General features: G+C 44.7%; 3 protein-coding genes across 10 annotated transcripts; 2 read left to right on the top strand and 1 right to left on the bottom strand.

The window, feature by feature from the left end:
- Positions 1-50,441: 50,441 nt before the first annotated feature.
- On the bottom strand, positions 50,442-136,004 carry LOC138259345 (uncharacterized). 5 transcript variants are annotated; one of them, XM_069207004.1, is made up of 9 exons: positions 135,793-136,003; positions 129,921-130,085; positions 88,453-88,586; positions 86,251-86,335; positions 83,616-83,900; positions 80,552-80,968; positions 73,741-73,836; positions 51,668-52,066; positions 50,442-51,565 (listed from the first exon to the last, which is right to left on the bottom strand). In XM_069207004.1, the coding sequence occupies exons 4-9, from the start codon at positions 86,297-86,299 to the stop codon at positions 50,979-50,981; spliced, it is 1,833 nt and encodes a 610-aa protein (XP_069063105.1). In that variant the 5' UTR covers positions 86,300-86,335; positions 88,453-88,586; positions 129,921-130,085; positions 135,793-136,003; the 3' UTR covers positions 50,442-50,978. The 5 variants fall into 5 exon arrangements, with proteins under 5 accessions (XP_069063105.1, XP_069063106.1, XP_069063104.1 ...); XM_069207005.1 differs by lacking the exon at positions 88,453-88,586; XM_069207003.1 differs by lacking the exon at positions 129,921-130,085.
- A 9-nt stretch (positions 136,005-136,013) lies between these two features.
- On the top strand, positions 136,014-241,246 carry LOC138259347 (zinc finger protein 551-like). 4 transcript variants are annotated; one of them, XM_069207011.1, is made up of 9 exons: positions 136,169-136,337; positions 155,861-155,987; positions 167,163-167,267; positions 182,254-182,367; positions 194,214-194,330; positions 198,901-199,008; positions 199,232-199,330; positions 228,793-228,843; positions 239,236-241,246. In XM_069207011.1, the coding sequence occupies exons 1-9, from the start codon at positions 136,314-136,316 to the stop codon at positions 239,889-239,891; spliced, it is 1,401 nt and encodes a 466-aa protein (XP_069063112.1). In that variant the 5' UTR covers positions 136,169-136,313; the 3' UTR covers positions 239,892-241,246. The 4 variants fall into 4 exon arrangements, with proteins under 4 accessions (XP_069063114.1, XP_069063113.1, XP_069063115.1 ...); XM_069207013.1 differs by lacking the exons at positions 136,169-136,337; positions 228,793-228,843 and adding an exon at positions 136,014-136,129; XM_069207012.1 differs by lacking the exons at positions 136,169-136,337; positions 228,793-228,843 and adding an exon at positions 136,014-136,129 and having other exon boundaries at positions 239,233-241,246.
- A 257,144-nt stretch (positions 241,247-498,390) lies between these two features.
- On the top strand, positions 498,391-1,037,843 carry MAP4K1 (mitogen-activated protein kinase kinase kinase kinase 1). The gene is made up of 32 exons (XM_069206994.1): positions 498,391-498,581; positions 648,649-648,706; positions 654,968-655,058; positions 667,767-667,831; positions 673,377-673,432; positions 673,686-673,733; positions 680,663-680,705; positions 764,016-764,088; positions 769,109-769,240; positions 779,328-779,390; positions 820,369-820,450; positions 828,456-828,572; positions 834,918-834,999; positions 842,522-842,580; positions 844,291-844,358; positions 856,771-856,821; positions 859,146-859,188; positions 859,357-859,516; positions 868,434-868,513; positions 876,786-876,827; positions 884,465-884,549; positions 896,206-896,282; positions 904,814-904,874; positions 908,017-908,122; positions 923,829-923,887; positions 931,940-932,043; positions 950,060-950,237; positions 963,224-963,292; positions 966,860-966,943; positions 997,079-997,149; positions 1,028,533-1,028,588; positions 1,037,243-1,037,843. Exons 1-32 carry the CDS (start codon positions 498,474-498,476, stop codon positions 1,037,313-1,037,315), a joined length of 2,544 nt encoding a protein of 847 aa, XP_069063095.1. The 5' UTR covers positions 498,391-498,473; the 3' UTR covers positions 1,037,316-1,037,843.
- Positions 1,037,844-1,100,626: the final 62,783 nt, after the last annotated feature.

Below are 1,100,626 nucleotides of genomic sequence, written 5' to 3'. Positions count from 1 at the left end.
GTACAAAAATTCTACAGACAACTAATAGTGAATAAAGCAACATGTACTCATATAATATGCCATAGTAGTTATAACACCAAAGGGACCAGGGTAAGCAGTGTATAGGTCTAAAGCAGTTTAAGATACCATGTAGTGGAAGGGACCTGGAAGGAGGGGGGTGAGTAATGTGTGCCTATAGAAGGATCTTCGAAAGAGAGGTGTTCTGGTGGAAAAATAAAAAAAAACAGTTGAGAAAGTAGTGGATTTCCCATTAGTTAGGCGGACCAGTTCAGAAACGATAAAGTGTGTCCCAAATGGGTTGGGAGGTTGTAGAAAAGCCCCTGGTGGCAGATTGGGTTATACGTGTACTTCTTAAGTAGGTCACCCAGGCCCACCAAGTATGGTATAATACTTTGTTGCTCGATTTCCAGTCAATTAAGATCACTTTGGTGGCAATGGTAGGTAGTAAATCAAGTAATCGAATATCTGAGTCTGGAAGATTGATTGAGGGATTGGCATGGTGAGGGTCGAGAATGATCAGTGGAAAGGACAGTGGAATGGTTATTTTAAAGATCTTTTGTAGTTGTGAGGTGATATCCTTCCAATAGGACTGTTTGGGGTCAGGAAAATAACATATGTTCTTCATTACCAGGTGATGACCCACAAGACCAGCACGAATCTGAGTCTGTTAGTTTGCGGCAAAATAGTTTAAATGGTATCCATTATATGAGGTGTGCTGCAAAGTATTTGGTTTGTGTTAAAGAGGGGATCAGCTTATGTTTCAAAAGGTTTGAGCCTATTTGATTCCAAGAGTCCTTGTCAGAGGAAGATTACTTGCAGAAAAATATGCAACCCATCTCTCTTTTGGGAGTTTGGGGGGTATTTTAGATGAGGTAAGTAATTTGTAATGTTTTGAGGCTATGTGAGCTTGCCAGATTAATGTATGTAATGTTTGTATCAAGGGCGAGTGATGGAGTATTCCTAATTTTGATAACTTGGTCTTGAGTTTAGAAAGTCATAGAAATCAATGTTCATGTTTATGTTGTAGGGTGGCGAAGGAAAGTGGATTAGAGTGATCATATAGGTTGGCAATAGTTGATTTGCCCTTCTTTGCCCAAGCTGGTCAAATGCTCATAGATTTAGGGAATCACAACTTTTTAATTTTCCAAAGGGCAGTAAAGAAGGAAGAGCGGACATTGTTTAGGGGGAGTATGGCCTGGATAGTGTCCTTCAACATCTTCCACGAATGGGGGAAAGAATGTTGTGACATTGTCAGAGAAACTGTTAGTGAGAAGGGGTAACAAACTGAAGACTCGACTGGTAACCATATTGTGTGTTTTTTAACAGGTCTGAAATGAACCAGCGCACACCCTGATTCACAATAAAGGCTGTTTGATACGCAATTCAGTTGGGGAAGCTACAAACTCCTGCCGGTGGAGGTGTCCTCAGTTTTTTAAGTCTGAGTCTGGACTTTTTATTTTCCCAAAGGAAATTGGAGACAGTTTAATCAATTTTAATGAACAAATCAGTTGATAACCGAACCAGAATCATGCTAGATAGTAAGTTTCCCAGTGGAGCGATCATCATCATCACCAAGAGATATGCTTTGGTGACCAGTTACTAAGAAGGCCAATAATCTTACCAGGAGTTTTAGTTTTGTTTAGGGTAACTGATTCAGTGAGATCCCTAGAGAACCAAATTCCCAGATATTTGAGGTTGGTTTTCCATTGGAAGCCAGTTACTGAAGGATGGCAGTTTATTATCAAGTGGAGAATCTCCGTTTTATCTCTGTTGAGAGTGTATCCAGAGAAATAGGATAATTTAATGGTATGTAGGATAGAGGTAATGGCAAGGTTGGGTGAAATGGTAAAACTCAGAATGTCATCAGCATAGGCTGCTGTTTTGTAGGGGGTATTATTCAAAGTGATGCCTGGGATATGTGTGCATTTATTAGGAAAGGATCAATAGCAAGCAAAAACAGTATTGGGGATAGTGGGCAGCCTTGGCAAGTTTTCTGTTGTTGGAAAAAAGATTGGGATAGGGTCCCATTTATTCTAATTTTAGCTATTGGGTTTGATTATAGGTCCATAGCCATCTTGACGAACTCATACCCTAGGTTATTTCTTGAGAGAACTGCCTAGGGCCACAAGACTTTATCGAATGCCTTCTCTGCATCAAGGGCAATGGCGGCTCCTGGGGGCTAGAGTGAGATGGAAGTCTTTTTGATTACATGAGCGAAGAGGCGAAAATTGACGCTGGCAAGGCGGCCTTTGATAAATCCAGATTGTGATGGGTGAACCAGTTTAGGAATCAAGGGGGGCAAGTTGGTTCGCCAGAAGTTTTGCGTATATCTTTGCTTTCATATTGATGAGGGAGATGGGTTGAAAGTTTTTAGGGTCAGAGTGATCCTTTCCCTCTTCAGGGATGACACTGATTGTTGCTTCTGAGGCTGTACCTGTGACTGCTCCGTTGGAGGTGAAGAGAGCAGGGTTGGTAGTAATGTGTTGATAATTGAGGTACTAAAAGCTTTATAAAATTCAATTGGCAAACTATACAGTCCTGGGGCTTTCCCAGAGGGGATATTCTTAATTGTTTGAAAGATCTCTATTCTTCGAGATTGGTTTGGCTAGGATTATGCAATCCTGATCATCTAGTTTTTTGAGTGGGAGAGATTTGAGGAAATCTATGCATTCATTAAAGGGAGTATTAGTTTCTGGTGAGTATAGTTTGGAATAGATGCGCAGAAAGACTAAGAATCATCTCAGTAGAGGTCATGGAGAAAGTGCTGTGGGGTTGATGAGAAGAAGATAAAGTCGCTACCAGTGGGATTGTGAAGTCTCCAGACATCTGCTAGACTATGCGCAGAGCAGAGGGTAAGTAGTTGTTTTTTAGGGACCTAGGTGTTCAATAGCTGAAAGTGGATTGTTGGTTTAGTATAGGATCCATTGGGAGATTTAGATCACTGCCAAAAATAATGCGTGTGTCAGGGGATAGAAGCTCAATTTTTGCTAATAATTTATCCCAGATGTTTAGGTCATCTGTAGTTGGGGCATAAAACATTTAGAGTATGGACTTCTGAGGAGGTATTCTGTAGTCGTGTAATCAACCACCAGCCTTAACGTTCTGGTTTGGCCTGATGCTTTCAAAATCATTGTGATAACTCAATTTTTTGGGGAGATCGGAGGGGAACATGCATTTTCAGCAATCCATCCAGTGCAAAAGGAAAGCCCTTCTTTATATCCATCTTTAGTTTCTTGTAAGAAAACTAAGTCGCTCTTAGGAGACAGGCAGGAATCATAAAATGCCCTTCGTTTCACAGTATGGTTGAGACCTTTGGCATTGAGGGAAATCACTTTGAGAATCAAATACTTCTGATCATTCATTAGGTATGGCTGGGATCATGGGTGGTCTAAGTTTGAGGAAGGCCAAGTATACTAAAGTGGCCAAAAGTAAGACAGAAGTGTCACATGACACAGGAAAGGGGTAAGTGGGAGAGGTATGACTGTGGGATAGGGTAATACAAAAATCTAAGGGAAGGGTCATAGTCCTCTATAAGGGGGGAGTCGGTAGAGACAAGGTGAAGAAGTGGGGCAGTGGATGTCTCTTGCAGGAAGTGAAAACTGGTACAACAATACTGAAGAAGGGCATGTGCACAGTGCGCCATCAAGCAAATAGTAAGATAACAATTGAAACTTTTGGCAAATCGATCCCGGTTTGTGGCGAATGCAAACACAGAATGTTAATAATTATGTGGACTCTACTTTAAAAACAACTTAAACTAGTAAATTAATGGCCCATAAGGAGCCACCTAAAGAGTAATAATTGAAGATAACAACATTGCAGATATCAACATTGCTTACAGAACTTAGGTCAAAAACTGTGCCAACAAGGAAGATATTCATAGGATTTGGGCGCTCACAGTAAGTCCATCAAATAACAACACATTCCGTTCATGGCACGGTGCTTCTGACAAGAGGATCTTCCTTAATACTCCAATGTTTCAAGGGAAACAAAACAGAAAAAGAACAGGTGTCATAGCACTCGTGATATCAAGTTAGAAGTTACTCATATGTTCAGTCTTCTTCGTAAATTGACAACCAACTCGTGTTTGTATCAGAGTCCAATTTTATTCATAGTGTTCCAACGTGATTAACAATGCCCGTACGAGGGTGATGCGTCTTAAGAGATCGGACACACTCTGTCATAAACCTCGACCCAGAGACAACACTATTAGATGTATAGTCAACTATACGAAATCAGCGACGCTCCTTAAGAAATGTATGAACAGACATTGGGGTATTCTCAAAGCCCCAACTTAGAACAGATAGGGACTATATTCAAACCACAAGGAACAAATACCTCACAGAACAAAATGGGGCTACATTCAGGAGCTCTACTCTACTCGGGTGCTCTACAATATTAACTACAATATCACGTGACAGCAATTTCGTTGTATATATGATCGTATGCAATTGTGGCCTATATTATATAGGCAGCACTATCAGACCACTCAGAATCAGGGCGAGTGAACATTTCAGAGCCCTCAGACAGGATGATGGGAGATACCCCATAGTAAATCACATGCGACACTGCCCTGAACGCAATAACTCTTGTGGATTCGAATTCTTTGGGTTTGATCTCATTAATCGAGACCCTAGGGGGGGAAACAGAGAGCTAGCGCTCAGGAGAAGGGAATGTTATTGGATTTTAAAACTTAGAGCTGTGGAAGATGGCCTAAACACCAACTTTGAGATGGAATACTACTTAGGGGATTAACTTACTGTCCTCAACTCATTCTCTAATTTTACTGAAATGCACCTGGCCCTCCTGTGAATTCTCACAACGAATGGTTGTAAATGTTAGTCCATTAGAAATGCACCTTCACTCAATACTTCTTGGTAGATAAGGCACAATTATATTTACAATAACTATGTTTATGGCTGGACTCTCATCTGCGGGTATACTATACGGTGCTCCTATCTATGTGCAGACAACATACTCGTAGTCAATTCGTACGCATGTTTAATTGTATAAACTGTGATTTTATGTTGGATTCTCAGTATTTAATGTAATTACACTAATATTATTTTGGAGGATACACTAACATTGTGACTCTCACTGAATATCGAATTGACATTGTTTTGCCTTATTATATGTTACATATGTTGTCAATGTGACACGTACTATCGTCCCCCTCTTGGCACTGATCCCAACAACGTCACTGGTATTAGGGAGTATATTATCTTCGAGAGCCGGAGATCAATACTAACAATGGGGCTTATAGATTTTTACATGACCAGCAGGATAATTTTAATCAAGTCTTTCACTATTGTCTTTGCTCTCATGACACTAGGTTTATTTCTGCTGGGTAGATTGTTAATTACTTGGAGGGTTGTCTTATTAACATTTCTCCGTATTCATTAGGACCCTCTTTACCTCTCATTTCTACTCATTGGATATTGCCCCACTTTTTCAGACATAGAGACCAGTAAGATGGCTTATCGTAATGTATTTTATCTCCATACTGTATGTGTGAGATATTCCATTATGGCGCCCGTTCTTGGACGTGACCAGATTATCCTAGACTTAGAGACCTGTTAGACGGCTAACAAATATGCAGTTTGTCTCCATGCTGAATAATGGAGACACTCCAATATGGCGTCCGTCTCTATTAGCTTTAGCCCTTTCTCCATTTCTATATTCAACGCGGGCAGGCTTTTATCGACGTCCGTTTTCCGGACGTTCTGATACAATGCTGCTTGAGGATTCGGGAACGCTGCAGGGTGAATTGGACCGCACGGCTGTTTTCCCAAACGTACTTTAAATGATTTTTCGTACAAGAGGTGAGAGATTGGTTATCTAATAATAACTGGATATCCACATGGACTTTGTTTTTCCGACATCTATAAGCATTTTTCAATTAGATATTTGGGAGTCAAGGCGTATGGGTCTGACCACATTATTGTTTTTGTGCTCTTCACTCTATCTTAGATGTAAACGGAGACTACCTCGACATTATGACTATTTTGGATTGTATATATTACATTAAGGTTAGTGGAGGCTTTCTCGCCCCTTTATGTTGTATGTAAGACTTTTTCCTAGATGTTTATTTTTGCTATATTCTTAGACTTTTAATTATAATACTTCACACGAATTGGGGTCCCTTTCTGCTATATTCACATGGATTGTACTTAACTTTGATTTTCGATAGTGACGTGCACATTCTTTTTATAGGATCTTTCGGCACTTTGATCTTTACACATGATATTCTTGCTTTTAGACCAAAACTCTTTTACTGATCAGGGTGTTTCCCTTTGTGTTATACTAATTATGGGTATACTATATTTTAATTGGGTCATTTGTTCTTTCTCTGATGATTATCACACGAGTCACAATAGATCATGTATTTGTGTACCGCACTATTGTCACTTATTGAATTTGGTCCAATTTCTGCTCCAATCATCGTTCTGTAACATATATATAGACACTACTCTATTCTATTTCAGCCCTGATGAAGTCCTTAAGAGACTTACAGAACTTAGGAAATTCAATATTTGGGCTAGGCGGGCACAGAACCAGTAATACAAAGCCATACAATAAGGGTACTCATCCTATGAAATAAGTGTGGGACTTTTAGTATCCTTTGTGAGACATCAACATACAGAGTGATTGACCAGGGAGTCATCCGGGTTGACTGATACTTGATTCAACCATGACCACTCTGGAATTCTTCCATTTGTGATTCAAAAGTGTTGTCCAGGACACGCGAAGCTCATCTGGTTTGGCAAAGTTGTCACTGTAGACTACTTTAAGCATGGCAGAGACCATAAAGGAGTGTTGCAATGATCTGCCTAACAGTGATTTTTTCATTGCCAAGAACCCATTCCTTTTGAGTACAGTATCTCTAGCATAGCCCTGGGAGATGTTGATGTTAGCACCCTGGCAAATTATTGCTTTATACTTCTTCATGTATGACAAAATAAGTTTATACACTGATATCACAATGGACGAAAGATCAGCGCTTGTGGATTGGTTGTATTTTTATGTTTATAGGAGGATACCCTGTGTGCACGTTCAATTTTGAAGTCTTTAGCAAAAGTGATGCCTAGTGTTGCTGGAATCCATGTTTCAAGGAACGTGATAGTGGATGGAGCTTTGTCTTCTGTTCCCTCTGGGACCCCAAAGATTCCAAGATTCCCTCTCCTATTGTGGTTTTCCAAATACATTATTTCACGTTTCAAGATAGGCTATCGTCATTCTTGAGAAGGTGTTTAGATTGAGCAAACAGCCTGTCTTCTGACATGCTAATATGACTTTCAGCTTTGTAGACTCGCAGGTTAAGATCTTTAAGGTCCTTCCTGTTCTGCGCTACTCGATTGGTGTTCCTGCTTGGCCTTGATGGGTGAGTCAGGAGACGGTGTGTCGTGTTCGGTTATTTTTAAGCCAGTTTTATTTTATTTTTCTTTAGTGGGTTTGTGATCTTTCTGATCTGCCATTTTGAAAGTAACACTGCAAGAAATAAGTTAGGATTGCTAGGGCAAAGGCAGACTGAGAATGAGAGAGTTCCTGGCAAAGAACAATTGGTGGGACCAGGTCATTGAGTAATGGTAAACAACGAGAGTTCAAAGCGTAAAGCATACCACAGTAGTTACAACAGAGAGAATGAACAAATGCATCCAAGCGATTCATTCTTTAGTAAAAACATGATGGTGGGACTATCCATAGGTCTAGCAGGGTTTTATACATCTAGAGCTTACCAGAAAGCTGGCCAAAAGCTGACAAAGCTGGCAAATAACATTGGGTCAGCTAGTTAATGAGTCTGTTACACTGGTTCGGTACTAGTAGGGTGGCTCCTCTGGTGTATAGGCTTCCGTTTCTGTTCCTCTTTATGAAAGTAAGTTAATAATATAGGGCACGTAGAAAAGGAACACAAATGAGAGCCAAGCCATGCATATGTAGTATGCAAGGTAGTTTTTTTAGCACGAGGTTGGAGATCTGAGAATTGTCGGATGCCATGCAGCATGTTCGCACTCAGGAGGAGGTACTTGGGACAGGAGCATATTTGCAGAATGGTAAATCGGTAGGCTCTTGAAATTTGGACAGAGCCATATAGCACGCTTACAGGTAAGGGGAGAGTCCCAGAGCTGAAGCCCACTCGACGTGTGACACCCGTAGTAGATCCCGTTGTGTTGGGCCACAGTAGTGATCACGCTGGTGAGGCAGAAATTCGTGGATCGGCACTGTGAGGTGTTCCGTACTTATGACTGCCATTTTGGCTGCAGATAGGGAATGGTGGGCCCACTGGAACAGAGAGCTTCTGCTATTCTAGAGCCACAGTGGGACACAGATTTGCATTCCCTGCAACATTGTGAGTTTGGCGCTACCAGCCATGGGTTGCAGATCCGATTAGGATCAATGAAGGCAGCTCAATGGCGCGGCGGGCACTGCGGAACTCAGCAGACCGCCGCCATCTTGCGTAAATGCTAGTCACGCCCCCCCATGTAACTCGTTCTTTACATGCATTTTTGCTATAAATGACATTTCCTCCATTTACTTCAATGCACCATTTAAATGCCAATTCTGCAGGGATTTTATATTGCTTCTGAAATTGATATCTCCGGTTCTCCCAAACCAATCCAGTTTGTTTTTGTGTCTAAATTTATATGAAAATAAGCTCTATTTGTATAAATTGATGTTGGATTTCTGTTGTCATGTCCATGTTTGTGATGTGAAATGCTTAACACATGTTCCTCTAAGTAAAGCCTCACTGCTATTTGCCGTACAACCAGGACTGAGCTAAGGATAGTGAATCCAGGGACCACCTTTTGGTATTGTAAGAGTATTATATTGTGTGGACTAACCTCCACACCACATAATGCTCCACTTTCCAATACTGGTGTTTTAGTGGGGGGATCTTGAGCCTGTGTTTTACAGTATCACTTGGTCATATGGGTATTGTTCACGAGAAATCCACGAAATTGACTTTAGCATAAAAAATTATTCTTGCTAAATGTTTTAAGTTTTTCTAATTGGCTTGTAGGGCTCCATTATATATTCAAATAGGCTTAGCGAGTAAGGCGTTTTGTTTTCCAAAAGTTCTGTTAATAAGATTGCAATTCTTAGGTTAAAAAGCACAATGGATACCAAGAGTCTCAACTTGTCCACATTGCCAGCCCTGAGGATCAGTGACCTGAGAGCTTTGTGCAAAGCTAGAGGTATTGGTTGTAGACCTACAATCAACAAGGAGGGCCTGGAAAAGGCCCTCAGCCTACCTCTTTGAGGAAGAAAGAGTAGACAGGGAAGCTTCTTCTTCAGAAAATGAACCTAGAGAGGTGGAGGAAGATGCTCTTGCCCCCCTGAAAATGAGGAGGGGGGGGTTGAGGACCATGATTCTCAACCCTTCACCAGTGGGAAGTCACAGGAGTCACTCTAGTGTTTTCCCACTGGTAGGGTGGCTAGGACCCTTGAGGACAAGCTGAGGCAAATCTCTTTGGAGGGGAAAAAGCTTGAACTTAAGGAGAGGAGACTAGTCCTTTGAAAGAAAATGGTTACGCTGATGCCCAAGGATGGTGGCAGTGAAAAGAAAACAAGGGAAAAAATGTGTTCTTTGACTCAAACATTCACAAAGGGGTTGTCCCTAAATTTAGTGAAGGTGATGGCATTGACAAATGGTTTGCAGCCTTTGAGAGGGCCTGTAGAATGAGGAGGTTAGGTCAACACTGGGGCTCTCTAGGTTGGGAGTTATTTCCAGCTAAGGGCATAGATAGACTTCTGACTCTTCCGGAGAAAGTGGCTGCGTCCTACAAACATGTGAAGGAGACAGTCATAGAAGGGTTTGGATTCGCAATTGAGGAATATAGTCTGAAGTTTAGGAACACCCAGAAAGGCCAGGCCCAGACGTGGGTGGACTTTGTAGATTGCTCAGAAAAAACATTAGAGGGCTGAAACAATGGTAACAGGGTGGACACATATGATGGGCTTTATAATTTAATTATGATTATGAAAGAACACATTTGGACACGCTGTACCCTCAGATAAGTTATGACAGCACCTTGTGGATTCATCACTTTCTAGTCCTAGGGAGTTGGCTAAGAAAGCTGATAAATGGATTAGGTCAAGGGTACCCAAAAAGACCCAGGAGGTGACCCTAAGAAGGGGGGGATCAGGGCCACAAACAGCAAAGGAGGGAGGTGGTATGCCCACCAAACAGACCCCCCTTGGGATCCCATATCCCTAAAAAGGAGGAGAGCAAGACCCAACCCAACTCTGACAAACAGAGGCAGGGTGACCCAGGGCTTAAAACTCTTAAAGACAACAGGCTGTGTTTTGATTGTGAAAAACAGGTCATTTTAGAGGGAATGCAGCGTGCCCCAAAAAGATGGTTAGCACCGGACTGTCCAGTCTAGCCATAGGAGAGGAATCCTCAGATGAGGAGGTACTCTTAGCTTTCAACTGGGAGAGCGGTCCAGGAGGTGAGCTGGTGATCCCTGAAGGTGGTAGTAGGCACTTCCATCCCATTCAGGTGAATGGGATCCCTGCCACTGGCCTAAGAGACACATGTTCCAGTCACACCATAGTGGGTGACAGGTTGGTGTCCCCAGATCACTATGTGTTAGGTGAGACAAAGAGGGTATGGGTAATCCTTGGGGATGTCATAGAGAGGCCTGTAGCCACAGTGCCCTTAGAGAAGGAGGGTACCCTTAGTTGGAGTAAGGTGGTGGTCAGTTCCGGCCTCCCCTTAGATTGTATTCTAGGCAATGACCTCCCAGAGGCTGGTGTGATCCCAATGAGAGAAAGGTCCAAAGTGGACATGGGTGAAGCTTCACCTGCCCCAAAAGAAGTCCTGAAAGGTCAGGCAGCTGTCAAGCAGCACGGTGTGCCCCCTGGGCTGACAGAGGGGAGAGTGAAAGAAGGGTATATGCCACAGGATATGGTGAATCCCCACTCTAAACAGCAATATAGGTGTGAAGATCCCACGATTGCCCATAGAGAAGCTCATCCACCTGTCAGTGGAGAGGTTAGTGTGTGTTCTGGGTACTGACAGTTGTCAGTAGCCTCTGCTGGTTGCTGGCCTTCATGGCAGCACTGTGCTTGGCATTGGAAGCAGACCCCATAGCCAAAAGCAAACTGGGCCCCTTGACCCTGTTGATCATGGTGGGGTTGCTCAAATGTTGGGTAACCTCTGTGGGTAGGCTGTCACCTTAGAAAGAGTAGGGCTACGTGTGGTGGGCACCTCACCTTTTAACCTAAAAGGAAAGGAAGAAAAAGACACTGCTGTAGGGTAGGTTCAGTTTAAAACGGGTCCTGTACCTTTTGAGATGGGTCCACTGCCCAGAGGCAGCAAACTAGACCGGAGAGTGTAAGGCAGAGTAGGCCCTGCAATACTACAGCCAGTTTTCTTTACCTTCTTCCTTGCCTGACAGGCCAGGAAGACTCTCCAAGATTTGGGCTGAGTCGTCTGGACATGTTGGCTGGGAGGGGGTTGTGTAAGAAAACTGTGCTCTTTGCAGATGCCCCCCACTTTTTGCCCCCAATCGAACCCCTAGATGCTGGTTTTTCAACTCTGATAGTGCACTGAGACCTGTTAAACAGGCCCCAGTGTATGTGTTCTGTATCCAAATTGTCATGTTGACATAGTTAATTCCTGATTGGCAAAACTTTACCCCTTTGTAAGACACTGGTAAATGTTCCCCAAGATACCCCATGCAAAATTAATAACGGGGTTCCCAGGGCTGCAGCACAATGTTTTGTCACCCCAGAAGACCCAGGCAAAATTCTGATGGCAGTCCTGCCTTGCAGACTGCAAGAGCGGTGCAACCCGCTTGAGTTTGCCTATGCCCTTACCATGACTGGCACAGTCCCATGCATTGCCTTACATATATGTCAGACACCCTTAAGGTAGGCCCTTTGCACCCCAGAAGACAGGGTGCATTATATTGAAGGTATAGACATATAAGCACAAGCTTATATGTCACTATGTCACTATAACGTTCTTTCCATTAAGGTAGAGTATAAGTGCAGGCCGGTCCATAGGATAACATGGGACTTAAGCCCTGGTTGACCAGGGCTGCTGTCTCCATTATGGTACCGCCTAGATATGACAAGTTTAGTGTCAAACAACTTGCCTTTTCTCCCCCAACACAATTCTCATTTCGAGGCATGACTGGCATGCACACAGGTGGCATGTTAGTGCGTGCCCACCTGTTTGCCAAACTCCTGTGTGCTCCGGCTAAGTAGCCTGCACTTTTTCCCCACACTGGCTGCCATCAGGAGAGAGTTCTAACCTCCTGACAGGCAGCTTGGGTGCTTCCAGGGGTCAGAACAAAGGGCTGAGGCGAGCAGGAGGACAGACCATTCGTCCCTCAGCCGGGCTAGTGTATAGGGCCATCAGGACGGTGAGCTTCAAAGGCTGCACTGACCCTGATGGGCATCAGCGCTGTCCTTCAGCGAGGAAGTAACCCTCCCTTTGCCCTAGGCACATTTGCTCATGGTCAGGCAGGACATTAGGTATGCAGCACTGTGCACACACTCAGAAGGCTGACCACACCTCTAGGGTGCTGATATAAAAATGGTATAGAGTAGGGAAAGATACGCATGTATTATACATCACAGTGAAGACATTAATTGCTCACTGGAAAAACATTTTTTTATTCTAGCACTCACACTTTGTGTGCACAAATTTATACTTGTCTCACTTTGTCTTGCTTCTCCTCCTAGGACAACACATAAAATATATAGGGCCTCATTACAACATTGGCGGGCGGCTACCGCCGCCCGCCAAGCTGTAACGGCTGTGTGCGGTGCCCATTTGGACATCCCCGCCGGCCCAGCGGGGATGTGGGCCGCAACATGGGAGCCGGCTCCAAATGGAGCCGGCAGTGTTGCGGCCGTGCGACGGGTGCAGTTGCACCCGTCGCGCTTTTCACTGTCTGCACAGCAGACAGTGAAAAGCAGGATGGGGCCCTGTCAGGGGGCCCCTGCACTGCCCATACCAGTGGCATGGGCAGTGCAGGGGCCCACAGGGGCCCCACGACTCCCCATACCGCCAGCCTTTTCCTGGCGGTTCAGACAGCCAGAAAAAGGCTGGCGGGCGGGGAGTCGTAATCCCCTGGGCAGCGCTACATCCGCCGGGGCCATTGTGGCGGTAAACCGCTGCGGTCATAATACGCTGGGAGGCACCGCCAGCCTGTTGGCGGTGCTCCCGTCGTTTTGGCCCTGCGGTTGTAATACCGCCAGGGTCATAATGACCACCATAGTGTTCACACAATGCACAACACTATTGACTGTTGTGGTCTGGTCCCAGGGCCAGCACTAGCTTAACCCTGCAAGGGTTCCACGCAGCTCTATCCCTCCTCCTCCCCTCCCCCCACATTGTCGTTTTTCATCAGTGGCATTGACTTCAACAAGAGTCACCTTCAGCACCACAGACAGCCAGAACAACTCTGCATCTGGGTTCATGGGCCACGTCAAACTACCCTTACTGTCCTGATCTAGTCCCAGGGACTGCACTAGCTTGACCCCCCCACACCCCCAAAGGTTCTATGCAACTTGTTCTTTAAGTGCATTTTTGCTATATATTGTAATTGTATTTATTTAGCGCTTTCTACCCCTGATAAGGCGTCAAAGCGCTTTTCGGCAAGTAGCACGCTACTCTGGAACCCAAGAGGAATTACTGGTGGATTAGTATAGGGAAATATTAGTACGGTATTGGTATTAGTATGAGTTAATTTGCACGGAGGATATGCAAGTTTGTCAGTTAGATTGACTTGAGCAATGGTTCCCTGTGGTTCGGGCACCCCTGGGGGTCTGAGAAGCCTCCTCAGGGGGTCCGTGACTACTTAGAAAATTAAATAATATTAACAGATTAGGTCCCCAGCTTTAACTAATGACTCTGTGGGGGGTCCCCAGATTCCAATAATGATTCAGTGGGGGTCCCCGGGATCCAGTAATGATAAAGTGGGATTCACAAAAGTGGACCACAGAAGTCAAAAGGTTGAGGAGGGAAGAATCTAGAAGGTTAATTGGGAGTTTATAGTAATAGGATGAGGCTTGGGATGAGTAAAGGAGGGATGGAGGAGGGGGGAGTCTGTGGAAAGGGGTTAGGGAGATCATAGAAGGGGTTTTGGATGAGTCAAAGGTGAGATAAATGCAGGAGAAGTTAGTAGGGTTATTTGGGAGATCATACTAGAAAACTGAGGTTTGGGGTGAGCTAGATGAAATAGAGGAGGGAAGAGCTTAGGCAGGTTTATTTTGGAGATCAAAGTAATATAATTGGTTTGGGATGAGTCAGATTGGGGATGTAGGATAGATTGATAGAGACGTAGGGTGATGGGAAGTCGGTAAAGCTTACAAGAGTACACTTTATTTTATGTTTTATGTTTTTATTTATTTTAAATTTATTTATTTCATTGTATTTCCTTTTCTCTAGTACATTAGGACTAGAGAAATAAATAGATATGAAAATACAAAGTAAGGGAATATATGTGCAAGGAATATAATAATGGGCATAATAATATGAGCAGTTAAGTTGTATTGTATAAACAATAACTTTCAAGATTTGTAATATTTGATGTTAATAAATAAGTGTACTTTTCTAATATTCATTTATGACATTTTTCCATTGGCTTCAATGCAACCTTTAAACCCATTCCTGCAGTGAGTTTATATTGCTTCTGAAACTGATATCTCTGGTTCTCCCGAACCAATCCTGTTTGTTTTGGTGTCTAAATTATAATAAAATACGTTCTATTTTTATAAATTGGTGTCGGATTTCTTTCAAGTCATGACAATTACTTATTGTCCATGTTTGTGCTGTGAAATTCTTAATAGATGATCCTCGCTGAGTAAAGCCTGACTGATCTTTTTCACACTACCAGGAATGAGTTAAGAATTTACTAGTGTGAATCCAAAGATCATCTCTTGGGTATTGTGAGAGTATTACATGATGAGGACTAATCCCCACACCACATAATACTCCACTTTCTTACACTAATAGTATTTGAGAGTGCCTAGGAATCGGGGGAGGGGAGGGGGTTACAGATTTGATGCCTTGCCACTTTTGTGGGTCAGCATTTATCCCGGTGGCTAAAAAATGCATAGCCTTAGAATTTTATATTTTATTTTAAAGAAACCTATTTTTCTTTATGTATGGTAAGTCATTAGGGATTTAGGGGTTATATGGTTACAAAGAGATGCTGATGATGTTCCTGTTTGGTAATGGTATGATGAGGATGCCATCAGTGACGTTGAGCAACCCATGGAGAGCAGCCCGTTCTTTTTGATGGTGTGATTTGATAGATGCAAGTCCACAATACTCTTAGGTTTTCAGATTGCTAGGCATTTGAGCAATTGATTAGACCAGAAAGTGCAGAGCTTTTCTTAATGACTCCCATCTTCTTTCTGTTTATTCTGCTCTTTGTCCTTTTGCCAGCCCATGTACAGGGTAATTCTGTGGTGTGGTGTGGTACAGCAGACAGCTTTAGCGTGGAGTCGGGTACTACATGTTTTTCTGGATGCTTCCCAGCTCTGTGCACTGCAACAAAAAGTGCTCCAGTATACTGACCAATTCACATTGGCTAACAGTGAGTGTGAACAGTATCACCAATAGCTTCTCAGGATTCTTGTTCTTGTAGCAGTAATGAGCACGTGGACATATGCTACATGATGTATCGTTAGGTGCTTTCAAAACAGCCTTTCTATTGGATGGCTGCAACATCTCTATACGCATAAAGCATGTTGATAGTACTTTTCATATTCCATTTTCTAGCAGCAGCGAGTATAGCTTAGCCAAAGTCTGCACAGACCTTACCTACCGACCTAAAGATAAATCCCTAATGTTCAAGAGTTCTTACTGGCTCAGGCCACAGTAATTCCACAAGTTGTAGAACATACACGCTTAAGTTTGAAACAACAATGCTATTTTTTGGGTTTCAAAAATATTTCAAGATAAGACTGCAGACAGCAGAGTTGTTCTTTAGGTAAGAAATTGAACAGCCTGTGTACAGCAGATCAATCTATGGGGCTTCAGATAGCTCAGAGGTGAAGCTTCAGTAAGCAGAGCTTTCAACCAATTTACAAAGATTCCGCCAATAAAACAATCATAGGCCGTCACTGTTTAAAATGTTGCTGCACAAACTATTACATACATATATAACCATTAACACGGCACATAGTACCTGGAATTCAAGGCCTGAAAGGCATGTGTCATATTCTATTTATCTTCAATGCTTCTGCCTCAGTCAGAAGAGCTATGCGTGAATCAGCAACCATTTTAGGGCCTCAGCAGCAACTCACTGTGTCAACATTATACATTAGGGACAGTTTGGAAGCATTAAATATAATGATAGTCTGATCTAGGACCAATATTATGTTCTTGTCTCCAAAGATAATTTTCTCACATTGACTTAATTCCAGTGAAATACTATTTTATTTTGAACTCCAGGAGCGAAGCAGAACAAAAATGATTACCTGTGTGTTCTAATAATAACATCATGTTTGGTGAATCATACTTAGTACAGCTGGAAAATAAGGCAAATTGGATGTTCTTCACAATGTCCCTGCAGTGCTCAGATTGCTGGCTGCCTTCCAGTTCATAACTAGGTTAGGTCAAGGACTTGTAGTTGGCCACTAGGCTATTCAGGGAGGTGGATTATTTTCTGACAAAAATAGTTATGTTCTTTTCCCCCCATTCGAGTAATCGCTTCCTGTTGGAGGTGTCTAGACAGCAGATGTAAACATTAGTAGCCACTCCTTTTCCTGTTCAGGCACCTTCTGTCCATTACTCTTCCACTGAATTTAAGAGGTTAAGCCAAGCACACCTGTTTTTTTAAGAGAATGGAAGCATAGCTTTGTGATTAGCTTGCTGAACGATACCTGACCTTGACTTGGCCAGTTTCTGAGTCTTCATTTTAAAAGACATAAGTTGATCTTCGCACCCCAGGTGATAATGTGCTGTACTCAAATTATAAAATAGAAAAATAAAGGAATGCTCTGCACTGCAGTTTGACCTGAAAATTACTCCAGATAATGCATATCCACCTTTCGTCCACACGAGAGAGAAACACCCTGCTGATTCCATCTTGCAACTATTTGTGAAACAGCCTACCTGAAGAAATGTGGAATATGGTATTTTCTCAGGCGTCCGCAGCCGAAAACCTGCCTATTCGCGTTCGGGTCTATACACTGGCCAAGTGAGGCACAGATATCCTCAGACTGTTGCAGTTCTAAACAGACATCAGGGGAACAGTATGGAAATTGGCTTTTCTGTACCACACTATGACTAGGTTTTGAATTCAACTTCAGTAGAAAGGTCAAGGCTTATATTACAACCCTACAGCAAGAATATGATGTGGTGTGTAAGAAATATACCTGGCAGGCTGTGTGAGTGGTGAGAGCAACCAAAGAAGGCCCACTACTGACTGGCCGGGTGCAAAACCAAGTATCTCTTTAAATATATTTGCCTTGCAGTTGGGTAGCCAGGGAAAATACTGACCCAAGAAAACATATAGTGTAACTACCACAAAAAAATTGAATGTCATTGCTATAGAGGCCTATTAAAACTAATCTTATCCTATAGGAAATTATGAAAAGGATAGAAAGATGTCTGAAGAGCTCCTGTGGGTCTTCCTACGTGATTGGGCAAAAACGTGGCAGACTTCTAGGTGTATGTGATTCACCAGATGTTTGATTTCTCGTAGAGAACAACGTTTATGTAATGTATGTCAATTTCAAAACTTAAGAATACATTCCTTCAAGAGAAATTCATAATTGAGTTGTATAATTTGATCAACTTAACTACTAACCCTAACATACAAATAACTGGCTACTTTAATAAAATGATGATCGTGCTTGAAATTACCGTAATTTATAATAATTTGTGTTTTATCTTAACTGATCTTATATACTGCCAAACTGTTCAACTGGCATCTTAATTATGTACATGGTCTAAAAACATTGGGAAAACAAACTGTAACATCATATGCATAGAAGGAAACCCTGATCTTTACACCATTTGTGTCAATTGACTGTGTACTTGCATTCGGAGAAGGGGTCTAACATAAGGCTTTAAAAAAAATGTAAAGAGCAAACAAAAGATGAGACATCCTTGTTGAGTAACCCGAGGGATACTTATGCAATCCCAAATATGGCCCATGTCTACTATTCTAGCTCTAGGTGTATAAACGACCTGTATTTGCTTAGTATATTTTTTTAGAGAGTCACATTTGATTCATAATATCCCATAAAAATCTCAATGAAATTCGATCAAATGTCTTTTTTGCATCAAGTAAAATCATACTGTCCCGGTGTCCCGTAGTATTGGCCGCATTAAAGGTAGCAGTAGCGTTAATGTGTTCAGTGGTATTGCAGTCAGGACCAATCTCTGCTGGTCATAGCTAATCAGTCTGCTTTTCACTCAGGATAATCTACTTGACAATTTTTTGGAGTATATTTTGGCATCCGCATTAATCAAAGATATGGGTTGATATGAACCACACTCATTCACCTTTTTTTTTCAAGAACACTGTGATATTGACTGAATTCCGTAATGATGGTATCCCCTGCCCATAGTACACTCCTTTAATAATCATCATTAATATGGGGCTAGGATAGAAGAAAAAGTATTACAAATTCAACAGGAATGCAATCATCTCCCCCTGCTTTGCCTGACTGTAAGGGTTGTATTGCAGTAGGATTTCCTGTATTGCTACCCTTACCTCTAGTTTAGTCTTCATAGAATCATCTAAGTCACTTAAGTTATCTTGTATATATTAGTTGGCCGCATTTTGGTTACTAACATTTTCGTCTATGTATAATGTCCCCTAGAACCTCCTCACTTGTGCCAGTATATTTGCTGTGTCTCTGATCAAACAATCTGATTCATCTTTAATTTCTCTTATCACTATTTTATTATTTCTCTTATCTTACATGCAACTGACCAACAGATTCCACACACTTGAATTCCTTTCATTTTCATTCCAGAAAAGAGGGTGTCACCTTCTTCCCTTTTTAATGTCCAATTTCTGTCCTGAATGCAAGCATTTGTGTGAAAATAATATTTTCATTATGTGCTGAAAATTGAATTGATAGAGCATGCTGTTAAGAGACTCTTCAGTCTCTTTGAGTTAATATAATAGTAGTGCCTCTAATATATTTATATTTCCCAAACACTATTTGAATTGCCACTTCCAGAATTAATACCTACAAACAATAAGATGGATCTTGCCGTGTGCACTTGAAACATTATGTCTGACAATAGAGTTCGATGAAAAACCCATCTTGTTTGAGTTGGTATCCCACATTGACTCCCTAATCTAACCTTCATATGAAGCAAATTATGGTCTAAAATGATCATTGAGTCTTGTCTAATTTCTAGTTTGAATTACAATCTTCTTGATATAAAAGTTATATGTATATAGGGGTATTGTTTTTGTACGGAAAATGGAACGTATGGCTAGGATAGTTTGGATTTACTGACCTCCACTCATCTTCCAAGTTCCAAATGCCTGACAAGTCCTGTTGATAACTTTTCTGGATCTGACCATACGCAGCAGTACCCTACTAGTCATAGTACCTGTTTTTGGATCCATAATACAGTTCAAGTCCCCCAGCAAAATAATCTCTTTATCAGCCATGCCGCCAGCTTCAGGGCAAGTTAGTCAAATGCATTAGGATCTTCTACAGTTTGACCATAGACACCACTCAGTTAATAAATTGATCCCTGTGCAAATCTGCACAGTAGCTCACCTTTCTTCATTGAGCACTAGCTTTTGTCCTAAATATTTTGAACCTGGCCCTCTGACACCTGAGTACAGCCTCCGTTACTGAAAAGTCTAAGTGATTAAGGCAAGACCTGTCTTCATAAACGATGTGCATTTCAGTTAAATACATTATATATGCTCTATATGTAGCTACATTGTGGCGTATGTGCTGCATTTATGGGCACCATTGAAACAACACACTTTCCAGTTAACAGTACTTGAAAAATGTCCTACATTATGGCCCTCATTACGACCCTGGCGGGCGGGGGAGAACTGGCGGTAATTCCGCCAACAGGCCGGCAGAAAAAAAATGGAATTATGACCACGGCGGTTACAGCCATGGTCATCCGCCACTTCTCCACTCCGACCGCCAGGGTGGTGACGACCGCTGGGCTGGAGACTTCGGTCTCCAGCCCGGCGGCTGTCACCAGAACGCCGGCGGTATCAGGACCCTGCATACCGCCATGGATTTCGGGTGGTTGGAACCGCCACAAAATCCATGGCGGTAGGCACTATCAGTGCCAGGGAATTCCTTCCCTGGCACCGATAGGGGTCTCCCCCACCCAGGTCCTCCCCCCACACCCCTGACCCCCACCACCACCCTCCAAAGGTGGCAGGACCCCCTCCCCACCCGCAACATCAACAAACACCCCTCCTCCCCACCCCCAACATCAACATCAACATACACCCCCCTACACGCACACATACACTACAACACATACAGACATGCACACAGACCAACCTGCACACATTTCCCATACACACAACACACACACCTGCATGCATACACGCACTCACACACCCCCTCTACATACTCACACGCACACCCCCATGCACGCACACAACACTCAACACCCACCCACCCCGCTCCCCTAACGGACGATCACCTTACCTTGTCCGGTGATCCTCCAGGAGGGGACGGGATCCATGGGGGCTGCTCCGCCGCCAGCTCCCCATCACCAGAACACCGCCACACCGAATCCTGGGTTGGTATTCGGTGGGCGGTGTTCTGATGATGGGGCGGTGGAGGTGGAGCAGCCTCCACTTCCCCATCGACCGCCAGTATGGCGGCTCTCCATCCGAAAAAGGACAGAGGGCTGCCAGCAGCCATGATTCGCTGCGTGGAAAACCGCCTGCACTGGTGGTCTTCAGCACAGCGGTACCTCGGCGGTCTTGGAAAAAGACCGCCGAGGTTGAAATAAGGGCCTATATATCTATGATTATTCTATTGTCTTCTGTATTGTGCTTGGGTATGCAACATTCCTTTGCACTTTTATTTTGTCATTCATACCGAAAGTCAACCAGGAAATCTTTACCTGTCCCTTTCTAAGGATCCCCGTGCACCCATCATCCAATTTACTATTACACATCAGTTCCTTGCTATTCTTTTCCCACCTCTTAAATAAAATTAACCCCTTATAAGTCATCAAAAGTAGAATGGCATTGGAATCACCAGCCCACCCCCCGCACTGGAAATCTTGTACAGGGCAAGTGAGATCTAAAGCTGACAGTATAAAACATAGGGGCATATTTAAAAGCCCCTAGTGCCATTCTAATGCCACATTAGCATAATTTGTAATGCTAATGTGACGTTAGAAGGCCAAAAACGGTGCGCCTTATTTACAAAGTGGTACAATGCATGCACTGCGCTACTTTGTAACCCTTTGCGCTACATTATGCCTCCGCCAGGGATAATGCATGCAAAGGGAGTGTTCCCCCGTTAAGGGGGGGGGGCCTAAAAAAAAAATGGTGTAAAGAAATCAAAGGAGATTTCTATGCGTAATTGTTTCTGCACTCTTAATGCCTGCTGAGAGCAGGCGTTAAAAGGAGGCTTCCATTGGTTACAATGGGTCTATGGGTGCGTTGCAGGGTTGGCATCAAAATTATGGATGCTAATCCTGCAAAGCGCTGGACTAGCGTCAAAAAATTCTGACGGCAGTCCCCTAACTACCCCCAGGGTGCACCCTGTTTTAAATACGACGCACATATGGTGGCGTTACTTTTCTTAAAAATGCCAATATATAAATACAGTTCTTTTCATAGTTTAAGGGCGCTGCTTGAAGGTCACCTCACATGCTGCCTGTGGATGACAAGCTGATGGGCTGGGAGTAAGGCGGTGAAGCAGTGGCAGTGCTTGAACAGTGACGTTCTGAATCTGCATCGCCACTGCAGTCTGGGCATAAACCAGTAATCCTGAAGGCTGCATGTAGGGGGCTGTATGCAGGTCAGTGCTGGAAAAGCCGATGATGCCATGTCGGATCTCGATCTCACTGGTAAGGATATACCTGCACAATGGTCCTCTTTAAACAGCAACAGCTCCTGAGCCATGCATGCAGAGTCAGCAATGTCAGAAATTCAGATGACTCTGCCCAAGAAGAATGTCCATCAGAAACCTAAATACACGTGATGGCCAAGACGAATTGCAATATTGCTGACAGCAAAGATACAACAAGACCTGTTCGAATTATTCTGTCCTCAAGCTCAGCCCACCTTGTTTTCAAGCAAGCCTGGAATACAGAGCAATGACATTAGACTCATCAAAAGAAGTCAATACAATTATTCAACTATTGAATCAAATGACCAGTTTTGCTCTTCTTCTACGGATATCACAGAATCAGGTGAAATAGTGGAAGCAAATGTGAAACTAAAAGATATGTTGAACGAAGTGGCCAATGCTGTAAAAAATGGATTGAATAATGACATAACTGAAACAGCCAAATTGATGCACACTCAACCTGGTCTCCTTCTTGGGAATAGAGGCCAAGAAGCCTACTTGGATACATATAAATGTGGTGCCATAATAACGATAAAGATAGAAATATTACTGCTGGAAAATATAACATGATAATTCCACAGAATTAAATAACTAATGTTGACATTACATCAGCTCAGCATCGATGTTTTCACCTCTGGCAACCAATCAGTACCCAACGTATCGACCACGCAGATTGTAAGACCTAAAACCCACAAGGCAAGTGAACTGGAACAATAGTGTATTATGAGCTATAATCGTAATGCAGAGGTGATGGAAAAGGATGGCATGGCTACTGAAGAGTGACAGCAATCTTCTCAAATACATGAACGCAAATAACCTCCATAGTATCAATGCAGAATTGTCCGAAGCCACTCATTACGACAATATTGTGAATAGGGTTAATATTTCTGTTAACCAATCTCAACACACAAAATCATAGCTGGTGTTACAAGTGCATAGAGTCGTAATGGTCAGCCAGGACAAGCTATACACCCTGATAGTCTTCATCAAGCTAGGGAAACATTGGCAGAAGGAATACCAAATAGTGCACAAACAGGTACTAGTAAAAGACCAGCCGCCAATTGTGAGGCTCCTAAGAACAATTAGCAGAAACCCACTGTCAGAGTTATATCAGTTGATACAAAGGCACATCAAGGAGACAATGACTCATTATACAGAAGTTAAAAAAGAATAGGTAAGCACTCAAAACTTTGTCCCAACGACTTAAGAGAGAATTGGGATATTCTTGATCATATTACGCAGTTAGAAACATGAACAGTGGAAACTAAAGTGTCTGCTACGATAACAGGTCTCTGAACAGAGCACTATGATGCAGGATCTCAAGGATAAAGTGAAGGATTTGAAGAATAGACATAATTTATGTATTCTTGGCATTAAATTACGAATGACAATTTATAGTGAAAATATTTTGTAAGGCATTTGTTGATCTAGCTGACTGGTATTTTGACGCAAAAATGAACCAATCACACAGCTTCCAAAGGAATACTTGTCTGATGGCCAAACCCAGAGCAATAGTGATATTTATGGGCAACTTTATTTTGGGACAAGAAATATTTTCTAACACCAAACCAACTGCCCAGCAACAGTAAGGGACATACCCCTTTTGTAACGCAATTGCTGAGTGCAGCTGGAGTCTCCAAATACTAATAGCCCCTCTGCAAGATTTGGAAGTAGTCGTTTACCTACAGGAAGCATGCAGGCTAAAAACAATAATGAAGAAAGAACTTATTTTTTAAATGAGGAATTTAAGACCCAAGACTTAGTTTTGCAATGGTTAACAGTACTAAAACCAGCAACCGTGAAAGAGACAATGACACAAGATATGGGAAAATAATGGTTTAAGCGATGTTGATAAGCACTGATTAAGGCAAATCTATGCAAACTTATGCCAATTTGGTAGAATAGTGTATTGTTTGGGAACATCTAAGAGGAATAAAAGAGAGGCAAAACCAAAGTAGATTGATGTGTTGCATACTTAAGAAACAAGAAATCTCTCAGATAAATACACGCATGCAAAAAGAGAGTACCAGACCCTTGAGAATGCAAAGTTTGAGTACCCTAAACACTGTAAAGAAAAAAATGCATCACATACTTTAAACCCGGATCCAATATAAGCTCTTAAGAAAGAAGATTAATGCAACATCTTATGTCTAGAAATAAGGATACGAGTCAGGGCTACACAGTTTTGTCTTTTTAAGTGTCAGGATTTCACCTTTAATACAGGAGATATTTCGCTACTCAGAGGTGAGCAGTGCTCCTATTAATAATAAGGTAACAGTACTCTACTGGCATTGGAAAGATGTAAGAACTGTATGAACGAGTCTGCATACTTGTTGAAAAAATATCTGTTTCTGTAATTGTCCTTACCCAGATGGATAATAGAGTGAAGCACAGGGTTACAAGTCTGTAAGAAGGTTCTTGATAGTATCAATGTACCATTCACAGGCAAAGGGGCCTGTTAAAACACTAGTATCAAGGTTGAAATGGCGGGTGCGTGGTTTCTCTTTTGACTGTGCTGGTCTGAGGATCGAGACCTGACAAATTTCCAAGAACACACCATCTTGAAGGAGGAATGCTGTCAGATTGGTGGATGGCACGCTGTTTTTGTCACAATATGATTACGTTTGCTGATGCTACTGTCAAGCAATAAGTTGGAGCTGTCTGCCCACACCCATAAAAAACAAATTCATTAATTTACAGCTGTCAATATGAATTTATTGATGGTACTGGACCAACATTAGGACAGACCACACCCAAAGGGACCACAGCTTTGATCGGACGTACCAGTGGTAGCCAAGTAAACATGGATGTTTTTATCAACTGACAAATTTTACACTGCAGTATGTATTATATGGTTGTGTGTTGGCTTTAGTGACTCCCTATAACGTTCATTAAGCATAGCAGAGAGGCTAAGATCGCAGCATGAGCTGAACCTAAACCTTAATGAGCTTCCTTGATTAAGGTAAATCAGGCAGACTCTTTTGGTATATGGAGGTCATCTACGTCTGGTATTGAGAACTTAGGGAGAGTGTCTGTCCATGCAGTAGACATACTATGTTATGAAACTCTTAGGTGGGATATTGCTGAAGTTACCTCTACTATGATTTTAGTTTGTAACACACGACTGCAGTCTTACAAACCTGAACAGCAGATCAAGAAGGATGATCTGCAGCTGAATGTCTTGTTGGGAAGATTCCCTAAGTTTGGTGTGCTACCATATTTTGGAGGTGTACCTATGGTAGATGGCCCTGGAAAGCAGCTATCCATGCCTAATGCTATGCTTGTTAGCGTTTAACATTTTTCCTCTTGACTCTTTCTAATCGTTAGATTTTCAGTGCTTCAAGATCTACGTTGAAAACTGACACAGAATGTGGAGTCAATGTGAGAACCAAATGATATGTTTCTGTACAGATACAACGGTCAGTATAGAATACTGTGTGGGGTATTAGTGTGAAAGCTGATATGCTGTGCGAGTTAAATAGCCCGTTGATAGTGAAGAAACGTGTGTTCTCGATTTTGAATCATATTGAAAATGAATGTCCGAACTGGTCTGTGTTACAGCCTATGCTCTAGTGCATCTAATGTGCAGGCTCCAGAATCGGATATGCTAACTTTGGTAGCAGCTTCTAGAGCAGGTATTGATAACAGAAATGTGATATAACTACCATGTGTGATAGATCTTCCCTTGATTATAACAGTCTGCACTAGTGAGAATTTTCGCAAGTGAAGCAAAGCGCTCTTCTGCAAATGATACAAACGTGATCTGTGTGCTGTGGACTTGGGTTGACTCATTGTACACTTCGCTTGGGAACCCTGAATTACCCAGAACCACTTTAATTACCAAATCGTGTTTGCTGTCAGGAGTCTACCAGTAGTCTGAGACACCAACACCGTTTTACAGCTGTCTCAGTCTGAAAGTGTGATTGATTATTCAGTCCAACCCTTCCCCACAAAGGCAGGAGTGATCAATTTATCAGTATAGTCTGGTAGGTGTGTCCGACCAAAATCCAAGAACCTGGTTATAGCTTGTGTTTTAAGAAGTGTGTTTGTGGGCTCAAGTGTGGTACAGTTTTCCAGGCATCCAGGAGTGGGTCCCCTTCCCTCGTTAGACAAACCATAGTCTAAAAAAAAAATCACATTTACAAAACTTCAAGAAAGCATTAGAAACCCATCTCGTGCAACTTGAAAGACAGAAGTGATTGCACTGATCCAGCTGCTCACCACCACTGTAACTATATGTAGGAGGCTGGCCTGATTTGTAGTGGGTACCAAAGGTACTTACAACTTAAACCAGGTCCGGTTACCCCTTATTAGTGACCTGCAGTCAGTCTAGCAGCTAGGCTGCCTAGAGGTAGCGTGTAGTAGAGTAGCCAAGGCTGAACTAGGAGACATGCAAAGCTCTTGCAATACCACTGTAGTCACACACATGAAAGAAAATACCCAGTGTTACAAAAATAAAGATACTTTATTTTGGTGACACAAATGCCACAAATACATTAGAGACTATACTCCCTTAGGCGGTAACATACACAATATACACTAGTATCCAAAAACAGGTAAGAACACACTAAAAAAACAGTGCAAATAGTGAAAATCACAATAGGTTGTGATGGGCCTAGGGGGAACACAAACCATATACTAAAATAGTGGAATGCGAAAGTTGGTTTCCCACAAAGGCAAGTGTAGTGTGTAGAGGGGCGCTGGGAGTGTAAGAAAACACCAAAGGTAAGTAATAGAACCCACCCCAGAGCCCAGGAAAACAGGAGTAAATCACAGTAAGTTTCCTGAAACACACAAGAAGTCATGATAGAAGATTATGCAAGAACCAGAAGAGACTGCAAGACACTAATGATGGATTCCTGGATGTTAGAAATGGGGTCTCTAGTTGGCAGTCGGTTTGCACCCTGTCCAAGTAGGGACCCTCAATCTAGTCAGGATAAGGGAGATACCCACTCAGATAACCCCTGCTCACCCCCTTGGTAGCTTGGCAAAAGCAGTCAGGCTTATCGCAGAAGCAATGTGTAAAGCATTTGCACATAACACACATTAATAAGTGAAAACACTACTAAAGGACACCAGACCAGTTTTAGAAAAAAGGCAGATATTTATATATATAAAACAAGACCAAATACGATAAAAATCCAACATACAGTAAGAAAACTATGAATTCTGCAAGATTTACTCAAAACTACAGTTCCTTGAAGTCGATAGCTCCACCTGGGGCTATGCCGGCGTCGTGATCAACAAAACAAACAGTTTAGGCAACCCGCAGCGTTGCGGGCCAGCTACGGTGTCAGGAAGACCCGCAAACATTATCTTTGATTTGCAGGGCGTCGTGATCCTCGCGGTGAGCTCTGGAGAGCGGCGTCACTGACGTTGCGGTGTCAGTTCCGGAGTTGGTGCAGGAGTCATCGGGCCCTTGAGGTCACACGTGTTGCAGATCGAACCACAGGCTGATGAAGTCAGGTGCGCCGGCGTGGATGGCGTCGGGGCTGCGGTCAAAGCAGGACAATGTGAGGTGCGGTGCCCACAGGTCACGGTGCAGGCAGCTGCTCAGTGACGGTGTCCAGCAGCATCGGAGAGACCAGGGCTGTGGTGTGAAGCGGGGCGGTGCGATGTGTGGTGTCCACAGGTCACGGTGCAGGCAGCGGCATTGTCGTTGCTGGAGCACTGTCGTCGGTAAGCTCAAACCAGCGGTGCGGGACGGGACAGTGCTTTGTGACCCTCACGAGCGGTGTCCACAGGCCACAGTGCAGGCAGGATGCCTGGTGACGACACAGGAGTCGGTGGTGCTGGCATCGGTGGACCGGGGCTGCTGTGCGGGATCGGACGGTGCTTCGTGTACCTCACGAGCAGTGTCCACAGGCCACGGTGCAGGCAGCGGCGCTGGTGTCAGCAGGAGCGTAGTCGTCGGGGATGCCCAGGCTGCAGTGTGAGCAGGCGATGACAGAGTGCGGGGCCCACAGGTTGCGGTGCGAGCAGCGGCTCGGTGAAGTCGTCCGATGACAGCGTCGGTGAGACCAGGGTCGCGGTGCAAAGCAGGACAATGCGACTCTGTGTGGCGTCGGCAGGTCACAGTGCAGGCCAGCGCCGTCGTTGGTGCCGTTGCTGTGGTTTCTCCTCTTGAACAGCCCAAAACACAAAGTTCCCAGTACTGCAGGTCGAGGAAACTGAAGTCTTTGGTGTCCCTGAGACGTCCAACATGAGGCAAGCTCTACTCCAAGCCCTTGGAGAATTTTCTCAAGCAGGACACACAGCAAAGTTCACCCTTTGCACTCTTTTCAGGTAGAAGCAGCAACTGCAAGCCAGTCCATCAAAGCAACACAGCAAAGGGACAGTACTCCTCCTTCAGCTCTTCTCCTGGGCAGAGGTTCCTCTTGATTCCAGAAAGATTCTTAAAGTCTGGGGTTTTGGGTCTTCTTCTTATACCCAGTTCTGCCTTTGAAGTTGGCAAACTTCAAAGCAAAGTCTCAAGTGTTTGCAAGATCCTTCCTTGTCCAGGCCAGGCCCCAGACGCACACCAGGGGGTCAGAGACTGCATTGTCTGCATTCAGGTGTGAACGACCACTACTCCCTCCTCTCTAGCTCAGATGGCTCATCAGGATATGCAGGCTACACCCCGCCCCCTTTTGTGTCACTGTCTAGAGAGGTGCAAAACAGCCCAACTGTCAAACTGAGCCAGACAGACGATCCACAAACAGGCACAGAATGGTATTAGCAAGAAAATGCCTACTTTCTAAAAGTGGTATTTTCAAACAGACAATTTAAAAAACAACTTCACTAAAAGATGTATTTTTAAATTGTGAGTTCAGAGACTCTAGACTCCACATTTTTATCTACTCTCAAAGGGAATCTGCGCTTTAAGGATATTTAAAGGCAGACCCCATGTTATCCTATGAGAGAGATAGGCCTTGCACCTTGAAAACCGAATTTGGCAGTATTTCACTGTTAGGAGATATAAAACACACTAGTATATGTCCTACCTTAAACATACACTGCACCCTGCCCATGGGGCTACCTAGGGCCTACCTTAGGGGTGCCTTACATGTAGTAAAAGGGAAGGTTTAGGCCTGGCAAGTGGGTACACTTGCCAAGTCGAATTGGGAGTTTAAAAGTGCAAACACAGACACTGCAGTGGCAGGTCTGAGTCATGTTTACAGGGCTAATAATGTGGGTGGTGGCACAACCAGTTCTGCAGGCCCACTAGTAGCATTTGATTTACAGGCCCTGGGCACCTCTAGTGCACTTTACTAGAGATTTACCAGTACATCAAATATGCCAATCATGGATAAACCAATCAACAGTACACTTTACACAGAGAGCATATGTACTTTAGCACTGGTTAGCAGTGGTAAAGTGCACAGAGTCCTAAAGCCAACAAAAACAGGTAAAGAAAAAAAGAAATAGGAGGAAGGAGGCAAAAAGACTGGGAATGACCCTGCAAAAAGGGCCATTTCCAACACTGGACCTGAAGAACTGTGGAAGAAGGGGACCAAGTCCAAGAAGCACTGAAGAGTCCAGGGAGAACAGGAGCCCCTGCTAATCCGGATGAAGGCGCAAAAGAAGAACTACCAGTGAGAAGACAAAGTCAGTTATGCACCCAAGAAGACCGATGCGGGTTCCTGGTTGGTGCAGAAGATGTTCCATGCTGGATGGATGATTGCAGTCTGGTTTGCGTTGCTGAATTCCGCAAGCAAGCCTTGGCACACGCAAAGCTCGCGGCTGGAGGAAAATGGCAGTGCCTGGGACCAGGAGGGACCTGGTGGCCTCTTCCCAGGAGGGGGATACAGAGGGAGCTCTCAGCAACTCCGAGAGCCCTCAGAAGACCAGGCAGCGCGCACAGAAGTCCCACAACCCAGGGACAAAGAAGGTGCAAATGGAGGCCCATGCAACACAACACAAAGGGTTCCCACGCCTCTGTAGAACCACTCAGGAAGCTGTGCGTCGCAGGATGGAGTTCTGGGGTCTAAGCTGTGCTGTGTACAAAGAATTTGTGGAAGGTCGCACACAAGTCACGTGGTGCACGGGGATACTGTCTTGCGTGGGGAGGCAAGCTCTTACCTCCACCAAAGTTGGACAGCTGGACGTTGGGACTGTCGGGGTCACTCTAGTCCACCACCCTTGCTGCTGGACCCATGCCACGGGCGTCGCTGCAGAGAGGTGCCTGATGAAGTAGGGAAATTACTCTGTCACTCCAAGGGAGATTCCTTTGATTCTTCTGGTGCAGGCTGAAGACAGGCAGTCCTCGGAGAATGCACGACCTGGAAACTGTTGCAGTTGCTGGCAGAAGCTGAAGTTACAATGTTGCCGAAGTCGTCTTTGCTGCAGTTTGTAGAGTTCCTGGAGGGTTCAGCTGCGGTTCTATCGGTAGAAGAGGAAGTAAAGGATGCAGAGGACTCCTGCTGGAGTCTTGCAATCCAAATCTGATGAAACACCCAGAGGAGAGACCCTAAATAGCCCTGAAAGGGGGACTGGTCACCGAACCAGGTAAGCACCTATCAGGGAAGGGCTCTGACGTCACCTGCTGGCACTGGCCACTCAGATGCTCCCAGAGTGCCCCACCACCTTGGAGTCCAAGATGGCAAAACCCAGGTACACTCTGGAGGAGCTTTGGGCAACACCCCTGTGAGAGTGATGGACAGGGGGTAGTGGTCACTCCCCTTTCCTTTGCCCAGTTTCGCGCCAGAGCAGGGAATGGGGGTCCCTGAACCGGTGTAGACTGGATTATGCAAGGAGGGCACCATCTGTGCCCTTCAAAGCATTTCCAGAGGCTCTGTGAAGCTACCCCTCCCATGCCTGTAACTCCTGTCTCCAAAGGGAGAGGGCGTAACACCACTCTCCCAAAGGAAATCCTTGGTTCTGCCATCCTGGATTTGAGCTGCTCAAGCAACAGGAGGGCAGAAACCTGTCTGTAAGGTGTCAGCAACTAGGGCTGCCTGGAAAACCTCAGAAGGCTGGTATGGCAGTACTGGGGGTCCACTGTGGAGCCCCCAGAGTGCACGGGATTGTGCGACCAATTCTGGAATCAGTATTGGGATACAATTTCCAGTTGTTAGACATCTTACATGGCCATGTTCAGGGTTACCATTGTGAAGCTGGACAGAGGTATTGACCTCTGTCCAGTGCACGTGTAAAATGGCATTCCCGCACTCACGAAGTCCGGGAAAATGGTCCGGGACGATGTGGGGGCACCTCTGCTAGTGCAGGGATGCCCTAACACACAGGTACGTTGCATCTAGCCTTCAGGGTTGGAAGACCTGACATATAGGTGACTTATAAGTGACCTTGTGCAGTCAAAATGGCTGTGAAAGGGTGCATGCACCATTTCACGCAGGCTGCAATGGCAGTCCTTCAGAAGCCTTTGCATGGGCTCCCTATGGGTGGCAAAACTAATGCTGCAGCCCATAGGGATCCCCTGGAACCCCAATGCCCTGGGTACCTAAGTACCATATATTAGGGACTTAGAAGGGGTGACCAGTATGCCAATTTGGAGTGAAATACTGGGTTACCAGTATGCAGTGACCAATTTGGAAACAGAGAGAGCATGAGCACTGGGGTCCTGGTTAGCCAGACTCCAGTGACACAGTTGAGCATACTTTCAAAAACAGTAAAACATGCTGACAAGCAGGCCATAATCCATAAGCACTGGGGTCCTGGCTAGCAGGATCCCAGTGACACAGTCAAAACACACTGACACCAGGCAGAAATTGAGCGGAAACATGCCAAAAAGAGGGTACTTTCCTACACTATGACATATACCTGTACTTACCTTACAACTTGCTTCTAAATTAATACAGAAGCATATGACATTTACAGTACGTATGGGTGGACGTTTGTGTTGGGTGTAAGGTGGGGTAACATCTACATGATTGTAGGTTTTTAAACTTTTAAAAATTGCATGCAATTACACACTCTCCTAAAACTAAAATCTTGGCACCGAAATTTTTTAGATCAGTGGTTCCCAACATGTGGTCCGGTGACTCCTGGGTGTCCACGACTGCTTAGAAAATTAAATAATATTAACAGATTAGGGCCCTCATTCCGACATCGGCGGGCGGCGGGTGCCGCCCGCCAAGCGGAAACCGCCATTTGGCCGCTCCACGGTCAAAAGACCGCGGAGGCCATTCTGGCTTTCCGGCTGGGCCGGCGGGCGCCCGCCAAAGGAGCGCCCGCCGGCCCAGCGGGAAAGGCCCTGCAACAATGAAGCCGGCTCCGAATGGAGCCGGCGGAGTTGCAGGGGTGCGACGGGTGCAGTTGCGCCCGTCGCGATTTTCACTGTCTGCAATGCGGACAGTGAAAATCTTTATGGGGCCCTGTTAGGGGGCCCCTGCACTGCCCATGCCAGTGGCATGGGCAGTGCAGGGGCCCCCAGGGGCCCCACGACACCCGTTCCTGCCATCCTGTTCCTGGCGGTAAAAACCGCCAGGAACAGGATGGCGGGAAGGGGGTCGGAATCCCCATGGCGGCGCTGCAAGCAGCGCCGCCATGGAGGATTCCCCCAGCCGGGGGAAATCCGGCGGAAAACCGCCGGACCCGGCTGGGCGACCGCGGCTTCACAGCCGCGGTCGGAATACGAAATGAAGCACCGCCAGCCTGTTGGCGGTGCTTCAGCCGGCCTCCACCCCAGAATGAGGCACTAGGTCTGCAGCTTTCAGTAATGACTCAGTGGTGGGTCCCCGGATTCCAATAATGATTCAGTGGGGGTCCCCGGGTTCCAGTAATGATAAAGTGGGGGTCAAGAGAAAGTCAAAAGGTTGGGAACCACTGGTTTAGTCTGAAGAAATCCAGCAAAACATATGCATCAATGGGCAATTTACTATTTAATTAGTATCTCCACATAAATCAACAGTTTATTTAGAAACAGGAGTGTGCGGGGTTCCATCTTAAATAGATAAGTTGGCTGGTATTGCTTTAAGTTTCTAATAAAATTTATCTGAATGCTTCAAAAAACGACAGATAATCAGACCTAATTCTGGTGCAAATACATTCCTCACCTATAGCATCTTTTAAGAATAGTCCACTCAAGCTCAATGGACAGTCACCAGCACCTTGAGACCCTTAGCGGTGAGTAGTGCGCTCTACAAATTCTGGTTGATTGATTGATTGATCATTGATGTTTTACAAATGGCAGTGTGAAAAAATGAAAGCAAACTGTGGGTCCAACTCACAAAGATTGTCTTGAAATGCTCTACAGACGGCAAGCACACAGACAGATTCTAAAAAATAGGAAGCAAATGCAGAAAGCCCGATTCACAAGTTGCCCCTCGAAATTTCTAAAACACACACACACATATGCAAACACAGAGCAAGACTCACAAAGCTTCACTTAAATAGTTCTGAAAAAAGTAGAAAAAATAGAGACACACAGCACTAAAATATTTGTTTGAAAGGTTCTAAAGGCTAAAGCAACCACAAAGAACGTAATTCATAAATCTTCCTTTGAAAATTTCAAAAACATGGCAGCAAAAAGAGACTGATCACGAAAGCTTCATTAGAAAAATTCATTAAAAAAAGGGCCAGTAAGTGTGGCAGCTTGTGATATTCTTCTGACACTGAAAGGTATTTAGTGAGCTACATATCAAATGCATTTTCTATAGCTTCTCTACTGCAAACAAGTGTAGGTTTTTGCATGATGCTTGCTGTTCTAAGGAGGCTCGTGTGTATGGAGGGTGAGGGCTTTCCGTGAAAAGTTAACCACAGGAAATAAGCTGTGCGTAGTAGAGCCTTCACTACCTATAAGGGTTTGAGATTGTGTAAGTGGGGGGCTCTCTGTGAAATGTTGTCCATAGGAAAATGGTTGTGTTTAGTAGGGGATGTGGCGACTTAATAGGGCTGGTTGTGTGGAAGATGTGAGCTTTCGTGAAGAGATCTTCACACGGCAAAGCCTATGCATAGGTGCCACCTAATGGTATTTGGTTGTCTGGAGGGAGTGGGCGCTCCGTGAAGAGTTTTGAATAGGGTGAAGGTTTGAGAAGTAGGTGCTTGTGCACCTAATGAAGCTTAGGTGTCTGGAGGTACTGCAATCTCTGTGAATATTTGTGCTCATTGCAAAAGATGAGCATAGTAGGGGCTTGGCCACCTAATGGGGCTTGTGTGTCTAGAGGCAATAGACTACAGTGGTACTATTTTATATGCGCACATATAGTTATGTAATTTGTGCTCTACGGAAGTATTTGCCATTTAGTACTTATTTGTATATTTCAGAGGATGTACTTGTTTGTGGAGTAAATTGTATATCAGTATAGTGGATGATGACATCAGTGATGTTATTTGAGAGGTCATCAATGATGTCATTATACTCGTCATGAATGATGTAATGTGTGCGGTCATAAGCAATGCATGGCGGGAAGCAAATTATAGTCGGCTCGTTGAACTATAAATGGTGAATTTCATTTGTTTTTAGTTTAAAATGGTATTTGTACCTGATATTTTCACCTAACAATAACCTCACTTTACCTTTTGGGTTTTTCAGTGAATTTCTAAAGTTGTTTTATAACTTTAAGGAAGATATTATTAACAGACCCAACTACGACATCACTTTAATCTTTAAGCTTTTTTCAGTGAATTTCTAGAGAGTGTTTAATCTAAAAGTAATATGTCCACAATTATCTCCCCACTGTGAATCAAGTACACCACTGTAGCACTTCACTTTCTCAGCATAATGAAGCAGAGCAGTTCAGGGCGGTGTGGAATAGTAATCTTCATTCGCTGCCAGCAACACCCTGACTCAAAAAGTTATTGTCCAGTCAGTGCTTTTTCATTTTAAAAGAAAAGGACACTTAGTACACACACTACTAAATACCGTGCATTAAATTAGAAGCATGTACATTAGGTATATGTAAATACATTGTGACTCCATAAAATCATATTTGACCCCCTAGTAGTTCACGGCCACCATAATAACAACACCCCCACCTCTACCACATGCAGCATCACAGTATAAATGGATGCCATTTTAAATATGGCAGGTCGTCTGGCTTTGCAATGGGGGTCACCATATATACAAGGCATACCTATTGGATTTATTAAGGGGTCACTCCATCAATATATGAAGGCAAGCCTACTGCTGTGTCATGCGATCACTACCTTAATAAAACAGTAATCACATGTTAGGATTCAACATTAAAACCAGTAGAATCCAAAACCATATGCAAAGACATTTATTACTAATAATATGCATTGTAATGTGTGTCTGTACACCTTTATCACCTTAACTGCTAAAGCTTTTCCACCCCAATTTATTTAAGAAATTTAACGCTTAGGCCTTCATAATTTTTTTTCCACATAAGGTATTCATGCCAATTTTGCATCCTCCCCCCGCCCATCATCCTGGGGATTCTAATGGTATCCAGGGTGTGTGAATTCCTTTGGAAAGGACCGAAAAAATAGCCAAAATACAGTAACATGTTCGTTCTTTGGGAAAAAAAGGAAAAAACAACTGCTGCACAAGAAATTGTCTGCTTTTTCCTAACAACGGCACCAACAAAAGGGGTATGCCAAAATCACCATCTTCCCAGCATTCAGGAAAAAGCAGGGTTGAATCAAAAAACTTTTTTTAACCGCAGGTAGCCCATTTTCCTAACTGTTATGCTTTCAACCTCCTTCCAGTTTGTGATGGAAACAGATGTGAAACCCATAGGCGATCCCAAAAAGCTATAGATTTATAATAAGTAGACAACATTCTGAATTCAGCAAGTGGTCATTATTGTAGATCCCTCAAGGTGGTCTAAAAAAAATTAACTATTAAAATAAACAAATATTGTAAATTAGTAGAAAACAAACAGGCATTTGTGGCAAAGTTTTCACGTGCAACTTCTAGTCACAATAGTGGATTTATAAAAGTAATATACTATTACGTCTACTAGACCCTTCTGGTCGTACAGATACATAAAGTACGTAGGTTATCTCAGAACCTGAAGTACTCGGAGACAACAACTGAGCTGCACCTTACAATGGTTTTTCATTGTGTACCGAGTATAAAGCAATCCAAATGGTAAAAAATGAAGAGGGAAGGATGAGTATGAAGGAAACTTACGTAAACACCAGAGTTCTGGAGCAGTGGTTATTTGTACACCTCTGAATTTGTGGTTATTCGGAGAGCATTTAACAAAATCCATTCTTTCTTGCACAGTGGTTTGCAGGGAAATCCAATTGGTAGTAACAAATGTTCAACTATCCTGTGACCCAACACACCTCCCGATAAACACAGTATCTCACTTTGATTGCTGGGCACTTGTGACACAAAACACCCCAAAACCTGACAGTGACACTTCATATCATACCTAACAGAATCTACACCTTTTGTTTACAATGAAGGAAGCTGCAGATTTGGTGCCCTTGCTCACCTAACACCCAGGTAAACCTACCATACCCAAAAATGTCTGAAAACAAAACACCAGAGTGTGGCCAGGGTGGTGTGATTTGTGCGGCTTTCGCCAGGTTTTCTTACTCAGAAGCCCTTGCAAATCTCAAACATTGGCTAAAAACACACATGTCGCTCACATATTTCTGTGAGGAAAAGTTCTGGAATCTACGGGGAGCTACAAATTCCCTACCACCTGCATTCCTTCATGATTCCTGATAAAAATGGTACCTCACTTATGTTGGTGTGCCTAGTGTCTGTGACAAGAAAGGGCCCAAAATGCAAAATAGAAAGGTCACATTGTTCCTCTCAAAACCAACCCTTTTAAAAAATAAATTGGATTGCTGTGGATTTTGGGCCTTACTTTTGACCAAATCCAGGGAAACCTACCAACCCACACATTTCTGAATCTTAAACACCCAGGATAGTCCAGGATGGGATAACGTAGTTCTCACCAGGTGTTCTTACCAAGAAGCCCTTGCAAATCCCAAACTTTGGCTAAAACACGTTCCTCACATTTCAGTGAGAAAAAAGTTCTGGAATCTGTGGGAAGCCACAAATTCCCTACCACTCTTCATTCACCCATGTCTCCATGTCTCACTTGTGTGGGTGGGTGGGTCTAGTGGCTGCATCAGGAAAGGGCCTAAGTCACAACATAGACAGATAAAATGTTTCCTCTCAAAACCAACACTTTTGTTGCCTTTTGAGTAGCTGTGGATTTTGGGCCATTCCTCAGCTGGCACCAAGGAAAACCATCCAAACTCATACATTTCTGAACTAGTCACCTAAAGGAATACATGGTGCGGTAACTTGTGTGGTTCTCACCAGGTTTTCTTCCTGGATGACCTTGCAAACCTCAAACTTTGGCTGAAAACACATTTTCCTCAAATTTGTGCTGGAAAGTTCTGAAATCTGCAGCGAGCCACAAATTTCCAACCATCCAGCGTTCCCCCAAAATTTCCTGATTGCAAATGGTAACACATTGTGCTAGTGGACCTAGTTCCTGCGTCAAGAAAGGCTCCAAAATGCAACACTGGCAACGAGCCACAAATGTCCAACCATCCAGCATTTCCCCATTCTCCCGATGCAAATGGTAACTCATTGTGTGTGTGTGCCTTGTGCCCGTGACAAGAAAGGCTACAAAACACAACATGGGAACAATGTTGAAGCTTATGGGCACATATATCAAAATGTAACCTTTCTGTGCTGCATTGCATGACAGGCAGAAGGCAGGAATGCTCCATATTTAACATTATATGGTGCATTCCTGTCCTGTCCTTGCTCTGATGCACTATGCGCTGCCTAGCACCAACATAGGCACCCTTGCACCATGGTGCAAGGGTGCCCGAGTTGCTGGCAGGATTGTTTTTGTGCACGAAAGGGAACAGGTAGGAGGGGGGGGGGAAATCTAGCAGAAATAAAGATATTTCCTTGTTACTCCCCTGGGAAGGTGTAGCATTTTGATGCATTCCCAGATCTACCATTCAGGGTAAATTTGGGAATACGCCAACATCCTATGGGTGATGCATGGAAACACCCATGCTCCACCCATGGACCGCCTCCCTGAGGCAGGGTAAGACAAAGCTGTGACTTGTGCTGCATTGGGTTACTCAAGATTTATCAAACCACGCAAGGTCACTTTGTCTGGCTTGGTAAATCTCATTCTAATATCAATGTAATACTTGTAGTAACATTTTTGACAAAAAAACGCATGGCGGGGGTGCGAGGTATAGTTACCTTAGGAGACACACACACATGCACACCCACACACAAACACATGCACCAAATATTACAAAAAATAAACTTGCATTCGAAGAATAGGATTGCCGCCTTCCCTAAAAAAAACTGATGGATTAAACCCAGATCTGTGACTGGGGGTGAATGTTTGATTTGTTCTGCATTCCGTCCATCTTCTGTTGTTTTTGCATTTGTCACCCCAAGTGGGAAGGGTATGCCCAGACGTGGGTCCCGTGCTTGCTATGCCACCAGATTCATGCTAGCCTGGCTGATGAAGGGCGATACCCTGAAACCAGTCCCAGGATGCTTGTTTCTGGTTCAGGGAGGACCTGGCCTGGCAGTTCGGGATGGACTGTTCCCATGGGGAACAGCGTCAAGACTGATTTGCATATGGCTGGGTCTGAGCTGGAATGGCATGGCAAGCAAACAAACTGATGGATTAAACCCAGATCTGTGACTGGGGGTGAATGTTTGATTTGTTCTGCATTCCATCCATCTTCTTTTGTTTTTGCCTTCCCTATATTCAGTCAATGAACGGAGCAGCAGTCCCTACTTCGTCAGAGTGGGATGGAGTCAGTGAGACTACCGACCCCACCCCACTCGGTGATGAGGTGTCAGTGATAGACACTCTGCCTTGGGCACTTCAGGGCTTAAAACCTAAACTCTCTGGTCCGAGATTATCCGTGATGCTCCTCCTCATCTTGGGGGAGGAGGGGAAGCACTCAAGGCACTTTGCCAAGCTGAAGAGGTCACACCCATAGGATCTGTGACATCTTCAGCCCGGCAAAGTTCAGCTCAGACCCCCCAGGTGCTTGCCCATTTAGCACATGTCTACTGCCTGGCTGTCTGACCTGAATTTAAACAGTGTCTGTCAGGATGACCTTTGGTCTGCCTGCAGACAACTAAAGATACTGGAACTGTTCCTCCAGGTATTCCTCCCATGTAAGAATCAGCTTGCTATTACCAACTTAAAACACTGAGGGCCTTGTTTGCAACAGACATCTTACTTTTAGTATTTTCTTCTCTTTAAAAACAAATTCTTCCCAGAAGTATCTTACCATGTCTGTTTTGCTTCCTGTGGAATCCATTGTTGTATTACCCAGCAGTAATAGGACCTTCCCTACCTTTCCACTCCATTACATACTGTACTTGTATGCACTTTACCTCTGCTAATCATTGGTAAAGCGCTTCCGCTCCCTCTTTTAGCATTGTAAAATTGGCATACCCCCCCAACTGGCATAATTAACATGCTTTAAATACCTAGTAAATGGTCTAAAGTGTACTCAGGGCCTGTAAGACAAATGTCACAAGTGGACTGCAGCACCCATTCTAGCATTGACAGTGTAAATATGACTGCAGTCCTACCCTCTGTAGCCTTGCTGTGCTGCTTTACACTGCAAATTCAACCTTTGTAAATTACTTCTTTTGACAGGCCTAAGCTTTCCTTTTAAATACTAGAAAACCACCCTTAAATAGTCTTCACTACCTATAAGGCAAGGTGCACGGTATTTAAAAGAAGCACTTGTAAACTTTTAAAGTTAAATATGTTCCTACAATGAAAGTAGCCCAAAAGCTATTTTCACTGTAGCAGGGTTGGGTATTCCATAGGAAAGCATTGGGATATTATATTAAATGTATTAGTGTTATATACAACTAGGACACACCTACAAAATTAATTTTGGACTTTTTGAAATATTTATTACAAGCTCAATTCACTGGTGAAGGCAGTTTCGTAATAACTATTTTGGAAAAGGTACTTTTAGAAAATCGCCTTTTTCCTGCTAAAGCCTCTAGATTTGCAATAGCTCCAACTGTTACCAGGCAGCTGAATCGCCTCCTTGATGAGGTGTGAACTTGCATGCTCCACTCCCTGTTAAAAAAAAAAAAACTGATTGGCCCTGGGGGATGAGGTCTACAGGTCCTTCAGAAGGCTCAGGGAGGAAGGTCGCACATCCCCTCTCCAAATAAATAAAAACAGTGAAAATGAAATTAGCGGAGTAGCCTCTCATTTCATACTCAACACTCCAGCAGGGGGGTGTCCTATAATGCCAGTAAGGTTTTTAAAAAACGATTTGTTGATGTTAGTGGTGCCCCTAGAAGGGGATGGGCACCACCAAACATTTTTTAAATGCTGTTGTGAGCTGCAGAGAGTGCAGTAGCCCCCCAACAACATTAAAAAACACAGTAAGTTTCATGGGTCATTGAATACTTGACACCAGGAGAGTAAACCATAATTTTTTAAGCAGTCAGAGCTGGAGCTATATGCTCTTCAGCTGAAGTGGACAGGGAACTTGTGGATAGTTCTATTGTGGCATTTTGTAACCTGAAAAATGTTTAACAACATTGCAATGTCACCAGTGAGGTCATTTGAGATGTCATCAGTGATGCCATAAATGGTGTCGTAGGACATGTCATGAGTGATGTAGTAAGTGAGGTCATAATCAGTGCATGGTGGGTGTGCAAGTTATAGTTAGTTCTGCTAACTATAACCAATGACTTTCTATGATTTATTGAGTTCCAAACATTAATGTTGTCACTGACATATTCACTCAACTATAACATCACTTTAACCTTTGGTTTTTCAGGAAATTCCTAAGGTTTATTTTAATCAAAAAGAGATCTTGTTAGCAAACCTAACTATACCATTACTTTCACCTTTCTGTTTTCAGTGAATTGCAAGGGTGTTTTTTTTTTAATGCAAAGTAATATTTTCTTACCATATATCAAGCCAACCCCCTGCAGTCGGCCAACCCCTGATGCACACAGCCTTCATTAGGCCCTGTGGCCAACCCACCTAGAGACAGCCAACTCCCCCAGCAGGCAGCCAACCGAAGGCAGGCAACCCCACAACCTGCACAGCCTTTGGCCGTGAGTGGCGTGCGGTTGTCCGTAGCCAGGCCTTGTGTTCAACTCCCTGCAGGCCACCACCCGGCCATCCATGACTTTTGGTTGTGAGTGGCATGGGATTGGCTGCAGTGTTTGGCTTGCAGCCAGGCCCTGCAACCAACTCCCTGCAAACAGCTAATCCCACTCCTTGCCTGACCTTTGGCCAACTCCCCGAAGGCAGCAATATTCATGTGGCACACCGCCTTTGGCCATGCACAGCAGAGTGTTGGCTACAGGTCTTGGCCTGCTGCCAGGCCTTCTGTCAAACCTCCAGCAGGCTGCCCACGCTATGCTGTGCACAGCCTTTGTCATGTGCGGCATAGGGTTGACCTTCATGCCCCTTTCACCCCATCTCCCTGGGACAAAACATATATATATATTTAGGGGAGACAGGCAGGAAGTCCCCACCCAAGCGTTAAGTGGTCCTGGGGACCCCATCCCCTGGGGGCCAAACTTCAATAAAAAGAGGAGAGGGGCTGGGTGGCCTTCCTCCCCAAGCTTTAAAATATTCTAGGGACTCCATCCCAGGCCAATGGAAATTAAACATAGGAGGGGGCGTGTGGCCCCTCTCCCAAATCCTTCTTGGGCTCAAGAGACCCTGTCCCTGGGACCAAATTCTAAAAGGAGAGGGCATGCAGTTCCCCGCCCTGAGCCTTATCAGCCCCAAAGTACCCCATTCCCAGGGCTGCAAGTTATTATGAAGGGGATGGGGCAGTATGCCTCCCCCCCCCTCAAAGTCTTCTCAGCCCTGGGAACCCCATCCCCTGGGTCAAATATATTAAAAAGGGGGGGCACACATCCCCTCCCCAAGCCTTATTAAGCCCCAGGGAACCCATACCTGCTCTTTGTTATAGGTGGGTACCTGGTGCACAACCGGGGCACCCACCAAGAACCGTGTCAGCTGGGTACCCGCATAGTTCAGGAGCCGGCATTGCTCCTGCTTCGAGGGAACAACTGTTTTCTGCATGCTTCTTCCGGGCAGGAGCAATATGTTTTCTGTTTCCCTGCCTGCAGGAGTGATGGCAGGGAAACAGAACCCAAGTCTGCTCCCAGCTAGCGGGACCATGTTTAAAGGTCCCACTGGAGGGCAGCAAACTTCCATGTTTGCTCCCATCTGTCTGGAGATTTAAAAATGCTCCAGCTAAATTGGAGCAAACATGTTTTCCTGCCCGTGCCGGTGCAGGCAGGGAAACTACTGTGTCTTGGGAGTTGGCTCCCTAGGACACAGTAAGTGAGCTGGCCCTAGTGGATGGGGTCCCTGGGGCCTATAAAGGCTCAGGGGGGAAGCTGCGTGTCCCCCCCTTTAAACTTTATTTTAGCTCAGGGGATGGGGCCTACAATGGCTCAGGAAGGGGGGCCACTCAGCCCCTACCCTTTTTTTAAGCATCTGGCCCCAGGAGATGGAGTCCCCTGGTCCCTCAGGAGGGGGGCGGTGCAGAACCCAGTCGCGTTTTCTACAATTTCAGCAGCAGGAGTTGGGGTTCCTAGGGCCTAACAAGGGCCTAGGTGGACAGGGTATCCTTACCCTACTTCCTTATATTACTTATCTTAAACTTAAGGACAGAATACTAAGCTCTGAGTCCTGTGATAGCTGCCTGCAGCATTCTTTTATGTTTCTGGCAGCCCAATCAGAGTGCTGCACGGATGGGAGTCAGATTCCCATGGAAGACAATTGGTCCAAGGGAAAATGTGCTCCCTGGGCTAATCAGAAGGCTCTAGTTTTTAAAATTGGGTCCCTTGAACCTAGCAGCCCAGATAAACAAATATTCTTTACCTGAATATCTCATGAACTACTTAATGGGTTTACCCAAATTCACAAAAAACACAACCTGCGTACCAAGATCTAGTTTTCTGCAGAATTTGGTGTAATTCCATTCAGCAGTTTTTGTGGTAGCGGTGCCTAAAGAAGTCTAGAAAATGCATGGAAATTTTGCTTTTGGAACCTAATTCACTGAAAAAAACAAAGGTTACAGGAACGTTATAGTTAGGAAATAGATGTCACTGACCATGTCATGAGTGATGTAATATGTGAGGTCATAAGCAGTGCATTACGGGGACGCAACTTATAGTTAGCCTAGGTAACTATAACTGCTGCTGAATTTCATTGGTTTTGTAGGAGAGAATGTGAGCCTAACTATAACATCCCTATAACCTTTGTTTTTTTCAATGACTATATATATATATATATATATATATATATATATATATATATATATATATATATATATATTTTACAACTACTGGCAATCGCCAGTAGAAAAATTGCTTTTTGACTTGCCTATATCTTTGGTGCCGTTTGATGAAACTTCACAAAATTTGTATATATCTGGGGGCGAATAAATCACAAAAATCTGCAAATTTTCACAAATGCGCATACAAATAGAAGCACTGTTATTGGCTGCCCACAACCTGACTGAAACCTTGCGGCTGCCATATTATGTTATGGGAGTGGGATCCCGGGGCTGAAAATAGAAATGATAAGTGGTATAAGGGATCAGGGTCGCGGTATCCGGACTCCCAGGGGTGGGATATAGGAGTGTTTGAGGGTTATAGGTTTAAAATGATTTTTCTTCACTATGTGTGATATCCACTAATATCCAAGATTATTCTCGAATGTTTGAGGATTTGCAAATAAAATGTAAAAAAGAAATTCAGACTCATTCATACACTAATTCATTCACTCATACATGTACTCAGACTCATGCGCCCACGCACACACCCACTCAGACACTCATGCAGCCACTCACAGATCCACTTACAGAGATAGGCCATGTGGCCAAAGGCCGTGCGCGGGGTTGGGTGGTTATAAGGGCTTGGAGCAGGCCAGGCCCTGCGGTCAACCGGGCAGTGGTTGGACTAATAAAAATTACTTTTCGTAAAAAAAAAAACATACAAAATCACTGAATAAAGCCAAAGGTTACAGGGACTTTATAGTTAGCTTCTGAATTTACTCGTACAAAACCAGAGAAATTCAGGAGTTATATTTAGAGTTATTTCAAGTAACTATAACTTGCGCCCTAAAGGTAACTATAACACACGCCATCGCCATGCACAGCTAATTATTACACATATTATATCATTGATGACATCTTCTTTGGCATCTTTGATATTATCACTGCAACATTTGCAATAAAATTATTGATAAGAAAACTGTGCATGACGAGGGTGCAAGTTATAGTTACCTTAGGTTGCAAGTTATAGTTACTTGAAATAACTAGCTATGACTGCTGAATTTCTATGATTTTGTATGAGTAAATTCAAAAGTTAACTATAAGGTATACAATCAAAGGAGGGACAGGGAGGTTAGTGGCCAGTGTACAGACTCCCTATTACTATACAATATAAAGGAGTACACTGTTCCAAAGAGAATATGTGTCAAATTCCACTAGGCACTTCTACTTCTAGAAGCAAATACCCTCACACCCCCAATGGATGTCATGCTTCATCATAGGGTTTGCTTCTCATCAGACCGGCGCTGGAATGTCTGACGGGCCCACCGCAAGGGGGCACTTAGCCGGAGATCTTGACTAGAGATCTGTGCTATGGTTTATGAGAAATTGATTCAGTCCTACACACAGATAAGAATAGGAGAGAGAAGAAACAGATAAAATTGGCTCAGGAACCCTCCAAAAACACACTTTATTGATCAGTGAAGGGTCTAGGTCAAGGTTAAAAATGAATAAAGGGGAGTGAGACAGAGATAATGCCCCCAGCCCTCCAGAGACAGAGCTCACCTTGGACTTGCCCACTGTGGACTCTCGATGGCCCCTGCAGCCTCTGCCCAAAGGCCTCTTCAACCGCGAATGTCCCGGTGGAGAAAACTAGATGACTTTGGACACCTTTGCACCTGGCCCAGGGAAAAATGGACTGAAGGTGTCCCCGCGTCCCTGGCCATCTCAAGATTGGAACCCACTTGTTGGTTCCTCCCGACTGGATCACCAGTCCTCACCTGCAGCATCCTTTATTTAGACCAGACAGATCCCCAATGACTAACACTGGGCACCAGGCCGCCCCAGTGCCACCCGGGGTGACCCGTTTGTATGGTCCTGACCCTGGCCCAATACTCAGATAAGTCCAGGAGATTGGTCCCATAAGTCATTGTACTATACCTAAATTCAGTACGAGTTTTTCTCTCTATAGGATAACATTGCTGCTTTTGTAAAATGCACTGTCTACTTTTGAAATCTATAAATATTTTTCTTGCAAAACTACTTACCTGATCGTATTGATTCTGGTACCTAAACATACACAAAGATATATAAAGATGCTTGTTATTTTTGTAAATTGGTGTGGATCTCCTTCGTGAGTTGTGTGTCTCTTTTATTGACTGTGTATTTGCCGATGTACAAGGGGTAGATGTATATAGCTTAAGGTTTGTGATTTCCGAAGTTCTTCAATCACACCTTTTCTCCTTCTTTCTTCAATCCTCCACTCAATTAAATATCACCCCTTTTTCCACTCTACCTACCTAGACACTGTGTTGTACTTGGAGTCCTTCTTTTGAAGAGCTTAAATGGTGATTTTCCAGGAGAAGAATGTGGAGCATGCAATATGCTATGATCCACTCATTTAAGGCCTTCCTCCAATGTGAATTATTCATCCTAGGCAATTCTAAGAGGACCTTCAAAGTAGTGTTCATCCTCTCCACAACTCCATTAGCTTTAGGATGGTAAATAGAGCTTTTCTTGTGTTGCATCCCACAAAATGTCAAATACTCTTCGATTTCACTTGAACAAATTTGGGGGCCGTTATCAGATAACATTTTTGGGGAAACCCTTTTAAAAATGTCTTCTGAAACCTTTAAAACATCTGTGGATGAAATATCTTGCAAACATGTGACCTCCACCCACCCGGAGTAAAGATCCATCAAAACAATCATATAGGAAGTATGATGATCTCCTTTCAAAGGACCAACTATTTCCATTGTTACTTTTTCCCATGGATAGTTTAGTAGCAATCTGCATGCCATAGGCATGTCTCGTAACTGACATCTTGTCACTGTTGTTACATTCTATACAGTCTCTTACTTATCGTTCCACCTCTAAATCCACTCCTAGACCCTAAAGGTTTGATCTTTTTCTTTCCATAACCATTCCCATGTGAATCATGAGCTAAGGGCAATAATTGATTTCTCATACCTTCAGGGTGAATTAATCTTGCTCCCCTTCAGAAAATCATATTACCTATTGACAATTAATCTGTAGCCATGTTCTAGGTCCTGTCTAACCTCTCTAACTTACCAAATTGTGCCATCTCCATTATCTTAGTCAAATCTGAATCCTTTTCTAATTTCTACTCTTCTTCTGATACTATGATGTCCTAAACAGTTCACTTCAGCACAGTGCCTTTGATTTTCTCTTTTTTTTTTTTAAGAGTTAATCCTGCTTCCATCAACCTCCCCAATACCAAACACATCCTGTTCACGCATCTTTCACCCACACATCAAGAGACATTCTTGATAACAATGAACAACGGGTATTCCATTCAATAATTTGCTCATCATACTCTGAAAAACAGAGGCTGCCAGAATCAGCCCTAACAGAATTCTCTTGAATTTAAAGACTCCCCTGGGAGTGATGAAGGTGGTCAACTCTTGTGAGCAAACATTTAATTCCAACTGATGATAGGCTGAAGTTAAACCAAGCACTGCAAAATGCTTGGCCAAAGCAGGTGTGGTGACTATCTCTTAAATGTTGGAACAAGGGTTCCTATCTACTGTCACCTCCCGATTCAAAGCTCTGAGATCCATATATTGACAAATGTAATCATCTGGCATCTTGGTGACCACTATCTGCAGCAACCACCCAGTGGCCTCTACCAGTTCTTTTATCCCCATTTCAGTCAGCCGCTAGAATTCACCACTTACACTCTTGCACGCTCACTGGAACACGCCACACTTTTGCAAACAAGCACAGAATTCTTTTTACATTTTCTATCTTGTGTTTGTAACTAGTAAGGCATCCTAGCTCACTGTGACACACATGCCAAACTCCGTTTCAGAATCAGTACTATGGTACTCAACATCTTGAAACTGCACTTGATTTAAAGAGACCCCCTATAGTGTCTGATGAGGCCATCCTATCCAATCATCACCTTAGTTTGGCACATTTAATTTCCCAATTGTTTATCTACCTCCTAGCTTGAAACTGGCATTAAAATATCCCAACATCTTTATGGTCATGCCACCATACCCACCTAGTCAGACATCTGTCTTATGTAAAGGAACCTCCCTTTTGATGTTCTTATCAAATAATTAGAAAACATCCTTAGATGTGAACAAGAATCAAACCTCATGAGACACTATTTCATACATACCTCATGAGAACAAGCTGCAGTCCTGTGGTGGGGAAGAGTACACTCTAGAACTAGCCAAAGGTCCAGGACCTGAAAGGGATCTCTTAAGGGCTAGGACTTGATTTCTTGAATACACTAGCTTCTCTAGGATAAACTGGTCACGTGGGCAATGTGCAGGTGGAAGGCTTCATATTTTGTGTCTCTGAAGCTTAACAGGAGGGTAGCCAACTAGCCCTTGGAGTCCACTCACTGATCCATGGCACAAGTGGCAGCAGGTCCAGCCCTTGCCTTCCTTCCTGGGATCTACAGGTTCAGCAGGTGCCGGCCTTCTTATGTTCTTTCGGAGTGCAGCAGCGTTCTTAGGTTGGAAGCCAAATGCCACAATTATTCCAATGTCAAGTTTGTGTGTGGGATGACTCACTAGCAAATGGAACTACAAACCCTAACCACTTTTAGATAATTTCTGTGGGTTTGGGAATAAACAATCCCATAGAGCATCTCTCTTCCCAAACCTAAGATGCTGGGACCCTTCTTCCCTAGGAGAGAGCCATGGGCACATCCCCTTAGGTATGTCCAGTATAATGAGGCACCCCACCTGGAAAACTGGTTCTGCAGTGGGTTTTCCCACTCTGAAGGAGATGCCAGCCTGTCTACCTACACAAAGAAGCTGGCAAGCTAAGGCATAACTCACATTTGCCTGTCATCTTAGGCCATCCTGGCAGGAGGAGGTCACACCTTCTCCCTCCAACAGATATGTTTCCCCCTTCCTGGGAGTGCCTCACAATGCCTAGCAAGATGGAAGCAGGCCTTCTTGAGTGACATTTGCTTCAATTAATCACAAGTAGCTAATAGAAGTGTGGGGTGAGAAAGTAGTGACTTTCTAAATTTCACCCCTGTATTAAAGCGTACCTTAAATCCAAATTCAGCACTAAGTTGGGTGTAATGTCACAATCAATTTGATACCTTGGGGTACTAGGTTTGGTGGTACCAAAGATAGTACACAGCACATGGGCTAGTGACACTTTACTTTAGCCAATGGGCCCACTGGTCTTGCTACAGGTAAAAAGGCAACTTTGAGCTTTCACTGTCAAGACATTTAAAGTATGAAAGGAACTTGTCCTTCTTTTTAATATTTAACAGCCTGCCTCATGGGCTACTAAGACAATATTAAAAAGGAAGGTTTTGACTTGGCAAAAGGGTTTATTTTGCCACGTTGGGTTAGCGGTTTAAAAGAAGCCCGACAAGGCTGCTGAGGCAGACCTAGAACCATGTTTTCACTTTGTCACTGCTTTTGGTGCCATGATTAGGCGCTGCAGTCCACTAGTAACATTTAACTTTGTACCATATAATAGGGACTTATAGGTTATTAAATATGTCAGCCTAGTATTAGCCATTTGCCCATACACTTTGCGGGGCCAGAGCACATGAACTGGGACTTAGTCAGCAGGGACCAATGCTCATCAGAGGGGGGTGATCAGAGGGCTTTAAGCAAAAAGAAAATGTAGTTCCCTCAAAGTCGACAGAGGAAAATAGAAGCCAGTCTGTCACTAAGATAGTAAAGTGGCTATGCTTCAGGGGAGGGGGGAAACACAATATAGACAAGCTGGGACAAGGAAAGACATTGAACAAGCAGCAAGAAAATGAGTGACAATAATGCCAAATAATAGCAAATTGTATGGCCTTTACACAACTGTACTTAGAGATCAGATTGTCACACTTTCAAAATTTGTGCAAAAATATGAAACTGCCTTCCTATCATGATGAAGCTAGAAAAGCAGTTATGGCTGTCAAAGCACTTGTTCTCATCATGAACAGGGATTAACTACATGCAGCAAAGCGGCTGTCTGCGTAACCAGAGTAAAAGGAGTATAAGATGAAGACAGATTTCATTTGGATTGAGAAAAGAGGAAAGGAGTGGATTTACAGAAACTGAGTGAACGTATTGAACATGACTCCAGAACAAATTCTGGCTACCGGTCAACTGGATAAGCAATGTGTCCTTGACATGCTTGTTCAAAGATGACAAAATTAGAGCACTTAAGTAATCCACATCTGGACAAGCGATTGTCTGCTATATTTGTGTGCTATAGTTTCCTTCCAAGGGATTACTGCAAAGGCAACAGGTATGCCCCAACCAATTTTTCACATAATATTATAGCAAGTGACTGAAATGCTACATATTTTGTAAAAAATGAACACAGAACCGAGTATGGTAAAAATAGTGTTTTATGAAGTTGCATCTTTCCTAAAATTTCCTGAGTGGGTGAATAGCTATTCATGTATGTACTGTCTCCCCACAAACCCATATCCAAAACTTCCACAATCAGAATGACTTGGGGCCTGATTTAGAGTTTGGCGGACGGATAACTCAGTCACAAATGTGACGGGTATCCTGCCTGCTGTATTACGAATCCTATAATACAGGGGTGTGGGATTCCTATAGCCAGACGCCCAGGACATATTGTTTGGGGTCAAGGACAACTAGGTTTCATGTTTATTTTGTCCTTGGGACAAGCAGACCCAACCCCCTGCACCACAAACTCCTTGGCTGCAATTTTGCAGTACCGCATTATGGATCAGGGAAGGGCACTGTCTGCAATTAAGGTAATGCTTGTGTTCATATGTTAATGCTGATTGAACTTGTATTTATGGATCATTAATGCAAAGCCCTTATTATTATGGTGAGCATTCTAAGAAAATGTTGGAAGCTCTGACTGGACTGCTGACCGCACTCCTAATATAAAAAATGTGTACACAGACTTGCAACGTTAACACTAACAGTATACATTAACGTATAATGGTCCCAGAATGCTCTCTGATCAGATGCAGATATTTGGAGAAGCTTGAAAGCAAGATTTATGATTCTTTGCTTTCAAAATAAAAATGTTCACTAAAAATGCAACTGGGGAAAAAAATGTTTCGCTATACTACTGTGAACGTTTAGGTGCAATTTCTTTGAAGCATCATTTAGTAAAATGTGTTGATGCATGCTAATATTTCCAAATTTATATTCATATTAAGGTCACTAATATGTCAGCTGACTGTGCTTGCCTAGTGAAACTGTGACTGCTAACTCCACTTTTCATCCCCAGATTGGGTAGACACAAGATTCAACAACGATAATCAAGATAAAAAGAACATCAAAAGGAGATTGAGACTCTAGAAAAGCAGATTTTAAGCCTTTAGACATCAGGAAGACCCATAATGTACAGGCACTAAAAAGCTTGTAATATTATTGTCATATGTTACATGTTCCATAATGTGGCTATGATGTTCAAACAAGGAAAAGTTTGCCATATCTTAGACATGCATTCCATGTTACACAATGTGGCTATCCTTTGAAATATACCAATACCTAGAGTTATTGTAAAAAATATAGGGGTTGATTGTGAAAACGATGACACAGGAAGTTCAAAAAGATGTTTTGCCCAGTAACAAAAGAAGAGAAGTCCATTGTGATTTTGCCTACAATTTGTTTATCTAGATGTTGTAATGAATACAAATATTCTTGTTCCTTACCACTGCTACATCACTGATATAAAACAATAAGATATCATTTTGTTTGCAAAGGAAGGTTGCAAGGGTGTGCATATGTAATCTTTCAGCTTTTAAATATGTGCATGCATTACATTAAAAAAAAAATACAAATTATGAAGGCTTGCCAAGTGCGAACATCCCGTCAATCACCTTAGGAATTACTAGAAGATTGTTTTCTGTTTTCACTGAAAGCTTGACTGAGTTGGGGATGTTGGCTATGGTCTGTTTGAGAAATGGAAAATGGTGGCATATTCAATGCAACACCACTGGAAGAAAGTACATAGTTAGCAACCTCTTCTCGTTCACACTGGTTTTTGGATCTTATTATTTCAATAATCCCACCAATAGCTTGGGCATTACTTCTGCATGCCTCAAGTAAAGTATCATGAAGAGCTTCTGTTTTCACAGAGTGTTTTTCCACTGCAGCAGCCATAGCCCCAACAGCATTCGAAAGTCGCCGGACTTCAAGACATAATGCAGCATTTCTTCTCCGTGTCATGGCACTATGTTTACTGATTCTGTGGTTTAAAGACTCCATCAAATCACACTGTCTTTGAGTCATTGTGAGCAGCTGTATCTCAGTGTCTAACAGAGGATCAAGATCATTTCTTGGTGCAGCAGGGCACTCTAAAGGAGTTTCTTCAAAGACATCTGTATCCATCTCTGCCAAGTTGTGCCCTGCACTATGTTCATCAGTGCCTTCATCTTCAAAAAAATCAGCATCCGATTGTTGTTCGTCTGAAAAATGAAGAAGTGTATGTAAATCAAAAAAACATGTATCAATTGCATGTCTATCATATGTAACACTACTGAATGGAAAGATACATGTGCGTAACTCACCTCTGGTTTCACCTGCAGTGTCTACTCCATCAGTGCCTTCAATATTATTTAGATCCATAGTGGACAAGACCTTTTCTTGGATAACACTGAATTCCAGTCCTTGGCCTGGAACACCACATATGCCACTGATATGTTCTTTGGACTGTGTAATTCTGTCCTTTATTCTTCTTTTTAAATCATACCATTTCTTCTTACAGTCCTCTTTATTCCTTCTCACTGCTGCAACCGTGTTTACTTGTGCTAGTATTCTGCTCCATATTTTATTTTTCACAGATATTGGTGTTCGGTGTGACTGTACACCAAAGAGCTGGGACTCATTTGGTATGATAGCATCCACCAGCACTTCCAGCTCTCGTCCAGTAAACTTAGCCTTCCTCTTCCGATCTGCCATATTGACTCCTGTAGGGGAGATAGTAAGACACAGCATTTTGAATACATTATGGATTTTATAGCTTCACGTACCCAGAGATATGCTGCTTACACATATACACAATTGTCATACAGCTATCATTAGCAATACTCTAGATACAATTATGTAAAAGACATTCCATAATCGTTTTATTGACATTAATGTCAATTACCTATCATGCCATACTTAAATTGCAGATCACCTGACACTGGAACCAGTGGAGCAGGTTTTAGAGTGGGGGTGTTCAACAATAATGTCACCTCACCAAAGGCCCAGGGATACTTGACAGCGAGTCTTTAAAAATACAACAAATTCTAACGTTTGAAGTTCCTTGTATTGTTCATTGTGTTTTTTAAACTATTTCAAGTTTTCTGGGGGTGCTGAAGCCTTTCCCATACTTCTATTTCCAGCACCACTGACTGCAACAAGATTCCACTGGGTAATGTTCGAAATAAATGATCACTCAGATCTCGGTCAATCTGCATCAGACGTCAGTTTGTAAGTAATACACACACCGTGTAAGGCACACAAGAACATCCTTTGCATAGTTCACAGATTATTCCCCTCTCATGCGTACGTGTAGGCTGTTAAAGCATTTATTAGAAGACTTACCCAACCATTTCACAACAAAAGTTCAACAATTCAGATGAAAGAAAAAACTATGCAAATTCAAATCTCAAAAGTGAATCGTTTCCCTCCCCCTAAAATACGACCTGCCAAAAACTTCTCTTCAACAATGTTGCGCCTAACCCCAAATTCAGTAAACACATTCTCATTTAGCTGCTTGCATTCCATCTGGAGGTACTGGAGTGGTGGAGGCCACTTCTCCAATGACCAACAGGAGGCCATCCCGCCCCTGACTTCTTTGTGTCAGGGGAGATTTGCCACCAAAAGTGTTTCTGCTGGGAGTACTTTCAGTGGAAATGCGCAAGTTTAATCAATCCATCTTGTCATGGTAACATGGCAGGCTGTTTCCCCTACCCACAAAAAAAAAAAATATATATATATATATATATATATATATATATATATATATATATATATATATATATATCAATCAATGTGCCATTTGTACAATAGGTTTTTATTTAGTACTTTCGGGACACTTTTTTTTTTTTTTAACAGCAGTGGGGACAACCACTGTGTGGTTTCACACAGTTAAACAAACTTAGCAGAAACCCCCAACCTAAATAGGCAGGTCATCCAGTCTCATAGACCAGGTAGTTCTGTGGTGGCTTGGCTGTTGCAAATCGGAAGAGACAGCTGAGCCTCCTCCTAACTGAATGGTTGAAACCCAAAGGGGGGAGCGGGTTGGGTTGGATAGAGTATGGGGTATATGCGGATTTATGTTGCATCTTCCATTACTCCTCAACGCTAAGCAAGGGGCATGCACAAAAAATCTCAGAAGAAGCTAATTATGGTTCAGGCAAACATTACACTCAACCCCAGATCCATACCCCAAAAGTAGGGATAATGAAAACTTAAAATGTATACACAACTGAATATTTTCTGACACAGGAATTCACAACCAGTATTAAAACATGGAGCCATTGCACTTTCTGGTCTTGGTTTGCATGAACTCATGAAAGAAGGCATCTGTATGCACTCCCCATGCTTAAGTAGCTATTTTCCATCCAAAAACCCTTACAGGTCCTAGATTCATTACGTGCCTTGGAATTCCTATCTCTGCTACCTTCATCCTAATGGCCAACCCACCTTTTCTTCTGCTGTGTTCCATAGCCGATGTTGAGGAAATCAAGTGTCTGTTCACTCCCCAAAGATTCTGCCTTTTAGGTTTGTTCTCAATCATTTGGACTTTTAAGTGTAACTCTGACTACATCCATTTTGTTTAACACCTCAGGACATCACTTTGGTTTCTAAAGAGACTCTTGATCTCTGCTGGAGACACAGCAGAGAAGAAAGGGAAGGAAACCCACCTATCAGCAAACAAGCAAATATTTAGGGCCAGATGTAGGAAACTCCCAAATTGCGACTTGCAATTTGCGAGTCCCTGCGACTCGCAAATTGCAAGTCGCAATTTGGGATGCAGAAAAGTGTCTCAGACACCTTCTGCGAGTTGCTATGGGGTCACAAAGACCCACCTCATTAATATTATTATTGAGGTGGGTCGCAATTTGCGACCCCATAGCGACTCAGGGCACTCACGGGGATGGAGGCCTGCTGGGAACAGCAGACCTCCATGTCCGTGACTGCTTTTAAATAAAGCAGTTTTTTTTTTTCAAAGTGCAACCCGTTTTCCTTAAAGGAAAACGAGCTGCACTTTGAAAAATAAACCGAAACCTTTTGTTTCGGTATTTTTCAGGGCAGGTAGTGGTCCATGGGACCACTGCCTGCTCTGAAAAATTATTTTTGGGTCCAGTCACAAAGGGGAAGGGGTCCCATGGGGACCCCTTCCCCTTTGCGAGTGGGTTACCATCCACTTCAAGTGGATGGTAACTGCGAGTCCAAGCAGTCGCAAATGGAATTGCATACCACTGCGACTCGCAAATAGGAAGGGAACACCCCTTCCTATTTGCGACTCGGAAATGCATTTTGCGAGTCGGTTCCGACTCGCAAAATGCATTTCTACATAGCAAAGACGCACTGGCGACTCGCAAACGGCGATTTTTGCCGTTTGCGAGTCGCAAAGTCGTTCCTACATCTGGCCCCTAATGCCTTAATGTAGACTTTGGGTCTCCATCACTTAGTGACTCCAAGCAGTCATACCACAGACTGCAGATATTTTCAAGATGCTCCACTGCAGACTCTTGGGTTTATAGCACATTCTGAAATGTATCTGGATTGTTTCTTAGGTCTTCCTCTTTATCCGTATTTGATTTTCCTCTGCAGTTTCCAAAGTGGCCTCATTCATTGTAAACAGTCGGAGGTAAAGATTCAATTGTTCCTGCAAGTTTTTCCACATTGGTGAGTTTAATGGGACAAATTTGGATTTGGTTGAAAATATGTAAAGATCTGTTTTGTGCATGGCATTTGAGACATTATGTTGCAGCAATTTCCTATGCACAGTGGCTCACTCCCAATAGTATACCGATCCTCCTTGTGGGCCAGTCGCGTATATTTTCAGTTAGTCTCTGACTGAAGAGTGTAGTCAAAGGAGGCAAAGATTCCTGCCTCATTGCTCGACTGTAAGACTGTAATTTCTTATCACAGTGGTGGCCGAGAACAAAGAGATCTACAAGTGTGCTTAGAGATTCTTACTTCTGGCCCACAGTTAAATCAGCACTGGAACAGATGTGCTTGATCGCATTGTTTCCTGCTTCAGCACCTCATAGCTACAGTGTAAGCCCACCACTGTATTCCGATTGCACCACTTTAGTGGGGAAGGGGAAGAGAAGAGAGGTAGTGAGCAGTTAGAGGGCTTGCAGCTCCCTACTGCCCAGCTCCTAGTTGTTCAGTGCTGGTGCTGCTGTTGGGCTTTTTGACTGTACGCAGTGGACACAGCCAGTTTCAAACACCATACAAAAGTGTCTTTATCATGCAGGTCTAAGCCAGCAGCTCCAGCAATTGCAGAAAGTTAAGCTAGCAGCTAACATAATATTGCTGACTGATCTCAGCCCATAGATCACCACCAGTCCCACCTTGGGAAATTGTCAATACTTACTTATAATTCCTACAAAATCCATTTCTGTTACTATTAACACAGTTAAGTTTCAGTTACCTGCATTGCAGAGGAGTCCAAATGCACCACGTAAATGGGGTTACTGGCGAACACCAAGGAAAAGACTGATTCTATGAGTACCCAATTTTATAAAGTCTACCCTAATTTGCCAATAGATTTAAAATTAGTCTCTACATTGATATCCAGTGCGTGCACAGGAGGCCTTAATGGAGCTCGTAGATGTCTCGTTTTTTCTTCTTCCTAAATTGACTTTGAAAGACAAATATTTGACTGCTGCTAAGTCTAGCACTACCTCGTCGACTGGTAGAGACTATAGCTGAACCTTTCAAAGGTACAGAGTACTGCTGATTTTATTTTAATTGGGAAGGATTCAATTTAAGAATTGCAACCAAACGAACTATACATAAATGTTAATAATAATAAACAGGATAAAGCTGCTATTATTCCCAATGCCTCATTCACAGAAGTTGTCCCCAAGGTACTCTATGGCGCTTCCTAGATTTTGTAAGTAGAAAAAAAGGACCTCATAACGATATGATATTGTAGTAAGATGCTGCCATGATAACTCATACGACCCATTCAGAGTTTTTGTTTGATAAGTTTGCACTGGAGGATCCAGATACTCTGACTGATTTTGTCTCACCTTAACGAAATACAAGATGTTGAGCAGGGAGCTCCTGCTTGCAAGTCCAATTATTTCAACCTAAGAATGTTGATTCTACAGTCATGCCCACCGAGATGAAGTGTGAATTTAACAACAAATCCCTCTGATAATGAAGCACATAGTAAACATCGAGACGTGCTGGAAAATCTGATATTTTAACACATTTCAAAACTAGATGAGCAGGGCTCTAGGAAATCAGAACAGGAACTAAAATTATAAGAACACAAATAGAAGTCCTTTTTTCTAGGTGCATTTTAATGTCAGATACTTTCAAGTTAAACAATATGAAGAACTTTTGGCTTTTGGTCTTGAAAGGTGTGATGCATACAAATTCAGATGTAGATTCTATAGCAATAAATCAGGAACCATGAGTGGTACATTTATAGCAATTGTTTAGAGAGGCCTTACGCTTTGAAGTTTCAGTGGGAGGGAATACTGTCTTGTTGACAAAGGCTAATAACGAACAATTAAGAAGAACGGATCAATTTTATGAAAATAGCTCTTTTGCCAGGACTAGATATCTAAACGTAAGCTTTGTTAAAGATATGCAGCGTGTTGGCTGGCATGTCTGGAAATAGTCTGCAGGGTTGCCTTACTGAAACGACCCTTTCAGCTGAAGGTTATTATTAAAGTTTCGCTGTGCAGTAAAATATTGTTTAAGGTCTCTCTCACACCTGACAAACTGGGTTACTGAACAAAATTTGCTACCAGCCCCACACACATGCTTTAGAAAGCGTCATTCTACTTCCCTTGATGTTAACCAGAGTAGCTATGTGGAAGAACTCACTACTGTACTGCGTCTTTATGAATTAGACATCCAGTTTTGAACAGGGCGACAGGCAGATATTTTGAAATAAACTGAGTAACTACAATCTGCTATTGTTCTATCCAAACAATGTACAGGAGAAAAAGAGTGTCTTTCTGACTAAATCCGACATGTGCGTCTCATGTATAACTGTTTTATAAATAGTCAGAGCTTTAGGACAAATTTAATAAGATTTGGCGGTCATATCAAAAGTAGAGGAATAGTCTCTGGGGTGACTCGGTTTTTTATGACCATCAGAAATAAAGAAGAATAGGTATTAGTTAATGGTTTCCGCTGCTTCACATTTACTGTTGGGCGAAATGTATTCCATATGTGAAAATGGATCAATAAAGATCCTGTGGATTTGCAGAAAACCAATAATTGTTTTGCTGGTAATGTTATGTTAACTTCATTTGTTTCTGTGTGGAAATGTTTTTTTTCAGGCTCACACCCACTTTTGGCCCCCATCTGGATTACTAGGTACTGGTGTAGTGGCTGTAAAATGCCCTGAGCCCTGCTAATCAGTACTCCGTACATGTGCTCTAAACCTTAACATGGTGTATGTTTACTTGGCTTACATCCAATTAGCATAGCGTAGCCTACTTGTAAGTCCCTGGTATATTGGACTACTGAAGCTGATACTGTAAGGTATCAAAAGAATCAGTGCATTAAATCCAATGTAATGGTTAAGCCAAATTTAATGTCACTGGTGGGGAAAGTGCAACTTTGGAAGTTGCTACTTTAGTTGCTCAGTCTCCAGTGTACGTTTATGGCTGCCCACAAAGACTGTCCTCACAGATGACCTTTTGCCATCCTGGGGAGACATGTGAATGGCGATCAGCAAAGATAACAATAGAGGCCTGCCACTGGAGGAGTTGTTACCTTCTCCAGGCAGGACACCGCAGGGTGTTAGCCCAAAAGGCACCCTTTAAAGGATAAGTCGCCTTTAGGGAACAAATGGGGAACATTTGGGAGAGAGGCTTCCCTACTGTTTAGACAAGGTGGCACTTGGGCAAGAGAGGGAAAACCAGTAACCGAATCAGTTTTCCAGGGGTGTGTAGCCACACCTCTGGGTTGGGGAGCAATGGACGTCAAGAGGGGGGGTTCTGCCATGTTCGAAGTGGGCAGAATGGTGCATCCTGGGATACTCAGACAACACACTTTGCAAAAAGTGGTCATCGGGAGAGAGGGAACCTGGTAGCCCATTGGCTACCAACTGCATCCTATTCTGAGGGTATTTTTTGAGCATCAGCAGGGCAACCCTGGCACCCAGAACAAAGTTCCCGACTGGACAGGAAGAAGGACCGAAGAAGGACTGCCCTGCTGCACTGAGGAACTGGCAAAGAGCCTGGAAGAGCATGGACCGTACTAGTTGAACTTAGTGGCAAGCAATGGAGAAAGGACAGTGCCTGCTGTGTCTTGCTCGTGGAAATGTCGTCTCTGGAGCCCAGCCGAAGCAAGCAACGCTAAGGATCAATTAGCTGACCTCCTATTCACAGCACAGGGTCACAACAGAGAAGAAGTTTGCTGGGCAATCTGGTAGGTCTGAATCTTCAAAATGAACAAGTTACTTACCTTCGGTGATGCCTTATTTGGTAGCAACAATATCTAGTTACAAATCATTACCTTTAAATTTTCCCCAGGTATCAGACTGGATCATGAGGATTTTCATGAGCAGTACCCCTGTGTGCTGTTAGGTGGCGACGATCGGCTCCGCGTCCGTTGTCATTCACGCTGGATATGACACCATGGCTCACTGACTCAGTTTTTCACAACTTTCCACACCTGAAGTGTAGAGCCATAAAGTTCACCAACTACTGACGCTTCAAAACTAAGGCCCTGAAAGAGGAGTACCTGTCCCTAGGAATCAGTTCACAGAGCGGGGAGGATCGGTAAGGAATCTACAACTAGATATTGTCTCTACCAGATAAGGCGCTACCAAAGGTAAGTAAATTGTTCATCTGATAGAGACTTTGGTTGCAGACCCTTCACCTTTGAATGGATACACAAGCAATACCATCCCCAGACGTCGGTCTGCAAACAGACTACACTAGAAAGTCCTGCAGGACCGAACTGGCACAGCACCTTTCCCTACAGACCTGACTGTCCAGGCAGTAGTGTTTGGTAAATGTGTGCAGTGATGCCCGCATTGACGTGTGACAGATGTCAAGGGCTAGCCCCTCAGGGGGTTGTGTTTTCTCCAGTTTGTAGCAGATCTTAATGCAGAGTATGACCTGTCTGGAGATTTTCCACTTCTGCTCTGCCTGATCTTTCTTCGCACCCACATAACCGTCAAAGAGTTGTTCATCCACCCGGAACTCTTTTGTACGATCAAGGTAGAACGCCAATGTTCTTTCTGGGTCCAGGTGGTGGAGTACATCATCTTCCTTGGAAGGATGTGGCAGTGTGTAAAAAGTAGGCAAGGTGATGGAATGGCCTACATGAAAGTCCATAACCACTTTTGGCAAACAAGCATTTGCAATGCGATGGGTCTGGCGTTTGTTCGAGTTAGAGCTGTTAGCCTTGTAAATTTCTAACTGGACTTTTCTTGCCACAGAAACTGAAAATGAAAAGTAAAACAGCTGACATCAGCAAGCCGATTCAAAGCACCACAGCCGCCATGAGCGTGATCGCGAAGGAGAAACACAAACGGAAAAAGAAGCTTGCTCGCAGTCTAACGTATCAGCAAACATACAATTATATATGTAACAGGATCAAAGGCCAAGGCGGTAACAAAACTACCCCTAGGAGGGACAAACGTAAACCATTTACCAATGATAAAGGATTTTTGAAAGGCAAGCCCATAAACAACTGATAGTGATGGGCATGCGATGGCCGTGGTTAAAAGTAAACAGATAGATTGCAAAACGTCAGAGTGCTTGGGCACTCCATCTAAACAGGAGGGCCTAGTTTAAAGCACCACTTTGTCAGGATAGATGGAAAGGTAGGGCGGCATAGAAGACAAAGCCTGCAGCTCACTCACCCTGCGGGCATATGTAATAGGCACAAGGAAGGCTGTCCTTAAAGTGAGAAGCCTGAGAGGACAATTGTGGAGAAGCTCAGAAGACGCACACATCAGAAATGTCAGAACCAAATCCAGATCCCAGTGGGGCATAACGAATATCGATGGCGGAAAAAGATGTGTAGGAACTTTAAGGACCTTATGTACAATAGGGGACTTAAACAAAGAAGTTAAATCAGACAACCTCAAAAAAGCTGAAATAGCCGACATATAACCTTTAGGAGTGCCCAGAGTCCTGCTGGGCCAGGGAAAAGGATAAACAACAGGACCTCAGAGAGAGGAGCAGAAAGGGGGTCCACAGATTGGTCTTTGCACCATGCCACAAATTTCTTCCATTTGGCTGCCAGGATTTTGTTACAGACTTTTTTTTTGGGGGGGGGTGGGAGGGGGTGGAGAGCAAAAACTGTCAATGACGCTCAATCTCCACGCAAGAAGGCAGAGTAAGGCAGAGTATGGAGGGTGCAGAACCCTCACCTGCTGCTGCAACAAAAGATCCTCCCAAAAGGGCAGGCTGATCGGAGGATCGATGGACATGCTCAGCAGCTCGGGATACCAGACTCTCCGTAGCCAGTCCAGAGACCACAAGGATTACTTGGGCCCAGTCATTCTTGATCTTCTTGAGAACTCTGGGCAGAAGTGGTATGGGCATAAAGGAGACGCGAGTTCTACTCAAAACTAAAATTGGAAACGCTAATGTGCAAAACTGCTGACACTGCACATTCTCAGAGGAGGCATACAGATCTAACCAAGGCTCTCTCCACTGCTGAAAGAGACCTTGCGCCACTTCCAGATGGAGATGCAATTTGTGATCTGCTAGACATCTTTGGCCGAGATTGTCTGCTCTGGCATTCAGAGAGCTCATCAGATATTGAACCACCAGGGATATGCCGTTCTGTTCCAGCCACATCCAGAGGCATAGAGCCTTCTGACAAATGGTACACAACTGTACCCCGCCCAGCTTGTTGCAGTACCACATGGTGGTGGTGTTGTCCATGAACACCTGCACCATCTTTCCCTTGACAGAGGGAAGAAATGCTTTAAATGCTAGCCGGATCGCATGGAGCTCCAACAGGTTGATGTGAAGTCTGGATTCCACCAGAGACCAGATGTGTCTGATCTCCACATCTCCCAGATGGTTTCCCCATCCCAGGAGTGACACATCTGTCTCTACAGTAAGATCTTGTAGGGGAAGGAAGAGGGATCTGCCTCTAACCTAATTGTGATTTGTTAACCACCTCTGCAGATCTTTCACAGTTTCCCCCGAGATCTGGACCTTGTTGGGAGAAATTTCCCGGATGCTGCACCCACTGGAACTTCAGGTCCCACAGTGGAGCCGGCATGTGGCACCTAACGTGTCACCAGCAGGATGCGGAAGGCCATGAGGACCAGAAGCCTCCGAGCCATCTTAACTGAAATCCAGTATAGAGGCAGAAATTTCCGTATCATAGCCTGAATATCCTGGACTCGCACTCAGGAGGATAAGCCCGAAACTGCACTGTGTCCAAAACAGGGAAGATGAAAGGGAGTGTCCGAGAGGGAGTCAGGTGTGACTTCGGGATGTTTATAGTGAACCCCAGCAAATGCAGACGGGCTGCCGTAATCTGGAGGTGGGAGACGACCGCCTGGGTCGAGCCCGTCTTCAATAGTCAGCCAAAGGGTGCTGGTGCAGCCAAAGGGGAAACACTGTAAATTGAAAATGCTTGTGGACTACAGTGAAACGTAAGTAAAGTCTCTGGGCAGGCAGGACAGGAATGTGAAAATAAATGACTTTCAAGTCCAATGCTACCACCCAGTCTCCTGGGTACAGGGCAGATATAACCTGAGACAGAGTGAGCATCTTGAACTTCTTGAGGAAGAGATTGAGGGACCGAAGGTCTAGGATAGGGTGGAGGCCTTTGCCCTTTTTGGGTATCAGGAAGTAGCGGGAATAGCAACCATGATCTACTTCTAGCTCAGGAACCCTTCCCTTGGCCAAGAGAGCCTAACTGCCTCGTGGAGAAGGGACAAGTGATCCTCCAGCATCCGATCGTAGGATGGTGGCATGGATAGAGGGGTAGTCTCGAAGGTGGGGGAGTAGCCCCTTCAGACTATCTGCAGATCTCTCCTGTCTGACGTGATCAATCGCCAGCGAATCGGGTGATGGCGAATTTTGCCGCCAACTGGCCCATGATGGGGGAAGAGTCATACTAGGAAGGTGTAGAGGCTGCTGTGGGGTAGAAGGAAGCGGTTGGGGGGGCAGTGGCAGGGGAGTGTTGGACTGTCCAAACCACTGGCCTATGATGCATGAGGTCGGTGGATCCCACAGCCTTGGCCACGCAGAGGTTGGGCACCAAGCGCAGCATGGTGGCTGGCCGGAAATGGACGCAGTTGGAGGCTCCCTCAGTAGCCACGAAAGGGGCAAAAAGGAGACTGAGGGGGACAAGGGGCCGCTGCAAAACCCCAGAACCTGGCCATAGCTCGAGAATCCTTGAAGCTCTTGAATGCAGAGTCTGCCTTGTCTCAGAAGAGATGGTTGCCATCTAAGGGCATGTCCACCAAAGTAGCTGGAACATCCCCTGAAAAGCAAGACATCCTCAGCCAAGCATGGTGCTTTAGGGCCACTGTTGACAAGACTGCTCTGCCTAGCGAGTCCATTGTGTCCAGCCCGCAACGGATGGTGAACTTTGCTGCGTCTCTTCCACTGACAACAGCATGAGAGAGTACAGCTAGGGCATCCTCCGGTACCTGTGGCAGCATGCGCAGCTGTATCCCACAGTGTATGGGAATAATGTCTGAAAAGGCATGTGGTATTTACAGACTGCAATGAAAGGCTGGTGAAAGAAAAAAAATCTTCTTCCCAAGTGTGTCCTGCCTTTTGGATTCCTATCCAGGGGCGGGGAAGTGAAAACGCCCTGGGAAGTAGAGGCTTGGATAACTAAGCTCTCAGGGGTGGGATGTTGATGTTGCATCAGGAAACCTGGGCCCCATGGAGCGGGGTGATGGAGGCGGGCAATTGTCTTGTTCACAGGACCCCCTGTGCTGGGTTTGGACCAGGTAACCAGTAGGATATCTATGAGGGCCTCATTAAACAGGAACATGGGTTCTGAGGAGAACGTTCCTGGTTTAAGCGCCTATGTCAGGAGGTCAGTCCTGACGGCCACTGGAGGCAACTCAAGCTCCAGGACCTCAGGTGTTCTTCTCACCCCCACAGAATAGGGAGCTCCCTCCTCCATAGCCACAGTAGAGGGATAAAGCACGCCAGGATCTGGAGAAGTATCCAGTCTGCTGGCTTCCACCAAATCTGTACACCAGTCCATAGCTGGTTCTTCCTAGAGCTGGTATTTTAAAGGGACCAGAAACCCCTCACATTCATCACCATAACCTAGCCCATAAGAAAGGGGCTCAGGATCTGACACAGGAGGCAAGTTTCCTGCCAGCGTCGCAATTGCCATCATACGACACCTATCCAGTTCAGAGCCGGATGGGGATGGTGCTGCCTGAGGGTGGGGAAGGTGCCGGGACCGGTGTCGGGGAAGGTCTGAGTGGTACGAACGATGTCGGTCCGGATCCATGATTGTATCCTTGGGCGCCCCTCGGCGCCTAGGCTGAAGCTGCTTGTACAGAACCTGAAGGAGCTCCATCTGACTCTGTGGAGGCCGAAGGCACTCCAGCATTGCCAGGCTGCCCAGAAATGAGGCGAATGGCCTCAGAAAAAAACTCTAAATTAGGCAGAGGTCACTCTGGCTACCAGAAACTCTGGAAAGGGTGGAGTCAGCCCAGGCGCAGGCTCTGCAGAGCAAGGACTAGAATGCCAACGCTCCCTCGTCTCTTCGTCTGACAAGCAGTCAAAGAACGCTCCCGACTTCTTAAGATTTCTTCTTGTGCCTTGATTTACCAGATCGCCGAGGGCTTGGAGTCAGACGGCGATGATGAAGGACTCAGCAACTGATCCCGGGACCTTTTTCTTGACCGAGATCTCATCTTAGGGAGTTGAGCATCAGGCCGCCATCAGCTTCAGGGACCACTCCCTCAAAGTCTTCAAATGTGTGGCCTGACACTCGGAGCATGACTTCAGGTCGTGGTTGCGCTCCAGGCAATCAATCAATCACTTGTAAAGCGCGACTTATCACCTGTGGGGTCCCAAGGTGCTGTTGCAGGTGTGCTGCTCACTTGAAAGGCAGGTCTTGAGATTCTTCCTGAAGTGCTTCAGCGAGGTGGCCGGTCTGAGGTTGAGTGGGAGCGTGTTCCATGTCAGGGCTGCGAGATAAGCGAAGGATCTGCCTCCAGCTGTGCTCTTCCTGTTTTGGGGGATGGCGGAGAGAAGGAGTTGGGAGGATCGGATTTGCCTGGTGGGGCTGTAGACGGGCAGGCGGTGGTTGAGGTAGGCTGGTCCTATGTTGTGCAGTGCCTTGTAGGTGTGTGTCAGTTGCTTGTAAGTGATGCATTTGTCGACCGGGAGCCAGTGCAGGTCTCTGAGGTGGGCGGCAATATGGCTGTGTCGGGGGATGTCCAGGATGGGTCTGGCAGCTGTGTCCTGGAGTCTCTGTAGTCTTGTTTGGAGCTTCTTAGTGATGCTGGCATAGGGTGCGTTGCCGTAGTCTAGTTTGCTACTGACAAGCTCATGGGTGACTGTCCTTCTTGTACTGGTGGGGATCCACTTGAAAATCTTCTGTAATAGGCGCAGTGTGTGTAAGCAAGACGGCGTTGACTTGGCGGGTCAAGGAGAGCATGGCGTCCAGGATGATGGTCGGTGGGGGTGTGGGCATTTCCTAGGTGGTCGGCCACAAGGAGTCGTCCCAGGCAGAGCGAGTGGAGCCGATTACTAGGATCTCTGTCTTGTCCAAGTCGAATTTGAGGCAGCTCTCATTCCGTTGTGAAATTTGTCTTGGCTGTTGAAGGATCGTTGGTCAAAGAGATAATCAGTTGGGTATCGTCGGTGTAGGATACAATGTTTAGGCTGTGCTGTCTGACAATTTTAGCGATCAGGCCATGTAGATGCTGAAGAGGGTCGGGCTTAGGGAGGATCCCAGGGATACTCTGCAGCAAGTTTCTTTGGGTGTCGAGGTGAACAGCAGGAGTGAGCAAGGATCCAATCCACTCCTGTACTTTACCACAGATGCCGGCCCCATGGAGTCTGGTGCAGAGGGTGGAGTGGGGGACTGTGTCGAACGTGGCAGAGAGGTCAAGGAGGACGAGGGTGGCCGTGTCTCCATGGTCCAGTATGGTGTGGATGTCGACGATGGCTGCGAGGAGGGCTGTTTCGGTGCTGGGGTTGCTCCTGAATGCGGACTGCGAGGGATCTGGGACCTGATTTGCTTTGATGAACTCCATGAGTTGCATATTGATGGCCTTTTCATTTATGATGGCATTTTAATTTACCCTGACTGGGAAAGGGAACAGAGAGATGGGTCTGTAATTCTTCAAATCCTTTGGGTCGGTGGAGGGTTTCTTTAGGAGTGGGTTGATTTGTGCATGCTTCCGATCGGAAGGGAAGATTGCTGTTTCGATGGAGTGGTTGACAGTCCAGCAGAGCTTTGGTACAACGGTGGCACCGGCCAGGTTGAAAACGTGATGTGGGCATGGGTCTGATGTTGCCCCTGAGTAGATGGATCTCATGAGTTTCCGGGTGTCTTCTGTGGAGATAGGGGCCCAATGGTTCCTGATCTGGTGCAGTGTGGGGTCCCTGGTGGTGCTGGTGGGCGTGGGTTTTGGTTCTTGAATCCTTTGTATACGTCCTGGATTTTCCAGAGAAAAAAGGTGGCGAGGTCGTCGCAGAGGTCTTGAGGGGGAGGGGGGACGTTTGAGGTGTCAGTTCGGGGTTTGTGAATTCCTTGACTGTGGTGAAGAGCGCCTTGCTGTTGTGTGCGCTGGTACCGATGCATTCTTTCTTAAACAGCAGCTTTCTTGGAGGCTCTGATGAGCTGGTGGTGCATGGGGACTGCAATTTTGTAGGCTGTGTGGCTTTCAGTTGTTTTGACATTTCTCCTATTTTGTTCCAGTCTTCTGCAGATGCGTTTAGACTCTTGGAGTACTGTCCTGAACGAAGCTTGGTTTCTTGCGGTGCTGGTTTCTGGGGTGTTTTCTGAGGGGGCTATGCTGTTGGTGCATTCTGTGAACCAGCGGTGCAGGTTGTGTGCTGAGTCATTTGCGGTGTCCAGTGGGGTGGGGGGTAGTGAGTGAGTGGGTTGGTGAGCTGCATTTTAGTGACTTTGCCCCAGCTTCTGTCAGGGGGATGAGGTGGCGTGCGGTGGACTTCATGAAGGTGAAATGAATGCATTGGGGGTTGGTCCACTGGTGTTCGTAGATGTGAGAGATGGTGATGTTGTTTCCGGACGAGAAAATGGGGTCAACAGTGTGACCTTCTGCGTGAGTGGGGAGGTTGACTAGTTGCTTGAGACAGAGGGGCTCTAGGGTGGTTGGTAGGGTCTATGTTTCAATTGTGGTTGACAGGCGGAGGGTGTTCCTGTATACTATGGCAATGCCTCCTCCTGGTCGACCAGCTTGGTCTTTGTGGATGATTTTGTGGCCGTAGGGAATGGCAGTGGCAATGCCAGGGGATGTGGTTGGTGTGATCCAGGCCTCGGTGAGGAAGGTGACGGCAAGGGTGATCGAGTCAAGGGGGTCTCAAACTTCTACTGCATGTTTGACGAGGGTGCAGGTGTTGAGGAGTATGAACCTGAGGTGTTTGTTTGGGCTTTGTGTGGGATCACGTGGCAGATGGAGGCAGGTGCGGGAACAGAAGCAGCAGGAGAATGGTCCTTGAGAGTTCTTCAGGTTGGCTAGGTGGCAGGCTGAGAATCTTACGGGGTTGAGGGTGTGCAGAGCTTCGGCGTTGTACTGGCAGGTGTGCGGCAACCAGGATCTGTGGCACTGGGTGCGGTCCAGGCACAGACTGGGGCAAACAGGCTTGCCTTTGGTATGCCTGCTTTGCACAGCTATGCAGCGGCCACCATTAAGAAAGGGGGGGTGGAGGAGGAAGGAGCTGGTCAGCAGGGAGGCAGGAAAGTGCTTCACAGGGAGGGGGCACGGCTGCAAGGACAGTCGCAGCAGAGAGGGATCGCAGGGAGTGGCGCACAAGAGTGCAAAAGAGAGAGAAGAAAAACAGACAAGCAGATAAAAGGAGTGAAAAAAAGAGGAAAAAGCAGAAAAGATAGAGACAGACAGAAAGCAGATGGCCACTAGACAACCACGGCTGAGGCGCAGGCAGGTTCATGCGGGTGGAGGCAGGCCTCGATCTCGGAGCTGGCAGGCTCTTGAGGAGATCGGATAGAGAGGAAGCAGCAGGTGGAGCTGGGCAGAAAGGAGCGAACAGATGCTGACCAGAAGATCAGTGGAGTCGCTCTTCACTGCACAGCAGCCACCATTATGAAGGGGAGAGAGGCAGGAGGGGCTGGTCAGCTGGGAGGCAGGAGGATGGGAAAGTGCTTTGCAGGGAGGAATTCGGGGCCGCAGGGGCAGCAGCGGCAGGGAGAGAACACAGGGAATAGCTCAGCACGAGAGTGCAGAAGAGGAGAAAAACAGACAAGCAGACAAAAAGAGTGAAAAAAGAGGAAAAAGCAGAAAAGACAGAGATAGACAGAAGCAGATGGCCACTAGGCCACCAGGGATGAGTCGCAGCTGGGTGCTTGCGGATGGAGGCGTGCTTCAATCTCAGCGCCGGCAGGCTCTTGAGAAGATCGGATGCAGAGGCAGCAGCAGGTGGAGCTGGGCAGGAAGGAGTGAACAGACACTGACCAGAAGGTCAGTGGAGGCACCAAAGACACACGAGGTGCGGAACCGTCAAGGACACTGCCCGATGACCAGACTGCAGGGTTTGAACCCGATCTTCCTCAATGACATACTCGATGCACCAGGAGTTGAAAAATCTTTGACTAAAAGTCAAAATAAGCCAGTCAAAAAATGACTGAGGGGTAGCTCTCTTTGGATTAGCCTTAGCTGGCGCAAAAAGGAAAGCTCCAAAGAAAGAGTGCAAGGGACTTGAGCTGCACTTTGGCTGAAGATCCCCTTGGAGGAGACGCAAACAAGCCTTGGCAGCTGCAAGAGACGCAGTGCACAAGGGTGCTGTCCTGCATGGGAAGGCAAAGGCTTACCTCCACCAAAGTTGGAGAGGGCCAAGAGGACTACTCTGGACCACCACCTGTGATGCAAGATCCATACAGCTCAACAGGAGAGGGGATCCACCCAGCCGGTCGTCGCTTGTTGTAGGAGCTTGCGGATGCAGGGAAGTGACTCCTTCACTCCAAGGGAGATTCCTTTTTTTCTTGTGCAGGATGAAGAGTTGCGATCTTCTGAGGATGCACAGCGAGGAAACTGTTGCAGAGCTGGAAGGAACTCAGGATACAATGTTGCAGAAGAGTCTTCCTCATGGATCTGCAGCTTGTAGGTTCCTGGAGGGTCCAGTCGCAGATCTGGAGGCCAGAAGTCGAAGTAAAGGTTGCAGAGGAGTCCTGCTGGAACCTTGCGAGCCGAATCTAAGGACCCACCCAAGAGAGAGAGACCCTAAATGGCCCTGAAAGTGGGATTGGTCACCTAACCAGGTAAGCACCTACCAGCAAGGGGCTATGATGTCACCTGCCTGGCCACTCAGATGCTCCCAGAGTTCCCTGCCAACCTTAGAATCAAGATGGCAGAACTCAGGGACCCTCTGGAGAAGCTCTGAGCACTACCTCTGGGTGGTGATGGACAGGGGAGTGGTCACTCCCCTTTCCTTTGTCCAGTTTCGCACCAGAGCAGGGACTGGGGGTCCCTGAACCGGTGTGGACTGGTTTATGCATGGAGGGCACCAAATGTGCCCTTTAAAGCAAAACCAGTGGCTTGGGGAGGCGACCCCTCCCAAGCCAGTCACACCTATTTCCAAAGGAGAGGGTGTTACCTCTCTCTCCCAAAGGAAATACTTTGTTCTGATCAAGCTCAGTAAGGCAGATCAAGCAGCAGAAAGGCAGAAACCTGTCTGAGGGGTGGCAGCAGCTGGGCTGCCCAAGAAACCATGGAAGACTGCTGGTAGCAATGCTAGGGGTCCTCTAAGGAGTCCCCAGAGTGCATGGAATCATACTTCCAATATGATTCCGACATGTTTGATACCAAACATGCCCAGGTTCTCAGTTATCATTATGTAGCTGGACATAGATAGTGACCTATGTCCCTAAAATATATAAAATGGCATCCCTGCACTCATGAAGTCCAGTAAAATGGTGCTGGAGTTCGTGGGGGCACCTCCGCTAGTGCAGAGGTGCCCACAGACACAGGTACCTGCACCCTGCCCTCTGGGCTGAGAGGGCCTACCATAGGGGTGACTTACAGTGACCTGGTGCAGTGACCTGTAGTGAAACCAGGTGCATGCAGGCCTGCTGAACCCTTTGCATGGGCTCCTTGTGGGTACTAGAATAACTGATGCAGCCCGTAGGGATCCCCTGGAACCCTAGTGTCCTGGGTACCATATACTAGGGACTTACATGGGGGAGGGCTGGGGGGGGTATGCCCATTGTAGGAAGTAAAAAGGTACAATTTAGAGGAGAGAGCAAAACTACTGGGGTCCTGTTTAGCAGGAATCCAGTAGACACAGTCAAACATACTGACAACAGGCAGAAAATGGGGGTAACCATGCCAAGAAAGAGGGCACTTTCCTATAAGCACTTATTAATTTCCTAACTAATCACAGTCACAACTATGGGAGGTAATATCATGTTTGTTGTGAGAGGAGACAAATAACTGATGTATTCATGGGTAGCATGCCACTACTCAGCATGCCCTTTACAGATAGTCACTTCACAAACATTAAACAATATGATGGGAAAATGTTCAACTAAACTGGAAATATACCTTTTATCACCATGTGTTTCTAGGGGTGACATTACCTCCAACAAACTCAGCGGGGCACCTGTATAAGTGTGTTTGCCAACATCAACACCACTATCATCCCTATACAACAAATCTACAAGCAGTCTTAAATTAAATTCAAGAAGATATTAGGCCCTCCCTTCAATGCAACTTGGGATAGAACTGATGCAATGTATTGGGAGCTATTAATCATGCCATTGTGCCCCTCACAGAAAAGGCAAATAAGTTACCTGTAATAATATTACAAATATTTTCTTCAATTGATAAAAACCTAGAGAAAAAGAAATCTAGGGAAGTTTCGGTCAAGCCAGGTGTGAGTCTCCCCACAGGAAATTTGAACCCCCGATATGACAGAGGGTCATGCAAGGTTTACCAGAGAATGCTCAGTGAAGCATTTAAGTCACTAGAAAACCAGAAGATGCTAATGCTCATACTATGGAGACAGGAGACTTTACAATACAGGATCCTATAGTTCTGAACTAGTCACATTTAGACAAAGGGCAAGCCCAGCAATAGTACCCAGAAACAAATAGTAAATAGTAAGGAAACAGTTCAGATCAGAAGGCCCAATTTAAAATTAATAATGTAAACACACTGGCTGCTAAGGTACACGTGCTTGACACAAAAGAGGGTTCTTCCGACAGAAAGAACATGGTTTGTGGAGCTGAAAGGCAGAGCTACACAAATCACAACAGCCAACAAGGTTTTCTATGCACATCTGAAAATGTCTCCGACTCATGAATTCATTCAAATAGGCACACCAGATGGACATGCAGATACACCAGACCAAATTTACTTCACCTAAATACAAATGGAAAGGTACAATGAATGGTTCATAAAATGTTTTTCTGGTCACATTTATCAGACTATTGCATTACAATGTTAGCCAAGGAGGACTGACCTGTATCCCTCATAATAGAGACACCTATAGACAAGAGAGTTATAAATGCAGCTTTCCTCTGTCCTACAGGACTGGTATGCAAGTACCTGGGCAAGAAAGCTAGCTCTAGCACTTCATAAGAAAATTCCTTATTATAGGTAACTTGTGACTCACCCAGTCACCTATTGAAATAAGAAATGATGTAGATGCCCAACTGTAATACCTTGTTACAGTTAAGTTCTTGCCCCAGACAAGAACAAATTAAGTCAGCTGCTTAAACAAGAAAAATAAAATATTACTATTATTTACTTTGTTTTGTTTTTCTAACCATATAATGACAAGCAGAAAGGAAATAATTAAAGCAGCATGCTTATTCTTTGCACTCCTTGGGTAATCATAGAAAAGTTAGAATCTTTTTGCATGTTTCTCCACATTCTCTGCTATTATGGCTTTTTACCCAAAAAGACTGACTTGTATTAAACTGACTTAATATTGTTTTGCAACCAATATCTAACAGTTTTTTTTATATGTTTAATTTTGCACTTGAGATTTTTTTTTTTTTTTAACTGTTCATGTTTTTAAACATGCTCTCTCTTTCAAAAGAGCTATACACCAAGGATTTAGGTGGTTTGTACGAAAGGTGATAGTGTGATCATGTATTATACAGAATGAGGTACCCCTTACCATACATGATAAGAAGTCGCCCTTTCGAGTTCTATAACCTTTTAAAGAAACCCAGCATTCAGTCTCTTTTCTCTGTAGGGTCCTGAAACTCCTCCGGGACTTGCAATATCCTTATGTGAAGTTGATGTACTTTATCCCATATATCCTGTTAATTCACAGCTAAGCAGGATACAAACACAAATCTGAGTTTCAATACCAAGAGCTGATCATTCCTTGCCACTTCAAGAATTTCACAACATCCATGGTTCTAAACCAGATGGTACTCACAGATCAGAACTGGTTTGCAATCACCTCAATTGTCATACCAGAATACTTGCAGTCTGAAATGTACACAGCACTGATCTCAAGATAAATCTAGTCCATAAAAGATAATCCATATAAAATCTTGAAATGGTTAATTGTACTTTAGGTACCGTGTAGCTCCATACCCTAAATATTTAATGGCATGCTCATTTAAAGGCTCACAATTTGGGTATGCTTGCTTAATAATAGTTGATGTATGTTTGCACTCAGAACTGTGGTGCTCTTTCATGATTATCCATCATATGTTGATGAAATATATATCTCACAACTGAAGACATACCGAAATACCTTTGAAAGGTAGACAAAATTGTCAACACTCATGCTAATCAAGACACCACTTTCAAAAACTGAAAATAGCACACCCAAATATCATATTTTTGGCTATAAATTATGCCGAGGGGAAATTGTTGGTGCTTGAATTTCTAGAAAAATGTTTAACAGAAAAACCTTTAAACATACTTCGTAAGTGTCAAGTCCTAATGGGATTTTTGAGTTTTGGGTGCATGCACATGCAATATTAAGTGCAAAGAACCAGCTAATTACATTACACCCTCCTTCTCAGATAGGGCTTGAGCAGAACAACACACAAAATTATTAAAGGAATTGCAGGTTGACATGCTAGAAGCAAATTATTTGCCTACTAGGAATAACTCCCTATGGTTATATGGGTATCTACTAGTATATTTGGTTTCAGACATCATCCTTTGTAATGAGGAACAACACCCACTTCTTAAGATTCACTATTTTTCAGTACTAGTATTTAGAGTGGGGTTTGGGTAAGCTCATTGCTTATCATTGCTTGCCTTCTTTTGTCAATCTCATTTGCCTGCTTCTTATTAAGTGGTTTTCATAGTCTCTTGCTATTGCCCCTCCCCCCTAGAGCACAGCTTCTTAACATCCTTTTAACATGATGACTTGTATCCTTCCACAGTTGTCAACAGGGAACTATGTTTTTACCTTTTTCCCTCTGTCTCCAGTGTACTGTTTCACCCCTCACATCATCTTCTCTGTTCTCCATGTTGGCTCTCCCAGCTTGCTTGTCAAGCCTCTATCCCCCCTTTTTTAGTTCTACCCTAAGTTAGTCTGCACACACTCCCCCCCCCCCCCCCAAAAACCCCTACCTACTACAGACCATGGGTCCCTGTTCCTCGCAGCACTGAGTTTCTTTTTTTGGATGACCCAGCAGTTGCAATTCACAACAGGCCCACTCCTTTCTCTACAATGTTGTTTAATACACTTTTTATATATTTTTATACTTTTTTAAGTTACTGCTCCAAGAGGTGGCGTTGTCCACCCTGAACACTAAGTTAAAAGAAAATGAGATTCATAAAATTGCTGCTGCTGTGTGATGACGCATACGCAGTAATACTTGTATGAATATACATCATCATGCCAGAAACTGCAGTTTTGCCTTTTTACCTTTGCAGCTGTTTTTCCAATTCAGCAACAAGCAGTGGCAACGCAAAGGATGGTTACAGTTTTCTTTTTGGTTTTCATACCTTGCATGCCATTTTTCAATTTGAGTGTCTCTTGGCCTTATACCATAGGCAACTGGTACAGAAAATGTATAGGCTATTTGGGCCTAACAGCAAAGACAAGAAAAAAACACCAGCAACCTCATTGTGGTCAAATAAAGCACCATGATAAATAAGCATGTCCGCCTGTACACAACACTTCATTAAAATACAAACACTGGAATCTGTTTTGGTGATGCAAAAATGGAAGAACAAACAAGGAATTTAAAAATAAATCTCATTCTATGTAAAAGAGGCATGCTACAAGCCGACAAAGCCAAATAGGTTAGCTCAAATACATTTCACCTTTAACTAAGGTAAATGGCAATAACTAACCTGTGTGTCTCTTCTTACGCCAAGGCTCAGCCAGGAAACTGGTATGTTCTTCATGCCTACCATTTAGGGAAAACATAGAGCTGATAACAGGATCACCTGATATAAAACAATAATGAGAAGCCATAAACTGATTAAAACACACTAATTCAGAAATAAAAAAAGATAAAGGAGCGCTCAAGGGAAATATATAATCTTAACTGAAAACTTATTACGTTTGCAAACATGTTTAGTTCTTTTTTGACAAAACATAATTCCATTCATATTTGACTTTTGTTACACCTGGTTGTTGTTTTTTTAAATTTAAAGAAATACTATGCACAACAGCTCCGTCAATAACTTGAATTTAGAGATAAAATTATAATTGGCCCAGTGAAGACATTTCTGGATTTTGCTTTTTTAAATGAAATATTTAGGAAATGCCTAAAGTCGCAAGCTGCTGGTTATGGCGAGTAAGTAAGCGGGTTGGACAGTCCGGATTCTAAATGTAACTATAAAAAAGTATCAAAGAGGAAATATAGAAAAAGAAAAATATCTGCATGACAGATGACAGTAGAGATGATAATTACATACATACTTTAAATACAAAGGCATCTGCAGCTATGCCCTTAACTTCTCTGCAACTTCCCGTGGTTATTCACAGTAAGGTTACCACAACATCTAAAGCATGTCTTTGACCTTTAGGCACCTCACCTATCACCTCCTATATAGTCAAACTACAACACCCTGTCAAGTATGCATTCTGATTTGTGCCCAGGAAACTGATGCAAAAAAGGAGTGCGTTGTGACCTTGTCATGGTGTGAAGCACTAGATATACTCAACAAATTACAAAAGTTGAGGACATACAATTGTCCTCAGATTCTGACTGGCACTCACTATAGTTTCAGAGTTCCAATGGGAGGGACCTGAATGCACTGTAAAATGTTATAAATACTGCAGGAAGCGCAGTACATCAATATGTACTAGGGATTAGAGGTATGAAAAACTGTTTATACCTGTGGGATATTCACAGTCCAAACACTGACATCTTGGATTTATTTGTGTAATATGGATCAATCATCAGTTAAAACTCTGATCTCTATGAATGAATAGATAATTATCGCCATTGTCATAACTCAAAACACTGTGAAGAGCAAAGAAAATAATTCAGCACTGTTTGTACTGTTCAACACAGTGGAAAGGAAGACAACTGATACACTGACCTCTGCCTGGCAGTGGAATGAGCCTGCAGCTGCACTTTGAAATTGTCTGAAGTGGTGGGTGACCTGCCCAAGAACACTACCATTTTTATTGGACATACCTGAAAGTCAATGTCTGTCATTATATTCTTCATACTTTTTGGGGACAGTGCATGGAATTGTGAGCACCATTTAATTGTATTTCATTTCCTGGTTTGTTTTCTGGTCCTTCTCCGTTTTATTATAATGTTTTGGAAAGAAGGAATGGAGAATGTAGCGATTCAAAAAGCTGGGTAGTGGTGGCTCACTACTGGAGGGTGACACCAGTGTCAGGTTTTGGCACACAAGACTTCCACAAAGCCTTAGCAGCAATGGTACACTGCAGTACGTCTTCAATAAGCACACTAAGTTTCCTTGTCTACCACTGGATAGGGCAACTCCATTGGAAGATTGAGCAAGTGTCATTTGACAAAGACGTGGGCTAGGTGAACAACATTTTTTGGAGGTTAGCACCACTGTCAAGTTGTGGCACATACTGAAGCCCCTTACCACAAACAGCACATTGAAGGACAGATGCTTTGTTTATTTGCTTATCTCTGGTCAGACAACAAACCATGATCTTTGAGTTATCATGTGACAAGATTTCAGGATCAGAAGTTTTGAAATTCTAAACCATGGGCCTGTTAGATTAATACAAATACAGTAATGCTGGCATACCACACAGCAAATACATGATATTTGATTAAGTCTTCCTTGTGTAACAGTGGCTGAGAGAAGAGCTGTGATGTGACCTTTTGAACGTCTGATTACCGCAGCTGTCCCTAGTCATAGGTACAAAGTCACTTCCAAATCCCATCATCCATCCCCCACCCACAAATAGCCTTCAGGGACTGACAAGCATGGTCTCTGAGCTCTATGACCTCAACTGCTCATTAGAAGGAAGGTCTTCGAGAGCCATCACACCCACTTCACTACTTTTTTCTGGTATTCATGGCTAAACACCTGACCTCATCTATCCAATCAAATGGAAAGGTGGTCGAGGGATACCACACATCTGCTTGGAGTATCACTATAAAATGCAAATTCCTACTTGGCAATTGGTAACCTTTCAAGGTCAGATCACAATACAGTGCATTCTATTCAGTGTCCATGGATGAAAGCCTTACAACAAGATGGCCATTTCCCTACCACAAACTGAAGACTGACTACATCGGGAGGCAAGACAGAGAGCAACGTGGAAGCTTTGGAGGTGAGCTCGCTCTAAAACGTCTTTGTAATGGTCTTTTCACAAACTGAAATTTGGCAACTTACCACTATGAGGATTCCTAAGGTGAACACTATGAGGGAGAAGAGTGGATATCTGACCTGTAAGGGACAGGCCACCTGTCAGAGAACTGTTGATGGCCATGTTGGGCTATCCTCAGCCTGGGATAGCAATTCATGTCATAGATGTCACCATGCAAGCAAAGTAACTGCAGAGTCCAGAGCAGAAGGAAGTGAAAATGGCAGAGAAGTGGAATTTGAAAAGATAGTGGGACTGCTGCAACCATGAATACTGTACAACACAGAGAGCCGGCTCTGGCGGTGATGGAGAGCTGGAAGGCCACATGAAGCAGACTAGAGAGATGAGTGCCTTCTGTTTAAGAATTGGAGAGAAGCCCTTATGCAACATTGTTTTAGCATATGTGTGGAACGTCTTCGTTTAGAGAAACTTAAAACTTTGGAACAAGTAGATATATTGAAACTACAGAAGAAAGCTCAGTGGGAAAGGATATTTAGATAAATTGCTTTAGGTCATTTGAGAACGGCTGGGCCACAGATAATCTAAATATAAAGGCACAATGTACATGTTGTTAGTGATTTGCGAGATGGCCAACTCAAGACAACCAAGAGTAGCGCATCATACCATAAATCTGTACCCAGTATTTACTCACAGTAACTATAGAGAAGGCAAGGAAATGTAAAGGCGTCCACTGGAGTGACACATTCACTTAAGAGGAAGCAGATTCACAAACAATCCACTGCAACCCTAAATCTTATAAAGTTAAAGGGAACATGAGGAAAGTACCAAGGGCAACAAGCAAGACGATTGACTATCACAACAAGATAACACAATGGCGTCTATAATGACTGAACTGGCTCCTCTACAAAGAGCATAGTAAAAGTGTCTTTCTGACCTACAAGAGATGGTAGCTATGACAGCTACAATGACAGACATAACTAAAGACGAACAATCAATGGGGGATCACCAGGGTACAAATGAGGCATCTATTTCCACAAAATGGATGACATTTGTTCTGCTGTGGTACACATGCCCGAAGATCTGAAGAACAAATGCAATACTTTAAAGCAGTGGTTCCCAAACTGTGCTCCGCGGCTCCTTGGTGCGCCGTCAAAATTAGCCAGGGGCGCCGCACACAGTCTGGAAACCACTCGGAGGTGCTTTTAATCAGTAGCTTTTCACCGTGGTTTTGGAAACAAAACCCCCTGCATTAATTATTGTGACCAGCGGAGGGCGCCAGAGTACCATTAATAATATCCCTATGACAAAAGAAAAGAAATAGTTTAAAATAAATGGTTTTCAGGAACCTGAACGAGAGAATAAAGAAGTCAAACTGTAAATAGTGTAGGTACAGGTACAGGCTGGGATTACGTTCCCCCACCCGCCAAAAAAAAGTAACATAATGGGGAGCCGTGGCCAACACGGCCAATAGGTCAAAGGAGCCGGGGATCGAAAAAGTTTGGGAACCACTGCTTTAAAGGACAGATCATGTCACAATAATATAAGGTTTAGAGATGTGAATGAAAAAAACAAAGCAGGAGACAAAGAGGACTATTACATGCTTCTATCACATATTAAATGGAAATGAACATCCAAAATTAATATTGTGCATGCCTACAGAGTGGAGGTTCTGTAAATATCTCCTGGAGCCTGTCAGGAGACATACTGGCAAATTGTGATTCATCTACTGTGCAATATTGGGCTATCAATTTCAGTGACTGTAATATTGATATGCATCAGAATTTATCAGAAAACGCACCAAAAAAGAGAAGCGTTCTCCTGGGAAACTAGATACTAAAATGGAACAGAAGAAAAGGCAGATTAATTATAGATGGGCATTCCCTTTTGCGGGGATGTTCCACTGTGATCCTAACAACTACACTATTATCAATCCTTAGAGAAGAGAAAGCAATATTAGGTTACTGACTAGTACATGTTCAGAGGAGGAGACCGATGAAGAAAGGCCATATACAGAACAGAGAAAGATGGGAGCAGATCTAAAACAACAGGGGAGTGGGCAATGGAATGGAACATGATTGATGAATCAGCAGAGGACAGTTGTTCTAGTTTAGCTTATGGGATTGTCAATTCTCTCCTTTGAACTGAACATTAGTCTTCATTCAATCTCACCATCACGTTAGTTGGACATATAGACTGGGGGTGGGAGGGGAATGATAGACACCTTGGGTGATTCTATTTCACACTCTGAAGGGGGAGTTCCCAAAGTTAAACATTATGGTTCTGCCATGTTGTGTTATTGAGTTTGTGATAGAGTCTGACCTGGGGAAAGAACTTTCAAGCATGCCAGAATGTTATGTCCATTGAGGTAAGAAAATAAGCTGGTTTAAATGCAAGCACTCACTTATGCAACGACTGTTCCTAGTACCAAAGGTGGGTTTCTCAATTTGGAGGGTTAGGGGACTAAGGGCTATATGGATCAAGCTTATGTGCATACACAAAAGGTGTGAATTGTTACATTTGGCCGTTTGTGAACATACAAAATAGGTTTTGTTATGTATTTACGGTATTCACTTCACAATTTTTGGGGATTGTCAATTTTAGTGAATCCTTAAAATGGCTACTCTAAATTGGAAATTACATCTAGCAAATTGCTACTGTAATGTATCAAACATTTCACAAAATGCTTGTTTTGCATTTGCAATTTACCACCAACCAAAATCAGGTGGTACTCAGATGCAGTCTTTATAAACAGCTCCAGAATGCATATGCATTTTTCACAATGGCTGCTCTCTACGTCATGGTGAGGAGCATGAGGATACTCGCATGTTTGCAGAAAAGGAGGATACAGGAGTGCATATTTAGAATTTGCATTACTATGTATGATCAAACGGAAAAGGAAAGTACAGATTAACTAGTGCCCTTATGTAATATATAATTGCTAAAATGAATCCTGTGCTAGAGGGAAACACTACATACTAATTCTATTCCCACTCATGTTAGCCTCAGGAAGCTACCAGGCTGAGGCAGGTCGGGTTTCTTAAAGTGCGCTTCCACATTTTTTTCAAGCATCTTTGGATGCAATGTTTAGTAAGATTAATTATTGCATCCAATATAGACAAGAAATCTGTTTCCAAATGGTAGCAACATGTGCTATGCTCGACAACATTGCCACATCTTGGGGAATACCACCTTTTCCTGTCCGATCCAGAGTCGGATGAAAAGGAGCAACCAATCCCACCTCATCAACCTACCGATGGAGCAAGGGCAGGAGAAGGAAAAGTCCGATGTGCAGAGAGTAAAGAAAATTATTTTTAAAGTAGGTTACAAAATAATGACAGTTAGGCTTGTATATTATATTGATATTTTTTATTACCTTTACTTCAGGTAAATTGTTTTAAATTAAATTTTGAACAAAGAATATGAAATGCACATTCTGTGCCAAAGCAAAGTTGTCATCTTTGACATTACAAATGTATTTTGGCAAATATGAACTTTAAACACAAAACCATGGTCAAACTACTTATTTTTTCCTCTCACTGCACTCAACTTTTCAGTGTGCTCAGCAGTTTCTTTTTGGGTGCCCTCTGTAGATGCACTTTGTCTGCGTCTAGAACGCAGACTTGTACCTTTGGGGGCAGTAATTTTACTTAGGCTGGATAAATCTTCACTTTCCCCTCTACCTAAGTCACTGGTTGCGGAGATGTGTCCTGTTACTATGTTTTCAATAGCACTAGTGACTTGTACAGACAGACAGACAGACACTGCCAAACAAAGCTGTATTTTCTACTTCCTCAGATGCCCTTCTAACAACAATTCTATGCCTCCTGATTGCGGTGCATCAGCTTGGAAGAAAGGACTGACACCTTTTTTAGATCTTGTGTAACAATGAGTTGTAGGCATGCCTCTTGTTACGCTCATTTTCTTCCTCAAAATCAGGGAGTAGAGACGCTGTTGCTCTGCGTCTGCGTGATGCAGGTGTTGGGGTGTGGGAGTTGGGATGTTATCATCCTGCATATCTGGCTGATTGTCCTGAATTTCCTCTTGTTCACTCATCAGTAATTGTAGGTAGATCTGTGAGATATATGATAATTACTTTAGTTCACTTAACTTTTGTTAAATAAATTTACTTTATGTATTTATTAAAATAAATTCTTAAATCTGTTATCAAGTTCTTTAATGTAATTTTGTATCTCCTTTAGTTAAGATTACAAAACGTTTCAAATGCTACTTTTTCTATATTGTTAGACCTACAACTACAACTCCCATAATGAATCAGCAAGGTAATATTAATTTGTGGAGGTGCATACTTTTAAGTTTAGAAGTAAATATACTTTTCTAACAGTAAAAGAAATACATAAAACATGATTAAATATTACAATATAAAAGTCTTACCTTTAGAGGTACTCGGTATGGCAGAGGTATCAATATCGGAGACCCCAACGATACTTTCTTGTTGAAACGTAGCCTCAATCATGTCTTCAAGAAAGGTAGGTGGTGGCTGAGTGGATGATTCTCCGCCTGTTTCTTGTGCCTCTGCAAGTCTGCTGGCTACTTTTTCTTTGGTACGTGACCGCACATCATACCAGCGCTTGCGAATTTCTTCAAAAGTGCGTTGCGTCACACCAACTGCACTAATCTTAGCCTGGATGTCCGTCCATATTTTTCTCTTCTCACTTTCTGGAACTTGGAGTGAGCTCTTGCCAAAAAGCTCATTATGGTGTGCAACGCACTCTTCAATGAGGACTTCAAGTTCTTTTTCGCTGAATTTCAGCTTCCTCTTGCGCCCTCCTGCATCCTTAGCATTGCCATCTGTGGATATTTTGAACAGATTGTACAAAAAAAGCTTCCAAACAAGATCACAGTTGCTCTGCAGAGACAGCCTGCCTTTCTCTCTGAACCCAGGTTCTGGAAACAGCATGGGGAGACTCACTTCATCATTGTGATGTCATCATGCTGGTCCAGAAAGCAAAATTCACAAATTTGTGATTAACTGTTTAGAGGAATGTACTTCGGTAACCACAAATTTGTGAATGTGAATTCTAAGGAATTGCGAAATCAAAGACTCTGACTTTGATGCATCAGGAAGTACAATTTCCAAAATACAATTCAGTAAAAATTGCTATTTTGGAAATCACGATGTCTAATCTTGATACAAATGGGCATAAGTTCCCCAAATAAGCACCATAAAATTTGGTGAGCACTTTTGTTGGATTCACAGACAATGATACGACATACTCAGCTTATGGCCCACAGTTTGTATCCCACCCAATTCTATGCATCTTCTAAACAAAAGTTAAGAGGAATAATGATTGTGATTTATCAAGACCAAGCTTTACTAGTAGAAGAAATAATAAAAAGGTAAAGAAACCATGCAGAGAATTAATCTTAGCTTTTTTTAATTTGCTCCAAGTTCTACTGAAGACATTCCTATTCTCACTTATAGAAATAATGAAAAGGAAAAGTAATGGTGGAAGCAGCATGGAGGTGATATTTTAATCCTGCACAATCATCAATCACTCACAGATAAGTACCCAACAGCTAGGTGTCTAAGTGGAGGAATGTCACATTCACTTTGGAAAAGCGTTCTCCCAGATAGGTCTTCTTCATTTTGTAGAAATAGAAAGAATATATTTCCTTTTCAAGAGTCTATAGATTAAACTCTAGAAAAGATATTATGTGGAGCGCGGATGCTCTACTGGAGGTGACAAGTAGGGTAAATGTAGAGCTCATTGTGAATTCAGACAACACTTGAATAACTTCCCAAAGACACAGTATATGAGGGAAAATGAAGAATCAAATCGAGGACTAAATCATAACACAAAAACGTTGACGGATGCATCTAGGGGCACCTTCAAGACAGGTGTTAGAAGAAAATGACTAGCAGCCAAAACACATGAAATAGGTATTTCGAGCTTGACAATAATGCTAGAGGCCAAGCTTAATTTGACAGCACAACACCACATGGACTCGGAGTCTCTTAATTCTCTATGGGAAACAACAACTCTAAGATGGCAAATTGACTTATTACTTAAGGAAAGGTGACAGTATTCTTTTCGAAAAATGATTTTATAAAAAGGAGAACAAAGCACATAAACTCTACTATTTTGCGACTACCTAAGGGTGGAAAGCAGATAACCAATGTTCACTAATGATTTCTGTCAATGAAAGAAGCAGGAGTTTAAAGCTTTTCCAAAGGGAGCAAACAACTGCAATGATGTATCACCCTTTCTAGAAGATCTACAAACATCAGTTCTGGCACAACAAGAATGACAAAGCCTTGAGCATGCCATTATGGAGGAGGAAGAAGAGAAGTTATAAAAAGGGCACCAATTCAATAAGCCCTTGGGCCTGCATGTGCCGAAAGACTATTAAAGTATATAACTCTTTTAAGGAAATGGGATAACCCCTTGTGTGCATGATGTAAACATTTTATGCATAGATTGTGATATTCATCTTCACTGCCAACAATCTTGGAGGGTGGAGGGCAGACTCTCTTTAACATCTAAAAAGTTTCTAGATTCCAGGTTTGTTCTCTTACAAAATACATGTTTGTGGGTAATATGTTGGCACCAGGGAACCCAGAAAAATCCATATCAAAATTACTAGAGAATCTGAGCATGTTACTGTTTGATCTTGAGAAATTGTGAGCATCTGGCTTCAGCCAGGGTCATGGAAGAGGCTTGACAAAATACCCCCATTAGATGGTCAAGAGGGAAAATATCCTGGGACATATATATAATGCCAACATCACAGGGGCAATATAAGAGAAGTTTTCTATCACTACTAGTTGATAGCAAAGGTAACCTCAAGATGCAGCGTCCACTGCTTAGCGCTAGCTTTGGCAGACAGCAGCAGTAAAATGAGCATCCTTCCCGAATACAACATTATTTCAAGCTCTACTAGTGACTATTCCAACGGATGTTATTGGAAATGCAGTTGGCCTGCAATCCATTTATCCATTTAGATGGAGTTATAAGAAACTTAACATCTCAAGATGCGTGTTCCAAACAAGCAGAGGAAAGGATGGACTCCATCTTCTCAGTTCAAACAACTACTGTAGACCCTCCAAGCTACATACTACATTTGAATGTTTAGTAACAGCCTCAGAGAAACACTGACGTCATATGGAACAGGCACCACTTGGACACACAATCTGGGATCTCTTCTACCTACCGAAGATATATTCTATGCCCATTAGTGGATATATGGGAAGGACTATCAAAACACCACAGGACCATCACCTTACTATCTCCCTTAACACCTGTGTATAACGACCGATAAATCACACATTGGTGGGAAAAGCCATTCAATAGACTATCTCTACAATGTGAGAGCCATAGAATAACACTAAAGGTCTGTCCTAATAGAAAGCAGCAAATTAAAGGGCATCAGAAATGTTGTGTCAGAAGTGGGATAAATGAGCTAGGATGTTCACATTCAAATCAGCCCTACTTACCAATGTGGTTACTGATCCTCCTTCTTTTCTCCAAGTGTTGTTGGTCTGCAAAATGTGTCTTATTTTCGTTTATGCTGTATGCAATACCAGTGGAATGGCTGATGCTTTGAAAGTCCTCAGATCCCTGATGGCTTTTGAAACACTGTTCTTCCTCTTTTTTAATGCTGAGTGTAGTATCTATGGGCCAATTGTTGCTGTCTTTGTTCACCATATCCTGATTGGCCATTAAATATTCCTCTTCTTCTTTTATTATAATTTGAATGCCTGTCATGAAATCCAGGTTTTCTGTTGTTGAAAAGAATACAAAATATAAAATAAATATTTATATGGCTCATATAGATTATATTCTGTTATGCACCAATGCACACTTTTGGCAACAGTGGGCATGTTACCCTAAACCCTCCTACAATAAATGTGTAACTTAATTAAGTATAAAGTGGCATATGAAAACTAACCAAAAGATGTCTGAAGTATGCATTACTACAAACTTAAATCATCCTTAATTAACTAAGTAATGTGATTTGGGGAAAAAAGTCGAACATTTGTTCAGGGAAGTGATTTTTAATTCATTATTCAATTATTACTCTGGGGCAGGCACATTTTAACTTAGGGACAGAAAACATAATTAGCATTCCATACATTTAAAAAGGGAGATGAGCCACAAATGTGGATGCCTAGGCTAGGCTCTATACAAAGAAAACAGAGGGTCATTACGCGCAGTGTCGGTCTGGACTGCTGCCAAAGCGGCAGTCCACCCTCCACATTGAAGCCCTGGCAGTCAGACCGCCAGCTCCTCCAGGATCTTGGATCCCAGCAGTCTGGAGGTGGCAGAGATCCTAATCCGCCAGGGCAACGATGCAAGCAGTGCTGCCCTGGAGATTACAACCTTGCTCTCTGCCCGCATTTTCATGGTGGTAACACCGCCTTGAAAAGGCTGGCGGAGCACCGGTGCAGGGGCCACAGGGGGTGCTCTGCACTGCCCATGAATGTGGCATGGGCAGTGCAGGCTCCCCCATGCTCAGCACCATCGCAATGTTCATTGTCTGCTTTGCAGACACTGACCATTGCAAGGGTGCTGGTGCTCCCTGCAGGCTACACCACTTCCACAGGCTCAATTACGAGCCAGTGACAATGCTGTAGCCTGTTTCCCGCTAGGCTGTCGGGCAGAAACCGAGGTTTCTCCCACCAGCTTAGAGGGAAACTCTTAATGGGGCTGGCGGGGAGGTAGCTTGTGTGGCGGCAACCTCCCCGTCGTAAGTTCGGCTGACGGTGAAAACCGTCCACCGAACTCGGAATGACCCCTCATAGACTTAAAAAATACCTTAACACTGATGCAATTTAAAAGAGTAACTATAGACCTAAGTGGTCTACGGAATGACAAACTTGTAAAACAGTAAGGCATTTAAGAAAAAGCTTTGACAGTAACAGACCAGAAAATCCCATACCTTCATCACTGTAGGATCAAATTCTGATTCTTTGAAATCCTTTTAGATGTTACCAAAGTATCATAGGAAAAAGGAGGCCCTTTTATGTGTAGTTCACCTACTGTTTCCTAAAAATAAATGATATATTCAACTGTGGTGCCTGACTTAAAATGAATGGAGAAAATACTGTGAGTCTAGATTGCCCAATGTGGTTGCCTAAGAAACTGTTTTATTTCAGACTATTCTGGCAACATAATTTCCAGCACGCTGCAGTATTAAGATCTGCAACTCCCCAAAACCTAAGCTTTAAATGTTGTCGCCTAATTGACTCATTGTAGTAGGTGGTGGTTACTGGATAGCCTGAATCAACTTTAACAATTGCACTGAAAGATGTACATGGAAGATGGGATGCTCATTTTTATTCTTTTTATTCAGAAATCAGTCCATTAAAACAATAACAAATAAGAACTAAACAAGAAACTGAAATACAAAAAATAATCATTAAATAACGTATTATATTTACAACCTGAGGCACCTCATAAGTACACCAATTGTATTCTTTATCAAGAATCTTCACCCACCCCCCCAATTGTCCAGCACATTTATTTAAACAATCTATTCCTATGACACCATGTGTTCCAAATGTAATTCACCACGCAATATTGCACTAATATAATGCTAGAGTCTCTAGATTAGTAAAATTCCTGAGAACAGGTATTTGGGCTAACACTTCCTCATGCAAAGTATTCTGCAGTTGATCAAACTTGTAATCCTAAAGTTTGTTAATTCTTAACCCTGCTTTTCATCTATTGCCCCTATTTATTTTAAACATGTACAACACTAATGAAAACCTACACATAAGTTAAATAATCTGGCCTGATGTTCATATTTTTCAACTTTGCAGTTAGTTAATACTGATTTCCAATATTTATCAGAGCAGTATTTTTCGTTATAGTCATAAGGAGGTGTGTTTGTTTGAACTATAATCCAAATAGGATCTAATCAATTTAGGATCCTAGCATTATTTTAACATTTCTATGTTGAGGGTTGAGGAAAACCTCTTTTTTTTTTTAGCTCACGACCCACTCCCCTTTCCTCAGAATGCACCATTTAGAAGCTGATGGTTGAGTGCCCTGTACTTTACATGTACAAAAGTAATTATCTATTTGACAAACCTGCATTGTAAACATGTACCTACGTTGCTAACTTACCGGAAGAGGGATCAATCCTGGCTTCTCCTTTTGAAGAGCGATGATCCATCACATTTAAACGTGTGAGATGTCAAAAAAGCATATCCTATAGAATAAAATCCAAGATCGAATAGATGTGTTAGTATTCATAGATTTGGACTTTGAGAAATCAAACCTACGCTTATATTTCCCATATTGTTGGAAATATTTGCAGCAGTGCTATTTCTTTCACATTTTAAAGATCAATATTGAAAGAGTTTTCCGACAACGTTTCAGTTGCTACAACCACCTATGATTGTAAGCTGCTATTAGGTTTATGGATACTACAAAAGCAAAAATTAGCAAAGCCATTAGGTCTGGTTTAATGTGCTAAAGCATACAGCATCAGCACATTAAAGCGAGGGAGGCGGGATACAGTTTGCAGAAAGGACAGAGGGCTATAATGTAAACTAGTCACCCATGCAGTTCAATGCATGCACTTTAGTTGAAATTGAAGTATACTTCCAAATATCCCCTAGCATTAGGTAAGAGATGAATACTTAACTGGTGTGAGTCAAGACATGGTTGACCAATACTCAAGTCAAGTGCTGAATAAGGCTGGTTGACGAAAGCCAATAAATGAAAGGGGCTGATCTAAAGCACACACTGTTGTTAGCAGTAGCTCTCTTTGACAGTTGTGCCGTGCTGTCAAATCTGAGACCTAAAAATCTGGATGGCACTGAAACATAAGTGTATATTATAGGTATGGTTAAAAGTAATATTAAACTTGGAAAAAGTTTGTAATTTTTTTATGTTAAATATTTATGTAAATTAATTTTAGATATTTATTTTAAATGTTGAATGAAAGAAAAACTAAGAAAAACTACTAGAGCAAGATTAACAATTTTTAAATAAATCTTTAATTAATGTAAACAGGGCTTGAAAAATCCACTGGACCACTGGCATTGGGGAGTCTTATTTGATCAGGTCGAGCTATTTTCAGAGCTATTTTTAATACGTACTCATCCCTTCTGGCAAGTTGACACTGAACAGGTGTTCTGTTCAGTTGAAAAGTGGAGGGACAATAAAAGATGCCTTTAAATCTTGTTCTTATGTCATATTTGCTTTGTATTCACAGACAGAGGTCAAAAGTCTATCTTTCTTACAATTAATTTTCCTTTGTGACTGCAGAGTTCCAGGACTTTGTAAGGTGAACTGTGTGACCTGCTGCTTAGAATGTAAAATAAAAGGATATAGGGTGTCAGGTTTTTCCTAACACACAACATTTAAATGACTAAGTCAACTGTGCAAACATTTCAAATTATATTTCAGCAGTTCTGAAAGCCCTTTTTTACTTTGTGTGACTAAAAAAATATTTTAATAGGGTGAAAACAAATCAGAATACTTTAAATGTTGATGTGCAAAGAATATCTTTTCTAAAACCCAATTTTCACAGATCGTTAATACACTATATATTTTTATCAGAAAAGCTGCAAGTTAGTGGATAGGTTTTTGGACATTTCTTGGAAAGTTACTGTGTGTAAATGACAATATGTTCCCACATCATGGTTTAGTAATATATTTATGTGTTTAGACAAACTGAGAAATACTCCAATGGCAATGTTGTTAGTAAACTAAAAGAAGTCCTAGGTTATGTGGGCTTGACCTCATGGGTACCTGGGCAAGATTATTGTGATGCATGCAGCAAACTTTAGTCTACTTAAACAAAATAGTTTTTTTTGTACTGCAGAAATGCTGAGCTCACACATTTGAAGGTGCAATCATATGTGAGAATTGAAAGAAAAAGGCGACTCTGTAAACTATTTGCCTAGGATCACACAATTTGAGACCCGTTTACGGGTTAAGTACATTACAGTTAGGGCAAGTAGGTTATTTAAGCTACTCGACCTGCAGGTCTAGTAACATTTTTATGATTTTTCGAGCCCTGGTAAATATAGTGAATAAAATGTATTTGTCCTCAAGGTTAAATTAAAAAATAAATTCCCACCCAAAGTAATATAAATATTAGGCATTAATTATTAAAAGTCTTTTGTACAATTAGAATTATTTCTTTTTACATTTAATAAAATGTATTGTAACAATAACGTTTAAATCCAAAAAGGTTATTAAAATAGTTTATAATTAAATTATAAACATGCACTATTTTAAATCTTTTTTTAAACTTTTAAATAAATGTAATTTAATTAAAATTATTTTTTATGGACTTCTATTTTAAATCCCTACCTTCACAATTTTCAGTTGGTGGACTCTGGAGGGGGTGCATTCTAGTACTTCGTGGTTGGCTATGTTTGGTGCTGGACTACCTTCTGTTTTTTTCCAGTAGTAGCCTACACTCGTAGGTTTTCTTCCACCCCATCCTTCATGGAATGAAGATACATAATTTTACAGTTTTAGGTAACTTTACATGTGGATATTGAGAACAGCCAAAATTAGCAAAGTTTCTCAAAAGGGCAAGCGTAAGTTAAACATTTAAATTACTCACAAGTGTAAGTCAGCTTTTTGTCTAGCCCTGTTAGTATTTATCAGCTAGAGTTTTTCCTTTGTCTCCAAGAAAACAAAAAAACAGAAAGAAACCTGGATCCTTTGAGTGAATGCTGTTTAGCTCTTATTCGACCTCAGTAATTGTACATAAATCATCAGATGTGGGAAAGGGTACATAAAGTGTGATGCGCTACTTTAAAATGTTAGTATTTAAGCTAAGTTCCATCTTTCCCAAGGCTTACTACAGAATTGTGCCCGCTACAAAAGCTTTTCCAGAGGCCCAAAAGTGGTCCACAGGTTAGGCAATAATGTCTTTGACACTAGCAACTCTATCAGAGTGTCTAGCACAGTGAATTTATTTATTCACAACCCACCAAATACGAAACACAGATTGGACATGGCTCCCAGGTACCTTAGCAGCCCATCTAAACACACAAAGAGAGTCAGGGAGAGAAAAACAAGAAGAACCAACCCATACTATATCCCTATAACTAGAACCATAAACACAAAGAGTATAGGGTTCACTTATATCATGGAGCCGCTGGCGAGAGATTTCGCCTAGGGTTCCTCAAACTCGCACTATGAGTTTCCGTGGCGGGTGCTGTGGAAGGTTGTATGGTGGGGGAGTTTCCTTTATGGACTAAGTGATCTCACACACTATATAGTGTCATGCTTCATCATATGACCACCTAGCCCCACCCAGGTAGGAGAGTGCCACCTGGGCGGACTCAACCTCACCGTTAAAAGAACAGGAGGGAGTGCATAAATTCAGTTTGTCTGGAAAAATATGGGATCCAGCTATACCAGGGAAGAAGTAAAAACACCTAGTCAGTCAACTGTGTAATAGTACACCTTTATTTGTGGTGCCTGCTGGTGTGATTAGAGCAAGGATGGGACACCTCTGTGAGAACAAAGACTCACTGGGTCACCTATCTAAAAGTAACTGGCCAACATGCTTCTGCCCACTACTAAGAGCCAATGAAGGTCTAGGGGCATTCTTCAGGGTCAAGGATCCCTCATAATCATGAATTGCAACCAATAAACCACTCCTCTGAAAAGGAGTGCAGATATTATATTATAAAGTTAGGGGGCCTACCTGTGGGGAGATACCTTGAGGCCTAAAGGAAACAAAGCAAGCGAATTCAGCATATACGTCACACACAACACTGCACAGCACACGTAAAGGTGACACAGCAAGCAAAAAGTAATGCAATGTAAATGTGGTTAACACGTGTCCAAGGGGAAGGTATAGTTATCTTACCCTAAACCTGAAAGGCTACTGACCCCAGGTCACAAGGAGGGGGAGTGTCCCCTTATAGTCACACACTAAAGAATGAAGAGAAGGCAAAACAGAAAAAGCAACAACCAGTAAATATAATGTTGGCAGGATCAGGTCCTCTAAATGGTAACCATCAGTGCCCTCTGCTACGTGAGGGCTGAGGTTAATTACATAACTGATGTTCACAGGGTACTGGAAGAGCCACACTCCAGAAATTTCATGACTCAAGCACGTTATAACATAAATGTAAGCATCACACCACACATGTATCATGAGAATTCTCTGGGGGTGGGGTGGGGCATTAAAAGGAAAAGTGAGAAACCGGCACACCTTGGGGTCTAGCCTGTAAAGCTGTGCAGAATTGGACACTGCCTGAAATGTGGACTGAAATGGCGTTTATTGGAGAGATAGCTATGAACAAACAAGCTGGTGAAGAATAAAGCTGGACCAGGGTCGGTCCAAGAGACAAGTGAGCTGTGAGGTCAGTTTCAGGGCAGCATCACTATGTTTTATCTCTGAATGGCAGAGGAATTAAAAAGTCATGCAAGCAATTAAAGGGTGGAGAACTGCGCTCATCTCTGGAGTGCTGCTGCTGCTCCTTTTTTGCGCCATCAGGGCCTTCTACTTCTGGAAAGTCAACAAACATGTAAGTGATAAGTGACAAGGCCGCAGAGGGGTGTTCACTGTCGAGGGGTGTTCACTGTCGAGGTATATTAATGGGTGATGTCGCGGTAGGTGCTAGCTTAGTGGTCCATGCTGCTCCGTGCAAACTTTGAAGCGAAAGGTAGGAAAGGGTAGATGGTCTCTTTGGTTGCGCCAGGGCCAAGAGGTGTTTATTTCCCCTAAGGCTTTTACCTTGTATGAAGTGCGGGCATGGAATGAAAAAAAGTACCTCAGAAGATTGACGCTAGTTGAAGGACACTGGTTGCCATCCACGCATTGGCAACCAGAAAGGGGACTTGGTCCAAACTCCAAAAGAGCCAATGAAGCCGAGGAACGAAGAGCAGCCAGACGACGTGAGAGGCTGCTGCTGACCAATGATAAGCAAGAAAGGAAGAGTGACTGGAGAAGCCTACCAATGGTAAGTAATGGGAAGGCTGTGGGCAGGCTATGAGCCCAATTTAAGATTTATTTTCCTAATACAAAAGATTTCACCACAGCGCAAGCGCTGAGCAGGCGAAACCTAAAAAGGGGGTGATAGCACTTTTAAGCTAGGGGGATAGTTTCAGAGCAAGAAACATGGGCTCTGGACTCTGTCCCTTGGCAGAAATTTACAGTGTTTGAAGCTCCTGCAAACACATTAACCGAAGAAGGTCACACATTTGTTTGTGTTTATATTTATGTGAAGGATAAACTGGTGGCATCAGTGGTCATTTTTGCAATGGGGAAGGGTGAATACATCATCATCTGTGTAACTCGGATCACAGAAACTAAGCAACACATAGGTCTGCCATAGATCAAAGGAAGCATATATCTGCACTCAGTAAAGTGCAAATGTGAGAAAACATTAACTTTATTATTCCTGGTGATGTTAGATCTTAAAAGTGTTCCATACAGACTTGCTATGGCTGCTAACAGGAGACTTGATCGCTAATCGAATGACCATAGAAACAAATAATATCTGGCAGAAGTTAGACAACCAAAAAAGGAGCATTCCCAAGCTTAAATCCCAATTCCAAATACAAGATAAACACAGGATGTGTAGGAAGTTGGCACTGTGTATACTATTTCAAAGTAAGAAATAGTGTGCAGAGTCCAAGGGTTCCCCTTAGAGGTAAGATAGTGGCAAAATTAGATAATTCTAATGCTCTATTTTGTGGTAGTGTGGTCGAGCAGTAGGCTTATCAGAGGGTAGTGTTAAGCATTTGTTGTACACACACACAGACAATAAATGAGGAACACACACTCAAAGACTTACTCCAGGCCAATAGGTTTTTATATAGAAAAATATATTTTCTTAGTTTATTTTAAGAACCACAGGTTCAACATTTGCAGTAAACACTTTAAATGCAAGGTACTTCACTTAGATACTTCATCGGGGGGCAGACCAGGGGTTTTTTTGTAGAGCATTGGGGGGGGAGACACAAGTAGGCACACAAAACACACCCTCCGCGGCACAGGGGCGGCTGAGTGCAGTGTGCAAAGCAGGCGCCGGGTTTCAGGTAGAAAACAATGGAGGGACCCGGGGGTCACTCTAGCGGTGCAGGCAGACACAGGGGGGCTTCTCGGGACAGCCACCACCTGGGCTAGGCAGGGGGTCGCCTGGGGGTCACTCCTGCACTGAGGTTCGGTTCCTTGAGGTCCTGGAGGCTGCAGGTGCAGTGCTGGTTCCAGGCGTCAGGTCCCTTGTTACAGGCAGTCGCAGTCAGGGGGAGCATCTGGATTCTCTCTGCAGGTGTCGCTGTGGGGGCCCAGAGGGATCGTCTCTGGTTACTCACGGGCTCGCAATCACCGGGGAGTCGTCCATGAGGTGTTGGTTCTCTGAATCTCGAGCCAGGGGCGTCAGGTGCAGAGTGAGAAGTCTCACGCTTCCGGTGGCAAACGTGCAGTCTTTGGAAGTTGCTTCTTTATTGCAAAGAAGTAGCTGGTTTTGAGCAGGGCCGCTGCTCATGGGAGTTTCTTGGTCCTTTAGTCCAGGGCAGTCCTCTGAGGCTTTAGAGGTAGCTGGTCCCTGTCGGATGCGTCACTTGTTGCAGGTTTTCGAAGCTGGAGACAGGCCAGTATGGCTGGGGCCAAAGCAGTTGTTGTTGTCCGTCTTCTCTGCAGGCTTGTAGGTCAGCAGTCCTTCTGGTTTCTTCAGGTTGCAGGAATCTAGTTTCCTAGGTTCTGGGGTGCCCCTAAATACTGAATTTAGGGGTGGGTTTAGGTCTGGGAGGGCAGTAGCCAATGGCTACTGTCCTTGAGGGTGGCTACACCCTCTGAATGCCTCCTCCCTGAGGGGAGGGGGGCACATCCCTAATCCTCCAAACTCAAGATGCAGGATTTCTCAAGGCAGGGGTTACCTCAGCTCAGGACACCTTAGGGGCTGTCCTGACTGTTGGTGACCAAAAGTGAGGGGGTAACCATGCCAAGGAGGCATTTCCTTACACAACCCCAAACGAAAGAGGATGAGACTAACCTTTTCCAAGAGAGTCTTCATTTTCTAAGTGGAAGAAACTGGAAAGGGCATCAGCATTGGCATGGGCAGTCCCAGGTCTGTGTTCCACTACAAAGTATATTCCCTGTAGGGATATGGACCACCTCAACAGTTTAGGGTTTTCTCCTTTCATTTGCATTAGCCATCTGAGAGGTCTGTGGTCAGTTTGAACTTTGAAGTGAGTACCAAACAGGTATGGCCTCCACTTCTTCAGGGACCAGACTACAGCAAAGGCCTCCCTCTCACTGGCACTCCAACGCTGCTCCCTGGTGAGTAACCTCCTGCTAATAAAAGCAACAGGCTGGTCAAGGCCATCATCATTTGTTTGGGACAGGACTGCTCCTATCCCATGCTCAGAGGCATCTGTCTGCACAATGAACTGCTTAGAGTAATCTGGAGCTCTGGTGCTTGTTTCAGGGTGTCAATGGCCTTTTGACAGTCCACGGTCCAGTTAACTTTCTTGGGCATTTTCTTGGAGGCAAGTTCTGTGAGGGGTGTCACTATTGATCCATATCCCTTCACAAACATCCTACAGTACCTAGTCAAACCAAGGAATGCCCTGACTTGAGTCCGGGTTTTTGGAGCTACCCGGTCCAGAATAGTCTGGATCTTGGGTTGAAGTGGCTGAACTTGACCTCCACCTACAAGGTGTCCCAAGTAAACCACAGTACCCTGCCCTATCTGACATTTAGATGCCTGGATAGAGAGGCCTGCTGTTTGCAGGGCCTGCAAAACCTTCTTCAGGTGGACCAGGTGATCCTGCCAGCTGGAGCAAAAAACAGCAATATCATCAAGATAAGCTGCACTAAAGGACTCCAAGCCAGCAAGGACTTGATTCACCAACCTTTGGAAGGTGGCAGGAGCATTCTTGAAGCCAAAGGGCATCACAGTAAACTGGTAGTGCCCATCAGGTGTAGAGAATGTGGTTTTCTCTTTTGCTCTTTGTGCCATTCTTATTTGCCAGTACCCTGCTGTCAAGTCAAAGGTACTCAGGTATTTGGCAGCACCCAATTTGTAAATCAGCTCATCTGCCCTTGGAATGGGGTGAGCATCTGCCTTGGTGACATAATTACGTGCTCTGTAGTCCACACAGAACCTCATCTCTCTCATTCCATCTTTTGTGTGAGGTTTGGGGGCCAAGACCACTGGCCTAGCCCAGGTACTGTCATAGTGCTCAATCACTCCCAACTCCAGCATCTTGTGGACTTTCACTTTGATGCTTTTCTTAACTTGATCAGACTGTCTGAATATTTTGTTTTTGACAGGCATGCTGTCTCCTGCGTCCACATCATGGGTATATAGGTCGGTCTGACCAGCGGTTAGGGAAAAGAGCTCAGCAAACGGCTGGAGGACTTGCCTGTAGTCAGCTTGCTGTTGGCCAGAGAGGGTGTCTGAATAGATCACTCCATCTTCTGTGCCATCCTTAGGGTCAGTGGAGAGGAGATCAGGGAGAGATTCACTCTCTGCTTCCTGGTCCTCATCTGTAACCATCATGTGTACATCTGCCCTATCATGGAAGAGTTTGAGGCGGTTAACATGGATCATCCTCTTAACCTCATGAAGGCTACCCTGATTGAGGGCTTTGGATTCTCAAGTGAGGAGTACAAGATTAGGTTCAGGGGGGCTCCAAAATCCTCGAGCCAGACCTGGGTTGATTTTGTTGACGTCTCAGTCAAAACACTAGATGGTTGGATTAATGGCAGTGGTGTAAATGATTATGATGGGCTGTATAACTTGTTTATGAAATAACATCTGTCAAGTAATTGTTTCAATGATAGATTTCATCAGCATCTGGTAGACCTAGGTCCAATTTCTCCCCAAGAATTGGGAAAGAAGGCAGACCACTGGGTCAAGACGAGGGTGACCAAGACTTCCACAAGGGGTCACAAAGACTTACTCCAGGCCAATAGGTTTTCATATAGAAAAATATATTTTCTTAGTTTATTTTAAGAACCACTGGTTCACGATTTTCAGTAGACACCTTAAATGCAAGGTAGTTCACTTAGATACTTTAGGAACTTTGAATAAAAGCAATATCATATACAGTCTTTGTAAAAATGGCAATAAGCTATTTTCAAAGTGAACACAGTGCAAAAATCAACAGATCCTGGGGGAGGTAAGTGAAGGTTAGATTAGGAGGGAAGTAAAACACTTACAAGTCTCAGTCCTGGAGCACAGGCAGCCCACCGTTGGGGGTTCAAGGCAACCCAAACGTTACCACACCAGCAGCTCAGGGCTGGTCAGGTGCAGAGGTCAAAGAGGTGCCCAGAACACATAGGCTCCTGGTTCCAGTCTGCCAGCAGGTAAGTGCCGGCGTCCTCGGGGGCAGACCAGGGGGGTTTTGTAGAGCACTGGGGGTGGACACAAGTAGGCACACAAAACACACCCTCAGAGGCACAGGGGCGGCCGGGTGCAGTGTGCAAAGCAGGCGTCGGGTTTCAGGTAGAAAACAATGGAGGGACCCGGGGGTCACTCTAGCGGTGCAGGCAGGCACGGGGAGGGGCTTCTCAGGACAGCCACTACCTGGGCTAGGCAGAGGGTCGTCTGGGGGTCACTCCTGCGCTGAGGTTCGGTTCCTTCAGGTCCGGGGGCTGCGAGTGCAGTGCTGGTTCCAGGCGTCGGGTCCCTTGTTACAGGCAGTCGCGGTCAGTGGGCGCCTCTGGATTCTCTCTGCAGGCGTCGCTGTGGAGACTTAGGAGGGTCGTCTCTGGTTACTCACGGGCTCGCAATCGCCGGGGAGTCCTCCCTGAGGTGTTGGTTCTCTGAATCTCGAGCCAGGGGCATCGGGTGCAGAGTGAGAAGTCTCACGCTTCCGGCGGGAAACGTGCAGTCTTGGGAAGTTGCTTCTTTGTTGCAAAGAAGTAGCTGGTTTTGAGCAGGGCCGCTGCTCATGGGAGCTTCTTGGTCCTTTAGCCCAGGGCAGTCCTCTAAGCCTCAGAGGTCGCTGGTCCCTGTCGGATGCGTCACTTGTTGCAGGTTTTCGAAGCTGGAGACAGGCCAGTATGGCTGGGGCCAAAGCAGTTGTTGTCGTCCGTCTTCTCTGCAGGCTTATAGGTCAGGAGTCCTTCTGGTTTCTTCAGGTTGCAGGAATCTAGTTTCCTAGATTATGGGGTGCCCCTAAATACTGAATTATGGGGTGTGTTTAGGTCTGGGAGGGCAGTAGCCAATGGCTACTGTCCTTGAGGGTGGCTACACCCTCTTTGTGCCTCCTCCCTCAGGGGAGGGGGGCACAATCCTAATCCTATTGGGGGAATCCTCCAAACTCAAGATGGAGGATTTCTCAAGGCAGGGGTTACCTCAGCTCAGGACACCTTAGGGGCTGTCCTGACTGGGGGGTGACTCCTCCTTGTTTTCTCATTATCTCCTCCAGCCTTGCAGCCAAAAGTGGGGGCAGTGGCCGGAGGGGCGGGCATCTCCACTAGCTGGGATGCCCTGGGGCGCTGTAACAAAAGGGGTGAGCCTTTGAGGCTCACCACCAGGTGTTACAGTTCCTGCAGGGGGAGGTGAGAAGCATCTCCACCCAGTACAGGCTTTGTTCCTGGCCACAGAGTGACAAAGGCACTCTCCCCATGTGGCCAGCAACATGTCTGGTGTGTGGCAGGCTGGAAGTAACTGGTCAGCCTACACTAGAAGTCGGAATGGTATTTAAGGGGCATCTCTAAGATGCCCTCTGGGTGTATGTTACAATAAATTGCCCACTATCATCAGAGTGCATTTATTGTGCTGAGAAGTTTGATACCAAACTTCCCAGTTTTCAGTGTAGCCATTATGGAACTGTGGAGTTTGTTTTTGACAAACTCCCAGACCATATACTCTTATGGCTACCCTGCACTTACAATGTCTAAGGTTTTGCTTAGGGCTGTAAGGCCTGCTAGAGGGGTGACTTACCTATGCCACAGGCAGTGTGAGGTTGGCATGGCACTCTGAGGGGAGTGCCATGTCGACTTAAGTCATTTTCTCCCCACCAGCACACACAAGCTGTGAGGCAGTGTGCATGTGCTGAGTGAGGGGTCCCCAGGGTGGCATAAGACATGCTGCAACCCTTAGAGACCTTCCCTGGCATCAGGGCCCTTGGTACCAGGGGTACCAGTTACAAGGGACTTATCTGAGAGCCAGGGCTGTGCCAATTGTGGAAGCAACGGTACAGTTTAGGGAAAGAACACTGATGCTGGGGCCTGGTTAGCAGGGCCCAAGCACACTTTCAATCAAAACATAGCATCAGCAAAGGCAAAAAGTTAGGGGGTTACCATGCCAAGGAGGCATTTCCTCAAAGGATGGAACTCAGTATGGCATTCAACAATATGGGTCTATGTCTCCTAAATGGAAGACTTATGACAGACTCACCGGCAGCCTCCACACTTTTTCGTCCAATATTTGATTACATGTGGCTATCAATAGCCCACTTTGGTACGTGAACACATCTGACGTGCACCCCTTGATAGCCAGTGACCACCTGATGCTAAAATGCAAGATTAATTTTTGGATTGTGCGCTGCTCGTAGTAGCAACACATAAGCAAGTTGGAGGGACTGAAGTCTCTTAAAGAGACTAAAATGGCTCACCAAGAACCAGAATGGGTTAAGGTGTGCACCTGAAAAACTATTATATGATCTCCAAATAAATTTGGAAGGGGTGTGTTAGAAATGGGGTCTTTGGTTGGCACTCAGGTTATCCCCTGTCCAAGCAAGGACCCTCACTCTAGTCAGGGTAAGTCACACACAATCCAAATTATACTGTACCCACCCTCTGGTAGCTTGGCACTGAGCAGTCAGGCTTAACTTAGAAGGCAATGTGTAAAGTATTTGAGCAATAAATCATACAATAACACAACACAGCACCACAAAAATACACCTCACAGTGTTTAGAAAAATATATAATATTTATCTGGATTTTTGCAGGTCAAAACGATAAAAGATGCAATATGAAATTGTAGAGATATCACTGAAAAGTGATATAAAGTGTCTTAAGTCTTTAAAAAGTAAACAAAGTCTCTTTCAAGCACAAAGTACCTGGTTTAAAGTGGAAAATCTCTGAAAAAAGGGCCGCAGAGGAGGAGATACGTGGAGAAATGGTGTGTGCGTCAGTTTCGCCCCTTCACACACGGAATGCGTAGTTATTTTTCACACAGGGAAGTCGTGCGTCGTTTTCCGGCACGCGGACAGTCTCCTTCTTTGGTTCGCGGGATTACCAGATGTCCCGGGGTCGGTGCGTGGAATCCTAGGCTTGTTATCCGGCTGCACGTCGTTCCGGTGGGCTGTGCGTGGAATCTTCTCCCTCACGCCAGGCGTCGCGCTGATTTCCTCTCTGGGAGTCGGGCGGCGATGTCCAGGCGAGGACACGCGTCGAAGTTCCGGTCGCACCGCAGGCGTCGCGTCGAGCGGCGTCTTTCCGGATCGGCATGCAGTGAATTTTTCACTGCGGAGCAAGCTGTGCGTCGAATTATTCAGCGCACAAGGCATCCAGTTGAAAAAGAGAAATCTTTTTGGTCCTGAGACTTCAGGGAACAGGAGGCAAACTCTATCCAAGCCCTTGGAGAGCGCTTCTGCAGCAAGGCAAGAGTCCAGCAAGGCAGCAAGGCAGCAGTCCTTTGTAGAAAGCAGTCAGGTGAGTCCTTTAGGCAGCCAGGCAGTTCTTCTTGGCAGGATGCAGGTTCTGGTTCAGGTTTCTTCTCCAGCAAGTGTCTGATGTGGTAGGGCAGAGGCCCTGTTTTATACCCAAATGTGCCTTTGAAGTGGGGGAGACTTCAAAGAGTGGCTTAGAAGTGCACCAGGTCCCCTTTCAGTTCAATCCGGCCTGCCAGGGTCCCAGTAGGGGGTGTGGCAGTCCTTTGTGTCAGAGCAGGCCCTCCACCCTCCCAGCCCAGGAAGACCCATTCAAAATGCAGATATATGCAAGTGAGGCTGAGTACCCTGTGTTTGGGGTGTGTCTGAGTGAATGCACAAGGAGCTGTCAACTAAACCCAGCCAGACATGGATTGTAAGGCACAGAAAGATTTAAGTGCAAAGAAATGCTTACTTTCTAAAAGTGGCATTTCTATAATAGTAATATCAAATCCAACTTCACCAGTCAGCAGGATTTTGTATTACCATTCTGGCCATACTAAATATGACCTTCCTACTCCTTTCAGATCAGCAGCTACCACTTCAATAATGTATGAGGGCAGCCCCAATGTTAGCCTATGAAGGGAGCAGGCCTCACGGTAGTGTAAAAACGAATTTAGGAGTTTTACACTACCAGGACATGTAAACTACACAGGTACATGTCCTGCCTTTCACCCACACAGCACCCTGCTCTAGGGGTTACCTAGGGCACACATTAGAGGTGACTTATATGTAGAGAAAGGGGAGGTTTAGGCTTGGCAAGTACTTTTAAATGCCAAGTCGAGGTGACAGTGAAACTGCACACACAGGCCTTGCAATGGCAGGCCTGAGACAAGGTAAAGGGGCTACTTAAGTGGGTGGCACAACCAGTGCTGCAGGCCCACTAGTAGCATTTAATCTACAGGCCCTAGGCACATATAGTGCACATTACTAGGGACTTATAAGTAAATTAAATAGTCCAACCAGGTATGATCCAAGGTTATCATGTTTAAAGGGAGAGAACATATGCACTTTAGCACTAGTTAGCAGTGGTAAAGTGCGCAGAGTCCAAAAGCCAGCAAAAACAGTGTCCAAAAAGTGGAGGGAGGCAGGCAAAAAGTTAGGGGTGACCACCCTAAGGCTGTCAGGTCTAACCTGTGTCCCCCCCAGCTGAAAGTGGGGAGAGCTACCCAACCTCCTGGGAGCTCTCATCGCTAAGGCAGAAGTATCTGGAGAGACCATCAGCATTGGCGTGGTCAACCCCTGGGCGATGCTCCACCGTAAAGTCCATCCCCTGTAGGGAAATGGGCCACCTCGAGAGTTTTGGATTTTCACTCCTCATCTGCATGAGCCATCTGAGGGGCCTGTGGTCTGTCTGAACCCGGAAGTGAGTCCCAAACAGGTGTGGCCTCAGCTTCTTCAGTACCCAGACCACAGCAAAAGCTTCTCGCTCAATAGCACTCCACCTCTGTTCCCGTGGTAATAGCCTTCTGCTAATAAAGACTACTGGCTGGTCTAGGCCCTCCTCGTTTAGCTGTGCTAGGACCGCCCCTATGCCATGCTCTGAAGCGTCTGTCTGCACAATAAATTCCTTTGAGCAGTTAGGGGCCTTGAGCACGGGGGTGCACATGGCTTCCTTCAGAGAGTCAAAGTCTTTCTGACAAGCCTCTGTCCAATTCACCAACCTAGATTGTTTCTTGGAAGTGAGTTCTGTCAACGGTGACACAATGGTACCACAGCCCTTGACGAATCTGCGGTAGTATCCAGTGAGGCCTAAAAGAACAAGTTACTTACCTTCGGTAACGCTTTTTCTGGTGGATACACTAGCTACCTGTGGATTCCTCACCTTATGAATTCGTCCTTGCGCCAGCATCCGACGGAAAGTCTTCTTCCTAGCTGTCCACGTCGACGAGGACGTCATAATGGCACGGCTCCACGCGACTCCGTCTGACGTCACCGTGCCAATAAGAGGTCCTCGTCGGCGTGCTGAAGTCAGTTTCACCTCATTTTTTACGTGCCTTTGAGGCGAACAGGTGAGAACCGACCCATAAAAAACCGTAAAGAAAAATACATATACACAAGAACATTTCCCATTAACGCATATATTCACATGAAATATTAGAATTAGAATATTAAATTACACCCATAAATACACACATATATATATGGAAAATGTCACCCAGTGTACATCTGTTCGTGGCATTAGTCGCTGCAGATTCACATGGTGTGCACATCCCGCCATCTGGTGTTGGGCTCGGAGTGTTACAAGTTGTTTTTCTTTGAAGAAGTCTTTTCGAGTCACGAGACCAAGGGACTCCTCCCATTTCGACTCCATTGCGCATGGGCGTCGACTCCATCTTAGATTGTTTTCCCCGCAGAGGGTGAGGTAGGAGTTGTGTATGCTAGTGATAGTGCCCATGCAATGGAGTGAATACGTATGTATACAATGAATTTTAAAGTAATATATTTACAAATGTTCAAGATCTACTTCTAAACGGCTACAGGCTCCCGGGGAGGCGGGTGGGCGCATGTGAATCTGCAGCGACTAATGCCACGAACAGATGTACACTGGGAAAGTGACATTTTCCGTTCGATGGCATGTGTAGCTGCAGATACACATGCTGTGCATAGACTAGTAAGCAGTTATCTCCCCAAAAGCGGTGGTTCAGCCTGTAGGAGTTGAAGTAGTTTGAAATAATGTTCTTAGTACAGCTTGACCTACTGTTGCCTGTTGTGCAGTTAACACATCTACACAGTAGTGCTTGGTAAATGTATGAGGCGTAGACCATGTTGCTGCCTTACATATTTCGTTCATTGGAATATTTCCTAGAAAGACCATGGTAGCACCTTTCTTTCTGGTTGAGTGTGCCTTTGGTGTAATAGGCAGCTCTCTTTTAGCTTTGAGATAGCAAGTTTGAATGCACTTAACTATCCATCTAGCAATGCCTTGTTTTGAAATTGGATTTCCTGTATGAGGTTTTTGAAAGGCAATAAATAGTTGTTTTGTCTTTCGAATTAGTTTGGTTCTGTCAATGTAGTACATTAGTGCTCTTTTGAGGTCTAATGTATGTAGTGCTCTTTCAGCTACAGAATCTGGCTGTGGGAAGAACACTGGTAATTCTACCGTTTGATTCAAGTGGAACGGTGAGATTACTTTTGGTAAAAATTTGTCCGTAGGACTACTTTATTTTTGTGTATTTGAATAAATGGTTCTTGAATGGTAAATGCTTGAATTTCACTCACTCTTCTTAGAGATGTGATGGCAATTAAAAATGCAACTTTCCACGTTAAGTATTGCATTTCACAAGAGTGCATGGGCTCAAATTGTGGACCCATGAGTCGTGTTAAGACAATGTTGAGGTTCCATGAAGGAACTGGTGGTGTTCTTAGTGGTATAATTCTTTTTAGGCCTTCCATAAATGCTTTTATGACTGGTATCCTAAATAATGAAGTTGAGTGCGTAATTTGCAGGTAAGCTGAAATTGCAGTAAGATGTATTTTTATGGAAGAGAAAGCTAGTTTTGACTTTTGCAAATGTAGTAAGTATCCTACTATATCTTTTGCAGATGCGTGTAAGGGTTGAATTTGATTATTATGGCAGTAATAAACAAATCTTTTCCACTTATTTGCATAGCAGTGTCTAGTGGTAGGCTTCCTAGCCTGTCTTATGACCTCCATACATTCCTGTGTGAGGTCTAAGTGCCCGAATTCTAGGATTTCAGGAGCCAAATTGCTAGATTCAGCGATGCTGGATTTGGATGTCTGATCTGTTGTTTGTGTTGTGTTAACAGATCTGGTTTGTTTGGTAGTTTGACATGAGGTACTACTGAAAGGTCCAGTAGTGTTGTGTACCAAGGTTGTCTTGCCCATGTTGGTGCTATTAGTATGAGTTTGAGTTTGTTTTGACTCAACTTGTGTACTAGATATGGAAGGAGTGGGAGAGGGGGAAAAGCGTACGCAAATATCCCTGACCAGTTCATCCATAGCGCATTGCACTGAGACTGATGTTGTGGGTACCTGGATGCGAAGTTTTGGCATTTTGAGTTTTCCTTTGTTGCAAATAGATCTATTTGTGGTGTTCCCCAAATTTGGAAGTAAGTGTTTAGTATTTGGGGGTGAATTTCCCATTTGTGGATGTGTTTGTGATCCCAAAAGAGATTGTCTGCTAACTGATTCTGAATCCCTGGAATAAATTGTGCTATTAGGCGAATGTGGTTGTGAATCGCCCAATGCCATATTTTTTGTGTCAGGAGACACAACTGTGTCGAGTGTGTTCCTCCCTGTTTGTTTAGGTAATACATTGTTGTCATGTTGTCTGTTTTGACAAGAATGTATTTGTGGGTTATTATGGGTTGAAATGCTTTCAGCGCTAGGAATACCGCTAGCAGTTCTAAGTGATTTATATGAAACTGTCTTTGCTGTAAGTCCCATTGTCCTTGGATGCTGTGCTGATTGAGGTGTGCTCCCCAACCTGTCATGGATGCATCTGTCGTTATCACGTATTGTGGCACTGGGTCTTGAAAAGGCCGCCCTTGGTTTAAATTTATTCTGTTCCACCATTGAAGCGAGATGTATGTTTGGCGGTCTATCAACACCAGATCTAGAAGTTGACCCTGTGCTTGTGACCATTGTGATGCTAGGCACTGTTGTAAGGGCCGCATGTGCAGCCTTGCATTTGGGACAATGGCTATGCATGAAGACATCATGCCTAGCAGTTTCATTACCATTTTGACCTGTATCTTTTGTTTTGGATACATGGCTTGTATTACATTGTGAAATGTTTGAACTCTTTGTGGACTTGGAGTGGCAATCCCTTTTACTGTGTTGATTGTTGCCCCTAGGTATTGCTGTGTTTGACACGGCAGAAGGTGTGACTTTGGGTAGTTGATTGAGAAACCTAGTTTGTGTAGTGTTTCTATGACATATCTTGTATGTTGTGAACACTGTATTTGCGTGTTGGTTTTGATTAACCAATCGTCTAGGTACGGGAACACATGTATTTGCTGCCTTCTGATATGTGCAGCTACTACTGCCAGACATTTTGTAAAAACTCTTGGCGCAGTTGTTATTCCGAATGGCAACACTTTGAATTGGTAATGTATCCCTTGGAATACAAACCTTAGGTACTTTCTGTGTGAAGGATGTATTGGTATATGGAAATATGCATCCTTTAGATCCAGTGTTGTCATGTAGTCTTGTTGTTTGAGCAGTGGGATTACTTCTTGTAATGTAACCATGTGAAAGTGGTCTGATTTGATGTATGTATTTAATATTCTGAGATCTAGTATAGGTCTTAGAGTCTTGTCTTTTTTGGGTATTAGAAAATACAGTGAGTAAACTCCTGTGTTTAATTCTTGTTTTGTTACTAATTCTATTGCTTCTTTTTGGAGCAATGCTTGAACTTCTTATCCTAGAAGATCTATATGTTGTTTTGACATACTGTGTGTTTTCGGTGGGACTGTTGGAGGGAATTTGAGAAATTCTATGCAATAACCATGCTGGATAATTGCTAGTACCCAAGTATCTGTTGTTATCTCTTCCCAATGTTTGTAAAATTGGCTTAGTCTCCCCCCCACAGGTGTTATGTGGTGGGGATGTGTGACTAGTAACTTTCCTCTATTTTTCTGGAATTGTCCCCCTCTATATTGCCCCCGAAAACCTCCCCGCTGATATTGGCTTTGGTAAGTGGGCCTTGTTTGTGATGTTGTGGTTTCTGTAGGTTGCCCTCAAAACCCTCCCCTAAAAGGTGTTTTGCGAAATGTGCCTCTGCTCTGCGGGGAGTAGAGTGCGCTCATGGCTTTTGCTGTATCAGTGTCTTTCTTGAGTTTATCAATAGCAGTGTCGACTTCCGGCCCAAACAACTGCTGTTGATTAAATGGCATATTTAGCACGGCTTATTGGATTTCCGGCTTGAACCCTGACGTGCGCAGCCATGCGTGCCTTCTTATTGTTATTGCAGTATTTACTGTCCTTGCAGCCGTATCTGCTGCATCCATCGAAGACCGTATCTGATTATTAGAGATACTTTGTCCTTCTTCCACCACTTGCTGTGCTCTTTTTTGGAACTCTTTGGGTAAGTGTTCTATGAAATGTTGCATCTCATCCCAGTGAGCTCTATCGTATCTTGCCAAAAGTGCTTGTGAATTGGCAATGCGCCATTGGTTTGCTGCTTGTGCTGCAACCCTTTTGCCCGCAGCATCAAATTTGCGACTCTCCTTGTCTGGAGGTGGTGCGTCCCCTGAGGTATGAGAGTTCGCTCTCTTACGAGCTGCCCCGACAACTACTGAGTCTGGTGTTAACTGCGTTGTATTATAAACTGGATCTGTTGGCGGTGGCTTGTACTTTTTCTCCACCCTTGGAGTTATGGCTCGGCCTTTAACAGGATCTTGAAAGATTTGTTTTGAATGTTTTAGCATTCCTGGGAGCATAGGTAGGCTTTGGTATTGGCTAGGAGTGGAGGATAGCGTGTTAAACAAAAAGTCATCCTCAATTGGTTCGGAATGCAAGGTGATGTTATGGAAAGCAGCTGCCCTTGCGACCACCTGTGTGTAAGATGTACTGTCCTCAGGTGGGGACGGCCTGGTAGGGTACGAGTCTGGGCTGTTGTCCGATACTAGAGCATCGTACAGGTCCCATGCATCGGGATCATCTTGACTCATTGTAGTTTGAGTCGGGTAGTGCATCAGTGGAGGAGTTGCTACCGGTGATGTGTGCACTGACGGTGGTGGAGTTGTTTTCCTTGCTACCTTTGCCTGTGGCTGCTTGTCCTTTTCTTGAAAGGCAAGTTTTCTTTTTATTTTAATAGGGGGAAGAGTGGTTATCTTCCCTGTGTCTTCTTGAATGTGGAGCCTTCTTTGAGTATAGTCTGGCTCTACTGCTTCAAGTTCCTCTCCGAATCTATGCTTTTGCATTTGGGAGGACAGTCCTTGTTCCTCTGTATAGGAACCTGTTTTCGGCTCCGAGGCTGGATGTTTCAGAACCAAAACTTTTTCGGACGTCTTTTTAGGCTCCAAAGAAACCTTTTTAATTTTCTCGGTGACGAAATTGTTCGGTGCCGCTGTCCCGATGCCGAAATTTTTCTGAGCCGATGTCTCGCCTCCGAGATTGCTGTGTGGCGGTATCTCGACCGGAGTCGGATGACTTCGACACAAGCGTGCCCTTTTTCGGTGCCTTGGGTCGGTCACCTAATTTTTGGGTTAAGCCATGGCCTGTTGGCGGTGGCGTCCCCTGGGCTTTTGTTGACTTCTCGTGAGTCTTATGTTTCGACGTCTTACTCACGGTTTTCGGCATTTCTTCGGTTTCGAGCTCTTCCGAGTCCGACTCGTGGATAGAGAAAGCTTCCTCTTCCTCCTCGAAACGCTCTTGTCCTGTCGGCGTCGATGCCATCTGCAGTCTTCTGGCTCTTCGGTCTCTTAATGTCTTCCTTGACCGAAACGCTCGACAGGCTTCACAAGTATCTTCCTTGTGCTCTGGAGACACGCACAAGTTACAGACCAGATGCTGATCCGTATACGGATACTTGTTATGGCATTTTGGACAGAAGCGGAATGGGGTCCGTTCCATCAGCCTTGAAGTCACACGTGGCCGGGCCGACCAGGCCCCGACGGGGGATCGAAAAAAAAACCCCGAAGGGCCACCGGAGCTCTTCAAAATTCGGTGTCGATCTGTTGTAACTAACCCGATACCGAACGCAAACAATACCGACGTTTTTTCCGAGATTCTAACTAACTTTCTGACCCGAAACACGGAGCGAAAAGGAACACGTCCGAACCCGATGGCGGAAAAAAAACAATCTAAGATGGAGTCGACGCCCAAGCGCAATGGAGTCGAAATGGGAGGAGTCCCTTGGTCTTGTGACTCGAAAAGACTTCTTCGAAGAAAAACAACTTGTAACAACTTGTAACACTCAGAGCCCAACACCAGATGGCGGGATGTGCACAGCATGTGAATCTGCAGCTACACATGCCATCGAACATATATATATATATATATATACACAAATATAAACCATTTACAAGATAACCGTGAAATCAGGCAGGCAACAGGGAGGCGGGAGGGACCGTGAGGAATCCACAGGTAGCTAGTTTATCCACCAGAAAAAGCGTTACCGAGGGTAAGTAACTTCTTCTTCTGATGGATACAACTACCTGTGGATTCCTCACCTTTTGAATAGAGTCCCAAAGCCGTACCGCACTCGGTGGTGGGTGCCCGCCTGATTACACCACGAAATCTAGCAATACTGAGCAAGCAAAATGACCGTCCCTCCTCACCTCAGAATCCAAACAATAATGTTTTGCGAAGGTATGGAGGACGCCCTAGTTGCTGCTTTACAAATGTCCACTAAAGGAACTCCTCTTGCTAGGGTCGAAGTGGCCAACTTAGCCCTAGTAGAATGGGCCCTGATACCCTCAGGGGGAACTTTCTTCGGCAGAGAGTAACAAACTTTTATACACAGGATGACCCACCTGGAGATTGTTGGTTTCTGGACTGCTCTGCCCTTCCGCTGTCCAACATACCCTACGAACAGCTGATCATCCAGACGAAAGTCTTTTGTTCTCTCCAGGTAGAAACTCAGAGCCCTCTTAGGGTCCAACCGATGGAGCCTCTCTTCATCCTTAGAGGGGTGGGGAGGAGGGTATAACGAGGGAAGGGTAATAGTCTGACCCATATGAAAAGGAGTGACAACTTTTGGCAGAAAAGTTGCCCTGGTTTTCAACACCACTTAATCAGGGAAAAACATGGTAAATGGAGGTTTAACAGAAAGGGCTTGAAGTTCCCCAACCCTTCTAGCAGAAGTAATTGCAATCAAGAAAACAGTCTTTAGGACTAAGGGCCTGATTCTAACTTTGGAGGACGGTGTTAAACCGTCCCAAAAATGGCGGATATACCACCTACCGTATTACGAGTCCATTATATCCTATGGAACTCGTAATACGGTAGGTGGTATATCCGCCACTTTTGGGACGGTTTAACACCGTCCTCCAAAGTTAGAATCAGGCCCTAAGTATCTTAACGAGCATGAATGCATAGGCTCGAAAGGCGAAACCATCAGAAATGTCAGTCAGTACCAGATTCAGGTCCCACTGAGGCATGTGAAAGGGGGTGGGAGGAAACTTATTAACTAAACCCTTAATGAACCTATTTACAATCGGAAATTTAAATAAAGAAGGCTGGTCCGGAAGGCAAAGAAAAGCCGACAGAGCTGCCAAATAGCCTTTAACTGTAGCTACCGTGCAGCCTTTCTTTGCTATTTTGCCCACCTACCGGCATAAATGGATTTAGTGGAGTGTCGCCTGGACGATAGAATAACATCCACTACATCCGGTGGGAGAGAAAAGGAACTCAGGTTGCCCCGTTCAGTCTCCAGGCATAAAGGTGCAGGCTCTGGAGGTGGGGGTGTAGAACCTGCCCCTGCGACTGTGAGAGGAGGTCTGCCCTGAATGGGAGACGGAGCGGAGGGCACTGAGAGAATTGATGTAGGTCTGTGTACCATACCCTTCTCGGCCAGTCCGGTGCCACCAAGTGGCAAGTCTTGACGAACCTTCCTCAGAACCCGAGGAATCAAGGGTATGAGGGGGAAACGCGTAAAGCAACTGGCTGCTCCAGGACATCTGAAACGCACCCTCCCCCTTTAACGTCATGCTCAGAACTAAGGCACCAAATACAATCCGAATGTGGATCGGTCACTCACATCCGACCTCCACATTCTCTACATGGTTTAAAACCGGAGTTCTTTGGAGGAGACTTTGTAACCACCAAAAATGCAACAGTAATCAACGAGCCAGGAAGAAAAACCGTTGGCGTCGAAGGCACGGAAAAAAGGAAAACTGACGTCAGCACGCTGACGAGGGCCTCTTATTGGCACGGTGACGTCAGACGGAGTCACGTGGAGCCGTGCCATTATGACGTCCTCGTCGACGTGGACAGCTAGGAAGAAGACTTTCCGTCGGATGCTGGCGTTGTATCCATCAGAAAGGCTCTCACCTCAGTCTGTGTTCTAGGTGGTTGCCAGGCCTTGATAGTTTCAATCTTGGCTGCATCTTGCCACCACCTACTAGGTGTCGCAAGTACACCACGGAACTCTGCCCAATCTGGCACTTACTAGCCTTGATGATCAGGCCTGCCTGTTACAGGGCCTGAAGCACCTCCTTGAGGTGGAGCAGGTGTTCCTCCCAGCTGGAACTGTAGACGGCTATGTCGTCAAGGTAGGCTGCACAGAAGGCATCCTTGCCAGCTAGGACCCCGTTAACCAACTGTTGGAAGGTAGCAGGGGCATTTTTCAACCGAAATGGCATCACCCGGAACTGGTAATGGCCATCAGGTGTAGAAAATGCTGATCTCTCTTTAGGCCCCTCAGTCAGGGCAACCTGCCAGTACCCTGAAGTAAGATCAAACGTACTCAGGAACTTGGCAGCGCCTAGTCTGTCAACTAGCTCATCAGCTCGGGGGATGGGGTGAGCATCAGTCCGTGTGACTGAGTTGTGACCCCGATAGTCCGCAGAGAACCTGAGTTCTGGCTTCGCACCTGGGGCAGTAGCCTTAGGGACCAACACCACAGGGCTGGCCCAGGGACAACTGGATTTTTCAATAACCCTTAAAGCTAACATCTTGGAGACCTCCCCCTTGATGCTGGCCTTCACCTTATCCAATAACCTGTACATTTTGTTCTTAACAGGGAGACTGTCACCTGTGTCAATGTCATGAACACAGAGGTGGGTCAGTCCAGGAGTAAGGGAGAACAGGGGGGAGAACTGCTCCAACAGCTCATAGCAGTCTCCTCTCTGGTTTAGAGACAGGGAGTCAGACAGAATGACACCTCTCACTGACCCATCACCTTCTTGGGCAGAGAGGAGGTCGGGGAGAGGTTCACTCTCCTCTTCCATTCCTTCATCTGTGACCAGAAGCATTTTGACTTCAGACCTCTCAAAATGAGGCTTCAGTCGGTTGACATGGAGCATCCTTAGGGAGTTCCTAGGGGATTGGAGGTCCACTAGGTAAGTGGCCTCCCCTTTTCGCTCCTTTACTTCAAATGGGCCAGACCAACGGTCCTGGAGAGCTCTAGGCTCTACTGGCTTCATTACCCACACTTTGTCTCCAGGTTGAAACTCTACCAGGGTAGCCTTCTGGTCATACCAGCGTTTCATTACCTCTTGACTGGCCTCAAGGTTGCTTTTGGCCTCTTTCCAGAAGCAGTTCATCTGGTTGCGGAGGGCCAACATGTAGCTGACCACATCCTGAGGGGCTGCCTTTGGAGCTTTCTCCAACCCCTCCTTGACAATACTTAAGGCTCCCCGGACAGGGTACCCATAGAGAAGCTCAAAGGGACTGAACCCTACCCCCTTCTGGGGTACCTCTCTGTAAGCAAAGAGAAGGCATGGTAAGAGGATGTCCCACTGACACCTCAGGGCCTCAGGGAGGCCACCAATCATGCCTGTCAAGCTCTTGTTGAATCTCTCCACAAGACCATTAGATTGGGGGTGATAGGGTGTGGTGAACTTGTAGGTTACACCACACGCATCCCACAGAGACTTCATGTATGCAGACATAAAGTTAGTGCCTCTGTCAGACACTATCTCCTTTGGGAATCCCACACGGGTAAATATCCCCATCAGAGTTCTGGTCACCACCGGTGCAGTTACGGTCCTCAGAGGGATTGCCTCTGGGTAACGGGTGGCATGGTCCACCAAACCAGGATGAACCTGTTGCCTAGGGCAGTTTTGGGGTCCAATGGACCAACAATGTCAATGCCCACCCTTTCAAAGGGGGTGCCAATGACAGGAAGTGGAATCGGGGGGGCCTTAACCCTTTTTCCTGTTTTACCACTGGCCTGGCAGGTAGGACAGGATCTACAGAACGTATCTGAGTTTGTCCTCATTCTGGGCCAATAAAAGTGGGTGACAAGCCAGTCAAAGGTCTTGTCTTGCCCCAAATGTCCACCCAGGGGAATGTTGTGAGCCAGACCCAGTAGGAAGGTTCGGTAACACTGGGGGACCACCAGCGCACGCGCTGCCCCAATGGCCGGAACCTTAGGCTCACTGTAGAGGAGATCATTCTCCCAATATATGTGGTGGTCGCCAGAGGCTTCACCTGCTGCCTGGGCTGAGGCTTGCTTCCTCATGCCCTCTAGAGTGGGACATTCTTTCTGCGCCTTGCAGAATTCCTCCCTGGTGGATCCACCCTCAACTTGCCAGCCAGCAAGCTCAGGTAGGTCACCTAGGGCGGCAATATCTTCCCCAGTTGGCTCGGGGGCCTCCTCCTCGGGAACCCCATCAACCACTGCGGGAACTTCTGGGACCGGTTTCCCGCGCCCCTTGCCCCTCCTCTTGGCAGTTGTCTGGGCCATTGTTCCAGGCTCCAGACGCCCTTGACTTCCCTCTCGGTCAGCCATGGACCGTGTGGTCATGCAGACCCACTCAGGCAATCCTAACATTTCCAAGTGAGACCTTAGCTCTACCTCCTTCCAGGTAGTGTGCTCAAGGTCGTTGCCTAACAGACAATCTACAGGCATGGCAGGACTCACAGCTACTTTCAGAGTACCAGAGACCCCCCCCCCCCAACTCAAAGGGAACCAGAGGTGGCTCTCACGATTGTCAGCGACTATGACCTGGTGAAATGTATTTGGGATGACCTGCTCTGCTGACACCAGCTGACCCTTGACAGTAGTCATGCTGGCTTCTGTGTCACGCAGAGCCTTCACCCTTTGCCCATTGATGGCGGCCCACTGTCTATACTTGGAAGTATTGGCAGGAATGTGGGCTTTTGGCACCATCTCTGGATCCCCCAGGGACACTAGGGTTACCTCTGTCTGCACCCCAAAACTGTCCAAGACCATCTCCTCCTCGAGCGCTACGCTAGCCAATCCGGGTGTCTGCCCTCCTTTGGGGGGGGCTGTGCCTTCTTGGGACACTTGGAGTCGCCCTCAGGGTGCCCATACTTATTGCACTCTGAACAGTGGGGTACAAACCTCCCTGTCTTAAGGTCAGTGAAACCTTTCTTTTGAGAATCAGACGGGGACTGGTTACCATTACTCCCTTGGGAACTATTTTGGGGGCCCTTTGAGAACTCCTTGTTTTTACGTTTTTCTCCCCCCTCTTTCTTCTGATGGGAACCCTGACCACCTTTGTGGGTGTCCCCCCCAGATACCTTTTTGGACACACTGGTACTAGTCCAGAGGTCCGCCTCCTCAGCAAGCTTCCTGGGATCAGTCAGCTTACTGTCAACTAGGTGCTGGTGCAACTCTGTAAAACAAATATTGAGCGTATGCTTTCTCAGAATCAGATTATACAATCCTGTGTAATCATCTACTTTGCAGCCCCGCACCCATCCATTCAGTGCCTTACTGGAAAAGTCAAAGAAATCTACCCATGTTTGTGTGGATAGTTTGGTGCTGTCCCTAAACCTCTGACTGTATTTCTCAGGGGTCAGTCCAAACTTGGCAAGTAAAACGGCTTTTTGACATGGGTATGTGTTTTGATCTGGTTTGTCCAATGTGAGAAGTGTGTCCCTCCCCAAAGGTGGCACATAACTCCACATAGCTGTACCCCATTGCCCTTCAGGAACCTCATGAGCCCTTAGTGCAACTACATAAGAAGCTAACCATTTATCTATGTCATCTCCCACCACAAAACTGGGCACCACATTTTTGGGTATACAAACCTTCTTTTCTCCAGCAGGTCCTGTCTGTATACTGCCACCATTACTGCTAGATTCAGACTGCTTTGCCTTGAGATCCAGCTCCTTGAGACTCAGTTCATGAGCCAACAAAGGTTTTTCAGCCACGGCTCTCTCAGCTGCAGCTTCAGCTCTTTCAGCTTCAATCTGTTTGGCTGCTCTTTCAGTCTCAGCTTGCTTGGCTTCTCTCTCTGCCCTTCTTTCCTCCTGTTGAGCCTCAATTTTCAGCCTTGCCATTTGCAATTGGAACACCCTTTCTTCTCTCCTTTCCTCTGCGGTCAGGCTTTGCTCAGAGACACTGCTCCCTGGTCTGGAAGGGGGCACAATTGCAGTGGTAACATCACCCACTGATGGCAACAAATCCTCTGAGGGGCCATTTTCTGGCTCCTCTTCCTCATCATCCTCCTCTAAATGGGCTTCTGCCCAGGCCCTCAGCGCCACTTGGAAATCCTACTTTCTGGAGGCCCCTTGGGTGGGTACTCTCATAACCCTGCAGAACCCTTTTAGTTGTTTCACAGTATATGTATCCAACAGGGCTAGGTCAAAATCTCCTGCTTGAGACCCAGCCAGAGACATGTTGAGTGAGGATTTAGATTTAGAAAATTGGCAGGAAAAAACGAATTTGCAAAAGAGATAAAAATCAAGTTGACCTTCAACTGTGGGTAGGTAGTGAAATACTTAGCTACTGTATGTCACTACACAAATACAAGTCCTATCCTCACCGCTGATCACCAATGTTAGAAATGGGGTCTTTGGTTGGCAGTCAGGTTACTGTCCAAGCAAGGACCCTCACTCTAGTCAGGGTAAGTCACATACAATCCAAATTATCCTGTGCCCACCCTCTGGTAGCTTAGCACTGAGCAGTCAGGCTTAACTTAGAAGGCAATGTGTAAAGTATTTGTGCAATAAATCATACAATAACACAATATGGCACCACAAAAATACACCACACAGTGTTTAGAAAAATATATATTATTTATCTGGATATTTGCAGGTCAAAACAATAAAAGATGCAATATGAAATTGTAGAGATATCACTGGAAAGTGATATAAAGTGTCTTAAGTCTTTAAAAAGTAAACAAAGTCTCTTTCAAGCACAAAGTACCTGGTTTAAAGTGGAAAATCTCCACAAAGGGCCGCAGAGGAGGAGATACGTGGAAAAATGGTGTGAGCGTCGGTTTCGACACTTCACACACGGACTTGAGTCGTTATTTTTCATGCGGGGAAGTCGTGCGTCGTTTTCCGGCACGAGGACAGTCTCCTTCTGTGGTTCGCGGGATTACCAGATGTCCCGGGGTCTGTGTGTGGAGATACGTGGAAAAGTGGTGTGTGCGTCGGTTTCGCCCCTTCACACACGGAATGCGTCGTTATTTTTCACGCGGGGAAGTCGTAAGTCGTTTTCCGGCGCGCGGACAGTCTCCTTCTGTGGTTCGCGGGATTACCAGATGTCCCGGGGTCTGTGCGTGGAATCCTAGGCTTGTTATCCGGCTGCGTCCCTCACGGCAGGCGTCGCGTTGATTTCCTCTCTGGGAGTCGGGCAGCGTTGTCCAGGCGAGGCCGTGCGTCGAAGTTCCGGTCGCACCACAGGCGTTGCGCGGCGTCTTTCCGGATCGGCGTGCGGTGAAGTTTTCACCGCTGAGCAAGCTGTGCGTCGAAATTTTCGGCGCACAAGGCATCCAGTTGAAAAAGAGAAGTATTTTTGGTCCTGAGACTTCAGGGAACAGGAGGTAAGCTCTATCCAAGCCCTTGGAGAGCACTTTTGCAGCAAGGCAAGAGTTCAGCAAGTCAGCAGGGCAACAGCAAGGCAGCAGTCCTTTGTAGAAAGCAGTCAGGTGAGTCCTTTAGGCAGCCAGGCAGTTCTTCTTGGCAGGATGCAGGTTCTCGTTCAGGTTTCTTCTCCAGCAAGTGTCTGATGTGGTAGGGCAGAGGCCCTGTTTTATACCCAAATGTGCCTTTGAAGTGGGGGAGACTTCAAAGAGTGGCTTAGAAGTGCACCAGGTCGCCTTTCAGTTCAATCTTGTCTGCCAGGGTCCCAGTAGGGGGTGTGGCATTCCTTTGTGTCAGAGCAGGCCCTCCACCCTACCAGCCCAGGAAGACCCATTCAAAATGCTTACTTTCTAAAAGTGGCATTTCTAGAATAGTAATATTAAATCCAACTTCACCAGTCAGCAGGATTTTGTATTACCATTCTGGCCATACTAAATATGACCTTCCTACTCCTTTCAGATCAGCAGCTACCACTTCAATAAGGTATGAGGGCAGCCCCAATGTTAGCCTATGAAGGGAGCAGGCCTCACGGTAGTGTAAAAATGAATTTAGGCGTTTTACACTACCAGGACATGTAAACTACACAGGTACATGTCCTGCCTTTCACCCACACAGCACCCTGCTCTAGGGGTTACCTAGGGCACACATTAGAGGTGACTTATATTTAGAGAAAGGGGAAGTTTAGGCTTGGCAAGTACTTTTAAATGCCAAGTCGAGGTGACAGTGAAACTGCGCACACAGGCCTTGAAATGGCAGGCCTGAGACAAGGTAAAGGGGCTACTTAAGTGGGTGGCACAACCAGTGCTGCAGGCCCACTAGTAGCATTTAATCTACAGGCCCTAGGCACATATAGTGCACATTACTAGGGACTTATAAGTAAATTAAATAGTCCAATCAGGTATGATCCAAGGTTATCATGTTTAAAGGGAGAGAGCATATGCACTTTAGCACTGGTTAGCATTGGTAAAGTGCGCAGAGTCTAAAAGCCAGCAAAAACAGTGTCCAAAAAGAGGAGGGAGGCAGGCAAAAAGTTAGGGGTGACCACCCTAAGGCTGTCAGGTCTAACAGGGTGAAACTAATAAAAACCCATGGAGAGAATGGGCCTTTGCTCCTCCAAAAAGCCGAAGCCAGCTGCATGACAGATGGAAAAGCACACAATAGCAAGCTGGGGGAAAACAATGCACACCTAATGAAGCTCAATAAATAGGTAAAATAAATATAATACTAAACAAAGCTCTTAGAGAGCAATGCCTGAGCAACAATGACAACAAAAACTCTAGAGACAGTGAAGAAAGTACTACAGGAAATTGCTATATGCGAAAACGTAGGAGGAAGACACTAACAAATGGGTACATGTACACAAGATCATCCGATCTAACAACCAAAGGAAGTTTTGGGCATGGATAAATGGCATGGGATGAACCACATCTCAAATAGAAGTTGTTAGACTTGGCATCCTTGGCCTGGTCTCCCCTAACCTTTTGTCTTTGTTTCCCAGGTTGTTGATGAGTGCTGGACTCTGTTTTTGCTGTTTTTGATACTCTGGGTACTTTACCACTGCTATCCAGTGCTAAAGTGCAAGTGCTCCAATGTAAAATGTATGTGCAAATGGCTTTAAATGATTGCCATATTTGATGTACTAGTAAGTCCCTAAAACAGTGCACAAGAGGTGCCCAGGGCCTGTAAATCAAATGCTACTAGTATACCTGCAACACTGGTTGTGCCACCCACATAAGTAGCCCTGTAAATATGGCACAGACCTGCCACTACAGTGCCTGTGTGTGTGCAGTTTAAACTGCAAATTCGACTTGGCAAGTTTACCCACTTGTCAGGCCTAAACCTTCCCTTTTTATACATGTAAGGCACCCCTAAGGTAGGCCCTAGGTAGCCCCATGGGCAGGATGCAGTGTATGTAAAAAGTGGGACATATACTTATGTGTTTTACATGTTCTAACTGTGAAATACTGGCAAATTCGTTTTTCACTGTTGCAAGACCCATCTCTCTCATAGGTTAACATGGGGACTGCCTTTAAATATTATTAAAGCGCAGATTCCCTTTGGGAGCAGCTAGAAATTTGGAGTTTAGGGTCTCTGAACTCACAATTTTAAAATACATCTTTTAGTGAAGTTGGGTTTTAGGTTGTGTGTTTGAAAATGCCACTTTTAGAAAGTAGGCATTTTCTTTCTCAAATCATTCTGTGACTCTGCTTGTTTGTGGATTCCCTGTCTGGGTCAGTTTGACAGTTGGGCTGTTTGCACCTCTCTCTGGACAGTGACACAAAGAGAGCTGGGGTGTAGCCTGCAAATCCTGATGAGCCATCTGTGCTAGAAGGGAGGGGAGGAGTTGTCACTCACCTGAAAGGGTTGTGCCTGCCCTCACAAAATGCAGTGTCCAACCGCCAGGTGTGTGTCTGGGGCCTGACCTGAGCAAGGCAGGATCTTGAAAACAACAGAGACTTCTCTTTGAAGTAGGCCTACTTCAAAGGCAGAAAGGGGTATAAGAAGAGACCCCAAAACCCCTGAAAATTAGATCACTTCTGGAAACAAAAGGAACCTCTGCCAAGGAGAAGAGCTGAAGAAAAGTGCTACCCCCTGCCTGTGACTGAGCTTTGTTGTGCTCTCCTGCAGATACTGCTTCTGCCTGTGAAAGGGGACAAAGACTGGACTTTGTTGTGCATTCCTGCTTGGGTAGACTCTCCAAGGGCTTGAACTAAGCTTGCCTCCTGTTGTTGAAGTCTCAGGGCCATCAAAGACTTCCCCTGCCAGCACCTGGACTCTGCTGAGACTCTTGCCCTGCCAAGTGGTGCCCTACCCAGTTCCTGGGCCCTTGAAAGGTAAAGTTAGCAGACAAGAACTGAAAATGCACGCACAGACCGTCGTGGGAAATTGATGATGGACCTTCCGTGATGTGGCTGATAAATGACGCGCCGCCGGCTTCGCAGCTGAAATCAATGCTCCACCTGCATCGCGGCTGGAAGATCGACGCAACCCAGCCGGAGAAACGACGCACAACACCCCCTAATGGAGGCCGATAACAACGCAAACCCCACGTAGCGCGGTTTTGTGATACCGTGCGACCGGATTTTCAACGCAACCTCGCTGGCTGCGGAAAATGCAAAGCCTGCCCAGACCCTGGGTGCCTGTCCGGATAGACGCATCGCTCTCTTGTGGGAGAGAAGAAACGATGCACACCGATCCGACTGGAGGAGGAACGATGCAGGTCTTGCTTGCTAGTGAGAAATCGACATATCGCTGGCCTTTTTCGACGCATACTTACCTGTACATCTTTATTTTGACGCTACCCCGGTACTTTTGTGAAATAACAGCATTCTCATTGTTTTCTGAGGATTAAGACTCTTAGGCCCTCATTATGGGCTGGCAGTACATACCACCATATTATGAGCTTTGCGGGTTGGCTGCAGCTTCTCAACTCATACCGCCATGGCAGTATGAGCCACCAGGCCGGAGATGTCTATCTCCAGGCCGTCAGCCAGCACAGTACATCCCATGACATTAAGAGCCGGCCTACCACCATGGTTTTCGTGGCGTTAGCAACGCCACGAAAACCATGGCGGTAGGCCCTACCGGTGACAGGGAATTCCTTCCCTGTCACTGGTAGGTGGTTCCCTTCTCTACAACACTCACCTGACGCCCCACCCCTCTTCCATCCATACTCCCCCCTCCACCTGATACACAAAATAACCCCCTCATCCCCCCAATCCACTCACTCACCTCCCACCCCCATACACACACACACCACACAACTGACCCCACAGCCACACCACCCCCCCACCCCACTACAGTCACAGCACTCCTCCCCACCACACCCCCCTCCCCGTATACACGCACAGAGACACCCACACGCACCAGGCATACACCTATTCACTTACACCGACACACGCATTCATTCACACACTGACAAACACGTATTTATTCACACATACTTCCAGACATGCTCACACTCATTCTTACACACAGACACACTGACATGCAGACACACATTCACTTCACCATTCTTACACGCATTCACCAACACGCATACATGCGCGCAAACAACACGCAGACATTCATGCACACACTCAAACACACACACTACACCCTCCACCCCCTTCCCTGTCGGAAGCCCAACTTACTTTGGGCGAGGAGGTCTTCCGGCAAGGAACGGGAAGGGGCACTGCTACTACCAGCTGAACACTGCCAGGCCGTATTACTGGTCATAATATGGATGGCAGCGTTCTACTGGCGTGGCGGTGCTGGTGGTAGCAGCGCCAGCTTACCAGCACCCACCACCATGAGCACTGCCGGCTTTCCGCCCTTATTGTGGCGGAAGTCAGGCAGTGCTCATAATGTGGCAGACGGATGGTAGCCGCGGTGGCGGTATGTTGGCAGCAATTACTACGGTGGTATTAACGATATGTACCACTGATGTTAAAATGGGGCCTTATTCTTTTGAAAATTCATATCTTGACTTGTGTAAGTTGGATTTTTGTCATTTTGGTCGTGCTTTGTTTAGATAAATATTACCTATTTTTCTAAACCCGTGTTGTGTCATTTTGTAGTGTTTTCACTGAGTTACTGTGCGTGTTGGTAGAAATACTTTACACACTGCTTCTGAAATTAAGCCTGCCTGCTTGTGCCAAGCTACCAAGGGGGTGAGCGGGGTTAAATAAGGGTGATTCTCCTTTACCCTGCCTAGAGTGAGGGTCCTTGCTTGGACAGGGGGTAGCCTGACTGCCAACCAAAGACCCCATTTCTAACAGAAGTTATTAACATGTCCCCAGTGCAATGGAAAGCTCATTTAAAGAACATATTTAATGATCCTGTACCAACCACCTTTCAGACCATGGATGTCAGCAAGGAGGCAAGGGAGCAAATGTTAAAAGTAACTACAGCTCAAGTAGAAAAGGTGATTGTCTTCTTGCGTGAAAATGGGGTGCCGGGCCCCAATGGCATTCCAGCCGGCTCATTTAAAAGGTAATATCTCCTACCTTCCAATCTAACTTCCTGGGAGCATCAATTCAGGAAAACTGGACAATATCAATTGTAGTGCCAATTCACAACAAGCATTGGCAATGCCAAGTTGTCTTGTCAATCAGAGAGCTACTGGCATGGTCAATGACAATGCCTTTTAGCTATGTGTTATGGATATCGGAACCTCTCTCTACACCCTTGACAGCACACATGATCGCCTTCTGTATATGTGCTTCCGTAATGCAGGTGCTGCTGTTGTACCTTGGATGCCCGGGCTCTCCTCTTTGGCCCTGATACAGTGAATCTTCATGGGCATTCCACTTCAGGTGGCCTGCACACCCCCAAAGCGTGCCCAGGTGCTGCCAAGCTGGCAGCTGGAGCGCGGGGTCATGTGTAACTCAACGAGGAGTGTCAAAATTAAAGAAGACTCTCTGCAGCGTGAACAACGTGGCCACCATTTTGGAATGTTACTGTGCCTGTTACAGCATCTAGGAAACAGAATGGATGAACCATTAATGCCATCTTTGCTCACTTCTTGAAACAAATTTGAAATATGACAATTATAATTTAAAGTCCGTAACACTGATTCAATTATTTGATTAAATATGTGTAACAATTTAAATCACAGAAATCCATACCTGTTGTACAGAAGATTACTACTAAACCTCAGTAGCTCTGAAGTTATCCAAAGGCAGGCATAAATCACCTCTTAGCTTATGTGGTCCCAGGACTATAGTTAAAACAGTATCATTCTAAATGCCCCAGTACATGTAAGAAACGTAATGAGAGGGTGTCTCAGTTAAGAGGGACAATGCCACAGTGGGTGACTTGAGGAGAACAAGAGGTGCTGCAATAGAGAAGACCGATATAAGGCAAGGTGAAGGACACAGGAAAAAAGTGCAGCGTATTCTGTGCTCGTGAATACCTCTCTCAAAGAAAAACATATGGAAAAAGCACACCGTAACCAGCGCTTGTGAAAAGCGCTCTCAAAGAAAAAAGTAGTGCAGAAAACAATGCACTGAAATCGGGGTCCGGGTCCATTGTTACAAAGAAGTTAGCCAGAGCACACAGAGAGGGTTTAACTCTGGAAAAGGCATGACGTGCATGTCCTTAACAAATGGGTAGAAAGACATTGCGACGTTGGTGTCAACCAATAGGAAGCCTATGGACAGGCTGAAGCTAACAACATTAAATAGTGCATGTCTCAGTTCGAGACAGCACATGCGTGCTGTCTATAACTGAGACCTAAAAAAAGGAGACTGCATAAATCTAGAGAAGTACAGGTTGATTGCATTCCTGGACATAGAAGGATAAGGTTATGCAAATATTCTACATAGGAAACTGGAAAAAAAAAAAAAACGCTGAAGGAAAAACATTTGAATTCTAGTCATCCCTGCCGTGGGCTTTTCTTTCAATCTGATTCCAGGGGTAACCCACCTCCTTGTAGTCTGCCTCAAGGCCTCGCACCAGGTGTTTCTTGGCCTTTATCTTTTCTTTTTCAATTGAGAGTTCCAGGTCAGGGCTTGCCTGGTGGTGTTTGATGACCACCATGTCTGTGACTGCTTTTAAATAAAGCAATAATAATATTTGTTTCAAATGCAGCCCTTTTTCCTCAAAGGAAAACGGGATGCATTTAAAAAGAAAGCAGTAAATCTTTGAAGTTTCAATTTTTAAAAGTAGGCAGTGGTCTGAGGGACCACTGCCATCTCTTAAAAATGTTTTGGTGTGGTCTGGTAACCCCATCAGGCCACCACTGCTGTGATGACTGAGATTCCGAGTGGGTTGCAAACTGCGATCTACCTCATTAATATTCATGAAGTAGGTCGATTTGAGACCCAATAAGAATCTCAAGTATGAAAAAAAAAAAATCATACATAAGGAATAGCGATTTCCAAATAGCAATTTGGTGAAATCGCTATTTGGCAATTGCTATTTCTTTCTTTGTACATCTGGCCATAGTATACGTAACCGTTGAACATCTGCGCACCCTTCCAAGTCGCCTTCTTATAACCGTAGCTGCAATCTTTGTACTACTCCTTACTGCTATTTGAGGAAGTGTGAAGGTACTTGGCCCAATAGTTACATGCGTATTGTGCGTGATGGAGACAAATAAGATGTTTTAATAGTAAAGGGAAATTCTCTTTTTATTTAACATGAGCCTATTAGCTCACAGTGAATCAATAATCATCGCACAACGTTTGCTATGAGATTCCTTCCAACCTTCCTAAATAAGGAACTTGCTTAAAATGTCTGCCTCTTAATGAGTTTTCATCTGGTGCTTCTGAATATCTGCACATCACTGCCATTTGCCCCACCTCTTCATACCTTGTTCCCACTGATTGAGGACATTGCAGGTGGGGTAGCCTTCCTTGTTGCACCAATCAAGCAGTTAGTTAGTTTCTTGCTGCTAGTTCATGCGGGATATAAAATGTGCCTTGAAAATGCCTGGCCTCTCTAGTCACACCAACAAGCTGTCACACGCTGCAAGTGCATAGTTCTTAACCTGTAGCTGACCTCCACTTTGATGCATCAGCTGGGCTATAGTCGAATGCTCTAAATTGAGTGAATGGAAGAAAAGGGCAACTCATTTCTCTAATCCTTGTAGTCACTAAGTTTATGCTCCCTATCCGTATCCCATCCATGGTCACCTGAAAACCAAGAAGTCTGTCAAATTCGTATTACATATTGTGAAGGAGTATAAGATGACAGAGTTTAGGAGCCAATGGTCTGTGAATGAAACTGTAATTGCAAACCATTAATAACAAACACCACTGAAAACTGTCTGCGTTTAATGGTTCAGAGACTTGTAATGTAAATGGTAAAAACACAATTACTAGATGGCATATAGAAAGGATTAAGCAATGTTAAAGGCCTATTAGAACAGCAATGTTTGTTATTGTTTTATTTTTTAAATTGGGCTAAGTTACAATCAGATCATCTGGGCAGGGAATTTCAGGTTTTAGCCGTGGCCTCAGAAAAAGCTCTTTGACTCCAAGTGGAGGTCCTAATATTGGGGACCGCGCCTCGGAAGGTACTGTGGGAGCATACAATCGAGTGGGGGAGCAGAAATTGAATTTATCATCCAGAAGAGAGAGAGAGCCAGGCTGTGTACGATCTTGTACGTAGTAATACAAAAAAAAAAAAAAAAACACACACATTGAGAGATTTGGTGAAGATTTCTGTGAGGGGGTAGATTTGAGTTACAACCACACACTCCCTCTGCACGTGGCCCTTGTATATATATAAAAATTAAAAAAAAGTATACAAACAATGATGGATGGAATGTTTGAATTAATCTAAGCCACTGGTAATTCCTCGGACCGCATCCCAGTCCATCATTATTTTGCACACTATACCACCTCAGTTTGGATCCAGCTAAATGCATATCAGTCTTGACCCTGCTCCAATGGGAATAACCCAGCCCAAACTGCCAGGCAAGTTCCTTCCTGTACCGGAGGACAAACAAACCAGGACATGTCTCGAACTTGTTATGGGCTCATAAGCTGGGTATAGCTTGGTTCCAGTGACAGTGTGCATGGAACCCATGTCTAGGCATATCTGCCCCACTTAAGGCAACATACTAAAGCATACAAAAAGTGATGAATGGAATGTTTGAATTAATCTCAGCCACTGGTAATTACTCAGGGCTGCATCCCAGGCCATTTTTATGTTGCACATCACGCCACCTCAGTTTGGCCCCTGTTATATGCAAATAAGTCTTGACCATGCTGTAATGGTAACAGTCCAGCCCGAACTGCCCATCCATGTCTTCCCTAAACTGGAACACAAGCAACCCACGACTGGTTACACCCTTGTTTTGTATAGTTTAAATTCAGATTCAGGGAGGACCTGGACTTGCAGTTTGGGCTGGACTGTTCTCGTGAGGATCAGGGTCAAGGCTGATTTGTATATAACTGGGTCCAAATTGAGGTGGCATGGTGGGCAAAAGAAAACGATGGATTGGAATGAGGCTTGAGCGATCAACAGTGGCCGAGATTAATTTAAGAATTCCATCTATTACTTGTTTTTTTTAGGCCATAAGTGTGACTGGCATTCCCAGATAAGGGTCCTGTGTTCACTGTGCCACTGGAATCAACCTATACTTGGCTGATGAAACCATAATAAGGGTGAAACATGACCTGGGTTGTTTGTATTTCGGTTCAGGAAGCACCTGGTCTGGCAATTTGGGCTGGACAGTTCCCACGAGAATTAGGGTCAAGGCTGATTTTCGTATGGCTTGGTCCAAACCAAGGTGGCATGGTGGGCGAAAAATGATGGATAGGGATGCGGCCTAAGCGATTGCCAGTGGCTTAGATTAATTCAAGCATTCCATTCAGCACTTTGTTTTTTGATGCCCTTGTCAATATATCTTTGCATTTCTGCTTAATGAGTTAAGCTATTATAATGGTCTGTGATGGAAACCTATTTTTGAGAGTGATGATGTAGACAAGCCTAGTGAAGACAGTAGTATATTTTTTTGCACATGTGAATAAGATAGCACTATTGATAACTGTATCAAAATGTTATGCACACATTAGCAGTAGGTCAACACACTTCTTGCAGAGCAAGTGTATTTCTAAGGTGTACATACATAACAGACAGCTATTGTGTTTGCTGGTAATGAGTGGTATTGATATACAATATAACTGTAATTTATGCAGAACTATACTTTTACACTTCTGTACAGCTGTACATCTTCCTGGTCAAAAACAGAGTAACAGATTGCACATGTATTCGGAACTCATTTTCTTCCCTCACTTTTGTTGTGCATAACTTGATTGGAAGCTAAACAAAAATCAATCGCCCTTTCACCAAAACATAACTATAAGCTATAACTAGGCCAAAATAAACAAAAGGGCGTGTTTCTTCTTTTGCTCTAGAACACTGGTCTTTATAATTTGCTTAATAGTGGGTGCCTCGTTTGTTTTTTTAATGTAGGAAAGAAAAAAATATAAGAAATCATGTATAATTTGAACTTCTCACAGCATGCAATTGTGCTTTAAATACACTTGAGACTGAATTAAAGAAAACTTCCCCAGGTGTTGCAAGAGGTAACAAAGAGTGGACCAGAGGTATCAGTTAGTAAGTTTGGCAATCACTAATTTATCTCCATGTCTAGTAAGTGTGCCTATTGCTACAGAGGCCAGCACCAACCAGACCCACACACAAAGGTGTGCTATCTGAAAGGGTCTTGTAGAGCACCAGAGGAAAAGTTAGGGCTACACCTGCACGGGCTGTCTTGAGGAAAGAACTGAACTTGGTGGAAGTGGTAGTGATGCAGGCACTAGCACTTTCTCCTCTGAGATTTGTGGAGGACTGGAACATGTGTGCAACTGAGCTAACACTCATGGACATATCCAAGTCAGCAAAATTTGGAGGAGTGGTTCTGAAATGTCCTGACCATGACGGCTGTGTATCCAGTACATCAAAGAGGAAATGGGTGACGTTGACTGACAGGTGATCAGAAAGTAGAGACTTTGGTTGTTTTTTATTATTATTTTGATGCAAGAGACAAAGCAAAAACCCATACAACATAATTATCACAGCAGGGTATTTCAGATTTTTTACCATTATAAATTAAATTTCTCAACTGACAAGGAGCAAGGTGCAAAAGTGCAACAACTCAGTACATCATAGCATAGCAGCAGAGAAAACTATATACAGTGGTATTTCCTAAGAAGCAGTCCCAGAAGGTAAAGTACCATGTGACATATAATATATATAAATATATATATATATCACTGAGACAAAATACAGAAGTGCGGTGGGCTCAAACCTCATGATTTAGTAGCAGAGACCGGATACAGTACAGGTTCATAATTGCAGACCGAGAGAATAAAGTGCCATGTGCCACATTCATATCCATAATGCAAAGTAAGACTCCATAACTCTTAACAGCACAGAGGACTAAATACAATACAACTTCATAAAATATGGTCCCTAAAAATTAAAGGGCCAAGTACCAGATATGTATATCCCAATGACAGGGTACAGAGATGCAATGGATCCATACACCATGGCCTAACAGCAAAGAAAGCTGAATACAGTACAGGTTCATGGGATACAGTCCTGAGACATAAAGTGCCATGTACTAGATGTATATACCCATATATATCCCATGAGGTACCAACACAGTTGAGAGATTATTATTGTCACAAGCCTCCTGAATATTACAATTCTTATGTGGCAACACCCTGAGATCCACCAAGACCTTAGATCCCCAAGCCTGATGACGGACATTTTTAACACAGATGAATATTTGAATATCAAGATGCATTAACAAATGCTCAGTCTAGAGGAGAGGTTCCCTGCTAATAGTCATTAATCCACTCCGACACTAGTGACCAAATTAGATCTCCCTATTTCCTGGTCTTCTGCCCGTTATGTTCATACAAACCATTCTCCATATTATACATGGCTAAGAACCGTGACTTCCATTCTTCAAATGTTGGTGGATCTGGGCTTACAAATGAATGCCATCACTGTATGATAAGAGCTTAATAATAGTTGGTAACAGATGGATGAGTTGAGAACATGCTATTGAAATGTAATCATAATAAAACTTTATTTTAATTGCCAACGATCATAAAAGTACAGATAGAACACAGTTAAAACAACAAATCATTCTAGATATAAAAAAATAAATACAGATCAGACCATCAAGAATGTAAACATTATACAAATTAAGTCACAGTAATCACACGCAAACATGCCAATAATTCTTAATTCTGCTGTGCAGATAGACCTGTGCAAATTAGCGGTAAGGTGCACATTATTCTTATGGTCTCAGACTATCAATCCTTTTAAATCCTAAAAATGTGTGCAAAATGGCAATATTCAAAAACACCTATAAAAAAGACATAGAATCTTGGTTACTCTCTAGCTTGTATACACTTGCCTCGCCAAATCCAAGCTAACATAAGGAATCTCGAGATAGAACATACCACAGTTCTAGTAGTTTCGGTGCTGAGAAACATATCAGCCTCAGTATGTCGCTTGTACCCAATTTCCTACACAAAGGTGTAGTCCGTTTAGCTCTTTGACACCGATAGGCTGGACAAAAGAATAGTATAGGTATTATGGACTCAGATGCCCCTTCACAAATAGGACAGTTGTCTCACACAGGAGACACATCAGCCCACCTACTGCAAAAGGATCAGGTAGGTAGGAATTTATATCTAAATTGCAAATACAATTTATGAGCAAGTGGAGGAGTAAATTAATCAATCATTGTCTCATACAAAGGAAGCAGTTTAAGATCAATAAACCCCACCGTCAATGAACCTTTACAACTGCGAATGGTTTGGACAGACACTTATTTAGAGCCATATTGGGGAGTGAATTTAATTCTTCTGGGCATGCCCAGAATCTCTCCAGACACAATTTACCCAATAATGATATAACAACGCTCAGCCACGGTATTTTAAAATAAAGGTAGGAGACATGAGAACACTAAAACCCTCTCAATATGCTCCTACAGCAGTCAAGGTCCATAAGCGGTGCCAATACATTAAAGGTCTGCACTCAACTTTCTGTGCAATTTTCTTGATTGCCATAACCAAGTACACAGGAGTCAATGGAGTACTCAGTGGGAGTGCAAAAAGGGATCTTATAAATAGGTTTTCTACCACTGTTAGCATGCTGATATTCGCACACACCCAAATTATGTATCTCCAAGGCCGGGACAACTATCCTAGATACAGTCTTTGAGAATCTTGGATATATTTGCAGTATGTTATTTAATTTTAAAGATATTTTGGATTTTTGAACTTGTAAAGCCCAGCTTAGATTTGGGGTTAGTCTTATACCCAAATAGTCAAAGTTAGAAACCAATTCAATTGGGTCCTCTTCTGTGTACATTTGCCATTTACAGTTCTTTAGCTCTGCAAAGTTGAAGATCATGTATTTAGTCTTTGGGGTATTTAGTTCCAACCCCCACTCTGAGCAGAATGCATTAAAATTAGTCAGTAACTGCTGTAAATCCTGGTGAGTTTTGGAGAGCAGATGGGTGTCTTCAACAAAAAGCAGGACAGGCACTCTCCACCCTGCCAATTTTGGTGAGTCACACCCTTTTCTGTCCAGCCATTCCATAACCCCATTTATATACCATGAAAATAGGGTAGGGGCCAGGACACAACCTTGTCTAACGTTGAACCTGATCTCTACTGGGTCAGGTAGTTGGCCCTGGTTTTCCCTCCTGGCTTGTGCATAGTTCTCTGCATGTAAATGCACAAGAGTGACAAATAGGTTTGAGGTAATACCCATCCCATCCAAAACCGTCCACAGCTTTGCCCTTGGTACCAGGTCGGAGGGCTGCATGCAAATCCAAAAAGGAGGCAAGTCTGCCCCTGCTGATTGCAGCAATCTTCCAAGAAAGACCATTAAATCGAAACACCTGATCAGTAGTACTTACACCACCTGTGCAACCTACTTGGAAATCCAACAATACACTATTCTCCTTCATACACTCTTAGAGATGTGCTTGCAACTGTTAGCAGAAAATCTTCTGCAGGGCAGCAACCAAACTAATTGGCCAATAGATACTAGAATCATTACGTAGGCTTTTCTTACAAATATGTATAATTTCTGCTGTCTGCCAAGACAGTAGTATCTCCATGCTCTTTAAAACTGAGGGCCTGATTTAGAGTTTGGCAGATGGGGTTACTCTGTCAAGAACATGTTGTATTACAATTCCATTATATCCTATGGACATGATAATATGGAAGACCGGATATCCGTCACATTTGTGACGGGGTAACCTGTCCGCCAAACGCTATATCAGGCCCTCAGTTTTCAAGATCAACATCATCCCAATATGGTTACTCCACACCCGAATATAAATTACTAAAATGAACTACCCAATCCTGTGGCTGGAAAGAATATCCCAGTTCCCTCTGAGTACCGTTAACTCTCATCGCAGCTATTTTCCTAAATGTTTTATTGGTCTTGTTATTCATTGCGAAGTGAACGTTTTCCCAGAAGGTGGTCTCCCAGGCTCTCTTAGCTTTGACCAGTTCCTCCCTTGCATGCTTGCCTACTTATCATCAGATCACTCTTACATTTAACTATAGCTGCAGCTACTAAGCCTGCTTTTGCTGTCCTACATACTTTATTATACCATGGTTCTTCAGTTGGGGCTTCTGTCTCCCCTTTTTTCTGAGCTAAAAGATCTCTAATAAATGAAAAACATAATTCATGATCTTCTTGTAAGGTTGTTACTCTTTCCTTGGGGGATTGGTATTCAATTTCCCTACCTCTTCCTAAACCTTAATAAGCAATGCTCCCAGAGCCTCACGGTTCTTAACTAGTGATTCCCATCAGATGGCTTTTCCATTGTTTGTATGTGCAATTTCGCCCACAGATGATTTACCAATAGTCTGAGAAGCTCCAGCAATATTTTCCGATAGGGTCAAGCTCAGAGCATTATGGTCACTATCGACCCGATCTATTGCGATCATGTCATGCAAAGAAGGCCATCGCTTTATATCAATTAGGAAGTAATCTATTCAGCTGGAGTGGCCTGGTCTGTTAAAAGGCTGCTTACCTTCACTGTCTGAAAGAGTTCTCCCATTTGTTGCTCTTAGATCTCAGCTTAGCACCAATGCCAGCAACCGAGCTGCCCTTGGTGTCTGTTTCACTGGCAGAAGCACTAAGAGGGGAATTCTCCACTTATTATCTTGATCAGATATTTAGTCTGATGGGACACCCTCCACAAATTTCCTGTAGGTAAATGCTATACAAATTTATTTACAGGAAATGTTGCCGCCTGGGGGTAAAAGGTTACAATCTCAGTATGACATCTCACAAGTCTGAGTGTCGGCTGCAGTAATTATGTGTTACAACTTTCAGGTCACATATTCCAATTCCAGCAATGTAACTCAGTGCCATGGTCCTGCTTCAAGTGGGGCACTTCAGCCCAAACTGCCAGGCCTGTTTCCTCTAGGTGGTAACACAAGCAACCCCATATAGATAGCAAAGGACCTATAAGGCCAAAACCCAAGTGAGTCTCCTTTTGTGTTATGGGTATGCCCAGATATGGTTCCTGTGCTCACTGTGTCACAAGGAATCAAGCTACATCTCCTGATGAGGCCCAACAAAATCAAAAACAGTCTTGCCTTGTTTAAGTTCCTGTTCAGAAGAGAAATGGCATGGCCTGGAAGTTCGGGTTACACTGTTACTATTGGTGACATACCAAGGTCAACTTGCATATGATTTTGGCCTTTTTAGGGTTGAGACTGAGAGTGCATGCGCTAGCGCACGCATCTCGCTTGCAAGACTCTGTTGTGAAAAGTAAAGTGCTTGCAGCCCACCTGTGGCTTACCATTTGTTGGTTTGTGTGATACTCCTCTTTATAGTCTCAAAATTCATCACTTCAAGCCTGGCATAGTTTCTATTCCTCTCTTTGGCGCAGGGACCAAGCACTGATTGATTCAACTTAATCAACACATATCCGCTGCTCCTGAAGTGATCGAGGTACTATCATGTTCTTTTTAGCTTCTAGTGCCCTGCAAAAAGAAGACTTGAGACTGGCAAAAACATGCCCAGCAGGCCAAACATTATTGCAAGGTTTTATTTTTTTATAGCTATCTTTCTTCTATTTTACAAAGTCATCTTTTCTCACTTTACATTCATGTGTTCATTTACTTTTTCTTGTGGGCGCTCTTTTAAAAAGATGACAAGTATCTTGTTCGAAGTATTGCAATTCAACATTGTTACTTTATTATGTGTAATTTATGAAATTATGCTTAAACACAATTGTGCAGTACACTCCAATCCACCTCCACTCCAATCCAATCCAAACCACTCACCTCAATCCAATCCACTCCAATCTAATCTGCCCCACTCCAATTCGCCTCGCTGCAATCCAAAACAAATCTGCACCACTCCAAAACAATGTGCCCCACTCAGGGGTGTGGAGTTTAATAAAATATATACTTGTCCGCAGGGCATATTCCTTCATAAATCTACTTGTCCTGTAAAAAAAAAAAAATCTACTTGTCTTTTTGGTGTCATGTAGGGCGGCAACACATTATAGCAGCAGTTTCATTATATAAGAGCGCTGATAATAACCTCCCTGATTATGCCAAGGCTAATACTATAGTAGGGCGTGAAATCATACTAGCAATTTTCTTATTTTGCTGCTTTTCCACAGACCTACATATTGGGGCTGGGGGCAGCAGGATGCAAAAGTTCCAGGATTAGAATGCCTTTTTGAGTTTGTGCAAACCTACTAACTTGCATGTTTTATGGGTTTTCACCAGCTCCTCTCTAATCTTTTCCCATTTTGGAAAAGGTTCGAAATGTACTCCTGTAAGGGCAGAAGTAAAACTTCTTCCAGGGTTGGGAAAAAAAGTGATAGGAGGGAAAGTGAATTTGTAAACACTACATATTTTAAAATGAGTAAATCTACACATGCATATTTGCTTATGCTAAAATAGAGTTCACAAATATTTTCTAGGACTACAATTTACTGATCTACTCCTGTAAATTCTTATGAATTCACAAAATATGTGAGTCTGCATTAATGACAAAACATATACCAGGGGTGCACTTTTGAGACTTTCTTGAATAATTGTGCCCCTAAATTAGGTCTGGCGTTAACAAAGACCTTCTGTTTTTATTAAAATTATACCTAAGATTTGACAATAATTTAGAAAAACGTTTAATTTCTTAGTTGCATTTTTGTGTGAACATTTTTATTTTTAAAGCAAAGTATTATTAATCTTGCTTCCAAACTTATGCAAATATTTGCATCTAATCCTAGAGCATTCTGGGAGCATTACATAAAGCCACATAGTGTTAAAACTTTGCAAATGTGTGTACACATTTTTTACTTGAACCATAAATACAATCTTGAACAGAATTAGCACATGGATACATATATTACCTAGGGGTGGGTGGAGCTCACGGAGTTCCTCTTGAGGCGGAATGCTGCCTGCCTTATCACCCTGGTCTGAAAGCACCCAGTCTCAGAAGCACTATGCAGGGTCGGGCCTGGTTAGTAGTGCTAATTAGTAGACACTGCTTAGCGCTTTAGAGATTGGGCGCATTCAGGCCAGGGTATGCCGAACCGGCAGCGAAAGCTGCCGTTTCAGTCCTCTTGTGCTGACAAAGTCCACTGGCCTGGAGCCTGCTGCTCTCCACCACACCTGCACACTTCCCTTCACAAACTGTCCTCCTTCAAAAACTTGCTACAGAGGGCCAAGCACACCCAGTCTTGCATTAGCCTTTCAATCGCTTCCTCTGCACTTACACACAGCCTCAAACCGCCCTTTCTTTAGAGCCCAGCACTAGCAGCAGCAGCAACCCAGCTCACAACCAGCAGCCTGGTATTTTCAAAAAGAACCTGGACTTGTTTGCCACTGGGCATAAAGGTACTTTTTCAGGCTGATGCTGCCCCAGTCTCCAGCTCTCCCTTCTGGCCTCAGGACCATACCCCATAACACTGTTTCCTTTCCCAGTGACTCTGAGGAGACAGGTTCTTTTCAAGTGGAGCTCTGACTGCAAGTTTCCTTTTTTTCCCCAATCACGGACCCCCCCTCATGTACAAACACTGTCCATCCCCAGTGCGGCCCGTGTGCACACAGAAAGCGAAACAAAGGGTCAGATTGACCTGAGGCTGAATGCTGTCTGGGTCCAGGGTCCCTGCTGCCAGCGTCCAGGCTCTCTGCGTCCCTCTGCCTCCTGCTCCCGAGCTGTTGAGGACAGTGAAAGAAGGGAGGCCTGGATCCAGATCTGGTGCAGCCCCTCAGCAGCAGTCTGCAGCAGCTCCATGCAGCCGACTGGCAGAAAGCAAAGCCTTAGCTAGGGGTCTCCTTGCCTGTCGTAGGGCAAATGTCTTCATTTTGGGCCGAGTGTAAAGTGCAGCCCAGTTATGGGCCACACTGTGTGAGCACAGACTGGGCTTGCGCTGTGTGGCCCATAACTGGGCTGCAGTGCACAGACACGCCGGTGAGCTCTGCTCGGCTGCCGGACCTAGTGGAGATTTTGGCCGAACTCTGCGCTCCAAACTGAGTGCCAAAAACTCTGTAACTCCGCCAGTGGAGCAGAGCTCACTGCCCACCCCTAATATCACCTCAACTGAAGACAATTCCCTTCCCTCTTCCATAATGTGATACTGTGAACAGGCAGCCAAAGGGTTGCCCTGCAGGAGGTTGGGTCTACTTGTTCAGAGGACAAAATAAACATGAAAACTTGTTGTCCTTGACCCCAAACAAAATGTCTGGAGCGTCTGGCTATAGGAATTCCACACCCCTGCCCACTCCAATCCAAAACAATGTGCCCCACTCCCATTCAAAACAATCTTCCCCAATCCAAAACAGTCTGCCCCACTGCAATCTGCTGCACTACAATCCAAAACAATCTGCCCACTGCAAACCAAAACAATCTGCCCCACTTCAGTCTGCCCCACTCCAAGTCAAAGCAATCTGCCCCATTCCAATCTGCCCTATTCCAATCCAAAACAATCTGTCACATTCCAATCCAAAAAGATCTGCCTTACTCCAATCTGCCCCACTCCAGTCCAAAATAATCTGCTGTAGTCCAATTTGCCTTCTTCCAATCCACAACAATCTGCCCCACTCCAATCCAAAGCAATCTGTCCCACTCCAATCTGCCCCATTCCAATCAAAAACAATCTGCCTCACTCCAATCCACCCCACTACAACTGAGTCCACCCCACACCATTCCACCCCACACCAATCCAGTCCAGCCTACCTGACTCCAATCCAATCCACCCCAATTCACTCCAGTCCAATACACCCACCTCCAGTCCACCCCACCCCAATTAAACCCACCCTTCTCCAATTCTATCCAAACCACCCCACTACAAACCACCGTACTCTAACCCACGTCAAACCAGTCCACCCGTCTCCAATCAATCCACCCCACAGCAATCTAATCCACCCCACTCCCCCACAATCCTCTCCAATCCATACCACCCCAACCCAATAGTTGACCCCACCCCAACCAATCCCATCCACCCCTATACAATCCACCACACTCAATCAAATCCACCCCTACGCCAAGCCACCCCACTCAATACACCTCACTCCAATTCACCCTAATCAGATACAACCCTAAATTATCCACACCAATCCAGTCCACCCCACCCCATTTTAATCCAATTCACCCACTCCAATCTAAATCCACCCCAACTCAATGCAGTCTGCCCCAGTCCAATTCACCAGACTCCAGCACACCCCAACCCAATGCAATCCACCCCCTTCCACTTCACTACCTCCAATCCACACCACTCTACCCTAATCCACCCACACCAGTTCAGTCCACCACACTCCAATCCATCCAGCCCAGCCCACTCCAATCCAATCCACCCCCCACAAGCCAACCCCCACCCCAACTTAGTCCACTCCAATCCATTCACTCCACCCCAATCAAACACACCCCACCCCAATCTATTCTATCCCACCCTAATTGATCCCACTGCGTACCACCACACGCAATCCACCCAACTCCAATCTACCCCACTCACTCCAATCTCCCACACTCTACCCCAATCCATCTAGCTTGCCCCATTCCAATCCACCCCAACCCACTCCAATCCACTCCATGCCACTCCAATCGTATCCACCCCACCCCAATCCAGTGAATCCAATCCATCCCACTCCAATCCAATCCAGTCCAATTTAATCCACCCCACCCAACTCCAATCCAATCCACCTTAGTTCAACCCACCCCTGCCCTATTACTCCAATCCAAACCACCCAGCCCAATCCAATCTAATTCACCCCACTCAAATCCACCCGGCACCAATCCATCCCACTCAATCCACCCTACTCAACCCAAATGGAATCCATCCCAATCAACTCCAATGCAATTCACCCCACTCTACTCTAATCCAATCGACCCCACTACCTCAATCCACTCCAACCTATTCCACGACACTCTCTGCCACTGAACTCTACTCAACTTGACGCTCTACTCCTCAACTTTACGACATTTCAACAAATCCACTCTGCGACATTCTACTTCCCCATTCCACTCTGACACTCCACGCCACTAATATTTAGCCATGCTGAACAGCAGCCACACTAGTGTACAAGATGGCGAAACACATAGCCAAAGCCAATAGCTCTTGTACAGACGAGACTTATTGGCTTTGCCAATGCTTTATATTACTTGCATTTATATATACTGATTTTAGTTATTGGCAATAGCTTTAATTAACTTTTCAATTATTTTCCTTAATATGCATGCATATACTGAGCAAAAACAGAGACTGTGTTTTGTGGTTCCGTCTTTGTGAAGAATATTGGTCTATAACTGATTTGTAAAGACGACAACTGTACAATGGCAAATGTTGTTCCAAAGATTCTCTCTGTGCAAGACCACAATTTTTAATGTATCACCTGCCCTCCTTTCTCAAATACTTCACTGCCCACCCTTGTGAAATGAGTCTCTTTGTTGCTGCGTCGTTGGCTTTGTAAAATAACTAAGCTGCCATTAACCCTTACTGCTGAAATTGTTCCAGCTAACTGAAAAACACACAAGTATTCACATCATCCAAATAGGTTTTAAGGAAGCAAACAATACAGAGGGGAATTTACTTTCAAAGTTATACTGTGCGAACATCACATGACGTACCTGGCTTTCATGAAAAAGTGACATTTGTCACACACTGAAATATGGAGCATTACAAAGGAGGTACGCACCAGCAAACACAATGGCAATAAGAGTAACGAATCTGAAGCCTGCTGCATAATTATTTCCTTAGGTACATTACAACCAGTTTAGAAAACTATGTCATGGTCTTTAATCTAAATTAAACTTTGTAATGGCTTATACAGATTAACGTATACGCAGGAGTGGGTGTCAGAAAGAGAGACAAGGGGTGGAAAGAGAGGGGAGGTTTGGTTTGAAGGGCTGCGCAAATAAATATACAGGAGCAAAAGTAGCAGGAGGAGAAATCGTGGTATCTGGGTGACGTTTAGATTTCGTCAGAGGCCGGAGAAGATCAAGCGTGGTTGAAGATGATAGACCAAGGACAATACAGGAAGTGTGTAGGAGAAAGGATAAAATAACTAAAGAAATAGCTCATGGGATGAAGAAGACCCTGTCTAGCAGTGAAGGGAAGGAGAAGGTATGGGGAAAGAAAGAGGAGCAAGATAGAGAGGGTACACGATGAGAATGAAGAGGAAGGATAACTGAAAGGGATGGAAGAGAGAGAATATAGGATTTATGTGTTGAGAATGTGGTCTGAAACGAAAGCGACGTAGTGTTAAACACTGTGAAAAGAGGATCATGTCTAACATTAACAAAACCCTATAAATATCGTGAGTCACTCAAATCACAAAACGTGTCACACACACGGGTTAGAAATGTCACGCACACACAGAGGTACTCCAAACAAATGAAATCCACACATAAACAGAAGACAGCTGGGCATCCTTGTATTGTGACTTTATCCATGGCACCCATTTCCCAATTATTACCAGATCAAACGAACGTCTGCCCCAGCCATTGGTAAGTGGGAGGGAGAAGGGGAGTATAAAGGAGTCTGAGTTGTCCCCCAGCTGCCACCTCCCTCCTTTACTCTTTCTCAAACAGTCCACAATGAACGAGAAAGAAAACACAGCCTCTGCTTCCCGGGTCAATGTTTCCTCCAATTTCTCAAAAGTCAAAGAAAGAAAAAAAAGAGTGTTTAATTTTAATTAAATTTACCTTTTAGAGCAAAGTTGCGATAATCAAGCCTTGGTTGGGCGCCAGTCCCCGATTACCGGTGCGTACTCGTGGAGCGAGCTTTCACCAGCTTCGTCGTCATGCTTAGAACGGCGACACTGATCTCGTGCAATAAAACGGGGTCTTTCCCGGCTCCCCGGAAGTAAAAGACAAATCATTCTATATTGCTCTTGTAACTTTGACGTCCCTCAGAGCAAGAGCTGTTCTCCACCGGAACTTGCGTTTTAAAGTGTCTCTACTGCTAAGCACGCCCCAATCAAAAAGATAAATGTCCTTTTTGAATTGTCTCGCTGGTGGAGCTCTCGTACAGTGTGACCTGGTGAGTAGTGTCTCTGCAGCTGCGCGTGTGCAGACAGACAGGTTCAGGATAACTTTCATGAACAGTATTTACGTTATTCTGGCCATTAGACTTGTTGGATAGTAGTCTCAAGATATAAGCTACCCCCTCTGTAACAGCCACGTCAGTGTTTAATCTTTGACCTGGGAAGTTTTGCCAGCACAGTATGTTTCAGCAGGAGCCCGATACGGTGAGTACTTGGTTACTAATCTTTTATAGCTGTCGCAAGGCGATTTTACATAGATATACTCGGCGATTGTGCTTCTGCCTTTCATGGTGGTCAAGCTGCTCCTGTAAATAAAGATGGTACTATAGAACACGTAATAATAGCGCAAAGTAGAGGTTTCCATAAAATATTCCATGTGTGACAAAACAAAAGAGATCAGACCTCAAGTTGCCTTTGACTCACACTGAAAGTTTTTACTGGATGGTGAAGAAGAAACACGTACGTTATTTTTGTGAATATAAAACCATCCCTTCTTGCTCCAAGAACCACTCCCAGGACCTTGCATTCCAGGTGTGAGAAATTCGGCCTTTACATTCAGTTTTTTTGGCTGTAATTTACTATGGGGAACTCAAACAGGCACGTGTATATGTGTAGAGAAGAAACCAAGACTCAGGCCCTCATTACGAGTTTGGCGGTCCGAGGACCACCACGGTGGAGGTGGCGGTATTACGGCCGCCGGCCCCGCGGAGAAGACCACCATATTATGACCATGGCGGTGTTCCCAACGGAACGCATCCAATACAGCGCCAATACCGCCAGTGCGGACAGCAGCAGGCATCTCTATTCCAGCGGGGACCATGTTATCTCCAAGCATATTATGAGGTTGCACACTGCCAGGATTTCTGGGACCAAAACCCTGGCGGAAATAAACAGGATAAAAGGAGACACTCGCCCTCAGGAACACAGACCCGTCCGGAGCTGCCATGGAACATGAACTTGAAGTCTTCCCACAGCTCCTGATGGCACTACAACTCCAGAACCAGCGACGAAGACAACAACCGTAAGTACACCCACCTAGCACACACTGGTGGGAACGCCATTAGTACACAAGCAGACACAACACACATCCGGAACGGCTAGCGATGGCCACAAACACACGCAAACACCCCTATCAGCACACACACACCAACATACACACACAAACTACACACCATGGCCAACATACACATGCCATACACACACCACCCGTCACACACACATATCACTGTCACTGTCTAACACAATCAAACAACACCACTGAGTCACACAACACTATCACAACTGCAACCACACAAACGCATTGGCAAGGAAGAACACAGCACACCTCCACATGACAACACATACTGACAGCAACACATATCTACTGCACACAACAAATCAGTACCAAAACACTGCCAGGCAACCTGTCAGATGTCACATCACGTCCACACAACACACATGACATATCCATCACCCCACACAATGACGCACACACAACAAACACATAATGCCACACAACACCATCACAACACATCACACCAAGTATAATGCACAAGTTAGCTACACAACTCTTGCTGCAACACCAAATCTGATCACATACACATAACACACGCAACCAAATCGCACAAATGCAACACATCCATGTTGAAGAAAAGTCAGGACAAGTATATAACCATTTGAAAGCAACATGTGGTTTGCCCATATATATTATGCAGAAAAAAAAATCTGCTTAACTTTATACAAAACAGGCCAACTGGCCAGTCCAACATGTCCATGTGCCCAAGGCACATATGGCAGGTGTCATTGCTCCAACTTGACTCCTGACTGCAAAGTGGCCTCCACATGGTAGGGGCATCAAGGGGACAGGAAGGCACCTCAGGCGTGAGGGGAGATGGCAGAGGTGGGCTTGGATTTTGGTTTAGGTGGGGGTTAGCTTTCTGTTTTGTTTTTGGGGTCGGCTCCTTCACTTTGCGCTTGGGAGGGGGGTGACCTTGAATTTTTGCGGGAGTCGATTTTTTTGCAGGGGGAGGGGCATGGGCAACTCCAGAGATGGCAGGGGAGGACTGGCAGGTGGAAGGGCTGGGACACAGGGCGCTTCTGGAAACCACAGGGTGGGAGGGTGGTGGGGACGAGGGAAACCTTGTACAGAAATCTTTTCTTAGGGACACAAGGGTGTTCATGGGAAAAGCGTTTGGGAGTGGAGGGAGAGGGAATGGTTGTGAGATGTGTTCTTGTAAGTGTCTTGGGTGCAGGTGCGTGGGTTGAAGGCATGTGTGTACTGGGTGTCTGTTGGGTAGGTGAGTGCCGGCATATAGGTATTTTTGGAGGAGGGGGGATGAGGTGCAGGGAGTGGCCATGGTGGATGAGTGACTGTCTGTTGGGGTGGTGCCTGCAGGTAAGGTGGATGTGTTGCATGTGGGGGCGTTGATAGTTGTGGTGAGTGCGCATGTGGTGGATGGGGTGGATGTATGCGGGTCTGGAAGTGTGGTGACGGGGTATGATGGGACTTGTGGCTGCATCAGGGTGTGTTGGTGTCGTGCCAGCATGTGTGAGTGGTGTAGTGTCTGTGAAGAAGGGGGTGGTGTGCGGGTCAATGTAGTCAGTGGATGTTGTTGTGTGTGCAGGTGGGTGTTGTCTGTATGCATGCCAGTGGTGGATCTTGTGGTGCCTGTATTTGTCACTGCAAACAGTGTCTGTTGAGGCGGATGAATTTTGGTCTGACTGTGTGCTCTGGATAGGTGTGGGGAGAGAGGTATGGGATTGGGCTGTGGTAGCTGGAGGGGGATCGGAAGACAAACGGATACTGGCTGCCATCAGCGAGGAGGCGAGAGCCTGAAAGGATCTCTGCAGGCCAGACAGGGCACCATGAATGCTTTCCAAGAGCGCATTGCTCTGCTGTTCCTGAGCTGTCAGTCTCTGGATAGCATTCAGAATGGTTGTCTGACCCACAGAGATGGACCTCAGGTGGTCAATAGCCTCCACACTGAGGGCAGCAGGGCTGACTGGGGCGGGATAGAGGTGCCTGCGACAAAGGACATGCCCAACCTCCTGGGTGAGCAGGCAACTGGGTGGGGAGCAACAGGGAGGGCGGAGCTGGTAAGGAGGGTGATGGACAAGAATGGTGCTGGATTGGTCCCACAAGGGTCTCCACCACCAGGGAGCATCCACCGGAGGAGGAATCCGAAGATGATGTAGATGATCCGGTCTCCCCTGTGGCACTCCCCTCGCCCTCCGTCCCACTGGTCCCCTCGGCTCCCCTGGCATCTGCCTCCTAGGTCCCGTGGGCTGCTGCTTCCGCACTAGCCGGTGCCCCTTCTCCTTCTTCTGATGATGCTGATGCACACAAAGACAGAGGAGGAGAGGGAGGGAGGGAGGGGGAGACAGAAAGAAAGGGTGCAAAAAGGTCAATACCTACCTACCATTTACACAGATCAACACTTACATCTCTTCAAATATATTATGGCAGGCCATGCCATGACAATAACACACAATTTCAGCAAAAACACATTGGGAAAATCAAGATGCAATGCCAGAAAACCTGATATTGTGCAACATTTTGAATACAAGAATTGATCAAGGCTGAAATACTGCATCACAGCATTGTTAATACCAAGGAGATGTCATGCATGACATATAAACATGATTAGACTCCAGGGACCTCCCAGGGGACCCACCACACCTAGTACCATGCCATTGTTGGAAAAGCAAGTCCACAGAATGATATTTCAATAGGAGATATTGCTGTGCTATTTGCCACATTAATTCACATGTAGCAGAATGCCATGGTTGTTTCCCTACTCATTTCCTATACTCTTAAGTCAACATATGTCAGCATGGTAAGCTACAATGCCCAAAATCCTGTCCCATTGAGGCCATACATGTAGTGGATCTTTGATGCCACCCCCACAATCAGTCCATATACTCTTAAGTCAACATATGTCAGCATGGTAAAGCTACAATGCCCAACATCCTGTCCCATTGAGGCCATACATGTAGTGGACCTTTGATACCACACCCACAATCAGTCGATGCCAGCGACTGTACAAAATAGAGATTGCCTAAGTCATTGTGGGAGACAAATACTGATGTGATAGCACTTACACCACAGGTACACAGATGCAGATGGAAGAAGCTAGTCTGACACAATGCGTAGGGTGTCTACACTCACCTAACCATTGAATATGTCAATTGGAAATACACTGACAGCATTGTATTTGCACACATAATCGATTAAGAGGCTGCCAGGGTGACTGATACCCCTTGTCGATGTGCATCTACCTGATCACATGCACATCTGCCCACAAGTAAGCCACCCAATCGCAAACATGGCATGCCATGTGCAAGGTGAGAGCCTGTACTTACCCCCTTGTAGCTACTGTGCTGCCCTCAAGCGCCCATCCACGTCAGGCTAGGCCACAGCCAATATGCGGGTCATTGGGGGGTCAGGCTCCTCGTTGAGAGGCAGGGATGCGGGATTCCTATCGCTCGATGCCCGAGACATGGGGATTTCCACGAGGAGCAAGAATTATTCATTTCTTTTTTGCCCGTGAGACAAGTAGACCATAAATTAAAATGAACATTTATTGAGCTGCAGCACTCTTGTACAAACAGCCAATCAGGATCACGGAAATTAACCCAACAACATAGGGAATCGAATGTCATTGAATGTTGTTGTTGTGCTCGCAGCCTTGAGCCTGCGGCAGCAGCAGCTTGTGACAGGGTCAGGGAGAGGGGGGTGCCCATGGCCGCACTGTGTGGAGAGGTGAGTGTCGCGTCGCTACCTAGCGAGCTGATCATGCACATCCTCTTCTGTCTGTGTGCGTCTGACCGGCTTTTAGCCTCGGCTGCCTGATAACGCTGGCAGGACTGCCTCTTCTACCTGGCGCTTTGGCCCGAACTGCAGCTCAGCTTGTGGGTGTCTCCCACCAAGTGGCCGCGCCTGGAATACCTGATGCGTAAAAGCAGTTGGTTCGTGCTTGAGTTGCAGGTGGAGACCGTAATGGAGAACTACCCAAACTTTGAAAGAACATTCACCTGTTTCACTGTGACTAGTGAATTTAAGGAGTGGAAAGAGGAAAGAAAAATGCTTGTTCACTCACATGTTGGAGCTTCTATGATACATGGAGAACATTCCATGAAGTTTGTTTTAAAATCTCATTATACCTGAGTGGCTTTAAAAGCCGATTTATCTATTTCAGGGCAACCGCAGTACAGATGTGGTCTCTGTGATACTTCTACCTGACCCCAGTTTTAAATGGTACGAATGTTGTATATTTAATGATAAAGGGCAGTCTGCAATAAAAACAAAGTAAATGAGGCCGACGTGAGTGCCCAGCAGTGCTGAGACCTGGCTGCGAGCTTGTAACCTTTGAAAAACATTTATGCAACAGATGTCCAGATAATATTATATTTATGGAAAAAGTTTCTATGTGTTTTACAAATGTTTTTTACCATCTTATATTAAATTAAAAGACCTTTAGTAGGTGTGCGCTGTTTTGTCTCCTGTCAGCACATACTATGCAGTTTTTATATGTACATCAGTAGAGTGAATCCACTGGCACAGAGTGTGAATATGCCAGATGTGGTGAGATTTTATGTAAATGTGATCAGATAGCATAAAATAACTCCTGACAGAAATGATATGGAAACCAGCTGAATGTTTGAAATGACTGATGCTCTATGGTTTATGTTAAATGTATATTTTAATCAATGAGTAAAGCATTACAACAATGGCCTGTAAATGGCCAGAAAACGGAGTGGGGGGGGGGGGGAGGGTTTGGAGCACTGTGCTGAAAAATAAGAATGTACGTGCATTTCGCAAGGACATGAAATGGAAGCAATCTCAATGCCCTAGAAAAGCTTCACCCGAATTGGCAATAGAATATTGCTTCCATGCAACGTACTTCCAGTATTCCCTGGTAAGCAGCTGGGGTGGGGTTGTGGTAGGGGTGGAGGAGGGGAGGGCCTTTCACTCCTTTAATTTTGCAGTCTGCCCTTTGTACTTTGCTCCAGTGTATTCCTTCTAGTATGTACGGCAATATAAGTTATTGTCTCACCCGGATACCTCATTTCTTTCCATGTGGCCTTGTGCTCAGAGATCTCAGTCCCAGGAGGCACTCTCTGCTATTCTTGCTGTGCGTGCGGCATGAAGGCAGGTTTTCATATGGCCTACACTTTCTCCTGTTTCTCTGACGGGGAAAGGGAGGGGCTGAAGCAGTTAATAAACTACCAGCATCCAGTGACCTACTTCATTAGTCCCTGGCACAAATGTGGAATGCCAGTGGACGGTACCAGTCTCTGTTTTTACTTAGTGGTGCAGCCAAGTGCTGGCTCTAAGGCCCATTGCTTCTGCACCAACTAAAACAAATATTAATTTGATGTACGTGTGTGCAAGGACCTTTCTGCCAGTTCCGACTGAATTAGTCTTCCAGCCTCAACAAGGAACGCTGTGCTCTGACCCATGATCATTTCAACATTTGAGTATTGTACCTAGGTACAATGGGAGGAGTCATTCCATGGTGTGTGAGGGAAGAGAACATATCAATAGCATAGCACAGCCTGTGATTGCACCTGCTGTATAAATCTTGGTATATGCTTTCTGAAGTGCTGGTCAAAGCACCTGCCACTCTCTGTCATTTATCCTTCAACATGCAGAACATAGAGCCTACAGGAAAGGGTAAGTAGGGCATATGAGCACGAAAAATAGCTCAGTGGGTTTACACACCTGCTGACACTATAAGTGTAAGTATGTGGCTCACTCACACTTTTGCATGGTACTCCAGCATTCCCAATGTCTGCTTTCTGTCTTTGGTCCGAAATAGGACACACATAATTTGGTTGCATAAGTTGTTGCAGTAGTACTGAGGCAAAAGGCTCCCTCTCAGAGTGCGCCTGGCAGCTAATAAGACTCGACCAATTCCCAAATTGCCATGCACATATTTTTTAGCAACCTAGCCCCAAACTGCTTTGGGCTAAAGATGTGCCCTCTGTGAAGAAACAGTAGCACATCTTTGTCGAATTGTATTTACATTTTGAATTGGACTGAAAGGTAGGAGCCTCTACTAGAGGGACTTCGTGTCCGCAACCTACAGCAGTAGATGCTGTATACATTGCTTTATGTTCCTGTTATTAATAGTGTGTACAGTATTTTTTCCTGTCCGTGCACAGTGTGTGTTTCTGTTGCATTTGTCTAAAGTTGTGGGAAGATTTGTTGTGGAGAGTTGCAGATCTCTTTTGGCTTCCACGCTCTCTGGGACCGGCGTTACACTGCCGCTGCACCCTACACTTACTTCAAAGGTCTCTCGGACCTGGTAACTCTTTACACGTAATCTTCGAGGTGAACTGGTTTAAGCTACAAGGCACTATTTTTGTCGCTATAATTTGCCTACTGTGACTGACTGGACTCCAGTGTGCCCTGAAGAAGCCCATCTAGTGGGCGAAACGCGTTGGCTGTCTTTTCACCGTACCATTTGCTGTATTCACGGAAATGTGAGAACACAAAGTATCGGACTGGCTAGAATTAAAACAGAAGGATCTTACATCTTCACTTCTGGAGTACTAGACTCTTATCTTACTTCTCACGAACTGTTTGTGGCAGTGCACCGCCTATTTAGGTTTTCATGTTTTGGGGCTAATGTAGCCCTTGTGGCTCTCTATGCAGCAGGAGCCTTGGTGGAGCTGCACGCCTGTGGATACCAGAAACTTGCTCTTGCACATTTAGTATTAGACACATATAGGGTTTGTGCGTTTTCTTTGAGCGTGCTGCATTCCGTTTTCTTATTTGTTATATGTGATTGGCCCGTCTGCATTTTAAAACATTTACACCTTTTATGGGTAGGTAGCAGAGAGAGTTTGTGCAGTGAGTTGGTCGTGCTCTACGTGTGGTGTTAGTATAACCCCCTCGCGCTCCTGCCTACAGACCTTTCCTGGTGTTTCAGGTGAGTACCAGATGGGAGGCTACGGCAAGTGGTAGGAGATTGCCACAGGACCCAATGGCGGAGATAAAAGTAAAATAAAGCAGTGGCGCTTTGGGGTGTTTGTTCAGCTGACAAGCTAATATTGGATTTCTAAATCCTGGTAGCTAAAACATAAACAAACTTAATTTGTCAGTTAGCATTTGACTCTCCAAGAGGCCAGGACAGTGTTTCCAGCTCTACTGTGACTGAGCCTAGGCATCCTTGCTAGGTGTGACATAAAATGTTGAGTGGTTGCAGTGACTCACTAGCACTCCGTCTCGGTGGTGTTCAGCTCTCCACTTTTAGATTTAATGTCTCTTCAACAGAACACTCCTTCCCTTCGCTGGGAGACTAAGGGGGTCATTCTGACCCTGGCGGTAATTACCGCCAGGGCGGAGGTTGGCGGTAGCACCGCCAACAGGCTGGCGGTGCACCGCCGGGCATTCTGACCGTGGCGGTACAGCCGCGGCCAGAAGCGGAAAGCCGGCGGTGTACCGCCGACTTTCCGCTGCCCATGGGAATCCGCCATGGCGACGCAGCTTGCTGCGCCGCCATGGGAATTCTGACACTGCATACCGCCATCCTGTTCCTGGCGGTTCGCCCGCCGGGAACAGGATGGCGGTATGGGGTGCCGTGGGGCCCCTGGGGGCCCCTGCAGTGCCCATGCCAATGGCATGGGCACTGCAGGGGCCCCCGTAAGAGGGCCCCACAAAGAATTTCAGTGTCTGCTTTGCAGACACTGAAATTCGCGACGGGTGCAACTGCACCCGTCGCACCTTCCCACTCCGCCGGCTCCATTCTGAGCCGGCGTCCTCGTGGGAAGGGTGTTTCCCGCTGGGCTGGCAGGCGGACTTTCGGCGGTCGCCCGCCAGCCCAGTGGGAAACCCAGAATGACCGCCGCGGTCTTTTGACCGCGGTACGGTCTTCTGGCGGTTCCCGCTTGGCGGGCGGCGAATCACCCCCTAAAGCTTGCTTTTCAGCTGTGCGAGTGTGAAGATTTCATAGCTGTTACATGTCCTACATATCTGAATGAGACAAACTTGAACATTTATTGCTGAGCTGCATCTCTTTGTTAGAGAAGCTGACTCTGCTGCTGCCACTATTATACCAGTACTGTGCACAAAAGAACCTGTACTACTACTGCCAGTGCTGCATATGCTCCTGGTGTGGGCGCAGAATGTGGAAATGTAGCCATGAGTCCACAATAATATATTCACACCACACCTGCCCAGGAGTGTGAAAGGGGAGATTCACTTAACTGCACATTACTGTCTCTTGTGAATGTGTACTTGTGGATACTTCCTCAGTGAACCACAGCAGCCCTGCTATGTTGTTTTGCTGCCCCATGAACAGTTAATAAGCTCTTCCTTGAAGTGCAATTATTGTGATCCACACATTTATCAGATCATCACGTGAGTATTTTTGAAGCTGGACAGCTATGAGTTGGCTCTAGGATGGAGAACACCTTTCTGTCCTACAGGTTCATATTCCGACTCAGTCTGTGCCACTGACACTTCAAGAAATGCAGTTGATTACCAGTCTGCACTCTGCCTTTAGGTACTATTTTGTTACATATGAAATTCTGTTGCATGCTAACTGGTTGATAGTTGGGCGCACTGCACACTGATACATCTGCACACATGCTGTTTGTACAACCAGCCAGTTGCATTTGAGGGTGATTGAACATGCACTGCATAACTGGACTTTCATTTGAAATATATATAGTGCACAGTATGTTGCACTGATTGCAGTGTAGGTTCCAACCGTGCAGACATACCTTAGTGATTATGGATTAGGTAGGGCAAGCAGATGTCTGCAGGACAAGCAGATTTCTGTAACATGTTGTCCCCTGGCCAAGCAGAATTGTGAAAAATGGCCACACCCCTCCGCGGTCTTCCGGGCCCAGCGTCTCAGGCCCTCCTACCGCTTCCTGCAGTGGGTGCTCCACCGACTATGGACCCCCAGGGTCTGCATTTGCTTGGCGATAGCACACCAGATCCCCTTTTTCTGATGAACGCTGACCTGCACGGCTGTCCCAGACAGAAGGAAAAAGTAATGTAGAGTGGCACCACATCAGCAGCAGTGGACTACACACATCCTACACATCAGTTGCCCACACTAACGTGTCTACACGCCACAGTTGCATTTACTCCATATCCCCTGCATGCATCCACTCCCAGGGCGGCATGGAAATGCCTTACGGCCTCCAACACACCCCTATCACACAGGACAATAGAATGGGGCTCATCTGCTCCTCTGGTGCCCCATACAGCTCTCCATACAGGGGTAGGAACCCGTCCACAAGTTTCTCCAACTCCTCCTGAGTGAAGACTGGGGCCCTATCACCTGCAGGACGTGGCATGATGGCTCCCAGAGTCAGTACACAGCAGCTCACGTAGTGGAGGTCTTGCTTGGACGAGTGTCAGAAGTCAAGTGAGCTAGGTGGCAGAAAATGGCAGTCATGGCTGCCGCGTACATGACCATCACCGCCGGCGGTGATCATAATTGGCCCCAATCTCCCATTGGCAACAACGTTATCCAATGAGGAGTTGCATGGCAGTGTGACCGCCTGTCGCCATGACGACATACACCGGCGGAATTAGGTCATTTCAATCTGTCCTGTGCATGCAGGACAGAGTGGCTGCCATTTTAAACACATTTCATGGCTTGTAGAGCAAAAATAGGTGTGTCATGCCAGCCTTTTGTTCATCATGCAGAGTTGCCCCATGTTTTGCCATCATGACTCGCCCCATACATGTGCCATAAATGGCACAGTGGAATTAGGTGTGCAGCTGTGAATTCCAGTACATGTGCAGCCACTTGAGGCCTCATTGGCGGGGTAACTATATGTAGCACTGAAATTTGTACATACACGTTCCATACTGGGGAAATAGGCTGCTATAACATGGAACATTGCACATGGTTTGTGTGGGACCTGCTATTGATCTGGGGCTGAAGTGGGCAGCCAGGATGGCATACACGGTCCGTCAGCATTCCCTGTTTGGTATGTGTAGACTTTAGCGCCATGTCTACAGTGTTTGTTGTGTGCTACAAGATGAGTGTTAGCCAGCATGTGTATAGCGGGCATCAATTGTACATTTTCCTCTCTTTGTCCTAGATACCGTGCAGCAATGGTGATAATGAGAAATGCACCGGTGTACCACCCCCTTTTCGACCTTGCAACCCTGGAGGAGAGGCACATCATACACACCTATCGTCTGAATCATCAGACTATCTTGGAACTGTGTAATCAGTTGAAGCTAGATCTGTTGGCTGCCATATGCAATCCCTATGCCATCCCTCCCACAGTACGGGTTTTGTCAGTGCTACACTTCCTTCTCTCCAGCTCCTTCTGGATTACAGAGGGCTTAGTAGCAGGGATGTCACAGCCCATGTTCAGTCATGTGTTGAATGTACTGTGTGCTTTACTGAAACACATGGACAGCTACATCAGTTTTCCCCAACGTGCAGATTTGCCCCCTGTGAAGCCTGACGTGTATGATATGGGACACATTCCTCATTTGATAGGATCCATAGATGGCACCCACATTGCTTTGGTTCCTCCCAGGACCAATGAAAAAGTGTACAGAAACAGGAAGAACTTTTATTCCATCAATGTCCAGGTGGTGTGTCTCGCAGACCAGAATATCTCCCAAGTTACATCGAAGTTTCCTGGATCTGTGCATGACTCCCACATTCTGAGGAACAGCAATGTCCCACACATGACAGCACAACTACAGAGTGAGAGGGCCTGGCTAATTGGCATGTATGCAATATTATGTGTGCAACTGTGATGTCACATGTCATCCCATTCTGCCCTGTGTCTCTACTGGTATAGTGACAGGTCCTACCTCTGTGCACCCAGGTGACTGGCTATCCTAACATTCCCTGGCTGTTGACACCAGTGGGATATCCTACAGCAGATGGGGAGCACCGTTTCAAAGAGGCCCATGGCAGGATGAGGTGTGTAATAGAAAGGACTTTTGGGCTACTGAAGGCCAGATTGAGGTGCCTTTACGTATCAGGAGGTGCCCTGCTCTACAAACCGCAAAAGGTCTGCCAGATCATTGTTGCCTGCTGCATGCTACACAATTTGGCCAAGAAACATCACATACCATTACAGGATAAAGAAGAGGTGGCAGCTGGACCAGTGGCTGATAATGGTGACATACGAAGTGATGATGAGGATGATGATGAAGGTGCAGCTTGACTCCAGGACTGAGCTGATCAACCAATACTTCCTGTGACATTCAGGTATGTGTAATGTGTATTGTCATGTCACTGATTTCCTATCTGCCTTCTGATATTGCTCCTCCTGGTCAGTTACATCAGTGGAGGTGTCCAGAGTACCTATTCCTCTGTGTGGCCTGTGGTGGGAGACAGATTGCCTACCAGGAGCTGTCTTACTCACCTCATGTCTGACATGTTTTGATAATGCAGGTTGATATGTTGACATCTCCTATGTATCGGCATGTGGTGTGTTCCCACTCCTGCAAACTCCAAAGCAGATGTATTGGCAACTATAGATTGGATAATGTGTATCACGCCTTCTCCTGACTGTTCACATCTCCATTCATGGACACTGACCTTTCCTAACAGTTGTATGTGTCTTTTGTTGGCTCATATCAGCTGTGGACTAGGGTGAAATGGCAATGTGTTTCCGGAGATTGTGAATGTGGCATGGCTTACTGTTTTTCCATGCCACTTGACAATTCACACTGGGGCCGACTACAATGTACTGCATATGTGTTGTGTGTGGCACCATGACTCTTATCCTGATGGTTGTCCCTGTCTTGGTTTATTTGCAGGTCATTCTAATGGAGCTACTCTGGTGTCTGCCTGAACTAGTGGCTCCAATGACAAATTAATTTTGGTACATGTCTGAGGTACAGTGTAACCTGCTGGTGAATCCTCCCTCTCCTGTCCATGTAACAGACTTATGGTGAATGTGGATTGACACACATTACTTTCTGGTGTACACACGTTCGAACATTTTACAATAAAGACATGAATGAAATAGCTGTGTTCTATGTTGTTTATTGTGCTTTTATTGTCCAATAGTCCACTAGTCTTGTTGATGGCAATCTGATGTTGTGATGCCATAGAACACTCCTTCCTCCGTAGGTCGTTCCACCGGTTCTTGATGTCCTTCCTCGTGTGTGGATGGTTACCCACTAAGTTGACCCTGTCGACGATCCTCTGCCATGACTCAATTTTTCTGGCTGTGGATGTTTGCTGGACCCGTGCTCCTAACAGTTGAGGGTCTACCCTGACAATTTCGTCCACCTTGACCCTCAACTCTTCATCTGTGAAGCGTGGGTGCTTTTGACGGGACATGGTGATAGTGTTGTGAGTGGGGCTGGTGTTGTGTGCAAGGGTGCAGTGTAGGGTACTTGATGGGGTGGAGGGTGCTTGGTTGTGTGTGCCAGTTGTTTTGTGGTGTTTGTGTGCTGTGTCGATGTGTGTATAGTGTTGTTTGTGCAGTTGTCTGCTGTGTGGTAAGTGAGAAGTCTAAAAGTGCTTATGGTGTACAAGTGTGAAATCATATGTTGTTGGCTCCTCACTGTCTGTGATCGTTGTTTTAGTTGCAAAGGATTTTGGATTGTGTGAGGGGGTGTTTTATAGTGGTGTGTGTAGGTGTATCTGGTATGTGAATGTGTGTCTGGACAGTTTGAAAACCTCACACTAATGTGGTGTGGTGTTCTGGTTGAGGTGTGTTTTTCACAGCAGTGGTTCGCACCGCCAATGGTTTTCCGCTGTGCAATGACCGCTGTGGTGATTTGTGGGTCATAAAATGCAGGGTGGAATGTGGTTAGCGTGGCAGTGCTGGTGGTGGGACCGCCTATCTCTCATTCTTGGTCGTCATGGCGGTCTCGGATTTGCGGCTGTGTTTTGGCTGTGTGTGACTCATTATACGGCAGGCAGGATACCACCAACACTGGCAGACTTTTGGTACCCGCAACCACTGCGGTCTTGCCAAAAGACCACCAAACTCGTAATGAGGGCCTCAGTGTGCCCTCGTCTGGCTTGGACAGGAGCCCTCTGCCAGGGTGTTAATCCGATCCCTGTCCCCTTTCCATTCCATACCTACGTTATTTATCACATAAAATTCTGTTTGTGTTTTGAATTATGCATTATATTAGATATATATTGTTTTGTTTAGAGTAGAGGAGAAGCTCGGTTTGTGGTATTTGTTGTGCAATATAAATGAATTAATATTAAATCAAAATATCCTTCAACTTTCTCAATAGAGGAGCCCTCATGTGAGAAGGTTTATAACGTAAAGCTGTGTTTTTAGATTGCTTTGTTTGTTCAAAGGGTGGTCATTTCCACGTCCTAGTAGTGTTGGTATAGTGTTAGAAGTAAAAAATATTAGTATTCCGTTCTCTTTGTTAACTTGTATGTCAGTTATCCCTACATAAGCAACACTTTTTGCCTCACACCATGTTTACTTTGGTAAGTGTTATTGTTGGAATTGGCTCATGCCGAGCGTTCCAACTTCATAGCACCCACTGGTAGCTTAAGCAGTTACAGCTGGGATCCAATGAAGATAGGACGTGCAGTACGTGGGCTCCTTTCTTGAAAGAATAAACTTAATTTATATATTCAACTCAATACCTTCTCTGTGTGAGTACTTCACTTCACGGGCCCTGCCGTTCTTGAGTCCATATATCTATTTGTAGGTATAAGCGCTCATACAGAAACCTGAGCAACAACCTAACATATGACAAATCTTTACTTATGAAGATTAATACTTTCTGCATGCAGACAGTTTGGCAAATTATTGAGGCAAGGAGAATACCCAGAAAACTACAGGGAAAACGTAAGAGGATGGTGTGCAGTACTGCTACTGGGAAACTCCTGAAAAGATCAACTAAGGAGAAAGAAAATTCACTGGTGTGTCTGACAACCTTCTGTCCACTAACTACTGAAGTTAAGAAGATCATTCGAAAGAACTGGCAGAATCAGAGTACAACAGAATACCACCTCAAAAACACTTTTTGCATTGAAGAAAAATAATAATCTTAAATAAAGAAACAGTATGAGCACATCTTTTAAAACAAAACTAGTGCCATACTAACATTTTCCACAAATTTTGAAACGTCCACTATTTGAAGGATCCCCGGAATTTCACTTTGAGATCAAACAATGGCAGAAAAAGTATTTGTATTCCTAGGCCACAACTAATCACGCACATAAACTTCAATAGATGTAGCACAAAAAAATAACTGTTGATGCAGTTGTTTGCCACTGCATCCTCTTCGATATAGGAAAGGCCTCTCAATAAACCCACAAGAGAATAATGGAACAAACATCAAAAATTTCAAGTAATGCGCTAAATGCTCTGTTGGCAAAACATATCTAAGACCATGAACATAATGAAAGACTCGGGTGAGTAATTCTATAGACAATAAAATACCTGGATGAGGTAACAAAGACAAAATATTACTGAAATAAGGATGCTTAGCGACACTGCTATTTAAAGCAGCACAAACAGCATTATAGGTACTACAGGACAGATGTACGACCATTTCCTTTTGCGACTTGCAATTTGTCAATTTTAGCAACTCATTATTTGCGAGTCGCAAAAGGAAATGTACTAATGTGTCTCAGACACATTTAGCAATTCTGAATGGGGTCGCAATTGACCTGCCTCATCAATATTCATGAGGCATGTCGCAATTTGCGACCCATTGGGAATGGGCAATAACACAAAGATGGTGCCCTGCTGGGGACTGGAGACCACCATGTCTGTGTTTTGCTTTTAAATAAAGGGTTATTTATTTTTTGAATGCAGCACGTTTCTTTAAAGGAAAACGGGACGCGTTTCAAAAACAAAACCGAAACGTTTGTTTCATTTTTTAAGCTCTTAAGAAACATTTTCACTACCATTTACAAAGCGTAAGTGGTCCCCTGGAGACCCCTTCCCGTTTGCGACTGGCTTACCACTTACTTAAATTGGGCGGTAAACTGTGATTATTTTGTGACTGCATTCCAGTCACAAAACAATCGTACATCCCCCTGCAACTCACTAGAAAGAAGGGATGTCCTTGGAAAAACCCTTCCTAATAGCAACTCACAAACCTTTTTTTGCAAGTCAATAATAGGTTGCCAACTTGAAAAATAGAGTTTGTACAAGCCAGAGGCTGTTTTAGCAGTCACAAACACGCCAAATCTCTGTTTGTGACCTCTAAAAACGATTGTACATGTGACTCTACGTGAAAGAAGAATATTCAGCTTGATTTCATCATGACGAAAAGCAAAAGCAAAGTTTCAGGATGTATGTGAGAGAAGTAGCAACAATCAAAAAATTACCTCATTTTGCCATAGTAATAAACTCTGAGGCTAATTTTATTGACCATTTTGTGTGAAAAGAATAATGTAATTCTTTGTTCACCAATATTTATATAATATCCATATTTCTTAACAAGAACGTGTGCATAGTTTGTATAAGAGCTGAGAAAAAATACATGGCATCCCAAATGTCTTTTTATTTTTTAAATGTTTTTTATTTTAGGTTACATGAATCAGTAAATTGTCCATTTATATTCATAAAGAGTTGTCAACATGTATGTTTTGGTTGATTGCAAGAAAGACTAATGAAGGATTCTGAGTGCAATTAAGGTACACATCGACATTGTATATTCATTGCATTAGTTACCCTAATTGGTACACAGAGAGCCTGTGTATTCAGATCTGACTATATGATCTGGACCTCCAACATTAATTGTGTGAGTGTGACACCCATGGATTTGTATCCACATGAAACCTTTGTTTCCTAAACATTATCAATCTGTTGATCTGTTTGCTTGGATTAAGGCCTTGCAGCACCTTCATCAGTTCAGATCCGACCACAGGAGGCTTCAAGAAGCTCTCTTGTTTTTTAGGTTTAGCTTGCGCTCTGCTTGTGAAATCTTTTGTATTTAATATAAATCTTAAAAGGGTACATCGCATCTTCACTTTTAATTGGTTTGTGTGCTTGCCACTTACTTTTACTACATTTCTATTGGCTGTAGCTTACTATTTCCTGTTGTTCCTCATGTATTATTCTTATCAGTATCCTGTGGCCAAGGTACTGTTTACACCTGCTTTGCTGGAACTTCTCTTTAGTTTTATGGGAAGCCAGAGCTCCAATCGCAACGCACATTCAACAGCCTTCCCCCAGGGCCAAAGCAGGGACTCACTCTAGAGCTCCCTTTTGCCTGCAAAACAAGCATCGCACTCACCAGTCTCCCCCCCACCCTACCCCCACCCCACCCGGGCCAAAGCAGGGACCTAGTGTAGTGCTCCCATTAAACCCAGCTGCACACTCACCAGTGCCCCCAGACCAAAGCAGGGACCCGCTCGAGTGCTCCCTTTTGTTTAATTGAGCAACTCAGATGCTGACACTTGCAGAGCCCCACTCATTAACTATTGCTTTGCTCTGCTGTTGAGAAAAAGCCAGAGGCAGGCAGTGTCACAACACGACTTGGAGATAATGAATCAGATTATCAGCATGCAAATTCATTTACCAGGGTTGTGAAATCTCTTGCATATCCCCATTGAAGTTACGCCCATGGTGAGTCTATCAGATAAATCCTTACACCACATTACCGCATACAAGTAGTACTACAGCAGCAGTATTTCATGTTATTTAACAATACACACATTTCCTCATGCCCCGGTGATAAACCACGCTCACACCAAATAATGATAATGAATGTGATTCCTGGCCTTCGATTTAGTTTCTTTGAGAGTGGGTATTGTTTATTGCCTGCTTTTGGGTGATGCCATCTTTTATTATTTTATGAGATATTTTCGAGAATTTTATCTGTTGTTTGTCATCTTTATGCCTTGTGTATTTACCTCTTGTATCCCATTTTAGGAAATATGTAGCCCCAGCTTCCAGCTATAGGCCATTTAGGCAAACCATACATTCAGCACATTCAGATTTTTTTCACTTTGTTTTTTATTTTTTTCCCCCTGAAGCTATTGCCTCCCTAAAATTGGTGCACAGTTCACCTATTTGAGTGCTCCGTCATTCTTTTTATGGATGCAGTAATTTCTGGGGTTCGCAAAAGCATAAATACGGTCGACAAATATTTCTAAATAAAATGACCATTCATTGTTGTTGGGTCAATCTCTTCTTTGTCTACAATGAAATGACCTCCAAGACTAAACCCTAGATGTGAATTTGAGACGCAGTTTGGGACCATTGCTTACTGTCATAATGCAAACAGAAGAAGGACCTTGTATCTAAAGCTGTACAACAGAAACACAATGACATTCTTTGGGTGGCCACTTCATCATCAGTGTACATTAAATGTCGACAATGTAAAATACAATAAACTAATATTAACTGCTTTGCTCATTGTTCATATACACTCAACATTGTATATGCCGATTTGCTTTTTTTGTATCGTAACTGGAAACAATATTATTAACTTTTTCCTAACATAGGGTTTGCCCTTTTCTTCAGTTATAAGGCAAATGGATTTAGTGACTAGACATAAAGATGGCTGTTATATTAGCACCATCAATGGGACAAATAATTTTACATGTAAGTTCCTCGTTTATTCTCAAACGTGTTGTTCCACCTCTTCAGTTGCACGTCTATCCCTCTCTGGAAAAAGCCGTAGAGCACAAGTGAGTACGGGGATATTTTATACGTAGCACTTACTGCCTGAGACGAGGCATTAAAGCTCTATGGAAGCAGTGATTTATATACAATTCGAGTGCACATTCCTTTGGCCAATGGTGATATGTGGCCATTGATTATTTTTATTTGTATTGGAACGTTTATATAGTTCTTACTACTCCTATGTATATCGCTGAAGAGGTGAGACTGATAGATGGACAGTTTATGATTTTCAGCAAGCTGGTCCCTTCATGTATAATATTTCTTACTCAGGGAGACTCTTTTCCTTGAATTAACTGCACTTAAGTTAAGTATGTATCAAGCAGGACCACCAAATGTTTTGTAGAGAGCCGACATGTTGGTTTGAATGAATAAATCTAAAGGGATGCCCTGCGCTATGTTAACCCTAGCTTGACGTATAGTACCCTGGCACGACCTAAAGGTGGGGGCAGGAGTTCATTTTTGTAATGTCATGGACAGTTTATTGGTGTGTGATGTGACATCTGCTATCCTAACATCTTGCAATTTGTATTTTAAAGGGGTAATCATAGATGCGCACCACATAAAAAATTTCATAGTTACAAACAACTGGAGATGCCGTAAACACCATCAAACTGTTTTTATCTTTCAGTAAACATCTTGCAATTTTTATTTTAAAGGGGTAATCATAGATGCACTGCACATAAAAAATTTAATAGTTACAAACAACTGGAGATGCAATAAACGCCATCAAACTGTTTTTATCTTTCAGTAACTAATATTGCACAACTGCTCGCCAAGCTACAACTTACAACAAAAACTGTTTTTTATTATTCACATACGCGAAACCTACTGCATTTGACCAATGCCTGTTAAAAGGTTTGGGGATGATTACATTAAATGAACTTAGATTAGATTTCAGACTTTTTATTTTATAATGAAATGTATTATTATTCTTATTATATAGCAATAAAAACATGGCGACAAGAGTTTTCATCTTACTGTGCATTCTGTATTTTTATAAACTACCCCTGCCCCCCTGTCTTTCCCTCTCTGTCTCTTTCATTTTCTCTGCCACAGCTTTGAGGATAGTTTATATGTACAAACAGTCACAACCTTAAAAGGGAGAATGTAAAAGCAATTGCATTTAAAATTACCATTCCATGTTTAAAAAAAATGTTTTGTTTCTATTCCAGGTTCCAGTTACATTACATGATGTCTCCACCTATTTCTCTATGGATGAGTGGAAACTATTACACGAATGGCAGAAAGAACTTTACAAGAGTGTTATAACCGAAATTCACCAAGCCTTGATCTCTCTTGGTAAGTTTTCACTGTTTTGTCAGCTTTAAAAATGTATCAAAAGCATTTCTGACAACAATTCAAAGTTGAAATGTTTGTTAATTCATGTATTTTGCACTCTTGTCTATTTGTCATTACCATTGCATACAATGTGACTGTAGGCATGTTTTAGCATACAGGCATTAAAAAGCAAATTGATTGCATCAGTCACTCAGCTGTGACTTCAGGCTTCTTATGGATACTTTATTTTGTATGATAGTGAACGTGTTAACAATTATGCAATGTTCAAAGAACAAATACTTTTAAATAGGTCAAAGAGTCACCCATTTCTTTTTAGTGGGATGAATACATTTTTTTATACACCAAGGCCTTATCATTATTTTGCAAGCAAGTGTATGTACCTAAACAATGGTTAAAAGAGGACCCATTCTTGGAAACATATTTTTTGTTTAGTAGGTAATAGGGCTTTCCCCAAGACTCACTAAATGTAAAGAACATACCACTAATCTTTCTCCGTTCAATGATGGTATTTTCTTAATACCAGTACATAATTTCATAAGTTTCAGCACAGAGAGACATCTCATTTCATTATATTATCCTTGTGAAGTAGTCAGTTGTGATCACCCGGTGCAAAGGTGAAGAAATACTGATGTAGTGTGCATTTACAGCAACAAATGATCGTGAAGTAATTCAGTAAGTAGTCAGAAAAAACATTTATATATTACAGTCACTTAGAATTGATCTAATCTTTAGGCTATCTCAGGTCTGTCCATTAAGGTGTCAAAGGTGTTGCATCCTTAAGACTTGAATTATAAAGTCATCATCAATGCTAACAGTCTAAAACACATTACAAATTGTGGAAAAGATGAAGAAAACAGCTTTGGAAGAAATAGAGGACTGGGAAGAGGTTGCAATAAAATTCTCTTGTCTCTTCAGACTATGTAAGAGAAGAGAAATTAGCACGCTTTCCTATAAGAAATCAAGTTGTTTGCAGCACAAACTTTACAAGTAATCAACCACCTTGCATGTAGAGTGCTTTGGAAACAAAATAGTGATGATTTGTAATGTAAATGTTCTGCACTGCTAACATTTAGAATTTGTTGCACATGTGGTTGCACAGCTCCCTTTAGCATGTATGCACACTTCACTGCAGTCTTTGTACAGGCTGTTGAACAGCACCTTTCAAAAATAATATTTAAATTCACATTTTTTTGCACAGTTAATAATTTGGAGTACGTAAACTAAATATATGTTTCTAAAACCATGCAGTTAAAATCTATACGTATTGTCTACATCGAATGCCAAAGGTAAACAAAGCCTAAAATAGAAGCTAAAAAGTCATTAGTCAGTACATTGAGTGTTATGTTCTGTAACTGAATAACTGACAGAATTAACAAGCATGTAACATATATTAAAATATGCAATAGTCCGTCTTAAAAATTATTAAAAATAAAATGAATCCCTTCCAATTTCCTTAAACGAGTTACATTAAAATTGTATTATACCTTACTTATACAGTAGCAGGTTTCTAAATTCTTACATGTCCCAAACCAGAGTGAAATGTATATATTTCATTGCTTTAACTTTCACTGTAATTTATCAGCGTGCTACCATCAAACAACATTTAATATCGCTGAAATTAAATGAGTTTACTTTCTGACCCCTTCACAGACCTAACTATGCCTGTTAACAGTTGCGTTTCTTCACATTTAAATTAGGTTAATATGGTCTTCCGGTGTGCCTAATTCCCAATCTCAAAAAGAAAGTTTTCAAAAAATCCTTCCCTGGTACATACACACCACATAATATATGCCAGTAGCCCCTGCTTATAGGTAGAAAACCCCCAGCCAGTCCTACTTAAAGAAATTTTCCCGTTCCATTCTTCTAAACTGAAGCTTAGCTCTCCAAATCCACCTATCAAGTAAATCATCTTTGTTTTGGCAGAAAAGAAGCAGGCAAATACGCCTTGAGCCTACCCTGTTCATTTAAGCTTAAAACTCGCCCTGCAAGTTTCATGCTCTCAGATTTGTTATGATCAGCATCAAACAATTTTTCTTATACGGTTAATTTCAGCAGTTGGCTAAATTAATCCACGGGATTCCTATGTCCCAGTGTTGTATCACATCCAGCATTTACAGGGCATTACATAAACCAATCCAAGAGGGATATTTCCTTTTTACAGAAGTCTTGCTACTAGATAGCTTATAGAGAAATATTCAGGGAATTGTATTGCAAAATCAGACACATACTACACTAAATTGAGCAAAAATGACTTTTTTCATTGGCCAGATTCTAGATCAATGTGTGGCACACAAAGCAAACATATAAAACAATTAACTGAGTAGCTAACTGATGACATAATTTGCTTAAGAAAGCCTTATTACCATACATAAGGGCTAAAATAAACAACTATACGCTATTCACTTGTCACAGACCTTAAAGTTGAACTCATTTTAAGATTGGCATATCAGCGTTGGTTTCCTTTTTAATTTTGTAGTTACAGAATGAGAATTGGTACAAGCCACCCAAAAAACTGAAAAGGAAAACTGGCAGGTGTCTCTCACCCTGTAGCTGAAAAACTTGCATGCGCGCACACACACACATACATATACACACAAAGTATTCTCCTACAAATGATATGTGGAGGAATTATTTTTAAAATGAGTAGTAAGTTAGCAAACAAAATGGATCAATGGGTGAACACTAGACACTCCTTAATTATATTTGACACATTATGATTAGCCCTTCTCTGGAACAACCTCCCGTTACAGCTGAGAGGTCAATCCAACTTTCTGACTTTCATTAAATGCCTTAAAACCTTGCTGTTTTCCGAGCCTCAAATCAAGAGGCAAAAATATTAGTTCATTTGCAGGTTTGCATTAGTTAGTATGGTAACAATAGTCATCATTGATGTCCCATTGATGCTTTTCAGCAGATTACATCCACCCTTTTTGTCAAACAGTGTCTCAATTGCCTTCAACTGTTACCTCTTGTGGAACATGGTTGCCATTTCACCAGTCTGCTACTTCACTAGTCTTAGTTCTGGCAGTAAAATAGACATGTCCCTGCTACAGTCATCATGTGTCTTTCTTCAAATGCTACCATCTCTGTTCCCCTCCGTCAAAAATGTGTGAACCATAGATCTCGTAGTTGGAACAGTATGCACCTTTACATTAAACATCAAGACCTTGACATAAACAAAGATGTACACCATTTTTCCCACCAATAAACACTTTTCCTATGATGCTTCTTCCAAATTCAGGTTCCCGCCCCCAAACCTATCCCCAACCAACCTGTAAACCACAAAATGAAAAACACCCCCAAATTGGAAAATACTGCTGTAAGACCATCAACCTACGCCTGTGGGTATTTTCTCCACAGTTCCCTCCTTCTGCATTCTCCCAACGCCTAGAAACCTCTCCTCCCTTGACATAGCAGACTAAATCACAGTAATTGTAACTAGCAACACAACAGACCAACAGCCCTTGCTACTGCCCAACTGTGTGTCATTGCACACAACTGGTACATAAGTCTAGGTGGTATGTAGACCCTGCCATATTATTTTCAGCTAAAGTCTAGCAGTACACTAAGAACAACTCAGGGTAACTCTCGACATAACAGTCCACACCCTCCTCCTACTTTGATCCACGATCCCGAGACGGTGTTGGACCCGGCCCTTTTTACAGCGCCACCCCCAGTTTTTGCCTCCTGTTGTTGAACCCATTTTTATTGGCATTAGGACTCTGTGCACTTTTCTCCTGCTAACCAGTGGTAAAATGCTTGTGCTCTCTTCCTAAAACATGGTACTTATTGGCAGATACCTGTTTGATACATTTGATTTACTTGTAAGGCCTCATAAATGGTACTACCTTTACCCAAGGCCTGTAAACAAAATGCTAAGTGTGGGTGCAGCACTCATTGTGCCCCCCACTAAAGTAGTCTTTTCAAGCATGCTTTAGACTTGCCACTGCAGCCTATAGTGCAGTTTTTAACAGCCAATCCGACCTGGCAAAATAAACCTTTTGCCAGGCCTAAACCTACTTTTTTAATACTTACAAGTTCCCCTTAAGGCAGGACCTAAAGAGTCTTAGGGCATGCATTGTATTTAAAAAGTAAGGTGTGTGTGTGAGTTTTATATGTCCTGGCACTGAAAAACTCCTTCAGTCCCTTTTTCATTGCTGTGAGATGTCTCTCTCTAATTGGCCAACAGTTGGCTACCTTATTACATTTAATAAGTGCTAATTTTAGATTGAGAGCAGATAAAGATATGCTGTTTACACTCAAATGAATTATAATTTAAAATCTTCTTTAATGTTGAAGTTCGATATTAAGTTATAATTTTGAAAATGCCACCTTCAGAAAGTTGGCATTTTCTTGTCCTAAGCATCTGTGCCGTCTCCCTGTGTTCTGGGTCACATGATTGTGAATGGCTCTGCTATTGGGGTTCCTCCAGTGAGACAACAAAAGGTTAGGACTGGACATGTCGGGCCATTCTGACAGGATGAGTGGGGAAGAGCTGTACCCACCCTCATTTACACTTCAAAGGGACTTGTCTATAGCACTCACAATGTAGCCTTACACCAGGCCTGACCTGCCTTTTGTCACCCCATACAGCTTGGAGCCTTGACCAGCAGAAAAACTCTCTGGACCCATTTGTGGGGATAGGACAGGTAGTCCCTGACACAACAGATGGCACCAGGTATAAATAATGGACCTTGCAGAGCCACTCATCTAAAATACTCCTGGATCTATGGAAGGTTTTCTGGGCAGCCCATGCTGCTACCACTCCTCAGACAGGTTTCTGCCCTCCTGGTGCTTGACCAGCTCAGGCAGAGGAAGGCAGAACAAATATTTTCCTGTGGGAGAGGGAAGTAACACCCTCTCCCTTGAAAATAGGTGTTACATGGCTTGAGAAGGGTAGCCTCTCCAAGCCACCGGTATGCTTTGAAGGGTGCATTTGGCAGCATAAACTTGTTTTGCACCAGTCCAGGGACCCCCTGGGCCTCTGCTGGGGTGGTGCCCAGAGCTCCTCCAGGTGGCCACTTGATTCTGCCATCTTGAATCCATGGTGGGTGGAGGCCATTGGGAGCATCTGAGTGGCCAGGTCAGGCAGGTGATGTCACAGCCCCCTCCTGATAGGTGGTCACCCTGCTAGGTGACCAATCCCTCTTCCTGGGCTATTTACCCTCTTGTGTGGGTCCTCGGATCCGACGTGCAAGGTTCCAGCAGGACTCCTCTGCATCGTTTACTTCATCTTCTGGCCACTGGGACTGCAACTGGACCCTCCAGGAACTGACAATCTGCAACTACAGCAACGAGTCCGCTCTGCAACAATGTTTCTCTAGCTCCTTCCCAAAACATTTCCCCGGCTGTGCGTCCTCAAAGGGTGGCGAGTCTTCAGCCTGCATAAGAAGCAAGAAGGAATCGCAGGCACCAGTTGCAATGATGACCGGCTCCGTGGATCTTCTCTCCTGTGGAGCTGAGTGGATCCTGCATCACAGGTGGTGGTTCGGAGTGGTCCCCTTGGTTCTCTCTACCAGCTTTCCAACTTGGGAGATGGTAAGTCCTTTGCAGGACAGTACCGCTGTGCACCACGACTCTTGCAGCTACCAAGGCTTGTTTGTTCCTCCTCCAAGGGATCTTCAGGCTCTATGTAGCCCCAGCCCCTAGCATTCCTTCCTGGAAAGCACAGTCTCCTGCCTGCTATTCCGGCAATGTGGGACTTCTCTTCTGCTCCTGTGCTGCACTGCTGATTTTCTTCATCCACCGTCGACCTGGTCCTGTATCCACAGAAGGTTGGGTAGTGGCTCTTGCCACAACTGGACACTCCAAATCGAACTGGACTTGGTCCCCTTCCTTTGCAGGTTCTCCTTTGTCAGGATCCACCTTTGTGCTCTTCCAGTCTTGTCTGGGTCTTGCACAATCCTTTTCCAAAGTCCTCCTGTTGGTTTCGGAGAGAACCAGGTGCTTATCCCTGCTCTCCTGGTAGCTGGGGTCACTCTGGTACTCACCTCTTGGAGTTCGGAGTTCCTCCAGCTTCCCTTTACTGATTCCACTTCCTTGGGTGGGGGACTGCCTTTCACATTACACTTTTTTAGTATAAGGTTTGGCCCTCTCCTAGGGCCTTCTCTATTTGCTATTGCTTTTACCAGTGCCTATTGGGTTCTATGCTATTTACTGATTGCTAATGTGTATGTAATAGTGTGTTTACTTACCTCCAGTTAGGGTATTGCCTATATAGTATTTTAGTATTTGTGTTACTATATAAAAAGTACCTTTGTTTTTGTAACACTGTGTGGTTCTTTCATGTGTGGTGTAACTGTAGTGGTATTGCATAAGCTTTGCATGTCTCCTAGATAACTCTTGGCTGCTCATCCACAGCTACTTCTAGAGAGCCCTGGTTTTATGTACACTGCCTCACTTCACTAATAGGGGATCCCTGGACCTGGCATAAGGTAATAACACCATAGGGGCTCACCAAACACCGAGCCAGCTTCCTACAATGTCATCAGCATAGTCTGAGCGTTTATATTCATTGTGTTCAATTTTGATTTGCGCGGTTGCCAGGTTTCTGATCCTCCAAAGAAATAGCTTTGGAAATGATTAGAGGGGCAATGCAAGAAGGCTAAATGAGCATCCTTGGTAAGTACCTCTTTGGAGATTTATATTTTAATTTTCCATTATTGAAGAAGTTGGCTTTACGAGAGGCCTAGAAAATTGGACATGGTTCATATATATTTTGTATAACTCTCTGTCACTCCATCGAGTGAAAGAGTTATGCCCAATCTACTTTATTGAATACTTTATTTACTTTTGAGGCAGTACCTCACTATATTTACATGTTACAGTTTTCATTTGAGATTTCATCAGTGATGCTATGTTTGGTAAGTAGCACTGCATAGCAGGGTACAAATTATGGTTTGTGTAGGGTACTGGGTACATATTATGGTTTGTGTAGCGTAACATAATTGGTGAATTTCAATGTTTTTTAGTGTTTGCTTTGCAACCATGATGGCACTGTTTTTTCACTGAACATCTGCTTTTTTGTAACTTGCATTAATGTCTTGCGAGCATAGCGACCATAACTTCCTTTCAGGAAAGGCATCAGTGTGAATGTTTGGGGTATGTTTATGATTTACTAACGGATGTAAACGAAACTTGTAGTTCCACCACTGGGTTTAATTTACTTAAGGACTGCCACATTTCATGCAGCTTCGACAAACACTGCCAAAGTTATTAAGCTATTTAATGTATTTTTTGCCTCCTCTTACTGCTGGGTCTGCATGAAACTTGACTAACGAAGAGTAAGATAAGCATTCCATAACTCATTCTACTGGGTCTGCTATGCACGTGTGCCATCCATGTCAACACTGTGCCCACTACTCAAGGCCTTTGATACACCTACATGTCTATTTACAAATGCACCATTGTACAGGGAGTGCAGAATTATTAGGCAAATGAGTATTTTGACCACATCATCCTCTTTATGCATGTTGTCTTACTCCAAGCTGTATAGGCTTGAAAGCCTACTACCAATTAAGCATATTAGGTGATGTGCATCTCTGTAATGAGAAGGGGTGTGGTCTAATGACATCAACACCCTATATCAGGTGTGCATAATTATTAGGCAACTTCCTTTCCTCTGGCAAAATGGGTCAAAAGAAGGACTTGACAGGCTCAGAAAAGTCAAAAATAGTGAGATATCTTGCAGAGGGATGCAGCACTCTTAAAATTGCAAAGCTTCTGAAGCGTGATCATCGAACAATCAAGCGTTTCATTCAAAATAGTCAACAGGGTCGCAAGAAGCGTGTTGAAAAACCAAGGCGCAAAATAACTGCCCATGAACTGAGAAAAGTCAAGCGTGCAGCTGCCACGATGCCACTTGCCACCAGTTTGGCCATATTTCAGAGCTGCAACATCACTGGAGTGCCCAAAAGCACAAGGTGTGCAATACTCAGAGACATGGCCAAGGTAAGAAAGGCTGAAAGACGACCACCACTGAACAAGACACACAAGCTGAAACGTCAAGACTGGGCCAAGAAATATCTCAAGACTGATTTTTATAAGGTTTTATGGACTGATGAAATGAGAGTGAGTCTTGATGGGCCAGATGGATGGGCCTGTGGCTGGATTGGTAAAGGGCAGAGAGCTCCAGTCCGACTCAGACGCCAGCAAGGTGGAGGTGGAGTACTGGTTTGGGCTGGTATCATCAAAGATGAGCTTGTGGGGCCTTTTCGGGTTGAGGATGGAGTCAAGCTCAACTCCCAGTCCTACTGCCAGTTCCTGGAAGACACCTTCTTCAAGCAGTGGTACAGGAAGAAGTCTGCATCCTTCAAGAAAAACATGATTTTCATGCAGGACAATGCTCCATCACACGCGTCCAAGTACTCCACAGCGTGGCTGGCAAGAAAGGGTATAAAAGAAGGAAATCTAATGACATGGCCTCCTTGTTCACCTGATCTGAACCCCATTGAGAACCTGTGGTCCATCATCAAATGTGAGATTTACAAGGAGGGAAAACAGTACACCTCTCTGAACAGTGTCTGGGAGGCTGTGGTTGCGGCTGCACGCAATGTTGATGGTGAACAGATCAAAACACTGACAGAATCCATGGATGGCAGGCTTTTGAGTGTCCTTGCAAAGAAAGGTGGCTATATTGGTCACTGATTTGTTTTTGTTTTGTTTTTGAATGTCAGAAATGTATATTTGTGAATGTTGAGATGTTATATTGGTTTCACTGGTAATAATAAATAATTGAAATGGGTATATATTTTTTTTTGTTAAGTTGCCTAATAATTATGCACAGTAATAGTCATCTGCACACACAGATATCCCCCTAACATAGCTAAAACTAAAAAAAAACTAAAAACTACTTCCAAAAATATTCAGCTTTGATATTAATGAGTTTTTTGGGTTCATTGAGAACATGGTTGTTGTTCAATAATACAATTAATCCTCAAAAATACAACTTGCCTAATAATTCTGCACTCCCTGTATATGAAGGCTCATGGGCACTGCTCGGAGTGGTCCTGTGCATTTGGGAGGGCATTCCTTCCTTAAATGTGCTGCAGTCCTACACGTTCACACGCAGGACTTACCTTACCCTGCATCCACTGAGAAAAACTGTACAGGAATGTGCTAATCAGTGTGCAATATTTTCATTTTCTGGCCAACTTTGTTCCAACCATGCACAACAAAGACAAAGCTTTTCGTACAAATCACAGTGCATTACTTATCTTTTGTTTCAATAAAAGAGTCTGCCTTCAAAGGTTGGCCCTTTGAAGCAGTCCATGAAATATGCTGTTTGCGCACCAACATGGTCACCCATAAAAGATCAGACAGCACAGTACTGCCCATCGAACAATACATTTTCCTCATGATAAAATACAGGATATGTGTAAGTGTACCTCCGTAGCACACCTTTGCTTCATAAAGCGTTCTCAAAGTCCATGAGCAAGACGGTCTCATTCTCCAGTAAAAACAAGCATTGGCAAAGCCAATAGGTTTTGCCTTTGCAAGATCTGTTGGTTTTTCAATGTTTTTTGTGTTTTAGGCATGTTGTAGAGCAGCGCAGCTGCAAGTAAAAAACAAAACAAAAAAATTGCTATGATGCGGTCAGTGCTGACCACGTCATTGCGTTTTTAAACTTTCAACCATGCTGCCCAGCAGCCGTGCTTCTGTACAACCTGGCTAAAAAAACATGACCAAGCCAAATACCTTTCACCTATGAGAGAGGTATTTGGCTTTGTCAAATGTTTTTGGTGGAGGGATGGAAGTGGCAGGCAATACTGGATGTGGCAGGAGGGATAGAGGGTGCAAGCAATAAAGCAACAGGGTGCCGCAGCCTAAGTAAAATAAAAACAAAGAAAGTAAAGTTCGTTAAAAAAAAGTACTATGACAAAGCCAGCACTATGATGCAGCCAGCACTGCCCCCGCCATTGTGTTTATTTTTATTTTTTTATGTCTGCTTTGTTGGGCCAACATGGAGGGCAGGAGGAGTGGAAAACAACACGAGTGACAATGGGAGGTCGAGAGAAGGAACACATGGGACAGCAGGGGAGGAGACACCAAGATGATGGACAGCAGGAGGAGTCAATTGAGCTGGACGTGTGGGCGTCTGGTAACAATACGCTAGTTGGTTATCCTTCAGTAGCTCACAATGATTTTCATTAATCAGAAATAAAACTCACTACAGAAAGGTTTGGAGACCCCTGGGTTAAAGCAACACAGAGCAGGAGGTGGGTGGTAGTGATATGGGGCAACCTCAACAATGCAGGAGGGGTGCGAGGCAAGCAACAACAGCAGACAAACAATGGCAGTGGGTTAAGGAACGTCAACAGGCAGGCAACTAAAAGGAAACACAGTACCTCCAAAATTGTGAGCAGTAGAAGGACTCACAGTAGAACAGGAAAGCAGTACATAGGCCAAGCTTCAGGGGAGGGACAAACACATGAAGAAGAAGTGATGCCAGCATGCCTTGATCAAAGAGAAGCAAGGAAAAAAAAGTGAAAAAGAACCCAGTCAGTGCACTGTCTCAGGCGAGACCTAAAGAGACAAATTTGAAAAATTTGCTGCTCCCTGAACTTCAACTGCGGAAAACCCCTTTTCTTAAGTTACCGCTATGTGATCCCTGTGAAATATCTGATATTAGGGTCACTGTTTTAATTTTTTTGTGTGCTAGGCTTTCCTGGAGTCAGGCAGATTCATATAAGCAAGTCAACAAAAATATGTCACAAAATATAAAGGGCATGTTTTGAAGTTCCACAAGGAATTCTGAGACACAAGAAGTTGTAATAATGATGTGGGTAGAATGCGAAGTAAGTAGTTGTACTATTCAAAGTCTATCACTGTCCACTGCATGATATTTAACCTCCATTAATAATACTCTTCTGTTGAGCATTCCTTTCTCTTCTGTTTGCCTTTACGGTATTGTTGCATTGAGCACCTTTTCTATGTTTATTGCGGTACTGCTATATACACTGTTTTCTCACCCGCATTGCTCTGCAAGTATCCCGAGTTAGAGATCAGTTGATTTGCTGTATGATCATTTATTTTAATGTCCCTGTAGATTTCTGTTTTTGTAGCACCACTTGTTTCTCTGGCTCTCATGGTGCTGCATTATAACACTACAGTGGTCTTCGGTCATTTCACAAGGCACTGAAAATTTGTTATTTAATCTGTTTGCTCTGATAACAGGTCCTCTTATTGTCACCACTGTGTTTTCACTAAGAGCCAAAGAAAAGGAATACTCGTGCTCTGTGACAGACTCTAAGACATCAGACATTAGTAATCATTCTTCAGGTGAGTGAGGAATCCAAAAGTGTGCAATGAACGTGTGACTGTGAATGTTGTATCAAATGCATCTCAAAACAGATATAGCCTGTCTCTTTCTCTAGCATTGCACCTTGTATGTACTCTAGTCATTTTATAATACAGCACAAAAAAATCCTTCGGCATGGCATAGCTACAGTGACAGGAGAGGGCATACTTTATACCACTCTGCTCAGCAGGGTGGCTAACTTTCCTTTATCACTTCACAGGAGACTTTGGGGGTCATTCTGACCCTGGCGGTCACCGACCGCCAGGGCCAACGACCGCGAAAGCACCGCCAACAGGCTGGCGGTGCTTCCTGGGCCATTCTGACCGCGGCGGTAAAGCCGCGGTCAGAAAAGGGGAACCGGCGGTTTCCCGCCGGTTTACCCCTGGCCCAGGGAATCCTCCATGGCGGTGCTGCTTGCAGCGCCGCCATGGGGGATTCCGACCCCCTTCCCGCCATCCTGGTCCTGGCGGTTTTTACCGCCAGGAACAGGATGGCGGGAACGGGTGCATGGGCAGTGCAGGGGCCCCCTAACAGGGCCCCACAAAGCAGACACTGAAAATCGTGACGGGTTCCACTGCACCCGTCGCACCCCAGCAACTCCGCCGGCTCCATTCGGAGCCGGCTTCATCGTTGCTGGGTCTTTCCCGCTGGGCCGGCGGGCGGGCTTTTTTTTTGGCGGTCGCCCGCCGGCCCAGCGGGAAAGCCAGAATGACCGCCGCGGTTGGAATGACCGCCTTTGTGTGTACTGAGATACATTGTGTGCGCTGACACATTAGAAGATGTTTGTTGGTGATCTGGCAGGGGATTATGAGTCACATAATACATTTGTGGAGTTTAATTCTTTAACACTCTCCTCTTCAGGTTATCAAGTCTGATTACTGTGTTACACCATATTTGCGTTCCAGCCCACTTAGTACTACTAACTGGCTATTAATTATATGGCCTGTACAAGTAATGGTTCCACAATCCCCCTCACAGGACACAATGTGGTAACCTCTGACTCTCACAGAGTAGCAAAGCATGACAGTCCAATGCCTACTCAAGGGAGCTGGTGTGAGCTAGTAATCACCATTTACTGGCATGGATAATAACACTAAACAAAGATTGTCCAGTCTGTGCTCTTCTTTAGAAAAGGAAAAGGACTTGTATTGCACCCACACACTAGTTAATGCTACACAATAAACTATATATTAGGCTGGTGGAAATAACTTTGGCGGCATTACATTTGACCCCAAGCATCACAGTACCCCTCCCCTATGTATAATACAGCACATAGCCATATAGAAGGGTGTCACTTACATACAGGAATTACAAGTCATAACACTTCATTGCATCACTGATTTCAGTAACCATAATCCATCTACAATCATTAAAGGTGATAAAGCATTGCAATAATGTGCGCACATTATAATAAATAAAGCATTGCAGCCTTTCCGGAATAATCATTACTTTCAGCACTAATAACACCTTTAATAAAGCATTGTCAATTACACTTTTAAATAAAGCACTGTTTAAAGCATTGCACTTACAATTTTAAATGAAGCCTGGAACAACATGAACCATGTGCCTCTGTTTTTTTTAGCAACTTTAGGCCACATAAAGTGCAACCTTATAACTAGGCCCTAGATGCAGTTGTACACCCAGCTGATGTAGAACAAAAGCTCTAACCTTGGAAGTGTTTGAAAATACATGTAAAGCCTAGGGTGGTCCTAATTCTTCTGACCCTGGCTACTTTTTTTTGTTGTTGTTTTTTTTTATTTATCTATTGTATATTAGAGAAAGACAACATACAACAATACAGAGACAGAACAGCCCGCAGAACTAATTACACGAGAATATCAAATCCAAGCCCCGTACAGTCCCTGGGCAGCACCTGTTAAGAAAAAATGCAAATAATTCACTGGTCCATACGCCGATCAAGACTCCCCACACACCACTAGGGGCCCAGTCTCGGCTAGGTAAACATGACCGCTACAGTCTGATCTCAGGGCGGTTCACAAGTAGTCCATCGGGCTAACAACTGAATACAAAACACGGAAAGGAATAGAGAGCAAGCAGATGGAAAACACAGGAGCACATACAACAACCAATGTCACTCTTCCACTCCCTGAGAGAAGAGCGAAGGCGCACAAAGCTCCTAGACGCATAGGCAATCATGCAATGTCAACACATCCATATTATAAGGCATCCAAGAAGGAGCGCAGCCCAGATATCCCTTGGCCGGGAACCCTCCGGCGTCAGCTCCCAAAAAATCGTCAGCTGCTCCTGACAAAAGGAGGCATTGTGCAGCCAATCAGATCCACGAGGGGCCCTACCCCGACCCCAACACATCGCCACTCTATGCTTAGCTAGCAGCAAGAGAAGACCCACCAGCTGTCTATTAGTTCGCCGCACTTCATCCACACATCCAAGCTACGCCAGTCTGGGGAAAAAGGGCAGCTCCAACCCGATCATTTCCTCAATCATCCTCATGACCTCCACCCAGAAAGCATGCACCTCGGCACACTCCCACGCAAGACGCAAGAAACCAGCATTGGGCGCGCGGCACTGCTCACAACATGCGTCTGCACGCAGGCCCATCGAGCAGAGACCGCTAGGAGTATAATATAGTCGGTGCAGAAATTTGAAGTGTATCAGGCGGAGCCTATAGTTGGGTGACAAAGCTCTCATGTGCGCACAGCATCTTCGCCACTCCTGCTCAGATATAGGTTCACCCACGTTCACCTCCCATCGCACCCTGGCCGATGCACCTAGGTCACCCCTCCTCTCCAGCACACAAATATACAGTTTAGTGAGAAGTTTACGCGGCGTCTGGGCGCGGCACAGCACTTCCAATGCTTGACACTCCACCGGTGGGTCAGTAAGTCCAGAGAATCGCGCTCGCAGCATTGTGCAGACACGCAACACGTATAGCCGCTGCAACGCAGTAGCGCGTCCATCCTCTAGCACCTCTCCAGGGGAGATGATCCTGGCTACTTAGGGTCAGTCCTTCAATGCACGCTTTGTTGGGAGGGTATGCTGCACTACTGTGGCCCCACTAGATTGTCTTTTTTATCATTGGTGGGGCCCCTGACATTCTGCGCCACAACAATGATGTAAAATGTGGGCCTGGTCGAGCCCCACAAGGCATTATAGGGTGCTTCCTCTCGGAAGTGTGAATATTTAATGGCAGCTGCAGCAGCATTCCATTGCTGTTCAAGCACTACCTTGCTGCTTTCCTTCTTTTTTTTATCCTTGGGAGTGCCTGGTCCCACCTGGGCATCTTGTGCAGCTTACTTTTTTGGAGGAAGCTAGCGAGTCCACCCCCGGCTGACCCGCCAACTCCCCACCCAAGCTGCCACCCCCCCCAGACGTGGACACAAGTAGCAGGGTGGGCCCTCCACAGCTGGGGGGAGAGCAGCACTCGTCCTAGATCCTTGGGAGCCCAGAGATGGGGACCTACACCCTCCTCTGCTTCTTGGGGGAGTGTGACAATGCTTCTCCTCCTATGCTCCGTTGGGGGCCTGGAGTAGGGGTCTTGGGCCACTTTCCTTGCTTCTTCGGGTGGAGCGCGATGTCACTGACATGACTTCTTTTGGTGGCAGGGGCTGGAAATGGGGTTCTGTGTGCTCCTAGTGCAAAACCTAACCTGGGAGTAGGGATCCCATGTTTCTGGAGCTCTGGCGGAAGGGGCCCAGCACACCCTATCCCACAGTTATCAATTTAAAAAGGCTCTTTGCGTCAACCCAAGGGTTTAGAAACCTCGGTCAATGGAGCTTCACACTGTCAAAGGCCTTTCAGGAGGGGGGAGGGGAGTCAAAGGCCAAATCCTTTTTGTTGGATATTTCTGGCACTGTTGAACTGTTTAGTATGCTCTTGTGCTCATTTTGCTACTTGTGGCAAGCTCTAGTCACCTGGAGACTTGGCACACTTTGAAGGGAGCTGGTTCCACTGGCTTCCTGCCCCAGCCTTTCTCTTTTTTCTGTCCTCTAGTGCTTCTTTCCTCTAATGTGGGCGCAGAAGTCCAGTTCTTCCCCCAGCTGGTCCTTGAGGGGGGAGCGTAAGGGGACCAGCTTCCGTGGTACCGGGGAGAGAGCTACTGGTCCTAGGATCAACTGTAGTCAGAGTCCTTAGTCCAAGAGGGCATCAGAGGGTTCCTCCTTCCAGTTATCTGTGGCTGCTATGGTCCAGTTCCTGTGCCTAGCTCCAACAGAAAGCACCCTTTCCCCTTTGTGCAACCGTTTTTTAGTGGGGATAGAAAGTGCTAGAGTCTAGGTGCCACTGGCCAAACCTAGGGTACCACATCACCTCTCCACCCCTCTCAAAATGCTGTGACACTTCAAGATGGTGCCATCCAGGAGCCTCTGGTCACATCTCCTCTGGGGCTCTCAGCACCTCCTCTCACTGACATCACTGCCAGGACCTTTCCCACCACAACCTCAAAGAGGAGGCCCTTTCTGTGTTGGCTCCAGAGGTCTGGGCTCACTCCTTTGTTCAGTGGGCATGGGCTGTCCCATCCCTGGTACAGTGTGACAGATTTTCTTCGCCAGTCCTTCCTCCTCATGAACTGAGTGAAGCATTGTTAATTGTTGCTTTGTGTGGGGAGGCCTTTGTTCCTGCTTCTGGAGAACAATTCAATTTATTTAGCCTAGCAGGGTTACAAAAGGCCTGGGCTCTGATCCTGAGCTGAGCCTGAGAATTATGGCAATCCTGAATGACCCATAAGATGTACAGATACCTTCTTGGAACTTGCACATTTGATCTTGGCGCATACCTTTTGCCCCAGTTTGATACCTCACTGGACTATGTAGGCCAAAGGAAAGCAAACTGCACTCTAAGGCAGATTCCACCCTATATATATAATAAAGTGGCACTGCAGATAAGACAGTAAACCACACGACTTACCCTTTGAGGGTCCACTAATAGTATAAGGCCTACACAGGTCAATATCTAACCCTGCAGAGTGTGCAGTTACTGGGCTGTACACAAAGGTAGTCTCCCACTCGCAGCCTTCACACTTTTGCACAGCTGTGTGCACATATATTCATGGGTTACCAGCCAAATGCCCCTTGCTGCGTCGCAGTGGCCTTATCTCAAAAGGCGGACACAAGGCAGACACAGGGGGTCAACGCATGCAGTCCATCTACTGCATGTTTACCGTGGCTGAGACACCAACTATGAGGCTCACCCACAGTAAAAAGCTTAAGAACATGTCTTACAAAAGTGAAATATCCAGGCAAAATAAAGGGGCAAAACCCATTTCGTTGCACTCGCTATTGGCACCTTTGGAGAGACACATTTATAAAATGAAAAACTCAGGAACCTAAAGAAAACATCTCACAGCCTACTTCTTCCTTTTTCCAATTATATAACATTAATGAAGTGGGCTTAGAAATAGGCACAATACAGTTTGTGCGTACTATAAAACTACATTGACAGGGCCCCTCACAAGAGGGGACATTCACTGGGGTCAGCATATACCACCTCTAGACATAGTATCCTGCCATTACCATTTTACCGAAATAGCACTGAACTATATATCTGCTCAGGGCCCAGAATACAGTTATATTTCATTGGACAGCTAGCCCCTTGGCTTTTCCCCCAAATCACTGCCACCCTAGTTGCAGTTTATTAGGCTAGTAGAACTAGTAGACATTTTGTTATCCTAGCCTCCCCATTTGGCTAAAACATGTGCTCTTGGGCAATTAGCATTGAAATTAATCCTCTGTTCCCATTTTATTTCCAAGATTAAGAGTACTTATCATGGACACTAAATTTTTTTTATACACGGATACAAACCTTTGTAAGGGGCTCCTCCTGCCCGCACCTGGCCCACAAACTCTTAGTGCACCGTTCGCATGGGGGCCTGGGACCCCCTTTAGTAGAACATACGCCCAGACCCTTCACTTCTCACAACTGTCATACATGCTGCCCAGAAAGCTGGACCCGCCCCAATGGGTCATCACTGAGCGATTACTACTCTCAAGTGGACCCTGCCTCGGGCCTTTATATAAAGAAGACTCGTCCTGATCACACCTTCGCAACTCGGAGCGCCTTACCATGCATGCAGCCTGGAGCAAAGCTCACCGACTTCTCGGTGTCGCCCCACGCCTGCACAAATGCACCCTCTTATGGGATAATAATAGCTTTTGCGTTGGAGGGAAGACCTCCAATGGGCACAATGGTGCACTGCGGGGATCATCAGTCTAGATCAAGTCCTGGCCAACTGCGATCTCAAACCATTCAGACAACTGCAAGAGGACTTTGGCCTATTACCCTACCAAGAGTGGCAGATACTTCAATTGCAACACTGCTTATGACGATGCCTGGAACCCTGACCATGGACCCTTCGGGCCTCCCCACCATGCACCCATTGTGCATAATCTAAAGTCTTGCACTTTTGTATTCACGCTCTGCTTTAATAATAAAGAATTACAGCACTAAAATAAAATAAAAATAATAAAGAGTATTTACAAGCAGTCTAAAAGCTGTTATTAAAGTTGAGATGAAACAAAAAAAACCTGAACTGGATGTTACCTTGAAGGAAGGTGGGTAGAGGGTGCCCTCTTTCATGGGCCATTCAACAGAATGTAATAGGCTTTGGAACAAGCAGAGCTACATTTCAAGTTCAGGTCTCCAATTTTACAGCATTATTTGATCTTGGGCAAACCATGCTCTCAATGTGTATACGTTCTCTGATCTCATAATATGTTTGCAGTTCAAAGGTTGCATTGTGCTGGACCCATCCTTGGGTGCAACTTTCCCCCCCGATATGCATCTCTTTCACAGTACCAAAACAGCTGAAATAGTGTTATGTGGACACCATACCAAGTGGCTTTAGTTGTCTAGTCAGGAAGCTAGCTGTGAGCAGTAAAAGGAGCACATTTGGTGTTACCAACTACTTTAGTGCAGGCAATAGGACTGGTCACCCAAATACAGGACAAACCTGCAAAAAACAGTGTAGTTGGTGTGGTGATAAAAATGAGAATGAACATCGATGATCAGTTCAATGAAGTTGGATCTTTATTGGCCAAAGTCATCGACCGATCCAAGTGCTCTCTACAACTGTCCCCTCTGGAATGCCCACTGAGGATCTCTCATTCCATATATTGCATTGAATGCAGAATGTATGAGACCACCACTACATCTTCCTTCGCTATACAGTATAATAACAACGGAATATAAACTCACTTCAAAATACATAAGTAAAATGATAACTGAATATAAATGCATTTCAAAATACATAAGTAAAAGCTTAATCACAATATCTAGCAGTTTTTTTAAATAATCCTCTTGCTTCTGTGTCTTAATAGTTCTTCATTTTTTGCTTTCAAACCAGATTTGTTGTTTGATTTTTGTTCACTGTGATTTTTGATCCTACTTGGCTCTTCAATAACATTGTGAGACCTCCCCCTAGTGTCACCATCATAATCTCCCTTAATTTTCACTATTCTGCTTTTGTTCCACCATTTGTGACCTTTGAGGCATACTGCGTTTTTGTTAACAGTGTCTCCTCTCTCTGGACTTCTGAATTTGGACAACCTCTTAGCCAAATGAGTGGGATCTTTTACTCGTATTCAATCACCTATATTCATTTTGGTTCTTTCTACCCATGCAGTGTGTCTTGTATCATAGTCGTCTTCATTTTATTCTGAAACTCCTGAGCGCGAGATCTAATGATCTCATCCAAAGACCTAGCTTTATCAGCTTTGGTCTTAACTTCTCTTAACCAAGAAGGACACAGCTTAGAGGCCGAAACACGACCTCTCATCACTTCAAAGGACTTACACGAGTAACCGCATTTGGAGAGAAACAATGTGACCACCACATGTCCTCCACTGCTTCATTCACTTCTATTTTATTTTGAATCGCCCATTGTATACATTCAGCCAGTGAGCGATTCATTTTTTCAACAAGACCATTTCCTTGAGGATGATAAAGAGCTACCCGCTTGTGTTGGACAGCATATTTTCCCAAAACTTCTTTCATTTCTCTAGATGTAAACTGTACCCCGTTGTCTGACACTAAGGGGGTCATTCTAAGTCTGGCGGGCGGCGGAGGCCGCCCGCCAGACTTCCCCCTCCGAAATACCGCTCCGCGGTCGAAAGACCGCGGAGGGTATTCTAAGTTTTTCCCTGGGCTGGCGGGCGGTCGCCAAAAGACCGCCCGCCAGCCCAGGGAAAAACTCCCTTCCCATGAGGATGCCGGCTCGTAATCGAGCTGGCGGAGTGGGAAGGTGCGACGTGTGCTGTTGCACCCGTCGCGTATTTCACTGTCTGCCAAGCAGACAGTGAAATACTTGTAGGGGCCCTCTTACAGGGGCCCCTGCAGTGCCCATGCCAGTGGCATGGGCACTGCAGGGGCCCCCAGGGGCCCCGCGACCCCCCCTACCGCCATCCGGTTCCCGGCGGGCGGACCGCCGGGAACTGGATGGCGGTAGGGGGGGTCGGAATCCCCTCGGCGGCGCAGCTAGCTGCGCCGCCTTGGAGGATTCCAATGGGCGGCGGTACACTGGCGGGAGACCGCCAGTGTTGCCGGTCTGACGGCGGCTTTACCGCCGTGGTCAGAATGCCCTGCGGGGCACCGCCGGCCTGTCGGCGGTGCTCCCGCCGACCCTGGCCCCGGCGGTCTAAGACCGCCGGGGTCAGAATGACCCCCTAATTCTTTAGGGGCTCATTCCCGGGCAAATAATCTCTTCAAACTTTTAATAATCCCATTTGAATTGGGTTCCTCCATAAACTCTACTTCGCACTATTTGCTATAATAGTCCACCATCACAAACGCAAACCTAGATTTTCTTGCTCGGGTGCTAAAGGGACCAATAAAATCAATGGCCAGCATAATCCTGGGTCCGGCAGGCAAAACACTTGGTGTTAAAGGTTTTTGGGTGAGTTTTCAACACTTTGTCACTGTTTGCACATATCACACAATTTCTCACACACATAACTTTTTCAAGATCCATACCTGGCCACCAATAACGCTCTCTTTTCGTTCTCTTAGTAATGGTTTGTCCTTAATGTCCTTTATGGCCAATCATAATGATTTTGTCTCTTAAACCGCTGGGTCGAATGAATTTATGGTTCCTCATCAAAATACCATTGCTCTATAGCGATAATTTGTCTGCAAAGTTAGTGTAGGCTTGTAAATGTATTGGCAGAGAACTTTCCTTGGGCCAACTATGGGTCAAATAGTTCTTTATATGTACCATATCTTCATCTTTTAACATTTCTTTGTTCCACTCAGTCTCTATAAAAGTTTCCCCATCACACACATCTACAACCGTAATCAAACACTCTTCATTTTCTTCATCCACCAACTTTTTCTCATCCGAATCGATTGGTGAACGAGACAAATAATCGGCCCTGATATTTTCCCCACCAGGAATATACTCTAATTTGAAATCATACTGTAGTAGTTTTTCACTCAATCTAGCAATTCTCAGAGTGTGTTCTTTGATAACTTTTCCAATAAGGATGTTCACTAACGGTTTATGATCAGTCTTGAGTGTAAACCTTCTCCCCCAAATGTAGTTCTTGAATCGCTCAAAGCCCAACAAAAAGGCAATAACTCTTTTTCTATCACGGAAAAAAGAATGTGGCGCTGGCGTTCCCCTTAATTTTGACTGCGCTTACTCCAACATGTTCTTTTTGTTAAAGTTTCTTGCATGCTTTCTGAGAAATTTCTATACTTTTTACAATTCTACCATTTCTGACAAAGAAGGATTTTTTAACGTTAACAGTTTTTCTTGACCTTTCTTATCCCAGCAATGTACCACTATCTGATTGCGAATAAGTTGTGCTGTAAAGCTTTCAAATTCGCATTCGGAAGCTAACGTATGTAAAATTGCTACATAACTGTCAATTGATTCATCTTGACGTTGTGCTCGTGTGAAAAATGTATGTGTACTTACTATCAAGCTTGGTTGAACATCAAACTGCTTTTCAAGTGTTTTTTACTGCATGTTGATACTCATCAATGTCATCTGCTTCACCGTTCAGAAATTCATACAGTGGTAAGTGTTCATAAACAGATTGGCCTTCAAACCCTAAATTGTGTTCTAATAAAAATCTTTTCCTCTCTGGGCAATATCTATTACCACCATAGCTACTAAATATTTAGTGAAAGCCCTATGCCAACTTCTCAGAGGTATTGGTGGATCTCCAGGTGTTTGTAAAAACAGTGGTGGAGCGCTGATGCTCTGCATAATGACTATGATAATGTGTTGTACTAGTACGTCAAATTTTCTTTTTATTAACACTGACTCCCTTCTGTTTTGATAACGTGTTGTAGCAGTATGTAAAAATAAATTTGTTAAACACTGCTTATTTCAGTGGCTTCCTAATTGTGTGCTGATCGCAGTAAAATCTGCAAACTCCTGAGTATTATGCATGAGGATTGCAGTAGGTTTATTCGTGGGGGTCGCAGTAAAATCCACTGGCTCATGAGTATTGTGCGTGCGGATCTCAGTGGGTTTGTTGTGCATGCGGATCGCAGTGAAATCCACACATTTCTGTGGGGGGTTTATTATGCGTGTGGATCGCAGTGGAGTCCACACGCTTCTGTGAGGGGTTTGATCGTTCTATGTGTCGCTACGTATTATGAGGGCGGATCGTATGTTTCTGTAATCGATTTTGCCAAAATATGTCTGCCGTACGTATTATGCGTACGGATCGCAGTTTCCCAAAAAATGGCTGAGGTACGTATTTGTACATGCTACGTAACGTTGGTGCCTCAACATGCATAGGGCTGAACGTACATAATGATGTAACGTGATGCTGGACGTGCTCGAATGCACGTGATGCTGGACGCGCGTGAGTCTATGTAGCACGGAGGAGACCGTTGGGGAGTAGAAGTAACAATCACATATAAAGTTGTACAATTTAAGCGAAATGAACGTACATAACGGGTCACTGACACTGAGCCTGTCAAAACTTCACAACAAAAACAAGCAACTGTCCTGAAACTGTGTAACGCAGTCCGCAAGCTCTTCGACCTTGTCACGCTCGATGAAAGAGAATTCCTCGAGATCCCGAAAAACTGGAAAGTGGGTTCTTGACTGTGGCCAGCTCATCGCCAGATTTTTTGTGATAAAAATGAGAATAAACACCGATGATCAGTTCAATGAAGTTGTATCTTTATTGGCCACATTCATCGACTGCTCCGACTGCTCTCTACAACTGTCCCCTCTGGAATGCCCACTGAGGATCTCTCATTCCACATTCCATGTATAGCATGGAATGTAAAATGTATGAGATCACAACAGTTGGCCACACAATAAATGCAGCAAAGAGGTGTTCTTTTACTTACAAGAACAATACAATAATTAAAGGTTGAATTTGGTGTAATGGTACAATATAGCGTTTTAATAATTGATGTCATAAAGTCTTGTTGCTTCCTCCTGGCTACGTTAGTGGGAGATGATCACAAGGGCCCAGAAGCCAAATCAGACAATGCCCATCTTGTTTTAATGTTTAATCCAATGGATAGAGTATACCAAATTTGCAGTGACATGTTTCACTTGAAGTAAATGGCCTTATGACAATTATAGTTATGTAGCACTCTCCCACTCTATTTCTCTGCAGGACCAATAATGCCTAACCAAGGCATGTCCTTATGAGAACTTTAAATTCCACTGACACCTTCCATCGGGGTGGCTCAACAACACCCCAACAACACATTAAAGCCCCCAGTATTACTTGGCAAACAGCTGTTTCTTCCATCAGAACACTAATGTGGTAATCTCTGCAGCTTCATAGAGCTTACAATGCTCCAAGCAGGACTTAAAAACGAACTCTAAGCTCACTTCATACGCTCTTCCTTCCTTGCTCATAATGGTACTCACCTTCATCTTGGAATCCTCAGAAACTACACTTAGTCCCATTCTTCAACTTTTCCTAGCACATACTAGTCCCTTTCAAGCAAGTCAGACCGCCAATTATTTTCTTCCTGAGAGGTCTTGATTGGTTTTTCTCTAGCAGTGGAGTCAACTCGCATGCATTTTCAGATCCTCCTCTTTCACAGAATGATTGTGGGAGGACATAATTGTCTACTGCTCTTTGTGTATCGCTACTTTTTATTCTTTCCCTAAAAGTGGAATCCAGTCCTATTGAAATAAGCTACATGCAATTCTGTCAGAGGCCAGAATCCAAACTTATTTCTAGACAAGGTCATGCAAAGATTATGTTCTCTGCAACATGTATTAGGAACTGAGAGCCTCATTACGATCCTGGCAGTCATGAGACCTCCATGGCTGCGGTGGAGGTCGGACCGCTGCCAAAGCGCCACTGTCAGATCACAGACACTGCCAGGTTGCCGCCAGCCACTTGGCATAGGCAGTGCAGGGGCCCCATGGACAGCCCCGTCGCGCTTTCCACTGACCGAATTATGGGCAGTGGAAAGCACGATGGGTGATGCTGCATTTGCCGCACTGCCACATTTCTGCCGGCTCGATTACATGCCGGCGTCAATGTTAAGGCCCTGTTCACCGAAGGGCCGGCGGGTGGAAACACTGCTTCCACCCGCCGGCCCTGCAGTGAACTTGTAATAGGTCCGGCGGTGTTCTGGCTGCACTATCGGTCGGGTGGCAGTACGAGTTTGGCGGGCAGCCTCATAATAAAGGCCTGTGAGTCATTTAAGCTTTCTATAGCCAGTATGCTTATTCAAGCTTTATGGCTTTTGTGTCTTCGCACTTCAGTCTGCGGCTCCTGTCATGGGGCCATTGTTCACAGTGGGCTAACACCGAAACAGGGAGGCATACAGATCTGATTAGGTATGGCTATTTTTTTGTGTAGCACAAACATAGCTGTAAAGCAACAGCTCATTGTATAAATTGGGGCGAACAGTCCAATAGGAACACTTACTTATTAGAGGGAGGGTGTTTTTTATGTAGTGAACCTTTGCTAAGTTAAGTCCAACTAAAATATTGGTATCCACTGTATGGATCAGGACATCTAGCTACGCAAGTGCTGCCTCGAGAGAACAGTATAATAGAGGTGTATTTGCATCTTACTTACAGAAGGCATGCTACTTCTTGTTAAATGCTCAGGTGCAGTAGATGTATTTACGTACAGATAAGATGGTCCTTGTATATATTAATTTTGACATTTTGGGATTTATGCCATTACCTCAACTAATAGCAGTCTTTTGTTTTGGTTTTTGGCACTTTTCATTCTGAGTGTAAAAAGACCGTGTTTGCCTTTTTGAGCTTTGTTATAGCTCACTTTATGTGATATGATGGTCCTTTTACAATCACTAATTTTTCTCAGAAACTCTTCCTTTTACTTACTAAAAAAATAATCAGGGAAAGATATTAGGATAGAAGTCTTTTAGTTTATGTGTTCTAGAAAGCACTACTGTAAGTAGTCTGTCTTTTTTTTTGCAGTTGTTCCAATAAGTGCCTCATATCTATGTCTGGCACGCTTCTGCTAGATGCTAAAATGTATTTGTTCAAGTCATAAATTGATTTTGCTAAGTATTTTGTTGTATTGAGAATTACTGTTTTTTATTGTGAATTTCTAACATTTTAAGTTTTCTTTATTTACTGGTGTGGTATAGCTCCTCATTCCATTTGGATGTGTATCTGTCTATGTGTTTTTTATGTGTTTGATATAAAGGTTTTGGTTGTGTGAAGTTCAGTTCTTGTATATGGTTTGTATTCTTTTCTCTTTTTCTCTTTCTGTCTTCTACTGACTTGGCCATCATAGATGACCCCTCTTGTTCTAACTTGTGTTCCTGGGTCTTCCTTTATTATGGACCTGCTCTTTGGGTTATCATGTCTTACATTTGCCACTGAGCTGAGAAGCCTTTGTACTGGGGTCAGTAAGCCTTGCCTCCTTTGATTACAAAGTACTTCCTGTACGTGCTGATTTAACAATTGAAAAAGTATTTCTTGTACCTGCAGCTATAACTACTGTAGTTATAATGGCAAAAATTGACATTCACTCTAATAGTGCTTGCTTTGTGCCCAAAATGGCTTTTTCACATGTAATATACTCACAATATTAGGTGCTGTTCTTGTTTAACATAGTCTCAACATTGCTTGCACATCCGTCATCAATAGCATCTTACCTGCATACCCACCACACCATTTTCAGTAGAACTTCCAATTAAAGTTCACAAACTTTAAAATTGCTTACCCCTGCTCTCTGGGCTATCAATATCTGAAAAATTGATTTCACCTCTGTTAACCAAAGAGTGCCACATTTAGAAATGTAAAAATATTAAATCATTTAAAACATTTTCATACCGTGCCACTAAATTGTGAAGGTTTGTCTTAACCTCTCTGTAAAAATTACATTGAGACTTGTCCCTATGATGTCAAGACTTTCTTGTTGTCTGTAGTTCCTATAGACCTTTTTTGATTTCTTGCACTTCTGGCTTGCTACAACTGCAATGTAGCCAATTAGTGGAATGCCTTTGTGTCTCTATGAAATTACAAGCCTGCTAATTAGCTACATTGGCTATGTGCCTCCAAGGTATCTATTCCGCTCAGGGCACAGTCTCTCTGCCTGTTGATGGCCTGACTGCTGCCCAGGCATATTACAACAGATTATGCCACAAGTTGAGGGGGGGGGGACAAGGGTGAATAAGGAGGGGGATCTGCTACTCTGAGCAGTAGAAACCTGTAGATGCAGTAGGATTTCAACAGTAGATGCAGTAGGGTTTCAACTTTAATGTTTTGTGACTTGTGCCTTGGCCACTAATTTATAGAATTGTTGAAGGATCTACAGGCACGCCATCAAATTCACATGCAGTATGTCTACACATTTGCCTCCAAGTTTGTAATTTATTATGTTATGTCTGGTCCCTCTAGCTAAGAGTAAGTATATATATGGAATTAGGTTTCAACATCTTACTATGTGTCTGAAATAGAAATAGAGTAATAATTATGCAAAAACATAGACTCTTTCAATGGGATTAGAAAAAAACAAGTCAAACAAGCTATTTCCTATTAGAGTACTAATCATTCTTTTTGCCATTAATTTACAGGTGCTGTGATTGCAAACTCGTCTATGACATTCAGGAAACATGCTGAAGAAACCCAATATATGGCAATTCCTCCAGACTCAGACAGAAAAGAGAGCAAGAATAATCACAACACAGGTCAGCAGGAAGTGGTGTCATTATTTAAAAAAAGAATACTGTTAGAAATTAAGTTGTTGGTTGAGGTGGATGTGAGCCCTACTCAAACAGCATCCGCAGTCCTTGTCAGGGTGAACCACAAAAGGTCACTAAATTAACCTGTGTTTAACCCTGTGGTAGCTTACTACAAAAGCAGCCAGGTTCAACTTAGAGGCAAAGTGTAAAATATGTATGAAGCACACAACATTAATAAAGTGAAAACACAACACAAGAAGAATCCCACACCAATTTAGAAAAACAGAGTACAACTTAATCAATATTTGACCCCAAAATAACAAAAATCCAGTCAGTAGAACCGAAGATATTTTTAAAATAAATTTAAGGTAAGTATAGTGCGTAAAAGCACAAAGCATCACTTGCGGTTATCTGACTGGGTGAGACTAGGTGAAAGTCACATGTTCAGGTCACCTGCGACGGATCATGGGGCGGATACAAGGACTAGGTTGGTCCTGCTGAAGAAGTTACCTTCTAACGACCAGCACAAGGAATTCCGTTCACAGTGGAAGAGTCTGCAAGGAACAGTGAGTGTCGTGGATGGTCATCTTTAGCGTGGAGAGTAAACAAGGCATTGAGGACGGCCATTGCTGTAGTGTGAAAGATCCTGTCAGCGTTGGCGGTCAGCATTGGCTGCAAGATCTTGGCATGGGCAGACCCATTCGCGGTTACGAGGAGCCCAAACCTTCAGGGCTACTCCTTTTCTTCAAGAAATAGCTCAGCTAATGCTGTACCAAGCGTCAATGACCTAGGAGGTACCTAGTAGGGATCAGGAACTCCAGCAGAGGCCAGCAGGGCTCAGGCAGGTCCAGTTGCAGGTCCAGGCAGGTCTAGTGCAGCGGGCCAGCTGGGCAGCTGCAGGGAAGTCTCTGGAGCTTGTGTGTCCCTCAAGCTCAGAAAAGGAGGCCAGTGAACTAGCCCTTGAAATTACTCTGGTAGCCTTGTGTGAAGGGTGTAGGTCCAGTCTTCCTTCTCACACAGCAGGGCAGGCTTCAAGCAACAACGCAGTCCTGTGGCAGCAGGGCAGTCCTTCTGTAGTACCACAAGTCCAGGAGTGTACTGAAGAGTAGAATTGAGTGCCCCCTTTTATACCTGGTGCCCACTTTGAAGTTTAAGAAACTTCTGGGGGTTATCCCCAGAGAAATGTCTAGGATTTGCTGCCCCCCTGCTTTGGTCCCAATTTTCGGGGGGTGCAATACGCTAGTGTGAAGTCTTTTGTGTGTGAGCAGAGGCACTTTCTTTGAAGTGCAAGTGTGAGAGGTGACAGCTCCACCCCCTCATCAATCAGGATGACCCATCATGCTTACACCCAGGCACTCTATTGTGTGACTGTTTGGGAGGAATACACAAAGACCAGCTGTCAACCGCACCTAGTCATGTAACCCGGGAACAGGCTGCAGGCACCAAATGGTTAGGACAAGAAAATGCTAACTTTCTAAAAGTGACATTTTCAGACTTATGACCTAAAATCTGACTTTACCATTAAAGAAGTTTTTAAGTTACAATTCCTCAGATACCAAACATGACATTCCTACTTACTCCCAAAGAATAGTTATCATTTATTAAATGTAATAAGGTAACCCAATGTTATGCTATCGGCAAGGTAGGCCTTACAGTAGTGAAAAATGAATTTGACTACCAGGGCCTATAAAACTTAAAGGTACTTGCCCAACCTTTTAAATACAACTCATCCTCCCCTATGGGCTATTTTGGGCCTACCCTAGGTATATTCAAAAGGAAGGTTTTTTCCTGACAGGTTTATTTTGCCAGGTGGAAATGGCAGTATGAAACTGCACAGAGTGGCTGCAATGGCAGGCCTGAGAGCTCTTTAAATGGCTACTTAAGTGGATGGCACAATGGGTGCTGCAGGCCCACTAGTAACAATTAACCTATAAGCCCTTGATACATGTAGTACGACTTTACTAGGGAATTACAAGTACATTAAATGTGCCAATTGGGTGCAAGCCAATTTTGCCATGTTTAACAGAGAGAGCACAAGCACTGGTGCACTTGTAACAGTGGTAAAGTGTGCAGAGTCCTAAAAGCTAACAAAAATGAGTTCAGAAAACAGATGGAGTGAATGCAAAATGTTTAGGGGTGACCCTGCAGAGAGGACTAGGTCCACAAATATGATTGAAAGATTATGTCTAAGTATAGTGAGTTGCAGAGGGAAAGTACATGTTGGGGAGTATTAGTCCCTAGATCCCTTATTTGTGGATCCCTCTTTGTAAAACAAGTAGATGAAACTGTTAAGGTTATAAAAGATACATCTTCACTGTAGAGATCTTTGTAGCAGGAAAGACGAGGGAGTGTCCCATTTCTCTCAATAGAGTTTATAAAGTTAATATACATAGCTATAAAGGGATGCATGTACTTTATATTCATAAATCGACAGGTGTATGGCCCATTAGTAAAGATGTATAAAGGATATTGTGTTTTTCAACTGCAACATGCAAAAGGGTCTTGCATTAGGCATTGCTAATGTGTGATTTTTTTTTTTATATTCAACATAAATCAAAACTAGAGAGAAAGACAGCATATTGATTACAAAAATACTGCACATAAATCCAAGCATCTTGAAATAAAGTTTTTTTTCTTCTTTGTCCTTCCCCTGCCTTCCCTTAACAAGGTATTTACAAAATAAAAAGTGGGTTCCCAGATTTTTTCCAGATTTTGTTGTTTGTTATCATGATTAATAATGGCCATCACCATACCCGACAATTCAATAAATTGATACCACCGTTCTTTCACGTCAGGCGGGTAACATTCTAGCTATAATCTTGGAGTCTATAATTTGACGAGAACAACAGCAAAGACAATACTCTTGAATATTTCTGGAATTATTTCAGAATACCCTAGCAATATTACTTCAGATGACCTAACAATTTCTATTTTTAAAAGCCGGCCAAGCTCCAGTTCCACCTGTTGCATGTGGACTGTGTCAGCATTGTCAGTCTAACATCTAGGATAGGACTTTTCCAATCAGCCCGATATACATTAAATATCCTGAATACATTTATAATGATGAATGTTAAGCCTAAAAACATGTAAAAGCTAATGTCTTAAGGTAATACTGTGCTGTATCTGCTTGGATAGAATTGGTTTGGAAAGCTTCCTAGACCCTCAATCTTCGAGTTTTTGAATACTGTTGGATTGCTTTTCCAAACAAAGAGCCTAAACCTTACTGATAACGCTATTATGTATAAAACACAACAGATATTCTAAGAAAGTAATGGGATTCTGATTAATCCTTTGGCTTCTAAAGTAATCCCTGATCTGTAAATACTTAAAATATCCCGAACCTGGAACTCAAAAGGTTGATGACAATGTATCAAATTGAAGTAGAGTATTGTATCTAAATAACTGCCCAACTGTCTCCTATTTTGCACATGACCAGATATGGACTTAACCATCTGGAACAAAATCTGGGGAAACATGGATTATGGCATAAAGAAGTTTATTTATTAATTCTAGGAATCTGTAATTTATTAGTTACACCATTCCAGACAGCCATGTATACCTGCAGGGTCTTAAATCGTGTTCTTTTGAAGGAGGAAGGTTACAAATAATGCAGCTGATGTTAAGTTACAATAGAGATCCCTAAGCGGCCAGATGGTTGAAGAAAGTTCAAGACATAGGCCCTCATTCCGACCCTGGCGGTTTCAAACCGCCAGGGTGGAGGGCAGAGGAAGCACCGCCAACAGGCTGGCGGTGCTTCCCGGGCCATTCTGACTGCGGCGGTAAAGCCGCGGTCAGAAAAGTGGAACCAGCGGTTTCCCGCCGGTTTTCCCCTGGCCCAGGGAATCTCAGCGCTGCCATGGGGATTCCGACCCCCTTCCCGCCAGCCTGTTCCTGGCGGTTTACACCGCCAGGAAGAGGCTGGCGGGAACGGGTGTCGTGGGGCCCCTGGGGGCCCCTACACTGCCCATGCCCATGCACTGCACTGGCATGGGCAGTGCAGGGGCCCCCTAACAGGGCCCCACAAAGATTTTCACTGTCTGCTTAGCAGACAGTGAAAATCGCGACGGGTGCCACTGCACCCGTCGCACCCCTGCAAATCCACCGGCTCCATTCGGAGCCGGCTTCCTCTTTGCAGGGGCTTTCCCGCTGGGCCGGCGGGCGATCTTTTGGAGATCGCCCGCCGGCCCAGCGGGAAAGTTGAAATTAACCCCGCGGTCATTTGACCGCGGTGCGGTCTTTGGGCGGTTTCCGCCCGGCAGGCAGCGCTCAGAAAAGCCGCGGTCAGAAAAGTGGAACCGGCGGTTTCCCGCCGGTTTTCCCCTGGCCCAGGGAATCTCAGCGCTGCCATGGGGATTCCGACCCCCTTCCCGCCAGCCTGTTCCTGGCGGTTTACACCGCCAGGAAGAGGCTGGCGGGAACGGGTGTCGTGGGGCCCCTGGGGGCCCCTGCACTGCCCATGCCCATGCACTGCACTGGCATGGGCAGTGCAGGGGCCCCCTAACAGGGCCCCACAAAGATTTTCACTGTCTGCTTAGCAGACAGTGAAAATCGCGACGGGTGCCACTGCACCCGTCGCACCCCTGCAAATCCACCGGCTCCATTCGGAGCCGGCTTCCTCTTTGCAGGGGCTTTCCCGCTGGGCCGGCGGGCGATCTTTTGGAGATCGCCCGCCGGCCCAGCGGGAAAGTTGAAATGAACCCCGCGGTCATTTGACCGCGGTGCGGTCTTTGGGCGGTTTCCGCCCGGCAGGCAGCGTCCGCCGGGGTCGGAATGACCCCCATAGTGAGGGCCTTGTTGAAAAACTAGCCCAAAAATGCAACTTAAAGCATGGAACTTCCCATCTCGCTTTGCTGAATGGTTGTTGCACCTGAGAGAGAGCTCTCCTTGGTTTTCTGGGTTGCCATATGAATTGAAACCATATTCTCTCCAGCTTAATGAAAATTGAATTAGGGATCCAGACAGATAAAGCATGAAAAATAAACAAACATTTTGGTGAAGCTAACCAGGTAATGACATTACATCAACCTTGAATACCAATAGGTAATTTTTTTTATTTGATGAGAAGTTCTATAATAGTATTCCACATTGGGATATCATTCAGGGTAAATACCTCATCAATATTAGATGTAATGTGAACCCCGATATATATATATAACTGTTGTTTAGCATTATATAAGACTTGAGTCTTATCTAAATTTTAATCATTGCCGGATAATTCACTGTATTTCCTAGCTTCACATTTAATTGCTTGTAATGCCGCCACAAATGGATTAGATGTAAAAATGTATTCATCTTCAGCATAAGTGACAACCTTCCTAGTTGATCCATTTAGAACTACAGGCAGGATTTGTGTGGATTGAGATAACCCCCTGCTATTGGACTCAAAATATAAAATAAACAGCTGGGGTGATAAGGGGCAGCCTTGGCGCGTGCCCGAAATAATTACAAAATTATCAGATAGCGCACTCATACATCTTTCAGACAGATTATGATAAATTACCTATATTCTTTGGAACAGCTTTGGGCCAAACCCAAAACATTTCAAGACACACCAGAGAACAGGCCAGGAAACCTGTTGAATGCTTTTTTGGTGTCTTGTAGGACCCTTCTGGCTGCTATTCTGAGTTTTGCTGCCATGTTGAAAACAGTGACAGCTAGGATTGTACGAAGAGTGATATCGCTCATAAGACCATAGCCGTGTTGTCCCAGCTATTGATCAAAGTTAGAATCTATTGGCCAAGATTTTAGAACATAATTTTGAATCACCATTAATAATCAGTATTGGTCGATACGACCGACAGTTGAGGAAATCATTATTTTTCTTTCTTTCCAGGAGGGTGCGATCAGATTGTTAGTATTAATATAATGTCATACATTCATAATGAACAGAATACGAATAGTAATAAAATGGCATAAAACTCTGCAGGAATACAGTCAGGTCCAGTTGGCTTGCCAGTGGGAAGATTACCAATCACTTTTTAAAGTTCTGCCGCTATGATAGGGGCTTCTAACAAATCATGTTGCCTGATGGTAATTCACTGAATCTTGGCATCCTCTATATAGGCCCCAGATTCTCTCTTGGAGAAAGCCACATATTCACTATAGAGTGTCCCATGCAACTTGGAAAATGTAGGGATAATCCCCTCTTTCTTTGTTATTATCTGACACGGGAAATTGGAATTGCTTCTATATAATTTCTGCTCTCTTTCTCCTTACACTGCATGGCCAAAATCCTTTACATATTCTCATTATTCTCAAAATGTCTCAAGCAAGTCAAGATTAGATGTCTAGCAGATGTATTCCACAATTGTTTTTAAAAAGCGTTTTAATCCCATTTAGTTGACTCAAAACAACATCTAAATCTAATGTATTGCCACCCTGGTGCCTAAAAATGTGCCCAGGCTCAATATCAAATCTTTTGAATTTATCCCTCAGTTTATTTGATATTTGCTGATCCACCTTATTTTTACTTACCGTGTAAAATAGAGTAGTCCCCCTAATAATGGATAATGTGTAGTAGAAAAACAAAACAGTTGATTGGACTGCTAGTGAGTACAAACTCTGTGACTAAGTAGAAATATTGCTCTTGTATAGGGTTGACTAAATCCAGTGAAAGAATACATTAAGGGACTGATATACAGAGCTTTTTTGAGGTTGCAAACCTTGCAGTTCACTAAATCATAGAGTTTTCTTGACGTACAAATTCCCTTTTGAGTTAGAAAATAATTTCCAACTCATATAAGGGCTTTTGCGATACTTTTCTAAATGCAAATAAAAGGGAGTGTTAAAAGGGTGCCCTCCTGCTAGTTGCAATTCGGAAAGAAATGCGTCAATAGTTTCTGATTGCAATTGTGGTTGAAAACCATTTATGAGTTACCAACCCCCAAGCATTGGTGGTAACTGGTTCAAAAATGGGAAGGTGTCCCTTTGGGTACCTTCCCCTTTCTGAATCATGTCATCCACATGGGGGTGGGCCCTGAAGTGGTCCAGAGGACAATTGTCTGCTGTGCCTTGCAGGCCTCCATTTCTGCACTGGCAGCCCTTCACAGGTGGTTGCAAATTGTGACCTGCCTAATTAATATTTGTTAGTAATGGAGTCTCTAGTTGGCAGTGGTTTGCACCCTGTCCAAGTAAGGACTCTCACTCTAGTCAGAGTAAAGGAGTCACACAACTAAGATGACCCCTGCTCATCTTCTTGGTAGCTTGGCTTAAGCAGCCAGGCTTATCCCAGAGGCAATGCGTAAAGTATCTGTACATAGACACACAGTAAAGCAGTAAAAACACTACAAGAAGACTCCACACTCATTTAGAAAAGTACGCAATATTTATCCGAGTAAAACAAGACTAAAACAACAAAAATCCAACATACACAAGTCAAGATATCACTTTTTAGAAGTTTAAACAAGTCTTGATCCATAGGAATCAATGGATGCATCTCTTTAGCCCAAAGTACCTGGGATGCGTCAAAAACAAAGACAATGTGGGCCACAGGGAAGATGAGGTGCTGTAAAAGCAAAGAGATGCATCAGTTCCTTACTGTGCAGGGGAGGTGATGCATCAATTCCTTCCTCACAAGTGAGATGGGGAGTAGATTCCTTACTGGCAGGAGAGGTGATGGGTCAGTTCTTTCCTTGCAAGAAAGGCTATGCATCGATTTCCGGACACGCGGCCTCGGTTCCTTACTGTGGTGCGGGGTTGATGAAAATTGGCACCCTGTGGACGATGTGTGTAAAATCCAGACGCACTGTGTTGATGAGGCTACTGTGAAACAGGCATTGCATCGATTCTGCAGCCACGAGACAGGTTCTGTGTCGATTCTCCAGCCAGGGGGCAGGTGCTGCATCATTTCTTCAGCTGAAGACAGGCGATAAGTCGATATTTTCGGCGTGGTGCATTGATGCGTGGATTTTCTCCTTCAGATCACCATCTTGTACTTCCAAGGGCCAGGGGACTAGAGTTGGCACCAATTGGCAAGTCAGGTCTCTCAGCAGAAGAGCCCAGGTACTGGCAGATGAAGTCTTTGATGTCCTTGAGACTTCTTAACAGAAGACAAGCAAGCTCAGTACAAGCCCTTGGAGAACCCTTTGAAGCAGGATGTAGAAAGCCAAATCCAGTCCTTTCACTCCAAAGACAGAAGTAGCAAGCCGCAGGCCAGCACATCAAAGCAACAGACACAGGGGCAATCTCTCCTACAGCATCCTGCTCTTCTTCCTGACAGAATTTCTTCAGTGCAAAAGGATTCTTACTATGTGGTGTCGGAGGTACAGTACTTATACCCATTTCTGTCTTTAAAGTAGGCAAACTTCAAAAAGAGGTTTTATAGCGCACTTGACCCTGCCTTTCCCTGCCCTGTCCCCAGACACACTCGAGGGGATTGGAGACTGCTTTGTGTGAGGACAGCCACAGCCCTATTCAGGTGCAGGTATCAGCTCCTCCCGCCAATCTAGCTCAGGAAGACCCATTGACCTGGTGATGGGCCATCAGGATATGCAGGGCACACCTCAGCTCCCTTTGTGTGCCTGTCTAGTTTGAATGCACACTGTCATCCTGACCCAGAGGTGTATTCCACAGACAGGCAGAGACACAGAAGAGTTAAGCAAGAAACTCCATATCGCTACCTGCTCTCAATAGGAAATTACACTTAAAGGATAGTTCAAGGCAATCCCTTTGTTACTCTGTGGAGAGATAGGGCTTGCAATAGTGAAAACTAAAATTAGCAGTATTTCACTATCAGGATATGTAAAACACACCTTACATGTCCTACCTTTTAACTACCCCGTACCCTGTCCATGCGGCTAACTTGGGCCTACCTTAGGGGTAATTTACAGGTAATAAAAAGGAAGGTTTAGGCCTGGTAAGTGGATGCACTTGCCAGGTCGAAATGGCAGTTTGAAACTGCACACAATCCCACTGCAGTATCAGGCCTGAGACATATTTACAGGGCTACTCATGTTGGTGGCACAATTAGTGCTGCAAGCTCACTAGTAGCATTTGATTTACAGGCCCTGGGCACACACCGTGCACTATACTAGGGACTTACTAGTAAAGCAAATATGCCAGTCATGGACAAACAAATCACCAATACATTTTAGACAGAGAGCATATGCACTTTAGCACTGTTAGCAATGGTAAAGTGCCCAGAGTCCAAAAGCTAACAAAAACAGGTTGGGAAAAAAGGGAGGAAGAAGGTAAAACGTTTGGAGATAACCCTACAAAAAGGGCTAGCTCCAACAATATTCATTAGGCAGGTCATTTTGCTATTCCCCGCAAAAATACAATTTGTTTACAGCCTGTTAATAGATAGGTTGCATTGCAAATTGCATTCTCACTTGCAAGCAAGTCGTTGTGCACATTACACATCCCCGGTTTGCAAATTGGTATGATATATTGGGCTCATCATTCCTTTTCTTCTGAAGGCAGAGAGAATATTAGTAGTGTTTCGCCCTGTAGGCTTCTTGAAGCCAAAGCTATTGTAATTTGTTTTTAACAAGCTGTGACAGTTCAGAGCATATTGCACATTCAGTATCAAAGTGACTTGCTAAAAGAACATTTTAGCATAGTTATCAGAGGCAAGTGTAAAGTTGTTGACTCCAGTGAGGAGTAAGCTCTATTGGACCTGGGAATTACTTCTGTTTATTGCTGTATTTGTGGTATTGGCAAGCATACGTATACGGATGTGTTTAGAGCAGTAAGTATTACCAGTTACCTTGGAATGCTCTGTTGGGTGTCTATCTAAATGTTTGCTATTATATTAGTCAGAGTATAATTTTACTAATTAGAATATGGCATTGTGGAGAAGATCTTTAATATAGTCAAAGGGGAGATGAATTGTAATTATTTTTCAATGTTGTGTGTAACGTAAGGATGAGAATGTTGGAGGGGCATGAGTTTGAATGGCTTACAGACTTGATAGGGTGGTCCGTGGCAAGGAGCTGAGATTACTGCAAGTGTGATTGTGAGTCTGTTCTCAATAAATTGCTTAAGAATTAATTTTGGGTGAAATTCTTCTTCTTAAGAAAATAACAAAGTCTAAGTTCACAAACTAATTTTTAAAAACGCTACCATTTAAAGGGATAGTAGGATAATTTTAAGGTAAATATGATATCAATAAAACATGTATTCTGTGGTTTTTATTTAATTGTATATGTGTATCCTCTATTGTGTAAATACTAACATTTAATGAGGCATTTTAAAGAGAATTGGAAATGAGAATTATAATGGCAGCATGATGTAGAATCAACTGTTGTTTCATATCTGGTTAATAGATGGCTTGGCGTAAAATGGGACTGCATACTACATAAGGAATTTGTATTGAGGCTAATTTGGGGGCAATTCTCTCTTGATTTCTGATGTCCCTTGTCATCCATTTTATTTTACCAAGGAAAAGTAGGATAATAGGCATTAGTGACAAGGGTACATTGTTCTAAAGAAATGGCCACACCAGCTGCCTAAGGTGATTGGTGCTCAAGTTTTCAGGTTTGGGGCTGATTAGTTCTATTTTTACTCCTGTTTTTGAAGACATAGCTAACATTTGCGCATTGCTGCTACTCCAGACTACTTATGTATTTCATAGGTGTTTGGGCATACATAACTGTCTTTCTGGGCACAAAGTTACTTGTTGTTAAGCAGATTTATCTAGCCCTGTGGGGTAGGACAGTTATCCCTTTCACTGTGTTTAAGGGATAACTTGTCTTTATCCTCCTGTAGAGAATAGCAAGTATGAAATGAATGTGACACCTGCCTGTTTCCCATGTACATACACTTATTTACTACTTATGGTATTGCCTGCAGAGATATATTAATGAGGATCACAGAGTTATAATCAGAATGTACATTGGTTAAAAAAATTTCAGTATATGGGGTTGATCAAACAGTGGTGAGATTGTTGGGAAGATATGTAGACAGCACCAGTCATAAAGGCCATCTTCAAAAATAATGTTCCACTCTGGTTTTTGATCGTAGGGTTACATATTAACTAAGTCCTCTGTTGATATGCACTGCTAGACTTTTTATGACGATACAGAGAGAGGCTGCTGATCGGGTGTCAGGAGGTGTGAGTTCCAGCATCAGGCAGCAATGAGCAAGGTAGACCTGGACATGGAATTGGCACAGGGGCATGTAGGGACAGGGAGGCTGAGTAAGTCTTGGAAACAGCGATGGTGACTAGGGTTCTAGTTTCTAATTGTCTAAGTGAGGTAAAACTGCAAGGCTTCTCATGGATTTGAAAGCAAGGTCTACAAATATGCTTTGTGGTCCATGATAAAGAACCAGACAGCATAGTGTCAGTAGACTGTGACTGATTGATGGGTATGTTATGGATAAAGTCAAGGACTTTATTCACCAACTTGACCAGGTTCACTAGGAGTATGTTGAATAGTTACGTTTGTTGAGGCCGAGTTCATCAATCAGGGTCAAAGCTGTATTGATAGTGAGAGCTGATCTCCAGATATTAGTATTTAGTAATGAGTTTAAGTAGCAGAACAGGTGATAGAGACAAAGAGCTGCTTGAGATTTCTGCTATATTTAACTTTTAAAATTGAGTGAAGAGGGAGGAGATGGAGTGGGGACATGATGACTTGGAAGCATTATCAGAGGGTAAATATACAATCTTAATCATATGCCAGGTTGAGGAACTGTAGACAAAGGTGATATAATCTCAGACATGATTATGGAATGAAAGTAAGGGGATGGGTATGAAGATTTGACTGTATCACTGTATAGACAATAGTCTAAATACTAAAGAAGAAAAGAGGCCCCTTACATAGGTGGTAGTATAGGTACATTTCTCAGTGATAGATAAAGCATGAGTTGTTTGTGTGTGTGTTTGTAAACTTCATGCATTCTTTTTCCAGGCTTTTTTACTGCTATTCATCCTGACATTTTATCTCCACTTCAAGAAGATAAACAACTTAATTTCAGAGATTGGGCTACTTCCGAAGACCCAGAGATCAGTAATCATCCTACCAAAGGTACGTGAGATAGTACACAGAACAGTGGCGTCACGTCTGACCATGCATCACTACAAAATAATAATGGTCACAGATGCCAGGGCTCAAACATGTGCTGATAGGTGACGCCATAGCTTGAATGAATGCATTAGGTAAAGATTCAAAATATGTGGAAAAATATTTCACCTTGATGTTGGTACCTTAATCCTCTCAAAAGCACTTCCTGTTAGAAGGAAGACTACACCAATCATGTATCGAGTGTGCTGTAATTTCAGGAAATGCCTTGAAATGAACACCCAGTTGATTTTCATATCTGCCTTGCTGGCACTTGCCAGCCAAAAAGTATACCAAGTTATCCATTAATAAAAAGTGGCTTCAGGGTTGGAACAATTGGAGTCATTGCCTCTAAAACTCCACAGAATCAATATATGCAGAAAATTAGTCAAGCAGTAGGTGAAATCCCCATTGCTAGGCAGAGATAGGATTTCTGTATTACCCCACTTTATTAGTCTGTATCCTGGATGCGCTTCAATAGAAACTGTTGTGCCACTGATCTCACAAACGTCTCTGTAACAGAAATAGTGACTTGTCTGTCATAGCCAATATTGGCCAAACAATATTCCTCTCTCTACGTTACTGGTGTAAAGCCATTAACTAACTCCCCATGCAAACCTACGAGAAGGAATCTGCATATGCGCATTCTGCCTTCTTCAAGCCAGATCATTGGCAGAAGCTTATTCTATCTATTCCATCCATAATCATACCAGAAAGAACTACTATTTATAAAATGTATTGGATGCCAGCCGGCATGCTCTCAGGAAACCCTTCATTGGCCATATACATGGGGTAAATCCCATCAATCTTTTGGAGACATATGTTTGTGACTTTCACTGAAAGTATCCTTTGATCGATGAGTAACGCACCCACCTAACCCACAGTCATTTAATGTATCGATCATTCTGTATTGCTTAGATAGAGTCTTTGCTGCTGGTGGTTGATGTTTCATGAAGCATTTGCTGAAAGCACTTATTGCAGCGACAAGCCAATATAGAGCTCTGATGACCAACACAGATCCTTTAGGTTTGCATTTCTTAGCGTTGGCATGCAGTTCATGTTATCTGTGTCTACGGAATGCACTACTAATCTTGCATTAGGTCTTTTCTAGCTAAGGCAATAAGAGTATTCCATAAAGCTTTTTTGCAGAAAGTTACTACTCTTTCCCTTGATATGGGTTGAATCAGCAAGACCACATTTCTTTTAATTGTCTGTTCATAGATAAATTAATGAAATAACCATAATGAGAATAATGCTCCATATTGTTTTAACTCAGTCCTTAACAGAGCAAACAGAGGGAGGCAGGAATTGTTGTAATTAGTATGTGTTGTTTGACATATTTCATATGGTAATGGGACACATCTAAAACTGTTCTGACTACTCTTAATGAACATTGGACTGAGGTGTCCCATGCTAAGTGCATCAGTTAGCGGGCAAGTTTACGTTTGCTGGTTCTCACTGAGAACCAAGTTCTAAGTGAAAAAATATTTTAGAAAGCTTTTGAAAATGGATTACAAAAGAAAAATGAAATAACTTAGTTGGATAAATTCATAGGATGAGCCCTAATTCATCAGGTGTAATCAGTCCCTTTCAAAATCGCACACCGCCTTTGTTAAATTTTAGTGATCCACATGATTTTAGGTTAAATTCAATACCTCCTTTAGATCATTTCTGCTGAGTACTGGATTTCAAAGCAAATATTCAACCATAAACAGGAAGGTGCTTTTATACAAGGTCTGGAAGAAAGTTTTTAAATGGCATATATAAGAGCCCCAGAGCACGGAAGGTTTATTGAACCACCAAAGCCCTGAATTAATTAGGTTGTCTTTCCAATCAGACTCACTAAGCAAGATGGAGATAAATCAGGGAGGCTACCGGGAGGCTAGTGACAACCATGTTACAATTTATTGTCATCAGTTGTGTCCTCAGAGCTGCAGAGGGATTTGTGGATGCTAGGAATGCAAACCTACTATTTTAAACCCAGTCATAGAATATTTGGGGAAAGTACAACTTTACCCAGAATAGCCCATGAAGTGTATATGCTACTGCAGCCATCCTAATGTGAAGCGAGGTTTTGGCAGCATTATTGGGATGTTTGTTGTCTGGGGTGGATTGGGGCACATGTCAGGATATAATTGAATATGACAGAAGGAAAGTGCAGGAAGCGTTTTGTATAGATTGGTATAATTATTATGTCCCCTTAATGTAAAGAGGGTTAGCTCTTTTATTTTTAGGTATTAAGGAAATACTGAAAAGTAATTGAGGATAACCTGTTGATCTCTTCTAGAAAGCTAAAACTGTGGTTGAAGTTTATCTTTCAACATGGCGTTCCTGAAGTACATCGCCAAAACTACAATGTAGTAGGTTAGAAAAAAAAGCTAAGGAGCTGATTTAGAATTTGGCTGAGATGGTGCACTATTGCAATGGCAACACAGTACGCTCTCCTCCAAACTGAATGTTTGCCCCTTTGATTTACAGATGGGTGGGCCTTAAGTATGTCAGCAATGGTGACTACTCTGTTGCTGACCTACTGCTCTGACGGAGTAAGGGCCGTCAGAAGTGTGGCCATTGGACTTGGACAGTTGACTGGCAAACTGCATAGTTGCCTTCATACACTGGGAGAAAACTCCCATGTTGTGGGGTCATTAGTTTTGTATATTCATCTCGCTTTGGGATTTTGTTTTTGAAAATACATAGGCCCTCATTCCAACATTGGCGGTATTGACCGCCTACCGCCACGGCGACGGCCACCAACATACCGCCACCATGGCTACCAGCCATCTAGCGGTATCATGACCACCAGCGGTATTCTGCCAGACGCCACGCCAGCAAAACACCGCCGACTGTATCCTGAGCAATGATACGGCCTGGCGGTAGTTTTCTGGCGGATGCTGCTGCTGACAGCAGCGCCACGGACCGTTTCCAGCCGGATGACCCCTGCAAGCAGGTAAGTCGGGTTCTCCAACCGGAGAGGGGGTGTTGTGTGTATGTATTGGTATGCGTGCATGCGGTTGTGAGTCGCGTAGGACGCATGCGTGAATGAGTGATTGTGAGTGTTGTGTGTTGTGAATGCATGTGTGTGACAAGGTATGTTGGTCTGTGTTGCGGTGTGTGGGTATGTATGTGTGCATGCATGGGTGGTGGGTATGCATCTGTGCATGTGTGTATATGGGTGTGCGTGTGGTTGAGGGAGAAGGAGGGTGGGGGAGGGTTTGGGGGAGGGGGAGAAGGGTGGGGGAGACCCCTATCAGTGCCAGGGAAGGGATTTCCTGGCACTGATAGAGCCTACCGCCATGGTTTTCGTGTCGGTAAATTTGGCACAAAAACCATGGCGGTAAACCGGGTCGTAATCCCAAGGGTGGGATTGTGGCGGCCGACGGGCTGGAGACCGAAGTCTCCAGCCCAGCGTACGTTACCACCCTGGCGGTCGGTGTGTTAAAGTGGCGGATTTGGATGGCGGTAACCGCCATGGTCCAAATCCAATTTTTTTCCCGCCTGCCTGTTGGAGGTATTACCGCCGCTTTAACACTGGCCAGCAGGGGTGTAATGAGGGCCATAACATGTTAAAAGTTTGATGGTCAGTACTGTCATGTTGACCTAGTCATCTGCCAAACTTTTTATACATTGGCAGGTACTGCCATGAATGTGGTTCCTGCCAATGTTAAGAGATGTCCCCTGGGCTGGGGAACATCTCTAAAATTGAAGGGTGGAGGACCTCGGTATGGCGGGACTAAAGTACTTCACCATACAGACGGTTTTATCTCCTTCGACCAAATTTTAAAACGGACCCTAAAAGTCCTTGAGTACCGAAGTCAGACGCCCAACTTAAATCCAATGGAGACTCTCTGGCATAACTTGAAGGTCGGTGGCTATCAATGCTTGCAAGGAAGTGGCCAGAGCTTGAGCAGTTTTTTAACTTAGAATGGCCAAATATTGCCAAATCTAGTTGGCCAAATTTCTTCTAAATCTAGCCCAACACATTAGTTATGATTGCTTCCAAATGTGCACTACCAGCTCAACTCGAGGCACTGGAAATGTATCCAAGTAGGATAGATCAGTATATATATTTTCTATCATGATTATAGGTCAAAAACAACAACATATGTTATATTTTGGTAAATTGCAAACCACGCGTTATTAGCAAAAGGAAGTGAATATACTTTTCTTAAAATGTTGCATTGGACAATTGACTTCTAAGTCAAAATACCACAGTTACCCATCAGAAAAGTAACATATGTGAAATGCCTGTTATTTCTGTGATGGTGCAGTTTCTTCAAGCATTCCAGGTTTCTTATCTGTCAGCAGCACTCACAATATTCTCATTTTTGTGGCTTCTGTAGTTTGTTTAGGCTTGTAATTTGTAAAGGGTGGGTATATGGTAGGTTTTGCCCAAAAAATGAATACATATTTCTGAAAGGATAAGATCCACAATAAATTGCTGAAAACATTTGCTAGAAATAATCTTTAAATGTCTAGATATGCTGCATGTGTAATGAATAATTACAGTGAAGTGGTTAAAAATATATTTGCCTGCCAGGCTATATACGCAGTACCGACATGTGTTTGAAGAAGGAGCATGAGTCAAAGGCTGTTTTGATGGAGCATCCTTACGATGAAGGAAAACGTACCATCAATCGCAGCGCAGGTAAGAACCGAGGGCCTCTCTCCATTCACTCTCATAAAAATGGATACATATAGTGTTTCCCTTTTTATTGGTTGCATTATAAAGTAGCTGCTCTTATCCTTCCATGTTAAGTGTTTGTAACATTTTTCCTTTCACATTTACCGAGTTTGGTAGACAGCTCTAATTCAACTGTAGAGGACCTTCAGGGGTATTTCTAACATTTGGTTCATCTTTCTAACAACAGGACATGATGTTATTTCATTCATAATTAAAGAAGAGGAGGAGATGTCTTTCTTGGAAAATGAAGGAATGAAAAACATTGGAGACATCAGTAGTCCAAGAGGTTGGTAAACTCTACTGCATTTAATGGCACTTGACTATCTGTACATTCATCTCCTAAAGCTTGCTCCCAGCCTCTGTTACGGTATGGCAGGCAGGTCACCCATTTCCATTTTCCTACAGTATGTTTTATTTGTTTTGTATTTACTTTTATATAGAACTGCATGCAACCTTGCAGCTGCTTATGTGTGCTAGTCATGTTATTCTGACAGGATTGACCCATAGATGGTTGGCCTTTTAATGTCAGAGAGGTGGTGGCATTTTGGGGTTGCAAATTAGTCTTGGCTTCTGAAAAATACCATATGGTGTAATAGATTCCACTCCTTTCTGATGGATACAACTACCTGTGGATTCCTCACCTCATGAATACTCCCATGGCGCCAGCATTCGACGGAAATCTTCTTACTAGTCTCTGCACGTCGACGAGGACGTCACTGTCTCGCACGCGACGCCGTCTGACGTCATACAGGCAATAAGAGGTCCTCGACGACGTGCGGACGTCAGTTCCCTTTTTTCCGTGCATTCGAAACGGTTATCTTCGAGGGAGCAACTGTTACTCTTGCGGTTACAGTGTATATCTTGCTGCGTACTCTTTCTCTGTGGAAATAATGTCGCAGAGAAAGTCTGGATTTAAGCCTTGTCGTGAGTGTGGAGGCAAGATGTCGGTGACGGATCCTCATTCCGATTGCCTTTGGTGTTTGAGCTCCGACCACGACGTCTCGACTTGTGATTCGTGTCAGCACATGAATCCGAAGGCCATTAAAGAACGCGAGGCGAAGCTGTTTATGGCCAAGTCAAAGGAGAAGCATCACAAGAAAAAGTCTTCTCCAAGACATCGGCGTCATCGAGACTCCCGGCGCCGTAGAGAATCTCGGCGTCATTCAAGGGAGGCTCGTTCCAGGTCTCCGGATCGGCGCCGGAGGACATGGGAGGTCAGCCCCACGGTGACGCCGCATCCTTCGACGCCGTTGCTCTCTCCGACGTCTCCAACTTCGCCTGGACAGGTGTCGGTGATTGAGGTATTGGAGCCTCAGGTGTTTTCTCCGGCGCAGACGCCGAGGCCGGCGTCGGGGTCGCCTCCGAGTCAGGCACCCCAGTATCCGGCTTTTCCCACCCCTGGAGCCGATAGTTCCGCATTCTTGAATGCGATGTATGCCATCTTCCAACAGATGGCTCCAGGGGGTGCTCCGGCTGGGCCTTTGGCCTTTTCTTTGGGTGATCCTGCGCCTCTTCGGCCGGCACCCTTTATGCCCTTTCTCCCGTTTGGGAACGTGGGCTCGGCGCCAGTGTCGGCGCCGGTGGCCGCTCCGATGGCTTCGGAGGGATTGGCCCCAGGGATTTCCATCCCGTCGACGTCGAGATTTCGGCCTGTGACTCCGGTGGGTCCATCCGTTTCATCTGCTCTTCAGTCGGCGCCGAAGTTACCTGTGGCGCCGGATGCGGCGTCGGTGGCTTCGGAAGATCGGCGCCGATCTCCGACTTCGGCGGAGGTGTTGTCGACTCCGCGGATTGAGCAACGACTGCATTCAAGGAGGCGTGCTCTCCGGGTACTAGAGGAGCAGGAGTACCAACGAGCCCTAGAGGAAGGAGAGCTAGAGGACTCGGGTGATGGGCTGCGTGGACTGGAGTCGGCCAGTGGGCTGGACACTTCCCCTGAGTGGGACCTTTCGTCCCCGGGGGAATATACCGAGGAAGCTGCTTCCTTTCATACAGTGGTACGGAAGGCAGCTAGTTTTTTTGGACCTGCCTTTGCCTGTGGTGGAGACGAAACAAAACCTTTTGACAGAGGTGTTGCATCCGGCCTCAGCCGCGGCGGAGCCTCTATTACCTTTTAATGACGCTCTGCTGGATCCGGTTTTAGAGGTGTGGAAGAAGCCGGCATCTTCCCCAGCAGTTCACAGAGCCGTGGCCAGGAGGTATCGGACGGCTCCAACTGATCCTGGTTTCCTATCTAGGCACCCTACGCCGGAGAGCTTGGTTGTGCAGGCCTCCTGTTCGTCCAAATCAACGCCTGGTTCTTTCCCGACGGTGCCTGGGGACAGAGACTCAAAAAAGCTAGAGGCGCAGTCGAAGAAGATTTTTTCGTCCTGCAGTCTGGCGTTAAAAGCCACTAATGCGACCTGTATCCTGGGGAGGTATATTCATGCTCTGATGGATGACATCTCCTCTTCGTTTACAGAGCTTCCCCAGGGTCTTTTGGATCTTGTCTCTGATGCCCAGGCTGCTGCGACCCAAATTATCCAGACGGGACTGGATACCACCGACTCGGTAGCCAGAGCAATGGGCACAACTGTGGTGGAAAGGAGACAGGCCTGGCTACGTAACTCGGGCTTTTCGGCAGATGTACAGTCCACATTGTTGGATCTCCCGTTTGATGGGGACAAACTGTTTGGGGCTAAGGCTGATTCGGCCTTGGAACGTTTTAAGGAGAGCAGGGCCACGGCTAAGTCGTTGGGACTCCAAGCTCCTTCTTCCACGGCCTCTTCCAGATTCTTCAGGAGGTTTCGTGGATTTGGGCGTGGCTCTTCCTCCTCTTCCTTTCGGGGAAGATATCAGCAACCTGCCTCTTCCCATCCCTATAGATCTTTTAGGGGGAGGGGTAGGGTCCGCACCAGGGGAGCCTCTCAGCAGCACTCTGCCTCTTCCTCATCCTCTGGCGGGGTGCAGCAGGGGAAGCAGCCTTAGGCTTCCACCATTTCCCACTCACTCCTCTCCTGTAGGGGGAAGATTACAACATTTTCTCACCAAATGGGAGACTGTTACGTCGGACACTTGGGTTCTCAGTGTTGTGGGAAAAGGCTACACCCTTCCCTTTCGGGAGTTTCCGCCCCTCATCCCGCCCCGCCCTTCGTATTGTTCACAAGAACACCTCCTGTTGCTAGAACAGGAGGTAGAAGTCCTCCTTTTAAAGGGCGCGGTGGAGTTGGTCCCGGAGCAGGAAAGGGGTCAAGGAGTTTACTCAAGGTATTTCCTGATTCCCAAGAAGGATGGTCGTTTGAGACCAATTCTGGACCTGAGGATCTTGAATTGGTTCCTCAAGCAGGAAAAGTTCAAGATGCTGACCCTAGCACAGGTGCTTTTGGCGTTGAACATGGAAGACTGGATGGTGTCTGTCGACTTGCAGGATGCTTACTTTCATATCCCGATACTCAAGTCACACAGGAAGTATCTCCGGTTTGTGGTGGGATCGCAACACTACCAGTTTGCGGTCCTTCCGTTTGGTCTTACTTCAGCACCTCGAGTCTTCACGAAGGTGATGTCGGTGGTTGCGGCAGAGCTCAGAAGGAAGGGGATAGCAGTATTCCCTTACTTGGACGATTGGTTGATCAAAGCCAAGTCCCCGGAGCTTGTGTTGCGTCATCTGCAGTCAACAACCCAGTTGTTGTTCGACCTGGGCTTTTCGGTGAACGAGCCCAAATCTCACCTGGAGCCCTCTCAGCGCCTCCTGTTCATAGGGGCAGTACTGGATACGACATTGTCTGCTCGGTCTTTTTGCCTCCTGCATTCTGTTGGTCACGCATGCTCGCTGGCACATGAGGGCTCTTCAGTGGTGCCTCCGAAGGCAGTGGTCTCAACACAGAGGGGATCTAGAGGGTACTGTCAAGATCTCCAGAGATGCTGCTGTGGATTTGAAGTGGTGGATTGCAAGCAACAATCTTTCACAAGGAAAACCGTTCCAGCAGTCGCCACCAGTGGCCACAGTCATAACGGATGCTTCCACTCTAGGGTGGGGAGCTCATCTGGGGGATCTGGAGATCAAAGGTCTTTGGTCTCCAGAGGAACAGATTTTTCACATCAATCTGTTAGAGTTACGGGCTGTACGTCTGGCTCTTAAGGCCTTCCTCCCTTCCCTTCGTGGTCAGTCGGTACAGGTCCTAACGGACAATACTACCACGATGTGGTACATAAACAAGCAGGGAGGAGTGGGGTCGTACCTTCTCTGCAGAGAAGCTCTTCGACTATGGTCCTGGGCAAAGGACCATCGGATTTGCTTGATAGCAAACCATCTGGCCGGAGTCTTGAACGTGCGTGCGGACAGTCTCATTCGCCACTTCTCGGCAGACCACGAGTGGCGTCTCCATCCAGATCAAGTCCGTTTAATCTTCCAGAAGTGGGGGTTTCCTCGGGTAGATCTGTTCGCCACTCGAGAGAACGCGCATTGTCCGTTGTTCTGCAGCCTTCAGTATCCGATGCAGGAAGCGTTGGGGGACGCGTTTCAAATGACCTGGTGCGGCCAGTTGCTTTACGCGTTTCCTCCCATACCCTTGATTCCTCGAGTATTGAGGAAGATTCGCCAAGACCGGGCTCTAGTAATCGTAATAGCTCCGGATTGGCCAAGGAGGGTGTGGTACTCCGACCTTCTCCAACTCTCAACGTGCCCGCCGCTCCGTCTCCCTTTCAGGGCAGACCTCCTCTCGCAGTCGCAGGGGCAGGTTCTACACCCCAACCTCCAGAGTCTGCACCTACATGCCTGGAGATTGAACGGGGCAACCTGAGTTCCTTCTCTCTCCCGCCTGAGGTAGTGGATGTTATATTAGCGGCCAGGCGACACTCCACTAAATCTATCTACGCTAATAGGTGGTCTAAATTTGTTGCGTGGTGTGGAGAGAGGCAGATTGATCCTTTACAAGCTCATCTATCGGACGTTTTGTCTTTTGCTCTATCTCTGGCGCAGAAAGGTTGTGCAGTGGCTACCATTAAAGGTTATTTATCGGCCTTGTCAGCCTTCATATGTCTTCCAGACCAACCATCTTTATTTAAATCCCCTATTGTTATCAGATTCTTGAAAGGTCTTCTAAATCAATATCCTCCAAAGCCATTCGTTATGCCGCAATGGGATTTGTCCTTAGTCCTGACTTTCCTTATGGGGTCCCCTTTTGAACCTATGCATTCTTGCCCCTTGAGGTATTTGTTTTTAAAAACAGTCTTCCTGATAGCTATAACATCAGCAAGGAGAGTGAGTGAGTTGCAGGCCTTATCAGTAAAACCCCCTTATACAACTTTTTATGGGGATAAGGTGGTGTTGAGGACCAAGGCTGCTTTCCTCCCGAAGGTTGTTTCACCCTTCCATTTGGCTCAGGCAATTACTTTGTCCACGTTCTATCCTCCGCCTCATCCTTCCAAAGAGGAAGAAAGACTGCACCGTCTGGATCCAAAGAGAGCGTTGAGCTTCTTTATCGATAGAACAAAGGATTTCAGGCTGGAGGATCAGCTGTTTATTGGATACGTGGGCAAGAGGAGAGGAAAGGCAGTCCACAAGAGAACACTATCCAGGTGGGTTGTTCTTTGCATTAAAATATGTTACTCTTTGGCAAAGAAGGATCCTCCTGAGGGCATTAGAGCTCATTCCACCAGAGCTAAGTCGGCCACTTCGGCCTTAGCCAGAGGTGTTCCTGTGGTCGACATCTGCAAGGCCGCAACTTGGTCGTCCCTTCACACTTTTGCAAAACATTACTGTTTAGATTCTGAGGTTAGAAGGGACGGCCATTTTGCACGGTCAGTGCTGCAGGATTTCTTGGTTTGACCATTTAGGCACCCACCGCCGGGCGTGGTACTGCTTTGGGACTCTATTCATGAGGTGAGGAATCCACAGGTAGTTGTATCCATCAGAAGAACGAGTTACTTACCTTCGGTAACGACTTTTCTGGTGGATACATTAGCTACCTGTGGATTCCTCACGGTCCCACCCGCCTCCCCGTTGCCTTTATGGTCTTGCCAAGTAATCCTTGAGTGCGCTCCTCTTGATCTTTGAGGGTGCAATAGATGTATATATATAATATTTTTATATATATATAGGTATATGTGTATATATCTTTATGTATATACTTGGTGTGTGTATATATTTTTAAAAGAAAGAGTTTTATATATATATATATATATATATGTACATAAAAAAGATTTACAGTTATTCATACAATGTGGTGTATTTTTACAATATAATGGATGTTGCTTTGTTCTTTCATTGCATTGCTTGGTTGTTCTCATGCACGTAAAAAATGATTGGTACTGATGTCCGCACGTCGTCGAGGACCTCTTATTGCCTGTATGACGTCAGACGGCGTCGCGTGCGAGACAGTGACGTCCTCGTCGACGTGCAGAGACTAGTAAGAAGATTTCCGTCGAATGCTGGCGCCATGGGAGTATTCATGAGGTGAGGAATCCACAGGTAGCTAATGTATCCACCAGAAAAGTCGTTACCGAAGGTAAGTAACTCGTTCTTTTAGGACAAACCTGCTAGACAGCTGTTCTTTCTGGTTGTAAAACACCTGTTATCTTCTTACCAAGAACTTACCCTGGGCTTAAAGCCTGCCAATTAGTTACTGTTGGTTGAGCTTATTGTCACTCTCAATTATTTGCTTCTGATTCAATGGCATAGTCCATCATGTGTTTATCCCTCCCCTGGTTCCTTTTGTCTTTACTTGTGCCCGTCCACTGACCACCTTTCGGGAACTACTTTTTCATTTAGCTTTTGTGCTCCATGCAAGTGCATGTGTTTTCTATCTGCCTCACTTGTGTGCTTTTCTCTACTCCCCTTTTCTACATGTTAATCTGTCTCATCTGTGTGCTTCCCTCCCCCGTGCTCTGTGTTGCTCCCTCTAGCCTCTGTGCTTCTCCTCCTGCACTCCCATTTTTACACCATCTACCCAGACCCGCTCATGAGTGCCTTCTCCCCAGTCCTATTTTTTTTGGTTCTGCCTACACTTCCACTTTAAACGTCAAAGTTCTTTGCTCTTTTTCATTGTCACACTTTTTATTTACCAACTCACCAAATGATGTGGTTGCCACAGGCAATGCTATACAGCATGAACAAATAGCATTGGTACAGTCAATAGGGCTGAAAGTCAAGAACTATTGGCTTTACCAATGCTTTTTAACATATGGTGTTGGTGGTTGTAGACAGCGAAAGCTCCTGGTGTCGTAGCCACTTGCTTCTCATTTCATTCTGACTGACCCAGGGGACGCACTTGTTGGAGGAGGCGGCGGCTGTGGTCAGGGCAGGAGCCCTTTAAGTTCATCCTCGCGCTCCTGCCTCGCGGGACGCGCTTGTTGGAGGAGGCGGCGGCTGTGGTCAGGGCAGGAGCCCTTTAAATTCATCCTCGCGCTCCCATCTCGTGGGACGCGCTTGTTGGAGGAGGCGGCGGCTGTGGTCAGGGCAGGAGCCCTTTAAATTCATTCTCGCGCTCCCGCCTCGCGGGGCGCGCTTGTTGGAGGAGGCGGCGGGTGGGGTCAGGGCAGGAGCCCTTTAAATTCATCCTCGCTCTCCCGCCTCGCGGGACGCGCTTGTTGGAGGAGGCGGCAGCTGTGGTCAGGGCAGGAGCCCTTTAAATTCATCCTCACGCTCCCGCCTCGCGGGACGCGCTTGTTGGAGGAGGCAGCGGCTGTGGTCAGGGCATGAGCCCTTTAAATTCACTCTCGCGCTCCCGCCTCGCGGGACGCGCATGTTGGAGGAGGCGGCGGCTGTGGTCAGGGCAGGATCCTTTTTAATTCATCCTTGCGCTCCCACCTCGCGGGGCGCGCTTGTTGGAGGAGGCGGCGGCTGTGGTCAGGGCAGGAGCCCTTTAAATTCATCCTCGCGCTCCTGCCTCGCGGGACGTGCTCGGGCGGCGCCCGGAAGGCATCCGGGCCAAGGGGGGGGCCCGTCCTTCACCCGTCTATCGACCGGAATAGGCTGGGCTGGGCCCCCCCTCTAACGTTTCTTATCCCGCTTGGTGGTAAACTCTCTCAGAAGTTGGTAAGGAGTTTGTGGGAGATCGACATCCAAAATGGGGAAGAGAAAGATTAATCTGCAAAAGGCGGAAGTTGGGCCCAGCTCTTCATGTCAGTCTTCTATTACCAGCTATTTATCTTCTGTGATTGGGGCTATTGAATCCGAACTAGAGCAAGTTGAAGAAAGGATTGGGGCTGTTCGAAACACTGCTCAGCAGCCCCCATTGGAACCCATTGTCCATATAACTACTAATTCAAAGGATGGGTTACCTCCATTGGCTTCGCCTATCAATATAATACAATTTGCTCAATGTAATATGCCCCCACCACTTTTATCTAAACCTTCGGTTCAAAGTGTTAATTCGTCCCTGGAATGCTCCCCGGCACTTTCTCCACCACTGAAGAAGAGGAGGGCAGGCAAAAAGACCAGGAATATAACAAAGGTGTCAGGCTCGAAAAAGCGCTTACATATCTCACCGGCAATCAGTCCCAAAGAACCATCTGTTTTGGTTTCTACAAACGAACATCTTACGAGAAATGATGCTCATAGCGATCCTTTTGATGTAATAGACTCCATACTTAAATCATTTTGCACTACTCTAGAGGAGAAACCTACTATCATGATTACCAAAAAGCTAGATTGTTTTTGTGATAGCTTCCTCAGTACCCTTGTTCAGTCACCAAATCCAGGAGTACTGAGCAAGGGAATGGCACCGAGCTGGGATGTGGCAACAAAGGTAAATCAATTACCCATATTGACATCCCACGATGCTGGTCCACCTATGGCCAGACCTTCGGCTATACCTGGTCTAGGTAATGCTGTGTCTAGTTTGCCACAAGCAACTTCTAAAGAAGCCACTCTACCTGACCTAAATTGTCCACCTTTTAATAACTTTATTAATCAAGCAGATGTCTTGCATCTACCTCCTGACTGTATTCCATATGTTCTGGTGTTATCAAATGTACCGCCTCTAGACAATAACAAAAAAGAAGACACCCAAGCTTTGATTAGGAAGTCTGTTCATTGGCTGAAATCTAAATTTAAGGCTAAATATCATCCGAATAACAAGATCCTAATGGCACGTAGAGTGAGGCAGGTGGGCCATCGAAGAAATAGGGACGATGGAGACTGTGTCGTAATTCATTTTGCTAACCCGTGTTCAGTTGATCTCCTCTTGGCAAACTTACATTGTTCTTATTTCCTAGATAAAGGGATACAAATCCATTTGTGAAGTCATTTTTACGACCATTCTCTTTTTCCTCAATGTACCAGTGTTGTCCCTAGCTATTACAGCTAGCCCCTGTTAGGCCATACACGCTTGCAAACGCTCCCACTAGCAATTGTCCTTTGTCCTTTAATTCTCTTGACGAAAATGATTGACTTAAGGTTATCGCTAGTCCGGGTCACAAGAATCCGTGAGATTAACGACTGATGACCATGACAAATTAGTTCAGGGAGTAAGAGAGAGGATTTCAGACAGCACCCATTTAAACAATATTGATGGATTATTACCTCACTCGGGATCAAAGCCTCTATCCCTGATTAGCTGGAATATTGCGGGGCTCCGATCTAAAATAAACAATCCGGACTGGGTGAGTTTTATATCATCCTTTGACATAATTTGTCTACAGGAAACTTGGTCTCAGGATAAGTCTTTTTTGGATGGGTACACAACTCTCTACCAGCCGGCAGAAACTTCTACAATGGGAAGCGCATGTGGAGGTCTTTTAATGTTCAAATCTTTACGTTTACCATCTCTGAAAGCTTCCTTAATTTGGTCCTCTCCTTATTTTATGATTGTTCTATTATCTATTAGGGGGTGTAAAGGTATTCTGATTTAAAATTTTTATAGTAATATCCCACGCGGTCTCTTTAAAGGAACGTTAGAGGACGCTGTGGATTTTATTGATTCCTCTATTAAACTGCAGGACGAAGATTTAGTAGTCTTATGGGTTGGCGATTTTAATACCTCCCTATGCTGTCAGGAAAGCCTAGAATTGTGTGCTATTCCTACTGAAGGCAGATAATCGTTAATTCACTTTACCCACTCACCTGAAGGAGAAGCTCTGAACTCCTTCTTATGTAATTTTGATTTGGTTCATGTCAGGGAGAAAATGGCACTAGAATCTCTGAACGTTCCAACGTTTACAGGGAATGTAAAGGGGAGCATCATTGATTTTATTCTTATCGGCTCCTCAGATTATCATTTAATCTGTGATTTTAAAATAATCCCTCATTTTGCCAGCGACCATAACCCTCTATGTATCAACTTAGACTTAATTATAGATCAGGTACCCAGGGATCAGCGTTTGAGAAGAAATACTACTTTTCACGTAAACTCTGGTTTACGTCTGAAGTGGGATAAAATAAACCCAACAAATTTTAATCAAGAAATCATAAGATCTAGGTTTGACTCCATTAATATATGTTTATCTCAGCAGCTTGATCATGATCATATCGTTCAAGAATTTGAAATTCTAAGTAATGCCATTTCTCATGCCCTGGTGGTGGACAGGCCTATTATGTGCTTGCCCGGCCATAAATGGTTTGACTCCGCATGTTCTATTGCTCACAAAAAATTAAAAGATACCCTTAAATCAGATTCTTCTTCCCGTCACTTAATTAAATCTGTCAGTGCTGAGTATAAGGCCACCTTGGAAAAAAGGAAATTGGAGATAAGGCCTAAGGTATGGGAAGAGCTTCAGGCTGCGTCCAACCTGAAGGATTCCTCAAAATTCTGGAAAGTGGTCAATCATTCCTATTTTATGGATAGTAATACTAAGGTTGATGATTGTTTTATTGTTGAAGAAGTGAGGTTGAACCACTTTAGGAAAGTATTTGATCCAGACGATCTCCAGACCAGGGAGGTTAACATCAATAATCGGACTAATATAGATCCCAATATAAATGCCTTAGACATTTCTTTTGACCTCCTTGGAGCTATAAATCGCTCAAAACATAGGAAGGCCCCCAGACCTGACGGTGTCCCCATTGACATTTTTAAATCCATGCCCAATCTTTGGGGCCCTCTAGTAACAAATGTTTTAAGAAATGTTGTTAAAACTAATATTCCCCCTTCTTGGAAACTGGCAATTATTATCCCTATTTTTAAAAAGGGCAATAGGCAAGACCCTTCCTGCTACAGACCTATATCTTTGATTGATTCCACAGCTAAGATTTTGGGTAGTGTGATTTTATCTCGCCTGGAGGATTGGGTGCTACAGATAAAAAATTTGCCTCCAATTCAATTTGGTTTTCGACCCGGTTTGGGCACAGTCGAGCAAGTATTAAACCTGCATCTCATTCTTAACAAATATGTTATTGCCAAAAGGGAGCTAATTCATATGGCTTTTATTGATTTATCTAGCGCCTTTGATTTGGTAAACAGGAAGAAGTTGTGGCAAATCATGGAAACTCTGGGATGCGATGTGACTCTATTGGAACTCATAAAGCGCCTTCATATGGATTTAAAGGTGTCTGTTCAGTATGGCCCATCGGGACAGAGAACTGCTCCCATTCCCTCTTTTAGGGGAGTGCGACAGGGATGTATCCTGGCCCCCTTTCTTTTTTTGATATATATTAATGGGCTTTATGATTTTTTGACAAAAAAACTGGAAGGATGTGCCAAAGATGGGCCAGAGATTGCTCCCAGTCTTACTATATGTAGGTGACGCTGTACTTATTGCACGCACTGCAAATGGTTTACAAAGCCTGCTGTATCTTTTTCTGGACTTCATGTTGGACTTAGATTTAAAAGTTAATTATTCAAAGACATTTGTCATGACATGCAGCCCCCGAAATACAAAATCTAAAACATTTTCTATGGGGGGAAATATCATTAATAAGCTGAGGGACGTCTGTTATCTAGGTATGCATATAAGTTCTTCTGTGCTCTGTAACACTCACCTTAAATTTAAGACTCAGCAAATGTCAAGGAGTACTGAAGCGATTTTTCGCTTTACCCGTAAACTGGGCCACAGACCGTCTTCTCAGATTATGACACTATATAACTCCAAGTGTGTCTCAGCAGCCCTATTTGGGTCCGGAGACTGGGGTTATAGTAAAATACCCACTCTCCAATGTACTGAGAATAAATTTATGCGCAGACTATTGATGGTACCTAAGTGTATAGCAAACATCATTATCCACGAGGAAGTGGGCCAATGCTTTTTAGAGGACACGGTTTCTATTGCCCCCCCTTTTGCTGTGGATTAAATGTTGGACGAACCCAGCGGCTAGTTTTGTGCAGGAATGTATTACTGAATGCACACAGTTGGCTAACTCGAACAGGATTCCCTGGCTTTCGTACCTGCGATCATCTTTTGACAAGTTGGGGCTTAGGTATATGTATGAAGAACCGCAAATTCTAACCAAATCTGCAAAGCCCCTGTTGAAAGCACGTCACTCTGAGCATACTTTGCACATAAGACTCCATAGCTGTTTGAAATCTTTAGATTCCTATACTCAAATTGTTACGGCCTTACATATTGAACCTTATTTGACCTGGTTTGCATGCCCAAAAATATATTCTCTTTTAATTTTCTTTAGACTAAATTTGATTCATTTTAAGGTGGCCTTTCCTAAGCAGTGTATTTGGCAAAAAGATCTACCACCCTGTCCTTGCAATGCCAGATCAAAACAAAGCACTTCTCATTTTTTTCTCTTTTGCTCTCTTTATGCCTCCCCTAAAAATACTTTCATTTTACCTATTTTACGCAGTCTAAGACCAATCCATTATAAGGAATCTTTGATATATTTTCAGAAATTACCAAATGACAAAATTTGTTAGCAGGTTTTAAATTTTACTAGATCATCTATTGCTATTAGGAATCGGTATTAATATCCTGTAATTTATTAATTTTATTTCATGCTGATTTTTAAATCCATTTCTTATGTCTAAAATTTTATACCTTATATATGTGGTTTAGTACAGCTTTTATTTCAGAGGAAGTAAGTTTTTTTATATTTTACGGTATTTAAACAGTTTTTTTAGTACTATATTGATGAAACTAGTAATCATTTTGATAAGAATATTGGGATATTTGTGAAAGAGGAACTTGGATAAGATTATTCTGTTATCCTTTTTCTTTGGTAACATATGTAAGATGTGTTTTACTTTTTCTGTTTGTACTTTTGGAATTTTTATCTTAATTTGTACTTTTATGGCAACTGCCGAATAAAGTTCTTTGACTGACTGACTGACTGACCCAGTGTATGTTCCTGTGCACAAAGCGTGTAGCATACTTCTTCTGGCAGGTGCTCAATATGGTTTTATCTGGTTCTCACCAACACAGAACCTGACTCTGGTAGGTGAGAAAGATACGCCAATAGGTGTACTTATTTTATTGTGAGTGATTATCATCCCCAGGACCGTGGCACAACATGACTAAAGGTTTGTGGCATCTGATTAGTAGTTGTGCAGTACATGCCTTTTAATCTGCATCTCACGAGCGAAAATGGCTACTGGCTCTACCATGTAGATCTGTGTAGTCTATCTTGAATGGCTCCCGTGATGCCTGAGTATAAAAGGTGGTGTGTGAATTGTACCTGGGTGCATGAGTGGTAGGTTGCCAATATATGTGTGCCCTATTGTTTTAGGGTGCTCAAACAGATTTAGTGGTAACCTGAGCTGATGTCTCTGTCTTCTATGCCTGTCCCTCTGTGCTGCTCTTAGGTTTCTCCCCCTCTCTGCAGAGATCATAAAAAGACAAGTGTATGTGTCTTGTTGGAATGGAGCACAACGCATCCTCTGTGTTCATGTTGCCAGGACTAAGTCAGTTCAAGCAGATTGGACTGTGGACTGAGAAGCAACGCAAAAAAGGCTGTGACCTATGGCACATCTATAATAAAGTGGTGGGCTGCTTGCCCATCTCCTTCATGCAGTGTCCTGTTGTACCCAAGAACCCAGGAGGCAGCAGCAGACCCATATTGGACAAACGACGCCTGGCTTCAACGTACAGTTTAAGAACAACAGTTCATTTTGGTAGGTGGTTGCCATAAATGACAAAAATGCACATTCGTCTGTCTCACCTGGAGAATTAGGAAATATGCACCAAGATTGAGGAAAGACAGTGCTCCTCCGTCAGGGACAGAGTCCAACTAGCTGCCATAAGAAGATTGATGGGATGAAGACCAGAAGCGTGAGACTACTCGTCAGCCTGGCAAAGAACTGTAGCTGTGAGCAGTACTGGTCTAAAAGGGAGGGTCTGTAAGTCCTTGCATCCCTGCTGCTTTATCTTCGTGTTCCCATGCCACGCTGACCGGAGTGTAAGGTCCAGTGTGCTCCCACCCTTTGCTGCTGCACCCTTGTTTCCCAGACTGACAATATTTTAACCAAAACACGAAAGAGAGTGGCGGGAGTCCTGCCGCCCCACACGTACTCCCAAAGCAAAAAATACAAATCCATAAACCACTGGAAGTGTGAGGTCAGAGAGGAGGGTGCAACTGGATTAGTGCGCCCTCAAATACTGATACCAGTTAGGTGTCGATAAATACTGGATGGAGGTGTGCGTAAAAGAGTAGCTATGAGGATGGTTGTGTCTCAAAAGAGGGAGTTCCCTTTACGGACTACGTGGTCTCACACACATTATAGTGTCATGTTTCATAATTTGACCACCTAGCCCCACCCAGGTAAGATAGTACTACCTTGGCGGACTCAACCTCGTTTTTAAAGGAACAGTCGAGGGAGTGCTGAAATAAATCTTACTGGATAAATAACAGGGATCCAGATGAGGTTAGGAAATAAATACCGTACATATCACCAATCCTGGTTGGGTATTTTTAATGCAGGTGTACGCAGATAGGGTTAAAATGGAATGGGGACTCAGTTGAGTGTTAATGTCTCGTAGAGTCTAAAAAACAGGGACCAACATGTTTCTGCCCTCTCTATGTGCTGGAAGGTCAGGGGCATTTGTCAGGGTCTAGGATCCCCTAGATAGGGCCGCTATTAGGCATGCTCGCTAGGTGTAAGGAGAAGGGTAAAAGGCCTACCTGAACAGGTGGTTCATACTGTGGTAGGTCTACAGGATAAATGAATAAACTACAATCAGAAATTGGTGAACTCGTGTGGCACATCACAGCACAAAACACAGCACACATGGTGGTAGGTAAAGTGCAAAAAAGACACACATACACACACACTCACATGCAGTGGTGACTTACCCCAGGGTAAAAGGCGACTAGCATCAGGTCTGGGAATTGCCGGGGGAGGTATCCCTTGTAGTCACACTCTAAGGCGGGGATTAAAACAATGACAAAGACCAGGCAGTGGTGATGAAAATCAATAGATAAACAGTAAGTTAGGAGGTAATGCCCAGCTGGGCAAAGGGTTAAAGGTAAAGCTCAAGAGGAGTATCCTAATGGGCTGCGAGGTGGGGGAAGGAGCCTCCAACACAGGATATGCAGTGAAACAGGTGCAAAATGCAGATAATACCCATGAGAAAAGCTTAGAAAACTTACCACTCCAAAGGGAATTACCGGTGGGTGTACCTACATGTCGGCACCCAGCCGCTCTGGTGCCGGGATGCGGGGGCATCCACTATTTAAAGGAGTAGTAATTGGTGGGGAATGTCGTAGTTGCAGCGCCGGAAGCATCCGGTGTTAAATGAACATATGCGGTACTTCCGTAATTGTGGGCGCTAACCCGACCCGAGTCTCACATGAGGAGACACGGTCAGGCGCGCATCTGTGACGCGTCGCGCTCCCCCGCTCCCCGAGGGTGGTACCTCAAGTGCTCCTGTGCCACGCCCCTCGTGTGAGGAGACATGGCCGGGCACGCTGGTGTGATGCGTCGCGGCGCCCACGGCGCGTCAAAAAGCTCCCGGGGAAGCCGGGAATTGTAGTCTCCCCAGGGGCGCGGCTCAAAGCCCTCAAGTGTGTGAAAACTCTGGGCAGCTAAAAAAATATTGTGGTGGAAGAGAAGAAGAAAAAAAGGAACGAAAAAAAGACGAAAAAAAGGAAAAGAAGGGGGGTTGGGAAAAAGTGCAGAAAGAAAAGAGAAGAGAAGAGTAGACTAGCAAGGGGGGGCAGAGAGAAGACGGGAAAGACCGGGGGAAAGATAGGGATGGGGTAACAAGGGGGCGGGGATGGGGGGCAAACAAAAGACAGTGAAAAAGATGAGTGAAAGAGAAAAAGAAAAATGAGGGCAGTGTGAGAGACAGGGGGACAGACTGGGGGAAATGAACTCCTACACAAAAAGGGCTCTAGCTGGTTAAGGTGAATAGATGGAACCAGGGGGGATACTGGATGGGAGTGTATGCTGTTTACTCAGGCTGATATAGAGTCAGGAAGTTAAACCAGGGTGGACCATTGGATATTATCGTTAAGTCCCTTTGTGTCAGTACGTAGCCTCCATATCCATCTTTGTTCATGAAGTAGCAACTTTTGTTTTAGATTTGTTGCTGTGAGTTTAAGTTGGTCGATAACCACCCATTCCATATCGTTGGGATGGTGGTTCCTGGTGACATAGGCGGTCATTCTGACCGCGGTGGGCGGCGGTCGCCGCCCGCCATGCGGTCACCGCCGAATGACCGCCCCGCGGTCAAAAGACCGCGGCGGCCATTCCAACTTTCCCGCTGGGCCGGCGGGCGACCGCCAAAAGGCCGCCCGCCGGCCCAGCGGGAAAGCCCCTGCAACGAGGAAGCCGGCTCCGAATGGAGCCGGCGGAGTTGCAGGGGTGCGACAGGTGCAGTGGCACCCGTCGCGATTTTCACTGTCTGCTAAGCAGACAGTGAAAATCTTTGTGGGGCCTTGTTAGGGGGCCCCTGCACTGCCCATGCCAGTGGCATGAGCAGTGCAGGGGCCCCCAGGGGCCCCACGACACCCGTTCCCGCCATCCTGGTTCTGGCGGTGAAAACCGCCAGAAACAGGCTGGCGGGAAGGGGGTCGGAATCCCCATGGCGGTGCTGCAAGCAGCGCCGCCATGGAGGATTCCCTGGGCCAGGGGAAAACCGGCGGGAAACCGCCGGTTCCCCTTTTCTGACCGCGGCTTTACCGCCGCGGTCAGAATAGCCCAGGAAGCACCGCCAGCCTGTTGGCGGTGCTTCCGCTGCCCTCCGCCCTGGCGGTCAGAGACCGCCAGGGTTGGAATGAGGGCCATAGTGTTCTGTCAGTTTTGTGGCATCTCTCTTGCAGCAAATGGTGCTCCTGTGCTCGCAAATGCGTGTGCCTACTCTACGGGTTGTCATCCCGATGTACCTTAGACCGCAAGGGCAGGTTATCATATAGATAACATTCTTGCTGTTGCAGTTGGTCATCTGCCTCAGTTCCCATGGTGTTTGTAAGCCCAATTCCACCATAAGGTATTTTTGGTAAAAGTGCAAACACTGCAGTTGCCGCAGGGGAAATGTCCTCTTGGGGGTGGCAAGTCCCATAGGGTTCCTTGTCTGTTTTTTGCGGGATTCTCCCGTGGACAATCATGTCCCGGATACTTTTTGCCTTTTTAAAGGCATTCAAAGGCAGTTGAAAGGGTAGTCTTCCTGAGGTGAGAATATTCCAGTCCTCATTTATTATCTTTTTGATGGTGTTGGACGCAGGGTTAAAGGTGGTGACGCATATCAGAGTGTCTCCCTTGTCGGTTCTGGCGGCGGGTTGTAGTAGTGCCTCTCTGTTGCTGAAGCGAGCACGTTTCTCGGCTCTCCTCAGGAGTTGTGCAGGGTATCCTCTTGCTTGCAGTTTATCTGTGAGCCTCTTCGCATGATTCTTAAAGTCTTGTCAGCTCAGTGCAATTACGGCGAAGATGTAGGAACTGTCCAACAGGTAAATTCTCTCTAAGTGAACGAGGGTGGAAACTGCGGAATTGCAGAAGATTATTCCTGTCAGTTAGTTTATAGTATACCTCGGTTTTGAGGAGTCCGTTTTTCTCAGTTATGAGAAGATCAAGAAATGAGATGGCTGAGTCCCCCATGGTGGATGTGAATCTTAGAAAGGGATTAAGGGCATTTAGCCATGTGACAAAGCTCATGGCTTCCTCCTTCGAGCCTTTCCAGATGAGGAAGATATCATCAATATATCTTTTCCATATCTTGATTTTATCAAAGAAAGGATTGTCCTCTGTGAGCACCATTTCTTTTCCGAAGTTGTCCATATAGAGGCAGGCCAGACTGGGTGCAAAAGTGCTTCCCATTGATGTGCCCTGTATCTGTAGATAAAAGTTTTTGTCAAATTCAAAGAAGTTTCTGGTCAATGCTAGATGTGCGAGGTCTAGAACGAATTCCTGGGGAGTAATAAAATCCCAGACGCTGTTACTCAACAAATTGCTAATCACTTCTAGAGTTGCTTCCTGTGGGATGTTGGTGTAAAGTGACTCAACATCCAAGGTCATCAGTTGCTCTTGGTCTCTGTCAAACTCTAGGTTGCTTAGTAGTACCAGGACATCTTTGGTATCTTTAAGGTAGGTCGGAATTCTTCTCACATATGGTTGGAGAAACCAATCACAGAATTGTGACAGAGGTTCCAGGATGGAACCAATCCCTGAGACTATTGGTCTCCCCGGCGGCGGATGCTTATTCTTGTGAATCTTTGGCAGTATGTAGAAGTAGGGAGTTTTGGGGTTGGTTTGGTTCAAGAAAGCTGCCTCATGTTTGGTTATTCAGCCATTATCTAGGCGCGTCTTCGTCAGAAAGGTTATTTCTTCCTTTATGTCTACTGTGGGGTCCTTTGATAGTTTCTTGTAGTGGAGACCGTTGCCTAGAAAGCGTAAGCAGTCTTCCTTATACATCACCATAGGCATTATTACTATAGCGCCTCCCTTGTCAGCTGGTTTTACAATAATTGAGGGGTCATTGATCAGATTATTGAGGGCTACTATTTCCTGCGTGCTGATGTTATGAAAGACCTCGCTCTGATTTGTTTGTAAGCTATCTACTTTCCTGCTTACCGATTTCTCAAAGGCCAGTACTTCGGGTGGCATTTGTTGGCATAAAGGTGTGAATTTCGATTTAGGACATAGGCCTGTGTTCCTCTCCAGCCCGGTATCTGGTTCGGGATGGTGGAGGAAGGTTTTTAGTCTAATCTTGCGGAAGAACTCGGCCAACTCGATTCTTATCTTGAACACATCCAGCTTGGGTGTTGGGACGAAACCCAAGCCCTTCTTCAGTGCTTGGAGTTCATTGTTTGTCAGTGTCTTATTACTCAAATTGATGACAGTAGTCAATGTATTAGTTACATCTTGCTTGTGCTGGGAGTCTCGTGGTCTGGTTGCGCCTCTCTTAGGTACCAGCTCACTCCCTTTTTCCTTCCTCTTCCTCGTCCAGGGCCTCTCCCCAAAAAAGGAACATTATGGTAAGCCCAGGTGGCCGGTGGTGGAGGATACATTGGGGGATGGAATTGACTTGGTGGCCCATAGGGGGATGGCTAGGACCAAGGTGGTATATTGTTAGGGGGGACTGACGGGGAACCCGCATAAGCGGGAGGCCAATTATTCCTCGGGTTCCCTCTCCGGGCCCGTCTTGGGCGTGAGGGCGGCATGCGATCGTTCTCAGAGTCAGAGCTCGAATAACCCCCTGAGGATGTGTCAGAGGGTAGAAGAGACTTAGCCACGTAGTCCTCCTTTGAGTATGGGTCTACCTTCTCCAGTGAGAACCTCTCTAGGTCTTTATGGAATTTCGTGATTTTGCGTTGGGTAAGATAATCTTTGAATTCATTAATTGTTTTGTTTGTTTCATCTAGTTTCTTTTTGAATGCGGTGGTTGTAAAGCCGGTTTTCAAATTGCTTTCAGCTGTCTTAATTTGTATCATCAAGGTCTCTGATAGCCTAGAGGCTGTTTTAATGATCAATATCAGCCAATCACATGTGCACTTCCAGGCTATCAGTGACCAATCTTTCCTGAATTCCATGTCTTCGAGGAAGATGCGTGGTTCAGTGGTTACTAGTAACCTGTTAGGGGCTGCATTATTGCGTAGATATTCCGTAAAGACGGCCCGTGTAGTATAGTTTTAATTTGTGTTCTTTTGAGTTCAATGAGTGTGTCCCAGTCGACCAGTTGGGCTATTGTCTTTGTCAGAGAAGAATCCCCTAATAGTGAGGGCGCTGAGAGGATAGCCTGAAGCTCCTCTTCACTGTAAGCTAACCCTTCTGCCATATTTAGGGTGTATATAACTAATGTTGCTCTCAGAGACTATAGGAGTTCAATAGCTTTAAGGATAGGTAAAAACTCTCGCAGTGTGCCGCTGTGCTAATTTATCAAAACACGAAAGAGAGTGGCAGGAGTCCTGCCGCCCCACACGTACTCCCAAAGCAAAAAATTCAAATCCATAAACCACTGGAAGTGTGAGGTCAGAGAGGAGGGTGCAACTGGATTAGTGCGTCCTCAAATAATGAGACCGGTTTAGTGTAGATAAATACTAGATGGAGGTGTGCGTAAAAGAGTAGCTATGAAGATGGTTGTGTCTCAAAAGAGGGATTTCCCTTTACGGACTAGGTGGTCTCACACACATTATAGTGTCATGCTTCATCATTTGACCACCTACCCCCACCCAGGTAAGATAGTACTACCTGCCACCATTATCTTGGGGAGGTAGCCCCAGCTCAACACTCTCATTGACTTGAGCCAGTTTTCTTACTTGGATCTCCAGTTTCTTCTCCTCAGTCTTCAAGAGATAGATCTGGTCATCCTCCTCTTTAGATCTCTCTGTGGAAGTGAAGCTCCTTTCACTTCCAGGTAGTGAGCCAAATCCTTGATCTTACTCTGGGGGCCGCACTGCTGTTGTCCACCTTAGTTTGAAAGGGGTTATTGCCATTGTCCTCTTCATCACCACTGTAAGTGGAGACCTTGCCTGCCAATTTCACCCCGACACTCCTGGCGTCTCCCCATGAATTGAATGCTTTCTCCAATTCCTCCTTTTTGGCAGTCATGCTTATGCCATTTCTCCTTCCCCTGCACATCCTCTCCAATCATTGATTTTCAGTGTAGGCAGGGTAGGTAAGTCAGTGGTCCCATTCTCCATCTGCAAGCCTTTGCAAAAATGTTTTTGCCACTTAAACTAGTTGTTGATTTTTTGGGATCTTGGAAAAACAGTGCCTAGTACATGCAGAACTCTTGGCAAGCTTCTGAAACTGTTACTTTGACTCTATACAGTGTGCTTTTTCAATACTATCACAAACCCCAAAGATGGCTCTTGGATTCACAGTACTAAATCCTTAGCTCAGTCCTGGTAGAGTGGCAAAAAGCAGTCAATCTTTACTAGAGGAACATGAGTTAGGCATTTAAGACTACCAACATAGATGATAAGTAACTGATGCGACTCGAAAAAATGTGACACCAATTCATAAAATAAAGCAGATTATTATTTAAAATTAGACACATAAATTAACTTGATCAGATACATATAACCAAAGTTATGGATTTTAGAACGAAAAATAAATTACAGCAATTCAGTATTGCAAAACCTTTGCACTGTGGTTAATGGAAGAAAGTGATAGTGACAATAAGTCACTTGCAGGTTGAGTTGCGGGGAACCCAGGGAGGGTAAAGGTGGTGCTGGTCCCAGGACCAAGCCACAACAGTTCAGTTTTTCCTGGCCCGTGGAGCCCGGGAGCAGAGTTGTCTTGCCTGTTCGTGATGCTGATTCAGATGCACAAGAAAACCTGCCTTTACCATTTTCACACTGCTGCAGGGAACGAGATGCTAAAAACACAACAAAGAGGCCACTGCTGACATCAAATACAGGTTGAGTGAAGTTCTTTCTAGGTGTAGCATCGAGTGTGAGGGTCAGTTGCTGGACTGGCAGCCAATAAGCATTGGCAGCGGTAAGGACAGTGTGAAGTTAGTTCGACGTCCGGAATGCCAGGGGAACATGGTAGTGGCCTGAAACTACAGTTCCCACAATGCACTGAACCATCTGGATTTCGGTGATCCCGATGGCCAGCGATTCTTTGGTTTCGGAGCGATGTTGTACCTGCAGCATGCAGGGGACTACTGCCACTAGCCTAAGCGAGTCTGAGGGTGCTTCAGGCTTCTTTCTACAGGCATCCCTCTGTCTGGGGGAACCAAGATTTAGCTTAGGATGAGTCTCGATACAGCAGTTATAGCAGCATTGCCATAGGGATCGAGTATCCCTCTTTTGGTTTGTGTTGTCTGGTTGTTGGCAGATTTAGATCCCTGTTTTATCCTTTTTGATGCAAGTTGAATCAGAACTGAGGCTCTGGTTTTTGGGGGGCTTAAATCCTAGAATTAAGGATGTTATGGGTGTCGGTGCATGTGGCAAATGCGCTACTAGCCCCAGGGGCTAATCCACCCCTGAGGTGACCACATTCAGTGGTATAGTTCACCTTTTACACTACTTTTTCCCCACTTTTCAAGATGGCAGAAGTCTTCCTTATCGGTACAGACAAGCCAGCCCACCCTAGAGGTGTGGCTAGCCTCCTGGGGGTGTACACCTCCTGCATTTCTAATTTCTAATTTCCCATCTGTCTGGGTGCAAATGTGTCAGGGGCAGGTAGAGGAGTGTTTCATCCTTTGGGAGTCAGCCCTGATACATATCAGAGGCAAGGTGGCCTGTTCCTGCAGTCTGCAAAGGGAGGCCTGCTGTCAGTTTATTTGGGTCACTCAAGGTGGTACAAAAAGGGCTTCAGGGCCTGGTGACCCCTATACCACCTGTGTGCTGGGTACCACTTGTACCATATAATAGGGGCTCAAGACCTTGCCAATTGGGATTACCAATTCACACATAGCAGTTCTGGGGAGAGAGTACCAACACTGGGGTCTGGTTAGCAGACCACACTGCACTGTCAGAGTCATAAACACCGGCCTTAGAGCAAAAAAATGGGCGGTGACCATACAAAAAGGGCTCTTTCCTACATATATGATATGGCCAGGGCCCCTTATCGTGGAAAATACTTGCAGTCACTTTTTTTGGGTCCAGTCAGGCTCATTTGTAAACCTGTGGCTCACCCCATGACCCTGTGTGCTCAGGGCCTGTAAATCAAATGCTACTAGTGGGTCTGCAGCACCTGAGTAGCCCTGTAAACAAGTCTCAGACCTGCCACTGCAGTGTCAGTGTGGGCAGTTTTAAACTGCCACTTCGACTTGGCAAATACACCCACTTGCCAGGTCCAAACCTTATCTTTTACTACATGTATGTCACCCTAAAATAGGCACAAGGCAGCCTCCCGGGCAGGGTGCGGTGTATTTAAAATGTAGGACATGTACTGGTGTGCTTAACATGTCCTGATCGTGAAATACTGCTATGTTAGTTTTTCACTATTGCAATGGCTATCTCTCCCATAGAGTAACATGGGTATTGCCTTGTACTATCTTTTAAATGTAATTTCCCATTGACAGCAGATAGAGATATGGCGTTTGGGGTATCTGAACTCACAATTTAAAAATACATCTTTTGGTGAAATTGGTTTTTGAATTTTATGTTTGAAAATACCACTTTTAGAAAGTGGGCTTTTTCTTCCTTAACCATTCTGTGCCTCTGCCTGTCTGTGGAATGCATGTCTTGGTCAGGATGATAGTTGGGCTCTTTGCGAATTCACTCTAGACAGTCACACAAAGGGAGCTGAGGTGTACCCTGCATTTCCTGATGGGTTTTCCTGAGATAGAGTCGTGGGAGGAGCTGACACGTGCACCTGAGTACAGCTGTGCTTGTCCTTACACAAACCAGTCTCCCACCCCCTTGAGTGTGTCTGGGGCCAGGGCAGGGAAAGACAGGGTCTTGTGCACTGCAAAAACTTCTCTTTGAAGTTTGCCTGCTTCAAAGACAGAAATGGGTATAAGTACTGGACCTCTGACACAGTGAGAACGTTCTGCTAGGAAGAAGAGCCGGCTGCTGTAGGAAGGACTGCCACTCTGCCTGTTAATTTGTTGTGCTGGCCTGCTGCTTGCTGCTTCTGTCCTGGGAGTGAAAGGGCTGGACTTGGCTTTCTACATCCTGCTTTCCAAGGTTTTTCAAGGGCTTGATCTGAGCTTGCCCTCTGTTAAGAAGTCTCAAGGACATCAACAACTTCATCTGCCAGTGCCTGGTCTCATCTGCTGAGAGTCCTGACTTGCCAAGTGGTGCCAGCTCCAGTCCCTGGGCCCTTAGAAGTGTAAGCTAGTGACCTGAAGGAGAAAATCCACGCACCAATTCGCTGCGGCTGAAAAATCAACACAGCGCCTGTGCCACGGTTGGAGAATGGATGGAGCGCCTGTCTTATGGCTACAGAATCTATGCAGCACCTGTTTCCTGGATCATCGAAATCCACTGGAAGGTTCCAGAGGTATACATTTTTATAGGATTTAAAAACATTTAATGCAACTGCAAACAAGCATTGATCAATAAAAAGTTTGTAAACCTTTGAAAAGTTTGAAAGAATTTGTTCAGCTTGTCCACCCCGAGTAGGACAACATATTTCCACATGACAGAGGTCTAGGAGGCCGGTTAGGATATGTAAGACAACTATCTGCCACCAGAGCCTTTTCCAGTCTAGCCTTTACAAAACGACAGCCGTAGACAACAATAGAGTGTTCCTGATACTGGGGATGCAGGATGAAAAGATGTGCAATGATGCTGTTAATGCTGTGCAGTTGACAGGGGTAAGTTCTAGGTTGCCCCTCAGTCGAGGGGTGAGGTGTGGTGACTTTGGCCACTGAACTTGGGGTCCCACAACATCCTCTTTGCGATGGTAGAAGTGCAGCTGCCGCTGAGCTTCGGTACTCGCGACACGGCGATCAGGCTGCAACCCTTTGGTGGATGCTAGTGTCCATCTTGGGCAACAGAACCAAGATTAGACAACACCCTTGGGCCCAGCAGAAATGGGTGCAACTTTTGGCTATCTCAGTTAAATCTCTTGAAGTGCCTGGCAGCAGCCAGCAGTCAATACTGCGAATTGGCTACTGCTTTGCCGGTTTGGGCTCTCCCAGCTTTAATTTCCCTGGTGCTGTTCCAGGGGGCCAGCCAACTGACTCTTGGCGTCACTGCTTTGATCTGGGGCCAGAAGTCAACTTTTCCCTGAGCCACAGACACAATCCAAACTTTGCTAACCCAAAGTGCAGCAGGTGAAGCCCTTCCAACGGTGTAGCCTCTCTGTGTGCTTCCAATGACAGCAGGATGGCCCTCCTTCGGTCCTTTCTCCAAATCCAGAGTGTACTGAGGCTCAGGGTGCTAGGGGGTGCCCATTTTATCTTGGGAAAGTACCCGAAGGGACAAAAGTGTGACTAGCCAGTGGACTAGTGAGTCTGCTTGTCTTAGGTGACAAATTTCTGGCAATGCGTGGCATTTGGCAATCACAGAGTGCAATATTCTTGTCACTCTCAAGATGTCAGACTCTTTCCTCCACTGTGAGGAGCTTGGTGGCTCAACTCCAGAGGTGTGGCTACCTGAGGGCTAGACACCCAACAGAAAATGGGTTTGTGAATGAGTTTCCCTTTTCTGTCCCTGTTTCCAGCTTTACAGAAGCAAAAGGAACCCTGCTCTGGAGAGTTATCACCATTGGCCCTTCAAAGGCGGCTTCCTCTTTGAAGTTTACCTTTTGGGCTAACACCCTGAGTGGCCATGCTAGTAGAGAAGGTGACACCCCAGTCTGCAGCAACTGCTTTTGTTGTCTGCCTGGGAGTCATTCACATGCCTCCTCAGGCCTGCATAAAGCTGTCTGTGTCCCAGGTCCTTTGTGAGGCCACTGGACTAGCTGGACATGGAATAGCAGCTTTCTAAAAGTTGCTGAACCAAAAAATTGACATAAATGCTGACAACCATCAAGTCGCATTTCATTTTTGTAACGGGGCTGAGCATTGGTATGGACAACAGGACTCCGTTGTGAGAAGGTAGCCTCTTTCTAGCCTTGTTACCCCCACTTTTGGCCTGTTTGTGAGTGTATGTCAGGGTGTTTGTCACTGTTTTCACTGTCTCACTGGGATCCTGATAGCCAGGCCTCAGTGCTCATAGTGAAAACACTATGTTTTCAGTATGTTTGTTATGTGTCACTGGGATCCTGCTGGTCAGGACCCCAGTGCTCATAAGTTTGTGGCCTATATGTATGTGTCACTGGGACCCTGTCACACAGGGCCCCAGTGCTCATAGGTGTGCATGTATATGTTCCCTGTGTGGTGCCTAACTGTCTCACTGAGGCTCTGCTAACCAGAACCTCAGTGGTTATGCTCTCTCATTACTTTCAAATTGTCACTAACAGGCTAGTGACCAATTTTACCAATTTACATTGGCTTACTGGAACACCCTTATAATTCCCTAGTATATGGTACTAAGGTACCCAGGGTATTGGGGTTCCAGGAGATCCCTATGGGCTGCAGCATTTCTTTTGCCACCCATAGGGAGCTCTGACAATTCTTACACAGGCCTGCCACTGCAGCCTGAGTGAAATAACGTCCACGTTATTTCACAGCCATTTTACACTGCACTTAAGTAACTTATAAGTCACCTATATGTCTAACCTTTACCTGGTAAAGGTTAGGTGCAAAGTTACTTAATGTGAGGGCACCCTGGCACTAGCCAAGGTGCCCCCACATTGTTCAGAGCCAATTCCCTGAACTTTGTGAGTGCGGGGACACCATTACACGCGTGCACTACATATAGGTCACTACCTATGTGTAGCTTCACCATGGTAACTCCGAATATGGCCATGTAACATGTCTATGATCATGGAATTGCCCCCTCTATGCCATCCTGGCATTGTTGGTACAATTCCATGATCCCAGTGGTCTGTAGCACAGACCCTGGTACTGCCAAACTGCCCTTCCTGGGGTTTCACTGCAGCTGCTGCTGCTGCCAACCCCTCAGACAGGCAGCTGCCCTCCTGGGGTCCAGCCAGGCCTGGCCCAGGATGGCAGAACAAAGAACTTCCTCTGAGAGAGGGTGTGACACCCTCTCCCTTTGGAAAATGGTGTGAAGGCAGGGGAGGAGTAGCCTCCCCCAGCCTCTGGAAATGCTTTGTTGGGCACAGATGTGCCCAATTCTGCATAAGCCAGTCTACACCGGTTCAGGGACCCCTTAGCCCCTGCTCTGGCGCGAAACTGGACAAAGGAAAGGGGAGTGACCACTCCCCTGACCTGCACCTCCCCTGGGAGGTGTCCAGAGCTCCTCCAGTGTGCTCTAGACCTCTGCCATCTTGGAAACAGAGGTGCTGCTGGCACACTGGACTGCTCTGAGTGGCCAGTGCCACCAGGTGACGTCAGAGACTCCTGCTGATAGGCTCCTTCAGGTGTTAGTAGCCTTTCCTCTCTCCTAGGTAGCCAAACCCTCTTTTCTGGCTATTTAGGGTCTCTGTCTCTGGGGAAACTTTAGATAACGAATGCATGAGCTCAGCCGAGTTCCTCTGCATCTCCCTCTTCACCTTCTGATAAGGAATCGACCGCTGACCGCGCTGGAAGCCTGCAAACCTGCAACATAGTAGCAAAGACGACTACTGCAACTCTGTAACGCTGATCCTGCCGCCTTCTCAACTGTTTTCCTGCTTGTGCATGCTGTGGGGGTAGTCTGCCTCCTCTCTGCACCAGAAGCTCCGAAGAAATCTCCCGTGGGTCGACGGAATCTTCCCCCTGCAACCGCAGGCACCAAAAAGCTGCATTACCGGTCCCTTGGGTCTCCTCTCAGCACGACGAGCGAGGTCCCTCGAATCCAGCGACGCTGTCCAAGTGACCCCCACAGTCCAGTGACTCTTCAGCCCAAGTTTGGTGGAGGTAAGTCCTTGCCTCATCTCGCTGGGCTGCATTGCTGGGAACCGCGACTTTGCAGCTACTCCGGCCCCTGTGCACTTCCGGCGGAAATCCTTCGTGCACAGCCAAGCCTGGGTCCACGGCACTCTAACCTGCATTGCACGACTTTCTAAGTTGGTCTCCGGCGACGTGGGACTCCTTTGTGCAACTTCGGCGAGCACCGTTTCACGCATCCTCGTAGTGCCTGTTTCTGGCACTTCTCCGGGTGCTACCTGCTTCAGTGAGGGCTCTTTGTCTTGCTCGACGTCCCCTCTCTCTGCAGGTCCAATTTGCGACCTCCTGGTCCCTCCTGGGCCCCAGCAGCGTCCAAAAACGCCAAACGCACGATTTGCGTGTAGCAAGGCTTGTTGGCGTCTTTTCGGCGGGAAAACACTTCTGCACGACTCTCCAAGGCGAGAGGGATCCGTCCACCAAAGGGGAAGTCTCTAGCCCTTTTCGTTCCTGCAGAAACCTCAGCTTCTTCTGTCCAGTCGAAGCTTCTTTGCACCCGCAGCTGGCATTTCCTGGGCATCTGCCCATCTCCGACTTGCTTGTGACTTTTGGACTTGGTCCCCTTGTTCCACAGGTACCCTAGATTGGAAATCCACAGTTGTTGCATTGCTGGTTTGTGTCTTTCCTGCATTATTCCTCTAACACGACTCTTTTGTCCTTAGGGGAACTTTAGTGCACTTTGCACTCACTTTTCAGGGTCTTGGGGAGGGTTATTTTTCTAACTCTCACTATTTTCTAATAGTCCCAGCGACCCTCTACAAGGTCACATAGGTTTGGGGTCCATTTGTGGTTCACATTCCACTTCTGGAGTATATGGTTTGTGTTGCCCCTATCCCTATGTTTCCCCATTGCATCCTATTGTAACTATACATTGTTTGCACTGTTTTCTAAGACTATACTGCATATTTTTGCTTTTGTGTATATATATCTTGTGTATATTTCCTATCCTCTCACTGAGGGTACACTCTAAGATACTTTGGCATATTGTCATAAAAATAAAGTACCTTTATTTTTAGTATAACTGTGTATTGTGTTTTCTTATGATATTGTGCATATGACACTAAGTGGTACTGTAGTAGCTTCACACGTCTCCTAGTTCAGCCTAAGCTGCTCTGCTAAGCTACCATTATCTATCAGCCTAAGCTGCTAGACACCCTATACACTAATAAGGGATAACTGGGCCTGGTGCAAGGTGCAAGTACCCCTTGGTACTCACTACAAGCCAGTCCAGCCTCCTACATCCGTGCACTCTCAAAGTCGAACAACCAGCAGCCAATAGTCCAAATGGGGGCAAAAAGCGGGGTGAAACCTGCAAAAAGCCTGCTTCCTTACAATGATGTCTCCAGAATTCTGTGGCCTTGGAATACGTTTTCTGATCCATCTTACAATGCTGTTGTTGTCTCTTAGGTGGATCTTACAGCTCATGTTGTCTGCCCCAGAATTAACTCCTAATCTCTTGGCACCCTGCAATGTAGAACAATTTGTTTGCAGCATTTGGGGTTGATTTCTGGTTATTTTGGTATGGATTACAGTGCATTCCAAAACATATACATATATGCAAATTCCAGTACATATTAGGAACTGGGAGTCTTTCTTCAGTAAATTCCCCCAGCATTTTGTTATATAGTGTTTCATCTCCTGTTATGTATAGCAGTGCTTTCATCACTTAAAATAATCATTATCATAGAGATTAAGTAAGTGTTGAAAGCTTTGCTTTTACAACTTGACAAATGTAATAAAATATTTGTAAACTCATGCTCAATATTCTTATTGAATTAAACCGTGTAAGGCCAGTCTACAGTTTTGAATGTTAATACTCAAGTAGAGAAGACATCTGCACAGCTATATCCAAACCATGTTTTATTCTGTAAGCATTATTTTTTTCTTTTTAATGTATTCACTTTAGCATCCTCCAAACAAGTTGATGCTTGTTAATTTAATTCTGTATTACAAGCACTTTAACAATTAACAAACTAAGATTGTATATATATAAATGTATTTCTTCTGTGCATTTCAGGCCACAATTTTCTCAAATGCTCACTTTAGTGTGAAAAGAAGGCACATTTCAATAGGCTATTCTACAGATTTAAAATTGTTTTTTCTTATCCACCTCAGCGCTTCTTGGACGATTTTGGTGTGATCCTTCAAGCAGGAGCCGACAAAAAGGTGGTGGTGGTGTCAAAGTTTTCCCCATTCATTTTTCCATAGGAAAATAGAACAGCGATACCACAAAAACTGCTAAATGTAATTACACCAGATTTGGCGGAAAGCTAGGTCTTGGCCCAGAAAGCATGTTCTTTTTTTTATTTGGTGTAAATCCATACAGTTGTTTTGGAAAAATTAAGGCTCAAAAATGTATATTTCATAGTGCAGGTTCCGCGGAGCCGACAGATGTGAAGGTAAGATCTGATTGGTTGCTACAACATCAACAAGACGTGGTGGCAGCCATTTTAGGACTCAGGGACTGAGGCCCTCATTATGACATTGGCAGTAAATACTGCTTACTGCTGCGGTGACGGCCGCTAACATACCACCGCAGTGGCGAATATCTGTTCGCCATATTATGACACACACACACCAAACCGACAGAATACTGCCACATACACAAATCAGCCAGCCCAAAGGTCAGTGGTAAAGTGTTGGTACGAACACCTATACCGTTACGCCAACAAAACAACGCCCACCACATTATGACCCACGAATCACCACGGTGGACATTCAATGGCGGTAAACCATTGGCAGTACATACCGGCGAGCTCAGAATGGCCACCCAAATACAAAACAACACAACATTAGCCTAAACGAAAATCATACACCTGACAGTGATACACTCTACTCCAACCCACCCACAGCACTTTAAAACAGGGGGCTGGCGGTGGACCCCCACCTCCTCTCCCACAGCTCACAGCATGAGAGGAACAAGTCTTGGCAATCCTGCGTACCAAGGGACTCACTGTAGTAGCCGGAGGACTGGACACTGGTGAGTCAATATTTACTACTCATCATCCCCATACCTGCATGCCATCACACCCCCTCACCCTCACTTCCATCACTCCACTCCATCCCACACACTGCACCTACACATATTACTAACCCCAATGTCAAGCCCTGCATGCTATACCAATGCATGGACAGCCCTCCCAGCCCTGCATGTACACCCATCACCAAAGCATGCATAGCATGGAGAACTAACAATCCCACAGTACATCACCATACACAAACAAAGGTGGCAGGGCAACAGCAACAATAGAGGGGAAGCTAGGGATGTACAGTATGTCACAGACATGAAGCATAATACATCACTTACATCCCCACACGTGCCCCAGCCAATCTCAGCGGTGAGGAGGTGCTACGACTATCCAGTCCCCCAACAGAAGATCCCCCCAGTAATGACAGTAACTCTGGACTGGATGAACTACCTAGCCCATCAGGGACCACTGGTCAGTCGGCCACCCCAGCCCACTCACAGTCCACCACAGAGCCTCCCCCATCAGTATCCAATTACACAGGATCCACCCAACGTCCCCACACCTCTGTCCCCGGGACACATCAATCAGCAGTGTGCACACCTGTAGAGGGACCCCAGTCCACACCTCACCCCCAAGACAATCAGGGACCTGGGGTCAGTGGCAGTGGGCACACCATTCAGGGGGCACAGGGGAACAGGGACACTGGGAGGACCGCTCTGCGCCAGGGAGAGGACAGGCCCAGGAAACCGACTCTCCAGGAGGCACTCACTAATGTCCTGGGGGCTTACCAACAATCCCAGGACAAGATGGGCCAGGAGAACAAGTGGCTGCAGGAGGAACACCATCAGGAGATCAGAGAGGATTTGCAGGCCCTCAATACCACCATGCGCTCCATAGCAGGGGTGCTGGCAGATATGGACAACATCATGAGGGAATGGACAGCACAACAGCGGGCCCCTACCACTAGCCAGTCTACTGACCAGTCCTCCACATCCACTGCAGGTAGTGGGCAGGAGGCCCTGCCACAAGACCCACAGGTCACCAGCACCCCTCCCCCTGCAGAAGGTGAACCACCCCACAAACGTTCCCCGAGCCCCAGACAGAAGCCAGAGACACTTGCCAGGACCAAGACCACCGCCAGGAAATGAGACCCTCCTGAATGTCCCCCTTGTGTCCCACCCTGTCACCTTGTCCACGTTGAACTGCCTTTGCACTCCTTCCTATGGCCCCCTTGGACACGGGACCTGTGCTACAAACAGACTGGAACAATACCCTGGACTTTCCTCTACCATCACCCCATTCCATTGCACTTTTCCATCAATTATTTGCACTACAATAAACACCCTTGAACACAACTTGAGTGATAGTGTTTTATGTGATGAAAATGTACATTTATGGAACCAGTCACATCTTTTGCAAATGATCTGAACACTGTTATAGCATACAATTAATGACCTATAGGTCTGTAGTCATCACATCAGTACACAGTTGATATATCACCAACATCTGCAAAATGAGAAGCCATAGGTGACAGTAAGTTGAGAAGCAAAGGAAGTGAATGCCATCCTGCTACAGCCACACAGTAAACATCAATATTCAGAGGAATGGTCAGTTCCACTGTCTCATCTGTGTGTCATTGGAAGTATTGACGTATAAGTGATGTTCTGTTGTCCACATCCTCATCCTCTGCCTCCTCAACCTCACTGTCCTCAGGTTCCACTGCTGCCACAGGGGCATTTCCAGTCTCCTCCTCCTGCAGATAAGGCATGTGTCGTCTGAGGGCCAGATTGTGCAACCTGCAGCATGCCACTACTATCTGGCAGACCTTCTCGGGTGAGTAGCACAGGGATCCGCCTGTTAGATGGAGGCATCTGAACCTGCCCTTCAGGAGGCCGAAGGTCCTTTTCAATAATTCTCCTGGTTCGCCCGTGTGCATCATTATAATGATTCTCAGCCCCTGTCCTGGCATTCCTCACAGGGGTCAGGAGCCACGATAGGTTTGGGTAGCCAGAGCCACCTGCAAGTATTGAGGGACAAACATAAGCCTTACACAATACATTGGGTGGGGAGTTAGGCTCACCAATTAGCCACACCCTGTGCCTCTGTAGTTGTGCCATCACATTTGGGATGCTGCTATTCCTCAGGACGAAGGCGTCATGCACCGACCCAGGATACTTGGCAGTGACATGGGAGATGTACTGGTCCGCCAGGCACACCATTTGCACATTGACTGAGTAGAAGCTCTTCCGATTCTTGAACACCGGTTCATTCTGGCGGGGGGGAGCCAGGGGTGGAAAAACGCAATATGTGTACCATTAATCGCCCCAATAATATTGGGTATATGTCCCATTGCATAGAATCCTTCCTTCTCAGTGGCCAAATCTTCCACCTGGGGGAAAGCAATGTAGCTGCACATATGTTTGACCAAGGCAGACAAAACCCTTGCCAGCACAGTTGAGAACATTGGCTGTGACATTCCTGCTGCCAAGCCCACTGTCACTTGGAAAGAATGAGTTGCCAGGAAATGGAGCACTGATAGAACCCGCACAAGAGGGGAGATTCCAGTGGGATGACGGATAGCTGATAACAGATCAGGTTCCAGTTGGGCTCACAACTCGGTGATTGTGGCCCTATCCAGTCCATAGGTCAGTGTTATATGCCTCTTCTCCAGTGTAGCCAAGCCCACAAGGGGTCTGTACACGGGGGCACAGGCTGGATTGTATGTATAATGGTGTCCTGTCTGTGCTTCCTCTGCAGGTAAGCGTCCATCAAAAGAAGGGATTGTGGCGTGCCATCGCCAAGGACGTGTGGACCCTGGGCGTCTACAGCAGGCAGAGCACCCACTATAGGAGAAGGTGGGAGGGCCTGAGACGCAGGGCCCATAAGACTGCGGAGGCCCAGCTGGAGATGGTCTCCAAACGAGGGTGAAATGCCTTTCGGAACCTGACCCTCCTGATGGCCCACATACTGGTGGCCTATCCAGAGCTAGATGGGCGCTTGAGGGCATCACAGCAGTAGGTGGCAGTAGGTGGCATGGGATACTGGTGGTGGGTGCCCGTTAGTGGGTGCCCGTTAATGGCAGCTCAGACATTGCAGCGAGATCCAGCTCAAGGGTAATGGGTGTATTGCAAAATCTGGTAACCTAGCTAGGTTGCATTCCACGTCAGACAGGGCTCAGTGACTCCCAGGAGGGGTGCCGTTGGTGGTGGTTTGCTCACATTTTGCTGCGGTACCTAGCCAATGGAATGCCAGTGCGATGCATGGTGCTCAATCCTGATTCCTGTGTGTGACGATAATGTGTCTGCCATCTGTGGTGTTGGTGCTGTAATTGACCCAGTGCTAGCTTTCTTCCCCCCTTTTTTCTTCTGTCATCCTGTCCATGTGTGCATTAGCATCATCTGGCGGAGGAGCAGGGGCACCAGCAACAGAGGGAGCTGCGTCCCGCAAGACCCAGGAGGCAGAGTCCACCGACGCTGAGGGAACCAGTGGAACGGAGGGCGAGGGGAGCACCACAGCGGAGAAAGGAGGTGACAACACTGACTCTGATTCCTCCTCCGATGGAATCTCCCTGGTGGTGGTGAACACCTCTGGGACAACCCCAGCTACAGGTGCAGCGTCCACCCCCTCCATACCAGCACCGCCCCCCCAGTAGCCCCTCACCGAGTTGCCTGTGCCCGCTCACCCAGGAGGTTTGGCATCTCCTTTACCTCAGGCCCTGCTGCCCTCACTGAGGAGGCTATTGACTACCTGAGATCCATCTCTGTAGGGCAATCAACCATTGTGAATGCCATCCAGGGGCTGGCATCTCAGATGCAGCAATGCAGTGCATTCCTGGAGGGCATTCACGGTGGATTGGCGGCCCAACAGAGATTGTTCCAGGCTCTGGCCTCCTCTCTAATGGCAGGCATTGACCTGTTCTTACCCCCCCTCCAACTACCACTTCCCAGTCTCCTCAACCCCAACCCATCCCATGAACACATACAGACAAGCATGCATACAAAACATCACACAAGAGTGGCACAGACAAACTCAGGCAGCACACTTCAGGCCACAAGCACTTACACAAACAACAGAGAGTTGCACACACAATATCCACTGTCTCCCCCTCCTCCTCCTCCTCCCTCACTGTCACATCCACACTTACACCTGCATGCACTGCGTCAGCAGCCAGCACCACCATCACCACACCAAGCAGCACACACGCCTCACTTGCAGACATCTCCACAACAACTATCCACATGTCCCCTTTGTCCTCTCCCACACTGTCTGCCCCCCTCCTTAGAGACACAAGCGGACACACTCAGACTCCCAACAGCCATCCACCTCAGATCAGCACACTGCCCATGCACCTGCACCAAAGTCCAGCAGACATACACCTCCAACAACCACTCCCTCAACCTCCACTCCCACCCTTCCTCCCTCATCTCGCCCCACCGTCCCTAAAAAGATTTTCCTTACCTAACTTGACCTCTTCCCTCCCTCTCCACCCCCATCCTGCCCGTAAGAGCAGGGTCACAACGACCCAACCCAGCACCTCAGCAAACAGTCCACGAGGACAGTGGAGGCACCTCCGATTCGTGGAGGCAAGTAAGGGTAGGATCCCACTCCACCACCCAAGAGAGGGAAGGATCCCACTCCACCACCCAGAGAGGGAAGGATCACACTCCACCACCCAACCGAGGGAAGGATCCCACTCCACTACCCAAGAAAGGGAAGGTTCCCACTCCACCAACCAAGAGAGGCAAGAGGCCCCCTCCAACAGCAGTGGGCAAGGAGTCCTCACCTCCAGCAGAGGCTGTCAGGGGTTCCCATCCAACAGCAGTGGGCAAGGAGCCCTCACCTCTAGCGGAGGCAGGCAGGGGTTCCCCTCCAACAGCAGTGGGTAAGGAGCCCTCACCTCCAGCTGGGACACAGCAGCCCCCACCTCCAGCTGGGACACAGAAACCCTCACCTCCAGAAGAGGGCATGTAGGCCACCCTCCAGGGACTGTTGTACAAGGAGCCCCCTCCAGAACCAGTGGGCAAGTTCCCCACTTCAGATGAGGTGCTCCCAATCCCTCTTCCCCCTGAGGTGCCTGGCCATTTCCAACATGATGCCCCTGCACAGTGTAGTGCGGATTGCGTCAGGGAACAAGTTGGGGGTTGGACTGTGTCATGTGGCCATGTGGGCCTTTTGCACTTTGGACTGGCCATTGGTCCTTTCTGAACATTTACTCAAATTTCTCTTATCACATGGACAATATGGTGGCTGTTGGCATCAAATTACACTATCAGTTCTGGCTAAATGTTGTCCTTGCAGTATTATGACGTGTGTCCTGTGAGATTGGTTTTCCTCTGCAGCTAGTTGGGTGTATGGTGTGTGTATAGTGTGTGTTGTGCGTGTGTGTGTATGTCACTCTCCTTTTCCTCCCTCCCTCCCTTGTGTGCTAGGCGACTGTACTCACTGCCGTCGTCTTCGTCAGCGTTGGTGTTCCAAGTGAAGCATGGCATAGAGGAGCATCTGGAATACTTGAAGTTCTGGTTCAGTGGCAACGTTGATCTTTTCTGTGTCTCTGATGGTGAGTCTTTTGTGTGTTCTATTTCCGCCAGGCTTTTGATGGCGTTGGAACCACCCCGGAAATCATGGCAGTTTGCTATGTCATAATATGGTGGGCGATACCTTGTCTTCCGCCTGGCTGTTGATGGCTGCCGCTGTGGTCCGTGGTGTCAACACCCTGGCGGTTGGTGTGGTACATTGGCTGTCTACGGGAGTTATCACTGCCATGGTCATAATTTGCCGGTAATTACCGCCAGCCTGTTGGCGGTGTTACCGCCACTTTAACAGTCACCGCCATTGTCATAATGACCACCTGAGTCCCCTATCCTGGAAATAAGTTAAATAAAATATAAGGGGCAGGGTAGGGATACTCTGCCACCCCCCCCCCCATTTTGCTTGGTGGGGGTCCCTGAGGGAATCACCACCCCCTAGGTCCAAAAGCCGCTTTTGTTTTTAAAATGGCACTGCACATCTGCAATGCCAATTAAAACAAAACAGCAGTCTCCCACCTTTTTTTTAATAATTCCCCCACCCGGGATGAGGAAGCGTCTGAAGGGGTGGCACATATATATTTTTGGGTGAAGGGCATGCATGCCTTCCTCCCCTCACCTTGGAGAGGCCCCAGAGACTCCATCTGTGAGGCCAAATATTAATGCTAAGTACAGATAGTGTTTTCTTATATCTCTGCAGGAACTTTTCCACTTTGTCTCAAAAACCACTGCATTCTCAATACTCAAATAGTGGATACGGTTGACACCTGTCCCTAGCGTCAAATAAGCTATGTATTCTGCACCACTTTTACCCTTTAAGGTTATGACTGGATTTCTGTAATATTTTCCTTTGTTGTGAATTAAAATAATTTGCATTTTGTTGCATTTTTGAGTATTGTGTTTGGTTCACACAAAGCACTTTGAAACCACTTCAAATAGTTATACAGTTTAGAGATAATTAGAGATAATTACAGCCATAAACAAAAGCAACACAGTGTAAAACCTTAGAGGTTGCCAGCCAATGTTCAATTGAAGGACACATCTCATCTTTCTCACATTGGCATGACTTATTCAAAAAGGCAAACAAAAATGTAGTCCCTGCATTTTTTATTAGAAATTAAGCACCAACTGTGTTTCAGAATCAAGGCCTCAAGACACCTTTCACTACTAATTAGTGTCCTTCCTGCTTCAGATAATGCCTGACAGGATGAATCCTGTTTCACATTGTGTTCAACTTTTTGATTCCTGGATTTTTATTTCTGGGTAAATGCACTGATGACTCGAGATAGAGTTTGTGAGAACTGTAATGGTCTTGGAAGAGAGAGTACATGTTATTAGGAAAGTTTATGTTGTAATGGAAAATGGTTACACCAGTCAGTGCACAGCACATAGGTCTCTGTCATAAATCCCTGTTTCATTAAGTGTACAAATTCTCGAATAAATCTGAAATGTACTCCTGCTTATATTTGGCATCCTTTTCTATTTTATTTAGAATTAATAAGGGATTCCATGAGTACGCTGTCAGCCCCACTTTCCCAGGGTTGATTCTAGAATTCTTTTGTAAATTCCATGTTTCTCTCTTGAAAAAGTATGTTTGAAATGGTAAATGTAACCAGCCTATATTTGTTCATATGTACAATAATTTGTAAATGTGAATTTACACTTTAAAAATGTATTCTCTTTGTTTTCTTTGCAGGGAAAACATTTTTCCCTTGAGAAAGCACCCACCAATCTGGGGGGGGGGCACTTTCCTATATGCTCTCCTGGAGAAGAATGTACCACTGCCCTTCTGCAAAGCACATCTTTACCTGTATCCAGGATAGGAATGTACTTGGCAGACGTTTGTCAATACCCATGATCTCGCAGATTTGTGAGTGTTCACCTGTTTTTCAAGGCACCCCTTCCTTGGAACACCCATGGCACCTCTGGAACCTTTCATCCTTGTCTTAAACATACCTGAATTTTCAATCCTCAAAATGACCAATACATATGATGTAGTTTTTAAGGTTGCCATCTACCCCTTGTGTCAAAAAACTGTATACATTGTACATTCTGACCATGTGCGCTAGTGACTTTTAGCTTTCTGTAATATTTCCCATTGATCTTAATTTAAATAATAACATTTTGTTCAATATTTTTTATTTTAGTTTGAGGCCCTAGAACCACTCCAAGCTGTTATCTGATTTACAGATAATTACTGCTGGAACAAAAGCTACGCAGTGTAAAATCTGAAAGATTACCAGACCTATTACCAGCAAAGAACACGTTATTTTTCTCTCTTAGATCCAGTGAGACCTACTAACACAGACCTGACTTAACTAGGGGTAAAACGTGCATTTTATATTTCTGTTAGGAAATGATACAAAATATCACCCATAGCTCCTAATAATAATTTTGAATGGACAGTATGAACAATGAAAGCAATTAGATTGTTAGCAGAAATGTGCAATAAAGGTCAGTGCGAACAGCCACCAAGATGGCATATTTGACCCCAACAACAGGTATCTAAAATACAATTTTTGTACTTAACAATCACAATACATTATTTGTGATGTTATGTTATATTATGTTATGTTATGCATATTTTAAAAAGTTTAATATCACGCTGAGCAGGTATGAGGCTTGCTCTAGCTAGGGCATGAGAGATTACTTGAAGAGGCAGGTCTTTAGCTTCTTTTGGAATTCAGTAAGTGAGGAGGAGGCTCAGATGTGTGGTGACAGATCACTAAATTTTTTAGGAGCAATCTAGGAGAAAGCAGAGCTCTGGTTCTGCTTCTTTGTATGCCTGGGATGTATGCGAGCAGGATTCTAACCAAGCAGAGTTGTCTAGCGGGTTTGGGGAAGTATATGCAGTTGTTGAGGTATGCTACGCCGTAGTAGTTGTACATTTAAGGTGTGGGTGAAGAGTTTGAATTATGCTGTTTTGTGTATGGGTAACCAGTGTAGCTCCTTGAGGTGAGGTAAAATGTGTTTGTGAGGTGGGAGGCTGCATGTGAACGTGGGAGGCTGCATGTGAACGTGGCTGCCAAATTCTGAATTGTCTGCAGTCTCTTGATTGCTTGTTGGTCTCAGCGTAAAGGGTGTTCCCATATCCTAGATTGCTCGCGACTAGGCGTGGGTGACAGGTTTGCGTGTGTCAATTGGTAGCCACTTGAAGATCCTCCATAGTGTCCTTAGTGTGTGGAAGCATAAGGCGATGATCATGTTGAGTTTGGACTTGATGATGATCCCAAGGTTTGTGGCGTTGGTGGTGGGCGTAGGTCCTAGTTCTGCCAGGCACCAGGTAGGGCACCATGAAGTTGGGCTCTTTCTCAAGATTAGGACTTTGGTTTTGTCTAAGTTGATCCTCATCCAGTCATCGATTTCAGTTATGCATACCGGGAAGTTGTTCTGGGTGTTGGGTGACTTGTCCATGAGGAAGAGAATACATTGTCTGTAGCCAGCTAAGGAGAAAACATTAATGTTGTGCACAATTATGATATTGGCCAGGGGGGTCATGTAAGTCTTGAAGAGATTAGGACTCAGTGAGGATCCTTACGGAACTCTACAGATGAGGTCTCGGGGATACAAGGTGAAAGGTACAAGGCCGACACCTTGGTTACTGCCAGTCTGGACGGAATAGATCAATCAGAGAGCGGGTCTTTGAATTCCAATGTTGAGTATCCGTTGAATGAGTATAGGGAGAGAGATTGTGTCAAATGCTGCAGAGAGCCCAGGAGGATAAGGGCTTTTGCGTCTCTTCGGTCTAGGATAATGCGGATATCCTCTGTGGCAGCGAGGAGAGCAGTTTCCATGCTGTATTTAGGAGGAAATCAATATCAAAATGAATACATTTGTGCACTTTGAATGGAAAGGCATGCTACAAGAAAATCTTATCTGTAGTACTTTGATGAAAAAGCTAATTAAATGGTTTCTTTCCAAACTCTACTCTATTCCTAGGTTAGAATGCAATGTTCTCACTGTACACAAAGTTGCTCATATAATTTGTTTGGAAGAAATATCCTCTCTGCAGAACATGTTCAATAAGAGAATGCTAACCAATCTCTCTTGTTCTAATTCAGCAGGTGATTGGTGCATGAAACGCAAAAGGAAAGTGGGAGAGCTCTTAAAATGTAACAAACAAAAAGCAGCCTGTAAAGCTACAGCACAGAAGTCTGAGACCAATGTGCTACATGGCTCTGAAAGGTCAGCAAACTCTGGAAACCAGATGTGGTCAGAATGTTACCAGGAGCAAGGTGGAGGGAAAACCACTCACTCTGATAATAGATCCAGCTATTCACAACATTTTATTTTACATCATGAAAGGTCCAAAGAAGAAATATCTTTTGAAGTTGAAAGTGATCATGATAGTTCGCAGTTGCCCAGTGTTGTCCAAAACAAGCAGCAAAATACATACGCATGTACAAAATGTGATAAAAGCTTCAGTATCAAGGAAGATCTTGTTAGACATGTTGAGTCACATTCAAGAACAAGGCCATTTACATGCAGAGACTGTGGGAAAAGCTTTCTTCAAAAGGGAAATCTTATTAAGCATTATAGAACACATACTGGTGAAAAGCCTTATCAGTGTATTTTCTGTCACAAAAGTTTCAGTCGGAAAGATTACCTCAATGGACATATGAGAATTCATACAGGAGAGAGACCATACAAATGTCCAGAATGTGAAAAATGTTTCACCCAAAAAGGCGAGTTTAACCAACACCGAAGAAAACACATTTGAGAAGATCTTCAAACATACCAAACACATAATAATGAATACATAGTATAAATGTTCTGAAGCTATTACACGGTCTTACAGTACATATGTCAGAAGTAAAAGTGGAGTGATTAACAATCATAGATTTAAGACAAAAGATTACAGAAATAGGAGAAAGAACCAAAAAATACACATCTGAAAGGCAAGTGATGTCAACATTTATAGCTCCTAGCCAATGACAATGAAACACAATGCACAGGTTACCACCTTAACAAGCAACAAACCCCAAATTTGAAAAGGAATATGATTACATCAGCCGTACCATGAGGACAAGAAGACAGATAAAGAGAATGGAACGCCTCAATTTCTGAGAGAAAAATACTACATACAGGACATGGGCTACAACAGAGCAATAAGAAAAAGATTCACAAGAATACCTTGACAATAAATAGAGGCACAAAAATACTAAACCTTCTCTTTGTTAATGGCAGTCAACAACATTCAATTTGAGTCCCTATTTCCAAATGGCTTCCCTCCATGTAACTACCTCCTCCTCAGTACTTTGCAGACCTCATTTGACTAGTTGTACTTACCTCCATAAAGGGTATGCCATGAAATTCAGGAAGCCTTGAATATTTATAGCATTCTGCTGGGAAGGTTTTGAATAAACAATGAAGAATTAGGGGTGAAAACAAGAGTTGGAGGAAATTCTAGATAAATCAAGAAACTGCAACACATTGGCAATTATTTGATTTGGATTTATGGATATTCTGCCAAATTCCGCTCTTGTAAGCAAAACTTGGGATGAAAGTCATAATTCTTGTCAATCTGAAAAACGTGTTTAATTCAAAGAATGCTCAGGCAGCATTTCTATTGTACTTTTCTATTGTATGAACCACAGTATGCTCATTCCAGCCAGGTTTCAAAGGATATTCCTATCAAAGTGCAAGTGCCCACCACCTATGATTCTTACTTCATGCCATTTTGTAATTGCCAGGATGTCTACAGTCTAGCATATGTTCTTTACATGCATGTAAGTTAGGCACCATTCTCTTATAATTGCATTCCATGCTCAGTTTTGCCCTCTGCTGCCACCTGTGGAATTATTCTTTGTATTTTTAACCTCTTTGCTTTTCGTCTTCTTTAAGCTGCTTGTGCAGACATGCACATGCTCTGCTCTTGTTGTCTCAGTTTGGAACAAGTTGACTTTATACAATGTCTATTTTGCTCATTTGTAACTTATAATTTGACATCCTTGTCAAGGCCATATTAACCTTCTTTTTCACCTGGGTCTTTTGTACATCGCTATGTCACCGTTTGGGACCTTGTCCATACTTGGCAAAACCTCATAAGAACATAATAAATAACCTTTAAAAGTATTTCTAACATTGGTCAACTATTTCTTCAAGAATAGGTGTAAGTCACCCAGACTGACGGGTTTCTAATAGCAAGAAAACCTATATTTATTGTAGTAAGAAAAGGGAACTAAAATAAGTTTTATATGGCTGTGTTTGCAAACATAGTCATAGGGATCATTTACAATGTGCTAGTAAAATGTTCAGTTTGTTTGAATTACTATTGAATATGTTGTGTCACTACAGCTACTGCAGCATCTTCAAAACGGTATTCCAGATGGAACAGAGAGGTCTAATATAAATTCTGAGCACACTACTATAGACAGCACAAGAGGTGATATCTGTATAAGAGGTGCAGTGGAACTGGCACTTATTTTCATGTTCATGGCAACAGAATGTTCCCAATAAGAAATATGCCTGGTAATGTAACTGATACATGTAAAGGGACAGTTGGCATTATATTAAAGGAAGAGACCCCTCTGGGAAAAGGTGACCTTTGGAGAAAGATTTTAAAGCTCTTTGCAGAGATCGCACATTTGTTGATAGGAAAGTAAGCAGAGATTTCTTTCATGCCCTTAATGAACCACAATTACCACCTTACATGTGCTTAGGGAGGGATGGATGGTAAGACAATGTGGTTTCGGTAGCCAAAAGACTAGCAGGGAATTTAAATACATTTGTTTTATCTCAGGTGACAAAGTAGCCTGTGTACAGTCCTTATGTAATTGTTTATGGGAAGAAAAACAATATTAAATTGGTATAGAAATCTCATGTTCAGTGCTATCAAATTTAGAATATATTTGCTTGATTAATGTGAAGAGCGCAGTTAGTGATATTGAGGCAAATGTCAGCCGAGAGGCATCTCTGTTTTTTTAATACGGATACCTTGTAAGATCACCTAGCTAAATTGCTCAGCACAAAGGTTTTGCAAGATTATAGGGGCAAATATGAATGCATAAAATCATACTTAGTCATTTCTGAATGCACGGAGGAGTACATAAATAAAACAGGTGTTTCTGAGCACAATGAAATAAGGGTTATAATGGACTAATATTGCAGACTTAACATATGAGGAACTGGCTTGATTACAAAGAGAGCCTAATGTATTATGTTTTCGAATATATTAAAAATGGCTGATGGTTGAGCGGGAAAGTGTGTGATCCCAAAATGACCCAACCCTGACATTGAGCTTTATAGAGTAATACTCTTCCCAGCCAGTGAAGTTACTCAGCAAGTGAGGGTAAAACTGAATGAGGTAGGATTCCTCCACGAGTTCACTTCATTGGCATGCCGTTTTTGTTACTTAGGATTAAACAATTTACATCAGGACATCCATAATCTTGAAACTGAATGCTGATTTTAGGCTGCTTTTTATTTCAGTCTGTGAGCTGCCTGGTTGATTTAAACATGTCCTTTTCTCTTCAAAGATTTGTTTTATTTCTGAGAAGGTATATTGTATGCTAGAAACATGCTGTTCTGAATATAGCCCAAAAGTAAATAGCATTGTTATTCTTCCAGTCTGCATTTTTCTGAAGTACACAATGACTGAGAAAGCAATGATTTCCTTTCAAAGCAAGAAGTTAAAGCCAACTACATGTTCGTGTCATATGTAGCTGTAGATAAACATGCTGTGCATACTCCTTTCACTTAGTGTTGGGCTTGGACGTGTGCAAGTTGTCTTCAAGTCACAGGGTACTGTGACTCTATCTATTGCCGGTAATGTGCATGAGCATTGACTCGATTGTTAGATCGTTTTATTTTTCACCATCGGGTTCAGACGTGGCCTTTCAAGCTCCAGTTCTGTGCCACATGATGTTTTTGCCAGGTCTTTCCTGGATTTGTCCCTCACGGAAGAGTAACATTCACACGCTCAAATTCTTCTACTGTGTACTCCATTCAACTCCGCATATTGAACACTTTCCTTGACACCCCGCTCTGGGCCACGCCTAACAGGCCTCATCCATGCCATTTTCAACCCATGAGAGTGGTCTTGGGATGGAAAAGGCTCCGTTCCATTTTTGCCCCAAGTAGTCTGTAACCTCTGCTTTTCTCCAGACCAGCGAGAAGACTCCTGCGCACCCTCTCTCCCGTTCCTCAATAAAAAGGCTCTTAGGAATCCACAAGCTCGTCACATTGCCTCAGCCTCCATATCCCACATACAGCACAACAGCCCTGAACTATTTGGGACAGACATTGAGGGCGACCAGCAGCGGTGAAGTCAAGGAGCTCTCATCGGTCGAGACTTCTATGTGGAGGAGGAAGAACCACACCCAGCACTAAGGCAGCCGAAGGTGGTGGCAGAGAGTACCAGGACTCACCACACAGCTCCTCGTCATCATTTACCTCCTTGGAGGTTGGCACCTTGAGCTCCCAAAGTACTCATGATACCTCTGGGTCACCACTGAGCAAGGCCATGGTCAGCACCAAATGAAGTGTTTGGACCCGACCTATGTCCATACTTTGACCCTCAAGTCCAACTCCAAGCCTAACCCTTCCACCTTGGCAGCTGCACTGGCACCTGCCCTAAGAATGGCTCAAAAACTGTTTTGGAACCAGAAATACCTGTTTCAAAGCTGAGGCATCCGTACTCGAAATCAACCTCATCACTGGTGGGTCTCAAAAACAGTCGGCTCTGTGGAAGGCACCATCCATGCCTTCATCTTCCGCTTCTTCGGAGGGCTTTAAGCAGGCAGTACTTAAAAGCCTACATTACAAACTCGACACCAGACAGCATTGAATACACTTACAGCCTGGCACTAGTTGGATCCTTGCTGAGCTTCTGGATCAGCCTAAAGACCTGACTCTTCCCAAAAGAAAATTAACTTTCATTGTGGCACTAAACAGCCTGTGGAGCTGATGCCCCAGACTAATTGGCATCTTGACAATGGCACCACCCCATCACCACTGCCTCATCCTCCTCCACCTCCCCTTACTTCTTATCTACCTCCTGCACCACAACCCACCTCTCCTTACCATCTGTGGACCCTATTACATATTCACCACAGGGATTTCCTCTATCAAGGGGTGAGTAGTCCAGTGTCTTTGTATGACCTGTTTGTAGGAGGCTGGCTCAGTATATGGTATTCACCTATAGGTGAAGCATCCTTTACTGAGTCCAGGCAAACCTTAGTGATAGTGTGGGAGGTTCTAGATAACCAGAGCTCTCAAAGAGTAGCTGTGGAGAGCAGTTAAGGCTTGTCCAGGATGGTGTAAAGCAGTTGCAAATACCACATAAGTCAGTCAGTAATGTACACACAGGAAAGAACACCAGTGTTATTTATTATAATACACACACTTAACTAACTTTGGTATATCTCCTAACCAGAGATATGAACATACAAAAATATACTTAGAAACAGGTTAAGTAACAGCATGGCATAACATGGGCCCCTATTGGGGACGGGGGGCGGCAAACCATATACTAAAAAAATGGAATACGAAAATCACTACCAACCCAAACTACCACCCAAGGTTCCTTAGGACAGGGGAAGTATTAAAACACCAAAGGTAAGTAGATAGGATTCCCCAGGCGCCCATGTGCTGAGTGTAACCCCCAGGTCAGTGTCCCTAGGATAACATGAGGAAGTCGCGGTTGGAGTTTTCGAGTTCTAGGACCCTTCCCAGTGGACCCAGAGGAAACCCGTTGAGACATGGGAGATTCAAGAGTGGCTCCACCCATGGGTACCCAGAGAAGAGGAGTACCTACACTAGGGAGCCCAGGTGCATTGGTGTGAATCTGTGTCAAAACCTCCCGTTTAAGTCTGTGGGGGACCTCAGGTGTCCAGCAGGCTGTTGCGACCCGTGGAACAGGTCAGTGAACCCAAACATGGATTCTGGAAGAAGAGAACCCTAAGGAAAGAGGGGACAGAATCCAAATCACCCAGGGGTGCCCAAGCAGTGCAGGGGGCAATGCTCACCCTTCTTAGTGACCTGTAGATGGTGGTCGAAAAAATGCAGCAGTGGAGTCCAGGTGATGCAGGAAGATCCCAGAAGTTGTCCACGAGCTGTCCCACGCCGGTCATCGAATTGCAGAGATCAGTGGTCAGCAGGACCACCAACAAGCAGGGAAGCTTTGCATGGAGTGTTGCAGGATTTTGGGGACTAGCAAGGTCCAGGAGGCTCTACCTTTGCAGGTAAGTCAGGGCCAGCCCTCAGCAAGCAGGAGAGCCAACATGGATCGATGGATCCCCTGCAGGACCCTCTGTCAGCAGGCACAGGGGGTCACAGGACAGCCTCAGCAGGACAGCAAAGAGGGATCCCCATGTCGCAGGAGTTGCAGGGAGGACGTTGTTCTTGGATCTAGGTAGTGCTGGAGGCTGGGGCTTCTTGGAGCTAGGAGGACTCCGGACTAGAGAGCCAACAAGCCTTGGCAACGACAAACAGACGCAGTGCACAGGGGTTCCGGCCAAGCAGCTCCAGCTAGGAACCACAGACTTCTCAGTTGCAAAGAAGACGGGTCAGACCTATGGAGAGCCACAGAACCATCACCTGTGTTGTAGAGCCTTGAAGGGTCCTTGGGACAGCAGGATCCACAAATTGGTCATCAACATTGAGGGGCCTGCGGATGCAGGGGAGTGACTCTTTCTATCCAAGGGAGATTCCTTCTTGCTTTCCCAAATGCAGGCAGAGTCCTTGTGACTGTGGATGATGCACGGCCAAGGGGGTTGCAGAAATCTGGCAGTACTTAAAAATTAAGTTGAAGTAGGAGCCCACTTACTGGTTACAGTCTTGCTGTCAGTCCCATCGAAGACCAGCAGCGGTTCTGGTGTTCAGGTCGCAGAAGTGTCTTGCAGAGGAGACTTGCAGATGGATTTTGAAGTCTTGCAGATTAATCTGGGGTGCCACCCTCATGGGAACCCTTAAGTAACCCAGGAAAGGAGGTTGAACACTTTCTGCAGTGACCCACCTTTCCGGAGGGGTCAGGGACGTCACCCAGCTGGACTAACCAGTCGGGTGCTCCCAGGGGCCTCTGCTCATCTTATTTCTAAGATGGCAGAATCAAGTAGCCACCTTGCAAAGCTCTGTGCACCTCCCTAGGGGAGGATCTGGACAGGGGGGTCATCACTCCCTTGTTCTTTGTGTGGTTTTGTGCCAGAGTTGGAACCAGAGTCTCCTTCACTGGAGTAAACCGGTTTATGCAAGGAGGGTACCAGATGTGCCCTTCAAAGCAGTCTGGTGGCACTAAGAGGCACCTCCACTCCAGCAACACTTATTTGTAAGGGAGAGGAGGTCACACCACTCCTCTATGGAAATCCTTTGTTCTGCCTTCCCCTGCCCGAGTTAGGCTCAGCAGCAGGAGGACAGAACAGTGTCTGTGGTCTGCAGCAGCACAGGCTGGCATGCAGACCCTGCAAGGCTGTACTGGCAGACATTGGGATCCCATAGGAAACCCCCAGAGTTCATGGTATCATGCAACTAGCACTTGAATTGTTGTGGTTGCATGTTTGATAATAAACATGTCTAGGTTTGGTGAAGCCATTATGTAGTTGGACATCTCCTGTTGACCAGTGTCCACTACATACCTTGAGATGGCTTCCCATACACTTACAAAGCCCAGAAAATGGAGTCTGGGGTTTTTAGGGGCACCTCTGCTCATGCAGGGGTACCCTCACACGGAGAACCATGCACCCTACCCTTGGGCTGAAGGACCTACCGTACGGGTGACTTAAAGGGTCAGAGTGCAGTGACCATGATATAAGGTAAACCTTATATCTGAGTTGAAAGGTGCATGCACCATTTCACACAGGGTGCCATGGCAGGCCTGTAGTCACAGTTTGCATGGGCCCCCATGGGTGGCACAATATATGCTGCAGCCATAGGGGGCCTCTGGTGTACCAACTGGGTACCTAAGTACCATGTAGTAGGGACTTGCATGGATGCAGCAGTATGCCAGTTGTGGGGTGTAAAAGTTACTTACCAAGTAAATTTAGGGGAGATGGCACTGACACTAGGGTCCTGGTTAGCAGGATCCCAGTGTACAACTGTCTAAACACACTGACAAGGGGCAAAACGTGGGGGTAACTATGTCAGAAAGGTGCTACCTTCTGACACAGTATGATCTCACTTATGAGAAGAAAGAACACAAGGACACATGGGATGATTACGACATAGAACCTTCAGCTGATAAAGACCCGGATTCTTTATCCGGGTAACCAGTCACTCCAGATGGCACAACTTATTATCATGAGGTGCTCCTGCGGGCAGCCACCTTCCACAAGGAGGAACTGCACAAACAACCTGTGGAGGAAGAATTCCTTATGGAGGCCCTCTCCCCCACACATAGGTCAATGCAATATTTGCTTATGTTGAAGGGCATGCTATGACCAGCTCATGGCAACTTCAAGAGCCAGCAAAGGCATGTTGTTGGAAGATGGCTCTGTATGTACTATTTCAAAGTAAGAAATAGCATGCACAGAGTCCATGGGTTCCCCTTAGAGGTAAGATAGTGGCAAAAAGAGATAATTCTAATGCTCTATTTTGTGGTAGTGTGGTCGAGCAGTAGGCTTATCAGAGGGTAGTGTTAAGCATTTGTTGTACACACACAGGCAATAAATGAGGAACACACACTTAAAGACAATTCCAGACCAATAGGTTTTATATATAGAAAAATATATTTTCTTAGTGTATTTTAAGAACCACATGTTCAAGATTTACAAACAATACCTTAAATGAAAGGTATTTCACTCAGGTATCTTAGGAACTTTGAATCATCACAATAGCATGTACAGTTTTGGCAACAATGGCAATAAGCTATTTTGAAAATGGACACTGCAAAAATCAACAGTTCCTGGGGGAGGTAAGTATTTGTTAGTTTCACAGGTAAGTAAAGCACTTACAGGGTTCAAAGTTGGGTCCAAGGTAGCCCACCGTTGGGGATTCAAGGCAACCCCAAAGTTACCACACCAGCAGCTCAGGGCCGGTCAGGTGCAGAGGTCAAAGTGGTGCCCAAAACACATAGGCTTCAATAGAAATAGGGGTGCCCGGGTTCCAGTCTGCCAGCAGGTAAGTACCCGCGACTTTGGAGGGCAGACCAGCGGGGTTTTGTAGGGCACTGGGGTCCCACAAGCAGGCACAGAAAGTACACCCTCAGCGGCACAGGGGCAGCCGGGTGCAGTGTGCAAACAGGCATCGGGTTTGCAATAGGATTCAATGGGGAGACCCGGGGGTCTCTTCAGCGATGCAGGCAAGGGGGGGGGTCCTCTGGGTAGCCACCACCTGGACTAGGAAGAGGGCCGCCTGGGGGTCGCTCCTGCACTGGAGTTCGGATCCTTCAGGTCCTGGGGTCTGCGGGTGCAGTGTGTTTCCCAGGCGTCGGGCTCTTGGAAGCAGGCAGTCGCGGTCAGGGGGAGCCTCTGGATTCCCTCTGCAGGCGTCGCTGTGCGGGGTCAGGGGGGTAAACTCTGGCTACTGACGGGCTTGCAGTTGCCGGGGAGTCCTCCCTGTAGTGTTGGTTTTCTGCAGGTCGAGCCGGGGGCGTCGGGTGCAGAGTGGAAAGTCTCACGCTTCTGGCGGGAAAAGTGTGGTCTTTAAAAGTTGCTTCTTTGTTGCAAAGTTGAAGGTTTGTTGAACAGGGCCGCTGTCCTTCGGAGTTTCTTGGTCCTATTAGATGCAGGGTAGTCCTCTGAGGCTTCAGAGGTCGCTGGAGCCTGGGGGACGCGTCGCTGTTGCAGTTTTTCTTGAAGTGGGGAGGCAGGCCGGTAGGGCTGGGGCCAAAGCAGTCGGTGTCTCTGTCTTCTCTGCAGAGCTTCAGGTCAGCAGTCCTTCTTCATCTTCAGGTTGCAGGAATCTATCTTCCTCGGTTCCGGGGGCCCCTAAATACTCAATTTAGGGGTGTGTTTAGGTCTGGGAGGTTAGTAGCCAATGGCTACTACCCCTGAGGGTGGCTACACCCTCTTTGTGCCTCCTCCCGGTGAGGAGGGGGTCACATCCTTAATCCTATTGGGGGAATCCTCCATGTGCAAGATGGAGGATTTCTAAAAGTCAGAGTCACCTCAGCTCAGGACACCTTAGGGGTTGTCCTGACTGGCCAGTGACTCCTCCTTGTTTTTCTCATTATCTCCTCCAGCCTTGCCGCCAAAAGTGGGGGCAGTGGCCGGAGGGGCGGGCATCTCCACTAGCTGGGATGCCCTGTGGCGCTGTAACAAAGGGGGTGAGCCTTTGAGGCTCACCGCCAGGTGTTACGGTTCCTGCAGGGGGAGGTGAGAAGCACCTCCACCCAGTACAGGCTTTGTTCCTGGCCACAGAGTGACAAAGGCACTCTCCCCATGTGGCCAGAAACATGTCTGGTGTGTGGCAGGCTGGTAAAACTAGTCAGCCCACACTGGAAGTCGGGTATGTTTTCAGGGGGCATCTCTAAGATGCCAACTGGGTGTATTTCACAATAAAATGTACACTGGCATCAGTGTGCATTTATTGTGCTGAGAAGTTTGATACCAAACTTCACAGTTTTCAGTGTAGCCATTATGGTGCTGTGGAGTTCGTGTTTGACAGACTCCCAGACCATATATTCTTATGGCTACCCTGCACTTACAATCTCTAAGGTTATGCTTAGACACTGTAGGGGCATAGTGCTCATGCACCTATGCCCTCACCTGTGGTATAGTGCACCCTGCCTTAGGGCTGTAAGGCCTGCTAGAGGGGTGACTTATCTATGCAATAGGCAGTGTGAGGTTGGCATGGCACCCTGATGGGAGTGCCATGTCGACTTAGTCCTTTTTTCCCCACCAGCACACACAAGCTGGCAAGCAGTGTGTCTGTGCTGAGTGAGGGGTCCCCAGGGTGGCATAAGACATGCTGCAGCCCTTAGAGACCTTCCCTGGCATCAGGGCCTTTGGTACCAGGGGTACCAGTTGCAAGAGACTTACCTGGGTTCCAGGGTTATGCCAATTGTGGAGACAAAGGTACAGTTTAGGGAAAGAACACTGGTGCTGGGGCCTGGTTAGCATGCCTCAGCACACTTTCAAATCATAACTTGGCATCAGCAAAGGCAAAAAGTCAGTGGGTAACCATGCCAAGGAGGCATTTCCTTACACATGTGTTGTGACCCCCATACAAAATATACAGCCTCCCTTTGTGCCCCCCATTCATGAGGGTCAGCTTCCACCAGACTTTCTGGTGATACACCAGAGAGTCCTTGCAAGCATGCTAATTCACAGGGTACACATGATGCCCCCATCCAGACGGGGAGAGCCAGAAGACTGACATGGCTGGGAAGCTTGTCGCTGCCCAGTCTTCCACACATTGGCAGATCACTTATTCAGTGGCCCTGCTTTCTCGCCAACTGGGACGAAATGGAAAATCTGGTTCAGCTTCTTACTGAGCAATACAGAAAACGTGGGCAGGACTTTGGTGGCATAAGGGAAAATTATTTCTAATGCCAACATCATGTGGGCCTTAGACGCAGTGGGCACAGCTGCATGTGCTGTCAATACTAGTGTTCTTTTCCACAGACACTCATGGCTGCTCATGTCAGGCAATAAACTGGAGGTTCAACAACATCTCCTCAACTTGACTTTCATTAGAGAACAACTTTTTGAATGGCAAGTTGATGAGATGTTGGAGAAAATCAAAAAGGACACAGAGACAGCCAAAGCCATCTACCAGCTACCCTTGGGTTCTTTCGCCACATGCCATATTATGGTGGGCCAAAACCACCACCTTTGAGGCCTCTATGTCCTACCCAAGGCAGCAACAACACCAACCACCAACCTGGGGTTACTATAGGGCAGGATATAGAGGCAACAATAGTAGAGGCAGAGGAAAAGGCACAGCCACCAGAGGGACTGTACCTGCCAAACAGACGCCCCCACCCTTCACCCTGACCATCCAACACCTTTCAGGGGAAGATTACAAGGGTTTCTGCCCTGTTGGGCAGAGATCACCTTGGATTAGTGAATTCTAGATATTATAGCAGAGAGGTATTGCCTAGAAGTCACACAAACACCACCAGACATTCCTCCCCACACACTTTGGCTCTCCCTGGAACATCAGGGACTCCTCCAAGAGGAATTGCATACTTTACTCAGCAAAGGAGCTATAGAACCTGTACCATCCCAACACAAAGGCAAAGAGTTGTAGTCTTTGTATTTCCTCATTCCCAAGAAAGGCGGATCCCTAAGGCCCATTCAGGACCTCGGGCCACCCAACAAGTACATATTATCAGAACATTTTCATTTGGTGACACTTCAAGATGTCATCCCACTGCTACAGCTAGGTGACTTTATGACTGCTTTCGTCCTGAAGGATGCCTGTTTCCACATACCTATCCACCTTACACAGGTTTATGGTAAGTGGTCAGCATTATCAGTTCAAAGTGCTGCTCTTCAGACTAATCACAGCTCCCAGCGTGTTTATAGTGTTTTGCAGTGGTAACTGCTCACCTCAGAAGGAGCGGCATCCTCGTCTTCCTTTATCTGGATGACTGGCTGATCAAAAGCACCACACAACAGCAATGCCTGTTGCACACTCAGATCTGCATACATCTCTTGCACAGTCTAGGCTTCACCATCAATGCGAGCAAATCTCTCTTCAACCACAAAGGGAACAGCCTTTCCTAGGGGCCACACTAGATTCCCGAGTAGGGGAAGCATTCTCCAGCCCAGCATGAGTGCAAGCATTCCAAAAAATGATACCTCTTTTTCAGCCAGATCGCTAGGTAACAGACAGGCCTATCTTGTGCCTGTTAGGCATGATGGCCTCCTGCATAGCAATAGTTTTACATGCCAGGTTTCAAAAGTGTTAATTGCAGAAGTGCCTGGCAACACAATGGTCACAGGTGAAGGGCCAGTGGAAGAATCTAGTGTTGATTTTGAGCCATAATCATCACTCTCTGCAGTGGTGGCATCTCAGCAATCTGGTGCAGGGACGGCCTTTTTTGGACTCAGTTCCCCAGGGGACCATTAACACAGACGCCACCTTGACTGGGTGGGGAGTGCACTTGCAAGACATAACTATATAAGGTGTATGAACGCCCGAACAACAGGATCTACTCATCAGTCGTCTAAGGTTGTTGGCCCTACTGTTAGCCCTCAGGGCCTTCCTCCCACTCATCCAGTGCAAAGTAGTTCTGGCCTGGAAGAACAACTCCACTGCCATGTTTTACCTTCAGGAACAAGGCGGCACACACTCCCTTAATTTGTTGACAGTAGCACAGAGTATTTGGCGCGAGGCACACACGCAAAATTAATCTTCTCATAGATCATATACCTATGGTGGACAACAGCTTTGCAGACCTGCTCAGCAGGATGCTTCAACAAGTCTACAAGTGGAAAATCCACCCCCAGGTCCTACTCCTGTCATTTCAGGGTTGGGGGATTCCCCACATATACCTGTTTGCTACCGCCGGAAACGCAAAATGCCCAAATTTTGCCTCAGGGTTCCTGCAGTCCATGGGCAATGAACTATGAGTGAGTCTATGATAATTGCCTACACTCTTCTGCCTCCCCCATTTCTTCCATTTGTGATTCGGAGGCTCCAGAAAACATCCCTGACACTCATTCTAGTAATCCCAACCTCAGCTAGGCAGCCCGGGTTCACCACACTTCTCAACCTTTCCATTGTGCCTCACGAGAACCTACCCAAAAGACCAGATCTTCTCTCTCAAAATCATTGCACCCTCAGACATCCTAATCCCAAAAACCTCAATCTTAGGTTTTGGCACCTGAAGCCCTAGAATGTGGATACCTAAACCTGCCTGCAGAGTGCTTGACCATTCTGAAAGAGGCCCACAGTGCTACTACCAGAGCATGTTATGCAGCCAAATGGAAATAATTTGTGCATTAATGTTTTCCTAAAAACATTGACCCTCAGACTCCAACAGTACAAGGCATAGTCTGTTACCTCTTGCATTAGCAACAGTCACATCTGGCATATATTTATATTAGACTTCATTTAGCTGTGGTCACAGTGTAACTAGAAAATAGGCAACACATGTCTCTTTTCAGGGTACCTAGAATTAAAGTCTGCATGGAAGGCCTTAAAGGGTTATACAACCACAGGTACCACCCACTCCTGTCATGAACCTAGATATTGCTCTCACTTGGTTAGTGTGCCCCCCTTTCGAACCTCTACACTCTTGTCCTCTCCTGTTCTTTCCTGGAAAGTAGCTTTCCTAGTAGCTATTACTTTCCTTTGCAGGGTGAGTGAAATACAAGCACTTACCCTTGATGAACCTGTCTTCCCAGCTCGCCATGAGAGGGTGGTCCTCAGAACTAACCCTAACTTCCTACCTAAAGTGGTATCTAGCTTCCACCTCAATTTACCTATCGAGCTTCCAGTATTCTTTCCACATTCACAATTGGTAGGAGAACGAGCTCTCCATGCTTTAGATGGAAAAAGAGTGCTCATGTATTACACTGACAGAGCAAAGCACTTCCTCTAAATGCAACAACTTTTAGTCTCTTTCTCCATGCTGCATTAGGGATGGGCACTATCCAAAGCAGGTATTGCATGCTGGACAGTCAAATGTATGTGGACTAGGAGTAGGTGGAATTGCCAGAATTTGATTCCAAGTAATTCTTCAGAATTATATTAATATTCTGCGAGATTCCACAGAAATCTGCGACATGGCCGAGTGGGCATTTGACTCTATTTTCTTAGCACAAAATGCACCCTTGCATCCAAAAATGGATGCGAGGATGCATTTTGCGCTAAGAAAGTAGCATAGCCACATACCCCTTGGTGCCTTTACAAACTATGCAATGATTACTGCATAGTATGTAAGGGTGCTGCTGCCAAGTGGTATGTAGCGGTTTCTAATCTTTAGAAACCAGTGCTTATCACTCTGCAGTGCATACCCCTTGGGGCCCTTACATACTCTGCAGGAGTCACTGCAGAGTATGTAAGGGCCCCAAGGGGTATGCGCTGCTGTGCAGTGATTGTTAAACAGAGCTGCAAGAGAGAGCAGTCCCTTTATGTTTAAAAATCACCTTTTAAAACATAGACGGACTGCTCCCTCTTCCTGCCCTGTTTAAAAATCACTGCAGTGCATACTCTTCGGTGTTCTTACGTACTCAACAGTAATCGCTGCATGGTTAGTAATTGGGGAATAATTAATGAAAAAGGGTGAATAATGTTTGCCAAAAGGGTGATCCCTACGAAACATATTCTGTAACCAAGAGTACCCATGGAAAACAACTGCTAAGACAGCAGAGATGTGATTATAGCATGTATGAAAACAGTGCTCTCTTTTCAGGACGGTAGCCCCCACCAACCATAAGGTGGCATGTTTTATTGTACGGTACCTCCTCAAATTGGTGACGGTCACCAGCCGCCAGTACAACCGTGTGACCCAGGGGATGTTTTTCTGGGTAACAACCTCTATGATAGCTATGTGTTGAAGGGTTAACTCAGCTGGGTGAGAATAGAGATAAAGGAATGCATCCGTCTACTTGAGAGTTTAACATACCTAGCGATGCCCAACAGATCTTATTAACATCATCATTTGGTATAAGTAAAAAGAAAAGGCTGTAGCTATTTCAACCCTTATTGCTGCTTGACAAGATTCAGGTCCTGGATTGCCCTCCTCTAGAGATGTTGAGGGGTTTCCTAAGTGTAGGAGGCTGGCCTGGCTTTTAGTGGATACCTTGTGGTACTTACACCCTGTGCCAGGTCCAGTTATCCCTTATTAGTAGAATAGAGGTGTTTCTAGCAGCTTAGGCTGATAGAAGGTAGCTATGGCAAAGCAGCTTAGGCTGAACTAGGAGACATGCAAAGCTCCTACTATACCACTTTTATCATATAGCACAATATCATAAGAAAACACAATACTCAGTTGCTAAAAATAAAGGTACTTTATTTTAGTGACAATATGCCAAAAGTATCTCAGAGAATACCCTCAGGTAAGTAATATACACAAGTTATATGTACACAAACCCAAAACAGGTAAGTAACAGTAAGAAAAGTAGTGCAAACAATGTAGGATCACAATAGGATGCAATAGGTAAACATAGGTCTAGGAGCAACACAAACCATATACTCCAAAAGTGGAATGCGAATCACGAATGGACCCCAGACCTATGGGAGATTGTACAGGGTCGCTGGGACTGTAGGAAAACAGTAAGCGTGTCCAAAATACCCCACCCAAGACCCTAGAAAGTAGGAGTAAAGTTACCCTACTACCCCAGAAAGACACAATAGTTGTGATAGGGGGATTCTGCAAGAACCACAAGCACCAGCAAAGCACTGAAGACGGATTCCTAGACCTGAGGACCCGAAAAGGAAGGGGACCAAGTCCAAGAGTCACAATAGTGTCCGGGGGGGCAGGAGCCCAGGAAACCTCGGATGATGGTGCAAAAGGGCTGCCTCCGGGTGGAAGAAGCCGAAGATTCTGCAACAATGAAACGGGCTAGGAACTTCTCCTTTGAATGGAAGATGTCCCACGGCGTGCTGGATGTTGCAGAAGTGTTTCCACGTAGAAGTACCGCAAACAAGGTTTTTGGGTGCTGCTGGCGACCAGGAAGGACCAGGATGTCGCCCCTTGGAGGAGGAAACAGAGGGGGCGCTCAGCAACTCAGAGAGCCCCCGCAGAAGTACCAGAGCAGGCACTTGGAAGTTCTGTGAACTCAGAGTCAGAAAAGGAGGGTCCCATGACGTCGGAGTCCAACTCAGCGGGTTGAGCACTGCAGGACGGAGTGCTGGGGACCCAGGCTAGACTGTGCACAAAGGAATCCTTGGAGAAGTGCACAGAAGCCTGAGCAGCTGCAAATCACGCAGTACACAGGTTTGCTGTCTGGCGTGAGGAGGAAATGACTTACCTTCACCAAATTTGGATAGAGGGGCCACTGGACTGTGGGAGACACTTGGACCCAGCGCCTGTGTTCCAGGGACCACGCTCGTCAGGAGGAGAGGGGACCCAGAGGACCGGTGATGCAGTCTTTTGGTGCCTGCGTTAGCAGGGGGAAGATTCCGTCGACCCACTGGAGATTTCTTCTTGGCTTCCAGTGCAGGGTGAAGGAAGACAGCCCTCAGAGCATGCACCACCAGGAAACAGTTGAGAAAGCCGGCAGGATGAGGCGCTACAATGTTGCTGGTAGTCGTCTTGCTACTTTGTTGCGGTTTTGCAGGCGTCCTGGAGCAGTCAGCGGTCGATCCTTGGCAGAAGTCAAAGAGGGAAGTGCAGAGGAACTCTGGTGAGCTCTTGCGTTCGTTATCTGAGGAATAGCCCAGAGGAGAGACCCTAAATAGCCAGAAAAGGAGGTTTGGCTACCAAGAAAGGAGGTTTGGCTACCAAGAGAGGAAAGAAACTATCAGGAGGGGTTACTGATGTCACCTGCTGTCACTGGCCACTCAGAGCAGTCCAATGTGCCCCCAACACCTCTGAATCCAAGATGGCAGAGGTCTGGGACACACTGGAGGAGCTCTGGGCACCTCCCCTGGGAGGTACTGGTCAGGGGAGTGGTCGCTCCCCTTTCCTTTGTCCAGTTTCGTGCCAGAGCAGGGCTGGGGGATCCCTGAACCGGTGTAGACTGGCTTATGCAGAGATGGGCACCATCTGTGCCCATCGAAGCATTTCCAGAGGCTGGGGGAGGCTACTCCTCCCCAGCCCTTCACACCTATTTCCAAAGGGAGAGGGTGTAACACCCTCTCTCAGAGGAAATCCTTTGTTCTGCCTTCCTGGGCCGGCACTACCCAGACCCCGGAGGGCAGAATCCTGTCTGAGGGGTTGGCAGCAGCTGCAGTGGAAGCCCCGGTAAGGCAGTTTGGCAGTACCCGGGTTCTGTGCTAGAGACCCGTGGGATCAGAATGGTATTGGGGTGACAATTCCATGATCTTAGACATGTTACATGGCCATGTTCGGAGTTACCATGGTGACGCTACACATAGGTAGTGACATATGTGCAGTGCACGTGTTTAATGGTGTCCCCGCACTCACAAAGTTGGGGAAATTTGCCCTGAACGATGTGGTGGCACCTTGGCTTGTGCCGGGTGCCCACACACTAAGTAACTTGGCACCTAACCTTCACCAAGTGAGGGTTAGACATATAGGTGACTTATAAGTTACTTATGTGCAGTGAAAAATGGCTGTGAAATAACGTGGACGTTATTTCACTCAGGCTGCAGTGGCAGTCCTGTGTAAGAATTGTCAGAGCTCCCTATGGGTGGCAAAAGAAATGCTGCAGCCCATAGGGATCTCCCGGAACCCCAATACCCTGGGTACCTAAGTACCAAATACAAGGGAATTATATGGGTGTACCAGTGTGCCAATGAAAGTTGGTAAAATTAGTCACTAGCCTGCAGTGACAATTTTAGAAAGCAGAGAGAGCATAAACACTGAGGTTCTGGTTAGCAGAGCCTCAGTGATACAGTTAGGCACCACACAGGGAACAATTACAGGGCATACACTATGAGCACTGGGGTCCTGCCTAGCAGGATCCCAGTGAAACAAGGGCAGAAACAAACATACATACAGTGAAAATAGGGGTAACATGCCAGGCAAGATGGTACTTTCCTACACTAAGAACCTGTGTATGTCATTCTTTGTATATTTGAACCTATTTGAACCTAGCTTAGGTCATGTGATTTAAAGTAAAGAAGGAGATCCTACATTTGACCCTGTGATCCTTTTATGGAGTATCATTGCCGCATAATATCCATATTTGTAGTAAAAACACATACATTATTCAAAATGTTACCAATGACTGGTACAAAAACACATTGTATATTGTGAGTACAAAGATGATCTGCCACTGCACACATTTGTAAAGCACTGCATACTGTGTGTTTGTCATGCTGTTCAGCAATCTACGCACATCGCTGTGGATTTTTGTAATCCTATCATGCTTTCAGAATCTTATCTTCACAGTCCTTTTTTTGGCCTAAGCTCACAGATCAGGGAGAAGGACTACTATAATAAAATTTAAATATGTTATTTGAAAGAACCATTCTTAGTAACCTATCTATTAAATATTTGAAGTGGTGTCCTGTTTTATATGAATGGTAATAAGATATGAGAATATAGCCTGCCAATGCGCATGCCAAAGACAAGCCCGTCTGCGCTTGTCCATGCTTGGACCGTGCCCAGCTCCAGGACCCTGTGTCTGTAACCCATCACCGGTACTCCTCTGAGGAGATCAAGAACCTCAGGCCTAAGACCCAGAACTTCAGCTGCAGCGCCGCCTCGAGCCACTCAGGGCCCCATCTCATGCTGCAACTGTTGTTTCTCCTGAAATGTTGGAACCACTACAATCTCCACCCAGCAGACCCCCAGCCACAAACCTCAACTCCACTGTGTACTACTCATTGTCTGATCCCTCTGCAAGCACGCCATAGAAATCTGGGACACCATCACCACCCTCGCACCCGACATTATGTTCATCACTGAAACCTGGCTCACCCCTGCTTCTGCCCTAGACATCGCCACCGCCACACACCCCAGTTACAAGATGATCTACTGTGACCGCCCCAACAGGCAAGGCGGAGGCATCATCATCATCCACAAGGACTCCCTCCACTGCACCGCCTTGGACGATGACACAACACAGATCAAGGAGTACCTCAACCAGATCATACCTGATGCCAAAACCACCATCAGAGGAACTCTCGCCTACAGACCCCCTGGATCCCGCCACAGCTTCTGCAACTCCATCCCAGACTTCATTGCTCCCCTGGCTATTGACTCACATCACAACATCTTCCTGGGGGATCTGAACTTCCATCTGGAAGACCCGGATGACGCCAACTCCACTTCACTCCTTGAAAACATGAGCATCATCGGACTCTCTCAGCTGTTCATCGCCCCCACGCAGAGGACAGGACACAAACTACCCCATTTTCTCCTCCTGCGACACAGCCAAGTTCTCCCATACCTCCGAGGTAACATGGACCGACCACAACATTGTCCACTTCACCATCGAGGGACTGCCTCGCTCCCCTATGAGCCCCACACCCCACCCTGCCACAACTGGAGCAAAGTTACTGAAACACATGGGTCGCTTCCCTCAAAGAAGCTAGACCTGGCCCCGCAAACACCCTTAAACACCGCATGCAAAACTTCTCCAACTGGATTTCCTCAGCTGCCGACACCATTGATCCACTGAACAGAACCACCAGCAGCAAGCCTACCAAGCAAGCCAAATGGTTCACCCAAGAACTTCTGAACATCAAACCACCAACCGCACCAGAGAACTCTTGAGCATTGTCAGAGAATTCTCCTGCCCCGCCGCCACAGAGAACACGATTCACCCCTCCTAAGCCCTCTGCGACATGCTATCTGACTACTTTCACCACAAGATCACTGACATCTACAGCAACTTTGACCCCAAACCCACCGGCCTCAACCACCCCAGCACCGCATCCCACCACCCCCACCCCCAAGGTTCATTGAATGGAAGCAGCTATCCACAAAAATACCATCTCCATCATGGCCTCCATCCACCCCGGATCCCCCATGGATCCCCGCCCACCCTGCTTCTACAACCTAGTAGGCGAAACAATCAGAGCCCCCTCACAAAACTCCTCAACACCTCTATTGCCACACTCACCATCCCTGAAGCCTGGAAGCATGCCAAAGTCAAGCCCCTCCTGAAGAAACCCTCAGCTGACCCCAGCAAGCTCAAAACTACCACCCCATCTTGCTCCTCCCGTCCCCTGCCAAAGTCTTGGAAAAGGCCATCAGCTGCCAGCTCATGGACTACCTCGAAGACAACAACATGCTCAACCCATCCCAGTCTGGCTTCTGGCCCAATCACAGCACCAAAACCGTCTTGATCGCAGCTACCAACGACATCAGGTGCCTCCTCGACCTAGGGGCAACAGCAGCCCTCATCCTCCTCGACTTATCGGCAACCTTCTACATCGTCTCACACCACACTTTAATCACCAGACTCCACAGCTTTGGCATCCAAGACAATGCACTCAACTGGATCTCCTCTTTCCTCTCCGGCCGAACACAGAGGATCCTCCTACATCTCTGCACTCAAGGACTCATCTGTGGCGTCCCCCAGGGCTCCTCCCTCAGCCCCACCCTCTTCAATATATACATGACTCCACTGGCAGTCATCACGTGTACCCACGGACTCAACATCATCTCCTACACCAACGTCACCCAGCTCATCCTATCTGTCACAGATGGTACCACCACCACACAAAATAACTTCCAAAACACTATGACTTACATTGCCGCCTGAATTAGAACCGCCTGCCTCAAGCTAAATTCAGACAAAACAGAGATCCTCATCTTTAGGAACAAGCCCCCGTGGTTCCACCCCCCCCCAGGACGACACCAGCACCAGCCGGACGAGGCCTGCAGCACCTCCGTGCCTTCAGACCCCCTAGGATAACAAGACCCAGTGATTGACTGATTGAATACTTAATACAGCTCTCTATACTCTCTTAATGTTAGCCTCTGTAACCCAAGTCTGGGTATGGTCTCACTCTCATGCTGATACGGAATACTTCCAGAAACTGTAGTTCTTTTTAGTCCCAGTGATATTGCCTGCCTTTTAATAGGTTTACTTGAACTGATGCCAGCTTGAACTATATGGCTGTAAAAGAGTAATCTGCGATGTCACTCTCCAAATTAGTTGTTAATGTTTTTATAATAGAACAAACTTTGGAAAGCAAAAAATGTGGACAGAATTAAGTGATCAAAAGTAAACTGAAAAGACTTGAAATGGCTCTGTCATGGTTCTATAAAGAAGGTTGTGCTCACATGTCTATATCACTTCTAGTGGTGCCCCATTATGCAAGACACCACACATCTCTCAGTTTTATTAGCAAAAAAAGTCACTTTATTAAGACAGGTTTGTAGAATCAGTTTATCAAATAAAGGAATAATTTGTAAAACCAGACCTTGCTAATAAATTACATTCTTGTTATTCCCTCCTCCCCTAAATGCCCAGCTTGAAGCATTGCATCAACAAAAAAAATTATACTCTTTTCACTTTTTTCCTTTCGTCCCCCTTTCACTGCCTTCTCCTTGCATTCCCCAATCTTTACATCACACCCCAGCAAGCATCCCCAAGCGACCTCCCCTAGTGTTGTTCCAAAGCCCCAATCTTATTCGTCCCCTCCCCTGTGCATCTTCCCCAAGGGATGGATACGCCCATACCAGACTGTCCAACCCACAAAAAGTACTGCCACACAGGAAAACCCACTGGTGTTTTCCTACCCCACCTAACCCTGTCTACTGTCTTACTGCAATGCTAATGAAGCATGCCTGCACACCACAATTTTTCACTCCACATTTTCTCAAGAAGTTCTCACTATTCCAGTAGATAAAAAGCCTGCTTAGGTTTTGACAAGTGTACCCCATTTACTCACAAAAGATAGTCATCATCTTCTTTAATATGATTATTAGACAGAACCTCAATACCCATTTTCACACAAAACAACCTGCATTGCTGTATTCACCTTTTTTCTAGTTTTATCCCTAGCTGCATTATCACCAATGTTTCCTAGTTGCAAATTTAGTCCAAACAATACAAGTGCCAGTCCACTGTCTGTTGATTACTTCAAGCCCCCTTTCTTTTGTTTAACCAACATTAACCCAGAACACTGCCTCAAATCTTTGCCCCCTAAGTAAATGACCAACATATCTGGGCTCCTTCTTACGAAAAAAAGCTGTGCTAAAACTGGTAGTAAACTGCCGAATCGCATGCCACTTTTTCGCGACCATACCACCGTGTGCCTGCTGCTGAGAAGTCCTAGAGAGCAGCCATACATCCCTTGGTCCACATACTTCATGCCCATCTTACAAATAAATGTTTCCACAATTCATGTAATCATCTTAATTGATTGTGGACATTGAACACAACTTGAAGTGAAGAAAAGAAAACATATCATATAAACAGACAAAAAACTGTACATCCACAAATTCATTTCCTAACATCTCTCACAACATGTTGACCTTCATCTCCCAATCCTATCAATCTCTGCCCAGGAACAGCCTATTATTTCAGCTTCAGTCACTGCCCCAATGTGTGATGAGTGTGCCCCATATCTTTCATCTGGAAAACCTAATTTTCTTAAAGCCATTTGCAATGCTGCCTACATGTTTTGATACTGTAAGCTCATCTCTATTCCTATGACAAAATATCTCTTTATACCACTCCTGTTCAGCTTAACCCATTTTCACATGTCCTGTTGATCAGTCGTTGAGGCTTGTGACCAAATTTGTAATCTGTTTCTTTTTAGGAATCTCTCACTGCTCTTTAAACCACTCTGTCCCTGCAAACCCAGATGTTCTAAAGCTCTAAATGCACTAAAAACATTCACAACATGCATAGTCTGAAAATATGAACCACAAATTCATCATAACGACACCATTGTAGAATATGTAACAGTTGCTCCAATAAATCAGACGTCATTGGCTCCTGAAGCTGCTTTTGTCTACCTTGCTCCCTACTCCAAGCCGTCAGTACTTTTTGCACCATATTGCTTTCTGCTGGGTCATACATCTACCATAGTTTTCCATGGAATTATATGCCTGCCTATTTGCCAGCTATAATGGTGTGGGACAAACCCTTTTCAATTAACCAGATCACGAAGTTCAGAATTTGCTTTTCTATCACATCTCTGCTAATATCTCTTAAAGACCCAGTATTACCATGTATCTGAAATTCTTGCCAAACTTGCTGATAGCTTCTTCTTGCTGATGTTGGTGCTAGTGACTTTTACACTAACTCCACTATTCTCATTCCCCCATACTCAAACATTCTCTTGCAGTTTTGTTTTGACTCTGTCTGCACCGGGACCCAATCTGCCACTGATTCTATGGTCATATTTTGAAAACTTTGGAATGCCCTTGTACATTATCCTGTGTCTTTTTGTCCTTCAAATGGAAAATCATCCCGATAATGGCATACCAATTTATGTTCTTTAAGTTTTGTCAAGGGCTACTGTAGAAAAGAACAAACATTTAAAAAAGAGCACAAGATATGGGTCATTCCATTGATAAAATGTTGTCTACATTTATAGCTCCTCTGAATTGCATTCCCAAAAAAGCAAAATCAGCAGGGTGCACAGATCAGTACCTAAAAGCTGACTGCATGTCACCTTTTGCTAACTCCGCCCCTGTACCTCCATACCTGATCAATTTTGTGGCGGCATCCGCAGATGCATAAGTAACACTTGAATCTTCTGAAGAAATGAATATATATAATATACTGGCTGTCCTTCTGGCCAATACAAATAATGTATTAGGTGGTACTCACCTGCTGCCTTTTTGGGAACAACACCTAAAGGAAAAATCATCAAATCTTTAATGGGTAAAATGGGCCTGCAATCTTCCTTGCATGTAGTTCTTTGTCCAATTTGCTTTGAACTCTATCCTGAATTTTATTAATAGAGTTCAAATTACCCACCCACCATTGTATTCTGGTCCCTTGGCAGCCTAATCAAAAACCTTGTTTAAACCTCCATAGCAAATTTACCACCCCTTCCTTATCTAGACAGTACTGTAGCCAGCTTGACAAAATCCCAGCCTTAATTGGTGTATGGTCCCTTTTGCATAGGGTAAAACTGCTGTCATCTCCCTCTCTGTGGTATCCCTGGTTCTCCAAAGGTGGCTTCTGAAAAACATTGCGAGCGTATGCCCTCCTCCAAATTTGGAGCATTTGTTTTTGTATCAACAACATTTTTGTGGACAAAATCCTTTATTGAAACCCAGCATGCTTCTGTTGTCATTGGCTGTCCCTTGTTGTACCACCCCTTCCCTGGCTAGAAAGGACGATACAGAAAGCACTGATTACTCACCAATAAACCACAAGCCGTAAGTGTTGTAGCAGGAGGATGTGTGGAAGACATCAATTGAAGCAACAGATCAGAGTCTACATCACCCTATGATTCTTCTATATTTAAACTCGGCATTTCTCTAAATTTAATAGCTTATCCACGCAAAGCCACCAAAATGAATTTGAGCCTTCCTAATATATCCATGTATTTGAAAAGCGCAACCACTCTGTCATTATTCTTTTTGCAATAAAGGCTGGCATAAATTTGAAATGCTAACGTCCAATTCTCTATAGCCCTAGGCACTCATTGGAGAACTGAACCACTCCCCCACCACTCTCCAGGACTTTCGCCATCATCCACTCCCTATGATACATTCTCCATTGTTTAGCTGGCATCCTTTCATTATTGTCCCTCGCTGGAGGAAAAGCTGCAAAATAACTCTCTTTATTTTTAGGTCAGGTTCCTAAAGCCACTTTTTGCTCTGTTGGCATCAACATCCTTCCACTGAACTTTGGCATTAGAATTGTCTGGCTGTACACCCCAGGCCACTTTGACCTGAAAGTGCATCAGTACCAGTGGCCTGGTGAGCCATTCCAACTCAGTGTTCTTGTCCCTGAACTAGAACTCCTTCTTCTACCTATACCCATTTACCAAAAACTTTTCACTGCACAACCCCTTCAATCCCTTACTCATTTTCCCCTCTATTTAATGTTTCTGTCTTCCTACTCATCTGCTGTTGTGAACTGCCTCCTATGTGCTGCAAATTATCTTCCACCCCGTTGCTTCATTATAAAAACTTTCTGTTAAGTTCTCTGAGGGAAGCCCGCAGGTCCTCAAAAGGATTGCAGTAAACCACCTTATTAAGATACAGGTAACAGAGACCCCAGCCACATCCAACAGCCAACTGACCCAGAATCCAGAGCCCTGTAAGTCCATCATAGCTATGGAAAAATAGTTTCTCACCCTTCGTGCAACCACTGTTCATTTGACATCAGGACAACCATATTGAATATGGCATCCATTTTTGTGAGTGTTTTAAACACCCCGTCGCAGAGGAAATAGGCAGAAAAAGATGCAGCTTGAAAGCAGCTACATCGTGTAATATGCCTAAGGCCGAATACCAGACCGGCCACATACCTGCGGTTAAGCCAATTTTGAGAAAAACTAATTTCCACGGAATAACCTGCAATTGGAACAGGGTCATACCTGCCATTTACTACACACTATTATACGCTTCAGCTGTTTGCACATTTTTGTTTGTAAGCAATCTCCCACTCCTCTCCCCTGAGGCATACAAATGTTTTTATACCTAACTAGTGGAAAATGATTGAACCTCTGCCATTTGTTTGCATGTAGTAGAAAAATATATAAAAGCTCTATGTTGCGCGAAGTAAGACAGACTACTCCCTAACCCGCTTGGTGAAGGAGCTCTCCCTTAACTCGAGTTATTGATTAAATCCCGATTATTCTCTACGTCTCGGACTCCGTCTCTTTCCTTTTTTTATTATTATTTAACTTACAAGGCAAATTCAGAGGTATTTTAAATTATTTACCACATTTTGGCGCCCGAACAGGGACTTTCCCTTCTCTACACGCGCCGGTTTTGCCGGTCCCGGGTTTTTCCCCTACTCTCTCTCGCGACGGAATTTAGGTGCACCCGGTGGGGATTTCCCGCCGAACTCCCTCGGAGACCCAGGGGCGGACCAGCGCCCGGCATACACATGAGGCGGTGAGAGACGCGGAAAGTCCATACCCGAGTGCGACAACGAGGAGAAGAGGAGTCCGAGACGTCCGAGACCCCTCAAAACGCGCAGCGTCTGGATTCGATCGAAGAATAACGAGTTTGCTTTTCGGTGAGTACTGCTGAAAAGTATCAAGACGTTTTCTGTTTAAACAGAAACGGTACAGATTTACATTAAGAATGTCATTATTTACTAAATTCAAGTATCGGGCAAAAGAGAAAAAATTGTTAGAGAGGGCGATTGCACTCCCACCCAAGGACACTCCAGCTAGGTTCATGTATAACAAACATGGTATGCCCGCCATTGTATTTTTGGACCTATGGGTAGAATATACTAGTCAATTAACGGAACGATTCAAATGGCCAAGTACGGGGACTTTTGATATAGAAAATGTCCTCAAAGTAGAGGAACAGTTGTTCAGGAGAAAAGCAAGACAGGGCCAGTTAGAGGCCATAGAATGGTGGAGGAAAGAAGCCCAACGGAGGCAAGAGAAAGCGCAAGGAAAAGTTGAGAAAGCCCAGAGAATGTCAGGAAAAAATAGACAGGAGGAACTACAAGAGAAAGGAAAGGAGGTAGTTCTCGAGCAGATGATAAGGGAAAGTCAAGGAAATGTTACAGGTTTATACCCCGTACTGCCAAGTTGTGAAAATTCCTGCCCTGATAAATCAAAAAAGAATCCTCTCCTTCCCAGTGCACCGATGCCCCCTGATGATTCGGCGCTTATAGACTTATTAGATGTGCCACCCCCATATTCTACCAATACACGACCACTCTTACCTGTACATAATCTACCACCATTGGTTTCTCCTGAAACTGTCGAGGATCTCTCCGAAGCCGCGAGATTTCTCTCTATAGCAGAAAAGGATAAGAAGGACGAAGCGGGAGGGGGAGAACCAGAAGGACAGTGCCCACACGATCCCTTATCCACGATATACCCCGCCTTAGGGGACGAGGGAAAGAGACTAGTTGCCATTTGGAAAAAAATAGAAAAGATCCCCGCTGTACAAAATAATATCAATGGTATGCTAGAATTCATGTTAAGAGGGGGCGACTCTACTCCCTACCAAGATGTCCTGAAAGGAAGAAACAGAAAACAACAAATGTATATATATATACCTTCATGTTATATCTATTTGCTCGATACTTCCATTTTAAGGGATTAAGAAATCCGGCGACATTAGAAGATTTAATGAAAGAGGTGGCGGAGGAAGAGGAAGGGGGGGATAAGGGAGAAGGAGTGGATTCCAAATTAAACAAATTATTAGATCTCATGAGGGAACAAAGACATAAATTTAAAGAAGGAGCAGTAACTCCCGAGAGGAAAATCAGTAAACAACACCCTGTACGATGCATACCACCCCTAGGGGATAGGTTTGCTTCCCTACTTGCGTTCCCAGAACCTCCCAGTAGTGAAGAATTATATGAGGAAACTGAGGAAGCTCTCGACTGGTTCTTTGAACAAGAACCGTCATTGACAGCCGAGGAACAAGAACTGGTCCGTACTGCTACCCTATGGACTTCACAACCGAAGATTTATAATTCGGACATTATAGCCCAGTTATACTCTAGTTTACCCCTCACCCAGCGTAAGTTAGCAAGTCTGTACATGACACAACATTTGATGACACTGAATAGAGTTTTCAGACCCCATCAATCAGCCCTTGAAGACTTGTTATCCAAATGTACCTCCTTGGCCTTCTTGCAAGATCCTGCACACTTCCTTAACATATTTTTAGATGCACGACAGGAATATAATGATGAAGTGGCTAGGACACTCCTTCGGGCCCGCCATACTGATTATGGGAAGAAAGAAAAGTATCGACAATACCCTCTCAGAGAGGTCCATCCTAGAGTAAACGCCGCAAATGAATTGCAGAAGGTTTTTGTGTATACACCTCTTACTAAATTAGAAATAATGAAAATGAAAGAAATGGTACCACCGCATTCTAAGGATCCTGTTGGGTTTTTTAAGGAACTCACAGACGTCCTTACTATGGGAATATATACCTTAACGGATCTAACAATTATACTAAAAAATTTGCTGCCCCCAGGTATTTATGAGAAATTAAGGGGACAAGACTGGTTAGTGGATAACGTTAATTTGAATTGGGCCGCCCTAGAGACAAATGACAACGCCAGGACAGCTGGAGCCGACATACCAGATGATGTGAAATTAGCACCGACCCTTATTCTTAAAGTGTTGCCCCAACTTCTTACCACAAGGAAAGAGGATTGGGATGCTATCTCCGCCTGTAAACAAAAGCCAGGTGAAGATATAGGGAATTATTATACGAGATTAGAGAAATGTTTCACTGCCAATAGCGGTCTTAAATTAGAAAGTGATTCATATGCACATCTTTTTGTATCCAGATTGGTGGAAAACAGCCTCCCGAAGTTAAGGGAAAGAGTTCAGAAGGTAGAGAGCTCCTGGCAAGCACAAAGTCCCTCCCAAGTCCTCCGAATATTACAATACCACCAAAACAGGATAAGGGGGGAAGAAGTAAGCGAAAAGGTTAGGGTAAAGGAGACTAAGTTAAGAGCACTAGTGGCACAAACAGTGATGCCCAAATCAGGGCCACAACCTCAGGTACAAAGAAAGGTTAATAATTCTAAAGGTGTTTGTAACTATTGTAAAAAACCAGGACATTATGTTAAAGATTTACAAGGGAACGTTACATGCCCAGTTCTAAAACATAATGTGGCCACTGGAAAAACTACACCCAGAATACATGTTCCTCGAGATCATTATAGACCTCAAGAAGGAACGCCCCAAGAACAGAATCAGGGAATACCAAACACAACGCAAATGTACATATCTGATGAAAATACTGAATATGCTGATTTCCCCAGTTTTTTATGAGGCTGCCCAGGGGGGGTTGAGGATAAATTGCCCCTTATCCCTATACCTGTGGACCAAACTGGTCCATATGTAGACGTTCACCTCCTGGGACAAGACAAGAAATTCCTATTGGATTCAGGGGCAAGTAAGACAACGATAGATCATAACGAGCTCCCACAAGCTCCACTCTCTGGGAATAAAAATATTTCGCTGGGTTTTTCTGGTCAACCCATTACAAGTAATACATCAGAGCCACTACCCTTACAAGTTGGCCCCCTTACCACTACGACAGATCTTCTCTTGACTGATGCTTGCCCCGAGAATCTATTAGGAATAAAACAATTGAAAGAATTAGGAGCCATAATAGTGTGCTCCCCCCAGGATGTGCGTCTGTTCCTTTGAGACTTCAAGGGCCATTATACAGTCAGAGATTTAGATCCTCGATTGGCCCACCTCCCGGCCGAGTTGTGGGCCACCAGTCCCACATCGGTCGGGCGGATGGTCATTACGCCCCACAAGATCATTTTAAAGGAGGGAGCCATACTACCACGACTCCGTCAATATAAAATGCCTCCACAAGCTGAGAAAGACCTTACCTCCATTATAGAGGACCTCATCACTAGTGGTGTGGTGATCGAAGTACCATCAAATACCGTGAATTCACCCGTATTAGCTGTGGCAAAGAAAGTACAACAAGGAGAAAATACCAACTATAGACTTGTGGTAGACTTACGGGAATTAAATAAATGTGTTGTGGCACAACATCCTGTTGTTCCAGACATATCTACCCTTTTAACAACAATTGATTGTGAAGCCACACATTTTACCGTTATCGATCTCAAAAACGCGTTTTTCAGTGTACCAATACATGAAGACAGTCAATATTTGTTTGGGTTCTCATTATCCGGAAGGAATTTCCGGTTTACCCGAGCTCCTCAAGGATTTACTGACAGCCCGAGCATCTATATCCAAGCACTAAAAAGACAGCTAGACACCATACAAATGCCTGATCAAACAGCTCTTCTGCAGTATGTCGATGATATACTCATTACGGCCAGATCTGAACAGTCATGTGTCGAAGCTTCATTATTGGTATTAACATTCTTGGCTGAAAATGGCCACAAAGTGTCACCAAAGAAATTGCAATTCTGTCAACAGCAAGTGACCTACTTAGGGCACTTGCTGTCAAAGGAGGGAAGGCAGCTAACAAAGGAGAGAATACAATTGATACAAAATATACCACAGCCAAAAACACAGAGACAGGTACACGAATTCATAGGACTAACATCCTACTGCAGACAATGGATACCCCAATTTGCACTAATATCAAAACCACTTGTAAAATTGACGACATCAGAAGCCAGCACGTCACCCCAGCTTCCCTGGACAGAGGAACACATGCTCGCTTTCAAAACATTGAAAGAGGCGATGTGTCAGGCCCCGGTGTTGGCCACCCCTGATTATCATAAAGATTTTACACTATTCGTCACTGAAAAGAATGGGACCGCTCTATCGGTCCTGACACAAGAGCAAGCTGGAAAACAAAGACCATGTGGATATTTTTCATCCACCTTAGATCCTGTAGCACAAGCTCTTCCCGCATGCCTGAAGGCTGTAGCAGCAACAGCTCAAGCTATTAGACAAAGCGATGCTATGGTATTGGGACACCCTTTGATAGTACGAGTTCCCCATGCAGTAGAACTATTACTTAACAGAACACAGACGCAACATCTAACAATAGCAAGACTGTCAGGGTATGAACTGACACTTTTTCAACCTCACATACAGATCTTAAGATGCAATACCCTGAACCCTGCCACACTATTACCCATTCACGAGAACATAGATGAGGTACATGATTGTATGGAAGTGATTGAACAAGTGACAAAACCACGAACAGATTTAAAAGACACTCCATTACCAGATGCAGAAGAAAATATTTACATGGATGGTTCCTGTAAAAGAACAGAAAAGGGGGAGATAAGGGCCGCCTACGCTGTTACCACAAATACTCAAATTTTAGAAAGCAAACAGATACCCATTCTCTCAGCACAAGCGGCCGAGTTGATAGCATTGAGCAGGGCCTGTCGATTGGGTAAAGGAAAAAAATAAAATATTTATACTGATTCACAGTACGCTTTTGGAGTAGTACACAATTTTGGAACATTATGGAGAGAAAGAGGATTCATGACATCGCATGGATCAAAAATACAACATGCAGACTTGATAACACAATTGTTAGATGATATACATCTACCAGAACAAATAGCTATAATAAAATGCAAAGCACACACAAAGGGGACAGATCATGTTATATTAGGAAATGCATTAGCAGATCAAACAGCTCAAGACATGACACAGAAAGACATAGAGAGTACGCTGCATCACGGTCCCGAATTTATGCATATGCAGGTCACACGAGATAGAACTATGGATATCCAAGACATACAGAGTCACGCCACAAATGAGGAAAAAGAAAAATGGAAAGAGGAAGGAGGGATATTAACTGATCAAGGATGGATGACATCACATAAAGCAGTATGGTATCTTCCCGATGCCATGGTGCAGATTATTATAGATACAATACATGGACCAGCCCACCTTGGGGAAAAAGCTATGCTAGACGCAATACAACATATATGGGACAATAAACATCTTAGGGCAGCAGCCAAACAAAGAGTCCAAACATGTATGATATGTTGTCAGTATAATATTGGAAAAGGCACAACAGTAGGGGCAGGAGGATTTCATCCTCCTGAACACCCTTTTGAAGTTATACAGATGGACTATATACAAATGGAAAGGTGCAGAGGACAGAAGTATGTACTCGTTGTAGTATGTACATTAACACGATGGACCGAAGCTTATCCTGTACCTGACTATACTGCCAGCACTACAGCTAAACAATTGATTAAGGAGTATTTCCCTAGGTTCGGTCTGCCCGAGTTATATATTCTGATAATGGTCAACCATTCTCGTCTGAATTAATGAAAAAGATATCGCTCCTGTTGGGATACCAGTGGAAATTTCACTGTGTGCGTCATCCACAGGCAGCAGGCCTGGTTGAGCGACATAACCAGACTTTAAAAAACAAATTGTCAAAAATATGTGCAGATAAGAAAATTGATTGGATAACTGCTTTACCTGTAGCACTGTTCTATATGAGAATGGTTCCCCATTCCAGGATAGGATTAGCTCCATACGAGATAGTTTTTGGAAGACCACCTAACATATGGGGGATACCTCGAGCTAAGTCTATAACAGATATTGAAATACCTGTACTGACTGATTACCTGGCTTCCTTGATGTCTGCACTTCAATCTTGTCGTTCACAGGTTGCAGCCGCATTTCCTGATAATACTGAGCCCAAAGAGCACCAGATCAAACCAGGCGATTGGGTTTATATTCGCAATTTTGATCGAACAACACCTCTTGAGCCTCGATGGAAGGAACCGAAGCTCGTTCTACTGGTTACCAGGACAGCTGTAAAAGTTGAAGGTCGTAAGGGATGGCTCCATGCCAGTCACTGTAAGAAAAATTTTCCCAAGGAAAAAAGTGGACAGACATTGCCACTTCAGACACAACAGAACGCAGAACAATTGACATTACCCACAGAAGAAAGTCTCCAGCAGACTTATAGATCTAAACTCAGGTCATCTACTCGAGCCCAGGTCAATTAAGTCCAAACAAGCTCTACTTGTTGGTGAAACGGCAGGGGCTCTGAGAAGTGTACCTGACAAAAATGACGACAGAGACAGTGAAGCAGAAGATGTTGAGAGACAAATACAGAAAGAAAATGTGTGTGGAAAGAAATTTTTGTATAATGATGTTAATGTTGTTTCTGGCAGCAGCAATGTGTTTAGGTTGGGTTTTACATTTAATTTTTCCATCTAGTCAATTCCCTATATTCCCACCCAACAGTACACAAGAACATACCTATTATGATTTTACGCCTCATGAACGGGCCCACAGATTAGCTATGCAAAATAACTCCTTTGTACGGATGTTGCACTATACTCACCAGGTTGCCAATACTACCGATTGCTGGATATGCGGACAGATTCCCCCTCATCAGAATGACGGAGGGATGCCACTGGTACCTTTTCCATTTTCATATAATGGTACCTGTGAGGCTTGGTTTGCCTTAATAACAGCGTACAATACCTCCAATTCCGCATGCCCTGAAGGAGATGTTGGGATATGTAAGAATGGGTGGCCGTGGGGAGATATGAATACCGTCCTTAATCAAGTCTGTTATCCCGACGATAATGGAATACCACAGGCTAAGGCGACTATATTCGAAAGTGAAGAGTATAAACAGGAATATTGGTCTTCCAAATTGGTAAATACCAAGCCTAAAAAGAAAGGCGGACCAACCTCCATATCTGTTTCCAAAATGAAAGGACAGCTGTGTGTCCAGAAGACTGGTATAATCCAGGTAGGACACAGTGAATGTAATATTACTGTGAGTTTCGAGGACAAAGGCCAATCAACTTTTCCAGCGTCTAGACATACATATTTTGTCTGTGGAGAGATAGCTTATATACGTCTTCCCCTCGGATGGGGAGGAAGATGCTATATATCTTTCTTATTGCCTCCCGTTTTCCTTGCCCCGCTGATGTATCATAAGGATCGCCTTCTCCCTAATGAGAGGCATAAGAGATCTATAGATACTTCGGGGATAGACCCAACAGAGACTACCCTGGAACAGTATACAGACTTCAATAGAGGTTTCTTCTTTATTGGACCGATTCAGAATAGTAAGCTTATCCGTAGGCTTACTCGAACAGTAGAAGCAGTTGTAAATCAGACTATAGCCGCTCTGGGAAATTTGACACAGGAACAATCCGCTATCAGAATGGTAGCGCTTCAAAATCGTCTTGTTCTTGATGTCATACTAGCAGAGAGGGGCGGAGCGTGTAAAATTATCGGGTCGAGCTGCTGTGTTTTCATACCTGATAATGCCCCCTCTGTCTATGAGGCTATTTCTAGATTGCACAAAATTGCGTCCAGCTTACACCAGGATCCTGGCAACTGGACCTGGTCAGGATGGTTTTGGGGACTAGTCTCCACATGGGGCTGGAAATTTATTTCTGCTATTGGCATAGCATTGTTTACATTAAAGGGATGCTGCCTGTGCATCCAGTGCGGCCCGCCACTCTGTGGATTGTGTGCTACCATGTGCATTCCTAAACCACACATCCAGAAAAAAGAAAATGTTAAGATTATGCTCCAAGACCATATTGATGATCTTATGGCCATCGAGATAGAGGACAATGGTTGCACTCTGGTGCAAGGAGGGAATGTGGAAAAATAGTTTCTCACCCTTCGTGCAACCACTGTTCATTTGACATCAGGACAACCATATTGAATATGGCATCCATTTTTGTGAGTGTTTTAAACACCCCGTCGCAGAGGAAATAGGCAGAAAAAGATGCAGCTTGAAAGCAGCTACATCGTGTAATATGCCTAAGGCCGAATACCAGACCGGCCACATACCTGCGGTTAAGCCAATTTTGAGAAAAACTAATTTCCACTGAATAACCTGCAATTGGAACAAGGTCATACCTGCCATTTACTACACACTATTATACGCTTCAGCTGTTTGCACATTTTTGTTTGTAAGCAATCTCCCACTCCTCTCCCCTGAGGCATACAAATGTTTTTATACCTAACTAGTGGAAAATGATTGAACCTCTGCCATTTGTTTGCATGTAGTAGAAAAATATATAAAAGCTCTATGTTGCGCGAAGTAAGACATACTACTCCCTAACCCGCTTGGTGAAGGAGCTCTCCCTTAACTCGAGTTATTGAATAAATCCCGATTATTCTCTACGTCTCGGACCCCGTCTCTTTCCTTTTTTTATTATTATTTGACTTACAAGGCAAATTCAGAGGTATTTTAAATTATTTACCACATAGCAACCATCCACACATTACGGACCATGACATCATTACATTAGTACAGAACTCCACATCACCTTCCTCACCCAATATTGCACAAAAGAATGAAACAAAATCCAAAAAAGATCTAACAAAAAAGCAAAAAAATATATACACAATTAGAAAGCAAAGGAATGTACACAGAAGTAAAACAGGCGCAGTAAACAATAGAGCCAGATCCTTAAATTAAGTCTTGTAGCCGAAGAGGTACCCTGTTGGTGCATCATGGGCTCATCATGCGATTTTCCGCTGATTGAGCATCACACAAACATAGGGAAGATGCATCACGAGGACCTAGAGACTCACCAACCCCTGGATGATATTAAGCCACTCTGTTCAGGTTCCAGATTTTTTGATCACTCTTTTTCACAGCCTTATTAAAGAGTTTTATAATTTTCCAACACCAGTACTTTCTGGATGGTAAAGCGCTGCTTTTTTGTGCTTTATGCCTCTTGCCTTCAAGAATTCCTCCACCACACTGGAAATGAGCTGCACCACATTATCTATAAGGAGCGCCGAAGGAAAACACTGCTTCTCAAATAACTCCTCCAGAATATGTATCACTCCACCAGATTTCATAGAGTTCACTATTATGATTTCAGGCCAGGGTGAGAACATTTCAGTGGAGACCATGACGTACATATCACACATTTTAATCCTCTCAGGACCAACACTTTATCACTGTACACACACACTCTATGCAGTTCCTCACCTCCCTCTTGATCATCAAATCCATCGCTGGCCATTTTCTTTTGATTTGGATCTCTGACCCTTTATTTGGTTTATACCCCTGTGACTTTCATGTGCATTATCCACCAACGTCTTCCTCAGATTCTTAGGAGGTACCAGTTTACTTCCTCTCATCAACAAACCATCATCCACAACTAAATCATCCTTATCCTGCCAAAACCCTTTAAGATTTTCCTCATACTCATTCTTACCACACCAACAACCAGAAATCATCCTCATAATTTTCTGCAACACCATGTCATCCGCTAATTCCTTCCTTCACTCTTCTTCCCATATAATACCATCAGTAAATAGACAAGTATTCACCTCCTCTTCACGTTCTTCATCATCAAAGAAATCACCTTGCTCTGGAACCTCATCTGTGTCACCCATCCTTTAAAAACAATCTGCCAATAAATTATTGGCACTAGGCACAGACAATATGTCAAATTTGAATTCTTGGGGAACAACCACCCACTTACGAATTCTGTGGGACACAAAATCCACACCTTTCTTCGAAAATACCTCAAGAGGGGTTTGTGGTCTGTTTTAATCTCAAACCTGCACCACCAAAGAAATTTATTTAATTTTATCATCGCCCACAAGACTCCCAATGCCTCTTTCTCAATTACTGAGTAGTTAAACTCCACTTCTCTTAACCCTCTTGATATAAACAATATGGTCCTGTACTGCCCCTGGGATCTCTGCGTTAGGACAGCACCCAGACCTTTTGAGCTGCATTGGTCATCACATAAGTCTCATCACTGGGCTCAAAAGTTACCAAATTTGGGGCCTTACTAGACAGGACTTCACACATTCGAATTCCTTCTCGCACAACTGGCCCCAGAGTAACTCCCTCAGTTTTGTTAGCAGGCTTCTCAAACATTCTGTTTTCTCAGCAAATTGTGGCACAAACTTGTTATAAAACTCAGCCATGCCCAGAAACTTTACTAGCTCTTCCTTATTTTTAGACCAACTCTACCAAACCAGCTTTAGGTTTGATACCAGATGCTGCAACCAAGTGACCCAGATATTCGATTTCAGTCACATTGAACTTACATTTTTCTGACTTCAGTGTCAGTCCACTATCTTGCAATCTTGCCAGAACCTCCTGTAGCCTACCATTATGTTTATTCACATGAGACCCAAACACCAACACATCATCCTGGCAAACTTTGACCCTTCAATCCCCTCACAAATCTTTTCCATTTCCCTTTGAAACACTGAGGCAGCCACGATTAGTCCAAAGTGCATCCTCAAAAACTTGAAGGTGCCAAAGGGCGTAACAAATGTCATCAATTCTTGAGATGAGGGATGTAATTTTATCTGATGGAACACAGAAGTCAGGTCAAGTGAGGAGAAGTATTTGGTACCATTAACAGAACACAACATTTTATTGATGTTTGGCAGTGGATAGTAATCACTCACCACTAATTTGTTGAGTTCTCTAAGGTCAATAAAAAGTCTGGCATCTCCATTGGCTTTCCAGGCCATAACTACTGGAGCCAACCACTTCATAGCCTCCACCTCCTGTGTTATACCATTCTTAATTAGCTTGTCCAATTCTAATCTCACACTTTTCTTTGCTAGCAACGGAGCGTTCCTCAACTTACCACCATGGTTTGTGCACCAGATTTGAGTTTTATTAAATGCGGGTATTCTTTAAGACGCCCCAACTTATTTACAAATTCCTCAGGGAAATCCTTTATCAATTCACAACACCCACCTGAGACGCTTCTAACAGACGCCATCTCCTTAATTTGGACGCAGGGATTCTCATTGGGATCTAAGTACACATACCCATTGATGAAACGAGCTGGTGAGCAAATCCCCCTTTATAGACACATATATTTTCCCTGGTACAATCCTGTCTTCAAATACAACGGTGCCCCAGAAATACCAAAGTAGCTCAGTGCGTTTTCCACTGTACCCTTTAAGCCTTACGTCAGGTCTCAATAGCTTCACCTTTCCTTTTAAATGCTGTTCATAAAAGTCTTTTGGTAAAAGTGTCACTTTGGCACCAGAATCAAACAGTATTTTGATTGGTTCATCATTAACCCGAACCACTTTCAAAGGGCCTTCTGAGGAACACTCTTTCCCCTGAAGAATAGTGACTTCCTCAATAGTGTCATCGTTATCACACTCAATCTCCCTTACTTTCTTCAAGTGTTTAGTTGACTTACAACACTTCGCAAAGTAGCCCTTGCGTCCACAGTTCTTGCAAACCACCTTCCATCCTAGACAATCTTTGTTATTTGCCATATGACCCAAGTTGCCACAATGGAAGCATTTGCCCTGAAAAGACTTCCTAGTGGTAGCAACTTTGGACAGGTGTGGTTTCCTCCTTATCTGCAATAGACAGATCTTTGTGAATAATGTCTAAACAGGCCTCTGAATGCCTGTGTGTCTTGGCTGTTATGAGCACCTCCTTTAAGGACGGATTATCCTTCTGCCACATGCTTTCCCTGGCCTTATTTAATACACATCCCAACATAAATTGATCCCTTAACTGTACCTCGTTAGAGGTACCAAAGCTGCAGGTGGAGGATAATCTGCGCAGTTCAGTGATGTATTGTTCCAGAGATTCCTCTTGACGTTGCGTTCTGTTCCTGAAGTGATAGCGCTCAAGTACAGTGCTCACTTTGGGAAGATAATGAAAGTCGAGATTTTTTAGACAAATTTCATATTCATTCAGATTCATAGATTGATTGTCAGATATGTCAGGGAGATGTTCAAATAACTCTTGACCTTCAGGCCCTAGACAGTGCAGCAATGAGGACATTTTCTGTTCCACATTAAGGGAAGTGCCACACACCCTTGTGTGGTGAATGAAGACCTTCCCTCATTTTTGCCATTCTATGAGAGGATCGCCAGATGTCATAAGAAAAATGGTGGCGCAGTAACGTTTTGCATGCTAAATTACTAAAACAACAATGTAGTACAGCAAAAGGGCAAGAAAATACACAGAAAGTAAGCAGCAGTTCCAATGTGAGTTTAAGCGAGGAACACCAGTATTCAACCTCAATACCCAAAGTATACAGTAGATATTCAATATGGTACCTGATAATCCACTACTTGAGAAACTCGTTATCCGCTTCACAAAGTGTCAGTGTGCGCAGTATGACAGTGTTATGGTCTTTCCACACCCAGCACAGTACACAGCTCACTGCAGGCAAATACTGCTTAATAGCTGTAGAAGACAGAAGAGGCAAGGGTTAGTGCACACTACTTGCAAGGTGAAAACAATGTTGAACAAGTATTTGCACTGCAACAGGTCTCGCATTTGCTCGAGTTAGAGCTATTAGTGTTGTAAACTCCTAACCGGACTTTTCTTGCCACATAAATTGAAAGAAAAGAAACGAGCGCGTTGACGCTATGTAAAACCCAGCGTGATCGAGATGCGTGGAAAATAAAAAGATAAAGTAGCGCAGAAACCAAGCTGAAAACATGGAGCCTTGTATGTTTTCAGTAGATGGCCGGTGCGCTTGAGGAGGGCTAAACACCAAAAAAGGCATAAAGTATGCATGCCTTTCACTAATGAAATTACGCAGAATTTAAAAGGCAAGCCCACGAACCAATGAAAGTGACAGGCGTGACATGGGTGTGGTTAAAAGCCCAAAGAGAGATTACAACAGGGACGGATCGCTTGTGTACTCAACCCTTAAGAGGAGAGTCTGAACCCCAGGAACTAGGGTAAACATTTCTTTGCACCCAACATGATCTATCCAGTAATGCTACAGTATCCATATGCCACTGACACACCTTTGAGGATGCACAGTATGACGTAACAGCACCAGCCCGTTCGATTGCTTCCTGGTGCGGAGATGACATTGTCCAGCAATGCTGATGCCTTATCTGTACTGAGGAGCATTACTTAGCATGTCATAGTGGCCTGTAACTACTTCTTAGTGCTGTCACGTGCTAACCAATGCGCTCTTTGTTTCGCTCCGTTGCCTGGAAACACCACATACGTCTCTTTGCAGCGCCACATGATGCCCTGTTGAGGTTCCCAGACACTCGAGCCACTAGGCAACCATTGAACAGCGGCGAAAGGCCGCTCAGAAAAAATCTGCCAAAATGGTCGAAAAATACCTCTTGACCGGTAATAACACCTCCTTAAAATTCGAATTTCGGGAACCACTCTGCTTAAACCGTAGCATTGTGTTGATTGTGGTGTTGTGGTCTCAAAGCGTATCAGAAGGTATATTTCAGCTTCTTCAGTTCCTTCAGCATATAAGCAGCACATCTCCACTGTTAAGTTCTCTTGAGGCATCTTGTAGGTCTCACATGGGCTGCAATAAACCACTTTATTAAGATACAAGTATCAGAGACCCCAGCCATATCCAACAGCCAACTGAGTCAGAATTCCCAGTCCTGTAATTCCATCATAGCAACCATTCACACATTCCAGAACACGGCATCATTACATAAATACAGAACACCAAACATCCTTTGCCAAATACACAATTTCTCCTTCCTTTTAATTCCCATAAGTGCTTTTTCTCTTCATCTAATTCCTGTATGCTATTTTAATCACCGCGGGCAGATGGGACTACATTTCCTATCATGCTCTGAGGTGTGATGATGTCACTTGCCTTCATTATGGTGTGCATCTACAGATGTGCTAACTGTAGATTTGGTGTGGTCACCGCACTAACGGCCAGATGCACTAACATTGGGAATACAGATTACTTTCTGAATCACAGTTAGGAAATCAGAGTTCCTCATGTATGAAACTCCTTTGAGTTTCATGAGTGAGTCCTAGAGGGTCGCAGATAGACCTACTTCATGAACATTAATGAGGGTAGGCATCGCAGCCATCACGCAGCCATCACAGAGATGGTGGCCTGCTGGGCTCAGCAGACCACCATGTCTGTGATTGCTTTTTAATAAAGCATTAATTTTTTTTTTTTTTTTAATGCAGCCCGTTTTCCTTAAAGTAAAACGAGATGCTTTAAAAAAAGAAATATTACAAGTTTTATTTTAATTTTTTAAGAGTAGGCAGTGGTCAGTGGGATCAATGCCTGCTCTTAAAAAATATTTTTACAAACATTCACAAAGGGGAAAGGGTCCCTTGGGGACCTGCATATGGGTTACCACCTACTTGAAGTAGGTGGTAAAATGAAAGTGTTTTGCAACCTCATTTCAGTCGCACAACATTCTTGCATACCACTGCCATTTCTTATTAAGAAGGGATGCCCTAAACACGCCCCTTCCTAATACTGGAATGGTATTTATTTGCAATTCCAAACTGCAATTCGGTAACATATTACTGAATCGCAGCTTGAAATGAATACATGCCAAAATGCCTTTTTCCGGTTGCAAACAGCCCGATTCTGCGAATCGGGCCATTTGAGATCTGGGAAATGTTTGGTGCATCTGTCCCTAGGGATCTTTGTATTACAAAAGACCTTGCTCTTCTATGCCTCCGCCTTCTGGTAAAATTGCCGCTCCTGCTCCGCATTCTCACGGAACTTCCATGTCAGCTGTAAATAGCATCTACTCGCACTGCCAATTAACTTTTGACATAGTTTCTCCCAGTGCTTAATTTGTCAATAAAAAGGTGACGGTGCCTAAAGCCCTCCTCTTAAACAGGTGGCTGCTGCAATTAAATGTGCGAGCACAGAATACTGAGGCGGCATAATCCTGAAGCCTTCTCGGGCCTCTTCAATGCTTATAAAGTCAACCCTGCCCCTTAAGCTCACTCTAGCAGCTTTCTGCTTTCTCCCTTTGTGACGCTTTTTCCTTTTTCACTCCGTCTGTCCCATATGTGTCTTTTGCTCGCAGCAAATGCTTGAGGCAGAAGAATAAGCCCCGGCCCTCGAAAATAAGTGCCGGTGCTCAGCACTGGAAACAACAAGCACAAATTAAGCACTGGTTTCTCCCCCCATCCCCTGGGTGTGCCTGCTGCTAGTGCGGCCGCCACACCTCCTGAGGCTTTTCTTTGCAGCTTAGATCAGTGGTTCCCAACCTGTGGTCCAGGGACCTCTAGGGGTCCGCAAAGCCTCCTCAGGGGGTCCGCGACTGCTTAAAAAATTAAATAATATTAACAGATTAGGTCCCCAGCTTTCAATAATAACTCACTGGGGGGTCCCCGGATTCCAATAATTATTTAGTGGGGGTCCCTGGGTTACAGTAATAATAAAGTGGGGGTCCACAGAAGGGAAAAGGTTGGGAACCACTGGCCTAGATAATTCCACCCACGCATGGCTGAAAATGTCTGGCTTTATCAAATACTCCCTGCCAGCCTTACATAATGTGGAACTGCTTCACTGACCGCTTCACTGTCACGTGTGATGCTAATATTGTATATTTACCAGTTATGGCCTACATCATCAATGACTGCCTCAACTACTTTCCCTGTCTGCTCTACTTCTTCTAGATTCCTGTCGTGCTTATCCGCCGAAATCTATGCCCTCTATATATCCTCTATTTCCTAAACCCTGACCCTGCCTCCCTGGCCTATCTGAGTCACTGTCATAGTGGCGTATGCCACTTACCCAAAGTTACCCAGGAGGAGACTGTCACCTTGCTCCCCTTGCAATCAGCTCTCTCTTGTGAGTTGATGGAGCATCAGTTCCCTTTGGCAGTACAGGTGGTTCCCCAGCGACTGTCCGGAGTGGTGGAACCGGCATTCTGACTTGAGGTGTCATTGTGTCACCTATGGAACTTCCACGTCTCACCCTGCGGGATCATGGGTAGTGTAGTGTAAGACTGCTGCTCATCGTGCCTTGTTATGCCTGTATTCGGTGTCACAACTTTTTTAACCACTGAAAACCGTATAAATTCCAAAGTGCCACAAAAGCGGTGTAAACGGAAACAGTATACATGTCTGTGTGATTGTCGTGCTCATTATTATGTAAATAATCATATGTATATATATATCCCTGTGGGGGTATATGTGTTACAAAGTGTCACATACAACTTGATGGTGTGAGTGCTGCTAATCATTTAAACACCGCAATCCCTTTATGTTTTATGCATCCTCGAAGTACTTGTAAAATGATGAATGAATGACGGAGTTATGGGTATCGTAGTCAACCTATACCTCGATGTGGCTCGATGTTTTGATGCAAAATGATGCATGTGTGATGGATTTATGGGTATTGTACTCCTTCCACACCATGATGTAACTCGATGTTTCAGTGTGCTATCATGATTACTACATTTATTGTGAACATAATGGACAACCTAATCTAACGTGTCCGAGCAGTTATCTGCCAGTATTCCCCATTAGTTCAGTGAAATAGTAGAATGTCAAGTGAGTAAAATGGTATGTTGGTACTAGAGCGTCTTTATGACTAGACCTGTCACTGGCCATTCTTGGATAGATAGCAGTTGGGCGGGCAGACCAACGATAAGATGTCGAATTAGAGTAGAAAATGTTTAGGATTATGAGAAAGTTACCTGAAGACAGAACTCTACACCCATTCTTGTTTGGTATCCTTAACCAGATGATCAGGTGCTTAGATATGTGTAATCAGTTAGTGGCTATTGATGCTGTGTGGTCAGCGTGTCCCATTTAAAGAAATCACATTGACATTCCACTTGGGTAGGGGAAAAATCTCCTTGTAGTGAGTATGGTTTCCATTGGTTTGAGATGGCATCTCCCCTAGTGAGTCTTTGTAATTTCCACCAGCAATCCCGGGAAAAGAGGCCTTAAGACAGCCGGACCTCTTCACCAGAAGAAGTGCTGTTTCTGGGCAGATGATCTGTAGTCGTTGGCTCACTTTAATGTGACACCAAAGGACAGAGGCCAGTCTGAATGTCGTTTGCTTGTGGGGCCTTCCAGCGTCTACTCCGGCCTCAGGAGTACTTGCGCATGGTGATGATTTATAGATGGTGTAGAGTCTACCGATTGAAGATGATGTCACTTTTTCACCTCTATCCAGGACCTTTCTTTCCTTCATTTTCTATTACCCTAGTTTGTACTTGAGTTAAAGTTTTGTTGTACTCCACACAGTTGGCCATACAAAACCCTTAACCAAACGATCCAAAATAAAGATAAAAAAATTTAACTTCATGCTTTTCTTTACCATGCATCATATTTGATTAATGCGTTGTCAAACATCCTGCTAAAAAAAGAACATTTTAAGACATTTCTAAAGATTCTACCCTTTTTTAAAGAAAATACAATCTGATAATATCCTTTACCAATCCATCATATGATTTTCTGTAATTCATTAATGCATTGGTTTTAAATTAGAGTAAATAGTGCGCGTTTTTAGACTGGACCCCCCACATTTCTCATCACATTTCATACTATTTCATGAATTTTATGAATCTCTGGTAGGTCATAGCTGTAGTTGTCTACAAGCTCTTAACAATTTACAAAAATCTAGTAGTAGGCTTAGAATTGGTACATCGTCTTTCCAAAGAGAAAGCAATCATTCCCCATACAAAATGTGTCTCTAAACTCCTGCAGGGTCTAGCATTGATATTTTCAATGCCAAGATTAAATCAAAGTATGAACGCTGGTGTACCTGGGGGACTGATAATTAACACGTCACAATTGGGGTTCTAGCAGTTTAGATGTAAATGCCTTCAAATATCTCACAACCATATTGCATTAAACATTTCTTATGTGTCTTTGAAAATTATTATAGGAAAGTGCCCTTTTTGTATGGTCACCCCCCCACTATTTGCGCCAATGCTGATGGTTATGATTCTGAAAGTGGTGCACTGGAGCCTGCTATCCAGGCCCTAGCGCCAGTACTCTCTCCCAAAAACTGCTGTGTGCAAATTGGCAACCCTATTGGCAAGGACTTTACCCCCTTATAAGTCTCTAGTATATGGTACCAATGGAACCCAGGACATTGGTGGTAAAGGGGTTGCCAGGGCCTGAAGCATTACTTGTGCCACACTGTGTGACCCAAGTAAACTACTGACGGCAGGCCTGCCATTGCAGACTGTAAGAGCAGTGCAAACTGTTCCAACTCTACTTTGCTCTCACCATGTGTGGCAAGGTCAAAGCACTCTCTTTGATATATGTCAGACACCCCTAGGGAAGGTCTCCTCAGCCCAGGAGGCAGGGTACAATATTAAGAGTGAAGACATGTAAGTGTGAGTTTATATGTCCCTATAGTGCCCTTTACCAATAAAGAACACTAGAAGTGATAGACGATCCATAGGATAACATGGTCTGGCACCAGGGCAAACCAGAGGTTGCCAGTTCCAATATGATACCGCCTAGATATGTCATGTTTGGTATGAAATAACTTTCCTCATCACCCCTGAGATGATTCTTGTGCCAAGGCTGATGTGGCATGCACCCAGGTGGCTACCTTAGAGGTTGCCCAACTGGTTGCCCCAGCTTTCTTGTGCTCTGACTGTCAGGCCACGCTTGATGTGGTCAAGACAGGATTCTGACCTCCTGTCAGGCAGTGTGAACAATCCCAGTAGTCAGGAACAAAGTCCTGGGCAGGAAGGAGGTCACATCTCCTCCATTCCAGGATGGCTAGTGAAGTGGCACATCAAGGTGGGTAGCTTCAAAGGCTACACTATCTCTGATATGCATCGGGCTAACTCCCAAAGGAAGAAACTGCCTTCCCCCTACCCCAGGCACATTTGCACCCCGACAGGTGCCTGGTCTGTACAGCTAAGGAAGGCTTCTGCCATCTTGCAAAGTGGTGGAAACAGTATGTTCTAAGTGTAAAAGGTGACTTCGCTATCAGATCTGTTCACCTCAGGGGCATATTAGCTGCTGGGGCTTGTAGCCCATTGGCCACTTGCACCCACACCCCTAACACATTTAAATCTCAGATTTAAAGGACCCCTCCAACACCAGAACCTTAGCTCTGACTCATTTAGCATCATAGAGGTCAAAGAAAAGACCCTTATCCGTGAGAACAGTACAACACAAGCCAAAAGAGGGATAGTCTGTGCCTGTGGCAGCACTCCTGGAAATGCTGGATCGAGACTCATCTTAAGCTAAGTCTCAGTTCCCCCAGAGATTGGGACACCTCTGTTGAAGCCCGGACTAGGGGCACTAGTCCCCTGCAAACTCCAGTAAAAACAATGTTCTGAAACCTAACAATCGCTGGCCATCAGGCCCTCCAAGGGATCGCCCAAATCCAGATAATGTAGTGCATTGCGGGAACTATACTCTGGCCTTCCATGAAGTTTCAGGCCACTACCATGTTCCCCTGGACGTCCGGATGTCAGATTAATTTCGCTCTGTGCTTACCACTGCTAAGGCTTGTTGGTCAGCAGTCTGGCAACTGACCCTCACACACAATGCTACACCTAGAGGGAACTCCACCTGACCTGTATCCAACGTCAGCAGCAGCCCCGTTGTTCTATTTTTTCATCTTGTTCCCTACAGCACTGTGTAAGCAATAAAACCAGCTTTTCCATGGCTCCCATTCAGCACCGGGACAGCCGGTACAACTCTGCCCCGAGCTCTTTGGGCCATGTAAAATTCAACTGACTGTCGTTGCTTGGTCCTGGGACCCACCTCATGTCTACCCTCCATGGGCTCCACATAGCTTGACCTGCAAGGGACCAGTTGCCACTATCAGTTTTTCCCATTGACCACAATGCAAAAGTTCTGCAGTTTTGAATTGCTGTGATTTATGTTTTCTTCTAAAATCCATAACTAATGTTATATGTATCTGATCAAGTTCATGTTGGTGTCTAAAGTAATATAAAATTGGCTTTATTTTTATAAATGGGTGTCTGATTCTTTTGAGTTTTGTCATTCACTTATCATCCATGTTTTTACTCTGAAATGTATGCATGTTCCTCTGGTAAAGCCTGACTATTCTTTGCCACTGTACCAAGACTGAGCTAAGGATTTATTAGTGTGCATCCAAGGGCCATCTTTGACATTTGTGATAGTATTGCATGGTGAAGCCTAACCAACATCACCACATAATACTCCACCTTCCTACATGGAGTATGTCACTTTGTGGATGAAAAAAGTTGTTTTTTTTCATCCAAAAGCCGACAATGTCCCATGTCATTTCAACTTTTTTTCATCCAAAGCATGACAAAGTGCAATTTCAACTTTTTTTCTAAAAATAGTGACTAAGAGGGTCATTCTGACCCTGGCGGTCCATGACCGCCATGGCGGAGGGCGTCGGAAGCACCGCCAACAGGCTGGCGGTGCTTCCTGGGCTATTCTGACCGCGGCGGTAAAGCTGCGGTCAGAAAAGGGGAACCGGCGGTTTCCCGCCGGTTTTCCCCTGGCCCAGGGAATCCGCCATGGCGGCGCTGCAGGCAGTGCCGCCATGGGGATTCCGACCCCCTTACCGCCAGCCTGGTTCTGGCGGTTTTGACCGCCAGAACCTGGTTGGCGGTAACGGGTGTCGTGGGGCCCCTTGGGGCCCCTGCAGTGCCCATGCCAATGGCATGGGCACTGCAGGAGCCCCCTAACAGGGCCCCACCAAGATTTTCAGTGTCTGCCAAGCAGACACTGAAAATCACGACGGGTGCAACTGCACCCGTCGCACCCCTTCCACTCCGCCGGCTCCATTCGGAGCCGGCATCCTCATGGAAGGGGGTTTCCCGCTGGGCTGGCGGGCGGCCTTCTGGCAGTCGCCCGCCAGCCCAGCGGGAAACTCAGAATTACCGCGGCGGTCTTTTGACCGCGCAGCGGTATTCTGACGGCAGAACTTTGGCGGGCGGCCTCCGCCGCCCGCCAAAGTCAGAATGACCCCCTAAGTCTTATTCTGACATGGAACTCAGAAAAAATGACAACTTTTTTTAACAATTGATATTTTTCTAAGTCCTATCTCAAAATGAGATGGGACTTAGAAAACAATTCATCATTTGAAAAAACCTTACATTTTTTCCAAGTCACAACTCAGAATGGGACTTTGTAAATTTTTTGAAGAAAAAAGTTGAAATTGGACTTTGTCACTTTTTAAATGAAAAAAGTTGACTTTTTTCCTGAGCCCCAACTCAAAATGGGACTTTGTCACTTTTTTAAAGAAAAAAGTTCAAATCCGACTTTGTAATGTTTTCATCTAAAAAGTGACAATGCCCCATTCTGACACAGGACTCCGAAAAAATGATAACTTTTTTTAAAGTTGATTTTTTAAGTCCCATCTCCGAATGAGATGGGACTTAAAAAAAAAATCAACTTCTTATAAAAGCTGACATTTTTTCAAAGTCCCAACTCGAAATGAACTTTGTCACTTTTTTTAAAGAAAACAGTTAAAATAGGATTTTGTCACTTTTCAGATGAAAAAAGTTGATTTTTTTCTACTTCTCAACTCAGAATGGGACTTTGTCACTTTTTTGAAGAAAAAAGTTCAAATTGAACTTTGAGATTTTGTGGAAGAAAAAAGTTAATTTTTTTCATCCAAAATGTGACAATGTCCCATTCCAACACGGGACTCAGCAAAAAATGATAACTTAGAATTTTTTAAGTCCTATCGCTGAGAATCTTTACCACTTTTTTAAAGAAAAAAGTTGAAAATTGACTTTGTCACTTTTTGGATGAAAAACATTGTTTTATTTCTATTTCCCAACTCAGAATGGGACTTTAGTAATGAAAAAGGTTGTTTTTTTCAACCAAAAAGTGACATTGTCCCATTCTAACACGGGACTCAGCTAAAATGATAACTGTTAGGAAAGTGGAGTATAATATTGTGTGGGGGATTAGTCCTCACCGTGTAATACTCTCACAATACCCTAAACATGGTCCTTTAATCCACACTAGTAAATCCTTTGCTCAATCCTGGTAGTGTGGCAAAGAGCAGTCAAACTTTACTTAGATGAACATGTGTTAAGCAGTTCAGAGCACAAACAATAAGTAATTGACAAGACTTAAAAGAAATCCAAAATCTATTTATGAAATTAGAGCTTACATTTTATATAAATTCAGGCACCAAAATAAACAGTATTAGATAAGTATCGCCAGAGTTAAGGATTGTAGAAGCAATATTAAATCACAGTAGAACTGGCATTCAAATCTTGTATTGAAGTCTACGGGAGAAATGTGACAACTTGCAAAAACACACTTAGAAAGCGCAGAATCCTTTTGGGGTTAATGTTGTACAGACCCTAGGACCAGATCATGACAGTCAGTGCAGTTTTAGTTGGCCCGTGGCGTCCAAGTGCAGGGTTGATCTGGCTGTCAGTGGTGCTGAACCAGACACATGTTGAAGTGAATGGCAGGGAGTCACTGGTGAGAAACAACAACTTGGAGGTCGTGCTGCAGGGAACCTGCAGGGAGCCCTTGAAGGGTTAAGGTTGTGCTGGTCCTGAGACTATGCCACAGCAGTCAGTTCACTTCTAGCTGGTACGTGGTGTACGGGTGCAGAGTTGTCCTGGCTGGCTGTGTGACTGAATGGGACTCACACTGTTGCTGGTTTTATGGTTTTACCGCCTACACGATGTCGCTGAGAAAGGGATGCAAAATCTCAGATAGGGCTGGGTTGCAGATGTCAGCTGCAGGCAGCACTCTGTGCCCTGCACCTACAGCATCAAGTGTGTGGGTTAGTTACCAGCTGGCAAACAACAACCCTTGGCAGTGGTAAAGGTGCAAAAATCTTTTAAGAACTAACAGAGGTCCGATGGAGTGGTGTAGCTGCCTGAACCTTGGAGGCAGGCTGGACTACAACTCCCAGAAGACACTGGACCACAGCGGACCAGAAAGCCAGTGATGATTTGGAATCTGTGGGTGTTTTACCTGCAGTTAGCAGGGGACTAGTGCCACTAGTCCAATTCAGACTGAAGGTGCTTCTGGTTTCCACAGTGTGCCTCTGGTCAGGAGTGATGAGTTTTAGGCAAGGACGAGGTTGATCATGCAGTTCCCAGTCTCTTGCCTCAGGGAAAGAGTTTCCCTCTTTTGCTTTGATGCAGTGGACAAAGTCCGGTTGTCTGTGATGCAGAACTTCTCTTGGTACTTGTTTGAAGTTGGTTGATCTGATGTTCTGGTGTCAAAGGTTTCCTTAAATCCTGGATTTAGAGGAGTTCGGTGTGTGGTGACTAGTGGCCAATGGGCAGCTGACTCGTACAGCTATTTTTGCCTCTCAGGCAACCACATCCAGTGGGACAGGTCACCTTTAGCTACCCAAAAATCTCTGTTCTGCCACTCCTAAGATGGCAGAAATCAAAATTTAGTGCACATACCGGACTGTTCACCTTAAAGGTATGGTCAGCCTGTTGGAGGTGTGCATAGTCCTGCATGCTTATTTTCCTGTCTGTCCACGAGCAAATGTACCTGGGGGTCGAGGGAGGGCTGTTTCCTTGCTGGAGGACAGCACAGACTATCAGGGACAGTGATGTCTTCACAACTCACCGCCCTGATGGCTCTATTCACAAGCCCTGCTGGGCTAGTGTGACCTCCTTCCTGCCTCAGCCTTTGTTGCTGACCTCTGGGAGCACCCAGGCTGCCGGACAGGAGTTCAGAAACCTGTCTTGGTGGCAGCAAGCTCTCAAAAAAGTGTCTGCTGCTCGGCCAGAGCACAAAGAAGGGTGGCAAACAGGAGGGTAAACTCTAGTACACCACCTGGGTACATGCCAGCCGTCCCACAACACTAGATTCATGTTGAGGAAGAGAAAGCAAGTTGTTTAGCACCAAAGTTAATATATCTAGGCAGTACCATAATGGAGCTAGCCACCCTGGTCTACTGGGGCTTAAGTCCCATGTTATCCTATAGACCGGGCTGCACTGTATCTTAATGGAAAGGACACTATAGTGGCATAGAAGCTTGTGCTTATATGTCTGCACCTTAAATATAATGCATCAGCCTTCTGGGTGGGTGAGGCCTTCCTTAGGGGTGCCTGACATATATAAGGCAGCCGTGGGACTGTGCCATTCATGGTGAGGGCACAGTGGAACTCGAGCAGCTTGCACCGCTCTGGCAGTCTGCAATGGCAGGCCTGTCACCAGCAATTTTGGAGGGTCACCTAGGGAGGCACAAATGCCTCTGCAACCCTGGGGACCCCTTTACCCCGTATGCCCTGGGTACCTTGGGGACCATCTACTAAGGCCTTATCAAGGGGTAAAGTATTGCCAGTCAGGGATGTGCCATGTCAACATAACAATTTAGGGAGAGAGCACAGGCACTGGGGCCTCGTTAGCAGGCTTCCAGTGCACTGTCACACATGGGAAGTGACCATACATAAAGGGGCACTTTCCTACAGTAACAACTTATTAATTGTTAGGCGCAGCCAAACACGAGTTCTGGATCCCGCTGCCTAGGCACCAATGTAAGAAAATGGGTGTACTATATGGTAAGGTTGGGGCCTTATCATGCAGTACACTCACATTTGTCTCCTCTGGTCCAGTCACAGTTATTTACTTAACCTTCAACTCAACCCTTTGGTAGCTAAGGCACAGATCAGCAAGGCTTAACAAAGGAACAATGTTTAAAGTATTTAACCGCACCAAACAACGAAATGAGAAAGTCACCAAACAAGAAAGAGACACAACACCAACTTCCCTAAATAGAGCACATTTTTATTATTTTTTACAGTACTTGATGACTAAAATCCACTGGAAGGTTTCAGAGATATGAATTTTTAAAGTATTAAAAAACGTTAACATCAAGCGCAAATTAGCATTGGCAAGTAAAAGGTTTGAACCTTTAGAAAACTTTGTAAAAATTTGTAGCACTGAGTTCGACGACTCCGACCAAGTTAGGGTGACCAAATCTGACAGGTTAGGGGTCTAGGAGTCTAGAATGGAAACCTTAGACAGTTACCTGGCCACTAGAGTGTTTTTAAGCGAATTCCAAACTTTAGAACAAGACCGCCAACAATGGAATAGTTCTGATGCTGATGAATAGGCAAATATGCTAATAAGGATGCTCCTGATGCTGTGCGGTCCACTGGGGTGATGTCCGGTCGAGTCCTTGGTCCACAGGTGAGTTGGGGCAACTCTGGTCCTGGAGCTTAGGGCCCACGTAGTCCTCTATGCAGGGGTCAAAGGGCTGCTGATGAAGACCTTTTGTTCTTGCTACACAGCAGTTCCAGTGCAAACCTTTGGTGGGGGCTAGTGTTCCTTTTATTGGGTGAATCTAGCCACAGCCAGCATTCATGGGTCCAGAAGACTTGGATGCAACTTCTGGCTCTTTATAGATTGTCCATTGACGTGCCCGCCATCTGTTAGTGGCAAAGCAGCAGTGGTGGCTACCAGGAATGTGGTTTGAGCTCTTCCAGCTTTAATGCCCCCAGTGCTGTTCTGGGAGGTCAATTACACTGGTGCTCAGAGTCACTGCTTTTGGATTGGGTCAGTGAATTAACTTTTCCCCAGGCCAGTACACAGAATAGGGTCCAAACTCTACTAGCCCAAAAAGCAGAAGGTGCAGTCTCTCCAGCATCGCAGCCTCTCTTTGTGCACTTCTAACAGGTGCAGAGTGGTCTTCTTCTCATCCTTCTCCCAAATCCAGAAAGTACTAACTTCTTGGGTGCCAAGGGTGCCCATTATAGCTCAGTAAAGTGGTCCGAGGGGTCAACATGGTCACTAGCCAATGGGCTAGTGGGTTCACTTCCTCTGGTGACACACTTCCGTTAATGTATGGCATCTGGCTATCCCAGAGTGCATCTTGCATGCCACAACCAACATGGCTGAGGTCTTCCTCGACTGTGAGGACCTTGGTAGCCCACTCCAAGGGGTGTGGCAACCATGGGAAGCACACCTATAGAAAATTGGTTCTGACCTTGGCTCTAACCTGTCTAGGGGAAGCAAAGGGCTTCCCATACTGGATCATTGTCACAGATGGCCTTTAAAGGCAACATCTCCTTTTGATGCTTGCCTTTTAGGCTAGCACCCAGTGCAGCCCATCCTGTGGGTAGGGATCGCACCTCCTGTGCTTCAGCAGTGATTGTCCTCGGCCTGGGAGTCATTCACACTTCTCCCCAGGCGGAGAATAACCTGTCTCAGTCCCTTTGACTCTGTGAAGTCACTGAACTAGCTGGGTCAAAGTATGGCAACTTTTGCAGAAGTGGCCAGCGTTAAATTGGACATACATGTTGACTGCACCAATGAGTCACATTTGATGTCCTCTTTAATTTGATACCTTACATGGCATAGTTAGCGCACTGGAACTCTACATTTACCTTATAAGGATACTTAACTGTCCTCAGCAAACACCAACACTTTTAGGGTTTGCTGCAAAGACATATCAAAAATACATGTCTATATTAACAATGTACAGCTCCTTGCCACAGTCTGCAAAGGCAGCTGAAAGTCAGGTTTTCACTTTGTCACACACAGAGTGGCACAACCAGTGCTGCAGCTCTTGTGTAGACAGCCAACCTTACATGCCCTTGTATAACAGGAACTTTGTCACTTTTTGGATGTAAAAAATTGCAGTTTTTTCTAAATCCCAATTCATAGCAGGACTTTGAAACTTTTTTGAAGAAAAAAGTTGAATTTGGACCTTGTCAATTTTTCAGAATGGAACTTTTTCAATTTCTTGAAGAAAAAGCTTCACTTTGGAATTTGTCACTTTCTAGAAGAAAAAAGTTGAAATTGAATTTTTTCATATTTTGGATGAAAACAATTAAAATTGTTTCTAAGCCCCCAGCTCAGAATGGAATGTTGTCACTTTTTTGAAGAAAGAAGTTGAAACTGGACTTTGTCAAATTTTGGATGAAAAAAGTTGATTTGTTCATCGAAAAAGTGACAATGTCCCATTCTGATTTGGGACTCTGCAAAAATTATAACTTTTTAAAAAGTTGAATTTTTTTCTAAGTCCCTTCTCAGAATGAGCTGAGGCTCAGAAAACAATGCAACGTTTGAAAAAAGTTTAAATTGTTTCTAAATCCCAACTCTAAATGGGACTTTGTCACTTTTTTGATTCAAATAGTTGGAATTTGACTTTGCCACTTTTGGATGAAAAAGTTGACATTCTTTCTAACTCCCAACTCAGAATTGGACTTTGTTATTTTTTGGAAGAAAAAAGTTCAAATTGGTCTTTGTCACTTTTAGGGTGAAACATTTGTCATTTTTTCTATATGTGATATGACTGGGGGTCTTACCATGTAATACTAGCACTTTACCCAGCGGTGAACCTCAGATCACACTAGTAAACCTTAGCTCAATCCTGGGAGAGTGGCAAAGAGCAATCAGGATACTTAGAGGAATATGTGTTAAGCATTTCACAATGGCAACATGGACTCAAAAGAAATCCAACACCAATTTATAAAAATTAAGCAATTTTTTATATTAATTTAGACATCAAAATGAAGTTATGTTGTAGATAACTGGAGTTATCGATTATACAGTATGAAATAAATCAAAACTTTGCAGAGCTGTTAAACTCTATTCTTGCAGTCAATTGGAAAAACACAGTATGCAACCGGTCACTTGTGGGGTGCGTTCCGTGGAACGCACCTGGGGTTAAGGTTTTGCGGGTCCCTAGACAAAGTCTCAACAGACAGTATTTCATTACCTTGTCCAGCGAGTCCAGGTGCAGAGATGCTCTGGCTGTCCTTGGTGCTAACTGGATCCACAGGTGCTGTCAAAAATGCAGCACTTGACAAAACCACACTTGGAGATGGATCTACTCTCTGAAGGTAGAGGTCTTTGGGGTCCCAGGACTTAGATTCCACAGCTGGAACTTTGCTTCCACATCCAGTGGCTCCAGGTGCAGAGGTAGACTTGCAGCTGTCAATCACAAGAATGTTTTGTCAAAGATGCTTTGCCACTCACTCGAAGTTGCCTTCTTCAGGATGTAGGTTCTCAGCAGTGGCATCGTGGCAGACGTGGGTCACTGTTGCTAGGAGTTGCTCTGGAGTCGGTGATATCCAGCAAATGGGCGGGTACTGGGCTGGTGACCAATAAGCCTTGGGAGAGGCAAAAGTTGACCACAGGTACTTCATTAACTGAAGGTCGACTGGAGTGCTTTAGCATCTCAAAACTTGGTGTGAGCCTTGCTACAGCTCCCAGGGTGCAGGTCACCATTTCTCTTTGGGCTCACTCTCTAGGGGCCCAAAGGGTTGCACGTCTTGTGACACAGCACGATGATTCTTCTGCAGGGTGCAGGAGACTGGTTCCACCAGTCGAGAGGAGTCTGCTTCTGTTTCTGGCATCCACCAGAGTCCTTCTTGCAGGAAGCAATGAGTTTGTGCCATGAACACAAGACATTCACACAGTTTGAGTATATGGGGCCTCATTATGAGTTTGGTGGGCGGCAGAGGCCGCTGGCCAAACTCATCCCGCCACTATACCACCATACCACCATACCACCATTGCGGGCTGAACTCCGCCGGCCCAGCGGGAAACTCAAAATAGGGCCAGAACGTTGCAGCCAGCTTGTAATCATAACCGTAGCCCCCATGCAGCAGCACCCGTCGCACATTCCATGGCCCGTAATTTGGGCAGTGGAATGCGTGATGGGTCTCTGCATGGAGGCCTCTGCACTGCCCATGCCAAGCGCATGGGCAGTGCAGAGGCCCCCCATGGGCCCACAACACCCCCATTCCGCCAGCCTTTCCATGGCGGTGTAAACTGCGATGGAAAGGCTGGGGGATGGGGACTCATAATCCCCAGGGCAACGCTGCTTGCTGCGTTGCCCTTGCGGATTTCAACCGCCTGGACCTCCAGGCCGCAGGCTGGCGGCAACCTACTGGTGTCGGCGTTTGGACCAAGGCGGCTCCGCCACAGTCGTAATAGGGCGGTCCGACCGCCCTGTCTGTTTCAGTCTGACCACCATCACGAGTGTGGCGGTCTTGAGACCACCCAATTCGTAATGTGGGCCATGGCCTCCTTAGGGCACTTAAGTGTCCTCTCTGCGCTGTGGCGCAGTCCAAAGTCCTCTTGTCGGTGTTTTGTTTTCTTCTTTGTGCCTCTTCTTTAATTCAAATTCAGAACTAAGGTTCTGGTGCCAGGGGAATCCCTTAAATCCTAGTTTAGGGAGCGTTAAGGGTGTGAGGGACAGTGGCCAATTGGCTACTGGTCCCTGTGGCTAGCCCGCCTCTTTAGTGACAACATCCTGTGGGTGTACATTACTAAGCTACCCAGAATGCTCTATTTCAGGGTCGTCCACCATGGCAGAACCCTTCCTTGGCTGTGCAGACCTCCTAACCCACCCTAGAGATGTGGCTAGCAGTTTGGGGGTGTACACCTCCTGAATACCTAATTTTCCTGCCTGCTGGCTTGGACAGGTTAGGAAGGGCTTTGTCTTCGAGTGGGTGACAAGAGATTACAAATCAAGGGCAGTGAAAAGCCTTTGAGACTCACTGCCTTGATTACTGTAAACACTAGCCATCCTAAGAGGGAGGAGGTGTGATCTCCTTCCTGCCTGGGTCCTTTGTCTCCATCATGGGGAAGTGCTAGCACAGCCAGCAGGAAGTCAGATTCTTGTCCTGACAGCATACACTCAGGGAAGCCCACCAGGGCAGGAGAAAGCTGGCATCTCGGTGAACATCCTCTGAGGACACCACCTGGGTACATGCTGGGTAAACCTTGGCACAATAATCATGTTCAGGGTTAAAAAGCACGGTGTTTGACACCAAACATGAGAGAATTTGATCAGACAATCATGGAGCTGGGCACCTGGGGTTTGCTCAGGTGCCAGCCCATGCTATCCTGTGGACTGCTTGTCACATGCAGTTGCATTAAGTTTTAAATGCTATCACAGGGTCATACATGCTTACACATATATTTCTACATGCACCCTGCCTCCTGGGCTATTGGAGACCTACCTTAGGGGTGACTGACCTACCTTAGGGGTTACTGACCTGTGTTATGGGTAGTGAAGGGCCTCTGCCTGCCCCCTGGTGTGGACAGAGTCAAACTCGAGCAGGCAAGTTGCTTGTGCAGGCTATTGTGGCAGCTCTGCAATATTTTCTAAGTCCCAACTCAGAATGAGGCTTTTGAACAATACAGTTGAAACTGGAGTGGAAAAGTGTCAATGTCCAATTCTGACTTGGGACTCAGCAAAAATGATAGGTTTTTTAAAATGTTGAATTTTATTCTAAGTCCCATCTCAGAATGAGACGCGACTTAGAAAAAAATTCTACATATGAAAAAAGTTGAAATCTTTGCTAAGTCCCAACTCTGATTGGAACTTTATCACTTTTTGATTAAAAACATTGGAATTAGCCACTATTTGGATGAAAAAATATGAATTTTGTCTAACTCCCAACTCAGAAATAGACTTTGGGGGTTATTAAGAGTTTGGCTGTCTCAGGACCGCCATGGGGGAGGTGGCGGCGATCGTACTGCCGACGGGCCAGCGGTGAAGACTGTCAAATTATGACCATGGCAGCGTTCCCAACAGAACACAGCCAAACTACCGCCAGTGCGGTCAGGCCGCCACGAATGGCGGTAGGCACCTTCAGACCAGCGAGGAGCATGTTTCTGCCAGACACATTATGAGGCTGCACACGGCCGAGCTTTCCGCTGCAGTCGCTTCACCACGAAAATCCTGGCGGAAACCAACTCTATGAAAGGAAACACTCACATTCAGGAAGACATACCTGCCTAGAGCCACCATGGAACCTGAACTGGAAGTCTTCCCACTGCTCTTGCTTGCACAACGACTCCGGAGCCAGCGATGGTGACTAAGACAACAACCGTAAGTACACACCTACCGGGCACTGGAGGGAGAGGCAACAGTATTTATGCATACACAACATACACATCCGGGACGGCATGCGACGGCCACGCACACGTAACCACACACCCATACAAACACGCCACCTACATACACACACACATACCACACACACGCACACCTGTACTACACACACCACAACCAACTCACATATGCCATACACACACCAACCCGCACAAACACAGCCCCTGCGCTGTCTAACACAATCATACACAACACCACCGAGTCACACAATGACACCTGAACCGCAACTACACAAACTCAAGGCCAAGCAACCTCACTGCACACGTCCACATGACAACACATACTTACAACAACATGTAACAACACCACACAACTAATCAACACAATCACACAGCCATACAACTAAGCATATGTCATACTACGCACACACTACACACAAAGCATATGGCATAGCCACCACCACACACACGGACACAAACACACAACAACCACACAAGGGCACACTACACCACCATTACACATCTCTACACAAACAATACACAATTCACATACATACATGTAACAAACACAAACATACACTACACATAATACACAGCAATGACAGTGGGACAAATGGCAGAGCCACACACACAACATGCAGGCCAGGCACAATAGCTAGCACAACCCTCACACACACACACACATGTCACACACACAAATCAAACCAAAGCCCACAAACACCAGATGTATTAATAATGATAAACAGTAAAATTAACAAATAACTGTCCAATCATAAGGCCATTGGCCAGTCCAAAGATCCAAGTGCCAAATGCGCTAATGGCACTTCACTGTACCCCTACTTGACTCCTGACTGCAAAATGACCTCCACAGGGTAGGTGCATCAAGGGGAGAGGCAGGTACCTCAGGGGTGAGGGTGGAGTTGGACTTGGAAGAGGGGTCCTTGTACTTGGGTTTGGGTCTGGGAGGGGGTCCTTAGACTTGGGAGGGCGGTCCTTTGGTCTGGGCTTGGGAGGGGTAGACTTCTTGGCAGGGGGAGGGGCATGGGCACTACCGGAGGGGCAGGGCAGGACTTGGAGGTGGAAGGGCTGGACTTGGGGAGGGACACAGAGCACTTGGGGGTATCATGGGGTGGGAGAGGGGTAGGGAACAAGGAAAACTCCAAGAGGAAATGCTTCTTAGACACATGGGGGTGGTCATGGCAAAAGTGTTTGGGAGTGGAGGTCGAAGGAGTGATTGTAAGATGTGTCCGTGTATTTCTTGGATGCAAGTGCGTGAGTGGAATGTTTGTTGGTGCTGGTGTCTGTTGAGTGGGTGAGTGCGGGCGTTTAGGTGTTTTCAGAGGAGGGGAAGGAGGTGCTGGGAGATGCTGTGGTGGATGGGTGACTGTCTGTTGGGGTGGTGTCTTCAGGTATGGTACATGTGCTGCATGTGGGGGTGTCAGTGGTTGTGGCGAGTGCGGATGTGGTGACAGGGATGGATGTCTGCAGGTCTGCTTTTGTGCTGACTGTGGGTAAGATAGGAGTGGTGGCTGGATTCGTGAATGATGGTGTGGTGGCTGCGGGTGTGTTAGGTGTAGTGTTTGTGAAGGAGGGGGTGGTGGTGGAGTCAGTGCAGAAGTGGATGTTGGTGTGTCTGCAGGTGGCTGTTGCTTGTGTTCATGCCAGTGTTGGGTCTTGTGGTGTTTGTGTTTGTCTGAGCTACCCTTGTCTGCTGAGGTGGGTGCACGCCTGTTTGTGGTGTGCTTTGGGTGGGTATGGGGAGAGGGGTTTGGGTTTGGTAAGAGGTAGGTGGAGGGGGGACGGGAGACAAAGGGACACTTACTGCCGTCAGAGTGGAGGCCAGAGCCATGGCACTGTGAATGCCCGCCAGGAACGCATTGCTCTGTTGTACTTGAGCTGCCATTCCCTGGATGGCATTCGCGATGGTCGACTGACCCACAGAGATGGACCCCAGGAGGTCAATAGCCTCCTCACTGAGGGCAGCAGGGCTGACTGAAGTAGGGGCAGAGGTGCCTGTGGCAAAAGAGATGCCCACCCTCCTGGGTGAGCGGGCACGGGCAACTGGGTGGGGAGCTACAAGGAGGGTGGTGGTAGTAAGGGGGTGGCGGGCAAAGATGGTGCTGGGGTGGTTGCAGATGGAGCCAGGGAGTGTCCACCAGAGGAGGATTCCGAAGAAGAGGTGGCAGATCCGGTCTCCCGCGTGGCTCTCCCTTCACCCTCCGTCCCACTGGGTCCCTCAGCCTCGCTGGTTCCAGCTTTCTGGGTCCCGTGTGCTGCTGCTTCCCCATTCACCTGTGCCCCTTCTCCTTCGCCAGACGATGCTGATGCACACAAAGAGATAGAAAGGGAGAGAGAGAGACAGAAGGGGGGGAAGGGTCAACATATACCTCCTGTTGGACTTTTGCTTATGCAGGGTCATCCTGAATCTTTTTGCCTCCTGCCTCCTATTTTTTTCTGACCTGTCGCTGTTGGCTTTTGAACTCTGAGCACTTTCCCACTGCTAACCAGTGCTAAAGTGCATATGCTCTCCGTGTAAATTGTATGTAATTGGTTTATCCATGATTGGCCTATTTGATTTACTAGTAAGTCCCTAGTAAGGTGCACTAGAGGTGCCAGGGCCTGTAAATCAAATGCTACTAGTGGGCCTGCAGCACTGGTTGTGCAACCCACATAAGTAGCTCTGTAATCATGTCTCAGACCTGCCACTGCAGTGTCTGTGTGTGTATTTTTACACTGTAAATTCGACTTGGCAAGTGTACCCACTTGCCACGCCTAAACCTTCCCTTTTCTTACATGTAAGGCACCCCTAAGGTAGGCCCTAGGTAGCCCCAAGGGCAGGGTGCAGTGTATGGATAAGGTAGGACATATAGTAATGTGATTTATATGTCCTGACAGTGAAATACTGCCAACTTCGTTTTTCACTGTTGCAAGTCCTGTCTCTCTCATAGGATAATATGGGGGCTACCTTTAAATATGATTAAAGTGTAGATTCCCCTAGAGAGTAGATGGACATGTGGAGTTTGGGGTCCCTGAATTCACAATTTAAAAATACATCTTTTAGTAAAGTTGATTTTAAGATTGTGCGTTTAAAAATGCCACTTTTAGAAAGTGAGCATTTTCTTGCTTAAACCATTCTGTGACTCTGCCTTGTTTGTGGATTCCCTGTCTGGGTCAGTTTGACAGTTGGGTTGTTTTTCACCTCGCACTAGACAGTGACACAAAGGGGGCTGGGGTGTAACCTGCATTTCCTGATTAGCCATCTCTGCTAGGAGGGAGGGGTGGAGTGGTCACTCTCATCTGAAAGGACTGTGCCTGCCTCTGACAATGCCGGCTCCAACCCCCTGGTGTGTGTCTGAGGCCTTGCCTGGGCAAGGTAGGATTTCACAAGTAGGTGTGAGTCCCCTTTGAAGAAAGGTAATTTCAAAGACTGAAATGGGTATAAGAAGGGCACCCAAATCTACAGACTTGAGAAACACTTCTGGAACCAAGAGGAACCTCTGCCTGGAGAAGAGCGGATGGCTGAGGAAGAAGTGCTGCCCTGCCTGTGACTGTGCTTTGTGGAGCTTTCCTGCAGTGCTGCTTCTGCCAGAGTAAGAGGGCAAAGACTGGACTTTGTGTGCCTTCCATCTTGTGAAGAAATCTCCAAGGGCTTGAGTTAGAGCTTGCCTCCTGTTGTTTAAAGTCTCAGGGAGAGCAAAGACTTCTCTCTGCCAGCACCTGGAGTCTCTGGAGAGACTCCTGCCCCGACAAGTGGTGCCCTATCCAGTCCCTGGGCCCTTGAAAGGTAAGCTGGTGGAATCCAAGGAAATCGACTTCGGACAACTTCGGACCGACGTCGCTGCTGAATCCGGTAACGCCGCCTGCACCTGACGCCGTGACCTTCTCTGGAACGCGACGCTCTTCGCAGGCCGGACGCCGCAGCAGCCCCGCTGAAGTCCGCGACTCCGTGGAAGTCGCCGCACCACGTCGTGACGCCGCCGCTCGAAGTGCACGGATTCAACGTTTCGCACAGACGCCGCGATTCCCGACTTTGGGAATCGGCTTGTTTTCACTCCTCACCAAAGGTACTGTATTTGGGGGTCTACACGACTCCGTGTCCGGCGCCGCTGGTGTCGGCTTGTTGGGAACGACTCCGTCACGACGCCGTGTTAACATCTCATCGAAGCATTTTTGTTTCTAAGCGCTATTTTTTAGTTTAATCTTTAAAAATTCATAACTTGACTTGTGTATGTCGGATTTTTGTCGTTTTGGTCTTGTTTTGTTTAGATAAATATTTCCTATTTTTCTAAACTGGTGTTGTGTCATTTTGTAGTGTTTTCATGAAGTTACTGTGTGTGTTGGTACAAATACTTTACACCTAGCGCTCTGAAGTTAAGCCTACTGCTCTGCCAAGCTACCAAGGGGGTAAGCAGGGGTTAGCTGAGGGTGATTCTCTTTTACCCTGACTAGAGTGAAGGTCCTTGCTTGAACAGGGGGTAACCTGACTGTCAACCAAAGACCCCATTTCTAACATTGGTGATCAGCGGTTGGGATTTGGACTTGTATTTGTACTTGACATACAGTGATTAAGTGTACACTACTGTTTTGAGTTCAGACCACTACGTGACCACATACTACTTGTCTTGTGATTCTGCTTTTTGTTCTCTGATGTCCTCCTGGAAGTATTGCTAATATTTTTGGACTTTGGTTTTTGGTTGTGAAGCCTTTGCAGAATGGAAGTCAATTTCTGGCACCTATTTATGTATAAAAAGTGGCAGCTTAAAGTATTCTGCATAGAAAGGGGACTGGCTGTGAACAAGAAATCCAGAAGGGAGGATCTTGAGTCAGCCCTGTTTCAGTATGAATTGAAACGTTGTCAGGCAACACCACCAAATGAGTCTGAGGAGGATAAGTACTCTGAGGAGGAGGGCAGTGGCCCTGAGGAGGGAACAGAAAGAGATGATTGGCTCCTAGCTCGAATCCGGAGTCTGGAAGAGCTAGATGCAGAGCTTGAGAGAGCTGAGGAGAAGAGAGCCTTAGTCCTGGAAAAAGAAAGGATTACAGCTCAAGAGCTGAGCTGTGAAGAGCTGAAGCTGGAGGCCATGAGGGCTGAGTCCAGTTCAGATGGTGGCAGCAAAAATCTTGTATCCAGTACTGCTGAAGGAGTGCACATGCCCAGAGATGTGGTGCCCTACTTGAAGGAGGGAGTTAACACACGCCAGGAGGTTCAGGGGTATGAGGTAGCTCCAGTGATGCACAGGGTCCCTGAGGTGGATTGGGGAACTGTCATGGGGAGTCATATTTCTACTGGTGGGAGGGACACTCTACTGACTCTAGGTGAGAGTGACAGGGAGAGGGGTTCCCCCAAGGTAGAAGTCCTGGTTATGGAGTGTGAAGACATCCCAGAAGAGTGTGGGTTGAGTGTCAGGGACAGTCAGGTACTGTCTCACCAGTCTCAGGAGGGTGATGTGGGGTGCTTTTCCAAAGCAGAGTCACTGGATGGTTGGGTGAAGGGTACTTTGGTTAATTCATGTAAGGGGCTGAGTGATGTAATTGCTGGAGAGCATATGTCTAGTCCTTATTTTCCAGAGCTACGCCAACACCAGGTGGAGTGTGAGTTCTCTGACCCCAGGGAGCTTACAATGGAGGCAGACCTCTTGGTGAGTACCAGAGAGTCTGAAGAGGCATTTGGGGGGGCTCCTGAGAGGAGTGGTCTAGGTATTTCCCAACCAGGTGAGGTAGGGAAGGATTGTAGTGTCCCAGGTAGGTCCCAGTGTAGTGGGATGGGTGAGGGACCCCATGTCCAGTCTCTGAGGAGAGGGAATGGGGATGGGCTGAGGTCCAAGGTGCCTGAGATCCGGTCCCAGGTCCTGGAGGGTTCCCTGAGGGAACACCAGGAGGGGAGCCTAGCCTGTACCATAGGGCCATCTGTTGAGGGAGATCCCACAGTGTCAGGAGAACTTGGGGGGGGCGGCTGTAGCCAGCGTCCTACCAGTTCTGGTGTCTGGCAGTACCACTCCTAGTGAGGGGGTGCAGAAGTCCAGACAGAGGGTTGAGAGGGGGTTGCGGACCCCAGTGGAGAACCTGGAGGGTCAGCTCTGAGAGCAGAGCCCCCCATGAATGACCTTGGTGAGACCATTTCTGGGTTGGGGGGAATCCAGACTCTGTCAGATGGGCAGAGGTCAGGAGACCTGTGCCAGCCAGACTCTTGTGTGGCCCTTCAGGACAGTGTGACCCTTGAGGGGGGTAAGTGTGCCCCCCTGGAAGTCCTGGTGTGCCAGGCAATGGTTCAACTGCAGGGTGGTGACTCTGGGTTGAATGATCAGGTTCAGGGGGTAAACTCTGACCTGATGGGGGGTAAGTGTGCTCCCAAGGAAGTCCTGGTGCGCCAGCCAGTGGTTCAACCGCAGGGTGGTGACCCTGGGTTGGATGACCAGGTTCAGAGTGTAAACTCTGACCTGGTGGGGGGTAGGTATGCCCCCCAGGAATTCCTGGGTTGCCAGGCAGTGGTCCAGTCTGTGGGTACAGACCCTGGACTGGAGGATCAGGTACAGGGGATAAACCCTGACCTGAAGGGGGGGGGCGGTTTGCCCAATCACCCCCCCTGGTGTGATTTCAAGGGGTACTCTCCCTGAGGGGTGGGTGCAGAACCCTGAGAGTAGGGGAAGGGGAGAGAAAGACTCACCCCTGACCCCAGAGCAATCTAAGGGTACAGACCCTGGATTGGAAGGCCAGGGTCAGGGTGTCCCCCCTGACCTGGAGGAAGGGGCTACTGCTAACAGTGCTCCTACCATGTTGTCTTCTGGGGGGGCCACTCCTAGTTGGGTGGTTCAGGACCCCAGAAGAGAGGGCAGGGGGAGGGAAGCCTCACCCCTGGCCCTGGTCCAACCTGAAGGTACAGACCCCAGGTTGGAGGATCAGTTGCAGGTTAACATCCCTGCACTGGTGGAATAATTGTGCAGGACTGCTTCTACAAGCACTCTGACAATTTTTTACTCTGAGGGTGCCGCTCCTGGAGGGAGGGTACAGAGCCCCAGAGGGAAGGTCCAGGGTCAGGTTATCTTCTCTGACCTGGTGGAAGGTAGAGTGGTCAAAGGGTGTCAGGCACCTGGGGCTACCGCCCCCCACTCTCCACAGTCACAGTGGTTGGAGAGGCCTGAGGTCAGGCTCTCATCCCTGACAGTTGTCAGGGGTCACTGTGGCTTGCTGTCCTGGTGGACAGAGCTGCCCCTGGGGGGGGGAACGAGAGTCACACCCCAGGGGTGGAGTGGGCAACACCACTGTGTTGGCCCTGGTGGTACTATCTGCCCATTGCAATACATCTGTGAGCAAAGTAAAGTTAGGCGCTGCACAGATGGTGTCTGCAGATGTGGAGAAGGGTTCCCCATGGGTTAGCTTAGTGGGCCCTGAGAGTATGGACAGAGGGATCCAACTGGAGTCAGGAAGGCGTAGAACTGGAACATGCCCCTGCTGTTGTGGGCCTGGGTCCTTATTCTCACGCCCCAATCAGGGAAGTACATCAAGGTATTGATTGTTCTCCCCTGGCTTTAGGCTGGTAGGGAGTCGTGTTGGACCTTTGCTTAAGCAGGGTCATCCTGAATCTTTTTGCCTCCTGCCTCCTATTTTTTTCTGACCTGTCGCTGTTGGCTTTTGAACTCTGAGCACTTTCCCACTGCTAACCAGTGCTAAAGTGCATATGCTCTCCGTGTAAATTGTATGTAATTGGTTTATCCATGATTGGCCTATTTGATTTACTAGTAAGTCCCTAGTAAGGTGCACTAGAGGTGCCAGGGCCTGTAAAACAAATGCTACTAGTGGGCCTGCAGCACTGGTTGTGCCACCCACATAAGTAGCTCTGTAATCATGTCTCAGACCTGCCACTGCAGTGTCTGTGTGTGTATTTTTACACTGTAAATTCGACTTGGCAAGTGTACCCACTTGCCAGGCCTAGACCTTCCCTTTTCTTACATGTAAGGCACCTCTAAGGTAGGCCCTAGGTAGCCCCAAGGGCAGGGTGCAGTGTATGTATAAGGTAGGACATATAGTAATGTGATTTATATGTCCTGACAGTGAAATACTGCCAACTTCGTTTTTCACTGTTGCAAGGCCTGTCTCTCTCATAGGATAATATGGGGGCTACCTTTAAATATGATTAAAGTGTAGATTCCCCTAGAGAGTAGATGGACATGTGGAGTTTGGGGTCCCTGAATTCACAATTTAAAAATACATCTTTTAGTAAAGTTGATTTTAAGATTGTGCGTTTAAAAATGCCACTTTTAGAAAGTGAGCATTTTCTTGCTTAAACCATTCTGTGACTCTGCCTTGTTTGTGGATTCCCTGTCTGGGTCAGTTTGACAGTTGGGTTGTTTTTCACCTCGAACTAGACAGTGACACAAAGGGGGGTGGGGTGTAACCTGCATTTCCTCATTAGCCTCCTCTGCTAGGAGGGAGGGGTGGAGTGGTCACTCTCATCTGAAAGGACTGTGCCTGCCTCTGACAATGCCGGCTCCAACCCCCTGGTGTGTGTCTGAGGCCTTGCCTGGGCAAGGTAGGATTTCACAAGTAGGTGTGAGTCCCCTTTGAAGAAAGGTAATTTCAAAGACTGAAATGGGTGTAAGAAGGGCACCCAAATCTACAGACTTGAGAAACACTTCTGGAACCAAGAGGAACCTCTGCCTGGAGAAGAGCTGATGGCTGAGGAAGAAGTGCTGCCCTGCCTGTGACTGTGCTTTGTGGAGCTTTCCTGCAGTGCTGCTTCTGCCAGAGTAAGAGGGCAAAGACTGGACTTTGTGTGCCTTCCATCTTGTGAAGAAATCTCCAAGGGCTTGAGTTAGAGCTTGCCTCCTGTTGTTTAAAGTCTCAGGGAGAGCAAAGACTTCTCTCTGCCAGCACCTGGAGTCTCTGGAGAGACTCCTGCCCCGACAAGTGGTGCCCTATCCAGTCCCTGGGCCCTTGAAAGGTAAGCTGGTGGAATCCAAGGAAATCGACTTCGGACAACTTCGGACCGACGCCGCTGCTGAATCCGGTAACGCCGCCTGCACCTGACGCCGTGACCTTCGCTGGAACGCGACGCTCTTCGCAGGCCGGACGCCGCAGCAGCCCCGCTGAAGTCCGCGACTCCGTAGAAGTCGCCGCACCACGTCGTGACGATGCCGCTCAAAGTGCACGGATTCAACGTTTCGCACAGACGCCGCGATTCCCGACTTTGCGAATCGGCTTGTTTTCACTCTTCACCAAAGGTACTGTACTTGGGGGTCTACACGACTCCGTGTCCGGCGCCGCTGGTGTCGGCTTGTTGGGAACGACTCCGTCACGACGCCGTGTTAACATCTCATCGAAGCATTTTTGTTTCTAAGCGCTATTTTTTAGTTTAATCTTTAAAAATTCATAACTTGACTTGTGTATGTCGGATTTTTGTCGTTTTGGTCTTGTTTTGTTTAGATAAATATTTCCTATTTTTCTAAACTGGTGTTGTGTCATTTTGTAGTGTTTTCATGAAGTTACTGTGTGTGTTGGTACAAATACTTTACACCTAGCGCTCTGAAGTTAAGCCTACTGCTCTGCCAAGCTACCAAGGGGGTAAGCAGGGGTTAGCTGAGGGTGATTCTCTTTTACCCTGACTAGAGTGAAGGTCCTTGCTTGAACAGGGGGTAACCTGACTGTCAACCAAAGACCCCATTTCTAACATTGGTGATCAACGGTTGGGATTTGTACTTGTATTTGTACTTGACATACAGTGATTAAGTGTACACTACTGTTTTGAGTTCAGACCACTACGTGACCACATACTACTTGTCTTGTGATTCTGCTTTTTGTTCTCTGATGTCCTCCTGGAAGTATTGCTAATATTTTTGGACTTTGGTTTTTGGTTGTGAAGCCTTTGCAGAATGGAAGTCAATTTCTGGCACCTATTTATGTATAAAAAGTGGCAGCTTAAAGTATTCTGCATGGAAAGGGGACTGGCTGTGAACAAGAAATCCAGAAGGGAGGATCTTGAGTCAGCCCTGTTTCAGTATGAATTGAAACGTTGTCAGGCAACACCACCAAATGAGTCTGAGGAGGATAAGTACTCTGAGGAGGAGGGCAGTGGCCCTGAGGAGGGAACAGAAAGAGATGATTGGCTCCTAGCTCGAATCCAGAGTCTGGAAGAGCTAGATGCAGAGCTTGAGAGAGCTGAGGAGAAGAGAGCCTTAGTCCTGGAAAAAGAAAGGATTACAGCTCAAGAGCTGAGCTGTGAAGAGCTGAAGCTGGAGGCCATGAGGGCTGAGTCCAGTTCAGATGGTGGCAGCAAAAATCTTGTATCCAGTACTGCTGAAGGAGTGCACATGCCCAGAGATGTGGTGCCCTACTTGAAGGAGGGAGTTAACACACGCCAGGAGGTTCAGGGGTATGAGGTGGCTCCAGTGATGCACAGGGTCCCTGAGGTGGATTGGGGAACTGGCATGGGGAGTCATATTCCTACTGGTGGGAGGGACACTCTACTGACTCTAGGTGAGAGTGACAGGGAGAGGGGTTCCCCCAAGGTAGAAGTCCTGGTTATGGAGTGTGAAGACATCCCAGAAGAGTGTGGGTTGAGTGTCAGGGACAGTCAGGTACTGTCTCACCAGTCTCAGGAGGGTGATGTGGGGTGCTTTTCCAAAGCAGAGTCACTGGATGGTTGGGTGAAGGGTACTTTGGTTAATTCATGTAAGGGGCTGAGTGATGTAATTGCTGGAGAGCATATGTCTAGTCCTTATTTTCCAGAGCTACGCCAACACCAGGTGGAGTGTGAGTTCTCTGACCCCAGGGAGCTTACAATGGAGGCAGACCTCTTGGTGAGTACCAGAGAGTCTGAAGAGGCATTTGGGGGGGCTCCTGAGAGGAGTGGTCTAGGTATTTCCCAACCAGGTGAGGTAGGGAAGGATTGTAGTGTCCCAGGTAGGTCCCAGTGTAGTGGGATGGGTGAGGGACCCCATGTCCAGTCTCTGAGGAGAGGGAATGGGGATGGGCTGAGGTCCAAGGTGCCTGAGATCCGGTCCCAGGTCCTGGAGGGTTCCATGAGGGAACACCAGGAGGGGAGCCTAGCCTGTACCATAGGGCCATCTGTTGAGGGAGATCCCACAGTGTCAGGAGAACTTGGGGGGGCGGCTGTAGCCAGCGTCCCACCAGTTCTGGTGTCTGGCAGTACCACTCCTAGTGAGGGGGTGCAGAAGTCCAGACAGAGGGTTGAGAGGGGGTTGCGGACCCCAGTGGAGAACCTGGAGGGTCAGCTCTGAGAGCAGAGCCCCCCATGAATGACCTTGGTGAGACCATTTCTGGGTTGGGGGGAATCCAGACTCTGTCAGATGGGCAGAGGTCAGGAGACCTGTGCCAGCCAGACTCTTGTGTGGCCCTTCAGGACAGTGTGACCCTTGAGGGGGGTAAGTGTGCCCCCCTGGAAGTCCTGGTGTGCCAGGCAATGGTTCAACTGCAGGGTGGTGACTCTGGGTTGAATGATCAGGTTCAGGGGGTAAACTCTGACCTGATGGGGGATAAGTGTGCTCCCAAGGAAGTCCTGGTGCGCCAGCCAGTGGTTCAACCGCAGGGTGGTGACCCTGGGTTGGATGACCAAGTTCAGAGGGTAAACTCTGACCTGGTGGGGGGTAGGTATGCCCCCCAGGAATTCCTGGGTTGCCAGCCAGTGGTCCAGTCTGTGGGTACAGACCCTGGACTGGAGGATCAGGCGCAGGGGATAAACCCTGACCTGAAGGGGGGGGGCGGTTTGCCCAATCACCCCCCCGGTGTGATTTCAAGGGGTACTCTCCCTTAGGGGTGGGTGCAGAACCCTGAGAGTAGGGGAAGGGGAGAGAAAGACTGACCCCTGACCCCAGAGCAATCCAAGGGTACAGACCATGGATTGGAAGGCCAGGTTCAGGTTGTCCCCCCTGACCTGGAGGAAGGGGCTACTGCTAACAGTGCCCCTACCATGTTGTCTTCTTGGGGGGCCACTCCTAGTTGGGTGGTTCAGGACCCCAGAAGAGAGGGCAGGGGGAGGGAAGCCTCACCCCTGGCCCTGGTCCAACCTGAAGGTACAGACCCCAGGTTGGAGGATCAGTTGCAGGTTAACATCCCTGCACTGGTGGAAGAATTGTGCAGGACTGCTTCTACAAGCACTCTGACAATTTTTTACTCTGAGGGTGCTGCTCCTGGAGGGAGGGTACAGAGCCCCAGAGGGAAGGTCCAGGGTCAGGTTATCTTCTCTGACCTGGTGGAAGGTAGAGTGGTCAAAGGGTGTCAGGCACCTGGGGCTACCGCCCCCCACTCTCCACAGTCACAGTGGTTGGAGAGGCCTGAGGTCAGGCTCTCATCCCTGACAGTTGTCAGGGGTCACTGTGGCTTGCTGTCCTGGTGGACAGAGCTGCCCCTGGGGGGGGGAACGAGAGTCACACCCCAGGGGTGGAGTGGGCAACACCACTGTGTTGGCCCTGGTGGTACTATCTGCCCATTGCAATACATCTGTGAGCAAAGTAAAGTTAGGCGCTGCACAGATGGTGTCTGCAGATGTGGAGAAGGGTTCCCCATGGGTTAGCTTAGTGGGCCCTGAGAGTATGGACAGAGGGATCCAACTGGAGTCAGGAAGGCGTAGAACTGGAACATGCCCCTGCTGTTGTGGGCCTGGGTCCTTATTCTCACGCCCCAATCAGGGAAGTACATCAAGGTATTGATTGTTCTCCCCTGGCTTTAGGCTGGTAGGGAGTCGTGTTGGACCTTTGCTTAAGCAGGGTCATCCTGAATCTTTTTGCCTCCTGCCTCCTATTTTTTTCTGACCTGTCGCTGTTGGCTTTTGAACTCTGAGCACTTTCCCACTGCTAACCAGTGCTAAAGTGCATATGCTCTCCGTGTAAATTGTATGTAATTGGTTTATCCATGATTGGCCTATTTGATTTACTAGTAAGTCCCTAGTAAGGTGCACTAGAGGTGCCAGGGCCTGTAAAACAAATGCTACTAGTGGGCCTGCAGCACTGGTTGTGCCACCCACATAAGTAGCTCTGTAATCATGTCTCAGACCTGCCACTGCAGTGTCTGTGTGTGTATTTTTACACTGTAAATTCGACTTGGCAAGTGTACCCACTTGCCAGGCCTAGACCTTCCCTTTTCTTACATGTAAGGCACCCCTAAGGTAGGCCCTAGGTAGCCCCAAGGGCAGGGTGCAGTGTATGTATAAGGTAGGACATATAGTAATGTGATTTATATGTCCTGACAGTGAAATACTGCCAACTTCGTTTTTCACTGTTGCAAGGCCTGTCTCTCTCATAGGATAATATGGGGGCTACCTTTAAATATGATTAAAGTGTAGATTCCCCTAGAGAGTAGATGGACATGTGGAGTTTGGGGTCCCTGAATTCACAATTTAAAAATACATCTTTTAGTAAAGTTGATTTTAAGATTGTGCGTTTAAAAATGCCACTTTTAGAAAGTGAGCATTTTCTTGCTTAAACCATTCTGTGACTCTGCCTTGTTTGTGGATTCCCTGTCTGGGTCAGTTTGACAGTTGGGTTGTTTTTCACCTCGCACTAGACAGTGACACAAAGGGGGCTGGGGTGTAACCTGCATTTCCTGATTAGCCACCTCTGCTAGGAGGGAGGGGTGGAGTGGTCACTCTCATCTGAAAGGACTGTGCCTGCCTCTGACAATGCCGGCTCCAACCCCCTGGTGTGTGTCTGAGGCCTTGCCTGGGCAAGGTAGGATTTCACAAGTAGGTGTGAGTCCCCTTTGAAGAAAGGTAATTTCAAAGACTGAAATGGGTGTAAGAAGGGCACCCAAATCTACAGACTTGAGAAACACTTCTGGAACCAAGAGGAACCTCTGCCTGGAGAAGAGCTGATGGCTGAGGAAGAAGTGCTGCCCTGCCTGTGACTGTGCTTTGTGGAGCTTTCCTGCAGTGCTGCTTCTGCCAGAGTAAGAGGGCAAAGACTGGACTTTGTGTGCCTTCCATCTTGTGAAGAAATATCCAAGGGCTTGAGTTAGAGCTTGCCTCCTGTTGTTTAAAGTCTCAGGGAGAGCAAAGACTTCTTTCTGCCAGCACCTGGAGTCTCTGGAGAGACTCCTGCCCCGACAAGTGGTGCCCTATCCAGTCCCTGGGCCCTTGAAAGGTAAGCTGGTGGAATCCAAGGAAATCGACTTCAGACAACTTCGGACCGACGCCGCTGCTGAATCCGGTAACGCCGCCTGCACCTGACGCCGTGACCTTCGCTGGAACGCGACGCTCTTCGCAGGCCGGATGCCGCAGCAGCCCCGCTGAAGTCCGCGACTCCGTAGAAGTCGCTGCACCACGTCGTGACGATGCCGCTCAAAGTGCACGGATTCAACGTTTCGCACAGACGCCGCGATTCCCGACTTTGCGAATCGGCTTGTTTTCACTCTTCACCAAAGGTACTGTACTTGGGGGTCTACACGACTCCGTGTCCGGCGCCGCTGGTGTCGGCTTGTTGGGAACGACTCCGTCACGACGCCGTGTTAACATCTCATCGAAGCATTTTTGTTTCTAAGCGCTATTTTGGAGTTTAATCTTTAAAAATTCATAACTTGACTTGTGTATGTCGGATTTTTGTCGTTTTGGTCTTGTTTTGTTTAGATAAATATTTCCTATTTTTCTAAACTGGTGTTGTGTCATTTTGTAGTGTTTTCATGAAGTTACTGTGTGTGTTGGTACAAATACTTTACACCTAGCGCTCTGAAGTTAAGCCTACTGCTCTGCCAAGCTACCAAGGGGGTAAGCAGGGGTTAGCTGAGGGTGATTCTCTTTTACCCTGACTAGAGTGAAGGTCCTTGCTTGAACAGGGGGTAACCTGACTGTCAACCAAAGACCCCATTTCTAACATTGGTGATCAGCGGTTGGGATTTGGACTTGTATTTGTACTTGACATACAGTGATTAAGTGTACACTACTGTTTTGAGTTCAGACCACTACGTGACCACATACTACTAGTCTTGTGATTCTGCTTTTTGTTCTCTGATGTCCTCCTGGAAGTATTGCTAATATTTTTGGACTTTGGTTTTTGGTTGTGAAGCCTTTGCAGAATGGAAGTCAATTTCTGGCACCTATTTATGTATAAAAAGTGGCAGCTTAAAGTATTCTGCATGGAAAGGGGACTGGCTGTGAACAAGAAATCCAGAAGGGAGGATCTTGAGTCAGCCCTGTTTCAGTATGAATTGAAACGTTGTCAGGCAACACCACCAAATGAGTCTGAGGAGGATAAGTACTCTGAGGAGGAGGGCAGTGGCCCTGAGGAGGGAACAGAAAGAGATGATTGGCTCCTAGCTCGAATCTGGAGTCTGGAAGAGCTAGATGCAGAGCTTGAGAGAGCTGAGGAGAAGAGAGCCTTAGTCCTAGAAAAAGAAAGGATTACAGCTCAAGAGCTGAGCTGTGAAGAGCTGAAGCTGGAGGCCATGAGGGCTGAGTCCAGTTCAGATGGTGGCAGCAAAAATCTTGTATCCAGTACTGCTGAAGGAGTGCACATGCCCAGAGATGTGGTGCCCTACTTGAAGGAGGGAGTTAACACACGCCAGGAGGTTCAGGGGTATGAGGTGGCTCCAGTGATGCACAGGGTCCCTGAGGTGGATTGGGGAACTGGCATGGGGAGTCATATTCCTACTGGTGGGAGGGACACTCTACTGACTCTAGGTGAGAGTGACAGGGAGAGGGGTTCCCCCAAGGTAGAAGTCCTGGTTATGGAGTGTGAAGACATCCCAGAAGAGTGTGGGTTGAGTGTCAGGGACAGTCAGGTACTGTCTCACCAGTCTCAGGAGGGTGATGTGGGGTGCTTTTCCAAAGCAGAGTCACTGGATGGTTGGGTGAAGGGTACTTTGGTTAATTCATGTAAGGGGCTGAGTGATGTAATTGCTGGAGAGCATATGTCTAGTCCTTATTTTCCAGAGCTACGCCAACACCAGGTGGAGTGTGAGTTCTCTGACCCCAGGGAGCTTACAATGGAGGCAGACCTCTTGGTGAGTACCAGAGAGTCTGAAGAGGCATTTGGGGGGGCTCCTGAGAGGAGTGGTCTAGGTATTTCCCAACCAGGTGAGGTAGGGAAGGATTGTAGTGTCCCAGGTAGGTCCCAGTGTAGTGGGATGGATGAGGGACCCCATGTCCAGTCTCTGAGGAGAGGGAATGGGGATGGGCTGAGGTCCAAGGTGCCTGAGATCCGGTCCCAGGTCCTGGAGGGTTCCATGAGGGAACACCAGGAGGGGAGCCTAGCCTGTACCATAGGGCCATCTGTTGAGGGAGATCCCACAGTGTCAGGAGAACTTGGGGGGGGCGGCTGTAGCCAGCGTCCCACCAGTTCTGGTGTCTGGCAGTACCACTCCTAGTGAGGGGGTGCAGAAGTCCAGACAGAGGGTTGAGAGGGGGTTGCGGACCCCAGTGGAGAACCTGGAGGGTCAGCTCTGAGAGCAGAGCCCCCCATGAATGACCTTGGTGAGACCATTTCTGGGTTGGGGGGAATCCAGACTCTGTCAGATGGGCAGAGGTCAGGAGACCTGCGCCAGCCAGACTCTTGTGTGGCCCTTCAGGACAGTGTGTCCCTTGAGAGGGGTAAGTGTGCCCCCCTGGAAGTCCTGGTGTGCCAGGCAATGGTTCAACTGCAGGGTGGTGACTCTGGGTTGAATGATCAGGTTCAGGGGGTAAACTCTGACCTGATGGGGGGTAAGTGTGCTCCCAAGGAAGTCCTGGTGCGCCAGCCAGTGGTTCAACCGCAGGGTGGTGACCCTGGGTTGGATGACCAAGTTCAGAGGGTAAACTCTGACCTGGTGGGGGGTAGGTATGCCCCCCAGGAATTCCTGGGTTGCCAGGCAGTGGTCCAGTCTGTGGGTACAGACCCTGGACTGGAGGATCAGGTGCAGGGGATAAACCCTGACCTGAAGGGGGTGGCGGTTTGCCCAATCACCCCCCCGGTGTGATTTCAAGGGGTACTCTCCCTGAGGGGTGGGTGCAGAACCCTGAGAGTAGGGGAAGGGGAGAGAAAGACTCACCCCTGACCCCAGAGCAATCTAAGGGTACAGACCATGGATTGGAAGGCCAGGTTCAGGTTGTCCCCCCTGACCTGGAGGAAGGGGCTACTGCTAACAGTGCCCCTACCATGTTGTCTTCTTGGGGGGCCACTCCTAGTTGGGTGGTTCAGGACCCCAGAAGAGAGGGCAGGGGGAGGGAAGCCTCACCCCTGGCCCTGGTCCAACCTGAAGGTACAGACCCCAGGTTGGAGGATCAGTTGCAGGTTAACATCCCTGCACTGGTGGAAGAATTGTGCAGGACTGCTTCTACAAGCACCCTGACAATTTTTTACTCTGAGGGTGCCGTTCCTGGAGGGAGGGTACAGAGCCCCAGAGGGAAGGTCCAGGGTCAGGTTATCTTCTCTGACCTGGTGGAAGGTAGAGTGGTCAAAGGGTGTCAGGCACCTGGGGCTACCGCCCCCCACTCTCCACAGTCACAGTGGTTGGAGAGGCCTGAGGTCAGGCTCTCATCCCTGACAGTTGTCAGGGGTCACTGTGGCTTGCTGTCCTGGTGGACAGAGCTGCCCCTGGGGGGGGGGGGGAACGAGAGTCACACCCCAGGGGTGGAGTGGGCAACACTACTGTTTTGGCCCTGGTGGTACTATCTGCCCATTGCAATACATCTGTGAGCAAAGTAAAGTTAGGCGCTGCACAGATGGTGTCTGCAGATGTGGAGAAGGGTTCCCCATGGGTTAGCTTAGTGGGCCCTGAGAGTATGGACAGAGGGATCCAACTGGAGTCAGGAAGGCGTAGAACTGGAACATGCCCCTGCTGTTGTGGGCCTGGGTCCTTGTTCTATCGCCCTAATCAGGGAAGTACATCAAGGTATTGATTGTTCTCCCCTGGCTTTAGGCTGGTAGGGGGTCATGTTGGACTTTTGCTTATGCAGGGTCATCCTGAATCTTTTTGCCTCCTGCCTCCTATTTTTTTCTGACCTGTCGCTGTTGGCTTTTGAACTCTGAGCACTTTCCCACTGCTAACCAGTGCTAAAGTGCATATGCTCTCTGTGTAAATTGTATGTAATTGGTTTATCCATGATTGGCCTATTTGATTTACTAGTAAGTCCCTAGTAAGGTGCACTAGAGGTGCCAGGGCCTGTAAATCAAATGCTACTAGTGGGCCTGCAGCACTGGTTGTGCCACCCACATAAGTAGCTCTGTAATCATGTCACAGACCTGCCACTGCAGTGTCTGTGTGTGTATTTTTACACTGTAAATTCGTGTACCCACTTGTCAGGCCTAAACCTTCCCTTTTCTTACATGTAAGGCACCCCTAAGGTAGGCCCTAGGTAGCCCCAAGGGCAGGGTGCAGTGTATGGATAAGGTAGGACATATAGGCGGTCATTCTGACTGCGGCGGTCGGCGGTCGCCGCCCGCCAAGCGGTTCCCGCCGAAAGACCACTCCGCGGTCAAAAGACCGCAGCGGCCATTCCGGCTTTCCCGATGGGCCGGCGGGTGACCGCCAGAAGACCGCCGGCCGGCCCAGCGGGAAAGCCCCTTCAACAATGAAGCCGGCTCCGAATGGAGCCGGCGGAGTTGCAGGGGTGCGACGGGTGCAGTGGCACCCGTCGCGATTTTCACTGCAGACAGTGAAAATCTTTGTGGGGCCCTGTTAGGGGGCCCCTGCACTGCCCATGCCAGTGGCATGGGCAGTGCAGGGGCCCCCAGGGGCCCCACGGCACCCGTTCCCGCCATCCTGGTTCTGGCGGTGGACGCCAGAAACAGGCTGGCGGGAAGGGGGTCGGAATCCCCATGGCGGTGCTGCAAGCAGCGCCGCCATGGCGGATTCCCTGGGCCAGCGGGAAACTGGCGGGAAACCGCCGGCTCCCCTTTTCTGACCGCGGCTTTACCGCCGCGGTCAGAATCGCCCAGGAAGCACCGCCAGCCTGTTGGCGGTGTTTCCGCTGCCCTCCGCCATGGCGGTCATGGACACAGGGGCATGATTAGGCGTACTTGCCACTCTACAGAGGTGGGGTGGGGTGCCATATGGCCTGCCTTACGGAGGGATCTTGCCTACTAAACTCGCCCAGGCCTAGGGAAACCCACAGCCCACCTTCCCCACCCAGACACCTCCACTGCGCGCTAAATCAGCAGGATGAGAGTGTACTCACCCCCTTGTGGCTGCTGTGATGCCCTCAAGGGCCCATCCAACTCCGGGTACGCCACCGCCAGGATCCTGAACATCAGGGGGGTCATGGTTCGACGGGCACCCCTCCCACGTTGGGAGGCCATCCCCAGCTGAGCCTCCTCCGTCTTCTTGCTCCAGCGGCGAATGTCCTCCCATCTTTTCCGGCAGTGGGTGCTCCGTCTGTGGTAGACCCCCAGGGTCCGGACGTCCTTGGCGATGGCACGCCAAATATCTTTTTTCTGGTGGCCGCTGACCTACATGATTTGTACAGGGGGAAGAGAAACTTATTACCAACTGCACCGTCACAGTCATTGGCCCCCATCCCTATCCTTGCCATGTGGCACATGCACTCACGGTCGTTTCATGCAGGCCGCACTCTCCCACCTTCCTTCTTACATCCACACCTCTCCACACAGGCAAAACCCATACAGCATGCTCCCAGTGTACTTACCTGTTTGTCTGGAGGACCGTAGAGTAGCGTGTACTGGGGGAGGACCCCATCCACGAGTTTCTCCAACTCCTCCGATGTGAAGGCAGGGGCCCTTTCCCCAGACACTCGAGCCATTGTCTCTTCCAGACCGAGGTCACAGCAGCACTTGCAGTGTAGGGCCTCTCCTGTCGAAGATCAGGTATCGAGTGATTGAACAGATAGAAAACGGCGTACTGACACCGCCGGCGTACATCGTCATTGGCTCCTGGGACCCATAGGGTCCAATGTTAACCAATGCAGCATTCGACCGCCTACCGCAGCGGTGTACAACGCCAGCGCAGTTACCTCACATCCCATTGTCCCACTTTAGAGGTCAGGCAGCCGCCATTTCAGGGGCCCACATGGCTTTATTTGTAACTGCGTCACACATACCTAGTCCTAGACTCCACACACATCCAGGCCACTTTTCGGATTATGATTTATGATTTGTGTTCTGTGTAAGCTGTAGGTACGTACCTCGGAGTTGGTTGACTCTGTGCTCGCTGTTGTTCTTCATAGGCACCGTCCGCTGGGACATGTGAGGAGATGGCGGCATCCTCCGGTGTATAGACCGCTGGTGGACCTATCAACAATGGAGGAAAGACATGTGATCATCACATACAGGCTTGACCGTGCCACAGTCCTGGAACTGTGTACCCAGCTGGAGCCAGACCTGATGTCAGCTATCCGCCTTCCCACAGGAATCCCCCCTCAAGTGCAGGTGCTGTCAGTGCTCCATTTCCTTGCAAGTGGGTCATTTCAAACAACAGTGGCCATAGCATCAGGGATGTCCCAGCCTATGTTTTCCAACGTGTTGTCCAGAGTGTTGTCTGCCCTGCTGAAACACATGCAAAGCTACATCGTTTTCCCTCAGGTGGAGGATTTGCCTACAGTGAAAGGTGATTTCTATGCCCTGGGACATATCCCCAACATCATAGGTGCCATTGATGGGACACATGTGGGTTTGGTCCCCCCCGCAGGAGTGAACATGTGTACAGAAACCGGAAGAGTTATCATTCCTTGAATGTGCAGATGGTATGTTTGGCCGACCAGTACATCTCCCATGTTAATGCCAAGTTCCCTGGCTCAGTGCATGACGCCTACATCCTGCGGAATAGCAGCATCCCTTATGTGATGGGTCAACTCCAGAGGCACCGTGTGTGGCTATTAGGTGATCATCTGGAAGCAAGTCAGTGGGAATGGTTGTCTGGGTCTGGGGATATCCCTACAGGTTAGTGTGTGTCTAACAGTTGTCCCTTGCCATTTGCAGGTGACTCTGATTACCCTAACCTGTCATGGCTACTGACCCCAGTGAGGAATCCCAGGACAAAGGCAGAGGAACGCTACAATGAGGCCCATGGGCGAACACGGCGGGTGATCGAGCGGACCTCCGGCCTCCTGAAGGCCAGGTTCCGGTGCCTCCATATGACAGGTGGATCCCTATTCTACTCACCAAAGAAGGTGTGCCAGATCATCGTGGCCTGCTGTATGCTTCACAACTTAGCTTTGCGACGACAGGTGCCTTTTCCGCAGGAGGATGGTCCAGATGGCGGTGTTGTTGCAGCTGTGAAGCCTGTGGACAGTGAAGACGAGGAAGCAGAATAAGAGGACATCGACAACAGGGACTCGGTGATCCTGCAATATTTCCAGTGAGACACAGGTAAGAATACAAACCTGCCTACTACATGTACTTTAAAATTACTACCTCTCTACTGTCGTTTTCACCCAGTGTATGGTCACTGAGTTGTCACTTTCCCTTACGATTTCACAGATGTGGGTCCCACTGTGTGACATCTGCTTTGATTCCTCATGGACTAGAGCTGTGTGACATAGGTATGTTGACATTACAAATGTAAGAGCTTTTTGCCACAGTAATTGATAATACACTAATTCGAAATCACAGACTGACTCCAGATTGTTTTGTGCTTCAAGGGTGTTTATTTAAGTGCTCAATATTGGAGGGGGTTGCAAAATGGGGAGGGGTGATGGTGGAGGTATGTCCATGGCAGAGTCCAGCCTATTGGTCTCACAGGTGCATTGCCCAAATGGGCATAGGAAGTGGAGCTGGGGCAGTTTGAGGATGGACAGGGTGACAAAGTGGGACAAAAAGATGACATTCAGGGTGGTCTCATTTTTTGGCGGGGGTCTTGGCATCGTTCTCTGTCTTTGTCCTGGATCTCAGGGACCGTTTGCGGGGTGGTTCTCCCTCTGCAGGGGGTGGGGTGCTGGTGTGGTGGTCCTGTGGTGGTGCGTCCTGTCCACTAGCGCCGGCGGAGGTGGTGGGCAGTTCATCATCCAGGCTAGTGTCAGGGGCCCCTTTTTGTGCCACATTGTCCCTCCTGGTGTTGAGTACTTCCTTCAGCACCCCTACGATGGTGCCTAGGGGGGAATTGATGGCTCTGAGTTCCTCCCTGAACCCCAAATACTGTTCCTCCTGCAGGCGCTGGGTCTCCGGAAATTTGGCCAGTACCGTTGCCTTCGTCTCCTGGGAGTGGTGGTAGGCTCCCATGATGTTGGAGAGGGTCTCGTAGAGAGTGGGTTCCCTTGGCCTGTCCTCCCCCTGTCGCACAGCAGCCCTCCCAGTTCCCCGGTGTTCCTGGGCCTCCGTCCCCTGGAACGTGTGCCCACTACCACTGCCCCCAGATCCCTGTTGTTGTTGCGGTGGTGGGTTAGCCTGGGTTCCCTGTAGTGGTGGACACACTGCTGATTGACGTGTCCTGGGGACAGAGGTATGGGCCTGCTGGGTGGGTGCTCTGCTGGTGTTTCCAGAGGGGGGAAGCTCTGTAGTGGCCTGTGACTGTGTGATGGGAACCGACTGTCCCGAGGTCGTGATGAGCCGGGCTGGTCATCTAGATCCAGTTGGACAGAGCTGCTGTCATCACTGTGGGCCTCTTCTGTTGGTGGTGTGGACATGTCTGGACCCTCCTGTGCGGTGAAGTTGGGTAGGGGTCCTGCAGGGGTGTAAAAGCATGATTATTGCATCTGTGTGTGCCATGGTGTGCAATGGGTGGTTGACCGTGTACCCCAGTGCTTGCATTCCTGTGTGGGACCTTGTGTGAGGATGGTTTAGGGGGGTGTATGGGTTTGTGCAATGGGCATGCTTTGGTGTTGGTTGTCCATCCTTTGTTGTTGCATGCAGGGCTTGGTGTTGGGATGTGTGGTTTGTGATATTGGGACATTTGTGAGGAGTTGGAGTGATGGGGTGAGGGTGGGGGTATGTGATGGCATGCAGGTTGGGTGGGGGATGAAATAGTGAGAGATTTGACTTACCAGAGTCCATACCTCCATCTACTCCTGCGAGGCCCTCAGGATGTAGAATCGCCAAGACCTTCTCCTCCCATGTTGTTAGTTGTGGGGGAGGAGGTGATGGTCTGCCGCCAGTCCGCTGAACCGCAAGGTGGAGGTGTCTTGAGACCACAGAACGCACCTTGCCCCGAAGGTCGTTCCACCTCTTTCTGATGTCATCCCTATTTCTTGGGTGCTGTCCCACTGCGTTGACCCTGTCCACTATTCTTCGCCATAGCTCCATCTTTCTAGCAATGGAGGTGTGCTGCACCTGTGATCCGAATAGCTGTGGCTCTACCCGGACGATTTCCTCCACCATGACCCTGAGCTCGTCCTCCGAGAACCTGGGGTGTCTTTGCCGTGCCATGGGGTGGTGTGGGTGATGTGTGGGGTAGTGTGTGTGGTGATAAGTGTGCTGATATGTAGTGGTGTGTAGTGTGAGGTGCGTGGAAGTTATGTGGGTGATGGTGTTGTGTGCCTGTGGATGCTAGTTTGTTGATCGTGGTGTCTCTCTATGGCCTTCTCTCTGTGATTCTGGTCGTAGGGGTTTGTGGGTGATGTGGGTGTGTGTTATATATAGTATTGGGTGTGTGGGAGTGGTGTGTGTATGTGTATCAGGTGTGTGTATTTAGATTTGTCCAATGTGGCTGTGTTTTGTAATTGTGTGTGTATTTTGAGCGCAGCTGTGTGTACCGCCAATGGAATACCGCGGTTGAAAGATCGCCGTGTGGATTCGTGGGCCGTGATAGTGTGGGCATATTTCTGTTGGCGTGACGGTGGAGGTTTTATTTTCGCCAGTTTATCACTGACCTTTGGTGTGGCGGACTTGTGTGAGTGTCTGAATTTTGGCGGATTCCGTGCTGTGGGTCATAATAGCTGTGGCGGATTTCCGCGGGCGCGGCGGTGTGTTGGCGGTGTTCTGCACGGCGGTAAGTGACTTTTCCCGCCAATGTTGTAATGACCGTCATTGTCACTAAAATAAAGTACCTTTATTTTTAGTAACTCCGAGTATTGTGTTTCTTATGATATAGTGCTATATGATATAAGTGGTATAGTAGGAGCTTTGCATGTCTCCTAGTTCAGCCTAAAATGCTCTGCTATAGCTACTTCTATCAGCCTAAGCTGCTAGAACACTACTAATCTACTAATAAGGGATAACTGGACCTCGCACAAAGTGTAAGTACTACAAGGTACCCACCATAAGCCAGGCCAGCCTCCTACAATGGATGGTCCTCCTGATTTGTATCATCAGTGGTGGTGTGATGTGTTCCTATCCCTATTTGTGTGTTGTGGGCGGTAACTGCATGTAAGGTGCAGAGTTAAAATATCTCATCTCTAAAATTTGTACTCAATGCAGGTTGCAAGAATCACATCTCCAAGGACAGGCCTGTATTGTGTTATATGTCCTGCATTCTCCTGTTCTCATGTCATTCCAGCGAGTAACTGTGTACTGTGAATCTTTGGCTCTCCTACCTATTGCTTGTGGCATTCATGTTTATTAGCCTTTGGTAACTGGTTACAGAGTAGAGTTTTGCCCATGACAGGTGGCAGCTACAGTGTTTTGTAATATATTTCCCGCGACAGGTGATGTATTAGTGACATCTGTTGTGGCCTGTATAGTTGGCAATCTACACTGGGCATGACAACTATGAACTGCATATGTGCTTTGTGTGCCATCCTTCCCTACTATATTGATGGAAGTCTCTGTCATGGTCTTTTTGCAGGTTTGATAAGTCGAGATACTCTGGTGTGTGCCTAGACTAGTGACTTCCTTACATCTGCCATGGAACATGTATGTTGTACTGTGTCTCCTTCAGAGAATGCCTCCCTCAGCTGTCCATCACACTGCCTGTTGGTTTAGGGAGTCATACCCACAAAACATTTTGCTGGCCAAATGTATGTATTTGTACAAATAATTACACATATGCAGTTGATGTGATCTACAGTGTTATGTGCATACAGTGACAAAGAGGTGATTAATGGGGTCATGGTGGATGAAATCATTAGAGTTGGTGTCACAGCTGTAGGTAGCACAGGTCCAGTGTCCAAAGTCCATGGGAAAATGGAGTTCTGTCTTATAACAGTCAACATGTTATCTCAGTGGCACACAAGGGAGAGAAATCAGAAGAGGGTCACTTCCTGGTAGTGCGTCTGGTCTTGGCATCTGCTCCAGCCGATGTCTGGATGGACATCCACGTTTGTGAGGGAGTTTTTCAGCTACAGAGGGAGGGGTGCCGGAGGCCTGTGGTTCTACTGACAGGGCCTCCATTCCACTAGCTGCCGCAGATTTTGATGGCTCAGATGTGATGTGACTAGTGGAAGGGGCCTGCTGGTAGGTTAAGGAAGCACACATGGTGGTGTTAATGTCCCTGAGCACCCCTGCAATGGAGGCCATGGTGGCATTGTGGGCCTGCCACTGCTGCATGACCTCCTGGTGGTATTCCCTTTGCAGCCTTTGGTTTTCCCCCTACATGTTGATGATCTGTCCCATCCAGTCCTGGGATTGACGATATGCTCCCAGGACTTGGGTGATGGCTTCCTGGTTATGTGACTGCCTTGGGTGCCCCGTCCTCTGGCCCACAGGTTCCCTACCACAAACTCTGCCCCTTGTGCCTGTGCCCCTGGCATGCTGTGCCCACTCCCAGTGTCAACAGGACCCTCATTGTCTTGGGTGTGAGAGTTCGACTCAGGTCCCTGTTCTGTGGGAACACTATTGATTGAACAGTCCTCGGAACAAAGGTTTGTGGACAAAGGGTTGGCTGTGATGTTGGTGCCACAGGGTGGGGGCGGGCTGATGTGGGCAGGGTGAGGCAGGGAGTGGTAGACTGACCAGGGGTCCCAGATGGGCAAGGTAGGTCATCACTGTCCAGACATCCAGCGGCGTTGTCCTCACTGTGACTCTAATCCTGAGGAAGGCTGGCAGACTCTGGTATTCTCTCCATGTTGGCACTGGCCTATGGATGGAACGAGAGAGAGTTAAATGGTGGAGGCATGAATGGTTGTCTCTTTTTAGGATGCATACAGTGGCTTGACTTGATTCCCAGCAACGGCAATGACAGGTGCAGCACTGCTAACATAGTTTGTGGTTAGTGGATTGGCACATATGTACCATGCTCCATAGGAGTTGTGGTCGAACAGGCTTGATAACTTTTGCTCGGTGGGTGGGTTGTGTTCCTGTGTGATGGTTCACATGACAGGTGTGCCCTGTTAGCAGGTGGCAATTCAGGCTTGTTAAATGTGAGTGGGTATGGCTGCACATAGCAGCATGGTGTCCAAGTGGGAGGAGGGTATATGTGTATGCAGGATTGCTTTTCTTGTCTGTGCATGTCGTGCATGGAGTATGCCATCTTAGTTTCAAGCCCATGATCAGTCAATTTCAGGGGTGCTAATCTGGATGAGTGGCCCTTAGGTATGGTGACAGTTCTGTGTCTGTGTTTGGCGTTGTTTGGCATTGTGTTGTGCCATTACATTAGTGTCACTGCCATGTAGTGGTCCTCAGTCGAAGCTTCTAGTTGGTGTAACTGGTGCAATAGTCATACATGCAAGAGTTGTGATGTACATATTGCAGGCTTTGATAGTGATGGGCAGGTGCATTGTGGGAGTCGTAGTGATTGTGGTTGGCAGGGCTATCCGTGCACTTGGCAGGACCTTTGTGGGCATTGGGGCTGGGTGGTGGTATGGCATTCAGGAGAGGGGCATTAGGTGATTAGGTGGGAGGTTCATTGGAAGGTAGGATGATTTGGGGAGTGATTGGATAGTGAGGATGCATGCTGGACTGGACGTTTTGTGCCAGGGGAGTGTTGGTTACTTACCAGAGTCTAGTCCTCTAGGTATTCCAGTCAGAATGGGATCTCCTGCTGGTTACAGACCCATTAAGGGTGGCCTATGCCCAGAAGGCACGAAAGGGTCCTCAACTGCTGATAATGTGATGAACTTCCTGGTTTAGTTTCCAGTGTGTGTCCAGGTCCTCTGGATGCAGAATGTCGTAGGTCTTCTCCTCTCAAGATGTGAACTCTGGGGGAGAAGGTGGGGGCCCACCACAAGTCTTTGTCACAGCAATTTGGTGTCTTGATGTCATGGAATGCTCCTTTCCTCATAGGTCGTTCCACCTCTCCCTGATGTCCTACCTTGTGCTTGGGTGGTTGCCCAGTGAGTTGACCCTGTCGACTATTCCCTGCCATAACTCCATTTTCCTAGCAACGGATGTTTGCTGGATCTGTGCTCCAAACAGTTGTGGCTCTACCCTGACGATTTCATCGACTATGACCCTCAACTCATCATCTGTAAAGTGTGGGTGGCTTTTGATGGGACATGGTGGTTGTGTTGTGGATGGGGGTGGGTGTTGCGTGTGTAAGGGTGCAGTGTAAGGTGCTTGGTGGAGTGAGGGTGTTTGTATGTGTGTGCTGGTTGGTTGTGGTGTTTGTGTGCAGTAGTGATGTGTGTATAGTGTTGATCGTGCAGTTGTGTGGTATGTGCAGAGTGTGAAGTGTATATGTGCCTATGGTGTATATGTGCTAAGTAAAGAGTTTGTGGCTACTCGCAGTCTCTGTGTATATTTTTTTTTCGCAAAGGATTGTGAATCCTGGAGTGTGTATGTGTCAGGTGTGGGGTATTCGAACTGCCCAATATGGTGTTGTGTTCTGTCTGAGGTGAGTTTTTGAGTGCAGTGGTTTGGCCTGCCAATGGTTTTCCACCATGGAAGAATCACTGTGTTGATTTGTGGATCGTAATCTGGTGGGTGGAAGGTTGTCGGGCTGGCGGTGCTAGTGGTGGAACCACCTGTTTCCCGCCCTTCAGTGTCCCAGCGGTGTCGGATTTGTGGCTGTATTTTGGTGGTCTTCAGTTTGTGACACTTAATATGGTGGTCAGAATACCACCAATATGGCAGTCTTTTGGCGGCCGCCACTGAGGCGGTCTTGCAAAAAAAACGCCAAAGTGGTAATGAGGCCCTTTATCACTTTTTTGAAGAAAAAAGTTTAAATTAGGCTTTGTCATTTTTTTGGATGAAAAAAGTTGAAATTGGGCTTTGTCATTTTTTAATGAAAAAAGTTGAATTTTTTTTCAAGTCCCAACTCAAATGGGACTTTGCCACTTATTTGAAGAAAATTTGAAATTAGACTTTGTTATTTTCTGGACAAAAAAGTTGATTTATTTATCTAAAAAGTGACAATGTCCCATTCTGATTTAGGACTCAGCAAAAATGATAACATTTTTTTAAAATTGAAGTTGTTTTCTAATTCCCATCTCAGACTGAGATGGGACATAGAAATAAATTCCACTTTTGAATAAAGTATATCTTTTTTTCTAAGTCCCAACTCTGAAATGTACATTGTCACTTTTTTTAAGAAAAAGGTAAAATTTGGAATTTGTCACGTTATTGAAAAAAAAAGTTGAAATTGCATTCTGTCATATTTTGGATGAAAAAAAGTTACAATTGTTTCAAAGCCCCCAACTCAGAATGGACTTTTGATATTCTTATGAACAAAGAAGTTGAAAGTGGACTTTGTTATTTTTTGGATGAAAAAAGATTATTCATTCATCGAAAAAGTGACAATGTCCCATTCTGATTTGTCACTCAGCAAAAATGATAACTTTTTAAAAAGTTTAATGTTTTTCTAAGTCCCAACTCAGAATGAGACTTTGTCACTTTTTTGAACAATAAAGTTGAAACTGGACTTTGTCATTTTTTGGATGAAAAAAGGTGAATCATTCATTGAAAAGTGACACTGTGTAATTCAGATTTAGGACTCAGCAAAAATGATAACTTTTCACAAAGTTGAATTTTATTCTAAGTCCTATCTCAGAATGAGATGCAACTTAGAAAAAAACTCAACCTATGAAAAAAGTAGAAATTTTTACTAAGAACCCAACTCTGTTTAGGACTTGGGGGGTCATTATGACCCTGGCGGAAGGCGGAGAAGCGGCGGTAAGACCGCCAACAGGCTGGCGGTCTTTTTTTTTGTATTATGACCATGGTGGTTACTGCCATGGTCATTCGCCGGTTCTCCGTTCCGCCCGCCAGGGCGGAGATGACTGCCGGGCTGGAGACCTGGATCTCCAGCCCGGCGGCCCTCACTATACCGCCGGCGGTATTTTGACCCAGCTTACCGCCGTGGATTTCCTGCGGTTGGAACAGCCATGAAATCCATGGAGGTAAGCACTATCAGTGTCAGGGAATTCCTTCCCTGGCACTGAGAGGGGTCTCCTCCACCCCCATCCCCACCCTGACTCCCTCCCCTACACCCCCCACCACCCCTGCCACCCACCAAAGGTGGCAGGGCCCCCCTCCCCACCCCAACCCACAACATCACAGAACTCACACACACACACGACACGCACGCAGGCACCACCAACACACACACACCGACATACATGCCTACATCCACACACACAGTCAGACACGCACACCCACATACAAACATACACACACACATCCATACAGACATACCCACAGACTTACACGCACCCATTCCCAAAACACGCAACACCCCCGCAAGCATACACGCACTCACACACCCCCTCTACATACACAGACGCACACCCATATGCACCCACACAACACCCACCCACCCCCATCCCCTAACGGACGATCGACTTACCTGTTCCGTCGATCCTCCGGGAGGGGACGGGAGACATGGGGGCTGCTCCGCCGACACCACACTGCCAACAGAACACCGCCACGCCGAATCACAGGACGTGATTCGGTGGGCGGTGTTCTGTTGGCGTGGCAGTGAAGGTGGAGCAACCTCCACTTCCCCGCCGACCGCTAGTATGGCTGTTGGCGGCTCTCCATCGGAAAAAGGACGAGAGCAGCCAACAGTCATAATACGCCGAGCGGCAAACCGCCACTACTGGCGGTCTTCCGCACGGCGGTCCCTCGGCGGTCTTGTAAAAAGACCGCCAAGGTTGTAATGACCACCTTTGTCTTTTTTTTTATTAAAAACATTGGAATTACACTTTGCCATTTTCTGGATGAAAAAATTGGATTTTTTTCTAACTCCCAACTCAGAATTAGACTTTGGGCCTCATTACGAGTTTGGTGGAGGGGATTACTCCATCACAAGCGTGACTGATATCACTTCAGTCATATTACAAGTTCCATTATATCTTATGGAATTTGTAAAACAGCAGACGGGATATCCGTCGCATTTGTGATGGAGTAATCCCCTCCACCAAACTCGTAATGAGGCCCTTAGTCATTTTTTTTTAAGCAAAAAGTTGAAATTTGGTTTGTCTTTTTTTGGATGAAAAAAGTTGAAGTTTTTTCCAAGTCCTAACTCAAATGGGACTTTGTCGCTTTGTTGAACAAAATTTGAATCTGGACTTGGGCAGATTTTGGATGAAAAATGTTGATTTATTTATTGAAAAAGTGACAATGTCCCATTCTGATTTGGGACTTGGCAAAAGTGATAAAAATGTGAAGAGTTGAAGTTCTTTTCTATTTCCTATCTCAGACTGAGATGGGACCTAGGAACAAATTAAACTTTTGAAAAAGTTAATATTTTTTCAAAGTCCTAACTCTGAACTGTACTGTCCCTTTTTTGACAAAAACGTTCAAATTGGAATTTGTCACTTTATTGCAGAAAAAAACTAAACATTGAATTTTGTCATATTTTGGATGAAAAAAGCTAAAATTGTTTCTAAGCCTCCAAGTCGGAATGGAACTTTGTCACTTTTTTGAAGAAAGAATTTGAAATTGGACTTTGTCATTCTTTGGATGAAAAAAGTTGATTTATTCATCGAAAAAGTGACAATGTCCCATTCTGATTTGAGACTGGGCAAAAATGATAATTTTTTCAAAAGATGACAGTTTTTTTAAGTCCATCCCAGAATAAGATGAGATTTAGAAAAAAAAAATGTTTTTGAAAAAAGCTGCAATTTTTACTAAGTCCCAACTCTGATTGGGACTTTGCCACTTTTTGGATAAAAAAAGATTACTTTTTTTAAGTCCCAACTCAGAATGGGACTTTGTCAATTTCTTGAACAAAATTTAAAACTAGACTTTGGCCCTCATTATGAACACAGCGGTAAAGACCACACCAACAGAGGAGCGGTCCGGACCGCCAAATAATGAACCAACTGAAACGCGGGCATCCTGATAACCACCTACCGCCAGTAGAGGAGTGCTGACAACGACGGCAGAGGCCGCCCACAGGCCGACAGAAAGGCCCAACCTGCCCATCAAATAATGAAACACTAGACCGCTTCTGGTTCTGGGGCGGGAACCACCGCCACGCAAAGCCAGGCGAAACGAACCAAATATAACCAAACACTCACCAGAGGCTCACACAACACGGTGAAGCAGACATGGATAGAGAGCTGCAGATCATGCCAGCCCTGCTCCTTGCCATATACTTCCATGACCGAGACCGCCGACGAAGATGACGACGGTAAGTACCGCAACCTATGAAACAAGGGAAGAAATGGCACAGTTACATACCCACCCACTCCACCTACCCTGCAATGCTCCCACAACCCTTCACAGCAGCACAAGCCATACACCCCACAGCAAGAGGTACTTACCCGGCACCAGGCAAATCCAACCTGACCATAGTACATACAAATGCCCCACACCCACAAACAATGAAACGAGAGACCAGGGATCAAGAGTGTGCCGCCAAAACACAGGTCACACATTAACTTTTAATGCAGCTCTCTGAGCAAACGATTCTCAAGTAAGACCAATGGCCAGTCCATAGTGCCGTGACTCCCATGGGCTACAATGGCCCCAACCTGACTCCCACAAGTGCTACGGTACTCCAACCTATAGGGGCAACAATGGGGCATCTGGGCACCTCAGGGAACAGGGGCAGGGGGTGGTGGGGTGGGGATTTATGACAGGGGTGGGCCTTTGATTTGCATTCGGAAGGTGGAGGGGGTTTGGGTTTGGCCTTGGAAGGTGGGGGTGTGTGCTTGGACTGGGTGGAGCCAGATGGAATTGGCTTAGCACGGGGCTTCTTCCTCTCTGGGGAAGGGGCAAGGGAATGTGAAGGGCAGACAGGGCCGGGCTGTGAAGTGGAAGGAGTGGAAAGGGCAAGGAGGTGTGCACATTTAGGGACAAGACTGGGTGGGCCAGTGGGTTGGAAGAGATCAGCACAGGAGAGGAAATGTTTTTTCGGAGCAATTGGGTTGGACCTGGAGGAGGGCGTGGGAGTGGAGGCAGAGGGTGTAGACGTAGGTGGTGTAGGGGTGCGTGTTGTGGGTGCAGGTGACTGGACAGTATGCTGAGGTGTGGTGGATGTGTGATGGGTGGGTGTTTTGGTGCGTTTGTGTGTTTTTGCAGGAGGGGAGTTGGACACAGTGGGAGAAGACAGGCAGCCAGTGTGAATGTATGTGGTGTGTGTGTCTGCAAGTCTGGTGAGTGTGCTGCATGTGTCAACTAAAGTAGTTGTGGTGAGTGCAGGTGTGGTGTTTGGGGTGCATGTATGGATGTGTGCTATTGTGGTGACTGCAGGAACAGGCTCAGCAACAGTGAAGGAAGGTGCAGTGCCTGGGGGTGTGCATGTAGAGGGGACAGACAGGGAGGCGGAAGAGGTGGGCACACAGGGGGAAGTGGATGTTGCTGTGTGTGCATGTGTATGTTGGGTGTCTGAATGCTTGTGGTGCTTGTGTTTTGAAGGGTGCGTCTTGTGTGTTGAGGTGTGTAACTGCATGTCAGAATGTGTGGTTTGGACGAGTGAAGAGAGTGGGGTGCTGGAAGGGGTAGAGGAGGTTGGAGGGGGGACGGAATGATCAGGGATACTGGCTGCCGTCAAAGAGGAGGCCAGAGCCTGAAAAGATTTCTGTAGGCCAGACACTGCACCGTGAATGCCATCCAGATAGGCATTGGTCTGCTGTATCTCTGATGCTAGCCCCTGGATGGCATTGACGATGGTTGTCTGCCCTACAGAGCTGGTTCTCAGGAGGTCAATAGCCTCCTCCGTGAGGGCAGCAGGGCTGACTGGGGCAGGGGAAGAGGTGCCTGGGGTAAAGGAGACGCCCACCCTTCTGGGTGAGCGGGCCCGGGCTACTCGGTGGGGAGCAAATGGGAGGGCGGTGGTGGCATGGGGGTGGCGGTAGATGATACAGTAGGGGTGGGCCCACTAGGGTTTGCCACCACCAGGGAGCCCCCATCAGAGGAGGTATCTGAGTCACTACCTCCAGTGGTAGTTGCCTCCCCGTGGTACTCCCCTCTCCCTCCAACCCACTGGTCCCCTTGGCGTCGGATGACTCTGCCTCCGAAAATCCGTGGGCCGCTGCATCCCCACTTGCCGGTGCCTCAGCTCCCTCTCCAGATGATGCTGATGTACACAAACAACACAAGAGAACAGGGGTGGGGAGACAAAACAGGAGAGATACTTGTGAATAGCCAAAAGGAGTAAACATAGTGGTTCATACATACACCCACCCAGAAGACCCTCCAACAGGCAGCACCTTCCACTATACCCATGGCCATGCCCCTGACTAGTGTCCAGAACCCTGCTCTACACCCATTCCCTAAACAACTTAAGGACCCGACGTGTAGGAGACCTGACCAAAAGACCCCTACTCCCTACGGGGGCCATCATGTAGATGGACATAAGTCAGAGTCCCTGCAAATAAGCAGCCTAAACCCAAATGCACACACAGACATCCATCAAGGGTCAAAATTATGGTATGTGTACTCACCCCCTTGTGACTGCTGTGCAGCCTTCAAGTGCCCATCCAGGTAGGGGTACGCCACTGCCAGGATGCGTAGCATAAGGGGGGTCAGTGCCCGACGGGCACCCCTTCCCCGTTGGGAGGACTTCCCCAGCTGGGCCTCGCAGATTTTTCACGCCCAGCGCCGCAGGTCCTCCCATCTCTTCCTGCAGTGGGTGCTCCGCCGGTTGTAGACCCCCAGGGTCCGCACCTCCTTGGCGATGGCATGCCAAAATGCCCTCTTCTGGTGGGCCCTGACCTAAAAGGGACACACAGAAATGTAAGACAGAGGTCAGGCACTTGGCACTTGGCAAACATATACAGCTGGCTATACGTCCACTATGGGTTGGACTGCACAAACAGACTAACAGCACATACGCAAGCAGCATGTCAGGAACCATGGCACATCCAGGGTCAGAGGTGCACACATATATGCTGCCAACACCATCCGTTACCCACAACCATTGCCCACAGTCCCCCTACTCACCTGTACCTCTGGCCGTCCGTAGAGCTTGGCATACAGGGGCAGGACCCCGTCCAAGAGCCACTTCCATGACCAGAGGCAGGACACAGCAGTACACTCAGTGGAGTACCTGCTTGCACGAGGTCAGGGAGTCAAGTGAATTTGGGGTGATGACTTCGCGTACGCACCGCGGCGGTGTGCACCGTCACCGCCGGAGGCGATCATGATATGCTAGGATTCCCCATTGACATCCATGTTAACCAATGACTGTGCGCATGGCAGTAAACACCGCCTTACGCTGTTACATCAACCGCTAGCGATATGAGGTCACTTCCACCACGACAGTTCTGGATTACAGGTGGCATACATTTTGCCAATAGCTACATATTTATAATACTGCCATCTGCACAATGCAGGCCCTAATGTTCAACAAACACACATATGCATGTGACCATTAACAATACCACATCTGACAAACCCTGGTCAATAATTCTGCTCTAGTTGATGTTATGTCAAACACATTTAGCATTTGTGTCCCTACAATCAAGTCAGCAGTGCTCAATGACTGACAATGTGTGCCGATGTACGTGTCTTCCTCACACGTGTTTCAAATTCCACCTAGGTACCAACTCTTGTGGCGATGAAGGGCCCCATCGGTGTACAGACCACTTGTGGATATGCGGACCATGGTGGAGCGTCACATCATTATCACTTACAGACGCACCTGTGCAATTATTCTTGAACTGTGTGCATTACAGGATCCTGCACTGACTCCGGCAAATCGTAATCAGCATGCCATCCCTACTGAAGAGTAAGTGCTCTCTGCACTCCATGTCCTGGCCACGGGCTAATTTCAAGTGACAGTGGGCATGAGTGCTGGATTTTCACAGCCAATGTTCAGCATGATACTGACAAGATTTCTGAATGTATTTGTACGACACCTGCAGTCCTATGTGAGGTTTCCCCAAAGTACTGACCTCCCTGCCATCAAGTCGGACTTCTATGCCTTTGCCAACATACCCCATGTGTTAGGTGCCATTGATGGCACCCACATACCTATAATCCCTCCAAGAGTCAGTGAACAGGTGTACAGAAACAGGAAGAACTTTCACTCCATGAAAATTCAATTGGTATGTACTGCAGGCCAATACATCTCACATGTGAATGACATGTTCCCTGGTTCAGTCCATGATTCCTTTGTGCTGAGGAACAGTAGTGTGCCACACAAGATGGAACAACTACAAGAGAACAGAGGGTGGATCATAGGTAGGTGTTTCTGTCACTAACTGCCACCTAGCAGACTGCCAGGCTGTCTGCCTCTGAGGCTTGTCAATGACAATTCCGGCTATCCCAACTTGCGTAGGCTCCTGACACCAGTGAAGAATCCTGGGTCAGATGCAGAGAGGAATTACAATGAGGCCCATGGACGTACTAGGAGGGTGATAGAGCGCACAATAGGTCTCCTGAAGGCTAGAGTTTGTTGTCTACATATCTCTGGCGGTTCCCTGGCCTATGGGCATGAAAAGGTGTGTAGAATAGTGGTGGCCTGCTGCATGCTGCACAACGTGGCAGTAAGAAATGTTATCTCCCTCTTGGAGGTGGAGGGTGATGTATATCCAGACCAGCTTCCTCACAGAGAGGACGAGAGTGATGGTGATCATGAGTAAGGGGAAGATGTAAATTCCAGGACCCAACTGATACAACACTACTTCCAGTAACTATGTGGGACTAAGGGCTGAGATTGGTGTCTGTGAAACATGCTGTCAGTGTGCCTTGTCATCTGGGGGGGGTTGAATGTACTAAACATATTTAGGCACAACAACATGTAATGCGAGTGGGTACTTTCATGCTACGCAGGTACAAATAAAGTAATAATCAGCCAGTTGCATCTCTACTTCACTTTGTTCACACATTATGATAGGTGACATTGTTACAGGTGTGATATGTGTTTTATTTGGTGCAGGGATTGAATCATGCAAATTACAGTGATGCCAGTTGGTCATGGGTGGTTATCCTAAATGCCAACATGGTGGCCGCCTTGTTGTAAGTATTGGTAGGTCCATCAATGCTTACATGAGTTCTTATTTATTGTTAGCACTGTTTGGTGTTTGATTGTGTGGGATAGTTGGTGGACAGATTGTTGCAGAGTCACCTATTTGAGGGGGCCTTGTTCTTGGCAGGTGTTCCAGTCCCATATCTTGGCTGGAGGGTTCATTTGGGTGCCTGTTGTTGACCCATAGGGGATGAGATGGTTGTTCCCTGTGTTTCCTCTGAGGGTAGTTCATGGGAGGTTGCTGCTGATGCTCTCATTGTCCGGTCATCCTCCTGTGCTGTAGTGGGATCTTCCTGTACTGTCTGGGCCTCAGGCTGGGTTTGTACAAGTTGCAGCAGCACACCTGCTATGCTGGCCACTGTGGCGTTGTGCATTTTCCACTGCTCCATGGCCTCTTGGTGGTGTGCTTGCTGCATCCTCTGACTCTACTCCAGGGTGGATACTATCTGGGCCGATCTGTCATGGGTATGTTGGTAGGCCCCCAGGACCTCAGAGATCACGTCCTGGGCTGCAGCATCTATTCTGTAGCCTCCCACCTGGCCCACTGATGCCCTCCCACTGGGCCTAGCCCCCTGTGCCTGTGTCCCCTGCACAGGTCTGGCTGTGCCACTTGTACTGGGGCCATCATCTTCCTGCCTGTTGGTAGGGGTGACTGTGGCCTGTGTAAATGTGTTCCACCAGTCTGTGGCCTGGATGCGCAAGTGTATGGACGGTTGCCCTGGGCTGATGTTCTTGCCTGGGTAGTAGGGGTGTCAGTGGTATCCTGGGTGGGGCTGCTGGATGGTGACAGTCAGGACTGTGTGAGGGGCCAGCCTGCTCATCAGTGTCCAGGGTTCCATCACGAGTGTCCTGTGAGGTGCCTCTGTCTCCCTGGGGGGCACTGGCACTCCTTGTCCTGTCCGTCAGGGTGGCATGGTGGTGGTGCCTGTTAAGGGAAATGGACATGTATGTTACATTCGTATGATCGTATGGGGTGCAGAGGCCTGGGCGGGTTTGTGCAGCTTACACACTTTGGGACCATGCAGGATGCTTTAGTGAGGTTGACATTGCTTTTCGCTTAGGAAGTAGATGTGCATTGTGGGTGTTATAGGCCATTGTGTTTCCTTGCAGGGGTGGGTGGCTGTGCACTGGGGGAGGGATGTGGGCCTGTTAGTGGGTTTGTAAGCATGCAGGGGTCGTGGAATCAGTGCCTGTGGGCTGGGTGGGGTGTTGGTCCTGGTGGGTGTTGGAGGGGTGGGGTGGTGCGTGCATTCCAGGTGTGATGGATATGGGGTAAATGTAGACAAATTACCCGAGTCCATTCCTCCAGTGAGTCCCTCAGGGTGCAGGATGGCCAGTACCTTTTCCTCCCAGTCAGTGTAGTCGGTGGTGTTGGTGGAGATCCTCCCCCAGTCTTCTGGACTGCAATGTGATGCCTGGATGCCATGGCCCTGACCTTCCCCCGCAGGTCGTTCCATCTCTTGCGGATGTCATCCCTGGTGCGTGAATGGTGTCCCACTGCATTGACCCTGTTGACAATGGTCTGCCATAGCTCCATGTTCCTGGCGATGCGTGTGTGCTGCACCTGAGCCCCGAATTTTTGTGGCTCCACCTTCAGGATCTCATACACTATGGTCCTTAGCTCCCTTTCTGTGAAGCGTGGATGTTTGGGGAGTGACATGGTGAGTGTGGTGAATGGTGTCGGGGTGGAATCGCGGTGAGGGTGCTCTTCTGTAGTTGGGTGTGAGTCTCATGTATTTGGCGTTCGGTGTCTGCTTCTGGTGTTCTCTTTCTTCGTTGGCCTACATTTCGTTGCACCGGATTGTGGGGTGTGTCTGTGGGTGTTTTTATGGTGTTGTGGATGTGTGTCAGGCGTGACTGATATCACTTCTGTCATATTACAAGTTCCATTATATCTTATGGAATTTGTAAAACAGCAGACGGGATATCTGTCGCATTTGTGATGGAGTAATCCCCTCCACCAAACTCGTAATGAGGCCCTTAGTCATTTTTTTTTTAAGCAAAAAGTTGAAATTTGGTTTGTCATTTTTTGGATGAAAAAAGTTGAAGTTTTTTCCAAGTCCTAACTCAAATGGGACTTTGTCGCTTTGTTGAACAAAATTTGAATCTGGACTTGGGCAGATTTTGGATTAAAAACGTTGATTTATTTATAGAAAAAGTGACAATGTCCCATTCTGATTTGGGACTTGGCAAAAGTGATAAAAATGTGAAGAGTTGAAGTTCTTTTCTATTTCCTATCTCAGACTGAGATGGGACCTAGGAACAAATTAAACTTTTGAAAAAGTTAATATTTTTTCAAAGTCCTAACTCTGAACTGTACTGTCCCTTTTTTGACAAAAACGTTCAAATTGGAATTTGTCACTTTATTGCAGAAAAAAACTAAACATTGAATTTTGTCATATTTTGGATGAAAAAAGTTAAAATTATTTCTAAGCCTCCAAGTCGGAATGGAACTTTGTCACTTTTTTGAAGAAAGAATTTGAAATTGGACTTTGTCATTCTTTGGATGAAAAAAGTTGATTTATTCATCGAAAAAGTGACAATGTCCCATTCTGATTTGAGACTGGGCAAAAATGATAATTTTTTCAAAAGATGACAGTTTTTTTAAGTCCATCCCAGAATAAGATGAGATTTAGAAAAAAAAACAATTTTTGAAAAAAGCTGCAATTTTTACTAAGTCCCAACTCTGATTGGGACTTTGCCACTTTTTGGATAAAAAAAGATTCCTTTTTTTAAGTCCCAACTCAGAATGGGACTTTGTCAATTTCTTGAACAAAATTTAAAACTAGACTTTGGCCCTCATTATGAACACAGCGGTAAAGACCGCACCAACAGAGGAGCGGTCCGGACCGCCAAATAATGAACCAACTGAAACGCGGGCATCCTGATAACCACCTACCGCCAGTAGAGGAGTGCTGACAACTACGGCAGAGGCCGCCCACAGGCCGACAGAAAGGCCCAACCTGCCCATCAAATAATGAAACACTAGACCGCTTCCGGTTCTGGGGCGGGAACCACCGCCACGCAAAGCCAGGCGAAACAAACCAAATATAACCAAACACTCACCAGAGGCTCACACAACACGGTGAAGCAGACATGGATAGAGAGCTGCAGATCATGCCAGCCCTGCTCCTTGCCATATACTTCCATGACCGAGACCGCCGACGAAGATGACGACGGTAAGTACCGCAACCTATGAAACAAGGGAAGAAATGGCACAGTTACATACCCACCCACTCCACCCACCCTGCAATGCTCCCACAACCCTTCACAGCAGCACAAGCCATACACCCCACAGCAAGAGGTACTTACCTGGCACCAGGCAAATCCAACCTGACCATAGTACATACAAATGCCCCACACCCACAAACAATGAAACGAGAGACCAGGGATCAAGAGTGTGCCGCCAAAACACAGGTCACACATTAACTTTTAATGCAGCTCTCTGAGCAAACGATTCTCAAGTAAGACCAATGGCCAGTCCATAGTGCCGTGACTCCCATGGTCTACAATGGCCCCAACCTGACTCCCACAAGTGCTACGGTACTTCAACCTATAGGGGCAACAATGGGGCATCTGGGCACCTCAGGGAACAGGGGCAGGGGGTGGTGGGGTGGGGATTTATGACAGGGGTGGGCCTTTGATTTGCATTCGGAAGGTGGAGGGGGTTTGGGTTTGGCCTTGGAAGGTGGGGGTGTGTGCTTGGACTGGGTGGAGCCAGATGGAATTGGCTTAGCACGGGGCTTCTTCCTCTCTGGGGAAGGGGCAAGGGAATGTGAAGGGCAGACAGGGCCGGGCTGTGAAGTGGAAGGAGTGGAAAGGGCAAGGAGGTGTGCACATTTAGGGACAAGACTGGGTGGGCCAGTGGGTTGGAAGAGGTCAGCACGGGAGAGGAAATGTTTTTCGGAGCAATTGGGTTGGACCTGGAGGAGGGCGTGGGAGTGGAGGCAGAGGGTGTAGACGTAGGTGGTGTAGGGGTGCGTGTTGTGGGTGCAGGTGACTGGACAGTATGCTGAGGTGTGGATGTGTGATGGGTGGGTGTTTTGGTGCGTTTGTGTGTTTTTGGAGGAGGGGAGTTGGACACAGTGGGAGAAGACAGGCAGCCAGTGTGAATGTATGTGGTGTGTGTGTCTGCAAGTCTGGTGAGTGTGCTGCATGTGTCAACTAAAGTAGTTGTGGTGAGTGCAGGTGTGGTGTCTGGGGTGCATGTATGGATGTGTGCTATTGTGGTGACTGCAGGAACAGGCTCAGCAACAGTGAAGGAAGGTGCAGTGCCTGGGGGTGTGCATGTAGAGGGGACAGACAGGGAGGCGGAAGAGGTGGGCACACAGGGGGAAGTGGATGTTGCTGTGTGTGCATGTGTATGTTGGGTGTCTGAATGCTTGTGGTGGGAGGTGTGGTGCTTGTGTTTTGAAGGGTGCGTCTTGTGTGTTGAGGTGTGTAACTCCATGTCAGAATGTGTGGTTTGGACGAGTGAAGAGAGTGGGGTGCTGGAAGGGGTAGAGGAGGTTGGAGGGGGGACGGAATGATCAGGGATACTGGCTGCCGTCAAAGAGGAGGCCAGAGCCTGAAAAGATCTCTGTAGGCCAGACACGGCACCGTGAATGCATCCAGATAGGCATTGGTCTGCTGTATCTCTGATGCTAGCCCCTGGATGGCATTGACGATGGTTGTCTGCCCTACAGAGCTGGTTCTCAGGAGGTCAATAGCCTCCTCCGTGAGGGCAGCAAGGCTGACTGGGGCAGGGGAAGAGGTGCCTGGGGTAAAGGAGACGCCCACCCTTCTGGGTGAGCGGGCCCGGGCTACTCGGTGGGGAGCAAATGGGAGGGCGGTGGTGGCATGGGGGTGGCGGTAGATGATACAGTAGGGGTGGGCCCACTAGGGTTTGCCACCACCAGGGAGCCCCCATCAGAGGAGGTATCTGAGTCACTACCTCCAGTGGTAGTTGCCTCCCCGTGGTACTCCCCTCTCCCTCCAACCCACTGGTCCCCTTGGCGTCGGATGACTCTGCCTCCGAAAATCCGTGGGCCGCTGCATCCCCACTTGCCGGTGCCTCAGCTCCCTCTCCAGATGATGCTGATGTACACAAACAACACAAGAGAACAGGGATGGGGAGACAAAACAGGAGAGATACTTGTGAATAGCCAAAAGGAGTAAACATAGTGGTTCATACATACACCCACCCAGAAGACCCTCCAACAGGCAGCACCTTCCACTATACCCATGGCCATGCCCCTGACTAGTGTCCAGAACCCTGCTCTACACCCATTCCCTAAACAACTTAAGGACCCGACGTGTAGGAGACCTGACCAAAAGACCCCTACTCCCTACGGGGGCCATCATGTAGATGGACATAAGTCAGAGTCCCTGCAAATAAGCAGCCTAAACCCAAATGCACACACAGACATCCATCAAGGGTCAAAATTATGGTATGTGTACTCACCCCCTTGTGACTGCTGTGCAGCCTTCAAGTGCCCATCCAGGTAGGGGTACGCCACTGCCAGGATGCGTAGCATAAGGGGGGTCAGTGCCCGACGGGCACCCCTTCCCCGTTGGGAGGACTTCCCCAGCTGGGCCTCGCAGATTTTTCACGCCCAGCGCCGCAGGTCCTCCCACCTCTTCCTGCAGTGGGTGCTCCGCCGGTTGTAGACCCCCAGGGTCCGCACCTCCTTGGCGATGGCATGCCAAAATGCCCTCTTCTGGTGGGCCCTGACCTAAAAGGGACACACAGAAATGGAAGACAGAGGTCAGGCACTTGGCACTTGGCAAACATATACAGCTGGCTATACGTCCACTATGGGTTGGACTGCACAAACAGACTAACAGCACATACGCACGCAGCATGTCAGGAACCATGGCACATCCAGGGTCAGAGGTGCACACATATATGCTGCCAACACCATCCGTTACCCACAACCATTGCCCACAGTCCCCCTACTCACCTGTACCCCTGGCCGTCCGTAGAGCTTGGCATACAGGGGCAGGACCCCGTCCACGAGCCACTTCCATGACCAGAGGCAGGACACAGCAGTACACTCAGTGGAGTTCCTGCTTCCACGAGGTCAGGGAGTCAAGTGAATTTGGGGTGATGACTTCGCGTACGCACCGCGGCGGTGTGCACCGTCACCGCCGGAGGCGATCATGATATGCTAGGATTCCCCATTGACATCCATGTTAACCAATGACTGTGTGCATGGCAGTAAACACCACCTTACGCTGTTACCTCAACCGCTAGCGATATGAGGTCACTTCCACCACGACAGTTCTGGATTACAGGTGGCAGACATTTTGCCAATAGCTACATATTTATAATACTGCCATCTGCACAATGCAGGCCCTAATGTTCAACAAACACACATATGCATGTGACCATTAACAATATCACATCTGACAAACCCTGGTCAATAATTCTGCTCTAGTTGATGTTATGTCAAACACATTTAGCATTTGTGTCCCTACAATCAAGTCAGCAGTGCTCAATGACTGACAATGTGTGCCGATGTATGTGTCTTCCTCACACATGTTTCAAATTCCACCTAGGTACCAACTCTTGTGGCGAGGAAGGGCCCCATCGGTGTACAGACCACTTGTGGATATGCGGACCATGGTGGAGCGTCACATCATTATCACTTACAGACGCACCTGTGCAATTATTCTTGAACTGTGTGCATTACAGGATCCTGCACTGACTCCGGCAAATCGTAATCAGCATGCCATCCCTACTGAAGAGTAAGTGCTCTCTGCACTCCATGTCCTGGCCACGGGCTAATTTCAAGTGACAGTGGGCATGAGTGCTGGATTTTCACAGCCAATGTTCAGCATGATACTGACAAGATTTCTGAATGTATTTGTACGACACCTGCAGTCCTATGTGAGGTTTCCCCAAAGTACTGACCTCCCTGCCATCAAGTCAGACTTCTATGCCTTTGCCAACATACCCCATGTGTTAGGTGCCATCGATGGCACCCACATACCTATAATCCCTCCAAGAGTCAGTGAACAGGTGTACAGAAACAGGAAAAACTTTCACTCCATGAAAATTCAATTGGTATGTACTGCAGGCCAATACATCTCACATGTGAATGACATGTTCCCTGGTTCAGTCCATGATTCCTTTGTGCTGAGGAACAGTAGTGTGCCACACAAGATGGAACAACTACAAGAGAACAGAGGGTGGATCATAGGTAGGTGTTTCTGTCACTAACTGCCACCTAGCAGACTGCCAGGCTGTCTGCCTCTGAGGCTTGTCAATGACAATTCCGGCTATCCCAACTTGCGTTGGCTCCTGACACCAGTGAAGAATCCTGGGTCAGATGCAGAGAGGAATTACAATGAGGCCCATGGACGTACTAGGAGGGTGATAGAGCGCACAATAGGTCTCCTGAAGGCTAGAGTTTGTTGTCTACATATCTCTGGCGGTTCCCTGGCCTATGGGCATTAAAAGGTGTGTAGAATAGTGGTGGCCTGCTGCATGCTGCACAACGTGGCAGTAAGAAATGTTATCTCCCTCTTGGAGGTGGAGGGTGATGTATATCCAGACCAGCTTCCTCACAGAGAGGACGAGAATGATGGTGATCATGAGTAAGGGGAAGATGTAAATTCCAGGACCCAACTGATACAACACTACTTCCAGTAACTATGTGGGACTAAGGGCTGAGATTGGTGTCTGTGAAACATGCTGTCAGTGTGCCTTGTCATCTGGGGGTGGTTGAATGTACTAAACATATTTAGGCACAACAACATGTAATGCGAGTGGGTACTTTCATGCTACGCAGGTACAAATAAAGTAATAATCAGCCAGTTGCATCTATACTTCACTTTGTTCACACATTATGATAGGTGACATTGTTACAGGTGTGATATGTGTTTTATTTGGTGCAGGTATTGAATCATGCAAATTACAGTGATGCCAGTTGGTCATGGGTGGTTATCCTAAATGCCAACATGGTGGCAGCCTTGTTGTAAGTATTGGTAGGTCCATCAATGCTTACATGAGTTCTTATTTATTGTTAGCACTGTTTGGTGGTTGATTGTGTGGGATAGTTAGTGGACAGATTATTGCAGAGTCACCTATTTGAGGGGGCCTTGTTCTTGGCAGGTGTTCCAGTCCCATATCTTGGCTGGAGGGTTCATTTGGGTGCCTGTTGTTGACCCATAGGGGATGAGATGGTTGTTCCCTGTGTTTCCTCTGAGGGTAGTTCATGGGAGGTTGCTGCTGATGCTCTCATTGTCCGGTCATCCTCCTGTGCTGTAGTGGGATCTTCCTGTACTGTCTGGGCCTCAGGCTGGGTTTGTACAAGTTGCAGCAGCACACCTGCTATGCTGGCCACTGTGGCGTTGTGCATTTTCCACTGGTCCATGGCCTCTTGGTGGTGTGCTTGCTGCATCCTCTGACTCTACTCCAGGGTGGATACTATCTGGGCCGATCTGTCATGGGTATGTTGGTAGGCCCCCAGGACCTCAGAGATCACGTCCTGGGCTGCAGCATCCATCCTGTAGCCTCCCACCTGGCCCACTGATGCCCTCCCACTGGGCCTAGCCCCCTGTGCCTGTGTCCCCTGCACAGGTCTGGCTGTGCCACTTGTACTGGGGCCATCATCTTCCTGCCTGTTGGTAGGGGGTGACTGTGGCCTGTGTAATTGTGTTCCACCAGTCTGTGGCCTGGATGCGCAAGTGTATGGACGGTTGCCCTGGGCTGATGTTCTTGCCTGTGTGGTAGGGGTGTCAGTGGTATCCTGGGTGGGGCTGCTGGATGGTGACAGTCCAGGACTGTGTGAGGGGCCAGCCTGCTCATCAGTGTCCAGGGTTCCATCACGAGTGTCCTGTGAGGTACCTCTGTCTCCCTGGGGGGCACTGGCACTCCTTGTCCTGTCCGTCAGGGTGGCATGGTGGTGGTGCCTGTTAAGGGAAATGGACATGTATGTTACATTCGTATGATCGTATGGGGTGCAGAGGCCTGGGCGGGTTTGTGCAGCTTACACACTTTGGGACCATGCAGGATGCTTTAGTGAGGTTGACATTGCTTTTCGCTTAGGAAGTAGATGTGCATTGTGTGTGTTATAGGCCATTGTGTTTCCTTGCAGGGGTGGGTGGCTGTGCACTGGGGGAGGGATGTGGGCCTGTTAGTGGGTTTGTAAGCATGCAGGGGTGGTGGAATCAGTGCCTGTGGGCTGGGTGGGGTGTTGGTCCTGGTGGGTGTTGGAGGGGTGGGGTGGTGCGTGCATTCCAGGTGTGATGGATATGGGGTAAATGTAGACGACTTACCCGAGTCCATTCCTCCAGTGAGTCCCTCAGGGTGCAGGATGGCCAGTACCTTTTCCTCCCAGTCAGTGTAGTCGGTGGTGTTGGTGGAGATCCTCCCCCAGTCTTCTGGACTGCAATGTGATGCCTGGATGCCATGGCCCTGACCTTCCTCCGCAGGTCGTTCCATCTCTTGCGGATGTCATCCCTGGTGCGTGAATGGTGTCCCACTGCATTGACCCTGTTGACAATGGTCTGCCATAGCTCCATGTTCCTGGCGATGCGTGTGTGCTGCATATGAGCCCCAAATTTTTGTGGCTCCACCTTCAGGATCTCATACACTATGGTCCTTAGCTCCCTTTCTGTGAAGCGTGGATGTTTGGGGAGTGACATGGTGAGTGTGGTGAATGGTGTCGGGGTGAGGGTGCTCTTCTGTAGTTGGGTGTGAGTCTCATGTATTTGGCGTTCGGTGTCTGCTTCTGGTGTTCTCTTTCTTCGTTGGCCTACATTTCGTTGCACCGGATTGTGGGGTGTGTCTGTGGGTGTTTTTATGGTGTTGTGGATGTGTGTCAGGTGTGAGGGCGGGATGTGGGTGTGCTCGGCGGTGGCGGGGTGGGAGGTCCAGCATTTCCGCCGACAGGGTCCTGGCAGGGACTGGTGGACTGGTGATTTTTGACGGATTCTGGTTTTTGGTTCATTATATGGCGGGTTTCTATTCACCGCCAATGGCGGTCTTCTGTGCACCGTCGCCACGGCAGTCAGCAGTGTTTACCACTGTGTTCATAATGACCGCCTTTGTCTTTTTTTAGCCAAAAAAGTAGATTTATTAATTGAAAAAGTCAAAATGTCTTATTCTGATATGGAGCTCGGCAAAAGTGATAACTTGGAGTTTTATTCTAATTCCCATTTCAGACCGAGATGGGACTTTAAAAAAAATCAACTTTTGAAAAAACTTTAAGTTTTTCCAATCTCAGCTCTGAATGGGACTTTGTCACTTTTTTGAAGAAAAAAGTTCAATTTGGAATTTTTTACTTCTTTGAAGACAAAAGATGAAATTTAGTTTTTTTTATAGAAAAGGGTTCAAATCGGACTTTACCACTTTTTGGATGAAAAAAGTTGAAATGTTGTCTAAGTCCCACCTCAGAACGGGACTTTGCTACTTTTTTGAAGATTTTTTTTTTAAATCATACCTTGTCACTTTTTGGATGAAAAAAGTTGAAATTTTTTCGAAGTCCCCACTCAGAATGGGACTTTGTCACTTTAGAAGAAGAAAAGATTAAGGGCCTCATTCTGACCTTGGCGGGCGGCAGAGGCCGCCCGCCAAAGTACCGCCGTCAGAATACCGCTGCGCGGTCAAAAGACCGCCGCGGTAATTCTGAGTTTCCCGCTGGGCTGGCGGGCGACCGCCAGAAGGCCGCCCGCCAGCCCAGCGGGAAACCCCCTTCCACGAGGATGCCGGCTCCGAATGGAGCCGGCGGAGTGGAAAGGGTGCGACGGGTGCAGTTGCACCCGTCGCGATTTTCAGTGTCTGCTATGCAGACACTGAAAATCTTGGTGGGGCCCTGTTAGGGGGCCCCTGCAGTGCCCATGCCATTGGCCAGAACCGCCAGAACCAGGCTGGCGGTAAGGGGGTCGGAATCCCCCCTGCAGCGCCGCCATGGAGGATTCCTCAGGCCAGGGGAAAACCGGCGGGAAACCACCGGTTTCCCTTTTCTGACCGCGGCTTTACCGCCGCGGTCAGAATTGGCCTGGATGCACCGCCAGCCTGTTGGCGGTGCATCCGCGGTCCCCGGCCCTGGCGGTCCATGACCGCCAGGGTCGTAATGACCCCCTAAATCAGACCTTGGGCCTGATTATGAGTTTGGCAGTCAGACTGCCAGTCCACCATGTTGGCAGTCCTGAAAAAGAGTGCCACACCGGTGGTCTTCCAAATCACCGTATTATGAGTTATACAGGCAGAACCGGCGACCGCCAAGAAAAAAGGCAGACTGCCAGCGGCAGGGTGGCCTGGTTATAGGTGGTTTGACCTCCAGTGCTGTCAGCAGCGTGGCCAACCACCGAACATATTATAGCCACACAGTCACCGTGGCCGTCCCTTCGTGGCAGTCAGCCAATAGCCATTGAGCACCACAGTTTTCAATCAGGAAAATAACAGACCACTGCACTTTGGATGAATTAAAAAAATGACACAGGTGACACACATTGGCCAAGTGGAACACACATTGGCCGAGTGGACACACCTGCAAAGGAAACTATAAAACACAACCCTTCACAGACCACAATCCTTTGTATTTCCACTGGAAGACAACAAATCCCAAGTACTTTTTTTGTATAGTATGTAGATTATGCATCTCTTTTTTCACCATCCTTTAGAAAACCGTGCACACACTTTTGTCATTTCATACCCTATTGCACTTCCCCTGTTAGGTAAGTCCCTGTCACTCTTTTTCTTTTTTTCCCACTATGTCACATTCAAAAAATCCCTGTTTTTCTGAAGATGAGTTAAGAGTCATGGTGGATGAAATTATCAGAGTAAAGCCACAATTGTTTAGAGCACAAGTCCAGCATACTCCTCTCAGTAGGAAAATTGAAATGTTGGAAGAGGGTCATCGACGGAGTGAATGCTGTAGACACCACCCTGCACACAAAGAAGGACATTAGGAAGAGGTGGAATGACCGCAGGGACAAGGTCTGTTCCTTGATGTTGAGGCACCAGCTGCAGGCCAAGAAGACTAGCAGTGGCCCTCCCAGTGCCCCATTAATAGTCTTTCCCTGGGAGGAGAAGATCTTGGCCATCCGGCATCCTGAGGGCTTGACAGGAATACCTGGGGAAGTGGAGTGTGGTAAGTTACAACACAAAAAGTCTCACAAATGCAGTGCCATGCATACTCACAACTCACCTTTTGCCACTGTCTTGTTCACCCCACCAACATTCAATACCCAGAGTACCGGAGTTTAAACAATGTCAATATGTGTCATTGGACCCAGCAGCACAGTTACCAAGGTTCATCACATGCCATATGTCCAAATGGGGCCTGGAGATCTCAAAATAACAGAAACACATTCCAGGATCTATGGTATGTTCCAAAATCTAAATATGTACTAAAATAAAAATGCACCCTGCCAACCGATGTGTAATACACAACAGTTGTCAAGTGTTGGGAAGTAGAGAGAGTGACTTGACTGCAACTCCCAGCAGACCGTGTTTCTGTAACTCCAACCATCGTCCCAGTGGTCACTTGCCCCATTACATCTGTAAGTGAACTCACAGATGAAGTTTACTTACTCAGGGGGAGAACATTTGTCAAGTGTGTGTAGTAGAGACAATGACCTGACCGCAACTTCCAGCAGGCCCTGTTTCTGTAACTCCAAGCACAAGCACAGTGTTCACTTGCCCTAATACTCCTGTTTGTCAACTCACAAATTAAGTTAAGTATCCTGGGGGAAAACATTTGTCAAGTGTGTGTAGTAGAGGAAGTCACCGGACTGTAACTCCCAGGAGGCCCTGTTTCTGTAACTCCAAAATCCAGCACAGTGTTCCCTTGTCCAAACACCCCTGTTTGTCAACTCACCAATGAAGTGTACTCATCTGGTAGTGAGCGAGCACAGATCAAGCTTAAATCAAAGATGTGCCTGTCTACCTAACTCCATCTTGACTTGCTATGCCAAGATGAAGCTATTGAGGACAGAAATGACACCTTACCCAGTGTGTACAGCAAGTATTCATAATGCCTCAAGATGCATCACTAGATTGGCAGCAGCAGCAGACCCATGGACACAGCACTGTACACATGGTGACTCCAGTCACATATACAACAAAGTCCTGGGTCTGCCTGCATTCCACTCAACGAGGCCTCGCAATGGTCAACGTCATATCTTGACTCTCCAATATGTTGGCTGTACTGGTGGCAATATGTCATTTTCAGGTCATCCTCCAAAGTGCAGTTGATCTGCATATCCCAGCAGCTGCTTGAGTCAAATTGGATTGGCATGCTTAACACGTCATGTCAAACCATGGTTCTGGCCCATCTGGGCAAACTGGTCAGACGGCAACAGTGAGTCTCACTGTACCCACAATGTCACCTCCCAGCCTGGTTGCTTCAACATCCCAGGCAACCATTCACCTCCCAACCTGTGTCACAAGCACAGTATCCACAATCTTGTGCCCCCAGTCCTGGAACCTGAGTTGCAGTGCAACACTTCGGACAATGAGGGTCCAGGAACAAGTTGGAAAGAGCACCCTGTGGCAAGAGCACAGGCCCGTGGGGGTACGGTACGTGGGCCAGCGCTGGTACGTGTAGGCCAGTGGGATGAGGCCACTGGGGCTGCTCTTGACCAGGACACCATCAGCCACGTCTTGAGGGTCTATCAGGAGTCCCAGGGCGTGATGGGCCAGGTGTAGATGGAACTCCAGGAAATCAATCAGCTACAGAGGGACATGCATAGGGACATGCGGGAACAGATGTAGGCCCACAATGCCAACATGGCCTACCTAACAGGGATGTTGAGGGACATACATAACACCCTGAGCAGGGCTTTTCAAAATCAGTCTACTCCTTCCTTTGGCTCATCAACGGCAGGCCCATAAACATCGGTGCCAGCCACTGGAAAAGAGGCCCTGCCAGAGGAACAATAAGCCCCACACACCCTTGCCTCTGTCACAGCAGATGCCCCCTCCCCCCACGCAAGCAGGGATGTCCAGCAAAGAATCCAAGAGGTGAAGATGGAAAGACACCCACCACTGCCATTAATAATTAATTAATAACCCTCTGCCCTAAGGACCTCCTTTGTGTCTTACACATTCAGTCAGGACTTATCCTGAACCACCTGCCCTTTTGAATGGGGAGTGTACTCTGAACGTTGGATTCCCAGTGGTGTGGCATCTGCTCCAATAATTTCATACACCATGACTGACCCCTTCACATTTGAATTTTTGTTGAATCATGCCATGTATATTTTCTGTTAGTCATAGCTGCACAATACTGTAAAATCATCCTTCACTTGCTCATTGTCTGCTGATTTTGATTTCTTATTTAGCCATGTAAATATGTCTGACCATGTGAACCATACAATGATGATCCAAGGTATTTGTTCAAGATGGCAGATGATGTATGTACACAATGTCCAGCTTATAACCCTCCCACACAAACACATACATACAAGTGTCTGCTAAAACTACAATTGCATTACAATGCTCAGCACATAGGCTGTCAATATGTCTGAACTACTGGAAATCACGAATGATTGACTCATACTGAGAAAATGAACATATTGACAGGTATGGACCCCCAGACTACAGAAGGAAGGGATTTGGTAGACATTGTCCTGTAGAATAGGCAAACATTGATGTGGCTGATGTCATCAGCTTGAGCCTTATCACCTACCACACCAAAGTAATTCAATATCACATAATCCAAGATACAGACAGATGGCAGTACAACAGTCCCTGATCACAGGGCTAGCATTATAAAATGTCCATGCATCTGGTGGTATGACACAAATATATGTCAGTGTTGTGGCACAGGCACCGTGGCCTACAATGATGAAACATATCTACAGCTACCCACAGGTCATACAAAAAGAGTGTTTAGCCAATGTGAAGGAAACATGATGTCATCATAAGCTAGGACTACATATTTTATGACAACATGATGCATCATGCCCACCAAAGCACACAAAACAAGCCCAATGGGCACTTTTAACTGTCCACCCAAACACTGTGCAAGCTGTCTTGGCACAGGTTTCATATACCCAAACTCTGTGACCTACAATACCTGGAACAATTCATATACACTTCGTATGCCAGAACAGCATCACATACCTGCCAATGTCACAACTCTGAAATACCCACATGAAGATGTCATGGTGAAGGTACCTGTACAACAAACAAAACAGGAGTAAAGGCTTGAAACCATACATATGATACAAGTCACATAGCAAGCATCTGGAAAAGGAATTGCAAGGAAACTGACACAAAGAAAGCAACATTATCAAGGTGGGGATGCGTCAAAAGCTATCTTATCAAGCAGCCTTTGGCTGATTATTGCAGAGTATCCGTTCCCTAGCTGTATCCAAAACACTCAACTCCACACATTCTTACAACTACTGTTCATTTCACAGTCATGACATCACATGACATAGTTACACTCATGAGAAGTAGTGATGGGGTAATGCCCTCCACCAAACTCGTAATGAGGCCCTTAGTCACTTTTTTGAAGCAAAAAGTTGAATTTGAACTTTGTCATTTTTTAGATGAAAAAGAATCAGACTTTGAGCCTGATTTTGACCTTGGTGAATGGGATACTCCGTCACAAACGTAACGGATATCCCGTCAGCCGTATTACAAGTTCTATTATATCCAATGGAACTTGTAAAACAGAAGGCAAGATATCTGTCATGTTTGTGATGGAGTATCCCATCGGCGAAGGTCGTAATCAGGCCCTTTGTCACAATTTTGAAGAAAAAAGTTGAATTTAGACTTTGTCACATTTTTGATTAAAAAAGTTGAAATTTGTTCTAAGTCCCCACTCAGTTTGAGGCTGTGTCACATTTTTTAAGAATAAAGTTGAATTTGGACTTTGCACTTTTTTGATGAAAAAAGATGACATTTTTTTTAAGTCTCCACTCAGAATGGGACTTTGTCACTTTTTTGAAGAAAAAAGTTGAATATGGACTTCGTCACTTTTTCGATGAAAAAAAGTTGATCTTTTCATCCAAAAAGTGACAATGTCCCATTCTGACAAGGGAGTCAGCAAACATGTCAACTTTGACAAAATTCAAAGTTCCCACTCAGAATTGGACTTTGTGACTTATTTGAAGAAAAAAGTTGAGTTTGGACTTTGTCACATTTTGGATGAAAAAAGTTAGTTTTTTTCTAAATCCCCACTCAAAATGAGACTTTTTCACATTTTTGAAGAAAAAAGTTGAAATTGGACTTAAGGGGTCATTGTGAGTTTTGCACTCTTTTGGGAAGACTGCCGCGGTGGCGGCTGATAAAAGACCGCCATGTTGGCGATCATCCCACTGCCGTATTAAGAGTCACACTGTGAAGTCTGCCAAAAAACAGCCCAATTTCTGAAACCGCGAGGATACTGAGGGACAGAAAAGAGGCTGTTCCCACCACCAGGCTGACAAATATTCTCCCGTCATATTACGATCCACAAATCACAACAACGGTTATTCCCTGGCAGAAAACTGTAGGCGGTGTGAACTGTGGCGGTCTCAACTCCCATCACACTGAACACAACACCACATTGGATAGCTTGAATACCCCACACTTGACACATGTCCACACATCTGAAGCACCTAAGCACTGCACTATAAATCACACCCCTACACAGCCCACAATCCTTTGATAACAGAACTCCACACACAGCCACAGACAACCAACATTTTAAAGAGATACAAAAAGCAAGAATTTACATTTACATTTCATGGCACACATACACTTCACCATTTACCTTTTTCTGCAGCCTTTTTCTTTGAACACTACCACACCTTCTTCACCACCACTATCATGTCCCCACAAAAACACCCACGTTTCACTGGTGATGAGTTGAGGATCATGGTGGATGAAATTCTAAGGGTAGGGTCACACCTGTTCGGAGCACTGATCCAGCAAACGTCACTTGCCAGGAAAATGGAGTTGTGGCAAAGAATAGTCAAAAGGGTCAGTTCTGTAGGCAGCTATCCACTCACAAGGGAGGACATCAGCAAGAGGTGGAATGACCTCAGGGGAAAGGTTCGGTCCATGGCATTCAGGCACCAGCAGACAGTAATGAAGACTGGTGGTGGGCCCCCACGTCCTCCACTTACTCACACATCTTGGGAAGAGAAGGTCTTGGACGTATTTTATCCTGAGGGCCTGAGAGGAATACCTGGGGGAGTGGAGTGGGGTAAGACACAACAAAAACCATGTCACCCAATTGTCATGTCCTGCATTCTCCTTCACCACCTTAACCCACCCCAATTAACATACCACCCACTGCACCACCGTCCAATATGTTCCAATGTTCAAATGTTCCAATACCCCTTCGCTGGCATGCCACCTGCCCACTAAACTCACCTGGCTCCACAGCCCCTGAAAATGGCACCTGAAGTACAGGCAACTCATCGCCCTATTACTCCTAGAATGCAATATCCCATCATTGTGAAAACCTGAACAGTGCACCAAATGTGAAATGTCATGCATCTGAAACTAACTACCAATCTAACCCATCTTGTATGTGCAAGTGTGAAACAGTTCATGCCAATGACAGCAATGCAATGGCCCATTCCCGATATCATCACAAGCAAAACACAGCTATAGCTGAGTACCCAATCCTAATGCCCTTAGAATAAAGTTTCCTAACAATAAAATGCACTTACCTGGGGTGGAAATCTAGATACCGAAGTGGATGCACATTCAGTACCTCCAGATACAGGTCAATGTCTATTGCTTACTCCCATACTGTGTCCGTTCTCTGACACTATTGTGCATTGTACAACTCTTTTTTGTGCCATGTATCATGTCAGACACTTCTCTAGACAACAAAGATGAACACACATGTCAATAATCAGGTAACATAAGATGGTATCAGCAGTCCAATCACTACCAATATCGTTTAACAGCTTCAAACATGGTGTACAGCATTGAAATTACAGAGTCTCATGTTGTACAAAATAAGATTGTGCAGCAGCTACCATTGTCATTTCTGAACATCACGTGAAGGCACTGTCTGCATCTCACACAACATCAATAATACCCTGAATATAACAACAACTCTGTGTTTCGCTTCTCCTACAGGTAACCTTACCAATGTCCCCATGGACAGGATACCAGAGACTGTCACTACCCCTCTGGATGAAGGCCCCAGTGAGGACAACACCCCAGGATGTGTGGATACTGAAGACAAAGCTGGCCCATCAGGGACACCTGGTCAGTCAACAACTGTCAGCCTCACCCTGCCCGCATCATCTCCTCCCAGCCATGTTGCATCAACATCACAGGCAACCACTCACCCCCAAACCTGTGTCCCAAGGACTGTCTCATAAATTGTGTGCCCCACAGTACAGGCACCTGAGTCTCCTCTTGTCACCGCTGACAGTGTTGGTCCTGCTACCACTGGGAGTGAGCACACTGTGCCAGGGGCATAGGCGAGTGAGGGTAGGGTGTGTGGGAGGAATGCTGTGGGCCAGAGGATGGGGGCTCAAAGGAACAATACTGACCAGGAAACCATCTCCCAAGTCTTGGGAGCCTACCAAAATTCCCAAGGTATGATAGCATGGTGGGCTAGGTAATCACCATGATGGGGGAAATCCAAAATCTACAGTGGGACAACCACCAGGAAGTCATGTAGCAGCGGCAAACACAAAATGCCATCCTAGCTTCCATAGCTGGGGTGCTGAGGGACATCAGCACTACCCTGAGTAGGTTTGCCACACAACATCAGGCCTCATCCACTAGCAACATCTGCAGCTACTAGTGGAATTGACGCCCTACCAGGGGAAGGACATGACCCAGACACCCTATTCTCTGTAGCAGAGGAACCTCCCCCCACAAACATGGACGTCCACTAGAGATCCAGGAGAAGCAGATGCCGAGACCAAAACCCACTGCCAGGAGGTAAACCTCTCCTGGTTTCCCTTGTGTACAACAGATACACCCAGTTGACTGTTCTGAAACCTATCTCCATTGAGTCAGTTGAAGTATTGATTGATGAGATCTGCCGAGAAGTCTCCAGCTTCATCTTCATCTGGCTCATCATCACTTGGCAAATCTGCATTTCCAACCACAGATTCTTCTGCCTCCACCTCATCTAGTATGAATGATATCTGACGTCTCAGGGCAAGGTTGTGGAGCATGCAGCAATTATTTGACATACCTTGTTGGGTAAGTAGAGGAGGACTCCTCCTGATTTGACCAGGCAGCATAATCTTGCCTTCGGGAGCCCAATAGTCTGCTCCACGACATGCCTTGCCCTTCCGTGGGCCTCATTGTTATGGACTTCAGCTGGTGTGGTTAGATACCTCACTGGTGTCAACAACCAAGGACGGTTTGGATAGCCAGAGTCCCCTGTTAGGACATAGGTCACTTACATATATCAAGTACATGCACAACTGTGATAGCAGAAGATAAACTTTGCAAACACACATGTCAAATCTGCCTTACTAGAGCCAGGCCCTCTATGCGTACTGTTGTGTCATCCTCAGTGGGATATTGCTGTTCGGCATGATGAAGGAATCATGGACTGATCCTGGATACTTTGCATTGACTTTTAAAATATACTGGTCTGGCAAACACACCTCATTAACATTGATGGAGTGGTAGTTTTTCCTGTTCCTATATACCTGTTTATTTGCACTAGGAGACCAAGGCTACATGGGTGCTATTCATGGCTCCAACCACATGTGTAATGTGTCCCATGGCATAAAACTCTGCCTTCACACAGGCCAAATCTGCATGTTGGGGGAAACCGGATGTAGCTGTCTAGGTGTTTCAGCAGTGCACATAGTACATCCTTCAAAACCAGATGAAACATGGGCTGAGACATCCTTGCCGTTAGGGCCTCTGTGTTCTGGAAGAACCCAGTGGCCAGGAAGAATAGCACTGATATGACTTGAACGATGGGGGGTATGCTTTAGGGCTTGCGAATGGCAGGCATCAGATCTTGCTCCAACTAATCACAAAGATCCATGATTGTGTGCCTATTCAGGCGATATGTCTGTATGGAATGTCTCTCCTTCATGGTGTGCAGGAGTACTAGTGGGTGGTACACTGGACGTTGTCTTCCTCTCATCATGCTAGAGTAACTATGTGGAAACATGATAATATTGTATGTGACATGAACAATGCACACATAATGAATATGTCCATATACAAGTCACACATAACTGCAGTCTACAGTGCAGCATATTGCTATGCATCCTATGGCACTCCCCTTGGTGCACATTCACTGAATTATCTAATGTACAATACATGCATATTTAACTGTGACCGACAGTGTTTGATATTCTAACAGAGCTTACACGTGGAACACATTGTGTAGCACCCATTCTACATTACCAATGCACATAAGATGTTGAGAATATGTGCACATTTCTTTCACCACAAATTCCTCTGTTACACAGATTTAACTACTCAGATGCACAAATAGACTACTAAATCTCAAGGCAGTCATGATATTTAATACAATATAGGAAATCATACATGATACAGATTCCAAAACTTTTCCATACATGAAATGTGCTCAAAATGGCAGCCACCTGACCTACTGTACTGGACATGTGGAAGTGACATAACTCCGCCAGCGTATGTCATTATGGCGGTATGTGGTCACAACTGCGGGGGAAATTGCCATTGGAACACATTACTGACTTAGGCGGACTTGGCCCAATGGCGATGTCCGCCGGGGGTGATGGTCCTGTACGTGGCAGATGCGACCGCCATCTTCTGCTGTATTGCCCACTTGGCTCCTGACACTGCTGCCAGCAAGACCTCCACTACCTGAGCTGCTGTACACTGCCTCTGGGAGCTGTCATGCCACATCCTGCAGGTGATACGGCCCCAGCCTTCACCCCAGAAGAGGTGGGCAAGCTTGTGGAGGAGGTCCTACCCCTGTATGAACAGCCATATGGTGCACCAGAGGGGAAGTTGAGTGCAATGGTATACCAATGTGTGATAGGTGTGAGAGTGTGATGATGTCCATGAAATATGGAGTAGTGAAGGTTTTGCTGCCTGCAGATGCTAAATTGTTCATGAGTGTGAACTGAGAGGATGGGAATGTTTGCCTACTTCCTGTAACTGAAGTGTTCTGTCCACTTGTGTTGGCATGGTACATGTGGACATAACTTTTTCCTTTGTTCTGTGCCATCCATGCAGGTCAACGCCCATCAAAAAAAGGGAATCCGGTGTGCCATCGCCAAGCAAGTGCGGACCCTGGGGTTCCACAGCCGGCGGAGCACCCATTGTAGGAATCGGTGAGAGGACCTGAGACGCTAGGCCCGGAAGACTGCAGAGGCACAGCTGGGGATGTCCTCCCAATGTGCTGTTTGGAACTTGACCCTCCCAATGGCCTGCATTTTGGTGGTGGCCTACCCTGATGTGGATGGGCGTTGGAGGGCAGCAGACCAGCCACAAGTCGGTAAGTACTGACTAACCACATGTACATGCCTCTACCAGTTAAGTGTATGATGTCTAAGTATCTCAGCTGTGACAATGTGGTAAGTACAACAGGCAAAGGATCTCCTAAGAAGACATAGTACTATAGTTGCCAACATTGATACACACATGTGGACATTGTATTGTGTATGGGGACATATTACTCACCTATGTTGAACAAGTTGTATGACAGCATGTGGTGATGCACATGTGACTGTGTCATATGTGCACCTCTACACTGCTATACATATGTGTAACCTGCTATGTCATCCTTCCCATCTACTGATCCACAGTCCATATACCCACTTGGTAAGTTGTCCAACTCTTTGGTCTCTGACCATTCCTATTCCACTGGATCTAGCTCTAAGTGCAACATAGGGTCTGACAGATATTCTTCTGTTCTGATATAGTTGGAAACTTCATGTGAGGGTGTTATCCCAATCAGGAATTTGACATGCCATACTTACTACACTCTCACTGAGTTCTGAGGAGGTGTCCCCATTGTTATGTCTAAACTATACATTGGCAAATGTGATGTTTCATCAGGGTGGACATCCTGCATGATGGAAAGCATGATGGTAATGATACATTAACAGTACAGGACATATCATTGACGTGTGTTCAGACACTTTGTAGCATGTACATGGTATTGAGAAGGTAAGTGGCTAGCCAGCTGATCCCTTAGGCCTTGTATTTGGTGCATGTTACATAGTGCAAGACCGTACCTATATGGGCACAACATACCCTGTTTTTTGCCTACACCATGTGTCAATTTGTACTTTGTGCCCTTTTTTATGTTGAGGGCTCTACTTTGCCATACTTACCTTTGCTATTCTGAGGCTGTTGTGACACATTTTGTAATGGATCTGCTAATTGCAGTCTAACTCCATAGTGTAGCAGGTGCCCTAGTTGACATTCACATGTTGGTGGAATGGAAAATGTTGTCAGTCAGTTTTCTGCACTCTAGGTGTATGTATCAAACATGGTTACATTAGAAGTGGCTTATGTCAGTTATACTTTAATCCTAAGAGGTTAGGTTACACATGTCTGGACAGTTGGTAGTGATGTAGGTTTTATGATGTTGTCATGTAGGGGTTTCTACTTAGCATGAATAGTGAAATAGAACGTGGTCTTCATGCACAATATTGGTGTCCATTGTATTGAAGGTGTTGGTATGCTCCCTGTGGTTGTCTGTGGGTGTATCCTGTGTGCTAAGGAGGCCCCTGTTGCTGGACATTACCTTGTTGTCTATGTGTCAATTAGTAAGATAAATGGGCCCAGAAACACTATCTAAAAGCTTTTTAAAGACTTTTGATAGATGTTTTAGTGACATGGTATATACATTTATGAGCCTCACTATTTGGGTATGCCATAGGTAATGACTGCATCTGAGGTATTTGACATTGTCAATGTTATGGACAGAGTCACATGTTAGTTATGTGATTACAAATCAACATGCTGTGTTGCGGTTGAAGTGAGATGACTTTACTTTCATGAAACATGACTACTGGTGATGGAATGAGCAAGTGTGTGGATTAGGGATAGGCATGATATTGTGATGTTGGTTAACAGCATTTGCTAAGGATGCTTTGATGATACACAGTGATGATCTGTATAGGGAGAGACGTTTGATGTTGCCAAATCATCTTGTGCATGAATAGTTTGTGCTACAGCTGAATTGATGGGCTGGTGATGTAGTGATCAGATGGTTGGCTTATGTTGTTGGTGAGACTCTTGTCACATAGGATTGTTGGAAGTATTTAGTTGTGACATTATATAAGCTATAACTGGTTCCTACCTGGGGCTTTCTTATACATAGATGTGATGTTACTGTTGAAAATGGTGTAATGTATGTGTATGTTAAGAATGTGATGACCCTCTCTCTCTCTCTGTTTCTCTGCATCGGCAGGCAAAGGAGACTGGGCACAGCTGAGTGGGGAAGCTGCTTGACACAGGACCCAGAGTGCTGATACCACCAACACTGAGGGACCCAGTGGCCCGGAGGGCGAGAGGAGTGCCATGGGGAGACAGGATCTAGTTCATTTTCTTCAGAATCCTCTTCCAGTGGACACTCCCTGGCAGTTATGGACCCATCTGGGACCACCCAAGCACCATGTCTGTCAGCCATCCCCTTTCTATCACCATCCTCCCTGTAGCTTCCCACCCAGTTGGCCGTGCCCGCTCACCCAAGAGGGTGGGCGTCTCCTTTGCCACAGGCATCTCTGCCTCAGCCCCTGTCAGCCCTTCTGCCCCCACTGACAAGGCTATTGGCCTCCAGAGGTCTATCTCTGTGGGTCAGTCGACCATCGTGAATGCCATCCAGGGACTTGCAACTCAGATACTACACAGTAATGCTTTCCTGGAGGGCATTTATGGTACATTGGCTGGCCTACAGAGATCCTTTCAGACTGGCCTCCACACTGATGGTAGCCAGTCATCCTTTGTCTCCCATCCCCCCTCCACCTTCTTCTTCCCAAACCCAAACCCAACCCCTCTTCCCCGACACACGCAAAAGCACACAGACAGACAAGCATGCATACACCTCCACATCTAAGGGTAGCTCAGACAAACATAAGCACCACAAGACACACCACTGATATGCACAAAAGCAACATATGCCTGCACACGCAACAACAGTCACAACCTGCCCTGAAAACCCCACCACTCCCAGCATGACTGACAGCATACCTGCCACACCTTCAGACACCACAACAACATTCACAGTTCCAGCCACTATACCTATCCTACCCACAGACAGCACCACAGAAGACCCTCAGACATCCACCCCAGTCACCACACCTGCAGACATCACAACCAAAGACACACCTACATGCAGCACATCTACCATACCTGCAGTCACCACCCAGACAACCACCCACCCACCCACCATGGCATTCCCCAGCACCTCCAACCCCCTCTCCAAAGACACATGAACAGCCTCATTCAGCTACCCAACAGACACCCATCACCCACAAACATACCTCACACAAACATGCACCCAGGACATCCACACCAACACCTCAGACAACCACTCCCTCTCCCTCCACACCTAACCCTATGACCCTATGCTATGAAGGTACCTGTGTTTTAAAAAAGCTCTTATTTTGGAGTTTTCCCTTTTCTCTACTCCTCTCCCACCCCGTGATGCCCCTCAACGGTCTGTGTCCCTCCCCAAGTCCTGCCCTTTCATCTCCAAGATCTCCCCTGCACCCCCTGCAAGAACCCATGCCCCTCCATCTGCCGAGAAGTCAACCCTTCCTCCAAAAAGCCAAACCCCCTTTCCAAACCAGATCCCAAAGGCCTCCCTCCAAAACCTAAACCCAGATCCCCCCCGATCCTCCCACCAGATAACCCCTGAGGTGCCTTTCCCATAGATGCCCCTACCTGTGGAGGTTACATGGCAGTTAGGAGTCAAGTTCGGGGCACACATCTGTGCACTGTGTGCATATGGACTAATTACAGAATGGACTGGCCTATGGCCTTTGTTTTTTGCAACAATGTTGATACTAATAATTACTTAAACCATCATGTAGTTGGTTTCCTGCTTACATCTTTCGCATGCATTTCTTTCCTTAGTATGGAGTTGTTCCTGGCTGACATTAGTTGTGTGTCTGCATGTGTTTGTGTTTGTGTGCTCTGCTTCGGCTACATGTGTTGTTTAAGAGGTGTGTTCAGTGCTTTTGTCCGAAAGTGGTAGGGTGTGTGTTTTGTGATGGACATTTGTGTATTCAGTAGTTTTTGTTGTGTTGGTATTGTGTGTTGTTTGTTTTCAGATGTGGTGTTGGTGTGTTGTGTGGCTTTGTGTGCTTTGACTGTGTGTGTTATGTGTATGAAATGTTATATAAGGTGTTCTTTGTAAGTCTGTCTGTAAGTAGTATGATTGTGTATTTGTATGTATTTTGTGCCTGTTGGTGTTATGTTGTGATGTATGTGTGATGTGTACAACGGTAGTATACCACTGTGGGTCCCTGCCAAGAGATTGGAGATGGTACAGTTGTGTTGTTGTTGTGACATGTTGTTGTGTGGTACTATGTGAGGGTGGGCCTGTGCAGTGTTTCTGTTTCTGTGCGTAACTTTGTGTATTTGTGATATGTGTGTGTGTGTGTGTGGGTGTGTGGTAGCCATGGCGTGTTTGTTGTTAATATGCAAGTGTGTGTGTGACTGCATGTGAGTGTGCATGCTAGTGTGCTGTCACATGTGAGTGTCGCCCTCGCACAACTTTCCCAAATGTATGTTGTGTGAGAGTACAAAATATGACAATATACATAAGTAACAGATAAGAGTGTGTACTTACAGTTCCTGTTGTCGTTGCAGATTCTGAAATCTTTTGGCAAGCAAGAGCAGTGGGAAGACGTCTAGTTCAGGTTCCATGGCGGCTCTGGACAAGTATGGCTACCTAAAGGTGAGTGTCTCCATTTACGCATTTGGTTTCTGCCTGGGTTTCTGTGGTGGTGCGACCGTGGCGGAAATCTTGGCGGTGTGCAACCTCTTAATCTGTCTGGCGGAAACCAGGTCTGCACCGGCCTACAAGTGGCTACCATCGTACGTTGCGGCCAGACAACTGTGGCAGTGCAGGTGGTGCTTTGGCTGTGTTCTGTTGGGAATACTGTCATGGTCATAAGTCTTCTCCGCCAGGCTGTTGGTGGTACGACTTCCACTGCCCGACCGTCAAACTCGTAATGAGGCCCTTAGTCACTTGTTGGGTGAAAAAAGTTAAAATTTGATAAAGTCCCCCCCTCAGAATGGGACTTTGGCACTTTTTTGAAGAAAAAAGATGAATTTGAACTTTCTAACTTTTTGGATGAAACAAGTTGATCTTTTCATCTAAAACGTCAAAATGTCCCATTCTGACACAGGAGTCGGAGAACATGCCAACTTTGACAGAATTTAAATTCTTTTCTAAGTCCCATCTCAGGATGAGATGGGTCTTAGAAAAAAAATCAACTTTTGAAAAAAGTTGAAACTTTTCGTATGGTACCACTCAAAATGGAACTTTGTGACTTTTTTTAAGAAAAAAAGTTGAAATTGGACGTTGTCACTTTTTAGATGAAAAAAGTTGAAATGTTTTTTTAAGTCTACAATCAAAATGGAACTTTGTCACTTTTTAGATGAAAAAAGTTTAAATGTTTTTTTAAGTCCCCACTCTGAATGAGACTTTGTCACATTTTTGAAGAAAAAAGTTGAATTAGGACTTTTTCATTTTTTGGATGAAAAAAGTTGACTTTTTTCAAAGTTTCCACTCAGAATGGGACTTTGTCTCTTTTTTGAAGAAAAAAGTTGAATTTGGATGTTGTCACTTTTTGGATGAAAAGAGTTGAAATATTTTCTTAGTTCCTACTCAGAATGGGGTTTTGTCATTTTTTGACAAAAAAGTGAATTTGGACTTTGTCACTCTTTAGATAAAAAAAGTTGAAATGTTTTTTTTAATTCCCCACTCAGAATAGGCCTTTGTCCCTTTTTTGAAGAAAAAAGATTAATTTGAACTTTTTCACTTTTTGGAGGAAAAAAGTTGATCTTTTCATCCAAAAAGTCAAAATGTCCCATTCTGACATGGGAGTCGGTAAACATGCCAACATCGACAGAAGTTGAATTATTTTCTAAGTACCACCTCAGAATCAGATGGGACCTTAAAAATGTTTACCTTTTGAAAAAAGGTGACATTTTTTCTATGCCCCCACCCAGGATGGGATTTTGTTAAATTTATAAAGAAAAAGATGAATTTGGACTTTGTCACTTTTTGGATAAAAAAAGTTGATTTTTTTTTAAGTTCCCACTCTAAATGGGACTTTTTCACTTTTTTCAAGAAAAATGTTGAAACTGGACTTTGTCACTTTTTAAATGAAATAAGTTGAAATGTTTTTTTAAGCCCCCACTCAGATTGAGACTTTTTTATCTTTTTGAAGCAAAAAAATGAATTAGAACTTTTTGACTTTTTTATTGCGAAAAGTTGATATTTTCATCCACAAAGTCAAATGTCCCATTCTGACATGGGACGTGGCAAACATGCAAACTTTGACAGAATTTAAATTCTTTTGTAAGCCCCATCTCAGAATGAGATGGGAGTTAGCAAATAATGCAACTTTTGAAAAAAGTTGACATTTTAAAAATGTCCCCACTCAAAATGGATCTTTGCCACTTTTTTGAAGATCAAAGTTGGGGGATGTCCAAGATGGCGACCGGAGCGGCAGCATAAACTGCGTCTCTGCTCCCAGCCACCCGATTATCCTGTATCCAGGTTCCCGTCGCCCTCCTGGTGGGTTCCCGCATGCCCTATCACTTTGAGAGGCCCCCGGGGAGCTTTTGATTGACCGTTGGTGACGGAGGAGCCACCTTATAGATGCAACATCTTCGCCGCGTGGAGGGAGTGACCTGACCCGTGCGGCCCGACTGAAGCCTTGCACCCTCTCCGCGCGGGGGTGTGAGTGCTCCCGGACCCTGGACGCCCCCTCCGCCGTGCACTTTGGAGACTCACCCGTGGAGACCTCCGCGATCGGAAGATCCAGGGTCCGACACTAGACCGTGCGGATGAGGGAGCGCGGACGCCGCCACGGTGGAGCCTCTGGGTGACTTGGCTGTCGCTGCGCACGGCCTGAGAGGCCCCTACAGTCCTAACTTCTACCCATGTTGCCCAACATGGAGAGTTGAGGACATTTCTTTCTTTGTCCAGAGGGGGCTCTGAAATCTGAACACCGCTGAGGGTGAGTGTGCTGCCAGGCCCCAAGCGCCCCCCTCCTCCTTTGCACGCCATGAGGCATATCTGCCGTGATCCCCGCAGGAGGGAACACCGGGACTGCTGCATGATCTCTCGGATCGGAGATCAGGGAATATGTGTGGGTGACGAGGTGATTCAGTGGCACTCTTCGGGCCACAGCTGGTTCTGCATGCATCCCGTGAGATCCCTACTGCCATCGCGATCGCGCATGGGCTCCTGCCGGCATGAATGCTGCTACTGCTCTTCTCTCCTGCTGCTTCAGGCCCTTGTGGTGTTTGTCAAGTATCGGGTCTGATGACCCCCGCTCTGAATCTTTTGCCTTGGGACCCCAGCTCACCAGACATACTGCATTACATCTCACCTGGGCCATCCCTCTAATATCACTGGAGTCTGCTGAATCCGTGGACACCCCGGCCCTGTGCCCCTCAGTTTGTGTAAAGACACCGTCCAGCCACTTGGTCCTCTTATATCAACACTTAAATCTGAGGGCCACTCTCTCCTTGTGGTGCCGCCCTGCTTTGTCTCTACTGTACACTGTAGCGGGCTTCACCCGCTCTTTGCTCAACCTTTCCTTCCACTACTCCGAGGTGACATTATATCGCTCATACCGAGCCAGTATCCTTTTAACTACCCGGTATAGCATCCACCTTCCCCCCTTAAGTTTCTGGACACACATCACGGGAACGAACAGGGCGGGTGTGAGCTTGGTTGAGTGCTTTTGCCTGGAGCTTGCCCGGATCCTGGGCATCCAGATGGGTAAGCCGCGATCTGCCAGGATGCCTGCGACAACCATGGAGATGACGGGGACACCGTCTGGGGGTCTGGATTCGACCTCCCAGGCATTGCGCCTGATATAGGCTACTCTGCAGGGCCACACCTCACAGTTTGAGAAGGTGTTACAGGTCATACTGGACACCAAAACCACCCTTGAAATGAAGATTGATTACTCTGGACGTCAACCTACTACGGACCGATCATCAGGCATTAGAAGAGAGAGTGGCGGAGACGGAAGGTGATATAGCAAAGCTGTCCCCGGATGTAAAGGCCCTCCAGGAGAATATCAACCATTTAACCATGGAGGTGGACGAACTTAGACATAGAGCAGAAGATGCGGAGGGGAGATCGAAGCGCAATTATATACGCCTAGTGGGTTTCCCTGAGAGGGTCGAGGGTCCCAGCGCAGAATTATTCTTGGAGGGCTTGCTGATGGACACCATCCTATGGAACAACGTACTGAACTTCTTCTCGATTGAACGGGCCCACAGAGTACCGGGCAGACCTCCACCACCGGGTGCTCATCCCCACCGACTGATTGCCCGCTTCCTCAACTACCGAGACAGAGACTTAGTACTTCAACTGTTTCAGAAGAAGGGCCTGCAAAAATTAGAGAATGCATCAATATCTGCCTATCCGGGTTTCACTGCCGGATCAGCGAAACAACGTCTCCGTGAGCATAACATTCAAAACGCCCTTCTCTTCCCTGTGAAACTGCGGATACAGGATGGCTCTACGGTGCTCGTTTTTACCTCCTCGGAGGATGCCTGGACCTGGCTTCACGCTAAGGGGTTTGCCCAACCTGTACAACAGAGGAACTCAGAGGAGTCCTGGATGCCCCCAAAAAGGGAGATGCGGACGTCAGGCTCGCTCTCAGAACAAACCTACCAAGGGGCACTCGGCAGAGGAACGCACCCGCCTACTGCGTGAAGCCACACAATTTGTTTCCAATCCTTACTTGGCCTAGAATGAACTGACTGATGCCGAAGCCGACCGGGCTGACTCCTCGGATACTGGGAACTCCCATCAGGGCCCGTTACTCAACCCGTGATCGGTGGACGACATCTGAACTACATGATCTGTGCTACCGCTATCTCCATGGGGAAAAGTCCTAAGATACTCTTTTACCCCTTTGGGCCCATCTATTTGATGTATGACATGCATAATTGCCAGCGAGCTGGCAATCGCAGGCCTGGGCCATGCAACTGGAACGACCAGTATGGGATCAGAGGTGGTAGTGGCCTGTGCTGCTGCTTGGGTGGCCGGGGGCAAGACTTCCGCTATCTGAACTCTCATACCGCGCCCGCTCCATATGGCCCATTTTTATATTATGCCTGCTTGCAGGCCTTGTTCTATATTTGTGTGTTGTTCCTACGTGACATGTGTGGTTGTTTCCACCCCCATTCTGTTGGGGATCTTCTTTTTTGTGTTTCCATTGGTTTGTTTCATTAATGCCATGGCTGGTAGTCATAGGAGGGGAGCGAAGTTTTACTGGCGTTCTCGAACCGAAACTCTTGTCCGGGAGTATGAGCCTATTGCGACCCTACAAACAATGGGGGGTTGGTGCTGGGGAGCTGTGTAATTTAGACATCTCAGACGCTCTAGTAGTGACAGGTGTTCTGCCCGTATTGCAGGCAGTCTTAACCTTTCAGTTTGGTTATTTGCGATTTCTTCTTCTGGCCGCAGCAGGGCCCGCTCTACCCGGGTCAGGTCGTGTTCAACAGAGCGGCGCATGTTACACTGAGCCCCCAGGCAGTGTCTCCAGATGAAAACTTTGAATGTATCCCATTCTATCAATCCCGAGGTAGCCGTGCCCTCGTTTTGCTCAAAGAATTCTGGGATTACAGCACTGAGTGACGCTCTAAAAGTAGCATCTTCTAGTAGTTCCGGCCTCAGTCTCCACGTGGGGACAGCCGAGCGCGGGGGCCCCCAGCATAAGTGTGCTATCAATGGGTTATGGTCCGAATGTGTGCGCCCCAGGTATTCCGAGTTCACCACCACCGGGGCAAAGCCTGCAGTACAAAGTATACGGTCTAGGCGGACGTGTAGGGAGTGCGGGACAGAGTAAAAGGAGTATACCCTGTCCTCTCTATATTGCTGCCGCCACACATCCACCAAGTGCCATTGTTGGGTCCAGTCTACCAGGCCGCGCGAGGCAGCTACCAGTGGTGATCTGGGCAACGGGGAAAGGAGCGGTCCAGTTCGACGTCGAGTACGCTGTTGAAATCTCCCCCCAGTAGCCACGGAAGGGCACTCCAGCCCGCCAAATTATGTAGGAAAGTAGTCTGGTCTGTGTTTGGGGCATATATAGAACCGAGTGCAACCATGTGACCTGCCAGCCTTCCCCTGACAAGCACAAATCTACCCTGTGGGTCTACAACCTGCTCCTCCGCCGCAAAGGGAGTGCCTGCTCTAATCCAAATCAGCGCGCCTCTGGCGTATGCTGAGTGACCTGTCGCGTATAATTGCCCTCTCCAGCACTGGCGCAGTCGGGGAATCTCAGAAAGTTATTAGGTGCGTCTCCTGTAAAAATGCTAATTGGATTGAATGCCTTTTAAGGTAGGAGTAAATAGCGTATCGCCGCTTGGGGGTGTGAATGACTCTTACATTCCAGGTAATTGCTGTGTATGTGGCAATATTGTGGGTGTTGGGCCTTTTTTCAATTCCACCCGCCAAGTCTCTCCATGTAGCCCCACTCGTCAGTCTTCTTGTTCCCAACTATTATTCAGAGGGTTAGTGGGTGTCCGCCGGCAAGACCAAATCGTAACTAATGCCATCAGAGCAGTTAGACAATGGGTCACCGCCCAAACACTACAACAACAACGTGCGATCGCACAGCTATACATTGTGTGCCTCCACTGGTAGGAGCGTGGGAGTAGGCCAAACATATAAGGGGGTAGTTTAGTCTTAGACCTGTTTGTTCGGCTGTGTCGGATAACTGAGAGGATAGAGGGGAGCATAGGGGGGGTCTCTTTGTATTTAATCACCAAGAAACGTAGTGCGTGGGGTCGGGCGCCACACCTGTCAGTATGCACATGACTCCGAGGAGTCCGACGTGCATGTTTCACAGCCAGGCCTATTATTTGCTCGTCTCTTGGGGTACATCCGCGGAAATGTCTCTAGTTGGGTATTTCCTGCGGTATATAGTTCCTTTACATTGTTCAGGGGTCCTTTAGAAGAGTTCATCTGGGGTGGCCGGCATCACAATGGGCCCCTCGGTAAGGCCCGGCTCCGATAAACGATCCGGTGTGAGAGGATGGTCGCTGGTCAACTGTGAGAATTCTGTGTCTGACCCGAGCACGGGGGGATGCACCCATTGCTGCTGCAGTGTGGATCACTTCCCTTCTCTCTTGGATTAGCTGTTCCAGGTCTGGGGCGCATTTTGTTGCTTCTGCGTGAGTTGTGTTTCTTCTCCGGTCTCTTTTATTCCGACTGCGCTTGGCTCAGGGCATCGGCCATGCTCATTCCGGCGCGCCACCAGTAGACAGTCCCGACGACTCAAGCCACTCCCAAGCAGCCTCAGTTGTGGGGAAGAAGTGCGTTTTGTTTTCCACCACAACTTGTAGCTTGGCAGGGAACAGCAAAGCATAAGTTAGGCCAAGTGATCGTAGCTTGCGTTTCAGAGGGAGGAAGGAGGCTCGGTCTCTTTGCACCGCTAAGGTGTTGTCTGGGAATAGCAAGATCTGCATGTCATCTATCCGGGATGGTGGCGCAACCCTTACCGTTTGTAATATAGTATCTCTGTCTACGTAGTGGAGGAGGCGAATGATGAATGAGCGTGGAGCACTCCCCGGCGACCTCGTCCGAGCCGGAATTCGATGGGCACGCTCCACGGAGAAGAAGGGGGTAAGTACTCCATCCAGTACCAGCCCCTGCAGCCAACTCTCCGAGTAGGCCGTCGGGTCTCGGCCTTCTGTGCCTTCCGGCAGGTTCACTACGCGGATGTTGTTTCTTCTGGAGTGGCCCTCCGCGTCCTCTGCTTGGCGTTCCAGCTGAGCCACCCTGGCCTGTATGTCTTCCATTCCTGTTTTTAGCTGGGCGGTCGCAGGCGTTAGGTCCTTTACTGTGGCTTCGATCTCATTGGTTTTGTCTGTTAGTTTGCTGTGGTCACTCGCCACCTTGTCTATCTTAGCTTCTAGCGACGTGCGGGCACGTTCCAGTGAGTCTCCGATGCATTCCACTGCAGCAAGTACCGCATCTAGTTTTTGGCTGTCTTGGGTTAGCGAGTCTTGTGCTTTCCCGGCTCCAGCTCCCGAGCGTAGGAGCCCTGTTCCGGCCATGGCCCAAATCCTTGGGGGTTTCTGTTTGGCTCCAGATCGATGCTCTCCACCTAATTAGTCTCTGTGTGCGTACCGCTTTGTAGTTCAGTTTCGGTTGGGATGGTGTGGGGCAGGTATGCTGTTGATCGTCAGTTCCGGGCAGCCGGCAAAAGGTCCAACCCAAGGCGGTCGCTCCTGGTTCCCAGTGCAGATCTCCTTTTGCGGTCAGTCCTGTGAGGAACTGCATCTTGTGGGGTCCCTCATTAAGTGCTTCACGCGCCTTTGACCGCCAGTGGGTCCCATGGTGCCAACGCCGTCTCTGCTCGTTTAGGCGCCAGTGCTGGTGAGGGGGGCCAAGCAGGTCCTCTCCCCTGGTCACCTACTTTTGTCTTTGTGGTGCTTTGCGGCTACTGCGAGGTTCTGGCAGGCTGGGAGGGTTCAGTGCTGGTGTGGTTTTGGATCCACCGACCCCCGCAGGCCCATCAGGCATCCAGAGTGCCCCCTCTCCCAGGCTCTCCAGTCACTCCCCGGCATGGGGTTCTGGTCATTAGGGGGGGTTCTCCTCTTCTTCAACTGCCGCAGCCAGTGGCTGGGGACAAGGTGTTCCAGGATTTGCCAGCCCTCCCCGGGATTCCCGCGCACAACTGGGGCTCACCTCTAGTTACAGCGCAGGTCCCGGGTGGGCCGCGTGTCTGCCTCACTGCCCCACCGCCGGGAGGCGGGTCGGTCCTCGACTCTATGGCACGATCAACTGCAGGGAAGGGGAGAGGCAGAGGACACCTCAGTTTAAGTGCGTGGCTAGGGCCGCGGAGATCACTTCACTTTACGCGGCCGAGCTGCCCCACATCAGCTCCTCAGGCCGGGTCTCGTAGGCCCCGTCAGCTCCCAGCAAGAAGGGGGAAGGGGCCCACAGGTGTCCCCTGGGCCTGCCGCCAACCTCAGCTCGGCACCCTCGCAGGGCGCAGTCACACCCCGCTGTTTTATCGTCAGGAGGGGGGGCGCCATTTCCAAACAGGTTGCGTCAGCCGATCAGTGAGGGGGAGCCGGGACTGCCTGATTCCGGAGCGCGGCTCCAGCCGCACCGGTCGCTCCCCTCCTCTCGTGTTCACCGATTCGCGGCCCGGTCCTCAGGCCCGGCTCGTGCGGCTGCGGCACTGGTCCGTCGATGTGGGTCACCAGGAGTCTGCTCCTCGCCCAGGCGGTCCCGGCATCCCCACAGCTCCTATACAGTTTGTGAGGAGCATTGTGCCCCCCGTACCGCCTCTGGGAATCCGTTTTGGCCGAACGCGGCGCGGAGCTCTAGCAGCTCGCGTCTGCCATGTTTGGTGGCTTGGCCACGCCCTCCTATTGTGATGGACTTCATATGTGGTAAAGACAGAAACTGCACAGCCTCATCTACGATTCAACACCCGCAGATTGAGGGTGGACTGGGTGTCCCCAACTTCGAAATGTATTATCCAGCTACAGTGGCCAGCGGATTGGCTGGGCGTACATTGTTCAGGGGAAAAAATGGTCCTACTCAGTGGCTGGGCACCGGTGCCATTGTTGACTTGGCTGACAAATCTTCCCCCCCTACGCAGCAATATTATATTAGGTACTGCGAAGGCGTGCTGGCTACGCTATGTCCATGGCAGTGGACCTCGCACACCATACTCCCCCCGTACCCCTGACACTTCTACCTGACTCAGGGACCTTGCTAGCGCATCACAATATGTCCCCGTGGAGGGCTGCGGGCCTTGTCATGGCTGAAGCTTTTACTCTGAGGATAAGCTACTAACATTCGACGAATTATCGACCCACACGAAGATACCGGCCGGTAACTTCATAGCATACTGCACTATACGGCACCTCCTTCATATCACATGGGGCATGGGAGACGTTGAACCTCCTATGTCGCAGATCCTCATTTTGCTCCTTTCAATGGGTGGAACTGGGAGGGCGGTGTCACAACTGTTCTCCATGTTGCTGCCGGACGCACTCCAGGACCTAGATCACGAAACGTCTCTCTGGGACGAGGCGTTGCCCACCCCCTGTCCTCGGTGGCGTGGTCATCTACACTCTTCTCTGTTAAAATTGCCTCACGACATGCTAGACTCCGCTACACCCAATTTAATTACATACATCACTCTTACCTGTCCCCTCTCCGCATAAAACGCATGTTCCCTGCGTCAGACCCAGTTTGCCCTCGCTGCGCGGCCCCCCTGGCAGATTTTTACCACATGGTGTGGAATTGTCCCCTGCTGGCCATGGCTTGGCAGCGCGTTACTACTGAGGTGTCTGACATCACCGCCCACGCTCTGCAGCTGACACCTGAATATTGTCTGCTGGGACTGAGGCGTCGCTCCAGTATGGATAAGCAACTACATAGGTTTATTGACTTGGCATACATTGTTTTCAAACAACAAATAGTCATCAATTGGAAGGCACCACACGCCCCTAATCAGGATAGGTGGTTACGGGTCTTGCTACAGCAGTCCCATGCTGAGGCTCAGACAATGCGCAGTTTACAGTATAGAGGACTAGTGCAGGGAGGCTCAGACATATGGGACGCCTTTATTGTTAAGATGGAGGTCAGGGACGACACTCGCCCACCTTAGATCTCCCGCAGACATTGAGGCAGGCGGATGACTTGCACCCCCCCCCGGATTTATTCCCTCTCTGTGGATGAGTGCTGTGGATGTTGTTGCTCCCACAAGAAGATGACGCTAACAATGTGTTGGCGTGAAGAAACCCTTGACACCCCTGTGGCTCTGTCTACCATGATATGGCTCACCCCACTCTTTAGGTCGTACTACTTATGCTCTACTTCATTGCTCCAACACACTAGCATAACATGTACCTATAAGACCTCGCCCCCCCCCTTGGATTCTATTGCACATGCCTCCCAGTCTTACTGGTGAAGAGGTGGGTTAATTGTCAAGTGGCATAGTTTATAGTTTAACATTGAAGTTGTATTTGTATCTCTATTTCTATGATATATGGTATGTTTCCTTTTCTATGTACCTGAACTGTCGATTTAGGAGTGCTCCGCTATGTATGTCACTTTGAAATAATAAAGACATGTTACAAAAAAAATGAAGATCAAAGTTGAATTTGGATTTTTTCACTTTTTGGATGAAAAAAGTTGATCTTTTCATCTAAAAAGTCAAAATGTCCCATTATAACATGGGAGTCAGTATACATGCCAACTTTGACAGAGGTTGAATTGTTTTCTAAGTCCCAGCTCAGAAAGAGATGGGACTTGAAAAAAATTCACCTTTTAAGACAAGTTGCATTTTTTTCTATGTCCCCACTCAGGATGGGATGCTGTAACATTTTTGAAGAAAAATTTGAATTTGCACTTTGTCACAATTTAGATGAAAAAGTTGCTTTTTTTTAATTCCCCACTCTAAATCGACTTTTTCACTTTTTTCAAGAATAATGTTGAAATTGGACTTTGCCAATTTTTAAATGAAAAAAATATGAGTTTTTTTTAAGTCCCCTCTCAGAATGGGACTTTGTTACGTTTTTAAAGAAAAAAGATGAATTAGGACATTTTCACTTTTTGGATGAAAAACGACAAAAAAAACAGTTTTTCCACTCAGAATGGGACTTTGTCCCTTTTTTGAAGAAAAAAAGTTAATTTTAACTTTTTCACTTTTTAGAGGAAAAAAGTTGATCTTTTCATCCATAAAGTCAAAATGTCCGATTCTGATATGGGAGGCGGTAAACATGCCAACATCAACAGAAGTTGAATTCTTTTCCAAATCCCATGTCAGAATGAGATGGGGCTTATATAAAATTCATCTTTTGAAAAAAGTTGACATTTTTTTCTAATTTCCCACTCAGAATGGGACTTTGTTCCTTTTTTGAAGAAAAAAGTTGAATTTGGGCTCTGTCACTTTTTGGATGAAAAAAGTTTATCTTTTCATCCAAAAAGTCAAAATCACCCATTCTGACATGGGAGTTGACGAACATGCCAACTTTGACAGAATATGAAATTTTTCCTAAGTCCCATCTCAGAATGAGATGGAGCTTAGAAAGAAATTCAACTTTTGGAAGAAGTTGAAATTATTTGTATGTCCCAACTCAACATGGAACCTTGTCACTTTTTTGAAGAAATAAATTGAAATTGAACTTTGTCACTTTTTAGATGAAAAAAAGCTGAAATGTTTTTTTTAAGTACCTACTCAGAATAGGATTTTGTCCAGTTTTTGAAGAAAAAAGTTGAATTAGAACTTTTTCACATTTTGAATGAAAAAAGTTTCCACTCAGAATGGGACTTTCTCCCATTTTTGAAGAAAAAGGTTGAATTTGTACTTTTTCACTTTTTGGATGAAAAAAGTTGATTTTTTTTAAGTTCCCACTCTAAATGGGACTTTTTCACCTTTTTCAAGAACAACGTTGAAATTGGACTTTGTCACTTTTTAAATGAAAAAAGTTGAAATGTGTTTTTAAGCCCCACTCAGAATGAGACTTTGTTATGTTTTTGAAGAAAAAAATGAATTAGGACTTTTTTACATTTTCATTGCGAAAAGTTGATCTTTTCATCCACAAAGTCAAAATGTCCCATTCTGACATGAAACATGGCGAACATGCAAACTTTGACAGAATTAAAAAAAAATTGTAAGCCCCATCTCAGAATGAGATGGGAGTTAGCAAAAAATGCAACTTTAAAAAAAAGTTGACATTTTTTAAATGTCCCCACTCAAAATGGATCTTTGTCACTTTTATGAAGATCAAAGTTGAATTTGGATTTTTTCACTTTTTGGATGAATAAAGTTGATCTTTTCATCTAAAAATTAAAAATGTCGAATTATAACATGGGAGTCGGTACACATGGCAACTTTGACAGAGGTTGAATTGTGTTCTAAGTCTCACCTCAGAATGAGATGGGACTTGAAATAAATTCACCTTTTAATGTCCACACTCAGGATGGGACGTTGTAACATTTTTGAAGAAAAAGTTGAATTTGCACTTTGTCACTTTTTAGATGAAAAAAGTTGACTTTTTTTAAGTCCCCACTCTAAATGGGACATTTTCACTTTTTTCAAGAAAAATGTTGAAATTGGACTTTGCCAAATTTAAAATGAAAAAAGATGAATGTTTTTTTAAGTCCCCACTCAGGATGGGACTTTGTTAAGTTCTTGAAGAAAAAAGATGAATTAGGACATTTTCAAATTTTGGATGTAAAAAGTTGAAATATTTTCTTTGTCCCCACCAAGAACGTGACTTTGTCACTTTTTTGAAGAAGAAAGATGAATTTGAACTTTTTCACTTTTTTTTTCTAACTACCATCTCAGAATGAGATGGGATTTAGAAAATAACTTCAACTTGTGCAAAAACTTGAAATTTTCTGTATGTCCCCACTCAAAATGGAACTTAATCAGTTTTTTGAAGAAAAAAGTCGAAATTGGTCTTTGTCACTTTTTAGATAAAAAAATGTAAATGTTTTTTAAGTCTCCACTCAAAATGGAACTTTGTCATTTTCTAGATGAAAAAGTTGAAATGTTTTTTTAAGTCCCCACTCAAAATGTGACTTTGAAGAAAAAAATGAATTAGGACATTTTCACTTTTTGGATGAAAAAAGTTGAAATATTTTCTTGGTCTCCACTAAGAACGGGACTTTGTCACTTTTTTGAAGAAGAAAGATGAATATGAACTTTTTCACTTTTTTGGATGAATTTTTTTTATCTTTTCATCAACAAAATAAAAATTGTCCATTTTTTGAAGAAAGAAATTGTATTTGGACTGTCAGTTTTTAGAAGAAAGAAATTGTAATTGGACTTTTTCACTTTTTGAATCAACAAATTTTAATTTGTTTTAAGTCCCTACTCAGAATGGGACTTTTGGAACTTTTTTGAAAAAAACTATGAATTTGCACTTTTTTTAAAACTCTTGGATCAAAAAAGTTGATCTTTTCATCCAAAAAGTCAAAATGCTCGATTCAATCATGGTAGCCGGCAAGCAGGTCAACTTTGAGAAAAGTTGAATACTTTTCTAAGTCCGGGACGTTAGAAAAAAATCAACTTTTGAAAAAAGTCCAAAGTTCTTCTACGTCCCCACTCAAAAAGGAACTTTGTCACTTTTCTGAAGAAAAAAAATTGAAATTGGACTTTTTCACTTTTTGCAAGACCAAAAGTGATTTTTTTCTAAGTCCCCACTCAGAATGGGACTTTTTCACTTTTTTGAAGAAAAAAATATGAAATGCGACTTTTTCACTTCTTGGATGAAAAAATGTACATTTTCTTTAAGTCCCCACTCAGAATGAAGCTTTGTCACTTTTTTGAAGAAAATGATGAATTTGCACTTTTTTCAACTTTTGGATAAAAAAATTGATCTTTTTATCCAAAAAGTCAAAATATTCCATTCCAACATGGTAGTGTCAGGAATAAAGCTGTGCGCGGTCCAGGTCCCGCCCAAAACTCCACTGCTCGTATTTGTGGTGCTTCATGCACACCACTTGTCATCCCCTCTTGTTCTAGAAGTGGTCATCAGCGTCGCCTGCCCTGTGGTAAAGCTCATGTAGCTTCAGGTTCAGGACATTGGTGGACAAGATGCACTTATCAATGCTATTCTATAAATTGACTACAATTTCCTGGTTTCTAGAGGCAGCGGCCATCTTGGGGTGTGGCAGGCCAATAAAGCCCAGCCACACCCAAGCACATTGCTCACTATTTTGAAGACTTCTATGCAGTCAGACCTCGTGGGGGTTCCTCTGAAGAAGAGCAGATTTCCTGCATGGCAGATTGACAGCAAATTGGAGTATCCTTGTTTCCATGGTGAATTCAGATACGAGTAGGTCGTACTCGTAGCGGTAAGGTCTTGATGAGTCCAATCTTGAAGGGAGTTGTTACTTCCAAAAGTAAAGTGCCCCTTAGCACAACGAGCAAAGCGCTTTCAGTCCAAAGAGCAAATTGCTCCTGGCACAACGATTAAAGCGCTTCAGGCCAAACGAGTAAAGCGGCCTTGGCACTACGATCAAAGGGCTTTGGATCACATGAGTAAAGCGCCCCTTAGCACAAACGAGCAAAGCACTTCAGGCCACACGTGTAAAGCGCCCCCTAGCACAACGAGCAAAGCGCTTTCAGTCCAAGGAGTGGAGCGCTCCTGGCACGATGATAAAAGCGCTTCAGGCCGTACGAGTGAAGCGGCCTTGGCGCAACTATCAAAGCTCTTTGGACCACAAGAGTAAAGCGCCCCTTAGCACAAACGAGCAAAGCGCTTCAGGCCACACGTGCAAAGCGCCTCCTTAGCAAAACGAGCAAAGCGCTTCAGGTCACAAGAGTAAAGCGCCCTTGGCACGACAATCAAAGCGTTTCAGGCCACATGAGTAAAGGGGTCTTGGCACGAGGATCAAAACGCTTCAGTCTACATGAGTAAAGCGTCCCCTTAGCACAACGAGCAAAGCGCTTCAAGTCACAAGAGTAAAGCACCCTTGGCATGACAATCAAAGCGTTTCAGGCCACATGAGTAAAGCAGTCTTGGCATGAGGATCAAAACGCTTCAGGCCACATGAGTAAAGCGCCCCTTAGCACAACGAGCGTAGCGCTTCAGATAAAGCAAGTAAAAGCGCTCTGTGGCATAATGAACAAAGCACTTCAGGTATGATGATCAAAGCGCTTCATGAACAACAAACAGGGCGCTTCTGCCCAACGAAGAAAGCTCTTCAAGTTCAATGAGTAAAACTTTCAGGCCTTAGTAGTAAATGTGAAAATGTTTTGGAGATGAGCAAATTATACTTTCATTGTTTTTTGGGAAGCATAATATGTGAGATACATATTTAAGTGTTTGAGAATTTCTAGGCTGAGATCAAATGTTTATGTTATGAATGCATAGTTGTTACATGATTGATATCCAGAGTATGACCATAGTCCAAAGCTCTTGCCATCTCTAGGTTCAGAGGTTTCAGGTTGTTCTTGTTCCATGATTCAACGAAGGGGCTATGCCCAATTCACAAAGGGTCTCAATCTGATGTCACGGAGACACCTTTATTCAAGAGGCTATTGGTGAGTTTATACTGTTATGAATGAGTATATGCATATTTGTTCTAACCGTTTCTTTTCAGATCTCTCTCCCTGCAGTTTCCTACCCTAATTCCCTTCCCCCCGCCTGGCTTCATCATAACTCTGTGCTCTGATAGCTTTCTGAGTTGGTGACGCCGGGAGGTGGGCCTTTTGTTCAGCGGCGTGCAGATCCCAAGGAAAGGGCACTGTGACAGGCAGGTGGCAAGCATGACAACTTTGACAAACATTGAATTATTTTCTAAGTCACATCTCAGAATGAGATGGGACTTTAGAAAAAAATCTACTTTTGAAGAAGGTCGAAAATTCTTCTACGTCCCCACTCAGAAAGAAACTTTGTCACTTTTCTGAAGAAAAAAATTGAAATTTGACTTTTTCATTTTTTGGATGAGAAAAGTTGAACTTTTTTCTAATTCCCCACTCAGAATGGGACTTTGTCACTTTTTTTAACAAAATTATGAATTTGCACTTTTTCACTTTTTGGATCAAAAAAATTGATCTTTTTATTGAAAAAGTCAAAATGTCCCATTCTGACATGGGAGCCATCAAACCTGTCAACTTTGGCAAAAGTTGAATTCTTTTTAAGTCCCATCTCAGAATGAGATGGGAATTAGACAAAAATATCAACTTTTGAAAAAAGTTGAAAGTTCTTCTAAGTCCCCACTCAGCAAGGTAGTTTGTCACTTTTTTGAAGAATATAACTGAAATTGGACTTTTTCACTTTTTGGAAGAAAACAAGTTACAATTTTTTCTACGTTCTGACTCAGAATTGGACTTTGTCTGTTTTTTTAAGAAAAGTATTGAAATTGGACTGTTTTACTTTTTTGCATGAAAAAAGTGAATGATTTGTAAGTCCCCACTCAGAATGGGACTTTGTCACTTTTTTGTAGAAAATGATTAATTGGCCCTCTTTCACACTTTGAAGCAAAAAAGATGGTCTTTTCATCCAAAAAGTCAGAATGTCCTATTCGGATATGGGACCCAGCGAACATGTCAACTTTGACAAAAGTTTAATTCTTTTCTAAGTCCTATGTCAGAATGAGATGGGACTTTAGAAAAAAATCAACTTTTGAAAAAAGTCAAAAGTTCTTCTAATTCCCCACTCAAAATGTGAATCTGTCACTTTTTTGAAGAAAAATATTGAAATTTGACTTTTTCACTTTTGGGATGAAAAAGTTAAAAAAAAAAAAAGTCCCCAGTCAGAAAAAAGTTGATCTTTTCATCCAAAAAGTCAAAACATCCCATTCTGATATAGGAGCTGGCAAGAATGTCAATTTTGACAAAAGTTGAATTCTTTTCTAAGTCCTATCACAGAATGAGATGGTACTTAGAAGAAAAATCAACTTTTCAAAAAACTTAAAAGTTCTTCTAAGTCCCACTTAGAAGGGACTTTGCTACTTTTTTAAGAAAAAAATTGAAATGTAATTTTTTGCTTTTTGGATCAAAAAAATTGATATTTTCATCCAAAAAGTCAAAATTTCCTATTTTGACATGGGAGCTGCACAGCTTGTCAACTTTGACAAAATTTGAATGCTTTTCTAAGTCCCATCATAGAATGAGATGGGACATAGAAAAAAAATCAACTTTTGAAAAATTTCGAAAGTTCTTCTAAGTCCCCACTCAGAAAGAGACTTTGGCACTTTTTTGAAGAAAAAAAATCGAAATTGGATGTTTTACTTTTTGGATCAAAAAAGTTGATCTTTTCATCCATAAAGTCAAACTGTCCCATTCTGACATGGGAGCTGGCAAGCATGTCAACTTTGACAAAAGTTGAATTATTTTCTAAGTCTCACCTAAGAATGAGATGGGACTTAGAAAACAATTAATCTTTTGAAAAAAATCAAAAGGTTTTCTAGGTGCCCACTCAGAAAGGTACTTTGTCATTTTTTTGAAGAAAAAAATTGAAATTGGTCTTTTTCACTTTTTGCATGAAAAAAGTTTTTTTTTTGTTAGTCCCCACTCAGAATAGGTCTTTGTCACTTTTTTGAAGAAAAAAAAGTTGAATTTGGATTTTGCACTTTTTGGATGAAAAACGTTTAATGTTTTTCTAAGTCCCCACTCAGAATGGGACTTTGTCACTTCTTTGAAGAATAAAATCGAAATTGTACTGTCACTTTTTTGGATGAAAAAAGTTACAATTTTTATTAAGTTTCGACTCAGAATGGGACTTTGTCACTTTTTTGAAGAAAATGATGAAATGATGAATGATGAAAAAAGTTGATCTTTTCCTACAAAAAGTCAAAATGGCCCATTCTAACATGGGAGCTGGCTGGCATGTCAACTTTAACAAAAGTTTAATTATTTTCTAAGTCTCATCTAAAAATGAGATGGGACTTAGAAAAAAAATAAACTTTTGAAAAATGTCGAACGTTCTTCTAAGTCTCCATCAGAAAGGGATAAATCTTTTTATTGAATGACAAAACAGCTGTTGCACTATGTGTCATACAACCATAAAAGACCCATCATTTATCTACAACTTGGAGTAAGAGTACAGTACCAATCCAGTGTCGAAAAAAAAATCACAATCAAACATCCCCCAGGAAGCATGCAGTGGTATACCCAGCTCAGTGTCATTCCTCCCACCAGGGCATTGCTAACAGAGGATTCTGTAGGCCCCCCTCCCGTCCCAAATTTTCTTCCATTTCCCAGGGCAACCCCTACTCTCATAGATTACTTTTTCTGTACTATGACACCAGTCTATGTCTGTCCGCCATTCCTGAAGACTAGGCAGGGACTCAGTACCCCACGACCGCACTATATTGCGTTTAGCTACTATTGCTGCTACGACCAACCATGTCGCCTGCTGCTTCTGCCAGAGTTCCCCCCCACTATATTCAGTAGCAGCAGCCTGGGATTCAGCGGGACCGCCCTTTCAAGCACCCGCGCTGCCTCCCCAGCCACTCCCTGCAATGCAGGGCATGTCCATAGAATGTGGTAGAAGTTGTCCTCTGACCCATAAGCACTGCACGGTCTGTGCCCTACCCATTTTATGCAACACCACCCTGGAATAGTACGCACTATGAAGAATCCATAGCTGGATCAGTCTAAACTGTGCTTTGATCACCACGACCCGGGAACCCTGTCTCCCCACTCCCCAGTCCTCGCCATTTAATGTACCCAAATCCGTCTCCCATTTGGCCCGTAGGGCTGTCATTGGGTCTGGATAAATATTCAGCAGTTTCTTGTATAGGAGAGATATGGCCTTTGACTCCAGGGTTTCCGTCAAGCAGCGGTCCTCCAGAGGAGCCACCTCCGGCAACTGTTTGTGCTCCTGGACATACTGACTCAAAGCATGCCGCAGCTGCAGGTACCTAAACTGTTCCGTTCCCGCCATTGCATATTCTTGTTGTAGGACCTTGAACATCACAAGTGCCTGACCCCTCCAGACATCCCCCAGGCGTTCTATCCCAAAAAGAGACCACTTGCGGAATCCACCCAAAGTCTTTAAATCCCCCAGCAGGTCACTACTCCACAGTGGAGTCCACGCTGTCAAGAATGATCTCCATCCCAGATAATGGGTGGCATCATGACAGGCCTTCACCACTGTTGCAGTGCACGCCGGGAGTGATCATGAACCCTTGCAGGCATAAAGGGCGGGCTCCTATCCTCTCATGCCCAACATCTGTCTGTCAACCAAAACGCCAAGTCTTCCTGGTCCACAAAGGCCCAATCAATAATATGGACCAATTGAGTCATCCAGTAATAGCGAAGGGGATCTGGGACTGCCAGACCACCCTCATACACCCCCAGCTTTAGTTTTGATAATGCTATGCGGGAACAGCGACCATCCCACAACAGTAGTCTGATATCCTGGTCCAAACTCCGGAACTCCTCTGCTGCTATCTTATAGGGTGTGTTCTGAAAGACATACAGAAGATGGGGTAGTGTAATCATTTTGCAGAGAGCTGCTCTATCCATGAGAGAAAGAGGTAACGTCCTCCAGTAGGCCACATCCCTGTGAAATCTATCAAGCTGAGGTTAGAGGTTTTTTGTAGAAAGCAGTCCTGATTCCCATTGACATATATCCCCAGATATTTCAACCCCCCTACGCAGATTGGCATGCTACAGCCCGGAGACAGGACGGACGGGGTCCCAGTCAGGGGGAAGACCAGCGATTTCTCCCAATAAATCTGGTAACCAGAATGGTCCCCAAAGATACCAAAGACCTGCATTATCCTGTTGATGGACCGCAGGGCTGTGTGACGTATAGCAGAACATTGTCCGCGTACAGGTGTAGTGTGGTCAGTTTTATGTATCCTTTGCGCGTTAGCTTCAGGCGTTAGGCCTTTGTGCACTTTGCCCTGGATGTATTTTATTCCTTTGCCCGCAGCATAGAGCCTCTGTGCACTTTGCTCTAAATGCTTTTTATTCAGCTTCATACTGTTATTTTTCAAATAGCCAGTTCTACGGTCTTGTTTTATTTTTTATATCACACTGTTTAGCCTACTTCAGCACTGGAGTTTTCAATAACACATTCTTGTTCACTCTGTGCTTCAGTCAAGGATACAGTCTGGTCCATTGCCGATAGACGTGGTAGGAGTTTAGTCTTTGGCATTCTTGCGTAGGGACATTTTGTGATCACACTGACATGTTAGTTATAAAAACACTTCCTTGTCCTAATACAGGGAAGAGGGATATTCCGACCAGGGAACCACAACTAGACGCTGACTGCCTAGTTGCAGATGCTGAACCAGATCACAGGTCTTTGCTCAGGTATGAGGGTTAATGTCTTCCCGGGGAATCTGAAAGGCAAGTTAGTAGCTTAACATGCTGTGCTTGAAATATAACTTACTGAGAGAGAATAGAATCTATTAACACCATGATAGCGTTGTTCTTATGTTTCACTCTCATCGTGACTATTTCAATCCTACTGTGTTGTATGGTTCTGGTTATTGCGGCTCACGCCTTATTAACTAAAATGCAGCCGTTTTATTAAAACAATCTATAAAACTCAAACTGCCTTTGTCATTTGTATATGAGATCATACTGTAAATGAGAGAGCTGGTTTGGATCTGAGTGACCACGACTTCCCTGAGAAGTTCTAAAGATGTCATGCGCTCGGCTGCCCAATCATCCCTCCCCCTTAGGAGAGATGAGGCACTGCTAGTTATCCGGAGTAAAACCGGATTGAGGGTGACAGAGGTCTTTCCAAGTGGGTCAGACTCAGTCCCCCACACCAGGAACGATCCTGCTACCTAGAAATCCAGTAGTCTCATTTAGGACAATGAGAGCCCACGCGACACAGGGAGATACGTTCTTCCCATGTTGCACCCAGTCTATACCCCGAATTAGTGGATCCTGCCGGATCTATTTCACCAAGGGCTCGAGTGCCAGGGCACACAAAATGGGAGAGTGCAGACACCCCTGCTGGGTGCCCCTGGGCAGAGGAAAGGGCCACGACAACATAGCATTGACCTCTACCCGGGCCACCGGTTCCCGATACAGCAGTCTAATCCAGGACAAGAACCACGGACCCACTCTGAACCTTCTGAGCACCACAAAAATATATGGCCATTCCACACTGTTGAAGGTCATTCTGGCATCAAGAGACAGGAGCGCCGCCTGTTCCTTATGCTGGCCTTCTGTCATGGGTAAGACCCCGTAGAGTCTCCGTAGGTTCAGACACGGGGCCTGGATGGCATGAAGCAGGATTCATCTGCTTGGTCCAATTTAGCAATAATTACACGCAGTCTAGCCACTAGGACCTTTGCCAGGACCTTGACCTCCGTATTAAGAAGGGAAATGGGTCTATAAGAAGTGCATCTCTCCGGGGGTCTACCTTTCTTCGGGATCAGCACAACAGTTGCGGTCCTCTGGTCTAATCCTCATCCGGTGCCTCCTGGAACATGGGCAACATATTTTTAGCCACTTTACTCCCCAGGCATTTAAATAACTCTCCCGGGAGTCTGTTGGGCCTTGCTGCCTTGCCCTACTGGAGCACCTGCAGCACCGCAGCGACTTCTTCCATCAGCTTAGCATCTAGCTCCCCACTCTCCATCTCCGACAGCCCTGGCAACGGAATACCCCGCAGGAGGTCCGAGCAATCTTCCTCCGTTATCCGAGTCACTGAAGTATAGACCTTCTCATAATAGACAACGAAGGCCTCTGCTATGGACTCGATAGACTCACATGTGATCCCCTCCTCGATCAGTATCCCCCTGACCCAAGAACATTCTCGGTCTCTCTTGTCCAACCAAGCCAATAATTTATTGGCTTTGTCACCCACATCATACAATCGGCACTGATAGGCCAGAACATATGCTCTAGCTTGTTGCTCAGCCAGAGTGCGTAGCTCATATAGGTTGAGATGCTGCTGGTGGGGGAAACCATCCTCCACCCCTCTTGCATGACAGTGGGCATCCAAAGCTACAATTTCCCGCTCAAGTACCGCAGCCTGCATATGTTGTTCCTTTTTCTTGCCCCGATCATGTGCTGTGCATGACCCCTTATTACCGTTTTAAAGGCTTCCCACAATATGCATGCAGAGTCCACTGAACCGAGATTCTCCTCAAAGTATTGGGTCGCCCTTTCCCTCACCCTGTCAACAAAGGATTTGTCTCTCAGCCGGGGGGCCTGTGAGTATGACTGTGAAGAACCCAGTGCAATGACTCCCACAGGGGAATAATCGAAGAACCCTCTATGGTAGTGCACAGCCACTCTGAACCTGCCCACATGAGTCCAGGTCGTGAATAAATAGTCAAGCCTCGGGGAGCCACCATGGGGGACAGAGGAATAAGTGAACTGCCTCTTTCCCAGATTCTTCTCCCTCAACAAGTCCGCCAGGCCAAACGAGCCTAAAAAGGACTTCAGTGTCGTTGAAACGTAAGGTGTCCTTGCATGTGAAACTTTATCGAACCCTGGGTCTGCCACCAGATTCATATTCCCTCCCAGAGCCAGGAAACCCCTTGGGAAGTCAAGCAACAATACACCCATGTCTGCCAGGGTAGACCCCTGAAGCTGTGGCGGGGCATAGACGGAACACATGTTCACAGTGTGCCCCTCCCAACTCCCCGAGACTGCCACATAGCATCCCAGCGTGTCCCACCAGATGCGTGTCATAATGACTGGTACTGATTTTTTGGAGAAGGATACCCACTCCCCTGGACGCCGCTGTGTAGCCCACATGAGCGACCTGTTGGTATCCAAACCTGTCCAGCGCCCTGTAGTAATTCCCTGTTAGATGCGTTTCCTGCAATAAAACAAGATCAGGGCCATGTCTGTGCAGGAACTGAAGGACTATGGTTCGTTTGATGCGACTGCCCAGACCATTCATATTCCATGTCATAACCCTAAGGGTACGCGCTCTTAGATCTGCCATTGAATGTCCCCCGGTACTGTATTCCCACATGTGGCCCCTCACCCTGAGCAGTGTCCCATAGTGTTGCAGTGCTGTGCAATAGCCTGATAACAAGGTATAACCATGAACTGTAGATCAACAATCCTCTAGTAAGAACTCCCCCGTCCTGCAACCCCACTTAGCAGGCTTTTAACTGCCCACCCCCCAAACAGTGCAGCGCCTGTCACACAAACAATTCTAACTCTTGCATGGGTGGGCCAGCGCCACCATTTATGACCTCCACCATAAGGTATGTATACAGTCAGTTTAAATAAACCCCTCATTGTACGTTACAGTGCTTCGTATGTTGCATCGCCCGCCAGTTCTAGTTAGGCACCACGTGCTCCCCTATCACTATGATGCTGGAGCTCCTGCCTGTCCATGCCCCATCTCTTGCCACCTCGTCCGAGAGGCCGTCTTCTTCCTGCCAACAGGCCCTTCTCTGTTACTCCGACGTTCCATGCGGCCTGCAGCTCTCGACCCTTCCAGCCACTCACATGCCTCCTACGGCGCGGCGAAGTGCCATGTCTTGCCATCTGCGATTACCCTCAGCCACGCCAGAAAGAGCATCATGTACTTAAGTTCACAGTCCTGCAGAGCTTTTTTGACCTCCAAAAAACTTTGGTGCTGCCTTTGTACCTTCAATGTAAAGTCCGGGAAAAAACGATCAGTGGCATTCTCATACTGCAGACCCCCCTGGGATCTAGCAGCCTGTAGGATGGCATCACGGTCCCTAAAGTTCAAGATGCATGCAATAATTGTCCTGGGGGGCCTGGGTGCAGAGGCGGGACCGGGGCCCATTGCCCCCGCTCCACTGTTAAGAACGAGGATAGTCTCTTGGTGCACAGATAGTCAGTGATCAGGGTTTCCAGAAAAAGCTCAACACTCGAGCCCTAAACTCCCTCTGGTGCCCCAACGACTCTGATATTATTTCTCCACGCCTTCCCCTCCTGGTCCTCCAGGCGCGCCGCCAGTCGCTCGTGTTCCGCAGTGAGGAACTATACCTGGTCCGCAAGTGTCTTGGATGTAGACTGTAGATGGGCAATATCTGTCTTCACAGTCGTGACCTTTTTGGAGACTTTTTTAAGATCGGCTCGGAGAAGGGCCACATCCACCGCCACTGCGTCGAGTCTGGGTTCCAGAGATCCCTCCAGGTCATGAATAGCAGCCATCATTTCGCTCAGGCAGGAGTCATGCGGGGGGTCCTGCTCCATTTTCTGTCCCTGCACCCCCATCACCACCCGCTGCTGCGGGCCCCCCGACTGTCTCGGAACAGCATAATTGTCCATTTTGTTGGTCTGCAGCGAGAGCCGATGTTTGCCTCTGACCATGCTAGGTGAGCGCCCATTAGCAGGCAGCCAGAGCCCCACCCGTCCTTGGGTTCCGCGTGATCCAAAATCATGGCCCAAGTTGGTGGGCAGAACTCCCCTCTCCTTTCTCCTCCCATGGGGCGCCACACCCTCACCGCCAATGCCCCCTCAGTAAATGCTGAATGGAGAGGATGTGAGGGTGAGCAAAGGGGCCCGACCACCGTCCAAACCAGGAGGTGTCACTCACTCTGGCCGTCCCCGTCCCAGGCCCCGCAGCACCTTCCTTAGGCCCCGCACAGGAAGCAGACCTCCACTAGTCCATCTGCCCCGTTCCACTCACTGCCGTCCACCGCTCCCCGCGTTGGCCCTGGACCTCAGGCTCCAATCACGTGACAAGGGAGGAAGGAGAGGCCTCCCCTGTCTCAGGCCGCAAAGCCGCGAGCTGCGGCCACTCCCGATCCGAGGCCTGGTCCGACTCCCCAGGGAGCACCGATCGGGCACCCCGTCTCCTCCAACGCCTCCGGGCTCAACACACAAGCGTCAGGCCTCCCGCGGCCGCGCACCGCCACCAGGCCACAGGTCACTCCTACGATACCCTTCCAAGCGCACCGGGCTCGGCACCTGGCGGCCCCAGGATTGGACACCCCGCCGCTTCTAAATGCGACTGGACACCCGCTTCCTATGGGCGATTCGAATGATTAGGCGGATATTTGGTGGGTAACCGCGCAGCTCCGCTAAATGGCGGCCATCTTTGCTGGCGCTTAGCCATGCCCCCCGGACTTTGTCACTTCTTTTGAAGAAAATGATGAATTTACACTTTTTCACCTTTCGAATAAAAAAAGATGATCTTTTCATCCAAAAAGTCAAAATGACCAATTCTGACATGGGAGCCAGGAAACATGCCAACTTTGACAAAAGTTGAATTCTTTTCTAAGTCACATGTCAGAATGAGATGGGACTTTAGAAAAAAAATCAACTTTTGAAAAAAGTAAAAAGTTCTTCTAAGTCCCAACACAAAATGGGAATTTGTCACTTTTTTGAAGAAAAAAATTGAAATTTGACTTTTTCACTTTTTTAAAGAAAAAAGTTACAATTTTTTTTAAGTCTAGCCACCAGGACCTTTGCCAGGACTTTGACCTCTGTATTAAGAAGGGAGATGGGCCTATAAGAAGTGCATCTCTGCAGGGATCTACCTTACTTCGGGATCAGCACGGCAGTCGCGGTCCTCTGGTCTAGCGGCAACAGTCCCTCATCCCGTGCCTCCCGGAACATGGCCAACTTTTTTCATTCACAAAGTGAAAAAGTCCAAATTCAACTCTATTCTTCAAAAAAGTGGTAAAGTCCCATTCTTAGTGGGGACTAAGAAAATATTTCAACTTTTTCCATCCAAAAAGTGAGAAAGTTCAAATTCAACTTTTTTCTCCAAAAAAGGGACAAAGTCCCATTCTGAGTGGGGACTTAGAAAATGTTTTAACTTTTTAAAAAAGTTGATAAGCCCCATCTCATTCTGACATGGGACTTCGAAAAGAATTCAACTTTTGTCAAACTTGATATGTGTGCCGACTCCCATGTCAGAATGGGACATTGACACTTTCTGGTTGAAAGTGGCAAAGCTCCATACTGAATGGGGACTAAGAAAATCTTCCAACTTTTTTGATCCAAAAAGTGACGAAGTCCAAATTCATCTTTTTTTTTTTCAAAAATCTGACAATGTCCCATCCTGATAGGTACATAGAAAAAATTTCATCTTTTTTCAAAACGTGAATTTTTTTCAAGTCCCATCTCCGTTCTGAGGTGGGACTCAGAAGAGAATTCAACTTCTGTCAGAGTTGGCATGTTTACAGACGCCCGTGTCAGAATGAGACATTTTGACTTTTTTGATGGAAAGATCAACTTTTTTCATCCAAAAAGTGAAAAAGTTCAAATTCATCATTTTTCTTCAAAAAAGTGACAAACCCCCATTCTGAGTGGGGACTAAGAAAATATTTCTACTTTTTTGATCCAAAAAGTGACAAAGTGCAAATTGTGGGGACATAGAAAAAAATTCAGCTGTTTTTTGAAAGATGAATTGTTTTCAAGTCCCATCTCATTCTGAGGTGCGACTTAGAAAATAATTCAACCTCTGTCAAAGTTGGCATGTATACTGACTCCCATGTTACTATGGGACAGTTTGACTTTTTAGATGAAAAGATCAACTTTTTTCCTCCAAAAAGTGAAAATATTTAAATTCAACTTTGATCTTCAAAAAAGTGACAAAGATCCATTTTGAGTGGGGACATTTAAAAAATGTGATCTTTTTTCAAAAGTTAATTTTTTTCTAACTCCCATCTCATTCCGAGATGGGCGTACAAAATAATTTAAATTCTGTCAAATTTGGCATGTTCGCCAACTCCCATGTCAGAATGGGACATTTTGACTTTGTGGATGAAAAGATCAACTTTCGCAACCAAAAAGTGAAAAAGTCCTAATTCATTTTTTTCTTCAAAAACATAACAAAGTCCCATTCTGAGTGGGGCCTTAAAAACACATTTCAACTTTTTTCATTTAGAAAAGTGACTAGGTCCAATTTCAACATTTGTCTTGAAAAAAGTGAAAAAGTCCCATCTAGAGTGGAAACTTTAAAAAAAATCTACTTTTTTCATACAAAAAGTGACTAAGTCCATATTCATCTTTTTCCTGAAAAATGTGACAACGTCCCATCTGGAGTGGGGACATAGAAAAAATGTCAACTTTTTTCAAAAGGTGAAATTGTTTCAAGTCCCATCTGATTCTGAGGTGGTACTTAGAAAATAATTCACCTTCTGTCGACGTTGGCATGTTTACGGACTCCCATGTTAGAATGGGACATTCCCATGCTGAGTGGGGACTTAAAAAAAAGTTCAACTTTTTTCATCTAAAAAGTGACAAGGCTCCATTTTTCCAAAAGTTGATTTTTTTTTTAAGCCCCATCTTATTCTGAGATGGGACTTGGAAAATAATTAAACTTCTGCCAGCGTTGGCATGTTTACCGACTCCCATGTCAGAATCCGACATTTTGACTTTATGGATGAAACGATCAGCTTTTTTCTTCAAAAAAGGTGACAAAGTCCCATTCTGACTGGGGACTAGAAAAATATTTCAGCTTTTTCCATCCAAAAAGTGACAAAGTCCAAATTCAACTTTTTTTTCAAAAGAGGAACAAAGGGCCAGATGTATCAAAGCTTTTTGCATTCGCAAACAGTGCAAATCGCAAAAATCATCCGTTTGCGAATGCAAAAATGCCTTTTGCGATGTATGAAAGGCATTCGCAGTGCAAAAATAAGGAATCGCTAAAACAATGATTTTTTGCGAATGAGACATGAATTTGCGTGTCGCAAACAGCGTATCGCAAATAGCGATATGAATTACCGAATCGCTAATTGCGAAACGTCAATTGCGACACCGAATAGCGAATCGCAGATAGCGAACCGCTAAATCAGGACGCTATTTGCGATACGCTGATTGCGACACGCAAAAACTGATTCGCAATGCGATGCATCAAAAAATCGCAAATTGCGATTGTTCGCAGAATGGCCTTTTGCACATGCAATTTACCACAAATTGAAACCAGGTGGTAACCAGGTGCAACCTATATAAAGAGGCCCAGAATGCCTCTGCTGCTCTTCCACAATGGCTGCACTCTACGTCATGGCGAGGAGAATGAGGATCTTGGCAGGTTTGAGGAGAGGGAGGAGGAGACAGGAGTGCATTTTCAGAGTGCGCATTTCCCTTTTTGACCAGACTGAGGAGGAAATTTATGATAAGTACAGGTTAAGCTCAGCCATGATACTTGACCTGAGAGCTGAGCTAGAGCCCATGCTGCAGCGCACAACACACAGGACCAATAGCATAGCTACCCATGTGCAGGTATCATGCTCCCTGCACCTACTACCCTCAGGGAGCTATCAAGGGGTCATAGCAGCAGCTGGAGGGGTATCACAGAGTGCCCTTTCCAGATTATTCAATGCATTCCTCAATGCCATGCTGAGCAGAATACAACTGTACATACGATTCCCAAACACCCCACAGGCATTACAGCAAACTAAAATTGATTTTTACCAGATAGCACAGTTCCCACATGTCCTAGGTGCCATCAATGGGACACATGTAGCAATCTGTCCACCATCGTCCAGCTAGTATGTGTATCACAACTGTAAAAACAATCATTCTATGAACATACAGGTGATATGCAATGCCTCCTACATCATTACCGATCTCGTGGCCAGATACCCAGGGAGCACACATGACTGGTACATCTTTCGCCACAGCACGATTCACACAAGACTGCTAGCTGGGGACTTTGGTGAAGGATATCTACTAGGTAATTTGATAGTTAACAATGTAGCATTGATGTAAGTGTGACGTCAGATATCACAAGTACTCATTTTACTCTCTGTGCATTCAGGAGACAGTACCTACGCTGTGCGCACCTATATGCTGATGACCTACCTGAGCCCTGCAACTCCAGCAGAGAGGAGGTACAATGCTGAACATAGGGCAACCCGCAATGTGGTGGAACGCACGTTTGGGCTGCTGAAGAGCCGCTTCAGGTGCATCCATAAGAGTGGAGGTGCACTACAGTACAGCCCAGAGATGACATGCAAAATTGTGGCCACATGTGCTATCTTGCACAACATAGCAACCACCAGAGGCATACCAGTGGAACTCACAGAGCCGGACTGAGATGAGGATGATGATCCCTTACCACCCCTTCAACCAGCAGACAGGAGCAGTGCAGCGGAGGGCAGGCAAAGACGTGCTGACATCACATGCAACCATTTTTCATGTAAATAATGACAACTCCACTTCAATTATATGTATTTCTGTAGTTAGCATCTTTATTACCTTGACTTCAGGTAACAAATGTGTCAGTAGGACATAGCTATGCACAATAGGCAGACATGAACGATTAACAGTGTCACACTATTAGCATCATAGTATAACTGTATTGCTACATGTTTAGGTAGTCCCCTGTAGCCCTCAACATCACTTCTTACATCTACGAAACTCCACCTGAGTGCTCAGTACCCTCACTGGCACCTCTTTTAGCAGGTTCACATGCAGTACTGTGTCTGGCACTGCGATGCCTCTGATCAATCACAGGGACTGTCAGACTGCTAAGGCTAGAGGACTCCTCACTATCCCTAACACCCAGTTCGCTGTTTGCATTGCATCCAGTACGTTGGTTATTTGCACCAATCCCTGTGCAACGTCCCGACTGCTTATGCCATCTAAACCTTTGTGGCCACGGCACGCCATGATATCAAGGCTGTTGAACTTGCGAGCCGATTGACGGATCTACAGAAGCTATCAAACCGTCCCAAGAATTGGTGATGGCGCCTGCACTGGCTGAGGCGCTCCTGCCGTATCTCAGTGCAGAGTTCCCTAATGCCGTGTGTCAACTCCTTGGTGTTCTTAGCTGCTGTTTGCTGTCCCTCAATCAGAGTCTCCAACTGCTTGTGTAGAAATCCCATATTGTAATTGTGAGACACAAACTGTCTGTGCAGTGACCTCATGTGTTTGCATTTCAGGCGCTGCGCCTTCAGCATGGAAGCTTCCAGGCTGCCAAAGATTGATGGGCCCTTTCCTTCATCTATGCGCTGTCTGCCTGCATCGTGGCACCTCCTGAGGGGAGTTGACTGTCGCTGGTCCAGAGACTGCTGTCTTCCTGTGGGACTAGCCTCTCGTGGTGGTGTGGGTTCATCTTCTGGCATCTCATCTGAGTCCAGGTTATACTCTGAGAGAGGTAACACCCTTGCCCTGCGTCTAGTAGGAGCAATATTGTAGGACTCACTGGTATTTGAGTCAGACTGTGGCTGTGTTTCTGCTTCCCCCACTTTTTCAGATCCTGCAGCAGCAGGGATCCGGCATGTGCAAGGACAATGTGCAGCATGTCAGTTGTTGCATTTTTCACAGAATTTCGAATTGTTGCTTTAAATGTACAATTAAATTGTGTCACTATAAGTCATTTGTGGTGTTTCTCTATGTGGCTGACCACTATCTTGCTATTTATGTTGTGTATTCACCTTAGGGTTGTGTACTTCCACTCCCATAAGGCATAGTTGTGTTGTATGTAAGATCTGACATGGACTACTTTTCACTGTGCATCAAGCTAACATCTATTTCCTAAAGGGCATTTGTACATGCACATATGGGGATACACATAATTACTGGCCTTACCTTTGCTGGTGCTGGGGGTCCCTGAGGTGTCAATGTCAGTAACGCCACTGACAGCTTCTGGAAGCAATGTGGACTCCACCAGGTCTTCCATGGGGGTGGACGGTGTCTGGATGGATATTCCACCTCTGGTGCTCCTTGACTCCTTTAGCCTGCTGGCAACCCTCTCTTTGGCACGGGAACACAAGTCGTACCATCGCTTTCGTATCTCCTCCACAGAGCGCTGTGCAACACCCACTGCGCATATTTGTGTCTGGATGTCAGACCAGAGTTTCCGCTTCTCACTCTCAGGGACTTGGAGTGAGTTCTTGCCAAATAGTCTGTCATGGTTCCTACAACCTCCTCAGTGAGCACCTCCAATTCTTGCTCACTGCATTTGAGCTTCCTCTTCCTGTCTCCCTTCTTCTTCCCATTTCCAGCATTGGCCATGTTGCTGTTTGGTCCTGGCTTGCTCACAATGCTGGCTCCCTGGTGCTGGGCTGTGTCTCTCTCCCTACTCCTGTGGGTGTGGCTCCTGGAAACAGCATGGGCTGACTCACTTCCTGGCTGTGATGCCATCAGGCTGTTCCGGTTTGCCGTTTTCGCTATTTGCATCTTGCAAATTGCGTTTGTGAATTTTAAGAAATCGCTAATAGCGATTTTCAATTTTGATACATCGCTTTTTGGATTTCTTAAATAGCGATTTCTTCTAAAAGAATTCAACTTTTGTCAAACTTGATATGTGTGCCGACTCCCATGTCAGAATGGGACATTGACACTTTTTGGATGAAAAGGTCAATTATTTTCATTCAGAAAATGAGAAAGTCCAATTTCAACTTTTTCTTCAAAAAAAGTGAAAAAGGCCTATTCTGAGTGGAAACTTAAACAAAATCAACTCTTTTTATCTAAAACGTGACAAAGTCCAAATTCACTTTTTGCTTCAAAAAAATGACAAAGCTGCATTTTGAGTGGGGACTTGAAAAACCCAACTTTTTTCATCCAAAAAGTGTTGAAGTCCAAATTAATCTTTTTTCTTCAAACATGTGACAAAGCCCCATTCTGACAGAGGACAGAGGAAAAATTTCAATTTTTTTCATAAGTTTAATTTTTTTCAAGTCACATCTCATTCTGAGTTGGGAGGTAGAAAATAATTAAACTTCTGTCAAAGTTGGCATGTTGACCGACTCCAATGTCAGAATGGGACATTTTAACTTTTGGATGAAAAGATCAACTTTTTTCCTCGAAATAGTGAAGAAGTTCAAATACATATTTTTTCTTCAAAAAAGTGACAAAGTCCCTTTCTGAGTGGGGACTAAGAAAATATTTCAATTTTTTCCATCCAAAAAGTGACAAATTCCAAATTCAACTTGTTTTTTTCCAAAAAGGGACAATGTCCCATTCTGAGTAGAAACTTTGAAAAAATTTCAACTTTTCTCATTGAAAAAGTGAAAAAGTTCTAATTCATTGGAATGTCCCATTCTGAGTGTGGACTTAAAAAGCATTTAAACTTTTTTCATCTTGAAAATGACAAAGTTCCATTCTGACTGGGGGCTTACAAAAAATTCACTTTTTATGCAAAAAACAAAAAAAGTCCAATTTCAATGTTATTCTTCAAAAAAGTGACAAATTCCCATTCTGAGTGGAGACTTTGCAAAAAGTTCAACTTTTTTCATCCAAAAGGTGAAAAATCCAAATTCAACTTTTTTTTTTTTAAAGTGACAAAGTTCCATTTTGACCGGCGGCTTACAAAAATTCACTTTTTTAGGCTAAAAAGTGAAAAATTCCAATTTCAATTATCGCACCAAAAAAGTGACAAAGTTCCTTTCTGAGAGGGGACATAGAAGAACTTTTGACTTTTTTCAAAAGTTGATTTTTTGTCTAAAGTCCCATCTCATTTTGAGATGGGACTTAGAAAACAATTCAACTTTTATCAAAGTTGACATGCTTGCCGGCTCCCATGTTAGACTGGGACATTTTGACTTTTTGGATGAAAAGATCAACCTTTTTGATCCAAAAGGTGAAAAAGTGTAAATTCATCATTTTCTTTAAAAAAATGACTAAGTCCCCTTCTGAGTGGTGATTTAGAAAAAATGTCAACATTTTTCTTCAAAAAATTAAAGTTTCCAATTTGAGCTTTTTCTTCAAAAAAGTGACAAAGTCCCTTTCTAAGTGGAGACTTAGATGAACTTTTAGCATTTTTCAAAAGTTGATTTTTTTTCTCAGTCCCATCTCATTCTGTGATGGGACTTAGAAATGAATTCAATTTTTGTCAAAGTTGACATGCTTGCCGGCTCTCATGTTAGAATGGGACATTTTGACTTTTGTATAAAAAGATCAATGTTTTTGATCCAGAAAATGAAAAAGTGCAGATTCATCATTTTCTTCGAAAAAGTGACAAAGTCCCATTCTGAGCGGCACTTAGATAAAAAAATCAGCTTTTTTCATCCAAAAAGGTAAAGTCCAATTTCAATGTTTTTCTTCAACAAAGTGATAAATTTCTGTTATGAGTGGGGACAGAGTAGAACTTTCGACATTTTACAAAAGTTGATTTTTTTCTGAAGTCCCATCTCATTCTGAGATGGGATTTAGAAAAGAATTCCACTTTTGTCAAAGTTGACATGCTTGCTAGCTCCCATGTCATAATGGGACATTTTGACTTTTTGGATAAAAATATCAACTTTTTTGATCCAAAAGGTGAAAAAGTGGAAATTCATAATTTTGTTAAAAAAAGTGACAAAGTCCCGTTCTGAGTCAGAACGTAGAATTTTTTTAAACTTTTTTCATCCAAAAAGTAAAAAAGTCCTTTTTCAATTTTATTCATCAGAAAAGTGACAAAGTCCCATTCTGAGTGGGGACTTGAAAAAAGGTGAAAAATCCAAATTGAACTTTCGTTTTCAAAAAAGTGTCAAAGTTCCATTCTGAGTGAAGGCTAACAGTAAATGCACTTTTTTATGCAAAAAAGCGAAAAAGTCCCCATTTCAATTATCTCTTCAAAAAAGTGACAAAATTCCTTTCTGAGTAGGGATGTAAAAGAACTTTTGACTTTTTTCAAAAGTTGATTTTTTTCTAAAGTCCCTTCTCATCCTGAGACGGGACTTAGAAAAGAATTAAACTATTGTCAAAGTTGACATGGTTGCCGGCTCCCATGTTAGAATGGGACATTTTGACTTTTTGGATGAAAGAAATCAACTTTTTTTATCAAAAAGGTGAGAAAGTGCAAATTTAGCATTTTCTTTAAAAAAACGACAAAGACCCTTTCTGAGCGGGGACTTAGAAAAAAGCTCAACTTTTTTCCTCCAAAAAGTAAAAAATCAAAATTCAACTTTTTTTTCAAAAAAGTGACAAAGTTAATTTCTGAGTGGGGACGTAGAAGAACTTTCGACTTTTTTCAAAAGTTGTTTTTTTTCTAAAGTCCCATCTCATCCTGAGATGGGACTTAGGGCCAGATGTACCATCACGGCCCATTGCGATTCGGTAATAGCGATTTTTAAGAAATCGCTATTACCGACTCGCAAGGGGCCATGTATCACATTTGCGAATCGATAATAGCGATTTCTTAAAAATCGCAAATGCTATTACCGAATCGCAAATTGCGATACGGCCCCATTCGCAGCTATGGGCCTGTTGGCCCATAGCTGAGAATATTTTGCATTTCCAAAATTGCGATTTCTGAACCAGAAATCGCAATTTTGGAAATGCAAAAGGCTCCTGCACCCCAATTTTTTTATTTTCAACATGTAAGGTATACACATGCCAAAAGGGCATGTGTGCTTTACATGTTAAATTAAAAAATGCAGTTCTACTTCATTTTTAAATTTTGCACCAGGTTACCACCTGGTTGCAGATCATGGTATTTTGCATGTGCAAAGTGCCATTCTGCGAAAAATCGCAAATTGCGATTTTTTGCAGCATTGCCTTGCGACCTGGATTTTGCAAATCGCAAATTGCGATTCGCAAAATCCAGGTCGCAACGCTAGAAATCGCAATTTTAGCGATTTCTACTTTGTGGTCTGCGAAGGCCTTTCATGCATTGCAGACCACTATTTTGTACTCGCAAACGGCCGATTTTACCGTTTGCGAGTGCAAAATATTTTCATACATCTGGCCCCATGAAAATAATTCAACTTTTATCAAAGTTGACCTGCTTGCCGGCTCACATGTTAGAATGGGACATTTTGACTTTTTGGATGAAGAGATCAACCTTTTTGATTCAAAAGGTGAAAAAGTGAAAATTCATCATTTTCTTCAAAAAGATGACAAAGTCCCCTTCTGAGTGGTGGGTTAGAAAAAATTACAACTTTTTTCATCTAAAAAGTGAAAAAGTCAAATTTTCATTTTATTCTTCAAAAAAGTGACAAAGTCACATTCTGAGAGGGGACGTGGAAAAAAGTTCAACTTTCTTCATCCAAAAGGTGACGTATCCAAATTCAACTTTTTTTTTCAAAGAAGTGACAAATTTCCATTCTGACTGGGTGCTTACAAAAATTCACTTATTTTTGCAAAAAAGTGAAAAAGTCCTATTTCAATTATCTCTTCAAAAAAGTGACAAAGTCCCTTTCTGAGTGGAGACTTAGAAGAACGTTCGACTTTTTTCAAAAGTTGATTTTTTCTAAAGTCCCATCTCATTATGTGATGGGACTTAGAAAAGAATTCAACTTTTGTAAAAGTTGACATGCTTCCCTGCTCCCATGTTAGATTGGGACATTTTGACTTTTTGGATGAAAAGATCAACCTTTTTGATTCAAAAGGTGAAAAAGGGCAAATTCATAATTTTCTTCAAAAAAATGACAAAGGCCCCTTCTGAGTGGGGAGTTAGAATAAATGTCAACATTTTTCATCCAAAGAATTAAAGATTTCAATTTGAATATTTTCCTTAAAAAAAAGTGACAAAGTCCCTTTCTGAGTGGAATTTTATAAGAACTTTCGGCATTTTTCAAAAGTTGATTTTTTTGCTAAGTACCATCTCATTCTATGATGAGACTTAGAAATGAATGCAACTTTTGTCAAAGCTGACATGCTTGCCGGCTCACATGTTAGATTGGGACATTTTGACTTTTGTATGAAGAGATGAACGTTTTTGATCCAGAAAGTGAAAATGTGCAGATTCATCATTTTCTTCTAAAAAGTGACAAAGTCCAATTCTGAGCGGGCACTTAGAAAAAACCCCAGCTTTTTTCATCCAAAAAGGTAAAGTCCAATATCAATATTTTTCTTCAAAAAAGTAACAAATTTCCGTTCGGAGTGGGGACTTAAAAGAACTTTCAACATTTTTCAAAAGTTTTTTTTTTTCTGAAGTCCCATCTCATTCTGACATGGGACTTAGGAAAGAATTCAACTTTTGTCAAAGTTGACATGTTTGCTGGCCCCCATGTCAGAATGGGACATTTTGACTTATTGGATGAAAAGATCATCTTTTTTTTATTCAAAAGGTGAAAAGTGCAAAATCATTGTTTTCTTTGAGAAAGTCCCTTTCTGAGTGGGGACTTAGAAAAAAGTTTAACTTTCATCCAAAAATTAAAAAATCAAAATTAAACTTTAAAAAAAAAAAAAGTGACAAAGTTCCTTTCTGAGTGGGGACGCAGAAGAACATTGGACTTAATTAAAAAGTTATGTTTTTTTCTAAAGTCCCATCCTATTCTGACATGGGACTTAGGAAATAATTCAACTTTTGTCAAACTTGACATGCTTGCTAGCTCCCATGTCAGAATGGGACATTTTGACTTTTTGGATGAAAATATCAACTTTTTGGATCCAAAAGGTGAAAAAGTGGAAATTCATCATTTTGTTAAAAAAAGTGACAAAGTCCCGTTCTGAGTCAGAACTTAGAAAAAATTGTAACTTTTAAAAAAAATGAGAAAGTTCCACTCTGAGTCAGAACTTAGAATTTTTTTTAACTTTTTTCATCCAAAACGTAAAAAAAGTCAATTTTCAGTTTTATTCATCAGAAAAGTGACAAAGTCCCATTCTGAGTGGGGACTTGGAAAAAGTTCAACTTTTTTCATACAAAAGGTGAAAAATCCAAATTGAACTTTCGTTTTAAAAAAAGTGTCAAAGTTCCATTCTGAGTGGAGGCTAACAGAAAATACACTTTTTTATGGAAAAAAGTGAAAAAGTCCCCATTTCAATTATCTCTTCAAAAAAGTGATAAAGTTCCTTTCTGAGTGGGGATGCAGAAGAACGTTTGACTTTTTTTCAAAAGTTGATTTTTATCTAAAGTCCCATCTCATCCTGAGACGGGACTTAGAAAAGAATTCAACTTTTGTCAAAGTTGACATGGTTGCCGGCTCCCATGTTAGAATGGGACATTTTTTTGGGATGAAAAAGTCAACTTTTTTGATCAAAAAGGTGAGAAAGTGCAAATTTATCATCTTCTTTAAAAAAACGACAAAGTCCCTTTCTGAGTGGGGACTTAGAAAAAAGCTCAACTTTTTTCCTCCAAAAAGTAAAAAATCAAAATTCAACTTTTTTTTAAAAAAAGTGACAAAGTTCATTTCTGATTGGGGACGTAGAAGAACTTTCAACTTTTTTCAAAAGTAGTTTTTTTTCTAAAGTCCCATCTCATCCTGAGATGAGACTTAGAAAATAATTAAACTTTTATCTTAGTTGACATGCTTGCCTGCTCCCACGTTAGACTGGGACATATTGACTTTTTGGATGAAACGATCAACCTTTTTGATCCAAAAGGTGAAAAAGTGCAAATTTATCATTTTCTTCAAAATAATGACAAAGTCCCCTTCTGAGTGGTGAGTTAGAAAAAATGTCAAAATTCTTCTTCTAAAAATTAAAGTTTCCAATTTAAAAAATGTCTTCAAAAAAGTGACAAAGTCCCTTTCTGAGTGGAGACTTAGAAGAACGTTCGACTTTTTTCAAAAGTTGATTTTTTCTAAAGTCCCATCTCATTATGTGATGGGACTTAGAAAAGAATTCAACTTTTGTAAAACTTGACATGCTTGCCGGCTCCCATGTTAGAATGGGACATTTTGACTTTTTGGATGAAAAGATCAACCTTTATGATTCAAAAGGTGAAAAAGTGCAAATTCATAATTTTCTTCAAAAAAATGACAAAAGCCCCTTCTGAGTGGTGAGTTAGAATAAATGTCAACATTTTTCATCTAAAGAATTAAAGATTCCAATTTGAGTATTTTTCTTTAAAAAAAGTGACAAAGTCCCTTTCTGAGTGGAATTTTAGAAGAACTTTCGGCATTTTTCAAAAGTTGATTTGTTTTCTAAGTCCCATCTCATTCTATGATGAGACTTAGAAATGAATTCAACTTTTGTCAAAGTTGACATGCTTGCCGGCTCACATGTTAGAATGGGAAATTTTGACTTTTGTATGAAGAGATGAATGTTTTTGATCCAGAAAGTGAAAAAGGGCAGATTCAACATTTTCTTCAAAAAAGTGACAAAGTCCCATTCTGAGCGGGCACTTAGAAATAAACCCAGCTTTTTTCATCCAAAAAGGTAAAGTCCAATATCAATATTTTTCTTCAAAAAAGTAACAAATTTCCGTTTGGAGTGGGGACTTAAAAGAACTTTCAACATTTTTCAAAAGTTTATTTTTTTTCTGAAGTCCCATCTCATTCTGACATGGGACTTAGGAAAGAATTCAACTTTTGTGAAAGTTGACATGTTTGCTGGCCCGCATGTCAGAATGGGACATTTTGACTTATTGGATGAAAATATCATCTTTTTTTATTCAAAAGGTGAAAAGTGTAAAATCATTGTTTTCTTCAAAAAAGTGACAAACTCCCTTTCTGAGTGGTGACTTGGAAAAAAGTTAAACTTTTTTCATCCAAAAATTAAAAAATCCAAATGCAACTTTTGTTTCAAAAAAAGTGACAAAGTCCCTTTCTGAGTGGAGACTTAGAAGAACTTTCAGCATTTTTCAAAAGTTGTTTTTTTTTCTAAGTCCCATCTCATTTTGTGATGGGACTTATAAATAAATTAAACTTTTTCAAAGTTGACATGCTTGCTGGCTCCCATTTCAGAATGGGACAGTTTGACATTTTGGCTGAAAATATCAACTTTTTTCATCCAAAAAGTGAAAAACTCCAATTTCAATTTTATTCTTAAAAAAAGTGACAAAGTCCAATTCTGAGTGGGGACTTGGAAAAAAGTTAAACTTTTTTCATCCAAAAAGTGAAAAATCCAAATTGAAGTTTCTTTTTCAAAAAAGTGTCAAAGTTCCATTCTGAGTAGAGGCTTACAGAAAATGCACTTTTTTATGCAAAAAAAGTGAAAAAGTCCCCATTTCAATTATCTCTCCAAAAAAGTGACAAAGTTCCTTTCTGAGTGGGGACGTAGAAGAACTTTTGCCTTTTTTTCAAAAGTTTATTTTTTTCCAAAGTCCCATCTCATCCTGAGATGGGACTTAGAAAATAATTCAACTTTTGTCAGATTTGACATGGTTGGTGGCTCCCATATTAGAATGGGACATTTTGACTTTTTGGATGAAAAAAATCAACTTTTTTTTTATCAAAAAGGTGAGAAAGTGCAAATTTATCATTTTCTTTAAAAAAACAGACAAAGACCCTTTCTGAGTGGGAACTTAGAAAAAAGCTCAACTTTTTTCCTCCAAAAAGTAAAAAATCAAAATTAAACTTTTTTTTCTCAAAAAAGTGACAAAGTTCATTTCTGAGTGGGGACGTAGAAGAACTTTCGACTTTTTTCAAAAGTTGATTTGTTTTCTAAGTCCCATCTCATTCTATGATGAGACTTAGAAAATAATTCAACTTTTATCAAAGTTGACATGCTTGCCGGCTCCCATGTTAGACTGGGACATTTTGACCTTTTGGATGAAAAGATCAACCTTTTTGATCCAAAAGGTGAAAAAGTGGAAATTCATCATTTTGTTAAAAAAAGTGACAAAGTCCCGTTCTGAGTCAGAACTTAGAAAAAATTGTAACTTTTAAAAAAAATGAGAAAGTTCCACTCTGAGTCAGAACTTAGAATTTTTTTTAACTTTTTTCATCCAAAAAGTAAAAAAGTCAATTTTCAATTTTATTCTTCAAAAAAGTGACAAAGTCCCATTCTGAGTGGGGACTTGGAAAAAAGTTCAACTTTTTTCATCTAAAAGGTGAAAAACACAAATTGAACTTTTGTTTTTCAAAAAAGTGGCAACGTTCCATTCTGAGTGGAGGCTTACAGAAAATGCTCTTTTTCAGGAAAAAAAGTGTAAATCTCCCATTTCAATTATCTCTTCAAAAAAGTGACAAAGTCCATTTCTGAGTGGGGACGTAGAAGAACTTTCGATTTTTTTCAAAAGTAGATTTTTTTCTAAAGTCCCATCTCATTCTGAGATGGGACTTAGAAAAGAATACAACTTTTATCAAAGTTGACATGCTTGCCAGCTCCCATGTTAGAATGGGACATTTTGACTTTTTGGATGAAAAGATCAACTTTTTTGATCCAAAATGTGAAAAAGTGGAAATTCATCATTTTCTTCAAAAAAATGACATAGTCCCCTTCTGAGTGGTGAGTTAGAAAAATTGTCAACATTTTTCATCTACAAATTAAAGTTTCCAATTTGAATTTTTTCTTCAAAAAAGTGACAAAGACCCTTTCTGAGTGGAGACTTAGATGAACTTTCGGCATTTTTCAAAAGTTTATTTTTTTTCTAAGTCCCATCTCATACTGTGATTGGACTTAGAAATTAATTCAACTTTTGTCAAAGTTGACATGCTTGCTAAACCCGCAAAAAAAGTGTAAAAAAAGAGGAGGGAGGCAGGTAAAAAGTTGGGGCTGACCACCCTAAGGCTGTCAGGTCTAACTTGTGTCCCCCCCAGGTGAAAGTGGGGAGAGCTACCCAATCCCCTCGGAGCTCTCATCGCTAATGCGGAAGTATCTAGAGAGACCATCAGCATTGACGTGGTCAATCCCCGGGTGATGCTCCACCGTAAAGTCCATCCCCTGTAGGGAAATGGACCACCTCAAGAGTTTAGGATTTTCACCCCTTATTTGCATGAGGTGTCTGAGGGGCCTGTGGTCTGTCTGAACCCGGAAGGTAGTCCCAAACAGGTATGGTCTCAGCATCTGCATTGCCCAGACCACAGCAAATGCTTCTCTTTCAATAACCTCTGTTTCTGTGGTAATAGTCTTCTGCTAATAAAGACTACCAGTTGGTCTAGGCCATCCTCATTCCGCTGTGCTAGGACTGCCCCTATGTCATGCTCTAAAGACTCGGATTGGAGGAGCCGGGAGGAAGTGCCACACTGCAGGGCAAGGAGCCCTTTAAACTTTCGTTGCGCTCCCGCCGTCGCGGGACGCGCATTGGAGGAGCCGGGAGGAGGTGCCACACTGCAGGGCAAGGAGCCCTTTAAACTTTCGTTGCGCTCCCGCCGTCCCGCCCGTCCTTAGCCCGTCAGAGACCGGAGGAGGCTGGGCTGGGCCCCCTCTCTTTCACCTGCAGTAAGAGATCTGCTTGTTATTTAAGAGTTATTTAAGAGAGTATAGATTATAGCACTATTCTACATTTCTTAAATTGAGAAGCCTATTCTTTACTCAGCCCTTCCTTCATCAGTCCCTCCTCTAAGTTCTCCCACTGTATCTGCAATTTGGACATAATTCGGAGGGTTCCACTAAATAAGTATATAGAAGCGCGTCATTCGAGGGGAGGAGCAGTCAGGGCAGGAGCCCTTAAACTTTGTTCTGCGCCCGTCCTGAGACCGGAGGCAGGGCCAGTTACTCCAGTGACAGGACACTGAACTCATAAGAAAGGGAGCTGTCTTCCCTTTCTTTCTTCTTTTACCACTGTATTTTGTGTTTATTTTATCTTACGGGCATCTTCCCAATATGGGGAAAAGAAAGGCTATAGATTTACCAGAGCAATCCAAGGGTACTAAAATCGCAAAAAAACGCCCAAGTAGACCTTTGAATCTAGGTATACCCAATGGGTCTAACCCATTGGATGAAATAGCCCTCCTAGTTAAAGAAGTTGAGTCTATGTTAGGTACACAAACAACTATAGGGGCAAATAATTCATAGAGAGGCCCCCCTAAGGATAGGAAAATCCCAGAGATATTTAAAAAGAAGGGGTCAAGGGATTCTATAGACACTATAACAGGGGCTGATGGAGATGGGGGCCCGCATAACTGTAGGGGCCCCTTCCCAAAACCCACTCATAACATAGCGAGTCCTCCAGTATCCCAGTGGGGTCTCCCACATGTACCACATACACCAACTCTCCTACCACTGACTCCGGTGATCAAGGTGGTCCCTAGCTTATTCTGTACTAATCGCTTTGAACCTCTATTAGCAATAGAGGATTCGCCCGTGCCCACGATTGTGCCCAAGTGCAAGCCAGTAGTTGGAACACCCAACCCTAGTGTTATCTCACCGATCCCCCAGTTCGAGTCGGAAGGCAAAGAACCAGCAGCTAGTAGAGACAACCTGGCTACAGTCCTTCAGAGAGTCGATGAAGTTAAGGGATTGGTTTTAGTACTAATACATCTTATGAAGAGCAACCGTGCCTGTGCAGGGATTTGTAAAGTTTGTGGGGAGGTCAGGGGGGAAGAACCTTTCCCATTATCTGCCCCAACAAAGGGGACGGAGTTAAGGGATAATTTTTGTCTCCCCATTAGAGGGGGGACAGCTCTTCAAGGGAGGGAAGATTACCGCTGTGATCCCAATATTGACAATATGAGGCCCAGAAGGAGGTCTACAAATGTACCTAGACACGGAGACCGTCAAGGTAACTGGTCAAGTAATTTAACCAGTGACAGAGCTAGAGGTAGGACCAGTAGACCCGACCCACCGGAAACTGTCCAAGATTCCAGTTTTACACAAACCCCTAACAGGTCACACAAGATCCCCTATAATAACATCACTCTCTCTCGCTACAATATTGAGAGTACAGTTAATAAAGAACAGGACCTGCTTACAAGTCAGGGAACAAACAAAATCTATTTGACTAATGTTCCAAAACTATTGTCAGGGTTAGCTGAGAACCAAGCTTCCTTGATTAACAAAGTCATACACTGGATACGCTCCCGACAAAGTTGTCTCTCTGTTATTCGTTCTGACATAATATCGGCCAAGAGAAGCAGCATCACAGGGACCAATTTTGACACAATAACTATTTATTTTGAAGACAAGTATATGGTGACACAATTAATGGACTTTGATTCTCGTACCCACTTGGATAACGCAACAACCAGGGGGGGAATAAGACTCATGTTACACCCACATAATTCTGGACCAGCCATGGGACCGGCAGGATTCGATGGTTTAATTAATTCCCGTGGAGGTGCTGCACGAAAGGAAGCTAATCCCAGGCCGCTGCCTAATCCTGTATGACTGACTACTGAACTAGTAACTAATGTGACGGCCCGCTCCAAGGCCTCACATTTGACGGGGGATGATAAAGCACCATCATTAAACATTTGTAGTAATGACCCGAGCGCGGTAGATGCTGGATGCACAATCGTGGTGATAAACCAAGATAAATGTACGTTAGAACTTATGTCATGGAACGTTGCCGGCCTGGCAAAGAAATTAGATGATGGTGAATGGGCCTCTTTTATTAAAAAAATAGACATATGTTTGTTTCAGGAAACTTGGGCGGAGGATGCTACTAATATAGATGGATTTCTCTCATTTAGTGACCTGCTAAGAGAAGGGGAGGGGCCGGGCAAAAGGTGGGCTCTTATTACTTGTTAACAAGAATCTGCAGTGTGACTATAAGCTTTTGGAAATTGATTCTGTAGATCTAAAAGCCATGTGTATTACGTTCAACAGAAGATTATCAATTGTTATTGTTAATGCTTATATACGATCGGTCCCATATGGCCCCGAGTCCCATACCCTGGCTATTCTGTCTGAATTTGTAGGAAGCCTCCACCCCTCAACTATTCTAATCATAGCTGGAGATTTTAACTGTACCTTCGAGCCTTCTATTCTCATAAGTGGTTTAACTGATGAAGAAGATGAGCAGTGGGGGATCCCACAATTATCTATTACCCGGCCTTGCAAAAAATCTCGGGTGGCCATGCAATTAGCCACATTATGTTTAAACCATGGCCTTAGGGCCTGTAATGGTAGAACTCCATCCGATATGAACAGTGCACCTACTTTTAAAAGGGGCATGTCGATAAGCACTATTGATTACTTCTTGGTCGATGTTAGGTTGTGGCCCCATTTGGTAGATATGAAAGTAGAAGTGAGATGTGATAGTGACCATTTCCCCTTGCTCCTTACCCTTTCTGGAGAAATGTTCAGGAGAACACTTAACAACTATGCTACAATAATTCCGCCACCTTGCTGGAACAACAAATTCACCAAGATTACTTGGCCAAAAGTGATGTCCAACCCTCACCATATTAGAGCAATATATCAGATTTTCTTAAATAGTTTGGCTGAGTACGAAGATCAGGCTGTGGGGAATATTCCGATTCTCAAAATACATGACAGCATGACTACTCAGCTACGGGGGTTCTTTTATAAAACAAGGCGGTCAAAGCCACATGAAGGGAAAGGGGCACGCAAGGGATGGTTTGATGAGAGGTGCTCAAAGGCTAAGTCTGGGTTAAGAGTAGCAGTAATGTCTGGTTCCCAGGGGGAAATTAAACAAGCTAGGTCCCTATACAAAGTAACTTTGTCTAACGCAAAAAAGCGGTGGGAGGATTCCCTGTGGCAGGAATTATTAGATGCTTCCAGAGAGAAGAATAACAAGCGTTTCTGGGAACTTCTGTCTAAAAGAGAAAATGGAGGTAGGAGTTGTCCCAGCAACCATATTCAACCAGAAAGCTGGGTAGAGCATTTTACTACTCTTTATGCCCTACCAGAGGGCCCAATGGACACCAATGTGGTCCACTCTCCAACAAAAGTGTTGGAATCAAATTCCAGCATGACCCTACAAGTGGAGGCCCAGTGTGTCCCTGAGGGTTGCCTCATCTTTAAAGTAGAAGAGACCCTTGAGGCTATAAATAGCCTAAAACCTGGCAAAGCACCTGGACCAGACAAGCTTCCTGGAGATCTTTATAGATCGGAACCATATATCTGGTCCTGGTATATTAATGCCATCTCAAATAGCATAGCTGCAGGGGGCAAATTCCAGGTACATGGAAGGGGGCAGAGATCATACCCATTTATAAAAAAGGAAATGCTAATCTTCCAGCTAACTATAGGCCAATTAGCCTTATAGACAACCTACAAAAGATCTTTGCTAAATAAATTTTGCAGAGGCTAATCAATTGGGTTGAGGAGTACCAAATCCTTTCCCATTTACAGGCAGGGTTTCGTGCAAAAACTAGCACGATAGACCAGGTCTTTCGATTGGCCATATTGCATTGGAAATATGCTCTTGTGGCCAAGCAATGCCTGTATGTGGTATTTATAGACCTGCGATCGGCTTTTGATCTGGTCCCAAGAGCCAAACTGTGGGAAGTGCTGGGTAGATTGGGAGTCCCAGAGGATCTATTACTCCTGTTAAAACGACTACATGAGAACACTTATGCCCAAGTGAGGTGGGGTGAACAAGGCGAACTGACAGAGCGGATCCCAATTAGAAGGGGAGTTCGCCAAGGTTGTGTGCTAACCCCCCTACTGTTTACCATATTTATCAACGAAGTAGTAAAGGCTGTGTCCATAGGCCAGAATGATGCCCCTTCCCTGAATACACAAAAAATCCCCATCCTGCTCTTTGCCGATGATTCACTCCTCATTTCTAAGACACCAATGGGGTTGCAAACCCTTGTTGACCGGTTTAACCAATTTTGTAGCGATCATGGGTTGGAGGTTAATATTAACAAAACCAAACTGATGGTGTTATCCAAGGAACCTAGGAATTTTTTTTCCATTCATATTGAGGGAGTACCGTTGAAGGAAGTAAGCTCTATAGATTACCTGGGAGTTAGGCTAACTAGCAAACTATTATGGGAAGAGCAGATTACAAAAAGTGCAGGGCTCCTACAACACAGAGCCTCATCTATATTGCGTTTCTATCAAAGCACCTCTACAAAAGTTGTTTCCCCAGCAATAAAAATTTATACAGCTAAGGCTCAAAGTGCAGCCCTGTACGGAGCGGAGGTATGGGGTTACGCTAACTGTAACAAGATCAGTGTGGGGGAAAACAATTTTGCAAGGGCTTTAACTGCATGTCCACGCACCACACCCTTGCTTCCATTATTTCTAGATCTGGGGTTAAGCCGAGTAGCAGATCTAGCTACTCTAAGACCTCTCCTTTATTGGATCAGGTTATGGATAACCCCCGAACTAGATATATATAAGACCGCATTACTCAATCTATTGAAATGCCAAAACGCTAATACTCTTCCCTGGATTCGCCATGTGGCCCATTGGCTTCGACTATTGGGTCTGGGTGATTATTGGGAAAATCCCCATAAATTAGAGAGACGGCATAAAAACGTTTTAAAGTTAACCTATTGGTCTTATGTTAAGGATAACTACATAACCCACAAATCCCATGGTCGCTTAACTAATTCCTTCATTGATATTAAATGGTCCCCAAAGTTTGAATCCTATTTGGATGTTATACCGGATTTGCAGGGCAAGAGCTTATATGCAAGGTTTCGTTTTGGCTCTCTGCCCCTGATGTCATTGATTCATAGGTGGGGGTCGATTAATCTTCCCGATATATGCCCTGCCTGTGGCAGTACTTTCAAAACCATTGAGCATTTCATGTTCTTCTGCCCAGCCTATGCGATTCCGCGATTAAAATGGATCCGCAATATTTGCAGGGACATGGGATTCAAGAACTGCTCTTTGGCTCTACGGGTTCTAAAAAGCCATAATTCAGCCGACGTAATTCTTTCAGTAAGCAAGTATTTAGCAACAGCTTGGCGCATACGATGCCATCTCCAAAGAGTAATTTAAGGTCTCATCTCTTTTATAGATAAGTTTTAGAGTCATATGTGCAATTCAAGTTATTGTTTTAATGTTTTTACACCAATTTATAGATGTGTATTTATTTATTTACTTAAGAATTATTTATTATCTTGTTTTATGTGCTTTTATGGTCATTGATCGAACAAAGTTGATGATGAATTATTGACCATGTGGTTTGGACAGGGCTTTGGAATAGATTTTTCTCAGACAATATGTGGGTAATCATCCTGTGTTTCTGCTATTTTATCACTAGTGTTAGCCGCAAAGAGTTATTTTTATGCACCTGTCTGGTATTCGTGCCATTTTAACATGAATCCGATATCCATTTTAAGTTATTATATAAGCTTTTTATCACACTGTGCTTGTGTCTTTAATGACTTGACAGTGCCTAAATTTGCCTGTATGATTGTGCCGGTAGTAGGCTCTCTTTGTCAAAGTATGCTATCTAAATTATCAAGAAACTGTATCACTATGTAACATCAACTTAGCACTTTAAATCTTTAAATCTTGGGTCGGATAGTTTGCATTTATCTTGATGATGGTATTACCTGGGAAATTTGAATCTGAAACCACCTCATATTGTTTTAAGAGCTTTTAAATATTTGTATTATTCTAACATTATGAAGCAGACGTTTTATTAACCTTGGTATCTAAATGTTAAGTTATGTACCGGGAATAATGGTGGACTATAGTAGGCCATGGCCTATGACTGTTTTTTTTTTTTTAATTGTTAGAATTTGAAGGTTTTAGAGAAGCTATTTTTATTCTAAACTTTATTTTAAGCCAGTGTGAAAGCATAATGAAACAAACGCACCTTCTTTGTACAATTTAATGTGTAACTTTTATGACCTATGGTCGAAATAAAGTATATGATGATGATGACTCGGTCTGTACAAGGAATTCTCTGGAGTAGTCAGGTGCCTTGAGCATGGGTGCCGTGCACATGGCTTCTTTTAGGGAGTCAAAAGCTTTCTGATAAGCCTCTGCCCAATTCACCAACCTAGGTTGCTTTTTGGATGTGAGTTCTGTTAAGGGGGTCACTATGGTGCCATAACCCTTAACAAATCTGTGGTAATATCCGGTGAGACCTAAAAAGGCCTTGATTGTTTCAATCTTGGTCTGGAGGGGCTGCACCTTGCCACCACCTAATAGGTGTCCCAAGTACACCACGGAACCCTGCCCAATCTGGCACTTACTGGCCTTGACAGTCAGGCCTGCCCATTGCAGGCCCAGAAGCACCTCTTTGAGGTGGAGCAGGTGTTCCTCCCAGCTGGAACTATAGACGACGATGTCGTCTAGGTAGGCTGCGCATAACGAATCCTTGCCAACTAGGACCCCGTTAACCAACTGTTGGAAGGTAGCGAGGGCATTTTACAGTCCAAAGAGCATTACTCTGAACTGGTAATGACCTTCAGGAGTAGAAAAAGCGGATCTCTCTTATGCCCCTTCAGTCAAGGCGATCTTCCAGTACCCTGACGTGAGGTCAAAGGTACTAAGGAACTTGGCAGCGCCTAGCTTGTCTACGAGCTCATCAGCTCGGGGGATGGGGTGAGCATCTGTCTTTGTGACAGAGTTGAGACCCCAGTTGTCCATGCAGAACCTTGGCACCGGGAGCAGCTGCCATGGGAACCAACACCACTGGGCTGGACCAGGGACTGATGTACTTCTCTATCACCCAAAGAACAAGCATCTTGGCAACTTCATCATTGATGCAGGACCTCACCTTATCTGACACTCTGTAAATTGTATTCTTTACAGGAGGACTGTCTCCTGTGTCAATATTGTGTACACATAAGTGTGTGAGCCCAGGAGTGAGGGAAAACAGGGAAGAGAACTGCTCCAATAACTCATAGCAGTCTCTTCTCTGATCTAGGGTCAGGGAGTCAGAGAGATTAACTCCCTCCACTGACCCATCACCTTCTTTGTCAGAGAGGAGGTCGAGGAGAGGCTCACTCTCCTCTTCCATACCCTCATCTGTCACCAGAAGCATGCTGACTTCAGACCTTTCAAAATGAGGCTTCAGTCGGTTCTGATGGAGCACCGTTAGTGGGTTTCTAGGGGACTTGAGGTCCACTAAGTAAGTGGGCTCCCCTTTTCGCTCCTTGATCTCCAATGGGCCAGTCCAGCTGTCCTGGAGAGCTCTAGGCTCTACTGGCTCCATTACCCATATTTTGTCTCCAGGTAAAAATTCTATCAGAGTGGCCTTCTGGTCATACCATTGCTTCATCACCTCTTGACTGGCCTCGAGATTGCTCATGGCCTGTTTCCAGAAGCACTGCATCTGGTTGCGGAGGGCCAGCATGTAACTGACCACTTCCTGGGGGGGTTTCCTATGAGCTTTCTTCCACTCCTTTTTCACTATTCTTAGGGGTCGCCTGACAGGGTACCCATAGAGAAGCTCAAAGGGGCTGAACCCCACCCCTTTTTGGGGCACCTCTCTATAAGCAAAGAGAAGGCATGGCAAGATGACGTCCCACTTACACCTCATGGTCTCAGGTGGGCCTGTGATCATGCCTTTTAGGGTCTTGTTGAACTTTCTACAAGCCCATTGGGTTGAGGATGGTAAGGGGTGGTAAACCGGTAGGTCACCCCACACGCACCTCACATGGACTTCATGTACGAAGACATGAAGTTTGTGCCTCTGCCAGACACAACCTTCTTTGGGAAACCCACACAGGTAAATATCCCCATTAGAGTTCTGGTTACCACCGGTACAGTCACTGTCTTTAGAGAGATTGCCTCTGGATAGCAGGTGGCAGGGTCTACCAAAACCAGGATAAACCTGTTGCTTAGGGCAGTTTTGGGGTCCAAGGGACGAATGACGTAGATGCCCACCCTTTCCAAGGGAGTACCAATGACGGGGAGTGGGATCAGGGGGGCCTTGAGCCTTTTCCCTGTCTTCCCTCTAGCTTGGCAGGTTGGTCAGGACCTACAGAAAGCATCTGAGGCCACCCGCAATTGGGGCCAATAAAAGTGGGTGACAAGCTTGGCAAAGGTCTTGTCTTGCCCCAAATGTCCTGCCAGGGGGATGTCATGAGCCAAACCCAGTAGGAAGGCCCGGTAGCAGTGGGGGCCACCAGCACATGTGCTTCCCCAGCTTCCAGTACACTGGGATCAATGTAAAGGAGATCATTCTCCAAACAGATATGGTGATCACCAGAGGCTTCACCTGCTGCCTGGGTTGAAGCCTGTTGCCTCAAACCCACAAGAGTAGGGCACTCTTTTTGTGCTTTGCAGAACTCCTCCCTGGTTGGCCACCCTCAACTTGCCAGCCAGCAAGCTCAGGCAGGGTCAGGTTACCTAGGGAGGCGATGTCCTCCCCAGTTGGCTCAGGGGCCTCCTCCAGTGGGACCCTGTCAACCACTGTGGGAACGTCTGGGACCAGTTTCCTGTGCCCCTTTCCCTTCCTCTTGGCAGCTGTCTGGGCCATTGTTCCAGGCTTCAGACGCCCTTGACTCCCTTACCGGGCAGCCATGCAGACCCATTCAGGCAAACATCTCCAGGTGAGACCTGAGCTCCAACTACTTACAGGTAGTATGCTCAAGGTCGTTGCCTAGCATAAAATCTACAGGCATAGCAGGAATCACAGCTACTTTTAGAGTACCAGAGACCCCCCCACTCAAATGTAAGTGACTCTCATGATTGTTAGCGACTATGACCTGCAAGAATGTATTAGGGATGACCTGCTCTGCTGACACCAACTGACCCCTGACAGTAGACATGCTGGCTCCTGTGTCAAGCAGAACCTCCACCCTTTGCCCATTAATGGTGACGCACTGCCTATACTTGGAAGTATTTGCAGGCATGTGGGCTTTTGGCACCATTTCCTCATCTCACAGAGACACTAGGGTTAACTCTATCTGTTCCCTCAACGTATCTGGGACTATCTCCTCCCCGAACGCTACGCTAGCCAACCTAGGTGTCTGCCCTCCAGTGGGGGGCTGTGCCCGCATAGGACACTTGGAGTCACCCTTGAAGTGACCATGCTTGTTGCACTCTAAGCATTTGGGTACAAACTTTCTTTTCTTTTTATCAAAGAACCCTGGCCTCTCATCAGCATCAGGTTGGTACTGGTTACCACAACCCCCTGGTGATTGTTTTGGGGGCCTTTTGAGAACTCCTTATTTTAAACATTTTCTCCCCCTCTTTATTCTGGTGGGAACCCTGACCACCTTTGTGGGTGTCCCCCCAGATACCTTTTTGGACACTATAGTGCTAACCCATAGGTCTGCCTCCTCAGCAGGCTTCCTAGGGTCAGTCAGCTTACTGTCAGCTTGGTGCTGGCGCAACCCTGTAAAGCAGACACTGAACATATGCTCTCTCAGGATCAAATTATATAACCCCACATAGTCATCTACTTTACTGCCCCACACCCAACCATCCAGTACCTTGTTAGAAAAGTCAAAAAAGTCTACCCAAGTCTGTGTGGAGAGTTTGGTACTGTCCCTGAACCTCTGACGGTACTTCTCAAGAGTCAGCCCAAACTTGGCAGTTAAAGTGGCTTCATGGGTGAGTATATGTTCTGATCCTTTGGATCTAATGTGAGGAGTGAGTCCCTCCAAACAACTGGCACATATCCCCACAAGCCTGCCTCCCATTGCTCTTCAGGAACTCCATGAGCCCTTAGTGCACCTTCATAAGCAGCCAGCCACTTATCAATGTCATTTCACACCACATAACTTGGTACCACATTGTTGGGTATACAAACCTTCCTTTCTCCAGCAGGTCCTGCATGTATGTTGCCACCACTACTGCTGGACTCAAACTGCCTAGCCTTGATGTCCAGCTCTTTGAGACTCAGTTCATGAGCTAACAGAAGTTTCTTCTCCTCCAAAGAGCTCTCAGCTGCAGCTTCCTTTCCTCTGCCTCCATGTTTAGCCTTGCCATTGGCAATTGAAATTCTCTCTCCTCCCTCCTTTCCTCTGCGGTAAGGCCATGGCTGGAGACACTGCTCCCTGGTTTACCAGGGGGACCACTTTCTGGGGTAACATCCCCCACTGCTGTTGGCAAATCCACTGAGGGGCCATCCTCTGGCTTCTCCACCTCAACATTGTCTTGTGAATGGGATTCTGCCCAGGCCCTCAGCACCTTTTGGTACGCCTCCTTTCTTGAGGCACCCCGGGTAGGTACTCCCATCCCCTTGCAGAACCCTTTAAGCTGGCTGACAGTGTACAGTATGTCTCCAACTTGGCTAGGTCAAACTCTCCAGCTCCTGCTTGAGACCCAGCCAGAGACATGTTGTATGAGGATTTGATTAAACTGTCGAGTAGAAAAACAAAATTGCAGAAAAAAAAAGAAAAAAATCAAGTTGACCTTCAACTGTGGGTAGGTAGCGTACACATAGCTATTGTAAGTTACTGCACAAATATAAGTCCTATCTCACCGCTGATCACCAATGTTAGAAATGGGGTCTCTAGTTAATCAGAGGTAATCACCTATGTCCAAATAGGGATCACAATCCTAGTCAGGGTAAGTCACACACAATCAAAATTATCCTGTGCCCACCCTCTGGTAGCTTGGCACTGAGCAGTCAGGCTTAACTTAGAAGGCAATGTGTCTAGTATTTGTGCAATAAATCATGCAATAACACAATGAGAACACCACAGAAAGACACCACACAGGTTTAGAAAAAAGTAGGATATTTCTCTAGTTAAATTAAGATCAAAATGATCAAGAATCGATAATCACAAGTTGAAATATCACTTTTGTAATGATAAGAAGTGTCTTTAGGTCTTAAAAGCAACATTTGTCTCTTGCAAGCACAATGTACCTGGTATGCATCAAAATTACACGCACAAAGACCACAGAGGAGGAGATGTGTGGAAAAAGGCAGGTGTGCTTTGGATTTCCAGGCACACGCAGACGATGCGTCGATCCTTTTCCACGCCACAAGGGCTTTGTGTTGAATTCCAGCGGGCAGGCTTGAATCTTCTTGGCGATGCAGAATCTTTTGATGCCCAGGGACGATGTGGGGAAATCCTGGGTGCACTGGATGAAGTCACAGGAGCTGCATCGATCCATGGGTGATGCGGGGAAGTTTCTGTCGCACAGCTGGCACTGCGTCGATTCCTCTTGCAGGAAGTCGGGCTGCATCGTCCTGGGTCGGTCGATGCGTTGATCCGGTGGGCTGTGCGCTGAAGTTCTGGTTGCAACACTGACACTGCATTGATCTCCACTTGGGGAGCCATGCTGCGTCGTTCCGTTTTGGAGATGCAGTGATTTTCTCACCGCTAGGCAGGCTGTGCATTGATGCTGGCAGGCTGTGCCGCGATTTTCGCCAAAAAAAGGAGTTTCTTTGCAGAGATGAAGTCTTTTTGGCCCTGAGACTTCAGGCATAGCAGGGCAACAGCAAGACAGCAGTCCTTTACAACAAAGCAGTCCAGGTGAGTCCTTTGGGCAGCCAGGCAGCTTCTCTTGGCAGGTTGCAGGTTCTGGTGCAGAGTATCTTTCCCAGGATGTGTCTGAGTCGGTAGGGTCAGGGACTCAGTTTATATACCCAAATGTGCCTTTGAAGTGGGGGAGACTTCAAAGAGTGGCTTAGAAGTGCACAAAGTCCCCTTTCAGTACAATCCTGTCTGCCAGGGTTCCAGTAGGGGGTTTGGCAGTCCATTGTGTGAGGGCAGGCCACTGTTTTATTAAATGTAAGTGTCAGGCCCTCCACCCTTCCAGCCCAGGAATCCCACCCATTCAGTATGCAGATATGTGCAGGTGTGACAGAGCATCCTGTGTTTGTGGTTGTCTGGGTGGAATGCACAAGAGAGCTGTCAACCAGCCCAGCCCAGACATGGATTGGAGACGGGCTGTAAGGCACAGAAGGATTTTAAGTGTAGAGAAATGCTCACTTTCTAAAAGTGGCATTTCTAAAATATTAATATTAAGGTGGTCATTACAACCCTGGCGGTCGGTAAGACCACCAACAGGCCGGTGGTAAAAATTTTGCAATTACGACCGTGGCAGAAACCGCCAACAAAGACAGCCATTTTAACACTCCGACCGCCACGGCGGTACAAACAAACAGCGCGGCGGTCACCGCCAACAGACAGGCGGAGGACAAAGTACCGTCCACAGTATCACAACAGGTCAATCCGCCACCTTTTCCGGGGCGGATTCACCGCGAATAAAAACACGGCGGAAACAGGATTTCAAAGAGAAAATGCTCACCTCTACACACCCCACGAGGAACGAGGACACAATGGACCCGGAACTCCAAATTCTCCCTGCGATTGTCTTCCTGCTCCTCTACCAGGAGCACGAACGCCGGCGGCGAAGACCACGGTGAGTACTGCACCTACGACACAGGGGAGGGGGGAGGGAAAAAGCACACACATGCAACACCCCCACCCTCACCCACTACAACACACACACTAATACATATTGATACATCACAGTTACACCCCCCAACCTCCCCGGAAGAATGCAAAGACAATAGAAAATGGGTATAACCATTGTAATATATTAAAATCAAGTAGGCAAAAATATATATATACACCATGTACAAAATATATACCAACCATAGTAGTCCAGTTAGTGCTCCAATTAAGTCTGTGGAACACTGGACCCACACGGGTCCCCGACCATGATGGAGTGGGCATGGTGCCCAGAGTGCTTCGTTCTGCCCGTGACTGACTCAGTAGCGTCAGTGCCCTTGGCGCTCATGGGCCAGCATTGCTTGAGACGGCGGTGCCCTGTTCAGCGGTGCTTGAGATGCGGTGCCCTGTTCAGCGGTGCTTGAGGCGGCGGTGCCCTGTTCAGTGGTGCTTGATGCGGCAGTGCCCTGTTCAGCGGTGCTTGAGGCGGCGGTTCCCTGTTCAGTGGTGCTTGATGTGGCGGTGCCCTGTTCAGTGGTGCTTGAGGCGGTGGTGCCCTGTTCAGCGGGTCTTGAGGTGGCGGTGCCCTGTTCAGCGGTGCTTGATGCGGCGGTGCCCTGTTCAGCGGTGCTTGAGGCGGCGGTGCCCTCTTCAGTGGTGCTTGAGGCTGCGGTGCCCTGTTCAGCGGTGCTTGATGCGGCGGTGCCCTGTTCAGCGGTGCTTGGAGCGGCGGTCTCCTTTGCAGTGACTCAGCTGCTGGCGGTGCTTCATGGCTCAGCGGGGCTTGTGCTGGCGGTCCTCTCTGTCCCAGCGGGGCTTTTGCTGGCGGTCCTTCATGGCCCAGCGGGGCTTGTGCTGGCGGTCCTCTCTGTCCCAGCGGGGCTTTTGCTGGCGGTCCTTCATGGCCCAGTGGGGCTTGTGCTGGCAGTGGCCTCCTGGGCAGCTGGGCTGGTGCTGGCCTCCTGGGTAGCTGGGCTGGTGCTGGCGGTGGCCTCCTGGGCAGCTGGGCTGGTGCTGGCGGTGGCCTCCTGGGCAGCGGGAATGATGACGGTGGCCTCCTGGGCAACGGGGATGATGGCGGTCTTCTCTGCTGTGCTGCTCTTCCCAGACTTGCTGACTTTCTTGTGCTCCTTCCCTACCTTGGAAGGTGTCGCAGCTGACTCCACACTCCCACCTGTACCCCTGGTAGCGGCTTTGGTGGCTGGAGTCTTCCCCCTCTCCCGCCGGGCACTGGCCAACTTCTGATGCTTCACAGGTAGGGGACTGTCTGTGCTGTGGCTCCGTGCCACACTGGCTTCCCTGGTGGCCGGTGCACTCCAGATTCCGGTGACTACAGGCACCACTGGTTCCGGAGATGTTGTGGCTGAGGTGCTAGTCTGGGCCCTAGGAGACGGACGGACGGGGTGGGGAGGTGTGGGAAAGAGGTCAAGGTTGGACAGGAAAAGTTTTTGGGAGACACTGGGACGGGTAGCTGGAGGGGGTTTGGGAGTGGAGGAAGAGGTTGTAGTTGTAGGAGGTGTTCGTTTGCTGACTTTGGGTGAAGGTGCATGCGCTGAAGGCTGTCGTGAGGTGGATGGCTGTTGGGTGGGTGTGTGCCTGCGTTTGTGTATCTTGGGAGGGGGCATCACAGACACACTGGGAGATGACACAGGGGACGTGTGAATGGTAGTGGGGGGGTGACTGCACGTGAGCGGGGTGTGGTGGTGGGTGTGCTGGTGATGGTAGTAGTGGCTATAGAGGTAGTGCATGCAGGTGTGAGTGTAGACGAGACTGGGAGGGAGGAGGGAGACGAGGAGGAGGGGGACACAGTGGAGGCAGTGGATGTTGGTGTGTCTGCATGTGTGTGATGCTTGCGTGAGTGCCTGTGGGATGTGTTGTGCTTATGTTTGCCTGAGCTTCCCTTGGGTGCTGACGTGTGTGCATGCTGGTCTGTAGGTGTGCTTGTGATAGGCTGGGGTACAGGGGATTGGGTCTGGGTGGAGGAAGGTGGAGGCTAGACACAGGACAATAGCTGCCATCAGTGCTGAGGCCAGAGTCTGAAAAGCTCGCTGAAGGGCCGCCTGACCAGAATGAATGCCCTCCAGGAATGCATTTGTTTGTTGCAACTGCCTTTCTACACCCTGGATGGCATTCAAAATGGTAGACTGCCCAACAGTGAGGGACCTGAGGAGGTCAATGACCTCCTCACTGAGGGCAGCAGGGGTGACTGGGGCAGGGCTTGAGGTGCCTGGGGGGAAGGTGATGCCCACCCTCCCGGGTGAGCGGGCACGGGCGAAGACTGAGGGGCTGCTGGGAGTGCAGTGCTGGAAGGGGGGGTGGCGGCTATACCTGTAGATGGGGGGGCACAGATGTTGCCGCCACCACAAGGGAGCTCCCATCAGAGGACGAGTCCGTGTCACTGGTCTCAGCTCCTGTCCCCGCCGTGGAGGTCCCCTCGCCCTCCGTCCCACTGGTGAAGTCCGATTCCGTGGTGTGGCCCTCCATGGCCATGTGGGATGCAGCCCCCTCGTGCTCCGGTGCCACTGCTCCTTCGCCTGATGATGCTAATGCACACAAGAGCAGGGAGACCACAAAAAGGGGGACGACGACAGAAGAAAGACATGTTGAGTGCATGCATTACCGCTACCGTTGGCAGACACGACAGACACAGAAGCCCCCTGCACTACGCCGCGGTCTTGGGCTCCACTGTTCAATTCCTGGGAAATGGCCTACTAGGCTATGGACGACATCTGCACACATGGATGACACAGGGGCGTGACGAGGTGTACTTGCCACTCTACAGAGGTGCGGTGGGGTGCCACATGGCCTGCCTCACGGAGGGAACTTGCCTACGGAACTCGCCCTGGCCTAGGGAAACCCACAGCCCACCTCCCCCACCCAGACACCTCCACTGCGCGCAAAATCAGCAGAATGCGAGTGTACTCACCCCCTTGTGGCTGCTGTGATGCACTCAAGCGCCCATCCAACTCCAGGTACGCCACCGCCAGGATCCTGAACATCAGGGGGGTCATGGTGCGATGGGCTCCCCTCCCACATTGGGAGGCCATCCCCAGCTGAGCCTCCGCCGTCTTCTTGCTCTAACTGCGAATGTCCTCCCATCTTTTCCAGCAGTGGATGCTCCGTCTGTGGTAGACCCCCAGGGTCCAGACGTCCTTGGCCATGGCACGCCAAATATATTTTTTCTGGTGGGCGCTGACCTACATGATTTGTACAGGGGGAAGAGAAACTTATTACCAACTGCACCGTCAAAGTGATTGGCCCCCATCCCTACCCTTGCCATGTGGCACATGCACTCACTGTCATTTCATGCACGCCGCACTCTATCCCCTTCCTTCTTACATCCACCCCTCTCCACACAGGCAGAGCCCACACAGCATGCTCCCAGTGTACTTACCTGTTTGTCTGGAGGACCGTAGAGTAGCGTGTACTGGGGGAGGACCCCATCCACGAGTTTCTCCAACTCCACTGATGTGAAGGAAGGGGCCCTTTCCCCAGACACTCGAGCCATTGTCTCTTCCAGACCGAGGTCACAGCAGCACTTGCAGTGTAGGTCCTCTCCTGTCGAAGATCAGGTATCAAACGATTGAACAGACAGAAAATGGCGGTCACGTCCTCGGCGGTGCGTACCGTCACCCCCGGGGTACATCGTCATTGGCTCCTGGGACCCATAAGGTCCAATGTTAACCAATGCAGCATTGCGCCGCGGTCTTCAACCGCCTACCGCGACGGTGTACAACGCCAGCGCAGTTACCTCACATCCCATTGTCCCACTTTACAGGTCAGGCAGCTGCCATTTCAGGGGCCCACATGGCTTCATTTTCAACTGCGTCACACATACCTAGGCCTAGACTCAACACACATACAGGCCACTTTTTGGATTATGAATGGTGTTCTGTGTAAGCTGTGGGTACGTACCTCTGAGTTGTTTGACTCTGTGCTCGCTGTTGTCCTTCATAGGCACCGTCCGCTGGGACATGTGAGGAGATGGCGGCATCCTCCGGTGTACCGACCGTTGGTGGACCTGTCGACAATGGAGGAAAGACATCTGATTGTCACATACAGGCTTGACTGTGCCACAATCCAGGAACTGTGTACCCAGTTGGAGCCAGACCTGATGTCAGCTATCCGCCATCCCACAGGAATCCCCCCTCAAGTGCAGGTTCTGTCAGTGCTCCATTTCCATGCAAGTGGGTCATTTCAAACAACAGTGGCCATAGCATCCGGGATGTCCCAGCCTATGTTTTCCAACGTGTTGTCCAGAGTGTTGTCTGCCCTGCTGAAACACATGCAGAGCTACATCGTTTTCTCTCAGGTGGAGGATTTGCCTACAGTGAAAGGTGATTTCTATGTCCTGGGACATATCCCCAACATCATAGGTGCCATTGATGGGACACATGTGGCTTTGGTACCCCCCCCACAGGAGTGAACAGATGTACAGAAACCGGAAGAGTTATCATTCCATGAAGGTACAGATGGTATGTTTGGCAGACCAGTACATCTCCCATGTGAATGCCATGTTCCCCGGCTCAGTGCATGACGCCTACATCCTGTGGAGTAGCAGCATCCCTTATGTGATGGGTCAACTCCAGAGGCACTGTGTGTGGCTATTAGGTGAGCACCTGGAAGCTAGTCAGTGGGAATGGTTGTCTGGGTCTGGGGATATCCCTCCAGGTTAGTGTGTGTCTAACAGTTGCCCCTCGCCATTTGCAGGTGACTCTGGTTACCCCAACCTGTCATGGCTACTGACCCCAGTGAGGAATCCCAGGACAAGGGCAGAGGAACGCTACAATGAGGCCCATGGGCAAACTAGGAGGATGATCGAACGGACCTTCGGCCTCCTGAAGGCCAGGTTCAGATGCCTCCATATGACAGGTGGATCCCTATTCTACTCACCAAAAAAGGTGTGCCAGATCATCGTGGCCTGCTGTATGCTTCACAACTTGGCTTTGCGACGACAGGTGCCTTTTCTGCAGGAGGATGGTCCAGATGGCGGTGTTGTTGCAGCTGTGGAGCCTGTGGACAGTGAAGACGAGGAAGCAGAGGAAGAAGACATGGACAACAGGGACTCAGTGATCCAGCAATATTTCCAGTGAAACACAGGTAAGAAAACAGACCTGTCTACTACATGTACTTAAACACTACTGCCTCTCTTCTGTCTGTCGTTTTCATCCAGTGTATGGTCACTGAGTTGTCACTTTCCCTTCCGATTTCACAGATCTGGGTCCCACAGTGTGACATCTGCTTTGATTCCTCATGGACTAGAGCTGTGTGACATAGGTATGTTGACATTACAAATGAAAGAGCTTTTTGCCACTGTTATTGCTAATACAGTATTCCGAAATCACAGACTGACTCCAGATTGTTTTGTGCTTTAAGGGTGTTTATTTAAGTGCTCAATATTGGAAGGGGTTGTAAAATGGTGAGGGGTGATGGCGGAGGAATGTCCATGGCAGAGTCCAGTCTATTAGTCTCACAGGTGCATTGCCCAAATGGGCCTAGGAAGTTGAGCTGGGGCAGTTTAAGGATGGACACAGTGACAAAGTGGGACAGTAGGATGACAATCAGGGTGGTCTAATTTCTTGGCGGGGGTCTTGGCATCGTTCTCTGTCTTGTTCCTGGATCTCAGGGACAGTTTGCGAGGTGGTTCTCCCTCTGCAGGGCGTGGGGTGCTGGTGTGGTGGTTCTGTGGCGGTGCCTCCTGTCCACTAGCGCCGGCGGAGGTGGTGGGCAGTTCATTGTCCATGCTAGTGTCAGTGGCCCCTTGTAGTGCCACAGTGCCCCTACAGGTGTTAAGTACTTCCTTCAGCACCCCTACGATGGTGCCCAGGGTGGAATTGATGGTTCTGAGTTCCTCCTTGAAGCCCATATACTGTTCCTCCTTCAGGCGCTGGGTCTCCTGAAACTTGGCCAGTACCGTTGCTATCGTCTCCAGGGAGTGGTGGTAGGCTTCCATGATGGAGGAGAGGGCCTAGTGGAGAGTGGGTTCCCTGGGCCTGACCGCCTCCTGTCGCACAGCAGCCCTCCCAGTCCCCTGTGTTCCTGGGCCTCCGTCCCCTGGACTGTGTGCCCACTACCACTGCCCCCAGGTCCCTGTTGTTGTTGGGGTGGTGGGTTAGCCTGGGTTCCCTGTAGTGGTGGACACACTGCTGATTGACGTGTCCTGGGGACGGAGGTATGGGCCCGCTGGGTGGGTGCTGTGCTGGTGTTTCCAGAGGGGGGAAGCTCAGTGGTGGCCTGTGACTGGGTGAGGGGAACCGACTGTCCCGAGGTCCCCGATGGGTCGGGCTGGTCATCTAGATCCAGTTAGACAGAGATGCTGTCATCACTGTGGGCCTCTTCGGGTGGTGGTGTGGACATGTGTGGACCCTCCTGTCCGGTGACGTTGGGTAGGAGTCCTGCAGGGGTATAAAAGGACGTTTATTACATCTGTGTGTGGCATGGTGTGCAATGGGTGGGTGACCGTGTACCCCAGTGCTTGCATTCCTGTGTGGGACCTTGTGTGATGATGGTTTAGGGGGGTGTATGGGTATGTGCAGTGGGCATGCTTTAGTGATGGGTGTCCATGCTTTGTTGTTGCATGCAAGGCTTGGTGTTGGGATGTGTGGTTGTGATGTTGGGACATTTGTGAGGAGTTAGAGTGATGGGGGTGAGGGTGGGGGTATGTGCTGGCATGCAGGTAGAGTGGGGGAGGTAATAGTTAGGATTTGACTTACCAGAGTCCATTCCTCCACCTACTCCTGCAACGCCCTCAGGATGCAGAATCGCCAAGACCTGCTCCTCCCATGTTATTAGTTGTGGGGGAGGAGGTGGGGGTCCGCCGCCAGTCCGCTGAACCGCCAAGTGGTGTCTTGAGACCACGGAACGCACCTTCCCCCGTAGGTCGTTCCACCTCTTCCTGATGTCCTCCAGATTTCTTGGGTGCTGTCCCACTGCTTTGACCCTGTCCACTATTCTTCGCCATAGCTCCATCTTCCTTGCAATGGAGGTGTGCTGCACCTGTGATCCGAATAGCTGTGGCTCTACCCGGACGATTTCCTCCACCATGACCCTGAGCTCCTCCTCCGAGAACCTGGGGTGTTGTTGCTGTGCCATGGGGTGGTGTAAGTGATGTGTGGGGTGGTGTGTGGGGTGATAAGTGTGCTGATATGTAGTGGTGTGTAGTGTGCGGTGCTTGGAAGTTATGTGGGTGATGCTGTTGTGTGCCTGTGGATGCTTGTATTGTTGATGGTGGTGTCTCTCTCTGGCCTTCGTTCGTGATTTGTTGCCGTAAGGGTTTGTGGGTGATGTGGGTGTGTGTTTTATATAGTATTGGGTGTGTGGGAGTGGTGTGTGTATGTGTATCTGGTGTGTGTATTTTGAATTGTCCAATGAGGCTGTGTTTTGTAAATGTGTGTGTATTTTGAGCGGGCGGTGTGTACCCCCAATGGAATACCGCGGTTGAAAGACCGCCGCGTGGATTAGTGTGTCGTGATAGTGTGGGCGTATTTCTGTTGGCGTGACGGTGGAGGTTTTGTTTTCGCCAGTTTATCACTGACCTTTGGTGTGGCGGACTTGTGTGGGTGTCTAGATTTTGGCGGATTCCGAGATGTGGGTCATAATAGCTGTGGCGGTTTTCGGCAGCGGTGTGTTGGCGGTCTTCTGCACGGCGGTAAGCAGCTTTTACCGCCAATGTTGTAATGACCGCCTAAATCCAACCTCACCAGTCAGCAGGGTTTGTATCACCATTCTGGCCATACTAAATATGACCTGGTTACCCCTTCCAGATCAGATTCTACCACTCAAACAGTATATGAGGGTAGCCCTAATGCTAGCATATGAAAGGAGCAGACCTCACAGCAGTGGAAAATGAATTTAAGAGTTTTACACTACCAGGACATATAGAACACACATGTTTATGTCCTGCCTTTTACCTACATAGCACCCTGCCAAATGGGATACCTAGGGCCTACCTTATGGGTTACGTACGTGTAGAAAAAGGGGAGTTTAAGGCTTGGCAAGTACTTTTAAATGCCAAGTTGAAGTGGCAGTGAAACTGCACACACAGGCTTTGCAATGGCAATGGCAGGCCTGAGACATGGCTAAGGGGCTACTTAGGTGGGTGGCACAATCAGTGCTGCAGGCCCACTAGTAGCATTTAATTTATAGGCCCTGGACACATGTAGTGCACTTTACTGGGGACTTATAAATACATTAAATATGCCAATTGGGTAGGAGCTAATGTCACCATGTTTTAAAGGAGAAAGCATATGCACTTTAGCACTGGTCAGCAGTGGTAAAGTGCGCAGAGTCCTAAAACCAGCAAAAACAGTGTAAAAAAAGTGGAGGGAGGCAGACAAAAAGTTGGGGGTGACCACCCTAAGGCTGTCAGGCCTAAAAGAAGCACTTACAGGCACCATTCCAACTTATGGCTTGTGATGGGCCTTGGTATCTGTGATCTTGGGTCCAACAATACACATTGACAGTTTTACATCTCAGATACTCTGGGTATTGAACATAGGTAAAGTGAATGAAGACTAAGTGGCAAAAGCTGAGCTGCGAGCATGCAGGACATTGGTTTTTTTGTAACAGTTTTTCAGTTGTGACTCGCCAGAATCCGCTCCCCTAGATATTCATATCAATCCCTCAGGATGCAGGATGGCCAAGACCTTCTCCTCCCAGGGAAAGAGTTGTCATGGGGCACTGAGAGAGTCATCGCCAGTCTTGCTGGCCTCCAGCTGTTACCTGGAAGGCATGGAACGCACCTTGCCCCTCAGGTCATTCCACCTCTTCCTAATGTCCTCCTTTGTGCTGGGATGCCTTATTTCTCTCGTCAGCAATAAACTCTAGGTCACAGTGGAGATGCAAAGGATAATGATCTGTGAATGAGTGTGTTTTATAGTGTGATTTGCAGGTGCCTTTGGGCCCATGATTGACAGCTGTGTTGTTTTTAATTCATCCAATTGGCATTTGTCTGTTGCTTTGCTAAACGCGTACCACAGTGGTCGACCGCCATTGGCTAACTGCTGCATGGGGACCACCATGTTGACTGTGTGTTTGTAATAGGCTCAATGGTTGGCTGTGGCACTGGCAGTGTTGGATCATAGATCACCAAGATAGCAGACTGCAGTGCCTCCAGTGATCACACTTCGGCTTAGCGGGTGGCAGTCCTGCCTGTTTACATCGTAATACAGAAGTTCAGGGAGCACCGTCTCAGCTGTCTTTTTGGGACCACCACCTTGATGGTCTGGCGGTCCAAGCGCCAAACTCGTAATCAGGCCCTAAGTATGGGCAGATTAGGGCTAACACTGCTATTGCTCTCATGCAGATTTCAGGGTTGTATGATGGAACAACAAATGCCTTTACAATGCATGCCTAAACCATGCAGACTAAACCACAAATATGCCTTAACCATGCACGTCTTTACCACGAATACCATTACCATGCATACAGATAGACTTGCATTACAAGTACCATTACCACACATGCCTTTATCACGCATACATTTACCATGCATACTATTGCAACAAAATATTTATTTACATATATGAGTACATCTCAACACTTAAAAATATGCTCTAAAAAATTAATAATAGTTTTTAATATTTTCATTTAAGAGTTTAAAATTATAAAAGTACTCCAGTGTTGTATTATTTCAGGAAAAAATATATCATACTAAAGGTTATATAAACAAACATAAAACAATACAAATATCATTTTAACGAATGCAAGGTTCCCATTCCAACAGTAGTCCTTTCTTTTTTTTCACAACAATAATACAGCGTGACTAGAACAAAAAGGGCTGTCGTAGAATCTTATGAAAGAAAAGTAAAATATATTTTCTAACAGTAAAAAAAATACATTCTGCCACCATAGAAATCACATTAAAAAAATATTTCAACACATTTTTTATTTTTAAAAAAAAAGCTTTCTATTAAAAAAAGTATATATTGAGCTGTCCACCATTTTGTAGCTACTGGTACAGTGACACTGCTCGTGACCACACGTATCTGAATCTCTGTGTCAGAACAGTGACAGTTAACCAAGGACACAGTGCCATCTATCAAAGAAATTAAGTATAATGATTAAACACAGCACATCCAAATATTTACCAAATTATTCTCACAATTAAATACTGATAATATTTCCCTTGTTTCATAGATTTTTGTACTTTATTCAGAAAAATTAATTTCTCTCAACAATATCCACTATCAGTTGTATAAGTAATCTTCACATTTTTTTTTTTCTATATCCATAACAAGCATAAGTAATAATTTTTCTGCATTTAATTTTTTTTAGCCATAAATTATTACTCTGCTGGGTAGTCGCGGAGGGCAGATACATAACATTAAAAGAGATAAAATTACCATTTTAACTCAGCTAGTATTCAAATTCCGCCAGGTTGTTCCTCAGAGAATGTTTTGGAAAATGGCTAGACGCTAGTATTACTATTATAACTCCACCGAGTATTTTCCTCAGGAAAGCTATTGCACAGTGTTTATGAGACAAAAATAGTATTCGAACTCCACCATGTATTTATGAAAATGATGGACAATATGTTGGGGATGAAATTACTATTATAACTTCCCTGGGTATTTCATCCAGGGAAGGGGTTGGTCAGTGACTGGGGGCAAAATTACTATTCTAACTCCGCCGGGTTCTTACCTCAGGGAAGGTGCTGTACAGTGACAGAGGTGCAAAATTACAGTTTGAACTCCATTAGTTACTAAGATGCTGGACAGTGCCTGGGGGGCAAAATTACTATTCTAACTCCACTGGGTACCTACCTCAGGGAAGGTGCTAGAAAATGACAGGGGGGCAAACTTACTATTCTAACTCTGCCTGGTAGTTACCTCAGGAAAGGTGCTGGACAGTGACTGGGGGGGCAAAATTACTAGTCTAATTCCGTCGGGTATTTACCTCAAGGAAGGAGTTGGACACGGACTGGAAACAAAATTACTATTCTAACCTTTCAAGGTACTTACCTCAGAAAATGTGTTGGACAGTGTATAAATTATACTTTGTGTAAAGTATAAATTAATAAAAAAACATTTTCTACATTCTTTCTCTCACACAGAAAAACTGAAAAATCAAACAACTACAAAAGCTCAAAAAATCTCTAATTTTCAAATAAAAATCTGAAAATCAACAAACATTTTTTAAAGTAAGTAAATCTTAGAGAGAATGTAAAACCAGTTGTGTTAAAAAAACAATAATAAAATGTACAAAACCAGTGGAGTATTTCATGTATTTTACCAGGCACAAACAAAGAAACACAAGTGCAACTGTAATACTACCACCATGGCAAAAAAGTGCTCAATTCTGAACAAGAAACCCTTTTTCAACAATTCAAAGACAAACCGTACTGGAGGCAATTAAATAAAATACACCATTTCTCCTTAAAAAAAATAATTTTCTTCCGTAAATAGAACAACTATCAAACAATACTGCTTACATTTTCCTGCAGGTTCTCTAAATAACTTTTTTTCTCAACAGGAATGAACAAAATATTTCATTTTGTTTTCCCTTACAGGCAAAGGGCAATCAGCACATATTAAAACGAATAAAAATAGACATTAACATATATATATATATATATATAAATATATATATATATATATATATATATATATATATATATACATATATATATATATTTTTTTTTTTTACAGAATCTGAAATAAAAATGGCTACAGCCAGACAAGTGACATACATCAAGTCTAGAAGGGGAAACCAACTCTTAAAATACGATGGCTACCTTTATTGCAAGGATAGATTAACTTAGCCCAGGAGTCATTGGAGGTGTTTGCAATACTTCTCATCCTATTGCACAGGCAGGGTGGTTACTCTAGGTGACAGTGTTCAAAGCACCTAAAAGCATAACCACTCTCACTCTGCATCTGAGACAGAAGTAGGAGAAAAAGTTCAAGAAATCTAATTTCTTGCATCCACCTCCAATGAATCCTGTGGCACAGTTTTGAGGGAGATTTCACAATCCATACCCATTCATGTAGCTATCAGTATGCCAGCATTTCTTAATGTAAGAAGGATGATCCAAAGACGAAAACAGGCAAGTAATCCCCAACATGTAAGCCCCAAACACCATTTCTGATATTAAGGGCCTCATTACAATGCAGCGATGGTTGTCGGATCACAGCACCCCAAGCGGTCCAACCATCACATTACGATCCTGGGGGTTGGACTGCCATCCCTGCCAGGAACATGGTTCCTGATGGGCTTACGACGATTGGAGTCATGGTCAGCCACGCCGGAACTCAGTTCAGCACTACTGTGCTGATCATGAATCCAGTTTCTGCCAGCCTTTTAATGGCTGTGTCCCTGCCATGAAAAAGCTGATGGAAACCCAGTGCTGGGGGGTTATTACAAATAATTTGCAATTTATTTACAAAGAATATATATGAAATCACTGAAAAAATAATACCTAAATATCATAAAATAAATATTTTAAAATTATTGATACTCAAGAAATACAAGTACCAGAGTAATAATACACTTACCCACCCCTCACCCCTATATCCTTTGCATCCTGTGCCTAAATATAATTTATTCCCAATAGTTCACTATTAATTTTCAATTAATAATTTTTAACATACTAAGGCGCTCATAACAACCCTGGTGGTAAATCCTGCTTACCGCTGTGCCGATGGCCACCAACATACCGTGTCCGCTGCGGAAATCCGCAATGGGTATTATGACCCACACTGAGAATTCCGCCACTATACAGACACCCACACAAGTCCGCTACACCAAAGGTCAGTGATAAACTGGCGATAGCAAAACCCACACCGTTACGCCAACAGGAATACGCCCACAGTATCACGGCCCACAAATCACCGCAGCGGTCTTTTTACCGCGGTAAACCATTGGCGGTACACACCGCCACGCTCCAAATGCACACACACTTATAAAACTACACCACATTGGACAATTCAAAATACACCCACCTGACACACATACACACACCACACCCACACACTCACACCACTATAAAACACACACCCACATTACCCACAACCCCTTACACCGAAAAAGTTTGAAGAAGCAGAGAGAGAGAGAAAAACAAAGCCCACACCAGCATCCAGAGGCACAGAACACTATCACACATACACCATCCACGCACCACACAGCACACACCGCAACACATCACCCCACACATACCATCAACCATCACCTCACACATCACTCACACCACATCATGGCACCTCAAAGACACCCCAGGTTTTCTGAGGAGGAGCTCAGGGTCATGGTGGAGGAAATCATCTGGGTAGAGCCACAGCTATTCGGATCACAGGTGCAGCAGATCTCCATTGCAAGGAAGATAGAGCTATGGCAGAGAATTGTGGACAGGGTCAATGCAGTGGGACAGCATCCAAGAACAAGGGATGACATCAGGAAGAGGTGGAACGACCTACGGGGGAAGGTGCGTTCCGTGGTATCAAGACACCAGGTAGCCGTACAGAGGACTGGCGGTGGACCCCTACCTCCTCCCCCACAACTAACAACATGGAGGATCAAGTCTTGGCGATCATGCATCCTGAGGGCCTCGCAGGAGTATCAGGAGGACTGGACTCTGGTAAGTCAAATCTTTACTACATTATCCCCCCACCCTACCTGCATGCCGTTACATACCCCCACCCTCACCCTCACTCTCATTACTCCACCACCTCCCACACACCCCACCATCACAACCCACCACTCCCACAACCTGCATGCAACAACAATGCATGGACACCCATCACAGACATGCATGGACACCCATCACCAAAGCATGTCCAATAGAGAGACTCACCAAGGGCACACAAACACCACTCACAAAAGGGCCAAGGCAATAGTGCAGGCACAGTAATAGAGGGAAACACACCCATAGCACAAGATGGCACACACAGATAAAATAACAATGCATTTACATCCCAACAGGACCCCTACCCAACGTCTTCGGACAGGAGGTGCCAGCCATATCCAGTCCCCCCACAGAAGAGGCCCACAGTGATGACAGCATGTCTGCATGCCTGGATCAAGATGACCAGCCTGGCCCATCAGGGACCTCAGGACAGTCGGTTCCCCTATCACAGTCCCAAGCCACCACAGTACCTCCCCCCTCAGGAAACACCACCACAGCACCCACACAGCGGGTCCATGCCACTGTCCCCAGGACATTTCAATCAGCAGTGTGTCCACCACTACAGGGACCCCAGGCAACCCCACTAACCCAGGACGAGAAGGGACCTGGGGTCAGTGGCAGTGGGCACACGGTTAAGGGGACAGAGGCAACAGGACAACAGGGAAGCTGGGAGGACTTCTGTGTGACAGGAGGAGGACAGGCCCAGGGAACCGACCCTCCACAAGGCACTCTCCAACATCATGGGAGCTTACCACCATTCCCAGGAGACCATGGGCGAAGTACTGGCCAAGTTTCAGGACACCCAGCGGCTGCAGGAGGGACAATACATAGGGATCAGGGAGGACCTCACCAACATATACACCATCCTGGTCACCATAGCAGGGGTGCTGGCTGACATAGGCAAGACCATGAGGGGGGCAGTGGTACAACAAAGGGCCCCTGACACTAGCCAAATCGAGGAACAGCCCTCCACCTCCGCTAGTGGACAGGAGGCCCCGCCACAGGAACAACAGGCCACCAGCACCCCACTCCCTGCAGAAGGAGAACCACCCTGCAAACGGTCCCTGCGATCCAGGCAGAAGACAAAGAATATTGCCAAGACCCCTGCCAGGAAATAAGACCCTCCTGATTGTCACCCTTCTGTCCCACTATGTCACCCTGCCCACCTTGAACTGCCATTACTCCCCTTCCTATGCCCCATTGGACAATGCAACTGTGATACAAATAGACTGGACTCTACTATGGACCTCCCTCCACCATCACCCCAGCCCCTTGCACATATCCCTATACTCATTAGCCCTTTAATCAAAAACCAATCTGGAGTCAGTCTGATCTTTCACAGGTGTATTATTACAACATTAGCAACAAATAGCAATGTAAATGTTCATTTGCTCATACCAATGTATGACAGTTGTTGGGCAGCAGTACATATAGCTGAAGGCAGAATGAGGTTCCCAGATCTGAAAAATGTAAAGCCAAAGTGAACTGTCAGTATCCATAGACAGAGGTTAAGAGGCTGACTTATACAATGTCCTACAGTATTCTGAAATATGAGGAGGAGTTACAGTCCATTACCTTTGTGTCACTGGAAGTACTGCATAATGATGTTGGTTCGGTTGTCAATATCTTCTTCCTCTGCGTCCTCTTCCTCACTGTCGACAGGCTCCACCGCTGCCACAAGTCCATCACCATGCTCATCCTCCTGCAGAAAAGGCACCTGGCGTCGCAATGGCAGGTTGTGCAACATGCAGCATGCCACGATTATCTGGCACACCTTCTTCGGTGAGTAGTATAGGGAGCCACCTGTTAGATGGAGGCACTGGAATCTGGCCTTCAGGAGGCCGAACGTCCTCTCAATAATACGCCTAGTTCGCCCATGTGCCTCATTGTAGCGGTCCTCTGCCCTTGTCCTGGCATTCCTCACTGGGGTCAGTAGCCATGAGAGGTTGGGGTAACCAGAGTCACCTGCAAATGTCGAGGGATGACTGTTAGACACACACTAACCCTTAGGGGCTACCCCATACCCAGACACCTACTCATACTGTGTGGGGACCTTGGGCTCACCTATTAGCCGCACCCAGTGCCTCTGGAGTTGGCCCATCACACAAGGGATACTGCTATTCCTCAAAATGTAGGCGTCATGCACAGAACCAGGATACTTAGCATTCACATGAGAGATGTACTGGTCCGCCAAACACACCATCTGCACATTAATCGAATGGTAGCTTTTTTCTATTTCTGTACTCTTGTTCATTTCTGCGGGGGGGCAAATGCCACATGTGTACCATCAATGGCACCAATGATGTTGGGGATATGTCCCAGGGTATAAAAATCAGCCTTCACTGTGGGCAAATCCTCCACCTGGGGAAACACGATGTAGCTACGCATGTGTTTCAGCAGGGCAGACAACACTCTGCTCAACATGTTAGAAAACATTGGCTGAGACATCCCTGATGCCATGGCCACTGTTGTTTGAAAGGAGCCACTTGCCAGGAAATAGAACACTGACAGGACCTGCACTAGAGGGGGGATTCCTGTGGGGTGGCAGATAGATGACATCAGGTCTGGCTCCAATTGGGCACACAGTTCTTGGATTGTGGCACAATCAAGTCTGTAGGTGATTATGATGTGTCTGTCTTCCATTGTCGACAGGTCCACCAGGGGTCTGTACACCGGAGGATGCTGCCATCTCATCATCTGCCCCAGCGGTTGTGGCCTATGGAGGAGAACTGTGAGCAGAGGGTCATGTACCACATAGGTTGCACAAGTGTGTCTGCAGTAATGTGAGTAAATCCATGTGTGGCGTAGTTAGTCCGTATATGTGCCAAAATGTGCTGTGACGCAGTTAGGTGCCATGCCATGTGCGCCCCTGAAATGGTGGCTGCCTGACTTGTGAGGAGGGACAAGGGGAAATGAGGTAACTGCGCTGGCGTTGTGCTGCATCGCGATAGGCAGTCAAAGACCGCCACGTAATTCAGCATTGATTATCATGGGGCCCAAAGGTTCCAGGAGCTAATGGCGATGTACGCTGGCAGTGACGGTATGCACCGCCGCGGGTGTGACCGCCATTTTCTATCTGCTCACTCACTTGATACCTGACCTTCAACAGGAGAGGACCTACACTGCAAGTGCTGCTGTGACCTGTGTCTGGAAGCGACAATGGCTCGAGTGTCTGGGGAAAGGGCCCCTGCCTTCACCGAGGAGGAGTTGGACAAACTGGTGGATGGGGTCCTCCCCCAGTACACGCTACTCTACGGTCCTCCAGACAAACAGGTGAGGACACTGTGAGCATGATGCGTAGGCAATGCCTGTTTGGAGTGGTGTGGATGGAAGATACATGTGGGGGGGCTGAGGGCTGCATGTAAGGATGGTGAGTGTATGGGCGTCAGGGCATGGGTGGGAACTGGTGGGCAATGAGTCTGACGGTCAGGACGGGTGAGTAATGTCCTTTCCTCCTGTACCTTTCCTCTAGGTCAGCACCCACCAGAAGAAGGGTATTTGGCATGCCATCGCCAAGGAAGTGCAGACCCTGGGTGTCTATCATAGACGGAACACCCACTGCCATAAGAGATGGGAGGACCTGTGCCCCTGGAGCAAGAAGGTGGTGGAGGTCCAGCTGGGGCTGGCCTCCCAACGTGAAAAGGGTGTCTGTCGCACCATGACCCCCCTGATGTTCCGCATAATGGCGGTGGCCTATCCGGAGTTGGATGGGCACTTGAGACCATCACAGCAGCCACAAGGGGGTGACTACAGTGTCATTAATCTGACTCTGTGCGCTTTAGGAAGTATCTGGTTGGGGGATGTGGGCTGTGGGTGCCCCTAGGCCAGGGCGAACATGGCAGTGTAGGTCCCTTGTTGGGCAGGCTCTGAGGCACTCCAACCCCAATAGTGTTAATGGGCATCTGCTACTGGGCAGGCTCCTGTGGGTTTCAGGTGTGCAGCTAATGGTGTTAGGCATTGTACCCCATGGCCTGGTGACTTTCCTACTAACTGGTAGTGCATGGCCTACTGCATAGGGCTGCTCCCTGTGTGTTGTGTCCGCCAACTGTAGAATCCACAGAGGGTGAGGGGAGCTCCACGACGGGGACAGGAGGGGATACCAGTGACAGTGACTCCTCCTCTGGTGGAAGCTCCCTGGTGGTGGCGGACACCTCTGTGCCCACCCCAACAACAGGTAGAGCCGCCACCCCCCCCTACCAGCACCGCCCTCCCAGCAGCCCCTCAGCATGTTTCCCGTGCCCGCTCACCCAGGAGGGTGGGCATCTCCTTCGCCCCAGGCACCTCAGGCCCTGCCCCAGTCAGCCCTGCTGCCCTCAGTGAGGAGGCTATAGACCTCCTGAGATCCCTCACTGTTGGGCAGTCAACCATTCTGAATGTCATCCAGGGTGTCGAGAGGCATTAGCAGCAAACAAATGCATACCTGGGGGGCATTCATTCTGGCATGGCAGCCCCAACAGAGAGCATTTCAGGCTCTGGCCTCAGCACTGATGGCAGCCATTGTCCCTGTGTCCAGCCTCCCCCCTCCAACTTCCACTACCCAGACCCAATCCCCTCTACCTCAGCATATCCCAAGCACACCATCAGACCAGCATGCACACACATCAACACACAAAAGTGGCTCAGGAAAAACATAAGCACCACCCACAGGCACTCACACAAGCACCATACCCATGCACACATACCAACATCCACTTCCTCCACTGTGTCCCCCTCCTCCACGTCCTCCACCTCCCTCCCTGTCTCATCTCCACTCACACCTGCATGCACTACATCATCAGCCACTGCCTCCATCACCAGCACGCCCATCACTACACACCGCTCACGTACAATCACCACCCCCACTACCATTCACATGTCCCCTGTGTCCTCTCCCAGTGTGTCTTTAAGCCCTTCTCCCAAAGTACACAAACGCAGGCATACACCCACTCAACAGCCATCCACCTCACAACAGCCTACAGCCCATGCACCTTCATCCAAACTCAGCAGACGTACACCTCCTACAACCACTACCTCTTCCTCCACTCCCATACCCCCTCAATCTTCCCTCTTTTCCTAGCTAACATTAACCTCTTCCCTACACCCCCCCCATCCTTTCCCTAGGACCAGGATGTCCAGATCCGAGACCAGCACCTCAGCCACCAAATCTGCATCCGCTGTGGTCCCTACTAGTCGGGTACGATCGAAGGGGGCACCTGTCAGAGCTGCCAGTGTGCAAACAAAAGATAAGAAAGACCACCCTATTCCACCACCTGAAAAAAAGTCAAAAAGGGGCCTGCTTCCAGCAGGGCAAAGTCACACCACCCAGCCAGCAAGGCCTCGCCCAAACACCGAGAGGACAGTGCCAAGGTCCCTGCAGCGACTGTCAAGATGGGGAAGGGCCACAAGCCAAAGGGCACGTCACCTCAGGACAGGATGTCTCCTGGTGAGGGGCTGGTGACCACCATATCATCAGGGATGGCAGCCACCTGCACTACAGTCACCACCGCCGCTCCGACTGCCACCTGCACTGCCACCTGCACCGCCGCTGCCACTACGTCAGGCTGCAGCATCCTCCCCAAGGATCAGCCATCCGAGTCTGCCGGAGACGGTATGGAGTCTCCATCTACCACAACAGACACTTGCACCACGGCCAGCAGTGGCAGCATCTCCGCCGCAGCCACCGCCACCTGCACCACCATCAGCACCGCCACATGCACAGTCGATGCCACTCTGTCGGACATCAGCCTCATCCCCAGTGGGCAGCCGTCGGAGTCTGCAGGGGACGTCCTAGACCCTGGACGTGCCACTTGAGACACCACCTCCAGCACTGACACGAACCAGCAATTGGCAGCCTAAGTCGCCGCAGGATGGAGTGTGGCTCCCAGGTACATAGCGTGGCTAAGAAACCCAGGTGAGAGGATGTCAAATGCCACACCCCCGTTGCAGCATCACTGGGCACAAAGCCCCCTCCTGAACCAGTGGAGAAATGCATCCACTCACCCAGTCCTTGGCAGGAGGAAGCACTCTGGGCACAAAGCCCCCTCCAGAACCAGTGGAGAAATACATCCACTCACCCAGTCCTTGGCAGGATGAAGCACTCTGGGCACAAAGCCCCCTCCAGAGCATGTGGGCAAACCACCCACTTGAAAGACTGTGGCTTTGCACTCCCCAGGACCAAGCAGTGGGCAGTGCAACCACTTAAGAGACTTGAGAGACTGTGGCTTTGCACTCCCGAGGACCAAGCAGTGGGCAGTGCACCCACTTGAGATACTTGAGAGACTGGCTTTGCACTCCCCAGGACCAAGCAGTGGGCAGTGCACCCACTTGAGAGACTTGAGAGACTGTGGCTTTGCACTTCCCAGGATGAAGCAGTGGCTATGGAGCCCCCTTGAGGAGCAGTGGCGTCGTACCATCATCCGGCTGAGGTGCCACCCTCCCCTTCCCCCTGAGGTGCCTGTTTTTTTCCCGACCTGATGCCCCTGCAGGATTCTCTCCGTTTTGAGGCAGGTGTCATGTGTGGGCTTCGCCCATGCTTTTTGGGACGACTGGTCCATGGACATTTCATGGGACCGTGTACGGACTTGTGTACTTGATGTAAATATTTGTGTATACTGATTATTTGCTGTTCTCTTGATCGATCTGATTGTTCCAATATAACACTAGTTAAACTAATTTTTTTTTGTCCTTGCGTTCTTCCAGGGGTGACAGGGTGTATATGTGATGTTGTTGGATATGTGTGTGTGTATGTTGTTGTGGGTGGGGGTGTTGCGTGTCACATGTGTGTGTCACTCTCTTTTCCCTCTTCCCCGCCCCTGTGTGCGAGGTGCAGTACTCCCCGTCGTCCTCGCAGCCGCCGCCTTCTTTCCACTTCATGGTGTATTAGTAGATACAGCAACATGGGTAGGATCTGCAGTTCGGGCTCCATGGCGTCCTAGTTCTTCCTTAGGTGTTGAAAGGTGAGTGGTTTCCGTTCAAAGTACTGTTTCCGCTGTGCTTTTGAGGGCGTTGGTACCGCCCCGGAAAAACTGGTGGATTGGTGCCTTGTAATAGTGTGGGCGGTACATTGTCTTCCGCCTGTCTGTTGGCAGTTACCGCTGAGGTGTTTGTTGCTCCCACCTTAGTGGTCGGAGTGTTAAAGTGGCTGTCTGTGATGGTGGTTTCCACCATGGTCGTGATCCCATTTTTTTTTACTGCCTGTTGGCGGTTACACCGCTGCTTTAACACCGACCGCCAGGGTTGTAATGAGGGCCTAAATAATTAATACCAGGTATTATTTAAAAAAAAATTAAAATATTAATACTCTAACACATCAACAACTACATGAGTATCAACACACTTCCCCACCCTATGCCCTATATCCTTTGCATTCTGTCCCTAAAATGAATTATTCCTAATAATTAACAGTTTATATTCCATTATAACCTATTAAATTTCTGAAAAAAAATAAACCCTAGGTATACTTAAAAAAATACCTAAGTATTAATGCACTTCCCCACCCAAATCCCTTTAACTCTTCCATCCTATTCCTAAAATGAACTGTTACAAATTAAACGCCATATTATAGTATAAATAGAAATAAAAAAATTGGAACAAATTATTACCTATTAACTTTTTAAAAATTTCCAAGTATTTATATACTTACCCTTCCTAAAACCACTATCATTAGTAATCACTACCTATATTTTAGATAAATAAATTAATCACCATTTATAATATAATAATACTACTTTATATATTTTTTTAATTAATAATATTCAAAATATTAATAATTTATAATGTTGTTATTTAAAAAGAAACCCAACAGTCTTAAAAAACAGAGCGCCTCATTACAATTTTGCTGATCCAAACACCGGACCACCAAACTCGCAGGGAGGATGCCACCGCCAAGGTGGTGGCGCCCCCCCCCCCCACCATATTACAATTTTCCTGCCGGTCTGGCCGGCGGGTACATTGCGGTAGTGCGTTTCTGTCGGTCAAACGACGGAAACAGTACTACAAGTTAGCACTCGGCTCCCTTAAAGGAGCTGATTGCTATGTCGTAGCACAGAGGGGGCCTACCAGCACCATCGGAATGCAGACCCAAAGCCACTGCCACCACATTGACTTTCCCACCAGCCTCACGGGAACATCGTAGCACAGCAGTTTGAGGGCCACTGGTTTGGTGGAAGCCTCCAGACCGCTGTATTGGCGGTTCAACGGTTAGACCACCAAAGTCATGATGAGTCCCTCAGTCCCCCACACGTGGTGGTGCTGCTGCCTGAATCCAGCAGTCTCGTCCCCATGATGAGAGTCCTGCAAAATTCTGATGGGCACTCTGAGTGATGCAAAGGGGTCAATCTTCTGTAAGCCACATTTCCTGCACCTGCTGCCCGGCAGAGATTCAGAGTTGGGCTCTTTACTCACTGTAATGAGGTAATCCTGGCTAGTTTATTTTCCTCCTCTTGGTATTATGCTTAAATTAAGCAGAACATCATGTTTGATCTGAGGTCCTAGTCGGAAGCCGAAGAATGGTGAAAAGTTCCCTGGGCTACAGAATGAGGGGATCTTTTGCAAGGGGGGTCATGGCAGCACACCCTTTCTCAGATCAGAGACCGGATCATGCGAGGCCAGGCCAGCATGGAAGCCAGCACCTGCAGGCAGGGAGGGAACTTTCCTAGCCCCACTCATGAAAGTGGATTCCAGGCTGGAACATCCGGGCAGCCATGGGACACTACAGACAGCCATATGCAGCATGCAGCCAGTCATCCTGGACTTTTCAGACCCAGGGAAGACCACGCGCCCACCCTCCCTACCAAAGTGGGAAACAACAGGCTTGTCAATGGACAATCAGTGGTCTGACCTTGGGAGGTCAAGAAGAGCAAACCCCTGCAGCAGTCCCAGCTGTGCCCTTGAAGAGCACCTGGGCGACTGACATTCAAGTGACCCTCAGATAGGCGTAGCCCTAGGAGGAACCTGTGGCCCCAAGGGGCATATGAAGTAACAATGATCAATGTGTCCTACAATTCGCGCTAATTCTCACAGCTTGCTGTGTTTTCATGAACGCATGAGCTGAGTGATCCACTACCAAGTGTTGCAGGGAACTTTTGCAATGTATGCACATCTGTGGGTGCAGGAGAGGCAGGAGGACGTTGGTGCCACCATACACCCCCCACACACACTGAGACAGCACAGCACCCTGTCAGGCACCCCCCCTAGAATCCTCAATGTTTTAGAGAGGTTTCCAGGCATTAGACCTGGAAGCTCCGTCCTGCCGCCACAGAAGGCAGGCAAACAAGAGGCTCCCACAGCATAGGAGGCAGGCAGCTCCATCACTGATCCTCCCAGATAGAGCCACACCACTCTTGAAACCCAGACTGGCCACAAGGACAAGGCCACTAGGTGCCTGGCAATGAGGGAGGATTGTAGTCAGTCTTATTACACTTATGATCAGAATCTAATGACTCAAACAAGAATCCTGTAACTCAAGAAAATGTTTTTCTTTGGAGGACGAAAGTCCTCACCCGCCCTGAGGTGGCATGCTTCATCATCAGGCCCCTCCTCACATCAAGAATAGAAATTCAATGGTGTGGGGTACTACTTCTGACTCACATCCCTGAAGGGGCCGTGGAAGAGCTCTTTGAGGTTTTTAAGGTTCTTTTAAGAGGTGGTCTCCCTTCAAGACTAGATGTAGGTGGGGTCAATTGTGAGTACAGAGTGCTGAGAGAATGTGAAATACAAACAGATTGAAAATACCTTCCAGTGGACCAATATCTTTTTTGGTGGTTCCCCAGATTAAAAATCAAGAGGATTGAAACCTTCAATGTAATCGAAAAATGTAGGTCGACATGCTTCTGTCCTTCTCAGGACCCTATGGAGGTGTTCCAGGCATTCATCAGGACAGTTAGGTCTTCATTCTGCTGTAAAGTGTAAATCAGTCACAAAAGTGAAAAAACGGTTTATATACTTACGAATTCCATTGAAGTGGCAATTTATAAATAACCACTATTTTTAGCACCTGAGATGAGAGTTACAGGTGTTTGACGAAATCATTTTCAGTAACCAAGACAAGGCGTGACTTACAACAGGGGGTGTAACATGCAATAATAAAATCACCCCACGAACCATGTAATGAAAATCTAGATTGCTCACTCGCTATTAAGTAGGGAACTAGGCTGCAACTCAAGCCTTTATTTGGTGGACATGAGTAGGACTAAAACATTTCAAAAACATAAAACATGGACACTAGTTAGGCCGAAGGCATCAATTGTATCAATGTTGGATAAAGAAGGGGAGTCAACTCCCATCCTTGTCTGTACAGTTCTGAATAAGTAATCAGGCTCCGAAATAAGCAATGTGTTGTAAAAACTCTACTAAGTGCTAGTGCTCTTACTGCGGAATGTGTTAGAAATGAGCCGAAATTCATTTTAAGGACATAAGGTCACTTGTATGTATCCCTGATGTCCCAATTCATCTCAGTGAGGAGACCATGGATAAGCAGACAGTCGCTTTTTAGGTTGAGCATTCAAGACCTCTCATATTTACTTTAGTATATATTTCTCTTGAGAGCTCAAAGCCATCCCTATGCCTTCCATTTTTTTGTTTCAGTGTCCTTTAAAAATCCTTGCTTGCTAGTGGTCAGTCCTGCCTTTTTGTCCCCTCTTTTTCTTTTTGGTTCATCCTGGGAAGCAGGGACCAAGTACTGTAGGGTTACACATTGTCTGTTTATCTGGTGTTTTGTGGGGCTATTTTCTTCTTTTATTTGTGCTGGTGTTTACCGTTTAAAGTTCACTTAATTTCCCAGTGTCTGCAGATGGAGTAATTCAGCATCAGGATCTCTGCTCCAGGCTTCCCCCATAGGCAGGCTTGTTAAAATTGTTCTTTTCTCCTCACATTTAGAGGGCAGCCAGCATGTGCTATCAATCCAGACTTGTTTTTCAAGCCACCTTTTCACCTGACTAACACGCTCATTGACTCTCTTTTTTTAATCTTATTTGATGGGATGATTTAGACTATTGTGCAAAGAGAGCCTGCTCTGCATCAGCCCTTGGGAGCAGAGGTGAGGCAGCTCTTGTCACGTATTCATCACAACGCGCTAAAGGCGGTGAGCGGTGCACGCCACCACAACATCACTCTCTATCTGTAGCCCACGTTATACACATTCATCTTATTTGACCGGCTAGGGGTTCTCCAATTCTGGCCCTAATAGGGATGAGAAGGCTTCCTCAGTTTCTAGCCCCGTTATTAGGCTCTGAGTATAGAGGCTCAGAGAATCAGGCCATGGATGATGCCCTCCGGGGGTCAGACACAATGGGCCTTATTAAGAGTTCGGTGGACGGTTTTGGCCGTCTGCTGAACTTCCGACAGAGAGGTTACCGCCATAGTGGCTACCTCCCCGCCGGGCCCATTAAGAGTTTCCCGCTAAGTCAGTGGGCAGAAACCACGGTTTCCATCCGTTGATCTAGTGGGAAACAGCTTACAGAATTGTCGTCAGTTCGTAAGCGAGCCGGTGGCAATGCTGTAGGATGCAACCACCGCGGCACCACTGCCATCGTCAAAATATGGCACTCGGACCATCTGACTGCCACCTGTGAGTCTGGGGGTCAAGTGACCGCCAGCCTCATGATGAGGCCTAATGTGTCGATTAGTTATATTATTTTGGAGGCCGCAAGCCTTTTATCTTTTCAGCACGGTGTCCACCACACTTCATGTTTTAGCATGGCGGCCACGCGCCTAACTTTACTTTTATCTACTGTGTGTGAGGAGGTTGTAGTTTGCATGTTTATAATTGGTACGCATGATGTGTGCTTGCTCTCTCATCATTCTTTTATACACATTGAAATTTGACCGGCCTGGGGTTCTGTGCTCCTGGCCCCAGTTTGGGATGAGAAGGCTTCCTCAGTCACTAGCCCCATTGTTGGGCTCTGTGCACAGAGGCTCAGAGATTCAGGTAGCAGATGACACCCTGTGGAGCTCTGACATAATGGTCCATATTTATGAAAAATGGCTCACAAATGCGCTAGCATAGTCGTGCGTCATTTAATTTAACACGAGCTAATGACATTCCATAATGCCATCCGTGTGCCATAATTAAGAAATGACACATGATGGTGCTAAAAAATTGGCTAATGTCTCAATAAAAGACGCTAGCCGGTGATGAATAGCTTTAGGGGAAATGGCGCTAGTGGGTAAAAAATTATGGTAGGCTGATTAGCAGCAAAATATCTGCTGCTAGTCAGCCTAGGGTCATTTTTTGACACACAAGCAACAAATGACTCCTATCTGACAGGAGTCATTACCACAACCCTAATGACGCTAATCTGGTTTAGCGCCATCAGTTAGGCCTGTATCCTAGTTGTGCGTTGTTTCTGCGTCTGAAGTTAAATATGGTGCTGGGGGGCTAGCATCATTGTTAGGAAGGGAATGCCTACCTTGCATCTCATTGACGCAAGGTGTGTTGGCGCTTCCCAGAAATGGAGCTAACTCCAATATTTTGACATTAGACAGGTCTAGCGTCAAAATATAAATATGGAGTTAAGTTAGTGAAGCTTTAGCATCAAAATAAATAATGCTAAGGAGATGCTAAGTTTCCTTAAATATGGACCTATGAGTCATTCAGATATACTAGGCCAGGGGTGTGAGGCTTCAGCCCAGAGCACCAAAACTGTCCATGAGTATCTAGCTATCCTGATCTGAGCCCCTACCCTCCTGCCTGTAGTGGTTAGTGCCTAATATGTGTTGAAGGGCAGTGCTAGGTCATGAGGAGTGTTGAGATGAGTTGAGGACTGCGGGTCAGCAGAATAGCAAAGAAAATGGTAGGGTTGCTTCCTTAAACAAAATAAGTGTATTTCAAAAGGGGGTTTAGATAATAAGATCGGGAAGGGCACTAGGGATCCTCTCCTGTAGAGTTTCAAAGAAACGATGCCCATTTTTTTTTCAGATTCACATCAATTGCGTAATTTTCATTGTAATATTTGTTAAGGAGTAGTGTGCTTTGCTAAACCCACTTTCCGTTTTGTGTTGGCGCAGGCCGAGGTTTCATGCGAGAGCAGTGTGATAGATGTATGTGCAGTATGTATGATCAGTGACTCTTACCCCCTAAATTACATCACATACACACACACACACAACCCCCCAACCCCTCCCTCTTCGGAAACCCAACTTACCTGCATCCAGGTGGTCTTCCGGCAGGGAACGGGCTCGGGGCGCTGCTACAGCCAGCAGCACCTGACAGCAGAACACCGCCAGGCCGTATTATTTGTCATAATATGGCTGGTGGCAGTCTACTGGTGTGGCGCTGCTGGTGGTAGCAGCGGCACCTTAACACCGTCCGCCAGTATGGGCTCAGCCGGATTTCTGCCATTCTTGTGGCAGAAATCCGGCTGTGGTAATGATTTGGCGGACGGCTGTTAGCCTTGGCAATGGTCTTTTGGCGGCCGCCACTGTGGCGGTAGGCGGCATTTACCGCTGTTGTCTTAATTAGGGTCTATATTCTATGTCTTCCCTCCCCACAACCTACCTTTGATTTCCTAGTTTATTTTGTGCTTTTTTTTTTTATTCCGTTTGCTGTTACACTGTCTTGTAAGCTTATTGTCTCATTATTTATGTATTTAGGCACCCGATGCTGTAAGATATGTGCCATGCGTACTGTTAATTTGAAATGCCCTCATGGGAGCCAGGCCTGGATGGGGGTCCTCAGTAAATATTTTCTTAAAAGTGAAATCATGTGATAAGCATGCTGTTTTTGTGTAACTGAGACACATGAAAAAATGAATTGAATTAAGTTGCAGCAGGATAATGCGCTGCCTGGCTAAACATTTATAAGGTCCCAAAAGCGAGACCTATTGCCGCTGCAAAAGCTTGTTATATCTTGTAGTCCCTTGCGGTTTAACCTCATGTGCCTAAATGAGTTAGCATGTAAGGATTATGGGACATGCAGTTTGGTATCAAAGGCGTGATAGCCTTCACGATCGCAAATGTATCATTTGTTTAAACAAAAGAAGAATATTTGTTTGAAAATATTGTACACATAAGGTGACAACCAGCTTAGACCATGTTGTAATTTAAAAAAAACATGTATTAGAGAGACCGCCACTCGCAAACTACTGCTTTGAGAATAAAAGTGGTTGAATTCTGTCGGAAATGAAGGCGTGTAACTATTTTAACCCAATACGTGTTCCTTATTACCATGCCTGGGAAGGAAAAATAATTATGGGACATGTATTAGGTATGAAAGACTTCAGGATCGTAAAGAAAAAGGGAATTATGTTTACTAAAAAAAAGTGCACTCTCAATACGTATACCTTATTACTATGTCAGATGTAATAACTGCCTATATAGTACATACCTATCTTGTTACGACTTTTACTTCCTCTAGTTAAGTTTGATTGTCTTCTTGGTTCTCTCCCAGATGATTTGCTAACCCCAGCGAGGCCTAATCAAGGACCTCACTAAACTATCTAATTGGTAGTATCAACAGAAGGAGTATACATAGAGCAGGGTCTTAGGGCCTGATTGAGATCTTGGCTGACAAGTTACTCCATCACTATACTGATGGATTGATTTCCTGTTTGCTGAACTGTAAATCTCATTATATCCTATGGGATTTATATTTCAGCTGACGGGATATCGGTCACCATTGTGACGGAGTAACTCATTCACCAAGATCTCAATCAGGCCCTTAGTCTTCCACCCCAGGGCCCTCTAGAGCTCTGACTTGGCACCCGGTCAGAGCTTCTCATCCAGGGAAAGCAGGGAAGGCCTTCCTGGCCAAGCGGGTCTCCATCTGGAGCACTTTGAGATGCAGCAGGCTAGGTAACAAAGCCCAGGCCAAGGGCTTCCACCCCAGGGTCTGCCAGGATTCTGGCTCGTGACCCAGGCAGAACTTCTTATCCTGGGCATGCAGAGGAGACCTCCCAGGACCTGTGGGTCACCATCCAAGGCAACTTAAGACACATTGGGCCTGGGAATGGAGCCCAGAGTCGGGGTCTTCCACCCCAGGACTCACCAGGGCTCTGACTTTGGGCCAGGTCAGTGCTTCTTTTCCCGAGAAAGCCTCCCTGGACCTGCATTCCCCATCAGGGGCACTTTGAGACACAGCGGTCTAGGGAAGAGAGTCCAGGTCAGAGGCTTCTAACCTTGGCCCAGCCGGGTCAGAGCTTCTTATCCCAGCAAGCAGAGCAGGCCACCTCGGGCTGGCAGGTCTCTGTCTGAGGTACTTTGAGACACAGTGGCCTGGGAAAGGGAGTCCAGGCTGGGGGCTTGCACCCCAGGGCCAGCCAGAACTTTGACCCTGGGCTGTGTGAGAGCTTCTGAACCCAGACAAGCAGGCTAAACCTCCTAGTCCAGCAGGACCCTGTCCTAGGGAGTTTGAGACCCAGTGGGCTGAGTAACAGTGTCCAGGAAGGGAAGCTTCCACCCCCGTTGAGCTGGGGCTCTGACATGGGCCTAGTTAAAGCTTCTGAAATCAGACAAGCAGGGGAGACCTCCCTGGGCCTGTATGACCCCATCCCGGGCCCTTTGCGACATGGCGGGCCAGAGAAGGGAGCCCAGCGCTAGTGGCTTCCACCTCAGGGTGGGCCAGAGCTCCCACCCAGGGCGCAGTCAGAGCACCTTAATCTGGACAAGCAGGAGAGACCTCCTCAGGCCTTCAGAACCCCATCCCAGGCTCTATGTGACACAGCAGACTGAAGAAGGGAGCAGAGGGCTGGGCCCGGTCAGAGCTTCTGAACTCAGATAATTAGACCAGGTCTGGCTGTGGGGCTCCATCCTAGGTATTTTGTGAGACGATGGGCCAGAGAAGGGAGCCTAGGGCTGAGGACTTCCACCCTAGGCCTGCCGGGACTGTGACCTAGAGCCCAGTCAGAGATTTTGAACCAAGACAAACAGGCAAGACCTACCAGTGAGTGTGGGACCCGTTCCTGTGTGTTTGGTGACACACTGGGTGGAACATATGAGCCTAGAGTCGGAGGCTTCCACCCCTGGCCATCCAAAACTATGACCCAGGCCCAGTCAGAGCTTCATATCACAGGGAACCAGGGAGGCCTCCCCAGGCTTGCACACAGAAACCCTTGGCCTGCCAGAGCACTACCTATTCATTCTTCTAATGCATGCACACCGAGTGACAGAGGGGGGCATTCGAGAGAATGTATCTGGAATCTTGGAGCCTTTACTGGGCTTTAAGCTTCAAATGAGCCCTAATTGGGACTTCCTGGGCAGCCTGGATTTCTAAACACTCAGTTCCATGAAGGAAAGGACGTTTTGTTTATGTCACCAGTGTCATGGCACATTTTGCACCACCCACGTAGGCGTAATTAGAATTATGCCAAGGTCTAGTACAGGCCATTCACATTACTTTCACACATCACACACAGGCCCATCTTTATGGGTTTTTGGCACAGGGTAGCACAGCAAGTCACCTTGCTGCGCTGCCCTGTGTCAAAGGGAAAGGACAGGATGTGCCATATTTAAACAATACTGTGCATTCCTGTTCTTTCCCACTGCGCTAGCACCGTTTTGGCAGCCTAGCACCAATACAGGCACCATGAAAATAAATCTGACACAATCCATTTACTCCTCCAGCATTGTTTCTGGGCAGGGATTGTGTCGGGCTTGTTTGCAAGGGCGCTAACTGTTACTCTGCAAAGGCGCTGCAGTCTCTGGCTGCTCCCTTGCTTGGATTTCACTTACCAAATATTTGGAAAATGCAGGCAAATGATCAGTGCATCTACATAGGTAGGATACAATGACTGTAACCCATTCTAATTGTATTTTATGTCAGCTCAATAGGAACACGTCCCTGGGGTGACTTCCGGAAACGTTTCTTTTCTAAGCGAAATGACAGTCAGTCCCAGCTGCTGCTGTAGCACTCTCCCTAAGTAGCCCTGCTTTAATGTAGTTTATGATTTCAAAAATTAGGAGGCATAAGAACACAAATGGCTCGAATTTCTGTGGCTCACTCAGAGCTCCATCAATGTCCCAGAGACCAGTGCTCCCAGAAGCAGCGATTAACCTTTACGTTGACTATCTAATATTAATTCTAATTCCGCGCCATATTCTTGGACAGCCACGGCTTCCGGGTGCTGTCAGAAGTTGCCACATTGGATAAGCTCGGCTCAGTGAACTGGAATCCAAGCAATCTCCCTCTCTATTATAAACACACACATTGGTATATAACAAGTGAAACAACATCAGCTATGCTACCTACTTTCAGCATTGCTTGATGTTGATGTGCAAATGTTTTCATTCTTCATAATTAGAAACACAGGCACTTGATCTTCTCTGGCCTCAGGTTCCATGAATGAAAGTCCTCTTCTTCTGCTAGCTGGCCCCGCCCCATCACCCAAAGGAGAGACGTATGCAGATAAATTGTTGTCAATTATGGATTGTGTATTTTCGATGACAAGTTTACAAGCCCCTGTCAAATAATTCTGAGTTTTTATGCAACTCCATGGAATTCCGCAGAGTAAAACTCCACGAGTTCTGCCCAGTTCAACTTTTAAGTGAAAATGTTAAGATTAATTTTTTTTTATAATTTACCCTGGTTCAAATATTAAACAGCATGTTAATTTACATCAAATAAATGTCAAACTCGACATAACATTTTATAGGGAGTTTTCAATAAAAAGTACAAAGATATTGGATGAGAAAACAAACAAAGCCTACAAAGGATTTTTTTTTTTAAAGTTGCAGTAATTTCGATATTAATCAAAGAAACAAATGAAGCTTTGTTTGCCAGTAGATTACTACAGTTATTTGTTGGCTCCCTTGATTTCAATGGGAGGGTGTTGCAGTACCAGGATTTTGCCATGTGTGGTGCTCGACCTAGCCCAGCTCTGAGCAGCTGTACATTTCCTATTTTGTGTCCTTTTTGACTATAGTAACTTTAGAATTACAGTTCGTGAATAGCAATGAGCATTCTCTTCTATGGGTGGGCCTTTCTCCTCCCTTAACTACTCCCCTATCATAGTAGGTAGTCCCCATTTTTCAGGCACTCTCCCTTGTCCCTCCTACATTTACTAGTAAAAGGTATCCTTGAGAGAGCGGAGACTTTGCAGTTGGGGAGCGGAGATCTCTGCACGGAAAACGATAGGCTAGGAAGAGGAGGGAAGATTGTGAATATGTGAGAATTTTGATGCCTTACATGGTATTGCTTTGTGGCCTCACAAAACACTCACAACAACTGTCTTTGGTCCAGTCGAGCTCATTTGTAAAACCTTAAGGTCATCTCTCGGTAGCTATGGCTTAAAGCACCAAGGCTTAAAAAGAGAGAACTAGTGTAAAGCATTTAACAGAACCAAACAACGAAATACGAAAGTCAAACAACACGAAAGAAATCCAACACCAATTTATAAAAGTAGATTGTATTTTTATTAATTTTTAGAGTCCAAGATAAGCAAATTCCACTGGAAGGTCCCAGAGATACACATTTTAAAAGAAAACTTAAACCTTAGTGTAATTGCAAACAAGCATTGGTAACCGCAAAGTTTGGAAACATTTGAAAAGTTTGTAAGGGATTAGTTAGACTACTTTGGACAGACTTGTGCACCTAATCCGACAGGGACAGGGTCTGGTGAGCCAATTGGAAGTATTTGGACAGCTACCAGGGCACCAAAGTGTTTCCCACTCCAGTTCCAAGCTGCACAGCACGACCACCATCAACTTTAGTGAAGGGATCCTGAAGCTACAGATACAGGAAATTGAAAATGTTCCAAGATGCTCTGTGTTGTAGAAAATGCAAAAAATAAGCACACTACCATAAATATGAAAATATTGTGCAAAATCAAGCAAAAGTAGAAGCTACACGGCTGTTTATGATCCAAAAACAGTTCAGGCCTAACCCCGCACACTGACACGAGCAAGGTTAAAGGTTCATTCAAAGATGTAGTGGAATGAGGAACATGACAGGATCATCTGTTAAAGGCTAACTCATGTCCAACCAATCTGCAAGTATTTGTGACATCAACACACGAGTCCCTAGCACACCCTCCATGCCTATGAGAAGATTGCAGACTGATTAGGCAATAATTGAATTAGCCCAAAGCACACAGGTGCACGGCTTTCAGTGGGTGCAGGGAAAGAGACCAAATTCCGAACACTCAGAAGTACTGGCCACACAATGTTGTCAGCACACCCTTCAAATAAATTACATTTACGAAAGAGCACATACACACTCATAGGTCAGTGAATGCTTGATCATAAACCTTTGTTGAACGTATAATAAAGAGCGTGTAATGAATTAGCTTTGGAATTCAGGGTTATGGGGTCACAGGTTTTCAAGTGTTTTTCCATTTTAATCTGTAAACTTGCAAGTTATCTATTATTGATCATGTGTAATAGAGTGTTGCACTGTTGTGCATAAAAAGGCCTGTCTGTGAACAGGCATTTGAGAAAAAACGTCAAGGGTAGGTTGTGCAGAGCTGAGGTGCAGTCCATAGTGTTTTCCCCTCTGTCGCAACAGTTAGTAAGTACTGTCTTGTGAACTGCCAGGTGGAATCTGCGTGGTCATTTTTGAGTCTTGAGAGTGTTTTCAATTACTCTTCAACAGTTGGCGAGCCACTCCAGGAGGTTCTTTGCACCCACACCTGATGGCTGGAACCAGAAGACTACCTGTCCCCCCTCGCTGCAGAGAGACCAGTGCGCACAGACTTGATGAGGTGAGCAGAAGCCAGGTTGCCTGAAGTTCTGCCTGTGTAGAGGGGGTTGGGAAGGCTCGGGGGACCGCCATCCCCTTAAAGGTGAGGACAAAGCGAATTGCGATCCTCGTTCTGAATAAGCGTGTTCCTCTTGGCAATACTAAATGCAGATGTAAGTTTAATATAAGCACATGCGATTTTTTTTTTTGTGAAGGATTGCGTACATGTGTTGCGAGATCGACTGAAGTATATGTATTTGTGAGTTGGTCAGAAAAGGCCAAAGGGCACCTTGTGCAATTTGTTTTTCATTGTGAAGGATTGCGTACGTGTTGCGCGATCAATGGATATACATGTATATGTTAAGTTGTCTGAAGAGGCCAAAAAGACGTCGCATTCGATTTCCTTCTTTTTATTGTTTCCTTGGACGGATAGTGCACATGTGTTGCACAATCAAAAAAGGCACTTACAGAACTAGTAGAATTTTGGTTTGTTGAATGACTGAAAGTCACCACGTGCAGTTGAATGAAGCGTGGTCAGAGTGTGATGTTGTATTGTATATATGTGCAAACTGTTGTTTCTAATGTACATTGCATGTAAAAATGTGTACTGTAATGTGTTCCGTAGGCTTTGGTAAACAGAACTAACAAATTGAAAGCCAGCTTGTAAAATAGTAAGTAGGAAAAGTAGATTAAAATTATTTCCCGCTAGAAAATGTGTGTGAGTCTACTTTAAAATGATTTAAATCTGATAGCAGAAAGGTAAAATTAAAGGATTTAAAATGTCTAAACATTGAGACCCGCTTAGGCATATACAGAACGTATTCCACAGTGACAGAAAGAAATTACAACAGTATGGGCAGGAGTGGTTTAAAGCCACCCAAAAGCATACATATCCTTGACCAAACAACTGATCATGTTGTCACACACCGCCCATGTAAATATGCAGGAGCCAAATTAAAGAAAAGAAAAGCTACCATAGTGTTTTGGAGAATAGTTTGTGAAGATTCAAAAGATTCCTCACAGGGAGATACCTCGAGTACCCCATTTGTTCTGCTACCCCCATATGACCCTACAAGCACTGCACCCTCAGTGCCCAGCATCTACCCATTAGTGCAGCTGCAAGAAGCTGAAGTGGGGTTCGTAAACCCTAAAATTGAAACCCATTCACACTTCCCTAAATTGAACCCCAAGGTAATCCCCCGAATACTGAAACCAAAGAGAGCAAACACTGCAAGACAGCAAACTAGGATAGGGGATCTATAATTTTCAGGGCAGTTAGTGGCATGGCTCGCACTGCATCTAGACCCAATCTTTCTCCAAGAGGAGAAAAGCAAAGAGCAGAGTTCCGGGAATAGCGATGACCAATTGCTTATTTCATCAGCAACGTTGCGGTTGCTTCAGAAAAGGGACACTTCAGGTGGCGTAATTAGGAAGCAAATGTCCACCCTACAGCAAAAGGTTGTAGGCAAAGCAGGGTGGAGTGACTATGTGCATGGGGCTGAAGAGATGATGGCACAACCTGTATCTCGAGGAAGGGAACAGGAACAAAGAAGGACTGAAAGTAGTCTGCCCCCTTGTCAGAAGAAGAAGGAGGAGCGTAGTAGTCTCACCAGAGTGTGCAGGACTGGCTATCAAGCAGTGAGGACAGGAGAGAGACAAGTGAAGCACGCAGTAAGGACAGGAGAGACACAAGTGAAGCAAGGAGAGAAGGTCATGACGATGACTGTATAGGGCAAACTCAGAGGAGTTTTGGGCAATTAGCAGACAGGATAGAATCCCTACGCCAGCGAATGGAAAGCATGGATGAACTCCTTCAAACCCAAGAGGTAAGTCATCATATTTGTGGTCTCCAAGAAAAGCCACTCACTGACTTAGACTGCACGAGGGGCATATGGAGACTACCTAACCCAATTCATGCAAGGAGAAAAGAGTGAGATGTCCTCCATAGAAGCAGGAAGCTCCGAGCTACAGAGTTTGAGCAGATACAATTTCCAAAGCACCCGTGGCCAACTAGACCCCGGAATGAGATCAAGTAAGACTAGGGGATGGGTGACTCTCCACAACAGACCCAGCCAGCAAATGAGTTCCCAAGCAAATTCGCACAGCACAGGTCTCACCCAGAGTGAGACCGTCGCTGAAGGAGAGGATAACTGACATTTGTTTGTGCCATTTGTAGAAAATGTAGCAGACTGGACTGAGCAGCTAGCTCCACAAATTAGTCCCTGGCCAGAAAAGGTGTCCTTTGACCCACACATCTTGGCAAATGTTGAAGCCTGAATTCTGTACGGTGAGGGTGATCCAAATTGGGACTACCCTTACATGAGGAAATATCTGTGGATATGGCAGATGTACACCAGACAGCACCATTCCCAGTGCACCATCACCCCTTTACATCAGATGTCCCTGATACGTAAGGGCCCTGGGGCACCACATTATGTTCCTTTGCCATAGATGCACAAGGAAAACCTCAGAAAACAGTTTCCACTGCTTAGAGAGGGACCAGGGAAATGGATCAGAGCAGTTGAGAAGCAAACTGCAGGTATCACCCTGGCAGTAGGGGATGTAAAAAAGCTTATTTAGTTCCCTCATAAGGGATGAAACAGACACAGTATTGCAAAAGTTTGGAGTTAGAAAGGTGACCCTCACTGAGATCAGGTGTGATGGATCACCATTTCACCTGGTTAGATCTGTAGTGCGGGATCAGCTGAGGGAAATGTACCCCAATAGGCCAAACATCGGATCTCCCATGACTCAGTCTATGCAACCGAATGAATACCCCGCAGAATACATCAATAAACTAAAGAAAAATGGATCCAGGAAGTGAGTCAGGACTGGGAGGTGACAGGGGGTAATGATGTATTGTTCCATAATGGAGTTAAGAAAGATTGCCTTCTGACATACAGGACAACTTGGATAACATAGTGGCACTAGAAACTAAGCCCTGTACTGAAATTCAAGCACGCAGCATCCATTTTTGCAAGAAGAAGCAGGAAAAGGAGAAAAGTAAACAGGAAGTAGCAGAGAAAGTGGCAGCCAAGTTGATGCAGCAGAAGTTAGCAAAATAGGGAGTAATGAAAGGTGCTATAATGGCAGTGGCTGCAATATCTGCAGGAAAGATCCCACGGGTCACCCAATGACAGTACACACAGCAGCAGGACGATATAAGGACATAAGGAAATAGTAGAGGGGGACGAAGAGGAGTAGGAAGAGGTAGGATGGGTCCTCCAAGGAGGGATCAGGCATATCATTATTGTCAGAGGTTTGGGCATCTTATTAGAGACTGTAATGTGAAGAGATGGGATAAGCAAAATGGAAAAAATAGAATTTATGGTCCCTTGGGAAAATATGACAGTGCAGCCACAGCAAAACCCATAGATCACATATGTACCTCAGACATCCTCGCAAAATGCACAGTCACTTGTAATGCCCCAAGCACAACAGGGACTGCACCAGCAGAACTATCAAATTCCCTCCATGGAAATCCCACCCCAAAAATGGACAAGGAGGGGTAACTGTGAGGGGGAAAAATCCTTTCCAGGTGAACCCTGCAGGAGGATACACACAATGAGGGTGCCCACAGAGTAGGTCCATGTGTCCAGTCTTGTCAGTGACGCACAGGCCAGGTGAGGAGCCCACTGTAACAGAATCCACTAATGACAAGAAATATGTATTCCTCATAGATACAGGAGTAACAAAATCCTGTATTAAAGAGGGAGGCCTTCGAGATTCCCAACATATCCAGGGACACTCAGGGAATCTCTGGGGAAATTATAAGTGTTCCTTTTACCAAACCAGTAGAGATGGAAGTGGGGGGGGGGACATATTGATGGCAGCTTACTGTTCTCATCAGCTGTCCCAGCAAATATGTTAGGAAGAGACCTGATGGCAAAATTGAACATGACCATTCATTTCAAACCATACGGTGGCATGATTTGTTCCACACCTGGAGTTCCACCTTCCAGAGTCACGGTACTAACGGTGGACTCCTTCAACAGAGACCAGAATACAGCACAACCTGCTGACATGAAGGCATTTACTGCAGTGGTATATACCATAATAGTAGAGACACCAGAACTATCGGGAGAGAGGTTAAAATGCCCAAAGAATTCCTTTTTAGGCAGCAAGGACAGGACTATGGACTATCAGAAGCAGAGGAGGTAATACTTCAGATAGAAGCTTTGCAACTAACACCTACCTAAGGTGCCTTGACAGCCAGTGACCATAATGTTGTTTTGGGGCATGTGTCATCTTCCTCAAGCCAGGAAAGACAATTAGGAAGAAATTGGACGATGAGCTATTTGATGATAGCCCCAGGAAAAGGATTATACTTTTCCAGGATGACATACTACTGAGAACTGTGCCAGAAGTCATAATGCCCACAACAAGCAGAGCTTTTGATTAAGTAAAAGAAGCCGATCTGTCACAGGTGCCAGAAGCCCTGTGGACTAAGGGTCCTAACGATATCGGCCTCATCTGCACTGCTGCACCACTCTGGATTACAATGAAGGAAGATGTAATCTTACCCAGAGTAAAATAATACCCCCTGTCCAAGGAAGCAGATAAGGGCATCGCTCCCACTGTACAGGCATTATTGGAACAGGGAGTCATTTATAATGGAGTGTCACCTTGTAACACCCCTATTTACCATGTTAAGAAAGCTAAGGGCAATACTTGGTGCATGGTTCAAGACCTGCACCCTTTGAACATATTGTGTTACCAGAATTCCCCATTGTACAAGACCCCTCCATCATCCAGACAAACATCCCGCAGGACTCCAGGTATTTTTCATTCATAGACCTTCTTCAGCATTACAGTGTTCTCATATTGTGGGGCTCAGTATTTGTACTCTTGTTTGCCACAAGGGTATTGTGAGTCCCCCAGTGTGTTTAGTATAGCAAAAACAAATGATTTGTCAAATTTTTCATGTGACAGCACTCTGTTGCAATATGTTGATGACATACTGGTTTGTAGTCCTAACAAGCAACAGTATAGAAGAGACACTATGGCCCTCATTATTACATTGGCGGTGAGTGATAAAGTGGTGGAAATACTGCCAACAGGCCAGCGGTAATTACCCCCAAATCATGACCATGGCAGTGAGAAAGAACTCCCATAGACAGCCAATGTACAACAACATCCACCATGGCGTTAACACCACCTGGCAGAAACAAAACACAGAAAACGAAAGACTCACCAACAAGCACATAGAGGACTCCGTCGCCATGGAACCGGAACTGCAAGTCTTCCCAATGCTCTTCTACACCATGCTCCACCTGGAACACCAACACCATTTACGACGACGACGGTGAGTACAGCCGCCTAGCACACAAGGGAGGGAGTGAGGAAAACAAGAGTGACACACACACCCACAACATATACCAGACACACACACCATACACACAACCAGCTGCAAATGTAAGCCAATTGCACACAGCACAATAAAACATGGACCAGATTTTGGAAATACTGAATATGTATTAGCAAGGGAAAATCCACCACATGAACATGATATGTACAATTGTCCACAAAGGGCCAATGCCCAGTTCAAAGTACAAAGGGCCCACATGGCCACAAGGCACAGTCCAAGGCCCAACTTGTCTCTTGACATCAGCTGCACAGAACTCTGCAGGGGCATCATTTTGTAAGTGGGCAGGCACCTCAGGGGGATGAGGGGTGGGGGGCACCTCAGCCGAAATCAGGAACTTTCCCACTGGTTCTAGAGGGGGCACCATGCCCATTTCTCGGTACTGGGGAGTGCAAGGCCACAATCTCTCGGGTGGGTGGCTTGCCCACTGGTTCTGAAGGGGGCTCCATGCCCATTTCTCTGTGCTGGGGAGTACAAGGCCACAGTCTCTCAGGTGGGTGATTTTCATACTGGTTCCGGAGGGGGTTCTTTGTTCAGCAGTCGAAGGAGGGTAGCCTACATGCCCTCTGCTGGAGGTAAGGGCTGCACTGTCTCATCTGGAGGTGAGGGCTGCACTATGTCAGCAGGTGAAGGTGCCTCCTGGGCAGCCTCTGCTGGAGGTGAGGGCTGCACTGTCTCAGCGGGAGAAGGTGCAGACTCTGCAGAAGGAGTGGGCTGCACTGCCTCAGCTGGAGATGAGGGCTCTGTGACCACTGTGGTGGTGGTGTCATCCTGCCAGCCTCTGCTGGAGGTGAGGGCTGCACTGTGTCAGCAGGTGAAGGTGCCTCCTGGGCAGCCTCTGCTGGAGGTGAGGGCTGCACTGTCTCAGTGGGTGACGGTGCAGCATCTGCAGAAGGAGTGGGCTGCACTGCCTCAGCTGGACGTGAAGGCTCTGTGACCACTGGTGGTGGTGTCATCCTGCCAGCCTCTGCTGGAATCGAGGGCCTCTTCTGCTAAATGGCAGATGTCAGGGGCTTCTTCACCTTCATGGCAGGAGGTGCAGGCTTCTTCCCCTTCATGGCAGGAGGTGCAGCCTCCTTCTCCTTCATGGCAGGAGGTGCAGCCTCCTTCTCCTTCATGGCAGGAGGTGTGGCCTCCTTCCCCTTCATGGCAGGAGTCGAGGGCTTCTTCCCCTTCATGGCAGTGGCTGTGGGATCCTTATCCTGCCTTGCTGGTGGAGTGGGATCCATCACTGTCTTGCCTCAATGATTAGGAGGTACCTCCACTATCTGCGTGGACTGTTTGGCTGAGGTGCTGGGCTGGGTCGTTGGGACCCTACTCTTACGGGCAGGACGGGGGGAGGGGGAGGGAAGAGGTCAAGTTGGGCAAGGAAAAGCTTTTTAGGGACTGTAGGGCGGGAAGAGGGATGGGAGTGGAGGTTGAGGGAGTGGTTGTTGGAGGAGCACGCCTCTGGACTTGGGTGCAGGTGCATGGGGAGTGTGCTGATATGAGGTGGATGGCTGTTGGGTGTCTGAGGGCTTGCGTTTGTGAGCTTTAGGGGGGACAGACAGGGTTGGAGAGGACACAGGGGACGCGTGTACGGATATTGTGGAGGTGTCTGCAAGTGAGGTGTGTGTGCTGCTTGGTGTGGTGATTCTGGTGATAGCTGTTGAAGCAGTGAATGCAGGTGCGAGTGTGGACATGATTGTGAGGGAGGTGGAGGAGGAGGGGGAGACAGTGGAGGCAGTGGATGTGGTTGTGGCTGCAACTGTCTGGTGTTTGCGTGAGTGCTTGTGTGTTGAAGTGTGCTGCCTGTGTTTGACTGATACTCTTGTGTGTTGTCTTGTGTACATTATCGTCTGTATGTGTGCATGGGATGGGTTGGGGTTGAGGAGACTGGACCTGGGAAGTGGTAATTGGAGGGGGGACGGTAGGGACAGGGACAATGGCTGCCACCAGAGAGGAGGCCAGAGCCTGAATCGATCTCTTTTGGACCACCAATCCACCATGGATCCCCTCCAGGAATGCATTACATTGCTGCATCTGGGATCCCAGCCCATGGATGGCATTCACAATGGTTGACTGCCCTACAGAGATGGATCTTAGGAGGTCAATAGCCACTCAGGGCAGCAGGGCTCACTGGGGCAGGGCCTGAGGTGCCTGGGGCGAAGGAGATGCCCACCCTCCTGGGTGAGGGGGCAACTCGCTGAGGAGCTACTGGGAGGGTGGTGCGGGTCTGGGGGGTGGTGGCTGTACCTGCAGCTAGGGTGGTCACAGAGGTGCCCGCCACTGCCAGGGAGCTTCCATTGGAGGAGGTATCTGAGTTTATGTTGTCACCTCCTGTCTCTGCCGTGGTGCTCCCCTGGCCCTCCGTTCCACTGGTTCCCTCAGCGTCGGTGGACTCTGCCTCCTGGGTCCTGTGGGATGCAGCTCCCTCTGTCGCCGGTGCCCCTGCTTCTCTGCCACATAATGGTAATGTACACATGGACAGGATGACAGAAGGTAAAGGGGGAGAGAGAAAGAGAACACAGGGTCAATCACTGCACAAACACCACTGTTGGCATACACAGCACCATCACACACAGGGATCAGGATTGAGCACTATACATTGCACTGCCATTGATTTGGCTAGCTACCACAGCAAGATGAGGGCCAAACACCGCGAGCTGCACGCCTCATGGAACCCACTAAGCCCTGTCTGACATGGAATGCAGCCTAGCTAGGTTACCTTCTTTTCCCTTTTAACCATTACCCTGGAGCTGGATCATGCTGCAATGTTTGGCCTGGCATTAAGGGGCACCCACCAACTGACACCTACCACCCGGATCCCATGCCACCTACCAATTATTGTAGTAATGCCCACTGTACTCACCCCCTTGTGGTTTCTGTGATGCCCTCAAGTGCCCATCCAGCTCTGGGTAGGCCACTGCCAGTATGGGGGCCATCAAGGGGGTCAGGTTCCGACGGGCACCCCTTCCTCGTTGGGAGGCCATCCCCAGCTGGGCCTCTCCGGTCTTCCGTGCCCAGCGTCTCAGGTCCTCCCACCGTTTCCGACAGTGGGTGCTCTGCCTGCCATAGACCCCCAGGGCCCACACGTCCTTGGAGATGGCACGCCATAATCCCTTCTTTTGATGGGCTCTGAACTGCAGAGGCGATACTGACGGGAGGACCAATCCCGTTTCCTTCACCACTGGCACACACATCGGCTGGCGCACACCATGTACACCCCCACAATACATCACCCCCCCATGACACAATGCTTGCGCTCACATCTCCATGGAACCTTCTCACATGCACCATGCCCAAGGTGTACTCACCTGTAGGTCTGGAGGCCCATACAGCAGTCCGTACTGGAGTAGGACCCCATCCACCAATCGCTCCAACTCCTCCACAGTGAAGACAGGGGCCCTTTCCCAGGTCACATGGGCCATGGTAGGTTCCAGACACAGGTCACAGCAGCACATGCAGTGTAGGTGTTCTCCTGTTGAAGGTCAGGAAACAAGTGAGGATTGAGATAGAACATGGCGGTCGTCCGCGGCGGTGTACACCGTAACTGCCGGCGCAGATCCCCATTGGCAACTGTACTCCATAAAGTCCCATGTTATCCAATGAGGAATTGCACAGCGGTGCAAGACCGCCTTCTGCCACGAAGGTGGAGTTACCTCACTTCCACCGGTCCCTACATACAGGACAGGCGGTCGCCATATCATGGTAATGGACAAGCATCAGATTAACCTTTACTGTGTCACTGCCTAGATGTGCACATACCTGTCATTCCCACTGTCCCATCACATAAATGCAACATGTGCACTGAGGTTGTGGTTTCATTGTTCAAATTGTGACAGCCTACTCACTCTTGTGACCCTTAGATACCTACCACTGCGGATAAATGGGAGAAGACGAACCCCCGTGTACAGACCCCTTGTGGACTTGGCTACAGTGGAGGAAAGGCACCTTATACTCACCTATAGACTGGACAGGGCCACAATCACAGAGCTGTGTGCCCAATTGGAGCCTAACCTGACATCAGATATCCGTCATCCCACTGGGATCCCCCCTCTTGTGCAAGTGCTATCAGTGCTCCAATTCCTGGTAACTGGTTCTTTCCAAGTGACAGTGGGCTTGGCAGCTGGAATGTCACAGCCAATGTTTTCTATTGTGCTGGCATGGGTCTTGTTTGCCTTAGTGAAACACATGTGCAGCTACATTGATTTCCCCCAGGTGGAAGATTTGGCCACTGTAAAGGCAGAATTCTATGCAATGGGCCATATTCCCCATATAATTGGTGCGATTGACAGTACACATATTGCGTTAGACCCCCCTGCCAGAATGAACAGGTGTTCAGGAATCGTAAGAGTCTCCACTCACTGAATGTGCAAATGGTTTGGCTGGCGGACCAGTACATCTCCCAAGCCACGTATCCTGGGTTGGTGCATGAAGCCTTCATCCTGAGGAATAGAAGCATTCCAAATGTGATGGTCCATCTACAGAGGCACAGGGTGTGACTAATAATTGAGGCAGATCCCCCACCCACTGTATGTCAGTGTATGCCTTCAAGTGTTCTCCCCATAGGCTTGTGTAAGGCTAAATGTTGTCCCTCAGTACTTGCAGGTGACTCTGGCTACCCAAACCTATCGTGGCTGCTGACCCCTGTGAGGAATGCTAGGACAAAGGCTGAGGACCGTTATAATAAGGCACACTGGCAAACCAGAAGAATAATCAAACGGACCTTCTGCCTCCTTAAGGCCAGGTTCAGGTGCCTCCATCTGACAGGTGGATCCCCCTGCTACTCACCCGGAAAGGTTTGCCAGATAGTAGTGGCATGCTGCATGTTGCACAACCTGGGCCTCAGACGACATGTGCCTTTTTTGCAGGAGGAGGGGACTGGAGATGACCCTGTGGCAGCATTGGACCCTGAGGACAGTGAGGATGAGGAGGCAGAGGATGAGGATGAGGACAACAGAACATAAGTTATACGACAATACTTCCAATGACAAACAGATGAGACAGTGGAACTGACCATTACTCTGACTACTGATTTATCTGTGTGCCTGTGGCATGATGGCATTCACTTCCTTTGTATCTCAACTTACTGTCACCTATGGCTTCTCATTTTCCAGATATTGGTGATATGACAACATTGTCCTGCTGTGATCACTACAGGCTGTTCCAGGTCATTATTTGTTAGCTATCACAATGTTCAGATCATTTGCACTCGAAGTGACTGTTCCCACAAATGCACATTTGAGACACATAAATCAGTGTTACTCAAATTGAGTACAAGGGTGTTTATTGTAGTGCTATATAATGGAGTGTAAACTGCAATGGAATGGGGTGATGGTGGGGGCCATAGGAAGGGAAAGTGGACAAGGTGACAGGGTGGGACACAAGGGGGACAATCAGGAGAGTCTCATTTCCTGGCAGTGGTCTTGGTTTTGGCAAGTGTCTCTGGCTTTTGTCTGGTTCATAGGGAAAGTTTGCGGGGTGGTTCACCTTCTGCAGGGAGAGGGGTGCTGGTGGCCTGTGGGTTTTGTGGCGGGGCCTCCTGTCCGCTAGCTGCAGCAGAAGTGGAGGGCTGGTCAATAGACTGGCTAGTGGTAGGGGCCCGCTGCTGTGCAGTCCATTCCCTCATGATGTTGGCCACGTCTGCCAGCACTCCTGCCATGGAGATCATGGTGGTGTTGAGGGCCTGAAAGTCCTCCCTGATCTCCTGATGGTGTTCCTCCTGCAGCCGCTTGTTCCCCTGCATGTTGTTCAGGATCTGGCCCATTGTGTCATGGGATTGTTGGTAGGCACCGAGGACATTGGTGGAGAGTTGATTCCCTGGACCTGTCCTCCCCCGGCGCACAGTGGTCCTCCCAGTGTCCATGTTGCCCTGTGCCCCTGTCTCCTGCACGGTGTGCCCACTGCCACTGACCCCAGGTCCCTGATTGTCTTGGGTATGAGGTGTGGACTGGGGTCCCTGTACAGGTGGGCACACTGCTGATTTACGTGTCCTGGGGACAGAGGTGTGGGGACGCTGGGTGGGTGCTGTGGTGTTGGTAACTGATGGGGAAGGCTCTGTGGTGGACTGTGAGTGAGCTGGGGTGACTGACTGTCCAGTGGTCCCTGAGGGGCCAGGTTGTTGATCCAGATCCTGGAGTCCAGAGTTACTGTCATCACTGTGGGCATCTTCTGTTGGGGGACTGGATAGCCGTGGCACCTCCTCTCCACTGAGATTGGCTGGGGCACCTGTAGGGATGTAAGTGATGTATTATGCTTCTTGCCTGTGACATGTTGTACATCCCTATCTTCCCCTCTATGGTTGCTTTTGCCCTGCCACCTTTGATTGTGTATGGTTCTGTATTGTAGGATTGTTAGTTTACCTGCTTTGGTGATGGGTGTTCATGAAGGGCTGGGAGGGCTGTCCATGCAATGGTATGGCATGCAGGGCTTGGCATTGGGATTAGTCATTACATTGGTGCAGTTAGTGGGATGGAGTGGAGTGATGGGTGTGAGATGGCATGCAGGTATGGTGGGTGATAAGTGTTAAATGTTGACTTACTAGTATTCAGTCCTCTGGCTACTCCAGCGAGTCCCTCAGGATGCAGCAATGCCAACACTTGTCCCTCCCATGCTGTGAGCTGTAGGGGAGGAGGTGGGGGTTGACTGCCAGTCCTCTGTATGGTGAGCTAGTGCTTTGCTGCCACGGAACGTACCTTCCCCCGTAGGTCGTTTCACCTCTTCCTGATGTCGTCCCTTGTTCTTGGATGCTGTCCCACGGCATTCACCCTGTCCACGATTCTCCGCCATAGGTCCATCTTCCTTGTAATGGATTTCTGCTGTACCTGTGCTCCAAACAACTGCGGCTCTACCCTGACTATTTCTTCCACCATGACCCGCAACTCCTCATCTGTGAAACAGGGGTGCCTTTGTGGGACCATGGGTGTTCTGTGATGTGTGTGAGTGTGTGGGTGTTGGGTGGTGTGAATGGGTGTGCGTAGTGTAGTGCATGAGGGAGGTATTTATCGCAGTGGTCTTGATGTCTGTCTGGTGGCAATGATTTGTATTCGTAAAGGGTTGTAAAGGGCTGTGGGTAATCTGGGTGTGTGTTTTATAGTGGTGTGAGTGGGTGGGTGTGGTGTGTGTATGGGTGTCAGGTGTTGTTTGAATTGGCCAATGTTGTGTAGTTTAGTATTTGGGTGTCCATTCTGAGCGTGGGGTGTGTACCGCCAATGGTTTACCGCCGTTGAATGTCTGCCGTGGTAATTCGTGGGTCATGATGTGGTGGGTGTTGTTCTATTGTCGTAACGGTATGGGTGTTGGGACCGCCACTTTAGCACTGACCTTTGGGCTGGCGGATTTGTGTATGTGGCTGTATTCTGTCGGTTTGGTGTGTGTGTGTTGCAATATGCTGAATGGTTTTCCGCCACCGCATCGGTATGTTGATGGCCGCCAGCATAACGGTAATCAGGATTTACCGCCAATGTCATGATGCGAGCCAATATCTCTTCTAACCACTCTTGCCCAGATAGGATACAAAGTGGAGGAGGGGAAAATTCAGTACTGCCAGGAGGAAGTCCGTTATTTAGGACAATTACTGTCAGCATCTGGCAGGCATGTAACTGCTAAAAGGGCAGCCTCCATTCGGCAAATGTCAGAGACAGAAACTATGAGAGGAATGCAGAAGCTTCTGGGCCTCTGTAACTATGTGAGACAGTGGGTATTTGATTAGAGAACTCTAATAGCCTCATTGTTGGCGGTTATCAAACAAGCAAGAGATAGGGAGGACAAGATTATCTGGACACCAGAGATGAGGGGAACTTTCCAAAAACTTAATGATAAGATAACAAATATTCCAGTTCTGGGAGCTTCAGATTACACCAAAGAGTTCTACCTATACTGCCACTGCAATGGCCAGGTGATGGCGGCTGACTTCACACAGAAGTATCAGCTTGGGCACAAACCAGTCGTGTACCTCAGTGGGCTGCTAGGCTCAGTCATGAAAGGACACCATTCCTGTGAACAAGCTCTGGCTACTGCAGCATTTTCAGTACAGAAGAGCACCCCATAGTTACTGGGGCACCATTGCGCTCTACGCAGAGCATGCAGTATTTGCTAGCATCCAGAAGGCGAAGACCACCCTGACTACTCAGAGAGTGTCAGGATATGAGGTAATTCTGTCACTACCCTCCTTGAAGTTTGTGAAGTGTCATACGGTCAATCCTGCAACATTCTTCACTCACCAAATATTAAACCCCAAGGAGGATAAGCGCAACTGTACAACACATAGGGCCTTATTACGACTTTGATGGATGGAAAAGGCCGTCCGCCAAAGTCTCGCTGTCAGGTTACTGCCAGTGCGGCCACCTTCCCGCAGGCCCCATTAGGTGTTTCCCGCTGGGTCAGCAGGCCCAACGGGAAACAGCCCAAAACATTGATGCCGGTTCACAATTGAGCCTGCGGCAATGCTGTGGTGCGTAGGGTGCCCCAGCACCCATTGTGCTTTTCACTGCCTGCAAGGCAGAGAGTAAAAAGTGCAACGGGGCTGGCCATGGGGGCCCCTGCACTGCTATGTGCATGGGCAGTGCAGGGGCCCCCATGGGGCCACCTGCACCCAGTCTTTGCTAGCCTTTACATGGCAGTTCTACCGCCATGTAAAAGCTGGTGGGGAGCATAATCCCAGGCTACCCTGGTGGATTTGAACCCCCAGCACCCCTAGCACCGACAGCACTGCCAGCCCCTCCAGTGGAGGAAAACTGGCAGTGCTGGCGGTCCGACCATGGCACAACCACTGCGGTCGTAATGTGGCTGTCAGACCGCCATATTGGCAGCGGTCCGACCACCACCGCGGCCATTGCAGTCTTGAGACCGCCAGGGTCATAATGAAGCCCAGCATCTCAACAAATGCAGTCAAGCCACAGAGGACTCTATACCAGACAGAGTTGTCTATTTTGTTGAGGGTTCCTCCAAGATTGAACAAGAAAGAGGAATTAGACACATGGGGCAGCAGTAGTCAGGGCTCAGTGACAAGGCTCCTTGGATACACTACAGGTCATAGAACAATTGACACTGCCAGCACACATTCGGCACAGGCAGCAGAGCTGACAGAATTAACAGCAGCCCTTAAGTCAGGTGCAGGAGAGATAATTACAATATACCCAGATTCAGCAGACATAACAGCCATTGTATACCCCAGTATCATGAGATGGAGTAGGTGAGGGTTCCTTAAATCAGATAGTAGTCCTGTGATGAATAGAGAGCTCTCAGAGGCCGTAATAGAGGCACTAGCGCTACCACAGGCAATGGATGTTGTGTAATGTGTGGATCACACAACCAGACAGGATTTTGTGTCCCTGGGTAACCCACTGGCAGATCAAGCAGCTAAGGATGCAGCCAGACATACACCCGCCAGACATACACCCTCAAAGTAACATCAGACCCACAACCTGCCCCTGTCCTGTTGGCTCAGACTGCCTCATCAACTGAGCCTGAAACAAAGACTGCCATAGTCAAGGGCACACCTCATTACTCTGAGTCAGCAAGGTTACACCAGAGGGAACTTCTAGAAGCTGTTTTGTCACATGAAAAACAGTCATGGGAAAATAGAGGGTGATTCCAGTCTGGGAATGACCTAGCGTATAGACAGCTATCTACAGGAAAGCCAGTTATGTCATAAGCTTTGCTTGCATTCACCCTTGATAAGATTCATTTACCAGCTCACACTTCCTGGGACCATTTGGCAACCCAAATACAGCAAGACTGGTTTGTCCCCAATTCACATGACACAAATACCATGCATCTACATAGATGCATAATTTTTCAGCAGTATTTCCCTAATCCCACTCTAAAAGTAATAAACTCCACTATTCCACAATCACAAGGTGCCTTTAAGGCCCTTCATTTGGACTTTTTGGATATGATTGACAGGTGCAACAACTACAGGTACTTCATAGAATACAATATTGAACACCTAACAGCACCGTTAGGGATAAAGCTCAAATTGTTCTCCGTGTACCTCCCACGTTAATGGAGTTGTAGAGTGCCTAAATGGCCTCTTGAAGAGTAAGATCGGCGAGTTGTGAGCCACTCTGAATAAAAAGTGGTTACACTGCTTGCTAATAGCACTAGTTTCCCTGAGTAATACCCGAGCTCAGTATATCACTTGACTCCTCACCAAATAGTGACAGGGAGATCCATCAATGTCCAAGCCCCTGCCACTCAGTGAAATTCAGTGAGAAAGTTCATCCCAAGTACTGAATGATTAAATGCATATGTACTTTGGCAAACTAACAAAATGTGCAAGGTTCAGCTCCAAACATGTATCCAAAGGTAAAGAGAAGCATGCCAACGCCGAGGTCGACCTCCCAGAAGTGAAAGTATGAGATCAAGTGTTCATACGGAATTTTGTTCGCAAATGGAAAGAGAAATGTTTCAAGGGCCCCTACACAGCCACCGTGGTTACACTAACAGTTCTCAAAGTGGATGGCAGGAAACTTTGTATCTATCACAGCCATGTGCATCTCGAACCAGCTACTCGCCAAAAATAATGAACAGTTCAAATAGAATAGAAAGGGGGACGAAGATTGTCACCTTAAAAGGGCCCCCCTCCAACTATATTTTTGAACTATTATTTGATTGGACATTAGCAAATATATGTATTTTTGTTTTTGCATTTCTCTTTTGTCTCTTAACTTTGTTCTTTCTCCTCTTTGCTATCAAAGTGCCCCCAGATCCTATTATGTTTTTTGTCCGGAGAGAGCTCTCTAGTAACAATGTGATCCCTAACGATCATGCTAAGTTGTCAGACAACATGTGGTATCAGCACGTCAGAAATAGGTGCAGAAACCATAAATGAATCATGCTTTGTTTGCTCCTTAATACACATGCTACTGGTTCAGATAGACTCCACTCCACAAAGGAAGTACCAACAGACATAGCTTACTGCCTATTACACCTGTTCTTGTGTAGAATAAAGGCTCAAATGAAGTTGATGCATGTCAGAGTAGTATGCTTCTTAGTCAATGCCACAAGATACAACACTTTATCAGAAGTATTATACATCCTCACAGGTAAACAAGAGATTGGAGATGAAATAATGCGCATGAGGAAAACAGGACGCCCCACCACTGTGGAGTGGACCCATATGGCCCAAGATCTAGGTCTCCTTGGGGTAACACACCCACCAACTGAATGTAACAGCTATTTAGCAAACCCCTTACCCCCAGATTGTGTCCGTAGGCCAGGGCTTAGAGTAAGAAGGTTAGTCTTTGCTCATAATCAGTGGCACCCCGACATTGAATTTTCCTGTAGGGCCATGACTTTATGAAATGGCACTGATGTTAGCCAGGATGCCATAAGGAAATGTACACTCATCTGGGATGAAAATATTCCATGCTATGCCTGGGTCGATAGCAGTGTAAGTCCTTAGACTGTCATACAGCTAACTTCTGTCTCCTTGTGTTTCAGGGGGAATGGAGCCGTAGACGTAGAACAGAATATTGGTTGCAAGGTCATAGTCTTCCATGCCAACATGCAGGGGGGCACCTCCAGCCTTCTGGATTATTTCTGGCAGAGTGGAGAACTACAATATGCCCAGTTACCACCTAACCAGGGAGGAATTTCTTCCATAGTAACTTTGCACTCTCCAGTTTTAGTGATACCCGGAATCAATATATTCACTTTGGTTAAGCATCCCTTGAGCTGTCCAACTACCTTGTTACACCACAGCCGAAGAAAGAGAACTACAGAATAGTATGGCACAAGCACCTGGAATGAAATCCCTCAAGAGTCCCGCTTGTTCAATGATGCTGAACTTTTCTTTGGGAGCATCTTGCCATTTGCCCAACCTAAGGCAACAGCTTGTTGGCTCCAGATCAGAAGGTGGGAACATCTCAAAGTCATTAAAACCACAAATGAAGGCTTCAATGCAATAAAGGAAGAACTACATGCCCTAAGGGTAATTGTGCCATAACACCGTTACGTACTTGAACTTATTACGGCTATGCAAGGGGGGGTCTGTAAGAAGATAGGTACAGTGTGCTGCATGTTTATTCCAGCAAATGACACAGAGGAGGAAACTTTGTCAGAAGCAATACAGGCACTGCATAATTTACAAACTAAAATGATGGATGAAGGAGGTGCCCCAGATTGTTGGTTTAGTGGTTGGTTTTCAGCACTGCCCTCCTGGATGTCTGGACTGTTAGGGGCTCTGTTACTAATGACTGTGATCTTACTACTAATATACTTTGAAATGCAGGCAATACTAGCATGTGTGAAGAGAATAGGCACTGAGGCAGGAGGAATGTTTTCAATTAAGACACCAACACAAGTAGTGGTTTCCCAAGGCAACATGTATCACCTGGTACTAAAGGCAGACCAAGATCAAGATAAGGGAGTTGAAATATCAACTAGAGGGGAGAATTCTGTAGGAAATGAAAAAAATCAGCGCACTACAGAAAATATGAAACATTAAAACATCATGCAACATCAAGCACAAGTAGAAGCTAGACCACCGTTCCTGATCAAAAAACAGTTCAGGCCTAACTCCCACAGTGACATGAGCAAGGGGAAAGGTTCATTCAAGGATGTAGTGGAATAAAGGACATGGCAAGGTCATCTGTTAAAGGCCAACTCATCTCTAAACCTGCAAATATTTATGACATCAGCACACAAGTCCCCGCACACCCTCCGTACCTATGAGCTGATTGCAGACTGGTTATACAATAGGTACATAATTGAATTAGCCCAAAGCACAGAGGTGCATGACTTACAATGGGTGCAGGGAAAGAAACCAGATTGCGAACACTCAGAACTACTGGCCACACAATGCTGTCAGCACACACTTCAAATAAATTACATTTATGAAAGAGCATGTATGCATTCATAGGTCAGAGAATGCTCGATCATAAACCTTTGTTGAATGTATAATAAAGCGCAAGTAATGACTTAGCTTAGGAATTCGGGGTAATGGTGGTCAAATGTTTCAAGTGTTTTTCCATTTTAATCTGTAAACTTGTAAGTCAGTCAATCAATGAGCATTTTTAAAGCACTGCATATCACCTAGGGGCTCTCAAGGTGCTAGCAGGGGGACGTGAGTCAGTCAAAGAGCCAAGTCTAGAGGTCCTTTCTGAACTGAGCCAGCGAGGGGAACTGCCTGAGGTGGAGGTGCATCGTGTTCCCGACCTGTGCAGCACGGTAGGAGAAAGATCTTCTTCCGACCATTTCTTTCCTGATCCTCGGGATGGTGGCAAGGGCCAGTGGAGTAGAGCGGAGTTGCCTGGAGGGTGTGTAGTGTAGTGTAGCCATTTTTAATATAGCTTCATGCACGTTCGTTTAACATACTAGGCCGCTGTGCACTTTGCCCTAGATACATTTTATTTAGCCTTGCACTGTTATTTTACAATAACCAGTTTTACGGTCTTGTTTTTATTTCCTTCTATCACACTCTTTAGCTTAGCTCAGCACTGTGTTTTCAAATAATACATTCTTGATCGCCCTGTGCTTCAGTCAAGGCTACAGTCTGGTACATTGCCGGTAAACGTGGTAGAAGTTTAGTCTCCAGTATTCGGAGAAAATACACATCCTTACGTAGGGATATTTTCTGCGTGTTAGTTATAAAAACACTTCTTAGTCCTAGTACAGGTCAGAGGGAGATTCCAGCCAGGAACCTACAACTAGATACTGACTGCTGTGTTGCAGATGCTGATGCAGATTACAGGCCTTTGCTCAGGTATGAGGGTTGATGTCCTCCCGGGGAAACCTGAAAGGCAGGCTTAGAGCTTCACATGCTGTGCTCAGAATATAACTTAGAGAGAACATAATCTAGTGGCACTATGATAGCCTTATGCTTGTGCTTCACTCTCATCGTTACTATTTTAATCCTACTGTGTTGTGTAGTTCTGGTTATTGCAGCTCACGCTTTGCTATCTAAAATGCAGTTGTTTTATTAAACCAATCTTTAAAACTTAAACTGCCTTTGTCATTCCTATGTGAGACCGCACTGTGTATGAGAGAACCGGTTGTGACCTGAGTGACCACGACTTCCCTGGGAAGTGCTAAGATGTCATGCGCTCGGCTGCCCAATTGTGTCTTCCCTTCGAGAGAGATGAGGCACTGCTAGTTAGCCGGAGCGAAACCTGGATTTAGAGTGACAAGAGTCCTTCACCGTGGGTCAGACTTAGTCCCCCACCCTGTGAACGATCTTGCCGCTCAAAATCCAGTAGTCTCATTAGGATAATTAGAGCCTATGCGACATGGCGCCGCCAACGTTTGGTCAGGCTCTAATTTTCGGGTCCACCAGTATATCTCGGTCTCATATAATATAATGACCCCTCAGTTCCATATACGGAGACGTCCGTGGTACTGAGGATTTCCACCACCGCAGTATAGGTAACCCTATTTTACAGCGGGTGGTTGTTCAAGGTTGAACCTTGAAAGGAAAAAAGACCCTGTCTTGGTGTGCCTTCTCTGAACCTTTAGTGCTTTATAATTGCAAATCCCCAGGCTGTATAAATAGCTCTTAATATGAGACAACCTCTTAAGACACATTTATTAGCACATGGACTTACAGCACAGGGAGGTCCAGTCACCTTTGTGGTGGACGCTCACAAAGCCTATAGAACAGAACTGTTCTATTCTTGGGTCACATTTCCAGCAGTTGATGGGAACACAAACACATTTCATATATATACAGTTGCGAACGCGCCTGGGCAGTACAGGGCGTACGCATACTTAGAGATACCTCTATCTTATCAAGAACATAATAATTGGCTTGATGGCGCCCTACCCCATACAATATTACCAGTAAGGTAAGGTCCACTAAGTAATGATGGTCCAACCTGGCTTTTATTGGCCACATATTCACCTCATCCTGCGGTTGCGAATATGGCGGTAGCCGAGGTTTGAAGCTTATATAATGAATTAACAGCAATATATAGACCCTTAGTACAATTTGTGATGCAGACACTGAATACAAACCCAGCGGGTGCTGCTCCAGCATAACCACATGCAGTGACACCAGGTATAAATCCGGTGACTGTACACTCTATTATGGGTAAAGTCCCAGCAAAAAGGGAGGAGACTCCATTTTGGCTGGCACAAAAAATGAATACGTGGGAGGCGGTATTTCCCCATACGGGACCTCAGTATAAACATAGAATATTAACTATGTGCTTGCCCTTTGGGATGGTTCCTACAGTTGAACACTGTAATACATGGGGCACGGTATTTGCCACGCTCTATACATCGGCACACGATACACCAACACTAGCCAACTTACCGGAAGTGCTTAAACAAATTCAAGATGAATACGGGGCTGCCCCGGCGTTAGATTTAGGAATGCAACTGATGGGCAACTTTGCCACGGTTTCTTCAATTATCCTAAGTAATCTTAAAGGGGAAGCAGTTGCATGCGTCTTCGTGACGTTCCGCAACAAGATCAGGAGCGGGAACTGCCTAAAATAATAGCGGAAACATATTCCAGTATCGGTCGAGATAGCCTTGGGGCTAGGCCACAAAAACCTCAATTACACAGTAAAATTAGTAAAGACAATACTAAGCAACAACCTGAGGGTAATAAGACACGCTGGGAGAAAAAACAACAAACACCTAAAAAAGAAAGGGGAGAATCTCCACGTGAGGAGTCCCCACAGAATAGGTATAATCTCAGAAATAGAGAGAACATAAAAACGCCTGATAGATATCAATATACTGATACACGCCAATCTTGTTCCTTCCAGGACTCATCGGCAAAGAGAAATGAGAGAGGTGGGCGATCAGAGCGGAGAACAGAGTACGTGAAACCAAAACAGGAAACACCACGCTCTTCGGAGGTTTCTGTTAAGAAGGAAGAGAAACCAGTACAACAAAAACAACAATTTAAAAAGGAAAAAGTGGCGGCTGTCTCGGTCAGACATGCCACTCAGGAAGAGGGTTCTCTTGAAGAACAAGAACTGGGCTCTAGCACTTCTGGACAGCGCGGCAGAGGTCACAATAGTTCCCCGGAATCTTCTAGAGCATCTGGAATTGAAAGCAAATGATGACTTCATTCAAGTAGGATCCGCAGATATGCGTGTCTCCGAACCCGATAGGGTGTATAGAGGAACTCTACAATTGGAAGGAGACACTGAACGCACTATACACGCAATCTTTTGGGATCTTGTAGTTAAAATATATGACATTTTGTTGGCCGAACAAGATTGGCCACCTAATTTTGTCCGCACCTGCCCAGCTGGGGAGGAGGTTATTAAACCTTCGTTCTCGCCCCTTGTTCCAGAGGAACTCGCTGAGTCCTATTCTATAGAATGGGCTCTCGCACAAGCACCTGCGTTATATAGAAATCACGTAGGGTGGGACAGGGATTCTCCATACCATGTAATTCCCATTAAAGGTGAACCTCAGCCGCAACGGCAGTATCCTATAAAACATGAAGCAAGGGCACCGGTGAGAGAACTACTTACGCAATTAGAATATCAGGGGGTGATTGAACCCTGTGTCTCGCCGATGAATAATCCCTTATTCCCTGTAGCTAAACCAGACCATTCAAATAGAATAGTCTAAGACTACAGACATTTAAATGGACATACACGCACATATGCTATACAAAATTTGCATAGCACTGCACTAATGAGCAACACTGTGCGGAAAAAATATAAAACGACTTTGGATATCTCGAATGGATTCTTCTGTCAGAATATAGAGCCTGAAAGCAGAGACCTAACAAGCTTTAGCGCACTAGGCTCCCAGAAAAAGTTCTGTTGTTTGCCTCAGGGGTATAAGAACAGCCCAGGACTGTTTGCATCTCGAGTGACTGCTATTTTACACGAGCTGGACCCTGAAGCATTGTCTTATGTGGATGATATATATCTCACAGATGACGAGTTACTACAACATTTAAGACGGGTAGCCCGCATTGTTGTAGGGTTTGCCGAAGTTGGCTACAAATTTAACTTCAAAAAATAAAAAATTGCCTTTCTCAGTGTCCTGTTCCTGGGATATGAGCTGTCAAGTGAAGGGAAGAGCCTAGCGCCACAATTTTTAGAAAAATGTGCACAATTGCAACCACCAAATACGATTAAAAAACTACAATCATTGTTGGGCTTTCTAAATTTTGGCAGAACATACATTCCTGATTATGCTATGCGCATAAAACCTTTATATGAATTAATACGTCCTGATTTTTCAAGCAAATTCTGGACGATTGAACATACACATACTCTTCGAGAGTTACAGGCAGATATGCTAGCAGCAAAACATTTACACACGCAATGCAATACGACACATTTGGTCATCAGGGGGTTAGCTGGGGTCATTGGGTTTACTTATGTCACATTTAATGAAGGTGAGACAGTCCTGATTGCATACAAGTCACACTTGTATTCCGCTGCTGAACAACGTTTTGCACCCACAGAGAAAATTCTCACTGCTGTACAGATGGCTGTTATTAAAGAAAGACCTCGTGCCCAAGGAAAACGCATTATTGTCATTTCTCCCATTCTGGCCCTGGAGGCTGTTACAAAAGCTAGCATCCCGAACGCAAAAGCACTTCACCCACGATGGATACAATGGGCTACGTCTTTAACAGCCACTGATGTAGACTACATTTTTGACCCGAAGTTACAAACTCAGGAATTTCTACAATGTGAAGTTGAGTATCCAGTCCCCGCTGACACGTTGCCTATTGATCAATATCAGGTAGTCATGTACACCAATGGCTCAGCGCAACCAGCGATTGAAACAAAACATCAATATTCTGCTGCATGTGCGGTTGTAAGCGGCTATATGGAGGGGGAGAAATTCTGTCCCCAACATACCTATACACAGACCTTAGGGGATTGTACAGCACAATTGGCTGAGCTAAAAGCTCTACTATTGGCACTAGAACATACAGATCCGACACAGTTCACACTGATTGTTTGTGATTCTTATTATTGCGTCCAGTCATTTAATGAATACCTGCATTACTGGCGAAAGGCAACACCATAAAACACGGACTACTGTGGGGGAAGGTAGCAGACCTGAAAGAGATGAGACCAAAAGTCCATGTTGTGCATACACTTGGACACCAGCGCGTTGGAATACACGTTGCTGGAAACACTTTGGCTGATGAAGCTGCAAAGTCAGCAGTGGCAGTTGCCACTGTAGCTGCAGTGACTCGTTCGAGTTCCAAACCAGACACAGACATTATGGCTGCCATAAAAGCTACGGTTGATGGTACGCCTTATCCTAAAGGATTTCCTAATAAATATCAGTACTTGATGGGAAGTATGCTGAACGCTGAAGTTAAAATTGCAGGCGTAGGCGTAAGCGACATCCCCAATAAAGATGTAAGACCACAATTGATTAAAGCGGCGCATGAGGGAATGGCATCTGCACATGCTGGCATGGCTGCTACAATTTCACTCTTACAGGCCTGTTATCGGTGGCCTGGTCTCTATAAAGAGACTAAGCAGTATGTCCTTTGTTGTGACATCTGTCAACAAATTAAAGTTTCCACAGCTAAGCACCCCCCGCAGACACCCCTCTTAATATCAAACCAGCCGTTACAATGCATGTACCTGGATCATTGCGGTCCATTAACACCGGACAGTGCATACAAATATATACTAGTCGCTGTTGATTCTTGCTCCAGATTTGTGTGGGTGTGGCCACAACGCTCGGCTGACGCTCGGACTGTTATTAAAGATTTGCAAGTCTTTGTCGGTACATATGCAGTTGCGGCATTCCATTCGGACCAGGGCTCTGCTTTCGCCTCAAGGGCATTAAGGGACACCATGGCTTCATTGGGGGTCCAGCTCCAGTACTCGTCTCCATTTCATCCCGAGGGAAATTCTGTCGTGGAGCAATTAAACCGCAATTTAAAGCAATCCTTAACAGCCAGAGTCTTAGGTACGGGTCGTAGTTGGCTAACCCACCTGCATGGAGTTCAGAGAGCACTAAATAACCTGCCTAGAAGGTCCCTGGGGGGTCGTACTTCATATGAGTGCCTGTTCGGAACACAAATGTTTGTTCCGGATCTTGATGGTCCTGGTGTGGAGGCGGCGGAAACACCTTTTGACATAAATGATCATGTCACTGTTTTACAGGAATTACAGCAGTTCCGTGAAGTTAACTCTTATAAAAGTGCTGCCTCCACAGGAATTAAGGATGTGCCAGTAGCACCTACCGGCAGGATTCCCAGGGTTGGGGATCTTGTGCGTGAAAAGGTCACAGTGAAAAAAGAATTTGGCCCTTCTAATCGTGCACCAGTCCCTGTGCTGTGGATACACGGAACCAGAACTGTTATTCTACCCCCGTTGCCAGGTGCCAAAGAAAATCGCTTTGTTTCTATTGACAATGTCAAGTTACAACATGTGGCCGATTCTACACAGCAGACCAAGAGGAACGTCCAGTAGTTCCCGAATCCTTCTCACTACTGGAGAAGAAGTACCGCTTCAAGTTATCTATACTAACACTGATGCCTCTCCGAGCTTGGGGAGGGTGGATGAAGATCTTGCATTGGTTCAACTCACAACAAGCAACTTAGAAACATTTGATCAAGTCACCATGACTACAAACGTGATGGATGGTGCTGTCTACAGTGCATCACCACGGGAAACACCGACTCCTCCATTGACTACGGCAACGCCTTTTGCACGAACTGCCTCTGGTTATTTTGCCGACAACAACGATCGTCTATCGGACTCGTTTGCCTCTTCGACTGCTGACCTGTCAGGTCCACGTAAGCTGATACATTGGCTTAAAGATACATATTTTATTTTTCCATGGAATTATCTGTGGCTTTTATTGACTGTCCTAGCTTTTTTTCTTTGGATTGGGTTTGTGATTACCTTTTTTCTGTTAATACATGGTCATTTTCTTCCAGAGAGATCAGCGGTTGAACAGGTGGAGGAGGTATTGAAACCACATTTTTCATCACATAAGGTTCGAAGAGACTTGTCCTTTGTGAACATTTCTGCAGTACCAATTCCAGATGGGATTGTGTGGGATAAAGTAATGTTTGATATATATGGTCCCACTGAAATAATTCAATTACCGTATGTGCTAAAGTTATCTTTGAATGACATAGTCATACCAGGCATTGTATCTGATGATTGGGATGTGAAAACAGTTGACTCAATGATGACAGAATTGCAGTATTATACTGTCTATGAAAATGAGGATGTTTACCAGTTTAAAGACAATTATGGTGACATGTTTTGCTATAATTATTATGGGCACCACTTCATACATAAAGCGAGTAGTCCAAAAACAATATTTGAGTATATGCAATGGGAACATTGCCCAACTCCCCCGCAAGCGAGTTCAAAAACTTATTTTGAAAAATGTACGTATTTTTCTGGGCATCATCAAAAAAATGCGAAGTCATATTATTTTAGGATGACTCCGACTAGGGATAAACAAATGTTGTTGACCAACACAAAATTTATATATTCGGACTCCTTTGTTTCCCGGTTATCAATTGAAGGTTATGAATATTGGTTAAAGAATGTTGATTTGAAAAGTGTTTGGTGAACAAGAAATTGGCAAACAAAGGGTAGAGAAACATTGTTTAGAGCATGTCTCATCTCCGTTCAAATGTTTTTTTTAAATGAAACAGTACAACAGACTAGTTGCTTAGGCTTAGCTACAATCAGAGAATTAAACATGCCCAGCATACCTGCCACTGCAAAATTTAATAACTGGCAAAAGTACACAAATGCAACACTTAGTGAGCTTAATGAGTGGGTCCAGAATGGTACATTTAATACTTCGCTGTCACGTCCAGGCGGGTGATTATTGTGGCCAGTAGATACCAACGGGTGTCATCAACGTTTTGTCACCTCCACGGGGGGTTTCCGAACGAGTAGGCCAGACCCTCGCTATATATCACCAGAACATGCTGAAATAATTACAACCTAGAGTGTAGGAAAATTGTGCCAACAGTGGCTAACATCATCCTCACTAGATGCGGTTAAGACACATCTCAGTCTCCTGTCTAACAACACTGACTTACAAGATTTTTTGTCAGGCCCAAAGATACCACGTAGGAAACGTTTCTTGTATGAGGTATACAATGAAATATGGAAACTTTCCCAACAAGAGGCTGCTGCCCAGTTAAGGAAAATAGATCAGGAAAATCTGAAAAATGCATTAGCTGTTGTGGATAATGGAATTCACACCTTGTCTGACCGGATATATACAATTAACAACATTATTTCTTCTGCCATAGACATTATACGATCTGATATGTCTTCTTTATATCATGGACAGAGTCAGACCAGGTCCATTATGCAGTTGGGTTGGACGCTTCAGACATTGAAGGCGGGTCAAGTTCCGTGGCAGCACATCAGTGCCAGGGAAATATTTTTTTCCTTTGATTTAACGCGACAACAACAACTAATGGCTAAGAAGGAGGCGACTTATGTCATGCTCAACATTGAAAAGATAGAAAGATTGCCTTTTACCGTGGCCGAGATTCCCTCAGCAGAGTGGTTGATACACGGGGTCATTAATCTGTCTATTTCTACATTACAATTCACTTCTTGTTTGAAACATGTTCCGGTAAGCAGATATGAAAAGTTGGGAGATAGTTACATCCATGAGGTGTGGGAGCTTCCCTTCTCATACAAATGCCTCAATGGCATGAAAGAGGTCTTTCTTAGCGGCAGTGAATGTGAGACTTCAGTCAGCCATTTGATGATTTGTAAGCAGCTGTCCTTGCATGGGGTGTGTAATGCCTCGGTTGCGAACTTGGCTTGCTATCTGAAGGGAGTTCCAGTCCCCTTGATTAAACGTACGTTCCAGGTGCTTTCAAACGGCAGCTACGTCCTCCTCAATAGTGAAGACTGTTGTGGCATGCGGGCCGGAATAGTTTACGTTGTTTCGGTCACTAAGGTCGTTACATGCTGCGGGAACGTGTTGTTTCCCCCCACTAAAATGAGGGAGGTAGCAGATATTTGGCCTCACATTGCTACTTCCCAGGTGAATTTTGACAAGTTAAGTAGACTGAAGTCTTTATTGTTTCAGAAGCATGTGGCCCTTACATCTGCACGCGAGACCTACGCACTTCAGGTGGTAAGGTCATTGGTGGAAATACAGTCCCTGTTAAATACAAACTTTCCGAGACACTTTGGTGAACTCGTGGGACGTATATTTAATGCGTCCACACGGCTGGATTAGCACATTTTTTCAAGGCTGTTGGCATCGGTTTTGTTCACACCTTTTCCTCTATATTCGGTTTAATACCTTCAGCTATTTCATTCAATTTTCAGAAGCATTTTTGGGGGATTTCCAATAACTTTGGCTTTATTAGCCGGCATTTAGCTGTTGCTGTTGTTTTTCCGCAATGGCTGTCCCGCTGCAACAAGGATGAATGTGGGCTCTTCCATCAGCGCAGCTGTGTCGTGAACGCATGATGCAGCACTTTGGAGCAACACTCCTGGAATATTTGGAGTGTGACTGGTCTCTATCATTCAGACCGGTTTTGGATTGTGTGCAGCCCGTGTTTCGGTGCCGTTGGTGCTCTTTCGAACATGCACTGGACATCTGTCTCTCACAGCAACGCCCCTCAGTGATTGATGCTGATCTGTTGATGTTCTCGATGAGGGTTCATTACCAGACATGCACGCTGCAGCTGCATTTGCTCAGAGAAGCTGATTACGAGCTACCCTTCCAGGAGGAAGTAAATATTAACTCATTCATAGGCACTGCACGGGATGCCGCCCTGGTTGACAGTGGGGCTCTGGAACACACCTGCTCCTTGGAAGTTTTTGGCGTGGATTTACCGGTTCTGTCATCGGACGAGATGGAGAATCTCCTGCTTTCCGTGACTAATGCTTGATTTGGGACTATTCTAAATTGACATTTTCCTTTGAATTCGGCATTGGGCCGCATGGTCACTTTAAAATTGCAAATATCTTATGCTTGTGTGTCCTCTTAACTTGTTAAAGTTGAATAGGGGTTTAAATATATTTTAGCTTAGGGCATTTATAGCTTTGGCTTAAACCACTTTCTACTGACAAGGGGAGGGAGTAGTGTAGCCATTTTTAATATAGCTTCATGCACGTTAGTTTAACATACTAGGCCGCTGTGCACTTTGCCCTAGATACATTTTATTTAGCCTTGCACTGTTATTTTACAATAACCAGTTTTATGGTCTTGTTTTTATTTCCTTCTATCACACTGTTTAACTTAGCTCAGCACTGTGTTCTCAAATAATGCATTCTTGATCGCCCTGTGCTTCAGTCAAGGCTACAGTCTGGTGTAGGAGGCTGGACTGGCTTGTAGTGAGTACCAAGGGGTACTTGCACCTTGCACCAGGCCCAGTTATCCCTTATTAGTGTATAGGGTGTCTAGCAGCTTAGGCTGATAGATAATGGTAGCTTAGCAGAGCAGCTTAGGCTGAACTAGGAGACGTGTGAAGCTACTACAGTACCACTTAGTGTCATATGCACAATATCATAAGAAAACACAATACACAGTTATACTAAAAATAAAGGTACTTTATTTGTATGACAATATGCCAAAGTATCTTAGAGTGTACCCTCAGTGAGAGGATAGGAAATATACACAAGATATATATACACAATACCAAAAATATGCACTATAGTCTTAGAAAACAGTGCAAACAATGTATAGTTACAATAGGATGCAATGGGGACACATAGGGATAGGGGCAACACAAACCATATACTCCAAAAGTGGAATGCGAACCACGAATGGACCCCAAACCTATGTGACCTTGTATAGGGTCACTGGGACTATTCGAAAATAGTGAGAGTTTGAAAAATAACCCTCCCCAAGACCCTGAAAAGTGAGTGCAAAATGCACTAAAGTTCCCCTAAGGACAAAGAAGTTGTGTTAGAGGAATAATGCAGGAAAGACACAAACCAACAATGCAACAACGATGGATTTCCAATCTTGGGTACCTGTGGAACAAGGGGACCAAGTCCAAAAGTCACAAGCAAGTCGGAGATGGGCAGATGCCCAGGAAATGCCAGCTGTGGGTGCAAAGAAGCTTCTACTGGACAGAAGAAGCTGAGGTTTCTGCAGGAACGAAAAAGGGCTAGAGACTTTCCCTTTGGTGGACAGATCCCTCTCGCCGTGGAGAGTCGTGCAGAAGTGTTTTCCCGCCGGAAGAACGCCAACAAGCCTTGCTAGCTGCAAATTGTGCAGTTAGCATTTTTGGATGCTGCTGTGGCCCAGGAGGGACCAGGAGGCCGCAAATTGGACCAGGAGGTAGAGGGGACGTCGAGCAAGACAAGGAGCCCTCTTAGCAGCAGGTAGCACCCAGAGAAGTGCCAGAAACAGGCACTACGAGGATGCGTGAAACGGTGCTCACCCGAAGTCGCACAAAGAAGTCCCACGTCGCCGGAGAACAACTTAGGAGGTCGTGCAATGCAGGTTAGAGTGCCGTGGACCCAGGCTTGGCTGTGCACAAAGGATTTCTGCCGGAAGTGCACAGGGGCCGGAGTAGCTGCAAAAGTCACGGTTCCCAGCAATGCAGTCTAGCGAAGTGAAGCAAGGACTTACCTCCACCAAACTTGGACTGAAGAGTCACTGGACTGTGGAAGTCACTTGGACAGAGTTGCTGGATTCGAGGGACCTCGCTCGTCGTGCTGAGAGGAGACCCAAGGGACCGGTAATGCAGCTTTTTGGTGCCTGCGGTTGCAGGGGGAAGATTCTGTCGACCCACAGGAGATTTCTTCGGAGCTTCTAGTGCAGAGAGGAGGCAGACTACCCCCACAGCATGCACCACCAGGAAAACAGTCGAGAAGGCGGCAGGATCAGCGTTACAGAGTTGCAGTAGTCGTCTTTGCTACTATGTTGCAGTTTTGCAGGCTTCCAGCGCGGTCAGCAGTCGATTCCTTGGCAGAAGGTGAAGAGAGAGATGCAGAGGAACTCGGATGAGCTCTTGCATTCGTTATCTAAATTTCCCCAGAGACAGAGACCCTAAATAGCCAGAAAAGAGGGTTTGGCTACCTAGGAGAGAGGATAGGCTACTAACACCTGAAGGAGCCTATCAGAAGGAGTCTCTGACGTCACCTGGTGGCACTGGCCACTCAGAGCAGTCCAGTGTGCCAGCAGCACCTCTGTTTCCAAGATGGCAGAGGTCTGGAGCACACTGGAGGAGCTCTGGGCACCTCCCAGGGGAGGTACAGGTCAGGGGAGTGGTCACTCCCCTTTCCTTTGTCCAGTTTCGTGCCAGAGCAGGGCTAAGGGGTCCCCTGAACCGGTGTAGACTGGCTTATGCAGAATTGGGCACATCTGTGCCCAAGAAAGCATTTCCAGAGGCTGGGGGAGGCTACTCCTCCCCTGCCTTCACACCATTTTCCAAAGGGAGAGGGTGTAACACCCTCTCTCAGAGGAAGTCCTTTGTTCTGCCATCCTGGGCCAGGCCTGGCTGGACCCCAGGAGGGCAGATGCCTGTCTGAGGGGTTGGCAGCAGCAGCAGCTGCAGTGAAACCCCAGGAAGGGCAGTTTGGCAGTACCAGGGTCTGTGCTACAGACCACTGGGATCATGGGATTGTGCCAACTATGCCAGGATGGCATAGAGGGGGCAATTCCATGATCATAGACATGTTACATGGCCATATTTGGAGTTACCATTGTGAAGCTACATATAGGTAGTGACCTATATGTAGTGCACGCGTGTAATGGTGTCCCCGCACTCACAAAGTCCGGTGAATTGGCCCTGAACAATGTGGGAGCATCTTGGCTAGTGCCAGGGTGCCCTCACACTAAGTAACTTTGCACCTAACCTTTACCAGGTAAAGGTTAGACATATAGGTGACTTATAAGTTACTTAAGTGCAGTGTAAAATGGCTGTGAAATAACGTGGACGTTATTTCACTCAGGCTGCAGTGGCAGGCCTGTGTAAGAATTGTCAGAGCTCCCTATGGGTGGCAAAAGAAATGCTGCAGCCCATAGGGATCTCCTGGAACCCCAATACCCTGTTACCTCAGTACCATATACTAGGGAATTATAAGGGTGTTCCAGTAAGCCAATGTAAATTGGTAAAATTGGTCACTAGCCTGTTAGTGACAATTTGGAAAGAAATGAGAGAGCATAACCACTGAGGTTCTGATTAGCAGAGCCTCAGTGAGACAGTTAGTCACTACACAGGTAACACATTCAGGCACACTTATGAGCACTGGGGCCCTGGAGAACAGGGTCCCAGTGACACATACAACTAAAACAACATATATACAATGAAAAATGGGGGTAACATGCCAGGCAAGATGGTACTTTCCTACACAACCCCCCCCCCAAACGAAGGACAATAAGACTATCCATGACCTGATGAGTCTTCATTGTCTAAGTGGAAATATCTGGAGAGTCCATCTGCATTGGAGTGGCTACTCCCAGGTCTATGTTCCACTGTATAGTCCATTCCCTGTAGGGATATGGACCACCTCAACAATTTAGGATTTTCACCTTTCATTTGTTTTAGCCAAAGTAGAGGTTTGTGGTCTGTCTGAACAATGAAGTGAGTGCCAAACAGGTATGGCCTCAACTTCTTCAGAGCCCAGACCACAGCAAAGGCCTCCCTCTCTATGGCAGACCAACGCTTTTCTCTAGGGGTCAACCTCCTACTAATAAAAGCAACAGGTTGATCCTGGCCCTCAGAATTAAGTTGTGATAGGACTGCCCCTACTCCTAATTCAGATGCATCAGTTTGGACATAGAAGTTTTTAGAGTAACAAGGGCTTTTCAGGACAGGTGCAGAGCACATGGCCTGCTTCAGCTCCTCAAAAGCTTTCTGACAGTTTGCTGTCCATAATACCTTTTTAGGGATTTTCTTGGATGTGAGGTCATTAAGAGGGGCTGCAATGGAGCCATAGTTCTAATGAACCTCCTGTAATACCCAGTGAGGCCTAGGAAGGCTCTCACCTGAGTCTGAGTGGTAGGGGGAACCCAATCAATAATTGTTTGGATTTTCCCCTGAAGTGGTGCAATCTGTTCCCCACCAACAAGGTGTCCCAGATAAACCACCTTACCCTGCCCTATCTGGCACTTTGAAGCCTTGATAGTGAGGCCTGCCTTCTGCAGGGCCTCCAAAACTTTCCATAGGTGGACCAGGTGATCATCCCAGCTGGAGCTAAAGACAGCTATATCGTCCAAATATGCTGCACTGAAAGCCTCCAGCCCTTGCAGGACTGTGTTCACCAACCTTTGAAAAGTGGCAGGTGCATTTTTCAAACCAAAAGGCATTACAATAAACTGGTAATGGCCTCCAATGGTTGAAAATGCAGTTTTAGGTTTAGCATCTTCTGACAATTTGATCTGCCAATACCCTGCAGTCAAATCAAAAGTGCTTAGATACTTGGCAGATGCCAGTGTATCTATAAGCTCATCTGCCCTGGGTATAGGGTGAGCATCAGTTTTGGTTACCAGGTTGAGACCTCTATAGTCTACACAAAACCGCATTTCCTTCTTTCCATCTTTGGAATGGGGTTTTGGTACCAGTACCACAGGAGAAGCCCATGGACTTTCAGAGTGCTCAACCACTCCTAGTTCTAACATTTTCTGCACCTCTTGCTTTATGCAGTCCCTGACATGGTCAGGCTGCCTATAGATCTTACTTTTGACAGGTAAACTGTCTCCAGTATCTATAGTGTGCTCACACCAAGAAGTGGTACCTGGCACAATAGAGAAGAGTTCAGAGAATTGATCTAGGAGATTTATTCAATGGTCTTTCTGCTCAGCAGTAAGACAATCAGCCAAAACTACACCTTCCACAAGAGCATCTTGTTCTGTGGAAGAGAAGAGATCAGGTAGAGGATCACTGTCTTCTTCCTGTCCCTCATCAGTTGCCATGAGCAGGGTGAGATCAGCCCTGTCATAGTAGGGTTTCAGGCGGTTGACATGGAGCACCCTAAGGGGACTCCTGGCAGTGCCTAAGTCAACTAAATAGGTGACTTCTCCCTTCTTTTCAACAATTGTGTGGGGTCCACTCCATTTATCTTGGAGTGCTCTTGGGGCCACAGGCTCCAAGACCCACACTTTCTGCCCTGGTTTGTACTGAACCAAAACAGCCTTCTGATCATGCCATTGCTTCTGGAGCTTTTGGCTGGCCTGAAGGTTTTTACTGGCCTTTTTCATATACTCAGCCATCCTTGATCTGAGGCCAAGTACATAATCCACAATATCTTGCTTTGGAGCTTTTAAAGGTTGTTCCCAACCCTCCTTGACAAGTGTTAGTGGACCCCTAACAGGGTGACCAAAGAGGAGTTCAAAGGGGCTGAAGCCCACTCCTTTCTGGGGTACCTCCCTGTAGGCAAAAAGGAGGCATGGTAACAGGATATCCCATCTCCTGCGGAGTTTTTCATGGAGACCCATAATCATGCCTTTGAGAGTTTTATTAAATCTCTCCACCAGTCCATTTGTTTGTGGATGATAGGGTGTAGTGAACTTGTAAGTTACACCACACTCCTTCCACATGGCCTTTAAGTATGCAGACATGAAATTGCTTCCCCTGTCTGATACTACTTCCTTTGGGAAGCCCACCCTAGAAAATATTCCCAGGAGGGCCTTTGCCACTGCAGGTGCTGTAGTGGTCCTTAAAGGAATTGCTTCAGGGTATCTTGTGGCATGGTCCACTACCACCAAGATAAACCTATTGCCTGAAGCAGTAGGAGGGTCAAGGGGGCCAACTATGTCAACCCCTACCCTCTCAAAGGGAACCCCAACCACAGGCAGTGGAATAAGGGGTGCCTTTGGGGTGCCACCTGTCTTGCCACTGGCTTGAAAGGTTTCACAGGACTTACAAAACTCTTTTGTGTCCTCAGACATCCTAGGCCAATGAAACAAGGGAACAAGCCTGTCCCAAGTTTTCATTTGACCCAGATGCCCAGCTAGGGGAATGTCGTGGGCAAGAGTTAGGAAAAACTTTCTGTACTCCTGAGGAATCACTAATCTCCTGGCAGCTCCAGGTTTAGGATCCCTATGCTCAGTGTACAAGAGGTTGTCCTCCCAGTAAACTCTGTGAGAGTCACTGACATCCCCATTAGCCTGTTTGACAGCTTGCTGTCTTAGACCCTCTAATGTGGGACAGTTTTGCTGTGCCACACTCAGCTCCTCCCTGGCAGGCCCCCCTTCACCCAAAAGCTCAGCAGTGTCTGCTTCAAGCTCCTCTGGTGTAGGTTCTGCACAGGGAGGGAATTCTTCTTCCTCAGAAGTTGAATCCACTGTAGAGGGAGGGATAGTAGGAAGTGGTTTGCTTCTACTAGCCCTAGCTTTAGGGAGCACTTGGTCCATTGTTCCAGGATCCAAGCTTCCCTGTCCTTTTTGCTTTTTGGCCTGAGCCCTGGTTAAAGCAAAAATATGCCCTGGGATGCCCAGCATTGCTGCATGGGCCTCCAACTCCACATCTGACCAAGCTGATGTCTCCAAATCATTTCCTAGTAGACAGTCTACAGGTAAATCTGTGGCTACCACAACTTTCTTTGGACCAGTAACCCCCCCCAGTTGAGATTTACAACAGCCATGGGGTGGCTAAGTGTGTTGTTGTGAGCATCGGTTACTTGGTACTGGTGACCAAGTAGGTGTTGTTCAGGGTGGGCCAGTTTCTCTATGACCATAGTCACACTGGCTCCAGTGTCCCTGTAGGCCTGAACCTCAACACCATTTATTAGGGGTAGCTGCATGTACTTATCCATATTAAGGGGACAAGCAACTAAGGTGGCTAAATCAATAGCCCCCTCAGAGACTAATACAGCCTCTGTGGCCTCCCTAACAAGGCCAACCCCAACTAAGTTACCGATAGTGAGCCCAGCTACTCCCTTGGATTGGCTATTAGTAGGTTTGCTCCCACCACCACTGCTATTAGTAGGGACACTAGGGGTAGCAGTAGGGGTTGTAGTGGTAGGAGGCTTGGTGCTTTTCTTTGGACAACTGGGATCTGTTTTCCAATGGCCTTTTACTTTACATAAATAGCACCATGGTTTCTTTTCTTTGTTTTGATTAAAGGAGTATTTGGAACCACCACCCCTACCAGAGTGTTTTTGTGGGCCTGATGAAGACTCATTTTTCGATTTGTCCCCACCCTTGTCAGAAGACTTACCATCCTTCTTTTTGTTGCCATCTTTGTCACCCCCTGTATGAACTTTTCTGTTCACCCTTGTTCTGACCCATTTGTCTGCCTTCTTTCCCAATTCTTGGGGAGAGGTCAGATCAGAGTCCACCAAGTACTGGTGCAACAAATCAGACACACAATTATTAAGAATATGCTCTCTCAGGATCAAGTTATACAGGCTGTCATAATCAGTAACTTTACTGCCATGTAACCACCCCTCCAAGGCCTTCACTGAATGGTCAATGAAATCAACCCAGTCTTATGAAGACTCCTTTTTGGTCTCTCTGAACTTTATCCTGTACTGTTCAGTGGTTAAGCCATAACCATCCAGGAGTGGGGCGTGGCCAAGATGGCGACCGGAGCGGCAGCATAAACTGCAGCTCCGATCCCTGGCCCGGAAAAACATCCTGTTAGAGGTGCCCGGGCCCCCACTGGTGCGGGTCCGACCGCCGTTAAGAGGGCTGCCCGGGGGCTGCATCGGTGACCGCAGCCGGAGTTGCACTGCCGACGAATAGCTGACAATCGGCAGGATTGAGGCCGAGTTCGTGGCACGGACAATACGCTTGCGGCGGACGAGGCACAGTGCCACCCGGGACCCGTACCTGGAACACGGGTTTGTGCACCGCCGATGTGGCGCAACAACATCGATTCTACCCGCAGGTGAGAGGCGGTGAGGTGCGCCGTCCAGTCGCGAGCACGCTGGAGGGGCGGTGCCGTCCAGGCCACCTCCGACACAGCGCCATTTTTATCGGGATAAGTCTTGCTGTGGTAGGCTTACCCGCTTCTCGCCCAGTGTAAGGGGCTCTCCGTGCCGTGGGTCCCCCTCTAATCTGTGGCAATACGCCGCTCCGCGGCCGACCCGGAGATCGTGCCGCAAGTGACACACCTTCTATCGGTGAGGCCCGGGAGTCGCGCCGTACGGATGGAGGACACCATCGAGAACCCTACCCAGAACTGTGCGCTGATATGGCACGCCGGCACGTGAGTGACATCCTGTAAGGGCGGCGCCGGCTGAAATCTCTTCACTGCAACGTGGCCCCTCGCGGGTCGTGACCTGTCGTGGTGGGCCCTTTCCGTACCATAATCATCGGGGTATGCGGCTGATGTGGGTGTCTATGACCTGGCCCCCCCCGTTTGCCTAAAGCTACATTGCGCCCCGCGCTCCGGCTAGTGGTTAGACCACGTAAACCGCGCATCAACAGGCCCAACAAGTGACGGCCAATAATCTTTACCACTGCATCCTTTGTAAACAATAGCGCCTAACTCTGCCATAAAAGGCCCATTGGTGCGCAGGAAGCGTCGCGCAGCAGTGCAACACATCAGGGCGCACACCCCGAAAACTTACTCTGGGGCGTTGTTGAGTGGTGGCATCGACCTGTGGTATTCCTGCCCCCTGCATGGAGTCGCCTGCGGGAAAAATCTTACAAATCAACCAAATCAACCGGCTCCAACGTCGCAGGCTGCGCTGGATCATTAATCGCGGCCAATTAAGCGTACTGGTTTAATGTGGATTGCTGCACCAGCGCAAGGGGCCACAATCACAGCCCCTGCTGTACGGATCCTTGTCCTGTATTGGCCCGTGCCCCACCTCTAGGAGATCGAGGTGTCAAGAAGTCAGCTATCTGGGTGGGGGGAAAACGTAAAATGGTCCTGGACGTTTATAAATGGAGTGCTTATTGGTGACAGTTATTGAGCTGTAGGGTGTATACGCATGAGTCATCCCCCTTGAGACACAAGATACCATGTGCGGCTGCAACTTCCATCATACCGCACAGCGGGCTGCTCCCTATCCCACTAGTCTTACAAATTCACACCAGCACTGTAATTATTAAGATCCACAAGCGATAGCAAAAGTGCCAGGCTATTATCTATTTACAGTTTCGCTTGATCCTCGCCTTACTCCTCCTCAACGTCCAGGTTGAACTGACAGGACACTTGACTTGGTCGTACACACTGCTTCGCGTTTTCTCAGCACGCTAACGTCTAAGAGCTCCCGCACTTGCCAAATGGTCAAACCAAAAACCCCACGTGCACCGCTAGGCAAGATGGAACACGCCACCTCATCCTCCTCAGAACCCTACGCCACCACGCAAGTGGCACTTCAGAAGCCAGAACTGACCCTACAATCACACACATCACAATTTGAAAAGATATTACAAGCCATTCTAGACACTAAAACTACTCTAGAAGCCAAAGTAGGTTCGGTAACAGAAGATCTTAACATACTTCGCACTGACCAACACGCACTAGCTGATAGGGTATCGGAACTTGAAAAAGACGCTGTGGCCCTCCCCCGCTCTGTGAAAGATCTCCAATCGCAGCTAGCTCACTTATCAACAGAGGTGGATTCTTTAAAACGCAGAGCTGAAGATGCAGAAAGCAGATCCCGCCGCAACAATATCCGTATGGTGGGATTTCCCGAGCGGGCCGAGGGCCTCAGTGCTGAATTATTTATAGAGAAATGGCTTACCGATATTATTCTGAAGGATAACATCCCGAAGTTTTTTTCTGTCGGAAGGGCACACAGGATTCCCGCCAGGCCTCCCCCTCCTGGCTCACAACCACGTCCGCTTATAGTAAGACTCCTCAATTACCGTGACAGAGACCTTATCCTACAGCTATTCCGCAAATCTGGTCCGGTAAGCTTCGAAGATGGTGTGATTACAGCCTATCCAGATTTTACAGCAGAAGTACAGAAGAAACGCAACTCTTTCTACCATGTTAAGGCGTGTCTCCGTAAACACAACATTAAGTATGCGTTGTTGTTCCCTGCCAGACTCTGGGTACAAGATGACACCCGTACACTCTTCTTTACTTCTCCGGAGGACGCCTGGACCTGGCTACATGCCAAGGGTCTAGCTGATCCGTTAGACACAACTGCTTTGGGAGTCAATAGACCCTCCTCCACGTCGGGTCGTAGACAGCGCAAAAAACAAGGCGCGAAGCCCTCGCCTGAACAAGCGCAAACTGAACGTTCCCGACTCCTGCGGGCCACATCCAGATTTGTTAACGCTTCACCAACTGCCTCCTCTACACAAGCGGACGTTGAGCAGGAACAAGATGCAAACTCTGACTCAGCGGAATCCACACGTGGCCCTACCCTCACACCACGCACAGCGGACGATATTTGCTAAGCAGTTGGGTTCTACTGGTTCTTACAAAGTGAGGATAGCATCACAATTCTACTACACCTCCTTCTGGGCGCCGTCGACATCTCCCTGCTGTGCCGCGTGACTCGGTTGTGCCCCTGGGCGGCACACTCTGCATCACAAGCGAATAGGGCAGGGTAAACCCTAGACTTTGCACCAATGCTCCCTGACACCCCCCTACTCCATATGGACCATTCTCTCGTGCCAGCAATTGCTGGAATAGATTTTTACCTTTTAATTCAGTTGTTATTGTGTGTTGTTTTAGAGTGCACCTTTCTATTTAGTCGTTGGTTCTGTCACATGCTAGTTAATTTCAAATGCAGCAGCAAACGTACATGTCATAATTATCATAGTAACAGGATTACAGCTCGTAATATCGCAGGTATAAGTTACTCAATCTTAGCGTGCGCATATCACAATGTCTTTGTGTCGCGGTCAGCAGACACCCATTCCCTGGAATACACGAAAACCACAAAAATATCATGGGCACTCAAACTCATAAGAGCATAGTAAAATACAAGGTGCTCACATGGAATATTAGAGGTATGGCAACTCTACGGAAGCGACAAAGGGTTTATGCCTTCCTCAAGAGACATCAGATACATATAGCTCTATTGCAAGAGACACATCTCTCTAAAACTACACTAGAAAACACACGCTCGAAATGGAAGGGGCAATTGCATGGCACAACTTCTTCATCATTTGCCCGTGGGGTAGCGATTTGGATCGCCCCCGGGGTCTCATTCACCGTATCTCGCACACAATGTGACTCAAATGGTCGACACGTGATAGTTGAGGGCGTACTGGATGGGTCCCCTTTAGCCCTAGTTGCACTGTACTCCCCAAACGCAGACCAGCGCGATTTCCTATCTACACTTTCTACCGGCAACCTTAACGACCCTACGTTGGAATGCGTTTGGGGAGGAGACTTCAACAGTGTCTTAGACACTCAAATAGATCGCTCGTTCCCCCCGCTTACCTCAGCTCCTTCCAATCGCGGCTCTCAAGCACTAGCAAGTTGGGCTTTAAATAACGGCCTGAGGGCGGTATGGAGGACGGCCCATCCCACCCAACGGGAATACTCTTATTACTCCCCTGTACACAAGTTATATACCAGAATAGATATGGTTTTTGTATCCGCAGCAGTAATTCAGAAAGTGTGCGGATCTGAATACTTAGCTCGCACTATATCAGATCATAATCCTTTATGTGTAACAATAGCCTGGGGTCACATGCACACTCGCATACCAACGTGGCGTTTACAGCCGGAAGCTCTTTTAGACCCCCCCTTTCAAACAGATATAGCTAAAAAATTAGCTTATTATTTCCTACTAAATAAAAACTCGTCATTATCCCGCTCTATAGAGTGGGATGCCCATAAAGTGGTGATACGGGGACACTGCCTTGCAGCCACGGTGGGGGTGAGAAAAGCACTTACTAAAGAGCTACAAACACTAGAGGTAAAAATCCGCAATGCAGAGAATGTGGCTGTCAGAGACGAGTCCATACTAACAACACTGAACTCGCTCAGGGCTGCCCATAACGAAGCAGATACTAGGCTAGGCAAACATGACTACAGACATTATATGACAAGACAGCACGCTGAAGGAGATAGATCCGGCAGACTATTAGCCTGGCTGACTCGACAGCCCTCACAGCCAACGCCTATCGGCGCGATACGCCTAAACCCCGACGATATCGTTAACACTCAATCAGGCATCAATGAAGCCTTTTTCATATATTACCGCACACTTTACACGTCTCCTCCTCCTCCGCCGGAATCACACCTAACTGATATATTACAACTTGTCTCTCAAAACCAACTTATCCTCGATAACACCCCTATTCTGGATGGCCCCATTACCATTGAAGAACTGCGCTCAGCACTGGCACAAATGGAGCGCAGTAAAACCCCCGGATCGGATGGACTCCCGGTAGAATACTTCAACTCTCATGCGAGTCATCTCCTGCCCCCGCTCGTAGAAGTGTTTAATGAGGCGTACCATAATTTACAACTGCCAGACTCTACGCGCGAAGCTTTAATAGTGGTCCTTCCAAAAGCTGGTCGGGAACCCCTGGATGTTAAATCATACAGACCGCTCTCCCTCCTAAATACAGACTGCAAATTATTAGGGAAAATATTAGCGAATAGGCTCCTCCCCTACCTACCGAGTCTGATACATCAAGACCAGTCCGGCTTTATTCCTGGTAGGAGCACCTTCCTAAATATTAGGAGGCTGCTCCATATAATGCACAGCAACACAAACACCGAAGCGGTCGCCCTCTCCTTAGATATTGAAAAAGCGTTTGACACACTAAGCTGGAATTATCTTCTTTGCACACTCAGGGCGTTCGGTTTTGGACCTGGCTTCATAAACTGGATCAAAACGATGTACTCTAGGCCCCTAGTACGGGTAAAAAATGGTCGCATTATCTCCGAAGCATTTTCCATAAGCAGAGGCACCAGACAAGGCTGCCCATTGTCCCCCTTGCTGTTTGCTATTGCCATGGAGCCACTGGCGATCAAACTACGTAGCTGCGCGCATATGTGGGGCATCCCGGAATCTAACACCTATCATATCATATCTCTATATGCAGATGATGCCCTGATTTATCTGAGTAATCATTCTACCTCCATGTCAGAGGTGCTGAAATTGCTGGACTCCTTTGCCCTCGCCTCTGGTCTACACGTCAACTGGTCCAAGTCCAGTATCTTCCCTCTTGTCCCCATCCCGGCTGACACACATACAACACTACCGCAGTATAAACCACTGTGGTCACATACAACCATTAAATACCTCGGGGTGCAGATTTACCACTCTGTTATAGATCTAAAAGAGGGCAACATTGACAGAGTAGTGAGATCCACTCGCAGCTCGATACCATTCTGGAGCTCACTCCCCTTATCCCCGATGGGCCGGGTAGCAATTGCCAAGATGCTTATCCTCCCGAGGTTCCTATATTATTTCTCTGCCCTTCCAGTATGCCTGCCACGCTCCTTCTTTAGTAAATTACATTCAATATTGACCGACCTACTCTGGGGCAAAGATAGACGCAGAATAGCGTTGACCATGACACAACATCCGCAGGAAATGGGCGGGCTGGGCATGCCTAACCTCGAAAGATACTACGCGGCCGCTCAATTGTCGTGGCTGACTGCATGGCTGCGTGATGCCCCTTCCACCGAGGGCGTAATGCTGCAGTCATGTATGGCCCCAAAGGGGCTGCTGCTCACATTGTTATCTACCCCTCATTCCCTCCCCTCGAAACACATACTGATGGAGGCAGCTCGCTTTTGTTGGCATAGATATGTCCATGGCAGGACCCCCTTCCCCCCTTACTCACCCTTGCTACCGCTGTTTCAATTACCGGGCACCCAAATTATTTCAACACATCATAATACACGTGACATAAATACACTGAAGGTGGGTGATCTATACTCCAATTCCGCGTTGTACCCCTTTACGGAACTGGTGTCTGCCGGGGTGATGCACAAGGGGGCCTTTTTGACATACAGCGCCATTAAACAGCTACTAAACAAGATTTGGGGCCTCGGCAATGACGAACCTCCTGAGTCCCCATTGCTCACTACTATCCTTACAATAGGTAGCGCAAAAGGAACCATAACCAAAATATACAGTATACTATTAGCAGCAGTCTGTACCACCCTGCCGCATGCTAAGGCACGTTGGGACATGTTCCTTCCTACACCATTACCACAAAAAACCTGGACCGCAGCTCTTGCAACGATCAAATCAATATCCCGAAATCCTCGCCTACGCTACACCCAATTCAATTATATTCACCAGTCTTATTTATCCCCAGCCCGCATTCTAAGAATTTACCCGAACACAACTCCGTCATGCCCAAGATGTGCTATCCCGTCAGCCGACTTTTACCACATGGTTTGGAGTTGTCACTCAATAAACTCAGCCTGGCACCGAGTCACAGACGTCACAGCAGACATCTCATCCCTCGCATTATCCCCCACACCAGAATCCTGCTTATTAGGCATACGTCACCGTACTAAGGGAGATAAACAGACACACAGATTCATAGACTTAGCGTTTGCTGTCTTTAAACGTCTGATCGCAACACATTGGAAGGCTACACATGTTCCATCCCACTTGGTTTGGCTACGTGACTTACATAGTCGCTCACAGGCTGAGGCGCAGACACTCAACCTATTGCAACGCAAAGGTCTCATTGAGGTGGGCCCCGAAGTCTGGAACACCTTTGTGGTGGCAATAGAAGCGTGCGATGACTTACACCCCCCGTGAATAGCGCACCATACACAACTCTTACAGCCAGGTGGATACGGTCAGCAGGATACTCGTACTGCCTCAATCTTATTTATTGACATTGCTGACATTCTCATTATTATCCTCAAAGTATTAACCTAACATACCAGGCTGTTTTCACTGCGTACAAGACTTTACGCAGGTCAAACCCAGCTCGTTCAATGCCAATTCTGCTCAGCATCCCGTTGAACACCGCAAAACATAAATCCTTGCCCCACTTCTGTCCCCCGTTCTACACATACTTACATATATAAGCTGCATTCCTTCCTCTAACCACTCCTTACCTGTGTCTGAGGCAGCAAATATTATCAATGACATTAGTCGTGCTTAGCTGCATTGTTATTCGGCAAGTAGTTGTCGCACAGTATTTAAGCTGTATGTTTCTTTTTTTTCTGCTCTGTTAGCAATATCTTATGTTTGTCTATAATTTGATTTCTGTTCTCTCCCCTTCATACCAGTTAATATGCAACGAGGCTGTGCAAGGTTACATATGTAAGCAAATAATTTGATAAATTATTAACAGCCAATGTACCGGTATGTGAATGTTATGCTTAATAAACAGATTTAAAAAAAAAAAAAACATCCAGGAGTGCATTCTTAAGAACTGTAAAATTATTGGCATCACTTTCTTTCACAGTAAGGAGCCTATCCCTACCTTTTCCACTAAATGATAGCCATAGGATAGCAGCCCACTGCCTTTGAGGGACATCCTGTACAACACAGGCCCTCTCAAGTGCAGCAAACCACTTGTTAATGTCATCCCCCTCCTTATAAGGGGGAACTATCTTATACAGATTCCTGGAATCATGCTCTTTTGCAGGATGACTATGGGGAATTCTGCTGCTGCCACCATGGGTTTCTAAACCCAACTTCTGTCTTTCCTTCTCTAATTCTAAAGACTGTCTATCCAAATCCAGCTGTTGCTTTTTAAGCTTCAGTCTGGTTTGTTCCACCCTCAACTTATTGAGTTCCCTCTCTAACAATCTGTCATCAGGGTTGGTGGGAGGGACATTCCTAGATACAGAGATATGATGGGAATGAACAGAAGGAGACCTGTCCCTTACAGAGGGCACCCTAACAGCTTGGCTAACAGAAACATCAGTACCACTGTGGTGTGAATAAATGCTTTTGCTATGATGTGAGACAACACTATTTGTATGGTGTGGCTCTCCATCATTACCAACTATGCTAGACTGTCTAGTAATGGGCAGGCTAGGGAGTTTCTTTCCTGAATCTTTTCCTGGGGGAGTCCCTGGATCAGATTGGGAACCATTAGCTACTTTTTCAACAGATGGGGCACTTTTAGCCTTATCTTGTTCTCTAAGCATGTTAAGTAACAATTCCAAGGAAGGATTATTCCCTACACTCAAACCTCTCTCTATGCAGAGACTCCTTGCTCCTTTCCAGCTAAGGTGATCATATGCAAGTTTGGACAGATCAACATTTTGGCCTGTGCCAGACATTTTTAGAGAGAGTTAAAGTGATAGAAAAAGAGAAAAAAGTTTGTCAGAGCTTTTAGAAAGACAGAGAAAAAAACTTTTTAAACTTTTTAGAACTTTTTAGAAAGTTTAGAAGTACTTTTCAGCACTTAGAAAAGAGTGAAAAGAGGAAATGCAAAACTTTTTGGTTATGTGTATATACACTGAACTTGTTTTGTATATTTTTCTCTTATGAAAAGTACAATGACAAGAGTGGTAAGCAGTCTCAAAGCACTTATCCCACCGCTGCCACCAATGTAGGAGGCTGGACTGGCTTGTAGTGAGTACCAAGGGGTACTTGCACCTTGCACCAGGCCCAGTTATCCCTTATTAGTGTATAGGGTGTCTAGCAGCTTAGGCTGATAGATAATGGTAGCTTAGCAGAGCAGCTTAGGCTGAACTAGGAGACGTGTGAAGCTACTACAGTACCACTTAGTGTCATATGCACAATATCATAAGAAAACACAATACACAGTTATAATAAAAATAAAGGTAGTTTATTTTTATGACAATATACCAAAGTATCTTAGAGTGTACCCTCAGTGAGAGGAAATATACACAAGATATATATACAAAATACCAAAAATATGCAGTATAGTCTTAGAAAACAGTGCAAACAATGTATAGTTACAATAGGATGCAATGGGGGCACATAGGGAGAGGGGCAACACAAACCATATACTCCAAAAGTGGAATGCGAACCACGAATGGACCCCAAACCTATGTGACCTTGTAGAGGGTCGCTGGGACTATTAGAAAATAGTGAGAGTTAGAAAAATAACCCTCCCCAAGACCCTGAAAAGTGAGTGCAAAGTGCACTAAAGTTCCCCTAAGGACAAAGAAGTTGTGTTAGAGGAATAATGCAGGAAAGACACAAACCAACAATGCAACAACGATGGATTTCCAATCTTGGGTACCTGTGGAACAAGGGGACCAAGTCCAAAAGTCACAAGCAAGTCGGAGATGGGCAGATGCCCAGGAAATGCCAGCTGTGGGTGCAAAGAAGCTTCTACTGGACAGAAGAAGCTGAGGTTTCTGCAGGACCGAAAAAGGGCTAGAGACTTCCCCTTTGGTGGACGGATCCCTCTCGCCATGGAGAGTCGTGCAGAAGTGTTTTCCCGCCGAAAGAATGCCAACAAGCCTTGCTAGCTGCAAATCGTGCAGTTAGCGTTTTTGGATGCTGCTGTGGCCCAGGAGGGACCAGGAGGTCGCAAATTGGACCAGGAGGTAGAAGGGACGTCGAGCAAGACAAGGAGCCCTCTTAGCAGCAGGTAGCACCCGGAGAAGTGCCAGAAACAGGCACTACAAGGATGCGTGAAACCGTGCTCACCCGAAGTTGCACAAAGAAGTCCCACGTCGCCGGAGAACAACTTAGGAGGTCGTGCAATGCAGGTTAGAGTGCCATGGACCCAGGCTTGGCTGTGCACAAAGGATTTCCGCCGGAAGTGTACAAGGGCCGGAGTAGCTGCAAAAGTCACAGTTCCCAGCAATGCAGTCTAGCGAGGTGAGGCAAGGACTTACCTCCACCAAACTTGGACTGAAGAGTCACTGGACTGTGGGAGTCACTTGGACAGAGTTGCTGGATTCGAGGGACCTCGCTCGTCATGCTGAGAGGAGACCAAGGGACCGGTAATGCAGCTTTTTGGTGCCTGCGGTTGCAGGGGGAAGATTCCGTCGACCCACGGGAGATGTCTTCGGAGCTTCTAGTGCAGAGAGGAGGCAGACTACCCCCACAGCATGCACCACCAGGAAAACAGTTGAGAAGGCAGCAGGATCAGCATTACAGAGTTGCAGTAGTCGTCTTTGCTACTATGTTGCAGTTTTGCAGGCTTCCAGCGCGGTCAGCAGTCGATTCCTTGGCAGAAGGTGAAGAGAGAGATGCAGAGGAACTCGGATGAGCTCTTGCATTCGTTATCTAAAGTTTCCCCAGAGACAGAGACCCTAAATAGCCAGAAAAGAGGGTTTGGCTACCTAGGAGAGAGGATAGGCTACTAACACCTGAAGGGGCCTATCAGAAGGAGTCTCTGACGTCACCTGGTGGCGCTGGCCACTCAGAGCAGTCCAGTGTGCCAGCAGCACCTCTGTTTCCAAGATGGCAGAGGTCTGGAGTACACTGGAGGAGCTCTGGGCACCTCCCAGGGGAGGTACAGGTCAGGGGAGTGGTCACTCCCCTTTCCTTTGTCCAGTTTCACGCCAGAGCAGGGCTAAGGGGTCCCCTGAACCGGTGTAGACTGGCTTATGCAGAATTGGGCACATCTGTGCCCAAGAAAGCATTTCCAGAGGCTGGGGAGGCTACTCCTCCCCTGCCTTCACACCATTTTCCAAAGGGAGAGGGTGTAACACCCTCTCTCAGAGGAAGTCCTTTGTTCTGCCATCCTGGGCCAGGCCTGGCTGGACCCCAGGAGGGCAGATGCCTGTCTGAGGGGTTGGCAGCAGCAGCAGCTGCAGTGAAACCCCAGGAAGGGCAGTTTGGCAGTACCAGGGTCTGTGCTACAGACCACTGGGATCATGGGATTGTGCCAACTATGCCAGGATGGCATAGAGGGGGCAATTCCATGATCATAGACATGTTACATGGCCATATTCGGAGTTACCATTGTGAAGCTACATATAGGTAGTGACCTATATGTAGTGCACGCGTGTAATGGTGTCCCCGCACTCACAAAGTCCGGGGAATTGGCCCTGAACAATGTGGGGGCACCTTGGCTAGTGCCAGGGTGCCCTCACACTAAGTAACTTTGCACCTAACCTTTACCAGGTAAAGGTTAGACATATAGGTGACTTATAAGTTACTTAAGTGCAGTGTAAAATGGCTGTGAAATAACGTGGACGTTATTTCACTCAGGCTGCAGTGGCAGGCCTGTGTAAGAATTGTCAGAGCTCCCTATGGGTGGCAAAAGAAATGCTGCAGCCCATAGGGATCTCCTGGAACCCCAATACCCTGGGTACCTCAGTACCATATACTAGGGAATTATAAGGGTGTTCCAGTAAGCCAATGTAAATTGGTAAAATTGGTCACTAGCCTGTTAGTGACAATTTGGAAAGAAATGAGTGAGCATAACCACTGAGGTTCTGATTAGCAGAGCCTCAGTGAGACAGTTAGTCACTACACAGGTAACACATTCAGGCACACTTATGAGCACTGGGGCCCTGGAGAACAGGGTCCCAGTGACACATACAACTAAAACAACATATATACAGTGAAAAATGGGGGTAACATGCCAGGCAAGATGGTACTTTCCTACATCTGGTACATTGCCGGTAAACGTTGTAGAAGTTTAGTCTCCAGTATTCGTAGAAAATACACATCCTTACGTAGGGACATTTTCTTAGAACATCTGGTTGTTAGTTATAAAAACACTTCTTAGTCCTAGTACAGGTCAGAGGGAGATTCCGGCCAGGAACCTACAAGTAGATGCTGACTGCCCCGTTGCAGATGCTGATGCAGATTACAGGCCTTTGCACAGGTATGAGGGTTGATGTCCTCCCGGGGAAACCCGAAAGGCAGGATTAGAGCTTCACATGCTGTGCTCAGAATATAACTTAGAGAGAACATAATCTAGTGGCACTATGATAGCCTCATTCTTGTGCTTCACTCTCATCGTTACTATTTTAATCCTACTGTGTTGTGTAGTTCTGGTTATTGCAGCTCACGCTTTGCTATCTAAAATGCAGTTGTTTTATTAAACCAATCTTTAAAACTTAAACTGCCTTTGTCATTCCTATGTGAGACCGCACTGTGTATGAGAGAACCGGTTGTGACCTGAGTGACCATGACTTCCCTGGGAAGTGCTAAGATGTCATGCGCTCGGCTGCCCAATTGTCTCTTCCCTTCGGGAGAGATGAGGCACTGCTAGTTAGCCGGAGCAAAACCCGGATTTAGAATGACAAAAGTTCTTCACCGTGGGTCCGACTTAGTCCCCCACCCTGTGAACGATCTTGCCGCTCAAAATCCAGTAGTCTCATTAGGATAATGAGAGCCTATGCGACAGTAGAAAGAGAGGCGGAGGTTGAGGTAGGCAGGTCTGATGTTATGAAGGGCCTTGTATGCATGTATCAGGAGCTTGAAAGTGTTGCGTTTGTTGAAGGGGAGCCAGTGTAGCGGAGATCTGGTTGTGGCGGGGATGTCCAGAATCAGTCTGGCCGTGGTGTTCTGAATTCTCCAAAGTCTAGTTTGGATTGTCTTGTTGATTCCAGTATAGAGAGCGTTGCGGTAGTCAAGTTTACTGCTGACGAGCGGGTAGGGTGACTGTCCTTTTTGCATCTATGGGCATCCACTTGAAGATCTTCTGAAGTAGGCAGAGAGTGTGGAAGGATGCGGATGCAACGGTGTTGACTTGGCGGATCATGGAAACTGATGAGTCCAGGATGATCCAGAGGTTGCGTGTGTGGTCGGTAGGAGAGGGGGCAGTTCTGATGGTGCTAGGCCACCAGAAGTCGTCCCATGCAGTGGTGGTGGGGCCCAGGATGGGGATCTCCATCTTGTCCGAGTTCAAATTGAGGCAGCTGTCTCTCATCCAGTCGACGACTGCCTTCATTCCGTTGTAAAAGTTCTCTTTGGCTGTTGATGGTTTGTTGGTGATGGAGAGAATGAGCTGTGTGTCAGAGAGGTATGAGACGATGTTGAGCCCGTGGTGTCTGACGATTTTGGCGAGCAGAGCCATGTAGAGGTTGAAGAGCAGGGGCTCAGGGATGATCCCTAAAACACTTCGCATCTGGTTTCTGTCGGCATTGAGGGGAAGGGTGGGTGTCTGACACTCTGGATTTGACCTGTAAGGAAGGATCGGATCCACTCCAGGGCTTTGTCGCAGATGCCGGAGTCGTGTAGTCTGGTGCACAGGCAGTGTGGGAGACAGTGTTGAAGGCGGCGGAGAGCTCGTGCAGGATGAGGGCTACTGTTTCGCTGCAGTCCAGTAGAAAGCGGATGTCATCTGTGGCTGCTAGGAGTGTGGTTTCGGTGCTGTGGTTGCTCCTGAATCCAGACTGCGAAGGGTCGAGGATGTGGTTGGTCCCAATGAAGTCGGTTAGCTGTGCGTTGATTGCTTTCTCGATTACCATGGCTGGAAAAGGGAGCAGTGAGATCGGTCTATAGTTTTTTAGATCCGTTGGGTCTGTGGAGGCCTTCTTCAGTAGGGGATTAATCTCCACATTTTTCCAGGTGTCAGGGAAGGTGGCTGTCACAATGGAGTGGTTGATGGTGTGGCATCGTTCGGTGCGATGGTGGTGCCAGCTCAATTAAAGATGTGGTGGGGGCATAGGTGCCCTAGAGTGGATGGTGTTCATGAGCTTCAGGGTGTCTTCCGGGGTGAGGAGCATCCAGTGGTTCATGATTGGTTGGTGGCTGGAGTCCGTGGTGGTGCTGGTGGGCAGGGAGGTGGGCCTTTGCTTGCAAATCCCTCTTAGATGTCTTGGATCTTCCGGTGGAAGAAGGTGGCAAGGTTATTGCAGAGGTCCTGGGAGGGCAGGACGTCGGTGGAGTTTGTGCCAGGTTTTGTGAATTCCTTGACTAAGGTGAGGAGTTCCTTGCTGTTGTGTGTGTAGGTGTTGATTCTCTCCTGAATGCCTGATTTTCTAGCTGCTCTGATGGTGTCCTTGAAGGCTTTGTGGTCTGTAGGGCTATTACTGCTTCTCCACTTTCCCTTGAGTCGTCTGCATGCACTGTTGGATTCTTGGAGGTTGGGAAAGAACCAGTTAGGTCTCTTGTGGTGTTGATTGCAGACAGCTTTCCTTAGAGGGGTTAGGATGTTGGTGCACTCGGTGATCCATTGGTGGAGGTTGTGGGCCGGTCGTTAACTTCTGTGGTGTCAAGTGGTGGGGAGTGGCTGAGAACGGTGGTGAGCTGGGCTTCGGTGACTTTGGTCCAGTTGCTGCGAGGGGGGCGGTGTGCGTAGTGCCGTCCATCTGTCATTGGTGAAGGCAAAGTGGATGCAGTGGTGATCGGTCCAGTGGAGTTCGGAGGTGTGTGAGAAGGCAATGTGGTTTCTGGTGGAGAAGACGGGGGTGTCCTGCTGACTGTGTAGGGAGGTTGACCAGTTGCTTGGATCCGAGGATGGCAGGGTTGTCCATGAGGGTTGAGGTTATTTTTTATTGATCATGTGTAATAAAGTATTGTATTGATGTGCATAAAAAGGCCTGTCTGTGAACAGGCATTTGAGAAAAACTGTAGAGGCAGGTTTTGCAGGGCCGAGGTGCAGTCCGCAGAGTTTTTCTCCCTGTCATGACAGTTAGTAAATATTGTCTTTGGAACTGCCAAGAGGAGTCTGCGTGGTCATTTTTGAGTCTCAAGAGCGTTATCGAATATCCTGCAACATCCCGGTGCTGTGCGGTCGATGGGGGTGCCCTTACAGTTATTCCTCGGGTCATGTGTCAGTTGGGGTGACTTTGGCCACGAGGTCAGGGTCTCTTGAAGTCTTCTGTGAGACAGTAGAAGGCCAGCTGCAGCTGGGTTACTGGTCTTCGTCACCGGCAGTTACAGCAATATCCCTTGGTGGAGGCAGGTGGCCCTCTTTGGCGACCAATCTGGACATGGAAGACACTCTTGGGTCTGGCTGACTTGGGTGCAACTTTTGTCTGTCAAGGATTAGCCTTTTGGGGCGCCCAGCATCAGTCACTGGAGGTTCTTCAAGAATGGCTACTGACTTGATGAGTTGGGCTATGTCAGCTTTGTTGGCCTTTGCGCTGGCACCAGGTTGTCAAGCCAGGAGCCACAGACACAGTCCTCCCTTCTCTAACTCAGGTTTTGTCAGGTGCAGTCCAGCAGACGGTCCAGCCTCTATTTGCAAGTACAGGAGTCAGCAGGGAAGTTCTTCTTCCAGTCTTGGTGTGATCTGATGTTCAGGGTGCCAGGGGTGCCAAATGTATTCCCTGAACGTACCCTGGGGGAATGATGAGGTCACTAGCCAATAGTCTACCAGGTCCCTTATTTCTAGGTGATAACTTTCCGTCTATGTGTGGCACCTAGCAATCCCAGAGTGCACCATTCTGCCCACTCTCAAGATGTCTGAGCCCTTCCTCAGATGTTAGGAGCTTGGTAGCACACTCAAGAGGTGTGGATTCCTATAGGCCGCACGCCCACGGGAAAAGAGGTTTGCGCACCAGTCTCTTCTCTCTGTTCCTGCCGCCAGTCTTCTACCTGAACAAAGGGCAGTCCCTCAAGAGTGTGATCACCATTTCCCCACCAAAGGTCACTTCACCTTTGAAGTCTGCCTTTTGGGCTAACGCACTAAATGGCTTCCTGCGAAAGGGAGGCAACACCTCACCCTGTAGCAGGTTGCTATTGTTTATAGGCGTGGGAGTCCTACATACTACTCCCCAGGAGAGCAGAAAGCTGTCTGGTGGCCAGTGACCGTATGGGGCCATTGGACAAACTGGGTCAAAGTGAGGCAACTTTCTAAAAGTTACATTTCTTTAACAGTGATATTAAATTTGACTTGCGCATAAAGCAAGATTTAATGCTATGATTAATTTGATATCTTATAGTACCCATCTAGGTAGTCCCATTCAGAAGTTAGCAGGGCTGAGTGGTCAGCTGCTAACCCTGTGTTAGCTAATGGGGCTACTAATCTTACCACAGCAAAACAACAATTTGGAAGTGTGGCTGCTAGGGCATATATATAAAATACGTCCTACTTAATGATATACAGCTCCCTGCCTTAGGGTTCGATAGCCCTTCCTTAGGGGAGACTTACATGTATAGTTTATTAAGTGAACTGGGGGCTTTGCCATTGGTCTAAATAGCAAAGTCGAACTAGGAGTGTTACCACTGCCCTTCCACTTGACAGTAGCAGGCTAGGCGCCATTTTGTACTTTGGCACACTCAGGGAGTCACAATCAGTGCTGCAGCCCTGGGGGGACGCTGTGCCTTACATGCCCTGGGTACTCTGAGTGCCATATTCTGGGGGCTTATAAGTAAGTCAACCTCTGCCATTTGGGGGTAGTCAATTCAACATGCACTTTGTAAGGGTTTAGATCACTGAGGCCTTGTTAGCTGGCCTAAGTGCACTTTCAGAGTCTAAAACCAGTAGCATCTTTCCAAAAATGTGGGAGTGAGTATGCAAAAAGAGACATTTCCTTACAGAATAGCATTATGTAGTTTGATTGTAGTACGACTAAAGGTACTACAAAATGCAGTTTGTGGATAGATCCCGTGGTGTTCATGCATTAGACACGAAAGGTGGAGTGTATCAATTTAGAGTTGCATTCGTTGTGTTTTTACACAAGACCTTTTTGTCACAATTTGCAGATGATCCAGGCTAATGGGGAGGCGAACTGGCAGAGTACTTTTGTGGTTAACTTAATCTGTCCTCCTCAAAACAAACACTTTACAGTATATTTGGTGAACTTATACAGTACTTTCGGACAAACTGTGAGGTCAGTCCCTTCCAGTTCTAGAATAGTTTCAGACTACTCAGTTCTCCTCACTGAGGTATAGCTTAAGTAGTATGGCATAGTAAGCACAGGGCCCACGTCTATGCATACCTCTCACCCATAGGGCAACTACAGCAACAAACAACAAACGAGCAAATTAATGAATTTCAGCCACTAGCATTCACTCATGGCTGCATTCTAACCCATTGTTTTTTCACCCACTTTGCCACTTTGGACTAAGGCCAGTCATATTCAGATCATTGGGCCTGCTCTGTTAGAAACAGTCCAACCCAAAAAGCCAGGCCAGGTCGTATTCAGATGGGAGCACAACCCCAGACTCATTTTGGTCTGCTCAGGCCTCACCCGTTAGTAATAGCTTGTGTCCTGTGGCACAGGGAACAGCGGGCCCCAGCATGGGCCCACTCTGCGCACTTAGGCCTGATGCAAACAAAGTGAGGGATGGAATTCTTGAATTAAAGTTAGGCACTGTTGATCTAACAGGCCGTATTCTAGACCATAATTTCCACCTGCTAGGCTGTGGCACTCAATGTACTGCTGTACATTACCAGCAGTACCTCTATACACAGACTCATCATCACTACTTTATCATGTGTAGTTGAGTAGACGTTAAGCTACCGCCTCACAGTGAGCCGAGGGGGATCTCCCACTTCACCGAAGCTGTCTGATTCTGAACAGGAAGCAGCCTGAGGTTTGTCGGCCTCGATATCTGGCAGATCTTAAGTCACCCCAGCGCCACACAGAACACACTTACATTCTTACTCGTTCTGAAGGCTTTGGGGGGTGCCAAGGGGATTGCAAACCATGGACGCAGCAGGCCGAGCCCCTCTGGACATTTCAAACAAGAACCCCCACGAAGACTTCGAGCTGCTCCAGCGCGTGGGAGGGGGCACCTACGGGGAGGTTTACAAGGTGAGTCCGCAAATCCGAACACCGGCACGAGCTCACCTTCCACCGAGCCTAAAATGTAGCTATGGGGCAGAGCGAGGAGAAGGGTACTGTGTGACAGCGCCACAGAGCGAAAAATACCAAACTGAAAACATCTGGCATTAGAAGTTGGAGAAGGTCGTTTTGAACCGCTTTTCAAAAGTAAAATAGGAAAACAATGAATGACGTTCGCCCGTTGCACCCTGTTTTCAGTTTCTGTCTGAGGCAGAGCACACCTTTCACCTTGCAGAAAAGTACAATTTTGTTTATTTAAAAAAACGCCCAGAAAACCAAATCCTGAACCTTATCCCGTTGCCTAGCCGATTAAATATTCTATATGGGTCTATGCTATGGTATAGCACAAAGGTGCCCATAGGAGATCACGTCAGAGCGCGCGGAGACAATCAACTTCTGTAAACACCATATTGCACTGCGTCCGGTGACAGTAAACTTGCTTCCCATTTACCGTATGCAGGTGAGGGTCAGCAAACAGTTTCATTGGCGTAGTGCATGAGGGCCACATCACTGTAAAAGACGATGAGAAGCGGGGTTTGGGAGCCAGGAGTGAGGAGCACTGACAGCTGTGTCCCAGTTGTTGTACTGGAAAATCAGTTGATGCTGCAGGAAAGGTAGGTTTGGTGTGCTTTGCCTGGCCCTAGAACCACAATATGGGCGAGTTCAACGTGAACCTCTGCCCTCGAATAGCTGAGGGTGCTGCAGGGTAAATTAAGCTCACAGGCGTTTGTGGTGATTTATTGAAACAACAAGGGGCGCCGACGTTCAGAGGCGAAATGCATTTGCAGAGCTACGTGCGGGTCTCCGTTTAAAAGAATCAGGTTGTTCTAACAGATCCGATGGATGTGATAGTTACTGCTCAGAAGTGGTGTGATGGACTGGAAACGCAGGGGGGCGATGAAGGTCAGAGTGAAGCCAAAGCATGGTGTCTGTGTTATTTCTGTAGTTGAAATACATTATATTGTGGCTTTTGCAGGTCAGAGCAGAAGTGCAATCGTGCGTCTGAGGATGGGGTTTGGTCACGTCTCAGTACTGATATGGGTTCTCCGAAGCATTATTTCGAAAAGTTTGACCTTTAGGATTTGAACATCAGCGCCTATAAATACCACGAAGTTATTAAGGTGCTAGACGGTTTTAGTAAAAGCTGCTTGAGCTCTTGGGCCGCTAAATCTATCAGGGGTTCACTCCGGAAGCTTTGATGAGATTTCCTCTCAAGGTGTGGGGGAAGAAGGGTGGGGCTGGTATCGGGAGGGAAGGGCTTTCTCGGTTTCACATTTACTGTCTTTGCTCAGAACATTTTTTTCAGCATGACTTGACTGTCATCATACAGAAAGATAAACGTGATACTGTGGGAGTATGGTTTTGTTATACAATAAACAAGTGACCATGTTTTTTGGGCAGTATCAAACAAGTACTGGCAAAGCCAATAGGTCTGTTGTTGGATACCAGCCTTTTTGCTTCGTCAAAGCTTGTTTTGTTTTGTCATTTTTTTGTAAAACTTTCTTTTTGATGAGCTGCAGGTCCTTGCCAACATAAAAATAATATAATAAACATTGGTTCAAAGAGTTTTTTGGGCCTCACAAAACACGCTTTGACATAGTAGTACCTGGTACTGAAGGGAACTGCTTTCTGTGGAAGTGCTCTTTGTGACAGAGCAGATTACCTCTTTCGGAGTGCAGTTTACCAATGGTTTAAGTTGGTGAACCCGTTGCACTATGCTGAATGCCTCAGTGGGCGGAGGAAAATGTGACTGATATAATAGCATACCAGTGCATGAGGGGGGCTGGCTGAAACACTCATAAGTAAATATATACACATAATTTTAGTGAAAAGGTATTGGGTAATACCAGGCACAAAAATACACCTTCCATATTTTCCTTTGCTTGCTTCATCAATGTGCATTTTCATCTTGTTGAAGATGTTATCATTCTGGCTTATTCTTTTGTCAGTGATGTCACAAGCCTAAATTTTGCCCAGGTTGTGCTGTCAGGTTTGCAGGTTGCTGTTATGAATAGGCAGGTTTCCTCTACGGGTTACCCTGACTTGATGCTTGCATGAACACCTGCATATCTGAATGTTTCACCACCTGCATGACCGTATCTCTTATTCTTACGAAGCCTGTCCATGACCCATTTTGACTTCAAATTCATGTATAAGCACATGGATAAATATAGGATTAGGGACACGTCTAGTCCTCATGCACCTCATCAGCACTAACCATAAAGGCTGCATTAAAGATGCACCCTTCCATCCATAGCGCTCCCACGGAGTAGCTTGCTACCCATCCACAAAGTGGTTCACCGTCACGGCAGGGTGCTCTCTATAATGCAATTACAATACAGTACAATTGATCATTGGGCTTTGCCTCATTAAAGGAATGTACTTTCGTTTTAGAGAAGTGGCTCTTCATGTGGTGAACAGAGACACCTGAACATTTTGTTTGACTATTCCAGTAAGGTGTTGTTTTTGTTGCAGCTTAGATTTAGATAATACCCTTTGTTAAGTTAGGATGCCTTAAAAAGACAGGAACATAAGATTATTTCTGCCATTGACTAAACATGCAGCATTTGTAAACGCAATGAATATAAATATTTCAATTAAAAGTCATGAAATAGAATGCCTCAAGCCCCTATTGATGATAGCATCAAGAGAATTTGCCATGGGCAATGATGTCATAAGTTTGTAATTTCTTTATTTAATAATACTGCCACCAGCATGCATTTTCCTTTGCTGATAATTTCATAAACCTTCCTTTATTTGCCCACACATTCAGTTTGGGATCATACATTCAGCATGCTTTTTCTTCTTTGTTGATTATGTCATTAAACTGTACTTTGTGCTTACATTGATCTACAGTGTGTATGTGTATGTTGTTGGTTACATCATCAGAGTGTATTTTACACCTGTATCGATGTCCTCAGCCTCAACTTTTCGCTTGACGTTGATATCTTCTGCCTATATATTGCTATTTTGGTGACAGTCTTGATGTCTTCAGTGTATCCTTGCTGGTGATGTCACCTGATTGCAGCTCACACACAAGTAAACCAAGGTCCAATTCTCCCTTCCACAGAAATGCCCAGAATTTGTTAATTTAAACAGTGGGTAATCAAGTGAGTGTTTGGACCAGTTTTCCCCAAGAAAGCAAGCGTCAAAAAAATACTAAATTTGAGAACCCACTTGGATCATTTTGAAGAATTGTAGTAAAATTTGAAATTTTACTACAATTCTTCAAAATGATCCAAGTGGGTTCTCAACTTTAGTCATAATCAAAAAATGCCCAGGCACTCGTGAAGTAATAAAAAAGTCAAAAGTCCGTGTTCGGATATACTGAAGTTCTCTTCCAATCAATCAAGTACACTGTAGACCGGCAATCGTTAGCTTAAATCACGTTTATTATTGAGGTGTAGTTCTTATATATTGGTGAACTGACAACAGCCAACACGTTTTTCGTCTTCTGAGATAATAATCTCATTGACTTCCTCAGGGCTGTGAAAGATACAATTATGACCAATTTACACACATATACTCTGTGTTTAAGTTTAAAAGTACGACAATAGGGCAAATTATTAGCCAAATTCCATCACCAATCCCCAAGTGACATTGTGATGAACATCATTGTGTGCACACCTAAGTTCACTGAAAGTAACCATTATGAGTGTAAACAATAACATGGAGCCACATATAAGTATAGTGATTCAAGGCAAGAAAAATATAAGAAATAGTAATGCAACCCATTTTAAGCCAGAGTATTAGGATAGGCATGACTAATTATGACACAAGCGTCAGAAAAGATTGGGGCGTGGGTCAGCCTGTATAAGCCCCACACTCCACAAAAGAAAATAATACATTAAGTGAAAAGGTGCTCCCTACATTTTTTTCAAAAGTTAGGTAAAAAGAAGATTCTTATTTATCAAGAGGTGAATCAAGACATAAAGATTCATACCTCAAATGATAATCCATTCAATAGTAATGACGATGCGGAAGACTTAAGTAGATTGCTTCCCATCAGGCTCCAACTAATAGTGATCTGAGAGAGAATTTATAAACATAATCACCAAATCAGTTTGTTATTTTAAATGGTCGATAATGAGGCCAGCGGCCCGATCTCAAACAAAAATAAAGAGTAAAACTATTACCCTCCAAGTATTAAGAGCCGTTCTTAAAGTCTGCGTAGTTTAAATGGTCAATAATAAGGCCAGTGGACGAATCTCAAACGCATATAGAGAGTAGAGCTATTACCCTCCAAGTATTAAGAGCCGTTCTTAAGGTTCGCGTAATGAGAGAGGCATCTGTGTACACACCTCTCATCTGTAGTCTGAGAGTAAAACGTCAAAGAAAACATTAGAGGTAAATAGGAGCACAGAATCGCTGTCACAAAAACTCGCTAACAGCAAACAGAAGACTCACTTACCGAATCGGCAAGAGCAAGACACAGAGTAACGTGTCTGGAGGAGAGCAGAATCTCACTCTCTGGTCGGCCTATAAGCGTGTCGGCATCGAGAGGAGTCTGTCTTTTAAAGATAGGTCGCTGGTAATGTGAGAAAGCAAAAAGGGACTAAGGGCCAGATGTAGCAAAGGTTTTTACCCATTCTGTGTCTATGGAAAAAAGTGTTCGTACATATGGCCCTAAATTCCCTAGTCGCAAGCCCCATCTTGGGCAAAACCAAATCGTATCCCTATTGCTTCGGTTAATCAGACCGAAAGGAGAAAAGAGAGTGAAAGGACTATGATAATCCATAGTCGGTGGCCACCATTTTGGAAAGGAAGTATAAGAGGTGGAATTTATAGATATACTACCTAGCCACCATCATTAATATAAAAGAAAAGAGAACGTATGGGAAAACAAAGGTATCAAACCGTCCACATAAAGCAGGGGACAGTAGGAAAGGACACAATATCATAATGTGAAAGCAAGAAGCAGGTGGCAGTAGAAATAAAACCATGTCTCTAAGAAACAAGTTATCTCACATGTGTGTCATGGTAGTCATGAAATACACTGGCTCAAATAAGAACAATTTATCTAAAACATAATACACTTTACAGCACATGATGAGAAGAAACTTGACATCGACTAGGTTTTGATCTTGACGATGTGGATGTTTACAAAGTGAACAGTATAAATAGCAGTAAAAATAGTTTTTGACCTTTTTCTTGTCCAGCATAATTGAGGCCAAGAAAGCACTAATCAGTTACATTTCTCATTCACAAAGAAACTCAGACTTGACATAAATATCTTGTTATTTACAAAGCCAAATCAATCCCCTAGGAAATATTCCATTTCATAATTCGTATGGAGGCCTTCCTCCACTGCTCTTAGTTTAAGAATCCAATAACATTCTCGTTTTCTAAGTGACAGTTCCCTATTCCCCCTATGGGGGTCCTTGCTTATATATTCAAATCCAAAAAATTCAAAACTCTTTATCTGACCTTGTGTGGGGCATTGTTTCATGTGTGTTACTATAGGGTAACGATCATCCTCTTGTCTCAGAGCCCTATAATGCTCACTTATTCTCATTTTTAGTGATCTGATCGTACTGCTCACGTAGTATAACCCACATTTACAAGCAATCATATATATAACATAATTACTGTTACAAGTGATGTTTGAAACAATGCCGAATTGGTCACCAGCCTGATTACTGAAGGTGAAAATTCCAGATTTAGCCCATTTGCACATCCTGCAGTGATTACATTTGTAGAAACCTTTGTTGCGGCTGGTAAGCCAATCTTCATTTTGACGTGTACTGGGGTAACTGGGGCACAATGTATTCGTAAGGGTTCGTCCCCTACTGTATGTAAAGATTGGGGAATTCGAAATGAATCCCTTAAGGGTTGCATCTGCTGATAGCACATGCCAATGTTTCGTCATGCACTTGCGTAGTAATGCAGAAGTTTGTGTATAGTTAACTATACAATGAATATTGGCATTAGTGGGTCTGGCTTTATGTCTAAGAGTATCTCTTCTCGTGATTCTCATAATTCTACTGCGCATTCTTTCAAGAATGTGCGGCGGATAGCCATGTTGTTTAAATCTATCTTCCATGTCATTTATACAATTTAGAAAGTCAGTATCCAAACTACAATTCCTTCCTGACTTTGAGCTCCTTGAAACTAATGAATATTCTGATAGAAAACACAGTCAGGAAAGTCACCAAACTACAGTTAGAAATATCATGTTTAGAAACTGAAATAAAAAGTTTAAACTTGGAGGAAGCGACCGCCAAAAACTATGCGATCCTGAATGAGGTCATTAATCAACACCAAAATGAGATCACACAAAGAAAAGCACGCAAACTTAAATGGGATGAAATAGACTACAGAAATGGTAGAATTTTCACATTTTCCCAAAAATATGATCATCTGATTAAAAAGGGGGATGTTCTACAAACTCAGGATACAGGTTCTCAATCATCACTTAGCACCATTTCAGTCAGTAATTGTGAATCAAGCATGAGTTCCAATACTTCAAGACAAGATGTCACAATCCAACAGGGTACCCCTTCTTTTTTAACAGAGGTTCGATGGATCAGACAGGGACAATGGGAAACGAATCGACGCAAGGAAGACCCCGTAAAACAAGGAGGGGTAAGAGAGGAGGGAAACACAGAAATAAGAAAGGGAATGTAAACCAGGTCATGAACAAGCAGAAGTAAAGGATACAAATGAGGGCACCATTTCCATTATAAACCTCTCTAATTTGGAACTAGCAACACATGGCGTTAGACTATTGAGCAAGGTCCTTGGATTTTGTCCAGGGAATTTTGGTGATTTTCAAAAAACAAAAATCGATTTCTATAAATTCATTAGATGTTTGAAACTCAAAAAGCATTTTACTCTCCACACTGATGATAGAGGTAATGATATCCTGCATGATATTAACAAAGACCATCATCCTCTATCAATCAAGGATGTTTATGACACCATGACACTACTATCTATTACAGATTATGAGCAGGTTCCCACTACTGTTTCACAAATTCTGACAGATTTAGAGATTCCTTCTAATACACTAAGTAGTGGTCTGAAATCTAAATCCAGGTGGACGCCTAATCTTTTTAGTGGTAATTGTATAGACACTTTTTTCAAGTTGGTGTGGCAAGACCAAAATATTCTCGAACGCAAGAAAAAGACTCATTACCATTTCCACCACAGTAATTTGAGCCACGAAGAATGCACAATTTTAAGACACTTACAAACACACAACAATATAACCATCTAAGAGGCTGATAAGTGAGGTAATATCGTAGTCATGAACACCTAGGACTACGAATCAGAGATATTTAGGAAGCTGGAGGATGACACATGTTATGAAAAAATTGGATCAGATCCTATACCAGGAATTACTAATAAGATTAATACATTCTTAAAACAGTGTCTCGATCAACATTTATTAAATGAGGATGAATACATGTATCTTCGAGTCTTCAGACCTAGACATCCGTGCATATACACTTTACCAAAAATCCACAAAAACCTAAGCTTTCCACCTGGCAGGCCTATAGTATCAGGGATGGGTGGTCCAACGGAGAGACTCTCTGAATACGTGGACATATTTTTGCAGCCCTTTGTGGTTAATCTTCCCTTATTCATTAAAGACACTAAGCATATCTTAAGTATCCTAGCGGATATTAATTGGGAATCAGGGATGACCTTAGTAACCCTTGATTTGACATCCCTTTATACCAGTATCAATCATAACTTGGGAATGATGGCCTTACGCCATTTCCTCCACAATAGATCAGCTAGCTTGTACAAACATACCAAAATGCTACTTGGTATGGTGGAAATGATTATACATAACAACTTCTTTTTATTAAAAAAAAGAATGGTACCGACAGAAGCAGGGGGTCGCCATGGGATCCAGATTTTCACCGGCATATGCAAACCTCTTTATGGGGTACTTTGAACAGAAGGTCATTTGGAGTATTGAAGGTAATACATGGAACACAGATATATTATTCTGGGGCAGATATATTGATGACTGCATAATGATTTGGACGGGTGATTTACTGAAACTCAATAACTTTATTGAATATCTGAATTCCAATGATCTCAATATTAGATTCACTTGGGAACACAGTACGGTCAGTAATCCGTTTTTAGATGTAGAAGTCTTTATTCTTAATATCAGGATTGAAAGTCGTCTGTACAGAAAAAGTACAGCTTGCAACTCCATATTGCACGCAACAAGTTCACATCCCAGACATCAGATAGATTCGATCCCATATGGTGAAATGGTTCAGGCAAGAAGGAATTGTAGTTTGGATACTGCCTTTCTAAATTGTATAAATGACATGGAAAATAGATTTAAACAACGTGGCTATCCGCCGCACATTCCTGAAAAAGCACGCAGTAGAATTATGAGAATCACAAGAAGAGATACTCTTAGACATAAAGCCAGACCCACTAATGCCAATATTCGTTGTATAGTTAACTAGACACAAACATCTGCATTACTACGCAAGTGCATGACAAAACATTGGTATGTGCTATCAGCAGATGCAACCGTTAAAGGATTAATTTTGAATTCCCCAATCTTTACATACCGTATGGGACGAACCCTTAAGAATACATTGTGCCCCAGTTATGCCAGTACACATCAAAATGAAGATTGGCTTACCAGCCGCAACAAAGGTTTCTACAAATGTGGTCACTGCGGGATGTGCAAATGGGCTAAATCTGGAATTTCCACCTTCAGTAATCAGGCTGGTGACCAATTCCGCATTGTTTCGAACATCACTTGTAACAGTAATTATGTTATATATATGATTGCTTGTAAGTGCGGGTTATACTATGTGGGCAGTACGATCAGATCACTAAAAATGAGAATAAGTGAGCATTATTGGGCTCTGAGACAAGAGGATGATCGTTACCCTATAGTAACGCACATGAAACAATGCCCCACACAAGGTCAGATAAAGAGTTTTGAATTTTTTGGATTTGAATATATAAGCAAGGACCCCCGTAGGGGGAATAGGGAACTGTCACTTAGAAAACAAGAATGTTATTGGATTCTTAAACTAAGAGCAGTGGAGGAAGGCCTCAATACAAATTATGAAATGGAATATTTCCTAGGGGATTGATTTGGCTTTGTAAAATAACAAGATATTTATGTCAAGTCTGAGTTTCATTGTAAGTGGGAAATGTAACTGATTAGTGCTTTCTTGGCCTCAATTATGCTGGACAAGAAAAAGGTCAAAAACAATTTTTACTGTTATTTTAGACTGTTCACTTTGTAAACATCCACATCGTCAAGATCAAAACCTAGTCGATGTCAAGTTTCTTCTCATCATGTGCTGTAAAGTATATTATGTTTTAGATAAATTGTCCTTATTTGAGTCAATGTATTTCATGACTACCATGACACACACGTGAGATAACTTGTTTCTTATAGACATGGTTTTATTTCTACTGCCACCTGCTTCTTGCTTTCACATTATGATATTGTGTCCTTTCCTACTGTCTCCTGCTTTATGTGGACGGTATGAGACCTTTGTTTTCCCATATGTTCTCTTTTCTTTTATATTAATGGTGGTGACTAGATAGTATATCTATAAATTCCATCTCTTATACTTCCTTTCCAAAATGGTACCCACCGACTATGGATTATCATAGTCCTTTCACTCTCTTTTCTCCTTACGGTCTGATTAACCGAAGCAATAGGGATACGATTTGGTTTTGCCCAAGATGGCACTTGCGACTAGAGAATTTAGTTCCTTATGGCATTCTCACATTACCAGCGACCTATCTTTAAAAGACGGACTCCTCTCGATGCCGGCACGCTTATACACCGACTAGAGAGTGAGATTCTGCTCTCCTCCAGACACATTACTCTGTGTCTTGCTCTTACCGATTCGGTAAGTGAGTCTTCTGTTAGCGTTTTTTTTGTGACCGCGATTCTGTGCTCCTATTTACCTCTAATTTTTTCTTTGACGTTTTCCTCTCAGACTACAGATGGGAGGTGTGTACACAGACGCCTCTCTCATTACGCGAACCTTAAGAACGGCTCTTAATACTTGGAGGGTAATAGCGCTACTCTCTATATACGTTTGAGATCGGGCCGCTGGCCTTATTGTCGACCATTTAAACTACGCGGACTTTAAGAACGGCTCTTAATACTTGGAGGGTAATAGTTTTGCTCTTTATTTTTGTTTGAGATCAGGCCGCTGGCCTCATTATCAACCATTTAAATTAACAAACTGATTTGGTGATTATGTTTATAAATTCTCTCTCAGATCACTATTAGTTGGAGCCTGATGGGAAGCTTTCTTCTTAAGTCTTCTGCATCGTCATTACTATCAAATGGATTATCATTTGAGGTATGAATCTTTATGTCTTGATTCACCTCTTGATAAATAAGAATCTTCTTTTTTACCTAACTTTTGAAAAAAATGTAGGGAGCACCTTTTCACTTAATGTATTATTTTCTTTTGTGGAGTGAGGGGCTTATACAGGCTAACCCACGGCCCAATCTTCTCTCACGTGGGTGTCATAATTAGTCATGCCTATCCTAATACTCTGGCTTAAAATGGGTTGCATTACTATTTCTTATATTTTTCTTGCCTTGAATCACTATACTTATATGTGGCTCCATGTTATTGTTTACACTCATGACGGTTACTTTCATTGAGCTTAGGTGTGCACACAATGATGTTCATCACAATGTCACTTGGGGATTGGTGATGGAATTTGGCTAATAATTTGCCACATTGTCGTACTTTTAAACATAAACACAGAGTATATGTGTGTAAATTGGTCATAATTGTATCTTTCACAGCCCTGAGGAAGTCAATGAGATTATTATCTCAGAAGACGAAACACGTGTTGGCTGTTGTCAGTTCACCAATATATAAGAACTACACCTCAAGAATAAACGTGATTTAAGCTAACGATTCCCGGTCTACAGTGTACTTGATTGATTGGAAGAGGACTTCAGTGTATCCGAACACAGACTTTTGACTTTTTTATTACTTCACAAGTGCCTGGGAATTTTTTGATTATGTTTTGTTTTTCTTAGAGAAACATTGGAGGAGTGGGGAGGACCCTCCTGCTGGGAGCACCGTGCCTATCATTGACTACTTACAAAACAATCTGGTGATTTACTGTGAGCGCCTATTCCTATAAACCTTCTTCCCTTTGTCTTCTCTATACTCTCAACTTTAGTCATCTGATTGCAGTCTGCCGTTGTGTTGAAATCTCCCTTACAGTTTGTAGGGCGAGCCTACCAGACAGTACAAACTGTCTGGTTGTGTAAGACAAATTGGGCTTACCAAGAGCATACAGGGACTTGCATCCCACTTATTGCGTATTGCTGGTTTGCTTTACTCTTGCTCTTATTTGCTTGCTTTCTATTCAATTTCTTTGTTTTAACCTGTCCATCGTGGGTTTGTCCTTCCCTTGGAGCATAGCCTTTTTATTATCTCTCTGATTACTGGCTTCTACCGTACAGCTGCTCAGTTTTAGAAAAATATTTTTCACCTTTTTGATTAAGCATTCCATGAGAGTGCATGTGTATTCTAGCTCTCTCCTTCTCTCCTTATGTAAGCCCCACAAATAACCCTCACATTCTGTGTTTCTCTCTCTTGAATTCGCCCCCTGCCCTCTTCACTCTTTGTATTATTAACTGGTCTCACCACTATTGCCCCCCCAAGCTCGAAAAGCAAACTTATTGACTGGCCAATGCATAACATCGCTAAAGTCTACCAGTGAGAAAAAACTCCAGATCACCTTCAAGTAGCAAACAATTCAAAATGATATATTACTTTTTCTTTAGTGTGCTGAATGACTGATCACAGGCACTGTATTTCAAATGTCTACTCGTAATCAGCTGCACTCAAGTCCACAAGTTTTCTCTGTACATCTAGGTGATATGCATCTTTTTCACTGCTTGCTCTTAATGCTGTAATTTTCCCTCACACTCTTGCACAAATAACCCAAGGGCACAATAGCTGATTTGCAGCTCCCTGTAAGATTCCTTTTGATGTGTAAACAGACCATAGATCTAGAGGTTGCCTATCTCTTTCCCTTGTAAACCAGCTGAAGACAATGCTTGAAATCACAGCAGCTATGTAATGAAATTGGCCTCACAACACAAGCTCTTCAAACAACCACTTGTTATGTCTAGAATTACAGCCCCAATGCCTAGTGTGAAACTGCTTACTGTTCGCATCAGTGCTATGTATCTTAACACAGGACTTCACAGCTCTTTACAGAGACATCTTCCTCCCTTGGCACTACTGCCAGGCTTTCAAAAGTTGAAGTTCTAAATGATCCTGGGCAAAATGACAGAGCAATGCTCGCTAATATCTTTAAACTCCTAGTTGATATTTTTAAATCTGTGCCACAGCAATATACTGCAATAATCACCTTTGGGCTCCCATATGACGGTACTGGTAGGGTGATCTCAACTTTTCCAAAAAGGCTAACTATCCGTAGTAGAATGTGGCAGGGTCATTCAATATTAAGGTGTGTTAATGTGTGCTTGTATCATATTAACAATTTCATCCACACTGTGAACCTCTCTCAACCTTAAACAGTTAATGTGAAGGCAGCAAGACACCATGTTTTTAGGTGTGGCTTAGAAACAGCATTCTTTTTTGCCAGCCCAGTGATTTTCAAGAAATCATAATATAAATACATACATTTTCATCCAGGGGCTTTCGTTCTGCCCTCTTCATCAATCGGTCTGTTTAAGTGTCAGTAGCTTTCGCATTTTGCTTCCATCTCCCCCAATATACAGTATGGAGTGATGGACCTACACCTTCATCAATTGTCTCTCTTCACTGTGTGACAGTGTTACACTCGTATACATATACACATCCATCTCAACATTAAACAAGACCAGAGCCAATGATAGTAGGAAAACTGCTTTTATTTACATTTTTTACATTTCTTTGTGTCATGGGACATTTTACACATTTTTCCAACACATACTCACCACCCTCACCTTGGCACTTTTTACCTTTTCCTACTTCAATACCTTTAATGCCTACCGCATATTTTTACAAATACCCTCCTTCCCACCCAGTTTTATTTTCAGTTTATGTCTCCTGCACTGCTGCTTCCACCACCAGCTCCTTTGTTGATCTCTCAGTCCCTGCTGGCCTATCCATTTTTTTATTTATGTTTTGTTTAGGAGGGTCTTGCAGCTACTGTTTGCTGCAGGACCACTCCACAGTAAAGAAAGCATTTTTGAACTAAAAACATTTCTTCTTTGTTTTTTGATTCAAGTAGATTTGCCATCTTGGATCAGTAAATAAAAAAAATCAAAGTAAATTTGCCCACGTCCTGACATATGCATGGACATACATAATTACTTATATACATGCCAGTGGAATGACTGTATCTGCATTATCCCTGTAACTTCTTTTTTCCTCAATGCTTACAAAATAATATTTCAACTCACACTAAAAAAAGAAAAACTTAAAATTCACTGAAAAAAACAAAGGTTAAAGTGACATTATAGTTAGATAAAGAACAAAGACTATTACTTACAATAAAATAAATAAAGAAATTCACTGAAAAAAACTAAATGTTAAAGGGATGTTATAGTTAGGTAAAAATATCATTGAACCCCCTGCAATGGGCCAAAGTCAAAGATAAAAAGGAAGGGCAATCCACAGGGGTTGACTGGTATTAATCACAAGATGGCACAGCATAGGGCTGGCCAACTCATCTTTACTATTAGCAGCTCTAAGGTAATATCTAAACATTACCTTAGAAAAGATGCAGTCTGTGAGTTCTGTATAGATTCCAAACAAACTTTCAAATTCCCTACAAAGCTCACTCACTTCCAGGCCATGCAAGAATCTGAAGTCTGCGCTTCAACACCTAGACTTAGCTGTAGATAAAATTGCAGAGGAGCTGGGGTGAAGGAGGATGGTGAGGCTTTTTAAGCAGATTCCATTCAAATAATTCATAAAGTGGCCCCTAAGAGTGGTCCTCAAAAAGGAACTTAGGCAGTTTAGTCTACAACATAACCCATCACAACCAACAGGTGAGTCAATGCAAAACAGGGGTGATCCAGAATAAGGCTAAGTAACTTACATCAGTGAAGACTATGCCATCAACTTGGGCAGGGTGGCTGGAAGGAAATGGGACCCTGATAGTGTAGGAAGATATCAGATGTGGTTCTTACTTGCTACCGGTGCATCCTTCCAAATATAAGCTACTAGGTTTCCAATGTAAGGGCCTCTTTTTTTACAACCAGTGTTTTAATATGGGATGCTCTGTGTCCTGCACTTACTTCAAGATGGTTAACGCATTCTTGTAGGTCGCCCTCCATTGGTAACATCTAGGGTTGGAAAATGCCACTGCATAGATGATATCTTATTTCTGGAGGGAGCCAAAATCTGATCAAATCTGGAAGCATTCTCGCACCCGGTGGAATATGTAGGCATCCCTTGTTTAGGGTTTGGAATAAAACAGTGGGCCCCACCACCACAATCACAGTTTTGGGGATAGAAATACTTTAAATCTTATAACTTTCAGGTCCTCCAGAGAGACGCTAGAGACCCAGAATGAAGATTGGATACAAACGTTACAGCCACGGAGATCATCTGCGGCGTACCCCAAGGATCCTCCCTCAGCCCCACTCTTTTCAACGTCTACATGACCCCCCTGGCGAACATTGCACGCAAATACGGACTCGACCTCATATCCTACGCCGACGACACCCAGCTCATCTTATCCCTCACCAACAACCCCACCTCAGCTAGGACCAGACTACATGAAGGAATGAAGGAAGTAGCAAACTGGATGACAGACAGCCGGCTGAAACTGAACACAGATAAGACGGAGGTCCTCATCCTCGGTCCTACTCCCACCGCATGGGACGACTCCTGGTGGCCACCCGCCCTAGGCAGCACTCCCCAACCCACCGACCACGCACGCAACCTCGGCTTCATCCTGGACTCATCCCTCTCCATGACCAGACAGGTTAACTCGGTGACCTCAGCATGCTTCAACACCCTCCGCATGCTCCGCAAGATCTTCCGCTGGATCCCCACCGACACCAGGAAGACCGTCACCCACGCCCTCGTCACCAGCCGCTTGGACTACGGGAACACTCTGTACGCTGGCATCACCACCAAGCTGCAGAGGAAACTTCAATGGATCCAGAACGCTGCCGCACATCTCATCCTGGACATACCCCTCCACCACCACATCTCCGGACACCTGAAGAAACTTCATTGGCTCCCAGTCAGCAAGAGGATCACCTTCCGACTCCTCACCCACGCACACAAAGCCCTCCACAACCTCGGACCCAAACTCATCAACAACCGCGTCTCCTTCTACACTCCTCCGCGCACTCTACGCTCTACTGGACAGGCCCTGGCAGCCGTAGCCCGCATCCGCAAAGCCACCGCCGGAGAAAGATCCTTCTCTTTCCTGGCAGCGAAGACCTGGAACTCTCTGCCCAGCCACCTTCGTGCCATACCTGATCACCTCACCTTCAGAAGGCAGCTCAAGACCTGGCTCTTCGAGCACTGACCCCCCCCCTCCCACCCCCCCCCCAAGCGCCTTGAGACCCTTTATGGGTGAGTAGCGCGCTTTATAAATGCGAATGATTGATTGATTGATGGTAGTATCATATCTCCTTGCTCCATCAGTTGTAGAGCAGACAGGTGGAGCGATATGGAGATGAGGCCTTTGTACTATTAATTGTAATTGTAATTGCAATTGCATTTATATAGTGCTTACTACCTCTGAAAGAGTGTTGAAGGGCTTTACAGCGGGCAGCACTCCACTCTGGAACCCAGGGTTAGTGGTTAGCCCAGCATAATTAGTTATTGTTAGCTACTGGGATTCCTTGAGTGCCTGTACAAAGAATTCCATATATTCACTCTCGTTTGTGGTAGCTAAAATTAATAGGAGTTAGTTATGATCATTAGTGGAAGTGAAGTTCATGCACATAGTTGATGGGATTCAGCTAGAAGAGATTAAGCATTTTAGGGTAGCTGGTTAAACCTGTGAGGCGAGCAATGATCCACAAAATAATAGGTGTAGAATGTAATGTTTTCTGAGGAAGTGCAGCACATGTGCTGGAGTCTTGATGCATGTTTGTATTCGATTGACAAAGCCAGTAGCTCAGCCTTTGGGAGCTGAAGACCTACTGGCTTTGCCAATGCTTATTTTTTTAAGTTCTGTTTACTTCTTCGAGCTCAGAAAAGTTCAGCCAGTGTTATAGGTAGTACTCAGGATTTAAAGACTGTGCATCCTCTGGCACCTTTGGACTGCCCCCACATATTGCCACTACAAAGAAATCCCTGTGCTTTGGCCAAAAAAACAGCACAACGTTTTGCAATTCTGATGAGAGAGACCTGAGAGACTGAGGACCAATATTCCTCCGCACCTTTTTGTTTCTTGCACCTTTATGCCATGATTAGAGCAGAGCAGTCTCCTGATTCTCCACTGGCTCTTGCCAGTTGCAAGGATTCATACTCAGGTGCTTTGCTTATTAGGTATTTACACCTGACCATCACAGTCAACCCAATATCCTCGTCTGCTTTTTATGAATCTATGCTTTTTATGACGAAGGAAGAGTAGGTATCGTCTTTGTAGTGTTGGACCTAAACATTCTCACCAAGAGCATACTTACTCTCAGGCAAGGTACAAGAAAAAATCAGGAGGTGTCTAAAAATAGAACTACCCAGTATCCCCCACATAATAATGTAAAGCTAGGTCAGCCACGCAGACAAAATGAATATAAGAAAACACAGAAGAAGAACCAATGAAGAACAAAAAGAGTCTTCTTGCAAATTAGACTCACCCTAACTAGTATTTTCTCTTATTTTGATCCTATTGATATTTTGGATAAGACTACTTGTGAGAAAAGCCCAGCCCTACACTCCCAGAGGTATGTCCATGGACAGCTCTGTTGCCTCTGTAACACAGGTAGTATAGGTCAATATTTGGGTATAGAGATCATCAGAAAATACTTAGAGTGTAACAGTCTGTATGGATCTAGTTTCTCTAGCTACTCAATCCCCTGATATTGGCAAGGCAGCAGCGCCACAAGAAAGAGTTTAATTGCTAAGGTGGCTACAGAAAGTAGTATCAACATTCCCAGGAGCAGTTTGTGCTAAGAACAACACATCTTCGACCAATGTTTGAATCCTTTAGCAGTCGACTTTCATATGAACAAGGTATCAAATGAAACTGACATTCTTTCTTAAATACAAGTAAGAACTTCTTGACCATTAGACCTTCTTTCAATAAGGTGATTCAGCTTAAAGAATTTGCTCTTTTCTCCCAGTCAATTAGCATAACTGAATTCAGTGCTCTATTCTTGTCAGACACTGGCCCTTTAAATAGAGCCAGGACATTGAATTGTTTACATTTGTTTTCCTCATTGAAATCTTTAACTTCTGCTGAAATCGGAAGGGTTCTATTCCCGGATAGCATGATTTGTTACATTCAAAAGCTGAGGTTTGGTCAAATTTAGTCCCAGCAATCATTCTGGGCAATGAGGACATATCACCAGAAGATGATCACTCTAAGGGTAGAGGTCTGAGACAAGATACACCTAAATCATTTGATTACAAAGTTTTTGATGTAGAATTTAACCCCGTGAACCATCCTCGCCCTACAAAACTTAGCACGCTCAGTAGTTGTGGAAGTAAATACAGTTGGTAGCTCCTTAAAAACTCCCGAACAAACTACAGTCTGCTAGCAGTTAAATAAACAAACACAAATCTATCATGGTCTTGTTTATTAGGAGCACTGAATACAAATAAACTCAATCAGACACAAAAATCTGTTTAGTGGAAAAATATCTCTCCTTTCAAAGAATTTGGCAGTGCTGCTCAGGAAAAAATAAATTTTCTGGGTCTCAAAAAATGAAAACTATTTGTCTTCAAGAAACTTGGCCTGTGTAATTTCCTAGAGGATTCGTACTATGGGGTATATTTATGAAAAACCATGCAGCGCAGCAAGTCACTGTGCTGTGCTGCATGATAGCGAAAGGACAGGAATGCACCATACCTAACATTGTACGGCACATTCCTGTCTTTTCCCTGCGCTGGTACACAGTGTGCTGCCCAGAGACAACACAGGCACCCGTGCACCATGGTGTAAGGGTGCCTACGTTGTAAGTAGGATTGTTTTGGTGCAGGACGGTGCACCTTCCTGCACAAAAACAATCCTGAGAGGCATTTTCCTCTTTCTTTCTGTGCTGCAGAACCTGCATGGACCTCTTTTTTTAATGAGCTGCAGACCTTAGTAGCTATAATAGTAAATGGAAGAATGGATACCAATATCCCAACCAAGATGACCAGACAAGTTAACATCAAAAAGTCCTGTGTCTTCTACTTTGCCGCAAATCCTATTGGTCTGGCATTGTGATATGGCAACACAGACCTCCCAGTTGCAGCCCACACCTTCCACTATTTGGGTATTCAGATCTACTGAGATACAAAGGACCTGCTTGAGGGAAACCTTGTGAGATTGATCAGTTCATTAAATCACAAAGCACCTTTTGGATCACACTGCCCGAATCAGTCGCAGGCTGGCTAGCCTTGAGAAAGATGGTTATGTTACAGCGTTTCCTGTATTATTTTGTAAACCTTCCTGTGATGGCGCCAGCGTGGGTGTTCCATATGTTAAATACTCTGTTGGAAGACCTCACCTGAGGTAAAGGGCACCATAAGGTAGGCCTTACTAAATTGCAACTTCCCACGATTAGGGAAGGTTTGGGGACTACCGATTTCAAGGCATATTGCATAGTGAAGCAACAACAGTGGCTGTCATACTGGCTAGTGGGACACAATTTGTCAGAGATAGGTTACTCACCATCACAAACCACTAGGGGTCAACTCCATAGATTGACATGTCCTGGGGTGACCACACCACGAACATGTCCTCCCCTACTCCAGGTAGCCCTTGCATACTGGAAACAAGCACTGAGGTCCACTGCTGTCTCCTTATCGTATGCACCAAATATTCCTTCCTGTGGTCTTCCTACGTCCTTGGAAACATTCATAATGTGCATTCTGGACAGGTGGGAGCAGGAGGGGGATGTTGACGGTGGGTTCACTGATTCAAGATGGTACATTGCTGTCACATGCAGATTTTGTGCAATTGTACAGGCTTTTCTAGACACTATTTCTGACACATACCAGCATAATTTGTTACACACTGTAACATTGGGCCCAGATGGGAGTGAACCCAATACACCTGAATTACTGACGGCACTGTATACTATAGGGAATGGGTGACATCTTATTAGCTGGCTCTATCGCGGTCTTCAAGCACACCTGGGGGCATCCCTGAATTCTTTAAAGCAGACCTGGGAAACTGACCTCATTCGTGAAATCCCAGATACAGACTGTGCACGCATACTGGAATATCCCAAACATGTCTCCCACAACGTTCGATTTAAATGTATCCATTTCTCTATCCTACACAGGGCATATCAAACACCACATAGGCTTGCTAAAATGTTCCCTAACGCCTCCTCTGGCTGTCCCCATTATAAGGCTCCAGAAGCCAATCTTGTATATATGTTATGGACTTGTCCCTGAATATCCCAGTACTTGGCAGGAATAGCAATGGCTCTTTCAGATGCTCTGGGCTGGATCAATGTAACATACCAGAGCAATGTCTTCTGGGCCTCCATCCCTGATCGAGCAGTTCGAAGGTGATACTGCGATTTGCAAATCTGACTTTATTGTTCGCAGAACCACTTATCACACAACAATAGAAATCCCTGACTGCTCCGAGATAAGATGGCAGGACGAGGTAGCCCATTGTAGTCCTCCAAAGAGCGACGCTCATCGTCTTGAGGAGTATCACAGCCTCTGCAGGAAACCCATCTCTCTGGCGTGAGATGCTCTTTTAGAGAGATTTAAGGTGCAGGACATGGCATCAAACTAACTAGCTTTCGTACATGGTTTGCAACTCCCCTGGGGAGGGTGAGATATCATTGACAATGCCCATCATACCCGGTGCACTAGCTGTCACTACAGTCGATGATGACTTGATTGTATTCCTCCCCCCGTCCGTTTGTGTATATTATCTCCTACTCCTCCCCTTGCATGGTGACATAACGTCTATATCCCTCTTTGTATCACTACATGTTTGGATCTCCAGGATTAGATGATGTGGCTATTGGATTAGGGGTGTCGGGGGATTGAAGTTTATTGTTCGTTTTTTGTATGATTACAATATAGCCTGCAGCCTTTCTGACATGACCAGATATCTATGTAACACAATTTAATTCAGAAATGTCATCTTGGAACCTATTGCAGCTTTATGTAAAGTCATGCCTCAACAAAAGGCAATAAAGTGCGTGTTAAAAAAAGATGACCAGGCAAGGCCCTTTAGGAGCAATCATTTCTTGATTATATCCTATACAGTGTTCAAATTGCTTCAAGAAAGGAGTGTTATAAGTACTCTATATATATAGCGACTATAACTTTCTTCAGTTTTGTCATAGGAAATGGTTCTGGTTTAATGGATGTCCATTGTCCACCAAAGAATGCTAGATCGCACCAAAACCCCCCTAATGTTAATCTTTTTAATGACTTAGTTGCATAGCGGCGGCTCCTCCACTAAGGAGGAGGAGCTTTGCCTCTCTGCTTTGTGCAGTGCAGAAAAAGGAAAAATAAAAGGAGAATAATGCAATGTTATTTTATTTTTCCTGGGGAACCAGATTAGGGCGGGGTGGGACTGGGCTGGGGTGGAGGAGGGCTGGAGGAGGAGTGGAGTGCCCCTTACGTGTGCATGACCATTTGACCAAAAGTGTTGAGCTGGCCAAAGGGTCATGCGAACTTAGCATTTCTCCACTTGGCTGTATTGCACAGCTGGGAAAGAACATGCCCAGGCTCCTACTTCCTCTCTAAGCACCGAACTAGTTCCCTCAGACCAATCACAATGCTGCTGTCATGCTGGTGACAGCAGCATCGTGTTTGACTTGGGGTAGTCTAGGAGCCAGTGTGATTTTGTGCTTCTGGAAGTCGGGGAAGAGAAGAGGACGTAGCAGAGAAGGAACTGTCTCTCCTGACGGAAAAGGTACTTTTTTTTGTTTTTTTTATACCCCTCGCCCCAACAGCCCCATTGAGTAGCAGCTGTCACTATGGTTGCATCGTTTTATATGGCTCTGTACAACGTTTCCACCGGAGATCCAATTAATACTTATGAATGATCAATTGAAACACCTTCATGACAAAAGAAAATGCAACTATTGTCCCATGAAACTAGAAAAGGATGATGTGTATGGTCAATTGGCAGTTGCACTCAATAAACTTATTCGAGAAGTTTCTTTCATTTTCTTTAGTTCATTTGAAAATAATTAGTTCACTCAGAGAAAAATTTAACAGATATTGCTTGGCACAAAGAAAAAGACAACTGCATTTGAGTTGGTACGATCTTCACCAAGCTGCACAAGAAATACTTTCTAGGTCATTTTGTAGCCATAAGCTGAGGATCTAAAAGAAAAACTTTGGTAAATGTGATGTCTATTCAGATCTGGGTTGATTACATGTCTAACTTGCATAAGATGAACATGGATATAAGGGAGCCTCAGCTATCAATCGAACATCTCTCTTCCTACCTGTGACCAAATCCTTGCCTATATTAGAGTGAGAGGTTTAGTCAGAATGGGGATTGACAAAATTCCAATTATAGCATTCACAAGGAAAGCTGAAGTGTAGATAAAAACCTTGAGGCCTCTCTCTATATATGCACTGCTTTCAGTTTAGCTCTGTTCATGAGTCATGAAGGGAGTGTTATTGTGCCGCTCCATAAAAAGGGAAATACAACAATTCCTGGACATTATCACCAAATTGCTGTACTTGGGCCAATATTTATACTTTTCTAGTGCCGCATTTGCGTCATTTTTTTAAGCAAAAGCGGCGCAAACTTACAAAGTATAATTGTATTTTGTAGGTTTGCGCCGCTTTTGCGTGAAAAATTTACACAAATGCGGCGCTAAAAAAGTATAAATATGGGCCTTGGTTTCGGAGGAAAGATTTTTGCGAGTAGTGTCTTGGATCATTGGGAGACATCGGCCTAAGAGGCAAACATTATGCCCTTGGAGAAGTCAGACTTTAGTCTCAAACTCTCGGACAATAGTGCAGCATTACAGACCGTTTTACATAAATGTGTCCTAAATTTAAAAAAAAATTATCGGACAGTCTTTATTTTATTTTCAACTGCGTTCATCCTGGTGGATAAGCCTACTCTATGGCATAAATTGTTGTCATTTGGTATTCCAAATAATTTATCACATTTAGTTATCTCTGTATTTGTTGGCATGTTGTAAAGCTCTACTGTGAGGCATCAAAGGTCTTTCTCCAGGAATTCTCATGCACATTGGCCTAAAACAGGGATGCTTGTTTGCACTCCTCTTACTTTAACTGCATTCGTGCGGTTTTCCACAAAAAATCACTCATGTGACCAATTTTCCACCAAAAGTAAGGGCTAAACCTTTGCACACTTTAATGCGTGCTGATTAAGTTATTTTATTTGATTTAACTCATTTAGGTCTTCAAAGAAATTTGATGAAGTTGTGTAATTACTTGGAACGCATTTTTGTAAAATAGATACTTCCCAAAAATAATTCTAGTATTTCGTGGAATGAGAAGAAGTTACCATGTATTTGGTACCTATGCCACGAAAAACTAGAAGTTGTGAAAAACTATATATATTTAGGCAGAACATTCACTAGTAATTTGGGTCATAGGTTCATTTTACTAACGTAGGGAATAAAATTTATTCATATTTACAGATCCATTGGTAGAAAACATTTAAATCAGTTAGTACAAGTTTACACAATACAAAATATTTCCTGTGTAGTTATGCCCACAAATTTAGGCCAACTTCCCAATTGGTTCTTTTTAAAGATTTTACGGAATTTTTAAGCTTAAGCTCTGCCAGTCCAGTACAACTCTTAGTTAGACCTTATACATTTTAGGACCAATGCTCAATCACTGGCTAATATAATTCTCTGGGAATATAAGCTGCTGCATGTACAAGTGCCGTCCTTAGGAACCCTTCTCAGTGAGGATCTAGATGAGCGAATGTTTGATCAAATTACTTTACCCAGAAATTTATAACGTGTGTTTGAGAGTTTCAGTTATATCATGGTACTGCTTAGTTCATGGTCCAGCGGTCATTTACCATTATTTTTTAAAACTCAGGTTGCCCAGGTAAATTTTTCCAAGGATGTCACTCATTATGATAACCTAAAAATGTATTAAAAAGTTCAATCCTGATATTTTGTTTGGCCAGGTTCAACCGTAACCTTGCTACCAAATTATTAGTAATGTAAGGCACTTAACAATGATTTTTTGAATGGGTACACTTACCCTTAAGTCTCTGACTGGGCGATGGAGGAATTATTCTCTGAAATCTTCTATTTGTAATCTTTATCAGGCAGGACCTCAAGGTGTGCTTCATGTGTTACATGTTTGCCAAGCTTTAATGGATTCTCAAATATGGAACTTAAAACCATTGATTACGAAGTTTAATATTAATGCTCACCATGAATTAATTCAGTTAATCATGATTTTCCAAATGAACAAGTTTATTTTAAGGTGTTTACATTTTTTGCTAATTTTTAGAAGATTTTTTTAACTGTCAATATTAGCTTGTGTTACTGTGTATTATATATGGAGGTCCACAATACTGTTTTAGTGATTTTATTATGTAATTACATGATATATTGATGATCTCCGGCGAGGTCCAAATCAAGTTTTTGAATAAACTAATCTAAATTAATCTAGGCATGGTGAAAAAGAGGTTCCTCTACCTAGAGTGAATGTGAAACAGCATTTAATTCTACCAAATGAAAAAGATTAAGAGAAACATTCATTAAAGAGACTCCAATAAGAAGTCAAGGAGTGAGGCTGTGAGTGCTGTAAAAGCCACGAAGGGGGGAACTATGGAAACATTTTATTTTCAGACGCTCTCAAAGATAACATTCAAACTGCTTTCAAAAACTCTCTCTGAAACTGGCATAGCCTCTCCGATGTTGCACACAAAGGGAGCTGAAGTGTGCCCTGCATATTCTGAAGGCCAATGGTGAGAGGGGCTGACACTTGCACCTGACTAGGGCTGTGCCTGTCCTCACACAAAGCAGTCTCCAACCCCCTGGAGTGTGTCTGGGGCCAGAGCAGTGAAAGACAGGGTCTTGTGCACTACAAAGACTTCTCTTTGAAGTTTGCCTGCTTCAAAGACAGAAAGGGCTAAAAGTACTGGACCTCTGACCCCACAAAGTTAGAACACTTCTGGACTGAGGACATTCTGCCAGGAGGAAGAGCTGGGTGCTGTAGGAGGGATTACCACTCTCCCTGTTGCTTTGTTGTGCTGGCCTGCTGCTTCTGTCCTGGGAGTGAAAGGTCTGACCTTGCTTTCTACATTCTGCTTTCCAAGGTTCTTCAATGGCTTGAACTGAGCCTTCCTCCTGTTAAGAAGTCTCAGGGCCATTAAAGGCTTCACCTACCAGCGCCCGGGTTCTCTTGCTGAGAGTCCTGACTTACCAAGTGGTGCCAAATCCAGTCCTTGGTGCCTTGGAATTGAGCTCTGGTGCAACCCAGAAGAAGCCAACCACATCAACCACAGAGCAACTCCGGGACTGGTGTCGCTGTCCGACTCCACGTCTCTGCCTGCACCGGAGCTGTGGTCCCCGCTGATTGCAATGACTGCGACCTACATTACAGGCCTGATGCCACTGCAGTGCCTCAGAAGTCCTGTCACAGCGTGAGTCCTGAGTGCTATGTCACCGACACCCATGGTACCCAACTCTGATTCCAGTGCAGCACCTGTGGCCCCGTGGTGTGATCGAGACACCACAAAATCGACGATGTGCATCTTGACCTGCTGGATTCATCGACCTCACTGGGCCGTAAGGAACTGACGTCCCACCACTGATGCCGCATCACCTCCTCTGCAACCGTAGGGAACCAACACCTCACCTCCCCTGCCTAGAAGTAAGGAACCAACACCTCACCTCCCCAGTAGCAGTAAGGAACTGACGCCGCACCAGCTCCTGCAAAGCCTCCTCCCTGACTCAGTGCAACATCTTTGTTTCCTCATCGTTTTCCAAGGTACTGCACATGGGTTCTGTGTGACTCTGTGACTGGCCCGCACTCCCTCGCGAGTGGTGTCAGCCCCAATTGGAGCTATTGTGTTTCTAAGTGGTTTACTAAGATTTAATCTATGAAAATGTGTATCTTTACTTGTGTATGTAGGATTTTTGTCATTTTGGCCTTGTTTTTCTCAGATAAATGTTGGCTATTTTTCTAAATGTGTGTGATGTACTTTTGTGGTGTTTTCACTGTGTGACTGTGTGTGTGTACAACTGGTTTACACATTGCTTCTGAGATGAGCCAGACTGTTCATGCCAAACTACCAAGGGGCTGTGCAGGGATAATTTTAACTGTATACCTTCCTTGGGTGGGTATTGCAGTACCAGTAATTGTCCATGTGTGGTGCTGGACTTACTCCAGCTCTGAGCTGGAGTACATTTACAACTGTTTGGGTCATTTTTGGCTGCAGTAACTATAAAAAGCAATTTGGAAATAATAATGGGCTTACTCTTCTGTGGGCGTGTGCATGTCCCTCACTAAGCACTCCCTAACAGTCCCTAAATTCCTCTTACTCCTTTAACAACTCCCATTTAATCAAAATATTGCCCATTTTCCCAGCAATCCACTCTGTACCTCCCACATTTACTACTAAAATATATACTTACGTGTGCAGAGATTTATGCAGCCCAGGACTGAGATCTCAGCACACAAATTGTAGGAGAGTGGAGAAGGAGACCTCTGCACGTAGGTATGTGAATAGCATTTTGTATTGCCTGCGTTTGTCAGCTTTATTGTCAATCTCATTTGCTTGCTTCTTATTTAATGGCTTTCCTTGTCCCAGCTTGTCCATCTTGTGGTTGTTCCCCCCAGGAGCAGAACCTCTTTCATATCTCTTTTGATTGGCTGCCTTCTATCCTTCCACTGCTTATTTAAGGGAATTATTATTATTATTATTTGTTTTTGCAAAAGAACCTGATAAGAGTGCTTGTGTTTTTTGGCTTTGTCCTCCTGTGCTTCTCCCCCCACCAAATACTGATGCCTCAGTGCTTTATGTTGCTCCTTTCTCACGCCATCTCCATCTCTCCACTACTTACCTCATCCAGATTTTTTAAAATTATTTTGTATGTATTTGTTATTCCACTCACTCCAAAACGACCCGCTGTCATCTCTCAAGCTCTCTTATCTAGCAGCACTTTGTATCAGTTTCTTGTGTCGGCTTGCCCTGCTCACCCAGTATGAGCAGATGGTAATTATTTGACTCAGGTCATCAGCCTTCGTGTTCTTACAGGGCTGTTTTTTCTTTGAGTTTTTGGTGAAAATTCCAATCTCATATTCAAAATATAAAAAATATTTAATTATTTTGTATTGAAAGATAACTTTCATTTAAAAAATACTCTTGATCACTTCCCTAATGTGTTATCAAGACAGCCGATGAGAATTAATTGAATGGCCCCACAGAGGCAGGTGATTGTAATTCGCGTGGAGTGTGTTTTTTCCAAACTCCTACTAGCTGATTCATTTATGGCAGGGATCGCTTTGATCGGTGCCTTCAGTAGCAGCAGAAGACGCTCAAAGCGCGGTCTGGGCTTCGCTTACCTTTGGGATGTCAGCTGTCGCTCCAGCGGGTGTTATTGTTTTGGATCTGTGCGCTGGCTCTGGGTCAGCCTTAGATGAGGGCTTTCGATCATAAAACAAAACTTTTAAACGCATTAAAAAACGTATTAAGAAATTCTTTCTCGTACAAAAAGTAATACTTTATTGTCTGTTACAGTTAATGAAACAAGTGAGGTTGTGTTTAAATTATCCTTTACTTATAGTGGCACACTTTTATTTTAACTTATGCAGTTTCTATATATGGCACCAAGCCAACCCAAGGGCATTGGAGCACTTTACATGAGCACCAGATTACTTTACATGAAGCCAGATTCTTTTTTTAAGCATGAGGAGATGAAGTAATCACAGAATGTCGAGCCTACGTCAGTAGTCGGCAGCTTAGGCCATCGGGTCACATCTCCTCCATAATGTCAAATCCTCTTTGCTCAGTCTAATTTCCACCCAAACTGTAAGAGACACCCACATTGTATAAGGCCGCCATAATATTCGACCTGACATGCATGTGCACTAACACATTATTTATTTATTTATTGATTTACATTTTATTTATTTATTGTCTGATGCTGCACAGCATTGGCAAAAAACATTTCTTGTTGCCAATGTTGCACAGCATCTGTAAAAAATATTGACAAAGACAGTATCTCGCAAGTGCAAGATATTTTGTCTTTACGAGTTCCTGGCCGCATAGTGCCCCACTGTATGCTCGGCTTAGGCTGACAGGTTGCTGGTCTATTCGTTTCCTGTTCCCGAAATTCCTGACACTGGCCTTGCTGCTTCTCTTTTAGTGCTGTAAGTGCAGTACCCGCTAGAGGCTCCACAGTGATTCTTGGAAGTAGGACAAGTTTCCACTTCTGGCCTGCTACCCAAAGTGGGGTGGGGCAAGACAGCCCCCCTACTCATACCACTCGTAACGCAGATGCACACTCAGAGGACGCCAAGGGGCCGCAGGAGCTGGAGTCCGGGCAGCTACCAGGATCGAGGCAGGATCGCGACTCGTGGCTCTGGGCCGCACAGAGTGTAGGGGGCCAGGGGTCACTGGTGGCTGACTACTCGCCCGACAATGACACCTTCATCCCCTCAACTGCTGCCTCCACCACATGGCTGCCAAGGCCAACTGTAAGCTGCAGGAAACTGCAGGAACTGGAGGAACTGGCACCCCAGCAGTCCCCAAATACAGCTGAGGCAGCAGCAGCAACACCGGGCCACCTAGCGGTGTGTGCGATGAGCGCAGGGGAAGGTGGGGGAACCGCGGAGGGACCGCATTGTTTCTCTGAGTTCAGGGCCGCAGAGACACAGAGGCACAGACACAGAGACACAGAGAAATGCAGGGTGAGTGAAGTGGGAGCGAAAGCAGACACACTGGGCTTCTGAGACTCTGTGGTCCTGTGGTCCTGAGGCTCGTTCCACTCATCCACCCACTGTCTCCAGCTATTGTCAGCTGTTTCCAGCTGTAAAATCTGATCAGGACTCTGCCTAGAGTCTTCTGGTCTACCTGGACTACTGGGTGTTGGCCCAACAATCTCTAAGCCTCCAAATCCCCAAGCCTCCAAGCCACCAACCACCGGTGCCCAGCACAAAACTGCATGCTTGTGCCCCTCCGCTCCCCCGACCTCCAGGGGACAACGAGGGAGGCAAGGTGGCGCAGCCTTAGACAGAAAACCATGCTCATGCTGGAGGCGCTTGAGGCCGTGATCCAGACTTCAATACTTCCATACTTCCAGACTTCCAACTACAACCACACCCATGCTCTAGGCTGCATGCTTGTGCCCCTGCACCATCTCTTCACAGTCTGATCTGTAGGTCTAAAAGCTTGGAGGCGTGGCGGCACAGATAATCACCAGCGCTAGGCGTTTAGAGCGCAGAGCACAAAACCACAGATTTGACGGGAGCTGCAGGAGTGACAGTAAGCAACGTAATGAAGACATAAACAGTGAGAGACAAGTGAGGAACCCAGCCCCTACGTAGCTCTTTCTTGGCAAGGAATGCCAAAAAGGAAATACAACATGCACTGGCAAGGGATGGGGGACTGCTCAACCCTGTGACTTACACACATGGGGTAGGCAGCCAAGGCGCTTGAAGGCAAAATTGGAGACCACCTAGACGATGGAGTCACTAGGTCCGCCCAGAAGGAAAGGACTTTCCAATACCTCTGCAAACCAACAGCAGATGGATCAGAGCGTGCCCACAGAGGGCCACACGTAACAGGGGATCAAGACAACCAATCTAAAAATCCGGTGCCAAGCTCAGCAAGAGGCACCCCTGGGGGGCCTGTTGGACCTGGACCTTTCTACAGGGCCAGGTCCAACGTTTTTGCCTTCTCCTTCTAATTTCTCTGACCCTTTTTGGCTGACTTTATGACTCTGGGCACTTTTTCAATGCTAATCAGTGCTAAAGTGCATGTGCTCTCCCTTGTAAACTTGGTATGATTGGCTTATACCTGATTGGCACATTTAATTTACCTGTAAATCCCTTGTGCAGTGGTATCCCTATACCCTGGGCCTGTAAATTAAATGCTACTAGTGGGCCTGCAGCGCTGTTTGCGCCACCCAGAGAAGTAGGCTTTCAAATCTATCTCATGCCTGCTAGCGCAGGCCTGTGTGCGCAGTTTACTGCCACAGGGACCTCACATCTAAATGTACTTGCCAGGCATGACACTCTCCTTTCACTACATGTAAGACACCATGAGGTAGGCCCTTGCTAGCCCTATGGGCAGGGTGTTATGTATGTAGAAGGCAGAACATGTGCCTAGTTGCGTGGCCTGTCCTGGTAGTGACAAACAGCCTATTTGGTTTCTCACTGCTGTGAGTGCTGCCCCCTCATAGGATTGCTTTGGAAATGCTCTGCCTTATGTCTAGGGGGTACTGTCTGGTGTCACAGAGGTGCATCTACATATTGAATGGTCTTCCTGGGCTGAGAGAAGGGGAGGCGGGACACACCCACAGTTGTAAAGGCTGTGCCCAGGCCTCACACAAAGGGCTAGTTTACCTTCAACAGATGTCTGGAGCCTGTGCTGAAGGAGAGAGGGGACACTCCTGGAACCAGTTGTAACTGGTTGGAACCTCCTCTCCCCCTTTGTTCACATTGCGCAAAACTGAGTATAAGTTCAGGGGACTTTTCCCCATAAAGACACACAGGAAACCTATTTGGAATTGGACACAGAATGCGCTGGAGGGACTTCCCAGGAACCGCCTTGCATTGCTGCTGCTGTGCTGACCTGTGACCTGCTGGTTTACTAGGAGGAACTGCCACTGACTGCATCCCCCTTACGCTGGCATGTTGCTGTGCCCTGCCGCCCTATACTCCACTTGTGTTGTCCTGGGGCTGGGTGCTGTGGCCCGTGCCCCCTGCATCTACTTGTTTTCTAGCGCAAAGGAGCACTTTTCTGGGTTTGCAGAGTGCCTGAGGGGCACACCTTGTATTTAATTAGAGCGCTATGAGAGCGCAATTGTTTTATTTACCTAGCACCTCGAGCACTCCACGAGCACGAGAGGAGCACTTTGTTTTACTTGTGGTGCACACTTTGGAGTGCTTTCTGCCTTTCCATCAAGGGAATGGTTGCTGTCGTGACCCGGGGCACCAGAGGACAGACCCTTGAGCGATTGCGCTCTGTATAGTGCCCCCAGGGTGAGGAGCCCTGTGTGGCGTTTCCCTGGAGCACAAGCAGGAACTACTTTTAGGGAGTTCACCGCAGCAGCCCAGGACCCGGAAGAGCACTAGTGCTCTAGCTCTGGGAGGTGCGAGTGCCTGTGCTGAGGAGGACGAAGCAGCCGCCCAGAAGAGGGGGAACCTCATTGAAGGTCCCTCTCTCTTGCTGGGCCTCCCCAGGGACCACACGGATGAGCCTTGCACCAGGGGAAAGACATGTGGTCCCCCCGAGGCACAGGAGGCAGTGCAAGCCTCTGCTTGCCTTACCGGGTGGAGTGGATGCCTCAACTGAGGTCCTGCCTGGCTGAGGGTAAATTATACAGGGTGACCCCAATTGGAGGAGGGGGTACCGGACGTACAGGACCCTGGCTCAAGGGTAAGTCTCTCGGTTAGGTCACTGCGATTGCAGCGTGTGAGCTCCTTCTGCCTGCAAGTGAGGGAAGCCTTCCCCCTCTCCATGAGAACCTGAGAGCGTTCCTTTTTGGCTCAAGGGAAGTGTTGGAGCTCCTTCCTGTGGCCCCAAAAACACGGCCTGGGAAAAAGTCAGGAATGCTCTTTGGTTCTGGGTCTTCCTAACAACCTGATGACATTTCTTTGCGTAATATGTCCACTGTACATTACATAATCCTGTTTCTTCCACCTGGTTGGTGACATATGTTTACAGGATATACACAACCCAAGGGTATGGCAGTTTTTGTGCAAGACGAGTGTCACAGTGCACATGCATGACTTGCCAGGTGTTTCTGATACTCCTTTTATGGGCATCTATGTTTATAATGGAACGTGCGTTAGGGAGGCTGCAGCCATGATGATGCGATTATGGTAATGTCCTTATGCATTTCTGGCAATATGTGCTTTTACCCTGATATGTGCATTCTTCTAATCATGTTTTCCTGACTATTGTTTATGTTGCAGAATAATCACCTATGTTTTTATATGTGACTATTGCTGGTTTTTGCAGAGGAACAGTACTGTGTAATGTCCTGACAACTGCTTGGGTAGCAGGGTATTACTGACATGTTGTTGGTCTAATGATGTTGTGTACACTACAGTTGTTGTGTTACCTTTGTGGTGTATTTATTGCGTCACACGTGTGTTGTGTGTGTTGTGCAAATGCTTTACACATTGACTCAAGGATAGGCCTGACTGCTCATGCCAAGCTACCAAGAAGGTGAGCAGGGGTTATCTTGGGTGTGTAACTCCCTCGCCCTGACTAGAGTACGTGGGTTCTGCCTGGCTTAGGTGCATACTCTAGCCAAACTGAAACCCCAAAGATCTTTTTCATGGCCCTCATTTACAACAGCCCACCACGATCCCCATATCACTTGCGAATCTACATTCCAAGCATGGTCTGCAACATCACTACTTCAGAACAGAGAGACCAGCATTACTGAAGATAAAGTCGATCAGCGATCAAACTCAATTGTGGTCTGCTCCCCTATATTGAGGGTCGGAATTTGAATGCACCAGACAATGACAATTGCCCAAGTCGTTCGTGAGTTTGAGTGGTCTCCTGTACAAGGGCAATCAGCAGCAGTACCCAACCACTTGGAGATATAATATAATAATGAGGAAGAAGCAAATATTTTGCCTACTGACCTGGGAAGGGCAAATTTCACAGACCAGGAACTCGGGTGCTGTTTGAACACTTCCTCAACAACACAGAGAAGCAGATTGACACCTAGTCACACTTCAACAGCGATGAGGCTCCCCGGAGGGAATGGGGCAGATTAACATATAAGTGCTCCACAGAAACACAAGAGCTGGCGGTGATCAAAACCTCGCAGAACACCATGGCAAGGGCCCTCCTCTGGCAGTCGAACAAGATGGAGTTGCAACTTGACCTGATTCAGTCCCTGGCAACGCACCTACTCGATATCAGAGCAAAGGTGACACTTATGGAGAGTTACTTCATTGTGACAAAGAAGGGATCCCAATGTCCTTGCTCCCCAATTATTGACAAGATAAGTTCCCTACCCAAGATACTGAGTAAATTAATTGGAGTTGTCAAGGCAATGGCAAAGAGAGACGAGACTGCAGTAGTGACACCTTTCCTCCAACCGTGCCAGGTAGACCAAGGCACGGACACTGCAGAATCGGTGGTAACACCAGGTAAACCTCCTGTAGGAAGCTGGCTCTGTATATACTATATCAAAATGAGCTTGCACAGAGTTCAGGGGTTTCCCAAGAGGCTTGACAGAGGCAATAATAGATAATACTAATGCTCTATTTGTGGTAGTCTGGTAGAGCAGTTAGGCTTTCTCAGAGGGCGGTGTTAAGCATTTGTTGTACACACACAAGCAATAAGTGAAAACACACACTCAATGACTTAACTCGAGGCCAATAGGTTTTTGTATAGGAAAATATTATTTTGTTAATTTATTTTTAGAACCACAAGATTCATTTAGGAAGTAAGTACATTATATGAAAGGTACTTTGCATAGTAATACTTTGGACTTTGAATAGAATCAATACTGTACACAGTTTTCTTTAAAATGGCAAAAAGCTATTTTCTGGCAGCCACTGAACTTCCAATCGGCAGTAAAATGGCACAAGTAATTTCCATTCGTGGTGTGAACATTGACTGGGAAAAGGTAGACCTGATGCTGGTCAACTGCTATATAAATGCTTCCAAAAGATAAAAGACAGCATGAATCCTCGAACTCCTTGAGATCCTGGAACCCGTCATCTACAGTCACCCCAGTCATGAAATAGTCATATTGGAAGACTTTAACGGAAGTGGGCTTGGCGCCCAACTAACTGAAAACTTCCTGACATCATTTAAATTAACATCAACTCACCAGGAGTGCATGAAAAAACTGAAAGTCTGCACCTTTGCGCCCACTTTCAATGGAGGCTCAACTATTGACTACGTGTTTCTCTCAGAAAAGCTCATTCAGATGCTTAGCCACTTTGAAGTCACTGAAAGGGTGGAGAGCGACCATTACCCGCTAAAGTGTATCATAGACCTACAAGCTCGGGCAGCAGAAATGATCACTTTGGTAGGGGCGTCAATAGGCACAGAGAAGGTACACTTGGTGAGAATAATCAAATTGAGATCAGAGCATTCAACCAAAATAGCTTCATAGTTAAAAACTCAGCCTCTGGAGCTTCATTTGAACCTAGAATGGTGGGAGAGGTCAGTGGTCGATCTTATCTCTTTGCTGCATGGTAAGCATCCAGATGCTTATCCATCCCGTCCTGCCTTGAGAAGCGTGACACCACAACTAGATAAAGCCGTGCTCAAGGCAAGAAGGGCGCTTCGCAGAGCTCAGTGCAAGCACAAACAAAAGCCCACAAATGACACAGCGGCTCAGATAGCAAATAATAGAAGATCTCTTAGGAAACAAATATGGAAATGCAAGGTGGCAAAAGATCAAAAAGAATGGAAAACCCTATTTCAGCTACTAAAGGACTCAAAACACGCCCATTTCTTGGAGCACGTAAACAAGTTAAGGAGTGGCTATGTTTCTCTGGAGAATGGTGTTGCAGAGGCTGCATGATCACTCATGTTACAAACTCGTACATGGCCACCCATCTGGGTCCGGCTCAGCACACATCCTCCCCCTATTGTGAAGTGCTCTCCTCGACAGCAGATGAAAGCCCAGAGATCAAAACTGATCAGTCAGCTGCCTCCGACGATGCAAAAGGCGTGGAGCCGAATCACTTCTCAGATAGCATGATAGAAAATGCTATTAAAAGCAAATGGAAGATGGCGCCCCAGGGCCAAACGGTCTACCAGCTTCCCTGTTCAAATTCTCTCCATTGGACTGGGCAGAGAGGCTGTCCCAGCTCTTTAATAGCGCATTTCAGATGGCCACAGTCCCGGGCTCCTGGAGAGGGTCTATACTCTGCCCAATCTACAAAAAGGGAGATCAAACAGTAGCATCAAACTATCGCCTAATAGCTCTCCTGGGTGTGGAGGCGAAAATGTATGCCTGCTTATTGCTGGGCCAACTGGAAGCATGGGTCCACTAGTGTCAAATCCTGCTGTTTTTTTTATCTGGCTTCAGACCTGGGGCTTTAACAGTGGACAACATTGTGGCGCTCTCATACTTGCAGGAGCAAGTGCCTAAAATCACTCACTGTTGTTATTCTGTTGCTTCGTGGATTACAGAGCAGCTTTCATTAGGGTGGAACGTGAAACCCTACAGAGGAAGCTGTCAGCATGGGGTATCCCCACACAACTCTTAAGAGCGATCAGTTCACTGTATACTCACACATGGGTCCGAGTTACAACTGGCCCAGGCTAAATGTCTTGGAAAATAGAAACCAACAGAGGCCTAAAGCAGGATTGCGTCCGGGCCCAACTGTTGTTTAATTTGTACACAGCAGACTTAGGAACACACCTGCAGGCTAGCAGCCTGGTTCCACCAAAGATCAGACCCATAAAACTCCAAACCATTCAATACGCTGATGGCATTGTGATAATGGACTGCACAAAAAGCCGGTCTGCAGCGGGCTTTAAACGCGCTGAACACTTTCAACATAGCGAACCAGCTTCTTGCTAACCAGGTTAAAACAAAAGGCCTCACATTCGGAGGGTACAAAAACAAAAAGTGCACAACCGGGCAGTTCGGAAGTCAGGACATTTGCACAGCCAGGAAATACAATTACCTTGATGTGTGGTTCACCTGAAAATAATTTGGCAGGGAGACAGAAAAGCACTATCAGAAATAAAGCCCCTGCAATCACATATGGGATTTCCCAACGGTGTAATCAACTAAGAAGCTCATCTGCAGCCCCACTTCTGTAGGTAACAAAGGCAACTCTACTCCCCGCCCTGCAGTATAGTAACCTGGAAATTCCTGGATCTTTAGAAGCCACCTTAGGACAAGCTCACTGCAGGGGTGTATCTAAGAATCATTCAACAACCGAAGTACACCCATCACTCTAGGCTCAGAATGGAACTGGGCCTCGCGTCACAGACGTTAGACTGCCAAGCAGCCATCCTGAAATACTACATCAGGCTCGGGAAGGCAAATATGCACTCACTAAAACACTACTTGAGAATCATCTTTGAAACTCCTGGTAACCCCTGGAACACACAGCTAAGCAAAGCACTGAAGACCCTCAAAATGGGTGACTCTATCCAGTTGGCAGACAGTGGCATTCAGTGCTTGGAAAAAAACAATTAACAGAAGAGTAAAGGAAATCTTAAGGGAGCAAGAGCTATTGTCAGTCAAATCACCATCAGCAATTCCAGTGTTAAACGACTCTTACTTGATCGGGGCTCCTCAGCCATATTTGCTTTAGAATCAATAAACATGGGAACTCGATGGCAGATTCTTTATATGCGAATATTAGCCATGCAAATCAAGGACTTAACCCCTCCTGGCCCACACAGAGGGATAAAAGAACCTGCGGACTCTGCCCCTATCAACATGAAAGTTGGATACACCTTCTTTGCTGCTGCCCTCTCTAGCCGCTCACAGAAGACAGTTAATCATACCAGTAGCTTTGGCCTTGAGGGCCCTTACTTGTATGGAGACATCTTTTATGGAGACATCTGCTTCTCACACTCGGCGGCCTGGGCCTTGGTTAGATGTTCAAAATATGTTAAAACACTCAGGCGGGTGCTATCCCAGTCAATGGGGGCGGCCAGCATGGAGAACGAAGGATCGATGGAAATCTAAGCACCTTTTGATGAAAACTGAGTCATAGACAAATTACAGTTCAATATTATTTGCACAAGCTTTTTTCCTTTCTTACTGATAAAGTTGTATTTTAATGTGGCCACATTTTAATTCAAATATTATTTATTGAATCTTTTTCTTTTCTTACTGATAAAATTGTATTTTAATGTGGCCACATTTTAATTCAAATATTATTTATTGAGTCTTTTTGTAATGGTTTAATTAACTGAACAATAAAGTTGACAATGACAGTTCCTGTTTCATTTCGTACCCCGTTTGCGTAGCCTTTTTCTGCACATAAAACGTTTGCACCCAAAATTATGCGAAAGTTGAGCTATCCTTCATTTGAAATAAATTGCGTAGCAAGTGTGAGATATAATTTATGTTGCTATGCATAGCAAGTGCGCCAGTGCAAACTTTATTAAATCTCTTCTGAAATGTTGTTACGAGTAGTAGGTTCTTTGTTCTCCATGACCTTAGTCGTCCTTTAATTTAAAGGGATGGTATTACTGTGGACAAGTGCTGCATGCTCACTGAATGCATTACCAGAGGTCAGTGGCATAACAAAGAATTATGGGCCCTCCCATGGGCCCTCACACCATCAAAGAATATGATGAGGGCCCCTAATTATCCCATATCTCACAGATATGTGTTGGCTTAGTGCTTAACGGCAGGCCCCTGAAGAGTTTGTGGCCCCCGAAGGAGTGGGGAGCCCTTCTGTGCCGCAGGGGCTTGCGTTACACCACTGTGAGAAATTAGAAGACAGTTCCACACGAGGCAGGGGGCAGGGTTTCCTGTGTGACTCACTTCTCCAACCCCATCACCGCAAGTGACTGTTCTGCTAAATTTTACCCTTGCTACATATCAGAATGCAGACATCCGGTTAGTACCTTACAATTTGGGCTTTGAGGGTGTCTGACCTTTACATGCAGCTGTAAGCTCCTCCTCAACCATCCAAATTGATGGAAGACATCAGGTCTTAGGCCCTGTTTTTGCAGCCTGTGGCGTGCCCCCAGTTTTCTTAGTAATGGTTGTTTATATTACACAGGGTTCACCACAAAGTTCCATGTGAGTGGTACATGCACGTCACGTCATTACCGCCTTAGTGCAAGATAATATGAAGTTGACCTGTAATAGTTTCAGGGGAAACAAACATTAGTAAAGCATATAGGACTGTCTTTGACAGTCTGGTGCAATGGTTTTACATATACTGTTTATTTTTAATTGCACAAAAATAAATAGGAGAAAATACATGCAGTCACATAAACGTGGCTATCATATGTCTGAAATTAAGAAAATTTCATTCAAAAATATTCACTGTGACCTTGTTGAGAGTAATATATTTTAAATAATAATCCTTTTAGGTGTGCCATGCGATTTATTTTGAAAACACGACAAGAATATGTCACCATCTAACAAAGCACTCATATAACATGCAGTTACAACATCACTTGAACACTATATAACAGCCACTTTAAAAAGAAGAAAAAAAATGAATCACCTTCTAAGTAGGCATAGAGATAGCCAGTGGCTGTGTACTAAGATGGTGCGCACTTCCAAAAATTTTTTTCTTCTTTGCTGGTATTAAAATCCAAAAAAGTACATATTATTGACAGTTAGACATATATAGTATACGGAGTGCCAGAGTGGCTCCACACCCAGCCACAAGGTGTGTAGATTGTGATCCCGAAGGTCCACAATGAATGAATTAAGAAGGACTTACATTTGGAATGCTTGGATGTGCCGTGGTTCTTTCAACCACCTTCTAAGTAGGCATCCGAAGTATAGCTGCTATTTAAAGTTTTCTTTAAAATATGTTTTAATTGACATAGAAAAATATTTAACGATAGAGTTTGCATTAGTTGCATTCTTCAGATTGTAGGACATTGTTATATTACTGTTGAAGCATAGTATGTAATACAAGTTGTCTATGTTGTAGCAGTTTAACATTTTGATGAGTAATATACTTAACAAAACTCCAAAAAGGAGACTAACCACTCTCTCACCCACCTCCCGATCGATCGATACAGCATTATATATGTCTTGTTCATATCCCACCTAGCTAGTGCGTTCCTAAAAAATAAAATGTTATATATAAATGGCATTACCTTGTGAACCCCATTGCTCTGATCCTTTCCTTCTAAAAACTTTAATATAACTACCCCAGTTTATTTAGCATTTTCAGAGGTGTTATATTAGTTCAAACAACACCAATAGAGATTACTAGACAGCAATTGTGTATGACAGGTAAAATTTACAGAGGAAGATTGTCATTCTCAGGCCCAGATTCTGGTAGGTGTCATGCAGCGCAGTGAAGCATCCAAAAAAATCTGCACTGTGAGACAAGGAGAGAGCAGATGAGTTCCAAAACACAAAGAAATTACACTCACCTCCTCTCTCACTGGCGCCGGCGCTGCTTTCAGCTGCTATGCGCCATGCACGCACCTTAGCACCATATTGCTAGGGTGTGTGCGAGTCTAGCATATATTTTGTTCCTTCCTGTACAAACTACTATGCCTAGACAAGTGCAAATGCTTTTCCCACTTTGTAGATGTGCTGTAGAGTACAGCACCTGTGCAAAGTCGGAAAAGCAAGGAGAAATGAAAACATTTCTCCATTTTGCGCCTGCTTTGAAAAGGCGTTAATTTTTGGCGCTGAACCCTTTCTTCTATAGGGTTTAGCGTCAAAAAGCATGGGTGGTAGCACAGGTACACCCCTGTACCACCCATGTAAAGCCCCCTTGGCGCAAAGTAACCCAAAGCAACGTTTCGCTCTGCTTTGCGCTACTTTGGCACAAAAACAAACGCAAATACCTATTTGCGTTTGTTTGTGAATGCCAAAAAAAGTTTAGCAACAGTTTAGCATTAAAAAAACAAAGCTAAACCTTTGAGAATCTGGGCCTATGTGTGAGTTTTTAGGTATTCAGTCATCACGTCCCATTGGAACATGGGCGCCTAGCTTGCTCCTTGCTACCCCTGGCACTTCCTCTGCGACCCCTGGCTTCAGGGGTGGCAAAAGCAGTCCTAAAAAAGAAGGTAAAGAGTCTCTTGATAAGCACTGTTTACGTTCTTCTGCTGCCACTGGGATCTAAATCTTTAAAATATTTGTGATGTCACTTCCTCTACCCCTGGCTTTCTGGTGAATCGACGCCCATGCTCTGGAAGGCTATAGGGATTGTCCTTAGACCAGCTTGCTATGTAAATAGCTACTTTCAGCGTTCAACCGTCTAACAGTCACTTGCTGCCAGCTCATGGCCACGTGGCGCGTGGTGTTTTTCCAATGCATTGTGATGTTGCGACGCGCTAGTAGTAATGCTAAGTTAATACTTTTCAAAGTTTAACAAAGAGAAAGAGTGGGTGGGAGAGGAAAGGTAGAGAGAAAGCGATCAGCGGGGGAGAAGAGAGCGGGAGAGAAGAGGAGAGAGAGAACGGATGGATCAAAAGCAAGAGGGCTGGTTTGAACATGTTATCAGGGCTGCTTCAGTTTCGAGTCCAGCCCTGTTTCTGTTGAGCTGATCCATTTCAAGAGGGCATGCCATGCACCGTCATTTGGGGGTCGCCAGGTGCCGCAGCAGCGACTCTGGGCCGCCCCTTCGGAGCCCCGGCACTGCCTTTGCAACCCCCTCCCACATCGGTGGCAACAGCAGAGCCTGGAACACAGCGGTTGCGGATCCACTCTCCTTGTTTTCTGTCAATTAGCTATTACACTTATAGAGAATGATAGTATGTTGTTTGGTATAAATGTGATAAAGATTAATTTGATGGAATATGACCTTCCTGGCAGCTGAGGTAAGTAAAAAAGTGTTTTTAAATGTAGGTTGTGTGCATGCTTGCAGGTGAGAGGTGTTTATGTGAGAGAGAGTATGTGTGGAAATGTACGCGTCACTTAAAATGAAGGTCGAAGGGCGAATTATGTCTTCTGCAGCCCCTGGCATTATGGTGAATTGGTGTCCACGGACGTCTTGGCAGGCTGTTTGGTTTTGAACTGTGTGTGTCAGAATTTAAGAAAGCAGATGTGTTTTTTAGATCCATAAAGTCACCTGCAGAGTAAGTCCGTTTCTCATCTCATAGGCACGCATATCAGTGTCAAAGGCTTATTTAGCAAATCTTTCTTGTGCAGCGTTTTAGGAGCCGAAAAGCAGCTTACAGAGTGTACAATGCTTTTGATTCACGTTTACATCATTTGAATACTGTTCTTTCAGGCAAGGAAAGAATTTAGGTGGTGCAAACAATTTGCATATTTTATTAAAGAAATAGGAAGGAATTCTGATGATGTTGGAGGCGGATGGTTTTTCACTTCCATTAATAAGCTACTGATATAGAGGGTTGCTTAATCACACACTTATCCCTTATTACTGCTGTCAGAAAGGTGGGAGGGTCAGAGGGTATATTATTCCCCAGGTCACGTACTTTTTCTGGGCCCTGCACTTGTGTTGCAAATTCTATTCATACATTTTGAAGCAAGTCAACCATGTTTTTTTCATGACGGCTAACATGACTGATCCCTGTAGATGGTGCCAGATGCTGATACGCGGACCCGGCATAACATTTGCGATCCGGCTGTTGAAAAACTTCTGACCTGCCTGATAAGATGGGAATGTGTTCCAACCCTGATTCACTGCCGGGATGCCTTTGCTGAGCTTTATAGCACTATAAAAAAAACGGTTTCGGTGTCCGCAAGTGCCAATATGCTTTCTACAATTGGCTACTGTGCTTCTAGCGACCTGTGTGTTTTTTAAATTTAATTCTGGGGCTTGTAGTTTTTTTTTTAATTGAATAAACAAGACTACAAGTTCCAAAATTAAAATAAAAACCTTGACTGGAACAGCCCATCACCCACGGACCTGGAAAACGTGGCAGGGCTTCCCACCCACTTGACTAAAATCCAAGCCTTCTCAGCAGGCAGAGGCCCACGATAGCGACGGAGGTAGGGTGGTACCGTATCAGTTAACGCAGGAAGTGAGAACATTACACACTTGTAAGCATTCCACTTGAAATGTACTGACAATACTCAGGCTGCTTCAGTCTACAGTCCCCTGACTAGCAGGCATGGGCCAGACATCTGATTTAACAAACAAAATGTGTTTCTATTTGGAGAAGGACTATGACCCCATATCTAGACATTACAAATCTCACTCAGGTGTTAGTTCAAACAACCTATTTTATTTATGAAATGTATGCATGAACTAGCAGACACTTTTCATTCAGCTAGAATTATAGAGAACGTTGCCTTGATGCCCGAAAATGTTGCCTAGAAACTCAAATGAGTGAGCTACAGGTTGAGGTTGACCTCCAGCCAACACCAAATGCAGGACAGCTATCAAAATATAATTGACTCGCTCATCTGCACCTCTGGTCTCTACAGTGTGCCCTAAACCCTTAACCAGCTCCGGTGCAAGGGTTTTCAGATACCCTGGTAAAATGACATCTTGCTGTTTGAGCACTCTCCTGCTTCTCAAACATGGCCATGTCTATGGACATTTGTTGCAGTATTGTGCCTTCTTGTGGCATCTTGTGATGGTTCCATAATGTTGCTGCCTACAGGTGTTCCAATTTAGCACCAGGCTTGTCTTTATCCAATCCACTCCTGCATTGTCGTGAACAGCTTGATGAAAACTGTTTGAGTGTGAGAAGCTCACACTGCAAACACATTTTTGTCCTGGCCCAGAAAGGATCTCAAAATTCACCGTGTAAAGAGTTTAAACAGACTCAAAAGCTACAATCAATAAGCCAATTTTGTCAGTCTCCACTGCAGTTCATCAGTATTGTGATGGACCGGGAGCATGGCATATAGCGAAAACCTTTTAGGTTATTTTCTTTTGCAAAAAAAAGTATTACAAAATTCAAAGACCTTCACACAGTACCTGTATTTTACCTGAATTCCCAGGTTTCCTTTTAATGAGTAGAACAGAAGCATTGAGCAACTAGCACCAGAGTAGAGGGTACCTACTTGTAGTTTTAGCAACAAAAAAATGATCTGACCGTATATCGACACGATATTCTCAACATTGTATTGGTATTTATACATCAAAAATCTATCTGTGAAGCAACATAGGACAGAACCTCAAGTGGGGATTACACAGGTACATTTTTCACAAATTATAGGCACAGGTAGATTATGAAAATTGCATTGAATCACACATGTCGAGTCTAGGGATGAGATCGTGGGTCCCCAAGTCCCAAAGGCACCTACGTGAGCCACTAAGCTACACCTCCGCATCATCATGTAAGTGAGCCACAAGAACCAGTGGAAAATAAATGTTTTGAATAGTTACACCCACTCTCTTCACACCACCACATAAACCATTAATGAGCTGTAATAGAACTGTCTGTCACACCACATAACACCAAACAGAAATTTTTAGAGTACCTGGTAATCCTCCGACCCTACTGAAAATATTCAACGGGGGACCAGACAGCGATGGAAATTTGGGGACTGTTGTGGTTACACCACATGTTCCCTGCCCATCAGAACCCCAACTATATTATTTAAAAAACACCCTTTGCATGTAAAACATAAAACGTACGTAAGGCAACTTTTACTACTACTAGATTTACCTTTCCAAACGCCACGTCCATGTACCTTTACTATACATGCTTCCAATGTATGTAGATGTGGGTGTGAACCCTGTGACCCACTGTTTGAGCAGGTTCTTCAACATTAAAAATTTCACCATATTTTCAGAGGTCCAAGTGGGAGTAAATCCACTTAAAAGTGAAAATCCATGTTTTGTAGATCAATGATGGGAATTTGCACTCATAAAAGTGTTTGCACCAGATCCCTTGAAAACAGCTTGAAATCTCCACCTTCTACGACATAATAGAGATGGCATTTACAACACAATATGGGGCATGCCAGTAAACCTATATCCATGCAAAAACAGAAGGCATGTTTATAGCTTGTTAGGATATCTCAACTCAGACCTGAAGTCTGGATCAGAGCGAATGTACCCAAGAAACCACCAGGATAAGAAGAGAGGTTAAGAGCTAGCAGTGGCACAATAAGGGCCTGATTATGGCTTAGGTGTTCTGGCTGCCGGATAGCCAAATCATCAGTCCAGAGAAAGACCTCAAGCCGGAGCCACCCCAACAGCCACATTACAACACTACCACCGGGCTGGCGGTGTGTCTGCGGTTGTGGCACTCATAAAGTGAGCCTGAAGCACAGGCTGCCGCAGTGCAGTGCCATATGCACCTCAGGCGCACAGTTGCCATGCATAATGTTGTACTTGGTAAACAGTGTGCACCGACAGTGCAGGCTTAGAGGGTCACAAAATATGCCCATAGTCACACTGCCTAATGGGCAAAATCGCCCTGGGCCCTGTTTGGGGCCCCTTCCCTGCCTTTCTGCTGAGCTTTTCATGTCGGGGTCTCCTCCATAAAAAGCTCAGCGGAAAGGCAGCTCGTGATCTGCATGGCGGTGCTGGCCTCGGCACCACTGTGATTGATCACAGCTTTTCCCCCCACCACCGCCGCAAGATCCTGGCGGTTGCAGCGGTCTTGTGGCCGTCCGACAGCCATCTTCATGATCTGGTGGTAGGACCACCACCGTGGGTATTGTGGTCTCAGGACCACTGTACTTGTAATCAGGCCCTAAGTATGTTTACCAGCCTCCACCTCTAAAGACAACCCATACTTGAAATGCAAATCAATCCTTGCTGCTGACCTTTCTTGATGTTCTCTGTCTCTTCTCATTTATCAACCTCTGCCATACAACTCAGGTTTCACAATTACTACCTTGGATTCAACATCCAACATTGCAATTGGCCGCACAAATCTGTGTATTTTAGGAGCTTTAAAACCTTGTTCGACAAACCAGCACTATGTCAGTCTTCAAGCGCCTTACTAATATTGAAGAACTTGATATCTTTCAGCTAGTATCACGGCCCGACCCTTTGATAGGACATGCCGTCGATGAGGCACTAACACTGGGGTGATTATCACATCATTCATTTCAATCTCAAACTCTCCATTACAAATCTGCTCCCAGTAGATCGTATTACATTTTTTAGACCCTGGAAGCCCTTCAACCTTAATTCCTTCCAAACAAAACTCTGCACTACACTACCCAGTGGACCAACATTGTCCACAAAGTTATTCCATCAATCACTGATAGAAGCTCTAGACACATTGCTTTTTCTCGAAGTAACACTTCTCCAGGCACACTATCTAACGGCAGGTTAGTTCAATTTGGATGTAGAACTTTTGAAACTGAAACCAGGTGACTGGAAAGACATTGGAGAAATCCCCATGCCTTTAACAAAAACAACACCTTCGTAGACAGGACAGAATCTACAAGGATCTAACAAAAGGCAAAGAGACCTAACTGTTCTTATCACATCTCAAATAGTAAAAGGCCAACCAAAATCTCTTCAAAATATTCTCTGAACTCTGTTGTGCAGCCTGCTGTTCAAGTAACTTGAAGCACACCCAGGAACTCTGGAATGCCTTGGCAAAGCAATTAATTAAAAAAAGTTTGTAATCTCAGATCACACTACCTCAAAACAGCAGGAAATATCAGCCTCCCTTCACATGCCTCGCTAAAGAGGAAACCACCACCCTACAACCTAAACTCCGTTCCATCGACTTGCTAACAAACAAACCAATGAGTTGATCAAAGCTGCCACCATCACAGGCTAGCAGGTAAGCAAAATAGACAAACGGAGAATACATTCAACCATTCTTCATAAACACTGACCACATCAGTTGCCACTGGATCCACATTTATTTAAAACCATGATTATATATATACACATATATTTTACAAAATTCATAAACTATACTGAAACACCCACACCAAGGGTTAAGACATATAAAGTATTTCAACAGAAAATTAAAAACGCATGTTTCTAATGCGAAAAAAGTTCATTTTAGCTTCCAAAGTTATTGATATGGTATTCATAATCAATCCACACAAGGTAGTACCTTCATCATCGTCAAACCATACCTGGGAAACCATTGAGCTGTTGGAAGTAGGTATCAAAGAATGTCTCTGGAGCCACAGAAGGTAACTGCAGCAATACCGAAATGGAAGGGAAACAAGCACAGTCCTGTCTAAAGGGACTTAATTACAGTCTAAGGAGGCAACAAAAGCAGGGAAAAATAACAAAAGTTGGTGAGAACTAGATCAAAAAGGCAGAATCCCAACAATCAATGTTGCAAAGCATCAAATACTGTTTATTAATCCCTTTTAACTAATGCTGCCATTTTTACCTTTTAGGTGTTAATTGTGTGTGAGGGTTTTCAGCCATTATCTTATACACAGAAATAGTGAGACCCCTCAACCCCAGCCACAAAGGACATTCTAGCCTCGAAACTTTCAGTTTTACAAAGTTTCTAGGCTTCTGTATGTCTGCATCAATAAGTATGATTGATGAATGATTTCTTATTAGCTGCCCACCACTGTCCTTCCTTTTCTCAGTGCAAGTGATTGTTCAATACATCTGTGTGTGAAATTGGGTTGTTGGTTGACTGGGGTGGGAGCCCTGGTCAAGCAACAGCCACAATCCCTTGCAGGGTGAACCACAAAAAGTCACTTAATTAACCTCTGCTTAACATTGGATCGCTTGTCACAAAAGCAGTCAGGCTTAACTATAAGGCAATGTGTAAAGTATTTATGCAGCAAACAAACAGTAATAAAGTGAAAACATAGCACAATCTCAAACCAATTTAGAAAAACCCAGTAAGGCCCATATTTATACTTTTTTAGCGCTGCATTTGCGTCATTTTTTGACCTAAAAATGGCACAAACTTACAAAACACAATTGTATTTTGCAAGTTTGCGCTGCTTTTGCGTCAAAAAGTGGCACAAATGCGGTGCTAAAAAAGTATAAATATAGGCCTAAATTTGAATAAATTATTTGACCCCAAAACGATAAGAATCCAATCAGTAGGATTGGATTTATGATTTTTAAAGTGTTTAGTAAAAACTAGCACAGAAAAGATCAAAGCGCCAACCACAGACATCTAATAGAAAAAAGACCAGGTCAAAGTAAACAAATATGGCTGACCTTGATGGAGCGTGGTTCAGATACAAGAAGTTGATTGGGCCTGGTGAGTGATTACCTTTGGACTTAGAAGAAATTCTGATAAAAAGTGTCTGAGAAGGTACCTTTCAGTGGAGCAAGGCTGCAGAAAGTGTTTAAGGACGGAGCGTCGTGGTTGGATGGCCTTGGGTTGAAGCTGCGGGTAGGATTTCAAAGTTTGGACCTAGTCCTGAAATGGAAGTCAAAAATCTTCAGCAAGAAGCAACAGAGGATTGTAGCCAAAGACATTTCCACAAGATCAGATAACCCTTTGGAAAAGGACCTTTGAAAAATCATTCTGACCGGTGATGCACCTTGGACGGATAGGCGAGCAGGTTGGTCCCGGTCTCCTCCTGGTTCAGTTTTTGGCCACCTTTTTTTAAAGTTCTCAGTTTTGGGATTTGGCCATCTGGGCACTTTTAGCATCAAAACCAGGGGCCCAGGACTGGTGGGGCACCTCTTGTGAGTTCAGGATGGTGGGAGCCTTTTTCGGTCCCTGTGGCTCTGAAAAGGAGGCCAGCAAACTAGCCCTTGGCATCTCTGTGGTAGTCTTGGGTTCAGGTGAAGATGCAGAGCTCAACAGCAGGGCTGACCTCTGAGTGTTCAAGGAAGCAAAGAATTCCTTTCAGGTAAGCAGCAGGTTTGCACACTGTCCAGCAGTTCAAAGAAACAGGCAGTCCTCCAAGAGTCCTTCCACATGTCTAGTAGTGAACTGAAGAGTGGGTCTGAAGGTCCTATGTTTATACCCTAGGGCCCTTCTGCTGGAGGGTGGTGTAAGCTTCTGAAAAGATTCTTTGAAGTGCATGTCATTTCCTGACTACTCTGACCTGGCTACAAGCTGACTGCAGTAACAAGGTGGAGTTGTTAAGCCCTTTTTGTGAAGGCAGAGCACAGGCTATTCAGTTGCAAGTGATGCTGTGCTCAGCTCCACCTCCCCCATCCTGCCAGCAGATGGCTCATTGAGGCACACCTAATCCAACTATTGTGTGACTGTCTGACATAACAAACAGCGCCCTGAGACCCTCACGGGTAAGTAGTGCGCTTTACAAATTCCTGATAGATTGATTTATTGGGAGGTATTCACAACGTCTAACTGTCAGCTACAGCCAGTCATGTGACCCAACACAGGCTGAACGCACAAATGGCAGAAAAATGCAAACTTTCTAAAATGGCAACACACAAGGATAATGGACGGAATACTGAAACTTTTCAAACACTCACCCCCAGTCACAGATCTGGGTTTAATCCATCGTTCTTTTGCTCACCAGGACACCACAGTTTGGACTCAGCCATATGCAAATCAGTCTTGACCCTGCTCCCTATGGGAACAGTCCAGCCCAAACAGTGCATCTAAATTACCAGGTTTGCTCTGAAACACTTGGCCTGCTAATGCCCATCATGCTATGATAGCTAACCTCATCCTACTACACAAACCAGACCTCTTTTCATTGCTTAATCTGTGCTTAATACACACTCTCAAGCCATCGTGGACTCCTTAGTACCCCATGGTTACACCATCATGACGGAATGGTATGGCCACATTACCATCAATAAATCAATTAAACATTTATAGAGCATGGCAAATCACCCATGAGGGTCTTGAGGCGCTGGAGCTGTATGCTGCTGCATGGAGGAATGATCATTCGAACATCCAAGCGTTTAGTTATCTTCTGAATCGCTGGAGTGACAGTGTGGTCCGGAGGCGCAGGGGGAGGTATTTCCAGGCCTTGGCTGCCATGTGTGAGAAGGAGCGTCCTCTGCTGTTGGGTCGATGGGTCCGTGGGGTGTCTGTGAGGGAAAGGGAAGCTGATTGTAGGTGTCTGGTCGGTTGGTGGAAGGTCAGGGGTTTGTTGTAATATGCTGGTCCTTCATTGTGCAGGGCCTTGTAGGCATTGGTCAGCTTCTTGAATTGGCATCTCTTCTGAATTGGGAGCCAGTGTAGTTTTTTGAGATGGGGTGTGATGTGGGTCCTTATGAGGAGGTTGAGAACTAGTCTTTCCACTGAGTTATGTATTGTCTGGAGTCTCTTCAGGAAGCGTGCTGTGATTCCTACATGGAACGTGTTTCTGTAGTCCAGTCTGCTGGTGATGAGGGCCTACGGGCTGGTCCTACTAGTGTCTGCTAGGAGCAACCTGAAGATCTTGTGGAGTATGTGAAGGGTGTGAAAGCAGACAGATGAGACTGCGTCAACTTGTTTCTTCATGGATAGCTTGCTATCCAGGATGATGCCAAGGTTGTGGGTATGGTCTCTGGGAGAGGGGGGTGCCGAGCTCTGCAAGCCACCATGTGTCAGTCCATGGCAAGGTGTTGTTCCAAAAGATGAGGACTTTCATTTTTTTGGTGTTGAGTTTCAGACAGTTGTCCTTCATCCACTCTGCTACATTCATCATGCATCTATGAAAGCTAGCTTTTGTGGTGGAGGGGTCTTATGACAGTGAGAGGATGAGCTGTGTGTCATTGTCATAGGAGATATTGTTGAGTCTGTGTTATCTGATGGTAACAGCCAGCGGGGTCATCTAGGTGTTGAAGAGGGTCAGGCTGAGGGAGGATCTTCGGTGGACTCCACAGATGATCCTCTTGGGGTCTGAGATGAACAGTGGGAGACTGATCCTTTGGGTTCTGCTGGTGAGGGATGAGGTGATCCATTTGAGGGTTTTTACTTGAATCCCGATTTGGTGGGGTCAGTTGATCAGGATGTGGTGGGAGACGGTGTCAAGTGTGTCAGATAGGCCCAGGAGGATGAGGAATGCTGTTTCCCCGCTGTCCAGGAGGGCTCTGATGTAATCTGTGGCTGCAATCAGGGCTGCCTCAGTGCTGTGGTTAGCTCGAAATCCAGACTGGGAGGGGTCCATGAGGTTGTGGTCTTCTAAGTGTTGGGTGAGTTGCTGGTTGATTACTTTCTCAAGAACTTTTGCTGGATAGGGGAGCAGAGAGATGGGCTGGTAGTTCTTCAATTTGGCTGGGTCGGCAGATAGTTTTTTCAGGAGTGGCCTCACTTCAGATGGAGGTATTTAGGACCTTTCCGAGCTCGTCACCGATTGTGTTGCTTCTGAGGTTGAAGACGTCGTGGGGGCAAGGGTCTGTGGGTGCTCCCGGGTGTATAGTGTTCATAATGGGTATAGTGTCTTACATGGTTAGGAGTTCCCAATGGATGAGATGGTGTTCGGGTTCGTGTTTGTGCATGTGAGCTGGTTGATGCTGTCTGCTTGGAGGGATGGCATTTGAAGTCTCGTAGAACTACCTAAACTGCAAAGAATTTCCCCCCAATATGCACTAGAACTTTGAATGCCTCAAAACCCTAGCCCTAACCCTAGCTTCCTTATGAACCACCTATGCTTGCATCACATGCTATCCTTCTAAGCTGAAAGCTAATTTCATCATATCTCATAACATGATGCTGCCTGAACAACCTTTTTATTGGAGACATCAATGATTAATTAGGAAACCAGAAATGTTCCATTCATGTCTCTTTAGAAAATATTTTTAGTCTGCATAATCTATCTCAGACTATCTAAGACTTTGGTCCTAATAATTGCAGACCCTGATAAGGTTACAGGCAGTCAGCCCATTGTAATGGATTGGTCAGATTACTCACTTTCTACTTTTTCTTTATCTAACTTCTAAGGCTTTGATTCCCAATATTCTCTAACCCACTAAAAATACTCTCAGAATTCGAAGCACATCGTACAAATTGGCCTAGAATATCTTCTGTTGCCAAATCTCAAATAACTCGTTTTCTTAGTCTGCATAAGCAACATTTACAATTCTGGAAGACATTCACCACATCGTGGATGCTAAAGATCATTAATCTATGTACCTTGAACTTTTCAGTGGCCTATGACATGGATGATTATAAAAGGCTGCTACACATCTTGAAACACAGCATAGGGCTAAAAGATCCTGTCTGGATATGGTTTGCCATATTCCTGTCAAACCACTACCAAGTGGTAAAAATGAAAGAGCATATCTCTGCTACATGGAGTTCCCTAGGGCTCCATACAGGTGCCTACCTCTTCAATATGTACCTTGTACCTTTAAGATTAATTCTCAGGGAATCATATGTATCCGTTCACCAGCATGCTGGTGATACTCACTTATAGACTGAATTAATTATACATGAAGATCACCTCCATTCATGACACTCATATCTTCCACCAAACACTTGCCAAAATCAAACATGGGGGCGATTAACAAAGGTAAACCTAGACCAAAAGTCTAAGTTTACACCAAAAGTCTATGTTTAGACCTAAAGTCAAACTTTACTCTTGGTAGACCTTTGCTCTACATTTAGACATTTGGTGTAAGTTTAGACTTTTGGTTTAAGTTTAGAGCAAAAGTCTAATTAGGAGTAAAGTTAGGTTTTAAGTCTAAACTTAAACTTTTGGTGTAAACGTAGGCTTTTGGTCTAAGTTTACCTTTGTGAATCTGGCCCTGGGTGTCTAATAAGTTCTTCAAGCTCAACTCATCCAAAAATGATTCTCTATTGTTATCACATAAGTTCAGAGACTTGTATCTGCGTGATGAACTCAAAGAAGAAAGAGATAAATCAGCTTCAGTAAGCTCAGTGACAATGCTGGGTTTATTCTTGATTCTTCTCTATCATTCATGCTGCATATAAACAGAACTGCCAGAGCTGCTAATTTGCACCACCTTCACCTAAAAATGGAAAAAATCTTATCTCCAACCCAGTTAAAAAAATGCAGAAATTGCACTCTCCTATCACACCTAGACTCTCGAAAAGCCATACTAGCAGAAACCTCAATTCTCTTGAAACCCATCAAAGTGGTCCTTCACTCTGCAGCATGTCTCCTTTCAAACACTAGAGAATTCAAAAACAAAACACTTATTGTCTGAGCGCTTCTCTTTCCAATAGGCGCTACGATTAAGTATAACATTTCATACCTGGTGTACAAGGTGATCCACCTGCACCATACTCCGTTCTTACCAATCTACTTACAGAATGAGGGGTCAAAAAGGTCTAAAAAGCAACAGCAATCAGGCCCTGGAAGCATATAGGTAAGAAACAAAGCAAAACTAACCCTTACTTGGAAGGGCCTAATCATTATGGAATTCTCTAGCAGGACCCACCCTTGCAACTTTCTGGATACATCTAAAAACTTATCTCTTTCATCTCAATCTAAATACCTACACATCAATTTCTACCAAAAAGATGCTAAGGGCCATATGTACGAACACTTTTTCCCATAGACACAGAATGGGGAAAAACCTTTGCTATATCTGGCCCTAAATCTCCAAAAAGAAGTTAACCCAGTTGCATCAACATGTTTAATACTGTTTTACAATCCTATTCACTTGAGGTTTCGGTTGACAGTTGTAGTTTCCTGTTTTTCCTGACAATAAGGGAGCTTTATATAAAACTGATAAATAAATTAACAATTTTTGGACCTTAGGTCAGTGAAAATTAATTAAAGACATCTCATCAAGGAGAAGATTTATTTGGATTTTCGTACGATATGAGGGATAGTTTTGGCACCTTAATCTCTCCTAAATTCCTCACTTCAGGTGGATTAGGAAGTTGATTGCCTAGTTCCACAGGCCCTGTGGCCAATGAATGATGATTCATTAAGGTGCCACAGTCAAGAATCTCTGTTTTTGCAGTTTTAAACTTGAGATAGTTAGCAAACCGACTGTGGGCATTTGATTGTAATCATTTCTCCATGGTGCATGTATCAAGGGCAGATAAACATTTAAGTTTTAGGATGATTTGAGTGTCATCAGCATAATACTAGCAGTTGGGATTAATGGCAGATATGAGTTTAGGTCGTGGACTGAGGTCGATATTTAACATGAAAGTAGCAATGGCTGAGCATATACTACTGTACTCTAGCTGTGGAGATGAATGGATCAAGGAGAAAGGGGAAATTACATTGTCAGTATCTTTGTAACGAGGAAAGATGTGGCCCATTTCAGGATGTTTCCTAAGTTCGCAAAGTCTCTGCAGAAGATATGGATGGTGTACAGTGTCAAACACTGAAGAAAGATATAGTAGAATTAAAACCACAACTCAATTAGAGTCAGTTGTTTTGATTTCAGTTGGACCCTACAGAGCTTCAAAAACTGTGCCCAGAACGGAAGCAATATGGGCAGTCCAAACACAGGTTATTATCTTTCAGTTAATTCTGATATTTGTTTGAGTGCAGATCTTTCAGTTTGCCTACTAATGAACACTCACTATTAGTCAGTAGTTATTAGAGTCAAAGCGATTTAAACCAGGTTTTTCTGAAAGGTTCCAGTTACTAAATAATGATTGAATATTACCCCAGCTGTGGTGGTAGCAGAGCTTCTAAGGAGTATGCCATTGACAACATCAATCAGGCATAGTGAATTTGATGAGACACGGGCATTTGGTATTTTGGAGACGTTTTTCAATGTATTAGACTTAAAGAGATGTAGTTTCAGGCCATGCTGTGGGTTGTAGTTCAATTGTGTGTAGAACGTTGAACGTAAGATGCCAATTGTTTTCTTCACAAAGTAAATTAGAGGTCATTTGCTTGTTTCATGAAATAGTTTGCTAAAGAATGACCTATTTCCTGACAATGACTTACCTTTGTGACTGTGCACCCTCTATTTTAGTTGGGTATGAGGTTGCTGTGAGGTGATGCGAGTAGTATTGTTTTTCTGCTTTTTTCATAGTTATATTGTAGAAGCTGAAATTATTTTGGAGAGCTATCTTTTCATTATTACAAAGTTTTCATCAAGAGTATTTCAAGAGATCTGTTTGATTTTAGTGATGTATTTTAGTTGTCAGCCAGCCTGGTTTTCTGGAAGGCTTACAGGCCGGGGTTCATTTGAGTGCTATAAGATCATGAAAAACAATTGAAATGGAAATATTTGACTGTTAATGGCATGCTGGTTCCTTAAGGCAGTGGATAGGGCAGAGCTGTCCGAATGCTTCTAAAATCTGAAGTTTGTGGTTTGGTAAGGCGATGTTGTGGAGCATTTGTCAGAAATTATATGATGGTCGATTCAGGCGACAGGATATAACTTAGTTACTAAGGTTACATAGAGTAAAGTGATTACTACTTCAAGACAGTGCCCTGCTCCAAAGGGGGCATAGAAACTATTTCTAAAAAAATGGGATGGATTCAATATTTGAAACAAGATGTTATGTTTAATGGGAGTTTGATATGTCAAACCAAGTGATGACGACTCCATGTATGGAGAGGTGGACATGTTTGTATGTAATATCTGCAATGAAGTTAAGGAAGGGTTAAACAAAAGTTGAGTTATCCAGCAGTAGATCTGGTGGAATGCACAAATTAAGGTTGGCGATGGAGAGAGCTGAATGAATAAAGAGTCATATTCAGGGGCTTGGAAAGGGTTTGCTTTGTATCCAATGGCTAGTCTCCCTCACTAGGATATTCTTTTATAATATGTTATGTCTAGCAGTGATAATTTGTGTAAAACCTGTGGCTTATCAACAGTTTGCCAAGTTTCTGCTATGAATACTAGGTCAGGAATGTAATTAATTAGATCCCAGATGTTCAGACTATTTTTATCCTTTGATCTGGCATTCACTAGTTTGGGAGGAGAGGGAAAAAGGGGATTTGAGACCTTGATGGGTGAGTGAAGTGTGTCAGCACCTAGACAGATGTTTCAAATGTAGAGAGGTATCAAGATCCGATTCAAATATGATTCGAAGTGGGTTTACAGGTTTCTGGAGATGAAGAAGGGTTAAGGGATGGAAAGTAGCGGTTAGGAGAGATGAATGAGATGGATGGTTTGATGGGTGGAAATGAATTAATGTAGATAGGAATGCAAAAGAGTTGGGGTTAATTTGCAGTTTAGTGTGTGTCTTAGTGGGAGTATAAGTAACAGTGGGAGGGTTGATAGAGTAAGATTGTTGTAATGAGTACAAAGGTTGTAGGGCAGAATTAGAGAGCAAGGTGTGCAGTTTTAGGGGTGTAAGGTATGCATTCTAAGATGCACATAAAGGGTTCAGCAGTTACTGTTAGCACATATTTGATTGTGGAGATTCTAGCAGGGATTGAGGGGGCAGTGATGGAGGAGTGAATAAAGACTGGAGTAGAAGGGGAAGGTAAGTAGGAAGGGAGAGTGTGTATAGTGTGAATGTGTCATGGCCAGTCAGGAATGGGTGAACATAGGAAGTTGAAGGTGAAGTTTGAAATGTTAGATTGGTCTGGTGTAGAGAGGAAGGTTAGCATAGAAGACAGGGAAGGATTAGTGGGGAATCAGTGACATAATATCGATCACAGAAATATTGTCTAAAACATATTGATGACAAAAATATAGTTTCCCTATACTTAGAAAGGTAAGTACAAACATATTGAAAAAATATAGTTTCACACTAATATTGTTAGAAAACATACAAAATATCTATTTTTAACATATATGTAGTTTAAATAAAATAGAAAATCTTAAATATTTTCATATATAGCATTAATATAATGTAAACTAAATGAACTTAAGTAACGTTTAATACTGTATAAAAGTATATACTTACATAAACATACACACATAAATATATATTTGTTTGTATGTTTATATAACACTATTATTAAACAATATATTTTACCCTACAATAATTTTTCTTTTTAGTTTACTATTTTAAAAAGCATATGTATATATATATATATATATATATATATATACATAAATACACAGAACATAAACAATATTAACAAATAAAATGCATTTACTAGAAATATTCAATAGAAAATATACTAAGAGATATACATATACAATCAAATAATATAAAATTAAACAGATAAACAAATAATAATACTATATATATTTGAACAATATAAAAAAGTAGTAACATTTGGGAATAATAGATATACTATTTCCACTCCAATGTATGCAACAGTAGGGAATGAGTTGGACTCTGGAGGAGTAGAATTCACAATTCCAACTCGAGTCTGTACAACCGTAGGGAAAGCATTGGACTTCGGAGGGGTAAAATTTACTATGCCAACTCCAGTCTGTGTAATAGTAGGGAAAATGTTGGACTCCGTAGGGTTAAATTTACTATTCCTGCTCCAGGCTATGCAATAGTCGGGAAAACGTTGGATTTCAGAAGGGTGAAATTCACTATTCCCACTCCAGTCTGTGCAACAGCAGAGAAAGCGCAGGACTTCGGAGTAGAAAAAAATCACACTATTCCCACTCCAGTCTGTGCAACAGTAGAGAAAGTGCAGGCCATCAGAACATTATTAATTTCCATTCCCACTCTAGTCTGTGCAGCAATAGGAAAAGTACTTCACTTCAGGCTCATAGGGCCTGAATACGACCTTGGCTGATGGGATACTCCATCACAAATGTGATGTATAACCTGCCCGCCGTTTTACAAGTTCCATAGAACATAATGGAACTTGTAATAAGGCAGAAGGAGAAATCCGTCATGTTTGTGATGTGACAAAGTATCCCATCTGCCAAGGTCGTAATCAGGCCCATAATATTTATGAAACGAAATCCTATTAACTTATAACACATATAAAACTCTTAATATGAACTTTATTAATTAACCCAAAAAATATAAAAAAATTAAAAAAATTAACATGATTAGTAAACAAACTAATAGTTAATTATTATTTAAAATTTTATTTATTACTTAATTAACTTACTACACTTTACCCCATAAACCTACCACCCCACACTTACAATGTAAGTCAAATAAATAAATGTAATGCAATTAACATGATTAATAATCAACTAAATATTAATTTAAATGTAAGAATTAATTATTAATCAATTAATAATTAACTTTCCACCCTATACCTCTAAAAACCCAGCAGCCTGCTACTAATCTATAGCTTAACAAATACAATTAATACACAATTTACATATTTATTAATCATTTACGTAAATGAGAATACATTAGTAATTAATTGTTAAGAAATTATTACTTAATAAACTTACCACCCTATACCCCTACAAAACCTAATATATAATTTAAAAACTAACTATGATTATTACACAATTAACATAATTAATAATAAATTAAACAATTAATATAACATGTTTAAATAATTATTATTTAGTTCAACTTAATTAACTTATCACCCTATACACCTACAAACCTAGCAACTTGCACCTAACATATAACTGAAAAAATAAGTAAATAATTAACATAATTAATGATCAAATAAATGATTAATACAAAATGCTTAAAATTATGTATAAATATACGTAATTAACTTCCCACCCTCTACAGCTACAACCCTCAAAGTCTGTTACAACACTATAAACAATTATTATTACCAATTGAATGAAAAAGTATAAATAACTTAAAATTACAAACTATATTTAAAAATATTGTTATCAATTATACAAACAATATTAAAAATAGAAAATTTATATTTTAATAAAACACATTAAAATAATTCAAAAATGATATTATTTACAACTATATTATTGAAAATGATATTAACAACACATATATTTTTTAAAATAATATTACTTACCTAAAAAGTCGATATTAAGGTCAGTGATATTTCTGCATCATTAAAAAAAATTTACAATATTTTTTTACAATATATTTTGCATCTCAATATTTTTAAATCATTATTATGTCTAAACACCTTGGTGGGCAGCTTCCATAGCTTCCATAGGTGCAGAGGGTGCCATGCCACTAGGACCCGGAGGCCAGAGGGGTCCACTGAACCAGGATTATTGCTGTATTGTACAGTTCAGCAAGCAGCTGGTGGGGCATTTCTTTTCTTGTAGTAGGACCCATAACACACTGGCTATGCCACTGTCAGAGGGAGATAGTTGCTTTTTTATTTGTTGATATTTCTTAGTGGTGGTTGACTATCACAGTCTCTCCTGACCTTGAGTTTTGATCAGATAGGTGAGTGGATTGTTGATGGTTTCTGAGTTGCAGTGTTTCAGTAAAGACAGCAAAGCAGTGGGTGAGAAATGTTTTTGGTGTGCGTGGCAAAAATATTCTGGTACATTGGAAGCTGGCCTACCAGACAGAAAGACAGATTAGCACTGATGGGAAAGCTCTTAAATATCAATTGACCAGTCACACCCCTATTTTGTGTTGGTGTAGTATAGGTTGACTGGTGCAGCACAAGAAAGGCTACCAGTGAACACAAGTGTTAGTGGGTAGTTTCCTAATTAGCACAACCTGGTAAAATCCCACATGGATTTCACTCCTGAATGTATTACGCTATACGTTCTGGAGTTAGGTATGAGAGGAGTTGTAAATAGAAGCTCAAATAATTAATGGGGCTCATGTATGGGACTCTGGTGTTAGCCCAGGTCCAGAGGAGTTGCTATCCACTAGTGGGCCTAAGGTGTCTAACCAGAGAAGACAATGTCTTTGAGTTGTGGATACCCTTGAAACCCCAGTTGGGTTGGAGTACTCCTCCTCAAGCAGAAGTGTAGTTACCAAATGGAGGCCATTGAACCCACAATAGTGGCATAAGAGATCCACCCAGAAGCAGCGGTGACACTGAGCTAAAAAAACAACAAAGCCCACACTGGTGAGTCAATGGGTCTACCCAGGAGTGGTGGTGCTACTTCACACTAGGACCCACAGTATTCATATTAGCAATAAGTGGGTTCCACAGAAGCAGTGGTGATACTACCCCAAAGAAACAACAGAGCCCACTGTTGTGACTTTAAGGTGTCCACCAAAGCCAAATATGCCATGGATTATTGTAGGTCGTAGAGGGGATTGTAAATCTAAGAAGATGAATGCAGCTTAGATTTACTTGCCCTTAAGTTAGTTGTTGGGTGTCTTAGAGGATAAGTGTTCCTGTCCAGCCATAACAGGCCCAAAAGGGAAGTTGTCTTTGGAAGTCACGGTTAACCTCTCCATCCTTTGCCTAGGCAACAGGGCTGAAAGCCTTGAGAGTAGGGTTCACACAGAGGCAGAAATAGGTGGCAGGTCCAAGAGGGAGTAGTGGATGATGTGTTGCATGGAGACAGTAGAAGGATCCAAGGTCCTGCAGGCAAGGCCAGGAGGGAGGGTAAGACAGATGTTGGAAACCTGCAGTGAAATGGAAAGAACAACAACAAACAGCTCAAACCCCAAAAGCAACAAGTGCCTTGCAGAAACATTTCAAATGCACAACAAGAAGATAACAGTGCTCAAAGGCCTGCCTCTAAACACTTGGGGCAGATTTACTAAAATTAGGGTGAAAGGGAGAGAGCAGAAATGTGTCATATCTACTAAGATATGGTACACTTCTGCTCCTTCATAATGCCGGTGCACTGTGTGCTGCCTAGCCCTATGCAGGCACTCTTGCAACATGGTGCAAGGGGGCCTGCACTATGGACAGGATTGCATTCCTGCAGAAAAACAATCCTTAAGGCCCATCCCTCTTTCTATGTGTGAAGGATGCATAAATACATTTTTCCCTGTTATGCCTCTCTTGGATAAGAACACCATTTTGCCGCAAAGTTTACTGCCTTTAGTAAATCTGGGTCTGCAATACAATTCATGGGTAGATGCATGGCAATGATCATGCTCCACCCAGGGAATGCCTCTCTGACGCAATGTAACACATTACATTTTTTTACAAAACCAGTCAAAGCCTTGCAAATCAAGCCTAGCTGGCATGGATTAGCAAATGCAGAAATGCATTCTTAGTCCAGATGCATTATAAACGTGACTCAACCCAGATGCAAAATGTGAGTAAATCTGGCCCTTGGTTAAGGATCCTCTCTTGAGGCACCTCTTAGAATGAGATGGTCAAACTCAATAGAATGATTCATGCTTTATCTAAGGGCTCTCTCTCCCAGTATACTATTTTTCTAATAACCGTGGAATTATGCTCAGTGGACAGCTAAGGTCATGGTAGAAACTAGGGCCAGATTTACAATGTTTTGGTGCAGGGCAGCGCCGCAAGACTTCGTGCTGTGCTGCCTTGCGTCAAAACCAAAGGGCAAGAATGCACTGTCTCTACGAAATATGGTGCATTCCTGTCCTTTTCCCCTGTGCTGGTGCACAAATCGCTGCTGTGCAACATTGCAGGCACCTTTGCACCATGGGGCAAGGGTGCCTGCTTTGTGGGGATGGTTGTTTTTGTGCAGGAAGGGTTATCTTCTTGCACAAAAAAGAATCCCAAGAGGAGTTTTACTCTTTCTATGTGTGCTTCAAAATACAGCACACAGAAAGAGGTATTTCGCCCCGTTGCATCACTTCTACGCCCCGTGTTTTGATGCATTCCCAGGTATACAAAACCTTGTAAATCTGAGAATGCTTCAAAATCCATGAGTGCTGCGTGGGAACACCCATGAAACACTCGTAGAGATGCCTACCCGGCGAAAAGTAAGGCAACGCAGCAAATTGCGTTGCATTGCCTTACTCCATATCTACAAGGCCATGAAAAGCCAAACAAAGTGGTTTTGAGTGGCCTTGTAGGTATGGGTGAGCGGTCTGCGTCGCTCATGCATAAAAAACAATTATGCATCGGCGGCGCAGGCCACTTGTAAATCTGGACCTAGGTTCTTTCCATTGTAGGTGTGCTGGGGAAGGTGCCCTGTGCAGGAGGTGCACTGATCAAGCAAAGCAGTTGTGCATAGCAGTTGTGTATATGCTTCTTTGGAGAGTTTTTTCTCGATGTTAGATGGGAGAAGGTTATCTTTATATGGATTCGAGGACATATGAGGAGGAGGAGAATTTTGAAAGTAAGATGCTGGTACTTCAGTTCGGTCAACGTGATCACTGAACATGCCTTCATTTTCAATAAAAAATTGATTGAGGGCATTGCTTTTGTCCATTGAGTGAGATATTGTGTGGTCCAGGATCAAGTTAGTGTGGCAGAGCAGCAACACATTTTTAGCGACCCTTTAATCATTTTCAGACTCTAAATAACTTTCTAAGTGTTTAGACTTCTTTGCCCAGGTTTTTCTGACGTCTTAATACCATATCAAACTTATGCAATCTTCACTCAGCCTCTATTTGTTTTCTTGACATTCCTAGCCCACGATGTGCACTGTTTAGTTCTTTTTTTTTCTTTTTTTCCCAAGCTTTGATGCACTCTTGAAACTCATTGACTGCCCACTCAAAATCTAAACAAGGCATCTAAACAAATATATGTTTTTCTGTACCTTTTTTAAGGAACTATGGCCCATATATATGGAAAGTTAGCACCACCTTAGCGTCATTTTTTTTATGCTTAAGCAGCACTAACTTAACTCCATATTTATATTTTGACGCTAGGCCCGGGTGGATTCAAAATATCTGAGTTAGTGCCATTTTTAGGAAGCGCTAACCCACCTTGAGTCGAATTGCGATAATAATATGCAAGGTAGGCGTTCCCCTCCTAAAAATGACGCTAGCCCTCCGGCCCTATATTTACCGCCAGACGCTACAACAACGCATACTAAGGAGGTGCCATTTTTAGGAAGCGCTAACCCACCTTGAGTCGAATTGCGATAATAATATGCAAGGTAGGCGTTCCCCTCCTAAAAATGACGCTAGCCCTCCGGCCCTATATTTACCGCCAGATGCTACAACAACGCATACTAAGGAGGCTGACCTAAAGAATGACGCTAAGGACGATTAGCGTCAAATATTAAGGCCTTGGCAGACCCAGGGGGTCATTATGACCCCGGCGGTTCAGACCGCCATGCCGGCGGCGACAGCAAAGACTGCCACTGGCACGGCGGTCTGAAGTGCCATAAAATGAACACCGTGAGGGAAGCCTGTGGTAGCCCTTCGCCACTGGCAGGCTGCTGCCGACGGGCAGCCTGACGATGGAAGAAATCATTTTCCGACAGGGCAGCGCTGCAAGCAGCGGTGCCCTTCGAATAATGATCCCTTTTTCCACCAGCCTGGCGGAAGGGGTGCACTTTGCATGGGCAGTGCAGGGGCCCCCGTGCAGTGCCCTATCGCGCAGGCCGGGCAGTGATCTGCGCTGCGGGTGCTGCTGCACCCGCCGCACACCAACATTGGCTGCAGCTCCATTTGGAGCCATTGTCAATAAATGTTACGGCCCTTTTCCCTGCTGGGCCAGTGGGGAAAACTTTATACGGCCGCTGGGGGCGTGGGGGGTAGTCGCGCTAGCGGTCTTCTGTTGACCGCCAGCGCTGATCACAATGAGGGCCCAATCGTTAAAGTTATGTTAGGCACATTTCCATGGGGAAACACCATGGAGTCACCATAATGGGCACATAGATGCCCACCCCAACCCCCTGCATCACCACTACCCACACCGCAAGGACACTACAGGATGAGGGAGCCCATCCCAGGTAAGCAGCATGGCATGTTTGTGCTTGTCTGTTGTGTGCCAAATGGGGCCCCCTGGCTGCAATGGTTGTGTTGGGGTTGTCCTGGGGACACTGGTCCCCTGTGGTGGACATTGGGGTTGTGGTAATGTCTCCTGTTTATACTTAGACAGGCATAATTTTTTAGCTGCTTGTGTGACAAAATATTATGCTAGGCTGACTAGCAGCAGAAGTTTTGCCACTCATTAGTCTAGCGTCATTTTTGGCCCACTAGCTCCACACCGGCTTATGTATTTTTTCTAGACTCTAACCATTCCTTAGCGCATTTTGCACCTTTTTTTAAATATGGCGCATGGATGGTGCTAGGGAATGTCGTTAGCTCACTGTAAAATTTGCGTTATTTTTCATAAATATGGGTCTTTTGGCCGCATTTACTAAGAAGTGGAGCAGCTCGGTGCTGCGCCAAATTTGGCACACTGCGCCACTTCAGAAACGCAGAGATGTGCCGTATTTAATACAATACAGTACACCCCTGTGTTTTCCCTAGTGCTGGTGCTACAATTAGCTGCCTAGCGCCAAAGCAGGCACCCTTGCACTATAGTGAGATTGATTGTTTATATACACAAAGGTGTCCCTTCCTGCACATAGACAATCAATAATGGCGATTTGCTAGTCTCCTATGTGTGCTGCAGCATGCAGCACACATAGAGAAGGCAAAAATGAGGAGAAATAAAAGTATTTCTTCTTGTTGTGCCATGCTAACGCAACCCTTGGGGTGGCATTAGTTTTTGGCGCTGCCGCAGGTTTCTGAATCCTCATAAATCTGGGACAGCACCAAATCCAATGGGTGTTGCAGTGGAATGCCCACTACAACACCCATTGCATTACCTTTTCACACAAAGTGATGCATGTAAAAGGGCAGTGTTTACAAAGCGGCATTAAGTCACAAAAGTGGCTTAACGTCGCTTTGTAAATATGGGGCAGGGCATTGTTCCACTGGATCATCGTAAAAGTGCTGTTCCGGTGGCACAATGCTCTCGTAAATGAGGGCCTATGTTTGTAGCATTCTTGCACTGTTATAATATACATGTTGGTTAAAATTACATTGCATTCACTCTTGTATTCTATACAGCTCACTGTCTTTGCTGGGAGCTTTGGATGAAAGTGCTAATAAAGTAATAATTATAATAGTACCTGTTATTCAACTCCAGGCAGTGTTTAATTATGTGGCAAGTGCCAAGAAACATCTAACAAGTGCACACAAAAGATGCACACAAAATAACATTTCATATGAAGAATCTGCACATGAAGAATGTATGATGTTGAGTATTAAATGTCCCTGTTAGAACGTGGAGACACTGTCGCAATGCAAACGGATAGTAGATATTGCTTGACATCAGAAACAAAGAACCAAACAGGAAACTAAGGAGAGAAAACATTCATATACCACAATAATGTAATATTTAAAAATCTAAAAGTCTTGGAAGAATTAATGAATGACTTCACTAGACACATTGCTTGTGTGCAGGCCTACATGTGTAATTTCCAGGTACATATTATGAAATTATCAAGAACATTATTTTACAGGAGCCATAGGTTCTGAGAGCACCACATAAATAATCTGCCATGGCTCAGGAACTGTTCAATTAAATGCATCAACAAACTCATTCCAACACCATCAGTTGATTTTACTTATCTTATTTTACTTACTTTGTCCTGAAGAAAGAGGATCTGAGTATTCTTCTGAGTGAAACTTTGTTAACTGTTTTTGCGGATCGCAGGCTTTAACCTATTTCATTCAGTAGACAATGCTTTGTGACAGTCATATTTATTATGGCATGTGTAACATCACTGTTATCCCAGAATCATGATGTCACATAGACATACAAATTACACATACTCCCTCCTGCTAACAATTATTTATATGGGTATAACTCTAAATATATTCCGCCAAAATACATTGTGAACCTGTTTTGTTACAATATTGAATATCATATGATTCAGTGTTCTAAATATGGGACTGCAAGGCCTATTAAAACCCAATCCAAAAATAAGATATAATGTACTTCCCTACCCAGTTATTTCATTCTGAAATCATTTTATATTTGTGTTGACCAACTGATCCATATCCCCTTAACTCCCTTTCATAACACAGCCATATTCCAATGCTAGCTACGTTTGGCACATATTGGTTCACTATAACTACAAGCCTGTTGATGTAGTCTAAGTAACTTTTGGAAACTCTTTTTTTATATAATTTGTAATGGGGAGCATGTGTGGTAATTACAGTCAGTCTTAACAATCATACCAAAACATCTAAAATAACTGTGAAAAATAATAAAACATTTATATTATGAGTTCAATCATAATTAATATTTTGATAATTTTTCCAATGTATTTGTTTTGGACCTAGCCCTTTTTGCAAGGTTATCCCCTATCTTTTTGCCTCCTTGACCTGTTTTTGTTGGCTTTAGGCCTCTGGGCACTATACCACTGCTAACCAGGGCTAAAGTGTATATGCTCTCTGTGTAAATTGTATTGTTGATTGGTTTATCCATGGTTGGCCTACATGATTTACTAGTAAGTCCCTAGTAAAGTGCACTAGAGGTGCCCAGGGCCTGTAAATCAAATGCTACTAGGGTGCCTGCAGCACTGATTATGCCACCCACATGAGTAGCCTGGTAAACATGTCTCAGACCTGCCACTGCAGTGTCTGTGTGTGCAGTTTTAATCTGCCAATTCAACTTGGCAAGTGTACCCACTTGCCAGGCCTAAACCTTCCCTTTTTATACACGTAAGGCACCCCTAAGGTAGGACCTAGGTAGCCCCAGGGACAAGGTGCAGTGTATGGTAAAGGTGGGACATGTACTGATGTGTTCGACATCTCCTAACAGTGAAATAATGCTAAGTTCGGTTTTCACTATGCAAGTGTGAGAAAGTAGCCTCTTTCTAGCATGGTTACCCCCATTTTTGGCCTGTTTGTCAGTGTGTTTTGACTGTGTCACTGGGATCCTGCTAGCCAGGACCCCAGTGCTTATGGCTTGTGGCCTACTTGTCAGTATGTTTCACTGTTTTCTTCAGTATGCTTTACTGTGTCACTGAGATCATGCTAACTAGGACCCCAGTGCTTATCCTCTCTCTGGTTCCAAATTTGTCCTTACATACTGGTAACACAGTATTTCTCTCCTAATTGGCATACTGGACCCCCATTATAAGTCCCTAGTATATGGGTGGCCCTTCCTGCACATTAAAAATAATTCCAAAATTACACTTTGGTAATTCTTTGTGTGCTACATTTTGCAGCACACATAGAAGTGACAAATCACCTTTATATATTGTTTATGTGCAGGAAGGGACACCTTCCTGAACATAACCAGTTTATCCCCTCAACGCAGACAAACCTTGCTCTATGGTGCAAGGATGCCTGCGTTGGCACAGGCAGCTTAATTCAGCGCTGGTGAAGGGGGAAACGCAGGGGTGCACCGTATTCCGGTAAATAAGGCGCATCCCTGCGTTTCAAAAGTGGTGCAGTGCTGCTATTTTCGGTGCTTCATCACTTTGGCACAAATCAGGGACTATATATTTGTAGTTCAGTAATAATTTTCAAAAATGTTCATGCTGTCGCTAGTATGCCCGTATTATAAAGAATTGGCACAGAGTGTTAGGAGTCCACTCATAGTTCTACAATTCAAGAATGGTACTCTTGTTCTAAATTTGTCGAATTGATATGCTAAGGCAGAGTAGTCCTCAAGTAATTCCTAGTACATTGCCTTTTACAGGTTAAAATTCAGATTGCATTACTGTGAGCTTTAACTGCATACACACTTAAGTTAACTCCGCAGCTGGTCAGGAAATAGATGCCGCAGTCACCCAGTTTACACCCCCTCGAAATCCCCAAGAGGCGTTGACTTAGCAGCCGACTTCACAGCTGAGAAGAGAAAGTTGATGAAAACTGACTCTTTTAGAGAGGGAGCGTTATTCAACAGGTAGGGGTACAGTAAGTACTTATAAAGACATATTTCTGTTTAGGCGTTGTTCCAGCTGAGTTGAACAGCGAAGTCTGTCTCTCGTTTCCTGGACCACAACCCTTCACTGCATTCGACAGTTGTAATCCTACGGAGAGCCTGGTGGTCTTCCAAAGCTCTACTCATAATGCTCCTCTTCGTCTCGGTGACTCAATTTTTGTTTAAAATGGGCACTGCCCAAACAGCCCAAGTTTCTCTGAGATGAATAACAGCAAGCATCTGCAAATACTAAAATAGTTCTTGCCTTTGGGCTTTGATAAAGCTTTTGGCGATGCTGAACTCCATTGGTAAAAATAAATTCATTTTGCCGAGGCTGTTTAAAATTGATAAAAAAAGGCACAATACCAACAGCAGCCAAAACATTTTGTAAGCACATGCATGTTTCAACATGTGTAGACCAAAAGAATGATGCAGGTGCCAATTTCTTTGACTTTTTATCGACCGGTCCAAAATGGCACTAATTACATCGTTCAATAGAAATAATGAAATTGTAAATGCTCGATGGCGCTTTTGTGGAGGATCACAAGCAATTTGTTACCGGGGCCTCCAAAAAATATACTGTATATGCTTAAAAAAGGAACTGTGTGTGGTGTGGAGGGCAATGAAAATGTGGGTGGGGGTAGCAGGTTAGGGGGAAGAAATGGAGAGCGTACGGGGCATGAGGAAGAGAGCAACATGAGGACGGGGAGGAGCACATGAAGGAGAAAGCAACATGGATCACGGAAGTTGGGTTAGGAGTGCATGAGAGAGAGCATGCAGCCACAAGAGAGAGTGTCAACACAGAGCACACGGAGACCGGTATTTGGCAGAGGATGAGGAGGAAAACAAAGGACAGCTGGAAAACGCATTCTGATGGAATATTTTTCAAAAAGAAAGAAGTAGGTTTCTCACAGTGAGCAGTGGAAGAGGGACAATCTCAAGATGGAAAGGGAAATCAATCGAATAAGAATCATGCAAATGAGAGTGACAATGAAGCCACCCAATGGTAAACAATAGACGGGATGTCAGCCCGGTAAGTTCTTGGCAAGCCCACAAAAGGTCGATGGAGCTCATGCTATCTGGTTGGCTCGCCTTAAAAGTGAAGCACCCTCCACTCTTCCTCCTCTCGGAATGTGTTGGGACTTGGAAGGTGACTCTGCTCTACACAGTCGTAGCCTGAACCATGGCTAGGGGTATGGGCTGAGATTAAAGCAGATTAGAGTGAGTCTGCACAGGATTCAGTTCACTTCTTTCACAACCCACTTAGGGACTGGATATTAGCAGAAGGGTTACTCCATCACAATGATGACAATATCCCATCAGCCAAAAGCGGAATCCTATAGGATGTAATGGGATTTATGTTTCTGGGATGGGATATTCATCAGATTTGTGACGTAGTAACCTGTCCCCCATTATCTAAATCAGGCCCTTAGTCTTGATCGTTGTGACTAGCAGGTGTGAGTGGGGGTATATTATCTCGGCATTAGCAGTTGCTTGTGAGACCAGCTAGCATAAAGAGTGATGAGAGAGGATTCAGGCTTTGAATTAAGTGCTGCCCTATGGGTAATAAAAGTAAACAGTTCTACATTTATTAACTGTTTCAACCATTATTTAATAGATTTGCTGGGAGAGTATTTAATGAAAAAGCAGTCAATGCTTAGCATGGAACTGTGGTGCCACCAGCTCATAGCCCAGCTTTCTATGTCATGACCTCATATTGACATGCAACCTTCTCTCCCAATATTAACTCCCCTCCCAAGAAAAAAACCCGAATCACCAATTCTCCTGTCCCATGTGAAGAATGCTATATCAATGAAGTACCATCCCATGTGACTTGACTCCTCAGTCCAAATAATTGAACTGCCTTCAATCCTGGGAATGTTAGCGCCCTACTATACTCTGCCACATAAAGATGAAACCATGGCTTCATAAACGTTCAATTTTTTTTTTTTAAATGGCTGATAAACCTTTCCTTGCTGTTGGGGGGTGACTGTGGGTATGCTGGATGTGGTGGATGACTGTGGGGGTAATTCCGACCCTGGCGGTCCATGACCGCCAGGGCCGGGGACCGCGGAAGCACCGCCAACAGGCTGGCGGTGCTTCCTGGGCCATTCTGACCGCAGCGGTAAAGCCGCGGTCAGAAAAGGGCAACCGGCGGTTTCCCGCCGGTTTACCCCTGGCCCAGGGAATCCTCCATGGCGGCGCTGATTCCGACCCCCTTCCCGCCATCCTGTTCCTGGCGGTTTTTACCGCCAGGAACAGGATGGCGGGAACGGGTGTCGTGGGGCCCATGGGGGCCCCTGCACTGCCCATGCCACTGGCATGGGCAGTGCAGGGGCCCCCTAACAGGGCTCCATAATGATTTTCAGTGTCTGCTTTGCAGACACTGAAAATCGCGACGGGTGCCACTGCACCCGTTGCACCCCTACAACTCCGCCGGCTCCATTCGGAGCCGGCTTCATTGTTGAGGGGGGTTTCCCGCTGGGCCGGCGGGCGGCCTTCTGGCGGTTGCCCGCCGGCCCAGCGGGAAAGCCAGAATGGCCGCCACGGTCTTTTGACCGCGGTGCGGTCATTCGGCGGTTCCCTCCAGGCGGGCGGCTCCCGCCGCCCGCCGGGGTCAGAATGACCCCCTGTGTGTCTGTTGTTGTGGTGTCTGCGGGTATGATGCTTGTGGTGTATGTCTGGGAGTCTGTTGGGGTGGTGTCTGCGGGTATGATGGGTGTGTTGGGTGTGTCACTGTTTGTTGGTGTGGTGCCTGTGGGTTTGCTGGATATTATGTGTGTAATGCTGGGTGTGGGTGGGGGTGTCTAGGGAAGTGGATACTGTTGTTGTATCTGTGGATGGATGTTGTTTGCTCGTGTGCTGGTGTGTTTTGCGGTCGTTGTGTTTGTGTGTGCTGCTCTTGTGTGTTGATGTGGATGCATGCAGATCTATCTGTGTGCTTCATGTAGGGGTAAGGGGGGTTTGGATTGGGAAGAGGGAGGTTGAGGGGAGCGGATGGTGAGGGAGTGACTGGCTGCTGTCAGTCAGGAGGCCAGAGCCTGAAAAGATCTCTATAGGCCAGCCATTGCACTGTGAATGCCTTCCTGGAATGCATTTGTGTGTTGTAGCTGAGTTGCCAATCCCTGCAGGACGTTCGGAATGGCTGACTGACCCACAGAGATACTTCTCAGGAGGTCAATACCCTCCTCTCTGAGGGCTGTGGAGTAGTGGGCTGTCAAAGTAGACCCTCACCCTCCTGGGTTAGCGGGCACGGCCAACTGGTGGGGAAGCAACATGGAGGGCGGCGATAGAACAGTCGTGATGGACAAAGATGGTACAGGGAGATGCCCGATGGGTCCGTCACCACTAGGGAGTGTCCACTGGAGGAAAATTCTGATGATGATGAGGATGTTCAGGTCTCCCCTTGTCCTCAGGCCACTGGGTCCCTCTGTGTCAATGGTGTCTTGACCTATGTCCTGTGGCTTCCCAACTCGGCTGCACCCCGTCTTCTTTGCTTGTCGGTGCTGATGGGTCATCACATGTCCATGATCACACTTGAACAACAGCTCTGATTAGCAAACATTACCATGATGTCAAGTAGGCCCCAGCATCAAACTCCACCTAAGTGGCCCATACATGTACCATACCAAATGCATGCATGCCATCTGAACTGTCAATAGTTGCCCACTGGAAATTCATGATCTCAGACAACTACAATTGCAGGGCCGAAGTTGTGCCATCACAATAACCATTCAACAAGTAGGAGATACCATCACCCTCAACACAATGAATCAGCAGGCCCCAGACTAATCACCACTATTGTCTGGCACCCATTACAATGACATACTCTGTGTGCATCAGTAGATGCCATTAGTCCCTTGGATGTTGGAGAGGCCCAGAGATTTGCATTTATTTGTTGAAGGCCCTCAACATGTTTCCCAATTGGAAGCTACATCATTAGCTCCATTATGGTCATGCAGATCTGTCTTTGGAGGAAGGCCTGTACCAAAACATACGTGATTTCAACATAACTGCAAGTCACTACCTGATGCTGGCCAACAATCAGGGCACAAACATTACCCATTACACATGTGCAGTGCACTTTTCTACATGATGCCACATCAAGGGCATAGACATTAACATTGTGGCTATTAACTCTAGACCTACCTGTCATGTTCCTAATTTTTACTGCAGTTATACATGCCAAATGACATGATATGATAGGTGAGGGTATGCGTCAGCCAATAAACAATGGTGACACACTCCTGTCTGTGGCGCAACATGAAATGTACTCCCTTTGTAAATGTGCTATTCCACAAACAGTTTGTCATGCACATATATGTGAGTGAATACAGACATCATCCCATCAACATAGACCATGCATACAACAGCAGCTTATAAATCTTTTTAAAAGATAAAGGGACACATGCTAACATGTAGGCACAAGGAACGTTGGTACCAGTGATGGCACATAAATCATGTCAATGGACATTCCCCACTTTCCAAGGGAAAATAATGACTTACATCTGCTTCAGAAAAACAGTATAGGCTCTTTCACATGTATGTTGGACATCCTCACATTGCAGACTGCAGTGAGGCAACAGCACCCATCATACGCAAGAGACAACTAGCCTCTGATTGGCAGATGCCTATATACATATTTACCCAGACACATGGCTAAGGACAGTGATCCATCACCTACTTACCTTTGGCATGTAACATTTTGGAGTAGTGATCTGTTGCATAGAAATTACACACACTACAACAACAATCAGTAGTTGTTTGATCAATGTACCCAGCCATATGTTGTCCCTGTAGAGCAAGTGGTTTGTGGATTCTACCCAGTTGTGTCCTGGGTCCCTGGGCCAATATGCAAGGCGCATCAGTATGCACCACATGACATGTCTACACAAACAATCACTCATCTACTGTGTGACACATGGAGCATTCAGGTGGAGCATTCAGAACCTAATTCATTCACTTGGCAATGTGATAGGCAGAAATATTCCCTGTACTCACCCCCTTGTGGCTGCTGTGCTGCTTTCAATGCTGATCAAGTTCCAGATGGGCCACAGTCAGAATGCGGGCCATTAGGGCGGTCATGGTCCGATGGGCACCCCGCCCCTGTTGGTACGACATCCCCAGCTGGACCTCAGTGATCTTCCAGGCCCAGCATTTCAACTCCTGCCACCTTTTCCTGCAGTGGATGCTCCACCGGTTGTGGACTCCCAGGGTCTGCACCTTCTTGGCAATGGCTCTCCATGATCCCTTCTTTAAATGAGCATTGACCTGCATGGATGCAAAAGACAAAACTAAAGATCATGATCACAAGTTTCATCACAAATGGTTGAGGCACATACATGTCAGTAATATCAAGCTAAGGCTTTCCTATTTGTCAGTACTCCCCAAGTGTAACACATACAAGCCAATAAGTACAGGGACATGACTACAGACATATATTTCTCCATCTGCAGACTAACACACTACCCTGCTCAGGCCCTACAATGACTGAGTAATTTTATTGACATCATATAGCCCATGCTCTAGCAACCGGACTGTGATGTGAGCCACTATGAAACACATCACACTTATATGGCCTTTGAAGGGCAGACTCCTTAGGCATGAATGGACCAACACATTCACACTCTGTGAGAATGACCCTCTGCATGCAATCCCTACAGGCAGCTGCCAGAGTACAAACTCAAACATTACACATGGGTAACAATGAAGGGACTGGCATGGTGGGCACACAAAGCATCTTCCCTGTCCATGTGTGGATATGTTCCATAACAAATGCGGACTCATGCCACTTCAGGGGGTGGGGTTCTGTGGTATGTATCTGTAGCACAGAACACTCCTTTGAGCATATGTGTCCATCCTTCAGAGATAGCATCCAACAAACAAAGGCATGTGTTGTACACTTTCTGCCAATGTGACCAATCTACTGAGTCACATATCATGGCCTCCCAGGAATCAACGTACTGCACCATGGGACTGTCATTTATGCAATAAGCCTGTACAGGACAAATATGACCTGTGTGAAGGTGACAATAGGGGTGTGGGAGTAAGGGCCCTGTCATGAGTCAAAGACACACATTGACAATGATGCTAAGTGCACATATGGCTTAGATTAATAACTTACCTCCATACCTATACCTAATCTAATCAAAGGAATGAGGCATTCTGGGCAGCATTTGCCATGAGAGCCTCATATTGACCACATGACAGGATCTGCTGGGGTAGAGGGAGTGGGCACATTGCCACAGTTGCATAGCCACAGTGACTGTACCCCAGCCTAGACTAGGACCCATATTGGGAGCTGCATTTGACAGGCCCTGGTCTCTGTAGGCTGGGCATACAGAACCTACATGACACTCCATTACCATCACTTCCATGCATGACAGTACATTATATAGCCAACAGCAATTTGGAAGTGTGTGTGGCAAACTGAAGGGCAAAGTGAGACATGCCTACCGCCATGACGCCTTCTGCTGGTGGTCGCGAGCAGTTCCTAATGTCCAGTGGAGTAGGTCAGGCAGCTGTCATTTTGCAGGCCTGACATGCTGTACTGGACTTCACAAACTGCGTCACACCTCTGAAAATGTTGTTTTGCGCTCAGACACATGCTTATTCTGTCTTGTCATGTAGGTCCTACTAATTAAACACCATTGTAGTATGTTGCAGGGCTTAGATGGCATTTAACAGTGGGCAGGGCTGGATCTAGGGCGGTGCGACTGGTACCACCCCACCGGGTGCAGACTTTGGGAGGGGGTGCCGTGCTCGCATCTATAATATAGTTTTAAAAGCCCCTGCTGCAGTGTTCCTTGCGTCCAGGAATTTTCAGGCAACAATAAAAAAATGTCAAGATAACTCTGGAGGTTAATGTTTTTCCTGGAGAGAGTTCAGACTTGTCTCTAGTGGAAGTTTTCAGGTAGAACAGTGGATTAATATGCCTCCAGCAAAGAACATGTACCATGTAGATCACAAAGTGCATATGACGGAAAGGAGTCAGTGGGTTACTGCTTTTGTCGGAGAGGTCCTTTTGTTTCTTATAGTTTTATAAGTTAAAATCCTAATATAGAACAATAACCTATTAACAGTCATCAAAGAAATGCATGCATTCCTCAAAGTATGGATTAGAGCATTATCATTTTTCACCAGTCTTTTATTATCCTAATGTTGCAAAAAGAGTTCATTTGGGTATGAATCAATTCTTATTATTAAAGAGAACCCCCAACCATGGTGTAAGTTGTGAAACTCCAGACTAAACTATACAGCCTACCAGTTTGGATGACATGTAACCCCTACATCCTTTGGTGCTCTGTCTTATGTAACATTTCTCATACACTGATTTGCAAACTTATAGCTGATTGTCTCTGTATAATGTGTATGAGATGTAAAGTGCTCTGACACCCTAAACTGAAAAAAGTGGCATGACAAAACTAATTAAATGCATCTTAGAGAGTAGTTATGGAGAATTGAGGGGCACTGTTAAAGGGTGGTAGTGAGGGAATCCATGGAATAGGTGGTCATTGGGGGCACCAACAAACCTTGTCGCACAGGGTGCCGCCAGCGATAAGGCCGGCCCTGACATTGGGACACAGTCCTTCCCCGCCAACAGTTATTTTGGTGGTTGGGTTATCCAGTCACATTTCGAGGGGCAATTGTGTTGCACATCTTTGATTTTGGTTCAGATACATGTTGTGGACACGTATGAAAAGCCATGGGTGTCACATGTGACTCTTGTGTTATTTGCAGCTGTGTACTGGTTGCCATGTCTATCCATGCAGAAATGCTTTTTCACATGCATCATGTATGTTGCTGTGGACACAATGACTAATGCTAGAAATCATGTCTTATCATTCATTGGTATCCAGGGAAAGGGAGGACGCAACAACCTCTTGTCTACCATCCACTGTCAGACCTTCAGATCATGGAAGAATGATACATAATCCTTCTTTACCATCTGAATCGGAAAACAATAGTGGACATATGTTGTAAGTTGAAGCCAGATCTGATGCCAGCTATTAGTTATCGAACCAGCATGCCACCCATTGGACAAGTCATGTCAGTATTGTACTTCATAGCCACAGGGTCCTTCCAACATACAGTGGCCCTGTCAGCTGGCTTGTCCCAACGTATGATCAGTCTGAACTCGTGATGAAGGATGTCCTCTCAGCAATGTTGAAACACCTTGACAGCTACATCCAGTTTCCCCGGCATCGGGATTTAGCCCATGTGAAGGCTGACTTTTATGGTTTTGCATGCCTCCCACATTTGGTGGGGGCCATTGATGGCACACCTGTGGGCTTGATCCCCCAGCATCCTAATGAACAAGTATACTACTACAGAAAGAACTTCCATTCCATCAACGTGCAAGTTGTCTGTTTGGCAGAGCTATACATTTCACAGGTCTGTGCCTGTTATCCGGGTTCAGCCCATGATTGCTTCATAATGCAGAATAGCATCATACCCCAGCTGATGTCACAACTGTACCAAGAGAGGGCCTGGCTGTTTGGTAAGTCACATCTGTCCTGTTTGTGTGTGTGCAATGTCAGGTGCTACAATCATGAAGTGAGAGACTAATTGTTGCACATATGTCTCATTCCTTAACAGGTGACTCCGCATATCCAATCCCTCCTTGGTTGTTGTCACCAATAAGGAATCCAACTATGCCGGGGGAAGTCTGCTTCAGTGACGACCATGGAAGAACAAGGCGGGTAGTGGAGTGGGCTTTTAGGTTCCTAAAGGCCAGAATTAGGTGTCTGGAACGGACAGGTGGGGCCCTCCTCTACTCACCCAGGAAATCAGATCACTGTGGAATGCTGCATGCTTCACAGCATCGGCCTGCGGAGGAACTGCCCATACATCCTAGAAGAGGGGCAGCCTCCAGTGCCACTGGGTGAGACTCATGAAATGCCAAGTGAGGATGACAGTGGTTAAGAGGAAGGAGCTGACTTGCAGGAAGATCTCATCAACAGCTAATTTTCCTGAGTAAAAGTATGTCATGTGATGTGCTGACTGTACGAAGAACTGTAGTTGTGAGAATGTGTGGAGTTGAGTGTTTTGGAAACAACTAGGGAGCAGATACTCTGCAATATTCAGCCAAAGTATTTTTGAAGAATTAGCCTTTGACATATCCCCACCTTTCTACTAGCTACTTTGTTTGTGACAGTCTCATTGCAATGTAATTTCCTTTCAAGATGCTTGCTATGTGATTTGTGTAATAGGAATATTTTCAAGCCTATACTCCTAGTTTTGCTTTGTACAGGTCCTTTACCAGGACACTCTTATGTGGGCATTTCAGAGTTGTGACATTGGCAGGAATCTGATGCATTTCTGACATACGAAGTAGACATGGATTGTTCCAGGGTATGTAGGTCACAGATTTGGGGTGTATGAGACCTGTGCCAAGGTAGATTGAACAGTGTTTGGGTGGAAGGTCAGAAGTGCACATTGTACTTGTTTAGTGTGCTGTGGTGGGCAATATGTTGTTATCGATTGCAAGCAAGACATTCACCCTTCACATAGGTTAATAACTATTTTTGTATGACTGTGACTGGGGGTGAATGTTTGATTGGTTCCACATTTCGTTCATCATTTGTGTTTGTTTGCTTTTGTTGCCCTAATTCGCGCCGGGTAAGCCCAGACCTGGGTATCAGGCTCACTATGCCACTGGATTGCTAACCTGGCTGATAAAGGGTAATACCCTGAAATCGGTCCCAAGATGCTTGTTTCCGGTCCAGGGAGGACCTGGCCTGGCAGTTCGGGCTGGACTGTTCCCATGGGGAACAGGGTCAAGACTGATTTGCATATGGCTGGGTCCAAACTGGGGTGGGTGAGCAAAAGACATATAAAGTAGACATGGATTGTTCCAGGTTATGTAGGTCACAGATTTGGGGTGTATGAGACCTGTGCCAAGGTAGCTTGAACAGTGTTTGGGTGGAAGGTCAGAAGTGCACATTGTACTTGTTTAGTGTGCTGTGGTGGGCAATATGTTGTTATCAATTGCAAGCAAGACATTCACCCTTCCCAGAGGCTAATCACTATTCTTGTATGATTGTGACTGGGGGTGAATGTTTGATTGGTTCCACATTTCGTTCATCATTTGTGTTTGTTTGCTTTTTTTGCCCTAATTGCGCCGGGTATGCCCAGACCTGGGTATCAGGCTCACTATGCCACTGGATTGCTAACTTGGCTGATAAAGGGTAATACCCTGAAATCGATCACAGGATGCTTGTTTCCGGTCCAGGTAGGACCTGGCCTGGCAGTTCAGGCTGGACTGTTCCCATGGGGAACAGGGTCAAGACTGATTTGCATAAGGCTGGGTCCAAACTGGGGTGGTGTGGTGAGCAAAAGAATTGATGGAATTAACCCGGATCTGTGACTGGGGTGAATGTATGATTGGTTCTATATTCCGTCCATCATTTGTGTTTGCTTTTGTCGCTCTAAAACAAAATTGGGGCATTATGGAAAAGAAAAGTGAAGAGTTCAGTCATGGTGGATGAAATCCGTGAGTAAATGTCACACCATTGGAAGTCCAAAGTCAAGTGTACTCCTCCCATTGGAAATGGAAGGTGGCTGAAGAACAGAGTGAATATGTGGCACACAAAGGAGGTCATTTTGGAAGAGGTCACTTGCTGGCCTTGGAGGGTGTCTTGCCAGCCACACCTCCTGGAGTCTTAGCTGGACATCCCCACTTGCATGGTGGTGGTGGGGCAGAGGGATCTGCTGCTACAGAGGCAGGTTTATCTGGGGCAGGTTCTTCCCTTGACAAGGCTTCCCTTCCAGTGGCTGGCACCGACAAATGGCCTGGTCTATATAAACCAAAGGAAGGGGTAGTGTGTTTGTGTCGACCCCTGCTCAGGATGGTGTTAATGTCCCTCAGCACCCCTGTTAGGGAAGTCATGTTGATATTGTGTTCCTCCAACCTTTATACATTTCCCGATGGAAGTCCCTCTGCAGCTGCTTCATTTCCCAGAGTTCAGCAAGTATCTGGCTTATCACCCTTTAGGACTCCTGATAGACCCCCAAGACGTGGCTGATGGTGTCCTGGCCAGGAGCACCACCAGTGGCCTCACCCCGCTGGCCCACAGCATCCTCAGCACGCACCCTACCCCCACGGCCCTGTGCCCTCTCCCCCTGGTTACTGGTCCATCATTGTCAGAGGTGTTGTGCTGTGATTCAGGATCCTGGACTAGGGGGGCATAAAATGGTTGCCAGTGTCCTAGGGCCACAGTTTGGGGGGATGAAGGGCTGCCTGTGATGTGGAGGCAACCAGGCTGGGAGGTGATATAGTGGCCACAGTGACACTTACTGTTGGGATCTGACTAGGTTGTCCAGATGGGCTAGAACAATTCTTCACGTCAGGCATCCAGGAGTATCATTGTCACTGAGGGCTTCATCCATGGAGGTAGTGTCAGTTTCGTCTGTGGGCTCTGGGTGGCCAGTGCAGCTTGACCAGTTGATGTGAAACATACAATGTTACTGGTTGTATTGTGACATCTACCTCCAAATGATTACAGTGACATTTCGCAAAACCCTTGTGCATAGGTCATTTGCAGAATATTCTATTGTGACAGGTACCCATGTATTAGTTGCATTGACCTGACATTTGTGAAGCATGCCAATTCCATTTAAGTCAAGCAGCTATTGAAATGTGCAGATCATTAGCCCTTTGAAGGATGGGATGGCCTCAGAATGCCATCTTGCCACCTGCGCTGTCCAAACAGTGTCTAGGCAAGATATGGATTTGGGCATTTTGAGGCCTAGTTGATTGTTATGCAGGCAGACCTAGGACTTTGTTGTATATGTGATTGGAGTCATTATGTGGTCGGTGCTATGTGAATGTGTTTGCTGCCAATACCATTCTGGTTATGCATCTTGAGGCCTATGGGACCATTGTTTTGCATACTGGGTTAGGTTTTATTCCTGTCCTCAACAGATGCATCTTGGGTTAGCAGGTTAAGATGGAAATAGGTAGCCAGACACATCTCAGAGTTGAGCATGATCTGTATCTTGGTCCCTCCCAGGTGAGTACATTTCAATTGGCATTCAGCAGGCAAAGGTATTTGGAAAAGAGACCACTGTTCCGGTGTTTGGAGTTACTTAAACAGTGCCTCCTGGGAGTTGCTGTTATGTCACTCTCCATACCACACGCACTTGGCAGATGGTATCCACCAAGGTGAGTGAACTTCAATTGAGATTTCACATTCAATGGAATTGGGCAAGTGAACATTGTTTTTGTGTTTGGAGTTAGGGACACAGGGCCTATTGGGTTTTGCATTCCAGTCACTCCCTCTACTTACCCCCACCATACATATGTTATGCTCCTAGATGAGTAAACTTCATTATAAAGTTAAGACAGAGGAGTATTTTGGCATGAGAACACTGGACTTGTATTTGGAGTGGGAGAAACAGAGTCTCCTGGCCTTAGCAGTCATGTCACACCCTCCACCTCATACACTTGATAACTGTGATCCCCACAGGGAGTACACTTCGTTTGTGAGTTCATAAAGAAGGGTATTTGGATAACTGAACACTGGGATGGTGTTTTGAGTTACTGAGACAGTGCCTCCTGGGAGTTGCAGTCAGATCACTCCCTCTACTGCACACACTATTCAAATGGTATCATCCCAGGTGAGTATACTTCAATTGAGAGTTAAGACACAGGAGTATTTGGACAAGTGACCACAGTGCTGGTGTTTGGAATTACTGAAACAGTGCCTCCTGAGATTTGCAGTCATGTCTCTCCCTGTACTACACACACTGTACACATTTTATCCTCCCAGACGAGTAAACTTCAATTGGGTGTTCACTAACAGATGTATTTGGGCATGTGCCCACTGTGATGGTGGTTGCAGTTACAGAAACAGGGCCTGCTGGGACTTTCAGTCATGTCACTCTCTCTACTACACACACTATACAAATGTAATCATCCCTGGTGAGTACACTTCATGTGTGAGTTAGCAAATAAGGGTATTTGGAGGAGGAAACGCTGTGCTGGTGGTTTGAGTAACAGTAACAGTGCCTCCTGGGAGTTGCAGGCATGTCTCTCTCACTAGTCCCCAGTACTTAACAATTGTTATCTCCTTGGTGAGATAACTGCATTTGGGAGTTTACTAACAGTGATCTTTGGAGAAGAGAACAATGGGCTGGTGTGTGGAGTTACTGAAACAGTGCCTCCTGGGAGTTGCAGTCATGTAACTGATTGTACTACACAAACTATACAAATGTTAACCTCCCAGGTGAGTCCACTTCAATTGAGAGTTCATAAACAATGGTATTTGGACAAGAGAACACTGGGCTGAGGGTCGGTTTTTCAGACACAGGGCCTTCCTGGTCTTAGTAGGCATGTTACTCTCTCTACTTCCCACATTTGACAAATGTAATCCTCCCAGCTGAGTAAACTTAGAGTTGGCAGACAGTGGTCTTTAGACAAGTGACTACTAATCTGGTGTTTAGAGTTACTGAAACAGTACCTGCATGAAGTCATGCCAGTCCCTATACTACACACACTTGAGAAATGTTATCCTCCCTTGTGAGTACACTTCAATTGGGAGTTAACAAACAAGGGTATTTGGTGAAGGAAACACTAGGCTGGTGGTTTGTGCGACAGAAAAAATATCTACTGGGAGTTGTAGTCATATAACTCCCTGTACTACACACTCTATACAAATGTTATTCCCTCAGATGAGTACACTTCAATTGAGATTTGCCAAACAGTGGCCTTTGAATAGGTGAACACTGGGTTGGTGAGTGGAGTGACAGTAAAAGTGGCAAAAGGCGAGATACAGACATGCATGACATGGCCTTTTTTGTGATATTATTAGTGTTGTGACTTACCAGACTCCGCTCCCCCAGGTATTCCTGTCAAGCCCTTAGGATGCAGGATGACCAAGACCTTCTCCTCCCATGCAAAGAGATGTAATGGGGCACTGGGAGGGCCACCACTAGTCTTCTTTACCTGCAGCTGATACCTGGAGACAAGGAAATGGATCTTGTCCCAGAGGTTGTTCCACTGCTTCCTAATTTCCTCCCTTGTGCACAAGGTGTCGACTATCCTGTCCCACATTTCTAGTTTCCTACTGAGAGGAGTGTGCTGGACTTGTGCTCCAAACAATTGTGGCTCTACTCTTATAATATATAGTATATTTCATCCACCATGACTCTCAACTCATCATCAGAAAACATGGATTTTTAGAACCTGACAGTGGAATTTGAAGAAAAAAAACAAAGTGGCAGTAAAGTACTAAAGAGGGGAAGTGCAAAAGGGTGTGACTGGACAAAAGTGTTTGCTGGGTGTGAAAAGAGATGGTGAGAAAAAAATGGTGCCTAGTATATGTGCTGCTGTGTTGAATTATTGGCTCTGGCTTGTGTGTGTTGCAGTGTAAATGCAAAAGATTGTTGTGTGTGAAGGGGTGTGTTTTATAGTGTCATTTGCAGGTGTGTCCAGTGTGGCAATGTGTGTCAGCTGTGTTGTGTTCAAATCCATCCAATGTGCCGTTGTATATTACTTGGCCGACCGCAAACCTCTGTGGTTCGGACCGGCATTGGCTGACCACCATGAGTGCCAGCCACTGAGACTTTGGCTTTGTAATATGGTCAGTGGTTGGTCGCTGTGCTGTCGGGCTGGATGTTGGACTGCCTTTTTCTGGGCCTCTGCACCACTGCCAGTCTGCCTTTTTTGGTTGGTGGTGGTCAGCGGTTCTGCCACTTTGACTCCTAATTCGGCATCTAAGAGACTGCCAACATGGCGGTTTTTTTTTTGAACCACCAACATTCGTTCTTTTTAGGACCACCAACATGGCATTCTGGCGGTCTGACTGCCAAACTAGTAATGAGGACTTTGGTGATCACCACTAGTAGCCCAGATTTTGGTCCGATTTTTATTGGACCCATCAAAATATGGCTGCATTGGTTTGGAGTTTATCGGTTCTCATAAACAACTTCCAATTAGGAATCTGTTCCGACAAATGGGAATAACAAGTGCAATTTGGTATTTAACACATGTCCCGATAATAATCAGGCATTTCTTGGCCTGTTAAATTTGTTTTGCTTGACTGCAGGAGTTCCAAACTCCCAGATGTGGGAATAACAAGTGCATTTTGGTACTTAATGAATGTCCCGATAATAATCAGGCATTTCTTGGCCCGTTTAAATTTGTTTGGTTTGACTGCAGGAGTTCCAAACTCCAGATGTGATATATTTGGCAACAGAAGACAGCACATATTGCTAATAACCAGGCAATGTGTAATGAGGGCCTTAATCTCCAAAGTAGGGATTAACTCTCTTCCTTTGACTGGCTCTGACAACTTTCACTGTCACCAGAAGCCTGTACATTTCCACCCAGTTTTATCTTCTTCCACCAGCATATCAGGTTTCAGACCCAATATAACCAAAGCTGGGTTATCAGGAATAGGACACCTCACCATCTTGGTAGCTGCTATCATTTTGTGCCTAAATACTGGTATCACAGGAAAGGCCACTAGATATATACATTGCCATTCTGTTGCCCCTCATTGCCAACAGCATTCGTTTTAGTATTGGGAAACATTTGGTTCAGCTCTGTCTGATGTTATATACCACTTGGCCATTACCATAAATGAAGTTTCACTTAGTCGAATTAAGATACTATTTTTCGTCATCCCTTTCTCAGAGAAGCTCCCATTCCCCCAGTTCAAGCACCATATTCAGGACATTTTCTTGTCTGCATTTATACATTACATTGGCACATGAGTTGTTAAGTACTCAATACCGAGAAGAAATGATCACTTACATCTGTGTATTTTATTATTGTGAATCATATTCAAAATCATAAAACCAAATATACAATTAAGGGGACCAAAGAAATTAGAGAAAAGACAGCAAAAAAACAGTCAGAAACACACACCTCACAATTTAAAACCTCCAGCCTTACTGTATTTTTCCACAGGAGATCTCTTTGGTTTCCTCAACTGTAAAATTGGCCCTTGCATCTATTCAGTGTTGTCTCTTTGGCAGCAGCCGCCCTGCCAGACTTCTCCTTTTGGGAGAACTTTAGCTCTTACCTTCTCCATTCTTCTCCTACCAGCATTCAGGAAGACTTCTGCTCACTCCTTCTCCCAGACTAGAAGAGCTTTTTTACCTAGGTCACTTGCACTTGCAGTTTTTACCAGCGGTAGCTACTCTGTTACACCGGAGGAGTGTCGCCCTACTGCAGAGAGTCAGCAGATGAAAAATAAAATTATGATAGAAAATGTTTATTATCATTTTATTTTTCACTGCAGGAGGCTGGGCTGAATCTGGGGCCGAGACATCCTCTGAGGAGAAGTGGTGGTCATTGTAAGTGTCAGAGCACAACCAAACTGACATGCACATTTGGATGTCTCCCACCCGAGCTGTGTTGTATAGCCAGGTGGAGAAGAGGCGCAACCTTCCTGTGAGTGGCAAAACAGCCTACTAAGACAAATCCCGGTGCGTCTCCCATGCTGGATAATAGCATTACCAGCTTAAGAGCAGAGTCTGAATTGGGTGGGGAGCTTGTGCAATGTGGACTGCTGGGAGAAGAAGAGCACCAAGGCGGCGAGCAGCAGGTAAGTGCTTTATTGATTTCTTTATTATTATCCCTCCCTCCCCACCCTCCGCTGCCCTGCCCGACCACATTGTAGAACCAGCAGCTGCTTCTGGGTTTGACAGACTGTAGGATGTCCGCCTGAATTTCTGAATCGATTTGTTTTTTAGCCTTTAGGTCTCTTCCCTTGTCCAGTGACTCCAGAGTGTGTTCAGGAAACAGGGGGATATGGGCACCCTCATAATAGAGCCATCCCTTTATCTCAGCCTGACTGCTTCATGTATTGCCACTTTCCCAGATACCTCAGCACACTAAAGATTAGAATTCCCCCCCCCCCATTGACTCCGTCCCTTTATAACCGGGAACCTATTCGCTGTGAATACTGGTACTGGTCAAATCTCTGGTCCTCCAGTTCAACACCTGTTGTAAAGCCAAGAGTTCTGGTTTATTCTGAACTCAAAGCACTGCCCACTGGCTCTGCCCTGTCCTGTCAGAACTGCTGGCCTTCATGTTTGTAGTTTCCTTTAGAGTTTTTTGCTTACTATTCTTACTAAAATGTAGAACATTTTTTAAAACAGGGTTGTTAATCAGCTACCCATTTAACCTATTTACTTCTTTCTTATCCTACTACATCTGGCAACGCTGGGATGCCTATTGAGGACATTGTGAACTTTATCAAGTAGTACTAAAACAAACAAACAAATAACTATCTATCTAAATAAATAAATGAAAGTTTACCAACTTATTCCCTGACCCTTTGACCTTTCTTCCAAGCATACAACCTATCACCCACCTTGTTCAGCGGGTCCATCAGTGTGTTGCCTTGTCATTTTATCCCACCTCTTTCAATCCTCTGTAGCACCTCAAAATATAATTCTCTGATTTCCAAAAGGATGAAATTAGGCGTATTACACCATGGTAATTTACATTTCACCCAGGCCTACACTTAACATGAGTAGTATGTTCTTTGAAATAATTTCATTAAAATATGCCACAGAACATGCCACAGAATACATAAGCAAACTACATAAAAGGTTCTGGTTCTTGGTAAAAAAATGAAGGTCTCTCTTAAGGGTTGTGTTCAATAGTTCCCTTTGAAATCTTTCTGACAAATAATTTGTTTGAGAATGTGTAAGTGTACAAAAGGTAATTAGATTGACAGAAGAAGCAACAGAATTCCGTATGTCTTTTTCTATCTTCTTTTGTTTAATATTAAGCAGGAATCAGCTGATACTTGCTCAGGCTATTTAAATCCTATACTATTACTTTTTGTTTTGTTATTGGCCTCACTTGGGCCCATATTTATACTTTTTGACGCAAACCAGCGCCAGCGCTGGTTTGCGTAAATTCTTTTACCGCCGGCTAACGCCATTCCGACGCACCAGACGGGCACCTTATTTATGGATTCACTTTAGCCGGCGCTGCGGCCTGGTTAGACTAAAAAAATGACTCTAACAGGGCAATGGAGGCATAGGGAAGAATGGGGGTTGTGCGTCAAAAAATGGTGCAAGTCAGGTTAGAGTTAAAAATCATGGCTCTAACCGGACTTGTGCCATTTTTTGATTCACAACCCCCATTGAAATGACTCCTGTCTTACGAAAGACAGGAGTCATGCCCCCTGCCCAATGGCCATGCCCATGGGACTTCTGTCCCCTGGGCATGGTCATTGGGCACAGTGGCATGTAGGGGGGCCCAGGTTAGGCCCCCCTTTGCGAGGGTGGGCGATGGTGGCAGGGGATGTCACGAGGGCAGGAAAGGGCACCTGTGGACTGCTTCCATGGTCAGAGACCATGGAAATGAGCCCAGAGGTCCCTTAATGCCTGCCCTCACCCAGGTGTTAAAAAATGGTGCAAATCAGGCTGGTCGAAATTTTTTAAGTCCCGCCCCCTCCTGTGCGTCAAAATGACACAGGAGTATAAATAAGGCACATATGCCTTAAAGTCATTTTTTAGACGGGAACGCCTACCTTGTATGTCATTAACGCAAGGCGGTTTCACGCATCCAGAAAATGACGCACACTGCTGAATTTTGACATTCGCTGGTAGTCAAAGTATAAATATGTCAAAAAATTTGATGCAAATTCGGCGCAAACAGAGTATAAATATGCCCCCAGGTTTAGTGCACGTTTTCAAATTACACTCTGCCTGCTCATTTTGAGCAGCACCACTGTTTTGCTGCACCGATTTCAAGTCCATTGATTGGGGTCTGTTGTATCTAGCTGGCGGCTGCTACCTTATTCTGTCTTGGATCCCTGACACATTATCGTGGTAAACAATATCGTTGACAAAAATATTGTGTCAAAAAATATTGTTTACCACAATATCTCGCACCTAATACTTAGAATCGTGAGTACACAAATATATAAAAAATATTGTTAACTCTAATATCATCCAATCAGAGACAAAATATATTTTTTAAAAATATAAATGTAGTTTAAAGTAGTGAATGTTAAATATTTTAATATATACATTTAAAATTATGTGAATTAATTATATGTCACTAATATTTAATACAATATAAAAATATATACTTCTGTAAACACATAAAACATATATATGTGTTTGTATTTATATATATGTATTGTGTTACATAATTGATAAAAATATTTATTTCACATGCTATTGATTTAGTTACAACTATAAAAAAAATCACTATAAAAATATATAGTTACTAAAATATTTATTTTACCTTATAATATTTCGAATACCCATATAAATAAATTTAAAAGATTACTAAAATGGATCTAATGTAAAATAACTAAGTTTTAATAAAGCTATACAATATATGTATATATTAATGTTTTAATAATAAAAAAGTGTTATTATGAAAATATATATAAATATATGTAGAAATAAACATAACATAGTAATAACATTAATATAATGTAAAATACATATTTGTATACACACACAAACAAAGACACATATATATCCAATGATGAAGAGATATGTGGGCACAATTTAAAATTACAGAGCAAAGATTTAAGGGAAGAGGCTTTTCACAGAGACACATAAATCAAGAGTTAAAACGAGCAGAGTTGGTAGATCGCAATCAAATTTTTACACAAAATACTGCAAAACAGAAAGTACCAAATAAGGAAACGATCTGAATCATTCTCAGGCGCAATTAGTAAAACCAACAGAATTATAATATTTTCAGCAAATATTGGAAATTAATCAACCAAGATCCAGATGTAGGAAACCAAATAGGACACCATCCCAGAATAACTTATAAAAAAGCCTCATCACTCAAGGATAAAGTACTGAAAAGTCATATTGTCATGTCCAAACAGCCCACGTGGTTGGAGAAAGAGAGAAGAGGTTTTGTAAAGTGTAACAAATGCAAAGCATGCCAGATAGGAAGAATACAAAGTCAATTCAAGAATATGAAGGCCGTGAAATACCTTAGCGGTGCCATATATGTAGAAAAAAGGAAGGGTTGGGCCTGGCAAGTGGGTACACTTGCCAGGTAGACTTGGCAGGTTAAAACTGCACACAAAGACACTGCAGTGGCAGGTCTGAGACATATTTACAGGGCTACTGATTTGACTGGCACAACCAGTGCTGCAGGCCCAGTAGTAGCATTTGAGTTACAGGACATGGGCACCTCTAGTGCACTTTACTAGGGACTAACTAGTAAATCAAATATGCCAATCATGGATAAACCAATCAACAATACGATTTACACAAACAGCATATGCACTTTAGCACTGGTTAGCAGTGGTATAGTACCCAGAGTCCTAAAGCCAACAAATACTGGCCAGAAAAAATAGGAGGAAGGAGGAAACAGTTTGGAAGTGACCCTGCAAAAAGGGCCAGGTCCAACAGTTAGAATCCTTCAGAACTGAGGAAATTCTGCCAGGAAGAAGTGCTGCATGCTGTAGGAGGGACTGCCACATTACCTGTTGCTTTGTTGTGCTCGCCTGCTGCTTGCTGTTTCTGTCCTGGGAGTGAAAGAACTGGACTTGGGTTTCTACATCCTACCCACAAAGGTTCTCCCAGGGCTTGGACTGAGTTTGCCTTGTCGCGTGGGCTCTCATTATTCTAAATGAGACTACTGGATTTCTAGGTAGCAGGATCGATAACGGTGTGGGGGACTGAGTCTGACCCACGTGTAAAGAACTCTGTCACCCTAAATCCGTTTTTTGCTCCGGCTAACTAGCAGTGCCTCATTTCTCCCATGTGGAAGGAATGATTTGGCAGCCGAGCGCATGACATCTTTGGAACTTCTCAGGGAAGTCGTGGTTACTCAGATCCAAACCAACTCTCTTATCTCCAATATGATCTCATATACAAATGACAAAGACAGTATAAGTTTTATGTAATGTTTTAATAAAACGACTGTATTTTAGATATTAAGGCGTGAGCCGCAATAACCAGAACGATACAACACAGTAGGATTGTAATAGTTACCAGGAGAGTAAAACATAAAAACAAAGCTATCATATTGTCAAACAGTTTCTACTCTCCCTCTGCTTGTTCTATCTAGAGCACAGCATGTTAAGCTTCTAGCTTGCCTATTAGAATCACTATGGGGATATCAGCCCTCATACCTGAGCAAAGACCTGTGATCTTGGTTCAGCATCTGCAACGAGGCAGTCAGCGTCAAGTTGTGGTTCCCTGGTCGGAATCTCCCTCTTCCGTGTACTGGGACAAGGAAGTGATTTTATAACTAACATGTCAGCGTGATCACAAAATGTCCCTACACAGGAATGCCGAGTCTAAACTCTTACCACGTCTATCGGCAATGTACCAGACTGTATCCTTGACTGAAGCACAGAGTAAATATGTTATGGAGAACTCCAGTGCTGAAGTAGGCAAAACAGTGTGATATGAATAAAAAACAACACCTTAGAACTGGCTATTTGAAAAATAACAGTACGAAGCCTAATAAAAAGCATGTAGAGCAAAGTGCACAGAGGCTCTAAGCTATTAGCAAATGAATAAAATATATTCAGGGCAAAATGCACAAAGGCCTAAAGCCTGAAGCTAAAGCGCAATGAATACGTAAAACTAACCACACTACACCCTCCCCTTGTCGGTAGCAAGTGGTTCCAATAACATAAAAGGATGCCCTAAATATAAACAATATCTAAAACAAGTATTTCGACAAGGTGAGAAGACAACAAAGTCATAAATTTAGGTAACATGTGAGCATAACCAAATTCAATATAGTGTCAATTTTGTAAAAATCCAATCATCAGACAGAAGCAATAGAACGTAGGAGTTCCTCCACTTCGATATATGTCAATATCGGAAGATCCACGCCACAAAGTACCATGGAGCAGGTGTGATCCAAAGCCCCAAAACCATTCAGGGCGGCACCCCGTGTAGGGCCTATGAAAGAGACACTACCATCTTCCTCCAGGAAGGGAATCTCATAAACTGCCTCACGAAGCAAGCGCATCCGTAGTGCACAAGTCTGGGAATGAGCCCTCATCGGGAACATCAACAGATCAGCATCGACCATTGGAGGGCGCTGCAATGAGAGACAGAGAGCCAGTGCATGTTCAAACGAGCACCAAAGGCACCGAAACACTGGTTGCACACAATCCAAAACCGGTCTGAATGACAGAGACCAGTCGCACTCCAAATGTCCCAGGAGTGTTGCTCCAAAATGCTGCATCATGCGTTCACGACACAGCTGCGCTGATGGGAGCAGCAGTACAGGATCTCGTCGTGACGGGACAGCCATTGCAAAAAAATAGCAATAACAGCAAGACTCCAGCCAATAAAGCTAAAGTAATCGGGAAACCCCCAAAAATGCTTCCAAAAATAGAATGTATAGCCGAAGGTATCAAACCGAATATGGAAGAGAAGGTATGAGCAAAACCAACACCAACGACTTTGAAAAAATGTGCAATACCAGCAGTGCTGGATGCATTAAATATACGTCCCACAAGTTCACCGAAGTGAGTCGGAAAGTTAGTATTCAAAAGGGACTGTATCTCCGCCGATGACCTTGCCACCTGAAGTGCGTAGGTCTCGCTAGCAGATGTAAGGGCCACATGCTTTTGAAACAATAAAGCTTTTAGCCGACTCAACTTGTCGAAATCAACCTTGGAAGTAGCAATATGAGGCCAGATGTCCGCTACCTCCCTAATTTGATTGGGGGGAAACAACACATTCCCGCAGCACGTAACGGCCTTGTTGACAACGACGATGTGAACTATTCCGGCACGCTTGCCACAGCAGCGTTCGCTGTTAAGAACAATGTAACTGCCGTTAGAAAGCACCTGGAAAGTGTTTTTAATAACCGGGACTGGAACTCCCTTCAGATAACAAGCTAAGTTAGCAATCGAAGCGATATACACGCCCCGTGCAAGGACAGCTGTTTACAAACCATTGAATGGCTGACAGAAGCTTCGCATTCGCTGCCGCTAAGAAAAACCTCCTTCAAACCATTAACACATCTGTACTGAAAGGGAAGGTCCCACACCTCGTGTATGTAACTGTCTCCCAATAGTTCATATCTACCCACCGGAATGTGCTTCAAACACGAATTAAATTGCAAAGTAGAGATAGGCAAATTAATAACCCCATGGATCAACCATTCAGCTGACGGAATCTCAGCTACCGTGAAAGGCAGTTTCTCTAATTTTTCAATATTTAACATAACATATGTCGCTTCCTTTTTAGCCATCAGTTGTTGTTGACGAGTCAAATTAAAAGAGATAAAGATCTCCCTGGCACGAACGTGCTGCCATGGAACGCGACCCGCCTTCAAGGTCTGAAGAGTCCAACCCAGCTGCATGATGGACCGCGTCTGACTCTGCCCATGATATAAAGAAGACATGTCTGATTTAATAATGTCAATGGCAGAGGAAACAATGCTGTCAATCGTGTAAACACGTTCAGAAAGGGTATGCATGCCATTATCAACAACAGACAAAGTCTGCATCAGATTTTCTTGATCAATCTGCCTCAACCGGGCTGCAGCCTCTTGTTGTGAAAGCTTCCAAATCTCATTATAAACCTCGTATAAGAACCTTTTCTTCCGTGGTACTCTGGGACCTGACAAAAAATCTTGCAAATCAGTATTATTAGACAGTAACATGAGATGTGACTTAACTGCATCCAGCGTGGAGGACTTCAAACATTGCTGACAAAGCTTCCCCACACTGTATGTAGTTATAATATCAGCATGTTCTGGTGAAACGTAACGAGGGTCTGCCCTACTAGTCCTGAACCCCCCTGAAGAGGTGACAAAACGTTGATGACACATATTAGTGTCTACAGGCCATAATAACCACCCGCCTGGATGTAACGATGAAGTGTTAAGTGTACCATTCTGGACCCAATGTGTAAAGTCACTGAAAGTAGCATTCACATAGTGCTGCCAATTTTTTAATTTAGAAGGGACAGGTATACTAGGCAAAGTTAACTCCTTAATCGTCGCTAAGCCCAAACAGCTAGTCTGTTGTACTGTGTCATTGAGGAAAATCATCTGCACAGGGATAATACATGCTCTAAATAACGTGTCCCTGCCTCGCATTTGCCAATTTTTCGTACCCCAAACACTTTTCAAGTCAACAGTTTTCAACCAGTATTCATATCCCTCGACCGACAGTTTAGATACAAACAAATTAGAATACAGTAATTTAGTATCGGTCAATAACATTTGCTTATTAGAATACGGTGTAACTTTAAAATAGTAGGACCTAGCATTACGTGGATCATGCCCAGTAAAATATGCAAATTTGTCATAATACATTTTTGAACTCCCTTGTGGAGGAGTCGAGCAATGTTCCCATTGCACATAATTAAACATGGACTTAGGGCTACTAGCTTTATGAATAAAGTGGTGTCCATAATAGTTGTAACAAAACATGTCACCATGATTATCTCTAAACTGGTAAGCATCTTCATCGTCATAGACAGTATAATATTGCAAATCCGTTAGCATAGAATCTACTGTCTTCACATCCCAATCATCAGAAACAATGCCAGGTATAACAATATCATTCATTGATAATTTGAGGACATACGGTATTTGAATCAATTCAGTGGGACCATATATATCAAACATTACTTTATCCCACACAATTCCATCCGGAACTGGTATAGCAGAAATGTTCACTGTGGACAAGTCTCTTCGAACCATATGAGACGAAAAATGTGGTTTTAACACAGTCTCCACGTGCTCAATGTCAGATCGATCAGGAAGAAAATGACCATGTATTATCAGAAAAAAAGTAACCACAAATCCCAACCATAATAAAATAGTCATCACGGCCAAAAATAGCCAAAAATAGTTCCAAGGAAAAACAAAATATGTTCGTTTAAGCCATCCCAGCAGCCGTCGTGGACCGTGGACAGAAGACATTGAAGACGAGGAGCCGGACCCATCATTATCAGCGTCGTTGAAGCAGCCAGAAGCAGTTCTAGCAAAAGGTGCAACTGTGAACGAAGAAGCAGACGGCGGCTCTCGCCGTGGCACGCTATAAACCACATGTTCAGAAACGTCAGTAGAACGTACAGCAATTTGATCACAAGATTCCATATTAATCGCCGTCGGTGGAACAATCGCAAGATCATTATCCACCCTCCCCAAGCTCGGAGAGGAAACAGTGTCGGTGATAATCTCCTGCAGCGGGACCTCGTCCCCAGTAGTGAGAGGGATTCCGGAACTACTGGGTGTCCCTCTTGGTCTGCTGTGCAGAATCGGCCACATGTTGTAACTTGACATTATCAATGGAAACAAAGCGATTTCCTTTGGCCCCTCGCAGCGGCGGTAAAATCACAGTTCTTGTGCCGCTTACCCCCAACACAGGAACAGGTTCTCGATAAGAAGGACCAAATTCTTTTTTAACCGCGACCTTTTCACGCACTAGATCCCCAATCCTGGGTATCCAACCAGTAGGTGTTACTGGCTCATCCTTAATTCCTGAGGAGGCAGCATTGGCAGAAGAGTTATCTTCACGGAATTGTTGTAAATCCTGCAAAACAGTGACACGATCATTTATGTCAAAGGGCGTATCTGCCGCCTCCACACCAGGACCATCTAGATCAGGAACATACATTCGTGTTCCAAACAGGCACTCATATGAAGTACGACCCCCCAGTGACCTTCTAGGCAAGTTATTAAGTGCTCTCTGTACTCCATATAGGTGGGCTAGCCAACCACGACCCGTACCTATAACTCTGGCCGTTAAGGACTGCTTTAAATCACGATTTAAACGCTCCACGACAGAATTTCCCTCGGGATGAAATGGAGACGAGAATTGGAGTTGGACCCCCAACGAAGCCATGGTGTCCCTAAATGCCTTAGAGGCAAAAGCAGGGCCCTGGTCCGAATGAAAAGCCGCAACTGCAAATATATCGACAAAGATGCACAAATCTTTAATAACAGTGCGAGCATCAGCCGAGCGTTGTGGCCATACCCATACAAATCTGGAGGACGAATCTACAGCAACCAATATATACTTGTATGCACTATCTGGCGTCAGCGGACCACAATGATCCAAGTACACACACTGTAATGGTTTGTTTGAAATCAGAAGGGGCGTCTGCTGCGGGCGTCTAGCCGACGATGCCTTAATTTGTTGACAAATGTCACAACAAAGGACATACTGCTTCGTCTCTTTATAGAGACCAGGCCACCAGTAACGGGCTTGTAAAAGTGAAATTGTAGCAGCCACCCCAGCATGTGCAGAAGCCACCCCCTCATGTGCTGCAGAAATCAATCGAGGTCTCTCAATTTTATTGGGAATTTCACGTACACCAATGCTTGGAATTGTAACAGTAGCATTTAGCGCACCATTCAAGCAGTAACTATATTTTGAAGGAAATCCTTTAGGAAAGGGCGTGCCATCAGCAGTAGCTTTTATGGCAGCCGATATTTCTGTGTCTGGTTTTGAACTCGAACGAGTCACTGCGGCCACAGTGGCGACAGCCACTGCCGATTTCGCGGCTTCATCAGCCAAAGTATTCCCAGCAACGTGTATTCCAACGCGCTGGTGTCCAAGTGTATGCACAACATGGACTTTTGGAAGCGTTTCCTTCAGATCCGCAACCTTACCCCACAACATTTTATGCTTAATGGTGTTGCCTTTAGAATCCCTGAACCCATTCGTCCTCCAATAGTGTAAATATTTGTTGAAAGACTGCACACAGTAGTAGGAGTCACAGACCAGCAAGGTTAAAAGTGCCGGATCCGCATGCTCCAACGCTAACAATAGAGCTTTGAGCTCAGCCAGCTGTGCTGTACAATCTCCCAAGGTTTTAGTATAAGTATGTCGGGGGCAGAACACTTCCCCCTCCATAGTGGCGCTCACCACCGCACATGCAGCAGAATACTGTTGTTTAGTCCCAACCGCCGGTTGCGCAGAGCCATCAGTATACATGACCACTTCATATTGGTCAATAGGCAATGTACCAGCAGGAACAGGGTATTCTATTTCGTATTGAAGAAATTCTTGAGTCTGCAGTTTAGGGTCAAATACATAATCTACATCAGTGGCTGTCAAAGACGTAGCCCATTGTATCCATCGCGGGTGTAGAGCCTTCGAATTAGGAACACTCGCTTTTGTAACAGCCTCTAAGGCCGGAACCGGGGAAACGACAACAATGCGTTGACCCTGGGCCAGCGGTCTTTCTTTAATAACAGCCATCTGTACTGCAGTGAGAATTTTCTCAGTTTGTGCAAAACGTTGCTCTGCAGCTGAATACAAGTGAGATTTGTATGCAATCGGAACAGTCTCCCCTTCATTAAAGGTGACATAAGTAAACCCAACAGCCCCAGGTATTACCCTGATCACTAAATGTTTCTTATTGTCCCGAGTGTGTAAGTGTTTAACTGCTAAAAGATCACTCTGTAATTCTCGCAGTATGTGTGTATGTTCAATCGTCCAAAATGTACTCGAAAAATTCAGGCGAATCAACTCGTATAAGGGTTTTATACGCGTTGCATATTCAGGAATGTAAGTTCTGCCAAAATTCAGAAACCCCAACAATGACTGGAGCTTCCGAACCGTATTAGGAGGCTGCAATAAAGCACACTTCTCCAAAAAATGTGGCGCTAAGCTGTTGCCCTCACTCGACAACTCATATCCCAGGAAAATGACGCTGAGGAAGGCAATCTTTGATTTCTTAAAATTAAACTTATAGCCAATATCAGCAAACCCCACAACAATGCGCGATACGCGCCTTAGATGTTGCAGAATCTCATCATCTGTCAGATATATGTCATCAACATATGATAATGCTTGAGGGTCGAACTCATGCAGCAGTTCAGTTACACGAGCCAAAAACAGTCCTGGGCTATTCTTATACCCCTGAGGCAAACGTCAACATTTTTTCTGAGAGCCAAACTCACTGAAACAGGTATAGTCCCGACTCTCGGGCGCTATATTCTGGCAGAAAAATCCATTCGAGATATCTAATGTTGTCTTATATTTTTTACGCACTATATTATTCATAAGCGCTGCGCTGTGTGAATCCTGTATTGCATATGTGCGTGTATGACTATTTAAATGTCGGTAATCCACCACTATCCTATATGAATGGTCCGGTTTAGCAACCGGAAACAAGGGATTATTCATCGGCGAGACACAGGGCTCAATTACACCCTGATACTCCAATTCTGTAAGAATTTTTCTAACCGATGCCCTAGCTTCAGTTTTGCGGTTGTGGCTGAGGTTCGCCCTTTATCGGAATTACATGATAAGGTGATTGTCTGTCCCACCCCACGTTATTTCTATACAAGGCGGGAGCCTGTGCGAGAGCCCATGATTTACTATAGGACTCCGCGAGTTCTCGTGGAACAAGTGGTGAGAAGGAAGGTGTAATAACCTCCTCCCCAACTGGACAGTCGCGAACAAAGTCAGGTGGCCAATCTTGTTCGGCCAACAGAACATCATATGATTTTACCACATGGTCCCAAAAAATGGCGTTTATAATACGGTCAATGTCCCCTTCCAATCGCAGAGTTACTTCATATACTCTATCAGGATCAGAGACTCGCATATCCGCCGTTTCGACTTGTATGAAGTCATCAGTTGCTTTCACCACCAGATGCTCTAGAAGACTCCGGCGAACTATTGTGACCTCTGCCGCGCTGTCTAACAGTGCTAACGCCCATGTCTTGTTCGTCAAGAGAACTCTCTTCTTGAGCGGCATGTCTAACTGAGACAGCTGCCACTTTCTTCTTTTTGAATTGCTGTTTCTGTTGCAGCGGTTTCTCTTCTTGTTTAATAGAAACCTCCACTGAGCGTTGTGAATCCTGTCTCGGTTTCACGTACTCCGTCCTCCGCTCTGACCGCCCACCTCTCTCACTTCTCTTTTCCGAGGAGTCCTGAAAGGAACGAGATTGGCGTGTATCAGTATATTGATATCTATCAGGCGTCTTCAAAGTATCCCTATTTCTGAGATTATACTTATTCTGTGGGGTCTCCGGTTGCGGAGACTGCCCATCATCCTTCTTAGGTGTTTGCTGTTTCTTTTCCCAGCGCTTTTTCGAACCCTCAGGTTGTTGCTGTTTAGCATTATCTTTATTATTTTTACCCTGTAACTGGGGTTTTTGTGGTCTAGCCCCTAGGCTATCACGACCAATACTAGAATATGTTTCCGCTATTATTCTCGGAAGCTCCCGCTCCTGTTGAAGCAGCGGAACATCCCGAAGACGCATACGCACTGCTAGTGCTACTGCCTCTCCTTTGAGATTACTCAAAATAATAGAAGAAACTGTGGCAAAATTGCCCAGTAACTGCATGCCCAAATCCAAGGCAGGGGCAGCCCCATATTCATCCTGAATCTGTTTAAGTGCGTCCGGTAAATTAGCTAATGTCGGTGTACCATGTGCCGTAGTGTAGAGCACGGCAAACACCGTGCCCCAGGTATTACAAAGGTCCACCGGAGGAACCATCCCGTACGGCAAACACATCGTCAAAATTCTATGTTTATCCTGAGGTCCCGTATGGGGAAATACTGCTTCCAGCGTATTAATTTTTTGCGCCAGCCAAAACGGAGTCTCCTCTCGTTTAGCCGGTACTTTACCCATTACTGAGTGTACAGTGGCCGGATTAAGACCCGGAACCACTGCCTGTGGGTGCGCTGGAGCAGCACGCGCTGCATTCGTGTTTAATGTCTGCATCACAAACTGAACTAATCGTCTATATGTAGCCGTTAATTCTGTATATAAACGACGAACTTCAACCACTGCCAATTGAGCAACAGCAGGATGTGGTGTATATGTAGCCAATAAAGGCCAGGTAGGACCATCATTACTCAGTGGACCTAACCTTACTTGTGCTATTGTGTGTGGGAGGGCGCCATCAAGCCAATTATGGTGTTCTTGATAAGATAGAGGTATTTCTAAATAAGCGTAAGCCCTGTATTGTCCAGGGACATTCGCAACTGTGTATTCGTGAAAAGTATTTGTTCCCCCATCCACTGCTGGAAAAGCGACCCAAGAATAAAAAAGTTCCGTTCTATAGGCTGCATGGGCGTCCACCACAAAAGTGACTGGACCCCCCTGGACTGTCAGTCCATGTGTCAATAGATGTCCCGTGAGCGGATGTCGCATATTAATTGCTATGTTCACTACATTAGGATTCGCCATTTTCTAAAAAAAAAAAAACAGCTGCAGGTCAGAGAAGGCACACCAATATCGGGGTTTTTTCCTTTCAAAGTTCAAGCTTGAACAACCGACCACTAAGCAATAGGAAGAACCAATGCCGTGGCGGCGGAAACCCTCAGCCCCACGGACGTCTCCGTATACAGAACCGAGGAGTCAAAATATATATGAGACCAAGTGAGTCAGTCGGACCTAATCATTAGAGCCAGACCAAACGTTGGCGGCGCCATGTCGCGTGGGCTCTCATTATTCTAAATGAGACTACTGGATTTCTAGGTAGCAGGATCGATAACGGTGTGGGGGACTGAGTCTGACCCACGTGTAAAGAACTCTGTCACCCTAAATCGGTTTTTGCTCCGGCTAACTAGCAGTGCCTCATTTCTCCCATGTGGAAGGAATGATTTGGCAGCCGAGCGCATGACATCTTTGGAACTTCTCAGGGAAGTCGTGGTTACTCAGATCCAAACCAACTCTCTTATCTCCAATATGATCTCATATACAAATGACAAAGACAGTATAAGTTTTATATAATGTTTTAATAAAACGACTGTATTTTAGATATTAAGGCGTGAGCCGCAATAACCAGAACGATACAACACAGTAGGATTGTAATAGTTACCAGGAGAGTAAAACATAAAAACAAAGCTATCATATTGTCAAACAGTTTCTACTCTCCCTCTGCTTGTTCTATCTAGAGCACAGCATGTTAAGCTTCTAGCTTGCCTATTAGAATCACTATGGGGATATCAGCCCTCATACCTGAGCAAAGACCTGTGATCTTGGTTCAGCATCTGCAACGAGGCAGTCAGCGTCAAGTTGTGGTTCCCTGGTCGGAATCTCCCTCTTCTGTGTACTGGGACAAGGAAGTGATTTTATAACTAACATGTCAGCGTGATCACAAAATGTCCCTACACAGGAATGCCGAGTCTAAACTCTTACCACGTCTATCGGCAATGTACCAGACTGTATCCTTGACTGAAGCACAGAGTAAATATGTTATGGAGAACTCCAGTGCTGAAGTAGGCAAAACAGTGTGATATGAATAAAAAAACAACACCGTAGAACTGGCTATTTGAAAAATAACAGTACGAAGCCTAATAAAAAGCATGTAGAGCAAAGTGCACAGAGGCTCTAAGCTATTAGCAAATGAATAAAATATATTCAGGGCAAAATGCACAAAGGCCTAAAGCCTGAAGCTAAAGCGCAATGAATACGTAAAACTAACCACACTACAGCCTCCTGTTAAGAAGTCTCAGGACATCAAAGACTGCCCGGTGCCTGGGCTCTCTTGCTGAGAGTCCTGACTTGCCAAGTGGTGCCAAATCCAGTCCCTGGGCCCTTGGAAGTGAGTTCTGGTGATCTTAAAGAGAAACTCCACGCATCAACTCCCAGCACTGCTGTATATCAACGCACCACTGGATGGATCTGACACAGCATCTGCTTCACTGCTGGGAATCATTATAAAGATCTGATGCAGTGCCTGCACTGTAGCAGCAGAATCGATGCAGCGCATGCACCGCCCCTGCAGAATAGACACAAAGCCTGCTTCGCCGCTGTAGACCAACACAGCAAGTCTGGATTTTTGACGCTTCATCCCTGGGCACCAATCTTTTCACTGACACCACACTGTTGTGTAGCCATTTTAGTTATAGCTTCATGCACGTTATTGTAACATACTAGGCCTGCCGCTGTGTACTTCAACCTAGATATATTTTATTCGGCTTTGCTTTATTATTGTTACAGTAACCACCTTTACGGTCTTGTTTTATTTTCTCTCTATCTGACTGTTTTTGACTAGGCCAGCACTCTGTTCTCAAACAAGACATTCTTGCTCAGTCTGTGCTTCTTCCACGGCTGCAGTAAAATAGGTTTCCGGTGAACGTGGTATAAGTTTAGTCTCTGACATTCATAGGAAATACACATCCTTACGTAGGGACGTATTCTCAGAACATCAGCTGTTTTATTACAAAAACACTTCCTTGTCCCTTACACGTTAGAAGGAGATTCCAGCCAGAGAACCATGACTGTATGCTATTGCCGAATGCTTCGCTACAGCTGTTTTGCAGACTTCAGGCCTTTGCTCAGATATGGGGGATGATGTCTTCCCAGGGGAACCTGAAGGGCAGAATTAGAGCTTGACACGCTGTGCTCTATCATAGCTTAGGTAGGAATTAGTCTGTTGACTCTCGTGACAATATGGTAGCATTATTTTTATGTTTTACTCTCCTTGCCACAATTTTAATCTTGTCATGCTGTATCGTCCTGGTTATTGCAGTCCACACTTTCCTATCTAAGATGCAGTCGCTTTAGTAAAGCATTATTGTAATATATACTGCCTCTATTTGTCATTGTGTATGTGAGACTAATGTAACTGAGAGAAACAAATAAGACTTAAGTTACCATGGCTTCCCTGTGAAACCAGTTATGTCATGCGCCCGGCTGCCCAATCATCCCTGCCCTTGGGTAGAGATGAAGTACTGCTAGTTAGCCAGAGCAGAACCCGGATTGGAGCTACAGGTGTCACCTGTAGTGGGTCAGACTCAGTCTCCCACACCGCAGGTGATTCTGCCACTCAAAATCCAGTAGTCTCATTAGAATAATGAGAGCCTATGCAACAACACCACAGTAAAGGATCGAGGCTGCATGTCCGGAAACCAACACATAACCTCCCCTTACAGTAAGGAACCGAAGCATCACCTCCTTGCAACCATAAGGAACCGCCCATCACCACCTCTGGCAGTAAGGAACAGACAAATCACTCATTTTTCCGGGGCCTCACCTTTGCACCTTTTCTCGTCTTTGATTTTGGCACATCTAAGGTACTTTGCCCTAAAACAAACTCATCCATTGATTTCTATGGACTATACTTGCTTAACATTATTAAAGTGATGTCTTGACCTTTGTGTGTTGGATTTTTGTTGTTTTGGGCTTGTTTTATTCAGATAAATATTGGCTATTGTCTAAACTGGTGTGGAGTCCTTTTTATAGTGTTTTCACTGTGTTACTATATGTGTGCACAAATACTTTACAATTTGCCTCTGAGATAAGCCAGACTGCACATGCCAAGCTACCAAGGGGATTAGCAAGGCTTATCTTAGCTGTGTGACTTCCTTACCCTGACTAGAGTGAGGGTCCCTACTTGGACAGGGTGCAAACCATATAACAGTATCATTCTAATGTTATTATGTGTCATCCAATGTTACAGGTACTTGGTAACATGAGGTAGTCAATAACCTCAACAACCTTCATGAAAGGAAAAGAAAAGTTTGATGTGTGGCATCTGAATAGTTGGCACGGACAAATAAGTGAATAATAGAAAGGAGACTACACTAAATAGGTAGATTGAACATATCCTCATTCTCAAGATTCTAGGGATTGGATTGTACGCAACTACTGATTATCTGTCATGTTTTATGGTCATGTTTAAACTCAGAGTACTAACTAGATATTAATTCATTGAGGATCTAGCACTGAGCTGTCATGTTGAATGATTCACTATATTGCCCCACTAATGAGAAGCACTATGCTATGGTGTACGAAAACGAGAGAGGTCACATGATCATTAAATCTGTCTTTGAACGTTTGCTGGGTACTACCTGCTACTTTATACTGCATCTCGAGCTGTCGACCCCCAGCTACTCGGCCCATTTTCTTGAAGAGGTGTCCTTGCCCTGGTTGCCCCGACCAGAGAAAGATTTACTGGACAAGCCTATTACAAATGCCAAAATAATTGTGGCGATCTCCTCTCCTGCCTCCAGGAAGACAAATTCTGTGTGGCATGTCAAGAGATATTAACACCTAGGCTGCTCTCCCTCTATTACAAAGGTGACCGCACTGCTTCCTTCCCACCTTGGTTGGACACAGAAACAATAGTGGCTATCCCAAAGACTCATGCCCCCTTCTGGGCCTGCGCAGATTACTGCCCCATCTCGCTTACTAATGGAGATGTTCTGATTTCTGTCACAATGTTGGCAACCCGCCTTAAAGGAGTGCTGTCCCTCCTAATCCATTGAGACCAATGTGGGTTTATGGCGAACCGAGGCACACAACACAGTATCTGTTGGCTTCAGGATGCTTTGGCCCACCAGCACCGACTGTCTTCAGATTTAGCACTATTATTTATAGATTTTGAGAAGGCATTCGATACAGTGGACTGTAACTACTCGCAGCTCGTTATGAACCAGGCCGGCATGGGCCCTCGCTTTCGTAGGTTAGTCCAGGCATTATACGTCAACCCCATGGCCCATGAGCAGATTAATGGTACCCTTTCCAGCACCTTTCCCAGTCACTGAGGAACCCACTAGGACTGCCCCCTCTTCCTTTTCACCCTGGCCATCAAGCCATTTGCACTACCAGTCAGGAACAATTATCTCATTAAGGGATGGAGATAGGACAACGATCACAAAGACCGCATTGCACTTCATGAGGATGATGTCCTTCTCTATCAGGCAGCCCCAGTCACCTCTGACCCGCATAGTCTCCACCTTCTACAATGTTTTGAAGAGGCCTCGGTACTCTGAATTGAACCCCTCCAAGTCCATCTTGGTACCCCTGACACCATTGCAAGACAAAGATGGTGCCCACCCAGAGGCTCAGTTTCAAATATCTGGGCATCTGGGTGGCGCTCCTTTCTGAACTGGCCCGGCCCCTAAACCTTCAGCCATTGACACAGTGAGCAAAAGTAGATCTGCAGAGATGGAGGTCTCTCCCATTAAACGTTATGGGCCGTAAAGCACTCTTTCAAATGATGATGCTCCCAATCAATCAATCACTTGTTAAGTGTGCTACTCACCCAGTAGGGTCTCAAGGCACTGGGGGAGATGGGTGGGGGGAGAGGTTGCTACTGCTCGAATAGCCAGGTCTTGATACATTTCCTGAAGGTCAGGAGGCCCTGGGTCAGACATAGGTTGACGTGGAGGAAGTTCCAGTTTTGGCAGCGAGGTGGGAGAAGGATCTGCCGCCGATTGTGGTACGGTGGATGGGGGGACGGTGGCGAGGGCGAGGTTGGTGGAGCAGATGAGGTGTGCAGAGGTGTTCTGAATGCGCTGAAGTTTCCTCTGGAGTTTGGCCGTTGTTCCAGCGTAGAGTGCGTTGACATACTCCAGTCTGTTGCTGACGAGGGCGTGGGTGACCATTCTTCTGGTTTCGATAGGGATCCATTTGAAGGTCTTGCGAAGCATGCTGAGGGTGTTGAAACATGAGGATGAGATGGAGTTGACTTGCTCGGTCATAGTGAGCGAAGAGTCCAGTACGAAGCCGAGGTTGCGCGCTTGGGTGGTGGGAGTTGGAGCGGCTCGTAGTGTGGCAGGCCACCAGGAGTCATCCCATGCTGATCGGTTGGAGCCGAGGATGAGGATCTCTGTCTTATCCGAGTTCAGTTTGAGGCAGCTTATCTCCATCCAGTTGGAGATGGCATGAAGTCCGTTGTGGAGATTGGTCTTGGTGGTGGTGGGGTCCTTTGTGAGCGGATCAGTTGGGTGTCGTCTGCGTAGGAGACGATGTTGAGGCCGTGGGACTCAAGGTTCTTGTACATCTTTCAGAACATACCGTTTCCACTTTCGCGTCCCTGGTTCCTCGTCTTGGACAAAGCCATAACATCATTCCTTTGGTGGGACACTAGTCATAGACTGGCAACATACCATTGTCAAAGTGGCCAATAAGACGGTGTGTTGGGACCGACTAATTTATACCTTTATTAGTTGGCGACCCAGCGTCTCGTCTAGTTTAATGGGGCGTGATCAGACCCGACATATCGACTTGAACCTACGATCCATAGCTTCCCTCAAATACCGGACATACTTAATGGCTCCCCAGTACCATGGCCCCAGGGACTATGATGGTCTTTACAGCTCAGAGTATGGCCCTACGATACACCCTGTGGACGAACACCCTGACCCAGCAGACTCTCCTTTGGAGAGGTGCCTGGCTTCGTGAATAAGCAGCACTGAAAAGTTTTGACAGATTGGTCTGTTGGCCATCTCTCACCTTGGGGACATGTGTAAGGCAACACATATGTGTTCATTCCAAGACCTGCAAACGACCTACCAGCTTTCCCATGCTCAATTTTATAAGTATCTCCAACTCCGCCATGCATTGCATGCACACATAACATGCACTGATCCCCTACCAGAGTATAGCCTGCTGGAGGCCAAGCTACTTATGGGGCCCTGGGGAAAGGTGAAGTGTCCCAAATATACAAAATGTTGATTAACAATGCCCCAGAAAAATCACATCAGAAGCAGGTGGGAATGGTGGCTGGGTCAGCTGTAAGATGATGATTGGTGTGAGGCCCTAATGGCGCTCAGTGTTATTATTATGTCCCGTTATCCCTGAAGGTGGTGCTGTTGGGGGTGATGGAGGATATGGGGGTACAAGAGCAGACCTCTCTTTCTCGGGAACTACATTGTTAGTGGCCAAGAGAGACATTGCAGCCGGCCGGAACATGTCCGTGCCTCTGACCCTGCCAAGATGGAGACAGGGGTGGACTGGTATGCACGGCAGGAGAAGCCAGTTTATGAGGCGCGGGCTGCCCACTCAAACATGCAAAAATTTAGGGGAAATAGTTGGACCAAATTACCTGACAGTTCTTTGGGGTAATGTCCCACTGCTGCTGCTATCCTTTACACATAGGGGGCGTCATTACGACTCCGCCGAAGCCGCTGAAGGCAAAAGACTGCCAGTACTAGAGGTCTTTTGACCACCATATTAGGAGTGTTCCGCTGGGCCAGTGGGCGAAAACAGTCACCACAACATTGACGCTGGCTTGTAATTGAGCCAACAGCAATGTTGTGGTGCGTCGGGTGCAACAGCACCATTGTGCATTTCACTGCCCATAAATCGAGCAGTGAAATGCAAGATGGGGCTGTGCATGGGGCCTCTGCACTGCCAATGCCAAGTGCATGGTCAGTGCAAGGGCCCCAGGGGCCCTCAGGGGCTCCTAAATCCCCCATTCTGCCAGCCTTTCTATGGCAGTGTTTACCGCCATGGAAATGGTGCGGATGGGGACTCGTAATCCCCAGGGCAGTGCTACTTGCAGTGCTTCCCTGGCAGATTACAATTACCGGGACCACCAGGCTGCAGGTTGGCTACAGCCTGGTGGTGTCACCTGTCTGTGGCGGTTAGACTGCCATTGAGAGGCTGGCGGTCTTAAGACCAGCAGCCTCGTAATGAGGCCCAATGTCTGTATTTGGTTGCAAATTAATGTGTTTTACTCGCATGCTGGTGATAATGTTTTGGGCCCTGTAGCTCGATGTGCCATTTCCATTTTTCACCCTGTTTTTTAAATTTAATGAAAGTTATTTATCCAAAAATAAAATCTGTCTTTGATAATTTCTTTCATCATGCATGATTAGAATAAACAGGACCATGCCTCTATTTATCTTGTAATGAGTAGTAATACACTAAAAGTGATACATATTTGCTTATAATGGGTCTACAAAGGAAATTGAGTTAAACATCATAATGAAACCAGCCTCTGATAAACATAAATATGTAGTATGTGCTTTTATGGTTATTAGAAACTACCATTTCCATAATACCACATTAATAGTATAGATGGGGTGAGGTATATATAGGGGAATCAAAGAAGAACTAATGTACAGTGAACATGACTTGGGAAAGTTGAAACCCATCGGTCTGTGTGATGTGCTTATGCCAATGAAATAAAGAGGTGAAATTAAGAAGATACAAGATCCCTTGAGTATGGTGCTAAGTTCTTTGGGGAAAATATATATATCTATATATATATATATATATATATATATATACAGTTAGAACCTAGTTTCCACAGAAAAAGCATTCTTGACCTACCTATATTTTTTTGCATTGTTTGGCAAATCTTCATGATTTTTGTTTTTAAAAAGTGGTCTCTGGAATCTTGTTGTGCATGGAAAGGTTTGGGGTGATCTGTCAAGCAGGGGCTGAGAAAAAGGGGGGTAAAAAAGAGAGCATTTCCCATGTTAATTCTTATTGACTCTTTAAACACACCTGCAGCCCGAACCACTGGATGGAAATCCACCAGAATTGGCAGAAAGGTAGTTTTTGGTCCGCAGCTGAGTCTTCTTGTTATTTGGTATAAATCCATTCAGTAGTCTAGTAGAAATTAAAGGAAATCCAAATTTGTATATCTAGGGCTGTGATGAATTTACAAATACTGACGATCTTGTGCTGAGATCTGATGAGCTGCCCACACTTCAACCAGGAAGTGTTGGCAGCCATTTTTAGACTCGGCTGCTATTTAAAGCCATACTCTGCTTGTGGCAGCAATGCTACCTCCCACAGGTTGTGAAGAGCTGACTAGGACGGCAGTGGCCTTCAGGCTCCCCGCACAGTCCTGTGTTGTCACTAAGCATCTTGCTTGTGTGCCGCATTGAAGTCATTCTATGGAGAGACCATTGCAATAACTATAGCAATGGTCTTTCCACAGAATGACCTAAAAGCAGCACACAAGAAGTTTCAAACAAATGTTATAGTTATATTTTGATGCACAGCAGAACAGAGTGATGCCTGGCCTACTGGCAAAGCTTTTAGACTGTCACTCAGTAGGTTGAAAATTTAAATCCTGGTATCTCATGGCAGTGTGTCTGTTTATTTACTTGTGTTTAGAATGTTAAACATTATTAGTAATGGAACCTTTACGTCTTTTTCCCCAATCGCCATATTTGTGTTGTATGTCATAGATTTGTCCGGACACTACACAGATTTGCTCACCTTAAATGTCTGTTTATCTAGCAAAGTTTTTAAGCATTAGAGCTCTAATTAGAGCGAAACACGTGTCAGGGGTTGCTTTACACATTCCAGGTTGGCTTGGATGGTATTTGACCAGTCCAAAGCTGTAATACTGTGCCTGGAGAGGTAAATGGCTTTTGTCATTTTACAGCTCGGTAAGGATGACACTGTGTCAATCCTATGCTTAAAGATTTTGCTGTACAAATGGCAAAAGACTTTGGGGGTCATTCCGACCCCGGCGGGCGGCGGGCACCGCCCGCCGGGCGGAAACCGCCCAAACACCGCCCCGCGGTCAGATGACCGCGGGGGGCATTCTGACTTTCCCACTGGGCCGGCGGGCGTCTGCAAAAGATCGCCCGCCGGCCCAGCGGGAAAGCCCCAGCAAAGATGAAGCCGGCTCCGAATGGAGCCGGCGGATTTGCTGAGGTGGGACGGGTGCAGTGCACCCGTCGCGATTTTCAGTGTCTGCCAAGCAGACACTGAAAATCTTGCTGGGGCTCTGTTAGGGGGCCCCTGCACTGCCCATGCCAGTGGCATGGGCAGTGCAGGGGCCCCCAGGGGCCCCACGACACGGTGTAAACCGCCAGAAACAGGCTGGCGGGAAGGGGGTCGGAATCCCCATGGCGGCGCTGCAAGCAGCGCCGCCATGGAGGATTCTTTTGGCCAGGGGAAAACCGGCGGGAAACCGGCGGTTTCCCTTTTCTGACCGCGGCTTTACCGCCGCAGTCAGAATTGTCCAGGAAGCACCGCCAGCCTGTTGGCGGTGCTTCCGTGGTCGTTGGCCCTGGCGGTCAATGACCACCAGGGTCAGAATGACCCCCTTCGTCTTTATCTGGCTCGGCGTGGATAGCACTATGCTGATCCTATGCTTAAAAACTTTGCTAGATAAACAGACATTTAAGGTGAGCAAATCTAGAGTGTCGCTGGTGTTGTAGAGTGCTCCTTATTGGAGCTGCTCTCCACCTAAATTTGGGAACTACCCAGAGTTCTCGCTTGTATTTTGTATATATATATATATATATATATATATATATATATATATATATATATTTCCATGTTTCCCTTTGTGGCAGAAAATAAACCGCACTCCAAAGCTGTTGCACACTCTCCTGCTTTATTGCAGAGCTCTGCTGTTCAATACATTTGAAACCGCCCAACGCGTTTCGGGCACCCAGACCTTGTTCACAAGCATTTCCTATTAACCCCTCTTCAGTGTTTATATACAAAAAAAAGTTTTAAAAAACTGTGTTTAAATACCCATACCATGATTATATAAACAGAAGAAAACCAATATTACTTTTGCAATCTCTTGTATGCATTACAAATTACTGGCAGAGCTTTTATTTTTTCACTTTTATAACATCTTATGTTATTTATTTTCACACCCTTTACAAATGGATTATGGGTTGTGTAGTCTTTTTTTGTGACTATCTGCTATTAGGGGCTTTTTATTTGCTACCTCCTTTGCTTAAACCCCGCCCCAAATTTACAATTATTTATTGATGCACCTGAATTTGAGAATTGATTTTAATTTTATTACAGATTTACAATTTTCAGGTATTGGTGTCCCTTTCTTTTTCTGAACTTAGGGAGATCACTATTATTATTAAACTTTCTCGGGTATTAGTACCCATTTCATCATTCAATAGCCTGATGGTTGAGTTTCCTCCTAATTTATCATCTAATATGAAATACATAGATATTATGGGGGTCATTCTGACCCTGGCGGTCGGTGCGACCGCGGAAGCACCGCCAACAGGCTGGCGGTGCTTCGGCGGTACAGCCGCAGTCAGAAACGGGAAACCGGCGGTGTCCCGCCGGTTTCCCGCTGCCCCAGGGAATCCTCCACGGCGGCGCTGCAAGCAGCGCCGCCATGGGGATTCCGACCCCCTTACCGCCATGGCATGGGCACTGCAGGGGCCCCCTAACAGGGCCCCACATTGATTTTCAGTGTCTGGCAAGCAGACACTGAAAGTCACGACGGGTGCCACTGCACCCGTCGCACGACTTCAACTCCGCCGGCTCCATTCGGAGCCGGCTTCCTCGTTGGAGGCGCTTTCCCGCTGGGCCGGTGGGTGGCCTTCTGGCGGTCGCCCGCCAGCCCAGCGGGAAAGCCAGAATGGCCGCCGGTGCGGTCATTCGGCGGCTCCCGCCGGGCGTGCGGTTACCGCCGCCGGCTGGAGTCGGAATGACCCCCTATATGTAATTCCACTTATATCTAGTCAGTCTATGGTGTATCAACTTTATATGTCTACATTCCTTTCTTATGCATTATTGCCAATTTATGATTTGATCCTGCTTTTCTCAATATAAACAATATAAGGTGTGTTTTCATATCAACTAAACCACTTTTTTAAATAGTTATGTCTGCCTGCCTGACTTGTTTTCTTCTGAAAAGTTTTATCTGCGAGCACTGAAAAGTGTTACCTGGGGAAGCTCCAAAACTATTATCTTGTACATGATTAAAAACCATTACTTTCTACACATGCAATGCTGAGAAGTTAAAAAGTCTATCCATAATGTCCATTCAGACTCATGTTTGATTCACATGAATCAGGCATTATTTCATAATAAATGTACAAATAATTCCTCATCCTGATTCAAACCTAGAGGGGCCAGAAAGCGAATCTCCATTATATGTCTTGATTCTAGTTGGCGCAGTTTTTTCTCTCTGTCTCCTCCACATTCGTTTTTAGGCACTTGGTCTATTGCATAATATTTCAATAATTGCCATTGGCTATTGTATGCTTGCTCCCTGTGCCTTGAAGTTGCATAACTTCTGTCCAAATTTGTTGTGCCCGGATATGTTCTAAAATCCGTTTCTTTGTTTCACATACCATACTCCCTACATATATTATGTCCGCAGAACATTTAATGACATAGACTGCAAACTGACTTTTACATGTAATATGTTGTCTAATTTGTTTTATATGTCCATTTCCAGTAGAAGATCCTGTTTTATTTATGCCTATCATTCAGTATTTACAGTCTGCACATTTCCAAAACCTGATTTCTGTAACCAATTTTTATTTCCATAGCTAAAATGACTTCTGGTTAATTTATCCCTTGGATTGGGGGCCCACGTATATGTAATGTCTGGTTGTTCCCCCATAATGTCTCCAATTACTGAATCCATTTGTAATACTGGCCAGTGTTTCTTTAAGATCTTACGAATCCCTGTTGCATCTTTGGAATATGTGGTAATAAAACATATTGGATTATCTGAGTTCTTGGGGGAGGAGCCAAGATGGCGACCGGGAAGGACGCTTCGTAAAGCGCTCCGTCTCGGGCTCGCCTCCAAAACGATTGCGGGGCACCCTGGGGTCGCCAATATCCTCATACAGAGGAGTAACCCGCTCTAGGAGCCTCTCTCCCCTTGCTGACGGCCACGGGGGCGCTGGGGCGGCTGAGTGGAGGAGCCGCCGAGGGACAACATCGCTTCAGGACTGCGGCCGCCATTTTGCCTCGGCGCGAGGCTCGGAGCTCCGTCCCGGAGCCCCTGAGGTGAGGTGGGGGTGCGGCGGTGGGGGGATCCCGTTGCGGGAGGGCAGCAGACCTGCCTCGGGGCTCTCCCCCTCCCCCTCTACCGCTGGACAACCCTCTCCACTGCCGTGGTGGGGAGGGGCGGTGGGACGGTGAAGCCGTGATTGGGGACCTTGGGCGGTCCCCCCCCCCCTTGGCCTGCGTTCTGGCTGCAAGGCGTGCCCCCCCCCTTCGATTTAGGGGGGTCGCGCAGTAAAAGTCACGGGGCTGAACGGAGGAGCCGCCGAGGGACGACATCGCCTCAGGACTGCGGCCGCCATTTTGCCTCAGTGCGAGGCTCGGAGCTCCGTCCCGGAGCCCCTGAGGTGAGGTGGGGGTGCGGCGGTGGGGGGATCCCGCTGCGGAAGGGCAGCGGACCTGCCTCGGGGCTCTCCCTCCCCCCCCCCCTACCGCTGAACAACCCTCTCCACTGCCGTGGTGGGGAGGAGCGGAGGGGCAGTGAAGCCGTGATTGGGGACCTTTGGCGGTTCCCCCCCCTTGGCCTGCGTTCCGGCTGCAAGGCGTGCCCCCCCCTTCGACTTAGGGGGGTCGCGCAGTAAAAGTCACGGTGCGCATCTGGAGCCCTGGCGGTTTGCTCTACACGCCCCCCTGGTCACTCCTAGTGGCTTCTGCAATTCATGAACGTCTGCGGGCTACGAGTGGGGCCCCCCCCGAAGTATATTATGACTCCACCATTCCCCCGGTAAGAGGAGCAGAACCCTGCATGGAAGCCCAATTGGAAGTGAGTGCATATGGCAATTGACCTTGTGAGGGTGGGGGACCCACGCCCAGGCCCTGAATCGTTGGAGCCGACATGATGGGCATATTGGATTGACTTCGGAGATCATCCCGCTATCCGTCGCCCCCCCGCTGGCGCCGGGTGAGGGACCTGGAAACGGGCAACCAAGCAGGAACTAATTTCGTGGAATATTAGGCAGTTTGTAATCCAAAAAACTTAAAGCGCATGACGGTGGGGATCCGTGAGTACACACAGCCCTCCATATCCGTCCAACCTGGGGCTCGAGGAGCTCATGTAAGCGCAGTAGAAACAGAGACCCATAAATCGAGTCAAAATGGCCGGGAGATCAAAATCAGCGAGGAATCAGGACCGGGGCACGCAGGGACCAGCGCCGGGGGACCAACAACCTACTCCTACCTTACAATCACTGGAATCTACACTTTTGGCCCATTCTACACAATTCGAGAGAGTACTCCAAGCAATTATGGACACTAAAATTTCATTAGAAAATAGAATAGATACGGTATCGCAAGATCTAAATATTCTTAGAGCGGACCACCGCAAATTATCCGAAAAAGTGAAGTCAACGGAAGAGACGCTAAATGACATGTGCCCCAAAGTAACGGACAACCAAAAACAAATTCTCCGCCTGGACCTAGAGGTAAAAACACTGCTGAGGAGAGCAGAAGAGGCGGAGGGAAGATTACGCCGCAACAACATACGGTTTCTTGGTCTCCCGGAAAAATCAATAGAACAAAACACAGAGATTCAACTGGAACAGTGGTTAGCCAAAGAGGTCCTGAACGGAGCCCCGTCGAAATTCTTCTCAGTAGAAAGAGCACACAGGACTCCCGGGCGCCCCCCAGTACCGGGCCAGTCCCCAAGACCGCTGATAGCCAGGTTCCTGAACTTTAGAGACCGGGATGCGATACTGCAACAATTCCGCAGCAATGGTCCATTTCAATATGAGGACTCAACTGTTCACGCTTACCCAGACTTCACTCAGGAAGTGCAAAGACAACGCAACTCCTTTGCTCAAATTAAGCAACGTCTCCGTGAACATGACATAAAGTATGCTCTGCTATTTCCCGCTAAATTAAGAGTACTAACAGATGAACGCACCCACGTGTTCACATCTCCGGAAGACGCTTGGACATGGCTACATGCCAAGGGGTTTGCCCAACCCCGAGAAGAAACCGGTATTAACGACAACTGGTCCACAGCATCCAATCGGAAACGCCCCAAAAGACGACCCGGGGGTCAACCTACGGAGAAACAGGCTGCGGAAGAGAGAGCCAGGGTCCTGAAGGAAACTCCCCTGCTGACACAAAATGCTTTTGAGACACTCAGAACCCATCCGGAGGAGGGTTCGGAATCGGATTCAATAAGCTCGGATTCCACACTGACGGGGTCGCTGAAAGGCCCGGAGATTACTCCCCGGACTGCGGACATACTCTGAACAACTGATGCTGACCTACCACCAGGGCGGGACCCGCTGCCACAGAAGGAGAACAGGATTGAATATTGTGTGTCCCGCCGACAGCGGCTGGATATATCGCTTGAAATTATGTATCCTTGTTTCTCTGCTTTCAGAGTCAACTCCTGTATTTAGCCTGCGTGTAATTGGAGGTGACGCGCGGCAGGGGAGGGTTGGCTTGCTGCGCCCCGGGGATGCCCCACACAACTTGCAGGCTGAATCTGCAGAAGGATGCGAGCCCCTATAATGAGCCGCACCCGGATAGTATTATAGCTCCCCCGCAGGCATCCACACGGACACTGCCTAGGTCGCACCTCTCTGGGGTGTGCGTTTGTTTTTTTGTTGGTTCACAGTTGGGGTTGGGATCCAGTTGGGGAGGGAGGGAGGGTAATTACCAGTTTGTACACCGCAGGTCTGCGCATAACACAAGACACATAGATGGAGGTTGGGGAACGGGCTGTAGTGGCGATGGGGAGGGGGAGGACTGCTTGGACCCCATCAGGGACCAGACTGTTAGATGCACCACTACGAAACAAACATGGCCCAGCAAACAGCCCACAACGTAAGCAAATATATCATAGTCACCTGGAATGTCAGGGGTCTAGGGAACCACAGAAAAAGGTCCAGGGTGCATGCAAGACTCAAACGCCAGGGCACACACATTGCAATTTTACAAGAAACCCACCTACTGGACCCAGACTTACAAGAACTGCGGAATAGATGGGGAGGTCAGATCGTAGGCACATCTTATTCAACCTTTGCGAGGGGGGTCCTGATATGGATGGCAGGGAGTGTTCCATTTCTTCTAACATCATACAGGATAGACCAGGGAGGTAGGTACGTGGTGGTGGAGGGTAAATTAGCCGGAAAACAATTGTCACTCATAGGAGTATACGCCCCGAACACTGCGTTGCCTGTGTTCCTGAACACGCTCACCCCAGCTCTATTGACTAACCCTGCAGCACCTGCAATATGGGGTGGTGATTTCAATAATACGCCGGACCTGACATTGGATAGGTCAAGCCCCCCCACACATTCAGCGGCCAACAGACGCCCCGGGTGCCCACTGGTGACATGGGCCAGTGACATGGGTCTCTGCGATTTGTGGCGCATGAAGCACCCGCAGCGCAGAGAATACTCATTTTACTCAGTACCACACAAAGTATACACTAGGATAGATCTGCTATGGGGTACCCGGGACATTTGCACAGTAACCAACGGGATTGAATACTTAGCTAAGTCACTATCAGACCACTCACCGCTTAAAATAACTTTAGATTGGGGCAGGAGGCGACAAGCGATCCCAACCTGGAGATTACAAGTGGAAGCGTTGCAGGACCCTGCATTTAAAGACGCTTTGAGTACAGCGCTCAAGCAGTACTGGGAATCGAATGCTGGCACTACAAGCTTAAGAGCAGTAGAGTGGGACGCACATAAAGCAGTGACCCGCGGGCACTGCATTTCCACTACATGGGGGGTAAGACGCACACTCCATGCAGAGGTTACCAAACTGGAAAAGAAACTAAGAGCACTAGAAAACGCAGTGGCCCGCAGCGAAACACCATATACGTCATTAAAAGATGCGCGCGCAGAATACGCAGCTGCAGACGCCACACTACGCCTACATGACTACAAATATCACTTGACCAGATTACAAGCGGAAGGCGACAGATCGGGTAGGCTGCTCGCATGGCTCCTGCGGGAGGAACAGCAATGCCCCCCAATAGGGGCAATAGTGTTAGGCGTAGGCGCAATAGCAACCACACAGGATGAAATTAATGATGCGTTCAGGAAATACTACACACAGCTATACAGCACACGCACATCATGCACCCCCCAACAACTCGAGTCCTTTTTGGTGGAATCCTCTCTGCCCCAACTCACACAAAATGACAGGGAGACATTAGAGGCCCCCATCACACTAGGAGAACTAAATAAGGCTCTTGAACAACTACCTAGAAATAAAGCTCCAGGGGCAGACGGCCTGCCATCAGAATACTACTCCACTTTTGCAACACACCTGGTCGCACATCTCCTAAAAGTCATGGAAGAAGCAGAGATCAAGGGAAGTCTCCCCCCCACAATGAGAGAGGCAATGATAGTGGTCCTCCCGAAACAGGGGCGAGACCCCACTGACGTTAGGTCCTATAGACCCCTGTCTCTACTAAATCTAGATTGCAAACTACTTGGCAAAATACTAGCCAACAGGCTAGCTCCTCATATGCACACTTTAGTACACGAAGACCAGAATGGATTTATCCCAAAACGCAACACCTTTCTCAACATTCGTAGGCTACTAAGCGTAATGGGCGATACCCCCCCGAGTGCATCTGAGGAAGCAGTGATCTCGCTAGACATCGAAAAAGCATTCGACACACTAGAATGGGACTTCCTGTTTGCCACCATGCAGCGAATGGGCATAGGCCCAAAATTTATAAGATGGGTACACATACTGTACACCAACCCGCAGGCCAGGGTGAAGACAGGAGGAGTCATATCAGAGAGCTTCCCAATTAGCAGGGGAACAAGGCAGGGCTGTCCCCTTTCCCCCCTGTTGTTCGCCCTGGCGATGGAACCACTGGCCGCGCGTGTCCGTGCAAAAACAGAAGAATGGGGGGTGGTGAGGAACGGCACATCCCACGTCATATCATTGTATGCAGATGATGCTTTGATCTATATACGCAGTGTTGGGGAGGCACTGCCCCCGGTGATGTTATTGCTACGCGAGTTTGGAGAGATATCGGGCTTGATAGTTAATTGGGGGAAATCCTGTATATTCCCACTGGTTGGCCGGTCCCCAGCGAGACGAGAGAACACTTCACCAGGCCCATTAAAATGGTGCTTCGACACATTCAAATATCTCGGGGTTAACGTCTATCACAGTGCTGAAGACCTCAGGGATGGCAACCTGGGGAGAGCGGTGACATCTATAAAGAGCTCATTGCGTTTCTGGAATAAATTACCGCTCTCACCATTGGGAAAAGTTGCCGTAGCCAACATGCTAGTGCTGCCCAGGCTGCTATATCACTTCGCTGCCCTGCCGATCATAATTCCTAAAAGTTTCTTCAACAGTTTAAATTCTGCATTGGTGCAGCTGGTATGGGGTGATGGCAGAAGGCGAGTCGCACTCAACACACTATATCACCCAGTGGCGGCGGGTGGACTGGGAGCCCCTAACTTTGAGCTCTACTCTGCGGCAGCACAGCTGCAGTGGATCTCAAATTGGATTCATAACTCGGGGTCGGCGGAAGCTGCCTGGCTGGTAACCCGACTCCGGGGAGTCCCCCTGCTTGAGTGGCTCTCGAGCAAGCAAACTAAAAGCACATGCGCAAACCCATTGATGGCAGCAGCACATGCATACTGGAAGAAGTATATTCAAAAAGATGCCAAAAAAATTCCCTACTCACCTCTCATACCACTAGAACGAATCCCTGGATGGGTGACAACTGGTTCTCACCTATCCGCAACCTGGATAGAAGCGGGCATAAGCATGGTAGGAGAATGCTTCGAGGAAGGAAAACTAATGTCCTTCGAAGATATACAGGCCCTCACAGAGATCAGCCCAGGGCAATTTCTGACATACCACGCTATATGTCATGCAATTAGAGGTACATGGGGGCCCGGGGACGCTGAGCCAGACATCTCAATAAACCTACACCATATGCTGAGCTACGACACACGTGAAAAAGTAGTCTCAAATACATACAAACTACTAAATAAGCCCCCGGAGTCTAATCTGCAGAAAGCCCGAGAAAGGTGGAATGCCGTACTGCCTGACCCGATCACAGAGACAGAATGGTCAAAAGCCCTGAGCCACACACGCGAGGTCTCAAGGAACCCCAGATTCCGATACACACAATTTAATTACTTACATCAGACTTATTTAGCGCCAGCCAGAATTAAACGTATGTTCCCTGGATCGGACCCAACTTGCCCTAGATGTAAAACCCCAGCAGCACAGTTTTATCATATGGTCTGGGAGTGCCCGCAGGTAAGGGGGGAGTGGACCGCGCTGACCACTGCACTGTCGGAAATGACTGGCCTGGGCTTGGACGCGAACCCCAAATCCTGTCTACTTGGCCTCAGGACCAGAACAAAAAGGAGCAAATTTATGCACAGATTCGTAGACCTGGCTTATGCAATGTACAAAAGACTAATAGCCATGAACTGGAAGGCCTCTAAGGCCCCTGACCATGGTGCTTGGCTCGCTCTTACGCTTCGCTGGACACGTGCTGAATATCAGGTACTAACGAAACTGGCGCGAGGTGGCCCTCGACACTCGGGCTGTGAAACCTGGGGCACATTGGTCTCCAAACTAGAAACAAAGAATGACGAAAAACCTCCCTGAATAGCAGTCAGACGCGATAACATAGACAATTGTAGGTTTCACCCCGGTTGCAATACCACAGTAATCATGAGTAGCGCACACACCTGCCAATGGTGCCTAAGCACAGATATAAATACACTGCACCCCCAAATACACACTAGCCAATTAATACACACAGCCCATCGTCCCCAACTAGTAAACTCAGGGTCTTCAGAAGTTAAGTTGCCCCTTCCCCCGCCCCCCGCTCTCTCCCGTCCATCTTAGGGTTCGTCCTGAACTAGAACTCTTGCAGGCATCGAAACCTCCGCACGAAAGATAGTATCAAATGCGCGAACTAGCAATGCCTGTAAGTACAGACATAAAAGCGCGGATCTAGCGGTGTACGAAAGTTATTGGTTGTTTGTTAAATCTAATAAATAAGCGCCCAGCAAACTAAAAAAAAAAAAAAAAAAAAAAAAAAAAAAAAAAGGATTATCTGAGTTCTTTGCAGATTTTATCCTTTTATTATAAATTAATTCAGTTCTTGGGACGCGATTTATCTGTTCCTTCGCAATAGCAATACGTTTCTTTGGATATTTTCTGGCCTCAAATCTCTCTGCTGAGGCTTTGAGATGTTTTTCACATTTGCAGGGTTCTGAACAGATTTTTTTAATTTGGAGAAATTCCCCATAATGGATGTTCCATTTTGTATTTGATGCATGGAAACTGTTAACATGTAATATAGAATTTGTTGCTGTAATTTTCCTATGCAATGTTGTTTGTACTGAGCCCTCTTTTATGTAAATTTCTGTGTCCAAAAATGTCACCCTAGTGGAACTTATGTCATATGTAAAGCTCAATTTTGCTTTGTTGTTATTCAATATTTCAAAATATTCCTTGAATTCTAGCTCTGTTCCGTCCCAAATAAGAAATGTCATCTATAAATCGGAACCAGCTTATTATTTTTACTTCTCATTTTCTTCAGCCCATGCAATACATTGTTCAAACCATCCAATTGTTAGATTGGCAAAATTTGGGGAAAAAGAAAATCCCATGGCTGTACCCTTTATTTGTAAATACAGTTGCTGGTTAAAAAGAAAAAAAATGTTTGTAAGACATAGATTAATCATTTCTATTAGCACATCATTATGTTGGTTTTTTTAAATATTTATTTGACATAAAAAGATTTCACATGCTTTTATTCCTATATCATGTTCAATATTAGTATATAAAGCCACTACATTCATTGTTATCATTTTGTAAGAATTCTGCCAAGGGATGCCTTCCAGGTGTTGCAATAGATCCCCTGTATCACGTAGATAGGAGTTTAAATTGCATACTAAAGGTGCCAGAAAAAAATCTATATAATTTGACATAGGTTCCAACAACTATGCATTCGCTAATATTATGGGTCTTCCTGGGGGATTTGTTGAATGTTTATGGATTTTGTAGAAATACATAGTGGGAGTGGTTGGATGTGCCACCCTTAAATATTCAATTGTATTGTTGGATTGAATTTGATTTGTTTATAACAAACTGTGTCAGAGAGTTGACGCATTGCTTCTTTTACATAATCTAGTTTATTTTGTATTATGATGTTTCCACCCTTATCCGCAGGTTTTATTTCCATAGTTGAACCCAATTGGAAATCACGAAGGGCTTGTTGCTCCGACGATGATAAATTACTCTTATGTCTGTACCAATATTTCCTGTATAAATCATGAATTACCATTTCAGCAAACTGATCAACTTTATTGCCGGCTGGTAGTGCAGGATAAAACATTGATTTTGGTTTCTTTCCTTTAAGACCTGCTCCTGAAGGTGTTATTGCCTCAACATCTATTACTGGTTTCTCACTTGCTGTTACATTTAAATTCACCAAAGTCATTATCCTGCACTGTTACATCATACCTTGATTTTGGCATATCCTGTATTTCATTCCTATCTGCCTCTTTAAATATCTTTGCAAGTTTAATTTTGCGTATGTATTTATACATATCAATTCTTGTTTGTACAATATCCATATCGGTGACGGGCAAAAACTCAAACCCTTCTTCAATAAAGATTCCTGTGCAGGGGACACTCTATTTGACAAATGCATTACATTCAGTTCTTGAACAATGCTGCCGTCTGCGCTCTGGTGTTTCTTTGTTTTGCCTCTCTGACCCCTTCTTGTGCATTTATTCTTCTTGTGCCCCGCCCTCGTCCTCTCCTTCTCCCTTTGACTTGCTGGTCTTTTGATTGTTGTTGGAGGGCGAGGCGCATTTAGTTTAACAAGGTGAATTTTTGTTCCTTCAGTATTGTGGCTTAAGAAATTCACTTAAAAAAAACAAAGGTTAAAGATATATATATATATATATATATGAAACTGTATATGAATATATACATCTGTATGAATTTAAAAGTATTACTTGTACTATTCCCAATCTAGTTTATGCAACAGTAAAAAAAGTATTGGACCTCGGAGGGATTAGATTTACTATTCCTACTCCAGTCACATCAATATTAGGCCAAGTATTGGACTTTGGAGGAGGGTTGGAATTCAGATGAGATGAAATTTACTATTCTCATTCCAGTCTAAGCAACAGTAGGGACATTGTTTGACCTCAGAGAGGTGAAATGTACTATTCCCAATCCAGTCTACAGGACTGTAGGGAAAGTGTTGGAATTTGGAGGGGTTAAATGTACTATTCCCACTCAAAACAACGCAAAAGTAGGGAAGGTGTTGAACTGGGCAAAGGTTAATTTTACTGTTCCTAATGCAGTCTAAGCAAGAGTAGAAAAAATACTTCACTTGAATTACATATATGAGTAATCCCATGAATGTAGAAATCAAATTAAACTCCTAAAAAATATCAATGAACATAAATAGATGTTTGTATTAAAAAAACTAAAAACAATTAACCAACTTACATATTTACTATTAATTAATCAACTTCTCTCCCTGTGTCCCGCCAAACCTAGCATCCCACACCTAAAATATAACTAAAAAAGTAATTCTATAATTACATATTTAAATTAAATTAATTAAAAATTATTAATTGTTGATTAATTATTACTTAATTACCTTCCCACCCTAGAACCCTATAAACCTAGCATCTTGCAACTAAAATAAAATAAAATTAGATACGCTTTCCAAAATTTACATATTTAAAATTCAATTAAATTATGGCAACAAATGATAATTAATAAGTAATAGTTAATTAATTATTACTTAATTAACTTCCCACTATATACTCCTACAAACCTTGCATCCCCCAACTAAAATATACCAAAAATAAAACAGTATTTCATATTTTACACAATTAAAAATCAAATAAAGATGTAATTAGCAATTTAAAATGAATTGTTAATTAATTATCAATTAATTAACTGCCCATCCTACACCCCTACAAACTTAGCAGCCCACAACTACAATATAAGTAAAATAAATACATATTCCGTAAACTACATAATTAAAAATCAATTAAATAATTAAGTAAAAAGTAATACATAATTGTTAATTATTACTTAACTAACTGCCCACTTTATGCATCAACAATCCTAACAGCCCATAAATAAAATATAACACAAGTAAATCAGTATTACATGCATTTCATAATAAATATCAAGCATATAATTAAATGTAATTTATTAATAATTAATTACTACGTAATTCACTTCCCACCCCCTCCTCCTACAAGTCCAACAACTTTCCAAGACACTATAAATTAGCCTTAAAATGAATAACACTTTGTAAATCACTTAAATCACTTAAAATTACAAGCTATATATTTAAAATAATTAGTAACATTTATATAAACAATATTAACACAGAGTTGTAATAGTACCTAAAATATGTTAAAATAATTAAAAAGCCTCATCTTACTTCGGCCTTTTAAGAACTATGAGGAAAACTTTCAACCTCCTGCCTCCACCATGCTAGGAGACGTCTTGTCCAGGCCCTCGTACTGTCACAACTGGATTATGGCAATTCCTTGTTTCTCAGTTCCCCTAGCTATGTGATAAGGATACTGCAGGTAGTGCAAAATGTGGCCGCACGTCTACTTAAGAATATACTTAGACATATATCGGCTAAACCTGCTCTAGCCTCCCTCCACTGGCTATCGATAAGACAACGCATTAATTTTAAAGCTCTATGCTTGACACACAAAGCCCTTCATAACAAAGGCTCCAAATTTCTTAGGCAAAATATCTAATTTTATGTTCCATCAAGGATCCTCTACTGCTCTGTGAATTCATACTCCTCGATTCAAGAAAAGCACTTGGGGAGACAACTCTTTTTCAATCAAAGCTGCTCAACTCTGGAACTCACTTCCCTTAGAACTTTGACAAGAACATTTAGAACTACCTTTACGTAAAAAACAGAAGACTTTCCTATTTTCATCATAGAAGCTTTAGTTTTGCTCAAAGCAGTTACTTGCCTTTAGCGCTGGGAGGCCTTCTGGTATCCATGTACTTTATAAATTTTCAAAACTAAAAACTAAAACAAAGCAATATTTTAACCACTGTATTAGTGAAAACAATATTAAAAACATAGATATTATTTACAACAATATGACTTACCTAAAAAAATCTATATTCATGTCAATATTTGTGTATCACAACATTTGTGTATCACTATATTTAATTTCTGATATTTCTGCCTTCAGAGATTTTTAAATGGAAATGTTGCCCAAAAATCTATATTTTACAACACATCTTGTCCAATCATACCAGATTTAGATTGAAATAAGAAATTGATATCTTTCCATAGCGCTGAATTTCCTTTCCAGTATGTGTACTAAATCTGTCTCTCCTCATAGAGCTATTGAAATCATGAAATAATCTGCTCCTCTAATCCAAATTCTGCATGGTTACAAATATCTGAGTCTCCCTTTAATGACAGTGACCAGACTACAATATAGCCTTATTGCCCATCATAGTGGACTATACCAGTCACTAAAGTTCTGCTCTGGCATTATAGGCCAGAGCTGAAGACCTACTGTAGAGGGCTATGAGTCTGCTAGAACATTTCACCCATGAGGGTAAAATTTCCTTTTTACAAAACAAGCCTTCTGGGAGAAGCAGAGGATTTACAGCCTCTGAAGCCTTTAACGCTTCATTGCCTTTCACAGCTCTTGCTTTGTGGGCCTGAAAGTTGCTGCTGTGGTGCAGGGCCACAGTGATAACTAAAATATGAAACATGTACAGCAGGAGCCTTGATAGAAAGAAGGGTTCATCCCTATACTTCCTAAAGATAAAGCAGCTGGGAAGAATCCACCTCTGTCTCTTTCTGAGGAGCTCGCGTCCACAGCCACTGTCTCTCTGCCAATATTCCAATGTTCTAATGCTCAGATCAGTCTAGCTCACAAGAATAGTATGCAAATGTTCAGCGCACTGTGCAAAACTGTGTTTTGTTTTGGGAGCACCACCAATCCCTAAATGTTTTATCTCTGTTTTGATATAATTTGGTGCACAAATGGGGAGTTTAGAGGCAGCATTCTAAGATTTGCAGATGTCCCAGGTCTCAACCTTTCATCTTAAAGCACCATCAATTCCAACAGTATTCCTCTCACATTACTTTGTTTTATTGAGCTAATAGCTGTGCTTAAAGTACTACATTCCACTTTTATAATGTACTTAATCTGATTATCAAAATGAAATATATACAAATTCAAATGGTGTAACATTATGTAACATTACAACTGTACCCATTAACAAACAATAATAAAACAAAACTTAAACTAGCAACTCCAGAAAATATACCACCCTTGAGACAGTAAAAAGTAGTGCCTCAATCTAGATTTCTTAACCCCCCAGCATTGCTGCACCATCTGCACATGTAGATCTATTCTGCCCCACTATACACAAAGCAACTGTCAGCTAAGATCTAACCAAAATAACAAGGTGGTAATAGAAAATGGTCCTTCAATCCCGGGGATCTCACTGCAATTGAGCTTTGAATTCTAGGATCCTCAATTCCTAAAGTAAACCCTCAGTTTTTGCTTTAACTTTCCACTCAGATGGGGCATGCTATCAAATCTCTGGGGTGCCTCCATGGAGACTGGATTGACTGTGCTGAGGATTACAAAAAGTAATGGGTGGAATGCTTGAATTGGCCTCAGCCACTGCTAATTATTCAGATCCAAATCCATTTTCTCTGTTTTTGCCACTTCAGACAGGAACAGCACAGTTCTTATAAGCATATGAGGCAGGTATGAAGCACTAAATAAATAGAAATGACTTAGGGCCTAATTAAGAGTTTGGCGGATGGGAAAGCCCGTCCACCAAACTCCCGACAGGGTGGCCGTTGCATTTTTAAGAGTTTTCCACTAGGTCGGTGGGCGGAAACCTAAGTTTCCATCCATCGGCCTGGCGGGAAACAAGCTACATCATTTCCTCCAGCTCGTAATCGAGCCAGCAGTAATGCGGTAGCCTGCAGGGTGCACCAGCACCGTCACAATGTTTACTGTCTGCAAAGCAGACAGTGAACATTGCAACAGTGCTGAGCAGGGGGCACGTGGGCCCCCTGCACCTGTTCGCCACAAGCCTTTTCATGGCAGTGATACCACCATGAAAAGGCTGGAGGAGAACAAGATTGTAATCCGCAGGGCAGCGCTGCATGAAGCACTGCCCTGGCAGACTACAATCTCTGCCACCACCAGGCTGCCAGGCTGCAAGGATCCTGGCAGTGCTGGCAGTTCCCTGTCAGTCTAACCACCGGGGTCTTAATATGGCAGTCGGACCGCCGCAACAGCGGCGGTCCTGATCGCCATTGTGAGTGTGGTGGTCTGAAGACTGCCACACTCGTAATGAGGGCCTTAGACTCCCTCCGGCACCATCCAAGAATTGAAGAGTTTTCGATAAGGCAGAACAATTTTTAAAGTGTTCAGTGGGGAAACCCATCAGAACTCCGCTGTAGCATTTGTCATGTAACTCCTTACGCTTCCTTTACCTAGCCACCATTTGTGAACAGTAAACATCCTTTGCAGTGAAGACTTAACCACGCAATGCCTTTACCATGCACCCATTTCCATGCAATGCCGTTACCGCGCGTTGCCTGTACCACATAAGACTTTCTTTATCACACATATGCCTTTATCACGCATGCCTTCACAATGAAATAGTAAGTATATATCAGGTAATTATGTATATATATTCACCAAAAAAAACAAAGGTTACAGGGACGTTGTAGTTAGGAAATAGACTTTTTTTTAAACGTAGAAATCCACTAAAAACCAAAGGTTACAGGGACATTATAGTTAGGTTCAGATTTTACACACACAAAACCATAGAAATTCAGCAGTCGTAGTTATAGTTATCTCAAGAAACTATAACTCGTGCTCTAAGGTAACTATAACTCACGTCCCGACATGCACAGTTTTCTCATCAATAATTTTATTGCAAATGTTGCAGTGATAATATCAATAATGTCATAAAAGATGTAAATGACTGACATAATATGTGAGTTCATTAGTAGTGCATGACAAGGGCGTGAGTTATACTTTCTTATGTGACGGAATAACCTCACAACCTGTACCTAAATACAGATTTTATGGCTAATCACCGTCAATTGGGAAATAACCTCATGGATTTCTTTTTCTGGGTCCAAATCCACATGGAATTTCCTAATCCTCGTTCATTACCGTTACTTGTACCACCTGCTGACTTTATGTGTAATGCAGTGTGGGCTTTTTATTTCAAGAAGTTTTAATAGGAATTTAAATAGTGGAATACAGCGCAGCAACTAAGCAGTTACAGGTGACAAAAAAACACAAAATGGGAACCAAGACAAATGAGGGTAGGGGAGGTGCTAGGCTCACCGCTCCTCATGTTACTCAATAAAAAATAAAAAAAATGAAAGAGGATAGCTAACTTGCAATAAAAATGTTGTCATAGAAGAGTGTATCAAAAACGGATGTGTTACTAGAGAATTCTGCAGGGTTAAGTGAAAGCATTAACAGCATTCTAAACTGCATGCGGATGAACAGTGGTGCTGTTATTTTGTAGGTTACAACTACAGAGTTACAGGCAACAAAGTAACAACTGATGTAGTGCAAAGAAATTAAAAGAAAATTAAAAGGCTATAGGATTTTGCTGGCAATTTATTTCCATTAACCACTTCCTACCATGCTAGAAGGCTGTTGTTCTGACAGCATGTCAGTTTTCTTTTTATTTTACAAACTTTATGTACTTTGGTCTGTAATGTGCGATTTATAAGTAGACAAATATGTGTCTGTGTGTGTTCATGTACATTAGTAAGATCGTTGTTTTCCAGTTTGAAGGTGTTGTTAATTTAGTAGGTATGCAGTTGTAGGACAAATGACTTAACTGTAATACGATGCAAACACTTTATTATAACAGGGCTTGTGTAAAAGAAATGAGCTAGAGAATGGTTCTTTGTATGTTTTAAAAATATTGGTGTTACTTGAAAGTACAAGGTGTTTGTGCAAACAAATTAAGGAACTGTAGTAGTTACTAATCAGTGGAAAATAGGTAAGTATTGCTGTGTCATTTTCAAGAAAGCCAAATGTGTACAAATTATTACCTTTTGAAAAAAGCATTTACGGGGAAACATACACGAAGGCTACTATTTTTTGTTCCATCTTTAAAAAAGTCTATGTGTAGGCACATCTATTCTTTGTGAACAAAAAAGCGTAGCTCCAAAAACATGTTATCAAGACAGTAGAGTAAAACTAATTAATATGCAACGTCGATTAGTGAATGTAATTAAACCAAACAGCACCCACCCAACAAAACAGCCAAAAATCAGCTAGTAAAAACAAATTCTGCTACCAAAGAAAATAAGAAAAATAATGTGCACTGTGTCTCCTTTACAAGCTACTCTTCATTTCTCAACACATATAAACTACCCATCCGTCACTGTAATCTAAATGAAACACAAATGTGACAATACAACTATTCACTTAATGGCATGACCGTGATGGATAGTCCATCCAAGAAATAGCAAACCATAAAAACACATGCAAGCCAATGTATGAAAAGGGTTTACCGAAAGCCCCCTGTTTCACAATACTTCTAATTGTTCTTTTTTGAAAAGTTGGTGACACATCAGGGCCAGCAGCTTACTGAAACGAAAATCCATCCTTTTTTCAAGATGTAGTTTCACAGGCTTTAACTTTCATGTACAGAATCATAAGTAGAAGTGTACAACTGACAAATCTACTTAGTTTTTTTTAAACATCTGAAGATTTTTGAAGCCTGAACCTTGCAAAGTTTTTTTTTTTTTTTTTAAGGCAGCTTCATAAGCTTGCTGCGCCTATGGGTGAACTATTTTTGATTGGTAGCTGTCCCCCATTGGAGCAATCACCTGACAAGTCCCCTGCGTAAGCCACACACCAACCCAACAGAGATGGCTGCAGACCTCAAGACCCTTCCAATCCCCCTTTCCTGCTCCCGCATCTTCCTGTCTCCTATTGTACATAATGAGTTTGTTTCAAGTTGCTGGATATCTCTCATTGCATGAACGGAACGTTCTGTTGCTGAAAATCAGCCCAATGTGTGGACCTTGGGCAGGTTAAAATTGACCTTTGCCGAAGTGGAATATCACAACTCTGTACAACCTCATGGGCCAGGGACAAAAGCTTCGCCTACCCTTAGCTATACGCCCAGGAGAAATCTTAGAATGCTTGTGAACAGTCACATCTGTACAAGTAGTGACACTTGACCAGATATAGTTTCCTGTGCTCCCCCCCGCCTCCGTCTTATCTTCAGCGTAATTTTACTTTGATGAGCGAGATGGGTTTCAGAGATTGTCATGACACAAGTATCATAAGTGTGCAGGATCGGACTGGCCTATAAGGAAATCAAGCAGTGCCCAATGGGCTGGCTGGTCAGTGGGTGGGCCGGTTTTCTGTCTGTTTGTGGGACTATTTTCTAGCCTGCTAGGCCAGTTTTTACTGATAATTTCCCTGATCTTGCAACAAACATTGTCTGCAGCAAGTACAAATTTATGCAATCTTCTATATCTTGCAAAATACGTATACAAAGTGTTTTTACAAGTTCAAAACAAATCTGCCCTAATTTCTAAACGTGGTCTACTTTTTAGCCATCTGAATCACTACTGGAGCCACTTTTATTTTGGTGCCTGAGCCTATTTTCTGTCCTAGTTCGACCCTGTAAGTGTGTCTGCTGAGGCTGTCTGTCCCACCCAGCAGATAGAGAGGCAAAGAGAGCAAGAACTCTTTTTACTTGAACCACAACTAAAATGTGCACATATTATGGGGAGGGCGTTGGAAAGTGATGGAAAAGTCACACTGCTGTGGTGCTTGGTGTGGCCAGAAAGACAAAGCAATGCGGGTAGTCCCTCTCGCCTTTTTCTGGCCCACACCATAATATGAAGTGGTGGGGGATGGCAAAATAGGTCCCAGTTGGTCCCTCTTAAGGACCTTCAGTAAGAAGTAGGAGGCAGCTGAACATCTAAAAAGGGGCAGGAAGTAAGAACTGCGGAAAGCAAATTTGACTTCAAAAGAGTTCCTGATACACCAACATAGACATTTTTTCCAAGCGTGACTAGTACTAGATTGACAGACTTTTGAAGAAAAGAGAAATTATAAAGGGTGCAGAGCATGCATTTTTTGTTATCATGCCAGAACTTAACGGAGCCTTATGTGCAATGACTTTATCTCTGCTCATCTTATCCTGTCCTCATTTACTACTTCATTTCCAGTAGTAGGTGTGGTATAGTGGCTATGTTGCACATTTCAGAACCAGGACAACTAGACTGAACTCTCATCTTCCCCTCTTAGCCAAAATTGGCTGTGTTCCTTTGTCCTTTTCTCTACTAAAATTTTAAGAACCTACAGGTGAATGTTTGCAGCAAGTGTGTATATAAAAACAATCTACTTCTTGTTCCCGTTCTATTGTGGGTGGAGAGGAGAGAGGAAACCTCACCTGACACAGTTCTTTTCTAATCTATAGGACAAAGCATTGTAGCTTAGGGGAACTGGTGGATGCTGATAAAATGTGGGTGAGTTGGAAAAGATGCAGTGGAAGGGTCTCTCATGTGGATATTTTATCTTAGATTCAATAAATGTAGTGCTGTTTATGTGTTACAGCCATGAACATTGCAAGGAAAGGACAATGGGACATATTTATTATAGGTTTTGCTATGCCCTCCGACACGTGGTGCTGCAGAATCTACAGTGATGCAAGGGTGCCTGCCTGGCCAGAGCAGGCAGAGAGAAGGAATGCACCATATAATGGCATATATGGTGCATTCCTACCCTCTCCCTTTCATGCAGTGGCTTGCTGCAGTGGATGAAAGTTTGTTAAACATGCCCTAATGTTTGTAAGGTATTGCAGTAAGGCATCTTGAAGTCTAAGCAACAGCACCATACCTTTTATTCACAAACCGTACTAACTCTCATCCTCTCAGAGTTGTGATAATTTCATTCTCTCATTTGGTTTAATTTGAATTTTTCTTTGGAATTTAATGGTCTTCATGAAAATATGGAGCAGACACACCAGAAAAGTACTGATTCATTGACTGAAACTAATGGTCAAATGAGGGTCACTAGATAGTTAAGAAACCTGACAGAAGAATGGACTATTTATTGTGCAAATATAAGTGTTTTCAGCACTTTTGTTTTCTAAAAGAGGAGCAAAGTGTGAGGGCCAGATGGACAAAATTATTTTGAAATCACAAAGCCTGCAATTCTGAAAATCAGGGTTTGTGACTGCTTTCTAATCGCAAAAAGGGTTTAGAGAGGCATAGTTGGAAAGGGTGTGTTTAGGGCATCCCTTCCAAATAGCAATGTGTATCAATGTTTTTCAAACTAAATCCAGCCACAAAACAATTAAAAGTTGCAGGCTCCAGAGTTGGGATAGTAACACATGAGCAAAATGGATGAGACCCCTTTGGAAAACCTTTCCCTTTGTGAATTTAAAACAAAGGTTTCTGAGGACTAGGCAGTAGTCCAGGAGACCACTGACAACTCTCAAAAAAGCTTGCTAAAAAAACATTTGTTTTAAATGCAGACACTTTTTTCTTTGGGAAAAAGGATTTCCCTAAAAAAAAAGCTTATTTTTTAAAATGCAGTCACAGACATGGTGGTCTGATGAGCGCAACAATGGCACTGCCCCTATGATGGCATCCGATTGTGATGAGATGCAATTTGTGACCTACCTCATGAACATTGATGAGGTAAGTCGGATAGTGACCCACTATGATTTGAAATTTTGTGAACCGACCTACTACTACATAGGTTGGTTCTCAAAATTCTTTTCCATTTGCAAAAAGTCAGTCCACAATTTGCAACCACTTTTCACCAGTGGACATTTTCTACATCGGGCCTTATGTCTGAAACTCAAAAGTACTTTTCCCGACATTCCTTGGTTAGACATACTTATTTACTCGAGAAAATGTATGGTATGAATTTGTTATCATGCTCAGTGAGTATGACGACGAGAAGCCCAGATGAAAATGAGAAGCTATTTTAGCACATATAGGTACAACTACTTGTTTGTATGGGCTTCAAGAAGGATGCAGAATTGAGGCTATGCAGTCTTTGTAGATATTTCCATGATAATGCCAAGGGCAAGACTCCAAGAAATCCTCCAGTAACTACAGAAGGTAAGGAATGGCTGCTAATATCAGGAACTCCTATTGCCCTCACAGAATGGAAAACCTCCTCCTCTAATTCTAGTTTCTCCAAATTGTACTTGCCTGTAAAAAGAGAAGGTAAGGAGCATCAGCTAGCATCAGTGTAATGCTTAGCATCCCGATCACCAAACTGTATGTTTGCTCTTTCCTTTTATACCTAATTACCTCATGTGGCCCAGACCCCCTCCAACCAGTGTTAGGTGCATACATATATCTATATCTATATCTATATATATATATATATATATATATATATATATATACTTATTAAATAAATAAACAAAATATGCACCTAACTTCCTTGCTTGCTGCTTGAGCGTCCTCCTCTCTCCGGTGCGGTGTTCTCTTCTCAGCTCTGCCTCCAGCAGGGGACCCAGCCAACTCCAATAACTAAATAACTAAACCTGGTGATGCTCTCATGCTGTTAACCAGCATGAGAGTAGTGCCAGGATTGGAAGGAGCAGCCTCTGTCAGCGCTCTCAAAAGTGCTGGAGGTCTGCTTTCTCTAACCCAGCTGTCTAAGGCAGCTGGAAAAGAGATGTTTAAAATGTGCATGTCTGGCTGGCCGTCGCAAAACAGCCAGTCAAAGAGACATGTGCACCTTAAACTTAAGTGCACAGCTCACTGCTGCCATTCAGTAGCAATAGCCCTGCTCCATCCTGACACTCGGTTCAGGACGGCTCAGTGAAAAAAATAATAATAAATTAACCTTATCACCATTATACTTTTCATCTCTGGGGCTTTTCTGGGCAGTGCTTAATTTGTGCTTGTTGTTTCCGGTGCTGAGCACCGGCACTTACTTTTGAGGGCCGGGGCTTATTCTTCTGCCTCAAGCAGTTGCTATGAGTAAAAGACACATATGGGAAAGACGGAGGAAGGGACAAATGAAAAACACATCACAAAGGGAGAAAGCAGAAAGCTGCAAGAGTAAGCTGAAAGGGCAGGGAGTGGCTTTATACGGATTAAAGAGGCCCGAGATGGCTTCAGGATTACGCTGCCTCAGTGTTCAGTGTTCGCACATTTAATTGCAGCAGCAGTGTTTAAAAGGAGGGCTTTGGGCACCGGCACGTTTTTATTTACAAATTAAGCACTGTTTCTGGGGGCATTTTGTAGTGGGGCAACACTCCTCCGCTATAATGTTGGAGCTGCTCCTAACTCCAACCCTGCTAATGGGGGAGAGTCCCATCAGTTCGAAAAAAAAACATTTCCCAAAGTCCCTGTCCATTCAGGGTGCAATAGGCCCCTCCTTAAATTAATGTCTGGACTTCTCTTTCAGTGTACAAACTCTATCATGATGTCTCTCTCTCTCACTTGCTGTTCCTTCAAGAACCAGGTCCCATTCCCAAACCGCAACGCACAATAGCCTCAGTCCCTACACCCCATCTTCTACGGTCGCACAATAGCCTCAGTCCCTACACCCCATCTTCTACGGTCGAGGCTGTACTTGCCTTAGAGAGCCACCCCATCTTAAAACCACCAGTGGTGGATGATTGTGCTGTGGCCAAAAACGCCATGTGTCACACACCTCTCTCCCAACCACCTGCTGTGCTGCAGCACTGCACAAAATATCAACACGCTGTCTCAGTGGTGCTCTAATAAGTAGAAATAATTAAAAAGCACAGTTCATCTATAACTGTCAAATTGAATCAACCCCTGATATCTTACAATCACTAATCAACAGGTGAAAAATACTTTTACTTCCTTATTATGTAAAAAAAGATAGCGATCACTTCACAAGCACAACCCCCACGGAAATTCATTGACATTGAAAAGAAACAGCAGAATATCAACACAACCGGCAGTTAAGGGACTGTTTCAGAATCTTCCTGGAATGAGGGTCAGGTTATTAATGGCAATATTCTACATCTTTTAGATAATCAACAGGTAATCAACAATGAAAACCAAGACAAAGAAACAAACAAAAAATGATAATGCTAAACAAGTTCGAAAATTATTGGGAGAGCACACTCGCAAGATAGCACCTTGATCAAAACGTCCTCACTGTCATTACGTTTTACCAGAATTAAACCCTTCATGCACACCCGAGCTTCTTTTTGAATGCCAACTACTAGAAAACAGATGAACAGGTTTATATCAAATTTTTGAATTTTTTAAAAAGCACGCTTTCTGCAAAAAAATAAAATTTTGTGCCAAACATGTTGCTTTTCCGTTCAGCCATTTTTAGGTCGAAGCCTACTAGACAGAGACATCACAGCTGTCTTGTTTACTAAATATATCGTGGGGACAATTGGAAGGCTTCCCTAGGAATGCATTTCACCTATTGCCTAGCACTGGCAGCGTGGTTTGTAACTCGCATTTGCTTGCGTACCATTTGCTGGCTGTATTTGTTTTAGGCTGCCAAGCTTGAGTGAAAACCTTCCATTGCCCAAACCCTATTTATTGTATTCTTCCATCAATACTGGATTTCTTTAAACAAGCCTTTAAATCTTGTTTTATTCTTATCGCATTTGTTGTGCATGCAAAGCCAGATTGCAAATGGCTCTGCCTTCCAGGGAGCTTGGTGTTTACTTTTCTTTACTTTTCTTTATCTGACTTCAAAGTGAGAGGGTTTATGTAGCAATCATGGTGGCTACTGGGGGTTTGCTTGAAGAAAGCTGCACAATGTTATTTCGTTTCTAGCACTCAATAAAACTTAAATGTCATAAATGAACTGTGCAGGAATTTCAGAACATATCTGAATTTAAAAAGACCAAATGAAGAATATTTTTGGTGATTCTGAAGGGTGGCGGAAAAAAATATTTTGTTATGGTCAAAACAAATCAATACAGTCGGTGATGTAATTTGCACACGTTATCATTTATGTGCTCTATAGTTTTATCAGTAAAACTGTACGTCTGCAAATAGTTGTTTTATTTTAAGGTGTGTTGTCTGAAATGACAGTACGCTACCACACATGCATACTTCACTTTACCCCACTCCACTCTACTCTGCACCACTCCACACAGCTGCAGTCTACTCTACACCACTCCACACCGTTCCACACTGTACCTGTGCACCTCTCCACTCTATACCACTTCAATCTACCCTTCTCTACTATACATCACTTTACACTATGCACTCTACCCCACACTATTTCACTATGCACCATTGCATTCTTCCACAATGCACTCTACACCTCTCCACTCTGCACCTCTCAACTGTATGCCACTCCACTCTGCAACACAGCACTCCATGCCATTGCACTCTATGCCAGTACACTCTACTTTGTACCACTCCACGCCATTGCACTGCCTGCCAATCCACTCTACGCCACTCTAAGCTACTCTGCACTCTACACCACTCTACTCTATTCCAGTGTATTCTACCATACACATCTATTCTACAGCACTGCACTCTATGCCACTGCACTCTGCACCACTTAGCTCAAAACCAATGTACTCTAGGCCACTGCAATCTATGCCAATCTACTCTATACTACTGCACTTTGCCCCACTATACTCTACTCTGCAGCACTTTATGCCAAAGCCCTATATGCCACTTCACTCTACGCCTCGGTACTCTGTACCACTTCACTCTATGCCATTCTATTCTACTTTGTACCAGTGTACTCTCTGCCACTGCTCTATGCCATTCGACTCTGCACAACTCTATGCCACTGCACTCCAGGCCAATGCACTATACACCTCGTTAAGATAGACCACTGCATTCTACAACAGCTTACTCTATAATACTGCACTCTCTGCCACTAAACTATACTCCATTCTACCCTAAGCAGCTTTGCTTTAAGCCACTCTGCTCTATGCCTCTGCACTCTATGCCACTGCCCTCTATGCCACTGCATTCTACTCTGTACCACTCTACTCTATCGCATTCTATGCCAATGCACCCTATGCCACGTCACTCTATGCCACTACACTCTATGCCACTACACTTTACTCAACTGCACTCCTTCCTGTACCTCTCTACTCAACTCTTTACCACTCCACTCTACTCTACTTCACTCTTTACCATTCTACTCTGTAACATTGTACTGTCCACCACTTAACTCTATGCCACTCTTCTCTGCACATCTACCACACTCTATTCCATTGTGTGCCTTTCCACTCTACTCCTCTGCAATCTACCCTGCACCACTCCACTCAATGCCATTATACTCTACACTGCTGCACTTAGTGCCAATGCACTCTACACACTTTACTCAAAAACAGTACACTCAAAGCCACTGCACTCTATGTTAATGCACCCGCTGCACATCAACATTGCCGCCGGCTCTATTATGAGCCAGCTGCAATGTTGATGTGACTTTTCTGCTGGCCCAGCGGAAATGTCAAAATAGGGAGCCACCAATACCGCCAGCACTGGCGGTATTGTGGCGCCCGCGGCTTCGGCGGTCTTTTTGCAAGACCGCCAAAGTCATAATGGGAGCCAATGTGTCTCTACTCTGCACAACCCTACTCTGTGCCAGTGCACTCTACCCCACTCTACTATGCACCACTGCACTCTACAGCACACCCATCTAGCCCACTCCACTCTACTCTGCACCGCTCCACTTTACACCACTCCACTCTATGCAATTCTGTTCTACAACACTGCACTCTATGCCAGTGGACTCTATGCCAGTGCACTCTATGCCACTGCACTCTACCCTGAAGAATTCCACTCTACTCCATTTCACTCTACTCTGAAATAATCTACCTTATGCCACTACACTCTACGCCTCTCTACTCCATTCTGCGCCACTTCATTCTACGCCATTGCACTCTGCGTTACTGCACTCTATGCTGTGCCACTCTAAGCAACGCTGCTATACTCTGAAACACTCTGTGTCACTGCGCTCAATGCCACTTTACTCTAAACCACTTCACTCTATCTACTCTAATGTACTGAACACCACTTTACTCAAAACCAAAGCACCCTACGCTGCTGCACTCTATGCCTTCTACTCTGAACTGCTGCCATCTACGCCACTATACTCTACTCTGAAACACTCTGTAGCCACTGCACTCTATGCCACTGCATGCTATGCCATTCTACACCATTGCGCTTTATTACACTTAGCTCTATGCCACTCTATCCTGCTCTACACCACTGTACCTTATACCACTGCTCTCTTTACAACTCTACTCTGCACCACTTTATTTTCTGCCAGTGCATTCGATGCCACTGCACTCTACACCTCTGCACTCTACTCTTCACCACTCAACCCTATGCCACTCTACTGCACTCTATGCCAATACACGCACACCACTGCAATCTGAATCACCCCACACCACTCTAATCTATTCTACACCACTGCAGTCCACACCACTGCATTCTTCACAACTCTACTAAATGCCACTGCATTTTATGCACTTCTACTTTACATCTTGGTAATATACCTTGCACTAGTCCACTCTACCCTGCACCTCTCCCCTCTACAGCACTCTATGCCACTTCACTCTACTCTGAAACAATCTACTCTACACCACCCCAGTCTATACCACTACTATCTACTCTGCACCACTCTACTCTACACCATTGACCTCTATGCCTCTCTACTGTATGTCACTACACTCTATGCCAATGCACTATACATCACTTTACTCAGAACGAATGCATTCTATGCCAGTCTCTCCTGCATCACTGTTCTTTGCTCCAGTTCACTCTTGCCCACTCGACTGCACTCTACAACACTACACTCAATGACACTACTATACTCCACTCTATGATGTTCTACTTCATGAAACTCTACTCCTCTCTATGACACTCTACTCCACTCTATGGAACTTCACTCTACAACTCTCTACTCCAACCCGCAACACTACTCTACTTAATGACACTCTACCAACTCCCTCTATTCCACTCCATGCCATTTTACTCCACTCTATTCTATGATACACTACTCCACTCTACTCCATACTCTGCCACTCCACTCTATGACACTCTATGTCACTCCACTCTTCTGTACGGCAATTGACTCTAAAAAATCTCTATTCTATGCCATTCCAGTCTCCTGCACTACTCCACTCTATGACAATGTACTCTGCTTTATGCCACCCTTCTCCACTCTCTGCAACGCCCTCTATGGCAATCCACTCTACTCTACACCACACCAAGACACTCCAGGCCACTCCAGTCTGTAACACTGTACTCTGAGACTTTACTTCCCTCTGTGCCACTCAGCTCTACTCCACTCTGCTTCCTTCCACTCTATGACCTCTAATCCCTCCATGACATTCCACAACACTCACCACCATTCCATGCCACTCCATGCCATTTTATAAACCTCCACCCTAGTACGCTTGTTGACACTCCACTCCACACCACTCTCCTTTACCCCTCTAACTTTTAGCCATGCTTAACAGAAGCTATGCTGGTGTGCTACATTGCTAAAGCAAAAAAGGCAAAGCCAATAGCTCTTGCATAGGTGAGACCTATTGGCTTTTCCAATGCTTGTTTTGTATTGAAGAGCAAGCTTTCCTATGGTAATTAACATGGGCAATCACACTTTTGGGATCCCTTTACACCAAATACAGCTAGATTTTGTTCCACAGGTCGTTCTTTTTGTTATTTGGTGTAAATCCATTCAGTAGTTTTCAAAATATTAAAGGGAAAATAAATTTGTATATCTAGGGCTGCGGAGGTCTCGCAACGTTTTCATGATTTTACTTGAGCTAACCATAACTATAACAGATGAATTTCTATGGTTTTGTGCAAGTAAACTCAGATCCTAACTATATAACACAGGGGCAGCTCATCCCAATAGACGTAAGCTAGGACTAAATTGTCATGGTTTTCTGTCCTTTTTTTATTGCACAAATACTGAATATTATTCACTATTAGAGTCATAAAAATAGAGTAGAGTTAGCTGCATTAGGACATTATCTGGAAGTTAAGGTAAGTAGGAATGCCTTTAAATGTAGGCTGTGAGAGTGTGTTGATGTGAGAGAGAGGGTGTGAATGTATGTGTTTATGTAAGAATGCGTGCATGAATCAAAGTAAAGGTCAAATGGTATGTGATGTCACTTCCGCTACCCCGAGCATTTTCGTAAATTGACACCTCTGGGGCTTGGGTGTCCCGAGGGCGTGAGATCCCCATGAAGAGCTGTGCACATGGTGAAGGCTGTGCGTAGTAGGGGTTTCACCACCTAATGGGGCTTGGCTACCTGGAGGGAGTGGGTACCCGTGAATAGCTGTGCACACGACAAATGTCATGCATAGTAAGGGCTTCACCATTTGATGGGGCTTGGGTTGTGGGTATGGGGGGTTTGGCCACCTAATGGGGCTTAGGTGTCTGTAGGGAGCAGTCTCCCCATGAAGAACTCTGTACATGGTGATGGCTGTGACTAGTACAGGCTTAGCCACATAAGTGGGATTGGGTATCTGGAGGTTTGAACTCTCCATAAAGAGATGTCTACACGGCGACAGCTGTGCATATTAGGGGCTTGGGCACCAAATAGGGCTTGAGAGTTTTGAAGGAGTGGCCTCTCCATGAAGAGATTTACTGGTTTGTGGAGTAAATTGAACAGCACTAGTGTGCATAGTGCCATCAGTGATATAGTTTGAGATCATCAGTAATTTTTTTATGAGCATTTTATTATTTTGAACTTTATTGGCTACAACTGCAGCAGTCTCTGGTAATAATTGTGAGACATTAGTGCAAATAACCTACAATGCATGGCAATCATATTTGTTTCTATTGAAGGTCAGCTTCAAATCAGAAACACCTTGCATTGTTATAGCCATCATTTCATTATGTAACTCTGCCTTAATCTGCCACAATGCACCCTGGGAAGATAACTAGAGGGGAGTGGAGTAAGGGGAGGAGAAGACTAGGGATTGGTGCGGAGCAGGGAGAGCCATGATAAAAGGCAGAACTGACAAAGGTGTAGAGATACAAACAACAAGATACAGTGGCCCACAGAAAATATTTGTTCAGAGTTGCTGGAGAAACGTTTGATCTGTGTCATATAAAATACTGTATCAATTTGAATTCTGCAATGTGTGATACTAAATGGGTAATTTTCAGAACTTCCACCATTTCTTCTCATGAAAGGCTCTGTTAGCTTCTGTTTCCCACTCATCCTGTAGCTGTGTCAGCAGTGGAGAGGCATGGAAAATTCGAGGTTTATTAAGCCAAGAAATGTGTCTGTAGTTTGTGTTTATCAGCAAGTTCCTCAACAGAAAGTAAATGGTCACTTTCAAAAATATCACCCCCAGTCATTAAGAAAGGTTCCCAAGTTAACAGGGCCAACAGGGCTAATAGGGGCACGGATACCCAAAGGGGGATCACTGAAGCATAGGACACTGAAGCATAGGAGATTGCTCTCTTGTACAGTTAGGCTCACAAGAGTGACAGCACAGCACAGCAGAGGAGGCAGGGGACCCAACAGGAATGTCCAGAAGACGAGAGTAATAGTGCTGTCAAGTAATCCACTCAGAGTTAGGATGATCCTGTCATCACCTTGTCAAGAGAAAGTCCCACAAGCTACCTGTTCAGCCATTGGAGTTGGGTTCCAAATAATAAAGCTCGAAGTGTGGAGCCCCCAGATCCACTGAGTCAACAAGTAGGTATAGCGTGGCCAGTGCCACCCTCCTTTGCTCATTATGCCAGACTAGGTATTGCAATAGCTTGTCTAAGTCTCAGAAAAACACTGCAGATAAAGCAAATGGCAAATTCACACAGTGGTAAAGAATGAGAGGGGAGGACTGCCCTTTTTGAAAGAGGGATGCACCCAATCAGGTAGAGAGGGAAGGATTTCTTGAACAGCATCTGGGAGGTGATAGCACAACAATGTACCCTTCCACCGTAAAGGATTCCTTTCAAGATCAATTTAGGACTCAGGAATATGAGGGACCAATGGGACAGAGCATGATTGTGACTAGTTGACCTAGACACCAGAGGAAACCACAAAGTCTTGTGAAAGTTGTGTAATTTTGAGAACAGTGTCTTGGAAATCTTTAAAATAGTGGAGACAGTCGTCTGTGTACTAGAAGATTGCATGAACCCCATCTTGAAGAGGGACTCCCCATCTTGCCCCAGCTATACAGAGTTTAATTGGCAGTGGCTCCATGGCCAAGGTGAATAGGAGTGGAGACATAGGAAAACCCTGTACATTGCCTGGCTCTCTTTGAAAAGGGGAGAGATTGATTTTACAACTCATAATCATGCGATAGAGCTTGAGTAAAGTATTCATATGAATCAGATGATGCAGAGGACAAAGCCAAAGTGCTGAAAGGTTATCCAAATGAACAAACTCCTTTTCAAGATCCAGGCTAAGGGCCATGGTTCTCAGCCTGGTCAGAGTGACCACTTCAAAATTTTTATAGAGACAACAGAGATTAAGGGTGTCTCTGGAGGGAGTAAACCCATTTTGATTAGGGTGGGTTAGCTGTGGGAGATGTGGAAGGATTTGAGTGTTGAGGACCTTACTTAGTATCTTATACTCAGAATTTAAAATGTCTATGGGTCTGTAGGAGGATGAATATTTTGGGAATGGCAGGTTATCAATAAAAGGAGCAACCGGGGGTGGTGACAGACAGCCCAGATGCAATATGGCAGCACCTGTATGAGGCTCTGCTGGCCAAGTACATAATCGTCTATCAATCCGGAGTGGAAAAACCTGATCCTCCATCCTGACCTTAGGAGAATGTCACTGAGTGACCTGTGACACTTGCAGTGTCCCATTTACTGACCCTTCTGCTTGCTGTGCCCCTGTGGCTGAAGCCTACCCGAGGCCATGGCTGGGAGAGACTGGCCAGGGCAGAGAAGAGGTCTTTGATGAAGTGAGCGGCCCATTGAGCAGATACTACCGTCCAGAGAGACTCTCTTGCTGATGCAGGATTTCTCCTCGACTATGCCACGCTGATTACCTGTGAGGCCTCAAAGCAACCCAGGGTGATCACAACTAAGACTGTCCCTTTAACCTGAGTCGTGAGGATGGGGAGGCTCTGGTATGCAGGTTCGAGACATACAACCAAACCAATGCAAACTCACTCGGTACCTCTGCCCTGGGGATAAGCAACCCTGCCTCCTCATAATATTGCTTGGCTAATATTGCTTGTTGTGCATTTGTTCTGGAGACTCCCCATGACTACGCTGTGAAACATGGTTTTCAGGGAGGAAATCAAGCAGGAAATCCTAGATTACTATGTTCATAATTCCTAATCCATATCATCAGCGAGTACACTGTGGGAGGCCTTTAAGCTTGTCATTAGAGGCTCCTGAATTTTCAAACAACATGGTATCCTTCGATATGTGCATAGTGCTTTGCCCTCCCTTGAAGGAGACATTAGATCTCTTCAGACTGCATATTAAACCTCCGTAGATCCACAGCATATAGCAGATATTCAACATAAACTGAAACAATACGTTGAGGGGATGGAACGTGAGAACCGCTTTCTCAGTAAAGATGCTATCACATGATGGTATTTGGAGGGAGACAGAGCTGGGAAAACTCTGGCCCAGCTTGTGCATAAGCCCTACATTAGAACTTATATTGTTGAACTGGTCAATAACTCTGGTACACCGTAAACAGGTGGGAATAATGTAGAATGCATGTTCCACTCATTCTATACTGACCTTTACAGCAACAGAGTGGATTCCAAACCCAAAGAGATCTCACAATACCTGAATATTAACCAGCTCTTCTGGCTGGACTTCACCCACAGGCAGTACAGTGATGCTCCCTTCTCCATTGCAGGCATCAAACAGGTAATCCGCAGCAGCCTACAGAAGGCATCTGGAGCTAATGGTCCCACCCCCTTCTTTTAAATAATACTTGCCTCACTTCTTCTGGCCATTTATGAAAACTCCAGGGAGGTGGAATCCCTACCACTATCTCTTTGAAAGCCACTAATAGTCACAATTTTAAAGCCAGAGAAATCACCAAACAACTGCAGCTCATGGAGGCCCCTATTCATGATCGATATGGACAATAAAATATTTGTCAAATTGATAGCCACTAGACTCCTTCCTCTCTTTCCTGACATCGTCCGACATGAGCAGTCAGGCTTCCTACCTGGGCACTCCACCACTCCCAATGTCCGCACCATCTTTGCATTACTACACTCCTGAGGTGCGTGCTGCAGCAATATTCCTGGACACGACTAAGGCATTAAATTTGCCTTAGTCATGCCTTACCTTTTTACACTTCTGGGTCAAATTGGCCTAAGCTGTCAATTTATTTCATGGATCAGGCTACTATATATATAAAGCTCACCACTATGCTCCACATCAATGGGGGTTGTCGCCACTCTTCCCATAGTATGAGGAGTCAAACAGAGGTGACCCTGTCGCCTCTGCTCCTATGGCCCCCCTTGCAGCCAGACTCCACCAACACTACTCTGACACCAACCACATGTAACCATTGAAACAGACAATGCTGCACCCTGCCCACTTGACACTATCATCGGCACCTCTGCTCAGTGTTCTAGATGATCTATTGATACCACTCAATTCAATAATGGGCCTGGGACAAGTTGAGGTGGTGTGCCAAGCTCCCTTCCTTAATTGTGGCTGGCATCCCCACATTACAAATCCTGGTGCTGTCCCTGGTGGTAGAACATGGAATGTGCCTCCAACTAAAAAGCCTCCAGATGACTACACTTGGAGATATATACCCTGATGGACAAATTTATCCTAATGCAATCCATAGCTTAACGCTCACACAGCACGCCTCTTGAGCTCTGCTTATATTACAGACTTAGGGCCACTTGCCAAACGTTGCATGACTCCTTCCTGCGAGCCCCAGATTCATTCATTGCACTGGAGATGCTGCTTCAATCTCTGCGTCCTACAAAACTCATAATCTGCCGTTACACCACTATGCAGACTTAGGCCCCAATATGTGTTCCATGAGCCCAGTTGGAATAACAACAAGACCTTAACTTACTCCCCTCAACTGAGATACAGTGGAAATATTTCTGCTCCAAGACTCAGGCCCTCTCTCCCAATTATGGACTGCTTCTCATTCTCAGCAAATTTCTACATACATTTTATCGCACTCTGATGATGCATCACAAAATGGGCCTCATTGAAGAAACCTGCTGTGCAACATTTCATATGGTGACGCAGGATTCTTACATCTCACATGGAAATGCACAGGGGTTGCTACCTACTGGTCTGACATATTCAACACAATCCAATGCATTACAGATGTTCAAGTCCGTAGGACTCCGCTGACTGCGCTGCTGGGCTGGGTCCATGATGTCACTATCACCTCCTGATGATTCACGGCAGTGTTGCTTCTTTTAGCCAATCATAGAATGGCAGGACATTGGGGTAGAACCTCGGTCCCTAAGTTGAGAGACTGGGTAACTAATGCAGCATACTGTAGCAAGCAGCTGGCACAATACTAAGACCTCATGCCCAATGCATCCCAAACTTCAGATATTTGGGGACCAGTTGTCACATACCTTGGCTATCTGATAAGCCTTGAAACCCAGGGGGACAGACACCAGATGACCAAATACCCAACTAGACCCCATTGCCTTATTAGACTCATGGAGAACTCTTTCACCCCATCATACCAGGGGGGCCCTGGCAGTGGGTTACATAAGCTGACTTCCCTCCAAAGTCACCACATTGTTTCTCACTGCATATTTTATGCCATTCGCACCTTGCTTTTATATACCTTGGATGTCATGGCCCGTTTGTCCCTGTAATGTGGGGTTAGGTCTAAATGTTACCAGTTCTCATGTGATCTCAACCACCTTATGGCATATGTATGTTGCATGTGAAGTTCTGATGTTGGGTACAATGTACATGTTAATTAATTTTTTTCAAAAGGCCAACAGGGCCTTTCTCCTAGACAAGGGGAAATGCCTCTCTCCTGGGACTAGTATTAGAGTTCAGCTAATTTAGGAGCAACAATTCCTGAATAGGTATGATAAAAGTCCATTGGGATACCATCTGTCCAAAGATTCTCCTCCGCCGGAAGATCACGGATTGCTGCTTTAATTACCTGCAAGGATATTGGGGTGTCTAGCTCCTTGCAATCCTGAGGGTTAACTCAGGGGGGCAAGAAAGTACGCAAGAAAGACCGTAATGTGTGGGATTGGGCCAGTCTGTATCTCATAATAAGGTTCTTGTAGTAATCTCAAAAACCAAGTAGAATCTCCTGTTGTGTGCAGGCAAGGGTAATTGGTTGGCCTATGAACTCTGTGATGGGAGTTTGAGATGCGTTATGTTGTTATACAGATTTATAAAGTGCACTATCACCCTGGAGGGTATCCTAGTGCAGAGTAGCTTTGGTTCTAGCCAAACCTAGGGCCTAGTGAGACTACTCGAAAAGCCAAGTCTTCAGCTTCCTTCAAAAAACAAGAAGTGAGGAGAAGGCCCCTATGTGTAGCATCAGGTTTGTTTCATGCTTTAGGAGCAATGCAGGAGAAGGCTTGACAACCAAATCTGATTTTCCATATGAGTGGGATGTGTGCAAGTAGGGGTCCAGAGGAGTCATGGTGTCTGGAAGATTTGTTAAAGCTGATGCAATAGTCAAGGAATGCTGGGCCAGTGTTATGTAATGGCCTGAAAGTGTAGGTAAAGTGTCACGGGTGAATAGCCAAGCAAGTAACTTTCTTGACATCACCCTCTGAGTGCCCCCGGGTGATATACCTGATATAGTCAAATCAACGTTGGCTCTCCCACAAGACGACCTCTGCATCCTGGGCTGCACTTATGGCATCCACATGAGATGAATCCACAGCACAATGGCACTCAGGCTCTCTGACCTCGTCTTCCACTCTGGCAAGCTCCCTACCAAGCTGATTACGAGTGGCTGAAGCCACATGGACGTTATGGCTTCATACTGTGAGCTTAGTGTATCCAATTCAATTGAGCTGGAAGTAGCAGAACGTCCAATGGATTTGAAATAATTGTTGATACAGGATTCTAGAGAAGGGGGTTGTCTGCATGGGTTGTGTGCATGTAGTAGTCCGGAAGAGTGAAGGTGTGTGGTAGGGTTTGTGAAAGCAGATACAATTGTTGAGGTGTGCTGTGTCAGTGTTATGTGACAGCTTGAAAATGTAGGTAAACTGTCATGGGTGGTAAATCAAGCAGGGAACTTTCTTGACTTCTTACCCTCTGAGTGCTCCTGGATGGTATACCTGATATAGTCAAATCAACATTGCTCCTCTCAGGAGCATATTTCATGAGCAGCTAAGTCTCTGCAGTTTTTCTGTTTGGCATAGTGTGATGTGTCTGTTTTATTTATTTTTATTTTTGGGGTGCTCCAGTCCCACCTGGAGCATGCACAACTGATTGTTGGGTGCCAAGTGGGGGATGCCCAAGGTCCTTGTATCCCAATTGGCTTCTCATCCTGAGTGTCTGCGTTTTTTGTAGGGTGCCCTGGTCCCTCTAGGGGCACCCACACCCACAACTAAGCCTTTTGTTTGGGGCTATTACAGGAGACCCAAGGTCCCATCGGCTCCTCTAGCTCCCCAGCAAAAACCCATCTGTGGGTGCCAGCAGGAGCCAACCACAGTCATTGTGCTCCCAACTGATGAAAGCAGCCTTACTTTGAGCTCCTGCTGCAAGGACAATGTAGTGTTCCATGCTCGCAAGCGTACAGGCAGGGAAGTTGGTTTGTTCTCCTGTCCAAGGTGGGAGCAATCACCATTTAGTGTCCTCAAAGATGGGATCCCTAGGACACTCAATTTGCAACACACCCTGGGAAAGGGGCCTGTACCTTATGGGGAGAAGGTTTGGCATACAGGCCCCTCCCCAATATCTTTCTTAATTTAAAAAAAACAATGTTGTCAGGCTCCAGGGGATGGGGTTCAAGGCCAATACCTGGCTAGTCGCTAGATATTAGAAGACTTCAGAATGCTATTAGCGATGATAAGATGATGTTGGAACAACAACATTTTTTTATTCATTAGATGTATAAACAAAAGTGCAGCACTGCCATGAGGATTTCTTTTTCCCCAAGCTTTGCATTTGACCATGGGGTGGTGGAAAAAGAAGGTAGCTTGAGGGAAACAAATGAAAGAAATGTGGGAAAAATATTCCCATGGACTAGGTATATTGGCAATTTACTTATTATCTAGAAACGCAACCAAAGGAATTTGAACAATATTGTTTGAGTTAGAACAGTAATAAATATTACTGTGCTTTATTGTATATGCTCAGATTATGGTCAGAAGATCAATTTTTGGATATCACAATTTATAGCAAGGATAATAAAGCAGAAATAACATTGTTCATACTGGTGAAAGCAGCAAAAGTAATCTGACATGGAACACCCTAAATCATTGATAAAAATATACAATATGGAGAATTCCTCAGGACGAAAAGAAACTGCGTGGAAACATCGATAAAAAGACAAGAAGGAGATATCCAAAAAGACAAAAAGAAGCAAAGAAAGCAGCCAAACAGGAAAACGTTTTCAAAAACATTGTTGGATAAATAATCTGAATCTTGAGATTGACAAACATTTAGGAAAAAGACTAATGATCTCATTCCACTAAGTTCCTTTACTAAAAGATTATTTTATCAAAAGCTATTTTCAAGACAAAAGGAAAGATCAGTGGCTACCTGAATCAAACTACTGATTCACAAAATGTAAAGCCTGGAAGATAGGAAGAGACATTAAAACAGCCTGGATAAAAAAAATAAAAAAATTACTATTAATAATAGTATTTCATGTGAAAATAATTTTGTGGTCTATATTATAAAACGTTGTTGTGGATTAAAGTATGTAGACAGCACTACATGCACCTTAAAAAAAAAATACCTTATGACACCTAAGAGTTATGTAAAACAGAGTAATGACACATGCAATGGAAAAGCATTATGTAAAACATCATAAAGATGGTGGAGAAACAATGAGCTATTATGACATTGACACAGGCTCCAAACAAGAAAGAGAGGGTGATAGAATATGAAAACTAAGACAGATGGAATTCAAAGATATTATTTGTGTGAGAAGAAAAGCTCTCTATGGTTTGAAAAATATTGAGGAGATGTATGTTCCTCTATGATGTGAAAATAATGACTAGGCATACAAAAACAGATGAAAACACAGTGGTAGAATGTATCTGCTCATTGAATGGTTACAGTTACAGACATCTGTGGTTTCTGAGCAAAAATTGTCTCACTAAGAGAATATTTTTGCCAAAGTATTGGTGAAAATTAGTACAAAAATAAGTTATCAATTTATGGTCACAGTAATGTTAATAGATGAAGCACAATTATAAAATAATTTTAACAAAATTAGAACATTTTCAAAAAGACGATATGCGTACCAAAGAGATTGCTAAGAGCAATAGGAAAGGAGTGTGCTTGAAATGGATCCAACCCCCAAAAATAAACGCTAAAATCTGGACCGCTAAGTGTTGGAAACAGCAATTTACGAAAGCTAATGGGGGAATAGGAGGTAATGGAACGCCAGTTTGAACATAATTGATAATAACATCAAAGTGAAATAATGAAATTGTACTGAACATTGTGGTTTGCAAGAAAATGGGCTATATTTCCCAGGAGACCTCATTGCGGAGGATCGGAAATGGATAAATATGAACTTAAAGACGGGACCCATGTAGTTCGAAATGCATTGGCGTTTCTTTAGCTTTTTACATACAACCATGTACTTATTATATAGTAATATTCTATCTAAGAATTCTTCAAGTGCTGTGTTTTTGGAGAGTGAAATGCAAACACACACACACACATATAATTTAAATACTGGTGGTGCACCACAATCAACAATATTAAAAAGTCCAATTCTTTAGTGTAGTTTCATTCAGATCTTCTCTTTATTCTTTTTTCTTTGAACAACACATATATAGAGCAGAAACCGCCAATGTGTTTCATCCTTAACAAAGGACTTCTTTAGGGCAAATAATTAGATTCCACTTTGATCCGCCATATTCGAGGGATCATTCTCAATGTGATAAAAATATCAAATACATCCAGTATCAGTGTAAAGGTAGCACAATTTACGATAATGGCAATGAAAGGCTGAGGAAGTATCTTCCTGGAGTGCGATGATTCATTTTGTTGGTTGGAATTAATAGGAGTTTGGGTCCCTAACTCCTTCAACGGCACCGGCAGTCAGAGCGCGCGATTCTTTATGCGGCCAGTTGGTGATGTATTAATATATATATATATATATATATATATATATATATATATATACATATATATATATATATATATATATATATATATATATTAGTTGAAGCGGAATTTGAAATTATGGTTTACAAAATATTTTGAAATTAAATGTACATATTTAAATTAAATCATAGTTTTAGAATTGGATGCATTGTAACATTTTATTTTATTAGTTTTAGGTTAATGCTAAATATTTTAATATCATTTATGTTATACTTTGAAATATGCCTTATCTGTTTTTTAAATGGGCATAGATGTATCTCTTTTGGGGCTTCTGCCATGATCCAAATAACATAAAGAGGCGTGCAGACAAGCTATAGTGCTGGCCAAACAGCAAATGGCGATGTGCTGGAAGTTGGAAGCCACCCCAACACTTCAGAGGTGCTATATGGAAGTATGTAAACTGGTGCATGCAGAGACTACAGTCTTGGTCACACTGCCTAGTAGTTTGACATAAAGGCAAAGATGTGAAGAACGGGGTCCGTATCATATCAAACTGAAAGAGCAAGGTGACACGAGGCCCCTGTAGACATTCGTGACAAGCGAAAGCGAAATATGAGGCAAAGCAATTTGATTACAAAATATTTTCAGAGGTAAACTATTCTGATGTTAGATCCAAATTTAAATTCTACTATATGTAAAAAATCACATCTGTTCTGTAGGGGAAATGTAATATGTTGTATGTAGCAGAACAGATTGGGGGAGAAATGGATCTTGTAAACTACAACTAGCCACAGAAAACCTACTCTATTGTGTATCATGAGTCCGAAGTCTCAAGAAGAAGACAATTCCTACATTTTTACCTGCTGCCTGTATGTACTGCTGTGTATGTTACATATACTATAAAAACACAAAAATGAATTTTTAAAAGAATATTTTAAAATGAACATGAATGATTTTCCCTTCATTTTCCTATAGGCGATCTCCGTCACGGTGGAAATGATCACTATCTCCTTGCTAGTAGTAACTATATACTATTACATGGGTACTCGCAAACATTTTCCCAAGGGCCGCAAAATATGGTCTTTGGGTTGCCCGTGGGTTCCACATTGATGCCAGCAAGGTGGAAGTGGGACTTTGTGAGTAGAGGGATTAAGGTGGGCCCTATTGATACCTTAGGAGATTCAAATGTAAAAAATAAGTTAACTTGATCATTTAATTGGAATGAAATAGAATTAATTGCATAATATGAAACCAGAAAACCTGGGATCAGTCCTGGCTTCGCCACTTGACCGAACTGTGTGATCCTAGACAATTGTCAAATTTTACTTTGCCTCCTTTTTCTTTGTTATAACACATAAGAGCACCTTCCAATAAACGAGTTCAGGATATGTGCTCAAAACCGTCTCTCTTGTGTTTGATTTAATAAACTATACTGTTGTCCATGTCTAATAAGAACCAGAGGGTTATTTGTGACAAATGACTTGCCTCGTAGTTCACTATTGACATTGTTGTTAGGATGGGTGGAGGCATGAATGTTCCTACGTTTCTGAGTTCCTTCTTAAAAACTATCAGTTTAAAAAAAAAAAGCTGAATGCACTGATATAATCTAATGTGCTAATGTGAACGCATCTGTATGTTAACGAAATGGACTGTTTTGAATTTTGAAGAGACTTTTACACATTTGTTGCAAAATGTTTTTAAAACACACAGTGCATTCCTAACGTTAAGTAGTGCAGGACATCATTTTGGCTTCTCTTTGAATTCGGTTAGTGTAAATAAATACTTACCATGTATTTAACATCTTTCTGAATGTTACTGCTTGATCAAATACACAGCAGCACAGTTGCTCTACTTTGGGCTCAAGTGAAGGTCAGGAGGGCCGCACGTGGCCCTGGGCTGTACTTTGAGTATCACTGTAGAACTAAACACTGTGGTAGGAAGTTCCACCCCCTGATTTGAGGTGGTGGAGACAAGCAAGTCTATACTGGGGTGCAAATCTACACTTGGGAAATAGTGAACAGCAAAAAAGTGCAGAGTTACACCTAGGTGTAGTAGTAAATATACGTGAGTAATATACATATGTACATTTACCACAGTGAATCTGGCCCTGTGTCTACTTGATTGATGTGGTGTTCTCTCCAGGGATCGTTTAACTCCAAAGTTCGCTCCTTTTCTTTGAGCATTTTAGAAAAGGCATCTGAATGTGAGGCGTTGTTGCCTGACATAACTATGGTGGAATTGCATACTAAATTCAGATCTCCAGTAACAACTAACTAAGGGACTGTTATAGATATAGGCTACCACCATTTCTGACTGAAAACCCATCTGCTTCAATGACGATTCGCCCGCCATATTTAGATATTAGGGGTCCCATAGGCTTTAACCTCCCCAAACCCGGGTGACTCTGCAAAGGAATCCCAGCCACCACCATGGTGCCATTGGAAAGAGTGGCTGATGGTAGGACTTCAGGCTCACTTACTGCTGAGCAGATTTGAATGTCCCATACCGCTAAGCAAAAAGTGGTGGTCGGACCTTCCTTATTTGGCAGATTGGGGGGGGGCGAGGTGTATAAACTCAGCTTTTGTTCTGATTCAACTTATGTTTCTGGCACGACAAGACAGGACACTCCGTCACTGTTGCCATAGGTTCACGGAGAAAACATGACCCCTCTGTAGCAGGACACGAAGGTAGGCAATCTGCATTGGCTGTATACACCACTGCACATGGGCACAGGACCACTGCAGACATGTACATGTCACAGTAATTGTTTTAAATTACTGTGACATGCATATGTCAAGGACATGGGTGGGCCAGACATGGATCGGGACACAATGGTACACAACGCAAATTGAACACATACACAGTTGTCATTATGGCATCAGCATTAATTTCCAAATGAATGCTGACACCACAATGACAGTACATTTATGCTTGTCAACTGTGCTAATGTGTGCACATTGCAAGGGGGACATGCACCTGTCAAGTTGTGCTTGAGTTGTGTGTGTGAGTCAGAACGTGTATATGTGTGTGCAATGCGATTGGCTGTGTGAGGTGGAGGGAGGCGTAGTGGTTGATGTGGTCGTGTCAGTATGTATGCCAATTGCATATATCGTGGATGTTGTTGTGTATGTTGTGTTATGTGTTGCTAAATGCAGAACTCAGGTACATGTTGTTGTGTGGCCGTCACTATCATGATGTGTGTCTCTGTGCTTGTGTGTGCGTGTGTTTCTGTAGATGAGTGCGTTGGGTATTGTGGTTGTGTCGTGTGTAGGTGCAGTGTTACTAGTGTGTGTATTTTGTGTGATGGATGTACATGTATGTGTGTTTGGGGCATGTAGGTGTTGTGTTGTGGTGTAATGTTAATGGATAATGGTATGTACGTAGTGTCTCGTGTCGTGTGTAATACAAGTGGACGCATATGTGAAGAGTAGAGTGTGTGTTTGTGTGTGTGTGTGTGTGTGTGAGAAACTTACCTCTTTTACACGGCTACTGGCATTGTCCGATGTCCAATGGGTCCAGCGATGTCCTCTCTCCATCAGCAAACCACTGCCAATTCACCCCATGTCCAACTGTAACATCTAAACATGGCCGGCGGAAACCCACCTGCCTGACAGCTAGGGAAAGCACTCCATCGTGAAAGTCTGCGACTCAGCCATACTACATCTAAATACAGTGGAGGGAAAACTGCCAGCGTGACTGTCTTTTTGGGTCCGTGTCCGACACGCTTTGGCGGTGCGACCGCCAACATATAAATCAGGCTGTAAGTCCCATGAAGCAAAGCCACATAATGTGATATCAGTGAGGTGTCTGGACCCGTGGTTGCGGCATACACTGTGGCTATTATGATGAGAGTACTTCAGAGAATGACATTACCTACTCATGTTTTGCTTTAGCTGTTAAGCAGAATACTAGGAAATATGTCTTATGCCTGAGAAGGTGTTATGTTGTTTGGTGTTTAGTGAAACCAGCCTATATACATGTGTGCTGAGAATGTATATAAGGTTGATATTTGGTCAGGCAGTGATCTTCCTTTAACAGAGGAGTCTGAGTCTATCATCGATCTCCCCAAATTTCTTATCTGCCTCTCTTTCCCCATTCATTGTAATTCCTGCAACTAAATATAAACAAACAACTACATTAACAAGCACCTCTAAAGTAGGGGGGTAAGCATCTTGCTTTTCAAATATGTGAGAATTTTGTTGTGACTCAAAACGTCTATTCTCATATCTAGAACTGTTCTCTTTGTATTTCAACATTGCAGCTCATGCTCTCAACCTTTCTTCTCAAATTTCAGCCTTGGAGGTTTGGTGGCTATTTATAAGGTAATCTTTAGTAAAAGATAAGGTCCAAAGTACTCTGTTGCCTGCCACTTCCTCTAGGTGGAGTAGATTTGTTGTGGTACCTTCAGGGTGTGCACCGAAAGAAGCAAAACAGTTAGTGACCTTTTTTGAATGCGTAGCTTTGGTGGTGTGAATATGGGCACATTTGTATGTGATTCCTGAGCAGCAGAGTGGACCTGTCTGGGAGACCAGCCTCTAGTATCTGTCAGACACTTATAAGGCCACTTCTACCTGCTTTTTTAGTTTAAGGTTACATTCATGGTGCAGAAATGTGAAGTGGTTTCCAAGGGAGATTTTTGGTTGTCCATTTGCTTTACCAGTGGCTCTCTATTTTGCTACTGTATGCTCTTGTCATGTGCTGTATTTTCAAGCTCTTTTTATTACCTCTTTACAGAATATTTGACATTAATATGTGGAGCTTCCTTTGCATACTCACTGAATGTTATAGTCTGTTAACCACTCTTATGTTTCCTCTCTTGGCCACGCTAAAGGATGGATTGGTGGTGTTTATTGTAATTGTTATACTGACTTAAGGTTGGCGTTTTAAGCTCTGTCAACACCTGATAGGTGTCACTCACCTCCAGGGGGCTTTTCAATGCTTATTAATCTGTCGTACACACAAGGGAGGGTGCTCAAGCCTTATTAACCTTCCAGGCCCCTCAGGTAGGATTCACAATGCCTGGCAGGGCCGGCTTTAGGGAGGTGCGTCCCGTGCAGCAGCACCAGGTGCTGACCTGCATGGGGGGCGCTGACCTCGAGGGGTCGCTGTGTTTAGCAATAACTCATGAAAACTTGCGATTTAAAAGAACCTGAGGAAAATGTCCTTGTGCGTCCAGCCTTCAGGAAGCAGTTAAAATGCCAAGATAACTCCTGTGATTAATGTTCTTGCTCCAGAGAGTGATCGAAGTTTTGTCCAGTGCCATTTTTGACTCAATATAAAGTAGCGCAGAGGGTTAATATGCCTGCTGTAAACAACAGAACTAAGTTTTATGTACATAGCTGAGTGGATTAGTCAACCCAGCCTCTCTAAGCGCTTTAAAACAAATGAAATGTATGTGAGAGTGGCTATTGAGAGATGAGGGCACACTTTTGCAGGGTGGTAGTGAGGGAGTCAGATGATGTTGTCATGGGGTGGGCAGGGGCCCACCCCATGACAAAAAAGATTGCTGCACCGAGCGCCACTAGTGCTAATGCTGGCCCTGATGCATGGTATTCCTTGATGACACTAACACTTCTCAGTTGAGGTTCACTAGATCCATCAATATGATAGCTGTAACACATCCTAGATAGGGTTCAATACACATGTTAGCTGTCAAACATCTCAGGTAGGGTTCTCACACTGCATTCACTCTAGGTAGGTTTGTGCCACTTTTCAGGTGGATCTCCAAAAGGTTTCTGTCATACACCCTAGTAAAATGGCCTTTTGGTATGTACAAATCACAAATTTCGATTTTAGTAACATCACTAATCACAATTTGGGTTTTCGTCCCAATAGTGAATCGGTATTTGAAAGGGGTCAAGTGTAGTATTAATGGTTTGCAACCAAAATCTAGTCGCAAATCATCAATTTACAAATATGTAGATTTAAACTTTTCATTTTGTTTTTAAAGCATTCCATTTTCCTTTCAGGGAAATGTGTTAAATTTTAATACAAATTGTTCCATATAAAAGCAATCACAGACATGATGGTCTGCTGACCTTAGCTGGCCATCATCTTTGTGATTGCTACGATTCCTAGTGGGTCGCAGTTTGTGACCTACCTCATTAATGTGCGTGAGGTAGGTCGAATTGTGCCCTAAAAGGAATCGATATTGTGGGAACCAACCTATTAGTACAAAGGTCGGTTCACCAAAATACTGATTGCTAATTGTAACGGCATTTTCTAACCAGTGCTTCATACATCTGGCCCATATTTTTCCTGTGTTCTCAACCTTTGCGGAAAGCCACCTACAAGTCATTTGGCAAGAATTTAAAGTATCTTAAACCTAAAATAAATTCAAAGACTTGAAGAATGTCTGATGTGATGTACCTATATAACTCTCACTGCTGGACACTGTTATCTGATTCTGTTCTTATTCACTCATGTTTACAGGCAAGGAACAAGGAAACAGGTGAACTCGCTGCAATAAAGATTGTGAAAATGGAACCGGGTGAGACTACCTGTGCAATGTCATTTTTGCCTGCCTCTGTCTGTAGAAGCGAATAGGGGTGGAAACGTCGAGATTGGTGGTGGAGAAGTGGTGGGGAGCCACGGTTTCCAATAATGGTGGAAGACCTTTATTTAGTATAGTAGGGTGATGCGAACAAGTGAGGATGTTCGAGGTATCAAGTAAAGAGCCGCAAGCTTAGAGGTTCTTCAGCTAGTTCCATCCTTAAACTTCAGTGCAGCATCCCTTGGACTTCAAACATTTTTTATAAATATATATTCATAGGTCTTAATGCAACATACAAACAGAAGAAAGAAAATATAAATCTCAAAACACATACAGTTGATTTAATAATTGGGCAAATCTTCAATCAGCATTTACTGTGGCACTGTCTTCATTTACTGGTCATTGAGATACTCATGCAATCTTATACTCGGTTTTCCTCATCTTGTGCATTATGCACCACTACCATTGTGAGTGAGTGTTACTTTATCCATGTTTGTGCGATTTCATTTTTTTGAAGGGGAATTTGTAATCTGAGGAATGTCCAGTATGTTGAGGCCATCATCCCACACGGGTAATCAGGATTCCCTCTAGGCCTGGGCAAAATTTACTTTAGAGTGGTGTAATCTCATGTAATTTTGTGAATTTCGCAGAATGATTGTTTTGTGAAATTTCTGAAATTACACCTTAAACCAAGTGGCAGAATTATGTTTTTGAGCTTTTTTAGTGCTTAGCTTGCAACCAAAATAGTTACCCATACCAAATATGCGCCCTTTTTTCCAACATTCTAGGGATTCTAGAGGTACCCAGAGTTTGTGAGTTCCCCTGGAGGAGACTAAGACATTAGCCAAAATACAGCTACAATTTAGTTTTTTTTTTTAAATGGGAAAAGGGGCTGCAGAAGAAAGCTCGTGTTTTTTCCCCTGAAAATGGCATCACAAAGGGGTTGTGGGGCTAAAATCACCATCTTCCCTGCTTTCAGGAACAGGTGGACTTGAATCCGAAAACCACATTTTTCAACACAATTATGGCATTTTACTAGGACATACTCCATTTTTACTATTTTTTGTGCTTTCAGCCTCCTTCCAGTTAGTGACAGAAATGGGTATGAAACCAATGCTGGATCCCAGACAGCTAAACATTTCTGAAAAGTAGACAAAATTCTGCAATCAGCAAAGGGGTCATTTGCGTAGATCCTACTTGGTTTTCCTACAGAAAGTAACAGCTAAAAGGAAAAAATATTGAAATTGAGGTGAAAAAAAGTGCCATTTCTGTCCAAGTTTTCTTCTATAGCTTCTTCCAGCCATGGCAGATTTTTTAAAGCAATATATCTTTATGTCTGCTGGACTCTTCTGGTTGTGGGGATATATAGGGCTTGTAGGTTCATCAGGAACCCTAGGTAGCCAAAGCCAATAAAGGAGCTGCACCTTGGAATGGGTTTTCATTATATACCGAGTATACAACAATTTATTTGGTGAAATATAAAGAGTGAAAAAAAGGTATCAAGGAAACCTTTGTATTTCCAAAATGGGCATAAGACAAGGTGTTGATAAGTAGTGATTATTTGCACATTTCTGAATTCTGGGGTCCCCATACTAGCATGTGAATTACAGGGCATTTCTCAAATAGACACCTTTTTTACACACTGTCTTACATTTGGAAGGAAACAATGTAGAGAAAGACAATGGGCAATTACACTTGTTCTTCTATTCTGTGTTCCCCTAAGTCTCCTGGTACCTCACTTGTGTGGGTAGGCCTAATGCCTGTGACAGGAAACGCAACATGGATACATCACAGTTTTCCAATGAAATCTTGCATGTTTTTTGGAATGTGCCTAGCTGTGGATTTTGGCCTCTAGCTCATCCGACACCTATGAAAACCTAGCAAACCTGTACATTTCTGAAAACTAGACAACTAGGGAAACCCAGGATGGGGTAACTTTTGGCACTCTCACCAGGTTCTGTTACCCAGAATCCTTAGCAAACCTCAAAATTTGGCAAAAAAAACCATTTTTCCTCACATTTCGATGCTGCAAAGTTCTGGAATCTGAGGGGGGGCCATAAACCTCCTTTTACCCAGCGTTCCCCCTGGTCTCTGGATAAAAATGGTACCTCACTTGTGTGGGTAGGCCTAATGCCCGAGACAGGAAATGCCCCAAAACACAACGTGGACACATAAAAATTATCAAATACAAAACTACCTGTTTTTGCGGGGCCCCTGCGTTTTTGGTCCTGGGCTCAGCAGCCATCTAGGGAAACCTACCAAACCCAGACATTTCTGAAAACTAGACACTCAAGGGAGTCCAGGGAGGTGTGACGTGCGTGGACCACCAGTATTTTCTTACCCAGAATCCTCAGCAAACCTCAAATTTAGCTAACTAAATCACATTTTCTCCACATTTCTTTGTGGGATCACCGCACCAGCACAAATTTCCTACCACCCAATGTTCCTCTCAGTCTCCCGATAAAAATAATACCTCACTTGTGTAGGTGGGCCAAGTGCCTGTGACAGGGAAGAGCCACAAACATATCGAAATTGAGGTGGGAACCAAAGCGGGTCCAAAAGGGCAGTTTGGAAAAAAAAGTTTTTAGGCTGACAAGTGGGGCAGAATCTTTATCGATATAGATGCGACCATGCTGGTTGGTAGTAATTTTATGGATTCCTGCAGATTCCGGGAGGTTCCATCACGAAAATGTGGGGAAAATGTGTGATTTCCAGCAAAGTTGGAGGTTTGCCGGGCATTGTGGGTAAGAAAATAGTGCAGGGTGCAAGTGAAGCCCACCACCTTGGACTCACCCAGATGTTTAGTTTTCATATGTGTCTAGGTCTCTTGGATTTTTCTTCATGGCAGCGTCCCAAAGTCCAAAAAGTGCAGCCCTCACAATTCCAATTGGGACGATTTTGAGAGTTAGACAAGCTCTTATGGCCCAAATGTAAAACCAAAACCCAAAATAATCAAATGTCCTCTTGCCTGCTGTTGGGATAAGATCTTTTAGTGTGCGGGGGAGAGCTTAAAGACTGTTACCCCCTTCATTTGGGATGGGGTCATAACTATGCCCACACTGGGTGGTAGCCAATACCCTACTATTTTTTATAATTCCCTGGCATCTAGTAGGCTTTCTGCCCCCCCCCCCAGGAAGGGATCAGGAGTAATTGCCCCATCTGTCCACCGGTGTGCAGAACAACTTTGTCCCCATTTATTTAGGGCAGGGGTATGGCCATGCCTCACTGTCTTTTTTGAAAAAAAATCCTCCCTGGTGTCTGTTGGGCTTTCTGTCCCCCCTTAGGGGCAGATGGGCCTTACAAAAATAGGCTGAGCTGCCCCCACGAGGGGCAGAAAAGGCCAACAGTAATGTGCTCCCATAGGGAGCGACCCTTACCCAATGGGCTGCGCCCCCCCCCAAACAAAAGACTCACACACAACAATTCCTGGTGCCTAAGTGGTCCTCCCCGTGGGCATATTGGCCTAATAGAAATAGGCCGAAATTTCCTAAACTAAATTTGCCCCCAGGGGAGCGACCCTTGCCTAAAGGGTCGCTCCCTATTTGTAAAAAATAATAAAAAAATCTCTGGTTCCTAGTGGTTTCTGCCCCCCTTTGGGGCAGATTGGCCTAATTGAAATAGGCCGATCTGTCCTCAAGGGGGGCAGAAATGGACTAAAATAAATTTACCCCCCCCAGGGGAGAGACCCTTGCCTAAGAGGTCGCTCCCCTTGCATGAAATTGGCGTTAAAATAAACTCCCTGGTGTCCAGTGGTTCTTGCCCCCCTTGGGGGCAGATTGGCCTAAACAATAGGCTCATGTGCCCCAAGATGTGCAGAAATGGCCTAAAATAAATTTGGCCCCCAGACGAGCGACCCTTGCCTAAGGGGTCGCTCCCCTCCTGTAAAAAGAAGTTTTATCCCTGGTGTCTAGTGTTTTCTGCCCAACTTGGGGGCAGATCGGCCTAATAAAAGTAGGCTGATCTGCCACCAAGGGGGTCAGAAATGGCCTAAAAATATTTTGGCCCCCTGGGGACCGACCCTTGCCTAAGGGTACACTCCCCTCATGTCAATAAACAAAACAAAAAATCCCTGGTGTCAAGTGGATCCTGCCCCCTGTAGGGGCAGATTGGCCTAATAAAAATAGGCCGATCTGCTGCCAAGGGGAGCAGAAATGGCGTAAAATTAAATTTGCCCCCCTTGAGGAGCGACCCTTTCCTAAGGGGTCGCTCCCTTCCTGTAAAAAAAAAAAAAAAATCACTGGTGTCTAGAGGTGTATGCCCCCCCCCCCCTTGGGGGCTGCTGATGGGCCTAACTAATATAGGCAGCTCTGCCCCAAAGGAGGGTAGAAATGGCCTAAAAAATAATTGCCCCCCTGGGGAGGGACCTTTAAGTATATATTTTTTTAAAACAAAGCCCCTGGTGTCTAGTGGGCATTGCTCAGAGAGGCATGAAAAGGAAAGGAAAAGCCTTTTTTTTCCCTTTCATGCCTCCCTGACTTCCCTTGCCCCCATACTGAGGAGAAACTAATCTGAGCTTCCAGCGTGATGGAAGCGACCTCTGATGAGGTCAGCGTGCGATTGCACACTGACGTCATCAGACGTCACAGGGGGAGGTCGGGGGTTCAGGGTTGCAGGGGGAGTGCTTCCCCTGCCATCCCTGACCGGGGAGGGGGCCAGGGGCAGGACGAGCTGCTCTCACCCTCAGCACAGCAGCACTGCAGCCGAGGGCGAGACCAGCTCATCCACGGCACTGAAGGGGCTAAAGAGAAATAAGTATTTAATTAAATATTATTGTACTGTAGCAGATGTACAGCGATTGATACACCTCATGAGGCCCCAAAGAGTTTTCTGGATGTCTGAGTAAGAAACTTTGCAATGGTGTGGCATAACTGGCTGAGTGTTTTTGTAGTGACCTGAATATAGCATGTTTGGTGTCAAGCGTGAGGTTGAAAGTGTGCTGCACCTGAGTTGTAGTTAGTTTGTAGGAGCATTTATGCGCGAAAGTCAATGTGAGTGAAAAATACCATCTCAGGTTGCTTATACCTACTGTTACATCTTGTCATATGCACTTAATGGACCGTTTGCCAGAGAGCAGGTAGTTCTTTTTTGCTTTTTTGTGTTCTAAACAGTTTTTGATTATACTTATTCATTCCAGTAGGGTGTGCCAGAGCTTGAGATTTTCTAAAATTGTACAAGTAATGGAGTTACGTCCTTTCTTCAATGGATTCCACGCTGGTGGATCTTAAATATTCTATTGTTCAAGTCCAAAGACCGCTGAAGGTGACAGACCAGCTTACAAATTAATTTAAATATTTTGCCTCCCTATGGCAACTGAGAGGATAATTGGAATCAAATCAAAGTATACATCAAGCACTTGGTAGCTTATATATACCTGTTGCTTGCCTAGGAATTTGTTACATGTTGGTGCACGCAACCTTGCCTGTGGTGCACAGATACCCTTTTTTGCTGCACACAGAGGAACAAAATTAGAGGGAACATTGCTGGTGAGTGTCCTTCAGATTCTCAAACAGGGGAGATCTGCAAAACCAATGATGAAACAAAACAAACATTGGAAAAGCCAAAAGGTTGGCATCCAATGCCAGACAAATTGGCTTTGCCACTGCTTGTTTTCATATGACATTAATTCGGAGCCAGCATGCTTGGTCATGTATTTAACCATTGTTGTTTAGATGCATCAAAGATTACCAGCTGAACATGCTATGTGCAATTTTTGCTAAATTTTTTTGGCTGCCTTCATTTCAGGCAATCAGTTTTACCATATTTGCTGATGTCAGTCATGTATCACAGATTAGCTACTAACAATTGCTCATCGTAAGCACCATTGGTGAACAAGAGGACACTGCTTCAAATAATGTTAGCTGTCACCATATACATGTTTCTTTGAAGTTTTTAACCAATATGTATGCTTTAGGTGCTAAATGAAATCAGGAAGGGGCCCTTCCAGTCCCCTACCCTAACACATTACCAACTTTGAATTTTAGTAAAAGGTTCAACATTGTTCACAGTAGCTGCAGTTGTTGTAGTGATGCTCTTTATACACATAGAATACTTTCTTTTTGTCTACTCTGGTTTATTGTAATTGAAGTGTCACTCCTTTTCTGCAGATGCCTTTATCACTGCACCCTCTATTTGAAATGCCAGTCCCTTGCCCTGTCTTTGCAGACGTCCAGTGTGGTCAGTTTGTCTGACCTTCAGATTTATTTTTACCCACAGCAATTGCTGTCTCAGCCTCTCATCTGCTATGTGTTTCTCCCACAGAGGATGACTACTCCATCATCCAGCAGGAGATTCAGATTGTAAAGAGCTGCTCGCATCACAATATAGTGGCCTACTATGGCAGCTACATCAGGTGAGAGACCAATGATGCAGAGGCCCTGAGGTTATGTTACTGGTATTTAATATTTGCATATTTACTAATGTATGTTGGTCATACTGTGTGAGTAGAAGGGGGTAAGTATGAAAAGTGGATTTTAGGGGCGTGTTTAGGCACAATCATTGGCTACTTCTCTTCAAAAGCACACATCGTATTCCAGTATTGTGTGTATCAGGCATTTCAGTGGCATCTTAATCGTTTCACATAACACAGGGGTTCTTATCTGCAAACATCCTCAATTTCTATTGACATATCTTAAATGCGCCTTTTTTATCTGACCTTTCTTTACTGGTAAAATGTGTTGCATTTGTCTCTTTATCTTTCCTGTCTTTGTTTGGTAGTACCTCTCAGTCTCATCTGTTTGGCTAAAATAGCTAACTCATTGTTTTTCCGCTCTCTTGTGTTTTTACTGCATATCCTTTTTATCAGTCTTTCCCTCTGTGGTCTCTTCTTTGCTAGTACTGACTTTTTTTAATCAGTGGTCTTTTTTTATACTTTTCTTTTTAGTTTAAAAGAAATATATTACGTTGAAACACATACAGATATGATAATGCATTAAACTATTACAAAGGTTACAAATAAAGGAGGGGAAAGAAGGGGGAAAGGGACGAAAAGGGTATTGTTGTGATAAAAATGTACAAAGTCCAATATGAGAAAAATATAAAACCATAAAATACAAGTCTATAATGGCTCAAAACAATATAAGGTCACAATAATTATTCCATTAGCTATGGAAGAAAAAAGGGAACATCCATCTATAATATGATTATGATGATTAAAAGAGGATTTAGCATCGCTATCTATAACATTTGTAATGGAGCTTCATAAACTAGAATGCCTAATAGCATGTGGGATATGTTGGATATAGGCTGTGTCAAGTCTGTGGTGATAATAAACCACATGCCATCAAACTTGTAAAGACAGTTGAGAAAAACCTTTCAATTTTTTTGGAAGTTTTGATTTGTGACAGCTAATAGAAGGTCACTGATTTTTGTATCGGGTGAGACATGCTGCCAAGCAGTAGATAAGCTACTTAGAAAGATGTAAGTAATTTAAAGGGGCATAGAAGTGTTAAAAATGGCGCTGGATTGATTCCAGATTTTTGTCCAGAAAGTATTACAAGAAGACAAGGCAAAAGCATGTGTTGTAAACCTGCCTGTTGTGTATGACATGACCAACAGCTATATGGGTCATCAGGGTGTAGGCATTGTAGAGTAGTGGGAGAAAAAAGAAGCCTATTATAAGTATTGAATAATGTTTGAATAGTAGTGGCAGCACACATTTTTGTCCAAATACGTCTCCAAAACGAAACAGGCCAATTAGTCCGCAGATCATTCTCCCAAGCCAGTTCGATATCTGACTTAGTTCTATCCGTGGAAGGTTAGTATAAAACACAATGGTGCTTATTTTGACTTTGGTGGTGAAAACCGCCTACCGTCGTGGTGATGGCTGCCAAAATACCGCCACCACGGCTACCATCCGTCCGCCATATTATGAGCAAAGCCGAACTTCTGCCACAAGAAGGGTGGAAATCCGGCATGGTGGCGGACGGTGGTAAGGTGGCGCTGCTACCACCAGCACCGCCACACGAGTAGAACGCTGCCAGCCGCATTATGACAAGTAATACGGCCTGGCGTTGTTCTGCTAGCGGGGCGCTGCTGGCGGTATCAGCGCCCCTTCCCATTCCCTGCTGGAAGACCTCCTCGACAAAGGTAAGTCGGGTTTCCAACAGGGGAGGGAGGTGGGAGGGTGGGGGTGTTGTGTGTATGTGTCTGAGTGTGTTCATGAATGTGTGAGTGAGTGTGTGAATGCGTCTGTGTGTGTTGTGTTGTTTGCGTGATTGTATGTGTGAGTGAATGCATGTAAGAATGGTGAAGGGAGTGCATGTCTGCCTGTCAGTGTGAATGTGTGAAAGAATGTGTGTGAGTATGTCTGGAAGCATGCGTGTTTGAATGTGTGCATGAATGTGTGTATGCCAGTGTGAGTGATTGGGTGTGTGCATGTATGGAGGCTGGGGGTGGGTGAGAGGATCGGAGAGGGTGGGAGTGTTTGTGTTTGAATGTCGGGAGGTGGGGAATGGTGTGTGTATGGGGGTGGGGTACTTTGGATGGAGAGGGGTGGGGGGCATCTGGTGTGTGTTGGGGGGCTGGGGGAGCCGCCTACCGGTGACAGGGAAGGAGTTTCCTGTCACCAGTAGTTCCTACCGCCATGGTTTTCGTGGTGTTGCTAACGCCACGAAAACCATGGTGGTAGGCAGGCTCATAATGCCGCCAGTGGTACTGTGCCATGTCCGGCCCGGTGGCTCATACCGCCATGCCGGTATGAGTGGAGAAGTGGAGGGTTGGCTGCAAACAACCCGTCATTCTCATAATGTGGCAGAATGTACCGCTATCCTGTTGGCAATACTACCACCATATTAACACTCACCGCGGGGTCATAATGACCCCCAATATATGGCAGAAGCTTTAGTATTAGTGAATAAAGAGTACCTAGAGTGGAGGAGGGTGCAGAAGGTTGCAACGGAGAAGACTTAAATTTGGTAAGAGCATCTAATATAATGGAGCGCAAGAGGTGACATTTATATTGAAACGATGATGGAAAATAGAAAAGAGATTGACCCAGATTAATATGAATTTCCTCCAAGCTTTCCAATAAATACATCGACTGTTGTGCCATATGGAAGCATTATACCATATGGAGGAATTAAGGAAAGAAGGAGCATCAATAGGGTCAGAGAACATTAACGGATTGAATAGGATAAAAAGATGTTTAAAAACAGGTGACTTTAGATTCTGATTTTGTTTTTAGAGAATGCCAAATATTCACATAATGAAAAGAGAGACAGAAAAGATTTCTCCATTTCTACCCATAAATCTTTGGACTTCAATATCCAGTGAACAGATTGTTTCAATATAAAGGCTGAAAGGTATTTTTGGAGATCAGAGAAATGAACTCCACCATCTGGTTTAGGAAGTTTGATTGTTGTTAGAGATGTACAAGATTTTTTCCCATTCTATAAGAAAGAAGAGAGTATGGAATTGACTTTCTTTAAATATTTTAAAGGAATAGAAAGCAGAGTGTTAGAAATAGTATAGAGAACGATAAGTACTACCATAATTTTAAAGGTGACTTGGTGACCCCCCACCAGAAAAGAATCAGAGGGTGCCAACGAGTAACTAGGATAGTTGTTTTAAGTTTGCATTCCTCTAGACTTAAGGAAATAGAAGTTTTAAGCAATTGGGAGAATCATAACAAGGAATATTTCGGTTTGGACGAGTTCCAGGAAACATTAGTGACAGAGAAATGATGCTTGAAGGTGAATTTGTTTAAGGGTAAGCCTGCATTTATTGTGATGTAATTTATACTCTGAGATGAGAGAATAAGAGACCTTGTGAAGAAAATAAGGTAATTGAATGTGAGGTTGGGATAAATAAAAGAATATCATCTGCATGTATGGCTGTTTTTATTTGTTGGACATTCCATCTAAAACCATGTATAGCTGAATTGTATCTAATTATGGAAAGGATGGGTTTGAGTGCCAAATTACAGAGAAAAGGTGAAAGAGGGAAGCCTTGATGTACACCTCCACCTGAAGTGAAAAAAGAGGAAGTGTGCCCATTACTGAAAATAGCTGCTTCAGGAGAGGTAAAGAGAAGGGAAATGAGGCAAATGATTTCTGGGCCAAAGCTGAACCATTTTAAGGTGTGAAAATTAAAAGACCAATTTACGTGATCAAAGGTCTTTTCTGCATTTAGAGTAATAACATCTAAAGGATCAAGTGAATGTTGAGATTTGGAAAGAACATCAAACAATAAGCATGTGTTATCAGTTATATAATGTCCCTTGGCAGATCCAAACTATTTTTTATCAAGTACTTTGTGTAAAAGGGATTCCAAACGAAGGGCTAAACTTTTAGAAAATATCTTACTTTCAATATTGACAAGGGAAATGGGCCTGTGATTTTTACATTGTTGTAAATCCTTGCCATCCTTTGGAAAGAGACAAATGATCGAAATCGAAAAGGAACCAGATGACTTACCTTTTTGGAGGGAGGATGTTATCGGACGGGCTAAATGAGGAAGGTGCAATGTAAAAAAGGCAGGAAAAATTAAACAGTGAAACCATTGGGTCCTGGACTTTTGTCCAATTTAAGTGAGGATAAAGCAGTACAAAGTTCAGGCAAGGTAATATCTTTGTCTAGGACTGTAAGATCTAGTGATGTGTCAAATTATTTATGTGAATTAGAAAGATAATCAGTGGGTTCAAGTCTGACAGACTATGCTCAGGAGTGTATAATGTTTTGTAAAATTGTACTGATTTTTCTAAGATTTCTGCACCTTTAAGTAATAATTTGGAGTGGGTATCTTCAATTGAGTCAATTTTGTTCCTATTCTTTTTAATTTTAAGATAACTGGCTAAGAGTTTGCGTGATTATTGTTGGCTGCCATTATACTTAGCACTAGATTTGGGAAGAAAGGAAGCTGCAACAGCTGTGGTTAATTTATTAAACTGAAATTTGGCATTGACGAGTTCTTGTATGCAGTCTTTAGATTCAGAGGTGTAGTAGGAGTGTTTTAATTGCTTGATTTGATGAAGGATGTTGTTTTTATTTTTTTAAGAGAACGTTTCTGATAATAAAATCATAGGCGGACACCTTGAAGGCATCCCAAATAAAGTGAAAGTCAAGATCTACTGAATGATTGAATTAAAATATAATGAAAAAGCAGAAGTGAAAGATATTTCTAGAAGTAATGCATTATTAAATCTCTGCCTATTAGATTTTACAATGTTGGGTGAAATATCCAAATGAACAGAAACAGGGGCATGATCAGAAATTAAAATTGAGCCTATATCAGCAGAATGTAAATTTTGTGATAAGGGCTGTGAAATAAATATGTAATCAATTCTTGATTGAGTGTGATGAGCGGGAGAGTAGTAAGTATATTCATGTAAGGTAGGATTAGAAAGTCTCCAGGTATCTATCAATGCACATTGTGAAAGCGCTTGGGTAAATAACTTCTGAGATTTTTTAGGTACATAAGCATACAAAGAGACTCTGTCAATAAAAGGATCAACATTCTGGTTATAATCTCCAGCAAAAATAATATTTTCATCGGGCATTGTGAACGTTTTTGAGTAATATCAAGCCAGAATTACTGTCTGGGCTGGTAGGACTATAAAGATTCGAGAAAGACACTGGAACATTATTAGTCAAAAAACAAGCAAGTGACCATGTTCCCTCAGAATCAAATTCCTGAGACATTAAATATTAAGTGATTTATGACATAACGTGGCAACACCATTTTCTTTCCATTACCTGGTGAAATGAAAACATTACCCACCCGTCCTCTCTTCAATCTTATAGATTTGAATTCTGTAAGGTGTGTTTCACAGGTAAGGACAATATCAACATTAAGAAGTGATAAATGGGTCAACACTCTCTGATGTTTATTTGGGGAACCCAAGCCATTGTTGTTCAAGAAAACAATTTTTAACAACATACAATAAACAATTATAAACAATTAAATAAGGTCATTGAAAGGAAGGACATATAAACTGGACCAAGTGCAAAGCAACAGATGACAAAAGAGGCAAGAGAAGAGGATAGGAGGGATGAAAAAACATCCCTAGAAGAGGAAGGGAAGTAGATAGAGGGAAAATAGGGTAATGAATAAGCTGAAGATCTCAGAAAGACAAAATGATATGAAGAGAAAATGTAAAACATGTGTGGGGGGAACATACCGAGAAAAGTTTTCAAAGAGGATAGGGGTTTTGAGGCTACATGGAGGATCACACATCTAAGCTCCAGGAAGACAACAAAAGGAAGAAGGTTGATGATGGAGGAAGATGCACTGGGGAAATCACAGGATAACATTGGGAGACAAATAGTTGCAAAGAGAAATGTAAGGTAAGTATAACTGAATGATTTATAAATGGATATTAATATGAAGCAAAAAGACTACTGTAATAACATATGTATAATAAACACAAAACATTTCAAGAAAGGCCAAACAGGCTGCAACAATGCAAATCTGGAGGTGTCCATAAACTCAACATTGTGCTCCTGAAGAAAGATCTTCAAACAGGCTGCGTCATTGTAGGTGTAAGTTATGTTTTAGTAGATGACCTTAAACAGACATGGATGAAACTGTCCAAAACAGGCTCCAAGAGATCGAAGTGCAGGTCTCATGGAAATAAATTTGTTTTGCCTGTCTGCCATATTTTTAGCATAATTTTGGGAAAAGTATAAGCTATTGCCAGATGATAAAATCTTTTTCCTAGATCGAGCAGCTGACAAAAACCTAAGTAAGTCTGTGTAGTCAAGAAAATAAAGTATAATACCTCAAGGCCTTTTGTAAGTAGATGCAGTGTGCGCACTGTATATTTAAAGGTGGCGATTCGGGTATATGTAGGAATTTAGTAAGGAATGTTTTGAAAAATGAGAGAGGGTCAGGACCCTCCGTTCCTTCTGGCAGACCATAAATGCATAAGTTATGCCACCGCTTTCTGTTTTCTAAATCTTCATCTCGGTTTTGAAACAAAGTGTTCTGAGATTGAAGATGCAGGACTGGATACACTGTGCTAATGAGGTCAGAAATGCATTGTTCAGCTGATACCATCCTCTCATCCAATGTAGAACACTTATCGTCAAGACTTTGAAGTTTCACATTAGTCTCCTCCATGTATGGGCATAGGTCTCTAATTTATTCCAAAATGAGGCCCATGGAGACTGAGGGAGTAAATTTAGTGGGGGAGGGAGGGTCTTTTTTTAACCTTTTGGTCAAAGTGTTTCCCACTGTATGTGGAGGAAGAACACCACCTGAGGACGTCATTGAGGAAGAACTTCAAGTGATCAAGGAAGCTGATTCCTCCATCTCAGATTGTGATGAGCGTGGAGAGAGTGAATTGTTAGGTAAGTGTGAGAACCCTAATGATGTTGTAGAGTGAAATTGGAGTTTTATCAGTGTGCACATACAACAATTAGCAATGCACAATGTCACTTGAACTGAATAAAGAACAGCAACACTTAGAAATTCTGAACGATAACAAGTGCTACTTTAAATCACTAATGTGACCATATTGCAGGCAAGAACCTTTCCCTCATGAGGACTCCACCGGAGCCTTTAAATTGAGCTAAATTACAGGCATAGTACTGTTTATGGAAAGAAACTCTTGAAGTGATATGAGAGGAGGCGTTGAGGAGGAAAACGTACATATGAATTCTGAAAGAGTGGCAAGTTAAAACCTGTTGTGACCATGTTAAAGGCAAGAAACATTGTCTCACAAACAATGCATTGCAGTCTTTAAGTTGAACAGAATTGCAGTCATATTGCTATTTATAGAAAGAAAGTGTCAGAAGATTACCCACTAAATCAAACTTCTACAGGAGCAAATGCCTTTTACCCAACTCCCTCCGACAGATGTATGCTCAGACTTTAACTGATTATCTGAACCCTGCATCTGCTAGGGGGAAAGGGAAATGGGAATAGAAAAAGAGAGACCGCCTCCAGATCCAATTCCAGTCTGTTCTTCCTACTTGAAGATAGGATATTCAGTGTGTGTCTCTAAAAACCTGCACCTTTCTTATTAAATGGATTTTTTTAGAGGAAGGACCTGCAGTCTGGTGATAAGAGCATAGCTAAGTGCATTCCTACTGCGCATTCAACTATTCAGCCACTCACATTCACCCAATTCTATTGTTCTCCTAACCTGAATCTTTTGAGAGACTAGCCTCTCTCTAAGAGAACAATGTTAACTTACTATCTTCTTTTCTCCAGGAGTCAGAGGTTTGCAAAGTTCCCTGGAGAACAGTTCAAAATTTCACAAAAAATACAAACTACTAATATATTTTACAGAAAACGAAAACTCCTCCTCAAGGTTCAGTTTTCTGAACAGTCTCTAGCAATTAGTCTGAGCACTGAGGTTTGACTCTAAGACTGACAAGTCTGCAAAGCAAAGAGTTCCTGAATATATATATTGGCAGGTCTGGAAATCATACAAAAGGATTCCTTACTGCAGTTGCTTGAAGTTCTGTTAAGCCAAAATGAATTTTCCTCAGAAAGCAGATAGTTGTTGGAAGAAGGAAAAAATTCAGCTTCTTCAAAAGGGAAAAAGTAGCTGCTGTGCACACTGCAACAAAAAAAAGAATGAATTACTCAAAACTGGAAGAATTCTCTATGAAACTAAGGCCCGTATTTATACTCCGTTTGCGCCGAATTAGCGTCGTTTTTTTCGACGCAAATTCGGCGCAAAACTAACGCCATATTTATACTTTGGCGTTAGGCGCGTCTAGCGCCAAAGTATGAGTAAAGAGCGTCATTTTTTTGCGTGAACGCCTTCCTTGCGTTAATGAGATGCAAGGAAGGCGTTCCCGTCTAAAAAAATGACGGCGACGCAAATGCGTCGTATTTATACTCCCGGGCAAAAATCACGCCCGGGAGTGGGCGGGTCAAAAAACCCCGCATTTGCGCCACTTTTTAACGCCTGGGTCAGGGTAGGCGTTAAGGGGCCTGTGGGCTCAAAATGAGCCCACAGGTGCCCTCCCATGCCCCCAGGGACCCCCCCTGCCACCCCTGCCCACCCCAGGAGGACACCCAAGGCTGGAGGGACCCACCCCAGGGACATTCAGGTAAGTTCAGGTAAGTATAAAAAAAAAAAAATTATAATTTTTTTTTGGCATAGGGGGGCCTGATTTGTGCCCCCCTACATGCCACAATGCCCAATGACCATGCCCAGGGGACATAAGTCCCCTGGGCATGGCCATTGGGCAAGGGGGCATGACTCCTGTCTTTACTAAGACAGGAGTCATGTAAATGGCGTCTGGGCGTCGTTTTAAATGGCGCAAATCGGGTTAAGACGATTTTTTAGCGTCAACCTGACTTGCGCCATTTTAAGACGCCCTAACGCCATTTTTCCCAACGCCGGCGCTGCCTGGTGTACGTGGTTTTTTTCCACGCACACCAGGCAGCGCCGGTCTGCTTGCGCCGGCTAACGCCATTCAATAAATACGGCGCCCGCATGGTGCTTCAGAATGGCGTTAGCCGGCGCAAAATTTTTTGACGCTAAACTGCGTTAGCGCAGTTTAGCGTCTAAAAGTATAAATACGGGCCTAAGTGCCTCAGGAACACTGCTCATTCTCCTCAGGATGACAGTTGAATTTCAGGGCTCTTAGAGAGAAACAGCTGGAGGGAAGCTTCAGCACGAGACTAAGGTAGAAACACCAGAGCGCTGACCTCACAAGGATTTGCGGCCACCATCTTGAGTGGCAGTTAAACCTGAAGAAGCTGGTTCTAAGAACAGTCTCCGCAAGAGCCACTGCAACCAATGAGGGAACAAGGTTTTGCTGAGGGAAGAACTTAACAACGCTGGCAATAGTTTTCCTGACAGAAGGTCCTGCAGTAATATGAGAGCTGGCACAGAGGAGAAAATATTACTTATAAATGTTGAGAAAACAGTGTAAACCTACGTTGTAACTAAATTGAAGGTAGGACCTGGCTCCTCAGGGATGTTCCATTGCAGCCTTCCTCCCAGAGAATAGAGGTACCGAGCGAGGGAAGCATGTTGGGAAATAATTGTTGAATTGTGACCTAAACATCAGCTAAAATCAATCAAGTTATGTTCCCACACTTCCCATCGCCTGTGATGCAGGAAACAGAAGGTCGCATGAAAGAAAACCACCTTTGCAACAGAAAGTTCTTCTGTCGCTCCCCAGAGAGCCATCTGTCCAGGACGCAAGCCACGCCCTCTCTATTTTTATAGTTGGTAATTTCTTGTCACAGTCCCTACTATATGAGGGTGAGCACCAGTTGGTGGGTACATACAAGATCACTTGTCTTCTTGATTCTAAAAAAAAATTCCAGCCCCATGCCCTCCAAACCTGAGCAAACCAGAACTTGCCTCTTCACAGATAAGTTCCTGTATGTGATAGGAAGTAGTGTATATGTAAAAGATATAGAAGGAAGAGGGGAGAAACAGCTTATGACAACGAAGAACAGTATTTAGGCCCTCATTGTGAGTAGCCTCTTAATTCTGATGGGGATTGATTAAGGCAAGTACCCACACCATTGGGGAGATGAGATTTGCAGGAATGCAAAAGATCTGTTTAGGCTCACCAGGGTATTTTGGCTGCTAACAGTCAAAATCTCTGGGTGAAACTCTGGGGTGAAATGAGAAATTAGTGTGGGAATCAGACTTGAATTATTAATTGCCCTGGTAATTCCTCATTTTTAAAGGACCTTCAGCACCCCATTTATAATCCTCCAGTAACTCCATAGTCCCCAATAATCCCAGTCTTGGTAACCTCATGGAGAGCATCCACTTAGCTAATACATTATTACCAATTCAGTATTTCAATAATGGTGTCTGAACACATTACCTGATGCAGAGCTTTCATGCACATCTTTGTGAGTTGCAAGGAAGGGGGGTGCCTCTTTCATCCTACTATCCCACTTTTTCCATTGGAGTGGATGTTGACATTGTGAGTGCGGGTATTGCACTAGCAAAGCCTTCTTTTTTGTGCACTGAAGGTTTCTTACATGCAAAAACATTTTGTCATATTAGCCCTAATTGTAGAAGACATTTTGTATAGAAGGTCATAGAAATGACTACTATAAGATGCCACTTCCTAGATTTCTTGTTAGAATTATCCTCTTGAATTCAGAAAGAGATGATATGCTTACCCAGTCACTATCTTGACAAGATTGAAGTAGGAATCATTTTGATTTATTTATGAAAAATGCCAGAACACAGTATAATTTACATTTTATAGCAATAGATTTGACCTTAGTTAACAGTTTCCAACCCTGAAGTTGTATGACTTAAGTCATAATTCTTCCACTTTTAATCCTGAAATTAATAAGGATTTCCATATGTTTGACCATGAAACCACATTAACGGCTGTGGAGAGCCTCAGTCAACACAACAACAATTTGTCAGAACTCATCAAAATGATGCAGAAGGCATCGGGGGAGTGGTAGATAAAGAACAACCCACAATTGTAAACATCAGTGAGTTGTACAGTCATACCTAGAAAAATTACTAACTTACCAGAGAAATATGCCAAATATCAGAGGTACCACAATCTACAGTAATAGCCACACCGATTTACACCTGACAAATTCAAGACAAAAGAAGAACTTGTCTTAGGAACAGATAGCAAACCAAGATGAATTATTCATCAGTAGTTCAAACATCTAAGCCTAATTTAGTTGAGGATGAATCTCATAAAAAGCAAGACAAAGACAACAAAAACCAGAAGAGAAGGAAGGCACTATCATAAGAGTGCCAGTGAGCATTATTATCTCAATGATTTGAACCTCTGCATCTTTTCTCCCATTTTTATCTCTGTATGCTTTTCCATTACTGTCCCCACTGGCTCGTACATTTGTTTTTCTGATGACTACTGGTATTTCTACATGCACATAGCTGTTCTTTGTGCTACTATTCCCGTGTCTATCACCCCTTGTGGAAATTTACACTCTCAACTCCTGCTCAATTCTGGGCGGCTGGAGGGTCTCCTCATATTGCTTCCATGCCTGAGACTCCTTCTGTAACCCTTTTATTTTCTCATCATATTTGGCTCCTACCAATGGGTGCTTTAGATGCCAGACATTGACCCTTGTCCTTCCTGTAGAAGGTTGTCAGGCCCTTAATTCTGCATGCTCTTACTCCTTTAACACTCATTTTCCTTGATGATGCCCATGAAGGCCATTTCTTTTTCTCATCCTTGGCTCTGTCTATCACTGATCTTCACTGAACCCAGCCAAGACTCCCACCCCACTCCACTCCTCTGCCAAAGGGTCTACTTTTTCCACCCAAATGTGTGTACCCCTCTTCCACAGTCTCCTCCTTCTGTGCATTAATAAACTTTCAGTTTGTTGATCATCTGCTGCTCATCTAATTATCAAACATTTTGCCTTCTGATGCCATTGCACTGCGGCCTCACTTGCTAGGGTAAAGTAGAACCTGTTAAGCTCTTTGTTCAGCATTGCAGTGGTGGCCCCAGGCCCACCCCCTCTTGGTTCTTATGTCTTTGGGCAATCCCACCACCCCTTGCTGATGAGTATGATTGCCTCATGCAAGACCACTTTCACTTCTAATGTCTTTTTTCCCTTCTCATGAGGTGACATTTAACCATGCTGTTCACTTCCAACTTCCAAGTGGTCAGTGGCCTTTAATGGAACTCTCTTTGCTATTCTACCCAGAGTTTCCACACAGCTCTCCTGTCTAATTCACCTACACCCTCAAAAGGTGCTCTGTATCCTTCCCCCTTGTATGCTTGATCTTTTTGTGGCCTCAGACTTCCATTGTGCTTTACTTACACTGGTTTTCATGGCATCTTTTGTGTGCCTTATCTATTGTCTCTCTACAGCTAGCATTTTCTGTCTTTTAAACCCTCTCTCTGTTTAGTAACACCTGTCCTGCCAGTATCTCTCATATTTTCTTTTCCTTACCCTTCATACTTACCAACCCAGGACTGTTTCTCTTTGACTCATGAGACCTGTACTTTCATTCTCTTTCTAGTTTCTGTGTGACTAGGAGAACCTTTTCTGTTTTTTGCTCTCTATGCTTTCTCACAGTAGCCTCTCTGTTGTGTATAATGCCTTTCTTTTCATCCTGTTGCCACTTTCTCTCTAACATTTGATGCATGACTCTTATTCCCTTTTGTCTGTGTCTGTATCACAGGTATAACAAGTTATGGATCTGCATGGAGTACTGTGGAGGGGGCTCTCTTCAGGATCTCTACCATGGTAAGACTGGGATATATATTATGATGAAGATCAGTGTGTGCAAAGCTGAGATCGTGCGAGATCTTGTGGTAGTTGGGTCTCCATGCACCAAGCGGGATGTTGTAGTGATGGACTTGGTTTTTACCAAGCTTGGCTGTTGTGTTGGTAGGGTCTCCTTGTACTAAGCTGCTCTGTTGTGACAATGGACTCAATTTGGATCAGGCTAGGATATTTTGTTATTTTTGAGAGGCGGTCTCCTTGTACCTAATTGTGATGTTTTGATGATTTAGTTTTTTTTAAACAAGATAGGTTGTAGCAGTAGTACACTAGCAGTAGCAGACTCTGTTGGTACCCACTAGAGTGTTATGGTGGTTGTGTCTTCTTGTACCAAGCTGGGGTTTTCTGGTAGAGCATGTGCGGGTATCAAATTAGAGTACTGTGATGGTTGAGTCTCCTTGATGAGAACTGGGATGTTGAGGTGCTGGGCTCTGCTTTATGAAATTGGGGTATTGTGACCATTGAATCTGTGTGTACCAAATTTGGATATTGGACCGGAATTTCTAACAAGTGGTTTTAACACTTCCTACAATGAATGTGGTGATGTAAGGGTTCAGCTCCACTCCAGTAATTCATGATTATCAATAGGTACTCTGATTTAATTTCTTCAAATGTCTGATTTACAAGCATTGTTTATTGTTTTTACCATCTTCACTTGCGCATTGTCACATACTGAGAACCAGATAACGAGCAGTATGCCACCAATTCAAAAATAAAATACAAATTGTAGTCACTGAAACCTTTTGATATTCACAGAATTGGTAAACGCCGACTAGACCATTGGAATTAGCCTTTGAAAGAAGGCTTTCATTGATTTTTCTACATTGTCTCTTCAGCTGATTACACAGTGATGTCCCTGGCACTCTGAATATGATTGATGGAAGATACGAAACTTTTTTGCGCAAGTTCTGCATCTCCCCAACTCTAATTAAAACCCTTATGCTTTCTTAAGAGCAGCAAAATACCTTGGGTGGCCTTGCAACTGGGGAAGACTTAGTCAACGGAAACCTATTAATGCAATGCATTGCGGTGTAACGGGTAGCCAGTAGAATCCAGATTATCGTGACGTATGCATCTTCCTAAAAGTGTAATCAATTACAATGCACATTGGTCAGATTGATTTTGTGTTCACGAATCAGCCAGTTTGACTGATAATACCCAAATAAATTGTGCTGAAAACAGTAACTATCGAATAATGTGTTTACCACCTACGTTTGCAGTTTATAAAAATAACTGGTGTGCCTAGATGTTCTTGATAAGGTAACTGACATCTGTCACGAAACAGAACGACGTTGTTGTTTTAGCAGACAAGACTAGACAATCTTTAACCTTCAGAATAAATACACGCCTTCGCTGCAAATCTTATGGCATTGAAGGAGCCCTAAAGTGGGAAATCGAGACAATTGTCTAGTCAAGTATGGGTGACTATTCATAAAAATTCGGAAAAAATGTCAGGTGTGGCAGAAGTAGACTCGCACATCCTTTGCCTCCCATTAACATTAGAGCAGTGTTTCCCAAACTAGAGCTGATTTTTGGTGGGTCACCAAAGTCCAGGCAATAAATAAAGATGCCTCTAAATATAAATATCAGTAAATGAACTGTACACAGCAGTTAGGAGAGCAAAGTGACGCACATTTTGTGCAATTCTGTGTGATGTAAACAAAGATTTCTATAAGATCAGGACAAATCAAAACACTTTACTTGGTGATACACAAATGATAGCTAATAACTGAAAACTGCTTTTCACAGAGTGTCATTTGGCTGCATAATTGTTTTATCAGTAACATTGAATGTCTGTGCAAACTTAGTGACCATTTCAAGAAAAATGTCAGCAAATAACAGTGCAGTACCACACGGTACTTTAGCTACATTAAAAACCGCCCGCCTCATTTCCATTAAAGCTAGGTTGGTCGCGAAAGTTTGCTGTAATTAAAAATGTGTTGTGGCTCTAAAACGTTTGAGAAGCGCTGCACTAGAGGATTGACCCGGTATGTCAGCACTAGGCTTCAAAGGCTTCCTTGTTGCCCTGAGGGACTGATGCTGGAAAGAAGTCGAAACTACAGAAAATAAACAAGGCTCTTTGACATTGATTCTTGTTCACTTTTTGTTGCAACTGCAGCCTTCATGGCTCTTCAAATTTTGGATAGAGTAGGTCCCCTAGGACCTGGTGTCTTAAAGATACCTAAAAAGGGGTACCAGAGGACAAGCCAGGGTAAGTAGCTGATACCTCATGGCCCAAGCCTGTCATCTTTAGGGACAGAGAAGCAAGTTGATGAACTCTCTTAGACTGGGTGCACACTGTGGCCCATATTTATACTCTTTTAGCACCGCGTTTGCATAATTTTTTGACGCAAATGCGGCAGAAACGTACAGAACATAATTGAATTTTGTAAGTTTGCACCGCTTTTGCGTCAAAAAATGATGCCAATGCGGCGCTAGAAAAGTATAAATATGGCCTGTGTCTCTAGGGAGACTGGTGAACAATCCAGGAAAAAGGGACTTATTTATAGCCTAGTTTGTGTTGCACAAGCGATCAAACCTTGAGATTTATGAAGCCATGCAAGGCCACCTTGCATGGACCTGTGTGGCTTCATAAATATTGAATATTGTAACGCAACGGAAATCACTGCGTTACATTTCTCTGCCCAAGGGAGGCGTTTCCATGGGTGTTGCGTGGGTGTTATGGAGTTAGGGGAGGCCACGCAAATCAGTGTGTTGCCTTACTCTGTGCCAGGGAGGCATTCCATGGGCAATGTGGTGAGTTTTCCCACACAACACTCATGGATTTGACACATCTCTAGATTTACAAGAGCCTGTAAATCTGGGGATGCACCAAAACCTTACGCCTCCCCAGGGGAGGAGCAACGAGAAGAAATATATTTTTTTCTCCTCGTTTTTTCCTCTTTTTAAGTGTGTGGAATTCTGCAGCACACATAGAAAGAAGAAAAAGATTCTCAGGATTGTTTTGTGAAGAAAGGTGTCCCTTCCTGCATAAAAGGTATGCTGCCTACAACGCAGACACCCTTGCATCATGGTGCAAGGGTGCCTGCGTTGGCACTAGGCTGCCAAAACAGCTCCAGTGCAGAGGGAAAGGACAGGTATGCAACATATGCCATAGATATAGAGCATTTCTGCTCTTTCACTTTGACCCAGGGCAGCGCCGGAAGGGGACTTGCTGGGCACCCGACGCCAAATCTCTGTAAATTTGGGCCTTGGTCTGCAGCTAACCTAAATATTTGAAATGCATCTGGTCCTCTTGGGCCTATGTTGCACACTCTTGCTTTAAATAATATACATCAATAATTTCTTTGTAATAATGTGTTGAACAACAGTATTCATTATCAAAAAAGTAAAAAAATACCTACATAAAAATTGTCTCATACTTATCCATCACAAATAGAATCTCGGGATGCGTGGCTCATTTGTTACACCTCCTTAGATGAGCAAAAGCAAGAAATGTCAAATCTCACATGACTTCCAGCTCCAGAATGTCAGCAGGACATTGTCATATATCAGCAAATCCTCTAGCCTCCAAAGGTCACCAAGTAGGAGGTGACAGGGAAGGCAAAAGGGAAAGGTGTGGTGTGGTGAGGGCAAATGGACCAAATCCAGGTACCAGGATAGGGCACAACGGTAGGCCATGCAGCGGCAATGGGCTGTAATGGCAAGCAGGCTGGACAGTCCTTGTGGAGAGGGTGGCAAAGGCAGCGGCAGCCACCGCATGTGTCGGGGGGAGGTACGGGGATGACAATGGGGATGGGGTAAACACAAATACTTTTTAAAACACATGTCAGTTTGGTCAGCCTAAGACAGCCAGCCAAACTGACATGCGCACTTAGTGCACTCCACTCCTTCTACCCTCTACCCCCTCCCATGGCCTCGCCCTGACCCCCCCAAACAAGCTGGCTAAGCCAGCAGCTGAAAAATAAAATGATAATCAAATATTGTTTTATTTTTCAGCTACTGGCTCTTAGCCAGTGGACCAACACTCGACCATTGCAGAGGAGCCGTCCCTGGGCAAAGGGGAGAGTGGGACATTAAACTGTGCCAACAAATCTTAGGAAATTTAAATAAATACCATTTGTACAATGCATCTTATGCCTTTGAAAATTTGCAAATACCTCAAAAACACTCTTCAGTCAGCTTGTAAACCAATCACAACCCAATAGCTGACACATGACCTTGCCTATGACCATTCCCTCAGGTTCCAGCTGCTAAGACAGATGTTGTGGCTGCCTGGCAGGGAGTTGTGCAACTGCTGTCATCCATCTTACACAGGCCTCCCAAGTCTCACAGGATGAGTTCAAGTGACCCATGCGTAGGCAGGGTTCTTCTGCCCCACAGAAGATTACTAAGGCAACACTCCATACCTTTACCAGAAGAAAAAAGAATTTGCATGATTTACATAAGTCCATCTGATTCGCGTATATTCACAGACAGAAAAACAATAAAGACACGCCTACGCGAATTTGTGGCATGAAGGACTTGCCATTGAATTTTCTGAAAACATATTTTGTTTATTCAGATTGCTATATTATTAGTACCATATTTTTTAGGGCAGTTTTAGATTGCCAGCTTTACTATACTTTAGCTTGGCAGCTTGTTACAGGGCAAAGGTCAGACTGCAGTTCATGTATAGATTTGAAGGTTATTGTGTGCCCAGTGGGGGATTCCAGTACTGTGAAGAAAGTGGTAAAACGAGAGCCATGTATGTGGGAGGGTCCTGCTGCCAAAAAGAGGGAATAGAGTGGAGGATTGTATGTGTCGAGTGTCTCCGAACCCAAGAGAATCAGAGGTGGAGGTAGTGCTTGAGGGCTCGCCAAGTAATAAGAAGCAAAATACGTAAGCAGAGGGTGTTTAAAGGGAGTAGCAGACATGAAAGGAGAGTGGCACAATGGAAGATGTGTGTTCGAAAGTCTTCCGACAGCCAGAAAGCCTAAAAGTGAAGGCTTGTGCTTGGGTGCATTTTAACACTCATGGAAAATGAAAATAAGGGGATAAGGGCATCTGTAGTCTTCCAGCTCAGCCAGTGCAAGAGGCAGATGTGGTGATATGTGCTACAAAAATATCACTGAAGTGGAAAGGGAGTGGTAGAAATGGTTCTAGAGGAATCAATGCAAGTGTTAACAGTGTGTGTGTATGTGTTGGCGTGTGCATGCGTGCGCATGCGTGGGCGTGAGAGTGATTACATTCATGGCTGCGTGTAGAAATGGATGGATGAGCCTGAATGGACGTAGTACAAACAAAGGGAACGGTTAGTCTGCCACTACTGAGAAGGTAGTGGTAAAAGGTAGGAGTTATTCAACAAGCTTTATAGAATCTCCAGTCATTAAGTAGTGTGTGGTAGAATGTCTGGAGAGTCCAACGGGACCAAGGAGAGTGGGCGATAACTGAAGTTGTAGATGAAGCCCATGACATTTTACGGGAGCAGAAATGATTGACAGTCTTGACCATCTGGTTGGAGTAAAGCCACACTAATGACGACTAATGTCACATTTTCTTTTGACAGTTACAGGACCACTATCTGAGCATCAGATTGCCTATGTATGCCGGGAAATGCTGCAGGTGAGGCTGAAAGCTCCGTTTCACAACTATAGAAAAATAATATGGCTGCCTGATTGCACACCTTCTCCCCAGCTCATTGCACCTCAGGGATTGTCATTGGCCGTCTGGCATGTCGTTTTCTTCTCCTAGGATTTATAAATATTTGATCTGGCTGGAGAAGTTGTTATTAAAAATGTTCTGTTTTGGAAATCAAAGTACTTGATTTCACATGATTTCTCTTTTGTCTTTCTCACCCATCCTGTTGTGAATTTAGGGCTTGGCCTACCTCCACAATCAAGGAAAGATTCACAGAGACATAAAGGTAATGAGATAATGGCACCTTGAAAAATGCACTTGCGTTATTATTTCTAGCCAAAATGCTGTCTGTGTACTCCAATGACGCAGAAACAGAAACAGCAAAGAACCAAGATCACACTGGTGTAGGTTGACCAAGGCAACATTAGAAGATTTATTTTTAGAAAAGTACAGAAAACGTTTCAATCTTATTAAATGAGGTTCTTATGGTTTTTAGGGAGAGTTAGATTGTGGAGGGCATCATTTTCTGTCTTGAAGCCACCCTGTGTCAGCTAAAGTTAAAACAGTCTGGCAATTTTGCTATTGTTGCCAGGGAAAAATATGCTTCCCTGGATTGTGTCCTGCTGACTGCATCTTGCTATTATTGGTGGCTTCAAACTCTAGATTCAGGCCTCCAATGGCACCATTCCACTGTCTTCTTTTTTAGGCTGCATTGGTTAGGGTTTAATCAACTAATCAAACTCCCACACGCTGCAAAAGGAAACTCTGGATATAATTTTGTTAAAAATAAATGCATTCCCATCATTAGCACCTCTGCATCTGATATGATCATTTCTGGGTTGAATTTCGGCTGCTCATGCCACCCATGGGTCACCCTTGAGGGCAATATTCCCACATCATTGCTGAGCCAACAGCTACTTTCAGGAAGCTATTAAGGAGACTTTCATGGCCCAAGCAATACAGCCTTTGACTTGTTTCCTGAAACATGCATACCATCATAACGTGCTCTATCACCTCAAGATAATACTGGTGCAATGCTCATCTAAAGAAAAGTCACTCTCATAACACCTGGAACCCCCATCGGCACACGCCATATGTAATTCTAGAGCAGGAAGTTGATCTCCAATTTAAGGTCTTTATGGATTTTCTACCCCTCTGTCAGTGCTGCGAATACTTTGAGGTCTATCACTTTCAGTTTATTAAAATCGTTTTTGACCTCAACTAAGATCAACAATTTTAAACATCATACAAATACAGCAATTTCCACACTTATTCATGAACTATTCATAATTAATAAAATAGAATAAAATAAACACATGCATACTGCGGAGACACTGTAAAACGAATGAGTTGATCTAAATCATTTATATTAAATTTCATATATAATGTAGATAAAAAAACAATTCAGTGGCGCTACGAGTGCCAAAAAAGTGGAATCTGTGTGTTTCAGATCTTGCTTTCCATCCCGACATTAAAGGCACAAGGTGGAATCCTGTTTTTGACCTACCCATCTGTTAGTGTACACCTTCAAAGGAAGGATAGCTAATCTTCAATGAAGTATAACTCTTCATACACTGTCCTCCAAAGCTAAGGCAAGCCTCGAAAATTCTACTCACCCATTCGCTATAGGGAGTCGTTTTACCAGGTCTAGCTATTTTTAGGACTTACTCATCCTGCCAGTTGACATAGTTCTGTTCAGTCAGAAAGTGAAGGAGGCCTTTAAATCTTGTTATTGTCACATTCAGAGACAGAGGTCAAAAGTCAGTTTGTTTTACAATTAATTTTCCTTCTTACTGCAGAGTTCCAGGATTTTGTCAGTTTTTTCTAACACACAACATCTACACAGCTAAGTCATCTGTACAAACATTTCAATAAATAGGCCCATATTTATACTTTTTGACGCAAACCAACCTGCGGTAGCGCAAGTTTGCATCAAAAAGTTTAACGCCGGCTACCGCCATTCCAACGTGCCAGCCGGGCGTCATATTTAATGAATGATGATAGCCAGTGCTGCGGCCTGGTTAGCGTCAAAATAATTGACGTTAACCGGGCAGCGGAGGCGTAGGGGAGACTGGGGGTTGTACATCAAAGAATGACACACAACACCCATGGAAATGACTTCTGTCTTAGCAAAGACAGGAGTCATGCCCCCCTGCCCAATGGCCATGCCCAGGGGACTTCTGTCCCCTGGGCATGGCCATTGGGCACAGTGGCATGAAGTGGGGCCCAAGTTAGGCCCCCCTATGCCACTTAAAAAATAAAAGAAAATGACTTACCCCTACTTACCTGTACTTACCGTAGATGGGTCCCCCATCCATGGGTGTCCTCCAGGGGTGGGCAAGGGTGGCAGGGGGTGTCCGTGGGCACAGGGAAGGGCACCTGTGGACTGCTTCCATGGTCGGGGACCATGGAAATGAGCCCACAGGTCCTCTAACGCCAGCCCTGACCCAGGCGTTAAAAAATGCCTCTCAACAGGTTTGGAGCCATTTTTAAGGCCCTCCTCCTCCCGGGCGTCATTTTTGCACGGGAGTATAAATAAGGCGCAAATGCCTTTGAGTCATTTTTTGCCCGGGAATGCTTACCTTGCATCTCATTGACGCAAGGTAGGTTTCCACTGTAACAATCCTAACTCCAAAGTATTAATATGGAGTTAGATTTGCGCCGGATTTGCGTCAAAAGAAATGACGCAAATCCGGCGCAAACAGAGTATAAATATGGGCCATAGTTCATTAGTTGTGAAAGCCCATTGTTTGTACTTCTGTGTGATGAAAAACTTATTTTAATAGGGTGAAAACAGATCAGAACACTTTACTTGGTGATGTGCAAAGAATGTTTTCTTAAACTAGATTTTCACAGATTTGGTAATACATTATATAGTTTTAACAGTAAAGCTGGAAGTTAGTTGGATTTTTCTTGGAAACTTTCTGTCTGTAAACAACAATGTGGGACAACATCATGCCTTAGTAATATATTTATTAAAAGTGAGTATTTAACCATAAACCTTCCTGCTCTGGTAGCAATGCTAATAGTAAACTAAGAGGCAAGTAATGGCTCATGAGTCCTCTATATGTGGGCTAGATACTTTTTATACATGTTGCAAACTTTTAGTCTATTTAATGAAACATGGAAGTTTTTTTGTACAGCAGAAATGCTGCGCTACATATTTAAAGGTACACTCATATGTGAGAATAAAGAAAAAGGTGACTCTGTAAACTGGAATATTTGCCTAGGATCACAGAATTTGAGACCCGCTTATGGGTCAAGTACATTACAGTTATGGTCGAGTAGATTATTCAAGTTACTCGACCTGCAGGTCTAGTAACATTTTTATGAATTTTCGAGGCCTGGCTAAGGGCTAATATTCTTTGAGACTGTTTAAGGCATACCGTATCTGGAAGAGACCTATACATTTTAAAGTTTGTGCAACGTATGCTGTCTAAAATATACCTTAATCTCGGGATTGTGTTTTCCAAAATAGTCTTAATCGTGCAGGTTACCATCTTTCTAATGCTAATTGGAGGTTTGCAGCAAAGGTATAATATTTTTAGATGCTACCAATGTTTCAAATGTTAGAAATTCCCTCAGGGAACCAATGGAAGCATTAATTATACTGTGTGACCAGCAAAATATGTTTGCAAAACATTGGGCATATGTATTGGCCAAGTGCAACTCCATTCTCAATTCCTGAACTGGAACTGCTGGGCCAAACATAAACAAATTCTGTAAAATCCTTCCCCTATAAAAATTTATAAAAGACAATTTACCCATGGGGTTGTATTCAACCGAGTAGGATAAGTTAGGTGGATTTTCTGTTTTATAAATATCCAGTAAGCACATAAAAATGTCTCTTCCCTGTAGATTTATAAACTTTGTTTAAAACACTGGCATGGGAAAGCAATTTGTGCCATACACACCTTTTTTAAAACACTGGCATGGGCTGCCACTTTGTGCCCTATTTGTGAGAAATGTTGTCTGTTTACAAGGTTGTGAGAAAATATTCTACCAAGATAGGAATGTATATCTTTCACCTGCTCCAATCACTCTACCCCTATATACCATCAGAATGGTTTACACATTTTTCTAACCTCGAAAGCAACCACCTTGGTTTTGATATACTTATGTTTAGTAAATTCTTCCAAGCATATGCATCTAAGATATCAATGTTGTGCTGCAATCCAGTCGAGGTTAAGTAAAAAAATAACAACATCATCAGCCTTTATCAGTCTATGGAGAGATTGGGAGGAATGTATAGGCGGAACATTTCTTGCCGGAAAGAATTAGTTAGGTAAGGCATAAAGAAACAGAGAAAACAATAATGGTGCCAGTAGACATCCCTGTTTCAACAATTTCTTGTTTGTAATTTTGGTGTTAAACCTTTATTCCCACCTATCAATAGTGTGCACCAAATGGATGTGTGTAGAGCAATTATTAATCTTAGGGGCAGATTAAAGAGACCCTAGCGCCTCTTTGCGCCACATTAGTGACATTAGTGTCATTTTACGATGATGTGGCCCAACAAGGCCAAAATCGCAGCACTAAATTTACAAAGTGGCACAATCCATGCATTGTGCCAGTTTGTAACCCTTTGCGCTACATTATGCCTGCACCAGGCACAATTGACGCAAAGGTGGCGTTACCTTGTTAGGGGGGCTGAAAATATGGCACAAAGACTTCTCTTAGATTTCTTTGCATCATTTTTTTCAGCACTTTTAACTCCCGCTCAGAGCAGGTGTTAAAAGAAGGCACGCCATTGTTAACAATGGGCCTCAATGGGCTTTGCAGGATTAGCATAAACATTTTTTGACGCTAATCCTGCAAAGCTCTGAACTAGCGTAAAATATGTTGACGCTTGTTCTCCTAATTACCGCCATGGTGCGCAGTACCTTAGACTCGGCGCACACATGGTGGCTTTAGGGGGACACAAAGGGACACTGGGTGCAGAGCCACTTTTCTTAAATCTGACCCTTAGTATGTTAAAAGGTTTACTTAGATTTTTAAGTTTACTATACAGTTTACTATACAGAGTAGGCCTATTCACCCATTCAAAAGCAGTTGAGAAATCTATAAAAACAGTATGGAAAATGTGTGAGTGAAATGTGGCACATGTATCAATTAACACTTGTAAAATTGCAATATTATGCATAACTGAGTACTTTGTAATAAAACCAGACTGTTCACTAGGAATAAATCCTTTTCCTAAAGTCCAGTCTTATAGATGTTCTAATATACATTTTGCAAAGATTTTTCCTGTTGCATCTAGAAGAGTGATTTGCCTACAGTTTCCTGGAGTTATGCACAGACCTTTCTTGTGCAAAGGAATTATGATGCTCTCTACTAAAGACTTTGGTATTTGGCCTTTTTATAACGTGAATAATAGAAACAGAAAAATACCCCATGAATCTTGATCACCTTTCAGAACCAGTACTGACACCTGGTCAATACCCATCGTGCCATTATGCCAGAAGATCTGTCTCTTTTTATATATCTTGTGTTTTTCCTACTCAATAGAGGAGAGGCATCATCTGAACAAAGGTTATCACTCCCTTTAGGGGCAAGTGTAAGAGTTTCTGTATGCTGTCTGTCCCTTCCACAGACACCCACAGCTTTCTCACTGCCACAAATATGTGGAGCTGTACCATTGCAGCAGATGTCCCCAGCACTGTCTAGTCTGAGGTTACCATGTGCTGACACTTGTGTCATTAATATTATGATTTCTTAGATGCATTTATAAAGTGCAACAGCTGCCATATGCACAAACAACTGATGTCAAAATCTCTCTCATGTACATTATCACAGTATTATCTGCAATATGTGTTTTGTTTTTGGACACTTGGGGTAGGGGTTCCATCTTTCCATCACTCAAGTGTATTAAGACAGAGGGAGTATTTAGACCCAAGTGTGGAGTCTGCCAGGAAAGCAGAGTCCAGGCATGTAGGAAGCTTCTGAGGGGCTGAGATAAACAAACTGAACTGGAGTCCTTCATGGTTTAAACAAGATGCTCTGCAGGGGAGGTAAAAGCACAACAATCCAGCATCTGGCATCATCTGATGGCATTAGCCATGTCAGCTGCCTCGTTGGTAATAGCTTTACATTACAATATATAAATAATTGTCACTGCACTGAGCCCTAAGAAAGCACAGTGCTGAGTAAGAGTGACTTCTCAACCCCCTCTCAACTTTCTTCTTATAGGCCTGTCAGAGGCCCAGGTCTCCACTCCCTTGGCGGAAAACTACATGCCATACCTAGTGATCCCTGCCTTCTTGGTAGGGTGCCTTTTGCCTTCATTGCATTTGCTAGTGTGCCAGAAGCACTGAGGACCATGTGGAATGCCACTGGCTGCCATGTATTTCTGTCCCTGAGCGACATTCTTTTTGTTTTCTCAAAGTAGGAATTTATTTTGTGGAACAAAAAATATCAATCTGTGCAACATGCATAGAGTTTTATCCTTCTATTTCAGGGCCATTGCTTTTTTTCCCTGCCATGGACCAACTAGCATTGTATGGTGTATGTTTCCCCAGCAAAGGTGAAATAAATAAGTGACCTAGTGGTTCTGTGGCAGTTTCATCTAAATAGAGCCTAGGAATTCTGAGGTTGGTCGATGGGATATCCAATATATTTTGGTGGATGTCATGCATTTACTAGCCTAAAAATGATACCCAGCGTTTTCTGTGGTAAGGATGTGTATCTAGATATATGAATGCACCCTGGGCGAAGAAGAAGTGTCTTGTAATCATTTCAAACACCATGAATGTAATTATCAGTGGCACTGTATCCATGTCTCTATATTCTTGTGTTTGTGTCCCAATGTCCCTGCCTTCCTATTCCAGTGACCGTGTCTCATTGTTTTCTTGTCCTCATTGCCCTGTATCATTGTTCATGTTTCCATATCCCAGCGCCTGCGTCTCTGTGTTTATGTCCTTGTCTTCTTATCCCAATGTTGTTATCTCCATCTCCTGATGCCCAAGACTTCCTGCTAAGTATCTGCGTCTCCTTGCATTGTGTTTATGTAGTGTGTGCTCATGTAAATGTCGAATGTGGGCAAGGTGGAGATGGAGTTTGAGAAGTCAAGGAAAAATAACTAAACACCATGAACTGAAATGCACAACTGTGGTCCTTCCTCACTAGGAATCTCATCACTTGTTACAAACACCCATGCCTTCAAAAGAAAGTATCACAGTGAATACTTACATTTTACTCTGTTTGTACTTCTTCCAGGGGGCAAACATACTTCTCAACGAGAATGGAGAAGTGAAGTTAGGTGAGTTTATACTCCTTCCTTTCTCTTGTTTCATTTGAGCTTAAACAGCTGTGAGTTAATATGAGTACTTCTGAAATGAAATGATCTGCATATTTGTAAAGGATCATTGAAGAATATATGCCCTATTTGGGAAGGGATCTCCCAGAATAGTTCATAAATGTGGTATTTTATTGACTTCAATACGGTTTTCCATTTTGTTTGAACGAGAAAGATGTTAATCAAGTTGTAAACCACATAACCATTTTTGTAATGGATTTTACAAATTTCACAAAACAAAATGTTGAAGATCAAAATATTTAAAGATGAGGATCATACTTAAACAAATAAAGCACAAAACAAAGTATCCCTTGCAATATTCAAAGCGGAGCACTAAAATATTTAAGCCTGGAGTTAATTATTAAATCCCAGTGGGACTTAAACCTCTAGGTACATCTGAAACAGTACTCTGTTCACCAGCATCCTTCCTGATTCAGTTGTCTTTTCAATAACTCCAGCTTCCAAAACTCAACAACTGACAACAATGTTCCACGGTTCGTGATACTCAGGAGGCTTGAAATGTATCTATGTAAAGCTATCAACATAGCATTATAAAGTTTATATGTCATAATACTGAGCCGCAAAATTATACCTGTAACAATACTGGGTGCAGGATTCATCTACCATTATATAATCAAGGTAAAGGTATAAAGGTCAGTGTAGATTTACCATTGTTAACTCCACATCTGTGCATCTAGGAGATATAAATATCATTAAGGTACATATAAGTGGAGTTATGAAATATATGCTTACACAAATATACTTAAATTGACTCTATTATGGTATTTGAAATCCTAGAGTCAATATTTTTGCGGTTCAGTAAACTGCACTGGCAATTTTAGCAGAAAACCAACTGAAAATAAGTTGAACAACATCTTCAAGTACCCATGATTATCCACGCTTAATAAGTTGAGTTGTTCTATTCTTTTTACACCTGGGTAACACTAATTAGAAAGCTTTAAAGAAAGACTCACAATAAGCCTGTATTACGGAGCAGGCAGGTAGGAGGTGGGAGTAATTTCCCAATTTCTTGCTGTACCTCGTTCTCAATTAGGTAGACCTTGCTTTTTACTTAAGCAGGCTGACAGGATTTTTTTTAGCAGCAATGCACAGTAAATTAATGCTGTTAGTGTGTTTTGCCTTGTATTTGCATTGGATTCATATTGCTTAGTGAGCTACAAAGAAGCTTTCTTGTTAAATCAAAGAACAGTTCATTAATACACCAGATTTTTTTTGCAGCAAAAAAGTATGCTCCTGTTCTTGTATGCAAAAAGAGTTCTTTCAGCCTCATGGTGGCAGAGAAGGCCACCATGAATTTTGGGTTGTATTTTTATTTATTTTTATTTAGTGTACTTTTAAAGTGAGCAAATATTCAAATAAAAGGGTGTCTCGGCATCCTGCCAATGGTGTTCCTCAAAAATGTTGAAGTTAAAATATTGTGGTACAAGAATTCTGTGTTACAAATACTGTCAACTCAAAAATATTGTGCAACAGAATGTAGAAGGTAAAAATATAGGCCCTCATTACAAAATTGGTGGGCGGCAACCGCCGCCCGCCAAGTTGTAACTGCCGTGTGGCTGCCAATGCGGCCCCACTCCCGCGGTGGCCATTACGAGATCCCCGCTGGGCCGGCGGGTGGAAACCGAGTTTCCGCCCGCCGGGCCAACGGGGATGTCGGCCGCAACACGGGAGCCGGCTCCAAATGGAGCCGGTGGTGTTGCGGCGGTGCGTCGGGTGCAGTTGCACCCGTCACGCTTTTCACTGTCTGCTACGCAGACAGTGAAAAGCTTCATGGGGCTGTGCAGGGGCCTCCATGGGCCCCGCGACTCCCCTTTCTGCCAGCCTTTTCATGGCGGTTCCTATCGCCATGAAAAGGCTGGCGGGAGGGGGACTCGTAATGCCCTGGGCAGCGCTGCAAGCAGCGCTGCCCTGGGGGATTACAACCGCCGGGACCAACGTGGCAGTACACCGCTGGTTCCGGCGGTGCGACCGCGGCGCTTCCACCGCAGTCGTGATTAGCAAGATTGCACCTCCAGCCTGTTGCCGGTGCAATCGTCAAAACAGCCTGGCAGTCTTTGACCGCCAGGGTTGTAATGAGGGCCATCGTTTTTTTATGAATATAATGCAGTTTTAAAAAAATGATATCATTAGATATATTATAATTTTCTTTAAAATAGTTGTACAAAATATTGTTCCTAATTCATTTAAAATGTATGAAATTACAGCAAAGGCACAGGTGGGGAATGCCACAGATGTTCGCACATCAACAAGGTTTATTGAATGTTCGTTAATGATAGTCTTTTACGAGCAACAGCTAGTAGTGGGTGCCAGGCTAGCCGTACACCTGCCACCTCAGGTGTCAAAGGAACACCCACTGGAAACAGTGAGTGGTGACCTGTATAATTAGAACCAAAGGCCAGGGCACACCCAAAATGTAACCTCGTATGGTAGATCCAAGTGGTGCTTCAGGAATTCAATCAAAGTCCGGCAAGTAGGTGACACTCGATATTTATTACAGGTGATTCCAATAAAGTGACCAAAATCAAATACAAGTCCAAACAGCAAAAAAACAGCCGACACGTGTTTCGTCTTCAAGACTTTGTCAAGGCTTTAGCTACGCAGATTTATGTAAAAAAAAGGAACAGAGTCCCAAGAATCCATTGGACTGAATTAAGTCTGTCGAAGAGTCGTTCATGTGGAGTATAATGGCAGAACAAGGGCTATGTTACAATTGAACCATTATAAGGCCTAACATAGCCCTTGTTCTGCCATTATACTCCACATGAACGACTCTTCGACAGACTTAATTCAGTCCAATGGATTCTTGGGACTCTGTTCCCTTTTTTTACATAAATCTGCATAGCTAAAGCCTTGACAAAGTGTTGAAGACGAAACACGTGTCGGCTGTTTTTTTGCTGTTTGGACTTGTATTTGATTTTGGTCACTTTATTGGAATCACCTGTAATAAATATCGAGTGTCACCTACTTGCCGGACTTTGATTCAATTCCTGAAGCACCACTTGGATCTACCATACAAGGTTACATTTTGGGTGTGCCCTGGCCTTTGGTTCCAATCATTTAAAATGTATGTTATTTATGGTTGTTGGGTTTGTAAGGGAATAGAGTGGGAAGCTATGTAAATTACAAGTTATTGCTTTTCATTTGTAATTAATTTAAATTTATGAAAGTATTAACTGTTAATTAGTTATGTAAATTAGTTAACAGTTTAATTGTTGCCTTAGATTGTGGATTTTTAATAAATTGTTAACTCGTTGATATGTTTATGTTATCATAAAATTTTGAAAAATAGTTTTATATTTATAGTTTGTTTTAGTTTCACTGGTTTTGTTTCAGAATTCTTTTATTATTAAAATGTTTCATTTACATTTTTTAGTTAGCTCTATTTTATTATTAGACTTTTTTTGGAGTAGCGAAAAGGACGTGTATTTACTCAAGATACTTTAAGGTTCAAAATATTATAATGAAGAGATCTTTTATTTTAAATCTGATTAAGTATTTTTTTTGCTCTGTATTTAAACAAAATATTTAGGAACTGGAATGTTAGTAAAACCCCTTCCAAAGTCAAACAGTTTCCTACGATTGTTCAAACTGAAGTGGGAATATTAAATCTAATATTTCCAATGCCCAACACTTTACCTGCTTTTGCTTATATTGAAATGAGATTAGTAGATTAAAAGCCCTCCAAACACTCTCCCTGCAGTTGCTTGGATTGGGGTGGAGACAGTAATTCCAACCCCTTCAAAGTCCAACAGTTTCCCTACTGTAGCTTCGATTGGAATGGGAATTACAATTCTAACTCCTCCAAAGTCCAATACTTTCCCTACTTTTACTTCTGTCAAAGTTAAAGTATTAAATCTGACTTCTTCAAAGTCCAACACTTTCTCCACTATTGTTTATTTTAACACTAAAAAATGTGCAATGTGTCATTAAAATGCATTTTCTTTGGTTTGTATTACTTTTTTTTTTATTTACATGTAATATATGTTCTGTTATATACGTTTTTTAATTTTAATATGTAAATTATTTAAATGTCATTTTTTTAACACTGTTTGAATCTTGTTTTTATCTTGCTTTTTTATATTTTAAAGTATACATAAGTATATATGCATATGTATGTATAAGTGCCCATTATGGGATTTAAGAGAGAGAGAGTGACAGGACCGTGGGGGAGCTTCAAGGCCTCTGCAGTCCTAGCCAGCTACCCGCGTCTTGCGGGAGCCTGCATTGCTCCCAGAAGTAGCAAGCTGCTTTAGATAGCAGCTCTCTGCTTAGGGAAGCAATGTTTTCATCTGTTTCCCTACATGCATGTTTGTGTGCAGGGTAACAGAAGATAACTCCGCTTTCTGCCAGCGGGATCTGTTTGACAGCTCCTGCTATCAGAAAGCAGACCTTTTTTGCTTGTACTTGGTGGGAGCTGTGAGCTCCCACCAAGAAAAAGTAAACAGTTATGTCCCGGGAGTGGACACCCTGGGACATAGCTGGAGCCAGCCTTGGGGGATGGTGGTCTCAAAGGCAATGATTGGCTCCACGAGGGGGGCCACGCAGTCCCCCCCTCCAAAGTGTATTGCCCCAGGGAGGTGGGGGTCCCCAGGACTCGGGGGTCCGAAACGGACCCTCTTCACTCTTTTATTATAGCCCCGGGGAGCAAGCCACTCCTTGGGCTGTGGGGGCCCATGCAGCCCCCTCACATAGTATTTATTTTAAGCCGCAGGGAGGTGACTGTTCCCGGGACTGTAGTGAGGCTGCGTGGCCCTCCCATATATTAACAATTAAGCCTTGGGGAGGTGGCAATCCCTGGGACAGAGATAAGCCCAGGAGGGGGGGCCCATGTGCCCCTCCTTTATTTCAAACATGCCCCCAGGACCTGGCCCAACCAGGAGCTTTAATTAAATAACTGAAGGAGACTGCACTTGTTTTAAAAAAAACATTTTTATCACAAACTCGCAATGACGTCACACATTTGCGGTAATATTTTTTTCAAAAAGTGCTTTTTTGCCTTGGTGGAGTACCTCTGGGACCCCAACACCAGAGTAAAGACCCTACCCTGACCCCTTTCCCTTTTTTTTGCGTTTTCTTTTGTGGGACCAAGTTGGCTATCAACTCTTCTGGATGAAGTGTTGGCAGCCAATCAGAGCCCTGCATTTCTCTGCATGAGCTCGTTATGATTCACAAAGTCTTTGCAAACTCAGATTTACAAATGTGGATTTCCTTTAATTTCTCCTAAACTACTAAAAGGATTTACACCAAATAACCAGAATCACAATTTGCGTACTGAAAGCTAGCTTTGTGCCACATTTGGTTTAATTCCGTTCAGTGGTTTGGGCTCTAGTTGTGTTCAAAGGTTCTTTGGGGATTAATATGGGAAAAGCAACTTTTTTGACCCCCTCCTTTTTCTCATACCCCGCTTGATGGATCACCCCCAACCTTTCCGTGCTCAACAAGACTCACCAGTACACTTTTTGGGGGAAACTTTCATGAAGAGTCATCAAATGGTGGCAAAGATATAGGCAAGTCAAAAAACGCTTTTTCTATGGAAACATGGTCCTAGCTAGAACTCCGACTAACAATAGATTTTATATATATATACATATAATATATATATATATATTATATATATGTATATATAATATATATATGTATATACATATACATATATATGTATATATATATATCTGTGTATATATATATATATATATATATATATATATATATATATATATATATATATATAAATATATATATATATTTAAAACCATCTTGTGAGGAAGCCGAAAAACATTGTAATTGTAATAGTATTTCTATAGCGCTTACTACCCCTGACGAGGCGTTGAAGTGCTTTTCGGCAAGTAGCACACTACTCCGGAACCCAAGAGGAATTAGTGGTGGGTTAATATAGGGAAATATGAGTACAGTATTAGTATTATTATGAGCTAATTTGAGCAGAGGATGTGTGAGTTTGTTAGTTGGACTGACTAGAGTAATGGAGGGATAGAGGAGGGAAGAATCCAGAGGTGTCAATTGGGAGTTTATAGCAATAGGATGAGGCTTGGGATGATCAAAGGAGAGATGGAGGAGTGAAGAGTCTGTGGAAAGGGTTAGGAGATTGCAGTAGCAGGAGGGGTTTTGGATGAGTCAAGGGGGAGATAAATGATGGAGAATTTAGTAGGGTTGTTTGGAAGATCATGGTTGTAATCTGAGGTTTGGGTGAGTTAGATGTGGAAGAGGAGGGAAGGGCTTTGGCAGGGTTATTTTGGAGATGAAAGTAGTAGAATGGGTTTGGGATGAGTCAGAGTGGGAATGAAGGATAGATTGATAGAGCATGACATATGGTGATGGATAGACAAAGTAAAGCTTATAAGAGAGTAAATGTATATTATTTGTATTTATAATTTTATTTATATACATATATATATATATATATATATATGTATGCTTTGTTTAATCATTATCTTTATTTTCTTTAATGTATTTTTTTTTTCTTTATTTTTTTTTTTCTTTTTACTTTAATTTACTTATTTATAATTTGAATTTTATTTATAGATTTTATTTTATTTATTTTTATTTACTTTTCTCTAATACACTAGTACTAGAGTAATAAATAAATAGATATGTAAATACAGAGTAAGGGAATATACGTTCAAGGAATATAATCATCGGTATAATAATATGAGAAGAAAGGTATTATTGTATAAACACAGACTTTCAAGATTTGTGATATTTGAAGTTAATTAATAAGTGTATTTTTCTAACATTTATTTTTTCCCTCACTTTTTGATTAGTGAAATGCTTATGATATTAAAACATTTGATCAGTGTGATATAAAACGAAAGCAGGGATTCAAAAGTATCTAATATAACAACTTATCTAGGAGCTATGCAATGACCTATGAACATGTTAAGCATAGAATAACATACACATATATATGTATATACACACACACATAAACACATGTATACACACACACATATATATATATATATATATATATTCATACACATATTTAATTGTGAGTAAATATATATTTGTTAAACAGGTTTAAAGAGTATGTGTGTAATTTATTGTTATGAGATAGTAGCGATACATATTTCCTAAAGAACTATACATATTTAAAATATCTAAAAAATATTTAATATACGTAGTGGAAACAAATTTTTATTCTTTGGTGAGTCCATCTGTCTGAGTCACTTCTTTCTTGAATAGTTCAGTTCTTTGGGACTTATTGTATCCTTTGGGATCAAGTTTTTTTGCCCTGGCTGGGTGTTGTTTTCATCTGATCCTTAGCATATATATATATATATATATATATATATATATATATATATTATTTCTTCAACAGATGGACTGATAGCCATCTGACGGCTGCACCGATCCCATCACGTATCTCCCAAGTGTCGAGGTCAATTGAGTCCAAAGCGCTCGTATTTAGTTGATAAATTTGTTTATTTAGCTTATATAGGTAATTCAGAGTCCCGAATGAGATGTCTGTCAACGCGTTTCGGCAAAACGCCTTCTACTGGACAGTTAGGCTAATCAGCCGGCATCATTTACATATAGCTATTACGTCCTACATTTATTTCTATAACACTGTGATGTACTACAAACGCGGCGGCCATTTTGAAGTGTGTAATTATAATTATTATAGATACAACAATTGATAGAGGAATAAACCTACATTGATGCCAATATTTACAGATAACATCAAAGTTAAAATTGGACAGTCATAAGGAATAAATATTGAATAATAAATATATTAGGAAAAAAGACAAATGCTTCCAATAATTCATAATGTTTGATCATATAAAAACATTAATTAAATAACAAGAACAATAATAGTATAAATATAAACGAAGAAACTGTAATATCAATTTTTTCAATTTTACAATGTTTAAATTATCATTCGTTATATATACATATAATTATTTATAATTAATTAGTGTCTTGTATTAGAATCATGTTTAGGTAATGACAGTAGTTATGTTTTAATACCATAGTTTTTATCGGATGCCCGTATAATCAAATCTAGTTCCTCACTGTCCTTATCTGTATACTAGGTAATTCCATACACATACATATAAATATGTTGTATTAAAATGAGGCCTTGGCGTAAAGTGCAATGTGCTGAAAAACTAAACTAATAATAAGTGCAAAAGAGCATATAAAGTGCATAGAAGTGTTACAAAAACTCCAATTAAAAACAGTCAGATCTGTTGATCTTTTGGTCCATGTTATAATCTAGATGTACATATATAACTCTATATATGATATTTAATATTCTCCAGTCGCCAAGTTATAGAAGAATAAAGTGGAATCAAACATCATCATCAATGGTACAGTACAAATCTGTATACGAACTAATTCCATCTATGTTTCATCAGTTTGTGATATGAATTCAAACTAAGGAAAGTTATTAAGTCATGTCTATTTTACAGATTACATCATGGCACGATCATTTAAGTAGATAAGATCTTATCACCCATCTTCCTAAAAAGGAAATATAGATAACATACTGCCAAATTAGCACTACTATTTTTAGGAATTGAAACACAGGGGGAGTCTCCATCTAAAAAGCAATGAACAGTGTGTTTTCATCTAAGATGGACATAGAGCTCAGCATCAAGATTGTGCCCCAATGGGGACTCAGATCCCAATAATAAAATCATCTTGGATTCCATTTGTCTGAGCTCGAGTATTCTATTGCCACCTCTGGAGTTGTTTTTAATGTGTTTGATGCCATAGAAAGCTAAAGTGCCACATTCTCCTTTGTGTACTTCCCAAAAATGTTTAGCCAGAGGATAGGTCTTGTCCTGATTTTTAATGGCTCTAAAATGCTGTAAGAACCTAACTTTTAATTTATGAATGGTACTTCCAATGTATTTTTTCTGGCATCCACATTCGATGACATAAATCACAAATTCAGTGTCACATGTAATCCGATCTTTGATCTCGCACTGTCGACCATCAAAAGTTTGGTATTTGTATGTGTTTTTAGCATACTTGCAGGCCTTGCAGTGGCCACATTTCCAAAATCCCAAACTTTTTTGGCTTAACCACGATGTATTGGTTTTTACTGAAAAATAACTTCTAGTTAGATAGTCTCCCAAAGAACGTGCTTTACGAAATGTTATGGACGGATGGGTTTCTATGTGATCATTAATAATGGGATCGTTCTGTAAAACATGCCAATTTTTTTGGAGTATAGTTCTGAGTGACTCATGTTGTTGATTGTACTGGAGAAATATTCTAGGTGCTGAATGTTGGAAATCATTACTAGTTACTGAGTTATTAAAAAGTAACTCATCTCTGCTTTTATTCCGTACTCTGTGTAAAGCATCATTTAAGATTTTTGGAGGATAGCCTCTACTTAAAAACCTGTTCTCCATAGCCTTAGATTCCAACTCATATTGGTTTTCATCAGAGCATATTCTGCGGGCCCGCAGTAGCTGGCTATATGGAATGCTCCATTTCAGTGAGTGGGGATGTCCACTATTGGCATGTAATATAGAATTACAAGCCGTGGGCTTTCGATATATGGATGTCTTTAAATGATTGTTTTCTACTTGTAGTAGGACATCCAAAAAAGAGATGGTATCTCTATTGTAGATGGCATCTAGATAAATGTTGAATTGATTATTATTTAATACATTTATGTATTCCAACAGCAGTTGTTCTGTGCCATCCCAGATAATGAACAGATCGTCGATATATCGCACCCACAATATCACTCTATCCATATAGATGTTATTGCTTTCTGACCATGCCACCTCCTTCTCCCACCAGCCCATATATAAATTGGCATAGGTGGGAGCAAAGGATGCTCCCATAGCTGTCCCTTGTTTTTGTAAGAAACTTTCATTATCAAAGAGGAACAAGTTATGTGTCAGGCAGAATTGTAGCATCGATAGGAGCATATTGGTATGTTCCAAAAATTCGATGGATCGTGTTTGTAAAAAATACCTACATGCCTGTAATCCATATTGATGTTTAATGGATGTATATAGTGATGCTACATCCATGGTGACCAATAAATAGTCTTTATGCCATGGGATGTCATGTATCTTGGCCAGAAAATCATTGGTGTCACGCAAGTATGAAGGTAATTCTGTGACAAAGGTGCATAAAAACAGGTCCAAATATCGTGAGGTATTCTCAAGTAGTGATTGATTCATACTAACTATTGGTCTACCTGGAGGATGGGTTTTGTTCTTATGAATTTTAGGTAGGAAGTAAATACAAGGAATTTTAGGATGATCAATTTTCAAATACATAAACTCATCATAATCCATATATATATATATATATTAATGGCACCATTAGAAAATTCACTGCAGCAATGAATCTGTGACTGAGACTATTTCTCTTTTCTCGGCGAGAAGTAAAGATCACTAAAGTTGGAAGAATTTGTTTTCTATTCATAAAGGGGGTCACCACCCCGTCTGGGTCTGCTGAGCCAGTGATGAAAGGACTTAGCAACAGTTTGTCTTTATATATGGTTATTAAAGAAAAAATATTTATGTATATTTAGAGATGTGGATCGACCCGATGTACTGTGATTGGCGGCCACAACTTCAACCAGGAAGTGGTGGCAGCCAGTGTGGAACTCTGCCTGAGTTCCAAGAAAAACATAAAAAACACAAGGGGACAAGGTAGAAATACCTTGACCCCATAGGCCTGGAGGTTGGGTCCCAAAAGATTTTTTTTATCAACTTTGTTTCAAATTTGCAGAGGATCCACAGATTCATGGCGCAATTGTTTTTTTGGTCCCCCCTAGGTGGGCCAGATTCTGAGGGGGTATTGTTTATAATAATATGTGGGAGGGGGCACACATGGCCCCCCTTCCTATGCCGCTTTCTGCCCCTGGGACCTGGCTGCAAAATACAAAGGGCGAAAGGGACATGCAACCCTTCCTCCCTGGGTCGATATCTGTCCCATGGACTCCATCCCCTGGGGACTGACCACTAAATAAAGGTCATCATTTTTAGCTGCTCTCTTCGGGCGGGTGCAGTGCCAGCTCCCGCTGGAGGAGGGAAGCTGACTGAGGCTTTCGGGCTTCCCCGCTGCCCCTGCATATAGAGTGGCGAGTGTCCTGGGTGGGCACCAGGGCACCCATACTTTGATGACTGGGCCCTGGGGGATGGGGTCTTAAGCTGAAATTGTTCTGGGGAGGAGAGGCTGCATACCCCCCTACCCCTTTGGAATATGGTTGGGCACCGGGAGATTTAGCCCCAGGAGGGGGCTGAGTGTCCCCTTCCCTCATAAATATAGAGGTGAGTTCCAAAGAATGGGGACCCCTGGGTCAAAAGTGGTCCGGGGAGGAGGGCCACATATCCCACCACCTAAATGCATTGGGTCCCGGGAGATGGGTTCCCCGGGTACAAAATTGGCACAGGGATGGGGACACATGCCCCTCCCCAGAAAGATGTGCCGGGCCTGGGGCATGGGGTCAAGGGGCCAAAATTGGCCTGGAAAGGGGGCTGCATGCCCCCTTCGCCATTAAATATAGTGCTGGGCCCCAGGGGGGATTTAGTCCCAGATGCCTAAATCAGTCTGGGGAGGAGTACTGCATGCCTTTTTGTGATCTGGTGTAAATCCATTCAGTAGTTTTCAAGTTTTTAAAGATTTTTTTGTTGTTGTTGTATATCTAGGTACCCAGATCCTCCATGGATCTAACAGCTCTCATGCTGAATTCATCTGATTGGCTGCCAACACTTCAACCAAGAAGTGTTGGCAGCCATCTTGTGAGTTGGACTCAGATGAGTCACCCCAAAAAAGTAAAATAAAAGAGAAGGGGTAATAGTAGGAATACCTTGACCCCCTGTGCCTGGTGATGGGGTCTTCCAGGGACCCCGCCTAGGGCCAAAACATTTTTAATTTTTTTTTGCGATATGTGACTCTGTTGTAAAAAAAATTACAAAGTATATCTGAAGTCAGTTCGGAATCTGATCTTTTTAATTGTTTTTACCGCAAGTGCAAACTTTCTGAAATATTTGTCATGGAGATGGTCTGTAGCTGGAAAAAGAGCATGCATTATTTTTTGTACTGTATTACTAAGCTATGTGAATTAACGGTGTGATCCTGTGCAAATCTCCTCCATTCTCAAATCATTTCTCTTCGCTGCAGAACTTTCGAGTGACATAAAATCGGCAAAACCCAGAATAAAGCAGAGCATAAAAGCCAGATGTCTGTGCAGAGTAAAGACCTCTGGACCAAGAAATACTAATAATTAAAATCTTTATTGTGTGTCTGTTGCTCCTGTACACACACTTTACAGTGCAAGCACATAAACACAAACCATGTGTGCACAGTTCCTCAGGTAGTTTGCACCAAGCTGCAGGTTTTTGAGTGTCTTCTGATTCAATCAAACGTTTCTTGACATCTTTGGTGGCAGAAACGAAACCCTTTCCAGACGTGTGAGAGACCGGCTCACTCCCAGCATAAACATACACCAGAGACATTGCTGGAATTATAATGGCTGCAGTTTATTACACAACTCAATATCATTACATGGTTCATACCACATTGCACAAGTGGTCATACATATGCCCTATGTTGTTTAGACATTCCTTTTCTGTTTACTTTACAGTCCCATTCTTCTTCTTGTTCAGCTGTTCATCCATTGAGTAGTACAGCTTGTTATGTGACATGACCTGCTGGGGGGTTTCAGCTTATGCAACCGGCTAGGCTTCCCGTGCTGCCAAGTCCTTTTGGGCACCCATGGCTGTGTGGGGACTGCAAGTGCCATGCCCACCCGCTGCTGCCCCTTTTGTCTGTCCTTGTTACTATCCTTGTGCCCGTGCCATTAGGCATCCCAAGAGGACTGACAGAGTGACCGTTCCTCTTGGTTTGTGCTTTTTGATGGGCTAAGTGTCTTTCCTGCACACCTTCAAAACTATTCTCCCACTCATACACCCATACAGACACTCACACACCCACTCACAGTTCCATACAGCCACTCACACCCCCAGTCACCGGCCCATACAGCTACTCACACACCCATTCACAGACCCATACAGCCACTCACACACCCACTCAGAGACCAAGACAGCCACTCATACACCCACTGACTGACTCTGACTGACTATAGCAACTTACACACCCAGTTATACACCTACAAAACTACTCACATACCCACTCACAGACCCATAGAACCACTCACAAACGCATCCATCCACTCCCACTCCCACTTACCAACCTATACAACCACTCCCACAAACACTCTGAAAGACTACAGGTTACAGTTAGTAAATAAAATTTTAAAAACCTTAGAAATTCACTAAAAAAATCAAAGGTTACAGGGACGTTATAGTTAGGAAATAACATTAAAAAAGCAGAAATTCACTGAAAAATCAAAGGTTACAGGGACGTTATAATTGGCAAATAGCATTAAAAATCCTAAGAAATTCACTGAAAAAAACAAACGTTAATGGAGGTTATATTTAGGTTCAGATTTTACACACATAAAACCATAGAAATTCAGTAGTTATAGTTACCTGAGTTAACTATAACTTACGCCCCCCGCAATGCACTGCTTCTGACATATTACATCAGTCCTGACAAGCTCAGTGGCATCACTGATGACTTCGCTAATGACATCTCAAATGAAATCACTTATGACCTTACTGATGACTTCATTCAGTGAGTGTAAGTGTTTTGAAAAAAAAATTGAAACTTAAAGATATATATAAATGTGATAATAGTTTAAAAATGTATTTTTAATTATATTATTATTTTGAACTTTAATACCTTACATAAATTACATATAATGCTATCCATACGCATGCCGTTTTCGATTATATTCTGTTCCACAAATGTTTTCAACATTTTTGTAGTTTACATACAAAATATGAAACTTAATATTTTTGTTGATGATATTTTTGACATAATATTCCTGTGGCACTAATTACTATAGGCAACATTCTTCAAACAATCATGCCAACAGCAATGGCTTAGCGAAATAGAACAGCCTGTAGTTTTAGAGTGTGGATAGCCAGAATAAAATGGCTTCAAATATTTATGGAAATGAATGAGATCATTATTTGCATGTAGTAAGGGAGGAAGTGAATTACAGGCCTTTGCAATGATGACTGTAAGAGAGTTGTCATCTGCATGACAAACGAGCATGGTGAAAGCCCATAACCACTACTAAATTGGCATTGTGAAATTCTATGGACCTCGCAGGAGTGTATTGAAAGCATATCCTTTGTAAACGGGTGGAAGAGGTCTCAGAGAGTGCCTTGGGCATATAGAGAGTGACTTAAAAAGACATCTTTTATGAATAGGAAGCCATGGTAAAGATTTCAAATGAGATGTAATGTAAACTCTGTGAATCAAACCTGGAATAAGATGAGCAGCGGAATTCTTACTGTACTATGCATGGAATTTACCTTACTTTCGACAAAGAAGTAAGTTCTTCCATGAGGATGGATCATTCTGCGCCTTATCAAAGGCTGTCGCAAATACCACAAATCGAGCGTGAACTGGCCATCCTTTATGACGCACATATTTGTAATCTATGAATTTATGTTATCTTGACCTGACAAATTAGCTTGAAAACCTGACTGCTCCTTCTAGGGTTAGTCCTGTGTGCCTATTTTCTGACCATGGCCCACTATCTCCCTGATACCTAGGATTAACATCTAATATGTCAACATTTTTGTATAAAATTTTCCAATTCACTGTTGGAAATTGGGTTACTGGTTGAGGGGGATGAAACCTCACTCCAGCAGCAACCACAATCGCTGTCAGGGTGAAGTCACAAGCAAACCCCAAATTGACCTGTGCTTAATCCTCTGGTAGTTTGGCACAAGCACTCAGACTTACTTCAAAGGCAATATGTAAAGTATTTAAGTAGCCCTTCAGACAATAAAAACGTGAAAACACAACACAAGATGATTCACACACCAATGTAGAAAATCGTGCGAAATGTAATAAAATATTTGACACAAACTGACAAAAATACTATCAGTAGAACCCGAGATATGCAATTCTAAAGATTTAAGTGCCAACTGTGGTTATCTGGGCACACTGGAATGATCCAAAGTCATAAGTTCAGGCCAACCCTGATGGAGCACAGGCCAGATACAGAGACTACTTTAGCCCCACTGAACAAGAGTATCTTAAATCCTGGTTTGCGGAGAGTTGCCAGATTCCACGTTGAGGATGCTTCACACAGCTGTGGGGCAAAGGAGCTGGGGGGCTGCAATGCGAAGTCCTGCATCATTGTTGTTGAAGAGGAGCTTGGGATGTGAAGGCCTGCACTGAGGTTGTGTCTCGCACCAGTGGTTCTGCGGATACTGCCATGCAAAGCCCTGCATCAGGAGTTCATAGTGCAGTGGGGGATCATAAGCAGCTGCGAGGAGATACATTGTGCTGTGTTGGTTCTGCTCACAGGATCACAGCTGTACTGGCTAAGCACATTCATGCCCACCCCCAATGGTCCAAGACTGAGGTGGCACCACTTAGAGGACAAGACTCACAGCAGACTTGGTTCAGGTGCTGGGTTTTAAATGGTTGGAACTTTTTCTGTCCCTGAGTTTTTGATCAGGAGGCCAACCATCTAGCCCTTGTAGTCACTCTGGTAGTCCTGAAAACAAGATGCATCACTAGTCTTTTTCACTCACGCAACAGTGCAGAATAGTAGCAGTCCTTCTTGAGGAGCAGCACAGCAGTCTTCCTGAGTCTTCTGCAGATCTAGAGGTGTACTCAAGTGTTGATTCTAACTGTCCATTGGTTATTCCTGCCACCCACTTTGAAGTGGCAGGAAGTTCTGGAGGTTTCCACCCCCCAGAGGTGCTTGGAATTTCCTGCCTCCAGTCCTGTCCCCAGCTTGTCTGTGGTCACAAAAGACTAGTGGCAAAACCATTTGTGAGTGTGCTGGGCAGTGGCAGACTGCGCAACGAGGGAACCACGAAGGTGCTGACAGGCACCACAGAAGCAGAAACTGCCCAGGGCCACCCCCCTTCCCAGAACACCACCCGCAGCACTGCAAAGACACACACCAAAAAGTAAGGTGAAGTGTCTGGCCTGGCCCCCCCTTCTCAGCCTTATGTCCCGCAGCGTCAGGGAAGGCTGCAGCGGCCGAGACAAGGGATGCACAATGGTGCTGTTGCGCACGGGGAGAAGACTGAAGCAATGCCCAGGGCCACCCCCGCACCATCACGGAAGGCTGCAGTGGCCCCAAAACAAAAGAAGGAAAAGGCGATGGTGCCATCTCGCACCAAGGAATCCGGGGAGAAGTGCCCAAGGCCATCCCCTCCACACAAGCGACCAGACTGAAGACCAGACTGAAGATTGGCCCAGGAGACTGCCTACCCTCCACACAGCGTGGTACCTGCCTCTTCCACTGGGTTGTGTGTTTGTTTGAAAAAAAGAAGAACAGAAGAAATAAATGAAGAAGAAAGGTAAAGTAAAGATAACTGCACTTACCTGCAGCTCCGGACACCAGCAAAGGCCCCCACCAGCATGACGAACTCCTCCCGGGCAGCATGGCTTCTCACCGGTGTCTGCTTCAAAGAACGAGGCCGGTAGGAGGAAAGACTGACTTTAAGATGAAAAACAGTGCCACCGTGACATCAAGTGGCCAAAGAAAGGTACTGCACCCTTTTTCTGTTTTAAAGCAGGAAACAAGCAACAGCAAGTTGACAGTAGCACCCCCAGAGAGTGACTGCGCAAGACCAGCAGCATGCCCACAGACAGAAACAGCGCAGAAGATGGAAAGTATAGTGTGCAACCACAGCACAACGGAGAAGACTGCAGCTGTCCCAGCCAAGCTGCAACAGTAGGAAATGGGAACAAGTACAATGTGAGGCACTAGGAGAGTGCGCATAGCCTGCGCAGCCCCTGGCGGCCGTCTGCCGCCGCCAACACGGAAAGAGCGCCACATGCCCCAGCCGTGATGGACATTACCACAAGATAGGAGAGGGACATGCCAGGCATCAACAAAGGACCCCCGGAAGAAAAAGAGACAATGCCAGAGGTGCACAGAGAGCTGCGCCACCGAAGCTGACAACACGGGCAGGAGCCCGAGAAGATGGACACAGCACCAGAGAGAGTGACGTAACGCCCGGGACAAGAGGCCGTGCCAGCCGGCCACACAGCAACATAAGATGGCCACCGTTGGCCCATAGTTGAGCAGGTCAGCTGAACTGACCAACCCTGCCAAGAAGATGGAGGCAGGAGCGAGAACTGCAACAGCGCAGTCTCAAGGCGCAAGAGTGGTGTCCACAAGAGAAGACGCGGAGGAAGAGGATGGTGACCCTCCAGTTAGGGAGCGGTCCACTAAGAAGATCCCGGAATGGACCAGACCGATGAGGGGTCTGACAGAAGAGCAGATCAAGTCCTACCCGCAGGACTCAGCCTACGAGAGGCTGCAAAAGAGCAAGATGCACCGGCAGAGGTGCAAAGAAAGGTCCATGTGACTCAGCATGCGATCTGTGGCATGACGCCACACCAAGGAGGAAAGAGGAGAAGAGAGCATGGCACAATGCCACAATGAGAAAGGAAGAGGAGAGGAGCGACAGACCGGTCATACCACAGATCGACTCCATCACAGGTGCGCAAGTGGAAGGAAGAAGAGCGACACAACTGAGGACTCATGTGAGCAGATAAGAAGGTATCCATCACCACAAGACAGTCACAAGGGTGAGCAGATGTCACTGAAGACAGATATACAGCTGGACCCCCACGCACGACCCTCCAGCCACTTGTCACTGGCTGCTTGGCTGCGACGACGAAGACACCGCCACCTTTTGATCTGCAGAAAGATGAAAAAAAGACCATCATCTTGATGAGGTGCATCGCCCAACCATCGAAGGAGCACAGTACCACCTGAGTGGAGTCAGAGTCAGCAACAAGAACCGACACTGACCAGGCATCTCTGGCAACGTGGAACCCAATCACCTGAACACCTGTCATGAGCACCGTGAACCAGACACCTGCCGGTGAGAGCAGACCAGACCATTTGGATCATGTACCCTTGGGGTTGCACAAGACTTAGATGTGACCCTGTTGGGAGTTCAGTGCGACTCCTTTGGCGCGGCCTATGCTGGCCCGCACAGCCTACGCAGTCCCGTGGCAATCCAGGGGCAAGGGTCTCCAGGGAAGTCCGGTGAGAGAGGAATCCACCACGAGAGATGCATCTGAGACAGCTCCACGACAAGCATCGGGAATCATGGAGGTCACATACAGACCCTGGTCACCCAAAGACTGTTGCACTATGGCCAGAGCACCTGAATCCTGACTGCCCGAGCAAGCTGACCCTGCGTCAACCACCCTTTTGGCTCCATGTGAGATTAGGATGTGGTCCTGTAGGCTGTGCCTCAGCGACGCCTTCACTTGCCTGCGATAGGCCGGCACAGTCCACACAGTCCTGTGGCAACCCACCAAAGGGCCTCGAAGGAGACTCCTGTTCGATTGGAGTTCTGGTACAAGAGGGAAGCCTGACGCTGCTCTGCCGCTGGACACCCAGATGCACCAGGCCGTCACATCATCTGCAGTCTTTGGTGTGTACTATCTCCAGATACGGAATGCCTTCCAGAACTGTGTACAGTGGACTCCCCACTGCTACAGATGCACCTGCATCGAATGTTGTATATAGACTTTGTCAACATGAGCCCAGTTGGGACTGAATCCTGACAGTCCCCAAGCGCACTGAGATATAATGGACAGGCAACTGAGGCATCCTTGTGTCATCTGCACTGCTGTTCGTGTCCAGTGCAATCTGGTTGAACAAAGGAGGCGTACAGTGATGCTGAGTGCACAGCTGTGCTAGTTCCCTGCTGCAAGGCAGGCAGACCACCTGAAGAGACTGAATGATTGTTTATAATTTACTTTTTCTCTCTCACAGGTTGGGCTTGATTGTTTGGTCCTCAATGAAGTTTGTGAGGGATGTAGAGTCCGGCTGGACTCGTTCTAGTGTTTCACCAGCCACTCCGATGAGGGCTGGCTTTACACACACACCCCACACCCATCTAACACAGGCATCACCAGTCAGGTGACCCTGCCAATAAAAAGGGCCGGGCGCACCTGCCCGAGGCCAGTTACAAGAACCATACCACCGTGTCTGCGTCACCTCATTTCAGTAGCATGAGGGCCTTGGGCCCCCAACACTACACCCTTATGCCTGACAACCCTTAATAAGTTCACACAGAAACCCCTTTGTATTGTTTACATATTTTAACCCACAGGCTACCAAAAAAGGAATTTCTGCCTAAATAATATCTGAGTGGCTTAGACAGCAGTTTGCTGTCTTTTTTGGAGGAAGGCCTGTAATTACGGTTTGTGAAATCCCATTCATATGGATCTGGTCCTAATAGTCATGATGTAAGGCTGATCAGATGAGGGCAGATCCAATGCTAACTGGGACTACAGTTAAATTGAAGAATGAAACTGCTGTTCAGGGCAGAAGGTCGGAGGGATGGCGCATACTAGAGATGTCCAACCTATGTATATTGGTGCAAATTCTGAGATGTTAGTTGAGGCGCTCCTGTTTTTAGTTAAGATTCTCAACATCAGTTTGTAATCCAAAATTATGATAATTCAGGTGTGTGAACTGTCTGTTGTTTTAATAACATACCCAGAGGCTGTATTTCACCACAAACACAAGGAAGCATGCAGTTCAACAATGAAAGCTTCATGCTAGAAAAATGAGCTTTGTGTACTGGCTGGAAAAACATATACAGATACTGGCTCGGGGTTCATGCGAATATAAATAAGCCTGACTTTAAACATCTGCAAAAGATCTAAGGATATACTTGTTTATCAGGTCAAATGACAGATCACGGAAGAAGGTGTAGAGGCAATTCAAAGACTAAATTAAAAAACCTCTCCATGGTGGGATTCAGGGTGATGGCCTGCAGGACACCGTCTGACGGTATAACATTGTTTATGACACTATTCCTCCATATAAATACACCCAATATACAATAATCATAGACATTCATCAAAAAAATCAGATAAAAGCAAGCTCCAGGGAGCTAGTTCGGAACCTTGCTCCCCTGCTGCCAGTGCTGCCCCTGCCATAGTGCCCTGTGCCATGTCTCTCACCTGTCGTGCCTCTCTCTTGCTGGTTTGACCTTGAGCCTCTCTCCTACTTGTTTCTGCCCCCTGCTTGTGTGTTGCCACCCCACTTCAGACACTCCTGTGTTCCATTGGCTTTCTGTCTCTCCTGTCCACATGTCATCCATTTGTCTCCCTGTTTCTCTGTGACTTGTGTCATCTTGTCATTGTGCTCTGCCTATTGTCTGCTCTGTAATTTCAGTTTTTCCCATTATGTTCTGCCATTTCTCTCAGAATGTCGTGCCTCTGGCCCCGCCTTTTCCCCCCACTATTTTACTGCTCCCTTGCACACCTGCCTCCTACTGCACCCGCCCTCCCACAGGACCTACCTAATGGCGGTCGCTGAGTGACTCCACTGGGCAGGTCCTGATACTTCTGCAAGCACACCGCTGAGCTATGACGCACCCTAAACACCCTCAGTCCAGACCTTATGTTTGTCACCGAAACATGGCTCATGTCCACATCAGCCCCAGACATAGCATGCGCCCCTCCCAGAAGGATATAAAGTAATCCGTAACGACCACCTAAACAGGCACGGAGGAGGCATCGCCATCATACACCAGGACAACATCTTATGCACCACCCTCGAAGATGAGAGTTCCCACTTCATGGAACACCACAACTTTCTCATCATAATCAATGCCAAAACCACCCTCACCTACGGACCAACCTGGCACCCGCCCCTGATTTTGCAAAGACATCGCCAATTTCATCGACCCACTGGCCATCGACTCAACAGACTAAATACTCCTAGGAGACCTCAACTTTCACCTGGATGATCCTCTTGACCACAACACCACGAACCTCATGGACAACCTCAGCAATATAGGACTCAGACAACTGGTCACCACCACCACTAAACTGCGGGCCACATCTTCATAGTCAGCAACAGAATCACCTTCTCCCACACCCTGGAACTCACATGGACCGACCACCAACTAGTACACTTCTCCAATGGCTACAAACCTGAGCCCCCGAACACTCTGCTGCCACCCCCTATCCACAGATGGAAGAAAGTCACAGAAACACAATGGATCAACACCCTCCATGCCAACAGACCCACGCTTTCTAACAACTTTGAACATGAAGCCAACAAACTAACCGAATAGTTGCTCAACTGTTCAGACAAAGTAGGCTTCCTCACTAGTGCCATCACTGAAAGATCCAGCAATCCAGCAAAATGGTTCACCCCAGAACTCCACACACGCAAAAGAGGGTGCAAACAACTGGAAAGACAATGGTGCACCAGCAAAGTCAAAAAGGACCATGCACTCTACAAAGAAACACTGAAAAAATATCACCTACGGATCAAGGAAAGCAAAAAGACGGCTCTCCTCAACCGCATCGAGGAAAGCACCGACTGCCCAAAGGAACTTTTCAAGATTATCAAAGAGTTCTCCTGCCCGGCAGCCACCGAAAAAACCATCCAAACATCTCAGTCCCTCTGCGACTCTCTGGCTGAATACTTCCACAAAAAACTTCTCAGCTATCTACAGCAATTTTTCCCACCAACCCACCAACGTCGAACACCTACTCACCTCAGAAGAAGGATCTCACAGCACCTGATCACAGACTGGACGCCCCTATCCATTCAGCAGACAACAGACATCATGGGATCCACCTACTCTGGCTCACTCAACAACCTCTGCCCCACCACATCTTCAACTTGGACCAGAGAGAAATCAATCAAGTCCTCACCCCCATCATCAACACCTCCATCAGAACAGCCACCGTCCCTGAAACCTGAGAACAAGCAGACATCAAGCCACTCCTCAAACCTCGGCGAACACAAAAACTACCGACCCATCTCGCTGCTCGCATTTCTGACAAATACCCTAGAAAAGGCTATCAACAAACAACTCTCAGAACATCTGGAAAAATACAATCTACTTGACCCCTCCTAGTGCCGCATCCGCTCCAACACCATCTGCCACTACACCCTCATCTCAAGACTATTCCACATTGGGGGTCAGAAGCAACTCCCTCAAATGGATCCATGTCTTTCTCACAAGACACACCCAAATAATCTGTCCCCGCCATATACCTCAGAACCCAAGGACATCATATCTGGAGTCCCACAGGGCTCCTCCCTTAGCCCCACCCTGTTCAGCACCTATGTGACACCACTGGCACAGATCGTGCACCCTACAGACTGAATATCATCTCACACGCAGCTCATCCTCTCCCTTACCGAAGGACACGCCCCTCCCAGGGACCACACCTCCCCCAGAGAAAATTTCAGCAAAGCCATGCACCACATAACGGAGTGGATGCAAGACCACTGCCTCAGGCTCAACGCAGAAAAAACAGAGGTGATCATATTTGGGAACAACCCCTCCCCTGGGATGACTCATGGTGGTCCACCAATCTCAGAAAGCCCCTGACCCCATTGGAACATGCTCAAAACCTCAGCATCATCATAGACAGCAAGCTCACCTTCAGAAATCAAGTAAACTCTGCTGCATCATCCTGCTTCCACTAACTCTGCATGCTTCACAAGATTTTCAAATGGATCCCTGCTGAACTCAGAAAGGCAGTAACCCAAGCCACAGACACCAGCAGAGTGGACCACAGCGACACTGTATACCTGGGACTCCCCGCTCAAATCGTCTGCAGACTCCAGACCACATAGAACTAACCAGCTAGACTCATCCTAGACGTATCCAGAAGAACCCACGTTGCTCCCACCTCAGGGAACTTCACGGGCTACCCCTTCACAAGAGATACAAGTTCAAGGCCCTCACCATTGCCTTCAAGGCCCTCCACAACATCGGACCCAATCTCATCAACCACAGACTTTCCTTCCACCAGTCCCCAGAGAGCTCTGCTCAACCCACCTCGCCCTTGCCTGAATCCCGAGATCCCGGCATTCCAGAAGTGGAGGACACACCTTTTCCTACCTTGCAGCTGAAAGCTGGAATGATCTACCCACCCATATCTGAACCACACCCACCGTCACTGAATTCAGGGAGAAGCTCAAGACATGGTTCTTTGAGAATTAACCAACCCGCTCACAGCTAAGACAGCAAGCGCCTGGGTACACCCCAGGACCCATACTCTATAAATCAATATTGGATTGCATTGGATTCAATGACTGAAGGTCAGTGCAGATGTCCTAAAAAAGAAGTAGGATGACTAACCAAGTTAGGCAGTATGCAAGTGACATCATGGCACATGACTTCACAGTGTGTGACATCACGGCGTATGACATTGCACATGCCATCACAGGAAGTGGCATCACAGCCCTTGACCTCATAGAAAGTGACTTCACAAGAAGCAACATCAGATCTTAAGACCTCACAAATATGCTTACAGGTCTCTCATGAATACATTTGAGTGCATTACAATATTTAACAAATGAAATGTGTATCAGGGATGTGCCAAAAAAAGTGACGCAACCCTGACGCAGAATCTGGCTATCAACTTATACATTTATTTTTTAAAGTCTGCCACAAGGATGTGGCAACAAGGAGACACGTGTCAGTGAATTTGTTCTGCTTAATTGGTTGCAAAGTCTGAATTCTAAAATATCTTAAGAGTTTAAGACACTTGCTGCACCTATCTTTGTGTGCTCTGTAAATCTCAGGGACTAATAATAATGGCACGATAACTCCGGAAGTTAACTTATTTGCTGGAGATATCTATGTTTTGTATAGTCCCAGTTTTGAATCAAGGTAGTATAGAGGGTTAACATCTCTCCTGCAAAGCACACTATGAAATGCGCAGATGAAAGATTTTTATTTTATGTAAATAGGTAAGTGGGTTACTGCCTTTACCACATAGAGCCTTTTGCTATTTGCAGTTCATAAATTGTAATCCTTCTAATATAGCACAGGGAGCTACGAAGGACATGTGGCTCCTACACCTTGTAACCGTCACTATCTGATATAACACATCCTGTACATGGATTTACACACATATGATTTTTGTCAATGTACAATGTGTAAGTGTGATGTAAAGTGCTCTGACACCCTGCATTTGGATGAGTAGTGCTGTAGCACTACAAAAAAAAAAAAAAAAAAAAAAACTATTTGGATTGTTAGTTGTGTAAATACTGGGAAATACCAACACATCTGGCATTCTTACAATGCATGCATATGTCTTATATTCAGGGACTGTACAAAGTCAAAAGCGTGCCTCGCTTAACAACCTGTGAAGTGATAAGCTGTGTGCCTTTGTTTCGCCTCCATTACATTTAAGTGTGAGGCCCCAGGTAGCGCCCAGCCATGGTACTCCAAAAAAAGGAGGCCTTATGACCCCTTAACTTCGGCCTTTGTTATGGGCCCTGCTGAAATCTGCTAAGCCTCCTTCCCACCTGGACGTTGCTGCTCGTAACAAAAGGAGACAATGTGCAGGAGTTGCTGAATGTGACCCGATGTCTATAAAGTGTCACTGAGGCAAGTTTAGCCTATTTCTGTCTGGTCCAGCCTCTTGGTAGGGTAGATGGAGTCCACCCTGTGAAAGAAAGTGTGTAGGCACCGTCCACTCATGACTACCCTCGACTTGTGCTCTGCTGACGATCAAATTCTCTGTTCATGCAAAAGTGTACCCGAAAGAACTGCGATGGCAACGCACTTGAAGTAAATGTAAGAGAAATTTTTTGTCATGATTTATCACCTTGCTAGAGTGATTCAAAAGAAGTCACAGTGATTCAGCCGGGTGAGAAGGGTGTCAGGCCTCCACAGAAAGTTGTAGGTAAAAAGCATATGTGAATTCCTGTCCCTGAGAGTAAGCCCAAAAAACTCCATAAGGCAGTGGCTGCCCTGTGGTTGCTGTGCACCATTCATCAGGGTCATACAGTCACCCATAACAGATTCCTGCCCTCCACCCTACTCAGCCATGGGCTCATCTTAATATGATTCCTGCTAGAAATCCTTTATGCCACCTTCCCTGCCAAAAGTGTGTGACATTGCCTTTGTTTTGCAGTTTGACATAATGCAAACTCTACCTGAAGGTATGTGAGTGATTCACATGAGCAACAATTACATTACACAAGGACCCATTTTGTTTTTTTGGCACAGGATATTGTGGCCCTCATTACAACATTGGCAGTAAGTGCCGCTTACCGGCATGCTGACTGCCGCCAACATACCGTGACCGCGGCGGTGTACCGCTACCTGTATTATGACCCACACATAGAAATCTGCCACTATACAGACACACACACAAGTCCGCCAGACCAAAGGTCAGTGATAAACTGGTGGAACCAAAACCAACACCGTTACGTCAACAGAAATACGCCCACAGCATCATGACCCACGAATCACCGCGGCGACCATTCAACCGTGGTAAACCATTGTCGGTACACACCGCCGCGCTCAAAATACACACACACTAACAAAACAACACCACATTGGACAATTCAAACTACACACACCTGACACACATACACACACCACACCCACAAACCCACGCCAATATAAAACACACACACACACTACTCACAACCCTTTACGACCCAAAGATTTTGGCAAGTGAGAGAGAGAGACAAGCAAGGAGCACCCACTGAATCTGAGCCACAAAACACCATCACCCACTCACCATCCATACACCTCACAGCACACACCCCAACAGATCACCCCACACATCCTCACACATACCACTCACACAGCACCCATGGCACCACAAAGACACCCCAGGTTTTCAGAGGAGGAGCTAAGGATCATGGTGAAGGAAATCATCTGGGTAGAGCCACAGCTATTCGGATCACAGGTGCAGCAGACATCTATTCCCAGGAAGATGGAGCTATGGCGGAGAGTCGTGGACAAGTTCAATGCCATGGAACAGCACCCAAGGACAAGGGATGACATCAGGAAGAGGTGGAACGACCTACGGGGGAAGGTACGTTCTGTGGTTGCAAGACACCAAATAGCAGTACAGAGGACTGGCGGTGGACCCCCACCTCCTCCCCCACAACTAACAACATGGGAGGAGCAAGTCTTGGTGATCATGCATCCTGAGGGCCTGGCAGGAGTAGCAGGAGGACTGGGCACTGGTAAGTCAACTCTTTACTACTTTATCCCCCACCATACCTGCATGCCATCACAAACAACAACCCCTACCCACACCCCATCACCCCACCACCTCACATATACCCCATCATCATAACCCACCCATCCCAATACCAAGCCCTGCATGCAACAACAATGCATGGGCACCACTTACAGACCTGCATGGACACCCATCACCACAGCATGCACACTAGTGACAATCACTTAGCCAAACCAACCACAACTCACACAAGCCAAAGCTGCCTTGCTAATAACAACCATAGAGTGAAACATACCCATGCACAAGATGGCACACACAGAAACAATAACACTGCATTTACCTCCCCACAGGACCCCCACTCAACGTCACCGGAGAGGAGGTACCAGCCACATCCAGTCCCCTCGAGAAGAGGCCCACAGTGATGACAGCAGCTCTGCACGCTTGGATCACAATGACCAACCTGGCCCATCAGGGACCTCTGGACAGTCGGTTACCCAGGCAGAGTCCAGCACATCACAGAGCCTCTCCCCTCAGGAAACACCACCACAGCATCCCCCCAGCGGGCCCATCCTTCTGTCCCCAGGACAGATCAATCAGCAGTGTGTCCACCACTACAGGGACCCCAGGCAATTCCACAAACACAGGACGATCAGGGACCTGGGGCCAGTGGCAGTGGGCACACAGTTCAGGGGACAGAGGCACAGGACAACAGGGAAGCTGGGAGGACTGCTGTGTGACAGGGGTAGGACAGGCCCAGGGAACAGACTCTCCACGAGGCACTCACCAACATACTGGGAGCATACCACCATTCCCAGGAGACCATGGACCAGATACTGGCCAAGTTGCAGGAGACCCAGCGGCTGCAGGAGGGACAGTAGCTGGGGATCAGGGAGGACCTGAGGGACATCCACACCACCCTGGTCACCATTGCAGGGGTGCTGGCAGACATGGCCAGCATCATGAGGGAGGCATTGGCACACCAACGGGCCCCTGACACTAGCCACACCGAACTACAGCCCTCCACCTCCGCCGACGCTAGTGGACAGGAGGCCCCGCCACAGGAACAACAGGCCACCAGCATCCCACCCCCTGCAGAAGGAGAACCACCACGCAAACGGTCCCTGCGATGCAGGCGGAAGCCATTGTTCCCTTTCCTATGCCCCCTAGGACAATGCACCTATGATACAAATAGACTGGACTCTACCCTTGACTTTCCTTCATCAGCAACCCAGCCCATTGCAATACCCCCTCCACTTATTAGCACCTAAATAAACACCCTTGGAACAAAATCAAATATGGAGTCTGTCAATTGTTTGACAAATGTATTAGTTTCACAAACTGTAAGCATTGCAATTCAAATGTACTGTAAAATTTACATAGGTATGACCTGTAGTGGGCAGCAGTAAACACACCAGGAGCCAGAGTTGGGCACAGAGATCTGAAAATAGAGATGCCAAAGGGTACAGTAAGTGGCCATAGAAATAGGGAAATCAGGCTGCCATGTTAAATGTCCAACACAAAACTGCAATGGAAGGTGAAGTTACAGTGTCTTACCTGTGTGTCACTGGAAGTACTGTTGAATTAGTGTAGTTCAGTTGTCCACATCTTCTTCCTCTGCCTCCTTTTCGTTACTGTCCACAGGCTCCACCGCTGCCACATGACCATCCCCAGGCTCATCCTCCTGCAGAAAAAGCACCTAGCATCTCAAGGCCTGGTTGTGCAACATGCAATGATGATCTGGCACACCTTCTTGGGTGAGTAGTACAGGGATCCACCTGTAAGATAGAGGCACTGGAATCTGGCCTCCAGGAAGCCAAAGGTTTGCTCAATTATCCTCCTTGTTCGCCTATGTGCCTCATTGTAACGTTCCTCTGCCCTTGTCCTGGCATTCCTCACTGGGGTCAGTAGCTATGAGAGGTTTGGGTAACCAGAGTCACCTGCAAATATCGAGGGATACCTTTTAGCCACACACTCACTGTTAGGGCCAAACCCACACCCATATACCTACATCAACTGGGTGGGGTCCATGGGCTCACCTATTAGCCATACCCGGTGCCTCTGGAGTTGAGACATCACATATGGGATGCTGCTATTCCTCAAGATAAAGGCATCATGCACAGAGCCAGGATACTTGGCATTGACATGGGAGATGTACTGGTCCGCCAAATACACCATCTGCACATTCAGAGAGTGAAAGCTTTTTCTATTTCTGAACACTTGTTCATTTCTCCAGAGGGGGGGACAAATGCAATATGTGTACCATCAATGGCACCAAGGATGTTGGGGATATGTCCCAGTGCATAGAAGTCAGCCTTCACTGTGGCCAAATCCTCCACCTGGGTGAATACGATGTAGCTGCGCATGTGTTTCAGCAGGGCAGACAACACTCTGGTCAGCATGTTTGAGAACATAGGCTGTGACATCCCTGATGCCATGGCCACGGTCGCTTGGAAGGAAACACTTGCCAGGAAATGGAGCACTGACAGGACCTGCACTAGAGGGGGGATACCTGAGGGGTGACGGATAGCTGAGATCAGGTCTGGCTCCAATTGGGCACACAGTTCTTGGATTGTTGCCCTATCAAGTCTGTAGGCCAGGATAATGTGCCTGTCCTCCATTGTCATCAGGTCCACCAGGGGTCTGTACACAGGGGGATGTCTCCATCTCCTATTCATCCTCAGTGGCTGAACTCTAGGGTGAAAAACAGTGAGCAGAAGGTCATATTCACACATATTTCAACATTAATATGCAATTTTTGCTTTACGGAAACAGTATGTGAACTCGTAAGTCAGTTGATGTGCCAGTGTCTGCTGTGACGCAGTTAGGTGCGATGGCCTGTGCCCCCCTGAAATGGCGGCTTCTGACCTGTGAGGAGGGACAAGTTGAAATTAGGTAATTCCGCTGGCGTTGTGTGCCGTACCGCATTGGTTATCATTGGGCCCTATGGGTTCCAGGAGCCAATGGCGATGTACGCCGGTGGTGACGGTATGTACCGCTTTGGACGTGACTGCCATTTTCTATCTGTGCACTCACTTGCTACCTGACCTTCAGCAGGAGAGGACCTACACTGCAAGTGCTGCTGTGACCTGTGTCTGGAAGCGACAATGGCTCGATTGTCTGGGGAAAGGGCCCCTGCCTTCACTTCGGAGGAGTTGGAGAGACTGATGGATGGGGTCCTACCCCAGTACCCTTTACTCTATGGTCCTCCAGACAAACAGGTGAGTGCACTGTGAGCATGATGGGTGGGCCATGAATGTATGGATTGCTGTGTGTGTAAGCCTCATGTGGGGGGGGCCTGAGGGGTCCTGGGCAGAGTGCTGCATGTATGGTGGTCAACGTATGTGTGTAAGGGGATGGGGGGATATTATGACTAATACCTTTTCTTCTGGTTTTTGTCTGCAGGTCAGTGCCCATCATAAAAAGGGGATTTGTCATGCCATCGCCAAGGAGGTGCTGACCCTGGGGGTCTTTGACAGGCGGAGCACCCACTGCCGCAAACGGTGGGAGGACCTGCGCCGCTGGGCAAGGAAGACGGCAGAGGCCCAGCCTGGGCTGGCCTCCCAACGAGGAAGGGGTGCCCGTCGTACCCTGACCCCCCTGATGTTCCGCTTTCTGGCGGTGGCATATCCAGAGTTGGATGGGTGCTTGAAGGTATCACAGCAGCCACAAGGGGATGAGTACAGATTCAGAATCATGACTTTGCGCGCATTAAGATATTACCTGGGTGGGGGATGTGGGATGTGGGTGCCCCTAGGCCAGGGCGAACATGGCAGGGTATGTTCAATGATGGGCAAGCTCAGATGCACTCCAACCCCAAAAATTTTAGTGGGCATTCACTACTGGGCAGGGTCCTGTGAGATTCAGGTGTGCAACTAATGGCATTAGGCATTGTGCCCTATGGGCTGATGACTAGCATTGTAGCTGGTAGTGCATGGCCTTGTGTACGCCAACAGTAGTGTTGTTGCTGGCATTGACCAATTGTATCCTCTGTCTCTCCCCCCTTTTTGTTTTGTCACCCTGTCCTTGTGTGCATTAGCATCATCTGGTGGCAGAGGCACCGGCGACGGAGGGAGCTGCATCCCACATGGGCCTGGAGGCCGAATTCACCAACGGTGAGGGCACCAGTGGGAAGGAGGGCGAGGGGAGTACCATGACGGAGACAGGTGGGGACAGTACTGACAGCGACACCTCCTCCGATTGCAGCTCCCTGGCGGTGGCGGACACCTCTGTGCCACCCCAACTACAGGTACAGCCACCACCCCCACTACCAGCACTGCCCTCCCAGCAGCCCCTCAGCGTGTTTCCAGTGCCCACTCACCCAGGAGGGTGGGCATCTCCTTTTCCCCAGGCACCTCAGGCCCTGCCCCAGTCAGCCCTGCTGCCCTCAGTGAGGATGCTCTTGACCTCCTGAGATCCCTCTCTGTTGGGCAGGCAACCATGCTGAATGCCATCCAGGGTATAGCAGGGCATTTGCAACAAACAAATGCATACCTGCAGGCAATTCACTCTGGTGTGGCAGCCCAACAGAGAGCATTCCAGGATCTGGCCAACGCACTGATGGCAGCCATTGTCCCTGTCTCCAGCCTTCCCCCTCCACCTTTCTCTACCCAGTCCAATCCCCTCAACCCCAGCCTATCCCAAGCACACCTTCAGACCAGCAATCACCCAAATCAACACACAGAAGTGGCTCAGGCAAACACAAGCACGACACTTCATCTCACAGGCACTCACACAAGCACCATCCACATGCAGACACACCAACATCCACTGCCTCCACTGTGCCCCCCTCCTCCTCCTCGTCCACCTCCCTCCCAGTAGTGTCTCCACTCACACCTGCATGCACTACATCCTCATCCACTACCTCCATCACCAGCACACCTATCAGTACACACCCCTCACTGGCAGTCACCACCCCCACATCCATGCACAAGTCCCCTGTGTCCTCTCCTACTGTGTTTGTGACCCCTCCTCCCAAAGTACACAAACGCAAGCACTCAGACACCCAACAGCCATCCACCTCACAACAGCATCCTGCCCATGCACCTGCACCCAAAACACCACAGACTGACACCTCCTACAACCACTCCCTCTTCCTCCACACCCAAACCTTCACCCTCTTCCCACCGAGTGTCCCTAAGAAGCTTTTCGTCCCTACCCCATCCTTCACCTCAGGCCAGGGTAGCCAGAACCCAGCCCAGCACCTCAGCCACCCAGTCCGCAGCCACTGTGGTTTCTGCAGCAACTGCAGGTGTGAGAGGCTCCAAGGAGTCACCCGTCAGCTCAGCCAGTGTGCCAGCACCACCTGCCGAGGCCAAGAAGGGTCCGTCACCTAGCAATGGCAAGGAGGGGATACCAGCCAGCAAGAAAAAGACACCAGCTGGCAGAAGCATGGAGGCACCACCATTTGCCAAGGGCATGAAGGGGCACACAACACCAGCCATGGCACTTCAGCCGTCTGAGGCTGCAAGTAAAGGCCTGGAGGCTACCACCAACACTGCCAGCACCGCCACCTGCACCGCGTGCAGCACCGCCACCTGCACCATGGCCAGCATTGCCACCTGCACCGCCACCAGCAGCACCACTGCCAGCAGCAGCAGCCCCAGTGGGCAGCTGTCCAAGGCAGCAGGTGAAGGCCTTGAGGCTACCACCACCACTGCCAGCACCGCCACCTGCAGCACAACTGGCATCACTGAACAGGTGTCACCACAGGCGAGCAGTGTGTAGTAGTGACTACATGGGCTGCAATGCGTCCTGGCCCCTGCAACACCTGTCGGTCTGACACACAGGTGAGAGACTGTGACCTTGCCCCATTCATGATGAAGCACACTGGGCACAAGGGCCCCTCCAGAACCAGTGGAAGAAGCCATCCACTCAGCCACTCCTTGCCAGGATGAAGCACACTGGGCACAAGGCCCCCTCCAGAACCAGTGGAAGAAGGCATCCACTCAGACCCTCCTTGCCAGGATGAAGCACACTGGGCACAAGGCCCCCTCCAGAACCAGTGGAAGAAGGCATCCACTCAGCCCTTCCTTGGCAGGATGAAGCACACTAGACACAATGCCCCCTTCAGAACCAGTGGAAGAAGCCATCCACTCAGCCCCTCCTTGCCAGGATGAAGCACACTGGGCACAAGGCCCCCTCCAGAATAAGTGGAAGAAGGCATCCACTCAGCCCCTCCTTGTCAGAATGAAGCACACTGGGCACAAGTCCCCCTCCGGAACCAGTGGAAGAAGGCATCCACTAGAGAGACTGTGGCTTTGCACTCCCCAGGACCAAGCAGTGGGCAAACCACCCACTAGAGAGACTGTGGCTTTGCACTCTCCAGGACCAAGCAGTGGGCGAACCACCCACTAGAGAGACTGTGGCTTTGCTCTCCCCAGGACCAAGCAGTGGGCAAACCACCCACTAGAGAGACTGTGGCTTTGCACTCCCCAGGACCAAGCAGTGGGCAAACCACACACTTGAGAGACTGTGGCTTTGAACTCCCCAGGAGCAAGCAGTGGGCATGGAGTCCCCTACAAGCCAGTGGCGTTGTACCATCTTCCGGCTGAGGTGCCCCCCCATTCCCTGTCCCCCTGAGGTGCCTGTGTGTTTTCGACCTGATGCCCCTGCAGTGTTCTCTCTGTGTTGAGGCAGGAGTCAAGTGTGGCCTTGGCCTATGTGTTATGGCCCAGTAGGCCACTGACATTTTGGAGTGGGCATTGTCCCTCCTTTTGTATATGTTGTACATACTGTTTATTGTTTAAAGACTTATTTATCTAAAATTGTACTTTTTCACTCATTTTAATCCATTCCTTTTGTCTTTGCATCATTCCTGAGGGTTACGGGTGTATATGTAATGTTTTTGCATCTGTTTGTGTGTATGGTGTTGGGGGTGGAGGTGGGGGTGTTGCTTGTTGCGTGTGTGTGTGTCCCTCTTTTTTTCCTCCCCCCCTCCCTTGTGTGCTAGGTGCAGTACTCACTGTGGTTGTCTTCGCCAGCGTTCGTGTTCCTGGTGTATGAGAAGGTGCACCAGAATTGGCAAAAAGTGCTGGTTCTTCCTTGAGTGTCGAGAGGTGAGTCGTTTCCCTTCAGTGTTCTGTTTCTGCCATGCTTTTGATGGCGTTGGTACCGCCCCGGAAAATCTGGCAGATAGGCATGTTGTAATGCTGTGGGCGGTACATTGTCTTCCGCCTGGCTGTTGGCGGTTACCGCCGCAGTGTTTGTTGCTACCTCAGGCCAGAGGAAGAAAAAAGAACAAGGCAGAGCATGTGGTAAGGGAGAAGTGCAACTGCACTATCTGAAAAAGAGGGACAACTTTTGTTAAAAATAATATTAACCTATACCCTTGCACCCTGAAACAGGAATTAAGAAAAATCTACTGCTCATGACGGCGCATATTACAAGGGCTATTCTGGATAAGCTGTCAGTTGAGAAATAGGACACTGGGGGTTTGTTTTACCCAAAATGGTTAGTGTGTGCTTTTACAGGACATTGTTTAATTTATCTAAGCACCAGTCCTCTAACAAAATATTATTGTATTAAAATATATGCATGATGCAAAACCTTAGTGACCTGTATTGAAAAGGTGCAGTTGCTTCCCACTGTGAAGTCTTGAAATTAGGCAGCTAGCGACGCTGGACCGACAGTACACACACACCTCCAGTGCACACCACTTACACTCCATGCCACCTCCACAAGCCTGCTCCTAGCTGCCAAACAGTGACTCTGAAAGTCACACACTCTTGACACACCAGGCCTCAAATGGCCTCCCTCACAAAGTGCAAAGTGGGACGCAGACACCTCGAGTCTGCGCATTGTGTCTTCAAGAGTCCTGATGATAAAATGAGCAGACTAGATTTCTCGGCTTTCTGCCTGCCTGCTGCCTCTTCTCCACCCTTTCCCAACTGGTCACCCACCCCCCACAACGAGTTGGGAAAGGGTGGGTGACCATGCTATCGATTTCTTCATTGGTGTGAAGCCCCAGTGCTACTGGGCTTCAGCCTAAAATTTCCAGGGCTAATTTTACCCCTACGCCAGAAGGGGGTGGGGACTGATCCTCAAAGGTATGTGTCTGCTGAGCTGATGACCTAACAAGCCTCAGGGCTGTAGGATTCTCCGCCCGGCAAATATGAATTACTGACACAATATTCAGGTATACAATATCATTTGACACAAATATCGTTTCACAAATACTGTTTAGCAAAATAACGTGTCCCTATTCTTATAATAGCAAATACAAAAGTATTGAAAATAAAATATCATTTAACACTAATATCATCCAAAAACATACAAAATATTTTATATAAATATATATATATATATATATATATAAATATATATACATATATATATATATATGTATATATACAGTTTAAAGTAGTACATCTTTAATATTTTCATATTTTACATTAATTGAATGTAAATTACATACATTTCAGTAAAACTTAACACTATGGTCCTGATGTATATATTGGCAGAGAGGGAGCTCCAATGCAACAGAGTTCCCTGCTTGCCAATATAGTGGTCCCTTGCAGCATTTACATGCAAGCGGACCTTGGGGTTAATCACAGTGGAGACTACTCTGTTTCCGCCTTGATGAATGCCCACCGACGGCCCTGGGGAATCAAGGCCATCAGAAAAATGGCTAAATGTCTGCCCATCCAATTTAGATGGGTGGACCTACAGTCATTTTTTACTGCTGATTACCGCCAGGTAAAACCTGCTGGTGATAGAGCGAACCGTAGTAACAATTTACCCGTGTTCGGACGCTCTTTAGGCCGATGAATCTTTTGACTAAGTGGGAACTCTCTGTACTCCTATATCGATCAGTCGCATCAAATCGATAATCAGTAACGTACATAAGCAATACCTTGATCAACATAACACTTAATGATTAGTCCAGAATACATTTCGGCGAACCCTGACCTTTCAGTCAGGAATAACCACACCAGTTTATTGCAAAGTTAATGAATTTATTTCCCTATATTAACAAAGCTAGCACGATATAAATGTGTCTCAACACCAAATGATAAACATAAATGAACATTAATAGCTGTCCATAACGTCGAAACAAGTGCAATCTATGTAGCATCTGAATCACAAGGCATTCGATAATAGCAATGCAAAGCACTAATACGATAATCTGTAATGGGCTAATTGCATACATTTAGTCAGCATAACAAGATCTCAAATTGCATCGTGCAACATGTGGAATCCTCATCTAACCTCAAATTAGCATCGGCATGTGGGACTTCATGCAAAAACAATTTAGCAACATAAATTTAGAAAACTCCTATCTAGGGATCTTATCAAAAATCAGCAGTTGGTTACCTAAAAGGAACACAATGCAATTGTACAATTTTCTTTCATATTTACCAATTACGATCAGCATACAAGGAAGTCTTCGTCTCACAGGTACCGTTTCTCGATCAGCATGGGGCGGGACAAAGGGGCAAGGGTAAACGGGGCAATCGCCTCACGGCGGCAAGTTAAGACTACTACTTCATGCAAAGGGGACAAATCAAAGTTAAAGTCTCTAGGGCAAGAATCATTAAAGTCTCTTTCTCTCGATTAGAGAAAGCATCAAAGTCTCTCAAAATGGCGTCGCAGCAAAGTGGGCCATAATAGCTACGAAGTCTGCAAAATGGCGGGTATCGAGCTGATAATGGCCAATAATAGCGCAATGGCTGGTAATGGCTACCTTCTTCTCGTGCACCTGGGTTTTATAGACAACAGTTCGAATCCAGTAGGGTCTCCATTGGAGGGTTCATAGGTTAGCTTCAAATTGTCCAATCAAAAACGACAGTTCTCAAGCTTTTACTTAAGCATACATTATCCTTGGAGATGGGTACGCAAATCGCAACATTGTCTCCCAATTAGCTCATTTTCAGAGCCTCCATTGTCCGCACCTGCAAGTCGACCTTGAATTAAAGAGAAAATATGCCAAGCTGGCACGAAACTTTAAGATAAGCATGTGAACAGTTTCTGTGGAAAAGTACAGCTTCAAGCAGAAATACACGTTTAATAGCACATTGGAAAAATACGAACATCTAAACCGTGAGACCAGGCCACTAGGCCAAAGCCTCCTCTAAAGTAATGCTAAGCTAACGCATTTCGAACAAGCAAATCGTAGCATACGTTTATGATTATGTCAGATTAGTGCAATTCTAATACACCACGTTATATAAAGCACGCGTATAAATGATGACAAACTACTCTGAGGGCACATTTTGTCCCCGTACAATCTTTATTAGTTCGGTTAATGTCCCACATGATTATTTCACACTACGTTTATGCGTTAATAAATGTAAAACCTTCATTTTCTGCTTCATCAATCAATCCTCTGATGACTACTTGTCATCACACAAATTAAGCCCACAAATTTTATTCCATTAAAATTCTGTCAGTTCCCTTTTCCTTTTTGTTCCCCTAGTTTGCGCTTTGTATTCTTCTGCCATTCTTTTCATAATTTTCTCCTCCTTTCTTCTTTTAATTCTTTCCATAATCATTATTATTCCCCTTTTTATTCCCCAAATTCCAAATACACAAATTATCACTATTAAAATTCCCTCTATTATTTTTAACAATATTCCATTCCAAATTCCCCCAATCCAATGTCCCACTGAAGCAAGTCCTTTTCCAACCTTCTCCCACACTCCTGGTTCTTTCAGTTCCTTCAAATCTGCACTTTCTTTTGTTAGATTAGCAAGCATAGTTTTAATTTTCACACTGTTGTCGGGTATATAGGTACAACAGTGTCTTGCACCAAGCATTTTGCAAACACCTCCATCCTTTGCTAAAAGAATGTCTAAAGCAAGCCTATTTTGAAGAGTCATAGCTCTTTCCGCTGCAAGTTCAGCATCCATCAGGATTATAGCACCTGAAAACTTTGTCAACATGTTATCCACTATAGTAGACAACTTTCTTATTTTGATGGAATTCAGCACAACTCCCAATGAAGGAATCAGTGCTCCAAATATATCACCTACCACAGCAGCTGCGGTCTCTCTTTTCTGGATACAATGGGATCCAGATGTCTTTTGAATCATCGATACGTCATCCAGCTGATAAACCTTTGGGAACACTATACCCAAATAACATCTCCCCCACCATCCCTTTGGAAGACGATAATAGGCATTATGCCCACAAATGTAATATACACCTGGAATGACAGGGTCAAGTCCGTCCATCATAAATGTCCATTTGGCCTTAAAGATAAACGTATGTTTACACTCACTCGCCCCTACAAATATGTTGTCATAATAAGATTCACCTCGATATATACAAAACTTCCCTACATGCCAAGCATCTAAAGCAATTTTCCCTTGTGTTTTTATTGCAGCAAAATCATAATTATCTACTGAAGTCCTCTTATGTAACTCCTTTTCTAATTTCGCCTTCATTTGAGCCCTTCTATCATCTGTGCGATCTAAAAAGCTTATTTCTACTGCAGAGAGTGAGCAGGTAAGATTTTCCCTATGAGCGTGAGCCGTTTCAAAAGGTAGCATTGGCTCGAAAAATTCCCTCATCATTTTTGCATCCCAATCTTTTGCAGTCTGGCTTAGCTGTGCTATTATAGGAACATAAGCAAAGGTAACATCATAATTTGAATAAAAATACTGTATGTTAGTTTGACCATAAAACCTAGACATTACTATACTACATGTAATCCCGTATGTAAGAGGCATGTGGTGATATGTCACCCCTTCCTTCACTGATGTCGGTATCTGGGTACACACATAACAATCCTTCGCATCCATTGTCTCAACATATTCTGTTAGTAAGCGATAGAAAACATTATACGAAAGCTCTTTCCTTTCATGCAAGAGTCTCTCATCCAGCGCTAGCCTTTTCAATGCGGTTAGTTCAGTGACAGTAACAGGAGCAATAGTAGAAGCAGCAATAGTCTCATTTTCACCCTTTCCATGTATTCCAAAAACAATCGCCATTATTATTAGTACACATGTAACTACCAAGCCTATACACACATATTTACAATATTTCTTTCTATTGTTTTGCGTCATGATCTGTATAGAATCAGAGAGTTAGAAGCACTTATAAAAGAAACTTATTTAGCAATTCAGTTACAAAGCTGAGCGAGCGCAATGTTCCCACTGTCTTCTTCAAAGGCCAAGTCACTTATCGGTTAGCAGCATTTGTCTCAATTCGTCAATAACTCAGTCTTTATCGGTTTAGCAAATGTCTCATCCGGTTTAGCAATGTCTCAGCTGGTTGTTTATTTCACGTTAGATTGTAGCAAGCAATGTCATTTATCACCCTTTCAATCAACACTGTCCATAAAACTTTTCTTTTCTATTGGTATCTCTTCCTCTTCTTCGTTCTCGATGCTTAGAGATACAAACTCGTCAGTCCAATCGTCATTGACTGCATATGCCCATTCAGGACCAGAGAATCTTCTGTTCGGTATCCTTTTCCTTTTCAATTTTGCTTCTCTTTTCGATTCTGCCTCGCTGGTACTTTCCTCTTTTGTCAAGTCCTTTTCTTCACTCGAGGTTGGTATCACGACAGACACTTCTTTCCTTTTCTCTTTTACTTTTGGCCTTTCCCCGTCGTTCAAACCTTCTCCAGACCTTTGTTTTACTGGTGATATACTTAGTCTCCTCTTTGCACCGTGTCCATTTGATGGACCTGCGACCTTTTCTGTAGAGATTTGAACTTTTTCGTTCTGCTCTGCCTTGTCCCCTCCTTCAGGGGACTCGATCACGTTCTCTTTTTCTTTTTCTGTATCGTCTGTTTCTGGGAAAGCCCCCTTCTGATCAGGCTCTCCTGCTTTTTCACCTTTTTCGAGCCCTTTCTCACCGTTACTTTCGTCAGGCTCTGTATCACTTTCAGCTGCTTCAGGTTCTTTGTCACCTTCAGCTGCTTCAGGCTTTTTGCTACCCTCAGCTGCTTCAGGCTCTTTGTCACCTGCAGCTTCTTCGTCGCTGTCTGAACTTTCTCCTTGGTCTTCCCCAAGTGAGTCGGACTCTTCGTTCTCCAATAATATCTCTTTCTCTCCTGCTTCTGCCTGTTCGCTTTCAGTTCGCTTTTGTTCTGTCTCAGCACTCGGCACTGTTTTATCAGGCACTGGCAATTTCAGCGCTTCAACTTCCTCATCTGTGGGACACAGCACCTTCTTTGTGTGACTGGCGTGAATCCAGTTGGGAACCCCCGCACACTTCACAGCGGTAGTTGTCGTCAGGATCACTTGGAAAGGGCCTTTCCAACGGGGTTCCAGGCACGACTTCCTCACGTGCTTCTTCACCACGACCCAGTCACCTGCTTTCAGTGCGTGTCCTGGACCTTGGATCGGTGGCAAGGTGGTCGCTTCCACCTGGTGAGAGAAAGAGCGAACCACGTCAGCCAGTCCTTTGCAGTAGTCTAACACCATATCATCTGTAATATTCAAAAGCGCGTTTGCGGGAACTGCAGGAAGTCTCATAGCCCTGCCCATGAGAATTTCGTGCGGAGACAATCCAGTCTTTCTATCAGGAGTGTTTCTCATTGACATTAGCACTAAGGGCAATGCGTCAGGCCATTTCAAATTTGTTGATGCACATATTTTCGCCATTCTTGATTTCAGTGTACCATTCATCTGCTCCACCAGTCCTGATGCTTCAGGGCGATAGCTACAATGCAGTTTTTGCTCAATGTTCAGTGCTTCGCAGAGTAACTTTATCACCTCGTTATTGAAGTGACTTCCCCTATCTGATTCTAAAGAGATCGGGAATCCGAAACGTGGTATTAACTCCCTCAACAATAGCTTGGCAACTGTAAGGCTGTCATTTCTACGTGTTGGGTATGCCTCAATCCAGTGACTAAAAATGCACACAATCACCAACACATATTTCAGACCTCCATGCACAGGCATCTCAATGAAGTCCATCTGCATACGACTAAATGGACCGCTTGCCCTACCAATGTGGCTCGCGTTCACAACTGTTCCCTTTCCTGGGTTCATCTGCTGGCAAGTGACACATCGATGGCAAACTGCTTCTGCAGCTTGACGAAATCTGGGGTTAAACCAATCAGTTTTGAACAATCTTATCATGGCATCTCTCCCTAGGTGAGCTTGCCCATGATAGAACCGCGCAAGCTGTGATAAGAGACTATTTGGCAAAACAAATTTTCCCTCATGTGAAACCCTTAACTCGTCTTGTCTCTTTATACATTGTGATTTAATCCAGGAATCTCTTTCATCCTCCCTGACATTATTTTGTAATGCTTTTAGTTCCTCTATCGTATCTACGACCTTCAAGGCAAATGCTTCAGCTGGTTCTAGTTCTGGCTCACTTATTGAGTTCCATTCATCTCTTAGTAATATACAGTTCAAGGCACAAAATCTTGCGACTTGATCCGCATATGCATTTCCCAGAGAAACGTAGTCCTGTCCTTTCGTGTGAGCACTGCACTTTACCACTGCAACTTCAGCTGGCACTTGAATGGCATGTAACAATTCCCTTATTCTCTCCCCGTTTTTCACTGGGGATCCTGAAGAAGTCAGGAAACCTCTCTGTGACCACAGTTGTCCAAAGTCATGCACAATCCCAAACCCGTACTGACTATCAGTGTAAATGGTGACTTTCATCAATGCAGACAGTTGACATGCTCTGGTAAGGGCTACAAGTTCTGCTACTTGTGCAGAATAGACTCCTTGAAGCCATCCTGCTTCCAAGACACCTGTTACAGTGCATACAGCGTATCCTGCTTTCAAAATCCCCATCCCATCTCTTAGACATGAACCATCAACGAAAAGAATTTGGTCATTTTCATCAAGTTTAGTATCCTTAATGTCCGGTCGGGGTTTTGTGCAAAATTCAGTCACCTGAAGGCAGTCATGCTCGACGTCTTCAGCGTTCTCAATTTCAGCATTTTCTCCAGGGAGCAAGGTTGCTGGATTCAACGTAGTGCACCTTTTCAGCTGCACATTCGGTGAGCCCAGAATAATCGTTTCATACCTTGTGAGTCTTGCTCCAGTCATATGTTGCGTTCTGGAGCGGGTCAAAAGTATCTCCACTGAGTGAGGGACCATGACTGTTACTGGGTGTCCCATCACTATTCCTTCACTCTGAGTGAGGCTGATACCAACTGCTGCTACGGCGCGCAAACACCCTGGGAGTGCTGCTGCGACCGGATCCAAAGTAGCTGAAAAATACGCTACTGGTCTGTTTACGCCACCATGGGCTTGAGTCAAGACAGACAAAGAACATGCATCACGTTCATGGCAAAACAATGTGAAAGGCTTCGTGTAATCAGGCATACCTAAAGCTGGAGCCCTGCACATGCACTCTTTCAATTCAATAAAAGCATCCATCTCATCTCCTTTCAGCTCAATTTGATCCAAAGCATCCTTCTGGGTCAGTTTCAGTAAAGGCTTCGCTAGAGTCAAGAAGTTGGGAATCCACTGGCGACAGTAGCCCACCATTCCCAAGAACTTCCTCACCTCCTTTCTCGTCTTAGGCGGACTCATCTGAAGTACACTTGTAATTCTTTCCTTCATTATCCTCCGTGACCCTTTCTCTATCTGGTGACCCAAGTATTTCACTTTCTTCTGACAGAACTGCAATTTGGAAGGAGACACCTTGTGTCCGTTTCTTCCCAAATGGTTCAACAGGGCAATGGTATCGGCTGTGCAGCCACTTTCTGTCTTTGATGCAACCAGTAAGTCGTCGATGTACTGTACTAGGGTTGACTCGAATGGCAACTCTAACTCTTCCAAATCTTTCTTTAGAACCTGATCGAATATCGACGGTGACTCAGAAAACCCTTGAGGAATTCGACACCAACTGTACACTCTGTCTAGGAATTTGAAACAAAAGAGAAATTGGCTGTCCTCATGAAGAGGCACAGAAAAGAATGCTTGTGACAAATCAATGACTGAGAACCACTCGGCATCGCAAGGGATCTGAAACATTATCACAGCTGGATTCGGTACAACAGGGCAGGATTTGACTATGATGTCATTTATTTTCCTCAAGTCCTGCACGAGTCGGACCTTTCCACTTGGCTTTATTAGTCCCATTATCGGTGAATTACAGGGACTGCTTAACACTTCTTTCAGTACCCCCTGTTTCACAAATTCGTCAATGAGTTGGGCAACTTTCATGAGGGTATCTTGTGGCATGTGGTATTGTGGGGTCTGGGGAAAGATCGCATTGGGCTTTACAGTCACTTTCACTGGTTCCACTCCTTTCATCAATCCCACCTCTTTCCCTGTCATGTCCCACACCTCTTTTCGGACTGTTTCCCGTAATTCGGCTGGAATATCTTCTTCAGTTATCATCGGGAAAAGGCAAATCAGAGGATACTCTTCATCGACCGTTTCCATTTCATCCCCCTCTACACTGTCCTCTTCTTCCCCATCACTGTTTGTCTGGATTGTTATTCCTTCGTTCGAACACATGATCGAACATCCCAGCTTGCACAATAGGTCTCTTCCTAACAGTGCTATCGGGCTTGAGTCACATACCACAAACTGATGTACCCCTTGATAGTTACCGATGCTGACTGGTACCGGATCTGTTATTGGGTTCGTCAGGTGCCTGTTTGCTACTCCCACCACTTGAACTGTCCTCCCTGAGAGTGGCAAATTTGGTACTTCACTGCTCTTAACAGTTGAACGTGTGGCTCCCGTGTCCACCAAGAATGAAACACGATGACCCATTACTCTTCCCTCTACGTACGGACCCTTTTGATCAACTTCTAAGGATGCTGCAAGCACGCAATCTCCTTCTTCTTCTGAGCTCTCACTCTCCCATACATTGTTTATTCCACTCTCACTGTGTAATGGGAACTGTTGTACGGTGCCATTTGTACTCATTACCTGACCCGAGACCTGTGGAGGAACCATCACTTGCTGCTGACTCATTGGTGCCAAAGGTATTTGCATTTGCTGATTAGGTACCATGGGTATCTGCTGTTGCATCGGCTGCATTTGCGTCATCTGCATACGAGGCATCTGCATCTGCTGCGGCTGCATAGGTTGTAATCCCTGCAATTGATTTATGGTCTGAAAATTTGGGTTTGGACCTCTCATTTTCGGTCCCCTCATTGTCTGAAATGCACTGACATCATTGTTTTGCTGACCAACACCTGCACCTGCACCTGCACCTTCCTGCACCACCATCGGGCACTCGCGTTTCCAATGACCTACAATTCCGCACACGTGACACGGCATCACCTTCTTCATTGCCTGCACACCCGTCACAACAGTGTTTAAATCCGGACCGTTATTCACAAAACCTCCTCTGCCTCTGCCTCTCGCCTGTGGCTGAAACGCCATGTTTCCCTGCAACTGCGGCTGCGGTTGCGGTACCTGCTGTTGGAACCCTTGCATCCCTTGCAGACCTTGCAAACCTGTCTGAGCTGCTTTAAGTTGCATCATCATCACCTTCTCTTTCAGCTTTTTCTGTTTCACTTCAATTTCGTCGCTACAATATTTCGCATAAGTCAAGACCTCATCAATCGGTTTAGACTGCCAACAAATCAAATGCGACTTTATCATCTGACTTATTTCTGGTCTCAGCCCTTCCACAAATCTAAACACAAAATGAAGCATATCCTTCGCCTCAATTGTTTCCGTGCCACTGTAATTCTTGAACGCCTTCAACAACCTTTCATAGTAACTATGAATCGATTCTTTTGTCTCTTGGGCAGTTCGATCAATCTTCTGCCAATCCACATTTTTCGCGGCAACCTTCGTCTTCAAATGCTCAATCACCTTATAGTACAAGCTCATCACCATAGGTGATGGTGCACCCGTCTCCCTGTCTCTCTCTGGTTCGCTTGTCGGCCAACCTACAGCTCTTTTGCAATCCTCCCACAAGTCTGCCGGAACCACAATCTCAAATAGAGTATTCAGGTCTTCCCAGAGACATTTTGCAAGCTTCACAAACCTATCAGTCTGTTGATACCATTCAATCGGCTTCTCTCTCAGTTTGGGAAAATCATCCGTAAAAGACTGAATGTCGCTTCTGTGCCACGGTACATGTATTAATTTTCCACCTGCTGTCTCCCTCATTGGTAACATGGTTACTGTCTCGCTGCTCTGCGGTCTTTTCTCGTTGTGCTCTGTAGCACTGTCCCTCCTCTTATCCTTCCTCTTTACCCACCTGCTTTCCACTTGTCTAGGCACCTCCACACTTGGGCACTCTGCAACAATTCTCTAAGGTGTGCCTTCATGCCTGCTGACCTCATGTGTTCAAAATCTGTGGTCCCAAAATCTAACCTATAGCTCCTGCTCAAGTGTTTCGTCTTGCCTATGTCAATCCCGTTTCTGTCCGCTACTTCCTGCAAACTTTTATGTACCTTGTTCACTTCTTTCGTGATCTTTGGACATAGATACCTCAGCTCCTCTTCCATGTAGGACTCTAACCTGTTCACACCCATATTCCCTTCCACCAATTCTTGTGCTTCCATGTTCAGCCTCATCCTATTCAGGTACTCTTCTCCTTTCCCGCTGTCTGAACTTTGTGTGGAATTCAAGCTGTTGAACCACTGTGTCAGCTGTTGCGCATTTACCCCCATCAGTGTAGCATTCACATCGACTGCCATTGATGGTTGCGGCAGCTTTTCAGTATTCGATGTTAAAGGTATTATCAGTGGGGGGCTCGACCTCACCAATGTAGACTGAGCACATATGGGACTAAACTCCATCAAGGGTCCAGATCCATTTGGCTGAGCCGCTATAGGAGTTATCCCTGGAGTGTTCTCTATGCACCTTCTCTCTGTCCCATTCTGCAGCATTGATCCCTGACTGCTCATACCTAAGTTAGGCTGACTATACAGAGGTACCGGTGGACCTACAGTAATGGGTAGTGATATCGCGTCTGGGTTCTGTCCATTTCCCATGTTCTGAGGCATGTTCATCCCCATACTATGGGTCATTATTGCCGGCATGCCCATCTGACTCCCCGTCATCTGAGCATGAGCGTTTCCCCCCTGCATCTGCTTTTGAGGCATCATAAACTGAGTTGATTCAGCCTGTGTCATTATTGGATTGTGACCATTCTGTACTCCCCTTACGGTTTGTTCTAGAACCATTCCTCCACTATTGTCACTGCTGTAGTATCCTGGCATCTGCGGTTGGTAATTTTCTGCTGGTTTCATTATGGGCACATCTGGATATATTCTCCTAACCTGCAGTGTCTGCGGGGTGAACAGTAAACTCGGGTCCTTAGGTCCCGATGACGCTCCTGAACTCTGGGTTTCACTGTTCTGTACCGATGCCGGAGGGGCAGAACTGGTACTTGGACCTTGTCCATTCTCCGCATAAGGTGGTGGACGGTCGTTCAGCAATTGCATTATTAACTCCTCATCCTCTAACTCCTCTTCTCTTCTCAATTTTTCCTCGTCCTCTCTATCCTTGGAACACTTCCTGTCTGTCTTACAGGTAGCTTTCTTACCTGTCTCCTCTTCCTCCTTAGTAATTGCGGGAAACAATTTTATTCCCTGCAATATATCTGACCTCCACACCTTCTGCGCATTATCCCACCTAGCATCCGCTAGTGTCTTTTCTACCTTCCTCATCCTTGTTTCAAACTTATTCTTCTGTTGCTGTCTAGCCATTAATTCCCAGATTGCTAGAGCCTCAAACTGTGCTGGCCTTGGAGGCACCTTCATGTCATACATCGTGAATCTCAGATTCTCTAGGATCCTTATATTGAATGTCCCATGTATCGGGAACGCTACGCTCCCATGTTTCTCTGTCAGTTTGTGCCATTGCTTTAGCCAAAGACACGGAGCTACCCCTTTTTCCTCCATTACAATGTAAGCTGGTGTGCCCTCGGGCGGCGTCTCCTCTCCTACGCTCGCTTTGATGTAAGACTCCCCCTTCATCGCGCTCCTAAATGCTTTAAGGAATTTCATTTTCTCGTCTTTTAATTCACAAAGTTTATAATCAATAGGTCACTTTTATTCCAAAAATTTGTAATCAATAGGTGACTTTAATTCCCGGAATACTCTTCACTTGCCTTTCCCTTTCCAATCGAGCCCCACGGACTGCGTCCAATCCGTGCGCGACCCTTCTTTCCAACCAACCTATCCCAGCGCGGCTCCTAGTGACATCACACTCACACACACTGCGGCTGACAAAGCCTCGCGGCTAGTCTTCCTTCACTCACCTCTTTTCGTAACAACTTCTTGCATATATTGCGAGCTACCAAAAATAAAACAGATCTGTCGGTTTACTACAGGAAGGGTAACACAATCGCTTCAGGACCTTAGGGACCTTTCACTAGCCTCGGGACCTTTCACTAGCCTCCGGCCGCTATTCCGTCTTTCTCAGTCCCCACATTCGCAAGCAAATCTGACCTGCAGACCTACTCTCAACTTGTCAATGATCTGTTCTAGTGCACTTAGAATCTTGTCAGAGCCCGAAGTCGAAGTTTCTTTCACTCCCTAACACACGTACCGACTTGTTGACCACGCCCGATCAACCTACTAAACCGCCCAGACCACAACATGGATCAACATACTCCGGAGTCTCTTGACCTCGCAGGGCCCGCCTCAACAACAACAACCACGTGGACCTTTTTATGCACAAAGCGCCACATGCACATGAAGTTCGACGACTTCCCTACTCTCACACCCGGAGCCGCACCTCCGATATCTCTATGAAGTTCGACGACTTCTCTACTTCTACACCCGGAGTCGCACCTCCGCTATCCTTAAAAAGAAAAAAATCCTCGCAACCTTTTCACACACCCTGCGGCAATAAGCTGTGCAAGCGCAAAACCCTAACTTCACTCATACCATCTCTAGTACCGCCAACGCTGTTTCCACACCTCCGTTCTCTCCATTCGCAAGCTCCGAGATCCCGGGAAAGTCGCGGTGGACCTAGCCCATCATCATTCTGTCAATCAGTTTTATCCAAGAAAAATCGAATTCAACTTCTCGAATGAGGCCTCAAAATGCGTAACCGTTAATTCAACACCATGTATTTTAATAGTACAGGGTCCCAAAAGACGAAACCGTCCTCTGCTACCATCTACTGATAGAGCGAACCGTAGTAACAATTTACCCGTGTTCGGACGCTCTTTAGGCCGATGGATCTTTTGACTAAGTGGGAACTCTCTGTACTCCTATATCGATCAGTCGCATCAAATCGATAATCAGTAACGTACATAAGCAATACCTTGATCAACATAACACTTAATGATTAGTCCAGAATACATTTCGGCGAACCCTGACCTTTCAGTCAGGAATAACCACACCAGTTTATTGCAAAGTTAATGAATTTATTTCCCTATATTAACAAAGCTAGCACGATATAAATGTGTCTCAACACCAAATGATAAACATAAATGAACATTAATAGCTGTCCATAACGTCGAAACAAGTGCAATCTATGTAGCATCTGAATCACAAGGCATTCGATAATAGCAATGCAAAGCACTAATACGATAATCTGTAATGGGCTAATTGCATACATTTAGTCAGCATAACAAGATCTCAAATTGCATCGTGCAACATGTGGAATCCTCATCTAACCTCAAATTAGCATCGGCATGTGGGACTTCATGCAAAAACAATTTAGCAACATAAATTTAGAAAACTCCTATCTAGGGATCTTATCAAAAATCAGCAGTTGGTTACCTAAAAGGAACACAATGCAATTGTACAATTTTCTTTCATATTTACCAATTACGATCAGCATACAAGGAAGTTTTCGTCTCACAGGTACCGTTTCTCGATCAGCATGGGGCGGGACAAAGGGGCAAGGGTAAACGGGGCAATCGCCTCACGGCGGCAAGTTAAGACTACTACTTCATGCAAAGGGGACAAATCAAAGTTAAAGTCTCTAGGGCAAGAATCATTAAAGTCTCTTTCTCTCGATTAGAGAAAGCATCAAAGTCTCTCAAAATGGCGTCGCAGCAAAGTGGGCCATAATAGCTACGAAGTCTGCAAAATGGCGGGTATCGAGCTGATAATGGCCAATAATAGCGCAATGGCTGGTAATGGCTACCTTCTTCTCGTGCACCTGGGTTTTATAGACAACCGTTCGAATCCAGTAGGGTCTCCATTGGAGGGTTCATAGGTTAGCTTCAAATTGTCCAATCAAAAACGACAGTTCTCAAGCTTTTACTTAGGCATACATTATCCTTGGAGATGGGTACGCAAATCGCAACATTGTCTCCCAATTAGCTCATTTTCAGAGCCTCCATTGTCCGCACCTGCAAGTCGACCTTGAATTAAAGAGAAAATATGCCAAGCTGGCACAAAACTTTAAGATAAGCATGTGAACAGTTTCTGTGGAAAAGTACAGCTTCAAGCAGAAATACACGTTTAATAGCACATTGGAAAAATACGAACATCTAAACCGTGAGACCAGGCCACTAGGCCAAAGCCTCCTCTAAAGTAATGCTAAGCTAACGCATTTCGAACAAGCAAATCGTAGCATACGTTTATGATTATGTCAGATTAGTGCAATTCTAATACACCACGTTATATAAAGCACGCGTATAAATGATGACAAACTACTCTGAGGGCACATTTTGTCCCCGTACAATCTTTATTAGTTCGGTTAATGTCACACATGATTATTTCACACTACGTTTATGCGTTAATAAATGTAAAACCTTCATTTTCTGCTTCATCACTGGTAAGGAACAGTAAAACCTTTCTAATGCTTTTCCTAAAACGATCGAAGCATAACTTTTTTTTTTCAAAATGAAAATCCCATTTCGAGATTTTCTTTTCGAAAAGAAAAAAGAATACTCTTAGCAAACAATAAAATGTATTAACAGGCACCGACGTGAGTGCGATTCCTGCCAAAGTCTTTATAAAGGACCTCCTGCAAGGTGGTCATTTATAAATCTGGCAGGCAGAGTCTTCTCGGCCTGACGGACGTAAAGTCCTCCACCAGGCCAATGGAGAATACTCTGTCCGCAACAATATAATTCAGGCCCTATACTATATATACTTACATAAATATATATGAATATATATTGCGTTCATATAATAATTTTATGTGTTACTATTATTTGTATAACTGTTATTAATGTTTTCTAAATACAGTTTGCGATTTTAAGTGATTTCAAAATGTAATGTAATTGCTCAAGTAATTTAAAGTGTCACAGCAGTTTGTTGGAGTTGTGGGGGATAGGATGGGAAGGTAATTAAGTAATAATGAATTATTAATAAACTAATAATTTGTAATGAGTATTTGATATTCACTATGCATATTATGTTAACTGATTTGTTTTATTTATATGTAACGGGAAGGTTGCTTAGTTTGTAGGGGTACAAGATGGGAAGTTAATTAAGTAATAATTAGCAATTAACTTTAAATGTATTATTAATTATGCAATTGATTGTTAATTATGCAAATTGTGTAAGAATCATATACTTTAGTTTTATTTCATGTACATTTTGTTATTTATTTTAGTTATTTTTTAGGGTGAACTGCTAGGTTTTGTAGGGGCATATGGTGGGTCTCCCAGGTGGCCTAGTGGGTTGCTTATTTGATTTAAGAAGCAAGTAAATTGAGGGTACCCTAGAATGGTCTACTTTCAAACAACGGCATTCATCCTGATCAATGATACCTCTATTCAACCACACATTCAGTAAAGCAAACTATTCCGCAACTTTTAACTTGCATGCCATAACAATTAAATTGGTGAATGAAGTAATTTGCAAATTAAATATATGTGTGCATATCAATGAAAGCATTAAAGATATGCATTGTTTATCACAAGAACGGCATTTACTGAGAATGTATTTACCTCTATTGATGTCTTTGTTTTACTTCTCTTTTAACTCAGTCTGTTTTATATGGTTTTAAAGTTTGGTGATTGCTTTACACTATTTATTTTCGATGGTGTGTAGAACCCACACTTGCAAAAGGCTTTAGTAATATTAGGTGTAGTAGCTGAAACACTTTGTTGCAGACATTATGAATAGACTGGATTATTTTCACCATGAAGAGTGTCTATATAACCATACATATATATGTATATGTTTTCATATAAACATATATATATATATATATATAGTATTAAATATTAGTGAGATTTATTTCATTAGCATTATATTAACAGCATCTATTCAAATATTTAAGATTTACTACTTTAAACTATATATATATATATATATATATATATATATATATATATATAAATATATATATATATATATATATAGAGAGAGAGATATAGATATAGATATCTAGAGAGAGCGAGAGAGAGGAAAAATCAATATTATTGTACATTTTGTATGATAATAGTGTGAAATGATTTTTTTAAATATTTTTGGGCTTACTATTATAAGAATAGGAACACAAAGTTTTTGTAAACAATGTTTTTGACACAATATTTGTGTTACACTACATTGTCGGTTTTGATATTCTGTCAGTAATCCAATGTACGCAAAGTCCTAAAAGCCAAGAAAAAACGGGTTCATAAAACAGTAGGGTTAAGGCAAAAAGTCTGAGGATGACCCTGCAGAATGGGCCAAGTCCAATAATCAGTGTTCAAGAGTATGGCAATTCCACCTCAAGAGTACTTTCAATCAGAGAAGTTTTATGTGGACTATGATGCTACATATCAAATGTTTCTCTTGAAGGCACTATTCATCCACCTGGCCTGTGTGCCTTTTCTTGCAATTTTCCTTGATTAGTGAAATTCCTTCTTCCACAGCTGACCCTCCAAACCAAGTGTATTCCAACGAGTTACATATGCAGGCTTAAAGAATAATGATTCATTCTTATTTTTGTTCCTACCATTCAAAACCACAGCTGACCAAGTCCTTGGTTTTTCTGGGTTCTTCTCCCCCAGCCATTGGAGGACCAACTCATTCACAACTCTCCCATGTTCATCTTATTTTACAACAATCTGTTTTGCCTTGTCCATGATTTCTTTAGAGAAGGGCTGACCTGTCATTGACCGAACTGGCACACTTTTATTTGACTGAATTCTTTAGGTCTAGCTGGGCTTGGCTTTAGGAAGTGGAAGAAGGGTAATACGTTATTCTTAGTTGAAAATGCTGGTTAAAATCATACTTCGAATGTTATTGAATGCAAAATCAACTTATGAAGCAGGAGAGTAATATACGTCTTCAAGCAGCTTTATTTGTTGTATGCAATTCACATCACATGAATATAACGATCTGAGACATGAGATTGAAGACTTCTCATAGGCACAATTTAGTTAGCACTTGACCATGTCTTTGCCTGCTATCAAGAAATAAATTAATAAAAGGTTGATTAAAAATTTTTGGTGATGCTATGTTTCTGGAAATCAGCAGTTTAGATCAATTTACAAATGAGAACTGCAATCCACAAATTCATACGCGGCAGGAATCAAGTCTGTAACAGCAGTTATTTCACATACGAAACTGAGTTGTCTTCATCAAGAGCTTGCATAGCTGCGATGTAACTTGCCTGTGCTCTTTCAGAAGGCTTTTTCAGATTTATTATAATTTTGGGAGTATTTTTTTATATAGTCTTACCTTTTTACGTTTTTCACTTGATTTCTTTTTTCATCCTATCAAATGTATAAAAATAATGGCTAGACCACATTTACATTATATTTCAGTTGTGTTTTCCTCCCGCAAATCTAGAGGACTCTAGCCCCTAATTTCTGCAAAAACTTTTCTGAGAAATAAATTTTGCCACAGTTACCACTGTTTAACTTGTTTAGTCTAACATTTCCTTTTTCATTTTCCCTCCAAGTTTACACATTCTAATAGTTGCTCTTGTTAAACAAAGCTGCCAATGTATTATTTATGCCAGAAACCACAATTGAGAGGTAATCTTCATTCCTCAATGTAAAAAAAGCCAATCTGACAAATGACTTCATCCTGGAATGTCACATCAATCTTCTGGAGTTTGTGTTCTTTTGATCCAACAAGAGATCAAGAGGGAGGTTGAAATATCTGATCTATGATCCGAGCCAACAAAAGATTTCTTAGTCATTTTTTATATTTGTGTGCATAGAACATCATACAACACCTGCATCATCTCAGATATGTACACTTACTCTTCAGGAATATGGTATAAGAAGTGAGGTTTCTGAGAGACCAGAGTCTATGGGCCTGTTCACAAACTTCAGTTTGTAGCGCATTTTGTATTACTACAATAGGTCCTCAAATGTAATCCAAAACTAATCACAAACTTAGGTGCAGAGTTTACACCTTCACATCTACCATCTTCTGTGCAGAGATCTCTGCATCAACTGCGGAGTCTCCACAAACAAAAGGATCCATTTTAGTAGTAACTTTCATGGGGACAGAGGGACGGAGGATTCTTACACTAAAGGGAAGGGGATTAGGTAGAGGTTAGGCAGGGTTTAGGGAAGGTTAAGGAGTGGGTTCAGGGAGGGATATGCTCCCACCTACAAAAGAACAAGCCCCCTGCTATTCACAAACTGTCCTTCTAAAGTTACTGCAACCAAAAAGGGAGTAAATTACCCCAGCTCAGAGCTGAAGTTAGTACAGCACCACACATGGCCAACCACTGGTATTGCAATACCGTTCCGTAGGAGTCCTCCACCCTGACTAGGTATAGGGAACATAAAAAAATGTATTGAGCTAAAATAAAATTGTCAAAATATTTCATTTTGAATAGTGATGTTAATTAATTTTGTAAATTCATTTTATATGTAGGACAAAAGTAAAAATGCAATAGCACTATTAACTTGATTTCAAATAAAATCTTTAATTAATTTAAATAAATTAAATACAAACTATTTTTCTGAAGTTAAAATAAAAAGATAACTTCCTGCCTAAAGTAAGAAAAAGTTAATGATGTTACTTTGTAAACTCAAACAAGGTTATTACGATATTTTATGATTAAATAATAAATAGGTTTTTATCACTGAATTATATTTGTTTATATTTATAACTATTTCAAATAATATAATTTAATTTAACATTATTTCCTATAGGTTTTATTTTAAGTCCCACCTCATTTTCTATTGGAGGGTTTTGCTGTATTAGTGAATGGTCCTGTGTGGTGCTGGATGTACCAGTGTTTATTTTTGACAGTAGTCACTTACACACATAAAGTCGGCTCCACCCCCTGTTTTGGGGGGTGGAGACGTGTTAGTCTACACCTTTGAGTAACTTTACACTCAATTTTTTTTAATAGTCAAAGGTAGCTACTTAAAAGTGTGAGTAAATTACATGTGTAAATTACTTACAAATGTAAGTTACCTTTGTCACTAGACCCATATGTGTCATAAACAGAAAATCCACTTAATAATATAAGTCCTACACCCAAAGTGTCATGTTTCCACCTCTGCTCTCGGAGCTATGTGGAAGTCAAATGAACCTTGGGTTGGTAGCGGGGAGGCAGGTAGTCAATTCAGGTGGTGGTCAGAGATTTGACTTGCAATTGCCCCACTCAAGCACCATTCTCTCTTCCGGTTCCCCCTAAGAGCAGCAACAATCATAGGTATGAGTTTAGCTTTTAAAGTGCACATTGCATGCCATTACTGCAACAGCAGCCACAAAGTCGTCTGTCAAAGCATAAAGTCTGTATGCAGGCGGGGCACAGAGGACAACTAGCGAATCTGTGCAGTGAATGTGAGCATTACACTTCATTTGACCCACTCAGGCAACACCCACTCCTCGGCATCCTCATTAGAGCTCCCATAGTCACAGGCATGACTTCAGCTTTTAGAGTGTCCAGTGCACATCATTAAAGCGACAGCAGCTAAAAAACAATGCCCCACATCAAAGTGCACAAACTATCTTTTGGCATAATCAATTAATCAATCTCCTTAGATCGAATAAACTTAGTTCCCCAAACCAGTCCCATAGTGTAAGAAAGACCTCCGTTTTGCCCTGGTCACCCCAAATGTTTTGGACAGATACTGGTGGTTACTGACCCTTGGCTGTGCCCTGGGTACTGCTTTCCAGTCCCAGGGCCAGTGCTCTGTGTAAAGTGGACATGCAAATTAGGCTAAGTAAAATTGGCAGTATCAACCTACCTATACAGTAAGTCCCTAGTATATGGTAGGGCATGTAGGTTTAGGAACCACAGCATAGGTAGTGCACCCATAGGTGCACTGCTGAGGTGCCCAGTGTCATCATTTTAAAGGCAGGCCTGCCTTGATGGCTGCTTTTAAAATAAGTTATATGCAAATTTGACTTTTGAACTAAAAATACTTCCAAAGTCATAAACTACCTTATTTTTCCATATATGTCATCCCTAAGGTGTGCCTTATGTGCCCCTAGGGTTGGGTGCCATGTAACTATAAGCAGGGACCTTATAAAAATTGTTTTAAAAGCCCTGGTAAGATGAAATAGCCAAATGTGTTTTCCCTTCACTGTAGTGAATGGCCTCCTTAGGCTAAAATGGGGAGATTTTATTTTAATCAATAAAGTCCCCTTAAGTGTTGGATACCTTGAGTTTGGTATCAAAGTAGTTGTTATAATAAATCCCACAACTTACAATTGTTGGATTAAATAGAACTAGTTCAGGTAAAGAGTTTTGAAACTCTACCTGAAAGTTGCCAACTTCAGCTCTGTAGTGCCTTTCTCTGACTGGCCAACCTCTGGCAGCCTGGCCAGGCTGCCTTGATGAGGTGTGAAGTGGCCTGGGCTGAACACAAAGGATGTGCCTAGGGGAGGAGATCTGCCTCAGAAGATGGGGAAGCAGGAAGTGGGGAGGGTGGCCAAACTGGTCTTCAAAGGCAGGGAAGGACATTTGGAGCAGGTCAGCACCTCCCTCACATCATGCAACCCCAGACAATAAGGTGCCCTCTTGATTAGATTAGAAGAGGGGGCGGTGATTAGGATTTTTAGCTGCACCAGTGGATGGGCTCAGACAGATCTAACCTCCAAAAATCACTTTCAGCCATTTTGGAATTTTTGTGTTTTGAGGAATGTTGCTCCCTGGAATAGATTTTTGCCACACTTCCCAGGAATTGGTCAGCAAAGGGTGAAGGAGCCTAGCTGTGATTGGTTACCCAGGACCCCCTGTTTTTCACCCAGGAGCAAGGATACATTTGCAGAGCTGCACCCACATCTCAGATCCCTACAAGGAAGAACATCATAAGAAGGACTGCCTTGCTGGACCCCCGACCTGCACCTGAACACTGCACTCTGAAGGACTGCACCAGCTGCACACTTGAGCTTCACCACAAGGACTTTTCCTGGTTTCAACTGGTTCAAGAAAGGACTCCCTGTTTGCTACAGGTGCAAAACAGCTAACCAGAGTCCCCTGCATCCTGAAGAAACTGACATGTTGACCACTGTCCAGTGGCCATTTTGGAGTTTGAGCCAGGTGCATTCTGGGAGTTGGAGTCTGCATCCTCAAGGAGCGAGCTGGGGTGAGCTGTTGACTCCTAAAGAACCTTCAAAGACCTTCTGGAAGAAAATACAGAAGTTTGGAGAAAATTGGTGAACTTTTTGGAAAAAGCTCCATAGAGGGGCCAACCCTCCACAGTGAGTGTGGCCAGCTTGCCTCAACTGCGACCCAGCCTGACTTGCAGGTTCGTACCACTGAAGAAAATCTCCAAAAAGATGTCTAAGTCCGAACCAGAAAGTTGACCAGGACCTCCAGCGCAGTGTATCCGAAGAGGGCTTCAGGGACATCGGATCAAGATTCAGGTTTGGCCTGGTCGAAGGATTTTCATCTCCAAAAATGATCTAAGTCCAAATGTAGAAATCTTCACCGAGATCTCCTGCGACGCGAATCCGAGGAAGGGCTCCAGGGAGGTCGGAGTGGACTGGTGACTTTGTCCCGCTGAAGAAAATCTTCAAGAAAACGACTAAGTCTGAAGGTAAACTTTTGACCGAGGCCTCCCGCTTGCTGTAGCAGAGCAGGGCTCCATCACCGTCAGCCTTAAATTCTGACTTTGTCCCAGTCGAGGTGCGACGAGGTGACCAGATTGGCGCTATTCATTTCAATGCGTTAAAAAACACAAATTCTTTCAAAATTCATATATCCGGTTCCCATTATCTGATTTTATTCATTTTGGTGTCAAATTAAAGATAAAAATGTTTCCTATTATTATAAATTGATTCTGGATTTTTAAACAGTTTCTTGTGTTTATTTAATTACTGTTTTTTGATACTCGAATGCTTTACACACTTTGGCCCTCATTACGAGTCTGGCAGTCTAAAGTGCTGCGGTTGTGGTGGCGGTTGGGCCACCGCGGTCGTGGTGGTCCAACCAACCACATTACAACCGTGGCAGAGCTGCCATGATCGGACCGCGACAGTGCTGCCCTGGGGATTACGAGTCCCCTTTCCACCGGCCTTTGCATGCCGGTAGCCCCGCCATGCAAAGGCTGGTAGAAAGGGGTGCCGGAGCCCCTGTAGTGTGGTTAGTTTTACGTATACTTTGCGCATTAGCTTCAGGCTTTAGGCCTTTGTGCACTTTGCCCTGAATGTATTTTATTCATTTGCTGGCAGCTTAGAGCCTCTGTGCACTTTGCTCTAAATGCTTTTTATTAGGCTTCGTACTGTTATTTTTCAAATAGCCAGTTCTACGGTGTTGTTTTTTATTCATATCACACTGTTTTGCCTACTTCAGCACTGGAGTTCTTCATAACATATTCACTCTGTTCTTCAGTCAAGGATACAGTCTGGTACATTGCCGATAGACGTGGTAGGAGTTTAGATTTGGCATTCCTGCGTAGGGACATTTTGTGATCACGATGACATGTTAGTTATAAAATCACTTCCTTGTCCCAATACATGCAAGAGGAAGATTCCGACCAGAGACCCACAGTTAGACGCTGACTGCCTCGTTGCAGATGCTGACCCAGATCACAGGCCTTTGCTCAGGTGTTAGGGCTTATGTCTCCCCGGTGATTCGGAAAGGCAAGCTAGAAGCTTAACATGCTGTGATCTAAATAGAACAAGCAGAGGGAGAGTAGAAACTGTTAGGCAATATGATAGCTTTGTTCTTATGTTTTACTCTCCTGGTGACTTTTTCAATCCTACTATGTTGTATTGTTCTGGTTATTAAAACATTATATAAAACTATACTGTCTTGGTCATTTGTATATGAGACCATATTGTAAATGAGAGAGTTGGTTTGGATCTGAGTGACCACGACTTCCCTGAGAAGTTCCAAAGATGTCATGCGCTCGGCTGCCTAATCATTTCTTCACCGTGGGAGAAATGAGGCACTGCTAGTTAGCCGGAGCAAAAACCGGATTTAGGGTCCCCCACACCGTTATCGATCCTGCTGCCTAGAAATCCAGTAGTCTCATTTAGGATAATGAGAGCCCACGTGACATGGCGCCGCCAACGATTGGTCTGGCTCTAATGTTTAGGTCCGACTGACTCTCTCGGTCTCATATATATTTTGACTCCTCGGTTCCGTACGCGGAGACGTCCGTGGGGCAGAGGGTTTCCGCCACCACGGGATAGGTACGTCCTATTGCTTAGTGGTTGGTTGTTCAAGCTTGAACTTTGAAAGGAAAAACCCCGATATTGGTGTGCCTTCTCTGACCTAGAGCTATTTTTTACAAATGGCGAATCCTAATGTAGTGAATATAACAATCAATATGCGTCACCCGCTCACAGGACATCTGATAGCACATGGACTAACAGTCCAGGGGGGTCCAGTCACTTTTGTGGTGGACGCCCATGCAGCCTATAGGACAGAACTTTTTTATTCTTGGGTCGCATTTCCAGCAGTTGATGGGGGTACAAATACTTTTCACGAATACACTGTTGCGAATGCCCCTGTACAATACAGGGCTTACGCTTATTTAGAGATACCTCTATCTTATCAAGAACACCATAATTGGCTTGATGGCGCCCTCCCACATACAGTGGCACAAGTGAGGTTAGGTCCGTTGAGTAATGATGGTCCGACCTGGCCTTTATTGGCTACTTACACACCATATCCTGCGGTTGCAAATTTGGCAGTGGCTGATGTGCGTCGTTTATATATAGACTTAGCTACAACATACAGAAGACTGGTTCAGTTTGTGATGCAGACATTAAATACTAATGCAGCGCGTGCTGCTCCGGCGCACCCACAAGCAGTGGTTCCGGGAATCAATCCGGCCACTGTACACTCAGTTATGGGTAAGGTACCGGCTAAACGTGAGGAGACTCCATTTTGGCTGGCGCAAAAAATGAATATGCTGGAAGCAGTATTTCCCCATACGGGACCTCAGGATAAACATAGAATTTTGACGATGTGTTTGCCGTATGGGATGGTTCCTCCGGTGGACCTTTGTAATACCTGGGGCACGGTGTTTGCCGCGCTCTACACTACAGCACACGGTACGCCGACTTTAGCTAATTTACCGGAAGTGCTTAAACAAATTCAAGATGAATATGGGGCTGCCCCTGCCTTAGATTTGGGCATGCAAATAATTGGCAATTTTGCTGCAGTTTCTTCTAATATTTTGAGTAATCTCAAGGGAGAGGCAGTAGCACTAGCCGTGCGAATGCGTCTTCGGGATGTTCCACAGATTGATCAAGAGCGAGAACTTCCGAGAATAATAGCTGAGACATATTCCAGTATTGGTCGCGATAGCCTAGGGGCTAGACCGCAGAAACCCCAATTGCAGGGTAAAAATAATAAAGATAATGCTAAGCAACAGCAACCTGAGGGTATAAAAAAGCGCTGGGAAAAGAAACAGCAAACACCTAAAAAAGATGGGGGACAGTCTCCGCAACCGGAGACCCCGCAGAATAGGTATAATCTCAGAAATAGGGATAATTTGAAGACGCCTGATAGATATCAATATACTGATACACGCCAATCTCGTTCCTTTCAGGACTCCTCTGAGAAGAGAAGTGAGAGAGGTGGGCGGTCAGAGCGGAGGACGGAGTACGTGAAACCGAGACAGGATTCACAACGCTCAGCGGAGGTTTCTGTTAAACAAGAAGAGAAACCGCTGCAACAAAAACAGCAATTTAAAAAGAAAAAAGTGGCAGCAGTTTCAGTTAGACATGCCGCTCAAGAAGAGAGTTCTCTTGACGAACAAGACATGGGCATTAGCACTGTTAGACAGCGCGGCAGAGATCACAATAGTTCGACGGAGTCTTCTAGAGCATCTGGAGGTGAAATCAACTGATGACTTCATACAAGTCGAAACGGCGGATATGCGAGTCTCTGATCTTGATAGAGTATATCAAGTGACTCTACGATTAGAAGGGGACATTGACCGCATTGTACACGCCATCTTTTGGGACCGTGTGGTAAAATCATATGATGTTCTGTTGGCCGAACAGGATTGGCCACCTGACTTTGTTCGCGACTGTCCGGTTGGGGAGGATGTTATAGTACCTTCCTTCTCACCACTTGTTCCGAGAGAGCTAGCGGAGTCCTATGGTAAAACATGGGCTCTAGCACAGGCTCCCGCCCTATATAGAAATAATGTGGGGTGGGATAGACAATCACCTTATCATGTAATTCCAATAAAGGGCACACCTCAGCCACAGCCGCAGTATCCTATTAAATTTGAGGCAAGGGCATCGGTTTGGAAAATTCTTACACAATTGGAGTACCAGGGTGTAATTGAGCCCTGTGTCTCGCCGATGAATAATCCCTTATTTCCGGTTGCTAAACCGGACCATTCATATAGGATAGTGGTGGATTATAGACATTTGAATAGTCACACACGCACATATGCAATACAGAATTCGCATAGCGCAGCGCTTATGAACAATATAGTGCGTAAAAAATACAAAACAACGTTGGATATCTCGAATGGATTTTTCTGCCAAAATATAGCACCCGAAAGTCGGGACTATACCAGTTTCAGTGCGTTTGGCTCTCGGAAAAATTTTGTCGTTTGCCTCAGGGGTATAAGAATAGCCCAGGACTGTTTTCGGCTCGTGTGACTGAAATGCTGCACGAGTTGGACCCTGAAGCGTTATCATATGTTGATGACATATATTTGACAGACAATGAGATTCTGCAACATCTAAGGCGCGTATCGCGCATTGTTGTGGGATTTGCTGATATTGGCTATAAGTTTAATTTTAAGAAATCAAAGATTGCCTTCCTCAGCGTCATTTTCCTGGGATATGAGTTATCGAGTGAGGGCAAGAGCCTAGCACCACATTTTTTGGAGAAATGTGCTTTATTGCAGCCTCCTAATACGGTTCGGAAGCTCCAGTCATTGTTGGGGTTTCTGAATTTTGGCAGAACTTACATTCCTGACTATGCTACGCGTATAAAACCCTTATACGAACTGATTCGCCTGAATTTTTCGAGTAGATTTTGGACGATTGAGCATACACACATACTGCGAGAGTTACAGACTGATCTCTTAGCAGTTAAACACTTACACACACGGGACAATAAGACACATTTAGTCATCAGGGTGATACCTGGGGCTGTTGGGTTTACGTATGTCACCTTTAATGAGGGTGAGACAGTCCCGATTGCATACAAGTCCCACTTGTATTCTGCTGCAGAACAACGATTTGCACAGACTGAGAAAATACTCACTGCAGTACAGATGGCTGTGATCAAAGAAAGACCGCTTGCCCAGGGCCAACGCATCATTGTCGTTTCCCCGATTCCGGCCTTAGAGGCTGTTACAATAGCAAGTGTTCCTAATTCGAAAGCTTTACACCCGCGATGGATACAATGGGCTACGTCTTTGACAGCCACTGATGTAGATTACATATTTGACCCTAAACTGCAGACTCAAGAATTTCTTCAATATGAAATAGAGTACCCAGTTCCTGCTGGCACATTGCCTATTGACCAATATCAAGTGGTCATGTATACCGATGGCTCTGCGCAACCAGCGGTTGGGACTAAACAGCAGTATTCTGCTGCATGTGCGGTGGTGAGTGGCACTATGGAGGGGGAAGTGTTCTGCCCCCGACATACTTATACTAAAACCTTGGGAGATTGCACGGCACAGCTGGCTGAGCTCAAAGCTCTATTGTTAGCGTTGGAGCACGCGGATCCGGCGATTTTGACCTTGCTGGTCTGTGACTCCTACTACTGTGTTCAGTCTTTCAATGAATATCTGCACTATTGGAAGTTGAATGGGCTCAGAGATTCTAAAGGCAACACCATTAAACATAAATTGTTGTGGGGTAAGGTTGCGGATCTGAAAGAAACGCTTCCTAAGGTCCATGTTGTGCATACAGTTGGACACCAGCGCGTTGGAATACACGTTGCTGGGAATACTTTGGCTGATGAAGCCGCAAAGTCGGCAGTGGCTGTCGCCACTGTGGCCACAGTGACTCGTTCGAGTTCCAAACCAGACACAGAGATTTCGGCTGCCATAAAAGCTACGGCTGATGGCACGCCGTTTCCTAAAGGATTTCCTTCTAAATATAGTTACTGCTTGAGTAGTGCGCTAAATGCTGTTGTTAATATTCCAGGCATTGGTGTACGTGAACTTCCCAATAGAATTGAGAGACCTCGATTAATTTCTGCAGCACATGAGGGGGTGGCATCTGCACATGCTGGTGTGGCTGCCACGATTTCACTTTTACAGGCTCGTTACTGGTGGCCTGGTCTCTATAAAGAGACGAAGCAGTATGTCCTTTGTTGTGACGTCTGTCAACAAATTAAAGCATCGTCGGCTAGACGCCCGCAGCAGACACCCCTTCTGATTTCAAACAAACCGTTACAGTGTGTGTACTTGGATCATTGTGGTCCGCTGACACCAGATAGTGCATACAAATATATATTGGTTGCTGTAGATTCGTGCTCCAGATTTGTGTGGGTATGGCCACAACGCTCGGCTGACGCTCGGACTGTTATTAAAGATTTGCGCATCTTTGTCGATACATTTGCGGTTGCGGCTTTTCATTCGGACCAGGGCCCTGCTTTTGCCTCTAAGGCATTCAGGGACACCATGGGTTCATTGGGGGTCCAACTCCAATTCTCGTCTCCATTTCATCCCGAGGGAAATTCTGTCGTGGAGCGTTTAAATCGTGATTTAAAGCAATCCTTAACGGCCAGAGTTATAGGTACGGGTTGTAGTTGGTTAGCCCACCTATATGGTGTACAGAGAGTACTTAATAACTTGCCTAGACGGTCACTGGGGGGTCGTACTTCATATGAGTGCATGTTTGGAACACGAATGTATGTTCCTGATCTAGATGGTCCTGGTGTGGAGGCGGCAGTTACGCACTTTGACATAAATGATCGTGTCACTGTTTTGCAGGATTTACAACAATTCCGTGAAGATAACTCTTCTGCAAGTGCTGCCTCCTCAGGAATTAAGGAGGAGCCAGTAACACCTACTGGTTGGATTCCCAGGATTGGGGATCTAGTGCGTGAAAAGGTTGCAGTAAAGAAAGAATTTGGTCCTTCTTATCGAGCACCTGTCCCTGTGTTAGGGGTGAGCGGCACGAGAACTGTGATTTTACCGCCGCTGCAAGGGGCCAAAGGAAATCGCTTTGTTTCTATTGATAATGTCAAGTTACAACATGTGGCCGATTCTGCACAGCAGACCAAGAGGGACACCCAGTAGTTCCGGCATCCCTCTCACTACTGGGGAAGAAGTCCCGCTGCAGGTGATTTACACCGACGCTGTTTCCTCTCTGAGCTTGGGGAGGGTGGAAGATGATCTTGCGATTGTTCCACAGACAACGATTAATATGGAATCTTTTGATCAAGTTGCTGTACGTTCTACTGATGTTTCTGAACATGTGGTTCATAGCGTGCCTAGGAGAGAGCCTCCATCTGCTTCTTTGTTCACAATTGCACCTTTTGCAAGAACTGCCTCTGGCTGCTTCAACGACGCTGATGAAGCAGTGTCATCTCTTCGTCCTCGATGTCTTCTGTCCGAGGTCCACGTAAGCTGCTGAGTTGGCTTAAACGTACATATTTTGTTTTTCCTTGGAACTATTTGTGGCTTTTTATGGCTGTAATTACTCATTTTTTATGGTTGGGATTTGTAGTTACTTTTTTTCTAGTAATACATGGTCATTTTCTTCCTGATCGATCTGACATTGAGCACGTGGAGACTGTGTTGAGACCACATTTTTCGTCTCATATGGTTCGAAGAGACTTGTCCAATGTGAACATTTCTGCAATACCGATTCCGGAAATACTGTATGTCCTCAAGTTATCAATGAATGATATTGTAATACCAGGCATTGTTTCTGATGATTGGGATGTGAAGACAGTAGATTCTATGCTAACGGATTTGCAATATTATACTGTCTATGACGATGAAGATGCTTACCAATTTAGAGATAATCATGGTGACATGTTTTGCTACAACTATTATGGACACCACTTTATTCATAAAGCTACTAGCCCTAAGTCCATATTTAATTATGTGCAATGGGAACATTGCTCGACTCCTCCACAAGGGAGTTCGAAAACGTATAATGATACATTTGCATATTTTTCTGGGCATGATCAGCGGAATGCTAAGTCTTACTATTTTAAAGTTGCACCGTATTCTAATAAGCAAATTTTATTGACCGATACTAAATTACTATATTCAAATTTGTTTGTATCTAAACTTTCGGTCGAGGGGTATGAATACTGGTTAAAGACTGTTGACTTGAAAAGTGTTTGGGGTACGAAAAATTGGCAGATGCAAGGCAGGGATACATTATTTAGAGCATGTCTTATCCCTGTGCAGATGATTTTCCTCAATGACACGGTACAACAGACTAGCTGTTTGGGCTTGGCGACGATTAGAGAGTTGAATTTGCCTAGTATACCTGTCCCTTCCAAATTAAACAACTGGCAGCACTATGTGAATGCTACTTTTAGTGAATTTACGCATTGGGTCCAGAATGGTATGCTTAACACTTCATCGTTACATCCGAGCGGGTGGTTATTATGGCCCATAGACACTAATCAGTGTCATCAACGTTTTGTCACCTCTTCAGGGGGGTTCAGGACTAGTAGGGCAGACCCTCGTTACATTTCACCAGAACATGCTGATATTATAACTACGTACAGCGTGGGGAAGCTTTGTCAACAATGGTTGAAGTCATCCACGCTGGATGCAGTTAAGTCGCATCTCAAGTTACTGTCTAATGGTACTGATTTACAAGATTTTTTGTCAGGTCCCAAGGTACCACGGAAGAAAAGGTTTTTATATGAAGTTTATAATGAGATTTGGAAACTTTCACAACAGGAGGCTGCAGCCCGGTTGAGGCAGATTGATCAGGAAAATCTGCTGCAGACTTTGGGGGTCATTCTGACCCTGGCGGTAATTACCACCATGGCGGAGGTTGGCGGTAGCACCGCCAACAGGCTGGCGGTGCTCCGCCGGGCATTCTGACCGCGGCAGTACAGCCGCGGCCAGAAGCGGAAAGCCGGCGGTGTACCGCCGACTTTCCGCTGCCCATGGGAATCCACCATGGCGGCGCAGCTTGCTGCGCCGCCATGGGGATTCTGACAGCCCATACCGCCATCCTGTTCCTGGCGGTTCACCCGCCAGGAACAGGATGGCGGTATGGGGTGTCGTGGGGCCCCTGGGGGCCCCTGCAGTGCCCATACCAATGGCATGGGCACTGCAGGGGCCCCCATAAGAGGGCCCCACAAAGAATTTCAGTGTCTGCTTTGCAGACACTGAAATTCGCGACAGGTGCAACTGCACCCGTCGCACCTTCCCACTCCGCCGGCTCCATTCTGAGCCGGCTTCCTCGTGGGAAGGGTGTTTCCCGCTGGGCTGGCGGGCGGACTTTCGGCGGTCGCCCGCCAGCCCAGTGGGAAAGCCAGAATGACCGCCGCGGTCGTCCGCCGCGGTCAGAATCACCCCCTTTGTCTGTTGTCGATAATGGCATGCATACCCTTTCTGACCGTGTTTACACGATTGACAGCATTGTTTCCTCTGCTATTGACATTATTAAATCGGACATGTTTCTTTATATCATGGGCAGAGTCAGACACGGTCCATCATGCAGCTGGGTTGGACTCTTCAGACCTTGAAGGCGGGTCGCGTTCCATGGCAGCACATTCGTGCCAGAGAGATCTTTATCTCCTTTAATTTGACTCGTCAACAACAGTTGATGGCTAAAAAGGAAGCGACATATGTTATGTTGAATATTGAGAAATTGGAGAAACTGCCTTTCACGGTGGCTGAGATTCCGTCAGCTGAGTGGTTGATTCATGGGGTTATTAATTTGCCTATCTCCACTCTGCAATTTACTTCTTGTTTGAAGCACATTCCGGTCGGTAGATATGAACTATTGGGAGACAGTTACATACACGAGGTGTGGGAACTTCCCTTTCAATACAGATGTGTTAATGGTTTGAGGGAGGTTTTTCTTAGCGGTAGCGAATGCGAAGCTTCTGTCAGCCATTCCATGGTTTGTAAACAGCTGTCCTTGCACGGAGCGTGTAACGCTTCGATTGCTAACTTAGCTTGTTATTTAAAGGGTGTTCCAGTCCCGGTTATTAAAAACACTTTCCAGGTGCTTTCTAACGGCAGTTACGTTGTTCTTAACAGCGAACGCTGCTGTGGCATGCGTGCCGGAATAGTTTACGTTGTCGTTGTCAACAAGGCCGTTACGTGCTGCGGGAATGTGTTGTTTCCCCCCACTCAAATTAGGGAGGTAGCGGACATCTGGCCTCACATTGCTACTTCCAAGGTTGATTTCGACAAGTTGAGTCGGCTGAAAGCTTTATTGTTTCAAAAGCATGTGGCCCTTACATCTGCTAGCGAGACCTACGCACTTCAGGTGGCAAGGTCATCGGCGGAGATACAGTCCCTTTTGAATACTAACTTTCCATGTCACTTCGGTGAACTTGTGGGACGTATATTTAATGCATCAAGCACTGCTGGTATTGCTCATTTTTTCAAAGCCGTTGGTGTTGGTGTTGGTTTCGCTCACACCTTCTCTTCCATATTCGGTTTGAGACCTTCGGCTATACACTCTATTTTCGGAAGCATTTTTGGGGGTTTCCCGATTACTTTGGCTTTGTTGGCTGGAGTCTTGCTATTGTTGCTATTTTTTCGCAATGGCTGTCCCGCCACAACGAAATCCTATATTGCTGCTCCCGTCAGCGCAGCTGTGTCGTGAACGCATGATGCAGCATTTTGGAGCTACACTCCTGGGCCATTTGGAGTGTGACTGGTCTCTGTCATTCAGACCGGTTTTGGATTGTGTGCAACCCGTGTTTCGGTGCCTTTGGTGCTCATTTGAACATGCACTGGTTTTCTGTCTCTCACTGCAGCGCCCTCCAGTGGTCGATCCTGCTCTGTTGATGTTCCCGATTAGGGCTCATTCCCAGACTTGTGCACTACGGTTGCGTTTGCTTCGTGAGGCGGTTTATGAGATTCCCTTCCTGGAGGAAGATGGTATTGTCCCTCTCATTGGCCCTGCACGGGGTGCCGCCCTGAATGGTTTTGGGGCTTTGGAACACACCTGCTCCATGGTACTTTGTGGCGTGGATCTTCCGATATTAACATATATCGAAGTGGAGGAGCTCCTACGTTCTATTGCTTCTGTCTGACAATTGTTTTTTTTTTTCTTCGGCAAAATTTACACTATATTGAATTTGGCTTTATTGTCACATGTTTCCTAAATTTATGACTTTGTTGTCTTCTTACCTTGTCGAAATATATTGTTTATGTTTGGGGCATGTTTTTATGTTATTGGAACCACTTGCTACCGACAAGGGGAGGGTGTAGTGTGGTTAGTTTTACGTATACTTTGCGCATTATCTTCAGGCTTTAGGCCTTTGTGCACTTTGCCCTGAATGTATTTTATTCATTTGCTGACAGTTTAGAGCCTCTGTGCACTTTGCTCTAAATGCTTTTTATTAGGCTTCGAACTGTTATTTTTCAAATAGCCAGTTCTACGGTGTTGTTTTTTATTCATATCACACTGTTTTGCCTACTTCAGCACTGGAGTTCTTCATAACATATTCACTCTGTTCTTCAGTCAAGGATACAGTCTGGTACATTGCCGAAAGACGTGGTAGGAGTTTAGATTTGGCATTCCTGCGTAGGGACATTTTGTGATCACGATGACATGTTAGTTATAAAATCACTTCCTTGTCCCAATACATGCAAGAGGGAGATTCCGACCAGAGACCCAAAGTTAGACGCTGACTGCCTCGTTGCAGATGCTGAACCAGATCACAGGCCTTTGCTCAGGTATGAGGGCTTATGTCTCCCCGGTGATTCGGAAAGGCAAGCTAGAAGCTTAACATGCTGTGCTCTAAATAGAACAAGCAGAGGGAGAGTAGAAACTGTTAGGCAATATGATAGCTTTGTTCTTATGTTTTACTCTCCTGGTGACTATTTCAATCCTACTATGTTGTATTGTTCTGGTTATTGCGGCTCACGCCTTATTATCTAAAATACAGTTGTTTTATTAAAACATTATATAAAACTTATACTGTCTTGGTCATTTGTATATGAGACCATATTGTAAATGAGAGAGTTGGTTTGGATCTGAGTGACCACGACTTCCCTGAGAAGTTCCAAAGATGTCATGCGCTCGGCTGCCTAATCATTTCTTCACCGTGGGAGAAATGAGGCACTGCTAGTTAGCCAGAGCAAAAACCGGATTTAGGGTGACAGAGTTCCTTACACGTGGGTCAGACTCAGTCCCCCACACCGTTATCGATCCTGCTGCCTAGAAATCCAGTAGTCTCATTTAGGATAATGAGAGCCCACGCGACACCCCCATGGGGGCCCCTGCACTTAGCACTTAGCATGGGCCTCCATGGACAGCCCCGTCACGCTTTCCACTGCCCGAATTACGGGCACCCGCCCACTGCCACATTGCGGCCAGCTCGATTACGAGCCAGAGTCAATTTTAAGGCCCTGTTTATGCCCGCCTACCCTGCGGTGAACTCCTAATAGGGTCAGCAGTGTTCTGGTCCTATAGGGGGTCGGATGGTGGTACGAGTTCGGCGGGTGGCCTCCGCCGCCCGTCAAACTCGTAATGAGGGCCTTTGTCTCCTAAGTTAAGGCTTGTTGTCAAGCTACCAAGGGTTGAGCTGGGGTTAATTTACTGAGACCTAACTGAACTTAGTGGGGGTTAGTGGCCTATTTCTAAGTGTAGGTACTTACCTGCCCTTAGCAATAATCCACTTTCCCTCACATAGCACTAAACCTCATGATACTAAACAGATTATTGAAATCTGGAGGATAGCAGGAACTTTGAGGATAGCTTTGTTTACTTGTTTTCTAACATGGTACGCCCATTAAAGTGTACTTTTTTCTATTTTGAATTTTTAACTTCTCTTTATATCTTTTCTTTTCCTTTGCTGCTGTTTTCTGGAATTCACAACAACATTTTTAATTTACCGTCAGCAGTAACATCACTAGATTTGTAAAACAATAATGTATTTATCAGTCATTGTCCCCTCTAATTATGAATTTGTTTAAACTGCTAAAATGTACGTTTTAGAAATTGCTGAGCAAAGTTGCATTTGCTTGAAGTCATGATTTTGAAGCTCTTATAATTTATGCTGTTGGCTAGTGATGATCGATGATCTCCCAGAGGTTTAAGGGAACTGAACGGGTGCTAGCATGATGAGGGAAAGGTTTCAGGCTAAAGGACGATTGAAGCATGTCACAAGGATTTTGAATGCACCAGGTGAATGCTCAGTGTGAGTGGGCAAGTGTTTTGGCTGTTTGTGGGCTTGTTTTAGGGCCTGTTGGGCAGGTTCTTATTATTGATTTCCCTGATATTAAAACAGACATTGCCTGCAGCAAGGTCAAATCCATGCACTCTCCTGTACTTTGCAAAACAATTCTACAGCCTGCCTTTGCAAGTTCAAAACTACCCCAATTTGAAGACATAGCCCACTTTTTAAGGTATCTAATTGAATAAGGGGGGTCATTTTTATTTTGGTGCCCGGCCTATTTTCCGTCCGCCTAACCCTGGATGATATCTGATATTCCTGAATGAGCTCCACAGAATGTAAATCAAAGCTCATGGTTGGCATGAAGATTCATTTGAGCACGTGCAATGTTTTTAATTCATGAAGTCTTTTATGTGTCTAACAATTGTGTGGTATAGTCAACAGGCAGGGGTTTGTTAAGCTTTTGGCGCTAGACCACCGCGTGGAGGGCTGCTCACTATTGGTAACGCGTCCAGCCCTTATAAATTACCTGTACCTGGACACGTTGGAGGTCGGTGAATCTTTTAACCGAGTCGGGCTCTCCTCATCCTCAATAGTCGAGTCACTCAGATCAATAATCAATAACTGTTGTAATCGGTAATCAGTACTCAATTAGTAGATCAATATAACACATCAGAAATCAATAACAGTTGGTATTTCGGCGCACCATGACCTTTCAGTCATGAATAACCACACCAGTTTATTAAAAGTTAGTGAATTTATTTCCCTATATTAACAAAGCTAGCACGATATATATGTCTCAAAACCAATTGATATATGTATATGAACATTACTAGCTGTCCATAACGGCAGAAGAAACGCAATCTACGTAAAATCTGAATAATGATACACTCTGTTATAGCAATGCAAATCACCAATGTGACTAACTGTATTTGACTAATTGCATACATTCGGTCAGCATAACAAGATTTCAATTCTTCATGATACATTGAATGAATACCTCAACTAACCTCTAATTAGCATTGGCATGTGGGACTTCATGCAAAACGAATTTAGTCAACACAAATTTGGAAAACTTCTAGCTAGGACCCTATCAAAATAGCAGTTGGTACCTAAAAGGAAAAACACAATGCATAATACAATTATCCTTTTATATTTACCAAATACAATCAGCATTCAAGAAAAGTCTTCGTCCTTCAGGTACCGGTTGATCAGCATGGGGCAAGTTTCAAAGGGGCAAAGTTAAGGGCAAGTTTCCTTGCAGCAGCAAGGAGAATGGAGCAAGGTTACTGCATGGGCAAGACGGGGGCAAATCAAAGTTAAAGTCTCTAGGGTGAGAATTCTTAAAGTCTCTTTCTCTCAGATAGAGAAAAGGGCATCAGGGTGTCGTCCAAAATGGAGTCTGGCATCAGGCTTCAAACTGGCATCGAGGAAAATGGCTGACTTCTCTTTGTCCGGTGGGTTTAAGTAAGAAACATTCCAAATTCTGCAGGGTCTTCCATTGGAGGGTTCATAGGTTGGCTTCAAATTGTCCAATCAAAATAGTCTTTTGCTAGCGCTCATTTATGCATACACTGTCCTTGGAGCCTTGGAACACAAATTGTATCATGGTTTGCCAATTATTTTACTATCTGTACCTTCATTGTCCGCACCTGCAGAGACTGACCTTGTATCAAAGGGGATGAAACCGGCCTAGCACGAAACCTTGGAGATAAGTGTACCAGCCAGTTTCTACTGGAAAAATACAACTTCAAGCAAGAATATATGTTTCATTAGTTCAAGGAAAAAAATCACGCAGTTAGAATTTGAAACCAGGCAACTAGGCCAAAGCCTGTACTAAATTTAAGCTAAGCAAAACAGTTTTCAAACAAGAAATCATGGCATACATTTGCGATTATGACAGATTACTACATTTTCAATACTTCGTGATTAATAAAGCTCGTTTATAATGATGGCGAACTACCCCGAGGGCACAATTTCCCTCGTACATTATTTTCTTTACTAAAATCACACTACATTATACGTATTGATTACACGATATGTATGAATATATGTCGGACCTTCTTTTTCTGCGTCATCAATCCCTCCTCTGATGACTAATTATGTCATCACATCAAATCTACCCACAAATTTTATTCCATTAAAATTCTGTATAGTAATTTGGCACTTCAGTCAATTCCCTTTTTCTTTTAGTCCCTTTTGACTTTTCTCGGTATATTTCCACCATTTTGTTCTCTATTTTCTCTTCTCTTTTTCTTTTGTTCCTTGCTTTTAACATTTTGAAAGCTTTCCATATTCCCCAAGAACCTAATAAACAAATTAATATTATCAATATTCCCTTTACTATTTTTAGTAACAATCCGTTCCAAACGTTGCTGAGCCAATTTCCCACAGAAGCAAATCCTTTTCCAACTTTCTCCCAAACTCCGGGTTCTTTCAATTCCTTTAAATCTACACTTTCTTTAGTTAAATTTGTAAGCATCGTTCTAATTTTTCCACTGTTGTCTGGTATATATGTACAACAGTGACGTGTACCAAGCATTTTGCAAACGCTGCCATCCTTTGCTAAAAGAATGTCTAAGGCAAGCCGATTTTGAAGAGTCATAGCTCTTTCTGCAGCAAGTTCAGCATCCATCAGGATTATAGCTCCTGAAAACTTTGTCAGCATGTTATCCACAATAGTAGACAACTTTCGTATTTTGATTGAATTCAATATGACTCCCACTGAAGGAATCAATGCTCCAAATATATCTCCTACCACACCAGAAGCTGTCTCCCTTTTCTGAACACGATGTGATTCAGACAGCCTTGGAAATTTCTTTAAGTCGTCTAGTTGGTAAACCTTTGGGAACACTATTCCCAAATAACACCTCCCATACCATCCTTTAGGAAGACGATAATAGGCGTTGAGTCCACAAAAATAATATACTCCAGGAATAACTGGGTCTTGTCCATTCAGCATGAACGTCCACTTAGATTGAAATGCATACGTATGTTTACATTCACTCGTTCCCACAAAAACTGTGTCATACTATGATGGAAATCTATGTATACAAACTCTTCCTACATGCAATGTATCTAAAGCTATTTTTCCTTGTGTCTTTATTGCAGCAAAAGCATAATTATCTACAGACATCCTTTCGTGTAATTCCCTCTCTAATTTCTCCTTCATTTCATTCTTCCTATCATCAGTGCAGTCTAAAAATTATATTTCTTCTGGTGAAAGCAAGCATGTAAGGTTCTCTCTATGTGCGTGAGCTGTGTGAAAAGGTGACATCGGTTCGAAGAATTCCCTCATTAATTTGGCATAATAATCTCGAGCTATCTTACTTAGGTGCCCTATTATGGGGACATATGCAAAAGTAACATCGTAATTAGTATAGAAATAATGAATGTCCTTTTGAGCATAAAATCTGGAAGCTACTATACTACATGTAATTCCATACGTAAGAGGCATGCTGTGATACGTTACCCCTTCCACTACTGAGGTAGGTATTTGTGTACACACATAACAATCTTTCGCATCCATGGTCTCAACATACTCACTCAGTAAGCGATAGAAAACGTTAGATGAAAGTTCCTTCTTATCATGCAAGTGTCTCTCGTCTTGCTCAAGTCTCTTCAGAGCTGTTAGTTCAGTAACGATAATAGGTTTAGAAGTAGAAGCATCATTTGTCTCACTCTCACTTTTACCATGCATTCCAAGAACTATTGCTACAATTATTAGTACGCATGCGGTTATTAAGCCTATGCACATGTATTTGCAGGTATTTACAAAGCTGAACGAGTCCAATGTTCACACAGTTTTCTTTAGCAGCTTAGGGCCTGATTCTAACCTTGGCCGTCGGCGGAGGCCGTCCGCCAAATGACCGCACCGCGGTCACAAGACCGCGGCGGCCATTCTAACATTTCCTCTGGGCCGGCGGGCGCTCTCCAAAAGAGCGCCCGCCGGCCCAGAGGAAATGCCCCTGCAACGAGGACGCCGGCTCAGAATTGAGCCGGCGTAGTTGCAGGGGTGCGACGGGTGCAGTTGCACCCGTCGCGTATTTCAGTGTCTGCATGGCAGACACTGAAATACTTTGCGGGGCCCTCTTACGGGGGCCCCTGCAGTGCCCATGCCATGGGCATGGGCACTGCATGGGCACTGCAGGGGCCCCCAGGGGCCCCGCGGCACCCCCTACCGCCATCCTGTTACAGGATGGCGGTAGGGGGTGTCAGAATCCCCATGGCTGCGGAGCGCGCTCCGCAGCCATGGAGGATTCCCCCGAGCAGCGGAAAGTCGGCGGGAGACCGCCGACTTTCCGCTTCTGACCGTGGCTGAACCGCCACGGTCAGAATGCTCGTGGGAGCACCGCCAGCCTGTTGGCGGTGCTCCCGTGGTCGGTGGCCCTGGCGGCCACCGGCCGCCAGGGTCAGAATGACCCCCTTAGTCTCTTATCGGTTAGCAGCGTTGTCTCAAAATCGGTTTCAAAGTCAATCAAGTTAGCAATGTCTTAGCCGGTTGAAAAGTCAATCAGGTGATCAATGGTTTCAGTCAACAGAGTCCATAAAGTTTTTATTTCCAAAATGAAGTTCTGCCTCTTCGTTCTCAAGACTGAGATATACGAATTCGTCTGACCAATCGTTATTGGCTACGTACGCCCACTCCGGACCGGAATACCTCCTGCTCGGTATCCTTTTTCTTTTCAATTTTGCATCTCTCTTTGATTCTTTCTCACTGGTACTTTCCTCTTTGCCCAAGTCCTTTTCTTCACTTGGTGTTGGTACTACAACAGACACTTCCTTTCTTTTCTCTTTCACTCTTGGCCCTTCACTGTCATTCAACGTTTCTCTAGTTCTTAATTTTACTGGCGATATGCTTGGTCTTCTTTTTGCACTGTATCCACTTGATGGACCTGCAATCTCTTCTGAAGGAGTATGAGCAGTTTCGTTCTGTTCTGCCTTGTCCCCTCCTTCTGGGGAGTCAATCAGGTTTTCCTTTTCTTTTTCTGTATCGTCTGCTTCTGGGAAAGCCCTCCACTGATCAGGCTCTCCTGCTTCTTCACCTGTTTCGAGCCCTTTGTCACTGTTACTTTCTTCAGGCTCTTTGTCACTTTCAGCTGCTTCAGGCTCTTTGTTACCTTCAGCTGCTTCGTCGCTTTCTGAGGCTCCTCCTTGGTCTTCCGCAAGTGAATCAGTTGCTTCGTCCTCAGAGAATATTTCTCCCTCCTCTATTTCTGCCTGTTCGCTTCTAGTTCTTTTTCGCTCTGTCTCAGCGCTTGGTACTTTGTTATCAGGTACTGGCAACTTCAGCGCTTCAACTTCCTCATCTGTGGGGCACAACACCCTCTTTGTGTGACTGGCGTGAATCCAGTTGGGAACTCCCGCACACTTCACAGCGGTGGTAGTCGTCAAAATCACTTGAAAAGGTCCTTTCCAACGGGGTTCCAAACACGACTTCCTCACGTGCTTCTTTATCACAACCCAGTCACCTGCTTTCAGGGCGTGTCCTGGACCTTGGATCGGTGGCAAGGTGGTTGCCTCCACCTGGTGAGAGAAAGAGCGAACCACATCAGCTAGACCTTTGCAGTAGTCTAACACCATATCATCTGTAATATTCAAAAGCGCATTTGCAGGAACTGCTGGAAGTCTCATAGCTCTGCCCATGAGAATCTCGTGTGGGGACAGTCCAGTCTTTCTGTCAGGGGTGTTTCTCATTGACATTAGTACCAAAGGCAATGCGTCAGGCCATTTCAAGTTTGTTGATGCGCATATTTTCGCCATTCTTGATTTCAATGTGCCATTCATTTACACCACTAGACCTGATGATTCAGGGCGGTAGCTACAATGCAGCTTTTGCTCAATGTTCAGTGCTGCACAAAGCAATTTTATTACTTCATTATTGAAGTGATTTCCCCTATCTGATTCTAAAGAGATCGGGAATCCGAAACGTGGTATTAACTCTCTCAAGAGTAGTTTTGCAACCGTGAGACTATCATTTCTGCGTGTAGGGTATGCTTCAATCCAGTGGCTAAAAATGCACACAACCACCAACACATATTTCAAGCCTCCATGCACAGGCATCTCAATGAAGTCCATTTGCATCCTGCTAAATGGACCCCCTGCTCTTCCAATGTGGCTCAAATTTACTACGGTTCCCTTCCATGCGTTCATCTGTTGGCAAATGACGCAACGGTGGCAAACTGCTTCAGCAACTTGACGGAATTTAGGGTTAAACCAATCAGTTTTAAACAACCTAATCATGGCATCCCTCCCAAGATGAGCTTGTCCATGGTAAAATCTGGCTATCTGTGTCAGAAGGCTATTTGGAAGAATGAATTTCCCTTCACTTGAAACCCATAATTCATCTAGTCTCTTTACACATTGTGATTTGGTCCACGAGAGTTTCTCATCCTCACTGACATCATTCTGTAAGGATTTCAATTCGTCCATCGTATCTATCACCTTTAGAGCAAATATTTCGCTTGGTTCGAGTTCTGGTTCACTTATCAAATTCCATTCATCCCTAAGCAATATACAGTTCAATGCGCAAAACCTTGCGACTTGATCCGCATATCCATTTCCCAGAGAAACATAATCTTGTCCCTTCGAGTGTGCACTGCATTTTACCACTGCTACTTCTCCTGGTAGTTGGATGGCATGTAACAATTCTTTTATTCTTTCGCCATTTTTCACTGGCGATCCTGAAGAGGTCATGAAGCCTCTCTGTGACCACAATTGTCCGAAATCATGCACTATTCCAAACCCGTACTGGCTGTCAGTGTAAATGGTAACTTTCATCAATGCAGAAAGTTGGCAAGCTCTAGTAAGGGCTACCAATTCTGCTACCTGTGCAGAGTAAACTCCTTGAAGCCAAGATGCTTCCAAAACACCTGTTACCGTGCATACAGCGTACCCTGCTTTCAATACACCCAGTGCATCTCTTAAACATGAACCATCGACAAAAATAATTTGATCATTTTCTTCCAATCGGGTATCTTTGATGTCAGATCTTGGTTTGGTGCAAAATTCAGTCACCTGAAGACAGTCGTGCTCGATGTCTTCAGCGTTCTCAATTTCAGCATTTTCACTGGGAAACAAGGTTGCTGGATTCAACGTAGTGCACCTTTTCAGCTGCACATTAGGTGATCCCAGAATTATTGTTTCGTACCTTGTGAGTCTAGCACCAGTCATGTGCTGTGTTCGGGAACGTGTCAAAAGTATCTCAACTGAGTGAGGGACCATGACTGTTAAAGGGTGTCCCATCACTATTCCTTCACTCTGAGTGAGGCTGATACCAACTGCGGCTACGGCACGCAAGCACCCTGGCAGTGCTGCTGCGACCGGATCCAAAGTAGCTGAAAAATATGCTACTGGTCTGTTTACGCCACCATGGGCTTGGGTCAAGACACACAAGGAACATGCATCACGTTCATGACAAAACAATGTGAAAGGCTTTGTGTAGTCAGGCATACCTAAAGCTGGAGCCCTGCACATGCATTCTTTCAATTCAATAAAAGCCTCCATCTCTTCTCCTTTCAGTTCAATTTCATCCAATGCATCCTTCTGGGTCAGTTTCAGTAAAGGTTTTGCTAGGGTTGAGAAGTTGGGAATCCATTGGCGACAGTAGCTCACCATTCCCAAAAACTTCCTCACCTCCCTCCTCGTCTTTGGGGGACTCATTTGAAGTACACTTGTTATTCTTTCCTTCATAAATTTTCGTGACCCTTTCTCTATTTGATGACCCAAATATTTCACTTTCTTCTGGCAGAATTGTAATTTCGAAGGAGACACCTTGTGTCCATTCCTTCCCAAATGGTTCAATAGGGCAATGGTGTCGGCTGTGCAATCACTTTCTGTCTTGGATGCAATCAGTAAGTCATCAATGTACTGTACTAGGGTTGACTCAAATGGCAATTCTAACGCTTCCAAGTCTTTCTTTAGAATCTGATTGAAAATTGACGGTGACTCCGAAAACCCTTGAGGAATTCGACACCAACTGTAGACTCTGTCTAAAAATTTTAAACAAAAGAGAAATTGGCTGTCCTCATGAAGAGGCACCGAAAAGAATGCTTGTGACAAGTCGATGACTGAGAACCAGTCGGCATCACAAGGGACTTGAAACATTATCACAGCTGGATTTGGTACTACAGGGCAGCATTTAATTATTATGTCATTTATTTTCCTCAAGTCCTGCACAATTCGGACCTTTCCACTTGGCTTAATTAGTCCCATAATTGGTGAATTACATGGACTGCTTAACACTTCTTTCAGTACTCCCTGCTTTACAAACTCATCAATGAGTTGGGCGACTTTCATGAGGGTGTCTTGGGCCATATGGTACTGTGGGGTCTGGGGAAAGGTTACATTGGGTTTTACAGTCACTTTCACTGGTTCCACTCCTTTCACCAATCCCACCTCTTTTCCTGTCATATCCCACACTTCTTTTCCGACTGTTTCTTGTAACTCAGCAGGAATATCTGCTTCAGTAATCACTGGGTAAAGGGTAATCAGGGGATATTCTTCATTGACAGTTTCTACTTCGTCCCCTTCTACACTATCTTCTTCTTCCCCATCACTGCTCATCTGAATTTTGATTCCATCATTTGAACACATAATCGAACATCCCAATTTGCATAATAGGTCTCTCCCTAACAGTGATATCGGGCTTGAGTCACATACCACAAAATTATGTGTCCCTTGATAGTTACCAATTCTGACTTGTACTGGATCTGTGATTGGGTTCGTCAGGTACCTGTTTGCTACTCCCACTACTTGAACTGTTCTCCCTGAAAGTGGCAAATTTGGCACTTCAATGCTCCTAACAGTGGAACGTGTAGCTCTTGTGTCAACCAAGAATGAAACGCGATGACCCATAACTCTTCCCTCCACATACGGACCCTTTTGATCAACTTCCAAAGATGCTGCAAGCACACAATTTCCCTCCTCATCTGAACTTTCACTCTCCCATGCATCGTTTATTCCGTTCTCGCTGTGTAGTGGGAATTGGTGTACTGTGTCATTTTGACTCATTCCCTGACCCGTGACCTGTTGAGGAAGCATTGCTTGCTGCTGATTCATTGGTGCTAAGGGTATTTGCATTTGCTGATTAGGTACCATAGGAAACTGTTGTTGCATTGGCTGCAATTGTGTCATTTGCACACGAGGCATTTGCACCTGTTGCGGTTGCATGGGTTGTAGACCCTGCATCTGGTTTATATTGTTTTGAAAATTTGGGTTCGGACCTCTCAATTTTTGTCCTCTCATAGTCTGGAATGCATTGACATCATTGTTTTGCTGACATACACCTTCCTGCACCATCATTGGGCACTCCCGTTTCCAATGCCCGACGATTCCGCACGTGTGACATGGCATCACCTTCTTCATTGCCTGTATACCATTTGGAATCATAACGGTATTCAAATCAGGACCATTATTCACAAAACCTCCTCGACCTCTGCCTCTCATCTGCGGCTGAAACATAGCATTTCCCTGTTGCTGCTGCTGCGGCATCTGTTGTTGAAAACCTTGCAAACCTTGTAAACCTGTCTGAGCTGCTCTGAGCTGCATCACCATCACCTTTTCCTTCAATCTTTTCTGCTTTGTCTCAATCTCATCACTGCAGTATTTTGCATAATTCAACACTTCATCGATCGACTTTGACTGCCAACAAATCAAATGCGATTTAATCATCTGGCTAATTTTGGGTCTCAGCCCTTCCACAAACCTGAACACAAAATGGAGCATGTCTTTTGGCTCAATCGTTTCCGTGCCACTGTAATTTTTAAACGCTTTCAACAACCTCTCATAATACGCGTGTATAGATTCTTTAACCTCTTGAGCGGTCCTGTCAATCCTTTGCCAATCCACATTTTTCGACGCAACCTTGGTTTTCAAGTGCTCGATCACCTTGTGGTACAAACTCATTACCATAGGTGATGGCGCACCTGTGTCCCTATCTCTCTCTGGTTCACTCGTCGGCCAACCTACAGCCCTTTTACAATCTTCCCACAAATCAGCCGGAACCACAATTTCAAATAAGGTATTCAGGTCTTCCCAGAGACACTTCGCGAGTTTCACAAATCTATCCGTTTGTTGATACCACTCAATCGGCTTCTCTCTTAATTTGGGAAAGTCATCCGTAAAGGATTGAATATCGCACCTGTGCCATGGTACATGCACAAGTTTTCCCCCTGCTGTCTCTCTCATTGGTAACATGGTTATCAGATCGTCATTCTGTTGTTTTTTCTCACTTCGTTCTGAAGTATTTTCCTTCTTTTTATCCTTTTTCTTAACCCACCTGCTTTCCCACTTGTCTAAACATCTCCAGACCTGTGCACTCTGCAGTATCTCTTTAAGGTGTGTTTTCATCCCTGCGGATCTCATGTGTTCAAAATCTTTTGTCTCAAAGTCTAACCTGTAACTTCTGCTCAGGTGTTTAGTCTTACCTATATCGATCTCGTTTCTGTCTGCAATTTCTTGTAACTTCTTATGTATGTTGCTCACTTCTCTTGTAATCCTAGGGCACATGTATCTTAGTTCTTCCTCTGTGTATGATTCTAATCTGTTCAAACCCATTGTTCCCTCTACCAGTTCATCTGCCTCCATGCCCAACCTTATTTTATTCAGGTATTCTTCTCCCTTCCCGCTTGATGTACTCTGCGGGGAGTTCAGGCTGTTGAACCATTGTGTTAACTGTTGCGCGTTCAGTCCCATCAATGTAGCAGTTACATCAACTGCCATTGACGGTTTCTGTAATGTTTCAGTCTGTGAGGTTAACGGTACTAATAGTGGTGGATGTGACCTTACCATGGTTGACGGAGCGCAAATTGGAATTGGACTAAATTCCGACAAGGACCCAGATCCATTTGGCAGTGCCGCTATCGGAGTTGTCTCTGGAGTGGTTTCTATGCATCTTCTCCCTGTCCCATTTTGTATCATTAACCCTTGGTCGCTGGTGCTTGAATTTGCCTGTATGTTCAGTGGTACTGGTAGACCTACAGTGATAGGTAGAGATATTGCATCTGGATTCTGTCTGTTCCCCGAATTCTGTGGCATGTTAATCCCCACATTGTGGTTCATCATTGCTGGCATACCTAACTGGCTTTCTACTATTCGCACTTCTTGTGTCTGCTTTTGGGGCATCGAGAACTGTGTTGATTCAGCTTGAATCAATGTCGGTCTCTGATAGTTTTGTCCTCCCTGCGCCATTGAATCGGAAGTCATTCCCACATTATGCTCATCGCAACAGTGCCTTTGAACCTGTGGCTGATAGTTATCAGCAGGTTTCAATGTTGGCACGTCTGGGTACATTCTCTGAATCCGTGGTATTCGTGGTGAGAAAGGCATGTCAGAGCTGCTCGGCCTCTGAGATATTCTCAAATTTGGTGTTACATTACCCTGTATTGGTTCTGGAGGGGCAGTACTAATGCTTGAGCCTTTTTCGCTTTCCACGTATGGTGGTGGGCGATCATTCAGCAATTGTATAATGAACTCCTCATCATCTGACTCGTCTCCCCTTTTCGAGTTTCTATTGCTCTCTCCCTCTCTGGACTGACTCCTGTTTGTCTTACAGGTGGCTTTCCTTCCTTCCGTCTCCGCTTCATCAGTAATCGCTGGAATCAATTTAATTCCCTGCAATACGTCTGATCTCCAAACCTTTTGTGTGCTGTCCCATCTAGCATCCGCTAGTGTCTTTTCTACTTTTCTTATTCTTGTCTCAAATTTCTTTTGTTGTTGGTTTCTAGCTATTAGCTCCCAAATTGCTAATGTCTCAAACTGTGCTGGCCTTGGAGGTACTTTCATGTCGTATAGCGCAAATCTCAGATTTTCTAAAACCCTTAGGTTAAACGACCCATGGATAGGGAACGCTACACTTCCATGTTTTTCTGTTAATTTGCACCATTGTTTTAGCCAAAGACATGGCGCTACACCCTTTTCTTCAATGACGATGTAAGCTGGTGTACCCTCAGGCGGTGTTTCTTCTCCTACATTTGCTTTAATATAAACATCTCCCCTCATGGCACTCTTAAATGCTTTGAAAAATTTCATCTTTCCGTCTTTTGTTTTTCTAAAATATGTAATCGGTAAGTGACTTTAATTCCCGGAATACTCTTCGCTTGCCTTTCCACTTCCAATAGCGCTTCACGGACTGCGTCCAATCCGTGCGCGACCCTTCTCACCAACCGACCTATCCCAGCGCGGCTCCTAGTGACGTCACACTCACACACTGCGGCTGACAAAGTCCCGCGGCTTGTCCTCTTTTCATTCGGCTTCACTCATAAACTAATTTCTGCACTATAACGCGAGCACTTAACCAAAAGATTAAAACAGATCTGTCGGTTTACTACAGGAAAGGTAATACAATCGCTTCAGAAACCTTAGGGATTTTTCACTAGCCTCGGCAGTTATTCCATCTTTCTCGGTTTCCCACTTTCGCAAGCAAAATTTGACCCGCAAACTTTACTCTCAACCGATCAATGAACTATTCTAGTGCACTTTAGAATTCGTCAAATCTCAAAGTCGAAGTTTTCTTTCACTCTGCAACATTCATACCGACTTGTTGACCACGCCCGATCAACCTATTAAACCGACCAGATCACAACATCAAACAAGTGTCACATACACTTTTCAACATATTCCGGAGTCTCTTGACCTCGCAGGGCCCGTCTCAACATCAACAACCACGTGGACAATTTTTCTGCTCAAAGCGCTACACACACGTGAAGTTCGACGACTTCCCGACTCTCACACCTTTGGAGTAACACTCCTCTAATATCTTTTAACCCCTTAAATCCTCACAAACTTCTCAATTAATCTGCGGCGATAAGCTGTGCAAGCGCGAAACCCTAACTTCACTCATACCGTCACTAGAAACGCTGAGACCATTTTCATACCTCCATGTTCCTCATTCGCAAGCTCCGAGATCCCGGGAAAGTCATTGGGGACTTAGGGCATCATCATTTCTCCAACTTGTTTTATCAAAGAAAATTCTAACCTGACTCTGTCTATTGTTCGGATGCGGTCCCAAAGGGCTAAACCATCAATTTCTGCTACCATCTACTGGTAACGCGTCCAGCTCTTATAAATTACCTGTACTGGACACGTTGGAGGTCGGTGAATCTTTTAACCGAGTCGGGCTCTCCTCATCCTCAATAGTCGAGTCACTCAGATCAATAATCAATAACTGTTGTAATCGGTAATCAGTACTCAATTAGTAGATCAATATGATACATCAGAAATCAATAACAGTTGGTATTTCGGCGCACCATGACCTTTCAGTCATGAATAACCACACCAGTTTATTAAAAGTTAGTGAATTTATTTCCCTATATTAACAAAGCTAGCACGATATATATATGTCTCAAAACCAATTGATATATGTATATGAACATTACTAGCTGTCCATAACGGCGGAAGAAACGCAATCTACGTAAAATCTGAATAATGATACACTCTGTTATAGCAATGCAAATCACCAATGTGACTAACTGTATTTGACTAATTGCATACATTCGGTCAGCATAACAAGATTTCAGTTCTTCATGATACATTGAATGAATACCTCAACTAACCTCTAATTAGCATTGGCATGTGGGACTTCATGCAAAACGAATTTAGTCAACACAAATTTGGAAAACTTCTAGCTAGGACCCTATCAAAATAGCAGTTGGTACCTAAAAGGAAAAACACAATGCATAATACAATTATCCTTTCATATTTACCAAATACAATCAGCATTCAAGAAAAGTCTTCGTCCTTCAGGTACCGGTTGATCAGCATGGGGCAAGTTTCAAAGGGGCAAAGTTAAGGGCAAGTTTCCTTGCAGCGGCAAGGAGAATGGGGCAAGGTTACTGCATGGGCAAGACGGGGGCAAATCAAAGTTAAAGTCTCTGGGGTGAGAATTCTTAAAGTCTCTTTTTCTCAGATAGAGAAAAGGGCATCAGGGTGTCGTCCAAAATGGAGTCTGGCATCAGGCTTCAAACTGGCATCGAGGAAAATGGCTGACTTCTCTTTGTCCGGTGGGTTTAAGTAAGAAACATTCCAAATTCTGCAGGGTCTTGCATTGGAGGGTTCATAGGTTGGCTTCAAATTGTCCAATCAAAATAGTCTTTTACTAGCGCTCATTTATGCATGCACTGTCCTTGGAGCCTTGGAACACAAATTGTATCATGGTTTGCCAATTATTTTACTATCTGTACCTTCATTGTCCGCACCTGCAGAGACTGACCTTGTATCAAAGGGGATGAAACCGGCCTAGCACGAAACCTTGGAGATAAGTGTACCCGCCAGTTTCTACTGGAAAAATACAACTTCAAGCAAGAATATATGTTTCATTAGTTCAAGGAAAAAAATCACGCAGTTAGAATTTGAAACCAGGCAACTAGGCCAAAGCCTGTACTAAATTTAAGCTAAGCAAAACAGTTTTCAAACAAGAAATCATGGCATACATTTGCGATTATGACAGATTACTACATTTTCAATACTTCGTGATTAATAAAGCTCGTTTATAATGATGGCGAACTACCCCGAGGGCACAATTTCCCTCGTACATTATTTTCTTTACTAAAATCACACTACATTATACGTATTGATTATACGATATGTATGAATACATGTCGGACCTTCTTTTTCTGCGTCATCACTATAATTATATATCTTAATTTCCTGTGTCCGTCATCTGTGTACACTTATTCAGTTTGTTTTGGTAAAGAATGCTTTTATGTCGTTTTGTTTTTTCTACAATCCTAAATAAACTATTTTGAACTTGAATTTGACTGATTTACTAAAGACTAGTGAATGTTTTTTAACAATACATATCTTTTCATCCTTTCCACCAGCTGATTTCGGGATCTCCGCACAGATCACTGCCACCTTAGCCAAGAGAATGTCTTTCATCGGGACGCCATACTGGTAAGCTAGACATACGAAGTGGGTTTGGGAGGGGGGGGGCATGGCGTAAAGCTAGCATGTTTGTTTTCCGATAAATAAAGGCACATGTCCAAAGAGTGAGCTCTGTGTCCGTGCATATGTGTGTGCGTGCACTTCTGTTTCTTCTTGTGTCTTTATATAAACGTGTGTATCTCCATGTATCTGTGCCTACCTACCCCTCGATGTTTCTTTCCTAACGGATCACTGACATAATATCAGAACCAACAAAATCAATTAATAAAAATATTTTGTCAAAAATATTGAAAATAAAATTATCATTTTCCTATACAAAAATATAGATACAAATATCGTTTTACACTTCTGCTGTTAAAAAACATGTAAAATATTGTTTTAATAGATGTACAGTTTAAAATAGTAAATCTTAAATATGTAAATATACAGTATTAATATAACGTAAATTGAACACATTTAACTATTCACTACTATATAAAAATATATAAACACACACACATATTTGTGTCAATTTATATATACATATAAACTATTGAAACATATATATTACAAATATATTACGTTTGAGTTATTTTTTAAATATGCTACTATACAAACATATACATATATATGTATATATATATATATGTATATATATATATATATCGAAAAAGATTGCATCTAAAAAAATATATATAAAATATAAATATTAAAAATGTACCCAATTAATTTAAAATTAAAAAATAAACAAATAATCATAATAGATACATTTAAACAATATTAGGAAAAGTCTGAAAATAATAGATATGCTATTTCCATTCCACTTTGTGCAATATTAGGGAAAGCATTGGACATCAGAGGGTTAAAATTTACTATTCCCACTCCAGTCTGTGCAACAGTAGGGAAAGCGTCCGACTTTGGACAGACTAAATTTACTATTCCCACTCCTGTCTGTGCAACAGTAGGAAAAGCGTTGGGCTTCAGAGGGGTAAAATGTACTATTCCCACTCTAGTCTGTGCAGCAGTAGGGAAAGCACTGGGCTTCGGAGGGGTTAAATTTACTCTTCCCACACCAGTCTATGTAACAGTAGGGAAAGCATTGGGCAAATCTATGCCCTGAAAGTGCCCTTGAGGGATGCAGTGGTCACTAGCCATCAGTGGGCAACCATCTACCTTCCCAACTTATGATGACATCCTGCAATGTTTGGCTTCGAGCTATCACAGAGTGCACTATTTCGCCCACTCCCTAGATGGCTGAGCCCCTCTCTCGGTGTGTGGAGCTTGGTAAACCTCCCTGAATGTGTGGCTCTCTGAAGGCTACACACACACTGAAAGACCAGTTTGGCAACTGCCCTTCCCTCTTTTTCCCTAACGCAAAGCAATCTACCTTAACAAAAGAGCAGCTCCTCTTGTGTGTGTGTCCACCATTTGGCCTTCAAAGGCTTCCCCTTTGAAGCTTGCCTTTTGGTCTCACACCTGTTTTGCTTCCTGCCTGGGAGAGGAACCATGTCTTTCAATGTTAGGCCTCTATTGTTCTCACTCCTAGGATTTATTCCCACCTCTCCTTAGGAAGGCAGAAGGCTGTAGTGTGGGCAGCATTTACGAATGACCACTGGAAGACTTGAGCAACAGAGTGGCAACTTAATAAAGTTGCCTTATACTTAAAAATTACATTAAGTTTGACTTGGGCATTAACTCGGGTTTAATATATTGATTATTTTGATACCTTGAAGTACCAGCTTTGTTAGTCCCATTCAGGAGAGAACAAAGCTGAGTTGTCAGCATGTAACACTCTACTCATCAAAGGGGCTACTAGTTTATCCACAGTAAAAATGACAATTTGGGGTTTTTGCTGTTAGGACATAGAAATATATTTGTCCTACTTTTTAATATAAATCACCCTGTCTTAGGACTTGACAGGCCTGCTGTAGGGGTAACTTATATATATTAGAAAGGAAGTCTTGGGCTTTGCCATCAGTTTAAACGTCAAAGTTGAGTTAGCAGTTTGAAACAGCCTCACAATTCTGCAGTGGCAGACATGGAGTTATGTTTTACTTTCACACATTCATGGTTGCACACTTGTGGCTGCAACCCCTGAGAGAAACCTTAACTTAGAGGTCCTGGTTACACCGGGTAACATATACTAGGGACATATATTTAAGTTAACAAATGTCAATTGGATGTAAGTCAATCCAAAATCTACTTTTAAGAGTCAGAGCACTGGAACTCAATTCTTGTTAGCAGGCCTAGGTGCACTCTTAGAGTTGAAAAACCAGCAGCATCATTCCAAAATTTTGGGGGTGAGCATGCAAAAAAGAAACAATTCCTTACAAATATTTCAAGTACATTTTGTATATAAATATATGTTAAATTAATGTTATTTGAGTTCATATTTTTAATTTTTTGAGTGAGGTTTGTTGGGAATTGGGTGGGTGGTGTTTAAGTTTAAAATATTATTTTGGATCTATTTTATCTTTAATTAGACTGTTACTTTTTTATATCACATAATTGTTTTACATTGAATCATTGTTATATGTTTTTTCCATTTGTGGGGTTTATTGGTAGACTGGCTACACTATTTCAATTGTATTTCATTAAATATACAGTTCAGAATTTTAAAATAATGCAATTAATTTAAAGTGGCATTCGCTTGTTTGATAATTTTAAAGAATCTATAAAATTAGTGAAAAATGGAGCTCATTTATTTCTATTTAATAAATCTTAAAACAACTAAATTGGTTTCCCATTTTTGGGTGGTTGGGTGGGGATGTTATAATAAGTATATTTAGAACACATTAACATACTTATTTAGGATTTTAATTTATATGTATTATTTTTCAATTAGTATTGTTTTTGTTTAATTATAAATAAATTGTGGCTCAGTGTTTAGGTGAATATTAATTTAAAAAATCGAATTTATTTACAAATAAAAAATTGGGTTTCAATTCAACGTTTTTGTTTTAATTTTTGTAGACTTTTCAAAATAAAAAAACATATAAAAGGTATATTATCTGCTTTAAAAATGATACTTAACATATACATATTTTCTTATTAAATAATTGTATTTCAATATCTTAAAATTGGGATGTTTTACAGGATAATTAATTAAGTTTACCTAATATGTATTCAATTGGACAAAACATTGCTGATTCATAATTCTGACAGTGACTTAAATTCCTCCCCCTCCTAACATCTGCGTTTTCTCAATATTATTAGGAGAGGTTTTAGAATCATAATTCGGCCTGCCGATCTTCCCCCGGAAAAAATCATTTTCTAAAGTGTTTCTGGGACTAAAGCTAGAATATTAAATCAGGCCCCCCACAACACGCACTTTTCTCAATTTTTGCATGTTGAGAGTTAGAGATGCGGAGCAGTAAATATCACCCCAATCCCAGTCCATACATTTTCCACAATGTTAGCAAGACTGGAGTCGGAAAAGTAAATCTGATTGCTCCCCCCTCCCACCTTGCAAAATATATACATTTTCTCAAGTGATAGATGGATTGGAGTGAGAATAGCAAACTCGATACTCACAAATATATGTACTTATATGTGCACTTTTACAAGTGTTTGGGTGACTGAATGAGCATGGTGAATTTAACTCCCCAAATAGATGCACTTTCCAAAATGTTGGAGTAAGAATAGTAAATCTATCCTCCACCCAAATACATACATACTTTCCCCAAATGTTAGTAGGCCTAAGGTTAGGATAATAAATAATTCACATGCAATTTTTGCAAGTTTGTGCGCAGTGTTAAAGAGAGTAAATTTAAACACTCTCTCCAAATAAATGGCCTTTCCCCAGTTTAGAAAAGGAAATCTGTCCCGATGCCCCACCCCAATGTATACACTTTCTCTTGTGTTAGTAGGAGTACTGTTCTCCTGTGTTGGTAGGAGTACAGTTAGAACAGTAAATCTAACTACTCCAGATATATGATCTTTTTCCAGTGTTATTCATCTTGAATTAGAATAATGGATTTGACCTCCAAACATATACTCTTTCCCCAATGTCAGTAGGACTGGGGTTAGATTACCTATGGTGCTGCTGGTTTTGTTCACAAGGCACCAGGCCTGGCAGTGTGGTGAACACTATCTCTTGTGAGGACTGATTTGGATACAGTTAGTCCCTGTCTATGTTATCAGATATGAGCTAAAACTGTCAATTGAAATGTGGCCCAGACCAATTACCAGTGAATTAGATCAACTCAGGTATTCCACCCAGCACTTTTTGTGCTAATTGCATCAACTGCTTCACCAAAACCCAGAGATTGGAAGAAATATGAGTAAGTGTCTTGTATCTGTGTTTTCAACCAGTTGAAGCTTTTTCACCAGATAGTCACTGAAGCCTAGTAAGAGGTTATGGGCATCATTATCCCACTACTGACGGCCAGACTACCAGTGGTGGTCGGACTGCTGCCAATGCGGTGGTCCAAGAACCACATTATGACTGTGGTGGTTGTGCCGCGGTTGGACCACCAGGATTAGTCATCCCAGTAGTCTTGCTGTTGTGGTGGTCCTAATCTTGCAGCTCTGCCCTGGGGATTACGACCCCCCTCCCCTACAGGTGTGATTGAGATTGTGTGTGTGTGTGTGTGTGTGTGAGAGAGTAGGCACCTTTAACACACCCTGAGGGAACTGGATCGGTCCTCACATTGTTGGCTAACCCTGACAAAGCCATACAAACACCATCTCTGTGGCGACCATCACATTTCAGAGGTCAGTACCTGCAGTATGTTTAGGTACTTTCAAGGGACTGCATAAAACAACTAAAAGTGTAGTTATATTTGCTTTGGTCTGATGTATGAGTTACCGCATTCTCAAGTCACAAGTGAAGTTAGAATAGTAAATACACAGTCAGTTATGGCCAATGGCCAATCCTAGTATGTATAGGTATGTAATGTTGTGTGCGTATGTGTGTCTGTCTCTATCTATGTCTGACTAGTACCCAATTTGAGATTTTTCCAGTGTTTGTGGTTTACTGTGGTTTAGGTGCAGGCATGTATGCCGTATCAGGAAATTCTCGTTATTTGACCTTTTCTTACTACCCCAGGATGGCCCCAGAAGTAGCTGCCGTGGAGATGAAGGGAGGCTACAATGAGCTGTGCGACATTTGGTCAGTAGGTATCACAGCCATAGAGTTGGCAGAACTGCAGCCACCATTGTTTGACCTGCACCCTCTCAGGTAACTTCTCTTGTGTGCCTTCTACTTCTGCATGGATGTCCTTCTACCTAGAGGTGTTCTCTCTGTCTTTGGGCACCTCAATGTCTTTGTTTGATGGTCCACGCAGTGACCTAAGGGGTTTAGGTAAATTTAAATATGATACTAATAGAAGAACACTTGCGTTTTTTCATGTAAAATGATGCTAAGGAATAAAAGGAAGATTTAAGAAAAGTGGTGCTGCATCCAATGCAGCGCCACTTTTCTTACGCCCCTTAGCGCCCTCCTACCACCACCATGTGTGCGCTGTGTTTAATATATGGCCCCCCATGGTGCAGGGTAGGGGCAATGAAGGTGAAATATTTGACGCTATTGATGTATATTGTAGGATTAGCACCAAAATGTTGGAGCTTATCCCGCACAGTACATAGGGGCCCATTGAAAGCGATGGTGTGCCCCCTTTTTACGCCTGCTCTGTGCAGGCGTTAAAAGTAGCTGCAAAAAATGACGCAGTGGAATCTCTTAGATTCCACTGCACCATTTTTACGGTCCCCTTAATGGGGGAACACCCCACTTGCATACATTAAGCCTGATTTGGGCATAATGTGGCGCAAGGCGGTACAAAGTGGCACAATGCATGCATTGTGGCACTTTGTAAATATGGTGCGGCGATTTTGGCCTCGTTGGGCCAAATTAGCATTCAAAAAATGACGCTAATGTGGTGCAAAGAGGCACTTGGCCCTCTTAGATCTAGGCCTAAGTACTTCAGGTGCATCAAGCCATTTCAGGAGCTTTTAGGGGGCCAGGAGCCAAAGAAATGGTGAGGCCCTCTTTGATTTCCCATCTCAGTTTCAACCTGTAATTAAGAACACAACTACACTAGAGTAATTGAAAACACTTCCATGTTTTTGTGTTAAGTGGTGGCAAACTATTCTAAGCACATACTAAAGGCAGAGCTTGCACCCCTAGTAGCTCACCTTGACATGGTGGAAATGAAACTGGAGACCTTAAATAATTAATTGCCTCTAACTGCAGTAAATATTGCCTTGATTACTGCAGACCCACCACAGCTGACTGAACCACAAACGCAGGCTAGAAGTACCCTGTTGCTTCCATTGCTAATTAGCAGCGTGCCCGACATTTCACACAATCAGTAGTGGGGGCAATTTTGAGGGGCCATCACTAAGATGCAGGGGAGCATGATTGGAAGAATACAGGGGAAGGTCCAGAACAATTGATCACTCTTGTTCATTGCATACTAGGTACCCCCAACACCCCAACTCACCTCAGAATGCACACCCTACTTAATCATCCTTAAGGATATCCCCACACTTCCCCCTAATTCTGTTGAAGATTATCCTTCTCTGAAAAACAAAACAATGTATTGGCTCAAAATAAAACCTTGGTGGTGGCAGAGCCTATCATAAGACATTTTGTCAGTGAGAAAGACTGCATGGCTGGACACTCACAACAAAAGACCTCCATGGGGACTGGGTATTCATCAATTTCAAAAGTCCCTTGTTAACTAAGCTGCTCCTACAGCGCCCATCCAAGATGACTCCACCACTGAGCCAAATTAAGGCACTTCCTTTAGGGTTCTTTAACAGGCCACCTACCACCCCTAGTCCTTCTAGGACCATGACTCTGAAGAATGGCAAAGTCTCCAACCACGGCCATCTGCCCTATGTCATCCCCACCAGGAAAGCCCTTGAAGCTTTGTTACACCAGTAGGGCCAAGACTGGCAGTGCTTGAACACTTTAATTCATGCTCCTGGAAAATTACCGGGACATGAAGACAAACAGGGCAAACTTTACTGCAATCTTTTTTAACCTGGGTATGTCTAAGAGGGTGCCCAGATCTTCCATAGACCTGACCACAAATATGGACTTGTGCCACAGTCAGCCAGAACTGGACCCTGAATCTGAACCTATTGAACAAAAATTGACCAATTTTCATGGGTCTCTTAATATACTCTCTTGGAACATTGCTGGGCTCAAGGTTAAAGTGTTGGAACCTGATTATCTAGAATACACTGCACAATATAATTTTGTATGTTTCAAGAAATGTGGCTTAAAACTCTACTTGCAGGAGGGGCCTCCCATGTACCTATTTATTCTTTACTTTAGGCCCAGCAATGGAAGTATGGAATCACCAACCTGATCCATCTTGTAGCATTTTGTTAGCACTATCAAGGAGAAGAACACGATAGTCATAGGCGAAGACTGGAACATTAATTTTGAACCCATTATTGGCCTTGACTTGGTTACAGAAGAAGAAGATGAATGCTTGAGAATGCCTTCTCTCAGTAGTATATCTTATAATTTGTGATCAGTTTTGTTATATCAAATGTTTTGAGGGCATGTAATAGTAGGACCGTTTCCAATAAACACGGTTTGCCTACTTTTAGGAAGGGTTCACTCTGATCCAAAATTATTTCCTGATTAAAGTCTCCATGTCGGGAAAAATGGTGGACTTTAAATTGGATGACAGAAAAGACAATGATCACTACCCATTACACCTTGAGCTTTTAGGAATCCTTTTTAAAAATTGTGCTGTCCCTGTATTACCTCATATGGAGGCAATATTGGGAAATAACCATCGATCCATTAAGTAACCATCGATCTTGGGGAGTGTAAAGTCTTTAGCTGGGATTTATAACTGATTTGTGACAGGCCGGTCCCCCTCTAGCCATCCCCCACCCACTGAGATTCCAATTGTTGATATACATATCCAACTGGCGAGTACCTTAAAAATAAATTTGACCAAGACTCCTACGAGGAAACAGCATGGTCACAGGACACCCAGTATAGATACTAATCCCTGGTATACGAGGGACTGTAGGATAGCTAAAAAGCACTTATAAATGCATTGAAATTTAAACCCTCAACGGAGGTTTGTTTAGCAAGATCCCAGTATAAGAAGACACTAATGTTAGCATGGCGAAGCTAGGAATATTCTAGCTAGAGTGGTTGAGTGGTGGCAGCAATGTCAAGGGATGACAGGACATTTCAGAAAATCATCGCCCATAGGAGTGCACATTCAGAAGCACAGATTGAATGCTATCTGAACCCGGGAGTATGGGTGAACCATTTTACTAAACTATATGAAAACACGCTTGATGACCATACTCTCAATTCTCACTCACTGCTTGAATCCTACCCACTGGATACACATTATTCCCTTGGGGAAACCATGGCAGCCATAGCTGCGACCAAAGTGGGCAAGGCCCCTGGACCAGACAAAATCCCAGGAGAATTGCTGCGTCATGACCTAACTGTTTAGGTCCCTTATATTACTAACCAACGCCATAGTTTCAGGTGCTCTGATCCCCGGCACCTGGAAAGGTGCAGAGATAATACCTATCTATAAAAAGGGGGACCAGTCAAACCCAGGCAGCTATAGACCAATAAGCCTCTTGAACACATTACAGAAGGACTGTGGGAAACAGATTCTAAACAAACTTAATGATTGGATCAACAACACTGAAATTCTGACACCCTTTTCAAGTGGGTTTAAGACCTAAAGTAAGCACCTTAGACCAAGCCATGAGGCTTCTTGTTATTATATGGAAGTACACTAGGTTGAGGGACAGCCACTTATTTATAGCTTTTGTTGATCTTTGGGCAGCCTTAAACCTAGTTCTCAGGGGTTTGTTATAGGCATCGCTCAAGAGTATGGGATCACTGAGGCCTTCTTGGACAAATAATAAGGTTACATCAAGATAATTACACACAAGTCTGATGAGGTCCACCGGGGCATCTGACAGTCCGTATTCCTATACATAGAGGAGTGGGACCGGGGTGTGTGTTGTCCCCCACGCTCTTTTTCCCTCTGTATAAATGACTGTATAGGGGCCCTTCTCGCAGGCAATATAGATGCTCCCAGAATAGAAGGGGTGTGGGTTCTCGCACTAGTATTCGCAGCTGTCACCCTTTTTTATTTTCCCAGACTTCTACGTGCCTGCAGCAACTCCTGAATAATTTTAAGGATTTCTGTGTAATGAAGGGAATTGAAATCAATGGCACAAAGACAACATTTTTTAGAAATACTTTACCTTTGGAGCAGGGGAAATTGGAAAGTGTTTTTTGATTTAGCTACCTGGGCATAATGTTGAATAGCAGGGTTTCATGGTCCCTGCACATCTGAAAGCAAAGGGTAGTCCTCCAGCACTAAGCTTTAGCAATCAATAAAAAACATAAGGCAACATTAACAAGAGCCATACTTACTGCAATGGACCTGTATAAAATAAAGGTTCCAGCTGTGGCCCTCTGTGGTGCTAAAGTCTCGAGCCACGCAAACACTGAGCCTTTCACATTGAGCGAGAACAAGTTTGTTTGCTCGATTCTTCACCTCCCCCAGAGTACTCCTCTATTTCCCATGTTCCTTAATGTCACTGTGAAAAGATTTTAAGCATATTGCTTGGTTAAGGCCTCTTCTTTATTGGGTGAGGATTTGGACCACAGTAGAGCTTATGTCTTATAGAAATGCTCTAGAGGAATTGCTGGTGATAGATAAGAACATCACCTTCCCATGGTTTAGGCATGTCCAAACCTGGTTGCTGACTCTGTGTCTCTGAGATTTTCCATCTGATCCGAGATCCTTAAACCCATTATCCAAACAGCAACTGAAATCTTTGTATTGGGAGTACATTCTAGCTAATCGTCATCAAAGCTCTACCCTAGGGAGACTGTCAGCTCAGTTCTTATTTATCAATGGCAACCCTTATTATGAAGCTTTACTAGATATCCCCCAACCACAGCTAGCTAAATCCCTGTGCTTAAAATTTCAATATGGCCCCCTTGCGGTCAGGGTTTTCACAGCTAGGTGGAATATGATAGGTCTACTGACCTTAAAAACAACTACCCACTGTGCAGCCCAGCCTCTGAAGAAAATACAAGCCATGTCATTTTTCTGCCCTGCCTGCGCCAAGCTTAAAAGCAAATGAATTTGTCCACTGTGCAGTACATTAGGCCTTCGAAGGGACCACAAAACTCGAACAATGTTTAAGGCAAACACATCCATTTCCACTGTGAGTATGCTGAGTGAATACTTATTAGCAGTAGGGCTGCTGAGGAAACAGAAGGTTTACAATTTTAAGGTCATGATACCTGTTAACCTCCCCTTTATATAAACAGGCATTATTATGAACGTTAATAATGTTTACTATGTATAATTATTTTACTTTGCATTGGCGTTTTATCTTGTGCACTATGGATTTTAAACCAACTAATTTTTGTACACTGTTGACAGTCTTTTTAACTATTTGCAAGCCCTTGTTAATAATGTTTTTATACTTTTATAGTGGAAATGTGCTTGACTGTATGTTTTTAAGTTATGACATTTCTGAAATAAACTTTACTTACTTACTTACAAGAACCTGTAAGCCTGGGAATGCACCAAAATCCTATGCCTCCCCAGAAGAGGCTTAACGAGGAGAAATATCTTTATTTCTCCTTGTTTTTCCCTCTTTCTATGTGTGCTGCATTCTGAGTGCTGAGGGAGAGCTGGGATTCACCACATCTTAATAGATATGGTGCATTCCTGTCCTCTCTAGTTGACTCTGCGTGGTGAAGCAAGTTGTCATGCTGTTTTGCTTAGTGCCAAATATTAGTAAATCTGCCCCTTGATAAGGATATCAAGGGGCAGATACTGTGTATTGGTACTTCTTCCCCTAGCTCCCTTCCTTTGCATCAATATCCAGCTCCATTAGAGGACTTGAGGAATCCCTCAGGGTCTCTCACCAAGGCAGACCCAGGGTTGGTTCATATGTAGAGAGTGGGACAGCAGTTTACCACCCACCACTCTCCATAATTTAGCAGTTCATTAAACAAAAACAGTTGATGAACAAACATTTGGTGTCTTCTGTGAATTCAAAACTTTTCTAAAATGTTTTTGACATCGATTGGAGGTTGGCTTGCAGTGAAGTCTGTTCGTGCCCTTAACTCTCTAGCTCTACTCCAGGGTTTAAAACACATCGTAGTATCTTAATTTGCTGTAAGAGCTGTGATTGTGGTGTGATCACAGTTAGCTGTGTCTGCTAGCATGCATCCAAATCTGGTAAATACCTGGTTATTCCACATTATAAATGATATAGTTTGTCAGCGATATTGTATAAAGTTAATATCACACTGTGGAAGATGATGATTTGTCAACGATGTAATTCCCAAATTTTATGCACTCACATTTGTCATGCTCAAGTTAAATTTGGCAACGGTTTCATGACACTTCTCATGTTCACATTTCATAACAGACCAGGCCAAGGCCACTACATAATCAAATTATATTCCTGTATTTATCTGCATTACTATATGCTCATTTGCTCAGACCTTTCTTGTAAGACCTGTGTTGGACCTGGCCATTTCTGCAGGGTCATCTCCAAACATTTTGCCTTCCTCCTCCTATTTTTGCTGAATTTGTTTTTTCGTTGTCCTTAGGACTCTGAGAACTTTACCATTTCTAACTAGTGGCAAAGTGCATGTGCTCTCACTTCTAAACATGGTAATTTTGACTTAGCGACAATTGGCATATTTAATTTACTTATAAGTCCCTAGTAAAGTGCTCTACATGTGCCCAGGGCCTGTAAATGAAATTCTACTAGTGGGCCTGCAGCACTGATTGTGCCACACACTTAAGTAGCCCTTTAAACATGTCTCAAACCTGCCATTGCAGAGCCTGTGTGTAGTTTATACTGCCATTTTGACTGGCAAAATAAACCTGTTACCAGGTCCCAATATCTCCTTTTTACACACATGAGTCACCCCTAGAGTAGTCCATGGACAGCACAAATGCAGAGTGTGGTGTATCTAAAAAGTAGGACAATCAAATGACCTGGTAGTGAAAAACTCTTAAATTAGTTTTTCACTATTGCAAGGCCTATCTCTCCCATAGGATAACATTGGAGTTGCCTTGTTACATCTTGTAAGTGTATTTCCAAATAGGAAGAGATGACCCCTTCATGTTTGGTGTGTCTGAATTTCAATTTAATATCCTAAGTTATGGTAAAGTCAGATTTTAAACTGCAATTCTGAAAATGCCGCTTTTAGGAAGTTAGCATTTTGTTGCCTTAGCCACTTGGTGCTTGCAGCCTGTCTCTGGTCACATGACTTGGGGAGTTGCCAGCTGGGCTCTGTGTATTCCTCCTAGATATCCACACACAATAGGAGCTTAGGTGTGACTTAATGGGTCATCCTGGTCAGAATTGGAGGGAAAAGCTGGACAGATCCTCACTTACAGCTGAATAGGCTGTGTCCTGTCCACACACAAAGGGCTTAACAACCCTGTATTTTCACTCAAGCCAGCTTGCAGCAACGGAGCAGGGGAGCAAGGGAATTCCTCACACTTCAAAGCCACTGTTTAAAAGCTTCTCGAACCTTCTAGAACCAGGAGACCAAAGTATAAATATTGAACCTCAGTACACTTCTGAACCTGTGGATCCCCTGCCAGGAATAAGGACTGCTGTGCTGCTGAAGGCCTGCAACTCTGGGGGACTGCTGTTCTGATGGACTCCTGCTTTGCTGTGCTGACCTGTGCCTGCTGCCCTCTTGCATGGGAGTGGGAAGGACTGGGCCTGCATGTCTCCAACCCAGAACCCAGAGTGACTCCAAGGACTAATTGGCTGGCCTCCTGATCTGACTTTGCAGGGATATAAAAGACTTCTAACCACCCTGCTTCTGCACCTGGATTCTGTGAATAGGCCCTGCCAAGTGGTGCCACCATAGTCCTGGTCGCTTGAAAGTGGACCTAAGGTGGTTGCTCCAGCAGAACCAATGCATCCAATGCTGAGGGAGCAAAAGTGACGCATCGCCGCTGTTGCGTGGAGTAGAACCGGCACATCATTGCTACTGCGTGGGTTGGAACCAGCTCAACAGACTTGCATCGCCGCATCTTGGGACTGAAACATCACCTTTGGGACCACCACTGTGTGATGCTTTTCCTGGAGCAAGCTTGTCACATCCCACATCAACAGCAACCTTGACCACAACACTGAACCTCTTCATCGCCGCTACTGCATGGATCGGAATCAATGCATCTTCTCAACTGCACCATGCATCCTCAACACTGGTCTTCGCATTGCAAGCACCATTGACAGGAGCCTCATCATTGATGCATCAGGATCTCGCACCGCAGCCTCGCGCATTTCGGAACTGACACATTGCCCCAAGTGTGCAACACATCTTTGTTTCAGACCCACGCAATGCTCCACAACCAGGATTAAAGGTACTTTGGTCCAGTGGACCTAACTGGGTGCCTGTAGCCAGCCCTTGCTCCATTACGTCGCCCTGAAATTTTAACTTTGTTCCATTCTGGTGTGACCAGATATCCCCGGTTGGCGCTTCCTGCTTCTAAGCACTTGTTTACAGTTTTTTCTTTAGAAACTCATAACTCAAGTTCTACTTAATGGATATTTGTCGTTTTGGTCTTGTTTTATTTTTTACATGAAATTGTATTTTTCTAACTTGGTGTGGGGTCCTTTCTGTGTGTATTTATATTGTTTAAAGCATTACATTAGTACTTTTCACATTGCCTCAAGGTTAAGCCTGACTACTCTGTGCCAAGGAACCAGAGAGTTAAGCACAGGTTAGTTTGGGATTTGTTTTTGCTTTACCCTGATTAGGATTGTGGTTGCTGCTTGACCAGGGCTTACACCCCTGTCAACCAGTAACCCAATTTCTGAGAACCTGTGTTTGACTTTTATATTGTTCCTTTCTCTTTACTTCTATCTAGCATATTCATGTGTTCCCTTCTTCTGTGCCTATCAGTAATTTTTTCACTCAGAATTTTAGCATAGCCTACTATGCACTTCTTTCTGAATGCTCTTGGTTTAACCCAGTAAATCTGACCCCACACAGTTATCAACAATACTGATTGGCTTCAGGGATATTTGTGATTAGAAACTGAGGGACACCTTTATTATTAATTGGCACTACAATGCACATAAAGGGAACTTGATGCACCATGAAAATATGGAACATTTCTGCTCTCACTTTACCCTGGTTTACTGTGTACTGCCTAGCTCCAATCGAGGCTCCCTTGCATCATGGTGCAACGGTGCCTGCTTTACATGCAGGATTGTTTTTTACAGAAAAGGATACCTTCCTGCACAAAAATAATATTAGAAGCATAGTGTTCTTTCTGTGAGTGCTGCAGAATACAGCACACAAGAAAAGAAGAACTAACAGGGAGAAATGACTAATAACAAGGGAAATTGGTAATACGGTGCCCCAGTCTACTGGTAATTCTTCATTTTCCTCCAGAGTTGCACCCAGAGATTTTGGCTATCCCATTATCGTTGGCCTCAATCATTAACACTAATAATAGATTAAGGGAATTAAATATGTTGTGATGGAGAATCGTTGCTTTGCTCCCAGTACTAATAGATTTCTCGATCACTTGGACTTCTTGGTTGCTTTAGATGGCCGTAAACACTGAAGGCTCAGCCTCTAAGGTATCTGGTGCATATTTACCTATATTTCATGCAGGACAGCAAGAAAAGTTGCTTGCTGCCTTTGTTGTACTTCCATCAGCACTTGGCAGGGTGGGTCCCCCTAATACTTCCTCTTTACATTACCTGTCTTTACTCTGAAGTACCATCCAAGGTAATCAGGGATTTATATAAGGTCACTCATGCCTGGCTATATCTTAGCTATGTCATTGACTTTGCATTTGACATGGGGTGATCTTTGTTTTTGCTTTCGGAGAAAAGTTGTCAGTTATTCCTTTTTAGAAGAGATCTTTAAGTGGTCACGGATAGGGTTCTCCTGTTGTGCCTCACCCCTGTCAAATAGCCAGCTTCTCAAGTCCTTACAAAACCTTATAAATTGTTATGCAATACAAATATTTACCTTTTACCTAATTGTAATACTTCTGGGTTGCATTGGTTCTGTGACTTTGGAGTACATCTTCATGGCTGCTGTGGGGGGGGTGAGGGCATATGAGTATGTTTCTGCATCAAACAGTTGCTGTGCTCACACTGTAAGGGCTGTATTAGAGAATGGCAAGACTGGGTATTTAGTATGTAAAACACTAAAAGAGAAGAAAACGGGATCTATTTTTTTTTTGTTTAAACTCTGCGTGCTTTATTGAATCTCTCCACTCCTATCTCTTCTCCAGGGTTCTTTTCCTGATGTCAAAGAGCGGCTACCAGCCTCCGAAGCTGAAAGATAAATCCAAGTGGTGAGTTTGACGTGTGATGGGCCATTGGAGAGAGCAGAAATGTATTCTAAAGAAAGAGCGACATCTATATTCTCTGAGTGACACTGCAGCTACTAGCAAAGTCAGGTTCAGTGCCTACTAAAACGAATAAACACCTCCCAAATAACTTCTACATTTCTGCAAAAGCTGTGTCGAAGCTCATTTTCCTGCAATACCATGGTTCATTTGAATCTTTATTTTCTTCCCTGCTTTTGAACCTGCCAGTCATTTTCAGTAGCGGCTTGCAGTGCTTTGCCGGGGGGAGGCAGCACGGGTGGGGGGAATTCATTTTAAAAAATGCACTTACCTGTATCGTCAGTGCCATTGCTGCCACTACCACTGCGCTGCTCCTCTGCTGCAGGCTGCAGGCACAGGCTCCCCTCCTGCCCTGCGGCCAATCCTGGAGCTGCTCAGAGCAGCATTAGAATTGACTGGGTGCGCCCAGCCAGGGTGCTCCCAGGCAGACTGCCTGCTGTCTCCAGCCCTGCAACACAGTGCCGGGCTGGAGAGAGCACAGTGCGCATATGTGTTTGGTCAGCCCGAGATGCGCGAAACATGTGCAATGAGGGGGAGTGCTGTGCACTCCCCCTCAGTGCTCATCACTTCGCCCCTTTTACTACAAAACATTAATAAATGTAGTTTATTATCGTTTTGTAATGAAAGGTTGGCAGCTGCTGCTGATGGCAAAAAGTGGATCCGCAATTTATTAAGGAGGCAAGTTGCAGATATGTTGTGGCCTTTAGTAACATACATCCCAAAACAGCAGACAGTTTTTAATATGGTAAATGCAGGGGCACTGACAAATGCTGGTTTTCCTGGTATCCAAGGTTGCATAGTCTTGATTCCATCTTATGATTTTTTATTCCACCACCCTATTCTTCCAGTCTCTTTACCTCACGCTTTTGGATTCTTTTACTTTCCGGCTTTCCCCACCTGGTTTCTATTTTTCTCTGTCTTCTTATCCATTCTTTCCTACTTTTCTGCCTACCTTTCGTGCTCTAGGTAAAAGACTGATGATAAAATAAATAAGTGTCGGTCTCAAAAAATGAGCGCTGGTGATGGCTCAAATTAAGCACTGCTAAGCTTCCTCAATCCATTTGGCTGAAAACCTGCACATATTTATACACATCCATGCAATAAAGGACTCCTCCACATTCAAGGCTGCTGGTAAATATTTTGTGAGCATTCAAAATGTATTCCATATAAGTACAGTGTCTTCAACTTTTGCTCCTGTCTTTACAGGAGATATTTTTTTAAATCTTTTTTAATGATACATTTTTTAATATTTTTCATATTTGCTATTCAATCAATCAATCAATCAATTAATCAACCAGTCATTTGTAGAGAGCGTTGTTTTCCCCCCTGGGGATATCTGTCTCTGTGGAACATCCAGGTCTTGAGTCTCTTCCTGAAGTCTGCCAGTGAGGGTGCAGTTCGGAGTGGTAGGTCGTTCCAGGCCTTGGCGGCGATGTAGGAAAAAGAGTGGCCACCTCTGCAACGACACTGGATTCTGGGTGTGTGTAGGAGGGCCAGAGAGGAAGAGCGCAGGTGTATGGTGGCTCTATAGGCATGTGTGAGGAGTTTGAAAGGACATCTCTTCTAGATAGGGTGCCAGTGGAGGTTTCTGCAGTAGGGGTGATGAGTGTGTGCCTGGGAAGCTCCAGGATGAGTCTGGCAATGGTGTTCTGTATTGAATGGAGTAGGGGCATAGCTTGGTCCATAAGATTGGAGGAGTGAGCTTCAGAAGCTAGCATATAAAGTTAAAACACATTATACAACAAGCAGGGTGCATGAGGTTGGAAGGGGTGCTGAGAGAGAAAACACAATATTTCACAAAATAAACAATATTTTTTAAGACTTTCAAAGCGGAGAGTGAGTGTGTGTTTAGGTTTTTGTCTGTGTGTGTAAACTCTCTTGCTGAAATCTTACTGACATCTCACAATGCCCAACTGAAAGCACCTGTACCCAACTATTTATCGATAAAATACATTTTTTAGGGCAGTGTAACACCCCAAACCCCCCTCAAAGCTACGCCCCTGGTCTGGAGTCTCTTTAGGAGCTGTTGCATAGATAGCGTTGGGGTAGTCAAGGCTACTGGTGATGAGGGCCTGGGTGATGGTCTTCCTGGTGATGGCTGGGATCATCTGAAGATTCTGCGGAGCATGTGGAGGGTGTGGAAGCAGGAGGAGATGACTGAGTTGATCTGCCGCTTCATGGTCAGCTCACTGTCAAGGATGATGCCAAGATTGTGAGCGTGGTCTGTATGCGTGGTAGTGGGTCCGAGTTCGGCTGGCCACCTCCCAAATGGAGGTTTTTTTCTCAAATATCAGGACTTCCGCCTTCTCAGAATTAAGCTTCAGGCAGTTGGTTCTCATCCATCAGCTACAGTGGTCATGGCACTGCAGAAGTTGGTTCTGGTGGTGGAAGGGTCTTCAATGAGGTAGATGATCAGTTGGGTATTGTCTGCATAGGAGATGATGTTTAGTCCGTTGGATCTAACGATGTCAGACAGGGGGATCATGTAGGTATTGAACAAAGTGCGGCTGAGGGATGAAACTTGGGGTACACCGCAAATGATGCTCTTTGGTGTGGAGGTGAAAGAGGGGAGTAGGATGTTCTGAGTGCGTCCTGTTAGGAAGAAGGTGATCCATTTGAGGGCGTTCTTTTGTATTCCGATGCTGTGGAGTCTGTTGATGAGTGTGTGGTGTGAGACGGTGTCGAAAGCGGCTGATAGGTAGAGGAGGGTAAGGGCGGTGGTTTTCCTGTGGTCGAGGAGTGCTCTGATGTGGTCAGTGGCAGTGATGAGTGCAGTCTTGTTGCTGTGGTTGGAATGAAAACCTGACTGGGAGGTTTCGAAGTAGAAGCTGGTGAGCTGCAGATTGATGTTTATTCTGCATCTTCATAAGGCTAACAGCTAATGCCATGCAGGGCTTTATTTCATAAATCACTTATCGTAGACATGTGTTTTAGTATAAGTCGCAGAAGGTTGGTAGTTAAAACAGCAGCAAAAAGGAACCACCACTCAAACCATTTTTTCCCAGCCAAATTTCCCCTCTGATCAGAACACAATAATTCATCAAGAACATGTGTGTAACTCGCACACCCCAACTGTATGTCTCGGCTATGAGTAAGTCCCCTCCGGAGATTGTGGCCCAGATGCCCCCCCCCTTCACACTTGCAGTGATCAGCAATGAGGGATGCCCAATCAGCTGCTATGGGGTGATGTTGAAGTCCTCTTTGTTCTTCCTTTTGCAAAGCTCCCTCCTCGGCTGTCGTCCATCTTAAGAGCTCCTCCTTCCACCTGCTATGCTGTGGGCCATCAGGGGACCATCAATGTATAGCAATTGCATGTTTAGCCCATACTAGTCCCAGTTCAATGAATTTGGAGCTCACATTTGTAGTTGGGGATCTAGAGTATAGACCCATCAGGCAGGTATCTAATGTATGTAACCTGTTCTAGTTCTTGCATCAGTCAACGCCAATATGCTGCGATCGCTGGACATTCCCATTCAATTTGTAGGTATCCTGCATCAACCAAGGAGCATCGGGGGCATGACATTTCCATGGTACTCATTATGACATTCAACCTGTGCGGTATGCATCTTTGTAGGTTCAAAGGTACGTATCTTCCCATCCACCATCGGGCCATCAGGGCTCCCTCATTCTGGGAAGCTTCCAGGGGGCTCATCTCTTCTCTCCTCTCATCATCAGCTCTCCTTCTCTCAGCAGTTGTGCTGCTGTGTAATATAGTTCAAGATCAGAAACAGCCAGTACGCCTTCCCTGAATGGCCACTGAAGGAGGTGGAGCGAAATTCTTTGTCCTCTTCCATCCCATATTAGTTCCAAATATAGGACTTGAGGGAGGATCACAATCTTAGTTAGTGCCACTCTGGCCATGAGGTGCATGTGTAAAGTGTGCCAGCAAGTCACTGCAGCCCGCAGCAAACGTAGGGGAGGTCCCACATTACCATCCCTAATATCTCCATCCTCTTGGTAGACCTTGACCCCCAAGTATTTAAAGGTCGTTCGTTCACACTTTATGTGTAGGTCGATCACCGGATCAGTGACCGGGGGGTGAGTGTTTAAAAAGTTTCAGCACTCCGTCCATCATACTTTTGTGTTGCTAAACTTGCCGTAAGTGGGATGGGTATGGCCAGACATGGGTCCCATGCTCACTGTGCCACTTGATACATACTAGCCTGGCTGATGAAGGGTGATACCCTGAAACCAGTCCCAGGATGCTCGTTTCCGGTCCAGGGAGGACCTTGCCTGGCAGTTTGGGCTGAACTGTTCCCATGGGGAACAGGGTCAAGACTGATTTGATTTTGGCTGCGTCCAAAGTGGGGTGGCATGGTGAGCAACAGAACAATGGATTAAACCTAGATATGTGACTGGAGGAGAGTGTTTGAAAAGTTTCAGCACTCCATCGATCATCCTTTTGTGCTACTTAGGTTGATCATGAACCATAGGGTCTCCAGCAGGGTGGGTGACACTGGGAATGAACATTTTTGTCCAAATTAGGTCTTAGCCTCAACATCTTCCCAAAAGCTATTGCTCTTCCCACCTCTGTGTCCCCAGAGAACTGCAAGATATCATCTACATACAAAGAGATGGAGGGTTCCCCATCACTCGAATGAATGACTTGCTCCCGCCCCTCTGTTCATATCAGAGCTGCAAATGACTTGATGGCGAGTGTAAAGAGTAAAGGAGACAGGGGGAAAGCTTGTTGGGTGCCTCTTCCAACTTAGCATCCGATATTAGTTGCCCAGACTACACTTGGGCCTTCTCCCCTGCAAATAGGAGTGTCAACCATTTCTCCTATCTTGTCCCCCAGCCTCATCTGCCTCATGACTGCTTTAAGGTAAGGCCAGTGCACTGACTTAAAGGCCTTGTGGAGATCAATTAAGGTGACCACCACATTTGGGTAAGCCACTGGAGGGTCTTACCCTAATACCTGGACAGTCATGTACATTAAAGGAAGTGTTGAGGTGCAGGATAAAGCCATTTTGATCCTGAGGAATCAAAGTGCCAATGCGAGGGACACACAGCCAATCCACTAGTATTTAGCTTTCAATCTTGTAATCAAGATTTAGCTTAGATGGTGGTCTATATGAGGCAACGCCAGTCAGGATGCCTCCCAAGCTGTGTCCAGGGGAAGCCCCTTATTATACGCCTCCTCGTGCAGCACCACCAAGTGGAGAGTTCGAATTACAGCATATTCCTGGTAAAAGAAAGTTGGTAGTCAGAGTCTTGCCCTTAGCCAAGTCCCTCAGCACCCCCCTAATCTCAGCCTCCATAAGTGGTTCACCCAAGGTAGCACTATCATCCCCTGGCAGGCCCAGCAGTGGAACTCAGGTTAAAAAGGACTCAATATCCATCTATGTAGCCGTCACAAGTTGCTGATAGAGTTCACAATAGTGTCTGATGAAGATATCATGGTTGTCTGTTTGCAAATGCACCAGACCTCCCTCCTCTGTGCGGAGTCGGGTTATAAGTCAGCACCAGTGTTCCTTTCAAAATAACCAACCTGACAGTCTGCACACCTTGCAACACTTATATGTATGGTGTGTAAATAGGCCCCACTCTTGTGCATTCATAGGTGGTCTTGGAGTTCACAGTGTTGACACCGTGCTTGTTGAGTTGTATCAGCACACCGTAGTGAACTGGGAGGTCCAGCTCCAGTTGGCATATCTCACCCTCTGTCCTGAAGAGGTTGTTTTCCAATGACTGTCGCACACCATAAAATAAAAATAAAATTATCTTGTGTGGCTTCCACTAAAGGGTCACTTGCCGTGGGGTCCTGCAGGATTTGAGGGGGCAGTTTCCAATTCAGGGTTTGAGGTCTGCAGCGCCCAAGTTGTAAGCACAGTAGCAACGGGTTATGATAGGAGATGGTGCAAGCTAAATATTCAGTGTTGACAGTGGTTTTCCCCAGCTCATAAATATACACAATCCCACGTGTAGGTCATGCACTGGAGAGAAGAAGGAGCACTCATGGTATTCAAGGTGTCTAGCCCACCAAATGTCATGCAGTTACCACAGTGTGACCCAACGGCCCAGATCTTGTGCTAACTTGTTAATTGGTGAGTCATGTGGAGGGCTGTGGACCTATCAAGGTCCCTGTTCACAATTGCACAACTGTAATCCCCTCTGAGCAGCTTGGGCATTAGTACATATAATACCACAGATTGAGCATCAAGGAACTGTGACTGACCAACATTTGCTGTGTACATGCTACCTAGAATAATGTGTATGCTGTCCAACATGCCCAAGACCAACACAGATCTGCTTTCCCTGTCGACGTGGGTAGACAATTCCTGAAAGGGCACTCCTGGCTTAATACAAATCAGCTCACCACAGGTGAATGACAAGTACCCCATTGCATATACCTCCCCCTTCTGACTGTGTAGCCCCACCGTACAAACACCACTATCAGTTCCTCTCTCAGAGCAGCGTCTCTGATCTCTGGGCTATGCTGTCCCCACCCATTGGGGTTCTGGGGAAAACTCGCCACCAACCCTCCTAGGTAGAGGGCCCGACCCCTGCCGACAATCACAGTCTCTTCCAGCAACCTCCAGCATCCTCAAGGGGAGTCACCTCAAAACTGAGCCTCCATCTTTCGTTGTGGTTGGCCACGCCCCCTTTTTTTGATAAAGAATTTTTATTGATTTTTGCAAAAGAAAAAATAACCATGATACAAAGGTCATAACACGATGCCAACGGGCATCCAACATTGGTCGAACCTGTGATCCCAGATAGCACTAATATTAAAGATAACAGATAACATAGTATTCAGGAGCCTAGTGCGGCCTCCCATTTCCCCCATATCCTATTATATTTATTCGGACATCCTCTAGCCTCATATACAAGTTTTTCACTCTGCGCACACCAATCCACTCCCTGTCTCCATTTAGCCAACGATGGGGCATTCTTGGCCTTCCAGTTTGCCACTATGTCCCTCTTAGCCACTAAGCACGCCACCCCAAGGAAAATTCGATCTGGTCTCCTTAGCTCGATGTCACCCATGATCCCGAGGAGGAGGGGTAGAGGCTCTCTCTCTATATTCTCCTGCAACACCTCAGAAATCTCCCCCAGGACCGCTCCCCAATAGGCTACCATGGCCGGGCAGGTCCACACCATGTGGAAGAAGTCAGCTGTAAGGTTTCTGCAGCGAGGGCACTCCGCGTTGGGGCGGAGGCCCGCTCTGTGTAGTTTGTCGGGTGTGAGGTATGCTGTGTGCAAAAAGTAAGTTTGTATCAATCTGAAACGGGTGGCGATCGCCAGGGCCCGCGGGGCCATTAGCGCCTCACCCCATTCCATCTCTTCCATGGGGCCCACCCACCCCTCCCATCTCTGGCAAAGTACCCCCAGGGAGCCCGAGGTGCCGGAGACCAGGGTGCGATATATCTGGGAAACACCTCCCCTACCTAGGCTCCCCATCAATGCCTTGGCCTCCATGGGGCTGCATTCAGGTATGTTTTCCCCCTCTCGGATGTGTACTGATAAGGCATGTCGGAGCTGGAGGTATCTGTGGAACTGTGTCTTGTTTAATGAAAAGTTTTTCTGGAGATCTTCAAAGGACCGTATGTGTGACCCGTTCCAGACATCGCCTAGTGTGGAGATGCCTATGTTGTCCCAGTTCCGAAACCCCTCCAAGCCCGCCACCTCCACCAATTGCCTCCCATGCCACAGTGGGGTCTGCTGGGTAAGTCGTCCCCACCACCCCGTTGACTTTTGAGCCGTCCGCCATCCCTGTAGAACCACCCTGGTCACATCTGGGACGTCTCGAGAGATCGGACCTCCATAGAGGGTGTCCAAAATCCGTGGGTAACCCATCGTTTGGAGCTCCAGTCGGTACGCCGGGTCTGTCCACCCACCCCCCATCCAGTCATTAATCACAAGTACTTGTGTCGCGAGGTGGTAGGAGTGGATATTGGACATGCCCAAACCTCCATCATATACATCCCTCTGGCAGGTTTTGAGCGCTAATCGTGGGCGGGCTCCGCTCCATATAAATTGACGCACCAATGAGTCCATTTCCCCAAACCATTTCCTAGGGATGGGATGGGGAAAATTTTGCAGGAGGTAGAGGAGCCTAGGAAGGATCATCATCTTATAGAGCGCGATTCTACCGAGCAGGTTAAGGGGGAGTGTCCTCCAGTGTAGGAGATCACTTCTGATTTTTCTGGTTAACGGTGTAAAGTTAAGTTCCCATGTCAACTCAGGGAGAAGTGAAATATACATTCCCAGATATTTGAAGCTATTTCTTCGTACTGGAATGTTTCGCTGCCAGTCCACACAATCCCCGGAGCGGTGTAGGGGGACCAGTAGGGACTTGGCGGGGTTCAGGATCAGCCCCGAGGCTTCCGCGAAGAGGCCCAGGATCTCTAGCACGCGGGGGCCACTTTTAGCCGGGTTGGATAGGTATAGGAGGACATCGTCTGCGTATAGCGCCACACGGTCTTCTGCACAGGCAGGCCAGGACCAGCCCTCGATCAGGGGGTCTCCTCGCAGCAGTATTGCAAGAGGCTCTATCATTAATGCGAAGAGCAACGGGGATAGCGGGCAACCCTGCCGGGTTCCGCGGCCAATAGGGAATGGGTCAGAGACCACTCCATTCACCCGGACTCGAGCTGTCGGTTTGGAGTACAGGAGTCTCACCAGGCCTCGGAATCTGGGACCGAGTCCATTTTTCTGCAAGACCAGTTCAAGTTAAGACCAATCCACTGTGTCAAAGGCTTTTTCAAAGTCCAGCAAGAGTAATGCCAAGTGTGCGTGCGACAGAGTATTGCGATGCGCCAGAGCCAGATGCAACCGCCTAATGCAGTGCCTGGTGCTACGAGTGGGCATAAAGCCACACTGGTCAGGGTGCACTAGTGTAGGTATTATCTCTTTCAGTCTAGAGGCCAGGGTCGAGGAAAGCACTTTGATCTCAATGTTTAGAAGTGAGATGGGTCGGTATGCCGAACAATGTCTCAATGGGGGCTGAGTTTTGGGAATCACTACTATTGTCGCCTGGTCAATCTCGGTGGGAAATCGGCCTAGTTTCTCGGCTTCCCCATACATGTTGAGTAAGTGGGGACCCAGTATATCACTGCATTTGCTATATAGCTCTGCCGGGAATCCGTCAGGGCCGGGGGTCATGCCCGACGCCAGGCTGGAGATTGCACTGGTGATCTCTGCAAGGCTAATAGTTTTATCTAGCCTGTCTCTTGCCTCCAGGGAGATCCTGGGGAGAGTGATCTCATTCAGGAGGGGAGTCTCTTTCTCAATAGCGGGGCGGGGGTGCATTGCATAGAGGTGGGCATAGTAAGACGCGAAACTTTGTGCGATTTCAGCTGGTGTCCTAGAGAGGGCGCCCGAGGGCTCCAAAATCTCAGGTATAACCCTGCTGGCCAGAGGACGCGCGGCCAGCCAATGTAGGAGCTTCCCATTTTTGTCCCCCCAGCCATATATACGGGCCACCGAAGCTCTCCAAATGCACCTGGCTGAATCTAGCATTATGTGTTTAATTTCTTCTCTAACCATAGTCAGCTGTCTCAGGGGAGCGGCAGACGAAGAAGTCATTTGTTGGCGTTCCAGTCTCAGAGCCCTGGCCTCCAGGTCAGAGATCTGGGAGTTCCTGTCCCGCTCGCGGGTACGGAGAAGGTACTTGGCATGCCCTCTGAGGGTAGCCTTACAGGCGGCCCATAATGATCCTGGGGAGCGGACCGACCCCAGATTCAGATCGAAGTATTGAGTTAGTTGATTTCTGATCTCTTGGGTGTAGTCTATGTCTTGTAAATGCCATGCGTTTAGGCGCCATACTGGGCGTTTGGAGGGATCCGCTCCACCCAGTTGGACCCGCACTGGTGCGTGGTCCGAGACTCCCCGGGGGAGTATCTCTGCCCCTGTGACACTCGAGAGGTCCAGAGCAGACATGAATACCAGATCAATTCTGGATTGCGTCCGGTGGGCGGCCGACGTGTGGGTGTACCGGCGATCCCTAGGGTGCCAAGTTCTCCATACCTCGCAGAGGCCAAGGCTCTCGGTCCAACCAGTAAGAGCCGAAGCCCTGGCTAATCTACTGGCCGTAATCTCGCCGGATACATCCAAATCCGGATCGAGAACCGCGTTGAAGTCCCCCCCCAGCAGGGTGGTCCCCTGGGGCAATCCCACAACCACTCGGCGAAGCGAGTGCAAGAAGGCATCAAGTCTCGTCGGGGGGGCATACGCAGATATAAAATTTATCGGAGTTCCATGAAGAGTCCCCGTAGCCACTACAAATCTGCCCTGTGGGTCGGCCTGTGTTGCTGTGATCACCACAGGCAGAGAGCGGTGAAGTAAAATGGCTACCCCTCTAGAGCCCCTGGAGAAGCCTGCGTGGTATACTCTGTCATACCCTCCCCGTATGAGCATGGGGCACCTAGTCCCAAGGAGGTGGGTTTCCTGCAGAAGGACCACTAAGGGGGAGTATCTGCGGAGAGTGTTAAATACTGCTGACCTCTTAATCTTATCCAACAGACCATTTACGTTCCAAGAAAGAACCTGAGTTAATGAGTGCCAGGCGTGAATTGTATAGGTGGTGCATAGGGCTGAGTGTCAGGCTGTGGACCCAGGGACGACCATTTCCAACAAAACAGTAAAATAATAAGGAAGCTAAGCAACTTCTTCCTATCTAGGCTAACTTCGAAAACCCCTCCCCCAACCACCCTCCTCCCCATACTCCCACCCCGGAAGCATCTGTCGCCCAAATACCCAACCAAAACCAGACAGCCAGCAGGACTGTCCTTGGGGTGGAGTGGTGGACCCCTCCATATAGTCGGATCAATTACAATTAGTGGTGACCTGCCAAGTCTCAGGTATCTTATAGTAGAAAGGCATGACGCCTTCTGTAGTGACCCTTGTAAGGTCTGCATAGGTGAAACGGACATCTCAAGTCATTTTGGACTCCCATCAGCAGGTGTCAAGTGTGTCATATTAACCAAGGACCGGGGACTGACTCAGGCCGTTATCATTTGCCGTTTGGCCTGGGATCTGAGGCCCAGAAGGGTCCGTGGGTTTCTTCTCTGTTTGTGAGCCAGAATCTCGGATTTCCTCATTGTTGTCCAAATTGTTTGTGTCTTTCGGTCTCCCTCTCCGGGATCTGGTGCGCCTCCGGCTCCTCCGGGGGCCTCCCGGGGTGAGGGGTCCGACCCGAGGGGCCCCCTCCGTGTGCTCCAGGGGCCCCCTCCGGGCACCGATGCCCTCCTCCGTCAGCCAGTCCCAAGCCTCTTCAGGTGTTTCAAAAAAATGTGCTCGCCCGGCCAAGAGGACATTGAGCCGCGCGGGGAAGAGGAGCATGTATGAAAGTTGCATCGCTCTAAGTTTCTGCTTAACGTGTTCATACGACCGGCGGCGGATCTGGACCTCACGGGTATAGTCTGGGAAAATTAAGATTTTATGGTTCTCCCATTGAAGATCTTCCGACCTCCTAGCCTCTTTAAGGATATTGTCTCTATCCTTAAAGTTAAAGAAGCGCGCAATCATTGGTCGTTTTGGGCCGCCCGGTGGGGGGCGCGGGGCCAATGCCCTGTGGGCTCTTTCAATCGCAAACCAGGGCGAAAGGGACTGGTCCGGCATCCATGCTTTAATCCACCTTTCTAGGAACTCAGATGCCCCACCATCCTCCACGCCCTCTGGAAATCCGATGAAACGCAGGTTGTTGCGTCTTGATCGGTTCTCTGCATCTTCTGCACGACGGTGCAGCTCGCCAGTTCGAGTCTGCAGCTGGGCCACTTTACTTCTAAGGTCAGCTAGGTCGTTTTCAGTCTGGGAGACTCTAGTTTCAACCTCGGTGATCCAGCTCACTGCGTTTCTGAGGTCTTGCCGAACCAGACCCACGTCTTCTCGTACTTCCCCGATCTTAGTCTCCACAGCAGACTGTGATGCTTGAATGGCTTGAAGGATGGCACTCACTCCGTCCGGTGCGGGGCCTCCGCTAGCTGTGTCTCCCTCTCCTCGCTGGCCAGCCGGTGTCGTGAACTGGTCAATCTTTTGCTGGGAAGATGGAGGTTGCTTGTTCGCCTTGTCTCTCCCCATCACGGCATCGGAGACAGGAGTCGGGTAGTTTTCCAATCAAGTCTAGATCCCTTGCACGTTTGCTGTTACTGCGATTATGAGTGCGTGGGGAGAGGCATTCAGGCCCAGGCTGTGATCTTCTTCACCTTTGAGATCTGATGAGTCCAGTTTCATCTTGGCCCAGTTGCCAATTGCCATTAGGTATTAAGTGCAAGGGGGGGGGGGGGGGGGTAGGGCATCTTTCTTCCCTGACTCCTTTCCCCTCCCGCACCCCGTTTTCACTTCGAGTCGGTACCTTCAGTAAAGCCTCGACCGGCCCCGGTGTTAATTACGCTGCTCCAGTGACGCCATGAGGTCACTCAGGGCCATTGCCCTTCCGTTAGTTCGGATCGCAGTGCTGATTTTTCAGCCGTATCGGTAACTTTAGCACAGCCTCATCCTGCCTCGATGTCTCCGCCGCGCTCCGTGGACCCCCGGCATGCCTCCGCCGTCACTCAGGGCACCAGGGAGTCCCTCTCTGCAACCGCCCCTCCGCCGCTCCAGCTCCGGCCAGCGGGGTCCCGGATACAACGCAGCCGCTTAGCTCCCTCCGCCGCTGTCCCCAAGTTTGCGCACGGCCGCAGCCTCATCCACACGGCGCTCTCTTCCTCCAGACGCAGTGGCGCCGCCCCCACGCGCCGCGGGAGCCGCGCTAGGGTCGTAGCCTCAACCCTATCCAGGGTCCCCTTCTTACCCCGTCGCACCTCTGTTCCAGCGCGGCCGCGTCCGGGGGGATCGCCGGTCCGGCCCCAGCTCAGCCGCGGAAGTCAGTCCCGGCCGCCATTTTGTTTTCGGGGACGGGACGGTCGCGGCTCGACAACGGGGGCTGCTTTCGCCAGGAGTTCCTCGCCGGAGCCTCTCAGGGGCCCAGGGGTCACAAGGACTGTCAAAACGACGTCTCCGGCTCAGTCAGGCCACTCTAACTACGGGCGGATGACGGAGGGGTCCAGAGCACTCTCAGAGTGCGACCGCCATCTTGACGCCCGAAGCCACGCCCCCCGGCCACGCCCCCTTTAATAGAGATATATAATATGATAATACTGTGCCACCCCTCAAAGCTTTGAGAAAATACTCCAGAGAAGCTCCTTTGAAACAGGCATTTCAGGCAAGAAAGCACAGTCATAATCCACAGTGAGGTAATCTCCACTTCTGAATGTAATATTCATAGTGATCATGCACAAAACGTAGAAAAAACTGCCCTAAATACCTTTTGCTCCAGGGATATTGTGTGTCTTTTGCATCAAACTCTGAATTACTTACTCCCTTAGTCTTGTTGAGCAGTTAAGTGAATTTAGTCAGCATCATAGATGACACACGTGTTGGGACCCTCCTTTGGAGGGCCAAATTTCATTTTCCTCATTTGCAGCAAAAGAAAATGACTAGTCGCCATTCTCCTCCTAGACCGTATTAAAACAGTCAATGGATTACGATATCTTTTAGCGCCAGCCATCAGACCGGTCTGGTGTTCAAACACAATATGAAGATTTTAGCTCTCCCAAAAACTGTGCCTCTCAAGCATGTGTCAGCTCGTACACTGAAAAAGGCAGTTTGAAGACTTTTGCAGTAATGTGTATACACCATTAAGTGGCCTAGGATTGCTGCCTGACGTAATAATTCTCATTTGGAGGGTTCACAGAGTCCATATTCACCAATTTCTTCCTTTTTAACATATCTGTCTAAATATCTGTCAACGAAATCTGTCTCAAGTTCAATATCTTGAGGTGTCTGTTGATATGTGCGAAAAAAAAAAAAATTGAGCTGCCTATTTCAGCCTCATATCTTCTAGGATTTGAACACTTACATACACATGCAAAACCAAATATCACAATCACTCATTTCACTTTTTCAACTTCCCTTCATGCTGTGGAATTAGGAGCCTCATTACTTTAATATTAACATTGACCATACTTCTATAACCATTGGTGCTATCTCTCCAATTTCTCTGGTGAACAGTCTGTGCCATTGCAACTCACCTGTATTTCTGTCTAGCACTAGAGAAACATTGTGAAAGCCCTTTATGTACACCCTGGACGCACTTCTATGTGCTGACTGCAATTTATGGCCAGGAATTGCTGTGTATACAAAGGTGTGGTACCATGCAACATGGCTCCTCCGTCTTGCTGTCCAACTGGACGTGGAGGAGGAAAAGCCAGGGATTGCAGGGATCTGCAGAGTCTGCCACCATGTCACAGGATTCATGTCAGTCATACAGAATTTCGGCACTGCTCTCAATACTACACTGGGACACTGCTGTTTTAGTGAAATATTAATACTGACTACAAAGGTTTTGCTAACGTTCTTGCCTTGAGATTAGGAAATGAAACATTCCAAGTGCCACGTGGATATGTGGATCACACTTTCTTTATTATAGGTTTTCTCTTGTTGGAAATTCCAGGTGTTATTGTGGTGAAATTTCAAAGATTCTTTCTAGAAACCCCAGGGGCATCAGCCACCTGAGATGTAAAAAAAGGCATTTGACTGCATGGCCTTGGGGACTTTACAAACAGGCTCTTGCTGGGATGTTATTGTCCCTAAATTCACAACGTTGAGAAGCTTCTTTACACAGATGCCAAAGTTTGCACTTTTGCAAATGGTCCCATCTGACTCTTCAGTTCTCCTTTTCATGTTTACATTGGAACATTACCTTGTGAATATTAGAACACGTCTGAAAATATGTTATTAAATCTTTACATATGATATTACTCTGTACGTAGATGATATAATTATTTATATGGCAACCCCAAGGGTTTCCTTTAGTCATTCATTACTGAGGTCAATGCATTCTGTTCTGTACTGGGCATAAATCAAATGGTGATTAAAGAGTCATAGTCTCTGCTAATAATCTATGTGTGCAGAATGATTATTATTACTACTTACACAATGTACTTATACTGAATATTACAAATTTACTGGAACAAATAATTCTACAGGAAGGTTGAGTTAAACCTCCGTGCTTTACTCAGGAAACAGAACTACTCAGAATTGTTTTAAGAAAATATAAAAAAAAAAAAAATAGAGTGTGCTTTAAATGTCCTCATTTGTAATCTTCCCTTACTCTTTTTGACTAAGGCAGGCTTGTTGAGGTTGAATCGAACAGAAATTAAAATGATATTTTGATTGAACTTTAAAAGGTATTTCTAAGATACATGCTGTGCCACAGTGTCAACAGTTCGAGTAGTACTCCACAAATTCAACCTATCAGCACATCTCCCTAATATAAATAAAACTAAGGAGATAACTTTTTTTTAAATCTCTTGGTGTGTAATGGCTCTGAAAGTGCGGAAAATGCACTATCATTTGAAACAATGTAGAGCCGAAGATGTAAATTAATGATGTTGGGTGTTGAAAAACAATTCGAATTAGAGAAAGTGATGTCTCCCTTTTGGCAAGTAAATCAACTGAGTAACTTTATTTCCTCATATGTAATATAACTTTATTAGGTCCTATCTGAGTCTCCAAGAGAGGAGGTGAAAAAGCCTTTGTTATCCTCTTTATATACAGAGTCCAGCACATTCATTTGCATGCTAATTAGCAGTGAATTTGCACAAGAGGGTTGGTACTTGATATGACATTCCATTACAGACATACGAGGTATCTCTATCCTGCGCTTTCTGTATATTGTGTCCTCCTGGCCTCTTAGGTCTGATAGCTCAATGTGGAAGTGTCAATTCTAACTTCCCTAAACATTATAGCTTGATTACAATTCTACATTTTTTTGTTATACCCATCATATGACAGAGTGAAGTGGTCAACCTCCGTAAAGAAACGAGCTTTGAGTTTTCGGCTCTAAAGATGATTTTAAAGTGTGCATTGTTTTGACCTAACCAAAATACCAGACATTACATTTAATTAAAATCAGTTCATGAACTGATCTATCAAACAAAAAATCTCTTAATTTCTCACTAAAGGACGATCACCAACATTAAACTTCACATTAATCCACACAGACTGCAATCAGAGTGACCGAACTACAAAGAACACTGTTGTGGAAGGCAACCCGCAAGAAATCAAATCTAGCAACAATGTTTATCAACGGAAACAGCAAATTAGCAAGCTTAATTTACCTTATGTACTCTAAAATACCCATCTAAACAGTAAACAAAAACATAGTGGTGCTTCCTAAAAGCCTTCAATTTGATTGAACGAGGTACAACTTGTGTTCTGATGCTGTTCTAAATAGTTTCCATGCTTATTTAGCAGCAAGCACATATCACAGAAGATGAAAACCAGGAACATTACGCTCACAGTTAAAATGCACTTTTATTTCTACCTGCAAATGTTTATATAAAAACCATTCAATAATGTAATTCTCCAATTAACTTTTTACTGCTTTAGATAAGTTAAGCATTATTGAAAGTTCAACATTTCCTAGTTAAAGCAAAGTGAATTGTCCATTCTTATGTGCGCTAATATTCCACTGTTTTGCGTGCACACACACACACACACAGACACCTATAAATACACGCACACATCTTGCCTACAAGGAACGTCCGTTCTGTACAGATGGCTTACTTTTCTGCATCGGCACATACACTTCACAACCAAGCTTCAAACAACATATTTGTGATGGGGTTGATTGTATGGGTTGTATGTGAGCTGTGTGAGGTATTCATACAATGTTTCATTGTATTTAGAATTCATATAGTTTAGGGAAGACATTGTATAGAATCTCTTACCAAGCCCAAAGTGTTGTCTGCGTCAGCCAGTCTTCGTTAAAGTGCCATCCCCAGTTATCATCCTACGGTGTGAGGGTGGAGCTGTGGATCAAGGAGGAAACCTCATAAAGGGGGTCATTACAACATTGGCGGTAAAAGCCGCTTAACGCCGTGCAGAAGACCGCCAATACACCGCCGCGGCTGCGGAATTCCGCCACAGCTATTATGACCCACATCTTGAAATCCACCGAAATTCAGACACCCACACAAGTCCGCCACACCAAAGGTCAGTGATAAACTGGCAAAAACAAAACCTCCACCGTCACGCCAACAGAAACACGCCCATGCTATTACGACCCAAGAATCCACGCAACGGTCTTTCAACCGCGGTATTCCATTGGCGGTACACACCGCTGCGCTCAAAATACACACACATCTCCAAAACACCGCCACATTGGACAATCCAAAATACACACACCTGATACACATACAAACACCACTCCCACACACCCAACACAATATAAAACACACACCCAACACAATATAAAACACACACCCACATCACCCAAAAACCCCTACGACCAAAAATTCGAGACGAAGGCGAGAGAGAGAGCACAGCAATAGACAACCCCACCACACAGAGGCACACAACACCATCACCCACACAACATCCACGCACAAAACACCCCACACCACTACACATCACCACACTCATCACCACATGCACCACCCCACACATCCTACACCACCCCATGGCACGCCAAAGACACCCCAGGTTTTCGGAGGAGGAGCTCAGGGTCATGGTGGAGGACGTCGTACGGGTAGAGCCACAGCTATTTGGATCACAGGTGCAGCACACCTCTATAGCTAGGAAGATGGAGCTATGGCGAAGAATCGTGGACAGAGTCAACGCAGTGGGACAGCACCCAAGAAATCAGGAGGACATCAGGAAGAGGTGGAACGACCTACGGGGGAAGGTGCGTTCCGTGGTCTCCAGGCACAACATCGCGGTTCAGCGGACTGGCGGCGGACAGCCACCTCCTCCCCCACAACTAACAACATGGGAGGAGCAGGTCTTGACCATTATGCATCCTGAGGGCCTCGGAGGAGTCGGTGGAGGAATGGACACTGGTAAGTCAAATCTTAACTATCATATCCCCCACCCTACCTGCATGCTATCACACACCCACACCCTCACCCCCTCCCCTATCACTCCAACTCCTTACTAATGTACTAATAACACAAACCACCCATCCCAACTCCAAGCCCTGCATGACACAACAAAGCATGGACACCCAACACTAAAGCATGCCCACTGCACATACCCATAACAACCCCTAACTATCACCACACAAACCCCCACACAGGAATGCTAGCACTGGGGTACACGCTCACCCACCTATTGCACACCATGACACACACAGATGCAATAATCATGCTTTTATACCCCTGCAGGACCACTACCTAACGTCACCAGACAGGAGGGTCCAGACATCTCTACCTCACCCACAGAAGAGGCCCACAGTGATGGCAGCAGCTCTGGCCCACTGGATCCAGATGACCAGCCCGGACCATCGTGGGCCTCGGGACAGTCGGTTCCCCTCGCACAGGCACAGCCCAACACTGACCTTCCACCCTCTGATAACACCAGCACAGCACCCACCCAGCGGGCCCATACCTCCGTCCCCAGGACACGTCAATCAGCTGTGTGTCCACCACTACAGGGAACCCAGGATAACCCACCACCCCAACAACAACAGGGACCTGGGGGCAGTGGTAGTGGGCACACGGTCCAGGGGACGGAGGCACAGGAACACAGGGGAACTGGGAGGGCTGCTGTGCGACAGGGGGCGGATAGGCCAATGGAACCCACTCTCCACGAGGCCCTCTCTGCCATCATGGGAGCATACCACCACTCCCAGGAGGCTATGGCTACGGTCCTGGCCAAGTTTCAGGAGACCCAGCGCCTACAGGAGGAACAGTATTTGGAGTTCAGGGAGGAACTCCGAACCATCAGCTTCGCCCTGGGACCCTCGTAGGGGTGCTGAAGGACATACAGAACACCATGAGGGACACCGTGGCACTCCAAGGGGCCCCTGACACTAGCATGGACGAAGAACTGCCCATCACCTCCGCCGCCGCTAGTGGACAGGACGCCCCGCCACAGGACCACCACACCAGCACCCCACCCCTGCAGACGGAGAACCACCACGCAAGCGGTCCCTGAGATCCAGGAACAGGACAGAGCACGATGGCAAGACCCCCGCCAAGAAATGAGACCACCCTGATTGTCATCCCACTGTCCCACTTTGTAACCCTGTCCATATTGGAACTGCCCCAGATCCACTTCCTATGCCCATATGGGCAATGCACCTGTGAGACTAATAGACTGGACTCTGCCATGGACATTCCTCCACCATCACCCATCACCATTTTGCCACCCCCTCCAATAATTAGCACTTCAATAAACACCCTTGAACCACAAAACAATCTGGAGTCAGTCTGTGATTTTGAAAATGTGTATTAGCTATGACAATTACAAAATCAGTTCGAAAATGTAATGTCAACATACCTATGTCACACATCACAAGTCCATGAAGGATGCAAGCAGATGACACACGCTGGTAACCACACCTGTGAAACCGTAATGGATATGTACAACTCAGTTACCAAATACTGCTTTAAATTGACAGACAGGATAGAGGTAGAAGTGTGAAAGTAAATGTACTAGTAAAGAAAGTGTTTTCACCTGTGTGTCACTGGAAATATTGCTGTATGATTGAGTCCCTGTTGTCAATGTCTTCTTCATCTGCTTCCTCCTCATCACTGTCCACAGGCTCCACAGCTGCCACAATACCGTCATCTGGACCATCCTCCTGCAGAAAAGGCACCTGGCGTCGCAAAGCAAGATTGTGAAGCATAGAGCAGACAATGATGATCTGGCACACCTTCCTTGGTGAGTAGAATAGGGCCTCCGGAAGGCCAGGTTCAGGTGCCTCCACCTGTCATATGGAGGCACCTGAACCTGGCCTTCAGGAGGCCGAAGGTGCGTTCGATCACCCTCCTAGTCCATCCATGGGCCTCATTTTAGCGTTCCTCTGCCCTGGTCCTGGTATTCCTCACTGGGGTCAATAGCCATGATAGGTTGGGGTAACCAGAGTCCCCTAATAGCCACACCCGGTGCCTCTGGAGTTGACCCATCACATAAGGGATGCTGCGATTCCGCAGGATGTAGGCGTCATGCACTGAGCCAGAGGGAACATAGCATTTACCTGCGAGATGTACTGGTCTGCCAAACATACCATCTGTACATTCATCGAATGATAACTCTTCCGGTTCCTGTACACCTGTTCACTCCTGTGGGGGGGGACCAGAGCTACATGGGTCCCATCAATGGCACCTATGATGTTAGGGATATGTCCCAGGGCATAGAAGTCACCTTTAACTGTAGCCAAATCCTCCACCTGAGGGAAAACGATGTAGCTCCTCATGTGTTTCAGCAGGGCAGACAACACTCTGGACAACACGTTGGAAAACATAGGCTGGGACATTCCTGATGCCATGGCCACTGTTGTTCGAAATGACCCACTTGCTAGGAAATGGAGCACTGATAGCACCTGCACTTGAGGGGGGATTCCTGTGGGATGGCGGATTGGTGACATCAGGTCTGGCTCCAACTGGGTACACAGTTCCTGGATTGTGGCACGGTCAAAACTGTAGGTGATGATTAAATGTCGCTCCTCCATTGTCAACAGGTCCACCAGCGGTCGGTACACCGGAGGATTCCGCCATCTCCTCACATGTCCCAGCTGACGGTGCCTAGGAAGGACAACAGCGACCACAGAGTCAAGCAATTCAGAGGTATGTACCCACAGCTACACAGAACACGAAACAAAATCCAAAAAGTTGTCTGTATGTGTGTTGAGTCCAGGCCTAGGTGTGTGTGACACAGTTGAAAATGAAGCCATGTGGGCCCCTGAAATGACGGATGCCTGACCTCTAAACTGGGACAATGGGATGTGAGGTAACTGCGCTGGCGTTGTACACCATCGCGGTAGGCGGTCGTAGACCGCGGCGCAATGCTGCATTTGTTAACATTGGACCCTATGGGTCCCAGGAGCCAATGACGAAGTGCGCCGGCGGTGATGATACGCACCGCCGCGGACGTCACCGCTGCGGATGTGACCGCCATTTTCTATCTGTTCAATCACTCGATACCTGATCTTCGACAGGAGAGGACCTACACTGCAAGTGCTGCTGTAACCTCGGTCTGGAAGAGACAATGGCACGTGCGTCTGGGGAAAGGGCCCCTGCCTTCACTGCACAGGAGTTGGAGAAGCTCGTGGACGGGGTCCTCCCCCAGTACACGCTACTCTACGGTCCTCCAGACCAACAGGTGAGTACATAGGGTGAAAGTTGCATGGGCTATGCCTGGGTGGAGAGGGCTGGATGTAAGAAGGAAGGGGGCAGAGTTCTGCGAGCATGAAGGAGTGTGAATGCATGTGCCACATAGCAAGGGCAGGGATGTGGGCCACTCACTGCGAAGGTGCAGTTGGTAATGACTTCTCTTCTTCCCCTGTACATGTCATGTAGGTCAGCGCCCACCAGAAGAAGGATATTTGGCGTGCCATCGCCAAGGACGTTCGGACCTTGGGGGTCCACCAGTGACGGAGCACCCACTGCCGAAAAAGATGGGAGGACATACGCCGCTGGAGCAAGAAGACGGCGGAGGCTCAGCTGGGGATGGCCTCCCAATGTGGGAGGGGTGCCCGTCGCACCATGACCCCCCTGATGTTCCGGATCCTGGCGGTGGCCTACCCTGAGTTGGATGGGCGCATGAGGGCATCACAGCAGACACAAGTGGGTGAGTACACTCTCATTCTGCTGACTTTGCGCGCAGTGGAGGGGTCTGGGTGGGGGAGGAGGGCTGTGGGTTTCCTTAGGCCAGGGCGAGTTCCGTAGGCTAGGCCCCTCCGTGATGCAGGCCATGTGCCACTCCACCACCCCACCTCTGTAGAGTGCCAAGTACAGGTATACATGCCCCTGTGTCATCTATGTGTGCAGATGTCCACCATAGCCATGTAGGCCATATCCCAGGAACTCTATCTGTAGAGCCCAAGAGCGCGGCGTAGTGCAGGGGGCTGCTGTGTCTGTATTGTCCGCCAACGGTAGCGCTAAGCCATGCACTCAACCTGTCTTTCTTCTGTTTCCCCACCCCTTTTTGTGCTCTCCCTGTTCTTTTGTGCATCAGCATCATCAGGCAGAGGTACAGTGGCACCGGAGCACGAGGGGGCTGCATCCCACAAGGCCATGGAGGGCCACACCACGGACTCTGACTACACCAGTGGGACGGAGGGCGTGGGGAGCTTCATGGCGGTCACCGGATCAGCAACCAGCGACACGGACTCGTCCTCTGATGGGAGCTCCCTTGTGGTGGCGGCACCATCTGTGCCCCCCACTTCTACAGGTACAGCTGCCACCCCCCATACCAGTACCGCCCTCCCAGCAGCCCCTCAGCCTTCGCCCAGTGCCCGCTCATCCAGGAGGGTGGGCATCACCTTCGCCCCAGGCACCTCAGCCCCTGCCCCTGCCACCCCTGCTGCCCTCAGTGAGGAGGCCATTGACCTCCTCAGGTCACTCACTGTTGGGCAGTCTACCATTGTGAATGCCATCCAGTGTGTAGAAAGGGAGTTGCAACACACTAATGCATTCCTGGAGGGCATTCATTCTGGTCAGGCTGCCCATCATCAAACCCTGCAATCTCTTGCCTCAGCACTGATGGCAGCCATTGTCCCTGTGTCTAGCCTCCCCCCTCCAACTTCCTCCACCCAGACCCAATCCCCTGTACCTCAGCCTATCCCAAGCACACCATCAGACCAGACTGCACACACGTCAACACACAAGGGCAGCTCAGGCAAACATAGGCACCACACATCCCAGAGGCACTCACACAAGCATCACCCACATACAGACACAGCAACATCCACTGCCTCCACTGTGTCCCCCTCCTCGTCGTCTCCATCCTCCCTCCCAGTCTCACCTACACTCTCACCTGCATGCACTACCACTACAGCCACTAGAACTCGCACCAGAACACCCAGCACCACACCCCGCTCACCTGCACTCACCACCCCCACTACCATTTACACGTCCCCTGTGTCCTCTCCCAGTGTGTCTGTGACGCCCCCTCCCAAAGTATACAAACGCGGGCACACACACACCCAACATCCATCCACCTCACAACAGCCTCCAGAACATGCACCTGCACCCAAATCATCAAAAGTTACACCTCCTACAACCACCTCCTCTTCCTCCACTCCCAGACCCCCTCCAGCTACCCATCCCAGTGTTCGTCAGAAACTTTTCCTGAGCAACGTTGACCTCTTTCCCACCAACCCCCCCCCCTCCAATTCATAGGTCCCGTAGTAGCACCTCAGCCAAAAAAAGTCAGGTACCAGTGGTGCCTGTTAGAGGTATGTGGAGTGCACCGGACACCAGGGCACCCAGTGTGACACGAAGCCAAAGCACAGCCAGTCCCCCCCGTGAAGCACCAGAAGTTGGACAGTGCCCGACGGGAGAGAGTGAAGACTCCTGCCGGCAAAGCCGCTCACAAGGGTCCCGGGGGGAGTGTCGAGTCAGCTGTTACTCCTCCCAAGGTGGGGAAGGGGCAGAAGAAGTCGCCAAAGTCTGGGAAGAGCAGCACGGCGGAGAAGGCCGCCATCATCCCTGCTGCCCAGGACGCCACCGCCAGCCCCATCGTCAGTGGTCCGGAGACCACCGCCAGAGTCAGTGCCAGGAGGGCAGCACAATCATCACTGGTCAGGAGACCACCGCCAGAGTCAGTGCCCAGGAGGGCAGCACAATCGTCACTGGTCAGGAGACCACCGCCAGAGTCAGTGCCCAGGAGGGCAGCACAATCGTCAGTGGTCCGGAGACCACCGCCAGAGTCAGTGCCCAGGAGAGCAGCACAATCGTCACTGGTCAGGAGACCACCGCCAGAGTCAGTGCCCAGGAGGGCAGCACAATCGTCACTGGTCAGGAGACCACCGCCAGAGTCAGTGCCCAGGAGGGCAGCACAATCGTCACTGGTCAGGAGACCACCGCCAGAGTCAGAGCCCAGGAGGGCCCCGGCAGCCACAGCCCCGCTGGGCAATGAGGGACCGCCATGGCACACACTGCTGCACAGGTCAGAGACAGCAAAGTCAAGCACCGCTGAACAGGGCAAAGACCGCCATGGCAAGCACCGCTGAACAGGGCAAGCACTGCTGAACAGGTCAAGCACCGCTGAACAGGGCAAAGACCGCCATTGCAAGCACCGCTGAACAGGGCAAAGACCGCCATGGCAAGCACCCCAGAACAGGGCAAGCACCACTGAACAGGGCAAGCACCGCTGAACAGGGCAAAGACCGCCATGGCAAACACCGCTGAACAGGGCAAAGACCGCCATGGCAAGCATCGTTAGCCCATGTGCGGCAGGGGCAGTGACGGAACTGGGACCGTCACGGGGAGAGTGATGCACTCTGGGCACCGGTCCCCCTCCAGAACCAGTGGAGAACAGCATCCACTACCTCAGTCCTTAACAGAATGAAGCACTTTGGGCAACAGTCCCCCTCCAGAACCAGTGGAGAACAGCATCCACTACCTCAATCCTTAACAGGATGAAGCACTCTGGGCACCAGTCCCCCTCCAGAACCAGTGGAGACTGTTATCCACTTGAGAGTCTGTGGCTTTGCACTCCCCAGGATGGTACAGGGGGCAACCCACCCACTGCAAAGACTTGTGAGACTGTGGCTTTGCACCCCCCCCCCAGGATGGTACATTTGGCAAACCACCCACTGCAAAGACTTGTGAGACTCTGTCTTTGCACTCCCCAGGATGGTACAGTGGGCAAACCACCCACTGCAAAGACTTGTGAGACTGTGGCTTTGCACTCCCCAGGATACATCAATGGGCATGGAGACCCGTCGTGGATCTGGCGTGGTGCTGTCATCCGGCTGAGGTGCCCCCCCCCTTCCCCCTGAGGTGCCTGTCGTATTTCTATCTGATGCCCCTGCAGTGTTCTCTCCGTTTCTGGACAGGTATCGTGTGTGGGCCTCGCCCATGCATTTTGGGCCCAGTGGTCCACGGACATTGAATGGTGCATACCTGCACTACTAATCGTGATGCATATTTTTGGAATTTGTATATATTTCTGTATATATTAGCTTACTGTATTTTGATACATTACAATGGTTGTACTCATTTCCTTTTGTCTTTACATTCTTCCGGGGGGGGTTGTGGGTTGTTACTGTGATGTTTGGAAATGCATTGGTGTGTGTGTTGTAGTGTGCGAGGGTGGGGGTGTTGCGTGTGTGTGTCCCTGACTTTTGCCTCCCCCCTCCCCTATGTCATAGGTGCAGTACTCACCGTTGTCTTCGGCGCCGGCGGTGCTGATCTTCGTAGAGGAGCAGGAACACTATCGCAGGGAGTATTTGGAGTTCCAGGTCCATGGTGCCCTCCTTCCTCGTGGAGTGTGTTAAGGTGAGCATTTTCCCATTGAAATGGCTGTTTCCGCCGTGTTTTTATCCACGGTGAATCCGCCCCGGAAAAGGTGGCGGATTGGCCTGTTGTAATACTGTGGGCGGTACTTTGTCTTCCGCCTGTCTGTTGGCGGTGACCGCCGCGCTGCTTGTCTGTACCGCCGTGGCGGTCGGAATGTTAAAGTGGCTGTCTATGTTGGCGGTTTCCGCCACGGTCATAATTCCCTTTTTTTTTCCACCGGCCTGTTTACGGTATTACCGCCGCTTTAACACCGTCCGCCAGAGTTGTAATGACCCCCAAAGTGATTAAGTTGCTTCATTCCAAAAATTCATCCAAATAAATGGCTTGAAATGTCCTTGTAAAAAAAACCTCTGTTTTTCCATTTCTAGATAAAGACATTCACTCTGACACTATGCATTACCCACTTATATGTCTGATTGCCTTCTTTTCCCTACACTGGGACCATCCCTAATCAGACTGGCAGGAATTGCTTCTGGAAATATGAAATTCTGCCTGGCAAACTGTTGAAAGGCCCATGGGAATAATCATAGTCTGAAATTATTTTAAAAAAACATTCGCATACAGCCAAGCCCAGAATCTCTCTCGGTGCCGGCTTCTAGTCTTTTCTCCATCTTCTCTTCCCTGACCACTAATCTTTTCCTTCGCATCTATAATTTAATGTGTTCAGAATGAAACGATCTGCCTTTGGAGTAAGCTTCAATTTACAATACACTTTTGGAGACAGTAATGCGCTGTCCATCTCATTGATTTCAAACAGTACATGTAAATGTACTAAATATGACAAATAGTTTTTTTTCTTCTCCACATTACTTTTGGACTGCATCTACTGTAACAAAAACCCAGCCACTGTTGCAATTCTGTTTTTAATAAAAGTGTAGTCAGACTTTTATGGTGCTACCCAGAGTCAAAACTCAGTCTTGGAGTAATCTTCAAATACCTGACATGCGCTATTCTATTACTAATAATCTGACATACATTTTGAAATTCATCGTGATTATTTAACCTAATTTCTAGAAACAGTCCTTACTGCAACTCCATGGCCATCCTTCATCGAGCAGCCATTTTACTTGACTTGGCACATCAGCAGAATTCTCTGTTCAGTTCACTGGACTTGGACTTAGACTTGAACTCACTTGATTTATAACGTGTCATAAAACAATCCACAACTAGAGCTACGGCTTTTTATAGCTACAATGCTCCAATCAGCACCAAACTCCATTAGCCCATCTAAGGCAACAGACAAGCTAATTATAAGTGCTAGTCCTCCAATGAGTTAAAAAAATAAACATGTGTTCTTGGTTTCCACGAGAATATTTTAGGATGTCTAGTGTGTCTTGGGCAGTGCATAACGATTTAATTTTCAGAACAAGTCTTCATTTTGGGACAAATTGGAGGACCCCCCCCCCCCCATATAATTAGTCAGTTTGAGGTCACTAACTGTATCAAAGTAATTTACCACAGCTAATCAAACAAATAGGTTAATTAACTTCTAATCATTTCTAGGAATTTGACTTGGTTTTCAAAGACTTGCCAGTAGCCTAAACCAAAGGAAAAACAATTGGAAATCCTGCATTTCCTATATGGGTTTTCTAATCTAGTATGTCTTTGCCAACGATAGTCATCTTGGCTGTTTTACTTAGTATAATCTATCTTTACTCAGTAAATTCCTTGAAATCTGCTCAAATTATCCTTTCCATGTCCTTTTCTTCCACTCTCGATAGATATAAATTATATTTCATATTTGTTACTATGAAATGTGTCCCTTAATTGCACCTGAAAAGTATGTATAAATAGGGAAGTTTAATCCGTTCATTGTGCTGAAATTTCTACTTTTTCTTATGTTCAAACCTATAGGTATAGTGCAAACATTTTCGATGCCAAGCAACAAACTTTATGACACATTACTTCTTTCGATGGAAATATCCCTTAATGGCATCTCTTAGCTGAAAAGTAGGACTCCCTGCTGCCCCACGCTGGTGATGCCTGATTGTGAGTTATAGTCTTTAGGTTAGCTCCAGACATCTATAGACGTCCTCCTATCGGCAGCTCTCCTTTTGCCCACACCTAGGAGAGGGCACACATAGACCCATACTTATACCTGCTTTGCGCTGAATTAGCGTCATTTTTTAATGCTAATTCAGCACAAACTTAACTCCATATTTATATTTTGAAGCTAGACCCGCCTAGCATAAAAATATTGGAGTTAACATAACTTTTTGGATGCGTGAAACCACCTTGCGTCAATGAGATGCAAGGTAGGCGTTTCGTCCAAAAAATGACTCTAGGCCCTAGCGCCATATTTATCCACCCGTGCAAAAATGACGCACAGATGACAGGTGGACTCAAAAAATTCAGTTAACTCTGATTTGAGTCAAATTGTAACACCTGGGTCAGGCCAGGCCTTAAAATGAGGCCCGCACACCACTACTTAAGGAAAACACACAGAAGCAGCATTGCCAACCCACAGGACAAGATGAAAGTGCTACTGCTCCAGCTTGGGAGACAACGCAGAGGACAGCAACAACAACAGCAACCACCACCACCACAATGGGGCCCACAAAGGCAACTCAGAGGCAGGAGAGGATATTTCGATACAGGAAAATCCTCCTTGGCCTCAGGGAAAAAGACATAATTAGGACATACAGACTCAACCGGCAAGCCATACCACACCTGCTGCACCACATTGAGCCACGGATCACAGCTAGCCTGCAGACCCCACATAATATACCACCTTTGACAAAGCTGCTAGCTGTGCTGCACAAGCAAGGACCCTCACTCTAGTCAGGGTAAAGGAGAATCACCCTCAGCTAACCCCTGCTTACCCCCTTGGTAGCTTGGCATGAGCGGTAGGCTTGACTTCAGAGTGCTAGGTGTAAAGTATTTGTACCAACACACACAGCAACTTAATGAAAACACTACAAAATGAGGCAACACAGGTTTAGAAAAATAGGAAATATTTATCTAAACAAAACAAGACCAAAACAACAAAAATCCACAATACACAAGTCAAGTTATCAATTAAAAAGCAAAAAGAGTCTTCATGTAGTTTTAAACACACACTAACACTGTTAGCGTGAAAATGTACCTTGGGTGCGTCACAAATAACACTGCACGGGCAAGTTTGCATCAAAAAGGGGCTTGCAATGCGTCGATTCCACTCCGAAGCGGGACCTTGCGTTGTTTCGCCTTTTGTCGGGTCGGGCGCGTCATTTCTTCTCTCCGCAGGAGAGCGATGCATTGATCCAGTCAGCACTCTCGGGTCCGGGCAGCCCTTGCGTTGTTTTTACATGCCCAGCTGTACTTGGGTCAGAAATCCAGCTGCACGATGATCTGAAAACCACACAGCGCGGGTTGCGATCTCCCAGCCTCTGTCAGCGATGCTGCGCGTCGTCTCTCCAGCTCTGTGTGTCAATTTTTTGGGTCGCGTTGCAGGCGAGCGTCGATTTTCAGCAGCAAAGCCTGTGGCACGTCGATTTTTCAGCCGCAGATCAATGTTGCGTCAATCTTTTCCCCGCACGGCATCCTGTGCGTGGATTTCTTCCTCTTAGGCTGCCAGCTTCTCCTTTCAGGGTCCCAGGAGCTGGATGGGCACCACTTGGCAGAGTAGGAGTCTCTCCAGCAGACTCCAGGTGCTGGCTGAGAGCAGTATTTGCTGTCCCTGAGACTTCAAACAACAGGAGGCAAGCTCTAAATCAAGCCCTTGGAGATCTTCACAAGATGGAATGCACGCAAAGTCCAGTCTTTGCCGTCTTACTCTGGCAGAAGCAGCAACTGCAGGATAGCTCCACAAAGCACAGTCACAGGCAGGGCAGCTCTTCTTCCTCAGCTCTTCAGCTTTTCTCCAGGCAGAGGTTCCTCTTGGTTTCCAGAAGTGTTCTAAACTCTGTGGTTTTGGGTGCCCTTACTATACCTAATTTCTCCTTTGAAGTAGGCCTACTTCAAAGCAAAGTTTCTCTTGAATGTGAAATCCTGCCTTGCCCAGGCCAGGCCCCAGGCACTCACCAGGGGGTTGGAGACTGCATTGTGTGAGGGCAGGCACAGCCCTTTCAGGTGTGAGTGACCACTCCACCCCTTCCTCCTAGCACAAATGGCTCATCAGGAAATGCAGACTACACCCCAGCTCCCTTTGTGTCACTGTCTAGTGTTAGGTGCAACCAGCCCAACTGTCAAACTGACCCAGACAGGGAATCCACAAACAGGCAGAGTCACAGAAATGGTATAGGCAAGAAAATGCTCACTTTGTAAAAGTGGCATTTTCAAACACACAATCTCAAAATCAACTTTACTAAATGATGTATTTTTAAATTGTGAGCTCAGAGACCCCAAACTCCACATGTCCATCCGCTCCCAAAGGGAATCTACACTTTAAGCATAGTTAAAGGTAGCCCCCATGTTATCCTATGAGAGGGACAGGCCTTGCAACAGTGAAAAACTAATTTAGTAATATTTCACTGTTAGAACATATAAAACACATTACTATATGTCCTACCTTAACCATACATTGCACCCTGCCATTGTGGCTACCTAGGGCCTACCTTAGGGGTGTCTTACATGTAAGAAAAGGGAAGGTTTAGGCCTGGCAAGTGGGTTCACTTGCCAAGTCGAATTTACAGTTAAACTGCACACACAGATACTGCAGTGGCAGGTCTGAGACATGATTACAGAGTTACTAGTGTGCGTGGCACAACCAGTGCTGCAGCCCCACTGGTAGCATTTGATTTACAGGCCCTGGCACCTCTAGTGCACCTTATTAGGTACTTACTAGTAAATCAAATATGCCAATCATGGATAAACCAATCAACAATACAATTTACACAGAGAGCATATGCACTTTAGCAAAGGTTAGCAGCGGTAAAGTGCTCAGAGTTCAAAAGCCAACAGCAACAGGTAATACAAAATAGGAGGCAGGAGGCGAAAAGATTGGGGATGGCCCTGCATAAACTCAAAAGTCTAACACTACCATATTCTGGGTGGAATGTAGGCAGAGTGTGTCACACACACTATGTACCAAAGGTGTACACATATCAGTCAAATATGCTGTCTTCACACAGCTCTCCATAAACTCTAAATCCAAATACGGAGACAGATGTCCGGTCACATTTCCTAGGTAGCAATAGTTTGCCCATCATCAACAATGCCTGACCTGCGTATGCACCCTCAAAATAGTGTGCTCAGTATGACAACATCACACATCACATACCAATTCACAATACTCAATCGAAAATCAGTAGTATTGCATTGTACTGAATGGCAAACATATGCGGATATACTGTTGTTACACATGCATATATATGTACGGCGTACAACAATTTGCATGCTGTTGACTCTGTAATACACACATTAGTGGACCAGACTAATCACACCCTTACCAGATTGTTGCATGGTCTACCACATGTCGCCATATCCAATATGCCACACTGCAGCACAGCCCATGTCATATGTATGTTGAATCAGGGTGCATTTAAGGACAATGCAAAAAAACACGCTATCAGGAAATTAGTCAAAAAATTTGATGCATATGCATCTAAAACATCTGCAAACACAAACAAAATGACACATGGGCCCTTAGCTTGAATTCTTCTTTCGCACTCCTTTTAAAGCAACCTTCTGTGAAATCGACGCATAACCGTCATGTGTCAATGTAAACGACGCACGTTCGTTAGGCGTCAGAAAAAACAACGCAAATGTCAAATGCATCAAATTAATACCCACATAACTGAAAAACATGGTGCATGGGGACAGGAAGTAATGTAATAGGAAATCCTGTTTAAAAGCATGGTATAGTGGGTGTATTTCACTTTCTCTTTACAGTCTGCTCCTTTGCGTCCAGGGTTGTTACTCACTTGGGATAGTTGGAATAAGTTAGTGGGGTTACATTTCCATTCTTTTTTTCTTTCTTTGTATTTGGGGTCAACTCTGACCATAATTTGACATGTCTGGAAGGGGGAGGATCACCAGGATGTCCGAGGATGTGCTTGGTGGATTTGTGTGGCTGGTATCCCACTAACTAGCTATGATGCTTGAGATGGGTGGCCGGGTCATCTTCGGATACCGGACCGAGGTCAGGCGGCTATGGTGGGGCAAGGTGCTCCACCACCGGAAGAGAATATACAGGTCCGGCAGGAAAGAGGACCAGCTAAAGCCTCGTGGGGCAGATCTGGTGGCCAGGGAGCAGGATCTGCTCGATCATCTTGGGATTCAGATCGGCGGTACCTATTGGTGAGTCTCCCATTGGCATACTATTGACTGTTCACTGCTCTAGAATGACAGTAGCAGATGAGTTATAGTGCTGCATGCAATGCTTGTGGACAGGATGTATTGAACCAGAATGAAGTGTAATTGCGCCAGTCTAGGCCTGGAGTTTAAATATCCAACTATGATACCAATGCAGGTCAGATGTCAGATGAGCCCTGCACAACCATTACCGAGACACTCATTTCAGAGGCAATAGCGACACCTGTGCCCCGGCCTAGAGTCATGTGTGAAATGCCAAGGCACCGCTAGCCTACCATATTTGCCCTGGATTGTGTCAACAAAGTTGGGCAAAGCATGTATAGTGCAACTTTGTCAACATATCACGCACATGACCCCTGCCCCTGCCATTATGTTAGCAAAGGGGGTTTATCCGCCTTAGGGGGTAATGAGGAGGGGCATTTAATACCATTAGACAACTTTGCCACATCAGTCATGGATTAATCAACACATGATTATTGCAGACTTATGATTGAGCAGCATGTCTATCACAAAGTGCCTCTGGGTACCTTACAGGACAAGCTTGAGTACTTGAGTTATGTGTCTTGAAAGTGCAAGGGTAGTATTGTTGTTTTACACAACTCCCCCTTATACCATGTTGTTCCGTCTTCTATAGATGGCCCGCATATGGCTGTTGCAGGGTGTAGCAATAAATGAGCCTCTGACCCAGTGTTAGTGTTCAGATTTGGGGATCACACTCACCTGAGTGTCTGTGTCAGTGTGTGATCGTAGTGGTGTGTCTGTTGCACTGTTTTCCACTATGATGACTAGCTCACTCCTTTCAACTATTTCACACTAATATTTGTTGTCCACTCGCAGTGACTGTGATATGACACTAAGCATGGTTTTCCATTCATGTCTTACAGGTGGACCTGCCCCCTACACAAATGGCGAAGTGGCACAATTTGGGAACCCAAATGTATCCAGTGAGTGTGATAATGTGTGTCCTGTGAAGTAAATGTGAGTCAGTCATGTGTGTTGAATACAATTCCAGATGTGATAAGCTGTCCAATGATCGGATATGAAAGTAGGCTGGATGGTAACAATATGGCTCATTTAAGGGATCCCCATGCACCACCAGAGGATCACATCTTGTGAGGCTTGTGGTGCACAATGGCAAGCATTGTGTACACAAGGTGGTTACAAGCCACTTGTAGGGCCGTATGTGACTAAGAATGACAGAGTGTAACACTGTGAGAGTATTGGCTGTGGAGCACTCCATCATTCTGACAACACATATTGAACACAATTTGGTGCATTCTTGTATTGTCATGAAGATGGAGGACTGGGCTGGTAATTGTCCCCCAGCATGGTGCTCCGTCTTTTGCACTTCCATTTATGTTAAACTTATGTGGAATGTAATTGGCTTGCATACAGGTTAAGGCCAAACATGTGGAAATGGGTGTGAAAGGAATAGAAGTGGCAGATCCGCTATTGATGGGTGTCTACACCTGGACACATGAATGTAGATGTGATAGACCTTTGTACACCACCTTCCTAGTTGTCAGCCCTCGTAACATATGGTCCACTCCTTGACTCCATGTATGAGTGGGCATGCCTTGAGGATGACTAGGCCAGCTGAGATGATAGATTGCATGATCATCCCCCCAAAGGCTCAGGGGAAGAGGTATATCAAATGTGTAGGTAGATGTGATGCTGACAGTGTATATGACAGTCATATTGATCAGGCTTGCATGTGTACCTATCAGCTCTGACCCCTTATGGTTACCAACATCATCCCATCCTCCCAATAACATGTCCAAGTTACTGATGATGTGTGGTTGGAAATAGACACAGATTATGAGGAAGTTTGGGCCTGATCTATGTAAAGTTAGATCTGCCTTTGCATCATTCTTTAATATGCAAAAGCTATGCAGACTTCCAAATGTTTGGTTCATTTTCTTGGTTTGCGTCGTTTTAGTGTTAATAATATGATGCTAAGGCAGTGTTATTGATACATTTATCAGGGCCATTGTCTATACTGGAATGTGAATCGGAGTGCATGTGTAATTAGATTTAGATGTGTAAGCTACTAATCTGTACAGGCTCCAGACAATGCTGAAACTGATGGTTGCCTGTCTCAATTTTACAGCTGCCAACATGACCAATAATGAGCTGCATGCGTTCCAGAAGAGGGCAGTGAAGTACCCCCATATCCTGGCAGTGAAGTCTGGGTTCAGACGAATGGCTCACCGCTATCATGCAGAGAGGGCAATGGAGGAATGGTGGGCATTCCCACAAGGGGTCCCCACACTGAATAAGGAGGCCACAGAAGACACCCAGCTCCTCAGCAGGGCAGAGGGGCACAGCTTGCACCACACCCACAACATCGGCTGCAACTGCTTCAACGTCAGTGCAACAGCCCACACCACCTGCTGCCGTGGACACACAATTACTGCAGGATCTGCAGAGGGACATTGCCCTGGTACTGAAATGCCTGGACAGCTTGGAGGAGGAGGTGGCTGCGAACACCAAGAGGCTGAAATTCACCAAGAAAAAACTAAAGAAGGCCAAACTTTGAGTGATCTGTGAACTGCTACCTCCAAGTTCTGTCCCCTCCATTCTGAATTGAAATCTTGTTTTACTGTGGGATTTAGGGGGTTAGTGTTAAGTTAGTGTAGGTATGTAGATTAGATAGGATAAGTGGATTTGGGAGTGTTTTTTTTACTTATTATGTGCTAATTGGTTGGGGGGTCGTGTTGGGATATCTAGGTGTTTTCTATAATAAAATAAATATTTAAAAAAATACAAACAAATATATATTTGTTTAGATTTAGTCAGTATATGTGTAGTATTAGTATATGTTATCCTGCATGTGTCTTGTAACATAATGGGGGTGGGGGCCAATGTTTAGAGTGTGGTGTTAAATGTCTTAGTTAAGTTTAGCATAGGGTAGTTAGCTTTAGTTGATGGTTAAGTGCAGTTAGAATGGGTTAGTTAAGGATAGGGTAGGTTTTATTAATGTTTTTAGTTTAGTTTAATGCTTAATAAACATTTTTGCGTACTCCTATACATTTAGTGTTATATGCTTTTGTCCCAGGGTCTTCCCATGAGTGCACAGTGCAAATTGTGTGTTGGCCTAAGGATTCCGTCCTGCCTCCGAATCCTTCTCTTGACATGCGCATCACCTATTGACAACTGAGCTGTCACATTGGCAGCAACAACACATCTACTTGTCCATGCATCTGCCATCCAGTGTATCCACCACTCAAGGTGACTATGTTTACTTTGTATTGGACAGGTAGGTGTGGTAATTCAGCTGTCAGTGTTGGGGTCCTGTGTAGGGATGATGGGAAGTGTGGCACACCTGACAACAGCCTACATTTGAACTCTATCCTGCAAAACTGACTTATGGCAATCACTAATGAGTTTAGGTACCTCTGTTTCACACCAATGTTTTCCACTGGTACTCCCAGCTGACGAAATTGCCCTAGAACTGTTTTACAGCCATTCCTGCCCTATGTAGTGAGTGAAGCATACATGTGTTCTTCATTTTTGACATACTCATTGAATTGCTTGTAGGGGATGAGACCAGCATTGACATTTGTCATGTTGGGACCTTGTGTGTAGGCATGTGCCCCCATAGTCTTGCACTCTTGTACTAACACTCTGTAACTAATGACATGGTTACACACATCACAATTACTAAGCGTAGTAGGTGTATCACAATACACAAAGACATGGTGTTTGTGTAGGAGGTGTTTATTTACAAGTATTGTAGTGTGATACTTACAATGTCCAGGTCAGTGACCCCATTTGTGAAATCCATACAATTGTGACACAACACAAGTCCAGGGACGAGGGACATGTCATGGGACATGCTTGGGTGAAGTGCTGTTAAGTGCAGAGGAACAATAATTGCCAATTGGTAGGTGAGAGACAATGACAGTCCATAGCAGACAGGTCAACAGTGTGTGGGTGAAGAGTGCACATATCCATCTGTGCTAACACTGGCATGATCTCAAGCACAGGAGAAAGGAGAACACTGGCCATGTGGAATGGCCTGGTGCTACCGGAAACTCTTACAAGTGAAGATGATCTGTTCCACGTCTTCATCTTCCGATGTGTGTGGTATCTCCTCTGCCCTTGATGGTGGTGGTGGGAAGGTAGAGGGGACCACACACACTTCAGTGGTTGGAGATGTGGAATCTCAATTCCTGGCAGCAGCCATCTGTGGAACAACATACGCCATCACTGCAGCAAGGAGGAGCTGCCGATTTTTCAGGATAGCAGCAACATCCCAGTGGTAGGCAGCCATGTCTGCCCTGAGGGAGGCCATTCCCGGTGCATAGAGTCCAGCTTGTTCTCAATCACGTTGCGCCCAGTTTGGGAGGGCAGTTGTTCTGGCCTCTCCCTTATGGCAGCGGCTATGTCCCTCAGACACTGCTGGACCCCATGCAGTGGGGAGTGTGTGCCTCGTTTGGCTGCAGTATGTCCATTGGCCGTAACGAGGCACATGCGCATACCCTCTAGACTGGCTGCCACAGTCTCCATCCCCACCCGCACCTGCTTGTCCAGCTCCCACTGGACTCCTACCACTGTCCTCTCAAAGCTGGTTCCTGGGTCCTCTGAGTCCTCAGCTGTGTCAGTGCTGACAGGTTGTACTATTGAGGTGTTAGGTGGGGCATCTGGGATGGCTGCTGCATTATTTGTGCTTCTTGCGACTAGAGGTGGTGTCTGGAGGGATACCAAGACTTCTTGGAGGGTCTCTTGGCTGGTGGTTGTTAGCTGGTCATCCAGGTCATCTGGGTACTCCAGGACAGACAGATCTGCAGGAGAGCCATCATCCTCTGCAATGAAATGGTGTAAAATCAATCTTTCTGTGTTGTGGCAGTTGGCATGTCACGTCATTGACTTGCTATTGGGTCTCATTGTCATCTTACTTCCCAAACATTGTTCCTGTACATCATGGTTGCAGTCTATCAGCCCTTTGCTCCACCTGAGTGTCACATGAGGGGAAGCTCAGGTGGCGCAATTGGCTGTGTCATATCTACTAGGTGTGCTGTATATCATATTGTGGCTTGACACCATCTTGTTATTGTCAACCCTCCCTATGCATCCATTTGGATGGTAGGGCCTTGCAATTGGTGTTGCAGTGGTCAAGCCACAGCAACACCCATTGTAATACATCTTTGCCCTAGAATACATCTTTCACAAGCACAGGCACAGGGGTGGACCCAGGGATGGCCAGCATTGGTATAATTTGTTGCTGTGTACATCATTTCCTATATAACAGTGCCTGATGATAAATTAGTTTATGAACATAGCAAGTTAACTGGAGTTGAACTTAGGTCAGGACCTCAAGCTAGTTTGATGGTGATTTTGCAGGTAGTCATACTGGTGCATACATGGACCCTCATTACAAGTCCTATGACGACCTGACTGCTATTGTCTGTATTACCACACCCAACAGTGCAGGTGGTAGTGGCACATGTTGTCCATGGGGTATGCCCCATGGGCCAATAGCCTGGCACTGGCAGGTTGCTGGCAGCTTACAGACTGGCAATGCCACCTGTCTTGTGACACCAGACCAGTATTACGATCAGCACTACCCTCCAGGTATGTTCCAGATTTTCCACCAGCCTTTGCATGGTGGTGAAACCCCCATACAAAGGTTGATGGTGATGTGGTGTGCCTCTGGGTGCCCCTGCACAGCCCAAGCACCTGGCATGGGCAGTGCAGGGGGGCCCATGCCCTGCCCCTTTCCCCTTTCCACTGCCTGATTTGCAGGGCTAAGAGCAGCATGTCCTGTCACACCCAATGCACCCCATGACTGGCACTGACTCTATAAGATCCATAAACAATGTTGTGCTAAGTACCCCACAGAGCTACCATGAGCAGACAGATTTGCACTCAGCATCCCAATGTGTGACTCATGCTGCCAACCTCAAAGGGTACACTGCACTGGCAGTCTTACCAACACCAGACTTGCCTATGCACCAACCCCCGCCCGTTAATGTGAAATTGTACACCATTATGTTCACAGTCATACACCATGTGTTGTATGTGTGGTTATTTCCACATTCCTATGTGTCTCACATGGTTGTATCTGAGTAGTTGGGGGTTCAGTCTGTATTTGTTGTGACCTACAGCTTGCAATCTGTGGTACATATTTTCTGTAGTGGCACAGTTCTGGTCAGCATCAAAATGTGTGGCTCCACACTACACAAGTGTAGTTGCTCTGGATAGTGGCATGTTTCAAGTGATACAGGACCACCCTACGCCTGCTCAGAATCTTTTATCCTGCACCCAGGGGGCATCCTCTCTGCATGATGGAGTGGTGGTTGCCTTATGTGGATGTGTTGTTACTTTGCGGGGTGAGGGTGATACCAGCACATGTCTGGGTACTGTTGGGAATGGTTGCAATGAATTGTGTGCAGTAAGATGCAGCACACATGTGTTTGGGCAATGAGGTAAGGCAGTTGCAAGGTGTTACTGCAAGGGACACCACCATGACGTGACCCCAGAAATGTTATTGACTGACTTCCTAGTCTCTGATTCATTGGTAGTATTGGTAGGGTTTATTTGACTATATCAAGGGATGCTGTGATGACACAACTAGAGGCAAAGTCATTAGACATGCCTTCCATCCTAAGAGCTGCATATGTGCATGTAGGTATTTAGCCCTGGTTATTGACATATGTCCAGGTTGTGTATGTGTGGTGGTGCATGGCACTGCCAAGGCGTAGGTACATGTGTAGCTTATGTCTGCATGGTGCAACTTGCTTCATGTGCAATGTGTTCCTCTGCGCTCCTTTGACATGCATTGAGTATGTCCTATGTGCCTCCCCCTTCTTGCACCTGACGATTTAGCATTAATTTCCCCCATGCAACTTACCCTACATTTGTGGTGTTTCCTGGTAGTGTATGCTGTCCTGTCCTGCAATTCCAGTGACCAGTTCTTCCGGGATGACCACTGAACCATCTCCTCCATCTCGTCCAGGTGCTCTTGTGGTGCTGGACTACCACCTTCAGTTTGCAGTGCTGCCTTCCTGTTCCTTGCCATTTTTTCTTTGTCCTTCGTTTGCAATCATGCCAGCGTTTCTTGCACTCAGTTATGGTTCTCCTCACCTCTGCAACACTGTTAATCTTGTCAACTATCTGCTGCCAGATTGACTCTCTCCTGTCAATTGGCAATTTTGAGGTGATGAAGAGTTGATGTTGGTGCTCCATCACCTCTCTCACAAACATTTCATGCTCCTCCGCACTAAAACAACACTTTCTCTTCTTCTTCTCCCTCCCCTGGGGCTTGTGTGTGTCCACCTGGCTGGTACCTGGTTCCTTGGGGTCACCCTGGGGTCTCTCTTGGCTTTCTGGGACAATTGTGCCTCTCCTTTGCACAATTTTTTGGGTCAGCGTCAGATGTTCACGCTAATTCGATTAAAAATGGTGCATCTCTGTTTTGCGACAAATTTGCGTGTTAGGTTAGAGTCATTTTTGCAGCGTGAACGTCATTTTGCCTTTGCTACAAGGCACAATGGTTAACATTAAAAAATTTACTTTAACCATTTTTTAGCGCTGTCTTGCGTTATGGTATAAATATGAAGCCCAGATGGCGCTAAAAAATAACACTAGCCAGCGCTAAGCTTTTTGACGCAAATCTACATATAAAAGTACAAATCTGGCCCATAATCTACAGATCTATGATCAACATGCTCATTCATAAATAATCAAGTTAAATAGCATCATCATCAACTATTCCCTGTTTTGTTAATTCAACACATTCCCTTCTAATTTAATGTTCATTCTTTTATGTATGCATCACATCATCTGATGTCTTCTGGGACCTGGTTCGTGCTACAAATATAAAAATCATCAGTAGTGCAGGGAGGACCACAGCATCAGGTATGATTAAAAAGCAAAAGGGTAGGAGACAGATCAGGGGAGAACTGAAGAAAGAGTAAATATAGATAGCAAGCAGGCAGGGGCAAGCCGGTTAGAGTGAAATGGATTCAGAGAAAGTTAAGAAGGCAGAAATATGAAGAAGGTGCACATGAACAGAGAGTAGGCAGCAAAGTGGACACCTGTGGGAGCAAAGATCATCATGAGGATTATTCTTTCATAAAATTGCATCTCAAAGCTGGGCAACACACTAAAGCACTCTGATGGCACTGCTTCAATTTACGTGTGGCGTGTTATTGCATTGAATTTGATTTGCTGTAAGATCGGAAATGAAGTTGCACTTGCTACATTGCCTTTATTTACATCCAGTTCATTTTCTACCTTATTGAAAGGGACATTTCTGTACATAAGTGAGATAAACATCTGCCTAGAGCGCTCCCAGCTTGTGCACAACAGAGGCAACACTAACACATAGCCTTGCATCAATTGGAAGCAAGTCTGGAGTGCTGCACACAAAAATAAGGCGTGAGAAGTTTCAAACAATGTACCAAGCCTGGGACACAGGAAAGGACTGAGGAGGGGTTGTATGCAGTTGCGGCTGGGTATCGGGGCAAAGTGATGGGGCAGGGGAACAAAACAAAAGTAAAACTTTTTTTTTTTAAACGTACCTCGACCGCACCGCCGCTCTCTGCTGCACTGCAGGCTCCCAATCTGCCCTGCGGCCAATCCTGATGCTGCTCAGAGCAGCGTTACGATTGGCTGGAGCACCCTGGCTGGGTGCTCCAAGGCAGAGTGGAAGTCTCTGCCTGCTCTCTCCACCCAGCAACACAGTTGGAGAGAGCCCTGTGTGCATGTGTGTTTGGCAGGCCTGAGATGGCCGACCAAACATACATGCCCACTGAGGAGAGTGCATGGCTGCCCCCCCCCCCAATGGCCCGCCCCTTTAAAAATAAAACAATAATAAACATTGTTTATTATCATATTATTTTCAAAGGTTTGCAGCTGTTGCTGATGTTGGCGGGGAGTGGGGGAGACACTTCTCTGCCATAGCTGAGGAGCCGACCCTGGTTGTATGTCAAAGTATTGTTTCAAGAATATAATTGTACAATAATATCACAGGCAAAATAGCAAGGAAAAAATATCAAGAAAGGTGGAGCATCTAGGTGAATATCTATATGTTTATATATATTATTTTTGTTATAAAAAAAAAAATATATATATATATTTATATACAGACATACCTAGATGTGGAGCCATGCAATATAAATAAATACTAACCTCTTTAAACTTGTCAATATTTCGTCCTCAATATTTTGGTAGAATGATATTCTTGAAACCATATTCTGGTGGTTTAGCTTGAGAAGGCACTGCTTAGTCCTGTACTTGCAAAGGTTTCTATTTAGTTAGTAGACTTGTATACACGTCTAAGATACAATTTACCATAACCTAAGGATTTGTGTATGTGTGATTCCTTGCCCACTGGCTAGAGGAAGTCATATTACGAAAAGACAGAAACTAGTGTGTTTTAATAATGTTTCTTGTGACTCGGCGTGCTCCTGTATTTGTAACATTTCTCTTCTTGTCATCTGCAGGGCCCCTGCATTTCATAACTTTATTAAAGTGACACTGACAAAGAATGCGAAGAAGAGACCCGGCGCTGCTAAAATGCTGAATGTAAGTAAAGCTTTGGGGTGTGGTCAGAGGAAGGCTTCATAAGAGAAAGGTACACAAATTCCAACAGCAGGAGACTAATGTTTCGATGTTTTCTTATCTGCCCACAACCGGTACTTCAGAATACTGAATACACGACTTCATTCTCCTGCCTCTTTCCTAAATTATCCTCACTTCATGTCTCCTTATCTCACAGTAGCTCCTTGTCTTCCATCCCTGCTTTCTCGATTTGCTACTGTTTCACTATTTTCCTCTTCCCCTTCTGTCACCCTCATCTGCTTTTTTGTATCTTTCTCTGATTCAAAATCTGCTAATGAAAATATCTGCCTTCCCCAAAAATTAGTGCTGGTGCCTGCCACCTGCAACCACCAGCACAAATTAAGCACTGCTTCCAGTGGTGTCTTTTTGTGGTATCTGACGAGTTCATCAAGTGCGTGACTTTTGCTGTTTGGCAGTTTGGCAATTTGCAACCTTTCCCCATTCTGGTCCATGATGTTTAGCTTGGAGGTTTGTGATTTTTGGAAAAACATTCCATGTTATTCGGCAGAGGAATACCCACAGTTTAAATAATGGAAGGGTGGGGGCAGAACTAGAACAGTTCAGGTCTACGTAAAGTTTGTGACATGGTAAATTCAGGAATTGACAATTAATGATCATTGCACTATCACACTATACATTTCCAATTTACAAGCGCACGTTTCTAGAAGGTCAACTATCACTAAACAATTCCGATGAGCAAGCCTGGCAATGTCTTGCTCCCTCTGTGAAAGTCTAAAACATGTTTATTACAGAAAAAAAGCAAAATAGTGATGTCACGGTAAAGAGAGACAGATGTTTGCCTCCAAGCTGTTGAATAGTTAATGCTAACTCCTCTGTATATTTCCTCAACATTTATACATTTTTTCACATAGACAGTCAAAGAAGGCTGCACATTACATAAACCATAACCTTAGCTAATAGGAAGTAGGAAGTGCATGACTTTCTCATTACTGCAAAATACTTTGATAAAAGGTACAACAGTGAAGATCTCAGACACTGAAATATCTTGAATGAATACTCTTGCCATGCCATGCCAAGCACACAAACATCGTCTGTGTACATAAGATGCAATAGAATGTAAAACTGTTAATAAATATAGCATGGCCATGCAAAACGGCTGCAGGTTAAACAAGATGATGTGAATTATTTGTGATATATTTCAGTATAAACCACATTCATTCGCACAGAGAAGATCAGAAACAGAACTCGAGAGGGGTCAATTCCAGTTTCTATGAAGGAAACACAAAACAGGCTGTGGGAGTGACAAAGTTGTGTCCTTGTGCATCAGTAAACGGCCCATGGGCAGAAAGAAAGGGTGCAATAATGAGTGACATTGTGGCCTGAATTGGCAGCCCACTCAGGAAGTATTCATTAGGCTCCAACAACAGAGACTGTTCTTCTGCAAGGTGAGCTGAGTCTACATTGTTAGAATCTGAAAAAAGACATTCATTGGAAATTGGGTTACTGGTTGAGGGGGGTGAAACTCTTCTCTAGCAACAACCACAATTCCTGTCAAGATGAAACACAATCGAACCTCAAATTAACCTGTGCTTAACCCTCTGGTAGATTGGTACAAAACAGTCAGACGTAACTTAGATGCAATAAGTATTTATGCAGAACTTCAATCAGTAATAAAGTGAAAATACAACACAAGAAAAAGCCCACATTAAATTAGAACAGTAGATTGTATTTATTAAATAATTTGAAACAAAATGACAAAATTCCAACAAGTAGAATCGGGGATGTGCAACTTCAAAGTTTTAAGTGATAACAGTGATTAGAAGCACAAGCGACAACTGTGGTTATCTTGTGGCACCGGATCGAGACAAAATCACAAGTTCAGGCCAACTACGATGGAGTGCAGGCTGGCTATAGAGACCCAATTAGGTTTGCCGAACCAATTACCTAAAATCCTGGTTTGTGGAGCGTTGCGAGATCCCACTTCGAGAATGCATCACACAGAGGTGGTTCAGAGGAAGCTGTGAGTCTGTGGTGCGAAGTACTGTGTCATCGTCGAGGGTGCTGTCAATGAGGAGTTTGTGATACGAAGACCTGCTTCAGGAAAATGTTGTGCAGCAGCTGTTCTGAGCTGAGAGGACATCCATTTCCCTGAGTCAGTTCTGCTCACAGGACTACAGCTGGGTTGGCAAAGCACATTGAAGCCCACTTACAAGGGTCCGGGACTGGGGTTGGACCACTTGGGCGGTAGGACTCACAGCAGACAGAGTCCAGGTACTGGGTTTATGGTGGTTGGAGCCTTTCATGTACCTGGGGCTCTTAGCAGAGGCCAGCCAACTAGCCCTTGGAGTCTCTGTGGTGGTCCTGGTTTTAAATTGAAGGACTAGTCCTTCTCACTCATGCAGCAGGGCAGCAGGTCAGCAGTCCTTCTTGCACAGCAGCACAGCAGTCGTTCTGAGTCTTCCACAGGTCCCAAGATGTACTAAAGAGTTGGGTCCATGGGTTCAATACTGATGTCTAGTGCACACTTTGAAGTAGGAGAAGGTTCTGGAGGTTTCCACCCCCAGAGTTGTCTGGAATTTCCTCCCTCCCTGCCCTCAGCTTGTCTGCGCTCCCTAAAGACTAGTGTAAAACCCTTTGTGAGTGTGGTGAACGCAGCAGTTTTGAGATGTGCAAGCGTGTTAGGTGACAGCGCCTCCCCTTCATCAAGTCTGAGATGACCCATCCTGGCAACACCTGTTCCTACACAAAGGCCAATTCCCAGCTACACCTAGTCATGTGACCCAGGATACAGGCTGCAGGCACCAAATGGTTAGGACAAGAAAATGCCAACTTTCTAAAAGCTGCATTTTCAGAATTGTAGCTTAAATCCAACTTTGCCATTTAAGAGGGCTTTAACATACAATTATTTAGACATCAAACTTCACATTCCTACCTGCTCCTAATTGAATTCTATCACTTATTAAATGTAATAAGTAAACCTAATGCTATCCCATGGGAGAGGTAGGCCTAACAATAGTGAAAAAAATATTTTAGGGGGTTTTACTACCGGGACATGTAACAGCTTTTTAAATATATTGTACCCTGCCCAGTGGGCTGCTTGGGGCCTACCCTAGGAGGGGACTTTTATGTATAAAAAAGGAAGGTTTAGGTCTGGCAAAAGATTTATTTTGCTCATCGAAATGACAGTTGAAAACTGCACCTGCAGACTGCAATGGCAATTCAAAGACATGTTTAAAGGGCTACTTAAGTCGATGGCACCCTAACTGCTGCAGGCCCACTAATAGCATTTAATTTCCAGTCTTGGGTATGTGTAGTACCATTTTACTAGGGACTTATAAGTAAATAAATGTGCCAATTGGGTGTAAGCCAATGTTTCAATGTTTAAAAAAGAGAGGGCAAGAACATGCACACTGGTTAGCAGTGGTGAGGTGTGCAGAGTCCTAAGGCCAGCAAAAACAAAGTCAGCATAAATAGGAGGGGGAAACCCACTCCTAAGATGCCAGGTTCATCAGCATTGTTCTTCACAAGAGAACATTCATGATTGAAATTTTCTGATTCAAATAATAGCCAGGCTCAGTTATGTTTCTCCTTTTCGAGAATTACCCTTTTCCGAATATAAACAGCTACTTCAATAGTCATACAAGGGTGTGGTTTTTAGAAACAAATTATTCGTTGGCTGTTTTATGAAGGAGCATTTCTCTCTGCAGGTCAAACATTTTTACAATATGAATATGTGATAGAACAACTAGGTCCTAAACAACTATAGCCTAAACCACTACTGCTAAACAACAAAAAAGTATTTACAACTAAGTACTGAACAACTCCTGTCTAAACAACAATTGTGCCTGAATAACAATTGCCTGAACAACTAATATATATATATATTCTAAACAACTAGTAAACCATGAAAATCAAAAAGAAAGACTTACCTTAAAATTAGTTGTTCAGGCAATTGTTATTCAGGCACAATTGTTGTTTAGACAGTAGTTGTTCAGTACTTAGTTGTAGAGACTTTTTAGTTGTTTAGCGTAGTGGTTCAGGCAAGTAGTGGTTCAGACCTAGTTGTTCAGGATGTTTCCCTTACAATACAAATCTTGAAAGGGCTGCACTACTAAATATCAAGCTCAATTATAATGGCACACGAATATTGAGGGAAAAATATCAAATAGTAATTAAAGATTTACTATTCCTTCATTTACCACTAAGGTACATATGTGTGGAGATAGGGATGGAAAAATCTATACTCACCTTTCAGTATTTTGGATTCAATATTTTGTCTTCAGTATTTGCATGCCTTGAAATTCTGGATTTGACATACATGATACACACCCATGAAAGTGAAACTGGGTAATTGAAACCAAAGAAAAACTGTAACAGATTAGTTCTACAGGGGATAAAATGAAACTGTTTGTAGCATGTAGTTGCCAATCCAAGAACATCCTGAATTATTGTTTTGTTATGTATTCAGCTACATAGGTATCTGATACCATAGAATGAAGCGCAAACATTCTCAGTCAGCATAGAACTTGCATTGTCAAGTGGCATTTAGCCTCTTATTTCCAAAGCACAATGTCCCCTAGCTTACTACCACAATAAAAAAGATTTTGCAGCTAGTGCACATTCATGTAAAGAGATACACATTTACTGAACCAACAGTGGAAGAAGGTGGTCAAAGGAGAACCATGAAATCCCTCCAAGCATCCCTTTGGTAGAAACCGACTATCCTGATAGGCCATCTCAATGGGTGCAAACTGGTTAGACTTTTCTATCCTTAAATACCCATCTTCATTCCTTCCTGAATACTAGATGCCATGTATATCGAAAGGCTCTGTTAAAACACTTTAGTAAATTTGCATAGCATAGCTGTGTTAGAATGATTTTTCATCACCCTGCGGTATCAATCAGACGCCACGCAACGGTGCTGTGTCCAGTCATGTGCACACGGACCATCATGTTAATGAGAATGGCAGTCCACTACATTGCACCCAGCAACAAATGTATAGAGGGAAGCCTGAGAGATGCAACAAGCACCCATCTCTGCATTCACTCTTGCAAGGTAAAAGCATTTTGACCCCTGTCTCTGTGAGGCGTGTAGGTTGCAATGTTGCCTAAATATGCACATTGTGACCGGGACACATGTTTAGGCATGCAACTCTTTACTTCCTCCGTGTCGGCAGATTGCATGAACATAGCATCAGCTAAGCAAAATCGACACTTTGCGCATGTTTACTGCACGCCCGCCGAAGACAACGGGTATCATGCAATAAGTTGCAACTGTATGAGTATTATAAACCATCTGTGCATTCGTTGCAACTCAAACAGGAGGGCAAAATGTCCTTTTCACTGCCATTTTGCAAATTGCAAGAGCTCGCATTGTGTGCATCGCAACTCGCAATGCAATGGCAGGTCACAGGGCATATTTGTGATTTTGCAAATGTAGTTCCATTTTGCAAAAGTACATTTGCGATACCCTGACTGGGTCGTATATGGCTACACAATTTTAATTTCTCAGATGCCTGTACATAATATATGAAATTTTTTTCAATATACTTTATACCATTAATAAAATATTTCAAGTTTCATGTTACTCTTTCCACTGCTTAAGCTCTCAAAATGGCCGCTATTCTGACCGGCACTGCACACTGATGTTTCAGAAGCAAGATATAAAAACAGATTTAGCAATGCACCTTTATGGCATGCACTGTTATTCCAGACAATGCATTTTATTCTGAATTGCCTAAAGAAAGTAATTCCAAGAATTGAAACATTTAGCCACCTCTCACCAAAATCCATTTACAACCCGCATCCTAGTTCTGAGACTTCAGCAAAGTAGTAACAATGTTTCTCTATCTTTATTTGCATCATGGAGTGGAGTCCCAGTACTGAAACGCAACATATGCTTGCACAACGTATGCGTTTATTGATTTTTATTATTTTTGAGCAGCTTCTATCTCAAAAGGCTTCCAGAAGCTACTAAACTGACCCGTGGAACAGAGAATGTTCCAGTACCAATACATCTGTGGCCCTCTCTTGATGTACCTTCACCTGTCCTGCCTTAAACGCTTATCTCTGCATTGAGGTATCTAGTCCACTCCTACAGTGCCACTGTCTCATTATTTGCAGATACACTAGAACGCCCATGCTTTAGACAAAGCCAGATCTTCCAAAATCATAGCTGATCATGCTCTGTGCCAAACAATCCTAACAGAGCAACGAGACATATGCAGATCTCTGACAAAGCATCTCTGCCTGAGTTGCATGATACACTAAAACCACAGGCGTGGGATTATAGACCTCTTTCGAAATGCTCTATTTGTACCTTGTCCAAACACCACTGTTTCTAATCTGAGTATTAAAAAAACTATCATAAAACACGCCTGTCCCCTAGCCCTCCACCATGCACCACTATCCCAGAATTGAGGCATTCATATTTCTCTCATCATGTACCTCTGTCCAGACTTGTACAGTTTGGTAGTTTTTCAGTGCTTAGAAATCTACATAGATCTGACAATACTCCTCTCTTCTTGCTTACTATGTGCTTAAGTACTTCAATGTTGAGACACTCAAAACACTATCGAATTAGCTGAATATGTGTTATTGAGGATTTGAAATATTTCCCTTGTGCTTTGAAGATAGTTTGGGGCAGTGCTTAATTTGTAAATAAAAAGGTGCCGGTGCCCAAATGCCTCCTCTTAAACACGCAGCTGCTGCATTTAAATGTGCGAACACGGAATACTGAGGCAGCGTAATCCTGAAGCCATCTCGGGCCTCTTCAATCCATTTACAGCCACACACTGCCCCTTCAGCTCACTCTTGTAGCTTTCTACTTTCTCCCTTTGTGACGCTTTTTCGTTTTTCCCTTCATCCGTTTTTCCCATATGTGTCTTTTGCTCGCAGCAAATGCTTGAGGCAGAAGAATAAGCCCTGGCCCTCAAAAATAGGTGCCGGTGCTCAGCACTGGAAACAACAAACACAAATTAAACACTGGTTTCGGGGGCCAAAACACCTTCCTCAGAGATCTGTGTAACATGCACATTTCCATGCTCAAAAAGACAGGGAACAAAATCTCAGGGTACTAAAGGGCACACGTCAGAGGTCAAAAGTGTCCCAACACACTGTTCACACTCCTTCACCCCAGTGGTTGGGCCTGTGATGTCGACTGTGAAAATGTATGGTGCCTAACTTTACACTGCATTGTGGTTGGCATGATAAAATTGTGTCTAGTGTAACATTCCAGGGTGTGTGGAGTATCACACCATGGCATCTGGACTTATTCTACATTTTTATTGCTTTGGACAACATAAGCCTCATCGGTCTGCACTTTTTTCATATTGTCTTGCCTGGCTACACGTGGGGGCAGAGTTAAGACACCTAGTGCCTCCTTGTACCACATTAGTGTCTTTTTTTTTTTTTTACGCTAATGTGGCCCCTACAAGGCCAAAATCGCCTTGCCAAATTCACAAAATGGCACAATGCATGCAGTGTGGCACTTTGTAACCCTTTGCTCTACATTATGCCTGCATCAGGCATAATGTATGCAAAGGGGGCGTTCCCCGTTAGGGGGGCCAAGAAAATGGCACAAAGAAATCTAAGAGATTTCTTTGTGTAATTTTTTTGACACTTTTAACACCTGCTCAGAACAGGCGTTCAAAAGGAAGCACACCATTCTTTACAATGGGCCTCAGTGGGCTTTGTATGATTAGCATCAAAAGATTTTACGCTAATCTTGCAAAGCTCCGTACTAGCGGCAAAACTTTTGATGCTAGTTCCCTAACTACCGCAATGGTGCGCCATATCTTTGATACGGCGCACACATGGTGGCGTTAGGGGGAGCACTGAGGGGCGCGGGCAAAGTGGTGCTGCACTGGATGCAGCACCACTTTTCTTAAATCTGGCCCATGGTGTCTACTGTCACGCGTATATCCCATTGGTGCTGGGTGTGATTCTTTTTGGTCTCCAGCATCTATATTCTTCTGCTCTCTCCTTACATCGTTGCTTTTTTTTTCAGCATCAGTTTGTAGCCCAGTCGGGCCTAAGCCGAGCCCTGGCGCATGAACTTCTGGACAAACTCCAAAACCCAGAGAAGCACTCAAGATACCTTGACACTGAAGAAGAGGAACTGGATGTGAGTAGAATGACATGGTTGAAGAAATGGTGAGAAGAGGTTTAGGTGATGCGAGTGTAGATGACAGATAAGAAAAGGAGAGTAAATGAGAAAGATGGCACAATGAAAGAGCTGATAGATGAAATGAAGGGTGTGTCACCTTTAGGAGATTCAAACTCATTCCTTGAATCCTCTTCATTTCTTCTCATCTGAGGTGCAGGTTCATCTTCACTACTTCTTCTGCTTACCTGTGTCTACTGGTGTTTTAGGTGCACTCTTTCGCTGTTTTAGATTATCTATGACCAGTCGTTCACAGGAAGTCAAAGTGGGTCCTTTATCTTGTGCACCAACCTCTGTTAACTGGGGGTGCCAAAAAGTGTGCCTTTTCAATGTATATTTCAAACTGTTATCTGAAATAAGAAGCTCATAATCTCAGCTCCATGTGTACATGGACACATCCACCTTAAGCTGTAAGAAGGATCGAGGAAATTGTATCAGATAGCCCATAGCCAAAAAGACGTTTAGGTTGAAATTCTGCTCATCAAACTCAACAAGAATACTAAGATCTGGCTGTGGGTTTGTAGACCTTCACCAATTCTTTCCTCTTGCCATAATACATTTATTTACCATGTGAACCTGTACAGATGGTTCACAACAACTTGGTCTTCATCATCCTTTCATCAATGACCCCTCCTTTTATCCTAGTAAATGTAACCTTCAAACCCCTTGCTACCAACCCCCACCCAGCGCCAGGTAGACTCCCCATCCTGTTACTGCCACTCAAATTTCCCCTTTGGGCCTGACCACTTTGAGTTCAGTTTGCCACAATTTCTTCTATGCTGAACTACCAACAAAGAGCTTCTAAATTTCAAAGCATTCAGGACCATGCAGCATAATCCATATTTTTAGTCAGATGTTAGGACCACATCACCTAATTCTGACATTCCTTTATTGACTCTATGAAAAAGAGAGATTTAATTTCAGATTCTGTGGCTAGAGACTTTCCAGTTCTACCACCCGTGCAAACACTTAAGATCTGCTTTGTAGCACCTAATCTGTGTCCATTTAGACAGATATATAAACTTTGGCATAGAATCACTCCACACCACCAGATCAACACTTTTGAAAGCCTTACCAGCAAATCTAATTTACAGATATGCAATAGACATTAATAAGACACAGATGGCAACACACTTAAACAGAAATCAGAAGATAGCATATCTAGCCAAACCATAGCCAATAATGCAGGATAAATTCATGAATGGATAAAAACACAGCCACATTAATCATATCCCTTGATGAGACCCCTGGAAGTCTGCCCAGGATGATGTAGTCAAAGGTGAGTGGCCTTTAAATGTAGTGGGCAACATCACTCTCGAACAGCCATAATAGTAGGGATTCAGTAAAAAGGGTAGGCACATTACAAATGTCCCATGGTGACACCACTAGAAGTATGTCAAGATGGTGTATCCATAAGGTAACTGCACTTTAAATGTTGCAGGCAATATCCCCCTTGCATAGTCGTAAGTAGTAGAAAGTGCCTAATGAATGCATCTGCTAACAGAAGATTATTTTTTCCGAATAATATTTGGCCTAGAACAGAATACATATTCTACATTGAGGAAATGGAGAGGCACCTGGATTTAGAAAAATGTGGTTGAACGCTCTCTGTGAGAGACTGCTAATGTCAATTCAGGCGAAAACAATATACGTGGCTCAAGAATAACCTTGATTGGAAAAACTCTAAATTAAATGTTTGTGAATTACCAAGGCACCTATCTAGTCTTGTTTAAATAAATTGGAGACGTAAATTCAAAACTGTGTAGTGGCTAAGACCCTTCTGTGTAAGGCACTGCATTCAAGAACTTCTGGATATCACAGATTAATCACTTCCAAAACAGAGTAGGAGCAAACAACTGCATCTCATAATTCTCATCAATATTCCAGAACTGAAAAAAGGTCTGATGACATATCATGTAACCCTCATGTACCAAGCGACAACATAAGACCACTCTGTTCTTCTCCAAAAGAAACATATTCCTTTCAATCGAGATCCTCCAAGTGACACAACACCATGAACTTGGGGTTCAAATGCAACCACATCCTGGAAGAAAGTTTCACATATCTTTGCAGAACCTGTTCCCAGTAAGCTGCAAGACCCATAGATCAGAAATGGCATCTTGCTACTGGCATGTGAAGATGCATGGTCACCCTTCTCTTGGTCTCATATAGAGAAGAGTAAGGGTTGGTCTTGGAATAGTGTAGTCATGCTTGAGGGGAAGGTGGATTTAAAGGGTGTGACTGGTCTGAAATTCTCAGAGAACAGGGCCCCAACACCAGGACCTAGCAGAAAAGGGACACTTAGCACACCGTGTTGCGAAGGAATGTCCAACTTAATCATGAGAGAGAAAGGACTTTTCTTACCTTTTAGAATATTGAAGGGAGGCAATATTGCCCTTTCTTCCGCAGATGTCTACACTAAGGCCCATATTTATACTTTCTTTGCACCGCATTTGTGTAGTTTTTTTACGCAAAAGCAGCGCAAACATTTTGTAAGTTTGCGCAGTTTTTGCGTCAAAAAATGAAGCAAATGCAGCACTAAAAAAGTATAAATATGGGCCTAAGTGCTCTAACTGCAAATGAAAGACTTAGTATCCAAGAAATGGCAATCTTAACATATACTAAGAGCCATTTGCCTTGCAAGACCTCATAAATAATTAGAGGCTGATTGAATTAGCTTCTGCTGAAGTCACCACTGTGGTACAAATGTCACATACAACCAAAAACCTGTCCTGAATTCCCTTACCACCAAAAACGAGAAGCAATTGGCACTCTTCTACAACGTTTGTTAGAGCAGGTGGAAGTTGGCTGTATAAGATCATACTTATCCCCAGGTAGATATTCATAGTAGAAAACAGCCACTTCATTTTTTAGCTGAGTCTGCTGGGCTGTAGGGCAGAATATTCATGGCTGAATATTGAGCCACAAGAATATCATAATCAAAATATGGAGGAGGTAGATGCATATAGGAATGTATAGATCTACTAGTCTTAACTCTACATGCATTTACTTTCAAGATAAATATTGTCTGGGTACATATATGTGGAGTTAAATATAGAATTTCTATACTTACGTATTCAAACTTACCTGCCAATATTTTCACTCTCGATATTTTGGTCACAATCTTCTTCTAACTTGATATTCAGTACACAATATTCTGTACCTACACCAATCTGCTGAAGAGGCTACTTTGAATGAAACTGTAGCTTGAGAAAACTAAATAGATATGAATTAATCTACTTTATCTACACATACAGAAAGTCAGCTACAAACCTCCCAAAGGCCTTTTGGGTCAGGACAAATTTTCAGGTTTTTAACATATTTGGAATAGTCCCTCTGGCTCTGTGCCTGAGGTTGTATTTTGTGAGCTTCAGCCTTCCCTCCCTCTGACTTTCTTAGGTTGAGGCAGGAACTGCTCATTTTCCCTGAGTGCTACACACACAGCTTATAATTTTGAGGTCACTGCTTTTCCTAGGCCATGCAAGTATGTGCCCTTGCAGTAACACTGCCATAATTTTCCAAGTGGTATTTGAGCAATAAAATAATTCTTTTTATACCCCTCTTCCAAGTGGATGCATTTCACCCATACTTCTCACTTTCCTGCTATTACACCCACACAGCTCACATTATTCACAAATGTAAATTTACACTTATAAATGTACTCACATGTTAATCTACTATTGCACCTGGCAGTAACATTATGTTTTTTAACTCTTCACCATTTCCAAGTGTAAAGTTGTTCCTAGGAGCAGACGTACATGTCTTTACCCCCAAGTAGAGCTTCCTACACCAAGATTTAACAGTGTAAATCTACTACAGGTAACTTTTTAAACGTAAACGGAGACCTGTGCCACCTTGACGGAGATCTCCCCATGGGAAAGCGTTAGGAAAATATTAATGTGTATTAATCTTTAATAAAAAATACTATATAATATATTAATGGAAAATAATTGCATACATGTATTTTAAACCTAGAATAAATAAAATAATCTGACATCTCATTGACTTAAATCTATATTAAATAATGAATTAATTAAAATATACAAATTAAATTTTTTATAAAAAAAGTTTACAAATCACACTTACTGTAAAATTTGTACTACTGCTTTATATATATATATATATATATATATATATATATATATATATATATATACAATACAATATAAAGCTGGTATCAACACTTTTTCCAAGGCTGCTTTTAGCTCCCAGCCCACCATTGCCTTCAGAGGTTTTCTACTCTGCCTGAGACATTCTATAAATAACAGGTGGATGAGTCGTAATGCTGCTCACCAGAATGTTCAGCAAGCTCCATCATTTTACTGATGAAAGGGGGCCCTGCATACATAACAGAAGAAAGAGAAACAGCAAGTTTGGCATGGACACAACCAAACAAGAATAATAGGGGCACTACACAAAACAGCTTTTGGTAGTACATGGAGCAGGACTACAGTAGTAATAGTCAAGTGCTACAAGATGCTATTTACTACCTCCTCTGCCCCTGTCTTTTTTATGCTGAGATCGCTTCAACGTGTGAAGATTTCTGTACACGTAAGTCTACATTTTGGTAGTAAATGTGGGTTGAACGAAGAGTGGCTGTAAAATTGGCAATGCTTCAGCCTAAATGGGAGGGGCTTAGGAAGGAGGTAAAAGCTGTTTAGGGAGGGACTTGAAATAGGAACACCCACGCACATTGATATGCACAAAATACGCTTAAAATGACTAAACTTTCTTGGAGAATCATTTCTTTTTAGTGAAAAGAGTTTGATCAATGTCAGAAATCGTTTTTTCAGTTTCACATCTGCATGTATTTATGCAGAGTGAGAAATGCACCTTACATGTGAAAGAAAAGCAATAGGTGAGTGTACAATGGCCAACAGGGTTCTGTCAATCAAGACTGTAAAAGGCATGGAAATTAAAAAATCCCATGAGAAAATGTCTCTTGTTTTAGTATCAACGTGTAGGAAGACAAACCCAAATTTCTCAGGCAATGCTCCTTGTGTCAAAGTGGGCACAGCACACACATGGCTCACCAGACTCTACATTTCAAAAACACAGGGGCCTCATTTACAGCAATCTGCTGCATCGATCACAATGTGTCAGTTTGCTTGCGCCGCCCTGTGTTCCCCTAACAACACCATTGTAGCGATTTATTTACAATACTACGCACCATGGCACTCGTTAGCAAAGCTGTGTCAGAATTTCTGATGCAGTTGTGGCACTTTGCTGGACTAGCGTAAAAACATTTGAAGCTAGTCCAGCAAAGCTCGGGGAGGCCCAAAGAACAAGGCTCACCTTCAGCCCTGCCCTGAGCAGGATTTAAAAAAATAACGCTAGAATGACGCAGAGAAATCTTGTAGAGTTCACTGCATCATTCCTAAGGGCCTGCTTGCGGGGGAACACCTCCCTTGCATACATTATGCCTGGCACAGGTATAATGTGGTGCAAGGGTTTACAAACTGGCGCAATGGTATCATTGCGCCAGTTTGTAAATACGGAACTGAGTGGGGGATTATTATGCGCTTCAGTAGCGTCAGAAAAAATGACGATACGGCAACGTGAGGGGCTTGTAAATGAGCCCCATAGTATATGTAAGAGGTGTTGAACCACCATACAGTCAGCCTTAGTGTTTGTAACTTTATGTATCTATAGTTGCCAATAAATCTAGTCCTACATTAGAGAGCATAATAGTAGGTCAAATACTGTAGCACTTCGTTTGTGGTGAGCAGCCCTTAAACAGTCTCCACTGGAGGAAAAAGAGACAAGAAGGAATGTGTTGGTTTACACTGGAGTCCGGAAGCAAAATATGTTCCAACAATGTAGTCATGAGCAAAATGTTTATCAAAAACCTGGAGAAAATTAGGATCCTCTCCTAGCGCGGCTGTGGTCTGATCCCTTGAATTATAGAAATTCTATGCTATAGAAAGTTCTGATCGATGCGCCCTGCATTCTGTTCTATTTTCACTGTGTCCGGTCTTATTCTAACAGTGGAAAGTGAGACAGAAGATAGGTACGTATGCCTAATGGGTCACTTTGGCCAACTGAATGATGGGAAGCAGTCACAATCCAGCTTATTGTAAATGGGCGGCCTTGTAATAACATGTAAATGCCAGCTAGAAAAAATGATACTGATAAACTGATGGGATAATGTGAATGATGTCTGTGTTAACGCAAGCTTTGTGTCTTAAAGCACACCCAGAAACGTATTTCCTTAGTTAATATTGGGTAATGGGGGGACGCACTAGTTTCACCGAGGTTCTGTTGCGCTAGAAATAAACTTGCATTTCTTTTTTTCCACTTTTACAGCAGCTTTCTCCAGACGTACCCCGCAGGATCCAGTCTACTCACCGCCATGAAAAAGCCGAACGCACAAGCTCCGATATAAATTGTAGGTTTCCTCTTGAAGTTCTGCCACACTTGCTTTGATTCCATGGGGTGTGGTTCAAAGGCCTGAGAGGTGTGATCTGGAAAACCTAGAAAGTGCAGACTTGTCCCACTGAAATGCAAGTTACATAAGCTGTTTCTAACACCCAGCTGAAGCTTCACTCTCCCGGGCCACTATCTGAATTTGCTTAACTACTCTGTGCTGAGAAAACGCACCAAACATATCCTGTTATTATGTCTCTTCTACTTCTTCAAGCCCCATAGAGGCATTGCAGATATGCAACCCACATGGGAATTCCACTGAAAATGTGTCCTGCCTCTCACAAAAAAGCATCCAGTGCACTAAATGCTGCTCTTGTTTTGAAGCTGCACACGTACAGGAAGCATTCTTGTGCCTCCAGATATGTACCACAATACAGGCACTCTAACTAAACAGTCTCGCACTCAGTGCTCAAAGATCATTATAACATTATAGATTTACTAAGAATATGCTCCTTTCACTGCAAACAATTATGATAGTTCGAATCTACTTGCATGGAATCCTGTCCTCAACTGACAATGTTACTTGCTTGATGACAGCTGATATGTTTTGCTTTATATTTCCAGTGTCAAGACCATGGCTGCCATTGTATATTATTTGTGTATGTAGCTCTGAATGATGCTCTGTTGTGGCTGACACCTAACAGTATTTTCTACACAATGCTTTTCCGGCTATCCTTGCCTTTGAATGAAATGTAAACATATAATTAAGATGAAAGTCCATACCGTAGATGTTTCTCTTAGGTGGTTCCACATACATGCATTATTTCTGGCCTATCACCACCTTTGTTTATGAGGAGTAACAAGCTGACACACCAAGTCCTGTTGAGAATCTCGGTCTCTCAGTCATTTGTATTCTCTTCGCCATCTTGTCCTGTATACCCTTTATACCTAAATGAAATAATCTACTCTGTGACTTTATATACTACAACATATTCCCAAAAAGTAATAAACACAGTCAGCACTGTTCCTAATCAAAACATCTGTATACACAAAACAAGAGGCAATATCCTAAACAAGCAAATGGTAGAGCAAATTATCCTGTTGTGATCATTTGAACTTGCCTTCACATATTACTGCTTTGTTAAAACAATTGTTCAACATAATTAATACATTACATGTCAATACCACTCTGCTAACCATTAATTTCAACAGTGCCAAAATATAGAAATTAACGTAAACATTTTAGCATTCAAAAATACCAGTTGAAATTTGTTGATAAGACTTCAACATTTTCAAAATGATTATTAAAGGTTGTGTGTCTCAAGGTAGGAATAACATATTTTACTAAAAAGAGAACTAAAGATAAATAAGTAGAAAGATGGAAAGGAAAAGAACTGCTCACAGTTTGATAATAATCTTAATCCTGGTATGACAAGAGTAAGATTCAAACCAATAGGTGCTGATAAGTATATTTTAAGTCTAGATAAAAGAAAGGAGCAATTAAACCATATGATAGCGTTAATGAAAATCACAATCTAATGGGTTTTGTAATGAAACTAGCATAGCAAACCATTTTTTTGGACTACGAGTTGTTCACTGCCAAGAATGGCTCTTACATTTTTGTCTTCTTTTTAAATATTTTAAATGCAATGCTTGATCACTAGATATCATATTGAAGAGCACTTGACTGAAGCAGTTTACTCTGATTGAACTGGAGTGAACTGACCAGTGAAAAACAACATTTCTACCTGTTCATCTCTTCAAATATTGGTACAAAATGTACGATCTATGTAATTGTGAAAGAGTGGTGCAGAATTGCAGAGACGCCAGTTTAACCTGTGCATCATGGCCCCAATATGCTCAGATAACCAGTTAAGAAGCCTAGTTTGGTGTAAACATGTTACAGTCACGTTAAGTTTTATTATTTTCAGGCAATGGAACTATCAAATACTAAGTGCATATCTTGAAGCTAGTTTTCAAACACACAGGCCATTATGGCAAAGTGTACTCTGTCTCTAGGGTTAGTAACAAGGAAAAACATGCAAGGTTTCCAGATAGACTTGTTTCTAAGAGCATCTTTCATGCCCCTGCCCCAATGATTACAGATCAATATCATTCCATATCACTCTGTCCATAGTTAATTCAAGGTGGTCTGTTGCAGAATATCATGTGTAAAAATGGCACCATGCAAAAACATCATAGCTAAAATAGTGATTACTGTTCTGTATCTTGAACATATATATCATCAAGGTACCTAGATGTGGAGATAAGAATTGTAAATCTATATTCGATTCTGTATCTACTTACCTTCTCATTACTTTGGTAGTCAAACGGTTATCATGAAAGACAATATTTAATATACAGTATTTTGGTAGAATACCATTGAAGGTACACAGCCAATCATTTTATCAAGATTTGCTGAAATTAGTCAGGATGCCAACAAATGAGCCCATTGTGCAATTTGTAGCACAATAAAAATGCATACATTTCCCAAAATCAAATGTGTGATAATATCACTAATTTGGGTATGGAAGTGATAATACAGCGTATTTAGGTAGAATGGTGTGCCTGGTAAAAAGTACACATGAGATCTACACGGAGAGACTGCTACAAATTCAGTTGAGTAAATGGGTACCACTTAATATATCAATAAAAAAGTTGTCGTGTAAAATTATGGGACCTATAATGTGTTTTGGTAACAAGAAATGCAATGATTTATTACAAAGAAATACAATGATTGAATACCATATACTTGTTAAAGAATCACTTGTTTTGCATACTCTTCCCAACTGGCCGTTCAACCCATGATACATTAGGTTTTCAAAGAAGAGACATGGGGCATCAGCAGAGTGGATGTCCACGATCACACCATGAGAACACTGAAAGAATAGAATGCTCACAGGTCAGGACTCAATGGGTCTCTGCACCAATATCGGAGAATATTCACATGATGATTCAGATTGGTTTGTATTCTTCTTTATTTCCGAGGCATATGTTTTGAGCAGGGACCATACAATTAATTTTTCTATCAGCCACTTGATCTTTAGGTTAGATTTGAGGTTGCGTGATAAGCAATGCCTAATTTGGGCTAAGAGTTACCCGATCAGGCACACTGGCGCTCATTTTTAGGGAACGGTATTCACATTTCCTCATCAGACTTTGACTCAGAATAAGAGAAAGAAAATCACAAAAGAGGGAATGAAGGAGATAGAGAAAGATGGAAAACCGTGACAAAGGGGTACACACTGATAACATTGAATCTGCAAGAATGAGATAAATAGGTAGGAGCTCTCTGGTGGTGGGTGAAAGAGACATAAGATAAAATAAAGAATAAGCAACCTTGGTAGCTGGCACCCCAAAACCAGACAACACTAGAAGAGGGCGTCTGAGCAAAACTTAGGGCCCCAGCAGTTATTCTTTTACAAATTAAGCACTGTTGATATGGTTTGTATATCATTAAACTCCTGCACTAAATGCAACATTTAGATGGCAATCAGAAATAACCAAAAAGAGAGTCTATCCTGTTTATTTAGGAATAGGCTTAAAGCAGTTGCAGATCTGTGATGCAAGATCTGTTGCTTCTTTATAACTAGAAAAGGCCATTAAACACTGTAAAAAGTAGAACAGAGCAGTCAATGTAAGGGCTGTTAATGTTTTTTTCACTGCCAGTCGTTGGGCCATATCACATAGCGAGCACTAGCACTGGCTACAGTTTTGGGCTGACTAGTGTTCACTGATATATCTAAAGTAAACAACTAAGCATGACACTATAATATGCACAAAGCAACAAAACGCCATGATTAAAACATAACATGGCACATCACAACAAAACACAATGCAACATAGAAACTGCAGTTCAAACAAATTGCATTGCAATATTGCTTCACAAAAAGACAAAAGCGCACAAAATAACAGAAGACATCACCGGCACAACAAAATCTCACACAGCAAATGTGCACAAACGTTTTTGTCACATATTACCACCTCTAGAATCCTGTTTTCATAATACAGTCAATAAACATGTTTAGGCCAAGCTCTGTCTTAACATCGTCAATCCGTAAGGTGTGTGATCTTAGTGTGTTTGTTAGTGACAAGATTGGTCAGGCAAGCTCAGGCAAGAAATATGCAGTACAATTCCACAAAGGAAATAGACTTGGATTAGTGCACATTCAATACCCTCCTCCCCCCAAATAAGGTAACTCACAAAATACAGACCAAACCTCCTGTTAACAGTTAGATCAAAACGTCAAGCAGAATTCTGATTTTCAGGATAAAGCAGTTTTGTGATCACAAATCTACAACCACACTCAAGACATGAAGCAAGAGATGCCACCAAAGAACAAAAGGATGACAGTGGCATGACAATATCAGTCGAGGCATGATCTGCCCGCAAGACTTTGCATATATAAAGAATACCATGGTAGATGGTTGCTGCCCAATTAAGATTGCAACCGCCTCATCGTAGACCCTGGAAGCAATATTTGTCTTCAATCTCTGGTAATGAATAAGACACTGTTATAGTCAGTACTTGGACATAAACATTATTCTAGATGCCCTGCAGTTGGACACCGTTACGTTACCCTGCATTCAGCTAAAGAACTGCCACTTGAACCTTCACCATCAATAGATATGTTGTCCAAACAAATTCTGAGCACCAGTACAGGGATTCTGGTATACCCTATTAAGTAAGCCTATGAACTGATGTCTCTCTGAATGGGTCGGCATGTCAGGTTTCAGAGGAAAGCTCCAAAAAGCTATTGAAAGAAATATAAAGACCTCCACAAACAAACCTTAACCTTCCCCAGTTGATCCTTGTGACTTAAAAAAAACAAAATTAGGTAAACCTAAAATTGAAGGAAATTGAAATACTTGTTTTCCCTATTCCCTTTTGTACATACTAACATTTGTACCAAGCCTAAGCTTTTGTTTCCCCAAACAACGTTTGCAAGTGTGTCAATTTACAAGGTGCTGCAAGAACTCGAGAGTAAAGTAGTTGACCATACTACGAATTAGCAACACAGGCACAGCAAATGAATTCTTTCTTCAGGGTGTCAGTTTACATAGAGCCACAAAGGAGCAGTTGCACATAAATCCTTCGAAAATACTTTAAAGCAGTTTGGGTTTCCCTGCAGAACAGTAGGTATACGCAAAAAATGTTACTGTATCTGTGCAGGACCTTTGCATGTTATACTGTAAAAATATTGATGTTTTCACAATTCACACCATTGTGAAACGTTGTGGGACCCATATACAAGGAGTGAACAAATGGTGGAATGAGATAGGACTTTCAGAATTATAATTGGGGGTTAATCTGGAAATGTAGTATTTTATTTTGTGACTCTCTTAAGTAAGAAGGTTTTGAGTTCTACCTTGTAAATGTTGATAGTTGGTGACTTTCTAGTGGAAAGGGACAGAAAGTTCCTCAACTTTGAAGCAGCTCCGATGAATACCTGGGTCCAGGCCATGCATGTCATAATCCTTGGAAATTCCAGATACAGCCCTATCTTACTTTTGAACATGAATGCACCTCCAGGAGTCTTAAACTTTAATTCAAGATGTTTTGATGGAATCAGATAGATTGCTTTGTACATGAGACTCAAAAGTTAAAGTTGTTACTTGCTTCAAATAAAAGCCAGCCAAACTCTTTTAATGTAGGGGTGATGTGATCTTTGCAATTTTTGCTTAAAATTAGACATGTAGCTGCATGGAAAATAGCATTTACTGCTGGGCTAATCATTACTGAAGAACTCCAATTAACAAGCTGTTGCCATAGTCTATTCTAATTAGGATCAGTGCTTGGACCACCATCTTTAGGTCTTTGGAATATATGGTTTCATTTTCTATAGTATCTCCAATTGATATTGGACTCTCTTAACAATCTTCTTTATTTGTTCATCGAGATGGAGCCTGTCGTGGAGTTAACTTAATCATTTTGCCTTTTTAATCAGTGCTTGAGAAACTTCTAAGATCTTGAGGGAGGTAATCCAGTTTAGCTTCAAGTAGTTTTCCAGGGACAAAGATGTCTGTTTATTCTAAGATAACACCTAGTCGTATTAGTACTTGTTGTAATGTATGCCATGGTAGATTAGGAGTATTCTTAAGTGCTCCAGGAAAAGGTCGAACAAATGAGTAGTGAGGGTGAAACTCTAAAATCCCATGTGGCTTGGGGTATGAAGGACAGTGGTGATTGTTCTTGCGTATTTCTATTGTATAGGTGCAGAGAGATGAGGTGAACCATTTTAATATTAAGAGGCATCATATCCTAGTGCACTAGTAATAAGGCGGACTCTGTATCTGTTAAGATTGTGATAGAGCCCACCCACCAAACTCTAAACCAGCCCCTGAGTCTTCAAATCTCAATCTGTTATTCAGAGTATTGAGGCAAATTGTATTATCAGTGATGTTGCATGCTCTCAGGAGGCTAAATAGAACAGGGCATGACCCACTCAATCCAGGATGTTTTGGGGACCATGATCTAATAGAGGAGTGGCAGTTTATCTGCTGTGATCTTCTGTTGAATCAGGTAGGAAATCTACAGGTTGTTGTTTATCAAAAATATAGTTTTCAATTGCTAACTCATACAATTTCTACGGACTTTGAAGAAACAGGAGACAAGTGACATATTTTTTCTGTTATGGCTCGGAAAAGCCACCACAGTACTTTTCAAGGAGAAGATTAACCTGACCAGTCAATTTTTACGCTAATCCTACAGAGCTCCGAACCAGCGTCAAAAATTCTGACACTAGTTCCCTAACTTCCGCCATGGTGCACCATATCTTAGATACAGTGCACACAATGGGGTTTTAGGGGGGCGCTAAGGGGCGCTGCACTCTTCTTAAATCAGGCCCATAGACTCTTGCTATCTTCTGTCCTTTATTTGCTAGGTTCTTCTACCAAGATAGTCAACACTCCCAACAGGATGGTTTGATTTTTAATAATATGTATGTGTTACCCTAGTCAAGGAGCCTGGTGGGGAAATGCACCATTTGTCATTATAGCACACAGACCTGTTGGACTAGTAATGCAGCTTTATAGTAAACTGTCTAAATGTAGGATTGGCAGTTCTTTGCAATGAGATGAAATGAGATGGAATCCAGGAAGATTGCAAATGCCTCACAAGCCCTATTAAGTTTCCTATTTCAGCAGATTATGTTATAGTTCACAAAGTATGATTCCCAATGGGTGAGTGAACGAGGCTGTGGTTAGCTGGAAGAGATGTAGTTGCCCAGGACAAGGTCTTAGATTTTCAAGGTGTGTTTGGACGAAGATTTGATGAGAAGTCCAATAGCAAAGGTGGACGACTCCAATAATAGGATTGTGGTGCCATTATTGGGGGTTCTAGATCACCAAGACAAAGGACAAGACATAGGACTACAAAAGTGAAACTCACTCTAGAGTACTTGTGTAGGTAGAGGTAGGAATAGTGCCTCAAGACCTACCATACTATATTGTAGCCTCACATTCAGTTTTTGTGCCTTTTGATAGCTGACAAAGGAAATACATTTTGCTTCTATTTTAAAGTATACTATGTATTGTCGTTGCAGTGCATCAGTTCCGTTTTGAGCAGCTGCTGATGCAGGAGACGGACTCCTACTTTGAAACGGTACTGTGATTTTCCAACATGCTAACCTATTAAAGTTATTCTTTATAACACTATACATCATCTGACCTTTCCACCAGTGGTAACGCCTTTTATTGTGCTCTCCTTAGAAACAGAGGCATGTTTAAGAGCCCCCAGCGCCACCTTAGCACCACCATAGCATAATTTGTTTTACGCTAAGGCGGTGCTAAAGTAACTTTTCTGCCATGCCATATTTACAAGGTGGCACAATGTATGCATTGCGCCACTTTGTAACCCCTTGCACCACATTATGCCTGCACCAGGCATAATGTATGCAAGCGGGTGTGCCAGTGCTAGGAGGCCCGCTAAAATGGCGCGGTGAAATTTAACAGATTTCACTGCCCCATTTTTTACATTATTTTTAAGCCTGCTCAGAGGAGGCGTTAAAATGACACACCCATAGAAACCTATGGACCTCCTTGCACTTTGCTACGCTAGAGTTAAAACTCTTGACACTACTCTAGCAAAGTGGCACAATAGCGTAAACATTTTTTACGCTATTGTCTAAACGACTGCCGTGTTGTGCCATATTATAAATACGGTGCAACCATGGTGTTGTTAGGTGCTGGTAGGGGGGCGCAGAGACAGTGGCGCTGATGCCTCACTTTTTCTTAAATATGGGCCAGAGATCCATAAACTCCAAGGGGCCCAAAGCGAGGCTGGTAAGGCAGACACTGACCTCGGAAGACAAGATCAAGCTTCAGCCGCAATAAGATCCCTGCACTGACCGAGTTCAGCTTAAATTGGTCTGCCATTTCCTACCTAAAAATGCATCCACCATCTGGCTAAAGAATGTGTTAATTTCCAGAATGCCACATATCGTCCTCCAAGGAGTTTTCTCAGTCTAATTAGTCCCGCTTAAAAATGTCACCACGTAACCTTATTACTAAGGGTGGCGGAACCTTCACTGTTCAATCCCGTAACATCTGAAATACAGTTCCTCTGTTAGGATCTCCCCATCACTCCCGGAATTCAGTATAAATCTGATGAACTGTCCTGTTTGGCTAAGGCTGCATTTTAAACCCACGCCAAAAAGCCGTCCAACAGGCACATGACGCTGTGAATGTTTAGTCAGTCAGTTCATTGTACCTTAAGTTTTCATACATACTTAAACCAGTGCTTAATTTGTGCTTGTTGTTTCCGGTGCTGAGCACCTGCACTTATTTGTGAAGGCCGGTGCTTATTCTTATGCCTCAAGCATTTGCTGCGAGAGAAAGACACATATGGGGAAGACGGAAGAAGGAAAAACGAAAAAGCGTCATAAAGGGAGAAAGTAGAAAGTTGAAGGAAGAGCTGAAGGGGCAGGGGTGGCCGTAAATGGATTGAAGAGACCCGAGATGGCTTCAAGATTACACTGCCTCAGTATTCAGTGCTGGCAGATTTAATTACGGCAGCCTCGTGTTTAAGAGAAGGGCTTTGAGCACCGGCACCTCTTTATTTACAAATTAAGCATTGACTTAAACGCTCATCCTGCTCTTTTTTCCCTAGACCTTATCTCGCTGCACTCTCTCTGCCGTCTTAGGCGCCCGGCTAGTTTTGGGCCCTGCACAAATGTTCCACTCTTTAGGCAGTTTTATCACAAGCAGGTGTTCGTGGGTGATGCCCCCTTGAGCCTTACATCCTGATGCTACAGAGCCCTCTACATCTCACGGTGATTGTCCTCATTCTAAAGTTTCACTCTTTGTGTTACAGGATCGACCCCTGCATGTTGGCCGCGCCTCCAGGTCTCAAATAACCTCCACAGCCACAGACCCCTCCAGGTATGAGCTGCACCTGAATGTTGAAAAGGTAGAAGATGAGAGAGGTACCCAACATGAGGAGAATTCCCCTCTCAAGTGCCAGACGTCCCACAATTGACATACTGCTCTCACCTGTACCTTGTTAGGTTATTGCACTAAAAGACGCAGAGGAGTTAAGTGTATTCCATACAGATTGTTTGCCAGATAAAGCAAAACATGTATGATTACAAGAAGGGGTGCATTGAAGCAAAACACGTATGATTACAATAAGGGGCGCATTGAAGCGAAACACGTATGATTACAATAAGGGGCGCATTGAAGCGAAACACGTATGATTACAATAAGGGGCGCATTGAAGCGAAACACGTATGATTACAAGAAGGGGTGCATTGAAGCAAAACACGTATGATTACAATAAGGGGCGCATTGAAGCGAAACACGTATGATTACAATAAGGGGCGCATTGAAGCGAAACACGTATGATTACAATAAGGGGCGCATTGCTGTCCATAGCAGCATACCTGAGTAGGTCCAGATAATAGCTTAGTAGAAAAAATATGGAATGGGGTGATACATTTGATGTATGTAATGTGTATGTTCAACCCACGCAGTTTATTACATTTTTTAAAATAATGGTTGCGTATCACGCAAATAATGTGAAAAGTGGTCCAGAGCACCCAAATCAGACATCTCTTACCCGATCGACCCAAGTAACAAAAGTACAGTAGGTGATGGTGCGGCGTGCAGGATCCCAGACTTTGGGATGCACTTGACCTGGTCCTGAGGGGAGACGCAAACTATCACATATTCACAAAACGTCTGAAATAAGAACCTTTCACATAGGCATTCAACTGAAAGACTTAACATGGGACAATGATAAAACATGTCAGAGAGCTTCGTCTCCTTTAACTGCCATTTAATAGATACTGACTTTGGTTATTAGGTCTGGCGTTAGCAAAAACCTTTGAGTTTACTAAAATTCTATGTAATATAATTACATTTCCGAGCTTTCAGCCACTCCTCTCGATCCATTGATCTGTTATTGTGCCATTCACATTGTTTTACACCTATTACAACATACAATTTGGAGTGCAGGGTTAGCCCACTTTAGCCATTGGCTAATTTAACGTTGAGTGGCAGCAATCTGTCCTATCACAAGGAGAACATTGACACACAAAATAGTTCCCTGCAGTGCAGACGACTACTATCGCAACATGCATTTTATGAGATCAAAAAATGTTTTAGCTTTTAGCCAATATTTTTAAAAAGATTTTTGAGGTCTCAGCAGTTCTTTCAAAAATAAGGTTTTGCCACAATCACATCAAAACAAGCATTAACAAATCAAAAGGCTGCCGTTCAATGAAATTCCTGCTGTTTGACCAGGGCTTATTTTTTATACATCTGAGAACTGCCAACACGTAGCATATTTACAAAACAAGCTTACAAAACGAACTAAATTAAAAGTTTACAAGTACTAATTTCAGCGCCAAATTTTGTGCTGAACCGATAGGCCTCATTACAATTGCCCCATTATTTCCTGTAAAGTTACCCTTCACAGTTAATACTGGCAGCTTGGAGTGTGATATTTTCCTGTGCAGAATTATTTTGAATTCCACACCTTAGTTTATGGGCATTAATGCCACCTGACCTCCCCCTTCAGCTATGTTAATATTTAGAATGATATGTTTTTTTCCTGCACAAATTACAGCAGGCTTCACCTAGCGAAAATCATGTTGGGGGGGGGGGGGGGGGGGGGGATAGTGGGTGCAGTAATCACAAGCCGTAGGTGTGGTAATCACTGCAAAATTTGGCATTTGATTTCTTATGCAAACATTCATAGGCTGTCAGAGTGGGGGAAGCTCTAGTTTTGCCCACACCAAGGTAACCTGCCAGACAGGGCAGCAGAGTCTGAGTTATAACGCCTACCCCAAATAGAACACGGCCCCCAGACACGTCAAAGGGGCCACTGTAATGAATCTGATGCTGCCAATGATTTCCAAGGGTCACTCAGTGGTTTCTTCACATGTTTGTTTAAGGAGGAGCACCCACGATCTATGGAATGACTGACCACTTGGGCAAACTCTACATGACCCTCTAAATCCTTGGTTCCCCTCATACTGTGAAAGAAAGAAGGGTAAGGGGAGCAGAGAACTTAGGTGTATTTTTTTTATAAAGCTCCCCACTTGACATTCAGGAAAAATGAAAGGATAAAAGACCTGCAGCTCTCTAGATAACTAAAAGCGCTAGTAGGTAAGAGAAATAGTAATTCATGGACTAAACAGACAATGTATCGAAAAAAACAAAGTGTTTTCATGACCAAACAATTCTCTCAAGTAGGAGCCCAATTCCGAAAAAAGGAGGAAAATTTACTCAAGAATTGACTATGTATTCGCTAGCCAGGGGGTACCCCAGGAGCTTCTTGAAGCAACAATACATTCCATCACCTTCTCAGAGCATGCCCCAATGGAATTTACAATAGACTGGAGAGGGAACAGATCAAAAACCCCGCAATGGTACTTCCCACCCTCCTTGATCAGAGATAAGCCTTCTAGAGAAGACATACACACCACCATCGGGGAATATTGTGCACTCAACAACCCAGCAGATACCAATCTAAGCATAACATGGGATGCCTTCAAAGCAGTACTGCGGGGGAAACGTATCTCCCTAACTGCGGCACTAAACAAACAGAAGGGACAGGAGCGTCTAGCATTAGAGACAGAACTAGGGGCTACCGAAGAAGCTCTTAAAGCCCACCCGACCCTATCCCTTCAATGCACAATGGCAGCCTTGAGGGGCAAATTTAATGCTATACATGCAAACAGAGCAGAACTCACACTACTATGACCACGGAGAACGACGTATGAACAAGGGAACAAGGTGGGTTCACACCTAGCTAGACAGTTACGGGTAAAAAGGGAAAAGGAACACATAGGGGATATACAGCACCCCACTAATGGACTGACTGAATCAGATGTAGAGAAGCCAAATATATTTGGCAGCTTCTACCACGATCTATACACGGCGACACCCACCTCAGACTCCGCCCAATTGGCCTACTTAGAAAATATTGGCCTGCCCAAAGTCACGACAGCACATAACGAGCAATTGGGGGCACCTATCGAGGAAACTGAGGTACAGACATCAATAAACCGCCTTAAACTATATAAGTCGCCAGGGCCAGATGGTTTGACCACTCAATTTTTTGAAACCTATAGCTCAGAGTTGACGCCCTACCTAACCAACATATTCAACCATATAGGTACATCAGGGATCACCGCACACACAATGGGTGAGGCTATCATCTCGGTCATTCTCAAACCGGGGAAAGACCCACAAATTTGTAGCTCCCACAGACCCATAGCTCTTCTGAATCTAGATGCAAAACTCCACACTAGGATATTGACTACTGGATTCGAAGAGCTACTCCCTGATCTGATACGTCCAGACCAATCAGGATTTGTAAAAGGTTGTCAGACACACGATAACATTCATAGGGTGATACATCTACTGGAAAAAACTCATAAGAAAAAGGTCCCAGACATCCTTTTGAGTTTAGACGCCGAAAATGCATTTGATCGACTAGACTGGGCCTTCATGACCCAAGTTCTTAGGGTACATGGGTTCTGCGAAATACTTATCAAGATGATAAGTGCCAATTATGCAGCTCCCTACTCCAGAGTGTTAATAAATGGTTCTAGTTCAGCTCCATTGCCGTTGACAAGGGGGACGAGATAGGGATGCCCTCTCACCCCCTTACTATTTGCTCTTAGTATAGAGCCCTTAGCTGCGCGTATCCGTGCATCACCCACCATGCACGGGATCACCTTTGGGACGACAGAACATAAAATATACCTATTCACGGATGATGTTTTCCTGACACTGACTGATCCAGCCTCCTCATCCTCTGCCCTGCAGGAGGAACTATGTCATTTCGAAGAGGTGGCGGGATTTAAAGTAAATCTTTCCAAGTCCTACATGATGAATTTGACCATGCACCCGCCGGAGATGGGACTACTGCCGGCCACCACACCATACCAATGGGCAAAAAAGGAAATAACTTATCTGGGTATCAAAATCACACCACATATAGCAGGCCTCTACAAGGCCAACTACTCCCCGCTACAGACAAGCATAAAAGACACCCTGCAACGTTGGGCCCCATCTTATCTCACGTGGTAGGGGAGGACCAATGCCATTAAAATGACACTTTTGCTTAAGATACTCTATATATTTCAGAACTTCCCGCTGAAAGTAGATTGCGCCTTTTTTTCAACCCTCCTTACCCTTCTAGTGCGGTTTATATGGCAGGGAAACAGAGCCAGATTATCTTACAAAATGTTAAGCATGCCTAAGGAGAGAGGTGGTCTGAGCCTGCCAGATTTTCAGTTATATTATAACGATGCCCAACAAAGAGTGGTCACAGAATGGTCCCTTAGAGAATCTGATAAACACTGGCTCCACATGGACCGGGTTGTGGTGGGGAGGGTGATCTGGGATGTATTGTGGAAGCCTAAGGCAGACCGCTCGCGTAATGCATACCTTAGCATACCAATAAAAACTAACCTCACGGTCTGGGATGATGTAACAAACACAAGAGGCTGGACGACTTTCCCTTCCCCACACACACCACTACACTATAACCCAGCCTTTCCCCCTGCCCTACAAAAAGGACAATTGGATAAATGGCGTGAGGGAGGATGCTTGGTATTAGCAGATTTATTCCACAATACTGACATAATGACGTTTGAGAACTGTAAGAGAGAATTCAATCTTCCAGAAGCTGAACTTTATCACTATACTCAACTGCGCCACTGGTCACTGTTACCTGAAAATCGACAGGCAGCCACAAGAGAGTTCACACCATTCCAACAATAGATACGCAGGGCAGGCCCCCTAAAGGGATTATCTCCCATCTCTATGCTTTACTAGGTCACTTGACAAGGCCCCGCCACCACAACTTCTGGGAGCAGGTTTTGGGGGAAGAAATTCTTGAGACACAATGCGATAAATTGTACTGGGATATTCAGATATACAATCGCTCTAAAGCATTTTACATATGCGACTCCTAACATTACCGGCTTGGGAATTTAGATACAGTTGGAAATCAATGCGGCTGCACTTTCAGGAATGTATTCTATGTAATTATCACACTGAATCCATTTGTCATTTAATATGCTGCTGCCCGGGCTTGGCCTCAGAGAGACATCGACTTTTAAAACTTCTTTTCCTGAAATGTGGTCTAAGGACATGTAAAGAAGCCGTTAAATACATATTTACTGCGGAGATTCCCATGGAGCTGGCCCGTCTTGGGAAATTCTTCAACATCATGAGGAAAAACCAACTGCAATCATGTGCCCAACAATTTACAGGAATTAAAAAGCTGGCAGCACCTAAAGCCACATTGTTAACCAAGTGGCTGATGCACCCCCCAAATGTTGACTAGGAAGAGTTTCAAAAAGAGCAATTGCACGTTCCACCAGTACTTACATATGAGACCCAACAGAGACCCTGAACATTAGTACACTGCCACAGGGGGCAGGACCCGAATGGAGGTGGATTATGCATTGCAGGATATCTGTATCTCAGTTTTAAAGTCTTTTAGTGAACTTTTATACACACAGTTATAGATTTGGCCTACTTCACTTTTTTTTGTTGGTATTTTTATTATATTATACTTCTTTTAGGCAATAATTGTATAACAAGTTTGTTTTCTTTATGTCGTGTAGGTTTGTACACTCCGTACACATGGTGGCGACTCCTACATAATTCCCTCTAATAAGCTTTCATAAGCGCACCCAGATTCTACAGTTTTAATAGGTGCAGGGAATCCTTCTTATGCAACAAGTATCTAACACATATTGCAAGATGTGGGTATATTAAATTTTTAAAGACCATCTACACGCCATTTAGCATTCTATAATTATAACCAAGTTCAGTGATTTAAATCCACACCAGTTCAAGTAAATTTTAGGTAAGGGCACGACGATAGATGTAGTGAAGTGTAATTTTAGTTTGGTTGTTGTTTTATCATATTTTCTACTACCCTTTTTGGAACGAAATCCTGGCCCACATCAAAGATATACTGGGATACCCCATACCGGACACTGACCACTGCGCACTTCTAAGACTGCAAGATGACATTCTCCAGTACCAAACGGGAGACGATAGGGCCATTATGTGGCTTTGCCTAGGTGCTGCTAAAATGGCAATAGTGGCAGCCTAGAAAAAGAAAGAGGCCCATTCGCTAACCCAGTGGCAGGCTCGTCTTTGGAGGGCACTGACTATGGAAAGGATTGCAGACATCTTTGCGAAAGACTTTAAAAACGTTGAGTATAAATGGGCCCATTAGTATTCTATCTGTCCAGAGGCCTCCCACTGACTGTGTGCCCAACTAGAATTAGAGCACTGCACGTATTTCAAATTTAGAAGAGTAACCCATCTCTCTGGAGATAACCCTCCTCCTGACCAAAGAGTCGAGACATATGAACTGCAACCAGCTCCAACCCCCATCCTCTTGAAGAAGACATAAATGATGCTTGTCTGCGGTAAAGATATAAATAACATGATGTAACATTATAATCTCCCAACTCCAGTTCATGTTGATATATGTTTATATGCTCTATAACTTTTCTTTCTTTCTCTTTCTTTTCTCTTAATTAACAAAACTGGTTGAAACTCTCTATCATGACAAAGCTGATATTGATACTGTCTCATACAATAATGTGAGTTTAATTAGCAACCATACTCAGACAGTTCATACAAGGTTCATTGACTAATGTTCTGTCTGTATGGAATTCAACCTAATAAAAACAAGTTTGATAAAAGGACGAAAATTTCGAAAAAATCTGTGGATGTTATCTCCAAAAATGGCTCCGATTTTCAGCTTTTAGAATGTTCAGCGCAGTCCTCATGAGTACTCTTGCAAGCTTTATGAAATTGTAAATTTACAGTTGTGCACCACTGCTCTGGCCTTACTTTTTCAGGAGATAATGCTCATGGTTTAACGAGTAAATGTGCATTTAACTTTTTTCTACCTGAAACCTTATTTCCCTTTCCTACGTCTCAGAAAATGAGCTATTATTAGAAGGGGTTTCACATAAAATTTTAACCTTTACTAGTACCTTCTTTGCAGCAAATGTACTTCTGCAGAAGGAACATATCACTCCCGATGGGAGTGGCTGTGAAAACGAATAAAATTGCGTCTTTGTTGGAGTTCAAAGGATGACCTCCCTTTTCTCTAAGGAGGGCCATTTTCCCACATTCACACTTACAAATTTGGAAAATTTTCCACACCCTGAAATTCCCAATTCTGTGCATCTGAATTTGGGATTTGCAATTGCAGATTATATTCTTTGTGTAGGGGCTAAATATATTTTTTGAACTGCTGCTTGTGAATCCTAAGACTGAGAATTACCTTGTGTTACTCCGTGGATCGCAGCCCGACCCGCTACTCACTCCACTGCCTCCCTGGTGTCCTGCGCTATACAGCTGGATGCCTTAAACACTTGACTGCAGCCTGAGGTGTCCTGCAAGGGGCTGTGGAGAGCCAACCTTTGCCTTGCTTGTCAGATGGGCTGGAGGCATTCCTCTCCTTGGAAGCCATTTTCTTGCTCTCTCTAGGTTCTTCTTCCCAGAATCCCTGGGGAAGGGTTTTTACTTAACCAATCCATCATGGAAGCTCTATCATGGTATTTCTGCCAGCATTTCCCAATTCATCATGGCGGCCTCGCTTCTTCCTCCATGTCACTCACTTCCTGCTTTTGGGTATATACGGAACAGAACTGTGTTTCTCTTTGTATTGCAACACTCCTCTCTCCTACTGGTGTGTCCTCTTTCCTGCTTGTGCATCTTCTTTCCTGCTGGTGTCTGTTCATTCCTGCTGATCTATCTTCCCTCCTGTGGGTAGGTCCTTGCTCCTGACGATGATTCTTGCTCCTGTTGCTGCCCTTCCGAACCTCTCTATATTTATACTAGCCTTTTCTGCATCTTCTGAGCTTTGCTGCAGTCCTGGTCTTCTACCATCAGTAACAGTCCTCATTAGCCTCCTGAGAGTCCCCAGTTGACATCAGGGGTTTTTTCCCTTCAGGATTTTTCCTCTTGGGGGCTACTTCTGGAGGGCACTATTGACGTAGAAGTTCCATTGTCAGAGGCATTGTGGCTACCCGAAGGGGTTGCCTCTACCTTTGCAGACAAGGAGAGTCAAAACCTGGACACCCAGATTTTACCATTGTTCTGAGGCTGTGAATAGAAATCAGTCCGCTGAGGAATCTGACACCTTGGTGATGTCAGACCAAGGATACTCAAGTGCATTTCCGCACACTGAAACTAAGCCATCATATGTGACAATTACACCAACCTACTATGGGTTATGGACAACAGTGCTACTTTATCTTATCTGACAAACCCAACATTTCACTATTTAGAAATATACAAGTAGGAAATGGATTATTAAAGATGGCAAGCGCAATTAATTCATAGAGAACTGCAAAAGAAAATAATGACTAGGGGTAGCAGGTATACACTTGTTGTGTAGCCATTTAAGTTATAGCTCCATGCACGTTATTTTAACACACTAGGCCGCTGTGCACTTTAACCTAGATATTTTATTCAGCTTCGCATTGTTATTTTGCAGTAACCATTTTTACGGTCTTGTTTTATTTTTCATCAATCTAACTGTTGTGCTTAGCCTAACACTGTCTTCTCAAACAAGACATTCTTGATCACTTTGTGCTTCGTTCAAGGCTACAGTTTGGTACATTGCCGGTGAACATGGTAGAAGTTTAGTCTCCAACATTCGTAGAAAATACACATCCTTACGTAGGGACATTTTCTCAGAACATTAGCTGTGTTGTTATAAAAACACTTCCTAGTCCCATTACACGTTAAGAGGGAGATTCCAGCCAGGAAATCACGACTGTATGCTGATCGCTGAATGCTTCATTACAGATGCTAATGCAGACTACAGGCCTTTGCTCAGGTATGAGGGTTGATGTCTCCCCGGGGGAACCTGAAAGGCAGAATTAGAGCTTAACATGCTGTGCTCAAATTATGACTTAGATAGGAAATAATCCATCGATTATAGTGACAATATGATAGCGTTATTCTTATGCTTCACTCTTCTCGTCACCATTTTAATACTGTCATGTTGTGGCGTCCTGGTTATTGCAGCTCACACTTTGCTATCTAACATTCAGTTGTTTTATTAAACCAATCATTGAAACATATACTGCTTCTGTTTCTCATTTATATATGAGACTGAATTGTGAATGAGAGAACCGGATGTGACCTGAGTGACCACGACTTCCCTGAGTAGCCTAATATGTCATGCGCTCGGCTGCCCAATCATCACTATCCTTTGGTAGAGATGAGGCACTGCTAGTTAGCCAGAGCAAAACCCAGATTTGGAGTGACAGGTGTCACCCGCAGTGGGTCGGACTCAGTCTCCCACACCGTGGACGATCTTGCTGCTCAAAATCCAGTAGTTTCATTAGAATAATGAGAGCCTACGCAACACACTGTGGCTCCACTTAGCACCAACAGCATCTATAAATATTTCTTCTCTCTTTATTCCGATGCTCATTTTCTTTAAGTGCTGAGTAAGTCAACACAACTGTACTGCACTGTGATTTTCTTATGAGTGGTGAGCAGCGCTGATGATATAGCTAAGCAAGTATTCTAAGTATAGTACAAGTATAGGACCTTCAGGGAGGAGAAAATGTGAGTGAAGCCCCAACAACTTTGTTTAGGCTACTCAGCTTCCACAGGCTGTAATTAGACATTGCATTACATTACTTTATCTGCCTCCTTGCTAATCCTGCTGCTGGAATGAAAGGGTTATTTCCAGTAATATATTGTTAGACCGGGCATCTTTGGCATAGTTATCCCCTCACTTTTTGCCTTCAACCGTCCTGTTTGGCTGACTTTGTTTGTGCTGCCATGAGGACTCTGCACACTTTACCAGTGCTAAATAGCGCTAAAGTGTCTGTGCTCTCTCCTTAAAACATGGTAGAGATGACATACACCCAATGGGCATACTTAATTTCCATGTAGGTCCCTAGTAAAGTAGCACTACATGTGCATGGGCCAGTACGTTGAATGCTATTAGTGTGCATGCAGCACTGATTGTGCCACCCACTTAAGTAGCACTTTAAATATGTCTCAGGTCTACCAGTGCAGCTTGTGATGTGCAGTTTTAAACTGCCATGTATTTTCAACCTGGCAAAATACACCTTTTGCCAAGCCCAAACCTTCCTTTTTGATACATGTAAGTCACCCCTAGTGTGCACATTGGACACCCCAGACGACAGGGTGCAGTGTATTTAAAAAGTATGACATGTACTTTCAAGCTTTACATGTCCTGGTAGTGAAAAACTTTAAAAATCATTTTTCACTACTGCAAGGCCTGCCTCTCCCCTAGGATAACTTTGGAGTGATCATTTCCAAATGGGAGCAGGTGCTCAGTTCATATTTGGTGTCTTTGGAATTGTAATGAAAACCTTCTCTCATGGTGAAGTCGGATTTCCTATTACAATTTTGAGAATGCCACATTTTAGAAAGTTGGCATTTTCCTGCCTTAGCCATGTAGTGCCTGCAGCCTGTCACTGGGTCACATGACTGGGTGTAGCTGACAGTTGGACTCTGTATATTCCTCCTAGACAGCCACACACAATAGAGAGCTTAGGTGTGCCTGAATGGGCTATCACTAACAGGATGGGAGGGTGGAGCTGGACAAAGCTTTACTTACACTTGAGGAGGCTGTGTCCTGCCTCCACACAAAAGGGCTGCACACCCATGTAGTTAGTCTGGGAAGGTAAGGCAGAAAACCTCAAATGGAAACCTTTAGAAGCTTCTCCCACCCTGAGCGAAGGTCTAGGAATAGACATTGGACATGAGACACCAACTCTACAGTACACTTCTGGACCTGTGGATACTCTGCCAGGAAGAAGGTCTGCTGTGCTGCTGAAAGGTCTGCCACTCTGCTGGACCACTGCACTTAAGGACTGCTGCCTTGGTGTGCTGACCTGCTGCCTGGTACCCTCTTGTCTGGGTGAGAAGGACCTGCATCTGTTAAACCCAGAACCCCATAGTGACTCCAAGGGCTAGGTGGCTGTCCTCCTAACTACAGCTTCAGGGATAGAAGTCTCCAAAAACCTTGAACCCAGCATCTGCACTCTGCCATGTGTGAGTCCTACCCTGGTAGGTAGTGCCACCCCGGTCCTTGACCCTTGTAAGTGGGCCTGAAGGTGCTCTGCTGGCCCGTTAGCGAATCCAGCAGCACTGACCCATCTCCTCTGCTGTGCAACGCAGTCTCAAGTAGAACCAGTGCATCACCCATGCTGCAAGGCTTCTCTCAGCTCAAGGACTCCACAGTGACCTTGCACCCCATATGGGAACCACCACTGTGCAAAGCTTCCCTAAAGCAAATCCTCACATCCCAAATCTTTCGTCGAGGGCAACCTTGACAATGACACATGTTCTGGCATTGCTGCCTCGCAGCGTCTTGGAACAGACATATCGCCTTGTCTGTATGATGCATTCTCTACACTGGTCTTCGAAGCGCAAGCCCTCATTGACAGGACCATCAATAACAAGGCAGGACCTTGCATCCCAGCTTCGGAGTTTCTTGGAACCAATGTATTACCTTGGCTATACAAAGCATACCTTGGGAACTCGCAACTTCCCTCAACCAGGATTCAAAGTACTCTTGTTCAGCAGGCCTAACTAGGTCCCTGTAGATGGCCCGTGCTCCATCGCGGTTGACCTGAACTTGTGACTTTGACCCGGTCTGGCTTGACCAGATATCTACAGCTGGGGCTTTGTGCTTCTTGGCTCTTTTTTCACTGACACTTTTAAATTTGCATATCGCCGGTTCTTTTGATTGAATGTTTTACATTTTGGTCTTGTTTTATTTATTAAAGTTTAATCCATTTTTTGCCAATGGTGTGGGATTTTTGCAGTGTTGTATTTCACTTTATTACTGTTTGAAGTGCTGCATAAATACTTTAGAGAGTACCTTTAAGTTAAGTCTAACTGCTCTGTGGTAAGCTACCAGAGGGTTGAGCACAGGTTAAATTGGGGTTTGCTTGTGCCTCACCCTGTCAAGGATCGTGGTTGCTGCTTGATTAGGGTTTCACCCCCTCAACCAGTAACCCATGTTCTTACATATATTATTACAATTACCCTTTTCCACAGAATGACTGGGAGGAAAACAATCAGATATCGAGGATGTGTAAGGTATCTGGGGTTAGCTCTGAGTCGGTATTTAGCATGCACATCGTGGAGGCTTGGCACCACCCAACACTAAAACAAGCCCAATACCCACGGATTGCCGTAGACTCAGTTTGTTTATTTTATGCTTTTGTGCTCTACAGTTCTGCTTTTGCTTCTAAAGTAAATTGCATTTCGCATGCTTGTCTTTCAACCTTCACAGGGAGGAGGGCGATAGCAGTGAAGTGGATGATGACTATGATGACGTAGAGATGTAAGTACTGACTCTTATATCAAGTGATGGAGCATGCTTCTTCTCTTTCTTTTTCAGCTTATTCCCTTCTGTCCTTCACCATGTTTCCTTTGCTGTAAAGTGAGGCTTTCTCTCCACAGGGCTTGTTCTACCATAAGGCAAGATAAGGCAGTAGTCCTAGGGTGCCACCTAGCGGCAGTGCAAAATTACTCCGTAAGGGCTGAAGAATGGCATTCTTGCAGAGTAAGGGGAGCCTTCCAGAATACCTAATTCTAATTTCACCTGTAACACTGAAAATCTCACATAGGCCCAATGCCTTTTTGTCACATTTAACCAAGATAGCGCAATACGTCACTCTTTTTCTGCCATGCTGCTAGACGGTAATCATTAAAAATGGACAAATTGACAACAATGACAAAACCTGATCCACATGCTACTAAACTGATGTCGTGTAGGTCTTCAAATGCCAGATACATTGACTTTAGTTTCAGAAGGTATACACACACAGACTTGTTTTCGACCTAGCATAAGCAGCAACATTGCAATGGTTCAGAAATGTCCTAACAAATCGTAAACAAAAAGTAGCAGAAACTATAGATATATTTAACTCTGGAGAAAAGACAAAACAGCCACAATGTACTTCTTCTCTTAAATCTACCAGTTCAGATCTTTCAGCTCTCCTCGAGAAAGTTATCAAATGAACTAGGGTTCCTTCTCATGATCCTTACCTAAAACCAGCTGAAAATAATCCTGCTAGATCCAAAGATATATTTTGTAGAAACATATGAAGGCAGTCTGAGGTTCCCTGCACCCTCCATCCTTGTACTGAATGATAAATATACATAAAACACAAGCTTAAAAAAAATGACCTACTTTACCAGGAACAAGCGATGTGGCACTTTTCAGCCAGATTTGGCACTCCAAACTCGGTCTCCCTATTATGACAGTGATGACTGTCCTCAACTCAAAAGTCGTCCTCTGATATAAACCAACACACCACAGTCGTGGCCTTCCATCTGTAGAGATGCTATCACTGCTAGACACCTGGATGGTACTGTAATAATTCCTCTGTACAAGTGAAGTTCAGTCCTATCTCCTAGACTACCTAATATCTCTTTTGTATCCTACAGACATTCCTGATTAGAAATTGCTTTTCCTATTCCTTTCTCCGAAAGATTTCGTAGCTCCTTGTCCAGAATTCTAAACTATTTGGAAATGTTATCATTTGCGTGGATCAGTCAGACTATGCTGACACCTGTTATCTCCTGCCCAGCCTGAACATGCTAGATGTATTCCAGTAATTTGAGGATTAAATACAACCAGATGGACAAATTATTGACATATGTTTCCCACAAGAAGTGTGGTGAAGACCTCACCAGTGTATGTAAAACCTGGTCACTTGACCCAACTCCAGCATTCCTTTTATAGATAAAATTACTAAGAATGAATGTATTCTCTTTTTTGTACCTGCTACCCCCTCCTGGCTATTTTATTAGAAATAACAGTGGTGTTCTACATTGTTTCTCACAGACCTCCCCTGCAATCAATCATAAGAGATTGTGACCACTAGCACAACACTGGAATTGCTTGCCTCTCTTCATGTACATTCAATTCATGGGCATATCCCACTCTTCCTTTTGCACTCATTTAATGCATTGACACGTGTGGTTAAGCGGACCTTCTAACAGCCGTCACTTCTCTCAATTGATTCTTTTGTCCATTTATCACTTTGATCCATGCATTTGCCTTGTGATTAAAAAGTTCAATGTACTTTACTCACCTCTGGCCCAGCAGCATTGACAGCTGCTGCCATTCTGTTCCCGCTTTAAAAAAGGGACAACTGATTTTAAACTGTAAAGCTATGTTTCATCTAAAACATGCATTGAATCCCGTAGATGTGTCAACCATATCAGGTCTCATCCCTGAATGCCAGCTTTAGTAGCTAAGACCCAGTGAGTTTTGGGATCCATGTCTTCACATACTTCTCCCACCTTAAGTGTCTTCATGAGAGAAATAAAGTGTAATGATTGGAATATTTAAAACAACTTGGCCTCTATTATTAGCTCTGAACTTTGTGCCATTTCCATTCCCTTGGGGCTTTTGCACCCTATGCCATTGAGGACAATGATCAACTTATGCAAAACAATCCTGTCCCACATTGCATTAGACAGTCCAGCCCATCTGCTAGTCCAGAGCAAGTTATTTGCTTCAGTGACACCAAGATGCAAGCAAATAGTCAGGTACCCAAAAACAAATATCCATATGCAGAAGAAAATATAACTACTGTTATTTAGTTTGCACCTTCTTCAATTTTGAGATTGACATGTTTGCTTCTTCTATTGCAGTGGCACATTCGCCATCGACATTCCTCCCCCTTTACCACCCAAGGTGAGTCTCCTCCTCTATATGTTAAAGTCCGAAAAGACAAGCATAGTTTTGCCATCATATAACATCATGCTGTCTTCTGATAAATGTCCTCAGGAATTTTCTAGTGTGATACAATTTTGGCATATCATACCACTTCACTAATATATGAGGATCTTTCTTTGGTTCCAGCCCAAATGCCGCACGACGTCAACAGAGCTAGGCAGCACGGAGGATCTCCTGAAAACGCCAGTCTTTCTTACACGGTGTGCGAGCGGTCCAACAACAGGAAGAACATCCGCATCACTAAGAAAGGTTAATGCCAGGGGTTTGCACCTGTCTGCTAGCTCAGGTAAGATGAGACTCTAGCAGAGTAGCTCAGACCCCAGGGACCTTGTTGGTGAGACAGGATGTTTTTCAGGGGTCAGGAAATACATTGGACCAGTTTACAGGCAGATGTTTATGCAGTGCCAGTTATTAGGGAGCGCAGACAGTGGGGATAAAAGGAGCAGTGTATACGTTGACAGTCCTTGAAGGAAGCAGAAATTAAATAGGTGTGTGTGTCGAGACATCATTAAATACAATGGTATCCTATGCACACAGCAGCAAATGGAGAGATCCATGAAGAAAGCAATAGATGTACTTGGAGCATTCAAGGAGTATTAGAGTAATGCAACAAGCATTGTGGTTCCACAAAGTACAAGGAGGAATAAATGCAATTGCAGCTGGGTGCAAAGAACCTTGGGCCAGATGTAGCAATTTCCGCATTTGCGATTTCGAAATTGCGAGTCGGTGCGACTCGCAATTTCCGAATTGCAAATGCAGATGCAGAACAGTGTCTCAGACACCGTATGCGATTCGCTATGGGGTCGCAAAGACCCACCTCATTAATATTAATGAGGTGGGTCGCATTTTGCGACTCCATTGCGAGTCTCCGCACTCACAGGGATGGTGGCCTGCTGAAGACAGCAGAACTCCATGTCTGTGACTGCTTTTTCAATAAAGCAGTTTTTGGGGGGTTTTTTGCAGCCCGTTTTCCTTAAAGGAAAACGAGTTGTAAAACAAAAAAAATACCGAAACCATTTGGTTTCGTTTTTTGAGAGTAGGCAGTGGTCCGCTGGACCACTGCCTGCTCTGAAAAAACCTTTTGGGCAACATTCACAAAGGGGAAGGGGTCTCATGGGACCCCTTCACTTTTGCGAATGGGTTACCACCAGTGTGACACTGGTGGTAACTGCGAATTGATTTGCGACCGCGTTCCCGGTCACAAAGCAATTTGGCATCGCGGTGCGAGTCGCAAATAGGAAGGGGACACTCCTTCCTATTTGCGAGTCGCATTCACATTTTGCGAGTCGGTACCGACTCGCAAAATGTGAATGAGCATCGCGATGAGCATTTTGCATGGCGCAAACTGCGATTTTCGCAGTTTGCACCAATCAAAATGCTTCCTACATCTGGCCCCTTGTGTGCAGCAACATGGACTTAAGGTGAGTATTCCTTCTATTAATAGGTATGCAGAGGTCCTTGAGTAGCGCACATTTTTAAGCAATCCTGAGTTCAACACGTTCCAGCAATTCTCTGTGAGCGACTTTTTTGCATCTACAACTGATCATTACAACAAGTTTACCTCTCATTTAGTATTCCCTACCACAATTCTGAATTTCCAATCGGGTAGTAAGGGATGCTTAAGGAGAGTCTGTAAGGAACAATCCGATTGGTTCACCTGTTGTGCCCTAATGAATGATTCAGTCTTTCGATAATGCGAGCTTGCAGGTGGGGCAGTGCAGCACAGCGAGAACTGATTAGCCGAAGTAACGTGGACTAATTCCCATCAAACCATTAGTACACTGGACTTGGCAGAAAAGTGTTCAGTTTGACAAGAATATGTATACAATACTTTTTAAAGTGGGGATTATTAGGAAAATACTAGTCATGTTATGCCTTAATAAACCTATTAAAGCCTTTAGCGATAGTGAATACTGCATACAATGCATAAAACACTGTAACAGTTATCTGAAACAGTATCTGGAACATATTAAATAGTCCTAAAAAAACTTTGGGCCTCATTTAGACTATGGTGAACAGCCTGACATCTGTCAGGGTGGCAGAGGTAATTTCCTCCTCTAGCGTGGCTGAACTACCATCTGCCAGATTTTGCGATCTTTCATGCCCTGGCAGCTCACTTAAAGGAACTAAGGGCCAGATGTATCATCATTAGAAATAGCGATTATTTAATTGCGATTCTCTGCAAATTGCAATTAAGTAATCACTATTCCTATTGTATGAAACTCATAGAGTTTCATCCTGCGTTTCCTAATGGGTCGCAAATCGACCTACCTCATGAATATTAATGAGGTAGGTCACACTTTGCAACCCATTAGGAAATGCAAAAATCACAGGGATGGTGGCCTGCTAGGGTCAGCAGACCACCATTTCTGTGATTGCTTTAAAATAAAGCATTTTTTTTTAAATGCAGTCCCTTTTCCTTAAAGGAAAATGGTATGCATTTAAGAAAAAAATGAAAAGTTTTCTTTTCATTTTGTAAGAGTAGGCAGTGGTCCATGGGACCACTGCTTGCTCTTAAAAAATATTTTCACGAACATTCACATAGGGGAAGGGGTCCTTTGTGGACACCTTCTATTGGCAAATGGGTTAACACCTACTTGAAGTAGGTAGTAAAATGTGAATGTTTTGCGACTGCATTTCAATCACATAGCAATCTTGCATACTGCTGCAATTCGGTTTTGGGAAGGGATGCCCTGAGCACGCCCCTTCCTAATACAGAATCGGTATGTATTTGCAATTTCAAATTGCGATTCGATAACATGTTACCAAAACATTCTTCAAAATGGGCTATTTTCAGGTAGCTGCTCATCAAACGTTTTTGTATCCCAAAACCAAACTTCCAATGTAGCAGTTTATTTTTGAAAAAAGCAAAACTTTTCTTTTTTCTGTTTAGGACCACCAGGATTTCCCTTGCTGTCCCAAACAAAAATAAATCACACCAAACGCTCTAATTAGGGCGGATGGTCTGATGCACCTACATCAACAGCCCTAACTCTGTTGGCCAGTCAAAGTAGGGTTTCAGACTACAGAGCTTGGAGCAGTTCAGCCATAAGAAACATGACAGTCGAAGCAACTCAAAATTGAGCAGACTGACAGTCTATTTGGCAGACATGGTACTCCACTACAATTGTTACAGAGTACCTGTCTGCCAAACTATAAATTAGGTTCTAGATGTTAAAATCAAAATAATGGTACGCTTTCCCTTCACTTTTGACTGCAGCAAATGTTTAACTGGTATGCCTACTATGTGGCATCTTGCTAAAATAATGCATATGAAAAAAACACAAAAACTGCAACATATTTAAAAAAAAATCAAAACAGAAAATACCAAGGACCTAGTGCACCACACTAAGGCCTAACACATCTCATTCTCTGATAGATACTCATTGAAGCAAAGATATTGATCAGCACTAACTAAATTATCAAAGATATAAATTAAGTAGACAATGATTTTGGCTAAAAGAGCCAGTGAAGCCCCCTGAGTAAACACAAAATTAATAATTTTCTTCCTGAAAGGAGGTCTGCCAGGTTTGACCTTGAACCCCTAGGTGTGGTTTGCTCACCATATTTAGAGGTCCCTGCCTGGCGGTTTGAGATCTTGGTGCCTTCATTGCATTCTCCTGTATGGCAGAAGCACTAAAGGCACAGGTGAATGCGAGGTAGGCATCATGTTTGTTTGATCCCACTCAGTCTTAATTTTTATCTTTCTGAATCAAACTCAGAAAGATTGAATTTGTTTGTTTCAGCAAAAACAAAACAAAGTCTTTCCCTTTGCATCAGAGCAATTTCCAGGGTTCTCTCCTTGTGACCACTATGCAGGGAAAAAAGTGGTCCATCCTAACCGATGTGGGGTTATCACCTCTGGGTCCTTGCAGCCCTGTTGCAGGTGGGCTGCTAGGTCAAGGGTTTCCAATTGTGAAGACAGCTAAAGTTCACTACTAGAAATCCAGAAAACAATGTATTCAAGCAACAGCAGGTAACAGCAGATTTGTTGGCAGAGTGCTCTGCAAGCTCCAACAAACTCTAAATGAGCTGATAGTAATTAATCAAATTAATTAGCCACTAGACAATAAAGATACTGTGCTGAAGAATTAAACGCCACCCACTCAAAGCTACACCATTGTCGACAGTAGTTCACCAGGTTCCCCTCTGATACAGAATGATTGTTGTCAATTCCAAGGATTATGGGGGTCATTCTGACCCCGGTTGGCGGCGGGAGCCGCCCGCCTGGAGGGAACCACCAGAAGACCGTACCGCGGTCAAAAGACCGCGGCAGTCATTCTGGGTTTCCCACTGGGCTGGCGGGCGACCGCCAAAAGGCCGCCCGCCAGCCCAGTGGGAAACAGCCCTCCATGAGGAGGCCGGCTCCGAATGGAGCCGGCGGAGTGGAGGGTGTGCGACGGGTGCCGTGGCACCCGTCGCGTATTTCAGTGTCTGCAATGCAGACACTGAAATACAAAGTGGGGCCCTCTTACAGGGGCCCCTGCAGTGCCCATGCCATTGGCATGGGCACTGCAGGGGCCCCACGACACCCCTCACCGCCATCCTGTTCCTGGCGGGCGGAACCGCCAGGAACAGGATGGCGGTGAGGGGGTCGGAATCCCCCATGGCGGCGCAGCAAGCTGCGCCGCCATGGGGGTTTCCCAGGGCAGCGGAAAACCGGCGGGAGACCGCCGGTGTTCCTCTTCTGACCGCGGCCGAACCGCCGCGGTCAGAATGCCCTAGGGAGCACCGCCAGCCTGTTGGCGGTGCTCCCGCGGTCCCCGGCCCTGGCGGTATTTACCTCCAGGGTCGGAATGACCCCCTATGTGTTTTAGATACTTTTTCCCCTGTGGGACATAAAAACAACATTGTCTGATAATATTGTCTCAGATACATTTAAATCACTTTTTTATCACTTTTGAGACTTCTGGCATGCAAACCATAAGTGTCAAGTTTACAGGACATGTATCTTATTATACACTCTATGACCTGCCAATGGTACACACACTGCATAGTGGCTCCTGTGTGCCTTTTCTTGACAGTGCAGTCTCAGTGCACCCATCTCCATAATTGGCCACCAAGAGAATTTACACCCAATGAACCACAGAAGCACGTATAAGAGTAAGGACTCCCTTGATCATAACAGCAGCGATTGTCAACAGGGCTGAGGACAACCATGACTACCAGCATAGACATCAAAGAGGTCAGAGGCTTTGCAACACAGGAATCAATCAGAGCATGCCACCACACAAGACAGCCCCTTGTTGAGGAGCTGTATCTTCACAACTTGAAGAATAGACACTCAGCACCTAGAGTAAATTTATTAAGTGTTGCACCCAGCTTCCTACAGCTAGTCTGCAAAGCAGCTGTCTGACCCTGAACTGAACTTAGTTTGACCAAAAACAAAATGGAACACCAGAGGGATTGCATAAGTGATGGTGATATACAGAAGCTACAGTTGTGTTGTGGTAAGAGCAACATTTGCATTAACCTCCTAAAGCAGTGTCTCCATCAATAGTGAAATTGTGTTTAGGTAGAGAAAAGCCTACACTGTGAAGGGATATGACCAATGCATGTTCCTTGGCAATGAGGTAAGTGAAAGATGATCTAACAAACCTTGCAGACAACTCTGCTTGTCCGGACTACTACTTGCACACATCCCATGCTTATGGAAAGCCTGATCCCACAGTCAAGCCTTTTCCTACATCGATTCTAAAGTGTGCAATGAGCTGTCACTACACATAAGAGCCTCCTTCCACTTCTTAAATTCACCTGAATTTTAAACTAGTCACACTAGGCCCAAAGCTTAGCTAGAATCATACCTGCTATGCACCAGGATACCATCCAGGGTGCTAGTGTGTTCTACAAATTTGCACAATAGAACACAACATACAGTGATTCTTTGGGTGATAACTGACCAGTCTTGATTGTCAGACCTCAGGGCTCATTTTATGGATGTCCGCTATTGATATTTACAATGCTCTGAAGGCAGATGTGTCAGCAATGGGTAGTCAATATAACAAGTGAAGAGAAGATGTGATGTGATCTTTTGCGTTTATATAAAGTAAAAGTCTCACTGCAGACTTTTTAAATATTAAAACTGCACAATATATAGGTTAAGGGCACCCTACCTATGTCCAATATTGCAAGAACTCTTTGTGGGCAGGTCTGGAAAGGGTATATTTATCCAAGCATTTTGATATAGGTCTACATGGAACCTGGAAATGTTAGGTTTTGTTTGCAATTTGCTATGGTAGACCCTTTGCAAAGTTTGTGAGCGTATCAATATTCCTCTTGTTCGCTTATCTTTGAGAATGTAGCTAATGGATAATATAAGATGTTTACTTTCAGGCAGAGTTATCAGCTGCTGAAAGCAGCCAAAACTTCTAAGTGGAAGTCTCGGCCAAGATGTGGAATTTTTTGGGAAATGGGCCCTGGAGTTACTGATTCCTCTAGTAATTTCACATTTGTAATCCACCCTCAGGGTTCAAATTGTAATAAGATGGATTTCCCCCACTGGCATGATTAGTAATTCTCAGGATGTGGAGATACCTCCCATTTCTGTAGCTACGCAAAATGAGATCTTGAATGAATTTTGTATATTACAAAATGTTGCTGTTTGTTGCAGACCGAGCTTCGAGTGCTTTAGCCAAGTAGTGGATATTTGAGATGGATCTGTGTTTGGTTGAATCCTGTGGGCTTAGTGAAGAGTGCTGTTTATTATTTTTACTGAGATGATTATTTATTTATTTTTGGGAGGTTTATACAGTGATATGTGACCACTTTCAATTACTTAAAAGTGCTGAAGTAAAAGGTTATTTTGGGTGGGCTATTAGCATCTAATTGGTGAGGTGAAACATTGTCTGATTTTCTTTAGTTGCACCCCCTTAATTGTGTGGAGGTCAGTTGGTAAGTTTGGAAAGTTAGGTTTTTGGTTGTTTTCTGCATAACACGTAGGGCCAGATGTATCATTTTTTTAAATAGCGATTATCTAATTGTGATTATGTGTGAATCGCAATTATGTAATTGCTATTTGAATGTATGAAACTCCAGGAATTTCATTTAGCAATTCCCAATGGCTCACAAATCGACCTACCTCATTAATATTCATGAGGTAGGTCACAATTTGTGACCCATTGTGAATGGCGATAATCATAGGGATGGTGGCCTGCTGGGCTCAGCAGACCACCACGTCTGTGATTGTTTTTAAATAAAGCTTTTTTTTTTTTTTTTTAATCAACTCTTTTTTCTTAAAGGAAAATGGGATGCGTTTAAAAAAGAAAAATGAAAAGTTTTCTTTTCATTTTTTTAAGAGCAGGCAGTGGTCCGTGGGACCACTGTCTGCTCTATAAAAAGTTATTCGCATGCATTCATAAAGGGGAAGGGGTCTCTTGGGGACCTCTTCCCATTGGCGAACAGGTTACCAACTACTTGAAGTAGGTGGTAAAATGTGAATGTTTTGCAACCCCATTTGGGTCACAAAACATTACTACTTGCAGCTGTGATTCGGTATTAGGAAGGGAAGCCCTTGACACACTCCTTCCTAATACAGAACCGGTATGTAGTCTCAATTCCAATTTGCGATTCGGTAACAAGTTACTGAATCACAAATTGGAATTCATACATACCAAAATGCATCTTTGCGATCGCAAAAATGCATGATACATCTGGCCCATAGTTTATTTGAGCTATCAGATTTCAGTTCAGTGCATTCCACAACCTAGGGGCTTGGACTCTGAAGGAAGTCTCTCTATGTTTCTGGCCTTTGAAGCTTTGTTTGGTGGTGTGATTTGGTGTGCTGTCTTGGAGTGATGATTCATTGCTGGATCATATTTGAGGTCTAGGAAATGAATTAATTGTGGACTTCATCATGTTGCAGACATGCATTGACAATGGAAACATATGAAGTAGTCACACATATATTTGTGTTAGCATATCTTTGAAGAAATGTTATGTCTCTGGAGTGCCTGGAGTGCCCTAGCCATTTGCTACAGTCTGCAAGTTTTTTGAATTGGTAAGAATTTGAGCATTGCCAGTACTTGTTGGGAAGAGTGAGGATCACCAAGAGTGTTCTTCTAAAGGTGATATTGTGTTGTCTCGTATGCCAAACAGTCTGATAGATGTTCATGTATGCTGGCCACTGTGTTAGCAAAAGGGTAACAAATGGACAGTAACTGTTTTCTCATCTCTTGGATTAGCCTGAAGGGTAAATAGCATTTGGTAATGCTGTTGAGGTACTGAGCTTTTTGAACTTTGTAAATTCGATGCCAATAGTATTTCCATTGTCTCATGGATATAGGAATATCTTTCTGTCTGAAGTGTTCATCATGTTGTTTCAAGTGCTCAATTTTTGCTTTTCATTTCTTTTGCGTGATTGACACATTATTCTGCCATTTCATTCTTCTTTTGCAAGTGGTAAAGGTGCCTGTAGGCCAATGCAAAGGTGTCTCTGCCTGGTAGAGACCTCTGCCCTCTGAAGAGCTTTTGCCTTGGCAGCTCCTCTGAAGACACTGCAAGGTTGCTGAACCGTTGCCATGTTCCATGCGTGCAATTCAGCAAACATTTTGTCTGATTCAAATCCAAAATCCCAAAGAGGGAGTTTGTTGTTGAGAAAAAAAACGAATGGTACTGACACCCTAGTTGAATTCCTCCCAAGTTTGAAGGTCATTAAAATTTTTCTCTATTTGATGCCTCTAGGCTTTTCTTGGTGGTCATGAACAGGAAAAATGTATGTATCACTAGGCTTTACCTGGGGGTCCCGAACAGGAATAAAAGTATGTCAGAATGACTGGGCTGAATTGGCTGGGTGGTCTCTGGTACGGAGAGTGAGGTGTCTTTGCTCAATGATATTGCGTGAGCCATGCCCAGAGGTATATGTAATGCAAAGCTCAATGGGAATATATAGGGGAAGGTTTGAATCTTTAGCTGGTACCAATGTCATAACCATAGCTACTGATGCTCAAAACAAAACAGAGTTAGATTCTGGGTGTCTGGAAACACTTTGGATGGGTGCTGCACTGTTCTAAAGAAGCTTTGAGTGTTGTGTTTGTGACAGATTTCAAGCAAGCAGCTGAAAAACAGTCTACCACATTTTAGCCAGTTTCATCACAAATAAAAAAAGGACTAAACTAATAATATGAATATTATTTGACAGTGTGTTAAAGTGTACATGTATTGATACGATTGTTCTTTTTTTCTGCTTTCTATCCCGTGTGCTTTAGATCCAAACTTGTGGGCGAGGCACCTGAATGAGGAACAACCACCTCTACTACCTCCTAAAAGTGAGAAGAAAGCAAGACCGGTAAAGCTCCCATCACTCTATTTTGGTGCTCACTAGCCAAAAAGTTAATAAAGTATCTCTACAGGGTTATATGCTTGGCAGGGCCTATAATGATTGACTTACATACACATTTTCTAATGGGTTTTTATTTCACTTTTGCTCAGGCTGTACTACTTATGACCATTCATGAAATCAAAAAGGAAGCTTGGGCAACAGAATTTACCATTAAGGTGTACTCAGAACGGGGGTCATTATTATTATTTTTTCCCCTCATCATCAGGTTTTTCTTGACAGTGACAAACAGAAAATAAGACAATACACCGTCCACTGTAAAGAGGGAGGCAGCGTAATGTCCTTCTTCCAATGGCCACTACTGTCTTGAGATGTCGGAGGAAGTTTCTATCGACAATGTCAACAGGAGCGCCAATGCCTCTAAAAGAGGCAGAACAAGGGTTTGGCGGGTAAGGTACTCCATTGCGACGGAGTACCCTGTCTGCTAAACTCTTAAAAGGGTTCTCAGTTTTTTTTTAAATATCCTGGGAACAACTACAAATTATGTTCAGTATTTATTCAGAAGAATTCAGTTTTTTCACCCACTGCTAGAAAATTCACTCATCGAACCATTCCACCTAAGAGCCTAAATAGGGCGTGGAACTTATAAACTTTAAATCCGCTTGTCTGCTTTTTGAAAAATGTATAATTAGACTGTTTCTGCATTTTAGGAATCCCCAGCATCTTCTATACATTTACATGCATAAAATAACCTCTACTATTCAGGGATGAGATTTCAGATCTCTTGTTCACACACGTTTTTACATGTTTAACAGCGCAATGAGATTACCTTTTGGTTTCAGGCCTAATTTCTTTGGTATGTCCCATAATCCTTTTTGGCATGCCAATAACATTTTTTCTAGCGTGTGACTGATGATTATTTTTAGGGAAGGGCCTATATTTCTGAACCATTTCAGCATTCATACATGTTTTCCCCAGAATGCTTGATTTGTGAAATAAAGAGTGCTGGTGCCTAAAGTCTGTTCAGAAGCCAGCACACTGGCACACGAACACCAAGGCTGGTAGTCTTTAATCCTACTAGGCATTCTCTGCCTCTTTTTCTCGCACTTGCAGGTTCCTGGTTTCTGTTTGTAATGGTTTGCTGTCTTTCTCTTTCTCCGTCTTTCCAATCTATGAGTTTTTACCTCTCTTGCAGTCTGTAAATAACTGATACAGGAAAAATAAGTGCCAGTCCCCAAATATAAGCGCTGCACCCCCCACCGGCAACCACGGCTGAAATTGAACACTGCTTCCACGGCCTTGAGAGTGTTGGTATTTATTTTGGTTTCCTCGTCCTCCAGTGATTTATCTTCCCATGAATAACCCAAAATACACCAACATACAGAAATGTCACCTATCTGCATTGAAGACACCATGCTCCACTGCTCATGAAATACCTCTGCAGTGGAGTAAACATTTACAGTATCAGCCCAAAATGGGCAGGGGTGTAATTCTGAGCATTGGTACATGCCCTGCTGATCCCTTAAGGCCCAATCAAGGCAATACGCACCCTAGAGTGACATAGGAGAGGAAGCAGGATCCTATTAGCATCAGCAGGTCTCCATCACCGTGGCTACTTGACTAATGGGAGTCAATGCATAAGAGACTGCTGCTTTGTTACACCAGAGAGGCTACTTGCAGCTGTGAGCACTCATAATGTGGCATCTCTACAAAAGCAGACCCTGAGGATGTATGGAGACCTACTGTCAGACTAAATATGGTAATTTTCTGTTCTCAAAATTGTGTTTTTATTTTTGTGACTTATACAAAGCACTTCTTTGAATTACTGCCTTGGGTGTCATAAGGAAACCACAAACAGTGACTGTGAGGTACCTACTGCCTGTTCCATAAGACAGTGAAACCACATCCTCTCGGGGGACGGAAGCTGAGGCAAACGCCTACACTGGAAGACATGTTTTCTGGAGTATTTTGCCTGATGTATGTTGTAATACGTAAAGCAGGCACATACTTTTCTACACCAATTGTATCAGGAAACCACATCCTTATGTGTGAATCAAGTCATGACCCATCTCCATTTTTACATAGAACCAGCCCTCAACCAACCCACATTCCCTACGCTCTTCAAACACATGCTGAGGAAAAACTTATCAAATACTCATTGCAGACACAGCTTCACATTTTGGGTCACAATGTCAATACCGACAGAATAATAATTTACAGTCAAACTACAATCTCCTGCACCCCTAACCAACAATTCAATGGCCAACATGGATCAGCCCTATTTACCTGGATTATGTCTTTGACATAATCACTGTAACACCCCACCTGCCACAAATACCGCCATACTCATATTTAGAAATGTTAGAAATAGCATCCACATTATCAGAGAATTAAAAATTCTACCGCTAAAACATCTGCCATCCCCAAACTGAATACAAATGTATGGAAAAATTCACAGACTACTTAAATTCTCAACAAATTTACTCAGTTGAGAATTTTCTTTGGTGATTTCAACATAAAGTGGTGCAGTTTTAAGAAGTCGCTCACTTCTAAAACGTGTAAGTGATATCAACATACAACAGCTATGCACTCATCAAACCAAAATATTCAGCCAAATAGTATCTCAGCAGTCCAACGTCAACTATAATAATCCATCTATAATAATTGGATTCGTTTTACCTCTTTTTCAGCCCATTAGAGATTATTTGAAATCCCCACAGAAAGTCTATCTCTCATTTCCAAGTCCATAGACATTCAATCAGATAACTGACAAACTGCTTACATGGTCCATGCCCAGAAGCTGGTACTACTTCACAGAGAAAGCCAGTATCAGCTGAAAAGTTAACTTCTAAAACAAACCCATGCAGTCATTAGCTGGTAAACGTGCTTCCCTCAAAGCAAAGAAAAACACCTCAAGGATCTGTAATCCAAGGTTCGAAGGTGATCTTAATTGCAAAAGGGAAGAACCCAGAAAACAAACTTTAACATGGCTTGAGTTTTAATAAACTGTCCAGATCACTAACAGCTTTATAAATGCTTGAAAAATACACTGATTGGATATAAAGAATGAAAGAAGAAACACAGGGGGTGATTCTCACCCTGGCGGGCGGCGGAGGCCGCCCGCCAGAGTTCCCCCCTCCAAAATACCGCTCCGCGGTCGAAAGACCACTGAGGGTATTTTGGCTTTTGCACTGGGCTGGCGGCGACCGCCAAAAGGCCGCCCGCCAGCCCAGTGCAAAACACCCTTCCCACGAGGACGCCGGCTCAGAATTGAGCCGGCGGAGTGGGAAGGTGCGACGGGTGCAGTGGCACCCGTCGCGTATTTCAGTGTCTGCAAAGCAGACACTGAAATACAAAGTGGGGCCCTCTTACGGGGGCCCCACGACACCCCATACCGCCATCCTGTTCCTGGCGGGCGAACCGCCAGGAACAGGATGGCGGTATGGGGTGTCAGAATCCTCCATGGCGGCGCAGCGAGCTGCGCCGCCATGGAGGATTCATTTGGGCAGCGGAAAACCGGCGGGAGACCGCCGGTTTTCCGCATCTGACCGCGGCCAAACCGCCGCGGTCAGAATGCCCTGCGGGGCACCGCCAGCCTGTTGGCGGTGCTCCCGCCAACCTGACCGCCGGGGTCAGAATGACCCCCATAGTTTCTCCACCAGAATTGCCCAACTAAACCAAAATAGTTATTTCATATTGGTAAATTAACCTTAAACTGAAAATTAAAGTGGCACCAATATCAATAAAAACAAAATGCATAGAATTCCAAGATTTTGTTACTACTAAAATCAGCACTATGAAAATGTATATTAAATGATATAGAGCCTGATGTAGTACGAAGCACTGTTTGTAAATCGAAGGTTGAAAATTGTACACCCATTCATTTGCAAACAGTACTCTATTTTGCAATGCCACTGATGTACTAATCAATTATATAGAAACGTGTACATTTGCAAGATATTGCAAAATCTCCTGCTTCAAGAATATTAATGAGACACAAGTCAGTGTGCACAAGCTTGCGACTGGCCGTGAGTGCAGGGATGGAGGCAAGTCACAGCTGATCTCCCCTCTGCACTTACATTCATAATATGGAAACATTTTTTAAAGGAGCTAATGACAGGTGTTGCTTTGAAATAAAATGTGTTTAGGAGGGGAGGACATGGAGTTTGCAGTAATTCTATCGACCACTGTATACTCCTCCTTAGGCCTTAAATAGTGATTCCCAAAGAGGAACCTGACCCACTGCAACAACTTCTCTTTGTGAATCAGTTACTTCCCCAACTCAGGGGTCGAGAATTCATCTTTGCTTTGCGAACACAGAAACACTGAAGAACAGCTTGCTTACATAACTAGGATACTGAAAAGGATACGGAAATGTTTCTTCTAGTGTGATAACCCATTGCCTAATACAATACTCAAAAGTTAATTACAGTCTTTTCACAAAATCTGATGTCCTATTATTGACTCCCCATTGCAAGAAGGAGCCTTCCCACATTCATTAAAACTGTCCAAATCACACCATTATTAAAGAATCCGCAAGCAGGGTCAAATTTATTCAGCAACTACATACTGATTACTAATCTTCCATGGCTGGGGAAAGCTATTGTAAGAGGCATTGCTGACCAACTCATGCTTAATCCTTACCAGTCTTATTTCTGCAAAGGCAGTAGCATAACAATAGCTACAATAATCATTTTGTCTAATATTCGTCAAATACTAGATAAGTATGACTCTGTTCTCCATTTCCTCATTTGTCTTTTAGCTGCTTTTGACAGCATTGGCCACATGAGACTTTAAAAACTCCATGGGTTTCAGCGAGACAGTACTATATTGGTTTTCATTATTTATAGAAATTCACAAACATGTTATTAGACTGGAAAACATCACCTAAGATTAAATACCTTTCAGGTGGGTCCCCTTGAGTTCTCGCTTGAATTCAACCCTGATTAATCTTTGCCTGAAGTCATTGAGATTCTTGATGGAGGAGTCTGGAGCATCTATTTATCAGTATGCTGATGACATTCAAATCTACATAAATGTCTCTGGCCGTTGTGTCATTAACACACTAAAGTAATCTCTACTGAATATTTTCTACCATTTTAAAACACATCCCAGAAAAAGTTTGAATTCCTGCTCATCTCACAGTAATCACTTTCCAGGTTAAGCATACATTGGTATAACTTAACTGGATACTGATGGGTTCTCTCCATCACTTATACTACAGGTCAAATCTTTATAATTCTGAACTCAACTCCAAATTTCCATTAACTCTACATTGATCATGCTGCAAAATCTTCCACAGATGCACAATTTTTCCTTAAAATACTAAGGGCCTGATTATGAGTTGCTCATTATATTTCAGCCTGTTCATAAACCTCTTTTTATGCATAGGTCACAATTACAAGTTATCAGATTTTTAACACATCCAACAATTATTGGGTACATTAAGTACCTAAAGCCTTGTTAATTTTCAGCAGGTTTGACCTGTTGAAATTTCCAAGGGAAATGTGTACGGTACTTACCATATCATGTGGATTTTGGTGTGTTATCCATGTACTCATAATACGGGTTATTTATCCCACCCAATAGATAACATACCCCATAGTATTATCATTTATTAGGGGCAATAAGTAGCACCTCAAATCGTAATCAGCCCCTAAGGGTAACTCATGCCCCTTGGCAGGCCAATCCACAGTCCTTAGACTTAGAAATTCACAACCACTTCATGGCGGACCTGTCATCACTTTCAAAAGACTGGTCCCCAAGTGAGACCCTGTTCCTCTGGTATTTTTTCCCCTGTGCATGGGTGGCATGGTGACCTTACTCTATCACAGAATTCCTTTCTTTAGGATGCCACCATTTTGTTTTTTGTGAACTCTCACATTTTAATAAATTTACCACCCGTATGATAATAACAGGAAGTATATCTAAAATATCAGTTGTTTTGTCTACCTCCAACATTCATTCAGAATAGCTTTATATTGTGTACATATGATCATATGCAATTTGTATATATGAATCATGATTAACTTGACAACTTCAAATGCAAATGCAGAGTATGAATGATCTATGGCCCTCATGTATCATGCCATTTAATGGTTGGCAAGACTCCGATTCGTAAAATCAGAGCGTCTCTGACCCCAAAATGGCATTTTTAACTTCATCAAACCCAATTAGTGATTTGGTAATTTGTCACTGATTCTTACCGAATCGCTAATTGAGTTTGGGAATAGATACTTAATTGGTATTTGGAAGAGGAGTGTTAAGGGCGTCCCTTACAAATACTGATTCCTTTTGGGATGTATTAATGTTTTGCGACCTAAAGCCTGTTGCAAAACATCAATATTTAATCCACCTCTTCAAAGGACATGGGAGGCCATTTGTAAATGGGAAGCAATGCTTAGGGGACCCATTCCCCTTTGTGATTGTTCACAAAAGGCTTTTTTTAATTAGCAGGCAGTGGTCAATGAAACCACTGCCTGCGCATAAAAAATGTTTGTTCATTTTTCTTTTGCTTTTTTAAACGTATCCCCTTTTACTTTAGGAAAATGGGATGCATTTATGGAAAAAAGATGTCTTTATTCAAAATCAGTCACAAACATGGTAGTCTGCTGACCCGAGCATGCCACCATCCCTTTGAATGGAACCAATCATAGTAGGTTATAATGTATGACCTACCTCACACATACTAGTGAGGTAAGTTGAATTGTGACCTACTACACATTGATATTTTGAGAACCAACCTATTAATAGATAGGTTGGTTCTCAAAATACCAATGGATTTGTTAGAAGTCGGTGCACACATTGTGACCATCTGTAACAAATCCATTTTGTTCATTCTTATTTAAGGAAATCCAAATTATTTGTCGCAATTTATAATTCCTTGAATGGAATGTTTGTACATGAGGGCCTATGTTCTTCAAAGTTATGACACTGCTTGTTCTGGTGTACTTACTATCACTGTGATTATGAATCTATGTGAATACAGAATGTTACACGTTGCTTCGTTCAAAATGATAGAAAACATGCTGAATAATACCAGTTGGACTACTGTTGTGATGTAAATTAAAGGGCATATCACGCACAATAATTTTAAGAGACCTGTTTTGTGACACAGGAATTCAAGTGAACATATTCAATGATAAAGTAATTGTAATAGTCGTTATTTATCCTGGCACCAAATCTATGATGGGTATTATTTTTCCTGGCACTTGCTCCATTGATTAGTAATTATCCACGTGTATAATTTTTCAAAGAGCATGTTTTTCAAATAGTAAAAAAGATACTCTTTGCTCTGTTGAGGCATGCCGAGCACATAAGGCAATTATTCAAATGGGTAAATTAATGTGTTTTCTGCTGCAAAGGAGTGATGGTTTGAAAGCAGATTGGATTATTGCAACAGCTACGCATCAGATCTATCTCTTTCTCAGAGAATACTTTTGTGAAATGTGATTTAAAATGCTGAATGTGCTATCATTTCATTATATAGTTCTTAGATATGTGTCCCTGTGCCTTCAAGCCCCTTCTAAAACAGTTCACCCACTGTGCAGTCCTTGATGTAAGTAAGGTTGGGTGGAACTCGCGGAGCTTCCCTCTGCGGAACTCTGCGGAGTTACGTAAAAACTCCATGAGAATCTGCAGAGTTCCACGAGCGAGCAGAATTCTGGCATGTTGTGCTGATTTTTGGCACCGGGAGCTTGTTCTGCGAACTGCACCTGGCAGCACCCCAGAAGGTAGTGCTTCTTCCTGCCACTCAAGTAGGTTTTCAACTCGGGCAGCAGCTTTCTCAACACGAACGGGCACGACCTGCAGCGACCACCCGCGTTGAGAAATCTCATCTGGAGGCATCCTAGTACCCAAAAATCTCACTAAAGGATGCAAATTCTCGCTTGTAGACTTAATGTTGGCAAGCTGCGCACAAGAAAAAACTCTACCACATGGTGGTTGGTGGAGTTTTGCTGGAACTCCGCTCTCTAAGTAGAAAATGGAGTCAGCAAAATTCTGCGAACTCCGTCGGCAGAGTAGAATTTTTCACCCAACCCTAAATTTAAGGACTGATAGCCCCTTTGTTTTGTGAGAAATTACACTTGTGTGAATGCTGCATAGCTGTGTTCTACTTCAGCTGCACTTTGCGTGACGTCAAAGGTCCTCATTGCTGGATAGAGGGTTCTAGTGTGTAGGACAATTCAGGGATTATTCCTGTCACCTTTTGAGCTAGTGAGTTATGTCCTCAGGGATCATGTTGTTACAATACTTCATAATACTGTTTACCTTTCTCTAGGTTTCTGCTGGCCACGAAAATCCTTCCACAGTCAAAAGACGAGTAAGTGCTGAACTATATATCGGGAGCATATATAATTTTTCTTGAAAATTAGACAAGGTCTGTGTGGCGAAACTGTTGTCTATGTTTGCTAAGGTTTGCTGCTTCACAATTTGCACCGTGCCAGCGGGCTTTTATAATGATTAGTAAATTAATGTAATGCTTTCGGTTGCTTGGCACCTGGATAGCGCCCAAGCATTATCTTAGTAAATAACCTCCCTATCTCGTCTCTTGTTGCGCTACTTGGAGAGAGCTCATCAAACATCCTTCTATTTCTTATGAATCTGTAGATGTTCCTTCTTCATAGTTAGTGACTTAACCCAGCGTTGCAATGTGCAGAGATAAATAATTTCTGATGTAATATATAAAACAGTGTTCTATGTTTTGATACTGACCAAGAAATAGGATTGCCACTCTATGTTTGACCTACACATTTTTGTTTCAACTAATCTGATTGGTTTTGAGTGAGCATATGTGCCACCGTGATCTATACTGTGTTTGGTCTCAATAAATGTTTGATGACATGAGGGAGAACACCCAGCTGACTAGAAAATTTAATGTATTTGGGCATAGAGAAAAACGTTGTACCAAGGCCTGCTGTTTCTATTATCATCAAACCTTTGTGTGATAGTGCATCAGAGTAAGAGACTTGTAAACTGTGGGTGTTTGCTTAATGTAAAAGATGGGCTAGACATAATGTATATAAGGTCGGGCATTCCGGCGCTAGGGGGGCCATAAAAATGGTGCAAGGGAATCTATGAGATTCCTTTGCGCCATTTTATTTGGCACTTTTTAACACCTGCTAAGTGATTACAATGGGCCTCTGGGTGCTTTGCAGGATTACCATCATCAATTTTTATGCTAATCCTGCAAAGAACTAAACTAGTGGAGTTTTTTGCTTTTTGATCACCTGGTTTTTTACCTTTTTACTGTGGGGGAGACTTACAACCAGTGACTCACGCACAGTAAACTCATGGTAAATAGATTGCACATGTTTACCACCAGTGTCTGCCTTTTAGGATAAGCCACTGCGTCACAGCAAGGATAAGGGGACTTGGTTGGTTACATGTGGACACGTGCACGTGTGAGGGCTGCGCATGGGAGCACCTGTTGTGCGCAGCCTGGTAACTGCACAGAGATAGACTGGCACAGATGGGATTCTGCAGGATTGAATATTAACCTGGGTAGGCCTCATAATGTTAATGTACACTCATAGGGAAAGTCAGCGTGGCATACTATCTTGTCTGCAATGACACTCCATAATACATCTATGGGAAAGACTGCTTTAGAGTGCAGTTTTGCTTCCCTTTGGCCTACAGAGACCAATGACATTTTGAACTGGAGTGTAACCTATTTGGGGAAAACAATTCTGCACGTCCCAAAAAGTTAATTACATTTCTCCCCAACAGCAGGAAAAAAGCTCTCCCCAGACAAAGGGAGCAATTAACAGTGTTTGACTCAGCTTCTATTGGAAGGGTGGTGGGGTGGGAGGTTTCTGAGAAGCAATGGTACTCTAAGGGGTTTCTGCAAGGAGGGTGGGGTGGCCCCCAAGAAATGTTCCCATATTGGGGGGGTGAGAGGGGTGTAAGAAAGTTGTGGTTCCCAAGGTTCAATGATGTTGGGTGGCCCCAGAGGAGGGTGGTTCTCAAGACAGGATGCTTAGTGGTAGCACATGGGTTCCCTAAGTGGGCTAAGTGACTGACCCTTAGGAGATCTGAGTGGGTGGTGAACTCCTGAGATTCTAGGATCGGAGAATAAAGAATGTCATCCTAGAATGTTGTTATTTTTTAATGTGAGGTGGTGGCTGGGGTGGTGCCTGGCTATGTGACCAATCAGGTAGGTCCTGTGGGGTCAGACCTCAGAACGGGGGGCAGGAAACCACGTCTGTTAAGGACTGTGCTTTGGGCTATTAAAGAGGGACAGACTGCAGAGGCTCTGCCTTAGTAGACTCCTGCATGGTGCCCTTTAGGTGTACCGACCTTGGAGTGCATCCCTGTGATCCCTTTAGGCTGCTTAGCTGGTGGGTGCAGCCCTGAGCAAGATGCAGGTGGCATGTCCTCCCACAGTGGCACAACCAGGAGGCCAGCTGGGGCCTATCTTAAGTGAAGGGTCCCTGTGCTTCCGACATGTTTGGTGTGATCCCTTCTGTCCAGACTGTTGCTCTGAGATGTCATTAGGGCTCTGGAGGACTTTGCATGGCAGACTTCCAAAGGGTGCTGTTAGACCTGGCATCTTTGGCGTGGTCTCCCCTGTCTTTTTTGCCTCTGCTTTCCATGTTTTGAATGTGTGCTGGACTCTGTTTTGCTGTTTTTGGTACTCTGGGCACTTTACCACTGCTGACCAGTGCGCAAGTGCTCTTTTGTAAATTGTATTTGTAATTGGCTTATTTGATTTACTACTAAGTCCCTAGCAAAGTGCACTAGAGGTGCCCAGGTCCTCTAAATCAAATGCTACTAGTGGGCCTGCAGCACTGGTTGTGCCAACCACCCAAGTAGCCCTATAAACATGGCTCAGACCTGCCAGTGCAGTGTCTGTGTGTGCAGACTTGCACTGCCAATTCGACCTTGCAGGTGTACCCACTTGCCAGGTGTAACCCATCCCTTTTTCTACATGTAAGGCACCCCTAAGGTAGGCCCTAGGTAGCCCCATGGGCAAGGTGCAGTGTATGTTAAAGGTGGGACATGCACTGGTGTGTTTTACATGTCCTAACAATGAAAGACTGCTAAAATCAGCTTTCACTGTTGCAAGGCCTATCTCTCCCATAGGTTAACATGGGGGCTGCCTTTAAATATTATTTAAGTGCAGATCCCTTTTGGAAGCAAATGGAAATCTGGAGTTTGGTGTCTCTGAACTCACAATTTAAAAATACATCTTTTGGTAAAGTTGGTTTTTAAATTGTCACTTTGAAAATGCCACTTTTAGAAAGTGAGCATTTTCTTGCTTAACCCATTCTGTGACTCTGCCTGTTTGTGGATTTCCTGTCTGGGTCAGACTGACAGTTCGGCTGTTTGTGAATCCCCTCTAGACAGTGCGACAAAGGGAGCTGGGGAGTAGCCTGCATATCCTGATGGGTAATCTGAGCTAGAGTGGAGGGAGGAATGGTCACTTACACCTGAATGGGTTGTTCCTGCCCTCTCACAATGCAGTCTCCAACCCCCTGGTGTGAGTCTGGAGCCTGGCCTGGGCAAGGCAGGATCTTGTGAACAGCAGAGACGTTCCTTTGAAGTCTGCCAACTTCACAGGCAGAATAGAGTATAAGTACTGGACCCAAAACCCCACATTTTTAGATTTCTTCAAGTATTGAAGGGGAACCTCTGCCAAAGAGATGAGCTGAAGAGCTGAGGAGAAGTGCTGCCTGTGCTTTTTGTGCTATCCTGTAGTTGCTGCTTCTGCCCGTGAAAGGGGACAAAGACTGGACTTTGTTGTGCATTCCTGCTTGAGAAGAATCTCCAAGGGCTCAAGTTGAACTTGCCTCCTGTAGTTGAAGTCTCAGGGCCATCAAAGACTTCCTCTGCCAGCACCTGGACTCTCTGGTGAGACTCCTGCCCTGCCAAGTGGTACCCCAACCAGTCCCTGGGCCCTTGAAAGGTGAAGCTGGTGGAAAAGGACTGAAATCCACGCAAAGACCGCCGTGCAGGGAAATTCTCGATGTACCATCTGCAATGTGGCTGGTGATCGACACGCGGCTGGCTTTGCAGCTGAAATCGACACTCCATCTGCATCGCGGCTGGAAGATCGAAGCATCACAGCCAGAGAAATGACACGCAACACCTGCATGCAGCTGCTGAGAACACCGCAAACCCCATGCAGTGCGGTTTCCTGACACCGTGCAACCGCCGGGTGTGAAAAATGTACGCAAAGCCTGCCCAGACCCAAGGTGTCTGTCTGGAAACCGACGCATCGTTCTCTTGTGAGAGAGAAATACAACGCATTATGGACCTGACCAGAGAAGAAACGAGGCATGCCTCACTTGCGAGTAAGAAATCAACGCATCGCTGACTTTTCTGACGCACGCTCGCCTGTGCGGCTTTATTTTTTATGCAAACCAGGTACTTTGTGTAACAACAGCGTTCTCACTGTTTTCTATGGATTAAGACTCTTATTCTTTTGAAAAATCATATCTTGACTTGTGTATGTTGGATTTTTGTCATTCTGGTCTTGCTTGCTTTAGATAAATATTACCATTTTGTCTAAACTGGTGTGGTCTCCATTTTGTAGTGTTTTCACTGTATTACTGTGTGTGTTGGTACAAATACTTTACACATTGCTTCTGGGGTTAAGCCTTTCTGCTCATGCCAAGCTACTAAGGCGGTGAGCGGGGGTTACCCAGGTGTGTTTCTTGTTTACCCTGACTAGAGTGAGGGTCCCTGCTTGGATAGAGTGTAAACTGACTGCCAACCAGAGAGCCCATTTCTAACAGGTGCTCATTAGGTGTACCAAGTATAAGGCAATTGTCTTTAGGGGGAAGATGACAGCATGAGCCTACATGGTCACCTGTCAAGTTGCAATGAAGGGATCTTTAGCGTCCTTGCTCGTCTCTTGCAGAGCTCCTTGGAGGCTGAGGAGTTGCTTAAAGAAATTGGGTGGAGGCAAAGCTGACCCAAAGCCCATAGGCTCTTTTAAGTAACCCTGAGGGATAGTGTTAATTCCTAGGAAAGATAGGGCTTGAGGCTCCCAGAAGAATGGGGTTGGGTATTGAATAGGTAGGGTGCATAGGCCCTGTTCTCGCAGTGGAGAACAAAAGATAGGGTTCTATGTTGCTGAGGGTATTTCTGTGTTGAGCTACCTAAGTGGAGTGTGCTGCAAGGTTGCCTGACAAGGGGATCTCTGCCCTCCAGACACTGTTGGTGTGGTGGTGAGTCCAGGGGTGGATTCTGGTGTCCCGACCAGGATCCAGACCAAGGGCCATAGAGTGCTTCTCTGCAAGGAGGGTACCAAGTGTTGTGAGTGGACTGTTCTTTCTTAAGGGAAGACAGTCATCCTGAAAGGGTGGTGGCAGCTGTAGATCCAAGCGTTAGCACTGTGGATGAGGGGCATAGCTGTCTGCATCACCAGGATGTAGAGACCAGGAAGAAAGAGTACTGGGCTGAGGAATATCCAGACGGAGACCAACCAGTGGTCTAGGAGATAGGATTTAGACCTGTCTAGTGTGAAGACATTTGTGCTGAAGCACAGGACTCTTGCCAAAGAGAGTGTGATAGGCATACTGTTGTGTGACCCAGGGCAGGGGTAGGCCTAGTTCTGCTCAATCCGTGTAGGTCTTTAGTGTCCTAGATGCATCTATCCTAGAACCAGGTGGGTTGATAGTGCAGTTTGTGTTCACTGTAGGGAGAAGTGGCCTCATGGCTGGGTGAGGTAGGTGGTCTTGGTGGCTGATGGCCAACGCAAGGTATCTGGGACAGCGGACAACTGGCAAGCAGGGTGTCTTGTCAACTCCATATGTTTGTAGGGTCCCCAAGAGAAAGACCCAGCTGGGATTTTATGCAAACCCTCTTGGAGTAAAGTTTATGGTTTTGTGTTTTGTGATCAAAAAGTTATACCCGCTAGGGTCTGGTTCTATAATTGTGTAATTAGTAGACACGATATATACAGTATACAGACCCATGAAACGTTCCTGTATTGAAAAAATTATGTTGACAGTAACTATTGATTAAAGAACACAGGTTCTTTTAACATTAATAAGTGCATTCACACATGGTTATTTCTTATTGTTGCATTTAATCTTACAATGGTGTTTTTTGACATGTGTATTGTTGATTTTGACCCCTTTAGGCGGTCAGAGGTAACTCCACAATGTCAGCAAAGGCCTTTCTACCAGCCTTATGTATATTTGTAAATGAGTGCATGGTATTGAGTAGCACAGACTGGACACATTATTTATTGAGTATTATTATTGTATACCATTGAATGGTGACTACTAGCCCACACCATCTCCATTGAGTAGGCCTTGAACGGCTCTGCTCCGCTACCCTGAGAGAGGCATGCTCTACAATGGGGTGTTTGGTTCCCAGAGGAGGGCGAATGTGGACCCATTCCTTGTGTAGGCCACACAACTAACAGCCCACTTCCTTGCATTTAGGACAAGAAAATGGCAAATTTCTAAAAGTGATATTAGGAAGAAAAGGGCAACCCAATAACCCTTTGAGAGCTTGTTTCCTGAAATATAAAAACGAAATTACATTTTCCCCTTGAGTGGACTTATATGTTCAATACCAACATTAAAAGTTTCTGCTGTGCTGGAGGATTTCTATCAACATGTGTGGATGCCATCAGGCAGTTCCCAAACATGCAAGGAGATCTTTATCTTTGTTGATGTGACCTAAAATGGTGTTAAAGTGATCCACCACCATTTTAAGTGGCGCTGGAACCGCCTGATGATGGAGCCACCGCTTGATGTCAACACTATACTGCCAACCACCTCTAAATAAAGCCATAAGCATAGGAATTGAGAAACAAGCCCTCTACTATGTTTGTTTGTAGATATTTACAGGGTAAACATCTGGAAGCAAAGTAATGGAATAGTGTTATTTGTGCTTTCTTGAATTAAGATTTATCTTTGGGTACTTATAGGCTCATGGGTTCTCAACCTGTGGTCTGCAGACTCCTAGGACTCGGATTCCTTGTTGCCCATTCAGGGGTTCCACAGACCTATATGACCTCTATGCATTGTTTTTGTCAACAATCAGAAGTATTTTGAACTCTTTAACTTTATAAAATGGTTCCCCCTACAAGGATATTAGTTTCATCAAGTAAAAATAATGCTACTGTATTGCTTTTTCAATATATCTATTATATGTATTACTAACATCAACAAAAATGTTTCAGGATTTATGATTTCTTTAAAATCACTTGCAATCCAGGAGAGGCAATGTTGTTACTGCAGTGATCTGGGCAAGTATATAAAGAGATAGACTGCCCAAAAGGTCCTTCAAGGATGCATGTCCCCAACCCACCCCACCCCCACCCACCCACTGCATTACAAGTGCAGCCACTTACGGACCCCCAACACATATTGCATTATAAAGGGGTATCATTGCACTTTTCAGCAGATCTGAAATACATGCACAGGGACTTCCCATTGGGCAGCATGTACTTCCAGCTTTGATTCAATCGCCGTAACACAAAGACCCAGCATGTCCATACCCTGTGCCTGTCAGAGGCCAAGCCAGTCCGTTTACTACTTCTGCCCCCACAACGTCTACTGATAACTCTGATTCCATACGATTAGCTGTCGATTTGTGAATACCAAGGGGTCTTATACCAGTGGGTCTTATACCAGTGGGTCTTATACCAGTGTGCAATCGCTCTCCTATTAAAAAATGCTATTGCAGAGGAGCGTAGTGCTGAGTCCATTTACTGTGTAACTTCTTTGTGTATTTTTATGTATTATTTTTAGGTGCAAACCATTGATTTGGATCGGGGGTTCCAGGCTTCCAGTTGCTATTTAATGGAGCCTTGCGAAGTGAAAGGGTTAAGAACCCCTGGCTTAGAGCGTTTTAAACGTTTCATGGGTTAGATTGGTGTCATTAATGGGACAGACTCCCATAAATCTCTCTGATGCAGTTCTCCACAGAGGTCTTGTGTTTGGCAATGTGTGTTTTGAAAGCCTGTTGTCTGACGATCTTCTCTCAATCACACAGGCCAGTACACTTTTTAAGAAGATATTTATTGGCTGTCCATTGAAACTTACTTCCTGTACTTCGTGGACACATCCCAGCACCAACGGTAATTCATTTGTTCTCATTTATTCTACTTTTGCGGTGTTTTTGGTTTGCTTTCCCTTAATATACTACAAACGATTTTAAACGAATTTCACGTGCGTGTCAACAGGATGTGTAGGCTGCCAGTCTCCTCGGGGAAGACACATTTCGAATTCTGGTGTTGTGGTCCTTGCCATTCTGAATCTAAAATATTAAACCCCATGGTTAACGATTATTTCAAACGCTAATATTTTAATTTATTTACATATCTTATGCACACATCCTTGTGTCCATAATCAGATACATGGGGCCTGTTGGTGTATTTGATGGGAAAAGCTTTAAAGAGTTTTGGAACAGCATTGCTAACTGGCTTAGTCGCAACACAGCACTGTGTTTGCCCAGTGTCTGCACGGCAGTGACGCCAGATCTTTGCTGCACAGCTGCTCTAATCCAGCACAGCGCCAAGAGGCTTTTTGCAACGGGTACATAACTCCTGCTGCATCAATAAATTTATGAGGCTGGATCTTTTCCTTCAATTTATATGAATGAAAGAGATGGCAGATCTCTGTTTATGTATTCACTTTTGGGCCCAGATTTACTACTTTTTTATGCTGCATAGCATCCAGATTTGGTGCGCTATGTTGCTCAATAGGAAAACACAGTGCCATATCTACAAAGATTAGCCTGCTGGCACTCAACCAAGTCTGGCTCGTGGAGTGCACAGCCTTGTACAGAGGTGAATGTGAGTAAAACACTTAGGATCAGATTTATTGAAACGTGGTGCAACGCGGTGCTGCACCAAAATTAGCAACGCCGCGCTGCATCACTTTAGAAACGCAGGGATGCCCCGTATTTAAGTGAATACATCGCACCCCTGTGTTGTCCCCAGTGCTGACGCTAAATTCAGCTGCCAGCTCCAAAGCAGGCATCCTTACACCTTCATGCAAGGATGTCTGCATTGAGGGGTGTGATTGTTTATGTGCAGGAAGGTGTCCCTTCCTGCACATAAACAATCACTAATGGTGCTTTGGCACTTCTGTGTGTGCTGCACAATGCACCACACACAGAAGTGCCAAAGCATCATTTTCAAATGATTGTTTATGTGCAGGAAGGGACACCTTCCCGTACATAAACAATCATTTCTGGCATTTTGCTCTTTCTATGCGTGTGGCATAATGCAGCATCCATAGAAAAAGAAAAAAACGAGGAGGAATAAAAGTATTCCTCCTCGTTGCGCCCTGCTAATCCACCCCTGGGGGTGGCGTTAGATTTTGGCATTGCCTTAGGTTTACGAAATTTCATAAATCCGAGTCAGCATCAAAATGCAATGGGTGTTGCTGTGGCACATCAACAGAAACACCCATTACACGCCCCTTCCACGCACAGTGCTGCATAGGAAGGGGCCGTATTTACAAGGTGATGTTAAGCCACAAAAAGTGGCTTAACGCCACCTTGTAAATACAGTGCAGTGCTCAGTGCCACAGGAGGGTCATGAAACGTGACGCTCCTGTGTCACTAGGGGCCTATAAATACGCCCCTTAGGTCCAGATTTAAGAGGGCCTAGTGCCATTCTAACACATTAGCGCAATTATTTTATGCTAATGTGGCGTTAGATGGGCAAAAATGCTGCGCCATATTTACCAAGTGGCACAAAGCATGCATTGCGCCACTTTGTAACCCTTCGCTCTACATTATGCCTGCGCCAGGCATAATGTCTGCAAAGGGGGCGAAAAAATGGTGCAGAGAAATCTAAGAGATTTGTTTGCGTCATTCTTTTTAGCACTTTTACCACCTGCTCTGAGCAGGCGTTATAAGGAGGCTCCCTTTGGTTACAACGGGCCTCTGGGTGCTTTGCGGGATTGGTGTCAACATTTTTTAATCCTGCAAAGCGCCGAATTAGCATAAAAATTCTAACACTAGGTCCCTAACTACGGCCATGGTCCGCCATTTATTAAATACAGGGCACACATGGTGGAGCTAGGGAGGCGCTAAGTGGTACACGAAAAATGCTGCTGCACTAGGTGCAGCACCACTTTTCATAAACATGCCTGATAGGGCCAAATGTATGAAAGCCTTTTCCCGATCCTTCGAGCCGTTTGCACCCGTAAAAGGCTTTTTACCATGTAGTAATCCTATTCTGCGAGTCGGTAACCAGAATAGGTTTGCGAGTCTCTATTAGGAAGGGGCATGCCAAGGTCTTCCCATCCTCATAGCGAGTCGCAGGGGGATGTAAGATTGTTTTGAGACCGTGAATGCAGTTGCAAAACAATCACAGTTACTGCCAACTTCAAGTTGGTGGTAACCCTTTCAGAAACGGGAATGGGTCCCCAGGGGACCCCTTCTCCTTTGTGAATGGAAGCGAAAATATTTTTTCAGAGCAGGTAGTGGTTCTATGGACCACTGCCTACTCTGAAAAAAAGTCAACGAAAACTTTTCATTTTTTGTTTTTTTTGTTTTAGTTTTTAGTCCTCATTCCACCACCCTCGCTTTGGTAGAGAGAAAAAAAGAAAAGGCTGAGGCCTTTAATGTATGCATCCAAGTGCGAGGCCCTCAGCACTACTGTGCCACACCACCTGTCCTACACACTCCAATTTTCCCCACCGACTGCCATCGACCACATCTTACTATTTTATTCAGGGTGTGGTCATACCAAAGCGACACCCAATTAGGTGAGGGGAGTTTTAATCATTTGACTTGAATTTTGAGAGGAGGAATCCAGAAAAAAAAGAAAAAAAAACACATCTAAACACATTCCAGACTTAGAGGACATTGTTCCATTTTACATAACCGATTTACTGATAATTGCCAGTCCTGGACAAGGGGGGGTAATGAGTTCACCCATTTGCAACATATTTCCCGTCTGGCCAAAAGCATTAATACAAACAACAAATGCTCTTGCTGCACAGTCACTTTCTGAAGCTTTATATCTAGTTCGCATACCCCAAACACTACCATAAGGAGATTTATCCCTAAGTTATCACCAAAAATTGCCTTAAGAATACTTCCTATATCCTCCCAGTACTTACTCAAAATTGGACATTGCCAAAACATATGAACATCATCTGCATTGGCTTCCCCACACCGCGGACAATTTTTGTTGGATTTCCCAATAGCCGTTAATCTAGCTGGTGACCAATATACCCTATGTAATGTAAACAGATGATTCTTCTTCAATGCCGCAGATTTAATAGTACACCACAACTCAGAACATGACTTTTGTCATAAAGAAGTAATTTCTAGAGTAGGGAAAATCTTCCCCCATTTCAACACAGGGAGAGAAAAAACATCTTCTACTACTTCCAACTGTACATGATACCAGAAGGCAATCTCCTTTTTAATACATGTCTGATTAAATTTCCCCTCCCACGAACTCCTCCCCATTTCTCCTACTTGGCGAGACTTAACCCAACTAGATAATTGGAGATACTTAAACTTAGAAATTGTCCCACCTGTACACTCCTGGAATGCAGACCAAGATATTAATTCGGAGTCTTCCATAATCTGCCCCCATCTTACCACACCGCTAATTCTCAGTGGAATTGATCATTTATCCATAAGACAATCAGGGGTACCAAGTGAATCCCAAATCGGAGCAGAGCTACAATAATAAGCTATCTCTAACACCTTCCGAAATTGTATCCAGACCTTACAGGCATGTCTGGAGATCTTCAAGCAAACCTTCTTAAAATACTTTGGATGTCCAAATTTATATAGAAAATTATCAGCTCCTTCCGCAAGATGCGCCGTCAAAGCTCTCCACACCGATGAATACTCTGACTTCTTATTCAATAACATTCTAATATTCTTTAGTTGAAAAGCCAGATAGTACCCATACAAATCTGGAGATGCTATGCCCCCCCAAACCTTCTTTCTACTTAGCTTCTTCCATGATATCCTTACTCCCTTAGAAGCCCAAACAAATGTGGATAAGTCCCCCGGTAGTTTTTGAAACCAACCCAACTTAAACTCTAAAGGAATAGTATTAAATAAGAAAGCAAGCTTTGGGAGAATGCACATCTTTAATATGTTAGATCTTCCAATTATGGAAAGTGGAAGAGCAGCCCATGCCTTTAGAAGCTTTTTAGTTTCCATATAAGCTCTGTCAAAATTAACCCTAGCCACATCACTAAGATCAGTCGTAAACTGAATTCCCAAATATTTAATCTCCTGTTTAACTAACGGAGAAACATAGGCCATATTCCAACACATAATTTCCGTCTTTTCTGTATTTATACTATAACCTGAAATTCCACCAAACTGCTCCATCAATGTACTAATAATAGGTAGGATACCCGCCACATCACTGGTATATAGCATCAGGTCGTCCGTATATAATGCTACTTTCTTTTCCCAACCCCCACTCCGAAAAGGGTGAATATCCCTGCAGGCCCGTAACAAGATTGCCAAAGGTTCAATATATAAATTAAAAAGCAAAGGTGACAAAGGACAACCCTGTCGAGTACCCCGACTAATCCTAAATTCCTGAGACAACAAACCATTAACCAAGATTCTCGCAGTTGGGTATCTATACAGTTCCCTAATAGCCCTAATAAAAGACATTCCCAGTCCACCTGTTTCCATCACAACCTGCAAAAAAACCCAATTAACACGATCAAAAGCTTTGGCTGCATCGAAAGTCAAAACCGCCAAAGGAGCCTTTTCTTGTAACGCTAAGTCTACTGCAGCAAGTAAATCGTGAGTTAACTCATAAAGCTGTCTACCCTTCATAAAACCCTTCTGATCTGGATGAACCAGGTTACCTATAACTTTCCCTAGCCTTCTAGACAGAATCCCTGTATACAACTTGTAATCTGAATTTAGTAATGAGATAGGTCTATACGATGAACATAATATTGGATCCTTGCCTGGTTTTAACAATAAGCAAATTATAGCTTCATTCCATGATTTAGGTACCTGCGTCCCCTCTAAAAGCATAGAATTAAATAATTCCAATAAAATTGGTATAAGTTCCTCCCCCAGTACCTTATATAACTCATTTGGTAGACTATCAGGCCCAACTGCCTTCCCTTTCTTCAAAGCTTGTATAACTTCAGCAAGCTCTCCCCCACTTATCTCACTACCAAGTAACCGCCTTGCCGATTCATCCAAAACAGGGAGATGAGCTTTTTTCAAAAATGCTCTAATCGTCTCCTCTGAGTTAGCAACGTTCTCCGTATATATTTCTTGAAAAAACAACACAAAGGCTCCCTCTATTTCTGACTGCTCAACACAAGGCTGACTTACAGAATCCAATTTAATCGATAAAATATATCTATTTGAGTAATCTGACTTAACCTTCCAAGCTAACAATTTGCTGCACCCTTCTCCATATTCATAATGCGCGTACCGACTACTTTCCCACTTTAATCTGTTGCGGTTCTCCAAGAAAAAATCTAACTCCATCCGAACTTTTTTCTCTTGACGTACCAATTCCTCTAGTTGCCCTTCCTTCCCTTCTCTTCGTGCATTGTGTATTAATACCTGTACGGCATTTAAAGATGTTTCCATACTTCCCAACTTCTCCTTCTCTTCCCGATGCCTATAAGTCGCCAAGCTAATAAGTCTCCCTCTAATATATGCCTTATAAGCATCCCATACCCACCATAAACTTGCTGATCCACAATTCAAGTCAAAATACTCTCTCGTGTCTTTCTTTAGCACCTCCACTATTGAGTCATCTAAAAATAAAGAGCGATTTATTGTACACCTAGGACCCGGACTCTCCACCTTAATACCCAGATGTAGCTTTAAAGCTGAATGATCCGAAAGGTGTGCTGGGATGTGGGCTACTTTTATCACATCTATACACAGGCTCTTATGTATTAAAAAAAAGTCTATTCTAGATTTATGTCCATATTTTTTATTATAGAATGTATATCTAGCTCCTTCACCCCCTTTCCAATGCCAGATATCTACCAAACCTAAGTCCAGCATGGCTTGCTTCACCTGAGACCTAGTTTTAGGTGAGTTAACCGTACCACGAGGGGTCGATTTATGTAGAGCAGGATCCAACAGTATATTGAAATCACCTCCTAACATTACCGGATACCTAGCTAGAAGTAAAATATTATATAATTCTTGAAATGGTGTCGGATCGTCTAAATTTGGACCATAGTAACCTGCCACTGTAACCCAGTATCCATATACACACACTTCTACCACTACCCATCTACCCCTGGAATCTACTTGCACATTTCCTACCTTAAACCTTATAGACTTTTTAAGCAAAATTGCCACACCTTTGACCGCACAAAATTGAGTAGAGCATGCACTATATAACACCGAAAACTTTTCATTTTTTTGTTTGAAATGCATCCGGTTGTCATTTAAGGAAAACGGGCTGCATTTTTAAAAAAAAACGTCTTTATTTAAAAAGCAGTCACAAACATGGTGGTCTGTTGTCCGCAGCGGGCCACCATCCCTGTGAGTGTGGTCATTCCCAATGGGGTCGCAAATTGCAACCTACCTCATGAATATTGATAAGGTAGGTCATTTGCGACCCCATTGTGAATCACAAAGTATTAAGCACACTGGTAAACATCCCAGTTTGCGATTCATTTTGCAATTTCCTAATAGTGAATCGCTAAGATTCGCTGTTAGGAAATCGCAAAACCAAACTACATACTTCTGGGCCAAAGATCTATGCATAGAAAACTCAGAAAGTTCAGGCTCACTGGAGTGTGCTGTAGGCTAAAGCAAATATGCAACTTGTCTGCTTTTTGAAAAAATCGAACACATTTATACTTGTTTTCACCTGCTTCAGGTAGGCATTACTTTTTGACACAAAACATGATTTTGCTGCTTTAAAAAACCAAGCATAGAGAAAAATCTATGGGTGTTTGCTTTCATCCACTCTAATAAAACCCTTTGGACATAAATCAGTGCAAATAATCTTTTGCGACCTGTAATGTTCACCTTTCCAGCGCAAAAAACTTTTTGGTCTGTAAAGTTAATAGCATGTACCACTTTGTATCACTTTGAGTTGTTTAAATCATTCTAGAGCTGGAACAAAACCTTACTAAATCCGGACCTTGAAATGTGTCGTGTTATGCTAACATCGACATAAACCTTGACTTCAAGGATGAAGGCAGGGCATGTGACTGCGGCCTACTTTTCACAACGCCTGCAGATGTTTCTCAAACAGTGAAAGCTGTCCATTATAAACATCTTCCACCTTGTTAATGGATACTGACAGTCCTTGGCAGTCAGCAACATTTCAGTGCTTTGAACTTGCAAGTGGTGAATACCATTTAGTGCTCCACTTTGCACGTTGCTCCCAAAGTATTTGCAAATTGCCATTTAAGATGCTTTTGCTAATTGTAATGTCACTTTAGTACAATCCCTGTTGGGATCTTACATTACAAAGCCTAACAATTTGTGCATCACATGCCTTGCAAATGCAAACCCATCCCCTGTAGTAAATATGGGCCTGTGATGGAAACATTTATAATTTGGATGATTCTATTGATAAAGGTCCTCAATAGTTGGAAGGTGGAGGGTAGCATGGTGAGGACAATTCTAATGACTAATTCTTATCTGGGCTTAGGATTTCCTCCAGAAATCAAAGGTTTTTGCATTAGCACAAATCTATAAATAAAGTACCTTATCCTCAGTAGAGTCTCAGTCAAACAGTCAGCAAACTCTTTGGGAGAGGAGGTCGTGACCTACCTTGCTTGTTCTTTTTGAAGTCTGAGTACGTCCATGCTGAAAGTTTCGTCCGTGCAGAAAGTTTCGAGAGTAAATGACCCCTGAGACAAAAACTAATGGAAATCAATAGAATCCTTCTGCTTTCTGTGTTATCATTTATTGGAGAGTAAAATGCACAGCAGAACAAATTCTGGCGCTTGTAAGTATTTTAATTCAGCAGAGTGGATGCAAGGACTCGTTCAGAAATAAAAGGGAATAAGCATTGGTAAATGCATTAGGTTTTGGCTATGTGATTGATATTTGTTTGTTGTAAGAGTTAGCTTGGCGAGCCAGTTGTGCAATATAAGTTACTGAAACTCCACAAGAATGTTATGACTTGTTTGTTGAGAAAGGCAATATAGTGCAGTAACTGGTGGTAATATAATGTGGGGAGATTAGGTAAATGGCAGAGGATAAAGAAACAAATACATGCAGTGGCCAAGCACATTTGATATGTGTGCCATACTCAAGCAAACTCATGAACTAAACTTGCAGAGCTGTGAACTGCTCTCACCCCGCCTCAAGAAGAGAACTGGAAAAAAGAGCAAGGAATATAAGATATACAATTATAGGAGTCAATCTGAGCTTGTTCCAAGGGGGAACACTGTTACTTAGAGGATGGACAAAAGGGACTGATTCCTAGGAGAAACCAGGTGGTTTCAAGTTTTCGGGAACTGTAAAGAGAAATAAATGCATGCTATGCTATTTATGCATTAGCTTGTGCATTGATCCTCATTATATTCCAGCAGGACATGCTTTCATAACCCTGCTTTTCACAGGTGTGTAGGGTGTTCTGCGTTACTTGCTGTGATTCCTTGACTGCATCCCATTCCACAAATTCTTTGAGTGTTAATGTGTCACAATTTATTGCCATCAACTGTGAGCAGGTCATGCAAGAAGGGGACTCTGTTGGTTACCACTACAGGTGGAAATGCTGTCAACCCTGTGCTGACCGGTGCAGTGAGATAACACGTGTCTCAGGTGATGCTTTCCACTCCATTTCTGCAGAAATCTCGGACTTGGTCCCTGAATGTTGTAATCTTAAAGTTTATGTTTCAACCCCAGACTTTTCCTGCCTGGAGGTAGTATTCTCATATGGATTGACAGGTGTGATGATGCAGGACATATAAATAATGTGATTGAAGGTGCATTGGATTTTGTGACTTTGGTTAACCATGCAACTATAACAGTAGCTACCTGCATAACTTTAGTTTGTTAATATGCAGACTCTGCATCTATGTAAAATGCTATGTGCATTGTGGAATAGAGCTTTCATAGAAATGAGTTAGTCCTTCTCTCTCTACCCAGAGGGATGCTTGAAATCGGTGTCCCAGGGTGGAAGCTGGACCAGACCTTAAAAGCAGGATTAGGTTTATGCTGGCTGTAACAAACAGGACTGAACACATTGGCGAGGATTGAACACATTGGTTCAGCTATAAAGAGTCATAGTTTAAAGAGCATCATCAAAGCATGCTCACAATGCTGTTCAAAGCTCCTGCTCAGGGTCAGCTCGCTCGTGTCCCTGCAATCTGCCTGCCTTCCACGTATGATGGCAGAAAAATGCTAGTGCTGAATGTACACTATAAACTCGGGATATGTTTACTATACAACTATATCTAAAAATAAAAAATAAACAAGAACAAAGACTGCTCGGGTCAATGTGCCCATAGTGCTGATGTGTCGGAATGCATGCACATCATAGAGATGTTTAAAGAAAGACTAGAGGGAGAAAAGTCTGTGGGTGCCTCATTATTCTGCTGCGGAGCCTCAGAGAGCGCAACAAAAAGAAGATCCAGCATGAAACTGATGTGTTGGAATGCATGCACGTCATAGAGACATATGAGAGGGGGCCGAGTTGGGAGTCCTCGGCTATGCGTACAAGCACTGTGCAGGCAAAACATTAAAAATGTTCTCCTCCACAAGTGGACAAAAACAGTACTTGGGCGATGGGAGACTGTTAAGATAAACGCAAGAGGAAGAACAGAAAATAGTATGCTACAGCCAATTGAAATGGAGGAAAAGTAAGTGGCAAGCACAGGGACAAATTGAAAGCAAGGGTGGGATGTAAGCCCCTTTAAAGATTTATATTAACAATAGATTTTATAAGCACAGCACAAGCGCTGTGCATTCAAAACATAACAATAGATTTTACAAGCACAGCACAAACGCTGTGCAGGTGAAACAAAAATGCATGTTAAGCAATTAGGGGTACTTTTGATGTTGGAAAATTAGAAACACATTGCAATCTATCAAAGTCTGTGACGTCTTGGTTTATATTTCCAGGGATTTTTTGACTGTTTGCAGACTTAAAATTTAAAAAGAAGGTTTAGAGTAAGTATATGGTTTACCAATAGGAGAACTTTAATTAGACTCTCTTTCTTAGGCAACTCACCTGAGCAAGTGTGCACTGAATGCGAGCTATATCACACAGCAAGTTGTTTTGCCTAGTGCCACATACACCATAGCACCATAGTGGAAAGGTGTGTGCGCTGTCAGGCATAGGTTTTGTACGGGAAGTATACCTTTGCCGTACTAAATCCTATGCTTTGACAGTTTTATAACGCTTTTGTAACATTTGAAATGTTAGGGGAAATCCAAAAAATTTGCAAACTTTACACCTACCTTGATGAGGCATAATCTAAAATGCAAAGCCAGCTCTAAAAAACTATGTAGATGTGATATTGCGACAAAAACTATGGGTGGTTGCATTGGATTGCCCAAGTACGACCCATGGAACGTCCTATTGATACAATTAGAGCAACGTAATACAAAGTGCTATTTGTGCTACAAAAAGGGTAACTTTTGCACTGAAAAGAAAATATTATACTAAAACTTTGCATTGCTTTGAGTCCTATATTTTGTGACTTTGTGGAAAAGCAGTCTTGCTAAATCTGCTCCAAATTGTTTGAACTCAAAAGTTATTTTCAATGCCTTTGACACAAATACCACACACCAAGCTATCTAAACATAGATAACAATCACTAACATTCACTTAATAAACTTGACCTAATAGCCTTTTCTTATTATATGAGTCTATCCCTTTTTGCCTCCTAGTTTCCTAGTTGACTCAAAGGGGCATATTTATTAGCCCCATGGGCTGCCGGAGTGTCACTTTTTTTTTATGCTCCAGCAGCACAGACTACAAACTCAAATCTATGAGGCCACGCAAAGCCAATTTGTGTGGCTTTGAATTGCTTGAGACATATGGAGTAAGGCAAGGTAGCGCAGTCACTGTGTTGCCTTACTCTGCATCAGGGAGGCATTCCATGGGTATTGCAATGGTTTTTCCCATGCAACATCCATGTATTTTGATGCCGCCTTAGATTTACAAACCCACATAAACCTGGAGAAGCGCCAAAACTTTATGCCTCCCAAGGTGAGGCGTAACTTATTCTCCTTGTTTTTTCCTCTTTCCATGTGTGCTGCATTCTGCAACATGAATAGAAAGAGGAAAACGCCTCATGGGATATTGTTTCTGTCAAAGTGGCCCCTTATTGCAGAAAAAACAATCCTGCACGCACCAGAGGCACCCTTTCGCTATGGTGCAAAGGTGCCTGCATTGGCACTAGGCTACTGAAACAGCACCAGTGCAGGGGTTAAGGACTGGAATGCATCATATTTCATAAATATGGCACAGTCCTGCCCTTTCACTTTGGCATAGGGCAGCACAGCAAGATGACTTGTTGTGCTGCCCTAAGCCATATCCCCATAAATGAGTCCCTCATTGCTTTGTTCTATGCAAACCTTTTGTGGTCGAGCTGCACTATACAAATACTTAAATCTATAAATACAAATAATGAGACCACATTACTGGGAATCAAAGTGTACTGGGCTTCATATGGACAGGCATTTTTAATTCCGAACATTATGCTGCTTTATGACATGGAATCACATTGACAAGTACCTTCCGGCGAACAAGTTAAATGATCCAAAGCAACATAACACTTCAAAAGCTTCACTAATATTTACAGATTGCATAATTTGTTTTCCTGCAGAAACTCACCTAATCCTGGGGTCAGAGGAAGGAATCTTCTCTTTGAATCGTAGTGAGCAGCAGGCGACACTGGAGATGGTGAGGCATCGACAAGTTGGGCAACCATATTCAAAAACTATTCTACATTCCTGGATCCCCAAAATATTCTTCTTCATTGGTAATCTGGTATCAAGAAGACACTGCAGTACAGAATTAAAAAAATCAAGTATAGAATTGAAGCAGGTTTATGTGTGTGTGCTGGGAATATTGAGGCCAGAGTATTTACCGGTCACAATATCGTGATCAGAATATCAAGGGACAAAATATACAAAGGTAAGTTCTATACCTAACTCACATATACTTATCTTGGTGATATATATCTTCAAGGTACGTAGATGTGTAGTTAAGAAAAGCAAATTCATACCTTCGCCTAAGCTCTTACCTCTTTGATATTTTGACCATTGATAACCTGGTCATGATATTCTGACCCGTAAATATTATGCCTTCTGTATACCCTACTACAATCCCTTTGTGTGTCCTACCTCTTTAATGCTCCCCTAGCTGAACCAGTTGTTTCAGATTGCTTCTTCATGGCACATTGTTTTAAAAGGTTTACAGCATTTCCAAAAATACAAAAGTATTTCCCACAGCATTTTCTAGCCACATTCTGTGGAAGAAATGTTTTGCAGTATTAAAGGTGATTTCTTTGGAAGGGTGAATGATGTGTTTTTAAACAGGGTTCGACTGGTGTTCAGTAGTAGATAGAGTTTTCAAGTAGTTGGTTTCTTTTCTAACTTTTTTTCTGTATGTAATGTATCTTATTTGACAAAACGTGCTTTTTGTGTGGAGAGGTGTTGAATACATACACTTACTTATTCAGAGGATAGAGGTGCTAATTAATTTCTAGACTTATCAACATCAAGGGCCTCATTACGAGTCTGCTTGCGGCAACGGTCATACCACCACAACTGTGGTGGTCCGACTGCCACATTACAACCCTGGTAGGCGGACCCACCAGAGGACTGCTGTCCCCACCAGGAACATGGTTCCCAACGGGGTGACGGCAGTTGGAGTTGTACTCAGCCAGGGAGGCGCTGGACTAAGTGCCACTGGGCTGATTACAACTCTGCTTTCTGCCAGCCTTTCCATGGCGGGAACACTGCCATGGAAAGGGAGGTGGAAAGTCAGTGCCGGTCAGCCTGGCGGGAACATTGTAATACGCTCGGGGGGACACCACCGGTATGACAGTGGCATCCTCTCCGCAAATTTGGGGGTCGGCTCATCCGACCACTAAACATCCTAATGAGGCCCTTATTAGGTTGACATGATGGCAAACAATGAACATGACTGCAAATGTGTAGTAAACCATTTTTTCAGTTAATGGTTTAAAAATATGGCAGTTGTGAAAGTAATGCATTGTTAGAGAAATCCATTGAAGTCTGACTTATAAGTGCTGGTCGATTCACTCTGTCGCAAATGAGAGAATTCTTTATTTTTAATTACTAATCTTTAACCTCAAAATGGTGGTGGGCAAAATAATTGTGAAAATAGAAGACGTTTTTGAAAAAGCTAAAAGGTTAGGTGGTTTGTTGAATACTTACTGTAAGAACCATATAACCCTGGGAAAGACTGTTATGTTATGTTACATTACTTAGCATTCATATAGCAGACATCTACCTCTATTGTGGGATTGTAGTGCTCATAATCTTTAGAGTGCTTACTGTCGGGTATGTGGTTGTTCCCTGTCCTACCTGGGAATAATTCAGTGTGGTGTGTGAGGTCTTAATACGTGGTCTGGTCAAGTTGTGGCAATCTTGTTGGGTCAAAATATTTATTGGGGAAGAAATAGAGGAAGCATTATGTGGTAATCGTTCAGCATAACTAGTTGCTTCATGCATATGTTACCAATCTTTCTAGTCAAAGGTCTTGGAGAATAGTGTTGGGATAACTTGGTCATCTTTGGGTATTCATTGGTTATGGTTGTTTTAAGTGGCTTGTTGTGCATAAGGTTGCTGTTTTTCAGAGTTGATTGGAGTTTTCTTATAAAGAGATTGCTGCTCATAGGTTTGGAGCATGTTTTATGGTGTTTCAGAAGGCAAGGTTATTTTGTATTTTCCTCATGTGGAGGGGCAGAGAGTTCTCAAGTTTGCAGGCTTGGATAGAGAAGAAATAACTTTGTAGTCAGAATTTGTTGAAATACTGTATTGAAATGGAGGCTGCTTCTAGGTTGGGGTTTTCTGAAATTGTGGGGCAGACATCTTGGTTGAGTGATTTATGCCCAGTGCCTAAAAAACAATACCACATAAAAGACTGGAAGGCTGTGCAGTCAAGAATGCTAGGCTAATATGATCCCATAGTTTCAGATGCCAGTGCAGAAAAGCCCCTGAATTCTGGACTCATTGAAGGATGTTTAGGAGGAATTATGGTGCTTTTACCTATTGCCTGATATAAGCAAGACAGATTGTGGTCTCAGTTTGAACACTGTTTGGGAAACCTAGGCAAAGGAAAGCCTACCTTATGATTTTGAGTATACTCATAGGAGATGTTACTACAGCATCTATTTGGTGATCGGAAGTTAGATACACAGCTCTGCAGATCAGACGAGGATCTCTTGTGCACATCGCCATTTTCCACATCTGATGATTTCTATTTTGTTTGGGTTAATTGTAAAGACGTTAGCTGCTATCCAATCATCAATGGTGTTAAAGCAAGGTGCCTTGATGATAGTAGATCAATTTGATACTATGTCTATAAATAAGTGTTGCCTTCCCTTTTTGCATTTAAACCGCTTCCATCCTGTGTCCTGAAGATGTGGTTACTGGCATACCTTTGTTCTCTCTCTGGGGGCCTACATTTTGTTTGAGCGAGTTAGTTGTGGCCTGTAAGTTGATAATGTTCATAGCATTTTTATCCCAGTAACTTTTGTGGTCTTTGGCTTTGAGACAATTCTCTCCATTTTAGTGGAGTCTGTACAGTTGAGAAGAAGTCCAATAAGATATTGTTTGAAAAGCTTACTGTTAGTTATAGATGATATTACAGCATTACAGTGAAACAAGGGAAAGGCAAGAGGATTTTAAAGAAAGTTAGGGTTGGACCGTTTGCGGTTGGAAGGGCCAAGAGTTTTTTTGGATGTGGGCTAGGCCCTTGTCTGTTCTTTCTGCTCATCTTTGCGAATTACGGTAGAGTAAGGTGAAAGCTACGCTTATGTGATAAACAAAGGGAATAAATATACAAGTAATACACTATACAGGTAAACAAAATAACACTTAAATAAAATAAACATATACAAAAATCAATAAAAACATGTTTATAAAAATAAGATAAAACAAACACTACAGAAGGGCTAATACTCATGGGTGTGCTACTGAATGGTGCTGAATAGTGGTTGCAGGGTAAGGAAGGCCTGTGTTATTCTGTTGTAACAGAGGTGTTAAAGATGCAGGGACAATGAGTCACTATGCAGTGACAATGAGTGGCATTTTTGCTAAGATACAAAAGTGACGCCATAAGTGCAAAAAGTTTCTTTGAAATTTGTGGGGAGATTTATCAATGTTTTTGTCACGTCCTCCCGCCACATGAGGGGAGCAGGTCAACACAAAATCAATAATGAGATTTACCAAGCCACGAAAGGCCACCTTGCGTGGCTCTGCGGGTAGCTTGTAAATCTTCAGTAATGCAAGGTAGCACAAGTTGGTGCCTTGCATTACTCTGCCCCCAAGAAAGCATCCATAGGTGGATCGTGGGTGTTCCCACGCACCCACCCATGGATCCTAAAGTATTCCCAGATTTACCAATACTGGTAGACTTTGGAATGCGTCAGAATGTTAGGAGGGTTTAAAAAGCCTCAAAGGATTGTTTTGTGCATGAAGGTATCCTTTCGTGCAGAAAAACAATCCTGCCTGTAACACAGGCACCCTTGCTCAAGAGTGCGTGTGTTGGTGCTAGGCAGCAGTTTGTGCATCAGTGCAGGCAGAGAGCAGGAATGTTATATAGATCTATAGATATAGATCTTGCACTTTACGCAAATGGGTTTTAGACCTGCCTCCAGCACCGAATCAGCTATGTTAGCGGTCACGGAAAAAGCCAGAAAGCAGATGGATCTAGGACTGGTTACTGCTGTAATAATGTTGGACCTAAGTGCCGCTTTTGATACAGTCAATCATGGTCTATTGATTCTAAGAATGGAAAATAGTGGTATTAAGGGCCAAGCGCTCAACTGGCTGAGTTCCTTTCTGCAAAATAGATCTTTTCAGGTTTTAGACCGTTCTTTTTTTTTAGATCAGTTTCAATTTAAATGTGGAGTACCACAGGGCTCATCTCTGAGTCCGACTCTTTTTAATATCTATATGGCTCCCTTGGCAGAAGTTGTGGAACCTTTTGGGGTATCTCTGGTATCTTACGCGGACGATACGCAGTTAGTAGTTTCTTTTTCCTCTGGTGAGGATGCTGATAATGCAGTGCTACCGGCCTGTTTGCAAGCTGTGTCCTCTTGGATGACAGAGAGTAGGCTTCAGCTTAATGAGGACAAGACTGAAATAATGCTTTTAGGAAGGCCTCTAAACTGGCGAAAAATATTTTGCCAGCAATACATCTAGAATATCTACCGCCACCCAAAGACCGTATTAAGGCATTAGGAGTCTGGTTAGATGCCAAACTAACGTCAGACTATCAGGCCAGGAGACTTTCAGCTATCTGTTTTGGAATACTGAAGGTACTTCGCAAGGTAATTGGTTTGCTTCCTCCCCTGGCCAAAAGACTTACAGTACAGGCCCTCATCTTATCAAGGCTGGACTATGGGAACAGTCTCCTATTGGGTTCTCCAGAGTATGTGGTTAATAAACTGCAAATAGTCCAGAATGTGGCTGCTAGGTTACTGTTTAATATGCCTAGGTATACTTCGGCTAAGAAAGCTCTGATTGCTTTGCATTGGCTTCCAGTGAGGAAAATAATTAAGTTTAAAGCTCTGTGTATTCTGCATAGAGCTCTATATAAAGGGGGTCCTCATCTATTAAAAACATTAGTTTCATTCTATGAACCCACAAGAGTTTTAAGATCTTCTTCTAAAGCATTGGTTGTGCTCCCCAAAATAAAAACAGTATCTTGGGGAGGCAGATCTCTGAAGTATCAGGGAGCAAGACTTTGGAATTCATTGCCGCTTCATATCCGTTTGATGAGACAGGAGACGGAATTTCAGAAGGCCATTATAACATGGCTATTTTAATCGTAGGGTAGCTCTTTAATCCATGTTGAGGCCACACTATCCCTCTAGCTTGGTTAATATTTAGGCTGATTAGCGCTACGAGGCCTCCGGGTAGTTTGCGATATATAAAACACGCTAACATAACATAACATAACATGGCGCATTCCAGCTCTCTCCCTTTCACGTAGTGCAGCAAATTGTCTTGCTTTGTTGCATTGCATGAAATAATGAAAAATATGGACCTCGCTTTTCAAAAGTCATTTTGAAGTCTGAAATTAATGAAAAGCAGCATCAGGGGGGCTTCCATGTGCGATACATGGGGGTTCTAGTGCAACCACCTATGGTATTTGATGCAAAAGTAGACATGGTTTTGCATCAAATGCCATTTTGACAGAGTTATAGATGAGAAATGCTTTTATTTCTCCAATCGTATCCAGCTTTCCATGTGTGCTGTACTGCATAGTACAAATTAAATGTAGGAAACGTTTAAAAGTTAATATAAGCTTAGTGGTTTGTACTGGAAAATCACCATTCCAGTAAAAAAAAACTATAGTAGACAACACGCATGCTCCCTTGCATCAAGGTGCAAAGGTGTGTGCATAGCTTTGGCAGTCTAATTGCGCACCAATCCTGGGGAGAGAGCAATATAGCACCATATTTGTATGTATATGGCGCTGTCCTGCTTTTTCCCTCACACACAACACAACACATCATCCTTGGTTGCTGCGCTGTGTTGCAGGACATTTAGTAATTACACCCTGAGAGACAAACTAAAGTAATGCTGCTTTACTGTGAACCAAGTAGAAACTAAGGGCCTCATTTACAAGGGTTTGGTGCAGGGCAGTACCGCGAGGATTCTTGCTCCGCCGCCCTGCATCTAAAGAAAAGGGCAGGAATATGCTGTATCTATGAGCTATAGCGCATCCCTGTCCTTGTCCCCTGTGCTGGCGCACAATGGGTTGTCATGCACCGATGCAGGTACCCTTGCATAATGGTGCAAGGGTGTCTGAGTTGCAGAGGTGATTGTTTAGTGCAGGAAGGGACACCTTCATGCACATAAACAATCACAAGAGGCGTTTTCCTCTTTCTATGTGTGCTGCTCAATGCAGCACCCATAGAAAAATGAAACATGAGGAGAAATAAAGCTATTTCTCCTCATTGTGCCTCTTTTACGCCTCCCCTGGGGAGGAAAGGCTTTTGGCGTATTCCCAGGTTTACGAAATATCGTAAATCTGGGAATGTGTCAAACGCCATGGGTGTTACGTGGGAACACCCATGGCACGCCTCCCTATCGCAGGCTGGGGCAACCCAGCGACTTGCGCTGCGCTGCCTCAGTTTATATCTACAAGACCATGAAAAGTCTCACAAGGTGGCTTTATGAGGGCCTTGTAGGTAAAGACATGCAGTGTACCCCACTGGACTGTCACTAAAAGTGACGTTCCAGGGGCAGACAGAGGCTTGTAGACAAGCCCCTAAATTCTCTCTTGAGCAGGCAGCACCAAAAGCCAAAACAGTACTTCTTTGTTCATACCTGGCTACGAAAACTGTCTAAAGGCCCAGAGGACCCCTAAGGGTTTGCTTGAGCATACAAACCTGTTTAAGGAGGCATTGTCTACGTAGTAGTTTTCAAATAAACCTGCCTGACTCTCTGTAATTTACTGTGACACAAGTAGAAAATAAGGGGAAGATTTAAGAGCCCCTTGCACCACTTTAGTGCCACCTTACCTTCATTTTTTTGATGTCAAGATGGCCTCTGTCCCTGCGCCATATTTACAAAGTGGCGCAATGCATGCAATGCGCCACTTTGTAACCCTTTGCGCCACATTATGCTTGCGTCATGCATAGTGAATGCAAAGGGGGCTTTCCGGCGCAAGGAGGCCCACAGAAATGCCACAGTTAAATATAGGCATTAAAAGGACGCAACTATTGTAATCAATGGGCCTCCTTGCACTTTGCTCCCTTAACGTCAAAATGTTTGATGCCTGTGGAGTAAAGCGCCCCAATAGCATAAAAAATGTGGACACTATTGTTCCTAATGCCGCCATGGTGCGCCATGTCATAAATAGGGAGCACACATGGTGGCGTTAGGGGGGGCTAGAAAAGTGGCTCTGCTTTGGATGCAGTGCCACATCACTTAAATTCGGCCCTAATGGTCAGATTTATCATTCTTTCACACACTGCAACTCAGCAAGACAACTTACTGCGCTGCACTGTGTGAAATGGAGAGGGCAGGAATGCACCATATAGATCAAGATATGGCACATTCCGTTCCTCTTCCTGTGCTGGTGCACAATCAAAAGCCTTGCGCTAACGCATGCAAGGGTGCCTGCAATACGGGGGATATTGTTTTGCGGAAAGAGACACCTTTCTGCACAAAATCTATCCTTAGAGGCATATTCCTCTTTCTAATTCTGCTGCAGAATGCAGCACACTTAGAAAGTGGAAGCAACAAGGAGAAATAAAGATATTATTTCCTGTTGGGTTGATGGTGGGAATTCTGGCACATTCCCAGGTCTATCAGTGTTGGTAAATCTGGGAATGCCTCAGAATACGAGTGAATGAGTGGGAACACTCATGCTCCACCAATGTAATGCACCCACCACAGTAATGCAAGGCAGCTGACTTGCATTACTCCAGATTTACCAAGCCACCAGGGCCATGTTAGGTGGCCTCGTATGGTGTGCTAAATCAAATCTAGGTTTTACGTTGCCCTTGTATTAGCTTGCGTGGCGCATGTGCAATGGAAAATCTTTGATAAATCTGTCCCGTAACTCTGTCTTCAGCAGGCAGCACCAAAGGCCAAAGCAGTACTTATTTGTTCATTTCGGGCTATGAAAACTGTCTAAAGACCAAATGGACCCCTGGGGGGTTGATTGAGCAGACAACCATGTTTAAAGAGTCATTGTCTATTTAGTATTTTTCAAATACACCTGCCCATATCTATGTAATTTTTCAAGCAGTTTAAGGTAGCTGAAGGTCCAACCAGCCGTACTTGTGAAAGGCGATCACTGCTGGAGTAAAGATCAGGCACCAAACTGTGTACCACTACATTGGTGAAGTGCAATTATACGTGAATATTTGACCTGAGTGACCCCTGGAAATATTATTAATCGCCTGGTGCAAATACACTTTTGTTGTTCAAGTTGGATAATTTAAATATTTGTTTGCACTGCATGTTTCAGAGCAAAGACTGGTAGAAAATCACATTGCATCTGGGAAGAGTTAATGTTACCTGGCTCTATACCTTTGTGAAGGGTGACAAGTTCTGACTGGAAGGAAGTCAGTATTTACTGGAGATACTGGAGAATTGATCTAAAATGACCACTGACCTACTTAAATTTGGGTTTATGAGTGAAAAGGAGTGCATGCTATAAAACACAACCTCACACCTCACACCATGAATGTTGTTCCTTCTATGTTTGTATTATAGATCTATTCTGGCAAAACCTCCTGGGTTTACTGTATCAGCAACGTATTGATGTCCATTTCAGGTAAGACAAAGAGAATGAGCAAGAATACGTGAAACTGAAGAGCTAAATGAGGGAAGAATGAAGGAGCGGAAATAATTTTGCAAATGGAGCACGGAGAGAGAAGACATAGGGTAGTGAAGGGAACTGACAGAGCAAAGAGTGAGAAGAGGGAAGATTTAGCAAGGAGGGACAAAACAGTGATATAGGAGGTAGGACAGGGAATAAAAAACATAGCAAGGAGACAGACCATTGTAAGAGACGATGAGAAGACGATGTCAAAGAAAAGGGGAAGGGAAAGTAATAGGAGGAGTTTGAGTAAAGAGGGAGAAGGGATAACAAATTGGGAAGGAGAGACTACAGAAGAACTGAACAAAAATAAACATTGGAAGAAAAGTCAATCAGGAAAGAAAACAAAGCGACAGAAGAGAAGAGATTCAACAAGAAAAGGTGTAAGAAAAAGCGATGTGACGGAAAGATATACAAAGGGTATGGGATGATGAGTTGCTGTCATGAGACTAGGTCATGGGATGGCGATAGGAAGACTTGATAGAGTAGAGCTGTTTAATTAAGCAAAAGTGAAAAGTAACAGATGAAAGTTGAGGTTGGAAAAAAGGGTGGTAAGAAAAGCAACACATTATGAACATTTTTGCACTAAAATGAAAACGCTTCACTAGTAAAACTGAATTATTTCTTGTGCTTGACTCAATGAGGCCTGTACTAGGCCTAAAAGCCATCTAGAATCCTAAGGTACCACTGATGTGTGTTTTCACTTCTCCTCTCATTACACCAAAATATGCACGAGTATAATGCTCTGTGTTCAAATGCTGTTTTGAAGAGCTCTGGAGGCTCTTCCTGCCTAGGTTACTGTTGGCCTATTATTTATAAGACTGTCATTGATTTGAGTGTGATCAGATTTGAATTGACACATCTGATGACATTAGGTCAAAGGGGTGGTTTTAATATACATATTATTAGGAGATAACATTGGGATAGTGCTAGATGATGCTGTATTACATTTTGCGTTTTGAATTGTCCGTTTCATTATAATGTATGATCACCTTATGCTAAAAATGCAAATTTAGTTATGTATCTTTCTAGAAAATATGTTTAAAGGTGAGCATGGCTGGTTTGCCCTGGCTCCTTAAGGGCAGAACTGAGTTAGTTTGTCTCTTGATTTGGAGTTGAATATATATGCTCTGAGACAAGACTTCATGTCAGACTCTTTGCTGCATCTGAATAAGCTTTATGCTAATTTTCTATAATGATTTATCATGTTTTTTGACTAACTATAACCTTTTGCCTTCTGTACTGCACTTCAATTATTTAATAAACCTTCATGGTTTTGAACTGTAAGAAGGCTCATGTCCCTTCTTGTTTTGAGGTGTACGTAATTTACTATGCAGATTTATTTTCTGTGAAAACTGTTATCTGTTGGGACATATTGCCTTATATGCTCTTGAGGTTAACACCATCCTGATCCTGAACAGGTGCTTGATAATCCGATAAGATTGCATCAACACACGTGCAATAAAAAAAAAAAATCTTACATTTTTTAAAAACTCAGCATAGAAAATAAATTTCATCATAATAAATATATGAATTTTACCACAACGTTTCTCAATGCAAATTCAAATTTATAATAGAATTAAACACAAATTATACATGCAATACTATTTTTTCTAAATAAACACTTTCTACCCAATCTCCCAATTAACCTAACAACCCCCCAAAAACCTAAAAATGTAATTAGATTAACTCAACACGTTTATTTATAGAATCTAATCAAAAATAACTAAAAATGATATCAAACAGAGGAACATTGTAGTATACTATATTTTAAACATCGGTGTTACTGATAAACATAAAAAAATATATTAAACCTCAAAATTCTGTCCCACAATATTTTTGCACTGATGATATATTGACCACTAAATCATGGTAAAATTACATTTTGGAGTCAATATTCAGGTACCACATAGAGAGCAAAAGTGTGAATGGACGAAAGAAAAGGAATGTGTTGGGAGAGAAAAGAAATGAGGAAGAGAATCTTATGTACAGTGAGATTCCTTGGGTGGGAGAGGATGTGAGGAGAAAAAAAAGAAGACGGAAAACTTAGCCTGGAGAGAGGAAGAGGCAGGGTGCAAGACAGGAACAATATTAGGTCAGATGACATGCTCGCCTTGAGAGGGTTTTGTGATGGAAGCTGAGAACACAGCATGAAAGAAAGATGGGGATGGCACTAGTGCTTAATTTGTTAAAAAGAATAAGTACCGGTACCGAAAGCTGTGCTCAGAAGCTGTGGCCAGTGCTAATAAATGTCTGCTAGATGAATACTAAGGCTGCATAGTCTACCTCGTGCCTCTATAGTCCACTTTCTGAGAGCCCTTTCACTTTCTCTAATTCTTTCAAAGTCCTGCTTTCTCCCTTTGTGATGGTTTTTCAGTCTTTCTTTTCCTCCTCCTTTACCCTTTGTATGTTTTTCCTCTCTCTTGCTCTCTGGAAATGAATGATAAGGAAAATAAGTGCCAGTCAATATAAGGAATGCCAGTGGCCCCCACTGGCCACCACCAGCCCAAATTCGACACTGTATGGCAAAGAGTAACAGCAGTGACAGAGGGCTTTAGGCAAGAGAAAGGAGAAAGAGCATTCAAAGAGAAGTAGGAGCAGTGAAATCAAGGTTAGGAACCAGAAAGTAGTCTTCTTCTATGAAGCTTCTTCAAGGAGCACCAATACTGGAACTTGGAGTGCCCAAACAACACTGAAAAAAAGACTGCAAAGGAGACTGATATAAAACACATAGGAAGCAAAGCACACAAGTTTATGCCAGAGAACACTTTCTAAAAGAACAGCGAGGAGATGGGCAAAGCCTCCAAAAGAGCGGCACAGGCAATTTTTCACAGGTGTAAGTCTAAAGGCACAACAGAAACAGGAGGAGGGAGTTGGCTGGGAAGAGATACACAGGAAGACTGACCAGTGACTGCTTAGTCTAAAGGTTATTGGTACCACAAAAAGACTTAGTAGCCTCACAACTGAGAGAGGTTGGAAGGGGCTACATTTGAACCTTTTCTTTGTAAAGGAAGAATCTTTTGCATCTATGATCTCCCAGTGTTTAGCCAGTTGTTATGCTTCTCATGCTTTGCTATTGCTCTCTCTTTTATTACAGGCAAGGCATCTCAGCTGCATTCTCACAGCCTCCTTGGCCTGTACGAGCAGGCGAAGAAGGAGCATCGGTCCATGGTTCACATCTCCACACATCGGCTACTGCCCAGGTACAGACCCCGCTGAGCCTCTAGTGATAGTGTGACATACTCTGTCTACCCAGCAGGAGGTGTTAAGGTTATGAGAAAGTAGTTAGAGAAAGCCCTTTCACTCATCCATTACCTTATTGAAACTGAGAACTTCCAGGCCATCCCTCAGAAGAAAACATTTATGACGTCACACACATATGGAACAAAACAGCATAAAATAGTGCTCTTCTGTGAACCTACTCTTCAATGAGCCTCAGCAGCAGGCCCAGTATACATGTTAATTATGTAGGTGGTTTCACAAACACTAATTTGACATCCAAGATATGCATTGCTATTTGCCAACACACTTCCTAACAAAAGGTACTTCTTCTAAACATAGAATGATAACAGGCCTTTCAGCAACAGAAAACAAAGATCTAAGAGGACCTAAACGTATCTTTCGAAGAAGCACATTGAACACCTAATCACAGAGTTTCCAGCTAGCACAGGCATAAACATTTCACAAGAAGCCCATATCAGCCCCATCATTACAAGCACAATGAAAGGACTAACTCAATTCATTTTAATTGAAATAAAAACACTAAGTAGCCCTTCCAGTGACACCACAACCTCATTCTCACATGTCTGCAGCATAACACCAGATTGATAGATAAACACAGCATTAGAACTGTGGACTTAACTACTTCAAGCAATCTAGATCTTGTCTTCATGACTGAGACCTGGCTGAATGAATCACCTCAACAAGTTTTGGACATACATGCCCTTCAGAATACTCTGTCATCCATATGGCTAAAACAGAGTAAATAGTTTGGGTTGGCAGGGATTCATCAAAACAGCATTAGTTGCAAGAGCCTCAAGGTCAAGACCAGTTCTCCATCTTTCACAACCGCTCAACAGCAAAATAAATGATCTGACCTTTGATCCAAGACCATAAAGTCTTTGTGGAACAATATGTTAAACTTATGAGCGCGCATTGGGGGAACATTGAGGGCGGCAGTGAGCGTGCGCGCTGAGACGCTTACCTGAGCTCCACGGCTCCGCTCCACTCAACTTCCCATGAAGGATCCATTTGTCCTGTCGCGTGTAGGCAGCACTAGTACCAGCTGCCCTGGAGTCCCTCGGAAACCAGCATTTTTGGAGCTTGCTGAGCCTCTGGATTTGGGTCAACAGTTAAGCAAGCCGGCTCATGAGGTTGGGGCCCTTATTTCTACCCCTCTACCAGTCAGATGTTTTTCAGCTACGGCCACAAGTAAGTTTAAAACTTTGTGTGCACAAAAGGATAACGTGGGGGCACAAAAACTGGGAAATAAACGAGGTGACCTTTGTAGGAAGGAGGAGGATTGTAATGTAAAAAAAACAAAAATAAAGCAGAAGTCTGTTAGGATTAGCACCAGGGTTACCCCCTCTCTGCGGACATATTTTAGAGCCCTCCCGATCGTGTCTACCACTCTGGATTCACTAATGAGTGAGGATAAGGTTATCAAGGGGGTGTCTGCACCTAACTCTGCAGTAGATTTACCTCCTAATCTACCTTTAGAATTACATCCCAGCTCCCCGGAGGCGAATGAGGCTAGGGGCGGTATTTCTGTGGCACAGGAAACTCTGCATCATCTGCAGGGGCAGAAACTGTAGGAACCTCACAGATGCTTGAAAGTTTACCTCGGAGCCCTGCATTAGAGCCTAGTTCTTTGGAAACTATGTTTGTTTCACTGACTGAGAACATAAAAAAGGGGTTCTTAACCTCAGAGGCGAATCAAGCTGAAATACGATTAGCCTGTGAGTCCTTGGAGAAAAAAATAGATCTTTTGGCTTTGCGAACCCAGGCACTTGAAGAGTCAGTGGAGACTATGAGAGAGGATCTGGGAAGGAATAAGGAAGAGATTCATCAGTTAAAAGGAACGGAACGGGACTTGCAGGAAAAGTTGGAATATTTAGAAAACTATTTAAGAAGGAACAATCTTCGAATTTTGAACGTCATGGAGGGACTGGAGGGGTCGGATTTGAAACAGTATATGGTCTCTCTGATTAACAAGTTTTTTCTCTTTGGATGAGACAGAGGATCAGATTTTCAATGATATTCAGAGAATGCATCGCGACCCTTTCAAGAGGAACCCGAACATCGAGAAACCGCAGAGGATCTTGGCAAATTTTCAGACTTATTCGCTGAAAGAAAAAATTCTTGGAAAGTCATTAGATCTCAGCCCCTTGGAGACTGGGGGTATTAAATTTGAAATCAGGTCTGACCTCTCTAGGACAACATTGAATAGGCAATGGGAGGGGAGCTAGGAAAACGTTTGGAGGAATTAAGAAAATTTAGGTGCCGAGGCCCGGTTAAAATTTCCAGCCAACCTGTGCGTGATGTTTAATAACAAAATGTTTAACATCAGGGATCCAGCTGCGGCGGATGATCTTATAGAAACTATAAGGAAGGGGAAGACGGTTTAAAGAAGCTGGGGAGCTCAAAGCGTCTCAAAAGGGGGCCTAAGGGCCTATCAATGGTGGAGGAGGTGCACTAAGGGGTGGGCATATGGGAAAAAAAATCAAATTAACCTCATACACCTCAGATTTATTTCTATCTCGATATGAGCCAGGGGGCGCAGGGAGGCAGGAAGGAACTAGTGAAATTGATGTCCTGGAATGTTAATGGGTCGCATGTGCGAGCTAGGGCGAGGAGAGTTCTGCAACTTCTTAGGGACTCTCCAGCCCATATCATAGTTCTACAGGAAACACATTTGACTAAAGAGGAAAGTGCAGCTTTGTTCAGAACACAGAGATGGGTAGGGGATTTTGTTACTACCAGACACAATTTTAACACAAAGGGAGTGGCGATTTTGGTCAAGCGTCAGTTGAATGTCCCCCTTATCTAAGGTGTTAACGGATAAGTTAGGGAGATGGATTATACTTAGATTGCAGTTGGGGGGTAGGGCATTTACACTGCTAGGATACTATGGTCCCAACTGCGATGATTTGGAACCTCTCAGAATGGTTTTTTCCCATCTCTTGAGTTTTTCAGATCCAGTTATTATGATGGGTGACTTTAATGTGATCCTTGATAGTAGGTTCAACAGGTCAGCAATATCTAGGTCAGTACTCCAAAGTCTCAGCAATATTTAAAGTTAATGATGAAGGACTTTAGTTTGTGTGACTTATGGAGGCAGAGAGCAGGGCAAAAGCAGTAATTTTCATTTTATAATCAAAAGTACGGTCATGCATCACAGATTGATTATTTCCTAGTGGACCACGCTATATGTCACTTGGTAGAGACTATAGTTTATTCACCTGCCCATTTATCAGATCATGATGCAGTGATGTTAATTTGAGTTGCCCTCTTGAGGCAGGTGGGGTTAGATGGACTTTTGATCGGTCTCTCTTAATGGAGGATGAGATTATTTGTACCCTTTGGAAAGAGGTTGAGGATTTTTTTAGGGTGAATCAAGGGACAGCATCAGGACCAGTAATATGGGACACTTTTAAGGCAGTGGTAAGGGGGAGAATCATAAGTATTGTGAGCTACAGGAATAAGAAATACAGAAAAGAAGTGAAAGTTTTAGAACAACAAACAGCTCTATATAATACTTACTATGAGAAGGGTGGACATATTTGGAGAATAAGATTTCTCAGTTAAAATTACAGTTGGAATCTGTTTTACAAACTAGGATTACTAAGCGATGGGAGGCAAGAGAGCAAATCCACTTTGAATATGGAGAAAACATGGGGAAATTACTAGCTTGGAAGTGTAAAAAGGATCAGGGGCGTAATAGGGTTAAGGAATTGGTGGATACCCAGACAGGGGTTAGTGTTACATCTCCAGTGACTATAGGGGAGGTGTTTTATCAGTTTTTCTCAGATCTCCATAACGAGGGGAGGGAGGTAAGCGAGGAGACGATTAATGAATGTTTGGGAAGTGATATGACCCCCCGTTTGTCGCGGAGTAAACAGAGTGATCTGTCCAGACCTATCACGGAGGGGGAGATAAGAGCAGTGTTAAAAGAGAGTAAAAGTGGTAAGGCCCCAAGCCCAGATGGAATTCTGGTGGAGTTTTATAAAGCATTGGGGGATTCTATAATCTCCTTTCTTCTCCAACTATTTTCAGAGATTTTTGAGGGTCGAGCCGGTATACCGGCTTCTTGGTATGGGGCCACTATCTCGCTTACTCTAAAGCCTGGTAAGTCTCCATCGAAGTGTGATTTCTTTAGACCTAGTTCTTTGTTATATCGTGACTATAAGCTTTTTGCTAAGATATTGGCGAACAGATTGAGTAGGCTTGTGAGTGATTTGGTCCATCCGGACCAGAGGGGATTTATCAGAAATAGATTTCTATATGACCAGACATTTAATTTGATGGGGGCCATTGATTTAGCTACCACCTTCCAGGATCCCTTGGCAGTTATAGCAGTAGATGCAAAAAAAGCTTTTGATTGAGTGAATTGGAAATATCTATATAGAGTTCTGGACGGTTGCAATTTGGGGCATAAATTCTGTCATGTAATTCGATCTATATATCAGGCACCTGAGGCTAGGCTGTTGGTTAATGGTAGTTTAAATGATCCCTTTAAGATTACAAGGGGTACCAGACAGGGTTTTCCTCTTTCTCCCTTGTTATTTAATCTGTATATAGAACCTTTGGCTAGGAGAATTAGGCAGGATTTGAGAATTTCCCCATTTAGGAGCAAGGGCTAAGAGAAGAAAGTAGCTTTGTTTGCCGACAATCTTCTTATCTACACCTCCGATCTACGGACAACGATGCCTGCTTTGTTAGCTATTACGGAAGAATTTGGGAAGGTTTCAGGCTATTGTATTAATTCGGACAAGACTGAAATAATGGTCTGGAACATGAAATGTATAAATTGGCGTACCATGACTTGTATGAGGTATTTAGGATTGTCCATTGTTCACGACTTGAAACAAATACCTGTAGTAAATATTAGGCCAACTGTAGCTGAATGTAACAAGTTAATGCTTGGTTGGTTACATCTGCCGCTTACAGTTATTGGGAGGGTGAATCTGGTTAAAAATATAATATTGCCTAAGCTGAATTTTCTCTTCAATTCTATTCCGTTACTTTTCGATGAAAAATTGTTGGTTTTGTGTCAACAGAAAATAACCTCCTTTATATGGGCACATAAGGGCCCTAGGATAGCTTGAAAGAAGTTGCGTAGGAAGAGAGACAAGGGGGGTTTGACTCTCACAGATGTCCAGTACTATGCGTGGACTTTCCATCTAAAGAATACTAGCATGTTGTTTGCTTCTCCAGATTTGTCAGCAGTTGGTCTAATGTTTAATTGTATGGTGGCTACTGAAAAGGGGGGCGCAAGGTATTTCCTGTATAAGTTTGGGGATCCCAAATTCTTCAAGAAAGTTAAATTGAGAATACTACAAGATGCTGCTAAAGTTTGGTTTGAGGTGCGTTGAGTGGCAAAGATTCCATATTATAGTTTGGGCGCTCCAGTTTGGGATTCCCCAGGCACTCCTGAATGTTTAACAGATGTACTTGCTCGACCTTTAAAGAAGGCTGGAGTTGAAGTGTGGGGGGGTCTGATTGAGGCAGGGACCTTGTTGTCTTGGGATGAGCTTACAGAAATAACAGAGGGATTACTTTTGAGATTGAAATATGTCCAGATATGGAATTGGTCTTGTGAGCCTGCTATTACTTTGGGCCATGCAAATCATCTAGAAGATAGTTTGGTAAGGACTCACGCCCAAGTACAAAAGGTTTTTAAATGGTATTGGGGAATGTTGGATGTTTCAGAGGGTGATTTTAGATTACCAGAGGATCTATGGAGGGACCAGTTTCCTCTTGGGCAGGTCCAGATTTGGTGGGAAGTGTCAGGGGTATTTAAAATGATTAAATTGGCTTCATTGAGGAGGAATCATCTCTTTACCCTGCATAGGGCTTTTTTCTCCCCGATAGGATTTCTAAGATGAGGGGAGGCGAGGATGTGCTGTGTGCGAAATGTGGATTGTCAGAGGCTTCTGATATTCATGTGTTTTTTGACTGTCCAAGGGTGTTTCCCTTTTGGAGGGAAGTATGCATAGCTCTTTCAGCTATTTTTCTACAAGATGTGTATTTAACTTTGTCTTTAGTTATTTTTTGGGTACTGGAAGGGAAAGAATCAACTAAGAATGATGTTAAAACAATATTGTATTATGCAATATTATTGGCCAGGAGGAACATTTGTAAGAAGTGGATGGTTTCCTCTGCTCCTTCCTATATAGACTGGCTCAATGCTATGATGCTTATAACAAGACGAAATGTGGAAGCAAGCAAGACAAATAGGAACAAGAAGATAAAGATCTGGTCACGTCTATGGGAATGGAAAGATACTTTAGTATAATGTGTTGTGAACTTATCACTCACGTCCTATGATTAAAGAACTCAGTTACTCTTGTGTTTAAGACATCGATATTAGTTGGTGTCTGAGTGAGAGAGCTTGGTTCTCCCTGTCTGTAGTTAACTCTATGTATGGCGAACACCATAAGGGTGCTATTGAGTGGTTCAAGGCCAGAGGTGTATGAGGACAAAAAAAATAAAAATATGTTGAACTTATCACCAAGTCAATTCAAATGACAACATCTTAATTGGAGACTTTAATATGAATGGGGTGACAGAAGAGAATTCTCCACATCTCTCCTACCTGCATTTTGTATTTGACAATAGTCTCAATTAACATTGCACAGCTCCCACCCACACAAAATGTGCAATCATAGACCTGCCTATTACAAAACAAAGTAGGATCAAGACCAACATTCCAGGTTAATACAACTGGTCTGACCACTTCTTCCTCCTTTTTCATCTCTGCTTCTCAAAAATACTCATAACTGGGCAGTCCAGAAGATCTAAACAATTTGTCAGGGATTTGATGAATTTGGATTGTGCCATGCTTTCTTCAGAAGTAGTACAGATACTACTAAGTATTGCCATATACCAAAAGGTCAATGGACGTACACTTCACTATAATGAAAGCTTGGTAAGGATCATCAACATGTTTGTCCAAAAACACTTAATAGACAGTTAGAAGATCAGCACATCAGGTTTCAAAAGAACTGAATGAGTGCAGGGAATACCTGGAGATTCTGAAGTAATTTGACATCCAAATCTCTCTTTTGAAAGCCTCAGAGCTGAAAAGAATAAATATAACAAATGATCTTGCCACACAAAAAGGAAAAGAGATCAAGTAGTAAACAGCTGTAAACATCTTTTGAGAATTGTGATCCAAGACACACTTCCAAATCAGAAAATGTGCAGCATTGCAAAAGAAAGATGAGCTCACTAATTTCTTTGTAGAGAAGGTGAACTATATTCCACTCTGCCTCAAGAGCCTGTGGAATCAGAGGTATAACACAATCCATTAAAAGGCCAAAACACCCAGACTAACATTGAAAAGGTCTCTCAATCTGAACTGGTTACAATAATTGCCAAAACCAAAAACTCCTCTCTCTTCTTTGAATCCATCCCTATGACTCTCTCAAAGGAAATCGGAACATCAAGCCTTATACACAACCTTCTTGGTTAAAAAAGTTTTAGACGTGAACCATCTGGCAGCTCATAGTCCTCGTGGGCTACCAACATAAGCATTTTCCTCACACGTTACCAATCAGGTTCAACACTTGTGTGCTACTTTGCAACCTCTCATTTAAATCCCTTTAACTCACTGGTAACTGGATATTAAAGTTCCTCACAACTACTTTGTTGGACCTGGCCCTCTCTGCAGGGTCACTCCCAAACCTTTTGCCTTTTACCCCCCACTTTTTGCTGAATTCATCTTTGTTGGCCTTAACACTTTACCACTGATAACCACTGCTAAAGAGCTTGTGCTGTCTCCCTAAAACATGATTTGATTGGCTTGCACCTTATTGGAATATTTAATTTACCTGTAATTCCCTTGTAGAGTGGAATACCATATATGCAGACCCTATAATTTAAATGCTGCTAGTGGACCTGCAGCACTTATTGTGCCAGTCACCTACGTAGTACTCTAAACCTCGTCCAAGGCCTGCCATTGCAGCCTGAATGCACTGTCACACTGTCATGTCGACTTGGCATTTAAACCCCCTTGCCAAGCCTTAAAGTCCCCTTTTATTACATATGCATCACCCTTAAGGTAGGCCATAGGTAGCCTATAGGGCAGGGTACTGTTTAATTGAAAGCTAGGACATGTACTTTTAAGTTTTACGTGTCCTGGTAGAGAAAAGCTCTCAAATTTGCTTTTTACTACGGTGAGGCCTACCCCTCCCATAGGATAACATTGGGTATTTCTTATTACATTTAATTAACTGTAATTCCTAATTGAGAGAAAGTTGATATCATGTTTGTTACCTCTGTATTGTAATGATAAACCCTCTTTAAGGATAAAATTGCATTTTTCATTACAATCTTGAAGATGCTGCTTTTAGAAACTTGGCATTGTCCTGTCCTTTGTGCCTGCAGCCTATCTTGGATCATATGACTGGGTGTAGCTGACAGTTAGACTTTGTCAATTCCTCCCAGACAGGCACACAATAGTGGGATTAGATGTGCCTCAGTGGGCCGTCAACTGGCAGAATGAGGGGGTGGAGCTGAGCACAACCCCACTTGCACCTGAATAGGCTGTGACCTGTCTCCTCACGACATGGTAAAGACCCTGTATAGTCATTGCAGTCTGGTTAGAGCCAGGGTGAGGGAGTCAGGTAATTCTAAGCACTTCATAAAACCTTTCCAGAAACTTCTCCCATCTTCAAGGAGAAGTGCACCAGTGTTTAAAAATAGGACCTTCATATCCATTCTTCAGTTTAATACTGGCCCTGCGGAAGGACTCCCAAAGGACTACCTGCTGCTGTGACCTGCTGTGCACTCTGTCAGACTGCTGCTGTACCTGGAACGACTTCCTGCTTTGCTTCCAGGAGCCAGCCTTGAACTCTCCGAGGCCAAGCTTGCTGTTGAGCTCTGCATCAATGCCTGCACCCACGGCTACCAGAAGTGACTCCAAGAGCTATTTTGCTGACTTCCTGTTCAGAGCTGTAGAGACATAATAGGCTCCCACCATCTTGAACCCACACCTGGACCCAGCCTGAGTGACCCCTGAACCCCCAAGAGGTCTCCATTCACTCCTGGACCCTTGGCTGTGGTGCTAAAGGTGCCCAGGTAGCCAATTTCCAAAACGGGGGACTTAGACAAAATTTGGCCGTAAGCTGCTCTGAGAACCAGGAGGAGACCCAGGACCACCTGCTCGCCTATCCAACTGATGTGTATCATCGGTCGGATTGACTTCACAGCTTCTCCCACAATATTCTTCTCCGCAGCAGCAAATTGGTTTCAGCTGTCCTTCACCAAAGGGGTATCTGACCTTGTGGATCTGCTTTTTGCCACAGCCCTCTGTCCTGCTGGAGATTTTAGACTTCCATTTTGGGAACTAAAGGGCATATTTATACCTGGTTTTCACTGAATTCGCATCAAAATAAATGACACTAATTCAGCGCAAACCTAGCTCCATATTTATATTTTGGCGCTAAAAGCAATGGAGTTAACGTTATTTTCTGGACGTGGAAACCTACCTTGCGTCAATGAGATGCAAGGTAGGTATACCTGTGCAGAAAATGACAATATGGCCTTAACGCCATATTTATCCCCCATGCTAAATTCAAGCACGGGGATCAGGGCCTTAAATAATGGCGCTATGCTTGCCTAGCACCATTATTTAATGCCTGGGTATAGGCAGGCGTTAGGGGACCTGAGGGCATGTTTCCATGGTCATAGGCCATGGAAAGAGCCCACAGGTGTCCTTCCCTGGCCCCAGGGACACCTCCACCCATCCCCACCCACATCAGAGGGACACCACAGGATGGGGGACCCATCCCAGGTAGGTCCCAGTAAGTATTTTTCTTTTTTCTTCCCTCTCGAGGGCCTTCACCAGGTGCCCACTGCAATGCACTGGCCCCAATGGCCATGTCCCCTGGGCATGGCCATTGGGGTGGTGGGCATGTCTCCTTTTTTTTTTTTTTTTTCGTTTGAATTGTTTTATTAAGAATAAAGGATTTGTACAAAATATATAGAAGTATACTTTCAAAGCATTTTTTTTTTCAACAAGTGATTCCGAACAAGATATATAAACTTATACAATCTTACAAATATTCTGACTAGTTGGTTGAAGGATTGTGAGTAAACGTTTAAGAGAGAGTATGTAAGAGAGCAGGGGGTAGAGAGAAAGGAAGATTAATCATGGGGTGGGATAGAGGTAAAGATGCCTTATGAACTAAGAGAGGTGGGGAGAAGGTTGGAGAGAGAATTGGTGAATGCATGAGGGGGACCAAGGGCCTTGGAGCCAGACTGACAAGGCTAGTACTTGAGTTGTTTGATTATTCCCTATCTAATGTGAGTTGTCGTGTGGGAGTGTACGGTGTGGCAAATGTGCCTAGATTGTTATGATATAAGGTAAAGGTTCCAACACATGAGAGAAGGTAGCACCAGAGGAGGCACGAACAAGGGATTGTCCACGGGTACATGCAAGTTGGAATGGGTTTGTTTAAAGAATGGGTTCTTCTTATGTGCATTAGATTATCAGCCTCTGGTCGGGTAAGAGAGCAAGGAGGGGTGTCTGATTACTGAGTCCGAGGACTAAAACGTTTGCAAGGCGGAAGATCTAGTGGGGTGGAAGAAAAAGATAGGAGAGGAAGAGGGAGAGAGCATAGAAATGAGGGGAGGGGGAGAGCAGAGGGGTGGGGAGGGTGGGGGGGAAGGAGAATGAAGAGTTCTGAGAGGACAATTGACGCTCGTTGACCGTCCACCAGCTGCCTCATGGCCTTGTCAGGAAGGGGCTCCAGACTTCCGCGAATAGCGCCGCTTGATCCTGCAGGTTATAAATTACTTGCTTGTGGGTGGCAGTTTGGAACATGGCTGTCATCCATTCTGTTGGTGTAGGAGCAATACTGGATCTCCAGTGCCGGAATATGCATATTTTAGCTGTGGCAATTGCCGTGTGAAGTAACCGTTTATGGGCTCGTGATAGGGAAGGGTACGGGTGCATATCGTGTAAAAGGATGAGTGATGGCGGAGTCGGGCTTGGTATCTGTATAAACTCTATCAAAGCGTGGCGTAGTGCTTCCCATAAGGGCTGTATCGTCGGCAATTACATAGGATGTGGAGTAGATCACAATGGGATTCACTGCATCGCCAACATTTGCGTGTGGCATCAAGCCTGTCCTGAGAAGTTTAATAGGGGTCCAGTACAATTCTTGGAGAACTTTAAATAGACCAAATTTCAGGCGTGCTTCACGTACTCCCCTGTCAAGGGCTTCTATTATATCCAACCATTCTTCTTCCGTATAGGCGACCTCGAGTCTGTCCTGCCATTTTATGCGCAGTCGTTGAAGAAGAGGCAGCGAGTAGAGATGATTTGTTAGCTCTACATATAGGCCCGCCATGACGCCTCTGTGTCAGCCCCATTTCTGGAGATAAGTGACAATGGGTGAAGTTTTGAGCATCCACGGGGGAGTTCCTAGGACTCTACGCATACAATGTTTGAGCTGTATGCATCGCCACTCTTGGTTACTGTGGATGCCGAATTCTTCCTGAAGGGAAGCAAAAGTTTGGAAGCTATTTCCATCTATGACTTGAGATATGTCATGGATACCTGCCTCAAACCATTGGGGCCATCTGAGAAGGTTTCCCCCTATTTTTATGCTTTTATTCCCTGCAATAGGGGCCTGGGCGTGTATCAAAGGGTGTATACCAAGTAATCGGTGGGCTCTGCGCCATGCTGCGTTTGTGGCCGTGAGGATGGGGTTAGGTAAGGAGGGGTGATCAGTGCATGTCCCTCCCATCTCTGTATGCTGTCCTCTCAGAAGTTTCTCTATGGCTACCCATTGCGGGGGGTCTGGTGTATCTGGAAGTCTGTACGCTAGCTGTGACAATTGTAAGGCTAATGAGTATTGTTCTACTGAGGGCAGGCCTAAACCTCCATAGGATCGTCGTGCCAATGTTGTTGTAGGTTTCAACCTTGGGCGTAAGGAGCCCCAGACGAAGGTCCTTATGGATGCGTCAATCGAGCGGAGCAAGGAGAGGGGTACCAGTAGAGGGAGAATGCCTAATACATATGTGAAGCGCGGGAGGGTAACCATTCTGACCCCCTGTATCCTGCCCCACATGGACAGGCCTAGTAATGACCATTTGGCAAAGTCCTGCTTCATTCTGGATACAAGAGGGTCTAGGTTGACCCTGATCATATGTTCCAGGCCTCGATTAATAAATGCCCCTAAGTATTTAAGGCGGGTCGGGGTCCATTTAAATGGGAGACCATGTATTGCGCCTCTCGTTGTTACGCAAGATAATGGTAGCGCTTCGCTTTTGTCCCAGTTTACCCAGTATCCGGATAAGGATGCAAAGCCCTCTATGGTAGAGAGTAGTGCTGGCAGGGAGATTTCTAGGTCAGACAAAGTTAGCAAAATGTCATCTGCGTAGAGATAGATTTTGGATAAGCCCCCGGTTAAAAGGATACCTTGTATCTGTTGGGAGTTCCGTATGGTAGCTGCCAGGGATTCATGGCCAACAGGAATAGGAGCGGTGACAGGGGGCAGCCCTGGCGAGTGCCTCTCCAGATGGGGAATGGATCTGATAAGAAGCCCCCGCAGTTAACCTGTGCCGTGGGATGATCATACAATGGCGTACATTGGAGATAAATTGTTCTCCGAGGCCAAAGTGCTTCATGGTGGTAAACAGGTAGGACCGTTCGATGCAGTTGAATGCTTTCTCCACATCTAGAGATAGGGCTAGAGCTTTTTCTGATAATTGTAGGGATTCCAGTAAAGTATGGCAGAGAGTGCACATATGGTTTCTAGAGGTGCGACCGGGTACGAACCCCACCTGGGTATTATGAATCAAAGACGGTATCACCTTACGTAGGCGTGCTGCTAAGACACTGGCTAGGAGTTTGATGTCTCCGTTCAGGAGAGAAATAGGACGATAGCTGCTGCAGAGGAGAGGATCCCTTCCTGGCTTAGGTAGGACAACAATCGTGGCCCTGTTGGACAGAGCGCCCAAAGAGCCTTCCTGACATGCTTCCGTGAGTGCTTCATGCACTGCAGTGATTGCCTCTTCCCCGGCCTATCTATAAAATTACGCAGGGAATCTGTCCTCTCCCGGAGATTTATGGTGGGGGAGATTTGCTATAACTTGCGTTATTTCTTCCCTGCTTATATCGCCTTCTAGGAAGGCTCTGCCGGCCTCCGACAGACAAGGTAGGTTGGCCGCATTAAGAAATGCCTCCGTCTGTGTATGATCAGTCGTTATTTCAGGGGTATAAAGATGACGGTAGTACATGGCAAATTTGTTCACAATGTCTTGCGGGCGGGTCAGTACCTCTCCTAAGGAGGATGTTATGGCCGAGATGGCAGAGGCAGCCTCTCTTTGTCGGAGCTGAGTGGCTAAGAGACATCCTGTCTTCTCGCCTTGTTCATAGTGGCGTCTGCGTAATTTTTGCAGCGCGTATTCCGCCTGAGAAGTATAGAGTTCATTGTGTGCCATTCGGGCCTGTTCTAAGGAGCGGCGCAGCCCAGGGGACGGTTGGGCAGTGTATTGTTTTGTAAGGTTCTGGATTGTGGTTTCTAAGGTAGTTTGGCGGGCAACTCTTGGAGGCCAGGGCATGACTCCTGTCTTTACTAAGACAGAATCCATGTCCATGGGGGTTGTGCGCCAGGAAATGGCGTTACTCTGCTCAGAGGCATTTTTGTGCCTCTAAAAATGTAGCACCATAAATCATCGCACAACCTCCAGTTCCCCCTACACCTCCCCCACCTAACCGGGCATTACCGCCAGCTAGCACCATTCCATAAACATGGCACCCAGCCGGCGTCCAGGAATGGTGATAGGAATGGTGATAGCCGGCGCTATACATTTAGGGCCAGATGTAGCAAGGCAAACGCCGTTTGCGAGGCGCTAATGCCCGCACGCGATGCAGAAACACATTTTGCGAGTCGGAACCGACTCGCAAAATGTGTTTCCGACTCGCATATAGGAAGGGGTGTTCCCTTCCTATTTGCGACTCGCACCGCGATGGAAGTTGATTTGCGACCGCAAAAGCGGTCGCAAATCAACTCGCAGTTACCATCCACTTGAAGTGGATGGTAACTCATTCGCAAACGGGAAGGGGTCCCCATGGGACCCCTCCCCCTTTGTGAATGATCACAAAATTATTTTTTCAGAGCAGGCAGTGGTCCAATGCACCTTATTCAGCTTCAATGATCCTTGAAGAGCTTTTTTGGGAATAATCTGCTCAAGAAACCGAGTTCAACAAACAGTTTGGCATTCAATGCTCCCCTAAAAATACGATAATGAGAGAAGATTTTGTAAATGAGTATTTTTCAATTTGGCCACAGCCTAATTTTTCATGTTCAGAGATCCGAAGACTATCATAATTGTGCAGTCTTGAATTAAATGTAATAACCCTCTGTCGTCACCTTTCTTCAAAGAGGATTATTATGAATGGGCTGAAAAACAATCAGGTCTTGTCCTCTCACCACTCCTGTGGTATTGATGACATGGGCTGCGGATACTGGCTATTCCAGGAAGTGGTGGAGGGGTGATATCTAAAGATCAAAAGTTGGTCCATGAGAGTCCCTCAAACATGGGGAATGAATTACTGGAGGAATTGGTAAGACCACACCCACTGGCTAGGATGGATCCGCCTACCCCAAAGGTTATTTTGACCCCTTGTTGCCACTGTCCCTCCCTCCAAATCATCTAGGTTCATCAAGGCCCATGAGGCATGACATATTTCAGTGTCACCTAGCTTGACACAAGGATGGCCAACCTGTGCTAGTAAACAAGCATGAGGTGTTCAGGCCTAAGAGTGGTATGTACAGTGATGAGTGCCACAAGAGGAATGTTTCCCAATCACCTCAACAAATCTGATGCTTCCACCGGGTGTTTAGACAGGTTAGGAACTCCATATCGATAAAACACTCGGGCAGAGATGTCGATAATGACAGCATTAACACATGAGGACAAGTCATAAGTGAAAGCCTTTTGGGTGTTTCAGGTCTAACCAAAGCTCCCAGGTCCACCACTAAACTTGTTATGAAATCATATTTCCTTCAATGTCTGAAAAATACTTGCACATTTCAGGATCACATGACCTCCTCGCCTCGTGTCTCATTTCCCCCTGAAGACTCTTATATTTAGTTAAAATTAACAAAATACTTCAATGCTTCCATTACTTGTCCTTCTTCTCCTGGGAATGGGTAGAACAGAGATGTTCAGTGTTGGTCTATGAGATCAGGAACCTAGCTGGATTTTCAAAATAGGCTCATGGGATAAATTTACAAAACAAGAGTTCATGCTGGATTATTAGGACAAGCACTGACCTTGCAAACAAGTTCCATTCAAATTCAGAATGTAAGTGGGATGTGCTTACAAACTCATTGGTGATCCGAGTGATTCAGCATGTTTTTCCATCTGCATGAATCAAAGAGGAACACCTCTTCTTTAGAGGAAGCATACATTTTCCCTTGTGCGGCTTACAAAGAATTATTCCAATAGTTGCCCTCGGGATCCTTTGTCTTTGTCAGACTGGTAGTCTCCAGAAACGGACAGAGTAGTCCAGACAGGATATTGACTATCACTGATATTCTTCAGCATACACCCTTTATCTCTTTTTGATGCTTTCAGGCCCTTATGGAGAGGTAGGGAGAAATGTTGGTGAAGCGCTGTCATAAATTCAGTAGATTCGCCTGATTGTAAATGTTTATGTTTCTACAGGAAAAATCCAATATCCAGTAAGATCCCTGACACTAAAGGCTGCAGGAGGTGCAGCGTAGGTAAGGAAAACTCTGGCTACAGTTTAAATCATGGTTTCTCCACTAAACTTGTGTCTTGTTGTCCTCTGACTTGTTTTTACCACAAGTTCTCCTCTCTAAATTCCACCATTCTGCTTCTTATCTTCTTTTTATCCTTTGCACCAATATGAAACCTATTTTGTTTGCCTTTTCTTTACTACTCCTTTATTTGTTCACATCACCTCTTCTACTTCATGTTTGTAGAACACCTCTTTTCAGTCAGCCCAGCAATCTCACTTCTCCCTATTTTTTCCATTCCCCAACTCATAATTTACCTTTCTTACATTCATTCCTCTTTTCTTTGCTCCTCTTGTCCTTTCCTTCCTTTACTTCTCTTCCCTGCCTCATTAACTCCCCCCCCCCCATGATTTACTGGGGCCTGGTTAATCCAATTCTTTTCATAAAATCTCCATGAGATGTCAAACTGTTGTGTAGCTAGAATACATATCAACACAGTTGTGTCATATCTTTATATTTAAACCTGTTGTGAAAGGGGGTAGCAGGTGGGTACATCGCATGGAGTTCGTAGTCTCGCCTGAATACCATCAACTGACAGCATCAAGGGGCAGTAAGAGCAACAAATAAACACTATAACGAGATGCATATAACATATTCAACAAGCCACCCTCTGCTCCTTTGGGTATTCAGCAAATTGTGTGTGTGTGTGTAAGTGTGTACATGTTTAAACCACACTGTAAGGACAGGACCAGTCCTCAGAGGTTTGGTAAACCCAGAATTTCTTTTAAGATCAATGCGCTATGAGGACTGGCCCCTGCAGTGTTTTCGGTACTTTCGAGCAAGTGCTCTAAACAATGAAAAGCTCAGCTGTATTAGATTTCGTCCGCTACACTTCCCTACCGCAGTATCAAGGCACGCATGGAGTCAGAAGAGGAAATAGGCATTCAAAAATGGTCAATGATCAGGGCTCCTTATTTTATGGGATTTTTTAAACATTTAAGTCTGTATTTATCCGTATTTATTTTTCGACCATCTTAGTAGTATTTATCCATATTTATTTTGTGATTTGTGAATAAATTAAATCATATAATTGTATATTTACACAATTATTTAACTGATATAATGTGCATGTATACTTTGATGCCTATCATATTTTTTAAAAAGTAAGCCCTAAAACGTAACATAAGATGAAACCCAAAGGTAAATATTAGCCTCATAACTACAAATGTATGTTGACATATGCAGTTATTTAATGAACTGTCGTCCGGTTCTTTACTCTCCATTCTGTCTAAATGCTCAGCTGTTGACTTGGAATTCATGAAACACAGCAGGAGAGTCATTTAAAAGAAGTCAGATATTCTATATTTATCGACTTTTTAAAATAAATGCAGACAGAAAAACATTGTTTTCTGTTGGTATATATCTGTAAAAGTCAGTAAAACTTCAAACAGGGAGCCTTATCAATAATCAGTGGGTGCAGGAAATGGTGTGTGGCTGATGCCCAAGGATTGACCCACAGACCTTCACGTTTAGGAAGCTTTTTAAAAAAAATGTTTATGGATTCACAAAACATACATAAGATTCACAAAGGTAAGCTTCATGAATACAGTGCAAGCTTCACAGTACTAGGAATGCATCTGAATCGCAAGTTAGGTTTCCGTGATAATAAACCCATATGTGACCTTTGCACTGCAGTAATAAATGTGTGAAGGCATGGTTATTAGTTATTAGTACTGTTGCTCCAAATAATATGTGCTATTGGGCCACATTTCTTTTTACAGCAGTAGAATAAATAAAAAATAAAAAATATATATATATATATATATATATACTCACATTAAAAAACATATTAATTTAAGTGAAGTTAGGCTGAGGTTGCTTATGATACCATAATGTATGTTTAAAAGACCTCTGGAATTCACTCAAAAAATACTGAGAGTGCTGTTATGGTAGCAAAACCTAAAAACCACAAAAATTCGCCAGTTGTGTTTCAGTAAGTCAACTATGACGTATGCCCCCATCATGTACCTCTCATGATGTCTGACATGGATGGGTGAAGAAATCCCAAACTTCTGAGTCCTTGCTTCCTACATGCCCTTCTTCCACCTCACCAAACCACTACATGAATGCCTTTTTATCCAGTGCAGTGGCCCTTGATGGCCCTCACAGATCTGAATCTCCTGAGTGTGCAATTTCCTTAGAAATAGGTTTATTTTCCTCTTGTTGTCGAGGAAATTGCAATTTTTCCTCTTGGTCAAGATTACCGCAGTTCACAGCAAATTAGTATCTCATTATGGTCTCTAGAATGTAAAATAGTCCACGGATGTCTGAAAACATCACAGGAAGTTCAGATCTTTTTCACAGGTGGACCAGGACCATGGTCTTGCGAGAGGGACCATGGACTTGGCTCACTGGAAAAAAGCTGAGATTGATATGAACCATCTGTTTTGAGAATGTCATCCCAGGGCCGACCTAGAGGGACAAAATAACATTTTGTTAACTTTAAAGGGCCACCTAACATGTCAGAAGTCCACAGACTATTTTTCGAGGCCAAGACTTGGGACAGCCGAAATGTCACTGATGGTCCATGGCTAAGGGAGCAGTTTACTCCCTGTGCCTCAAGATGTTCTTCCTCATTCAGATTCTTTTCTTTCATCCAAAAGATCTGTTGGATCCATTCTAGTACCCTTGTGAAGCAAGTTGTAGATTAGCAACACACGTTGGCTGAAAGGTAGTCGTGGTCTGTGAAGAGTCAGGCCCTTTTGTAGGTCACTCCCCCTTTTTGATTTTCCAGGTACTTAGTGGGGAGGATTCTTGCTTTGAGTCTTACAATAGTCGCGTATCAGGATGGAATCCTTTTGTAATCAGCACTGTGGGAAAGAGGAGAGTCTCCTTTTGGATGAGTCTCCTCTTTCCAATTTGGCCTCTCCAAACTCAAGAGGACCACTATAACCCAAGATATAAATCCAACATAGTCACTCCCCTTTTAGGTCAAAAGTGAGAAAAAAGTGAAAAACAAAAAATTGAGGATTGAAAATCAAGAAAAACAAAAAGGAAATACTTTGAAAAAAGTCTGAAAAACAGAAAGCATCTGGCTAAGTAAATGAAAGGAATGCGCTAGGTATAGGATAAGGGAATGTCTTGAAGCTAAGGTTAGGTTTGGGTTAGTCTGCAGGCTAGAATTAGGACTAGAAACCTTGGTTTAGGCTAAGAGTTTGGGAACAGGTGAGACCATAGTCTTGGGTTATGATTTGTGGAGGTGTAAAGATCAGGGGTAGTTTTAGGGTTTGACTTAGGTTTAGATTAATGAAGAAATAGGATGGTATGAAGGTAAAGGTATGTGTCAGTTTTATAATTTGTGCTATGTAAATAGTTAGGGGCAGATGTTCAATTGGGGATAGTATGTGGGAAAACCCTTAGTTTGAAGTCTAGAACAATTGTGAGGACTAAGTGTAAAGGTTGGTGCAGGTGTAATGTTAAGGGAGGTCTCACTTAGAAGTTACATTTAGGAGTTAGTGTAAAGCACCATAGTTACAACAAGGATTAGCAGTTAAGTTTTACAGTCTGAATGAGGAAGAAAAATATGCATTTTAACCCCTTCACTGCCCGGCATTTTCCCCTCCGGTGCCGAACCTTTTTTTGGCTATTTGGTATAGTTCAAGCTTAGGCACTCATAACGTTTTGTCCACATAAGTTACCCATGCCAAATTTGCATCCTTTTTTTCCAACATCCATGGAATTATAAAGGTACTAAGAGTTGGTGGGTTCCCCTGAAAGAGACCAAGAAATTAGCCAAAATACATCTAAAATGTTTTTTTTAAGAAAATGGGGGAAAAGGGCTGCATAAGAAAGCATGTGTTTTTTCCCTGAAAATGGCTTGAGCAAAGGGTTTGCAGTGCTAAACACCCCATCTTCCCAGCTTTCAGGAATAGGCAGACTTGAATCAGAAAACCACATTTTTCAACACAATTTTGGCATTTTACTGGGACATACCCCATTTTTACTATTTTGTGTGCTCTCAGCTTCCTTCCAGTTAGTGACAGAAATGGGTGTGAAACCAATGCTGGATCCTGGACAGCTAAACATTTCTGAAACGTAGACAAAATTCTGAATTCAGCAAGGGGTCATTTGTGTAGATCCTTCAAGGTTTTCCTACAGAAAGTAATAGCTAAAATAACAAAATATTGAAATTGAGGTGAAAAAAAGAGCCATTTCTGTTGATGTTTTCATCGATACATTTTCCAGCTATGGCAGATTTTTTAAAGCAATATCCCATTATGTTTGCTGGACTCTTCTGGTTGTGGGGATATATAGGGCTTGTAGGTTCATGAAGAACCCTAGGTACCCAGAGCCAATAAATGAGCTTCACCTTGCAATGGGTTTTCATTGTTTGCTGGGTATACAGCACTTCATTTGGTGAAATATAAAGAGTGAAAAATAGGTATCAAGGAAACCTTTGTATTTCCAAAATGGGCACAAGATAAGGTGTTGAGAAGCAGGGGTTATTTGCACATCTCTGAATTCGGGGGTCCCCCTACTAGCATGTGGATTACAGGGCATTTCTCAAATAGACTTCTTTTTTTAACTGTCTTACATTTGGAAGTAAAAAATGTAGAGAAGGACAAGGGGCAATAACACTTGTTCTTCTATTTTGTGTTCCCCCAAGTCTCCTGATAAAAATGGTACCTCACTTGTGTGGGTAGGCCTAGTGCCTGCAACAGAAAATGCTCTAAAACACAACGTGGACACATCACCTTTTCCCAAAGAAAACTGACCAGTTTTTTGCAAAGTGCCTAAATGTGGTTTTTGGCCTCTAGCTCAGCCGGCACCTAGGGTACCTAGCCAACCTATACACTTTTTAAAACTAGACACCTAGGGAAATTCAGAATAGGGGGACTTGTGGGGCTGTCACTGAGTTCTGTTACCCAAAATCCTTTGCAAACCCAGACATTTGGCAATAAAAAACTTTTTCCTCACATTTCGGTGATGGAAAGTTCTGGAATCTGAGGGGAGCCACAAAGTTCCTTCAACCCAGCATTCCCTTAAGTCTTCCGATAAAAATGGTATCTCACATGTGTGGGTAGGCCTAGTGCCTGCAACAGGGAATGCCCCAAAACACAAAATGGACATATAAAAAATTTCTTATGAAAACTGAACTGTTTTTTGCAAAGTGCCTAGCTGTGGATTTTGGCCTCTAGCTCATCTGGCACCTAGGAAAACCTAGCAAACCTGGACATTTCTGAAAACCAGACACCTAGGGGAACCCAGGATGGGGTTACTTGTGGTGCTCTCTCAAGGTTCTGTTACCCAGATTCCTGTGCAAACCTCACAATTTGGCACCAGAATGCTTTTTCCTCACATTTTGGTGCCGCAAAGTTCTGGAATCCGAGGGGAGCCACAAACTTCTTTCTACCCAGTATTCCCTCACATCGCCTGATAAAAACAGTACCTCACTTGTGTGGGTTGGCCTACTGCTCGCAACAGGAAATGCCCTAAAACACTACGTGGACACATCAAAATTATCAATTACAAAACTACTTGTTTTTGCAGGGAGTGGCACCTATGTTTTTGGTCCTGGGCTCAGCAGCCATCTAGGGAAACCTACCCAGACATTGCTGAAAACTAGACACTCAAAGGAGTCAACGGAGGTGTGACTTGCGTGGATCCCCCAGTGTTTTCTTATCCAGAATTCTCAGCAAACCTCAAATTTAGCTAAACACAAAAATCACCGCACCAGCACAAATTTCCTACCACCCAACGATCCCTTCAGTCTCCCGATAAAAATGATACATCACTTGAGTACAAAAGGGCAGTTTGAAAAAAAATGTTTTTAGGCTGACAAGTGGGGCAGCATTTTCATCGGTATAGATGCGACAATGCTGGGTGGTAGGAAGTTTGTGGATTTCTGCATATTCTGGAAGGTTCCATCTCAAAAATGAGAGGCAAATGAGTGCTTTTAAGCACAGTTGGAGATTTGCAGGGCATTGTGGGTAAGAAAATGGTGCGGGGTGCATGCGAAGCACACCATCCTGGACTCACTCAGATGTTTAGTTTTCAGATGTGTCTAGTTCTCATCGATTTTTCTACATGGTTTCATCCCAAAGTCCAAAAAGTGCAGTCCTCACCAATCCAAGTGGGGCGAATTTGAGGGTTAGCCAAGCTCTCATGGCCCAAATTTAAAATGAAAACCCAAAATAATCAAATGTCCTCTTGCTTGCTGTTGGGATAAGCCTAATAGAAATAGGCTGATCTGCCCCCAAGGGGGGAAGAAATGGCCTAAAATAAATTTCCCCTTCAAGGGAGCGACCCTTGCCTAAGGGGTTGCTCCCCATCTGTAAAAAATAAAAAAAATAAAAAATCCATGGTGCCTAGTGGTTTCTGACCCCCTTGGGGGCAAATCGGCCTAATTAAAATAGGCAGATCTGCCCCAAGGGGTGCAGAAATGGCCTAAAATAAATTTGCCCCCCAGGGGAGCGAACGTTGCCTAAGGGGTCGCTTCTCTTACAAAATTATAGAAAAAAAAATCCCTGGTGTCTAGTGGTTTCTGCCCCCCTCGGCGGCAGATTGGCCTAATAAAAATAGGCCTATCTGCCCACATGGGGGCAGAAATGGCCCAAAACATAATTACTCCCCTGTGGAGCGACCCTTGCCCAAGGGGTCACTCCCCTTATTGATAAACAAAAAAAAAAACTCCCTGATGTCTAGTGGGCATTTCTGCAGCACGTTCGCTTTACGATCATGCTGCAGAAATGATCAGAGACATGAAAGGAAAGGAAAAGCCTCTCCGATCCCCCCCTATCGGAAGATAAATGAAAGCTCAGTTTCCAGCACGATGGGGGCGACCTTTGATGAGCTTGCGCGCTGACGTCATCAGACGTCACGGGGATGTCAGGGGTGGAAGGGGAAGCGATTCCCCTTCCACCCCTGCCCAGGGGAGAGGGGTGGATGGCCCATGGGGGGAGTGCTAGCACTTGGGTGCCTTGGCCGAGGACAAGACCAGCTCATCCGCGGCACCCAAGGGATTACATTTTTTTAAAATGGGTAAATAAATGCTCACGAAGGGCCAGATGTACATAGCTTGACGTCTGTGATTCCCTAAAAGCGAATTTTTGCGACTCGCTATTAGGAAATAGCAAACAGCTATGTACAACAGTGTATTCAACACTGTTTGAGATTCTCAAATGGGTCCCAGAGACCTGCCTCATTAATATTCATGAGGTAGGTCTCAACTTGTGACCCATTTGGGAATGGACACATTCACAGGGATGGTGGCCTGCTGGGGTCAGCAGACCACCATGCCTGTGATGGCTTTTTAAATAAAGCAATCTTTTTTTTGCAACTGAAAAGTTTTCTTTTCATTTTTTATGAGTAGGCAGTGGTCCGTGGGACCACTGCCTGGTCTTAAAAATGTTTTCTTCAACATTCACAAAGGTGAATAGGTCCCTTGGGGACCCCTTCCAGTTTACAAATGGGTTACCAAGCTGGTGGTAATCTGCAAATGTTTTGCGACTGCATTCCCGGTTGCAAAACATTCCTATCTACCTTGGCACGCCCCTTCCAAATAGTGAGTCACACCCTATTTTGCAAGTCCATTTTCGACTGTTAAAAGTCTTTGTACATCTGGCCCTAAATGTTTTCTAAATTTTTGCGCAACCCATTTATAAACTTTCTCTCCAGAGGATTATTATTTTACATTTCTCACTTACAATTTTAATAAAGGCCTGGTGCCGACCTTTCTCCTAATGATGGGTGGCTGCATGTGACCTCCATCTCCTTGGCATCTGAATAGAAGTGTCTTAGATTTGGGAGGGGCACATCCATAGTACCCAAAGGGGTTCTTTGTCAATTTGCTGTTTTGGTTCGTTCACCTTGAAGTCTAGTTTCATGAGGTCACTTCTGTGGCAAACAGGGCACGTGACAAATAGATGGACCAATTGATGATTTGGTTAGGCTCCGGTAGATGCACTGGGATGCCTGCAGGGGGAATGGATTGACAATGGCGAGTTCAGCAGACGTTTCTGGACTACTCTCATTGCTGCAATTAAAATTTCAAACTTTCCCTTGTTCCTTCAACAGCACAAAATCAAAAGACAGGTTGTCACTACCTTTGCGGGGCCTTGGAGTCCAGCATCATTCTTCTTCAGTGGTACGAGCCCATGCAGAAGTTCATGTTTGTGAAGGTAAGCAAACGGCTCTGCAGTTATGGTAGCCAAGGTGAGTTGTGTAGTCCAGCTTTTATTCTACCTTCATACCACTACACTGACCCCATTCAGATTTTGGAGAGCAGGTGGTATCGCGCGTATTCCAATATTGCGATTTTATTTCCTTGCTGATAATCACATCATAAGCCTCCTTTTAAAAAAAAGGATACTACTAGTAAGAGGTGCTTGCTTTAGAATACGTACTAATATAGTCAGTGAGAGGCATCTTTAGTAATGTCTGTGTTTCTAAAACATGGACCACATTCATTTTAGGGCACCATGTCACTGTATTTAACAAGGAATTGTGTATAAGTTGTTCTACATCTTGCATTATTGACTATGGGTAAGGACAATCTGAAACACTTTAAAACGGTTGTGTTTTTTGTTTTTGTTTTGGCCTGGTTTCATTACGAGGGATTTCTGATAGACCACTTATCTTTGGGAGCAGAGGATATTTGTTTGCCATCTTAGGGTCGGTGTTGCATAGAATGCTCATACATCATTTGAGCTGTGTGAATTTGATATTTTTTATGAAAGCTTTTCTGATTGCTAGTCGTACATAGTTCGAGTTGTCTGCACTTGAGAAAAAGGCTTGGGATCTGGTTAGTCTGTTTTTTGTCTTGGGAGATTTGCAGTAGCGTCTGGTAATCTTGCAAGTGTTCGTAGATAATACATGCTCCGAATTCCAGCCCAACTACTTGCCCCCGGGTGTTCTCTGTGGGGTTCCCACCAATACAGTTTTGAAAAACTGAGTCTAAAAGAAGTGCGTATGACAGCACAGTTTCCACTCAGAGTTGCTAAAAAGCCATTGGTGTATCAAGCCAATCAAACGTGATGCCCCTCATGAGTTGATGTCATTCTTTTCAAAATGTATAGTGAATGCCTTCCATATGCCAAAAGTTACATCCATTGGGCCAGGGTCAGTACTTTTAACTAGTGCCACCACCTGCCATTTCTGTCCGCTTATTCCAAGAACAAGGAGTGAACAATATGTTTTTAAAAAGTCTAGTCTGTTAAGTCAAATATTTTTACATGTTTGTCTGCCCAGCCTCATAAACCATAATTGTCCTCCATAATACCAAGAAATACCTTCAGCATGACCGGTGCCCAGCATTTTGCCATTGGTGCCCATAAGCCAAGAATTACCTCTAGTGTGCCTGGATGACGTGGAGTCAGTGAAACGACAACATGATTCCATAGGTGTCTCTTGTGCAAAGACTTACCTCCGACATGCTAGTGCCAGCATTTTGACATGGGTTTCCTTAGGCCAAGAATTATTCTAGCATGCCACTGTCAGCATTTTGTCACAGGTGTCCTAAATGCCGTACATTACCTCCAGTGTGCCATGATGAAGCGGGATCAGTGAGGTGCCATCATTTTGTCACTGGTGCTCCTTATGTCAAGAATTACCTACAATATGCGAGTGTTAGCATTTTTCCTTGGGAATGGCAAGATTATCTCCAGGGTGCCATAGCCAGTGGCAAGCTTGGAAGAGTAACAAACACACCTGCCCTCGCTCACTTACCTTAACCCACACACACTTATTCTCACTCACACTCAAACCCTCCCTCACTCACTCTCATTTGCATTCGCTCACTCTTACACGCTCTTGCAGTCACTCTTACCCTCTCACTCTTACTCATTCTCATTATTCTCACTTACCCTCACTTACTCTTAATCACTTAAGCTACACTCAGTGCTACTCACTTTGACTTATTCACACTCAAACTCTTTGTCACTCTTTCACTTATTTTCATTCACATACATAAACGTACATGCTCAAACATATGCAAAAATGCAAACACTCTCTCTTGCCCACACACATGCACACAACATTTCACAGATTGTGTCTCTTACTTTCAGCTGCTGGTGCTGGTGGACCTTCAGGGCAGGAAGACAGCTGCCCCTGCCATTAGCATGGAAGCATGAAAATGGAAGTTAGAAACTTTGCAGTGATGCACTGGTTCCTGTTTTCATCATCTTGCTATTTCACCTCATTTTCTCCAGACTAGCGGCGGCTGCCGCAAATCTCAAGGGGAGGGGCGGATGGGAACAGGAGCGACACGGGGGTTGAAATAAAAATAAGAATCCTTTTTTTAAAAAGTACCATTCCCACCGCTGCATCACTCCTTGGCTCTTCTGGTGTCCCAGCGGTCCCTGGGACACCAGCACAGGCTCCCCATGCAATCCTGACACTGCTCTCATGCTGACCCTAGCATGAGAGCAGCACCAGGACTGGTATGAGAGTCTTGGTCTGCTGCCCAGACACTGCATGAGAGCCTGTGCAGTTTCTCCAACCCGCCTGTAAAACATAGAGAAACCTAAGGGCGCATGTCTGCTTGGCCGGCCCACATGCACTCTTTAGTGCACTCCACTCCCCCCTCCCTCCTCCCATGGCCCAGCCTTCCCCTCCCTGCACATGCTGGGAGGGGTAGGCTGGGCCAGCAGCTGAAAAATAAAATTATAGCAAACTATTGTTTTATTTTTCAGCTGCTGGCTTAGCCAGGTGGGAGACGCCCCCTTGCCACTGCGAAGGAGTCGCCACTAGTCAACGAATGAGTTGTGGTTAGTGAGGCCCCGGACCTCAGCTCACTTTTTAAAAAAAAATTATTGGAATTTTGCAAAAAAATTCAAGGCAGAGAATCGATCAGATGAAAAATCACAATTAACTACCAGTATCAGTCAATAAACACAACCTTGAGTTATGTCAGATTTCCGGCCCCCTCAGGTATAAATAAGATTTGAAACCATAATAATCAGGCGGGCCGGAATAGACTTAAGCTGCTGCGTGGTAAAAGACAAGTGTACTGTAGACAGTGGACCCGGAGGGCAGTAAGGCAAATCAAAGTGTACCTGCATGACTCATTGAGGCCTGGAATGAACAATGGAGGCGTAATAAAAAGAAAGCGAAAAGTGAGACAACTGGTAGGCTGGGGTAGTACTCCAGAATTATGCAGGGTGACTACTTTATAGTGGGTATAATAAATGTTAAAGATCCCGGGAGCTGGGAGGTGGGGGCAGTGTGTATGTCATGTCATGGTCTGGAGAAGTGAGAAAAATCTGGAGGGAGGGTTATCCCTAGGTGTCAGGCATGGAGAAGTATAGGGGTGCGGGACACTCCTTAGTCCCGTGGGTTGTACTAGGAGAGTGGGCTTTTTCAGGGGATCGGGTGGATCTAAATCCAAGGGCAACATGACAGGTATCCACAGGGCATCCCACTCACCAATGATAGAGCTTCTGCGAAGACCACATGCCTCCCCTTTATGGAGGGCCATGCCCTCTGCCTCCACCCAGTGAAGCAGGCCACAACTTCATTTCACAAGGGATGGGGGCTGAGGGAATTTCCATTTGGTAGTCAACATGAGTGCGAAGTCTAGGAAGCACGCTGTGATTTTTGTCAGTTGAGGGTGCTTAAAGGTGCCCAGCACACAGGATTCCCATTGACTCTCCAAGTAAGTGAGTACTCCTCTCCAGAGGAAGATAGTGAAGGGCAACCCCCTAACATATGTTGTAAATCAGCATTTTTGCACTCACAGCGTGCACAGATTGTGTTTGCGCTGGGGAAGAGGTTATTCATTTTGGAGGGAGGGAGGTAGGCTCTATGCAGGATTAAAAATGGGATTAACTTAAAGTGGGCATCGCACAATACTTTTTGTGGGTGTTCTAAAGCCTCATGTCAATCCTTGTCATTTAGGACCCTTCTAAACTCCTGTCCCCATGTGTCTATCAGTGGTTGCAAAGAGAGTGGGGCTTGGACTGGGGCTTGGACCAAGAAAGCTTTATTGAGCTAACTGACTGCTCGGCGCCCATTGCTTAATGTATAGAAAGAGTCTACCAGAGAATGGGTCTGAGGCTCTGTATTCATAATTACCAAGCCAGCTCTGAGAAAATCGCATAGGGAGCCATATTTGAGAAACACAATCAAATCAACAACAAACAAATTTGTAGAGCGCGCTACTCACCCGTGAGGGTCTCAAGGCGCTGGGGGGGGGGGGAAATCAAAGGGGGCAGGGAGGGTCACTGATCGAACAACCATGTCTTGAGGTTCTTTCTGAAGACCAGGAGGTCTTTGGTTTTGCGAAGGTCGGTGGGGAGGGAGTCCAGGTTTTGGGGGCGAGGTAGGAGAAGGACCTGCCTCCTGTGGTGGTGCATTGGATGCGGGGGACTGTGGCTAGGGCGAGGTCTGCTGATCGGAGGTTGCGTGTGGGAGTGTGGAAGTTCACTCTTTCGTTGAGATATGTTGGGCCGGTGTTGTGGAGGGATTTGTGTGCGTGGATGAGGATCTTGAATGTGATTCTCTTGTGTATGGGGAGCCAGTGAAGGGATTTGAGGTGTGGTGAGATTCGTTCGTGGCGGGGGAGGCCAAGGACGAGGCGTGCGGCTGGGTTCTGGATTCTCTGGAGTTTGCGTTTGAGTTTGAGTGTGGTGCCGGCGTGGAGGGCGTTACCGTAGTCCAGTCTGCTGCTGATGAGTGCGTGGGTGACTGTCTTCCTGGTTTCTGGGGGAATCCATTTGAAGGATTTTTTTAGAGTGCGGAGTGTGTGGAAGCAGGAGGAGGTTAGAGCATTGATATGCTTTGTCATGGAGAGGGAGGGGTCAAGGATGATGCAGAGGTTGCGTGTGTGGTTTGCGGGGGTGGGTGCGGGGCCTAGGGCAGTGGGCCACCAGGAGTCGTCCCATGTGGTTTTGTTGGGGCCAAAGATGATGATCTCGGTTTTGTTTGAGTTGAGCTTGAGGTGGTTAGTGGTCATCCAGTTGGCGGTGTCGAGGAGAGCAGCGTGTAGGTTGGTTTTGGCGGTGGTGGGGTTGCGGGTGAGGGAGAGGATGAGTTGGGTGTCATCTGCATAGGAGAGGATAGTGATTCCGTGTGCTCGGAGGATGTTGGCTAGGGGGATCATGTAGATGTTGAAGAGTGTGGGGCTGAGGGAGGACCCTTGGGGGACTCCGCAGGTGATCTTGGTAGTGTTGGAGTGGAAGGGTGGAAGGCTGACTCTCTGGGTCCGATCGGTGAGGAAGGAGGTGAGCCAGTCTAAGGCTTTGTGGCGAATTCCTATGTTGTGGAGGCGTGTGCGGAGTGTGTGGTGGCAGACGGTGTCAAAGGCTGTGGAGAGGTCTAGGAGGATGAGTGCGACGGTCTCGCCTTTGTCGACTTTGGTCCTGATGTCATCAGTGCATGCAATGAGGGCAGTTTCCGTGCTGTGGTTTTTGCGGAACCCGGATTGTGAGGGGTCAAGAGTGTTGTTTGTTTCGAGGTAGTGGGATAGGCGGACGTTGACTAATTTCTCTGCAACCTTGTCGGGGAAAGGGAGGAGGAAGAAGGGGCGGTAGTTGGAGAGGATCTCCGGGTTGGCTTGTTTCTTTTTTAGGAGAGCAGTGATTTCCGCGTGCTTCCAGTGGTCTGGGTAGGTGGCAGAGTCGAAAGAGGAGTTGATTATGTTGTAGAGTATGGGGGCGATGGTTGGGCTAGCTTTGTTGTAGATGCGATGTGGGCAGGGGTCGGAGGCGGAACCGGAGTGGATGGAGTTCAAGGGGCCGCAGGGGACGCAGCGGCGGGGAAAACAAGGAAAAAGAGATGGTGAGGAGGAGGGGGAGGCGGGAGGGGCCGCAGGGGACGCAGCGGCGGGGAAAACAAGGAAAAAGAGGAAAAAGAGATGGTGAGGAGGAGGCGGGAGGCGGGAGGGGCCGCAGGGGACTCAGCGGTGGGGAAAACAAGGAAAAAGAGGATAAAGAGACGGTGAGGAGGAGGGGGGAGGCGGGAGGGGCCGCAGGGAACGCAGCGGCGGGAAAACAAGGAAAAAGAGACAGTGAGGAGGAGGGGGAGGCGGGAGGGGCCGCAGGGGACACAGCAGCGGGGAAAACAATGAAAAAGAGACAGCGAGGAGGCGGGAGGGGCCGCAGGGGACGCAGCGGCGGGGAAAAAAGATACGGAGTGGAGGTGGCGCAGATGGCGGAGCAGGGAGCGACCTGCCTGCAGAAGCAGGGTCGAATGTTGTTCCCTGTTACCGTGCTGCAGCTGCCATAAGAGGAGGGGAGGGTGGGAGTGGCAGCTGGGAGGAGGGAGGGCTTGACGAATGTGAGGGGGGGGGTGGGGCCGCAGGGGACGCAGTGGTGGGGAAAACAAGGAAAAAGAGGAAAAAGAGACGGTGAGGAGGAGGGGGAGGGGGAGGCGGGAGGGTCCGCAGGGGATGTAGCGGCGGGGAAAACAAGGAAAAAGAGACGGTGAGGAGGAGGGGCCGCAGGGGACGCAGCGGTGGGGAAAACAAGGAAAAAGAGGAAAAGAGACGGTGAGGAGGAGGGGGGAGGTGGGAAGGGGCGCAGGGGATGCAGCGGCGGGGAAAACAAGGAAAAAGAGATGGTGAGGAGGAGGGGGAGGTGGAAGGGGCCACAGGGGACGCAGCGGCGGGAAAACAAGGAAAAAGAGACGGTGAGGAGGAGGGGGGAGGCGGGAGGGGACGCAGCAGTGGGGAAAACAAGGGAAAAGAGATGGTAAGGAGGAGGGGGGAGGCGGGAGGGGACCGAGGGGATGCAGGGGCGGGGAAAAAGGAGGAAAAAAGATACGGAGTGGAGGTGGCGCGGAGCGGGGGTGACCTGCCTGCAGAAGCAGGGTCGAAACTGACCCTCGTGAAGCTCAAATTGCTCGACCAGGAAAGGGAAGAGAAGGGGAGAAGCTGGCTATCTAGAAACAAGTCACCCAAGGGTGTGATTCGAGTCTCATCCCAGAGACGAATGTTGGGGCCCATACGGCAGCCCTGAAATTGGTGAGTTCTTAGGGGGGAATGATAGGAGCATATGGGGTATGTGTTTAGTTATGTGAAGACTTTAGTGTGGCACACTAGTGCTACCTGCAGAAGGCAGAGTGCCTCATGAGGGGGGTGAGATTTTGGGAGCATGAGGTCACAAAGAGCAAAGCTGCTTCAATTAAGACTTTTCGTCGAAAAGACTTCAAAGTCCGTCCCAGCCAGCCAGCGAGAAAGCGACTGTAATTCCACCATCAGATAATAATCGGTAAAGTGGCGTGCTCCAAGACCTCCATGGGCAATCAGGACCAAAAGCTGCAAGGGCACAAATCTACAGCGTCCATTGTGCCAAATAAGCTGTCCAAGAAGAGAATCAAAGTCTCAAAAGATTCTCCCAGTGGGGAAAAGGAGTAAGTTGGCATTGTGGTGCAGGAGACTTGGAAGCATTATGATTTCTGAGAAGGCAATGCAACTGGCACCAGACTGGGGTAAAGCTTTCCAGAAACTTATTTGCTGAGGGTTTGGATCATTTTAGTAAGATTACCATCAAGGATATCTCAGAAAAAGTTATATATTTAGAGGCCTATTAGCGGACGAAAGTGGCTTGCCAATGGAGGAGGCTTTCCCTTCAAACAAAGGGGCCCCAGCAGTCTGGGGAGGACAGGGGAAAGAGGTAAGGTGTTTGCCAATTTACATGCAGACTTGAGTAAAGAGCAAAGTTGGAGACATCTAAGCTGATATGGGTGAGGTCTGCACTAAGGATACAAATGTACTTCAAAACGTCATCCCCAAGATGGACACTGTGTGGGTTCTGTTAGTGAGATTCCCCAGATCAGTCCCCCAACCCTCGCACTGTCAAAGGCTCAATAGCTAGGGCAAAAAGAAGGGGGTAAAGAGGGTAGCCATGACGTGCCCCTAAATGAACCAAGAAGTATGCCAGCCCAATCGTATCCTGGCTGTTTCGGGTATTATAGAGAAGTTGAATTTTGAGGGTATTGAAGGCTTTTTCCAGGTTTAATACTGCACAGGGGAATGGGGGCCAGCGGTGAGGCATTGCGTCCATAGTTGAAGAAAGTCTCCTTATGTTTTGGGAGCCTGAAATTAAGCCATTCTGGTCAGAGAGAACAAGTTGAAGAAGCACTGAGAGGATTCAGTCAACTAGAATCTTACTAATGATTTTATAGTCAGAGTTAAGGATGGAGATTCGCAGGAAGAAGTGAGATCCTGCAGATTCTCACCCTGCTTAAGGATAGGGACCAGTTATGCTTCTCAAGATCATGGAGAGGAGACTGCCTTTCATGACCGCTGCCTCAAATAGCCAGACCATATATATGTTATGTCTTTCCTAATATCTTGGGTTGTGATGGGAGACTCCATTTACTAGACTTGATGGGAGTTTGGGAAAGGGAAGATCAGCTAAAGAGCCAGCAATCAGTGGAATATTAGGGTGGAACTGAGGGCTATATAATTCAGCATAGTATTTCATAAAAGACTTAAGAGTGTAATTTTGGGAGAGGACAGAACCCCTTCCATAGTGCACCTTCACGTCTTAAGATCCCTGGCCAGCACCTTGAGTTTGGCAGGAAAAAGCAAGGCATAATTTGAGGTTCATTTCTCACAGCTTTTGCTTGCTTCTTAAGAATGAAGCTTGATGGTGTGTGTAGGAAGCTGGCCTGGTGTGTGGTGGATACCAGAGGTACTTACACCTTATACCAGGTTCAGGTGTTCCCTATTAGTGTAGTGTAGGCAGTGTCTAGAAGCCAGGCTCTCTAGAAGTAGCTATGGATGAGCAGCCAGGGCTTATCTAGGAGACATGCAAAGCGCATGCAAAAACACTGTAGTCACACAGCACATAGACACATGAAACAAAACACTTGGTGTTACAAAACTAAAGGTACTTTTATTTAGTGACACAAGACCAAAAAGTACTATAGAGGCAACCCTTCAATAGGAGGTAAGTAACACACAAAATATGAACACTAGTTATCAGCAATAGGCAGAGAAAGTAATAGAAAACAGTGTAAATGCAATTAGACAATAGTGACCCTGGGGGAGCCCAAACCATATACTAAAAAATGGAATGCGAACACAGGACCCCCACCTAGGTAAGTGGAATGTGGAGAGGGGAGCCGGGGGTACTAGGAAACCCCAAAAGTAAGTACCACAGTGCCCCCTAGCGACCAGGAAGAAAGAAGTAAGTTAGTGGATTTTCCCCCAAACCACCCAAAGGAAGGAAAAGAAGAAAATGCAACACCCAGTCAAGACTGTGAGAAACCAGCAGTGGATTCCTGAAGAAGACCTGTGGAAGAAGAGACCAAGTCCAAAAGTCACAGGAGAGTCAAATGGCGGCAGGACCCCCTACCCACCAGTCTAGGATTGCAGGAGTTGGTCGTCGGTGATGTGAGAAGGTCAGAACCTGTCTGAGGGGTGGAAGCAGCTTGGACTGCCTAGAAAACCCTGGAAGACTGGTAGGAGCAATGCTGAGGGTCCCCTAAGGAGCCCCCAAAATGCACGGAATCATACTTCCAATACTGGCAACAGTATTGGGCTATGATTCTGACATGTTTGATATCAAACATGCCTAGGAGTTACCATTATGTAGCTAGAATTAGGTAGTGACCTATGCCAGTACACGCATAAAAAGGCATCTCCCCACTTATGAGGTCCATGAAAATGGCACTATAAGTTATGGAGGAACCTCCGCTAGTGCAGGGGTGCCCTCACACACAGGTACTTTCACCCTGCCCTCTGGGCTAGGAGGGCCTGCCAAAGGGGTGACTTATAGTGACCTGGTGCAGTGGCCTATAGTGAAAAAGGGTGCATGCACCCTTTCACGCAGGCTGCAATGGCAGGCCTGCAGAAGACTTTGCATGGGCTCTCCAGGGGTGGCATAATAAATGCTGAAGCCCATGGGGATCACCTCATACCATAATGCCCTGGGTACCTGGGTACCATATACTAGAGATTACATGCAGGCACCAGTATGCCAAATGTGGGGTGTAAATAACAAGGTTACCACGTTAGAAGGGAGAGAGCATAATCACTGGGGCCCTGGTTAGCAGGACCCCACTGAACAGAGTCAAACATGCTGACAAACAGGCAAAAAGTGAGGGTAACCATGCTCAAAAGAGGCTACTTTCTACAGTGTGGAACCATTAGAGTATGGTGAAGAAAGATCAATACGCAGTAATTTACAACTTTGAGATGTTCAACTTGTTGGGCGGTGTTCAGGATGGCATTCCAGTCTTTAAAATGTAGGAGCTTAGATACAATGGGCCATTGAGGATCCACAAGAGAGGATAAAAAAGAGAGGCAAGTCAGAGGAGGCCATACATGATGTGACCCAATTTTCAAAATTGTCCATCATAAATTGACCCTCCACCATCTCAGACAGGCCCACAATTTGGATACAACTATGCCCTGAACAGCCTTCGGCATCATCTGCTCTACCCTCGAGATATCGGATTCACTCTGTTAGGTCACAATTTTTTTGCAGGAAATTAGAGGCCCTGGGCTGTAAGTCCTGAAGGCCCTTTTCAGATTGACTAACCCAATCTGTAAGTTTCTTGTGACCTTCCTGGAGTATGGTTAGGTTCAATGCCAATGCATCCACTTTCGCCTCCAGAAAAGATCTTGAGGCTTCAATCACTTTCAGGATGGAGTATAATGTGTTAGTTTCAGCTGACAATAGGATGGATGGGACAGCCCTTTCAAGGGGATCAGGTAGATGAGTGATTGTTTTGGCAGCTTGCTGGGGCCCTTTATCAAAGACATGCAAGAGCATAAGGACTAGTGTGCCAGGATCGTTGAAGTCCAGCACCCAAGGTAATAAATCTGCTTGCTGGCCTCCTCCTGTCAAGTAGGTGAAGACACTGGCAGCACAAGCAGTCCCACTAGGATGTAGAAAGCACCAGACAAAGTTCTGTGAATCCTTGACCAATTACCAGGATCCTCAGAGCCAAAGCGACCCTGAGCTTCAGATGGGTGCGAAATCCAGACAGAGGAGGAGGAGAACCTCAATAAATCCTTTAACAGGGCTCTCCCCTTTATGATCGATGATGCATGTCTGGATCTGGGGCTTTTAAAAGTTTCTGGCAGGAGGTTTGCATGCTTCAGTAAGACCTACCCCTTCCCTGGGCCACCTCTATCAATGCTGCTCCTGGAGGGTTTGCCGGGGAACTAATGCAGTCCACTCCCGGGTTCTGGCGGGGTGAAGCCATCTCCATAGAAAATAAGTTGGGCTGGCAGGATGAAGAGACCCAAATTCAGAGAAACTTTGCACCCTCTGATTTGTAAGGAGTGAGGGGGCAAGAACCAGTCGCGCTACCCAACCCAGACCAGCGGAGGAGGTCCAGAACTCATTGCAGGACAGGTCTGAGTGTTCCACCATCCCAGGCCAGGGTCACAGGTGTGGTACAGCACAGTAGGCAACCAGGTATTCGCTGGTCCTCTTTGTGTTGGGTAACACAGAAAAGGACATTCCTCATGGGCGGGGAGCTGGCAAGATTTCCTGCGGGGACTCCACTCCCAGCTTCGATAGGCACCAGAGGACTCTGATCCTGTCCAGAGGTCATCAAGGTTGCAACAAAGGCCCCAGCAGAGCTGTTGGGATATGAGGTGGGTGAATGACCCCCGGAGTTCTTTGGCCAACACCAGCCACCACCAAGGCTAGGGCCCTGGTGAGTGACCCGGAGGTGAGAAATTGTGGTAAGGAGTGAGGCTTAGGAAGGGAGCAACCTCTACAGTACCTCTAGCACCTCTCTTCAGTGAATGGGTTGAGAAAGAGGAGGAGGGCACAGGAATTTTAATGGGTATTGGGGGCTCTGACCTGGGAACATTAGTTAAAAACATGCACCATGTTCGGCCACTTGGCCACGCTCCCCCACCAATGTCAGCTCACTTTGGACAAGATGGGAGATGGTGGAGTGACAGGATAGTTGGTGGGTAGCCCAAGACACTGCAGGGCTTAAGCCTAAAGTACTTGGAGCTACCTGTAGGGGTGACACTGCAGTGTGTCACAAATAGGTTGGCACTTAGGTGTGTTCATCCATGAGGCCAGGGATGGGACTTTACCAGCCCTGTAAAATCTGCCTCATAGCTGGAACAGGCACCTTTCTGTATTCACGCCAGCCATCAGACAGATACTGGCTTAGACAAATAAGCTTTGGCCAAAATTTAGCCTCCTTTAATTCTGGGAGCTAGGAAGATATGATAATGGGCTAAGGGTTGGTCAAAAACATATCCTAGAGGGACAATGCCACAACCGCAGAGTACACAGCTGAAATATTGCAAGAGCAAAGAGATGTACAACCCTGTACAACCCTGATTATTTGGAAGAGATCCTCACTAAAATAACACTAGCCTGTGTTGAATGGTTAAGCTGTGTAAAGTCTGTATCAGAAGAAATCAGCAGCTAAAATCCACAAGTGACACATCACAGAACTTAAAAGAGTCTCTTATCAATGGCAGACAAAAATAGAATTGGTCAAAGTACTAGGTCTGTGACAGCCTTTTCCAAAAGTAACAAGGATTGCAAGACAAGACTGGGGGGGGCATATTTACAAAATAATGACGCACCCCAGTGCCACAAGCCATCTCACTGTGCGGAGCTGCACCATTAGAAAAGTGCAGGGATGTGTCATATTTACAGCAATATGACGCACCCTGTACTTTACTCAGCACTGGCGCACAATTGTCATCCTAGCACCAAGGCAGGCAAACTTGTACCATGGTTCAAGGGTGCCTGTGTTACAGGGATGATTGCTCATGTGCAGGAAGGGACACTTTCCTGCACATAAACAATCATTAATGAGGCTTTCCTCCTTCTACGTGTGCTGTAGAATGCAGCACACATAGAATGAGGAAGAAACAAGGAGAAACAAAGATATTTCTCTTTGTTGTTCCACTTTTATGCCACCCCTGGGGTGGAGCAGGACTCTGATGCATTCCCAGCATCCTAAAACTGAGAATGCATCAGATTCCATGGATATTGCATGGGAACACTCATGGCAACATCCATAGAATGCCCCTTTCACGCAGAGTAATGTGTGAAATGGGGCCATATGTACAAGGCCATGTAAAGCCATGCAAGGTGGCTTTGTGCGGTCTTATAAATATGGGCCGGCACACTGCACCACCAAAGCGTCAAAAAACGTGATGCTCCAGTGGCGCTAGGGCCTTGTAAATATGCCCCTTCCCCAAAAAATCTTTTATAGGAGGAAATGCTGGAAAACGCTTTTCAGGTATGCAATGACTTAGGGTATGGACACCAACATCTTGGATTAAGAATCCTCTATGGTATCCTATGAGACTTACCATTTGAAATGGGCTCTCTATGGTTTTCTCTAGTGTTGCCATCATAAAAGGGCTTATAGATAATTTGATTCAACCCAACATGTACTACCCCTTCCTGTTTTGGGATTTTTCCGTATGATTCTGCGGCGAGCAACTTGTTCCTCTCCTACCCCATGGAATCTACACTCTCCACTGTCTGAGCTGTGCACTGATCTTATTTACATTTCACACTGCCTGGTACTCATTTGGCTCCCCAGGACCTGGCAGAGACAGATGCATCCCGAAGAAGTTTTTAACAATTGTGTTGTAAGAAATCAGACTGTTCTTCGAGAAAGACAAAGAAGATTTTGTGGAAAAGTGTATCAAATAACCTGGTTGTTTCCTTCATCAGATACACATCCATATAATGGCTAAACTTGCAGAGAAGCATGTACACACTCAGCTATCTACTCTTCTGGAAGAGAAAAAGCGTTTACACCCCACCCAGATGGGTTTTAGGCCTCGGCATGGGACTGAAACCGCACTGGTTGCGATCACAGAAGAAGCAAAAAAGAGGATGGATAAAGGAATTGAAACCGCTATCATCCTCTTAGATCTGAGTGCGGCATTCGATACAGTTGATTTAGACACCCTTAAAGATAGACTGCAAGGATGTGGAATCTCTGGAGTCGCATTAGAATGAATTCTTTCGTTCATACATGGAAGGTCCTTTCAGGTACTCGATAGATCGGGTACTTCTAGGCGCACCTTCATTAGCTGTGGTGTCCCACAGGGGTCTGCTCTGAGTCCGCTACTCTTTAACATCTACATGCGGCCATTAGCAGAGATCGTTGAGCCATTTGGACTGAACCTGGTGTCCTATGCAGATGATACTCAACTGATCGTTTCCCTCTCCAATACTTACCCGGATATGGGGACGGCACTAGGTCCCTGTATGAAAGCAGTTGCTGCATGGATGTCAGGAAGTAAATTGAAGCTCAATGATGAAAAAACTGAGGTTATGTTTTTTGGGCAAAAAACTTCCTTAATCAATCCTAGCTCATTAATAGGAGTGCCCACCCTCCCACCCCCTAAATGTCTTATTCAAAGCCTTGGGGTATGGCTAGACCCCCAACTCTCAATGTCCCAACACGCCAATAGAATAGCAGGAACCTCCTTTGCTCTGCTTAGGACTCTGAGGAAGGTTTTAACAATACTACCTTTTCTTGCTAGAAGATTGGTTATTCAGGCACTGATAGGTTCTCGGATTGACTATGGTAATGCCCTGTTTGTTGGATCACCAAGATATGTGATACAAAGATTACAGAGGGTACTAAACGCAGCTGCACGTTTGCTCTTAAATACTCCTAAGATACATTCCATACGGGCCAGAATCTCGTCCCTACATTGGCTCCCAGTGGATAAAAGGATTCAGTTCAAGGCCCTATGCCATATTCATAGAGCTATATTTGATCATGGTCCTGAACTGCTCAAAACTCTGGCATCTGTCTACATCCCAGCCAGGCCGTTCAGATCCTCCTCAGCTATGTTGGTCATAGTTCCAACAGTGAAGAAAGCAAGATGGGGAGGAAGATCTTTGTCTTATCAAGGTGCTCGACTTTGGAATAACCTTCCTTTTAATATCAGATCAAACTCACAAGAGATTTCTTTTAGGAAGGACTTGAAAACATGGTTATTTAAAACGTAATCTCTATACGAATATAAACAGTGACAAATCTGTGTTGCAGTATAAGCGCTACAAGGCCTCTGGGCAGTTTAGGCGCTATATAAGTAATTATAACATAACATAACATAACATCTGCCTCCTAGTTGGAGTTGTAATAATGAGACTAGGTTTATCAAATGTGGGGGATGTGAAAAATGGCAAGACTTGCTGGGGCATAGCCAGCCTCAATCATGGGATTGTTAGAATAATACTTTTCTGCTCATGTTTTCCTACGAATTCTACTGGTGTGCAGTATAATCCAGAGGATCAAGGGGTTCATTTCAGACTAGGCTTACTATTCCTGCTACAACAGTCTTCAAGCATTGTCCCGGAAAATTGAATCCCACTAGCAGATATGAGTGGGAGATCTCTTGGTTCATGCCAGGGCACAAAATGACCTCCATGTTTGGTGAATTTTCAGTATACGAGAGAGCTCATAGTAAGGCAAAGTGAGCCAAGCCGTCAGTATAAGCTTTTACCGTTCTATTGTATAAGGCAGCTTCAAGTATATAGAAACATACTCAATTTATAACATGCTAGACTCCTTCCTCGTCTATATTCAGAGCGTTTTGGGTGAAATTAGCCACAATTTCTTGAGGTATCACAGGCACGTCAGTTTCCTGAAGCCCGTTCTAAACAGGAAAGAAATCACACACAGCCTGATTTGAAAACGTTGACCTAATATTCTAATGAAAGTATGCTATGGGCATCCGATACCCTAAAAATCCAATCATTCCAAGTGGGTACCCTTTCTTTCTCCCATAATGCAAACACTGCATGGAGAGCTATCCCTAGTGTTATTACTTTCTTCCCCCCTCAGTGGTCTCTCCTCAGGATATGGTGTATCCTGGAATTGTAATGTTGAACATCAATCAGTGGCTGAGTGGGCAGCATTCTAGAAGGTAGATAGTTTACTGCAAGGCGATTGTAGGTGGACTAATAACTATCCCCTCTGCTCTGCAGACATTCCAACAGCCCTAGAACTTATTTTTGTGTATAAATTCAAATATCTTTGCTGGGGTCTGGCCCCAGTACATCATTGTTTTACACAGTGTTTCTCTCCCTCTAGCATTATGGACATTTATGTACCATACAATGGATTCTAATCCAGTCACCATCTAAAAAGTTCCGAACCTAGGTCTTTCTCTCAATGTTTCTGGCCCGGTGTTCTACCCACGGGCTACCTCATATGCTGGGTGAGGGGCGTAATGTTCATCGATTTCTTGGCAAAGTACAGCCCACTCCACTTGAAGACCTCTGCCATTATGGCATTCAGAGATCTCGGTACCCTCAGCAAAGTCGCAGCTACATTATCTGGGTACCTCAATTAGCAGTTCTAGTGTTCTCTGGGTGCAAGCTCTATACTCAGCACCACTTTTCTGAGGGTGGCTGAACCTACAGAATAATCCTGCAGCTATTCTTACAAGATTTAAAAAGATCAAAATCCCAGATGTAATAACCCATTTTGAAAACACAAACCATGTGATTCGCAAAATTACAGTGTTTGTGACTACAAAAGGGCTTTTTGGTATGTATCAAACTGATTTTGCAAGTCAGAAAAGTCTTTTCAACTCGGGAAATGGGTACAGTCCGCTACATTACAGATCTCTGCCATTCAGGCAGCGATCTCAGTCCCATCAGCAAGGTCGCTGCTACACTCACTGGGCACATCAATTGATAGTTCCAGTGGTCTCTGGGTGCAAGCCCCATATTCAGCACCACTTTTCTGAGTGGTACTATAAGTATTCTTGCAATATCCAAAAAGAACGAAGGGCAGATGTAATAATCCATTCTGCAATCCTAAATCCTGTGATTCGCAAAATCAAAGGGTCTGTGACTGCAAAATGATTTTTGGTATATAATAAACTAATTTGCAAGCCAGGAAAGTCTTTCCAACTCGCAAAATGGGCACAGTCCGCTACATTTAGAAATCTCTGCCATTCAGAAAGAGATCCCAGTCGCATCACAAAGTCACCACTACACTCACTTGGCACAGCAGTTGGCAGTTCCAGTGGTTTCTGGGTGCAAGCCTCATACTTAGGCCCAGCACTTGACATCACTTTTCTGAGGGTGGCTGAACCATTAGACAAGTACTGTTCCTATTCCTACAATATCCAAAAAGAACTAAGGGCCAGGTGTACTATGTCATTTTGCAATCACAAACTCTGCAACTCACAAAATTACAGGATTTGTGACCGTAAAATGGATTTTGGTATGTACTAAACTGATTTTGAAAGTTGTATAAAAAAGTTTCCTACTCGCAAATTGGTATGCCTGCCCATAACACCTCGCAATTAGCAGGGGAAGTGAAACAGGCGCTCCTCTTCTGACTATGATTCAGTGTAGCATGCATCAATGGTTTGTGACTACAATCGCAGTCACAAAACATTAGTTATTGACACCTTAAAAGAGGTGCTGAATGATTAGTGAATGGGTCGGGTGGCCTTGAGGAGAGTATCCATCACCCCGGACCACTGCCTGTTCCCCACTGAAAGTTTCTTGAACTTAATTTTTTTAAGCAGATCCGGTTCCTTTACCGGACATGGGTAGCCTTAAAAAAGCTTTCCATTTGAGAATGAAGACAGTGGGTATTAGTCTGTTTTTCCTTTCAGGCCATCATCCATGTGTTTGTAGTCAATCAGAGGGAGTTGGAAATAGGCTACTTGCCCTATTAATATTCATTAGGTAGATCAGAAAGCCAACCATTGTGACGGGAGTTTTTGCAATGTGGAAAGTTAGTTTGTAAGCCGCATCACCAAATGACAGAGACAGACCGCAAAAAGTCGGTGTGCAATTTCCAACCACTTTTTGTAATCTGTTTCTTTGTAAAATGGAACACCTTAAATGGTTAAGGTAAATGTGTACCAGCTACAGCTAACGTGGGTCCAGCACAAAGTAAGCTTCAAACCTCATATTGTCCTTCACGATGTCCAGTGGGAGGTAATTCATGAAACATGTACACCAAGAACTTAATTAACAATGATAAAATGGAAGTCACAGATCAGTCAGTATCTAAAGAGAAGTCGGGTACCAACGCTACAGCTCCCAAAAAAGCTATTCTGGATTGATATCTGTGGAATGGTAGTACATCACTCCCCTCCTTAGGATATTTTTCTCAAGAGACTCTGACATTGTGATGAACTGATGTACAGCAGGGAGCAGGGTGGAAAGGAGAATCCAGTTCGCAGTTTTGTAGGAATAATTATTGTTGCTTTCATTTTATTTTCTCAAAATTGTTGTGGTTTGCTTTTCCCTCTAGTGCTTTGACTTTCCTCTGCCCAGAAACTTGCAGATGTTTGAAATGTTCATCGTGCCCAGTGAAGAATACCCTATCATTTGCATCAGGGTCAGCAAAGGTCTCTCTGAAGACCAAGTGGTCCAATTCGAAACAATCAACCTCAATTCCTTAACGTCATGGTTCACTGACAGTCCAGATGGTAAGAACATACTGGATCGTGATCATGAATGTCTGAGTTGAGTATGGTAGTTCACGCTGTGCCTGAGACATAGTATCATTGTATGTTATGTTATTGTATGACTGTACAAAGTATGTTGTCAATCTGTGGGATGTTTTGTGGTGTACTTACGTGCATGCAATATATATATGTATATATATATATCTATATATATATATACATATATATATTTTACCTAGTGGCAGTCGCTAGTTTCTAAGATTCTATATAAAAAGCATTTTATCACTTGCCTTTATCTTTGCCGTAGCTTGACTAACCTTCACAAAACTTTCCCCAAAAATTTGCAAGTCACGTCAGCTGCTGTTTGGAAAGTTTTTTGGGGAGGGGGAAGAAAATTGGGGGGTCCCAAAACACATTTTCCGCATTCATTTTTCCATGGGGCTTTTGAACAGCGATAGCACTGAGACTACTGGACAGAATTATACCAAATTTAGCAGAAAAGTAGTCCTGGTCCAGAAGGAAATCCTTTTTTGTTGTGGTGTAGATCCGTTCAGTATTTTTTTAGAAATTAAGAGGAAAACAAATTTGGATATCTAGGGATGCGAAGGATTTGCAACCCCTCCCAATCTTGTGCTGAGATCTCATTGGCTGACAACACTTCAACAAGGAAGCCACTGAAGTATTGTTAGCCATGTTGGGACTCAGCTTCAGCAAAGTCTCAGAAAAAAGGTAAAAAATAAAGAAAAGGGGACAGTGAACGAACACCCTGACCCCTTAGCTCTGGTGCACCCCCCCCCCCAACCCCACCCAGGACTAAAGGCATTTTTTTAAAATTTTTGCTGCAGAGTTGCAACAGGGTCATAAATCTGCAACAAAAGTTCGAAAATAAACAAAGAGCAGGCTACCATGCTTCGTCATTTTAAAGCCCCCAGGTGGACCAACTCCTGTGAGTATTTGTACAATAATGTGGGGAGGGCCTCCTGGCCCCCTCCTGCTGCCCCAGGGACCACCAACTCCCCAGGGCTTACAAATACTGTAGTATGTGGGGGCTACGAGTCTCCCTGCTGCCCTGGGGAACACCACTTCCCCACGGCCATGAATAATTATAATGCAGGGTCGGCGTGCCACCCCCGCTGCCCTAGGGAAAACCGCCTCTCCAGGACCATGAATAATTGTAATGCGTGGCGGCCACACACACCCCCCGCTGCCCCAGGGATCACCACATCCCCAGGGAGCTGTGCATACTGCACTGATGGCCCTGGGTCCTGCTCTGTCCTGGGGCACCAAACCAGCTTTGAAGCTGCTGCCAAGCCAAAGCAAACACTTCCTTTTTTGATAGTGGGACCTGTTAAACAGGTCCCGCTGTCAAAAAACAAATCTTTCACTTCTGAAATGTTTCAGCAAGCAGAGAGCTGCTGTTAAAGCAGCTCCTTGCTTGCTGAAGCAATGGCACAGCGAAGGAAGCCTTAAGGCTTCTCCCATGGTGCCAGAAAGCCCGTAAGGGGCATTGTGCAAAATAAAATAAAAAATATAAATACATAAATATGTAGGGACCGCGGGGGAGCCCTTGAGGGCTCCTCTGCAGTCCCAGATAGCCCATAAATCAATCAATCAATCAAATCATTTCTTAAGTGCACTACTCACCCGGTAGGGTCTCAAGGCGCTGGGAGGGGGGCTGGGAGGGGGGCTGCCGGTTACTGCTCGAAAGCTATGTTTTAAGGTGCTCTCTGAAGGTTAGGAGGTCCTGGGTCTTGCGTAGGTTGGTGGGGAGGGAGTTTCAGGTCTTGGCGGCGAGGTGGGAGAAGGATCTGCCGCCGGAGGAGGTGCGTTGGATGCAGGGGACTGTAGCGAGGACGAGGTCGGCAGAGGGGAGCTGTCGAGTTGGAATGTGGAAGTTTACTCGTTCGTTGAGGTAGGCTGGTCCAGTGTCGCGGAGGGCTTTGTGAGCGTGGACGAGGACTTTGAAAATGATCCTTGGGCAAAAAAAAAAGAAAAGAAAAAAGAAAGCTAGAGCTCAGTGTGAAGGTCACAGACCTTCACATTTAGCACTCATGGTTCAAGTTCAGCCGGACTTGCTTCCCTCTATTTTTTTTTTAAGTACAAATGATTTTAACTTTAAAAATGATATATACATCTTTTGTTTTAAATTGTACAGAAATACCAAAATCTAAGTATATCATTCATCAAAGCCTACAAAACTCTCAATGTCGCTCCCTCTCTCTTTCTCTCTCTTTCTCGGTCTCTTTTACAATCAATTTCACCTACTCACACACCCACTCACACGCTTATGCACCCTCTCACAAACCCACCCAGACACTCACGCACCCACTCACAGATCCACTCAGAGCCTCCTGCACCCACTCACATGGGAGGGGTACGGATTATTGTTAACTTAGGGCAAGAGTTTTGGTTACTTGAGGTAACTATAACTGAGGAATTTATATGGTTTTGTACGTTTAAAATGTGAGCTTAACTGTAACGACCCTTTAACTTTTGTTTTTTTAAGTGTAAATATGCATATATATTTATATTTATATGTGTATTCACTTATTACAGGGATGTTATAGTTAAGTTCTGAATTACTCACACAAAACCATAGATATTCAGAAGCTATAGTGAGAGTTATTTCCAGTAACTATAACTCGCGGCCTAAGATAACTAACTATAACTCTCGCTCACGGCATGCACAGTTTTTTCTTCAATAATTTGACTTCGAATGTTTCATTGATATTTTTATTGACGTTCTAAAAGTTGTGAAGAGTGCTGTAATATTTGGGGTAATTAGCAGTGCTTGGCAAGGGCATAGGCTGCGAGTTTCAGATACTTGAAATAACATTAACTATAACTTCTGAATTTCTATGGCTTTGTGTGAGTAAACTTCGAAATTAACTATAAGGTCCCTGTAACCTTAGTTTTTTTAAGTGAATTTCTAGGTTTTTAAATTATATTTCCTAACTATAATGTCACTGTAACCTTTTTCAGTGAATTTCTATGGGTTTTTTTAAATGTAAAGTAATTTTCATTATTATACGTTAATCCAACCACTGCAGTGCAAGGCTTTCGACAGTGCGTGTCGGGGGCTGGCTGCAGGGCCTGGCCTACAGCCAGTCCCTGCGGCCAACCCTGCTAATCACCCAACCCCACGCTGCCACGGCCTTTGGCCATGCACAGCAGGAGTTGGCTGCAGGGCCTGTCTGTCTCCTGGTGTGAGTGTGAGAATAGGTGTGAGAGGGTGTCTCTGAGTGTGAGAGTGTCTATCTGGGTGTGAGTGTGGGTGTGAGAGTATTTGATTGTGCTCCAATAGATGAAAAGATGCATTCACCTCCACTAAGGATTTCAGTTCTTTTTTCAATATGGAATCACCAAATAAGCACACTTGTTTTGCTTTCGCCAAGCCCTGGGACACCTGCTACATTTATATTTGTAAATGCTTCCTGTTGAGGGTTAATTTCTGTGAAATGAGCATCATGGCCAGAACGGAAGCTCACCTGCTCATTTATCCAACAAGAGTTCTCAGTTTTGAACAAAAGTCCTATCCAATTGGAGCACCTTCTACTGGTTAGGTAGAAAGTGCTAACTCATTGGGTAAGCATCCATTGTGGGGGAGGTGGGCTGCAACTCTCCGGTTCGAGCTCTCACTGGCTGGAACTGGAGTGTTTGCTCTGATTTGCTGGGAGCTGTCAAAGCTCCCACCAAATCAGAGCAAACAGCTATGTCCTAGGGGTGAGACATAGTAGGAGCCGGCCCTGGAGGGTGGCAGTCCCCAGGGCCATCTATGGCTCCACAAGGTGGGGGAGGGCCTTTCAACATTACAATTAGCCTGGGGAAGGTGGTTGTCCCCAGGACCAGGGGTCTGCAACAGACCCCCTATCTTATTTATATTTAGCTCCGGTGAGGTGGTTGTTCCCAGGGCAGTGAGGAGGGGAGGTCCGCGACTCCCCCTGCACTTCATTGAATATTGTCCTGGGGAGGTGGTGGTCCCCGGGGATGCAGGGGGCCATGTGCCCACCCACATACAATAAGAATTCATCCCTGGGCAGGTGGCAGTCCCCAGGGCTGCAGGGGGGCAGGCGCCCCCCACACTTCATTCTATCTTAGCCCTGGGGAAGTAACAGTCCATGTGGCTTTGGGGAGCCATACATCCTCTGCATACTGCATACACTAAGAATATAAGAATTCAGCCCAGGGGATGTGGCAGCCCCTGGGGCGGCTGGGAGGGCATATGCCACTGCATACAATAATAATTCAGCCCCGGGAAGGTGGTTGTCCCCAGGGCTGCAGGGAAGCCGCACAGCCCCCGCACCACATTTAACATTTCAATGCCCCTGGGACCTGGCCCACCCGGAGGCTTCATTTAAACAAGCATAGGAGCCCGTGCTTTGGGGTTTTTTGGGAATTTTTGATAGATCCACTGCGACTCCCGGCAATTTTTTTGTTTTTAAATGTGTTTTTGCTCTGGGGGGACCCTCTTGGACCCCAGCATCAGCACTTTCTTTTTTCAATCTGTTTTGTTCTGGGACTCTGCTGAAGCAGAATCCCAGCATGGCTGCCAACACTTCTTTGTTAAAGTGTAGGCAGTCAATCAGATCTCAGATCGGGAGGTTTCGCAGAGCCTTCTCGTCCCTAAATATACCAATTATTTTTTTCTTTAATTTCTCAAAAACTACTGAACAGATTTACACCACTTAACAAAAGAAGGCGCTTTCTGGGCCAAGAGCTACCTTTCTGCCAAGTTCGGTGTAATTCTGTCCAGTGGTTTGGCGCTATTCATGTTCAAAATCTCTATGAAAAAAGTGCTTTGGGAACCCTTTTTCTTGACCCCCTTGATGGATCTCCTGGAAACTTTCTGGACAGACGCTGAAGAGAGCATCATATTTCTTTGAAAAAGTTTGTGAAGATTCATCAAACAGCGCCAAAGTTATTAGCAAAACAAAAAATGCATTCTCTATACAACCTAGGTCCTAACTACTTCTACCTAGTGGAGACCATTTTATACATATATAAGTATGTATCTATATATATATATTTATATATATGTGTATATATATATATATATATATGTATATATATATATATATATATATATATACACATACACACATATATTCACACACAGACACATAATTATATGTATATATAGATAACCTATTGGCATGCACCACTAGGTAGTTATATTTAGGCTAGGGACAACCTAACCCCTTAGCTCTGATGCCAGGGTCCTAGAGGGATCACCCAAGAGCAAAAAACATTTTTAATTGCCGAGAGTCGCAGCGAATCTGTAGATCCAGCAAAACAAATGTTAAAAAACAAGCGCGGGCTCCCGTACTTACTTTAATGAAGACCCTGGGTGGGCCAGGTCCTGAAGGCATGTCAAAAATAAGGATGGAGGCGCACGGGAGCCCCCCCTGGACTTACTGAAGTCCCAGAGCAAATATTACATTGAATGTAGGGGGGGCCATGGTCCATGGACCACCACCTCCCCGGAGGCAAAATGCTTCTATTTAAGTAGAGACCCTCTGTGCCCGAAGGAACGCCACCTCCCTGGGGCTAACTATGAGAAATACACAGGGGGCAACTGGCTCCATCGCAGCCCCGGAGACTTCCACCTCCCCGGGGCCACCCCAGACCCAGGGACCGCCATATCCCCAGGGCCAAAGATAGAATGAAAAGCAGGGGGGCACCTGCCCCCCTGCAGCCCTAGGGAATGCCACCTCCTCAGGGCCAAAGATAGAATGAAATGCGGGGGACACCTGGCCCACCGCAGCCCAGGGACCGCCACCTCCCCAGGGCCACACAATGAAATGCAGTGGGGGCCCTGGCCCCCTTCAGGCCCTGGGACCGCCACCTCCCTGGGGCCAAACACAGATTTAAATGGGGAGGTGCCAACTGGGACCGCGGGCCCTTGACGCTCCCCTCACAGTCCCCAACCATTTTGACCGAGTGTTCTGGGGGCACCCAGGCGACACTGCCAGGCCTTGGGGGATGTCGTCCTAGTGGTAGAGATCGGCCTGGGGAGGTGGGCTGTGTGGTCCCACTCCCCCTGCCAAAGAATAAAAATGTTTAGGCAGGGTGACAATGTGGGACAGTGGGATGACAATCAGGGCGGTATCCTTTGCTGGCGGGGGTCTTGACATCTTACTCTGTCTTCTTCCTGGATCTCAGGGCCCGCTTGCGGGGTGGTTCTCCTTCTGCAGGGGGTGGGGTTCTGGTGGCCTGTTGGTCTTGTGTCAGGGCCTCCTGTCCACTAGCGCCGGCGGAGGTGGTAGGCAGTTCTTGGTGCATGCTAGTGTCAGGGGCCCTTTGAGGTGCCACAGTGTCCCCCAATGTCGTGACTACCTCATTCAGGGCCACTACGATGGTACCCATGGCGGAACTGATGTTTCTTAGTTCCTCCCTGAACCCCATATACTGTTGCTCCTGCAGAAGCTGGATCTCCTGAAACCTGGCCTGGACCGTCGCCATCGTCTCCTGGGAGCGGTGGTATGCTCCCATGATGGAGGAGAGGGCCTCGTGGAGAGTGGGTCCCCTGGGCCTGTCCCCCCCCTGTCGCACAGTAGGCCTCCCAGTTTCCCTGGGCCTCTGTTCCCTGGACCGTGTGCCCACTACCACTGCCCCCAGGTCCCTGTTGTTGTTGGGGTGGTGGGTTAGCCTGGGTTCCCTGTAGTGGTGGACACACCGCTGATTGACGTGTCCTGGGGACAGAGGTATGGGCCCGCTGGGTGGGTGCTGTGCTGGTGTTCCCAGAGGGGGGAAGGTCTACTGTGGCCTGTGGCTGTGTGAGGGGAACCGACTGTCCCGAGGTCCCCGATGGACCGGGCTGGTCATCTAGATCCAGGGAGACAGAGCTGCTGTCCTCACTGTGGGCCTCTTCTGGGGGTGGAGTGGACATTTGTGGACCCTCCTGCGCGGTGACATGGCGTTCGGGTCCTGCAGGGGTATAAAAGTATGGTTATTGCTTCTGTGTGTGTCATAGCGTGCAATGGGTGGGTGCCCGTGTACCCCAGTGCTGGCATTCCTTTGTGGGGGCTGTTGTGACGGTGGTTGGGGGGGGGGGGTGTATGTGTATGTGCAGTGGGCATGCTTAGGTGATGGGTGTCCATGCTTTGTGGACGCATGCAGGGCTAGGTGTTGGGATGGGTGGGTTGTGATGGTGAGACAGTTGCAAGGAGTAGGATGTGATGGGGGTGAGGGTGAGGGTGGGGGTATGAGTTGGCATGCAGGTGGGGTGGTGGGAAGAAGTAGTTAAGATTTGCCTTACCAGAGTCCATTCCTCCACCTACTCCAGCGAGGCCCTCAGGATGCAGGATGTTCAAGACTTGCTCCTCCCATGTTGTAAATTCCAGGGGAGGAGGTGGGGGTCTGCCGCCAGTCCGCTGCACCGCGATGTTGTGCCTGGATACCATGGAACGCACCTTCCCCCGTAGGTCGTTCCACCTCTTCCTGATGTCGTCCCGATTTCTTGGGTGCTGTCCCACAGCGTTGACCCTGTCCACTATTCTGCTCCATAGCTCCATCTTCCTGGCAATGGTGGTGTGCTGCACCTGTGCCCTGAACAGCTGTGGCTCTCCTCGTACAGTTTCCTCCACCATGACCCTGAGTTCATCATCAGAGAACCTGGGGTGTCTTTGCGGTGCCATGGGATGGTGTGGGTGATGTGTAGGGTGGATTGTGTGGTGCTAAGTGTGGTGATGTGTATTGTTGTGTTGTGTGAAGTGCGTGCAAATATTGCTGGGTGACAGTGAATTGGGCGTCTGGGTGCTCGGATGTCTTTTCTCGGTGCGTGTTCACGAATCTCTAGGAGTGGAGGTTTGTGGGTGATGTGGGTGTGTATTTTATATTTAATTGGGTGTGTGGGAGTGGTGTGTGTATGAGTCTCAGGTGTGTGTATTTTGAATTGTCCAATGTGGTTGTATTTGTAAGTGTGTGTGTATTTTGAGCGCTGCGGTGTGTACCGCCAATGGAATACCGCGTTTGAAAGACCGCTGCGTGGATTCGTGTGTCGTGATAGTGTGGGCGTATTTCTGTTGGCGTGACGGTGGAGGTTTGGTCATCGCCAGTTTCTCGCTGCCCTTTGGTGTGGCGGACTTTTGTGGATGTCTGTATTTTGGCGGTTTGCCTGTTGTGGGTCAGAATGACCGTGGCGGTTTACCACGGCCGCGGCGGTGTTATGGCGGTCTTCTGAACGGCGGTAAGCGCCTTTTACCGCCGAGGTTGGAATGACCACCATAGTATTGAAAATTACTTTACGTAAAAAAAAACATAGAAATTCACTGAAAAACACACGTTTCAAGGACATTATAGTTAGGATATAGTTAGGAAATAGAATTTAAAAAATATAGAAATTCACTTTAAAAACACAAAGGTTACAGGGACGTTATAGTTAGGCCCACATTTTAAACGTCAAAACCACAAACATTCATCTGTTTCTAGTTAGAGTTATCTCAAGTAACTATAACTCTTACCCTAAGGTAACATTAACTTGTGCCTTTGCCATGCACTGCTAATTAACCAGTGGTGGCCACTGAAAATGTCAAGGGAGGGGACGGGGGGACGACGGGTACGAGAGAAACTAAAACTCTGCATCGCTCCTCTTCAGATGTCCCAGCATTCACTAGGAAATCAGCACAGGCTCCACAGCAATCCTGGCCCTATTTTTATGCTAAAATTGGGGTCTGTGCAGTTGACGACACAGCCAGGTTGGAGAAACCTAAGTGCACATGTGTGTTTGGCCAGCCTGAGACTGCCGGCCAAACACACATGCGCACTTAGGTGCACTCTCTCTCCTCTCTCTTCCCCCCTCCCGTGGTCCAGCCCCTCCCCTCTCTTCACACACTGGCTGAGCCAGCAGATTAAAAGTAAAACGGTAGTAAGCTATTGTTTTACTTTTCATCTGCTGGCTCTTAGCCAGGGAAGTGATGCCCCTCTGCCATTGCGGAGGAGCCACCCCTGACATATTTGATAACATCATTGATAATATCAATGCAATATTTGCAGTAAAAATGTTGATGAAAAACTGCATGGTGGGGGCGCAAGTTATAGTTACCTTAGGGCATGAGTTATAATTACTTGAGATAACAGCGGATAAGCTCCCATACTCTCCACACGTACCGCTAAATTATCTATTGGCGGGAAATGCAGCTAGAATGCAAGCTGTAAAGCTGTGGAATGAAGCAGGAATACTGACAGTAGGGGATTGCTACGAAGACGGTAAATTAATGACGTTTGAGGCTATCCAGGCCCTCACGGAGATAAATCCGGGACAGTTCCTGACATATCATACCGTATGTCACGAAATCAGAAAAATATGGGGAATGGGCACCTTGGAACCAGAGATCTCCCCTGTGCTCCACCAGCTTCTACAATATAGTGATCAAACAAAAGTAATATCCAATCTATATAGAATCCTCAACGAGACCCCTGATACACAGACAGGGAAAGCATGGGGTAGATGGAATGCAGTACTCCCCACTCCGATCCCACTGGAAGACTGGCCCAAGGTTCTGTCTCACATCAGAGGTGTGTCAAGGAATCCCAGATTCAGATATACCCAATTCAATTACACGCATCAAACATATCTTTCCCCAGCCAGAATAAAGCGCATGTTCCCTGATGCAGTATCAATATGCCCCAGATGCAGAATACCGTCAGCACCCTTCTACCACATGGTATGGGATTGCCCAAATATACAAACGGCCTGGGCAGAGGTGGTAGAGGAGGTATCTGGGCTAACGGGACTTGCACTGATAGCAGACCCTGGGTCCTGCCTGCTGGGACTTAGGAAGAGACCAAAAAAACAAAGACATTTACACAAATTTATAGACCTGGCCTTTTTAATGTACAAAAGGTTAATAGCAATACATTGGAAAGCCCATAAGGCTCCCGATCTGAAATCCTGGCACTCTCTAATAATACGCTGGGCTCGCACTGAATATCAGGTACTAAAAAGAATGGTGCACGAAGGGCGACAACACACAGGATGCTCTACCTGGGAGGATATCGTAACAAAATTGGAGGCCAAAAACGATGAGAAGCCTCCTTGAATCGGGGCACGCGTAATTGCGACAACCACAGCATAAATTCCCCTGCATCCCCCATCACGGAAACAAAATTCATAGGACACCCAGGCACCACAGTGTACACACATCATCTCCTCCCATCTCTGTAGTAATAATCGCCCACTAAATCTATGTCACCACAGGTCTAGCGATACGTGAGGAGCAGAAAACCAGGGGAGCCACCCGCATACACTAATCCAGTTGATGCCCCCCTCAGGCATCTAGGGAACCCATGCATGCAAAGCAAGGTCCACACAGGTCACGAGCGAATGCCTATATAAAATAAACAATGAAGGATAAACCCATGGAGGGTGCAGCCAGAAATGATACTGTAAGATTAGAAGTGTTCCGTGAAGTGCATATTGGAGGGGTGTGTGATTGTTACATGACTTAGATATTAGCTACTGTATTGGTTTATCCTGTGGTTGCAAATTGAACAATTTGTATCATATTTTGAAAAATAAAACCAATAAACATATTTAAAAAAAAAAAAAATACTTGAAATAACTCTAGCTATAACAGGTGAATTAATTTCTCTGGTTTTGTATGATTAAAGTGTGAGCCAAACTATAACATCCGTGTAACCTTTGGTTTTTAAGTGAATAAATATGTTTTGCAATGCACGCGGGGCAGGCCGGTGGACGAAGGCTAAAGCGGCAGCTTACTTTCGATGCCTACTGCCCTGAATTCAGGCCAGGGCAGTAGGTAGAAAAAGCTGCCAACCCCATTGTGCGCCCGTCTGCCCCATGTGCAGTGCACACGGGACAGGCCAGTGCACAAGAGGCCCAAACGGCAGCAACTGCCTACAGCCCTCCTGAATGTGCCCGATCTTGGAAGCATTAAGCTGGGTCAGACCTGGCTGACCAGTCCCGACCCTGCTTAGTGCTTTTGAGATCGGGCGCATTCAGGACACCATGGGTCACAGAACTCCGCTCCAGAGGAATGTCACTGAGGTTTTTTTCAACTCCATGGAATTCCATGGAGTTGGACTCCATGAACTCCGTCCAGGCCTAGTCTCAGGGTGCAAAATCCACCTGTGTTTTCCTTAGACTTCTTTAAGACGTAAGGAATTTAAAATGTCCTATCTTTCTATCTGCAAAGACTCCACTGTTGTAAAGATTCTACTCATAAAATACATTTGTGAATAGCAAACAATGGTAAACTTACACAAAAGTGTAAGTTTACCTCGGTAAATCAGGGCCACAAACTCAATAATAGAGTTCAAGCTCAAATGAGCACAGTAAACATCTGTGAAAGTCAACATATATATGCCTCGACGTTTTGATCCCTGTTACATATATACTTTTCAGCGGGTCTTCTTCTGGATCATACAGGCAGCAACCTAAAATAATCAAATGAAACGAGTTACCCTATGCCTGCCGTCCAAGTGAGGAATGCGCTTGCTAGTACTGCCTTAAATCCACTCTTGCACAAGAAAATATCTCTCGGCACAAGTATTTCACGTAGCTTTCGAATCTGCAAGCAACAAATTTACAAAACAATTCAGTGAATCCTCTCAAACGTAATGGACCAACAAAATACAATACACACAAACCAAAAGATGTGTGTGACAATCACAATGTGTAATGCCTAATACTACCGTAACAGTGTGCACAATGGTCCTGGAGAGTTACCAAATTATATGAGTATATTAGTTATGCCAAATCATGCTCATCTTGGATGGTCATACACACAAAAGTAGGTAAAGATGTACTTTGCAGCTTTACCTACTTTGCTGTGTTCGACCTTCCAAGATGAGCTGAGTCGGCATAATTAATATATATTCTAACCTTGAATCTATGTTTTTACAATTAATAAGTCTTTAAACCATCATTTTTTGTTTTCGTTTATAATCGCCACTTCTGTTCATTTCTTGCATGAATCACAATCGCTGTGCCATTTTTGGAGCTCCTAATTGTTATACTATTTATGTTGTGTGTATGTGGGTACAGTAATTAAATAACTGTTTCTACATTGTCACTAGTCTGGACATAACGTTTGCCTAGTGGGCGCAGACTTAAAGCCTCCTCTGAGGGAACTACTGTCTCTATTGTAACTATTGTGATTTCCAACCTTGAAGAAGTCCCAGGCTAGCAGGCGAAAAGAGGTGAAACACCTGCCGCAGGTCACGTGAATGGGAAAAAAGAGAAAAAGGGATTAAACTGAGTGCAAACAAGACATGACAAGTTAAATGGCCATCAAAAATGTAAAAAAACACTCAACTGGCAAGAGGCAATGTTCTGAGGAATCTCATGATAAACTGAATAGTTGAACCTTACATTTCAAAAGAATTTGAAAATAACTATTATGTTCTAACAGTGATACAAAATATAATGAACATCTTGCCAAGTGTCAACGTTATTTTAATAAATGTGAATAATTTTCTAACCCATACTAAGAGACCACTGCCCCTGCTGTTTGGAGGGAATCTCTAGGCCTGCAGTGCATCAGCTGGTAAGAAGGACACACTCTAGGCGCAGCTGAAGGGCCCACTCTCTGTAGCCCTATGGTTCCCCACCTCTGAATGGGGCTATTGAACTAAAAGCTTGGTGGGGGAGAAGTTCTGAAAATTCAAGGCGGAGTTCCAAACACCATACGAAATCCTAAATGAAGCCCATGATCCCAAAAAATGTTTAACTCATTCGAAAGTTCCTGTACCCTCAGTGACACCACTAGAAGAATCAGCAAAGAAGGTGTGTATATACAGTATACCAACAGTGGAAACTAATTCATGTGTACCTTTCTTAGAATATAGGATTTCTACAAGTTGATTTATGCATGTCTTTCTTGTACAACTGTTGTACAGCAGTTGTGTGTTTACCAGGCCTGTCCATTGATGAGAAATCTGTGAATGAGCGCAAGTGGCAAGTGTGCAACTATGTATGTATCAAATTATAAGTGCTCTTGTTGCCTGTAACAAATGCACTCTGATTTCCTGTTTTCTACTTCAAGCAAGTTCTTTGTCAGGTCCTGTGCAATTGACCCAGTTGGAGAATGACACAGTACTGGTTCTGATGGATCGTAAGTAAAAAGAACATTCTTCACATTAATCTCGTCCTTCTTTCCTTTTCACTTACTTTGTATTTTTGCAATATTTTGCGCCAATGTAAATACAATAGTTAGACAGAGTACCAATCTGTAATAAAGTTCAACACATGCTGTATCATTTAAAAACCTATGTCCCTTTTCCTCACTAGGTACAGCATCCACACTTCAAGGATGCATATTGAAATAATATTTGTTCACATAAACAGTATTCCAACTTATATAAAACAGCTATAAAGTTATATAACAACTATTATTCTGGTCAGTGTCGCCGGCCTTATTCTGATTGACCTAGAATAGGACTGATAATATTTAAGAATATAACAATCTTGTTGTGTTTGTAGAAACTTGTAGGTGAATATTTGTACTCTTGATTTCTGTATTTTTCTGTTTACAACTGAGGTTCTGTAAAAAAGTTTAACTTCCATTTACAGAGCACTGCGTAGTTGAACCAAATAAGTATGCGTTTTATGTGCCCCTTCCTTCACACACACAATCCTTAGAGTTATGTTCCTCTTTCTATGTGTGCCGAAGAATGCAGCGTATTTAGAAAGAGGAAACAACGAGAAGAAATAAATATATTTCTCCTTGTTGTGCCTCTGGTGGGGAGGCTACAATTCTGATGCATTCCCAGGTCTACCACTTATGCTCAATTTGGGAATGAGTCAGAATTCATGGTTGGATTCGTGGAAACACCAATAGAACTCTTCCCTGATGCAGAGTAACACAAGGCAGCGACCTGTGCTGGATTGCGTTATTCTAGATTTATCACATCATGCAGGACCATGCAAGGTGGCCTCTCCTGGCTTCATAAATCTCATTTAGGTTTTGCGTCGCTCTTGGGGGTCCCGTGCATGGTGCAAGGGCAATGCAAAAACCTGGTAAATCTGGCCCAGAGTTTTTTTGGGTAAAGAGGTTGGCAAACATCTGTCCAATAGCACTAAGGGGCAGATGTAGCATTATTTCACACAGTGTAGCAAGCCACCATGCTGCACTGTGCTGAGTGAAAGGGAAAGGGCAGCAATGTGCTTTATTTACCATCATAAAGCGCATTCTTGTACTTTCCTTGCACTTGCGTACCATGGTGCAAGTGCGGCTGCGTTTCAAGCAGGATTGTTTTCGTACAGCAAGGGGCACTTCCTGGACAAAAATATTTGTCAGAGGCCTTCTCCTCTTTCTTGCAGCACACTTAGAAAGAGGAAACAACAAGGAGAAATAAAGATATTTCTCTTCGTTGCGCCTCCCTTGGAAAGGCGTTGCCTTTTGAAGCATTCGTAGGGTAAACAATGTTGGTAAATATGGGACTGTGCCACAATCCATGGATGGATGCATGGGAACACCCACGTTCCACCCATCGAATGACTCCCTAGGGTTGAGTAATGCAAGGCAGTGATTTGCGCTGCCTTGCGTTACTCTAGGTTTATCAAGCCACTCAGGGCCATGCAGGGTGGCCTTGTCTAGCTTCATAAATCTCACTTAGGGTTTTGTTTCACCCTTGCGTGGCACAAGGGTGTTACAAAACCATTGATAAAAATGTCCCTTAGTGCCCCTGGATGGATATTTTCCAACTTCTTCATCGGAAAAAAGTCCAGGCTAGATTTACTATGGTTTTGTGTCGCCCTTGCTCTGCACAATTTAAATGATAACTCTAGAGTAATGCAAGGCAGCACCAGTCGCTGCTTTGTGTTACTCTGCATCAAGGAAGCGTTCTATGGGTGTAGTGTGGGTGGTCCCATACATCCACCCATGAATTCTGACACCTGGGCTTGCATCAGAATTATACGCCTCCCCACCAGAGGTGTATTGAGGAGAATATCTTTATTTCTCCTCGTTGTTTCCCCTTTCAAAGTGTGCTGCATTCTGCAGCACACAGAAAAAGAAAAATGGCTCTAAAAAGTTTTTGCGCAAGAAGGTGCTCCTTCCTGCACAGAAACATCCCTGCCTATAACTATCTGTGGTCACTTTCAAAACATAAACCAACCCCCTGAGCCCACATGTTTGCCTAAGAAGTATTGACACTATTTTGCAATATTGTGAAAGTGCTTCGAGGTAACTACATGGTAAGAAGTGTGACGTTAAAGAAATCAAGTTAGGTACATATTTAGCTCTTATTTGTCAATTTTTTGATAAACAGCCAAGACCCTGGATACATGCTTCTGGCCTGTGAACCTCAAATTATGAGTGTGCTATCATTCTTAGCCATTAGGCTTGAGAGAGTGTGAAGTGCGCACATGTCTTCTTTAAGTTGACCGTGTTCGTGGGTCTCCTTGTGCAAGACAACACACTATACCATGTTCTCTGTGTCCACCTGGTGTTACCTTTGTCCTTCATAACTCAAAAAAAACTCACACACTAATGGTTGACTGCAATACTCTGGCCTTTATTAATCGTTCCCTGATAAAGAAGGGATTCACAAGAGCCATCTCTCTGGACTGTAGAGAGAATCCATCAAAGAGATCTACTGAAAGTAGACCATAGCCTTCCTGATAGTAGAATCCCATAATCCATGCATGAGTTTTCAGTAAAACATTCATTCTGATGCTTTCATACAGCCCCAGTGGCCCTTATTCACTCTGAACTCATGGACTTCTCTCCACTGATGTCTTCTCATCTTAATTTAAACTCTAGTACCTCCACTCTCTCAAGCAGATCTTAGGGGTCAAATCACCTCACCCTCACATCAGTCTGGCAGTTAAAGAAAAGATTGTTTGAGCTGGTGTGAAAGTGCCCCTCTTTCACCAAGGGCTTGGGCAGGCATTGGATCCCATGCTGGGAAGATTTGCTTGGCATCTGTGCACTGGGTCTGGGCTAGAGCCCACCCCCTCACATGAACAATAGCCCAAACCATGCCCTTACTCACAGACTGGGCCAGACTCCCTTTAGTTTGGAATATTTCAGCACCACGGCAACCACATACTTCTGTGCAGTAGTCAACGACCTCCAGATGTCAACAACACTTCTTTGTCTTTAAAGCTCCACATATGCTGCAGAAATAGGAGGCAGGCAGAGAATCTTCCCTCTGGTAGCTTGAACCAGCCTAGAGCTTTTTGGTTTCTACCCTGTCCCTCCTACGCAGAAGTTCCTTCACAGCTACAGTCCCTCAGATGACATTGGGTTCCCAGATGATATTGAGGCATGGGAAGAAGGGGGGATGGTTCAAGCAGAAACCCTACAGCTCTCAAAGAAATAGTCAACTAAGGGACTAGAACATTTTCACTTCAGATACCCAATCAACCACTCACTTGCTGGTGGTCCTCATTTCCACAGTTGCATGCCAACAAGCGATGTGGTCTCCATTAACACTCCCATTCATCCTTAACCTAAAGAGTGGTTGGGCCTGCTATCAAGTGGCAAATTTCACAGGACCACTGATATGTGTAAAACTATGAATTGGAAGAACAACACTTACCCTGAAAGGTTAAAGAACATATCTTCCAATCCACTCCAATCCATCTGGAGAGATTTAGCCTAGAGGAGAGGGTCAGTTAAAAATAAGGCTGTCCTGGATTCAAATGAACAAAACCCCTCTTTTTTATTCCACAGAAACAATCATGATTGTGAACCTCCAGGGACATCAGCTGAGGGGATTTCCCAAAATCCGGTACAATTTTGCTGTGGAATCTGTAGGTAAGTGACATGGAATTACACTTTTTCTTCTGTTTTCATATTTCTCGGCCCCTTTTTTGTACTTCTTCCATTCCCATTGCTTTCTTTTTCTCTATGGCTGCACCGGCTCAACTACTTATTTCACTCTCTCTCCTTCTAATGTACCTCCTTCAGTCCATTGTTTCAGATGGCACAAGCTGCCCCAGATGCATTGAAAAATAACTACTTGGCTACTATGTATAAGAGAGAGTTTGAGTGAGTCCTCTTTGTCTTTTTATTACAAAAGTGACCTGACCTATGAGTGATACCAGAGATAGGATAGCTGCAAGGGAAGGGGTGATTATGACCCCCATCTGTTGGACTGGCACATAAAACTACCTTAATGTGCTTTCTAGGCCCATCCATTCCCACACAGCATTAGCCTTCAACAAGTCGCTTTTTGGCTTTGTCAGAGATGTACGCTTATGGTTAAAATATCCCCCAAAAAGTGATCATTCCCGTACTTCTGGTACATATTGGGTAGATCTTCAGGTCAGACAGTACTCCCTCCACCAATAAATGCTACCCAACAAATTCAATGTAAATCTTTAGTACAACTCATTGCACAAACACACATGGTTGTTTGAGCTTGATGCATGAACTAACGTATCATAATTGATGCTAATCAGACCAGGTAGCCCAGACAAGTCCACATACACATAATTCTGAAACTTGTCAGCAGAGTTGGAAAAACCACAATTGACACATTTGTTTCATTTAAACAGCCTGGGAATAGAGAGTGTAGTGATGAATCTGCAGAACTTTTCAAGATGCTAGTGATATCCAACATTCAGCTGAGTTTTGGAAGACCAACAGGGCCCATTTAACTCCACACCAGATTGTCCATCTGTGAGAGTAACACACCTCTACCTCTTGACTACTCTGTTGGACATTCACATGTCTACACAGATACTGAAATTCCACTTCTACTTGGGTTTTAGAGCAAAATCTTATGGTGAGACCCAAGGAGTGGTACCCTGTACCTTTTCAGTTATTGCAGCGCCCTTAAGCTCATCAAGTTCCACCTGGACCTGACAATGCACATGGAAAAGAATGTTTCTGTGGCACAAGCCTACCATTTGAACCAGGGGTTAATGTGCATCTTAATTCTACTACCTTTCAGGCATCCTATGCCCTGAGAATGGTCTTTAAAGTCACCTGAACATATCTTCCAGTGAACAAGACTGGAAGTCAAAAGCAAAATGATGAGTTGCAGTGTCTCTGCGGACATATTGCTGAGAATTGTGCCACCAGTATTTTTAGTGACAGAGAATATGGTGTGTTGCTTGTGTATGATGTTGGAGACAAACACACCAGCAACTGAAGGAGGCAATGTGCTGTCATTCTTATGGACTTTTATTTTAGTCACTGTCAGCTTTGAAATGTTGAGAGGGAGTGAAAGTACTTTCAGATCATGACACACACAGTTGCACCATGTCAAACCATTAGGTCATTAGTCTGCATTTGGGGGGATGCTCCCATCTTTCTACTTCCTCACATAGAGTTAACATGAACTTCTTCATCCTACTCCCACCATTTTGCAATGTTTTTACTATCCTCTGACTTGACCAGTCTGGCCTAGTGATTGGGATTCTGGCATAGAATAAAAACAATTTACACAAAATGATGGAGATATATGTAGCAAGCTCTTCTTCATCTTCATCTTGCACACTGAAGCCTGAGGTAGGGAGCCTTTGCAATAAACACACAAACCTTTTTATTTTGTTTCCATTTTCCTAGTGGATCAAGCAACATCCTTGCTTACTGACTCTTCAACTCAGGCCTTGAATGACCACCCTGTGAAAGACACATATATATGCAGGGCAAGGATTTCTGACACTTTGTATGTATGCCTTTATTGATGTTTCGCAGGGTTAAAGTGCTGTATGATTTGGGAATGTATCTCCTACTCTTTGTTCAAGACCCCACACCTGATAGTTTGTAAAGATGTGCAGGACAGATGTCAAGGGACACCTTAGCAACTTCTTTCTCCAGCTTCAATATGAGGTGCTAATAGAATTGGAAGACGTGCCAAACTGCTGGTTAAGTGCTGCTAGTCCGGTGCTAAATTTGAGTTGTTTTTTGCCAGGGCCCTGTCCTGGAGCTCAGTTTTGGTCACATTCATGATTGCAACAGTCAGGTTACTTGTTTATTTTGTATGAAAGCTCTGCTGCTGTAGAGCAGTGGTTCCCAACCTTTTGACTTCTGTGGACCCCCACTTTATCAGTTTTGGAACCTGGGGACCCCCACTGAATCATAATTGGAATCTGAGGACCCCTCAATGAGTCATTACTGAAATCTGGGGACATAGGTGGTCATTACAACCCTGGCGGTCGGTGTTAAAGCGGCGGTAAGACCACCAACACGCCGGCGGTAAAAAGAATGGAATTACGACCGTGGCAGAAACCGCCAACAAAGACAGCCACTTTAACACTCCGACCGCCATGGCGGTACAAACAAACAGCGCGGCGGTCACCGCCAACAGACAGGCGGAAGACAATGTACCGCCCACAGTATCACAACCTACCAATCCGCCAACTTTTCCGGGGCGGATTCACCGCGAACAAAAACATGGCGGAAACAGGACTTCGAAGGGAAAACGCTCACCTCAACACACCCCACGAGGAACCAGGACGCCATGGAACCAGAGCTTCACATATTTCCAGCTTTCATCTTCTTTCTCCTCTACCAGGAGCACGAATGCCGGCGGCGAAGACCACAGTGAGTACTGCACCTACGACACAGGGGAGGGGGAGGGAAAAAACAGGGACACACACATGCAACACGCAACACCTCCACCCCCACCCCCCACCCTCACCCACGACAACACACACACTAATACATATTGATACATCACAGTTACACCCCCCAACCCCCCTGGAAGAATGCAAAGACAAAAGGAAATGAGTGTAACCATTGTAATCTATTAAAATCCAGTACGGGAAAATATATATACACTATTAACAAATATATACACCAAGATTAGAAGTCCAGGTATTGCTCCATTTAAGTCCGTGAAACACTGGGCCCACACTGCATGGGCGAGGCCCACACAAGGTACCCAAACATGACGGAGAGAACACTGCAGGGGCATCAGATAGAAATAAAACAGGCACCTCAGGGGGAAGGGAAAGGGGGGGGCACCTCAGCCGGATGAGTGCACGACGCCAAATCCACGAGGGGGGCACATGCCCACTGTTCAATCCTGGGTAGTGCAAAGCCACAGTCTCTCAATTCTCTACAGTGGGTGGTTTGCCCACTGTTTAATCCTGGGGAGTGCAAAGCCACAGTCTCTCAAGTCTCTACAGTGGGTGGGTTGCCCACTGTTCAATCCTGGGGAGTGCAAAGCCACAGTCTCTCAAGTCTCTACAGTGGGTGGGTTGCCCACTGTTCAATCCTGGGGAGTGCAAAGCCACAGTCTCTCAAGTTTCTACAGTGGTTGGTTTGCCTACTGTTCAATCCTGGGGAGTGCAAAGCCACAGTCTCTCAAGTCTCTACAGTGGGTGGGTTGCCCACTGTTCAATCCTGGGGAGTGCAAAGCCACAGTCTCTCAAGTCGATAATAGTCTCCACTGGTTCTGGAGGGGGCTTTGTGCCCAGAGTGCTTCATCCTGCCAAGGACTGAAGTAGTGGATATATCTCTCCACTGGTTCCGGAGGGGGCTTTGTACCCAGAGTGCTTCATCCTGCCAAGGACTGAGGTAGTGGATGCCTGTCTCCACTGGTTCTGGAGGGGGCTTTGTGCCCAGAGTGCTTCATCCTGCCAAGGACTGAGGTAGTGGATGAATCTCTCCACTGGTTCTGGAGGGGGCTTTGTGCCCAGAGTTCTTCATCCTGCCAAGGACTGAGGTAGTGGATGCCTGTCTCCACTGGTTCTTGAGGGGGCTTTGTGCCCAGAGTGCTTCATCCTGCCAAGGACTGAGGTAGTGGATGTATCTCTCCACTGGTTCTGGAGGGGGCTTTGTGCCCGGAGTGCTTCATCCTGCCAAGGACTGAGGTAGTGGATGTATCTCTCCACTGGTTCTGGAGGGGGGTTTGTGCCCAGAGTGCTTCATCCTGCTCGTGGCGGACTCAGTAGCGTCAGTGCTCTTGGCGCTCATGGGCCAGTGGTGCTTGTGGTGGCGGTGTCCATTGCAGCGGTGCTTGTGGCGGCGGTGTCCTTGGCAGTGGTGCTTGTGGCGGCGGTGTCCATTGCACCGGTGTTTGTGGCGGTGGTGTCCATTGCAGCAGTGCTTGTGGCGGCGGCGGTGTCCATTGCAGCGGTGCTTGTGGCGGCGGTATCCTTGGCAGCGACGCTCTGCTGGCGGTCCTGTCTGGGCCTGCGGGACTGCTGCTGGCAGTCCTGTCTGGGCCAGCGAAGCTGGTGCTGGCGGTCCTGTCTGGGCCAGCGGGGCTGCTGCTGGCGGTCGCATCCTGGCCAGCTGAGCTGGTGCTGGCAGTCCTGTCTGGGTCAGCGGAGCTGGTGCTGGCGGTCCTATCTGGGCCAGCGGGGCTGCTGCTGGCAGTCGCATCCTGGACAGCAGGGCTGATGGCGGTGGCCTCCTGGGCAGCGGGGCTGATGGCGGTCGCCTCCTGGGCAGCGGGCTGGTGCTGGCGGTGGCCTCCTGGGCAGCGGGGCTGATGGCGGTGGCCTCCTGGGCAGCGGGGATGATGGCGGTGGCCACCTGGGCAGCGGGGCTGGTGCTGGCCTCCTGGGCAGCGGGGCTGATGGCGGTTGCCTCCTGGGCAGCGGGGCTGGTGCTGGCGGTGGTCTCTTGGGCAGCGGGGCTGATGGCCTCCTGGGCAGCGGGGCTGATGGCGGTCTTCTCCGCCGTGCCGATCTTCCCAGACTTGCCGGGTTTCTTTTGCCCCTTCCCCATCTTGGAAGCTGCTCTCCACACTACCACCTGTACCCCTGGGAGCGGCTTTGGTGGCTGGTGTCTTCCCCCTCTCCCGCCGGGCACTGGCCAACTTTTGATGCTTGTTGGGTGGCAGTCTCCGAAGGGTATGTCCGAGTGTAGGACCGGTGATCCAATATTGTCACCATGAGTCCTAGAGACGCCTTTCCCATGGAACCCGTTCTCAAGTAGGGGGTGGGTACCTGTTTTACCAGTCAACCTAAGTAAGTGACTGGTTTCTATATATTTCTAAAGAGGTCTGTTATTTAGTTATATGGGTCCTGATGAAGCGTCAGTGGATCGGTATAGACCAATAGACGCGAAACATGTCGACCATATTATAGAGGTGCCTTATAATTTTTAGGACTCTCTAATTTATGTATTTATCTTTTGAAAGACGTATGAACATAACCCTCAACCTCACTTTCAAAACTGTTTTTAACCTTGGTCTTCATCCTTACTATACTTGACCGATTAAATGATGAAGTTTATGGATGATTAACCAATTTTAAATCCCTCTTTTTTCTTCGATGGTGACTTACAGCACCTCTGTTTTGCACTTTTGAATTTTTTAGTCACTATCTCAGAATTCGGCAGAGAGCCCCCTTACGGGGTGCCCACTAGGCATTGCAGTGCCGGCCTAGTGAGGAGCGTTTCCCGATGATGATGCTAGTCATCCATAGTGATGCTTGAGGGCTCTCGCTCCTGAGATCATAGGTCCTTCCCTGTTTTCTTTTTCTTTTTCTTTTTCCATTTGGAACAGTGTACCTGTATATAGTTACTATTATAGGGAGATTGTACACTGGACCAGCAACTCTCCCAGTCCCTCCTTTTGTGTTAGCAACTTTTGATGCTTGACAGGTGGGGGACTGTCCGTGCTGTGGCTCCTTGCCACACTGGCTGCCCTGCTGCCTGGTGCACTCCAGAATCCAGTGACTACTGGCACCACTGATTCCGCCGATGTTGTGGCTGAGGTGCTAGGTTAGGCTATGGAGAGTCGGGCCCTAGGGGACTGAATGGGTGGGGGAGGTGAGGGAAAGAGGTCAAGGATGGACAGGAAAAGTTTCTTGGGAACACTGGGACGGGTAGCTGGAGGGTGTTTGGGAGTGGAGGAAGAGGTTGTGGTTGCAGGAGGTGTACGTTTGGTGACTTTGGGTGAAGGTGCATGTGCTGGAGGCTGTCGTGCGGTGGATGGCTGTTGGGTAGGTGTGTGCCTGCGTTTGTGTACCTTGGGAGGTGGCGTCACAGACACACTGGTAGAGGACACAGGGGATGTGTGAATTGTAGTGGGGGTGGTGACTGCACGTGAGCGAGGGTGTGGTGTGATGGAAGTTGTGGCTGTAGATGTAGTGCATGCAGGTGTGAGTGGAGACGAGACTGGGAGGAAGGAGGGAGAAAAGGAGGAGGGGGACATAGTGGAGGCAGTGGATGTTGCTATGTCTGCATGTGTGTGATGTTTGCGTGAGTGCCTGTGGGATGTGTGGTGCTTATGTTTGCCTGAGCTTCCTTTGTGTGTTGGGGTGTGTGCATGCTGGTCTGATGGTGTGCTTGGGATAGGCTGAGGTACAGGGGTGTGGGTCTGGGTAGAGGAAGTTGGAGGGGGGAGGCTAGAGACAGGGACAATGGCTGCCATCAGTGATGAGGCCAGAGTCTGAAAAGCTCGCTGAAGGGCTGCCTGACCAGAATGAATGCCCTCCAGGAATGCATTAGTCTGTTGCAACTGCCTCTCTACACCCTGGATGGCATTCAAAGTGGTAGACTGCCCAACAGTGAGGGACCTGATGAGGTCAATGGCCTCCTCACTGAGGGCAGCAGGGGTGACTGGGGTAGGGGCTGAGGTGCCTGGGGCGAAGGTGATGCCCACCCTCCTGGGTGAGCGGGCACAGGGCAAAGGCTGAGGGGCTGCTGGGAGGGCGGTGCTGGAAGGGGGGGTGGCGGCTGTACCTGTACATGGGGGGGCACAGATGGGCCCACCACCACAAGGGAGCTCCCATCAGAGGACGAGTCTGTATCACTGGTGTCAGCTCCTGTCCCCGCCGTGGAGCTCCCCTCGCCCTCCGTCCCACTGGTGAAATCCGACTCCGTAGTGTCACCCTCCAGGGCCATGTGGGATGCAGCTCCCTCCTGCTCCGGTGCCACTGCTCCTCTGCCTGATGATGCTAATGCACACAAGAACAGGGAGACCACAAAAAGGGGGGTGACAGAAGAAAGACATGTTGAGTGCATGCATTACCGCTACTGTTGGCGGACACGACAGACACAGAAGCCCCCTGCACTACGCCGCGCACTTGGGGTCCACTATTCAATCCCTGGGACATGGCCTACAAGGCTATGGCCGACATCTGCACACATGGATGTCACAGGAGCCTGACTAGGTGTAGTTGGCACTGTACACAGGTGGGGTGCCACATGGCCTGCCTGAAAAAGGAGACCTAACCAGCACACTCGCCCTGGCCTAGGGGAACCCACAGCCCACCTCCCCCACCCAGACACTTCCACTGCGCGCTGAATCAGCTGAATGAGAGTGTACTCACCCCCTTGTTGCTGCTGTGATGCCCTCAAGCACCCATCCAACTCCGAGTACGCCACCACCAGGATCCTGAACATCAGGCGGGTCATGGTTCGACGGGCACCCCTCCCACGTTGGGAGGCCATCCCCAGCTGGGCCTCCCCGTCTTCTTGCTCCAGCGGCGAATGTCCTCCCATCTCTTACAGCAGTGGGTGCTCCGTCTGTGATAGACACCCAGGGTCCGGACATCCTTGGCGATGGCACGCCAAATATCCTTCTTCTGGTGTGCGCTGACCTAAAGGAATTGTACAGGGGAAAAAGAGAAGTTATTTCCAACTGCACCGTCACAGTAATTGGCCCACATCCCTACCCTTGCCACGTGGCACATGCACTCACCGTCGTTCCATGCACGCCTCATTCCCCCCCCCCCCTTTCTTTCATCCACCCCACTCCACACAGGCATAGCCCATACAGCATGCTCCCAGTGTACTTACCTGTTTGTCTGGAGGACCGTAGAGTAGCGTGTACTGGGGGAGGACCCCATCCACGAGTTTCTCCAACTCCTCCAATGTGAAGGCAGGGGCCCTTTCCCCAGACGTACGAGCCATTGTCTCTTCCAGACTGAGGTCACAGCAGCACTTGCAGTGTAGGTCCTCTCCAGTCGAAGATCAGGTATCGAGTGAATGAACAGATAGAAAATGGCGGTCACGTCCGCGGTGATGCGTACCGTCACCGCCGGCGTACATCGTCATTGGCTCCTGGGACCCATAGGGTCCAATGTTAACCAATGCAGAATTGCGCCGCGGTCTTCGACCGCCTACCGCGACGGTGTACAACACCAGCGCAGTTACCTCATATCCCATTGTCCCACTTTACAGGTCAGGCAGCCGCCATTTCAGGGGCCCACATGGCTCTATTTTTAAATGCGTCGCACATAACTAGGCCTTGCCTCTACACTCATACATGCTTATTTCGGATAATGATTCGTGTTCTGTGTAAGCTGTGTGTACGTACCTCTGAGTTGGTTGACTCTGGGCTCGTTGTTGTCCTTCAAAGGCACCGTCCGCTGGGACATGTGAGGAGATGGCGGCATCCTCCGGTGTACAGACCGCTGGTGGACCTGTCGACAATGGAGGAAAGACATGTAATCATCACATACAGGCTAGATCGTGCCACAATCCTGGAACTGTGTGACCAGTTGGAGCCAGACCTGATGTCAGCTATCCGCCATCCCACAGGGATCCCCCTTCAAGTGCAGGTGCTGTCAGTACTCCATTTCCTTGCAAGTGGGTCATTTCAAACAACAGTGGCCATAGCATCAGGGATGTCCCAGCCTATGTTTTCCAACGTGTTGTCCAGAGTGTTGTCTGCCCTGCTAAAACACATGCAGAGCTACATCGCATTCCCTCAGGTGGAGGATTTGCCTACAGTGAAAGGTGACTTCTGTGGCCTGGGACATATCCCCAACATCATAGGTGCCATTGAGGTGACACATGTGGCCTTGGTCCCCCACCCGCAGGAGTGAACAGGTGTACAGAAACCGGAAGAGTTATAATTCGATGAATGTGCAGATGGTGTGTTTGGCAGACCAGTACATCTCCCATGTGAATGCCAAATTCCCTGGCTCAGTGCATGACGCTAACATCCTGCGGAATAGCAGCATCCCTTACGTGATTGGGCAACTCCAGAGGCACCGGGTGTGGCTATTAGGTGAGCACCTGGAACCAAATCAGTGGGAATAGTTGTCAGGGTCTGGGGATATCCCTACAGGTTAGGGTGTGTCTAACAGTTGTCTCTCGCCTTTTTCAGGTGACTCTGGTTACCCCAACCTGTCATGGCTACTGACCCCAGTGAGGAATCCCAGGACAATGGCAGAGGAACGCTACAATGAGGCCCATGGGCAAACTAGGAGGACTATAGAGTGGACCTTCGGCCTCCTGAAGGCCAGGTTCCGGTGCCTCCATATGACAGGTGGTTCCCTATTCTACTCACCAAAGAAGGTGTGCCAGATCATCGTGGCCTGCTGCATGCTTCACAACTTAGTTTTGCGATGACAGGTGCCTTTTCTGCAGGAGGATGGTCCAGATTGAGGTGTTGTGGCGGCTGTGGAGCCTGTGGACAGTGAAGACGAGGAAGCAGAAGAAGAGGACCTCGACAACAGGAACTCGGTTATCCTGCAATACTTCCAGTGAGACACAGGTGAGAAGACAAAACTGCCTACTACATGTACTTTAACACTACTACCTCTCTACTGTCTGTCCTTTTCACCCAGTGTATGGTCACTGAGTTGTCACTTTCCCTTACGATTTCACAGATGTGGGTCCCACTGTGTAACATCTGCTGTGTTTCCTCATAGACTAGAGCTGTGTGACATAGGTATGTTGACATTACAATTGAAAGAGCATTTTGTCACTGTAATTGCTAATACACTATTTCTAAATCACAGACAGACTCCAGATTGTTTTGTGCTTTAAGGGTGTTTATTTAAGTGCTCAATATTGGAGGGTGCTGTAAAATGGGGAGGGGTGATGGTGGAGGAATGTCCATGGCAGAGTCCAGTCTCTCAGTCTCACAGGTGCATTGTCCAAAGGGGCATAGGAAGTGGAGCTGGGGCAGTTTGAGGATGGACAGGGTGACAAGGTGTGACAAAAGGTCTCATTTCTTGGCGGGGGTCTTGGCATCGTTCTCTGTCTTTGTCCTGGATCTCAGGGACCGTTTGTGGGGTGGTTCTCCATCTGCAGGGGGTGGGGTGCTGGTGTGGTGGTCCTGTGGCGGTGCCTCCTATCCACTAGCGCCGGCGGAGGTGGTGGGCAGTTCGTCGTCCAGGCTAGTGTCAGGGGCCCCTTGTTGTGCCACAGTGTCCCTCCTGGTGTTGAGTACTTCCTTCAGCACCCCTACGATGGTGCCCAGGGTGGAAATGATGGATCTGAGTTCCTCCCTGAAGCCCAAATACTGTTCCTCCTGCAGCCGCTGGGTCTCCTGAAACTTGACCAGTACCGTTGCCATCATCTCCTGGGAATGATGGTGCGCTCCCATGATGTTGGAGAGGGCCTCATGGAGAGTGGGTTCCCTGGGTCTGTCCTCCCCCTGTCGCACAGCAGCCCTCCCAGTTCCCCTGTGCTCCTGTGCCTCTGTCCCCTGAACGGTGTGCCCACTGCCACTGCCCCCAGGTCCCTGTTGTTGTTCGGGTGGTGGGTTAACCTGGGTTTCCTGTAGTGGTGGACACACTGCTGCTTGACGTGTCCTGGGGACAGAGGTATGGGCCCGCTGGGTGGGTGCTGTGCTGGTGTTTCCAGAGGGGGGATGCTCTGTGGTGGCCTGTGACTGTGTGAGGGGAACCGACTGTCCCGAGGTCCCAGATGGGCCGGGCTGGTCGTCTAGATCCAGTTGGACAGAGCTGCTGTCATCACTGTGGGCCTCTTCTGTTGGTGGTGTGGACATGTGTGCGGTGACGTTGGGTAGGGGTCCTGCAGGGGTGTAAAAGCATGATTATTGCATCTGTGTGTACCATGGTGGGCAATGGGTGGGTGACCGTGTACCCCAGTGCTTGCATTTCTGTGTGGGACCTTGTGTGATGATGGTTTAGGGGGGTGTATGGGTATGTCCTGTGGCCATGCATTGGTGATGGGTGTCCATGCTTTGGTGTTGCATGCAGGGCTTGGTGTTGGGATGTGTGGTTTGTGATAGTGGGACATGTGTGAGGAGTTGGAGTGATGGGGGTGAGGGCGAGGGTGGGGGTATGTGATGGCATGCAGGTAGGGTGGGGGTTGTAATAGTTAAGGTTTGACTTATTAGAGTCCATTCCTCCAGCTACTCCTTTGAGGCCCTCAGGATGCAGAATCGCCAAGACTTGCTCCTCCCATGTTGTTAGTTGTGGGGGAGGAGGTGGGGGTCTGCCGCCAGTCCTCTGTACCGCAAGGTGGTGGCTGGATACCACGGAACACACCTTCCCTCGTAGGTCGTTCCACCTCTTCCTGATATCATCCCTATTTCTTGGGTGCTGTCCCACTGCGTTGACCCTGTCCACTATTCTTCGCCATATCTCCATCTTCCTAGCTATGGAGGTGTGCTGCACCTGTGATCCAAATAGCTGTGGCTCTACCCGGATGATTTCCACCACCATGACCCTGAGCTCCTCCTCAGAGAACCTGGGGTGTCTTTGCAGTGCCATTGGGTGGTGTGGGTGATGTGTGGGGTGGTGTGTGTTGTGATATGTGGGGTGATATTTAGTGGTGTGTTGTGTGGGGTGCGTGGATGTTATGTGGGTGATGGTGTTGTGTGCCTGTGGATGCTTGGTTGTAGATTGTAGTGCCTCTCTCTGGCCTTCTTTCGGGATTTTGGTCGTAGGGATTTGTGGGTGATGTGGGTGTGTATTTTATATTGTATTGGATGTGTGAGAGTGGTGTGTGTATGTGTATCAGGTGTGTGTATTTGGAATTGTCCAATGTGGCTGTGTTTTGTAAATGTGTGTGTATTTTGAGCGCAGTGGTGTGTACCGCTAATGGAATACCGCGGTTGAAAGACCGCCGCGTGGATTCGTGGGTCGTGATAGTGTGGGCGTATTTCTGTTGGAGTGACAGTGGAGGTTTTGTTTTCGCCAGTTTATCACTGACCTTTGGTGTGGGGGACTTGTGTGGGTGTCTGAATTTTGGCAGATTCCGAGCTGTGGGTCATAATAGCTGTGGCAGATTTACGCCACGGCGGCGGTGTGTTGGCGGTCTTCTGCAAGGCGGTAAGCGGCTTTTACCGCCAATTTTGTAATGACCTCCATAATCTGTTAATATTACTACATTTTCTAAGCAGTCACAGAGCCCCTGAGGCTTTGCGGGGACCACAGGTTTGAAACCCCTGCTGTAGAGTATACTTACTAACTGCGAGTAATCTACATTTTTTATTTCAAGAAAAGCATTGGCACCACATCAAAGGTGCAGCGGGGCCATTTACACAATAGCCACCCTCAAGCCCTCTTCACTGCCCCCCACTTCCTTAAGTATTGGGAACCACTGGCTTACTAACTATTGGCAGCCATGAACCATGGTACCATAGCTATATATACTTCCTGCCGGACTTCCACTGAATCATTCAGAAATATGGGACCGGCTGGTTAGTCCGATATTGGTGTAGCCACATTTATATTTAGAAACTAGTCCACAATAAATAGGCGCTCTGAAATGGACCCATGTCAGGCAAATAGAATAGCCAGTCCTCTTTTTTCGTTGAATTATACTTTTAGTTTGTTTTCCTTCATGAATGTAGAACTACAAATAACATGATGCAAATGAAAAGCAGCACTGGAAAAGCAACATAGAGCAGACATCGAACATCCCAGGAATAACCGTACTCTGCCTAAATAGGGAACACTGCTTATTTAAAATAAGTGGTAAAATGCAGTGTATATGTGTATTGGTATTTCTATAGTGCTGTGAAGAAAATATAGTTATGGAACAATGGAACACCCTATATTGCAATGGGACTCACATAGATCAACTATATTAGAGAAAGGGTCAGAATAAGAGGTCCAGTACTTGCAGTGGATGATGACAGCCGGTAAATGTTTGAATCCTGAAACACTATAGTTATTTATTGTTTTTAACTTCTTAAGGACAGCTTCACAGTAATTATCTGGTAAGGTGAACATACAGGAATAGTTTTTAACTTGTTCTCCAGTGAGGTGGAGCGCAATGAGGTGTTTGGTGGCAGCACCTCTCACCGTGATGGTTGATAAATAGCTTTGCTGTGTCAGCACCATTACCCACAACGAAGGATGGAGCAGTGCTAAATTTGAGCCAGTGCTTTGTGGTGTTCGGCACCGGCATTAAATTGCCAACACCAGCACTTGACAGCTGCCACATGGTGGCACTGTTTTTTATAATTTAAAGATGAGCAGAACAACAGTTGTCTACTAATTCAATGTACTACTAATACCTGCCGCCCAAGCCATTTTTCTAGCAGTATGAATTGTCACACTTGTAGCAGTGTGATGGTTCGGAGTTGTGTAAGCACAGCCATTGGCAGCGCTGGCAGTGAAAATATGTGGTGCAAGCTGCGTGACCTCCTGGCGGGGGCCCTGGCACTTATTTTTATACAAATTAAGCACTGGGATGGAGAGTGCAGCATGTGAAAAGGCAACGGAGGTGGTGCTGAGAAAGGCTACCTTCTTGCGATAACAGGTGGCAGCTCTTAGCCAGAAAAGCTAATGTCTTCAGCAGGGACTTGCAGTCGGTAGCAGAAAGCAGTAATATACACAACAGCGTAATCTCCTGCACACAACAGGAATGAAGAGCATTGAAGGTGCACAACCAGTAATCTATAAACAGCTCTTTGCTTGACCAATCAGGGATAGACTCCCTTCAAACACCTGCCATAAATGGAAACAACAGGAACCCCCACAAGTTGCAGGTTTACAGGCTCGCTCACCCAGCATAAAGCCAAGCAGCCAGCATATAAGCACTAGCAAAGCTAATAAGCCTGGAGTTAGCTGCCACTCTTTTAGATTTGTCAATGCTCATTTTCAAATTTGCTAGGGAAATTCCGGCCCCTCAGCAGTCTAAAACAAATATTGGCTGAAATCAAAAATATATATTTTTTTGGTCTCAGAAAGCACACATTGCCCTAGTTTTCCTTGGATTTTAAGGAAACTAGTTGTGTGTAGATGAGCTCCTTGTGAAAAGTCTGAATGCCGTCACTAATAATAAGCCAGGGCCTTAAGTGGGCTGACCGACTGCCCTATGTTGTAGTAGGTGGAAGAAAGATGTGATTGACCCAGTGCTAGACCAATGGATGAAGGGGACTGGTTGAAAAGTAAAACTCCTTTGAGTAAGCATATTGTACGAATATTTTCAGTACACTCAAAAGTTTCTTTCTAACGCCAGACCTAATTATCAGAAGCAGGTCCTCAACAGGGAAGAGGGAGTGACGCTCAGCAGACCACCAGAAGTGCACACAGGTGTTGGGGTATGCAGTCCCCACTGATGAGCGAGCTCCATTGCACATATGCAGATGTCATGTAACAAAACTAACATGTATGGCTGTATCACAGGGACAAAGAAGGAAGAGACTTGTCTCATCTCTAGTGTTTGATCATTGTGCATGGATTGGGCTCCTTGTGAAATGGCTGAATGTCATAGGCCTTCTAAGGTTCCACGGCAAGACTGAACGCCCACACAATTGGCTGGTAAACATACATGCGAGTTTGTTTGACAGTTATCTTAGTTCTTCGAGATTTTGCTTGCAGTAAGTAGATACTATCGGAGACTTCACATCACTATTATACATAGAGTAATAGTGGGTTTTTGTTTAGCCCCTTCATCCATTGATTTACAAACGGAATGACTACCGTCCTGTGGGTGAGACTAAACCGGCCAAACTACAAAGCTGATGGTGCTATCACCTCCCCATCAATTCATGCAACCCTGATCCTGTTGGTCAAAACACTCTTATCGCTTGTGCGTCACTGGATGTAGTGTCCTGCTGAACATGTAATGATGCTGCCCCTCCCTAGGGGCTGTGCTAACAACCACCCCTCACCCATCAAACACAGGCATCATCAGTCAGGTGACCCTGCTCATAAAAGAGGCCAGCGCACGTGCCCTGGGCCAGTTATGCACACCAGAACATAGGTTGATGTCATCCTTTATTTTAGTAAGTTGGCCTAGGGCCCACAACTGTACAATGGCGACAAGGCAGTCTGACCCCGAATGCTTCCTGATGCCATATGCCCAGCGTGTGGCCTGAACTGTGGTACAGCATCTGATCATCTTATTGGTGGGAGACGAACTGCAGCTCGAGAAGGCCTGTACACGAAGGGTCCATACCAGTGGTCAAGATCCGGTGAGCAGCACAATATTCTGCTCTGAACTAAACCACCTATCTAGTGTCAACCAGCTGGGGAGGCACTTCCTCAGCTCTTTACACCAGCAGTGCAGCCTAGTGTCATGCCACACACGGATAAGGGTCCTCGCTGCACCTGTTGACAGGAACCTGCAAATAGAGAGGACTGAGAGGGGACAAGGGCCCATTGCAGGCTAACAGGCAGACAGAGAGGGGTATATTTATACTTGTTTTGCGCCAAATTTGCGTCATTTTTTTCAATGCAAATATGGTGCAAAACTAACTCCATATTTATACTTTGACGCTAGACCTGTCCAGCGCCAAGGTTTTGGAGTTAAAGTCATTTTTGGGACGTGGAAACCTACCTTGGTTCAATGAGATGCAAGGTGGGCATTCCCGTGCAAAAAATGACTCTATGGCCTTAGCTCCATATTTATCCCCTTGTGCTAAAATCACGCACGGGGGAAGGGGTCAAATAATGGTGCAAAGCTTGGTTTGCACCATTATTTAACACCTGGGTCAGGGCAGGCTTAGGAGACCTGTGGACCCATTTCCATTATCAGTGACCATGGAAAGAGCCCACAGGTGCCCACCCAAGCCCCAGGAACACCCACACCCACACCAGGAGGACACCAGAGGATGGGTAACCCCATCCCAGGTACGTACAGGTAGGTAGAGGTAAGTAGTTACCTTTTTTTTCTTTTGTGCCACAGGGGGGCCTAACTTGGGTCCCCCTAAATGGCCATTGGGCTGGGGGGGGGCATGACTCCTGTCTTTACTTAGACAGGAGTCATGTCCATGGGGGTTGTGCGTCTAACAATAGCGCTAGTCAGGTTAGAGTCATTATTTTGACTCTAACCTGACTAGCGCCATTATTTTGTGCGCAACCTTCAGTTTTCCCTATGCCTTCCCACCCGGTTAGCGTCATGTATTTTGACGCTAACCGGGCCTTTGCGCCAGCTTGCGCCATTCCGTAAACATGCCAACTGGCTGGCGCTCTGTAATGGTGCTAGCCGGCGCTATGCTTTTTGCTGCAAACCAGCGCTAACGCAGGTTTGCAGCAAAAAGGGTAAATCAGGGCCAAAGTATCTCCCAACTTTGGGCATGGAAGATACATGGGCAAAGCAACCCCGATGCCACATGCAGCACCACTCTGTATGCCCAGAGAAAGGTGTTTGGCCCCCACCATGTGGATGCAGGAGAATGCTACAGACTCTGCTGGCAGCCCAGAGCCTTCCCACTCTCTGCCTTTCAAGGGGGTCATGCATTGCACCAGCCCCCGAGAATTCAAGTGCAGGGCTGGCTGCCTCCTCTCAGACCCTTCTCTGCCTAGGTGAGATGAGCAAAGAGCGCCTCCAGAGAATCTCAAAGATACCGGCACTAGAACAGGGGCTGGGGCAGAGGACACTGCGCAATTGCCCAGCCCAGCAATCCAAACATGGCATTCTCAGCGAGAGTGCAGTAGCTAATATAGTAAGTGAGAGTCACCACAGCCGAGGAACCCACAAACAAAATAGCGCTGTCCTCACCCACTGACACTGAATCAAAGAAAGCTGTGTGGGGAAAGGAAAACTATGGCTTGAACGGCCCAAAAAAGGTGAAAGACAGGTTAAAAGAGTCAAAGCCTGGACAAGATGAAAACTTTTAGGCTGTAACTCAGCATAAAAACAAGCATAGATAGACACAGGCTCTATGCTCACAGCAAGAAGGCCAACCCCTACCTGTATTCAATCCTCAACCAGGGCAGTATGTATCCTAGTGGCAAAAACCAAAGCCACCATAGTGGCACTAAGACAGAAGAGGCCAGACATATCCATGGTGAGAGCTTATCCATAAGGATTTATGCCTCCAGTACCACTATTTGGGAAATCCATTAAAAAGGGCAAAAGAGTGTCCCATGAACTTGGATACGGAAGCATAAATTTATGAGATTATCCATGCCGACCAAACCAAACAGCAGAGATATAATGTGCATCAGAGTTTTAGAGCAGCAAAACTTGAATCCTTTTCTGCATTAGGTTCAATCTCCTGCCAAAGTCTGTTACCACCACAGCTTCCAGCTGCCCACACACACGCTCTGGGTCCAGAGACGAAGCATCCAGAAGTCCCCTCCCCAATAAAGAGTGGGGAGTAGGGTGGGGGAGCGTGGGGGAGCACACAGACTGAGCTCTCCCTCCAATACTAATTAATCATAGACTGAAGCTCACAAACCCTTTTAGCCAGGACCACCAGTAGTGCCTTTTTGATGATCTAAGCTTGCTATGCAGACGTTATCCCAAGCAGCAGAAGAATCCCAAGGAAAGCACAGCTGGACCAGAAGGTGGACAGAAGCACACAATGCCTCAACCGTAGTCTAGACACTAGGACCATATTGTCCTGCACCCTTAAGGCACACCGTGCCACACCCCACCAGCCATGCCTGATGGCACTGATGCCTCAATATGCAAGTAATGCACCATCTAGAGAAAGGAAGCAGAAACAGAGCCCACAGAAGAAGGTCCCGGAAGAGGGAACACCATGGAGTAGGAGCTCCAAGAAAGTCCCTGAAGAGGAAACACGAGACACGTGGCATGACCCCACACCGCACTCAAGAGGAAAAGGAGAACCAGATCAGTGACTGCCCTGATCATTATGAAGCCTGAGCCCAACGTCCGAGGCCAAGATAAGCGACTGCCCTGATCATTAAGAAGCTTGAGCTCAACACCTGAGGCCGGTGACTGGACTACATAGACCGTCGACCTCTGAGAGGCCATTTTGTTCTGTCTCAAAGTTAGTACCTGTCGCTGCACCCATAAGAAGAGACTCAGAACAAGAAGTCTCAACTGCATCAGTTGAAAGAAGGTGCAGACTGAAGCACCAAGAATGAAGATGACAAGGAAGTGTGACCTGCTGGTCCACACTAGGATTGCCAAGGACCAACCAAGCCTAGGATTGAAGATCAATAGTGGCTAGGCTGGAAAGGCACGCTCAAGAAGACTCAAGCTGCTGTAGGGGTGCATCCAAACACAAGCAGCAAGCCATCAAGGTGAAATGAAGACAACCTGGTGAAAGCACAGCAGGAGAACCAAGAGTAAGCCGCAAGCATGCGCAAACTGAGTTTCTGCCCCACAGTTCCCAGCATATCTATCCAGACACAGTAATTGACAGCTCAGCAACCCAAAACATCCAGGCACGAGGATGTAGATGCCTCCTCAAAGGTAAAATTGAAACGCTGGCCACCATTGCTCCCAGTTGTCAACGACCAAAGAAAGAAGGCCTGCAAACATTAAGGCTAGTCGTCACAACCTGTCGTACAGATTCATTACACAACTGGCTGCCCCATCATGCCAGTCCTTGTTTAGTGTGTCATCACTACCCCCCCATGGAGCATTCAAAGAACCAGACAGGAGTCCTTCACTGTTGCTATACCAACCAACAAGAAATGCCAGTGAGTATCTGCTCACCCTGCCTGTATCATGATCCCGGTGGTGAAAGCACATCCTGACTAGGACCTATTTACCCCTGTGGTTGCACAAGCGACTAGACAGTCGCTCCTCTGCGGTCTTGCAGCGGCCCAGACGTAGCACACACACAGCCCACAAGCAGTCCCATGGAAACCCAACCAAGGGGCCTCCCAAGCACGAGAGGTGGACTTGACATTACCCCACCAATGGATTCCAGGAGGTAGCAACCCCTTGCAATGGAGACTCCAACAGGTCACGGCGCAGCAAGACTGTCTTCAGGAATTAAGCAACACCATTGTTAAACTTTACAATGGACTCTGACGATGCTCCTGACACATGCTGATTTTTTAACTAATGACACCAACCACGAATCATCCTCAGCAGAGTGGACCAACTCCAGACTATGGACATGATTCCACCCAGTATGCTGCCAGAATGCACCTGATGTTTTCGAGCCAGCATTTGCGTCTTGAACCATTCAGGTTAAATTATGAAAGCAAGAGAACATATCCTGGGGCAGCCAGCATCATCAGTCCATGTACTCACTGCTATCCTACTGGTTGACTCTAGAGACTGATGAACTACATGGTATCCAGTTTGTTTTGGTTTCCACTGTTTTGACTTGTGTTTTCGTTTGGATTTTGGGAGAGATGTAGTGTCCTTCTCAACATGTAATTATGGAGCCCCTCCCCAATGGCTGTGCTCACACCCACGCATCATCTTTCCAACACCGGCATCACAGGGCAGGTGACTCTGATAATAAAAGGGACCTGGTGCACCTGCCCTGGGCCAGTTATACCTACAAGAACATAGGTTGATGTTGTCCTTTATTTTAGTGTGTGCCCCTAGGGTCTGTTGTGTTTCGGAGCACATAAGGGCCTATGAACATCAGGAGTAATAAATGACACAAACGCACATTAATGATTATAACTCATGGTCAGCCAGGCAAATCACCCTTGTGATGTGCCTCTCTCGAGACCACCTCAGCCAACCTCCTTTATTTATTGCATCTCATCCATGTGCCTACATCATTACATTGAGGGATGGAGGTGTGTAATCTTGCGACCTCTCACTCCCAACTACTATCTTGGTAGTTAGTGCCTGCGACCAGTTGCCTCACTGGTGCAACACTACATTCCTCGCCAAAATAACAAAAGTGTCACCTAGACTGGTGCGGGAATTGTAAAATCCAAAGGCACCCAGCCTACACCAGATGGTCCCTCAGTCTCTGAGAGGGCACAGGATTGCTCCTTAGTTCATATCTGGTGTAGACGGTGCGATCAACGGGTCTTTCCAACTGTTGATTCTGTGGTTCTTCTGCCTGACTCTTGCTCAATGAGTTTAGGTCGCAATCTAAGGAGGAGACAGGGGCAGCGCAGGTGGAGAATGGTCGATTTCAGATAGAAAGTCTTGATTAAACCCAAGAGGGTCATCTTCACTGCCATGTTCTGATTGGCAGCGGCAGGGTTAGAATTTCTTCCCTGGTGACCTTGTCAACCCCTTGTGGCGTATGATGGTCAACGGGTATCTTTCAAGTGGTAACTGCAACTTGCTCCCAGGGGTTTGGTCCTTGAGGAGTACCAGATCCCCAACCTTGAGGTCGGAGGCCTTATAAAACCGGCGGCGGCTGGCCTTGTTGTTTGCTTCCAGTCTTTTCTTGTACACTTTAAGATCATTCACTGGTGTGGGCGTCCAGAGACAAAGGTGAGGGATGGAGTCGGCAACCACGCGCCCCATGGAAAGATGTCCCGGCATTCGCCCCATGGGGGAATGCGGGCTCTGGCGATAATCTCTCAAAAAAGAATATATTGCTAACTCTGGGGCTTGAAGGCAGGCTGAGGCTATTCAGATGACTTTATTTAAAGTTTGCATGAATCTCTCCACTTCCCCGTTCGCTTGAGGCCAACGGGGAGTGATCTTTCAGTGACGTATGCCCATCGATTTGAGATAGGATGATAGCTCATGACTTTGAAAAGGGGTCACATTGTCCGTCTTCAGTTCTGATATCAGACCATGTGCATCCAAAACCTTCCCGATCTTGGGGATTTCCTCGCTGGCATTCAGGGACAGAATGACTTATTTTTCAGGATATTTTGAATGGTCATCTATTACCACCATGGTTTGCCTCCCATCGAGGAGACTCCCGAAGTCTAGGCTAGCTGAGACCCATGGCTGTTGTTGTCTTCTTTCTGTCTCTACCGCTGAGGGCCGGCTGGGCTCCCCTGAGGCTTGGCACCACTCACACAATCGAACTAGCGCTTCAAGTTTCTCATCCATCAAGGGAAACCAGATATCGGTCCTTAGTTAATTCTTCAACTTTACCATTTCTTGATGTCCATTTTGAGCTAACTGCACAGCCCGGTCAGTGAGGTTGGAGGGAATAACAAGCCGGTGCCCCATCAGTAGGCATCCATCCGGATCGACTTACAGCTCCTGCCATGGACCAGGCTTTCTGTGATTCACCTGGCTTCTGGGATGAGTCGGGCCCACTGCTTGTTGATGGCATGCCACTGATTGGTCACTACAGCTCTTAGCGCTTCCAGGAGGCATTCGTCTTGGCTGGTTGCTTGGCGTATCGTTTTGTTGGAGAGTGGGAGTAGGGGTGGTCAAGACCGGTTGGCTATGTACCTCACGTACTCCTTAGTGTCTCAGGCTTTGTCTTCTTCTTCCACGGTGGCCGCTCTTGGATGCCGAGATAGATAATCCATGGGATTGTGTGATCCGGGACGGTATTGTATGTGACAGTCATACCCCTGTAGCTGAAGCATCCACTTCTCGATCCGCAGTGGTGGTTTTGATGCCGTGCCATTTAACAGCAGGATGAGAGGTGTATGGTCAGTGGTTACGGTGAAGGGATTGCCGTAAACATACAGATGAAAGTGCCAACACCCCCAATGAATTGTGATTGCTTCCTTCTCTATTTGTGAATAACTTTCCTCTGTTTCAGTCAGAGACCTGCTGGCACACACGATTGGTGGCCATTCCTTGCTGTTCTGTTTTTGCATCAGCACTGCTCCCAGTCCTTTTGGGCCAGGATCTATGGAATTGGTGGTCTCTTTGCGAGGATCGAAATACTTGAGAATTGTGTCTGTTGAAAGGGCCTCTTTAGTGGTGCGGAATGCAGCCTCCTGAGTTGGGCCCCTGGACCAGGGCGCTGTGGCCTTGGTTCTGTCTCGGAGTGGTTGGGTCAGTGTCAAGAGGTCCTTGATAAACCATCCGCAGTAGTTCACCATCACTAGGAAATTGCGGACCTCGGACATTGTTGTTGGCGGTGAGACTTCTTTGATGTCTCACACTTTCTCAGGGTCAGAAGCTACCCTTCAGTTGAAAAGACATATCCGAAGAATTGGAGTCTCTGTTTCAGAAACTAGCACTTGCTGCAATGGAGCATCAGTCCTGAGTCTTGAACTTGTTGAAGTATGCCCCTCAATCTCATGTTGTGCTCCTGGATCATCCTTGCATGGACTAGGATGTCGCCGCTGACAATGACAACACCAGGGAGGCCAGCTACGAGCACTTGGATCAAATTGTGGAGCGCCTCTGCGGCGCTTGATATCCCAAAGTTCTGCCTCTTGTAGCGCCGGAGACCAACATGTGTAGAGAAGGTTGTGATGTAACAAGAATCCTCGGCCAGGGCAAGTTGGTGATATCCAGACCTTAAGTCTAGTCTGAAGAACTAGCAGGCTCCGCTCAACTAACCGATTAGGTCATCTCTTGTGGGGTTCAGGACTCGATCTCTTTTTATCGCTGCATTTGGCAGTTGCATATCCAAGCATATGTGCACTTCGCCTGGTTGCTTGGGCTTTCGGGTTACTACAATTGGAGATACCCAGGGCGTGGGTCCGGTTACCTTTTCAATGATTCCAGCCTTTTCTAGCTTGTCTAGCTCCTTCTCCACCTGGGGTCATAGGTGAAATGCGACGCATTGATGTCAAAGGGCTACCAGTAACACAGAGTTATCTATGTGCAGTTTTATTTCTTTGTTTTGTAGGCAGCCGATGCCGTTGAACATCCCCCGGAATTCCTTGAGGACATCGGTTCACTGATCCTTGGTACACTCCAAATGCAAAGGTCACTATGCTGAGGGCCTCTGCTATCCACATCCTAGCACCATGCAGTGGCTGGCTTCGGCGGGGTATACTTGGGCTTTTGCTGACTGTTGCCCATAGGCGATGGTTGACTTGACTCTGCCTCGCAGGGCGAGTGGTTGTTCACGGCCACAATCAAATACTTTTATTTTGGCGGGCTTGAGACTGGGGGGTGGATTCATGTGTTAGTAGGTATCTGAGGACATGATGTTGATTGATGCTCCTGTGTCCACAACTGGAAGGGCAAGGTGTGTTTCCATACTAGAATTAGGCACAGTGGTTGTCGCTGCAGGGTCTGAGTTGCTGCCCCTATGGCAAATATGGAGTGGATTGTGTGCTCTTCTTTGTGGTTGTCATCCATATCACTGCTTTTGTCTGGTGCGCTGAGGGCAGTGTTTACCGTGGTGTGGGTGGCCCGTTCTTTGCTTGACCGGCACACTTTCAGGAAGTGATTGATCTTCCCGCATCCAGCACATCGTTTTCCCCTTGCTGGTCAGTCTGTTGGGTGGTATGTTGGCCCTCCGCAGTCTCAGCACGTTCTGGGCAGTGGGTTGCTTTTCTTGGCAATGGGCCTGTTGGACATTGGTGTGACGGCATTGAATGGTTCTTCTTTGACTGGTCTTTGTAGTGCAGCATCTATATGGGATGCTCAAGCTCTTGATAGCTCCTTGGTTCGCCCCATCATCAGAATGTCGGCTAGGGACCTCCTGGATTCTTCTAGAATTCTTTTGCACAGTTTGGCTGAGGCGCACCCTTAAATGATTTGCCCTCTGAATTCCTTGTTCTCGTTGGTGAATCCACCTGTGCTGGCTAGTTCTTTTAGTCTCATGTGGAATGTATCGATGGACTCATCAGCTAATTGCCTACCTTGTCTAAATATGAATCGCTCGTAGTCTTTATTCGCCATGGGCTCAAAGTGTGCATTGAGGGCAGCGATGAGCATAAGTTGCACCTTTGAGGTGGCCTCTGGGAGAGTTTTGAAGATTCTGTGTATGTCCTTGCCCCCTAGGTGCAGGATCATTGCTCTTTTCTGGGTGTTTTCTATTTTGGTGGCTTAAAAAAATAGCAGTACTCTTTCAAACCAATACTTCTATCTGAGAGCTTGGGCTGACGGGGCGCCTTCTACGACGAAGGGCTCAGTGAATGGAATGGTGGCCACTGTGATTTTCTTTAATTGTTCAAAGCTTGACTGTATTTTGTTGGCTGCCATGTGGGTGTTACTGCAGGATTGACCTCTAGGTGGTGTTGTGGGCTTCACATGTGTAGGGGCAGTGTGCCCAGTGACTGCTGCGCCCACAAGGTCTGTGGCTGCTAGTGTGGCGTGGGTTGGGGGCCTTTCTCTTTTTTTCAGGGAGGATGCCTCCTTTTTGTTTAACGTCCTTCTTTGCCCTTTTTAGGGTCGAGCCTGCTTTGCATGCGCTCGCGCATGCGTATAGCATGGAGACTCTTTAGTATTTAGAAAAGGTCTCCGAGCCCTGTCAACTTCACGTCAGTGCTTTTTATTGGTTCGTGGGCTTCCCTAATTAAATCGGCTTGCTTTCATTAGTCGAAGACACGCATAGGTCATGCCTTTTCCGGTGGCTAGCCCTCCTCGAGCGCAGCGACCAAGTACAGAAAACATGCGAGGCTCGCTGTTTTCCATCCGGCTGGTGGACTTTTTTTTAAACTAATTTACGAGCCCGATCTCGCTTGGCAGAAGTCAAGCGCTTTACCTACTTGATTTCACTTTTTCGGGTTACGTGCATGAATGCACTTTTGCCCGATAGGTGAAAAGTCGGGTTAGGAGTTTACAACGCGATCGGCTCTAACACGAGCAAACGCGAGACCCGATGCATTGTAAATGCTTGTTATTTGTTGTGCCTGTATTAAAGCTCTCTGATCATTTGTGGGGCAGGGCTGCAAGCAGCTGACTTGCATTAGTATGCACATGTGTGGATGCAAACTGCGCATTCGATTCTATTTCGCCTGGCAGCAGGGTGATCTCCCCTTGTCGGGCGTGTGCACTCGCCAGGATGCGGACAGCAGCGTGCGCAGACTTCAGAGTCCTCCCGGGAGGTTTCTTCCGAGTCAGAGTAGGCGAGTGTCCCGGGGAGGCAGCAGGTGGCAGGATCGGAGGGCCCTGGTCGCATCGCTAAGGCACCATGTGGCTGCAAGTGTACAGCCCCAATCGCTGCACTTCATCCAAAGCAAGCAGCTGCAATGGATTCTGGGACACAGTAGGTCCGAGCTCCCTCATCGTCAATGTTGTGTTTTCGAGCACGTAAGGGCATATGAACATCAGCAGTAACAAATCACACAAATGCACTTTACTCATTATAACTCATGGTCGGCCAGGCGAGTCACCCTCGTGCTGTGCCTCTCTCTAGACCACACCCACCAGCCTCCTGTATTTAGTGACTCTCATCCATGTGATCACAAGACCACATCATTACACTGAGGGATAGAGGGGTCAAATATTGCGACCCCTCAATGCTAACTACTATCTTGGTAGTGCCTGCAACCAGTTACGTCACTGGCACACCACTACAGGGCCCACAACTGTACAATGGCGACAAGGCGGTCTGACCCTGACTACCACCCTATGTCATGTGTCCAGCTTGTGGCCTGAACTGTGGTACAGCAGCTCGTCCCTGTGTTGGTGGGGGACGAACTGCAGCTGGAGAAGGCCTGTCCATTCCACAGGTCAAGACCATATCCTGTTCGAAACTAAGGGGGTCATTCAGACCTTGGCGGACGGCGGAGGCCGTCCGCCAAGGTACCGCCGACAAATGACCGCACCGCGGTCAAAAGACCGCGGCGGCCATTCAAACATTTCCGCTGGGCCGGCGGGCGCTCTCCAAAAGAGCGCCCGCCGGCCCAGCGGAAATGCCCCTGCAACGTGGACGCCGGCTCAGAATTGAGCCGGCGTAGTTGCAGGGGTGCGACAGGTGCAGTTGCACCCGTCGCGTATTTCAGTGTCTGCAACGCAGACACTGAAATACTTTGTGGGGCCCTCTTACGGGGGCCCCTGCAGTGCCCATGCCATTGGCATGGGCACTGCAGGGGCCCCCAGGGGCCCCGCGGCACCCCCTACCGCCATCCTGTTCATGGCGGGTTTCCCGCCATGAACAGGATGGCGGTAGGGAGTGTCTGAATCCCCATGGCGGCGGAGCACGCTCCACCGCCATGGAGGATTCAATGGGGCAGCGGTAAACCGGCGGGAGACCGCCGGTTTACCCTTTCTGACCGCGGCTGAACCGCCGCGGTCAGAATGCCCTTGGGAGCACCGCCAGCCTGTTGGCAGTGCTCCCGTGGTCGGTGACCCTGGCGGTCACCGGCCGCCAGGGTCAGAATGACCCCCTAAATCACCTACCTGGTGTCAATCAGCTGCAGCGGGGGCACTTCCTCACGCTGTTACACCGGCAGTGCTGCCTAGAGTCGTGCCACACGTGGCTAAGGGGCCTCCCTTCGCCCATGGGCAGGGACCCGCAAAGAGAGAGGACTGAGCGGGAGAAGGGCCCATCGTGGGCTAACAAACAGACACAAACTATCACCGAATTTAGGCATAAAAGGTAAGTGGGCAAAGCATTCACAATAGCACATGCTGCAACATGCTGGATGCCCAGCGAGAGGTGTTTGGCCCCCACCACCCGGGTGCAGGACAACGCTACAGACTCTGCTGGCAGCCCCGAACCTACCCGCTCTCTGCTTTTCAAGGGGGTCATGCACTGTACCAGCCCCCAAGAATGTAAGTGCAGGACAGGCTGCCTCCTCGCAGCCTCTCTCCACCAGTTAAACCCACCAGAATATGGGTTGATTTCGTTCTTTATTTTAGTATGTGGGCCTAGGGCCCACAACAATACACTGGTATCCTTTTCACCTAATACTCTCGATCAACACATTCCATTGCCTTTACCCCCAGTCCATTGCTCTTTATCGTATTGGCTTCCTCTTGCGTCCAGTTCTCTATTCTGTACATCACTCACAATGATTGCGCTCTCGTGTTCCAAATCATTACGGAATGCTGCCTCCTTGTGGAAGATCAGACCCGGCAAAATGAAAATGTCGTGTAGCCTGTTCGGTGTCAGTCTGCCAATATCATGCATGTGCACGTTTACACCAGTCCTTTTCAGTACGTAGCTCCTCTTTGTGAACTCTCTTCTCTAATTGCCTCTCTCTCTCGCTCTTCCTCGCTCTCTCTTCCTCTCCCTCTCTCACTCTGCAAATTCACTACCGATGTCTCTGCTGTAGTCTGCAACGTGCCGCTTCCGTTTTCTGCTCACATCTGCAATTTTTAAGGGCAAGGGCAAAGCGCTCCTCCCCTCTTCTAATATCCCTTTAGGGTATTTTAACCATGCCCGTGTTACACCAGTCACTTTCATTGGTTCGTGGGCTTGTCTTTTAAAATCCGCTTGTTTTCATTGTTTAGCCCGCCTCGAGAGCACCGGTAAACTACTGGAAACATACGAGGCTTCATGTTTTCCCTATGGTTTCTGAACTACTTTTTCTAGTTATTTCGCAGCAGGATCACACTCATTTTTTTAATTTAATGTGGCAAGAAAAGTCTGGCTAGGAGTTTACAACGCTAATAACTCTAACGACGTAATGCGAGACCCGTTGCATTGCAAATGCTTGCTAAGGACTGGCCCATCTTGTGTGTCGAGGTTACCATAAACCAGACAACCACACTCTATAAAGATCCCTGCCTCGGAACAAAGAGGATTCTGCAGGATGTTTAAAATCTCATAATTTTTCACAAAATGTAGTGACATTCCTTAAAAGTTTGGAAAAACTAATACAAAATTATACCTTTAGAGTAAAATGTTGTTTAATTGCCGGTATCATATATATATATATTTTTTTACATGCGTTCCCACTTGGTGTAAAAAAAGAATCTGAGGAGATACGAAGAAGGGCTGGTCTTACCTCACAATATCCCTCAATGAGACATAATCTGCGCACACAAGCCTGCAAGTTAGTCAGATGACGTGAAATTGCATGATGTAAAGTTTGAGGAATTCCATTAATTTCACGTAATTTAAAATTCAAGAATTACATGAATATTACCAGTGCTATTAAAATTTCACTTAAACCAACTATGGAAAGAGGCAGGTTTTTGTTGCCTCGTGCTCCATATGCGAGACCAGTTTTGATTTCCACTGCTTAATAAGCTGTTTCTGATCAGGTCACAAGGTAGAAGCTTTTTCTAGTTGTGAGCTGGAGAGATACAAAGAGGTAATGGCACAGAACATCGGTGAAGCAGTCTTTAATTTGTGCTTGTTTCCTGTGCTGAGCACCGGCACTTTTTTTTGAGGGCCAGCACTTATTTTTCTGCCTCAAGCATTTACTGCGAGCAAAAGACACAAATGGGAATAACGGAGGAAGAGATAAATGAAAAAGCATCACAAAGGGAGAAGGCAAAAAGCTGAAAGCGAGAGCTGAACGGGCAGGGAGTAGCTGTAAATGGATTAATGAAGCCAGAGACACTGTCTCCAGGGGCGGCTCCTCCGCTAAGGCACAGGAGCATTGGATTTTAGGGAAATGAAAAATAAAACAATAGTAATGTTATATTATTATAATTTTATTTTTCCTGGGAGAAGGGGCGGGGGTGGGCTGGGTGGGGTGTGGAGGAGGGCTGTGTGCAGACAAAGTGTGCATGACTGTTTGGCCGACCGTGCTGGGCCTGACCAAAAAGACATGCTCCCTTTGTATTTTCTCTACCTGGCTGTATTGCACAGCCGACTGGAGAACATGCCCAGGCTCCCCTTGCGACTGGGGAAGCAGGCCACTCAGACCAATCACAACGCTGCTGTTGCTGGTGACAGCAGCATCGTGATTGGCTGGGAGCCTGAGAACAGGAAGAGGAAGAGGACGGAGGGGAGACTAACACGTCTCCCCTACAGGTAAGCTTTTCTTTTCAGTCGTTTCCCTCCCCCTCCTACCAAGCCCCACCTTCCCAGCCACCACTTCGCCCCAACACCCCCTGGTTGCCACTGGCTGTCTCTGTCCCCGCTTTTCTTGCTTTCTCCCAATCTGCCCTCTTTCTGCATCCCACCTACCACTGTTTCCTATTGTAGGTTTTACCGTTAACGCACCTCTTACATTTACTCTGTTAAAATTGATAGCTCTTGTCACGTAAAGCAGTGCCTGCTGAACAAGGCTTTCCCATATGTTTACCCCGAAAGACCCAGTAGTCTGTCCATTTATGTAGAGAAAGGACTGGTGCAAGAATTATTGATGCCCCCCAAAAAAAGCGCAACCTGCCTCTTCACCTTCACCAGCCTCCCAGCTGCAATAATGTGCTCTTTGCTGCCCCTACTGGTGGAGCCATTTAAACCCCATTATTCTTATTTCTACAGTGGCCCCTAGGTGAGATTGTACGAAGGACAAATGTCTAAACCTAAAATATGTTTGCAACAGCAATGTCCAGGATGCGGACGCTATGCCTAGTATAGGGACCATGCATATCATGGCTCTTCCAACCATCAGTGTCAAGCAGAGGATCATGACCTGAGACCTTACGGTGTAGGGTATTCTGGTCACTGCGGGTAGCATAGGTATGGCTGTATGTCAGTGAGTGTAAGTAATGTTTTAGAGGCAAACAATCAATTTTACATGGAGGCGAATCACCATGTTTACCTGGAAGGCATCCCACTATTTTGCATTATTCCACTGTCCAAGCATGCAAAACTATTCAAAACAGCATTGCCAATTATGTAATGACAGTCCTTGGCATGAAGACAATGTGTTCCTCAACAGGGTCAGGAATTAATAGTCTACCCAGGCATTAGTAAGCTACTCAGGTGTAAGCACCCTGAATATCAACCCCAGGATATCGATGAAACACAATATTGCTAACAAAATATTGAACACAATAACAGGTGCGAAAGTCTAGTTTTTATACGCATAACTCCATATATATGTACCTACGTGGTACATACATCTTAAAGGTAAGTTGATGAGGAGTAAGGAATAGTAAATCTATGCTCCCCTATATGCACTTACTTTTCAATATTTTGTCCCACGATAACCTCTCCTCGATATTCTTGTACCACGATGTTCCGGGGGTCAATATTTGGTAGCACAGTCAATCAGGCATAAATAAACTGCACAGGAAAGGTTCCTGGCATTATCAATCATTTCATGTATGCAGAGCCTTTGTCTGGGTGTACTTCTAGGGAATGCATTGCCTTGTAGGCACACAGCAGCTGGGCCTAATTAGCCAAGTAGTTTAACAATTCCTCCAGTGGACTCAGCTAAACTACAATTCTGAGCTGTGTGATATAACTCACATGTGTTGTAACCGTGTAATATCAATGAAGTTTACCTAGGTAGGACACAAAACATTGTTCATGGGGGCTACCTGTACTGACTCAAATGTTGTTTCTTTCAGTTTATTCCAACAACAGCATTCAAGCCTACTGGAAACATGGCTGGCAAATTCGACAGTACCCATCAACAGAGGTAGGCATGGCTTGGTCCCGAAAACCTGTAGAAGATAGAAGAGAAGCCTGGCTAGGAGATCTAAGTGTGTGCACCACTATAAAGTAATTCACTCTAGAAGGTTCTGTTTGTGATGGAAAGTGGCACTTCTGGTTTGATTCCAATCTGTCCCACTACATTCCAGCTTTGGTCACGCTCCTCCCAGTATGAACAGCAAGGGCACAAGCAATGCAAGCTTTCTTCTCATAGAACAGGCACAACACTAGCTCCAACACATTATATCATGGGAGATTGAATTGCAAGCTTCCCACACGCAGTCAACATGCGCTTATAATGGCAGCGTCACAGCAAGCTTCCTTCACTTAGAATAGGTACAGCGCAGGCTCCAGCATGTTATATTAAGGGAGATACTATTGCAATCGTCCCTCGAACAAGCAATTTCGCCTTGTAATGGGAGCATCACTGCAAACTTCCATTAACATAGAACTGGTATTGCCCAGGCGAAAGTACTGTCGTCTTCCCTCTAACACACAACATATGATAACATGGGTGGTGGAAATACAAGAATTCTTCCCTGATACAACCAGTGCTATAAATGTGCCGGTATTGTCTGGTACTGATTACCGGCACTTTTTGTATTTTGAGAGGGAGAGTATGTGCACTTCTTGGGAAAAATGTAATACTTTTAATTAGAGAGTACCGGCACTTCTCAGAAACAAGCAGGAACTCTGGTCCAGAGTACCTGCACTTCTATTTTTCCATTTCAGGCATTGGATACAACATATTTTGCAACGACAATACAGCAGCTGTACAGGCTCCCTTGAATAAAGAGCCATCAAATCTCCTGCAGAGACGATGGAAGCTTCCCTCACACACAACCTGTAACAGTTGGGCAGTATAAGTTTATTCACTAATACACTGAACAGATGCTGCATTGGTTGTAGCTGTGCAAGCTTCCCTGATATTGAGATGTGGTATCTATGATGCAAGCAGTGCTCTTTCATCTCACAGTTTTGTAACAGGTAGAGCATGGGTGATACAAGATCTCACTCCCATATCCGTTCAGAACAAACAGCAGAGCAAGCTTCTATTAGATCTAACCCCTGTGCAACATGGCAGCTGAAATGCAAGCTTCCCTTTAAAACATACAGCTCAGGTGCATCAGAGCCAGTCCCACCTTTCTGTTTCCTTCCTAAACAGATACAGCTCACGCAGTTGTAGCTGAAACATCCCTAACACTAGCAGGCCCAGCACACGACACAGATGTACAGTATTTCCTCATACATGCATATCAGGTACAGCATAAGCAGTAATAGAACATGTTTCCTCACACTCATCATACCTCTCTATAAGCAAGCGTTATTGACACGCGAAGTACAGTTGGGACACCGCACAACATTTTCAGTATAAATTCCCTTCATATGAAGTCTTAACCGCTAGGTGGCAGCAACGTCCAGTCAGCTTCAGAGAGATCACCAGCTGCAAATCCTTTTAAAGAAAACAATAATAAACTATGTTTGTTATCGTTTTCTTTAAAAGAGGCAGGGCCACAGGGGTGACGTGCACTGAGAGGGAGTGCTCAGCACTCCCCCTTCACAGTGCATGTGTGTTTGGCCTGCCGTCTTGGACCGGCCAAACACACATGCGCTGCAACAAGATTGCTGGGCTGGAGAGAGCCTGCACAGGCTCCCAGTCTGCAGGGAGCGCCCTGGCTGGGCACTCCCTTCCAATCCTGGTTACTTAAATGTAAGTTAATGGTTTTTTCTACCCCACCAGTGGTGGCTATCTTTAGTAATTTTTTGAAGAGGTGATTCATTTTTGGTCCTGATGAAGCGTCAGTGGATCCGGATGGACCGATAGACGCGAAACATGTTGACCTGCCCCTAAGGGCTCTACGAAAACCTGAAGTCCTTAGTATTACGTGAAAGTCTTATGAGCATTACACTCTATATATGACTTTTATCCTTTGTTTTTAACCTTGGTCTTCATCTCCGCTTTACTGATTAAAATTATGATTAAAATTATGATGTCTATTGGAAGATGAATAACCAATTTTAATTATATATATTTGACCTCTCTTTTTGCTTTGGTGCTTGAATATTAGTACCTCTGACTGCAGAACAACTTGCACGCTTAAATAAATATGGTTCAGAGCCCCCCGGCAGGGGTGCCCGCCAGGCATTGCAGCGCCAGCTTGGTGTGGAGCAATTCCCGATGATGATACTAGTCATCCATTGTGATGCTTGAGGGCTCTTGCTCCTGAGACCAGTGGTTCCCCAGGTCAATCCATAAGATTTTGGAACAGTGTACTTCAGATTTTTCACAAATTAAACAATGCAACAGTTAGTTGTGGTGACTAATACTAATCTTATCTATAGTTTTCAATTTAAATATATATATAAACAAGTGATGTAAGAATAATACAGAAAAAGCAGAACAGGGGTTTCAGATTGTTGGTGGTCTGAGGTAAAAAAAAAACACATGATGGAATAACACTGAATCAAAACAAAATAGTGAGTGTGTATATCCCTGTTTGATCAAACCATTAAGGTGTGAAATCCACATGTTGACAGTGCAGAATTAATCCGTTAGGAAAACATGCAGTTCTCTATTAATATTCAAACCATTCTCCACAGCTTGTAGACTGATAATCCATTTAGTTTCCATTTTTCTCAGTAATATGGTTTGGCCACCCCCTCTCGGTCCAGTGTCAGCCATCGCTATGCCATGAAAACTATTGTTAATAAACTCAGAGCCCGGATGGTGTGTATTATAGTGTCCAGTCACAGGGTAATTTGCGTTGAGTTCTAATAGCTCTAATGTGTTCCTGTATCCTCTCTTTGAGTGGCCTGATGGTGCTATCCACATAGATGATCTTGCATTGACGTATGATGCAATAAACCACATACCTGGTGTTGTAGTTCACAAAGCATAGTATGTGATGTTCTTGTTTGGTATTATATTTGAAGGAAGTGGTCCAATCCCTGGCAAGTGTACATACACTACATCTAGCCTCACATTTACATAAGTGGAGCAATGCAATGGTCTGAAGCTTTGGGTCTGGTGTGTATGTTGAGCATGTGAGGAGAGGGTCTGTTGAACGAGGTGCAGTGAAGAGCAGTCCCTGAGAGGAGAATGCTGTGGCAGAGTAGTGGAGAGTGTGGTTTGCAGGCTTTATATCATTTCTTGCAAGTGATATAACTTCAGTTTGATGTAAGCTGTTCATTTTTAGGAGCAACATGAGATTTCTGCTTTATTCAGTGTTAAGTGTCTATTATGAAATACGAGGCATGTTATCATGCCTCCCATGTGAGTCGTGCCTGTGGGTGGTCAGGTCCTTCTAGGAGAGTTAGTTTGTGTTCTGTGATTTTGATGTGCATGGACTGGGCGAGGGTGGTTGACAGAGGGAGGTTGTATTGATGGCTGGGGTAGTTACAGACAGGGCTGAGCTATGATCCTTGAAAGTATTTCGGTCTGTGACTGTAGCAGTAGTTGTGATCAGAATTGTGCTCCGAACTATCTAGATTTATGCTATTATGCTGTCTGGTTTAATTACCTGAGGGGCATGTGCTGATAATTGGGTGATGTAGAAAGTGAAGGAGGGCAAACTAGTGGTGTCAGAGTAGAGCTGGTAGGCATCATTGTTAGCATCCCTGCCAACTCTAGAAGCTTTAAGGGCCTTCAGGGTATTAACAAAGTGATGAAGACACAGAGATTGATGTTCCGAATTTGCATCATGACCCTTCAGTTTTTACATAGGTTGATTTGTAGCTCAATTTTCTGGTTATGGAAACCTGACACAGTAAGTTTTTTTTTTCCTCGCGTTTTTTTGTGTTTAATGAGATAGAGAAATGTTCAATACAAATACAAAGAGCACATATCATAGTATATTACTCCAATAGGGTGTCCTTCGAAAAAAAGAGGAAGCCAGTTTAATGGGACCGGGTCTGAGACCCTTGTATGCCAATGATTATTTCCACATTGGCTGTCCGTGTTCAATGCTTATGTTGTTTGATTATAGTTTTGGATAGACCATGAGGAATATAATCACTCCAGTGTTGTAAGATGTCATGTCGCAGGTGTTAGTGATGTGCATTGGTGTGACCTAATATTTGACTGACAACATATTAAGGTGCCAACTCACCCTTAGTGCAACATCAGCAGGAGTATTTGAAATGTTTAGGCATATGCATCACAATCATTTGTGAACAATCATGTTTAGGTAAACAATTGCCCATTGTGAAAAGTAAGAAGGACCACATTTAGGTGCAAAATTGCATTTAGGTGCACCAAATCACATTTAGGAAGAAAAACACCTAAATGCAAACTTTGGATACGAAATCACCATTGTCTCAACATCAGTAGGAGGAGAACAAAACTCATTTAGTTGCAAAATCACGTTTGGTGCAAAGTCAAGAGATCTTGGAAACACTTTTGACACAAAGACACATTTAGGTGGAAAATCACAATTTGATGTAAAATCATAATTGGTGCAGCATCAGTATTAGCATGGAGACATCTCTGCCTAAAAGCACATTTAGGAGCATACGTCACATTTTGGAGCAGTGCCATCATAAGGATTTTTGGGACCCTGGGCAGTACATATTTTGCGGCACCCTGCTCAAACCAAGTTGGAATTTTATTACCTATTTTATGATACTTCAAGCTTGCATGATGCCAAACAATACTATATTTAAACTTTCACACAAAAAGCAGCTGAAAATGTTTAGTACTGTGGCGAAAAAAAACTTAAAACGGCACTGGTTAGAGACAGAGAGTGAGGCAGAGCGAGAGGAAGAGGCGGACGGTCTGACAGAGAAATCAATAACTGAGATAGCGAAAGAAACTGAGAAAAAGGCAATTTTTCCAGGGGGCCCTGGGCAACTGCCCATTTTGTTCATGCCTTAAAACATCTCTGTTTGGCGCACAGGCACAGGAATGTGCAAATTAAATCATGGTGCAAAGTCACAGACCACTCAGATTATAGAAAAAGGTATTTTTTTGCTTCTCTTTCTAATGTATGATGCTTGGAATCTTACTGTTCTTCCTAGCTAGGCACTTATTATAGATATGTAAAGTGAAATGTTGTTCTGTATAACCTATTCCAACTCTCAGATCCAACATCCTTGCTATGGGCTTTGCTTATGAATTTCCAGTCAGTGTGGCAATGATACCAGACAAAAGTCCTTATTACATCAATATTGTTATAACATGTGTGATTTACCTAGGGCTTTAGTCGTCTTTAGGGTAAAAGGTGGTAACTCAGTGTGTGTTGAGTTGAAGGGGGTGGTGGAGAAACTACAGAAATAGTCCCAAAAATGTGAGTCACGAAGAACCCAACACCTAAAGTGAACAATGACCCCACCCAGTGTCCAAGGCAATGGTCTCTCCTGGTGCCAGGGGTTCATTGCTCAAGTCTTAGATATTTGTTTGTCCTGGTAACAATGATGAGTGAAATGGTTGTGGAATCAGGGTGATTGTCTGTATTTGAAGGGACACTACCATAAAGCACGGAATGAAGGGAAAGACCATGTTGTCTCTCAGGCAGGAAACGGACAGCTAGAGGACCGTAGCACTTGAAATTCAAGAATGTTTTAAGCAGAGCCTCCTCTCTTGCGGTTGTAAAGGAGGTCTTGGGTTGCCTCTTTGCTGCAATGTCCACAGATACAAACTCGCCAATCATTAAAAATAATTTCCTCTGGTGAAATAACCCAAAGTTGTGGCTTAGACAATGCTTGTTTATTTTGGTATTGTAAGTTCTTGATATTTTGACTTTAAATACATGTCTTTGTAAATTTTGTACACTGTACAGTAGACAAAATTGGGATTACGCTTAACTGTAGCACTGACTATTGAATAAGCACCTAATGTTGAGAGTCTGACGGGTAGATGAATGAGCAGTTCCATGTTTAATGTACGGTTGTATTTTTCTAGAGGATATAAAAAATATAAATTGCAAGTTTTTTCAAGAATCCATTTAAAAAGCTAACACAAGCTTGCAGCAGTCACCAGATGTCCTCTCTATGTGTGAAGATGGCACTTAATAGAGGGATTATGTAGCTTCCATGACATCATCATAGTGGTTGGAAAGCTGATCCTGGTCGTTCAGAGGGGAGATCAACATTTTACTTTTTTAAGTGATTCAATTTCTTCGCTGACGTCAGTGTGATATTACACAGGGCATATGGATCTGTGTACAATCTGATGCTGGTGACAAAAATGCAAACTGTTCCTTAAATACATGAAGAACTCCCAAATCTCCTTCGCAAAATGTTTTTTCCAAGCTACTGAGTTCTTGTTGCAATTGGAAACTAAACGGGTGGTGTGGGATGGTGTTGTTTTTAAAGACCAGTTGACGCCATACATAGTATAACAAAACAAGCGACTAACCCTAATAACATTGAGATGCAAACAAAGTAAGAAAGTATTCCTAAATCTACACCCCCTTATCAGTGTCAGACCCGCCTACAGGACAGTCAGGCAGTGCCAATGGACTTGCCTGAGAGATCAGTTTGTGGGCTGTTTTTTAGCAGTTTGTGGGCCTGTTTTATGGTCAGGTGGGCCTGTTTTTACCTTTGATTTCCCTTATATAAGGAAATGCCTCTTTTTGCGTGTTGACCCCAACATTTTTGGAGCGATGCTGCTGGTATTTTTGACTCCGAGAGTGCACTGAGGCCTACTAACAGATCTCTGTGCCAGTGTTCTAACCCCTTTCAAAATGTATGTCGAATTGGCTATACCCAATTGGCAGGTACTGACTTACTTATAAGTCCCTAGTATATGGTACCCAGGGTACCAACAGCATGTATGCAGGGTACTCACCCCGGGCTGCAGCACTGATTGGGCCAACCTGTGTGCAATAAAGTACAAGTTTCCCCAGCCTAACACTGCAGACTGGAAGGGCAGTGTATACACTGCCAGTTCGACCTTGCAATTCAAACCAATAGCAAAGCAAATCCTTCCCTTAACAGTATATGTAAGTCTCCCTTACGGAAGGCCTATAAAGCGCTATGGCAGAAAGCTGTATATTATCAAGTGAGACATATATTTTTCATCAGCAGCAACACTTCCCAAAATGGTAATTTTGCTGTGGAAAAGTTAGTAGCCCCATTGACTAATACAGGGTTATCGACTGGTGCCCCAGCACGGCTAACTTCTGAATGGGACTACCTAACTGGGTACTTACTGTAAGGTATAAAATTAATCATGGCATTAAACCCATCCTGATGTCCAGGTCAAATTTATTGTCACTAGTAAAGTAATGCAACTTGTAATAAGTTGCCAACCTGTGGCCTCACATGGCCACTGGCCAACAGACAGCTTTCTGCCCACCTAGGGAGTAGTGTGACTGACTCCCAGGTTTAGGAACAATAACAGCCCAGGAAAGGGTGAGGTGTTGCCTCCCCTTAGCAGTAAGCCTCTTAGGGTGTTCGTACAAAACCCAAGCTTCAAATGGGGAAACCTCTTTTGGTGGTCAAATAGCTCTAACCCTCTGAGAGGCTTTCCTTTGTTCAGGTAACAGGCTAGAGACAGGTCCTGCGAGGGGAGACCAGTGGCCAAACTGGTTTTCCTGTGGGCGTGTTGCCCCCAGGTAGCCACACCTCTAGGGTGGGTTGCCAAGCTCCTCACAGTTGAGGGAATGCTCAGACATCTTTTTTTTGTCCTCAGATCACCAAAGCTGCTGCAATCTCAAGGTAAAGTTATGGGACTGCTCAGCTCCCGGTTCCAACAAGTTGCACCACTTCAGGAAGTCAGCCCATACAGCATCTGCCTTACCAGAAGTACTTCCTAGGTCCATCCTACAAGTCCAATGCAAGGCCTTAAGCCAGTCCTCCGAGAAGGGAGCTGCCAGATCTAACCAGTGTTTACATATCTCCATTCTGACCAGGAACACTAGATAAAACAGCAAACTCCTTTGAGACCTCCCCAGGAGGCTGAGTGACACAGTATCTACTCCCAATACTACCAGCACAGGACTCAGCTTAAGTTTAACTCCCAGAATTGAATCTATAATCTTACTCTCAGTGTTCCAATTCCACTAATAGTGGGGCAGGTGGCAAACATATGCTCATCATTTGCTTCAGGATGACCGCATTGTTTGCATCTTGGGGTCACAGTCTGTACAAATCTCACTATCTTTTGTGGGGTCCTGTATATTATATTGATGGTAAAAAAAGTGATTCCTTTTTAAGTTGTCTGGCTTAACTGTGGAGTACAACAAATCCAGAGATACTTGCCACAAGTGTGAGAACGCAGGCTCTGGGATCACCCCCTCCCGCACCCCATATGGTACCCCCAGGGTTTTATCTTCAGCATCCACGAGCTTCCAGTACCATAAGGATACCTCTTTGCTAACAGGCCGCACAGCTTGAAAGGAGTGATTTAACCTCCCAAAAACAGCCAATCTCCTGGTTGGCATTTGCATACCAAGACCAGAGCTGCAAATGTTTGAATCTAGAAAGGGATCTGCTGGTCTTCACATTAAGTGCTTCCCAAGATAAAAGCCCTTGCACCCTCAGTTTGTTATCCTGCCCTTCCTCAAACCGTGACTCAACCCACCCAACAAACACTCTGGGGTACCCGTGGAATCCCAAACCGGGGAAAAATCGGAATAGTAGGTGATACCCAGAATCTTCCTCACTCTGTACCAAAGGCTGAGTGCAGTTTTTTAAACTTTCACACCGACCTTTTTGAAGAATTTTGGGGCCCCAAATTTACGTAAGAAACCTGTGGATCCCAATCCCAAAGTAATTTCTGATAAAATCCCACCCCAAGTTGAACCACCTGTGTCCGGAGAACCATCCTATAGTTCTTAAACTGGAAAGTCACACAATAAAGATTTAAGTCTAGTAGCACCAGTCCCCCTTTTTTAACCTCCTCTTCAATTATTTCCATAGGAGGATGGCTCCACCACTAGCCCAAATAAAGCTTGTTATTTTTCCCTGTATTTTTCTATATCTTTTTTAGGAAACATAAGTGGTACACATTTAAAAAGGTACATCAGTTTAGGATAGGTGGACATTTTAATCAGGTTCATCCTGTCATATATCATCAGTGGAAGTAAATTGACCTACTTAGCCACCCTCCCTAAATTATGAGCTGGGATCACCCTCAGTGAATGAACTATAGTGATGCCCAAATATTTGAACTCAGTCACCTCGCTTTCCCAGTTGGCAATATTCCAGCACATAATATTTGACTTGCTGTATTTACTGAGTACCCTGACAATGTCCCAAACTCCTCCGCTAACTTTCCTACCCTTGGAATAGTTTTAACACGGTCAGATGTATATATTATAAGGTTGTCAGTGTAAAGTGCTATCTTACTCGTAAATTGCTTCAAGGAAAAGGTGATCACCTGATAGTCCCTTCTAAGTAACTGACTAAATGGTTTGTATAAATATCAAACAGGTGGGGGGAGAGAGGGCACTCCTGCTTCATGCCCCAAGAAATCCAGAAACTCTTTGTTAGGACCCCATTAAATACACTTCGAGCTGACGAGTTCGCGTACAGTCTTTGGAGAGTCAAAATGAAACGTGGGCTGAAATCTACCACTACCAAGACCTCCTATAAATTCACCCATCAAACTCAATCAAAAGCTTTGACGGCATCAATTGTAGCGACTGCAAGTGGGATCAAAGAAGTGGTGGTCAAATCGATGCAGCTGATTAGCTGCTGAGTAAGCACATGGATCTGGCGCTTACGAACAAATCCCTTTTGGTCAGGATGAATTAGTTGAAGGGTTAACTTGGCCAGCCTACCTGGCAGGATGCTAGAAAAAACCTTATAATCAGCATGTGGGAGGGAGATTGGCTGATGCGAATCCGCCTTCTTAGGATCTTTAGCGGGTTTCAATATCAGCGCTAAAGTGGCTTCCCTCATGACTGCAGAATCTGGGCATTCTACAAATAAATGAAGTAGAACAATTTCTCCCAAATCGTTACTACGACCTCCTTCAGTATCTCATAAAGCTCCGGGCAGATTGCATCTGGCCTTGCCGTCTTCTCGTTCTTAACACGATTCAAGTGCTCCCTGATTTTAGCCTTGGTGATTGGTGCTTCAAGGGACTCCTTTCCCATCTGCGTGAGCCCCATGAGATCTCCGCCCCCCAGCTATCCTCTAAGACTATCCAAATTCAGAGCGACCTCCTCTGTGTATAGTGCTGAGAAAAGGGACACCAGATGTTCCTGTATCTCCCCTGCCTTTTTAGAGGCGTGCCCCTGCAAATTGATAATTAACTCATTGATATTATTCCTGGACCTCTCTGATCTCGCTTCCCAGGCTGGTAGTGCTCCTGATCTCTCCCCATATTCAAAGAGATTCATACTCTTGTCCTGCCACTTTTCCCCACACTTCTTTTCCAGCTTGATTTTAAAATTTATCTGAGCGTCCTCTAACCCCTTCCGTGCCTGGTCCCTGTCCTGGAGGGAATTTTTCACCTGCAAAGAGACCTCCAATGCCTCAGTTTCCTGTTCCAGGGCTATACATTCCACCTTCTCTGATCTATTCTTGGTAGATGGCAAACTGCGCAGAACCTTACAGATGAAAGCTTTAAATGTATCCCAGACTATGGTGGAGAGGGCAGAGCCTATATTATAATTAAAGAATTCACCATGGGGGCGCGGTCAAGAAGGTGACCTGTTAACAGCTCACGAATAGAGCTCTGCTGCCTGTAGCAGGAGAAAGCACTGCTGGCAATGCCTCAGGGGACTCTACCCTGCTGGAGCGGTGCTGTGGTGTTGGTGCCCCCGGAGAGGTGAGCCCTGGGGGTGGATCGTCCACAAGCCACGAAAGCAGTCTTGCAGCACCACAGTGCAAGTTGCTGTGGTTTCAAGATGGAAGCCGAGGCCTGAATCCCAGGGCCACCTTGGGCTGGAAGTGGCCCACTGGGACACTAGTAACGCCAACTGGAGCCCCATTGACAGTGCACTGTAGTGGTCTGGGGCCCTGGAGACCTGGGTACCTCCCGCATGAAGAGGTGAGCGCTGCTTTCGCCACATTGGGGAAGCACACGTGGTGATGAGAGGTCCACTGCCAGGCCCTGACGTAGTCTCTGCCGCTTGCTCCTCTCCTGTGCAGGCTCCGGGTGGAGTGATGACATCCTGCCCACCAGTCCTATAGTTTCTCGATACATACATGCCCTGAATTGTGGCCCTGCCTGAGGAGGTGTACAACAGTGCCCTAGAAGTCTGCCTTTAGTGTCTAACCACGTGGGGGGTGTGCTGCAAGCAGATTCTGGTGCAGCTTACTGGCGGATCTTACACTCGCCCGAGTTCCCAACAGTGCAGTGTTTGACCCCCTTGCTGCAGACATGCTACCCCACAGCTGCTAGCGACCCCTGCCTTCAGCCCCCCAATGTACATCTGGCCTATGTGGGTGCTGCCGTATACTGCCTATGTAGGTGTAGGCGTGGAGCTAAACAGAAGCCTAAACTTTACCCCAGCTTGGGATTTTCACTCCGTGTCAGAGCCATCCCAGCCCTGTGGCCCCTGGCATGGGAGATCTATATCTCGTGGCTTAACCACTGACAGCTCTTGGGGACCCCCTACCTACAGCACAACACAGCCCAAGGGATATCACTGCCATCACGCTGGGGCACCTGGCTACATACCATGGCTGCACACCTCTCCAAAAAGATACTTCCATCAAGGACTTATTGAGTAAGCCTCCTTCTAGGAAACCAGACCACCGCCCTGACACACTGCCTAACATCTCCCCCAGGGCAGAGTATACAGAGATAGGGGACACTTGAGCGGAGGAGCCTGTGGCCCACACATCCCTGGAGCAGCTCTTTGTGACCCTGACAGAAGATACTTCAGCACTCAAGTGCAATGTGGTACTGGAAGTAAAGGAGCTCAAGAAGGAATTAGGTGACATGGGACAACAACTGACGAACTGAAAAGGACAGGGGATCATAAGGAGGAGGAACTAATTGAACACTGATGGGAACTCTTGGACCTGCGCAACAAAAACGAGGTCCTCTTATGCCATTGCGAGATCTTGAAAATAGGTCATGCTGCTCCAACATCCGAATCAGAGGTGCTCATATGCAGGCAGACTCGGAGAAGCTGGAGGACAACAATGTTTGGCTGTTCTGAAATTGGGTCCCAGATCCGGCAGATAAGTACATCATCCTAGATTGCACTCACAGGGCAGCGGACCCATAAGGACCCTGGGAATGCCCCAAGATATTTTAAGGTGTGTGCATTCGTTGAGACAGAAAGAACTCATCATGGCTGCAGTCCGAGACACAAACACTATTACCTTTGAAGGTGCAAAAATTGGGCTCTTCCAGGATCTTTCCCCTCTGAAACTCCGTTGCTGGATACTACGACCAGTCACAGCCTTCCTCTGGGACCAGGGGGTTCGCAAACATTGGGGACACCCCTTCCACCTAGTGTTTGTCTGGGGCAAAGAGATGCACCAACCTAGGCCTTGCCTCTGTATCGAATGACGGGACTCAACAGTCCAAGCCCGTATGTCTGCTAAGCCCAACCCCCTGCCAAGAAGTCTGAAAGCTACATGGAGTGGGCAGCACTCTTTCACCAGCTACAGCGGCAAGGAAGCATCTCTGATCCCGACAATGACTGAATGCATGAACTGACCCTTTTGCCCCGCTGATCTCACACGTCTTTTGCTGCAGTGATCCAGATCAATTCTGACATGGCCCCCAGCGTCAGAGCCGCAGCAGACGCATCACACCACAGACATGCAGCGGAACCCCCACCCCCCATTTCTCAGAAGTGGCTGCCGAGATGCCTGACTGCTGTGGACATGCTTTTCCTTTGACTCTGTTGATTCCCAGTGATGGGAAGATTGTTGTTTTGTTCATTTTATAACCCTTTCCTACCCCAACCCCAGCAGCACCCTCATCCTCTGCATCTCTTGTAAGCTCCAAGTCATGTTCAGAGCTTAATTTGGGACACCTGCGCCACAAGCACCACTAGATTCTCCCACCCCTCTTTGTAAATTGTGCTCAATCCCTGACATTGTTACATGATTAAAGTTCTTAGCCTCAATGTTCGAGGCCTTAATGCCCTGATAAAGCTCAAAGCACTTCTCTTTATGCTTGAGGAATCCAAATTCGATGTCTGTCTTTTGCGGGAAACTTGCCTCCTCGGGGGTGATAGGAATCGCTTATGATCGCGCTGGTTTGACCAGCAGTTTTTCTCCTCCAGCACCTACAAGAAAGACGGAGTGCCAATCCTTTGGCCACACACTTTCCAGGCCAGGGCCTACAAACACAGGCAGAGCTGATTGGTAGACTACTTTCCCTCCATATCTCCATCCACACACTTACGTTCATGGTGGCCACATTATACGCCCCTGATCACCATCAGGCGCGCTTCCTCCTGGATGCTTTGGGTAGGGTCATGACATTCTCAGACACTGATGTACTGTTTGCTGGTGACTTCAATCTAGTCCCATACTCTCTCCTGGACAGGTTGGTTCAAATTATAGGACAAAGTGGGGCCATAACAGCAGCAGGCCTCCATTGGTTGAAGGATATGGGGCTAGTAGATGTATGCGGCATGAAACATTCCACAGATAGGAGGTACACTTTTTTCTCTGCAACTCACCAAACCTACGCCTGCATAGATCTCTTCCTTGCAATACAGCATCTAAAGGCAGCAGTCACAGAGGTGGAACTTAGAGTTGCCAGCCTCTCAGACCACTGACCTATCGTTATTATGTCACGCACCCCACACAACCCTCTCAAGCCAACAGCTGCCGACTCAACACTAAACTATTGTAATATGAAACAATCAATGCGGCAATTGTCATTGCAGTGCGCACATACCTCGACATCAATGACACCCCGGACACCCCCATTGCACTCCTCTGGGATACTCTCAAAGGGGTCATAAGGTGCATATTCATAGCCATATCAGCACACCACAACAAAGACAGGAAGGATAAGAGGCAACAACTAGAGGGCCGTGCGGGACCTTGAGGGGGAACACAAAGGGACGGGCCCCCACGAGGAACCCTCATTCTGCTGACTGGCATTAAAAATGCCTATGGGCTTCCCCGGAGGGAATGATGCAAACAAGACAATATAAGCAAGCCTGCAATGTGAATGCCCCCAGTGCCATGCCCTGCCCCCACCGTACGAAGGACCTCCTGAGGACAGGGAAAGAGCCTCAAGAGGTTGCGTCCTTCTTAATGGTATTGATCTGAGCATCGAAATCTTCTGGTGAGATTTAATTATACATCTGGTTATTCCACATAACGCACAATATCAATGGAAATTTGACTTGAACCTTAGCCCAGTGGCAGCTCCTCCACTAGGGCAGTGGAGCGTCGCCCCCCGCCAGCAGCAGCAGCTGCAAACCTTTTCACTGTGTTTATTATTATTTTTTGGGGGAAGGGGCGGGGCTTCGGGGGTGACAAGCAGTGAGGGGGAGTGCCCAGCACTCCCCGTCAAAGCACATGTGCGTTTGGCTGGCCGTCTCGGGCCGGCCAAACACACATGAGCAGTGTGCTTTCCCCCTCCCAGCCACACAGTTTGCCTGGGAGTGCCCTGCTCTAATCAGCATCAGGATTTGCGCACGGCAGGCTGGGAACCTGTGCCTGCAGAGGAGCGGGAGGAGCGGATGGAGCGGCGGAGGTAAGTTTTTTTTTTTTTATTCTTTTATCATTTTCAATTGAATTACCCCCGTACCGCCCCTTTTGCATGCCGCGACTGCCATAGCCCCCAATTTATGGAGCTCTTCTATTCTCTTGCTGAGTTCCCACTGCCGCTGGTCGGTAGCCTTGCAAACATAGGATCTGATGGTAAAAGTATAACCTTTAGCAGTGAAAGTCCCACTTTTCAAGCTTTACCCAAGACGGCTTCTTTCAATACACACGAAAGAAATCTTAGAAGGATCTTCCTGGGTTTCTGGTGATTCAGGTTCCTTTTAAAAGGGTTCCAAAGCACTCTCTGGATCTTGTGTTCCAGATTTATATCTGACCTATCTTTGAGAACTATGTCCCGTTACAGAGCAATAATGAAGGACTTTGTATCATCTCCTTCCTCTATTTCTGGGACGTTTAGGATCTGGAAGCTATTTCTCCTAGAATGGTTCTCAATCCTTTCTAAATCCTCCCTCAGACCTTGATTTTGCTTGGTCAGCAGACAAATTCCACTTGCATCCTTCTGCATGTCTTACTTGATCAACACAACCTCCATCTCCAGGGCTTTAGTCTGTGTGGCCACTTCATCCAGTTTCTGGGTTAAAGCTAAGCAGGAGGCTTAGATTCCAGTTTGGTCCACCTCAGAGACCTCAAACCTGCTCTTATTCTCAGCCCTTAGGCCCAATAATATAGCAACAAGCGACTTCTCCTCATGTACTTCTGCAGTCCAGGCCCCATCTGATCTACTACTTTCACCAGGGGACACCTGGGGGGCCTCATTCTCCTGCTGAAGTCCCTTGGGTGGCCTGTCTGCCTGCACAGGCCTCTCTGAGGGGGTTAACACCTCAAATCTATTTCTGGTAGCTATCTGTGGTGCATACTGGATAATGTAATTCATGTCTGAACCGGTTGCGGTAAGGAATGTAGCCATGCTATTTGCACTGGTGTCACCATGAAGGAGAGATTCCACCCCAACTCTCTGTGTTTCCGTGGCCACCTCTAATGTGCCCTCATGATTCTGGTTTGTAATACCCATGACTTTGAAGAAGGAATTAAGGAACGGGGTTTCCTTGCCCTGGGCAACAGAAATGTTCCTACCTCTTACTCCTGGTGTCCTGTTACGCTGCCTTGCAGTTTTCCCATGCTTCAGTTTTGGGCCACCCAGACTCCCCCAGCAGACAGTTTTGACACAATTCTCAGGGACCCCAGAAGCGGGAACTGTGTCAAGACTTATCCAGAGAGCGTTAGAGGTGTGAGTAGTATGGATAGTATGAGTGCAAAGCGCATACCTTGACTTTCCACCCAATCTGTGTCAACTCTTATCTTTCGATAAAGGGCACTGTCTATTGTATTGATGCGGATGCTGGTAGTTTTCCACCGCTTCTGATGCCTCGCCTGTCCCCAACCACAGCCTCGCCCCCATCAGAGACCGGAGACTGTTGCAGTGCACAACTACTGCTAGAGCACTTCTCTCTGAGCCCTCCACTGTTGCTTGACTCCCGGGTCCAGTCAGTTTTCCTGGACTTGTGCTGACTCTTCCTCTCGGGGACTGGGCAAGGGCCGTCCTTCTGCACTGGAGATCCCACGCAGCTTGCTCCCAGTGGGGAATCCGTGTACCAGCTGCCAGTAGACACGGGTGAAGTGCCTCTAACAATGAGGAAAGGAAAAAAGGAAAGCAAACCAGCAGGGGTGAGTAGAGACGGTCCTCCATTCAGTAGATATGTTCTCAGGAATGGACATGGCAAAATGACGAGGGGGTCGGGATTCACATATCGGCGAATCCTGGCATCCCTTCCCCAGGGGCCTGAAGCATAGCACCCAGCCGCCATGTTCCTCCTTGTTCCCTCTGCTTGTTATCATTGGGAAGGTTCAGACATCTTAAAGGTGGCTAGAATAGTGCACCCTAGGATTGCTACATGCTACACTTTGTCAGAAATTCATCACCCAAAGGGAGGGAACCTGGTAATCCATTGGCTAGTGACTGTGTGGTTCCCTCAGGACACTTTCCTGGGACAAATATGGCACCCCTGGCACCCTGAACCCAAGATCACACTAGAACTTAAACAAGGACCAAAGAAAGACTGCCCTGCTGCCCTTGGACCTACACAAAGAGAGGCTTCACAGTCTGCTAGATGGCACCTTCTGCACTTTGGGTTAGTGACTATGGCTCCTGGCATGGGGAAAAGTCATGCCCCAGCCCCTGACCAAAGTAGTGACTCCAGGGATCAGTTGGCTAATCCCCTGGAACAAGCTCCAGGGACAAATTAGCTGAAGAATCCCAAACCAGCAAGATGGCAGCCATTGCAGAAGATCAGCAGTTACCAGCTACTGGACTCTCGAAGAGACTGATCCTCAATGGTCAAAAGTTGTACCTAAGTCAGCCGGACCAGGGAGTGCCAACAGAGTCCAGATTTGGTTATGCAAGAGGGTCACCAGCCTCCACCAAAGGTTTTCATTATAAGCACTGTGCCTGGAGACCAGTAGCCCAGTAGCCGCTGTCCTTCTACTGGCTCAAAGAGGACTTAATGGGACCCCGACCTCTGTGGCCAAAGTTGCCCCACAATCACCACAAAGGCACCCCTGTTGACTGCACAGCAACCGGAGCATCCTTGAGCATCTTTCATCCTGCATACCCAGCATCAGGGCCACTCCATCATAGTCTATGGCAATTGTGCTGTAAGGTTCGAAACTGGACTAGAAAACGCTCTAGTGGTAAGGCAACTGTCCAAATGTACCCCTTTGGCCCCCCAGACCTCCATCCTTTCAGATTTGGTCACCCAAACCGGGCTGGAGTAGCTGAACTAACTTTTACAACCTTTTGAAAAGTTTCAAAATGTTTGTGTTGAACAGTGCTTGTTTGCAGTTGGATTAAAAAGTGAGAATATGTTCAAAATCTGTATCCCTGGAACCCTCCAGTGGATTGTGTTCATCAAAAACTCTAAAATTAATAAAAATATCATCGATTTTTATAAATTGGTTCCCTGGTCCTTTCGTGTTGTGTAACTTTCTTATTTCACTGTTTGGTACTGTTAAATGCTTTATATTAAGTATCTATGTGCAAGCCTTGCTACTTGAAAGCCATAACTACCCAGTGTTGGGCTTAAGGTGGTTCAAACGAGCCCAACCGGACCCACAACAGTTTTTGTGAATGTATTCTACAATAAGGCCCCACAGCATATCATATAATACACCTAAATCCTCCCACCTGATATTACCACAGATATTGCTTGCAGCAAACCCAAATGCATGCAGTTGTCCATACCTTGCAAAATACCCATACAAGTTCAAAAGTGTCTTTACAAGTTCAAAAGTGGCCTGATTTACAAATGTGGGACCCTTTTTTTTAGCTATCTGGATTGCTAATGGGGCCAATTTTGTTTTGGTGCTAGACCTATTTTTTGTCCCAGTCCAACCCTTCCCCCACCCCTCGGCAGAAAAATATACTTTAAACACATGACTCTACGCCAATACCTATGAAGGTAAGTAACTTTTTATTGAATATCATAAAGTTGTGAAAAACATTTTTTTTGAATGTGTGTTGTCTTTTAAACTCATAAGAGAATTGGCGGCCCAAATAAGCAAAAAAATATATACTGCACGCTGCTTGTGCAAATGTGTTGAAACGCAGTGCAGGAAAAGCTAGATAGTCAGGTTTTATAGATTGTTGCAGAAGTATCGTCTATCAAGATTGCTGTGTTTTATATATTGTTTATCAAAAGATCATCCCATTAGAGTTAATAATAATAACTCTATTGCCAATGGTACGATATTTGTGTGAACAATATTAAGGACACAATATTTCTGTTACACAATATTCTTGCTAATGATATTGTGAGATGCGACATATGGTCTTCACTGTGTGACAGATATATTTTTGGGGTAAATATTTTTTTGTCAAAGGTTTTAAACTAAACACATTCATAAATATGTAGTGTATTGTACAGTGGAGTCTCTATAGTGTTTTCCTACCTGTTGTTGAGACTACAAAGCCTTCTGAAGAATCAATTACCGAAAAAATTCCATGACAAAACAGAATTCTGTGGCTTTAAAATGTACACAAAATTGTTTTGATTTTGTTGTAACTAAATCAATACATAAAATATTTATCACAATATGCCCACAAAGGTTATTTGCACTTTGAGAGCGGATGTCAATCACATGGTAGGTTGAAAGTCAGAGTAGTGATCATTGGTAGGTGGATTTTATGCATTCCCGATGTGATGGGGTCTCTCCTGGGCGCTAAGGGGCACTCCGTGGCATTGTGTGCATGGTTTAAGCATGAAGGCTCCCACCCTGGCATAATGGAGGCAATTTTTAGCAGATTGTGGCAATGTGAGGCCCACCCACAATTTTGATTGCTTGGGCATCACTCCATCATTAAGGAATGGGGCGAGATTAGGACGATGAGGAGGTAATGCTTGGATTATTTACCAGTGATCTTCATTACAACAATTCTTCTTACTCGTTCCATTCCTTGCACCCCTCCCTTCCAGCAGCTCTCCTAGTCCTGTAAAAAAACAGGAAGTTCAGGGCAGCGGGTGGGATTATGCGTTTTAAGAATATTTTTCGTAAAAAGAGAAGAAGCTTTACAAAGGTGATATGAGGGAATGAAAGGGCAGAATCACTCCATTAGTGAGGAATGGGACGAGGTTAGGAAGGTGAGGAGGGAATGTGTCTTTCTCTTTCATCTCGAAATGAACCCAGAGAAGTCAGACTTGTTAACATCACTCTTTTACTCTGTGTAATTCAGGGTGGCTATTCCCCCTGGCCACTTGCAAAATTCACTAGTTTACAGTGGTATGAACACAGTGAGCTACATAAAACTGTTCTGTTATCTTCCTGGCTTTGGAAAGTGCGACCTGGCAGCTTATACGTCTGATATTCTGCATGAAGTGGGACACATCTACCTCTGCAACAGGCGCATTAACAGATCGAGCGGTATTATTGGCAATAACACAGTTGATCTGCAGGTTACACGCAATTCAGGGCTGCCTAAATTCAATGAGGGGCGTAAGGCAAGACCCTGTGTCACAAAACCCTTCAGACCCCTCCCATCCTTCAGGAGGGCCCTACTCCACCACAGGGCTAATGAATATCTTTCCGACATGGGAGACGCAGGGGTCCATTTTCAAATTCCGAAGGGCTCCGCATAATTTTACCTTACGCTTCTGAGCTCAACCCACTGAGCTACTTGTTGAAACAGTCACCAATAAAGATGTTTTACAAATTAATAAAAATACATGTTAGGGCTGGTTATAATGCACTCTGCAGATGCACCCTAGGTACCTATTTGTGTATGACTAGTACTTCATTATTTATCAGAAGATCTCAGAATCTCCCGCCCTAATCTCACTAAAATATTTCTCTAGCCGCAGCGGCATTCCAGGCACCGAACCATCCGTGCTGACGACGCTTTCTTTCCCTTGAACTTGAGCCTGCTCTGAGAGAGGAAAGTCCCTGCTGCCGCCTTGGCCTGGCCCCAGGGACCAGCGTTGCTAGGCAGGGACTGAAGGTCTGTCTCTGCTGAGGGATGGGAGGGGCGAGGAAAGTTAACGACCTGGAAATGATGAGGCCTTTCGAATGTAGCCCCTCTCCTCGCATCCTCTCTGTTGGTAGGTCTGCATTATTCGACCCTCACCGATGCATGTAGTAAGTGCGGCGCATTTAGTTGACGCTTACATTTCATTTAGACTTGCTATCCCAACGATACATAGCGCCTAGATTGAGCCCACTTGCGCTGCAAGGGGAGCACTGCAGAACCGACTTCAAGCCCCTGCGTTATAGCACTTTAGAATACTTAGGGCTGGTGTTAAATAAACAAGAAAAACAGCGCAAGTCACCTGCAGCTTGCTTTTGAAGCTGTTGTGAAGAGTAACGCGTCACCTTTCTCCACTGACTGGAAAGTCCCTATCCGGGACACGCAACGACTTTTTGAGAAAAGCGAAAAGGTGATGGGTGGAATGCTTGAATTCATCTCCTCCACAGGTAATTGGCCGTGCACATTCCGTCCATCATTTGTTTGCCCACTCTGTCACGCTAGTGTTTTTCTAACCGTATCATTGCTCTCTACCTTTCTGTCCTTTTCTATTCACCTTGTTCTGGCTCTGTCATTTACCTCCCTACCTGATATTACCTGATGTTACCCGTCTTTACCACTCTGTACCAGTGCTTAATTTGTAAATAAAAACGTGCTGGTGCTCAGTCCTCTCCTCTTAAACACTCGCCTGCTGCATTTAAATGTGCGAGTAAGGAATACTGAGACAGTGTCATCCTGAAGCCATCTCGGGCCCCTTTAGTCCATTTAAGGCTCTCTCTGCCCCTTCAGCTCACCCTTGCAGCTTTCTGCTTTCTCCCATTGTGATGCTTTTTCCTTTTTGTTTTCCTCCGTCTTTCCCATATGTGTCTCTTGCTCACAATAGAAGCTGTAGGCAGAAGAATAAGCACCGTCCCTAAAAAATAATTGCTGGTGCTCAGCACCGGAAACAACAAGTACAAATTAAGCACTGCTCTGTACTTCACTACCTACCCCCCTGCTGAGTTACTCTTCACATCTCTCTGTCACCTTTGCCTTTCTCTCTCTCCTGTTTCTTTCTACCTCAACGGTCTCTACTTCATCTCTCCATATTTAGTTTGACTTCATATCACTCTCTGCCTCACCAGTAGCTCACTTCCCTCCCTTTCCTCTTGCACTTCTCTACCTACACCTTTCTCTGCTTCAATGCTACCTCAGTCTACCACCATCTACCTCCCGTTCCCTGCCTCACCTATCGTTCTGGCACCCATTGCTCTGTACTTCACTACTCTGATGTCAATTCTCATCTCCCTGGCTCTCTCCCCCATCTACTTAATCCCTCTCGTAGCCCAATTTCTCTTTACAGCACCCCCCTCTCTGTCCATCTCCCTGTACCTACCTTTTGTCTCCCTTTCTCTCACCCATAGACATCAATTGATTGACCCTGTCTCAGTTCAGGAAGGACCTCAAGACCTGGCTCTTTGACTGATTCTCATCTCCCCCCCCCCCCCCCATTCCTCCCCCACCGCCTTGAGACCCTCACAGGTGAATAGTCGTGCTCTATAAATTGCTGATTGATTGAATTAACTGAAATGCCAGGGGTACCAGCAGTGACATCACACGCCTTTTGACTTCCACTTTCACTCGCACACACATACTTATACATACACACAAATACACACATACACTCCCTATCACATAATCACATTCTCGCCCTCAAGCACGCCCACAACATACATTTAATAGCATTTTTTACTTACCTCAGCTGCCATGGAAGAGCATATTCCAGCAAATTGTACTACATTTTTATTACACTAATAGTGAATTATATGTTACTATTCACTATTAGTGTAATAAAAATTTGACAGAAAACAAAGAGTGGAGCCCCAATTGACGTCCATAAGGACGAGCTGCCACTGTGTTCTTGGCATTGAATTTGCCATCTCAAAGGCAGAGACAAGGGTAGCAAAGGGCAAGCCATGGGTCGCAGCTGTGACCCCTGGCGACTCCTAAATGATGTCCATGCTCTTACCCCTCCCTGAATAGCACCACACCATTAATGACTCCTCTACCACAAATATCTCTCTTCTTCACTCTTGACCTGATTTGTGCACCACACCCAGCTTTCTCTCTCACTGCCTAACCTCTAAATTTAGTTGCCACCTTACCTCTTCTCCTGCTCTCACTTTATATACCTCTTCCGTTTGCCTCATCTCTCTTTCTCGCTACCTTACGCCTCTGCTTCCTTTTATTCTCTAACTCTTGTTTCTACCATTACCCCCTGAGTCGCTTTCGCTCATCTCTTTATGTAACACCTCCATTTCAATCCACCCTTTCTATCCCACCTCTCTCTCTCTTGTAAAGCGCCTTTCTAACCAACATCCCTCTTGTAAAGCGCCTTTCTACCTCACCTCTCTGTCTCGCTATCACCACTATCTTCCTCAGCTCTCTTCCTTGGATCACTTCAATTGTTTCTCTACAACTCATTTATTTTTTTCCCAGTTGCTCCTCTCACTCCACTTTTCTCGCTACCTCACTTCCCTCCATACCTAGCCAGTCTTTATATACCTCACTTCTCATTATGTCTCTGTTGCTACCTCAGCAGTCTCACTTTATGTTTCATCTCTCATCGCTTCTCTGACTACCACACACACCTGTTTACCACTACCTTTCAGGCTCTACCTCTTTCTCTCTAACTCACCCCCCGTTCTACCTTACCTTATTTTTACATCTCCCCTCTGAGCACTCAACCCTTTTCCCCTCATACTACGTTTCTTTCTTCCCATCACTAGCTCCTCGATATCTCTGTGCCTCACTCCATACCTTAACTATATGTCTGCCTCTTTTCCATTACATATCTCTTCTGCTTTCCACCTCTCTGTTTCTTTCTTACTACCTCGTCGTTGCCTATTTACGTTATGCCTCCCTCTATCTCACCTGTCTCATCTACCTCAGCTCTACATTTACCTCCCTTCTTCCTCTGCTTCAGTTCTTACGCTGTGCAGTTCTCACGACCTCTCTGCCCATCTCCCCCCATTTTTCCTATTCACCACGGTTGAAGGTCACATTATAAACAGAGACATATACACAAAAAGCAGAGAGGAAAGAGAGGGCAGGGGAACAGAAAACGATCCTAACTGAGGTTAGGATGAAAATCCACAGAACAGTGCTTTAATCTTCACTGTTGCAACACGAGAATATCAATTGTGAAGGTGGATTTATTTGTGATTAGGAATATCCGGCAAAATCGCCCTTCCCACATGGATTTCATACAGTGGGAGGAACAGGCTATTAAACACTGAATTCTACTTACATTTTTTTACAAGAAAAAACATTTAGATCAAAGTTCAGAAAATAAATGGCTTCATCAATGCTTCTTCAGACTTTCTTTGGTACTAGTTGACTAGCATATGTTGGGCAGCTTAACCTTTTGACTTTTTCCAGCTCCATTTCTGAACGTTTAAGATGTAAATCGGTGTTCAGGCAACGTGAGAGTGTGAATTGGTGATCACATTCAAAAGTGTTCTAATCAGTGAGCCTCAAACTAAGATTTCCCCAGGGCCCCAGAATCTTTAAATTGACAGTGTTGATCCTATTGCACAGTGAGCACATCACCCACGTTTGGGCTCACCCCTTGCACTTAGGGCGTTGCACCAATGAAAATAAAAACATAATGCACGGAATGTTTTCATTAATTTCAGCCACTGATAATTACTTAAGGGCACATTCGAATCCATCAGTTTTGAACAAACAGCCATATGCAAACCAGCTTTAATCCTGCTCTAATAGAAGGAGTCTCGGGCGATCTGCCAGTCTAGGCCCTCTCCACATGAGAGCACAGGCAACCCGAAGCTGGTGTCAGCCTAAAACAATGGACTGGAATGCAGCCCTGTGTAATTAATCAAATCCTTCAGATACTCCTTGCTCTGAAAAATAGGGTAAACTTTCTCTGACTAATCTGTCTCCCCCAGCAGCCATGGTCAACCACCAATATTCCTTATGCAAATCCTGTTTCATTTTTTACATCCTCTGGTGATGTTCATGAGACATCTGTAGCAGCCTTTTCTTGATTGCTTCTAGAGCAATGATTCTTAGCCTTTTGACTTCCATGGACCCACAACGAATCACTACTGGAAGCCAGGGACCTCTACCTAAGCAATTTCTATTATTTTAACCCCAAAACACTACACAAACCCATTTACATCTACCAAATGCACAAATTATGGAAAATATTTAATTCACAAAGTATGTGGAAATAAAAACATTTATTTTAATGAAAAGTTGCAGCTTTTCAAAATCTAATTTTATTTTTAAAATACGAAGCCATGTGCTAGACTCTAATATAGCACTTTGTCTCTTTTGCTCCTAATGAATGATCTATTTTTGTCAATGTATACCATTGCTGCTTCATTAGAGGTCACTAATAGTCAATACTAGATTTTGTGTGCTGTACTAACGTTGCTACCACAAATCAAGATAATGACATCAACTTAATCTTTAGCTTCCAATTTAAAATGTCTTCACCTATGCAGAACATTTTAAAACTTAAAATTTTGTTTTTATGTATGCTTAATTTATTAATTTGGCTCAAATTCTTTAATTTTATAAACAGCCGCAGAACTTCTTGAATCGGTATAGCTGACCCCAGAGGTCAGTGGACCCGAAGTTAGAAACCGCTGATCTAGGGAAATTAACCTATCTCTCCAGCACAAATGACCCACTCTTAAACATAACTCAGAACGTTATACCCTCATCATGTGAGTGCTTTGTCTGTGGACGTTTTTCAGTACCAAACTCTAACACTTTTCTAAATAAAAGTCATCATATACTTTGCTCTCTTCATATTCAGTCCTTCTTACCATCACACTACACGTTTAAAACATATTTTCTTTCTTGTTACATTTTACTTCATCTTCTCCATGTTATGCTACTAGTATACTTCAGAGTCAATTCTGTGCATTATTTCACATTCCTGGGAGATTCACAACATCAAAATCATGAACTTGCAATTGCATCACCCATTTGCTAATGTGTCTGTGTGAGTATCACATTCAATTCTCCTAATATCGCCAAAAGAGCAAGAGCGTTCTTTTCAATTATGGGTCACCTTATTGCACTCTTTTTAGCAGTCGTAATACAAACAAATATACTCATTCTGCCTACCATTAGCTTAAGACTGAATCACTGGCACCCGTTGCCACTCTAATTTTGGCCAAAAGTAAAAACTAATTCAGCTTGTGTACTTATCACTATTGTCCTTCTAATGTCCTCAAAATCTACCTGTCATAAATCCGTCAACTGATAGCATACTTATTTTTTTGCCGGAGTATTCATTTTCCAGCGGTTTCAGGACACATCTACAAAAATTGTGTTTAATACTTCATTGTATGCAGGAAAGAGCTCAAGTTATCATTATCATCCAGAGATAAGGCACTTTAGTGGCATCCACTAGGACCCTCTTAAGTCTCTCCTGCTCTAGTTATCTGTGTCACGGGCATGGCCTAGATATCCTAATGAAAAGATATGATATGTGCACTTTTCCTTCTGTAAAGTCATACCTCAATCATGCAGTACATTCAACAGCTCCCCTGTCCTCTTGCTGTGTTCAGACACTGTCTCTCCCGCATTAAAATGTTAATTGTAGCATCCCTTTTAAAGGACATAATTCTAAGATTTACAGCTATGCCACACTAAACCTGCAGCATTCTTATGAAAAAGAAGTGACATCACCGTTCGAAAGATGAAGCTCCACCTAATGATATGATTAAGTAAGGCCAGGTCTTTATAACAAGCCCAACTTTTCCATATGTGGAAGAGGAATTGTATCCACTATTATCTCAGAGTTCAGGTTTCTGTGGTCAACACAAAGCTGAATGTTGCCCGATATCTTTCTTGCAAGAACAACTGGGCAAGCCAATCTGTGCTCTCACCACTTAACTATACCCCTTACTTTCTGCCTTGACCAGTGTGGTGTCTCAGTACACTAATATATTATTTGCATAGGCCTGTGTGAGATGGATGGATGCATGTTCAAATTCTGCTGGTTCTACTCCACCTTTCCTCCTTACAAATTCAATAAATTGACCACCATTAAATTCGATAATATTAATTATCACTTATCAACACAAAGAAGGCACATTACTGAGAAACTGAACACACTACAAAACAGACTTCAATTCTGAAACGTCTTTGGCATATCACGTCTCAGGGCCATGGCATAATTCTCTTCTTGCTCGAAACCAGTTTTTCTCATCTTGTGAACTTAATTACATGGCTGCTTACAGTATCACTCTGTCTTTAAAATTTCAGGTTCCATATCAAACTCAGACATAACCAACTTACATGCCTTATGGTATTTTCTCTGGGCTATTGAGTGTTAGCCCAACTTAGAGGCCACCGTACAGTCAACAACCCACTAGGGATTGCCATCCAAGTGTGTGGTAAACCTTACATTTGGTTACCCCTTTCTTGAACTGTAACTTAGCAAAACAAATATGTTACTATTATGGTTCTTCAGCATACCCTCGTATCATTAGTCCAGATTTCTGAAACTTGATCCTCCAAGCATCAAAGGCACTTGTCACATTATCTGATACAATAGTATATACCAGGCTCCTTAATTCTTCAAGGGTCACAATTCATAAAATGCTACAGTGTTCTCCCATAGACCCACCACTCACCATCAGCACCAAATTCCATATATATTCTGCCACCTCATAATCCATCTTTTTAGTGACCATTTTGGCACCATCTTTGTCATTCTATGTAGCACTCAGAGAAATATCTTCTTTCCCCACACATGCAGCAAAGTACTATGGGGCAGATTTAAGAGCCCCTACCGCCTCCTTGGGCCACATTAGCATAATTTAATCGGATGCTAATATGGTCCAACGAGACCAAAATTGCGGTGCCAAATTTACAAAGTGGCTCAACTCATGCATTGCGCCACTTTGTAACCCATTGCGCTACATTATGCCTGCACCAGGCATAATGTATGCAAAGGGGGCATTCCACTGTTAGGGGACCGAAAAAAATGGCACAAAGAAATCTAAGAGATTTGTTTGCGTCGTTTATTTTTACACTTTTAATGCCTACTTATAGCAGGCGCTAAAAGGAGGCACACCTATTTTTACAATGGGCCTCAATGGGCTTGTCAGGATGAGCGGCCACATTTTTGACACTATTCTTGCAAAGCTACAAACTAGCTTCCAAAACTTTTATGCTAGTTTCCCTAACTAACGCCATGGTGCTCCATAACTTAGATACAGCACACACATGGTGGCGTTAGGGGGGCGCTAAGGGGCACAAGAAAAGTGGTGCTGCACTGGTTGCAGTGCCACTTTTGTTAAATTAGGCCCTATGTGTCCTGGGCTCTTCTGTGGGGATGGGATGTGTAGTAAGCTACCAAACCTGAAACAGAATAATTTCACTATATTATATTTCTTGCTACATTTTTCCAATCTTCATTACACTTGGATCTCCCAGTGTTTGAGTTTGATCAACTGTATGTCTTCCCCTTCCCAGATAAAGCTATCAGTCAATCGCCTTAAGTCAAAAGATGCACTATACCTGTGGCAATTCTATCAATGTTTTCCATGACATGCAACTTTATTTAAACCTTATTCCTAGGACATTTGATGCAACACCTCAACATAAGATGGTTTAATATTCTTTCATCTTATGTCACCCTAATTTTGATTGTGTACAAGCTTCACAATGCTGTTATATATTCTTCCCCTGTTTCTCCCAACCTCTGCCCTCTCATATTGAGTTGAAATCTCTGTAATATGACTATAAGGTTTGGGCTACAATGCTTATCCAGTTATGTCAAACTGATAACATAGTCGATGATCATGTTACATTACCGCTCTTTCGGTCTGAAATCTGGCAAACTTCCAAATAACCTAAAACTTTAATAGTCAAAACAATGTAAAGGCAATGCTTTCTCCAGATCAACACTAAAACCACAACCACACAATCCAATTACACAGGCCCACATTACAAGTGGCCTGCAATAATCATGATTTTTTCCCTCTGCTGGAATCAGCATAACTGTCGGTCCTTGTAATTCCAGGAGGGATAGAGATAACAGAGATTACATGTTTTGGGGGAAAACATGTGAAATTAGATTTTGCATGCCAGTTCCTGCCTTTTTTCCTGGTATTTCATTCAGGAACCATCATACAGAGAAATGCTACCCCATTGCAATTAATAATACAAAATCTACATACAATGTGAGGATATGTTTGTTGAGCACACCACCTTCATGTCAGGCGATATTTCTGTATGCAAAATTCAAAAGTATCACTTTTTCAGATGTCAATGGGTGGATCACCTAAAGGCTCTGTGAGAATGAACATACTGCTAATCTACATAAACAATGTGACAGACTCCAAAAACCACACTAGGACAACTGTAACCTGCCTGCAGGACAGGAGTCAAAATTCCTTCTTGGTTTATGTCTACACTACCACTACACTCAGCGTCACAGATGCCCTGAGGGACTATCACTGTGTTACTCGAATGTGAATTTAACTTTAAAAAAACAAAACACAAGAGGCGTCTGGCAAAACAGGAACAGTTTGTTCAATTAAACATTATGGCCAGGAGAGCAGTTGCAGATACAAGGTCTGAGGACTGTCTCTCAATGTACATTATTTGCAGTAGGTTTTTAGACATTTCCCAGAATACCACAAAGCAAAAAAAAAAAACATTCCTTTCCTGGTTAAAAATGCGAACAGTTGTCATGGAGTCATAAATACAGTTCCAGAGAATTAATGCAGGTTGGCCGCGACCTTGAGTGGACACAATGTGGGCCAGTGAGTACGTGTACAGATGTCTGGCCTGAGGGACGCGTGGTTGCTGCATGTGCTGTGTGTGCTGTGTTCTGATTGGCTAAGTGTTTCTATCTACATGTGGCATCTAACTTTATGGTGTTTTTGCAACTTCACGCACCCCTCTGACCATGTGTGTTTTATTGCGCCCAATCTCCAGGGACCATTGTGGTGTTGCTGCGTCTATATGTGGGATCTGGTCTAAGTTTTCCTGTCTCCATGCTTGTCTTCGGGCTAAGTGTTATCCCACCTGTGACCTGTCAGTCAGTAACCTCAGGCCTAGGTCTCAGAGCCTGCCCGACCACATACCTGCATTCCGGGATTGACAGAGAGTTGACGATGGGGGAATTTAACAATGGTGATGCAACTTTGTGTAGATCAATGTATCGCTGTGGGCATCAACATCAATTACTCCAGTATTAACAACTGTGACAGAAACTACATTTATGGATAAAACAGATGCCCCTTGGATCATCCTCTCACTTCAAGGATGAGGATTGTGCATGCTTTGCCTATGGGATCGAGGACAAGGTTTGTCCTGCAAGCTGTTGGTTACCTGCCAACGCAGAAGTGTGAAATGGCTCTATTGACGATTTCCATGTAGGCACATACAATGGAATTCTATTAAATATAGATGAACTACAAAACTTGGATAGATCTGATCTCCGTGGACCAAAGTTGGCTATCCTGCACTAAGTATGCATAAGGAATACTCAAAATGTGACCGAGCTCACGGTGTGATTGGTAACCAAGTGACAGTGAGGTTTGTCCAAGAAATGGCTGTTGAACTTGTGAGAGGGATCACAGCCCAAGAAAGATGATTCGCAATAGCCATGTTCTGGCAGCCAGGATACATGGACCTAGTCAATGCCAGGACTGCAGCAAGCCTATGCATGCACAAACTCAGCTATAATCATAAATGCAGGACCACAAGGTCCAATAAAGGTGTTATGATCCTAAATTGAGGTCAATATATTTGATCTACAATTAGATCAAATCCACTACATTACCTACTAATATATCGTTAGGGTGTATATATTATTATTTTTACCTCCATATTGTATACCTAACCCTATTAACTATTATGTTCACCCATTATACTTACCTATACCTTGAGTTCTAGTGGATACAATATAATTGCCAAACAATATAATGTATGCTGGGGTGTACCTAAATCAGATGCACAGTAATACATAAACCATACTTGTCAGCGAATTGAGTAAGCGAAGAGCTAGTCACACTAGACCCACCCACAACAAAAATTGCTTGAAAGCTTCTGTACTACTAAAACTGAGTCTTGGCAGAAAAGATCAGAAGCGGATCCTTAGTAGGAGTGGGCTTGTCACATCTAAAAGAAAACATAATACACCAGTAGCCTTTCCAAATGCCTTCTTGAGTTATGGTAACTGTCTAGCTCAAACAGTGGGGAATTCCAACTAAGTTAGTAGGAAAAACCCTTCTGTTTCTTGACCCGCCTCCAACTTGTTTTACAGCTATTCAGGATTCCATGTTTCCAGATTAAGCGTTCTAATCTCAGTCACATGTTTAATTATTTTAGAATTGTAATTTTGGGAAGAAAAGGGACACAAGAGGCATCATGGTGCCTCACAAGGATAACATACATATTGGATGCAATAAATAGCTAGGGACCACATGTATCAAACAGTTTTGCATTTGCAAACGTTGCGAATTGCGAAATTTGTCTGTTTGCAAATGCAAAGGTGCCTTTCCAAATGTATGAAAGGAATTGGCAGTCCCATTTTAGGGTATCACAATTTTTTGTGATTCCCTAAAATTGTGATTCCAAATAGATAATGCCAATTTGCGATTCCCTAAATAGAAAGTCACAAAAAGGGATTTTCTATTTGCGATTCCCTAAGCACATGTAACAAGCATTTGCTAAATGTGAAATGGGCATTTAGGAAATGCTATTACCATCAACTCCAAGTTGATGGAAACCATATGCACTTTAAAAAAATACATTAAAAATGCATTTTTTAAAGTGCCATGTAGCGCACACATGACCTAGGGCATGTGTGCGCTTTACATGTGCACAACTTATTTTAGTGGTGCATCAAAAGGGGCCTTAGTCCCTCGACCCCCCTGGTTTTGCATTTCCTAATTTGCGATTTCCTAACAGGAAATCGCAAATTAGGAAATGCAAAACCATTCGCACCTATGGGCCCTAATAGCGAGTCCTTAATAACGATTGAAATTCTGTAGGCATCACTATTAGGAAATCGCTATTTTGTTCATACCATTTTGCATTCCCTAAATAGGAAGTTCTTAAAATTTGCTATTTGGGGAATGCAAAATGGGATTTTGATACATCTAGCCCTAAGTGTAAAGAAAGTGTTACTTGTTGGCTCTCACCCAAACAACTACGCTTTTTCATTTCACTGTTCTTTCCCATTCATGATGGAAACTGTCATTTCTGCAGGTGACGGAGGATGTCCGAGATGAGAAGCGTGAGATTCGCCTCCTGAGCTCTAACAGGTAACGCTATTTGGTAGTTGTCATTCTAGGCAAAAGGCGCGTCCTAGTTCATGTTTTGTGGGGGCTTCCCTCTGATCTGGCTAGTATTCGTGTGTATGTCTTTGTGAGGTGCACTTTTGCCTTTTAATATCTACTATTTTGTTTCTTCCCATTAAGTTTCCTTCCATCTCCAAGTCCTCGTGTTCCATCTCCTTGACTATTTTTGTCACTGCTTTATTAATTATTTACCCCTTCATTGCTGTCTTTTCCCTTCAACCATTACCCCAAAGCTATGTGCCTTTCTTTCCTTTCCATATTTTTTCCTTTCGACCCATGCCTTCTCGTTTCCTGTCACTCCTCTTTAGCACACACCCTTCTTTCTCTTATTTCACGTTTTTTTCTGCTTCTGTTTCTCATTTAATTTGCTATTTTTGTCTTCTCACTTTCTTTTACTCCTCATTGCTCCCCCATTTGCTCTTGCAACTGTCTTGCTTCTAATGTCGCCCTAGAATTGTATTCTTAACCCCCGTAGGGTCACCAAGGTGTTTAATTACTCAAGTATAGTGCAGACGTTTCCTGGCATAATTTAATAAAAAAGGAGCACAAGTGCAGCGGAAGATTATGTTGTACATGCAACCGTGCGTACATACTTTAGTAAATATATCCCCAGGTGCTTAATTTGTCCCGGTGGTTGACAGCACTTGTTTTTAGAAGGCCAGGACTTATTTTTCACCATCAGACTTTAAGCCACAGCAAGAGAAAGAAAAGCAGAAAAGGGAGGAAGAGAGAGCAGAACCCAGTGACAAAGGGAGGGCGTAGAGATGAAAAACAAATCTGTAATAGTCAGGGTCCTTGGAATTATGCGATTGTGCGGCTGTGCCGATTTTCGCATAGGTATAGATTTGCCACATAATCCACCACCTGCAGCATGATCTGTAGATTTTAACAAAAAACTGTTTGTTTCTAGCTCAGACGGTTCAAAAGTTACTAAAAATGTATCGACATGTGTTGCCAGCCCTTTGCAAAGCTGGACTGGTCATTTTTCTGTTGAATGTAGCTATATTTGTGTGGTAAACTGGTACCAAAGAGGTGCAACCAATATGCTTACAGTTTTATCAAGTTTAAAAATCATGAACTAATGAGGTACTAATATTACAAAATCTGCTGCATAGTTTGCTTTTTGTTGCAGCACAATTTACTCAACCCTGCTGCATAAATTTGCCCTCTGCAGCCGCATAATCCATTGGCCCTGGAAATAGTGAGATAAAGACACAGGAAGTTTATGGTGGTGTGCTTACCAAGTAATTAAGCTATGTAGCCTTGGTATTGGGCACCTTTGGGTACCTTTGTGCCAGCAGTGCACTCCTAAAAAAAAACTTTGAGCCCCTGCATTTTTTTCTTACAAATGAAGTACTGACTAAAAACAGCCTAGAAGGAATGCTGACCTGATTCACCGTATGCCTTGCCCCCGTGTGCTTTAAAGTCCTCTACATGTTCAGTCCATTTTCCCATCATACAGATATACCGTACCTGCTGCACTGCTAAGAGAACTCCTGAGCAAGCGTAGAATTATTTTTTTGCTTTCATTTTGACATAGGTCTGCACTTGGCAGTGAGCTTATCCTCTGCCATTGCTGGTCTTCTTTTATGCCAAAGAAGAGACCTGGGCCTATATTTGGATACAATTGGCGTAGGGCAGCGTTGCAAGTCTTCTTGCTGCAGTGCCCTACGCCAATGTGAAAGGGCAGGAATGCACCTTTTTTATGAAATAGAATGCATTCCTATCGTCTCCCCTGCGCTGGAGCTCAATTTGCTTCCTAGCTCCAATGCAGGCACCCTTGAACCATGGTGCAAGGGTGTCTGCTCGCATGCAGGATTGTTTTTGTACATGGGGCACCTTCCTGCACAAAAACAATTCCAAGAGGCTTTTTTTGCTTTCTGAGTGTGCTGCACCACCTCTGGGGAGGTCGTAAGGTTTTGGTGCTGCCCCAGGTTTATGTCATTAAGTAAATCTGGGGCAGCATCAAAATCCATGGGTGATGCATGGGAAAACCCACTGCAACACCCATGGAACACCCCCCTGGTGCAGACTAAGGCAGTGCAACGACTTGCGCTGCTTTGCCATACTCCATATCTAGGAGGCCATGAAAAGCCAGGAAATGTGACTTTTCGTGGACTCATAGATATGGTTGAGGGGCTTGGGCCTCTGTAGCATCACAAAAAGTGACGTTCCAGCGGGATAAGCCTCTCAAAAATATGCCCCCCGCTTTTTAGGGAAGGGGGTTGTGCATCGATTGTGCATCATCTTGATTGTCTGGGTAACAGGCAGTTCATTCACAGCTTCAAGGTATGCTCCTTTCTCTTGGGAAGGGCTTCGTGGAATCAGTTCCTCATCTGGATAGCCATCTTTAGACTTCACATCCCTAAGGAGGTTGAGAACTTTGTCGTTAAGCAGCCAGAGGGAAGTGTCTCCCTAGTGCACTCTTAGGGAAAGCTTGTCATTAAGCTGTCTCCATAACTACAGCTGATGTCGTTTAGCATTAGCCTGCTGAAGTTGCCTGCATATGTTCCTCCCCTTCGACACTCTATGGTATCCCAAGTTTCAGAGAAGGATGACTCAGACATTATATTTATGCACATCCCTTCTTTGTTGGATTCACCCAGAGGAACCTTCAGCACAGCTGTGATTCTGACTTTTGTACCTCCTGGAGAGCCCAGCCCCCACGGGGTCTTGGCATGCAGTGGGGTGGCCAGACACTAGTCTCAAGAAACTGAGGGGCATATTTATAAGCCCCTAGCGCCACCTTGAGCCACATAAGCATCGTTTTTTTCACGCTAATGTGGCCCAGCGAGGCCAAAATCCTTGTGCCATATTTACAAAGTGGTGCAATGCATGCATTGCACCACTTTGTAACCCTTTGTTCTACATTATGCGTGCAACAGGCATAATGTATACAAAGGGGGCATTCCCCCGTAAAGGAGGCCAAAAAATGCTGCAAGGAAATCTAAGAGATTTCCTTGCGTCATTTTGGATGGCATTTTTAATGCCTGCTCAGAGCAGGCGTTAAAAGGAGACTTCCATTATTCATAATGGGCCCCTGTGTACTCTGCAGGAGCAGCGCCAATATTTTGGCACAACTCCTGCAGAGTACATCAATAGCGTCATGACAAATGACGCTATTGCCCCTTACCCTGCACCATGGTATGCTATTTTTAAATATGGCATACACATGGTGGCGGCAGGGGGTGCGCAGGGAAAGTGGCGCTGCACTCCATGCAGTGCCACTTTCCATAAATCTGCCCCTGAGTCTATGAAACTACCCAGGAGCCTAGCGGCAACTATGCAAAAATCTCTTCATCATAGCCTGGTGCATGGTTCCAACCCGTCTGTTACCGGAAGTTTCACCCAGCCTTGGGTGCCATGTTTTCTAAAGAGCTGTTCTCCAGGGCCTCCTCCTCCCCAGATTAAGGGGGTTATCACAACTTTGGAGGAGGTGTTAATCCGTCCCAAAAGTGACGGTAAAGTGACGGATATACCACCAGCCGTATTACAATTCCATAGGATATGATGGACTCGTAATACGACTGGTGGTATATCCGTCACTTTTGGGACGGATTAACACCTCCTCCAAAGTTGTAATAACACCCTAAGTCTTTAGAGCCCAAATTCAACAGCTGTCTGTTTGTCTATTCAGTGGCATACCCTCCCTTTCCATGGCTGCCGGTATATCCTTGGGCTCCTAATTGAACAACCCACACAGGTGAAGAACTAGTGGACGATAATAATCACCCCGAAAAGGGGTAATATTTGCTCTTTTGCACGGCCCTAGTGGGCCTAATATTTAAAAAGCAGAAAAATTCCCCACATAAAAAAGTGTAGAGTCGCCTATCTTACTGGATAGAAAATGGAAGGGGCCCTCTATGCCGCAGCAGAACAAAGCAGTGTAATTTATTTATTTTTATTTCAAGAAGATAAACCCCCAAAGTGGCTGATTTATTTCTACAAAACGAAAAAGCAATGTCCCTGATACACTTGGAGTCTTCTCTGAGCATGTGGTGGTCATTGATTCTTGTTTTTTGTTCGTGACCACCATGGCTTTCATGGTAGTCATGAAAATGGAAAATACCGTCTGAAGCCCTGCCCTGTATAGAGTGGTCGATCTGACACGTTAAGCCATCATTCCAATGGTGGTTGGACGGTCGGCAACTGTTTTTTTGACTGCAGAGGCAAATGATGCTCCACATTCAGAAATCAAGATCTAAATGAGGCAGAGCAACCCTGGGCGATATGTATGAACACATTTTCCCATAGACATAGAATGGGTAAAAACCTTTGATACATCTGGCTCCATGAGGTGGACAGGAGGGGAATCCACTGATTTTTGAATGATGCTCTTGTACTCCTCTCCTCTGACCGATCTCCATAGGCTTTTCATTTCTTAGGCTGCAGGGAAAACTTAAATACGACAAGCTTTGGCATCTTTTCGATCAAAAAAGCGTAACCTTCCATTCGCTTAAAACTACTTTTTGCCATTCTCTCTAATCCTTCATATCTGACACCTGGTGCAGAAATATATCAATTATAAAATGTAAATATCATTGAATATATTCTGAATTTTGTCAGCGTCCATCTCAGAAACATCTACCTGTTGGGTCATCATTTTTCCACCTTTCATTTCGCTAGGAAGCAAATGTGTATGGCTTTCCAATGCTGAACACCAATTGTTTAACAAGAAACCGACTTTGACAGACGTGATGGCTCTTTACTATAAAAACAGCAGAAAATATTAACAGAGAATCATAGTTCAAACCTTACAATCCCGTAAATTGTTTTTTAAAGGATTCATTTTATTCTTAAATAAGCAGTGAAACTTGATAATAATTAATTAGCAATACAGGTAACTATGAAACTGTAACATTACCCTCAATATTTCTAATGTATATAGAATAATAAAGTGTGTTAGAGTAAGTGTTTACTGCTTAAATATAATGGCTGCTGGACCCCTGCATCAACGTTGCTGCACTTATAAGTATGGATACTGTGAGTATTGGCACACCCGGGGTATGGGAATACAAGGGCATTTCAAGTCTTACACTTGCAAATGGGAAATACCAGCAGCAATCTTTGTTTTCACATAGTGGCTTGTTTCTTTTAGCAGGTGAAATGACTGGGTGAGAAAACGGGAGGCACAGTTTTCCTAATGGTAACTCCATTGCTGTTTGAATTGCTAATAATAGCTCACTTAGCAGAAGGATCCGAATAGGTTAATGTACGTGCTGGCAACGCAAGCTTAAAGCCCTAATTACCAGTTTCTACTATTTTAGATGTCGTGTTAGTAAAGACAACTAAAGGGTTTCACTAAACCGCGTAGTCAAGTCCAATGTAATTTTGTTCAGGGGTTGTAAGTGGGCACCAAAGATTAGAATCAAGCATTTAAGTCTCAAATGGTAATTTCCTCTTTAAGCCAAAAACATTTAAAGATTTTGTAACCCAAATGTAATTCTGCATCTCTAAAAAGTATAAATACATTGAAGGCACTTGATTGGGATTCTTGTTTCATTTTCAAAGAGCTGACTAAACGAAATAATGCAGAGCTTTATCTGGTTCAACCAAAATCGTTCTTTCCACCTACCTTTATGTATGGATTCCTTAATATGTGAAGATTTTCTAAAAAGACAGATAATATTTTTCATTCTCATTGCTTGTTTTGAGGATGCTCTTGAGATTTCCACACTTTTTTAGAGTTAGCCTGCATTAAGTTATTATAGGCTCATTGGGATAACACTGATATCAAATCAAGAGGGGCTAAACGAGATAACACTCAACATCAAATCAAAAGGACTATCTTATGTGAGTGAAATACGTGCTGGAATATTTGTGATCAAGGAGGGTTATGTCCAGACTCTTGCATGTAACAAAAAAAAATCTGGATCATTTTTGTGTAGATTGTAAAATGCCTAAGTACCAACCATGTCTAACAAGACACAACCCCACAGCAAAAACCTACTCTATGACCTAAACTCAGGAAGCTCTGGAGTATGGTGTCATTTGGCCAGGTCAGCCAGATTTCATAGAGAACAGAAATGCATGTTCACTGTTTTTACTTCTGAAAACCTTGTTTGTTGGCACACTGACCCTTGGTAAGACATATTTACTGCTACATTCTAGGGGGTCATTTAGACATTAGCCGACAGTCTGCCCCAGAAGGACAAATGCCATGGTCTGTCCCACCCTATTGGAAGTCCATCTGCCTGGCAGGGATCTCTGTGCTCTGAAGGGGGTGCAAACAACTCACAGTAGGGCTCCCGCTCTACCAAACCCTAAATGGGGTTGTTTTGCAGCGAAATAAAGACATTGTGTAGCCTCTGATATTATTGTGCTGCAGTTAATTTACTGACACTGAAGGACATGGATTAGACTTTTCTCTCCAACAATTATGGAGGCATGATTTACAAAGTTGTTTAGCATCAATTATTAATAGAGAAACAGCAGTCTTCTGGAGAATACAGCTCTCAAATGACCTCATGTCTGAGGCAAAATGTCCTCTCTACCCAGCACACTGAAAACTCCTCTAATTAGGGTGAATTCTCTCAGCAATATTTCTTCTTTGTCTCCAGGTGAATGACATCCTTAGGTGGCAGGTTTCTACTCTAAGTACTTCCACATTGCTGTGCCCTTCTTTGAGGAGACCAGAGTATGCCTTGTCAGCTTGCTGGTTTCACTAGATAAGGCCAGTGGCTGTGTAGAAGAGCCAGGTCACATTTACTGAACGCACCAGGTGAAATAATATTAATGGTTCATCAAATTCAGGATTTTATAACCTAAAGTGAAGCAAAGATGCACCAATAATAGATTAATTTTCTTCTTATTGTGAAAGAACTAAGGTAACCCATCCGTAATCCAGTTTTACTCTTTCAATCTAATTGTGGGACATTCTGTTCTCAAGGGAGAGGGACGTAAAGTTCCAATTGTATCATTCACTAAATTTCTCACTCTAGCCTCTCAAATAAACAAAAGTAGGAAAGTGATGTCTGGCCAAGATTTGTTTTTTAGGTGTTATCTTGCCTTAGATTTCCTTTGGCTAGGCTACAGGTCTACCCACTTGCACAGTAAATAATTTAGTGTGAACTAATAGAGGTGCAATATGAATTCTGCATGCTGAAGGAGGAACCCAATACACAAAGCTTAACACCTAGCCCACCTCTCCAGGCTCACTTTGTGTGGAATCAATGTTTTTATGTGAATAGCAGCTTGCCTGTCTAACTGCCAAGACACACACATCAGCTGTACAGGGAAAAAGAAGACGTATTACCACTCTACATCACTGAATTGAAATGATACTTGCACTATGAGAACACAGATAAAGCTACCAACACTTATGGTTAAGTAAGATGCCATTCTCATGAGCATGGCATCCAGGGATTACACCCATGTAGGGTATTTACATCTTTTGCTACATGGCTAAGAGGTCCCTTGTGTGGCTTGTCCAATACAGACTAGTGAAAGTGCAAATAGAAAAGTGGACTACAGTACGAGGGCCTGATGGATTCTCTGCAGTGCCATTCCAGAAGTGCACCCACTGATGTGATTTGCAAGCAGCTATTTGGGTTGCACCTTACAGATTCTTTAAAATTATGCCTCGAATGACAGCAGGTGTTGAATTTACCTAGATCATGCTGAAAAATAGTCTGGGCTTAAGCACTTCTGGATGTTGCAGCTATTATCCTCAGTTTATGCCTGAGAATCTTTTCATCTTTATGAACAAATGAAACTTAAGGACATGGGCCCACAAGGTACTAAGCCTTCATGCTTGCACGTACGCAACACAAGCCAGCACATGCTACTTACATCCAGTGCAAAAGGTATTTTGCACTGGAAAGCTGTACTTCTCCAAGCGCAAAAAAACATTTTACTCCACTTTGTATCAATGTGGTATTAACATGGCAAATCCATGCAACTACTCATCCATGTTGGCAAAAAGCACCATTTACTAAGAAAACCAAACCACACTTCTGAAGGGCTCAGCAGACATCCAATGCAAGGGTTCCTGCTGAGTTTGTCTACACTTAGGAGTTTTTAATGGAAGACTATGCCTCCAGTATAGTCTCTATGCTAGACAGTGTACACTCACCTCTGCATCATGGTGCCTGGCTGTGCATCATGCAAGGCAGTCTTATTTGAGCTTCAGCACAAAAGATGTTTTCTCTCTTATGCAAGGCAGAGCAGCAAAGCTTGGTGTATTGCTGCTTTGCATAAAAAATGAGTAAATCTGAGTCTAGGAGTAAAATCAGTCATTGCAGGGACTTCTGTTCTCCTAGTCGTTCAGTCTCTCCAGCCTTCATACGACCCTCCCATTTATGCCTGCTTTTGTGTACGATTGTGCTTAATAGGCAAAAAGGAACTGATGCAGGGATACTAAGCAAGTGAGTTTGGCTTTGAACCTGTGTATGGACAGTCTCCTGCTTGTACCCTGTCACATTCTTGTGCCTGTACTTTGGCTCTGTGACCCTCAATTTTTTTAAATATCTAGCCACAGATTATGTAGAAAAGGGGGTGAAGAATTGTATTGATTAACTTTTAACTCACTCTGTCTCTTTCCCACTCCTTCCGCTTTTCACACTCTGTCAACTCCAGTCTTCCTTCTCTCATTCTTTTCTTTTCTGTATTCACTACAGTAAGCCAATAGTCTTGGAGACAAGGCCTGTTGCTGACATCACCTCATCTAGTAACCTGTATATCCAAGAATGAGAGAGTTATTCTGTCCAAGGACCATCCTCACTGATGTCTTTACATAGCGAGGACCTGCCATGCTGATCCATCCATCTGAGCCCTGTCCTGGCCATTGTGCTGTTTCCAGGAAACTTCTGCGCTGATTTCGTCACATACCCAAGGACACGCTGTGCTGATTTCGTCATATACTCATGGACTTTCTCTGTTGATTCAACCATATACACTGGACCTGCCGTTCTGATTCCTCCACGCACACAAGGACATGCCAAGCTGATATCGCTGCATAACCACAGACGTGCTGTAATGATTTTGCCAAATATTCATGGACTTGCCAAAGTGACTCAACCATGTGCACTGTACCTACCTTTCTGATTTTGTTACATGCCTGTGGATGCGCTCTCCTTATTTTGTTACAAACCCTGGATCCTTACCCTATCTGGGACCTGACTTGCTGATTCTGACCTGTAGGTAGCCTGGTTGAGGCTCAACCAAATTATAAATTACAAAAAAGTTAAAAAATAAATGAAAAAAAATTCTTAAAAAATATCCAACAGTTGTTTTGCTAATTCCATCCTCAGCGAATAAACCTGCTGAATCCATCATATTTCTAGTAAATGACCGACTGATTCTACAGCTTGCCCAAGGCCCCACTTTGCTAATTTCACTCTATGCCCAAGCACCTACCTACACTAATGATTTTGCTTTATGTACACTGAACTTCCCTTGTAGTTTTGGGATCTACACTGCTGATTTAACTGTTGCACAAGAACATACACTGCTGATTCAGCTGAATGCCCTAGTATCTACACAGCTGCTCCCAATGTGTGTCCAGAAACCTACACTGCTGATTTCACCATATGGCAATGAACCTACACTGCAAATTGTATTGTATACCCCCTACTTGCCCTTCTGATTTAATTCCATTCCAGGGACCTATGCTGCTGATTTGACTGTATACCCATGAACCTACACTGCTGTTTTCATTGTATACTCACAGGCTTACCTTTCTTATGCCTTCCACCCCAGGGCCTGGTCTTGGCAGTTGGCTCACACAAAAACACAAACGGCCATGAACATGCATTTCCTGGTCAGGGCCAAGAAAGGGAGCACATCACCTCCTGGTTACTGTAAAATGGCAAATAACTAGTATGGATGTTTGTTGGAATCACACATGCATTTATCACGCATTCCTTAACAACACAGTCCCACCCACAAATGTGTCTTCATAACACATTCCTTCACCAAGCACATCATTACAACGACTTGCCTTCGGGAAAATCTTTGGACTTTGGAATAGTTTAATTTAGTATTCCAACTCCAGTCTGGTAACAGTAAAGAAAGTGTTGGACTCAAAGTCCAACAACGCTTTCCTTCAGGCAAGTCAGTGTAACAACTTGCGTGGTAAAGGAATGCATTGTTAAGACGCATTTGTGGTTTTGAAAAGTCTTGCTAAGTCACAGTGTGGATCGAGCCACATCTTAAAGGGTGTTTTCCAACTAGCATAAGGGTGCCTGGCATCATTCACTTTGATGGATTGCTCCTGCTCTCCCTTAGTTTGTCAACTCATTGGAGTTTGTGTTCACCCTGGTTCCTTCTTGCCATGCCTCTTTTGCTCTATTAGAATCCTGCACTTTATGATCCTTATTCAAATTGGTTTCTTCACTAAAGCTACTTTGCCTGACTGTCCTTCTGGTGCTTCTGGGCCCGTGGTATTTCCTGTTGCCTTTGGGGTGCCTTAATGCAATCTCCAATGAAGTACATAGTGAGTGCCAGTTGCCTTCACTCTCTGTGTATGCCTTTATGTGTTATCCATTTATATTATCATTGTACCTCTTGTTATTACAGGCCTTCAGCCCCCAACCGTGAGATCGTTTATAACTATGCCAGCTACTCCAGGCATGCATGTGGATTCTCCTGCGATGTGCACCTCGATGTGGTGTGCTTCTCTCTCACCGTCCCTTACCCGTGTACCCCTACTTCCCCATTCCGGACTGATCTTGGAGGTGACTCCACCATTGCACCTCTCAGACAGTACTTATGTGGGGAATGCTGAATTATTCTTCTAGTACCAAACCCATCTTTAGGTGCAGTTGAAAACCAGAGGCGGCTACTCCGCAATGGCTAAGAAGGATTGCCCCACTGGCTCTGAGCCAGCAGCTGGAAAATTAAACAATAATTATTGTTGTATTTTTCAGCTCCTAGCTGAACCAGCATGTGCAGGGAGGGGTGGGGCTGGGTCATGGGAGGAGGGAGGAGGAGTGGAGTGAGCGCACTTAAAAGTGCGCATGTCAGTTTGGCTGTCCGTCTTAGGCCGGCCAAACTGACACACACACTTAGATTTCTCTAACCCGGCTGTGATGCACAGCTGGGTTGGAGAAACAGCACAGACTCCCGTGAACCGTCTGAGCAGCAGACCAAGCCACTCAGACCAATCCTGATGCTGCTCTCATGCTGGGTGTAGCATGAGAGCCGCACCAGGATTGCACGGGGGAGTGGAGCGAGGCGGCCAGGATTGCATGGTGCGTGGAGCGAGGCGGCAGGCGGCGGACATGTTTTTTTTATTGCTTTATTATTCCACCCCCCTCTTTGAGATTTGCGCAGCCACCACTGTTGAAATCTCTGCCATGGCCGAAGCAGAAAACACTAGATATAGAGCAGTCTGGCCACACTCTTAATTAATAGAGCTAAGCAACTACTAAGGTACTTTTTCGACTTTATTCAACATTCTCCATATTTTTTCTCAAAAATACACATTGCAGTCTGTCCATGTTTATCTACTCACATTAAAGCAGGGAACTCGAGGTATAATTTTCTATGTGAGCAAGATCAATCAATTAAAAGCAGAGACTGGGCCAGATGGAGGAAGCCGCTGCAGCCATGTTTCACAAGACCTGTAGGAAGAATTGTAAGATGCGTTTTCACTAGCAGTAAATCGACCTACAACGACTGAAGCATTAATAGAATTAGGGCCAGATTTACAAGGCCCTAGCACAACCTGAGCATCACTTTTTGTGAAGCTCCAGTGGCGCTGTGCAGTGCACCACATTTACAAGGTGGTGATAAGCCACTTTTTGTAGCTTAACGCTACTTTGTAAATGTGGGCCTCTCCGAAGCAGTTTTCTGGATCAGAGTATCGTGCAACGGGTGTTGCTATGGGCGTTCCACCACAACACCCATTGCTTTTGACACTGCCACATTTTTATAAGAAGGAGTAAATCTGTGGCAGTGCCAAAAACTAACACCTCCCCAGTGGTGGCGTTAGTATGGCACAATGAGGAGGAATACTTTTATTTTTCCTCAATTTTGCTTTTCAATGTATGCTACATTCTGCAGCACACATAGAAAGAGCAAAAGACACTGAATGATTGTTTATGTGCAGGAAGGTGTCCCTTCATGCACATATAAAAAAAACATTATAAAAAAATGAGGATTTGGATTCTGCAGCACACATAAAAATGCCAAATCCCCTTGTAGATTGTTTATGTGCTGTGCCACTTTATAGTAAATCTGGCCCTTAATGCTTTAGATTGACGCCCAGGAGTGACATCAGAAGAATAAAAGAAGGGGATAGATTTGTCATCGGACTCTTGAAGAAACTGAAGTTTACCCATTAACAGAGTGAATATTAGAGGAAGCAATGCAAATTGAAAATCTGAAAGGACCCTTACCCAAAGAAGAGAAGAATTAGCACCATAAAAAGAGGCCATGTCTCTGTTATGTTAAACTAGCATTTTGTAAGAAGCTGTCCCAGTTGCAGAAAAACTACAGCGCCTGTCCTTGACTCTCAAACCCAGGGCAGGCCTTTCTGGGGAAAAACGAGTTTGCACCTTCCAGTGTACATTACTATTTACCAGTTGAAGTTATTATTAGGCCATGTGCCTTTTTAGCTCTAATTATCTGTGGACCATATGGTTGTTTTATGGACTATAAATCCCATAGAATGGCAGAAATACCTAAACATAACAAAGTTACTCAGAATCTATTCAAGGAATAGCTGGAGAACCTTTAACCTCTGATAATGCCTCACAACCCATTCTACCCATTTCTGACTGCACGTGGAATCGTTGATTATCGATTTGATTGATGCCCCATCATTTCCCACTGTGCAGGGAACATCGTGTCTTCGAATTCATAATCTCGTTATTTACTGGAAGACCCATATCGTTGAATTATCATCCAAAAACTGCTGGGTAAGGAGTACTGTGCGAGAAGAAGTCTTCAGAAACAACAAAACCTCACATGCTTGGCATTACAACGGGGGGGGGGGTCGATTGTTATCTGCAACAATCGCGTTATCTGCAATGCCAGAGGTATATTTAGACTTTGTTGCTGTCTTTAAAAAAAAAAGGTCATGCTGACTCCCCTTCTCTCCTACCGCCATAGGTAATATGATTGTCCACTTGATCTGGATCCTGGGAAAGTGATTCCTCATGGAAGGACTTATACTTTATCAGTCAACAAAGACCAAACATTAAGTAATATCTTGATGACAACCTAGAGAAACAGACACTCTACTTCTCTTGCACGGATCACAGTCTTTATCATTCCAACTTTGGGTGGGACTTACAGACGTTATATTGACTAGTGTGACCTCAACAGCATTAATGATCTCAAGTGGCATCCATTACCTTTGATTTCAGTCTAAATATGTCAAATTAGAGCCGCAAAGATCTTCCCTAGATTGGTTTTGCACAGGGAATACAATCTGGTATGAATCGGAGAAGGCGAAGAGGCGACGACTGCCTTTAAAACCGGGGTATGGCCATTCTGACTATTTGGTCATGACTTTTAGTCTATGTAACGCCTCATCTTATTCCAGGAATTAGTAAATGTCGTGTTCAGGCATACTCTGGATCAATATGTAGTGATTTATCTCAACAACATGTTTATTTACACTAATTTTGTGGAAGAACAACAATATTACTTCGTGTTGTTTGGGCTCAGGAAGCATTCCCTTTATGGAAAACTAAAGAAATGTGAATTTGAGAAAACCCAGCTCAGTTTTTTGGGCATTGTTATCTCTGAACAAGGCGTTTAGATGCACCCCTTTAAGGTTAATGAAGATTAAAGAGATTCAAAGGTTCAGGGGCTTTGCTTTTTTTATAGACATTTCATTCCTAACTTCTTAAGGATGATTTTATTGCTCATGACCTACCTCGCGAATGCAGGGACCAAGTTCCAATGGGGAAGTGAAGAAGAAGCCTTCAGCAATTAAAGGCATTGTTTACCTTCACACCCATATTACGGCTTCCCAGTAATGAACCCACCTCTATTGTACAGACTGAAGGTTCAATCTATGCCACTGGTGCCATTCTGTCTCAGAGACATTTGGATACTGAAGAGTTGCACCCTATTGCCTTCTTCTCTAGGACAATCTCTCCCTCAAAACAAAATTACACAATCGATGGTAGGTAATTACTGGCCATCAAGAAGGCATTCAGTCAATGGTACTACTATCTGGACAGGGTGATATATAAAGTAATGGTCTTGATTGATCCTAAGAATCTTGGGCACGCTGGATGGACTTTCTTTTGCACCATGTTTCAGTTTGAGATCTCCTATTGTCCAGAAAGTAAATATCTGAAAGCTGATGCACTTGGGACTCACCAAGACTGGCAATTGTACAATTGTACAACTTTTTGGTGACTTTTGTTGCGAAAAGTTGTCATACCATAGGCCAAGAAATGTGATTTGTGTGTCCAAGCAAAGAGTGAACATCAGAATCAGAACCCAGTGGGAGTGTTGTACCCACTACCTCTCATCCATGGGCAAACATTTCTATTGATTTCATCGTTATCTGTCTCTATCTAAAATGTAAAGTCCCTGGTGTCTTGGGGCCCTTCAACTCCAACCCCCAACATCCTCAGCCGTAGATTAGGGGCATCCACCCCAACTGGAACTAATCACCATCTGTGGTACGGAAGAAAGACTTGGGGCCATATTTATACTTTTTGACGCAAAACTGCGCTAACGCAGTTTTGCGTCAAAAAAATTAGCGCCGGCTAACGCCATTCTGAAGCGCCATGCGGGCGCCGTATTTATTCAATGACGTTAGCCGGCGTTAGCCGCTGGCGCTGCCTGGTGTGCGTGAAAAAAACCGACGTACACCAGGCAGCGCCGGCGTAGGGGGATATGGAGCTTCGGGCAAGTCAGGCTGAGGCAAAATTATCGCCTCAACCTGATTTGCGTCATTTTTTTCGACTCCCAAAACCTATTGAAATGACTCCTGTCTTAGCAAAGACAGGAGTCATGCCCCCTTGCCCAGTGGCCATGCCCAGGGGACTTATGTCCCCTGGGCATGGTCATTGGGCAAAGTGGCATGTAGGGGGGCACAAATTAGGCCCCCCTATGCCACAAAAAAATAAAAAATAAAAACTTACCTGAACTTACCTTAATGTCCCTGGGATGGGTCCCTCCAGCCTTGGGTGTCCTCCTGGGGTGGGCAAGGGTGGCAGGGGGTGTCCCTGGGGGCTTGGGAGGACACCTCTGGGCTCCTTCCGAGCCCACAGGTCCCTTAACGCCTGCCCTGAACAGGCGCTAAAAAACGGCGCAAAAGCGGCCGGACGTCATTTTTTTTTAACCGCCCACTCCCGGGTGTGAATTTTGCCCGGGAGTGTAAATACGGCGCACATGCCTCGGAGTCAATTTTTTAGACAGGAACGCCTACCTTGCATATCATTAACGCAAAGTAGGTGTCCACGCAAAAAAATTACCAAACTCCATGGACTTTGGCGCTAGACGCGTCTAACGCCAAAGTATAAATATGGAGTTAGTTTTGCGTCGGAATTGCGTAAAAAAAAACGACGCAATTCCGGCGCAAACCGAGTATAAATATGCCCCTTGATTTCCCCTTCTGGGGTGGGCGTACTGTCCGATCCCAGGTTGGGCCACCCCATTCATTTGTTTGTTTTGGTGCTATTTTGAAATCTGTGGTATCAAGTGGGGTGTCTGTCTCCCTGTACGCAAACCCTCTATCTGACCCATAGACGAGAAGTAAGTTTGAGTTGCCCATTTTGCCCAATGCCAGGGTGGGACAACCCACCTCTTTCTTTTTTCCTCATTGTAAAATCCCTGGTGTCTAGTGGACATTCTGCTTCCCTGAGGGAAGAATATCCTCAGACCCTGATTCAGAGAAGCCACCTATCCCCCCCACCCTTTATTTTTTTACAGTTTCCCTGGTGCCTAGTGGGCTTTTTGCCGCCCGTGGGGAGTGGTGTGTTCAGAGTAGAGGCAAACTGGAAATCTACCTCCAAGCGGTGGCAGAGAGACTGTATTTAACCCTTTTGAGGTTGGGATGTGGTGTTATGTCTCGGTAGACTGCCCCCACCCCTTTGTTTATATTTTCTGGTACATTTAGTGTGCTTTCTACCCTCTGTAGGATGTAGACTGGGGGCAAACCCTCAAAATTGACTCCAAGGAAGGGGAGAAAGACCATATTGCTCCTTTTTGGGGTGGGGACATGGCCCTTTGCCATGTTAGGCCACCTCACTTCCCTGTTTTTCCCCAGTGTCTAGTGAGTGTTCTGTCTGTCAGGACAGCAGATTGAGGGCAAACCACCAAGGTGCCTCCTGGGGTGGCAGAAATTCTATATTACCCCTGTAGGACACTAGCTCTCTATATAGTGCACTAAAATGAGGTACAGTGTGCAGATAGTACAGTGGATCCCCAAAAATCTGCAGAGGCAGAAATAGATAGGTCTAGTGCTCTTTTTGTGGTAGTGTGAGCGAGCAGTTAGTCTTATCAAGGAGTCATGTTAAGCATTTGTTGTACTCACAGACGCAATAAATGACACACAATCTTAGAATAAATAAATTTAGAAAAAAAACAGCTGCTTTTATATACACCTTGAACTAAAGAACTTCGTTATAAGGTAAGCAGTTTTTAAATTAAAAATACTTTACTGTTTCAAAAATCGACAGTGCAATTTTCAGAGTCTTCAATGTTATCCTATGGGAGGAAAACAAGGATGCGGTTTTGTAGGTAGTACAAGACTTACAATTCCAGTCTTCAGGGTTGTAGACTAGCACTAGGCAAGGTTCAGGATGGCACCAAAAGTGCACCCACTTTGGCATGGGGAAGGCAGGATGCAGAGGTCAAAGTCTGAGTCGGTGTCCAATGTTAATCAATGGAGACTGGGGGGGATGAAGACGTGCTGCTCCCAGGTAAGGACAAGAGGTGTCAGAGGTTGGTCTCCAGGGATTGAGGAGAGCACTGGAAGGGCCACAAAGTAGCACAATACACTCAGCGGAACAGGGTAGGCCAGGTGCAGAGTGCCAACACAGTGTTCGGCGCCGAATGCTATCCAATAGAGACAGGGGGTATCTGCTAAAGCACTGCTTACAGGTGAGTAAAGCAGGGTCAGGGGTCGAACTCCTGGAGTTGAGGTAAGTACAAGGGGGACTACAAGGCAGCACCAAACTTACACCCTCAGCGGCACAGGGGCAGCCGGGTGCAGAGTGCCAATACAGCATCAGGTGCCCAATGTTATTCAACGGAGGAGAACACTTTCAAAAACGGGCTGCAGACTCTGGCCAGGAGGCCGGGAGAGGTCAACCCACAGCTGCCCACATACGTAGAGATGCCAGGGGTCATGGGGACACCGACGGTCCAGCTCCCCGTGGCCCAGGGGCTCCAGGTGCAAAGGTGTCTTATGGCAAAAAAACTTACCGGGCAGGTCTCAGTTAGAAGGATCTCTGATTTAGGCTACAGGTGTTGCTGTGGAGTCTGGCAGGGGTCAGCCCGCGGTAGACTCTTGGTCAGAAGCACTGAAGAACACTCCCTGAACTGGTGGGCTACTTGGACTCGAGCTGTGGGCGCCGGTGCAGAGGTGGTTCCAGGTGGCAGTTTTGCAGTTCCTCAGGCGGACTTCTTCTTTAGAGATGGTTTCTTTTTGACAGGTCCGCTGTCTACGGGAGTTCTTGGTCTTTATTGAAGGCAGGCATTCCTCCCAAGGCTTTGGAGGTTGCTGGGCTGCAGGACAAATGGTCTTCTGGGCGCAAGTTCTTTGAAGGGTGCAGACAGGCCGGAAGGGCAGGGGCCAAGTCAGCTAGGGTCTGCAGCCTTCTCTGCTGGGGTGACTTCTATGTTGTCAGGCTCTTCTTAGGTCGACAGGAATCTGATTTTAAGGTTCAGGGGCATCACTTAAATACTGAATTAAGGGGAGTTACAAGGAGTTTCAGGTGGTAGCCAATGGGCTACTCAACTTTAGGTTGACTACACCCTTCCTATGAACACTTCCTTTGAGAAGTGGCATAGCCCTAATCCTATTAGCCTAATTCTTTCCATACAAGATGAAGGAATTTAAAAAGTAGTGTCCAGTTCAGCTCGTCCCCCCTAGGAGTGGGATTGGCATGTAGAGGGCACACCTCCTAATTTACTTAATTTTCCTGCCAGGCATGCCACCAAAAGTGGGGTCAGGAACTGGGGGTCGGCTTTCTCTACCATTTGGAGAGGCCTAGGACACATTTCAAAGCTGGCAAAGCCTTTGAAGCCCCCTCCCTGGAATGTCCACCCTGCCTGGGAGGGGAGGTCACACCTCTGCCCAGAGCAGGCCTTTGTTCTGAGCCCTCGAGAGCATTGGCTGTATCCTCAGGGGGCCAGAACTCTGTATCTGTCTAATGAGGCTGCACTGGTTTTGACTAGTCAGGGCCCACACTTAGAGTTTGTAGGTTTTCAGGGGGTACCTCTAAGGTGTCCTCTGAGTGCATGTATTAATAAATCCATCACTGGATTCAGTGAGGGTTTATTAATACGAGATGTTTGATATCAATCAAACATCTCCATTTTTGCAGTGAAGCCATCATGTGGCTGAGGAACTCGTAGTGACCAGTGTCCAACACATGTACTTAAAATGGCTTCACTGTTCACTTATTATGTCTGACAATCAAGAAAGACATAGCAAGGGCATATCTTCTCACGCAGGTATGTCCTAACATATAATATAATGCACCCTGCCTTTAGGGCTGGAAGGCCTGCTAGGGGAGTGACTTACATATACTGCATGCAGTATAAGGGGGACAGGGCACACAGGCTGTGTGCCATGTTGTGTTTTCATTTTTGTTCTGCACCAAGACACGCATCTTGTAAAAACAGCACTGTGTGCACTTAGTTAGGTGGTCCCTGAGGGTGGCACAATTTGTGCTGTAGCCCTCAAGGGCCTTCTTTTAGAACCTCATGCCCTAGGTACCAGGGGTACCATTTACTAGGGACTAACATGGTAGCTAAAGGTTTGCCAATTGGGAAAAATTACTGTGCAGTTTTAGGGAACCGATCTGGCACTGGGAACCTGTTTAGCAGGGGCCCAGTACACTTTTAGTCGAAATTGCACCAGAAACCAGGCAAAAGTAGGGCGGCAAACATTTCATAAAGAGGCATTTTCCTACAACCTTCCTTATGGGGTGGGGGCATGGCACCAGGCTAAGGTGGACTGTCCCACACCTTTGCTAGGTTTTGCCTGAGACAGTGCATGTGCTGTTGCTTGCAAGACATTTTGGCTCTCCTTTACAAGGGCACTGCGCCACCAGAACGTCACTTTTACCAACATATCAGTGGTGCATTGCCCTGCCCCATATTTACATAGTGGCATTAAGCTACTTTTTGTGGCTTAACGCCACTTTGTAAATACGGCCCCTTTACACTCATCATTTCGCCTGAAAGGGGTGTGCAATAGTGTGGCTGTGGGCGTTTCACTGCAACACAAATTGCATTTTGATGCTGCCCCAGATTTATGAGGATTTGTAAACCTGAGGCAGCACCAAAAACTAATGCCACCATATGGGTGGTGTTAGCATGGGCAACGAGGAGAAATATTTTTATTTCTCCTTGTTTTTTTCTTTTCCTATGTGTGCTGCATATTACAGCATAAATAGAAAGAGCAAAATGCCATTAATGATTGTTCATGTGCAGAAACAATAATTCCCTGCAACGCAGGCACCCTTGCACTATGGTGAAAGGTTGTTTGTGTTGGCGCTACGCAGCTAATTTTAGCGTCAGCACTACAGAAAGCGCAGGGGTACCCGGTACTGTATTAAATACGGTGCATTCCTGCGTTTCTAAAGTGACGCAGTGCCCCGCTGCCAAATGTGGCGCAGCACTATGCTGCACCACCTATTAGTAAATGAGCTCCTTTGTTAGCTAAAAGAGGGCTTAGAGCCCACCCATTGCTTACCACTGGTTGGCTTCATGATCACTCCTATTCCCGCATTTCCGCGAGGGCGCAAGTTATAGATACTTTAGGGCATGAGTTATAGTTTCTTGAGATAACTGTAACTGCAGAATTTCTATAGTTTTGTGCATGTAAAATCTGAACCTAACTATAATGTCCCTGTAACGTTTGTTTTTTTTAAATTAATTTCTAAGGTATTTTTCAATGCTTCTTCCGAACTATAACGTCCCTGTAATGTTTTGTTTTTTTTTAGTGAATTTCTATGGTTTTTTAATGCTATTTCCTAACTATAACGTCCCTGTAACCTTTTTTCCCAGTGATTTTCTAGTTTTTTTTTAACGTAAAGTAATTAAATATTTTGTTACGTTAATCCAAACACAGCTATACATACATTATATATATATATATTTATATATGGTTGTATATATCCGCAGTAGGTAGTTATAGTTAGGACCATGTTTCCAGAGAAAAAGTATTTTTTGACTTGCCCCATCAAGCGGGGGCCAAGAAAAAGGGGGAGTCAAAAAAGTTGCATTTCCCATGGTAATTCTTATAGGGATTTTGAACTTGACTACAGCCCGAACTGCTGAACGGAAAAACACAAAATTTGCCAGAAAGGATAGCTTTTGGTCTACAAAGAAGCCTTTTTCTTGTTTTAGTGTAAATCCATTCAGTAGTTTTTGAGATATTAAAAGAAAAAGATATATAGATATCTAGAGGCGCGAAGGATTCACAAATGATGAGCTCATGCAGAGAAATGCACAGTTCTGATTTGCCTAGAGGCATTATATACTAATATCCCACAAGAACAAGCCTTAGAATGTGTGAAACAAAGTCTATACAACATGCAATCTAACACCCTTAAACAATTTATTGAGGACTGCCTTGAGACAGTCCTCTATAACAATTTATTTGAGTTCAATTCGACCACCTTCCATCAAATTAAAGGAGTCAGCATGGGAGCAGCCTGTGCACCAAGCGTAGCCAACCTGTATATGGGACTCTTTGAAGCAAAATTTATTTATAATGAAGTTGCCCCTTTCTACGAGAACATTACAAGATGGTCAAGATACATAGACGACGTGTTCTTTGTTTGGAAGGGGCAAGTGGAACTACTTCATGAGTTCTTCACTTGGTTGAATCTTTGTGATACTAATTTAAAATGTAACATGAAATACGATGGAATTCTAAGATATACGCTTTGCACAGAAAGAGGGAGTTCTTACAGTGTCCCTCTATGTTAAACCTACGGCCAGAACTACATTACTGCACTACGAGTTACCATCCTACCAGCCAAAGGCAGAATATCCCATTCAGCCAATTCTTGCAAGTAAGAAGAAACTGTACACGTATGATTGACTACATAGAACATTCCAACATCCTAGCTAAGAAATTCTTACTCAGAGGGTACCCTCCTAAATTAATTCAGGGCTCTCAAAAAAGAGCCAAATATTATGATCGACTGGCAATGTTTCAGAAAAATCAAAAGAAAGCCAGTGACAGACTGGTATGCTCTATTCGCCACTCAAATATCAATGATAAAATTAGGAGAATCATTAACTCCCAGTGGCATATTCTTAATTCTAGAGTAGATATGGAACCACTTGAAAAAACAATCTTTGCTTTCAAGAGAAACAATAATTTAAGAAATATTTTGGTTAAATCAGCCATGAGAGCTCAGACAGAACCGATACAAAAATCAATTTGTGGTGCTGAACCTATTAGGGGCAACCACAAATGTGTCACATGTGGAGCCTGTAAGGGGGCTATAGTATCCAGCATTATTACTTGTAACAACAAAAACATTCAACTTAGAAATATGTCTAACTGCAGAACTAAGAACGTAGTATATCTAATCTTGTGCCCTTGTAAATTGGGATATGTGGGTGAAACAGCGAGAGAGTTCAGATTTAGATACTACGAACATAGCTCAGCATGTAGGACTCAGAAACATAATGCCCCTCTGGTCTCGCATTGGCTTGATTACAAGCATAAAGAAGGAGACATCAAATGGACTATCCTGGAAAAGATCATATCTAGCGATGAGGAAGATGCTGAGGAGAAAAGGAAAAAAACTTGAATTTTTTTGGGATTTTCTTTCTTGATACGTGCAAGAAAGGTCTGAATGAGGACATACCGTGGCAGAATGCGATCAGTTGAAAATTCTTTTACAGTTTTTTACAACACGCTGTTTGATAGTAGTAGTCTAATTGTATGACAGTAGGGAGGTTTTCTCATATCTTTTCTTAGGGGTTCTGCATCCACCTTTATTTTGATGTAGGCGTGGTTCTCTTCTTAAACTCCAGGCAATCTGGTGTTTCTTTATTTTTCTTTTAGGTTGAATATTCTTCCTTTTTCCCTTTTTTTCATTTTCAAAAATGAGGACTTTCAGTTGAGTACTTCTTGACTTTTGAGAACTCAGTTATTTAAAGGGCTTGTTGAGTCCCCTCTTCTGAGTTTGTACAGGTTGGAGTGCGAAGAGCAGTGGCTATGCCCCAGTGAATCTTGATACTAGTGAAGCAAAACTCTTCGATGTTAGTGCATGGAATTCTGTTTTTTGTTAATATGTTGCCAACATGGTTTTGGTACATGTTTCTTTTGAGTGGGTTTACATCATCGACGCATACGAAGCGGTGTTCTGCTTGAGAGGATCAAGTCTAGCTGGCAATATCATTTAGTAAGTTTTAAACCCTATAGTTTAATATACATGGCTATGTTTGGCTTTTTATATCGATAGTGCTTGAGTCACAGTTGGCCAATAATTAGTTTTATCTTCAACACTGATTGGAAAGGTTTCTTCAATCTTGCCCTTTTTTATGTTTTCAGCCCACGAGGAAGCAATCCAGTTTTTCTACTTTGGATAGGGTGCACACCTCTAGGGAGGGCGTGTAGTCATGTTAGAGAGGTGATTAGGTTAATTTGTGTCACACTTGTTAGTAATTTCTGGCATCAAACAAGGTGTTTTTGGCTATTGGGTCTGTGCAAATTTCGGACTATCTACATCTATTTATATAGGTGGAAAATCTTGTTTAGTTTTCCTTTTTTCTTTTCTATTATTCTCAGGTTGTGGTACCTATTGGTCTCTGGTCTATGGGAGGCACTTTCATTACATTACAGCTATGACCACTTGGTGGTATGAACTTAGTTGAAATGTTTCGAGACGTGTAAGATAATAATTAAAATTAAATACCTTTGTGATCTATTTGTTCCATGTATAGATTTTTCCAGTCCAATGGTACATTATTATGTGTGGCTCTGAGGAAGGTGGCTTATAATACCAGTATTTTGTGGGATCCACCGACATGCGCGTCGGCAATTAATACTAAGGCTGGCATAGTAAATTGCATCTAAACTGTGTTGGAACCTGGGCAATGGACACGTGAAATTTATGTTCAAACGAGTATTAAAGTTACCTTAGCAAGTTACATCTAATAACGAGAAATAAGGCTGTCGCAGTGAGTTACATCCAAAACTGTGCTGGAATTGGGGCAAGTGAAGCCTGATATGCATTTGTGGCTGTTTGAATAGACTCTCACTTACGTGGAATCACACAGTGATTATTTAAAGACTTCTATGTTTGTATCATGAGGCAAAGACTCCTATAAACAGAGTGAGTTTATATCATTGCCGAACCTTGGAAGGAAAATCCATATTAAAGACTCCTATAAGCATAGCGAGTTTACATCATTGCCAAACTTTGGAAGGAAAATTCATAAATATACTGTATAAGTGGTGATATATTATGTTAGGAATCATTTATTTTGATTTTGAATTTTTTTTTGTGATTGTGTAAAAATTGGATTTTATGTGTTATTGTATATAGGTTGGGGTTTGAATTTGTCTAATTTGTTGTCTTGTGTTTGATTGTCTTGAGTCTTTATGTTGTGTTTTAGTAAGGGTTTATTGTCACGTCTTGTGTTTAAAATTTTTAGGTTTTTCATATTTCCTTCTTTTATCAGTATTAAGAATAACATTTTCAGTCTTTAAAAATATATATATATTTTTTCTCTTTATTTGGATTATTATTAATTTTTTGTACTATACAAAGGAGAGTGGCATTTTCTACAAATATGTTCTTGATTCCCTGGCTTTCTCTCCTTATCAGTTCTGATTTGCTGCCAACACTTCAACCAGAAAGAGTTGGCAGCCATCTTGGGCCTGCCTTCAGCTGAGCCCCTCAAAAAAAGTTAACAACTAAGACAAGGGGGAGGAAATGGACACCCTGATCCCTTAGCTTTGGAGTGGGGTCCCAGAGGGACCCCCCCAAGGGAAAAATAAATGTAATTTAAAACATTTTGCCATGAATTCGCAATGAATTTGTGATTTTGGTGCACTCTCCCGTGCTTATTAAATCTGAAGCCCCTGGGTGGGCTAAGTCCTGGGGGCATTGCCATTTTTATTCGGGGGGCCACATGCCCTCCCCCACAGCCCCGGAGACCACCACCTCCCCGGGGCTTTATACAAAATAGATGTGGGGAGGCCACCCGGCCCCCTCAGCCCTGGAGACCAGCATCTCCCAGGGGCACATCTCTCAATGTAATACGGGAGCGCCAGCCCCACAGCAGCCCTGGGACCACCACCTCCCTGGTGCTAAAAGGTTTATGTGTGCAGGGGAGGTGCCCAGCCCCCTGCAGCCCCAGGCACCACCACCTCCCCAGGGCACATCTCTCAAACTAATGGGGGGCTGTCCTGCCAACCCGCAGCCCAGGGGACTGCCACCTCCCAGGGGCACATCTCTCACACTAATGCGGGGGGCACCTGGCCCCCCCACAGCCCTGGAGACCACCACCTCCCCAGGACAGAAATTAAAATTTAATATGGGGGGACATGTGGCCCCCCCGCAGCCTCAGGGACCACCACCTCTCCGGGACTATTAATGTTGGAGAGGTAGCCCCGCGGCCCCCCTTGAGGAGCCATTAATGGCTCTGGGGACCACAACCCCCCAGGGTCGGCTCCTGCTATGCCCCGGGTTGCCCACCCCTGGGACATAGCTGTTTGCTGTGACTTGGCGGGAGCTTTCACAATTCCCACCAAGTCACTGCAAACACTCCGCTCACAGTGAGGTAAAGCTGTCAAACTGTTCTCCCTCACTGCAAGCGAAAGTTTTCTCTGTTTCCCTGCCCGCAAGTTGCAGGCAGGGCAACAGAGGAAACATTGCTCTCTCATAGAGGGAGCTGCTTTATATGCACACATATTCGTGCACAGGGAAATAGATGAAAACTCTGCTTTCTGCAAGCAATAGCTGTTTGACAGCTCTCACTTGCAGAAAGCAGAGTTTGTTTGTTTCTGCTTGGTGGAGCAAAAGCAAGCAACTATGTCCCAGGAGTGTGCACTCCAGAACATAGCAGGAGCCGGCCCTTGGGGGGGCGGTCCCCAGGGCCCTCATTGGCTCCTTGAGGGGCCCCCCTGCAACCTGATTTCCCTGAGGAGGTGATGGTCCCCAGGGTCCCAGGAGTGTGACGGACCCCCTTCCTTCTATTGATTCAGCCAGGAGGTGGCGGTCCCCGGGGCTGCAGGGGGCCACACGTTTCCCCCCTTAATTATGATTAAAGCCCTGTGGAGGTGGCGGTCCCCGGAGCTGTGGGGGTGCCACGTCACCCCTGCATTTAATTTTTTATTTACTCTGGGGAGGTGGCGGTCCCCAGGGCTCGAGGCTAGGCCCTATGGTCTCCCCCACATTAATTCAGTATTTTGCCCCGGGGATGTGGTGGTCCCAAGGACGCTGGGGCCGCATGGCCCCCTCTCCATTTTACATTGTGATCGTCAAAGGGAGGTGGCAGTCCCTGGAGCTTAGAGAAGCCCTGGGGGAGGGGGTCAGGGGGATTCACCCCCTCCCCTTAACTCATAAAGATCAACGGATCCAGATCTGTGGATTTTCCAGATTTTTTTTAGAAAAAATCCTTTTTAGCCTTGGCGGGATCCCTCTGGAACCCCAGCACCAGAGCTAGGGTGTCCGGATGTCCCTACCCTGGCCTCTTTCCTTTTTTTTTTTTTTTTTATTCTGGGACTCTGCAGAAGTGAGTCCCAAGATGGCTGGCAACACTTCCTTGTTGAGGTGTTGGTGATGACGCAGAAAAAGAGAGGCTAACAAATATTCATATATCATGTAACAAAATCGTATAAAGTAGTGTGATTTTAGCAAAGAAAAATAATGTACGTGGGAAATTGTGCCCACGAGGTAGTTCGCCATTATTATAAACAAGCTTAATTAATCATGAAGAATTGACAAATGTAGTAATCCGTCATAATTGTAAATGTATTCTATGATTTTCTTGTTGAAACTGTTTTATGCTTAGCTTAAATTTAACAGAGGCTTTGGCCTAGTTGTCTGGTCTCAAATTTAACTGCGTGGTTTTCACTTGTACTAACAAAGATATATTATTTTACTTTAAGGTTGTATTTTTCCAGTAGAAATGACTAATACACTTATCTCAAGGTTTCATGCTAGGCTAGCTTCATCCCCTTTGAAGCAAGGTCAGTTTCTGCAGGTGCAGACAATAAAAGCTCTGATATAGAATTAATTGGCAAACTTTGTTGCAACTTGTGTTCCAAGGCTCCAAGGACACCTTATGCATAAATGAGTACTAGGAGAAAGACACTATTCATTGGTCAAAAGGAAGCCACCCTATGAACCCTCCAATGGAAGACCCTGAAGAATTTGGAACGTTTCTTACTTAAACCCATCGGACAAAGAGAAGTCAGCCATTTTCTACGATGCCATTTTGAAGCCTGATTCAAGACGTCATTTTGGAACGAACCCTTTGATGCCATTTCTCTGTCGCAGAGAAAGAGACTTTAAAGAATTCTCACTCTAGAGACTTTAACTTTAATTTTGCCCCGTCCTGCCCATGCAGTAACTTTTGCCCAATTCTCCTTGCTGCCGCAAGGAAAACTTGCTTTAACTTCGCCCCTTAGAAATCTGCCCCATGCTGATCGAACCGGTACCTGAAGGACGAAGATTTTTCTTGAATGCTGACTGTATTTGGTAAATATGAAAGGATAATTGTATTATGCATTGTGTTTTCCTTCCTAAGTACCAACTGCTTATTTTGATAGGGTCCAAGCTAGAAGTTTTCTAAATTTGTGTTGACTAAATTCGTTTTGCAAAAAGCCCCACATGCCAATGCTAATTAGAGGTTAGTTGAGGTATTCACTTGATGCACCATGCTAAATTGAAATCTTGTTATGCTGACCGATGTATGCAATTAGTCAAATTCAGTTGCTTATATTAGTGATTTGCATTGCTATAACCGAGTGCATTATAATCCAGATTTTGCGAAGATTGCGTTTCTTCCGTCGCTATGGACAGCTAGTAATGTTTGTATATGTATACCATTTGATTTTGAGACTCACTTATATTGTGCTAGCTTTGTTAATATAGGGAAATAAATTCATTTACTTTCAATAAACTGGTGTGGTTATTCATGACTGAAAGGTCATGGTGCGTCAAAATACTGATTGTTATTGATTCCTAATGTGTCGTTTTGATCTATTAATTAAGTAGTGGGTATTGATTATAATGGTTATTGATTATTGATTTGAGAGATCCGACTATTTTTGGATGAGGAGAACCCAACTCGGTTAAAAGGTTCACCGACCTCCAGCGTGTCCAAGTACAAGTAATTTGTAAAGTCTGGACGCGCTATCAGTAGATGGTAGCAGAGATTGATGGTTTCGCCCTTTGGGACCCCATCCGAACAATAGACGGAGTCAAGTTAGAATTTTCTTTGATAAAACAAGTTGGAGAGATGATGATGCCCTAAATCCCCAATGACTTTCCCGGAATCTCGGAGCTTGCAAATGGAGGAAATGGAGGTGTGAGAATGTTTTTGGCGTTTCTAGTGACAGTATGAGTGAAGTTAGGGTTTCAGGCTTGCACAGCTTATGCCGCAGATGAATTGTGAAGTTTGTGAGGATTTTAGGGGGTTACGAACCCCAATCAAAAATTTTAGGGGAGTGATACTCCAAAGTGTGAGAGTAGGGAAGTCGTCGAACTTCATATGTGTGTAGCGCTTTGTGCAGGAAAAATTGTCCACATGGTTGTTGATGTTGAGACGGGCCCTGCGAGGTCAAGAGACTCCGGAGTATGTTGAAAAGTGTATGAGACACTTGATTGATGTTGTAATCTGTTCGGTTTAGTAGGTTGATCGGGCGTGGTCAACAAGTCAGTATGAATATTGAGGCATGAAAGAAAATTTTCGACTTTGAGATTTGACGAATTCTAAGGCACGCTAGAATAGTTCATTGATCAGTTGAGAGTAAAGTTTGCAGGTCAAATTTTGCTTGCGAAAGTGGGAAACCGAGAAAGATGGAATAACTGCCGAGGCTAGTGAAAAATCTCTAAGGTTTCTGAAGCGATTGTATAACCCTTCCTGTAGTAAACCAACAGATTTGTTTTCTTCTTTTTGGTTAGTGCTCGCGATATATTGCAGAAATTAGTTTTGAGTGAAGCTGAATGAAGGAGGACAAGCCGCGAGACTTTGTCAGCTGCAGTGTGTGGGTGTGACGTCACTAGGAGCCGCGCTGGGATAGGTTGGTTGGTGAGAAGGGTCGCGCACGGATTGGACACAGCCCGTGAAGCGAAATTGGTGGGGAAAGGCAAGTGAAGAGTATTCCGGGAATTAAAGTCACTTAGCGATTACATTTTTTTAAAGAAAATAAAAGACGGAAAGATGACATTTTTCAAAGCATTTAAGAGTGCCTTGAGGGGAGATGTATATATTAAAGCAAATGTGGGAGAAGAAACACCGCCTGAGGGTACACCAGCTTACATCGTGATTGAAGAAAAGGGTGTCGCACCATGCCTTTGGTTAAAGCAATGGTGTAAATTAACAGAAAAGCATGGAAGTGTAGCGTTCCCTATCCATGGGTCGTTTAATCTAAGAGTTTTGGTGAATCTAAGATTTGCGCTATACGACATGAAAGTACCTCCAAGGCCAGCACAGTTTGAAGCATTAGCAATTTGGGAGCTAATGGCTAGAAGGCAACAACAAAAGAAATTTAAAACAAGAGTGAGAAAAGTAGGAAAGACACTAGCGGATGCTAGATGGGATAGTACTCAAAAGGTTTGGAGATCAGACGTATTGCAGGGAATTAAATTGTTTCCAGCAATTACTGACGAAGCAGAGACGGAAGGAAGGAAAGCTACCTATAAAACAAACAGGAGTCAGTCCAGAGATAGAGAAGACAATAGAAATTCGAAAAGGTCAGACGAATCAGATGATGAGGAGTTCATTCTGCAATTGCTAAATGACCGCCCGCCACCATATGTGGAAAGCGAAAATGGCCCAAGCACTAGTACTGCCCCTCCAGAACCAATACAGGGTACTGTAACACCGAATTTCAGAATATCGCAGAGGAAAGTAGTCCTGACATGCCTTTTACACCACAAATACCACAAGTTCAGAGAATATATCCTGACGTGTCGAAATTGAAACATGTCAATGATTATCAGCCACAGGTTCAAAGGCGCTATTGTGATGAGCATAATTTGGAAATGACTTCTAGTTTAATGGTGCAGGGAGGACAGAATTACCAAATCCCGACAAAATTTTGATGCCTCAAAAGCAGATGCAAGAAGTGCCGAAATACATTCAGATAGCAGAAAACCAGTTAGACATGCCAGCAATGATGAACCATAATGTGGGAATTAACATGTCACAGAATTCGGGGAACAGACAGAATCCAGACGCAATATCTCTGCCTATCACTGTAGGTCCGCCAGTACCATTGTATATACAGGCAAAGCCGAATGTATCCGACCAAGGGGTAATGACACAAAATGAGACAGGAAGGAGATGCATAGAAAATACTCCAGAAACAACTCTGGTAGGAACACTGCCAAATAGATCTGGGTCCTTGTTGGAATTCAGTCCAATTCCAGCTTGTGCTCCGTCAACTGTGGTAAGGTCAGGTCTACCACTAATAGTACTACTAACTTCAAAAACAGAAGTGCTACAGAAACCGTCAGTAGCAGTGGACGTAAGTGCCACATTAATGGGACTGAACGCGCAACAGTTAACACAATGGTTGAACAGCCTGAACTCCCCACAGAGTACACCCAGCGGGAAAGGAGAAGAATATTTGAATAAAATAAGATTGGGCATGGAAGCAGACGAACTAGTAGAGGGAACGATGGGTTTGAACAGGTTAGAATCATACACAGAAGAAGAGCTGAGACACATGTGTCCTAGAATTACAAGAGAAGTAAGCAGCATACATAAGAAGTTACAAGAAATTGCAGACAGAAACAAAGTCGACATAGGTAATACCAAACACTTGAGCAGAAGTTGCAGGTTAGACTTTGAGACAAAAGATTTTGAACACATGAGATCTGCAGGAATGAAAACACACCTTAAAGAGATACTGCAAAGCGTGCAGGTTTGGAGATGTTTAGATAAATGGGAAAGCAGGTGGGTTAAGAAAAAGGACAAGAAGAAAGAGAGTACCCCAGACCGGAATGAGAAAGTACAACAGAATCATGATCTGATAACCATGTTACCAATGAGAGAAACGGCAGGGGGAAAACTTGTCCATGTACAGTGGCACAGTGCGATATTCAATCCTTTACGGATGATTTCCCTAAATTGAGAGAGAAACCGATCGAATGGCATCAACAAACAGATAGATTTGTGAAACTCGCAAAATGTCTTTGGGAAGACCTGAATACTTTATTCGAAATTGTGGTTCCGGCAGATTTGTGGGAAGATTGTAAAAGGGCTGTAGGTTGGCCAACAAGTGAACCAGAAAGAGATAGAGACACAGGTGCACCATCGTCTACGGTAATGAGTTTATACCATAAGGTGATTGAGCATTTAAAAACAAAAGTTGCGTCGAAAAATGTAGATTGGCAGAGAATTGACAGAACAGCACAAGAGTTAAGGAGTTGATACATGCGTACTATGAGAGATTGTTGAAAGCGTTTAAAAATTACAGTGGTACGGAAACGATTGAGGCAAAGGACATGCTCCATTTTGTGTTCAGATTTGTGGAAGGATTGAGACCCCAAATCAGCCAGATGATTAAAATGCATTTGATTTGTTGGCAGTCAAAATCGATCGATGAAGTGTTGAACTATGCAAAATACTGCAGTGATGAGATTGAGACAAAGCAGAAAAGGTTGAAGGAAAAAGTGATGGTGATGCAGATTAGAGCAGCTCAGACAGGTTTGCAAGGTTTGCAAGGTTTCCAACAACAGTTGCCGCAGCTGCAACAGCAGGGAAATGCTATGTTTCAGCCACGGATGAGAGGCAGAGGCCGAGGAGGTTTTGTGAATAATGGTCCTGATTTAAATACTGTTGTGGTTCCAAACGGTATACAGGCAATGAAGAAGGTAATGCCATGGCACACGTGCGGAATCGTCGGGCATTGGAAACGGGAGTGCCCAATGTTGGTACAGGAAGGTGTAAGTCAGCAAAACAATGATGTCAATTCATTTCAGAATATGAGAGGACCGAAATTGAGAGGTCCACATCCAAATTTCCAAAATAATGTAAATCAGATGCAGGGTTTACAACCCGTACAACTACAGCAGGTGCAAATGCCCCGTGTACAAATGGCACAGTTGCAGCCAATGCAACAGCAGTTTCCTATGGTACCTAATCAGCAAATGCAAATACCCTTAGCACCAATGAACCAGGAACAAGTAATGCTTCCTCAACAGGTCGCGGGTCAAGGAATGAACCAAAATGACACAGTACACCAATTCCCGTTACACAGTGAGAATGGAATAAACGATGTATGGGAGAGTGAAAGTTCAGATGAGGAGGGAAATTGTATGCTTGCAGCATCTTTGGAAGTTGATCAAAAGGGACCGTATGTGGAAGGAAGAGTTATAGGTCACAGCGTTTCATTCTTGGTTGACACCGGAGCTACACGCTCTACAGTCAGAAGTATCGAAGTACCAAATTTGCCACTTTCTGGGAGAACAGTTCAAGTAGTGGGAGTAGCCAATAGGTATCTGACAAACCCAATCACAGATCCAGTGCAAGTCAGAATTGGTAACTATCAAGGGTCACATAAATTTGTGGTATGTGACTCAAGCCCGATATCGCTATTAGGGAGAGATTTATTGTGCAAATTGGGATGCTCAATTATGTGCTAAAATGATGGAATTAAAATTCAGACGAATAGTGATGAGGATGAAGAGGACAGTATAGGAGGGGACGAAGTGGAAACTGTTGATGAAGAGTATCCCCTGATTACTCTTTATCCAATGCTCACTGAAGCAGATATTCCTGCTGAGTTACAGGAAACAGTTGAAAAGGAAGTGTGGGATATGACAGGGAAAGAAGTAGGATTGGTTAAAGGAGCAGAACCAGTGAAAGTGACTGTAAAACCCAATGTAAATTTTCCTCAGACTCCACAATACCATATGTCACAAGACACTCTCATAAAAGTCGCCCAACTCATTGATGAGTTTGTGAAACAGGGGGTACTGAAAGAAGTACTAGGTAGTCCATGTAATTCACCAATCATGGGATTAATAAAACCGAGTGGAAAGGTCCGAATCGTTCAAGATTTGAGAAAAATAAATGACATAATAGTCAAATGTTGTCCCGTGGTACCAAATCCAGCTGTGATAATGTTTCAAATTCCCTGTGATGCAGAGTGGTTCTCAGTCATCGACTTGTCCCAAGCATTCTTTTCTGTGCCTCTTCATGAGGACAGCCAATTTCTCTTTTGCTTCAAATTCCTGGACAGAGTCTACAGTTGGTGTCGAATTCCTCAAGGGTTTTCGGAGTCACCATCAATTTTCAATCAGATTCTGAAGAAAGATTTGGAATCATTGGAATCAACCTTGGTACAGTATATTGACGATTTACTGATCGCATCCAAGACAGAAAAAGACTGTACGGTTGACACTATTGCCCTATTGAACCATTTGGGAAGGAATGGACACAAAGTGTCCCCTTCAAAATTACAATTCTGCCAGAAGAAAGTGAAATATTTGGGTCACCAAATAGAGAAAGGGTCGAGAAGAATAATGAAAGAAAGAAAAACAAGTGTACTTCAAATGTGTCCACCCAAAACGAGGAGAGATGTGAGAAAGTTTTTGGGAATGGTGAGCTACTATCGCCAATGGATTCCCAATTTCTCGGCCCTAGCCAAACCTTTACTGAAACTGATCCAGAAAGATGCGCTGGATGAAATAGTGTTGAAAAGAGATGAAATTGATGCTTTTATTGAATTAAAGGAATGCATGTGCAGAGCTCCAGCTTTAGGTATGCCTGATTACACAAAGCCTTTTACATTGTTTTGTCATGAACGTGATGCATGTTCCTTGTCTGTCTTGACTCAAGCCCATGGTGGAATAAACAGACCAGTAGCATATTTTTCAGCTACTTTGGATCCAGTCGCAGCAGCCTTACCAGGATGCTTGCGTGCTGTAGCAGCAGTTGGTATATGCATAAATCAGAGTGAAGGAATAGTGATGGGACATCCTTTAACAGTTATGGTCCCTCACTCAGTTGAAATACTTTTGACACGTTCCCGAACACAGCACATGACCGGTGCTAGGCTTACAAGGTACGAGACAGTCATCTTGGGATCACCTAATGTGCAGCTGAAAAGGTGCACTATGTTGAATCCAGCGACCTTGTTTCCCAGTGAAAATGTCGAAATTGAGAACGCCGAAGACATCGAGATTCAGGTGACTGAATTTTGTACAAAACCAAGACCTGATATCAAAGACACCCGATTGGAAGAAAATGATCAAATTATTTTTGTTGATGGTTCATGTTTAAGAGATGCACTATGAATACTAAAAGCAGGATATGCTGTATGTACAATAACAGGTGTTCTGGAAGCATCCTGGCTTCAGGGAGTTTACTCCGCACAGGTAGCTGAACTAGTAGCCATTACTAGAGCTTGCCAACTTTCCGCATTAATGAAAGTCACCATTTACACTGACAGTCAGTACGGATTTGGAATAGTGCATGATTTTGGACAATTGTGGTCACTGAGAGGCTTCATGACCTCTTCAGGATCACCAGTGAAAAATGGTGAAAGAATAAGAGAATTGTTACACGCTATCCAGTTACCAGGAGAAGTAGCAGTGGTAAAATGCAGCGCACACTCGAAATCACAAGACTATGTTTCTTTGGGAAACGGATATGCAGATCAAGTCGCAAGGTTTTGCGCATTGAACTGTATATTGCTCAGAGACAAATGGAACTTGTTAAAGAGCCAGAACTTGAACCAAGTGAAGCCTTTGCTTTAAAGGTTGTAGATACAATTGAAGAATTGAAATTCCTACAAAATAATGTCAGTAAGGATGAGAAACTCTCATGGAGCAAACTACAATGCATAAAGAAACCAGATGATTTGTGGGTTTCAAGTGAAGGGAGATTGGTTCTGCCAGACAGTCTTTTAACGCAATTGGCCAGGTTGTATCATGGACAGGCCCACCTTGGAAGGGATGCCATGATTAGATTATTCAAAATTGATTGGTTTAATCCCAAATTCCGTCAAGTTGCTGAAGCAGTTTGCCATCGTTGCATCATTTGCCAACAAATGAACGCAGGGAAGGGAACAGTAGTAAATTTGAGCCACATTGGGAGAGCAGGTGGTCCATCAGCAGGATGCAAATGGATTTCATTGAGATGCCTATGCATGCAGGCTTGAAGTATGTGTTGGTGATTGTGTGTATTTTTAGTCACTGGATTGAAGCATACCCTACACGCAGAAATGACAGTCTCACAGTTGCAAAACTACTCTTGAGAGAACTAATACCACGTTTCGGATTCCTGATCTCTTTAGAATCAGATAGGGAAAGTCACTTCAATAACGAAGTAATCAAATTACTGTGTGCAGCACTGAACATTGAGCAAAAATTGCATTGTAGCTACCGCCCTGAAGCATCAGGACTAGTGGAGCAAATGAGTGGCACATTGAAATCGAGGATGGCGAAAATATGCGCATCCACAAACTTGAAATGGCCTGACGCGTTGCCTTTGGTGTTAATGTCAATGAGAAACACACCTGATAGAAAAACTGGACTATCACCGCATGAGATCCTCATGGGCAGAGCCATGAGACTTCCAGCAGTGCCTGCAAATGCTCTTGTAAATATTACCGATGATATGGTATTGGACTACTGCAAAGGTCTGGCTGATGTGGTCCGCTCTTTTTCTCACCAGGTGGAGGCAACCAGCTTGCCACCGATCCAAGGTCCAGGGCACGCCCTGAAAGCAGGTGACTGGGTCGTGATAAAGAAGCACGTGAGAAAATCGTGTCTGGAACCTCGTTGGAAAGGACCTTTTTAAGTGATTCTGACAACTACCACCGCTGTGAAGTGTGTGGGAGTTCCCAACTGGATTCACGCCAGTCACACGATAAGGGTGACGTGCCCCACAGAAGAGGAAGTTGAAGCGCTGAAGTTACCAGCAGCTGACAGGAAAGTACCAGGCACTGAGACAGAACAAAGAGAGCCTGAAAGCGAACAAGCAGAAATCGAGACAGAAGAAATATTTTCTGAGGAAGACGCAGTCGATCCTTTTGAGGACAACAGAGAAGAAGCATCAGGAAGCGACAAAGATCCTGAAGGTGACAAAGATCCTGTCACAGGTGAAGAAGCAGGAGAGCCTAATAAGAGGAGGGCTTTCCCAGAAGCAGACGATACAGGCAAAGAAAAGGAAAACCTGATTGACCTCCTAGGCGAAAGAGACAAGACAGAACAGAGTGAAATTGTTCAAATTCTTCCAGAACCGGTTGCAGGTCCATCAGGTGAAAGCAGCGCGAAATGGAGACAAAGCATATCGCCAGTGAAATCAAAGACTAAAGAAATATTAAAAGAAAATGAAGGGCCAAAATTGAAGGAGAAAAGAAAAGAAGTGTCTATCGTAATAACATCACCGAGTGAAGAAAAGGACACAGCCAAAGAACAAGACATCAGCGAGAGAAAATCGAAAGGTGATGCAAAATTGAAAAGGAAAAGAATACCGAGCAGAACATATTCTGGTCCAGAGTGGGCGTACACGGCCACTAACGATTGGTCAGACGAATTTCTATCTCTCAGTCTTGAAAACGAAGAAGCAGAACAACACTTTGGTACTTGAAAAGTGAAATTTCATGAACATTACCGAATAAGACATTGATAACCTGATTGACTTTTGAACTGGATAAGACATTGCTAACTTGATTGACTTTGAAACCAATTTTGAGACAAAGCTGCTAAACTGATAAGAGACTAAGCTGCTAAAGAAAACTGTGTGAACATTTAACTCGTTCAACTATATATATATATCTGCAAATTTGATTTGATAGAGTGTCTTCAACTTTCTGATTCTATATAGATCATGACAGGCTACACTACAAAAGGACACAAAATGAAATGTTGTAAATACATGTGTATAGGTCTAATAACTGCATGTGTACTAATAATTATAGCAATAGTTCTTGGAATGCATGGAGAGAATGAAAGAGATGCGAATGATGCTTCTACTTCTAAACCTACTTCTGAATTAACTCCTTTGCAGAAACTCGAACAAGACGAGAAATATTTACACGACAAGAAAGAATTATCCTCGAACGTCTTCTATTGCTTGCTGAATGAGTATGTTGAGACAATGGATGCGAAAGATTGTTATGTGTGCACACAAATACCTACCTCAGTAATAGAAGGAGTAACATATCATAGCATGCCTCTCACGTATGGAATTTCATGTGGTTTGTTACTAACCAGATTTTATGGCCAGGAGTCTATTCAATACTTCTAGTCCAATCATGATGTCATGTTTTCATATGTCCCCATAATAGAGTACTTAAGTAAAGTAGCAAGAGATTATTATATAAAAATAGTTAGGGGTTTCTTTGAACCATTATCACCTTTTTCCACAGCTCAAGCTCATAGAGAAAACCTTACATGCTTGCTTTCACCTGTAGAGAAAAGCTTTTTAGATCACACTGAAGATAGAAGGAAAGTGGTGAAGGAGAAATTAGAAAGAGAATTACACAAAAGGACATCTGTAGATAACTATGCTTTTGCCGCGATAAAGACACAAGGAAAATTAGCTTTAGATGCAGTACATGTAGGAAAGCTTTGCATATATAGACCTAAATCATATTATGACACAATCTTTTTGGGAACGAGTGAATGTAAACATGCGTTTTTGTTTCAGGCTAAATGGATGTTCATGCTAAATGGCCTAGATCCAGCTACTCCAGGAGTGTACTATATTTGTGGACTCAATGCCTATTATCGTCTTCCAAAAGGATGGTATGGAAGATGTTATTTGGGAATAGTATTGCCAAAGATTTTTCAACTAGACGACTTAAAGAAATTTCCAAAGCTGTATGAATTACATCGTATTCAGAAGAGGGAGACAGCTTCTGGTGTGGTAGGAGATATATTTGGAGCAATGATTCCTTCCGTAGGAGTTATATTGAATTCAATTAAAATACGAAAGTTGTCTACTATTGTGGATAACATGCTGACAAAATTCTCAGGAGCCATGATCCTGATTGATGCTGAACTTCCTGTAGAAAGAGCTATGACTCTTCAAAATCGGCTTGCTTTAGACATTCTTTTAGCAAAGAATGGAGGCGTTTGCAAAATGCTTAGTGCACGTCACTGTTGTTCTTATATTCTAGACAACAGTGGGCGAATTAGGAAAATGCTTACAAATTTAACTAACGAGAGTGCAGATTTGAAAGAATTGAAAGAACCAGGAGTATGGGAGAAGGTTGGAAAAGGATTTGCTTCCGTGGGAAATTGGGAAAGTGGGAACAGTTGGAACGGACTATTATTGAAAATAGTAAAAGGAATAGTAATAATATTAATCTGCTTATTAGGTATTTGGGGAATATGGAAAGCTATTAAAATATTGAAATCAAGAAACAAAAGGAGAAGAGAAGAGAAAGAACATAATAAAATAATAGAAATATACAGGGAAAAATCAAAGGGAACAAAAAGGAAGAGGGAATTGACTGAAGTGCCAAATTACTAAAACAGAATTTTAATGAAATAAAATTTGTGGTGGAAGATTTGATGTGATGACATAATTAGTCATCAGAGGAGGGTTTGATGATGCAGAAAAAGAGAGGCTAACAAATATTCATATATCATGTAACAAAATCGTATAAAGTAGTGTGATTTTGGCAAAGAAAAATAATGTACGTGGGAAATTGTGCCCACGAGGTAGTTCGCCATTATTATAAACAAGCTTAATTAATCATGATGAATTGACAAATGTAGTAATCCGTCATAATTGCAAATGTATTCTATGATTTTCTTGTTGAAACTGTTTTATGCTTAGCTTAAATATAGCAGAAGCTTTGGCCTAGTTGCCTGGTCTCAAATTTAACTGCGTGGTTTTCACTTGTACTAACAAAGACATAATATTTTACTTTAAGGTTGTATTTTTCCAGTAGAAATGATTAATACACTTATCTCAAGGTTTCGTGATAGGCTAGCTTCATCCCCTTTGAAGCAAGGTCAGTTTCTGCAGGTGCAGACAATAAAAGCTCTGATATAGAATTAATTGGCAAACTTTGTTGCAACTTGTGTTCCAAGGCTCCAAGGACACCTTATGCATAAATGAGTACTAGGAGAAAGACACTATTCATTGGTCAAAAGGAAGCCACCCTATGAACCCTCCAATGGAAGACCCTGAAGAATTTGGAAAGTTTCTTACTTAAACCCACCGGACAAAGAGAAGTCAGCCATTTTCTACGATGCCATTTTGAAGCCTGATTCAAGACGTCATTTTGGAACAAACCCTTTGATGCCTTTTCTCTGTCGCAGAGAAAGAGACTTTAAAGAATTCTCATCCTAGAGACTTTAACTTTAATTTTGCCCCGTCCTGCCCATGCAGTAACTTTTGCCCAATTCTCCTTGCTGCCGCAAGGAAAACTTGCTTTAACTTTGCCCCTTTGAAATCTGCCCCATGCTGATCGAACCGGTACCTGAAGGACGAAGATTTTTCTTGAATGCTGACTGTAGTTGGTAAATATGAAAAGATAATTGTATTATGCATTGTGTTTTCCTTCCTAGGTACCAACTGCTTATTTAGATAGGGCCCAAGCTAGAAGTTTTCTAAATTTGTGTTGACTAAATTCGTTTTGCATAAAGCCCCACATGCCAATGCTAATTAGAGGTTAGTTGAGGTATTCACTTGATGCACCATGCTAAATTGAAATCTTGTTATGCTGACCGATGTATGTAATTAGTCAAATTCAGTTGCTTATATTAGTGATTTGCATTGCTATAACCGAGTGCATTATAATCCAGATTTTGCGAAGATTGCGTTTCTTCCGTCGCTATGGACAGCTAGTAATGTTCGTATATGTATACCATTTGATTTTGAGACTCACTTATATTGTGCTAGCTTTGTTAATATAGGGAAATAAATTCATTAACTTTCAATAAACTGGTGTGGTTATTCATGACTGAAAGGTCATGGTGCGTCAAAATACTGATTGTTATTGATTCCTAATGTGTTGTTTTGATCTATTAATTAAGTAGTGGGTATTGATTATAATGGTTATTGGTTATTGATTTGAGAGATCCGACTATTTTTGGATGAGGAGAACCCAACTCAGTTGAAAGGTTCACCGATCTCCGGCGTGTCTAAGTACAAGTAATTTGTAAAGACTGGACGCGCTATCATTGGCAGCCAATCAGATATCAGCACGGGACAGTTGGATCCATGGAGGATCTGCATCCCTAGATATCTATATTTTTTGCCCTTTAATATCTCACAAATCTGTTGTCATTACGTCTAGCGGTTCGGGCTATAATTGTGTTCAAAACCCCTGTGGGGGGCAAATGAATAGAGAAAACACGTTTGGGATCCTCCCTTTTTCTCATCCCCCACTTGACGGATCACCCCAAAAGGTTACAGGGACGTTATAGTAAGGTTGATATTTTACCCATAAAAAACATAGAAATTTAGCAGTTATAATTATACTTAAGTTAACAAACTATAACTCATTGCCCAAAGTTGCTTATCGGCATCAGTTATAGTTTCTTCATTTCTTTTTTGAGCATTGGTGTTACTGTGGTCTTTGTGTGTACATGAAGTAAGAAACCATGGAGCAGAGAAAACATTTCTCCTCAAGTACCACCAACCTCAAGACAAATTAATCATCAATATCCTCCTTACAAATTGCAAGGTGCCATTTTCAAACATGGGACTTGAGAGCTTTGCACCTACCTCCATAAATGTACTGAAGGAAGCTCACCCAACTACTTAAATAGATTTTTCTAAAATAAGATCACAACTGTTGCAACTGACAAAGTGTTGTCAGTCTCTGTCAAATGTGCTTTTCCTAATTAGCCCATCAGCAGTTGCAAACAGTGGCTTCTTTGTCATTCACTTTTCCCTGGCTAACCTCGAATGCCTTCCTTCCATTCTGCTGGTGATGTAATAGAACAACCCCGTACACTTTGTGTGCTGTAAAAGCACAGTTGGAGACTGGAAGGGAAGAAGGATTACTGCTTTTTCTTATGTTGACCATGGGGGAGGTGGGCAGGCTCGGCTTAAGTTGGGCTCTGGGGTCTAAGTGGACCATGAGCTGAGCCAGAGCTAGGCCTCTGGCTCAAGCCTGGCTCAAGCCTTTAAGGGCTCACTTAACTCTAACTGTACTCTACAATGGTAGGCCATACCATACCCTACTAAACTATAAATTGAAAGGCCACACCATACCATGCCATATAATGACAAATAGTACCATACCATATCGTGCTATGACAATACCATCCTGAGTGTGCGTGTGACTTACATTTTTCTATCTTTTGTTAAGTTTTATTACAAACATGATATTCCTTCATGTTACCCACTCTCCATCCATCTGTTGTGTTTTCTTTACTCGTTCCCTTCCTCCCACCCTCCATCTGTATGTCTTTGCCCCCCTTCCCAACATCTGTCATGTGGCTTTTCACCCCTCTCTCTGTTATCATACCACACCATACCATATAACGATAGGCCATCTCACACCATGCCATACTATAAAAGGACAGGCCCTACAACACTATACAATGACAGGCCATACCATACAATACAATACCCTATAATGACATAGCATACCATAAAATACCATACCATACGATTCTATACAGGCCATAGCATACTATACTATACAATGACAGGCAATGGCATACCATACTATGCAAGGACAGGCCATACCTTACTGTATCTTACTATACATTAACAGGCTAAGCCACACCAAGACATACTATACCGCGGAAGACTACTTCTGGGGGAAAACTCTTCTTGGCCAATCTGACGCCTGGGAGGATAGTTTAAAGGTGAGGAAAATGCATGGAGCTAAGGCATCCCTCAGAAATATTGTAACCAAAGGTAAGTAACGTTTACATCTATTTCATAAACAGATAGTTGCTAGTGTTTTAGTCTCCTAATGCAGTAAAAAAGAACAGTTGGTGTGTGGTTCCAGAGGAACCGATCATGGACACACATTAACAATTAAAAAAGCATATATGCAATTTTGAAGGGGAAACAATTTGCCCGTTTCAGCTTGCCTGGTAAGGTTGCCAGATGTCAGAGAAGTCTTGACATACAGACAGGACCACTAAAACTATGCCGCAATAGAGTGCCAAAACATGCCGCAGAACTGACTAAATTAAGACGCTAGAAAAGCAAATTATGAGGCGTAATGTAGGACATTTTGTGTCAGTATAACTGTATTATTTTGTCATTTTAATGCACATATACCAATGACTTATTAAATATTCCACCTTATTAGTGCGTGTTTAAAGCTCAAAATACAGAAATCATCATCTAGAAGTTGATCAGTTAACCTTTGGAAGGGGCCTACAACTCCATATCACCATGTGTTGTGGAGTGTGTTTTTTTATAACTTTTGATCTGTGTGGGCTAGAAACTATGTTTTGTTGACATCAGCAAATTATGCAGCAAATGATGCGTTATTTGTCAAGTGTGGTATTGCTAATATTATTTAGGGAATGCAGCAGTCACATGTTTCCATTATTCAAGAGGCCCTGTGTATAGAGTATTTTATATTTGTTTTCATTTCATGTTAAAACAAAAATACCCTCAGGAAAAGTGCGCAGCCATATTTCAGGCATGTAGGTCCTCAATTTGGTTATACTGTTAGGTATTAGAGTGCAAAGCTGTTTTGCCTGGAGCAGATTTCGAATTGCACATTTGCTAGAGTGCAGCTCGCCATCACTCTGGCCGTTGTCCTACACAGATTGTAACTTGAACTGCAGTTATGCTATGTACTGCAGAATTTTACAACAGTGTTTAACCATTCAGTAGGAGCTGCTCGACTTACTCACTCATAATAGATGATTTCATGATTTTGTAGCTATTTGTTTTTTTTGGTTTACATCAGTATTTTAATTGAAGATTCTAATGTATTGTCCTTCGCACCTTGATTTATTTGTTTTATAAAATCGATAAAACATTTGAAACCAAAAACACGTTGGTTGTGTTCACAAATGCACAGGTTGTCGGGGTTCACAAACCTTTCAAACTTTTTGAAGGTAGTCCCTCTTTAAAATGATTGCACATTTACTCCTGTGAAGGACAGAAGTTAATTCATTTTAAGGGTGGGACTAGGAAGTAGAAGAATGCACTTCTCCAAGAGGAAATATATTTTGCTGCCTAGAAAAGCAATAAAAAGTTACAAAATGTAATTCCACTAGTCTGTGACTTTAAGAGTGAGTGGTTCTGCTCGCTAGGCAGAGCACTGTTTTCCTGGCCTTCATGGACCTCTTTTGCTCCTTACACAGGGTGATCAGGTCAAAACTATGGGAAATCTTAACTGACCTTGGAGTCGAGGTTGACCTGGTGCAATTTTTGAGGGTCCTTTGTTATGATTTGTCAGCACCTGTGAGGTTTGGTCCGTCTGGTGAACGGATGAGGAGCTTCAAGCTTGGCAGGGGGGTAAGGCAGGGTTGTGTTTTGGCCCCCATTTTGTTAATTCTGTACATTAGCGCAGCCCTTCTTGAAACAGTTTTGGATGCTCCGCCCATTGGCAGGAAGAAGGTCCCACATATTGCTGTACACAGACAATGAGGTTCTTTTATCCCGAACTCTGAACGGCCTTGATGTGCCATTCCAAGATATTTTATCTTTTATGGGGACCCTGGGGCTGGTCATGAATCAAGATAAGACCTTCATTATGGGATGTAAACCTACAAATTGTAAGTTGCGGAGAATTTGTTTGCATAGTCAGCCGGTTGCCTAGACCGAGGACTTTTCATATCTGGGCATTGTTATGGATGCCAGGGGTAACTGGGGCCCCTGTTTAGCCAAAGTGAGGCAGAAATTCTTAACTGCTGTGGTTTTATTTTTAACTTGGCTAAGCGTATCGGGAAAAAAACTGTTGCTTCCCTTGTGGAAATTTATAAGAGGAAGTGTCTCCCGACTCTTACTTATGCTGCAGGGATTTGGGGCTATTCTAACATAACAAAATAAGGGCTTTAGGTGACTTCTGGATGTCCTACCTTCATGCCCCACTTATGTCTTACACCAGGCGCTAGGGATGGATTTCACCGAAGATATTATTAAACTTGCCCCCTTGACTTTGTTGTGCTCCATCTGGGTGAACCCTCACACCTTGTTAAATAGAGATATTATCATCAATTGCCTCAAATGTGAGAAGGGCATGAACACCCCGTGGCTTGATTATGTCAATACTGAATTCATGAAGTGATGTAGGCCGGCACTTTTTACCCATCTCTCGTCAATTTGCAATGTAGATGTAGTGTGGATAAAATCTGCATTTAACGAAAGGTTGGCAGCTCTTAGAGAGGATAGAACAAAAAAAAAAAAAGGTCCAACAAAGAGTATGTGGAGATTCAAACTTCCCCATCTTTGGAACCATATCTAGGGTGGATTGATGGCTCCTGTGACAGGTTATTACTTACCAGGTTCAGGTTAGGCTTTTTAAGGTGGCATCTTGCTTTCCCTCTTGTCCAATTTGACCCCTTCGGAGTTCTGATATGCACCTGTGATCAGTCTTCACTGCAAAGTTTGTTGCATTTTGTTCTGTTCTGTAAGTTTTATAATGACCTTACTAAGAGGTTCTTAATCCCGAATCTATGCAACAAAGGGCTCATATCCTTGATACTAGCCCTAGTGTATCTGCAACTGCTTGATTCCCCTTCTAACTGTGCCAGTATATGTTCCTTCCTCAAAAATGCAATTACCAGAAGAAATTCTCTAATGTTTTAATTGATAGGTTGGCCTTTCGTCCGATAGTTACAAGTTTTATACTGAATTTTAATTTGCATTTTTGTTAAAATGTTTTGCACTTAACATGATTCACCTGGTCATGCAATGTAGTAGTCTGTTTGCCACTTTGTTAACTGTGCCTTTTAATTTTATGCATGCTTTTGTAACTATTATGACTGTTTTGCTGTTTATTTTAGCTGTTTTCAATTTATTTTTTCATGGTCACTTTTGTGTCCCAAATTTAAGCTTTGATTGATTCTGCTACAGTAATAGCTCCCACCAGCACTCCTGAAATTGTGAGTAGATTGGTGGATCTTCAAAGGACACATGCGTTAATGAGACACTGAAACAACAAATACTCTCGACATACCCTTGAGCCTTCTTTTTTTTAGCCCTAAAATAACCACAAAAAGAATGAAGAATTTAGGGTGTTTTAGGAAAACTTTTGCAAAAGAGTGGATATTTACAGGCTTTGTGCTTATGATTGTCTCTGCAGACTTCTGGGACTAGACAATTATTATGTTTATGACCTTTGGAGTTTGCTGGCTGTGAGCATCAAGGCAGCCACATTTGGGGTCAGTCAGTAGCTTCGCCTCAAGGAGCAAGTAAGGTGGGCGCCTCATATCTCTGGGCAGTAGTGCCACAGACTTCAGCCTATGGGTTTGAGACTCATTTGTTACAGTGGCCATGTATGTTATTGATAATATTACATTATTGAGCCTGTGAAACATGGATTTGGACTCAGCATTTTTGGGGGGCATTCACTAGGAACAGGGCTTCATTTTACGTTTTGACTGACAAGCTGCCAAACCACTTGTAGGATCTCCACCACCTCTGCTGAGACCCCCCCCCTCCCTCACCCCCACCCCACAAACACCCTCATATCTAGGGTTTCCTGCTGAGTTGGTTTTGAATCTTCCCAAAAGTTCTTGCTCTGACAGGAAAATGTAATGCGTGAAGCTACCATGTCCGTGCAGGCCTCGTCAGCATTATACTGCTTTTCGAAAACAAGCCCACAAAAGAGGGTTTATCACTGTAAAATGATCAATGAATATCCTCGAGGAACTCCATGGGGAGCTGGGAGCTTTTGTCCCACTCATGGAGTGGCACAGAGTAATCCAGTCACTTGTGCCAATCTCCCTGCCAGCAAAGTCTCTTCTGGGTAAAGCCAACTAGCCGATTCTACTTATGGCATTCTAAACGGGCACTTAGACCCTCGTTATGAGTGACTTTCTAAATCATGTTGCGATTTAAACGCTGTGCGGGAACACAGCAACTTCGTAGTTTTTCACATGCACATTACAATAGCAAAAAACAAAGTGAAAAGCGTGTGAAGAAAACAGCTCAGAATATATAGATTTCAACTCCGAGAGTGACGTGCAAACACAGATTTGAATGGCCACTCCAAGGGCCATATGTACGAAAGCCTTTTCCCATAGACACAGAATGAGTAAAATCCTTTGGTACACCTGGCCCCAAGTTCCTTAAGGAAAAAAAAATGTAACACTGCAGTAATTCTACATCCCAGAATTACTGAATCTCTCCCGCCATCAAAAAGTACAAAAGCAAAATTACCGATGCGGTGTCCCTACACATGCAAGAAAGCCTTAAGTAGTGACGCCCTACAACCAAGCCTTATTGCTGTTTCATTGAGACCTTCACGTCGTGAGAGGTTGAACATTTATTTGCTGTCTTATGCAACTTGCCCGGATCGATCCACAGCAGGGAAGCCTCCCAGAGGAGTTTACAAAAATAATTCCACTAAACGAGCCACTGAATTTCCAAAAACCTTTTACAGCTTGGCATTTTTTCCAGCGTTCGCTCGTCTATCTCTTCTAACTAGTTTCGGTATTAATTGTTGATAAGGCACCTACAAGCTCAGGTCGGTAGAGAGAGGGATTTAAATGTATTTTAACGAAGTCACGCACTAAATCACGTCAGGGCCGGACACGCCGTTCATTCCACTGGGTGGTCTGAAGCGCTTGGAGACCGGCTTTGAAAGCCCAGGGCCGCTCCTGTCGCCTCTTCCACTTCCAATCGATCACGGAGGACAACTGCAGCACCACTGGACGGGTTGAAGACAAGGATGGGGAGGAGGGGGGGGAGAGGCAATTTTAGGAGAAAGCGCCCAGAGAGAGGAGAGAAGGCGAGAGAGAGGGAATGGATAATTGGAAAAAGATTGTGCTATAGAGGTGCTCAGAGGTGCTGATCTGAAAAAGAGATTCTGCTATAAAAGGGAGGGGTGCTGGTCTGAACATTTTTGCCAGGGCTGCTTTTGGTTCCCAAATAAATAGCGCATCTTAGCTTAGTTTTTTTGTTTAATTGATTGAGTCTTTTATGTCAGTCAATGCCACGCTAAGCGTCTTAAAGAAAAAAATATATCGTCAGGAGCAAGTTTTGCGTCCCTATAAAGCTCTGCGTTCCTCGCAAACGTCTTAAAGCCATGCAGAGCTTTTATTAAACTTCCCACTATAAAACAGATAGAACCGAGAAGGAATTCACTGACGTCCTTACCAACCTAGCCTCTAATCATAAATGCAAGCTTCTGTGTTTCAAGGGAGCCGTGAGACCAGTGACGTAGCAAGGGGACCATAGGCTCCAGTGCAAGCAAGGAACTAGAACGCACTTGTACTCGGACTGAAAAGTAAAATATAACCGTAACCGGAGTTTAGAGGGCAGCTGAGGTTCCCTGGGCCCCTGTGCAACTGCACCTGCTGCACCACTCCCCGGTGTTGGACTGCCTGTCTTGTCAGAGAAGACACTGATTTTCAAAAGACATTCTTAGGAATCAGGTGCCGGCTCGTCCCCATGCCACCAAAGTAATGTTGTTCCACTGTGTACTATCTGCCTGCCTTACCTGTTATTTCAGCTCAGGCAGAGTCTCAGTGTAGGGCCTCAATGATCCTCAAGGCAGAACCCATAAGCCTCATACCGCAGGTTTCACTAGTTCAAAGCCAAGAACCCTCCCTCGCCCTTAAGGTTTTATGCGCAGTTTCCGCATTGCAGTCCCCCACCCCCGGCAAAACGTTGACAGATTATTTCTTTAAATCCCTATTTACTCGGGTGCTGTCAAGAAAAGGGGATTAGGATGACTTGTACAACAGAGGTCCTTTACCTTTAGGTGTGCTGTAGAACAGAAGACTTCACGGAGAACCCGCATGTGAATTCCGGGTGGAGCTGCTGTTTAATATGGATGAGATGCAGGGCTAGCGTGATGAACAGAAGAATGGTTGAGGACTGAGAAGGAAGCAGATAGAACGATTGAGGGAATTGATAGAAAGATGCGTGGAGGATAATCAGAAGATTAAACATTTTTTTATTTATAGTGCAGGTACTTTTTACACAATGCACACAACTGTAAGGCAAAGCTCAGTGCTAATTTCTTTACATCAATGACCAAAAAGTAGACAACTTTTCACAAGTAAGCTTTACATGTCGAAATAAATTGACTTTGACAAATAGAGACCCAACTTTAATTCAGTAACTTCTTATGATGCACCAGTTTCTCAAAGTGTTTGTCAGTGTCACAGTGGTTTGCTAGATCTTCAGTACATCCAGCAATAATATATTTCCGCTGTGGCGGATCTAGTTTCTGAAAAAGACTCGACATGATCAGTTCTGGACCATTTTAGGATCCACTAAATCTCTAATATGACTTCAGTCCAGAATTGTGAGGTCACTGGACGCTGCAGACAAAACATATGATCTCCACAATGACACATGTAGTATAGGCAACTGGGAACATAATCTGGAAAAATGTAATAGCAGTGATGTGAGGAAAGGTAAATCCTATGGTTAACTACTTACGCTAATTGAGCCGGAATATTGCATTTAGCAACACATTTTTGGTCTGTGTGCATGTTGTGAGCCATTGGCCTTCAGTCAGTTGTGTGAGATGGATAGGGATGTTTGACAATTGTCCCCCACACAGTCTGTAGACTTCTTCCAGAATGCAATTAGGTTGAGTGGGGGCCATATTAAGGTGTTTAAGAGCTATAGGCACAATATTGTTGGAGAATTCTGAATAGATTTGGACTCAAACAAATCAAAAAAGGGCTAGGAGTAAACTGCAACTGATAAATTGCTACAAGGGACTGTACTGTGCTGAGGCCTTGCAACCAGCTGGGTTCCCATGTACTCGGGCTGCTATCTCCTTAGCAACTGTGACCAGGAAGCTCTAGTCTTATATCCACTTCCTCTTAAAGTTTCTGGCCTGATGCCGTTCTGAAGCATCCCTATTCACCTGTTCTTGTGTCTTTTTATCTGAGTGGTTTCCATTTAAACTACCAACGAAGCTTTACTACATGAATCAGCCAACAGTTTTTTAGGTCCTGTGAACAATTATCACAGGTGTATCTTGTTCTGGGCTTCTCTCCCAGATATGTATGGTCTGATGCCATGCTTTAGCATGTTCTGAGAGGACTAATCAAGGGTCATATGATGCAGGTGATTGGTGTGAGTGGTGAGTTGTGTTTTGAGGTGTAATATATGTTGTAGTCATTCGATGTGATATGATCTGTATGATTCCAGTGTGGGTTTCGATCGGGTTTGTGGAGTCATGATTATAGAGTGTTGCTATTGTGCTGTAGAATGTCTTGTGTGTTCTAGTGCAAAAAGATGTGGCATTGGTGTGCCATGACATGGAGGAGAGGTGATGGTCTACAGTGTTGTGTCAATGTTTTGTGACAAATAGTTGTCAAGAAAAAAACCTGTTATGCAGGATGTAGAATGTTGTTGCAAAGAGGTTCAAAGAGGTGGCATAGCTTGTATTATTAGTAGAAGGTGTGGTTTGGTATCTTGTGTGTTATGATGTGGTATTATATTGTGGCTTGCTTATGGGTGAAGCGCCACATTTGGTGGAATGGTGTGGTGTAATCAAAATTAGTGCTCTGCACTAGTAGTGTTGTCGAGTTGTTATGAGTGGTGCAGTACAGACATGTCTTTTGGTTAATATCGTGTGGTTATGGTGGGTATTACAACTTTTAGCTCTCTGCTTACGAAAGAGCACTTGTTGCCCGCCCATTTCTTCCCATTAGTTGGCTTTCGTGTCACTCTCATTTGCTTGTTTCTTTTTCATTTACTTTCCTTCGATTTCTTGTTTTTGTCTCTTCCCTTGAGCATACCTTCTTTACCATCCTTTTGATTGCATGACTTGTGTCTTTATGGAAGTACTTTTTTTTATTTTCTATAAACAGTTAATGAGAGTGCATGTGTTTTCTTGCTCTCTGTCATGTGCTGCTCCCCCTCTTCAGGGTCCCACATCAGCACACTCCATGTTAGTCCATCCTTTACCCACTTGCTCTCGTCCTAGTCTGCTGATTCTCCCATTCAATACTCATGCTGCAGGTTGCTTCCTGCTCCCACACCCCATTCATTCTTTCCCTACCACAGCTTTGCTTTTTATTACATTTTTATTTATTTCTCCCCAATCTAAAGCTTATTGTCTATCTGCCTGTTCCACACTGCTTCCCCCAATCTGCTGCTATCAATATATCCTCCGTTGCTACAGCATCCCTCTTTGCCCTTGAAATAAAAAAAGTGGTGTGCACAATGAAAACTATTTTTTATTTACTACTCCAAGTGGTGCCCAGCAACTTGGATCAGTAAATAAACAAAAAAATACATAAACAGAGCCTGCATCATTGCATAAGCAAAAACATGTGGTATGCAAGTGGTGGCAGATGTGCACACATACATAATAAATCATACACAAACCTATGGAATGACATGCCACTAGCAGCATCATGATGTGCATATGCTCTCATGCACTCGTTCTCTTCACAGCAACGCTATTCTTTTAGCAAAAAGCATCAGGAAAGCCAATATGGTAAACAAGTAAGACATTTTGGCTTTGCCATTGCTTGTTAGTAATTGCACTCATGTGGTAGTGTCTTGTTGTAGCTGCCAAAATGTGTGTGTCATGTTTCATGGCATTGCTGGTAATGTAGTGTGGGGCTTGTGTTCTGTTTTATAGATAGTATGTTTTGGTGAAATGTGATAAGAGTGGCAAAGATAGCATAATTTGTTTTGTCGTGGTACACATTGACAGGGTGCAATATGTAAAAAAGGTTGCAGATATAGTACTTAACCTTTTTTTTCTGTGGAAAGGCTTCTAGTCCCATTGGCGACTACAGAGTTACACGCTGACAACTCTGAAGTGCTAACTTCTGAATGGGAGCACTAAGTATGACATGTCAAGGGTATCCAAAGAATCACTGAAATAAACCTGCCTTGGTGCTTAAGTCGAAGTTGATGCAACTTTTGTACAAGTGGCAACTATAGTAAGTAGCTACCTTGTTACCCAAAGTTTTCCAGTGAGCATTTGCTGTTGCTGGCCAGAAGACAGCCGTCTGTGCACCCAGGGGTAAGTGTTCATGACTCTCAGGAAGGTACACAAAGGGCCTGCCATTGGAAGAGGTATTACCTCCCCCTGGCATGAAGGCCAAACATAGTGTGAGCTCAAAAGGTGAGCTTCAAAGGGAAAGATGCATTTGAAGGGCAAATGGTGGAAACATACGAGAGGTGCTGCTCTTTTGTTCTTGCAGACACAGTGGCATCGGGGCGGGGGAGCTGTGGTGAAACTGGTTTTCCAGGTAGCAACACCTCTGGGTGGGACTATGGAGCTCCACACACCATGAGAAGGTTCTTGGGAGTAGGCATAATAGTGCATTCTGGACTATCTAAGTGCCATACTTTACAGAAAGTTGTCACTGGGAGGGGTTGTTGAGGAGGAAAATCTGATAGCCCATTGGCTAGCAGTTGCGACATCCCAGAGGGCACAAACTGGGCATGAAAGTGGCACCCCTGGTAGCCAAACCTCAGATCACATCTATACTGAAGAGTGGACGAATGAAGGACTGACCTGCTTTTCCCCAGCCCCAGCAAAGAAAGGCTACACCAAGACTCGATTACACCTTCTGCTCCTTGGGCTAGCAAAGACAGTACTGTGCCTATTGTGCCCTGCTCAAGGAAAAGTTGTTCCCAAGCCTCGGACAGAAGAATTGACCTCAAGAGTCAGTTGGCAGACTGATTGTTACAGCTTCAGAGATACAAGAGCTTGATGAAGCCCGCCCTGGTGAGTTGGTAGCCAAAAATGCCTGACCATCAACGTGCAGCCCAGGAGACCAAGTTCAATCCTCAAAAGTTACACCGAGTCTGCTGGACACAGAATAGTGATAAGAGAACTTTTTGAGAATACTGAGAAACCAGAAGTTGAAGGGTGAGAATGAAACTAAAATAGAAGTAAACACTATATGTATTACACTCAATATTGACTGTGCAATTAAGGGTTGATAACAGTTTCCATTGGAAATGCATTTTTGTTTTCTTAATAACTTTCCTATACTAACTCCCTTAGCTTATCTCCCATTGGATGCTTTACTTTCCACTATAAAAAAAATCTGAATGGAATTACACCAGACTTGGTAGAACTTTACTCAATGAGCTGCCTTTCCTAGGTTTGATGTAAATCCATTCAGTATGTTCCATGAAATTAGAATTTAAAAACTGAGTTGGAATTAGTTTGAAATGATAAAAATTTTAGAGCTATGTGAGTTGCTAGTTGGAAGATGGTCTGCAGATTAAATACAAAACAAACCCTATTGGGCAAGGGATCTTTTTCTTTCGCGGGGGTCCAAAAACTCAAAACAGAGACTGTGGGCACCGAAGGATGTGTCTGGCCACATGAGAAAATCTTCCGTTCAGACAATCTGAAATAAAAACAAAGGACCACATATGAGGGCAGGGTGACCACTACCTCACCATCAGGATTTAGTGGGAGCTGGGTTCCTCAAACAGCACATTCCCCATAGTTCAAAAATATGAAAAAATGTGTCCATTTAACAGACTCCACAAACCCCCTGTTGGGGTTCCCTGACCCCAAAAAACAATAACACCTGTATTCGTGATCCATTGTGTGCACTGTTAGTACAGTGACTGCACAGTATAGAATGGGATCCAAAGAGTTCCATGAGCTTCATAGTCCGCAGTCTTGAAGCTTGTGGCTGGACACATCCAAAATGATGCCCATTATACACAGCCTCGGGGGGGATCGCAGACACTTAAATCTGTTGACTTATGTTGGGCCCTCTTCCATAATCTGAGGTCTCAGTACAGAGACCACAGAAATTATAGCTTTTAACCATGCACAGCAGAGGTTGACAGCAGGGCTTGGCATTTGACAAAGTAGAGGGATGATGTGGCCTCCTAGGTTTAGCCAAGGGTGCCTAACATCTAGACCTTTCTACCCCACCTATAATTCATGCACAAGCGAAAGACAGTAGAGAAAACCCTGGACCTGGGAGGCAACGACAGAGCAAAGGATGTCTAGCTGGACTGAGAAGCCACCTGAAGCCCTACTAAGGTGGAGTAAAGTCTTTGTCACCAGCTGACCCACAAGACTAGGATAGGTCTCTATAGGGCAGTGGTGCTACCCCTTTAAGCCCCCTGAGGACCATTACCGCCTAGGTAAAATTGGCAGGAGGCCATTGGGCCTGGGTGTACGGGCAGGTGGATGGTCTGCTCAGAAGAGCTGCACAAAATGCGCCAACCAGCACAAGAGAGGTACCAGAAGCCAGGCAGATGATAAAAACTCCTATTAGCTAGTGCTTACCACCAGGAGCAATACAAGTCCAGGATGGAGAAAAGTGGCCCAGTGGGGCCTGAGATATTAATCTTTAAACATTTGACCTTTAACTGTAAAGAAATACGAAAGTTTACTCATAGCATGCTGACATATTTCTCTCTAAAAACCCCTGAGGTAGGACAAGGCCGGCCCTAGGTTTCAGCACATCTCCATCTCTTTTTGTATTGGGGAGCTGGGCATGCCTAGGTGCCCCTCCTCACATCCAGAAACTCACCTTGCTTCTCGGAAGCTTGAGTGTCCAAATAGTAGCAGTTACAAATGATTGACACAGGTCCCTAGCTGCCACGTTTTCAGTGTTCATTTGTGTGACATTTCCATGGGTGCATGACATTTCAATACATTAGGTGTGACGTTTGAGTGACACTTTATCATGAACAAAAGAAACCACCTACAAGAAATTATTTCCTTGAGTGATGTAATGTAACAGCCTAGAAAGTACAGCTGCAATGCTCCTGACGTGCTAATGCAGTTTATTACATTAATAGAGCTCAGAAGTAGTATAGCATCACTCTAGTCTCTGCAAAACTAGTCTATGCAGGGGGCGCGTATAAAGGAATATCAAAAGTAGAGGGCTCGATGACCTGACTTCAATGGCCCACAGGTATAGGAATGAATCAACAGCCATCGAATGGACATGAAGGAGGGAAAAGGTGGAGGGGGGTCTTTAGGTCCAGATGAGGATGGTGACAAAGAGCCATACAGAGCAGAGGAGAATATCCCAGTTCTACTGCGGTACACCACTGGCACTCCTAGTTTCCTAGAGCACTCTCTTCCAATTCATTGTATTGAAATATTCCCCAACATAACTACATACGATATATAAAACTCAGGCCCAGATTCTGAGGGTTCATGGGTTTACCCTATGTATGTATAATTACAAAATGTAATGCGGGTATAGTTGCAGTAAGCCTTTCACCAAAAAGGACCCCGCCTGCAAGAGGGAAGCAACTTCAGAAGAAAAGAGACCAATACTACACGTCTCCCATGTCACAGCAGCAATGGCAAAACTATTGACATCTATGAGAGTTCTGGAGATAGGCAACAAAAGCAAAGATCCTTTTTCTGGAACACACATAAAAAGTGACAAAATGCAGGAAGAAATGACATGCTGCAATAAACTGGGTAGTGGGACCAACTCCTTTGCTCTTGGTGTAAACACTTCTAAAAAGGTGTTCCTGTGGATGATGGACCTGACAGCTGCTGCACCACTGGAACTTAGCTTTCCACCAGTCCCCAAACGTAGCAGCTGATCTCAGAAGGGGGGGTAGAGTATGTCTGCTCTTATTAAGAGAATCTTTCTCTAAGTAAGGCTGCAAGGCTGTATGCCCTTCCTAAAATAGCATGTATTCCTAAACCAGGGGCACCCCTTTAGCACATAGTGCAAAAGGTTATCCTTGACTCCATGACAATAGTGACTTAATTTTACAGTGCTAGAAGGCCTAAGCTCCTCTGTGTCTAGCTCAGCTTTCTGAACTTGCGCCTCATAATCTAGGAGTCATAGCCTCCAACGTTGAGGGTTTCTTTTGCTACTCAACCTGACCTGAGTAATTTCTTTTACAGGGTACAATGTCAGGACATCCAGCCTCTTGCTAACAATTGCACACTCAACATTTTGTAATCGATCAATCAACATTAGCATTTAATTTCAATTTTTATATTTTTTCTGAGTTCCAAAGATCCCGCATTACATAGTGGATCATCTATTACACTGAACTATAATCAGATAAAATGTTATTTGGAATTTAATCCTCCAAATGATTTTCAATATTTCTAGATACTTTAGTTTGAATACATACCATAACAAATAGCAGTGTATGGCTGCTGTGGAGTGCTCTGGAATGGTAGGCATACAGCATTAAAAAATCAACAATAAATGTAAAAATGAATAGCATTTTTTAAAATTAAATAGATACAAAAATCCATTCCATATATCCAATGTAGCAGTATTTTCAGATTTTTCACTAGATATCAAAAAGAGCACTGCTTCATAGTATTTTGTAATTACACCTCTCAAATTTCGGGGTATTTAACAATTTTTCTGACTCATAATTAATTTAGGGAACCTCAGCACAGGATTTGCCACTGTTCAAAGTCGGAAAACATCTACATCATGTCATTAATTGGAATATTCTGCCCAGCTCCATCTAATATGAGTAACATGGGCAGCGTAATTTTCCTCTCAGTGGAAAAGAGCTCAAAAGCAACTCAATTGGAGAATGTTTCTGTCCACATATCACACAAATCTAAGATTAGATTTGCTATGACCATGGGATACATGTAGGAGAAACAACATAAGATGTTTTATTGTAATAGGAACATTTCAAACAGAAAGTGCTGGACAAAAACGTCTAGTGTGTACGCACAAAATTATCTGATAAGGAGGCAACAGTGCTCGGAAATTATTTTCTTCATTTTAGAATTTGATCCAGAAAGCAAAAAGGTGATTTGGTCAAAATCGTATGAAACTTATCCTTAGACTACAGACTCCATACTTTCATGATCCATGGAAATTTAATGATTAATTAAAAAGATTTACCACACCACACATCCCCAGCTTTTCAACCTCTCCTGGTATAGTCTTCATTTATTTTACACCACTGTCTGTACGTGAATCCAATGCCATATTTGAATACCTCAAGTTAATAATGGTAGTTTTTGCCTTGTATACTTACATAGGAGAATAAAGAAAAACATCTTCAATTTTAATTAAACCTATTTAGAGAAATTGTGTTCCATTAAGTAGCAAACTTTTAGGGTTTTCTGCGCATATGTTCCTTTTTACTTGTGCTGAACCTAATACTTTTTATTTTTCTTGTTCTATGTTATCATTGCATTGCATGCTATTGTTAAGGACTCACCGTGCTATTTAAAATAAATGTAAGATTAATGTATGTGCCCCTGTTATATACCTTTGCTAACGCAGAAGTTTTTAATGAAATTAATAATGAGTATTCATGTATCGTGAGTGTTGAATTTGTGTAGAAAATGTAATAACTTAGAAAAAGTAATGTACGCATTTGAAAGTGTGACTACGTGAGTGGCACTAATGTTCACGAAGTGTACTTATTAATGGCTTATTGATATGAAATAATGAGCTTATGTTTGATTAATGCAGTAATATGTCATACTAAGGGTTATGCATCATGTATTAGCTTTATTAAGTGTAGGCTTTAACTTAGCGGAGGTCTTGGCCTAGTTGCATGGCCTCATGTCAAGCTGTATTTCTAAATCGTTTAGTAAAATGTCTGCTTTGAGAATTAAATTGTGATTTTCCACTGTGCTGACTTAATGTGCTCGTAGCTAAATGTCTTTCTCATGAGAACTGCTTGCTAGAAGATGCTGTTCTTGCGACTACAACATTGTAAATGTAACGTTTATAGGACTGACTTTCTCAGGAGAGAACAATGACCATACTGACTAGAATATACGCTGCAACAGTATTGTTACCTGTTGACTCGGATGGATGAGAACATTACGGAAGGAGGCAATCATCGACATGTGAACCGTGTACTAATAGAAACGTAGATTTGAAGTTTTCTTTTATTGGATAACGTGTGAACATACGATTCCTTGACCAATAGGGACTTGGGAAGTAGTTTTAGGAAATCCAACTTAGTGGGACTACATTGAGAAGAAGCTGCCATTGCGCTTTTGCCTTTTGCCATTGCTATTATTTCTTAAGCGTCTTGAGAAGAGACATGCTTAACTTTATTGCTAAGCTGCCATTGCGCTTTTGCCATTGCTATTATTTCTTGAGCGTCTTGAGAAGAGACATGCTTAACTTTATTGCTAAGAGACTTTGGGCCTGATTCTGACCCCGGCAGTTCCTTACCGCCGGGGCCAGGGTCGGCGGGAGCACCGCCAACAGGCTGGCGGTGCCCCGCAGGGCATTCTGACCGCAGCGGTTTTGCCGCGGTCAGAAGTGGAAACCCGGCGGTCTCCCGACGGTTTTCCGCTGCCCTGGGAATCCCCCATGGCGGCGCAGCTTGCTGCGCCACCATGGGGGATTCTGACAGCCCATACCGCCATCCTGTTCCTGGCGGTTCTCCCGCCAGGAACAGGATGGCGGTATGGGTTGCCGTGGGGCCCCTGGGGGCCCCTGCAGTGCCCATGCCAATGGCATGGGCACTGCAGGGGCCCCCATAAGAGGGCCCCACATTGTATTTCAGTGTCTGCATTGCAGACACTGAAATACGCGACGGGTGCCACTGCACCCGTCGCACCTTCCCACTCCGCCGGCTCAATTCTGAGCCGGCGTCCTCGTGGGAAGGCTCTTTTGCACTGGGCTGGCGGGCGGCCTTTTGGCGGTCGCCCGCCAGCCCAGTGCAAAAGCCAAAATGCCCTCAGCGGTCTTTCGACCGCGGAGCGGTATTTTGGAGGGGGGAAGTCTGGCCGGCGGCCTCCGCCGCCCGCCAGACTCAGAATGACCCCCTTTGCCTTTTATGAACTTTGATGCTAAATCCTGGTGCCTTGCTGACCGAACTGATGTCCTGATGACGAAGACTGTCACAGCTTGCTGATCCAAACTGAGGATAGGTATATTAACTATGATGTTGCTTGCTATGTCTATTTGCTTTTCTTTCTGGGTACCAACTGCGCTATTTTGATAGAACCATAGTTAAATATTTTTCTAAATTTGTGGTGACTAAATTGTTTTGCATGAAGCCCAACATGCTGTTTCTAATATGGTGTTAGTGAGGATCCGCACTAATGAAAATCAATATATGGAGTAACATTTGATGTCTTTTCATTGCTAAATCTAAATGTATGTAATATTGTTTGTACCATTATTCTTGCTATTCATTTGCACTGTAACTTTGGAATGTGCAGTAGCTCTGGCTTTGATTAGATTGCAATTATTTTGTCGCTTTGGACAGCCAGTATTGTTTCTGTATGTTTATCATTTGTTTTTGAGAATATCTTATGTGACATTAGCATTGTTAATATAGGGAAATAAATATTCTAACTTTTACATAAAGGTGTGGTTATTCATGACTGAAAGGTCATGGTGTGTGACAATTACTGACTCCTACTGATTGCTAATGTTATTGATTGCTATTTGATTATTGTTCTGCATGTACTAGATATATGGTGGGAAAACCTCAAAGCCAGTCAAAAGGTTCATCGGCCTATTCACGTCCCCTTGTCAGTTTACTTATTTAGGTCAGACGCGCCAACACCTTCAGCCTACAATTGCCTAAAATATGCCAAATACTTTACCCTCATCCTCACCATCTTAGCTTGTATAGGTACAGTGCAGAAGTTTCTCTGTTCACATCCCCTGGACTCTCAACGGTCTCCAGTCACACATCACATCACATCCCTCCCTCCCAACCAAAATTGAATTCAGATATCGACCTATCTGCACTCTCATCTAAGTAACTCAGCCTGCTGCTGTCCCAAGTGCATGTGCCTCAAGAAATCTCTCTGCCCCAAAACAATTTACTTCCATACAACGGTATTAAAAAGATTATATACATCAATGCATATACAAGATCAGGGTTTATTTACTTTCTCACTAAATCTGTGGTTTTGTTTGGCAAGCTGAAATTCTTACTACCAGCCTAGATGGTGTATTTATTGCTGTTTTTGCATATTTTATGAGACTTTATTACTGCCATTCATAGGGTGGTGAATTCTATAGCTATTCCCCATCTCTCATTAAGAATTAGGCTCTGTGGGCAAATGCTCAGGTGTATTGAGAAATATATTATCCTTGCTTATCCTATAGCAGAAAAAGAAGGGGAGTCTACCACTCTGGTGAACCTCTACTACCTACCTTACTTGTGGGTGCTCTATCAAGTGCTATATCCATCAAAAAACTTTGCTAACAACAGACATCTGAATACAGACAAATCTCACTGAAACATGGGTCACCACTACATTCTATGAGACCTTGCACAGTACTTTTCAAACAACTTTGGTGCCATGACCAAGCAGTACAGAAGTGCGGGGAAATCCATCGTTCATTATGTGTCAATTTTCTGTGGGAAATTAAGAGGACCAAACTATGATACCTTTGATAGGTAAAAGCATCCCAGTTTATTACATTCCTAACCTGCATAATTTTCCATCTCACCAAAAACGAATGTTGTTTATTTCAGAATGGCCTCCTCAATTTCAGCCAACGTATCCTCTCATTTTCAAAGATGATTATGATAATGGGTGATCTATTTAACTTATTTATAAGTTCCTAGTGTATGGTACTTTCAGGGCTGGTCTGGGAGTTCAAAGCAGCCCTGGCAATTTTGTCAGACCAGCCCCCGCACAAAAGCTGGAATTGAGAGTAAGTGGATTATGCTGGAATGCTGCATTTCTTACTGAGGGCTGATATTTTAGCACCATTTAGAAACCGGCCCCCTTGCCTCCAGCCCGATGCCCACTGTGGCCAGTCTTACCCTGGGTTCTCTGGGTACCCAAGGCCTGTAAATTAAATGTCACTAGTGGCCTGCGGCACTTATTGAGTCAGCTTTTAAACTGTCAACTCAATTTGGCAAAGTGACCTTTTTTCCAAGTCCAAACATTCCTTTTTAATATTTATAAGTCACTCCTAAGGTAGGCCTCAAATACCTGTAAGGAAGTGTGCAAGATATTAAAAAGAAAGATGTGTTTATTTTATGTTTTACATGTCCTGACTGTGAAAACTCCCCATTGTAATTTTCACTGGAGCAAGGCTGGTGGCCCCATTAATTAACATGGAGTTACACATTTACACTTATAGAGTGCTAATTTCCATTTGGGAACACCAATAGTATTACTTCAAGGTATCAAATTAATTGTCACATTAAATCTGAAATATTGCTAAAGTTGAATTTAAAGTAACGTTTAATATAGAGGTGACTTTACAAAGTACCCACTTTCTTGCCCAAACATGCTAGTAGCTATAACTATTTCTCATTAACTACAGCAGTTATCACTTGAGATAGCCTGCTGCCTTTCTGCCAGGAGGTGTACATGGTACACCGGGCAAAGGAACAAAGGGTATTTTGGTGGGAGGAGGTGTGACTTTCTCCTGATAGGATGACCCTAGGGCTGTGGCCACAGACAACCCGTCTTCAAAGGGGCAGCCACCTATTATAGGCAAATACGAGTCACACTGTGTCCTGCCCTTTCCTTCGTTGAGGTAGACAGGCTGGATCTTCCCCCAGATGGGGAATACCTGTTGCGAAACTGTTTTCCCAAGGGGGTTCCAGATTATACTTAACAGGTGTGCCCAGGGCTCTTACTCAGGGAAGAAAGATTCTGATATATTGGATTTGGGCAGAGGGATGCACTGTGGGACTGTTTAGTGCCACTTCCGCAGGAAGTGATGCAAGAGTGGGTAGGATTTCCCATGGGAATTTTCTCCTCATTTGTTTGCATGTTCTCCCCTCCCACAAACGTGAAACTGGCATAAAAGTAGCAACTCAGGCCATCAGCCTCAGAACACTGCTGGACTCAGAACGATTGGAAGGAGGACTGCACCTGCTGAACCTGCGGACCTCGGAAAGAAAGAATGCACCATAGAATACAGCACGTAGGGTGCCAAAGACAGGATTTCAGAGACAGAACTGTTCCTGCTGTTGAGCCTGTGGAGTGAGACCTCAAGTGATAGACCTGTTTCCTACTTGTGCCAAGGACCAGAGAGTGGACTTCAAGGGTTAGTTGTCTAGTCTTCTGTTAAGGTCCAGGAACTCAAAAGGTAAAGAAGCCCTGCATCTGCAAGAGCTCAACTGACCATTTCCAACTGGAAATTGTCCTGGACCTCACTGGTGCATTCTGGTAGATACAATCCTAGCCCCTAAGAGGAACCCCCAAGTCATGGACCCTTGGCTGATACTAGAGTGCATTCTTTCCCTGGAAAAGAACTGCAATTGCAAGCATAGACCTCAAAGATAATGGTTTTGGAAAAGAACCAGAGGCTACCCCACTACCGCTACACAATTTTGGTGGTTTGGTGATAGCCTCGAGCTCCTACAGTGAACCGAGGCTCAGACCGGACTGCTGGACTTCACCTGTCCGCTGACATCGGGCCCAATGATGGATCCAAGCTACAACAGACCCTGCCAATGAGCCAATCAACAAAGAAAAGAACCAGTAAGGTTTTGAAATACGAAGGTAAAAGTTTGTGCAAGACCACCCGAGCCCCTGCATTCGACCAGTGCTCCACCACGATCTGCCTGAAACATTGACTTTGGCCCGGATCCTCATGTTTCAGGCTCCCAGAGTATCACTACAATTCAATTGCAGTGATTTGTGAAACTTTTTAGAGTGAAAATCAGTGATTTATGAAACCTTTCAAACGTCATAACTCCTGTTCCATTCATTATATTTTTGTTGTTTTGTTATCTGTTTGAAGATAAATATATATGGTATGTTTATAAAGTGGAGTGGGGTTGTATTAATGTGTCATGTGTCTGTGTTATTGATTGTTTTGGTCTTGATAAATGATTTACACTTGTTTTCCTTTAATTTAAGCCTGACTGTTCTGAGCCACAGCTGGACTGAGCTAAGGTTTAAATTAAAGTAGCCAAACTGGACCTCATACTGAATAGTAACATTATTACTTAGAGAGGTCTTACAACCACCCCAAAACAGTCGTGATAGCCATATAGTGCAGCCTGACATCGTTATCCTTGTTCACGTCCTTCATAACCATTCATAGTTAGTATCAGTACCACTCTGGCAGTACCACCAGCAAAAGAAAAGAAATTCAACCCTCTCACCAATAATGCTTTACTTGTTAATGGTGCTGCTTGATTGTATTCTTGAAGCCCGTCACTTTGGACAAGAAATGTACTCAAATGAGATCCAGATTAACTTCAAATTGATATGGAAATCTGGAGAGCATCACAGTGTAGCAAACCAATGAAAGGACATAAAATACTGGATGACGTTAACTAATATCGAGAGCCTACTCCTGTGCCCAGTGGATCCACCACCTAATCTGGCCAGATTTAATTGGCCACAGCAACCTCACCAGCGGCTTACATTATCTACACCAACTTCGGGGAAAACCCTTCACTACTCCATCTTCCCCAAATAATGCACCTGGGGCCAGATGTAGCAAAGGATTTGCGCGTCGCAAACGGCGAAAATCGCCGTTTGCGAGGCGCAAATGCCTCTTTGCTATGCAGAAATGCATATTGCGAGTCGGGACCGACTCGCAATATGCATATCAGAATCGCAAATAGGAAGGGGTGTTCCCTTCCTATTTGCAATTAGGAGTGGCATGCAATACCATTTGCGACCGCATATGCGGTCGCAAATGGTATCACAGTTACCATCCACTTCAAGTGGATGGTAACCCACTCGCAAATTGGAAGGGGTCCCCATGGGACCCCTTCCACTTTGTGAATGGACCCAAAACTATTTTTTCAGGGCAGGTAGTGGTCCTAGGGACCACTCCCTGCCCTGAAAAAATACCGAAACTAAAGGTTTCGTTTTTTTTTTTAAGTGCAGCTCGTTTTCCTTTAAGGAAAACGGGCTACACTTAAAAAAAAAAAACTGCTTTATTGATAAAGCAGTCACGAACATGGAGGTCTGCTGACGACAGCAGGCCTCCATGTTTGCGAGTGCCTAGACTCACTATAGGGCCGCAATTTGCGACCCACCTCATGAATATTAATGAGGTGGGTCATTGCGACCCCATAGCGAGTCGCAGACGGTGTCTGAGACACCGTTCTGCATTGGAAATTGCGACTTGCAATTTGCGAGTCGCTCCCACTCTCAAATTGCAAGTCGCAATTTCTAACTTTGCCACATCTGACCCCTGGTTCTCACAGGAACCCCCAGAGTTCAGTCTTTAAAAAAAAAAAACAAGTAATGTGGAAATATTGATACATTAACAGTGCCATAAATGGGAGGACCACAAAATAATTATGAAGAGATGAATGGATATTGTGCTAATTATTTTGTTTTAAGGTACCCCCAAAGGAAATACTGTTTAACGTCTCTTATAGCATGCTTAACATAGTCAATATGCTGTGGAGCTGCTGCCGGAAGTGTGATCAGAGCTTTCTGACTCCTGGCTCTGAATAGGAAGCCCTTGCTGCACTGGCAGTGCGGTAAACTGGAGCATCCAACAGCACCGTGTCCGAATAGTGCTGAGAGATTAACCACATCACACATTGTTGCATGCAGGCTTGGTAGTCACTATTCTTTCTTCTTTTCTGGTGTGATTCAGCTTGAAAACCGTTTGTGGCAAGTTAGGCCCCAAGGGTAGGACGGGTGTAACTATGCAGAGCAGAGCAGCATAATATGTTCCCTCCATGACTGAACCACCCACCTGGAGCCACTGATGGGCCAGTGTGATCACAAACTAGAGCTACCTGTCTCAGGAATCCTTGTTCCTCAGAGGGCAGGGAGTGGAGTGCAGCAAATATTTTTTTTTAAACTCTCCATTTGCAAAGACCCAAAAGGTGAAGCATTAGTAAACTGTATCACATGCAGCAGGCTTGTTCAAGACTCTTGTCTTTCTGTTTCTCTGATGCCGGCCATTACAAGATAGATGGTTTTATCAAGGGTTGGGTCAAGATATAGGCTGATCAAGTAAAAGGGTTATCAAAGATCTACCAATAGTCCCCGAAGGGTGCGAATGAACAGGAAATGGATGAACAGTTCTGAGTTGTTCTGAGCAGGATATGCAAATGATGTCTGGCCCGGCCCACCCAAATCCTTAAGATGTCTCTGGTATAGCTGGCGAAGCAAGAGAAAGTGGTCCCTCACTTCTGCCGCACTTGGAGGGAGATCTCCTAGGTCCTAGGCAACTTCCACCAAAACTCCCATTCTCTCTCAGTCTTTTACTTCTAAAACTATAACAAACTTGAATAAGGTGTCAAAAACTCTTTAAAGAAGAATCACTGACAAAGACAATAAATCTTGGGTCTAAAACCCAATTTAACACAACAAAAATACAGTAAAAATACAGACTATGCATCATAACATTTCTAAGTCAACACAATGAATATTAATATACATAATTAAAAAATGATTAACGTCTAATCCATCAGAATCATTTCATCGATCTTTCTATACACCTCACAAATGTATGACTAATTTCCTCCTCTTGATCCACACACAGCATAAAAATGTATTCACACCAAACACAATCAGAGGTGAAGTATCCGAATTTAATGTTAAAAGTAGAGGCATAGAGGGTGAATTCATTTCTTTTGAGCTTAATGATAAGCAGAACAAAAAATAGAACATGACCCAGATTTTCGACAGCAGTTTCATTGCACAGACATTGCTCAGATTGGCCCATCTCCCCCATGTAGAGGTACAACTCCTAATTCCACAAGTGTTGTGCTTAAACTTTTTGCCTGGGCCACTGAAATCTCATCAAAATAAGGCCCAATAGCTGGCACTGGTTTTATATTTTAAAAAATGCCCTAAAAGGCTGTTCTTAATGGCGGTCTTTTGGCTGATACCAGCATTATACTCCCAAAATTATTCTTTCAGTCTTGCTTGGGAGCCACAAGTATGGAAGACGGATCTGCCTACATTTCTTCAGAGTCTAAGGTGATCGGCCAAACCCTCTCATGGTGGTGCCAGGGTGAAGAACCAGCTGGATCCAGCCTCTGAATCTCCGGGAGGCTTGCCCTGTAGGTGCCACATTCGAGTGTAGACCACAATCTTATCCAGTACAATTCAGGTCTAATTGCAGTAATAAGTTCAATTTTCTTTAGGGCCAGGTCAGAAAATAATGGAAGCAATTCAGTACTTTGAAGTAAATTGACTAATGAATGGTCTTATAAAATTAATACATTCACATTTTCAAATCTCCGCACCATACATGGTTGCTAACTGAGCCTTTGCTCTGTATATCTCGTGAACTGGATACACAGGTTTAGTAAAAAATGTTCTATGGGTTCTTAAAATTGCTGCTCCTCTACATTGCATTATACCCCTGCTCTTTTCAATGTGGGGTTTCCAAGATAAACTGTTGTCAATGCTAATCCTCACATAATCAAATGTGGAAACCATATCCAAAGATATACCACAGCACCTGAAGCTCCCCCTAAAGGTATTATGCCAGTTCAGTACAATACATTTAGTCTTCAGTATACTGATTCAATTAATCAAGCAACAGAAGTGCCTATTAAGTGCAGCTTTTCACCCCAGCGGGGTATCCAGGTGCTAGGGGCTGTTGCAGTGGGGTGGTGATTTCTCATCAAAGAGCAAAGAGCCATGTCTTGAGATCACTCCTGACATAGGGGAAGTTGAGGAGAGTGTGAGCAGTACGCAGGTGGAGGGGGGTTGTTCCAGAGCTTAGTGGCAATGTAGAAGAAGGAGAGCCAACCGCAGGGACTGAAGCGCACCTGTGGGACTTGAGCAAGGGTGAGGGAGGAGAAGCATAGTTCTCTGGGAGGCTGGTGGAAGGAGAGTCTGTGGTTGATGAGATTTTGTCCGATGTTGTGGAGGGATTTGTATGAGAGGGTGAAAACCTTGAACGTACACTTCTTGTGCATGGGTCATGCCATAGCTGACAATGGACCACTTTGGGCTTAATAGAGACTTTTCCATTATATCCAATGAGATTACTAGATCTAACCATATATGGTTTGGACATAGCAACTCCTTCCTTCCTAGAATATACTTCCAATTTTATAATCATCTATTATGGCTCCTTGTGTGGTTGTGAGACAGCTGTGCGGTGGGCCTTAGGCAAATATACCATATTTATAAACACAAATGGATGTATTGAGAGATGACCCCAAAATAAGAAAATTTGAAGGCAATAATTTATAGTTTTGTTTGTAGAAACTATCAAACACAGAGTTAATATGGTGAGAGTGGTTGTATTTAGTTTAATCAAAATATCTGCATTTGTTAGTTTTGTCCTATGTCTTAAAAAGAAAGAATTAACAGAGAACATGCAAAACACAGAGTAGGGAAAGAGAAGGAAATATGAAAATTCCAGGAAGAGAGACAGAGAGAAGGGAAAAAGTAAGAAAAATTAAACTGAGAGAGAAATGGAAACATAAAAAGAGAAAAGAAAGAGAACAAGAGGAGATAGTAAAACAGGCAATGAGAACAATGTTCAGAAACAGTGAGAGAGGAAATGAGATTGGGGAAGGAAAAAGACAACAGTGATAAGGAAAGGAAAATAGTGTGAGGCAGAGTGAGAAAGGAAAAGAGAGGGCAAATAGTAAGAATAGAAAGAGAATGATTGGAAAAGGGAAAGGAAAGAGAACAGGAAAGGAGAGAAAGAGACAGAGAACAAATTGAGAATGGAAATTTTAAGAGAGTTAATCAGAAAGAACAGTGAGAAAGAATGGTTAAATGAGAGATGGAATTGTTAAGAAGCGGGGTTTTAAACAAAGAATAGAGAGCGAGATACTTAACAAATAAGAGTAATGCAACATAAAAAGGAGAAATTAAAGTACTGAAGAAATACAGGGGGAAAAATGGGAGAACAAGATTTTGAAAGTGATGGGAGTGACTTAAAGTAGGGAGTTTCAAAAGTAGGGAGAACTAGAGTGAGTAAAGCTAAAGCATGTCTGAGAAGGAAAGACGGAAGGACACATAAAAAAGGGACTGAAAAAAATGAAAAAAGAGAAAAGAAAGAACAACAGAAAAAAGCGGAAAACAGATGGAGACATTATTTTTTGGCAGGGAAAGTGGACAGGGAAATGGAAAGAGAGAGTGGAGAGAGACAAATATGGGACAAATGAGATAAAGGGAAAATAGGAAGAATAAATAGGAAGAAAGAAGGAAAGCAAATAGGAAAGGAATGGAGAAACAGAAAGCCGAGAAATGTGACTGAGAAATTGAATGATCAAAGGAAAAGTAAACAAAGAAGAAAGGTCACCAGAAAAGAAGAAGTAGAAAACAAAATAGGAAAGCTAGATAGAAAGAGGAAAGGAGAGCCAGAGGGGGAATGGAGGGTGTCAAGCTTCTGTAACAACTAGCAAGAAGTATTAAACGTGAACCTGCATGTGTCTCACCACAATGCTGAGTACTTGGTCTATGATGGCACATTTGCCATCATAGTGGGCCCCAAGCAGATGGGATGGAGCATTCCTCTCCGCCTAGTGGATTTTGGGAGGGTTAAGGGGAAGACAGGAGAGCAACCTGTGATCTAACACCCACAAGGCTGTTTCATCTGCGATCTGAAATGGATTGACCATCAGGCATGCAAAAGAATTTCATTCCATCCAGAAAGCCCATCACTTACCGGGTTAGTTGAGTTGGGGGGAGTTTTTGGGTGGAAACAGGACCAAGTATGTAAATACGGTAGTAAATATGCACTATCGCTGGAGATAGGTGGGAGAAAATAGTCCCAAGAGCCATAAAGTGGGTATTATATAAGTTTGGTAAGTTGGGAAAAAATAATGAAGATAGGGAATGGGGGAACTTGCTAGCCATGTTCCAAGTGTGGGCAGGCTGGCCAGGAGATCAGCAGGTGGGAAGTTAGATAGGAATAGTGAAGTTGAAGTCTAATGGGGGTAGTAGACCCAAAGGCTTGTAGGTGTCAATTTATAAAGGAATTTTGGTTCATAAAGCAAGTGGGGAATGCTAGTGTCAGTGGGAGTCTTGCAGATCACAATTAATGACAGAATGATCGAGCAGAGGGACAAACATGGGCCAGCATGGGCCCATGGGCCCAGATAGCTTAAAGATAGTTAGCAAGAAAAGCTGGGTAAAGGGGAAGGGAGCATTGGAGCCAGATAAGGTGGGTTGGTTTACTTAGAGGGAGTTGCAGTTTATGCAGTGTAATACATTACTAGAGTGTAAGGCAGAAAGCTCAAGGATGCAAAATGCGAACTTTATCCTGCTTCCATAATAAAGCGATCTTTTACACAAACCAAAAAGCAAATTTGTGTGGTCTGCTGATCCCCAAAGCCTCCTTGATCTTGTCATAGATAATACAGAAAAGAGAGAAGATACCCTTTACTAATAGACGGATCAGCAGGAAAAATTGCAGAACTGTATGTGGTCAAAGACAAACACAGGCCCAAACTGTTTTCGATGTCAAAATAGAAAGCAGGAACAGAGTGGGGGCCTGGGTGAGAGGCCGACATGAGTTGTAGTAGATAAATAATTAACCCCTTCTCAGCCAAGGACGTAACGGTTACGTCCTTGGCTGCGGCGCTGAGGCACCAAGGACATAAGCGGAGTGCTTCAGTGCCCTCACTGCAGGGATGGAAGAGGAATCTCTTCCCCTTACACCCCCGCACCCCCCCTCCTCCTGTGGCATCTGATGACATCAGCCGACCTCATCAGAGGCCTGCGGATCGGAAGAGAAATGCTTTTGCATTTCTCTTCCGATCACTGGAGGGACAGATAAAGGCATGAAAGAAGAGGAAAGGGCTCTCCTTTTATGTCTCTCTCAGCATTTCTGCTGGCCGATCGCGATCTGATCTGGCAGCAGAAATGCCTACTAGACACCAGGGAATTTTTTTTTTGTGGTAATTGTCATGAGGGGAGCGGCCTCTTGGACAAGGGCTGCTCCCCAGGGGGCCAAATAATTTTTAGGCTATTTCAGTCCCCCGGGGGCTGAATGGCTTAATATAATTAGGTCGATCTGCCCCCGGGGGGGCAGAAAACCCCTTGACACCAGGGATACACTTTTTTTTGTTTATTCTTTGTTTTTTATATGTGTGGAGCGACCCTTTAGGCAAGGTGCAGCTCATTTAATGGCTCTGGGTTTCACCTCAATTTCATATCTTTTTTTTATTTCAGCTGGTATTTTCTGTAGGAAACCCTTGTAGGATCTACACAAATTACCCCTTGCTGAATTCAGAATGTTGTCTACTTTACAGAAATGTTTAGCTTTCTGGGATCCAGCATTGGTTTCATACCCATTTCTGTCACTAACTGGAAGGAGGCTGAAAGCACAAAAAATAGTAAAAATTGGGCATGTCCCAGTAAAATACCAAAATAGTGTTGAAAATTGGGTTTTCTGATTGAAGTCTGCCTGTTTCTAGAAGTTGGGAAGATGGTGATTTTAGCACTGCAAACCCTTTGTTGATGCAATTTTCAGGGGAAAAACCACAAGCCTTCTTCTGCAGCCCTTTTTTCCAATTTTTTAAAAAAAATGAAATTTTCTCTGTGTTTTGGCTAGGTTCTTGGTCTCCTTCAGGGGAACCTACAAAGTCTGGGTACCTCTAGAATCCCTAGGCTGTTGGGAAAAAAGGACGCAAATTTGGTGTGGGTAGCTCATGTGGGCAAAAAGTTATGAGGGCCTAAGCGCAAACTGCCCCAAACAGCCAAAAAAAGCCTTGGCACCTGAGGAGGAAAAGGTCTGGAAGTGAAGGGGTTAATAACACAGCTGAAATAGAAGGTCACAGCATGAATCATAGACCATGTATACACGTTCTGAAAAAGAATGTAGCTTCCAGCGCAGCAGACAGGTAGGGAAGAAATGTTGAAATGCTTCAGAGCACAAGACTAAAAGTCTGTGCTTGATAGCAAAACGTATCAATAGCAGGTGAACTTCAGTCGCATTCTTGTAATGTGTGGTTAGGTGATTTGCGGAAAACGATTTCTTCTTGGTGAAATTATTACCGATAACAATGCACTAAATGTACTTTATTTGATATGCATACCACCGATGAATAGGAGTACATTGTAGTTTTGAGACTGTATTAGACACTGTCAGTTATGTTGCAGTTTGAGTGCAGTTCCGTCACAGAGCTTATCTATCCTCCTCAACATATTTGATTACAAATCTTTACTATACTGCCAACCAGAATTTAGTTGCTTCTTTATTTCTCTATTCCGAAAACAAACTTTGTAGGTAATTTGGGAATAAATGATGAGGCAAGTGGGTTTTAATACAATTTATTATGAAGCACACCAAATAAAGATTCAAATCTAAGGATTGTTACTAAAAAAGTAATATCTATTTAATCATTACTTTACAAGAAATCAAAGGGAACAATTAGGGAGAAATAGCATAAAGGCATCTCATTTTTGGTTTGCTATTCTGCTTGTGAGTTGCATGATGGACCTTTGGCAAGTTCAGCTCTGTTAGGATAAGACGAATCCATGTTTTCCTTTGACAGTTTGGCAACATGAACAGTTAAATAGCTGTCCTCTGTGCTGAAAGTGTCAACATAGGAATCTCTCTAAAGACTTATAGGGCTTGAAAGTATGGATCCAACTTTTTAGGCTTCTTTGTGGTACTTTTTGTTAACTAGCACAACACCCCAATTTTTAAGATTAGTTTTATACCACTGTCTACTTGACCTGGTAACAAATGCAACTCCCTGTTCTCCCCAGTCCCGGACCAGTCAATTTGAGTTTAAGGTTCAGGACCACCTGGGACCAAAAATGGGCCTATAGTTCAGCACAGGATATTTGTGGTTGATATTTTCAGTTGTTATTTTTCTATTGAGGATTTCTACTATGGGTTAATCCATGCCCCCTAAAATCTTTACAGTCCAATATTGTTAGAAGTTACATCAATGGTCAAGAAAACACTTCTTCTAGTGGGCCATGAAATTCCAAGGATACCACTCAAATGGTGTTAGAACTTCATGTATCCTTAAAAATGTGACATTTAGGACTGGAGATCACGGTCTAGAACTCTTGTCATCCACAGGTACCAACTTTCTTGGACACCTCATTGTTAAGTTTAAGGGGCTGCTTGACCTGAACAAAGAGCAGCTAGACCTGGTGACAGTATATGGGTATCTCAGGGAACACAAGCCCACCTATTAGGTTTTGGGTATGAATAATTGCTCCTGGCTCCTGCAGCTCCTCTGCATTAGATTATGGAATGGAAAACAGTACAGACCATTTTCCCAGGGACCCAAAAAGATGGGAAAGATCTCTGGATCTGAGGCACATAGCAGGCTCTAAACATTGCTGCCAGTACCTGAACTGAAAGAGGTGCTGTACTGGTTTGGAATTCCTATAGCAAATGCCATATTGCTCGGGTCAATGACAACAAGTTTTCAGGTCCTTGGGATAAGTAAGCCCTACCCCTCTAGGACAAAGTCTTTGCCTCCTAGTTTACAGGGAAAGAACCTGTCTGCAGTTGAAGTAACATTTGTATCTGCAAGCTAATGGTGTTTGAACTTGTATTTCTGGTTCATTAATGCAAAGCCTTTATTATTAGGGTGAGAGCTCTAAATGAACATACTAAGGTCACACTGCATTAGTGACAGTGGTTCCAGTAAAAAATGATCACACACACGTTTGAGAAGTTTAACAATATGAGGCTACGTATAATGCTCCCAGAATGCTCTCTGATTAGATGCAAATGTTTGCAGAAGCTTATTAGCAAGAATGATAATGCTTTGCTTTCAAAATAAAAGGTTCAGAAAAAAATGCAAGTAGGAAAAAAAAGGTTTTGCTAAATTACTGTGAAATTTTAGGGACTATTTCTGTGAAGCATAATTTAGTAAAATGTGTAGATGCATACTAGTATAATGGAAAAACAGTGTAACCGTTTTCAACAACCGTATGGGAAACATGAAAATAAACAAGCACTGGCAAAACCAACCGATCTGACACTGGCGGTCAGTCTTTTGGTTTTGTTGATGTGTGTCTTATTTTGACATGACTTTTGTAACACTTTATTGTTATGGGAGCTGCCAGGCCCTCACCACTATAACAAACTTTGGCAAAAAAAAAAAAAAATGTTGGTCTCGAAAAGCACACATTGCCACAGTAGGTCACTGGCACTTAAAACAACTACTTTGTGTGCCAATATGCTCCTTGTTGAAGGGCAGAATGCTATCACTAACAGGAAAGCCAGCCAGTAGATGGATAGAGAGAGAAATTGAATTCTATTTTTTTTTGTTAATGTCTTGGTTGACGTGAGAGCAAATTAAGGGTCCAATTCTTAAAGTAAGTCACAAAAGTGCACTCATGGTGTATGTCTTTCCATTAGAGGCTTTCGTGAATTCACGAGAATTTACAGAAGTAGATCAGGAAATCGTACTTCTATAAAATATCTGTGAACTGTATTTTAGCAAGAGAAAATATGCATGTGTAGATTTGCTTATGCGAAAATGCATGGCGTGTTTACAAGTTCACTTTGCCTCCAACCACTTTTTTCCCCAACCCCTTTGCCAGGAGTACATTTCTAACCTTTCTCATTATGGGAAAAGTTTGAAAAAGAGCTAGTGAAAATCCTTAAAACATGCAAGTTAGTAAATCTGCACAGACTCAAAGGCATTCCAGCCCTGGTACTAGTGCTTACTACTTCCTCCAGTCCCAGTATGTAGCTCTAAGGAAAGGTTGCAAAATAAGGAAATTGCTAGAGTAGGGCTTGAAATTGCTATTATTCAAGCCCTACTATATATAGTATTAAGAGAGGCTATTATCAGAACTCTTACAAAATGAGATTGCTGCCATAATTTGTTGCTGCTCTATATGGCACTGAAGGGACAAGTAGATTTTTTTACAGGATAAGTAG

This window comes from Pleurodeles waltl, chromosome 9 (genome assembly GCF_031143425.1).
Source record: "Pleurodeles waltl isolate 20211129_DDA chromosome 9, aPleWal1.hap1.20221129, whole genome shotgun sequence".
NCBI classification, from domain to species: domain Eukaryota; kingdom Metazoa; phylum Chordata; class Amphibia; order Caudata; family Salamandridae; genus Pleurodeles; species Pleurodeles waltl.
The sequence above is the reverse complement of the archived record's forward strand: the minus strand, read 5'-3'. Positions and strand labels throughout refer to the sequence as shown.

What these genes read in the sequence shown, in the direction of transcription:
- MAP4K1 (XM_069206994.1), top strand. Translation starts at nt 498,474, where the DNA reads ATGGACGCAGCAGGCCGAGCCCCTCTGGACATTTCAAACAAGAACCCC. An exon ending in TTTGACCTGCACCCTCTCAG is followed by an intron (nt 769,241 to 779,327) that starts GTAACTTCTCTT and finishes TCTCTTCTCCAG; the next exon opens with GGTTCTTTTCCTGATGTCAA. An exon ending in GACACATCCCAGCACCAACG is followed by an intron (nt 884,550 to 896,205) that starts GTAATTCATTTG and finishes GTTTTCCTGCAG; the next exon opens with AAACTCACCTAATCCTGGGG.
- LOC138259347 (XM_069207011.1), top strand. Translation starts at nt 136,314, where the DNA reads ATGTTTCAGCAGGAGCCCGATACG. An exon ending in CATTAGTAATCATTCTTCAG is followed by an intron (nt 167,268 to 182,253) that starts GTGAGTGAGGAA and finishes ATTAATTTACAG; the next exon opens with GTGCTGTGATTGCAAACTCG. An exon ending in AAGCAGGAGCCGACAAAAAG is followed by an intron (nt 228,844 to 239,235) that starts GTGGTGGTGGTG and finishes CTAATTCAGCAG; the next exon opens with GTGATTGGTGCATGAAACGC.
- LOC138259345 (XM_069207002.1), bottom strand. Translation starts at nt 86,299, where the DNA reads ATGGATCATCGCTCTTCAAAAGGAGAAGCCAGGATTGATCCCTCTTCC. An exon ending in CAGGATTGATCCCTCTTCCG is followed by an intron (nt 83,901 to 86,250) that starts GTAAGTTAGCAA and finishes TTTCAACAACAG; the next exon opens with AAAACCTGGATTTCATGACA. An exon ending in CATACCGAGTACCTCTAAAG is followed by an intron (nt 73,837 to 80,551) that starts GTAAGACTTTTA and finishes GTTTTATATCAG; the next exon opens with GTGATCCTGTTATCAGCTCT.